The sequence below is a fragment of the Typha latifolia genome, chromosome 3 (assembly GCF_019914945.1).
Source record: "Typha latifolia isolate L0001 chromosome 3, TyphaL0001v2, whole genome shotgun sequence".
Taxonomy (NCBI): domain Eukaryota; kingdom Viridiplantae; phylum Streptophyta; class Magnoliopsida; order Poales; family Typhaceae; genus Typha; species Typha latifolia.
In genome coordinates this window covers 1,488,690-2,571,314 of record NC_133088.1, presented here as the reverse complement: position 1 = coordinate 2,571,314, position 1,082,625 = coordinate 1,488,690, and the positions used below count along the sequence as shown (strand labels likewise).

The window sequence follows — 1,082,625 nt, the reverse complement described above, 5'->3', positions numbered from 1 at the left end:
GTCTCTCAAACATGTGAGGTTGTGAGGGACCCCAAATTGTTTGGATTGCAAGAGAAGACAATGATAGCTAATTTTTACTCAGAAACTTAGGTTATTCATTAGGTATCAAACTAATTAACAGTAGGTATAAAACTATACTCTAATACTAAATTAGATTAATTATCTAACACGTTATGCACCTATAATGTGTAAGAATTATAAATATTATTAATTTGATATCTAAGGAGATTAAGATTTTAAGTCAACGGATTGACTAATAGATATAAGATTTTTTTTTTTTTTTGTAGATAGAGATGAAAAGAGTCACTTTTGGTGCATTATTGAGCATGCATAGCTTAAACTGGACACAAATAATGCCGATGTCTATCCATGAATGCGTCCACGTACGTGTGCACGTAAATATCCACATCTATGACCCCGTACGTGCACATGCTCTTGCCCCTAAGCTTTGCCAACTCATGCACGTGTGACGTGTCAAATGTGATAGGTCTAGTGTTGGTAGGAAGGAGGAGCAGTCATTTGGTTTGATGGAGAGAGATAGAGAGAGATGCCTCATTTTATAGCTAGCCCAATCAATTGGGAACGTCAGTACTCCAAAATTAAGAAGGGAAAAAAGAGAGAGGATATTTTACTTAAAAGGGAGGTAAAAGTTGACTGGTAACTTTGATTTTTAAATGGATTTGGGTTTAGTTTAACTAATTTTTGATTTATTAATAATCAAATTATATTCGGATTTATACGGTTAACTCAATATTTGACCTAATTTAGCTCTTTCAATTATACAACTTGACCGAATTATATATAATATTATATATAAGTTTTACCTCCATCTCAATTTCTCAATCACTAACTTAGTTGTTTTCTCTTCTTCTCGGATCTCCTTTATCGGCCACCTCTCCATTTTCTCCGGATCTACTTTATATAATCGAATGATAAATATTTATATAATCCGGTGTTTTTTAATCAATTTTTTTATTATCGAGAAAAAAAAATATAAGATGTGTAATGATATCATTTCAACAAAAATAAAATAAAAAACGAGTGCAATTTTTGCTTTTAAGCTTCATTAATATTCCATTTATGTCACCTACCATATCCTTCCCCCAAATTGATCCCATCTCTTGCCCTACCCCCAACAAATCCATATAAAAGCAGAGACCAATGCCTCCCAATTGCAAATTGGCAAGAAGAGATCAGCATTATTGTGGAAATCTCTTGAGATCCTGTCTTGAATGAAAGAAAGAAAGAAAGAAAGAAAGAATGGAAAACTTGGACCAGCCCAAATACTTTGACGAGGAGTTGTGATGCCAAACATATGAACAAGAATTAGGAGGCATCTATTGACTTATTAATTCATAGTAGGAGGATATATATACCATATAGAGTCCTTTGATCAAATCTCACACAGCTATGCAACTTTAAAGCTAGCTACATTCTGGTACATTTTGGCATCAGAGACTTCAAGAGCATGAGTCCATGTGGTTGACTTTTTGCACCCTAGATAATTGAAGTAGGACTTATCATTTATTGTTTAACTAAGAGGTGAATATAAATTTATATAAATACAAGTTTTATATTTTTCAGACATAGATAAATATGACAAGATTTGAACTCGGGACATCTGATTTTGACACCATATTGACTCACTAACTAATTTAAAAAATAAAGCTATTAAAAACAATATTTTTTTATATTTTATAAACTACTATGTATATAATTTCATAGGAGTTAAATAGAAAACAACCTTCACATTTCATGGCCCCAAATTTTTAATTTCTGGATATTTCTTATCAAACCAAGACCACTTATTTGGTGGACTAATACGTGTAGCCCCAAAAGATATGGAATACCAATCCCAAATCAATATATATTTCTTGTGCTACTAAGGGTAGCAATCCTATAGTTTAAACTAATACAAAATTATTAGTATTTTTATTTAAATAAAAATTTTAATATTTTATTCTAATCTAAACTATAGTGAGAGCAAAGTCATACAAATAAAAGTTATATTTTAATTTCAAGCATAATCACATAAGAGCACTTTCAAATTTACCATACTAAAAATTATATATATATATATATATATATATATATATATATATATATATATATTAATAGGCAAGGGTATATATGTCATTTAGTACTTTGGCCACAAAATTTATTATGGAGTTGTGAAGGTGGAGAGAGAGACACGAGTTCGGCGCACATGGGCGCGGGCTTCCCGACAGGCGAACAGGCGCACATGGGTCCTTGGTCCCCCCACCAACCATGGAATCTTCTCACATGCGCCACACCTATTTATTTTTCCTAAAATTTTTATTTATTCTATCACCACCCCATTTTTTTATTTTTTTATTTTAGAAACCCCTGGAATATTATTACATATTTAGACCAATAATTATTTAGCACGAGCACGGGAAATGAACAACTATCATCCCTCAATCAAAGCTCTTAAGTTTTTAAAAATTTAACCTCCGTTTTATATCCCTCGAAGGTTTGTTTTTTATTAAAAATTTATAATAATTTCTATAATTAAAAGGCTTTGACCGTTTGCTTTGAGAGTATTATTTAATTTTGGATGAAAAGTGTGATGGTTGTAATTTAATTATAAGAAATTCGAGAGAGTAAGGTATACTCTTTATTTATTTATTTTTAACTTATAAAACAAGGAGAAAAAAAAAATGTTTAGTAGGACTAATGATGGTCCCATCGAAGAGTCCGCCACTTCCAGCGAAGCCGAATACTTCCACAACTCCACTTTCCGGAAACTCGAGATCGGCGACTTCTCGGTCTCCGCCGCCGATTAATCGCCGCCGCGCACTCCCAAGACGAGGCCCACGTGGGCCCACCTGGCCCGCTCCGATCCACTGGCGCCGCTGCGTCATCTGGCGTCACGTCTCCCTTCCGACACAGCGGGCACGTGTCGTCTTCTGGCGGGGTCGGACGGTTGCGCCAATCATATTAATATGCACCGGACCATGCGTAGGAAAAAGGTTCTCATCACTCCATTATTGTTGCTCGCTCTCTCTCTTTCACTCACTAATAAGTGCATGTACAAGGAAATAAGAATAAGAGAAAAGGAAGGTGAAGAGAGATCTGATCTAATCTAATGGAGGGTGGTTTAGCTGTGTTAGGTCTAGAGGAAACCGAGCTGAGGCTTGGATTGCCGGGCGGCGGCGATGGGGAGCCGACGAAGATCTCCGGTAAGCGGGGCTTCTCGGAGACGATAGATTTGAAATTAAAATTGCAAACATCAGTGGTGGATACAGAGGAGGTGGCGAAGGAGAAGAACATCCTCGGATGCAACACCAGTAATCCTGAGAAGCCTCCTGCTCCCAAGTACGTTGTCTTCTTAATCTCACGTATATATATATATATATATTCTTTGGTTTTTGTTTGTGACGCTTTCATATCTACATATATATATAGATCACAAAAGAATTTTGATAGAAGAAAAGAATTTAACTGTGGTTATAAGTATCTCTAGCTAGCTTTAATTTGTTTCTCAAGAAGTACTTAATTTGTCTAGTTTTTCTTCCATCATAATCATTTCTATATGTATATATAACTAATTACTAGCTATAACTATGTACGAGTTCTACTATGAAAACACCTTAACGTATATTTGCCACTATCTTCTATTTGTCATATATATATATATATATATATAACTTAATATGCATGCAATATTTTTTAAAAAGGTGGGGAGTTGGTCTACCACCAACTCAACATTCAGTGGCCATCATCATCATGGGCTGGCTATGAGTGGATGACTAAAATTAACCGAATGGCTAAGATGTTGTTGGTTGTTAACAACTTACAAATCTCTTTCGTTTATACACTTATTAAGCTTAATGGAGATGTTTGTAGGATAACTTGTTTGGTAGAAGAAAACAAAAGAGCTAGCCAAAGACGTGCTATATATCTACGACACCCACATGAGAACATTGATGAGTAAATTAAACAAGTGGTCCTTCTAAAGTTTATTAGTCCTAGCAATGTTAGTAGAAATTTAAGGTTGATTTTATATGTGTATATATATATTGATCATTTTAAGTCTCATTTTCATATATAATTAGGGCACAAGTGGTAGGTTGGCCACCAGTTCGATCATACAGGAAGAACATCCTCGCCCTCCAACCGGAGAAAGGGAGCAAGGAAGAGGGCGAGAAATCCGGCGGCAGCCCAGCGGCGGCGGCCGCCTTCGTGAAGGTGAGCATGGACGGCGCGCCGTACCTTCGCAAGGTGGACCTGAAGATGTATAGGAGCTACCAAGAACTCTCCAAGGCATTGGAGAAGATGTTTAGCTCATTCACCATTAATGGTAAGCAAATAAACCAAAAATAATAATAATCCAGCATGAAGTATATATATATATATATATATATATATATATATGTGTGTGTGTGTGTGTGACATGGAATATTATATATAAGGTGGCATGGCAATAACAGTATACATATCGAACACAATAGTCATGTGATTGCCAGGACATTGCACCCCATATCGGTAGCTGTATCTGTACCCATTATTGGCAGTCTTATGCTAACTCAATTAATGTCTGAATTGTTCTTCCATGCATGGGTGTACAGTTCACTATGGGGGATTAATTTAACTTTTATATATATATATATATGATGAAATAGTTTAATTAGCATTTATTTAACTAGGCTGGTCTTGGAGTAATAACTATTACTTTTTATTTTATTGGAAATCTAGGCAACTGCAGCTCTCAGGGAGTTACTGGGAAGGACATCACAAACGAAAGCAAGTTGATGGATCTCTTAAATGGTTCTGAGTATGTTCCCACTTATGAAGACAAAGATGGGGACTGGATGCTTGTTGGAGATGTTCCATGGGAGTAAGTTTCTTTAATTAATCACAATAATCAGCATTATTTTTTTCATTTTCTATTTGTTTATTTTGGAGTATTAACCATTAACTTTACATAACAATATCAGGATGTTTGTGGAATCATGCAAGCGTCTTCGGATAATGAAAGGATCGGAAGCCGTCGGACTTGGTTAGTATATATCTCACCCTAATTGCTTAACTTTATAAGACATAGATAGGTAGTAGTTCTTCATTTATTAGATATTTTAGACTAATTTGTTTGATTTCTTCACAATAATATTATTACTCCCTCTTAATTTCAGCACCAAGAGCAATGGAAAAGTGTAAGAATAGAAGCTAATTAAGAAGGGTGGCCTCAGTATATGGATCAAGCAAGGCATTACAGTCTGTGTTTGTATTTTTTTTTTTCTTTTCTTTTTTGTTGCTGTTGTTATATATAAGTTGATAAATCTGTCAGTATAATATATAGAACTATTTCTCTTTAATTCCAACGGACAAGAAGCAAGCAATGTAATTTGTTCTCCAGCGCTTTGCTGTATGTCTACATTGCTCTTCAATGTTGTGTTCAATAATATTATGTTTAATTTCATATCATTATTGTGGATGGGATGGTGGTTTCATTCCATGAATATAACTGGATCTTATCATAAGATTCCCTATATATATTGATCATCTTTAATTTGGTCAGTATCCAGAGTTAATAAGCTGTACAACCAGCTGGAGGAGGGACCAATCCATGTGCATAATGATGGCCATTGGTTTATATATTCCTAGTTTCATACTGATATTGGCATAGTGAAGACCATTATATATTATATGGTATATGCACTTTATTGAGGCTACAAGGTAGAAGAATATAAGATTCACAAAGAAAATAGTGCATAGTTTCAAAGTCTAATCCTCATAGGTAGATCAACTTCCTTCAAAGAGGAGACTAGCAGTTTCTTGAGGGTAAAAACTGGACCTCTTGTATACTAATTAAATCCATCCTTATGCATATGGTGGAATTTTTCAGGACATGTTCCTTCATTTCACCAACATAATTGAGGGTATTTCTCGCTATATAAACTGAGTACAAATGAACAGTTACCTTCTCCCAGAAATTAAGAAATAAATAAGATTGGTGTTCAACTTATATTACATATCCATGCCAACCAAAGTTTTTTCAGTATGAGAAAGTGCCACATTCCACGAGGAAATTACATGAACTTAGTCTCAGAAGTCAACTGACTTAATCACAAGATCTGCATTCTTCTTTGACTTCAGGATGAGCTCTGCATTTGGCCGGTCATTGTAGCCAACCTGTTTTTTGTTTTTTTTTTTTTTCATCAAGACAAAAATTGTTCAGTTGAGGCGCACTCTTGAAAAATGTATGTTGGGCATGTTTCTACACATGGAAGTTCTTGATTTATCTCAAAAGAAGGCACAAAATTGAGAAATTTGCATGTAATTGAGAAAACACACAACACACATCATAAGTAGTAATTAAAGTATCTTAAAAAATATTACAAACCTTTTAGAAAAATATAAGACTCTTCGGAATGAGATGCTTCATAATATCGCTTGCAAAATATTACAAACTAGAATTAATTAAATAGTGGACTAATTTTAATTGTGATCAGCAAGTATTCAACAATAAACAAAATTATTGATTAGTCAATAGTACTGAAGTATTCTGTGACTATGTAGTGACAGCCATTTGCGAATCAGACAATTAATGAAGCATATGACTTAAGCCAACTAGCAGAGCTTTATCAACTAGATCAATTCACAGACAATAAAACTGCCAAAAACTATTATGTTTTATGCAATTAATATATGTTGATATCCAATCTACATAGCCAATTGTTGATTTAAAAACTGTTCATTACCATGTCAAACACTAAAATAAGTAGCTAACTGATACATAGATATATTAGTATATAGGAGCTCATTTTTTTCTCAGATAATTGAAGAAATCTTAAGAGAACACCATGAAATATACTTCACAAAGCTATTTTGTTATGTAACTCAACTCTCCAACAAGAGAAGACAAATGGCCGACCAAAGGAAAAGAAAATCTTACCCTCCATTCTGCAACGTGGGGCTCCTTTCCTACAAAGAGCAAGTCAGAAAAATAAGGATGTGCGTCATAAATATGAAACACAACTACTAATTGCTAATAGCAGTACCTGTAAAGATGTGCCTTTTCAGAACTCTTTGCATTGCAATGTCAATATCAATGTCAAGGAACCTAAAAACATTGAGCACAATTGCACATGAAAATAAGTAAAACTAATCACAACCCACAAGCAAATAGAAAATTCATGATCAAATTTGAGTACCAAATAATTAGAAGATTGAGCATGTTACATCTTAATGCCACTCAAAAACACCAAGATCCATCCATGGTCATTCCAATGGCCATTGGCATTCTATTTCATCAACACCTTACAGGCGTAATAAATGTTCGCCGTGTTGGCATGCCGGCACGGACATATTGTCTGTTCTGAGCGAAGACTAGGGGGGTGAAAACCTACAGGCCTTAACCGTATCTCTCATAGAGAAGGACCTTTACATACATTACTATCAAATTTAAGCCAGGAAGAAATATCCATGCCAACTTGGAAGTCAAACAACCAAAGAAAATTTACTGTCTTGTTGCATGCCACTAACATGGACTTACCATTTCTCATCAAATAGAGTGGACACCTCCTTCCAAATGTCCTCTTCCAAGAATAAGTAATTTCCCTCTACAATCACTATTTTGTGCCTGCCAAATATAAGATACAGGAAAAGATAGAGCAATCAATAAAAGTTTGTGTCTGTTTAACTAATCAAGTCCTTATGTGCTTGCGTGTAACTATATTCTACAAACTTATGCAAAAAGTGCCAATTCTTTCCCGAATACTCTAGAAAATGGTTCACTATCTTTTCTGCTAAAGGAAGGCTGAGTTTTCTCCTGGTTAATTTCCCCAGTCAAAGTGCTTTTTGGTACGCCAAAAGAAAATAGAGAAGTTAACTTCTAGCAATTTTGTTGAAAATAAGTGTTTCTCTAACTAAAAGGGGAAAAAATATTGTGCTATAGTGATGTATACTATATGTAAGAAGTAAAGATGATGCATCCAGGTAAGATGCATAAATTAGACCATCTGCATGCAATCAATACACAGAATTCCAATAAATACTATTTGAAGGTCGACTGAAGACCATAAAAATGGATAACTTACTGGGGTCCAACAAAAATGTCATTTTCTATAGGATCGCCAACACCGTGATCAAATGATGGTGCATAAACTGATCCCTGCAAACCATCCATCATTAAAAGATTGTTAAAGCATGAAAATCTCCATCTACTAGTTTAACCATGCATAGGTTCTAAAGAATATTGTAACAATTCAAATGCAGAATAAGAGATCAATATATATATATATATTGATAGAAAGGTCTTCTTTAAGAATAGACTACCTCACTCCTTAGAGTATGTAAACATTTAAGAAGCAGATCTGGATTGAATGTCCATGGTGCTGAATTATTATTTTTTTCGGGGTCAGTACTTTTTGTGCATAAGATCCCTCTATTGTAATTGAGTAATCCAAGGTAGATTTCTCACCTCCTCTTCTTGCATGTGCTTCCTTCGGATTCTAGAAGCACCAGAAATAATATTAGTGTCATGCCACAAGCAACATACTCTTGATATAATTAATATGACAGAGAAGATCTGACCTCCATAGCATCCAGCTGGGAACGATAAAGATGGAAACCATCCATAGGTAGCACTGTAGCAACTTCATCAGGTGGAACCATTAAATCCATTTCCAAGACTTTCTGGGACCAAATCACATTTATTCGATGAATCACTTCAGACGCCACAGTTGTCTTGCCGGCACCAGGTGGACCAGCCAAACCTACGATATATCTGAAAGTGACACTACTACTACTTCAGCACAGTACAGGAATGTCCTATAAACTGTTCTTTCTATAAAAAATTCAAGACTCATATTTCTTGATAGATAACATGCTTTCTAATAACAAGCATTTATTAATATGATACAAAAATGCATATGCTTCATCATTCTAAGAAGTATATCCATATCCAGAACCATGACACTATTACAGGAAGAGGAACTTACTTCGAATTATTATCCTTATTCTTTACTGCTGTAGAAATAAGACGTTCAGCTAAAGTGTCATACACCTCTTCAATAGACCTTGAAATTTAGAACAGGGTTAGTCTCTTATCGTTTAAACCAGAGTTTCAAATTCTTCATCTAAATGATGACAACTCAGTAAGTACAGCATATCTAAATTGTATTTAATGAGGATTCAGAAGACAAAATAAGACAAAACTAATACAGAAGCAAAATTTGAGACACGGGAGTATGGGACCAACAGGAGCTTCGCAGTCCAAAAAAATACTTAATTAGTTCGCTTGCATGAAAACTTTATTACGTGATGGAATAGAATAGTCCCATTTTACTATCAGTTAGGCAACTAATCCTCAACTGTAATAGACCTTCACCTAGAAAATCAGCAATATATCTTGTACCTGCCTACTAGAACAGGGGCTTCTTGTCTCTGAAGACATAGAACCTGAAACAGAAAAGGCAGCCAAACATCATAAATAGTGATTATTTAGTACATGATTACTAAGTTGGCTTTAAAAATAAGACACTCACCTTCTGGTTCTTTTTCTGCACTGTATTGGCCCAGCTTTGATATCTGGTTCTTGCAGTCACTGTTTGTAATGCCCTTGTAGGAGGGACTAATCCCAAGTAATGATGCCATTTGACTTCTCTCCTACATGGCCATGGCTCTGCCAAAATATTATCACAGAGAGAGAGAGAGAGACAGCCATGGCCATCTCAGCATCAATTTCGGAAATTACAAAGACAATGATAGGGAGAGTAAAGCAAACTGGTGCATAAAAGTATGCAAGAGAAAATTCTATGCTATATAGCAAGGACTGCAAGAAATTCAGAATGGACTAGAGAACTTCCATAATTCATATTGCAATTAAATATCCTGATTGGAAATCATGGGGAAACACATGTGGTGAAGAAAAATTGTGGGGCATATTATACAATGTTCACTAAATCCATTTATTTTTCACCAAAAGTTTTTTATGTATTAATACCAATTTTCCTCTAAAGAGAGAGAAACAAGGTGTTAGCCAAGATGACATAATTGAGGGGAAAAGTCAAACACAGATGCACTACGAAATTATTTCAGATAGGTCAAAATTACATGATCCTGGAAAAATAAACATCCTGCCAATCCTATGCAAGCAAGCAAGCAAAATTCATACCAAACGACGGTGATCTGAGTAAATAATAGCAGCAATCCTAGCCTCGGAAAAAATGCCAAACAAGAGGTACATGAAGGTGTCTAGTTTGCGGACATGTGCAGCAATAAAGTTGGATAGTAATTAACTAATATTATCTTCAATACTACCATTTAAAAAGGAAAAAAATAAAAAGAAATAAACTTTTTACCACCTAAAACCAGCATCAGATGCCCACGAGATCGGGCTCCAAAAACCCAAATCAGATAAGTCTAGGAATAATTCGTGCTACAAAGAAGGATCCGTCGTGCATCCCGGCAAGAGAATGCAACAGAGCAATATCAGATCGCAGAAAAGATTCAATTTTCTTCACGAATTCATGGCTTCAAAGCCCATCGGCTAGCGATGTAGCGATGTAGCGATGTAGCGATGTAGACGATGTAGCGATGTAGACGATGTAGCGATGGAGAAACGAAGAGAGGATAGGGGATCGCATACCGAATGAAGAAAAGCGGCATAGCTGCGTCCTGCTGTGGGAGAGCGAGAGCGATAGCTCGAGCTCCATCTCTTCGTTTTGAGATGCCGCTCGATTCCGTTCCTAGCTATGTATCAAATGCTCCCTTTGTGGGATTTTCTCATTAAGCACCCTCGACTCTTATATATTCTTCAGTAAAATATCAAAAAACACCTTAGGCGACACTTTGTGTTTTAACTTTGATCCTCAAATCAAGAAGTGTCTTTCTATTTCTCGACGAAAATTGCATTTAGCACCCTAGACATAATTCTATTTTATTATCTTTATGTTTTTCCCTGATTTATTTCGGTAGGATAAATTTTCACCAAGCTTTTAAGCTAACAGAGCAAGTAGTCAAATTAATCATAATCCTAGAATAATTCGAACCAAACATTGCAAATTTGAAGCAAACGAAATACTTGTAGACTTGTAGTGAGATATTTTAAATAGGCATTTTGTGGATCTTGGTAGTTTTAGCTCCTCTGCAGGCTTACATCCAAACGTATCTTAGATTGGCATTCATTTGCATCCTTTATAGGAAGAAATGCCACAGCATGTAGGTCAGCTGGATACACCTGCAGCACTGCAGTGCATTCACAGGTAAATCAAAGTGCTTTATTCTTGAAGAGCAGAGTAGCACAATTGAGCTGCATCTTATTCTTACACAAAGTTCTGAATCTAAATAGTCCAATTTCTAGAGACAAGTTAATCTGAACAATGGCAGCAGCCCAGCACTACACTTGGTACAACAGAACATTAGAATTAAATGAGGTTAACACCTCAATTGTAAGTTAAACACATCACCGGCAATCAACAGATTGTGGCTGAAATAATCAGAGCGACCTGGTAGTATACAACAGTAATTCCTGCATTGCTATTTACTCGACATGCACGGTGCATTGGCCCCGCCTTACCCTCTTTCGCTTCTCATCTTCTGATGACTAGAAGACAGAAAGGGAAAGGGAAATATCAGATGTGGTCGAATGAGAAGATCTAAAGCATTAGGATGGCAGTACAGTTAGTGACTACAGCTCACCTGCTGTACAAGGAAATGGGGGACTTGAACCCTTTTGGAGCCATCTGCTAAACGTTTGCATGGCAAAATATTTTCAGCAGCACTAAACTCATTGAGAACCTGCAAAAAGTTTGAAAATTCGGTTATGAGAATTGACAGTTCAAGTTCCACATATGGCAGGGATAGCTCAAATGTAAGTGCTCTAAGTTAAACTCCAAGAATAAAACAGATAGGCCCAAGATATGCTAGCATTTGATTGTCAAATGATTTTTCATCAGGAGCATGGGCAAAGGCATTTAGCATATAAGATTGGATGAACTCAGCTAAGAAATACTATGAATCTAGATTTTTTTTTAACAAAGTTTCTTGTGCTCGATTGATTTCCTTCTCTTATGTGATGAAAAGCACCTGCAGGTAATTAATCCTAACATATTAATGCTCTTTTTTCAGATTATAAATGGAGCAAGTGTTATTTAATATTTTCAATGCCAATCCAATTTATTTATACATTGTTATTGTAAATGTCTAAATGATAAGCCTTCAGTGCATTGCTCATTAGCAGAAACTACCAAAGCATGAATTATGTAATTAAATTCAATAAAAAAACACCATCTTATGCTATTCAAGTCTAAGCATCAGTACCTGGTTCCTAATGGCTCCGATCAGCATTTCTTGGCATCCAGAAGCATGCACATTCTCCAAATTAGGACACTGGAGCAGTAATCTTTCTGCAGAAAATTTCACAGCATTATGAGTAATAATGCTGCTTTTTTTTCACACTCAAGTCTAAGGAGATGCACTAACAGACCTGGATGTAGATTTGTACAAGAGTTGAGATTGAGATCGTTAAGTTCTGGACAGTTCAAGTATAAGGCCTGCAGTGGACAAAAGTTAACCCAAGAACAAATAATAGCTACAGAAAAGCATAAGGATAGAAGTTTGTATTGTGTATTTACATCTAAGCCAGAACAGCCCCACAAACTGAGCTTCTTCAAATAACCATGTTTTATAATTAGCTTTTGGTAAATTGGCTGAGGCTTTGTCATGGGCTTCTGACACCATTTAAGTTCTTTACTTCCTTCACTAATATGTGATTTGTCTTCTTCAGGTTGAGAAGTAACAACACAAATACTCATCCCACAGTCTATAAGCTGAAGAAGTGGCAATTGAGCTGTGGCGAATTGGATTCCACCTGGAAAATTGTGAGGTAAAGACGAAAATTATGCAGTGCATTCTTAAGAAGAAATGGAAGAACAAGAACTATTAGTGACTTTTCCTACTGCATTACTTGGGGCATAAGCAACAGTGGAACAGCTAGGATCTGATGCTTACTTGAAGTAATGTTAGGACAAAGAGCAAGGAGGAGTCTGGATAAAGATTGAGGGAACACATTGCATATCATTCCAATTCCACTATCAGTTATGCTCGATCTGAATTTACAAGCAATGCATGGGGTGAGTTTAACTGGCAATCGCAATTGATATAATGATAAATTTTGATTTAGCAGTTTAGTCATCATATCCAGATATTAATGCAAGGAATTTTGCAGTTTGTGTTCATAAATGCAAACAAGACATACCCGCTTAAGTCAAGCAACTCCAAACTCTGATAAGATGAAACTATAGCAGCCACAGCTGCATCAGTGATTTTCGAACCTAGAACCAATGACAACATTCGCAGGGACCTGAACAAGCCAAAAGAACTTTGTTAAGGACCTAATGCTAGTTCCTCAAGATTGCTGTAGACAGTATGGACATATCGCATAAAGGTCTATGAATTCAATTCCCAGATTGCAAAGGATGAACAAAGCGAACACTTGTGCATATGGAAAAAATGAGTACCTCAGGTTAGCGCTTGCTAGAGCAAGCACAGCTTCATTGCAAAGCCGAATTGATGCTATATGTGTGTTTCTTAATCTCGGGCAGGTACGGCCCAGACTATCCATCATTGTAACAATATCCGTGGAGTCATTTTCTTGTCGAGTAAAATCAAGAGAAATCTCTTTCAGGTTAGGACAGTTGATAACCTATAAGGAATAAATGAAATTAAGATAGGAAAAAACAACAACTTGCTCTTTGATCGGATGGAGAAAAACCATAATAATGAACAAAAATAGTTACCGATTTTGACAGACAATAAAGATCTGACAGCCACAATGTTGACAAGCTTGAAGAACAGAGATTGAGAAAACCAAGATTTGTGCATCCCTCAACTTTCAGAATGGAAAGACTACGCTTCTCCCCAACAAATCGGCATAATTCATCCCTGCAAGTCAAAAGCCCATTAAGGAGCAAAGAAAAACATATTTGAAATATTGTTTTGACACGTTGCTTTATATTCATAAATAGAATCACTGAAGATACATAGTAAACACCTTATATTATAAGGTGAAATACCAAATTGCAAAGAAAAATTAGTTAGTGTTTTGTCTAAAAATCAAGAAGTCCATACCAATAAATATAGTGAAAGACATTATCTAGCTAATATCTTGCCCTAAAAATTAAGAGTACAATAAGCAGGTGTGAAAAAACCCAGTAAGTGATTGGCATACCCAGTCATCCGATTTACTGCACTGTCGGCAATACTGATCTCAAAGGCTTCTAAGCTAGGGCATGAAAATGCAACACAAGCTAGCATAGTAGCATCAACATCACTGCATTTCAGTAGAAACAACACATGCATTAGAACACATCCAATTTTTTAACCAGATCAGCACTTCTACCCAACTTCATCAGATATTGTACAGCAGATAAAGGCATGTGGGGATGGGATCAACATTTTTGACCACTTATTACTTGTTTTCTTTCACATCAGTTGGATAAAAGTAAAGGATCCAACAGGTAAGTGATAGAATAATGTATGTATACAAGAACCTCATTATATGTGTGTTGTAGACGCAGAAAAATATTGTGAAAAAGGTGAAAGAAAATGAATTGTGAAAAAACCTAAATATGGTGCAAATAAATAATCTTTCAAGATAAATCATCGTAAAATCCAATGTTTAGAACTGGAAAATGTATTAAAAATCAACAAAATCATTGATCTAGCACTCCTTGTAAGGAGCCACGCAGAATATAACATCTAAGCTCAAATGATCAAAGGCCTTGGTGATCTGAAGACCCTTGTTAGGGTTGAGCTGTAAAAACATCAAACCCCAGATCCAAATAGATATCTTGGAACTGAGACTAAAAAGAAAAGAAAAAACAGCCCTGCAACTAGCAATCACATCCAAGTTAAACCCACAAGAAGCCTGATCCATACTTCTGTTATTTACAGCAACCAAATCCAACACAAACGACGGATCTGTGCTTAAATGCTTAAAGCATGTAACTTACGTGATCACTCTTCTTTCAAGTAGAGCAGATCTTGCAGACTAGGAACAGCATTTCTTTCAAAAATCATCAAAGTCTAGATCCAAAAGGAAGAGATCAGAAGCAGGAACCTAACTCCTTTCATTTGTATAAAAGAGTCGTAAATTTAATTAGATCGCTTAAAACATTTGATCTTTTTATTTCAAAATTCTTAGTTCATTTCAGTACTTCGGCCCACCAACCAAATCCTCCTTCACACTTCCCGGATCGAGAAGAAAGCCCTAACCTTTCCATCCTTAGACTGAGCCTCGCCAAACCAGCACACTTATGGAGCACCGATCCCACGAACCCGATCTGCGACCTCGGCGAAACCCTAAGTCTAAGCTCCTCCGCCGACCTCCACACCCTCTTCACACACTCCCTCCACCCCTTACACACCGCCGCCGCCCCCATGAGCTCCTTCGGAGAAAGCCGCCTCAACACCTCGGCCAGGCACGCGAGCGGCACAATCCCATCACCGACTAAGACGACCTCTTCCGCCTCCTCCGCCTCCAGCTGCGCTTCCAAGAGCGGCGTGGCGAGCACCGCCAAATCCGCGACCTCAACTGGAGGCGCCGGAGAGGCGCGGTCGTCGTCGAAGGAGAGAGCGCGGCGGAGGTCGGAGCGAGGGGGGAGGGGTTGACCGTCGGTGGAGGGGCAGACGTGGCCCTTCTTGGGGAGGCCGCAGCGACCACAGTTGTAGCTGCCGCGCTTCTTTTGGGGAGCGCGATTCGCCGCGGCGGCGGCGACGCCGGAGATGGTGGAGGAATCAGGTAGCATAGAGCTAGGATTAGGGTTAGGATTTGCGAGCGGGGAGAGAGAGAGAGAGAGAGAAGGCGACGAGAAATGGAGTTGGATGGAAGAAATAGGAGGAGAGGAAATGGATTCGGGTGGTAGGGTTTGTCGGAAAAGCGGGGCGGGAGATTAGACTTGGTTTCGCGCCATTCCTTCACGTGCAAGTACGGGGTGGATTGGAGGGAAAAAAAAGACATGTAAATTACGAAATGCACCTCGCGTAGTCGTTGTGGGATCGTGCGTGTTGGTTATTTAATCGGAAAAATAAAACGAAAATAAAAAGGATAACTTTTGCATATCACCACCTCAATTTTATGTATATCTGTAACGCTATTCTCAAACATGAAATATGTCAAAAAAACAAGGAGAGCATTACAATTAAGCTAAAATTTATGTGCTGATTTGCAAAATCTCAATAAAAAATGGAGCATCACAATTTCTTCCCTTTTTAATTTTTAACGTTTTATTTATTACTAGAAAATTAATAGGACATAAAACATGGTGAACCAAATCTTAGCCAGGATCCATAACTGAGGTAAGCAGTGATTTTGGGCTTCAAACGTGTTAGATTTGATGGAGTTCATACTTAGATATAGGAGTATAGGACCACGTCGCTTAGGCCTATGTTAGTTTGAGGCTAAACCTCAAACTTAATTAGTTGATTTTATTTTAAGTCTTAATTTTATAGAGAGTAAATTTGATTAGATATAAAAAGAATAAAAATATGTTTAGTTATTTAACTGGATTAAGAGTCTCTGAATTAATTAAGATGGGTCCCTAAATTCGAAGTAAAAAAAGCCTTAGACTTCGATTATATTTTTCATATGTTACGCTATTATGTACATCGTGATGTGGATCATCAAAAAGAAGATGCAGCTAACAACATCCACGTGTGATAGAATGTAATTAATTAGATAATTTAAAATTCAACTGGGTCAATCTATGTGGGTCGGGCGGTTGTCACATAATTATAACTACTGCGTTAATACATATCTGATTGCGTGACTAAATTACTCTGCACGAGATCGGCTTCGGACAGAATTCTAAACCTCCCAAGTGGTTAAAGTGTGTGACTTAATCTCTGTATTATTGTTTTCAATTTTTTTATACGATATTGCAGTCAATTTTGCTATAACAACTGAAACAATCTCAAACTTCGGAGTGCTCACAAAATGACAAAATGAAGGCTCGTTAGCTTTATATATATATATATACGTGCTAATGAATGAAACACATACAACAAACACTTAAGGTATAACAATGGAATTAATCCATCTAAAGTGACAGCCCAGAGTCCTCATCCTCTTCGAGAGTGCTGGTGTAAACAAAGAAGACTGACCAGATGAGACCAAAAACACCAAACAAAATCCAACCCAAGAGATTGTTGCTCAGCCCCAAGCTCAGCCCAGTCCCCTCCGTGCTCATCCTCTCGTCCACCAACGCCAAAACCGGGTTCGATACGCTCATCACACTAGCCGCGGCCAATAACGCCGCCCCCGTGCGCTTACCGGCGACCCCCGTCGATCTCTTCTTGTCCTTCTCACAGCACTTCACCCTTCCACCGTTTGCTACGCGAGGCAATCCTGTAACACCTGTTTTTATAAATGCTTTTAGTGTATATTATATAAACCACGACGATAAAATAAGTAGGAATTACCTGAGACAGGAGAGGAGGAGGAGGCGGCGGCCGCCGGAACCTTACCGGCCGCGCTGGCTCTGAAGATGGTTGAAGTTGCTGCGGCGGCATTGACGGCGGCCATGATTTAGGGTTTAGAGAGGGACTGAAGCTTGATCGGCTAGGTGCTACATAGGAGGGGGAGGTGGGAATTGAGATCTTAAAAAGGATAGTTTCATGGTTAATATTAGATTTTTTCTTTTTTGGTAACGTTGAGGGTGGATATGGAGTATCCACGACACGAGAAATATTTGGAGCCCAGTGGTTGGATAGAGCGTGGTTGGCCTTGCTTCCATGCCTCATCCTCTCAACCAACCATTGCCTCCCACGTTGACAGGAGATCTACCTGGATGCATAGATTCTCGTAGATCTATAACTCCAGAGCTCATCAAATATCAAAGGATCCGGTTGGATTGCTGCAGTCCCATAAATAAATATACGGATGGCTCATCCAATTTCCACACCATATTTATTTCTATGAGTATATATAATTCTTTTTAGTTTAGCTTGATTTTAATTTCTCTCGTCTGTAAAGCTTTATAAAGCTCTATTTATTTTGAGTTCAAAGACCCCTAATATTTTTAAGTAATAAAATATCTTTTTATCCTTTTAATATTTAATACAGTTCACTTTCTAAAAAATTAAAATTAAAAAATAAAATTTTCTTGTTCTCTATTATTGTAAGCATGTAGCATTCTTCTATTTATACTAATAATAATAAATGCTATAATTTTACTACCACATGTCTACTGTTTTTTAATTAATAGAGAGCTCTTATTTATAATTTTTTTTATAAATTAGTTAAATCATAAATCACAACGGACCAAAACAAATGTGTATATATAAAAAAATATGCTCATAAACATTTAAATATATAACCTTCAGATATATACTCTTTAAAACTTTATTTTGGGCATTCAAGTTAGAGAATTAGCCAACTAAATCGAGGAAAAATAATATGTGAATGCTAGCTGGGATGTTTGGTTTTTAAAACATTATTTGGGGCACTATATATCTTAATAACCTCAAGTTACCTTTGACTTCGTATTACTATGTCATGTCCAATTGCATTGCATGCATCTTGCATCATCTTTATATTGTACAAATGTTATCGATTTAAGCGAGACACTGCAAAATTCCCATCGATCTCAAATCAAAATACATCATGCATGCATTATCTTACATGCTTATTACTACAAAGAGAAAATTAATTAAAAATAAATAAATTTCATAGTGTTAATATATACTTTGCTGTTGAGACACCACCTTACAGCAGTAAAGAACAAACAGATATGAAATTAATGCATAAATATGCATGCTATTTTATAATCCACATAATAATATATTATATGAAATAATGTGATAAAAATTTTATGATACGTGCCAATCTTGAGTGCATGAATCCGTTTAATTTTCTCTCTCTCTCTCTCTCTCTCTAACCCACTTTTTAATCTTAATTAACGCTAATCACATTACCTAAACCAAGCAATGGCCCCGCTTAAAAAACTTTTCCACTGGACCCCACCTCAAGAAGCAACACGTGGCAAGAGGGCGAGGGGCTACAACCATAACCTAGCCCCCTGACGCGCACGTTAGCAGCGGCACAGGTCGATTCTTGAAGACACGTTGTTTTGGCCGAGCACGCCAAAACCCTCCTCGTTCCGTGCTCTCCCTACTTTTCTCTCTCTCTCTCTCTTCTCTCTCTCTCTCTCTCTCTCTCTCTCTCTCTCTCAGTCTCTTATTCTATTCGATTCTCTTTTCCTGCTCTTCCTCTTCCCCTCTCCTCTCTGCTCTCTCTCCGTCTCGCTCTACTCGTCGCCGTTCGATCCTTCCTCCCACTCCCCTCTCGGATACCCACTGCCCCCTTTTCCCCGAATCCACCCTCTCCCACCTTCGCTGCTCCCCTGTTGCCGCCCTTGAAAAGATCCAATCTTTCCTATTTTTTCCTACCCAGATCCCCGCTTCCCCATCCTTTCCTCACGTTCTCTTTCGATCAATGCGGCCTCAGGGGCCAAAGGGGATGGCTTTGGGCGGCGCCCCGCGTCAGAGATTGCTCGCATGCAGGGCAGCTTGCTAACGTGCGCGGTCACGACGCACGAGTTGGGATGGCGAGCGGCGAGCCGGCGGCGGCGCTAGGGGTCACGATGGCGGTGATGGTGAAGCGAGAGGTTATCGCGGCGTGTATGACGTGCCCGCTCTGCAAGAAGCTGCTCCGGAATGCCACCACCGTATCGGAGTGTCTACACACGTGTGAGCCTCTTGTTTCACTTCCTCCGATCGAAATCTTGCATCTTTTGAAGGTTTCGCGATGTTGGTCGGTCTTTGATTTGATTTCTGGACGTGAATTCCTCGTGGAGTGGAAATCTGAGATTTTTACGTAATTTTCGGTGTTATGATACTGGTGGACGTTGTTGTTCGATTCCGCGATCTGGGTTCTTCGGATTTCTCAGTTTTTTACGAGATTGATGCGAGGGTAATATTTAGAAAATTCAAAAGTTGGCGTTGCTTGAGCTTTGGTTCTTTCCCCTTTGGCATGCGGCGCTGTAATCGAATGAATAATTGGATATTTTTATATCAATGTTGTCTTCTTCCTCCCCTGCTGCCATGGCTCCATGATGTAGGGGAGATTCGTCGGCGATGGCATGTAAATAAAGGTGGTAGCTTTATCTGTTTTATTCAGATCCAAGGTTAATTTACTAAACCTCTCTATTGCAATCACTAATCAGGTGAAGCAATTTGAAGTCTAGTTTTCTCTGCCACATGGCTCCGATTTTGCATGATATTTAAGTGGTCGACTGTTCAAGTAACAGCCGTAGGTTTATATATCGCTTTTCCTGAACGAAGTAAATATTTGCACAGTTTTGGTTAATGGTCTTGATTCTCCTCGTCCTTTTGAAATACGGAGAACAGTAGTTATAACTTATAACTGTGCTTGCGCTGATACTGATTTATTTATATATTTGTCCCTTATGTCTGACATTTTGTTTTATCACTGCGATTGGTCTATTTCCATAATCTCATCACACTCATCAGCTTAGTTTCTCTATATTCCTTGTTTAGTTTCAGATGTATGTTCATCGATTATTTAATTATTTATTTGTGTTGTATGTATAAATCTCTGCATGATCGTGAACTATTTCGTGCATCTTTTTTTCTTTCATGATCTAGTTTGCAATAACTTTTATTCTTTGGTGGCCTCCCTTGTTTCTGCAAAATTGCAGATTGTCACTGCATTGGTGCTATAGTAGGACAATGGATAAGTAGACAACCATATTGTTACTTGAGTTATGAATGAGAAATATATGAATTTTGATCTTTATATCCTTTAAGCAGTTTGCAGAAAGTGCATATTTGAGAAGCTTTCTGATGAGGAGGTAGACTGCTGTCCAGTTTGCAATATTGATCTGGGTTGTGCTCCATTGGAGAAGCTCAGGTAAACTTCTTTTTCTCATGACCATATGGTCTTTTATTAGAAGGTACTCTTTAATCTAGTTATCTTTTGATTACTATCTATTCAGTTGTCCTCAGTAACCTACTTATTAGCATCTTGTACTAAGGAAAACTAGGTTACTGTGGAACTCTGTGGCTCTGTGGTACTGGTAGGTTCTTTTGCCTCTTCGATACTATTGAAAGCTGTGAAGGTAGAAAGAGATTACTTTTAGGAATTAAAAGCATATGCCTAGCTAATGTTTAAAATAGGATTAGAGGAAATAGAATACATCAGAAAAACAATGATCTGAGAGAATGTGACGATGATAATTTCCTTCTTGTGAATTCAATTTTCTTGTTTTGCAAAATGTTTGTTAGTCTTTTTGATCATTTTGAAACGATAGTGGGATTACCCTAGATTGGGTTGAAGGAGAAGAGAAGAGAGAGGAGAGAAGAAGAGTGGTGAGAAATATTTTGTATTTCACACTTGATCAAAGAGGGGTTGACCCCTATTTATACAAAGTCACCATGAAATAAGATAATTAAATAATATTTAAATCTAATAACTCTAATACCCCCCTCAAACTCAAAGTGGATCATAAACCGAGAGTTTGCCAACTAAATGCGCAAAGCGCGGAAGGGGAAGAGACTTTGTGAAAAAATCGGCAATCTGCTCCTCAGTGCTGAGGTGATGGAGCGAAATGATGCCAGCTCGATATTGCTGCCGAGTGTAGTGCATATCGACTTCAATGTGTTTCGTCCTCATAAAAAATAGGATTTTCAGCGAGCTTTTTAGCACTATCATTGTCGACATGAAGATGAGTTGGGATGAGTAAGAAAACACCCATATCACTAAGGAGACGACGGAGCCAAACAATCTCCTTAGTTGCCGCACACATAGCACGATATTCTGACTCAGTACTAGAGAGAGACACCACATTCTATTTCTTGCTACGCCAAAAAATCAGAGAATCTCCTAGAAAAATGCAGAAGCTAGTAGTAGACTTCCGATCAGACTTGTCATCAGCATAATCTGCATTGCAATAAGCTCACAGAACCAAGATGGAAGTCGATGGCATGAAAAGAGAGTGAGTGATGGTGCCACGAAGGTATCGAAGAATACGTATAAGAGTAGCATAATGAGTAGATCGAGGAGCCTGCATGAACTGAGTGATAAGACCAATTGCATGAGAGATATCAGGTTGAGTAATGGTCAGGTAGACAAGTGCCCCAACTAGTTGACGATATCTAGTCGGATCTGGAAGAAACTGATCGTCATCGGGCTAAAGCTTCACATGGAGCTCAACTGGGGTAGCAGCGGGACGAGTGTCAGTGATAGTAGCACGACTAAGAATGTCTGTAATATAATTCTGCTGGGATAGCAAAAGACCATGGGATGACTGAGCAATTTTGATACCCAGAAAGTACCGAAGAGGACCAATGTTCTTCATCTCAAACTGACTCTAAAGATGCTGCTGAAGGGAGCGGATCCCGGTTGAGTCATCTCCGATGATAATCATATCATCAACATACAGAAGGAGGATGACCCAACCCTGCGCAAAAGACCGTAGAAACATAGATGGCTCAGAGGAGCTCTCCCGAAATTCGTAGGCTATGAGAACACTACGAAAATGATCAAACCAGGCACGAGGGGCCTGCTTGAGCCCATAGATAGCTCGCCGCAATCGACAGATGTGATCTGGAGGAAGAGGGAAACCGGGTGGAGGGTCCATGTATACCTCCTCGTCAAGAAGGCCATGAAGAAACACATTCTTCACATTCATCTGATGTAAAGGCCACTGACGACTGGAAGCAACAGCTAGAAGAGTGCGGACAGAAGTTATCCGGGCAACTGGAGCAAAAGTCTTCTCATAATCGATCCCGTATTCTTGAGTAAAACCCCGAGCAACCAGACGAGCTCTGTACCTAGCAATGGATCCATTAGGTCGATATTTGACCTTGAATATCTATTTGCAGCTGACAGGCACAATGTCTGGTGGGCAAGGGACAACATCCTAAGTATGCATCTGCTGAAGGGCCTGAAGCTCATCTGCCATGGCCTGCTGCCACTCTGGAACCTGGACTGCCTCATGATAGGACCTAGGCTGAGGGGTGGAGTGGATGGCTGCAAGAAAAGTGTGAAACTGGGGGGAGTATGTAGCGGAAGATATCAGAAAGCCATACCAGTCAGGAGGGCGATGCTCACGCTTTGGGTAACGATGAGCGGGCGTAGGAGCCGTCACAGTAGAGAATAGGACGATCGGAGAGATACTACCAGGAGTGGGGGGCTCATTTGTGGGAGGAGGACAGGACCTGCGAGTATAGAAGTAGGGCAAAGTCGTCATGGGAGGGGAGTTACTCCTCTGAGGGGGCTGGGAACTCAGCAAGAGAGCGGTCCGGTGGAGCAGAAAGAACTAGTAGTAAAGGCGTGTCGATGGGTAGAGAAATTTGAGGCATGTGAGATATTAATGGTGGGGCTGAACCAAACACCTCAGAGGGGATGGAGGATAGGCTAGGAGTAGGGAGATCTAGAAAAGATAAATCCGATGGAGCTAAGGTATCAGTGGTAAAGAAATGTATCCCTTCTAGAAAAGTGACATGGTGCGATATCCTAAGACGATGAGTAGAATTGTCATAGCAACGATAGCCTTTATGCTAAGGACTATATCATAGAAAGACACACTTAGCTGCCCTAGGGGATAACTTGTTACGTTCACCCGGAGGAAGAAGAACAAAATATGTGCACCCAAAAACACAAAGATGACCATACAAAGAGAAGTACCATAAAGACGATTGTATGGAGTCAAACCATCAAGGACAGATGATGGAGTTCGATTGATGAGATAGAGAGCAGTAAGAAGGGCCTCAGCCCAATAAGAACGAGGAATAGAAGCCTCAAAGAGAAGAGCTCGAGTGGTCTCAAGAAGATGACGATGTTTTCGTTCGACAACTCCATTATGAGCAGGAGTATAGGGACACGACTGCTGAGGTAGAGTACCGGCAGAAGCATGAATGGAACGAAACTCAGAGAAAAGATACTCACAAGCGCCATCGGATCGGAAGATCTTAATAGACCGACCAAACTGAGTACGAACCATAGAAGAGAAATCACGATAAATTTGACACACTTCAGAGCGCTGACGCATAAGGTAAATCCAAGTGAAACGAGAAAAATCATCAATGAAACACACATAGTAGATAAAACCAAGACCCGAAGGGAGTGGAGCGGGTCCCCAAATATCAGAGTGCACAAGGTGAAAAAGGGAATCAGAGATATTCGTACTAAGAGGAAACGGAAGGGCCCGGTGTTTTGCCAACCTGCAGCCAGTACAAGGGGACAAACAAGAAAAATGACCACTACCTAAATATCCAAACCAGGACAAGGTCTTGAGATGCTGACTCGATACATGACCTAGACGCCGATGCCACAAGTTTGAAAGAGAGAAAGGAGTGACTGGACAAGCACTGGGACGAGGTGATGGAAGGTGAAGCTGATCCAGGTAATAAAGCCCGTGTATCCGACTACTGATCCCAATCCTCTGGCCTGTAGATGGGTCCTGCACAACACAAGAAGTAGAAGAGAAGGATACAGTGTAACCAGAGTCAAAAAACTGAGTAATAGAAATAAGACTCATGGTTAGGCCGGGGACAAGCCAAACATCAGATAAAATAAGACGACTCGTGAGATCCGTGGTAGGAGTAATGTAACCAATATGAGAGATAGGGTAATGGGTCCCATCAGTTGTATGAACATGAGGAAGAGTGATAGGGGCAGAGGTGAGGCTAGTAAAAATGGAAGGGACACTAGTCATATGATGTGAGGTGCCAGAATAAAAAATCCAGGGCTTAGTCATACCAGAGACAACAGATGCAGAAGTAGAGGCACCAGTGAAGCTGACAGCTCCATGAATAAGTTGCTGAATCTGCTAGAGTTGCGCACAGCTGAAGGTGAGATTGCTGGAGTGATCAGATAGACTAATATTTGGTGCAGCGGTAGAGGAAGCTAAGTGACGACTCCTGTCCTTACTTGATCCCCCTTTGCTAGAATGGGAAACAATCTCAGGATGAAGTCAATAGCAGCGACCGGCAAGATGACCAGGACGACCACAATGAGTGCATATAGGATGCAATGAGTGATCTCGTCCAGGCACATGAGTGACGCGAGCAGCAGTCGAAATATCAGGCGTGACTGATATAGGAGTAAGAGCAATACCAAGCACACTCTCTATGGCTACAAAAGGTGGTGTAAGGCGCCGTCTAAGCTCAGCCTGTAACTCAGCTATGGCACTGTCCAGGCTTGGCAGAGTGGAGCGATGCAATAAATGACTAGTCAGATCCCCAAATTCCGGACAAAGAGCATTTAGAAAATCCATCAGATGATCCTCGTCATGGTGGCGCTGAGTGGACATCGAGTCAGAGGGGTGGCTGAAAATGGGCTCCATAGACGTAAGCTCACGCCATATGTCAGACATGCGGGCGTAAAAGTCCTAGATAGAGAGCTGACCCTGTCTGACCTCCTGAGCATCGCGACGGAGCTGAAAGCGACGCATCAGACTCGACTGAACAAATCGACGACTAAGATGAGCCCAAATGGCCTGAGCAGAAGACAAGGTCTGAAGCTGAGGTCGAAACGATCGATCAACCTGCAAGATGAGGTAGGTGCAAACCTCCATGTCACATAGCTCCCACTCATCACACTCCGAAGACGGAACCTCCGACTGAACAACCTTGGGTGTGTCAGACTCAGTAGAGGTCACAGTGGTGGTCTGAATGATAGTGCGAGGGGGAGCACATCCCGTAGAGATGCCGTCAATGTGCCCGAGAAGATGTTGCCCGCGGAGGACTGTCTCAATAAAAGATGCCCATGTGATCTAATCCCGCTCGGTGACAAGTAGAAAACCGACTAATGATACACTCTCACGACCGACCGGAACATAAGATGCTATTGGAAGGAACGACAATTGATCAGCCACCTTGAGAGTGATGTAAGATTTTCCACTTTGCTCGCTCAAGTTTTTCGTCGAACATGTGAGCGGAAAGTTTTGAATAGAACAGCAGAAGGAGAGCTAAGAATACAATGAATTTTCGTCGAATACTTGGTGGGCAATAGGTGAAAATATAATGCTGCAGATGTAGAATCAAAGAACTGCAGAAAAAAGTGCTATGGAGGCATGGAACTTTCGTCGAACACTTAGTGGGCGCTAGCTAAAACAGTGGTGCCGAGCTGTCAGAATTAAAGGAGATGAAAGGCAGCTCGATCAAGAACAACAGCTTAAAGGGTGGTTGTTGCATTGTTGCTTCTGAACTAAGAAGAGGAAGGAAACTGATGCCTGTGCTGCTGAAAACAGAGGCAGCTGCGACTACCGTTGCTGCTGCAGTGGCTGTGGCTGCTGCAGTGGCTGTGGCTGCTGCAGTTGCTGCTGCACTTGCATGAACTCGCGAGGAAGAGTGGATGTGCTGCTGCTGCTGAAAATAGGGGCAGCTGCAGCTGTCGTTGTTGCTGCTGCTGTGGGGGCTGCGGCTGCTGCTGCAGTGGCTGTGGTGATGGAGGCTGCGGCAGTGGCTGCTGTAGCGTCAGCGAGCTCGAGGAGTGAGGCGGCAGCTCCCAAGCTCAACGATGGTGAAAAACGATTCAAGAGGGAGATGACTATTGGAGAGTGAGAGCTAGAGATCGGGACGCTCTGATACCATGAAACGATAGTGGGATTACCCTATATTGGGTTGAAGGAGAAGAGAGAGGAGAGAAGAAGAGTGGTGAGAAATATTTTGTATTTCACACTTGATCAAAGAGGGGTTGACCCCTATTTATACAAAGTCACCATGAAATAAGATAATTAGATAATATTTAAATCTAATAACTCTAATAATTTTTAGTGATGGTCTTTCTTGTGCCAACAACATATGGAACATAAATATCGTGTTCATGTAGCTTGGAAAAAAAGAAATTACTTGAATTGTATCATTTTGCATCATTATTCTACTAGTGCTTATTAGTTTCACATTTCATTTTGGACCATTCGCAGACCTGATCACAATCTACAAGATGTAAGGACAAAAATATTTCCTTTCAAAAGAAGGAAGGTTGAAGCTCCAGAAGTTGTCTCACCTATTATGTTGCCTATTAAAAGGAAAGAAAGGTCCCTCTCTTCATTGGTGGTGAATACTCCTCAAGTATCTACACAGACAAGCTTGACAGGCCGGCGAACAAAATCTGTTGCTCGAAGGGTTTCTGCTTTACGTGGCTTAGGTCCTATTATTAAAGAACCTGTGAAAAAGGAAAATGATACTATTGAAAAGCATGCCGATAACTCAAGCCCATCTGATACTCTGAGGAAAATGACTCAGACCAGAAGACAGGTGGAAAATTGCAACTTTGTTTCCTTTTTGTTGATTTTAGAGTTTAACAGTTTTAAGTTGCCTGTGTTCTTTGCGAACATGTTGGCACACTTATTAGTGTTGATTTTAGCTTACTTTGTAGTTGTCCTGCTGTTATTGTTCTCACGAAGTACATTTTGTTGGCCAACCTTGTCAGACTTCTTCAATTGCTGAGCCATCCAACCATCCTCTTAATAATGATATCGAGAATGGTGAGCACTTTTTGGATAAAACAGAGCTTTGGAAACCTTTGAATTGTCTTGTGGAAGCTGCAAACAGAACCAAGTCTTTGAAGTCCAGCCCCCGGAGTCCTGTTGTTAAGACGGAACAACTCAGTGGCTTTGATGGTGATGAACAACTTCAGAAAGCAAAGGTTAGGGAGCATCCACAGAAATTTAAAATTCAGCATGAAAAGAATGGTACTTCTTCCATGCCACCAATTGTCAAAAATAGAAGAGCAAGAGCACAAGGAATTAGCCGAAAAAGGAGAGAACCTGGTGGCTCAATCCATGCAATGCTCCACTCAGCATCAAGTCGACAAGATAGGAAGTTCAATCCTATATGGTTTTCATTAGTTGCCTCTTTTGACCAGTGAGTATCTTCTTTTCTGAAAGTTCAGCAGTAGTAACCTCTGGAGTATGTGCTTGATCTTTGTTGTATTCCCCAAAATGCTTTCAGGAAAGGAGATCCACCTTTGCCACAGATTCCTACAAACTATTTAAGGATTAAGTAAGTAATATTTTTTGCACTTCCTGATTAGGTTACAAATATTAGGGGCCTGTTTCACATTTGAAATTACAACTTTTTACCTTTTCTTCCCTCTTCCATGTCAGTTCAAATATATGTTACTGATTTTTATCTATATATTTTCATGGCATAATTGTGAGAGTATGAATTCCTTTTGGAATGTCCCTAACTGTTTTTTTCTCAGTACTGCATGAATATGTCATATATTATACATGGTTGATAAGAGTAGGTTCTATCCATAAATAAAATACTACATTTGCTTCTTCTACGTAATGTCGTATGCCTGCTTACTTTCAAGGTATCTAGGTAGTGTTTGTGAGCTTATACTTTCTAGTGGGCCTCTGAAATGAAGCTTTCTAGCTATACTATGTAGCTTGATAAGCTGTATGATAAGAAGCTCAGTGGTTATTCCTTTAGTGTTTGCCCACACAGTTGTAAATGACTTGAATATGTTGACCAATTCTGGTTATTATTGTGTAAACTTTCATGGTTTATAATATATTTTATTTCCCTCTGGGAGTGAATCTAATTCTGGTATAAATCTTTGGTGCGCACCTTGAAGATAAGTAGTTACTTTACAGGGGGCTTATATATGTTTTGTTTTTCTTTTGATGTTAGAGATGGTAATGTGCCTGCTTCCTTCATCATAAAGTACCTTGTGCAGAAGCTAAATCTTTCTAGTGAAGCTGAGGTGAGTTTCCAATTCCATTCTGCATCAATTATCCACTTAATAGATATTACTTCTTTAAATTGCAAAACTTAAAACTCTAAGTTAGTTGGAAATAAATGGTAATGCCTCGTGTTACTTTTTGTTACATCGTGTCTTAGTTTACTGGATTGAATCAAGCACCTGTATATAAAAAGTTATTGCAAACATATTAATTGACAGTGAAGAGTTATTATCTTCAACAAAGAAAATCATCTCGATCAACTTGTGTTTACTAAAGATAGGCGTTCCATTACACAGATACTACAATTCTTCCATGCATTTCTCTTTGTTTCACTATTGCTCATCACTGGTGTTTGTGCTATATTGTAATTGGCTTTCTGGAAGCTCCAAATTATATGAGCTTGCTTCCAAATCTGAGGACTATTGGTATCTTACTATATTTCATGTGGTTTCTGTGTTTAATTATGCCGTAGATATTTTCTTAAACTCCCTTGATAGGTTCCAACCCGACGGATGCAAGTTGGTTTAGTTTCGTGTTTGATTATGTTTTGGCTTGTTTTCTTTCTTGAGTGACTAGTCCGGTTGAAGGACTTTATATAGGCAATAAAGTATTTCCTTCTTCTATCTCAAGTTTAGCCAGGAGGCTAGGATTTGTGATCTCTTATCACATTATTCTTGCTGTGATATTGCTTGACAAGGCTCCGTTGGGTCGGATCCTATCATCCCTATTTGATTTTCTTTTTCCCCTTCGCATAGACTTAATCTTCAGTACAGACCTAACCTAACTTGTTTCCTGCTGCTTGCAATGTTCTGGTTTTTGCAGTGCTCATGCATGAGATCTGTAAAAAGAAAAAGCTAAATTACTCTTCATGTGTTGCGATATGCTTAGCCTTAGGCTTATAACAGTAAGAGTCAGAAATTACGTCAGTTGAGATGGCTGTTAAGTTGGTCACTGCCAATATAATTATGTCTTTACGAAGCTCAATCCTGTCATTTATCTTATATAAATATAGGTGGAAATTACATGTCGTGGTCAAACGGTGAGTCCCACACTGGCATTGCATTGCTTAACAGATCTGTGGCTGCGGTGGGGATCAACACAAAAGGTGCAAGCATCTGTCGGTACATCGGCGAAAGAGTTTGTCATGGTTCTAACCTATGGCCGGCCCAAGTCTTCGGTATCTTGATTTCCCTGCTGGCGATATCGTTTCAAGTTCCCCCTTACAATTCCAAGTGAAGATGCCATCATGCATGTTTAACCGTCGATGCTTTCAGAGGCAGTGAAAGGACTGCCTCGTAGCCTTAGGTGTTGCTATTCTCTCTCCGTTTAACTGGTCTTTGTGCAATTTATTGTAACCATTGCTGTAGCTCATCATGTTTCATTTCATTAAAATATGGTCTTGTTTATGTGTATTGCGAAGCAAATATAATGCTGTAATTGTTATTTACATTCAAACATCCATTGTAGCTTATGGAAATTCCATCATTTCTTTCTTCTTCGCTTGTACTTATCCCCATTTGATGATAAAATATTGCAGCATTTCCATTGATGGACACTCGTGAAAAGAAAAAGAAAGAAAAGCTTGAAGTTTGTACATAATTCAGCAATAGGTGTTTACTTATTATTATATATCGATTTAGGTTATTATAGTGTTTTATTATAAACCGGGTAACATAAAGATGGAGAAATTTTAGTAAAGTATTGAAATATTCTTTATAATATATAGATGGATGAAAAGAAGAGAGGAAGGAGAGCAAAAGAATTATTTAAATGGTTATTTGTGGATTAAAAAAATATTAATTCTCAAAATACAGAGTCCAGAGACATGCACCTAAATCCTAACTCCCATCCCCATTACTAAACACCTGCCATCAAAAGCATGACCAAATTACCGTTCATTCTAAACCCTGTATGAGCCCTGTTTAGGGGTGGTAGTGAGCGGTAGAGCAGGCAGGGGGTTCCAGGAATCAGGAAGGGAGGAGGATTTGATTTGGAAAGAAATGAAGGAGGGAGCCACATACGTTTCAAAAATCCCCCTCTCAACCACTTCCCTCTCATCATGTCGGCTTCTTGCTTGGCTTTCCTTTTTGGCGTGCTGTCAAATTAATTTGGCTCCCGCCAAAAGAACCCTTTCGCGCCCCCGCCACGTGCGCCGGGAAAACCTGAGCCTTCCTCTTCTATCCAAGTGTTTCCAGTCTAGTATTGTACAATACGACGCCCCCTTTACCATTTCCTCATTGCGATCTCTCTCTCTCCCTCTCTCTCCCTAAACCCCTCTCTCTCTCTCCCTAAACCCCCCTCTCTCTCTATCTGTCTGTCTATATCCTCGAACTCTTCGCCGCCGTCCGATCTCCGGCTAAAATCCTCTCTGAGGTGAGTAGAAGGCCTCTGATTTCGCCCAAAGGCTGCTCCTTTGAGTTTCTATTGAACGGTTTTGGAGATGAGAGGATGGAACCTAAGTTGTTTGTTTTTCCACTTCTCTCTCGGTTATTTCTATTCTTTTCTGTCAAAATTTGGGTTCATGAAGAAATTTCTTCGTTTCCACACTTTCGGACTATTTATTGGCTGTTTCTTGATCAAAAGAATTTAGGGAGGGTGTTTACCGGTAATTTTGTGTTATCGGTGCTTTTTAAGAGCAATTTCTAGCCTCTTTGCTGCATAGGAGTTTCTTTTTTGCATCTTTTGTTGCTTTTGCCTTTTTAAATTTAGTGTGATGGGTCAGGTATAATCTTAAACAATTCCGGCCAAATCAACCGTGTAATTTCCTTAACAATCACAGGAAAAGTTGTTCAGTCTTTAGATCAATCATGCAGCCATCATTTGCGAAAAGCTTATCTGTTGCTTTGAAGCACTCACGTTGTCTTCCATTTCTTATTTTCTCCATCTTTTTTATTTGATGAGATAGTCACCCATGAAGTACATCTGCTCATCCGCCTTTATCTGTTCGTAAGCTTTAGCCGTTCTCTCTCAAATCAGACCCCCCAAAAAAATTCTAAGTATTCACGACAACACACCATTACTGCTGCTGCCTTTTCAGCTTCTTGTTGGCCCATGAAGTTGGCAGACACTGAATAGAAAAAGAATTGTGTCGCTTCTCATTTTCATCACATATCATGTCTACAGTACAGCATTGGTATGTTGAGAAAAGGAAATTTTGATTTGAAATTGTGATCCTTATAGCTAAAGCCATGAAATATGTGCATCATCTTTTATTTTTCTTTTTCCCCATATCTAAATAATCTCGTACCTATCTCATGCTCCAACTGCAAAGGATTATTATAAGAAGAAACTAATGCATCCTATTACTGACAACATCAATTAGTAAAGCACTGTATTTGCATTGTGTATATGTTCTTGCATTGCAGATTTTCTTTCTTTGGTTATAACTCTTTATTATTGTAGTAACTAGTAAGCATTTCAATCCACAATTCTAGCCACTTTTTCCCTTTTCAACATGCCGTGCAGAAGGCTCTCATTTCCATCCAACTTTGATTTTATTTAGTGACAGTTTAGCAGTCAGACTGTTTTCCAAAATTACCAAATCTGTAACGATTAAACTTTTTGCATGTCTAAGATAGTGACATGCTATAAGGCTTTGCAGCTTTGCTTCATGCACTTGGGACTTCTTACCTATGCCTTTATGCCTCCTTTCTTATGCAGTCTATTTATCTAATAAAGTACTTTAGTTAACACTTACTGTTGTCGGTCAATTTATAACATGCAGGGGAAGTATGGCAAGAAATCCTGGTTCAGAAAATTCTACAGGTTTGATTCCAAAAATACCAACCAGTTATATCTCCACGTAATAAAGTGTATTTCTTATATCACAGGCAGTTAGCAAAGGGAACTTCTGTTTAGAGTTGTAAATGGCAACTTACTTAGATTATAAAAGTGAAGAAGAAACTGCCTTTACTCCAGCTTCGGAGTCCTGTAAATTGAATGGTTCTTTATTCTTTCACTATATATGTTCACTGATGAGGCACTTAATATATTAGTTAAATGATTCTTTATTCTTTCTCCATATTTGTTCACTGATGGAGCACTTATATTTTAGTTATATTATGTCACTGGCTTTTAGGAATGCTGTTTGTGCAGCTTTATTTTGAGAAGAATAGGCGCTAGCAGCTACTGATTTAAATATTAAAGTACAATTGAACATACAAGTATTTTGAAACTTTGTCTTTATCTTGTGCAGAACAAGAAACATTAAAGTATTCTGTATTCTATGCGTAATATTCATTTGTTAGAATCACAAACTTATGGCTCTATGCTGGATTTATCTGTTCTTGGTAGCATATGCACAGCATAAACAAAATAATGGTGCTTATAATTTTAGAAGGCAGGGATTCATATCCTGCATCAGATTAGATGCAAATATATGTCCCTAGGTGAATTACTACATTAGTTAAATACCAATCAACATTCAAGTAGTCTTCCGATGAAAATATTTGATTACAACCAAGGTTTTAAAAGACTGTAGATAGTAGACGGGTGGATAAGAGATCATGTGGCACTAATCGATATACTAGTGCATTCTTGTTAAGAACTGTAATACGCTATTTGAATCCGTTAATTCATCAACATGAATAATTTTGAATTTCAAAATCAATCTACACTAAAATATGATTCGATATGTTAAGGCAGTCAAGTAGACAGGACCCAAGCGGGGTATAGTTATATTCTATCTAAATTGATGGAAGTTTTTTAAACAATTATTACAACTGTAAACTAACTTGATGTCAACACATTTCATAACTATTTTTTGAAAGGACAACCATGCTAGCAAAGTGAAAGGCTATGCCATTGCAATTAATTAAGGAGGTGAACTTGACCAAATGCAACTCTCATAGTTAATTTTGTGCTTGGTGTGTGGTGACCATCTATTGTAATTCAATCTCTAAAGTATCACTCTTTAAAGTTCAAGTAGATAATTAAGCTTTAAGTTATGTAATCTTAATGCTGCTCCAAAAGTCGGTGCATGCACCAGTATATGCTTCTGTATATGCAGCTTCATCCTTTGTCTCCCCTGCATAGATTGCCTCTGCACAGAATCTAGACGCAATCAGGCCACATAACAAGTATGACAACGTCCCACTTTATTGATAGATATAAGCAATGTCGTGATGGAACATAGATGACTAGGTACTTAAACACTTCCATGCCATATATATATATTTGGAATATTTATTTCCCCTATTAACTTATTAGAAACTAGCTGTATATATCTTTAGAAAATTTAACTAGGTCATTAAATTTTTGTGTTTATGTAATTTTTCTTGATTCTTTACGTATGTGAAATTCACTTATTGCATGCGCTATTGTGCTTACCGTGGATTGCATGCTCATCCATGTATTCACTAGGCACTAGCATAGTATTCCCTGCATAGTGTGACTGCTTTTAGAAAATTGCTGTTTTACTAAGTCAAGATAACATAGAATATATCAAGGTTTTAAAAGACTATAGGTAGTAGACTGGCAGACAAGGTGGTCACGTATTGCCTAGGCACTAGGCGGTTGCCTAGAATTTAAGGCGGTTCATAAATAAACAAATAAGAGAAATAATAGTTAGAGAAAAAGTTCAAATTTGTGTGTACAATCTAAACAATATATTAGTGCATTCTTGTTAAGAACCTTGGTAAAACATTAAAATCCACTAATTTGTCAACATCTACAACAATTATGAATTTCAAATCAACCTACAGTTTAAAACATGATATGAGATACTAAGGAAGTCACCTAAGCGGGCCTAAGTGGAGCCTGGTTATATTATGTCTATGGTGTGCGCCTAGGTGTTAAGATGGAGGTCTTTAAGAACAGTGGTAAATATGCAGGAACCAAACCGATGGTATTGAGCCTATTGACAATGGTCAAGTTACACAAGAGCTCTATTTGAAATTTTAAATTGGGTCAATCTATAACCGGCTAAATTTGAATACCATAATTCCTCTAGGACCTCTGCCCTTAAGATAGCTCTAGATGTGAAGCAATATCTTCGTAATCTCTGCTGTAGAGATTCGACAAATGAGACTTCCAAAATGAAAAATCTTAAGGGAAGTAATGACACTCAATTATCTTCCATCTGCTAGCAGAATTATGTTATAGCAACAGCTTCTTTGAGTCTTTTAACTCATCGACTATAATCATGGATTTCATATCCTTCTGTTTGAACATGGAATAAACCAGAGGCATGGCACGGTGCTACCTTGAATTGGTACGTAATGTGGGCTTATCTTTGATATAATTAAGATGTAGCCTCTACATTAAATGTTTTAGAGGAAATTTTGATTTTTAAGTTGATTTGCTTCTTCAAAGCTAGAAAACATAATGTGAATCCAATATCAGAAGATATTATCACAAAATTGACAGTTATCTAATTCTCATCCAACTGTTTTTCCAACAGTATAGACTGAGGCACAACTCAAAGATGAGAATGCTCCAAAAGAATTAATGGTTAACCCTTTCGAAATTGGTTCCAATTCCTGGCCATAACATTTTTAAGGGTAGTTGATACTTTTGACCTTTTCTACTAGAAATTGCATGTTCTAGAGTCTTTATGCAATACATACATAACGATCTGGAATTCAACTTCATTTTGTTGTCACACGCACCATCTTTGCACAGTAAAGGATTAGTGAGAGAACAACTTGGATTTGCGAAGGGCCCTAGAAGAATTGAAGTTTCTATAATAGCCTACCAGCCCGACAATAGATAGCTGCAGTTTGGGCTTCTGCAGTTCAGGGGATCTTCCAACACCATGTTAATTGTATTATAGGAAAGACCATTATAAGACTATTATCGCTAGCATTGCAAATCTTGCAATCATCTTCGCCATTGATATACCATTTTATTCTATCTTATCTTTCAAATGAACTATCACCACTGCTAATAGAATAGATAAAAGTTGGCCTCATTATCAGACTATTTGTGTCTGGATAGCTGTGTCCTTCACAATCAGCTCCATTTAGGCAGTTTGTCTTCTTTCACTGCTCCAATCCAAATCTTTTTTTTTTTTTTTTGCCTTTCATATTTTCTATTTGATGAGAATTAGTGTCCTTTATATTCATACTTAGGTATATTGTCGTTGGTCTTTTGTAAGATCATTTAGCGCTTTCCTTATCTAGTATGGTTCTGATTACTTTTGATCTTAATTATATTTGCTTACTTATGGTAATTTCTATAGCTTTTTCAGAATTTTCATTTTCTTAGCTTTGCCTCACTCATCTCATAGGTAGTTTTCCTCAGTAATTTTATTTATTTATTTTGGTTAGCTTAGGATCTTAATTCCTCAATTTTCTGATCCAGTTTCTGTTTACATCTAACCCTCTTTCCTGATCTGTTAATTCTTCTTTCTTGATATTGCCTATCAGTTTTGTTTTTGACTTCGTCATCTTTTCCTTTCCATTTGTAATATTGTTTTCTTCTTTTGCCATTATTCTTGCTAATTTTACTTAATCTTTCTTTTGACAACTATATTTATTTCATATTCCTCATATTGCTTATTTTGTAGAATCATTTTCATCTGGTGGTAGCCACATGTGATTAGAGATTCCTGTGCTTGCCATTCTTGTATTTCCTTTTATTCCTTTACCTTCTTAATGACAAGTGTACTTGTAACTATTTCAGGTACGAAGGGGGGCAGAGGAAGACCACCTAAAAGGAAAGGAAAAGTTACAGATGATGCTAACAATGAACAACCAACACCAACTAGCACAAAGAAAAAGCTTGATAACAACATAGAGAATAGTGAAGAGCCTGTTGTGTTCAAGAGGCCGAAGCGAGCTGCTGCATGTTCTAACTTCAAAGAGAAGTCTGTACGATTATCTGAAAAATCCTTAGTTGTTGCGACCAAGAAAAATCGCTTAGAGGAGGAAGAAGTAGTTGCCGTTGAGCTGACTAAACTTGGTCCAGAAGATTCTCCACCATGTAGAAAACTTATAGACTTTATCTTGCATGATGCTGATGGAAATCCGCAGCCCTTTGAAATGTCTGAAATCAATGATTTTTTCATTACTGCTCTCATTATGCCCATGGATGATAACTTGGAAAAGGAGAAAGAAAGAGGAGTAAAATGTGAAGGATTTGGAAGGATTGAGACTTGGGCAATTTCTGGTTATGATGAAGGCTCTCCAATTGTTTGGATTTCAACTGAAGTTGCAGACTATGAATGCGTAAAACCTGCAAGCAGTTATAAAATCTTCTATGATCACTTTTATGAGAAGGCACACATTTGTATTGAAGTATATAGAAAGTTAGCCAGATCTGCTGGTGGAAATCCAGATTTGAGTCTTGAAGAATTGCTTGCTGGAGTTGTGCGTTCTATGAGTGGAAACAAGAGTTTTTCCAGTGGATCAACTAGTAAAGATTTTGTGATCTCCCTTGGCGAGTTCATATACAACCAACTAATTGGGTTAGATGAGACCTCAAGCAACAATGATGTGCCTTTAGCCACACTACCAGCTCTTATTTCTTTAAGAGATGAATGTAAAAGTAGATCAGAATATAACCAGTTGCCTTCGAGTGTCAGAAATGGGAGTTTGAAAATTAAGGAGGGAACGAATCAGGAGCACATTGAAGATGAAGATGAAAAACTAGCAAGACTGTTGCAGGAAGAAGAAGAATGGAAGCTTATGAGGCAGCAGAGAGGTCGTCATGCAGTGACTTCCCAGAAAAACATCTACATCAAGATAAGTGAAGCAGAAATTGCTAATGATTATCCTCTACCAGCATATTATAAACCCTCAATCCAAGAAATGGATGAGTACATCTTTGACAGTGATAATAGCATGTCCTATTCTGACCTTCCTAGAAGAGTTCTTAACAACTGGGCTCTATACAATTCTGACTCTAGGCTCATTTCGTTAGAGCTTATCCCAATGAAACCATGCACAGAAATTGATGTGACAGCTTTTGGTTCTGGTCATATGAGAGAGGATGATGGTAGTGGGTTCTATATAGAGACTGATCCATCTCAATCTTCCTCTAATGCAGCTGACCATCTGGATGTTGAAGGTGTTCCAGTTTATCTGAGTGCAATTAAGGAGTGGATGATTGAGTTTGGATCCTCAATGATTTTCATATCTATCCGAACAGATCTGGCCTGGTAAGTTTTTCTTCTTAATTTCTCTCTAACATATGCTAATGCATAGCCCTACCTGTTTGTCCAAGTACCTATATTGTAGAAAAATATGATCTCATCTTGTAGCATCCCATTTGTGGTGGTTGAAAGCATTTCATCTCTGTATGTTATATAAGAAGCAAGACTATTGTTGACATTATCCTTGTTACCTACATTAAAAGTACTCTTCATAGTCCAGTCAGTATAGCAGTTGCCATTTTTCCTGAGTTAATCTGAAAAAGTACAGGTACCTTTCTTTACTAATTTTGTCAGGTATAGTAATTCTGTGATACTAATTTTCTCAATATTGCCAATGCTTGTATATGCTACCTGATTACAGGTATAGGCTAGGGAAGCCAACAAAGCAGTATGCACCATGGTATGAACCAGTTCTTAAAACTGCGAGGTTGGCCATCAGTATCATTACCATGTTAAAAGAACAAAGCCGAGTTTCCAGGCTTTCATTTTCTGATGTAATTAAAAGAGTTTCAGAATTTGATAAAAAACACCCTGGACATATATCTCCCAACTTAATACTGGTGGAGAGATATGTTGTTGTACACGGGCAGATTATTCTTCAACAATTTGCTGAATATCCAGATGAGACTATCCGGAAATGTGCCTTTGTCACTGGTCTTTCAGTTAAGATGGAGCAAAGAAGGCACACAAAACTGGTCATGAAGAAAAAAGTTGTAGTGCAGAAAGGGGAAAATCTAAATCCTAGTGCAGCAATTGGCCCCATATTGTCGAAAAGGAAAGTAATGCGTGCTACCACAACAAAACTGATCAATAGGATATGGGGAGATTATTATTCAAATTTCTTTCCTGAAGATTCAAAGGAGGTCGATGGAAATGAAACAAAGGAACTTGAAGAGCCAGAAGAAAATGAAGAGGATGAGGCAGAAGAGGAGGAGATAATGCTCCAAGAGGAGAAGACCTCTAAGCCTCAGCCATCCTCACGTTCAAAAAAGTCTAATCCTAGTTTTATGGAAATAAAGTGGGAAGGGGATCAGACTGGAAATATGGTTTCTGGTGAAGCTCTTTATAGTCATGCTATTGTTCGAGGAGTTGTAATTGCTCTTGGTGGAATAGTGCTACTTGAATCTGATGATTCAGAACAAGCACCTATGTTATTTGTGGAATACATGTTTGAAAAGAATGACGGTGTGAAAATGGTTCATGGCAGGATTATGCAAAGAGGGTCACAGACTGTTCTTGGAAATGCAGCAAATGAGAGGGAGATTTTCTTGACTAATGACTGTATGGATTTTGAATTAGAAGATGTGAAAGAATCTGTAACTGTAGATATTCGATCAGTCCCTTGGGGCCACATGCATAGGAAGGAGAACGCTGATTCTGCTGAGATTGAAAGGGCAAAGGCTGAGGAGAGAAAGAGGAAAGGATTTCCTATGGAGCTTACTTGTAAAAGCTTATATTGGCCTGAGAGAGGTGCCTTCTTTGCTCTTCCTTATGATAGTTTAGGTCTTGGAAGTGGTTCTTGCAATTCCTGCAAACAAAGGGAATTGGATAGGGATGAATTCAGACTAGCTTCCAAGTCCAGTTTTGTATTCAAGAAGATCGAATACAGCGTCCATGACTTCTTGTATGTTAAACCCCAATTTTTTGCTGAGGGTGAGGAGGATTGTGGCACTTTCAAGGCTGGCAGAAATGTAGGTCTAAAAGCCTATGTGATATGCCATCTGTTGGAAATTGAGGCTCCCCTAGGATCTAAACAAGCTAGACCATCATCAACAAGGGTCAAAGTAAGAAGATTTTACAGACCAGAAGATGTCTCATCTACCAAAGCTTACTGTTCTGATATTAGAGAGGTATACCTTTTCTGTTTATTTCTCATCCCTGTTTGTCTTTAATGTGGATTAACTGAATATTGATACATAAGTAAGTACTATGTGAGTGTCTGACCTTTTGAACTTCCTTTATATCTCCTGGAGCTTACTTCAGCGAGCTGTATTTTGACAAGTTTTTGCACTTTTTAAGCTCTGTTGGCATGTTCCAGGTATATTACAGTGAAAACATACTAAGTATGCCAGTGGAGATGATAGATGGGAAATGTGAAATTAGAAAGAAAAGCGACCTTCAGAATTTAGAGCTTCCTGCAATTATTGATCATGTATTTTTCTGTGATTATTCTTATGATCCTGAAAATGGAGCTCTCAAGCAGGTATTCTACTATTTTATTACCAGTTAACTTGTTCAAAGTTTCACTTTAGTAACTTAGTTCCCCACTTATTGGTTACATGTTTCTCGCAGTTGCCTGCCAATGTCAAACTTATGTTCTTGACACAGAAGGCAACTAACACTACTTCTAGAAGAAATAAGGGGAAGGAGGTCTGTAATGGCGAGCAAGCTGATTCTGGCAAATTGTCCAATTTACCACAAGAAAATCGCTTATCAACTCTTGATATTTTTGCTGGTTGTGGAGGGTTATCAGAGGGCTTACAGCAATCCGGTATGGCCTTACTCATTTGAGGGTTCATGCACATGTATGCTAGTATATGCAAACTCGATCTAATTCTTAATGCTTGCAGGTGTTTCCTTTACAAAATGGGCAATTGAATATGAACAGCCAGCTGGAGAAGCTTTTAGTGAAAACCATCCAGAGACCTTGATGTTCATTGATAATTGCAATGTGATTTTAAGGTCTCTCTCTCTCTCTCTCTCTCTCTCTCTCTCTCGTGTAACTGATTCTAAGTACTTGAGTGATGGTCATGCAGGGCTATCATGGAAAAGTGTGGAGATGCAGATGACTGCATTTCAACCTCTGAGGCTGCTGAATTAGCAGCTGGGCTCAACAAGGACAAGATTAAGAATCTGCCGGTGCCGGGTGAAGTAGAATTCATAAATGGTGGACCTCCATGTCAGGTCTGATTTTACTATACTTTATAAGTGGATATTCTTCTATATGTGTACACCTTTTGCAAAAAGTATCATTTTAATTGACTTCTTTCATGTTCAGGGATTCTCTGGGATGAATAGATTTAACCAGAGTACTTGGAGTAAAGTGCAGTGTGAAATGATCTTGGCATTCTTGTCTTTTGCTGAGTATTTTCGTCCAAGATTCTTTCTTTTAGAGAATGTTAGGAATTTTGTTTCTTTTAACAAAGGTCAGACTTTTCGTTTAACTCTTGCTTCGTTGTTGGAGATGGGCTATCAGGTTTGAGTCTTCTTCCTTAATCTAAAATTTATCATTGTAAAACAATTAAAAAATAATGAAACGTTTTGCTCTTCTCTTGATTCTGCAGATGATTCTATTTTCCACCATTCTTGACTTCTTTATGATTGTTTAGGTGCGCTTTGGAATTCTGGAAGCTGGAGCTTATGGTGTTTCTCAATCAAGGAAAAGAGCATTTATTTGGGCAGCTGCTCCAGGAGAGACTCTTCCTGAGTGGCCAGAACCTATGCATGTTTTTGCTAGCCCAGAACTCAAAATATCTATGCCTGGGAATGTGCATTATGCTGCTGTTAGGAGCACTGCTGGAGGAGCTCCTTTCCGCTCAATAACTGTTAGGGATACAATTGGTGATCTTCCTACTGTCGCAAATGGAGCTTCTAAGGTTACCATTGACGTAAGTTCTGTCTTTGATTACCTATTTTCTTTCATTATGGCTTTTGCTCTTTGCTTTTTCAAGAGAAGTAATCATGCGGCACTGGAATGATGTGGAAGGCCAAAAACTAATAACTGGCGTACTGATCTTTACTTTTGCCTAGTATGGATGCGATCCAGTTTCCTGGTTTCAGAAACAAATCAGAGGAAGCATGATTGTGTTGAATGACCACATATCCAAAGAAATGAATGAACTTAATCTTATTAGATGCCAAAAAATTCCAAAGCATCCAGGTGCTGATTGGCATGACCTCCCTGATGAGAAAGTAAGAATTCTGTCATTGTTGTCATGCCTGCTATTCTGATCTTTAGTTTTGTTTCTCTACTTGAATGCTGTTTGATCTATCATTTACATTCCATGAAATGCAGGTGAAACTGTCAACTGGACAAATGGTGGATTTGATACCATGGTGCTTGCCCAATACAGCTAAAAGGCACAATCAGTGGAAGGGGCTATTTGGAAGGTTGGACTGGGAAGGCAACTTCCCTACTTCCATCACAGATCCCCAGCCAATGGGAAAAGTTGGCATGTGCTTTCACCCCGATCAAGATAGGATTCTTACAGTCCGTGAATGTGCACGATCTCAAGTAAGCTCCCTAACAATCCTTCAAATTGAAATTTTATTGCTATTACTATAAGCGCCACTTATACTTCTATTATTTGTTAAATTCTTTAATCTTACCTATTTTCTATGAAGAAGTGTTTTAGACAGTTAGAAAACAAACGAAATTATTAGCATGTTTTAATACACTATCATAAAAAGTGATTACATTCTGCTATTATGTGAGAATCATGGAAACTTGCTTTTGGTGAAATAGTTTCTGCAAGCAACTCCGTTCTTCTCTAATGAGGAACTGGCAATAACTACTGCAGCGGTTACTATATATTATAGATATCCATAGAGCATGGTATTTAGATTCTTAGAGTATGTTGAAATTGCTTCGTGGTGTTAAAAAAGAAGAGGAACCTCCCTAAATTATGTCCCTAATCACTAGTCGTATCATGGTAATTGTTGCATGCAGGGATTCCGAGATAGCTACTGTTTTTCTGGGAACATTCAGAATAAACACAGGCAGATTGGGAATGCTGTGCCACCTCCACTTGCTTATGCCCTTGGAAGGAAACTGAAGGAAGCTGTTGATAAGAAGAACATTTCAGCTTGACTGGTTCTATGGCATTAATTCCCTCTTAATTGCAACTGGTGCCATTGCACCAACAATGCTTCTGGATATTTTGTACATGAATAGAGACATCAACTTCGATGTTTGTCTTTTCAACAGAAGTTGAGAGATTTCATCTCCCTTACTATCTTGGCAAAAACATAGTGTTAATATTTCTCTTCTGAATAGGTAGATATGTAATGTCTTTAAATTAGTATACAGAAAAAAAAAGGAAAACGATTTGACATTCTTCAAAAGCTGATTGTAGATTTCTTAATTCTGTTATTGTGTGTTATCTTGGGTAGTGAGATGTGTATTTTGGCTCATCTTGTTGCTCTATGAGAAATTGGTTGAGACAGTGGTGTCTATCTATCTATCTATATATATATATAGATAGATAGATATTAAAGAAAGTTTGTAGACGAGAATTTCATTTAGTCTCAAATGATTTGTTATAACTTGATACCCAATTAAAGGGAAAAAAAAAAGAAGATAAAAGAAGCTCTACAGTTGAAATACAGACAAAATAGCAATAGAGAAAGAAGTACTAAGAAGATAATAATATAAGCTCTCATGTTAAAAAAAATGGAGGATGATGGGCGATGGTAAAGCAGTAGTAGTATTAGTAGAGAAAATGACAACGACGAAGCCAGAAAACCTCTAGAGAGAGAGAGAGGGAGCCATGGCATGCCGAAATGCCATGGCTAAGGGAGAGAAAGAGGTGTGGTCGGAAGCCTAGTAAAATTAGGACCGGAGAAGAAAGTGTATATTTTAGTTAGAAAGAGGCTATGGTTATTTAGCAACGTTTTACCAAAAAGACATTCATATTGCGATCTAATGTTGCACTAGAATATATATAGCTTATACCGTGTCCATATGAATAGGAACTAGATAAACTAATCTTATCCATGTGAAGGGCATTCTCCCTACCAAACGATCCCCTCCAGAATTAATTAATGCACTTAGTATGGGGTGGCAAAGTGGTTGGAAGTTGGACGTTGGACGTTGGACGTAGGACGGATAAGCTATATCCAACTCCCTCATGCATGGCTAATGTAAGCCATCATGAAATCTTATCCCTGTCTTCGAATAAATCCTCACTTTCCACAATTAAGACACGAGATGATGTTTTGATTAATTTTCACAGCACCACCTTTATTTTACTCGTATTGTGAATATCCACCTCTTCTTTGCTATATTAAAAACTGTTTCCCACTTTTTCAGGTATATTTGTAGAAAAATGACCTCACAATTATTCACAAAGTAACATTCATTCTTCTCAATAGGATAGTATTTAAATGATTCAAAGAAAATTCAGTCTATTTACATCTCTTCTTTCCTTTTCTTTTAACACTAAAATGTTGCAAAAAGGACATTTTAATAAAGGAAAGAATGTAGTAAAAAATTTCTCATTACAAGAATATGCTTGAAGAGAGACAAGACCAAGAAATAATAATCATAATAAATGATACGAAAGAGAAAAAAAATAAAATATTTGAACTATCAACCAACAGTGCATTTATATGGTTATCTTCCTTGGAATGATGTAATGAAAGGTTGCTTTCGTTCACATGCGACATTAGAGCTTTCATGCATACTACCAAATATGACCACTCAACCAACCATCATATTTTAGATTCCTTTGAGAGAGACTAGTAATACCTTCAAAATATTAAAATAATTCTATTTAAAATATCAACCCATGATATAGATCACCGGAGTTGATATTTGGTGAATTTTTCAACGGAGTATATATATTTAATAGAGTTAACCCTTTTGAGTCAATCCTATAATTAGTCGTATGGGCTTATAATCTTTAAAAAACTATGTTTTATACTAGTTAATATGAATTATGTTAGATAAAAAATATCACGTCTCATGTGCAAAGCTTATCTTAATAAATAATTAGCAATCTTTTGACTTTATCTCTCAAGTTTAGAGCGGGAGTATAAGACTTCTGGTGCCATGATTAAGAAGTTTTCTAGTCAATAAAGACTAAACAATAATGTTATAAATAATGTCCAGATAATTGTAGTCCTTGTCGTGTTAATCAACAATGTTGCTAATATTGAGATTCTTTTGTGGCATTTTATATTAATTTTATTTTTCTTACGACTTCTAAATTATTATTATTTTTTTACGTATACTCTCTAAAGTTTTTTATTATCTACATATATCTCGTGAACTAAAACAAAATTATCAATATAAACCCACTTGGAGAATTAAGAATACAAATATCTAAACCGATGTTTTTTAGTTTAAGGAGTTTATGTGTAAAAGTAAAATTATTTATTATAAATATATCTTATTCATGTTAATTTTATTTTTGCTTCATTGTGAGTCATGTAAAGCACCTGTGTTATTGTCATTTTTATGACCTTTAATTGTTTTCATAATTCTTATCATACTAATTAGATTAAGCTAAGAAATGTGGTTTAATACACTATATTTAATCAAATAAAAAAAAAGAGGGGTCTGTATGACAACTCCATACTCCATGATTAATTAGGACAATGAATGAATGCATCTATACCAACAATACCAATCCAAATAAATGAAGCCTATTGCTGATTTGGACATGCATGATTTGAACTAAAAAATTTCTTTTGATAATAGTTTTGATTTGCTTCTCTAGGACTTTACCAATTTATTAAGAAGATGAAATAATACAATCATTGCATGAACAACCCTCTCATGCTTACTAAAATCAATCTATAACAAAAATAATTCAAACATGAAGTTAACCAAATAGCACATTGTAGTAATTTTATCTTATTTTTTGTTCTACATGTGACAATAATATATCATTTTTGTTATCCATCTTGTGGGTGACTTTTCTTTTTTTTACATTACTCCACCTATTAGGGTTAGGGTTATAATTTCTGATATCTTCTTCATCCTATCCTTTCTATATCCAAGGTTTTATTATCCATACCTTATTAGTGTTATATCATCCTCCAAAGAAATTGCCACCTATTTATGCTTGGTTTGTTATGCTAATGATGTGAGACAGCTTATATATTTTTCGAAGCTTTAACCTAATTTTGAAGGTCACAACCGCAATAAAGAAACACAACCCTCTTATTCATCTTTTCTTCTATTCGAACATTAGATACTTTATTCATAGTTTCGACCCAATTCTTGAATAAGTCTCCTTCTACCAAAGGAAAATAATACTTCTAGAAAAAAAAATTTTAAGATCAATAGAGCAATCGGAAGTAAAAGAACATATATGCCCCTAATTTATCTTTTAAGCCTATCCTTTCTAACAACTAGCTAGCTATAGGGGTATTCTTATCCTCATAAAATAGTTGCTATATTAATAGCATTCTAACAGGAGGATTTTGTGCGGTTCGAATCGGTCCTGATGCATTAGATGTGTTATGTCACATTAATTGTGCGCATCTGATGGCTAAGAGTATATCATGAAAATAGATACTGTGAAACTGCAAGAGTAATCAAGATTGTTAGATGCACGCAATCTTCGTGATCTGACCTTAAAAACCAACTAAACTATTCTCTCAAAATGTGTGGTATTGCAACTGGATGTCATTAGTCAAAGCAGAAATTTCTAACAAACCAACACATAGCAGCCTCTACACTCTCTATCCAACTTTTGATCTTTATCCAAGAATAGAGACATCTTATTCTACAGGTGGACCTAGCATTGGATTGATCATGAGAGGCATAGCTCTCATCTTTTTATCCATCTATCTTTTGCTCACAATTCAAGCCACCACTAAAGCCTAGTCGTACCAATAAATGCTAGATAGTATCAGTCTCTTTAATGGATAACATGGACTTATTCTACAACGGTATTGCTATGCTCAAAAACTATACCCAAGCTCAAGGATTAGAGTCGAAGAATCTTAGATAGATTTTAGAAAGTATCACAAGTAGCAAATGCCTAGATTAAGGGTTAATTCAAACTAAAAATTGCATTCAATTTGTTTTAAAAGAGAGAGAGAGAGAGATAGAGAAATATTATTTTCTCGATTAATTTTCCATCATAATTACCAAACAAAATGATAACCTAATCGAATTAAGGACTACCCACACATCTCGAAAAGAATCTCTCAATTCTCCAATGACGAATATATATATATATATATATATATTCTTAAAAATTAATTCTAAAAGAGGTAGCTCAATTTTCAACGCATCGTAATCCGAGCCACTTTGCCTAAAAATCTAAGTTTTAGAAAGAAACCTTTAACTTTCCCTTGCATATTTGAATATTAATCACAATCTCTATACCAAATTGTGATCTTAGGAGGAAATATTGTTCATGGATCAGTTCCCATATTCTTCTCTCTTTTTTTCCTCTCAATTTTTTTTTTTCATTTTATTAATTCTCACGTCAGGTGGTATTGATCGGAAAGCTTCATTTCATGGAGAGATGGTTGGTATTAATTAATTGTTCTTAGTTGTTGTCAGGTAATCAAATAGCATCTCCCAGATGGGATTATCTGAAGGATTTTTTATTTATATAATTGTTAAAACTTTTAAAACATTATAATTACCAAAGCTTTTGACTATTTTAGAAATATCATCATAGTTAATTTTTTAATAGAATATTCATAATGTTTATCATGAAATATTAGATAGCTTTTAAATATTTTAAAATAATTTACACAAAGATAAAATGGTAATTATATTAATTTACCTTTGGTTTTAATTATAATAAGTTATATTTAACTAACGTAAAAAAAAAATCATATTTAAATTTTTTTTTTGATAGCAATTATTGTAAAAAAAAATCATTTATCTATTATAGATAAGAAAATATTAGAATTTATTTCATATAGTTTTTTTTACTCGTTTATAATTTACTCTTAAGCACTTAAATTAAATTACGTATACCATCCTTCTCGAAACATTATTTTATTTTTCTAATCTCTACTAATTAAAAAGAAAAGAAAAATAACAGAAGGAAGACATCTATTCTTCTCTAATCTCCTAAGTTAGTTCTCGTTCCTCCAAAAACAGAGAGTTTTATACTAAGTTGTTAGATTGTGTTTCTATGAAGATAAATTAAGTGTTCTTCTAACTATACAATACAATGCCTAAATATATTTTAAGAAAACATAGAAATAATAAGTTACAAATAGGCCAAAACCATCCAAGATTAACTATAATTTACTAAAAAAAATATTGATTAAGCTAGTAATAAAAATACAAAAGACCAACAATTTATATCAGACACAAGATTCTCTCTATCCAGTGGTACAAATATCCAAGCTTGAAAGATACGAGTCATCCTTCTTGTGGAATGTGCCAATGGGCAATGGGCAATGGGCAATGGGCAATGGTGATGTTTGTATGTTGAAGACCAGCAGATGCTCATGCTCTCCAATAAATAGCATTCCAAAGCTCACCCTTATTAAATGGGTTATAATGTTTTATTATTTCTTAGATTCTTTTTGTTTTAAAAAGATAAAGAGAGGAGGAAAAAAAGTTTTCTGGGGAACTCCAAAAGTGCAACTCCCTCATAATTACGTTAATATTCGCAATGAATGCTTCATTATACTTCTATAATAATAATAATAATAATAAATATATAATCGTATATATATTTGATATCTTATATGCCAACGTCACAGCCCAGTTTGAGATCCCTAATAATGCTTATAGTTAATCAAATCACCACTCTAATTAGTGGGGCAACTTATCTAGTGGACCCCGCACCCGGGAACAACGCTAACCTAAGCCCGGAGTTGGGGGGCGCGCAGGATAGCCACAGACCGTGATATTATATCATTATTAGTTACCACCAATTCCGAGGCAATCACCGGGTGGTCCCGGGGCTGAGTCAACGCTGCCCACTGACCCTTTGGGGGTGGGCCCCATCGCCCCGCTTAACCCAACCCAACCCAAGGCTGCCGCGGTCAACAGCGAACGGCCAACCGGTAGGTGTCGGTCAAAGGCCCCGGCCTCCCTACCGACACGTGTCGGCCTCGTGTCCTCCCAACCAGCAACGGCTACCTAGAGATGCCCTTTCTTTCGTGCTTCCCCTGCCGTTTTTGACCAGCAAAAAGGGGATTAAAAAAAACAAAAACAAACAGAGCTCAACGACATCACAGCCGTCCGTTTCCATCGACGGTACTTTTGCATATGACCCCTCCGAAATAAAGATGTTTTATCTATTACTATATTTCTAATGCGCCCCCCTCACAATCCCGTTTCTAATATTTTAGTCCCTGGAAGCGTTTCTTTTTTCTAAGGATGCCTGAGTATTATATTAATTAAAAGATGAAAATTTTCTCCTTCTGCGTCCGGTCTCCCCCTTCACACCTTCCTATCCTTGGGAAGCCATGGGAAGGCCACCACCTCCACCACCGCTCTAGGGCATCCGCCGAACCCCAAGGTCATCTATACGCTCTTCTAGCTTTCGCTGTCCTCTTACGAGGAATAGATTTGTTTTCTATTTTATTTTAACGAAGCCCCCATGTGGGTTGTTCGTGTTTTGATGAGATTTCACGCAAGCAATTCGAGCCCACGTCTGGTTTTTGGGTTGTTGGTTGAATCGGATCGTCAAAATCTGATCTTGGTTGCCATTTTTATCCTTTCGGTTTGTTTTGTTAGATGGGATTGGACTTTTGGGTCAATTTTGGTGCTTTGTTCTGGGATTTCGGAGTTTCCTACGATTGCTGGTTTATTTCGTTCTGGTATGGTAGTTTAGGAATACCTCTCGTGGATACAATTTGATCAAGTTCCACGAAATTTAGTCATCCAGAGATCATCAATTCTTTTCTTTTCTTTTCCCGTATGTGTTACTTTTATTTCTGATCTAACTGATGAACTGAGTTTTGGGTGTTTCTCAGATGCGCTTACTGCTGAACCTTTAGAAGTTTTAGGGTGATTAGCGGTGTTAGCTTGAGATGGAGGAGTTGGAAGAAGCTAATAGAGCAGCTGTGGATAGCTGCCACAGAGTTCTGAACCTCCTCTCCCAGTCCCAAGATCAAGTCCAGTATAAGAATTTAGTGACGGACACTGGGGAAGCTGTTTCGAGATTCAAAAAGGTGGTGTCTTTGCTCAGCAATGGTGTTGGTCATGCAAGAGTTAGGATTGTGAGAAGAAGCCAGCCCCCTTTGAATCAGAAGTGCTTCTTAGATAACCCATTAGTATCTAAACCAGACCCTTCTCCCAAGCCTCTCCAACTCCTCCCAAGAAATCCTTTAGGCAGGCAAGGATCGGAGCGGGGTTCTACTACCAGAATTACAAACCAATTCAACCAAAAGATATTCCTTGATACCCAAACGGTGGAAGTGAATCCCTCTTCTAAGAGCACTCACCAACTTGCGCCGCAGACTTCATCCCCACACTTCCAAATCCTCCAGCCGCCGCCGCAGCAGCAGCAGCAAAACAATCAAGGGTATCAGTTTCAGCAGCAAATGAAGTTCCAATCTGACATGTTCAAGAGAAGCAGCAGCGGCATAAACCTCAAGTTTGATGCTTCGAGCTGCACGCAGACCATGTCGTCGACGAGATCTTTCTTATCCTCCCTGAGTATGGATGGTAGTGTGGCCAGCTTGGATGGGAAGGCGTTTCATTTGATCGGTGGGCCGGCTTCGTCTGATCCGGTGAATGCACACCCGCCTCCTAAGAGGAGGTGTACTGGTAAAGGAGAGGATGGTAATGGTAAATGTGCAACCAGTGGGAGGTGCCATTGTACAAAGAGGAGGTTAGATCATATAAACTATATCCAGTTCTTGCTGATGGAAACAAGGTATAACTTGGTCTTATTTTTCGTAGGAAGCTGAGGGTAAAGAGATCCATAAAGGTGCCTGCTATCAGCAACAAGCTTGCTGATATACCTCCTGATGAGTACTCGTGGAGGAAGTATGGACAGAAACCAATTAAGGGTTCTCCTCATCCTAGGTATGACAAGCTTAAAAGAAAAAAATTGAATCAACATATCGAGTACAATCTCCATTAATATGTCACAATTATGAGTTGATTGGTCTAGTAATAGTAAGTCAGATTGGCGTTGTTGTCCATTAGGTTGTGAATATATGTGTGCATAGTGAATTCATTTTTTACTTCCCAATATCTGTTATCTACCTGCTTGAATTTGTTATGCCTCTTCATAGGGTTCCTCAAGCTTTTTCTTTCTTCTGCTTATAAGGTGTCACTATCAGTAGTATAGTGATGATTATTTCTTTCCAAAAAATTGGATATTTTGCTTTAATCCTCTTGTGTTAAGAAACAACCTGCTGAGATCACCACTTCAATTAATGCAGGGGTTACTACAAATGCAGCAGCATGAGGGGCTGCCCTGCAAGGAAGCATGTCGAGCGGTGCTTGGACGACCCGTCAATGCTCATCGTAACGTATGAAGGCGAGCACAACCACACCAGGTTGCTAACTCAGTCTGCCCAAACTTAGAAGCTTTGGATCTTTCCTCCACCAATGCAAGTGCCTACCTCATTTAAGATTGATAGGGCTAGTCTGTTAAACGGAGTAATTGAAGCCCTTCAGCATTGGTTATGATATTCCTTTCAGTCTTGGTTGAGGGGGGCATACAAGTTCATTCCCCTTAGAGCCACATAGAAATGCTAACTCAAGCAATGAAGACAAGTGACTCTCAATCTTGCTATAACACTTCAATATGTCAAACTTGTGTGACGAGGCAGTTGAAGAGTTGGAAGGGTCGATAGCGAACTGTAGAAGATAATTGTGCACATTGTATAATCTTTTTTTTTTTAAGGGAATGTTAGTGTTTCATGTTGATCAAACTTTTACTTGCTACATCTCTATCTTTCAGTACTTCTTCTGCTGCTGGTCTTTGTGGATGTCTCATGCTGTAGTTTTCAACCGATCTTTTGGCAATGTCAAACTGTGTCTTGGGTTGTCCTTGCCTGTGCCTCTGTCTCTAATGATGGAAGTATTTGGACCCATGAAACTTCCCAAGATGCCACCATTTATGCAACTTTTATGGAGTAATTTGCTTATCGTGTCAGACTGTTAACGATTAACCAGACTAGATGTTATCCTACTATCTCATTCCAGGAATCCAGCAACTTATAAACAAGAACTAAGAAAGAATTTATTGAGAGGACCAAGTTGATTAACTTTTGATTTTACTAGATGATACATCCCTCTTTAATCTCATCAGGCCATCATCAAACAGCTAAGTGAGAAGTATTTTAGGTGGCTGCAAGCCCCCCAGATTAGCTTTTCCCCTCTCTGGGTCCCAAGCCAAGCTTGTTCTTTTTCCTTTGTGCAATTTATAGAACAAGTTGGCTGAAAGCTAAGCCCGTGATTTGCTTCAGTCTAATTCTTTTATTTCTGAAGTACTGAGGAATAAATCCTAGTCCTAACTTTAGTTACTTAAACTAATGATACCAAATTACATAATGACTTCGTATTTAATAATGGCATAAGATATATACTTTTGAATCTTTCAGAGCTGCTTATCTTTGAACTGTAAGGGGGAAATACTAAATATTTCTTGTGAAACAAATTAAGACGTATATCTTTGAAGTGTTGTAGCAGTCACAGACTACATCCAGAAGTAGAATTTGACTTGCATTAAAAGATATTTTTTTCGATAATCGAATATTTAGCGAATAAACGAGAGAACGTGCCTGCATAACTCAAATTAATGCAGGAAATGCTTAAATTATACGTGGAATATTCTACGGTTCATCTAGAAGTAGAATAAAATACTCATAAACTCAATAGTTTGCCAGGCTAATGATGAGAAAATATTAGGTATGAAAGGCACATTATTCCATTAAGATATTCTTTTTATATCTATTAAAATGTCTCAATGAAGTTAAACCACTGCTAAAAGCCAAATCTTTTGTGTCAACTAAGTCAATACTGGCCCACACTACATAAAAACTTAAATCTGTGGATTATGAATAAATGATTGATCTGAAAAGTATCCAGCTTGATATTTATTAGCTTCAGTTATAGTTTGTCTACAGGCTTCAATTATAGTTTAGGACTTTCAAATACTTCTAATGCTATTCTGGTTGGATAAAAACTTTTTATCTTAAAATTAGATGAATAGGAATTCAAATTTCAAAGGCATCGATTTAATTAGACAAAGATAGATAAAATTTCTACTTCTTAAAACATATATAATGCACACCCTTGTACTATTTAAATTATACCACTCTGTACCTTTCTATAAGTGCGGAGATGGTAATATTTTTAAATATTTCAGAGAGTAGATCATACGAATTTAACTTTATTATAAATATCTGCATTATGTGGTACCACATTCAGATGAAAATAAATAACTTGCACAGGTCCGGGTACAACATGCCATGCTCATCTCAGGCATGCATGGTCTGCATCACAAATTATAAGGGGAAAACATGTGGGACCCACGCATACACGATTCACGAGGCAGCCCGGGCCTCGATTCCACCAATTGCAGCTTTGAGCTCTTGCTGGATCAACATCCTTGATGGGTTCATGACCATATCATTCCAAACGGATCGAGACCCACATGTGGTGTCACTTTGCGGATAGAGTTCATACACTGAGTTGGCGTTCTCATTCAACTTGCTCACCTTCTCAAGACAGTTGATCTCCTGTGGCTCCACCAGCAAGCTGCTGTTTCCATCCTTCCATGCTATCAACTGTGACAAAGAAATGGGCCATTGAAGTAATCATTCAAGTTTATTACCTTTGGAATTGTATGGTTAAAATATCAAAAGAGTAATAGGGTGAGTGTTTAGGTATCAGAGTTCTCAGTCTCGAGCTTTTCTTTATAAAAAACTTACTTAGGCCTCATTTGATTGTCGTATAAGTCTTATGAGTTAGGCGAATGGTTTATGACTGACCTTGGCGGATCCCATGGTGTTGGTGCTGTAGAGCCTGGCATTGTCTACTAGATTGCAGTATTTGGGGAAGGCATTGGCAAATCTCTGGTGGGACTTCAGCTGGGGCTTCACCCTCACTGCTCTACCCGTTATTATCGCTCTCCTGCATGCAGTTCAAAATAATCTATTACATAAGACATCATTTACTTTAGGAATAAGATAAATCATAGGTATTTATTTTTGTTAATCTCAAAATAAGATCTTTATTTTGAGAATAGTTATTTTTATATTCACTTGTATTCCAAAATTAAAGTAAAATAATTATATTTAATATGATATAAAGTAAAAGAAAAAATTAAAAAAATATATGTCTTATTTTTTTTATGAAATTATCATGAATATCTCCTTCTAATTTGATATAAAATAGTTTAATATGATAAATATTAAGAGTAAATTAGTATTATGTTAGTGTGTCTAATGTTAATATTTTAAAATGTGAATCTCACCTGATTGCTCTCACCACTGCAAGATAGCCGTCACACACAACTCCCACCAGCTCTATCCTATAAGGCCTCCTTGCACTAGCACTCTGCTGATAAATATTGCCATCATCATCTTCTTCTCCTTCTTCCACAGGCTCCCAGTAGTCCTCAACGACGGTCCCGTCGTCTTCAACCTTGTATCCCACACCCATGCGATACCGTTTGTGGTGGACGGCACGAGCCATGGCAATCGTCTGCTCGACGAACGGCTCCCAGGAGAGAGTACCATCCATGATAACATCTCGACCTTCGTTCAGCGCCGTCACGAGGAGGGAGGAAGCTGCATCTGTTGATGACTGGTGTACCTGATGAGAAGAACACCCGCGTCAGGATTTAATTGTTTCAGTAAAAGATCATATGTGTAATGTGTCTATATATTTTGATGATCAAGTGCTATTAAAGTTCTAATTAAGCTGCATCGTACGTACAAGCTCAGCAGTTTGGAGCATATCATTATGGTGACCTCTGGAGCTAATGGCTCGGTAGATGACATCCGTCTCCTTGAATGCGTCCGCCTCCACAACCACCGCGTTCGTCTCCGCCCCCGACCAGAATGCCCTGAAAACGAACGCGCCATTAATCAATTGTCTCACGTAACCTTCGGTTTCAACGACCTTTAATTAGTAGACTCGTACTTGCATATATGCACAGGATACTAACAACCCATGATCAAGATAATATATTAATGCAAATTTCATCGAGTCAAACTGCAAGTCAAAGTCTAACAGGGCTTCTATCGACTCAAAAAACTTTGACCTGCAATGATGCAATCCAATCCTTCCTATTATATATGGAAGACCAAAGATAAATCTAGTGCATTTATTGGTATTGGTCCTTTCGATAACTACGACAATCCGAATTCACTCCCAACCAATCTTTAATTGAGTCGGGTTTAGATTTAATTAAGACTCTAATAATTATAATTATAATTGGTCGGACTTGGAGTTGGGCTCGACACGAAGAATGCTCAGCTCTGGTCTTTACCTATAATTTTAGATCGATAAAATAGAGACAGAGAGAGAGAGAGAGAGAGAGAGAGATTGGCACTTAACTCTTTGAGTATTTCCTTGAGGACGGTGCTCTTACCGGCTCCCATTCCACCACCCATGAGGAGTAGAACCGGACTCCTGTCGCTTAATGCCACGGGAACCATCACGTCTGTGCATTGGGATTCATTGGCAATCCCAATCGCCTTCATCTCCTCTACCAAAGTCGAGAAGACTCTTGTCACCTTTAGGTCTCTTGTCACCCTCTCAAACCTCAGTTTCCTGTGTTCCGATGCAATGCAAATGATCACAAGTGAGGCCTCTGCCATCTTGCAACATAATTTGGTCAAATTTTGATTTAATTGAAGAAGAAAGATTTTTTCAAATTTTGCATCATCTAAAAATGGATGAATTTGAGATTGTCTTATTTTTAGAGCCCATATATAAGGTAACTGAGCCAATCTTTGCACAGAAACGCTATCAATTGTAGTCACATTGCATTTTCATTATTTATCTTCACAAAATATCTTTGGCAGATATCCTTAGACGCCAATATAGCTACGGTTTGAATCCCCAGTTAATGGCCCGTTTGGTAGCGGGCTAATAAAAAAATTTGATTGAGATAAAATAAATACTCATAGGATAAGGAATGGTGCTCATCTATTCTATTTATTTTATTCTTTTATATTTTTGTAGGTAGTTGAGAAAATAAGGATAAATATAAAGGATAATCAAAACTATTTTTTGGTACACAATAATTCTCTCAACTATCAAAAATACTTTACTCCCTTAACTTTTAAGATAGAATTGAAAAAATAATCAAATTACTCATTTATTTTTATCAACTTAAAATTCTCTCTTAAGTTACACGTGCATATAAGAGATAAACATATTATCTTTTTATCACGCGACAACTTATAGATATAAATAGGTAATAGAAATCTAACGAAAGGGAGTGAGGGAGGGGGTGAAATATTTTTGATAGTTTATAAGATTATTGTAAAAAAATGAGTGATAGTTTCGGGAGTAAAAAAAATATTATTCATAAATATAGTGACATATATTAGATAAAAATAAGAGATAAAAATAAGAGTTTGATTGTGATAAAAAAGATCAGGAATAAAAATGATGATATCAACTTTATTGCATTTTCCTTGATTTGATTTTTGTAAATACTATTTTACAAATAAAAAGAACTATATTGTCTATTTATTTTTTGGTAAAACACTATATTGTCTTTTTAAGGTTAGTTTTGGAATTTCTGCCCAAAAAATGATCTAATTAAATTCGTCATAATTTATATTACAAATACTATCACAAATATGATCACGGGTGAGGACCCATATTAGAATATTTCACTAGATATATATTATAAAATATCATCAATTATACTATAGTCAAGTTTTAATATGCTCAACATTGAATTGAACTTTCAAAATGCGACACAAAACATTAATATAAATATTAAATAATACATAAATATAAAAGTCTGATAGATAACATGATAAAGAGTTTGAGAGAGGCAAAGTAGTTATTATTTGCCAAAAGGGGATAACCCATACTTTTAATTTCATTTTTCTTGTACCAGTTGAGAGCTGAGCTAAAGAGAACATAATAAATTATACTTATAATATTTTTAGCATAAATAGTTAGATAACAGAGATTGTTTATATTTTGTATTGAATATTCTAATCCAAGTAGATAACTTGGATTAGAAAATCTCCTAACCAATGTCTCCATCGGATTAGAGAACTACGTGATCTCATGGCAATCGTGAACCAAGATAAACTATGGCCGGCATGGCTGTGCATTATATCATTGTACAGAGAGCTTTAATCAGGTTCAGGGCCAACTTGGCCCATATAAAATTTGGCACGTTTGTATTACTATATTGCCACGTTGATGAGCCGAAACTTGTTTTGTTTTAGTTTTTAATTCCAATGGATGATATTATAAAAAATGGCATCGTTCATTTATTATTTAAGATATATATTTTAGGTTTTATACACACACACACACACACACACACACACACACACACACACACACACACACACACACACACAGGCTCTTATAAAATTTCATATATATGTGTATATTTTTTTAATTCATTTTTTATGGGTACTCTTCGAATTACTTTTTGACATTTATAAATTAAAATCTTATTAATTATAATTTTTATTTAGTGAAAGGAGAGGATAAAACTACACACCTTGTGGCCTCCAATACCATGTTCTTGAACTTCCTTTTGGGTTGACCCTCAGCAGACAAAACCTATAAATTAATAGATTAAGAGCAAGATCCCTAAAGTTAAAAGGTAAAAAGAATAACCAACAAGTATGTTATAATAAATAATTTGCTTGTTAAAAGAAAATGTAAATTTTTTTTGGGATTTTACCTGGCTGACCATGTGAGTAGCATGAGACCAGTGGAATCCAAAATACCCAAGGATGCATTTATCCAGCTCTTCAATAAGCTTCACATACAGGGCTTCAGCATTTGGATCTTCAGAAAAGAAGGCAAATATATCATCTTCACATCCTTGAGCTTTCCTAAGGTAATCAAATGCCAACTTGGATAGCTGAGGGCATTCATGCGTGCCTTTGAATCCGATCTGCCTAGCTACAAGAACCAAGAACATAGACAGATCTCAAAGATCCATTCTCTCTATTTTTTTTTTCTCTCGAGATGGATGTAGAGAAAAATCTTTGAATCAAAGAAATTATCTACCAACATAGAGCGAGAACTTCTCCAGCTCCTCGACCCGGCCGGATTCCGTCAAGACGAGCCGCGGCATCTCTCTTGAGTCTCTCGCAGACGGTCGCTTCTTCTGACGGCGGTAATGTGCAGCTGCTGCTGCGGCGGCGGCGGCGACGGCACCGGCCATGGAGAGGGCAATGAGATGGAGAATGCCCAATTCAGTAGCAACATCTGAGCAGAAGAGACGAAGAGCGAAATATTAGATTAGATGATTTCTTAGCAAGAGAAGAGAAGAAGAAGATGAGTGCTTACCTTTGCTCATGGCGATTGGGAGAAGGAAGGGTTAAATTAGATACAAGGTATAGGAGTTGGAGAGGTTGAATGGGGTACATAAAGATAAAAGTAGCTCTCGTTTCGATTTAAGACGCGAAGAAAGGGAGGTTTGTTCTGCTCACCTGCAGATCATTTTACGTTAATGCGTTACATGTGCCATTTTTAATAATTGCAACTCATACTATTATATACACCTTTTCTTCTAGAAAATATATTATAATTAACTCAGCCGGTTACAAGTATTTTGGTCCTAAGTACACCCCAAGCCTAACCCAAAATAATAGCAAGGCAGTCAATATGCAGCTTTGATTAGATGATAATTGGATTAATATATTTTATATTAGTGTTTGGTTTGATGACATAACAAAACAAATAAATTTGTTAAATATATCACACTATCAATAAACTATATTTATATGATTAAAAAACATAATTTATAATATAGTAAATAGATATTACAAAATTTATTTTAGTACATGGCATATTGCTTTCCTATAATATAATGTTATATTTATTGGCTTATGAGTAAGGTAAATTGATAACTACCTCACATGTTTTTATTCGTATTAATTTATTCGGGATCTACCTAATCGCAAGGGTTTTGTGTATAAAATATAAGAGAGAGAGAGAGAGAGAATGAGTTCTATCATCATGCTACAGTGGAGTGCATTAATTATGATATATTATTATTATTATTATTATTATTATTATTATTATTTTATAAAGAAAACGATTAGGTGGGAGAAATTTGGCAATTTGGATCTATCCCACAAATCATGGATGGTTGGTGCTAAGTGTAATGGGCGATGGGTCGTTGGCCCACCTCTACTATTACTCAATCATGCATTGGTTGTTTTCTATTCAGTTGACTATTTTATTTTATTTTGTTTGTTATTTGCGTATTACTTATATGCATTCCTCGAAGTTACATAATATTGAATAAATTTCCTAACACATCTGAAATAGTATTAGTTGAAAATTTAGATGACAAAGATATGATAAAAGTATACATCTATTTAATATTTTTTTAATATTTTTATTATTTGAAAGCTAATTCGTATTATTTTAGATGCATTAAAAAACTAATATGTAACTTTGGATCTTCAAATTCGGTCTCTGATTTAGCCAAATATAATGAAAATAATATTAATTGTATTTTAGTCAAGACCGTATGAGAGTTAAATACTTAAGCTATAATTACGCAGGGGTTTTGTAAAATTAAGCCACACTATATGGGCTAAAAAAAATATAATGTTATATTTTTTTCTAAAAAAGTTATATATGTTACCTCAAAAAAGACAGAAAGAAGAACATATCAAGTTCTAATCCCAGAACCCTACGTGTCCCTATGCAAAATACTATTCAACTCAGGCGGCACAACCCAAGGAGCTAACAACCTTGGGACCTACCAAGATCCGCTAAAACAATACACAGTGGAGTTAGCATTGAGTTGACCTTTTGTAATCTCCTTAGTATTTGTCTTTTGGCTATTGTTAAGTTAACAGGATTGTAATAGTTTTCTCAGAATTTTAGCATCTTTAGAGGGGTAGATAAGAGGACTTTCTACCTCAGAAGATGGAGCTCAATATGCCGGCCAATGAAGAGTGGAGGCATGGAAATTCGGCGCATGCAATTGGTTAACAAGGCTCTCAATTCTCAAGGCCTACAACGACCTGAGGAAGACGATCAGGTTTGAGATCGGTGATGGAAGGTTAGTCTTCATCTCTAAAGATCCATGGGTGCCAACCTTCGACCTCAGCGAGATCCAGCTCCCAGACTACATCACTAAAATGGGATTATAAGGCAGGATGCAAGGTGGAACCCTGAGCTAGTGCAACAATTATTCCCAGCAGAAATAACAAGCCCTGTGTCCATGGCTAGAAAGGACAGGCTTCTTTGGACCCCGGCGACAAATGGAGTGGTTCAGCTCGAAGTCTACGTATTGCGGCACTCTCTAAAGGAGACTGGGAAGCCTCTACTTCAAGCCTGAGAGGAGGGAAGCTCTAGAAAATGAGCTAGAAAGAAGTAGACACAATCCTTCGTGTCAAAGTATTTATATGGAGATGCCAAACGGGAGCCCTGCTCGTTCGGATGATGCTTCATAAGCGAATGCCGCAAGCTCGACCCTAATCTTCGTGCGGTTCGGAACGCAACTGGGATCAGCGACGCCATTCAAACATTGACATGGAATGCCCGCTCTGTCTGAATGAGTCGGAAACCATTGAGCACACCTATTTAATGCCTTCTATGAGTTGCGCCTATTCAAAGAAAAGATAAAACCGGTGGTCTTTTACTTTTGTATACATTGATTATTTTTTTAACAATAAGAAATCTATCGCTCGTGATGTTAATGTGTTTTACCCTTAAATTTGCTCTCTTTTTTTATTCTAAAGTAAGAGTAGAATAATTCTAATTCCTAAGGGTTTTTAAAATTACTCACCTTACACTCGTATATTGTTTTTTTAACAAAAAAAATCTAACTAAAAGAAATGGCATTTTGGGGGGGTTCTTATATTTAATGTGTGAAAATAGGCAAAAATTTAGGGGTCTAAGTGTAATGTTCAGCCAAAATTTATTAGCATCTGATCTGGCCCTCAGATAAGTTTTCAGCCCAGCCCAATATTGCAATCTAGTCCTCCACTCGTCCAAGCGGCAAAACACCTCACATTCTTTATTTAAAGCAAAGGAATAAGTCGAAGTTTACCTTCTTCAAGAAGGAAGAAGAACCCTTCTCTAAAAGGGTTTAAAGCGGGAAGAATCCCACCCTACGATTTCCTCCACTTCTCTCTCCACTGCCATGGATTTGGATCCTGAGGGCATCTTTCGAGACGATTCCGACTCCGAGGACGACTTGTATCAGGTGGATTTTGTGACCATTCAAGTACTCAATGCCGAGTTCGTCGTCCCTTTAACTCTTTTGAATAATAATTTTTTTTTCGGTGTTTGGATTCATGGCAGGAAAAGGAAGCGACCAAGGATTTGGTGGTATACCTCGTCGATGCGTCACCCAAAATGTTCACCCCATTGACTACCGATGTGAGGGATACTTCATTTTTCCTTGTTGATTTTTTTTTTCTTTTGGGTTTTAATCTGTCGTATGACCTTGGTTTTGGGTTTCTTTTGTGTTCCTTAAGATCGTAGGTCGCAACATTTGAAATTGAATAAATGGTTGATAACTTGAAGGTGATATAGATGAGGGTACTTTTGGGGCTTTAGATACTAGAGTAGCCGATGTTATAAAGTAGATGATTTCATGAAAAAAAAGGTCAGGAATTGGAAAATTAAATGTTAGCCATGAGCTACCAGTGAGATGTCTGAATATATTGTAAAGTGCAGAGGATCTCGTACATAAGGCAATGCTTTTGTGTTATATAAACAAGGAAATTTATGCACAATGGTTGGTTCTGCATAGAATAATATACTTGGAGCTTCCCTGAGAAATTAAATCACGTAATATAGAATGTGTTGTATGTTAAAAAACATTGCTATAGAGGATTTTTATTCTACTGGTTTTTGTATGAAGTGTTTCACATTTTCTAAGATTTCGAAGGAATTGATTCTATTTTATTGAATGCTAACTAGGTTAAGTATCTGCCTTATGGTACCTTTGCTCAGGGCTAGGTCTTGCTGTGAGAAAAAAAAGGTGGATGCGGATTGCTAATGACACGGGCTATAATTTTAGGAGAAATAAAAGGTTAAAAATCATTTTTTTAAGATGAGTTCTGTCACTCACTTATAGCCAATTAGCTTTTGAGGGAGAAGCTTGTGGTATTTAAAATATCTTCTGCGATTGATGCTTTGAATCTTGAGAAATACTGCTGGGTTTATGTTAAAGTGAATTCCATTAGTCTAGTATCTTCTTGGTCTATTCTTACAGGCTGAAACTTTGTTTATTTTTGTAGTCGGTCACCTCAGGAAGTCTTGTATGCATTTTAAATATCATATAAGCAAAAGTAATGCTCAAAAGTTTTTATAATAGCTAGGTACAATCTGAAAATTTATACTTGTTGGTAGTTTCTAGCTCTGACTCTTCTAAGGGCAACGAGCTGCTCATGGTACTTTGAACATTAATTTTATTAATGGATATTTGTTCACACATTTTCTTGTCATTAGATACCATGGGTGGACCGGATATGATATCGTTCTTTTTTTTTTTTCCTTCTAATGAATGTTCTCCAATTAACAATGGAAATTATATTTTCTCTATGATTCCCTGCAGGAAGATGGGACAAAGGAAACACCTTTTCATCTTGCAATGAACTGCATTTTACAGTCTCTGAAGACCCAGATTATCGGTAGATCCTATGATGAAGTAGCAATTTGCTTCTTTAACACTGTAAGCTACTGATCTCGTCAACGAGTTACTATCTAAATGCTAGTATCTTCATTTTAGTAGTTTCAGTATGATTGAGAATGAATATTACGTGTACTTCTGTCCACTTAGTTCACTAGTGCTTTTATTGTTGGACTTGTTAGCCTAGTTCAAATTTTCTACCTACGGTTTCTCTTGTACAATTGTGAAGATTTTAAAGAGAGGAAGTAGGGAACACGTAGCCATATTGGAAGTTTGTGGTGTTAGATTAGTGCTGTTTTACAGGGAATGCTTCATCGTGACTTGATTATAATAGCTGCATAATGAAGTTGATGTAGCTTATGGAGTTATAGGTTCACAATAACAAATGTTTCTTCTTAACTTCTTACTGGAAAGCATATGGTGAATCACCTCTTGTATACACATTCCTAGTCAATGCTTTATTAAAAATTTAAGAGTACTCCAGTGCAACGATGGCTGTGCCGCGGCACTTGCCGGCCGTGCCATAAGAGGAGAGAAAAAATGGATACTCACATTCGCCGTCGCCGTTGCCGTCACTGCTTGCCAATCGTTGTTGCTGTCGCCGCTAGCCTTTGCCGGAGTCGTCGCTGTTGCCCAATCTCGCGTCGGGTGCCCTAGCTCAAGGGAGGAGGAAGAGATAGAGAGAGAGAGAGAGAGAGAGAGAGAGAGATAAGGTTATCGGTTAAAAATTTAAGTTGTGGATCCATATCTCGATCTCTATTCCTCCTCCCTTGGGTTAGGGCACTTGACACGAGATTGGGCGATAGCAACGGCGAGCGGCGACGACGATCGGCAACGGATAACTCGACGACGAGCAGTGGAGCTATTAGGAGGGCTCATGCCACGTGCCGGTATGCTGCCGGTCGGCACGGCCATCCATGCTTCAGTGGGAGGCTACGAAGAGTAGCCATAAGGATGCAGATGCTTTTTTTGGAGTACATTTTGGAAATTTGAAGAAAGTGTAATTGTGGATATGCAACTTTGATCGTGATATAATTTCTGCATATATATATATATGTATGTATATTCATCTATCTGGTTATAAAGTTGATGTTGAGCAGAAGGTTTCATCCTTTTCAATTATTGCAGATATTTGGGAACTGAACAATATGTGTAGATCGTCTTTGAGTGCTATTGACCTTAAGACCCTAGAGTGCCAGGTTAAAGAATCTTATGTCAGCCTATGAGTCTAGGACATTGTGAGCTTAAACATGAGGTGCTACATTCAAGCCTTTCAAGGTATTTCATCAGATAGAAAATACTAGAAAATCTAATACAAGTAGGTTGTGAGATATTTGTACTCATTATATGAATCTAAAATCATAAAGTGGCTTCAGTTTTAACCTTTTGACTAGCTCTGGCAAATGCTTAATTCCACTGTATCTTAATTATCAATGCCTCACACACTGCTGTTTTGCTGTATGTTCTAGACCAAACTGATCATATACATTCTATTGTTGGATTACTGATCATTTGGTAACCATACATTAAACTCATTTCTCATATGGTTTGATCTGCTTGCAGAAGGAAAAGAAAAATCTGCAGGATCTTAATGGTGTTTATATCTTCAACGTTATGGAGAGAGAATTTCTCGATAGGCCCACTGCAAGGTTAATTAAAGAATTCTCTTCCTTAGAGGGTAATTGATCCAACTCATGTATGTCTTTCGAGTTATTAAGTCTAACATTTAATATAAGGTGGATACTTATATAATTGAGATATCTTATTGTACTTTTGTAGACTTTTTTTTATTAAGAGAAATGAGAACTTTTTGATGTCCCTATTAAATTATTAGGTGTTACGATGATTGAGAATCTAGGGATACTCATACCAAGGATGGCCGTGCCATAGATGAGTAGTCTGTCTCCTCTTTTTCTCTCCCTCTCTTGCGGCACGGCCATCGCTGACTCATACAACATGAGCCCTTTTGACCATCTGAGCATTGCCCCATTGATGGCTGTCTTCTTAATCTTTATGTCTAGTTAGTGACACATACAATTGTCTCGAGGATATTGAATTAGCTTCATTAGTATTAAAGGTGTTAAGCCTGAGATATGGACAACTTAAAATTTATTATATTGTATTGGTATCGCAGACTCGTTTATTAGTAACATCGGCAGTCGGTATGGCATAGTTTCTGCATCTCAGGAGAACTCTTTATATAATGCTCTTTGGGCAGCACAAGCATTACTTCGCAAAGGGTAAGATTTTTACTGTATTTTGAATGCTCTCGTGATTCCGCAGATGCTGTTCTATTCAACTGTGTTTGATACCTGGACGGTCTTTTATTTCCTTTATTGAAAATTTTCAGATCTGTAAAATCAGTAAGTAAGAGAATTCTTCTCTTCACAAATGAGGACAATCCCTTTGGGAATATTTCTGGGGCATTAAAAACAGATATGGTCCGGACAACTCTGCAACGTGCAAAAGTACTACTCTTTTAGTCTTCTGACACATATCTATACATAGAGATGAAACCATATTTGTAATATATAATTTGGTATGGTTATAGCTTATAAATTATCCAGTGATTGCTAATTTTCATCCACAATTTAGGATGCGCAAGACCTTGGCATCTCAATTGAACTTCTCCCCTTGAGTAGGGCTGATGAGGAATTCAACGTGTCCATCTTTTATGCTGTATGTTTGATTTCTATAAATGGTCCTGATATTTTTTTTATGAATTTTAATAAAGTGAAATTTTTAGATTCATTTTTCTGGGAATTTCTTCTCTAATATGTTGCAGGACCTGATTGGGTTAGAAGCTAATGAGATACCTCATTTTTTGCCTTCTGCCGGTGAAAGGTATGATTATATCACAACAATTTGTTTCCTAGAAGTCATTGCTATTTGTATTTTGTAAGGCAATTATTTGGTATTCTTACCATGTCCAGTTGATAACTTGATAGTGTTCTTAAGAATCCATTTCTTCTACCTTATTCAATTGCTTTAGTAATAATGAGGCAACTGTTAATGAAAATCTTTCTATACATCGTTTAAGATAACACCATGTCAATACCCATCAATTTTGAGCAGATTGAAATGATGCAAGGCCATAACATGGTAAAAAGGCAGCCATTTGACCTTGATAATTTGGCATCAATAGCCTCCTGTTAGTTTATAAATGGTGTTTCGATAATGCAAACTGAACTTTAAGATCCTTTTCTATCAACTATTAAGTATTAACCGTAACAAGTAGTATTGTTGTAACCCTTTTGGCTTCTTTTAGCTTATGCAAGTCCTTTACTCTCTTCTCATTAAATTAGTAAATTCCTTGTAGCACTTGATCAAATGTCAAATTCTTTTAAGAGTTGAAAATTTCACTCAGAGTACCATTTCTATCCATTCTAATGGTAGTTTATTACTTCATGCTATTTATCGTAAAAGAAATAAGTTTGATTATGGTGGCTCTCTTCATTTATTGTTAAACTTGGTTTTTACATGTTGAAAGATTGGAAGATATGACAGATCAGTTGAGAAAACGAATTTTCAAAAAGCGGAAAGTTAGGACCCTCACATTGTCAATAGCAAACGACATATGTATTGAAGTGAACACATATGCTTTGGTACGTCCTACTTTACCGGGTATGTGTTTTCCCAACTTTTATGTTTTGTATGAAGATAGCATTTTGACCGAAACCTGTTAGATCTTCCTAACAATAATTCATATTCTTATTACCTGTCTTGCAGGGGCTATTATGTGGCTGAATGCTGTCACTAATCTTCCGTTGAAGGTAAGACTCTGATTTGGACAAATTTAAAATCTATGGATATGCTAATGTTTTTCTCATACTATTTATGTTTTGTAGTACAATAAAATAATTGATGCCCTGATAAACCAGATCGTCATTTCAACAAATTGTTTAACTTTACCCAAGTATCTATGTTCATTACTGATCCCCTGTATTTATTTGTGTATAGGTGCATATTCAGTTCCTCATGTTTTTGTTTTTATGCATATATAGTACAAATATTCCAGTCCAGGTGTTAGGTGCATGCACATGTTCTTAGCCTTTGTTGAAAGAGTAAAATATGGAATTTTGTTTTACCAATCGGTTGTTTATGATAGACTGCTATTTATCACGTACTTTGTTGGAATGATTAACATTGTTTCTAATCCATTGTCTTTAATGTGCTCAGTTTAATTTTATTCAACTCTGGTATATGTATGTATGATGCTACTCGTGCAGTATCATATTACTATAAGTTTGTGGGATGTTGCCTTGAAGCAAATAAGTCAATATTTTCTGTTGCCCATCTCTTACTGGTAATTAGAGTCCTGGATGAAGCAAGCATCTGGAGCAGAAAATATAGCTAGCCTGTTACCAAAGAGGTTGTTTTGATAATTGGGATGCCAAGGCAAATGGTGCAAACTTTAACTGCCACACTGTAATTTCCGATCATTTTTTGCCTACAACCATGCTATTTTATTTTGGGTAACTAATCTTTTGGTTTCTTTTTGTATATTAACTAAAGCCTCATGCTTGGTGTATTCCCTAAGTGGACATACATGAGTAAAACACCCTTCTGTTTTCTCACCTGCTCCTCCTCCACTATGACACCTCTGTCAACAACACTAGTGTCACTTCTCGTAAGTAGGGATTGTAGCGCTGGTAGCGCATGGCATATTGTTTAGCCATCAACATATTACCTACCAACTGACATTGTTTGCATGGGGTATCATCATGCCAAAGAATTTGTGGAGCTACCAGAGTGGGGAGGCATGAGATTGGCATGGGGTTTATATTGGGTGAGTAACAACACAGAGTATTGACCCTTTCAGCTCGATAGGTGAATCCTTGAACAATCTAGCAAATATGCTTTATTTTCTCAATTATTTGGAGAATTCACAACACATCTATCTTCTCTTATGCGTTTTTGTTTGCCTTTTATCAGAAATATCCTGTAGTTGCAATAATTCTTGTTCTTGCAGACAGAAAGGTCTTTTGTCTGTGCTGACACTGGAGCACTTTTTCACGAGCCAACTAAACGTTTTCAACATTACAAGAAGTAAGTAGACATGGATATTCTTGTTTAACATTGGATTTGCTAGAGCACATTTCCCAATTCAGAAGGCTATATAGAAGGATGATGGTTACACAGCATAATATTTCCTAACACAATCAGTCTTGAAATTTCTATGGCCAAATACACATCAAGCAAGAGAAGGGCTTGTCATACCACCTAATTAGCTAATAAGACTATTGATGTATAGAGCTATATAGTTTAGACTTATGCAATCAAGGAAAAGAATAATATAAAAGCTCCTTTTGAGTTTTGACATGCGTAATATCATTGGTTTCACATGTTTTAAATCTTTAGAAATCAGTTTAGCTGAAATTTTATGCAATCTAGGTTGCTCGTTTACTTTGTGAAACCAAAAATATTATGGTCATTGCAAGGCTGCAAGTGATTAGTTGGAGAAGAGAACAAAATTATCAAAGTTGCTAAGTAAATTCGGCGAACGATAATTACTTCAATTAAATGGTCATTGCACTTGTTAGTTTGTACTTTTATTTGCCATTTTAGTATTTTACCAAACTAATGATTTCGGTCGGTTCTGTGAGTACATCATCTGTTCTTCTTGATATGCTATTTGCTTCATTTCTGCAGTGAGATTGTCAAATTTTCCATCAATGAGCTATCTGAAGTAAAGAAAGTTTCAAACAGTCATCTTTGTCTTCTGGGTTTCAAGCCATTGGGTTGCTTAAAGGATTATCATAATTTGAGGCCATCGACATTTATTTTTCCAACTGATGAGGTAAGAGCTCTCATTCGCATAACTTAAGGTAGCCTTCATTGAGTACTCTGATTACATGTTTATAATCTACTTAGCAATTTACTGTTTTAATTAATGGTCCACTCTTACGTTAATATGATTGCCAATTGAGGAATCATCATTACCTAAGGGTATGATACTGCAATTGTGTTGTTAGTGAAATAGAGCAATATTGTGGATTAGGCTCTTCATGCCAATATTAAGTTGTGGTATGGGGACAAATCAAAATCTAGTCATCTTTGTCTTCCTGACTGACTTGAAAAGTGAACCTGTTGAATGATCTTTGTTTCTGTGACTCATAGTTGGAATCTTTTCACCCTTTTCATTGTAAATGTCGCTCTTTGTATTGCTTCTTTCTTTAGACGGAGAGAAACATAAAATAAGTACTTCATTCGATAGGAGAATATTAATTGTAAATTGAAGAAACTCCTAATCCTGTTCTCTGCTCAGTGTAGTTTGTTGCTCCCTAATTAGCCATCACCTGCTTTTCTTCTCTGCCTGTCACCATAATCCTTCCACTGCATGTCCTGCTTAGCATCACCCCGTCCATAAATGCTGCAAACACAGGTCTCTGATTCTAGTTGCTTTATGCAACATTTAAGAGTTGACTATTCACAGATATGGTAGTTCTTGTTTGGGGTGGTCAAATTTAGCAAGGCAAGGCTCATGCCCTTCCGGAGTCTTAGTCTAGGCTTCAGCAGTTGTTTGTTGGATATCAAAGTTTCTTCTATTGTTCAAGGGATTCAGAAATTCATAGCTCATTGATAGGTAATACCAAAAAAATATAAAGTTAAGTCTCCATATGGCTTGTCATTCTAGTAGGATCACTAGGGGTTGTCTGACTTGTACCATCTTGTGAATGTTCAAAAAGAGGTACAATGTAACTTGGTAACCTTACGATTCTTGTAAAAGTAATAGATATTATGCTTTCTAGTCTTATTATACTGTTATCTTTGCAGTTCACTTCAATTTTGGTACTTTATATTGATTAGCTCTTAATTAGAAGTATAAATTGGATGGTAGAGTTCCTACATGAAAGATATTCAAAGATAGCTTGAAGTTTCACCTCAGATAGGATAGTTCTGGGTAGACTTATTCGAAAACCAAAACTAAGGTTGAAACTTATTCAAGGCTGAAACCAATAAGAATGTTGGTTGTTACCTTGGTTTTGGTCCATTGAAACTGATCCATTTCAGCCCCAAATTTCCTGTTTTCTCTTAGGATCAAAATTGAAACCATCTGAGACTGAAACTTCGAACCATGATTTAAAACTTTCATATATTTGGGCAAAACCACTTATGCCACATAGTTGTGTCTCTTTACTTCAATTGTCACTATGCCTACTTTTCATGATATTGTTTGAAACTACCTTCATGAAATATTAAATCTTTCCCGGGTAATATGTAATTTTTGTTCTGAGTTTCTGTTAAACAGTTGATAGCTTGCAACTTTGATGTACTGCAGGAAATAGCTGGAAGTACTCGTGTTTTCATTGCTTTACATAGATCAATGTTGCGCCTTAAACGGTTAGCTGATTGTACCTTTTCCATTTTAAGTTTTAAATTGCTGGAGGTGACTAATAGCATTCAAATGTTTGTTACTCTCCATCTAGCATCAGTATTTTATAATGAGTTGCATGAGACAACTATCTATATTGTTAGTCGACCATCAGAAGACAAAGGCATCTCATATTAGTCTTGCAAATGAGAAAATGGACATTTGAAATAATCAAATTGAATACCATGATTCAGTCATACTGCAGTTTTACAGTACTTCTCGTTCATCGTACAGTGCAGTCTTATCTGGCATAGAGCTTTCTCCGTTCAGCTGCACTGTTTGGATGAATCATGTTGCCTTAATAATGTCCTTATTTCAAGGACCATAAATTTGTGTCCATCTGCATCCTAGCTTTTAGCCTTATTATTATGCCCCTTATCTTCTTATGCTCTGGCACAACCAGTGGATCACCGAATCTGTCTAGAAGCTTCTTGTAACTTGTAGAATTTCACATTTGTTCTAGAAGGCTGCAAAAGTTGCAGTTTGTGTTTTTTTTTTCTTTTGGTTAAATATTTATTTCCATCATCTAGAGCTTCCTTCCATGATAAATACAATACAATGCTTATTATGCTAGCATCGTCTAAGATACGATCCAAGTTAGTTCAAGTAAGAAAATTAATTTAAATCTTTGAAATGTAGGAAATCACAGTCTACATAGTTCTGAGAGAATGATCATAAAATATTCATACGATGTCCGAATAATATGAAGCTGGATGGGTTAGATTGGTGATGCCATGTGTATTCGGACTTTCTTCATATTCAAACTCTATTTGGGATGGAACGGAGTTTCAATCTGAGGAGATATAAATCATATAATGATTAATTTAGATAGGTTTAGTTACTTATTTCTTATTCGGTTTAGGATTCTTTTGTTTTATTATCTAAATAAGGTCTTTATGACTTGTATCTTAAGTATACGTATGAATTTAATTTACCTTTCCCAATCTCTCTATCTTTCTCTCTAGCTTTTTCTCTATCATCTAATAAGTTCTTCTCTTCCCTTAGCGGCTTTCTCCTTCACTGTGGCAATACTCTTTCTTATTGTGCACAATCCTACCAGAGTAATTATCCACGGTCTACCATCGTCTACATCAACTCTAGCCCTAATTCATTTACCATGTACAAAATTCTAGATCAACTTATCGCCAAGCTATGCCTTACCACAACTCTCCTTTCAATCCAAACATCACCTTGCGGCCCTCTACAATTTTGGGAAGACCCTCCTAAAGTCCCAACTGCAATAGATCACCAAATCAGCCTCACTATACTCTTCAGCCTTCATCGATGCACACTCTTTGATTATTAGTGTGCACCACTTTCAGACAACCATTAGAACCCTAGCTATAGCCTAAGCTTGGTGCACACTGCCTCCAAACAACTGTAGGATCCCTTATTTGCTGTCTAGGGCTGTTTTCACTGCGATCTTTAGTTGGGCTGCATTAATTTGGTATCAGATCATGAGCAAGCCGGTTTGCATTATTTGGTACCAGAGCTCGTGTACCCCCAAGCTGGTCTGCATGAGTCCCTTATTTGCTGTCTAGGGCCATTTCCACTGCGATCTTTAGTTGGGCTGCATTAATTTGGTATCAGATCATGAGTAACCCCAAGCCGGTCTGCATTATTTGGTATTAGAGCTCGAGTACCCCCAAGCCGGTCCGCATGAGTCTACACCACTTGAACATTAGAGGTTAGGGGAAATGTCCAGTGGGTGTTTTGATGAAAAAGATTTTGATATGGAAGCCATTTAGGAATTATCCAGTCTAGTGCTTGAAGCTCTTATTGAGTACTAATGCAATAGGTTGTGCTTATGTTGAATAGGGTTTAGCTTGGCAGGCTGATATCCTCTGAGTTAGCCCTTACCACTGAGTTAGATGCAGCTAAACTTAAGTCTAATATCTAGGGTAAATGATTGGGTGTTGCTATTGGCTATTATCATCACTATTTCCAGCACTTGAAATAAATCTTAACTACTTGATAATCTTACAGGGCATGCTTTGAATAGAGCAACATATTTAACTAATAATAGTACAATCTGTACATTTTTTTTTGCTGATGCAAATGCAATATAATGTTTAGCTTTCAATTAGATCTGCTAGTGGTATTACATTTTGTGATTTTGTGATAATAGGCTCCTCTCATTGCCAACATTGATTACATGCATTAACATTCTGACTTCTAACATTGTTAAAAGGAGAGAAAGATCATAGTTTATAATTCTGTTGAGTTCATCTGGATGCGTATCATAACCATAAGACAGATTATGTTATAAGTTGTAATAGAATTTTTTTTAAAGCTATTATACTGGAGCAGTGTCGATGCCTTCTTTGTCATTAACTATTTAACCTTTTCTATTTGAATCCTTTTTCTGCCTACTGGTGTACTGCTGGCCATGTCCTCCATTTTTTTGAAGTCCACCATGTCTAACTTTACTGCTTCTGCTCAAGCTTTCTTTGCTTCCTTTGACATTGTCAACTTGATTAAACTGCCTTATTGAACAATTTTTTTTCACCTATACTAGTTGTATTCAATTGTCTATGACTTCTTAGGTTTGCACTTGCGTTTTATGGAAGTTCAGCTCATCCTCAGTTGGTTGCTCTTGTTGCACAAGTAAGGTTTCTGTTGATCCATTTAAGTTTCTTATATACATGCAAATGCATATTCATTCTTATACAAACTTGATGATGCAAAATGCTGTTTGCTTTTCCTTAATGTTGAAACTGATGATCGTTCTTGTAAGTTTATTAGGCATGATGATTCAACAAGCTTGTGGCTCTATTTGTTAACTAGCATGAGACCTTTTCATCATCTTTCCTCTGAAGTTTATTCTCTGTAATTGAACAAGAACTGAAAAGATCAAATTTAAAGTAAGTTTACACTCATAAAATTGTGCTGGACCTCTAATAAGAATGACATAACTTAACAATTGTTTCTGAGCATACAATATTGACACAACAATCAAGGAATCGAGGCTTGTGGATTTGTGCTAAGACGTGAGTTGCATGTAAATATTCCATTATATCTTGTAAACCGAGCTTATGAATGTGAACACAAAGAAATTGGTAAGATTTACATCTCAGGACCTTCTCAAGTTAACCTCATTGAACCTGTACACCAACCTGAGGAGGGAGGGAGCTTTATATTTCTAACAAGTAAAGGTGCTTATTATGTAGAACTAAGTTGGAAGAATGAATTATTTACCAGAAAAAGGCATTTTGTTAAATAACAGGAATGGAAATGAGTTGAAGTCTGGATACTCACTAAATTCTAGATCTCCTCTTTCTAGAGCTTTTCTCAATGTTCATCATTTTTCTTTTTCCTTTTTTAGGTAATTCACATGTCTACCTTTGTTTTATCATTATCTTCTGCTGGTTTTGGAAACAACATATCCTGTTGCTACTCCAAAAAATTTTCTTATGCAGCCACATAGTTGTAATAAGTCATTTGTTTGGACATAATTTCTTTTGCAAGTAATAACATGATATTATTTTTTGCTACATCGTATGTAATTACTGAACATTAAGTTTTTTGCTATACCATCAAAATGCAGTCGCAAGAGATGAAGAAATATTTACCTTCAGATGCCTTATAAGTGCACTTTCATGTATTAGATTTTGTATGTATAAGTTGTTCGTATATCAGCTCTATACTTTGTAATTGTTGTCTAACGTAAGTTGCTGATATTAACTTACCTAGACAGGATGAGATAACCAGTTCAAGTGGTCAAGTAGAGCCTCCTGGAATGCATATGATATATATTCCATATTCTGATGATATTAGACATGCTGAAGAGGCAAGAAGATCTTCCATTTTGGTGGGTGCTAGTTTGTCTGCTCACTTGCTCAGGTGATTAACAGTATTATGTTAATGTGCAGCTTCACATGGCGGTTGATGATAGTGCTCCTCGTGCTACAGATGAGCAAATTAAGAAAGCCTCTGCTTTATTAAGACGAATAGATCTGAAAGACTTCTCAGTTTGCCAATTTGCAAATCCTGGTATTCATGAGCTGCTCGCCTCTCTGCTTAATGTTTTCATTACCATATTCATATGTTGTCCATGATTCTGGATTTACAGTCTGAATGGAAAAATTAAGAAAGAAATCATGATAGTTTACTAATGCAGTTGACCAGGTGATTATAGTAAATGTTGGATAGGATAATTTCTTTTTTTGATTTCTAACCTTGAATAGGAGGATCTTCTTTTTAGCTCCAATTTGTTCATTTGGAATTTGGTCTTTCCTATCTACTCTTTTTCTTTTTCTTTTTCTGGACAACTTCAAAGTTGTGATCTAGGAAGCAATAAGTTGTGTGACCGCAAATTGTGTGAAGAGTTCAATGTCTTCTTCCCTTTGTTGACTCATATAGTAAATATAATGGGCATGTGATAGACGAATTGCAAGTTAACCAAATTAGTTACGGCATGTTGAGATGAATCAGCTTCAATATCTTGTACTCGACTCATCATTATACAACGAATTTATCATATTGCAAAAGGTAGCCTGGAGCTAATAGACGATTGACTAACAATATGAATCTTGTGAAATGGATATTGGGATTATTTTTTCATTTTACACCCTAAATCATGTTTCCGTTCCAATTTACACCCTATCTATTAATTATTATTTGATTCAATCCCTGCGTTCTTAATAAAATTCTAATAAACACCCTTGATCACCCTTATATTGCCATTGGATCTTTGCAAACACCTCAAGAGCATGGGTTGAAGTAAGGCTGGGTGTAAATTGAAATAAACACACAATTAGGGTGTGAAAGTGCGAAAAAAATGCCACGGACCTTTTTCCAAATTCTGTACCAACATGGCAGTTTAGCATGCTGAACATTAGAATAATTGTCATTTGTTCATGGACAGGCCTATGCATCTAAGTGTTAACAGCCAAGAAACTATGCAAATTCTGTGTTTTGGTTTTACTAAGCTGAATTTTATCCTGATTACGATCTTGCAGAAAGGTTTCAGGTTGTAACTATTTTTAAAGTTTGTACTCTTGTTGAACCGTATCAGTTTCTGTATAATCCATTCTGTTGCCAATTATATCCATCATTAGCATTATTCAGTACTTTCCTGTGATAGAAGTGCATCAGTCGATATCTAGTAAGATTTTAAAAACAATTTTTTATTGCATAGTTGATTTATGCCATTTTCACAAGGTCTCACTCAGATAAATTTCTCACTGCATCTTCTTACAGCTCTCCAGAGACATTATGGAATATTGCAGGCCTTAGCTTTGGGTGAAGATGAGATGCCGGATATAAAGGATGAAACTTTGCCTGATATAGAAGGCATGGCTAGGTAAATTGCCAGGGCACATGGCATAAAACTAGTTTCTTGGAGTTCCATCTTTTACTCATGTCTATGTTTAGACGCAAAGATTTATTTACATTATATTAATCTGAAATTATTCATTTCTTGCCTATTTCACTGCAGGCCAGGAATCATCAATGCCCTTCAAGAGTTTAAAACTTCTGTTTATGGTGAAAACCATGAGCAGGAGGAAGCTGACTCTGCTGCTGCAAGAGAGACTGGTAGTGAGGCTTCCAGAAAGCGCAAGGCAATTGCTGAAACAGCTGCAAGGGAATGTGCAGCTTATGACTGGGCAGATCTAGCAGACAATGGGAAGGTGGGAATGTTTGTCTCAGTTTGTTGTTATTATGGCAATTCTACATGTTTTATTAACTGCTGTACAGCAGGTGTATGCTAGAGTATGCCACTTGCCTTGTCTACACAATTATCTTGATACTAGGAGCACTTAGAAGACAAAATACACCAATTACTGTTCCTACAGAAAAGCTTTTACTGATAATAAGATCTCTTTTTCATTCTTTTCCTTTTTCCATTTCCTTCTTGAATCACCGAAATCTTTCACACCGATTCCATTTCCTTCTTGAAAAAGCATATACTGCTATTGGTTAGAAAACATCTTTTCGACTGAGGGCATTAGCTGCCAGTCCTCCCTTTTCCAGTAAGCACTTAACATGCTTCCACTTTCTCAGTTTTTATCTCAAAAAGTGATGACTAACATGCCTGAAAAAGAATTGAAACGAAGGTAAAGTGATCTCTGATGTTAAATCGACTGTCTGATGATATATAACATATTTGGTTGTATCTACTATACATCAAGTAACATGCTTTTAGTGAAAAGGGATTTTGTTTGTTTTGCATGTCTACAGTGACTACATTTCAGCAATATTAGAACTTGTAGTGTTTGTGAAATTAGGAAAATCTTGTTTGAGATGGTATGCTCATCGTCTGTATTTTGACTTGGATAGTTTTAAAAATTGAATCTTCTGTGTTGCAGCTAAAGGATCTGACTGTGGTAGAGTTGAAGTACTACCTAACTGCACACAATCTCCCAGTTGCTGGCAAGAAAGAGGCATTAATCATGCGGATTTTAACTCACTTGGGGAGGTGAATTTATGTCAGGATTAAATTCGGGCGATGTTTACCAAGTACTAGAAAAGCCCCTGATTAATTTTTTGAAGTAGCTATTCATTGGGGATAACGGTCTCTTTTGGTTTTATGTTTTTTTTTTTTTTTTTGCGTCACATGATTTGTAAAGAAAAACTATAAAATTCCCCAGTTTTGTTCTTTTATGTTGAGCTAGTAACAATGTGGCTTCATCTTTCACAAAGATTGAACTTTATCCGACTGCTCATATGAACTGTAGTGGGTTTGTCCTCAATCTATTTACAAATTAGTATAGAGCTCAGTTAGTTAAAAGAGGTCATAATGTATGGGAGCATCCGAATTGGAATCTTAAGGCATCGATATTAATGGGATTATTAACAGCTCTTCCTCCTACCTGCATTCCTATTAGGGATGCCATCTTATTTCATCTATTTACAAAGCAACTTTGCTAATTTTTCTAATCAATAATTTATCTCGTTGGCGTGGCGCTTACATGCAAGTGGTTTAGCAAATAGTAACGTATAATAAAATCTCTCTTTTTATCATAATATAATAGTTTGGTCGACTCAAGAACTCTCGTTTGCATGGATAGCAATGTTGTCCGAAAGAGGGTAAAGCTGATTTCCTCTGCAAAGCTACTATGTAAGACAAAGGTAATTCACACTCTTTACCCTACAGCCTGGGTCTGCAGAGGATCCTCGGCCAAAAATGACAAATTCCAGTACCTTCAGTTACTACCATACCACTGACAGCAGTTTCCAGCCAATCACTTGAATTCACTCACTCACCTTTCTCCACTGACTCCCAGATGGATACTCCCCTCTCTTTCCACTCCCATAAATACTCTCTCTCTCTCACTCACTGTTCCATTGGCGTAGAAGAGAAAGGCGAAGCTAGCCCACAACCCCTCCAAGTCCTCCATTCCCATAGATAGATAGGTAGATATTATGGCCCATGTCCTCGTGTTCCCCTACCCCAACCAAGGCCACATCAACCCAATGCTCCAATTCTCCAAACGCCTCGCCTCCAAGGGTCCAACCACCACCCTGCTCACCACCCACTTCATCATCAACACCGTCCAACCCCACGCCGGCCCAGTCCGCCTCGCCGCCATATCCGACGGCCACGACAACGGCGGCTTCGGCTCCGCCGGCAGCCTCGAGGCCTACCTCGATCGCTTCAATCAAGTCGGCTCTCGGAACTTATCGGAGCTCATCGAGGAGCGCCGCCGGTCCGGATGTCCGTTTACTTGCATGGTTTACGATACCTTTGTGCCGTGGGCTGCTCGTGTCGCCCTGCAGCACCGGCTGCCGGTGGTCGCCTTCTCGACGCAGTCATGCGCTGTGAGCTCCGTGTATTATTACGTCAATGAGGGGATGCTTGACGTGCCGGCCGCCGGAGATACGGCGTTCATCGCCGGCCTACCGCCGATGGAGAGGTCGGAGTTCCCTTCGTTTACCTTGAAGGATGGATTGTATCCAACTCTGGCGAAGTTTGCTTTAAGTCAATTTAATCTAGAGAAGGTAGATTGGGTCCTTTTCAATTCGTTTGATGAGTTAGAGGGCGAGGTGAGATTTCTTTTCTTTGTTATTATTATTATTACCATCATTATTAGCATGACTATATATTAGCATGAAGTGTGCCTTAATGCATATATGCCATGATACACAATTAAAATAAATATATAGAAATGTAAGTTTTAGATTTCTAGTAGTGTAAGAATATATATATATCTACATTATAGGGACAAGAAGAAGAAGATTGCCTTGATTTGCCTCATGCATGCATATAGCATCTCAAAACATTGACCCATAAAGGATCTCTTAAATGCCAATATTAAGTTAAAGTTTTAGTGCATTTATTTCTTATAAGCTGGAACATGGAATCGCAAGGGATACTTAGACAGTTACAACTGAGTACTCTTAATACTTCAATTATAATCTATAATCTAAAATATATGAATGATTCAACTCTGCAACAATTTTTTAATGCACACGAATATAGCATGATCAATTGCACAAAAAATAAAGAAAGAAAGAAAGAAAAATTCATGCATAAATCTGAAGGAACGCTATCTTATGCTTTTATTATTAATAATAATATCATACCAAATGAGTATTTATCTTTCTATTCTTGCATAGTACTGAAGCTAGCATTCTTGTTCATCTATAATTTCCCAAGGTGGTGACATGCTTAAAGATTCATTGGCACGCAAAAACCGTCGGGCCATGCGTTCCATTGACGTCGATCGACGTGCATGCCGCCGATGCCACCATCACCTACGGCATCAACCTCTTGGACGCTGAGCAAGACGTGTGCATGAAATGGCTCTCCACCAAGCCAACCGCCTCCGTAGTCTACGTCTCCTTCGGTAGCTTCGCATCCTTAGGGCCCAAACAGATGCAAGAACTAGCTTCAGCTCTCAAAGACTGCAACAAGAGCTTCCTGTGGGTGGTCAGATCAACCGAGGAGAGAGACCTCCCCGGAGATTTCCTCGAAAACCTACCGGAGGTCAATGGACTTGTGGTGAAATGGAGCCCTCAGCTGGACGTATTGGCTCATGAAGCTGTGGGTTGTTTCATCACGCACTGTGGATGGAACTCGACGCTCGAAGCGTTGAGCTCAGGCGTGCCGATGGTCGCCATCGGGCTGTGGACCGACCAGCCGACGAACGCAAAGTACATCGAACAAGTGTGGGGGGTCGGCTTGAGGGTGAAGGCGGGAGAGGGTGGAGTATTTATGAAGGAGGAGATTGTGAGGTGTGTGAAGGAGGTGATGGAAGGAGAGAAGGGTGAGGAGATAAAGAGGAATGCTAAGAAGTGGAAGGAGTTGGCTAAGGAGGCAGTGAGTGAGGGAGGGAGCTCTGATCAGAATTTAAACGAGTTTGTGGAGTATGTGAATGGAAAGGCTGAGAAATATTGGATGGATTTGGACAAGGAGAGTACTGGGAGTGATGCGAAGAAGCCAAGTGAGGTTGTGGATTTAAAGGATGAGAAGGAGATATAGGATCATGGATTAATATTGGTTACTGGTAATAGCCTAATGGGACTGGTGAATAAGTTGTGTGTGGGTGAACTTTATTTTAGTCCATAAGTTAGTAAGGAATGTTAAAAGAGTTGAATAAAGGATTATGCAAAGACAGTACCCAAGCTTTGTTCCTATTAGAAAAAGATTATACATATGCATGACATGGTCAGTATATTTATAAATAATATATGGTAGAGTAATAAAATTAATCTTCATACTTAAGTAGCCCTCTGAAAGAGAAAAATAAAAGGAAGGAAAGAAGTTGATATTAGATTCATTTGGGAATCTATGCCTATTCTATTGAGCTATCACCATCAACTTTGCCACCACCAGGAGAAAAATTTCATGGTCACAACATAAAAGAGCATAAAATGACCAATATAATTGTCCGAGGGCTTGAAAAATTCGGTCAGATATCATATACTCATGTCATTCGTTGTAAAAGATAGTATAGATGATATCAATACAGCATTGTTTCAATGGATCCCAAAGTAGAGAAAGTATATAGTCTTGATTATAAGAATACATATATGACTTGGATTCTTCATTTATAACACATCAACATACAAAAGAACAACCAGATTTTTTTTTCCCCCTTTTTCTCCGTCTCAAAAACTTGGAAATATTGTCATTTCCTCGCAATTCTTCTGGCTGCTCCAAATAAGAGGGCCTTTCCAATAAGACCAGTATGAAGACCACAAACAACAGCAACTGTCCCACCTAGTACAACCCATCTCCAATCAACTCCTGGATGTTCTACCACCTTTCGCTCATCTTCCTCAGTGGTTGCTTCTTCTGCACTGGATGGTTCTGGGTCTAAGAGATTGAGAGTTCCATCAGTTGGTACCTTCATAGTGATCTGTGCCATAAGAGCACTCCGGGACAGTGTATTCTCCGTTTTTCTCTTGAGTTGATATGCTCTCATGCCAGATTGCAATTTCTTGACTGCTCCCCACATCCCATGACGAACACCAACCTTTGCGACATCCTTAGGGATGCCCATGTCCTCGTAATGAACTAGGGTTACTTCACATGCAGAGAGTTGTCCGTCTTGCTTCTGCGATTCCACTGCAGTAAGTGATGAAAAGCAAGAACAGGGTTTATTAGACAATTCTAAGTTTGAGCAAAATACATGAATTTAATAATTGAAACATAGGATCCAATCTTAACGTAGGCAGACAACACCGTAGTGATCCAAATTTTCTCCATCAGAGTGATTGTTTGGTTGGATCACTAAGTAGATCAAATCTATGGAATCAGTTTAAAATCCAAACTAAGCAGTAAAATCCAAACAAAGTTAGGCAACATACTGGTGAATGGTGAAGAACGAAGGTCAACAAAGTTCAGTGTACTGGAGTGTTTTCAATATAATAAAGTCCAGGCTACAGTTATTGATTGCTACAGCATTATGTGAAAACCAGTTAATATGATGTCAAGCCTTCAATTTACTCTTTCTGGAATAAAATAAAGAGTCATAACAAATGACCAAAACAGGAAGTAACAGCAAACTTGATAAGAACATTGTCAAGAGAAAATACTAGTTTCACTTGCATTAGCATATCAAAATATTTACAAGAATATGGCAGAACTTTATTACCTATATCAAGGAAATCTCAAGCAAAAGCATCAGATAACACTCTTCAATGATTGATCCAATGTAGATGATTCTAAATTGTCACAAGTAGGAAAACCGATGGATAATAGCCAGCTTCAATCCAACCAATTATCTAAATATGACCAGGGATATTTGAGTAAGAGGCGCCAAAGCTGATAGTCAGAAAAAGATGCAACGGCGAGTTGACAAAAATTCGGTTTGGGGTGTCCCCAACCTGGGGTTACCTCAACCAGGGGGGAGACAAGGACCAAGGATATGGGCTTTAAGTTGGGAGTGGACTGAGGATGGTGAGAATGGAAGGGCTGGTCAGGAGGAAGGGAGGTAGGACATACTGCAGTTAGGGTAACACCAAGAGCCCATTTTGGTATCCTGGAATGGCAAGAGTTCTTATCTCTTTATAACTAAATACATGCATTTTAATATATCTAAACCCATGAATTGGGAACACATGGTTCCATTATTACTCCTATTTACATTATTAACTGCCATTATCTGACACCGGAATATTAAAAACTTCTTCCTAAATGGCATCAATTTAAAAGTAACTAACTTTTATTTAATGAAAATATCAGCCGGTAGAGGTTAACATACCAGCTCTGATGCGCCAACTTGAGAAGTATAATTCTACTCGTCTCGGCTTTTCATTCTTACGCAGAGATGGATAAGGAACTCCCTGCAGATTAGCATGTTTTTGAGTCATAAACATAAAAAAAAATACAGTTGGATAATGGATCATCATAATCAGAGAAAGATTTGGCAGCAATTAAGTAATTTGGAAATTCTAGTAGATCTTCATCTTTGTAAACAAAAGGATCAACTTAACTTTACTTTATCCCCTGAAATCTAGCACAGTTCTACTAAAATTTAGGATCTCATAACTCTAACATTGACAAATAAGTCACAATTTAAGTAGCATGTAATGGTGAAAACATATCAACGAACAAGTTTACTGGCAAAGCAGCACCCAAAGGAATCTCAAAAACATATCTGCTGGCTGAACTTCCACCAATCGATGAGTACATAGGGTATCCCAGAGGAAAAGGTCAGTTCAAATTGATGAGGCCAAATTTCTGCTATGTCCAGGCCAACAGGACAAGCATACAGAGATCTCGATCAACAATTTTACATCAACGCAAAACCAAAATTCAGCCATATAGAGCAAACCAATGTTGCAACAATTTGCTTTCCAACTTCCTGAAAAATCTGTGTGATCTGAATAACCCATTACAGTGATAAATGACATGGAGTTCACTTTGATATGTAACTCTTGTACAGTCCATCTCATGCTACTACCAGTGAATTAACTATTTTCATGAGATGATTATACGTCATCAGCACTGTAGATTTTTACTAGTTATTACTGATCTCAGTCAAACAATACAAGGAATTAGGTATATAAGATAATTTTGCTAATGTACTTACTTGATTATTCTATTTCTGTCAGGAGTCAAGTACCATTACAATCTAATTAGTGCAAAAGATGGCAGTGAAATAAAGATAATGTCATACTGTACTTTGCAATGCTGTTTCCAGACAAAATGATTTGAAGATTTCCAAAAGGATGTGGCATGCTCCATTTCAATATCTTAAGCTTTGAGCATGTCCATTCTTAAATACAGATCGTAGTAGGCAAACAACAAAGTAAGCCCAATAACAAACAAGCATTATCTATTAACTAAGGATAATTAAAGAAAACAGAATTATTATTTTTTTAAATATCATTTTGTGAATCTATGATACCTTCGTCACACAATAGTAAGTCTTTCCAGACTCCCATATCCGTCGACCAATTATATATTCCCGATCACTGCAGAAGAATGGAAACTGAAAATTGAAAAAGGAAAATGTTTAGGTTGTCAATGAGAAACTAGTACAAATTTATAGTAATGTACTTGCCACTTAATTATACCTTCTTTATCCAGTGGACAATCATAGCTCCATTCTCAGGGAATTCCTCCAAAATTTTGAAGTATACAAGCATGGCATCCCATTTGAGCCGAAAATCATCATCCCAAAAGAAATCTCTAACCAATTCAGGAGTTGCATCCTCAAAAACTGTTCTACTACGATAAATTATGGGACCCACCTGTGAACAAAAAGATCATAAGTTCATCATAAACAATACTCTGTTCAGTTTGAAATGTGTTGATGAAAAGTTATTAGGATCAACAAACAAAACAACAGTTCTCTCCTCTCAGAATCATAGCCACAGCATTTGGCAAGAAGAAACGTAGAAAGCAAAAATGACCCAGATTCTCATCGAAATAGAAAAGATATGAATAAAAAAACATAAAGTTAAGATATTAAGAAGATACATCGAAATACAACCATAATAAGTACAAACCTCAGGCTCATGACGCCAAGCTTGGTACAGCATGTTATGGGTTGTGCGTTCCATCTGATGCTGCCAAGCTCCATCTCCAACTTTACCATCCAAAAGATACAATAGGTGCTCTAGGTCTTTCCCAGTAACAACATCATTCTCTCCCTCAAGAGTTCCATTACTGTAAGTGGAAATCGTTGTCATATAAAATGGGACTTCTTATAACATAAGACAATCTGAATTTCATAAGAAAATATCAACCAATAAATTAATTAGCAAGAAGAAGCCTCAATGGATCATCTTTTGGATTTTGACAGTTCTCGACAGCCTTACCTTCAGTCACTTCTACCCCATCTTTCCAGGAAAACAATCATTTCCACTACACCAGAACCATTCATTTCACAGCTTTACTCTTAAGTTTGACTAATCTCACTAATGAATCATCTAGTAATTTCCGAAGTATGGCTAGTCTTCTAAATTCCCTTCCTGGCTTAACAACTAAATCTCGTAAGTCTCGAGAAATATTCCAGCATTAGCCAAAACGCAAGAAGAAAGTGCAGCATTGATAGCCAATCATATGATTATCGAATAGATAAACTAAACCCAACAAGTCAAGCTCGTCAAATTGATGCATAAACCAGATAGAACAAAATCCTCTTCCATGCTTACGTAATCTGTAAGCATATTGTATGGACATGAAGCATCGCATCAAGACCTAATCTTTTCCCAACTCAAACTAACAAGCCACAATTCTTCGCACGGCCCAAACAATATAACTAGAAAGCAAATACCAAATCATAAAATTGTCCAAACCAAACAATTATAAATTAAAACATCCACAGATAAAAAGAAAACCTCGAAAAATCGCAGGCATATCTACCTCGAACTCCCGCCACCTCCATCCACCGGCGGCGAATGCGACGCTGGCGACTCCTCTGCTCCTCCCTCCCTTGCCGCCGCCGACTCCTCCCCTCCCTTCCCCTTAAATCTCGACCACAGCCTCCTGCAAACGGAGAACGCCGACAGCGCCGTGAACGCGAACCACAGCCGCCTCGCCCCCAACCCCGGGGGCGCCGCCGTCCACAGGAACCTCATCTTGCTCCTAAACCCCAGGAACACCAACCCCGTCCACCTCGGCCGCCACGACCACCCGATCGCCAGCCCTATCATCACCGCCACCCAGATCGGCACCGCGCACAGCAGCACGTCGATCGCCATCTCCACCACCGCCGGCCGCCGCACGAAATCCAAGAAATCCGCGTAGACTTCCCCCATTTCAAATAAACCCTAATGGCGACGCCAAATCTATGCGCAGGATCTCGTCGGAGGAGAGCGACGGGAAAAACATAAATAAAAAAAATAAAAATAAAAAATAAGAGGAGAAACTTTCTTATTAACGCGGGATTAATATAAGAGACGACGAAGAGGGAGGAGAGATATTCTCCTATTAGCGCGAGTAATAGCACGGATTACGTTCTGGATAGTTGGATAAATCTCACAATCCGGCTTCACCGCGAGCGAAGCCGACGTGGCGATAGGGGATTGGCCGACGAGCATAGAGTCACTGGAGAGGCACTGGGCGGTGAGTTGACCGGCCGGTGATGGGAGTTGTGAATAGTATTAAGATTCGCATAATTTAGTTGGAACTAAATACTATTGACTTTGTTGGTGTGTGGAACTATTATTACTCCTGTGGAGATTAAACTATTGGCATTAATTATATTCAAGACTTCTTCTTCTTCTTCTTCTTCTTCTTCTTCAACCTTTAATCCAATGGGAGGCTTATTTGAATGACATTAATATGATAATAGCATTGTTCTCTGATCATTAATTTGTACTTGTATCGAGGTATTTATTGGCATTTATTCACATAGAAGCAGAAAAGATTTTGGAGGATTATTAAGACAAAAGGCAAACAGTGGAGCCAATGGCGTCTCGACCGCGCCACTATCACTATGCATCACCAACCTTGAAATTTTAAGTCAATTAAGATCAAGAAATTAAGAGAGTTAAAGATTGGATTTATATCTATTTAGTTTTGTTGGATTTTGATTTGAATCGGATTCTAAATGAATGGTTTAATTGTAATATCTATCTTACATACGATTCAAATTAATTTAAATTTAATCAAATAATAATAGACGAATTTGAATTCCCCACAAATAACTATTATATTATAAAAAGGATATAATAATTTTATTTTGAAGTTATAACTTTTGACATTCAATTATCATAGTTTAATGGTATAAAACTGGAGCATAATATTTTAATAATCTCACCCAAAAATATATGCACCCAATATATTAAGTAAATATAATAGGTATAAGAACTTTATTTTTCGAGGGATTATAAATTATTTATACGGTATGAATTAGAGTAATTTAAAACTTTTATTTACATAATTTAAGTATTAAACTATATATTCATTGTCTATGGACTAAAATGACATTATATTTCTATTGGAGTTTCGATTTGAATCCGAAATTACCACTACCTAATGCAACTCATTTATTATAAGAATCTAAATATTAAGATTTATATATAAATTAGCATGATTCAGGCGCATATAATATTAGATAATTTGAATTTAGCCACGCTCCTGTGTGGCGAGAATTAGATGAAAATTACTTTGCTCTCCTAATTATTTTTAAAATGTCACTATACTCCCTTGAATTTTTAATTGAGTGGCAACTACTAAAGTTTTTAACAAAATAAATTAAATAATCCGGGTCTTGTAAATAAATTTGAAGTGGGAAAGAAAGCCTAGGATGACTCGATGATTAAAAATATATTTAAAATAAACTTTGTTAAGATAAAAATCCAACAATTGCAAGTGTAATTCTAATAGATTTATACAATAATTTCACTTAGACTCATGATCTATTACTATATATATATTTTTTAATTTAGAGATTCGTATAACTATTTTTTTTTTTTATAGTTTAAGAGGTATATATGAATATAAGAAATTTTAAGGAGCGTAAGTAACAAAAATAGTAATAATTCGTGGTGTCTAAATAAAATTATATGTAGATTTATCCGTGAGAATAAGTTTATTCTCGAAATCATATCCAATGGATAGAATGGAGAAACTTTATCTCCGATATAAAAGTCTTATTCCAACGTCATTCCCACGTTTTATTCCACCACTACCCAAAATCTCGTAATAGAATAAGAACTCTTATCAGTGGCCAGAATCACTGTCGCCTTCCCTCGATAACACAAGAGCTATTACCGATCTAAGCAGCCCATCAGAATGGCCTCAAAACTCTCTCCTTTTCTCTCTTTTCTACTCTTCTCCTTCCTTTCCGCACGAGTCTTGGCGACAATATATGAAGACCCGACGAGGAAGACCATGGAGGAGTTCTCCGGATACCCAACTGAGACCCACAGCCCGTTTCTTTCTCTCTCTTCTTCCTCCCTTTCTGTCGACATGGAGGGGTTGCAGAAGCAGGTAAGGGAAGGCAATGGAGAAGAATGGATCTATTTCGCTTTATTTATGTATAGAAATGTGATTTTTATATCGGAATCTTAAAGTTTATTGGGGGGTTATGGCTGTTGGGAACTTTTGATTAGGCCTCAATATTTGTCCTTTTTGGATTCTATGTTTGGTTTTGAAGAAATTTGAGGATAATCTGAAGTGGGTTCGTTTTGGTTTTGGGTGTTCTCCAGATAGATGAGCTGTCAACCTTTTCGGATTCTCCTGCTCCATCTGTGACTCGTGTTCTGTACAGCGAGAAGGATGTGTTAGCTCGAAGGTAATTACGAGCACTTCTGTTTTTTTTTTTTTAATTTGACGGCATCTGGTTTGGTCTTTAAAGCTTTCATCTTAATATCCTTACTAGTATAAAGTTCTTAACTTTGATTTTGAAAAATAGTAGGCTGAGTTAGATGATGGAAACATAACTGGTAATCTCATTTCCTTACAATACATGCTTGTCCCATGGCAAGGACGTATTCATGAAATTATGGAAGTCTGTGAGCATATTGATCTAGGTCTAAACAATCGGGACTAATGGATTTCTGTAAAGGAGAAAAAGAGAGGTAATCATTTTCTCACGGTACACGGTTACCCGTGTATACTGTTTTCAAAGTTAGAATTACACTCCCCTTTTTAGCTTGGCAAACTCATTATGTTCTTTCCAAATTCTCATCCATATTCTGCTTGCTCAATTCTTTGCTGCGTCTGGTCATCATCGGCTTATGCTCATTCCACAACACAATGCTGCAAATTTTTCTCTGTCCTTTATTTCATTCTAGCTGTTAAGCTCCACTTTTCTCTTTCCTTTATCTCATTCTAGCTGTTAAGCTCCACTTTTTCTCAGTGGCAAGAATTGCTCTCCCTTAATGTCGTTATGCTGCATCTCACCTCACATCAGTCGTGCCAGTTCTTTGCTTCAATAACCATCATCCCACTGTAATGCAGCAATTGAGTTCTAATCCCATGTACACTGTTCTCATAAATTGTTGTTCAATACCTTCATATCAGCATGCTGCATGCTACACCATTTCCTCAACTGCTGGAACCATTCAAACTATGTAGTATAAAAAAGTTAAGCTTTGGAAGCAGAAATGGCTGTATGCCTGCTTAGTGGAGGGGAAAGATGAAATTATAGATATCCTAGTTTACAGATAAATGCCATCATGCAGGAAAGAATTTTTTTGCAGTCCACAAAATGCCGAATTTCATGGCTTTTAACATTCCCATCTCTCTACTGGTTGTCTAAGTATATGATATCTTCATCCTAGCCATTTCACTACTGCAAGTACCCTAATATTATCCTTTAAGCATGTTGACATGTTGACATACTTAAAATAAAAAATTAATATCTTGGTTACTCAACATTTTGTCACTTTTGTCTTACCAAAACTACTTTAAACTTTCTTTGCAGGTATATAAAAGGACTTATGGATCAAGTAGGCCTTGCTGTTCGTGAGGATGCTGTAGGTAACATATTTGGTCGATGGTGAGTTGAAAGTTGCAACCCTTTAAATCTTTTGCTTATTTATCATGTATTTTTATGTGGTAGTCATACTTTAACATTCAAACTGCCAGCTACGATGATGGATAACCTCATAGTATGTACATCACGCTTTTGACTTACTTGATTATGCCCACTTCCTGAGTATTGGTATTCCTTATGCTTGTTATGCATTTGAATTTCTTTTCTCATGATATGAATTTTCACCTTTTTCTTCAGGGATGGTTCTGAGATAGGGCTTCCTGCTGTTGCCACTGGTTCTCACATAGATGCAATTCCATTTTCAGGAAAATATGATGGGGTTGTTGGCGTTTTGGGTGCTCTTGAAGCAATCAAAGTGCTGAAAAGGTGTGCAACTTGCCTAGTTATTTATTTTGACATTGATAGCAGAAAGCTAAATATAAGTATTGTAGGCTTTATATGTCATCACCAATATACATAGGCTGATAGATATCATGTCGGTCTTGGGGGCAAATTCAGGCTGCACCAGGTCCAAGCCTTGCCAAATACTGGTTTGGCCGAACTTTCTAAGTCATGCGTGGCATTGTAGATGAACACATTGCACTGATAGTATTCACTAATCAACTTTATGAAATTGGAATGTAGAAGGTCATTAGCCTTTACCCATTATGCAGATGAACCTCTAAATTCTGACTATATGACCTTTGTGTTCTTCAGTCATGATAGGCTGGTGTTGTATTCTTTTAACCAAGGTTACTAGCTGATTCTACATGGGTATATTTGTTGACAACGAGTTCTGGATTTATTTGTCTGGATCATATGTGAACCAACAAAGAACCAATCTCAAATTTGCATCTTTGATGCAACACCAAACTCAGATCATCATATTATGGCAGTGATTTTGCTTTTCTGCAAGCTTTTACTGGAAATGAATCATAAATTCCGTGCAAAACAATACAGAAATAACTGCAATAGGTCAAAGAGCAGATTAATCACTTGTGAAGGTATAAATATACCATGAGCAACATGAGCTTAAATGGGCATCTTTGGAATTGTTGCACATAGTTTTGTACTTGTTTTGATCATACTTCCTGCATATATGGAATCTGACTGCGTCATGAGTATGAACTGAGGAAAAAATGTGGCCTATCTGACCATAGTATATTTCACTGATGTAGTGCCAATTAGGACTTCTCATTGCTCATGGATTGGCAACAATCATGCTACTTTCCTAACCATTTTCTTTTCTCTGAAATATACATGCATTTCAGAATGTTCGATATCAAAATCTTTAAGTGCCAACTCACATTGGCGACAATTTCTGTTTCTTCTAGAATAAGTGCAGCTTATATACTATTCATATGGACTACTTCACAGATCTGGTTTCCAGCCAAGGAGACCCTTGGAGGTAATTATGTTCACATCTGAGGAGCCGACACGTTTTGGAATTAGCTGCTTGGGAAGGTCTGGCCTTCTACCTGGGAATATGTCCTCCATTCAGCATGTTGTACATACTTACTGTGTGAACTTTTTAATTGATGGCTTGAACATTCATAAATTGGGGCATAAACATTGATAATTTGTAGCAATGCACCAATCCTTTTCTTACTATGCTTCATAATGTGCAGCCGCTTATTGGCAGGGAGTGAAGTGCTAGCTAATTCCCTTAGGGAAGCAGTTGATGGACAAGATATATCATTTTTTGATGCTGCCAAATTTGCTGGCTATAACATTCATCCAGAAGACTTGCCAAATGTGTTTCTGAAGAATGGAAGTTATTTTGGTTTTCTAGAATTGCACATAGAGCAGGGGCCCATTCTGGAAGAAGAAGGTTAGGTGTTTTAATGATCATATCCCTTTTGGTGTAAATTTAACAATTCAATTGATTCTAACTTATCACTCAGGTGTTCCTATTGGCATTGTTTCTGCCATTGCTGCTCCTGCTAGCATCAAGGTAGAATTTGAAGGCAATGGGGGCCATGCTGGAGCAGTCCTTATGCCAGTAAGGTTTGCTTCTACGCTGTTCTTTCTTCTGGTCATTTTATGGTGAAATTCTGTATGAAGTTAAGGTCAAGTCAAAAAACTACTCATCTCTTAAGGGTGTTGAAATGCTTGTAAATTATACAGTGTGTGATGAAAGTCCTCAACATCATTCAAAAGTAGATAATTAATGCGGTTGCATCCAGGCAAGTCTTGTTTATTTACGAAATAGATGCAATACTCGAGTCCCAGTCCTAGTATGCAGTCATATCTTGTTTCTTCATCCTCTTCTGTTTCTTTTGGTTGCAACACTATTGAAAGCTATTCAAACTATATGCTTTACCCTAATTCCTCAGGCAGTGTTCAATTGGAAAAATGCCCTTTACTCTTTCTACCGGTTTGTGCCGGCGGCACTAAAATCCTTGCAGTTCAGTAAATAGACTTCTATCTATTATCATCCAAACAAGAATGAATTGCTGATTTTTAGTTCTCTCTTTACTTCAGAAGCTTATGATCATAAGAATGTTATGTTAGTTCTTTTATGGTGGAAATTGCTTTACACAGCAACCTTGTAATAGATGTTCAACAGAAATGATGCAGGATTGGCAGCAGCAGAGTTGGCATTGGCAGTCGAGAAACATGTCATTGAATCTGGATCAATGGATACTGTTGGTACAGTAGGTATGTGCATTGAAAATTAGTTTATGTATCCTGCGTCATCACCAATACTTCTGTCTTAAGGCTTTATGTTAATGCTTGGACTAAACCTTAATTTTTACATTATTCACTTTGAATCAAAGGCAATAGAAGATCTATACAATTGACTATAATTTATATTAAAAATATTTAAAAATATAAATATGCTTACATTTTGGAACCTCTACCCGCATCAAGTGGTTGGAAAAATAGGCAGCATCTAATGTTCTGATAAACATTATATGACATCTATATAGTAATCACTTTCTATACATCTTAAACTTTGTATCAACCAAAATTCAGGAGTTCAGATGCTTGTATTAAGAATTTAAGATTATAACAGGTTGCATTTATTACGCACAGAATGAGTTATACTTTGTTTACTTCATGTATAGCTGGAGACAACAAGCCCATTTTTTTCGGCAGTTTGTTACTTGTTTCTGATAAGTTTGATGGTTGCATCTTCAACTTGAATAATCAAATCATTGCTAAAATGTAAAATATTTATATAAGGTCTATAGTTCATTTCCTCTTTTTACACAAATCATTTTGTTGTGGAGACTTTATCTATGGATTTTTCTTTCACTAATTTGTTTTGCTTTCAAGGTATTTTGGAACTTCATCCAGGAGCAATCAATAGCATACCAAGTAAAGCACATTTGGAAATTGGTAAAGTCCCTCTTCTTTCAAAAAAGATCTTGTTATCTGCTAGCTATTAAATTTTCATTTATTAACCTCAATGGCATCTTCTGACTATATTTTAAGTAGGTTAGCTACAAAGTTTCTGTTTTCCCCGGACCTCTATGTTTGGTTTATCATTTCTATAATTTGCAATGTACATTCAAATATTCAATATATGTCTTCTGTTTCACACTTCGGTGCTATGGCTGAAGGAATGTAACTCTGCTGCTATTTGCTAATGTGGCCGAGGAAACTGTCCTGATGTTATGTACAGATACACGAGACATTGATGAAAAGAGAAGGAATGGCGTTATTGAAAAAATTCATCAGACTGCAATTAAAATATCAACGAATCGCAGAGTTAAGCTATCAGAATTCAAGATCATCAATCAGGATCCACCTGCTCTGTCTGAGAAATTAATCATTGATACAATAGAAATTGCTGCGCAACAGTTGAACCTTGGGCACAAGCGAATGATAAGTAGAGCGTACCACGATTCACTCTTCATGGCCAGGTAAAACAATATTTCTTTTAAGTATGATTCTATTTGAATGAGTGGCTCTTTAATGAACACATCCAATATAGCGTTTCTTGTGATTTACCCCATATGCTTGCAAAAGGTTAACTTTCTAACCATGTCTATCTGCAGGATATCTCCAATAGGAATGATCTTTATTCCTTGTTACAAAGGTTTGTTCCATCTTTTCCAGTTTGAATTATCATCCATGTTATTAGGAACCTCCTATGGAGAGGAGTTGCTTGATATGCTTAATCTAGGACTACTCTGAAACAGAAAATGCAACTACTTATCTACCGAAAGTGATTCTGTAAATTACAAATGGGTCTGGCATAAGGCAGAAAAGGAAAATATTGATAATTTCTTGTACAAGTAGTTGAGCAGTAGTGCATTGAAGATTTTAGCTCATTCAAAAAATAGAGTGCTCATTAGGTGCATCTTTCCACCGAATATCCTACTCTTACCTGTATTACTTTGACTTGCAGGTTACAGTCATAAGCCTGAAGAGTATGCGTCTATGGAAGACATAGCTAATGGGGTCAAGGTATTAGCTCTAACGCTAGCTAAATTATCGCTAGCCTGAGTACACATCATGAAGCTTACAGGAAGTGTCTACATTAGATCAGAGGAAGTATGCTATTTAATTATCTGGGACCTTTTGCCATATCTGGTGTTAAAATCATCAGACTGAACCCTATTCAGGTAGTATGTAAATTCACACCACCGGAAAAGATGTACATGGCATGGTCACAAAGTAATGTTCACATGTGTAGCTGCAACTCTTCTGCATACTGATTTCATCTTTGCAAGTAATCTTCAGACCAAAACTCAGATTTATACATTGCATATTATTTATTGTTATATGTCATGCAGAATGAATCACACAAAATGATATGCATGGTATGACAAACAGAATAATCTATACAGGTAGTATCTGCATCTGCTCTGGAGGAATTCAGATGTGGTCATGTTACTTCGCACTGAGCGACTCGAAAGATCATGAAGCTTCATAAATAACTCGCTCCTATTTCTTTTCTTACGGACAGTAAACTGTATACAAACATGATAGTATGAAAAGTTGTGCATTTTCTGAGCGATAAGAGTGAAGATCTCAGGTTTTACGATCAGCTAACAGATCACTGAAATAAGAGTGGTCCAAAATTAAGCTTTGCATGTATCTGAGCTGAACAACTCCATTGGCGGGGCCATTCAAAGGAATGGAAGACTACTCAGACAACTCAGACAAAGATCTCTCTCTCTCTCTCTCTCTCTCTCTAAAGCTTGATAGAGAGAGGGTCGCGTAGATTATATATATACACCCGTGCTCTCTTTGGTTCTTGGCAGTTGTTTCCGTTGACGAGGTTGTTATCTTTGGCGCCAAACTCGCAAGAATAATTATAAAACTCTTCAGTTTAACTAATGTGAAATTGTAGGCATTTCTCGCGGGTAGATACTTGGCAGTCTATGATTGGCTCCCTGATCATTTAAAATATGTTTATTTATTTTCTTAATTCCCTTCATATATATATATATATATATATATATATATAGGGATGTTTTGTGCAAAAGCGCAACCAGGGTTTATTTGCAAAATGGCCCATGTAATAAATAGTGAGAGTAACCGTTGAAGATAACACAACCTAATACTACTACACTCCCCTGTCTCCTCTCCTCAATGGTTGCTGCTTTCCTCCCCTCCTCCCTCATCCTCCAACCCATCAAACCCTCGAAACCCTTCCTCTCGAAAAGAAACCCTAGGTTTCCTCCGTTCTTCTCCCCTCTATGCTCCTCCAAGTCTGATTCCAAGCCCCTCAAATCCAACGGCGCTGGAAAGGGGAGGAGCTCCACGGATGGCGCGAGCGGCGGCGGAAACCCCAGGAGGAGGAGGAGCTCGTACGGGACCTCACGGAGGTCGGTGATCAAGAAGAGCTTCATCCAGGAGCAGGTCGTGTTCACGACTCCCGTGCCGAAGGATCCCGTGGTCGCGGTCATTGGCGGTGGCGTGTCGGGGTTGCTTTGTGCGGCTACACTCGAAGAGAGGGGGATTCGGTCAGTGGTGTTTGATACGGTTAGTGTCGCGGTTTTGTCTTGATTGGTCTTTCTTTTGAGTTGTCAAGTGTGATAAAGTTTGATCCTTTATGGGTGCAATGTGCTCTTCTGAAACAAAACGCATTTTCCATGAAATTATTATATAAATATCAATCCTTGTAATGGGAGCTCATACTTTCTCTTTAATTTATTTTTCTTCTCTGTCGTGATAAAACTATTTTTAAAAATTGTTTTAAAGTTTGAACTCTAAGATGCAAATCTGAGTAAAGAATGTGATTGTTTTGGTTGGTTCACTAGTTTTTGGTTGTCTTTGCTCTTGTATTTCTACTAGTGGAGCCGTGGAAGTTACTAAGAATGGCGCAGTAGCAGCCTTTTGTAGTTACTACTTAATTGTCTATCTACTCCTGCCATGATCTTTTCACTTTCTTGCTGTTATCAGGAAAAATTATTTTACTTGCATGAGAAGTATCCTTTTTTACTTACAAGCAGGATGAGCTTAAATTCTTCTTGTCCTCTCTAGGGAATGCATGGTTTAGGTGGGAGGCTTGCAACACGAATGATAGATCCACAGCCACTGGTATTTGATCATGCGGCTCAATTCTTTACTGTGAGTGATCAAAGGTTTCAGAAGCTAGTTGATAGATGGCTGGAAAAAGGATTGGTTCGTGAATGGAAGGGGCTTTTTGGAGAACTTGAACATGGTGGCCATTTCACTCCTCTAGCTTCATCAACTGCAAAATATATAGGTGTGAATGGCATGCGAGTGCTCGCAGATTCTATTTTACTTGAGGTAAGGGAACTGCCTCGTTTCCTTATGTCAGTGAATCTTAATCTGAAGACAACTAGAGAACCATTTATCTGTAAGACTGTAATGACCTAAATTAGGAAAGTTATAATAATGGCCTTCCATAGTTCTGAACTTGCATTTTCATCATTTTGTTTAAATTTAATTTGCATAGTACGCCTAGTTACTTATTCTAGCTATTAATCAAGTGTGCGCTGTTACTTTATAATAAAGATTAATGCACAAATGAAAATATTTTAATATCCATCTAAGATGCTCATTCTATCTTCATGCACTATTCTGTCTCCCACTATAGTGAATATCGTTCTTCCCAGCTTGTAACAAGTAGCAACACTGACTTGTCGATGAAACTAAGTAAGAAGCCTACTCAAACTCAAGATGCTGAGATATGATTGCATTCAAATGATTCTGTTCACTGCTAAATCTAGAACAGTTGATTCTTTTGACTACTGCACAAGAAAAACTCCTTACTGTAACTATATTGGCCAAAACATACTTTACTTGCATGCACTATTCTTACTCCCAGAGATGAATATCTTTTTATCTAGCTTTTGGCAATATTATCTCATGGTTGAAACCAAGAAGCCAACTCAAACTCAAGATTCTGTTTGTGACTGTAATTGATACTGGACCCTGCTAAATATTAAATCAGTGATACTCTTAATTAGTTTTTGAGGGGTTTTAGGAGAAAGCTTGTTTGATTGGTGTTGCAACTCAATTCAATCAGTTATTTCAAGACCGAACTCTCAAAACCATAGATAAGCAAGTTCGACCGGAACGACAATCCACTGTTCTGTAGAGCTGCAAAAGTTTATATTTGGCAAAGTATAGGGCCTTTCTCCGATCTTACAATTTTAAACAAACTGAGCCCTTATGCCAAAGGTTAATTTACCTCTTAAAAATATTTTCTCCAAATGATCCTCAAATATTTTGATTTGTCAATCAACTAAATAAGAAGCAACACTTCTATAGCAACTTTATACTTTTATTTTACTTATACAATATTGGATTTCTTCTCTTAAGCTATTTCTGTTTCTGTCATTGGCTAGGTTGGTACTATCTCTTTGCTAAGTAGCATTTCAACTCCAACTGCAGAATCATATGGTTAATATTGTGAGACCCTGCTGGATAAGTAAGATCGAGCCATTCAATGGAGTATGGTACTTGTCTGAGAAGGAAAAACCCCACGGACAGTTTGATGCAATTGTAATTGCACACAACGGTAAGTACATCACGTAATCCCTTTTCCTTGTTGAGTGGCTCGTGAATCAAGTTGTCTTATTTATGTTTTGTCTTTCCCAGTATCATACCAATAATGGAGAGGATGCCCACTACTGAAAAATATGCCACTAGCCCAATACATGGTTTTCTGTAGTAGTTTACTACACTTAATTTATGGAGAATGAACCATTAGCTGGTGTCTTTTGTTTTACTCTTGACATGCCTTGTCTGGATGAAACAAATTATTGGTGGATCATGATGCAGCAAGTGCACATTCTCTTGAAATTTATGTATGAAATTAGCTGCTACATTTATTGACTATCTAAAATGACAATTTTATCCTTGCTTTATTGGGTGCTGGCTCAAACCTGTTGAGAAACAATTGTTTGATTCTAGCATATCTGGGAATAAGTCTAGGCTCCCGAAACTGGCTGATGCCCTCTTATTTTGCACAAATTGATGCATTACTAAGTAAACATTCCTCTTTTGTTGTGCTTGTGTGTGTATCAATCACTTTAAAATGATTTAAAAATTGTGCTGCTCCATTAACAGGAAAATGTGCAAATCGCTTGCTTTCTTCATCAGGTTTACCACTTTTAACTAGACAAATGAAGGTTTGCCTTTTTGACCAGATAAATATTGTTGTAGCATCCTGAAAGCTAGTGATGATAATGACAAAATGTTCTTTGACTATTGAGAACTATAGATTTAATCTTGTTTGGTTCTTGTAGAGGCTGGAACTCAGTGCTGTCTGGGCACTTCTTGCAGCATTTAAAGAACCGCTTCCAATTCCTCGATATGGGCCACATGCAGCATTTGAAGGAGCATTTGTCAAAGGTGTTGACTCACTTTCTTGGATGGCGAACAACACTAGCAAACTTTTTCCTTCACGGAGTGGCATGCCTCAATCTTGGACCTTTTTCAGTACCTCTTCTTATGGAAAAAGAACCAAAGTTCCACAGGTTTCAAATTCGCTCACCTTTATGTTCTGAATCATTATAGGGTATAAAGACCAACCATTTATAAAGTAGTTGTCATGTTAGATAAAGATAATCAATGACGATTTTAGAAAAAAAATTTTCCTGTCACTGCTGCAATAGGTTCCTTACAAAAAGCACATATAAATTTCAGGAAAATATTCCTAATGTGACAGCAGAAAAAGTAAAAGGAGATATACTTGCGGGTGTCGAACTTGCTCTGGGTTTGCCTAAGGGATCACTTCAGCAACCATTTTATACCAGAGTCCAATTATGGTCTGCTTTGCCTTTTCTCATGTTCAGCATTTGTGGATCCCAAATAATGATGCCATATGTTTTACTTAATTTATGTCTACTTTCTCAGGGGCGCGGCCCTCCCCACAAATACTCCAGGAATATCTTGTATCTTTGATCCTCATGGGAGGGCAGGAATTTGTGGTGACTGGTTACTTGGGTCAAGTATAGAATGTGCAGCCTTAAGTGGAATATCTCTTGCAAATCATGTAATTTGCACTTCTTTCTAACTGTGGTTATTTGACAAAATGTGCATTTTTAAATGATTAGTAGAAAAATCCTGTGGCATTACACGCCTCCAGTTTCGCTCTACTACCTGTTCTCCAAAGATGATAACTAGAATAGGGTGACCCTTCATACATGTTCATACTCGTAGTATCTTTACTTGACTTTTATATGCACTGTTCTAAAATCCAGTCATGGTATGCTTGTGGCTAGGGCACCTACCTCGTAATGCTTAAGCCTCTAAGTACCAATGTTGTTTGGTAGGTTTTATATGCTTCTGAAGAGTAGTTGGCATAAGCTTTGAGACTAACAAGTTTACATCTTTGCAGATTTTCAATTTTCTCTGTTTCCTCGTCCTCAATTTCATCTTTGATCTTCATTTGGCAATGCAGATTGCTGATTACTTTCAAGATAGCGGAGCCCAACCTGATGAATTTGCCGTTGGCGTACATGATACATTTCATGAGGTTGCTGGTCATGACATTGGTCAGTTTCCAGGTTTAGAGTCTGAAAGGCAGGTACTTAAAGCTCAGACAGTTTCAACCTCATGAACATACCAAAGTGCTTCGAAGTTCCGAGACTTCCATCTTCACGACGAAAACTATCTTCCAATTAGTTGAGTTAAGACTTGTAAATGATGAAGTTATTTGGAATGTAATAGAGGGCTTCACTAGTTGCAAACGCTTCACTTACTGAAAGCAAGAATTTTTATCCTATATTGGAATTGAAAGCAGAAAATATTCAACAGTGAACAAATGATGAAGCGTAAGGTATTAACAGACCTCCTGCACATAAGTGATCGCTTGATCCTTATATAATTTCTGAAACAAGACACTTCGACAAATAGTATATCCTGAAAGACATTACTTCAATGGCTGTCTCAGGTAAAAGATTGTATATGTATGAGCAGCAAATTCATGACAAGATCTCTTCAAGCTTGTGATCTTCTTACAGTTCAACCAAATTATACTAACAAATTGAACAAAAAAAATGCCAATTAAATAGCAGAAGAGTTTCATGAAATTTAGATTCGTTATGATGTTATATTTGGTCAAACAGATCCAATACACTGTCTGTTATGATTGATTGAGATATCTCGGAGATAGATTACAATATCTCAAGATTATCATGAGCGAGATTATGATTTGCTTAATTTGTTATATGCGATTTACAAGTGAATTTGTTCAATTTAGACTCATCATGACACTATTATGATTGATTGTAATATCTTGAAGATTGATTACAATATCTCAAGATTATTATACGAGTGAGATTACAATTTACTCAATTTGTTATATTTGATTTACAAGTGAATTTGCTCAATTTAGATTCACTATGACAATTTAATGATTGATTGTGATATTTTGGAGATTGATTGCAATATCTCAAAGTTACCAATTCTTGAGATATTGCAATTAATAAAGATACGAGCAAATCATGATCTTGCTTATATGATAATTTTGAGATATTGTAAACAATCGTCTAACGTATGCCAAGAAACAAAAGGTATTACACACTGCAGAGTTTTGGTTTTCATGAAGTAGAGAAAGACACTTATGACAAAAGAATATTAAGAACTCTTTCACTCAAATTAACTGGTTATTCTTCTATTGTAGTGTAAATGAATTGGCCATCCGGTTCCACTGATTCAATACTAAATTTAAGAGCATCCCATTATTAATACATTGGGAGAACCTAGGACATAACCTAAAATCACATAAGGATACAAAAAAGAAAAGATCTCCATCCATGCTAACATAGTAGACACACCTAACTTTTCACAACGTCCTCACTACTACTTGAGAAAGAAAATGCAGCTGTTTATATAGGTGCTGCACAAGTGGTTCTGAAATGACCTGTTTGGTTGCAGCGACTACAATGCACAACCCTCTTAATTCGGCCGCGGTCTTCTGCCCGAACTCTCTTCTTTCTAGGCCTACCAGGAGGCCTCAATGATTTGGGTGGATTTATGAATATCTCAAGTTTATTCTCTCCATTTTGGCCTACATCAGATAATTCATTCCAAAGACTTTTGTCCGGAATAGGATGTATCGTCTGTGAATATGTCTTCCGATAAGTTGCAACAGTAAAGCAGCTCTCCGTGTACCTATGAACATTTTGTCTGCAAGAAACAAGTGCTGCTACACCATGAGCACAAGGAAGACCATATAGCTGCCATCCGCGACATAAACAGCACCGATTGCGAATATCCACAATATTTGTTCCTTCATGAGGAGAGACCACTTCAAACTCTGCCTCATTTGCTCTTGCAACTTCATAGCCCCGTGCACGCTCTATGGCCTCTGATACACGGCGCTCAGCGGATGGGACAAGGATTGTGGTCCACTGCATGCTTGTTTCACGCCGTTCATTAAACCACGTCATCAGCTGCCGCCGGATGCACTCCATCATCTGAATTATTGGAAGGCCAGAAGCTTCAAGTATCCAACTGTTTAGTGATTCGACTATGTTCGCTGTCAAGTGTCCATACCGTGTTCCCTCAAAATAAGCTGTTGCCCAGAGACGAGGTGGAATGCGTCTAATCCAGAAAGCAGCCTCCTGTGAAATTTCTTCGATCTCTAATATCTTCGCTTCAAACTCTATAACTGTAAGAGCATGGGCAGCTTCCCAGAGGAGCGTGACAAGCAGTGAGTTGCTGAATTCTTTCCGGAAGCTTTCACTAAGGTGACGCATGCAGAACCCATGAAAAGCAGTCGGGAAGTTAAAGTCCACTCCATCTACAATACCCTTCTGCCTATCGGATAATATTGTGAGCCTAGGCATATTCTCTGTATTGGCCTCCAGCAAAGCATGCAGCTCAGATAAGAACCAAATCCAGTTCTCGTCACTTTCCTCATCAACAACTCCAAATGCTAAAGGAAAAAGGGCACCATCTCCATCAAATCCAGTGGCGAAAAGCAATGTACCAAGGTACTTATTTTTCAGGAGGGTCCTATCAAGCCCAATTAATGGACGACATGCATTAACAAAACCATATATTGAAGCATAAAAAGAGATAAAAAGACGGCGGAAGCAATTATCCTCTGGATTGCCATAAACTGATGCAATACTTCCTGGATTTGTTCTTTTCACTTGTTCACAATACTGGGGCAGGAGGCGGTATCCTTCTTCGAAAGACCCACGGACAGCAGCCATGATCCGCTCCTTGCCTCTCCAAGCCTGTTTGTAGGACAAAGTGATCCCATGCATGCGGTGTATCTCTTCTAGGATCTCCTTAGGCTTGTAGTGTGGGTTCTCACGAAGCCGCTCCTCAACAGAATTTGCAACCCACTGGACAGATGCCTGCTGATGCCCAAGATGGTTGATCCCGCTGCAAGTATGTTGGTCATGGATAGTTCTAATGGTGAAACTAGGGACGCCAGGGAGCTTTGCAGCATGGATGCGCCACGGACACCCCTCTGCTGCGCACTTGGCAGTGAAGCGTGTCTTGTCTGACTTCACTGTCTGAATCTCAAAATGGCAAGCAATGGCAGTGTCTCTTAAAGCCCTACGGCAGCTCTTGACATCAGGAAACTCTTGGCCCACAGTGAGCTGATGGTCAACGCTTACAATGGCTCTGCGTGACTGCAAGACAGGTGGAGCAACCAATAGAGGCTGTGACATCTCATGCGTGGTTTGGAGGGCTAGCTCCTGTGCATGATCAACCGACAGATGATCCAGGTTTTGGTCAACACTAAGATCATGCGACTCCGCAAGAGTCAATTCATGGTTATCTGATAAACCCAATTCATGATTTTGATCACCAAGGGAATCCTGATCCTGATCATGGCTATATCCCAGTGCAAGCTCATTGTTGTGACCGTGGTGGTCGTGATCATGGGGATGGTGATGACCCAGAACCAACCGACTGTCATGATGCCCGAGCCCAAGTTCGTGATCATGGTCATGTCCAACACCAAGATTGTGCCTCTGCCCAAGGCCCAACCCATGTCCTTGCCCCATAACTAGATCATGGTGGTTCTGGCCGAGGGCCAAATCAGGGTTCTGGCCAAGAACCAAATCATTGTTGGCCATGTGGAAATCGCCCGACAAATAACAATTGTGAGCTCAAAAGCTCGCCAGACCCCCAACGCCTCTTGACAGAATAGAAAAACAACACAAAAATGTCGTTTCCCACGAAATTTATCTGCACAATAGAGACATAGGGAAAAAAATGCAAAAACTTGATAAAGTTATGATTTTTACTACCATTGCGAGCTCCGACATGAAGAATTCAGCTGCAAACCTCAAAGAAAAAAAAACAAAGGACAACAAAACTAGTGAAGAACAAACAATACCTCAAACAATGGACTGGGGCCTCTCGCAAGAGAAACCTCGATCAAAATCCCATCTTTCTTGAGGGAAATCCGAGAACAGAGTCCAAGGAACAATACCCAGAAAGGAATCAGCAAAAACACAAGAGACGGAGAAGAGATCTGCGAGGAAACGAGGAAAAGCCCTTCCTTTCCCTTCAAATCGAGATGGGGGAAGGCAAACTCTCGGCTCGGCGGGAGTTGGGCGCGAAGATGAGAGAGATTTGAACGAGGGGTAGAGGGAGAGAAGAGAGATTTAGTAGGCGAAGGGCAAGGGTGAGAGAGAGAGAAAGAGAGAGATGAGAGGGAGAGGAGTGGGAGAAGAGTTGCAGGGGCAAAAGGGCAGAAGAGGGTTTGGGAAAGGAAGGGGAAGGCTACGGCGGTGAAGGAAAAGAGGGCATTTAGGTCAACATAGAGAGGTACCCCCTTATCTATTATCCCTAAATTACTCTTTTACCCCTGTATGTTTGTGTGATCCTCCTCTCAATTTTCTATACTACCCCTTTACGGATTTAACTAGATAATTTGCTGTTAATCAAAGTCCTAATGATACTCAAACAATTGGTATTAGATCGGAAATGAAAAAAAAAAAATCCACTTGAATTATTATTAGCTAAAGTTATTCCAAGATCCAACACACAGTTTAAGCTCTTGTAATAGTAAAAATAGATTGATCCAAGCTTGGATCATGGCTTAGTTATCGCATTTAAACACTTTTAAATGTCCCAAAACTTCTATCTTGGACGTGGCAACCACTTGGATTAGTGTGATACTTCATACACTAGTCGCTTGAACAAGATATGGATGAATACACACAGATAAGGTGTGATGCTAGCTTTATATATCCAGATAAGAGCAGTTACCAGATGCTAGTGCTTGTTTTGAGCGCATGAAATCCACATGAATTTCTTCTTCTTTTTTCTTTTTTTTTTTAAATCAAAATTTTGGGTTCTTTCTTGAGAGAGAGAGATATTTATCCCTAATTGTTGGAGAAGTATATATATCAAATCATGCAAAGTTAGTTAGATGGGTCTGATATGGAGAGAGTATCTTCATTTCGTGACATTTTTATATATTTTTTGTGATTAAGTTATACATATTATACTTTAAATTTTAAAAGTATAAAGGATTCAGTTTTGCGCAAATTAATTGTACCAATAAAGAGAATTCGAGAAAAGATATAATTATCCAACCACATAGATTAAGTCGAGTCAAGTTAGTTAGTTGGTTTTATCTTATTATTTTAAATTTTAAATAAATCGGATAATCTACCTATGGATCCAATCAAATTAGTTAGTTAGTTTTATCTTATTATTTTAAATTTTAAATAAATTGGATAATCTACATATGAATTCAATCGAAACTTTTACTCCTATAAATAGGAGTGAATATGTGTTGATAATTATCATTAAATAAATCTGAGTTTAGCTAAGTTAATATTTTTGTCTTTATTTTTTATCATAATTATTAGATTATTTTTATCTTTCGAAAAGTATATCATAACTAAAGAAGTATTCCGAATTGCAACGTCAGATATTTATTATTCTCCCCTATTTTGACCTTCCTCTATTTCCCTATTTCGACTTTTCTTCACTATTTCTTTTATAAATTTTCATTCGGATGTCAAATTCTAGTAAAACCAAATCTATTAGAACATTAACTTCTGATGCTATCTATATATAAATTTTCATAATTTTCTTACATGAAAATTTTCTTACTTCTAAATTATTTCAGAATTGGTTCGTAACAAAAGAAGAGAAACTCATAATTTGGAACAGTCTTAGAAAGATCTAAAAACTATTTTTGATATGTCAAAACTATTTAATATTGGGCAATCCTTGTGGCATAGCAATCCTTGTTTAAAATAATAAGGGACAACTATCTTTTAATCTTTTATCGCTAAAATGAACTATTATCAAGCTTGAAACCTGGATAATATGATTGCTAGCTAGTACAGTAAAATCACATAGAGATTGCATGCAAGTAAGACAAACTATAATTACCAAAATCGCCCAGAACATCAAAATTGCCAAAACTAATAGTTCATAAATTTTGATCTGAAATAAAACATTAATATTAGAGAGGCATCATAAGTAGCAGATATTCAAGAACATTGTCAGCATACACATCATGTCATGTTCTCGTATTAACTAGCACATCTGCCTTCAAATTATCTACTAAACTTCTCCAGAACATTAGCATTTCTCTCGAACAACAAGTCAAAACTGATAGCTGATGAATTTCACAGAGAGATCTGCGGGCCCATCAAACGTTCCTCTGCCAACTCCTTGAGCCTGTTGGCCACCTTTTCAGCTACATTAATGTATGCTTTTGCTGAGGCAGACTGAGGGGAAGATACGACGATTGGATAGCCTTCATCAGAACCGCTTCTTATATCTAGCTCCAAGGGTATCTGTAACAGGATAAGAGCAAGAGCCATTCATTAAAAGTTGAACCCATAATACTGAATCCAAAGGAGCATTTTTATTCAAAATGCTGCAACTATTCTGGTATTGTAGCAAATTTAGTACTTCAAGCAATTATAATGGACTAACATAAGGCGACCGAGCACATGGACAGTATAACAAGGTTGCAACTAAGTAATATGATGGTGATGACTGATGTACACCAACCTCACCGAGGAACTGCATATCCATATCTTCTGCTGTTTGTCGTGCTCCACCTCGTCCAAAAATGTGTGATTCTTCACCACAGTGTGGGCACTTAAAGGAGCTCATGTTTTCAACCAGTCCCAAGATCTGCAAAGGTACAAGTTAACTGTGAGAAATAAAAAAGGACAAGGTTGCACCACTAAAATGAATCCAGGTCAATGCTTGAATTTCCTTTCTCACTTACTAGTTTCTGTTCCCAATTATTATGCTAAGTTTAGAAGCCAAACATGAAATAGACTTAGGATTTCATTGTTTTTGTGAATGACATGAAGGCTGTGAGAAGATGGTTACCGAAATTCTTATCCAAATATCTATCAAAGTAATCTACCATTCTAAATCAATTTAGTAGATTTTCAAGATTATTACTGCAGAATATGTCAATATTAGAAGTCTAAATAAGTAAATAGGATTAGGCATTACTCCTAATCAATCTGACATGCTCACCCAGCTGAGGTTTGTGTTGGCGGGACAGAGATTCAACATACAGTATGTAGCCAGCTTAAGATTTATACCCTTGATTAGCTTTGAGGCCAGGCTTAGGTAAACTTGAAACCTTATGAGCCTGTCCCTATCTGATATATCAACAGCTTATAAAATATAGATAAATGCTATCACCTAGTCCACAAAGCCTTCAACAATTTCTCCATCATTAGCACCTCCTGTTGGTGCAACCCTCTTTTCTTCATGATTTGGTTCTCTCCAATTCCTCCCTTATTGAGGTCCCAATCCCTCAATTTCCACCTGCAGGGCAAGCATACCTCTCCTCTCCAGCAGTCTCTATGGTCAGTCGATCATCAGTTAGGAGGGCTGGGTGGTGGTTGATCGCCATATGCTGAATTAGGAGAACCCTGAGTACCCTACTTTCCATCCCCTAGCTTGGCCTTGGTTGATCTAGAAATCCTATTGTTCAGCTCATGCCAACCATAGTATAGAGGTTGGATCTCAGCCTGGCCAAAGTAGGCTTTCACTTAGATCAGTCTTCAAGACTAAGATCTTGATGCCATCAAAATGACCAATCCTCGAGAAGGATGCCCACTTGTAGCAAAAGTCTTGGGATCACACAGGAGATGAAAGCAGAAACAGTTGGACCAAAGAAAGGACAAAGTTGAATCCCTAGTTGAATAAAGTCGATTTTACAAATTTAAAATTAAAACAGGCTTAAGAAATTTAGCTATGAAGAGCGAGAGCGAGAGAGAGAAATTAGCTTAAAGAATTATACTAACATAGCCTGAAAGTTTAAGAAAATGCAAGAAATTTTCATACAGGAACTTCAACTTTACGAAACATGTTGGCTCCTCTTCGGGCATCGATCAATGCAATATCTTGTGGAGTTGAAACAATCAGAGCACCTGCAAAAATCACCAACATGTCACCCACAACCTCAATATTATCAGTCAAATTCTTAGTATTTCTAATTACCAGATAACTGAAGTCTTTGAGAAATAGAAATCTGAGCATCCCCAGTGCCAGGCGGCATATCGACAACAAGAACATCAAGATTTCCCCAACTGACTCCCCTTGTTAACTTTTCAAGAGCACTCATTACCTAAAGAGATAAATGAGCTTGGATGTAGAAAATGCTAGTCTTACAAGAAAAGGCACAGAGTTTTAAGGTTAACAATATAGCTCAAATGAATTAAAGAAAGATTTTGCCATACTTGACAGACTTCAGTACTGATGTGTACTAGTGAAACATGAGAAGAATTCAGCTAAGTTTTAAAAAAAGGTATATCTATATGTTGTGATAAATCATGCTACAGTTGTGTCAACATCTAACAATTAATGAGGAATGTGTTCTGTCAACATATGTGTGAGATGTGAATTCAACAAAAAATGGCTATCCTTCAAGTTGTAACCACATAAAACTGATTAAGAAAATAATTAAGGAACATATATATTACAAAGGCTATCAAATGACAAAAGCACGGAAATAACTTCTCCACAATAATTAGAGGAGAAAAAACATGCTAAAAACAAACCATAGGACCTCTCCATATGATTGGAGCATCCTTCTCAACAAGAAACCCAATGGACATGCATCGAACTCCATGATTCTCAACAGGGATCATCTTCATGTCTGCTAAGACAAGATGACAAAGTTATGATCTGCACAAGGTTAAGTGACAAGAATCAAACCCTAACCAAAAGCATTTAGTTGTGAGTTGATGCAATTCGAAAGAGAAAATAATCAACATGACAGTAATAAATAAAGACTGGGACCAACCGACCAATATAGCAAGGCAAAAGGGTGTATTGGATAATTTCTCTTTTGAGTATTTGATGACTTTCAACGTGAAGATAATCATATATGAAAACTGTGCAGATATATACAAATTGACAATAATAGTCATACACAAACAATTATCCATTAGGCGAAAAATTGTCATACTTTTTTGGATTCAAATGCTGCAGATGATACAAGAGGCAAGGATATGACCTGCTGCTTGAAAAGAGAAAATAAAAAGATAATATGGAACTGACACAGAGCTCATGTCAAGATAGATACTGCAAAATTATTCCTACAATAAGAGACATGAATTGAAGATTTAAAATGGATCTTCAAAAGAATCAAAACTGGCTGGTCCTACATACAGTATGCATAGTTGCTTTGGTAGTATCTAAGCTAACAGTTGCAAACTAATAGTAACCATGCTGGGGCAGAACCAACATGCATAGCATGTCATTTCAGGTTACCTAATATAAGATCCACAAGTGGATGGATTCACATCCTGATGGCACTAATTATTTTTATGAGATCCTAAAAAGTAATAACTATTTCTCTTATGCACGAAAATAAGTTGTGAGGCAAAATACAGAATCAGTAGAATGTAGAGCTTCAGTGTATCAGGCAATTAGATATCTAAAGCAGAGTCAAGGTTGGCCCAAAAAAGTTTACACAAAGCAGATGCTAGAAGGGTCTTCTTGCATGTTACATAGCATGACGACATGACACAATTCTTTAAACTGAGTAGATACATTAAGAAGAGGGTCTAAACTCACCTATTAGAAAAAGTAAATAGGATTACCTAAGCATTTAGGCCAGTAAGATAATAATCCAAATTCTGAAAGAAAATTTGCAGGAAAAGGAGTTGGCACCTTCACCCACTTCAGGCTTTTGGTGGAGATTCATCATTGTAGGAATAGATGGCCCATATATATCAGCATCCAATAAACCCACCTGCAGTTGGCATGCCTTTGCAAGAGCAACAGATATATTAACTGCAAAGAAATTCAAGGTTAAAGGCTATTATAAAGCAAAGTCAACATGTTATCATGATATCTTGGATAGTGTAAAACTCTATAAAACTCTATATAGGTGAGAAAACGTGCGCGGGATTTCCCTAAAGTAAAATAATATGCCTCCTTCCCAGAGTATCCTTTAATGATACTCTACTCCCCAGCAAAATAAATCATCATTAGTGGTGATCTCAAATTGCAGGAAAGAGAAATCCAAGTTAAATCAGGGAAAGATTGTGAACCCCCGCAGCAACAAGGAAATCGGGTTTGGACAAATCAATGCTGACAAGAAAGTAACAACTCGGTTGCCCTTTTCAATGTCAATGTGCTAAGGTGCATGGATATGAAAAGAAGCAGATGTATATGGCAAGGATACAAATACAACCATTTCTAATGTTTGATTTAATTGTCCAAATTCTGAAAGTAATCTGAGCTTAGAGGCATATCTCCATTTCATCAAGCCATACTTCAAGAAAGAATCAACCTCCTTTTAACAATCTAGAAACATTAATGGTCTCAATGAACAGTGTTCAAACAAAATTTACAATCTGATCACAAGAAAAGAGCTAAAATTATCAAGAGAAAACCTGCAGTTGTGGACTTGCCAACGCCGCCTTTCCCCGAGGCGACTGCTATGATGTCCCTGATACCAGGAATCGAGGGACCCTTGGCCCCAACTGTGCTATACCACCGGAGAAGAGCATTCGAGCCCTAGATCAAAACAATCACAAGAGATGGAAATCAAAGAGCCATCTTTATAGACGTTGCTGGAACCAAAATTCGAAAATTAGCTGGAACGTTGGTGGCATACACTGCTTTTAATCACCCGATTGAAGGAGATCAACCGATCCCACCTCATCGCTGGATCGAATCGAATCAATGGAACTAATTATTAGCAACTTATTCTCCTTCTTCTAAAGCCCTAATTTGCCTCGGGGCCGCCTTAAACCCTGCGCAAGGAGCAGTCTGACGACTGGATATCGGATTCGGGTCAAGATGTGGATTGTTAATGGATACAGAAGACTATCATCTTCTAAACCAAACCCATTATAATTCCTGCTTAATTTTATCCAATGATCCGACCCGATTACATCACTACGGTGAATGGTCTATGGCCCTGAACCTCTTCCTCAATTCGAGTTCGCTCCCTCCCTCTTCTCGCTCGCTCCCCCCCGGCTCCGACGAGAGCATAGCCGCCGACTACGACACCTACGCCGGCTTCTCCCGCTGCTAGAAATGTCTCTGCCGACTACTACCAGCCTCCTTTTTTCTTGTAGAGACTGAAGTACAGTTCTAAGTCATCGCCGGGTTGTACTCTCTCCTCACCGTTATTGTTATTTCGCTCTCTTTTGCTGACATCTATCGGTGGTTCTTAAGGTAGGGTTTCGATTTCAAATAGCCTCTCTGTTTCCCTTCTCTTTCTTCTTCTCCGTGCACTTCGTCGCTTTAGGTTTTCAAATGTGCTCGTCTGCCATCTTTTTCATCTCGTTCTCATATTAGTAAGCAATTCTTTCTCATTCCTGGAATTGATCAATCTAACTTCAGCTGCAAAATCTGAGCTTGGCAGATCCGGATCTTTCAAGTGGTGAGATTTTAAGATCGTGGCAATAATGTATACATATCTATCTGATTTATTATACTAGTTCCGTATATTTTGTAGGCAGTTGATGAAGATTGTTTCTGAGGTGATTCTGGTCAGTTGATTAAACAACGTGGTGACGGTGGTGGACAATAGCATGGCCTCACCTATTTTACGGGGTACACGTCTCTATTGACTTTTGAATGAATCGGAATTGTTTTTTGCTACTTGACAGCTTATGTAGTGTCGCGCTTTAATTCTGAAGTGCAACTACTGGGATTGAACTTTCCTGGAATTGGTATCATTGCCATCTCTCTTTTCTTTATGAAGTAATTCACCTGGTCGAAAATGTGGTAAAACTGAAGAGAATTTCCTACTTAGGTTAGGCTAATTAAGATGTTCAGAACTAGATAAAGGAACATGCTCTCCTGTTAGTAGATATTCTTACTCGTTTGTGTGATAAAAGAAGCTTATTTCTCACTTTTTAATCTATTCTGTGTGATCGGGATATCTTGATTTGTGTAAAAGAAAATTGTTAGACCATACTTCCATTATCTCTTTCCTCACATGGAACAGATGTACCAAAGGTTGAGTTTGCTGAAAGTTTTATCACTAAGCTTCACGCTAGTATTTCAAAGGGCCTTCCTCATGCGTCCCCAGCCTCCAATCTCAGGATAGATGAGCGTGAATTGGTAATTTTGTAAATTTTATCCCTCCTAGGCCCTGTATGAGATCAAAGTTTGTTGTGGATTGTACTGATACTGATCCCTAATGCCCTACATTTCCAGGTTCAAGGTGTCTTGCAAATGCTTCAGGGGTTTTGTACTCGTTTTCTTTACTGGGATGAGAATATGAAAGTTTTCCTTGCAAAAGATGGGATATATGCTTCTCATATATCACAGACAAGTCTAAAGGGCATATTGAACTTGTTTTTGTTCGCTGGAACATGCTTGAAGCGAGTAGAGCTCTTTGTTCTGAAGGTGGAGTCTTCTGGTGGAAAATCTCCTACCCTAAGTGCTTTTGCATATTCTGTCTATTTATGGCTCACGGTATGCATGTCTCCTGTGATCCCTCATACAATTGTACTGGCGTTTGTTACAATCTAATAGCTGTTATTTCCTTTGAAAGAGGCTCAGGGATGTTGCTGTAAAGGAGGAAGAACAGCTGTTTAATGAACATAAGGGAAAGATTGCAACACTTCTGGGATTAATTAATTCCTTGCAAAGGTTAAATATTTTTGTTCATTGTAATACTATTACTCTGCAGTGTTTGGTGTGAAGGACCTCCTTTCTGTTATTTCCTATAATAATAACTGGAAAACTAATTCCTTTTAATTGTTGGACAGTGGAACCTAGTAATTTATGAAATCCCATGGATGAAGGGATTACCGATCAATGATCCTGTACAAAAATATGATGATTGAAGATTGAATTTTAATTCTTGTCATTGAAGATTTAATGAAAAGGATTTGAGCATAATGATGCAGTAATGCTGTTAGGAATTGGAAGTTCCTGTGTTGCAAAATTTGACAATAATGGTGATCAAGTGCAAGGTGATTGATGATATCTTGTTCATGATTGGGTTACACCATTATCTTACTTTGGCAAATAGTTTATTAGAATTGGAGCGTCAAGCCATCTAACTAATCACGAAAGTTTGTGTTTTCCCTATCCAGTTGTTTATAATTAGTAAGATCACAAGCAAAATCAGTGACTAATTTACTGTATTACGATAGAATGTGAATGTGCCTTGGAGATGTTAAAACTAAGTGGCATTTAATCTACATGGCAATAATGATCCACATATTATATGATAAAGGAAATTCTATGGATTCAAGAGTATGATGGACGATCGCTGATAGTTGATTTTGAAAATTCTAGTATCAGTAACTATAATCTATAAATGATATTAGCAATGAACTGATAGTTAACAAAATTAGGTGGGGAGGAGACTCACTCTAGGCACAGTAAGAGTAAACTTTTAACTGCTATAAGTTCTGAGTTCTAACATTAGTTAAGGTGGTGCTTTATTTAGATAGGAAAAGTGTATGAGGAAGAAGGGGAATAGAAAATGAAGAGGACGAAAGGAAGGAGGAAAAGAGAGAAATGGAATTCAATTGTTTGTAGAGATATTGGATATCAACATCAGGCATTCACAAGATGATATATTCGCAATCTCAGCATGGATACTGAATAAGGATATGGCATAAGTGCACAGTGCAGATCACATGACCAATTTTGGGAAAACAGGATATGCTAAGGCAGTAATACAGCAACATAAATATGTGGACAGTAAACTTCATCACAATGCGCTCTTCCTACTTCCTAGAAACTTATTCCTTTGAATCTTGTAATATTTTTGTTGTGATCATCTATCTTTTTTGCAGTCTCTGTGCTGGAGCAGAACATTTGTCTCAAGTTGTGTATGGAGCTATTCCAAATTGTTTTTTTCACTCCACAGCATTGCCAGCGTGTGAGTTGGCTGTTCATATTCTTAACTATCTCTACAAGAAGCTGAATGAAGTTTGTCTTGTACAAGGTGGCGAGGTTGTAGAAATAATTAATTTACCTGTCTTCATTTTGTTATTTTTTTCTTTCTGGTATATGCAATGTAACATTTAATTTCCTGAAAAAACTACAGGGAGACCTATACCATATGATGCTAACAATGTTCACCGGAAGCTTGCTACCATATCTTCAGGGGCTTGATTCCTGGCTTTATGATGGGATTCTTGATGATCCTTATGAAGAGGTATTGATATTAATTTCTTGATTGTTTGATTTTCTGGGGTAGTTTCTAACAGTCAGTATCTTTTCTTTGTAAAACTGTGAACATCTGATTCTGTATTTGAGATGGTTTATAATACTGATCAACCGTATTTATTTTTCCTAATGTTAGGATTCGTTTTAATTTTTAATAAGTTTATATTTCCTTATACCAGTGTCATTTTTTGTTAATTCCTTTTCCTGTATCTGACATGTCATATGCTTTTCTCAAATTTAGCGACTCCCTATCAATCTTAGTACATGGTTGAACTATCTTGACTTGAAAGATCATACCTTCCCATGATTTTCAACCAGTTTGTTTGTAATTTTATAGCTTTCTTTGGCAGATATTCTTTTATGCCAATGGCGTGGTTACCATTGACCAACCATCATTCTGGGAAACGAGTTATCCTTTGCGAGTTGGCAACAAGGATGTTCTGGATGCTGCAGTATGCCCTGTATTTCTAAATGACATAGCCAAGTCTATCATTTCTGCTGGAAAATCATTGCAGCTGGTTCAACATGTTCAAGATGATTATGCAATTGGAGCCTGTAGGGATAAAAGCTTTGAGAGACGTGACTCCAAAGGCTCTCAATTATCTAACCATCAGCGACGGGTGGGCTTTGGGCCAGAAGTTTCTAGCTCATTAGGAATTGTAGATGAAACTGCCAGATGGGATAGTCCCACTCAAGAATATAATTCTAATGTTTATCACAGAAACAATGCCCGAGTCATGGGAGTCTTAACGTTGTCCGAGGCCTTCTTGTTGTCCTTGGCAGGTTTACTTGACCATGGTGAACATATTTATGAGAACCTTAGGATGTTCTCCTCTGATGTTTCTCTGGTGGACAAATCCATCCTGAATAAACCAAAAATTGGAAAGGAGGCTGGTGAGAACATACAGAATTCTGTCAATAATGAGAAAACTTGGTTACAATTATTGGCAGATGCTGTAGAAGGGAGGAGACATTTAGATTCTGAGAAAATGGGTTTTCTTGACTCCAGAATGATGGACAAAAATTCCTCTTCTGTTACAAATGAAGTTTTGGAAACCATGGATCTTCCCAGTGCACCATTGGAAGATAATCAGTTTGTTAAAATGTCAGAATGCCATCTTGATTTATTCTTCCCTGGAAATCCAGTCATTACCATATGCAAAGAATTGCTAGGGAGGAATATAGCTGCTTGGAATGAACTTAATATATCTAGTAGCTCAAATCTTCCTCCACTAAATGATGAGAACTTGCGAGAGGCTGTTTTTGGTGGTAAATATTCTGAAGCAAGGATGAGCAATAGTCCAAAAATTAAAGCAATACCTCCCAGATTCTATGGAACTGACTATACTTGTGGTTTTCAATTCAATGAACTGGAGCACCTTCGTTTGGAGGATGACACAAGGATTTTGGAAAACTTGTATTCATTTCCAACTCTTCTTCCTTGTTTCCAGGTATTGCGAATTTTCTAAGGCCTGCTTATCCTTTAGATTTCTGAAATAGCTGGTAATTACTCTTATTTGAAGCAGGAAGATGTTCCTTTATCAGAGATTCTACCTTTTCAGAAAGATAGCTCACTTGCATCAAGGATTCTTAAATTTATTCAGAGTGTCAAATTGAAGGATTCGCTGCATCCTGCAGTTATCATCCAGGAATGTCTTACTGTATATATAGAGAGACAGGTAGCTAGCTTGACCAGTGTTGTAAAATTTCCCTTACTAATATACTGCTACTAAGGGCTGCAATGATTTTACTTCCTAGGTGGATCACATAGGTAAATACATTCTTCAAAAGTTGATGGGTGGTTGGAGATTAATGGATGAGCTCTTTGTATTACGTGCTATTTACTTGCTAGGGTCAGGTAGTTTCTCATACTAGTGTCTTTTCTGCCTATAAATGTATATTCTTCTAGGCTTGAAAGTTAAAGTACTTAAATACTTTTCAGGTGACTTGCTACAGCAGTTCCTGATAGTAATTTTTAACAGGCTTGATAAGGGAGACTCCTGGGATGATGATTTTGAGTTGAATACCATGTTACAGGTATGTAGTATTTGGACTTGCATATTGTTTTCTAGATTTTCACTCTTACAAATTTGCCGATGGTGCTTCAGGAGTCCATACAAAATTCTTCTGATAGAATGCTTCTGAGTGCTCCAGATTCTTTGATTGTCTCGATTTCAAAACATAGTGCGTCTGACGAGGAGGAGAATATTTCAACTCCCCAGAAAATTCAGAATCAATATTTTGGCATTGATGCCCTTGACATGCTAAAATTCACATATAAGGTCTGTGCTTCATCTCTATGTTGCCTTATCTTTGGTAATAAGGAATGTCTTGTCATCTCTACAATTGTGTAAGCATCTTTCTGGTGATAGGTTTCTTGGCCTCTTGACCTCATTGCTAACACAGAAGCACTGAAGAAGTATAACCAGGTATAACTTAATTTGAATTATAGTTAGGTTGTCTTCGAAGTTTTTCTAATTATTTATTTGTTCTTTGCTGGATTAAGGTCATGGGTTTCTTATTAAAGGTCAAGCGAGCAAAGTTTGTCCTTGACAAAGCTCGGAAGTGGATGTGGAAGGTGAATGCAGATTTGATTAACATTGTTGTCATTCTATAAATTTTCTGCTCTCTAAAAGTTAAGCATGCAAAGTTTTCTTCTGGCCAAGCTGGAAAGTAGATGTTTTTTTATGCATTATTTATTACTTTTATTATACTTTTGCATTAGCAGTTCTTTGGGAAAGCAAAACCAAGTTGCTATTTGAAATCATAAGACAGACAGGGAGAAACCGAGAAAGGCTTTTATAGATTAGTAACATATACAGATAAGTAAAAAAAGTTACTTTCTTCGGCCTTAGCAGTGCTTCAGGGAATCCAAATACCTCTCACTCAAAATGGAATTGCTGGAATCTGATGAAGTGATGCTATTTACTTTTTGTTTTTACTTGCAAGAATTTCATGTTAGACAGATACCTTGGAAACTTTTCTGATCATCAATTGGAATAAGCATTGGTTTTCTGACCTAACATATGCTTTTTCTTATTTGGGTAATTGTTGTGAGTTTTTATTTTGATACCACCAGAAACAGATTTTTTTTCTAAGGAATCAAAGAAAATTGAAATTTGGATTTATGTTCATTGAATCACACCTACCAGGAAAAGTATTTTGTTTTGGTTCGGCTTGTGGTCTAAAATGATTGAATGTATCCAGCCACATTAAATGTCTGCACCACTGCTGTATAGCAACTTTTGCATTTCTTCTAGTGAACAGGTTTGGCTTCTTTCATGAAGGGTGAATTACTTATACGAGATCTCATTTTTCATAGCTCTTATTTAGAAGTTTGAATTAGAAGCTTTTGTCATTATAATACTACTTATTTGACAAATCTGCTGCAAATGAAATGTTTTATTGTATTTATTAGATAGTTGATGCAACATAGTTGATAGTAAACTTAACAGTTATCCCTTGACCTGAAAAGTTGGTGATGTATTTTATCCCGATAGTTGGAATTTGACATCAAATATTTATAGCAGCGTCGTGGCAGCAAACCACAAGATTGTAAGCATCACTTGTTATTACAGCAGAAGCTCCTACATTTTGTTGATGCATTTCATCAATATGTGATGGATCAGGTGAGTAAAAACTGTCATTCACAGGTTTCATTTATTGATATTATTACTTACTTTGTTTTGCTGTAACAGGTATTTCACAGTGCATGGACTGAACTCTGTAGTGGTATGGCATCTGCCAGTTCACTTGATGAAGTTATAGAAGTTCATGAAGCATACCTTTTATCCATTCAGCGCCAGTGCTTTGTTGCTCCCGATAAGCTGGTCTGAATGCCATTTTGCTTGCTTTTTTTACTTTTTAAGTGATAGAATGGTTGTGACATACGACTGCTGTTTATTTGATACCTGCATGCAGTGGGCACTTATTGCAAGTCGAATCAAAACCATTCTCGGATTGGCACTGGACTTTTATGCTATAGAGCAGACACTAAGTAGTGGTGGAGCAGCTCCTGCTGTTAAGGCAAGGTGTGAAATGGAAATAGACAGGATTGAGAAACAGTTTGATGATTGTGTTTCCTTTCTTTTAAGGGTAGGTCTGCTAATTGCCTTCTGGCACCTCTTGATCTTTCCAAGAAAATCTGGTGATTGATTTAGAACTTCAACAATCTTTGATATTCAAGCAAGCTGACTAATATTTGGTGCAGATTCTGTCATTCAAGCTGAACGTGGGCCACTTTCCTCATCTCGCAGACTTGGTTACTAGAATCAACTATAATTACTTTTACATGTCCAATAGCGGAAACTTGCTGACTGTACCCAACTTCGAAAGTACTGCCAAGCTGGGAAAGCCTCCGGCCTTCAGAGCTTGACCATGTTATAGATGTGCCTTCTTTTTCTTTGGTTTTTTGCCTGTTTTTTCTTTTTTCTTTTTCTTTCTTTTGTGAGAAATTTTGACCATGTTGTAGATTATCTGCTTCTTTTGTTACGGTCCTGCTGCTGCAAAATGCATCCATCACTATTGTTTCATTAGTGTACAAATGAAATATAGCAATCTTTTACCATGAAAATGCTAAAGTATCAATTGTTATTTTCTGTAATATGCTGTACTTTTTCATTTTGCTCTTTGATATGAATCATGATCGATGTGGTGTTAAGAACTACCATTTAACTGAGTCTTTTTCTTTGGATTGGATGCTTGCTATATTTAGGTAGACGGTTGGCCACGGTTTCGACTGATCTTGGCAGACGAGATTCTCCTATGCTTAGAGTCTTTTTAACCACCGTTAATGTAATTATCTGACAATGAATGAATGAATGAGAGTTTTCAGGGAAAAGAAAGAACATGAGATTGTATCCTTTTGGCCTCTTCCTTCTTATAATTTCTATCTTTGTTACTTGTACTGCTTTCCCAAGTCATCATATCACAAAAGGATATTAATAATTCTCTTTTTCTGTTTTTTTAATGTCCTAATAACTCTCTAATCATATGAAGAGTTCTTGATCCTGCGAGTGCATTAACCTGTGATGGCGTGCACCATGGGAAGCATGCAGCTTCCATTATCTTCAACATCTTTCACATATTAACATCTTGAAAGGAAGTTGACAAGCTGCTTAATTTCAGATAGTTTCATATTCCTCAAGCTGTCAATGATCATATGAAGCAAAATTGATCAAAGTAGTGATTTGTCTTAGCTTAAGATCAGATACAGTACCAAAGGCAGCATCAAAATGCTTAACCTACTAATTTACAACCATAAATTCTCAACTCAAGCTCGTACTACTACGATCTCAGAGAAACAGTACAGTTGCCATTGCCATCAACATGCACCAGTATGATCTACTACCAGAAAGATATTCCTCCAGCTAGCAAGCTTGTCTGCAGAAATTAAACTGAACTAATTCGCGTCACCTTCTGAGCCTTTCAGGTACATAGGATCGGAGGCATTGCCACCCTGGCCTCCAGAATGGCCACCATGGCCTTCAGTAGGCAATCCACTCCCAGCTTCTCGCTTCGCAGCTCCACCGCTGCGGCCAAAGCCAGGGAACATTCCAGCTGCCAAAGTTCCATTGCCTCCCACACTTGGTTCACCATGAAGCATAGTAAAGCCACCGCTCCCTCCTGAGCTCATTCCAAGCTGGCTGTGGAGTGCTGCTTGCTGCTGTTGCTGCTGCAACACAGACATGGGTGACTGTGTGTACAGCATCGATGGTCGGGCGGCCATAAGGGATTGGGGGGTCATCTGCTGCTGCACTTGCTGGTGTTGCATGTATCGAGAGCCTGATTGCATCATAGCAGTTGGAGGATACTGCCAACAATAGAATATCAGAGTGAGATAAAGATAACAGATGTATCTTCTTTCGACTGATCTGGAACTTCAGGTTCATTTGGAAGTGTCTTACTGATCATTATGACCTTACTTTCTGCTCGTTATTTACTCATAAAGTGACCTTAAAAATCAGAAGCTGAAAATTGTTGCTAACAGTGTTAAATATCATCTTGTATAGTTTGTGATGGTAGAAGTAAAACTGAAAATAAAATTTGCCTTAAATGCAGAATCCACTCCTAAATTAACAAATGAAAAGGTGAAAATTTTGAAACTAGAAATTATCTTATGTGCATGTATGATATACATTGGTAGAGGGACACCCTTTAAACAAAATAAAAAAGATATTGACAATAATTTGCTGCATCTGTGCTGATGATATGTACAGCTCTATGTCTACTATTGCAAACCCAGTATGATCAGCCTTCTAAATTCGAGCAAACCCTAAATGCTATTGTCGAAAAGTAACTCCTAGAGATGAACTTACAAGGATCAATACTACATAGAAAAGAACCCAAATTTTAAATCTTGAAAATAGCAGGCACATATCAAAGGACAAGGATCAGAGCATGCATATCATTTTTTATCAAAATATAGAACAGTTTTATGGGCACTTGTGCTATTCCTTATTATACGGATTCGCTTAAATAAAAAAATTAAAAATAAACTCATGAAAAACATCAGTTAACTAGTAATGTCCAAAAATTAAGAGACAACAGGGAAGACAGCACATAGAATTGTACAGAGGACAACCATACTATCATTTTGCCTCGACTCTAAAAGAGAAAGATTGGTTATTAAAGCAATAAAAAAGATAACAACTTAAGAGTTCTAGATTGTAATTTGAATTCCCTCATTCCAACATATGGATCAGAAATTAACTGTAACGTACCTAGACCATCCACTTAATCATGGAACACTGATAAAATACATGATGTGCTTATTGGTATGGTATTTAGGAAACTGCATTTTCAGAAAAAGTTCTTATTTTTGTGCATATCCATGCAACCCCTACTTGTACCTAAAATATATTCCTTGTAGGAGTACAGGAAGTATACAGTGGAAATGAAGACTTGAATCTCATGATGATTGTTATACCTGGGCAATTGTGGGAACTTGGGGTTGACTGTCCGCAATAGCAGCAAGATACATGAGATTCCTCTGAAGCTTAGCTTGGTTTCTGAATGTTAGAATATATGGTAAAAATCTACTACAATTGTTTAGATTATGGTATATATTATCATAATTGGTATTCGATATTATCTAATTCATATTAGAATATTCTCAAAAGGAAAAACTCTTGCAATAATACAGAGTAATGTAAGGGCATGTGACTGCAGATACGTTTTCCGATGAAAATACTAGAAGCATAGGTGGACAGTAATTAACAAAAAGCCAGCGTGTCTTGGATTTCAGGGAATAAGAACTAGCTGCTGTAATACCCTAGTTTTTACAAAATTATATTAAAATACCTTAACACTGAAAAGTAAACTGATCTTATAAGTTATACCATATTTCTGGTTATGACAATTTAAATCTTATAAAACAGAAACTGGTACTGACACACCTAAAGACAAGTGTCATTACCAAGTTGATGAATCCATGAAATATTTTCTCAATCGCTGTGCAATCACCTAGGTGCCTAAGGAAGTGCTAGGTGACTCCAAGGCTCCAAACAGTACATCTTAGAAAAGGATTAAGACTAAGAAAATGAAATATGGATCCATTAGAGTAGAAAATCATAAGACAGTAGTTTGATGAAATATCTTTTGCTGATAGGTTTACTAAAGTAAATAATTGTTGCCCGGTTCTATTTGAGAGGTATCGGTTCTAACTCCCAGGAATTTCTTGAGCATTTGAGACCGAAGAATCCAAATTAGGTAGTAAGACGTAATTATACTGATGATAATTTCACAAGTTACCCAAGGGATTCCAGACTTACTCAGCACATTCTTCAGCTTTCCCTGAATTTTGATTGTCGAGAATGGCCAGAATCAATTGCTTATTCTCGTCCAGGTACTGCAACATTATGAGGCAAAGCCAAATTATGATTTCCTATTGCTGTCCAAGCAAAGAATTTAAACTAAAATAAGGGGAAACGATAAAAAAATTCCAAAAAGTCAATTTAGATTAGTAGATTGCGCAGACAAATAGGGAGTTTCCAATCTACTAAAGTCTAGAACGTTTTGTTGTCAAACTTGAATGAAGCATAGAACATACAAGTAGAAATACAAAAATAAGCTAGTAGCTGACTACCAGGTACCAAATGGAAAAATATTCATGTCTGACACACGTCACTTTAAGTATGTTATAGATGGAAAATAGTGCAAGGGAAAATACCAATTTTTTCCTCAGAAAGGAAAAGAAAAAGTAGAAAACCCTTCAAACCAAAATTCCAATGCCCACAGTATTAGTACTGTATGCCAGACAATTAAAAAGAACAGTAGAAATAGATTCCGAGCGACATCCCAGTCATAGTACCTCTTCATCAACAATTAGGAATCGACTTCAAAAAAATTGAACAAAAATATATAATGCCAGGAAAAGAAGTTCCAATGAGAGTAATTTTCTCTAGATGCAGTTTAGACAAAATGGTACCAAGGACTTCAAGATTCCCTAATCACAGAAAAGGTTAGAAGAAGAGGAACACGCTGGCATTTGATGTAGAGAGATGCATCCATCACAATGTTAAAAAGGAAGAATACAAACAACCAGTTCATCCACGATCGAGGCGAGTTCAGCAAACACTTTTAGACTTTTCTTCTCAAACTGGACATTACTAGAGCTCAACACATCGATTAATGAGCATTTACATCAGCATTCAGAAATCATCTCAGCAAAAGTAAAAGTTCACCAATGAATCATATCATAAATGAAGCTCCTTTTAACTAAGCCCATAAATGCAAAGCATACACTACTCAAACATCACAAACTAAATCATAAACTATGCCAAAACTACTTAACCAAGCGACCCATTTGGCAACTCCAAGAACCCAACACGACCCACTTCCAATGCACAGCAAAGAACACCACCTGTTGGATGATATCAGTTGTGACTTGATTAGGGGAAGTGTAGGCTGCCATCATGGGTTGCATCTGCATGAGGTGCTGCTGCATCCTTTCTCTCTCTCTCTCTCTCTCTCTCTCTCTCTCTTGGAGGTCTTCTTTCTCACTCTAGAACTCTTGTTGGAAGAGAGCAGCTGCGGCTTGCGGGGAAGAGAGAGGCAAGTGGAGAGCTTTGGGGGAAGCAAATGGGGTTGTTTTATTGGGCTTTGAGTACCCCACCTCTGTGTGGTTGCTTTCAGGATCCCGTCACCGCTAGAGGTCGGTCTTGGAGGATTCACAGGCAGCGGGTCTACGTCTTCGGGAAGGAGGGGGGATGGGAGGTGGGTTTAATGGGAGGTGACGGGAGTCTAATATCGCTATTTTTGTCTCCTTTGTGTTCGTTCACGTGCGTGGGAGGAGGGTGGGGGAAAGCCGGAAAGGAATCTACGGTTCGGTTGGGCTTCGTTGGATAATCCGATTGGGAGATCCGGATCCGACCCACCTAATCTCACTTAAAACTATCCGCTTTCGTTAAACACGTTTCTAATTTTTATCCAACACTAGTAAATTATAATTACTTATTGAAAATAATTTTACTAAATATCATAATAACTTTCTTCTCTTCGCTTCTTATCAATCAAACCCAAGAGTGTTTGATTAATTTGAAGTACAAAGGAAATGAGTTTTTCTTAATTTTCTAAAACCACCTTCTTCTTCTTCTTCTTCTTCTTCTTCTTCTTCTTCTTCTTCTTCTTTTCTAATTCCAGCTCATTCACTTCCTCTTCGAAAATGGGAGTGACATTTTCTATATTCTACGTGTCATCTTTAATTATCATAATTATCTATTTTCATCTAACAGTTTTAATTTTTTTTAATAAACACTTATAAGTCGTGACTATTTACTTAGAAGTCACTAGAAATTTTCGAGGTGCAATGAAATGGTTAGCTTTAAAGTCCAACTAGTAGCTAGTGTTCTAAGTGAATTGCACTCAACTTATATGAATAACTTACGCTATTTGCATGAAAAAAATTCTTAGATTTTAGTAATAGTAAAAGTATATTTTTCTATTATAGAGTGCACACGATGGTCAAATCTTACTATTTTAAGAATTTTAAGAATTTCTTTTTCCCAAATAACTTACAACCTCACAAACGCAAAATGTGCTCTATATTGGTAGCCAAGGTACTTGTATATTAATTATTTTTATTTAGCTCTTATTTTCTCACATAACACTTCTTCAACATCTTACCATTGAGATTCTAACCCTAATTTCCAAGCAAAGTAGTGAAAGTGAAAGCTAAGATTAATGGTCCCAAATACTCGAGCACCTAATCTCCACATCATTCCACACTTATCTTTCCTTTTCTCTACTCTTTATCTCCTACATGTCTCTTAATATTTGTGCATTAATTTAGAGCAAAATGCTTGTCTTTGTCTTGGTCTATCTACAGATGATTCCATGACATATATATATATATATATATAAAAGACTTTCTTAGATATTAAAACAAGCCACTTGCATCTGTCGTGAGGTTGAGATGAATGATATAATTGAAAGGGGATGATTGTGTTTGATGTTCAAATATGGATCTAATGTCTGATGCAATCTCATTCCCTGGACAATATAAAACTTATCCATTTCTTAGCTGTAGTTAAGTGGAATCTTCTCCTGTTTAGGAACAATCAAAAGTTGAATCTAATAAAAGCTTCTTATTGACTTTCTCATTGAGTAGTAAAATTAATTAACTCACATTCTTTGTTTCAGATAACCTTGTTTTCCACATGTGAACACTTCCCAACCACTCTTTATCTTTGTGTAGAGCTAATATAAAGATCAGGACTTCTGTAACACCACCAAAACAAGGTGTTGCATGAGTTTGTATCCTATTTTGAGACAATTATGGGACAAAGCTTTTGAGTGTGTTAGGTTTTTCTCACGATAGATAGCACCCTCTTTTTGAATGTGGCCACTATGAGCCATACATTACCACTGGGGCATAATATATATTAGGGTTATCTTAATATCTCTCACCGTGTTAATAATGGCATAAACGAAAAATATTAAAGGATTATTATTTAGAAGGTTTTATATAATTGAGGAGATCAAAGTATCGCAAAAAATAAATAAATAAATAAATAACTCAGTATTTTGATATAAAAATAGACAATAGTTCAAAAGGTGCAGATATAATTATTCCTCGTAGCCAAATCGACATAAGTTTTAGGGCAACTCGATCCATTCAATATACTCTGTGAATTTGGTCTTCTACTCTGGTGACCCTCACATCCCAAAAGTCCACTTTCTTTCGGCATCAAAACTTAAAAAGAGTCCAAAAGTCAAAGTACAAGATCTCTATTAGGTTCCTTCTTATGAATTTCGAGTTCATATAATTTACCATTTCATGCAATAAGACCTTGACCTTTAAAAAAAATATATTTGGTGAGCTTAAAAATCCAATAGAAGAGTAGTCACCACGCAATTCCAATTGTTCTATGTTCCAATGCATGGAAAGACCATTCCAATCCATGCAAAACTTTATATATTTTTCTCCTCATTGCCTCGTTATTTCCCTACGTTAGTTTCTTTGACATTCAGGTTAAGACCATCCCAATATTATTCTCATCTCCCCTTAGCTTTTCCAACCCAACACTTGGAGTCAAAATCTTGGACTTTGGGGTTCTAATCCTCTCTCTTCCTCTCTCTCTCTCTATATATGTATATATATATATACATATTGAACACCTCCATATATCATTTGAGTCATCTCTTCTCTTCTCTTAAAACTTATCTTGAGATGAGTGGTTTTGCGAAGCAATTCCTTTGCAGATTCATACTTATAGTCTCTCTGTTGATTCTTGTGAGCTTCGCCGCCTCAGGGGACGGCCGGCTCATCGGAGGGTGGAGGTTGGTGGATCATGGTGTCACATTTCAGGCCTTGCCCAAGGGTTCAGATACGCCGTCTCAGTCGTCGGATTGCACAAATGGGCATAGCAGCAGTGGTGGCACTTGCCCGCTAAATTGATTAAAAATGGAAGTTCCAGCGTGATTACATTTATTTATTTTTACTTGTTTTTTTTTTGGGGGGGGGGTGATCTTTCTCATTTTTTAATTATCATGTCTATGTGAGTTTGAGAATGCTATACTCATTGTTGGTTTGGTGGGTTGTAAGTAGGTGGTGAACAGCATTCAACATTGTATATTGGCAGTCAAATTAATGATATAAAGCATTTTTCCCGTACACGGGAGAGCTACTGGAATCAATTGACAGTTGCCTAACTTTGCATTTGAACATTAATTTTTTATATGGGTTTGACAAAAACAAAACTTTTTTTTAAATTTGTATAGAAGATAGAAGTCAAAAGCTATATATATATTTACTCCAAGCAAGCACCCTCAATATTTTGAGACATTACAGTAAGCAGAACTGCAAAATTTCTATTCATGATGAAAGATCTATCTCCTGTTTGCTCTCAATAATTTATGAAAATAAAATAGTGCTTGAAATTCAGCAATGTTCTGTAGAGAATTTCCTCTAATCATAAAATTTGAGGATTACACCTAGCCCCAGAGCTCAGTCTCACAATAACCTCAATTACAAGCACAATTGCAATTGAAATATAAACATTTTTGTGCCCTCATCGCCCATTGGCAGGATGATACAAAGAGTATCCATTTAACCCACTCGCCAAATTAGGGTAGTCGCGCGGACGGTATAAGTATCCATTTGCTTCGTTCATCAAATTCAACATCGACTGATCAGTATAATCATAAGGCCATCGCTTCAGTATAAACCCATCAATATGGGCATCAGAATAGGCTGGAAGATCCAACTGCGAAAAATGGGCATCCCTCGGTCCGAAAAGAGGACCACTGGAGGAACAAAAGACGTCATTGATGAAACCGTCATCAAATTGTTCAGCCTGATCAAACCAGCAAGAGCCACTTACTGAGCCAATGTCGGAGAGAGTCCCATTACCTGGCAAAGAGTACTGCCACCGCAACGCGTTGTGATGATTGTGGAGACCCTTTACTGTCTTCGCATTGCTCTGCTCCTCATCAAGCAAATAATTGATGATATCGAGGTGAGGGAATTCGTCAGCCACCACTGCCTGTGGCTGATGTGAGGTAAAATATGCTGGAATCTCAGATGAAAGCTGCTTACTTTGAGACTCTCTGTGTGGGTCAGGCCTCTCGTTGTCGCTTAGAGTGCTCGATCTGAACTGTCCCACACAGCTGCTGCTTGATTTTTGATGTGAACAGTCATCCCCCAAGGTGTTCTGGTTTCTGAGTGCTTCAGGCTTAGCAGAACCAAAAGTGAATCCAGGTCTTACTGGGGTTTCATCCTTCCTTGCAGAAGTTTGCGGTGGAAACAAAGATGCAGATGATACAGACGCTGATACAGACTGTGTATACGTAGCATCTCGACCAAAGGAGTTTGACAAGTGAATGCAACCAGCTGGGCGTCCACCTATAGTGGTTTTACCCATTATGGCATTACGGTATGACTGAGGAAGATAACTTGGAGCAGATAGAGATGGATCATTGCTCAATCGATCAGATGCATTCACTGAGCGTGAAAGTAATGGTGTCGCTTGCACCATAGAAACACGAGGTGCCGGGAATAGAGGGGCACTTGCAGGCCTCGACGCTCCAATGATTTGGGGAGTAATGGCACCCTTCGTTGGAGTTTTCCCTTGATGAAGTTCAGATTTGGAGGAGGAAGGTACTAGCGATCGTCCTGCCGGAGGATCTGGATTCTCAATTTGGAATGACGGAGGATCATTAGCATGAACTGGCTCAGCTAAGGTGGCAGAAGTGCTGCTAGCCACAGTGGCAATTATGGTGTTGGTAGCAGAAGCAGGCTGGATGGGAGTGCTAGTTCCAGTGGACATTTCTGGCAGTTGCTTTGACTGCTGCAGAACATAAGGTGGTTTCTTCAGAGAACTGGATGAAGAAGGGGATGACTCTATGGTTGTTTTAAATGAGGGACTCGCAACATCAACTTGATCCTTTGCATTCAGCTTCTTTTGCATGAAAACAACTTCCTCCTGAAAAACAGTTATAATGATTAGTGATGCTTGGTCAGTCTATCATGCCAAACCCCAACAGCATAACTGCACTAGACAAAAATGCAGAAAATTACACAGGCCCACGCTGTGAAAGCATGGACTTGAGCACAGAGAAAATCTAAGGGTAAGTATCTTCATATGTTAGAAAACGAATTCATGTGCATACTGCATTTACATGCAAATCAGAAGTTTCAACAATGATGACAGCCCTTACCCCTATAAGCAGAGAGAATGTCCACAAATATGGAACGACTCTTAACACATGATAATTCACAAAACTGGAAAAAAAAATCATAACAGCATCTAAGATGTGTGTGGTATCACTCCAAAAAGACAGAATGGTCTAGTTCTAGAAATTTTAGTCAAGAAGAAATTCAATTTACAGTCAGGATATTTTATTAGTAAAAACAAATGAAACTACAAAGTACTGTGAAACTAAATAGTAAATTCTTGTCATACAAGAAACTTAAGTATGAACAAACTAATGATTACTGCAGTATGTTAAAGATCCTCAAAGTTATCCTTTCTACTATAAGAATAGTGAAAGTAAAATATAAAATTTGAAGAAAGAACCCACCTTCAAAAAGCTGAGTCACGTTGGTGAAAGTAAAATATAATGATTACTGCAGACAAAATGAAGTATGATAGATAACTACAACCATGAAAAATCCATAGAATACATGCTAGAAAGATTTCAGCAAAGACTAAATGCATAAAGGTTTACTAGCGGACACTCAATCCATCTTTGATGCTAATATCCAAGTTAAAAACCAGGGAGCCTCCGTATAAAAAGATATCTCAAGTAAGATCACTTTAATGCACAGCAAGCAAACAATATATTATGATTATATAAATATGCTGTTGGCTTTAATGTTCCTAGGGAATAACTAATGTGGTTTCTCCAAAGGCTTGCTACTAGCTCACTCCATCTTTATGTATTTGATGGTTCAAGCAAGTACCGCTCCAGAATATTGCAACTTCAATCTCAAGTGTTCATCCACAAAGGTTCACTTACAGAGTCCAGCCTATCAACTACTAGAGATTTGGTACAAGCTGAAGACATATTCTGAGATTCAGGAAAAGTCCTAAAGCAGGAACAGAAAGATGGGAGGTCAGGTCTGTTACATGTTTGCAAACACTTGCACAGAAAAATTTGTAGCTTGATAACTCTAACTATAAAACAAGGAAGTCCCATCTTCTATTATTTGGAAAGCAATCATTTAGTGATCACTTGACTAAAGGATAAGATGTCTCTTAAAGTGCAAGCATAACATGGAGTTCAAGTTCACTAAGAAGTCTAATTAATAATGTAAAGCCTAGAATGTGATTGATAAGGCCTTAAAATCTTGTACAGCAAATGATCACAAATAAGGCCTTACAGGGACAAAACAAAGAAGTAATCTTAAAGTAACTTTAATGTATAGGAAATAATGCTCCAAATCATAAAATTTTCATTTTTAAGCAAGATTAGTTTCTAAAGTAAACCATATGAGTACATTTACCCGATATAAGGGACAAACACACATGCATGTAATCCACGCTTTTCTAAGAGTTACCTAACCCAAATTTGTATTGAACTTGTGGAAAGTGAAGCTGAACAACTAAAAAAGGAAAAGACCACTCATCTCCACCTTCTTCTCAACAAAGTGTTGCACATGGTGGTGTGTCCTATCTTTCAAGGAAAGTATAGGGGCGCCCATTTCAGGTTCGCAAGCTCTATGACTGACGGATATATTGCACTCAGAATCAATGGCAGCATCAGATAGTGGACTCATTCCACCACCATAACTCGTTTGACCGATTGTGTCCTTATACTTCTGATTATTTTCTCTGCAGAATTGTTTTTAAGCAATTAACATACAAACAGAGTCCGCTGGAGCAACCAAAATTCCAAAGTTTAAAACCTACCGATTAGGTGGGGCTTGAATTTTGTTATTTATCGAAGTGCTACCCTTAGATGGTCCGTTCATCACAACTGAAGGGATCGAGTCAGTTGAACACGTCGAGGAGCTATCATCAATAAAAGGACTCCCCTTTTTTGTTTGCTTGACTTGTACTATGACACCACTAGCCTTGATGGCAGATTCGATTTCCTGTATGTCTGACTCCCAATTGATAGAACTGGAATCACCTTCATCTGGATCAATTTGAAGCACCTCCGTAATATCAGCACCATTGTCAGACACAACAGATGCGTCTTCTGCAGTATTGACCTTTGCAATTGTTGGCTCATCCTCCTTAGGGCAGAAGTCATCGATGTTAATTTCATCAGATGGGCCTTGAAAATTTTCCCGATTACTTGAATGAGACATCTCATCTCTTCCTTTGCCTTTAGCTTTTCTACTGTTCCTCTTCTGCTTGGTCTGGAGAAAATGTAATACCAAAAAAATAGATTTAGTATAATAATTGCTTTAAAATCCTATTGCAAAATGAAAGGTTGCACATCTAATCAAAGAAATTAAGAAAATCAATTATGCTTACCAGTACCACAAAAAGGATTTAACATTTAAGGCAATGGACGATAGGCAAGGCAAACAAGAAAAAAGATTACAGACAAATATAACTGGGAAGAATGGCCTCAAACAACATGTTATGAATTTAGTAAGCATCAATCTGCTGAAGCTAACAATTCCAGCTGTTCGAACTATACAAATTGTCACTGAAAAGGGAGAAAAACAAAGAACTACTATTATGACAATAAACCTGTTTTTTCTTTGCACGCTTCTCCTTTTCAGCAGCAATACGCTTTCCCTTGAGCTCAAGTTCAGCTAATGCGGCGGCTTCTTCCTCACGGATGAGCTGCTCTTGCCTCTTCAAAGCAACAGCCTCTAGGTATGCAATCTCAATTTTACTGCTGCCAGAAAACATGTAGAACAAAGATAATGAGAATGACAAAAACTCATATAAGACCAACTTGTACAAAACCTGATTGAAGAAGGCTGCGAAATCATAGATTACAATTTCCATACTTCTGAGATTAAGTGCATTGGTAGTTAATTAAATGGGCATGATACAATATAACTTTCTAAACTTCAGAAAACAAGAAAACAATTATTCATTTGGAACATAGTAAAAAGAGTAACAATAGAATATCTTTGGAAGAGGCAAATATGAAAGAAAGCCGTATTTAAAGCAAGTAGCAAATACTGGCTTAATCAAAATTCATCTAACATACAACCATATACTGATTCAAAATAAACAACAGAACATCCATGCCTTTAAAAATGGTTATTGGACCACCAAGTAACTGGAACTGATGCCTATGAGAAAGTTTGACTATATTGATTTGTCTTATTAATGCAGAAAAATGCTAATTACCTGAATATATGAGCAAGGACAAAAATTTCCAGAGTCTTCCGACCTATCTCAGTAAGGCGCCTTTCGTCAAGCTCAATGGAATCTTTGTTAAATTCCTCTCCAGCACTTCCATCCTAAATAGGAAACTATTTGTCAGAAACTTAGAATACCACCAATTTGAATTTTTGAAACTTAGAAGATGGAGAATGCAGAAAAAAACTTACGAAGCATGCTCCCATAATGCAAATATAAGGAGCAACACATCTTGGGAAGCTAAAGACATATTGGGTATACGATGGGTTGAATCCTAGGAACAAACTAACAATTATCAGAAACTTCCATACACAGACCAACCGCACATACCATACACACCACAAACCACTCCGTACAACAAAAGAAAATTTCATTCATGCGGCTAAAGACACATATATGCATGTATATCTGTGTATGAGTTGTATATAATATATCTGAAACAGGTATTAAAGTGATCCTAGATAGCTAATGACACACAATACAGCATAAAAGGTTATTCAGAAAGGCCCGCAAAAAACAACAAAAGCCAACAGTGGATGGTACACAAAGAGTATTGTAACTTAAGATGCTAATATTTATATATCCAAAATATCACGGATGATTTAGATATGTTGATGTTATTAATAGCTCTCATTGCCTTCTAATATGGAACGAAGGAAATATAGCATCCATGAGATTGCATCATTCTGCATTGGTGAAAATAGGAATTAGTCCAGCTCTAATATAGCTGTATCCATATACATGATGCAATTTGATGGAAAGGCTTTTTCGCCAGTAACTATTATGTCATGCTCTAACAGAAAATTGTATATCAGTAACCAATCTAACCATTTTATTTTGCGACATTGCAATCAGAATAGCTGCTGTCTTTCTAAAATCTGGTGGCATTTCCATTGTTATGCAAATGAAGTTCTTAATTTCTTTTTCAAAAGAAATGCTGTAATGTAATATCACCTTAATTTTAAAAAAATTTCTATGTTACTATTTAATTTAATTTTGTATGTACAATAAATTGCTTAAATACGAATATGTGAAGAAAGACACCAATTTAAGATTTAAATACTAGTGTGAGATTTAAAGGAGGTACATTTAGTGGTGCCCACATTATCTGGAATATTGTGATTGGCTGATGGTAACTTAATATACATAGATGATAAGATGAATGAGTTTCTGACTTAATTGATTATAAACCACAGCAAATGCAACAACACAGTTTTTTTTTTTTTAAAGAATCTAAATTAGAAAACATGCCAAAGAATCAAGTTATAAAATTAGCTCGTGTATTAAACTCTATCTCAATAATTTTGGAAAAGAAGTGTCTAGCTCATAACAGGTGCAAACAATTTAGTGTGCTATTAAACTCATAGTATATAGAAACCTAATTAGTCAACTGCAGTAAGAACTTATAACATTAAACCTACCTTAGTCCGATTCTGGGAACATTTGTCATCCTTAGGAGGCAAAGGCTGGTAAGCCAAGGATTCTGAAACTACTCCTTCAAGCAACATTATTACATCATCAGCCAACACAAACATATTGTTATCAACATGCACCATAGAAACCGGAAGGTCATCCATATTTACTAGTTTTCCTCTCCCTTTACTGTCCTTGCTCTGCCATTCAAGAGCTTTTAAGCCACTATAGAGAGAGTCCATGACCAAGGTCGATGTAACTTCTTTCTCTACAAAGAATTGCTTGACAACTATCTTCAATATGGCATCAGTTTTGTCTCTTGACATACGCAGCCTGGAACTTGGGTCAACTCCTAGCCAAAAAGCATGAAAACTGCAGCAACAAAGAATGAACAAATACAAAATTAGCGCCAACAAATAAGTTCTTCAAATTAGTGAGATTATAAAACCGGAGATAGGTTCTCTAGAAATACTAAATCAGTTCCTGCAGTTTTATTTTTATAGAAGAGGGCCCTGCGGGTTGCTACTTTCTAGTATTAGTTGTTGAGGTCTCGTTTTCATAAAAGAGATTCCAGCAGTTTCCAACATTTTAGAACTAGTCCAGGGGCTTTACTTCACAGTACAGATTACTCCTGACTTGATGTCATAGGGAGTAATTAAAAAAAATTGCAAACCACAAGGACCACATTAAACCAATGTGATCTTAATTATAAAAGTATAAAAATGCAAACCATAAGTATCTCTTTGGTGAAAATGGAATCACTGGAACAAATTCTATGAAGTTGCAAAACACAGGGAGTAAATATACAGATTGTCTAACCTGGACCACCTCAGTTTGTCCTCAATGAACTTGCCAAGTTTGCTTCTTCTTTCTTCAAGAAAACGCTGAAAAATTTGCTCTACGTTGGATAAATACACCCGAACAAGTTCTCTCCGATACTGACGATCAAGGCAATGAAATGGACGGTGTGCTTTCTCCCTAGATCAGAAAAATGCAGAATTATGAAAATGTATAAATTGGGTCTCATAGACAAAAAAAAAAGAAATAATTACTATAACTCAATTAATGATCATAAGTTCTAAAACATGTAAGACCTTTTTTGGAAAGCCAAACAAATATCTCAATTCTTGAGGAGGCATAAACCATAAAGCCATAAAAAGATAGTGGAAGCTCCAATAAACAGAAAATATAAATGATGCTGTCAATTAGTTTCTCTGGATACTTCAAGATAAGAACAAATAGATTTAATATTCATAATCAGAAAGTAATAGACTAATAGCAGATTATCCATTCAATATAGAGGAAATAAGAGAACAAGAAAGTAAAGTGTACACTGTGACACTCATCACAATTGGCATAATGAGAATTATATCTAAAGAACTAAATGTTTCTTTGAACATCAAACAGCAAAGGAATAGCTTTAACACCCACTTTCCCTTTCCTCTCCCAATTAAAATTAAAGTACCTATAAAAATGGTGAACAATAATTTGGCATCTCATCAAGAGAAAAATGTGGAATACTATGATCAATAAAATATTGATTCCTCTATGAAAGAGATTTATGAATTAGACTTGTTTTGAGTCAAAGGAGTCTTAGATAAAGAAATAAACAGCCACACAATGAAAGGACTGAGTAGTTTAAATAAATAAGGATGTTAATAATCTTAAAATATTAGAAATCTTTCTCAATAACACACATAACCAGCAGTCAAAACCAATCATACCACAAGTAATCTCTTTGTATGCATTTTGTTAATTTTTTAGTAGTTTATCCATGTTGATCTAGAACAAGTAGTTCTAATGCAGTATGATAAGGACAGATGGTTGCTCGCCATGAATCAATTAACCAACATTAGTGTTATATCCATTAAGCAAATCTAAATCCTTGGCAGTGTTCATTACTGTCAAGAAAGGAAAAAACAAGATGCCGATGCCCATTTTGTTCAATGATGCTATTGATACGTCTCTTGTTTCAAGAATCAATAAATAAAGGTCTCATATATAGCTCTTCGGAATTCTTATGGGCGCATATAGCAGGCCCTTTGAACTGTTAATTCCTTACATCTGAATCCATACCAAAGTAAATATTTGATGATTTTACTTATCCCGCTTTAAGAATTTGAATTAAATGATATAACTGTATCTACTCGAATTATAAAGCCTATTATAACAATATCTAAATACGTGCTTCCATGAAATATGTATGTGATCACTTTCTCCAATCTCTCATTTTTAGATATGTAATACAGCCTTCCCATAAATAGTGATAAGTTTTAATCAACTTCTATAAACAAGCAAAAGATAAAATTCAAAACCATATGGACATAATGATAGAGCAATTTTTAATAAACGTTAGTAGACGGATATGACTCCACTTTATCTTGTTCCTTTATTAAAGTTCACGAAGTCAAAATTGACCATAATAAATGATAGGATTATTTAATGTTAAAATAATAAAACAGCAATCCTTTCTTAGTGAGAAGACAGTGATACAAATTTATGATCTAAGTTTAGATAAACTAGGTACCTAATAACCTGAACTTGAGCTTTGATAACAAGAGCATCAAAAGCGACAAAGCCATCATAAAGTTTTGACAACTCCATAAATTTTTTCCATCCCCAGTCATGCTCTTTCTTCCAGAACCGATGCAAAGTATCTGCAAATTAAATTTGTTAAGCTCACAGTGCAATATTGAACACAAACAACAAATATAATTCATAGCCAGCACTGGCTCCATAATATCTGAAATTCAACTGACCGGAGAACTTAGATTTCTTTGGATCTGTATTAATTACTGCTATCGTAAACTGTGCGAAATGACTCCAACCTGAAGCATCCAGACAAATGAAAAACAAAGACATAGTTCTAAAACAAAGAACCAAATTGTATTGACAAATAAGGATCGCAAACAACTGTTACATACCTGGGAGAAGTTTATCGTGATTAGCAACACAAAGAAACAAAGATAAATGATTGCATACATCACATCCTTGTGGGTAGATTAGGATATACCTGAAAAGCAATTTCAACAAATTTTAGCTATTGGATGGAAGATAAATATTAGTCATTTAGTCTAGACTCTAGATAAATTTAAATATATAAAATGCTTAAAATTACCAGCGAATTCCTCAATAAGTTTAACTAAAGCAAGACAATTTAGCAATGGAAGCACTGCATTTGCAAAACTATTAAGGACCTAGAATGTTACAACTTATGAGGAACATAAATAGGTAGCTAAAGAACAACTACACCGTGAAGGTTAAATATTTTGATGGAAGAAAAAAAAGTAATTACAAGTACACCAAGAATGCAAAAGATTGCAAATAAATTTATGGCCTAAAATTAAAAACTCTCAGACATGTGAACATCCATGGGCCCCATACCACTTGTAACCACCAACTTCAAATGCATTGCTTCGCAGTTCTCTCTTGTTAATTTTTGAGAAACTTTCAATCTTCCACGTAAACTTTCCAAATAATTCAGTAGGCTTGGGTCCTGGCAAAAGGAATTGCATGCAGACAATGAGACAAATGACACAGCAAATGATAATACCCAAAAAAAAACAAAGAAATAGAAAATAAAGCAGTCTCTAATGAATCAAACATGTAAAAACTAAAAAATTACATAGAAAACTTCAACAGTTCTTAAGATCTGCACCTTCCACTTATAAAATCTCAAGATGTATCTAAAATTTTTTGTCAAAATATATATTTAAAGTTGACTATCATGTAAAATTAAGCTAAGAGAAGCAGCATTATGCTCAGAATAGGTGCTTGCCTTTTTTTTATGGTTAAAAAAAACTAATCAAGCACCATACTTCAGCTATATATAACAACAGAAAATAACAAGGTTCAGCAGGACAAACAGCTAATGTAGGATGACAACACAAGCCTTTATCTACATATATTCTGTAAAACTCAATAAACAATTCCAGAATATACACCTCCTATCTTAAGCACTGACTTTCATGAGACACCCTGACCTATCTAGCACAAACATATAAAACAAAACTTCAAGTATAAATCATGTAGTTTGACGCCATCTCACACATAAAAAAGCTAACATTTGTGAGAGAGATACTCAATAGTCAGAATAGATCAAAAATGAAATAAGACAACGCACCACAATCGCTATCTTCGTCAGTATCCCAGTAAGGGGGCGATGTGGAAGGTGTTCCATTTTCAACTTGTTCAGAAGAGCGCCATTCTGCTAGAGAATCCCCAGACTGGCTGCTCTGCTCGCTTGACAACGTCTCTGTGGACGAAGATCTACCATTGATTTCATACTCCTCGATCATACTACCATCCATTGAATAATCCACTATAATTATCAGCCTATACTATTGTCCCTCTCTCCCTAGTCTCCTTCTTGCTTCTTCACCTGCGCAGAATCAAGTCAAAGTAAGATTTGACATCATTTGGTAAAAGAACAAAGTATAGACAAATTACAGAAAGCATGACGTTGTCGTATCTTTGAGAAAAGACGACATCTTTCTAGAAGAAACCATTAAACCATAAAAGAATCATCGCAGGTAGCAAGCATAAATGAGTAAAGGCCCAGTATAAGAATAAGGATGTCAGAAATCAACCTTAAATTTATCGAAATCGCCGTCCCCGTAATCCCCCAAAAAAAAAACCCTCAACCCCAGAAAACCCCCACAAAAGATTCGATTTTTCAAACAAAGCCCATCAAAAATTCGTCTAACAAATACGAAATAACCAAAAACGCCTCAAAAGGAAACAAACAGCTTCACCCAGAATCTAAGAAGCCCAATGAGTTCGAGAGATTCCGGAGTCCGAATCGACTACCTTATGGTAGAATCCTAGCAGTCGAAAAGGTTGATAACAGCAATAAAGAAGGGAAACTTGCTCCTCGTTCCTTCGAGAGAAATCGAAGACGATGAGAAAGAGAGGGGATGGAAAAGAAAAAACGTAAGATTGGGGGGCACAGAGGAAAGAGCACGAGAGTAAAAAATTAAGATCAATAACGGAAATTATATTTTACCCGACGTGGCGCGGTTAGGCTTAAATTAAAGTTATTTTTTTAATATATTTGACTGATTTACTTAAATTTTAGATGATATTTATCTGAAATTTGTCTGTCTCCATATTTAATTTATAAATTAATTAAATTTATGTCAAAAAATATAGTAATTCTAATTTAAATATAACTATAAGAGTAAAGGGGTATAAATGAAACTATGATGACCTAAATAAATTTAAGACTAACCAAAACAAAAGATGATAATAATTAATAATATATATAAGGATAATAATAATAATAATAATAATATTATTATTATTATTATTATTATTATTATTATTATTATTATTATTATTATTATTATTATTATTATCAGAACGAGGTAATTAAAAATTCAATTAAGTTAAACTTATAACTTAGACAAATTATTCAAACAAAAAAAACAACAACAGGCTCGATGTGGTAGCATCGTCCTTTGTATGAGATTAACAAAAGGGGAAGGGTGCAGAAGGAAATCCGACGTGTCATAATTTTTGCTCGAGCCACCAATTGGAGGCTCGCACGTAATAGAGATGATCATTAGTGCTTTTGATCGAGCATAATTGGCCATGCCTCTATTTGGAGGCAATGGCCTCTATGCTAGGGGCTTCTGGCTCAAAACATCAAAGTCATCTGCCTTATTTGTTTTAAGTTTAGAAACTCTCTTTGAACTAAATTGGATCGGAGAGTTCTAAACTGGTTTCAGCAATTAAACATCATTTTATTCTTTTCTTATTTAACCAAGTTTATTTAAAAAAAATTAAGACTGAAAAATAAGACTAATTAATTGAGTTTGGGATTTAGCCTCAAACCAAATAAGACCTAGTCTATACCAAAATTAAAGATAGTAGAGACCAATCGGTTCTACTAGAGTTGATTGGTATTTTTCGTCATGTGATTTCAACCTTAAATAATTATTACGAAAAAAATTGTTAATAATTTTATGGATTAACACAATAGTTTGGCTCGGTTGATAGTGATACGGTTGGCATGGACAAACAGTTTATGTATAATATATCTATTGTCGAACTTATATCTAACCTTTGAGCTCTTGAATAATTAAAAATAATAATAATACTAGTAGGGGGCGAGAAGAGAAGGGCTTCAGGTGGAGAAGGAGAAGAAGGGGAGCTGAATAGAAAGAGAGACCGTTAATGCATTGGAACGAACGATGAAACTTTGGTATAGGATGGTCCAAGACAGTCAATTGTAGGAATTTGTCATATTTGTGGTACTCTGGCAGCAGTTTTATGAGATTGATAGCTTCATCTTTATATGTGTGTGAGTGACTTAATAACAAGAATTGAAACACAAACACTAATGCTAACAGGGGAAAATAAAATCTGAAAATAATGATATTATTATCTGCAAAGAATCTCTACAATATTGCAAATCATTCGCCTTCAAGTTCAATAGATGAATCCAAAGGCACGCTACAAAGCTATTGCAAGAAGTGTTATTAGCACTGCAACAGAGCATATTAAAGCCTGCAAAGCATCAAAGAAATAAAAAAAAAAGTTACAAGTTAATACTGAGAGTAGGAAATGATATAAATTTATATATTATGTTATTACTTACAGCAATAGCAGAAGCTGCAAGGCCTGCTCTCTCCCTTGGATCCTTCAAATAGTACTTCCCAAAGTAAAGAACAGTAGCAAGGTACCAGAGAAGAGGGAAAGCAAAGCCCAGAATGAAGCTAAACAATCATAAACTTTTCATGTTAGTGCTATTAATCTACTACCAACATTGTAAACTTTAAAGTCTTTTATCAAAAATACTTTACATCTTGTTTTTATTATCATTTACACTACCATCTAGATATGCATTATTTGAACCCTGCATTTCACTTCTAATGTCTCTTTAAAGAGGCCTATCGTAGAGATATTAGGATGTGAATGATAGTAAAAACAAAAGCGTATAGTGTTTTTGATAAGTGGCTTAAAATTTATAGAAACTTACCATAACCATCCTATTCCACAACCAAAACATGAAAGAGGCCTGTCATAGAGGCCATTGCAAGGGCTATCGTTGGTTTCAGGAGTAGCGAGCAAATAGTGTTTCCCTTCATCAGGCTGGTGCTTTGCAGGCTCCTTGTACTCTGGAGTTCGATCTGCGCAACATTAAGGAAAATAATAGTTTGGTTAAGAATGTGTTTAGATAATTTCAGTTCATACTAGTTTGTTTCTGTTGGGTTTAAATGGTCAACCTTGATCTGATTGAAGACCAACTTCATTTCTCGAAGCCACATCCATGTTTCCCTAAATTGATCATTAACAGATCATAATTCTTGGTAGAAGTATTAAACTAAGTTTATGATGAAATGCTAGTATAATTGTCAGCATTGCATACTTGACTAAGATTGGTACTGAAAAAACTTTGCATAGTATCTTCATTTCTTGAGTAACTACCGGCTGATAGGATCTAAATTCAATGTGTATGAGATGCACCTTCTACTAATATCGAAAGGCAGGCTTGCGGAAAGAGAGAAGGAAGAGGAGATATGAAATTATTACTTGTATTCTGAATGTATAATATAATCAACTTCAACTTGTACTTCCCATATCCTCAGTAATCAATCGAAAATTGAATAAAGTAAAAAAAAAAATTCATTGTGTGACAGCAATTACGCGATCAGTTAATTAACAAAGCCGTCATCAAATAACAAAAGGGAAAAATGAATCATGAAAAATATAAAGTGGTGCAAAGAAATCATACGTGCTATTTAGTAAAAGGAAAAGGAGGGAGAGAGTGGCAGGTACCTTAACGGAGAGATAATTTGAAGTGTCTCCAGATTACACCGAAAAGAGCATACGATGTGTAGTGAAAGGAAAGATAAAAGAGACAGCAACTCCTTGAAGGAAACGGTTATATCCAGTAACTGCTGCAACTGCTGCCGCTTTTGAGAGTTTCACACTTATAATAGTAACTGCCGGATCCAAGTTAGGATATCTCTCTCCAAAGTAAACCATCGCTTTCAACTCTTGTAACGCCTGTCGGCAATTTTATAGATACATGAGAATATGCTTGAGAAATGTAGTTGAAGACAGTAGCGAGCGGCAGAGCGGCAGTAAGAGTATACATATGGTTATCCGACACATTCTGAGTAAGCCAAGCATTTTTCTTTTTCAAAAGAAGAAAAGAGCAAAACCAAAGCCTTACCATCAATTTTAACGTGGTTTGCATTGTTCAATATATCTGCAGGAAAATAGATGTCAAAATTTGCAATCATAGTTTTAAGGAATGGTAAATCTGTGATGATAGAGTAGTCAAATCATGTCAAGATTAGCTATGACTATATATATCACCAAGTAAATGGAGCAAGATCCTTTTGCAGATTTAACTCCAGACCTGATTTAATACTATCACATGACAAGTCCCACTGAAAATTTTGGCGTGCCAGACCTGTGTATATCTTCCAGGTGAAGCCCATGCAAAGTCTTTCCAGTAAAAAGAGTAGGAAGAGAGAGAGATTGAAATCTTATGTTACATTAGCTCTTATCTTTACAGGATGATTCTCAAATCATGTGATTTTACATGTATTCTATCTTTACAACATGCTTGGCCTATTGATTCCCACAGTCGAACTTATATTACATCATGTTTATACTATCTTTCCTCTTCTATAGCAATTGCAGATAATGATATAAACCCATGCCCTTGAGGTGTCTTATTCTCACTCTAGAAGTATCAAATGTTGTGTACTTCCTTTCTTTCCTAGATTATTCAACCCACAAAATCATGCAGCAGAGGAGGTGTTTCGATCTGCCTCTGATCCATTAGACCCATAGAATCATAGTCAGATCCATTGATCCCGAGAGGAGCGGTGCTATAAATTTCTTCACCTCTGACATCTGGGAAGCCTTGCTGACAGTTTGGAACAGGGAGACCACCATCAGAATGATGCAAACCCAGTGTGAGGGACACACTGCCATTCCCATAGTTCCCTATCTTGGCCATCTGGTAAGACATGAACCTCCCATTCCCATCAGATATTTGGGTGACGGCATCATGAAGGAGGCCACTGTCCCTTCCACCAGGCCGTTGGTCCTTTAACATGAGATTCATGAAAGTGTCATCTGCATTTGCCTCATTGTGGAAGCCAATTTCTGCTCCACCAAGGTTCCTGTTGGTGTCGTTGGCTTTAGAATCATTGAATTGACTTGTTTGGCATCTTTCAGAAGAACTTTTCAAGTCCTCCCTTTCCTCAGAGGACCCAATTTCGTCTTTACTTCTGGGTACATTATCAGAGGAAGAATTTGATTCCATCTCCATGTCACCTATCTCTTCTTTATACATGTCTTCAATCATAGGCTTCCAAAGACGCACACGAGCATTAATGAACCAGTTTGATATCTGTGCAAAGATAGGTAAAGAGAGTTGTTAAATTGTAGATTAAACACAAATTTTCTTTTTTTTCTTTGCGAGTCTATTTTTTGTAGTTGATAGATAAGTGTATGTAGAAAAGCAGTAGAGGATTGATATCAACCAAGATCCAATATGTAGCAACATGAGGTAGTGAACTCTCTGCACTAGTTTTTCCTATTCAATGCACAAAAAAATGACTACTAACTAGCAGATGATTACATGTGATAATTCACATTCCCAATATTTGGACCTTTTGATAGTGAAAACTACATTTACATCATAATGGAAGTTTCTCGCAACCAAAATGAACTCCTAGCAGGTGTGAAAGAGCTTCTAGATACACCGCACCAAAAAAGCTAAGCAAACATGTGCATATAAAATGCAACTAATGTTCTGATATTTACGTGAAGAGGTCACCTAAAGTTACTTCAGCGAGAAATTAAGCTTTTCTATGTTGAGATCCCCTTATAGAGAAAACTTGAGGAAGAAATCTCCAGAATAAGAAACAATAAGATCTCAAGAAGAAAAAACATTATATACCTGACTCCTTGTTAAGCCAGTCTGTCTTGCCAGCATTAACTTCTCAGAATCCTTTGGGTAACTGGGAAACAATTTGAAGCATGGATCAATGAGAAAGGAAGATAACAGTGAATGCAAGAAAACATGAGAGAGAAGTGAACAGAAAGAAAAGGAACACAGTGGAATAAAGGAATTTACGGGTGAAGGAAGTGTTCAAAAAGCCAAGCACGTAGAACTGAAACAGAATTTTCTGGCAGTCCTCTCTGCGGTCTCCAACCATTTTGCTGAATCATGCCAAATTGCTGGACAACCCTTTGTTGCCTTAACTGTTGATCAATGTATCGAAGGCGAGTAAATCCAGCGGCTTTGCCAGTGGAACTGTCTTCCTCTCCAAGAACTTTTCGAATTGATTGAATTTGATCACTAATAGCATCTCTTAGACAGCGGAAGTGTCGTGAAATTGTTTGAAGAGCAACTGCAGTATATGGTTTAGCAGCTCCAGAGCCAGCTACTACATCAAAAGATGAAACTACAATTTGCATTTGATTGTAATAGTGCTTGTATTTTCTGTCAACCTGCAAATTTGAGGTAAATATAACTAACACTAAAAATGACATAATAGTACACAAATGAATTATTAAAATTTATCCAGTGGCATAACTCTTGAAAGGAAAAGGAAATGATTTATAGTAAACGTTCCACATCATTTATTACCAATTTAACTATATACACAAACATGTAAGAATTCAAAGATTGTAATGTGACAGTCATTAAGTACTCATAATCTGGAAATTTTACCCACGCAAATGCAGTGCATCTAGTTTTCGATACACTGAAACTAGCTGGACTCTAATATGTTTAAATTCTAATTGTAAAAGTGATCGTGAAAAGCATCACATAATTTTTCAGCCCATGCATGTTGGATCACATTTACAATAGTACTTAAGCCAGATCCCAACTAAAAGATATCAAACTTTAGGAATCCTCAATTACTGAGCAATGTTACCGCAGACAAAACTTGCCGCAACTAACAGACATGAATCAATCCCTGAATTCTGGATGAATCAAATGTTGCCAGCATATCCAGCATTAGCAACTATAGTGTAGTTAGGCAAAAAAATGTTCCATGAGAAATTAATTGTGACACAGGGCTTTTCTTTTCAACTATTACAGGACAAGGCCTTCCTTTCTTATTAATGCAGGCTTCCGACATTAAAGCTAGAAAATACAATAGGCATATATAACAGGGTTCATAAATTCCTTCCTCCATAATTTCCTCATATATTCTTTTACCAACCACCATTTTTGCTCTCTTCTGAACTGCAAACTGTTTTGCTCCCAGAGAGAATGAAAGCACAAAGTGAAGCACATATTTCAATCACATCATCACAATGTTCTTCTTAAAAGGAAGCTTCTTAAAAGTTAAAAAACTACAACCTGACAAGCAAAGTAGAAGGACCCAAAACACTACCATGAAATACTCCTGCTTTCCACTATCCTTTCACCAAGCACTTCATTTTCCAGGTTCATGTAAATTCAGTCTTTAACCGGCTCAATCCAACCTGATCTAACGAAAGAAACAAAGCTTCACGGTAGTTTGAGATGCAGTACTCCATCTTAGTCTGAGATGACCTTTATCTTGTTCCACAAGATCTTCTCAAGTTCTATGACTTACTATCAAAGCTCAGTTAACTGTGAATTTTCAGCAAGAAGAAGCAGTTCACCAGCCAGTACTATTTGACAAAAATCATTAAACTTAAATTGCTCAATGATTTCATATCTAAAGAAGTTGAAGCTTTATGATGAAGTTTTGGAGGAGAAGGGAAGTGTAATGGCAAGCATAAAGTCGGTCGCTGCAAAACCACTCTTCTTAAGTTCTATGGGCAGTAATTTGTAGGATTGATGCTAATCCAAGAAAAAGGTCACATGATATAGTAGTCCCACTCCTCTCCAAAATTTGGCTATAGTAAGTCCCACGCCTCTACAATATTTGGAGACCTATCAACAACCAGTGACACAATACATTTTCCAAAATTGTTGCACTCATTTCATTTACATGACCACAAAAGCTCCATTATTTCTTGATACAACAGGGCAGGTGATTGCATTTTTCCTGATAAAGATGGATGATAAGTTTGACCACAAGGACCATTCACAAATTATTCAATCTTTAGTTTAGCTTAAAGCATATCATCAAAGCTTAGGATGCTCCACATGGACATGCAAATGAGCGGCAAGCAACTCTTCAACAGCAAACACGAGCTCTTCAGACATATCAAAAGGAGAATGCTAAAATCGAATGTTTACTAAGGTTCAAACAGATATAATTGTTATTGGAGAAAAAAACAGTGCATACTTCATAAAACAGCTGTAGATAAGACTGGCAATTTAAACAAGGGGAGTACATGTCTTGCCACTACAAATAGGCCAAAATAAATGCTGATAAACGAGTTTGACAAAGACAGCAAGAGGTGGTTCCATATAAGAACAAAGCAAATCCGGTAACATGATTGCCAAGTTCTATGAGGTAGTTAGAGGAATATTAACTAGATCTAATGCCATCAACAGTCAGAACTAATATGCATATAAATTTTGGGAATGAGATTTAGATTGCATCAGCATATTTGTATTTTATATAGAAATATTATTTTCAGGAAATAAATTTGCACCTCATCTAACATAACCAAAAGCTTAGTCATCTTGTTCTGAAGCTCCTGTCTTTCAGAGGGTGGGAGCTCATTAGAAGAATTGGCATTTGACTCATCAGGATTCAAAGGAGCTCCATCACCTTTTGACCCCCCATCAGAATCTTTGCAATCTGTCATTCCGGCAGATTTATTCCAACTTTGGCATTTCTGTGCTTTCTGTTTTAAAGCCTTCCGGACATTCACAACTTCATCAAGCAATGCTTGTGCTGCCTTAAGATACTTGGAACTAGGAATTGTGCGAGAGACATCAGATTGCATATGTTTCATTCTAGAATCATCGTCTCTATGTGACTCACCATTTCCCAGTAGATTTAATTGATGGGAATTTGTTGTCGAGATTTCTGGCTTAGCCGGCAAGTACTGAAATGATGGCATCAGAATCTGCGTGCCAAGGCTCAGAGATAACCCTTGGCCTTGCACATTTGGCATATTTGGTTGCTGAAAATTTAAGTTTTGACCATTTAAAATTCCAAATTTTAGCCGCCCACTGTTATGGTGATCTTCAGCAACAGAACTTTGAACAAGATCAGCTGCACTACTTGGTGATCCACCAATCATTTGCATGAACAGCATCTCATTTCTCCCATCCTTCAGAGCATTATAAGGATGGTGACCAAGATGCGAGGCAATCAAATCAGGTTCTGCTGTAGATGAATCTTGTGAAATCATTGAGGTAACGCCTACAAATTCTGAATATGGACCAGAGGATGAATGATTCTGATACACCAGGTTGCCCATGACTGATGGCACAGGATAGGATGAATTTTCTGGGTCACTTGAATAAAGGGTGGGCATGTCCCTTTGGTTGCCAGAGCTTGAGTAGTAAGTAGTCATTTATCCCTTCCTTGGCTGATCAGATATTTTAGGATTCACTAGCAAGGTAGCTCAGACGTCGTATGGTGCATACTTCCTACAGTCTCTGCAGTCTTAGTGATGGAGTCAGACATGTTTTCAGTGACATCATATATTTGAAGTTTCTCACGCATAAAGAATATGGCTGCAAAATATCATATACAGTAACAGATGTCATGTCAATGATGCAGACATGAAATTGATAGATGCTTCAGATAAAACATTATCCTTTATAGAAACTATGTCATGTCAATGATGTTAACAGGAGATTAACTGATCCTTCAAGTAAAATCATACTCATAAAGCAACTCATGAATTTTAAATGCATAACTTAATAAGTACCAGTGTACCACATAAACTTAACAAGCAGCAACAAATAAGGATATTGATCTACCACTTATTTAGATATCTAATGCATGTCACATATTAGAAACAATGTTCTATAACAAAACAAAGTAAATAGAGGCCGGAGAATAAGGTCGCATTACTTGGTTTTAAGTTTTTAACAGAATTTTGTTTGTGTGTGCGTGCTCCTCTCTAAACTCCATATACATGAATAAAAGTATGTGGTAGCCTGGAGAGATTTATGAGAGCTGTAATCTCTTTGAAGACTTTGAAAGCAACCATCACAAAATATAGAGAAAAGAAATTGTCTTGGAACTTTGTTCCATTATAAGATAAGAAAACAAAATCTGAAGCTGTTAATTACGAAGAAGAAAAGAAACCTTTACTGGGAAGTTTGAATATTTTATATCTATGAGCAACAACTAAAGAGGTCACAAGGTACATAGGGGTGCAATGAGGAAAAAATAACTCTTCAGAATAACAAAATCAAATCATCGAGAAAACTAAAGGTTCAAAATTTTCAGGCTTCAGACCTTTACCATATCAATTACAGGAAGAATAGCTACCAGCAACACCAACACCAACACTCGTTGGAGTTACTTATCTGATTTTGAGATTAAAGATAAAAGACACCACAATCAATCTGGACGAGAAATGAAACTCAACTCTCATTTTAGTAAGTGCAAAAACTTATTGACAACCATCAGCAAAATCTAATAACCCATAACATACTAAAAAAACACAAAAAGGAAGAACCTTGATGACTCTTTCTTCCAATTTACTGCAAAGAATACAAAACCAGGCGAAGATTTCACATGTACCAAAAAACCCTAAGACCCAAAAATTCACAGACAGAATCAAAAACTCCACCAACCCAAAAGCAAAAAAAGAAAACGAAAATATTACAAAACCAAGTACCCAAAAAAGTTTACAAAATCAGCTGGTCACTGTATTGATAACTACCTTGAACACCAAACCCACATCAAAATCAAAAACCCTGGTTTCAGCAACCAGGGCACAAGAATTAGTACACACATAAACAGGAGACGGAAAGAGGATAAGGAGAAGCACAAGAACAACAAAGAGAATAACTTGATAAGGATGTTGATATCGTTCGTAAACAATCATTTGCGTCCCTGTTCTGAACTCAGGACAGTCACAGATTGATGGATACCTCGAGAAATGGATGGAAAGATATTTTTTTAAGAAAATAAAGAATAGATCGTTATTACCTGAGAGGGAGAGATGGGCGCTGCTGTGCACCTCACGGGGAGCAGGAAGGCAGGAATTCCCAGCCGATCTACTGAGGACAATCCGATCCCAAGATACCAAAAACAAAAAGAAGCCTCTCTCTCTCTCTCTCTCTCCCTCTGTGAAATAATAAAATACTAAAGACCTCTCCACTAACAACAACCCAACTATATAAAAATCCCACCTTTTTTTTTATATTTTTAATAAGTGGTTTCTTCCCTCCCTGAGCCCTCCCTTGTGTGCCTTCACCATTAACCCCTTCTTTTTCTCAGATTTTTTGCATTAACACCCCTTTAATATACATTTGGATGTATTTATCATGAAGTCATAGACTGTCTAGCTCTCATGCATAAGTCTCACAACTTACCAAACTCTCTCTCAATAAATGTATCACAATAAATTTAAACCACATACTCATACTATTTCAATAGAAAATTATGAAATATTAATCTCAATATATTGATAAAAATAAACTAGAAGAGTGATTTTAAATATATTCAGTTAGGCAAGCAAAATCTCAACTATTTTATACAAAATTTTCATAATTATATTGAAAAAATGGTACAAACTTTTTATTTATTTTTAAATTTTAGACATTGCAGACTATTTTATTTTCTTCTTCACGAGAAATAAATAGATACAGATTAAAAGCAAAATAATTATTTAATATTTTTTCATCTCTGCAGTAAGAGATCTAGGTATAATTAAGTGTTAAATTAACAAACTTTTTAGAACATAAAATCTATATCTGTAACCTCTCTTCAAATCTAAGCTTCAGAGTTTCTCCCAGACACCTTAAAGAAGGGAGTGGGTGATGTTGTTAAGATGCTATGTCTTCTAACAACCAGTTGGTGGACCTAATCTTTGTCTTAGACTTAAAACTATCTATCTTTTTTTCTATCTTGTTTTCTTTATAGAGAAACAAAACAACCAAAAATAAAAACTATATTTTTCTTCTACTTGCAGATATATAATTAGATATATTTCCAACAAGAAGAGCCCTCCTCTTTTCAATCACCTTCATATTAAAATGAAGAAGATTAGATTAAATAATGGGTGTGATTAGTTGATTAATTAGTTATTCCTTGCCCACTTTGGTAAGTTCTCCTCATTTGCTAGCTGATATGTCTATGACGTGTGATGATTAAATTCCACATCATCAAATGTGTTGCTTTCTTTGTCTTTGAATTTAATGTGAGCTTGGTTGCTTACTATGCCTACTAATAATAATTTTAATAACTTTAGCTGGTCCCCCTTCAACTGGATCTGCATGCCTTTGTTTTCAACTTGATTGCAATTTGTGGAACTTTCTTCTGGAATTAGGTCATCGAAATCGTCCACGTGGCGAGAGACGATAGGGATAGCGTCGGAGTTTAGAGGTCAATTAATCTACAGCTAATCACAGGAGGAGTTTTTTTTTTCATTCAATTGCTATGGATGAATAATCAAAGGAGCGATGAATTTGTCAAATTCGGCAGGTTAGGACATCTAATTTTGGATTTTTTTGCATATAAACACTTGTATTTTAATTTTGTTGAAATAATTTCTCTAGTTTTAAAAATATTTCAACCACTCCTCTTATTTAGTTGTATTTATTTTCAATATATTCTAATTTTATTTTCACTAAAATACATAGGAATGGATGTGAGATAGTTTTTTTTTTCCCTTTTTGCCAGTTGTTTTCTTTCTTTAATTTTGGACTGTGATTTTTGTATTAGTTCTTAATGATTGAGTAAATAAATTAAGCCTGGAATTTGGAATATATTCTCTTGCTCAAATTGAGTCAAGAATGAGTCAAAACTCTAATCTCTTTAAATAAACTCATATTTATTTACATCATATCATAAGAATGTGCATTAGAAGTAGTAAATTCCTAAGTTTTATTGGGTCCCAATTCGACTAGAATTCTCATTTATATGAACATTTTAATCCAAACCCAAAAGTTCCTCATAATGCATTAATATAGTTTTAGCTTCAATTATTAGGTCTGCATTGTTCTTCATGCAATATTTTTTTTTTTTGCTAGCATTTGTTACTTGAGTTATCTCTTTAATTATAGCCTTAAGTATGAAATCTTTCATTTGATTGGAAATTCCAAAGCTCTTATTATGCACTTATTTACCTTTTCCTTTTAACTCCAACTTTTATCTAAAAATAACAATAGTTGGAAGTATATTTTAACTATACCAGCTAAATAGTTGGAAGTATTGTACATAGAAATGTATATATATATATATGGGTTATAATTAATTTATACGAATTGGAACATAGACTAGTCTAAAGTTAGGCACTAAATATAAGGAGGCGGTGAGTGGGTCAAAGTCTCAAGGACTATATTAAATGAGCAACGGCTAATTGGTCCATTCCCACGGCCGCCCTACGTAGATATTAGTTATATATATAAATATATAAAATTTATTTTATTTTATTTAGCTTGATTTAGTTTAATATTATTTAAACATAAGCACTTAACTTTTACGCGGTATTTTATTATTTATATTAAATAATGGCAACAAAAAAAAAAAAAAATAGTGCCAATGAAATATCATTAGTTTTGAATATAAAATTTTGCGGTTATAATTTGGTTTGTAGATTTCAAATAATTTTATATATGAAAATTTAAAATAAACTTGAATAAATAGTTAAAATCTCGTTCTAACTTGCTCATTGATAAGTGTATACGTGTGAAAGTGAAAGCCTTCACGTAGTTAGCCGTGCAAATTAATCATGGCTGATGATAAAAGGGAAAAAGATTGAAATTTTGTCAATAAATAGCAAGGAAAGAGATGGTCTACTGAAGTTTTCGTCATGCACGAGGAAGATGAGTTGCACGTTTTGCACTTTGCCATTTGTGAGGAGCTTTAATTAGAGACTGCTCCAAAGTCTTAAGTGAAACAGCTTTAATTAGAGACTGCTCCAATCTCTCTCTCTCTCTCTCTCTCTCTCTCTCTCCTTCCATCAAAATGGTTTACTTGTGTAATTTGTTGTTAGGAGGTAGGCATCACTGCTGAGTTAGGTGGGCTGGGCTTTGTGTCCCTGGCATACTAGATCTTATTATTATTACAGATGCAGGTGCTAGATGTGTTAAGTATGGATCCACATTGATAATAAGAGATGCAACAAAGATGAAGAAAAAAGAATGACTGCATAGACGAAGATAGAAACCGATTATTTACTTCTATCTAATATGCTTAATGACTGCTCACCGCATCCGAGCTATTAAAACTATTTTAGATAAGATGACATGCGCGTCTTAATACTTAAAATTGATCATCACACATTCTGCGAAGCCAACAAAATTGCATATCATTTTGTAATTTTAAAGAGATATCAAAGATACAAGTGCATTAGTGCATAGGTTCGAGATTTTTCTATTTTGCTACTTCAGTTTTTTGCCTCCGATCTTAATAGAAATTTTCGTAACCAAAAGATAGATGATTTGATATGGGATAGCTTATTTGAGTCCATCATCGCACATCCCGACAATTTTGAATACAATTACACATCCAAAAAATAGCATTTGTCTTTCTTAGTTATCATTAAATTACTTCAACCATATTTATAATTTATTACAGTTTGAAGACTTCTCTGACATAATATTTTCGAGTGCTTTGTAAGGCAAGTCTCATTTCTCCTCTCCTATTGGCAAATGCATATTATTTGCTAAGCAGCTTCTTTCATCAGTCAAAAACTTCACAAGTGTATGTATACATATGAAGTTTGATTGGGTCACAATGGCTTGGCAAATTGATCAAGGCCTAGGTGGGCTTGACCAAAGGAATTGGCCAACCCTTTTATCCAGCCCATGAAAAAACTAATGTTGCAGTTCGTGTATAAGCCTTAAATATAAATAAAATATTTACAAATATTTTTGATAAAAAAAATTAGTTCCAGATTACCTTATCTCACCTCATAATAGTCTGAGATAGGACTAAAAAAATGATGCTTTGTGTACTACCATAATTATATGATGTATAAATGTGAGCAGGAATTTAATATGGGCTAGTTTGTTAGAGTTACTAACATATTAATTGTGTGCATACCAGCGGTAAGTAGATCAATTCAAATATGAAATTTAACCTATAGAACATTCACTGCAAACCCAATAAGCTATTTATTATTCACAAATAACAAAAAATTTTGATCCATATTTGCTAAACCCAATATTTTTTTTTTTGTTTTTGTTTTAAAAAAAATTTCTAGTCTTCTTTGGTTCAACTTTACGCAACCGCGGTGACCAAGGCGCCGACTCAATCCCAACTCTAAAACCGAAACAGTCCAAAAGCTTCTGCTCCACTGTAGTGGATCCATCTCTCTCTCTCTCTCTCTCTCTCTCTGCCAATTTCCTCCTCTCCCTCACTAGATCGATTCTCCCCCCCCCCCCCACCCACCTCTCTCTCTTCGATGCGACGAGAAAGGTGAGATCTTGGATTGACGGATTAAGATTAGGGTTTCCCGATAGGCAGGCATGCGGTCGATTCCTCGAGGGGACCCGATTCCCCGATTGGCTTCGATCTCCCCGCTCTAGTGCTCGCTGATTTCGGGAGCCCCAGGCGTGGACACGATGGCTTCCTCCCCGGTTAAGTTCTTCTCTGCTTTCCTCATCGTTTCGGTGGTCGGATGGGTCGTCTTCACGTAAGATCTCGACGAAGTTATTGAATTTTCTTTTCTGTATGCCTTTTTTGGGCGTAATTTTGTTTGGAGATTGTACATTTTAGTTGACAATCATCTAAAACGAATGCAATGGTCTCTTGCTCTGTAGTTTGACTCTTTGCAATAGAATTTTCACATCTGTATGTCTAACTTGCAATGCCACCTATGCTTTACATTTTATTGTTATGTTTATAAAAAACGGTCAGCTGAAGGAAATTAGGTAGAAAACGAGTTGTCTTTAACTAAAATGTTGTAGGTTGCTGATGAAGAACCAAGTCGATTCATCACGGGGAAGTATAAGGATGGTTTTCGATACCTGTAGAAAGAAATTTAGACCTTCGGTTTGGGATCTGTGCTGTTTTGAGGAGTGCCATGGTCCATACTCATATGGCGCTAGTTATTATGAGGAGCAATTTGAAACTAGAATTGCTATTTGATTAATTTGATTCGTTCTCTACGGTGCAATCATATCCAAACTGTTATGTTGCTTATAACATTAAATGAGGTCGGAACTTGCTAGTTTCCCTCCATGTTTTAATCTTACTGGATTTTACTCCCTTTTCCTTGTACATTTGAGGGTAGTCTGGTTTGACAATAACTGACATCATAACTAATTTTTGCACAGTCATTACTTAAATTACTTACTCTTTTAATAGTGTTAGAAAGTTATTTTATTTTCGACTTGTTTTTATACTTCTTTTTGGCTGAGTTTGTTGTCCGGTTGCTTGCATTTTTAGTGCCCTCGAACCATGTGCCTTATTCCCTTTCATTTTGCTTTCTCTGTGAAAACTCATCCAAACAAGTGAACAACCAGTTACATTTTATCTTGAAGACTTGAACACATTGATAAATCGCTGTAGCTTTCTAATCTGTTGAAGTGCATCTAGATTATTATTGATTGTTCTGATAGATTATCATGATGAGTCCTCTTTTGAATTAAATTTGCTTGTTTCTATGTTTCAGGTTTGCTGCCAGGTTGTTGGCTTGGTTTTTGAGCCGGATAATGAAAGCTTCTGTTGGTTTTCGGGTTGCTGGATGCAATTGTTTGAGAGATGTCACTGTGAAGTTCAGAAAGGTTCATTCATCATATACTATCATTTAGTCTATTTCATAGAATATTGATGTTCTAGACTTATATACTTCTTTTTTTGTGGATGTTTTTTTTGAAATTCTTATATCATTATTGTCCCCAGTTGCTTAGGATAATAAAAATTTTCTTTTAGTTGGTTATCACGAAGCTCATAGTACACAGAAACTACGCAAAGACCGATGATCATTACATAAAGTAACACTAGATAATTAATATTTTGCATTTATGTTCTTTTCTCTGCTCTCTTTTGGCAACAGTAATTTTCTCAATCTTCTGTCAGAATCTACATATTTGCATTCTGCTGAGAATTGAGACAATGTATTATGACCTTGAAAACAAAGCATATTACATTATGTACTTATATTGATCTTACTTTTCATTTCAACATATGATTTTCTTGGCCATTCCTTGTACTGCAGCCGCTTGCACTCAAAGTTGGCACCAGCAACAACATAGTTGCCTCTTTTAATTTCATCTTTTTGGGAAATAAAATTTTCTGCTAGCTCATATTGGCATCATATTAGATATGATTTGCATGTTTTCATATAACTGTTTGTAAGGAGTTCATCTCATCTTTTCTCCAAATTTGCTTGTAGTATTGCTTGTGCAACTGATACTCTAATTTAGCTTGTCTTTTTTTCAGGGTGGTATTGAATCTGTATCAATTGGTGAAATCAAACTTAGCTTACGCAAGTCGTTGGTCAAGCTGGGTTTTAGCGTTATCTCAAAGGATCCAAAGTTGCAGTTGTTAATTTCTGATTTTGAAGTAGTAGTCAGGCCTTCCGAGCAAAACAAGAAGACCGGTAAGTTGCACAAGTCTCGTTCCACAGGAAAGGGGAAATGGCTAGTCATTACAAGTATGGCGAGATTTTTATCAATTTCGGTGACAGACTTAGTTGTCAAGGTATCTATTTACTGGAACTGACATGGGAATATCTACTTTCAGAGTCAATATATTATTAGAATCTGGTTTAGCTGCACAGAAATTGTTATATGGATTGTTTAATGACATAAGCTTAATAAGATAGATTCTTGTACATAAGGAAATGGAACAGAGTAAAAAATGCATATCAAGTTAACCCTTTATGTACATGCTTTGTAATGTTGTGTACTTGTCTCTTTATTTTTCACTCCCTACCATTTGACTTGGGAGTATGGATCCTTTTCCTCCATCCGGCCTTTTTTTTAATATCAAGTTCTTTGCCAAACCAAATGCTATTCAGTTTAATTTCCCCTCCTCTCCAGGCACCTTATGCTCAGTTCACTATACTGATATTATCTCTGCCATCTAAGGCAGATACACCTACTGATACAATGGAATTTGAGATTTCATGGCTTGTCTTTCTCTTCATTTATTTGCTATGGCAGCTTCAATTTATAGAGGGTTGATGTAAGGTTGACATTCTGTGGTAAAAGCTGGCCAGTTCTTTTTTGGAGCCTTACCTCCACTGACCCTTGAAATTGTGAAAGACTTAGATAATGATCATGATAATCGAGACATTTTAATTAGACTGAGATATTTTGCTAGAAAATTATGAGGAGTAAGTATCATTTTGAAGCGCTTTAAAAATGATTAAATAAATTTGAAAGTTTCTTCTAGTCATTAGACCTTGACAAATGGAAATTATTTGTGAACATGTCTGGTGTAGCTCTTCTGCATAAATTTGTTTGGACTAGAAAAATTTCAAAAACTCGTGACTTCTTGTCATCATAGTATCTCTCAAAGAGCTTGTATTATTATCTAGTTATCTTTCTTTTTACGACTTAAATGTTTCCATCCTCTTGTGGATAGAGATCTGCTTAGTTGATTTACCTTTATCAGTCGAATATAGATTCAAAGGTTTACTGCATGTTGTAGCACCATTTATGCTTTATGAAGCTTTTAATGATGCAGGTTCCAAAAGCTATCTTTGACATCAAAGATTTAAAGGTAGACATATCTAAAGTTGCTGGGCCCACTCAAACTCTTCGTGTTAAGTTGCACCTTGTACCTCTTGCTGTACAGTTTGGAGATCCTCGGTGCAGTTTTGATCAGACAGTTGGTTATAATCAGAGGGATTGCTTACAATCTGATCAAGCATTTCCAGTTATCTTGGAAAAGAATTTTGTTCCATTTGTTTGCGAAGAGTTATCGGTGAATTGTGATTTTGGTCATGAGAAGTGAGTTCTATCTTGTCAGTTTATTCACATACATGCAACTTTCATTTAGTAGGATTATACTCGAAATGCAAGCCAAATAAAGTGAGGCTAAGATTTTCAAATAGTACTGATTTTACTCTTTTAAATAGATAAATGTTCTTCCTGTTTTATCTACAAGGTCTTTTACATGTAAATGGCTACTTATGAGGGTAAGGATTCACTTATGGTTTTAGATATGCCTTTAGTAGGTGTACTAAATTTGCTATTTATCATAAGCAGGCATTTGTAACTATCAGCACTTTGCCTAAGACTGAACATACATCAGATTGTACAACTTCATTGATGCAGATAATGAGATAATGCTTCGAAATGTTGAATATTGTCGAGCATCTTATCATTTTGTAATGCAGATTTTTGTTTGCCATATATCTCATACATTTTTAGTCTAAGAGCAGCTTTACATATTATCACCAGGGAAAGAGGTGTCAAAATTATTAATTTGGATTTGGCATGTGGGGACATCACAGTCAGCCTCAATGAAAGCCTCTTTTGCAAGAATTATTCTACTTTGGAGACCTATAATGATGTTGACAGTGGAGGTGCTACTTTGGACATTACATCAGCTAAAAAATCTCCGAAAAATAAATCCTCTCTATCATCAATAAAGAAGCAATTTTTTGCATTCCCAGATAAGGTTTGTTACCTTCAAAAGATTTGACTATGCATTGCATTATATACTCTCGTACTCGTTAAATTTTGAATGAGCTTCACCCACTTTATTTTTTTTTCCTTTTCTATTCTCTATTTCTTTGAAGTCTTCTAGTGCTACATCTGTTCATAACATATCAAGTATTTTAGATTAATACCCATGTTTTAATAACTAAGTGAACTTTTAAACATTACATATAGGAATTAGGAAGGAAAAACTCACTACTATTGTGTTTTTCTTCAACTTTTGTACTTCCCATGGTGGTGCTTGTAATCTGATTCATGTATATTTCTTTTTGTTTTATATTATAGGCTTCAGGAGAAATTGGAGTTGTCTTTCATAACTTGATAGACTGTTTTTCTGGTGCTTCTTTTACGATCTGTGACAATTGATTATAATGTTTAGCAATGAATGCACTGGAATTAGTGACAAATTTGATGCTGGAGGACACAGCGAACGCTATCATGGAGTAACTATTTTGTTAATCAGGAGCTTTCTGTTCAGTCAATTTTAACTTGAAAACAATGTCCATAAATTAATAAGAGGAATTAAAAGGCTATATGTTAAATAAGAGGAATAAAAAAGGGATTAAGGAACTTGTAAGTTACAACAAAAATAAGTTTCAGTAGGAACAGAGGGATGCTATAAGCCTATAACTCACAAGGTGCTCACAGCATCTTAAGGAAAAGAAGGTAATTTGGTTTGATCTAGGTTCCTAGATTTAGGATGCAAACCTAATTATTTCATTGGAATGGTGAATATCATCTATTATCAATTATCAGTTAATCTACATCTGATTTTGGACCTACAACAATCAATGAGGAGATGAACTATCATAATTGGTGCAGGTATTTGATGTATTGGAAGGTTAAAATGTGATTCTTTTCTTCTACTCATGGTAGTTATAATTGTATTACTTGTGAAACTGGATTTCTTCTTTATAGATATGCAAATATTACTAACAAGACATATTTGTTCTTTGGAAGGTTAGCTTCAGTGTGCCAAAGCTTGATGTGAAGTTCATGCACCTCGGTGAAGGACTTGCCATCGAGAACAACGTGACCGGCATCCAGCTTACTAGTACTAGATCTCAATCACATGATAATTCAGAGGAGGCTACCCCACATTTTGATGTTCAAATGGATTTAAGTGAAATTCATGTAACTTCTTTTTCTTTATTTGATAACATCCTCCTTTTGCGTGTCTTTTGGTGCTGTATTGTTGTTCAGTTAGCTGATATTGTTGTCTTTTCAGTTGCTAAGGGAAGGTGCAACTTCTGTCTTGGAAATTCTAAAAGTTGCTGTTGTCGCTTCACTAGAAGTTCCTTTGGAAGTAAGTTGGTGATCTTGCAATTTTTTTTTTTTCATTTTTTTCATCTCAATTTGTCCCATGAATTTTCAAAGTTATATCTGTATATTTTGGTTTATTAGTTATTGACTACCATGAATATCAATGGAAGGACTCTATTCAAGATTCTGTAGAATTCTCATCTTGTATTGCCTCTTCTTCCTAGCTATCCTTTAAAAAAAAATGAATTGAAAACTGACTTACTAGAGTGCTTTACTTATTCTGGTCTGGCCTTAGTTTAGTTCAGTTCAGTTTGTTGGGTTTGATTTGTAGGCATATTGTCACGTTAATGTACAACACGTACAGTTAGTTAGTAGGTTGATTCTAGGAGATCACTCTGTGCAACCTTGATTTGAAGAGTTGGGTTTATAGTTTAAGTTGAAACTTATTCACCTTCAAGGGTGTACTTCATATTTTTTTTTGCTATCATGTCATTTGTTGCTGGATAATGGATATATTCTTGTACAAAGTTGAAACTTAGTAGGTTAAAGGAGTTGGGAACTTACCATCTTTTTGGCTTTTGCTTTTATTTCTGGAGGCAACTATTGCAAATCGTGAATAAAACTGACGAACTACTAACTACTAAGTTCATTTGAATTGAAGTTGCACAGGTTGCTCAACTTGGAGAGTTTGAAGTCATATATTTTGCTCAACTATGTTGTTAGTAGATGGTTCATAAGGTTTCACATCTATGATATATAATAGCATTACTATATAAATAATTTTTGTGCAAGAGTGTTCTGTTTTCTTTCTATTTGCAGAATTATTGTTGGTTCTTTAACCCCAACTCACATGCATGTGACATAAAATTAAGGTGCATGCCTAAAGGGCATGAGTTTACATTGATTATTTGGCTGTCTTTCCTTCTTTGTTACTCTTGCCTGAAGAGTTCCTTATCTTAGATGTATGTCTTTCCTTCTTTGTTACTCTTGTCTGAAGAGTTCCTTATCTTAGATATATGCATTCATAGCTTATGCACTCATATTTTTATATATGTTTGCATGTATAACTCATGTATGCACAAGGATGGGAAGATCTTAAGCATCAGCACATATATGCATAGATAAACACATATCTTATACTTGATGATCGAAATATATCTTTGCTTTCAGCCGCTTCTACCAATTAGAGCTGCAGTTGATGCCAAGCTTGGCGGTACCCAGTGCAAATTTGTTGTAAGCAGACTAATTCCATGGATGCGCCTTCACTTATCAAAAAAGAAGAAAATGACTCTTAGTAAGGAGAATCCTTATGCACAAAGGTCCCAAGCAGGGGACATGAAACCCATCATGTGGAACTGTACTGTCTCAGCCCCAGAGATGTCTATCGTGCTTTACAACCTTAATGGGGTGGCTTTATACCATGTGAGTTCTCTACTGTTATTAAGTAGGACACAAAATGTCGATGTTCAGTTTCTACACCTTCTAAACTGTATACTGATTCAGGTGCCTTTGATGTTTATACAAGTATATCAGTTTTACTGCAAGATACAGTCTGTTGATTTTGCATTATTATTAATTTTGTATGTGTACTTTTACTTTGAACTAGTATTTCCTGCTCACTGTTTCATTGTGGTACGCTCTAGTCGATTTTGCATTCTAAGTTATATTATATTTTTTGTTATTTTAATTGCTGTTATGGGACTAATGTTATGGCTTGCCCCATACATCCAAGAGGTTGTGAGATTAATATTGGAAACAACCTCATCACAACTAAGGGTAATGTTGCAGAAATCTTGGTTCCCCAGATCCCCCGTGGGAGGGGCTTCATGTACAAAGACTGCCTCATTTTTGTTGTGTTATTGTAATTATTTGGCTTTGATTCTTTGATGAATAGCCCAATTTAAGTCGTATTTTTGAAACATACATAAGGCGCTCTTGGAGATGTTTTCCTTCTCAATTTTGCTGGGCTGACCAAGAAGGCACCAGCTGTTATGAACCGTTCCTTTTCTGTTTTGGACATTTTCTCTCCCTGAAGCCTTCCTTCTGAACATGCGCTGCTGCTACCAATTCACAGCATTTCCATTTTTTGTTCTGTTCTTCTCTGCCGCCTTAACCCCTACGCTCTCTGTTGTTTTTTCTCTCCAAGTTGAGGTGCATGTTTGACTCTGCATGTTTTTGATTGGCTAGAAATTATAAAAGATCTTCATTTGGTTGGTTAAACTTATCTGGATTTCTTTTTCTTACTATTCTTCTTCCTTTGATCCTAAAATAATTGCAAACTTTTGGGTTCCTTTAGAAGGAGTTCCTATTAGAGATTAGAGATTGGCTAGTCTTGTTCCTAAGTTAATTCTCTGTATGTCATACTGATTTAGAAACCTATATCATATATGAAGATCTTCATTACAGAAACAAGTAGTCTTTATTAATCTAGTTAAATCCAGTAAGATAATACATCTTAGAATGAGAAATTCGATGAAGCAAAAGTGGGAAAAAAACAGACAGAAGAAAAGGAATGTCTTCTTGGAATTAGCCCTTTGAAATGCACTGACTTTCTGGAGCGGACAAAAGTGGGAAAGGAATTTTTAGTCTGATGGTTACGAGTGTCTATGTGCTTTAATAATATTTCCTGCAAATTGGATCATGTCAAACTACGGCAGTTACGAATTATAAATTTATCTGGAATGTCAGTCTTTTGCAGGATGGCTAGTGCTGCTACTGCATTACTGCATTCTGGCAATTCTCTGTTTTCTTTAAAGTTAAATATTGGTTGCTATATTGTGATGTTATTTTTGTGTAAGAAATGAGAGAAAGGAGAATTATTGTAGAATTAGGAACAAAATATAGCTAAGTTGTTTATCTTTATAGTTCTTATTTCTTAGACCATGGCTATTGTGTGTTAATTGCCCCTCGTCTTACAATATCAATGTGCAGAAACTGATACACGCTCATATAAATTTGTGCCATATTCAATCTTTTCTTTTAATATACATTTTAGTCATAAAAAGAATATAAAATCGTGGAGGAGGGGCTTACATTTTCTTTGTAAGCTCAGAAAATTGAGGATGGATGCTCACATGCTCCCTATTTTTCTTGTTGTTTGAAAAAGGCATAGGTGATGATGAATATTTCTTTCCGTTCTGTTTCTTTATTGGTTTTCATATGATAACATCACTTCATGATGCAGGGTTGCTCTCAGTCTTCCCATTTATTTGCTGATAACATAGCAACCAAAGAGATTCAAGTACATACTGAACTCGGCGAACTACATCTCCACATGGATGATGAATATCAAGAGTCCTTGACGGAAAATGTATTTGACGTAGAAACTTATTCTGGTTCCTTGATGCATATTGCACGGGTAAGCCTAGATTGGGGATACAGGGAAATTGACTTCCAAGAAAAGCCTGAACAAGGTAGATGGGCATTTGTCTTTTCCATTGACATATGTGGTATGGGAATACAATTTGGCTTCAAGCATGTTGAATCTCTCGTGCTCAACTTGATGTCTTTTAGGACCCTATGTAAAGGCCTATTTTCTTCAGGTAAAAGAACTGCTGAGAAAAAGGTAGGACATTTAAATAAAAAGTCGCCGAAAGGGACACAAATATTGAAAGTAAATCTGGAAAAATGCTCTATAATTTATTCTGGTGACATGAATATCGAAGATACAGTTGTTGCAGATCCAAAGCGTGTCAACTTTGGTTCTCAAGGTGGTGAAGTAATAATCAGTGTCTCTGCTGATGGCACACCACGCAAAGCAAGTATTGCTTCAACTCTTCCAGGTCGTTGCAAGAAATTGAAATTCTCCATATCTCTACTTATCTCTCATCTGGCAATGTGTGTAAACAAGGAGAAGGAGTCGGCACAGATAGACATAGATAGAGCAAAATCAATCTACCAGGAAGATCTTGAAGAGCTTGAGCCTGGTGTTAAAGTGACTTTGTTTGATTTGCAGAATGCTAAGATTGTTCGCCGCAGTGGTGGGCTCGCCGATGTTGCTGTGTGTTCCCTTTTCAGTGCGACTGATATAACTCTCAGATGGGAGCCTGATGTACATTTGGTGCTATATGACTTCTTCAATCGTTTGAAGTACTTGCTGCTTAATAGCAATCTCCAGAGTTCTGACAATAAACTGAATCTCAAATCAGTTGATTTAAAGGACAAGGAACTTGAGAAAGATGTTCTTTTGAACCAAGTGCGACCTGAGAAGCAGCACAAGAAGAGGGAGTCGATTTTTGTTGTCGATGTGGAAATTTTAAGAATATCTGCTGAACTTGCAGATGGCGTTGAAGCAATGATTCATGTTCAGTCTATCTTTTCTGAAAATGCCAAGATAGGTGTTCTGATGGAGGGGGTTATGCTCAGTTTAAATGAAGCTAGGGTTTTTAAAAGTAGCCGCATGCAGATTTCGTGTATTCCAATTTCAACAAGCAATATGCTTGACCCAAAAGTTGAGTGCTCGACCAAAAGAGATTGGGTTATTCAAGGACTAGATGTTCATATTTGTATGCCCTTCAGGTTGCCATTACGTGCCATAGAAGATGCAGTTGAGGATATGATACGAGGCCTAAAGCTTGTTACTGCTACAAAAACCAGTCTCAGTTACCCTGGTAAAATGGGTAACAAAAAAGCAAGGACCAGATCAACAAAATTTGGATCTGTCAGATTTGTAATACGAAAACTCACTGCAGATATCGAGGAAGAGCCCATACAGGGTTGGCTTGATGAACATTACCACTTGATGAAGAAAGAAGTCTGTGAGTTAGGCGTTCGATTGAAGTTTCTTGAAGAGATTATCTCTTCTAGCAATACAGTTTCAGGAAGTGCAGAACCAAATGATATATTTTCAGAAAAAAAATTTCTCTATAATGGAGTTGAGGTTGATCTTCATGATACGATAGCTATTCAAGGAATACGAGAAGAAATCCATAAGCAATCATTTCGTTCTTATTATCAGGCATGTCAGAAACTGGTGTTTGCAGAAGGATCTGGTGCATGTTCAAGAGGTTTTCAAGCTGCATTTAGACCAAGCACAACTAGAGCTTCACTTCTGTCTCTTTCGGCAACTGAGTTGGATGTTAGTTTGACCAAAATTGAAGGTGGTGATTCTGAAATGGTTGAATTCATAAAGAAACTTGACCCTGTTTGCCTTGACAAAAACATACCTTTCTCCCGGTTGTATGGAAGAGACATTGTTGTACATGCAGGGTCTTTAGTCATCCAGCTGAGAAATTATACGTATCCACTCTTTTCTGGAACTGCTGGCAAATGTCAAGGTCGTATTGTGCTTGCTCAGCAGGTCACATTCACTACTCTGTTCTTTCAATTTTTTTTTAGTTTATATGTTTCACTTATCATATGGTCCCTGTATTTACATGTTTCTAGTGATAACGATCTTAATACTTTTTCATGGCTAATCATATTAAACCCTATCAGCAAGATGAGTCTCTCGTGCTATCCTCTTTGGTATCAGTATGGCTGAAACTGTGTTCCATGATTGAGAGATGATTCTGCAAACATCAGTTGTTCTGTTTTCTATTTCGGATGCTAACCATTTCTTCTATTTGAAACCCTACCACCCTGACAATTTGACAAAATACCTCGGTATAAACATTTTCTCCTGCTTTGTGTGATATTTTGGTATTTAATTATGCTATCCTAGTTGAATAACTTGGATTTTCTCATGCTAGGAAGTGCAACACCAAACTCTGCTACTGCATATATCTTGTTGAGCTTCTTAGTTTACTTTAGAGTTTAGACATCGTAAAATTTAATCAAGATCACTCTATGTTGATCCACTATGATTTTATCATACCTTATATACTCATCTTATGGAATCTGAATTCATCGATCCACTTGTGGAGCACATTTAACATTTTGAAAGTGTCTTCTCCTTTTAACTATTTCTAGGCATTTTGTTGAATTGTATTGATGGCTGCAGGCAACATGTTTCCAACCTCAAATACATCAAGATGTATTCATTGGAAGGTGGCATAAAGTGCGCATGCTACGTTCAGCTAGTGGTACAACTCCACCAATGAAGATGTACTCGAACTTGCCTGTATATTTTCACAAAGGTGAAGTTTCTTTTGGAGTGGGATATGAGCCAGCTTTTGCAGATATAAGTTATGCATTCACAATTGCCCTACGAAGAGCCAATCTTAGCAAGAGGAGTTGCAGTTCCAGTTTGAAGGACCAAGCTGTTATTCATATTCCATTTTCTGCAAATTTAATTTCAGAAAATCAAGCACCTAGAAAGGAACGGAGCTTGCCATGGTGGGATGATATGCGATACTACATACATGGGAAGATTGTTCTGTATTTCAATGAGACCACATGGAACCTGCTTGCCACATCTAATCCTTATGAGAATCTTGACAAACTTCAAATAGTTTCTGATTACATGGATATCCAGCAAACAGATGGGCGTGTCGATATCTCTGCAAAGGAGTTTAAGATATACATTAGCAGTTTAGCTAGTTTGATGAAAAATTGCAGCCTAAAAGTTCCTTCTGGTGTGACCAGTCCTTTTCTCTACTCCCCTGCTTTCTCTCTTGAAGTAGTCATGGACTGGGAATGCGAATCTGGCAATCCTCTGAACCATTATTTACATGCCCTTCCTGTTGAAGGGGAACCAAGGAAGAAAGTCTATGATCCATTTCGTTCAACTTCTCTCTCTCTCAGATGGAACTTCTCTCTCAGACCCTCTCTGCTTTTGTGTGATAATAATACTATGCCTTATTTTGGGGATAGCATATTGCTAGATGGGGCTATCTACGAGAGTTCAGTGAAGTTGCAGAATACTGACTCCCCAACAATGAATATTGGAGCCCATGACCTGGCATGGATATTCAAATGGTGGAGTTTGAATTATAGTCCTCCTCATAAACTGCGATCTTTCTCTAGATGGCCACGTTTTGGAATCCCCAAAGCTGTCAGATCGGGTAACTTATCACTAGACAAAGTTATGACAGAGTTTTTTCTTCGACTTGATGCTACACCTTCTTGCATAAAATACATGCCTTTAGGGGATGATGATCCTGCTAGTGGTCTAACCTTTAAAATGTGTAAGTTGAAATATGAACTCTGTTATAGTCGAGGTAAGCAGAAGTATACTTTTGATTGCAAGCGTGAATCTCTAGATCTTGTTTACCGGGGGCTTGACCTTCATGTGCTGAAGGTGTATTTAAAGCGAGATAGTAATTCTTCTACAGTTCAAGATATTCAAACAACCAAAAAAAGTTCACAAACTATGCTGACGGATAATGAGAAGTGCAGCTATATGAGTAATTCCACAGATAAACAACCGGATGTTGGATTTCTTTTATCTTCTGATTATTTCACAATACGAAGACAAGCTCCTAAGGCTGATCCAGCCAGGCTATTGGCATGGCAAGAAGCTGGGAGGAAGAATCGCGAGATGACTTATGTGAGATCTGAATTTGAAAATGGAAGCGAAAGTGATCATACACGATCTGATCCTAGTGATGATGATGGATTTAATGTTGTAATAGCTGACAATTGTCAACGTGTATTTGTTTATGGACTTAAGCTTCTGTGGACTATTGAAAATAGAGATGCTGTTTGGTCTTGGGTTGGTGGAATATCCAAAGCATTTGAACCTCCAAAACCTTCTCCTTCTCGTCAGTATGCACAGAGGAAGATAATCGAGGAAAAACAGAAGTTTGACGCGTCTAAAATGCATCAGGATGATAACTTTCCTACTATGCATGGTGTCAGTTCTCCTATAGCACAGGTTGAGACTTTAGGGCCAGTTTCATGTCCATCTCCTTCAAATAGAGTAAATTGCTCATCCTCCGATATAGCTGGTGAGTTGTTCTATTTTCCTTCCCGGATATAGTATGGAAAAGTTTCATTTCTTGTTTCATTCTGACAGAGCGAAAGGTATCTTCATTTTAAGGTTGACTCTGTTTCATTCTTCTACTTGACTTCAATTGTAGCAATCCATGTGATGAATTCATGTTATTGAAAAAGGCTAACCTTTTAGGACGTGTCTGTTTCTATTTACATTTTTGCACCTGAGTTTAACATGCTCGTCTATCAGTGAAGCATGGACACATTGATGACCCATCGGAGGGGACACGACACTTCATGGTGAATGTCATTCAACCTCAATTCAATCTGCATTCAGAAGAAGCTAATGTAAGTGAAAATATTTTCTGTACAACTAAAGAAGAACGTGCAACTTGTGGCCTCTTTTTTATGTGAATATGTAAATGGTGACATCACGTTTTTGTTTGCATTATTCTGTAGTGTACGTGCTCAGGATTATTTGCTGTAATTTATGTAATGTGATCACACTATCACACTATCTCACTTTGATATCTTTCTACAGCTTTAGTCGCCTGGTTAATTCAAAACAGTTTTTTGGTCCTTTCTCCTAACTGCACCATAATTATAGCAAAACCTATTTCTTTCCCCTTTTCTTTGGTCTGCAATACTAGGTGAGCTGTCATCTTGTAGCATTTTAGGTTGTCATCTTGTAGCATTTTAGGTTCTCTTTGTTTTGAATCAAGTGTTCTTGTTAAAATAGTTGAGTTAACAAATATTTTGACATGTTTCAACGGGGCAATCCTCAGAAGGAAAACAAATTTGTTTCTATTATGTTTTTCTGTTAACTTGATTGTTAACTTATAAGGAAGATATTTATGGACTCTAACCTCAAGAAGATGGAAGAGTATAAAGTAAACATTCAAATATATTTATACCTTATCTTGATTATTTCATTCTAAATCTCTTGCTATATTCTCTTCTGATTTTCCATATTCTAATTGGGAGAAGATTCCGGACATCTATGACTTCCCTTCAAATTTGCTGAATCTAATGTATCAAAAGATCCTAGCAATTAATAAGAGCCACTTTAGCCTAAACTACATAAGCTTTTAAGGTATCTCCAGTGTGATAACACCATTCTGTAAGGTTTCTGAATTATATAATTTTCTTGTAGCAATAACATGTATTGAGTGTTCAAATTATTTGAAAGTTTGTAAAAAATTTATCTCCAATTGTTCACATGTTTGTTGAGTGCAAGTGATGTCCCCATATTTCATTTTTGTGTTACTATATTTCTTCTATTGCCTCAAGATGAATTGTTTTAGCTAAACCATTAGATGTAAACTCTATTGACCTTGAATATTTCTTGCTTTTTTCAAGATGTGCAACACTGTTATGAGCAAACAGTGACTTTTTTATCCATAGCAGGGTAGATTTCTTCTTGCTGCAGCAAGTGGCCGCATTTTAGCTCGTTCATTCCATTCAGTTCTTCATGTGGGATATGAGATGATAGAGCAAGCACTTGGTTCCAGCAATTTGCAGATTCCCGAGTCAGAACCTGAAATGACATGGAAAAGGGCAGAGCTATCTGTGATGCTAGAACATGTTCAAGCTCATGTTGCACCAACTGATGTTGACCCAGGTGCTGGACTTCAATGGCTGCCTAAGATTCTGAGGAGCTCAGAAAAAGTAAAACGCACTGGTGCCTTGCTTGAGAGAGTGTTTATGCCTTGTCAAATGTACTTCCGTTACACAAGGCACAAAGGTGGCACTGCAGATCTGAAGGTATTTTTTAAGTTTACCAACCATCGAAACCCTAATCAAACTTTAGATGCTTGATAGAGGAGAACCTATATATTATGTGATATATGTATCTTGCAGAAGTTTGGTTTTTAGCTTTTTGTTGGTAATTAGCTCTGTGACTGTTTAGTGACTGCTTATTTTTGGGCATGCAGGTGAAGCCGCTAAAAGAGCTCTCTTTCAACTCTCCTAATATTACAGCAACAATGACATCACGCCAGTTTCAGGTTATGCTGGATGTACTCAGCAATCTTCTGTTTGCTAGGCTTCCTAAGTGAGATTCTGCACTTGACCATTCTTTCCTTGGTACTAATACTAGGTTCTTTTGCATTGAACTTTTGGCTCTATGTTTTAACAATATATCCGATACTTTTGATTCCTAGATGGTTAAATTATCTTCTAATTGTTATCTTGATTAAATCTTGGACCGTAGGTTAAAGATTGTTAGAGAAAGTGGTTTTTCAGCATTGTTATTGTGAGCTAAACTATTGATTAAGAAGTAGTTTTGTGGGATTGCAGAAGATAGTGTGAAGTTCAAGAGATTAAATGTTGGAAAGATTGGTGTGATAGTAGGATGAGAAGCAACAAGAAAATGAGAGTTGTCAGCATAATGAGAATTTAATTTTGAGTTTAGACGGTTTCAGGAAAAGAAGCAGACATATGAGGGATTGTCCACAAGACACAGAACATGGTCTTCTATAAGTGATTGTTCTTCTACGACTCTGCCCTTGTTATACTAAAAAAGAGAAAACCCTAGAATAGATAAACAGTACATCTGTGGGTCTGCATGATCTCTGTTTGTGAGGGTAAAGAATACTAGATCTAAAATCTAAGGTGTTTATGCGTAAACATCTTAACCAAGCAACAAAATATGAATTTAAGACAAATTGAATTGATACTCTTCTTGGCTTGAAAGTTGTTGCTCTTTTGGCCTATCTTTCCTATGAGATGAGGAATTATCATCAGTCCTAGGTTGTATCAGCCTAAACTGCAGTCAGGGCTATAGATAACTCAAGTTGCTAACCAGATGTATAACTTCCGTGGCAAGTCCCTCATTTTGTTTGGCTGGGAGCACGGAAAATGATTTCCAGAGGGATGTTATCATATCGACTAAAATATTGATCATATAAACGTCTGGCTCTTTTACTGGAAACTCTGTTCTCTAGTCACTCTTTATGAGTAATGTTAGGAAAAACATAGGATGATGAAGAAAATAATGGTAATTATATGTTGCTCAAGATCAAGATGCTTCTTGAAACTTTACCGCATTACGTGCTATTGAAGTTTATGATTATTTTGTGCTCACCACTTGTTAGTGTCATTCTCAGTGCTCGTGTGATTTTGAAGGAAGTTTTAGTTTCTTTCGTACAGAGCCTATACTTTTCGGTTTTCACTTCCACTGTAGACATTAAAGCCATATCAAACTTTTAAATATCATATTTTGTATTTGTTCCATGTGCTTCATATATTGCAACTCCACGTAGTTAAACTACTTCTATAACTATGCATTCAGGTTATCAGGTAATCAAACCTTTAGCTGATGGTTAGTTGTTTTCTTGTCCATATCATGGAAGTTTAATATCTTTCTACTTGCGTAATGTAAAATTTTTGGGAACTTATGTTTGCTATTGTGATTGATACCTTTAATGTGACTTTTTTTCTATTAGGCCTCGTAAAAGTAGTCTTTCATACCCTTCTGAAGATGACGATGATATTGAAGAAGAGGCTGATGAGGTGGTTCCTGATGGAGTTGAAGAGGTAGAACTTGCAAAGATCAACCTTGAACAAAGAGAAAGGGAGAGGAAATTACAACTCGATGACATTAGGACTCTTTCCGAAACTGGTGATATTCAAGCTGATGTTTGTCTATCTCCAGAGAGGAATGATGATTTGTGGATGGTCATTAGTGGAAAGTTGGTGCTGGTAGGCTTTAACAGTTTAACTTTAATAAATACAAAGCTTTCTTTTCAGTGTATATATCTTTTATCTAAAGAGGCAAAGGATATGATTAACAGCAGATAATTTGTAAGATTGCACAAGTTAATTTTGTCATTTTAGGATAGGCTATTTGAAATACTTGTTTATCTCATTTACACATTGTTTGGAACCCCAAATACCTGGAATTCAATCAAGGAATTTTGTAAGAAACAATTAAGTTATCAGTTTTCAATTGATTTCAGTGCATTTTGGATGGATTCTAGAGTATTGAGGTCGGATTTGGCGGAAATCATTTCCCACTAAGTTAACTTTTTTGAATCTCACATCTAACCCTTGTTTGATCACATTCTTATTGATGGCCAAGGGTTAAATTGGTGCAACATGAGGAAATAAATTCTTACTTCCATTAGATGGATTTCATTTCAATTCCATTAGTTTCTGAGTAGTGGATGTAAATTCAAAATGAAATTAACTAAATTCTATTCAAATGAAAATCTGTCCATCTAAAATTGGTTCCAAACAGAGTATTAGGAACTAAAATCTAATGGCTTATCCTCCTAGTAAGAGGTTCTTATATTGTCAAAGATCTTCCAGTATCAGAAATTTTATACGTCCACATCTTACAATTCAATACATTGGTAGCTCTCTTTACAATTTACATATTTTGCATTCTGCTCAGGTGCAAGGACTGAAAAAAGAACTGCTAAATATCCAGAAGTTGAGGAAAACTGCTTCCTCTGAATTAAGAATGGCATTACAAAAAGCTGCACAGTTACGCTTGATGGAGAAAGAAAAGAATAAAAGCCCTTCGTGTGCCATGCGGATTTCAATGAGAATCAACAAGGTTGTCTGGAGTATGCTTGCAGATGGAAAAACTTTTGCAGAAGCGGAGATAAATGATATGGTGCGTGTCTGCAATTCTGCCAATGAACTGTTACTAATTGGCACTGTACTAGGTTGCTATTGTGGGTGTGTATATATATATATCGTCATTAAGATTTCTGTTTGACTAAGAGGTTCAGTATTTACAATCACATCACATGTCGAATTATGTGGAACAGCAGGAGTGCATTGAGTTCCAACTTCATGCTAGTTTAACAATTATAACATTGCAATATATTGTTATTGATTTATGATCTGAAGCATCTTCCTGTGATGCTGCAATTTCAATATCCTATGATTAATAAACACAATAAGGTATTGCATTCTAGTACTTATGTGTGTTTTAGATATTTTTTTACCAAATCAAGCTTGACTTGCATACATCTAGGGTTCTACTTTGATTCTTTAGAAGGGGTTCGCTGATAATGAGGAGCCAATGAAGATGGGGAAATTTCAAAGACTTTTATCTTTATTTTAGGTGGTAGGATGTTCCTTTCAGATAAATGTTGCCATGTGTTACTGCTAGGCTGTTTTATACTTTTGTCTATGGATGTAGAGACCAAATTGGAGTTGATATGATATTGACAACAATTATGAACCATTAATGCCCTTTATTTTCTTGCATGCTGAGCTACTGAGTCTTGTTTCAGGTGTTTTTGATATTTTTGTTAGATGAGTGTTGATCTTTTAAGATGAATAAACTAGAGAGATATTTTCTTGTAGATGTTATGTAATGTTCTTTTGAACAACCCCCTCTTTTGAAAGTTCTTAAAAGTGTACATGTTATGTTAAAATTCTTTAAAGGCTCTACTGATAACTCATGTCATGTGCTGCCCTTTTTGTCCTTTCCTCCCTGTTCTATGGAGAGACATGTTGAGACTCTTCAATAGGCAAAGAGAGAGTAACAAAGAACATTGAGAAGTGGTGGATATTAGTAACATAGAGCATATATATATGCAATGTATTTCATAATTTGTTTTTGATGTCATTACTCTCAATTTTGACTGAATATTTTGTAAGCGCCTTGCATCATATGATGGCAAGTTAAAGAGGAAGTGTCTTGAGATTTGCTGATAGGATGGGGGAGATGACTTTGCAATGATAGCTATCAATTTCTACATGGTGATAAGTTGATATTTTTGTGATATCAATGTTATGGAAAAGCGCTGATGCATTTTTTTTTCCGTCTCAGATGAGACATTCATAGGGACTAGTCAGTCAAAGTTTTAAGTTGCAATGTATCTTTTTTCATTCTATCTCTGGAGCCCATTAGAACATTTATCTCAAGATATTGAGCCTTTTAATTTGTATACTTTTCTTATCCCTCCTAGCAAGCTGTTCTATTGGTTTATTGCCTCACAATTTACTCATATGTGCATTGAAAATTATGGCAGATCTATGATTTTGATCGTGACTACAAAGATATTGGTGTTGCTCGGTTCACTGCCAAGTCCTTTGTGGTGCGAAATTGCTTGCCTAATGCCAAATCTGATATGCTATTATCTGCTTGGAATGCACCTCCTGAGTGGGGAAAGTAAGACTTTTCTTCCTGCTATGTTACTGTTTTGGCAAAAGTTAACCTGTTTATGTACCTGATGTACCTTGCAGTCTGATATTTCTAAATTTTACTTGTGTAGGCATTTTCTTTTTGAAGTGGCAACTGGCAAGTATGCCAGCTATGATATACTTAGGCTATGTTTTTATGTGCTTTTGCAGTTACAGCATATACCAACATCACATGTTACAACATATACCAACATCACAACCTATGTAACATGGGAAATATGTTATCTATCTTTGTGATTTGCTTCTTCTATAATCATTTATATGTGAGAACTTGACAACTGAAGTTAAGAATCATTACTTTTGGTTGGTGTGCAGGCCGAAAGTTTAGACTTCCATGTTTTACTTTATTTTTTGGTTAAATACATTTTACCCTCCTATATTTTGGCATAAACAATCACTCTATCTGATTATGCTTATTCTTTTATCACGTAACTCTTTATACTTATGATTAAAATAAAACCGTTAAAGTTTCCATCCGAGTTAACAATGTCAATGCCTTTGACTTCCAAATTTGGTTGACGAGCTGTATTTCCTCACTTTCTTGACTTTATGGATTAAAATACCCCTCTATCATTACATATAAACTAAGGAATAAATTGGAACTTACATCTAATTAAATGTAAAAGAAGAAGGGAGAGGTGGTGTTGTTCAAACAAAAACCCTTCTCCCCCAATAGATTATTGTCTAACAAAAATAATAGGGGATTTCAATAATTCTATTATTCTGTTAACGACGTCATCGGTTTCACTTTGGTCATAAATAGAGTTAAGTTATAAAAAAATAAGTATAGAGAGGTATAAGTGATTTTATGCCAAAGTACATGTGGTTGATGTATTTAACCCTTTTCTTTCTTTCACTTTGCACATCAATAGTGTTGTTACGATACATGCTTTAGTTCAAGAGATATAACCTTCACTTTTGTTGGTGCATCGGTCATGATTTGCATCTTTCCTCTATCAGTTTGTCACTCTTTTTGGAAATGATTAATTATAGTGCTCCTATCTTCTGGTACTTTTTCTGCAGAAATGTAATGCTTCGTGTGGATGCTAAGCAAGGTGCCCCGAAGGATGGAAATTCACCTCTCGAACTTTTTCAGGTCACTTAGTCTACATTGGCTTGAATTTTCTCTTTGCTGCTTGTAATTTTGATTCGTCTTCAGAATTTGCCCAAAGGTAGACTAAATTTAGAAAAATGGAATAAAAACTTTTCGGTAATTTCTTTTGGTAAGTTTTATTTTCTTGTTATGCTTGTAATGGAGAAAAGATAGTAGCTTGCCTTAGAGTGAATACTTTGGTTACAAGTCTAGAAAATGATTCTGCAGTTTATCTATATTAACTGAATCTACTTGAGTCCACTTAATATGTTCGTTCAAGAACTTGAGAGGGTGAGGAGGAAAAACATTGACATGGGAGAAACTGGGAAAAAGAAAGGAACTTGATCTGAACGAAAGAATATTGCACTTAGTGATGATCCATGTAGCTGGACCTGAGTAGCTGTAACTAAATGTTGCTTACCCATCCTTTTAGGGCATATTGCAATTTGGGGTGGGGGGGTGGGTGGTGTTGGGGGTTCAGAACAATGATACTTGAGGGAATCAGAAAAGGTTCGACTCCTTAGAAACAGGATTTTCAGTTGATAGACTCTGTCTTAACTCTTTAAGTACTAACACAGTTTTTGTGTATGGCACTTCTATTAGTTTTCCACTGAGTGAATATCTACATTTATTTGAGAATATCTCATCTGGGTTTCTTATTATTTCAACTACTGCAGGTGGATATCTATCCGTTGAAGATATATTTGACTGAAACAATGTATAGGATGATGTGGGATTACTTTTTCCCGGAAGAAGAGCAGGATTCTCAAAGACGACAGGTGCTTCAAATCTCACACCTTTTATATTAACTTTAGTTTGTTCAATATCTTAGTTGTTTTTCTTTCTTCACGGTGTAAAATAAATTTACAGGAAGTTTGGAGAGTTTCAACCTCTGCTGGATCAAGAAGGGTAAGGAAAAGCTTCACCGGTCCTGAAGCAGCTGCTTCAAGCAGCCATTCCACTAGAGAATCTGATGCCCCTGGAAGACTGAGTGCAGCTACAGTCACATTACCTAATGGTGGATCTCACCAAGCTTCCACTCATGGTGATACTTCCCAGGTGAGTTCAAAGAAAATTGACGGTATAATTGTTATTTGCTCCATATTTTCTTTTCTTGCTTGGGTTAAGTAGATTTTGTGTGTATGCACGCGCGCGCTTGTGTGCATGTTCTATAATGCTCTAGATTCTTAGAATTAGATATATTTATATTCCACAAATACTTGATTTGCACGCAGACATCCAAATTGCAAAGCCTAAAAGCAAATATGGTATGCGGTTCGACACCAGAGTTAAGGCGAACTTCTTCATTTGACCGAACGTGGGAAGAAAATGTTGCAGAGTCTGTAGCAAATGAACTTGTATTGCAAGTGAATTCTTCAAATACTTCTTCAAAGAGTGGGCCCCTTAATCTAACACCAGAGCACCAACATTCTGTCAACGAGATATCTCGAAATAAGCCTAAGGATTCTAAGCCAGTCAGATCTGGTCGCTTGTCTCATGAGGAAAAGAAAGTTGGGAAATCTCAGGATGAAAAAAGAGCTAGAACTCGGAAGATGATGGAGTTCCATAATATCAAGATAAGCCAGGTTGGTGTCTCTCTCTACATATCAGTTCCTATAATTTCAGGATTATATGCAGATTAACCTACCTCATTCCTTTCTGGTTTGATAGGTTGAGTTGCTTGTTACTTATGAGGGATCAAGGTTTGCAGTTAATGATCTAAGGCTGCTGATGGATACATTTCACCGTGTTGATTTTACTGGTACATGGAGGAGGCTATTTTCAAGAGTTAAGAAGCATATTATCTGGGGAGTTTTGAAGTCTGTGACTGGCATGCAGGCAAGTACTGTACCCAGATTATATGATACATGACATGGATTGGTTGACTTGCTTGCGTGCATTTCAGATAATTGTTGTAGAGGCTGGGAATAATTAATTTAAGCTGAGACACAACTCAGCTTTTTTCTCATGTCTCTGCGTTATTATGATGTTCCTGATGGTCCACTTTTTCTCTGCTCTTTTTGGTGTCTATCTGTATGTGTTTCTCTTGATTGATGTTCGAGAATGTAACTGATTAGCTAAATGTCCTGGTTGAACTATCTTGCATGATTTCTTTTCTAAAAAGTGTTGGAAATTATAAATTAGAAAATTTCACTGTAGTTGATTAACTATCTTTCAGCCACACGGGCAATGGAATTGGTCACTCTAACTGTCCCTTCTTTACAACAGGGTAAAAAGTTCAAAGATAAAGCCCAGAACCAAAGGGAGGCACATGGAACCGCTGTTCCTGAAGGTGATCTTAATTTCAGTGATAGTGATGGAGGCCAACCTGGTAAATCTGATAACTTCCCTGTATCTTGGCTGAAGCGGCCAAGTGATGGGGCCGGGGAGGGATTTGTCACCTCCATCAGGGGACTTTTCAATTCTCAGCGCCGCAAGGCAAAAGCATTCGTACTGCGAACAATGAGAGGTGACGCAGATAATGAATTCCATGGCGAATGGAGTGAGAGTGATGCTGAGTTCTCTCCCATTGCAAGGCAACTGACAATTACAAAAGCTAGAAAGCTTATTAGGCGGCACACAAAGAAATTCCGTTCAAGAGGCCAAAAGAGTTCAGGTAAGTTTACTTCTCTCTTACCTCGTCAAATCTCTATACTGGAAGCTATATTATTGTCATAAATAGGAATATGTCGAAAACCCCAAATCTGAAAAGCTTATTGATCACAGACAAACTTTTATAACAGAGGCAACGGTTTGAGTTGGTGATCTCAGGCTATATTGCAGAATAGTTTTCATGTTTATTCATGATGAGTTCTATCGAGGTTTTCAGTTCTAGATATGGTACTGTATATAGAATTGGTTACAATATGGTAGAACCAGTTAACTGGGTTATGCTCTAGTGCTTTTATGCATTGGAGCATATCTGAAATGCTCAGCCCTTTCGAATGCTTCAACTTGCATCTCCTTGAACTACTCTCATGACATTATAAACTTTTGAAGCTGGTCAACTTTTTTCTCTTTTGGAATCAAACAAAATATCATGCTCCCTTTGTTATTATCCCCTTGAAACTTATAAAGTTTTAACATGTACATATGTTTCTTTCATCTTAGGGTTGACATTCCAGCAGGAATCTCTTCCATCGACACCAAGAGAGACCACACCATTTCAGAGTGATTCTTCTGGTCCTTCTTCCTACGAGGACTTCCATGACTAGAGAAACCACTTTTACTGGCTGGGATTTTCATATTCTATTTTGAGGCACAGGTAACAAGCTCACTGGTGATGAGTGTTCGCGAGCAGCCGTCGACTCCCATGGATTAAAGTGTTTCTTTTACCTGAGATCAATACAGTGATCGAAGGTGGAGGCAATATGGCTGGTGTTCAAATAATCATGTGCCCTTCCTAGTGCAAACTATGGAAGTGGCTTCACGCAGGAAAGAAGACTGAGTCTCTGCTTCGTCGGTGATTTGCGGCAAGGCTTCATCTTGTATATATTACCGGGGGATTTGCATCCCCATTGTATCTATGATTTGTATATAGCAACGATCACCTAAGTGTTAGAAGAGATTATGGTGAGATCTGTTGTATGACTATATTTCTGGTTGCATTAGTCTATTCTGAGAAAATCAATAAAAGGTCTTTTCATTTGGTGATTTGTGATCTTGCATCATATCAAAATTGTATTCTTTCTCAATGTATAATACGCCTGCCTTGCTTCTCTGCATAAATGACCCGTCCAAATTATATTTTGGTCCATCACTGCTTCTAAAGAAATTATTAAGATCTCAGTGACAAGGCTAACGAAAATATGACTTCTATTGCATAAAGCTAGGAATTGCTTACTTTACTAAAACTATATTCAGAGTAATTAATATTCAATTATCCTGTTAATATTTACTAGTTTCTCTTTTAATTGAATGAATTGAGCTTGAAGACAAAATGGTGGACAAGTTTTGACAACAAATTAGACTTCCATATCTTGACAGAAGCTCGACTTTTTTTTATCCATCCTTCAGGCTATAGGCTATAGCCTCTCATATACTACTCAAAAAAGTTGAAAAGACGGAGGCATTTTTGAAAAGAAAATGCCATCCAACAATATACATTCTAGGGAAAGCGGAAACCTTGTTCTACCACCACCAAAATTCACAATTTCTACTATTTGCACCGAAATCAGAATTAAATTTAAGGATCTCATGTTTTTAGTCGATGTTCTGCATACATCTCCCTATAGTTACCTACACCCTTATTGATTTACTTAATATGCTTGGGACTCACAATTACTCTTCCCTTTACAAATAGCACACTTTCTTAATTGCACTCTGATGACCATTGAGTAAAGTAATTCCCTCACGGAGGCAAAGGAATAAGAATATCAGGGGAGAATGACAGCTCCGTCGTAGCACTGTGATTCTTGTTTACACTTTGTCATCATGGAACCACCATCTTGTCTCCTTTGGCGACCTACCATTCCTACAGTTCTTTACATATCGGTCATCATCGGCAGGACGTTGCTGCGACCAAAAGAAGCCTGGGTCAATTTGAGATCAGAGTAGATTGGCAAGTGAAGCTGTTAAGTAGAGTTACAGAACCTTTGCAGTCGAGCTGGACAACATAGATAAGATACTGATACAGACAGAACTCACAGTCATAGCTGGTGACCAGGAGTCATACAATATATCTGCAAGGGAAAGCAAGGAAGAATGAGATTTCTTACTATGATATGCCATCAGTTCTAATTTCCCAAAACTCAGACATCACTTAGACAGCTTTTAGTAATTATTGAAATCAACTTGAAGAATTGTTGCAAAACCACAAAAAAAAAAAGAAGTCATTTACTTATGAGCACCATCCAATTGCATTCATCCTAGAAGACAAGTAGAGGTATGAAGACAGGAAAACTAACATACTGCATTCACCGACCTTTAACAGTCAAGAGAAATCCTTTCCCTCCAACAGCCTACAAGGAAATCCTTTTTTTATATACTCTTATTAATTTGCTATATCTAAAAGAGCCGCAAGTTGCATTGATCTCCGTTGTTCAAGATTTTCTTGTCAAAAATTCTTCCTGCAAAAGATCTGGTGAGCTTTACAATTATTACTTGCATGTGTTCTCATTTGATTTTTTAGTTGTTACATTCCAATCAACGAGTTCTACATACCAAACCAAAAAAAAAACCCAATTTCAAATGATTGCACAAGCTTGATCCAGCACTTGAGGTTTGAATTGAATTTATAGTGTTTTAAAATAATGAAGATAGTTTAAGCTTTATAGAGTGTTTTAATAAATATTTTTACTAGGAGAGGATCCAATTAAAATGATGATGCAAAAGCCAAAATATATAATGATAAAGCTACGGACAGAAAAGATCAAATTCTTGCATCAAATTTGGCAGCATAAAAGTGCAAACTTTGGGTGACAGATATGCAAATGTATGGCAAACTCATGATTTTTCCACTACTCATTTTTCCTGCAGTAGAAATGTATAATATCTATGTTCTAATTTGATAAGTTGATCAATCTGATATTCACCAGGTTTAATACAGATTGATGAATAGCTACAATAAAAGAGGAAAAGTAACTAACGAAAAAAAAAATACCGTATCGTTAAACACTACCAACTTTAATACAATAACTAACAAAAAAGGAAGAAAAATAAAAGAAAAACGATGGTATACATATAAATTTAAATTAATTATTATATCTATATATATCTATATATATATATATACATTAATAGATTCACGGGCACACCAATATCATGTTCAATTTCTCAATGAACAAACCCATATTATTTAATGAGAGGAAATATAGGATTGTTTAGTTCAGACAGTGATGTGAGTGCTTGAGTCATTTGAGATATTTTATTCAGCTTTGCACTTTCAAAACTCATTGTGCATTATTGAAAAATAATTTGCATCATAAAATTTCACCTGAAGTATCAGCAACCTCAGATAAGAGACACAAAACGAGGTTAAACAAAATGTGGCACTATTTTGACATTTGAATATTTGAAGATTTCCTATCACGAGTTGCCAGGAAATTTCAGCAGTATAATGTAAGAAAAACCAGGGAACAGAAAGAATTCAAATTCAAATGACTGGCAGCATTGAATGAGATCAGAAGAAAGACATAACATCAATTAATATCCCTCAATAGCATGCACAAGGAAACAACAAAGAAAACGAAAAGAGAAGTATCATGAATATTTAAAAAGAACTCTTAACTGCCAAGAAGTATAAGCCAGCAGGTTTAGGTGCTTAGCAAGAGAAATATTATTTTCATAACAAGGAGAGCTACCTAAACAAATGTGTCCGTTGCTGTATATGTGAGGATGAAGCGGCGCCGGATGAAGAAAAATAACCTGAATCAAAGCCCATCTCTCCAATCTCATCCCAGAAACTCAAAAGTCGAACTTTTAAACACTAATCTAATCCCATCACCTGCGGCGCTTCCATCGGGTATTGCTCCGGAAAATCCACCTGAAGCTGGTACGTCTCGCTCGAATACAGTGTCCCAGGCGCGCCGGCCACTTCGATAACCCACCTTAATATCGAATACCCAACTCAGAATGGACCAAAGAACAGAAATTTCCGGCATAAAAAGCAAGAATACGGCCAAAAAAGAAAGCTTAACCTTTGGAGGTTATCGGTGACCTTATGCTTGAATCCAGCCGGGGGGTTGACCTGCCATTCCACCAGCTCCTTCTGCAATCTGTTGCACGCGATTTTGCTCAGAGCCTGCGACATACCAAACGGAGTTAGGAAATTTTGGTGGTTTAGGAAGACGGGGCACGAGGATAATTAAAAGTGGAACAAAAATTGGATTAGGGAATCTGGGACTGGGAATAGTGTCGGAGCAAAGATCGGGAGGAGATTGGAAGGGAAGGAGAAGAGAAGACCTTTCGAGACGCACCGGAAGAGCTGGTCATATCTCGGCGGAGGAGAAAGAGAGGAGACGCCGGAGGAAGAGAGAGAGGAAAGAGCAGAGGAACGCCTTTTGCTTCTTTTTTGATCTTTTTATTGTTAGCTTTGGCCTTCGTCGGGTGGAGTTGGAGTGAGGATTTTTTTCTGGGCACAATTCTAGGGGTGTAAAATAAACGAGCGGCTCGAGCTCGGCTGAAACTCGGGCTCAGCTCGGCTAGGCCTGAGCTGAGCCGAGTGATTCACAAACCCTAATCCCAATTCCTAAATTTGCCGTTCACGCGCTCCGAGTCCTCCGATCCATTTTTCTTTTAAGCCATCGGCCTGCCTCGTCCTCCTCTTGCTCCTCCTCGAGGCCGCTGCCTCCTCCTCCTCCTCCTCCACCGTCGACAAGCCTCCTCCTCCACCGTCGACAAGCCTCATCCTCCTCCATAGACCGTCCTCTTCGTCCTCCTCCTCCTCCATAGACCGTCCTCTTCGTCCTCCTCCTCCGTCGTCCTCCTCCTCCGCCGGCAAACCTCATCCTCCGTCGGCAAGAGGTTTTTTTAAGCATTAATTAATATTATTGTTTACATCTTAATGTGCTCACTGATTTGTCAATTAATTGTAGCTAATCATTTATTTATATCATTATGTAAATTCATGTGAGAGAGTAGCATTGACAGATAGCTAATACTCTTTTACATCTTAATGTGCTCACTGATGTGTCAATTAATTGTAGCTAAACATTTGCTCTGATTGGAGATTTGGTGGAATATTCAGAAGACATGATCATGTTGTTTGGTTGTGAAAGGCAGCTAGTGATAAGTGGTTTAATGTCACATATATTTTCATTAGATATTACTAAAATATCTTATGTAATGCGCTAGTGAACACATGAAATATATGTTCTATAGCAAAGCCATCTGGCACACTAATTTTATATTAATTTTTTAGATATTTCCAAAATAGTTAAGCTTTTCATTAGGAGCATATGACTATAATTTATTTGCTTGGTAAATATGTCTTTTTCTTTGTTGTTGCATGTGAACACTTGTGTTTCAAATGGCAATTTACTAATTTTGTATTTGGTCTAATCTGGGATAACTTGGTCTTCTAATTATTTGTATTAAATTAAATATTATAAGAATTTAAGTAGTACTTCGGTTTTTATTTTTATTTTTTGTATGTAGATGTCACAGTCAGTAACTAAAAATCATTTTCAATCATTTGGTGCTGTTAATGAAAATGTATCTATTGAAATTGATATTAATGAAAAAGAGGGTAATGAAACTAATAAAAAATGTGAAAGTACTAGTCAAAAGAAAGGGAGAAGAAGAACTTCATATGTGTGGTTGTATGTCAAGTGGATTAAGATAGAAAGAAAATGAAAAAAAAAGTAGAAAGTATTGGTGTAATACTTGCCCTTCAGTATTTATTATTTCTAACCAAGGCACCACCTTACACATAAAAAGATATTTGTAATTTTGCATTGGTTTGTTAGTCAATGGCCAAAGAATAAATTTTTTTTTGCTTCTGCATTTGATGCAAACGTATGCCTCTAACCTCTACTCCAGAGACAGTGAAGACTTTGACTTGCAGAGGGAATTGGATTCAAGAATCATCAAAAAACAAGTTAACTCCTTTTATAAGGTATGTGTATTATACTTCTTTTTTTCATTTTACACTTTCATAAACCATTGCTTACTATATTTTTATAATCTTATTTATTCAGGTTTTTGTGATGGAAAATATGTTTGTGAAGTTTCTTGATGTAGTTTGATATTCAGGTATCTTTTTAATATATTTTCTCTTAGGCATGACAACTACTATTAGAAGAATTTAGAGGCTTACATTTGCATCATATCAGCTTTGTCCTACTGCTTTTTCTAGATGTAGAGATTGTTGAGCTCCATCTTTAATATGAACATTCTTTTCTAGATTTCTAGTTTGAAACCTTTGCTCAAGCTCATTATATCTAGTTTGAAAGCTTTGCTCGAGTTTGTTGATTCCAAAAAAATTTTAAACTCTGCTTGACCCTCTAATCCCTTATATTTCATCACTTTTATCAAGATGTGATACATCATCCATTCCATTTGTTGCATTGTCAAGTTCATAAAAGTAAAAAATAGTATATAACACTCTGTGAATCCTTTGGATGTTTATTTGGGCTTTTGAAAATCAATATATTTTTGGAAAATAAAAGTTAACAAACTTTATTTTGTATTGGGGATCTAATATTGCTTCCACTATCAACAACATATCACATTCTCCTTAATATTTATCAATTCTTTTTCTCATTTTTATAGCCATATTCTTTAAAAAGTAGAATTCACTTTTATATTATTTATTTTAAAGTTTCTTTCAATTTTCATAAATCAATCAAAAATAGATTTGCAGTAGGATTCGAACTCTCCGAGATAACTTGAGTAACATCATAAAATTTCTTAAGAAATTCACAAACTTTTGTAGCTTCAAACTAATCATCTTCTGAAGATAGCAATTTATAATTTGCATCTCTCGTTGCTTTAGCATAACATATACGGAGTTTCAACAAGTGGCAACATCCAAAACTAAACCCTTAAAAGTAGAAATATAGAGTTGTCTTATAATTTCACCAAACTTATGCAGACATGAATGACTCTCTTTTAAGTAAGTTACATTGTATCTGCGCCTTCAATAACATTTTGAATAACATGAATTCTGTTTTGAATAACTAAATTTAAAATATGAGCACAATATCTAACATAAAAAATAAGCTCCTTGAAGCACAACTTTACTCTAACTTAGAATTTATTCATAATAGCCTTAGCAACAACATCATTGAAGGAGGTATTGTGAAAGGTGATAACTTTTACTAAGAGGGACATGGCCTAATCTTATGACAACCAAAACTCAGATTATGACCAGCATATGATCTAATTTTGCAACTAATAGATGTGAATCCTATCTATTAAAAAGGAAGGGAAAAGAAATGAAAGAAATTTGTTACTAGTGGATACATACCCTATAAAAAGAATATCATAGCATTTATTGCAAATATACCTAACTGGGAGGCCATGTGCAAAAATCAAAAGTGTAGGAGGTAAAATGCAAAAAAAGAATTGATGAACAAACAATTTGACTTCCTGTGTTCCGATTTCACTCAGAAACTAGACCAATTTGACTCATTTTCTCCCCATCTTCACTCTCTATTAAATTTCTTCTTTTATTTATTTCTTTCACCACCCTAATGTCTTCGTCCTCTCCATTTCTTGCGCATATGTCCTAGAACGATTAATTTGGTATATTCTTCGTCCATTCAACTCTTAAATATTCACTTTATGTTCATGGTTTTTGGTTAACTTGCAAATTTCTCTTCGTTGTTTGGTTAGTGGGGAAGGGGTCGAAATGAGCCAACCTTCTGTGATTCTCGCGACGGCGGGTTATGATCACACTATCAGATTCTGGGAGGCGAGGAGTGGGCGCTGTTACCGCACTATTCAATACCCAGACTCGGTGGGCTTTTGTAAAATTTCTTTAGGGATTTATCTTATTTGATTTATGTAGTTCTTTTATATATTCTGAATCTAATGTCTGCGCTGCTTTATAAAGTTATAACTTTATTGCTGGATTAACAATATTAACTTGAAGAAGGCATGATTGGGTTCTGGCTTGCTCGTGATTGTGCTTGACCACAGTATGTTCTGTAATAAAATCAATATTTCGATACAACTGCTAAAACTCTTTCTTTGATCTAGCAGTAGAAGAGGTTAGAGGCTTACGGTTGCATCATGTCAGCTTTGTCCTACTGCTGTTTCTAGATGTAGAGATTGCTGAGCTCATCTTTTATATGAACAGTTCTTCTAGATATCTAGTTTGAAAGCTTTGCTCGAGTTTGTTATATTCTTAACATTTTAAAATTTATTTGATGACTCATGTTTGCAGCAAGTTAATCGCCTTGAGATAACCCCTGATAAACGCTACCTAGCTGCAGCTGGGAATCCTCAAATCCGCCTTTTTGATGTCAATTCCAACAGTCCGCAACCAGTATATCTCCATGTTTCCAGATGGTATTTATCTTCCAATGTCTCCTCTTATAGGTTCTGATTTTCTGCTTGGATGTGCAAAATGACAGGTTGTAAGCTATGATTCACACACCAATAATGTGATGGCTGTGGGATTTCAATGTGATGGCAATTGGATGTATTCAGGTTCAGAAGATGGAACTGTAAAAATCTGGGACTTAAGGTATCACTAGAAGCTTATCTTGGTCGTTCATTTAATCTTAAGTAACACATAATGCCATGGATATGTCGAGTTGTTGACTTGCTTAATTATCTTGATATTTGGTGATTGCATTTGTTCTCATCTTGATGTGTATAGGACTGCAACTTGCCAACGTGAATATGAAAGTCGTGCAGCTGTCAACACAGTCGTTCTACATCCAAATCAGGTTTGGCTCTCAGGTTCTTGCAGATTTAATTTGATTTTGAATATAATGCTATCTGCTATCAGATTTAATTTGATTTTCTATATGGGCTTGAAGAAGAATATTGCATGTATTATCTCACTGGTTGGCAATGTTATAGTCAAATGCTATAACACCCATAACTCCTACAGAAAAAGGATGTAGAGAACTGGACATTGTTGGTGTATATCTATCTAGCTACTTAGTTAAATTTTATGTTGCCTTTTCATTGTTATGATATCCTTTGCATGTGATTTTTTCGTAAACTGTCTTGCTTGCATGGTGGTCATATTTAGCTTTCTTAGATGGAGAAAAGAATGTGCAACCTATGTGTTGATCAATATCTTATTTTCCAATCTAAGCAAACTTAATATCGTCACAACAGCATGCATACTCTTTGGCCCGTAGTTCGAAAGCAATTTTCTTCCTGAACAATAGATGTGACAATTGGATCATGATTATGATAACACTGTTACCTCATCATAGCAAATATTATGTGCTGTTAGCATTCATGATTTCATTCACAAAGTAGTTGCTATGCTGGAATACCGCAACCTTGATTCTATTTATCCATGTATAATATAAGAGATTCTCTTGCTCGTGTACTTGTTTTAGAATATACTTGAAACTTGAACGGTTGAATTTGAGAAATACTTTTAGTCAAGTGAACATGAACAAGCTAATTGCCATTTATTTCATTATATAACAGCTAAGGTGGTATGAATGGTAGCCACAATGTTACCAACAGCTACTATGGTTCAAATAGTCATTATGCAGATCTTGATTGCAATATTGGTAGTTCCATGGTTCGAAGTTTTGATTTTGATTTTGGTTTCGCCAATTTCAGTCAATTTCTGTTTTAGTTTCATTGTGTCAGTTTTGGAGTTCTTTTAATAGATAGTCCACTTTTATCTTATTTTTCAATGCATTACACAAGATCTATAACAAGCAAGCAATGAAGTAGATATTGGGTTAGGGACAAGTTGGATTCATCTCAAATCTAGCTCGGAATCTAAAACATACTTTCAGAAAATGAAAAAAAAAATATTTGGGTTATTTTGCTGGAAGTTTTGGACAAGATAGGACCAAAACATGTAACATTTCTAGGAAATGTCTCGGTTTCACATGAAATTTCTGACCATAGATAGTTCTTTTTGGAACTTCTGGCTGCTCTTTTTTGGCTCAGTTACATGTTTTCCAATCTTGAGTTCTTTATTACAATCTTCCCCATGTTTGCAGAAGGAATTAATATCTGGGGATCAAAATGGAAATATACGAGTATGGGATTTAGCTGCGAATTCATGCAGCTGTGAGCTGGTGAGTACATGTAAATTATCATAAGATGGCCGAAGTTGCTCCATGTTCTCTTTTATATTTTGGTTCACGTGATCCTTTGCTTGGGTGAAGGTACCGGAGGTTGATACTGCTGTAAGGTCACTGACAGTAATGTGGGATGGCAGCATGGTGGTTGCTGCAAATAATCGTGGGACATGTTATGTGTGGCGCCTGCTCAAGGGAACACAGGTAAATCAGTTCATCTTTTGTGGAGTATACCTGTTTCCAGCAAGATTCTCAAGCTGACAGACTATTTGCTTTTAGACAATGACCTACTTCGAGCCACTTCACAAATTACAAGCACATGATGGCTTCATACTAAAATGTCTTCTTTCACCTGAATTTTGTGACCCTCAAAGGTTTGCTCTCTTATACTTTACTGTCAGTTGCTATCACAAGCCTCTTACTCGTTGTGGATGCAAAGTAAAAAGATTCTGTCATAATATCATGAAACTTAGATGGAGCTAATCTCCAACTTCTCCTCTGAAAGTTCAAACAGTAAACTATGGAGTGATTTATTTTGTCAAATTACTTTGAACCAGTCAAGTACCAACCTACACTTCGTCTTATATAGTTTATCTCAAAAACATTTCTAGGTATCTTGCAACTGCCTCATCTGATCACACTGTTAAGATATGGAATGTTGATGGTTTTACACTGGAACGAACTTTAGTAGGTAAGTTAAAGTTGCTCACATATTCAGATGTCACGCTAATTTCTTCTGTAATCAATTGTCTAATATGTACACCCCACAACTACTAAGCAGGACATCAGCGATGGGTTTGGGACTGTGTGTTCTCTGTGGATGGTGCTTATTTAATAACAGGTATAAGATACTGCATTCAGAGATCTCTTTCTCCCCCTCTTTCTGTTGGCCTTCAGTGTAGGAAATGCATAGTGACGGTTGCAATAATGTGCAGCTTCTTCTGATACTACTGCAAGACTTTGGACAATGTCCACAGGGGAGGCCATCAGAGTATATCAAGGACATCACAAAGCAACTACCTGCTGTGCTCTACATGACGGTGCTGAATCACCTCCATCCTAAACTAATGATCAGCAACATTGCGTACGGACTATACCTTTTATTGATTCTTTAGTTGCTTCAAATATCTTCTGTAAGATATTGGTTAGGTTGCTCGATTGATTGCTTGGTCTCAACAGACTTGATAGCTGTCAGTGTGGTCAGCTATATTTCTGTAAATAACCATGTTATGGTAGGACTTGGGTGAGTTTTGGAGTGAAACTTTACGTGGGTTTAAGGTGTTATTAGTCGATGGCAGCAAAATAGCATTTAGTATCATTTGGTGTGCTTTTTCTATGGACTTTTAACTGAACTTGGCTCATCTTTTTCGGAAAAGATTAAAAGAACAGGGTTATTGTGGATAACCACTTGATTCCAAAGCAGTAAAGACACTAAGCCGGGTTGAACTCGGTTGAATTACATACCTATTAGTTTGGGAATATAAACCAGATAAAAATGGGAAAAAAATTCTGTATGATTAGTGGCTCTATTTTAACAAAAGATATCCCTCTTCAGTTCATAAATTTGTTCGTAGACGTAGAGTAGCACTTCAGAAGTTGCCACATCAGAACAGTTAATCAAACTGACCATAGACATAGCATTCCCTGCCATCTTTTGTACAACAAAATTTGCAAATATATGGGGGCCCAAAAGATTTGCGATCCAAATTTCCAAAGTGATTAAACTTCCTCAGGAAATATCAACCATGCATATCATAGCCCCCCACAGAACTCATGTCCAAATTCAACACCAGATGATATATATATCTATAGTAAGCTCCACCTTCCACACATGCAAGTCACTGATATATATCCAACAGATAAGTCAACTGCAGAAATTCCACTGTTGAGCGAAGATCACCTGCGCTTGTAGTTCTGATATAGAAATCAGGGTAGCAAGGTATTTTGCTCATCACAGAGAGGATAATCCAAAGCAATAGTTTATTTCAAGCTAGAAACATTTGTCCCTAAAACAAAAGGTAACAGTTGTTTCACCATGCAAGTCTTAGAGTTCAGGATCCTAGCTGCAAGCAGACACTACCTACATGTATCACCTTTTATTTTGTCAGCCACTAGAGTTTTACTTGGACAAGTGCAGCTCGATCTTCTTTTGCAGGTCATCTTTAATGGCACCGACAATCTTGTCCACAATGCTCCCTTCCTTCAGGAAAATGAAGGTTGGCATTGCTTCAACTGCCCAATCTTTGGCAACAGACTGCCGATAGATAAAACTTGTCAGAAAGGCAGCACAATCCGGTAATCTACAGGAAATATGGTTGTTTTTTGAAGGATGGAACCTACCTTGAGCTCATCAACATCAACCTTCAGAAACATAACACCAGCGAACTTCTTAGCCAGATCAGCAAAAAAGGGTGCAATCATACGACAAGGTCCGCACCATGAAGCAGTAAAATCAACCACCACCTACACCAGCAAGTGAGCAATATCTCAATTCAAAAATCATATGAAAGACATTATATTACCATAAAAAATAATCATCAAAGTCAAAGCTCAGACTTTCTCTACAAAAAGCTGCTCACAAGCATATTCGAATTATACCAAATAAGCAGGGCAACTAAAGATGTCTCTTATCCAAGGTTTTACTTCTTTTTATTTCTTTTTTCCGTCAAACCTCTAAAAAGCACCCAAAGTTGCATGGTTTGTCTGAGCAGTATCAATGAGAAAGTGATAGGAACATGGAAAGGTTCTCGCAGCAAAGAAGAAAAATTCAGTGATGGTTGAATGCCATTTGTGTCTATTCACAGTTTTTTGTTACAATAATACACCATTTTTTTCAGGTAAATGAGAAATGCATAAGAGCTCCCACATTCCTAGTTCTACACAATCAAAGCACAACTGATAACAACTAAAAAAGAATCTAAACTTCATGTAAGCTAGACGTTAATCTTAGTTAGATTCTTTCCAAAATGATAGATGAAGTCAACACATGAATCTTGTGATAACTTTTTCAATACCGTTGACACATGAGAATGAACCTTTATTGCATGGTTTGTGGAGTGTAGAGACTTCAGCGATTGTAGAAAGACAAACATTGAATCAGATTTAGTCAATACTTTAAAGATGATTCCAGCTCAACACCAATAGATATATCTCCAATTATGCAAGACTAACCAACTCATGCATGCGTTGGTTTAGGTCTTGCATCAAAACGTGATTACTAAATAAATTTCAGAATGTTAAAGGGCAGAACAACTATACTAGTATTTACTACAACAACAACAACAAAAATCCTTAATTCCTCCCAAATTACGACACAAAAACTACACAAACAAACAATGGCGAGCAATATTACAACACATTCATCATCCCAATTGACATAACGAAGCGAAATCCACATATTTCGCGGCATAAAGAAGAGGGAAAAGATTGCTCACCAGTTTCTTGGATTCGTTGGCCTGTTCGAGTTGGCGATTCCATTCCTCCACGGTGTGGCACGCGATCACGGTTCCCTCTTCCGCCATTTCTCTATCTCCCTCTCTCTGTTGGTGGGATCACAACGAAGGAAATCAAACTTAGGGTTCGAATTCTCGATGGCTTCTTCACCGACTTAAGGTGCCCACTAAATATAGGCGGTTCTTGCGCGAGTTGAAATTACAGAATTGCCCACCTTCGTTATTCCGTTTTGTTCTTCTTGCCTTGGAATAAATAAAGGGGAACAGTTTTATTCCCCTTTATTTACGTTATAACATATCCGAGTTTTAGCATTTTAAAAATAAAAACACCTATATTATCGACTTTTACAGTTTGAACCCTATCTTATCGAATTTTTTTTTTCACTTTTATAAATATATATATATATATATATATATATATATATATATATTTAATTAACACCGTATTGTTATCGTCATAAAATTAAAAATTAGGTACTCATACTTTTAGAATTACGGTAATACTATTGTTGAGAGAACAGTTTGACTACCTATCAATATATGAAATAATTTAAAAATTAAAATATAAAAGTTAGAAATAAAATCTTTTCTTAAAAAAAAAATTATGGGATCAGAACATCTCTTTCTAAATTTTTATATGTTAAGATGAGGTGAGTTAACATTAACCTACGGTGTTGTTAGTATTGATATTTACATAGCATTCTCTATCATTTAAACCTTTTGAAGAGTAACGGCAACTTCTAACTAGGAAATCTAAGACAAAAAGGGCCTTTTTATTATTATATGGTTGATAAAGCTTGGAATTGATCTTTCATGTTTGGTGAATGCTGAATGATATTGTTACATCACAAGTATGATCAGCATATATCCATGACATCATAGTGTTTATGAAATGGAAAACAACAGCATTAATATCAAGCCCACCTACCATGGACTTTATTATGGTCCCTTTGGGCCTGACATCTTTGTACATCATCCAAGTCCTCATCTACCACGTAATAGATTAAATTACTGCAAATTAACTAATTTTGAGACAATTATTATCTCAACAAAAGAAAGAGAAATCTTCTAATTTTTTAATAAGCAACTAGCTGCACTTTTTAGGAAAAAAAAAATTATAGAACATCTTAATTTTAATGAACCCTTTCATTTACAAACTAGAAGCACTTGTAATACATCACAAGCTATATCCATGGCCTATGTAAAAATTCTATGCAAAAAAAAAAAAAAAAAAAAAAAAAAAAAAAAAAAAAGAAATTAATCACTGCCACTGCTATATATATATATATATGTCTCTTTCTCTCTTGACTCATGAGGAGAACGAGGAGGATGAAATAGAGGAGATTGATTGGAAAATCCCTTGACCAGTTCCCAGTATAAACTTAGGATCAAACTCAGACTTGAGTCTAAGGAACCTCTCCCATTTGGGTCCAAAATGGCGAGCCCAATCGGATTGGGTCCTATAATGCGGCAGGTACTGCTTGACCTCAATCCCTGACTCGTCGCAGAAGTCAAGTATCTGCTGGTTTTGCTTGCTGAGGTACTCCAGACTCTGAGTTGACTCGCCCGAGTCGGGCAAGGCTGACCTCAACAACGCCACCAAGTAGAACACCTCCTCGTCTGGTGTAACCACTGAGCTCCTCTCATCCCACCTATAAAGATTTGAATCAAAATTTAAAACAAATAATAATTTGAATCAAAGTTTTGATTGCATGGAATTAATTATTCTATGTTACGTGACCTTTCTTGAGTGATGTAAATTGATATATAGTTAAGAGATCTCAAGTACGTAATATATAAAGCACAATCATGAGCATTGGATGGAGTGAAAGCTATAACTTTGACATTATAAAAAGGGTGGTGGATTAACATGAAAGAGACAAGGACCAACCAAAGGGATTAAATTTTAATGTGGGTCTATATAGAAGAATGGAAGCTAGCAAATTAATTTAGCAATAAGAAACACGATACCAATAAAAACCCAAATTGTCAAACGATTGGTCGGCCATGAAACTCCATTACTATATTATGTTGCGCACTTAGTGGTCAAGACTTAAAATGAAATAATCATCATTAATATTGGTCGGCAAGCAAGTGTGTCTGTGTGCATGCATGTATGACTTAAATATCAATGATGGTGTATACTTAATAGTACTCGGTAAAATTACATTTTACACCGTACGAAATTTCCTTATTTGTGGCAAAGAAACACTCTCAGAAACAGAGTAGGGGAAAAGAAAAGGTGTTAAAGACCTTTACGAATTGTTAACTAGCAATAACAAAACCACAGAAATGAGGGTGTAAAGCGTAATATCCCCAAAATTAGAAGGAACACACACACACACACACACAGAAGCTCGTGGACTGGTTGGTCTTTGTTAAGTGAACAAACTAAACATTCATGTGGAATATGCTGTGAGTGTGTTAATAGAAGAGAAGAGGAGAAGAGAAGGTTGCATGCATGCATGTATGTGTATATATGTACGCAAATTGAAGAAAGTCATGTGGAGGGTGGGGAATAGTACTTGTGCTTGTTCATTGGATAGATGAGGATGGGCCCAGTCGTCTTGTTCCCGAGGATGCCGGCGAAGACGCCGCGGTCGAAGTCGGCGATCTGAGACGCCGGGACGAAGAGGTTGAGCCACGGATGCGCCACCTCCCACAACCCCTTCGCCCGGAGCTTCAACTCGGCCTTGTGGACTCGGTCGAGGAAATCCACGTAGGGGAGGTCAGTTGTGAACACTGACGTCGGTATGAACTCTAACTCCTTTAATAATGCCTCCACTTCCTGCTCACAGAGTGGCGCAAAAAGATCTTAATATATAACTTAATTATATAACCTACTACTCTCTCTTCTTTTTTTTTTTATTATTGATAAAAATAATGATGGCCGAAGGAATAAGATCTAGTGATAAGATCTCCTCCATGTTCTCCATGTGGGTGTTCGATCCTAGCTAATCATTGGATGGCCAGTTTAGGTTGGCTAAGGATACATGGGATGCTTCCTTAATTAATAATTAATACAATATAATTAAGGAGGATGAGGTAGCTAGCCGACCTGATCAATAGATCCAGCGGTGGATTCGTCGTAATTTCTAGTCATCTCCAAGCAGTAAAATATCCCGCCATTGTTGTTGTTGTTGTTATCTCCGAGCGAGCTTATCTTGACCGGATTCCGAGGCGAGAAGAAAGAAGACCTCCAGTTGTTGATGAGACCTTCGTCGACGATGACGAATCCTTCCACGTAGTCAAATCTTTGGCTCTGGTGGGCGGCGCCGTGGAGGGAGATGAGATGCTCTTGGTCTTTGGTAAATGCTGTGAAATTGGAGTAGAGCACTCGTATCCATCTCACCTAATTAAATTAAATTAAATTAATTTTTTTAAAAAGAATTAAGAAGAAGCTGGTAGGTGTGTTTCAAGAGAATTAATCCCCCATGGAGGGAGTAAGCTTTACTTCCCAGCTCTCTCCAAAGAAGAAGGGATTAAAAGTACTAGTGGCCCCTTTTGTAGCTAGCCATCAAAGTAGACCAAGTCTAGTAATAATAAAGACTATATAGGAAATTAATTACCCTTTGTGGGGCAGGTTCTAATGCAATTCTTGCTCTTGTTATGATCCCAAACTGTCCCAAACCACCAAGGACTCCAAAGAACAGCTCGGGGTTCTCCTTTTCGGAGCAAGTTACCATGTCCCCCTTCCCTAAAACAAAACATCAGCATATATTATCGCTAGCTCGTTCGAACTCAGGACATTCTGCGATCTGATATATTTAGTGATATATATATATAGAGAGAGAGAGAGAGAGAGTGAGATAGATATATACCATGCATGTGAGAGATAGGATGAGGACATGATTAACGTACCGGTGACGACGTCAAGCTCGTAGACATTGCTAATCTGAGGGCCGTGGTGGAAAGCTTGGCCGCTGATTCCGGCGTTGGAGAGAGTTCCGCCCACCGTCAGGTAGAGGTAGTCCGTCCACGACTTGGGCGCGAGGCCGCCATTGCTCAAAGTCCAGTTTAGCACGTCGATCCAGAGATCGCCGCCCCACACGTCGACGTAGTAGCCGCCTAGGGAGGGCGAGAAGACTGGGATACCCCTCGCGGCCCGCGAGGCCACGCCGTGGTGCATGTCGACGACCACCCCTCCGGGGGCGCGGGCCTGGCCATTGATGGAGTGACCGTGGCCGCGCGCCGAGACCGGGAACGCGCGAGCCGAGGCGTGGGACGCACGGAGCACGGCGGACACGTCGGCGGCCGAGGAAGGCCGCACCACCGCCGCAGGTGGCGCGGCGCGGGAGAGGCCGCCGAAGTCCCAAGAGGCGGAGTCCAAGTCGGACGGGTCGGTGCTGAGCTGGCCCCCCGGGTTGAGCCGGAGGAGGGCTGTGGGGTCCACCGTCAATCCGACGGTGGAGATCAGACGGTAGATGACGAAGAGGAGGAGGACCATGTTTTGAGCCATAGAGTAGGAGTGGGTGACGCTAACGTCCGCCGGGTGGTGTGAAGTAGAGGAGGAGAAGGATAGGGGTAGTGAGGGAGGGAGGGATGGGTTAGAAAAGTGGGGAGGGGCAGGGGTTTATATAAGAAGGAAAAAAAAAAAGAAAAAAAAAAGGTTAGGGGGAGGAACAAAATCTTGGGCCCCCCCCCCCCCCCAATGCGTAGGGACTCGCGGGGATTGCTAACGTAAGCCGAGATCGCGCTTTTTAAAGAGGCAATCGCCAACCCACGCAACAACATGCAAAGATTCGTCTGCAGCTGCCACAGCAGAGACGAGAGGAGAGGAGAGGACTGAGGAGAGAGGAGCAGCACAAAAATTAAAAGAGAATTTTTTGCATTTTTACCACCCGGCATTTGTAAATTTTCCGATTCACACCCTGAGCTTTCACCTCCACTGTTTTGCTGCTAACCAGACTGAAGAAGAATTCGTCTCCAACGTGAGGTGTTAACTGTAAATTAAGTTCCCTCGAGGAAACATAAATAAATAACAATGACTTGATCGGTTGAGCTAGCGTCCTTACTTCTTAGTTGACACGTTGCAGGATATGATCGCCCGAGGGGGAGTGAGAAGAGGAAGGTGGGGCCCTGTGTAGACCCAATCTAGATACTGGGGATCTCTTTGTGGGACCAAGTGGAAGCTGGATCTCAACTCATTTTGCCATGCATTTGGGCTTAGGGTGGTAATTAATACACATCTGCTCCTGTGTATCTAGAGGGAGAGAGAGAGAGAAAAAAAAATAAAATAAGATGAACATTTAATATATCAAATATAGAACAGAGATGCATGCATATCTGACTACAATTCCAATGATCTGGAGCACTTACCCAGTTGGTCCATGTCTCATTATATTACTGTACATAGATCACAGTCGGATACGCTGTTAACAACGATGATCATTATCTATTTCGTTGGGAGTCGGAATAATGATCGAAAACAAGGAGATTAACAACAACATATATATACTACGCGCATGCATCCACATAAATTCTATCGATTTCACCGTGCAGAAATTAATAATAATTATTATTACATGATCAGAGATTCTAGAACAAATTAAGTTTGGTTTAACTTTATTAATATACTACGTATTCTACTTTTTAACCCATATAATCTATAATTATTTAATATATACTGACAAACTAAGTAGCACGTACGTACCAATGACAATTGAGGATGTCCCGGCATGCATCGTGCACCCTAGACATGACTAAGGACACCTAGTGTCGGGAGAGAAGCAAAATTCCATCTAGATTTGTAATTTAATCAATTTGCTCGTAGATATTTAATTTAAATTCATAATAGATTATGACACGGTATCTCGGATTCTCCAAGTTGTGGCATTTATCAATTCTTTCGTTCCTCCTACCCATATTAATTGATGCATTCTAATATATATATATATATATATATATACAGTGAGAGAGAGAGCTAGTAGAACATTCACATGCATACGTAAATATATGGAAGCTGCTGCACCTAACTAGATACAGTGACGAAATCCACTGATATAATGAATCCTAGCTTCCGTGGATGTGTTAGTTCATATGGTACTATTTCATTGATGACCATGCAACAACTAGTTGCCAAAGTTTTCTCATTCTTTTATTATATTGCAATAGACAGTATTAATATTAATGCCAAGATCTCATCTCCACCTGCTCAATCTCAAAATCTAAGGGGATGTATCTCTATACAATAATTAAAATGGACTGCATAAAAATAAATTATATCAGTCAATCAATTAATTTACTCTTCTTACTTTTATTTTTATGTATACTTTTTAACCTAAGAGAAATAATAACTTAATTAGTGCAACTCACAGTAGGGATTAGATCCCATACTTTGTATCGCATTAGGTCAGCCATCTTCATAAATTATAGGCTTATAGTTAAGGTGGTGGGCATGAACGATCTCGTTGACCTATATCTACATAGGCTCTTTCATTTTTGGACAGCATACTAGAAACTTAACTATTTTACTGTCAGATCAGTGACAGAATCCAAAGCCTACTTCTAATATTCTGAGAGATAGAATGATGCTATCTCTAATACTAGGCCTCTTTTATATTCCATTTCATACATACAATTAATGCATTGATACATATTCAACGGTACATTCACACTGGCTCTGCAGTCTTTTCCCTTTCGCCAAATATTTCCTGCAGTCTCCTCATTAAATTTTAAATCCAAATTAGAAGATGTTATAGGTAGGTCACAAACACACACACACACACACACACACACACACACACACTCATATATATGTGCAGGTAAACCATTCCTTTCCACAACCATCAAGTCTATTGCCATTGTTCACACCAACTATATAGTCGTTCATATAGCAGGAACAAAAATTAATTTGTACAGATGAAAAGAAAACAAGGGAGTTAAATCATTGGAGTTCAAACATTAAATGACTTGCAAGTTGTAGGTAAAGTGTATCACTCCTCTCAATAAATAGCCAGCAAAGCACATCTGTCCCCCTTTCTTTGGATTACAGAAAAGAGAAGTATAAAAGAGACGGGCAGTTTGTTTGATCCAAAATGTTAGGGGTTCTGTAACAAGATCTATGGGCAATATTACCCCACTCTACCTCTGCTACATTAGCTTAGGGACCATCACCTCGCATTCTTCCAGGTTGTCAGGATGTTGAAGGAAGAATGTTTGACTGTGATTTGAACATGACACTAATCTACCAACAACAATTTGGTCCCTCACCTATATATATATATATATATATGTACGTATCATGTTCATCTAACTATAACCTCAGTTGTAATCGAGCTAAGCTTGATCTAGCCTAGCTCTGATTTAGCTTAAATTAAAATTATTTTAATTTGAACCAATTTCGAACAAATTTCAAGCTCGAGCTAATTAATAATAAGTAATTTCAAGCCTTAATTAATTCAAGCTAAATTTCGAGCCTAATAAAACTTGAGTTTGATTTAGGTTTGAATCAAGCTCAAAATAAGTTATAATTTAAAATATAAACTAATAGAGATATTCATGTATTTAGAAAAGATACATTAATGTAAATTTTAGAATTAAACTCTATAAGATTAGAATACATAACAATCCACTTAAGTAAATATTAGAATATAACATAATTATAGTATAGTATAGAAAATATTACTCATATTATATTTATATATATTAATATATATAAAATTTTGCCCTAGTGGAAGGCCAAGTGGTCACGTTGATTAACCCAACTGAGGAGTTCTTGTTGGTGGTTTCATCTTACTCTTTTTTTTTTTTAATTTTTTTGTTGAAGTAGCCTATGTCAATTAAACTCACTAAACCTTATTCTACTTTTTTACGAGGAAGAATTGCGTCTCAGTGTGCTAAGTAGACTATGGTCGGTTGTTATTTTTCAATTAAGATATTAGTGCACTAACCCGATCTACTTTTTTGAGGTAATATTATGGGTTGAAATAGGAATAACAATTCCTATTCATTATTATTAAAAAAATTATCTTTGATACGATATAAAGTGAAATTTTTTTTTTATAGTTTATAAAATTATGATAGATTTTGATGTGATATATATTAAAGATAAATTCGTAATCGAGTTATTATTATATGATATAAGATATAGTTAACTGTGATATTCGTCTATGAACACTCTCGCACGCAAAATTTAATGAAATTATTGAAGAGAAATTTACACGTATAATAGTAAGCCAACACACACGAACATCTTGAAGGTCATTTTCTAGGAGGAGAAAAAATAAAAATAAAAATAAAAATAAAAGACGAAGACAAATATTAATTTGGTCTCAAGTCTTGATCATTAAATAACACGTAAAATAATGTGCTCCAATACTTGAGCATAGTGACAGAGTTTGGCGTAGAGATACTTCCAAGAACACCTCAGCACGAGATGCCCAACTCCAATGATACACGCGTGGTCAAATAAGGGGGTCTCTTTAGGACGAGAAGAAGGACCACTTTCATATAACATGTGGCTTGTTTCAATCCGCCCTTGTCTTCATCGTGTATCTCTTTATTCTATTTGCCTACTTGTGAAACCTGAGATTGACGTTGCCTGTGGACCAGCTCAAATAAGCAATTTGCTTGTTTACTCTCAAAATATATATATGTTATCTGTATAAATACTTAAGTCTTAATAATAATAATAATAATAATTTTTATCTTTTTTTTTATGGCGAAATTATTCAAGACTTAAAGATTAATTAACTCTAAGTAAAAAAAAATTAAGAATTTTAAAAAGTATAGATATAAATATCAAATAACTAAAAAAAAAAAAGTCAAGAATAGCAGGGTTTAAATTTATTCGAATCTCAATGACACTGATTAACTACTGGATAAAACATTAAGATTCGACAGCGCATATGATACTCATCAATCTCCTGTTCCATTATTCTTTCAAGTCATATTAACTCACTCATCCTCTAGTGGATGCTTACACTGTTCCTCATAAGTGATACTAGGAAGAGACAACAAAGTAAACATCTCAACATGAAAAAGAATGACAACCGCATCATGAGTGAGATCTACATCCAGATTCTTTTGAAGTCCCAAGAACTAAAAGCAATCTTTGCTTCCTCCTCAGCTCTACTCAAAGAATGGAATGAGACAGAATATGCCTTCAACTTGGTGGGGGCCTAAATATTTCTTTATCTATAGAAAATTGATCTTTTGCTCAGCTCATATATAATCACAAAATAATAATAATAACAATAAGTTGAGAAGTTGCTTCAACTTCTCAAACTCCCCCTCCAGAAAAACATGGGCTAATTTGCAAGAAAAAGGTTAGGCTACTAAGTAAGTGGTAAGTGGTCACAACCTGAGCCCAACTTGTTGGACTTGACCCACAGATTCTGTAATCTTTTTGACATTCCAAGGAAGATTTGGCAACGTGAAAAGGTTTTCAAAAAAAGGGAAGACGACAGGGTGTGAAAGGTCCTAATGCTGGTGGGGGAGTAGCTTTAGCGTGGCAAGTTGTAGTTTTGTTTATCTATTATTCTATATAATTATGAGTTTTTTAGACTAATCATACGTTAAAACAACCGATATATAAGTGTTTATGTTTAATTTTGCTAGTAGCGAGGATAGTAAGATTTTTAAGCAATAACCAACGAAACCAATAATAGAGAAAAGATTTTTCATATGCTATACGTACTAAAAACTATCATTTAATTATTATGATCACTTTAATCTTCTCATTATTTTATGTATGATTATGTATTTAAGTCGAGAGGAATATGCATATCTGATTTTGATTCTTACCTGTGCTATTACCAAAGTTTTGTTTCGATATCAACAATGGGATAATAATGCAATATGAAAATTAAATCTTTCCAAGGACTTTATAATTTTTTTTATAGAATTTAGAGATATGAGTATTGTTTTATTATTTCTTAATAATGGATATATGTAAAAAAAATTTACCTATATATATATATATATATATTTGTTTATGTAAGTGACTTGATGTCCCTCAGAGAAAAAATTTGGCTCCGCCACTGCATAACTATATAAGCCTTATGTGAAAAATGTGTCAAATATCGACTCTAGTATAGCCTGGGTGGTAGAAAAATGTGTCACAGTTCTAAAAGCATAGTATCAGTACATTGCACATAGTTTATGATAGTAGAAGACAACATGAGAAACTTTGGTTTCAGGTGACTTAGCACTATGGGAGTCATAAAACATATATTTTTATTTACTATGCTAGAATATTGAAGCTGTTTGTAGGATGTGAAAGAGACCCTCTTGGACTTGTGACAAAAATGATGATCGGATGCCACTTTGATTCTAGTGACAAGAAGACATGGAATGAGATCGATGATAACTATATAATAGTACAAGGAATTCGCACACATTGTTAAAATGAAACACATTTCTAAAGGTAGCCTCTGTTATTAAATAAGTAAAACAAAGGAAAGAGTGTGTCATTTGAATGTGCTAAATAGAGGATGCAAAAAACAAACAGTTCAGAATCAACTCATATGTAATTGTGTTTTGGCCTACTACTTGTCATAAAAGAGAGACAAATATGTAAGGCTGGAGGTTGCGATATAAGGCCAGAAGTACTTAAATTAAGTACAAGAAATCAAATTGTACAATCCATATCACTATATAAATTCATGGTTTATTTCATTATGATCATTGCCAATGCAAGAACAAGATTGCTTATTGAATGAGGAGAGGATCAAATCCAAGAACAGTACAAACATATGGAAGAAAGAGTTATGCTTATTTGTAAAGATCTAACTCTGAGGAATGACCATCATGCAGGAAAAGAATCATCTCCAGATTGCCAGTATCTATTGGAGAACCACATAGAATCAGCAGCCACTGGATTCCCATCCTGATTGCGGTGCCAACTGTAATAGGCATGGGTCCTGTTCTTGATCTCAAAAATAGCATGACCAAAGCTCGACTCTCTGAAAGCTGAGTAGCTAGGCTGTGGTTCTGTCAGGCTGCAATTTGAAACAAATTAAGTGTTGATTGATCTTCCAAGAACGTTTAACACTCTACTATGGCAGTGTAATTGATGCAATAAGAGAATATTTAGGTAATGTAAGTATCTGAATAGCTCCTTTGTTGATCTTACTTTGTCGCTAGCCCTTCAAGATTGCCTCCATCGCCAATAGTTACGTAAACTGGCGCTGACATATCAGGAACTGGCCTGCATTCTCCATTGACTATGTTGTATTCGATGTTCGATATCCTATGCTGCATTCCACAATGTTGGCAGCTAGAGGTGAAAATTCTGCTACTAAAGCTCTACTATCTTATGGACTATCTTGTACTAAATCTTTGAGCTTCAAAATCTAAACTTTGTTCTGAACGTAAAGGTTAGGAACTTACGCTGCGTTCATAGGCATGAACATGGCCTGCAAATACAACATCAACTTTGTATTTTACAAACCATGGCTCATACATTACTCTCATGCTTTCACCCTCCATGTAATGATAATTGTAGCTGTTGTACCATGGGACATGCATTAGTATAATCAACCACGGTGTCTCAGTCCTGTTCACTTTGGGTAGCTCAGCTTCAAGCCATTTGTATTGTGGAGTGTATTTACCTAAAAGGGAAATAAAAAAAAGAAACTGAAGACAAGATCATAGAAGACCAGCTTCAAGCCAGTTGCTGATTCACACAGGACGAAGTTAAAGGCGACGAACAAATTTCCAAATAAATAAGGGTTAAAAAAAGATACAACTAGTATCAGAATCTACATAGCTAACCAACAGAAAGGTTGCCTATTGTAAGGTACAAATTAATCATCATCAGAGATTAGCTACTAATGGATAGGAGATAAACTAAAGAGGGTGATAAATCAGCAAATCTCTTGCAATTGGAGAAAATTTCTTTCGTCATTCTACAATCAATTTGAAAGTGTACACATCTGTTCAGACTTCAGAACAAAGAAATTTATCACAATGGATGATGTATTCGTACCGTATGCTGAATATGATGCTAAGACAATGATGTATGCTGAGGCTCGCTTGATTGAGTACCAGAATGGAGATGTGCTACCAGAAGCCTTGTAGGGGACGTGATATCTATGTCTGTAGGGTTTAAAGGGTTCAGTTTCACCCTGCAAAGGATGTGATGAACATTTCATTGATCAGCAGCTTTTGAAGCAGTTGGAGAGTAATAACTAGTACATCAACCAATCAGGAAAAGTTACGATTATGCGGTGCTATTGCTTAATAGTAGATGCCTAGTTTTTACCATCCAGAAATAATAAAACAGCAAGTTGTTTTTCCCTCCATACGGGCAAATTCTTCAGCATCTTGTTCATTTGCAGCAAAGTATTTTCTTGGCCTAGATCTGGAACTACTCTCATATGGTTTGCTAGGACTGATCCAATGCTAGCGAGATTTTCATGTTTTATTGCATTTGAATCAGTCTTAGTGCACTTGTAAACTAGATCTTGGTCTCAAAAGAAATGAGAAATTTATGTTCAAAAACCAACATATATAAGTACACTGTCCCTTTGCACATTCTTTATTTTTCTTGTTCTTCTATTTTATCACGCCGTTTTCTGTTTCTCATTCCTCCCTATCTTCCTTCCTCTCTTTCATTTCCATCTAAACATTCATGTTTGTTATCTACATTTTACTTTTCTATGTTCTCACATCACTTCTATTCTTGTGTCTTTAACAGATGATTAAAAACATTTAAACACAAAATGTGTATGTGTTGCAATAAACTTTCTACTCACAATTTCAGGAGCAAAATCTATCTCATGGTTTCCTGCAGTCCAAATCCAAGGCTGATAGGCAGCACTTCTCTCAACAAACCTCCCCCATGTATCCCACCTAACATTGTCATGATTTAAGTAGTTATCTGCATAAGAAAGATCTCCTACAAAGAGCACAGCCTCTGCTTTTGGATTTGACTCGTAATGCGAAAGTGTAGAGTTTGAGTCAAAACTCTGTCCAAGATCACCTGCAACGCGAGAAATAAAATCAAAACGGTAGTCATAATAGTTATCGATGAAAAACTACATCCATGTAAATGAAGTAATCTTTCTACTCAGATACAAGTCAGAAGACTAGGTTCTAGCACTGACGGTATCACTTCCTAAGAATCCTCATTTGAAAACTTGTTCTACATCCATGTAAATGAAGTAATCTTTCTACTCAGATACAAGTCAGAAGACTAGGTTCTAGCACTGACGGTATCACTTCCTAAGAATCCTCATTTGAAAACTTGTTGAGATTATACAAGTTAGAGATGTAAAATTTACCTATAAGACCAAAGGTATAAGGAACATCTGGCCCAACTTTAGGAGGAGTTTTGAACCAAAATTGCCTTACTGTATGCCCAATCCCAACAGCATAGTAGTACTTCGTGTCATACTGCAAGCAAAAGAGCGAGCAATCGCCATTCTAGATTATCGGATCAAACTTAAACTAAAAAAACTAAAATTCAAGTTTGTAAAAAAAACTCACCTTCAGATCCTTGAGAGTACAGTGATGGATATATCCTGATGTATAATTGTAGAACTTGTAGCGGGTACGCATACCCTTAGCAGAGAAGTTGAGATTATTCTTAGAGATTCCATAAATAACTTTGTTAGAACCAGGCTCAGTTGTAGTCACCCATGACACAATCACAGCTCTACCATCATGGTCTCCTTGAGTTATATGAACCTTCAAACAAAGCCAAAAAGTCCCACCTTTTCAACCAATTCCTATAATTTAAAAGGGTTTCTCCAAAAGTGAAGCCTTTAAATAATAACAAAACGATTTCTCACTTGCTGAGGTGCGTTGTAACCCGGCGGCACGCTGAAGACATCGCTACCGAGCGGCATGTCGATGGTTTTCTCCACCTTTCTCACAAAAGAACTCGTGATTCCTCCATTGCATCTACTCACAAATCCTACTAAAACAACTAAACCAAGTAAAAAACTAAGATAATAAGGTGACTCCCGCCTACCCATCTCCTCCTCTCCTCTCCTCTCCTCTCTTCCCTTCCCCTGTTCTAAGGCTTCCAAAAATCCAAACGCTCCGTTGGGTTCAGATTAATAGGACGGATATAGCGAGGAATAAAGAGGAATATCCGAGGAAGATGCGATTCTATCGCGTTAAATAAGGCGAAGAAAAGAGAGACTTGGAAGCGGAAACAAATCAATAATAGTTGACTTCGGATTTGGAAGGCATGGAGATTGGAGAATGAAGAAGCGGGCGGACCCATCCCTGTAACCCTGTTCCAAAGGCTGTTCCAAACAAGACGATTGGAATATGTAAGAAAGGTCAAAGGTGCGATTCTATCGCATTAATTACGGGCGGGTTTCGAACGTTCGAGGCCACAACGACTTTTCCTATTCTTTGCAGGGGTAGAGGTGAAAAGTGGTTATTTTGCTAAAGCTGATCGATTTGTCGTCATTCTTGAATCAGATTCTGAGGTTCTTGTCACGCTTCTTCGTGGTGGCAATCCGCAACTTGAGAATATCATCCAACACACCGATCGCGAAGGGCAATCCAGCGGCAAACTAGTTCGCCAGCCAATCCGGCAAAATCTAATAGTTGTCTTTAGTTTTACTAAAGTTGACCGAAAAAAAAAACAAAAAAAACACGGCATAGAGGTGAAGTAGCACAAGGCAGAGAGACTTTTTGGGATGGAATCGAAGCAACAATAGCTGACTTTAAATTTGGAAGCTATTGAGATCGAAGACGAAGAAGAAGAAGAAGAGGAGGGGATAATGGGATTAGGAAAAGATCGAAGCTTTTGATCTACTTTCGCTCGCTTCCGTTAGATTGACGTGGGAGAGGTGAGAAAGTCTTCGTCTTTTTACATAATTGCCACTGAAAGCTTTTAAAATATCAATATTAAAACCAAACTTATATTAAAGAAAAAAGAGACATAATATATTTTCCTATACAAGACAAAGATTATTAATATATATCTTACGTTCTAACCTTCCAGTCATTTATCCATAATTATAATACTTTGAAAAGTTTTAGTAGCACTTTCGTTAAATATAAGGCATATAATAATGAGTCAATTGGTTTTATACCCAGGGATATCCAGTATAAACAAAAATAAATCCTTCTTACAGATAGGAGCAAAATTGACATTATTTAAGACACAAATAAATCCATAAATTTCTTTGACATAATAATTATCCATTCATTTTAAATTTCTTAGATTTTTAAGTGAGTCGTTATATGCATATAAATTTTATTTTATAATTAAATTACATGCATGCAATCTATCTATAAGGGAAAACTAGCAACTTAGGATTTGATATATAATATGTCATTATTAACTTTATTTACTTACGATGCCAAATTGCTTTATGTCACTATCCTAATCTATTGCCAAAAGGAAGAAGAAGAAGAAGAAATATTCTTGCATCAATCAACTAAAACAGCATATTTTTTATTTATGAAAAGTAACAAGCGAACATAATTGAATTCTAAGTTATACAATGAAATATATAAGCATAACAAACCTTTTCTAAAAAGACAATCTCCAATTTCGAGGTTTGAATCATGGAATTTGGTTGAAATCCAATCTTGAGTTATAACAATCTTTGTATCTCCTTGAAATTTTTTTTTTTTGATCATTAACTCTTGAATATATAAAAAAATAAATTTTGATTGGATGTGATTGGCTGGGTGAATGCTACTTGGCAAGGTAGATTTGAGAAAGGTGTGAGGATATTTATCTGCATCTTCCCCAACAATTTTATTAAACATAAGGCCGTCTTCTTTGAGGAGAGCTCTTCTTCTCTCTACGGGGGAAGCGCTAGTTCTTCTCCATGGGCTTAAAACAATTCAGGCGGTCGGGTAGAAGAAAGGATATTAGATCTTCTTAGATTTCTCTTTGGTTAAAGCGGTGAATAGTTGCATGGAATGTATTAGTTGGACTATTTATCTAATAGTTCAAAAATGTATCAGTTAGATGTCTTCTAAGCCTTTAGTTAGGGTTTGTTATACAGGTAGGTGTAATAACACTAAGCTCATTGTCTAGCAAGGCTTGCTATTAGCGAGGGAGCCTCCATGGAGTGGCCGGTTCCACCCTTGCCTTTTGAATGTAATCCGGTTTGAAATCAAATTTTTTTTTTTATAAAGTAAGATAATGGAAGAGGGACCAAATTGTTATTTAGGGTTCATCTCTAGTAGAGAGGTCTCTAGATAGCTCTCATGTGAACAAATTCCAAAGCTCTAAAACTTACGTGTATGAAGGATCCAAAATGGACCGTCTCAATCTAGGCCTAATCCCTTAAATTAGACCATTTTCCTTCATTCACACCGATCATAATAACAAGTGGATCCGTGCTATACGTGGGCGATTTGACAAAATGTTGGAATTATTGCCCCCACAAGTGAGAAATATTTTCTTTTAGTTGGTCTGATTTCAATTAGATTAACTTGGTAATTGAGCTTAAGCTTGGATTAAATATAATCGAGTTCGACTTTGGTAGGGTTAGTGATAAAGCCTAGACATGACACAAATCAATTATTTAATACAGGGGCACATTGAAAGTTAATAAATTTGGGCTGTCCTTTTCAGTGACATCACAGTGGTTGAAAACCTTCCATCTATTAGTCTTGGATAAGGTATGAGCTGCAGCGAAGAATTTGTTTTCACGCATGTCAGGCCCTAGATCTCATAGTGTGTAGCCCTAAGGTCCACAAGTCTTCTTCCCCCTTCTAGAGGGTTTTTCTCGTCGAATTCTTCCGCCCTCCCCTCCTAGCCAAAGTGGTTAGGATAGGGGAGAGATCGTCGTCGCAATTATCATGTCATCTTGTTGCTCAGTTGCGCTCACCCCTATCCACGCCATCTCTGACTCCTCTCTCTCCTATTCCTCACGGTAACAAGTCTCTCCTCGCTACCATTGTCATCCGTCATTTTTGTGGAGTTTGCCCTCTGATCCATCATGCCTCCCTCTGCTAGTAGAGTTCCAACTTAGTTCGCAGCGTGACCAACTTTATTCTTGGATTAGCAATCGACTACGCTTGAGTTCCTCTTGGACCCACCAATACAGTTGGTTGCACCGGTCTTTTTTGACGATGGGGGCTAGACTTTAACCCCTTGACCGGTTTCTCCTCGTGCATTAAAGTGTGCTTCACTCCATATTCGATTAGTTTATTTTGTATTTTTTTGTAATATTTTAGTTAGAGATTATTTTCTGATTTTCTAAGCTTCACAAGGTTGTGTACCTATAGTGTCCATTCTAATAGAGTCTTATTCCATAATTGGATTTGTTTAGCTTCTATATATATGTTAGGGTTGTGCTTCTATTATATTTTATTTATGTGTGATGATTTAATATCATATTCTCATTATTGTGATTTCTTACTCTTATATCCAACAAGTGTGAAATTTATATCAAATGGTCCATCGCTTTATTCTCGGAAACTTATGCCTAAGGGCTTTTCCTTGAAAATGAAAAAGTTAGCCCTAAGTCTAAGCATGGGCAACCTGATTCACTTGACATAATTTGTCTCTATTTTTTTTAAAAGGTCTAGTCAAATTTATAAATGGGTTGAACTCTAGTTTGATTGTAACTCTTAATAATTTAATCCGGCTAGACCTAACATAATTAAATTTAATATGCTTTTAGATTTGCGCATGTTAATATTTGTTGGACTGTAAATATTAAACATTAGTGGAGCGGGTTGGGCCTAACCTCTAATAGAACTAACAACAAGGTTAGAGTAGTAGTCGAGTCCGACCAGATCCTGCCCGGCCCAAGAAATGGTCAGGTCCAGTTAGCTCTCAATGAAACATTGGGTTGGGTATTTAGTTAGCCCGAAGCAATTCCCTTGTATGGGCCCAAACTCGCATTGAGCCCATTTGGGAACTCATTCCTTTCTCTTCCCCTCCTCCTCCTCCTCCTCCTCCTCCGTTCATCCATAGTTTTATGCGATCGAAACATTACCAAAAACTATATGCGTACTTGGTAGTAACGTGCATCTCATACTTCCCGCTCCGAGTCCACTCCTCCTCACCCCCTCCCTTTCTCTTTATATACATCTCTCTCGTTCTCTCTGTCAAACTAGGGATCGGGTTTCGAGAACGATCGCGCATTCCCGATGAGATCCCCTCCTCCGCGGTCTCCGGCCGCCGGAGGCGGCGACGCGGAGTCTCTCTTTCGCACGAAGCCGATCCCCGAGATCCGCGCCGTGGAGGCAGCGACGCGAAGCGAGATCGAGTCAAAGAAGGAGGAGCTCCGGCAGCTCGTCGGGCGGAGCTACCGCGACCTCATCGACTCCGCCGATTCCATCCTCCTCATCAAATCCTCGTCCGAATCCATCTCCTCCCACCTCGCCTCCATCGAATCGGCCCTCTCCTCCCTCTCCTCCACTGACGAGAAGAGTAACACCCAAAAACTAGCCCCCAACCCTACGCGCTCCCTCGTCTACGGCGTCGCCTCCCGCGTCAAGTACCTCGTCGACACTCCGGAGAGCATCTGGGGCTGCCTCGACGAGTCCATGCTCCATGAGTCCTCCGGCCGCTACCTCCGGGCCAAGGTCGTCCACGGCCTCCTCCAAAGCTCAGATCTCGACGTGCCCGCGAAATTCCCACTTCTTCGACACCAGTGGCAGATCGTGGAGAGCTTCCGCGCCCAGATCTCGCAGCGCAGCCGGGATCGCCTCACAGAACGCGGCCTCCCTGTCACTGCCTATGCCGATGCCCTTGCCGCTGCTGCAACCATTGATGATCTCAACCCTAAGCAGGTGCTTACGCTGTTTCTCGATTCGAGCCGGTCGTGGATCTCTCAGAAGATTGCAGGTAGTCTCTCAGATTCGGATTCGTGCTCCGCTGCGCTCTGCGATGTTGCAAGGACAATTATGAATAGTTTAGGACAGGTGGGGCAACTCTTTGTTCTTTCATCAAATGAGATGCCTTTGTTCTACAAGACTGTCCTTGGATCTCCCCCTGGAACGCAGTTGTTTGGGGGGATCCCGAATCCTGAAAAGGAGGTCAGGATGTGGAAGTCGCATAGAGAGAAATTAGAGTCGGTGATTGTTCTTCTTGAGCCGGAATATGTTGCTTCGACATGCTCAGGTTGGTTGAAGGCTTGCTGTGACGAGATATTTGGAGAGCTGTCCGGTGGCAAGGAGTTGATTGGGGCAATTGGGAGTGGAGAAGGGTTGGCATCAGCTGAGAAGGTTGTCCGAGAGGCTTTGGATGGTCGGGAGCAGATGGAGGAGAGCTTGGAACAGTGGCTGAAGAGCGTCCTCGGTTCAGAAATTGAGTCACCATGGAACCAAATTAGTGGGCTTATATTGAAGGAAGGAAAGGACATTTTGGAGAATAGATTGGAAGAAGCATTCATGAAGAGGATGAAGGAGATCATGCATTCGGAGTTTGAGAATTTGAGTGTAGGCATCAAGTTGAGGGATTCTATTGAGGCAATTTTGGCGAATGCAGATCCTAATAATGTATATGATTTCCATGCATATTTGAAGAAAGCTTCCAACGGTGGTGCGGTTTGGTTTTCAGAAAAAACTAACCAGAAGAAAGCAGGAATCTTGGCTAACTTGAAACCAGCCACTGATGAATATGACTTTCGGACTTGTCTTAACTCATATTTTGGACCTGAGGTTAGCAGGATTCAGAATGCAGTTGACAACAAATGCCGGAGTATACTGGAGGATCTTTTAAGCTTTGTAGAATCTAGTAATTCAGCTCTGAGGTTAAGGGAACTAGTGCCGTACATTCAGGAGAAATGTTTCAAGACCATTTCAATGATATCAAAGGAACTTGAAGTCGAGCTTGGGAAGCTCTCTGCTTCCTTGGGAAGCTTTAAGGACAACAAGATTTCACTAACACCTTCTGTAATCGTTGAAAGATCACTTTTTATTGGCCGCCTCTTATTTGCATTAAGAAATCATTCAAGTCATATACCTCTACTACTTGGTTCCCCGAGGCAGTGGGTAAAAGAAACTGCTGGTACAACATTTGCCAACTTATCATCACCTTTGTCAAGGAAATCTAAGATAGCCTTTGACTCACCAGTTTCATTTACCCTAAGAAGGCATGTATTTGATAGCCCGAGGGGTTCAAAAAGGCAAAATTTTGATGGCCATCGAAGGCAAACAATTGCAGCAGCTGCTGCTTTATTTGGAGCAGATGACAACTCAAATCCAAGACTTGATGAGCTGAACAAAACTTTGCTAGAGCTCTGCATCAAAGCTCATAGCTTATGGATATCATGGGTGTCTGATGAGCTTTCGATCATTCTTTCCAAGAATCTCAATAAAGATGATTCATTATCTACATCAACTCCTTTGCGGGTAAGTAGTGCAATTTGTTGATTCTTCTTAAGCTTGTATTTGTACTCTTCGTGACTGTGTTTTGGATTATGTACTTTGTATGCTTTTTTTCTTCTCCATCGGTATTGAATCTATTGCCCAGAGAACGTTGGATACATAAACGGAATAAGAATATGATCTAGAATGTTATTTGTTGAGCAAGACATGAGTAACATATACCAGCTGTTACTTCATTATAGTATATATGAGCTAGATAAGTTTGAGCAATCAAATTCTTAAGAAACATGTAATCTGCAAGGTACAAGTTTTAAGATAGTTTCCTGGGTCAATAGTAGAATGTTATTGACATTGAAGACTGTTAGATTAGTCTTGTCATTGACACATTGATGTTGCTGAGTGTAGAGTTAGGGATGCTAATATAGGACCTTTATAGAAGTTCCTGCAACAGAACCTTAATGAAGGATGTGATCTTTTCTGGCCATGAGTTAAGCTTGGCTACTATTTGACCAGAAGTTAGATATAGAAGTAGCATGATTACCGCTTCTACTACTATATTAGGAGGTGAGGTTGAAATCCAGCCATCTTATTTATTTTTTCCCCTTATTTTCAGAAGGCTTAATGCTTGGACTTTGGAGATGTTATTTTCATTAAACTATTCTTTATCCTTTTTATGGTCAACCATACAATTGTCTTGTGTTTGCCTTGGGAAAGGCATTCTTTACTCCTACTTATGTTCATACTTACTCTATGATTCTTACAGGGTTGGGAAGTCACTGTTATCAAACAAGAGGAGTCCAGTGAGGGTCCCTTGGAAATGCAAATAGCACTACCTTCAATGCCTTCCATATACATTACCTCTTTCCTTTTCCAAGCATGCTTGGAAATTCATAAAGTCGGAGGTCATATACTTGACAAAATTATATTGCAAAATTTTGCACGCAACCTATTAGAAAAGGTATGTTGTTTCATGACTTCATCTCATTGTAACACCTTAAGGTTAGGTAATTTTTACTATTTATGCTTATAGTTTAGCCGAATAATCTTGTTGAATTAGCAAGTGCATGATTTCTTAAGCAAAAAGTTAATGCTGATATATTTTGATATTTTAAACTCTGAATGACTTTCATTAAATGTCATTGCCTAATTTTAATATTTATTTTCTTTTAGTAACTGTAGTATATATGCAATGACTACCCTAACTAAAAGCAATTGAGTGATTAAGGATGCATTTATATAAGTCTTTGCAGATCTTTAAGGTTGAATTTGTAATGATAATTTTACGAGGAATATACTTTTCATTGTGAGTGCCCATGTGGTCACTTTTTTGCAACTTACAGTTGATCCATTAATTTTGTAGGAACATGATGTTACTTTATGCATGGCTATTTCTGCTGCAGAATGTGGATGGAAGTAGTTCACTTAATATGTTTATAGCCTTAAAGTGATCTTAATTCTTCATGTGTCTCGTGCTTTAATTATTTAATAGGCGGTGGCAATCTATGAAAGTTTCTTAGTGACTATTGAGAGCGGTGAATGTCGGGTTACGGAAAAAGGAGTTCTGCAAATATTGTTAGACCTACGCTTCTTTGCTGATGTTTTATGTGGGGGAAAAGATTCTGGCTCCATTACTCCTGAAACAAAAACAAAAGGGGAGCCACCAAAAAGTGCCACACTGAGGCCTCCTTTTAGATGGAAACCATCACAGCTCCAATCAGGTTCTGCCAGCATAGAGCCTGTAACAAAGTTAATAAGTAAGCTTTCACAGAGGCTGGATCCAATTGACTGGGCTACGTAAGTTCCTCCTTTAAATGATTTTACTACATAACAAGAGCATTGAATTTTGTCAAAAACAAAAAAAAACAAAAACAAAACAAGAGCATTGAATCTTTGTACTATTCCTTCTTTTGTAACTAACTAATGAAGATTTTGATAAAATGTAGTGGTAGTATCACTTTCATGACCCGTTTGAAGTAAATTGTGACAGTTCTGTCATTCATATCTGAATATTTTCTTTTCTTTATTTTTCTTTGTATCATAATAGTTATGAGGCATACCTCTGGGAGAATGAGAAACAATCATACAAGCGATATGCAGTTCTCTTTGGGTTTCTAGTTCAGCTTAATCGTCTGTACATGGACACTGTTCAGAAGTTGCCTACAAAGTCGAATACTGACTCAAATATAATGCGATGTTCTCAAGTTCCAAGATTTAAGTATCTTCCAATCAGGTAAATGCTCTTTCTGCCGTTAAATGATTTATCCTACTATATACAGCAGATTTATGTGTATTTTTCTTAATGTCAAAATTCAGAAACCAATATTACATGCTTCATCATCATTGAGATCATCATTCAAGCATTTTCCAAACAAAACAGGGTCAGCTATTGACAATTAAATTATGAGAAGGGTCCAAAAGAAGTGACATTTTTTTATGACCAGCTATCAGCCTGACGTCAATCCTTTAAAACTTGGAACGTAGTTCTTAGATAAGCAAAACCCATAGAACTCTGGCTTTGTTGTTCATCTCTTTGAATATCCTCTGAGAGTTGATATTTATATTATTCAGGCCTTGTTTGGAGTTTATTTCTTTGGGCTTAAGGAAACTCCACAACTCCTTTTCATACATTTGGAACTCAACATAAATAGTCTTTTTTTAGGAAAGCATATGTAACACTCCACATAAAGTGAAACTGTTATGCTGTTACTAACGGTCAAGGAGTTTCTCAGTCTGCATAATGTGCATTGTCCATGGTTGGCTATTAACAAGCTGAAATCTTGTAACATTATTTGGCAACATCAAACTAACCTTATTACACAATGTAACAGTCAAAGCTTCATAGAATATGCAAATGACATCACCTCCTTGCTGACCTCCTATCATATCATGAATAAAATCATCCATCACTGGTGGCTCATATGTGTAAGTGACAGATGGAAGAATGCATTCTAAAATAGATCACGGAAGGACTTGAGTTGTCATCCTTAATAAAGTTGTCACTAATACACTAGGAGAAAGCAAACTGGAATTCAGACTAGATGAAGTGTCACTTGCTCTTGACATATATCTAAGTATCTTTGGGTAATTTGAATCAGTAGCATACTGTTCCATGAAGTTAAAGATGAAGTACGATGATTGATGGACAAGATGAATACACATCTATTCCTGATAATTTGGTGGTTTCATGAATTTTCTTTGAGAATTATGGCTTGAAACAAAAAGCTGATATTTTGTTAGATTGAGATAAGAGGCTCAACCTACATGTTATGGGCCAGTAATATTTTAGTTGATAGATCATGAGTTAACATATCTCATAAATACAAATATTTTAGTTGGCATCGTTTCTTTTTACACTGTCAAGTAAACTCCACCAGTTACATTCAATAAAGTTTTGGTATACAATCTTAATCTCGAATTGCTCTCCTCTTTATTGATAACATGAATCTTAGGGGTGTAACTTAGGACTGCATTGACCTTTCCTGCTCAACTTGATTTTCATGTAATTCTCTTTAATATAAGTGCTCTACTTACTGCTCTCCTTAGGAATGGAAGTACAATATCTGGTCAAATGAAAATTAAAATCCTTCTGAGAAGAGCTCATCTAAGTTGTTTCTTGCATCGGTGTGGCTTCCTCAATTCTCAATATAAATCACAGCAAGCCTTTGCCTTTAGAGCATTAATACAGATTAGATGGCTGTATTATCTTAAGAGAAAATTGGATGCTAGGTTTGGGAATAAAAGCAATTGAAGTTTTTTGAGTAGTTGGTATATTAATTGCCTGTGAAGTTGAGCAGAAGAGTGCTTGAGGCCAGTGGAAAAGATAATCTCCTTGTATATTTCCAAGAGATACATTCACGTTATGATATGGGAAGCATCTTAACATAAGAGTTGGATATGAAAAGTAGTTTACCAGCTTGCGTCATCCATCGTAGAATTATAGTATTTTAAGAATTACTTTTATAAGTAGTCCTAATCTTTGTTTTTTATATGTTCATAGAGTAGACCATATTCCGTGTAGTGTGTAATACTATATAGTATGTCTGCTTATAATTGACATTATTACAGATACAACATGCATCCTTCTTTCTCACTTCCGAGATAAACCTTGTGTACTTCTATTATTTTGTAACATTTTGTCTCTTTTCATATGTATGTAATATACAGCTTGCAAATAATGTATTGTGCTTCTGATAAGTTTTTGTTTGTTCTTTCAGTGCTCCTGCCTTAACTTCGAGACCAGCAAATAAATCATCTCTTCAGACACTCTCTGATGAGTCGTCACCCTCACCTAGAGGTCCTTGGAGCACGTATCCAAATGGAGAGCAGTCTTTGAAGTCAGGTTTTGATGAAAATCCGAGTTTTGGAGTTGCAACGCCATTATTCAAATCCTTGATGACCCAGGTACTTATAAATGGTTCAGTCATACCTCAAAAGGAAGTTTCATATTTGAAATATCACATTTTTAATCTCATAATTGTGATCAGATCTTTCTTGTGAATGTATTCAGACTTCTATTTGTGAATAAACAGTCAACTTGTATGATTGGCTGGATAGCAAGGTTCCCATTTGATCCAGATATACCAACAGATAAACTGTTTGCTTGAATTATCATCCTTTCACCCCATCCCATACAGTTGAGATGTCCTAGAAAAGAACTATTCTCGACTTATCTTAGTGTCCTTCATACAAAGTTCGAAGAAGTTCAGTTTCTCTCATTTATAGTTGTTTAGAGGTTGCTGCAAACTATTCAGAAGTAGGGGCACATATCCCGTCCACCAGTAAAGATTTATCAAATTTCCCCTTTTAAATTTTATGCTCTTTATAACATATTATATATGTACACTAAGGAAGATGCTTATAGTTGCACTTCCTCAGAAAGGTGGTCAAATTTAAGGTTTCGTTGGCAATTTAAATTTAATTGGCTTGTTTTGCTGCACATAGAGTCTGATAAAATGGACGTGCTTTAGTTTCTATCTGTGGGTTCTGATGTAGAATATTACTCTCTTGATAAAGTATTTCGCTATACCAATTTTACTCTTTGATTATATTGTTATAAGATGTGCCAAAATTTTATTCTACATTGGACTTACTATTCTCCTTTCATACGATCAGGTTGGCAGCAGATTTGGAGAGAGTACATCAAGGTGGGGATCCATGCTTTCTGATGGCCCAGCAGCTGGGCTTCTGTCGTCTTTTACATCCGGGCCCAGATTTGACGCATAATTTGCTACCGACGGAACTTGCTGTTATATTAGAGAGTAACTATGCGTCCAATTATGAGCCCATATAAAATCATCTAGGGAGGAGAGATGGAGCTGCAGATCTCAATTGTTTCTGCCTGGGGGACCATCTCTTGCACGTAGTAGATGCTGAAGTTGGTCCGATGTTGCTTGATATATCCTATCCATGTGCCCGTCCGTCCTGCCAAGATAGGTAAAAGATCGGATTTGTTTATTTTTTGGTGTTGTAGGGAGTTCGATACTCTCGGATCATTTTATGCCCATCTTGTAAGTCTTGAGTGAGCAGTAGAAACGTTGTAAAATCAAGTGAGATTTCATCTTGTGAAATTTCCAGTTGCATAGCGATATAAATGAGAAAGCAATTGAGCCATATGGCCAAGGAAATGCTTTGTAACTGTAGGCTTCCTGGGTTTGTTAGTCTTTTACATTAATTAGTTCCTGATTACGAGCAAAACAGCTTCCGCGTGCAGACTTTGTGAAGATCGTAAGACATTTCCCTGTTATCTGATAATATCACTCGCTTCGTGCTCTACTAGCAGATAATTCTTGTCCAGCTTCTAATGCTCTTATAGCTTCAGACTGAAATCCGGAGCTTGTAAGCCGAGAAGCTCCCCAGACAGAGTAAGATCGGGGTTTGGAAGCGGGATGACTGAGTAGGGTGCCGAGCATCAAGTCACCGAATCGTTTTAGAAGTAGCGCTTGACTAGCCTAACTTGAAGGCCTAACTTTTATCTGAAGAAGGGAAGAGCTCGTATGTGCATCAAAATTGATCTCCGCTTCACTGACGAGAGCGTTTAATAGGGTAATATCAGACAAAGAAACTGCATGCGTTCGCTCTTCCGTCAATCCAACTCGAAACCTTTCAACATATGGAACTAAAATCGATAACTGAAAATTGCAGCTAATTAGCAGCACATATAGAGATAGAAAATCATAATTTTACGGATCACGCAGATTTCAAAATCTACCTAGAGAAGTAGCATTTAAACTCCCGACGAGAAGGGAAATTCATTTTCAGCAGCAATAAAGTAAACCATTCCTTGGTTCTAACTACATATATAACAACTTTAAGAAGCAAAATCAGAACATGCGCCAATAGTTGCCCTCAATCATGGTTGGATCGCACAAAACAAGAATGAACAGAAATTAGGAACAATTACACCTACCATCCAGTTGAACCCTTGGTTTCACCCCATTTCCCGGTTGCTTTCTCCCAGCTGGTTTTCTGATCATTCCCCCAGCCAGGTCCTTCATTTCTGGGGTTACTTTGGTCATTCCCTGAACTAGATCCTTCATTCCTGGGTTTACTGTGGTTGGCAGGGTTCCCTCGGTCGTTACCCCAATGCGAAGACTGAGACCAGCCACCACTGCCACCATGACTAGAAGGCCTTGTGCCGTCATTGTCATTCCCTCTCCAACTGTTGCCTGCTCCATTTCGACCTCGACCTCTACCTCTACCAGTGTTTTCATCATTCCCCCAGCTAGATCCTTCATCTCTGGGAACAGTTTGGCCGCCAGAATTTGCTGGGTCATTGTTCCAACCGGAAGAATGAGACCAGCCACCACCACGACCATGACTAGACCGCCTTGTGCCATCATTATCTTTCCAATTGTTACCTGTTGCACTTTGACCTCCACCTCTACCAGATCCCCTACAGTCTTCTTGGTCTCCCTGCTCATGCCAATTGTTGCCCTGATTTCTACCTCCCCTTGTGTTGAATCGACCCCTTCCTCTTCTCCAAGAAGCTCCTCTTCCACCATCAAAATCCCTTTGCTTGTTCCAATTACTCTCTCGATCTGTGTTTCCAGCACTATCACTCTTTCCATCCATTACTTTACCCCAGTTGGATCTGTGATCCCCATCGCAGTCTACTGATTTTTTCCAGTTGCTATCCTGACTCTTGCTTCCACTTTCTCCAAAGTTTCGACCTCTTCCTTGCCCAAATCCACGGCCCCCTTCAAAATTTCTTGGTTTACTCCAGCTGGATTCATAATCTCTACCAGATGAAGTAGGTCTATTCCAGCTGGATGTTTGAATTTGGCTAGAGAAACCAGCATTTTTCCAACCACCAGTCTCAGATGTACCTTTATCGATAGGCTTCTCCCAGTTATTCCAGCAGCCAGCTTGGTTACCATGTTGCTTTGCTGATGGCGATTGATGTGATGCAGCGGCGTCCCATTGGCTTGAACTGTTGGTGTTTACAGTGTCGGGCCTTGTGGTGCTTTTCTCTTGCAGGTGCGAAGCTTTCGCCCATGCATCTTCTTCATTTATCATCAATTTTTTATTAAAATCCCAAGCATCTCTGTTATTACTGCCTGTAACCCCTTGTGCTGCATTAACCTGTCCCTCCTTGGTGCCTGTTCCCCTCTCCCAACCAGTGACACCACCTGCACTTCTATCCATTTCCTGTTTTTCTTTTTCCCATCCATCAATTCTGTTACCACTTTCTCTGCCTGAAGCTTGGTTCCAACCAAAATCCTGCTTTTGGTGCCCATCAGCTTGATATTTGACACAATCAGTATTTGATTTGCCCCAGTTACCATTGGGAATGTGGCCAGATGTTCCTGCTTTATTCCAACCTCCATTTTCAGCTTCACTCTTCTCTTTCGGCTTGCCCCAATTATCATAGTGACCTAGATGTGTATCTTTTGCTTTATCCCAGCTGCTAGCATGTCCTACTTGCAAAGATGAACTGGTTCTACAAGCAGCAGCATCCCAACCACCAGTTTGGTTCTGATCTTTGAATATTCCATCTTTCTCTTGACTTTGGCTTGAGCCACTAAAAGGCTGCCCCCAGTCTTTGCTTTCTTTAGTACTCTTCCCAATGTGGTTAGATATTCCTGAATTATTCCAACTTCCATTTTCAGCATCACTTTTATCTTTTGAGTTGCCCCAAGTATGACATTGACCAGCATGTGTATCTTTCGCTTTATCCCAGCTGCCTACATGGCTTCCTACTTCCAGTGATGTTATAGTCCTAGAGGCAGCAGCATCCCAACCACCACTGTGGCTCCCACTCTTGAATGTTCCATCTTTTCCATGAATTTGGCTAGAGCTTTCCCAGTTATTGCTCCCGTTGCCACTCTTCTCTTGAAGCTTTGTAGCTTTGCCCCAAGTATCATCTCCAGTAATAGCTACTTCTTTTCCTTTAGTGTCCCAAGAATTTAATTTATCATTGCTAGGAACTTCAGTATGTGCCCAACTACTTGATTGGTCCCCACTCACAGCTTTTCCTTTGTCATTGTTGGTTAGCACTCTGTCCCAACCATCAGCACTACTGCTTTCAGTGCCCCAGCTTCCACCAACAGCACTTCTTGGCAGGTTTGCTTTCTCCCATGCACTGGTAGCCGAACTGACATTATGTGAAGCCTTGTTGCTCCAATTATCAGGATCCTTTCGGGAATTTTCAACTTGACCACTAGCACCAATTGTCTTATCAACTGCTATTTTACACCATGGGGAACTCTGACCTCCACTGGAACCAGCTGCTTTACCCCAGCTATCTAATGGTTTATCAGAATGGTCTGCATCAGATCCAGCTCCAGATGTCACCTTGCTACACCATGGGTCACTTTCCAGTTCCTTATCTGATGATAAAACAGGAAATAACAAGTAAATTTCTGACTATAGAGAATGGCTTGCAACATAGATAAGCAGTTATACTGTTCCTCCTTGATTATGTTCCAGAATAATTTGATAAATGAAGTATACTAAAAGAAAGATTGCAGTATATATAGCATGAATTATGTTAAAGGAGAACAGTTTTACAATCAAAATGTTGACTACGAAACACACGGAAAAGCAAATCGTCCTTCATATAAAATATACAGACTTCAACATGCAAACCGTTTAGTTGTATAACATAATCTCATAGCTGCAGTATAGCTAGCTAACAAAGAAGAGATGCAAGGAAAATGAAGGTGATCATGGATCTTCCAAATCCACATGTAAAAATTATCTATTTGAAAGGTTGTTTAAGATACTCCGATAAAACCAGGAAGAAGTTCACTCTTCCTAACAGAGGGTTGGTTCTATTTCACTGCAGATTACCTTTGGCAGGAGAGACTATATCCACACAATTAGAATATTGGAATTGTTAATTCATATTTAGGCCAACAAAATACCTAGCAGAATAGTGGATTAGATTGACTAAGGTCCTTATTTGGTCAGTTCAAGTTGAATCTGAGACCTAGGTATTGACCTTTAGAATGAACGTTTCTTCAGTTACCGTTAATGTCCAAGATGGATAAACCCAGTAAATCAAGATCCACACTAGCCAATACGACTATTCATCCCCGATTAGGATTGGTCTGCTGCCAGTTGGATTCATGATCTATTGTTCTGATATACCTTCTAGGAAAGTTCAAGGAATAAAGAACATTTTGAAGACATACAGTGATCTCAATAATAAAGTTAACTCATAAATAAAAGCAGACACTAAAGATGATACATTTGAGTTACATGCTGTTGCTCTATTCCACTTTATATCTGCCAATATATGCAAATGCAATCCATTAACACTAACAAGGCAATATTAATTGCATGCTTTCAGATTATGATGACAAGCTTTGGCATACTGCTGATGGAGATATATTTAGCACAAAAAAAAACATTTGAATGACAGGCAATTAGGGGTAACAGTCATGCTAATAATCTGGTAAATCACCTTTGCTGCTGCATCAGGCTAAGATATAGACGTTCAAGGTAAAGAGTTCAGTGAGTTGCTTAGTGGCAACTCTAAAGAAACTTAATACAACTAAAAGCCGCATAATGCTGCTAGCAGATAATTGTCTATCAAGCTTATGCAATGGTAAAGCACCTCATCAAGCAATCTCAAACAACATGTAAGAAAAATATACTAGTAACTAGTTGAGATTATGACACAAACATAATGGCAGTTTGGATGGTTGAAAATTTTCAAAATAGTATGAGTAGACTACATTGACCGGTTTAGAGAAGAGAAGAAGAAAAGAAAAGAAGCAAAAGGGAAGGATAGAAAAAAGGGGTCATAGGTATTCTTTCCCAATGAACTAGGGCCTTTTGTAAGAAAAGATGGATAATTAATTGCAAGCAGTAGCATGGTACTGTTTGATGATGCCTAAAAATTAGAAGTATCACTAGCTACCTGCCTACTTTCTCATGTTACCATATCTGCCTACAGCTTTTACATCTTATATACCTATTCCGCATATGTAATAATCATACCTGATTGCAGAAGAATAAAATTACAGATGCAAGGTAGCTAGTTGATGTTCAATTGTTGTGAAACACAGGTACTTATACATAGTACATATCTGATACATTCAGTTCTCATGCCTAACAACTTAGTGTCTTGAAAAGTAGGAACAAACAATCATGTGATTACAAATGTATTAATGAATCTACTTATCTAATTCAGCTTCTTTGATGCCAAATGCAAGATGATAAAGTACCCAACTAAGGGACTCATTGGGTATTACGAGTTTATTTTAATTCTGTTATCATCTGAAAGAGAAAACATGTTATGATTTCGATTCTTGAGCTCAGGTAGGATTCATAGCTCCATACTTCGTTACTTTTTGTTTATTCAGTTCCCTGATTTCCTTTTGTTCTCATCATTCCTTCTTGGATTTTATTTGGAATTCCTTTAACAATTTTCAATAATATCCGATATCAAGTAGTATCTTTCTGCTGAAGGTCTACTCAAAAGTACAGCAGAAGATATTTCCCAAGGTAATATCAGAAATTGTAATGATCATAATGTCATTTCATCCAATGAAATTAGGAAGAATACAAAGATAAATGTGCTCAAAGAGGATGCAACAGAAAATTCCAATCTTGACAAGAACTACAACTAAAGGTGAATTTCCATTGATAACAATCAGTGTAAGTAAACCATTACCTGCTTTATGACCATTATTGCCTGCTGACATGGAGCTGGAGAATGGTTGCCAAGTGTCACTGCAACATTAATATCAAAAATGTTAAATTTGAAATTTAATCGCATACAAATTGACTGCATGCACATGTGCGAGTGTGTGAGTATATGTGTATAAGTTACTGCAGATGCCAGGTTAAAGCTATGACATAGCATCTTAAAATCCACAAAAGAACACACTACTAAACTGAATATCAGCACTGTTCATTGTCATCTATCAATCTATCAAACTACAAATTTAAAATAATTTAAGAACTCCAAAAATTGATTGAACCTTTTCCTTATGCATTGGATGATGAGAAGAGTACAATGGCCCAATATAATGTTTTACAATTTTTCATGCTTTATTAGTGTAAAATTCATTATGCATATTTTTAGTTGCCTCAATCATCACAACGAGGAACTTCAAAATAGATGCCTCATCACAAGCTACAAGAATTTACAGCAGTAACATTTCTTTGTCGTGTTCAATTTTCTCATGGTTTTACTATAAGTACGTGGCTCTAAACTATAGAACTTTTTGCTTCCAAACATTTTAGGTAGTAGACCAAGACAAACAAAAGGATCATTGGTTCAGGTAGCTCAAGAATGATTTCGGAATGCCAACTCCATAGCAAGTGATTTCACCAAAAGTGCTGCACATACAAGGACACAAGGGTTACCTTAGTTGAGCTTCAAGTTGCATATCCAATTACCAGGCATAATGAAGCAAGTGATGCATTAGGCATTATGAAGCAAGTGATAATATTTAGACCCTACTGCTTAGGCATCCAGTTTCAAAGTTGATGCATTAAGTCATGACATTAAGACAATTTGTTTGTGATTATCTGATAAATGAACAATGGAGCTCCTAGACTTGTCACTGGGAATTCCACCTAAGCACTTGGACAACCCACCATCCAGAAACTAGAACCTAGAAATCACATGTATACAACTGAAATATTGGAACACAGTTTAATATGGTACTGAACATAGCCTCCAATTAGACCTTGGCAAATAAGCATTATCAATAAGCTATAAAAAAGTAAACTACATGTATTAATATGTATATTCTAGTGCTATAATAAGAACATCTCCAGTATATGAACATTAGGTGAATACATCCCCAGATTCTATTTTAGATGCTCTTGCCTCTTCCTTCTAAAATTCAGTAAAATTGTCCATCAACACCAAAGCATCAACTTCCTGGAATTATTCTAACAACTATATCAAGATAAAGAAATCGAAAATGTATAAAGAACATTATATTGCAGATGACAAAGAAAACATTTGGATAAACTAACATTCTGAGACCTTAGCACTTGTAACTTATAAAAGATAACCTAGTCGCTCTCAAGTGCCTTTCAAATGTTGAAAAGATACAAGATCTGAATTAGTACATAAAGATCATAACGTTCGTTTCGGAAGTTTTCATATCAGTAATTGCAGGACTAACTTTTCATCGTTGACCATAAAATGTAAAATTCTCTTATGGACAATTAATTAGGATTTAGGTGTAATGGTTAAAGAACACCATCTGGACTATTAAGATTTAGTCTCCTCTCCAAACTGCTTTAGAAAGAAAGTAAATAAACAACACATTCATTGGCAATTGTAATGATACAGCAAATAGCAAGATACACAGGCTCATGTTTTTCAACAACAATCAGGAAAGATGAACAATAAATTCTGGTACATTAAAAGGAGACAGAGAGAGATATTACAAGTTTTGATGTGAAACTAACCAACCTGCCAAAAGATGGTAACTCAATATCCCATGAACTTCTATCTACTTGTGATCCATTCCCCCCAGCCAAAGTGAGATAACATATCACAAAAAAGAAGACAAAAGCATCACAAAAGTGTTTAATAGTGAATCAACGAAGATTCATACTAATCATCAAAGACGGATAGAAAAAGCACAGAGAAGCATCAAATCCTAATCAACTAAAATAGATGGAAAGGGCAAATATAAGAGATGTGATATTTTATTTTTCCATTAAAATCCTCAAGTACCTCTACCTAACTAGGAAAATTCACAGTGGCAGTAATCAAAGAATAAATAATTGGAAGATCGTGTGCCAACTTAAAGTCCGTCTTGTATATAGAAATTGATAAACTTGCCAAGCATAAAAAAATCAGCAATACATAGGTTACCTATGGATGGCAATTCTGGATCTCCAAACAGATCAGATGCTGCAGCAGCTGAAACATCCCTTTTGAACAGAAACAATAGAAATAGTACTAAAAGTATGAAGTATGAACAAGGTAGGAAGACAAAAGGATGAAAGTTTCATTCATTGACATGGGCATATTAAGAAATGACAATACAAATACCTTTTTCTAGTTGGAACAGAAAGAAACTTGGCATCCACTGCAAAACAGAACTTCTGAGGATGAGACTATAGTTGTGACTTGTGAGAAAGTTTTACAAACAACAAACCTGTAATAATCTTCACAAGAGAGTCCAGCTTCACTGTGACATCAGACCGATAGATACGCACTACACGACAGAGGTAACCCTTCAAAGGACCTTTAGATATCCTCAATGTCTGCCCAATAGAGAACATCTGCTCTCTGTCACCTTGCCGACGCTTGCCAGCTGCAACATCCAGAAAATCAGGAAAAAGATGCCACCTTCTATGATAATATAGATAAGTTTCAAGTGATCAGATACGCACAATCATGAGAACCATAGTTCTGCTCGTAAGATTTAATAGGCGATTGTGGAAATGAAGGAGCAGAAATCTCTCCCTAGTTAACAAAAAGAAAAACAAAAGGTCTGAGAGAGAGTATAAGGTTGTTAAGCTCAAACCATGCAAAAATGGTCCAAATTCATACCAGATCTTCACCAAAGGAACCAATCGATTCCTTTTTCTCTTTCATATTCTCGCATGAATTGGACTTGGCACAAAAGAAACCACTATGTTTTGTTTCATTTTCATCGAGAATAAAGAGTGAGCCCTTGTACATATGCTTCACAGTTCCTTCCTTGCCCTGCGGAAAAAATTCAAACACTTAAATCAACAACAGTTTTATATTGAAGTGTGCACTATGACTAAATAAGGGCAATGACAAATGCAAAAAAATTCTGAAAAAACTACAAGTTTAATATAAAAAACAACAAGAAGCAATTAGCACTAATAGAATATATGACAGGTGACATACTCCAAAACTACTTGAATTGTCATAAAGAGTAGATTTCGATTTAAAATCAATTCACAAAAAGAAGAAAAAGAAAATTAACCTGCATGGGCCCTTCTGTGACTTTGACAATGTCATTAATGGATATGGTCTTCATGTTGAGATCTAGAGCTGTGAACATCTTATCCACACAACCACTCTTAATGTCCTCCTTCCTAACTGTAACCACTTCATAACCTTCTATATCACCTTTTAGTAACTGCAAGGCAATTAAGTCAAATACTTAACTAAGACTAACAAGGGAACTGCCCATGTGTGTGTGTGTGTTTGTGTGTGAAAGGTGAAAAAGATACTAAGAATGCAAATCATAATGAAGGTGAAAAAAGAGTATAATTTGCAGCTACCCGCAGTCCATCTTTCTCTATTGCAATGATAACACCAAAATCCTTTCGCCTGGCAAGTTGAACAGAGTGAAGAGTGAACCACACCAGAAAAAATAAAATTTGAAATGGAACAAACTAGATGGACAACAAGGCTGTAACGGACCCAAACAACACAAGATCATGGAGATTGAAGACATTCTCCTTTGTAGTTGCAGCTTTATGATCCCACTCTTCAGCTATATTCTTTCTCTTACCAACGTAAACACTTGAAACCCAATCTAAGTCCTCTTCTTCATCTTTGCTTGTCTTCGAGAATTTCAGAAGTTCAGCATCTGATGGCTGTACACCCCAGTAAATCAATGATCCTACAGAGACCTTCTTATACAAGTAACCATCTTTCAGCATCAGACCATCAAATACTTCAAAAAGATCACCAGTCTGACGATCACGCTTGATTTCAATATGGGATCTAAACTCCCTGAGAAGCGCCATCCAGTTAGGATGCTCAAAACGCAAAGCAAGTTATGAAAATACCATCTTAAATTTCTACAACAATACCAATATTATGATAAGAGAGTGAAGAAAAGGTTACTCTAGCTCATGCAAGTTAATCAAGCGTGGAGCGGGAACTGGAGCATGCTTCAAAGATATTCCACCACCCTGCACACAGTTGTATAATTGTAAACAGGCACATGCCTTGCACAATAATATCAGAAAAAGGTGACTACCAAAATTGTGTTGGCAATGATAGAGAAATCATATAGGATGCTAATGGTACAAGAAAGAAACCAAAATATATTCTTAAAAATCAAGGGCCTAGCAAGTCAAGATGAGCTACTTAAGCATTTGCTGCAATTTAGAGTAGGTCCTGGCAGAAACCTACTAGGTATATGTTGCATTTGAGTGATTTATTTTGCCCAAAAAATTAGGTAAAGTACATTGCATACATTCAAAATGAGACATTATTTATGACTAAAATATCATGATCGATCAAGCAACAACTTATCCGCAAAAGGGATTAAAGAAAGAAATCTAAGAAAGAAATTTAAGAATAAGAAGGATTAGAGGATCAAGATAAAGTCTCAAATTGCGAATCTAAGAATGAAATCTGTAAGACAGCAATCAGATATATAGAGCATAAAGGACAAATTTCTTGCTCATTTAACTAGTAAGAAAATCAAATAAAGGGAATTATGCAGCAAATCTACGGAAATCACTTCCTTGTTTTTCAAGCACTTAAACTGAGATGAAACAATTCATGAAGTGATGAGACCCCTATAATAGATCCATATAACGTGGATATTAAATATATCTGTATTTTTTTTCCCACTGCAGATGCCATGATATTTAAAAAAAAAGGCCAGAATAAATAAGACTAGTTGTTAATTATCTGAACAGAATTAAAGCCCTGTTTCACTCGTCCCAATTAACTTTCACTTTGAAAGTTAAAAAATTCCCTAGTTGCATCTTAATTCTATTGAAAATCTTCTAGTAATGCAAATAACTTCTCAAATTAAGATGATTAGTTGAGCATTTTTATGACCTCATATGGGTGAAAATAAAAGGAGAGAAAATGTGGTACAAATGTCTAACAAGAAAAAGACCCGAGCAAATTCATGCACATTGCTTAGAGAAAAGTAGCATATATAACGTAATAACTAGCAGGCCAAGGCAATATCTACATCCACGCAAATCCAGACACCAGGTCAACCACCTCATAAGTACAAAAAGAGGAGAAAATTAATGATCCATCCTTACAAGTTTCTTGGAGATGGCTTGCAAGTCAACCCTAGGTACCAGCTTTATCATCACAGTTTTTCGTCCATCATCGACGCTAACAACCTACAGAAAATTAATCACAAAATTAAAATAAGAAAATTGAAAAAAGAAGAAAAAACATGTGAAAAAACAGAGTACAAGTAAACCGATTGGTATACCTGTGCTAGGTCCCCTTTATATTTCCCGCTCTTGAGACGGACCCATGAACCCTCAGATACTTCACATGGTTTGTTACGAGTAGAGAGCAAGTGAGGAACTTCACTTCTGGGGACAAGACTAATTCTGCTTGCATATATATTACAGAATCCTTTGCATGCCTGGAGCAAATCCAAGTTAGATACTACGAAAATTATCTCTAGATAAAAGGTTCAGAATATATTTGTTATAGGGACACATTGACAAGAAACAAGGATAGCAAGCATTGGCCTACAATATTTTTATGTAACAACATGAAATAGTATCATTTATATTTGTTAATACTCCTAAGTTGTGTCAATGTCCCTATATTGATCAGCTGGCTTTCACAAGCCTGAGTAATGGGTGCTAAAAGTTCATCAATTTTTCTTTTTTTTTTCTTTTTTTTTCTTATACCCAAGAATCATTGCATAATGCTTGGAAAATTCTGCGCCAATGAAAGCTATTTCATGGCATGGAAATGTGATTTGTAGAGTTGTTGATCTCTTACTAACTAATATATCCAAACTCCAGTCCAAAGAGACAAATCATACTGGAACTTAACTGACAATTCGTCTATAAAACCACCTATTTGTAACATCTGTAAGCCCTGTTTATAAACACAAACAAAGCAACATATGAAATCGAGAGAGGACTCCTAGCTTACTCTATTATGGCCTCAGGCTCTAAGACCAATGATAAAGCTACCAAAAGGAGATATGCGGAAATGCACCAAAATCAACTTTGGCTCAAGTTAACCTTTAGTCAACAACTAAGATTCCTTTCCCAAGTTTTCAAGGGCTTCAGAGCATGTTTATGACATGGATACTCCAAAACATTGCTGATTTGATGGCTCTAGCGCTTCCGCATCTAGAAAGCATGGATACTCCAAAACAGGCTAAGTATCTATATCTGATATGTATTAGATACGAATATCGGTCGGATATGTATCCAATACATATCGGGAATATCTAAATTAAAAATAAAGCATTTTAATTGCTAGATACGGCTTGGATACACAATGGATACAATTTGTATTTGGTTATTGGATATATCGAGTTAAAAGAAGTTATCAACCCGTTAAACTATTGAACTGTTAAGCTTAAATTGAGAGGAAAGAGCTATCAAACCCTATTTCCCTTATTCCTCTCTCGACAATGTGCCCTAGTGCCACTGTGGTCTTCCTCCATCGATGACAAGGCATACCTTCCTTTCTCAACACCAGGTGCCTTCCTCTCTCCATCTATAACGACGCCACTCTTTCCTCTCTAACGATGATATTGATGACCAAAACAGCGATCGAAGACGACAACCCTCATTTCCTTCCCAAGGAAAGACATCTTTTTCGTTCCTTCTCTTTATTTTTAGCTTTTGCTTTCATTTTGGCAACACAGAAAAGCTTTTGTTTCTTTTCTGTTCTTTTCTTCCTTTTCGCTTTAAGTTAGTTGTGGAAAGAGAAATATGTTAGAATAGGCCATAGGGTTTGTAGAAAATGTTTTGATGTTAGGAATATTTTTAGTATAGGCCGTAGAGTTTGTATAAAATGTTTTGATGTTAAAAATATATTAGTATAGGCCAGTAGGAAAAATATTTCAATCTACAAATGCTTTGATGTTGACAACATTTTTTATTTATTAATTTATTACTGTATCCTTGTGGTATTCATATCCTGTTTTTTAAGAATTTATGGTATCCCCATATCCATATTGCCATATCCCCGTATCCCGTATCCATGTTTCATCTTTTTGCATGCACCATAGATAAATGGCCTAATGAAGTAAACAGAATGGACAGATAAGAAATAAAACATGAAACTTGATATTACAAAGTTTAAAGAATAATAACTAGGGGAAATGTAGAGTAAACATCACAAAAGCAACAAGACAATCAAGAGGGCATTATAATTAATGCCACATTGAACAAACTAGAATAATAAGAACTGCACATATAACAGAAAACTCTTTCAAAAAAATTATTTAGCCTTCAATTGTCTTTCTACTGAAATATTTCCTGTATAAAATTGCCGTGTCAGTGAAGCCATGTGCAGTTTAGTAAATTCAGGTCCCAGCCAAATTCACCAGGGAAATTACAGACATACCTCAGAAATGTCACATGCCTTTTCAGCTTCAACAAACACATGACCTTTGACATGATCAAGAGCAAATGCAGAAATTATCTGCATTTTGGTTCCAAAATTGTTTAAGTCAACATACTTTTGCATGAAGCAGAAAGCCAACTGCCGTTCGCGGCCAACCTGTGATAAACGTATTCCAGAGGAGCATGTAAATACACCAGAATATTCATACTAGAAAGATTAATGATAGACCATAACAAACCATGCATTTAACCCTCCAAATACTCGGGTCCATTGTTGAATCCGTTGCAGATATTCCAACATCATGTTCTTTAAAATCTTCATCATACACAATGTTCTTTGAACCTTGCCGATAACGGTCCTTAATTAGTTCCTCTAGCTCATCAGCACTTAACTCCTCTTCCTTCAGAACAAACGGAAGCTGATTGGGCTTTCCTGTTCCTTTAAGATCATCTTTAGCTTTGTTATCATCAAGGAAATCTGTTCCAATCGGAAAAAGAAGGATCACCACAAACAAATCTTAACATGCATTATAGCTGAAAATAGCCTTACAAAAGAAATAGAAACATAAGAAAACGAAACTTCGTCGTGAGGAGTAGAGAACACGGATTCTTATATGTATACATTACTCTCAGTTAAGGGTATATATGTCTTTTATTTGATTAAAACTTTAAAATATTATAATTGTCAAAAAATAACGCGAATGGTATACATATAAACATGAAATTAAAAAGGATATATATGTAAATAAAAAAAATTTAGGGTCTATAGGCAAAAGAACTCATTAAATAGTGCCAACTTAGAAATTATAATTTAAAAATAAGTAATCACCTCTTGAACCAATTATATGACTTAAAATTTTAAGTGTTCCTATGATACGTTTAAGTACATCAACCATTAGATCTCTCTCTACCTTAAAAAGAATAGATAGATACGAAGGGTATGGAAGAAGAGCTCGTCAAATATTATTCCTTTTTTATTTTACATCTTCTGAGGGATCATCTTACTCTAGGATAGCTTGTTCTTCTTATTAGATGATATCTTTGTGTTAGAGTGAGATTATTGTTGATTTAGGATTGAGTTTGAGTAATTTATCTCCACATGTATTCTATTATATTATAGTGGATCCTATAGACATCTTCACCCGATAATGTAGGCTATAAGCTGAACCACATAAATTCTCTTGTTTGCATTACTTGTATTTGGTTTACTTGCAAGCTTAGTTATTTATGTCCAGATCTTCATCTCATAATCGTCAATTTGGATCACTCCACTTTCGTATACATGTACTATTTATTACAACAGAGTGTTTGAAAGCCATAGTACTGTCTGGATTATTACTCCCTAGATAAAGGACATGATAAGGCAAGAGTACAACATCTTTTAATGGGAGGACTCCTCATCTTTTTAGAAAAAAAGTCTATAAACAATTTGTTTAATCCCCGGGGTTATAATTAAACAAAATTCATAAGTGGATTAGTCCGCTGCATACAAAATTATCAAATAGCTAGACTTGCTGTGTGTGAGCTACCATGTTGTTACACCCACTCATGAAGATAACCCTACTATTGAGAAACAAGATCTCCACCTAAGAAACTCCTGTACAATAAAAGCGATAGTCCAATTCGTGTTATTAGCAGACCCATTAACAGCATATATTGATGACCTCCAAGCAGTCACTGACAAGCTAATAGGGAGTTGAGACGCAAAACAGTTCCTTAAGACCCTTGAGTAATGCAAGAGTTTCTCCTACTAACACATTGTCGATAAAGTGCTCTAGAATTAAAGAAGACTTTTCCTAGAGTAATAAAAAAAACTTCTTCCGACTGCTTCATATGTAGCGTTTTAAATGCATATTATCTTTGTTCTATTTGTTAGTCTCATCATTGATTTGGAAACATTTTGCTTCAAGAAGTTTCTCTATCTAATATTTCATGTATATTCCTTAGTCCATTTGACTGAACTGCTCTTTTACATACTCTAGAAAATGAGTTCATATATAACAGTTTAAAAAATTAAATTCATAATGAAGATACTTATTGCGCCTTTCCTCCTTGGGCTGAAGGGCTCTGCTAATTCTTAAGGGTATTGATATCTTTTTATAGTTAACTTGATGAAAGTTTAATTAAATATTATCTTTTTTATTATTTTTTTAATTACTTACATATATCTCTTATTAGTTTAAGATTAATTTAAACTAAATTTGATAACATATGGAGAGAATCAAATTTAAATTGAAGCCTATCTCCTTTAAAGGTAAAGAGTCAAATTTAAATTGTCAATAAGTGATATCATCACTTCCATCCAGTTCACCGACCATGTCCAACGACTAAATGGCCCCATCCTTAAGCCTCTACCCCCACATAGCTAGGGTTTTTCCCTTTCATTCAGCCAACCCCAGTCTCTGGCATGCTCCCACACACAAGAGACTAGCGCAAGCACTAGCCTGCCTAAGGCCGGCCTATAGGTACGCCCATGGGCCAGTCTAGGGCTTTCTTAGTATCCAAGCCCAAATATAGATTTGAATACCCAGTGGAAAATTTTGAAGGATAAACAAACTTGAAAAACAAAAAAGGACTAAAGATGCAAAATGTGAGAGTGAATGATCACAACAAGTAGGATTAGAGAGGGGGCATTTGCACCAAAGAAACCCTTAAGTTTTGGTTATAGCAAGATTGGGCTCTTCAAAACTAGGTGTGTCTATTTTCACATTTGATCCACACCTTTTTATAATGGAGTGTGCACAATTTACATAGAAGGTGCAAACAAGAGCTCATTCTTACTGAAACTTGAGCGCATTTTGGTGCAAATAACCTAGTATAAGGGATACCATACAAGTTACAAACAAGAGCGCACAATAGATAGTGTACTTATTAGTATGCGTCATTTGATAAAGGAAAAATCATAACCATGGATTAGTCATCTAGATTTCTTTGTGACCATTAGATTGAAATAGCTCATTAAACAGAATAGTCATATACTTCTGCAGAAAAAATATGCAAAATAAGAATGTTGTATAAAGTTGCATCACATCCCAACTAAAATAAGTTAAGAACTACCATATTTGAATTCGCCAAGAAATTCAAAATACATTAAAAAGGAAAAACGTAAAAACCACATTTATAAGAAAAAAAATCTACAAGGGCCATAGGTTCAACAATAATCGCAAGAACAGTATACAAATCATTTGTCTATTGAAATGAAAGTAAAAGAAAGTACATGTATTGACTTTTGAAAAAGCAATTAACATGCCACAGAACATGCAAAGATGGAAAATTCACAAGCCTTTAGTACTGAGTTGCTTCTGAACAACTTATATTTATCAGTTCCAGGCAAGAATCTGAAAAAACAACAGACAGCTGTCACACTCACGCAAAACCACTTAAATCACTGTCAAACAAAATTTGGCAAGGGGCTTGCCAAGGTATTTAAAAATTGTAAGAGGTAGACAAGGGGAAGGGCCAAATAAAATTTAGGCACTGGCAGGTTCTTTAGACACCCTGAAAAGCAGAAATCAAAGCAGTTCAAAAAATGAACAAATGAAACAAATAACACTTAAAATTACAAATAATACATATATCAATAAACCAACTTATTGCATCTCTATCCACATTCAACCATTAGAATCCATAAACCTAGCAAGATCTAATATAAGTTTAAATCTACACATAAAAACATGGAAAAAGTTACTAAGGGGAATACCAACAAGGAACAGGGTGAAGCTTAGACATAGTCTGATGCTGGGTGTCTAGGTAGCAAATGGTCATTTTCTAAACAATTGGCTTGCTATGGAGCCTTAGACCAATCAGCTTTTGGAGAAAACTTACTAGTATCAATTTCAATCATGCACTACAAGACTAGAACCCTACAAAAATTCCTCTATATATGAGAAGACCTAGAAAAAAGAAGAAATTAAGAAGTTATGGTGTAGAGAGCCGCCTTCCTTTCTACTGAATAAAGAAGCCAAGGAAGAAACTCATTTTTTTTTTAAATCCTGATATTTCATTTGTTAGAAAATTCTTTATTTTACATTCTCTTTTGTTCATTATCTGGTACGTAAATGAGTGGGTCATAGGCCATTGTTAGTTACAAAGATCGCTATGTAATAGTAGTAGCCAACGCTATATAGAGATATAGAGATACACTACTCTTATCAAGGATAGTGGTCATTGTCTGCTTGCAATAGCCCTTGATAAGCAATTAAAGAAGGTGTAGTGACGGATTTCTATCTTCATGTGCACACGACCGCATTGTTGTTCTTTAGTACTATTCAAACAAAAGTTTAAATGCCAGACAGCTAATCAATATGAATTGTACTGTCTAATATGCTTAATTCCATCTTCGTTTTTATTCACCTGCAGCTATGGGATGGCTTTAAAAATTTGAAAAGCTGAATTAATGGTAACATGATAGATGACAAATTGTTAGCTTATTCCTTACACAAGAACCCAATGCACCACCAGAAAACCCCAACTCAATCCACACAGCGTGGCAACATAGTTACCAGCACCAAGCTTCATAAAATAGTCAATATTGGAGAGAACAGTCTTCATAAACCCCGAATACATAGCACATTATACAAAAAATTAAGAAATCCTCCGTCAATAAAACCATCGAATAATCAAAGCAAGAAAACCAAATGAACAGCTTAACCGTATTAAAACCTTCAATCTAAACACATGCACGTCCTTTTTTTTGTAAACCATCCCAAAGCGCGAACCCATACCAAGCCAACCTCAAGAAAACCCTAAGGCCGAACTTACCAAGGAAATCCATGCCCCAATAACATAAGAATGGAACCCTATGAGAAGTGAAGAGGTAGGTTAGGGCATCCTATACCGTTGTCCGCCTCCTGGTCATCGGGCTCAGGATCATCAAAGTCGGCTTCCACGGCAGCGTCATCGACGAACTGTAGGACGCCGGGTCGCCGCCTCTTGCTGCCGCGGGCAGCGGAGGAGGAGGATCCCTCCGCCTCGTCACCGAATAGCTTCTTCCTCTTCACAGAGGAGGAAGAAGGGGCGGCCACTTGCTTCCCCTTCCCCTTAACTGCCATGGAAGATCTCGAAAGAGAGGAGAGAAAGGAACGAGGGAGAAGAGAAGCTCTCACATAGTCGCATAGGACTAGACATGGAGAAAGCGAAAGGCCATTTTAATCTTTATTCGGTACCCGTCTCGCGGGGTATGCGTTAACAAATATTTACCTTACAAGGTGGCGAACTGTAAATGGATTATTGTTCAAAAGATATTTGACACGTAGGTGGTTCACGGCAATTTACATCGATCTTTAAGCAGAGATTATTTTGATGGGACGGTTGTGCTTGGGCCTCCGGGATTCTGCAGCACCACTGTTTCAATGTTGAGTTGCCGTCCAACCGGTATCAGGTGAAGCCACGTGGCTTTATTGTGTGTCCTCCTCCGTAGTCTGTTGAGTGGAAGTTTATAGAGATAAATTGCGAACGACCGCATAATCCATTCAGATGAGGCTCGAATGCCTGATGCGAATTTGAAGCATCGAAGGGGAATGGATGGATGAGATGAAATGAGCTGGCAGTATTTGACGGCAGATCTTGCGCCAGCGTATAGTATTCCATACGGAACGTCGAGTTGATATGGGGTTGGGCCGTTGGGTGCCACTGGAGAACGGAGAACACGAGGTGCCTAATGAGATCAGGATCCGCTGTAATGCTGGTTGTCCAGAACCTGCGGTTAGATTCCCGAGGAATTATTTGCAAAAATAATTCCACCTACTATTCGCATTAGAAACATAGGATCGAAATCCACGTTACCAACCAGGGACCAAAGCTATACCCCTCTTCTCTGCCCACTATGCAAAATTGCTTCCTTGCAAGTTTGGAAAAAACAGGTATAAGAAAGTATGATTAACAACCAATGAAGAGGATGGAAGAAGTTGCAGGAGAGTTGCGAGATGAAAAATGAGATGAAGTAAGAATAAAAATCATAGCATAAAATGGACAAAAGTCACTGCATTATCATTGCAAGTGATGCACTATTTGGATAACAAAAGTCACTACATTATCATCAAACAAATGAGGCATCATAGCATAAAATGGACTCCATATCTAGTTAAGCGAACTATTCATCTGCCTCCCATATATGAGGTAAGAAAATTACACTGCATGTAGAATATTGCTACCCTCAAATTGGTGCCTTCATCAGTATTAAACTCAATCCCTGGATAACCTTATAAAACTTTGAGGCGATACATAGGCAGTATGCAGTTAGCACAACTGGACTGATAACAATGCAACATCACAGGACACAGAATACATCCGGCAGGTGAACCATCCCAGAGTAGAAGGCCATATCTAACGATAAATGACAACTGACCAGCAAACTTCTGTGATTTTTTCTCCAGACAGGTAGTGTGTATGCTCTTATTTCATTGCAACTGAGTAAAACCTAACATAATCTCAATGTACAAGGTGCCTGCAATCTTCTCACAATACCGAGTACCAAATATTGCATCATACATCAGTAATCATATGGCACGGAAACATATAAGCAAATTCATGCAAGCCAACCTTCACATAGTGTAGTCTGCCACAAGAATTCCCCCACTGATACTGGAAGCATCCAATAAGTAAGCACATGTTGCTTCCAGAGCAGTAAAGGAAGAGAACGTGAAACTGATCAAGAAAATCAATAATGAACTCCAGTTCGGTCACATCAAAACCTAATATGTTCCGTTCCAGATCAGAAAGTCCAGACTTTCAACAGGAGGGAAGTTTGAACAGCATATGCAATCAATGGAACCAGCTAGAAATTTGACAGCAGAAGCAACAATAACTAGAGTTCTTCACTGGAAAGAAGCGCCAAAAACAGCAGTAGTCCAATTACCAAATAGTACAAGTTTGTGATACATGACTGAAAGTCAATAAACAACTAAGTGCAGCAAAAGGAAATAAGAGCATACACACTGCCTACAGAAATAAGGATCATGAACTAAACAGCGAATGAGACGAGTGATTCTAGCACTAGTAGTATGACAAAACGTCCCCAGGAGTAACACAAGCCCAAGATGGAACATTAATTCTGTAGTCAACTTCAAAGCAGCACGTATTAATAACGATCATAGGATGAGGGGCGTCCTCCTTTGATGGGACGATCATAAGGACCGGCCCTGGCCCTGTAACCACCCCCTTCGTAGCGCACAGGTCCCCCACTTCCATATCTATCACTGACACCACCACGTGGACCAACCTTGTCAAAACTGCCACCACCCCTTGGGCCATCCCTGTCATAGCTAGCAACACCCCGTGCTCCATCTCTTTCATAACTTTTTTCCCTTCCATAACCAGTCTGCGGGTAGCGATCAGGCCCTCCATACCTGTCAGCAGCAAAACGATCTCCACCAGAAGAAGGGTATCGATCAACAGCATACCGATCACGTCCACCACCATACTTGCTGTCCCTGTCAACACGGTCTCGATCCCCATAACGGTTTCCATCATATCGATCATCTATATAGCGATCGTCATAGCGATCTGGTCCTCCATATCGGTCCATACGACCACCACCCCCGCCGATCTTGGAGCTAGATGAGAACCGGCCACTACCACCACTCCCAGCTGAAGGGCATTCACGGGCCCAGTGACCAGGGCGGCCGCACTTAAAGCAATCTGAGCTCCCCGCAGGCGGAGGTGCATCACCTCTACCACGGTAACCTCCTTTGCTACCAGATGAGTAGCCTCCACTACCGTAACCATAGCCTGTATCATCTGATTTCATCTTAGGCTCAGCCTTGTTCACTGAAATAGTCCGGCCATCCAGCTCCTGGTTATGCATCTCACTGATGGCTTTCTCCACTGCCCTTGGTTCTGCAAAAGTCACAAACCCAAATCCACGAGGACGACCTGTGTCTCTCTCCAGCATGACCTACGGGTTTAAAAGGTTCCTAAGGACTGATAAATGATGAATCATGACAAGCATCGAAAAGGAAAACGAGCATAAAAAAAAAAGATCTTGCTTAAGTGCAGACGGAAATTGTTACTCATGACCTCACACAAAATTAGGATCATCCTAAATAGCATAAAAGGGCCAATGTACGAGATAACAATATATATATATATATATATATACAACAGGCAAATAACTATATAGTTGACTAAATAAATAAACCATGGAACTCATATAAGTAGACAGAGTATAAGCCAGTTTAGGTATGACTGATTCTGTGGAATGGAGTTCAGGAGCAATGCCAAATAATAAATATATAACAATATTGCAACTAGATATTTTATTAATCATCCCAAATAGAAAATAGCCTTCCTTGATCTTTCTGTTATTGCAGATTTGCACCCAAAAAAAACGGAACAGATATTCAACAGCAAGTACATCCCCAACAAAATGAAAGAAAATAAATTAAAGCAAAATTTTTAAAAAAATCCATTGGAAACAATCATCAAATGAGAACCAACTAAACTAATTGAAAGAATGAGTATCATAAGAACCTTCCTATTCAAAAAGAGAATTTAGGCATTACAATCACTTCATGACATGTTTTCTTCACTTGTAAAATATGCCAAATTGATGTCAACGAAATGCAAAAGCCTTTAATTGTCATTACTCAGTGAAGAAGCATTTGAGTAGAGTATACACAAATTATTAGTTGCTGATTATATAATTTGTTACTAAAATGGGGGAAAAAATAGAAGAAGAAAAGCACACTATACTGATCTTACCTCTCAAAGTAATGCGGAGTTTATTTGTCTGATAGTAAATAAATGGAGCAATCACTTCAGGCGTGACCATAAAGCACAACTGAATTTAGTCATTCCGAGTTTCATTACATCAGTTCAAGTGAATCCATCAAAAAGAGAAAAGCTCAAGATAGCTGGCAAGCATGTCACCTAATGTATCAGAAGACTAATTCTTCTTACCATATAACAAAGCCTCACCACTGATATCTTCCTAAACAAAGTAACACAAGTTTCAAAATATCAAGTGAACATGTCTGACAAAATTCTTGGTAACAAGTGGCCATCAACTAACTTGATGTATTGCAAATTTTCTCCTACCCCCTCAAATCTAGTAAAGATTTGGCTTACAAGCAAAAATAAAGGTTTCTGGCATAATAAAAACCATGAATACCGAGAACTGTCTTAATTGTCTAGTGGCAAACATATTGCTAACACCAACCATCCCTTTTTACGGCAGTCGATAACTGATACTGGAAATAAATGTCGTTCCAAGAAGACGAGACACATACTGAAAATTCAACAATTGTTTAACTTTCAAAGTGTCAAAAGGCATCATTCCATAAGACAAAACTCAGGCAGCTCCGAAAAATCTGTTCAAATCTCTTAACAGAAAGCATCTCAAGAAGTGATCACACTCATAGTGCCATTAATATCAACAGTGTCAAATGTCATCGAAAACCATTTGCTCGTAACTTCTCTGACAAAGAAAAATGAACTCTAATAGCTGACAGCTAGCACCATTTGCCTGGTATGAATGGACAATGTTTCACTAGGACAACTGACATAGTATATTAACTGGCATTGCAGAAATAACAAGACTAGCCATATGAGTAGATCAGAAACAGCTAGAAAGACCAAACCGACAAGCAATCATCACACCTTTACGTAGTCTCAGAGAAGAAGAGGTAATTTGTATATGGTTCTCAAAAAAAAAATATAATAGAATGGCCGAAAGCAAACATTAGGCAATTCAGCAGTGTAACCTATTAGTTCTGCTACTCATGCACTTGCCGCTTGGTATATTCAAACATCTGTCCAGCAACAAATTACCTTATTTATGTGGATCAGATTTCATATTGTATCAACTGAACAAAGTAATGCATTATCCTCTTATGCTTCAGATAAAATTTCTAAGATATCAATTTCATGATACCAGAAGAAGACAGACTGATCTTGACGGTTATCAGCGCGCAATGAACAATAAACCACAATGTACCAATTAATGAAACATTCTGACATGGCTTTGTATTGAAGTATACTATTCAATCAATACCTGCAACAAGCAGCCACTATTACCAATGATCCAAATCTATAACAAACTTCAAGCAGGATAGCAACAGCTTCAGTGCAGCTTGTAGATTCAAAAACTGAGAAACATTGCTGGCTTACTGCTAACCAGTCACCAAGCACTCAAAATGAGCAGGTCACCAACATACATGATGGATCAATTAGACAAGTACGAGACAACGAGATTTTTTTTTCTTGTTCGCAGAAAGCAGATAGCAACACATCTGACTTCTTGAACAGGATTTAAGCAAGGCACAATCAAAATCATAAAAGCAAACAAGCAAAAGATTCATGAATGCACCATGGACATACAGTGTTGCACAACCTTTGGTACCAGTCCTACAATCTAAAAGAGATAATGGCTTATGCAACTGTATATTGGGTATTATGCTCCTTTGCTCCAATTTTGCCCAGAACATTATACCATATGGCAAAGCAAACAATATGATGAAAGCTCTCAGGACAAAAAAGCAACGTTATCGGGTTTTGTGGGGGAAAACAAACGATAGAATCAGAGTTTCCATGACTGCCAGTGTTTTCAGCATAGTCAACTCGATTATAAAGCCTGATGCTACTGCGGAGTAGTTTATATTGATCTGTAGCAGTGGCAAGGTAGTCACAAGTCACAACTATGATCTGCTGAGGAATGCAAATAATATGGCAGAAAAAGAAAGAAAGTTGGCTTTTTCAATCTCCAAGGATTGGAACGAGAAGGATAATTTCAATCATATCCAAAATAACAACTGTCAAGCATCACCATGGAACCATGTTGCTTTCTTGATGAACACAGACCACCTAAGACAGCAGAGCCTTGTAGATGCATTGCTGCAATAATATCACTGCTTGGTAGGCAAGCGATCAACTTTAACGGTTTAACCGCCACACTTCGACATCTGTTCAACAAATCTACAAACATTAAACCAATTTTGTGCTTCCCAGTTTGATAACTCCTATTTCTAAACAATGTAACAGTGCCATTGTGGATGTCTTGTGGCAATTTTATCTCAGTATATCCGATTAAGCAGCTCTCAGTGAAAACAACCAGCTCCCGGAGAAGAAGGAACAGTAAAAGAAGAATAATTAATAATTCTCCAAAAATCAACAAAGTCAGTATACATAAATATGATAAATGGACTGACATTCAGTCTACCACATGAAAGCAACGTTGAGATGGTTTTCCAATGATATACTAAATTATGGTGATGGTTACTAAGGCTGCATATTTTCTAAGTTATCCCCAGATAATCCAGTAAAATTTTGCCTATGAGATTGATAAATTACATTGAATCGTTTCACTTAAACTTAAATCTTTAGGCACAGGACTTAAACAGTTAAACTTCTAAATTGTCAGAAATCCTCTTAAAATTACCCAAATAAACAATTCCTTTTCTCCACTAGTATTTCAGAAACAGATCAAATTTTAGCATATTAATAAATGATAAGCCATACCCACTATTCAATTTTTATTTGCTTTAACTAAATTAATATGCTAACTAATCGTAGGTCCCATGAAACCACATAACCGTCGCAAAACCCAAATACGATAGAAAGCTTCAAAATTTTAATGATACCTGAGCTTCTATGACTTTGCCGAAGGGGTCGAATGCTCGCTCCAGATGCCTCTCGGTGGTGTCCCATGACAATCCGCCTACAAAGATGCGATTCCCCTCCTTATCCGACATATTCACGATGAATATTTGATCCTTTACCCTAGAAACGATAAAAAAAAACGGGAGTGAAATCGATATCAAGACCGCTAGAATCCCTTCGACACCGATCGAGATAGAGTTTCTGCTACCGATCGATTCCACCGACTTGATCGGACATATGATGGGAGAGAAAGGGAGAGATCAGGTCGAGAAAAGGGAAGAGAAAGGGAGGAAACCTACCGGAAAGAAGAGGGACGACGAGCTGCAAGAACCCTAAAAATTTGCGTTCCTTTCCAAAGCTTGATACTAAAAGGTATTTACCCACATAAAGTTTATAGCCACAGCCTCCTACAAACCTCAGCTCGGGCTGGGTTCGGTCGAACCTAATTCTAAAGCCCGGCCCAGCTAGAACAAAAATATAATTAGATTATAGGAAAATCTTATTATAGCACACCCAATTGCACTCAGAATTTTAAAAAAATAATAATAATAATTTATAGCTCCTCAAAATTTTAATTTTTTTAAAATAAAACATTGAAATCTTTAATATATTCTAATAATTACTATTTTACTTTTGGCTGGATAAAGAGTTAAACTTATCGACATTTTACATAGGACTACAACTACATTAGTCTAGTCTAGTTAGAATTCGTTCAAACCTAATTCTAAAGTCTAGCCACCAAGAATAAAATATAATTAGATTATAGAAAAATCTATCAAATACACCTTATATTTTTGCTATTATTATAGTTTACAACCTTCCATATGAAAATTTATCATATTTCCCTGTATTTTACCTAACATTCTTAAAAAAATACTGAATTAATTTTATCCTAAAACTAGTCAGCAAAATAGAGAATATCCTATTATTTGAATTTAAAAATTCAGTTCTCCATTCAATTTTGTCTTAAACTAAAAACTTATTTAATAGTATTACAATCGTTATTTTTAACTCATCTATATAGTAAATTAATAAAACTAATGACAAGGTAAATTTGAGGAACTTTAGGGTTGAATTATAATAGTAGGATGTAAATGATAATAAAATACTAAATATCCCTCAAATATATTTATTAATATTTATACTCTTTGGGTTGGGTTGGGCCGGGCTGGACTAACAAATTATTCTGAATCCAAGTCTGGTCCGAAATCCACTGGGCCGTAATTTCTCGGTCCAAAACACCAAATAAGATCCTGATGGAGTTATTTTATTTTATAAATGAATCATATGTACAACTTATTTACTCAAATAGTTTACTCCTAAACTTAATATAATGGGTTTGAGTGCCACCTCATGAATTCGGCAGAAAAAAAATATTAAACTTGTTAGCATTATACACTAAAATTTTAAAGGGTTAAACTCTTTACATTAACTAAGTCATTAATGGGTCAAATTTTAACGAAAAATGTTGATCTGTCCAACGATTTTATTTAAAAGTAATTATTAAACTTGGTAGCATTTTTAGCTAAATAGTTTTAACACTTTCTAACCAAACTCATGGAATTATACTTGGTACATCTAAAATAAACTCATTAAGACATATTTTCTTCTAATGCATATAGTAAGGTTCTATTTTTTTTATAATTCAATAATATTTGAGATGAATATACTTGTCCCCTAACTTTAAGGTTAATTATACGAGCAACTAGTATCCTTAGTTTATAATACAATATATATATATATATAATTATTATTGGGTACTCTAGTTGGACTTTTCTTCCCGGATTTGGCCCCATTGGTCTTGCAATTATTTCGAATGCCGACTTAATTCTTACTCGGTTTTGCGCATAATTTTAAAGTCCATCGAAGTTGACTTCAGTTGGCGAATTCAAAGAAAGTTGGCGTCCGAGTTGCAAGAGTTGACTGGTTCTCCAATTAGTGACCCATTAATTTCCCAGGCCCACAGTAGAAGCTTCTATCTAATCCTAATCTCACGTATCCCACTCTGACAATAAAGAAAACAAATAAATTTTGTCAAATTTAGAGCAAATTACAGTTTCTCTCCTCGGATTACCTCGATTTTAATTATAATTATTAGATTTTTAATCTACAAATAATGTTATTTATCCACGTTAATATTTTTCATCATGAATAAATTACAAAGTAATCATAATTTTAAAATCAGGCTACTAAAATATTTTTATATCATCGTTGCATAACTTAGTTAAATTATTAACAAAACCCATCAAAGTGTACCCATAGGAACCATCTAAGTCCATAAAGACTGCCAAATGGATATCAACTCAATTAAATTAATCAAATCAATGGTTACACGTTTGCGTGGTAATTTGAAGCAATTAAGATATGATTAAGGAAACGGGTATTGGTTATGATGTCCCCATCGCAGCTTAGGGAAGTGATTAATAACTTAAAACCATGACATCTTATTGTTTTACTTTTAAACTTAGATGAAGTAATCCTTGTGGAATAACTTTTTTTTTAACTTATATTAATAGATCACTGTTAGGGTAGATCTAGTTTGCCAAATGGAACAGTTATATTCCACTACTTTAATGGCGTTTCCTTTCTTCTCCTAGTCCAAGGCCTATAATTGGGTCAAAGGAGTGGCCTTCAAAAGAAAGTTGCCACTTTATTTTTCCCTCTTTTTGAGAAGCCATGCAGTCCATGAAGTGCTTCATTATTGCAGTGTGCTTCTTGTGATTTAGGTAAGGAAGTGAAACCTAATATTATATGAGTTCTAATAGTTAAGAAGTGAAATAATTAAGGACCTTTTACTTTTATTCCCCTTTTTATCTTCTCTAGATGCATGAGCTTTACATGTTAATTTTAGTGGTTCAGTTTAAATTAAAGTTGCCAAAGGGTGTCCTTTTGATGGGATAAAAAGTTCATGCCTAAATGCTTTTTCCAAGGATAAAATAAAGTGAAGATAATTAAAAGAGAGTTATGGAACTTGCTCTTGAAGCTCATTAGACAAATTATTTTACATACATAGAGAGATGGAGGACAGTACTAGGGTGGCAATCGGGTCGGATTTGATCCATATCAGGTTAAGTTAAGCCGAGTCAAAAATTTTAATAATTATGTTAGATTGGTATGTTAATCAATGACATGTTTGTTGAGAAAAGAGATGAGTTGATACAATCTAGTGAAGAATGGTAACCCTTGAATTAATCTTTAATCTCATGACTAATATATAGGGAGAAGAAACTTCCTCTCAGTTCACCACAATTGAACAAGAATGAAGAGCTTTAAAACTCTTTTAGAAGTCTGTTTTTTTTTCACCAACTTGCCGCATAACAACCTATGATTTCATGTTATAGTTCTGACATCAATCATCTTTTAGGTAGTTGATGACAAAAAAATTCTGAAGGACACTTAATAGGGAATAAGGAATATATATCCTTTTATCTCCTCTACTTTCTAACAAGTGCCTATATATATATAAAGAGGCATTACTATCATTCTATACATATTTATCTAAGAAAAATGATCAAATATTTAACTCAGAGTGAAATATGAAATATAAAAATTATACTCAAAACAAGAGAGAATTAAGTTATAAATTGCTAAAAGCAAAGTAGTAATCACAAAATAACTACAATGTATATTATACTATAAGCTGCCATTCACATAAAAAGGAGAAGAAGAAGAAGAAGATAAATAATAAAACCAAGATAAAGACATAAACAATGTATAATAAGCATTGTCAATTCCAACTTCTCCTACCTCTAATATACTAATCAATTAAAATAATTAAGATTTGAGGAAGATTAAAAAATAATAATGCAAGAAAGAGCCAGCTAGCTAGCATTGGTCCACAACAATCATCACAACAAAATACAAGAAGTAGAAGCCGTAGTAGATTAGCTTGGCCTGCCACCAAACAAACATACCCCATTCTCTACAATCCAATAGATTATAATCTATATCTATGACTATATCTCAATCAACTCCTTTTATCTACTATTTTTTAGTATTATAACTTAAGGCAGGTGTTAATGTATTATTATTATTATTATTATTATTATTATTATTATTATTATGTAACTTTAGAACTCAATTTGATCATCACCATATCTATCTATCTATCTATCCATCTATCTATTTAGCCATCTCTTTATCCCAAACAGCAAACATCCTTTTATTGCTGATGAGGCATCCTAAATTTCCTTTAAGAATATTTATTTTGTTTGGTTTTCTTAATGATTGAGATAAAAAAAAAAAGAGAAATAAATTTTAAAATAAAATAAGAGGTATTTTAGACAAAAATTGAAATATTTATTTTTTTAAAGTCATGAATCATTTCTACTTCATAAATATCTATATAGTTTTTGATACAAGTTATTGGTAGAGGATAACTTCCCAAAAAAGTCTCACTCTAGCTAAGTTTCTGGCTAAAAAGATGTTCCCCTTTTCTCATGTACTGTATAGTGGAAGTTGCTTAGTGCCTAAGCAATATCTGGACTTTAATTCCAAGTGTTTCTTAGAATATAATTTTATTATACTCCTGATAGCCACTTAATATTGTGTTTGAAAGTAGAATAGATGGGGATAATACAAAATATTATGGATTTTTAGTAAAAGTATTTATCATAAAATAAATGCTTTTAATAGCAAATTTATCAATAGCTTATTCATTTCAACAATTAAATTATCTTGAGCAATATTATAAAAATCCTTCTCGCCAAGGTAGGGAAGTATCAAGTATGAGAGTGAATGACCAAACTAACTTTATTTTAATTTTTATTTACTAAAATAAATTGCTCCTTAAATTTATTTTAAAAAAATAGTTGGTGTTTTATTTGTAAGAATTCGCTTAAGCTGGTGTTTCAGTTGCTTAAATTAAAATTTTACTTTTATATTAAAATTATTTATCTTAGTTAGTGTTTTACTTAGAGTTAAAACGTTTACGAGTTCAATATTTTTTATGGAAATATAATATAATAAACCTCTTTTAGTAAAAAGTTTAAGAACCATCAAATTAAAAATATTTAGAAGAGGGCTAGTTTGGTCAAATACTCAGAAGTATGAAATCCCAAAGTATTTATCCGTACTCCCCGGTACCTTTCGAGGTACACTACCATTATTAGGAAAAATAAATCTAATTTTAACTAAAAAGTTTTTTTTTTTATGCGTACCGTAAATAAATTTATAACTCATTTAATTTTTAAAAATTGTGAGAAAGTCGTCACAGTTTAAGATTCAACTATCTCCTTTCAATTCAATATCCCTTTGAAAGCAAATAAAATTTCTATTAGATTTGGGTAGTTAATGTTTGCAGCATCTCGGTGGGAAATGGAGTTTGGTGTTTGGAGGTGAACATCTTAGCGACGCGTATTAAGGAGGTGTAAAACTAAACATCATCATCCATGTCAATGGAAGAAAGGACGAAAGGGAGAGAAATAAATAGAGAAAGCAAGAGGGGTGGGGAGGAGGGAGAGAGGAGACGTATGAGCTTCCAAAGAAGCCTCACGTAATACCTTTCCTTTCTCCCCCAAATCCAAAGACTTCTCTTTTGAAACTTCCTATCTACCTTCTCTTCTCCAAGTATAAAGAGAGAGAGACAGAGAGAAGAGGGGGCGAGAGAGAGACAGAGAAACGAGAAGGCGAGAGGAATTGGAAGGTTTTACAGGAAGGAGGAGGAGGAGAAAAGACCCTTTTTTTTAAAAAAAATTCTTACCTCGATATCGCGTTGGTAGGAGATGAAGCCGCCGCCAGTAGTGGTGGTGGTGGTCTTCGTGGTCCTCGCCGCGGTGGCTGTGGCGACGGCCGGCGGAGAGGAGTTTCCGATGAGGTTGAGGCTGGAGAGGGCTCTGCCGCATAGGGGAGTTGCGTTGGAGCATCTCAAGGCGCGAGACAGGGCCCGCCATGGTCGGCTTCTTATGGGCTCGTCGCCGTCGGTTGCTGCCGGAGTCGTCGATTTCCCCGTCGAGGGCTCCGCCAATCCCTTCGCCGTTGGGTATCTTTCGTCCTTTCTTGGTGAATTGGGTGGAAATTTTGGTATTGACTCCTAAAAAGATGGGATTTTCGGGATTTCTTGGATTGGTTTGAGGAGAAATTGTTCTTCTTTATTGAAAGAGGGATGAGCTCCTACCTTTTCTGGAGGTTCTGTAATGAGTTTGCTTGCCTGCTTGATGATCTTTCGTTTATTTATCAGCAAATTTGGTTCTTTTTTTGTGAAAAAGAAGAAGAAGAAGAGTTTGTGTTATTTTAGTTCAGTCGTTATTCTTTAGCATTCCCTTAAATCACTTGTTTGTTGTCTGCAACTTCGGTTAATCCCCCCACCCCCCCCAAGTGATTTTATTGTCGTTCAGATTGTAATTAATTAACTTATCTCTGCTTATCTCTGCAGAAATTTTTCTGACTCTGAGTTTTAATTGGTAGGCTTTACTTTACCCGCGTGAAATTGGGGAACCCCGCGAAAGAATTCTATGTTCAGATTGATACGGGCAGCGATATCTTGTGGGTGACTTGCAATCCCTGCAATGGTTGTCCATCATCCAGCGGACTAAATGTAAGGCCTCTCACTTTCTCAAATTCTTCTAATTTCTTTGACAACTGTGATACAACTTTGGTCCTACCAGTAAAAAGTTTGGAAAACTGGTAAACTAATTTTCTATGATTTGCCCAATGCCTTTGCCTTTGGAATATTGGATAATTTAAGTAAGTATCATCTGCACTTCTGTAGATTCAACTGGAATCCTTTGACCCTGACAAGTCATCAACTGCTTCGAGGATCACTTGCGCAGATGATACGTGCACAACTGCCCTCCAAACTGGAGAGGCAGTCTGCTCTGCTTCCGGTTCTTCGAGCTCTCTATGTGGTTATTCTTTCCAATATGGTGATGGAAGTGGTACCTCTGGATATTATGTGTCTGACGCATTGTACTTTGATACTGTAATGGGGAACGAACAGACTGCAAACTCTTCGGCTACAATCGTTTTTGGGTAAAATCACTTGGTTTGATCTTTTGATACTCCTACACTGTAGTCCACTTGTGAGGTGTATATCTTTTACAAGTTTTAGCACACTTAGTGTTGACCTTATGACAAACTTACCTATTTTACTTTATTATTGTTGAAGAAGCCATTGATCCAATAGATGCATCAACATCCTTCTAACACATCAGGTCACTAATGTGATAGGTCCAACATACCAAATTTGCTGAATGTCGATTTGTCTAGTTTTTATGTGGGCCTATGAATGCAGGGCAATATTTGGCCACTGATTTAGCAATATGAGACAAATAAATTGAACTTCCATTTTTTGGGGGGCATTTTTTTCTTGAATTCTTTTGGTTGTTTGACGTAGATTTTCAGAATTTGTTTATTTATTTGTATGCCGCTCTAAAATTGATATTTGCATGTGTGCTCCTTAAAACAGACGTATTTTGCATGTATACTCTTTAAAACTCTTACGTTTTGTATGGATATCTTTTGGAGTTAGTTAATAATTATAATTTGAACAATTTAAATTACAAAAGATAAAAAAAACTTTATTATAGTTTTCATATATTTCTTCTAATTAAGTATATTTATATCTTTTTTCTGTTAAATTATTGAGATTTAATTTGAAAAGTAATTGAGTGGGTATTTATAAAAATAACAGATATTTTGAGTAGTATACATGCAAATATCAATTTTAGAGAGGTATACGAGCAAATAAGAGATTTTTTTAAGGGTATACATGCAAAAAAAAAATCCAATTCTATTTTATGGAGAATTTTTTCATTATCCAATGCTGTCCACAAGGAAGTTAAACTCACTATTTTGTTAATTAGCTACACTCATATGCGGGTTGTTTGTTTACCACAGTTTCTTTTCTGTTGCTGTATTTTTTTCCTTTCAAACTTGAACTTTATAATGCACTTTGTTGCTGATGACGTGCTGTTGTGATATGCTTCTATCTATTCATGACCTTGTACTTCTGAAACAGATGTAGCAACTCACAGTCCGGAGATCTGACCAAGTCGGACAGAGCAGTTGATGGGATATTTGGCTTTGGGCAGCATGACTTATCTGTCATTTCACAATTGTACTCTTCAGGGGTGTCTCCTAAGGTGTTCTCTCATTGCTTGAAAGGATCAGATAATGGGGGAGGCATATTGGTTATCGGCGAGATTGTGGAGCCGGGAATAGTTTATACCCCACTTGTTCCATCACAGTAAGTGATCTCTGATAGTGTGATTGCCGGGCTTAATATCTCCTTATCAATATTGGATGATCTTCATGATATATTTGATGCCACGATGCTATTTAGTGCCTATATCTATTCCGTTAATGATTTCTCTTTGGTCTTTTTTAATCAGCAAAGTGCCTGCTGCTTTCTGTGTTATAACATTTTCTTATAAGTCTTTTATGCATTTTCACTAGATCATATGATCTATTGTTTATTTCCTAACAAAGCCTTTAGACAATGCAGATTTTTAGGAAATCACAACTTCCCATTCCTCAAATAGAAGCCTATCATCTGGCCTAGCGTGACAAGTTCACCTAAATTACATAGTTAATGTTGCCCTTTAGCTTGTTGAACTTTAGGCGCGAGTTGTGACATTACTGCTCTGTGCTTATACTATTACTAACTATTGGTATGTGAATGTGGTGATTTAAATGGGACTAGAAAGTGTGATGAGTTATCTATCAGTGTTCTGAGGTAGTAAACAACACTGCTTTCTTTTAAGTTGCTTACAACTTCTAGTTTAACTTTTCCCATGTATTTAAGAGTACATTTTGTTAGTGATGCCTCCTACTTAAAAAAGCAGGCTTGCCACAATGAGGGGGTCTGACTATTTGGTTCTTAAGTGAATAATCTTGCTGAAGCTAAACAAGTCATCTCTTGAAGTTAATATTGTCATCTCTTTCTTTCTCTTTTGGAGAATCTGATGGAAAGAAATTTCTTAAACGATTGTTGTGTGCCTCCACCCTCAGGCGATCAGAATGTCTTGTGTTATGCTTTATCGTTTTGCTCTTGGTGACTCTCTTTTATTAACTTATAGGCCTCACTACAACTTGAACCTAGAGAGCATTGCCGTCAATGGCCAAACATTAGCTATTGACTCTTCGCTGTTTATGACATCAAACACACAAGGAACGATTGTTGATTCAGGGACCACACTGGCTTATCTTGCAGATCAAGCTTATGATCCATTTGTTAATGCTGTGAGTGTAATGTGTTAAGCTTTTCATTTCTCTCAAGCAATCTGCATACTACAGTTCTGCAGGCTCTTTGCAAATAATGGTGCTTTCCTGCTGAATATTCAATTACCCACACATAGCTTCTCTATCCATCTTCTTATTTTCTTCATGTAATTTGTGCTAGTTAAATTTTCATATAAATATGCATAAAATAATCCGTAATAGTTTGTTTGACTGTGTGAGTACCCCTTTTTAATCCAAAATTATCGTTTTGAGTTGAGACCAAAAGAGATGATCCTTCTCTTATACCGGGCTAGGCAGGCCACTTTAGTACCCTAACATGTCATGCAAAGGACCAAAGGAGATGATCCTTCTCTTATACCCGGCTAGGCAGGCCACTTTAGTACCTTAATATGTCATGCAAAGGCCCATTTTTGGCAACCACTGCCTTCTGCATGTCACATCTGCAACCTGGAGAGAGCACCACTAGTTAAAATTTGAACGAGATATGGTGTCTTTGAAAGCAGTCCGGCAAGCATCTGTTATGGCTCCTTTTAAAACTCATCCTTTAAAATTCAGCCCCTGTAAAGTGCAGTCATTTCCTTCCAAATTGCTGACCTAGATATCACTTGATATATGTCTTGATTTCTGGCTATAATTGTGCATGATCAGATGACTAGTTCTACAATTCTGTTCTAATTTCACTATTTATATCCCCTTCTCCTTTCGGTACACTTCCTTCCGTTCACATCCAACCCCATCGAGGTGGCCTAGCATACCCTAGACCTATGCCTTGTTATCAGAAAGCCTCTCGCTGCCTTATCACTTTGTTGGTCAGTCAATTTATGTCCAAGAAAGTTTAAAGAGATAGTCACATTTAACCATATCTTTGCTCAAGTATGTATTGTCAATTCTGTCAGCATGCTTGGACTGATCGACGCATATAGTTACAATACCTTATATGTACTGATACAGGGAGAAATCTTGATACTATCTTTTGGCTATCTTTCTGACCCTGTGTTGCTAATTTATGACCATGCTGATGGCTCGTGGCAAGAGGATCCTTTTGCCGAAATAAACTTCTGAGTCTACAATATAAATAATTATGACATACTAATGAATTTGATCAGTAGAAGAATATGGTGCCACTAGCTTACTTCATTATTTAAACAATACTGACAAAATCATTTGTGGGAAGAGAAGTATGAAAGGCAAACTAAAATCTGTCATAAAAAAGGTCTATGCTTGTAATATATCCAATAGGTCTACTCCCCATTTATGTACCATCATCACCTTTTCAATGTTCACATTTTCATTTTCCCCATCTTTATTACTTGGTTATGTCTTGAAAATAGACCAATAAGTTTCCGAATTTTAAGCCCAACAATGACATAGGTATTCCAAATATAATATTCTAATATAAAATTGAGCAATCACACCGGCATAGCTGCATAGGTTACTGTATTATATTTTATTTTTATAGTCATTTAGTGGTCATGATGGCTAGGAATTGCCTCATTACCTGGTATGCCTAGGAGCTTTGATGGACCTTATGTTAACTTTGTTCTCTTTAACTCCTTAAGTATTCATTGGTACAATGGAACTCTTAGAAAATGGAACTAGAAGCTTATTTTTCTGTCTCACTCTTGTAGCCATACTTTTGTTGATTACTAATGCTACTTAAATTTGTTTTTGACTTTTTTTGCAGATAATTGCTTCTATTTCACCATCAGTAAATTCCTTTGTTAGTAAAGGAAATCAATGTTTTGTCACATCCAGCAGGTTTCCTCTTGGAATTTCAGAATTGTTTCTACTGTGTGAAATGTAGAATTCCTACCATTCTGATGGATCTCTGTTTCCATGACAGTGTTGATTCGTCATTTCCATCTGTTACGTTGAATTTCAAGGGTGGTGCGTCCATGCTGTTAAAGCCTCAAGACTATCTTTTGCAGCAGGGTTCCGTTGTAAGTTACTTCACATGTTTTACCTTTTCTGCTCTTCCATCAAAGTAGCTACGATTTTGAGGATGACAGAATTCACCTTTATATTTTGAACCTTGTGACATTTTGGAAATCTAATTGCAATATACATTTCTCTCTTGCAGGATAATTCTATTATATGGTGTATTGGCTGGCAAAAAAACCAGGGTCAAGGAATAACTATATTAGGAGGTTTGCGGCAGATACTTTTCATCAAGTTCCAATCAGTTCTTTTCTTGAGATGCATCAAACATATGTGTTCTCACTATTCACACACATATGCATGTTGTGTGTGTGTGTATATATATTGCTAATATGTCTATCTACATTTGCATGAATATGTCACCGTATATACCCCGATATTCAGAACTAGAAGAAAAGGAAAGGTTTCTGTCAAGTGTCAACTCACTAATTTAGATTCCACTTCATGAGTAAATTTCCTCCATCGGGCTTTATTTGTGATAATGCTTATATAGGGAAAGGGAATTTTATCTTTTCTCAGCTTTATCTTTACACAATCTCATATTCCTTCCCACATGATTTTTAATGGTTTTGCTGCCTAAGATGTTTTCTGACTCAAGTATTTAACCGGTAACTGTCAGTTTTGTTTTGGACTTGGGTCTACTTGTATGTACTGACATTACAGTTTTAAGTCTCTTTTCATGGTTGTTGATGTCTTTTGGCTCAAAACTTACTGTCATACCCATGTTTGAATTAGCCTAGTATTCTGTGGTACATGCAAGACTTTGTTGGATGTTATATTATAGACAAGTCTTGGGTACAACAGGGTTTGACTTGTTACTTTTCTTGACACTTTATTTTTACTCACGTTATCACTTCATGAAAAAAAAAAATTGCATCCCGTGATTAGGTGGTTTATATTTTTTTCCAACTTAAAGTTGCATAATAACTCAATATTTCATCTTAGAATGTGTTTCTGTTTACACCATATATGTTCCATTAACAAGTATTTATTCTTTTCTTGACAGATCTTGTTCTGAAGGATAAGATATTTGTTTATGACTTAGCTAATCAACGGATAGGCTGGGTAAATTATGATTGTAAGTCAATTAGTCATTATAATACACTCCGTGCAGTGTCCATTGAGAAGTATTCTCTGATGACCAGTAAACATCACAATAACTTTTTTTTCTTTTTCTGTTCAGGTTCCTTATCAGTCAATGTTACTACATCATCCGGTAAGAATGAGTATCTCAATACCGGTCAGCTGGATGTCAGTGGCTCATTAAACACTGTATTCCACCAGCAGCTAGCAACTGCAATTGCAGTTTTCCTTGTGCAAATTTTTATTTTTGCCATCTTACAGCAATAACAACACACATTGTAATTCCATTCTTTATTGATGTATTCAGACCTCATTGCCTCAATGAAATACCACATGATTGCTAGAACATTTCTACTGTAAATATTTTTCACCAGGGTGTTTGTAATGATTCATTGCATTATGTAGCAGTTTTTCCCCCTCTTCTCTTTTCAGTCTCATTCTTATGCTGAGTTTCTTGGATAAATTTGATGATTCAGGTAACAGAAATAAACTCTCTTGCTCTCTTCACAGCAATTTATGCCCTTCTATGTAATGTTCTTTGATATGTGAAGTAGCTTCTTTTCTTTTGTTAATCCAGTTCTTAGATAGGATAAGGCTTTTGGGCCACTTTTGTTAGTACTGGGTGGCTTCTCTTATCTGATGGTTGGATTCCTCACATGATGAAATGTTTCAATTTTCAGAACTCTAAAAACTTCTCTGCTACTCTCTCTGCTCTTGTGTTTTTATCTGTGTATTGAGGTATATTGCATAATCTGATGAGGTTACAAAACTTGAACTTTTAATGTTGTCTGTAGAAAGATTGGGATTAGTGATCTAACACACTAATTCTGGAATTAATTCTTTGTATTGTTCTAACTTCTAATAAAAGACTTTATTGAGATATATTACACAAGAAATAGATCTTGAGATCTGATTATGCTTGTAAATTAGGCCATTTAGATCTCACCAAGCAAACATTGCCTAGAAGTGCACCAATAATTAGTTCAACAACTTGCCTATGCTCACGGAATAGAGCAACCATTTCATTGTTCTCAAAGAAAAGTACACCATGTTGCAATAGAGTAACATCATATTTATACCACCAAGGTCCTACCAAAAGAAAGGTAACATGCCCTCTTGAAATAAAAAATAAAAAAAGATAGAATGAGACAAACTTCTATCTTATTTTCTACAATTAAAAAGAGGTGATTCCTTGTGTGGCTCAAATCAAATTGTAATTGTTATTTTTTTAATTTTTGTTTTACATTCCCATTAACAATGAAGACCGCAGACTGGGAGCAGAAATCCAAGCAAAGTATAACTAGCAAAAGAGAACTATTAATAACCAAAAAAAAAAGTTTTAAAGAAAGTATGGAAAGAGAACTTGCATGATGTGCAAAGTTAGCCATGAAAAAGCTCTCTCAACTCCAGGAAGCTCCAACTTCTCCTTTAGATTCTTGTGGTCCATTTGCAACTTCTCTCTTATTCCATGTGGAACAAACCGTAAATTTCATAAATTTTTTGCATCAATATGAATGCAATGATTCCAAAATATATGTATATATAATATTTTTCTTCAAGTTTGGCATGCCGACCATTGACTGTGTCAATTTCTTTCCCATGAATGGACATTCCCCCACCTTCATCTTCGTCGACTTTAGGAAAGAGATGGATAGCATTGAAATAGATTTGAGATAAATCATTCTCAGGGAAGTGAAAAAGTTGGAGATTCCAAGAACTTGAACTGTTGATGGTGATAACACGATGAGTTCATGATCATAAGGACGGCATGCAGCTGAGAAGTTTGTGATTCCCAAGAGCTAGGCGTGCAGTTCTTCGAGTATGGGTATGAGACTCGTGAATGGAGAGGGGTGGTAGCCTTCTTTTGAAGCCATCTAAAGTTTGAGTCCAAATTGGAGATTTATTGTTTGGCATCCTGTAATTCAAACGTAGGTCAACTTAGATTGATAGGAATGTATCTTTCTTCATCATCGTTATAGTGACTTCTACTAGTTTATGATATAAATTATGGATCTAAACCTCCAGCTGATTAATATTGATATTTAGCAACAAAAAATAAAAATGGCCTCTAGAGTTTGTGAGGATGCAATGAATCCAATCACCTTTTGAATTGCAAGTGGAGTTTTTTAAAACTTAATATTAAAAATAATAGATTTTATTATAGGTATAAGTAAAATATTAAATTTATCAACATTTTATTTAAGGAGATGAAACACTAATAATCATCAATATTTTATGTGTGAGAACAAAAAATTGTCTAATAAAATTAATATTTTATTTTACTAAATTACATATATAAACACTAACTTATTAACATTTCTATCTAAAAATAAATTATTAATATAATTACCGTTTTACTGACAACTACATACAGCGAAACCTATCGTTTTATATTAAAAGTCTTGAGGGATGATTTTTTTTTTGCATAAAGAACAGTTTGGCCTGCAGTTGATGATGATAACGTGATGAGCATTAAAATTAACTACATTTCTATCTAAAAGTAAAATGCTAATCTTATTGATAACTACATACGGTGAAACAGATTCTTTTTTATTAGAAGTCTTGAGGGATGGTTCATTTCAGTAGGAAAAACAGTTTTGAGACAAAGACTAGTTTGATCAAAACTCTAGAAAGAATGTGAAAGCATACAGTAGGTGCAAAAGTATATTGACTTGCCAGGTTCTCATTGAACTAAATGACACTAGACTTTTTTCCTTTAGCCTAGAAGGTGTGGGACTAAAAGTTTATTGTGGTCCATCCTGACCTCCTTTCTTGCTCTCACAAATCCAAGTAGGTCAAGTAGGACACAAGTTACACACACATTTACACATACCCAACAAAGAAAACAAAACAAAACTAAGGCTAGCTAGTAGTAGTGGAGGTTCACATCAATTGGAAACTCTCCTCTCTTTTCCTTTTCTTTTCTAGAAAGGAGAAAGAGGAATAGGTAGTATGATTGTACTAACCATTGTTGCTGGAATTAAGTGCTTCTCATTTAATCATTTAAGTAAGGGGGAGGGAAGAAAAAAGGTATCGTTCTTATTTAATTAGATTAGATAATTGGAATAACTCTTCCCACACATCTATATATATGAAAGATTGAGCTAGTTAAACTCGAGGAAGTGTAGTAGAATAAGCCAAGTCTCACTCATTTAAGCATCGCAGACTGAGAGAGAAGAAAACAAGAGAAGCAATTATGAATGTAGTCATGAAAATGGTGTCATGTAATAGACTTGTGGATAGAGGACTAGAGGAGGAGGAGACGACTATGTTTACAGAGACAGTGCCGTACCAATGCCGGCATCCTCCCTTCGCCTTCCACATATTAATGACCAGTTCTATGTCTTTATGATAGAGAAGAACAAGAACAAGAACAAGAAGAAGAAGAAGAAGAAAAGTAAGGACGTAGCTCACGAGCTCGGAAATAAAAAAAACTCTCTCTAGCTAAATTTAGAGGAATTTATTAAAAAAAACACTCTACTTTAGTTTTAGTATCTTAAAAACACTCTAATTTTTAATGCTAAGCATTAAAAGAAAATAAAAGGAAAAATATTTGCTCACCTGTCCAATTCCATTCACAATTAAAAGGGCAAAATTAACTAGTGTGAACACTAAGAAGTAATGATCGACAATGTGACTCTCATAAGTCCACGTTGTATTAAACTTCAAAGATCTTGTCGTAAAGTAGTCCAAAGTGGTCCCTTAATTTACATATAATTGCTGTAGGAAAAAAATATATACTTTGGATCTCAAGAAGGGTCAACAAGGGCAGGCTACGTTGTGTGGATAGCCATAAAATAACCCCACACGAGGAGAAGATGCCAATTTAGAGAAATATATATGATAAGAATCATGGATGCGTTGTAAAAGGATCCTTCTCGTGGAAAGAGGAAATCAAAGGAGAGGTATTAGGGTTTCACTTTTGGAAGACGCATCCTTGCACGAGTTCCTGGATATATATATATATATATATATATATATTTACCGATTATTTAAACTTAATATTAAAATATCAGCAATCAATAAGTTTAACATTTATATCTATAAGTTAATATATTAGTGTTTGATACGTAAGAAGAAGATGTTGAACTTATTAATATAGTCTATGTATGTCGATATATAAGTAAAACATATGAAGCAATCAATCAATGTGTTGTGGCGAGGTCATCCCAATCTAGAATTGATTACGTGACAAAATTCTATTGGTTTTGTTTGGATATGGAATAGTCAAAATCATGAGGATGATAGAGATTAAATTTCAAAAAAATTTAGAGAGATATCTTAAGTGTAGATAAGATAAAATGTGCATGGCTAGTGTTGTTAGTTGTTACGTGAATGATACTAATCCTTAGACATTGACTTAAATTTGATTTCTTTGCTTCTTTTCTTCTCAAGATCATTACTTTGTCGCGATTTATTCTTTTCTAGTTTTCATCATCCTTAATTTCTAAAGGTAGTAGAAGTGTTAGCATATAGGAGAATTTTTATTTTACCTCCTCTTATTACAATGACTAGTATTTAATCTGTTGCAGAAGTACTAAATAAAAAATATTTTGTGAGGTTAACTATAATAATTCATGTGGCCAGATTATAATGTTTGGCTTTGGAGTCTAAAATATATATTAATTTAGGTGAGAGTGTCACTTAAGTCGCTTTAAATGTTTGTTGGTTTATTGTCTTGCCACCAAAAAGTGCAAATTTGCTTATGAGAAGAAAGAAATCATTGGATTTTTATTTGTTACTATAGAAGCTAAAATTTTTTCAAAATATTTCAATTTTAGAATTTAAGTATAAAATAAAATATTTTGTTCTTTTATATATGTATATATATATATATATATATATCTATTGTTAACTTATAAGATACACTAAAAGCTTAGAAAATAATAATTATGCATGTCTGAAAATGTATCAGTAATTAAATAGGGTATGAAGCAGAAGTAGAACTGGATGGAAGGAATAAAACTAGACCATGAAAAGAAATAGAGCAAAAATAATTAGTGTCCATCAGCAAAAGCAAACCCTTCAGTATATTATTATGTCTAATTTATTTTATTAAGGAGTAAAATATATTTTATATTCTAAAACTTTTCATCATTTCTAAACTCGAGATATTTTAAGAGGCTGAAAATTGAACTTAATTATAGATGAAAGTTTCATACTTTAGACAAATATAAGTATAATTTTTATATTTTATATTCTAACATATATATTCTTTTTAATATGTATATATTATTGCTTCATCAAGCCTTTATAGCATTGATACTAATGAATGCCATCTATCATATATGGCAACCATTCAAGTGGATAAATCAAAGAAATTGTTCAACAAGTGGAAATAAGTGCACATTATCTTTAGACAAATGTAACAGTTACTTGCTGTGGGAAAAAAAAAGGAGAGTCCTGAAATGTACTTCATAAACTTCATAAGATAGTAATAAATTTGTCTTTAGCCCATGATATATGGTGGGATTGTTATTATTGCTCAATTCATTGGATGCAAGCTAGAGATTACCATAAATTATTATTGGGTCACCATCAAATGATCAAATCACATTAATATGTAGTGAGATGACACTTTGTTGAGCTTGGAATTTCCTTCAATTCTATCTTGCTAGCAGTTCATCACCCTTAAATAGGTATATATTTTTCCAAATGGAGGTATTATTAGATGAGAGTTTTTTTTTTTTTTTTGGACCAAAAAAAAATATATTAATAAATATATACAAAAAGATATTAATAAATTCAGAGCTTTATTTTACTTGTCAGTGTTTTAATTTGTGAAATATTTCAAATCTTAACATAAAATACCCATCGCACATTTAATATTTTTCTATTGAGTAGACCCAAATATGATTATGAGATGAGCTGAAATCTTTAGATGCAGTGGATGAGAAGAGACTGAAAAGAGTTGTTGAAGTTTGAATGCAGACTAGTCTATTGACTGTAATGGCTTCATCATTCTCAACATCTCCAGATAGGCAAAGATGTTCTTCTTTCAACGCTCAATTTAGAATTTGGCGATTGGTGGAATCTCTCAAGTGGGCATGACTAGTGGTCAACGAAGGCTCTCCATCAAATAATTGACGTCTTAATGACGAATAGTGACACTAAAGGGTTCCCAAATTTATGGGCATCAGTGCTCTTTTAGATACTGGAGAATAAGGATAAGAGAGTTATCCGTGCTTTTATCCTTTAATTCAGTAGAGAAAAATACATCTAATGATTCTAATCCCTTTTTTATTTTTATCTTAAAAACTTATTCAAAGAGTATTAAGATTATTTTATACGTATAATTAATTTAACTTACCTATATATAATAGTTGTCGGTTACGAAAAATAAAAGTAGGATATTTTTTATGCATAAAAAATCAAATATAAAGATCATAGATATCAAAACTTAAGCTAATTGTTTTCAGTAACATTATATTTAAAAAACACCGAGCTATAAGTAATCTTCTCATAAATTTATTTTAAAAATAATTCTTCTAAAAAATAAATCCTTTTATTTAATAAGTCTGGCGATCTAATTTAATAAGTTTGTGAAGAGAAAGGGATAAATTTATGTGAATTAGCTATATCTATCTAATTGGAGCCCACTAATCTCCCAAATTTAAGTTTGACCAAAAGCTAGATTGAAGATAGAAGAAAATTGGCCTAAAAAACTAGCCGACATAAACTTGAACATTACCGATAAATCCTATTTTAAATTAGGTACATCTATAATTTTATTTATATTTTTCTTATTTTAGTTATAAAATATAAATATTATTTTAATTAAGATTATATATAAATTTATGCTTGGTTATTAAATTGTGAATAAGTATGTCTATGTAGTGGAATTCTTCCTTGGAAAATATGTTCATATCTTAAATAAGGTTTGATTATATATTAATGAATTTCTATAAATAACACTAATTATCCACCATTAAATTAAAAATCTTTGCATATTTTCTATTCCAAAAGCATGTAGATAGTAAAAATCAAATTTATTAGTTGTGGTTTATCATATTTTAACTAATTAGTATGATCGAAAATATTTTCATAAGTAAACTCTTTGATTTGAGAACTTAGCGGTAAATATTCTACAAATAAGATATGTGACATCTTTTTATTCATTGATAGTTTCTTTATTTATCTTATACTAATTTTTATCAATAGATAAGATGATGTCCATCCATAATATTTGAGAGATTCTTTCACAACGCAGAAGTAATTATTTATTAATAGTCTTAATGAAAATCTAGTTGTTAAGATTTTCAAGAATATAATGAGAATGCAAAAATTTTAAAAAAATATTACCGATTTAATAAATAATTATTTATTCTTAAAATATATTGTTTTACACATTATATCCTTAACTGAGAGTAATATATATATATATATATATATATATATATATATATATATATCAGAATAAGAGTACTGATGTCTTTTTATAATTAACTTGATTAAATTTTATCTCTTTGATTGTTTTTTAATTATTTATATATATCTCTTATTAGTGTAAGATTGATTTAAAATAAAATTTAATAATATATAAAAATATATAATCATATTTAAATTAAAGTTTATCTCAAAATAGTCAAATTTAAATTATTTAATATTAAATGATATCTCCTATAATTAATGTATATCTATCACAATCATATATAAAAGAAAGAAATCTTAACGGAAGAATAAAACTTAATCTAAAAATTAGGGACGCATATTAATTAATATGCCTATTTATTTTTACGTAATTTAGTTTTGAAATCGATACCGCTTATGAATATAGGTTGTTGGAGATTAAGATTATAAATTCTAAAGACATATAAGACATATTGAAGTATTTTCCAAAAGTGCATTATTCCATATCCAAGGGTGAGAATTGTAAATTTCCCTTTAGTATCTAAATAAAATAAAGCAAAACCACAAATCCCAATCAACCTGGCTTTCCTCTCGCAAGTCCTTTCCTCCGCTCCCCGAGTCAATCCACACACCTATCATTCTATTCATCATCAAACTACTCTACTCCACACGCGCTGCTATATATCCTCCCTCTCCTTCTCCATTAATTCCCACACAAAGACATCGATCCCCAACTATTAGCGACCACCAACTGCAGCGATGGTCTTCGCCGGCGGCGGGAACGGCGATGCCGCCTCCCCTCTCCGCAGCTTCCTCAACCTCCGGTTCGCCGTCCGCGTCGTCCAAGGCCGGTGGTTCATGGTCTTCGCCTCCTTCCTCATCATGGCGGCTGCCGGCGCCACATACATCTTCAGCATCTACTCGAAGGACATCAAATCCTCCCTCGGATACAATCAGCAGACTCTCAACACGCTGAGTTTTTATAAGGATCTCGGGGCCAACGTGGGGATCCTCTCCGGGCTCATCAACGAGGTCACCCCGCCGTGGGTCGTCCTCGCCATGGGCGCCGCCATGAACCTCTTCGGCTACATCATGATCTACCTGGCCATCACCGGCCGCACCGCGCGTCCTCACGTGTGGCAGATGTGCCTCTACATCTGCGTCGGTGCCAACTCCCAGTCGTTCGCCAACACAGGCGCGCTCGTCACCTGCGTCAAGAATTTCCCCGAGAGCCGCGGCATCGTGCTCGGGCTTCTGAAAGGTTTTGTCGGCCTCAGCGGAGCCATCTTTACTCAGCTCTACCTTGCCATCTACGGCGACGATTCCAAGTCCCTCGTCCTGCTCATCGCCTGGCTCCCCGCCGCCATCTCCATCGTCTTCGTCCACACCATCCGCATCATGCCGTACGTGCGGCAGCCCGGGGAGACGAAGCCGTTCTTCTGCTTCCTCTACGTCTCCATCGCCCTCGCCACCTACCTCCTTGTCATGATCGTCGTGGAGAACAGTGTTACCTTCTCCCACTCCGAGTATAGCATCAGCGCCGCCATTCTTCTCTTCCTCCTCTTCCTTCCCCTAGCCGTCGTCATTAAAGAAGAGATCAAGATCTTTAGGAGAAAGCAGCAAGAGATTAATACTCCTCCCACTGCTATCACCGTCGTCGAAGAGCCGCCGCCGGTGGTAGCTAAAGTTCCCGAAGAAGTGCTGAGCTCGGAGAATTCGAACAGTTCGAAGCTTTCTTCTGTCACAAACATGTTCAGGGCTCCGGCGAGAGGCGACGACTACTCCATCCTCCAAGCCCTCGTCAGCGTCGACATGCTCGTCCTATTCTTCGCCACCATCTGCGGCGTCGGTGGAACGTTGACCGCCATAGACAACATGGGACAAATCGGGCAATCCCTCGGCTACCCGACCCGGAGCATCAGCACCTTCGTCTCCCTCATCAGTATATGGAACTACGCCGGCCGCGTCACCGCTGGCTTCGCGTCTGAGATCTTCCTTTCCAAATACAGGTTCCCCCGCCCGCTAATGCTCACCATCATCCTCCTCCTCTCCTGCGTCGGCCACCTTCTTATCGCCTTCGGCGTGCCGAAATCCCTCTACCTGGCATCGGTCATCATCGGCTTCTGCTTCGGCGCGCAATGGCCGTTGCTCTTCGCCATCATCTCCGAGGTCTTCGGCCTCAAGTACTACTCCACCCTCTACAACTTCGGCGCCGTCGCGAGCCCGATCGGGTCCTACATACTCAACGTGCGGGTCGCCGGGCATTTGTACGACCGCGAGGCGGCGAAGCAGAACAGGGGAGTGGTGGGGAAGGCCAGAGACGACTTGACGTGCATGGGAGTGCAGTGCTTTAAGCTCTCTTTTCTAATTATAACAGCGGTGACGGTTCTCGGAGCGATCGTGTCGCTGGTGTTGGTATGGAGAACTAGGAAGTTCTACCAAGGGGATATATACGCGAAGTTTAAAGACGGGGGGGCGGACGCGGCTGCGGCGGCGGTGAATGAGGAGGATACGGCGAGTGGTGGAGAGGTGAAGATGGTGCAGGTTGGAGAGAGGGGATCTGTGGAGGTGGGAAGGTCTAGTGGAGGAGAAGAGAAAGAGGGAGAGGTGGTTAATGGTGGCAAAGGCTAAGGTAGGAGAAGGGTATATCGATCAATATACAAAGAAATGAAAGTTACTTCTTGGTTTGACTTGTAGTACTACTAAAAACGTACTTGGATTATACTTTTCTTCTATCTTTATTTTTTTAATCTGCTTGCAGTGTAGTGCAGGAAATGTGGTTATTTAGGGCTTGTTTGATTTGAGCCTAAGCTGCTAATTTGACTGGTTAGTTTTAATTGTTTGGAAAGTAAATTTGATTAAAAAGTACTTATTACTTATATACATACATATATACATCAAGCTTCACCATATCTGGGACTGGAGAGCTTAAATTTAGGCTCTCTCTCGACCCTTTTTGTTTATCTTATAATTAACTTATGAACTTCTAATTTATGGGCAAAACAACAGACTAAGTCGGTTGGGTTACATTTTAGACAACTAATTACAGGCTGTTATGTACCTCAATTATTGGACATTTGGTAGGTCTTTGCACATCAATTAACTCCAAATGCTCTAACTTTGAGCAGTTTTGTACTTTTTCTAAAACTATTTCTTTTAACTTTGCAACATTTTGGAAGATTAGGATGGTGACAATATTAAGGAAAAGAAGAAAAAGGAAGTATCCCTCTCTTTTTTGTTTCCTAAGAAAGATGAAATTAAATTACATGTGATGGATAAGGCCAAAGATTTGGATGGAAGATCTAATTAATGTTCCTGTCTCTAATTTAAATTTCTAGTGGTTTTGTCCCTACACTTGATCTCATGCTAAATAGTGTTTAAGGTTAGGCTTAATTTTGCATAAGATCCAGAGACATATCTCTCCCTTCTATTAGAGAGATGAGGGAGCCCAAATAACATGGAAATATATGAGTATATGCTTGTCAATATTTCACAAGTAAAATATATATGTTTAAATATTGGAAAGTTAATCTAAGGTACAAATTAAATGACCCACTGCAAAGCTTGGTCATGACTTGCATTAGAGATGTCAATGAAATCAGGCCACCAGAGAAGATGGGGATTGATTTATTTTAATTTTTTAGGAATAATTATATCAGGACTCTTTGAATTATTGCCTATACACATAGAAATAATGGGCGACACCAAGTTATAAGATTAAAGGGAAAAATATACAAAAAGAAAATAAATTAAAGATTACAAAGGGAGGAAAATGAAGAAAATAAATGAAACTTGAGGTGGTAGTATTTTTTAACAGAAAATTCTAAAGGATAAAGAACATTTTTGATGTTTTACATAATTAAGGGAATCAATGCGTAAAACATCAAAATTATTCCTTATATTAGTCATTATTTGTTAGATTTTTCTGTTAAAAAAATACTGTTTGATAGTCATGTGATTAATTTTAGATTCTCTAAGAATATTTTAGTATTATTATTAAAGAAAGAAAGAAAGAAATAAAATGAAGGTAAAATAGTTATTTGATATTTTACAATAATATCATTGGGGAAATAAATATTATATAGTTTATGAAGGCTCTGTGTGTAGTTGATTCATTTTGTAATCATCATACGATCATAATCTCAAAACTATGAAATGGAAAATTATTAAAAGATATAGATCTGTCTATGGATTAGTTGAGCTGGATCTCTGGGAGGTGCATGCGAGATTATATTAATAGGCCAATCACAAATATTAGTTAGGTAATATGAGACAGGCACATTCTTTTTCTTTTTCTTTTTTCCTCCTATTTCTTTTTTGATAAGATTTATATCAAGCCCATCCTCATATCCATGAGATTTGGTGGCCTAACAATCACTTATTTAATCTTGAATTGATTTGAGAAGAGTGATTAGATATTTAATCACGATTAACCGAGGTTGTTTCCTACTTACTTCCATCATCAAGTTATAGTAGAACCCCAAGCAGAGAGTGGTTAAGAAACATATATCAATGACCATCAGTCTATGCTTGAGATTATTTAACAATGTCATGTGGTGTTAGGTAAGAGAAACTTATATTTTAAAGAACATTATAAATAACACTATTTTTTTTTTTGACAGTGTTATAAACGAACCCCTTATTATAATTATTTATAAACATAGCATCTTATTTGATAAAAAAATATATAGAAGTGGAATCTTTCGTCTAATTTCAAATATAGTATTTTTTCTAAGTTATCAATGACCCAAAGCAGAGCGAGACTAAGAAACATATATCAATGACCATTAGACTATGCTCGAGAGAAAAATATATCTAACCAACTACCTATAAAATGGGCCAAATGGGCTAAGCCCAGAACTAAAGTAGGTTAGTTTGGACAAGATTGGGCTAACTCGAGTCGAACCCAAACAAGTCCTTATCTGAAACGATTGTGTTCAAATGTCGGTGCGGATCAACGACCTAAAAGCTGATCCTACGTTCCTATCCGACATTGTTTTAAAGATCGTAAGTTACATCCAAAAATTTAGCCATGACCGTTGACTAATTTTGCTATCATTGATCTGGATGTTTCAGTAACGGACCTCCTTCGGAGAATCTTATCTAGAAAGAAGGAAAACGACATAGAAGGATATAAAGGAGGAGGTGGAGAAGGAAACCGACTACCACTTGCTGGTTCACGGGACCAAATGCCACTTACTAAGTTCATTAGCATAGAAAAAGTTGCCCATGAAATAATGAATTTATAGGGTGTTATTTGTAACTATCTTGCAACAATTTTAATTGGTATAGAAACAATGCCAGTCTAGCTATGGCCTTTCTCTTTATAGAGTTTAGAGATAGAGAAGAGTAGAGAGAAAGAGAGAGAGAGATAGAGAAGATGTCATCTTTATCGTCCGGGCCAATGGGCCTGGCAGTCCAGATGCTCTCCGGCCGATGGTTCATGGCGTTCGCCTCCTTCCTCATCATGTCCGCGGCCGGCGCCACCTACATCTTCGCCATCTACTCCGCCGACATTAAATCCTCCCTTGGTTACAACCAGCAGACGCTCAACACTCTGAGCTTTTTTAAGGATCTCGGCGCCAACGTCGGCATCCACGCCGGCCTCCTCGCTGAGGTCACCCCGACCTGGCTCATCCTCGCCGTCGGCTCCGCCACCAACCTCTTCGGTTACCTCATGGTCTACCTCTCCATCACTGGCCGCACACCTCGCCCGCACGTGTGGCAGATGTGCCTCTACATCTGCGTCGGCGCCAACTCCCAGTCCTTTGCCAACACCGGCGCGCTCGTCACCTGCGTCAAGAACTTCCCCGAGAGCCGCGGCATCGTCCTCGGGCTTCTAAAAGGCTTCGTCGGTCTCAGCGGTGCCGTCTTCACTCAGCTCTACCTCGCCTTCTACGGCGGCCACGACTCCAAGTCTCTCGTCTTGCTCATTGCCTGGCTCCCCGCGGCGATCTCCGCCGTGTTCCTTCGCACCATCCGCATCATTCCCCCAAATCGCTTGTCGAACGAGTTCAAGGTCTTCTGCAACTTCCTCTACGTCTCCCTCGCCCTCGCCGCGTATCTCATGGTCGTAATCATCCTCCAGAAGAAATTCGCCTTCACACGCGCCGAGTACGCTGGCAGCGCCGCCGTCGTCCTCTTCCTCCTCTTCATCCTCCCTCTCGCCGTCGTAATAAGAGAAGAGATCTCCATCTCTAAACAAAACCACCCACCAAAAAAAATCCCCCTTTCTCCTCCCACCACCACCATCCTGAGCAATGCTAGCAGTAAAAATACTACAAATTTCACTTTGTCTCGCATTGTAAAGATCTTCAAATCCCCAAATCGAGGCGAGGACTACTCGATCCTCCAAGCGCTCGTCAGCGTCGACATGTTCCTCCTCTTCGTCTCCACCGTCTTCGGCGTCGGCGGCACGTTGACCGCAATCGACAACATGGGCCAGATAGGCGAGTCTCTGGGCTACCCGGCCAAGAGCATCGCCACCTTCGTCTCCCTCATCAGCATATGGAACTACACGGGCCGCGTTGCCTCCGGATTCGCGTCGGAGATCCTACTAGCCAAATACAAGCTCCCTCGCCCACTCATGTTCGCCTTCGTCCTCCTCGTTTCCTGCCTCGGCCACCTCCTCGTCGCCTTCGGCGTTCCGGGCTCCCTCTACGCCGCTTCCATCATCATCGGCTTCTGCTTCGGCGCCGCCATGCCGTTGATCCTCTCCATCATATCAGAGCTCTTCGGCCTCAAGTACTACTCCACATTATATAACTTCGGCGGGATGGCGAGCCCGGTGGGCTCCTACATCCTCAACGTGAGAGTCGCCGGATACTTGTACGACAGAGAGGCCATGAAGCAGAACGGCCATAAACTGGTTCCATCGTCGTCAGGGAAGTCGTTGACCTGCATTGGAGTGCAGTGCTTTAAGCGTTCGTTTCTCATTATCACGGCGGTGACGCTCGCCGGAGCTCTCGTGATGTTATTACTGGCATGGAGGACTAAAGAATTCTACAGAGGGGATATATATGCGAGGTTTAGAGAGGGGTTGGAGGGAGAGAGTAAAGCAGAGGAGACGAAGTCTTCTGTAGAGAAAGAGAAATTAGATGAGAAGGAAAGTCTGAAGGGGATTGATTCAATTCAAACTTCACAAAGGAATGTCTTTTAATTCTCTGCTGTCAATCCTGTAAAATTGGAAAAGCATTTGTGGCATGGTTTTCCTAATTCTTTTTATTTTTTTTAACTCGTTAATTCTGAGATCAAAGTATAGTTCCGTATTTTTATCTCATTCTAAAACATTCAATCCGTTTAAATTAAATGTTTCAGCAACTTAAGTTAAAATTTTATTTTTATATAAAAACGTTGAATGAAACGGATAGCCCTCCGTTTTGGTCATTATTCTTTTTTTTTTTGGTAATGGAAAATCCATAAACTCTAGCCTCAAGCCGGGCTGAAGTTGCTTGACTGGGACCGGGCCGAACCTAGTGTGAGCCTGTTGTGGCCCAGCCCGGCCTGAAAGCCCGACGATCACTTCTAGCGCTACCTCAAGCTACTCTCGTTTCTAGTCTTAATAATAAGTCGGCAAAGAGCAGAGCACATCCCGCCTCTTTCAGAATGGGGAGGCGTCGCCGAACCCCTTCTTCCGAGGAGGACGATGAATCCGAATCCGAATCCGAGAGGCGGAAAAGCTCCTCCTCCCGAAGCCGGAGCCGCCGCCGCCGCCGCCGCCACGGAGAAAGTCACCGGGACCGCCGGCGGAGGAGGAGCTCCTCTGGTGATGAGAGTGGTAGCGGGGATGAGTCGTCGCGTTCCGGATCCGAGGAGGAGGGCCGTGGGAGGCGCCGAAGTAAGTCGTCGAAAGATGTTACTGAGGAGGAGATCGTGGAGTACATGGCGAAGAAAGCCCAGAAGAAGGTATTCCTTTTGCCTTTCGATTCGTCTCTAGGGTTTTTGTGTTGTATGGTATCTGGTTTGCGCCCCCCCCCCCCTTCCCCCCGTTTTTTTTAAAATGAAATTTATTTAGGGTTTTGATTGATTGTCTTTAGGCTTTGAGGGTGGCTAAGAAACTGAAGGCGAGCGCGGTTTCCGGATATTCGAACGATTCCAACCCTTTTGGGGATTCAAATCTTACGGAGAAGTAAGCAAGATGGCCTTTTGCTTTGAACTTTAAGAATTCTACTCCATTATTGAGAAGTTGGAAGCTGTTGTTTGGAATCCAAAATTTTAAGCAGGATCAGTGTTCTTGTTTAGTTTAGGAGTTATATTGTACATGATAGATGTTCTTCGGTTTCCCTTCGCTGAATTTAATGGCAGATAGAATTCCATACTTTCTCTCGTTAGGCAATCTTTTTAAGGAAAAATAATCGGACACTAGAGTAGAAGATTCACTCAATATCTAAGGGCTATTTCTGATCCCTTCTTAACCTTTGAACAACCTGTAATTGATAGCAATTGCTATAGTGACTTTAGTAGCTTGTCATGTAAGTTTTTAGTTCAGAACATGGTAACAGTTAGTCTGCGCTTGAGACAGAAGATATCAGCCTTTACCTTGTTTACTGTCTCTGTGCTGTCTGACCTAAGATAAGCTAGCTTGCGTTCTAGCTGTATTATCCTCGTTCTGGTCTTATAATTTATATTGAGAAAGTTTAATATGTGATATAATAATTGGGAATGAATTTAAGGTAAGCTAGTAAGCTATTTCTTATTAGATTACTGTAAATATATCTGGGAGAATTATTGGCTTTGCACAAGCTACATTTTGCATCAATATGCATCTGTACTGGTTTACATTGCCTTATTTTGAATCTTTGATTAACTGATTGGAGTTATAAACATGTGCTTGCTAATATAGATTATTGAGTTCTAGCAGAAAGTTGGGAATCAACTAGGGCAAGAGTAGCGATGGGATAAATAATTTAAGTGGCAATAGTATTTATATGCTACGTGGGTCTACATTATGTTCTCATTCTTTTTTGCACTATCCGTAGATAAATTTATGGTCTCATGGTAGGAGCAGAATCACATGATGGATTGTTCTGGCTTTGTTAGTAATCAACAAGAGGCGGTCCTCACTTAGAAGTATAAAGAACCATGGTAATATTGTATTTGACCGATAAGATATGATTAGAAGAAAGAGAATGAGGAATTATATATTGTTAGCTGGACACATCTCTATTAACTAGGTAATGGTAATTTAATTTGGTCTTACCGTCCAGCATAAGGACCATATAGAGTACTAGTGGCTCAATTTAGGTCTACCATGTGAAATGGGGGAATAAGAAATCTAAAAGTCGATTATGATAGAAGCAATAAAATGGACACCACAGACTTGAGGTGCTGGCTTTTGCAACTAAATTCAAAGGAACATATAGCTGATCTTACTCACGGATCTTTAATTGTTGCTAGAAGAGCTTCATAGTACAATATCTTCCTATTTCTGAATTGGTCATGCTCATTCTATTTTTTTAACATGATTACAGTTTTGTGTGGCGAAAGAAGATTGAACGAGATGTCGCTCAAGGCCAACCTTTAGATATTTCTCTTAAAGCTGAAAAGAAGAGACAGAGAGAAAGAATGGTATGCAATAAATGGTCATTGTATAAGAGTATTGCCTATTTTGAATATTGGAGCTTCACTTAAAATATAGCATAGATCTCATGCATGTTTTGGTTCAAACTCTAGATGCATATATGCAATAATCTGCCACTGAGAAAAGGATTAGTTTAGTAAGTTACAAGTTTGATGCTCAGATATAGTTGTGTTTTTTTTTCTTTCTAAACTTTGAGTAAGATATAGTTGCATATTTACTTGTAGCTAGACAGTAGGTTGCACTGCAATTTTGCAGTTTGGACATGTGCTTTCTGTTGTACTCAGGCTTATTTCCTTAGTAGATGTGATTTCTTACCATTTGTTTTCCTAATTCAGGCAGAGATAGAAAAGGTTAAAAAAAGAAGAGAAGAGAGGGCTATTGAAAAGGCACAACATGAGGAAGAGATGGTTGGTTAAGTATTCAATATTTATATAGTCGTGGAGTTTTGTTGCAGTCTTATCTATACCACATTGATTCGTCTTGCATAGTAGATGAACTTTTAAAACTTTTGCAGGCATTGCTAGCTCGGGAACGTGCTCGAGCTGAGTTCCAAGACTGGGAGAAGAAAGAGGAAGAGGTGTAGACATGAACTCTTAGACATTCTCTACCAATGTTAATCTAGATTGCTCCGGAAGCCCTTATCTGGGCTGCTTCTAAACCCCTTCTGTGTAATCTTCTGCAGTTCCATTTTGATCAGAGCAAAATCAGGTCTGAGATTAGATTGCGTGAGGGACGCATGAAACCCATCGATATACTTTTGAAGAATCTTAAGTTCTCTGAAGATTGTGATATTGAATTAAATGAACCATACATGGTATTCAAGGTAAGTATACTTCTTTGTGTTGTCATATGAATATATAAATCTTCTTTCGTTCCTTGCTTGATGAATATGGAAATCCAATGAGAAGAGAAGCCAGCATTTTTAAGTTGGAATTGGTACTCTTTTCCTTGATATTTTGTAGGTTTCTCATTTACGGTTTCTAGGTGAGTTATTGATGAATTATAATGATATATTTTCATGTGCTAGCACTCAGCAGATACAAAATTTTGGTACTATTTCTGCTATAAAAAAGCAATGCTGGTAAATATTGAATCTGGATTAAATGTAATGTGAACTATCCAACATAGATTAATATAAAATAGTCTTCAACTGTGACTTGCTTTCTTGAAATGCTTTTGCATCGAAGAACATTTATCTTACTATTTATTTACTTTTAACATTCATATTCAGGATAAAGCAGAATGAAAAACAAGCAAGCAATTGTTATATTCTTATTATCATTTCCTATAGTTTTTTCAGAGAGAGAGTGAGGACTAGCCTCACTTAAACTATCGTCGTTTCCTATAGTTACACAATTTACAAATTATGTGATGTCTGCCTTATGTCAAGTAGTTAGACACTTCAAGTTTTGTTTTCTTTTTCTTTGAAACTGATCACTGTTGGCATAGTTAGAGTCTATGAAGAGGTAGATATCCTTATTACCTTTTAGTGACTATCATTATATTTTTCCAAATAAATAAGCAGGGATTGACGGCTAAGGAAATGGAGGAGCTGCAAAATGACATTAAGATGCATCTAGACCTTGGCGGCGAAACAGCAATGCATACTGAGTACTGGAAGGTACTACTCCTTGTCTTTTGTGTCACCATTTTTGTAAGTCCTTTACATCGTATAACAATGATGGAGAAATTGCATTTACAAAGAGCTGTCCAATTTTCACTTTTTTATCATGATATTAATTGCGCAATTCAATCCTTTTTGTGTGGTTTAATTACTTCCTTGATATGAACTTAAATATTTGTTATTTTATTCATTTATTCATTTATGTGTTGTCTCAGTTTTAGTTATTATATTATGAAGTGTGGGAGGCATTCTTTTAACATTTTAACAAGAATTCTCTGTTCTCTGAACCTTTTAGGTGCTCTCATTTCTAACCATTTATGCATGTTTATTTTGATTACTTGTGACGGAACTGATGGAACTCATCTGTATCTTCTTTTAGCTGATTGCATATGTGTTCTCAATCCAGCTTGTTTTCCTGGTGCTGAATGTTTAGTTGCACTTGGAACTCATTTGCGGTATCTTTCTTATACTACCATATGTATTTACGGAGTGCTAGTATTCAAGAGAATTAATTGGCTTACTGAATGCACTAATTGCATATTAGAGTTCTAGCAAGGAAATAGAAGAGTGCCTTACTGAAAGGTGGCTCTACCTCATATATGCTGCTAAGAAGTACCATTGATGACAATTGAATTATTTTATAATTAGATAGCAGAGCCTTTTTTTCCTATCTACTAGTTTTTTGTTAAAATCTCTAAAGATATGCAATTCCATGTCATTACTTTTGTAATAATTGTTTGATATTGATCAGGCATTGATGGTGATTTGTGATTGGGAATTAACTGAGGCTCGAAAAAGAGATGCACTGGATCGAGCTAGAGTGCGTGGTGAGGAACCACCTCCTGAAGTCCTTGCTGAAGAAAGAGGTTTACATTCAAGCATTGAGACAGATGTGAAGAATCTCTTAGAAGGACGTACTGTTAGCCAATTGGAGACAATGCAACTTCAAATTGAGTCACAGATGCGCTCCGGCACTGCCAAGGTGGTTGAATATTGGGAAGCTATCTTGAAACGCCTTCGGATTTACAAAGAGAAGGTATGTACAAATGTTCTTTCATCCCTCAAAAATGAAAAAATGAGAGTTATACCAGAAATAGCTGTCCTCTGAGGTTCAATTGTAAAATACTAGGTACTGGTATAGTCTGGCATGTTAGGTGTTTATTCCATGTTGAAATATTAGTCTGCTTAAGATATTTACTAGTTTCAAATTCTATCCAGTATCCATTATATATCAGACTAATATTTCAGTACAGCTCCAATATTTATGCTGTACCATTTGAGAACTCTAGTAGAATAAAATGGTGTTCATTGCTGAGTGACTTGGTTCCATGTTTAAAGTATGCCAAGGTATGACATGCTTTTTACTAGAGTCTTGGCAGCGTTCCATGCTAATGCATGAATATACTGTCGTGTAAATCCCATGCTTCAATAAGGACCAGCAATCTAATGATTTAAGGTTTAGACTTATTTGGAATACTTCTAGTTCTTGATTCTTGTTGTGAAGGTTAAAACAAAGTTAAACCTGTTGTAATTGAGTCCATTGTCAGTGTAGAAAACAAATTTGATCTTTACCAGATCATGTTGAACAATTCATGTTATAGGCATCTTCGTCCATACAGATTTAGCTATCTAAATTGCATTTCTTCTGAGTTGCTTAAATAATCTTATGCTCCTTGGCTTGTCTGTGCCTTAGAGATGAAGGTGATTCCATGATTCATGTGTATATTATCACACCAGAGCATGTGCCTTTCATGTTCATGTGCATCTCTAAATTTGCATAGCAGTGAGTAATTATTCTTGAAGTTGGAAATGCATGCAATTTACATGACCCATTTGGCTAATGGTCATAGGCAGATCCATGTACAACCAATGGGAATGCTGTGGAACAACTTATTGGTCTCCCCTGATTTAATAAGAATTACCCAGCCCATGTAGCCCACATCGCTTCCTCCCTACAATTTATAACAATCTTGTCATTTTTTGTGCCTAAGTTTGTTTTTTTTCCTTATTTAGCACAATGTCCATTTATTATGCTGCCTGTTATCAACAAAATAGCTCTTTTATGTGACTCCATTTAGATCATTATCTACATATAGTGTTTAGCTCCATCCAGGTTGTTGTCCTCTACTTTATTACTTACCAAGAGTCAAGCTTATGCTTTTACAATATTCTGCCGAGGGATACAACATACACACCATTTCACATATTGCACATTAATTCAACCTTGGTTTGACTTTGAATATTTCAGGAGTCACAAGTGCATCCTAATTGCTTCAAGAATATTGAGCATAGTTTTCTAACGCACTTTCTCTGCTATGTTGATAACTGCAGGCTCGCTTGAAGGAGATCCATGCCTCTCTGTTGGAAAAGCAGCTGCACCATCTAGAGCAGGTAAAGGCTGAACAGGGCTCAGAAACAGATACTGAAATCAAGCCTAAGGAGGAAGATGTGATCCATGATGTAGAGGGTATGTTCTTCTTCCTCATCTTCATTCATTCAGCTTTTACTCATCTGGGAGTTCTTAGATATTGACTTGATATATATTATGTGTATAGATGCGAAACCATATTCCCCTGAACCTATTATTGAGGAATCAGAGCATGAGCTGGAAGAGGAACCAGGATCTTTCTCACCTGAGCTATTGCACGGTCAAGAAGATGAAGAAGCAATTGACCCTGAAGTGGATAAGGCTGAACTGGTACTGTACCAAATACAGATTAGATGTTAACTGTTTGGTCTTTTGTATGTCTTTACGTTGTCTCTCTTTGATTTTAAGTTTAAGATGCTAGAAATGAAGAGCTGGACGTCCAACTAAGAGATCATCCAGCTTTTGAGAAAAATTATTGGTGGCAATTAGTGAGGATATCAGTTGTTCGAAAGTAGGGTTTATGATTTTCTGAAATAGATCTTCTATTTACAAGTAAAGGAAGACATCTACTTGACTAATTATTAAATTGGGGGAACTATCATATTTGGGGATATTTTTTACTTATAATAGTATTTATAAGTTGATATTTCTGATTAAAAGATAGTCAAACCACAGACTATGTGGTGACCTTATTTTGCTGGCAAAGTTTTAGATCTTTTTGGGGAAGACCAATTTATTTTGGGGAAGACCTTATTTTACTGACAGTTTCGACCTTTTCTCCACGCTATAGATCATGCCATTTCACATTCTTCCCTTGGATGCTGATAACATTGAAAACACACTGGATTCATGTTATTCAATGTATAATTAACTTCTTATTAAGACAATATGCTTGGTGGTGTTACCTGTGCAATAAATTTCTTTGTTCTTTTTTATGATGTCACAAATATCACATTTCTCGGATTTTTATATGTTTCAGGAAAGGAAACGCGATGAGGCTGCAGTACACAGAAGAAAAATTCAGGAAGCAATGACAAGAAAAACAAGTAAACCTGATGAACTGGAACTGAAAGCAATGAAAGCTATGGGAGCCATGGAGGAAGGGGATGCAGTGTTTGGTTCTGGTGCTGAAATAAATCTGGATTCACAGGTCTGAGTTTAACTTCTTTTGAATTCCAAGAAATAACAATATGATTGCTGTGATGGGCATGAGCAGCTGGGAGTTTGATAGAACTGAATTAGTTTCAATTCAATGAGTAGCCGCATCCTTGTCTGCATGCATCTAGAAGTGCTTTATTTTACTTTGCTGAAACAATATAATTATGGGTTCTCCATTCGTGTGAAAAGCCATATATGGAGATGTGATGTCACTTGTAATAAAACCACATAATTAGTTCTATTGATTGATCTTGTTTTGTTATGTTTATAGATAACTGACTCATGCTTATATTTCATCTTTTCACGTGCTTGTAGGTATACTGGTGGCATGATAAGTACCGCCCAAGAAAACCGAAGTATTTCAATCGGGTGCATACCGGATATGAGTGGAACAAATATAATCAGACGCATTATGATCACGACAATCCTCCCCCTAAAATTGTTCAGGGATACAAGTTCAATATTTTTTACCCTGATCTTGTGGATAAATCAAAAGCACCAGTGTACACCATTGAGAAGGATGGGAGCAATGGTGAGACATGCTTTATAAGATTTCATGCAGGGCCTCCATATGAGGATATTGTGAGTATCATATTTAAGTCTTAACTTTTCATTATGCTTTTATATATGTAAAATAGTCTTTTTCTTATATTTTGTGTACTTATGAACAGGCATTCCGCATTGTAAATAAGGAATGGGAGTACTCTCATAAGAAGGGTTTCAAGTGTACATTCGAGCGGGGGATTCTCCACGTCTATTTCAACTTCAAGCGTTATCGCTACAGGCGGTGACACATTGGAAGAAAGAGGAGGGGAAAAGAACTTGGGGTCTATTTTAGAGGATTGACAGTACTATATATTAACCACGGTAAGGTTCAGTATCTGCATTATGGAGATAAGACTGGGAATATAGGACAAGCAGTATCAGTTGTGCTTCCTAAATGGATTGATTAACAAGACGTCCTATTTATTCTCATGTTTTCTGGTGGGTGAAAGGAAAGTTAATCAGAAGCATTGGATAATGATTTTATCAATGGTTTCTACTGTACTGCTAGGAAGGACATAGTAGCATGGACGATATCATCTCATCTGTATATTTAACAAGAGGAGATTACGAGAAATTGTCAGTTTACAATCCATATGGATCTGTAGGACAGAACAAGAAAATACCTGGCCAGGGAAATCTATTTTATATCCTGAGATGTGTGTAGATTCAAGCTCCCTCAATTTTCTATAAAGGTTCAGTGTTGCTGGCCCCTCCCTGGATGCTTCTGTTTGCTGCCATTATTTAGTATGAGTTTTACAACTGCGCAACACTGATGCATCATAATGTAGTGCATCTGACAGATTGATGATATTTTCTTTGAAGATGATGGTTTTGATATTCGTAACATTTTCATTTCTAGTTTGTAAATATGAGTACGGTTTTTTTTTCTTTTGAGAAAATTAGGCAGGTGAATCTAATATGGAAGACAAGTATTTGGCTAAAGATCTCCACGTTTGCTATTTGCAGTACTGCTAGGTGGAGTATTATACTGTTGCCTTTGGTGATGATTTAGTGAAGCACTGGAGCAATATAGAAGAAAATTGGTTAAATATACTTTCAACCCCTCAAAAACTATATACTTTTTATTTCGCCTTCATTTTTTTTCGTTTCTTTTTAACAACTTGAGCCTCTAAATTATTCGAACTAGTCAAATCCCTTTAACATTAAGGTTGCAAAATATCGATTAAACCCCCAAGTATTCACTCATTTGGTAAATAAGTTCATCTAGATGATGAGATAAATAGGATCTTGTTGAAGGTGTTTGGATTCTTGAGGGTTTGGCAATGAGATAACTAATGGCCGTGGTGATTGCAATGGTAATTTACGATTTGGGTTGGGAAGAAAAAGAATACATATCGTGGAAACGGAGAATAAAGGTAAGGTTTAGAGTCAACATGTGCTAATCACGTAATAAATTATGTTAAAAATTCTTACGGCAGACCATTCCCTTTTAATAGTACAAGTTTTAGAAGATAAGAGATAAAGTGAAAGTGAAAACAGTTAAAAGAGTGAGCCAAAATATGTAATTAACCCTACAGAGGAAAACACCAGACAGTAAGTAGGCCAGCTTAGACGCAGTATGGCGATATACACCTGAGCAGGCAAGAAGGACAAACAACAGGGTCCGAAAAAGAATTAGCACGTTACGTAGCTACTGTCTTCTGACATCCAACATCATTCCCTATTTCTTCTACATGTGGGTGAGTGAGTGAGTGATCTCAAGAGATAAGAGCATACCTGGTTACTAGTACAAGACAAAAGAGAAGGAAAATGATCATATCACATTTAACTGTTAAAATATCCAATATAGGACAAGACCATACAGGATATCAAATACTAATTACAAAAAGAAGTATGTCAAAAAGATAATCCTGATACTAATTACAAACACCTACCTGTGACCAAGTATGTCAAAAAGTTAAATCAGCAGTAAAACATTACGTCCTTCACATTATCCTTGATGCGCGGGAGCTGCCGCACCTCGGCAGGGGTATCCCGAGTCCTACCCCCGCCGGCAGAAGACGTTCCCTCAGAGTTATCACCTTCCATATAGTAGCGTGCACGAAATGCAGCTAAATGTGCATAATATGCAGGCGGAACTGTCAGGCAAAGAGAGGTCATAAGAACTTCTCTTGACCAAGAGATTGTCAGAAGTTGTGAGTAATTTATAACTATAATAGAGAGAGACATACCTATTGATACAGACCGCGTGCACCGTGCATAGCTGCATTTTCACATGAAATAAAATGGACAAACATATATAAGATGAGGTTAAGAAACGGGTAAGTAAAAAAAAAAAATCATTTACAGGTGAGGGATGCAGAATAGCTATAGAACTTCTCTAAGTTTTAGCTTACGTGTAACATAGATTATTAGTTAGCATCTGCAAACCATCAGCAGTAAAATAGTTTTCATCGAATAGAACATGGTAGTGAGTTGGACGGCTAGTCCCCTGTTAAAAGGAAAGAAAAACAAAAATCAGAATTATAACACCCAAAGGGCAGAAAGTAACTTGGATACAAAAACTGTTAAGGAGAGGGGAACAAGTTTACCTGTATACCAGCATGGCTGCAAAGATAGAAATCAAATTCACTGGGATGGCAGATCTTTGTGTCAACCACAGTACCTGAAACAGCAGAATAAGATCACTTCAAATCATATTGGAAAAAAGTATGGCATCATGGTTAACTCACCTGGTAATATATTTCCACTTCTATCAGTTAAATCCCGTCTCCCATGAACTTCTGGAAACAGGCGAGTGTGGTGCCGCTTCTGAACCACCACAAATGTTACTGGAGGAAGGTAATTCTCCTGTATAGAAGCACAAGCCTACAAAAACAAATACAAAAAGGCAAGCAAATGGAGATAATAAACAAGATAACAAACCGCAAATGCATTTAATTTAAGATAGAATTAGTTGAACAAAAAAAACACTACCTTCCGAATAGCATCCATTTCATTCAACAACACCTGGTTAAATTGGCCTTCGCTTACGCCATCCCTGAATATAAGTTAAATATCAGAGAGGTTTTCCCTCAATAGTATGAACCTGAATGTCAGATAGTTAACTACTAACAACCTGTAGAATATGATCCTGTGGGGCTTATGTTTGGTCGCTCTATAAAAAGCTATCAACAATTCTCTGCAAACCAAAAGATTATTTAGGGCGCATGGTTCTTTTAAGAACAGAAATATGCTGACCTTACCTAATCATGCCCCCGTAGATAGTCCCCTTCTGCGGATCTTGGATAACTGAAAACAGATCCTTTATAATTTCCTGCCTATGTTCTTGGGCAGAGACTAAACCTCTATATTTGGTAACCTCTGGCCAGTCCATTGAAGCAACAACCTATATAGAGGGTATAACACATGGTATGATGGAAAACAACATTAATTGACGGGAGAATAATTTATAACCCATCTACAAAGATTCAATACCCAGAAGAGAAAGGATATGATTATAACTAAAAGAGGTTTAAGAGGATCAAACCGCAGCAATTGAGGACAACGAATCCTCTCCTGGAGGTGGATGAGTAACATCAGCTCCAAAGATAATAGTTGGCAAGTCTGTTACAAAAGGGATTCCATTATGTAGGGCACCTTCAAGCACTGTATTACGCCCTCCAACCTATTTGCAGAGCACATTAATAACATAAGCAAATAATTCATGTAGTTAAATAAAACTGGATTGTGGGTAAAAAAAATTAGTGCATACCTTTACGTTAATTTTCAGAGCAACATTTTCAAGATACTGATTATCTCCTTTAGCAAGGTTCTTAGGCAAGCAGCACTGTGTCACTATCCCAAGCTCAGTTTCACAAACTTTTTTTATTCTTCCTGTCACCAATGAGAAAAAAATAATCTGAGGAATAAGCTTAATTAGCCAGATATTAGTATATTACTTCAAGAACAAAGTAAGCAAAATCTGCCAATAAACATCCACCTAAATAATGCTTACCGTAGAAGCCGCTCGCATCAGGCAAAATTACTATCAGCAATTGGAGTTCCCTCCCTGTTATGCCCTGGCGAGCCAGTCCTTCCATAGACTTGTTTTGAACCTCTCGCAAAGCAGACTCAACACTATCAGGACGGGCTACTTGAATGTCGATACATGGCTTTGGATTGAATACCTTCAAAGTTTTAAATAAGATATGCTATAATTTTAACAGTTGAATTCAAAAATTAAATAGAGTGACATTCTCAATACCATCCCAATGTTGTTGCACATATTGACAAGATCACAGCAAAATCGTAGAACTTCATCTTGACGCATTCGTGAAAAACTCAAGCATGTCCAGCAATGCACAGTTCCTCCGTTGACCATTTTCTGAGTATCCACCATAATGTTTTAAGAAAAACAAAATATAAGGACGATACAGTGTTGCAATATCAATAGAATTAAATGGCTACAAGAAGATACGACACTGAATTGTTTATCAAGGACGATCAAAGATTCTTGCAAAATCGTAGAACTTCATCTTGACATATTCGTGAAAATTGAAGCATCTCCAACAATTGTTTTAACAAACAAAATATAAGGATGATGAATCACTGTAATTTCTAAACAATTAAATGATTACGAGATGCCATGATACTGAATTTTTATCAAGGACAATCAAAGATATAGAACATTAAAAAAAATGAGTGCACCGAGTTTTGAAACCAACTTTAAAACCATCGGTCATTTTATCTAAGTATACGGAGACTTCCCAAAAGAACAAAGAAAAACATTGTTAGGCATCATGTCAGAGGCCCTAAGCTTAAGCAAGCATGGTCATTTCACCTACAAATACAATAATGCAGGATTTAAGTGGACTACATTGTGGAGTTCTAGTGAAAACCAATTAGAAACAAAATTACAACAATATAATTAACAAACTGACATAAACTTCCTTCAACCCAAGTAAAGAAGCAAAATCCCAAGTACATTTTACTAGGTACTTCGGTAGTAACTTAAAAACATCCTAATAACTATAAAAAGATTGTTAGATGACCATAATAAAAAACCCCATGAACAAGGAGAACAGATGCACGCTCACTGCCTTCTAAGAAATGAGACAACATTATAAAATAATATTGAGAATTAAAAGACTGCTACAAAGAGAACACACATCACCTTATTGATCATGTTCCACTGACCGACAGCTGGGTTGCATACTTTCTCTCTGCCGGCATCGTGATATTTCAACTGAAATGTTCAAAAGAGAACAGTTCCAAACAAGTTGCACTATTTGACTAACCAAAATTTTTGGATTTTATAATTACCTTTGGAGGGGGAAGCACACGAGCATCAACAGAAACAAGTTGGTTCATAACCTTAATTCCAAACTCCTTCGCATAGTTATCATTGTTGTAATTGTTACCATGTACCATCTTCATTTGGTATATAAATGAAAAGGCAAAGATCAATAAATTTTGAACCTAAAAAGGAACTTAACACTTCCTACTAATGAGTGATGCATCATAGAACATATAACAATTTGATGGGAAAAGATGGCAACTATTAAGCACCTCCAAGATATTCTTTTCCCTGTCTGATGGCCTCTGACAAGTTGCCCTCAATATACCTGCTACTTGTCGCTCATTCAGTTTTCGAGCATATCTCTGTCCTTCAAGGAGGTTGCAAACCTACATGAATACCATTATACATCAGCGTCAAAGAAAATTATCATCCAACATTTTGAAGTGGAGTTATTTGACATTAATGTGAAGTCGATACCTCTATGGGTAAGTAAGTTGGTCTACTATCAGTCCCAGCTTGAAGACAGGGCCATGAAACATACTTCAGAGAATAGTTATATCGCTGTTTAAAGTACTGGACAACAGATACCCTAGTTCCCTGATCATCAAGAGAGAACCTAAAAGCAAACAAATGAACTCAATCAAGTTCTATTTTGTACGTAAGTGCTGTAAAGATCAATCAAGAACAGGAAAATTTTGACAGAGGGATGAGAGTACATCAGTTGATTCATTGGAGCAGATGATATGCCTGTAATCTTATAACGTATGCATATGTCCCTCCGATGAGTAGCTTCAACTCTGACTCCTCTCAAAGCTCTCTTTAACTATCAAGATGAAAAGCACAAAAGATGTAATAGAGGATATAGCAATCACTTTTACCAAGTCATTTAACAGCTACAACTATCTAAGATAAGAAAAAGGATTACCAAGTGGCATTACCTTAATCCGGTCTGTGTCTGACAAGGGCCTTGCAATGTCACGAATATTAAGATATTCTTGTACAAAACCTACAAGAGGCCCAGCCTTGTAAAAAGATGTTGCAGCAATATCTGTCCAAGAAGATGAAACGTCAATGCTAAACATGTATCATATATTTAAACACACACACAAAAAAAAAAACAAGATAAGACAGGGGCTGTTGCAAGGTTGGGGTCTTAAAACATTCAAGTCTGCTAATTTCTATCACCAAATGTGATTGTAAACAAGAACAAACGGAAGAATAATATGGAGCAGAGAATTGCTAAGGTGGGAAACTTAGTGTTGGAAAACCGACATAACAAAGATACTAATAAGGAGTAACATCCTTTGACTTTCAAGACACAATACCAAGATTAAGTGACAACCCCATCTGTGTGGGTCGTAGACTCTGGTAATAACCCCTCCAGCACTCCACGCCATTCCCAATGTCCCTCTTGTTCCCGAACATTGGAGAAAAGAATGATCTCGACACGGTGACATACCTGTAATGAGGAAAACTGGCCAAGTTACAGACGCTACTCCCAACATTACATAGCCTGAAATTTAAATGCATCTATAGTACAAACAAAGGGTGTAAAGAAAGGGAACAGATGAGGCGTTACGTTGTTGAAGGGGACTCCCTCAACACCACATCAAGAACTTGGATAGTCTCCTGTGGCACATCCAGTTGCCTTCCATGAAGGAACTGTTGGAGGTGCTGTAAGTCAGCCCTTCCAACAAGTTTAATTGTTACCTTGAATTCCTTCTCCCCCCTACAAGTTGCAAATAAAACGTACATCAAACAAAAACACAACAAAGTTCCTCCATGATTGTAAAAGATCAGCAGATAGACCTAGCTTTGCCAGACTTGTCTGTATCAGTCAACTTAACCACGAAATTCTTTGATGTGAATGGCAGAGCTCCAGCGGTATACAAGCTTTTCCTCCCATCATAGACAGGAGTCCGGTTAGATAATGTCGATTGCTTATGCAACTTAACAAGCTCAGAAATAACCAATCTATTTCTCGCCCTTGAGGTGGATTCTGGGGTTATTGCCACCTAATCAAATAGCGGAACCTGAATTCAAACTTGACTTCCTAATGCTCAAAAGAGATCGAAAGAAAAAGAAAAAGAAAAAAAAGGAAGCTAAAGGCAAACACCATTAAAGATTAGCAGGCATTCACTGGAAGCATTTATTATGAACAAGAAGGATCCACGAATTAACTAACAACTAAGAACGCACTCGTAGGCAATAACAAATCATCTGTCTATATTATTTTTAATACAAAAAAAAACATCTGTCTATAATTTTTTTAGACAATAAAAAAAATCTGTCTACATATAAACAAACTATACGACATCAAAATTTTCAAAAACATTTCTCAACAAGAATGGTTTTAGGTCCAGAAAAAAATCATCCCAAACCATCTCTGAAAATCTTGTTCCATAATATATACAGAAGAATTAAAAGTACGGTGCGAAACAACCATTTAAATCTCAACAAAAAAATAACAAAAAGTCAGGAAAGACTCGGAAGTACTAGATGTATTATATTCACATTAAACAAAGGGAGAGGACACGAAAAACCCTAACGAATGACACACAGGATGATACGCGATCGGAATAAGTTATGAGTTGTATTCTACCATCGGAATGAAACGAGGAATAAGAGAAGGATGTCTCACGTCATAATGGCAAAGATCCTTATCCGCCACCTCGACGAGGAAGTGGTTAGCCCTGACCACGCACTTCTTCCCCACGGTCCCAAATCCAGGACGCAGCGGATGCCTTATTGCTTTGCTCGACGCCGGCGGAGGAGCCACCGGAGCGGCTTCCTCAGCCGCCTCCACCGCCATCGTTGACGGTGTCGCGGCGCTTGCAGAAGCTTCTCCAACCGTCGACTCCTTTAACGCCATCTTCTCCATCTCCCCTCCTAGCTGCGCCACCGCCGGAGGGGGAGTAGGCGGCTGTTGGGGAACGGATGAAGACGGCGGCGGCGTAGCCACGCCGTGCCCACTCCCATCGCCACCTCTACCTCCCTTATCGCCACGTCCACCGCCGCGCTGCGCATAGAACAGTTCGGCCGGAGGAGGCTCCACTAGGAAATCACCGCCGCGACCACCTCGCCGGCCGCGTCCACGTCCGCCTCCGCGGCGGCCTCCGCTGCCGCTACCACCTCCGCGAGTAGACATGAAGGTTGATGGGATTTGTCGTAGGGAAGCAGGGAGAAAAGGGAACGTGAAAGGAAGGAGAGAAGAATGTAAGCAGTCGTGAGGAAGCAGTTGCAAACGAAGAAAAGTACACACACACACACATATATATATATATATATAAACGTAATGATGAGATGAGCAAACCGCTGGAAAATATTATTCTGTGACTAGTCCACTCTAAAAGTGACTCGAGACTTAGACCAGAGAGGCAACGAAGAAAAGTGATATTTACACATACCGCCCTCAAAGTCGATTTTTTCCAACTTTGCCCCTCTTTTTGCCGTTTTGCTGTTTCGCTACATGGATCCTTTATCGACAACTTGGTCGTTCCAATTTGCAGGGTCTTTTACGGAAAATTCGCCCTCGATGAGATAGCAGTGGGATCACATAATAAGGTGAGGCGTTTGTGATGGGCCAGTCACGTACGGGCACTACCGGACCGCGGAGTCGCGTAGTGGCTCCAGAGAGGAAGCATCTGTCATGCTATGAAAAGACGATCTTACCCTTTATCATATCCTTAATGACAACCTCGTCCCCTACCAGCGTCTTGTCGCCGAAGGAAAGTAAGGGAGCGGTGACCATATTCCGTCACTTTTGGCAATTCCTCTTTCCCTCGGAGTCAAAAGCGGCGGTCCGAAAGCGAAAGGCCCATTAATTTTTTTTTTTAAAAAAAAAAAAGCGAAAGGCCCACCCCGTACCAAAAATGGTAACTCTACAGAGCGGTGACCTGATACCGGACAGACGTGGAAATTTTCACCAGGATTAGATTTAGGTATCTCTTGGGTCTCCAAGTAAATCTTTTCTTTTGTTCGGCTTTTAGAATGACGAGGAGTACCCTTCTCCACGAAGGCAGTCACAGTGCCTTTTCAACGAAGTTTCATCTCGCCTTTTTGTCGAATTAGATTACGTGAGCTCAAGAAACGAGAAATAATAATAATAATAATAATAATAATAATAATAATAATAATAATAATAATAATAATAATTCGTTTCAGGATAAGGTTGAGCCGGCTTAATTATTTGTGACAGCCCCAGAGAATTAAAAAAAAAGGGGCTACTGACTGAGATCACAGTGCACAGAAGTCGAAAGAAGCACACGAGTTTCGCCAATTTGTGCTCATCTTTGAGGTGACGCATTGATCTCTCACACAGTAGTACAGTATACTTGATACTTCCTTCTATAGTGGCGTCGCCTTTCCCCGTGCTCCTCTTTTATATTCCCGTTGCCATCACTAAGAAAAGAACATTTTAATTCCTTCGGCCTTACGTTTTCTTCTTACTTCCGCCTTTGAAAATTTTAAAGTGCACTTCTCTTTTCCTTTTTAAATTTTGGGACAGAAAGCAAAGGGATTTGGATTCTATGAGAGCATCTCTCGTGTCCTGGAGGTGCCAAGAGCACGGTGCACTCTAAATGCACGCCAAGAGCGCCGTGTATTAATTTTTTTTAATAAATATTAGTTATAATAAGACTAATATTTAACTGTTTTAAAAATAATTTTAAATTACTATTTATAATAAGACTAATATCAAAATTATATTATACAAAATATAATTTTAAAATTTAAAATAACTTAAAATAATTAAATATTAGACTTATTTTAGAAATAGGAGACCCTTTCAACGGTACTATTTTTTTTAAAAACTGATTAGTAAAATTAGTTATATATATTAATTTAACTAACTAAATTATTAATAAATAATATATAGGAAATATAAAATTTTAAATTAAACTTTTGTAAGATAAAATTACAATTTTAAAAAGTTAAATAATATTAGAGCTAGACTCTAAATTTTTAGATAAGGCTCCAATCCGATTGGAGTCTCACTGGAGCCCAATTGCAGATACTTTGAGTGCTGATCATTAATTGAGTTTAGGAAGGAAGCCTAACAACAACTTAAGAAAAAAAGAAAATTAAGATTGGAATAAAATGGAGACATATTCCAAGATGAGAGAAACTTTTATCATAATTCTTTATTAGGTATTTGGTTGCAGAAAAAAAATGATAAGTAATGAGATATAAATATTAGATAAGATGGTATTCCATAGTTATTAGAAGATATTTTTCAATAATCAGAAGGTATTTCATAGTTAAACTCATATAACATAGAAGGAGATTTGCTTTTCTCCACCTTAGCTGAAGGAAGGAAAAGAAGAGAATTTTTTTAATAATTATTATAGAATATATGGATGTCTGATGTACTTAATGAAACTAATAAATAACTGTACAATTCTCTTGATATATATAAAGAAATTAAAAGTGAACCACGTTACAATAATATTAGCTTCTAGCAACACTTCTAAATACCCATAAAAATACCCAAAACTATCATCATTTTATTTTCAGTACATTAGTGTAGTCATGCATACGGACAATAGCAAAATGTAACTATTTAATATTTATTTTAGTGATATTTAAAAAAAAGTCATTACTTGTCTTTATATTTTGAATAAAAAATGCATTAGATTTGTCTCGGTGGAGGAGAAGGGGTTAAACAGTGGAATGAAAAAAGAAGAAGAATGGAAGAAGAGTTGAGAGAAATACCACTCCCCTCTCTTAGTCACTCTGATTGGTAGAGACGAGGAAAGAAAAGGAGCAACCAAACTCCTAACAGAGCTAGGGGCGTTAGGGATTCATTTGCACTTAGAAGACATATATGTTAGACAGATATACCAAATCAATTAGAACAAATTAAAATCAGGCCAGCCCATTCATGTCCTTACGGGCCCGAAGCCAACTTGGGCCAATTAATTAATTAGCATAGTAGATGGAGATGACCATTAAAAGTATCTGGGAGGTATCAATCTCTATCTTCTAATCACAAGTTAATTACAAACAGATTGTCTTTGAATGTAAAAAGTTGCAGTCAAATTACCCTTGCCCCACACCAATCGCAAAGAATCCAAAATCCATGGACTAGATATAAATAAGAAGAACCCTTATAGCATGGTAGGACCCTGTTACTATCCAAATGCCATGTAGATTCTCCCATCCCCTTCTCCATCTCAACATCTCTACCTTTATTCTCCCTTTACCCAACCCTTTTTATTTCCCCTCAAGCCTTTCTTCCCTTCACAAGACCCCTCATTCCTTGCAAATATGCCATCCCATGCTCTATTCGCCTTGTTATCTTTCTTATCCTTTATCCTTCTCTCATCCTCTCAAAGGACTTGCCCAAGATGTGGCAAAATGGAAGTGCCCTATCCACTGAGCACCAACCGAGAGTGCGGAGACCCGAATTATGCACTCTTTTGCAACCCCTTCAAGCAAGAGCTATACCTTCCTACTCTCAACGCAAGCTCGTACCTTGTCCTTAGCATCCAAGCTCCATCGCGGCGCATGGTGGTGCGGCCGCCGCCGTGGCTGCGTGGGGCTTGTGCGACCCAAGACATGCCCAAGAGCGAAGGCTTGTGGCTCAACCAATCTCTCCCTTTCAATATAACCTCGTCCAACACCGTCTTCCTCTTCGGTTGCTCGCCGCGCCTTCTGATATCGCCGCTGAACTGCACGGCGACCAGCCTTTGCCACCGGTACCTCGACGAGTTAGCCCGAGTCGACCCGGGAGAGGAGGTGCAATGTGCGAGTGGCCCTGGGCCATGTTGCACATTTGTTGCAGGTGGCATGCCGTCTGCTTACAAGATTAGGCTTCATAACTCCGGTTGCCGCACTTTTAGGAGCGTTATCAGTTTGGATCCTCAGAAGCCACCGAGTGAGTGGCAAGAAGGGCTAGAGATCCAATGGAACCCTCCCCAAGAGCCACTTTGTACAACCCTAGCGGATTGCCCTAAAACCTCCACTTGCACTTCTAGTAAGCATTGCCTATGCAACAGTGGGTACAACTGGGATCCTACTGCTATCGCTTGCTTAAGGAATATTAATAGCAAAAACTCACGTCCTTCCTATAAAATGCTTGCTCTAAAGTTAGTTCTTGGGGTATTAGGATCATTCGCACTTATAACTACGATCGTCATCTATATAATTCGTAAAAATAGTAGGCTCTCACCCCGATCCAAGAAGACTCTGAAGGGCAACGGCGTCGGCGTCGGCGGCGGTGGCGGTCGGCCGACGATGACGACGTTCACTTGGAAGGAGTTGCGGAAGGCGACGGACGGCTTCTCCAAGGAGAGGATCTTGGGGAGTGGAGGATTTGGAGAGGTATACAAGGGAGTGCTCAAAGATGGAACTCAAGTTGCAATCAAATGTGCCAAGGTTGGTAACCCGAAGAGTACGCAGCTGGTGCTTAACGAGGTGGGGATACTCTCTCTCGTCAACCACAAGAACCTTGTGAGGCTTTTGGGCTGTTGTGTTGAAGCTCCTCAGCCACTTTTGATATACGAGTACGTATCAAATGGCACTCTTTATGAGCACTTGCACATGAGATCAGGTGACTCCATCTTGGATTGGAGCACAAGGCTAAAGATTGCTCTACAAGCAGCTGAGGCCCTGGAATACTTGCACTCCTCGGTCCACATTCCGATCTACCATCGGGATGTCAAGTCCACCAACATCTTACTTGATGAAGAGCTCAATGCCAAGGTCTCAGACTTCGGGCTATCAAGGCTGGCTCAGCCCGGTCTCAGCCACGTATCGACGTGCGCGCAGGGCACGCTTGGCTACCTCGATCCGGAGTACTACCGCAGCTACCAGCTCACGGAGAAGAGCGACGTGTACAGCTTCGGAGTCGTCTTGCTGGAGCTGATCACGTCGAAGAAGGTCGTGGATTTCTCGAGGGAGGCCGACGACGTGAACTTGGCGGAGCTGGCGAAGCGGAGGGCTAAAGATGGTGCAGCGATGGAGGTAGTAGATATGACACTGTTGGCCGGCGACGATTGTAGTAGTGAGGGGGTGTTGAAGAGTGTTGAGCTCTTCTTGGAGCTTGCTGTTGATTGTTTGAGGGATAAGAAGGAGGAGAGGCCTAGCATGAAGGAAGTTGTTGATAGTTTGCAGTATATTTCAGGAACGCTAGTTGTAGGAATAAATGATTTAAGTTAAGTTTTATGAGAGTATCACCATGGTGCGACATGCATTGATCATCAATGCGGCATGCTTTAAATTCCCTTCTTAATTACTTCATCTTAGTAATTGAGCAAGCATTATATTTATCTATTATGCATTTGTACCTACTTAAGAAAAGAATGATTAGTTAAGTCTCCAGATTACACATAGATTTGAGTTTGTTTTTATGCTATCATTACTAGAAGCGAAGCGAAGCAGAGGGTAATGTTCCACTTAAAAAAGAATGAAGAAAAGAAAGAGTAATTTAGCTCTCCAGTTAAGTTGGGAGGCAAAATATTTTGATTAAATCCCTTCGGTGGCAATCTCTTTCAACAGACAGCCACAAAGCGAATGGCTGCTGTCTGTGCTGAAAGAGTAGTAAGTAAAAGAGATTAGAATCAGATTCTTCCTCAGGAAAGACACTTTACATTGAGAAAGTTATTGGTCCTTAAGGAAATGCCACAAATCCCATATTTTCTTTCAGTTTGAAAATTTTTTTGTAAGCTGAGGTGATCCCGACCTAGTCCAGCTCGAGCCCGAAATGATAATAAATAAAATTGACTTAGCTTATAATTATTACGAACTTAGATTCAGATCGAACTAAATAGTAACAAATTGAGTACTGACTCATTCATTGAGAAAGTTATTGGTTATGGCCAGCTTTTAATTCAACAGTGTAGTTTTTTTAATAGCACATACCTACTGCTCCGATTAGATTCTACAGTCTTATGTACTCTTTTCAAATACAATCCAAGTAGTCGAACGTATATTAAAGTATATCTAGTGATATGCTTGCATACTTTATCTGCGTGCATGGGGTTCATGATAGAGATTAAAAACCATCCATATCAGAACTTGTCGAATAGAAACGTCACGAGAGATTTTTTTATTTTAATTTTTGATATGAAAATAGCTTCATTTTGGTGATCGATGAGAGTGCGCACCACAATTGGGCAATGGGTAGCAATTAAGGGCACAGATATCGAAGCACATAAAATCACATTAATATCTCGCTGCACGTCCAGCTAGATGACCAGTGCTTGCTTCAATAAATGCCTCCCAGAAGGATCAAATCAAACCTGACTCTTTTTTTGCGTGTATAGACTCTCCTTATTTACTTGTACAGTTGAATGCACTCCAAAATTTATATTTATATAAGTATCCTTTTAAAAACTTATTATTTTTTGGGATGGAAGGTATTTAATAAATGAAATAACAAAAATTACTTTATATTTGAAAGCAATGTAGATTTTGTTCTTCGTATTGTGTGCTGGTGTTATAATACCTACATCGTGGTTGGTGATCGAGGAGGACTCTTTTTCATGAATTGTTCTTATACTTTCTTTCTTTTTTTTGCTTTCAAGATTTTTTTTAATTAGAATAATTCATTACCGTGACTCTTTGATATAGGTTGCCTATATTAAATAGCAGTGTAAATAAAATAAAGTATTAAACCTGTGAGGAAAAAAAATGTAAGATAAAACTATACCTCAAAAAAAGGGGGAAAATAAAAATCTACGATAGACTTAAAATGCAGCATGACAAAATAAAGAAATCACACTGAATCCAAATAAAGTCAACTAATCGTTCTTATACTTCACTTGTAACTGAAAAAGGGCAAACTACCTCCTTCAATCAATTTTTGTAGATAAATCCAAATGAATTCAAGTGACTCAATGATAGACTCTAGTTTTGATGGCAACTTATTTTTAAAAAAATTGAACTTTGCTTATAGAGATAGGACTAGAGTTTCAGATGCAAATCCTGCTCTGAATTATATATATATATATATTAAAAATATTATTATTATTATTATTATTATTATTATTATTATTATTATTATTATTGGATCTCTATATATTATTTTTAATGACTAAAAACATTCTAAGATAATTTAGTCTTTTGAAAATAAAGAAATAAAATCCCTCTTATTTGATCTCAATATAAAGTTTTGATAACTTGCTCAGAGGTTATTTTATATCTATAATTAAGTTGACTCATCTATATGAGTATTGCCTATTAAGAAAACTAAGTAAGAATATTTTTAAGATATTAAAAATAAAATAGTAAAATAGAATGATAACTGTCAATACAGTATGGTCTAAATAATAATATAAATAAAATATATGGTATGTTTGATTAATTTCCCTCTATTTTAATTGGATGTTTGTTGGAGCCAGCAACTATACTCTATAGTCCAAAGTCCATACCCCAGAGTATCTCACCTCACCACTTATTGCACTTTAACTACTCTCTTTTTCCCTACCATCTCTCTCTTTGCATTCACTTCTCCTACCCCTTCTTAAATTCTCATAACACTCACCAGTCTCCCACCACCATTACACACAACTCTACATCCCCAAATTCTCTCTCTCACACACACTCTCTTCTTTCTAGCAGCATCTTCTCCTTTGTGTGTCTACCTAGAATGGCTGCAACCATGAGTATGATCTTTGTGCTTATAACCCAAGTTATGGTTGCCATGGTTGGTTTCTCTTATGGGCAAGGTCTAGTCCCCGGAGTCATGATCTTTGGCGACTCCGTCGTCGATACCGGCAACAACAACAACCTCTACACCTTGGTGAAGGCCAACTTCCCTCCTTATGGCAGGGACTTCAACAACCATAGCCCTACAGGAAGGTTCTGCAATGGCAAATTAGCCACTGATTTCACTGGTATATTATATATCACTCTTTAACTTAGCTAATGTAACTTAGGAATAGCCTCACCTTTTTGTTTGCTTCATGGCATGCAGTTGAGAACTTGGGTTTCACTTCATATCCACCAGCCTACCTCACCCAAGAGGCACAAGGGAAAAAGCTACTGCACGGTGCTAACTTTGCCTCTGCCTCCTCTGGCTACTTGGATAGGACAGCAAACTTATATGTGATTTTCTCATTTCCTCCCCTTGATCTTTTGTTACAAGTATGGAGGTTGGATAGGTAGTATATATGGGACTAATAATGGATTTTTTTTTAATTCTTTCTTTGGAATACAGCAAGCAGTTCCACTGACCCAACAGCTGCAGTACTACAAGGAGTACCAATCCAAGGTGGTGGGGATCGCCGGAAAAGCTAAGGCGGCGGCGCTCTTCGGCGGCTCGATCTACATTTTGAGTGCAGGGAGCAGTGACTATGTGCAGAACTACTACATCAATCCTCTTCTCAATGGAGCCTATACGCCTGAGCAGTTCAGTGACTTGCTTGTTCAATCCTTCAACTCTTTTGTTGAGGTGTCTCCTCTACACTTGGTTGTTAAATTTGATCATCCTTCTTTATATTCGTATGAGATTAAATAATTTCTTTCGTATGAAAAACTGCATCTCTCCTTGAAAAGAAAAGATATAGGTAGGAAAAATGAGTTAAATATTTTATTTATAAAGGCCGTGTGGTCCAACCTTCTCTCATTACTTCTCCATAGATTTCACATGAAAGGCGACAGACATCCTTGGATGAATTTAATGCATTGGACTATAGGAAAGTGAATAGAATCTGATCGAGTTCCATCTACTTCTTAGATTTAGGCGGGTTTCATTAATGCAACATAGTAATGTGTCTCACTTGCGTTGCTAAAAGCATTAACTTCTCAACACATTTGATCAGAATCTATACAGTCTTGGAGCAAGAAGGATTGGGGTTACATCACTTCCTCCTATGGGCTGCCTTCCAGCAGCCATCACACTCTTCGGCGGCGGCAGCAACGACTGCGTCGCCCGCCTCAACAACGACGCGGTCGCCTTCAACAACAAGATCAACGCTGCCTCCAATGCCATCAAGAAGAAGCATTCCAATCTGAAGCTCGTCGTCTTCGACATCTACAACCCTCTCCTCGACCTCGTCAAAAATCCGGCGAAAAGCGGTACTTACCACTTCTTCATATATATATATATATATATATCAAATCTTGATACGTTTAGCTAATACTGATGCTATTTCATGACTTCTTCTTCTTGTTGTTGTGATTAAAAGGGTTTTTTGAGTCAAGGAGGGCTTGCTGTGGGACAGGAACAATTGAGACGTCTCTCCTCTGCAATGCAAGGGCTCCAGGGACATGCACTAATGCCACAGGCTACGTTTTCTGGGACAGCTTTCACCCATCTGAGGCTGCCAACAAAGTGTTGTCTGATGCTCTCCTTATCCAAGGAATTGATCTCATCTCCTAATGAAACATTTGCATGCTCAAAACCTCTTTATTTTTTTTTATCTACCTAGTTATCAAGATGTCATTGATGAGAGACTATGTGCTTGTGTACTTTATTATCCAGTGGTTTGGATAGCATTAGAATGCTTAGGAGGTTTGGTATTTGATATTTGATAGTGCTTTGCTTAATTAACTGAGATTTTGAGGAAGATGTGAGTTTGATGCAGAATCTTGCTGCTAGAAAGGTAATAAACCATGGTTATCTTGCTTATGAATTTAGCTGTATCTTCGTTTTAGTGCTGACTAGTTGGAAAGCTACAAAAGCTATTGAGCAATGAAAAACATTAGTAAAAAGTTTGTTGAAATGATCTCCCAAAGGAAAAATGTAGGCATTTCTACTAAATTGAATATTATCTTATCTCTTATAACCACTTCCTCCCGTATCTTTGAAATTTCTTAAGCACATATTTGGCACACACAGAGAGAGAGAGAGAGAGGTGAGCAAAGCCAAAAGTCCTGTTCATTCTTGTCTAAAATTAAATTTTCATAATTGAACTTTTATTTGTATCAATTGTCTTCATATGGTTTATTAATAAGAAATTATTAACTTTTTCAACAAAACTTAATAAAGGGTATAATAAATTACAAGTATTCTATTTTAACCTCGCAGAGTATCATCTACAAATATAATATGACTCGCCTTATGAATGGTTATTTTGAACGTATTTGCGTTTACATTGGACCACAGTGCATCAAAGAAATAACAAATATGTACAATTCTTGTTTCCTTAGCCTTTTGTCAATCCTCTCTTAACTTGATTCACACACCTCTACATGGTGTTGCAGATATTTACAGTGCAACAGTAAGCAACTCTCAGAGAAACTTCCAATATATCTTCAAGAAAGTTCAAATCCGGCGTTTGAGCTGATAGCATAAAGTAGCTTGTTTCTCAGAGTACTTGACCGCTTGTATGTTGGCAGCTGGTACGATAGCAGGGATAACAAAATTTTGCAGCATGCAAATGATAGATTAGCTTTTCAATAGGGATATAAGGTCTAGAACTACTTATAAACTAAATGGGAGAAGCTATAGCAAGTGAAATGACAACGTCGTATAGTTATGCTTACTTTCAGAGTGTTGTAGCATGTGGAAGCAGATGGAAGACGGTCGACATCCTGACCGCCAATTGTGGCCCAAAGAGGTAGATCACAAGGAACCTAAATCAATATACAGTAGATAACTGATAATTAAATTTCATGGGGGGAAAATAAACCATTGTCACCAAAACTATTTACTGCTTGAATGTACTTGCTGAGTAATACCAAAAATATGTGAAGTTCTTTGACTTCTTTCTTATGATACAAACACAGATAGTTAGATACACATATAATTACATTAAGTTTGTAAACTAGTTTACAGATGTTGAAACTAGAAATTAATCTAATCAAACATATCTGACCTACCCACTAAGAAAAATGTCACCAACCATGACATGCAAGAGTTACAAAATGTGAACAAAGTTTAGCACAGACCTGGATATTGTAACTTCAGGTTGAAAGCCAGAAACCCTCCGAAGAAACAGATAATACCATATTCAAGTTATAGACTAGGTGAAATTAAAAGAAGTGCTTCTTAAAGAGTATCCAAATTAAGAATGAAAATATAATAAGGGGAAAAATGAAGAAAACAGAAGGCTGCATTAACATGAAACAAAAAAGAACACAGACAATAACAGATATTACCCACAAACAAGATTAATGCGTAGTATAATCTTTATTGCAATAAATGTTAAGACAGGCTTCCATCCAATCCCATAAATACTACATAAGAACCAGCTAATCTCTTTATCACTTCCAATCTTTGGGTTGTCATGAATCAAAGAAGCATCTTTAAGCATCATAAAAGAAAAAAAAATGGTAAAAGTTATGAATAAAGGAAGAAAGTTCAACCATATATCAGAACTTTTAGAAGGCTTCCAAGAGATCAAACCTTATGAATTGTGAAAGATGGCTGCAAGTACTTGAATCCAAGTAAAGGAGCTCGAGAACAGCTTGTGACAAATTTAAGTAGCATGCATTTTTCAGTTGGTCTAAACCCTTTAACAACCTGCAGGTTCAATACATCAAAACACTCTTAGATGACATCCATTAAATCTTCACCTGAGGTAGAACTACATTACCATGAGAAAATAATGAACTCTAAGCATAACCCAGATGCTCTACAACATACAATATCTTAAATCTGTATCGAAATTTGATTGGGTTATTAATGACTATATTAGCATTGGCATTGTTAACCAGGAAAAAGCACTAGTGTGTTCCATAGTTTGTTTACAGCACAAAGTATGACAAAAACAATAACATAGATATTTGCAAACAGGTCTACAGTGTCGACTAATTTATGCCAGCTACGTGAATCTTTTCCACCTTCACCGGTATGTAGGTTCATGACTATTAATTTAAGGATTTAATGGTTTTCTTTCACTACATCACCACTCATTTTCTTCCTTTCCTCTTTGTTTGTCTGCCTTGCCCTTTCTGGACACATCAAATTTGAAGTAAACCACTCCTTAATGTTGCACTAAATGGGTTAAAGCAGCCATCTGCAAAGTTTGAAATCATTAACCATCTCAAAATAGTATATCTTTTTAGCCTAAGTTGTTCCACCGCACATGAAATTACTTGATATTGTGTTTTCCTAGCAGCACTATTTGTCCATTTTAAGTTTTTAATACACATCTAAATGATCAACCACACATTTCATCAAATATAATATGCCTATAGCATGTTTAGTATACTATGTTACTCACAGTCTCACACAAAATTACTTTTCCCAGATTACCCACGCCAACACAAAAGGACACAGATAAAGGCATGACTGTAATTACAAAATTTCCATGGGATCAAGTCAGCCCCGAGGTGGCACGACCACGAGGGCACAAAATACTGGTAACATTATCCATGTAAAAGAAAGTTACACTTACAGTGGACCCATGAGAAACCAAAGACATATCACAAATTACTTTTCCCAGATTACGCACGCCAACACAAAAGGACACAGATAAAGGCATGACATTTGGCTGTGTAATTACAAAATTTCCATGGGATCAGGTCAGCCTCGAGGTGGCACGACCACAAGGGCACAAAATACTGGTAATGTTATCCATGTAAAAGAAAGTTACACTTACAGTGTGGACCCATGAGACACCAAAGACATATCACAAATTCAACTATATCCTGTTGTAATTTTAAGTGCAACTCTCAATCATCTTTGAAAATTTATAGCTCAATTCTTTTTCGAAAAAATTCCAAGGCATCACATCATCTCTTTGTACATTTATATCCAGTACCGTTCTTAAAGTAGGGTAGGTAGTGATATGTCGTCAAGCAATAACCAGTATGAGGCATCTCATCACATCTTTGATTATATGTTACATGTTTATTGCATACTTCCCTTGAACTGGGCTAGACAGTAATATGTCAAGTATGTTGCCAACAGTATACCTGTATTCTGAACTTGCAAGTTAAAATATACATAATAGTTTATTAGATATATAATAAATACATAAGCTTATTAGCAAAATATAAACTTGGGATAAATGCAAATCACCCCACAAGGTTAGGCCCAAAATCAAGGTGCCCCTTGAATTTTGACTTGTTGCACTTAACCTCCCTGAGTTCAAACCAGTAAGTGATTATTAACAACCGATGACAAAAATGTTGGAAAACACCGAAGTACCATTGTCTTCTTTGAAGGTTCTTTAATAGTGAAAAGGATGTTTATGTCATTATATTTAATTGTTCAAGGAAAAATATATCACTTGATTCACTTCCATTAAATAGACGGAAATTCTAATAGTTGCTTACAGTTGGGAGTTGGGGCCTTAGGGGATTAAGTGCAAAAATATAAAATTCAGGGAAGTATCTTGATTTTGGGTCTAAGCCCCCATTAGAATTATAGTTTAATTGCATTTAACCCTATAAACCTTTATACATAAATATACAGATATACCAATGCCGCATGCCTGTTATGTTCCTAAAATGACTTTAATAGTTCTTCTGAGGCAAATCACATACCAAAATTCCAAATTGATGATCCATATTGTTCATTTTATTTTACATAACCAATAAAGAAATTGCACACTAAAATTCAAGTTTCTTTAGTAGATCTAAACCAAAAATGAAGGAAAACATATTCTTCAACTAACCATTCATCTAGTAGTCGGTTGATAAAGAGGGGAAAACATATATAGGAAGTTAGGAACAAGCGATCTATCTATTTCCTAAGCACCTTGACCTCCCTCTATATGAGAGAGACACAGAGAAAAAAGATTAGAACGAAATTGTGAAAGATGATAATCTCCATAGAAGAAAAATGATAGCAATAAGAATTTGCTACCTCCCAAAAGAGTTTAACTGTCCGACTGGACTCAGAATAACCACCAGTATACTTTGTATTGCTTCGCAGATCATCAATGTTAATATCATTCCTTCCACCTGAAAGCAACTGCACGTGACAATTATGGATAAAAAAGTTAAAAAATCATAACTTCACAATAAATAGAATCAAGAGGTGCACCTATTAGATCTAGTAGTAAATCCATCTCCAACTGACATCAATTTCAAAAGCACGTAAAGTTCAGTCTGCTTGCGCTAAGTAGATGGAAGCTGCTTAATCATGACAAAGAAGAAACTAAATGAAATTATCCGTACATTAATTTAGCAATATTAAGAGACTATCAATTTCAAAAGGGACATGATAATATCAAATTTAATTATTACCAAGAAGAAACATTTTGATCTTCTAATACAACTCACAACTATCTGCACATTAATTTAGGGGGACAAGGCACCATACTCTTGCAAAACTAAGAGCTATACTTCGATTTCCAAGTAATGAAAAAATATGAGCAAACACTATCATCATAGACAACTGCTTCAAGCCAGACTTTCTAATTATGATCATCATCAAATTCAAAATGTCATTCTCCTTCAAGAAATTGTTCTGCTTCCAAATGACATTAATAATTTAATATCCTTTTCAATTTGGTACACAAAATAATTATGACAAGTGTAAATATACCATAAAATAATTCTTACAGTCCATAGATGAGATGTTGGAGGAAACTATTACTGCATATAAAAAGTTAAACTATAAAAAAGGAAAACTAGCATGGCCATATTAGTCAAACATTGAGCATAATGTTTTTTCCCCAAACAGTCAGATTTAATAGTATGCGAGACATCAAATAGGCCATTTAGAAATAGCTAAAAGCCTAAAAGGATTACCTAAAGTTCCTGTAAGTTGGGAAAATGTAAAAAGAACATCAGAAAAATTAAATGATTTTTTTGAACAAAATATTAAATGTAAACTTTCATACTGCTGACTTTGGTTTAATTTTATTAACTCTGAAGAGTCTGAACAAATAATCTCGTGTCAACAAGCAATATGGTCAGTCTCAGCATCGGATAATTCAGCTTTGTGCTACATTGATCAGTCTTACTCTTTCCCACAATACAATTATGTTTTCTAACAACTTCTTATTGCTTTCTAAAAAACCAATATCTCACTTAAAAATGTGGAAGTGAATTTATGTTCAAATGTGTTAAAGAAGAATTAGCGTAGAAGGCATTGTCCAAGCTTTCAAGGAACTACATAGGTGGAAATGCAGAGATATTAACAAAAACATATTGGCAGGAAATTTCTATCTTCTATGTAACTTCAAACAGTATCAGCAGACGCAATAATAACTTACACAACTTTCATTCACTTTCAGAAAAGGACTCCATTAGGAGTCCTAATCCCAAGAATTATGTCACATCATAGGAAAGGATTACCTGATTGAATTCATTTGCATTAAATAAGCTCAACCAAGATGGTGAAATAAGATCACTCAATCCTCTGTAAAATGCATTTGCAAATGGGAGTATCTGAAAGGTAATATTGTAGGATGATAAAGAATTGTGTTAGAAATATACAAGTAATTGTATGCACGGTTAAAACGAGCACGTGCCATACCCGGCGATTGAGCTTGTAGTCTGCCATTGCATGAACATACTGCAGCTTATTTTCATTTGTGACAGACACATTCTTACCACCAGGTTTAAGCTCAGTGACAACCCGTTTACCACATAGTTCTTCAGTCACAGTAAAGTCTAAAGAAAGCTCCATGACATCACCATCAAAATGCTGTTTGATGCCAAAGTAATGTCAAACTTAGATTAGCAGGGAGATACAACATCAAGACTATAAAAGTCAGATCCAATTTTACTGGAAGGAAATGCAACTTAAAGTAACAGCCAGAAAAGATAAACTAATCTAAAATTTTTACTAAACAACATAAACAGAAAAACATACTTTTTATATTTGCATCATGTAGTCTACTAATAATTAATCTTGTTTTGCTGCCTTAGTAGCACAACTTTACCAGCGCATGATAGAACAGTCAATATATACCATTCATCAATAGAAGAGTACAACCTATCCCAAAGTCCAAACTGACTTTCCATGAGTCTGAAAATCTAATTGACAACAATAAAAGTTTTATTAGTCACAACTATTTGGTGTTGTATATATGAATATTTTTCCCTCCATTCAGCACTGTTTACTGTAGGAATCTTTGACAAAGTTGTTAACATTGATTGCTGAAAGAAGAGAAAACTAATGAAGAAAAGAACTGAACGACTTGAGAGAAAATGGCTTAGAACAAACTCAGATTATGCGAAAATAAAGATTTATATTGTCATCCATGAAGCTGGACAAACCCTGTTAACCTTCCCAACCAATCAACTTTGATCCAGATAATAACATGAATAGCTGTTATAGACATTGTAGATGAACAATTTTGTAGACATTTTGGACTATAATTATAACTGTTTAGTTCCATTGACATCATGGTAGGTGTGAACTCTATATATCACACCTTTGCTTATCGTAAGAATCCATTCTCTTTACAGAGACCTTGCTTGCATGCCTATGCATGGGAACATGTGCGTCTGTGTGTATAAGCTAAAATACTAATGAGTTTTGAGCTTTGAAGCTTCGATTCTCTCAAAATAAAAAATATAGATAGGAGTCAAGGACACTTGCTTTGAAGTATGAGCCTTTAAAATATGTTATAGCATATGAAAGGTCCAGAGAATAAAAATCATGAACTTAAGTTCTTCACTATGCATTAACCACATATGTTTAAGAAGATGCAAATTATCAGAACATATTAAACTAACTGAATATTTTTTTTATCATCAAGCAAGCAAACTCCTTCTATGAACAATTGAAAATCTGGGGAGCCCTTGATGCCTAAATGAATGAGCTCCAAAAGCATGATTTTTGTACATGGTTAACTGCATGGATCTTCAATATGGAAGTCCCAAAGTTGACTTTAATTAAGAGTTATATATAAAGACTCAAGGAAACATCTTAGCTAACACACACGTTATATATGTGCATATGTACTAGATTATTCTTCTGAGTTACAAAATCAGGAAGGCCAGCAGAAAAAAAAAATCTGAGAAACATGCCTAAAGAGATGTAAGCAACAATTATTGTAGCACACATCAAATATGAGACATACATGAGAAATCAACACATAGCAGACAAGATGGCAAAGTCATAACTTACAAGAGACACCAAGCTACAACATGTACATTACCTTGAGATACATAAGATTCCTGTAGAGTTCAGAATCAACTGTAGATAATTCATCAAGGAAACTGTAACGACCTAGCAGCTTTTGCACAAAGACCAGTGAAAAAGAATAGTCCAGTAAAATCCCTTCATAAAGAGCTTTCCCAACAACTCGACCAAGAAATTCCATCATTTCCATACCGTTCTTTAAAAGTTTAGCAGACAAGTTAGGAATTAAATTGCTATCTGATGTGGATGTCTGCGAGAATAACCCGTATCTGTTGCCATGAAAAGGTAATCAGATATATCACATCAGTTATATATAATAATCTGTATCTGTTGCTATCTAGTGTGGAGCTTCTTGGAAGAGAGAAACCATAGTGCAGGTGGAAACTGAACCTAGACTTACTCGGGGTTGAGGACAGCACTAGCCAAATCCGTCAAGAACTCCTTTGATAGACCCCCATAATCCAGACCAGCTTCAGGAAGACCACATTCACTAATAAATGAAATATGAATGGATGACTTCAGCCTTGACCCAAGAAAGTTCAACTGTGTATATCCATCTTCAACAATGTGATCTCGACGAACAACTACCTCAATCGATCCTTGACCATGTCCAGTCACATCACCAACTACTCTTCTAGAGACTTTGTCTAACTTCACAAATTCTCTAAAAATCTGAACTCTGAAAAAGAGCTAGAACAGTGGGTAAACTGTTTCCATGGTACGCTTAAGTAAAAGTTGAAAAGTACAACCAAAGAAATGAGACAGAATATTGATATGATCTTAAGTCTATTCCATATAAATTGGTTTTTCATTTTGGTAAGTAACAGAAGAATTTATGTTATTTATCAAGCAAAATGTCTTCACAACTTACAAAGAGCAGACAAGGAGCAGATAGTGCACTCGTTTCATATAGAAAAAAGAACAGTATTTTGTAAAAGTCAACATCTCTTGATGTATAGATTGCAGTACCTTTCCTCAAATGGATATACATGTGGTACAGTTGTAAGGAGAGATCTTGTGATTGGAATGGTTGAAGCATCACCACACTGCAGATTGGTAAATGCAGCTTCATAGGTTCTGGCAGCAGTTGCAATTGGAACACGACCTCTTCTAGCAGGTGCTAGCCACAAAGAAGAGGGGCAAAACCTGTGCCTGCAGTCCCTTTCGTACAGAAGATGTAGGCATCTTACTGCTAAGTCCATAAGAGGCTGATTGCTTTGTCCACTATTGTGGATAAAAGAATTGTATACAAAAGTGTTAAGCACAGAGGCAATTTTCCGCTGCTGTGTTAGGGTAAACGGAACCTGTACAAGAAAAGAAAATAAACAACAGAACAGTCAATATTATTGAAGAAAAAACAGCACAAGTCAATTAACATCATTATACCTGCTTCTCATAGAACTCTATGTCATCTAGAACCAACAACAGGTGTCCATACGTAGCACAAAACAGATGCAACATGTATAACAAGTCCTTCGAGATGCCTTGAGCACCTTGTCTCACAGCTTCAACATCCCACAAATCATATGCTTCCTTGTCGACCTCGCCAGGAGTTAGAGCGTAATCACCTGAATTAGTATCAGCAATATCTGTTGACTTTCCAGTAATTTTCTGTAGCACATTCACCCACTTGTTTCCTATATCCTTCATGTTCCTTCTTTGCCTTGAGTCACGCATTTCTTCACCATAATTCCCAGATGCAGCACTTTCATAATGTTTGATTTGACGTGTGGTGTGGTCACATCCATCATAGATGGAAGTTTCTAATGTTTCCCATAGCTCCACAAGGAATCCAGGAGTGAATGAGAGTACATTAAGAATGGGCAATGACCCAACGAAAGGGTTCAAGAGAGAAAAGATTCTAAGCATGTAATAGTAAAAGTGTATTATATTTAGTAGCTTTAAGTTCCCAAAGTGCTCGAAGATCTGATCTGGACCATGAGTACCTTCTCTCAGATTAGAAATATTCTGTTCTGCCAGGGTCATAAGCTTTCTTAGGTGCCACTGCTGATGCACAGGTTTAAGAAGGTCAATGAATGACGACTTCATATTACTTAAGTTATCTGACTCAACCTCTTCTGAAAAAGAATCATCCATTTGCGATGACTTATTATTATCCTTTCCAATCAGTCCTTTAGTGTTCTCAAGAAGGCCTAGAAAGTTCTGAGAAATGCAATTAATAACATTTAAATATAACCGACAATCTAAACCTTGGATGAAGGACCCAGAAATGGCCGAGCTATCATCATACTCAGTTGCCAAGTTAATAATATTTGCAAGTGCCCAACCAGAGAAAGGAATGACCTTAGCTCCAGAACCGGACTTTTCTGACTTCTCTAACCTTAATATTTCCTCAAAGATTTTAGTCTTGGAAATCTGCCATCACCTGCCACAGTTTGATCAGTTCCAGGGCCACAAAAACTTAAGCATGGAAGAGGGAAATATTAGTTTTATGAGCTATGCAGTGGCATAAAACTACAAAGAAATTGCAACGTTGTAAGAGTGAAATTGGAGCACCATTAGAATATCACTCTAACACTCTCACCGATATCTCCATAGTTTACATAAGACTACAACAAAAAAGATCAGAATGAGCATATTAAAGACTGAAGTGTCAAATATAAACTAGGGGAACATGTGCTAACCATAAGAAGTACTCCAGCAGGTAATGTGACTAAGAAAACCAAAAGCAAAACTATCACAAAGTTTGATATTTCAGGCTAATTTTAAATTATAAAGTAGTATGAAGTATGCATAGAATTATAGAATAAGCATTTCAATTCAGATATCCAAAAGTTCCACTGACTCTTCTATGATAAAGAGAAGTTAAAACTCATGTATGTCATAATAATGGTTCTTACCAGGAAAACATTAAGAGATGATAGCAGTGCAGACTTGTGCTTAAGAGCAGGTAACAACAAAGATGGTAGACATCTACAGAGGAATGGAATTGTCATTATAAATAGAGAGAATTCTTCAGAAGCCTCATCTAGATTGAAAGAATCAGCATTGTTTATATCTGACTTCTTGGAATGAAAGGGCCGCAATGCTAAAGTTACTGCACTTGCAGTAATCAAGAATTGATTGTCTGTTGGTGCAATATTATTCTTCAATGAGGCAAAGTAAGCACCAAGATTTATGATGTATCTCCTAATACAGCTGTATGTACTACTTTTCCTCGTACTCATAAATTTAATCAACCTCTCCACAGAGACATCTGCAACTCTAGTATCATCACTTTTTAAGCTCTTCCACCCTTTTAAATCAGTCAAAGATATAACCAAACGCATTGCAAGAGCAGTTAGTGCAATCATGTTTTCACCCTCAGGAGAGGAATAATCACACTCGGCAAGAATAAATGAGCACAGTGAAACCATCTTTTGTGCTTGATAGAGCCAAGCAGATTTTTCCTCCAGTGTACCCACAGCCAAAGAACAGAAGTTTTTGTCCATATCTATGATTTGAAATAAATAAAGTATCAGGAAAAATCAATATATATTAAGAATACAGAATTATAAAATAGAAGCAAGATAAAAAGGGGTTTCCTGTAAGCATTCAACTTTCATTATTAAAAGCTAATTCATTCCAAGCGAAATTTAGGACAGTTTGGTCATTTAGTCATTTCAACGCTTGCCTGAGTAAAGATAATAGCATTTCTCCATAGTTACTCTTTCTCTTATAACCATCTTTCATTTGATAAACACACTACCTGACAAGGCAAGCACAAGGTTTGTATCATCAGGAGTACATACACAAAAAGTATTATTGTAGTCGGCCTTGTAGCATCCCATCATTCCTTGCTCTATTATGTGGTCCCATTTTGTACAAACCAGACTCAGGATATATGGAAATCATAAGAAAAGACGTGATATATTCACTATGATAATGCATAGTTATCAGACTTCTGCAGCTCAGAGTATTACTGTACAGCTGTACTAAGCTAGTTAGAAATGCAGCATAAGGAAATTGTGCATGGATTTGACAAGTTCAACCAAATAAATGAGAAGGGTAAGAAAAAACAAGGAAAGAAAACATACCGGATGAGTTTATGCTGTTAAGGAGAATTGTGAAGCATGCTGACATATATTTCACATCCTTGAGTTGCTTTTTTTGATATTTTAATGATTGAGTAGAAAAGAAAAGAAATGGCCTCAGCAAATTGTTCGAAATCCATCTGTTTGTCATAGAATAGTTGTACCGATCAACTAATGATTCCCATTCTTCTTGGAGCTGCTTTGAGATCTTTTTCATATCATAATACCTCCTCCAGATCCGCTAAAAGAGAAAAAAGAGGAAAAAGGCTATACATTAGAAGAACAGAAGAAGAATCTTGATCATATGAGATCTCTGAAACAACATGTATTTGTAAAGAGAAACTATATGGAGAATCATTTAATAAATGGAAATTAATCAGATACCATAGTGGCATTAGACATAATAAAATGACATCCATTATATGACATCCTGATGCAACAGGGCCATTCTAGTCTTTCTGTATGCCGGCTAGGCTATGTTGTATTAAGACAAAAGGAAGATACTTTTTCAAGAAGCAAAGTTCTCATGTTACACATCTAATGAACACTCATTCAAAACCCGCATTTTAATTTCAATCTCATCTTATTAACCCTAATACATTTGTTTCTAGATATCATTTAATTACTATCAAGATCCTTTAAATTTTCACTAGACCTATCCGTTCAGCACATAACACTCACTAATATTATCTTCTCCAATTCTTTATCCCAGAGATGCCTGCAATTCTATTACAGTATCCACCAAAAGGTCACTTCCGAGGACCTTTCTGATCACCAATTTATGCCTCTTTTTCTCAAATTAGCACATTTTCCATTCACAAATTTACAACTGTCGGTTCGATCTTCAGAAGAATTGCAATATGACATCCAAAGAGAAGAACTTGACAAATATAAGATAAAGATAGAGATTGAAGAAGGGGGAGATTGCCTGGATGAATAAGGCGGCGGCGTTGGCACGGCGTAGGTAACTGCGGAGCTCGCGCTCCTGAGAGACCTTCTCGAGGAGGGCATCCCTGGAGATCTCTTTAGCGCTTGCGCCCCTCAAAGATACCTGTGACCAAAAAAAAAAAAAAAAAAAGAACCCAAAAAAATAAGATGATGAGATCAAGCAACGAGAAAGATATTTGAGAAGAGAGAGGAACGAAAGAACAAACCGATCGCTGATTTGGGGGAGCAGACATGAAGGGATTGGACTGCCAAGATCCAGTCGTCCTTGCCGGTGAAGAGATGAAGACGATGAAATTTCTCTCTCCTGATGTCTCTCAGGAGAAGTTTTATATTTAGAGTACTTCGTAATCATACCGGTCTTATTTGTTATTTTATTATTACAAAAAACCGGTCTTTTAAGGGTGGTTTTTGTAAATAGCCGAAACGAGCCGCAAATGCAATTAGATACAGGGCGTTATATGAAACTTTCCCTTCAAAAAGAACCACTCCCTCTCCTCTCTCTCCTCTCGCATCCGATCGAGCTGCCATGGATTACACCCTCGCCGCGCTGAAGCTCTTCAGCAATCAACTAAAGGAAGCTAAGAAGACCTCGACCTCGACCTCGACCTCGTCCTCGTCTTCCTCCTCCATGACCCTCTTCGGCATCCTTTTCCAGCGCGCATGGTTACAGGTCCCTCATTCGTCACTTCTCCTTCCCCTTCCTCTTCTCTCTCTCTATCTAAACCCTAACACGGACGTTTCAGGCAGGGCGTTCTCATATCTGGCTCCGACGAAGGCCGCTTCCTTCTCGATGACGGCTCCGGCGTCGTCGAGCTCGCCCTCTCCGGCGAATCCCAGCCCAAGGAGTGGAAGACCGGTGAGCCGCCGCTTCTTAATCTTGCCGTTAATATCTCTTAAAATGTGCCTCAAGGTTTTGATCTTGTGAATACTTTAGGGATGTTTGTTATGGTTGTCGGGCCATTTGTGCGATCAGATACTGGTTTGGCTCTAATCAAGGTCAGTGTATCCTCTTTATCATTTATGGCTTGAATTGTTTGATGGATTCCTCACAACTGTTTAAGCTCTATGTGCATGAAAAAAATGCTAAAAGCTGTTCATAAAGCAACTTTGCTCACATTATGGTCCCAAGAACAAGCATATTGTAATGCCCTGATGTGCAAATTTAATCCTTGATAACCAATCAATTAGAAGAATATTTTGTTTGCTCTTTGGAATGAATTGACTGACATAGTCCAAACTATCATGAAATCTGCTAATGATTAGAACTTCGTAGTTATAGACTTAATAGTTTAGTGTAATGGTTGTCACACTTTAATTTTTTTGTGTAATAATGCAATACATAGAGCCTATGTAAAAGCCACTATTCTTGATGGGGGATGAAGGTGACAGTTGAGAAGATAATTGTCACTAGAAGGGCCTGTATTTTGATTTTATGCAATCTGCAACTTAATAATGTGCAGTGCACTGGCAAATTGTTCGACACTTAAACTGATGGAAGTATGATGCACTGAGAGAAATATGATTTTTTTGACTTTTGTTTAAAAAGAAATCTTGAACTGCCTGACTGATTTCTTTCAAGGCTACCTGGCCTTCATACACACACGCGCGCGCGCGCATATATTAATTTATTCATGCATGCATTATTTTTTCAATGCCAACTCGCTAAAACTCTAAAAGAGGAACTATATATAGTTGATTATTCGTGTAACTCTTCTATCTGGTTAGTGTTATTTGTTTTACTTGGCAATTGTGGTCCTGTAATTTCAGGTTCACAAGATAGTTGATCTCTCATCACACCCTGATCGTGAAGCAATGTGGAACATGGAAGTTATCGAAGCTCATAAGTTATTTTACCTGCCCTCGCTTGAATGACATTTCTGGTCACCACATGATCTATGCTGGAAAAGTCGATTAAGATTTGGTTCAACTGCCATTGCATCAAATGACTCATCTTTCTTGTCCAAAATGACTAGGACTAATTTTTGCAATTTTCTGGGTTGTGTTACAATGTGGGACACCTTTTTCTCGGATGGTCCTCCAAAGACAAGAATTTGCTGCTCATGGAGGAGATACACCAAGGAATGTAAATGCATCTTCTTAATTGCTTTTGGCAGCTGAACTCTGCTTTAGATCAATCAGCCATTTGCTGGCTTCAATTAATGTTTCAAAATGGTGATCCAAGATGAAAGAATCGTTTCCCTGACATAGCAAGTTCCTTAAAAGTCCTTATGAACTCTGGCATGATATTTAGCAAGGTTGATGACACTGGGTGCTCTATTAAATTCCTTGTGCCAGTAGAAGAGAATATAATGAGGTTTCCCTGGAGTTTGTCCGTCCTGCGTAGTACATTTCTTCCTGGTTTGATCAAGGAGTCTTTTGAGTCAAAGTTTGTTTCACTCTTGCTTTGCAAGGGCTTTAAGTTTCCTGTTGAATGTTCCGGTTTTTTTAGGATATTAAACTTGAGAGGAATTGGTCTATTTTTCTCTGAAGCAGTTTATTGGTATAGGTTATTACAATAGGCTGCGACTCATTCACTCTGGCTTCCACAAGAATTAAATATAACAGCTAGACCTTGAGATTTCGAAAAGGCAACAAATCTATTTAATATTTGTAGCCTCCCACAATGAGCATCATCTAGCTCACCATCACCATTAGATTTACCAGAGTGAAGAAGATTTCGAATACTAGAAACTTAAAAGAAAAGCTTTGTCATCAGTCATCTCCAGGCTCATCCAAGTGAAGACGTTATGAGCCTAAGGCCCTAAAAACTGATAGAAATTCTGCGGTGCATTATTAGCTGCTAGCATGAGAAGGAGATATTCCACATTGCCACATCCTCTCTGGAGGTAAAGATAGATCCCAGGATGGTGCTTATACAAGTAAATGCAAGTCTGCCTTCGAACACACTGATGTCATTGGTGATAACAGAATTACATTGCCAATGATAAGAAATTTTCACTTCTCACGAACCAAAAGCTTAGTTAGCAACATGAAAACCACAAATCATCAAATGCAGAAGAGAAATTTCTACAAGGATATTTACCATCCTCTTGTGAGGTAAGATAACATGTTTTAATCACTATGAACATTATTATGGATTACTATTATGACATATTCAGTTATTCTATGTTGGTAAGAATGAGATGATGCATAAATCGCCCGAAAGAACTCGTCTGAGCTAATAGATCTTGCCAACCTTTTCGATATAGACATGTTGACTTGGATCATCCACCAAAACAGAACTGTAGGGATACAGTAAGTTCATGCGGCTCAGATCAAAACTTCCAGTTGTTCTTTAGATAAACCACCATCTCTTGCTGCAGCATGAAAAACAAAGAATGCGTTGATATGGATTTCTTATTTATTTTTCTTAGAGAGAGGCAGTCCAGATGTCATACTTACAATTAAACAAAGAAGCAAGCAACCGATTGCCCCAGGAAACAGCGCATACCAAAGATTCAAACTATGAAACTTTGCACCATCAATAAACAAAATTGGCAAGCTTGCAGCTGCAATTCCCAGCACAGATCAGCTGACAGGTGATATTTACCACAAAAAATAACAAAATGCTACAGAAGTGAGCAATAGGTTTCGTTATTAGTTTTAATTTCCCTCGATATTGTTACATCAAGACAATAATTCAGAATATTGCACTTCATGGATAGGTTCACATCTTTACTTTTTGAACTTCTCGTGAAGAGTAAAAGAGGGGAAAAAGTGTCCAGATCTTCACGCAGCAAATTTAATCTTGCACAGAAAATTACCTTCAGGCATATTAAATATTTTTCCTTTTATACATAGCAATGAGTGTAGCAATTAGTGTTCTATACTGAAAATTGTTTATCTTATTGTGTGTCATATAGCATAACTCGCAACATAACTCTCATGAAAGAATGACTGTGCAGGTTAAAAATATTGATGATGCAAAAAGATAGTAGGTTCTGGATAAAGATCTTCACATCTTCCCCTCCTAGAACTTATCAGGTTTATTTATCATGTAAAACCCACTTCAAGTATCCAACATTCCAATTTTCTGAGAAATCTACATTAAGCTGTTTTCTTATCAAATCAGATTTTCTGTTATCAATGTTTGAATTCCCTCTGGTTCTTCAATTCTGATTGGGCTAGTGGATTTGGTAGATTCTACTCAAAATCTACTTGAAGTTGCCTGGTTGAACTCATTAAGCTTGGGTTTGATTCTTAAAGCAGGCTACCAATTTAAACAATCTCAAACTTAAATCAGTTTCAGTCAGGTTGCAGTCCTGATAAATGTTAATACTGTAACCCAAACACCATCATAATAGAAGATGCATAAATGCCAACACGCCTTCCTATGAAAGTCATACCTGGAGGATGACTGGCACCTGTGATGAGCATGAATGCTATAGATGCAGCAAGAGCAGTTGCCCTTGCTAACCAGCCAGGTCCAAATAATAAAAATGCCAGTACACCAATTGCAGCACAACCAATCTGAGCCACGAACATATTATACTTCTGCACTAGCATCCATTTTCAGAAATCATCATTTTGTCATGTAATAAATCAACAATTAGAAACATTGAAGTCATAATCTAGAGAAAGCATAATTAAGTAGATTTCATCAGTTTCAACATATATATTACATTTTAATACCTCATAGTAATTCAACGATGTCAAATAGTAACTAAGTTGCTGTCATTTACATGATCACGAAGCAAGTTATAGATGACCAATTAATGCTTTGCATCACTCAATTACTCCACAAATGCATGTTATAATAACAGTATGGCAATGAAATGATGCTGATCTTGTGGCCAAGGGAATAAGCAATAGCATGACATGATGAACCAGCAAGTCATCAACCAGTTGAATTATAGCCATACTATATTTTTCACTACTTGGATTGTGCAATGAAATTCTTGCTCTTCACAAGATAATATAAGAGTTGTTGAATAGCTAAAGAAGCATTAGAACCATAGGTCCATGCGTGCTTACATTTTGAATGCAAGCAATAAATCTCCTCTTTTTCCTCTTTTTACATGATAATCTGGCTGCCTGAATTGGTGTACTTCACAACTATATTAGATGCAATCCTTTCCTCATTTGAATTTTCTCGACTAACTTTCAAGGATCCATATTCAGGATCTGTTCACAACATATTCTAAGGTAGCATGGAACAAATCCAAGAGAATTTACAGCACACTACCAGCACGCTCATACTTACACATCATCCACTATGACTAATCCGAAGATGCATCACTGATTCTCAAATCCAAACTTTAAGTCGCGCCTGTAAATGCAAATGGGCTGTCAAGCAATTCAAAGCTCAAAAACACATGCCCCTAGTCCTACAAATCCATTACATTATTCATCACACTAAACTGCCAGAAACCTAATCCATATATCACATGGGTGAGGGAGGCATTTAATACCAATAAATTGCACAGAAAATCTACTTTAATTCTTGCAATGTGAAAGAGATCAAGTTTCAAAAATTCATAACGAGAAGTGTTAGCAGCACCTTTGCAGCAGGGGAATTGGGATTAGCAAATAACACTGCACAAACAGCTCCCAAAGGAGCAATCGTCACCGACAATCCCCTGGGAGCCAACATCTGATCAACCCTCCCCAATATCGCCATCGCCGCAAATGCACCTGCCCCAAATCCAATCCAACATCCCCCCCAAAAAATGAAAAAAAATGAAACGAGAAAAGGCTTACTTTTACAAATAACTACCTAACTTTGTCCCTAAAAGAGGGGGGTCTTATGCAATAAGTCTGAATATAGATGGCTATCTGACGAAATCCCAAAGTAAAGTAACCGTCAATCCAATGAGATTAAGCAAAGAAGGGACCTGCAGAGGGCCAGAGGACGTCGCTGAGGCTTACGCCGGGCGCCGACGGCAGCGATTTCTCGGGAAATTTCCACCAATCCTCCCACAAGCTGCCGCTGCTAGTCGCTTTTACAACGAGCCGGCTTGGGCTACTGCTTCGGCTTAGTCTAAGAATAGCACGATAGGAATAAGAATAAGAATAAGTACTATTCGCCTTCTTATAACTACTCGATCGTATCGAGAGAGAAGAGATGGGAGAGATGACATGGGAGATCTTGGTTAGGCCATGTAAGCTCTTGCAGCTACTGGGACATTGTTGGATTCCCATATCTCTCTCTCTCTCTCTCTCTCTCTCTCTCTCTCTATGGCAAGAAGAAGAGGGAGGTGGATATTTTAAATAGTTTGACAATTAATACTGTGGTTGGCTCTTCGATAGGGCGAGAGGGTGGATATGGAGGGGAAACAATAGACAAGGGAAGAGGCTCCTCGGTGGTTGGGAGAGCCAGCAACTCTTGGATTGTAGGAATATTTTGCAATCGTTTATTTAAGCGAGATGCCAGCCTATCATGAAATGCCAAGTAGTAGATTGTCGTGATTCCTGCACATGGGATTGCAGATGACCTTCTTCCCAGCAGGAAAGCATCTGGGATTCTGGTTATCCGGCGAGCTTATCTGTAAAAATAAAATTATGTAGGGGTCTGGTAGTAAAATAAGCATCCAAAAAACACTTGCTTTTGCATCTATGTCCTTCAAATGTTTGCATTTTGCATATATGCCCCTCAAGGAGACCTCTGACTTATGGTATAGGTGCAAATATCGCCCAGCTTAGGCTATCCAGCTTTTGCTTACTACTGCAGCGAAGTGAGTGTTATCTCCAACCCAACCGTGCGAAGAGAACGGCGAAGGAAGACGACGATGGTGCAGTTGGGTGGCTCACTTCGTAACATCTTCTCGACTCACATCTCCACCATTCTCGCCTTCGGAGAGAAGGGAAACGACAACGCTGCGAGCAAGTTGCCATTACCTTCTCATTGGCAAAAAGACAAACAGATAACGAGCGTCTCCAACCCACTGGTGAAGCACTGTGTCAAGCTCCGCCTAAGCTCCTCCTACCGCCGATCGTGCCGCTCCCTCGTTGTCGTCGGCCTTACCCCAATCTTGTACTGTCTCTTTATCTTTGCTGGAATCTTTGCTTCTTGGAAACACATGACTTTTTGTATTCTTGACCAACTTAAATGTGTAGCAAAATTTGCAGATAACCCATTTGATTAATTGTCTAAGATGCCATGGCAAATGCATACCAAGTGAATTTACTCGGCGCACGTCCTTACTTGGCCATCTTGAGAACTTATGTAACGAAATTTTACTGAAGTGCAGGGAGATATGCAGCTTCCAGAAACTAAAGGATTATGAAGTCTCTATCTTGGACTGTTTAATTTTGTTAGATGGTGCTGAGACTCCTGAGGAACTCGATCCCTCTAACTTTGTTGTGCATACGAGCCCTAATGTGATGAAGAAACTCTCTGGGATGCAATCCATTGATTCAATTGAAGCAATTGCTATTATGAAGATGCCTAAGAACTTCTGTGCACTGGAAAAGAATCAGAATGAAGTAGGCTCTTATAGCTTGTTCCACTCTCCTTACCGGATATTAGTCCTTGATGGGATTCAGGTGACAACCTTGTATATATATCCCAAGACTATAACTTGTTTTCTTTTGTAATGTTTTCATTTTATGTTAAACCTTTCGAAGTTTTTATGATCAAGCGGCCAAAATAATGCCAAGAATCTACTGTCTTTTAAGACAAGTATATCAGTTCTTTTCTGCTGAACTTTTAGATCTTACAGACATCGTCGAAGTAAACATATATTTAATGAGGCAGGTTCTGCATTCTTATTTTTGCTGCTGTTAAAAAGTAATTGATGTATAGATGCAGATTTAGGTGCTAAAATCAACAGCAGTTATACTAATGTCTTTTGTGATTGCAGCCTATTTAGAATTTTCAAGTTTAATGATTGTTATGTTGTCCTAACCTTAGTGTGTCTTTTAAAATATACCTTTTTTTTGAAGTTAACATAAGCTTTATGCAATTAACTGTATTACTCTCTGCAGGATCCTGGTAATCTTGGAACGTTGATAAGATCAGCCTGTGCTTTCAAATGGGTATGGTATTAGCTTCTGTGACTGGTTTCTTCTAATTTGGATCTGCGGATTTGCTAAGTAGTAGCTTTCATTTTTTTTTTTTCTAGCTTTATCTCTATACCAATGATCCTGCATTATAATCTTCAAATTTGTCGCAATCTTCAGTGCCCTGTATACAGCTTGTAGAGAACAAATATTATTGCTAATATTCATTTTTTGTCATGGAGTTATAACCTATCTGATACTATTAACATCTTGTTAACTATAAGTACTTTCAATTCATCAAGTAAACATGGGTTAAGACTAAGTATATCTCAATCTTAACTGTGATGAAGCATCTCTAAACAGAGGCTCTTAGTAGATTTTTTTTTTTTTTTTGAGAGAGAGAGAGAGATAGAGGCTCTTAGTGGATATTATGATGTCATGTTAGAAGTTCAAGAAAATAATTTTGACATACATTTCAAAGTGCTTTTCGTTAATATCCGTTTTAATGTTTTTTGTATTCTTCGAACTTTTTTTTTCTGGGAAGTGGTTATAATAACTAATTGCCTCAACTTCCAACAGGATGGAATCTTTCTTCTTCCTGGTTGCTGTGATCCTTTCAATGAAAAAGCTATCCGAGCAGCCCGGGGCGCCTCCTTTCAGCTCCCCATTGTCTCTGGTAACTGGCATCACCTGAAGTCCCTAAGAGCCAAATTTAATATGATGATATTGGCAGGCCATCCAAAAGATAGCAGTGATGGATCTAAAAGAGTTTCTTGTCTATCTCAAGAACTAGCGGATACTTTTGCCGGTAAGCCTCTGTGCTTGGTGTTAGGCAGTGAGGGTAATGGCCTCTCTGAACAAACCCTGGAAGCCTGTGAACTAGTAAGCATACCGATGAACGGCATGTTCGAGTCTCTTAATGTTTCTGTTGCAGGTGGAATTTTCTTGTTCATGCTGCAGTCTAAACATCAGAGATATAATGCATAACAAGTTAAATTCTTTTGCATTTATTGTTTCTTCTTTAGCCTATATGTTCTGGCCTCATTTGTGAAACTGCATTGCCTGGGCCCAACTAAATCAATTTCAGGTCTGGGCCAGGGGCAATTATGTCCTGCTAATTATTAAAAATATCTCTAATTAGACACTTTTAAAGAAGTCTCAATTATGCCATGCCATTAATTTTCATAATCACGTAACTAATAACCATGAAAAGTTAATATGATATATTTGTCAATGGTAGGCAGTGTTATGATCTCTAATTGATTGCTAAGAACCCTAAAAGGTAGGACTAATGCCAAATTATACATAAATCATTAAAAGAGAAGCAATGCTTAATGCGGTTGCTTGCTGTGTCATATTATATATGAGAAGATTATAAGTGTTACTATGATTGAAATATTATAACATATAAGATAATCTTAGATATTAGCTCCTCCGAAATCTTATCTTATAGGACAATAAACTTTTAACACATTCTCATATGCTCCCAGAATTATGAAACATTTTACGGAGGATATTACGGAGTGACCTCAAGAATTATTCTTTAGGAGTAATCTGTGGATCAAAATATGGATATATACGTGCTACTCAAGATACAACTAATTCAGGTCAAGGTAAAGAAAAGGATTACGTATTGGTGGAAAAGAATACTCAGAGTGGATTGCTTCCATGTATGAATAATAACTTTTGAATCACGTCATGGTACAGGAGTAAAGCATGTACTATATATTGTTCATTAATGCACTCTAAAGTCCTCATTCTAAGTAGCAGAAAAGGATTTATAAAAGAGATTTGTTGTCATGCATCAAGTGGGCCTGTTTGATTTGCTAATATGGATAATATCTTCTCACTCAAATATCTTAAAATGTATCAAAGAGATGTTATATTTTCCCATATGGATTTGCTAATATGGAATTTTTTTTTTTTAAAAAGAGAGGAAAATTTTCAATTGTTTAATAGCTAATATAGTACCATTTAGGAATTTCTCACAATTGGGTTGCAAATTAAGAATCCAGTTCCTAAGTGATTCAGGTTTTTCCAATTCACATCCCTTTTCTGATATGATCTCAAAACTTTTGCTTCTGGTTCAGAGTGTCTGCCTGAATAATTATTCTTCAAAGAATGTTGGGCTTATATACCTCAAAATACACAACACACCTTAAAAAAATTTATTGAGGACTAAATTTTTTTATAATTTTTTATATAAACATAGAAAATCTTAAGCATTACTCGTTTTCTGTTTACCTGATTTAGTCGACTAGTTGCTATCTATACGTGCATCTTGATATGGCATGCCAGGTAATCTCTAAATTAATGTTGCTTACCGTGCTAAGATGGGTTTTGGTGATGATGGTGATGAAAATAATAGAAATAATGAAAATGATGAGCTCTGGATGTTGAAAGCAGAATGGATAAGGGAGATGATAATTTTGTGATTTAGAAAATAAAAAGAAAGGGGGAAATAGAGGATGAGGAGGGAGGAGCCAATCTGCAGTTTGGGGTTGAGGGAGGGGGAGAAGATAGAATGCGGTCAACTTGACGTCGTCAGCCTTGAATCAAAAAAGAAGACAGATAAATGAGAAGTTGAACAGGCGTTTGAACGCTATCGGATGGATTGTACTCTTGAGCTTGATAGTTTGAACGTCATTAAATGAACTGCACTCTCGAGTTTAAGTGTTTGAATGTCGTTGGATAAACTACACTCTCAGATTCGAGTGTTCAAACTCCATTGGGCAGACATTCAAACACTTCAATATTTTACTGTTCTCGGATTGTGGCTTTCGAACGTTGTTGGTCGGGTGCTCGAATGCCTCAATAAGAGCTGATCTTCTATTTCACCGTCTAAACGTCTTTGGCTGGGTGTTCGACCACACGAGCCCAAGGCTAAAAGTTCTCTAGAAATAATAAATAACTAATCTAGATAAGTAGTTTCAATCCGGTAAATCTAATGTCCCATGTGTGGCGACCCGATCGAGTCTGAATCATATGAATTAAATTCTTATCTTACCCATGAAAAAAATAAAATAGGAGGAAATAAGTCCATGTACAACATTAAAAATTAAAAATTCTTTCTCTAAGCATACACACAGATATGATAGGTTAGATATTCAAATAGAGTGTGGTTTAGGTGTCATGATCCATAACGACCAACAAATCTTTAACAGAACTATATATTTAAAGTTCTCTAAAGTTTACTTCCTACTAGATGGTGTGGGATCTTACTAATCCCATAACAGAGATCAATTTATAATCGAAATTTTCTTTTATACCAAATCTAGGGTTAATTATTTTGTGTGCACACCAGGGTTTGAGACATAGTTTGTGTGCACACTTGGGTTAATTATTTTATTGTTATTGATGGAAATTGAGACACGTACGATTGCCTAATTATGAGTTTAATTAATCCATTAAGCATGATATTTTAAGCCTATAATTAATAACGTAAACTATGACGTGAGTGAAATTAAGCGACATTTTCTTCGAAATAAATGCAGTGCTGTCTTAGTCGATCCACTTATCTAATCTTCGATATAAAAAAAATTCATTCACATCCTTGTCTTGTTTCCTATCTCTCTCTCTCTCTCTCTCAACCCAAGTATTTGCCATTCATTATTTCATCACTCTTTAATTAGCCACCACCAAATCACTATCGCAATTAAATCAAATCTCCACGCTAAAAAGCACTTAAATGCCACTAATTAATCTACCCAAAGCCGTGGCCACCGGCATTTATTGATAACGTGGAGAATTAAGTGTCATTTTATATCTACATTTATGTCTTTGTCATATATAATAACTATTATCAACTATATTACGAATAACGTCCTAGAGCAACTCAAGCATTTTACTTAGATTTTATCTTTTTTTTTTTAGAGAGAGAATATCCGTAGGCAAGTAGTTTATTAATATCTACTTATGGATACTCACTTGTTTATTAAACGATGGAAATTTTTAAACACTTGAGTATAACCTGTTTCTTTAAACGAGTTACACGAATCATAAATAGTAACATAAACGAGCTAAGCATGAGCACATAGAATTAGGCTGAGCTCGAGTCACTCGTTTATTCTGATACTCATAGTCATAAATGGGTTATTAGATGATACGAGTTATTTAAATTCTAAATAAATTTTTCTTGTGTTATAAATATAATTTTTTGTATTATAAATAGACTACTCAGGTTATAATCGAGTTATCATAGTATCACATAATAATTAGGTTATTATGTCAGAAATAAATTAGAGTGTCAAGTTATAAATGATTTAAATAGATTGAGATTAAGGTAATAAAAAATTGACATAATATGTTTACTTAGACGAATTGACCCGTTTATAATCGAACTCATTTAGACTAAACTTAAACCCATTTAAAAATATGTATCGTGTGTGATCAAACTTTTACCACCCTTAAGTCATATGCTAAATTTAGTCCCAAAAAAAAAGTCATATGCTAACATTCTTTATTTATATAAAGCAAGAAGTCTAATTAGATGTTAAGTTTTAATACAAAAAAAAATTCTCACCTGCGTGTTGAAAAGTTACCCTCCTTAATTAGTACAATCTAGCCACGTTGACTTTCAAAAGCCGGGACTCCACCGGCTGCTCATAAATTCTTCCGAAGCACATCCGTCACTTAGTTTGACTTTACTTTGCATCTAGTAACGTATGGACATTAGAATTTGCCAGGTTTCGTTCAATGGTCTTCCGTGCGTTATTCATGCATGCACGGATATCTCTTGCTATCATTCTCTTTATTCTCAAAGATATCCAGAGGCTAATTAGTCTAGTTTAAGAGTTGGCCAAAGGCTCATCACTGCATCATATCGTGATTAATTCATGGATTTCTTATTGCTATTCTTCCTTTTATTCTCAAAAAATAACACGAGGTTGGTCTTTATTCAAGTCTTTGGAAAAAGAAGATAGAAAAAAAAAAAAAAAGTTGGCATTTTGACGTTAGAATTTGCATGGAATTCTCCTCCCTATCCCTTTTTTTCCCCCCCTTATTCTCATAATACCTTTTTCTTTCTTGTTGTCATGGTATTAAGAAGTTGGTCTAATTGATTTATTCTCTTTGTTCAGGTTTTGAAATTATTCAGTTGGTCATTATTGGTCTCTATGCTTACTACTGGCATATTGATATTAGAATGCATGGATTTCGAGTAGAAATTTCTTTTATCTTTTTCTCCTTTTCAACTCACAAATAGAGAAGTTACTCCACACATGGATGTACTTCACAAAAATTTTAGTATTTAGATTGCATGCCTATTAAGTGTTTACATATCAAGTAAGAACTTAAAAGGCTGATTAAAAGGTTAATTAAAAAAGAGTTCATGAAAAGGCTACAAATTCTTGTCATATATGACATGAATGTCTATATGGCAAATCAATCTAATCATTGAAAATTAAGTTCCAAATCAACGTCTTTAAAAATGTAGCAAAAATTTATATTGTATAACCTCAATCAAACATCATGATCATGACTAAGATGTGTTCTATATGGAAACATTAAAATTGTACTCATAGCTTAAATAATGCCAACTAATTTTGTAAGTATCACATAGCAGAAATTCAGGGGTTTGTAGCTTTTTTTTTTAAAGCTAAAAATGAAATTTTATAGATAAAATTATAAAAGTCATTATTAGAATCGGAGACCAGAATTTGCAAACAAATAGTAAGCTAATCGGCAGCTCGATTAGCTTAATGATAAGTATCAATAATCTTACAATTATTAAAATTATTAGTTAGGTATTTGATGTCATTTATAATAATGTCAATGGAACTATGGAGCTTCTAATCACCCCTCAAAATGTCGATTAAAAAGAGAGTCCGTTTCAAACCCTAATTATCACTGCTTCAAGACTTATAAGATCTTCATCTATAAACTGCAAGAATAAGACTACCGATAGCTTGTGAAACTACCAACTTTACTATAAGGCATCCTATACGGTCGATCATTACCTTTTCGGTAATAAAGATTTTGTAATTGACTATTAAATATCAAGATATGTACTTAATTCCATTACCTTAGTTTTAATCTAGATGGTCGATAATTAATAATTAATTGACAGGTCATTAGGTCTATGGCTATCCTCATCATGTTCCCATCCATCATACCCAACATTATTGAGAATAAAACACCAACTAAAAAAATTATATCTACACTCTTTAATTGTTACTCATTTTTTGAATTTATTTTACCTATATTTATTTTTACATAAATTTATTTTTATCACCGTAAGCATAAAAAAAAAAATATTTTTTTCTTCTCTTTTTTTTTGAGATAAAAATTTATATATTTATTTAGATAAATATAAATTAAAAAAAATAGATAAAAAATTTATCTATTTTGATTAATAAAAATGATGAGATATAGTATACAGCAATCTATTAATTTTGACCAAAAAACTATCGATTTCATAAATTATTTATTTATTTTTAAGTAAAACATGCATAACTTCCAATATTTTTAACTCCTCTCTCTTCCTCCTCCTAATTATAAAAACCTACACCCCCCCCTCAAGAAACATGAATCATCCCTCCTCTCTCTCTCTCTTTCTCTCTCCACAAAAGAAGGGGAAAAGATATGCCGGCGGAGGGGAAAGGAAGCTATGCATTGCTGCTCTGCGCCGAAGACTCGGAGTACGTCAAGAAGGTCCACGGCGGCTACTACGACGTCTTCGTCGACCTCCTCGGCGACCAGGGAGAGACGTGGCACGTCTACCGCGCGTCGCGCGGCCATCTCCCCCGCGACGACGGCGGCGTGATCGACGGCTACGATGGGTTCGTGATCACCGGAAGCTGCAACGACGCCCATGGCGATGACCGCTGGATTAAGGAGCTGATCGATTTGGTCGCGATTCTAAATGCGAAGCGCAAGAAGGTCCTCGGCGTTTGCTTTGGGCATCAGGTATTAAATCGCATTTTAGATTACCATTTTTTCTCTTTTGGTTTCTATCCCGATTTCTTTTCTTGTTGCTTGATCGGATTTGGTTCGTCTCCATAGCTGGCTTACTAGACAACGGCGGGGATTCCCTGCAAAAGGCGATTCCGGAAGTTTCTACGATCTAAAGCGTGGCAGGTTTTAATGGGTGTAATATATGTGCAGGGAGGGTAATTTAGTCCTTTTGTGTTATCTACTTAGCTCTTGCGGGTGCCTTAAAGCCAATAAGAGCTATTTTATAGATTTTTATGTTCTTCTAAATTAAGTGGTCTAAGACTTCTTTGGTGTTTCTCCTCTATGTGGAAATGCACTAGACCTTCAAAATATAAAATAACCCAATAACGAGTAAAAATTATAATTTTGATTTAGTCTCTTTGAGATCAGCAATCCTCTATTTAAATAAAAAAAAATAAAATTTTGGACCCTGCCTTAGATAGACCTAGATTTTTAGGTCAACTGGTTAATTAATATATTTATTGCGGAACAGAAGCAAAAAAAAAAAAACTGTCCTACTTTGTTATTAATTAAACATCACAAATATTAGTTTTTCCCATTGAGAGAGGTCAATTGATAAGATGAAAACATTGTATAGTCTTCTCTAGTTTCTCTTAAATGTATTAGAAAAGCCAAGCATATTAAAGAAGAATTCATCCCTATACTAGATTTTTCTTGTTGTAAGACATGTCTGAAGACATGAACCTTTGTGTAGATTCTATGCCGAGCTTTAGGTGGCAAGACAGGGAGAGCCTGCAAAGGATGGGATATAGGAGTGACCTGCATCCACCCTTCTCAATCTATGACTAAGCTGCTCTCTTCTCTCCAAATCCCTTGTCATCTTCCTGTAATTGAGTGTCACCAAGATGAGGTATGTTAAACTTCTCAATACTATTGCAAATAGAGTTAGAATTTGAGTTTAGGAACATAAGAATTTGGTGTTCGAACTGCAGGTCTGGGAGTTGCCTCCCCTTGCAGAGGAGATGGCTAAATCAGACAGAACTGGAATAGAGATGTTTAGATTTGGAGACCACATCATGGGCATTCAAGGACACCCTGAGTACACCAAAGACATCCTCTTGCACCTCGTCGACCGCCTTCTCCAGTCTAATCTTATTCAGGTAAAATAACAGTACTTTCGTAGTTCTTTCAAACATCAAGATTAATAATGCCGATATCGACAATAACTAACCTTTCACCAAATGTTGATTTTTTGTTAGTAGAAGGTAGTGTTTCGCTATAAGTCATAATGTAGTCATCTAGTTGGCACCATCTCTTCTCTTGTCATCAGTGATTCAAGTATCTAGTACTGGTTTCATATAGTTCACAGAAGTCGCTATTTATCTATCCCTGATACCTTGGAGCACATGAAAAGCATTGCAACAATTTATGTGCTCCTAATTCGAATTTTTCCTAGCAAATTTCTCATATAGCAATCCTACACAAGTAGATGATAGATAATAGTTAGTATTATTTATTTATCTTCTTCCTTTGCTTGGATGTGGCATCTATCTACAAGGAAACTAATTAGAGTTTCTATTGCAGAATTCACATGCAGAAGCAGCAAACGAAAGCTTAAGTGCACGAGAGCCAGACAGGGAGGCATGGAAAAAGCTTTGCAAAGGCTTTCTTAAGGGAAACCTCTTACCATTAGCTTAAACATTTCACGGTAGAAGAGTATGGAATTGTTGGGAGATTTTCTTTTTCTTTTTTTTAACTTAAGAGATGTAAATAAGATCAATAACTACTGATCCATCATTCCATTAGGAGAAAATTTCATACTGCAGAACATGTCAATGGGAAGTGGATGGATTTTTAATTGAAGTGAGATAAAGAAAAAAGGACACTTTCTTTACTAGTATCAACAAAAAAAAAAAAAATTTCAAAAGTTTATAGTATTTCCTTCTTAAATTGAAATTTTCAAATATTTATTGTTCTTGATATAATACTTGTCAACAATATGATTCTCTTACATCATCTGTTTAATTGCTTTCAAGATCCAAACATTCAGGCCAGAAAAGTCCACCTGAACCTTGACGTAGATTTGCAACTGCTAACTGTTCTCGACCTAATTTTGCCTTGATAAATTTGTTTCAACTCACTATCAAACTAAAATTGTAAACATCTAATCTTTCGTTTTCTCTCCCCCTAGTCTTAATCTTATGCTTCTAGCGAAATATATGGAATTGTCCTTGTAGGAAAAGTCACTCGAAAGAGTTATCTTGACAACAACGGTTGTAATTGCTTGAAAGGGTATGACGTGTCTCAGTAGCAACACCACTGCAGATTAACAAACTATACCTATTTGAAATCAAGCAGCCCATATTTGCAAAATAGTTGAAATGCAACCCTAACACTACAGATACAATCCAAAAAGGTATGTGTATGACGAAATACGTCCAATTCGCAGAACAACAGTCCATGATTCTACAAGTAAAATGTTTATAATCGGTTCATTGAAGTTTGAGAGTTCAAAGACATTACAAATCTCAGCACTAGACCCAAATTTACTCTCACATTTTGATGATCTTTATTCAAATGAAGTCCCAGTAACCCCATTCAAAATTCAGAAATGAGCCCAAGATCAGAATCCCTGCCTAATTGGAATGCAGTTTAGGCACGAAGCATTTCTCCGGAACCCCGGCGGCATTCATTCAACATGTCCAAGTAAAACTGGCACTTACTGATGTCACTACCATTGCTGTTGATGCACTGCATTATACAACAAAAAAAAAAAAAAAACGAAAGGGAACACTGTCAGGACTAACAGAAACAAGAGCAAAATCTCTGCCAGTGATGGCATAAGTAGCAACTAGCATCCACGCAAGAACAAAATGTTTTCCAGCTTTCCTGCTCCTAGTAACCAGTATGTACCAACTAATAGCCAGAGCATAACAATAAAATTTAAGGAAAAAAGACAACTAAAGAAAGACTCTGCCAGTGTTCCTAGTTCTTACATCTTGGAATGCTTTAGAGTGAATGCTGCAGGCATCAAGATTAGCGGATCCACTACCAACTGAAGCAGTAGCTGCAGGGGAAGAAGACGGAACGGTTTCATGCTGAATAACACGTGGACCCATGACGGCATCAACAGCCCTGTGAGCAATAGCACTTCCAGTCCCAAAAGCCATGCCTGCGTATAGAAATATAAGTAAAGCTATGGACCAACTCTAAGCTAGTAAATTGCACATAAAATAAAATCATGCATAGATTTGTACCAACCTTCTGCTATTGTGGAACCAATCCCTCCCATAATGGAACCTCCTCCCTGGACAGGAGCCGGCGGTGGGGCTGGTCTAGCTGAAGGAATATCGATAGAGAAACATCAGAACAGTAGAACAAGAGAGAATTTTGACATGCAGTACAACGCGGAAGGATGTAAGCTATATACTAAACAATTATAGCTTTTTATACTGCAACTAAACTATAGAAACAGCAAGTGTACCTGGCTGAGGAGGATTCCTCATTGGAGAGGGTCGAGAGGCAACACGTCCTGCAAGATTGATCGAACATAGTTATCTAGAAGAGAAAGACAACTCTTGAAGGCCAGACTAGCAAAGCGGCCGAAACGAATACAAGCAACTGAAGCAAGAAATGTTGCTCAGATAACTTAATAAAATTAATGCCCAAAGAGGGGAAAAAGAAGCATTGCCTGAGAACACTATGGCCACAAGAAAGATGCAACGACTCATCCAATGCAAAAGAAGCAGTTGAAAACACATCATTGCAACACGACCCCTCCAAGCTTAAAAGCTTACTAAATAGAGATATCATTATCATCCTTCCACATAATGATATCTCTATATACGAAATGTGCATTCCATACACTAAACCTTGAATCATATACATTTCCGCGAAGTCCTTCAAATTCTCTGCTTTTTCGCTGTGCTCTTCGATAAAGATATCTTAAAACAATAGTAGATGTGATGCCAAGAACAAACAACACATACCATTTCGTCCACAAACAACATAAATAAACTAAATAAAGGAATCCCCTCATCTTCCGTCTGGTCTTTTTTTTGAGCTAAGCAATAGCTTATGGAATCGAATTTAAACAACGATTCCCCAACGCAGACTCTCCCAAAGACTTACAATAAGACATAGATAGCTAAAAGGCAACCGCTTTACGCAATCCGTCAAGTACCGGAGAACAAATATGTCATATATACATGGACATATCCAGATGGAGATGTAGTTTTGCATCAAATAAATCAAACAAAAAAAGATATTGTAACATGCATAAAGATCAATCTTTCATCAAAATTAAAACAATAAAAAATTAAACAACTGCACGAAAGCGCAAACGACACAAACTTTGGAGGCTCACATCGATCGTTCAAACATATCCACGATGAGATCAGTCAGCAATAAGGTACAATCGCCACAAAGAGGAAAAGAAATAAATCTCGAACAATTAATGGGAAAGGATTGGGTTCTACCTCCGGAGCTACGACGAGGCATCGTGAAAGGCAGAGAAAGACGAGAACAAGAGAATTGCGATTAAAGCAGCGCGTTGAGGAGATTAAGGCGGGGTTATATGTAGAGCGGGTTGCCTTCTAGAAGAATCGGGAGACCAGCGGATGGAGGATTCCCTACCGCTCGATGGGGATCCAACGGTCCGTACTGGGCCTACAAGATCTTTGCCGTTTCTTGGGCCGCAAGCTCTATATGTTGAATAAATTTATTCAACGTGGATGGTGAATTAGAAATAACGATAGTGCCACGCATCGCTTCGTCTATCACATGTTATTTATATCTTAGTCAGTGATAATTATTAATAGGGAATAAAAATAGAAAACACACAATGATAGTGAATAATGCAGTTATATATATATATATATATATATATATATATAAGGCTCTTTATGCAGTTATAACATTAATAAATCCAATAATACGGGGTTGTTGTTTCGGCAAAACAAAACATAAACTAAAAATATCAAATAAATTTTAACCGTTTGTAATTTGACAAAATTAATTTTATCCATTTATATTTTATTATGTATCACTATGCCTTTTTAATTTAAAGGAAAAATCCTTGACGATAAAACTATTATTTTATATCACTGAACCACAACTCTCTCTGAATATATATTCATTTAACACAAACTGAAGTTTAGTCATCTTCTCATCTCTATTAACACTAATGATATTTATTGTTTAGTTAAAAGTGCGAAGAGAGAACAAAAGTAGGGCGAAATAATTTTTCGTCCAAAATGCATAGGGATAAAATATATATCACCAAAATACAAACAGAGAAAAAGTAGGTAATTTAGAACCAAAATATCTTCAGGGTGCTTCTTTCAAGTAAATGAATTATGAACATAGTCCTGGAGTGTTCCAAAGGAGTAACTCAAAATGGCACCCAAGCTATTATTACATGAAATCCTGAAGAATGCATTAGCGACAATAGTTTCACAACTGAACTTTTAAGCACCCAGCACAGGACCAGATCCTCTGCGGCATTCCTTCAGCATGTCCAAGTAAAACTGACATTTGCTAATGTCGCTGCCAAAGTTGTTGATGCACTGCATCAGAAGAAAAAAGATGAATGAAAGAACCAGTTAGCAGTTGCAAGAATAAGGCGGCAGCTCGTGAGGATGGATTTAAGGCTCTCCCCAAAACTATTTCAAAGTTTATCATTTCATTTCTGTAGTCAGATAGCAAGCATATGGGAGGAAGACATATGCAAGACAGTTGTGGCCCTACTGAATCTTGCCCCAGAAAACCTTCACAAGGGTGATTTTCAGAGAAGGTTTTCAAGCATGGGAAAAAAAATCACGCGTATGCATAAACAAATTAGAATGGTTTCGTGTCAACCATCTAACCGAAGAAACTGGAGCTCAGGTAAAATTAGCCACCCCTAACCAAACCTAAATCTATAATGCTCACTCAGTTCCAATCTAGCATCACGGGTCTCGGATGGTTATGTTCAGGTTAAAGTTGTGGCCTTTAAGTAAATATTCTCTAATCTCTACCCATGCAATTCTATTTTGAAGGTAATTAACAATATAAATGATGAAAAAAAAGTCTGGCATTAAAATACATAAACGTGTATGCAGTGCAAAGAGTCCAACGTAGGAATTGACTGTTCGTATTCACAAGAGTACTGGAGCCAGCCAGTCACTAGTTGAGTTGCCATCACCCTTACAAGACATTGTGGATTTGAACAACCCAATCGATGGTTGGTGGGATTCCATAACCTTTATTTTGCAGGTATGGTGATCCATATGTATGGCTGATAGGTGTCTACATCGTATGAAGTGGCTAGGTCTCTATACATTGTATGAAATGGAGGACAAGACGTGACCAATGACATTCCTATCAACTCCAGTGTAAAATTGAAAATGAAAAAATAACAAGAGAGAAGCATACATCTTGGAAGGCCTTTGAATGGATGTTGCACGCATCAGATCCAGCAACATTACTCATTGGGGCAGCTCCAGCAGCAGGAGCTTCAGTGACTACAGTCTCATGTTGAATAGTACGGGGTCCAAGAAAAGAATCAACAGCCCTGTGTGCCATAGCACTACCAGTACCAAAAGCCATGCCTGCATAACATATAAGAATGAATTGATATGTTCATTGATTTGAAGATCATGAGAGAGTATCTTTTATTCAATGAAACAGTAGGGATTCTACAACAGAACCTTGAGCAATCGTGGATCCAATCCCTCCAAGGATAGATCCACCACCCTGAGCAGGAGCGGGGGGCGGAGCCTGATGTGCTGTAGGAATAAAATGAAAACCATCAGCAACAGTTACAAACAAATACTAAAGCTATTGTATGTGAAGGAACAAAGCCAACGTGGATTACACTGGCTGACCAAATTCAACTAATCAGTAATCCAAAAGCAAGCTGCATATCCCAATGGTAGGTTCAATTTGATTGAAAGATAAACTAGCGTTACCAACCAGTTCCTAGAAACTAAGCTAACAAGTAGTCCAAAAAGGTTAATAACATACTAAAACTCTCAAGAACTGCATTAATTTAGCGAGTATCTCATAACAACAAAATCAGAAGGAAAAACACATGCTACTGAAAGGTAACAATGCATTGTGATATATGTTTGTTATATAAAGAAAAATCCTTGCTCATGGCAATGAGCTCACAGAACATGCAAAATGAATGCAAGGAACACCAACAATCACCAAAAGAGAGAGAAAAGAAAAAACAAGCAAAGCAGAACATTTAATTGATCAAAGCTAAATAATAGAGACAATGTAGCAAGAAGATAGAGAAATCATAAATAATAAGTTTACGAAACAAGTTTGCTTCTTCATTTGAAGAAAAGTGATACAAAATTTCACAATAGCTTGTCATACAAAGAGAGTAGAAGCTAATAACTCAAGTTTATGTTATCTTTATGATTAAGAGGAAGAGGGAAAATTCAAAAACTACCTGGTTGAGGAGGGTTTCTCACTGGAGCAGGGCGTGATGCAGCACGTGGTGCTGACCGTCCTACAAGAAAACCACAAACAGGATATAACTTACAAAAAAGAAAACAGATCTTTCCTTAATTCTGCATCATAAAGAATAATAATTTTCAAAGAGAATCAAAAAAATCTGCATCAACTACATCACTAGGTATTCATCAGAGAAATGACCACAGAAAAGCCAGGTGATGTTAGCATGAGTTTGTCACAAGATAAAGGTCTGAAATGCACAAAATATGTGCAAACTAGGGCTACAACCAAATTTGGTCTAACAAACCTCGTCATGCTACATTTTCTCCACCTCAATGCTTATTTCGTGTTAGGAGTATGACTAAACTTGTGCAATGCAACGAATAAGGACATGAAATAAGATCTTGTTTGGAAAAATATGGCAATGAAATGATCACCCACGGTAGCTACACGATGTATCATTGACTCTGTGAACAAAACGGCACATTTTAGAACACAACATATTTACCGCAAAGAACAAAGAATATTTGCATCCAACCTCATGATTCACTATTCATACATAAAGAAGATCTAGAACTCGAAACAATCCACAATCGGGAGATACAAACCCTAGAGAGTATAATACAAAGAGAGGCAAGGCGAGAGAAAGAGAGAAGAGACAAGCGCTTTACCTCCAGAACTACGGCGAGCCATGGCGACGATTCGAAACGAAAAGAAACGAAACCCTAAATGGAACGGCGACCAAATGAGCGTACGTACAAGCAAGTATCAAGGAACTCAAAACGACGACTTAGGAAGCTGAGGATTCAAGAATGAAATGTCCCTTTTGCCCATCTAGTTGAGAGAAACTTTACGTGAATATTCTAAAGACTAGAGGCAATAAAGCCGTTCAAGCCTTTGAAGTCCGAAGGAGTATATTAACCGTTATTAGATTGTCATCTGACGGAGCGACGGCTGGAAGAGAGAGGATATATGCGACCATCGAATTGTTCTGTTCTCATTCGGGATAATCGGGTTTCGGGCCCCGACCGGATCCATCAGCCCGACCCGACCTTATAAGAGCAATTGAGTTCCAGAGTGAAATTTTGATTGTCCCCTAATTTAAGCCGGAATTACCACGTAATTCAAAACTTCCAGGGTTCTACCTTCTTTGTGGCAAATTGCGATCTACCTTCTTGAACTCATCCCCCTTACCCTTTCTACCCATGGTAGCAAAAACCACAGTTAAGGGTCCTATAGTTTTGGATATTATTTTCTCTTCTTTTTTTAAATTGAAGGACAAAAATCTTATAAGGACAAATCTGAAGTCCTAGCGAAGTGTCGGTAAACACTGTCTATCTCCAAAACATTGGCTCATTAATCTGCAATCCTCCTTCAGGTCTTTGATCCTCCATGGTGGGTTACAGTTTTGGGCATGCTACCAGCAATGCTCATCCTGAATATAGTGACCCTAGAGCTGATTAGAATTTATGAAACTAGTTACAGCACTCGATATCATCCAAAGCTTCTGATGAGCATAAATTTGCAGTTATATGACTAGGTAAGAGGCAAAATAATACAACAGATTCAAGCTACAGTTTGTACCATCAGGCCAATGAAATCTTGAGAAAAAAAAAAGATTGTTAATTCCCCTTTCTGCAGTAGTTTCGTGTAAGTACCACTCTCTAATTAACAATGAACAACCAACAGTACTCCACAAATTATCCTCACTGAAACAATATGGATAGTATCTAGCATCTGCCATAAGACTTGCAACTACTACCACCTTAATAGAATTTCCAATATTGATAAACAGGTATCAGATCATTCTGCATGCTTGATCTGTTGGTAAGTAGTTATGCACCTACTTGACACTCTAGGCCAAGATCGACAACAAAACCCTAACAGATGCAAAAGAAAAGAAGGAAGTGCTCTTATGATCCGATCTTTCCGAGCCAGAAAAACAAGGGGAACTGGGCAATTGCCATAAATAGAAGCAGATAGTGTTGTCTGCTTGAGTGCTCGTGGCTCCTCATCTCAGTGAAAAGTACCCTCTTCATGGTTTTCACCAAGAACACCCCCGTACACAAGCTTAACCATGGCATCAGGAAGTAATATGAGTAGCTCCAGAAGATCCTTGAAACAATAGCCATGGACAGTCCTGTAAATACATACCCACCATATGCCACGATATCAAGCAGAGGCGCCTCCGCACCACCAAGTGAATATAACAATCCTTTCAGTAAAGCAACCTGCAGAAGCCATCCAGCTAATCCCCTAGAGAATTGTAAACTCAGAGCTTCTGGACTGAACCTACAAAAAAAGAAAGAAAAGGTTGAGTCAGTCCTTGAAGATGCTGTAGAATGTAGCTCTTAAATTATAGGATAGTGCTGTTCAGTTTACTTACTTTCCCAAAAAACCTAGTGAAAAGCCAGCAAAAATGACATAAGTACCAAATGCCATGAAAGGGATGTATAAATCTGGAGCATTTATATCATAAATAGGGGGTTTGTAAGATAGTCTGCCACCAACAGGCTCAGTTATCCTAGTCCAATGCCCCTGGATATGAAAACAAAGTGGAGTTCCTCATTTAGTTGTCAAAAACAGATACATCAACTCATAAAGGTTGTAATAATGCAGGAGTCAATTTACCCTGTGCAAGAATGGAAACAAGACCACTTTCAACTTGTTCCGCACGTATTGGTTGTTCACTTGAAAATAATACTGAGGATTGGAGAAATATCTACTAATCTGTATCATCAGAGCCAGGAATTAGGAATCCAAATCATATACAATGGAACCATATATCATGTCGCAAAAGATACCAAAATGAATGATACAATAGCCTATTAAACTCTGTCCAGTGACATATTTCCTACATTGCTTTGCATGAACTCAGAGCTTGTGCCCAAAAATTTCTCTCCATATGCTCCCAAGCCACTTTTAATGAAACCAGAACCCGCACCATAAAACGCATTGCCAAATGGGTTTGGCTGAGGATCTATTGCAGGTCTCTGCACTCCAGCCGGATTGCCCAGATTATCATACATTGCTGCAAAGATAGTATGCATAATCTCACATCAGATGGAAATGTCAAGCAGTTTCTTTGAAAGAAGACTAACAAATTGTCACAGTAATGCAGAAGGCAAGGATCTCATACTTTCAGAAGAAAACAAAAACATTCACAGTATCACACTTCTGCGTAGAGTAGCATATATATTGTTCACTGTCAGATTGAATTATGAAATGAACAATATCTAATAGAAAAATAATTGGAACACCACATTTAATATGCAACGAAAAAAAATCAGTCATCCGCAACTTCAGAGACTGAACAACGATGTCAATCAGTTTACTTCAAAGAAGTAAGAAATTGCAATTATCCAACCTACTGGAGATGTGCCTTAAATTTCCTATACACTGTAAAAATCAATACATAACCTCTGGTAGTAAATATTTAATTAAATTTCCTTAAAACCTTATCAGCAAATGATTCAACCAAGTTTCAATGCCATGCAACATACATCCAATAGTAAAAGAACTAGCTGATGATCCATCAGGATTAGGTCAGGCTGAATTTGAACTGAAACCAAAGTTTTGAAGGCCTTTAAATAATGTTTGGGTCATTTTTTTTTGTTGGTTTTATGCGGATGGATATACTTGCAGGTTATCTAATCATTTCCCAAGATGGTCTTTAGCTAATGCTCATAAATCAAGGTTCTAAACAGATGTTCTCTTCAACCAAACAAAAAAAAAGAGCGCAAATTTCCACATCCTCGAATCATGTAGGTAATCTACTTTGCAGATAATCTTAAAGGAAATCAGGGATAAAGTTAACATTATTACAGATTCTATATATAAATGAAAATGATCAATGTTTAAAGAATCAGAACTAAGTACACTCGTTGATGCATGATGCAATTGTTCTAACCAAGATCATAATCCCATCAAAGCACTCGGCTTCACTAAGGAGAAATAAATAAATAATAAAATAATAAAAAACTAAATTCCACCACATTCAGAAAAGAGAGCCTAACTAGTAACAACAACGCAGAGCCATAAATTAAATCAACCATAACATAGCTAGACAAGGAAAGAGAAAGAGAACCTGAAAAACTGATACCCTTAGCCCTTGAGAATGGCGTGAGAGATCAAGGACGAGGAGATGACGCCAATCCTAGAGATCCCCAAAGGCTTCTCGTTTCCGCTTTCTAGACTTTTGGTGAGACGAAACCCTAGAAGAGGGGGAAAAAGATCGGCACGATTGAAATGGGAAGCGAGAGCGGGCGTGAGGCAAGAGATCGAGAAGCGTCAGGATCGGAATCGAGAGCGAGAGAGAGAGAGAGAGGGAGACGAGAGTGGAACGGATCAAATTAACCTTCAGATCAAGATCAGACGATGCATTTTATAGATCTACATATGCAAAACGAAGGGCTTTGCATACCACCACCACCTATATTTCAATCTTATTAGAAGAAAGTGCTTATATTTTTCCAAAGCCCACTCGGCCCATATACTTGTCGCCCATGGGCCGAGTGATCGGATGTACGCCAGTACATCGGATCCAATGGCTCTGATCATATTCGAAACATAATACCGGATGACAATTAAGAGTTATTTGGTGGAGAAATTATTTGGTGGAGAAATTATTTGGTGGTTTGGTGACTTAGTGACTTCACTCGATGGCTCTACTCGGCTGATAGCTTGGGAGCACAATTAGCTAGAAAAGCAACTCAGCAGCGCGACAGCTTGGAATATGTCTCGGCGGCGTTTGGTTCAGAATAATTGATCGACGATGCACACGACTTAAAGCCTAGAGTAGACAGTTTATTAGTTAAAATTTTAATAACGCCTAAGTGTTTATGTATCTAGGGATGATTGACTTTTTATCTAGCTCATATCTAGTCTTTAGACTTATGAATGAAAAAAAAATAATTAGTTAAAAATAACTACAACTTTCAAAACTAATTAATAAATTAAAATAACATAGATATTTCCTAATGACTACTTAATTTGGAGAAGAAACCAAAGATTCTAAACTCATATCCCTTTCTTGATTCCATTGAGGTGGTTTGGCACATTAGCTATTAATTATTATATAATTCAACTCAACTTGACATTAAATTAAACTAATTATAGAATCAAATTAAGCCTTTAAATACCAATTTCCAATCAAATACTAAAATTCCATCCGAACAGCAGATCCCGCGTGATGAATGGGCCTAAAACTAGTAGTATTTAATCTCATAAACTAAAAAAGGTATAAAAATATTATTTGAAATGGAAGAAATATAATATCGTTCTATTTCATTCGTTTCATTTAGTTTAATTGAATAATATAATTAAAAGATAGGATGTTATTTGTAATTTTCTCTAAATAAAAGAATAAGTTATGGACAAAGGCAGCATAACCCCTTTTACTCCTCCTAAGACGAAGGGGATCAAAAATTTCAAACAGTTTATTGATATCATCATAATTAATAACAACATTGTCCTTTTGCTAATAGGACCCGGACAAATCCAACAATCATAACCCACTATTCATTTCACCATCTTTTGTCCTATTAAGACCTTTGTTTTTTTCACAATTATACTACATAATATGGAAGTTTGTACACAAAAAAACCCCTAATATAGGGCTATTTAACGTTTGACCCATATGTTTTGCTTCCATGTAATTCGATAGGATTATATTCATTTTTTGTCTATATATATATATTTATTTATCATAATACTAGGATAAATTTATCATATTTATAACCAATCTAATGCCGGAAATATTAACTTATACTTAAATCAAACGGATACTCAAAGATTATTACTATGTAGATAACTTAAATTTACGATATAAGTATAATAATTATAATACCTCTATATATATTATTTTTTCAGTAAATTATGAGCTTGTAAGTTAAGCTAGCTTTTTTAACAAAAAAAAAGAGAATATAAATTAGTATTCATCCAATAGATATCTTAAACAATTATCCCAGTCACATAAAAGAATAAATCTGATAGAAAATTAATATCAACCATACTAGGATCCAACTATTGCAGTGACTGCCTAATTCAACAAATTTTATTAGCTTACGTGATAGTGAAGTTAACAGTAATAAAATCAAAACATAAGGTGTTTCTTATAAATTTTCTTATATATATATATATATATAGCTCCACGATTTCTCACCTTCCAAAATATCAGGCGATATAATGGAACTCGAGTTGAGACCTCCAGGCTTAACGTGATCCACATTCGCCTTGTGAGACACGTGCTTTGCTAGTACTAACTATTAACTAGAAAAAGAGTGGCCATCATGGCCACTACACTACATTACATATGTAACACTTTATTATAGTTTTTTTTTTAAATAAATATAAATAAACGTACAGTTCTAGTTCTTAAATTTTATGGCTGTCTGGTTGAATTAGAATAATAACCTTTTTTTATTCTAAAATAAATCTTTAGTTTTTTTTTATTGTTATTTTTTTTTTAAAAATAAACGGGCTCAGAAGTAAGAGGGGTTTGAAGACGCAACTTTGACACGGACAAAGATATTATTATTATTATTATTACTTTTATTTTATTTTAAATAAATAGTAAAATGACCAAAATACTATTTATACTATATTTCTATATATATATATATTTAAAAGTCAATTATAATTTATTCTCTCTCTTTTTTTTTGTTAGCATAAAGTCGATTCATAGGACCATTGCAACTCTGCAACCAATTCGTTTTCTGCTTGCATCCAATTGAGCATATTACATCCAAGTGGTTTAGTAGATTGAGTCTCAGTGACTGCTCTTGGGAACACAACGATTAAGTAGATTTCAGTGTCCATCAATCACGTAAAGTCGATGCATGCATGCATGCATGTAGATTATTTGGTCTTTTTGCCCATCAATATATAGTTGAAACTTATACTTGGGTAGTTGATCCATGCTCATAGATTTGAAGCTTAGTTTGGGAAACCCTTCAACTCATTGTCTTTTTCTTCCCTCTTGTAGAGAGACATACTGGTCAATAAGTATGAGATTAAGACTAGATAACTAAAAGCTTAACTAGACATTGCCAATCTCAAGCCTTACAATCTTCTAAGAGCAACTTGTTATTAATTAAGAGATGTCTAGCTAGCTAGTATTGTGTGACAAAATAATGCATAATTGGACTATGGAAAGTTAATTACTTTGGATAATAAATACCATCTAAGAAGAAGAGCAGTCTTAGGGTTCCTTCATTATAGTCACCTAACGAATTTTTCTTATATATGGTTGGTGTTAGACCTAAAATAGTGGTTGTGTCTCTAGAGAGCCTTCATGGGGGAGGTTAAGATCATCGAATTATTAAGTTCGAATGCAACTTGTACTCATTTTGAATTTTATTTTTGTATTGAATAAATGCGTATTCCAATTTACATAGCTGTCTTAGATCCACTATATGTGTTTGCTTATCTGCATAGTGGCCAACATACCTAGAGATGATGGTAATTAATTCCGTCACTTTCAAATCATCTCAAAAGATATATATATATATATATATATATATATATATATATATATATATATATATATATATATATATATCAATCTCCTAAACTTTTTTTTTTTTCTGAATGCAAGAAATTAACTAAGATAACAAACAACTAGTATACTTATCCTACAAATTAATGAAAGGGTGAAACTCTAGAATAACTCTCTCTTTCTGAAGCTAGCTTTTATTTGAAGAAGTGGGTCTCCATGCTGCAGAAGAAGAAACTGGTGATATAATAATTTGGAATATTAAATCACATGATCACTGCATAAACTGACCTTGTTCTTTGTATGGCTTTATAGAGAGAATAATATCCCAGTATCTACAGACACGTTTAGTTATGATCATTCAAATACATTAGAGTTGACAAAAACAAATAAAAACCATAAAAAGGAAAGATTAACTACGTAGATTGTGTCATAAACTAATTTAAACATCACTGTGAAGCAGTGACTTCTTTGTTACAATGCAACTAGTTATTATTCACTTCCAGGGCACGTTTATTATATATTGAAAAAATAAAAGAAATACCGTAGTGCGCATCAGGACCATGTGATCATTAATACTTCAGCTGTATCCATATATGCAATATTGCCTGCCATTAAAGACTTCAATGGAACTTTCCTTGTATTTTTAAGAGAGAGAGAGCTCTCTAGTTTTGAAAGTGCAATGTTTGATAGCTACGTAAAGCCACCGTATTCCACGTAGTTATATGGAACTTTCTATGTGGAATGCAATAATAAGTATGATCTTTACGAGCCTGTAAACTTTATACAGATGCATGCATATAATGAAGGCAACCAGTTTAGATTTCTTAAATAAAAGGCATAGAAGTCGCCGTTCTCAACTAGCCATTTTGTCTACCTTTATCGGCCTATGGGATCATAAATGATATATACAACCATACTAGTTTAGATGACACTAGCTATCATATAAATAAATATATATATATATATATATATATATATACATATATATAAATCAAAGGACAATGCCAGTTAGGAATCCTGTTAAACTTTGCCAAGTCCACAATATTAATCTTTAGTAAGCTCACTTAAGCTTGTCACATAATGGCAATATATTACTAATGCTTCGAAGTATTCTCCATACTTTATCGTAGTAAGTATGAATTGGAACTTAGCAGTTGGGCCTGGTCTTTTAATATTTTATCCTATCAGAAGTGACTTTCCATTGACTTCCAAGGAAGTTTCAAATCTAACGTTTTCCCTGCACAAAGGCAAAACATGTGTTCACTTGAAAATAGCATGGGAACATAAGTTTTGTATATATATATATATATATATATATATATATATATATATATATATATATATATATATCACATAAATGGATAATTCCTCCAATTTTTAATGAGATGTGGTTGCTAGCTAGAAGCTGCCAGGCTTTGCAAAATTTCCTGCAACTATGCCTAATCTTATTGCATTATATATATTGTGTAGCAATTTAATTGTAAAGTGATTACAATAACTCTCTCTCTCTCTCTCTCTCTCTCTCTGTATTATAATATGCTGGCCAAGTACCTACTGGCCTTGTAAATATTAGTGCATAGCTCTCCAAATAATATAGTATATAAAAAGGACAAATTGTGAGCAATTTTATTCTCATATTTAGTGAAGATATTATAGACTGACCTATAATTACTTGAGTATAAAAAATAAGCCTTAATATCTCACTAAGTGATAATATTTATAGATAAACATCAAAAAAATGTTATACTAACTGGTTACTAATTGGTTACTATCAAATAATTATTTGAATTACTTGAATTATTTGAATTACTAATTGGTTACTATCAAATAATTATAATTTCATTATTTACTGAGTAATGAGGACAATTATACGCACAATTCATTTGTCATTTGCTTTGAGAACAGTAACCTATCAAATTTAGGAAATGTTTCAAACCGGTAGAATTTTTAGACCGGACGATAAGCCGGGTCGGAACGGGCCGTCAACGCGCAGCGAGACGACATATTTGTCGATACAATTGATTGCAGAATATCTCGCTCGACAAAATAAAAACGCGACTTATCGACACAATTTATCGCTGCGAGCGCATTCTTACGCACGCTTTATAATCCTCGCACCTCTTCTCTTTCCCTGCACTTGCTCCTCTCTCCCCTCGCCTCTCACTCTCTCTCGTTCCTCTGTTTCTCTCGCTACAGTGGAAGCTTCGGGGTCGCGCATGGCAATCCATATATCTTCTTCTCCATTCCTCATGGCTCGGGCTCCGAGGACCAATACCAGGAGACAGGTAGAATTTCTATTTCCGACCTCAGCGTGGAGTTTTACGATCTGGGTCTTGATCGTTTCTTCTCTTTCACCGTTCTGCTATCATAAAGTTCGGATTTTTTTTATCCATTTTATCGGTCTCTTGTTTACTCGTTGGATCAGTTCCATGTGGGAGCGAGTGGGTCAGGTGGGGAGCCTAAGGTGATGATTAGGAAAGAGACGAGTGGGTGGAAGATTGATTTCTCTGGAGAAAAACCAGCAACTCCGCTTCTGGATACCGTTAATTACCCAATTCACATGAAGAACCTATCCTCTCAGGTAATCTGGATGCCCTGCTCTTGTTCTAAGATTTGCTTGTGGCTTTGTTAATCATGTAAAATGCATTGGATGTAGGATTTGGAGCAACTGGCTGCAGAGCTGAGAGCAGACATAGTTTACTCAGTATCAAAGACTGGTGGGCATTTGAGCGCAAGCTTAGGAGTGGTGGAGCTGACTGTGGCTTTACATCATGTTTTTAATACCCCAGAGGATAAAATCATATGGGATGTTGGCCATCAGGTCAGGAAAATGGGAAGACACAAATAATTAATGACTAACAATATGAAAAATTGTTACCCAATTGAGGTTTGAGCCCTTTGGTTATGGGGATGTTCTTTTGGTTCAATTGCAGGCTTACCCACATAAGATTTTAACTGGGAGGAGGTCAAGGATGCATACCATCAGACAGACCTCAGGGCTGGCAGGCTTCCCCAAAAGGGATGAGAGCATTTATGATGCCTTTGGTGCAGGTCATAGTTCGACTAGCATCTCTGCTGGCCTTGGTGAGCTCTCCTATCGATCTTAACGCTCATACTAAGAGAGCTTGCAAATTGAGAGTTCTTACTTCTAGTTTGTATGCTCCAGCCAGTTTGAATTCATTATTCTGTATGAATTATCAACAGGAATGGCAGTAGCTAGGGACTTGTTAGGGAAGAAGAACCATGTGATTTCTGTCATTGGTGATGGAGCCATGACGGCCGGCCAGGCCTACGAGGCCATGAACAACTCGGGTTACCTAGATTCCAATCTAATTGTTGTGTTAAATGACAACAAGCAAGTGTCTTTACCGACAGCGACCCTCGACGGTCCTGCAAAACCTGTTGGGGCACTTAGCAAAGCTCTTACACAGCTTCAATCGAGCAATAAGTTCCGCAAGCTCCGCGAAGCAGCCAAGGTGAAATTTTTTTTGTCCATTTGCTGGATCTGCTTGTTGTTTCTTTTCTTCACCTTTTTCCTGATGGAGATTTCTTCTGACCATTTGGATTGAGAAGTATGAAACTATGAATATTTAGATTAGACAAGATTCCTATAAGAGAGTCAACACCTATGAGTTAAATAGTAAAAAAATCTGTAATTTTTGCAAAAAGAAGGAGAAAACTTTTTGATGATTGGATATCTCCCCATTTATATGCAACAAGCTGTAAAAATCAATTTTTTTTAAGCTTGAAGTGATTTTTTTCTTTAATCTAACTTAACTGAGAATATACAAGTGTTAGAGCTGAAATTATATTGGTCCCCATACTAGTTAATCTAAATAAAATTAGTTAAAATCTATGCATGTAGTGCAATCAGATTTTAGTAAAATGAATTTCCAATTTGCATGCTAAATGTTAAAGAGTGTAAAACCATGGAAATATACTAAGCTCAGTTCTTTTACAGGGTATTACAAAGCATATGGGAGGACCAACACATGAAGTTGCTGCAAAAGTTGATGAATATGCCAGGGGAATGATAAGTGCCTCTGGCTCATCCTTGTTTGAGGAGCTTGGGCTGTATTACATTGGCCCAGTAGATGGGCACAATTTGGACGATCTGGTTACCATTTTCCAGAAGGTGAGATCTATGCCTGCTCCTGGACCGGTCCTTATCCATATCGTCACAGAGAAAGGAAAGGGATATCCCCCTGCAGAGGCAGCTCCTGATAAAATGCATGGTAAACCTCCTTTGTGGCTTCTTTTATATTTCCTCCATCTACATGCTCATTCATTCATATGTTCCCGCTTTAGGTGTTGTCAAGTTTGATCCTACAAATGGGAAGCAATTCAAGTCCAAATCACCCACTCTTGCATATACCCAGTACTTCGCAGAATCTCTTATTAAAGAAGCAGAAGCTGACAGCAAGATAGTTGCAATTCATGCCGCCATGGGCGGCGGGACAGGCCTCAATTATTTCCAGAAGAAGTTTCCTGACCGTTGCTTTGACGTGGGAATTGCTGAGCAACACGCGGTCACATTTGCAGCTGGTATGGCTGCTGAAGGCCTTAAGCCTTTCTGTGCCATCTATTCTTCTTTTCTGCAACGAGGATATGATCAGGTAAACAAGAAGAAGCAAAGACAAACGAGCTAATTAATATAGTTATTAGATATATATATATGTCTGGTGTTTTGGCATCTTGATTAAAGATATCTATCAACTTGAGTCATATCTGAAGGTTGTGCACGATGTGGATCTACAAAAGCTACCGGTCCGCTTTGCACTGGATCGAGCAGGCCTTGTTGGTGCTGATGGACCGACGCATTGTGGCGCCTTTGATATCACTTACATGGCCTGTTTGCCCAACATGATCGTCATGGCGCCGTCTGATGAAGCTGAGCTTATGCACATGATCGCGACGGCTGCAGCCATTGACGACAGGCCAAGTTGCTTCAGATTCCCTAGGGGAAACGGGGTCGGAGTTGACCTTCCTCATGAGAACAAAGGAACTCCCCTTGAGGTACTCCTCGACAATCTCTAAATTAAGTTACACACATTCTACTGAGTTGTTAATTAGATGCTCATGACCTCCAATTCCTTGCCTTTTCTCAAGATCGGGAAGGGAAGGATTATGATAGAAGGTTACAGAGTTGCCATTCTCGGATACGGTTCAATTGTTCAGACGTGCTTGAAAGCTGCAGACTCACTCAAAGCCCACGACATTTTCGTCACCGTGGCGGATGCTCGGTTCTGCAAGCCGCTTGATGCAGAGCTCATAAAGAGGCTTGTCCATGAGCATGAGATACTAATCACAGTTGAAGAAGGCTCAGTTGGGGGTTTTGGTTCTCATGTGGCTCATTTCTTAAGCTTGAACGGTCTCCTGGATGGAAACATCAAGGTATATATATATATATATATATATTCTCTGCATGCTACTATAAATAATTTATTCTCTTCTCTTATAGTGGTAATAACTTTTACTTGCAGTTGAGATCTATGGTGCTACCGGACAGATACATCGACCATGGCTCGCCTCAGGATCAGATTGAAGAAGCTGGGCTTTCTTCAAGACATATAGCTGCCACAGTGCTGTCTTTGTTAGGAAGGCCGAAAGAAGCTCTGCGGTACAAGTGATGCTGGTTACCTTCTCATGTGGGATCCATCAAGATAATTCACTCCTAAAGTCCTTTGATAATTAGGTATGGTTAGATTGCGACCATTGATTCTCTATCAACGAGTGTTCATCAAAAGCTTATGGAAGTGATTTGTTGAGCTCTCTTTGTATGGACGTCTTGTATATTGTCTCTACTGTTTGTATGGTTATCATCAGTACTTATCAAATATAAGTTCTTCCTTTTTTTTTCTTTCTTTTTTAAACTTTTTTCCTTTCGTTTTTTCACCTTGTTGTCTATTAGATGGATACATTAAAAAGTGAACATTAAACCATCTTAATTTCTCAAAACTCGTAGAGAGCAAAATGTCGCGAGTTTAATCCGATTGTCTCACATCTATGAAATCCATTTTTGGGAGTAAGTTTCTACAAAAGATTAGAAACACGTTTAAATGCACTTCATTATGTATTTGGAGGCTTTATCAGGATAAACATAACGACACAGGCTTCCTTTGGAATTATTTGCTAAAATTACAGTTAATTCCAAGCAATTATTGTTTTGAGGAGTCAAATCATCTCCACCTCATCTTGTGTTTTTGTTTTTTTTTTAATTTTCTCGTCACGTTTTATAAGCAGTTACCTAATGATCGGTCCAAATGTTTAGGGTTTCTTCGTTTTGGTAGAAGTCATCAAAATTTAAATAATTTTATTTATGATTTATAGTTAAATACCATTATCTAATTTAAATAGTTCTATGGATACCGGATCTCTTATCCTTATTTTTTTATTCCAATATAGAATTGGAACAAGTGAGATAATTCTGGGTCATAGTACTGCAACCAAACACAAAGAAAAAAAACATATCTTTCCTCTAGATTATAATAAATAAGAAAAATAAGTACAATAATTAATATAATAAATTATCTTATTCTTTAATCAAATAAGGCCTATGTGATTCTACAACTTAGATCCATGTCTATTCCGGTGCAAGTCTGAGCTGGATTTGTGGAGTTTGTTATCTAGGGTCAATTATTATTATTATTATTATTATTATTATTATTATCCTTTTCAAGCAGAATATTTAAGAATTTTATATTATAATTGTTTTACACATGTTAAGATTTGAAAATTAACTTTATTGTCATAATTGTTTTACACATGTTAAGATTTGAAAATTAATTTTATTGTCACTTTCTCTAGAAACGAGTGGATTAAATTACGCATTAGGCGGCTGCGTGAGGCACACAAAAAATTTCATATAGTAGATATTATCTCAATTATAAAAAGAGAAAATTATATTTCACCTCTGGGGTCGTAGTCGGGCTTGAATTCACTTTACTCATCTATAGTTTAATTTGTGTCGCTTTATCCCTTTATAGTTATATCAAAACTAAAATGATCGATATTTTTTTAATGTGTTTGAAAATTTTATTTAATTATTTATAACTTTGTTAATAATAAGTATCATAAAATTTTCTATATAAAATTTTAAAAGTTTGTGGTATACTCGAAGAAGGTTAATGAATTTATAAGATAATTTACGGATAATATTAGTTTTATTTTATATCCATGGGCTCTGAGAAGAGTCATTATTTTTCATGTTTAGCCGTAATACTATAATAGAGAGAGTCATCTTTCTTATTCAAAACCAGGATAATTAGTAACAGCATAGAAATATTAATCACGGTGATAATGATACTAGATTTTTTATGATGCTGGGTTAATACATACTATATATATTTTGAAACTTCTGGCCCTGATTAAACTTCATAGTTTTATTTAGTCCAAATTAACTTATTTTCCAAAATTTCTCAAAACCTTCTGATTTCGAAAGCTTTGTTTTATCCTCAGGACTTCAAGAATAAAAAGAGACAACCATCACACAATGCAAGTGTTTCTAATTTTCTAAGCAACGTTTTGCTTGCATGCATTAGCCCGGAAAAAGGAAGAAGAAAATTTGAATAAATAAAAAATAAAAAACAAAACAAAACAAAACAGAAGTATGTTTTACCAAAAATATGTAGCAAAAAAAAAAAAAAATACTCATATTACCCTAACGTTAGAAAAATATAGATTTCATTTAATATTTTAAGCTTCGATAGAATTTAAAAAAAAAATAGAATATTCATGTTTACTTATGATGTATGAACCACAAGCTTAACTGACGTGATTTGAGATCGTTGTTGACCAGTAAAAGATACCACGTAGCTGCGAATGAAAGATTAGAAATAAGTCAAAAGTCGTCTTCACGTGAAAAGTACGATGAACCTCTTCATCCAGTAATCAACCAGTTGAAATCTAATCTGAGCAGGATCATATATGTCAATCTGGGCAACAAGCTCAAAATTTCATTCTAGCTCATCGACTTCAGGATCATATATATTCGTCCTATTCTCAATTTTGTTTTCTATTTATGTTATTTAAAAATAAGGATAAAATAGTTTTTAGAGAGGAAAAATCTAATGGTGGATAATATAAGGGAAGCAATTGGGAGATTTTATATAGTTAAATGGAGCGATGGTTTCACAACTTTACCAGAATCTACTTTAACTTATATTAATGGACGTATTATGGAGAAGAAGAACTTAGGATGCCATACAAGAACCTTGGATACTTCCATGATCACAGACGAAGATGACGAAAGGTTAGATATGTACATGAAGGCTTGTGGGCCTAAGGTGACAGGCCCAGAGGGACTCATCGCGTGACCATTGGCATCATACTATCACTCCGTCTTTATGGTGGACCCTTTTGTTTTCTGGGATGAAGCTTACAAGTCGTACCTGGGCACAAGCACTGGGACAGTGGAGGTAAAGGATATTATGCTTAGTTGCTTACTTGGATTCATGGAAATGGGACCTCCCTTGTCCCCAGTTAAAGCTGAAGGAATTTAAGAGAGAGAGAGAGGTGGTATTGGGAAGTGGGCGTGCATTGCATGGTTTCAGCTCTCTATGCACAAACTTTAGCCTGAAGTGAATCTTGGCTATAAACAAATCATGGAGAAGTAAGCAGCAAGCTCTGACCCATATTTCCAAAGTCCCAGAAGCTTGAAAGAGTGAAACGTGGTGGTAATTAAGTAGCCAGTCTTGGTTCTCTGTGAAAGTTTTATTCTGTGGCCATTCCTAAGCTTCGTTGACTGGCTTTTGATTAGGGTAAAAATTATAGTTTACTCCGTTTAGTTTGGCTACACATACCAACTACCCCTGTGTACTTGTAAACTTAAGCATTTAGTGCAAATTCAATTATATAAAAACTTAATTATCTGCATAAAAATATAGTCTGATTTGATGACACTCGAGTAGTTTAATAATTTAGCAACCTACTTACAACAAAAAAGTATTAGCGCTAATGGTAATAGGAATAAGATTAAGTACTTATAAGCATAAATTAAAATGAGTCCAAACCATAAAATTGTAGAATATAAGTTGCCAATATTTTTATATATATATATCTTTAGCATCACTAGCTGTGATGCTAAAGATAGTATTTGATGTCTGTACTAGAATTTGGTGTACAATTCTTCAGCAATTAAATGTATAGTACTTTATACTATTCCTCATTCAATATTGGCTTATAATGCAAACTGTAACATCCATTTTCGTCTAAATTAACCAAGGATAAGAACTTGCTTTGGAACTCAGTGGAAGGTCTCATATATTATATATATACAAGAGAAAAGGTAGTGCCTCACAACCAACTTGGGTAGGTACTAGGAAGGCATTCCCAAACTACAAAACTCCCAAGGTGGGGGATATAGAAGGGGGCCAAGATGTTCACAAGTGGTGCACCTACAAAAAGCTTAGCACATTAACTTCATATCTCTTAGATGTCCAAGTGGGGCTCATAGAAATCACTCATGCAGGGTGACAAGATCTCCTCCTCTAGCATTTTCAAGATAATGTTCATAGAAGGACGATCATCGGGGTTCGCTTCGGTACACATAGCAGCGATATCAAGGATGGCTTCTATCGCTTCAACATCTACATTGCCGCACCTTTCATCCACAATTTCTTCTAAACGATACTCCCCTTGTAGTGTGTTCAGCTGCAACATTTGGAAATTATTTTGGTGTAACAAAGAAAGAGAACAACGGGAAATATGATAAATTTATGCAGTTACTTACCCAACCAACAATATTTAAGCCCCTTTTAACAAAAGATGGATCTGTAGGTCGCTTTCCAGTCACTAACTCTAATAGGAGCACTCCAAAACTATATACATCTGACTTCTCCGTCGCGTGCCCATTTTGCAGGTATTCTATGGCATAGGAAGCATTAGAATGATTTGAATGAATTATTTAGGTCAAGATTGACTTTGGTTAACTTAACAAACCAAGCAAATGACTGAGTTTACTGATGCATCTTCTACCTTTTTCTACATGTTAAGCAAACTAATCTTGTTGCAGGTCATAAAAAGGTAAGCGATGGCATGAGTAGTATACCTGGTGCCAGATAACCAAAAGTGCCAGCAACGACAGTAGTGACATGGGAATCTTCATCTACAAGAAGCTTAGCCAAACCAAAATCTGACACATGGGGCTCCAGGCTTCTGTCAAGTAGAATATTGCTGGATTTTATGTCCCTGTGAACAATTGCAGGAGAGCAATCATGGTGTAGGTATGCCAATCCCCTGGCGGAACCAAGGGCAATCTTCATTCGCGCATTCCAGTTTAAGGGCTGCTCGTTTTGACCATCTTCTGAAATTAGAAATGCAGAGTGGAATGCCAATATCAAGAATGACGGCCAGGTAAAATAGCGTGGTATTTGAAATGTTTGCAGAATGGCTAGACGTCAGTTTATATAAAAATCAAGTATTAGCTTATGCAATCACAGATTAAAGAAGGAACTAATATCTATGGTGTGAGGGAAAAATACGACAGAGTGCAATTTGTAAATATTAAATAGGGTTGTGAAAAGAATTTGACCAAACCTATTTAATATAAGCTGGAATGGAACAGCAGTAAATTCTGCGAGTGGTTATCTGAAAAATAGACAAGGACAGAGCTTACCATGCAGAAAATGATCTAAGCTGCCCAATGCCAAGTAATCGTATATGAGAAGTTTGGCAGAGGGCAGTCTACAATAGCCCCGTAGATTGACAAGGTTAATATGCTTGATGCTGCCGAGAATTTCTAGCTCCCTTTCAAAAGCTTGATCAGATCCATTGCGGTTCCTATCAATCCTCTTAACAGCAAAGACGCTATCGTCATCCATCATCATCTTGTACACCGTACCAAATCCACCTGACCCAACCACATCCTCTTCATCAAGTAGCTCCAGCGTTTTTATTATCTCATTGGATGTGTATGGAAGGTTTCCATGAAAAGTAACAAGCTTTGTACCTAAAGAGAGACAGATAATAATGTTATATTATGGTGAGCAAGATGAAGGAAGCGAAAGAAGGTGGTTGCATTGCATACCATAATCCTGACCATTCTGCTTATCTACTTGTACATATCTTCCACCAAGGTTACCCTTTCTCGACAGTAAACATATCCAGAGGAAGCCAAGGACCACAACTAATGCAAGGGCCATTGTAGACATGGAACCAATAATAATCCCATTGAGAAAACGCGACGTTTTCTTAGTTGGGATCGGTGTGATTCCTATTTCTATAATTACAAAAAAAAAAAAAAAACAATGGAAACTGCATTTAGTATCATATGCAACAATGTGCTTTACTGAGTTATTACATGATGTTTAGAAGAGAAAGAAAGACTGAGCTGTCTTCATTTTAGTTGTTTACTAAACCTCATATGAAAAACTTGCCTGGTGATGCAAAAGATTCAGAGTGTGGTAGCACTGCAGGATAACCCAGTGTACCACGGCATTGTTTCTGAATAGGCATGCCACATAGCTCCAAATTTCCCACAAACCTGCAGCATTTTGTATCTTTATAATTACTCTCCAAGAAAATCGAGTCTGTTAAAGCAATAACCTTATTGCAAATGAAAATTTAACTTGCTTTGAAAGAAAACTCACGTAGCAAACTTAAGGGAGATACTACTATTAATATCAGAACGAACTAGATACCAAAAAAAAAATGATATGTTTTGGAAAGATTTGGGAAATTAGAATGCCATCTTACGAGCTACTTCTGAAAGTTCCAAGAACTCCAACACTAGGGATTTCACCAGAAAAGAAGTTGGTCGATAGATTTCTGTAACGCAAAACATGATGAGATATTATTTACCAACAAATAGCAAAATTGGCAAAGCTACTCTGGATTAGCAATAGATTTGGAACTCACAGAAATCGCAAATGGGTGAGTTGGCCGATCGAGGGAGGTATCATTCCCCTCAGTAGATTACTCGACAAATCCCTACATTTCAAGTTACATTCAAGAAAATGCAACAAAACAAGCAATTAATCTATAAAAAGAAGAACGATGTTTAGGGGAACATACAGGATGGTAAGATGGATTAGTTCTCCAATCTCGGCAGGGATGCCGCCTTGAAGGTAATTAGCTCTCAGATAGCTTCAATTTTTTCGCAAAAGAGTTCATGCACATAAATACGAGGAAGAATCCCAAATGGAAAGAAATAATTTTTTTATACAAAACAAAAAACAAAGCTAGCGAGAAAAGGGAAATTTGGCATACAGTGCTCTCAGCTCCGCACAGTTCTTGATCTCAGGAGGAATGGGCCCATGCAAGCTATTCTGATGGAGAGCCCTGCACATGCCCACATACAAATCCAACACAAAGGTGAGACCTTTACCTTCGAAACCCCCTCCCCTCCTTACTCCAAAAGACTCAAAAGCCCAAATCAGATCAAGGGGGAAACATGGCGATTCTTACAGTCTCTGTAGCCTCTGCAGCTTGCCAATGTTCGGAGAGATCACTCCTCCAAGCTGCATATAAGGAAGATTTCTGCAACAAATACGAAAAAGAAAAGGCTAAGAAAAATAGTAGAAAAGAAGGGAAGCGAGAGAAAAATATACAACACTAACATGGACCGGACTCTAAGGTCGGGAAAAGAGCAAGTGACTCCGATCCAACCGCAGGGAGTTGCGTCGCTTCGCCTCCAGCTCCTCAGCATCTGCTTCGTGTCATTGAAGGCTTCCTTTAGCTCAAGCAAGGTCTCACCTGCCATTGCGAAGAGATGAGTAGAGGAAAAAGAGGCTAAGGTTTTTGTGCAGTAGTACAAAAATACCATCTTGGTTTAAGGCCACGGAGGGGAAGAAGAGGGCCGCCATGGCAAGGGAAGCTGAGAGAGCTAAGGCCCACGAAGATGCCATTTGCGTCTCTGAGGCTTGTTTGCTTGCAGTTGACGCTGGAGACGGAGATGATGAGGAGGTTTTGAAGAGAGAGAAAGGGTTTTTTGTGGACGGAGAGAGTGGGGTGAGGGGGGTATAATTTTGTTGGATTACGGGAAGCGTCCTTTAATTATGAGAGAGAGAGAGAGGGGGGAGAGGGATGAGAGAGAAGGGGATTGGAAGCAGACAACAATTTCATTGGAAGTCGTGCGGAATTTCCAGAAAAGAAGTAGCCGTTGTGCCAAAGATTTCAAAAGCGCATCAATCATCCGGCCTTCGCACGTGACAAGGTTCGAAGAGAAAAGACGAGCCCAACGCGAGATCAGCAGGGATTGGATTCGGTGTGGGTGCCTGCCGCCGGTTTAGGCGCTTTTTTCACGTAGTTGATGTACGAAAAATGCACGACAGACTTAGATCACGGCAGTTTGATGCTACATCAGACGCGGCAAATTTTTGATGGAATCTAAGTATTTTGGCACAATTAATCTTTTATTTAGTTTATATCTAGCTTTTTAAGTTTTACAAATGAATTTAATATAAGTGAGTGAAGTTTTATATTTTAGATAAAGACAAGGTTTGATACTAGTGTTAACTCCAAAGACTTAGGTCCAGATTGAGTCTAAATTTTGAATACGAGTAGTCGACTTTATTTCTTAGTTAGTCATAATTTAAGGATCTTGAACTAGGCTAAAAAAATTATAATATTTAGTTGTGAACTAACCAAAGTATAATTATTATTTTTTATGTGATGCTAAAATAATAATAATAATAATAATAATAGTTTTAGAGGAAAATACATGATGTATAAATCTAAACTAAAATACCCTTTAACTTTGATGATAATTTTTAATATATATATATATATATTTAAATTACTGATTTAAGGGCTTCCAAGCATACAGGCTTAGAAGTAGGCTCACAAATGGTTTTATATATTATTGTTATTTTTTAAAAATAAAGTAAGATTAATATTTTTGAATAATAATATAAGGTTATTATTTAAAAATAAAGTAAAGATATGTTATTTTTATTTTTATTTTAAAGAAGTTCTCCGTATTGTAAAAAATTATTAAAAAATAAAATAAATTATTGCTGACTTAAAATCCTATAAATTTTCAACCACTCTATAATTTATCGTGGACTTAATAAATTATAATATTTTTTGAAGAAAAATAAATTTATTTTGGAGGATTAGAGATAGATGAGAGGAGATATAGAATATGAGTGTAATTATTAATTTGATATAACATGAAAAATTAAAATTTATATATATAATTTTCTAAAAAAATTGAGATACAAAATAGTATAAAAATATTATTATTAAATATGTAAAATATAAGTGCAGGTGAGCCATTCTAAATTCATATTAAACCTATTGAGAGATTAAATAATAAAATTCTAATTTTCCACTCGTGTATATAAATATTTTTTCAAAGTTTATTTTTTACTCATGATAAAATATGAGTTCTTTTATAATAAAAATAAAAGCATTGACAATGATAAAATTGATAATTTTAAATCATGTCAACGATAAAATTAAAATCAATCTGAATTCATATTGCAATATTTTATTTATTAGAGAGTGAACTTAATTATATATAAAAATAATATTTAGTTACTGAACTTGATTAAAGATCTAAATTCAAACCCAACAATGACTAAACTACTAGGAAAGACTTCAAGATTAAGTGGCCCTCGCCTTAGATCACGGCCCTGCATTTCATAATGCTCTCAAATGCCGAAAGAAGTTAACGTAGATATTTAGAGAAGAGAAAGTGAAGAGAAGATGGAGCAGAAGTATGCGATGATCTTAATGGATGGCTTGATGCGTATCGAGGATGAGGAAGGAAAGCAACTAAGTGATAGATAACATTATCACCTATCTAAATCCCCAGATGTTCTTCATAAGCTCGGGGTATAATTTAAATTTACTCTAGTGTTTAGTAAATATTTGTCCAACGACGAGAAAAAGAGAACATGAAAGATAAGCAAAGAGAAAGAGAAAGAAAGGAGAGTTCATTACATTGGAGTTGGAGGGCATCTCAGTACACTGCTAAGCTACGGTGAGAATTTGCTGATCAATAGCTTGCAAATTAAGTGGATTCAGCTAATGCATCGCCCTGCGGGCTTGTAACTTTGTAGGTGGTGGAAGAAACAATTAGATTGGGAAATAATTAAAAATGTTCTTCGTTTTGCTTTTGTTATAATTTATACACTATTATATAAATATTTATTATCCGATTTGAAAACCACCGTGAGTTGGCTTTGACAAATAAATAATATTTATTACATTGTTATAGTAACGAAAAATGACTTCATATTTTATTTTATTTAATCTTAAAAAACATATTTATAGATTATTAAGATTATTTTACATATATAATAATTTTAACTTATATATCTAGGAATAAGAGAACAAAAGATGAACCTTTTTTCTGCTCGCCAAGGACTTACTTGTTTAGGTAAGTATCTAATCAATTATTCCTCGATTGGAGAGGTCTGCCGTTCTTAGCAGAAGTAATTATTTTCTCGCAAAGAACCATTACCGATTTATTTGTAGTAAAGTAAATTATTAACGATTTAAGATCCAGAAAAATTGGAGAAAGGCAGCAAGCTTGGTTTTTAATTTTTAATTTTTTTAAATTCTTTTTATCAGATTGGTAAATATCGGAAAAAATGGCATCTTATACATTTGGGGTGATGGGCCCGGGCTATTCCAAAGATCTCATTCCCAAGATTCGCTGGTACGCTCACCGGCGTCCATTTCCCCGGCGGGACCCATCACTTATCCGAAGCCACTCGTGTTCTTCTACTCTTTCCGCTTTCCTTCCAACTCCCATAGCCGCTTCGCCCCCGGCCCCCTCCAACCCCTTTCCACACGAGCTCGCGCCACCTCTTCCTTCTCCGAGAGCGAAAGCAATCGCCCCCCACTCCTCACACGCAGTGTTCGTAACCAAAAGCAACTTTTTTTTTTAATTCCCATTTCCCACCCTTCGCTTTCCGAAATTGCGTCACTCTCTCTCTCTCTCTCTCTCTCTCTCTCTCTCTCTCCTGAGCTGTCTTCCTCCACCTCCTTCCTCCTCCCTCTCCTGCCCTTGAGTATTTCTTCTCCTTCCTTTGTCCCAAGGGAGACATGCGGGAAGATGGCTTCGCTCACGGCGCTCTTCCTCGCCCCCTTCCCTCCAAGAAGAGCACAAGAGCTACTCCATCTCTACCCTTCACCTGAATCCAAGAAACCTAGCCTAGGGTTTGCTTCCGCCCGGACGGGGAAGAGAGGAGGTGGAATCGTTAGGGTTTGGGAGGCGAAGGTGGAGGACAATGCTTTCGTTGTGGGCGAGAAACCCGATCTTGAAGCGGAGATATACGACTTCATGCAGAAGTCGTCGAAGCCTTCCCATTTCCCGACCAAAGGGGAGCTGATCGCCGCCGGGAGGTCGGATTTGGCCGCAGCCGTCGTCGCCGAGGGAGGATGGCTTGCTTTCGGATGGGATTTGGATGAGGAGGAGGAGGAGGAGGAGGAGGAGGAGGAGGAGCGGAGCAAGGAATTCGACGGCGGATACGATCACGAAGACGGTAGATTGCGTCAGGGCCGGTTTGAGATTGGTTGCGGTCATCCGGATTACCCCGAGGCTTCTTCCTCTGGGAGACCGATGTAAGCTTTCTTTGTTTCTTGTCGTTTGAGTTCTTTTGGTTTCTATTTAATTGCTTTCTTTGGTATTGGAAGGGAGATGGAGGGTGGGGAGGATGGTGGGATTGAGGGGATACTGAGTAGATTGGAGAAAGAGAGGAATTGGTCGTACGGGTTGGAGTTAAACGGGCGAAGGGAAAATGAACGAGTACCGCAGATTAATGGGGATTTTGATCCTGGAGATTTAGGTGAACTTTCTTTCTTGTAATAAGATGAGAACTCTTATAATGAGCTGTTTGTCTGTTCTGTAGTTTTTCGTGCTGTCTATTAATTTGGAACGGTTAGATAATGCTGGCTGAAAAGATGAAATCATATCTATATCTATACATTTACATGTACAATCTTATATTCTTATTCCCCAAGAACTTGCCTGCTAGTTTATTTTCCACATCTACATGATTCTTGTTGCTTAATCTGTATCTAATAGCAAATGCTAATTTTTTTATCAATACGAGATCATGCTCTTAGTTCTTGTGACACGTGTGGTCGGAGCATAAAAATGTAGGTTCTTTTAGGTGTTAGACACTGAACAATGGACATGCTCTTCCTCCCTACTCTGTAAGACAGTATTTCTTGAGCATTCATAGTGTTAGCATGGTGCCAGATTATTTGATCATTGATCAATGTTCTTGATGATTCCCTAAGATTGATATAAGCACTTGGTTTTTGGTTGAAACTTCAGCACTGAGTGAAAAGAAAGAAATATCATGATTTTCAATATAATGGTTCAAAGTATAGGCCGATATGTATCGGCATCGGCCCTTAACGATCCGAAGAAATTGGGGCCAAAACCAGTTTTTCCGTAGTTTCAGCCTAATATTGGCCGTATTGGTTGTAGTCACAAAATTTTGAATTTTTCTCTTATTCAGACTATATATGGAACACATTAAAAGTTGCAGCTAAACCTGAATATAACTCAAAACATCAATTATTAATCTCTTTAATATCTTGAGGACCATATTTTACATTCTCTTTTTTTTCTCTCTTTTTTTCTTTTTGCTGCAATTTTTCTTCTTTCACTTCGTCCTTTTTTAGATTTTCTTTTAACATTTGTTGCAAAGGTGCTTGTTAGCCTCATCTAGAGGAGGCTTTCTACGGTCTTTATTGCAAAGGTGATGTGACGACGAACACATGAATTTACCGAGTGCATCCAATATTTAATATTGTTCTTAGTATTTTTACTAATTGTATTGTGTTTTTATTATCTTATGCAAATAATCTAAATATTCATATCTTTATTTTTCTCTACTTCTAAGATTCTTCTATGTTATATATCACAAATGCAACTAATATTGCTGATACGTATCGATTTTCCTAACAACTGATACCGATTCTTATAACTTCAATTTTCTTAGGAGGGATTTCTTAAGGATCTTGGAGAATTATTTGCTTTTCCTTGCACAAAATTTGCCGATAATGTTGCAGAAAATCTGGCATAGATTTGATAGATAGGCAGTATTAGAAGTGACAGATATAGATTAGCATTAGTAAATTTATCGTATCAGACACTTTTACTCCTTTCCAGAAAAGGTATATTCTTCTTTAGAAGTTTGGTGGGGACGGTTCTTATGATATAAACTTCATGTCCTGTTCTATAGAACAATCCAAACTTGGGCATCATGTGGAATTCCATATTAGGAAGCAAATGACTCCTAATTAATCTACTAAATAAAGATGGTATATGCCTGCAAATCAGTCAAGTCTTCACAATACCAAACAAGAGCAGCTGTCGTTTTCCTTTTCAATCCTTGCGATAAGTCTCCCTACCTCTTATAAGCAAGCCATACAAAGGGAAAACCGAGCTACTTGATGAGAAGTACAGAAAAAGAGATGTATCTTGGGAATAATACTTTACATATTAATATATCATTTTGAAATCATAATCCAATCATGTTAGACATTGAGCCGACTTAGAAGAGTTGAGAAGTAACAATAGATGGTTCAATGCCTCCAACTGATAAAAAATCTGTTTTAGGAGATGAATAACCTTTACCTCACATTTGCTAGGTGTCTAAAGTAAGTATTTAACAATTTGGCACTTTCCTCTTTCTATAGAGGGAATCATACTCCTTGCAACTGATAGATTGCTCTCCTTCTCTCTGTTGTTCTTTGTACCCATCCCTAATGGTATATGAATAGATACCCTTTTTTATGCTATTGTGCCGATTTCCTGTGGTTCTTGCTTGCACATATGCATGTTTGTGGTAAGACTTAAAATTTCAATCAGTCCATTTCATTTTTAATGCTTTTATTTTATAATTCTTCTAATTAGTATATTCTATGTATGAAAAAAATTAGTGAATAATTATTGTTACTGATTTGCCAGTGCATGATGTACGTAGATACTGATATATGTTTTATGTAATCTTATTAACAGCATGTACATGGCATATGCTTTTACTAGCATCAGTTAAGAAATAGAATGTCTCCACCCAAAATGGTAGTGGCTCGAGTTTATGCCGCTGCCATTATTGTACTTCTGTCTACGGTTTATACTTGTCTTCTTAAAAGGGTCAAGTATTGCTGGGTCTTGTTTTGAGTTTTGACTCACCTTAGCAATAATCAAATTCTTGTTGATCAGATATCTTGGTTATGTGCAATATCATCTACAGAATCAGATGCTCTATGTAACTATTTCCATACTGAGTTTTACCATTTAATGAAACCCGGTGAAACATTTTGGAGCTTGTTGTTCCCACTTTTAATTTGGTACTGTTTGCAAGGCCACATACTTGATAATATCCTTTTCCTAATTCCTCTTTGTTCTAGATATGAAATTTTATTGACCTATAGCTAATATATGGATGGGAGAGATAAGTGCTCTTTCATCTTTAGCTTAACATATTGACTGCAGATGCACTTTGCATCGCGCAAGACATCCAGTTTGTTGCTATGGATTTTATCATATATTTTATTTCTTCTAATCTGACATTCTATGATTTATGGTCGACTAGCTAAATTTGCTACTGAGAAAGCTACTAATTTAGTATTTCTTAACTAGTACTCTCTTCTAATGCATTCAAATCTTCAAGAATCTAGTTGATTGAGGACCAGAGGCCACTTTCTTGCTGGTCTGTGAAATCCTACTTCTCTAACTGACAAGACACTTTGCAACTAAATATGCAGTTTTAGTCACCCATAAAAGCATAATTGGAGGAAGAGAGATAAGTAATAGCACAACACGATCAGAATTTGAAAAGGAAAGTTCCTATGATTCTAGGGGTTTACATTCTCAAAATGTAACATCAGCCGATGTCAATGGCACAACAAATTTAACATCTGACATGTGGAGGAAATGGAGCCTTCGCATGGCAGGCTTTTCTGAAGCTGACTTTGAAGGTTTATACTCTCTTTTAGCGCTATTGTGTTTTTTATTACTGTAAGATATCTTATCATGTCATGTGATTTGCAGCTGCTGAAATAGTTCCATCTGACGACAGAAAGATATCGGAACATGGTATTTTAAACGATGTTTTAATGGATAATAAGATTCATAGACTAACTACAGGAGCAGTTGGAAATAGAAATGGAGAAAAAGAATCCTACTCTGATGGGAAGCAGATACGTGGACGTCTTCAGCATTTGGAATCAGATCTTACCTCTGCGCTTCACTTATTAAGGTCAAGAGTAAACAGTGTTATATCAGACAAGGTACATTCTGGTTCTTCATTTATATGATTATGTAAGGCATAAGCTCTTACTGCTTACATTTTCTGACCCTTAGTCATAGCAAATATCTTGCTATTGCTTTTAGCTTTTTACTGCCAGTGTTGATTGTCTACGTGGAGCCATAGGCCCTTATTTTCCACATGGCATTTGTGTTATTCCCTTTTTCTTTGTCTTGTCCAACATATCTTTTTTCTGTAACTCTGATAGCACTTGTTTTAGGTTTAAGATGCTGCTGTGCTGGCATATAAGGAAAACATGTTGCTGCTGATAGCTTTTTACTGCCAGTGTTGTTTGTCTGTGTGGAGCCATAGGCCCTTATTTTCCACATGGCATTTATTGTATTCCTTTTTTCTTTTTCTTGTCCAACATTTCTATTTTCTGTAACTCTCTGATAGCACCTGTTTTACGTTTAAGATGTTGCTGTGCTGGCATATAAGGAAAACATCTAGCCTTTTGTCTTACCCTCTTTTCTTTCTCTTCCTTTATGGAGATTAGTGTTTATTTAAAACATCTAGTCTGTTTGTTTATTGAGACTCGAATAAGATGAATAAAAAACAAGAACACATTCTTGTGCTGGTCTATTTGTGCAAACATGATCTGATTTACTTTCTCAAGGGAAGTTCATGAAGTTTTTCAGGTAGACTAACTGTTCTTTTTTACTTGTAATAGCGAGGTATTTTTGCGCTCTTATATTTGTTACCAATTTTTATGTTATCCAGGGCGAAGTAAACTCAATGAATGAGTTGCATAGGTTCTCTGATGCTTGGGAATTTCAAGAGACTGAGGTGATGAAGGCTCGAGATAAGCTACGGTCAATTCGTGCCAATTTGACGGTACTAGAAGGCAAGATGGCACTTGAGATTATGTATGTACCTTTTATCTTTGGTCTTTTTGTCTTCCTGTTTTAAATTTAGCAAAACTTAGTAGTCATGGTACAGCTTGTACACAGTGAAGCACAGAAAATGATGGAAGAGAAGCAAAAGAAGCTAGAGGCTGCTCAAAAGGCTCTTCGTGATCTTCGTACAGCCTGCATTATATGGCCTAATAATGCTTCGGAGGTTTTATTGGCTGGATCATTTGATGGATGGACTAGTCAGGTTTGTCTTCTAGTAAAACTTCTAGATTTACTCATTAGTTTCATACTTTTGACTGCTACCATGCAATCTACAATGAAGTTCTCTCTGGCTGCTGCCGGAGTGGAGAGCAGAATCACGGAGCAAGAAAACTTTGTGAGTCCAAAAATGATAGAAATGAAGAATGTCTAGAAAGAGAATTAGATCATTTCTAGTATAAAGGACGTAAATGATTTGCAAATTTAGAATCTAGATTGAGTTCGTAAGGGCAGTATTGCCTTTAGCTAATGCATTCAAGAGGCTAGCTCCCATGGCTAAAGACATTTTGCAATAAATAAAGTAATAACGTTCAGTATAAGATTCTTACTGCAAAGTGGGTTGGGATTGTTTGAAGCCTGTAGACAGCAAATCTAACAGCGATCTTTACTTATAAAGATATATCCTTATATCTGTGTAGTGTGATTTCCATGGATGGATGGATCAGGTCTAGTTGTAATTCCACGACCAACTTGATCAAACCAACTCAACAAGGATTGATCGGGTTTGGTTAGATTGGAGAATCTGCATGATGAAAGTTGTTTTACATGGTCTACGTTTAGTTTTTGTCCACAACTTGACCCAGCCCACCTGACTTTTAGCTCTATCTTTAAGTGATTATAGCTGACAACTTAATTAGGATTCACAAAATTACCCCCTCAAATAGATTAGCTTTGTATAGGTTGTTTTTGAGACTATGGGTGGTTTGGTTAAATTTTTAATGTGACTAATCCTATCGGGAATCTACCAAGGTGTTCTGCATGCTCTCTAGGATGATGCAGGATCCTAGTTTACTATGTCCACCTGTGAACAAACTTAATATACAATATACAGTTATATAAAAGAAAAAATGGAAATGTAAACATCTACTCTAATGCATTCATTTTGGGATGTTATTTTCATGAGATGTAAATCAATAAGTGAAAAGAATTTGTATGTTGATGCCTCAAAAGAAATGCATGCTATTCTCACGTAATCCATATAAAAGAATGAATTAGTCCTCTGATCTTCCGTCTTTTGCAGTGCCACAAAATCCCTCTTAATCCTCTAGCTGTTATTGTGTTATAGCACTGACTGTTATAAACTATTGTGCAGAGAAGAATGGAAAGATCAAGAGAAGGTGTCTTCTCTTTGCTCCTGAAGTTGTATCCTGGCCGATATGAGGTTAGTAGCTTTCTGTTTCTAGTTGCAAATATTTCACATTAGTGAAATTAAACATTTCTGATCATTTCACAGATCAAGTTCATTGTTGACGGTACTTGGAAAATTGACCCATTGCGCCCCATTGTAAACAACAATGGCCATGAAAATAACCTTCTTGTGGTCTCCTGATGTGTGATATGCCTGCTATGCATTTTGTAATCTATTCTTCAGATGAGGATTTGATTGATGTAAAATTTCAGTCAATTATTTTCCTTTTAACAACCCAAAGGAATTAGACTTAGGTGGCATTTATTTGTGAAATAACTTCTAAATTAGTTTAGCTATTTTTATTTCTTAAATTTGTATAAGAAAGTTTGTACTAGTTTAGATTATTATAGTGTTTGGTTGGAAACTAGTATAGTGTTATAGACTTTACTATACTAGATTAAGTTTATGTTTATTCCACGACTACATAGGGATTTTTCTTCTTTCCATCGGATCATAGATGGGCAATAGCATGAAATTGACTTTCTTGTCCACCCCGGAATTAGAGTTGTTTCTACCTGGTATGCTTTTTTGTTGTCTACTGTGCGGACGATTTGAATTATACAAAATTTCAACCATTTTTTTTAACAATCCAAACGCATTCATTTTAGGGATCCTCTGTCCATGAATTCGTAGGTGAAGAACATCATGATTATGATGCACTGGCACCCTTTGTCCCAATAGCAACAGGTAAAAAGCTTTTGATAATGTTGATTGCTTGTATATTTGGGCAATTGTGACTTCTAATCAATGCATGAGCAAATTTGCTTAACTCTTAACATTTGTGAGCTTCCCACGTTGTTCAACAGAACACAAACAAGCATATGCTCGGCTATGTCCACCCTGTAAACAGTCAATTTGTTGGCTAATGTATTTGAATGCCATGTTTGCGTCCTAGTAACCAGCCAATTTGTATCTACGTACTGCATCTTGGAAAACGTTAACATATTCTGAACGTTTAATTCAACCATTTTCAGATTCAGTACATCACTCCTAAAACGCACTTCCATCTCCACTCACTGCCTTCCTGTCACGATTACCTACATATAATCCCCCCAACACACTCTGATGCAATTGACAAGAAAAACAGAACCCTATATAGCACAATACATTCCCCACAGCCATTGCTGTACTTCGTGACAACTTCCTCTACAAGCCATGCAACTCATCACCAACAACAGGAAGAATAACCTTATACCTACCACTCACTCTGTTTGCATGGTGTTGCCATGCTTCAGTTTGCACACAAATCTTTTCCTACACAAATCGCTCTAAATCTCTGCACCTTGTTGTTTGATCTCCGGGGTGCCTTTGTAACGGTAGAAGTGGGCACACACTAAGAAGTAGAGAAGATTTACCGCTCCCATAACGGCTATGAGATAGTAGAAATAATCCACTCTGCCAACGTTGATGTTGTTGTCCAGCCACCCCGGCCGTCCCTCCCCTCCGGTGGTGTTCTGGACGACGGTTATCAGGATGCTGCTCAGGTAGTTCGCCCCTGCTAAGCTGCAGTAGAAGAGAGACCCAGCAATCGACTGCATTTGCTCAGGGAACTGCCGGTTGTAGAATTCAATCTGCCCGACGGCGTTGAAAGCCTCCGCGATCCCCATAAGGATGAGCTGCGGCGCGAGCCAGAAGGCCGAGAGTGGAGCCGCGCCGTAAGCTCCGCCGTGGGTCAGAGCTGAACGCCTCCTCTTCTCTTCTACCAATCCGGCCACCACCATGGACGAGACGGAGATGGCCAGCCCCACTCCTTGCCTTTGAAGCAGAGTCAGCCCGCTCTCGATCCCGGTGAAGCTCCTAGCTATGGGGACGATGAGGCGGTCGTAGATCGGGATGAAAAGCGTCAGAGCGATCAAGGCGATGATGCCGAAGGAGCCGGGAGGGACCTGGAAGTGCGAACCGATGTGCCGATCCATCGTGAAGGATTGGAGGGCGGCGAATGTCCATTGCTGTGCCAATGCCACGAAGCATACGATGCCGGAAGCCCAGATGGGAATGATCCTTAAGAGGCATTTCACCTCTTCCACTTGTTGGACGCTGCATAGTCTCCATGGATTCACAGGGGATCCGTCTCCTTTTATATCCTTCTCACACTTGATTGCAGCTTTGTTCAAACACCTGAGAACAGAGTTCATGTCAATCTGTTTGCAATTTTCTATGCATGCTTATGTGAATCATCTTAAGGCAATAAACTTTTATACCAAGATTTGATAATGACAAGAAAAGCAAGATATTGAATTTTATTTGTAAAATTTTTTTAAGGACCTGAATTGGAGTGTCAATGGAAGCTTCATGGTTCCCTTGCTCTTCTTGATCTCTCCATGATACAACTGCGCCTCCTGCGCTTCCGCATCCTCGGCCGCCGGCAGCTGCAGCCGCCGCTTCCTGATCGCGGCGACAAACACCTGCGCTACGCCGGAGAACACACTGCCCCCCGGAGGCACATAGATGTAGCTCCTAGTCCCTAAGAAAAATAAGACAGTGGACACTGCCATAAGGCCCGTAGGAATGCTGAACCCTATGGCCCAGCTCACGCTGTCCTGGACGAACACCACCGCCGTCATGGCGACCACTACGGCAGCTGTTGAGGTGCAGTAGTACCAGTTGAAGAAGCTGATCAGGCCGCGGCGGCCGTGCTCAGTGTCGCCGTCGAATTGGTCGACGCCGAAGGGTAGACTGCATGGCCGGACGCCGCCGGCGCCGAGAGAGAGCAGGGCCATGGCTAGGATTAGAATGCCAATCTGTTCGTGAGATGGGCCTGCACATTGGCCTGATATCTCTAGTGATTCGCTGCAGCTTGGCGGGTGGAGCTGAGGGATTGACGATATTAGAGTCATGAACAGCATTCCCTGCATACAAATATTATATTTAGCAATCCATGTTTTAAAAAAAAAGTATTAGAGAAATTTATCAAGAACACCCTATCTTTTATTGATATTTACCATTTGGCCCCTGTATATATCTTGCTTTTAATGCCGTTAACTAGAGAATATTTTAAACCAAGACTTTCAAAACTATGAGACTTCCTCTTTCAAGAAGAGTTACTCAAGGATATTTACCAAACATAATTTTATCTCTATAGTTAAATCCATACTCTAATAGGCAAGTCTAATAAAACTAGAATTTTGCCCCTAATTAATGTGGTTTCATATGAAATCAACTAAATAAATTATTGGGAGAAAAGAAAAAGATTGGCAGCATTGAATGCATATGGGTGTGTTTCTCCCTAATTATTGGCACCATTTTTGCCCATTAACAACTGCTCATCTACCAGTATTTCGGGATTTGACACGACGTGCAGTTGTTGAATGATACGAGCTGAGAGCAATTCACGGCAAGGAAATAAATCTTTCACACGCTACGACATTATTATTCTTACGCAACCTTATAAATATATATATATATATATATATATATATATATATATATATATATATATGATGAGTAATATCAAAAGTGAAAATTCCACCCTTAGTTTGTATCATTCAACCACTTTGATCTCCTTTTAGGTTGCAAATGGAAAGCAATACATGAACAATCTTTTCTGATTGATTCGAGTGGTCTTAACTCATATCAGTCGATGAGAATTATTATTGGGTTAGGCCCCACATAATGGAATAAAATATCATGTCATATAGTCCTTTCTTTTCTTTCTTCATATATTTCTGAATACTTGTCAATTGCTCCCTATGAGTATGACTACCTTTATCGAAAAGTAAAGCTTATCTGCCAACTTTTTTTAGTCCACATGAGAGGTAGGTCTCTTGATTATAATGGGGATCGATAACTACTACTTCACTAGTCACCATCTAAACAACTAATGGATTTAGCTTTCAATCCCTTTTTCCTTTGTTGGCTCACATCATAATCCACACACTCCACATGCAATGGGCCTGATTCTACCGTGAGATATTTCACAATCCATATACTCCACAAGCAATGGTCCTAAGACATCACCAACAAGAGGTACAAGTCCTTTTACGGAATAAACTAAATAGAGATTTCATAATTATATTACACTCACACTATTTAAAACTTAAACTTGTGTTTCCATCTACTATAACAAAGAAAGTAAAATAATAATGGCTGTAGTTTGATCAAAATTATAGAGAGGTTAAGTGTTTTTAAGTTTATATTTAGAGAAAGCAAAGCTAGGACTATCTTTTATGGTCAGCGATTAATTAACCTAGAAATTTTTTTTTTTAATCATATTCGTTGACATGAAAGTGGTGAAATAAGTTGGCAAATATTCCAAGTAATTAAATCTAAAATGGCTACTAGGATTAAAGATTGCCATCCGAATCTCGTGTTGTCTTAGCAGCCAACTGCGGTCCTACCTTAGTTCACGCGTTCCCACTCCCATCATCGGCTAGCATTCACGACGAACTCATTTACCCAATAATTAATAACCAACCAAAAGATTAAAAATATTAAAACATGGCAGATCTATCCAAGGGGCATTTCCGTCACTCTAGGCCACTAAATAGAATTCACAACGTACCCCTCTCTCGATCTTTTTGTCATGGCTTTCTTAGAAGCTAGCTAGCTATATAAATATATATGAGAATGGAAGAAAGAAGATTATAGCTAGATGAATTAATTATACATAGTAAAGAGTAGAATTTCAATAAGAGAGAGTTTTTTTTTACCACGAGAGATGCCACGCAAGCATAAGCAAGGGTTCGAAACCTCCCCCAGTAGGCATCGGAGAGGAACGCCCCAAGCAACGGTGCAAAGTTGGTCGTACCAACGAAGATGTTCGACGCATTCGCTGCTGCCACCTGCTTCATGTGGAATTGCTTCACCAAATACACCGTGAAATTCGCCGTAATTGCAGTCGACGCCACCCTCTCAAACGTCTCATTCCCTTAATTTAATTCCCCGGTTCCCATTACACACAACCAACCACATTAAATCTAAGAAGACGAAGAAGAAGAAGAAGTAGTAGTAGTAGTAGTAATTAGTAACTAACCAATGATATAAGGCACGCATTTCCATCCTGCTGGCTTCCTCGTCTTCTCCACCTCCTCTAGCGTAGTTGAGTCACCTTCCTCTACTCCCTTGGGCTCTAATGGCTGCTGCTCCAAGAAGGGCGAGCATTTCACGCAGGAGACGACGCTTCCCAGCCAACTTCTCATCCTACTCTTCATCGATCCTCTCGAGTTTGCAAGCAAGCTATGGACTATGGAGTTGGGAGTTGGGAGTTGGGGGGGAGAGTAAGGGAGGTCTTTATAGATGATAATTTATGGACGGGGCAAAGAGATTGGGAAATATTAAACATATAATGAGTGAAAAATAAGGAAGAAAGAAAGAATAATAATAATAGAGAGATGGGTAAAAGTTAGTACTAGAGAGAGAGAGAGAGAGAGAGAGAGAGAGAGAGAGAGAGAACACGTGGGTGACGCAACGAGACTTTGATACACGTAAAGAGTACACGGCAAAGGAGTTTTTCGTCATTTGACACTTTGAGTGCCGACCATACGGTCACTAATGTCGTTTCCAACGTAATTTCTTTCATATAACAAATTGCGTACATAACCACTCTCTTCAACAAAAAAAAAGAAAAAATTCGTTGATATTGTGGTTATATTTACTATAAACGCATAATTTAAAATATATTAATCTAATTGCGAACGACAGCTGACTTCTTAATCTAACTTATAATTAGTCTACGAAGTAAATAATTAATATAGTAAAAAATATATAGTGAGATTCATAAATGTGAATAAAAGGATGACCTTTTCTGGTTGACGTGCAAGGAGCTGAATAGTTATCAAGTACATTTCAATAATAGTCTTGGTGGTCAATAATTACAATAATTTTCATGACTTGGAAGACTTGGTCGCAGCTAATTTCTGGATTCCATCTTTTATGATCCCCTCCAAAAAAAAAGTAAACCCATTCCAAGTTCAACACTACAGGAAGTTCGAAATCAATTAATAGTCGAGTGAGAAGAAGACCAAATTCCTCCAAAGTTGGTAGGTAGGTAGGTGGTCCACTTACACTGACTAAAGTATTTAATGCTCGTTAATTTTCTTAGACATTTCGGAAGTTTGAACCTATTTATTATTATTATTATTAAATTTCTTCTGACTTATTGAAGAGGTCCATTGTTCGTACGCCATCTTAAATGGGAAGCGATCCAAATGGTAGAAAAAATTATGAATGATGGCCCAGTAGCCAAGCAAGCATACGTAAAAAAGGAAATTATTCTCCATGCATTATTGCCCATTAATTTCATACAACCCTCTTTGCCGATATCTCTATTCATTCTCTATACAAATTTTATTAAAAAAAAAAGAGAGTAAAAGGAGCATTTCATAGTAATGTGAGAGGACCCATATAAAAATCGACAATAGTTAAAAGAGCCTTAAGCATAAAGAACAATGTGGGGGCCAAATTAGCATGCAAAAGGGTGCAACTTGATAGGAGGGGAAGAAATTATTCTAAAAGTATCGTTCCTTTAAGTGGACAAGATATATACATGCCCTGCCAGAGTGATAGTGATGGGTTTGGAATTAATGATCAGGTGTGGAATACGAGTCCGGATAAATACCAGACTCTTATACTCGTCGGTGCAGAATAAAGCCGGACTTTTATCCGATGTCGGTCTGGTACTACGTGGGAGATGCTGCTGCATGAGTAGTTGGCCATTGCTTTGTATGCTGTAGTCATTTCATGAGACAAGTTAAGGTGGTCAGAAACCTTTCCTTGTCTTAATACCTTGAAGTTGTTTTCAGATGCTGCTGCTTTAAGATCATGTAGGAAGAGATTGATATGGATTGATGCTCTTCGTTGTTCGACATGCACAGAAGCTATACATGCATCCAAATGTAAGCGAAATCCTTTTGACAGAAGTTAGTGTTTGAAGTTTTCTCTTCCTCCTCCTCCTCCTTCTTGGAGCATTTTTAATTAAGCTTTTGTATTCTTTTCGTTGATTGAGTGTGTACAACTTGCATGCAAGCATGCATCGAGTCTTCGCTTTACTGGATCCTTCCCTTTGTCTCTTGGCATAACAATTTTGTAATATCCCTCTTAATTAATTAAGATCATATTGGAAGTGAAAATGCTTTACCTTTTGCTCTATAACTAACTGAAAAATTACTATATTGCTACGGTGGGTTTGTTGAATATAATTATGAAATTAAATTAATTAATCTACGAGCCTCACATAATCTCATGTTTACTAGGAAAATAACTAACTGAAAAATCAAATAGGGGATATATATAAGGGCAATATTACTAACAAATTTTATTTTTATATGTTTTATCTTTTGATAAATTTAGATATATTGATATATAAATAACAATCTAAAAAATCTTAATTACTTTTTTTTTTTAATTTAGTATTTTATATTTTATATTTATTTCAAGTATTTCTATATTAAAAAGCTTTATATTTTTTTATTAAGCATCTATACATTAACTTTATTCTATTATTTTGGATTGAACATGATTAATTTTGATAATTAACATAATATAATGTAATATTCTTTTATGATATAATTTAAGTTTGAGATGATCAATATTAGTTTAAAGTAGTATCAATTTATTAATTTTTTTAATCAAGAATGATAACGCAATTTTATTTAGTTATCTCATATAATATTATATGAACTAAAATAGTGGAATAAAATTGAGATATGAAATTACTAATCCTTATCTCTTGTGATAAGCTAGAAATGACTTATCCCTTTATAACACACTAGTAATACTTTTATTTAAAGTTAAGTGACATTAATCTTGCAGATAAGTTAAATTAGCTATATATATATAACATAATGAGCATACATCATCTGTTTAAATTTAACTCGCATGTGCAATATTTTTGTCATATTATAAAATAGATAATATTAGTGAAGGGTAGGTTATATTTTTTTTTAGAAAATACAAATAAAATACAAGAGTTGGACCTATAGTGTTAATGACTGAAAAAATTAAAAATAGATAGGATAACCGATATTTCTAAATAAAATCGCCCTCTGAAACAAGAAGCTAGATCATAATGAGCTCCCCCAAGTAGTCTAGTTAATGTTACACATTCCCTTATTTTGCTACTACGTACTTCTGGTGAGCCCTTATAACGGTAGAAATGAGCACACACCAAGAAATACAAGAGATTCACCAAGCACATCACTGCTATATATGAGATAGTAGGAGTTATCCAACCTCCCAATGTTGATGTTGTTATCCAACCAACGTATCCGACCTCCCCCACCTGTGCTGTTCCAGACAACCACCACCATTATGCTAGAAAAAATAACTCGCCAATCCAAGACTACATGTCTGTATATGATCAGGAACCTGCCTGCTGTAGATTAACTGCGGCGTAGCCACATCACAGACAACGGTGAGACGGCGTTCTCATTTCCGGTAATTCGCCTCGCTATTGGGATAATGACTCTGTCTTAATTAGAAGACTATGAATAAGGTTAAGGCGAGCATGCATCGATACGGCAGAGAGGGATCCCGGAGGAACTGTGAAGTGATCCCTGAGTTGGCGGTCCATTCTCATGGATTGGAGAATAGTGAAGGTCCATAGTTGAGCCATTGCTATGAAGCCTATGATGCCGGAGAGCCATATGGGAATTATTCTTATAAGGCATTTGACTTCTTCGATTTGTTGCACGCTGCATAGCCTCCATGGAAATGCGATAGAGCCATCTTGGTCTCTTCTCCTCCGCACAGGATTGAAGCTTTTGTTCAAACATCTGAGATGGAATGGAATGGCAAGTTTTATGTTCTTATCAGTACACTGAGTATATAATTTCATAGAAAAAAATTCCATCTAAATTCCTATATTTGTTATTATAATAGTTTCAAAAAACTTGAGTTTTAAACCAAAATGGATCTATAAACTAGAAAGTTGTAACAAATTCGTGGACACAAAATACTAATTAGTTATTATATATAAGAATTATGTATGATCAAAACAAAGAGTGCCACATGAAGAAATTGAATAGTCAAGTGAATAGGAAAATAAAAAATCAGAAACTCAGTATTTGCTACGGTGGCAGATAAATAGTGCTTTGCTATAATAATTGCTACAGTAGGGATCTAAAGGCGCATCCATCCTTCTATGGAGCCTAGCCTTCACCTAATGGAGCTTCACTTTCTATCATTATGTAAGGAGTTACTTGTCCAAATTTTTGTCTTTTTCCGTATACGTCTTAAAGCACTTGAATTGAGTTGCCAATAATCATCTACAACTTAGAGGATCCAATCCAAGAACTCAAAAGAAGATAAAATTTCATGCTTTAAAGAGTTCTCGACACTCACGAAGCATATTTTTCATTAAGTGTGAGGAGAGTTTTCTAAATATGTCTGGATGCTAGTCTACAACAGTCATTGATCATCAAGCATCGAAGGAGCTAAATCGAGTTGTCCACAGTGACATTTACCACAGTAACATGAGGATTGAAGTTGATCTGTAACTCGATAGTTACCAAAGAGAATTCTTCTACATTAAAAACCATTTGGATATATTACTCTGTTCTTAGATCCATTTTGGCCAAAAGTTCACGCAAAAAGCACCCCTGTATTCAAATTCCTATTTGTGCCATACTGATTGACTAGTAAAGGCCAAGTTCTACATTAATCCAGCATAGCAAGCAAAGGGAAACTTAAGAAAATATGAAGAGTACTCAACAAATTAAGTTTGTATATGTACCTAAACTGCAAGGTAAGATGTAGCTTCACATCTGACATGCTCCTCACATTCAAGTCATGATACAATTGCTTCTCCTGCTCTCGCAAATCCATTGCTGCAGGCAGCTGCAATTTCCTCTTCCTAATGGCAGCCACAAAGACTTGCACAATGCTTGAACAAATGCTCCCCCTCGGTGGCACAAACACATACAGCCTAGTCCCCATGAAGAAGAACAATATGGAGAACAACATAAGCCCAGTGGGTATGGCAAAAGCCCAAGGCCCAACTAATGCTCTCTTGGACGTAGACCACTGCCGTCATCCCCACCATCACAGCGGCCGTCGATGCGCATTTGGTACCAGTTGATGAAGCTGCTGAGGCCTTGGCGGCCGTGGTCGGTGGTCGTATCGAATTGGTCGATGCCGAAGGCCAAGCTGCATGGCCTAACTCCGCCGGACCCCGAGGAAGAGGAGAGAAAGAGGGAGGACTAGGATCGCTAGTTGGGCCGTCACAACGGCCCCAATAATCATCGGTGATGAATCCCCCAAGCAGAGAAGCAAAATTAGCAGTGCCAGAGAAGACATCGGTGGCGCTCGCCGCCGCCGCCGCCGCCACCTGCTTGATATGGAAATGGCTGACTAAATACACCGTGAAATTTGCCGTCATCCCATACGACGCCACCTTCTCAAACGTCTCGTTCGCTTCTCACATTTATTAACCACGATCTAATTTAGATACTATACAATTCGATAGAGAAGCAAGTAAGTAAGTAGGTTTATTATACCAATGATGTAAGGCGTGCAGTTCCATCCTGCATGCTTCTTCTTCCTCTCCTCTTCTCCGTCTCTCTCTTCCAGAGCTGAGTAATCTCCTAGCTCGGATGTACTACTTTGTCCCATCGATCCTTTTTTTTTTTTTTTATAATCTTTTTCCCTGAGGGGTCTTTGATCTCTTCTCCTGCTTGTGAGGTGGTTGTGATACTTTAATTTGTAGTACAACACCGTAAACCAGTAGCTGGGCAAAACAAAGGAACATGTCCAAGAACCCCAGAAAGCATGACGTCCAAATTCGGATAATAAAAGAAATCGTCGGAATAAAAAATGTCGACTAGCATATGCTGCTACTATGAACGGGTCCAGACCCACGCCCAACCCAGAGGAGCCTCACCTATCCGCCACGATAGCAAAGCCAACGGCTAATAGGCGCCAGCGAGTGAGGGAGGTCAGCGATAGTAGCTGGAGATCATGCGGAGGAGGGAAGGGAGAGATGCAGGTAGAAGGAAGTCGGTGGAGGGGCGACAGCCTCAGATCCGGCTAGGGGGCCGCGATAAGTCTCAGAACCGACAACGGGCTTGAATCTGGTAAGGAAGCAGCGGAGACTGAATTCAGCGGGAGAGCGATGGCAAAGCAAAAAGGTCCGGCATAGGAAGCTCGGAGGAGACCAGCGCCGAGGAAGGAAGGGAATATTGGGGAGCGAAGGTCGTGCTGGACAAAAAAGGGAAGAGGTGTTGTTGGTCAAAAAATAGTGAAACCGAGGTGGGGAGGAGTAAACACTAGCAGAGCATAGGGGCGGGCGCAAGGATAAAAGTATAAAAGTATGCATGTGTTTCGATTCATTTGCCTGTTAGAATGCATATTATAAGAGAGGGAAATGTAAACGTTCGCCACTGCATACTACAAAGTTTGTCAAACAATTCTACTAGGCTACTCAAATTTTCTAGGACAATAATCTACTTCAACATCGAATTTACATGAAGATAATCTAAACTGGAGCAGGTGAGCTTTCTGAAGCTTCGGAACCGTCCAACCCCTTGTATCTGTACCACTTTGCACAGGCTATGAACGAGAAGAAGTTGGCAACTCCAATGGCAGCAATCAAGAGATAGAAGTAGTCCAACCTTCCCTTGTTAAGATCTTCAGGCAACCAACCGTCCTTCTCATACCCACCTGTTGTTTGATGAACAATTGTAACAAGTAATCCACTGAAGTAATTGGAGATAGCCAGTCCGGAAAATAGCAGAGACCCTGCAATGCTCCTCATGTTCTCAGGGAATTGCTTGTAGTAGAACTCAAGTTGGCTAATGTTGTTAAAAGACTCAGACAACCCCATGATCATGAGCTGAGGTATCAACCATAGACCCGAAAACGACGAGATCGCTGTGCCGCTGGCGTAGCTCCGCCGACGCCGTTCGACGAGAGCTGAGACAATCATTGCCACTATTGACAAGATCATTCCTACTCCCATCCTTTGGAGCAAAGTGACGCCTTCCTCTTTGCCTGTGAATTTTCTAAGCAGTGGCACGAAGAGGCGATCGTAGAAAGGAATCCAAAGAGTTAGAGCAAGCATGGGGAAGATTGTAAAGGAAGCTGCTGGAATCTCAAACTTGGTCTTTCCAAGATGCCTATCAGATTGGAGGGCTTGCAGGACTACATAAGTTGTTGTTTGAGCAAATGAGATGCTGTACATGACACAAGTAACCCATATTGGAATAATTCTTAGTACACACTTTGTCTCTTCCACTTGCTGGATACTGCTTAGACTCCATGGATTTGCAGCTGAGCCATTTGGCTTGATCTCATCTGTCATCACTATGACTGCAGCCTTGTCTAGGAACCTAATGTCATGAACAAGATATAAAATTGCCTCATATATAATATTAATTGATATACTGATATTTAGAGTGATAGGAGCAATTTACCTAAACTGCTCGGTGTATTGAAGCTGAGAAACGAGAGAACTGTTATGAGGAGGTTTGAAGAGCGACTTCTTTGGACCATCAGGAAGCTCCAACCTCCTCTTCCTAAACGCTGCCGCAAACACTTGAGCAATGCCAGTGAAGGGGCTCCCCTCCGGCTTCACTCTCACGTAAAGATTTGTCCCCATGAAGAAAAAGAGACAGGCGAAGAACATAAGGGCTGCAGGGATTGCGAAGCCCAACCACCAGCTCAAGCTGCTCTGTATGTAGATTATGATGGTGGAGGAGATCCCAACTGCGATGGTGAAGGTGAAGTAGTACCAGTTGAAGAAGCTGTTGATGCCTTTCTTGCCGGACTCCGTGGTGGGGTCGAACTGATCAGCGCCGAAGGCGATGCTGCACGGCCGGACGCCGCCGCAGCCGATGACGAGGAGGGAGAAGGCAGCGATGAGGGCGGCGATCTGGCCTCTCGTGGCGGCCGCGCATTGGTGGTGGCTTTGGTCGCAGGGGGAGGGTGGAGGGAGGGGATTCCGGCAGTGAGTGTCATGATGACCATGCCCTGGTAGGAAAAAGGAGATTTAACATAAGCGATCGAGTTTGCTATCTTAATTTACAAAACAAGATACCATTTCTGTAATTGGAATATATGGGCATAAAAGTTTAGAACAATGAGTTTAATTTTGTATATTTAAATACGTACCAGAAGAGAAGCGACAGAGCTAACTCCGATAGTGGCATAGCGACCGAAGTAGGAATCGGAGAGAAATCCCCCGACGACAGTGGCCAAATTTGTCGTCCCATTGAACACGTTAAGTGTGGTCGCCGCATCGACATTGGTCATGTGGAAGACGGAGGTGAGGTAGACCATGAGGTTCAACCCCGTTCCAAGACTTCCGAGCTTCTCGAATGTCTCATTTCCTGTCATGTATATCATACTTTTAATACGCTTTCGACTCATAAGTCAGCTAGCAATCAAACTGCATGAACTCCTTTACCTATAACAAATGGCATCGTCTTCCATCCCCTGTAATTGATTTTAGGCTTCTCTTCCTCACCATTCCCATGCTTCTCCGATGCCTCTTCCTTCTCTCCGGCAACTTCGCCCGTTCCTCTCTCCATTACCCTCTTCATCTAGAGATCGATGCTTAATTAATCGTTTCACTTCGCATGGAGGAGGAGGAGGAGTGATTAATTTGCTCTTAGTTGTAACAATATCCGAATTAAGGAGACGGGCTTTAAGTAAAAGGGTGGTGAAATTGGAGTATATAGCGAGACGCACGGCGGTCGGAGTGAACAGACGGTTTCGTGGTAGCCCGGTTCTTACTGCTTTTGGATCCCTGTTACCGTTTTGGGGCCGGAAGTTTCTATAAAAAACCTAAAACATAGGGTTCAGAATGGAAATATGCACGTCTTTGTTACAGTGTTATGTGGCGGCCAGAATAATTACTGTGGAAGAATATATTTCTTTTGAATTAATCAAAAGGTGGTGTGCTACTCTTGTATATTTTCACCTTTATCTATTTCCACATTATATTTATAAAGAATAAAAACGTATAATTTGCTTCTTATATATATTTCTAAAATATAACACTAAAAATGAAGCTAATAATGTTTTGAATAATTTAAAAAGCAAATTGTACATTAGGAGATGAATATTTAATTAAACCTATTAAATTAATTCAAAGCATAGTTCACCGTGGCTTGATCAGCCATGGCGATAGTGAGAGTCATTATATGTTTATTGAAATGATATACAATATAAGGAAACAGAGCACAACATGCATCTTAGAACTAAACTTTAGTCATGCTAGCTCCTTAATATATAATTTATGATATGACTTTATCCTTTTTCATATATATATATATAAGATGAGAAATTAGACTGAAGAAACTTTCATCTTCCTCTCCTCCAATGCAATCTCGAGCCCACTGCTAGTACTCAACCTCTTGTACTTATACCACTTTGCACACACGACGAAGTAGAAGAAGTTGGCAACTCCGATCACTGCAATTGACAGATAAAACAAGTCCAACCTCCCCTTATTGAGATCCTGATCCAGCCAATTCTTTCCTCCATTCTCTCCAGTTGTTCGATGGATGATTGTCACCATTAATCCACTCAGGTAGTTAGATACTGCAAAGCCACAGAAGAGAAGAGACCCACCAACGCTTCTCATATGCTCAGGAAACTGCTTGTAGTAGAACTCCACCTGACCGATCACAGTAAAAGCCTCAGAGAGTCCAATAATTACGAGCTGAGGAACCAACCAAAGGCTAGAGATGGGGGAGATAAATTTTCCACTACGAACCGCATGACTTCTTCTCCTTTCTTCGACGAATGCAGCGACGGCCATCCCGATAACAGCGAGAATAATGCCTACGCCCATTCTTTGCAGCAGTGTGAGGCCTTCTTCTATCCCGGTTATTCTCCGGAGTCTCGGAACTATGACGCGGTCGTAGATAGGAATCCAGATGGTTAGCGCGAGCATGGAGAAGACGACGAAAGAAGCTGCGGGGATCTGGAAGTTCGTAGTGCTGCCAAGATGCCTGTCGGATTGGAGGGCTTCAAAGACGGCGTAGGTGGATTGCTGGATGACTGCGAGGTAGTAGAGAACGCCTGAAGACCATACGGGAATTATTCTTGCCAAGCACTTGACTTCTTCGACTTGTTGCAGACTGCATAGCCTCCATGGGTTTGCTGCATGCCCATTTGGTTTCATTTCATCCGAGGGAATCGTAATTGCCGCTTTGTCCAGAACCCTGATGATCCAAGAGATTAACAGCAAATTTAAATAAGGAGAGGCTGAGTATTGATGAATTTTCTCACCTGAACTGATCAGTGTATGGAAGCTTTGACACGAGAGCGCTCAAATGAGGAGGATCAAACATCATCTCACTCTTCTTGGGATCTTCCGGAGATAATTCCAACCTTCTCTTCCTCCACGCCGCTACTAAAACTTGAGCAGTGCTCGTAAACGGGCTTCCCTCCGGTCTGACCCTCACGTACATTTTAGTCCCCACGAAGAAGAGAGCGCAAGAGATGAACATGAGGGCGGTTGGTATGGCGAGGCCGAGAGACCAACTCACGTTGCTCTGCACGTAGATGATGAGGGTGGAGGAGAGCATCATGGCCGTGGTGAAGGTGAAGTAGTACCAGTTGAAGAAGCTGTTGATGCCTCGCCGCCCGGAGTCCGTGCCGGGGTCGAACTGGTCGGCGCCGAAGGCCAGGTTGCACGGCCGGATGCCGCCTGCGCCAATGACCAAGAAGCCGAAGCCGGAGAACAAGACGGCGAGTTGTAATGATGTCGGGCCCCGGCATTGGTGCCCCCCGTCGCAGTGGGGAGGGTGGAGGGCGGTGATTCCGGCGGTGAGAGTGAGGATGAGCATGCCCTTCAATACACCAAGGCAGAAAGATTTAGGGAATTTTGTAATTTACCCCCCTACATTTTTTTTTCTCTTATCATCACTGAAAAAGAACGATAAATTCTCGTATAAAGTGTATTTCACATGCACAATATTAAAAGTTCCTCTTTGATTAAAAAAGAAAAGGACCTACGTTAGTAGAAATTTTAACAAATAATTCATGTTATATTTTGATACGTGAATTCTCCTCAATTTTCCATGCACTATTAGACAAGTTTCGTCTCATCTTGACTTAAAACTACTTACTATTAATTGATGATTTAACATGGCATCAAATCAAATCAAGCATAAGTCAAATTTAATTAAAATAAGAAACATACCATTAGCGAGGCAACAGAAGCAAATCCTAACGTGGTGTATCGACCGAAGTAAAAATCACTCAGGAAGGCTCCGAAAACAGGGGCTATGTTTGTAGTTCCGGAGAAGAGGTTGATGGTGATAGCAGCAGTCGCACTCTTCATATGGAATATAGTTGTGAGATAAACCAAGAGGTTTGAGATAGTCCCAATTGTCCCTAGCTTCTCAAATGTTTCATTCCCTGATCACACGTACATACTCCTCTACTCAAGAACAAAAATAATATGTACGATTCAAGAAGTACAACTATTTTGGTAAATCAATTACTTACCTATAACATACGGCATGACTTTCCATCCCCTGTACTTGATAGTAGTTCTGGAGTTTGCTGTTGGCTCCTCCTTGTCTGCTTCTTTCTCCATTATTGCTTGTGGCTTGGTGTCTTCTCTCTCCATCTCTATCTTACTCTCTCTTGTGTCAATTGTTTTAGAGAGGAGAGAGAGAGAGAGAGAGAGAGATGGAGGATAGAGTTCGGTGGAGTTAGCTGCTTGGTATTAATAAATGAATGATTAATTGACGTTACAATAGAAGACGAGAAAGTTTGTGACCATTCTTTGGGACATTTTAGATAATTAATGGAATAACATGTGCTTTCTTCGTGGTTTAACTTGTTTTATTTCTCTTAATGTTTAATAAATATTTTTTTAATTAGAATAGTTTACAACTGTACATGTACGAAAATGGCATCCATTGATTAAATTCAATTAATATCCATATTGGATCTATTTTTCTTAATCACTTTTTTTTTTAAAATTATTCCCTTCGCTTTAAGATTACTCCAAATTATTCCGAGATTTTCTCCACAATTGCAAACCTCAATTCCTCTCCAAACAAATGCCACCGTAAATATGCTGCCATCCAAGTCTTCCAGATTAATATGAACACGCAAAGATGTGATTAATATGAACATGAAGAGATCACTCAAGTTGTTGTCGAGAATTGGAATACCATCTCTATTATATATACGGCTAGGAAGGCGATGACATTGAATAGCACTGAAATAAATTAGACTTTGTATACAGTTATGAGGATGGTTGGATGAGAGATACAGAGCATTTATACAAAGATATAAAAGGCATTGGAGATTGCACAGTAGATATATACAGCGAAAGAGAAAGATGAGAGAGAGAGAGAGAGAGAGAGAGAGAGAGAGAGAGAGCAGTGGAGGATGTTGAACAAATGAAGCAAGATGTCTAAAGCTGAGAATAATCTTAGCAACCGAAGAAAGTAACCATTTTTGTACGAAATCATTTTTTTAATGTACAGATTAGAACTAATAAGATATATATATCATTTTAAACAATTGATACAAGGGCAAAATGATCTCTCTCTCTCTCTCTCTCTCTTTTTCTCATTTATTTTCAGTAAACCTCTTTGTTTAAATTGATCTTTTCTTATCAGGATTGCTGTCGACCTAGCTGGCTTGAAAGGAACGTCCAAGTTTGTATTCAATACAAGATTATTCAGTGTGATCGAAAGCTATGTATAACCTTCCCAATTTTTATTGTGTCCAGAATCTAAAAGGAAATGACCTTCGCAATGATCCAAATCCACTTATTTTGATTAATACTGTTGGCAAATTCCAAGCTCTTCGAGAAAAGAGGAACAGGATATGACTACAAGAGAAGCGGCCAATCTTGGACGGATTAGAATAAATCATATAATAGCTCAGTTACTGGTCACTGTGCAGAGCACATTAACCAGATACGTTTGCTATCTTCTCTCGTCGACAAAAGAAGATGGAAGAGTCTAAAAGATAAAGGAGTGATCTCCACTTGTTTGTTTGCAAGGATACTGGAAAGAACAAAGCTCTCCAAGTTGTAGGTAAATTGAGCGTGGGTCATTTTAAGTGGTTGCTAGATAAATACCAACAATTCAATAGCACACATTTTGACGGCGTGCTGGAAACAACCCACACCAGTCCAGCCTGATATTTATACTAATTGCATTTAATATTTTAATTTATAATTATAGATTTTAGTATCAGTCGTATATATAAATTATGTGCATTTAATAACAACAAAACGTGGGTGATAATAAGAAGAAAAAAAAAAAAAAATATATATATATATAGTCACTGGATTCTGAATTGAACTTTGACTAGATTAATATTATGAGAAGGATAGGTCATCGTTCATGTTGTTTATGGGGGCCCATGAAGCTAAATATGATAAGAGCAAGAAGCTATGGAATATATTTAAGGGGTGTGAATCAGATTTGTCCTTCATATTCCAATTTTGCAAGCTTTTCTGTTTTTTTTGTTTTTGATCCGTATCCACAAATATTTTCAGCCTTACAGCCAGTTGACACTACAATTATAAAATTTTATTACTAATTGAACCAGTAACAAAACTTGTCTAGCATTTGTTCTTGAGCATCTCTTATTTAGAGCACAGGTGAGACTCTTCAGTGCTTATGTACTTGGCCTACTACAAGCCAAGTATATTCAGGGGAAAGAAAAGAACTAAAAGATAGTACTAATTATCTTTATAGTTTGGCATTTGACAATACTAAGCAAAAAATGACTATTCAAATAGCTACTTGGAACAAATACATGCACAATAAATGCAATTTTTTATTCTCCTAACACTAACTCAGCAATTGAAAAAAAAAAAAAACAAAATGAATACATATCATCAAGCTTGCAGTCTGATTTCTGAAGCATGTGATGCACCCCTCATATAAGAGAAACTCTCTCCTGTAATCTGATCAGACCCACTAAGGACATTAAGCAAGTCCATAGCTTAAATGCAAGTTAGAAAGATAAATATTTCAAATTTATGGACATCTGCACTTTGTGACTAATTTCTGTCAATAACCAAGACTGAAGTAATCTAGCAATTACAAAATATGGAAGAGTCTCATTAAGAGTAAACAGCAATTAAGCACCAACTATGCTTCAACTTTGTCAGAAGTGAAATTATCTGCATCTAGGTCATAGCTTAATATATGCTTAAGAAGGAGACTGAAAGAAAGAGTGATAGAAATAAATGTCCTGGCTCTGAGGTGCAGCTCTGCTACTGTACTGACACACCATTCTTCCTGCCATGTGTTTAGGTATCTTTCTTTTCGCATTAATTGATCTGCAGTTCTTTTGCACCTCCCATGAATTTCAGGAACCAGCAGCTTATTCCACAGGACAACCAACCGTCAATTTCCACCACCCAACTTTCTGGACTTTGAAAGGAGAAAGTAGTTTGTACTTGGGTTCCTTTTCCTACCAAGATTACTCTGAGAAATATGGGTTGGACTGACGGAAGAAATTGAACTGCTTGTTCTAAATCTTCCCATGTTCCAAAATGAGAAAGGTTCTTCATGCTGATTCCTGCAGGTAGAAGTTTGTCTCACAGTATCGCATGGCACCATGCTGTGGCGTACCATATGAGGCTCCTGTTAGCAACAGAGAATAAGGAGATAATATTAGGTCTTAAAACATGTTAAAAAGATTCATCCTTCATTCTAAAATTTTATTGGAAAGGACTATAACAAAATAAAAGATATTTAGTAAGTAAAATTGAGCGAAATTATGTGAAATTACGATCATACTGATCAGTAGTGTAGAAGTAAGGTTTACCACCATACACCATGTGCCGCTAGCTTTGGGTCATTGAAACAGCCTTTCCCGTCATGGGGCTAAGGCTGTGAAGGTATTCTCTAGAGGACTCTTATGCAGTTTCACACTAGTAAGGAAGAACCAGAGATGTGGTAGTTACCTAATGAGTTCGACAATCTTTTACTTATTTAAATTATTGAAGATAATTCTGAAGCTACTGTGATGGCCAATTGGTTACATGATGAAACTACTATGATGGCCAATTGGTTACATTGGCAAACATGATACATGTAAATTGAAGATTACCAGCTCTTAGAGAAACCCAGAAGCGGCTGCAAGCAACGAACGAGTAAGATGATAAATGTATTATATATATAATTTCACGTCTTAAGCCTACCCACCTGCCTGCATGCATCAACAAATTAAAACGGCAAACTTTCATACACAGATTTGCAAGGGTACATGCATCCGCACTGAACACGCATCAAATGAGTGCTTAGTTTTAGTTGTAATTGTCAGTTTGGTAGCTTTCCACGCAATATTTATATGAATGACCTACCTACGCAAACATGTCATAGCTAGTGAATTGCAGTTGTAATGGTCAGACGGTACATACTTCCTGCCGACAAATGTAGCTGTAATATAGGCTTACAGAACGCCTAATAACATGTAGCCTTTGTAGATACACAATACATTTATAGACATGCATATTCTGAACCATTATCATAGTTAATGAAGAAGCAACCTTTACCATAAGAATGGCAGAACAAGAGGAAAAACAAAAAGAGAGCACATATCACTTTCTCATAGTTTGTTAATAGGGAATGGTGCAGATGTTAGTGAAATCCAAGCTTATTGGATGAGTTGAGAAACTTGAAATGATGCATTGAACATCCTAATTATGAGCCTTAAAATTTGACGGAGACGAGTGTGCTTCCTTAAAAGCAATCTCTACAAACAGACAGCATACATGTCACATAATACACTTAGAAGATCAAAGGTTTGAAGTCTATCTACTTAGCAAAATCATATGAACAACAAAACTTTAGCAGCAAAAAATCTTCAGAAGCGAAATTGTGTGAGTACATCAAAGAGGAAGAAGTCTTACATGAACCATTTTGCTCGGACAATGGTCTGCAGCATCAACATGATAAGGAGCACCTAAAATGCAATAACAAATTCACAAACTTATCTTATTGAACTCGAGTGGAACATCACTAGAACCTAGTATTACCTAAAACGACAGGACCAATTTGAGTGCTCACCTCTGCTTCTTGGCACAAGTTGAAGAGATGCATTGTTGTAGGGCCTCTGAGATGGACAAGCACGGATCAATTCCCTCTGCGAAAAACTCGGAAACATCAAAGTAGAACTCCTAATCCCATTAGTTGCAGGCATAACATGATCATAAGACTCAACCACCCCTTTCCCCCTTGACATGCGAATGGCGTCATTAGCTTCTCCATCGAACGCATACCCTGCATTCCCCACGGATCTGACCTGAAAAAAAGGAGAGAGCTGAACCCCAATCCGCCCATCAACCCCCCTTCTCTCCAACTCCCCACCCCTCTCCTCCCAAGATCCAACCTTTTCCCCTCCCCCAAGATTCCCGACCCTTTTCAACAGCGGAAACGGGCCGTTTCCAGGAGAACCCTCACTACTGTTTCCCTTGCTATCCCTAATAAGAAACGGACCGAAACCGTTGAACACCTCCTTCTCCGGCTCCGGCTTCTTCGCCGCGAAGAAGCGGGGCGAGCGGGGAGCAAGAAGAGGCGGGGGGAGATCGGGCAAGGGAGGGAGGGGGTTGAGCTGAAGGCGGCTGATCCAGGTGGAGCGAAGCGCGCTCGACCTCTCGTCTCCGGCGATGTGTCGGAGGTCGTTGGCCTTGCTTCCGGCGGAGCTCATCAAGGAGGTGATTGGAGTGTGGGGCATTTGAGGATGGGCTTTCGTGCCGACTACCCGAGGGGATAGTTCGTTTTATAGTTCAAAGTGCCTTTTTGCATTTATACCCCTCTAACGTCTCTTATTTACGTACAAAACATACCTTCTAAGTTTCTATGATTCTATATTTACTCGTCAAATATTACAATGGCTAGCAAGAGCAAAAAGCTTACCAAGTTCTTCATCACGAGGTGCTATTTTTGGAAACAGCACGAAAGGTGTTTACAAAAGTTATGGTGGGATTATCCCAGAAGTTCGTTAAGTTCGGTACAAATTAAGCGCGCATTTTCTTTTCTTTCGCTACTTTTAGGGCCTCAAATGCGACTCCATCGTGGGTGGGACGGTGATCGATAACTTTTTCTTTCTCTCTCTTTCTGAGAATAAAATGAGTATTGAACCGAATTAGTTTTATTTTAAATTATTTTTATCGAAATAAATAACCCTTGAACTTATAACCAAATGAGTTTAATTCATTGTAGTCCTAATAAAAATATCCATCAGTTGAATATTTTTATTTAATCTTAAAATCAGCATTTTTTTGTATATAAATTTATTTAATTTAATCTTTTAGTAGTTAAGCTAAAAAATATTTGACGATAAAACTATAGTAAATTAGGCGTCATTTTATAATAAATTTGTGTGTTGATCTATTTGGGTTAAAAAATATATATATATAATGAATATAGTTTGGTCAAAAACTCGAATCAAATGGGTGGTTCGAGCTGATCCGAATCTGCGGCATGCCGGTGGGACCCGCGATGACCTCAAAATTCGTGCAGCTCTCTGCATGGATTGGGCGTTTGGTGATTCTTCATGTGCCGCGGTTGTGCACTATCGGGTGACGTGCCACTAACTCACAAGCTAGCGTGACAGTGCCTGATCCTTTTATCAGCTACTTTTTTCTTTAATATATTTTTGTTTGAGACCATCAACAGTTGGTAAGGTTGGGCAGATCATCCTAATAATTAAGCCCTGCTAGCTGATGATTGATAGAAGTCATAAGATTAATTTTGTCTGTGATGAGATTGAATAGCCTACGGATTCATAATATATTAAAAAAATAATGAAAGAAAGACGACCGCCAATAAGCTTACTCCTTGCTTTTATTAACCTTGATCATTGATATGGGTTTTCCAACTGTGTTTATAGTTAATTATAATTGATTACTACAGTTATCGGCGGCAGCGCTGATACCTCCTCCGTGACTAGGGGTGGCAATTGGATCAGGTTAACTAGATCCGGATTGGATCAACTTTATCTTAACACGAACATGATCATATTATTAAACGGGTTGCATTTGATAGATACGAACACAATCCGTTTATTAAACATGTAATCCGACACGACTCGAGAAACTCATTTAATAAACGGATTGTGTCGGATTAACACGTCAACCCAACACGATCAATCTGATTTACAATTTGTACAACACAAATATATCGTTTCTGTTTCAAAATACAAAATAACATAGGCATACAAACAAACAAAAGATGAACTCACAACAAGATAAAATTTATACAAAATAATAAAATAATTTTAAAGGAGATCGTCGTTGTTCACCACCATCGGATCTATCACCAGCACCATCATAGACCCTAGGGCCTTGGAGTTCTGTCTCCCTCGTTCACCACCCACCACCAGCATCGGATCCAACATTGAATCCATCACCAATGCCTTAGTGGTGACTTAGTCGTTGTAAGCGACGGAAACAGAGCCTTGCCACTAGGCAAGATTGGGCTAAATCAAGGAATCGACCACGTGTGTGCGATGATCGAGGCAGAGGCAGAGGCAGACCCTATTGCTACCGATGTCGTTGGCATTCTAGATCAGCTCCTTAAGGACAATGGTGCCCTGGGGGTGGTTTAGCAAGACCTCACGAGTCACGACTCCGCCTCATGAGGTCGACCCTCTTCTCGAAACCCTCCAACAGAGGGAGGTCAAGAGGACTAGAGGGATCCATGTCTTTGGCTCGAAGAGGGGAAGATGGATGGAGTTCAACGGCGAGAGGAGCTCTCAAAACCCTAGGAGTGGTGGCGATGGCGCAAGAGACTAAAGGAGGGAGTGGGAGATTAGATGAGGAGCTGAGGCCGGCATAGACTGTTCGAGGTCGGTGTCGCAAGCAATGGTTGCAAGGGAGAGCCAGAGAGGTAGAAGATGAAATATGAGGTGGGAGACTAGGAGTCGTGATGTTTGGAGAGTGTGAGGTGTGAGTGAGTTAGGGTTAGGGTTAGGTTATATATATCGAGTTGGCTGGATGACCGTCCTGACCCGACTCGTATACTTAAACGAATCAAATGGGTCAATATGGGTCAACACGGGTCAAGGATATAAACCCGAACGCGAACCGATTATTAATTAGGTTAGACGGATTGACCCGTTTACGACTCAAACTTGATTATACTAAACCTAAACTCGATTATGAGCTGAATTATCATGTCGGGTTAATTTTTGCCAACCCTATCCATAACTATCAATTGCATTTGATCCTCCCCAATACACTCCAAGCACACTTGACAACTTTTCGATTGTTCTAAAAAGGAAAAAAAAAGAAGAAAAGAAAATAAAATAAAATAAAAACCTCCTATTTGTCTCCTTCCAACTGGATCAACACATTCTCTATTTAAATAAATGTAATACTATGCCTATTCCTTGATTTAGTGCGTGCAACCATCACCATATCTCTCAAATAGATTTGTGAGAACGGTGGAATTCGATTCCATCAAGACTTTTCACAAGGTAGAAGGAAATGAAGAATCCCGCTGACAAACGCCAAACTTAGCTGACAATAATTATTTTAAATAGACCAAGAATTTTTTTCCACCCACTGATACAATTTGTAAAGAATTCCCACACGAACAAACTGCAGACAACTTTCTTAATTATCTTAAACTAAACTTATAATCCTAAACTCCAACATTATTTTTTTTTCTCAACCCAAATGGATGAAACACCCATTCAGACTTGAATAATTAGATAGTAAAATCAATCAGAATAGTTATGTTAATATTTTTTAACAACAAAATTGAATTGAATTCGGAGCTCAACTCTGTTTATATTCAAACAGCAACGTTTACGACCTGAAATCAACTAAGATTCTATCCAGATTTGGTTGAAAGTGTGTCTAGAATGCTTATTTTCGCACAATAGAATCACAGGGAAAAAGAGATTTTTGCAATAGTATATTGCTCTAAACAAAGGGTAATCTTCCCACATAAGTGAAATCTAAATAGTACCAGGTTCAAAATTAAAGATGCTTAATGCCACAAAGCTATCGCACTTATCTTAGTTTGAGATAATAATCTCAACAATAGCGAGATCTAAGTGGAGAACATGTGAATCTTCCTCTCGAGCTCGTCCTTCTTCGCCCCGACCACCCTGCTCACCTCTTGTCCTCCTTTCACAAGCACAAATGTCGGCATAGCTTCCACCCTCCACTTCCTCGACACCTCCTGCCAAATCACCGCGAATCAAAAGCCTAACCATAACCCTAACAAGAAGGAGAAGAGAAGGGATTAGAGATCGTTTACCGAGAGTTCATCCACATCGATCTTGACGAAGACCGCGTCGGTGAATTTGGCGGCCAGGGCCTTGAACGCTGGCTCAATGAAGCGGCACGGCCCGCACCACGACGCCGAGAAGTCGATCACCATCTTCGATTTCGAAAAAAACCGATCAGAAGAGAAACAAGCGAAACCCTAGATCGGGGAAAGGAGGAGATCGGAGCGTACCAGCTTGTTGGAATCCTTGCCGGCTTGGAATTGCTCGTTGAAGCGATCGGCGGAGTGGATCGCGATGACGGCTGATTCGCCCTCGTCGGCGCGGGAGGCAGCGGGGGTGGAGAAGAAAGAGCCCATTTTTTTTTTTTCTGTTTTACTGATTCCCTCTGCTCTTAGTTCTCTGTTCTCTCTTCACCTCTCTCTTTCCGACAAAGACGGGATCGATGCGGTATATATAAAGAAACGAAGGGTTAGAATGGGAGGATGCTCTCTTTATCAGTTACTACTTGGTGCGGGTTTCGGATGCTTTTCTTTTGGGCTCTCAGGATTCGTTTGGAATATATGCTTCTTTTGTTCTTTTTTTTTTTTTTTCTTTTAATCATTTAAGAACCCTAAAGCTAAATATGAATTGGACAAAGAGTAGAATTCTCTATGAATACAATGTCACTATAATCTCATCAAACTTTTAACCAATATACTGAGTCATCACGTCGTTGAGATATTACTTAAAGTCATCGCGCTGTCAAACTGTTTCTGCAAACTAATTACACCGCAGAGTAAATCCATTAAACCAAGTCATCACTAACAGCCAAATAATTTTCTTCTCTTATTCGCTGCCGTGGTTTTTGGATCCTGGTTTGCTAATTTTTTTAAAAACTAAATAGCGGTATTAGAAGCGTATCTGATAATTAATTAATTAATAATTATTAATAATCTCGTTCCGTCTCTTTTTAACCACGATCCACGTTCTCTCTGTCTTTGGAATTTTGAGGCCAAGTGTGGGGCCCATATATTAATTAGTTTTTAATTACGCTGTCAGCTTTAGAAAAGTAAGCGATCATATTAAGATTAAAAAGATAACAAAGGATGAGAACAGAAAACTACTTTATAACTGTCATTTAATTATATTGATTAAATACACTCAGATAACACTAGGTAGTTTATTTATTTCGTCTTGAGCATATTAAAGTTTTTAATTACTATTACTATTATTACTATTATTATTATTTTTTACCCAAATGATTTCTTACATATTATTGTTAGAGTTGTGTTTTAATTATAGCCGATCAAATGGAAATTGGTGATAATTAAATATATTTTATACCTTTTGAAGAAAAAGTTGTCTATATATTGATATGAAAAATCTCCTTGAGATCTTGATAAAGAAAAAACTAGAATATTTTATACCTTTCTATGAAAAATCTCCTTTAGATGAAAATATTTACAAATGGATCAATGTCAACCAATTAATTATTAGTTTTCTAAAACAAAGTTACTATCTCTCAGCGATTTAATTATATATATTTTTAATACAATTTATAAAGATGAGGATTATTCTATTTATATAATTATTCGTACATATAAAATTTTGGTTAATCCTAATAAAAATTCCATGATTTACATTTTATATAACCAAAATATAATTAGGTATTGTTTTAATTTAAAAAAAAACTTTATAATTTTGCCCTTAGTCAAAAAGGTCCTACCTAGTCCGAATAAAGTTATTCACGAACTTATTCCACGATAAAAAAAAGTGTGAAACGCATCCTTACTGTAACTTTGTATAGGCAGCTAAATTTTAGTACCAATTAACTTTAACAGAGTTGATAGTTACTTTCTTGGTAACTAAGAAGGTTATGAGATTGACTCTAATCTTATATAATTATTATGAAAAAAATTATTTGGTGGTTTGGTGTCTTGTTTTAACGACAGCTCGACTCGATTGATGGCTCAGCAGTACAATTGGCTTAGGGGAGTAGCTCAACAGCGCGACGCTTGGAGTAGATTTCGATGTCGTTTAGTTCGAAGCAATTGTTCAACGACATATATGGTTTGAAACCTAGACTAGGCAGTTTGACGGGGCCTAAGTGACTCCGTATTTAGAGATGATTGGTCTTGTGTCTAACTCATATCTAACCTCTGGGCTTATAAATATTTAAAAAAATAAACAATAAATTTTGGAACGAACGAGAAGATCAACAACAAAGAGTAGATAATTATATTTGCCAGGTCGGATGTGTTTGGTAACTTGGTACATCTAAACTATGGAATCCGACTTTTGATAATTGAAAGGCAAATTCATATCAAATTAAAGATCCAAGGTCAATCTTAGTAATCCACATTTCCATACAATTGTTAAATATTAATGCCCGAGTGTATTTATGTACAAAGAAAAAACAACACAAAACAAAACAACTACAACTCCTTTTATCGTTTAGAAAACGTCTAAATTTTTTATTAGAACATAAATATAAATATCTGAGCAGAGATATTGAATTCGATGCATTAATTAAGCTCATCTATTATATATATGTATATGTATATGTATATGTATATGGAGGGAGGTTTTCCCTCCCATCTCCCACGCCATCCCTCCCCCCTTTCTCTTCTCCATGGAAAGCGTAAACGCTGCAGCCGATTGCTTAATAATATTAAACACAAGAAGAAACTCGAGGACTTCTTCCTCCAACCTATCGATCCGTGGACTTGGCCTCCCAAGAATCCCATTGCAACGACCAAGTCCACCCGCCGAGACATTTCTTCAAACACCTGCCAAGCTAGAGCTTTATAGAGGCACAGAGATAGCAAGGCCGAGCTCAATATCTGATGGGCAACGCCTGTGGATGCTACAAAGCAAGTTCCGGCGATCCACCATCGCCTCCTTCGCCGGCGCAGGATAGGAATAGGAAGAGGACGGATCGCCACGAGGTCCTCAAAGATGTAATCCCACAGGGCGGCGACCGCCGCATACGCCTCTCCGACAAGTACTTCCTCGGCCGCGAGCTCGGCCGGGGGGAGTTCGGGGTCACGTACCTGTGCATCGACAAGGAGACCCGGGAAAGCCTAGCATGCAAGTCCATTTCCAAGCGCAAGCTCGTCACCGCCGTCGACATCGAGGACGTCCGCCGCGAGGTCGCCATCATGTCGTCGCTCCCCGCACACTCCAACGTTGTCCGCCTCAAGGCCGCCTACGAGGACGCCGACGCCGTCCACCTCGTCATGGAGCTCTGCGAGGGCGGTGAGCTCTTCGACCGGATTATCGCAAAGGGGCATTACAGCGAGAGGGCGGCGGCCGCAGTAGCGAGGACAATCGCGGATGTGGTAAGGATGTGCCACGATAACGGAGTGATTCATAGGGATCTCAAGCCAGAGAATTTCTTGTTCGCGAACAAGAAGGAGAATTCGCCACTCAAGGCCATTGATTTCGGGCTCTCCGTCTTCTTCCAGCCTGGTTGGTATTGTTGTTGTTATACTATGTTAGATTGTCTCTAAATTCAACTTGTTGTTATTGTTGTTGTTGTTGACAAGGGGATTAGTACCGCTGTGAAAGTAGATAGTCTGGTTGATTTTGATTTTAAAGTAGCCCCAAGTTAGTAGTTGTCGAATTGGAAAAGGTTTAAATTAACTAGAGTTCTAATTTGGTGTTAATTAGGAGAAATCTCAAAGAAGGCATGTTATGTTTTTCTCATTGAGCAGGGGAGAGTTTCTCGGAGATTGTGGGGAGTCCCTATTACATGGCGCCAGAGGTGCTGAAGAAGAATTACGGCCAGGAGGTGGATATCTGGAGTGCCGGGGTGATTCTTTACATTTTGCTTTGCGGGGTTCCACCATTCTGGGCTGGTGTGCTCATGTTTGCATTAGTTCCTTTTGAGTTCCTTGTGGTTTCTTGAGTTATACTAAGCTCTGTTTGATCTTTGATTCTTTTCTTTGTAAAATTATTGTAGAGACGGAGCACGGGGTTGCCCGGGCTATTCTACGAGGAGTCCTAGATTTCCAACGGGATCCATGGCCACAAATTTCAGAGAATGCTAAGAGTCTTATTCAGCAGATGCTGGAGCCAGACCCAAAGAAGCGCTTGACTGCTCAGCAGGTTCTTGGTGAGTCAATCAATTGGCATTGTGATCAGGAAATGCTATTGCAAGTTTGTGCTCCATTACATGTTAGTTAGAAGTTCTTTGATTTATCAAATTAATAGACTATTCCATGTTAAATTGATGTTTCATATGAGTGTCAGCAAATAGCAAAACTTTTTTTGACTGAATGCCGCCCATCATTGAATCTTATTATTGGGTGTCATTTATTCCACATAATGATCATTCACTCAATGGAGCTTATTTGTCTCAGATGAAACTCATTGATTCATACAAAATTGCAGTATCCAATTTGAAGGTGCATAACTTTTGCAGTACTATGGGAAGTCTTGTACTCTTATCAGCACAAGGCCTAATGCACTGGAGTCTTGAAGTCTGACTGTATTTAGGCAGATAATGTTGGCGGTGTTTGTGATTTGGTAGAGGCTAGATAGTTTCCTGATCTCCCTTATTTAGGTTGTATGTTAGTACCTTAGCAACCACCAAAGAAAGTGATGAAAAGCCAATTACTGGAGAATTTGCACTTGAGATATTGGTTTCCGATGAATCCATTTCTCCCAATGACACATTATCTTGCCTTAGTGTGTTTTAGCTCAGAGAGACAAGTGAGATGGTATGATCTGTGGAAAAATTGCACAAGTACTCTGATAGTCTAAATAGTAAATAGTGATCTCATACAAAATCACTCTACCAAAACCTATATTGTGAAAGACATTTCTGAGTAAGCGGCTTAGCGCCTCGCATCTTGTAGCAATGAGTTGGTGGCTTGCTTTTTAGATTGATGTTTTATTCTTCTTCTTTGAGATTTTGACCTGGGCTTGGAAAAGCATGTGTCACTCGCCCCCATCAAGATGCCCAGCACAATTTGCTATAACAATTTAATCTTCATCCATGAAGGTAAGATTCCATAGCCCAAAATTGAATGCATTGAGAAGCAGTAGTTATCTCCTGAAACATATTCAGCAATGACATGGAAATGTTAATGTTGAAATTTTTTGATGACTCATTCCACAGAGCTGTGATCATCTCCTGAACCAACTGTCGCCCCTTGTACATTGTTTAGTTTATACTCTAAATTTCTAACAGATAGTACCTCTCCCTACTTTGTTTACTGTGTTTCTTTTTCTTATGCAAGTAACCTGTGTCTATGTGGTACTCTTGTAGAGCATCCATGGCTGCAGAATGCAAAGAAAGCTCCAAATGTTTCATTGGGAAATATCGTCAGAACAAGGCTTAAACAGTTTTCAGTGATGAATAGGTTCAAAAAGAAAGCCATGGGGGTTGGTATTTATAGTTGATCCTTGGTGTGCCCCATTAATATGTTTGCTAAAGCCTAATCACTTTGAGTGCTCTCAGGTGATTGCCAGGCACTTATCAGTTGAACAAGTAGAGATCATTAAAGACATGTTTACACTGATGGATACAGATAATAATGGAAAGGTTACGTTTGAAGAACTGAGAGGTGGACTTCAAAAGGTTGGTTCTCAACTGACTGAAGCAGAGATGAAGTTATTGATGGAAGCGGTATGTCTTCTTCTTCTTGGTATAATTTGGATTTACTTAAGAGTGATTATGATTGCATCTTGACCTTTTTCCCTAAATGGACTTGGACACTAGAAGTACCAAATTATAATGCGTTTATCTAAGTCTCATTTGATTATCAGCCCAGATTTATTCCACATCTTTGAAATTAGAGGACCGTGTAGTCATCCTCTGATACTTAGTATTAGCTTTCTGCATTGAAATTTAGATTCATTGACAAGTATTGTTCTTCATTATTTTTTTCATCCCAGAATTTCTATATGTAGCCATTGCTTGTAGCCAGGAGTAAGTTCTAGATGTTACTAATTACTAATTAGGGATACTTATATCTAGAACCCTTGAACTATTTTTCATTTTCCACATAGACCTCATTTATTTTCTGTGGCACATTGACCACTTTAACTACGTAAAACCTTCAAAATGCCCCTTCTTTACTTTGGGTGGAGCCTTGTGCACTGAGGTATCCTGTTTAGTGAGACTCTTAGAAGGTTGATGTGTGGTTAGCCAGTGGAGAAGCCTGAAACTTCCTGCTGGCCTTCTTTTTGAACAGAGCCATGCTGAATTGCCACCTCTCATTTAGCCATATACTAATAAGTTCTGTTAGTTTCCACTGTGCAGTGATTTCATCTTAATTATGTGGTGCCTTAGAGTTAGACCTCATAACTTATCTTAAACACTTCTTAAGTTCGATGCCCTCACCCAAGAGACCAAATGAAGAAAGACACCCTAGCCTGCGGTATGTGAAACAATCAATGTCTGAGTTCTTTTCTGTTTTCACTTATCAGGTGCCCTCAATCCTAATTCTATGTATAACATACTATATGTGGCTGTAGAAAGAAATTATTTTTATTGGTCATCTGTTGCAGTAACCTGTTTGTGACCACCGTTCTATATAATGAACCAGATGAAAACCAAACTTGTATTCTTAGAGTGCAGATCTCAATTTTCAAATCTGCAGGGTAGCTGCTATAATGTGATTCTCTTTTATTTATTTTTCTTGCCCATGCTCCCAATCTTTCACTTAAGACTTCTATGTCATCCAATCCTTAGCTCTAAATCCTCCATGCAGGCTGATGTTGATGGCAGTGGTTTCTTGGATTTTGGTGAGTTTCTGGCTGTTGTTATCCAGTTACAGAGGTTATCAAATGATGATCATCTGCGCAAAGCTTTCTTGTTCTTTGACATCGATGACAGCGGCTACATAGAATTTGATGAATTGCAAAAAGCCTTAACTGATGACTCTGGCCAAGTAGACATCGAAGTAGTAAACAACATTTTACATGAAGTCGACACAGACAAGGTGTATATACCATCTATCCTTTTTTTAATAATGGTTGTTTAGTTTGTTCAAACCCATTCAAATAGCTTTACTCATGTACACATTTTGCTATGGCAAAATACTTCAGGATGGACGTATCAGTTATGAGGAGTTCTTAGCAATGATGAAAGCTGGCACTGATTGGAGGAAAGCATCTCGACAGTATTCAAGAGAAAGGTTTAACAGCCTTAGCATCGATCTTATGAATGATGGTTCATTGTCCACGGCAAGTTAGACAGTTAGATGTTGAAATTCACAACCTACGGTCATTTCCCTGGGAGGTAATAATACTAGCCCTTCGACTTCCATAATGGCATTCTAACTGTTCAAAGGGCAAGCATTCCTGGAACTGAGAACTGAAATGGTGTGATTATATGGCTTTACATTGATTGCTACTTGGCTGCCATGCAATGTGTGGCGTCCCATCTCCTGAGGTACAAAAACAGCCTCTCCAGCAAATAGCCTCAAAAGTTTCTTAGTACTATAGTTTTCGACTTGCAACTTCTTTAGAAAGACATTTCTCTTCTCATCAAGGGTGTTATTTGAGCTGGTAATTGTGCCCAAGGTTGCTGATTGGGGGGTTGATGCTAATGATTCTGTAACATTTCCCATGTAACTTTTGATGCATAATTACATTGTAGCTATTTTGTGTTCAATTACATACAATTTATATATTTGTGAATGTGATTCACAAATTCAAGTACAAACATTGATATATATAACAATAATATTATAACAGATCAACAAAGCATATCATATATTTAATGAACAATAAACTTACTAACTATATTCATAGTAGGGTGTGACAAACCGAGTTTGAGCTAGCAAACGGGCTCAAGTTCGGGCCCAGCGAAGCTCAAATTGGTCATTTATCTTGATAGCCGTAGATATTTTACATTAGGTTTTATGGAAATCACTCTAAAACTTGCTTCATAGAATCCTAACCCATTTGCTTTTAATGGTCAGGGTCAGGTGGGACCCAAGACACGAGCTTACACGAGTCGCGCCGACTAAAAGCTATTAAAAGAAAAAGAAAAAGGAAAGCCAGTGGAATGTGGACTGTGGAATGGATAAGAACTCTCTCTCTCTCTCTCTGGGCTGGCTAATTCCATTTCCATGCTGCTCTTTTTTTCTAACCTATTGGCTATTGCTATCAAAAAGAGCCTCTTTTTGTCATGCACCTTTTACTACCAAAGCATGAGTTCTTTTCTTTTCTCTCTTCAATTTGCTCTCTCTCTCTCTCCTACTCCTACTGGCTTGGCTTCTAGTGGATAAAATATGCATCTCATACAAGGAACGCAGAAAGGTTGTTGGATTCCAAGCATGGCCACTCATAATAAAGCTGGAATCTATCATCCACTTATTAGGGATCATGGTAAGTGGTGGGATCCAGGGGGAAAGGAGCATTAGCAAAGTTTGAATGCAGTTGAATTGCTACTCTTGACCCATTTTAATTAACCCTCTCATTTGTTATAATAGGTCAATCAGATCTGAAAATTGTCGATCTCCTTCTATTAAAAACACTCTAAATTTTGCCTTAAAATCATTTTATTCCTCTAGACCTATGAAGAAAATAAAATTAATGATATTATTAACAAAATATTATTAAAATAGCCTATTATTTTTGTTCGATAATAAGTATTGAGAGAGAAGGTTTTTGTTTAAATAACAACACTATTGCCTTCTTCTTTTGAATTTAAAGTAGTTTTCAACTTATTTTCTATCTTATATGCGATAGTTTAGTCTATAAAAGTTTAAAAAATGAAGGAAATACTGCTCAACTATATTTGGAAGTCAAAGACATTGGCACCGTTAATTTAGACGAGAACATTGACAGTTTTACTTTAGTTTTAAATATATGTAGGTTAAGCGATAAAGAATATTTTTATTATTTTTAAAGATAAAAAGTAATTATCTAAAATATTTTTCATTTGACCTTAAAATGTGATTATCTTTTGCTTTTACTTAACCTTCAAAAAATTACCCAAGCGTCTAAATATTATTTTGCATCTATAATTAATTTATTTATATTATAATTGTCTATTTAAAAATAACATAAAAGAGTTTTTTAAGCATTAAAAATAAAAATAGGATAGAATGATAATAAAAGCAATATGTATGATGTTTTTAAAATTTAATTTTTATTTCCAAATAATTTGAAGGAGAACGACTGTTCTATTATCTGGTCCATTAAAACACTAAACTTTGATGATTTCAAGTGAAGTGCAATTGAAGCCTTGTAGGAGGCAAAAGAGGTTCTAATTAATTAACGAGTCAAACTAGGAGTAGGATAGAGTAAGCTTTACTTTCCTTATCCATTGACTACCAACCTGTGACTTTCTCTACGTATTTCTAAATTTAAGATCCATCGAATAGAGTGAGGAGTTATTAAAGGAGAACCTTCATCAAGATCAAGTCACATAGTACATATGATTGTTGTCCAGAGTCCATGAATCAGATGTTGCAAAGATGAATCTGTACTTAGTTTTCATATTTTATATACAAATTAAGATGAATTATTCTTTCGATTTGTGTGGGAGTGATCACAAGATCTGACAAGAACAGCAAGATATGGCAATCCTTGCAATAGAAAATTAGAATTGCACATGCAAATTCTCGGAAGGTAGTATTATTAAAAGCAATCAATTTTATACTTGCTTTTATTTTCTTCACTACTTTTGAAAAATCTTGTTTTAATTTGAGCAGTTGAATTCAAGTTCAAGCTCTAATGCTAACGCGGATGATGTTTTAAATTCTTGCGATAATAAATTACATGAATTATTTTCTGACCTAATTATTTAGAAGATTGACCGCATTGTCCTAATTTTTTTTTTATTTTAATAAAATTTTATTGGCAACACAATTTATTAATATAAGATACTTGGCAATAACATATAACACTATGAATGAGAAACATAGTATTAAGTATGATAGGATAAGCAAAAAATAGTTCGCCCAGTCTTCCACAATTATCATTGGCAGAGATGAATATGATAGGAGGAGGGGAAAGGTCAACTGCTGCTGAATTATTTAAGAAATAAAATAAATTCCCATTATAATAAGATCGAAGTCATTTTCTAAATGAGTGATGACTTTTTTTTTATAAAAAAAAAAGAACGAATAATATATATATAGATTTAATTTTCTCATCACTTATTAGAGGATAAGAATAGGGTGGGCCAAATAAAACATTCCCAATGGCCCACCCGTCCGATCAAAAAGATGCATCAAGATTCCCGTATCAACTGGTCCCAAATTCTCACCCGAACTTAAACCCAGATAAATTAAGGAGAATAAAAAAGAAAAGAAAAAGAGAGCATCACTAAACAATCAATCAAATCCCACCAAGATTTTTAAACTCAAAAGTCTTCACTTCACACGCGATTGACGTGATAGTCTTTTCCATCTCCAAGTTCTCGACCAGTCGGTGAGCTTTTGGGGTAGTTATCCGGTCAATTGGTCAAAGCATCACGAGCTTTTTATACACAAAAATATTTATCAAAACAGGCGCACGCCTATTTAAGGAAAAGAGAGCAAATTTTTTCGACACCATGAGATGAGGGTTACAGTTACTGGCCACGTGGCACGTAAGAGTGTGATACTTTCCCAAATTTCGTCCAAATATTATTGTTTTTTTAATTTATTTTAAATCTCTATAAATGCCGCTTCGCATCTTCTCCGACCCTTCTCTCCGTTATCTTCTTGGATGCCGGTATCGGTGGGCGGATATCGGAATCGGTTCTCAGATCCGGATATACACCTCGGAATTGGACCCCGGTCTTCCGCTACTTTAATTTCCAGAATATTTCATCCTTTTTTTTGGGGGGGTGGGAATAGAGATTTCACAGAGAAGAGGCGACTCGAGAGTGAGTGAGAGAGAGAGAGAGAGAGACAGAAATTACGAGAAAATGGAGGATGGAGGAGAAAAGATCAAGATTGGTGTCTGTGTCATGGAAAAGAAGGTGATATCCGATGTGGGGATCTCGTTCTTTTGTAACCCTTTAATTCTATATTTTTTTGTTCCTTATATAGCAGTGGATTTTTTTCTCCTTTTTCTTGCTCCGTGTGCTTATTGGTTTGCCAACTTTGTTTATGGTTTTGTAGGTGCTCTCCGCTCCAATGGAGCAGATTCTTGGAAGGGTGGGAGCGTTCGGGGAATTCGAGGTATCCTCTCATGTTATGTTTCTTTATGCAGTAATTCTTGAATGGAATATTCTTTTTTTTTGGTAGTTCTTGAGTGGAATATTCTTTTTTTTTTTGTGGGTAGTCTTGAGTGGAATATTCTTGTTTTGCTTTTTCGCATCTGTTTGGGGGAATCCCAGGTATCCTCTCGTGCAAGCTTGTGTGGTTAATTGATCTGCTTGCTGTTTGGCGTAAGAAACTATCTTTAAGATTGTGAACATGTAAATTTAGGTAGGAACGGGATCTTTTTTTTTTTTTTTTTTTCCTAGCTGATCCTGATATTTCGACACAATGGAGGCCTTACTTTTTATTGGTTATTAGTTCTTGTGATATGGTGCATTGGATCCATCAGACAGGCAAGCAGACCTCACAACTGAGACTCAGAAATGCCAAAATCAATTGTATTGCATTATGGAAATTCCAAAGAAAGTATATGAGTATCCTAGAATTATCTTACTTATGTTGTGAGCTTGGAATGGGTGTCCGATAAACTATGTCAGTTATGTTTGAGAGCTTGAAAGGGTATCAGATAGTACTTGTTTGTACCTAATGAAAAACTCACTACTTGGTATGTACTTATACATGGTCTACATATTGGGTAAAACATCCTCCGTGGATGCGATAATTCTTTCACTCTTCTGTAATGAAGTTTAATGAAGAGAATGGCTACATTTGGGTGTCCTACCTGCAGTAGAGATAGCAAGTTTTATGCTGTAGAAACAGAAATCCGCTTTGCAAAGTAAGGTGTAGTTGTTTGTAGCTTCATATAGTACACATACATAGTGGGACAGGAAACCTAACTAAATATTTTGATAGAAGCAGTATCTAAAACTTCCAGGCATTTGCTTAGGCACTTAATCTGGTTGAAGCTTCTTAGTGCATATGTTCATCTTAGCAAGCTCATATTACCACATAGATTTTATGCTCGTATGCTATTGGCATTGTGATCTATAATAGATGTTATAGGGTTTGTGATCATAGAACAGATAATATTGTGTTATCGTACAACTGAATTAGCAATCATGAAACCATTCTTCGTTTACAGCTTAAGACTTCATTATATAATAGATAACATAGTTTTATAATCAGATATGGTGGTACCTTTTTTCAATCAAAGTAATCTAAGGTCTCATACGCATATTTTAAAAGAACCAATTTAAAGAATAGCAGAAGTTTATTATCATGATTTTTTCTATCCAGTCAATAAATGAATGAACTTTGAGCTCCAAAATTTTTTAACTGTTAAGTTTTTTAAAATTTTTGTTATGTGTGTGTTACTTTTGTGCAGATCATATATTTCGGGGACAAGGTTATTCTTGAGGATTCAGTTGAGAGGTACGGCTCCTGTGCAGTGCTTAAACAGAAAAGCTTAGACTCTGTTCTTGTTTCAGCTATATGTTTACTCCCTATTGATGCCAAAAGAGTGCAAGTGAGCCCAACCGGCCCAGTGTGCCTGTAAAATGATCTGCATTCTGAAGATCTAAACATGGATGAAATCTAATTCATTAGTACATGCTCTCGTATAGGACCTGGCTCATTATTCAATTGAAAACATGTACTTTCATGTTAACATGGATATTCGTGAATAAAAAAATGGTAGCTAAGAATAATATTTAGTAATCTATACTTTCAGATGGCAGATATCTCCATCCCTTAGTAACCTAAATTTTGTAATTTTATTATATGATTTATGTTTCTTTTAACTACTTGTTTTGGATGATTGACTATTCTTGATCTACATTAATGCCAATTTTTAGATTCCAATGATGTTTTCTTAACATATCTCATTGTAACATCTCACTTAAGCTTTGGATGATTATGGTGTCATGCATCAATAAATGATGATAAGTGATATCGATATTTCCCGAAAATGAATTCTTATTATAAATTTTATGGATATTTCAGCTGGCCAATCTGTGATTGCTTAATTGCCTTTTCTTCATCTGGTTATCCTCTTGAAAAGGCCGAGCAATACGCTTCTTTGCGCAGGTGAAATCCTTTCTTTGATGCTCGAGTATTTTCCTAAGTCCTAACTGTCATATATTAACTTTGGTTTTTCTTGATTGAGATAGATTGGTATAGACAAAGTTAGAAATACTCTTATTGTCACCATGGATTATTTCCACTTTCAAGTACACTTAAGCACCAACATTTGTTTTTCGAATGTCAAATAATTTTCTTTTGGAGTATTACCTTAGGATTGAATACTTATCCTGGCATGATATGCATTAGGTAATTCCATAGATGTGCAACATTTTGCCTTTTGCATTCCTTCTGTAATATATTTCTAAACATATTGTTGACTTATCTTTAATTCTTTTATTTGCAATGGAAATCGCCGTGATCTTGGACAGCATTCTTGATCATGTTGCACTTCATTATTTTCAGTATCTTGAACTGTTGAGCTTTAAAATTGAAACTCTTACATATTGCACCATAGACACCTGCCTGATCATCAGATCATCTCACACATTACTGAGATTTAATTTATTGCAATCCTTAACCTTTGCCTATTTTCCTGTTCGTCTGAGCCATGAGAAGGTAAAATTAAGGATATTGCAGAAGTTGATTTCTCTAATTCTAGGTGAAGTTTATATGCACATTTATCCTTAAGAAGTTCATTTACTTTAATAAGTATGTAGATTGTCTCCTATCTCGCTTACAGGAGTCAGTTTTAATGTCCTTCTAGTTCAATTTAGGACTAATTTGTGTACTTTGAACAATTTAGGCCTTTTTTAGTGAATGAATTGCAGCCACAACACCTCCTCCACGATCGCAGGAAAGTTTATGAGGTATTTTTACATCAGCTATTATTTTGCAACATCCATTTTTCTATCTAATGCAAACTTCCTGCTTTATGTAATGAAGTGATTTATAACATTCATGTTAGCCTTTTCCTTTTCCTATATTCTTATTCTCAAGTCAATCTGCCTTTGAAGTGCTTAATCAATTATTCTTGTGTTCACTAGAATGTTTTTTTTACCTATGACCATACATTTTTTGGTAATTTTCTGGAGTTTTGAAATCAATTTTGAGTCCTGAAGAAGAATTATATGTCATTAATGTTCTTAAATAGCAACTTATGAGAATCCTTCAATGGTTCCTTAAACATAAAGGAACATGGCATTGCTGTATGTATTGGTGATTTATTAAGTACTAGTTATCTGGGTGAGAGAGTACTAAACAAAGTCTTGATGAATTGCTGTGATAACCGGGAAGAAGTCCGATCTGACAATAACATTATTCTTTAAAAGCAGCAAGTTGAAGTTCTACGAGTTATAATGTTATATGGTAACATCACTTAGTTGGATGTTTTGGTCCTTCATGGAAGTTCTTTAATGTTGTTTCTTTCTATTAATTTTCTTCTTTTCTAGGAAGAGTTGTATTCCTGTTGAAAGTAGTTCCATTATTTGTTCTACTCTTTTTCTTTGTTCTGTGTATCATAGTGGAAAGTTCTTTTGTTACAAATGTGAGTTTTTGATTTCACTGTTTCTTTTCAATCAATGTAAGTAAGCAATCGGAAGATGTTGGAAGATATATTGAAGGATAATTCTTGTTGGCTAAGTTACAAACCTTGGAGATACTATCTATAGAATTGAGATTGGAATATTTGGTCTGTTAATGAACATTGAAGTAACCTTTTAAGAATATTTTAATTAATGTTCATTTAGTTGAGATAACCTTTTAACTTTTTGATATTGAGACTATGAAATTGTTACATAGAAAGGAGTTTGAACTGTCATATGATCTATTATTCACCTAATAATTTCTTGATCTTTTTTAATCTTATATTTACACTTCTCTAATTTAGTACAGATAATTTGGATTTATTTGTCTCTTAAGTTGAAAAGCCAAATGAAACAGTTAAAAGATTAACACCTTATAAGTTACCAAAACTAAATGCTTTTGCTCACACCACATCAGAACCAGATTTTTTTTTTAAAAAATTTTAGTTGAGGTGAATGCTTGATTCAGAACAGAAAATATTCTCCAAGGGAAGTTAATTGAAGATATTCAATTAGCTTGTATGATTTAGCATATATTGCCTGATTAGGGTATGAAAAGAACTCTGACATAGTTTCTGGCTTTCTGGTAATCATACATGTTCTGCTTGTTTTTTGTCTAACCTGTTTTGCTTTTTTTCTTAGAGTTCTCTAGTACTCTTTTATTCACATGAGTTAGTTAATAGTTTACTTACTAGATTTGTTTAATCTGTTATGTAAAATGAATCTGACCTTTATGATGTTCATGAATTAGCGCCTTGAAATGTTTGGGGTTCCAGTTCCAAATTATGCTCTTGTGAATAGAGAGTATCCTTATCAAGAGCTAGACTATTTTGTTGAGCAAGAAGATTTTGTTGAGGTTCACGGGAAGCGGTTTTGGAAACCTTTTGTGGAGAAACCTATCGACGGTAATAGATCCTCACATGGTGATAAAGATTTTGTGTGTGTGTGTTTTTTTCTTTTCATTTTCATCTTGCAGTACTTGCTTCTTCTGTAATTGGATTTAAGTGAAGTTCATTATCTTATTTTTCATTTTTCTCCAATACTTAGAGCCATGCTTACTCTTTTTATTGAAATGGAAGTTATATTATTTTTGTGACTAAAAATTACTTTGCTAATACAATCTTTGTAAAATACGACTCTAGAATGACAGTAGGCAGTAAATGAAACGATTGATTTGAAAGAATAATGTTGATTTTGCATTGGTAAATACGACTCTAGAAGCTTGAGTTGCTGGAGAAATCTGCTTAGAAGTTAGAAAGTTAACTAGTTTATGGTTAAATTCTATGGGGTGATAGTACTGCCTAATTTTGTGGTTTCATCACAAGTCAGAAATCTCTAGTGAGAACTGCTCTTTAGCATTATATATGTCTTCAACTAAGATTCTGAGGTTATCATTATTTCTTGAGTTCTGGACTTTCTTTTATGAGAATAAGATTATTTGGGTCATGGATTCCTTATCTAAATTTTAGTTGAAGTGGGGCTTCTCTTTTGTAGATCATCAAATGAATATTTGCTGAGAATATATTCGAGTATGTAAAAAATTTAATTATAAGAAACCAGCAGATCTTTTCTCTTGTTTTGATAGAATATAAACAATACTGGCGCTGAAGTGATTTCTGATTGGGCATAGACTTACTTCCACATCTTTTGTAATTTGTCCTTGCAGTTTCCTTTTATTTTGGATCAGTCTGCTGGTTCTATTTCTGTTTAAAGTATCGTGGGTCCCGTTTTAAATAGTGAATATAGAATGTAATTATTTCTAATATGTCAGAAAATGTTTCAATATCATGCTTCTGTTTGTCTGGGAATCTTGATCGCAGTTCTTCCATGTTGTCAGCTAAACTCAGCAAGTTTATCCTGAACATGTATGCACAAGAAAATTAATTTATAAACTGCTGATCATCATCTGACATCCTTAAAAGCATTCAAAAAAAAAACAATGAACCAGTTTTTATGCTTATAAACAAGAAAACAACTTAGTGAATGTAGATATGCAAACTTTTGATGTCCAGAACACTATACTTCCCCTATTTGTTTGAAATTTCATTTGTATAAGAAATTTTGCATCTTCTCTAGGTTTTACTGTGCAATCAAATAATCAACGTGAGATTTCCTGGACCTTTTGCTGCACTTAGCTAAATTAAATGACACCACATTTTCTGTTTTGAATTGTGAAGGATTTGATGTACTCTGCGTGTCATAATGATATTTCAATCTTGGATTGTAAAATATGAATGCAGTTGGAACTGTCAAGTCTCCTTTTGTAGCTCCATGTTTTATTTATGCTTCATTTATTGAATCATATTCTACGAGTATTATTCTCTGATGTGTGGTATTGTCTTCCAAAAGGGGATGATCATAGTATAATGATATACTACCCTAGCTCTGCTGGTGGAGGAATGAAGGAATTGTTTCGAAAGGTATCTTTAGTTTCAATCATGATTCAAGTATGAATATATTTTGCCTGATCTCTTAATACAGCCAGTAGCAAATGCAATCTCTCTCATTCTTGGTTTCTGCTTTGTCTAATAGATATATCAGACATAAAAGGCCCATAAATCATATATGTTGAAATGTTTTGGTAAGCATGTTAGACTTATGATAAATAGTTAGAACTTGTGCCTGAGTTGGTTTGCTTTATAAATACAATTTATTCTTGAAATATTTGCAGATTTATATTTAATAGTTTTGATAGATGTTCTCAAAATTTTTTTTTAATTCTTGGACTTTCCAATAAGAATGTCTCTGGCATGGATTGTGAAGCAAACACCATCGATTTTGGTAATGATCATTTGCTTGGCTATTGTAGTTGCCAGGACAAAAAGGAAAAAAGAAGTACAGGAAATTTGGTGAAACTTGTGTTCTTAGGTTTACTTCTATCAAGTACCAAATTGTCTACAACAGCCTCTTATAGTCTTATAACACGCGGGTGTTTACTTCCATATTTTAGTGCAATGCCTACTCTGAACATAAGTCAATCGAACAAAGATTTTTCTTCTTGAAGGCTATTTTCCATGGCTATTTTCCATTATTCATTGAGACCAATGTTGGTAAGTTGGTTTGACAAAGATAAATTGGGTCTTGTTGGTTTTAGCTCGATCAGTATAAAACTGCTACTTCGGTGGTTTATATGATGAAATGAGAAAATTGGAGCAATTCTCATGGGGGAATCTCCTCTGCTTTATCCATTTAATACTTTCATGTAAAATCATTATCATTTCATGAATGTCAAAATAATATTTTTAGTGGTATGATATTCTTTGTAATTTTGATAGGTTGGTAACCGGTCTAGTGAATTTCATCCTGAAGTCAGGAGAGTGAGACGTGAGGGATCTTATATTTATGAGGAGTTCATGCCTACTGGGGGTACAGATGTCAAGGTTATGTTACCTTCTTTTGTTTATTACTTTGATTTTTTGTTTTTCGATATAACAATGAGTGATTTACTTTTTATGTTCACTGTTGTTTTCTTATTAACTTTTGTTGGTCTCTCTCTTGCCTTTGAGCATTGTGAGCTAAAATCTAAAATAGGTGCCGACTAAGGATTTTTGCTATATGGGTTATTTCTTACATATTGCAAGTTAGTGACAATTTCGTGATTTAAGATTCTCACAATGCAAATGCATTGTCTTGCTGTTTCAGCCACCAAACTAAGAGAGTATCTTCTCTGTCCATCTATCCCACTTGAACTTTACCTTGTATACTATGGTTTAACAATACTTGATCCTTAAATATTCCTTTACACTGACAGCTAGACTCTGTACCAGTGTTAGTAAGCTCATAGAACCATTTTGTTCTCAGTCCCAACATAGAAATGATCCTCCATCTGAAATTCTCATGTTTGGCGTATAAATTAAGAACTATGTTATACATAAAGTAGCTTCTTACTCTCATTTACTTTGATTCATTTTTATGTTTGTTTTGTTGGAAAAATATCCTACTATAAGGTGTTTAAGTTGTTTTATAGTTTTGTATATGAAGGAAAATTTACCATTCTCTTAGTGCTCAGAGAAAATAATTTTGCAAGGTTTAGCTTTTCTCCAGAGATTTCTCTTCTTGAGTTTATGATGGAGATTTCCATATTATATGAGATTTAATTTTAAATTTTTTTACTACTATTACCACAAATATCTAGAAATATTTATACCTGGTAATATAACTATAGACTTATAGAGGAACCCAAGAAACATAGTTTCCCTGGTGCTTTTCTTCGAAATAGCATTCATGTTCAGTAGATTTTGTTGTCACCTAAAGTTTGTCTTGGAAAACTTTTTGGGATAGACATTATGCCAAAAGTACACTGTATACAAGTACTTTTGGTGAATGATTCTATGGTTTATGTCAGAACTGTTTTAGATATGAGATGGCTTTTTCCGAACAAGTTGTGAATGCCTCTCTTAATACATTTTTTTTCTAAAATTTTTCTGATCTAGTAACATGTTTAATCCTGTCCACGCTATTGAAGGCCATTTCATTGTTGAATTTTCTTTTCTGAAATTTGTTTGATTGCAAAAAAAAAAAAACCATAATTTCCTTGTAAACCTTTTTTCTTCTTTACTGGATTCTGTGTTTCCATTTTATGAATGGTAATTCTTGAATTTATTATAGTGGTGGAAATTTGTCTAATCCATGAATGTAGTCAAAATAGGAAAATAGCATCTCTTCAATAGTCATATGCCATGCATGTATTATCTTTTCTCCTGTTTATTCAAATGCTAAAGTTCTACAATTTTTTATATGTACTACTACAATAGGTCTATACAGTTGGCTCTGGTTATGCGCATGCTGAAGCACGGAAATCTCCTGTTGTTGATGGTGTTGTTATGAGGAATCCGGATGGGAAGGAAGTAAGATCTGAATGTCCATTGTCGTTTAAAGTTTATACCTGGAAATTGTCACTGATTTTCCTTTTGGATCTTTTGTTTTCTATATGCTTCAAGGTGAGGTATCCTGTTCTGTTGACTCCAGCTGAGAAACAAATGGCAAGAGATGTTTGTACTGCTTTTAGGCAAGAGGTACTTACTATTCACGATTGTTCATACATGTTCTTTCAATTAAGCATATTTGTAACAATCCACGTGCATGCCGACGCTCTCACATAGCACGCATGATATACGTGACAGGACAGACGGAGCGGTCACACAAAAATAATCCATCAAAGAAATAAATCATAGATGTATATCCAAATTCACAATAATCATATGAGACGACTACATAATTTGGCAAGATGCACACATGCTACTATAAACCATCAAGTTATGACTAATACAAGAGTAAAATATAATGCAACCTATATTATAAAAATCTCAGTCTAATATAATAGAGTATAAATATATGCAATATCAATACAACTCAATTTCTACATAAGCTATCTACTATATCATTTTACGTCTAGTTCATCTCATCTTTGCTTTAAAATGTCTCTTTAGGTATCACATATTTAGTATTTAAAAAAAATCATGAGCTAAAAGCTCAATGAATGGACTTTATCATGAACCAGTAATGCTAAGCAAAGAGTAATAATTTCTTGGATAATATAAATAAAAAAGAAGAATCATGTCATGAATAAGTATAAAAATGCATAATCAATTATATATAAATAGATAATAAGTCTTATGTCATAAATCTATATATATATATATATATATATCTCCAGTAATACAACCATATTATAACTTTATCAAATATATCAATATATGATGCATGCTGACTATGACCATACTATGGTAATTTTAAACACAACCACATATAATGCATGACGACTATTAAATAATCATATATATCAATATATGAAAGAATCAAAATATTTCTCAATATCTAAATCATCAGTGTCAACTCTAAATGACACATCATACTAGATTAATGTCGACTCTGAATCCAAGCCCAAAGGAAAGAGGGGAGATAAAGAGATTGAGAAATAGAGAAGAAAAGAAAGGGGGAGGGAGAGGCCTTACCGGCGATGGCAACCTAACGTGGTAAAGGCGACGGTGGCTGTCCGAGATGGTTGGCATCAATAGCAGAGAGAGAGTAGAATGAGAGAGACTGAGAGAGAGAAGAGGCAGTGGGGGTGTCAGCGTTGTGGCTATAGCTGCAGGGATAGTGGGGTCCACCACAGTCACTTGGCTTGGCCCAATTAGTCGGGCTGGCGGTTGGCGGCGCCATGCTCCCTCCTTGCAAATGCTCCCACGTCATGCCATTTTTTTAAGAGATTGGTTGTTACAATATTCCTTCTCATTTATTATTTGCAAGAAAATAGAGCAATTTCTTATTTTCAAAGGTTTAGGTTTATTCTTCGAAAACAAAGTCAAAATGGAAGGATGGTTTGCACTTTGCACTTTGCATTTCAAAATTTATGTTATGTACATATTTACATGATTTTTTTATTTTTGAAGAGCCGTAACTTGTGGCTCATAATTCATTAATGTGACCCACTGCACTTTAATGTGGGCGTACACTTTAACATCATAGCAAGCTGGTAACCTACCTATGCAGCTAATATCTGTCTATCAAATTCTGTAGAGACTACTTGTACTATTTTTCTACTTTTGGTCTAAATTACCCCTCTATATTTTGGTAGGTCTGTGGCTTTGATCTCTTAAGGTGTGAGGGAAGATCTTATGTGTGTGATGTGAATGGTTGGAGTTTCGTGAAGAATTCACACAAGTAATCTTGTTCATACATAGTTTTAGTTATTTATATTTTTCCTGATGAGTTTTGATATGAAAATTCCACAATTATGTGCTTCCGTTTCAGTATCTGATTTTTTTGGTAAGTTGTTTCATCACTTAGGTACTATGATGACACTGCATGCATTTTGAGAAAGATGTTTCTTGATGCAAAAGCTCCTCATCTTTCATCTACTATTCCTCCTACTCTTCCTTGGAAAATTAATGAAGCAGTCCAAAGTTCTGAGGGCCTAACTCGTCAAGGAAGTGGAATCATTGGCACATTTGGTCAGGCAGAAGAGCTGCGTTGTGTTATAGCCATTATCCGCCAGTAAGAAAAACTTTTCTTCCTTAAAAGCATGGATGTTATCTTCCTACTTATTGAATCTTTGTTGCAAATTTTGTAAGTGGTGATCGGACACCAAAGCAGAAGGTGAAATTGAAAGCAACAGAAGAAAAGCTACTAAATTTGTTATTGAAATACAACAGTGGGAAAGCAAGAGCTGAGGTTCTTATCTTCAGGACTTACTGATTTTCAGATAATTAGCTTCATTTAGAATGTTAATGAGCTTTTATATAATATTATATTCTTCTTTTCTTTCATTCTTTTATACCTTTGCTGCAGACAAAGCTGAAGAGTGCCGTACAATTGCAAGATCTTTTGGATGCTACAAGAATTCTAGTTCCACCTACTAGGTATGTTTTCGAAAAGCAAAATACTGAGACATGCAAAGACTAAAAAATTATTGCATACTGTAAGTCTGGTAAGAGTAATGTATCAGATCTTATTAGCCATTATAAGCTGACTTTCTGGTGCCATATTTTAAGAGTCATATTATGTTTGAGAACAATTGTATGATCAATCCTTATTTAAGACCATGTTGCGGTAGAGTTCGGTACTTGCTTGCTTGGATTAACAGTAAACACTTGTGACCTTAAATTATAGAAATATATTTTGTTATTCCAAACAAGATTTTCTAATCTGCTCTCCTCTACTAAGAACTTAGAGGTCTATGCCTTAAATTAGGTCGGGCCGTGAGAGTGATAGTGATGCTGAAGACCTAGAACATGCTGAAAAACTTCGTCAAGTCAAAGCGGTGCTTGAAGAGGTAATTTAGTAATTCTGGAATTTGATCTTATTTTATTTTGTCTTAATATCGCTATAACTTTCCGTAAGAAGTAATTCTGCATGTGTCATCAAGATTTGTCATGTGCAAGAAGACAATATTTGAGGACTATCTACTTTTCACTACTATGATGCATATGTAAAAATATGTACTATTTTTTACTTTGTATAAAATTAAATAAGCATCCGTCATGTTGTTAATATTCGTGTCTGTTTGCCTTTATATTTGATCTTTGATGAACTTGTAGATTAAGGTTGTATCATTTTTTGTTCCCAAAAGGCATGTTTGATTTTGTCTCATTTCCTGCTTCATGGTTATAGAAAACAAAATGAGGAAAGCCTTTCCGATGGCTGATATTTCGTCATTTCTTAAATTATTGATGAGGCATTATATAAAGCAGACAACTTCACAATGGGTAGTAATTTCAAATCAAGGTTGGAAATAATATAGGCAAGTTGTTGCAGTGATTCTTGTTTGATTCAGACGAAGGATATTGCGCTTCACAAGATTTTCCAAAACTATTTGGGGATATAGTTTACCTGATGGATTTGCTTTGCTGTGTTTTTTGCTCTAAGTTTTAGAGAAACTGTAAGGGCTCATTGGCTCGAGATTTCTTATACTCTATACTCTTTGTTGTGGCATTCAGGGTGGACATTTCTCAGGTATATACAGGAAAGTGCAGCTAAAACCACTAAAATGGGTTAAAGTTCCAAAAAATAATGGTGATGGTGAAGAGGAGCGTCCAATTGAAGCTCTAATGGTTCTCAAGTATGGAGGAGTGTTAACTCATGCTGGAAGAAAGCAGGTTTCTTTCATTTTTCCTTTTTCTATCTATTTTTTTGAGTCCAGACCTGAGATCCAGCTCAATGCTCACTAGAGAACTTAAGCTTGATCTATATACACAGGTCACACTTTACCTGCAGTAGATGCTTCTTGTCTAGGTAGCCAACTCTTAGTTGTTCATTGAACGGTGATAGAATCTCTCCATTTTAAATTTCAATTATCTGCTGTGGTATATGAGAATACATAATATGTTGATAATAATTTTGTGCATAAGCTATTAATACTTATTATCCCACTGATACTTTACGTTTTCTTTCCCTTTCTGGTGCAGGCAGAAGAACTTGGAAGGTTTTTCAGGAACAATATGTATCCAGGTTATTTGTCACTCAGAGATATTGTCTGAGCCTGTTGTTAATAAGTCATTTATTTCTCTGAGGATCATGCTGTTCTCTGTTATTCTCCTGATCTCCCTATGAGAGACTATGGATTTAACTTAAAAAAAATGAAAAGAATTTGCTATTGTATGAATCTCTTGCATTATGTTGAAGACACCATTTTTTGGTAAAGCATTTCAACTGATTAACCACGCAAAAAATATGTGAAATTAGGATGGTCTTCAAAGCTCACATCCTCTGAGTTGGAGATTATGTACACGATTACATATATATAACCAATATTGAGTTTAAAGGCATATTAATCAAAATAGTTTCCTATTAGTTTATGGCATTTCGTGCAATCCTTTCATTGTACAGATACTCAATTTGAAAGGCATTTTTATTATTGTTGCTTCTTGTGAATTTGTGATCTCTCATTTTTTACCTTTTCCTTTTTCTATATTATTACGAATACAGTCTCTTTCAAGAATGTTATGAACTGATGCAATTGCGTAGTCACCATAGTCATAAATTAGGTTCTTGTGTGTTGAGGAGTCAAAATAGTAGTTTTCTATGTTGGTTAGAATATTCTCTTTGAGGTTGAGACTAAAGGAAGTAAGTCTGATATGGTTAATTTTAATGTTCGAATTACTGTAAATTTAATGCAGAGCCATACGCCTTCATTGGGAACTATATTTGAATACATAAGGAATATTGAGAAGTTAGACATTATTATGACTGGATAAACTGTGGCAAAATGCTTTCTGTTGTAAATAAATAGTTTATTCTACTTAAAGCTCATCAAGTTTTTTAGTATAATATTCTCACCATATGTTCCTTGCTTTCAATAATTTCTATGGAAAATTATTTATCTCACTAGAACAATTCGTAATTTTAGGTGAAGGAACTGGCTTGCTTCGCCTCCATAGTACTTACCGGCATGATCTAAAAATATACAGTTCAGACGAGGGCCGTGTCCAGGTAAAGTTTAGATTATTCTGAATTTTTACCTTTTCCATTATTAACTCTGCTTTATGTCTTCATCCTTTTTTTTTTCTTTTGCTGATGTGCTTTACTTTTTCCTAATGGTTGCTAATCTTTTTGAAAATGTTATCTCCTATTCTTTATAATAAAGGCTGTTTGTCTATTGGCAAAAACCAATTGGCTGACCCAAACGATCTTATGTTAACCATTTCAAATTGCCTCCCCAATCTGGCATGATAATCCTAGGCCTTATTTGCAAATTGGGCTGGGCTGAACAGTGGTAAATGAATAGTGGCCTGAACAGGCCCAGCCTGGCTCAAATCTTCACATAGTGATAGTATTATGCTCATTGCTCTGTTGAAAGCTCTATGTCCTGCACCAATTCTAAACTGAATCCATCTGGACGTGCCTGGAGAAACCCAACTCGCATTTTTGAAAAGTACACTAATGTGATATCTCGACAGATGTCTGCAGCAGCATTTGCCAAAGGACTTCTTGATTTGGAGGGGCAACTAACTCCAATTCTGGTTTGTTTCTGTCATTTTTAGCATATATCATTTTGAGATGGTATAAGTTCACATGTAACCTGTCCTTGCCATGTCTTCAGGTTTCACTTGTTAGTAAGGACTCATCAATGCTGGATGGACTGGAAGATGCTAGCATTGAGATGGATGAAGCAAAGGTTTGTTTTCAATTATATTGAATCAGGAACACCAAATCGTTATTCCAGTCATAATAGCATTAACTACTATTATTTCATTCTCTGAAATTAAGAATAATAAATATATAGAATATAAGGATTATGTAAATGTCTACTAATATGTTATCTTTGTAACTTGCTCTGTATTTTTTTGTGCTTTCATTGTCGCTGTACTTATTCAAAGACTACAGTACTTAAGCTATTACCGGTTGGTGCTTGCCATCTGCTATCTGTTTCTTTATAAGTTTAGGATATTATACTTTCTTGTTTAGCTGGCGAATTTCTGGAAGCCTACGTTCTGTTCTTAACTAGATATCCAATATCCTTTCAATTGGACTCTGGTATATGAAAACAAAATCCAGTTTAACGATTGATAAATTCTTCCATTTATTTCCACCAGTACTTTTTCTTCTTTACCTGTATGCCAAAGTTGTCTAAACATGAAACTTTGCAGGGCGTGTTAGTTAAATGGAGCAAATCATGAAATTCTTTTATTCAATGATCTATTAAATGGAGCATAATCAAATTATTTGTGGTCAAATAATGTTGCTACTTATGTAGGCACGTTGAGGAATATGTTCTATATGGCAAAACAGTTCTCAAAATTGATAGAGAATATGACCCAAGTTTGAAGAGACTAATAGATTGGAAAATATGTGTATCGTCATAAGCAAGGTTATTGTGGATCATTATAAACCAAATTAAGGATGGCTGTGCCGGTCTTCGTGCTGATTGTGGAACCATATTTTAAATTTTTTTTTCTATTTTCATCAATAATTATTTAATCAATTTTAGTGCTTTTCTTAATAAACACGATATGACATGTGGAGCCCAACTTTTTAACTTTTTCTTACTTTTATCGATCATCATCAATCGACTTTAATATTATGTGTTGAATGTTTATACATTCAATTATATTATGGAGTATTCATATTAATATTAGTTTTAATGAATGTATTCGATCATATTATGTGTTGAATAATATTTATATTTGACTATTGTTTTTTTTATAAAATAAGTCATTTATAAAATAATCTAAAAGTAAAACACTATAGTGTAGATTTTAATACATATATTTAAACAAAAAATCAAAGATTTGACATGCCGAAGATCTAAAATATCTCTAAATATTCTAAAATTTTTATAAAAAAAATATGTTAAATGCGTGCCACTGGCACGGCCATTGTTGAACCAAATAAGCTTAGGATTCTACTTACTGATTAGGCATGTAGGTAGTTGTCTTTGGCAATCTTGTCTTTTTATTTGAAAAGTTATTCAGTCGATTATTGCGACTAATGTTTTGGAGAGATCATAGTCATGATATGTACTCCTCTCTAACTTGTTGGTATAAGTTTCCTTTTTTAGAGTGGCGAACTTCATTACCACTAAGATATGATTGTAAACACTCCCTGGTGGAAAGTAGCGCTTTCATCTGCTGCTGTCTAAAACAGTAGATCTTGACTCGTGTCATGACAATCAAAGGTCCAAAACCAATTAACACCTTCTCATTTGAAACATTTCAAATCTAGTGTTGATGAGCACTTCAGAGGATTAGATAAAGAATATTACATGAGCAACCTCGTATGGACTGGTTCAACATGGCTCCCTCCCCTTTGGACAGCCCCAATCCACTAACTCAAATCACATCAATCTCACTGCAGAGTTTGTGTTTTAACTTTTAATTACATTTCATTCATTGAATTGATCAATTGTCCTCACGCATCTATTGATTTGTGTAATATTTCACCAATGAAGCTGAACAATTGTAGTGCACAGTCTACATTCTAATTAGCTAAAAGCTCTAAAACAATTCTTGTCTTTGAAATCCACTACACCCATGCAGGCTAGGTTAAATGAGATCATAATCTCTGAATCTAAAGCAGCAAATAGCAATGGATCAGTGCAGTTTCCATGGATGGTTGATGGTGCTGGCCTGCCTGCAAATGCTTCTCAACTTCTCCCCAAAATGGTACTTTCACTTTGAATTGGCATTTATCTCAGTCTTTCCCACTATTAGGCTCTTTCTTTTGCTGGACTCCCTGTATAAGATGTTTTTCTTCTTTTATTACTGATGAAGCGTGTCAATGACTCTTTTCATTGGAATTTAGAGGGTTGTTCTTTGCTTCAATAAGATGACATTGTGATGTCTATATACCCTATTAAATGTGAGATTTAAAGTTTAAATTGTTTTGAGGGTTTTGAATTCTTGCGGATGAATTGTTAGAAATAGGATTGACATTTTATTGCTAAATGTTGGTGCATTTTCTCTCAATTTTCTTTTCCCTTTGAACTTGCTTGTTCAGCACTCTAACTTGTACCAAGGCAAAAAGTAGTGTGTAAAGTTTAATCTGGCAGATGTTGATAGCATTGATAGCCAGACATGCATCCCCTAATATTAGCAACTGGTCCAGACAAAGTACATAAAAGGAGCCATTTTTTTACAGGTTTCTTAGGTGTATTTCAAGTTTTCAACGATTTATATCTGCATATAGATGAGTAAAGATTGCTTTTGACAAAGATTCTCTTGATGAAAAATGTTCTTAATGCCACTGCTTTTGAGAAGCTAGTTCTTCATTGATCTTTGCCAAAGATTCTATTGGTGTTTAGTAAGTTAATATATCTCATGACAAGCCAATTAATTTAACAAATATGCCAAAAATTTGGAACGCTTGGATAATCTTGTGTGCATGCTCTATATCATTTTTGTACTCTTTAGCTTATTGAGATGCTCATTCCTAGTGTTGGCATAACACACTTGGTTGGATTTTGGAAATTTATTGGCCTTGCATTTTGCCTTTTATTGGAGATGCTAAAAAATCATTCCAAGTTGACAGAAAAGATCTTATAGCTCAAAGATTTTAACTTTTCTCAGAGAATACCTTTCCAGAAGAAATCCCTTCTAACAGGAACACATATTTTAAAACAGGCAGTCTTTCTTTATGGAGTTTATCTTCCTCATTATTGCGAACCACAGCATTTGATTCACTTGGTCTGAGGGTTTATTTATCAATTTATTTGGGCTGTGGTTGTAGTGGCTATCTCCAATAAAAGTAGGAAAAACATTATTAGGCTACCCTTCTAAAGTGGAAAAAACCTAATCTTTTCAATTTGGAGCTAAAACTTATAAGAGAGATAATCTACTCATCTACTGGATAATCTGCGTAAATGGGAATGGAATCATCGTTGAAAGTTGAAATATTCAAACACTTCTATGATGCTTATGTTCTACTGATCTCACTCCCTTTTTTATGAGTTTTGCACTAATGTAGTTGCATAACATCAAAAGTTCTCACTCATATGTATTCGGTGTAAGATTCATTATGCAAATTAAATTATCCCCTCTTTTGTGCTGCTTTCTTCATGTAACAAGCTTCCTCCAGCTTTCTTTTTGTTCTATTGATTTTTTGGTTTTATTGTTCTTGCTTGCCTTTACTGAACCATGCCTTGAGATGCTTGAGTGGTCTGAGATACAATCAGAAACTGCAACTATTTTATTTGTACCATGCTGCCACTTACTTAAATGGTTTGATTTATTTAATATGTCATTTTGCTCTCCTAAACTTGTAGTCTAAACAGCTTGATTCTGCAGGCTTCTAAATTAAAAGGCCCTCTAGATTTAGTATAGTAGAGTCAAAATGGAGAAATAGGTGTGGCTATTTTCTTTTTTCTAATAGGATTCTCTTGAACAGGCTAAATTGACCAAAAAAATAACTGAACAAGTGAAGTTACTTGCTCAAGATGAAGATGAAAAACTTGCAATGACAAGTTCCTATTCTGTACTTCCTCCGTACGACCAAGCAAAGGCCCTTGGGATGACAATAATTGATGTGGCTCGTATTGCTGCTGGATTGCCTTGTGGTAGTGAAGGCTTCCTCTTAATGTTTGCACGCTGGAAGAAGCTTGAGAGAGACCTATATAATGAAAGAAAAGAGTATGTTACCTATGAGCACTAGTAGTTATCCTTTATTCAACCAAAATATTCAAATATTTGTCTTATCAATGGAGATATTTCTAGTATGCTTTCAACTAGCTTCGATATTAACTCATCATTTTTTTGTCATGCAGCCGATTTGACATTACACAAATCCCAGATGTCTACGATTCTTGCAAGTAAGGATTATATTGTAGACATTTAATAGTTAACTATCTTCATAACTGAAGTCAATGCATATTTTAAGTACACATCGTGATTTTAATTTTCTTTTCTGCATTTAAATCAAATAGGGAGGTTTGTAGACTATCACAAACTTACAATGCAATCTCTAGATGTCATTTTTGACTCAGTAATGTTGCCCCGTTGTATCATAATAACAAAGACATTGCATGCAATTTGCTAAATGTGTCTATTTGTATGAGAAACAAATAAGATCTAGATGAAAGCTAGTTAGCAAAAATCAGTACAGCATGAAGCTTAATAAATTATAATAAAGCACTTGCAGAAAGTAGTAATTGATTGGCTGATGCGCTTTTAAGTTGCACATCATTAGAATTGCATTTAGGAGATATGATATTTGTGTTGTTTTTCTTAAGTTAGTTAATATACCTTTTGTAATCATTGAGGACAAGGCAGGTTTTTTATGCGACCAAGCAGCAACTTAACAAACACTATCAAATACAGTTTCCTTAGAATTCCTAATTACCTGTTTCAAAGATTGTGAACAATATAAAATGAATTAGACAAATTAATTTGATATAGTTCATTATTGTGAATAATAATGAACTATATCAAATAACACCTATGGATAAAAAAACATCTGAGGAAGAATTTTTGAGCATCTAATGGGTGCCTTTGATGTTACATTGCTGCATTAAATTTTTTTTTTGTGCTGTTGTCACTGAAAGAGAGAGGGTAAGTGACGGATGCTTTTGGTAGCAGACACAAATTGTGTTCCTTTTATAGTTCCTTAAAAGGATGTTCTTAGCAAGGGTGCAATTAGTTTTTTAAAGAATTGGTTGACCAGCTGAGTTTCCTTTTTTGTCCTGCAGTGGAAAGTTTCAATGCCAATGAATGTAAGCGCCATCTAATTTGCTTGAAGGGACCTTTTCTTGTAATTACAATGTTTATCTAAGAAATTGATAACAGGCGGAATAACTCTAATTATTATTTTTTGTTGTCCTTCACAATTGTTGACTATGGTCCTTATTAACAGTTGTTATGTTTGATATCTAATGAAGTATGTGTTTCCCTATAAAACCTTCTCATTTTTGTTTGAATTTTGATATATGAAATATTGAATTCATTGTAGGTATGATCTCCTGCATAATGCTCATCTCAATCTTGAAGGTTTGGCCGAGCTCTTCAAAGTTGCTCAGGTAAAAGGAAGACTCTTCTTTATTTATTCTTTTATCACTGAGAGAGTACTTTTATTTTCTTATATTCATCTTCAAGTCTAAATCTCTTCCTTTCTAGATTGGATATATTTCTACTACTGCTATGTTGTTGTTGAAGAATTAGTCTTATATTCAATACCACAGTTTTATTCTGTCGTAGCAAATTTTGGTTTTCTGTGTCACATGTCAATATTTATACATCAAGTTATTTGGTAAGTACCCTTTTATCTGGGGCAATATGGCTTTTCACTGCTTTAAAATTCCAAGCTATAATAAGTTTCATACAATGAGACACGGGCTGTTACAGAAAATGAAAAAGTTTTTCAGTTTTTCTTCTCTTCTATATTTTTCTCATGTTTGTTTTCATTGTTTTTCATTTTGTCCTTCACTGCACTTATTTTTCTCCTAATAAGTTTCATACAATGAGACACGGGCTGTTACAGAAAATGAAAAAGTTCTCCTTTTCCTACTGTAACTTTCAGTTTCGATATTGCTTCACCAGTAACTAGTGCCAACCTGAAGTTTCATACTTCTATCAGTGAACTTCCTTTCATTTTTCTGAGCAATTTTGATGCACTTGAAGCTCCTCTCCCTGTTTATGCATGGCTGACTGCATCGTTTATCTTATCTTCCTTCCTTTTACTGGCTCCATGCAATAGTGAGGCATCATTTTCTTCTTTTAGTGCAGTTTGTCTTGCCAGAAAATTTCTTCAACTCAGTGGCATCTTCACTTCCTTTATTAAAAAATAGTAGCACGCAATTTCCTTATAGGTGATCATGATTGGTAGTTTATCATATTTTGGTGGTTACTAGGTGTTCAATTGATCTTGAATTTGATATTGAGGTGAAGGTCCATGAGGAATATATGCAGTCTATCACCAGTATATAATGCTAGTAGAAGGGTATTAAAGAATGCGGAGTAGCTATTTCTAGCAACACTCTAAGTATAGGTTTCAGGGTCGGGGTCGGGATCACGATATGCCGCTTGAAAAAAAATGATGCATATCGGCCATCTGTTTTGGATGATTCAGATTGGGGATCAGCTAAACCAGCCATATCAGCCAATCCATTTTGACGAATACAAATAGGAATTGGTCAAAAGTTCAATCTATTTTGTAGTATTTTTTATGTGTGATTTTATTATTTAGTGAAGCTAGTTTTTAGGGTTTGGAACAACTTGGATCATTGGATGTCAAACCTGGGTGTCTGGATGTAATATCTATTGCTTTCATACATAGTTAGGATTTAGGAGTTGCATATATTCCAATACTTGTCGCTCTAGATTCTGCACATTTAATCCCATCGACTGTTTAGGTCATTTTCTTGCATGTGTCAGGTGATTTTCATTTCATCTTCATGTCATTTGATTTTATAATTGGTTATTTCAGTTACTTGCTGATGGGGTTATTCCGAATGAGTACGGCATAAATCCAAAGCAGAAACTCAAAATTGGCTCAAAGGTATGTTTCTGTGAAAGTTCTCTTTTACTGTGACAATCTTATGCAAGGATATCCAATAGGAAGATATTGCATGTGCATATCCATTTCATCATTGATTTACTGCACCAAAATTTATATGTATCACTAGTACAAGTTAAATTCATCTAAGTTAATTTCTAATCATAGCTTGAGTTCCATTTATTTCTGAAAGATTTCCATTTTCCACATCCTGTGTTTCATTCTTGCTCAGTCATAACGTCTGCTTTTTCTTCAGCAGCTGTCCTTGTGAAGCCATTGACCTTCGGATTAGGATTAATCCAATGGAATAATAAACCACAGCTCAAGTATAGTTGTAAATATAGCACTAATCACTGACTAGCTTTTAAGTTTGAATATTATCATACGATTCTCTCTGCTGTTCATGATAGAAGTGGGCTTTGAGGATACAGATTAAAAGGATAGAACTTTTGTGAGATAATGCGGTTTCATTACAAATAAATAGAAGAAAAAGGAGTATTGGTGTTGCCATCTATGATCAAAGGAAAATGAGTTGCAATTAACATGGTTGTGAGGTGCGACGTGCCGGCGTGTGCATAACAAACAATCATCTACTTAGGCAAAAGGAAGGTGGGTGCTAAGGTGGAATGGTCACTGATGCGGTATTGTTTGCAGAGAGACTTCTTGCACAAAAAAAGGTTTTGCAAGGAAAAGAGTAGCAATCAGGCTTTATAGTTTGTCAAAGTTTTTGCATAATATCAGACAATGCGCATGATAATTGTTATGCTTGCATAAGCTACCAGCAGCAGTTTTATTAAACCCATACTGAAGCATTTGGTGAAACTTTCTGTTGGTTGGCACTGAATTTGTGAGAATCATGATGTCATGGAACCACTGCAACCTCCTGAAGTAACCAGGGATATGAATTAACTACATATATTAGTATATTTTGTGTTTGGTATTGCTATGTCAAGATTGTGAGCTTTGCTAATACTAAGTTTCAATGTATCCATTTTTAAGTTTTAATAGCACAGGCACATAAGAGGATGAAAGAAATAGGAGAATTATAGATTACTAATGTTTTAATATGCATGTGTAGAAGTATTTATTTGGTTGGCAAGCATGTTCAGAGATGGATTTATTATATTTATTCTAACGGTTTCTTATTTGGTCTCATGTATTCTTTGCTTCAGATTGCCCGTCGTTTGTTGGGAAAAATTTTAATTGACCTGCATAACACTCGAGAAGAGGCAATCAGTGTTGCTGAACCAAAATCAAGTGAAAATCAAACTTCAACCTCTTGTAAAACTAGGATGGAGGAGAAAGATTACCAAACAAAGCCTCAGAGTAGGAATGAGGACACAAGAAGATCTAGCTTCACAAGCGAAAAATCACTTGACCAAGATGATGACGATGACAAAGAAATCAAATATCGCTTAGACCCAAAGTTTGTCACTGACCTAATAATTTAAGACCTTGTTCCTGATCTTCCAATGAGATTTAGTTTAGCAATTGATTTATTTTCAGGTATGCAAATGTAAAAACACCTGAAAGACATGTCCGCACAAGGCTTTATTTCACTTCGGTACGTATGACTATCTATATTTGAGGTATTTTTTTAGTAATATTCCTTCTCTCTATTGCTTATATTTTCTATGAATGATTGCACTTCAAGAGTGCTTTATTTTACTGAACACGTTCTGCACTTGCTTGATCTGCTTGGAGTTCTATTTGTCAAGCTTAATCATCTTTCTTAATGCCAGGCAATTGCTATGTTTTTATGTTGTGTTTCAGTAGGTCTTCTACATGATTGCCAACTTGACTGGCCCTTTGGTAGTTATATGTGTTTTCGCTCTGCAGATTATAAAATGACCATCAATGATGATTTATATCTTATATATTGCTTCAAACTTTATTTTATCTGAAATCATGCTTTGGAGATTGTAATATCTTAGTTCTACCATCATTTTGCTATTTTAGTGACCATCAATGATTATTTCAGATGTCTGTGATAGTTTCATCTAATGATTCCCATTTATGAAGAATAATATTAGATATTTAATGTTATTTAATTCTGTTGAATACGAATTGCTTTACTTAACCATCAATAACCAACAGCAGCCAAGCCTCAGTCCCAATGATATAGTGTTGGTTAAGTTCCCTTTCTTAATTATGGATCTATTATTTCCTGAGGTGCAGTTCATTCCACCTAATATCTTTACAGATCATTGCTCTTACTATGTTAGTTAATTCAGAACTAACTGGTTCTTTTGAGAAATTTGAAAACAAATTAATTGATTTTCCTTCATCTACCGATAATGTTGTATGATTGCTCTTTTGTTTAGTTTACTCGATAAGAATGTCTTTTTAAATTGAGTTGAGTAAAGCATGCATGGAGGACTGAAACTAAACTAGTAACATGCATGCTGTTTTACCATTTTCTGATAGTTATCTTCTTATTAATTTCTGATTTGGCAGGAATCTCATATACACTCTCTAATGAACGTTCTTCGCTATTGCAACCTTGACGAATCTCTACAAGGAGAGGACAGCCTTGTCTGTGAAAATGCTTTGGAGCGACTCTTTAAAACGAGAGAACTTGACTACATGAGTTATATTGTACTGAGGATGTTTGAAAATACAGAGGTAAGCAGATTTGACTAAGTTTTGGACAGTTCCTTAATTTAGAACATTAATACTCTTTCTGACAATATTACAATTTGTATTCCTGAGTTGTGACTATAGAAGAAATTGTTCTAAAATGAGCAAAGTGGAGGAAGATAAATTTACCAAAAATAGAGAAGAGTATTTTGAGCTTCATTTCTACATATTTTTTCGGAGATATTGGTTTAGACAAGTCTCCAGAAAGTTGGAGAGTATTTTGAGCTTCATTCCTACATATTTTTTCGGAGATATTGGTTTAGACAAGTCTCCAGAAAGTTGAGGTGATCTTTTTAAGGAAGCAGACCATACTATAGCTCCCTTCTGCTGCTTCGGAGAATTGAAATTTTTATGAATTTTCTATTACTCATATTTTACTGTGCCCTCATACTTCATCATTTATTTTTCTATTTGCAAGTTCTTGGCTCAGAACATAGATGGTATGCTTGTTTTTAATCACCCAAAGATTGATACTTCCCAGAAGCACAACGAGATTGTAGAATATGTGACTATATGTATTATTAAATATAAAATATTCTTTGATCATTTGAATTTACATGATACAGTTCGTACTGCTGATTGTACACATGCACACATTATTGCAGGTAGCTCTAGAAGACCCGAAGAGGTTTCGAATAGAGATGACGTTTAGTCGCGGTGCAGATTTAAGTCCTTTAGAGGTTATGTGATTTCCTTTCTAATTTAAAGAAAAAATATTATTTATTTTACCAATTGTTTGATCCTGAGAAAATAAACTGAGAGGTCAAATATTTTTCCATTGGAATGTTTTGGCACAGAATGATGGTGGGGAAGCATCTTTGCTGCATCAAGAGCACACATTGCCAATAATGGGTCCAGAGAGATTGCAAGAAGTAGGATCTTGTCTCACATTAGACAAGTTTGAGAAAATGGTTCGACCATTTGCTATGCCAGCTGAGGATTTCCCGCCTCCAGCTACTCCCCAAGCTTTCTCAGGCTACTTCAAAAGTAGTGCCGGGATGCTGGAAAGATTGGCTAATTTGTGGCCCTTCCATAAAAACAGCACTGCCGTTGCGAAATGATTACTCCGTTCTTTCTTCCCAGACAAATCTATTTTCCCCTGTTCTGGTTTGAAATTATCGGGAAGCAATATACATGCTCAGGTGCTCAATTGTAACTTTCAAGGGTGATTTGCCGGCTCAATTTTGATGTTGTTGGGTAAAAAGATAGTTGATTAGCCCATAGATTTGTGTTTTGTGAAGGCGATAATTATGTTGGAAGAGATATCCCCGCTTATTTCTTTCCTGTGGTTGGTTGGTCGGTATGTTGGATATCAACATTGTTTTGAGAAGGCTGCCGTTTCATAGAGACGTGAGTCCTTGAACATTTTTTAGAAACACTAACTTAAGATGAATTATTTGAAAGGAAGGCAGTTTCCTCATGTCTGGAATGTGAATAGGGCAAGAAGCACGGGATTATAGTGTGGGAGGAACGTAGGAAAGCAGTCTATTGAAGTGTATTCTTGTATAGAAATTCTGATTAGGGAAACCGGGATTTTTGTATATTTAAGTTTACTTTAATAGTAGAAAGCAGGGAAAAATGTTTAGTTCTTACGGATTTTCAGATGAGATCCTGAACCAACTATACTCCGTACAATAGTAAGTATATACGGTTGTCTTCCTATGATTGTGGATCAAGCAGGTTAATCTCCTTTTGCAGAACAGTCGTGGCACGCATTTTTCTACGAAATTAGGTACCAATCTCTGATCAACCTTGCTATCAAAAGGATAGTGACCTTTTGATTTTTGAGCACCATCTGTGTTTTTTTTTCATCTTCATAGGATTTGACGAGTGTTTTATACTTACTGTGTTTCTTCTCCGATAAAGGCTAGGGGGATGAAGGTATACGACGATGGGACCAAGGGAAAGTAGTGGCAACCCATGATGACCTTCTCTATATGATTTTGTTCCCAAGTCCATTGGTCACTTGCTTCAAGAAATATGGATATCTTATTTGTTAATATTCTTGTTTCTTGTGCTGGAAATTGCCTTCTTCTTTCAGAGCATGAAACAGCTGGAGCATCTTGTGGTGCCAGTTACCTCAAATCTGTTTAATAGTTCTTGGAAACGGGGCATTTTGTAGTCCTGAGAAGGATAAGATAAGATATTGGAATGAGGAGAAATGACATCTTTCCTCTCTTTTTTTTTCTTTTTTTAATATTTTTAAGGTAGCACTTGGATGTGGCACAAGTTTTTACTTAGTTTAGTTATACTTATTTCTTAAACTGAATGATGTAAAAATATAAACCAGTTTAGTGATGAAATAATTATACATAATAAATTTAAAAGATATTTGGCAAATGATTAAATATCTTTCGTAGTGGATGTATATGAGGAGGGAAGCTGGAGGGAGAGAACGAAATAATAGTTAATTAAAATAAAATAGTAACTGAATTTATCAATAAATATAAAATATTAGATATGAGAGGAGAGGATAGAGAAGTATGTATTACTAAACTAATTTTGAGATAATTGTTGTTTGAATATTGACTGAACCAGTATAATCTTCACCATATTAAAATAAAGTTATGTTATTCCCCATCCAAATGCAGCTCTTTTATAATTAAATTATATAGTTAAACTTATGCTTGAAAAGCAGCTGAGTTCCTGAATCGTTTGAACTTGGTTTTTCTTCTAGCCTTTAGCAATGCCTAACATAAAAAAATAGTCATCATCATCTTGTTATGTTAAAAAACATAGATCCTCAGATAGATAGATAGATAGTTATTTTAAGGTTGTTTGGCTGCAGAACGATCCTCCTTTTCTCCCATATCCTCTGTTCGTTAGCATGTCTCTTCCCTGGCTCTAGGATTCGTCATGCACTTTTTTTTTTTTTTTGGTAGTAAATTAAGCTGCTACTTGCGTTCACGTTTGTCTATATTACGTGATTTCCTTCCTTTTAGAGCTTGCAATCAACCAGCTCATGTCTATGATATACTTTATACATGAGAATTTGTTCCATTTCCTTTTGTTTTTAAAGCAGAATTAGTCGTAATTGCCTAAGTGCATTAATTGCATGACTAAATTCTTTTGTTTAGCGTATCTCCTTATATATGAATATTTTCATATTCGAATTCAGACGACATCAAGCGACGACTATTGTATAGAACTTTGGGCGTCTCCAATGAAGGGTTCCACAGAGCATATCCCCTTTTAGATCCAGGTGCACTAAATAATATAATAATTTTATATATTATATTAAAATTTTAAATTATTTATGTTTAATAAAAAACATATAATTAAAAAGTTCTTATCGTGATCTTTAAAATAAAACGACTTAAAAATTAAAATAATTTGGCGATACCTTTCCAATAGTAGTATCTTTGTTAAAAATTAATCTACGAAACTAATTATATTCTAAATTTAAACAATTAGTATACAAACAGAATCGAAAAGAAATTTGTACACCTCTAGATGTTAAAGTTTGGAACTGGATTCTAATAAAGAAAGAAGAGGAATTAGTGGAGTCAAATGCTCTAAATAGAGTCACGAAATTTAAGGGAGATAGGGATATACTTATTTTACACATTCACCCACCCCTGCCATTCTAATGGCACTAGTGCTTCTGTTAGCCATTGAATTGTGATTGGAGGACATGACAATAAATTTATTAACTTGTAATACGTATCTATATTTCCAACCAAGAATCTCCGTACGCCCAACACTTGGTACGGAGGAAATTAAACGGTGCGCGCAGATCTCCGTACGTCCGTGAGCTGGCCTTTGGCGGCGGTCCCGCGCCACCAAGAACTCCCCGCCCCGCCCCTCCCGATGTTGCTGGCCTATCAGCGAACAGCGACTTCACCCAATCCACACGGCCCTCCTCGGCAAATTACACGCGTCACTTAGACTCGTTAACGTCGCTCTAATTAATTCTGTGACTGACGTCTTGCCTGATCCACTAGACGTAGCCCTTACGGGTCGTTGACGCCGTTCCTGGACCTAACTTCGTGACCCAATGAGACACACCGCGAAGTGGGTCCCGCCGGAACAAGCATACCACGTGGCTGCACCAAAATTTAGATCATTTTTATTTCTTCCCACTAGAGACATAAATTGTTCATGCTCCACCAACAACTCAGTCAGATTATTATTCGGACTATCTATCGGGCCTATATTTCGGCCTTATTCTTACCTTATAATATAGGATATATATATATACATATAAATACTTTTTTTTTAATTAAAATTAGGTTTAGTTATATAATTTTTTTTTTATAAGTTAAACAAATAATTAATCTGATTTTTCTATATTTATAAGTAATTACCACCGAGAGGAGGACTCGGAAACTTGACCAGCGAATGATAAGGGCTGGGCTGCCAACGGAGTCTTGTGACCGTAACTACGGAATTGTACCTCGCTTTGTACCCGCTTTCTTATACTATTCTTTTTGAATCATTCATTGTCCACCAAACAGTGAGTGGTATGTGATTAATTGATACGACCTCCCTCATCTGTCTCTTTACTCGAGTTTATTCTTTTTCGGTGGGATTTTTTTATTATTATTATTTTCATTTTTATAACAATTAATTAACTTCTTTTTTTTTTTTTTAATCACAACCTTTTAATTTGTTATGGGTATTAAAAATTAATTTACTTGGCGTATTTACTTATATAGTGGCCTAAGTGGATTAGAGTTGTCTAATCTCACCTATCTTAGTATAATGTTTGGTTGGCCAACCTAGAGTCCATGATGGGCTCCATTTTGGTTGGATGAGAGCTTTTAACCGAAAGACAAAAGGTTGAAGACTAGTAGTGATGTACGAAAACTTTGCTTCAAGAAAGAAGAATCCGATTTGACAAAGATATATGTTGGATTATGTATGTTGGAATACATGAGCAAAGAGATTTTGACCACTAATCCGAATTTTTCTATTTATCAAAATAGATTAAATTTCAAACTTAATATAAAAGGAACATATATTTAAGTAAAATGCTTTTAGATTAGTCCCAGCATCTTATCCATTATGGAAATGATTAATGGGATAGAATGATGTTGCGATTTCTTGCCCCTAATTGCGCTTAAAATTATTTACAAAAAAAACAAGAAAGAATAATAGCTCCTCTAAATTTTAGTTTTAAATTTTATCTATTTTTTTACTAATAAAATGCTGAATTATTTAACATTTTTAAATAGTATTTCTATCTAAAATTAAAGCGCCGATAAATAAGTATTTGCTGACAACTATAATAAAACAGACCTATATTGTGTCATTTATTTGAGTAAATAAGCTTAGTAGTTGACTAGTTAAGCCAAAAACTCTGCATGTCAACTATATATATTTTTTAATGATAATTAAATGTATAGAAAGTTGGTCGGTGTTAGCTAACTAAATATGATAAGTTATGCTAGAAGGATCAATAAATGATCCCTTAAAAGATGCTATATATATATACTGACATCTGACGCACAAGATGCTATTAAATTTAGTTTCAAATTACTTCATACATCGAGTTTTTTATTTTTAATTATTTTAATCACTTCATGTCCCTGATGTTCATTAAGATATGAGATTACAACCGCACCTATGACTTTACTGCTAATTATTATATTTTTCATTTCTTGCATTAATTACACTCTTAACCTGCAATGTATGACCTCCCAATCACACACTGGAAGACAAGCATACTATAAAGGACATTAAAGCCCTGCTTGTTTTAACTTTATTATCAATACAAAGTATGCAAGTTTGACTATTTTCATTCTACTTTTTTTTAAAAATTATAGTCAATTTTATTCTTCTGAAATGATTTGCTCCTTTGGCTATTTATTTTCTACAACTAAATATTATAAGCAGAGAAGAAGTTTATAAAAGTAAATATATTTTTTTTTACTAGAATTTCTAGTAATCAAACACTCCAGAGTGAAGTAGAAATGCTTCATTGAAATTAAATCATTAAAAAAGTAGTGTAGATCCACATGGATTACATTCAGAAGACCCACATGCACATATAGTCCAAGGGTTATAAATGAAGATGGCCTAAGTTTAATGATAACACTAGCTGCTCCATGTCTTACATCCCCATCCACTTTTTTTTTTTTTTTTTTTTTTGCCCATTTCAAATTGGGAAAAAAAAGAAAGAAGATCAAATCTCAGAAAGGAGTTTAAGGAAAATAAGGTCGGAATAAATTAACAGTAAATTACATTAAAGGAAGCAGATAACTATAGGAATTAATGTAATTAAATGAGGAGGAGGATAGCAATGAAGTGGGTGATGTACCTGCCAAGTACAATAGTTGGTTTGATTGATGGAGCAGCCAGCCGCAAGCTGTCAAGTATATGAGATGTAGACAATTCATGCAACTGGCTGTGTAGATGATGTAGTGCTACCTGCTCACAGTGGGGGTGGGGTGGGTGGGATTTGTGGTGTTGGGTGGTGGGTAAACTCGCTTCCTTCTCTCTCTCTCTCTCTCTAGACCCTTCTCCAAGTCCACATGACCTCTCCCATCCAAAAGCCACAGACCACGGTCTTGATTCCATCATATTTCTTATTATATTCTTCTTTCTCTTATAACTTCCCATCACCAGCAGCAGTGGCAGAGGAGTTCGAGTTCTAGAGAGAAAGAGAGAGAAAAGATGGGGGAAAAGGAGGCAACTTTGGACGCCGTCCTCAAAGAAGCAGTCGATTTGGTACGCCTTTAAAAGGCCATTTTTGGTTCTCCTTCTACTTCTTGATAGGTTAACGGGTTTTGTTGATACGGGAGTAAATCTTTGCCGGGTTTGTGGGGAATTGGCAGGAGAACATACCGTTGGAGGAGGTGTTCGAGAACCTCCGATGCAGCCACGAGGGGCTCACCACCGAGCAGGCGGAGCAGCGGCTCGCTATCTTTGGCCAGAACAAGCTCGAGGAGAAGAAGGTGGAACCTTTGGTTACTCTCTTTGGGTGTTTTTTTGGGGAGGAATTGTCTATTTCTCCACAAAAAAAAAAATATTTTTTTTTGTTTCTGAACTTGTTTGATTTTTTATTTCGGTTGCAGGAGAGCAAGTTTTTGAAATTTTTAGGGTTCATGTGGAATCCCTTGTCTTGGGTCATGGAGGCTGCGGCTATCATGGCCATCGCCCTTGCCAATGGAGGGGTGAGAGTCTCTGGAAGATCAAAATCTCATTTTTATCTGTTACTTTTTTGTCTCCTTTCTTATTTGTTGTCATATATAAGTATTGCAATTTTGTTGATAAAATTATTGGCACAGTAATTTGAGATATCCTATATGGTTCTTTGATCAGGGGAAGCCGCCGGATTGGCAAGATTTTGTGGGTATCATCACCCTGCTTTTTATCAACTCGACGATCAGCTTCATTGAGGAGAACAATGCTGGCAATGCTGCAGCAGCGCTCATGGCTCGGCTCGCCCCAAAAGCCAAGGTTTGATCCGAAGTTGTATTATTTGCTCTTCCACTTTTTGTTATTCAAGTACCTGTATTGGAAACCATAAATTGAATAATAAATAAATTAATAAAAGTTTTAGGTTATATTTTTACTCCTGACTAGAGATGAATATAGGTGCTTAGAGATGGCCGGTGGAGTGAGGAGGAAGCAGCAGTCCTCGTCCCTGGGGACATTATTAGCATCAAATTGGGGGATATTGTCCCTGCAGATGCTCGCCTTCTTGACGGGGATCCGTTGAAAATTGATCAGGTATTTTTTGTCATTCTTTTGATTCTTAATCTGCAGTTGGATCAAATTCTACCTTAATGCTGTTTTGCAGTCTGCTCTCACTGGAGAATCACTGCCAGTTACAAAAGGTCCTGGTGATGGTGTCTATTCTGGTTCAACATGCAAGCAGGGTGAGATTGAAGCTGTTGTCATCGCCACCGGCGTCCACACCTTCTTTGGGAAGGCTGCACATCTTGTCGACTCTACCAACCAAGTTGGCCATTTCCAAAAGGCAAGTTGGAGAAAATTTTGCCTTTGCTATTCTCCATCTTTCTGATATTTTGTGCTCTACGATATAATCATGGTTACTTCTTGCTTTCCATTTGCCATGCAGGTCTTGACGTCTATTGGAAACTTCTGTATTTGTTCGATTGCAGTAGGAATGTTTGTGGAGATCATCGTGATGTATCCTATCCAACACAGAGACTATCGTCCAGGAATTGACAATCTGTTGGTTCTTCTCATTGGAGGCATTCCCATAGCCATGCCAACAGTTCTTTCTGTCACAATGGCTATCGGATCCCATCGTTTAGCACAACAGGTTAGATTAGAAAATTTTGTGGGCTCTCTGTTACTACATTTTGTCATGAATTTACAATTTGAACAAGTTCTTGAGAAGAAAGCTGCATTACTTCTGAGAATGACTGCGACTTTGTGCAGGGAGCTATCACAAAGAGAATGACTGCAATTGAAGAGATGGCCGGCATGGATGTTCTTTGTAGTGATAAAACTGGAACGCTGACTTTGAATAAGCTCACTGTGGACAAGAATCTTGTTGAGGTCAGATTTACCAGACATTGTGTGTTATATTTTAGAAACTCTTATTATTCTTGCTCTGATACATGTACATGTTAACTACATTTGTTAGGTTTTTGCAAAAGGAGTAACCCAGGACCAAGTAATTCTAATGGCTGCGAGAGCTTCACGAACTGAAAATCAAGATGCTATAGACACTGCAATAGTTGGGATGCTAGCTGACCCAAAGGAGGTGAATAGAAGCTTTGTCATTCTCCTGTCCTATTCCTCTATACATTGAATTTTTAACCTCAACCTCTCTGGTTGCTACCATAGGCACGAGCTGGTATTCAAGAGGTCCACTTTCTGCCATTTAATCCTACGGACAAAAGAACTGCTTTGACCTACATTGATAGTGATGGAAAAATGCATCGGGTTAGCAAAGGTGCACCAGAACAGGTACTGATATTTGGCCATTTATGAATGCCTCCTATTAGTAATGGTTTGCATATATCCTCCAAAATCCACATTTGTTGCTGGCTTCTATTGATTATTCTACTTGGGCTGCAGATTCTCAACTTAGCACATAATAGGTCAGAGATAGAGCGCAGGGTTCATGCTGTGATCGATAAGTTTGCAGAGCGTGGCCTTCGGTCGCTTGCTGTGGCACGTCAGGTGAATTTTTTTTTATCATTCTATTAATCATCTTACCTGTGCTCTTTCATAGTGCAGTAGTTTGGTCACTTTGTGATGCATTTATTCTTCTTTGTGTCAGTTTTCACAGTTTTAATTTGTTTGGTATGCAGGAAGTTCCAGAAGGGAGGAAAGAAAGTTCTGGAGGACCATGGCAGTTTGTTGGTCTCATGCCACTTTTTGATCCCCCCAGACATGACAGTGCAGAAACAATAAGGAGGGCACTCAATCTTGGCGTCAATGTCAAGATGATTACAGGTGTGCAAAGCCCATAAAGATATGGTTTATTTTTAGTTTCTTGTTAGCTGACATCTCGTTGCTGCCATTCTCAAGTGCTTTTGGTTCATGAATATGAGCACCTAGTTTCTGGGTGAGAGTAATCTTATACTAGATATAGATAGGCCTGTCCTCTTTTTTAATTGCAAGTTAATTTGTTGATAGTTGCCTAAGTTGGACAAGGTCTTTGCATTTGCAATAGGTGATCAGCTGGCGATAGGGAAGGAAACAGGTCGTCGTTTGGGAATGGGTACAAATATGTATCCATCATCTGCTTTGTTGGGCCAGAACAAGGACGAGTCAATAGCTGCTTTGCCAATTGATGAACTAATTGAGAAGGCTGATGGTTTTGCTGGAGTATTTCCAGGTACCATTGTTTTTAGTTTCTTTCATATTGTTTAGTTGCACCTTCTATGATGGGGTTGATTAGTTTCTTTTTGGATTGGCTACGCCATTCAAATCCGTTGCGGACATAAATCCATGTCTTTCAATTTTCAGAACATAAGTATGAGATTGTTAAGCGTTTGCAAGCAAGGAAGCATATTTGTGGCATGACTGGTGATGGAGTAAATGATGCTCCAGCCCTAAAAAAAGCTGATATTGGGATAGCAGTTGCAGATGCAACTGATGCAGCTCGTAGTGCTTCTGATATTGTTCTTACAGAACCCGGTTTGAGTGTGATTATCAGTGCTGTGCTGACTAGTCGTGCAATTTTTCAGCGGATGAAGAACTATACTGTAAGTTGTGTCTATGATCATATGTCAGTGATCTTCTCTGGTTATTTTGCTTAAGCTATTAGGCTGAAGTTTCTTCTTTGCTGCAGATCTATGCAGTCTCAATTACCATCCGTATTGTGGTATGCTCTCTTGTGGCCTTAGAATTTTGATATAGCTGCTTCCATCTAACTTATCATGTCCAAGTATCCCTGGTGACTTTATGTGGCTTTATTTAAACTTTTATGGTAACAGCATTGGACTAAAAATATATATAATTGTTCATGAGGATATTAACTCACACCGCTAAATAGATACTTATTGGTGGCTACCTTGGGAAATACCACTCGGGATTTACTAAGAATCTTCATTGGTTTCAAAACCATGAACTTTCATTTTTGTAACAAGAATTTGTTCATTTCTTTTGTCTGGTAGTAGTGTTGAGGATTAATGTTATTGGTTTATATCCTTGTTGCAACAGCTTGGCTTTATGCTGCTTGCTCTCATCTGGAAGTTCGACTTTCCACCGTTTATGGTCCTGATCATAGCAATTCTCAATGATGGTAATACTTAGTAAATTTGTCCAGCTGACTACTGGTTTCTTCTCTCTCTTATAGGTCACCTTTTTTGTTGTCTGTTCTGCTGTTTTTGTTCACTTTTCTTTACATAAAATGTGAACTACTATTCTCAAAGTACTTGCTCCTTTTTTACAGGTACCATCATGACTATATCAAAGGACAGGGTGAAACCATCTCCTTTCCCTGACAGCTGGAAGCTGGCTGAGATTTTTGCAACCGGAATCATCCTTGGTGGTTATCTAGCAGTGATGACTGTTATTTTCTTCTGGGCTGCCTATAAAACTGATTTTTTCCCGGTACGAACCGTATGACTTGCGAAACTGTCATAATATTAGAAGCATGTTAAAAAAAAAATTCACCATAGTAGAGTTATTTTACTGCAAAATGACTTCTGAAGTTAGTCTAAATCAAATCCTGTCCAAGAAAATCTCAGCCATGCCATTAAACTTTTGTTAACTGTAAAATGCCTCCTAAAATTATTTGCATGATGGATTCTCATTCTACTATTTGATCGAAAGCGTAGTTCAGCTAGTTCATGCATAATCTGCATAAAATTTTCTTATTTAGTATTTCTTTCCTGAGATACTGTGGATCTTTGCACTGACATATGTTATAATTTGTTGGGTTTTGATAATCTTTCAGCGGATATTTAAAGTTGAAAGTCTTGAGAAAACAGCTCAAGATGACTTCCAAAAGCTTGCTTCTGCAGTTTACCTACAAGTTAGTACGATCAGTCAAGCTCTAATATTTGTGACACGATCCCGCAGTTGGTCCTTTGTTGAGCGCCCGGGTTTGCTGCTTGTTACTGCTTTCTTTGTTGCCCAGTTGGTGAGTTTCTTCTTTCCCCTTCATTACATGCCCTAAGGCACATTGCAGTGATGATCTTATTCCTATGGATTATCATGTGGACATGCAGATTGCTACATTGATCGCTGTCTATGCCGACTGGGGTTTTGCTGCAATTAAAGGGATCGGATGGGGCTGGGCTGGTGTGATTTGGCTTTACAATATAATTTTCTACTTTCCACTTGATATAATTAAGTTCCTAACCCGATATGCCCTGAGTGGAAGAGCATGGGATCTTGTTCTTGAACAAAGAGTAATATACGCTGTGGAACCCTGACAACAACACTTGTTTGATTATTTCCTTCTCACTTAGATTGATTGATACTCTCTTTGTGCAGATTGCCTTCACAAGGAAGAAAGATTTTGGCAAGGAAGCAAGGGAGCTCAAGTGGGCACATGCTCAAAGAACACTACATGGTCTGCAAACACCTGACACCAAGATGTTCAGTGAGAGGACCAGCATCACAGATCTTAATCAGATGGCCGAAGAGGCCAAAAGGCGAGCTGAGATTGCAAGGTAGGACCACAATCTTGACAGATAAAACACTTGCAAACTTCCAACAGTGCACTGCTTTACAATCTGTCACGTTTTGGCCATCAGTTTTTCAGTAACTCCATGATCTATATGACTAGTATTGTCAGGAGTGGGTCTGCTATTCCTGTCACTACCACAATCTTCCATTTATCCTAAAACTTATCCAGTTGATACTTGGAGTTTCTTTTTAGTCAAGATTAATTGAAGCAACTGAACAACTAACTGCTAATGTTATTTTGCATATCCAGGCTCAGGGAGCTACATACACTCAAAGGACATGTGGAGTCTGTAGTGAGGTTGAAGGGCTTGGACATCGAAACGATCCAACAATCCTACACCGTGTGATCAGGCAGAGTATGATGCAATATGACGGCACTCCGATCCCTCCTGAACTTTGATCAATTTTTGTTTTGGTGATGCTACTGATGAGTGAATTTAATGAATGACTTCAACCGACTTGTGTTCATCACTACCCCTCAAGATGTGGCTATACTTATTATATCTCTATTATGCTCTAAGGTTTTTTTTCCGCGGCGAATTTAATTGCTTGTATCTTGGAGTTTTTTGAGGAATCTTACAGTGCCCTACCGTAGCAAAGAAATAAATGCTTAGGGGGGGACCAAGGGCATGTGCATTCTTATCTTGTTTATTACTCACAGACATGCATATCAGGGAGAAATTGGTGGAAGGTCATTGATAAAACTTCATCTCTCGCTTTCCTCAGACATTCCAGAACTTGGTCAGGGAGGAAGGCAATGCCATCAAGAGTAGTAGCATAGATGGGTGTTCATTTATTTTACAAGGTGAGGTGCTTGCTGTCTTATTAATTTTTATTTCTATATTATTTTCTCAAGATCCGATTCTGTTTGGTTAGGCTTCAGCCACAAGGGCATGAGGTCTGGCATATAGGTCAAACAGTTCCAACTCACTTCATTACGAGTAGGACCTATAGCATCTAATGAATCTACTTAAGCTATCTATAGCTTCTTCAATGTGCCAGGCACATGCCAGCCAGGAACATGGCAAAACTTTATGAGCATAGAAGAGCGAGAAACTTATGTGGATAAAGTTGTTTGTGGTGTAAGTAAGCCACATGCCCTGCACATTGAACATCACCTAACTGGATGTTGTTGGGAAGCTCTGATCATTTTTGAGAAGTGAAACAAAAAAGGGGGGATCTTGAAATGACTGTCTACCCCTCGAGGAGTAGATTGAAGGTGCAGGAAACCCTTTGGTGGCAAGAAGGTCCTTTGTGTGAAGTAGAGATCATCATTAGGCCTAACTTGCTTGAGCCCGACGTGGTAATGGGTGGTACAGGTTATGCCTTTGCCCCAACCCATTACATACATATTTCCAAAGTTTTTTAGTTCCTTATCGATTATTTAATAAATTAGATATCAATATATAAATATGTTCTTATAAAAGATAGCCAAAATATATTTATAGAGGTCTATTATCCTTGGCCTGATATCATATAATATTTTTATAAATTTCAGCCCATTACGCTCGATCCAAGCCCGATATCAAATATGCTAGTAGGCTATAACAAACTATAGTATTCTAGCCCAGTCCAACTCGAGTAATTGGTTGTGTCGGGTAACAAATATTTAAACTTAATCAGTCCAAAAAACTCAGCCCAAATCTGGCCTGACCCGCCCGATGATCACCTTTAGTGTGAAGGCATTTCAATAGTGTAGACTGCCACAGAGAGATTAGAAATGGCTGAAATGGCCAAGATCTTAAAGGATGCATTTGTTTCATACTATTAGGCTAACAAATTTAGATCAACCAATAATTGACGGTAGACATGATCATTGGGCAGGCCGGGCCAGGTTTGAGCCAACCGAGCTTAAGTATTTGTTCACTGTCCAACCCATCAATTACTCGAGCCGAGCTAGAATAGTCTAGCCCGTTACCGCCCGTCGGTCTGTGAGAGATCGGGCTAGCCAATCGGGCTGAGCCGGCCTGACCCACCAATCACTCGACCCAACCCACATTTTAGCTATTTTTAGAATTTTTTTTTTACTATTAGCTTATTTTTTTAAAAAAAATATTTATATTCCTCCATTTAAAAAATAATTAAAATAAATTAAAAAATTTTAAAGGTGTGCTTAAAATAATGCAAAACAGTACAATACCAAAATATTTTTACTGTAGCAATGGTAAATTGTTGTAGCAAAATAGGCAAAGTACTGGCGGGCGGGCTACTGTAGTAGAACGGGCGGGTCTAGTTGCGAGCCAAACGGGCGGACTTCTGGGCCGGGTTAGGCAGGCAAAGGGATGGCCCGTGCCGCCCATGGGTAATTCGGGCTCGGGCCGAGCTGAGCCTAAACCGGGTCCGGGCCGAGCTTAGCCCAGTCCAAACTGGGCTGGGTCAGGCCGGGGACGGGCAGGTTGGGCTGTTTGATCAAGTCTAATCGACGGCATCCGATACATGCCTCAACTTCTTGTGACAAAGGAAAGCAAAATCCTTACAGTTCCATAGCCCAAAGATCCAAAATTATAGTTGGTAACTCATATTTCATACTCAAAACAGATGAATACGCATCTGGGCAATAGCTTTCGTTCCATACTTCTGAATGCCTTGTCCCAAAGAATTATTTTCCTTTCCATAGGCAAAGGGAGAACTATCAGTAAGGGCACTTTCCTTCAGCTCTTAACTTTTATCAAATCATAAGACTTCTTTATTCTCGAGGTTGGCTGATCTATCAACAAGATCACTGTAAGCAGACATCTGTAACTGGTTTAAAGACAAGGGAATTAGTACAGTATTAAAGAGCATCTGGAAACAAAAGTTGTGTAGATGGAACTCTAATAAAAGTTTGAAACTTCAATAGCATACCTTTGTAGGCAAACAATGGTGCTAGAAGAGCAAAATGGCGTGCTTTAAGCCAAAAAATTTTAGTTCCAGGAGAATCGTCTAGTGGCACCTTGAGAGGCCCTTCCTTTTGTCTGAATTCATATAATTCATATGCCTTTCGGTACCTTTAAGGCTTGTTTGTTGCTTTTCTACTTTTAGTTTTACATTTCATTGTACCAAGTCTTGATCATGATGCTTCCTCTGCCAGGTGATAATAATTTGATGCTAGTCTGCCAATGCTTGTCCCTGCAATATATCCGCCAGTCCATGCGTTCTGTCATGAAAACACAAGAAACTGACTAGTGATGATTTGAAGTAGTCAGAGAACTTCCAATAATGAACTATGAAAAGAACCCACATATCCCGAGGCTAAAACCCCTCCCCTGCTTCAAATACACAGCTAAAATTTTTAAAAGCCACTTATCATGTATCGTGTGGGTTATTTTCATATGCCGAGGCTAAACCCCCTCACAAGAGGGTGATGAAGAGAACATTGGACTCCGGCAACTTTTAAGTGTAACAAAATACTCTCCTGGTCAAATTGACAAAGTGCTACACTTTAGCCATAGTGAAGTTTATTACTTGACATGCATGCCTAACTACACATGATACATTGGGCAGTTCTGCAACATGATTTCTTGTTAAATTGTTCTACTTATTATGGAGATAACTTATAAGTAAGGATATCTAATTATGTCGGTGACCTTATCTGTCTTTTTAAGCTACTAATACTTTTCTAGTAAGTGATATGACAAAGTTGTGAATATCTGTGTTTACCGCTACCTGAAAGTTGAATCCACCAGTGATTCCGTCAACATTGAGTACCTGGAAGAAGTCCACCTTTATCTGATGCATTTTTAGCACAGAAATTCCAATCCAGTTCCAAAAATATAAATGTTACCTCTCCTGCAAAGAAGAGATTGGGTTGTTTCTTGCTTTCCATTGTGCTAAGTGATATCTTCATAAACAAAGAACAGAATTAGGTAAAATATGCATCAATAAATAATTCATGATGAATTCCTCAAATAAGAGAAAAACCTCTGGAAGTGGAACACCTCCAGCAGTGACAAATTCATCCTTAAATTGTCCCTACATGGAGTAAGGAGCATGTGACTTTCCTCTAAAGAAAAAGGAGATCTCTACGTTGGCACCATACAAAAAACTTTCACGACTTGTACAAATATACATGAAAGGAATAACTTCATACCTTTCCTACTACCTTAAATGGATATTGCTTTAGAAGAAGAGCTATGGAATTCAAATGGCTATTTGCAATGGAAGCCCATGGCATATCACCATCTAAACCCTGGAGAGAGATGGTTAGTGTTTATCTAGGAGTACTGGAAAATATTACGAAATCATGCAGAATAAAATAATTTATCAAGCTATAAGACCTCTTGTTCCAGTAAAAACCTCCAAAATCTTTTTGCCAAACCAAACTGTGGAGGAAAGAAATTGTTTGCCTTATGCTTCTGCAGAAAAAACATTGAAAATTTGAAATCATTATTTCATTATGGAATGCAAGATACTTCACATCTTCAATAAAGAACCAAACCCCCAGCTGATCTCTCTGGTGAAAGAGGATGCACTTCACATCTTCCATATGAATATCAGGCATGAAGTCCACAAAAAGCATTCCTGTATACAATTCCAGATAAATATGTGCATATAAAATTACGACTACAAGGCTAAAAATGCATAATAAACAAAGGTTTTCATACCACCAAAATAAGAAAAAAAAAATTTTAAAATGCATCAGGAATTTGCAAGTTCAACAATTTGTATGTTACTACATCTTTTTACAGAAGAAATTGAGAACATATAAGATTCACAGCATGAAAAGCTTGTAAGCCAAGCATTACAGATATATTAGGAAAACTATGACATGATCCAAAATTCCAAATCGTAAGGAATTAGAATGCAACTTCAGAAACTTTTGAATGATTGACTAGTACAGGGCTTGCATGATTAGTTAATCATAAACCAATATGCAAATCAAATTGTTTCCATAAGAAAATACGAAGATGATTTGTAATATGTGATCACTTTAATGTATAACACCATAAGCACCACTCTGACTTAGAAAGTTAGAATAACTCCAAGACATCAAACCAATGAACATGACCACTTATAAGATGCACTTATAAGTACCCCTGACATAGGCCAAAAAACAAAAGCAATATCTTTTCTGAATGGATGTTCGATGCAGATAGAGATATTCATTATTTAGATTCTACCTGTATAACTAGAAAGAAATAGCTCACGCGCTCCCCAAGCAGATAACCGAAGAATTACAGGCCCACTAAGTCCCCAGTGAGTCACTAACATAGGCCCGACCTACAAACTCAAAACTTTATTTTCAGAAAACATCACATAATTGATTTTTATTTTGTTTTTACTCTTATCTGTAAGATATATAAAAGAACTGTCTGCCTGAGTTAATTCAGGTATACTCATGTGAACATTATCCAGTTTCAGCTTGGCTTTAACTCTTTGAAACGTAACCTGTTCATTGTGAAAAAAAGAAACAATAAACCATATATTCAACTAAATGGGAGCAAACTGTTATGTTTAGGCTAATGTATGAAAATTTAAAAAAAAAAAATCATCCTCCAAGCCAGTTTACAGTTAAACGGAGTGGGCTCGAGCATAACTCAAACTTGAGAGTATTCCTAAAGAATGATAAATTTTTAGTCTCAATGATAACTTTTTAGTATTTACAATCTTATCATCTTAACATCAGCCCTCCAGAAAGTGTCAAAATATTGATCAGGGAGAAATTGGACAAAGTTTGCAATGAAATATATTAGGCCATTTGACAAATAGAAGTATTTGTCTTATGCCTGCAGTTTAGGATCAGGCACGAAAGAAGTAATCCCCCAAAACTCCAATAAAGATTGAAAGAGTCTACAAGAAGGCCATGATAGCTTTTGACATAGGAAATCATGATCATCTTGAGGTGTAAATAAGGGAAAGAGGCAATTAAGCAAATAGAGCATAAATCAATGATTACTAATTCATTATGCAATATAAAATGGAACTTAGTCTATCTAAGAGTGAACTGTGCAATCAAGATCTGCATGCTGAAAATGAAATTATAGTTTATTTAACCTCATAATAAAAGTAAGATATGCCTTTGCACAGATATTCCATTATAAGTATAAAGATCATTACCCCGGACAATCTCGTCAGTTCTGTATTTGCGATCTTAAATGTGAATAAGCTGGGCATTGGGTCAATAACAGAATGACCAAGCTGGGTAGCAATTGAGTAACCCTATAACAAATCATATAAAAGATAAATAGCTACACAAATCTGATATGACGTTAATAACAGGCAAAAAAAATCTTCGAACCTGTTGGCTGCTCCCTGTAGCAACTAGGACATAATCAGCATCTACATACTCAACAAAGTCTATTGTACGTTTCTCAACCTTCAGAACAAATTTCCCATTGTCAGTAACAGATGCATTTGAGACGGTTTTCCCAGTTTGCAGCACAACTGCAAAGGAAATTTTGGTTTCAGCGGATCCTACTAACTAAATGTTTTGACTTGGGAATGACAGCATAAAATATACATGCTAAACCACTAGTCTGTATCAAAGGTCGCAGATAGGAATTCTACTTCTTTATCCAAAGGTTATATGTAGTTCTTCTTCAGTAGTAGACAAGAGACAGGGAAGTGGGATTTACTTTAAGTCCTCAAAAACCTCAACTGGTGAAACCATATTGTTGGATTAAGACCTGAATTTCCATCTTTCACTACATTTGTGAACAACCGGAATAGTCCAGTATATAGTTAACGCATTCACTGGTGACCCTAAGTCAATAAGTTTTCAGATTCGAAAAAAATAACTTTCAAGTCTCTTTCAGTATTCCTGTGGTCTATGGCTAAGCTGAGATCCACTATGAGAATCAATTTCCAATAGCAACTACTTGTGTTAGAAGGAAGAAGATCAGGTAACAGAGTACTGAAGATGCAAATCATCTTATAGCCAATAGAAATAGGGGCAGTTTAAAAAAATATTCACTCACAACAATTGCCTCCTAAGTGAAGAAATAACATCTTGAGAAACTTATAAGTGAAAATGTACACCGAGTCTCTGTAGAAGTTTCTATATACTCCACCCAGTACCAAAAAAAAACATTAACATGCTTTGCCATGTATAAGCAACAGTGAGATTTTTTTCTTAATTACACTTGAAATATAATTTAGGTATAGAACAACCATATTGAATAGATCTCACAGTTAAAAGTAATGGCTTGGCAATTGACGACAAATTGCTAAAATAGACAGTTCTCAAGGAGGTAACTAACAAGCTGATAAAGAGATACGACAAATTTAATTACATGTGGCAAGGAATTCAAATGCACCAGCATATAAACACAACCGATACCTCCAATCCTTTTTGCTTCATTGAGAAGACAATCAACTACAGAAGCTGAGCTGTCACTAACAGGAAAAACTCTTCCATCATCTTCAGTCTAAGGCAAAAAGCAACATGTTTGATAAGGTTTACATGTAGCTTCGCAAGAATAAGGAGATTCCAGATGTTTTCATGACTACCTTAAGCTGAACTCCATGATCAGAAAACCAACACATGGTATCTTGTGGACCATGGGCATTGAAGAAAGATCCCTGCAGTTCTTTGTTCCCCCTAGGGTAATTTTCTGCCAGTTTCTGCATTAATACAATAATGCATAATGTCAAGTATGAATAATCTACATCAAATCAGCAAGTCTTAACTCTTAAGTGCATGATTTTTCACCTAAAAGGCAGACTCATTAATTCTAAGATCTGATAATAATACAACAGGAAGCAGATGCAATCATGCTCAGCAGATAGAAACATAGAACCATAACAAGAACTTCAAACTCTACTTTTCAGTGATTCTTTTTTCTTTTTTGATGAAAAAATATTTGTTGAATCTTCATAGATGACTGATGATGCATCACCGTATCAATAGCAACTCTGGATTAGCCTGAACTTTTTGGTCCTAATTTGGAGGTGATAATAAATGACTAGAGAGGGGCATTTATAATTTTATATATATTTTTTAGTCACCTAGGGAGGAAGAAGTTGGCATTATGATTATTACAATTGATTGTCTGGGTCCAGAAATGCGAGATAAGAGATGACAGGAGGTGGAAAGTTATACATGTGTGCACATTTGCAAAATGTCAGTTAAAAGTTAACCCAAACAGTATTTTTCGAGATATTGAAGAGTAATTTCACATTGGCATCTCAATGGATATGGTAGCATACATGAAAAACTGAAAGTTTTGACTATTTATTTTTCACACCTACTCATATATTTATACATCTACAATATATGTATGTATAAGTACATATGCCTTTATTTATGTTATCATGCTTTACATATATATACCCTGACTGCAGTGCTAAAAAGGTGTTATACTAGTAGCATTCTAAATTTGGAGTAATCGCAGAAGAACTTCTCTTTTCAAATAATATAAATCAATATCTCTCCTAGGGTAGCTATATACCACAAATGGCTCTTTACATATATCTCACTATATATATGTATATATACGCATAAAGTCATACTATTGATCCATGGTGGACATTGATTGAAATGTCAGTCCTTGTACATTTAAGATGGCAAGAATAGAGGTTAGTTCAAGAAAAATGTAACAGCTAAATAAAAGATTTTATCTCTTACCACTGCCTCAACAAAATGCCCATTGGTGACATTGCATCGACCTCCACCAGATATTTTCACCTACAGATGATATTAACTGAACAATAAATTACATAATAAGGATAATGAAATCATCAAATAGAGGAGAAAAGCCTTCACTCTTTAACCCTAACTAGTTGGTGTCCACAATCAGTTTCTTATATTCAGCTATATTTAATGAAAGTGTGATCATGTGATATGCCATTCCTTTACTAATTCATTTTTACATCTTTTTCGGTGCACTCTCCCTCCCAAAGCAATTTCTTCATATTAGTGTACTATACGGTCTCCTCGAACATGCCCAAAGCCTCTTAATCGATCCCAAGCTTCCTGCTTAAGTATGGTTAGTTTTATATCTTTCAAAAGCCAATTGCCAGCTTTTAGAAAGGAGGCTGCTTAGGTAGCTTGACAACTAGGGTAAATTTTTTCAAGAATACTATGTTGCACAAAGAGTCATAAGCTCATAGCTTGCTTTATTTCGATGAATCAGGAGTAAATAACACAATGCAAGTAAGGTTGTCTGTTTGTATTGACCTTGACTTATCGCCAACCATTGCTGGTGTTCTAATCTATTGAAGTTTGCAAAGCAAGATGCCCAAGGAAATTTTTTGAGATTTATTATGGTAGATTTGTAAAAGCAAACCATCAAGTACAGACTTCTAAATCATTCGGCAACATTGTTGCAGCAGAAATATGCATTAATATTAGTCAAAAGAGTGAAAAGATTGTTAGAAATATTATGTATATGAACATGAATATTTTATAAACTTTGAGCCCAATTTAAATGTGGTTCACATATTATTAATGATGGATTAATGGTGGAATTAAAAGAACTTTAAGAGTATTTTTAATATCATTTATTCACTTATTCAAATTCATAAAGAAAAGCAAATGAAAATTGACTTTAAAATAAGTACTATGACAATAAAAAGTAAAAAGAAGTAAGTTTAGTACCATATTAGATATTTAAAAAATGTTAGTTAAATATATAAATGTCAAACTTCTTATGAGCTTTGAGCTCCAAAAGATGTACATATTCTATGGGTAAAGGAATCTATGCAAATCAACTCGCACATGTGAGTCGCCTGGCCCAGCTCGACTTGATTCACACGTGTGGATCAAGTCCGAAGAGTAAATTAGTTTTAAGAAAATAGTATCCAACACTAGACTCGACTATACATGATTTACTTATTTTCAATTGGAGTTTTGTGACTTTTGAATCAAATTATTACCATCAACAAAAATAGATATTCAAACTTACTGTCTTTCAAAGATTCATAGAAGATAGAGATATTTTAATTTTTAAATGATTAATGAGCATGAAGTTTCTACTTAATAAGAGAGTCTACCTTTGACAAAGGCTTTCCCTTCTCAACAACCAGCACATTCAAGTTAGGAGCTATGCTTTTGGCTCTTATTGAAGCATAAATTCCAGCTGCGCCAGCACCAACCACCACCAATAATTGCTCATTCGCCTGCCCATTTAAACCAGCTATTAGCTATATGAAATTCCAGGAAATGGGAAGTGTAGAATAACTTACTGGAAAATGGATATTGGAGATTCAGATATAATAACTTCGAGATAAGAAACCAAAATTAACTATACCCTACTCAATTTTAGACTGGCATTCAGGAACAACTAGAATTTGATCTTTTGAGCATAATTGAAGCCCATACTCACCAAGCACATACCGTGCAAGGCCTCCCCAGCCCTGAAAATCTCGTCAAATGTTCATCATCAAGATCCTCAATATGCGGACACATTTAAATGCCGAAAAAGTCTATTCACTTACTAAACCACCAAGCATGTCTTTATATAATTTTCCCAAAAGTTCTCAACCAAGACCAAGACACGTCTTCTATATTCATTACCGGGACAAGAAACAAGCCACAACCAGAAGCTTAACACATAAATGTTGCGCTCATTTCATGACTGGCGAACATCCACCTCATACTGTAGTATCTAGTAATACGAAATAAAGGAAGCAAACAAAAGAAAGAAAAGGTCGACATTTATATGAATACTAGTCTACTAGCAAGCAATATGATAAAGAGGAAAACCGATGGAAAAAAGAATAATGCTTGATAGTTTATGAACTCGTTTCAGCTATGAGAAGATTGGATATGGACAAAATCTCACAGAGAGAGAGAGAAGCAAAAGAGAATACTTGTTCACCGCTGCTTGCAGCTGGAGAGGAGAAGAAACGCTTCTTGTAGTTTAAGGGAAGACGGCAACGGACATTGTTGCTCCGGAAACAAGACGCACACCCCAAAGAGGCACCAAAATGGAGGAGGAGACTCACAGGTGCGCAGCTCCTCATTGAGGTATTCCTTCGAACATCTTCCGAGCACTTAATGTTCCCGACCCGTTAACTCCCAAGAATTTTATCCATATTGTTGGAATTTTTGACCAAACTAACCCTGCTAGCTTTTTATACTTCCAAACTTACATATGAATGAAGATTAGTGATGCTTAAAACCGGGACAGCGATTTTTAAATATAAAATAATTTCATAAAAATTAACTTATATTAAAAAGAATTCTAAGATTTAATAGTTTACTTAGCGACCTTTAATTTATATTTCAAATTTATTATCCGATTCAGCGATTTTATTGAGCTGGATCCGAGGGTAGCAAATTTTATCTGATTCTATTTAAATTTAAAAGTGAATTAAACCAGCAAATAAAACCGGTCAGACTTAAACTTAATAAAAACTCAAATCATCGGGTACAGGATTATAGATCATACGGCGGTATCAATAAAGACCCGGATTTTAGACCGGATATAGTGGTACCCAAATTTTATCCGGTTTAGTTATCCGAGTTTTAGACCATCGCTCGCATAAAACAATCTCAAGAAATGGTGGAACTCGAGAGACTAATTCATCAATTTACCAATTGACCTTGAGCCATTCCCTTTTGAAGATTCCTATCAGATTTCAATTCCCAGAACTATGCATGAAATTGAGAGTCCCTTGAATTGATGGCAAATCCCAAGATTTGTACATCTTACGTCAATCCTAATTGAGAAATTGAATGCACACTGATCTGCCAATAGTGAATTAAACATGCAACAAATGACAAGTATTTAGAACACCAATCAGACAAAATCTGTGGTATTAATCCACTTTATTAAAACAGAACAGGGACATAAATAGATCGTCCACCAATCAAACCTCAGCAAATTTAAACAAATAAATGGACATATTACAACGGTTATAGCTGGAGAAAGCAAAATAGATAGACAGATGCAGGCGAGGATGTATCCAAATCGATCCACAAAATTGCATCTGCCTAAAGGCCTAAAACTCTAAACTAGAGTAACTTACTACAACAGACAGCAAGAAGCTCCTATCAGGGTAGAAAGTAGAAAAATGCTACAATAAGTGCATGCGCTCTATATATGAATTGAGCAACCATCTGTTGAGAGATTCACCACATCCCACAAAGCATCCCGTATTGCCATTTTCAGTAAAGAACGGGAATCTGAAGAGATCTAGCAGCTCTTGAACAGATCGACGAACCAATGATGAACCTGTAACCCTGCTTCTCCTTCCCCAGCCTGTGATGATATCGATTCTTTGCGGCCCAATGCCTGAAGCCAGCATCTGCCTGTGAAACCAAGCAAGTGTCCTAGATAATGCAGTCAATGCAGTGCCCTCTGACATCACATGTAGATTGATGAGCCAGTAAGATGAGCTCTTCTCCTTGATCGAGTCTGGATAAACATTCCTCTGGGATGCCACCTCCCATACAAATCCAGCCTCCTCCTTAAGACCGGACTTGTGAAGGAAATCTATAACAGCATCCACGAAACCCCGTTTGCTCTCTCTGTCCTCACTATGTATCATGTCCAAGAAATGGCCAGCATGGACCCTCACATTTTGTCCGCCTGGTTCCGCATCTGGCAAACACGATAGAAACATATGAGCTGGGTGGCCTGTAATGGCCATGAGCTGGCAACACAGCCCCATTTGTGGGCTATTCTCAGTACAGCAGCTGAGAAGTAGAGTGTAGGTCTGGAGAGAGGGGAAAAGTCCCAAACGAAGCATGTTTTGTAGCACATTGTAGGCATCTGCAAACCTGTGTACCTTGAGAAAAGCACTCAACAGGGAATTGCTTGTTGGTACATTAGGCCGCAAGTCTGCGTCAAGCATTGTTTGATACCATGCTTGAGCCTTATCTACATTGCCAGCTTTACCCCACAAGTCTACTAAAAGACCATATACAGGTTCATCAGGAACCCAATCCCGTTTCATCTCGACAAGCACAGCTTCTGCTTCATCAAGACGACCACAACGACCGAGAACATCCATAACTATGCTGTAAGTTATTTTGTCAGGACGAAATCCAGCAGCCTGCATGTCTCTGTAGAGATTCACTACACTTGAATAATTCCTTGCTTTAGCTTGAAGCGCAATCATAATATTGTATGTGACCAGGTTAGGAACACAGCCGTGATCAATCATCTCGCAGAACAGCTTGTATGCAGCAGCAAGATGGCCGCCTTTCCCGAGGCAATTGACCATTGCACTATAAGTAAAAGTGTCAGGAGAAAGGCCTACTACTTGCATCTTGTGATACAAGTTCATTGAAACTTCCAGGTATCCAGCTTTTGCATGGATATCAATGAGTGTGCAATAAGTTACCCGATCAGGGTCATAGCCAGCTTCCTGCATTTCCTGGAAAACCTTAACAGCCTCACCGATGTAATTAGCACGGCCATATGCATGGATCAGACGGTTGTAAGTCACCACAGTTGGCCGACAACCATCTCTAATCATCTCTTCTAGAAGTTTCCTCATTAAACCAAACTGTCTCGCTTGTCCAAGAATACCAATCATGGTAGTGTAAGTGTGACCATCATGCCTGAACCCAGGTTGACATTTTAACCATTTAAAAAATCCCAAAGCAACAGAGTGATCATGCAGCAGCTTAAGCACTTGATTTGCTTGGAAAGCATCTAATTTGCACTGAAGATCATCCAAAGCATGTTCAGTTGCTGGTCCCCATTTTAACTGCTGCAATGTGTTAGAGTACCTTTCAACAGCACGTAAAGAATTTGCAGAACGGAAGTTAGATGCAGCACCTCCAGCATGTACTCTTACTGATCTTGCAGCATGTTGAGATTTACTGACAGACCCGATATTGTCAAAAGTAACACCTGGCATTTTTTTCCCCAAGAGTTCCTCAGGCTTGGCATGTGAAGCAAAACTATCAGAATGGAATTTTGCTACATGCTTAACAGACTGTCTTTGATTCTTTGTCTCTGATAGTAATCTATGATTCACAACAGTAGGTTCAGAAATATTTTTCTTAGCTTGTACATAGTCAGCCCTTGAAACATTATCCCCAAAATCATCAAGTCGAGAAGAATTGCAGTTAGAGCTTTCAACAGCATCACCTGATAAGTGAGGCTGATCTTTAGAATAATAAGCTTTATTGTGGGACTTGCCACTCGAAGACCTACTACTTGATAAAGGCTGGGAAGAATCAACCATGCAAGTTTGAGGTGTGTGAATACCATGTCCATCTGCACCTGCGATCCTGTAATTCACTATTTTTTCAGAACACACGCCAGAGGTTGCAGTAGCTGGCTTGGCAAAGTGTTCAGCAGTCTGTCTAGAAGAATGATGCAAATTATTTCCAGGAGTATGATCCGCATCATGAACATGGTTGCTTTTACTGTTTCCGGAAGTTAAGTCTGACTTCAAAGTTGATGGGGAGGAGACAATATGTGGAAGGGAAGCTGTGTAACCATAACTTTTGTGACCAACAGATCCAACTGCATTTTGTAAGTAGGGAGAAGCAGCTTTTACTGGAGCTTCAGCTGAAAAACTGGCCTTCTTTTGCTGTTGACCAGTGGATGAAGGTTGTTTTCTTGGAACACTGGTTTCATCTTCAGAGCAAGTACATGATGCTCCATCTGCACTACCACATCGTGGACCATTAAGATAGAATGATCTAGCACACTGTGTGAGAGTGCCAAGTTGCTTTGCTCTCAACATTATCTGCAATATAGAACCACCTGGTCAAGTACTAGAACAACTCTTTCAACTGGAAGAAATAGGAATGGGAGGTGGAAACTATCAAATTATATAGGAGTCATCTGTTCAGCAGTATGCTTGATTAGATGTGAACAACTCAGGAACCACCACAAATAGTGGTCAATAACATCTTACCACAGAGAAAAACAATTACAAATTATCAGAAAAATATATATGAAAAGAAAGAACTAAGATGTCTTTCTTAACATTATTTTCTAATTTTTCAAACCTCATAAACTTTTCGAATCAAACATGCCTTTCAGAAAAGTTTGCATGTGGCGAAGAGGACAACTATGAAGAATAACACAATAACCATATAGACAAATAAGGTTATACAGAGAGAAAGAGAGCTTTCATTTTAATATGATAACAACAAAGCCAAAAACATTACAAATTAGGCGACTAAGTACTAAAGAAAGGAAATGTAAAGGATGGTGGTGTATCATTTTGCAGAGGTAATACCAATAAAATATAGTATTTAAAGATGATTGAACATTTAAATTTAGCATGTCTCCACTCTCCATACCTACAAGAAGATGAAAGAATAAACTGAAACATAGATTCATAGACATTTGAACTATCAAAAGATGATATGTGATGCAAATTATAAGTACTAACTACTAAGCACGTCTGTTCTTCCAGACTACATTTGCAATCATAAAATTATACATACTGGTTTTGCAGAAAAATGCCTCACGCACTGTAGATATGGTCTTTATCCACCAGTGAACTCCATAAGGCCTTTCACTGGCAGATCCGAAACCAAACATCACTGTGAATCAACTAACAAATTCTAAGTTCATATAATCTTTATAATTCATAACCATCTTCTCATCCAAGACATGCATATCTAACCAGAATTTGGTCATTATACAATCATCCGAAAAAAGAAAAGAAAAGGCCAACTCCATGAAATCCATTGGTACACAAAGAAAAAAAGAACTCCTATTAATAGGCTTAACTAAAATCACATCATCAGTGAGTACTTATGACCTTCCCATCTACTCCAGAAAGCAACATAAGATAACTGACCAATATATTTTGAAACAATAAACATGGTTATCACTCCTCATGGTTGCAATTGATACCTCAAATAGTACTCTTCTTTTTTCCCATGTAATCAACATTTATGCAAATGTAAAGTGGGGAAGCAAAAGAACAATTCCCACTTTCTAACTGTGCCTATACAACAGTCTAACAATAGGACTGTTTACTTAAATTTCTCTCTCACACGTCTTAATATCCTCTACGAGTAAGACAGAGCATGCAAGAAGCTCAAAGAGTCAGCATTCAACTATGGACCTCCAATGCTGAAATCAGCACGCACACAAAAAAATGATGCACGGCAAAGTGATAACTAAACTCGATATATATCAAAAACTATCCTTAAATCCTGGAAAGGACCCAATCGTAAAGAAAAATCCCAATCAAATTGGAAATACAACATAGACTACTACAATTCCATCCCAAAACAACAAAGGGGTTCGATCGTTTATCCCAATAGTTACTCCCTTTTCTCTTCCGAACGTTTCCAGCAGCCATATATGGAACCAAACCATAAAAAAAAAAAGCTAAAAAGGACCAGAGCAATCTTGGAGACTCACCTACAATCCACACAGTCAGCGACATAAAGTTGGGGATGCGATTTGGAATCCGAGAAAAGAACAGAGGCGGCAGCACGACGGCGGTAGCCTCCGTTCCTCTCGCTCGCTTCCAAGGCTGCAGGAGAGAGAAGAGTAACCCTACTTCCCAAAAGACAACAACATGGTCATTTGTATGGACTTTCCTCTGCATCTTGAGAAGATTTCCTGCAGAAAAATTACAGGAAATTAGAGGCCTTCCAATAAGTGCCTGCCACGTAATGCAAGCCAGCATAGGCTAGTAGTCTTTGACTCGTCGTCCGTCGATTACTTGGCTCAGAGTTAATCTCACGAATTACCACGCTTGGTGGGAGTTGAGTGAGACACCATGGACGTGATTCGTGAGGTTAGTCCTCAGGAAAGATATGGATGTGGACTTCCATTCGAATCCGGGAAGGATACCTTGTTCCCCAAGTCAGGGGACCAGAAATATTGTTAATTATTGCCTTACATTGCGGGTTTTTTTGGATTTTTTGGAAGCGCACGTGTGGCACCCGTGAGTTCACTCGTGTACATTCATTCACCTAATAAAAATAGGAAACCTATGAATGAATTTTGAGGGCCAGAGGCAGCTCTCGTGATTCGTGTCTCTTTGTAAGACTAAGTCATTTTTAGCGAGTTAAACTCAGAGAGGATTGTTAAGTCGCTAGAAAATAAAGAAAGAAAAAATATATATAATAAATTGAAAAGTTCTATCAAAAATAGTTTTTGTTTATTATTTTTTTTCTCTTAAGAAAAAAAAAATCACTTACCTGAAGTCAGATGTCTTCATTAAAATTTACTTTCTAACAACAGACGCTGGTCAATGACGGAATAAAAAATGCCAAAAAGTTTTGGAGCCCAACGAGATAGTTTATAGCATCACCCTGCTACCTCATTTAAAGGTTGTTTAAAATTTGTTTAGAGCTCACACGGGCTTATGGAATTAAAGATCCAATAATTACAACATAATGCATAGATTCCTTTTATGTGTCCAAATTTGCTATTACAAACACTACAAGGAATGCTGATTAGGGAGACTCTTAAAGAGATGAGCTAGTAATTTTCTGAGCATTTAACTAAAACAGGCAGCTCGTAGAGCCTTTGCCTTCTCAGCAGCATCTGAAGCCTCTGCTCTGCCCTCCATTGAATACGCCTTCTCCTGGAAACCAATAAAATTTAGTAAATGTACACCGAAAATTTGGATCTTTAACCAGCTTTTTTTTTTACTGTTAATGTGTCTGCAAAAATTAGCAACCACTCTCACAATATTATGTAATAAAATGAATATAGTCGGTGTGCATAGAGCCCATTATAGAGCTTGAACTACTTTCCATGGCTGACTCAAGTACCAACTGGACGCAGGTATTAGTTTGGAAAATCCAAACTTGGAGTACAAAATAAAGCCAATGCAAGAGTATTTAACAAAAAAAGGGAGATTCAAGAACATAAATAAGATCATTGACTACAGATAAGTCTCCAGCATGAGCAGGGAAAGTCCTGAAAATTAATTGCTCCTTCAGTTCACCTAAAGAAGCCAATGTCCACAAAAAAATGTTTCCTTATAGAGCTCAGATTCCAGAACATTTACAACATCTTGTCATACTGGTAGAAATCCAATCCTAACATATATTGACCTAATTCATCCTCCTTTTTCTCTTTGATAGTTGCAAGTCTATAAACAAATATAAAATTTTGGTTGTGTTACAGTATAATTTATGAACGCTCATAGCAGAAGCACATTTGTCCAACTATTTACACAAAAGAGAGCAACGTTGCTACCTCAAATGCTAATCTTGGAAGTAATAGTTATTCTATGGCAGTTCGTTCAATCTCATAATAGAGGAATAAGAGGAGTAAATAAAAGGAAATAGAGAGAAGGCTAAAGACATACCAGCAAGGACCATAAGAAAGGTGCCCCCGCCCTTTTGCTTACTTGTTTCTCAATTTCTTCAATTGCTGTAGAAACAAACTAATACTATCAGTTCCTTCAGAAGGGATAGAGAGAGATTTTAGATAAGAAGCCAAGAAAAGTTGAATTCGTACCCTTAGATATTTGTCCAATGTTTAGTAAGACATCGTACCAAACTTCAGTAAAGACATCCAGCTGCTCATCGGATGCCCCAATCATCTAAACATATAATAAACAAAAAATACTTAGATTCGACAGAACAAAGAAAATTCTTGATGCTAAAAGTAAATTACATATTCCGAACCTACTTTATAATCAATAGCATTGAAGTCTGGGCCTAGGATTTCAAATGCTTTCTTGTATTCACCCCTCCCATACTCATAAACCGCTTCTGCAAGCTGTAAAAGGGTCACAAATAAGCCCATACTGCCAAGTCTATCAAACTTTCAGCTGAAGCAGAAGCTGTCTTAGTATCTTTATTGACCAGAGAAAAGAATCTTACATAGAAAATGAAACATAATGAGGAGGCATAGAATGTGTATCAGATATTCGTTTCGGGTTTATAAACTCACCAGCAGTAAATTGAGGAAAAGAAGTGCAACAATGACAAATTCCAAATTATCCTCAAAAGCCAAATCACGGAATAATTGAAACATGTGGCAAATTCAGATCTCATATGCTGGACTTTTTCTAACTTTAGAATCTAAGTAAAATGATAGATCAGATGTCTTTCTAACATTGTCACTAAATTCTCTAAAGTTATGTGGAAACATGTGTTTTGATTGCTCTCTCAGCAAGTCAGCATTTCGGCAAAGGAAACAACTAGCAGTTCATAGGGAGAAAAAAGAGAAGAGAAGCAAAAACTATCCCTGTGATTTGACTTGACATCAGTGAGTTTCTTCTTTCACTTGTCTTCCCATGTGCTTTGTTACTTTCATATTGCAAATGTCAGAGAAACCTAAGCAATTGCTGTATGCTTTGGACATAACTACTGAACACATCATTAGAAATGCTTGCTTTATACACTTGATAAGCAGTTGACAAATAGAAGAGAAAATTTAGTAAATGCACACACCAAAATTGCACTTTGCATCTTCTTCTGCTTCTTCGTGCTCATCAAATAAATCCTACAGGGCAGACTCAGTTATTAGAGTGAAAGCAATATGTTTGGTTCCTGTAAACAAAATGTCAGAATCATATTTTGAGAAATCCCTACCTTGATTTCATGGATTTTAATAAATCCTCTGCTTTGGGCTCCTTCATGCTAGCTAACGCCCACAATGCTAGTATGTCGAGCAACCATTCCATGCCCCATGTAGACTAGAAAAGGTATAAAAGATACTAAAAGACCATATATTAATGTGGTTAAGCTACTCTATTACGTTTAGCTATAATATGGATTAACCACACAACCTCGAGGTTTGACTATCCTTCTTCACCACATCCAGTCATAATAACTCATATAAGTGATAATACTATATATCGCTATGTCCATCAAAAGGAAAAGGCTTCACAAAATCAGTTCAACAGAATCAGCCGAAAGGCTAGGATTACTACTACAGACAGGCTAATCTATAGGCCAAAAGGTGTGAACTCTTAATTACAGCAGCAAATTGAAGAAGAACAATGAAAAGGGAATTCTAAAGAATAGAAATGAACAAGCAAAGTGATGCAACAATAATTAACTCAACCACAAAAAGTACTATTCATTCCAAGCTAACACAATAGCAACATGAAATCAGGAGTTGTATAAAACAGAACCAAGAAAACCAAAAAACACAGTTTCTTGACCTAAAAAATGTCTTACCTAGTAAAACCATAGCACTCTTCCATGGCAACTTCTCAACTTCAAGATGTGCTCTAGGGAGATGTCTTGGTGAATGATGATGCTAATGACTACTAGAAGTACACCGTAGTATTTTAGACACCTTACTCTTATATCCTATTTAAGATATGAAACAGTCAACAAGGAGAGAATTTTTGCCAAAATGAAACAAGGAATTTAATTGCTAGTAGGGATGAAAGATCCACTTAATATGAAGAACTACTTCATCAAACCTTTTCTTGGAATTGCATTCTGTCAATGCTACAAACAGAATACAGAACAAAAATTATACATAGCTGTCAATAACAGAGAATATGTGCAGAAACAGGGACTTATGGGCTTAGTTTCCTCAATATTTTTCAAAAGAATATTTAAAGGCAAAGTTCCTAAAAACTATCAAGGGCAATTGATTAGAGTAATTACTTGGTTGCGATACCTGCATTTTTTAATTTATAGTCAAACTACCAAATTATGAGCCAGTCTGTTCCTTTAATTTTAAAGACTAGAAATTACCTCTTTCTTAAATATGTCTGTGAGCGTCATTATCCTATCCACAATGCAGTCCGTCAGGCCATGTGTGTAAATACGGATCAACAAGCCTAGAGCATTTATATACACCTGAATGCATGAGACGGATTTGAGTAATGAAAACAAGGATGCAGGAAAGAGTAATCTAACAATACCTCTCCTGGCTCAGCATCGTTTCTTTGAAGTTCCTTCCAGATATAGTGATCATAAACTTCTAGAACTTTGCAAATTGGAGATTCACCTTCCAAATAACAAACCGCAACATGCCACCAGTTGTGAGTGTACCTACAAGTGAGATAACAAAACCCTTCAGAAATATTGGAGAGGTCCTAAACATTTGCAGCAGCTCAAGAATATAGATATATATAGTTAAATCTCCATACATGAATGATGAACAGGATGTCCATGAGGAAGAACACGTTTCCATAAACTCTACAGCTTCTTTATAACGGCATTCATATTGGAAAACATGGCATAACTTGAAAAAAGAGAAGAAGAACTGTCAGACAAAAGATATTTAAATGTTGAATCTATTGCTGTTACAAGAGCAACAAATGGAAAATGGTTATGGTCCCAAATAGTACTGTATACTGCACTATAAGAATTTGGAGTGTACTTCAGGAGAAACAGATCGAGACCAAGAAATATAGCTTTAAGATAGTATCAAGAAAAAGCCAGCAAGTTGTTTCAAATGGCAGCCCAGGCTTCTGTGTTTCTATTGATTTATCTGAATAATGTCTTCATCATGTTGGTCTCAAAATCTCAGTACTAGACAATCATGCAAAAGTTGGTTTGCATGAAAACTTGAGAAAGAAGAAATATATGAGGAAATAGCAATGGCATAAGGAGGTATATTTCCAAAGATCATAGAAGCTTTCAATTACCGCATGTTGTGACCACAAGTCATGCCTGTTTATATCAAAACCTTTTCTCGCAGCCTTCTCAGCCTCATTCATTCTTCCAAGTTCTAATAATTGGAAGGCAAGCATACCGTAGATGTAACTCTGATCTTCATTGTGTGGCAATACCTGAGACCACAAAAGGAGAAGAGTGTATTTCATCAATTACCATTTTCAAGTTAATTGATATACTTATTACATGACTGAAGTTCGGTACTAGATGTTGTTCAGTTAATAAAAATTAAATTTCACCTAAATAGATATGATTAACAAGGAAAATGAAATTGAACTCCTGCAGAGACAGAGTTCTTAATGTCTCTGAAAAATATATAAAAGAGCTCGTAGTGTTTCTCACATGGATACCTGTTCAACTAGCTTTAACGATAGATCAGGTCGACCCAAGTAGAAACACAGGACCTGGGCCCTCTTCAGTGACACCAGATCTTTAGGAAACTCATTCAGTAACTGCAAGCAAATTATGAAAAAAGCTCAGGTTTCCATATTCATCAACCCCGAAAAACTGGCATTTATCACAGCGCTACAACTTATATCTTGACAGAGGAAAAGTATATCATGTGCTAGCTCAATGTAAGCTCAAACTTATAATTTGACAAATTGTAGCAACACACTACTTCCAACTGAGAACTCAAAAGAGTCACTATAGAAGGAAATGTTCAACCATCATCGTGAAAGCTGTGACTCTTTGTTTGTAATTAAACCCCATAAATTGGAAGACCTCCAGGTGAGATTCCAGAAACCGTAAATAAAGTGTCGGGACCATAATTTTTGTGCGATTTGGTACTCTACATGTTCACATAGTTTGATTAAACTTAGCAAGAGCCTATACTGTTTGTCAATCCTCTCAGGCGAACATATATAGATAAGATTCCAAAACTCTTCTACTCAATCTTCTCAAGATTGTTTGGAGCATAGAATTCTCACCTCCATTAGCATTGCCCAAAATTTAAATTTAAGGAAACTCTAATTTCATTGCGCATAACGTAGGTTTACATCAAAATCACCGAAAATAAGAAGAAAAAATCATCTTTATCCAAGAAAAGATATCCAAATCTAACACACACACAAAAAGGATTTCCTTAACAGTCTCACTTTGCCCCCACGCTTATTACACCATAACTTTTCGATGTAATGCAAAACTGATACCAGGTACGAACCAAAACGATAACTCCAATATTCCGACATATAATTCCGAGGAGGAGGAAAAAAAAATAACCTCGAAGTGCATCTCTAGCGCCGCGTCCTCATCCTTCTCGTCTCCAACCAAGCAAGAAATCGCTCTAAAAACTGCTCTCTCGTAGGAAGTAGCATTCCCCTTAACCGGCACAAATCAATCAGTACTAAAGAATTAAAACAAACACTAAATAAAGAAGCAAGAAAGGGAAAAGGAGCACGTCTTACGAGGGAAGCGGCGGCAGCGGCGAGGAAGGACTTGTACTGGGAGGGGCGGTGGGATGCGGCGAAGTGGGCGGCGAGGGAGTTCGCGAGTGAGCAAGCGGGGTCGTGAAGCGGAGCCTGGAGGATGACCTGGCGGTCGCGGCCGTAGGAGAGGACCTGCAAATAGTAGGCATCGATGGCGGCGACGCAGGCGGAGGATGCGGTACGGATCTCGTGGCTATGCCGGTCGGGTCGAGTCGTCGCCGCCGTGGTGGTCGGCACCGATTCCATTGGATTTGTGGAGTTCTCGACTGTGGAAGTTGGGGGGTGCGAATCGGACAGTGAGAGAGAGAGAGAGAGAGAGAGAGAGAGAGACGAAGAGTACGGTGCGTCTTATGCAACCGTTAGCATCATCCATGAGCTGGCAGCGTCAGCGTAGCGAAGCTGAAGCACACGTGACCGCTAAAGAATGGTCACGGAAAATTATAACAAAGGGGAAAGTTTTCTTTTTTTCAATAAAAACCCGATGAATTTTAATTTTTAGAGGATACGTCTGTTTTCAGTTTCCCCCTGCAATAGGAGCCTTTTTTTCCCCCAATTTTTCTCACTTTTATCTTCTCAAATTGCATTCCTATTGAGATATTTAGGGACGAGAAGTATATACACACACACACAATATAATATTTTTGTGAATCAAGAAACTATATAACTTGAAACTTAATAATTAAAGGAAAAAAACAACAAAATATGTAAATAATTTGGGAATATAAAAATACAATCTGATGTATTCTGAAGTTTTTAACATATTTTTGTAGCAATGCATAAGAGAATACAAAGTATTCTTTTAATTATATAGAGTGTCTGCATATCCAATCGATCGATGGTAAAATACATATAATGCAGTCTCTCCTTTTCTTTTACATGAGTTGAAGACAGCTTGGAAACAAAGTATAAAAAACAACTTGATATGCCAACGAAGCTCAGTGGACTTAATCTCTCAAATTAAAAATGCATCAAATTTTAATTGGAAAGAAAATTTCTAAGATTAGCAAATATGAACCCAAAAATGTCCCGTTATTGGATGTGTTCCACATCAGCTGCATTTTTTACGATTCTAATCATATTTATTCTAATTCTAATTTCGAACAAGATCCTCAAATATTACGTGGGAAAAAAATAAAAAATTTACATCCTAATTAATTTTTCCTTATAGTTTATACTTTGACGTAAAGTATAGAGAGCTACGTGAGAAGAAAAAAAAAAGTAGAGGAATAAATGAGTTATCACTAGTTATTCTCCAAACAGAACCTGTCCAAATATAAAGTGATTAATACTAATGATGTGTGGCATGCATGTATTACAAATTATTTTTTTCCTAATTTTCCCCTTGTTTTTTTGAGAAATTATTTCTTTCTTACCTTGGTATTTGTTTTGGTACATGATGTAGTAAACTAACATTCTTGGAATATGTTTGATGAAGTGGATAGAGAATCCATCTTCTTCCATAGCCATGATAGTTTAATAACATCTTAGGACTAGATGTGAACAGAACAATCAAGTATGAGAATGTTCATGCTATCTAAGTGAAATGAAGGCGACTTTGCCTACTTTTTCTTGAGTTCAGAGAATGGAATAGAGAAAACCATCAGCTTGCTTTGGATCTTATTCCATTCTTTGGATCAAAGGGATTCTCTTCCATCATCCTACCTATTCCTTGCCATTTTTGTCAATCCCTTCGTGCGCAATTAATTCTCTGTGGGCTTTTCGAATCCATGCATGAAATACTACTAATTGTTTATTTACTCTTTAATTATGCACATCTTTCTCTAGATGCTCCTCTTGCATCCTTCGAGGATAAATCTCACTATAATGGAGTAAAATAGCCTGTAGATATTCTTATTCAATTTTCTTATCATTTTGCATGCTGGGTGGGATTAGGTAGCTGCAGCCAGCGCTGACGAAAACTTTTCAACCACTTCACTTTTGAAGCTTCTATAGAGATGAGAGATCGATGAATGGTGATCATCTTCCATGGATGGAATCCACCACTGCTCCTTCCTTCCTTCCTTGCTTGCTTTAAAGCCACTAATTTATACGTATTAAACTTTAATCTCACCATAAAAAGATCATTAATGACAACATTATAAAGATTAGAAACTGGACGTCGCTTATCCGGCTCCACATTGTGAGCAACTGAATCATGGGAGTGACTTTGTCTTGGGTTTCTTCTCGACAGGGGCCTTCTTAGTTAGTCTTCTTCTACTTCTTATTGGCGTTGGTGAGAATGATTTTTAGAAAGCCATTTGGGTGACAACAACGTTTGACGATTTGAGGTCTAAGATAAGATTTTTAGAGACTTCATATGTTACGGCGGCTCAAACTTTTATATGTACAACCCCATAATAATTTAGCTCGTTTGACTCTCGCTTTGCTGAACTCGATTACTTTTTTTAATTAAAAAATTAAATTTAATTTAATTTAATTTAATTTATAGTTTGAGCGGAGCGGGCCAGTCTTATAAACTAATAAGCTTTTTTTGAGGATGTTACATCCGAAAAAGAATTTGATAAGCACTGGATAGTTGTGTATTTCTCTTTGGCAGACTCATTTTTTCTTTCTCTGTGAATGCAACGGTAGGCTTTATTTCTTAGATGGCGGCAAAGAATTCAAACTAAGGCTATTATTTCGAGGGACCCACATAAGTCTAGAAGCTGCCCTTCAGACTGAGATACTTCTAGGTTCTTAGCGGACCTCACTTTACTTTGGGTAGGTTTTAACTCACACCACCTTCCTTTGAAAACTCATTCAACATACTGACATACATCATAAATCTACATATATGACATACATATTCGACAACTCAATTAGCTCTCTTCAAAAAATTATTCATAGCCAGTTCAAACTATATTTGGAATTCGAATCGAACCACAGATCTAAAAGCTTATATTAAATTCTCAAAAACTCGAGAAAGAAAAAGATGGGAAAAAAAGAAATGAAAAGAAACTACTCGATAAAGAGAGTCGGAATAACTTAACCCAAAAGGAACGTCAACCGGATTTTCTACAACCCAGCTGTAAGACAGGATTAATGACCGCCATTGATGATATGGCAAGTAAGCAGATGTAGTAAATTCCTACACTCATTTATGTGCTGGATCGGTTTCAAAAGGAATCCAAGCGCATTTCTTCATACATGGGCATCGTTGTCTAAGGCGGTCTTTCCTTTGCCTTTTCGCTCCTCCTTTTTTCTCACCTACACGTTTCTCCTATACGCGGTTAATGGATTATAAATAGCCACAACTTCTCCAATTCTTCTCTCTCAGTTGTAGCTCTTTGATCTCTCTCTCTTTCTCTCCATCTCTTCTCCATTTTAGAGTTTAGACCACCTCCAAATCTCCAGTTAATCTAAGATGAGCGATCCCAAGTACGCCTACCCATACCCTGCTCAAGGTTAGAGTTTGTATACTGGCTTCTCTGAGGTTTTATTAGGGATTTTTTGTGGTTAAGTTTCTGATTTGTTCCTTCTGGGGGGGTTTTAATTTGTAAATATGCAGGCTATTACCAAGGCCCTCCGGTGATGGCGCCGCCGCAGTACGCAGCTTCTGCGCCGCCGCAAAGAAGTGGTGGCTTCCTCGAAGGATGGTATGCATAATGCATCCATTCCTTTCTTTGCTTATTTTGTAATTATACCTATTTATAAGGGCCAAAAATCGTATATTACATCCTGAAGGATTTTTCGCTACAGATATTTTGAGGGTTAAAAACTTCTGAAGAGGATATTAAGTGATATTGGCATCAAATTTAGGTGTTAAAACGTAAATTTTTCTCTTATTTAACTCTTTTTTTTTCTTTGGCAGTCTCGCTGCTCTCTGCTGCTGCTGTTTAATCGACGAGTGCTGCTGCGATCCATCTATCATATTTGTTTCCTAATCTTCTTCACGCCTCATGGAATTTGTCTATGTAATTTTTTTTTTCTTCTTCTTCTTCTATATTTCCATATGAAGTGTAATATGTTTGCGTGGATGTGGTTATGGAATGTTGGGATTTTTATATTAGTTGATGTTATGTGACACTGTACCTTATGTAACTCTCTCTTGTTATTAATTCTGTGGATGTTTAGATGGAGGTAGTTGGAGAGTTTTTTTTTAGTGGTGTTGGATTTGTTAGCAGTTATGTTGGACTTAACTGCTATGGTGATACGATGAACGTTGAAACTATTTGTGGCTGGAAATTTTTATATATTTTTTGAGAATATTTCTTGGGTTTTCTTTATGATCACATAGGATTCAAGTTTTTGCGTTATATTGTGTATGTTTTAGGTTCATTGTTGTGGAAGGACTAGTTTTTTTATTTAGTTTAGTCTCTATGAGTTAAGAACTCTCTCCTCTCTCCTCTCTCTCTCTATATATATATATCAAAAGTAAACAGAAAGGAATACGGTGTGCTGTTTCTTTTAAGGCTTTAAAAATATTAAATTCATACGAAAAAATAAAACGGTGGTGAAATTTGTAAAAAGTGAAAATGTGCGGACTGGATCGTAATTTCATTAAATGGAAGAGTCTAAATTGTAAATTTGTAAGAACTGTACGTCGTACAGCATACGTCTTATATCCCATCCGCAATAGAGAGAGAGAGAGAGAGAGAGAGAGAGAGGGAGGGAAGAGAGGATGAACGTAGAGGAAGAAGTGGGACGGCTCAAGGAAGAGATCCGGCGATTGGGTCAACTACAACCGGACGGATCTTACAAGGTAAAATATTTCTACAATTTGGAGCCATCTTACATCGATTCGTGTGATTTCCCGGGGTATTTCTGGTCGATACTTGATGCGAGGTTGGATCTTGGCATGTGGAACAATTTATTAGGGTTTAAGTAATGGCCGATCTTATCTTAGCTGAAGGGATTGTTTTGGTTATGATATTTCGTTATTGAAGGATTACAGATATGGTTCTGTTTCTTTTGGGGATCGGTATTCATTTCCATCTCACATCAATTTATCATCAAAATATTCCAATTCACATCATGTTTGTTCTCGATGCTTGTTGCTTGTAGCATTATATTGACTGATATTTTGGATTGTAAAGTAGTAGAAACAAAAGGATCATATCAAATTGTCAGACATCTTTACTTTCTAAGTCAAGATGATCTTTGACTAGATTAATTCAGAGCTGTCTAATCGAAGAATGTATGCGCCAATTCAGATGATATTTTGCTAGGAATATGATTGACCGAGCATTTAGGTATCCAATGAACTAGCGAAGCATAATTAAGTTTGTCCAACTTGTTCAAATATAAAATATAAAAATTACCGTTCCTTTTGAGGCCATGAGTTTAAATCTTATTATGTCTATATTTGCCTGAAAATATAAAATTTCACTCATTTTAATTAAATTTACTTCTTGGGGCATCAAAATATCTTATTTTAAAAGTGATAGAGAGTGTTGTAATATAAAATATAAAAATTATTATTCTCTAACAGCTTAATCTTTCAGAATAATTGATGAGTTAACAAGACTTTTTGTATAGAGCATAATCTTGCTTTTTCTTGTTGACATCACCAAATATGTTTTGAGATATTCCTTTTAAAATATACTACAATAAGAATAACTAGATGCTTTATTAGTTTTCATATTTCTTTTCAATCTTTGTCAACATGCGGGTGGATAGGGAAGTAAGAATGCTAAATTCCTCCAATCACTGTTTTGTCAATGACCCAGTTCTCTTGAGTTATGCTTTAGCTGCATAAGGTTTAGCTTTTTTTATGCTGTACTGCCCTTTGCATGCCTTTGTTATTTCACTTCTTCTCATACACAGAAGTTCTTCCATGCACACCTGCTCAGGGCCAATTTTGTTATCCATTATCTGGAACATGTATATATGCTAATGTATCTGTTCCAATTTCAAGCATACAGCATGTTTTCATGGAATGAATTCATGCTTGTTGCTTTACTTCATGAATCAAACCGTGTTAGTAAAGATTTTCGTGATGATTTGCAGACCAAGTTTGGGGTCCTCTTCAATGATGACAGATGCGCAAATATATTTGAAGCACTAGTTGGAACTTTGAGGGCAGCGAAGAAGAGAAAAGTCGTTGCATATGATGGTGAGCTGCTGCTTCAGGGTGTTCATGACAATGTCGAGATAACGCTCTTGCCCCCTCAAGTTGCAGCTGCCTGAAAATGCCATCTATATATAATTTCAGACTTGCATTCTTCTATTTTGGCACAGCTACTGTATCTTAGAATTAATGGCTTGTGTCATTGTTAGCACAGATACTGTACCTTATTTTGAAGATGGTTTTGTCCAGTTTATATTGGACATTTGGTTCGCCAACCAGATTTACTGGATAATTTTATGCCTGTGTTATTCTGATGGCATGTTGCATGTCAATTACAAGTTAAAGCATTTGCATGAGATTATTCTCTGGGTTCTTTACGCAATTGTCACTACATTATTTAAAATATTATAATTGTTTTATACCTCTTTTAAAATTGTCATCCTGTAGCAGAACATTCATAGAATATCCTTAAAAGATAGTTATTAAAGTGGACAAATACATATAAATGACTAAGATATATTCTTCTTCTTTTTTAAATTTAAAGCATAAAATATTTATGACTAGTATTTATCTGACAAATGAAAAAGATTTTCTTTTCTTGTACTATAATATGGGTAACATTATATAGTTTAAAACTATTTTAAACAATTTATATAGGGCAAAATAATCTTTTGTTAATCTAAATTAGTCTAAACAGAAAGGTATTCTTAAAATGGTTCAATGAGTTTTGTGGTAATTATTGTATTTTAAAGAATGTAGTGACTATTACGATGTTTTGAAAGTTACACACTTCCACTGTTAGGCACTAAACAGCATGACTAACCATGGACCCTTGGGTCGCTGTACCATAGACTCCATAGTGCATGGAAGCGAACTTTGAGTATAAGATGTATAAAGAATGTTTTTGACTTCTCTACTTTCATCATCCGCTTGTTTTTCTTTATGTATGAGCAGCAACATACTTAATTTGGCCATTAATGGACATCTTAGCTAAACAAATAAACATAAAAGACAGTCGATGCAAGAATCAGCTCATAGATGAAGCACAGAATATGTCAGACAAGTTCTTCGCCTAACCACCTATCATCTATACAGCTATGAAACACAGTTATGAAACGTCAACTATGCCTATTTCGGAGGGGATGTTAGTTTATTGTGCTCGCTTTCGTGCTTCAAAGTTGAATCTCCACTCATCAATTCATGGAAGGCTTCTACTTTCACCGGCGGAGTTCTTGTATTATATGCATTCCTACAATAACGCATTGAATGATATCAGACACTCAAACAATCAAAACAAATTGCCTCAGTTAGAGGCCATCATAATTTCCTTCTTAGAATCTTACTGAGCCTGTAGTTGAGGAACTTGAACAGATGATAGTTGTTTGAACTGCTGCCCTGATTGAGCATACTGATTAGCCAAAGCTATCTGCTGCTGCTGCTGCCTTAACTGCAGTGTATGTTTACTCAGTGTGTCAAAAGCACCATCAATTGGTGTCTCTGTCATATTTTCCATCTTGACATCCACCATAGGTTGCTGAGCTTTGTCCATCATTGCAACAGAACCACGAGGACTGGATATTTGGCGGCGGCGTAGATGCTGCTGCAGCTGCTGCTGTTGTTGAAAGGTCAAATTCTGGGGAAGACCCATGCTCATTTGGGGATGTAATGGTCTTTGGAACTGTTGGTTGCCGTACTGTAAAAAAATTAGTTCATGACATCAAATAGAAGTGGAAGAATTATCATGTGGATCTATATATTTTCTGAAGAATCATTGTTTTGCTAAGGAATTAGATTTAAGGACTGATACATTTTGTATACTTTGATGGTGATGAAAATCTCGGTAACAATGGAATAATGACAACAAAAGATAGTAACCTGTAGCAGAAATTCCCAAATACAACCCTATAGAAATGTTGAGGACTTGAACCATGTTTTAGAAAGTCATCAACTGCACTTCTACTGGAACTCCCTGCGGACCTATGTATGTTCTAATGTATTACATAATATAAAAAAAAAATATGGCCAAGAGTAAACCTTGGCGAGTTGGTTTTATAGAACAATCAACCTTTTGAGTCAGAGATCCAAAGGTACAAGATAGGGTATATCTACTAACAGAAGTAATCATCAGATTCAGATTTCAGAGATGCATTTAAGGCCTATATTTTGATTTTATCGTTAATAAATGTACAGTAGAAAAGTTAGAAAGACATAAAATGGTACTATTTAAATTTCAGGATCATCTACTATGAGAAAAGAAGAAGGTCGTTAAAGATTCCAGTTTATATGAATTTATAACATCCTTAGTAGCATTTCACTAAGGTGCAGCCTATTTAAGTACTGAAACATAGTGCTGAATAATCTAAACACAGTACCGGAAGAAAACTCAGACAAACTATATCCAATCTACAGATCATAGGTGACCAAGTCATACCTTGGTCTTATATTTAGTGCAACAAAATGTTTATAGAATTCATTGCACAACAAAGAATGTGAAGGATAATTCCATAATTTCTAAACCTGTAAAAGGGGGTTCTGATGTTGTGTCTGGTACAAGTGACTTTGTTGCTGTATTTGGGGGCTGAGAACCTTGTTACCACCCTTCATAAATTCTGTTAGGACGCCAATGTTACTGCCAAATAAAAGAAACAAATTATTGCAAGCTAAAATTTCAAGTGATGGTTCATAAATTTCACAAACATTTGACCATATCAAAGAAGAGTTTGACATGTGCATACGTAATGTGGGTTTAAGACTTTAAGGATGTATTAGCATCAGGAAGTTCTCCTTAAGATGATTCGAGTCAAGATGTATGAGGCTTAGATCTTTGCAGCATTACCCTCAACTTTGAAGGGATGGTTCCAATACTTGAACTCATGACCTCATGAATACAAGAAGCAAGCCTTAGCATGTAGAGATTACTAAATCATTTCATTTGTATCTCTTGAGATCCGAAGCTACTTTTCTAGGCATTGTAGACTAAGGTAGCTAGTACACACGACTTTTTCTGCTCTTTTAAGGGCTTTGTTCTCAGTTTGTATCTAGTCTTTTATCTAATTTTCTTATATTATCTCATAAAGAAGCAAGTATTCCTTTTATCTGTTACATCTCCATCATATCTCATAAGGAAAATAAAGAAGCACTCTGAATAATTCAATGAAAAGCTCCCTGAAGGATGAGGGCTTTCCTCTACTCAGATTCACTGTACATCATATATCTTTATAAGACAAAGTAACTACTCACCTATATCCTGCTACTTGCAGAAACATCTTAAGAAGTTCAACTGAAGTAAACTGCTTTTTGTAGCTGTCAGTGAGAAGCTTTAAGATGCGACCTAATTTGCAGATATGTCCACCAAAAATTTCTGAAAGAACTTCCACTGAGACTTCCGTTCCACATTCAAAACCTACATTTGTTAAGAAACGAGCTACTACCTTCTGGGTCATCTGTGATGCTTGCTCTTGACAAAGAGGTCTCCCTGCCCCTCCAGATCCATCTTTTCCCCTATATTTCCTTCCCATCTTCTGGTAATCAGGTATTATCCCAAATCTTTCAAGCATTGCTGGACTCCGGCTTACCAAAGGGGGCAAATTATCAAGAACCCCATAAACTTCCACTTTCTGGTTCTCAATTCCAGTTGTTTGTGATAGTGCACTACCAGGTATGCAGTCAGATGGAAATGTCAATTCTGGAAAGAAAACCTCATCAATTGAACTAATCGCATCCGGAGCAATTTTTGAACGCATGGAAGTTCCATTGTCCAAAGCAGGCTCACCAAGACCTACATATCGATCATCCTTAAATACTTGCCTCTTCCTTTTATGTGCACTACAAAGCCTAAGATAGTTATACATTCCCTCAGTTGTTCTCTTTGGAGGTTCTTTCTCACCAGATGGAAATCTGTTATGTCTTATTCTATATTTTTCAGCAAATTTCTTAAACCATGTGTCAGGCAACTCTTCATGACTGTGCCTTTGGGATGTATTTGAGTCTTCAGGTTCATTATATCTCATCAGACGAATAGAAGTGCGCTCAAATGAATGCTCATTCGCTTTGCCTGGACTAAATGTTGACCTAGATTGCATCTGCATAAAAAAGAAAGAAAGAAAGAAAGAACAAACTTAGAGATTGGCAACTAGAAGGTATAAGATTTTGCTCCGTATAAGTGTATAGTAACATTTCTAGACAATACACAGATTAATGAAGGTGATAAAGAATAAATAATGTACTGAACATGAATGGAAAGAAAGGCTATGCCAAATTCATAGATGTTTGGCACTAGGAAGAAATATTGTATCTTTTATTTTTACAGCATTAAAGAAATTATTAGTTGTGAACTTGCGATACAGTCCCTGGACAATGCAAAAAATGTTATAGAATAAATGAGATAGTTATGGCAGGTAAATTATGGAAAAGATTTTATCCTAGTAAAGAATTTTGATGAACTTCAAAGATCAGAGCCTACTTGATGTTGAGCACCATCTTCTCGATCATCTTCTAGCGAGAAATAGACATCATCCCCATGAAGCTGCAAATCTGGAGGAAACAAAAATGCAAACATGTTATTAAAAGAAAGACTAATAACAAGAAAAAAGATCCACTTTCATGTGAATAATTCACAAAGATAAACAATAAAATATTCCAATAACTAAACGAAATAGACTAGTTTCCAATACCAATGGATAGAAACAGCAATATTAATTAGCTAAATATCATGTAGCACACATAGTACAGATGTTAAAGAATAAAACACAATTTATTTTAGGAAATTCCAATAATCTGCATCATGGAAGCATGGTGCGAAATAGAAGATGCAAAATTGTCTAAAACCATAGGTTTGACAGAAAGCACTCTCAAAACCTCAAACTTTTTTTTTTCAGTTTTTCTAGAAATTACGATCCATAACCTCCAATTCTACCCTAACCGCATTCTTTCAAGTAGTCAGCTGTAAAAGTCATTATAAGAGAAGCTACAGACAAAAGAATCAATTCCCGATTAGGAATACATCAATCTCAGCAACTTGGTATCAGGAACATAGGTCGGTAGCTTTAGTTGGAGTTTCGGATTCCAAAGCACATTACTTGGCAAAGAAATCAGCAGCAAAGCCTAAAATTTTTTCCATAAATTAAGCTCCATGCTACACCAATCACAACTAGTCATAAAATCATACGAAAGAGAAATTATAGCAGGAGAAACATCTCCAATTTAGGTTTAGATTCTAAAACGCACAATTTTGCCACTATCAAAATCCCAACCTTCTCCATGAATCATTCTCCCACAATTCCACTCGTTCACTTAATCCACCGCAAAGTTGTTAACAGAAGAATCTATAAACAAAAAAAAAAATCCAATCTAGTGAGGAAACCCGTGTAACTTACAGTTAAGGTTTAGATTCGAGATCGCCTGCGACGACGACGACGACGACGAAGGGCTGCGGAGGAAGAGGGAAACAGAAGCCTTGTCGAAGAGGAGGGCTCGTGCCCGGAGCTGGAGGTGGAGGTGGGCCCTCGAGGTCGAGGAAGAGGGAGTGAGGAAGGCTTCCCACGTGGCGGCGGAAGAGAGGGAATGGGCGAAGGCGGCATACGCGGCGTCGCCCAGCCACGTCCGCCACGCGCCGCACTCGTCGAGCCGCCGCGCGAGATCGTAGCCCCTCCCATCCTCCCCCAGTAGCAGCGCCATGGTTGGGGGTTTTGATCTGAGAGAGATCACTGCGAAGCGGAGAGGCCGAGAGGCGAAGGAGACCAAAGTAGTTCTGACTCTCTCTTTCTCTACTGGCGAAAATTCGGGGATCAAATTACAACTATGCCAAACAACTTCCCAATTATCCCCCCAGACAATCTCAATTATATATTTTTGTAAAAGGTTTTTTAGTGAATATCCTTAACCAAAAAATTCTTTTATTAGCTTACATGCCCCCCTTTAAAGTTGACACCTTTCAGTTGAAGTCTTAATAATTTAATAAAAAAATAAAAATATTTTTAACTAAGGGAAATTAGAATAAATATATTTTCATTTTTTTATTTTAATTATTAAATTTGAACTACTAGTTAATTCCATATCAATATTAGAGGAGTTTACAAGTAAATAAGGTATTATATATTTGCCACCAAAATTCTTTTCCAAAATATCATTCCTAAAATTCTAACTAATGACAGTTTAAACTAGAGTTAGATTAATAAAAAAATCATCTTGCCCTTGTATGAATTGCTCAAAATGGATCAAAAAGCTATCTAATGTTATATGATACACTAAAAGAAAACTAATCTTTTGCAAGAAAAAAAAATAGTGGTAGATATTTTACACTCAAAGCTTCAAGAAAAAAAAGTATTTTAATTATTTACATATATTTGTTAATTTTAATAATCAATAATCACAATGGCAAATCTGGAAGAGTCAATATCTTGATGATAAGTATGATAATTTGAAAAATATAGTGACAATTATATATTTTTTTAAATATTATGCAATTCAAGAGTAATTATTGATTTCAGAGTAACCATCCATCATTGATGATTGATTTGGTAGCTAGGTGTCAATGATGAATACATGCAAGATTTACTCATGCCTGCAATAGTGCTTCTTTTGAACTCTATGGGCCCAAGGATGGTTACTAGGAATGAAAACTGATAAGATACGGACCAAGTAATAATTAACTTATATTTTTATATTTTTAGTTTGAATACATATTCGGGTAGTAAAATTTAAAATTATATGTCAACTAAACGGATATGGATAATTTTCGGATAGATAATCGAATCTTAAACGGATGTTGATCGAATTTTAAATAAATTATAAGATAATTAATATAAAATATTAAGAGTTTAAAAAAATATATGTCAAATATATATAAAATTAAAAAATTAATCTCTACAAATAATATATAATAAATTATTAGTAACAATATCAATATTCACTATTTAAATAAGTAAACTATAAATTATAAATTATTCAAAAAATATGCAGGTAAACAAATATTCAACATCCATATCCAAATTTAAGAATTATATATGACCGGGATATTAAATTCCTACCAAGATAACTGAAAGTTTCAACTATTAAGAATCCTAGTGAACCTAAAAAAAGGATACAGGCCTAACAAAAATTACTTGTTACTGTATATTTGATTCCATCAAGTTTATTTTTTCAAATCCGGTTTATTTTTTTCAAATTCTATCCGCATCTGAATCGGATAGGACTTTTTTTTCTAATCGGATCAAATAGTGGGTTGGGTCAGAGTTAATCTGATCCATTTTCACCCATAATGGTTACAATTTATATTATGTGTTCAATAATATTATTACAAATACAAGATTAAGGTTTTGAATGTGTGAGTGTTCATAGCCTGGAATACTTCTTCAGAGCATCTCCTGCATTCTTAACATGTTCAGGAACGGGCAAGTTTGAGAGAAGTGTAACTCTAGATGATGACAGTAGAGCCCCCTTCTCCAATGTGGAAGGATCCATCTTCCACAAACGTACCTCCCATACCTGCTCATAAAAGAGATACAAATTCTGAATTAATTAACACTGCAACGTGGTGCACGCGATGTGGAGTATTAATTTTGACCAAACTTGGCCTCCTTATACCTCCTCATAAAACTTATATTAACAGTACTTCAATCTTATGGAAACTTGAAGTGAAAATTTACTTATAAATATAAGGATGTGTGAGGAGTGTGTAGCCAGTGAAAAGAGTGAGAAGATTTAGTTTATTTGTTTCTATTCTTAAATCTGAATTAATTTTTTTGTTCAAGTTTTTTTTCTTCTAATTATAACACGATTATAATATAGTAAACCTCTCTATCTATCTCTAAAGCACAGATGTACATATTAATCTAACTTGACTCGACACATATTCTAAAGCACAGATGTACATTATGCCGATAAACTCGCAGTGACTTTATGCAGGGGTTATGACGTATGGCTTATGTGTCCAAAATATACAATAGTAAATGTATTAAGTTCGCTCTTTCTTTTTCAGACATTAACTAGTTAAATCCGTCTAAAAAGTTCCTATTATCCGTAAGAGAATATTTAATTACTGGAAAGCGGAGGAAGAAAATATTTATTTTTAAAAATATCTCTACTTTTAATATTTAATTATAAAAAATAACTTCATTACCTATCCAAAATAGCTCAAAATTTTTCTTAAAAAAATAATATTTTACGGAACTCGGTCGCTTTATTAAATTCAATGTTTTAGCAACCAAACACGTGGAAGATTATATAAATATGTAGAGAGGAGCGATCAAAGAGCACGAGATCGTCTGCACACATGGATGCAGGAACTACCTACAGCTACACTTGAGGGGGACCAATCAGTGGCTTGAAATGATTCGATAGCCGATCAGGATTAAGGAGCGAGCTCGAAAGAGCGGTAAGCTCACCTGGGTGGATCGACCGACGTGGATTGGATTGGCCTGGGCGAAGACCAAATCGCCGAGCTGCGCGCTGCGGTGATGGTTGATGCTAAGCTGGATTCCGGCCACCCGCCGGTAACCGGAAGCCATGTGGGCCCCCATGCTCGCCAAACCCTCCGCTATCAGCGCCGACACCCCCCCGTGCAGCACCTTGAACGGCTGCCGATAGGATTTATCCCCAAACTTTACTAATCCGCGGATAAGATGAGGTTATCCGGGAACAGAACAGGGAAGAGTTTATATCCTACTTACCTGGCAGCAGTGGTCGGTGACCTTCAGGCGACCGGTGAGCTGATCGGGTGAGACCTCGTCGATCTCGAAGCCGAGGGCGTGGAGTGGCGCGTCGAGCTCGGCCGTCTTGGACGGCGGGATGGATGTCGTCATTACCATGGGGGGCATGAATGAGAGGGAGTTGGTAGGGATTAGGGATTATGAGTTTGGGCTGGTAGCTGGGGAGACTTTTTGTGAAGAAAACGACGGCAGTCGATTAGGTGGAGATTACGTGGAAGGAGGCGATTCGACCTTGATTGGATCGGAGGAAATAAGGTGGCATTTGGTTGCAGATAAGGGCTAAACATGGTTATACTTACTCTCATTTTTTTTTTAATTTATTCTTAAATATTATGCATTTAGCTAATTGGATTTAGTTGACTTGGGTGTTAGGTCGTACACCACAAAAATAAGTGTTAATTAAAGATATCTACACGTTATTATGCTGACACTGTCCAACTATTGTTTGGTCTCGTTAATTATACCTCATTTATTAGAATTGGCACGCCACTTGATCCGATATGGCTTAATAGTACCCCTCTGAGATAATCATTTAATTGTTAGCCAATTAAATAAACATTCATATCACCCGCAAGGAGAACACCTAACAAGCGATTAAGCTTAGTAGGTGGCCTGGAGGCTTCGTTACTTACGAAGGGACGCCGATTTTTTTAATAATAATTAATAATATTATTTAGCGTAGGTTGAGAGGGATAGGATTCATATCAAGGTGGTCCCAGCGGACGAGCATCACATATCATACATACATTTTGTGTGGATGAGAAAGATTAAATGTGTCCCTCCTGAACTCCACCTATTTCTCCTTTGTTGGGAGGGTTATAGTGCTTTATCTTGTGGTTTGCTTAATTATATGATTGTTTTAAAAAATCCTAAGTACTTAATCTTGAACTGAAAATAATTTCGAATCAAAATTTGTAATTAAATTTAAATTTAAGTTATTTTTAATTCGAGTTTGACTAAGTTTGAAGCCTAAAGAAACTGATTAATAAGTGATTTCAAATCTTAATTAGTCTGAACTAAATTTTTAACTATATTGCTTGAATTAAATTAAGTTTGATTAAGGCTTAAATCGACATTAAAATAAGGCCTAATTACAAAATATAAATTATTAAAATATCTATACATGTAAAAAAAATATGATAAGATCAGAATTAAACACTCTACTCTACAAGATCAATTTATACAATAATAATACACTTAAGCAAATTTTAGAATATAATATAATATAGTATAGAAATTATTACTCATATTATATATCATTTTTGAGCCGACTTTATTATTTTAACAGCACTATTAACTACCGTGGTCTGGACTAAATTGCGATTATTATATTTTGTTATCATATTTTCCATCATAAAAAAAGAAGAAGATAGTAAGAAACTGCACGAATCACGTGGCATAATCTCCACCCTAGATCCAAATCGGAAATCCATTACCTTCTTTCCTATTTTGAAAAGTGCCAATAAAATTGGCCCGCCCAAACTCGCCCTAACCCAGATCTCAACGGTCCCAAACACTAAACTCCTCCTCCTCGTCCTCCTCCTCCGCCACCGCCGCCGCTTCGTCCACTTCCCATACTCGAACCAGGTAAGTTAAGTAACGCCTTAAAGTATCCTCCCATGGCTAGGGTTTCTATTGAAGTTCTCCTTGTAGTTGTTCTTTTAGCTACTACTGCATTCTTGCTTTATCTGAAATAGTTTCTATTGATCTCTTTTGTTGCTTGAGGTTTTGCTATTCCAATTTATCAGCAACTCTAATCGGATACGTAAATTTCAAGTTCTTAGAGACATTATACTTATTTCACTGTGGAGAAAGATGATTTTTTTTTCTTCTTTCTTTTTTTGTCCAATTTGTAGGTCATTTGTTTGGTAAACACCTGTATATATGCGTAATTGATTGATGTTGTGAATAAAGTTGTTCCTGGCGTTCAAATTTAGAGTCATTCGACATGGAAGGAGTTTACAAAGAATTGGAGGATTTGAGATCGGCAATGGAGGTCCTCAAGGAAGAATACCAATCTAAATCTTCACTTGCTAACAACCTGAGGAGAGCCCATGATGAGCATCTCGCTCGGTTCCAGGAGGCCAAGGCCGAAATTGCGAAGCAAGCCCGGGATATCAGTGCGAAGGATGAGGAGATTTCTCTGACCAAGAGGATGTATGAGGATCTCAGGTCTAGCTTCGCAGAAAAGGAGGCTGCTTTGAAGCATCTGGGCTTGGCTAGTGAGAACCTAAAGATTAGTTCCAAGGAGAAGGAAAAGAATTTGGAGGCGGAGAACAGGGCGATGGTCTCAGCTTTAGATGAAGCCAATACGAAGAGGGAAGAGCAGGGCAGGATAATTTGTGGATACAAAGAAGAGATTGAAGGGCTCAAACGTCTTTTATCGGCATCCCAAAGGAAGTGCTTAGATGCGGAAGAGAGGGCTCAGGCAGCCAAAGAAGTGAAGAGGAGGGATGAATTATTGTTAAAGTTCGAGGAAGAGAAAGGGCAGGTTGAAGACAGGCTTAAATGGAAGATCGAGCAGTTTAGGCATCTAGAAGAAGCACATGAGAATCTTCAAAATGAATTTCGAGCAGAAAAAAAGGAATGGGGTGTGGAGAGATCTAAATTGGTCGAGAAGATCCACTCTCTGCAAACAAATTTGGATTCTCAGACTAGAGTTTCAGAGAATCTTCAATCCCAGTTGAAGATATGTAACCAAGCGTTAGCCCACGAGGAAAGCCGAAGAAAGATGCTTGAGGCTCAGGTGTCTGAATCAAGACTGATGTATGATAATGTGGTATCTGAGTATGAAGATGCCAGATCAACCATCGAATTGCTGACGGCAAAGAGAGATGAGGATATCGCGTCACTGAGGAGCTCATTGGCTGGTAAAGCTGCCCTTCTCAAAGAAATGGGATTTAGGAAGGCACAACTTGAACAAGAAAATGATGACTTGCGGCTATCGTTGAAGGAGTATCAGGAAGCTCAAATCAATGGAGCGCATTCCGCTGGTTCATTGAAGTCTTTGCGCCAGAAGTTTAGAGCTTTGGAGCAGGTTCACAAAAGCTGTACCGAGAAATTGAAAGCTAGAGAAATTGAATGGAGAACACAGATGGCTAAGCTAGGAAAGGATTTGGATGAGTGCTTGAACAAGTTAAATTTCAAAGATAGACAGCTTCGGCATTTACGGGAGGAGTTAGAATGCAGCTACACATCCCTAGTGCAACAAAAGTTGGAGAACGAAGAGACCTCATCAGTTCTTATGGTGGTTAAATCAAAATTTAAGGAGTCGTGTATATACCTTAATTACTTGAAGCTTGAAATGGAACAGCATTCTGAAAAGCTCAGGGAGAGAGTAGCTGCTATGGCAAAACAATTGGAAGACAAGAATACTGCCCTGGTTCAAGCTCGGGCCGAGAATATCAACAGTTCTGAGACAACGGGCTTATTGCATTCAAGAATTGAGTATCTAGAATCTATTGAGCTGGATTACTCAAAGATGCAGACAGAACTTGATGCATATAAGCAGATGCTAGACAATGCATTAAGGAATCTTGATCACTTTAAAGATGAAGCTGCTAAGAAGGAAAATAGCCTACAAGAGGACTTAAGAAAAGCTTCAGATGCTCTAGATCTAGCAAACTGTTGCCTTTCTGAAAGAAACAGTGAGCTGAACCAGGTGGAATTTAATTTAGAGCAACAGAAACTTATTGTGGAGCGGTTGCTGAAGCTGAAAACTGATATGGAAATTGAAATTAAGAGATATCATGATGAAAATCAAACAATCAGCAGAGAACTGGAGAGCAGGCTTCTTGGCAAGATGGAAAGTGAAGAGGCTCTCATAAAGGAAAAGGAGAGATCTGGTAATATAATTGCGAAAAAAGACAGAAGAATTGAAGAGCTGAACCAACATATCGCATTGCTTCAAGAAGACAATGCAAGACTTGAAACTGCGAATTTAGTCAGGTTAGAGGCCAAGAAAACCACTGAAGAGGAGAATCGGAGAATTCTGGAAACTGCAAGGGACATGGAGATGAGACTAATGGAAATAAAAAGTAGACTTGATTCACTAGAACAGAATTTCATCTCGAGAGAGTGTGAAATCTCAAGATCCCTAGAGAAAGAGAAAGCAAATTGGTTCAAAGTTATTGAACAGAAAGAGAATGCAATTGCAATTATTCAACAAATTGTTGAATCACTTAGGCGAGATATCACACAATCTGTTGAAGCTGCTGGTGCTTTAAAACTTGCAGAGAAGCAACTTGAAATTCGGCAAATTAATGATGCTTTGCAGAAGATTGTGGCAGCTAATGTCGTTGAAGGTCATGATATCCAATATAAGAACGTGTTGATAGTAGAAATGGAGAAGGAGATTGGAGCTCTTCAACTTAAATTGAAGCTTGAAGAAGAAAAATTGGCTAATTCAAAGAGCTCCATTGAAGAGGTTAAAGCTGAAATAGCAGTGGAGAGATTGGAAAACCAGAACGAACAGTTTAGACTTTTGAATGAAATTAGGAACCTGCAGAGCAAAAACAGATCTTTGGAGGACCAACTGGCAGAGCTTAATTCAAAGACAAAACCCTTGCGTGATCTTATTACGAACATTTCAGCAGAGAGGAAAGAATTTATTGGGCAAATGATGGGATTCAGTGATCTGGTAGCTATGATGTTTCATGTAGATAATGAACTGAAGAATAACTGGGAAAAGGTCATGCAAAAAGCTGTAAAAGAGGAGGCCATCAAGAATGTCAAAAGGGGGGACTGGTCCAGCTCAGAAAAGGCAAACGTAAGGAACTTCGTGTCCCCATTAATGAATAAAGCAACACAGGTTTCTGAAAGAAGATTGCCTTTGAAAGAACAAAACTAACAGGAGGGAAAGCATCATATTAGAAGTTCAAATCTGTTCTATGCTTTGGAAATCATTGTAAGCACTTTCTTTCTCACAAAGAAAAATGTGGTACATGAATTTGTGGGCTTCTGCCTGCCACCTTCTTGTGAGATCATAAAGTTCATTCTCAGATGCACTGTAAGTTTGGCTGTAGATTTTCTGATCTACACTTGTAAACCTTGCTCATTCTATGGTGAATTTATGTTGCAAGTTTCACGTCCTTCAGTATGTCAGTCTTAATTTCATTTAAATGCCACTGGCGGCATCTTCCTTGTATATTTATTTCGTCTGCTATCACCATATGTTTTGGAAAATGGTTTGAATATTATGGAAAATGGAAATTCATGTGATCGTGTTTTATATGTATCCTTTTCTTTTGAAGAAAATCATCTCTATGGAGAAACAGAGATCAATCCAGCTAAAGATAGTTAAACTGTATGTGAATCAAAGGAATGCTCATCAAGAGGACATGCAGTTAGATATCAAGAAGAATGGACCCCAATTGAAAGGGCTCACTCAACAAGAGTTCAGACTGCTCTGGCTCACCAGCATTATATTATTAAGAAGAAACAAAGGTAATGAAATAATGTATTCCATCTGATTGACCTCTCCAAGTCTAGTGCTATTCTTATATAATTCTATGGTCGGTCATATGGATTGAGCTCTCTTCTTGTTCAATTTAACTTATATTTTAAAAAAATACACATATCTTGTCAGAAGATTCTGTCCATACTTTGTACAAGATATATTGCAACTGGCTTTTGTATCTACCAAAACTTATCTACTCCAAGTCTGCAACTCCAGTTTCAACTATGTATCAGAGTCATATGAATTTCCTACAACTTGAACCGGAGAAAATCCCTTGTATATATTTTTGACGAGCTTGCAAAGGTCACATAGTGACCCCTATGTATGTAGCAGTAAAAAAAAAAAAAAAAAAGACCCCTATGTGACCCCAACCAGGAGGTATTGGTGGTCAAATCTTAGCTGGGGCAGTGGAAGAAAATAAGAAAAAAAAAATATTTATTTGTCTTTACACATGGCTTTAGTGGTTGGTTAAGCGGTTTAATTTGGTTAAGCTTAAAGCATTGGCTTGAGCTCCACGACGACTCTGTGGTACGGTGGTTTATTACTGCTCAACAAATCTTTAGGATCGATTCTTTGTCTTGAATGATTAGAAAAAGAATAACTCTTACCTGCCCCTTTTCCTTTTCCATTAAGCACCACGAAATATCGTGGCCCAATTGGCTGCCATATTTCCACGTAGGTTAACGAAAGGAAGCTGCTTGCTTGATTACTTCATTTGCGACAAGAAATTAAGTCATTAACAATTAACCCCTCTCTATCTCTCACGCCTATAAATACCAACCGTATAGTATAGGCAGCTCATCTTAGAATTAACCAGACGGTGAGAATAAATATATACTAAAAGAAAGAGGGGAAACTAATGGAGAGGTTGGCAGGCTTTGGCTCTGCCATAGCGAGCTTCATGTTCCTATTCGCCATGGTGAAGAAATACTTCCCATACCAACTGCAAGTCTACTTCACCACTTACACCACGAAGATCGTCTCCTTCGTCTACCCCTACATCCAGATCACCGTCCCGGAATACGGCGAGCGGATGAAGCGCAGCGAGGCCTTCTCCGCCGTCGAAGCCTACCTCAGCTCGTCCTGCTCCAAGCGCGCGCGAAAACTCAAGGCCGACATCGGGAAAGACAGCAGCAAGGTGCTCGTAACCATGGACGACCACGAGGAGGTCGTCGACGAGTTTGAAGGCGCCAAGATATGGTGGTATGCCTCCAAGACGACCCCCAAGACTAATACCATCTCGTGGTATCCTGGCGGAGATGAACGCAGGTCTGTATAGTACTAATATATAATCGGGTTAAAGAAATTAATCGATGAACCTATAGTTGAGAGTAATAACTATATGAACTTAATTGCTCTTGGCTAAGTTGGCTTCGATCGGAAATCGTCGCAGGTACTACCGGTTGAGCTTCCACAAGCGTCAGAGGGACCTTATCATAAATTCCTACCTCAGCCACGTCCTCAAGGAGGGCCGCACTTTCCGGATACAGAACCGGCAGCGCAAGCTCTTCACCAACAACCCCAGTAGCAACTGGCACGGCTACAAGAAGTCCACGTGGAGCCACGTCGTCTTCGAGCACCCCTCCACCTTCGACACGCTCGCCATGCACCCCGACAGGAAGAAGGACCTCATCGACGACCTCACCACCTTCCGCAACGGCAAGGACTACTACGCCAAGATCGGCAAGGCCTGGAAGCGCGGATACCTCCTCTTCGGTCCCCCCGGCACCGGAAAATCAACCATGATCGCCGCCATCGCCAACTTTCTCGACTACGACGTCTACGACTTAGAACTCACCTCCGTCAAGAACAACACCGAGCTGAGGAAGCTCTTCATCGATACGACCGGCAAGTCCATCATCGTCGTCGAGGACATCGACTGCTCTCTCGACCTGACCGGCAAAAGAAAGAGCAAGAAGAAGACCGACTCGGACGAAGACGCCGAGGAGAAGAAGAAATTACCGCCAGGGATGGATGACAAGGAGAACTCCAAGGTGACCCTCTCCGGGCTGCTCAATTTCATCGACGGTCTATGGTCGGCGTGCGGCGGCGAGAGGATCATAGTATTCACCACCAACCACATAGAGAAGTTGGACCCCGCACTCATCCGAAGAGGGAGGATGGATAAGCACATAGAGATGTCGTACTGTGGATTTGAAGCGTTCAAGGTGTTGGCTAAGAACTACTTGGACGTTAAAGACCACCACTTGTTTGATGCCATTAAGACACTACTGGAAGAGCTGAGCATCACACCGGCAGACGTGGCTGAGAACTTGATGCCCAAGTCAGAGGAAGAGAGAAAGAATCCGGGTATTTGCTTTGGTAATTTGATTAAGGATTTGGAATTGGCTAAGGAGGCGGCGGCTAAAGCGGAGGTTAGTAACAAGGAAGAGAGTAGTAGTGTGGAGGATAGCCCATAAATTAAGTATAATAATTTGACGTCAAGAGTTTGAGTTCATTTGTTGAGAAGAAAATTGTGGTGGAATATTTGAGGTTGTCGCTTAATTTGATTTTTAGTTAGTTTGTATCTTATAGTAATAAAAAGTAAAATTTTCTCAATCAGATAATTTAATTTAATAAAGTCTCAACTATTCGTATATATTTCTCATCTGCATTTTACTTATAGAATTAACAATCTGTTTAAATTTGTAGACTATATAAAGAGATAAGAAAGTAAAGAAATTAATTTTACTATCTCATACTAACCGATTCATTTTATAAAATATTATATAATTTAAAGAGAAATCGAAACAAAGAGATATCATGATGCAAATGAAGCAGTCAGCAGAGAACAGGAGGGCAGGCTTCTTGGCAAGATAGAGAGTGAAGAGACTCCAACAAAGGAAAATGAGAGATTTGGTAATATAATTGCAGAGAAAGACAGGAGAATAGAAGAGCTGAATCAACATAGATATTAATGCTCTGCTTCAAGAAGACAATCCAAGGCTTGGAACTGCAAATTTAAAGGCCAATTAGGCTACCGAAGTGAGGATTTGGTCTCATATTGAAATGAAAAAGTGAAGGAATTTATATAGACTCTTGAATCTCTGTCTGCCACCTTCTTGCGATATCATAAAATTCATTAATTCTCAGATGGCCCCGTAAGTTTGGCTATGGATTTTCTGGTCTACTATTGTAAACCTTGCTCATTCTGTGGTGAATTTATAGTGCAAGTTTCAAGTCCTTCAGTATTATGTCATCCTTGTATATTTATTTCGTCTTTTTATCACCATATGTTTTGGAAAATGGAAGTTTATGTGATCATCTTTGATTCTAGTGTCAGAAAAATCACTCATCTCTATGGAGAAACAAAGATGAATCCAGCTAAAGATAGTTAACAAAATCTGCGAATCATAGTGTAACAACTCCTTAGGACATGAAATTAACGTTCATGTCATCAAAAGGACATGAAGCTAGATAGATCTACTCAAATTATTAATTTTGACTCCAATTGAATGGACTCAGCAAAGAGTTCAGACTGCTTTCCTGCCCACCAGCATTATATATATATATATGTTAAGAAAAAAATAAAGGTAACGAAATAATTTATTCCATCTGATTGAAAGTTTGACATTTGTTATAAAATAATCAACTTTACTCAATTTTTAAAGAGATCTTATAAACTTTTTTATGTTGCAATAACAACCTTACATTTGGGGGCAGAGTGAAACAGATAAAAGTGGTGACGAAAAACGCGTAATGACCTACTATACCTCTAATTAATATATCATAATATTATTAATTAAAAAATAATTTAAAATATTAATTCTCTCCTACTCTCTTCTTTCTCCATACTCTGTTATCTCTCCCACGGCCTCCCGTCCCACACAGCTCAACAGCAAGCTTGCCACGGCCTTGCGTTCCCACGCGGCGTGGTAGCAAGCTCACCGCGGTAGCGAGTTCGTCACGGCCTCCCGATCCCACGCGGTGCGGCAGCGAGGGGAGGGAGGGAGGAAGAAAATAGGGTGGTGACTACGAGGATAGAGAAAGGAGATTGAATATAATAATAAGAAAAATTATTTTTTCATTATAATATGTTTTTAATTTAATTTAATTAATAGGTTGCGTAAATATTACAAGGGTATTTAGATCATTTAAAATTAATTACGTGTGATATAACCGCCATGTAAACTGACTAGTCTAAATTTTATGATTGCATATTTAAAATTTGTAGGATATTTAGAAGTTACATTGTAACCTAATAAAATTTTAGATGATTTTTATAAAAATCGGTTATAGTTTAGGGGTATTGATGTAATTAACCTTAAATAAAAAACATTGACGTGTTGACTGCCATGGTCTTGTACTATTCTTATATAATTCCAAGGTCGGTCACACACTCGCAAGAGGTGAGCTCTCTTTTGTACATAAAAGTGACGTAATTTTGTTATATGTGCATGGCGTCAATGCTAGCTGGGCTGCGTGGACTACAAGGCAAATCATAATATATATATATATATATATATATTATTTTTTTTTGTTTTTTTTGAAAAGAATCATAGTAATACTCCACCAATCATCAACTTGTTAGTGCTTTTTATTTGTCTCAGTTTATCATTTATCATATCTATTGTTTATAACTAGCCCTCTTTTAAAAGAATTAAGTAATGCCTACAAGTGGGTTGGTGCATATATATTTCTCCTAACTCGTTTTCGTTTGTCACAGTTTTAAATATAAGTCCTTGTCGTACTGAGAAATTTTTTTATTATGAATTCTTTTCAAGGAAATATTAAGACTAGATGAATCTTGAATTTGACGCACAAATGCTAATTAAGTCTTAATCAAACTGATGTATGTCATTGCCGGGAAGTATTTTGTTTGCCTAGGGACAAAGCCCCTTGTTTAAAAAAAAAAAGAGTAATTTTAAGTGAAGTGCATCTGATCCTCTAAAGCAAAGGTTGTGTGAATTTCTAACAATTAACTGAAGCTTATCATTTTAATTTGAGATTTCGCCAAATTCCGAGGTTTTTCTATTAATCTATAGAATTTCGTAGTGCTACGCATTCTTAATATTATTCTTGTAAATATTTTTTTATAAGCACTTTTTTACCATTAGGCATGGATCTATAATATGAAAAGTAATATCGTCCTTTTTCTAATAAGTCTTTCCTGTCCATTCATGTACGCATATGAGCGGACCAGTTGACTACAATTGTCACGTAGGTCAACAGGTGGAAGCTGCGTAGTTATTTCACCTGCCACAAGAAATATAGTTACTAATTCAAGGCAACCCATGCTTCTCAAGTCTCAATCTCTCACGCCTATAAATTTCCAACAACATAGCAACTCATCTTAGAATCAATCACACAGTGAGAGTAAGTACTAAAAGAAAGAGGGGGGAACTAATGGCGAGTTGGGCAGGCTTTGGCTCTGCCATCGCGAGCTTTATGTTCCTATTCGCCATGGTGAAGCAATACTTCCCATACCAACTGCAAGTCTACTTCACCACTTACACCACGAAGATCGTCTCCTTCGTCTACCCCTACATCCAGATCACCGTCCCGGAATACGGCGAGCGGATGAAGCGCAGCGAGGCCTTCTCCGCCGTCGAAGCCTACCTCAGCTCGTCCTGCTCCAAGCGCGCGCGAAAACTCAAGGCCGACATCGGGAAAGACAGCAGCAAGGTGCTCGTAACCATGGACGACCACGAGGAGGTCGTCGACGAGTTTGAAAGGCGCCAAGATATGGTGGTATGCCTCCAAGACGACCCCCAAGACTAATACCATCTCGTGGTATCCTGGCGGAGATGAACGCAGGTCTGTATAGTACTAATATATAATCGGGTTAAAGAAATTAATCGATGAACCTATAGTTGAGAGTAATAACTATATGAACTTAATTGCTCTTGGCTAAGTTGGCTTCGATCGGAAATCGTCGCAGGTACTACCGGTTGAGCTTCCACAAGCGTCAGAGGGACCTTATCATAAATTCCTACCTCAGCCACGTCCTCAAGGAGGGCCGCACTTTCCGGATACAGAACCGGCAGCGCAAGCTCTTCACCAACAACCCCAGTAGCAACTGGCACGGCTACAAGAAGTCCACGTGGAGCCACGTCGTCTTCGAGCACCCCTCCACCTTCGACACGCTCGCCATGCACCCCGACAGGAAGAAGGACCTCATCGACGACCTCACCACCTTCCGCAACGGCAAGGACTACTACGCCAAGATCGGCAAGGCCTGGAAGCGCGGATACCTCCTCTTCGGTCCCCCCGGCACCGGAAAATCAACCATGATCGCCGCCATCGCCAACTTTCTCGACTACGACGTCTACGACTTAGAACTCACCTCCGTCAAGAACAACACCGAGCTGAGGAGGCTCTTCATCGATACGACCGGCAAGTCCATCATCGTCGTCGAGGACATCGACTGCTCTCTCGACCTGACCGGCAAAAGAAAGAGCAAGAAGAAGACCGACTCGGACGAAGACGCCGAGGAGAAGGAGAAATTACCGCCAGGGATGGACGACAAGGAGGAGAACTCCAAGGTGACCCTCTCCGGGCTGCTCAACTTCATCGACGGGCTATGGTCGGCGTGCGGCGGCGAGAGGATCATAGTATTCACCACCAACCACATAGAGAAGTTGGACCCCGCACTCATCCGAAGAGGGAGGATGGATAAGCACATAGAGATGTCGTACTGTGGATTTGAAGCGTTCAAGGTGTTGGCTAAGAACTACTCGGACGTTAAAGACCACCACTTGTTTGATGCCATTAAGACACTACTGGAAGAGGTGAGCATCACACCGGCAGACGTGGCTGAGAACTTGATGCCCAAGTCAGAGGAAGAGAGAAAGAACCCGGGTATTTGCTTTGGTAATTTGATTAAGGATTTGGAATTGGCTAAGGCGGCGGCGGCTAAAGCGGAGGTTAGTAACAAGGAAGAGCGTAGCAGTGTGGAGGATAGCCCATAAATTAAGTACAATAATTCCATAAGAAATTGACGATCGACGGTGAAAAATTTGACACTGTTTTGTTAAATTTGTATCTTTCTGGTTGAAATAATAGGGAAAGAGAGTACTTTCCTCTTCTGCTGGGCTCTAGTAGTAGGTAGTATGTATACTTACTGGGGCTTACGTGAAATCTTGCTTTAAGTTTTTTTTCTTAATTAAAAGGAAGCTCCATTAAACAGCTAGAGGCTCAAAATAACATCCTAGCATCACCGGGATTGGCTCATTCCAAGTGCATCTGTAGCCAAAATGGATTAAAATCCAGGCATTCCTGATATTTCTCAACAAAAAACAAAATATCTATATTTACTGTACCATTCTAGCCAGTGGGCAGAGCTGTATTTGTCTCACCTTTAGTATGCTGGACTGTTAAGTTTGAAAAAGTCGATATTAGGTATCCGCAATCATCCAGAATCCCTTTGAGTTTCCACAAATTTGATTGTTGATATAGAAGTTGGATCAAAACTTGAAAATCATTTTCAACAATCACTTTTGGAAGTCCAATCTCTCTTGCTTTAAACAATGCTTCTTGGAACGCCCAAGCTTCAACTAAGACAGCTTCTACTCCTTTGCATGGTCCTTCTTGGCAACAAAACAGACGCATTAGCATCTCTAAAAATCCACCCCCACCTCCATGTTTAGTCTTAGGCTCAAAAATTCCATTAATATTTATTTTGATAATACTAGGGGTTGGGGGGTGCCACATAGATGAGAAATTTTATTTTTGGCGGGTTTTACTTCAGTAGATTCTTGAAAATAATCAATAGTCAGCATTAGCATATTCCTCCATAATAGGTCAACAGAAGGTTTGGCGTCCTTGAAAACATAGGTGTTCCGCATTTTCCACGTTTGCCACATAGAATTTAATTATGGCCAGAGAAAAGTAGTTAGTATGCCCCAAGCTATCTACTTCATTGACCTAGTACTTGAAAAGCCAATCCCCATCAAAGGAAAAATGGATGCCCAATAGAGAGTTCCCAAACACATTCAAGAAAGAAATGTCATATATTATATCTAGGGAGTCCCTTAGGATCATACATCCTAGTCCAAACATCCCTTGTGGGGATTTCTAGAAGTTGTAGACATTTTCATAGCATTAGAAAAATATATCATAGATCTTTGGAATAGAAAGCGATAAGCCGACTTGACCATAGGGAGAGTCCCTTAGGATTGTACATCCAAGTCCAAACATCCCTTGTGGGGATTCTTGGAAGTTGCATATCAAGGATTTGCTCCCTAAGATTGGCTCAAACCAAAGATTGACTCTATTAGCATCCCAATTACCTAGATGTATCAATCTAGCCACTTCGTTGGTCCCAAACTTAATGCTCATATTCAAATAAGTCGATTTCCAAGCAATAGGCATACCAAAGATTCACGGGTCATGAATGATACAAGTAGAGCAACCATCCCTAATGTAACGCGAAAAACCATCCTTAAGCAGAGCAGCAGATTCACACAAATGTTTGTAAAAAACCAAACAATATTTTTTGGTATGATTACCCCACAAATGAAATTTTCTATATTTAGCATTCATGATCTTAACTCATAAAGTATTGTTATTAAGCATTTGCCTAATCTTTAGGGCAATAACAGCCACCCGAGCAACTCAAAGGTCCCTGATATTTAAACCCTCTCTATCTTTAGGCAAATTAACCTTCTTCAAATTTACCAAGTGTTGACCTTTAGTGTGCTCAGCCCTTTCCCATAAAAAATCACGAGATCTTTTAGTGATGTCCTCTAAAATATTAATCAGCATAACATAATTACTCAAAGAAAAAGTATAAATGACATTGACGGGGGACCAGAGAAACCAAGATCAACAAGCCTTTGCTAGAGACAGCATAGCTTTTCCAATGCCAACCCAGCCTGCGCACCATACCATTTGCTTTGGTATTAGAAATACAAGTTTCTAACAAAAAAATAACAGCAGTTTTATGATCTCGGATGAACTCCAGGCATCTATTCCATGCATCCCTTTTGAGAGCTCCTCTACAGTTTCAAAAAATTAGAGACATAAAATTAAGTAGTTGTCGAAGAACTTCCTCAAGCCTAGATAACGACCTTTCATTTATTTTCTTAAACTTCTTACCAATAGGTTTGGCCATTGGGTCTATACCTTTACTTCCTTTGAGGAACCCGCTTGAAGCTTCAAGAGCCATTTGGAATTTCATCATCTTCCTATAACGCTAGGCCTCCTCAGAGGCCTTGCCATTTTTTAGATTCATTCTCCCCTCTGCATCCTGACCTAGACCTGAAGGTGAGGATGACGAAGGCATGCTTGCAAGTCCCTCCAAGGCCTTAGCCACCAGGGCTTCATGTTGAGTCTCCAAGCCGTCAGAAGCATTTGGATTTAACCTTGTATTCTCATTGCCCTAAAATAAATGGTCCAGATCCATCTCATACTCAACACGTTCCCTCTCAGTAAAATTAATAAGTTTCGGATCCAAGTAAGTGTTAATGGGCTGCTGTCTACTCGGATCCGAGGCAGCTACTTGAAACCCTCCCACCGAAATTAGACGTGTCAGAGGGCGTTCACGTGGGCTGGCTTTATGTGGCAACTTACCATTGGTAGTAAGTCCACTCAAAGTATTTCCAATGGACGGGGGAACAGGTTCGCTTGGTTTCGAGAAAGCCTCGAGCCCAGCCCCCTTAACCATCTCCTCATTTCGAGACGGAGTCTTGGCATCTATTAGCACCTCGGGATTGCGAGAGACGCATGTGAGCCAGGCTAGGAGCCACCCTCAACTGAGGCCCCCCGTCAAGGCCCGGCTCAACATGGTTCTGATCCAACAGTTCCCCGGTGAGAGTCAGATTTACCCAATCCAACCGAGTGTGTTTGTCTCCACGGCCACCGGGGTTATAACCACCACGAGCATCACCACCACCACTTTCGGCACGGGAAGGGCGGGGGCTGACTAAAATCTCTGGGCCATAATTTGATTGAGCCACTTCAGAACTCTCCATAACCACATCTTTGCAATCACCCATAGGGGTTTGCTAAATCATGGTGGTATCCATAGAGGTCTTACCTTTATCATCACCATTTCGATGATTCTCCATCACTGGAGATACCAACTTACTAGGATATTCCATCACTCGATAGCCAACAACACCACACGTAAAACAAACATATGGTAAATTTTCATAAGCTACATGTTGATAAAATTATTTACCTAGCAGACCAAGATGAAAACCCTTCTTAATTGGTTTGTTAAGATCAAGCTCAATACAAATTCTCGCATAACAACCTCTACTTAGAACAACAGATGGGTCCATAACTCCCAAAAGTGAGCACAAGATCATTGTAGTATTGTCTATCCTCAAGGGTTTGCCCACTTGCGCAGCAACCTATACTAGAATATAAGATTTTCAATGTTTCTTAGGGAGGTTCCAGAAACGGAATTAGATGGGGGCAACAATAATTGCTTCCTCCCTTGGTCAAAAATTCGATTTCCATTTCATCAAGTTAAGAGTTAAGCCTCTTATCGACCACGGACCCTTAGTAACCACGGACTCTCAGTAAGGACTACAACCATATCCTCTTCATTAGCAAATTTGAAGCGAAAAAAACCCTCAGTTTTATCTACAATTAAAAATGGTCCAGATTATTTCCATTGCCTCATAAGTTCCAATTTAACTATGTGGGGGTGGGGGAGACTTACCAAGGAACTTACCATAGAGGGCCGTCTTCCACTCTGATCGGCTCCTCCAACACATTTGGATTGATTTCAAGAGAGTTTGTGGATGCCTGCGCAAGTCTAGCCAATTGCTCATCTGAGATCAACCCTATCCTTGGGTGTCTAGAGACTTTTCCTCTCATGATCGAGCTCTAGGAATGCTGTTTTAAAGCATCTCAATCTCTAGGAAAAGACTCACTCGAAGGCGGGGAGAACACTTCAGTTGAGGGGGTCGGCTTTGAAGGGCTTAGGGGAGGAGCCCCAACAAGGGGGCCCTCACCCTCCGCCATGGCAAGGAGGAAATGGGAAAAGCCAGTCGCTAGAAGAAAAAAAGTCGGATACGAGGAGTCGATCTCCTTGCTTTTAGTCCTTCTAATGAAAAACAAACAAATGTTCCAACTAATGTGCACACGTAGATGTCGCCATTTTCCTATATTATTTTTACACCAAAAATTAATGTTTTTTTTTTTTTACTCTAATCCATTTTGGTTGACTTTTAAAATTTCACCTATTTTTTAATAAAAATTACCAAGATTTCTTTGGAAAAAATATTAAAAGAGAAATTATATTTTAACCTGTAGTTGGGTCTAAATTTACTTCACATTATCTTATTATTATTATATTCAAACTGAAATCGTTATTGTTTTCATCAATTTTGTCATGATAATTTAGTAGTCAAATAAAAAAAATTATATATAAAAAGGAGGGTGACATTATAAATAGCTCAAAGAATGGGGTGATAATTACAAAATTGCTGAAATATAAAGGTAAAAGTTTTCCTAATTTTTTATGTAGGCCGGCCCATCTGGGCCTAAAGTATTGGCAACCGATAAGGTCCAATCTGTTCGTTAGCCTACAAAGGAACCCTTTAAATAACCACACCGCCCTAATGCTTTTCGTTCCCTTCGGTGCTGCACTCGACCAAATCGAATTCGATCGCTCGCTAAGAGTAATACCCAGACCCGAACCCTTGCCGGCGAATCCGATCGAAGACGGAGAGGAAACGTCGAAGAGAATTGAAGGCTTTTGTAATTATCGTCCTTCTCCTTGTTCTTCTTCTTCTTCTTCTTCCTTGATCGATCTCTTCTGCGTCGGAGGAGGAGTCCAGAGCCCAGATGAAGACGACCAAAGGAGGGAAGGTGATGAACCCTACCGATGCATACCGGAAGGAGCTCCGTAAGAAGGAGCTTAAGCGGGTAAGTAAGCGGCCCCGAGGATGAATCCCTGGGGTTCCCTTCTTTTATTCGTGTGCTTGTAGGTTTCAATCGTTGAATACAATGCCGTGGTGCTTTGTTATTTGGTTCTTATCAAAGATTAGGTAATTTTAGTGAGTGTAGTATTGTGAATTGTATCCCCTGTTACCCTAATAAGTAGCGATGCTGGAAGGCGGCAAAAAATTTCGGGTTTGAGGTTGAAAAGTTTCGAATTATAGGAAATCTCGAGACATGCTCCCTTACATTTTATCATTTGCTTCATTTCACAGTTCTTGTGTTCCAAAAGCATTCCACCATCTTTATTAGATAATTTAAAGTCAGCTATTTTAGTTGTTTTGAAATCTTTCACCGACTTTCATGCTTGAATTGTTTTTGCGTGCAGCTGCATTAGGTTCTGAAAAATTACTATGCTGAGATTTCATTTTCTTATGATAACATAATTATTTCACGATTCTGATATTGCATTTATTTTGATTACATAAAATTTATGGTGGAAGTGTTTTTGGTCTCATGGTACACTTACTGTTGAATTGAGGGTAACTTAAGATATTTCTTTTTGTTAGTCAACCTATTCTGGTCCTTTTTGATAGTATCATCTGATCATGGCTATTATTGTTATTTTCTAATGTCAACAGAACAAGAAAGAAAGAAAGAAGGTAAGAGAGGTTGGTATCTTGAAAAAAGATCCTGAAGCTATTAAGGATCAAATTGAGAAGCTGGAAAGAATGAGTAAGTGAAATCTGCCTTCAACTATTATAATTTTTTTTCCAGATAACATAGTTTTATATGCATAATAAATCAGTATAACTAAGGACTTTTTTCACTTTCTTTCATCAGTGTCGACATACCATCTCTTATAAGTTTAGTAAAGAGGAATTAAATTAATTAATACACAAATCTAACTGAACCTGTGGATAGTGTCTTCCTTATTCATTGCTCTTGCAGTACTTGCCGTTATACTCTTAGGTTTGGGCAAAAGAATGTTAAGACATGACATGTATTGTGTGTGCGTAACCTAAAAACTTAAATTGTTGAAGTGAACATAACAACTTAAGTTTTTGGTCAACTCAATTGTCTAATAAAGATGTCCTAGAGTAATTCATCTTTATGTTTTGCACCTTAATTCTCGATTAATACATTGTTTAACCTTTGTTTCCGGTGGTCTTGTGGTGCTCCGTTTTTGCTTTTCTTCTTGAATTGTCTGTTTTCAAAGTTAGTCTTCAACTTCTAGGTATATATAGGTATACTTATACTAATATTTGTGAATGAGTTGTGTAGAGGCTGATGGCGCTCTTGATAAGGCAAGGAAGCATAAGAAGAGGCAGCTTGAGGACACATTAAACCTAGTTATGAAGAAAAGAAAGGTATTCTTTTTCTTAATTTTCTTTTAAGATTTCTTGTTGTTACAATTTTGTTTTCTTTGTTTATTCTTGGGCAACTTTTACATTCCTTCATCGTGAAATACGGGAGCACCCTTAAGTTCAGCACACGTGCTGGTCACGTGTGCGCTCATTTTTTTGTTTTTGTTTTGTGTGTGTGGATGTTACAAAATTAACCTACGTACTTAAGTTTGTGACAGAGGTATTTTGTGGGGGGACCCTCTTATCATTCTCTGTCTGAAGGTTCAAGCACCCACGTGGGGCTAAGCTACTTTTGGGTTTAGAAGTTAGAGTACTTATTGTTTTTTTAGTTCAGTGTTGAGCCTGGAGCATTAGATCATCTTTTTGTTAGGCAACAGATCTTCTTATGGTGTTCTGCATCATATCTCAATGCCTGAAATGGATCAGGTCACTATCTGACCTCAAGACTTACATCAGGATCAAGATGAGCTCATCTAGTTTCAGGCCGAACTTGATCAAGTTCTATACCAAGCTAAGCTCAAGCTCTTTTGAGCAGCTTGATCCATTTGAGATCATTTCCCTGTAGAGTTGCGAAGGAAGGACTGAAAATGCTGGTTTGGTTATTTTGCTGTCACAAATGGTTTCGTGGGTCACCAGTGTTGGTTGAATTAGGATTGCACTTTGCTGTAATATTAATTATACATTAGTTTCATATCATTATTGTAGTATGAGGATTTCGTGGAACTTGATAAGAATTTCTTGATTGCTGAAATATGTTCATTTCAATATTTAACTTTAATTTGGCACAGGAATATGAAGAGAAAATGCGTGAAAAAGGTGAGGAACCAGTTATGTTCAGGTGAGATTTTTCACATTAACTGACTGTTGTATATAATGCGATAGTCTTTATTTTCTAATTTGTCTTTTCCCTTTGTATGCATTTTCATTACTAGCCACCTGGGTCCCCCTCGAAGACTGTCCACTGCAGAGGAAGATGATAGAGTTAAACATCCAAAGCCAGAGGTATGTTTCTTAAATAAAATCCTATAGTTGCTACATGTTATTTGTGAGTGACCAGCTTTATGATGCAGGACTCTGTCTACTACCATCCTACACTGAACCCAACAGGGGCTCCACCTCCTGGGAAACCTCCCATGTACAAATCATCTATAGGTCACCTTGTTTTCTGCTTTGTCTTTAATGTTTTCTAACTTGTAAGAGACTATATATCTAACTTCTCTTAGCTGATATTCTGTAGGTCCCAGGATACCTTTACCCGCTTCCTCAAGTGCTGGAGCATCATCATCAATGTCGGAATCCGATGAGGCAGGACAGTCTGTTCCACCACCCCCTCCACCACCACCTCCCCTGCCAGCCTCTGCTGACCTTGCTTCTATTGATGATTCGGCCATTCCTTCCTCTATACCTTTACCTCCAATACCACCAGCCCCACCGAAAAGTACTACAGATTCAAAAGCCTCAGAGCTGCCACCGCCGCCTCCACCACCTCCCGGTCCACCGCCCCAAGAACAAGTTGCAATGCATATGTCAAGACCGCCTCCTCCACCCCCACCAGTACAGCAGTCCTCTCAGTTGCCTCCACCAAGCACAAATGTAAAGGAACTTGATAATAACAAAAGTGCTGCGTCAGAGGGCCTAAATCTGAAAGACTCTGATCAGGTATTACTTCAAGTTGTTTAAGTAGAAATATCTGTATTACTCTTGTTCAAACTTGGCATGCTTGTTTTGAAAGTCCTTTGTTTACTATCTGCTTTGAGGTTTCAACCTCATCATATTCAATGCTGATAAAAAGTTTCTTTTATTAATGATTTTGATTACCCTCTCCATACTGACTACTACCTCAGGTGGATTCTTATGATCGCTTATTACATATTTCTTCCCTCCATATCTGCCATGCTAAGGTTATATTCAATGAGCCATTTCCTGTTTCACCATATGCATCTAATTTAGTAGTTAACAGCTTAACATGATTCTTCAAAATTTTACTGCTATTGGAAGCTGGAAAAGAGAATGTATTTTTTTCCTGAACTTGAGATACTTTTCACATTATGCTTATGATCTTTTCAAATATAATAATCCTTTGGAAAAATTCTATTTAACAAGTATTCTTTCTTTCACAGGCTACATTTGCACTCCCTCCACCTCCACCACCCCCTGGATTGCCACCAAAACCAACAGATCGGCAACCTTATTCTACTATAAACAGTGCTTCAGCAAATGAAATTGCTAAAATGACACAATTGCTACCACCACCGCCAGCACACCCACCACCAATGTCCCATAGACCTCCCTTGGTCCACCCTCTGCAACCTGATATTTTACATACTGGAATTGCACGTTTCCCACCTCCTCCACCTGATATGAGACCATCAATGATGATCCCTGGGGTTCCTGCCAGACCTCCTCCTCCCCCTCCCCCAGGAATTGCTCCACCTCAAGTTCCTCGACCACCTTTTGCTGTGCTTCCTGGACCGCCACCAATTCCTAGGCCTCCAATTGTGCCAGGACTTCCTATTCCTCAGGATGATGATTTTGCTTCCTTCAGGCCACCCTTACCTCAAAAGCCATCATATGTCAAGTCAGCTGCATCAACAGTTGTGAAGAGGCCACTGGCGCAGCATACTCCCGAACTAACAGCTATGGTATGTTCTTTGATATTTGGGCAAATTGACACTATATTTCTGTTTGGTTTATGGTGCAATCAGTAGGATGCTACTATATCCTTCTATAGATAAGACATGACTGCTATGACGAAGTTCATTTTTTTCGCTAGTTAAAACTCTTATCTTGACATCTTTGTTTCCAAACCTGGATGAATTTATTAAATTGTTGCCAGTTTCTAGCAAATTACAAAATCTCAGGGCTGTTTGTGTAGAAAGCCCTTAGGTAGCATTTGTATCTCACCTTATAACTGTTTTTATATTAGTGCTTATCATTAGCTTATTTGAACAGGTCCCTGCATCAGTACGTGTTAGGAGAGAAACTGCTATCCCAAAAGGAAAGCCAAAGCCACAACTTTCCACGACGACCTTGGTGTCTAAGCCTTCAGCTCCCATGGTCGTTGGCAAATCTGAGACTGTGTCTACATCCTCAGCAGCGAAGGTGCAGAGTATTGACGACTCATATTCAGCCTTCTTGGAGGACATGAAAGCACTAGGTGCTCTTGACAGCTAAACATAGAGATCATATGGTATAAAGTGAGCTTCTTGTTCATCGCTCTGATGTTAGTTTACTGATGGATTGTTTTTACTGGACTGCATCAACTGTTCTGTTGTAACATTATTGTATTTAACCTCAGGCTCATCTGAGTTCGATATGATTTTATCCTTGGGCTCTATCGACAAGGAGAGCAAGAATTTTTCACTTGTACTGCTTAAAGTTGGAAATCATTCCGTCAATCCCCGTCGATCTTTATGTTCATTAACGATCGTGAATCTATAGTTGATATCAGAAATACTGACACATCTTGGCATTTCTATTTCTTTACTTGGTATGCTATATTGTCAATCTTACCTTTATATTTCAGCGATTTTGTCTTCTTTGAGCTATTTATAATGTCACCCTTTATTCTATAACTTTTTTTTTGTTTTTATTTAATTACTAAAGTATCATCACAAAATTGATAAAAGAAAATAACAATTTTAATTTGAATATAATAATAATAGGATAAAATGAAATGAATTTAAATCTAACTATGTTTGAAAAATGGCGACATCTACGTATCCACATAGTTGGAACATTAGTTCAACAAAATATATATAGTTGGAAACTTAACTAAACAATGTCAAATATTTCACCATCGTCAATTTCTTATGGGCGTCAAATTATTATACTTAATTTATGGGCCGTCATCCACACTACAACTACTCTCTTCCTTGCTACTAGCCTCCACCTTAGCCGCCGCCGCCTTAGCCAATTCCAAAGCCTTAATCAAATTACCAAAACAAATATTCGGGTTCTTTCTCTCTTCCACTGACTTGGGCATCAAGTTCTCAGCCACGTCTGCTGGTGTGATGCTCACCTCTTCCAGTAGTTTCTTAATGGCATCAAACAAGTGGTGGTCTTCAACGTCCAAATAGTTCTTAGCCAACACCTTGAACGCTTCAAATCCACAGTACGACATCTCTATGTGCTTATCCATCCTCCCTCTTCGGATGAGTGCGGGGTCCAACTTCTCTATGTGGTTGGTGGTGAACATTATGATCCTCTCGCCGCCGCACGCCGACCATAGACCGTCGATGAAGTTGAGCAGCCCGGAGAGGGTCACCTTGGAGTTCTCCTCCTTGTCATCCATCCCTGGCGGTAATTTCTTCTCCTCGGCGTCTTCGTCTGAGTCGGTCTTCTTCTTGCTCTTTCTTTTGCCGGTCAGGTCGAGCGAGCAATCGATGTCCTCGATGACGATGATGGACTTGCCGGTCGTATTGATGAAGAGCTTCCTCAGCTCGGTGTTGTTCTCGACGGCGGTGAGTTCTAAATCGTAGACGTCGTAGTCGAGGAAGTTGGCGATGGCGGCGATCATGGTGGATTTTCCGGTGCCGGGGGGACCGAAGAGGAGGTATCCGCGCTTCCAGGCCTTGCCGATCTTGGCATAGTAGTCCTTGCTGTTGCGGAATGCGGTGAGGTCGTCGATGAGGTCCTTCTTCCTGTCGGGGTGCATGGCGAGGGTGTCGAAGGTGGAGGGGTGCTCGAAGACGACGTGGCTCCACGTGGACTTCTTGGAGCCGTTCCAGTCGCGGCTGGGATTGTTGGTGAAGAGCTTCCGCTGCCGGTTCTTGACCCGAACGGCGCGACCCTCCTTGAGGACGTGGCCGAGGTAGGAGTTAACGATGAGGTCCCTCTGACGCTTGTGGAAGGTCAACCGGTATAGCCTGCGACAAATTCGTGAAACCAAGAACAATTATTTAGGATGATAGTTAAATTCAATTTTAAATTCATTGATTTTATATACATATGTACACACAAGCATACACACACCTGCGTTCATCTCCGCCAGGATACCACGAGATGATATTAGTCTTGGGGGCCTTCTTGGACGAATACCACCATATCTTGGCGCCTCTGAACTCGTCGACGACCTCCTCGTTGTCGTCCATGGTGACGAGCATCGAGCTGCTGTCTTTCCCGATGTCGGCCTTGAGCTTGCGCGCGCGCTGCGAGCAGGACGAGCTGAGGTAGGCCTCGACGGCGGAGAAGGCGTCGCTTCTCTTCATCCGCTCCCTGTACTCCGGGATGGTGATCTGGATGTAGGGGTAGACGAAGGAGACGATCTTCGTGGTGTACGCGGTGAAGTAGGCTTGCAGTTGGTATGGGAAGTATTGCTTCACCATGGCGAATAGGAACATGAAGCTCGCTATGGCAGAGCCAAAGCCTGCCCACGTCTCCATTAGTTTCCTCCTCTTTCTTCTTTTAGTTCTTACTTTCGCTGTGCGATTGATTCTAAGATGAGCTACATCGTTTTATAAGCGTGACAGATTGAGACTAGAGAGGCTTAAATTAATAACTAAATATCTAGTGGCCAATGAAATAAATGAGCAGCTTCCTTCCGTTGACCAATGTGGAAATATACTAGTCAAATTAGGCCACGTCGTGGTCGCCACGGTTTGTAAAAGGGTCAGGCAACAAACAGGAAAGTGCTTCAAGTTCTCTTTAAAGCAGCTTGCAATATATCTTGTCAAATTAGGCCACGTTGTGTATTATTATTTTTTTTTGAAAAAATAAGTGTATATTGAATAAGAAAGAGAAGCATCCTAGAAGCGCAATGGAAAGAGATCAATTTCTAATTATTACAGTCATGAATCATAATATATTAGTCATTATTTATGTCCCCTATATTTTTGAAATATGCTTTAGTACAAGTGAACGGTACATACAAAATTAGTATGTTGTTGGATCTAAATCGTAAACGGACGATCAAATTATAATAGAAAATATAGAATTGAAATTTTTAAATCTCAACAAAGAACTAATATAATTTTTTATTTTTTATAATTAATTGATAGATTATGTAAATGATAGATAGATAAACTAACTAGGAAAGGTGGGAGAGATGTTGGTAGATGAGTGTATACTGCTAAATAGAGGTGTGAGTCGTGAGTGGGCATTAACGGTATTTTAGTCAAAGGGAAGTTTATACACTAATAGACTCCACTCGATCGAGGAAGTGCGATCAAATGGGGCAAAGCAAGCTATACCTTCTATTCAAAACTTTGGTACCTCTCTGGGCCTTATCTTTTAGATGGATATATATAACATAATGGAAGTTTTAAGTGTGAATGTATGAAATAAATACTTTTCTTCTTCAAGGTCAAAAGGGCTCATTACATGGATATCTAATAATCAAACAAAAGGTAAGAAAAGATTAGTGGTAGTAGAAAAACATAATACAAAAATATATAACAATCTGATTGCAGGAAATAATCACAGATAGTAAAGTGTAAAAATTCATGGTATCTTCGATACTCTTCATCTTTGCTATTACCATGAACTGTTGAAGTCACACAGAGTGACATGAGAAGGAAAATGGTCTTCTTCACAACAGGAAGTAAAAGCTGGAGACTTCTTAGCTATTTCATTAGATTATGAATGGAAAAGCTCCAAAGTAGAAATACAATTGCAGTTGGAACATAACAACTCAGAGTTCTAGAAATAAAATCTACAACCGTAGACTGGATTTATCCTATTACATATGATTACTGCCAACAGATGGGGATTCTCATGCTGTTATGTCACTCTCTGAAAAGCGCCGCCAACCTGCATGTGAAGCCATTCTGGTGCTGAGCCCTGCTCGTATTCCCTTGAGGCCTGTAGGTTAAATGCCAAACCGGAAGCATTATCATATTTCTCAGTGCCAAACTGCAAGACAGGAAGCAAGATCATCAAAGGAATTATAGCAATTTTACATTCATCAATAGAGTTTCGCCATTGCAGGGATTTCTGGCAATTCATTTATGAATGTGACATTCTACAACCAAGTAGGACATATGTGCACACAAACACAGATAAGCAAGTAAGACATATGCCTCTGTCTGTCTGAATGCACAGGATGCAGGTTATTATCAATGCACATCAAGGAAGAAAATTTAAGGGCAGCTGTGCTGTAAGTGGGACTTCAGATAGAATCTAAGTACATGCTTCAACTCAGCAGATAGACCATCATGCATCAACTGATGTTGAAATGGAAGACAAGACAAAGTCATAACTAGCAGCCAGAAATCTGGTAATTGACCTGAATTGTGGATTTTTCATATAGTTGCATTTGTTTCAACCCAGTTAATATATCACTTACAAGATAATACGAGTAAACGACTCACAGGACTGTATTATTATTATTCCAGTAAAAGGTCGCAAAGAAATCAAATGAAGCACAAGTATGTGGGATGAATAAATATGAAGAAAACTAGACATTAATCCATAGCTGATCAAAGGTGATCAAGTAGGATTAGAATTTATTTGTGGAAGAATTATTCTGTCATGTATGCACATGCTGCATTTAACTTGTTCTCCAAATTATTAGAGATAACCTAATTTTCTGAAGAAGAATTTACTTGTAATAAAAAGCAAAATATAATTGCGCTTATATTACTTCCAAAGTTAAACATACATCTTTACGCGGGAACTCTTCGATGCCAGTGTTCATGCGGGAATTGACTGCTTCAAGCTTCATTGATAAGAACTGCATGATCCAGTAACTATAGATAAATTTCTAGAAATATAAAGGAAGGCAAGCTCAAAGAGTGTTGAAAGCTGGAAAGTACCTCAACTTGACATTGTAAAGCCTGAATGTAATTTATTATCTCATCAAGGATTGATGCTTTGCCAATAATCTGCTTAAAGCAGCAAACACACTTGAGAGAACATCTCTTGAGCACAGGTAAATTTTAGAATAAGCAATTGAATTGAATTAATGACCTAGAAATACCTTCTTTAAACCAACCAACATGACATCCAAAAGAATGTAAAGGAAAATAAAGTGGAATTACAACAGTGTTAATGTACCTTGTTGCACCCTGGGACAAGATCTTGGAGAATCTTCATTCGCTCACTTATTTTTTCTCTTCTTGCCTGCATCATAACGAGATTCTGGCCAGTAAGACAGTTCAAGTTTTGATACATGATACCTATAAATAACAGAACATCTATGCTGCTCGTGCTATGACCAACTTTTGCTTATGCACACTGTAATGTTATTATATGTTTGGACATCCATTCTAGTACAATTGAAGGGTGATGGGATCGCCTTCTCTAAATCAGTTACACTACTAACAACATAGAAATCAAGCAAACAGGAAACCAATCAATCTTACGATCTTGAACAATTAGGAAAACTTACTCTTTCTGCAAGGCTATGACTGTCAGTGGCTTGACCTCTTCTTGCTCTCACATGGATGTAGTCTTGCTTGAGTGGCTCAGGTACTTGAGGATTTTGATCCATAAGCACATTAGCAACTTCCCTACTAGCTCCATCCTCAGCTTTCAAATCCCCATTCTCACCAGTAGATTTCATGCCCTTGAGACGTTTCATTTCGGAATCAGTCTGCAAAATACCAATTTCAACCAAAATATGAAGCATACCAAATGAATAAACTAGAAAAACGAAATCTCAAATCTCTCATATCTAAATATATCCGGATACTACAAACATCTAAGGCATTTGATCTCGTCTTCTGAATTGAAAAAGTTCCTGTCAAGCAGTCAGTTTTATTGCATAGACCCCAAAAAAATGAAATAAATTGCCTTCTGATAAGAAATCATCCCAACTTAGATGAAATATAGTATAGCATAAGGTAGGACATGAAAAATATATTTATACTTCTTTTGCGGGCTTAAGGCCGAACTTAGAGCTCCGAAGTAAAGAAGAATAGCCAATCTGAAGAAGAGCATGGGCCTTGAACCTTCTACCAAGCTCCCATTTCTCTCTAATGGGTTCATACTTCCATTAAACATTTTAAAGCCGATTGAGAAGGCTCACGAGTCATATCTACTGAAATAGACATGATCCTCTGCTATATAACAATATTGCGATCTTATTATCTCTAATAAGATAAATGTACAAGAATTAATGATGATTATTCAACATTCCAGACATGGTGTACAGCCATAATAATTCTGAATAAGCTTAAGAGGCAATTGGGCATATTGGAGACCTCCCAAGTATCCTATATGAACTTTGCCTTTATTATTTTTCAGGAACAGTGCTTGGAGGATATGGATTAAAAGACCTTAAATTCCAATTGCATGACGATGAAAAAATTACCATCAGAAGACTCTGTGCCACTTTTCATGCTCAGAATTAGTAATGATGCCAACGTCTCTAAAAGCCACATTGGATCTCTGTGAATTGTGAGGTTTTCACTCTTGTGAACTCAAAGAAACTATAGGCTTATATGCGCTGTTACTACAGAAGATGTCACCTTTCAATTGAATCACTTCAAACTCACTTGATATCCAAGCAATGCCTATGGTTCCAACACCAGTAGTGTGGATCTATATCATTACATAGGCTTCCATATACTAATGTATTGGGACAACTAGCGATAAGGTATTAGATTCTAGAACAGAATCACATTATTAATCGTTAATGGTATATCAACTAAGAATAGGATGCTCAGCTTTCTCAAAGCGAACAAGATAATGTGAAAATTATCACTCTCTAGGTCAGTAGTAACAAACGAGCAAGCAATCTAGCACTGCTCAGTAAAGATCAAGCAATCAAAGCACAAAAAGATTTTTTTTTTCACAATAATCGCCGCTTCTAAATATCCAAGAAAAAGAAAATCTAATTTTGCTTTAGTAGCTCATAGTAATACCACCCACCCACCCACCCCCCCCAGCAAAAAAAAATCCTTCCATGAGTCTTCTACCACACTTTAAGCAAACTACTCACAAATCACAGCAACCCAACTACTCATGACCATCTCCACGCTTCCAGAACACACAAAACACCAAGAAACAAACCAAAGTAAGTTCCAAAATCACCCATACCAAGTCATTGCCGCCGCTGGTCGACGCAATCTTCGAAGACTCGTCCTCAGAAGTCGAGTCCCTTCGCCTCCTCCTCCCACGGCTTCCGGCACTCTGCTCCGTCACCGTAGACTCATCCACCGACTGCCGGGGCCCACCAGGCGGCGACCGGACCGCCGGGAGCTGCGAAAACATCTCCGAGACAATCGACGAGGGGTCCATTTGAAGGAATCTAGATGAGAAAAAGCTTGATCTCGCTCCGCATTGGTGAGAATTGGGAGAGAATAGGGCAGATCTGGGTAAGGAGAAGAGGTAGCACCGTAGCAGTGACACCTCGAGAGAGCTGAGAGAAGGATGATAGGTTTTTTGGGAATTTTATTACATTTCTTTTAATAATTGGAAGCAGCTATGGATCGAACTCGAAGGCGAAACTCGAAAGCGTTAAGCGTTTGGTTCCCTTTCCGTCAATCCCTCTGGGTCACCGGTCACATTTTAGTGGGTGGCCCCGGGATTGATTATTAAAATGAATTAATGAAGTTTTAACATTTAAGCCCTCAAACTTTTATTTTATCTTTCCGACCCTCAAAACTCGGACGACAAATTAACTCCAGCAGGATTTATGAATCTTTGAGGGGTGGTTTCTGGATAAGAACGATCAGTGTCAGAATAATACCTTTTCTTTTAAGTGCATTGCTTTAAAGGCACAGGAAAGGGTGAGCCAGAGATTAAAAAAAGAAGAAGAAGGACGCTTCTTTTCTTTGTTCCTTTGCACTGATATATTAGCTATGGCATCCGAGGCGAAGATTCCATGCACAATGTTTTCTTGGCTATGTACTTTGAACTAGAATAATTTTACTACTATGCCTTCTTAATTTCTCACTGAATCTAAATTAGAAGCGTAATTAATACATAACATCTCAAAATGATAGGACTGTTTTAAACCTCTCTCCAATACATACGAATATTTTTCCCCCCATAATATACTTAAGCTCTTCTTTAAATCATGGAGACAAAAGATAAATACTGTTTATTTCAATTATAATTTAATCAAAGACAATGTCAAGTGTCATTAGTGTCCAACGTCGTAGTCTCAGATGGAATCCACAAACAACTGCCTCAACGGAACGGATCAACCACCTCACCTGTCGACTCTTTTGCTTGTTTGCTGAAACAGCTGTCATGCTGTGGATGGACTTAGTAATGTGTTTGCTGTTACGTTGTTGGAAACTGTTTTCAGTTATTCGAGTTATAGTAGTTTGATCTAATCCGGCTAAAATTTTCAGAAGACTGTGCATGCTTCGGAGTTAAGTTAGGCGAAAAGCTTCTATTCTTTTATCGCCCGATCAAGATCTAAATGCATAGATTGTTAATTATAAAAAGTTTGAAGGACCAAATTATATATTTTTCTCGGGAGTATGATATAGTATCTAATTAGAATTCTCTTTTTTTTTTTAATATTTTCGATTTAGCCCTTACGAAAGTACGAAATTACGAATTAAAGATGTAGTTATCGCACACTAATAGTCCACTGTCTATCTCTCTCGTCGAAGGAATAGGAAGTATCGCCTCGCTCCTCTGCCTTCGTCTCTCTCTCTCTCTCTCTCTCTCTCTCTCTCTCTCTCGTTGTCTTCTTCGTCTCCGCGAGATCGAGTGTTCGAATTGGTAGAAGAAGAAGGAGAAGGAAGAGGAGGTGAGAGATGGGGCAGCAATCTCTAATCTATAGCTTCGTGGCAAGGGGGACGGTGATCCTAGCGGAGTTCACGGAGTTCACCGGTAACTTCACCGCCGTCGCCTCCCAGTGCCTCACGAAGCTTCCGACGACCAACAACAAGTTCACCTACAACTGCAATGGCTACACCTTCAACTACCTCGTCGAGGAGGGATACAGTTTAGCCCCTTCGATTTCCTTAAACCTCTTGCCTTTAATTTGGCTTCGCGTTTATTGATGCGATATGACTTCCTTGTGAATGTTTTGAATTAGTGGGATTTGGGGGAGGTCATCGGAGGCTAGATTCGTCTATTTTGGGACGGTTGATTCGTTCAACTTTCTGAAGTACTGTCTCTTTTTTTTTAACCATAATATCGTGTTTTAAGGTGGTTTGATCGCTTCTTAGTCAATAATTTGATTGAAAGGTTGTTCCTATCTAGCTTAAATAAAATTCAAACAAAGTTTCTGATACTTTTCTTGTGGAACTTGCTTATGATTGCAAAAAAGTATGTGACACGAAGTTGTCGTAAGAATTCAGAGGTGCTAGATCTCATCGTAGCAGGTGCTTTCATTTTTTTTTTCTTTTCCTTTAGAAATGAGGAATCCTATGAGAAAGCAACATATCCTTACCAATCTCGAAGTGGAAAATTCCCGTTCTTCCCATCATTGTACAGCCAAGAAGGCCATATTCTTATCCGATGAGTTGTCCCTGTTAAATTGCTCTAATTTGTATACATCATATGACAATGCACCAATACTGTCGGCTTAGTTGTCATATTTTGTCTTCTTAATATCATTGTAGAATTATAGAATCGACTATTCTCACGTTCTTGTCTTTTAACTGTAGATTGGTGTGATGCACAAAGCGTGATTAGCTAGCTGTCTATCTACTGATCTTGTACGAAGCTTACAGTGTTTTTATTGCTCACTTGATAAATTTGGTGTGTAGACAAAAATAGTTTTCTGTTTCCCTCCTCCAGTAGCATATGAGACTACAAGATATTGCATAGTAAATAAAGAAGAAAAGATAAAAGTATGAACATTAGAAATTTGAACTTGGCAAGATTTTGTCATTAAGTAATTAGCAGAGATTTTATTGTAAATGTGTATTTAATTTAGATTTTAACTGTAATTCCATCTAAGTTGTCTTCAACATGTGGAATGATTTATTAGGAGCAATTAGTGTTTGCCTTTCTATGTTCCAGTTGACTTTCAGATTGTTTCTGTATGTAGCTCTAGTAGTTACGACCTTGTATATAATCTTGTCTTCGAATTTCTGAGAGGATAATTTGAGATCAGGTTGACAGTTTAGATCCATATTCCAAGTTAAGGTTTCTATCTTCTGAGATTCATGATTAATATTTGCTCCATCGGTGCTAGTCTAGTTAAGTAATTGCTTCAGACAGATGCAGTTTTCGTAGTGTTTGAACTTTTGGAGAGGAGAATCAAAGATCTGATGGGTTCTTTGGGCACCTTTTATCTATATCCATGACTAGGCTTGTTTTTCTTCCACTTGCTCTAATTGTTGGCTCTTGAAACTTTCTTATGCTATTTCTGAATTACTCAGCAGCAGTGCTATATTGCCTCATGCTGTCAAATAGTTTGTGATTTTTCTTTTTTTTTTAATCTAAAATGGCTAGATTTTTTTTTTAATGTCAAAACTACTGTAAGTTATTTGTAAATAGCTCATGATATCTTTGAACTTTGCAGCATATTGTGTGGTTGCAGTTGAGTCAGTTGGTAGACAAGTTCCAATCTCCTTCCTAGAAAGGGTCAAGGAGGATTTCAACAGAAGATATGGAGAAGGAAAAGCCGCAACAGCTCCAGCCAATAGCCTTAGTCGAGATTTTGGGTAGCCGTTTTATTAAAGCTAATTCAACGGAATAAAATGACAAAGTTCTAATATTTAAGGTGAAAATTTGCATTGATGTTTCAGGTCCAAGCTAAAAGAACACATGCAGTACTGTGTGGACCACCCGGAGGAGATCAGTAGGCTAGCCAAAGTGAAAGCTCAGGTTTCAGAAGTGAAAGGAGTTATGATGGAAAATATTGAAAAGGTACATCTCATGACTACTATTCGTCATTGTTGGAATGGTATTAGCTATTATTCGACACTGAATTGAGGGCTGTCATCAAATGTCTAGCTGATTTTCTCCAAAAATTCCTTCTTTTTTTTTGTTGAGGTTCTTGATCGAGGGGAGAAAATTGAGCTGCTTGTCGATCAGACAGAAAACCTCCAATCTCAGGTGCATTCCTTTGTGACCGTCATTGTGTTGTGTGATGATATGCTTCCCGTAAGTGATTCATTACTCATCGGATCATTTTGTAGCTGATTGCTGCGTCTCCTTTTCCAGGCACAAGATTTCAGGCAGCAAGGAACAAAGATACGACGGAAGATGTGGTTACAGAACATGAAGATCAAACTTATCGTTTTGGGCATCATAATCGCTCTCATCCTTATCATAATCTTGTCTATCTGTCATGGCTTCAAATGCAAGTAAAATGGAATTCAAGCACCTCAATCCCCCCTTCTCAAATTGGACTGGCGTCATCTACTGCTACAAAGAAAGTGGTATATTGATGGTCTTAGATTAGTGCTCCCCTTTGTAAAAAAATAAAAATAAAAATTAATCTTCTCCTTTCTCGTCTTTTGCAAACTCAGCTCATGTCAGGACGTATGAGTAATTCAAAAGTAATTCTTCCTTGCTGTATAAGTAGAAAACTCTCTTTTGTGCCCAATTATCACATCATTCAATTGGTTGCTATAATGCTTTTATGGATCTTGTTTTGAACTTGCCATACGATAAGTTCAAGGGAAAATACTAAATAGAAAGAAATTATAGCTCATGCACTTCTTATTTGTTACTGCCAACTTCATATAATGCCTTGAGGAAGGGACTATCAAGCACATACACACTTCTACCTTCTATAGCACTTCATATACATATCCATTGGCCTAACATTGAAGAAACTACTAACAGAGAATCAACAAGCTATCTGATCTCTGACAAAGGTGGAGATCTCTTCAAATATAGGAAGCCTCTTGGATTTGAATGGGCTCCAATCACTCATCAACACATCCAGTCTATCCATGACCTCTTCTCCTATGCTAAAGCTGTTATCCACTACTAAAGAATGAGCCGGTTCTAACTCAAACTCGCGCAGTAACCCCTCTGCCCGGTTCACCGTCTTTTCATCGACGGATCCGGGGACTTTATGGACTGCAACATCTCGGAGTACAAGCCTGGCCTCGTCGAGCCGGCGTTGCTTAATGAGGCAAAGTCCAAGATTGCAGGCCTTTTGCCATCGGGCTCAATCTCCATCGCCTTGCGATATACCACCTCTGCTGCTTCATAGTTTTCTAGTTGCATATAAGCCCAGCCAAGATTTCCCTGTCATATAGATTGACAAGCGATAGGCAGCCAGGATTTTTTTTATATCAAATCACTTGCATAAACTGCAACCGCTGATATTGAAAAATTGCAAACTACCAGAATCCGCGAGGCCTCTTGCTTGATGGAGACCTGGAACTTCTTGCCATGAGAGCGCGCCGTCTTGGTCGGCTTCCCGTTGAAGGACTCTCCCAGGTATACCATCCGCAGCTTCTGCTTCAGAAGCTCTATCTGCTCCTCAACCCTCCCACATTTCTGACCATCGAAGCATTCCAAAGCTTTTAAGTCATCACAGAACCCTAACATTTTAAAATCAGCCATTAACGATGTAGCTTTGTCATGTATACTCCCTAAATTACCTTGTAAAGATCGACGAGGAGGTTGTCGAGTGACTCCTGCGCTTGCTTTGAGCAGAGGTGTCTAAAGGATTTGATGGCTTCGATCGCCTCCTCGCTGCGGTCTTGCTGCTTCATTACAACAGCCATGTCCTTGAGTGCACTGTCAACCCTATCCCTTGCATTGATTGCCTTCCAGAACCATAAGATTGCAGTCTCAGGATCCTTCTCAACAAGCTGATTCATTTCAAATGATTAATTCCGCTTCAATCATAGTTAATTAGTAAGAAATATATAAAGAGGAGGAGGAGTTGTAGTATTAGTACCTGGAGGTGCTTAGCTCGAACGTAAGGGCCATCTCCTACCGGTACCTTATGTATCACATGGAACAAATCCTTCTTCTTAGGAGAATAACTAACACTTTCCTCCATATAAGAATATATTATCTAACTTCTATATCTCTCCTCTGAGTTGAGATCCTTTTTTTTCCTCAATAAACGACGACGACGAGGAGGAGGAGGAGGAGGTGGAGTTTTGATAGAAAGGAACGTAGGGGATTGTATCTGGACGGAAAGGCGTCTGGATATGGAAGGCGACAAAGAGATCGCAATTGGATCGTGTCGGGAAGTGCCGGTGGTGACGTGTTGCGTTGGGTTTGAAATTTTCAATAAATAGTTACCCATTGTTTGCTTTAAGACTAAGATACTTCTGACTTGTTCAGCTCCTCAAAAAGAATATATTTTTATTTTTTTAATATCTAATTAAATTTATTTTTAAATTAAAATAAAAAAAATAAGACTAACTAATCGAGTTTAGAGCTTAGTTTCAAACTAAATAAGACTTTATAAATCTCGAGTCCTAAATTCAAGCTAACCCAAATGGTTGATACGAATCAAACGAAATCTTAAGCTCAGGAACTCATAAAAATAAAACTTATTGACTTAAATAATTCACCCCCAAATTAATATTAAAATATTATGTTCTGAATATTTTCAAAGAAAAATAAATCTAAATATATCAAAGTTTTACGTAAATTACAAAGTAGAGTTAGAGTTGAGTATTTATTATATACATAAAAAACATAGAATACGAGAGCAGAGGATGAGAAAATGATTTGCTTGATTTTTATTTATATATTTATCAAATAAAGAGATTTATTATTTTATAATCATATTAGATTTAGATAATTGACCTAGAGGAAAATATAAGATATAGAGCTAAATAATAAATACAAATTAAAATTTTCCATCTATTCACTCTCATCATATATTATATTTGTACCTAATTTTTACATAAGCTAATGAGATCAATCTTTTATATTTGGAATAAAATACTGAGAAGGTAAACGTTTACATCTTTAGTAAAATATTGATAAGTTCGTTATATTTTTATTGCGTCATCATGGGGGTGCTGCATCTAGGGTGTACAAAATAGACTTTGTTAGGTAGTAAGTTTAGGTGTAACATTTAGGTAAGTAAGAATCCAAGGAGGCTTAGTTTACTCAAATTTTCCCCCATCCTTCCGGCGAATCGATCTCCGCCATGTGCCCTTAGGTTGCAAAATTCCAACAGCTTGGGATGCAGGAGATCCCTTTGAGAAGAGCTAGCTAAGCTTACTTTATTGAGGTAGCTTAGATATAAGTGTAAAGGGGTCTTAATTGTGCACGTCGGATCAACAGAGCAAGCTATCATTTTCTTTTGCAATAAAGCCTTCGCCACCCACCTACCATCTCCCTTTGTTACGAGTTACCATGGCAACATTTACTACCCGTAACCGTCTCCGACCACTCCTCAGCTATATAAGAAGCTATCCTCCTTAACCCTTCACTTGTAAATTGAGAATCTCCTAGGTCTACAGGGATAGAGAGATGACGAAGTGGTGCATTCTCTATGTGATGCTAGCCATTGCACTAGCTCAAGTTGTAGCTAGGAACGTGCCTAGCCAAGTCCCGGCTAGCACCGAGACTGCCGGCAATGCCGCCGGCCTCGGCGACCAGAAGAATTTTCTCGTCGGTGGCGTCGGCGGCTATGGCGGCGTCGGCGGTGTTGGCATTGGTGGTTTGCCTTTGGCCGGCGGTGTCGCAGGGGGTTACGGCGGTTACGGAGGCGTTGCGGGGATAGGCGGGCTTGGCGGTGGCATTGGAGGCCTCGGCGGTGTCGGTGGCATTGGAGGTCTCGGCGGCGTCGGTGGCCTCGGAGGACTCGGCGGATTAGGCGGCGTTGGCGGTCTTGGTGGCGTAGGTGGGGGAGTTGGTGGGGGAGTTGGCGGCGGCATTGGTGGGTTACATCCTTGAGTATGTGTTGATGGTACGTGCATGTTCTTGCATGCATGCAAGTTACGTATGTTTGAGTTAGAGAGAGTGGTCGAAGTAGGTGCTAGGGCTTAAGATGGGGTTTGTGTTAACTTTCTAGATTGGTGAAAAAATGAAAGAGGAGTTGTGTTTTGGTAGTTTTTCTTGTTACCCTTGTTTGCTTCATGCTGTCATGCATGATGCATGGTCTAGTCTGGTTGTTTCGAGTTATGCACTTCTTGTGCTTTGGTACTACAAGGTATTTTAATATCTCTCTCTCTCTCTCTCTCTCTCTCTCTCTCTCTCTCTCTCTCTCTCTCTCTCTCTCTCTCTCTCTCTCTCTCTCTCTCTCTCTCTCTCTCTAATAACAACCTTTGACCGGGAACCATATTAACGACTTAGTCAAGTACAGGAGAGAGAGGTGACGATTTACGAGAAAATTAATGCTTAAGTACACAAGGAGTTTGAGACAGTGTGTAATTAGATCTCAATACGAAAAACAACTTATTTGTTAAGAATTGTGACATAATTTTACATAATGACTCAAAGTGTCATCAAAAGTTAGACCATCGAGACATCCGCAGGACTGCATGAGCCAATGCATGCCTTTGCCTTTCTGAGAGCATCCTCGGGAGTGCAATCCTCTGTGTTACTCGGTGCAGTAGACGTTTGAATCTTTACATCGGTAGTAGTAGTAGTAGTAGTCGTCGCAGTAGTAATATCACCTGCCACCTACCAACGTAAAAGTTAATGTACACGTGCAGTGCGCGTGCATGCTAAACCATAATGGGCCAAAATTATGGGCCTTACTCTCTCCTATTCTGTTTGGTTAATTAGGGTGGTTATTAAGCTCCCTTTCGGCTAAATATGACTTGCCATCAACTCAATGACATGAGCCTGTAAACCAATTATTCTATTCATGAATTTCTCAGGGACATTAGATTATAGTACATTTGATTAGATTTTTGGGTAGGTTGGTGAAGCCAATAATTATTGGTAGCCAGTGATAATTAGAGATTATTGATGCTCTAACAATACCTGGACAATCCTACGTGTAATAATCTTTGGCCAGTGGCCAGTCCCTCAATAATCATTGGACGTCAAAAAGACTGCCTCCAGATCTAGGGGACCTTGTTGGGAATCTTCAGTGGTTGAAGTGGATCTTGCACAAGAGATAGATGCCAAGGAGAAAGAAAGAAACAGTTGTGCTCTCTATGTTTTGTACTTCCTGGAGCTCTGTGAGTTGTGTTAGATTTACTGAGGTGGACATAGTTTTGCCTCAAATATTCTACACGTCGAGTATCAGATGAGAAGGGCTTAACTTCGCATCGGAAAAAGAGGGGAAAAAAAAAAAAAAAAAAAAAATATATATATATATATATATATATAAGAGTTTATATACACTACTCCTCGACACTCATCTAATGACTTAAGCTTTAGAATTTAGATTGAGTTGGGTTATAAGTAAATAAGGGGTGTTATATATCCAGAACAATCTTAAGCATTTTCCCTTGGTACCTGATCAATTTTTATTCCAACATTGAGAATAATTTGTTAGAGGAGTCGGCCAACATTAACCCTTCAGTGGCCGTGATGACTTCTGTGATGCAGAAAGGGGTGTTATAGAATCAGAATCTCCCTTGCTGCGTACCGATTTATGCGGCATGTTGTCTCTTTTGGCGAGCCACGTATCTCATCAGTAAATAAGGAATTGGTGTCTTGGACCAAAAAGAATACAGCGTATTCACGCAGTGGGAGTCTCCATCTTGCATGAAAGGTGTTTGACAATTTGTCATGTTGAGACTGTGTATCTTGAAATATAATGATCAGAGAGTACATTCGCCATGGCAAGGTCCATGGAGCATGTTGTTTGATGAAATTCCTGAATGAAGCAGTGCCCTGAAATTTGATGATCATGGCTTATGTGAGAGAGAGTAAATCCATATACCAGTGAAGCTGTTTATTGTCAAGCTGGATGAGCTCGAGGATAGCTTCAGTCGGATGACTGTTATTACTGGACTTGTGCAAGATTCATGTGTTGCAGATCCGTGGCGGCTGTTTGAGCAATTGCCTAATGCTTTGCTTAGCATCGGAAAGTCTGATGATCTTTAAGGACATGTTATCACTGGGAACATGGCCTAATGTTTACACAGTCACTAGCGTTTCGGCTGCTGCTGCAGATATAGCTGCAATCTCCAACGTCTAGAACCTTTATTGACAAGTTCTTAAGAGGGGGTTTCATGAGAACCTTCTTGTTGCAAACTCTGGTATCTTTAATCGGTTTTCACCTTGCGCCATTTGATTATGAAATAAGCATAAACATATTCTAGTACAATGAGGTCTATAACCAAATAATAGTTTTGTCTGTACCTCTGCTATCTCATCTAATATTTCCAGAGTATTTTGGTTATTTACCAACTCCATGATAGTCTAAAAATAATTGGGCACAGTTAAAACTAGTATAAAAATAATTTGAGGACCAAACTCCACCAACATGTTATTATCTACCCCAACAAACCTGACACTGATAGTTAGCTACATCCACCAACATGCGCCCATGATCCATCCCACTGGAACACCTCCTAACAACAGAGGCCACAGAGCTGCAGGGAGTACAAAACATGGAGAGAACAACTGCTGCAGCAGATCCGTAAAACGCTTTGATTGCTTCCTTCCCCTTATCATCTCTCTCTGTCCATGCCCGCAATTCCTCGTGGAAGATCCACTTCAGCTGCTGAAGATTCCCCAACAACGTCGCCTCTGCAAGCAGTCTTTGCGACGCCCAATCACTGTTTGAGGGACTGCCCAAAGATCCATTGCATGCAGACTTGTCCGGGTACCACTCCCTGCCAGGGTTATTTTTGTCATTTTATGTCCAACTAATGACGAGTTGATGTCGTCACCTATCTCGCCCCCCACGACAGTCGACAGGAGATCTTAAGATTGGTTCATATGTTTAACTTTTATATATATTTTAGTTAAATTTTCTTTTTACTAAGGTTTATTGCCTAATATATATTTAAAAATTTATTGAAAGAAAGGAAAAAGAAAAGAAAAAAAAAGTGATAGCAAGGTTTATTACCTAATGAATAATGGATGTGTTTTCTGGGGAACTTAAAAGGGGGGGGGGGGAAACGAGATGGCGATGCCTCTGTTATTTGAGGGGTTCGCTTGCGTGAAAAAACCCGACCCAAAGCAACTTGGGCGAGCCCAGTGGGTCCAACCGGTTGGGCTCTCGATGAACATTTCATGCCCACAACCTGTTTGCTTTAATTCTCCTCCCGCTTCCACGTCCTACAAAAAGCACAGCACAATCGCTTCCATCTCCACAGACAAAAGAAAAAGAAAAAGAAAAAGAGAGGAGAGGAGAGGAGTGGGGAGGAGAGAAGAGAACAACAAAAGAATTATTATTATTATTATTTTTTGAAAATAAATCTCCAAACACCAAACAAGACACCCACATATAAAACTACACAAATTAACTCCCTTTTTAACTCCCCACATAACCTTCTCTTCTCTCCTCTGCTCTCTTTCTCTACCTCTTCTCTTTCCTTTTCCTCCAATGACCCATCTAGTCAGCACTACTTCTTCTAAGAGAGGCTAAGGAGTTAGGTTGGAAAGGGAGAAGCATAAGGAAGGAAGGAAGGAAGGAAGGAAGGAAGGAAGGAAGGAGAGGAAGGAAATGGAGAGGTCCTGTAGGTACTTAAGGGCATTGGTGAGTGGGTTGGCATTCTTGTTCTGCATTGGGATTCTGGTGTCTTTGGCCATAGAGACAGGGGCTCCTCAAGCTGCAAAAGCTACATCGCCACTGGCTTCTACTTCAACTCTGAGGAGTTTGGTGGATTTGAAGGAATTGCCATCAAGAGAGAAGCCCATTGGCCAGATGAAGCTGGACCCATTTCACAACAGCAAGAGGAGAGTACCAAATGGCCCTGATCCTATTCATAACAGGTACTTCTACTTGTCCTTGCACTTCTCTTCCTCTATAAAAATTACCCTAAAAAAGATTATATATATATTTGTATCATACTGTCCTTTTTATCATATTAATCTGCATGATATTGAAGAATTTGTGCTTAATGGTTGTTAATTTGTGAGCTCCCTTCGTGCTATCTTAGGTTCATCTTCTTTCTACAAGAAAAAAAAAAGTAAGCAAGGCTCTTAGCCTGTTCGAAATAAAGAGGGAGAAAAAAGAAATAGCCACTCTTCTTCACTTTGCCATCATATCCACATCCACTAATCATTCTTAAATCTGTTACAAGAAAAGAAGTGAAGGTGAATCCTAATATCCATGCAAACTATCAAATCATGTGCACAAGATCTTGTGGGTCCCACAAGAAAACTTAAGTACATTGTGAGACTCACCTGGGAAGATTGATTACTTACTTAATAAAAGGGCCTAATGGCGGTAGATGTAGCTTCTTCACCTGAATCTATGTTGATTGAAATGCACAAATGTCTAACATCATGAACTAACTACTCCATGGATTGCGATCGCAGGAGGGCGCGGAAGTCGGCAAGATCGCCGGGGAAAGCGTAGCTGCGTAGCAGAGGGAATGGAAGGTTCCAGTGTGTGAGCAGGGGGGTGATGGATCAGTGGATGTGGGTCTCATGTTGCATTGTAACTATGAGTTGGGCCTATCTTTAAACACTACTCCATAAGACATTAGGCATAAGAATGCTTGCTTTCCCCCAAAGTCCTCTGCTTTCTGAGGAGTCCAAGCTTCCCTAACACAAAAAATACACATCCAAGATTCTCATCCAGGAATAGATGGAGGAGCTTTTGCAGTGACTTTAGTGATCTCCTTCCTTTATTTTTGAGAGAGAGACAGAGAGAGATTGAGGAAAGAAATGGCATTCAACTATTCAAGGAGTGGAAGGGACCAAGGACCAAGGACCAACAAATGTTCTAGTAGCCCATGACAAGAACAAGGCATTGGCATCATCAAAGCAAGCCCACCAATTAAAGAAGCTTTTGAATTGATTCGTTTTAATCTTAGCTTTTCTCTCTCTCTCTCTCTCTCTCTCTCTCTCTCTCTCTCTCTCTCTCTCTCTAAATCCTATCACTTGTAACTGTCACTCACTTTGAGGTACTAATACTGTTTTGGATCATTAGAGCACTGACTGGTCTAAAGGGCCATTTAAAGTATGCATGCCGCTCTGTCTCGTACTAATCATCTTATATATAAACAACCCATGGAATAATGCAAAGCAAAAGCAGGGGAAGTAAAAGAGCCCAAAGTGGCATGGCTTCTTCGATGCTTTTAATTTTGCTTCTTTTCTTGCATGGTTTTGAACGGATCGAGGAGCAAAGCCTGGAAACTAAAGCAGCCCCAGGTCTAATATGAGCTGTTCAAACTAACTTTCTTTACTTTAAATTCTTACTGTCACCATCTTCCAATACTCACAAGACTATAAGCTTCGTTCCATCTATTTGATAATGGATAAATGGATTAACTTTGGTCATATTAGGTCTTAAATCCGAACTATATTATATTATTAATCTATTATCTAACAGCGTACTAGAAATACCCTTGTCTAACAGCATAATTGTAGCTTACTATTAGCACAGCTCCACGGAATCCTTCAGTTTAATTACAATGGTTTGATACTTTGCTATATGTATGCAGTGAGCTCACCAAGATGTTAAGTTGCATTAGCAAATCCATTGTCACATTAAAAAGAGAAAATAAAGTAGTGTTTCAGAAACTCACATCAGAAGGTCAGCACTAATCAATGGGCTTCACATTGGAAACAACAACTGCATGAGCCAAGGGATTTGATCTTGAAATAATGATCCTTTTTTTAAGTGGTTGTTTATATTTGTCTGGATAAGTGGGAGATATGTGATGCTATTATATTATATCTAAACATGCCAATAAACTATACTCATAGAATAGTAGAATGGAGTCCTGAAACTAGTTTTATTGACGAATAATGTTATACTTGCAAATATTTTAGAAACAAGATGACGTGGTATCATTCTGACAATTAACAGTTACAATTATCAATGGTCCAGATGATATCACATCAAAGGTGTTTGTAAGCATCATGTTACTCAAAATTCATTGTTCAATCATAAAAGAACCAAATATTTTTTCTTGCATAAATTATCATTAAAACATTTGAAACATCATATTAGAATTAGCATTATATTTTTTAAGAAATCATAATCGTCGTTGAAACAGTTTGATTCATTCATAAGTACTATTAGGTGTGTTTTGTAAGATTGAATAAGAGGAGATAAATCATTGGTAGGCTTATCTAAAGAAATATTATATCCCTTGTGATTATTAATCACATATTTTAATTCTAGTCTACTGTTTAATTTATATAAGACTATATATGAATAAATAAATAAAATTATATTACGTTAATTATCAAAATTAATCATATTTAACTCAAAATAATCAGAATTAAAATCAAATACAAATAATAGAATAAGTTAATATAAAAACATTTAATTAAAAAATAAAAATGTAAAGTTTTTTAATATAACAATACATTAAATAAATATAAAATATGAAATACTAATAAAAAGATCGAAAAACTAAAAGTAAAATTTAAGTAATTAAGACCATTAGTTTGTTATTTATATATTTAAATTTATTATTTTTTATATAAGTGTAATATAGTAATAAGACCTTATAGCTCCACTCAGAATATATCTTCCCGTCTTCTTCTCTCTCTCTTTTTTTTCGTTTTTTTTTCTTTTTTCTTACCTCTTCTTCCTTTTTTTTTATCTCTTCTTCTCTTTTCTTTTCTCTTTAGTTTCGTTACTCTTATCCTCATAAAGATCTTACCTTTGAAGAATGACAAAGTATAAGTCATTCATCGAAGAAGACATAGGATACCAAGCATGTAGGGTACATGGTGTTGCTGTTGAGATCCACACACACATATCATAATAAAAATCACTCATCATTCAAAGCAAATTGTTGGCTTATTTAAGCCCTTACAAAAAGAGAAAATAGAAAGCAAAGAACCCACGTTTTACCCATTCTAAGAATGTGGTAACAGACTAAAGAAAAAGTCAAACCCTACCTACATGTCCTAAATAATAGGAATTATTAACTGAATGAAAGTTTGACAAATTCTAACAACCCCAACAATTCCTCCCCTAAACTGATTGCAGTAGAGCATTCAGTTTACTCCTAGTACCATGCATACACCCAGTAACTTACGCAATTTCAAAAACACATCTAGCTTAAGTGGTTTTGTCATAATGTCAGCAACTTGTTCTTGTGTGCCACAATGCTTCAGTTCAACTACTCCATCCCTGGTTAAATCACGCAAGAAATGAAACCTTACGTCAATGTGCTTGCTGCATCCGTGCATGACTGGGTTCTTTGATAGCTTAATGGTAGAACTATTGTCACATAACACCGTGGTGCATTTACCTTGAGAATGACCAAGCTTCTCCAATACTCTCTTCATCCACACCCCTTGACAGACACAAGAAGCAGCTGCCACAAATTCTGCTTCAGTAGTAGACAAAGTAACCACAGGTTGTTTTTTAGAGGACCATGACACAACTCCTCCACTAAGTAGAAATACATAACCATAAGTACTTTTCCTATCATCCACATCTCCTACATAATCACTGTCTATATATGCCATCAACTCACCATTAGCCTTCTTTTAATAAAAAAAACTCCCAAATCCACAGTACCTTTCAAGTATCTTAACACCCTTTTTGCAGCTTGTAGATGCAATTCAGTTGGACTTGCCATGAATCTACTAATCAAACTCACCACATACATCAAATCTGGCCTTGTTGTAGTCAAATACATAAGACTTCCAACTAATTGTTTGTACATGGTAGCATTCACCTTGGCTCCTTTTTCACCTTTCATTAGTCTAACACCAGGAACAATGGGGTTCTTCACACTATTTTCTCTATCTTAAACCTTTCTAAAACTTCTTTTGCATACTTCCTTTGACTAATATAAATGCCATCAGAATTTTGTAAAATCTCCACACCAAGAAAATACTTCATCTTTCCCAAATCAGTCAAATCAAATTCAAGTTTCATAGAATTCTTGAACTTAACAAACATGCTCTCATCATTACTAGTAAAAATTAGATCATCAACATATAAGCTAATAATCAAAATTTTACCTTCATCTCCTCTTTTGATGAACAAAGTATGTTCACAGCTGCACCTCTCAAATCCTTCTTTGACAAAATATGCTTCAATCTGACTATACCATGCACGAGGGGCTTGTTTAAGCTCATACAATGCCTTCTTCAATTTGTACACCTTATACTCTTCATCTTTCTTCTCATAACACTGTGGTTGCTCGACAAACACGGCTTCATTTAATTCTCCATGCAAGAAAACGCTTTTGACATTAAGCTGATACATTTTCCAACCATTTTGAGCTGCTAAAGCAATTACCATTCTGATTGTATCCCACCTAGCCACAGGTGCAAACACCTCAGTATAGTCTATGCCATATTGCTGAGCATATCCTTTTGCCACTAGCCAAGTCTTACATTTGTCAACCTCACCATTTTCATTGAGTTTAGTTTTGAAAACCCACTTTACTCCAATCTTTTTCACTCCTTTTGGCAAATCTGTTAGCTCCCAAGTCCCATTCCTTTCAATTGCTTCTATCTCCAAGTACATTGCAGCTCTCCACTTGGAACTCTGAATAGCTTCTTCAAAGCTAGTTGGATCTAAAGTTGATACAAACAGAACCAAATTGTGCTCAATTTCTTCTTCTGACAACTCTCCCCCACTTATATAATCTTCCATCCAGAATGGCACTCTTTTGTTCCTCCTTTCTAGTGAGCTTGATGAGCTTTCTTCAAATGTTTGAGAATTCTCATTGGGTGACTCACTTGAAGGTGTGCTAACCTCTGCTCCTCCTACTACCCCCTCCTCTTCAATTTCTTCTTCACCTTGACCATGTTCGCTTCTTTCTTCATTGCTATCTCCCCACTCAAGCATATCAAATCTTGCTTCTTCATTACTCCTCCCCCAATTCCAGCACTCATTTTCTTCAAAAACAACATCCCTACTTACAACTATCTTTTCAGACACTGGATCGTAAAGCCTATATGTTTTAGACTCTTTACTCATTCCTAGCAGCACACACTTAATGCTCTTATCATCTAGCTTTTTTCTCTTATTGTCTAGCACATGAACATGACCAATGCATCCAAAAACTCGAAAATAATTCACATTGGGTTTAATACCACTCCAAGCCTCTTCAGGGGTCATATATTTCACTGCCAACGTAGGACTTCGATTAAGCACATGCACTGTCCAATTTACTGCTTCCGGCCAAAAATTCTTTGGAACTTGCTTCTCCGATAACATGCTTCTAACCATATTCATGATTGTTCTGTTCTTGCGCTCAGCCACTCTGTTTTGTTGGGGAGTGTAAGCTACAGTAAGCTGCCTGCTAATGCCATTAGCTTTGCAAAAGGCATTAAACTCAAGAGATGTGAATTCTCCACCCCTATCAGTGCGTAGACAACGAATAAAAGCTCCTATTTCCTTTTCAACAAGGTTTTTATAATTCTTGAAGATAGTAAAAGCTTCAGACTTCTCAGTAAGAAAATATATCCACAATTTACGACTGTAGTCATCAATAAAACTTATGAAATATCTTTTCTTACCATTGGAGACTGGGTTGATGGGTCCACAAATGTCAGAATGTATCAACTGCAATCTTTGTGATGCTATCCACAAACTCTTATTTGGAATTGCATCCCTGTGTTACTTTCCCACCATACAATTAGTGTATACTTTGGATGATGCATTCAACGAAGGTAACCCTCTCACCATCTTCTTATAATGCAAAGTTCTTAGACCTTTGAAGCTTAGGTGCCCATGTCTACAATGTCAAAGGTGAGTGTTATCTTCAAGAGTTGTTTGGAAACAAGTGGGATCTTTTGATAGAACTCTTGCAAGCAACACGAACATCCTGTTTGCAGACATTGCTATTTGCATAATAAGCCCTTTCTTTGGATGATAAACTTTACATACTCCATGTTGTATCAGAGTACCTACACCTTTTTCTTGCAATTGTCCAATACTCAATAAATTATTTTTCAACTCAGGTATATAGAAAACGTTAGTGATTACCTGAGTAATTCTAGCAATTTGCAATCTAATATTACATTTTTCCAACACAACTATTTTGGAATTATTTCCAAGTTTCACAGATTGCCGAAACTCCTCATCAAGATCTGAGAACCACTGCTTATTTGCACACATATGATTGCTGCACCCTGAGTCAAGAAACCATACATCTTCTTTCCTTGATGGATTAAGCTCCACATACAACATCAATAGCATCTCTTCTTCCTTCTCAAGCTTAGCATAATTTGCTCCCTTCTCCCAATTAGGACACTCATATTGAAAGTGCCCTAATTGATGACACTTATAACACTCAATTGTAGCTTTGTCAAATGCTCGTCGACCTCTTCCTTTGCCTCTTCCTTGAGGAGTTCCACGACCACGACCTCTTCCACCAGATCTATCATCATGGGTCATCTTTAATGCATATTCATCTCCTCCATGCCCTTTCATTCTCTGCTCATGTACTGACAAGCTACTCTGCAACTCATCAATGGTGAGGGTGTCCAAGTTATTAGACTCTTCAACGGAGCACACAACATAGTCAAACCTTGAGGTCATTGATCTCAAGATTTTTTCAATGATCACTACTTGCCCTATGCTTTCACCATGAATTTTTATCTTATTTGCTATGGTAAGTGTTTGAGCAAAATACTCATCAACACTGTCACCCTCTTTCATCTGTAGGACCTCAAACTCCTTTCGAAGTGCTTGGAGTTGTGCTCTTTTGACTCTTGTGGAACCCTGGTACTTCTGCTTCATAGAGTCCCAGATGTCTTTGGCAGTGTCTCTATTGAGGATGGTCTCCATTATGGTTCGATCTATAGCTTGGAACAAATAATTCTTGATTTTTCAAGTCTTTCAGCTTCTGTTATGCAATTGACTTGCTTTGGGCTTCAGTAAGCTCCATTCCTTCTGCTACAACAGGGATTCCATTCTCTACCAAACTCCAATACTCCTTTGAACGAAGAAAATTTTCTATAAGCATGGATAAATGATCATAATGACCATCAAACTTAGGAATGGCAGGTTGAATGAAATTATTTTCAGCTGCCATACTTCAAGCACTCTTTCTTTCTCTTCTTAAGAAACTGCGGTTTCTTTTTTCTTCCAATCAGGTCCGTGATGAAGCTCTGATACGAGATGTTGAGATCCACATACACATATCAGAATAAAAATCACTCATCATTCAAAGCAAACTGTTAGCTTATTTAAGCCCTTACAAAAAGAGAAAATAGAAAGCAAACAACCCACGTTTTACCCATTCTAAGAATGTGGTAACAGACTAAAAAAAAAGTCAAACCCTACCTACATGTCCTAAATAATAGGAATTATTAACTGAATGAAAGTTTGACAAATTCTAACAACCCCTGCTTATACTAGAAGACCTGTGGAAAAGATAAAGAAATATTGGGAAAGAAGAGTAGAAGGCCTTAGCCCATCTAAAAAAAAAGGAGATGAGAGCAAAACTATCTAAAAATATTTATTTTGGCCTTCACAAGGGTAATTTCGTTTATCTGAATATAATATATTATTTACGTGCTTGGTACGTGATGAATTTAGTTATAGTTTTTTAAAAATTTAGAAGGTAATTATTGTATACTTTTATAGTACACTAGGGCAAAATATAGCAGGACGAAGTGTAATTAACGGTAAGTTGACTTTAAAAAAATGCGTTGATAAAAACTTCTCTAACGGTCATCCGGAGAACGGTGGACCAACTCAATGCCGTGGGCGTAGAAATCCCCAGTTCCTCTTACCGCGGCGAAACAAAGTCAAAATCTAACATTCCTTCCTAATGCTTGTTTCTTTCGTCCATCAAAACAAGAGCAAGACCAACAAATTGCTATGGGCGGCTGCTCAAATCCCAATCCCCTGCTTCCATTTTATAAGCAATACAAGCAAGAGTTTGGCGAACACCATGACCAAGAATGGGATACCGTCGCCTTCTCGCCTTCTTCTCCCTCCTCTTACTCGTCTCCCTCACCCTCCTCCTCCCGGAGAAAGAGATAACCGCCGTTGCCTTCGACCCAACTCGAGTAACCCAAGTCTCTTGGAAGCCCAGGTAAGCATTGCCCATTACCTACACTTCTCGATTTTGAAGTCGATTTGGGATTCAAAGTTCTGGGCTTTGGCGGCAGGGCTTTCTTGTACAAGGGTTTCCTTTCTCATGATGAATGCGATCATCTTATTAAGTTGGTAAGGAAATCTTCTTTTCCTTTTCCCCTCTTATTGGCTTGATAGACCCAATTCCTGATGTATGTGGGTTTGTCGGTAGGCAAAGAATCGGATGGAGAAGTCGATGGTTGCGGATAATTTATCCGGGAAGAGTATGATGAGCAACGTCCGGACGAGCTCCGGCATGTTCTTGGCGAAGCGCCAGGTAATTGGTTGGCCTTTAATTTTGGATATAATTTCTTTCTATTGGTGACAAGAATCATATAATGGAATTGGGTAAATAGTTGGACTTTTCATGTATAATTGTTTCACTGTTCTTTCTCTATTATATGCACCAACTTGGCATTGTTATTTCTCACATTTAGAAGTTCATAATTTAATGATCCATAATGGCCCTTCACTTGATAGTCAGAATAGAGAATCTTCCACGAGTAGTAGAGAATTAGTGGAAAAACTTATCCTCGTTATGCGATAAATATTGTGTGCTAGATAAACCAAGATGCTAATGATAAAATAGGAATCTGATATCGTTTCTTCTGTAGGATGCAATTGTCTCTAGAATTGAAGAAAGAGTTGCTGCTTGGACCTTCCTTCCTGAAGGTAACTTAGTTTTTCTCCTTTGGTTCAAAATCGGCTATTCCTAACTATTTCCTCCGGCTGATTGAATCTTTCTTATCAGAAAATGCTGAGCCCATACAAGTACTGCACTATGGAATTGGTCAGAAGTACGATGCACATTTCGATTACTTCCAAGATAAGAAGAATCAAGCACGCGGAGGTCATCGAGCCGCCACAGTGCTTATGTATCTATCTGATGTAAAGATGGGTGGTGAAACCGTGTTTCCTAATGCTGAGGTAACATAATAGACTACTTACATTGTCTAAGGTAAGATTGTGAACTTAAGGTGATCTCCACTGGTTGTAGGGAGGCAAGTCTCAGCTTAAGGATGAAACTTGGTCTGAGTGTGCAAGACAAGGCTATGCAGGTAACTTGCATCTTGTACTCGAAATAGATTGAAATTTACCTAACATTGTTGTCTAAGCTAAACTGTAATCCATCATATCCAATTAACATTGTTGTCTAAGCACTAGATCCGTGGCCATTCTTATTGTGCATGAATCACTAATAGAACTTTTCTTGTTACCTCACTCATTAAATTTCTTGTCTCGCAGTAAAACCTAGTAAGGGGGATGCTGTTCTCTTCTTTAGCCTTAATGTCGATGGCACAACAGATCCACACAGTTTGCATGGAAGCTGCCCAGTCATAGAAGGCGAAAAATGGTCCGCACCGAAATGGATTCATGTGAAGTCCTATGACAACTTACAGACAGACAGCTTACCCGGGGAATGCTCTGATAAGAATGTGCTGTGTGAGCAATGGGCTGCCGCAGGGGAGTGTCAGAAAAATCCTATCTACATGGTAGGAAACAACAATACGCTTGGAAATTGTCAGAAGAGTTGTGGGCTATGTGACTCATAGTTCTTCAATTCATGTTGTAAGAGTATAATTTTCAGATTATGTTGCTTCTTTTTTTTTCTTGCTCCTTGAGGTGTACATGTTTTTGAAGCATATTTGGTGAGTTCTGGTCATAGCTTGTCTGAACACTAACAGAATTAAGAGTTACTGTAGATGTACAAATGTCATACTACAGTGTGTAACATCATATGATTTTCCAGAGATATTTATCCTCCTCGTTGTTCTAATCGACATGGTTTTTGATCTTTGGATGCCAAATGGGAAGCCTATGCATCTTGCAGTGTTGATGGCATATAGTTAGCTGTTAATACATATGAACTGAATTAGCTCACTATTAAGATAAAGCTTCTGAATTTTCTTATTTTCATTTTGAAGTTCCTACTCCATGTCATTAACACAGTTATATACTGTTAAGTTGAGTTTCAAACTACTATGCTAATTGGGTCTTGTGCCAAGAGAAAGCACTGTAACTGTCTCCTATAATGTACTGAGCTCAATGTGCAGGATGACTAATTTTTTTTTCCCTGGCAGCAGCTTCCCTGCAGGAAATTTCTAAGATTAGCTTGAGATCCAAGAGAGATATATTCAAGTCAAAACACAGATTACAGTGCTCGTCCACCTCGTGAGAATAATAGTACATGTTATTGCAGCACAAAAAAGAAAAGAAAAAGTGGCTTAGGTTCCTACAGCCACCAACCATGGGCTTTAGAATATATTCTTCTCTTCAACTGGCCAGGCCTTTCTATGTAGCAATCCAATTATTAGAGTAGCTCTTTTCCTTTCCCTGGAAGCTTTCATAGATGCAGTACCATTCTAAAAAAGAAATCCTCACTCACTCTTATGCTTGTATTCTAATGTGCATCATGTAATTCGCATACTACTTTAGATCTTCTGCACCAAAATCTATTGCCATTTACTTGCCTAGTCTCAGAGCTGCAACAGGATCCATGCCATTGCCAACCATGAAGAAATGAACCAAGGCCCTGCACCAACGTAAAAGAAGACGATTTCATAAAATTACAAATTTCTCAGTCATCAACTCCTTCTATGGGAAGTTTTCATTTCACACCCGGCATTTTCACTATATATAATTCTTTCAAGACAGCCTTGATCTACCACAACAGACACACAAGTGAAGGTGTGAAACTTTAAATAAATAAAAGAAGAAGAAAATATAATAAAAGAAGAGAAGATTACCAGTCTTAAATGGCAGTATCCTTCTTCCTCGGCTCCATGAGTCGGACTGAAAGTAGCAATTCGACGACGTATTCATCCCATTACCACAGCTACAAAGAAAAGAATGATACTGCCCACTATAACCACACACGCCATTGCTCTTCTCGCATTCGGCACAAGAACTCGGATACCCATCATCCACACTAAACCGATACTTAAGAGCAATCCCAAACTCCCACCCTTTTGGATTACCCTCGTCTCCATTAAAGCCATAGATCCCGCTATAACTACTGCACTTCAACTTCTCCAAATCCATCTCGAACGACGGCCCGAGACTCACCGGCGCGTAGATGCAGCACGCAGAGACCGGCGCGCCGAGGCCTTTAATGGCGTCGCACGTGTAGAGGAGGCCGCACACGGGGGAGTTGGTCGTGTCGCACAGGGTGGAGTTGGAGGAGCTGGCGGCGTCGCAGTCGAGGAGGGCGAAGATGTCGGTGTCGGAGAAGGCGAAGGGGGCGTCCCAAGTCAGGGAGAAGCCTGAGCTGGGGGAGGTGGCGGAGCACGTGGACATGGAGGGGTCAGAGAGGATGAGAAGTTGGTTGGTGTAGTCGATGGATTGGATTGGGTACGTGCCGGATTGGGTGGAGAAGGTGAGCACTTGGCGGGTGGCGTTGCATGCGACGTGGGGGTGGAAGGCGGGGCTGCCGCAGCCTGGGCCGGAGCCGAAGGGGTAATGGAGGGAGAGGCCGCCGCAGGACGGCTTGCATGCCGAGTCAGCGGAGGAAGGAAGGGTGAAGAAGAAGAAGAAGACGAAGAAGAAGAAGAAGAGGAGGAGGAAGAGGGTAGGCATGGTTGTGTGATAAAATGGTCTAGCAGATTATTTGAAGGCTGTTTGATTGTTGGTATCAGGCTATATATGGAATATATTTGAGTCTTCTGATAATTCTTGTATTTGAAAGGAAAAAAAAGGTAAAAAGAAGAAGGAATAATGTTTGCCATAGAAAAAGAAGGATATCCATTATTTGTTATTAATGATAGTAAAAAAAAATATCGAACTTGAATAAATAGTGTTGAAGAATAAATATCTGCAGCAAAGCAGCATCAGATGCAACATAGCCCACTACTGTAACAGCATCTATTCTTTTTCCACAGGGTTTTTATCGATTGAGAGAATCTGTTGATGTATCAATGATCTCAAACTCAATGTATGAAAAGGATTTACTTTACTTGATCATTGAATCGTGAGATCCTAAACAATCTATCTACCTGAAGTCAACAGTTAGTTCTCTGATTCCACAAAAAGGACATGGCAAAATCTACCTGAATATTTGACATAATGAATCACAATTAAATAGCAGCAGCTCTGCAAACCACTGACCAGTTTCTCTTCTCAACTGTTAACGAGATCAATAGAATACTAGCATCAGGAGTTGGATCCCTCTTCGCTTTCGTCGTCGCATGGAACTCTAGACCGGATTATAACCCGTGCTCCTGATGTAAGCCTGCAAAATTAAAGAACCGGCAAATCATTACCAAGAGATGGTTGCAGCGTTACAATGATAAAGCACTAACTAGACGAACTGTACTTAACTTTCTTCGATTTTGATCGTCTTCTCCTTTTCCTCTCTGAAAGATTCTAACCTCATGGAAGATCCTTTCAATGAGGAGGCATCAGTGATGCTTCTGCTTCCTCCTTTTGATGGCAGGGTAGAATCTGGCCCAGCTGAAGAGCTTCTAGGGCAATCTGAAATAGGAGATTTGGTAGATTCATTCTTAGTTGGCTTGATGGATGTAAGCTTAATGGTTCTTGGGAGGCACTTTGAACGTGATGTATTTGTTGTCTCTTCGTCATTCCTCCTGGAATATAGTGATTTGCAGCTCCTGTGTATTTCAGACGTGTTAACTTTGGTGCTAGTAATACAAACATGAAATTTCTTAAACAAAGATCTCGTGATTAGTAAGAAAAGACATGGTAGCAATTGATTTTACACTAGAAACAGATGAATGGAGGAAAGGATCCATATAATCAACCTCAAATAGTTGGAACTAAACCTAACATCAATCCAAAGGAGGTGCAAATACCCAGCAAAACCAATTCTTGATTGAAATCATGTGGCTTCAGTAATCAAGGAGCAGCCGCTCCAGAAACTCCTCTCAATGCAAGTAAAGTCAAGACGATGGAGAATGATGACAACTTTGATTGAGGGATTCTCTTACTCAATAAGAAACTCTGCTTCATTAGTTCAAATTCCATAGTGTAGATAATACAAATGAATACAGCAGTTTTTTTCTTTCCAACAATAAGAGCATATATTTTCTGAAGAAGGCATATCACCAGCAATTTTCAATGGCAAAAAGTAAAACAAAAATAAAACCCTGCGAGCATTTCATGTCTTACGAGGCAACTAGTTTAATGAATAACAACTAAGATAAAGGATGCACTGGCTCAGTTACATTATTATGAGTTACGAGAACAAGGATGAGCAGGCAGCATCTGCTCCATGCCAACAGACAATGTAAAAGACAATATAGATAATACGAAAAATGAGCAAGGGAGCCAAGCTAACCTGTCAGCATTGTAGGAAGAAGAACGTTTGAGGGTGGGTATCTTTTTCCCTATATCCTCCCTGTACTTTTTTGTTTCAATTAAGCTCCCACTAAAATATTCCTTGTCTTCCAGTTTTAACCGCATCAACCTTGGATCTTCCGACAGGCAATCGAGCTCTCCAAGCATCATTGAATGAGAAAATATTGGTGATGGGAACTTCATGTGCGAGAACCTTGGCTTGTAGCTAGGTACAAACCGAAATCTATGGTGGTCCTTCACAGATATTGATCCGCATGTTATTAGTTGCATCAGCACATCCGAGGGCCTCAGCTTTGGATCCTTGGGAACGAGAACATCCTCCTCATGAAGAATTCGAAAGCTGTTCATTTTACAGGCTTCTGCTCTAATCAAAGACTCCAAGGTCTCTGATTTACGGCCAGCTGACAATTCTGACAAAGTGGGAGGAGGTGAGATCCCTTCCCAGCTATTGTTTGTCCTCTCGTCGGATTTCCGGGCATGGTTCTGCTGCAATTCAATGAATTCAACATATCTTAAGCCATCGTCGGTTGAAACTCCCCTAGTGCAACTCTCCTGGCCGTGGAGAGACCTTCTCCCTCCACCATCCTCAGTTTGCGTCGATGCGTCGGCAGCACCTATAGGATTGCAGACCCTATACTCCACAAGACCAGGGGAGCAGATATCTGATGATGGGGGCCTTCTAGGTATCGGAGATACTTCCTCTTCTTGGGAAGGTGGTGAAAGTGGAGGCTTGGCTTCTCTAATGACAACGGTGGGTGGTGAGTAAGAAGAACAAGACGCTTCCTTGGCTCTAGGAAAATTGGGAGATTCCTGGTTCGGGTTTTGTTGTTTTTGGCTCCCATTGTTCTGATGAATCCGATCTAAACAAGCAGAAGTAAAAGGAAAACAGACTTGGGTTCTTCACTATTACCAACATTAATAAAATGGAATGCATTTTGACCAACTATTTTCTCTTCTGGATTACCTGAAGGAGATTGATCCAAGAGCTCAGAGCCCTTGAGAACATACTCGTCACCATTGGCCGGGAGCACCAGATCATCCTCGGAGAGGTCGTGCCACACGAATCCGTTCTTGTAACTCCTGCAAAACCACTCGAACTAATAAAAAAGCGATTCAAACTTTTCCGACGAAAACTCCAAAAGTAAGGATTTTTTATCGTCTGGGCAATCGCCATTACCTCTTGCAAGACCACGAATACCTGGTGGGCATGACCTTCCCCCTCACCAAATTGAGCCGATTAATCACATCTACCAACGCAAACAAACAAAACCCAAATCACAAACAAAACGAATGCGAACTCCAATCCAAATTTTAACCAACTCGTCGGCATCACGAAATTCCTTCCACTGACCTCTTAGATACAACCCCTCGGGCGAGGAAAGCGGCACTTCGATGAAATGCGGGTGCTCGAGATGGCGGTTCCGGCAGAGGTAATACACCACGGCGATCTTCCTCCTCCCATAGCTCTCCATCTCGCCTCAAACCTCTACAGCGAGATGCGATGGTAAGACGAGAAAATGCGAAGTGGGTATCGCCAAAGGTGGTATTTTGATGGGGAAAAGGTGGCTGGGATCTCTTGTCCTGGCCTTATAGCTGCTGCCTATATATATGTATATTCTCCACCGATCAAGACAGTGGAGAGCAAAGCAGAGCAGAGAAGTGACAGAAGAGTAGGGAGAAAGAACAGTGTAAGCTTCTGACCGTTACTTCTTGCTCCGATGAGGGGCTAAGTGGGTGAGTTGTTGACCAAAGAAGTCAAAGTTATTTATCTCCCTCACACACGACTATTCTTCTATTCACCATCTTTTTTACCAACTAGTGCTGTACTTGTTGTTTTAAAATGAATAAATATTATAAATTGAGAAGGTTAAAAAACAGAGAAGTTTTATATTTATTATCCTTCACACTATATTGTTTTATTGTTCTACCCATATATTTGACTTTTAATATTTTAAAATATTTTGAGTTTAACTTTAATTTAACAACAACTTACGATATATAAATCAACAGAGAAGATAAGTCAAGTAAAACTCTCTCGAACAAAGATTATTTTGTATCTTTATAATAATTATCACTTAAGAAAATTACTGTCAAAATATTTTTAAAAGATTAAAAGTAAAATACACGGGTCAAATAATAAAAATAAAGTGTAGAATATTTTGGAATAAATTATCCTTTAAATATTTGAAGCTCTTGCTCTCCTAGTGCGGCTCATTTTGAGGTCATCATCTCAGTTGTCAACAATATTAAAGATTCCTCTCGGTGCTGTGTATTCACAATATTATATCTCCCTTATTTTCTATCTCTATAAACTTTTTTGCTCCTAAAGCTAAAATTCCTCATAACTAGTTCAGTAATGAAATATATTATTATTTTTTTATCTAATTAAATTTATTTTTAAAAAAATTAAGACTAACTAATGGAGTTCAAGATAAATAAAAAAAATAAAACAAACTGCTAGTTCCTACTATTCCAACCAAGTGACCAACAGTTATAACATTCGTTAACTTGGTCGTAAGCAAAGAAAAAGAAAATAAAAAGGGAACAAAAAAAAGGTAGATGATGGTCTGTATCTCTATTTGCACAATAAAGTATGTGGTAGTACGGATGCATTGGAGAAATCAATGGGGCATTAATTGCTCTACGGAGGAGAGGAGAGGAGAGGAGCGAATCGGGAAAAGGTGGTACGCTTTCCACGGCACGCTAAAGCGGTGCAGAGAATTCGGTTAAAGAAAGTAGTAAAGGGGTGGCTCCGTACTTGGGGTGGTGGAGTGATGGGAAGAGGTGGCGGGAGCTTCCAGAGGAGAAGAGAAGGGAATGGAGAGAGTGATTAAAGTAGCTGGGTATAAATTTAATAAAGTAGAAAAAAAGTGACAGGATGGATATTAGATTAAATCTCACCCTGCTCCTCCCCACTTGGCCATTCTGTTTGCTCTGGTGGAGAATAGAAACACCTGGAAAAGAAAAATTCTTATTAGGTAGTAATCAAGTGAGATTTGACTACATTGCTTTGCCCTTTTGAATAATATGATCATAGGATTATGCATATAGGAAATTATATGGAAACTTGCACTCTTTGATACAAGTTCCTATGGTGTAAAATGAATCTGCAGCAAACACAATAACAGAGGATATATTATATTATTACTTGCTAAACATCAGTTTGCCAAGTCAGAAAGAAGACTGAAAACAAATATGGAATTCCTTCAGTACATGCAAATATTACCAGCAATGAGATTGTGCAGCTAAACAATACATTGCTGTTGAACCAGAAGAAGTTGGCTAACAGTAGCAGTAGGGAATTGATTGATGCACTTAAACCTACTGTAGAGCACCACAGGCAGCCGATAGAAACGGCAAAGAAACAGTCGAGAATTAAAAAAAACACCAATAATTTTAAGATGTGGAAAGGCGGCGCGACACAAAAGGCATCAGCAAACTAAAGAGAATTGATGCTTAAGAAGCCCCAAAAATCTGTGTGTAATCAATCCATCAGGAACCACAGCAAGATGACTTGGCTGCAACATCACTGGGGCCCTGACCTGGGTCTGTCTTGCTGATTTTGATAGTCTGAGGCTGCACAAGGAAGAAAAATGTGAACATGGTATAAGCCATCGCTCTAATGGTCTAGTAGTCATAAAGGCTTCGAACTTCAAACCTCAGTTTTGGAGTCGCTTTCTGTTAGTCTTTGCTTTATGTCCCTTGCAATAGTAAAGAACACCTGCTCGACATTTAAGTTTGTTTTCGCGCTCTGCACAGATGTATTTGAAAATCAAGGGATTAGCAGCCAGCAACACAATGTATTCATAAAGGACATAACTACCGCATTTCCTTGATCAACTCACTGTCTCGAAAAATTTGATGCCATACTCATCAGCTAGCATTTGCCCTCGAGATGTTGGGACAGCCTGGTAGTCAAATAAAAAGAATCATGGGTATGAACTAGGACGCTGAATCACAGAACGAAATTGAATCATCAAGAACTTTTACCCGCTTGCTCTCATCCATGTCAGCCTTGTTGCCAACCAAGATCTTGTTGACATTATCAGATGCATGCTGTTCAATGTTGCGGATCCAATTTCTGATATCTATTGCCTTAAATAAAGAAACACAGGGTGGGAAAGGAAGGTAGAGTTTCATGTTTGAAAAGTAGTCCAGCTTTCAGTTTTTAAGATAGTTAAGGCAATTAATTAAAATAATGAAACAACAAACTAAGATGAGGATACTGTTGAAAGAAGACTCATCTGTGACATCATAAACCAGCAAAATGCCCATCGCTCCTCTGTAATAAGCTGCAGCAGCAGTATATGACTAAATACTATTGAATATTAGAAATAGTACAGACAAAAAGATGAATGTTTTCAAAAGGATATTCTCTAATCAATGAAATATGTATGCAATGCCCTAGTTTATGGGCAATACGTGGCAACTTATCTAGGGAACGAGAAAAACCAAACATATAACTGTACAACAGTGATAGTAAACAATTTTCTGTAAAAGTTACACTAGTAAGGTGAAAACAAACATACAACTGGAAAGCAGCTATTAGAAAGAAACTACATGGTCTGATCTGGAGTTCACAATACAAAGTTGAACTCTGAGTATGCATGAAAAGATTCTCTCCAGTTCTGTGGTTCAGTGTAAAATTGCACTGTCATATACTTAATTAATGATCCTGCCAGGTATGCATGCAAATGTGAACAGAGAATAAATATTGAACATACACTACCCAAAAGCACAAATTCACGTGCTAATACACAAGAACAAGTGTTCAGATTAAATGCTAGATATTCCTACCAAGGATTTCAACATCCTTTCCAGTTCCTTGCTGATAATCTATATTATCTTTCAGAACCAAATGGCATGAATATAATGAAAGCAAAATTATATATCAATCAAATTGGACACCAAAACAGTAATAAAAATTTGAAGTCGTGAGATTTTTGTTTCTATCCAGTGTTAGAGATCGTGATTTGCTAAACCCTTGAAAATACACATGGCAGCGGACGGGCATATGGACATAGCAAAAGAATTTTCGTATCAACTCTTTTTATCTATTCTATTGAAACAAACATAAAGGAAAATGGAGAAAACTACCTGTTGTTATTGTGCGAAAGCGTTCTTGACCAGCTGTATCCCATATTTGCAACTTTACACGTTTTCCATCAAGATCCACAGTCCTAATCTTGAAATCAATCCTTAAAAGAAGGTTGAGTTCCAAATCTAGATAGTCAGCTTTACATGACCAAATAACTTTCAAATTAAAAGGAAATGGGGAATAAAGGAGGTTATCATTCACACCCTATTGTGGTAATAAAACTAGTGGTGAAAGTATCATCAGAGAAACGCAACAGCAAGCAACTCTTTCCAACCCCTGCACAGATAAGTTTAGCCAACTGAAACACTTCCCAAGGGATAATTTTACGAGAAGGAAGGCCTTCTTTCAGCTTCATATAAGCCGTCTAAACCACAGTAATTCAAACTAGTGATGCAACCTTACTCTTGTCAAAAAAATCAAAATTCAAAAGATACAGCACCATAAGTTTAGATAACTTTCCAACAAATCAAGGAAAAAATTTGCACTGCTAATAGTCTAATACCCAGATTGCAAGAAAACAAGATCACTTAACATAACAGAGAAATCATACTTAATTAAAAAAGAACTCCAAATCATTCTTTTGAGCAAATAGTGTTTGCTGAACAAAGGATAGGACTAGTGTGTTGAGAGACAAGTTTCAACTTCTAAGAACCGTGGGACAGCGGTAAACCTTCGCTAAAAGCAGCAGCTCAGAAAAGAAAGAAAAAAATTCTGGCTGGCTTTGCCACAAGACCAACACACTATTCATATTATTATAAAACTAGACTTTCATTTGCCTCATGAATATCTATCCAAATTCCTTCCTGTTCTGAGAATTATTTTGGAGGATCTATAGTGATGAAAGCATCCACTCCACTTCCCAAATTTATCAAGGTGGCCTTCTTCCAAAGTTTATCTGCTAACAAGACACTAGATACTAGATAGAGTGTCTGTGTTTCGAGCACTCTCCTTAAGACAACTCAATCTTGTGATCATGTGCACAGGATTCAGGCAATGAGCACAATATAATGGCCTTATCCTCATCCTTCATCTTCTCTATAATGCCATCTGACTAAAAAAATGTTGAAAGCATTGGTGCCTTCATCTTTTACGAGTGTAACACTGTTAACCATCTTGGTCCTACACAAGCCTCAAAATTTAATCATAAGCTGAAAGTCACTCTTTTCTGACATCATTAAAGAATCTCTTATCCACCAAGCACATACAGTTAGTAGACCATGTCTCCAAATCCATCTTGTCATGCGCCGGTAGGAAATTTTCTTGCGCTACATTCCTTGAGAGACAAAACCAAGCACCCCTCAATCAAGCGAATTCCTCTTCCAGAGATATCCAAACACCACCTCCATACCATCTTGGAGACGAAGCAAAACCCTCTCTTTACACCAAGACAGAGAATGCCCAAAAAGAAAAACATCTTCACTCCTCACCAACTCCATATTTGGTCTTATCTAAGACAAGATTTAACATGAATCAGGGTCATGAGTCAAACAAACCTAAATCGACGTAACCTATTTCATGGCTTAATTAAACAAAACCAGAATTAATTAGGAGATTTCGATATTACACACCCAACAACGGCTTTATGATCTTGTTTTGCTAGATCTGAATGTACACGATCGATTCAACCTTCCGAGCCTTCCTTTCCTAACAATAACATTGCCACAAGAACTCATGCTGACTCATCAAGTAGTCACATTTTTTAAGATCAAAGTAAGAATTCACCCCTAATACGTATCCAATTCCACAGGAAAACAGAAATTAATAATCCAAATGGTCAACACACAAAGAAAACAGCAAATCCATCCACCAACTCGAAGAGCTTAGATTTAACAGGACCCAACTCCCCAAGAAGACCAAATCAAAGGCAAGGAGGAGAAAAGAAAACAGGAAACTTGCCGCTGTCACCGATGAGGAGAAGCTTGATCAGGTAATCGTAGTCGGCACGCGCTCTTGCGGGTGCCGCGGCCATCTCCCTCTTCGCCTCGCTCTCCTCTGCCAAAGAGAGCCTCTCTCTCTCTCTCTAGTATCGGGGAAACGAAAGAGTCAAAGTGTGAATACTTATTCTTTGAGGGTGTATAATATATATGGGTATATATTACGGGTCTATTTGTTCTCTGGATAGCGGCAGCATCAAGCGATTTATTCGAGAATAACAAATAGGATTACAGGAATGGATAGTGAACATTGAACAGGTCTCCCTCTCTCTTGGCTGGAATTATTCATATATAAGCAAGGGGCTAATTAAAGCCTAGGGTTCTATTTCCTTTTTACTTTGAAAGGAAGATAATAATAATAATAATAATCTTTTTTGAGAAAAATGGAACATCCCATTTAATAAATATTACAAGTTTATTAGTTACATAATTCGGAGAAGATTTTAAAAAAAATGCGACAGAATTTTTCATTAGCGCCAATCACACCATAAATTCCTCAAAATAAAGAGGTAATGGTCTGCTCGGCAACTCCGAAGAGAAGAATAAATTTAGCATAATCACCAATTGAGATAAATGTGGGTGATGATCTAATCTTAGGATCACAGAAGATACATTTTTGATCGCCTTCACAGAAGATTTTTTTTTTTTTTTTTGGTTGAGAAAACACAGAAGATATATTTTTAATCACTCCACTAATTTGGGTGTAATAATATCCTTTTCATGAAGTTTAGGGCAAAGAATTAACCAAATAAAAATCTTAACTTTTAACAAGGTTTGAAATTAAATATAAATCTTAATCTTTAAATGGAATTCGAAGCTTTCATATTAGAGAAAAAGAAACGAGTGCCGCAGAACGTAATAATAATCATCACCTTCTATTGTGATACGAATTCATTTCAAGGCCTAGTCAAGCTTGACTTGGGCTGAAATTGATTGGTAAACCTATCTCTGTTGTTAACACATGAAAATAGAAAAAGAAGAACTTGAAGCGTTATAGTTGGTATTTCCCCATTGAAATGAAATATGAAATTATTTCTGGACTTCAAAAATCAACCAAAATTGCAGCAAATTTGTGATTTGAACTGATGATTCTTTTGGAAGTAAAACATACTAAAAAATAAAAAAAGGTATGCAGCTATGGAGGTGTAACCTGTGTTACTGAGACATTTGCATTACAAAATTAGAGGAAAGTATCCATACTGCAATTCCGAGCCGGATGGGTTGCTCAAGACCCCACTGCAACACCATAAGAAGCATCAGAAGAGGAGCTGAACCCTTTGCTCGAGTTACGCATCGAAGGAAGCATCAGGAATATTGCGAACCTTTCTCTACAACATCGAAAAAAAGGAAATAATGAATGAATCTTGAAGGCATCATCGAACCAGCCCCTTGCTCTTCATATTTCTCCACTAAATGTACATTGCAGCTGAAGCTGAAAAAGAAATTTCTTCATCTGTGCAGCCATTTCCGTTGATACTACCTCATGTTGCAGCATTGAGGTTTCCCTGCCTGCAACTTGTCCCACATGCATATCATCTGCCTCGGAGACTGGTAGTGCGCTGTGAAATAATCATCTATGCATCCAAATTGGCAGAACTTGACACTGTGCACGTATTCCACAGTGCTGGATTTGTTGAACTGCTCCACCCACATGCCCATGCTCACATCTTCCATTTTAAACAGCTGCATTATAAGTAAATATGTAGTAAGAAACCTAAGTGTAGTCATGTCCAACAATAAGTGGAGCCCTATATCTTGCCAATCATCAACACATCGAGAACTGTTTTGCTTTTCAAGAACATATAGCGACGACCAATTAGAAAACCAGATGTGATCAGCTAAAGCAAGAAAACTGTCTTTATCCAAATCGATATGCAAGGATAACAATCCATGGAATGACATATATTATACATGCCAATTGATTCTGGTTTTATTCCAATATGTATGAAAAATAAATCAGACATGCTTACCCTTAATTTATGTTTCTCAAACTCCGACACAATGAAATGTGCAATGTCGGAAGATACAACATAGCCAGGACCATTTGCATAGGGTGGATAATCTTCTTCAGGCCATTCCTGAAATGGAAGATGGAAAAATAATTCAATGAGCAGCAGCAGTCACTTATATCATAACAACAGACCCTGAAATATAGCAGTAACTTATGGCAACAGACCAACAAGTGCACTATAAGAAGATTTCTCTAGATGAAACAGTCAAATATTTCTTGTATTAGAATGTTAAGGATGTGTGAAATAGCAAACTGGTAAGAGAGTTTCTCTAGCAAGATTTTATATGAGATAGATGCAGGAAGCTGTTATGCGGCAAACCATCAAACTGAAGAAGAATAAACAAATTAAAGACCAACGAAGAACAGTCCTCAAGAATATTTAGAAGGTTGCAGCAGAAACTTAAGCATGGATCATATGAACCAATATGTGAAAGCCAACTGAGAGAAGAGATGAACAATTGCACAACAAATTGGAATGAAATCATGATCAAATCCAAAATTGTGCCAGGTATGTTATTTCCTCAGTAGATGATTATCTCTATGAGATCCAAAGTAGAATGTTATATCCACAAAAAGAAAAGAATGTGAGATTGCATCAGGAGCAGACAGCAACATACATTAATAATTCACTTCCCAAATGGAAATATTAACTAAGTGAAAATTAGAACACACAGGAAGGCGATACTAAGCAATGCATGTTCTTAGCAAACATAAGAATGTAAATAAAGCACTAGGATGCGACAGGAGATAAGCTAGAAGTACCTCAAACAGGAAGATAGATATCCCCACTGATACAGCATAGGTTGCTCCAATGGAAAGTATACAATTGTTTTTACACAATAATGTTCACTTTGTGAATGAACTATGGTATAGCAATTTTTAAAATCCACAACTAATAAAATTTACAAGCACAGAAATAAAACTTTCAGATTTGCTCCAAAACTGAAAATGACTGTCTTGTGAAATGATATGTAAAATTAACACAATGTTACAGCATTTTGCAATAATCTCATGGTCGATGCTTCAGGTGAATGGTCAGGAGAAATGCTCTTACCAAATTACATTGTAAAAAATCATGAATCCTACTTAAAAGTACAAAGAGATGAGCAACTTCAATGAAGAAGCACGAGGAGACAAAAAGAATTACAGGAAGGTGGACTGAACACTCATGAAGTAACCACAACGACAAGATTATTAGAATTGTGGAATCATATATCATATATGAGATGAGACATAATATAATCATATATGTCACAAAACCTTCCAAAAATTAAAACTGTATAAGTAATGTTCTAATAAGCCTAACCAAAGACAAAGAAGATCAACACTTATTTACCTCATATGTCACAGCCCATTTCCCTTCTCGCAGTGGCTTGTGGTAGTAATTTATGTTGCCCACATATAAGCTTTTACCTTTTTGGATTTTCTTGACTTCAGCCATCACTGAATCAAGTCTAACAAAGGTATCATCGTCACACTTCATTACATTCTTTGCAGAAACTGCACGAACCTGTATGGATGAAGTAAATGGACAATAAGTGAAGATTGCCAACCATGTTAACTGAAGAACTTATTAAAGTACCTCAGTTCCATCATATAACATATTCTAGTAGGACATACCCCATACTCGCATATGGCGACAGTCTTCAGGACGACAAGATCATAGCTGTCCATAAAAGGCACTATAACAATGTCGCCAAAGAACTCTGCTTCTTTCTTCAACTCTGCATTTACTTCCCTCCTTCCATGCTGTTCAAAAGAAAAGCTTCCATTAATTTAAGCACTTCAACAGAAATTGAACAACTAACTTGCAGCAATATAGTTCTAGAATTACCAGAGCAACAAAAAACCTAGCCACTACATTTGATGATTTTCGAACTGCAGACATCCATGATTTTCTAACAGCCATACGCTCTGCAAAATGGTTGCCTGCTGAAAGGATGCCTATGAATAATTCAACAGGTCCATCAGGAAGAGGTGGGGCCTTCCATTCCGCCAACATCTCTAGATGTTTCTGTGGAGCAAAGCTAGGATGTGAAGTAGGCAATGAACCAGCATATATTGATTGAATGTCAAGGTCTCCATTCAATGACAAGCCAGTAGCATCCTCAAGAACGAAACCCTGTAGGTCAAGCCAAAAGCCAGAAAGTTTTAAGAAAAAACTATGTCAAATCTAAAATAACATCACAGAGAGGGGACATTAAAGTAGTCACTTACTGTCCGGTAAGGAAAAGATGTCACATGCCTTCCATCAACATTGACATGGTAACCTTCCAAACCAGCACTAAGAGTGAGAACAAACAATCTGTCTTCCACAAAAGGGTATGGCCAGTCGATAGAAACCTTCTTCGTCCTGCCAATCAAACGGTTTAACCACCATATAGTCTTCGACTCCTCCGACCGGTCATCATCATCCCGAATCCATTTTTCACACTTGACTAACCCATCAACTGCAACAATCACAACCGCATATAAGTCATAAATTTAGATAAACAACCAACTTAAAACCATCTAAAGATCATGTTTTTCCAATATTTCCAAGGTTAATATGGAATGGTTTATAGTTCGTCTTGATTATTATACTGACAATAGAGACGTCACTAGATATCACATGATTTAGCCAATGAAAAGCAACTTACCAGTTTCTTCATCGGCTCTGGACTTCCACCCCTCACACCGTTGAGCCGAGCCCCACTGCATGCGGTAGCAAGTGTTCTGCTCGATCACAGGCTTTCCGCTCCAATCACCCTTCAACCGGGGGTTGAAGTGGAGAATTCTCGGCGGGTCCTCTCCGTCCACCGTCTTGAGCCCCTGCAGCTCCATCATGAACTGCGACACCATGATCGCTTGATCCCCTTCCTTCAAAATCGTGATTTTTGGGTCGTACTCCGGGTGCGCCACATACGGCTTCGCGACCAGCGTGATGTGGGATCCCAGCGTGAGCCCACAGGGGAGCACCATCACCCTTCCTCGGTCCCGGAACTCCTCCCCAGTTAAAATTATTGAGTGCGGGCACTTCTCCTCCGTTCGATTCTCCTTTGTCGATTTCGGCGCTGAAAATTTTCCAGTTCTCAGCTCCTCAAAAAGCTTCCTTCCGACCTCCCACGCGTCCCTTGCTGCCTTGTGGAGCTCCGAGAAGGAGGCCCGGCCGGACGCATTGAGCTCCTGAAAGTCAAGTCCGGATACGATCGGAGAGCGGCGGCCGCTCCGCCGGCGAACCTGCGGCGGTAAATGGCGTGGCGCGGCCGACGAGGAGGACTGGGTTAGCCGGTGGGGATGCTTCGACGGTCGGATCGGTGCGCCCTTCTCCTCCGTCTCCTCCTCGCTGTCCAGGTGGAGAGGTTGGACGGCCCCATCTCCGCCGGCAACGAAGCTGCCTCCGGAAGCGGCGGCGCCTGCGCCTGCGCCAGCGCCGGGAAAGGCGATCTGGGTGGAGACGAGAGGAAACTCGTAGATTAGTACCAGGGCAAGGTAGAGGAGTGCGAGGAGGAGGAAGACTCGAAGGGACTTGTTACGGCTGAGAGAAACCGCCGCCTCCAGCTTCGATCTCCTCATCCCTTTGCCTCCCCCGAGCCCAATCGAGGGAATTCGAGTCCCTTCTCCCTCGATCCAAAAACCCTAACCCTCACTGATGCGATCAAACTCCAACCCTAAGCTTGCGAAGGGAAGTGGAAGAAGAAGAAGAAGAAGAAGAAGAAGAAGAAGAAACTAAGAGGCCGCGTTAGGGGAGAGAGAGAGAGAGAGAGAGAGAGAGAGAGAGAGCGAGCGAGCAATGAGGCCGTTTGAGATCGGTCTTTTTAATTAAATTAACTAATTTATCTATCTAAATCTTTATAATTTGATTCTAAATACAAATAAATAAAAATTAAAGCCAATAAAAAAATTAAAAAAGGGTAAAACATAGAAAAGCAAAAGATGAAACACGCCGGCCGTTCGATTAACTCCTGGAATCCGCTGATATGGAAGAATAGCAGACACGAATGTTAAATTTAAAATTTTAAAATATATATTTATTTATTTATTTATTTTAAAATTTTAATTTTAAATTCACATTGTTATGAAGCAAGCAATCCAAGATCGTGTGGACGTACTACTATCACTAAGCATCGAAGAATCCGTCACGAGGCAATTAAATGATGGCATCAACACCTGGCACGAAGGCATTAAACTCGGATAAATTTGGAGATTTTATTCCACGCAGATAAAGAATAATCCGGATAACTAGCAACTCGGTTACAACTTACAACTCCGTATATTGATGACGACTTCGGGGGACAGGAACAAATTTGAATTCCAATGCCCGGACTTTTCGTCACAACCATGGCGTTGCGTAGAATTTATCCACCCAATTCTGTTTTACGTAATAGAGTTCCCTCTTAGATAACTTAGATACACTTATCCGGGTTTAGATGAGGTTTAATAATATCATTTGGATAACATTATCCAGACTTATGATCAAATATTAAAAATATATATTACTAATATTTGTTATAACAAAAGTAGAAAGATTAGAATGTTTTAAATGACTTTATATTGACTGGTTTATGATAGTTAGTTATAAACTTTGGAGGACAGGTAGTTGGGTAGATTGGGTGACCAAAATGCCACCAAAGTTAGTATTCCTATAAATTTTCTTTTATAAATTACATCTTATATTTTTATTCTATTTTATAATTTAACACTTACTTGGATAATACCAACAAAATAATTTTATCTTTCTTTAATAATTATCTAATAAATGATAAATAGCTAAAGGTAAAGGAGGAGGGCTAAATACACTATCTTTTTCGGCAAAACTTTAGTTGCAGTGAGGATTGATAGAGCAACGATATTAGTTAGCTAAAATAATATTTAAATAAAAATTATAAAAAAATAAAGAATATAATTTGTAAAATAAATTTAAGAAAAAGGTGATAGGTGGGTGGGGTGGTGGCGAATAAAAGACAGCAGATCCAGTAGGGCAGCTTTGAAACGTTGGTGGGCGACCTTGGAACCCAACTTTGGGTATCATTCCCTTTTCATTCAAATAAAAGCTGTTGCAAAGCTAACACATTTGGAATTTTCTATTGTAATTATGACACTGAGCTCATATAAGAGGGATAGCCTCACACTTGACGCCCACTACCCTGAATAATAATATTATTCTGAATATGAACTAATAACATGCAAAAATTTGTCATAGAAATTTACTTTGGCTGCTATTTTTGACCCAAAAACTCTCTTTCGCATGTATTAGAATTAAGGTTAAACGACATGAATAAGGGTTCCTGAGAGACCGGGCAGATGTCAGACAAATAGTTTGTCTCTATCGATTAGATGAATTCTACTCTAACTTTTTTTAAATAAATTTTTAATGACATATTTGAGCATAACATCGTCTCGAGAGGTGCTAGTTTCATTTTACATTACTCTTCGGAGACATGCGTCTTGGTTGATGCTTCCTTTTAGATAGACACTTTGAAAACAAACTTAGTCAAACTATAACGGATAAATATATATATATATATATATATATATGGTTGTCTACTGTTCATCTTCATGAAATCTATAAGAAAGGAGGTTGGAAGCATGAATAATGACGAAGAAGCACTTCACCATCTATTCCCCACCAACTCAAAGCTCAAAGAATATATTCTAATTTCACATTCTTGCAGGTTACACGCATGCATGCATGCGTGCATGGGGTTATGTTTGGAGGAATGAATTAGTTGAGTTTTAAAAAGTAATCAATCTCGAAAAGGACCGACGTCGTTTGTTGAGCCTTTTCTAATGCTACGAAAAGTACTCATTCCTAAAAGCTTTAAGTAGACCACTAATTGTGACATATGATAGAGAAATTTACAAGGGAAAATATATATTTTTTAAATTATTTAACTTCCTTGTAGTTCTAATCTATTAAATTTCTTATTTTTTTTCCGTTAAAATTAACTGATCATTTTATTCTTTATATTATCCATCGCTAAATTTTTTTGTAAAGTTTAAAATATAAGTTTGACGCTTCCGTGATACAAAAGATGAGTTTCAGAGTCGGAGTTATTATCTACAAGAGAAAACTAAAATAAAAGAAACTTAAAAAAAATATTTTTATAATTAGTTGATGTGAAATAAAAGAATATTTTTAGGTATTTCTAATTAGTTGATGTAAAATGAAAAATAATTGTTTATTTGATGTAAATTATATTTTTTTTCTTCAACTTACGAGTAAAACTTTTCTGTATTTTGCTCTGCTTCTCAAATAAGAAAAAAAAGAAAAAACTTGTCACTGGGAATATTTAGTTAGGCTAATTAATGCAAAATATAAGATGTTATTTGTAAATTTCCCAATCATCAATCTCCCACAAATTACTTCCTTTCTCCATAAAAATGACCTCAAAATAATTCTATTACCTTGGAGGTTTATTATGTCATACCATTTCATAAATAATTGATAGTTCAGGGGCGAAAGTATAATTTACCCTAAGAAACAGAAAGTGAAAACATTAGTCAGCATCAACAGTTGCCTAGCTGAAGTGGGAAATTTCCACTCCCATTTACTTTTATTTGAAATCTTCAATACAAATCCAGGGGAGTTTCCCGATGATTCGTCGATCTCGTCGCACTCTCCGCTCTCTCCCTCTCTTTATCCTCGCCTCTCTAACTCTCGCTCATGGGTATCGTTCCTCTCAAAATTCCTCTCAAAATAGTACCTTTGATGCATTACTTGGTTTTATCTCTCTCCTAACTCCCAGTATTCTCCAATTGTTTCAGCTTAGAGACGAAGCCGTTGCATGTGGGGAAAGAGATCAGGGAGGAAACCCTCCCACTTCAACTGGGTCAGCGCGTTTATGAAGTAATGGGTCTCAAGGAATCGACTTGGTATGAGGTCAAGATCTCGTACCCGGCATCTGTATGATCTTTTGCCTCACTGAGTTCTTTCATCAATAGTTGCTCTTGTAGCTCTAATAAATGTTGACCTTTTGTCATTCTCGTGGTGTGTGGTAGATTCCTTCTAGCTTCTCGATCCGATTAGAGAGGAATGCGTCGGGGATTTCCTTGGGCAAGAGCAGGAGATTGCTTAACACGGAGAAGCTTATCTTTAAGGCCGAGAGTTCTGATCCGGTTGGTAGAGAATTTTGCTTCAAGTTGATAAATTTACGGTTGAGGTGAGAAGAGATTTCATGGTTTGCTTGTAGGCATATGTTCTTGTGACTGTGGAGGCTGAGGGTGTTGTTGCGCAACCACATGTCCGCGAGAGAGATCTTGTGCTATTTAATATAGGTACATCATTGTATATACTTTTCTCATTCATAAATTTGCTCTAATTTGCAATTGTCATTCTGTTAGACATTATTTGGTAGTGTACATGTAATTGATGAAGACCAAATCTAGAACAATATTTAGGGGAGAAAACAAAATGGCATATGGTAAGTATTAGAAGAGACTCTGTATTTCTTGGTTGAGATTTGTTAGGAGTTGTAAGAGTTTGGACAAAAGAAATCAGACTGGGAATTCTATAGCTGTTTTTCAAGAATAGACCTACCGTGTGGGAAAACAGGGGCAAAAGTTTCCAGTTGTTGAGGTTTTAAAATCAGAAATTTAGAATAGAGTTTATCTATCAAAGAGAAAAGAGAGTTCATTTATTACTTTCAATCTCTTCTTTAGCATAGGCATACTACGGATGACATAATGCAAGTTGTCTAAGAACCTAAATAAATTTACTTGATTAGATTTGGATTTGAAAAACAAAGAAAATGATTACTTTGAAAGAATTGAATGAGGAGCCCTATGAGGTGAGAATCTCATGTATGGTTCTGTAGAGTGACAGCCAATGTTAACACACTACAGAATTTATGATGTAAGTTGGCTAATAGAGTATTAACGTCCATTATGTTCGTTAACAACATTATGTTGTTCGTACTCTTTTTTTGTTGTCATTATTGTGCACTCATGTATGTCAGCCCCATGTTCATCCATTTCACCTCTATACAAATTCAATATAGACTGACAAAATAATGGTTTGTGCTCATGTTCATGGTGCAGAACTATGCATCAGCATATTGTATAGATTACATTCCTAGCAGCCTGGAAGGATTTAGCGCAGTAGGTAGTGGCCATGGGTTCCCCAATATTCAGAACTCTTTTCCAAATTTCCTCATTTGAGCATCCATGAATTAACAAACCCACTTGAACTTCACCAGTAACTGATAATGCTTATCTTAAGAAACGCATTGTTTGGCATGTACAGAGAAGGGAAAACTCTAAGCACCCATCAGATCAGAAAAGGCAATATCCATTGCACATTGATGCAAGTCTTATCTTCATAGGAAGGCAATCCTCAGGCTATAAATATCTGGAACTAGAAATCCATCCTTCTATTAATGCAAAGTTCTTTGTTAGTGTAGAGCTTTTTATATTCAATAAACAAAATGATTTGTTCATGTAATTTTATTTTAGTCACAGTGAAGATGGTGGAATCCATCCATTGTGGATTCTCCTGCTTCTGTTAGTCATTATGTATTTGTCTTGTTGCAGTTTGTGATGAATTAATGCTTGGAATCCCACATGATGCTTGGTGGGTTGGAATTGCAGCATTTCTCTGCTTGATTATAGCATTGATGATTCCACGCTTCCTCCCACTGGATCAGCTGCTAAAGTATGACAGCTCACAAGAAGCTGATATTGCTAAGGTTTCATGACACGACATGTAATGCACTATTAAACTTGTGAATCACGCTAATCTATCATATCATATCAGAACTTTCTACCAAGCAGAGCTATATTTGAAGCTCATTTGCATGTCTTACCAATTTACTTCTATTTTGTTGCATTATTTTCAATAATTAATCATATTATAACTCGTTAAAAGTACAATTCTGATGCATATAATATCCCAAATATGGGAAATACATAATTGAACATAAGAACGAAGTTTCCTTGGGAATTATCTCCACCTCAAGTTGGAGTTGCATTTTCAGTTCTTTCTTGCTCCTTTATTCACTCTAATTTTCTTCTTGAATTATAATGTCAGATGTGAGATATCCTCTCCCCACATCACATGCTTATTGCATGTTTTATTACATTGCACATTCTCGGGAGATATTTTTTTTCCTTCAGGCAATGAAAGAAAAAAGAAACAGATTTCTCGTTCAAGCATGAAATTACTCTTGGCACTCATCATTCTATGACGTAATTATTAGATCATGGTGTCGTGTTGGTTTTACATAGATCGTTGATCTATATAATTAAAATCCTTCTGCGCAACTTCGAATTATAATCCATTTGCGTTTCTCTTTTTTCCTCCCTAAAGAGAAGGGAAATTTATTGCATCATCCATTCTCTCAAAAGAATTGAGAAAAGAACGAGGAAGTTTCGATCAATTCTGAAGAGCAAATTGTTGAAAGAATTGTACACTGTGGAGTCTTCTGGACCGTACACCAACAAGCAACATTTACAGAGTCTAACTCCAAGAATAATGATCCAAAGATTGCCTAAAACAGACCAGTGATGGCCTACATTAGCACAAAATATCAAAATGGAATGGAAGAAAAGAAAAAAATAGACAAATAAAACAAGTTTTTATTATACAAGGACATGTTATAGAGAGAAAAAGAAAACTGCACACTAGGAACTCCCGTGGGATCTCACGGATGAAGCTGAGACGGAAGCAGTAGGGCTGTTCAACTCCCTGTCTCCGTTGGCAATTCTAGCTTTTCCACTTATCCTACTGATATATTCTTGAGCAACGTCAATGAACCAATCATCAGTAGGAAGCACACTGCATCAAAACAACACAGCTCACATAAGAAAAGAGATTGGAAAACAATCTTATCAGTGAAGGAAAAGGAAAAGAAGTTGGTAGTTAAAAACTTATTATACATAATCATTCGCATTACCTGTCTGGATTCATTCCAGTTGCAGAAAATGCGGTCATAGCCCTTTCTATAATGTCTACTATTACTTGATGGACATGCCGAGATAAGAATCGGCCTTGTCCAGAAAGAATCACAAACTGCATATCCAGATAAAACTACAGGAAAAAACAACCAAAATAAGCAAATGCTAGTGGTCAGTCAAGAGTAAAGCTAGAAAAAAAAAAAAGAGGAAAAGGAAGAAAAGTTTACCTGTTGAAGGCCAAGAGGACCCAAAGATTTTGGTCCCTCTTCAATATCTTCCCAAAAGCTCTGATCTTCTGATAGCCATAATATGACTGTCTCTGTCAGTCTCATCAGCAGCAAAGTAGCAAATCTTTCCCTACCAACAAACATATCAGCAGCTAGGCTTGCCATCCTATTCAATTTTGCATATAGTTCCTGGGTGCAAAGCAACATAAGAAGTTAATAAAATTTGTAGTTCAATTTCAATTTATAACACCTAGAAATAACTGAACTCTTAGACTTTATTCTGAAAGGGAAGCCAAAATACATCAAAAATCTTTCGGATGCTAAAACTGTCAAGTAGTGCATATGATGCTTTTGTTGTCTTAGTTATTTCTGCACAATTTATCATATCCAATAAGACATAACTTTCAAGATAAATGTATGATGAACGATCTAGAAACCTCTTAATATAAGTATTTGAAAATGTAGTACCTGAAAGATTAGGGAGGGAGCCCACTCTGGCTCTTCGACACTATTATCCATACTAATGTACATTTCTGCACTCAAATGGGTGTCACCATCCTCGGTGAATATAAGATCAAGAGCATGCTGCCTACAAAAACTATCTTTCAACCTATCAACAGAACGCTGCAGCTTTTTCTTCCACTCTCTTTGCTCAGGCACACGGTTCTGCCTCTCTGAAACTCTTTTACGAGAATCATCCATGCCGGCCTGGTACATGGGCGAAAGCTTCATAGCTGCACGAGGTAGCAACTCTTCTGCTAATAAAGATGCATTAGCTAACAAAGCTAGTTGTTGTGTTTCTGTCTCTGCCATTCTAACAATCTTATTCCCTAAACCTTCCAAATTTGCTTCATCTTCTATTGAACCTGGCAGTGCATTTATAAGCAAATTGATATAAGAGTTGAAGACTTTCAAAAGGCCATCCATAGCAGAACCACCTAACTGCATACTCAGCAGCGGCCCCACATCTTCAAAGAAATCCTGCAAATGATGGTCGAAATGAGAATAGACTGGTATGATGACTAAAGCATCAGAACCAACATAAGAACCAGTTGAAAGATGCGTGTCCAAGAATGTAAGACATAATATTGATATTGAAATAGAGCAAAAAAAGTTACTTTACGAAAGCTATTTTTCATTTTCATTCAGAAACATACTATAAGGTGATCGTGAAAAGGAAAGGAAGTGCCACCAAAAAGATTATTCCAAGGCTAAAGCAAAATATAAACTAACTGTGTATAGTCAATCGGTAGTCAATTAGACTTCTTCATTGAGGATCAAATATGATGAAGAAAAAGGATAAGAGAAAAATATGATGAAGTCAAAATTTCTATGGTGAGCCATGTCCAACCAAAAATAGAAGCAAACATAATAGGAATGACATACAGAACAAGCTGTGTTTTACTCCGCATAGTTTGAAATAATCAGGGATCAACAGACTAGTATACTAAGGTCAGTATAAACAGAAGACTAACATGCTTTCTCAAGCTAAATTTGCATAATTCAGGAATAATTAACAGGTAGTCTAGCAATAAAATCATTGGTGATGAAGGCATAAACATCTGAATACAGAATAACAGATGATACATATTGAAGTCATTGGACCAATCATAAACAAAGATTTGAAACTAGCATGACTTGAGATAATAGAGCAGAGTTTGAGTATCCAAATTTAGTGCCCTTGATATTAGAGTCCCAAGGTTAATATCAAAATAAGTGAAGGATTAAACAGTGCCATTTTTCTATGTTGCTATCAAAACTGTTTATCACCTGAACCATTGTGTTGAAACGGTGTGCACTGTTTGAAAGTTTTGGCTGGAGACCCAAATTTGTTGTAGAGGCTCTAGCGGATGTACGTATACCAGATGGTGGATACGTAAGAATCCAATCATCTGCAGCTGCTAATGCAGCAGTACTTTCTTCAATCCTCTTCAAATTAGCATCTAGCGCTTGCTCAACACTTGGTCTAAATAGTTTCAGAAGAACCGAAGAAAGTGACAACCCCCGAGCTTCCAGCAAGGCGCAATGGCCAATAGCTATCTGAACGCATTCTGCAGCAGCCCTTAAGCCTCCAGCAGCTGCACATGAGGCTAAGGCATGCCTCTTGACAAGCTGTGCAAACACCTCTGCCTGTTTTGTAGACCATATTACTAATTCTGAAGTATAGGATGATTCATCACCAAAGACATCCAGAGAATCACTAAGAGCTTGAGCGATAACAGAAAACACTTGCTGTGAGAGAGCAGCAGTGTATGCTCCTCCATACGAAGTGCTGGTAGGATGAATAATTTGCATGTTATGTTGAAGTCTTTGATTATGAGCATTAAGCAACAAACTATGAGCACGAGGGCCATCCCCAAGCCTCTTGAGAGCTGAAGCAGCAGCTCGAAGTTCAACACCACGAGTTGAGGACTGGCAAGCAGCTTCTGCGAGTTGATTTGCTAACTGTTGACGATGAACAGATATAGCAGCCACCAATGACAAGATTTCAGCCTTACTTAGAGTCTGTCCCTTTTTTGCTTCTGTAGCTACACGTTCTGCTTCATCTAGTGCATCCAAAGCTTCATCCACTCTCCTTTCGGCTAGCAAAACATCAAGCACATCAGGAAACTCTAGTGCCCACTTCTGTATATCTGAAGGTTCTTGATCTTCAACTTTTGATATGTCATCTTCTGCAGAACCTTCAGAGCCAGCAGTCAAGGAATCAATATGGACTCCTTCAGCTAAACCATGAATTAGAGCTGTCTGGGTAGATAACAGATTTCTAATGGATAGAAGCTCCCCTTCAAGATCTGATATTTCCTTTGATGTTCTGTCAATGAGACAACAGTATATCAACTCCAAAATGGGGATTACTTCCCAGACAAAGACAAAAAGAACAAAAATCAAAAGAAAAGCATGTCCTCCTGAAGAGAAAATGTGAAAAAAGTCAAAAACTGAAAAAGTTTTCTCTATTTTAACTAGCGTCTCCCAAATATACAGGGTGGATTTACACATCAAATTATGACTCTGCAAGTTTCAAATTTCAAGAACTTCCAGTGAATGGCAATCATTGATCCCCTAAAAACTAGTGATGAATTCCTTTATGCAACTTGAGGCATAAGAGAGCCTACCAAGTATCACAATAACTAAACAATAGGTAGAGAACATTATCTTAACTCTAAAGGCGCTTAAAAACGGTCCTGCAGTAACATGACTGAAATTAGAGATAAAACTCCTGTGGATGTCAAGAATAGAAGGGGAAAGATTCAGGTCAAAGTTAAAAGTATAGCCATTGTAGAAGAAAAGATTCTAGAGCATTAAAAGGAATAGTTCTAAGCAAATTTCATGTCCGACACACCTCCAACTTTTCCTAGCCATAATGCTAACAACCACCCCCACCCCAACCCCAACAAAAAAAATGATGCCAAAATTCAGGAAGAAAGTAATATGATCTCATGGAAGAAATGGAAAGCACTTGCGGCCATTTAGTTTCATGTATTTAAAAAAAAATTGTGTTTATATATAGAGTGTCATATCAAATCAAAATCAATTTTTGGTTTATAAATCCCACGACATATTCTTCTCAAGTGCCAAGTTAAGAGTGCTATGCAGCATCTTGACATCCACTTAAAAATGTCAAAACACATGCTCTCAACCTTCGACGGAAAGAAAAGAGGAAAGATCCAAGGTTCTTTTACTTATGATGGTTTCTTATTTACAACTTCAGATGCAGCATCTTGAGATGCATGATGCTGAACAGTTAGTGTAATTTTCATATATTTCACATAAATATGTTGTGAGACATTCTCAATAGTTAGTGTAATTTTCATATATTTCACATAAAATGTGATTAAGGTTTAAAATGTCCCCAAGTCAATCTAAAAGTGTAGCTTGTCTAACAAAAATTGAAAACTACAGATAAAAATTTCTTGCAGTTTCCCAAGAACGTATGATACTTCGAGGATGAAAGGTCAAGATAATGAAACTCCAATGCAGTACAATTGTTACCTAACAGACATAGTACACTTGCCAAAAGCATTTGGTATATCCAATCAAGCCATCTATAAGAGAACAAGTCTATGTACAAATTAATAAAATGTAAGATATTGGTTGAAATTAAGCTAACAGACAGTACATTTGGCAATAATATCTGGTACTTCCAACCAGGCCATCTACAAGTGTACGTACAAATTAGTACAATGTCAGATATTAGTCAAAAATTAAGTGATACACTTAGTTAGAGTCTTTTCTTATTGTATTAATTATTTATTTTCATTAAAATAAAATTCTTCTAAGTCGCGTTCGAACGCGGAAAGGGTCACGTTCGAACGCCCTTGCGAACACCTGCATCATGTTCGCAAATACAGAAAGCGTGAAATGCGCATTCGAACGCGGTCGGGCGCGTTTAAACGCTTGCATCGCGTTCACATCGACATAGAACATCTTTTGTATGTTCGAACGCGATCGGCGAGAATCTTTTAGAATTAGGTTTAATAATTGTATTTTGGCTTGTTGGCTAATCTCTATAAAAGTGTGGATGACAGCCAAAATCATTATGCTATTAGATTATTAATTTCTTGCCTCCTATCTTCTCTACCCTAATCTCCCTCATCCCTCTTCACCAACCTACCACTTCTACCGTGGCAAGCTCTATCCTAACTCCTAATTTTCCTCGTCTGTCGAGTCCTTCCTTTTCTTTGGAATCTCGACCACTTCTTCTCCTTCGTCTTTATTCTTTAAACTATATCAACAATCCACCCTCATCTCCATTAACATTCATTACCCTAACATCCACTCCACCCATCACCACCACCATCATCCGCACTAAATTGTAATTTCATTCCAGTTGCAGTTCGAATCTGCGAAGGGCGTGAATACGAAAATCGTAAATCAGGAAGTTAGGATTGATTCCACTTGGTTTCATAATTTTTTGACTACAGGAGAATATTTGGTGAATATTTTCCTTAGGTTGCGAAGACTGCTTCCTGCAAAAAATTCAGATCTTGAAGGAATTGTTTCATTGCCTAATATTAAGCTAAAAATAAATTACGGCTATAGTTGATAACCTACGACTATCTAGGTGTCACAAATAATATATCTCTGCTAATTTGGCATCCTTTCTTGAATTACAAGCATCTCGTACTAATTAGATATGCTTTAGATGATTATTGTTCTGCATCTTATAATTTATTTTTGTAATAACTAGTGCTAATCATCTTAAAACCTAATTCAGAAAGAATAATCCAATCATTCCAGTTACCACCCTTCTTTCCTCTATAAGAAACTCCTTTCCATAATCTCACACTGCAGTGCTACTTTGATAATCCATAGGCTGCACAAACAAAGTGCTTGATGACAAGGATTCTGTGCTACACCATCAGTATAAAAGAAGAACCTGTTCCATTATCCATTCATATTATCCAGTCTAGCCTTTTGAAAATACACAAGCAGTAAAAGAAGATGATAAAAGTACTAGCTCAAGTGGGCTGTTTGGTAAAAAAAAAGTACCAGCTCAACCTCTAAAATTTCTTCACAGCACAAGGAAGACCTTCTTATGATAGTGCAATCATTTAGTAATTAAGTGCGTATTGAAAAGGAACCTGTTTAGCCATTGTGAAATAAAAGACATTCTCAAGACTACTTAACAGAAGGTCCCATACAACATATATAAACTATAAAGATGCACATTACAAGGTGTTCCAATCATGGCATTCCATTTAAAAGTGTTTTCAGCAATCCCTTACCTTATGAATGCTGCATAGTTAGCATAAACACTTCTGCGCATTTCTTCAGCAGAAGCCTTTTTCAGATCTTGCAGATAAGAGCACAGGTGCCTTATTTCCTGTAAAGAAAATACATGCATTCAGACAACTATCAGCAGCATTGTCAATCATTCTCATACTGGTGTAGAAGGTTTTTAGGAGGAAAATAACACTAGTTATTATAAAATAAGAGCCCGCCACATATAGTTCATTTAAATAATTAGTAAAAAGAGGTATAAAAAGACAGTAATCTTCTATCCAAGAAAAAAGATAGTGGAAGATGAACACACTGATGCAAAGACACACAAAAGAAGACAGGAGCTAGTGTTGGAGGGATTTGAGTACCAATTTCTGTTCTTGTCCTGCAGAGGAGCTCACCAATTACACAAAATAACCGAACCCTAATTTTTGACTCATTCTGATTATAACCACATACCATGAAACTATCAACTGCCCACTTGGAGGTAAATCCCGGCAGAACATACAAAATAAGTAGTTTCATCCTAGTAATCGTAATAGAATAGGTGGACTTACAATGGTTATAGTATGTAAACATAATAGAACAATATGTGTGCATGGTAATTTTCAAAGGAAACTTACTTCAAGAATCTAAGCAGCATCACTGTAATAGTCAATTCACAGAGCCTTTTATAGAATGTAAGATGCACCATCATTACAGAAGAATTCAATGAACTATATCTAATTAAAAGAACAGGAACCAAATGAACAATTTGAAAGATACTGAATTTTCTAAGCAGGTGCTATACTTAGCATAATTGACATTTAAACAATAGCATCAAATCTTCCACGTAGCATCTTTCCACATGAACAATTCAATTATCTCTATTGTGGTTGTAAAGAAATCTCATGAAAAAAGAATAAGTTCTTAGACAAATTGCACCATTTCTAACTAATAATGTCCTTCAGGTCAATATAATATACCCTAGTAGCATTAATTCATTAATCCAAGATCCTCTATCGGTGGCTTGCAGCCAATGATAACTAGCAGCAAACGATCTCACTCAGTCACTTCCTCCCCTCAATTATTTAGATCGTAGAACATAACATACAACTCAAACCTCTATACCAGCATTTTATCAAACATTCTCAATTCTGCCATAATGAAACCCGCAAATCTACAAAGCCTTATTCAAACCTCTCAAGGGATCTAAAAGAAAAATCAAAATGAAATCTTTTTCGCACGTAACTCATTAGAAACTCTAAATTCACGGCCCTACCACGTCATAAACGCAATTCCACCACAAAAGACTCATCTTTTTGTCATAAAATCACATTACCAATCGAATCTTTGAAAAATAGCCAAACAGAAATTTCTAACCTTCTCGTTCATCGTCTGGCACTTGGACTGCACGTACGCATCTGGATCGAAATTCTCGGTCTTGAAGATCTTGAGCTTGTCTGCGAGCTGCACCCCGTTCTCCTGCCCGGCTCCCCCATTCGCCTGGTAAACCCCTGCTCCCGAGACCAATCCCGACGGCCCCGAATGCCGCGACCTAGACGACTTCACTGAAGCCATCCCAGAACTCGATTCCAAATAATCAAATAACCAAAACTACACCGGAAAAAGGGATCCCAACCGATCCAACTCGTAGATCCTCAATCGGATCCGTTCAAGGATAAGAGATCGGCCGATCGATCGAGCGATGGGATCGATCCAGGGGGAGGGGCATGGTTTGGAGGGGAAAAAGCGGGCGGTGACGGGATCGCTGGTGAGCCCTGTTCACGCGGTGACAGATGGGTTGCAGATGGTATCGTCACTTCCCTTCCCACCTAATGCGATTGTCCCTCCTGTGGGATATAATCGCTTTTTCTTCAATCCTTATCTATTTATTTGTTCTTGGGCTTTTCTATTTGTTTATTTTTGGACTAAACTCTCTTTTTTTTTTCTTTTTTCTTTTTTCTTTTTGGCGGCCGGGGAAGACGCAGTCAGGGAAAAGATCATATGCACCACTGGATGCAGGAGTTTTTCACATTTCCCCTAACTCGTCCCCTGATTGGCTGTTAAAAAAATGAATTAGCTGATTTGGCTGCTGAATTCCTGAGCGCAGAATTATCTGCAACGGAATTTGCAAATGATCTTTTGTCATGGAAGGATAGATATAGGCATTAATTGAAAATTGAAGAATTATTTAATTAAATAATAAAGCTGAAGTACCAAAAATTGATTGATGAATGTAGTAATTGTAGAGAGGGGTGTTTGAATGTGATCATCTCATTGAATAGTTTCAAGGTCAAATAATTTTTCTAATGACTTATCAAGAAGATATTAATTAATATAATTTCCTTAAATCAGTAGAAAGAAATGAAATAGTTTTTAAAATATTTATCACTAATAAAATAGAAAAATTATTTTATCGACGCAGAGTCTTATCATCATAATCTAAAGAGAAAAAATTAAATAACATTTAAAAGAGATGATTAGGTGCAAATCAGTCTGGACATATCATTAACAATGCGTTAATGCATTAATCACACACATATAATATCTTAGATTGCACTTGCTTAAATCTTATAATCATCTTATATTTACTTTTTTAAAATACAGAATAAATGTTGAATACGTGCAATAGATATATTTAGTGAGTTAGCATATATCTAACGACACACTTGAACTGACGGATTAGCTCAAACTAAATTTTACACTCCTTAAAAGGTGTAAACTTTATTATTTTTATCATTAAATTTATTACTAAAATAATAATAATAATTTAAGTAGGTTCTTCTCAAACATCACATAGTTATACAAAATTATGAATATAGAGCCTTTTTTTATCGTTGTATAAAACTAAATATATTTAATTTTTAAAACATAATACAAATTTACGACGTCATAATTAAATCAGAAAAATCGCCAATTTAATCCCTCAATTCGTCTAACTGTTAATTAAGGGTAAAGAAAAGAGCACTTAAGGATTTAGAGAGAGAAGTGTGTGTATATATATAATTATTTATTTGTCCGCAATAAAACGAATAAGATAAATAAAATAAGATAGTGGGGGCTAATTCGCGAATAACTCTATTTTATCCATCGACCGGGGGGGCCCTAATAAGATAAAGGGGGCTTATTAAGATGTCGTATTTCTAATGTATGCTTACAGTTTCTTCTGGCAACAGTAAGCAGACGAAGAGGGCTTCCATGGCGGAGATAGGAGCGGCGTGGTGCCGCAGCACCGTCCCTCGCGTGCTGGAGATCGTGAGCACTCGTCTCTCTCAGCGCGACGTCTACTCCCTCCTCCTCGTCAGCCCCTGGTGCTACCGAAGTCTCCTCTCCAATCCATCTCTATGGGAGGTTGGTCTATTCTCTATCCATCTCTTTGCAAGCTTCTCAATTATTCGGGATAATAGTGGATGTGTTAGTTGGAGTGGGGAAGAGATGTTTGGGGATATATTCGTATCGCAATCTTAGAAGAATCCTACTAAAATTTGCTGACGAAGTGTACAGCTAGGCTGCTTGCAAGATCCTCAGTTATTTGAGGAAGTGTAAAATTGGGCACAGTTCGAAACTAGCATCGGGTATTATAGTCTAATGCGAATGAAACCCAGCTCGTTTGATGTTGAATTTGTAGAACCAAACTAAGGATACAAAATTTTAGTTGGTCGATCTCGATCTAACCTTAGAAAGATGTTCCCCAAGTACAATTGTATGACTTGCATTTATATGTTATAATTTGACGCATAATGCTCTTGCATTGTTTGGTGTTACCATTACCTTAAAATTCTCGAAAAATCATTAGTTAAGGATGATCGGGTAATACTTGTTACTTTTTCTCAAGATTTATGATAGAACGGGTAATATTTAGAGAAATGTTGTTTCCCTCATCTGATTTTGAGGACTCCTGGAAGTAATCCAGATGGAAATTATATGTTTATTTCTTTGGTGGAGCTCTTAAAAAAATTGAATTATTCAATGGCTAATTTGCTTACAAACATGTGGGATTTGTAAAGGATATCCTCTTTAATATCATTTTACCCTGACTTCTTGCTTTATGAGATTCATCAGTCAACAAGAATCTATGGTGGCCCTCCCGAAGTGGACATGCTAGGATTAGACTACTTGACTCTGTGTATACATTATGAACTAATGATAGGAACAAACCTCTGTATCAGTGGCTGTCTTCTTCCCTTTTGTCTTGAATCTTTACCTTTTCTTGTTTGTTAGAATTTGCCATGTTATTACTGTTGTTTAATCTCACATTATTTATAACCAGTTACCACTATAGGTTCTTGATCTACATGAGATGAAAAAAGCAGGAGAGCGACTGATTTCTGCGCTTTCACTGGTATGTGTCAGCTTTTGTAATTATAGAAGAAAATAGATAGTACCCTCAACCTCAAGCTCAATATATAATTATATATTGCTGTTGCATTACAAGTTTTGACTAAAATGGGTGTGTAGTATCTTCTTTGCAGACTTAAATGTCTGCCAGTATTTCTTCCTCTAAAATCTTAGTTTTGGATAGTTTGTTTTATTGTTTCTGTATGTATGCACTATGCAGGCAAGATATCAACATGTTAAAATGATTATCCTTGAATTTGCACAAGATATTGAAGACAAACATCTTATCCTTCTTAAAAGCAAGGTGAATACCAAATTTATTTCTGTCTTTTATGCTCATAGTTCGGAAGTTAATTGGTTTACATGATTGAATATTCATTTCTTGTTCTTAAGATGTCATAATTAAGATAGACATGTCCCTTTCCATTTGCATTATAGATTAGTAGTTGAATAATTTCATACAGTATATCTCAGATTGAGTTGATAAGTAATGATCCTTTTCATCTAAATTTCAACCAAATTACCGTCCTATCTGTTTCTCATCTCTTTGACATCTTGGGCACTCTAAAAGAAAAAAAAATGCTTCCTAAGCTAAAAGCCCAATCATCAGTGTTGTACATAATAAAGCCTCAAATAAAGTAATACACTAATACCATTGCAAATAATGAGCTCCTTGACGAATCTTTCTCTATTAACTTATAAAAGGAATCCACCTCTGAAATATGCCTGGGCAAGAATTGATCTGGAAGCGTTTTCTTTAATTCTGAAATGTCTGCCATTGATGTAGAAGGAAAACTTGGGTTTCTATGGGGGATTGAAGTAGATCATGACTTTTGTAAGAGTTATGTGCTGCTATATTATTCTCCGCCCATTTCTGGGCAAAGATTTTGCTTCTCCCAGGGGAGTTATTTTCTGGGCTCGTATCAACTCTATTAAGGTGAATAGGTTCCCTTTGATAAATTTCTAATTTTTTGTTTTTATGAATGTCCAGAAAATATCTTTTTCTTGAATAAAAATGTGCGAATCAATAGCTTTTTCTCATGATTATTTTCAAATTGATAATTGATGACGCTATTGTAAAACATCTGTCGTCAACACATCTGCTGTTAGATGTTTATGTATGTTACAAATTTTCTTGTGTTGGCACTTGGTGGAACTCTCTCTTTGAACAGAATAATCCCACGATAATGAAAAATATATGTCACCAGAAGTTATTCCAACGGCCATGTATAATAATTAGTAAATGACATGACCCAACACCTGGATGTGCACCACTACGAGATACTTGAACCAAAAGTGTTATAACTGTTTCAATGAGGACTATCATAATTATACTTGATATGAGTATGTGTTTCTTCTGTTTAGGCTGGTTTGAAATCTCATTGAGAAATTAATTGACATTATGAGATTTCATTAATCCAGTAATTGCTACTTCGATTACTGTAATGCTGGGCCTTTTGAGTTTTAGTGTTTCTGTAATTGCTAATGTCATCCCAAAGGTGACTGCAGTTATTGGGAATTGATTTTTTTTATTAATATCCGTGATTCTGTAACAATTGCCTTTTGACAGCTTCACCATGCAAATTGACATTGTATTCCACAATCTAAAAACTTGTTGCTTAATGCCCAACAGGGAGCTGAGTCACTTCAAGACTTAGAGTCTCTAAACCTGAACGCTTGTCAGAAAATATCTGACTATGGAATTGAAGCTATAACTAGCATTTGCCCAAATCTGCAGGCTCTCTCTATTTACTGGAATGTTGGGTATGTTTGTTGCTTAAGTTTTAATAAATAATTTATAACTCTTTTTTTTTTCCTTTTTCTTTTTGAAGATCTGAAAGTTGTGAACATTATGTTCTGTCCTCTGATGATCTTTATGTACATGATGGCTCAGGGTAACTGATGTGGGCATAGAGAACATCATAAAGAATTGCAGACAGATAATTCACTTGAACTTGAGCGGTTGTAAGGTAATAGCACAATGTTAATTATTGCTTCTGTTTTCCCGGTTAACATATTGATCTTTAGATTGCTTGTTTTACTCCCATGCCCGTTAGTACCATATGTGAACGCAAACGTGCTCTTTCATAACATATTTTATTGTTCCACTTGGTCAACAATTCTGCATAAGGTCCGCGATCAATGATATTTCTCTCCATGTACTGCAAAACAAGGACTTAAAATATCTCTAAGGTTCAACTAACCCAATGAGGCCATTACATGAAAATCTCTATGAATACACAGCAGAACATAAACTGATGTAGAGATTAATGGAAACATGGCTCCTCTTGTTAGTTGGTAGTGTTGTTGTATATGCTATGTAGCAACTGATACTTTGTCCAGCTTAGCTTTTGGTGATTTGCTTGAGTTCCTCTTGACTGTCATATGATCTGACAAAGTAAATTTCCTTGGACTGTCTAATTGCAGAAAATCTCTGATAGAAGTTTGCATCTAATAGCTGATAGTTACCAGGGGTTGGAAAAATTGGATATCACCAGGTATATATGAATGCAGGGAGGCTTGTACTTTAATTTCATGATATTGTTGTAGATACATCCAGTCGTTTTCTGCAATCCTTTTCAAATTTGGTCTACTGCATTAGTCTTGATGCAGAAAAATGTTTGGGTTGTTGGCAAAGCCTTTTTCCATCAGTACATAGCAGACTAAGCAGGATGTACTGTTTGGCTATCTAGCTGTCACCAGTTCTCTCAGCATTGGTGTTAGATTGGCCATCTTAGAACCTAGAAAACCAGTATGGGAAAGAGATCTAGCTTATGAGCCACTATTTAAGCTCATGCAACTAGAGATCAAGCAACAATTTCCTTGACTTAGAATTCATGATGACGCAGGGAGTTATAGATTTTACCTTTCGGTAATATTGTATTTTCCATACTAGTTCAGCAAATTGACATGAAAATTGCATCCTTTGCTGCACAAATATAAGTACAAACAGACAAAAGAAAAACCAGTGAACAAGTTCTGTAGTTGTTGCCGACATTTGTTTGTAGGTGTGTGCTAAATATGATGCCAAGTATTATTTTGTAAGCTTAAAACCATTGTTCAGGACGTGGACTTACAGCTGAGGGGTTCTAGTAAATGTCATTACACATGTTAACTATGATCATCATTATCTTTTTATTAATGCATAAAGCCTACAGTACCTTTCAGTTCCCCAGGGCATCTCAATTCTCTGCCCTTTTTCTAGAGCTGGTTAACCTAATTTTGTCACCCAATGTTGAGCCGACTACAATGATATTGCTTATGTTTACTATTAGTTACTCTGCTGAATATGAAGTACTATTCACTATTTAGTCTAAGAAAGTGCAACTTCATTGTGACTTATCCTTATGACAGCTAAGCCTACTTTCCAACTTTCTCTATGTTGTAGGTGCATCAAGTTAACGGATGACGGACTGCAACAGGTTCTTCTAAAATGCTCTTCTCTTCAAAGTTTGAACCTCTATGCACTTTCAAGGTAAAATGTAAAAGAAAGTGTTTCTAGTTTATCATGAATTTGACTGGAAGTTTGACTGACTTAGGAATATACTGTTAGTTAATAGTTAATATTGATTCCTTCGCCCCTCCTTTGTGCAGCTTTACTGATAAAGCTTATGAAAAGATAGCGTTTCTAGCTCATCTTAGATTCCTGGATCTTTGTGGTGCCCAGGTACTTAATCCATTTTCCTAGATAGGAATCTGTCTTATGAAAAGATAGGAATCTAGATCTTTACTTCACATAATCAGGCCGTCAACTGATACCATGTTGATCTGGCTGTCAGAATCTAACAGACAAAGGCCTTTCCTGTATAGCGAGATGCAGAGTGTTGATTTCTCTGAATTTGACTTGGTAACTCAAGGCTAAGGGCCCTGCTTTTATATTTTGTCAGATGAAAACAGAAAAAATATTCTCTTACGAATACTGTCTAACAGGTGTGTACGGGTTACCGATGTGGGAGTGTTAGCTATTGCACAAGGTTACAGGTCTCTTAAATTTCTTAGGTAATTTGAGGATAACTTGTTTCCAGTTAAGCAGAAAAACACTAAGTAGTGTATCTGACATGAATTTGTTTGGGGATGCATATGCAGCTTGTTTGGAATTGTTGGTGTAACAGATACATGTCTTGAAGCCCTATCGAAGTCTTGCTCAAATACTCTCACTACTCTTGATGTAAATGGATGTACTGGAATTAAGGTGGGCATGTCTATGATAATTTTTTTTTCCTATATGAAGTCTGTGGCGCTTCAATTTTGATTTTTGACCTTGGCTATGTCTTAATTTTATTTTTCATTTAAATTTTTGTTCAGAGGAGGAGCCATAAGGAATTGCTTCAGTTATTCCCACACCTGAGATGCTTCAAAGTGCACAGCTAAAGCTTCGCCAAGCATTTCTTTCTCCTCGCAATGAGCTCAGTTTTTAATACCAAAAGGATGGTATAACCTATCCTCATGTCCTTTGATAGTAGAATCTCCTCGTGATGAACTCATTCTTTTCTTTTTTCCATATTAGAACTAGATCGTTTAATGTTTTGTTATCATTGAATTGAAATTGCAGCAAAAGAATTGGGCCGACATGCTTTTGTTCTCGAGTTCAGATAAACTACAAGACAATGGAACTCGGAGACACTGCTGTTGGAGTTCTTTGCTCTGGCTGTGAACCATTGACCAACAAGTGACATGTTGTGGTGTCAAATGCCAGGGTAATACCGTGAAGGTTCGAGATTGCAAGAAATAAGTGTTTCTATAACTGAACAAGGGGAAATTTTGTTTTATCTTATGAAATGAACAAGGAACTCGATATTATTTCTGAAGTCGTGCATAATTGTGATAGCACTCGACAGTTTATTGTATAATATCACAAAATATACATATCTATTTTGTATTGTTATTTTATTATTATTATTAATTTCTTAAGACATTATTTATTTTAAAAATAAAAATTAATTCTAGAATAAGTATTTATCTTTGTTACTTAAAATGAGGCCCTTATTCTATGAATAACTATTCTTACATTTACTTATATTTTTAAAATAAGAATTTGATAATTATTTCTAATGTGATATAAAGTGAAGGTAAAAAAAAATATATATATATTTTATTTTTATAAAATTACTATAAGTATTTTTTGATTTGATATAAAGGATAAATTAATAATTAGGTTAGTGTGCTGTATAAGAAATAATTTTAATGAATAGTATTTATATTATAGATATAATTATTATAATAATTAGTTATTATTTTAGAATAAAAAATTATATTCTTGAATTAAGAAAAAGAAGTTATTCGTGAAACCAACGGGGCTATTTCGAGCGTGCATGTATATAATGCCAAAGCCTATAAATTTATCGGATTCGGGTCTAAGTGACTAGATAGACCTACACACCCCTGACTCCAATGAGAGTTTTTGACTATATTAAGTCGGCCTCAATTTTATACTATATGTCTAATTGTTTTGAGACTTATGTGAATTTTATCACGTTAATAAGAATAGCATGACTTTCAAATATAAAATTATTTTCCAAATTATCGAAATCTATTTAAATTAAAAAATTAATGAAAGAAAGTGTTACGTAAGTTGACTTTTAGTTTAACTGACTTCTATATAAATTGTTTAATTGAAAAACACTTTGTATAAAAAAAAAATTCGAAAATTTTAATTAGTAATTTTTAAATTTTAATATAATTTGCTGATTCGAAAAAATAACTTATATTTAAAAACCGTGAGTCAGTGTTGCTAAATAGACATATTTCTGAATTTAAGTTTAAAAAAAAAGGAGGGTTAGTTTGGTCAAAAGCTCACTCCATTTGCAATAAAATGGAAGCAGCAACTGAAAATCTACCCGAAACCAAACCAAAAACTACCCCAACACTGGAATGAGAGGAGACAATGGTCTAATTAGAAGGGCGACAAAGGTGATGGCCCACCACCTTGCTCTGCGTTGCTCCTTCCATACCCCTTCTTTCTCCTCCACCTCCTACGCTTCTGCTTCCTCTCTCTTCCGCGCCGCCATTTCCACAACAACCACTACCACCATGTCCAAGAGCGCATCGGATCAGAAGCGAGCCCTCAGATCCGATATCCGGAAGGCGCTCAAGGCACTTCCCCCGGCTCAGCGAGCCCAAGAAGGTCCGTTTCTTACTTCCTTTCGATTTTGGATCTCGAAAGTGGGGAAAGTTTAGATTTTCGAGACGAATTCCGGTTGTAACCTCAGCGAGATTCGTCTCATCGGTTTAAAACTGTTTCCTTATTCTAGTGTCTGATTGAATTTTGGTGGCTGTGTTGGGTTATGGCCCTTTCTTTGGTGCCATTCTGTTGGCTATGCTATTACGGTTATTGGGTTGTCTTTTATTTTTGCGTTGTTTGCCGTTTGAATCGAAAAGCTTGCCACTTTTCCATTTCTGTTTGCTGTCTGTTAGTTGGAAGATTTCTCGCTTCTCTATTTGAAAATGAAATTAGAGACATTATTACCATTAAGTATAGTGCTCGACTGGTTTGGCATCTGACCTGTACTATTCTGGCTCTTATATCTGTTTTGTTTCTACAACTGTGATGCGCACTTAAATGGATGGCGACTAAATCTAACTTATATTGCTCGGTCGTTTGACTTTATGGTTGGTTTACATGTCCATTACATGGTGAAATAATCAGCAATACAAGTTTGATATGGTCAATACAAACCTATTAGTTTTATGTAACTTTTGCTTACTTATGGAGGAATTTGAATGTGGTTCCAAGACTGTTACATTTTCTTTTTCATTTTGGTAAAGAAGGCAATATCATTACCCAGAGAAAGGGCACAAAAGTACATCAAGTATCTAGGATGACACCTGTATACATTCCATATACCGAAATTCTAGTAAATCAAACGGGACAGAATTTACAGAAACAGAGGAAAAACCTTGATGCTTCCCTAGTGTTGCTAACCAGTTTGTTACATTTGAAAAACATTAATGCTGTATGACTATAGGGAACATTTTTGTAAGGAGAATAGTTAGAGCTGTCTAACAGAAATTATAAAATATCATGCGTGCCAGGAGAAGCATAAATGTGAATAGTTATTTCAACAATTTCTAGAACTTTTCAATTCCTAATCTGCTTCACATCACTTGACAAAGCAGGTATTGTACTTCCGGTTATCACGCATTCATTTTATTTTATAAGAAGAAACTTCTGCTTTGTTTTCAGGATGAATCATTATTTTATGTGTTAAGTGACTATTATTAATGTGAAAATTGTTCTTTCTCCAGACTTGGCCATTCAAAATATTGTTCTGAACTCTTCTTGGTTTAAATCAAGTGCAAGTTTGTGTGCTTATATAAGTTGTGAGGCTTTAAGGGAAGTTGATACATCAAGGATTGTAGCGGAAGTCTTAAGATATACCGATGCTGGTATGTTAACCAATCATTAGTTCTATTCTTCTGTTAGTACTGTTGTTATTCTTTTTTTTTTTGTGCTGAATTCTTTATACTCAATCATAGTTCACTAAGGAAGCAATATTTTAGTCCTTGACTTAGATTTTACCAAATCTCAAATATTTGGACAACTTTTTGCTGACAAAAAATATATTTGCTCACTAAAATGTTGTATATAATCTTTAGGAACTTAATTGTCATCTTTAGGTTCTCCTTCCTTTATTTAATCTTATTATTAGTTAATGCAGTAATGTACAGTTGATAAAAGGAGAGGACCTTGAACATGAAATGCTCTAGAAATGGCAACATTATAGGTGGAGATATAGTTTGAGCTAAAGCTTTGCGTTCATTCAAATGCAGCCATCTGATTTTGTCCTTTTGTTTTATTTTTCTACATGAGGGTTATTATTCAAAGTGTCATGCTGTGTTGCTACTTGCCATTAACTGACATGCTGCTAGAAAAAGCCTAGCGGCTTAGTGTACAAGCAGCACAAATGGAGATATTAAAGTTAATATTCTCACCTAACTTCATGTTTTGTTGAGACCTATGTTATACTTTGAATTTTAACTTGTTTAATTTTGTGATCTGTATTTCTTTCTTCTTTCTCCACGTGCTAGGCGTCAGTAACATTAACTTGATAAAAGCCCTTAGGCATGCTAGAAACAGATGGCATGATAACATGAATACTTGGTAGATGCTGGTATTGTACTTAATGACACTATGTCACTTCTATTGGCTGTAATTGAGTAAAAGAAGTTTCTATTTCTGTAAAACTTTTTGTTTTGTACATCACGTTATTCTATTGCAAAAAGTGCATGTTGTTGCTATCTAAATTTATTTTATATTTTACCTTGTTAGTCATGTTCTCACTTGAAGGCCTTATCTTAAATGGCATCTAAGTATTAAGCAAATTAATGCCTTCATGCATTACTGGTATCTATCCTTACTATTCTTTTTCAAGTCAAGAACATCACACACAGGTGATGAAGGAGCTTTATGTTCCAAGGGTGGAGGACAAGAATAGCAATATGCGGATGCTCAAAATTTCGAGCACAGGAGATCTAATAGCAAATTCAATGAATATTCTGGAACCATCCCCAATTGATGCTAATGGGAATCCACGTGAAGATGGTACAACGTTTAACTCTACAACTGTTCGCTAACTCTTATAATTTCAACTATATGTCAAGATTTCTTGTTGTCATCTCTTTCTTTGGTTCCTACCAGTCCTGGAGTTTTGACTTATATGTATATTGGAAGTTTGGTACTGATGGCATTAATTAACAGCTAATTATATCATGTTTGTGAATGATGGATATGTTATATTTATTTATTTTTCTGGAATCTGCATGTCTAGCTCTCTAGGGAAGACCAAATATTTAATATGATTTTGGATCATTGTAACAAGAATTTCATAGTGGTGAGTACTGAGTTCTATATTTCAATAACTTGCCAGCAAAACTTGGTGCATTCTCATATTTATGCTCACAAAGATTGAATATAATACTGTTTGAGCAAACTAGTCTACTCTAGTATTTCAATGAATAGTTGTTCACTTGTTCTAGGAGCATAACCACTTCTTATCTCTATTATCACAGCTTTCATGTACCACAAATAGGAGTGTGTAGAATTTTGATTTGATCATTTATAACTAGTCCAAACAATTTCTTTGGCATGATTTGTGATCACAAATGTTCATTTCACAATCACATCTGGTAAGCAACTCTATGGGGAAAGAAATAAGTTTACTTGCAGTCTTTTAAATAAGATTTTGATATTCTACTTCATGTGGATGTTTAGAACTCAGAGGGTAACTTATGCTTTGGCGCATCTTCATCTTTTTTCAATTCATATTCTTAATTAATATCTCAATGAGAGTAATCAAACTGTTTTGGATCCTGATGGTTTCCATTGTTGCAGTTATGCTTGCAACTCACCCTGTTGATATCTTTCTTTTACCTGGTAAATACTTCGATTCTTCTTAATTTATGTTCTATAACGTTGGTCAACTTTTTCACTTGGGGATTTTTATTACTCTTGCAGGAGTTGCGTTTGATAAGCATGGGCATCGACTAGGTCGTGGAGGAGGGTAGGTTCTGTACACTTTGTCTCTCTAGAATTGCTCACTCAACTTGGCCATCGTATTGTTACCTTCAGAAAGAATGAATTTGGTTTGCTTGCTTGGTGATTTTTTAGTTTTTCCATTTATTATGCAAGGAATCTACGTAAAATAGTAGGTTAGAGAGATTAGAGAATAAAAGTGTTGAAGAAAAGTGAAATTACTTGTTAGTTACATATCACGAAGAAAAGTGTTAAAAAATAGTAGGTTAGAGAGATTGAAGATGTTTGGGATCTTGCTTTTAATGAAATTATGTTGGGTTAGCCCAGCTTATGAAAAGTAGATAACTTACATGTCTAACTTGACCATCGGTTAAAGCGGTGGTCCCAGCTAATAGAAAGTAGACTGCTGAGTATCATATCTGGTTCGTCTCTCATATCTCTCGATAGCATATGATTATCAAAGTTGCTTAGAAATGACCCAACTTGGACAAACCTACTACTTGGTTTCTTGGGTTCTGGAAAGGAAATCTTGACCCATTTACTGAGTCCCCTGTTTGATGTAACTTATCTCCTATGCAGCAAGATTCTTTGGGATAAGGAATTAGATTAGCTTTATATCTTTAAATTACTGTATCACTTGTATATGTATCTAACTTTCTTTGCTTTCGTATGTGGACGTGCAATTCAAAAGCTACTATGATGTACTCCTAACAAAATACCGGGAGCTTGCCATGGAGAGGAAGTGGAATCAGCCTCTTCTAGGTAATGTAGATTTTATCTCTAACCCTCTTTTGTTGTAGACTGGCTGTTTCTTAGAAGTTATTACATTGTTATATATTTCGCATAAGCTTCAAGTCGTCGATAGCACAATGGGTTTCATCAAGAGTTCGTTGTGACTGAAAGTTACATCAGATAGAAATGACGCTTAATTAAGTCGGTCATTACAAGCATTTTTTTAGTTTCCTGTTGTCACATTCTATGATGTTTCTAATTTCATACAGGGGTCGAAGTTGGCTAAGAAAAAGAAAGCATATACTCTTCACTCTCCTTACTGTGTTTCTTTGTTTAGCTTTTATACCGACCTGCCTCACTGCTTAATTTGCTTACTTTTTTCTTTCTGCCTGCAGTTGCACTTGCATACTCTGTACAAATCATGGAGGAGGGTGTCATCCCTGCAACTCCCACTGATGTCCCTGTTGATGCTCTGGTTTCCCCCTCCGGCGTGATTCCAATCAGCTCTGCGGCATTGGAGAAGATGTGATCGAGTGGCTTGGCTCTGTGCTCTGACATATTATTCCCTGTCAAAGCTAACATGTACGTCTGCTTCACCAATAGATTCGCTTATAGGCAGTAAGTAATTAAGACTGGAGAAGAGGGTGTATCAAGTATCAGCATTCTATTTGATTTCAATATTTCCTTCTTTCAACTCAGGAATCACATATGGTTTGACCGGCGAGTTTTGCATGTCAATTGTCATTATATTGTTGTATGTAATTCTTGATGTTGTTCTATAAAAACGGTGACAATGACTGTGATTTTATCCACTCGCCGGACTACATGCTCTGAATTGAAGGTTTCATATAGACGAACTCAGAATAATAATTGTCCTTGTGCTTCGTTATCAAAAGTTACCCGTTATATAATTTGTTGGTTTTAATCCTCCATAAAGCATGGCATACCCGAGTATATCTCTACACATTGAGTGCTTCTTTCAGGGATACATCCTCCTATAGTGCTTTAAACAGCAAGTTTAGAACGACCCATGTATTTTTGGGGATTATGCCTTTTTTTTGTGATGTAATGCTGTGAAAAGTTCTTGCAGAAATGCAATGTTTTATATGGTGGAACAAGAAAGGCAGGCCCAGTTGTAGAACATCGATTAGCCAACTTTCTACAATTGATATAGTGAAAGTGATAGAGATAATAAAAATTCCATCAATTAATATAGTCAAATTCATACTAGTCAAGAGGTTGGCATAGGTATATATGCCTCAGTGGCCTCTTTATGAACTGCAAGATAATTTCCAACTTGCAAAATGTCGACCATAACATGATCTCATGAATTGATGTTATTTGGAATATACGCTACTTAATTGAGCAAATGATTAATTATCACTAAGCTGATACTCTAGTTATAAAGCTCATGTTTTGAAATTAATTACTCTTTTCGACGAATTGTGCTAAATAGTTTATTTAGTTAGTAAGTCATTGTGCCAATGTGGTACTCCTATGATAAAATATTGATACTACGAAGTTTATGCCCAGTAATTATGCTGAGTACTTTATAAAGATGACAGAAGATATAGGATGCATGGACTAATTTTCTAGCCAGTGAATGATTTTCTAAGGAGACTATCTTTAGGAATGATCCAAAGAAATGTTTGACTAGTTCATCATAGTTGTTAAAAATATAAAATATAAAATATAAAAATTATCGTTTTTTAATACCTTAAGTTTTTAGAATATAACATAATAATACTCATCTTTTATTTAAGATATAATTAAATTCAAAATGTCTCAATAGAATATAAAAAGCTTTTAGTTGGTGCGTATCCAAAATATCTCAATAGGATATTAAAATCACCGTTTTTCTAATAAATTAAGCTTTTAATTAATAAGTTAACATGGTATAAAAATAGAGATCCTGAGTTTAAATTATGTCAAGAGTCATCAAGACAACGTATCAATTTGTAATCATTTATATTTTTAGAGTAATCTACGAGTTAACAATAGTTATCGTACAGAGCTAGAGCAACCATAGTAGCTGTCCAGAGTAACAAGAAGATCAAAAGCAATCATAAAGTTTATGGAATACGAAAGAACAGATGGAAGGATATAATTAGATGTTTACATTAAATGATAATATAAGTCCTCCAAGATGGAGGAACATACAACGTAACATAAATATATGCATATATAAATGCGCTACGTATTCATTTATTCTTATCATAATTATTAGAAACACGTAGCGAATTAAATGTACTATTCCAGCAACATGCATGCAATCTAGGAGAAGCATGCATCACAGTTCCCAAACTCGGACTTGATCAGATCAACGATCTCTTCATCCACTCGAAAAGCCTTGGTCAGCACCTTCGTCGGGATCTCCGGCATCGACCCGAACAGAGTCTCCGGCGCGAAGACAATCCCCGGCGACTGGCTATTGAATGCCACAATCTGCGTGGCTTTCCCCTCTCCAACGTTGTACTGGAAGTGCATGAGCCCTCGAGGGATCACGAAGTTCTCTCCCGCCTTCAAGACTTTGGAGTAGAGCACATTTTTCGTGCTCATTATTCCGAGGAGCAGCTTCCCTCGGACGACGAGGCCGATCTCGCTGGCGCGGGGATGGACGTGAGGCGGGTTGACGCCACCCGGGGCGAAGTCGACGCGGTTCATCGACACGCCGAGCGTGTTGATGCCCGGGAATGCCGTGACGTCCCCGCTCGTCGCGTTCGATCCGTTCGGGTTGTCGGTGTCGCCGCCGGTAGAGAGTATGGAAGAGAAGAAGTCATCGGAGCAGACGGCCCATTCCGGCTTGCAGGGGTACCCATTGATGGTTTTTCCTTTGGTTAGGTCAGCGATGCACAAGTCGTCGACCGGGTCGGGGTCGGCGGCGGAGGCGAGAGAGGAGAGGAGGAGGGCTGCAGAGAGGAAGAGTAGGAGTTTTGATAGGGATGAGATCTCCATGTTGAGGTATGAGAAGAGAGAAGGTAGGGCATTAACTTTGTTATATACATATATATATATATATATATAACCGCTCGCTGCTGCTGTGTTAGGATTCAAACTCGATTTGGCTACGAAAATTTAGATGCTACTGTTGGGATTCAAATCGGGGACTGTTCCATATGGCGATTTGTCTTACAAAAAGTTAGAAACTAGTTAAGTTTGGTTGGAACTGTTAAGAAGCAAAAGGGAGGAGTGAATCATTACGGAAAGTAGATATACAGTACCGGAGTTGAGAAAGGTCGTCTTGACTCTTGAGTACTGGCTGAGAATTAATATAGGATAATTAAATTGGCCATTTGGGGTTAACTTAATTTTTCACATTGCTTTATACCATATGCATGCCTAACTAACTTGTATATTTTACGTTTAACTACATATCACATTACGTGTACTCCTACAAGTTAAAATAATTTATTTCTTGTACTTCTTAAGATGTTATACAATCTTTACCTTATACAAGGATCGAGTCTTTTAATCAGATGACGTCCTAAGGTTTTAAATATATATATATATATATATATATATATATATATATATATATATATATCAGATGACTTAACGTTGCATGCTCTAGTGGGTCGTATGCCTGTAAATGGACCAACATTTCTCTTCTTCTTACTGCTGTCAAAGTGTTTATGGATATATATCCAAAGAAAGAGAAGTAAGGCTATACTACTCGTACTCCATGAACGTCATGGCCGACGACGTGTAAGTTTTCTTTTTTTCTTTTGTGTGCATGATGTCGTCATACGTGGCAGAACTCAAAAGTCGTGGTGTTGTTGGAAAAGGCACCTATAGGATAGCCCGAGTCTTGTACGTCACTGGTGTAATTCAAACTTACACGTGGTCAACCATTCAAACTTTTTGTTTTTAAAAAAAAAAGTCAAATTCAAATTTTAGGATAATCTTTGTAAATGTGGGTACCTTGATCATGTTCAGTTGAGGACTATATCATATTTTGAATTTTAACTTGTTTAATAGGCTGTAATTTTGTTTTGTATTTGTTCATCACATTATTCTATTTGCAAAACCAGCATGTTGCTGCTATCTAAATTTGTTCCAGGAGTATTAATTAGCAGCTACCGTACGTGGTTGTGATTCTTTAACTTCTTCAATCAATTATAAAAATTAAGCCTTCTCTCCAAGCTAGCTTCTATCGTAACTATGACGAACAAAGTCGATCTTAACTTTTCTTGAATCATTCCCAGAGATACTTAGTCGTGTTAATTAGATATCATTTCGCCGGGTTAGAGAATCACCCTATGCATCTTATATATATCATCTTCGTAAACTTCTCAACACACTTAGTGCCAATATTTTACCATTAAAGTTATTACATTAACGATAATTGTTTACTCAAAAGTCTAGAATAAATTACAATTATTAGTTAACTATTAGTCGAGACATAAAAAGACTTACTTATATACCCTCGTAGAAATATTGTTTGTTTTGAACAGTAAATTTAACATATTTAACTGTTACAATTTGATATTAAATATATGGAGATTAATTAAGTGTTTAAGTTCGAAACACAAAGGGGGTAAGTTGCAAGCTAAACTGCGTGCATGGGATAAACTATTGTTTTACCCCTTTTTAAAACTAGTTAGCGTATTATCGTAAAGAGATTAAATTTAGAGCATGAGCTTTATAGTATCAATGTTTTACTACTTGAGTATAACCTTAATAGTAATCACTTATTCGATACAGTAGGAAGTCTACGTTCACAATTCTTTAGCACCAAAATTGGACTAGCATACATTGCAAATATATAACTTCAATTCATGATCTCATGTTATCCGCAATTTATTCTAAGAAACAAACTCATTAATTGTATAGTAATAGGACGATCAAAACCAATCATAAAATTAATTTATGGAATGCGAAAAAAATAGATGGATATATAATTATATATATATATGTTCCTATTAAATGATAATATTTATCTGCCAAGATGGATCTTGGAGCATAAAACATATAATACACAATACACATACATACACACACACATATATATATCCATCCTTATCATAATTAAGATCGAAGCACACGTAGCTGGCCACGTACTATTCAAGCAGCATGCAAGTTACACGAGGCATCAATGTTCCCAAACTTGGACTTGATCAGATCAATAATCTCTTCATTCACTCGAAAAGCCTTCGTCAGCACCTCCGTCGGGATATCCGGCATCGACCCGAACAGAGTCTCCGGCGCGAAGACGATCCCCGGCGACTGTCTATTGAATGCCACAACCTGCAAGACTTTCCCCTCTCCAATGTTATACTGGAAGTGCATGAGTCCTCTAGGGATCACGAAGCTCTGTCCCGCCTTCAAGACTTTGGAGTAGAGTAGGTTTTCCGTGCTTATTATTCCGACGAGCAGCTTCCCTCGGACGACGAGGCCGATCTCGCTGGCGCGGGGATGGACGTGCGGTGGGTTGACGCCACAATTGGAGTAGAGTACGTTTTCAGTATGAGACTGTCACTCACTCGATCTCCATAATTGGATAAATGGAAAGAAAAAGAGAAATAAAACACATTCAGGACGATGGATTAGTCCAAAAAAGGGTTTTGAAAAGGGAGAGGAGTCGATCACCTTTTTTTTTCTGCTCATTTTCATAAATTGGAAAAGGTTGATAGACTCATTCAAGCATATATAACTGGTTCCTTTATCATTACAACATTGGGCAAGATAATGATGCCTTCTGTAATCTGATTGATGCCAGAGATATCAAAGATAAAGAATCGAGAATGAACTATTAGTTATAAAGTTAATTATAATTTTTCGAACTTAGCAGTTGAATTTTTAAATTAATTATTATTTTTTCTTTAACAAACATTGAATATTCCAGTGTTTTTCAGCTGAACTTATTATCGACATTTTTTTATAATTAAAATGCTAATGAATTCAGCATAGCTACAGCAAATTAGATGCTATTTAGTTTAGGAGGAGATTTAATTTGGTATATAAGGATTCCAAGAGGGCTAGTTTGGTCAGAATCTGGAAAGAAGTATTGTGAGCAAGTATTCCCGACGTAATAGTTGTCTGACGTAAAACTTAGCTAACGGCGTAGTTAGGGGGTGTAAACGAGCTGTACTTAAGCGAGCTGAATCCGACTCGGCTCGGCTCAACTTGAGGCCCGATAGCTCATGGGCTGTTGAAGAAGAGTATGGAGTTTAGAGATGGCTGATGTAAAAATAATAATAATAATAAGAGAGAAGAAAGCCTTGCTTTGCCTGCTTCCTTTCTCCCTAATTGAAAGCAAGACCACATCTGAAACCTATAGTTGCATGTCGACTAAGGATGATGATTCCACAGCAGAAGATGCATATATTACATAAAGATCTTCCTTCTTTTGACTCAAAATATGAATCAACATGATATGTTGATGTAAAAAGATATTCATAAGAACTGGAGATAGGGGGCTTACTTGCTGTATTCATTTTTCAATGAATGCACAACTTTTAGATGATGGTTTGACCCAATAAGCTAAGTACCTAGCCCTCTTTTTCGGAGTAGAGGAGATGTTCAATCTCCTCTCCAATTCACTTTTTTTTTTAACTCATTTTCTCCTCCATCTTATTTTTACTCTCAAGAAGTCACGGGATGACTCATTCTCTTTCAAACAATAGACTTTTAAACCATTTTTGCTCATGGATCAGCTCCCAGAAATTCATGGATTTCACAAATCAAAATTTGGATGCTCTGATTGAAACCGACATGTTTTTGTACACAGTCAAAAAGTAAAAAAGAACTAAGAAGCCTTTTGCGTTCAATTAAGGAAAGCAAAGCAGATTGAAGACCTTCTAGCGGGAGCTTGGAGCTTAAGTGAGGCAGTGGTAGCTCGGCTCGGCACATTTAGAGCTTGAGCCGAGCTCTTACCGGGCTCTTAACAAGTTAAGCCCATTAAGAGCTAGGCCCACAAAGAGCAAATCTCCGGTTATCAGCCCAGAATATATATATATATATATATATATATATGTATATGTGGCCCCCATTTTGAACAGCTGAACCTTGTACGTTTGTTGAGAAGATAGGCGGAATGGTTCGGAATCACAGCATAAGCAAGAATATGACATCTCTTAATAATCCTTCATTAATTTCCATGCTGCCAATGCACGGTATTGTTGAAAGCGATGCAAGCTCGCTGTCAGCTCCTCCGTTTCCTGGCAACTTCCGCAAGAAAGTCGAGGCCACGATTAATCGATCAGGTATGCTGTATGCATGTGAGATCCCAAAACTTACTTACCTTCTTCCAGTTTTGAAAATTAAGAGATCAATATTAGGAATATTCCTCATTTAAAAAGAAACTTGTTGTTTTGAGCATCATCTCTGTACCAAAATTACCAATTATTTAGAGGATTAAAATGAATATTTACACTCTGGACAAACCCACCTCTTTCTTGTATAAAATCTCCACTTTCTTCCCTCTTTCGTCTCCCCCTCCCCAATCCTATTCCTCCCTCATCCTAAAGAAAGGAAGAAGGAATTCTTTTTTCTTTTTCTTTTTCTTTTTTTAATTTTTGGTTGTAATTTTCCCTAATAATGCTCCCTTCTACTCTCCCTCTCCTTCTCCTCCTCCTCGTTCCACTCGCGGCGCCCGGCGAGCCACGGTCGCAGGCGGCGGCCGCTGCCCCGTCGAACGGGACCACCATCTATGACCTCCTCCCACAGTACGGACTCCCTCCCGGCCTCCTCCCTGACACCGTCACCTCCTTCTCGCTCTCCGAAGACGGCAGCTTCACCGTTGACCTCGCCGGCCCCTGCTACATCGAGTTCGACTACCTCGTCTACTACGCGCCGCAGATCACCGGCGTCGTCAAGTACGGTGGCATCGAGGGCCTGAAGGGGATCCAGGTGCGGCGGTTCTTGATCTGGTTCGATGTCGACGCCATCAAGGTCGACCTCCCGCCGTCAGATTACATCTACTTCGAGGTCGGGTGGATCATAAGGAAGCTCCAGGTGGATCAGTTCGAGACCGTGCACTCTTGCCGGGAGAATCGCAGGGTGCGATGGGCCATCGAGGCTTTTGGAAGATTGATTAAGGTATTCCATCCTTCGTTCTTTGCTTCTGGTTTTGATGGTAGGACTCTCTTTTGTGATTCAACCGTTTCCCCCATTAGTTCTAATATAGGTATTTAGATTGAACGAGGAGCAGGGAGTTGGGTCTTTTTCTCATTTATGTAGGTCATGGAATTATTTTTGCTGGCTTTTACGAAAATACCTGCAAGTCCTTCTGGATAGGGATCAAGTGGTTAGGACCAGAAGAATTTGCAATGTGTAGTGAAATGCATATTGTGCGCAATGGGAATTTAGGAAGTTGTATGAATGTTTTGTTAGTCATGATTTCCAAGATTAAGGTAGTAAATAGATGGGTATGAAAGGGTTGGGGACAAGCATTTAGTTCGGCGTTCAAATTGATTATGTTTCACAATATGAGCACAGATGGAATGGCCAATGTAAAGGAACGAAATGGGTGAGAGATCTATCAAATGATAAATTTTAGAAAGAGAACTATAAGAGGTTTTAAGAATTCCTGCAATTGGTTTAAGGGTTTCTATGGATCCAGCCAAGTGGAATATGCCAAAGAAGCTGAATTCAAGAGGTAGGTAGAAGTAGCTTGATTCTATTTAATGTTGGGAGTTATATCAGCCTCATATATAATTCCTTTTCCAGAAATAGTGAGAGCTGTACCCGCAACAATTTGTAACTCTGGAAGTAATGCTATATCTATTTTACAATACTTGACTACTTGATATTTCCATTACGTAACGATGACGCTCTAAGAGAGGGAAAAAAATTCTATAGTATGTGAGCAAAGTTTTCTTGAATTGTTTTTCAAGAATTTATATTTATTTTGTGAAGAGCATGCCACGTTGGATTATTGTTATCTTAAGCATGCCAGATGACTATAAGAGAGAGGCATATAAACTTGCACATATGAAACTATATTGAAGAAAAAGTTGGTTATAAGAGATGAAAGCTTGAAAATCTGAAGTCTGAATTCTGCATGACCACTTTGTTAGTTCTGTTGCTTGTTGACCTGATGACGATGATGATGAGACTCCATTTTTAAGAGGATCATGACATGCTCAAGATCTTTCTTTGGCAATTTTTTATTATGATTATGTCATGGAGGAAGTGCCAGAGCATCCCGTTTTCTCTTTGCCTTCTAATTGTGATTCTTTGCGCATGACATTTTGACTTATAAATTATATAAAATCACTTTCACCTGGGTAATTGTGATTTTTGACCTCTGCACCTTGCTCAATATCATTTAGAATACTTACGGGAAGCTTTGAGTTTAGCATCTCTATTTCAAATTCAAATGAGAGATAATTAACTAAGATGGCATCATCTTGATTGTGCTCAGCAAACAACATAATTGACAATCTGACCGATTCTAAGATGAAAAGTCTGCACCATGTGGTGTGAAACATCTACATTATACTTACTTTGCTTGGTGTATTTATTCCCTCTTTAATGCCCTTGTTCAACTTTGTGGTTTCATTTCTTCTTATCATCAAAGTACACTATTTCACTTAAGAGACCTAGACCTAACTTCTATTAAAGAAATTGTAATTATATGCTTCATAACACTAAAAGGGCATTTTAGAAACTTTATTATTTAGGAGGGAATAAAGTATTCCTTTAAGAAGTCTGACATGCCTGTACATGCAAATGTGGCGTGTTGGTTTCTCTGCACAATACAAGCTGAACATTTGCTTAATGCAGATCATTGTTGTTGGGTAATGATGACAGTATGACACTGCTCCAGTTTCAAGTAGCAAAACTCTGTAACAGTTAAAAAATCATAATTCATAAGATTGATCAGTAAGCAAGCTATGAAATGTAAATCGGAAAAGAACTTGCATGCTGCTCTTTTTAGTATTATTGTTTGATTTATATGTTTTTAACTTTTTTATATATAGATTGTTGATGGCCTTTGTAGAATTTAGAGCAGTTAGCACTAATTTCATATTTCTTTTTTCAGAAAAGTCTTGATTCTTCGATTACTCTTGGTAGTGCATGGTTTATATAGTGCAACAGAGAAAAAAGTCCTCCCTCTACTCCATTTTTTGTTTTGCTCCAAGTGAATAAAATTTAAATGCTTCTTGTCCTTGTGCAGAGTATTTTCACCGCTGAACTTTAATGGTCAGAGAGACCTAGAAGATATGCAGGGAAGAGTAGCAATTGAGATGCAGAAAGGTAACTTTGTGATATTATGTGCAGGTCTATCTTTGTTGTCTCCTTAGGTAAGCTTGTATGACCTTATCTTATAACATATGGATTTGCAGTTGTTTAACCTCCATTCCTTTAATAACATTCAAGTCTCATACCTTGTAAAAACAAGCAAGTATACTGATGAAGGTATGGTAACAGTGGTGCTATAAATGAGCAAGACTGTGATTTGATAGGTGCTAAGTTAGTAAGAATTAACTAGATAATGCAGGATTAACTTATGCTTAATAAATATCGCGAGGAAGCCCTATCCTTCCCTCTCAATTTTCTTTTAGGTTTTCATTTTGTCAAACTTTAAAATACTTCCTTTCCATGACAGATTATGCTGGTCAGTGAATGCATTAAGTATCTGAACGGTCAGCAGCAGATGGCAAGTTTCTCGTGGCGCTGTAAAATATTCCCAAGTACTCCATTAGTTGGTCCCAGACTTGGACTTTTTGGTATATAATCGAGTTGGGTTAAAGACGAGAAACTTTCTCATGGGGACATATATTTGTTGGAACTTATTGCACTATAAAGCTTATCTCCTTTGTATGTTGAACACCTTGCTTGCAATTCATGATTTTTATTTGTCACTCTGTTACCCTTCACAGGGATATCTCTGCCTTTTTACATTTCATCTGAGTTATGAAATTTTTGGGTGATCCAATACACAGTATGCGTCCGTTTATTTTTGGAATATTATTTTTCTTATTCTAAAATATAACTTTTTATTTTAAAATAATAATTAAATATTATATTTATTCTAAAATATAAAACGTTAATCATCAAAATTATATTTTATATCATATATTAATTTAATTACTGATTTATTCTTGATATTTATTATTATTTATATATCAAATCAAAAAATATTTATCAAAAATTATAATCTTTTATTTCATTTTGTATCATATCAAAAGAAAATTTTTATTACATCCTTGCTTCAAAATAAGAATAAACATAAAAATAGTTATTCCTAAAATAAAGACCTCTTTAGAAATAATAAATAAAAATATTTAGTTTAGAATTATTGATAGAGTTCCTGAATGCAATTAAAATAGGAGAGAATCATATCGAACAACAATGGAGGAGATGTTAATTGTATAAGCAACTAAGAGTACTTTAACAATGAACAGTATTGAAAATCTATTTGGAAAATCACTTTTCTTTGGACATATTTTCAAGCCAACTTTCTCTAGAGGAATAAAACGAGCACCTCTGATTAATTTTTGACAGTTGACGGAAATCTCACTCTATTATACTCGGCTTCCCACTTTGCAAAGAAGATCACAGTCAGGAAAGAAAGACAATAATGAGAATATTCCTTGTGGAAATAGAATAAAGAACAGTAGAATGCTTTTACACCTAAAAGAATATATTTGCAAATATGTCAAGCGAAGATTTTTTTTTTTTAACAACGACAATTAGTCTCTAGATTATAGACTAGAAAAATAAAGTAAACCTCCATATGTAGATTAGATAATTAGACTAATCATCTCAAGAAATAAATCACAACAAATCTAAACTATGAAATCATAAGTCTATAAGGGTGACCTACAACCCTCGTGTGAGTATACTCCGTAAAATTGATCATATAATATGTAGTCCTTGGTGTAGGTTTTAAACAAGCACTATACTCCTTGTCCTGTTAGGAGTAAACATGATTTAGGACGCCAATGGAGCTTCTACATTCTCGCAGGAGTTCTTTCTTTTTCTCTCCTCCTTTTTCAAATTTAGCTCTCTGACGTTAGAAGATGTCTGGTTGTTGGCAAGGAAGAAATGCTAGGGTTCTTATCCATGTACCATAACCTTTTATTTTGCCATTTGCCTATTTGCTAAATGAAGTGATTTTTAATTACTTAAAGTTTAAAAGTATGACTCAGTTAGCATCTGTAGCCTTCCAAAATATATAAAAGTAAGGATGTGCCTTATAATATAACCAATGGGTATCCACTAGATGAGCATAGCTGCCCTAAAGTTTTCAGTCTTTGAAATATGGGAGCAGTTGGTTTACAGAGGGCTTTGCACTAGGCAATACAATACAAGAGCAATCTACATTGATGTACACCACCTACCACTCCCTGTACTAATACACTATGCCACTGTTATGCCATACTCATCATGTAACAGTAGATTCTTGATGGAAGAGGCATGCATATAAATTCATATTTCATTGACTCGTTAATACTGCTTTCTAGTGGACCTAGTGGTATATACACTAAATTCACGATTGTTCTGATATATCTTACAGCAACTCATTGTTCTGTTTATTATATATAATAAACTCAAAAATGCTGCATCTTAATGATGGTTCGCATTTCATTGTTTAATTCCAGGACTGGTTACCAGGGTGATCTACCAAACGAAGAACATGTCAGATGTCTACGGTGCTTTCTATGAATTTTCTTTAATTAAGTCCAAGGTATAATCTGTCGTGCCTGACTGGTTTAATTGAGATCTATGTACACAAATATCTCTGGAATTTTTTTCTGAGAAAGATGGAAATTATTTCATTAGAATAATATAGATTAAAGTAAATATAATGGCTTAGCTTAATGGCTTGGTAGTTTAGTGACTTAGCTTAACAACTCGACGGTACAATTGATGATTCGATAACACGACGGTTTGAAACAGATCTCAATGATATTTGGTGTCGAACAATTGTTCGGCACGCATATGGCTTGAAGCCTAAATTATACAGCTTACTATATTTACTAAAAAGCTTAGTGGGACCGAAATATTTCTGTATCTAGAGAGGATCGGTCTTCTGTCCATTCTATATTTAACCTTCGGACTTGTGAATTATAAAAAAAAACAGTCATATCTAACGCCTTGTGTAAGACCTAAGGCATTTTGTGTTTCCAATCAGGAGACAAAGATTTCGATTTCCTTTCTATCTGTCCAAAAGACATGCAGAAAATTTAGACAGGACGGGTGATATAGTGGAGGAACTCCCATTCATGGGTGGTTTGCAAATTTAGCATCACTGGAAGATGACTTGCAAGAAAGCAACAACCAAACATTTCGCAAGAATTCCGTGTCACCACTTACATCGAGGATTACCCACAATTTAGATCTCTAGCTTTAAGCGAAGATGCCCTGCTACACACCAAACCAAGATGAAATAAGCACCATCAACAAAAATTCAGAATAATCTTTCTGAGTTAAAAATAAATAAAAAATAACAAGTAAACTGGAGTGCAATAGCACAGAAGAAGCTCATTTTTGTGATGGTCAGACCCTACTAATTACCTAGTATCGGTTAGTGCAAAAAGAAAAAGAACCTCCAAACTCTTTTAGAATTATAGCCAAAATGTAAATATGTACATGGTTAGATTAGTAGAAACCAGAAAAGTTTAAGGCTTTAAGCTGATATTACAGTGGGAGACAGCCTCTGTCTCATGAGGAGTTGGTCAGACGAGAATCCTTGAATCCTGAGGTTGCACCCCCTGATGCTGCCGGCGACGGGGAAGAAGCCACGAAACTGGTGCCAGGCACTAATACAGAAGGAAGACTTGCAGCATGCCCCAGGTGGCCAGCAGGAGCAAAGCAGGATGGACTGACCATGGCAGTGCCTAACGATGGATTTGAGGTTGTCTGTCCATAGCCACTAGCTGATAAACTTCTCGGAGTGTAAACCTGCAAATATACTATATATCACATCACTGGTACAGGATGATTAAACTGTAATGTGGTTTCAAACGGGCACTTCCGGAAATTAAAAGCATGCAAACAAGAGATGCTGCTAGGAAGTAAAGTCTATTCGCTAGATTCTCTTGTGTAAGTTCTATGTGAATTCCCAAAAAATCATAAATATGAATACAAACATTCCTCTCCATTTATTACTTCTATTGAAAGATGAATCTGTACAAGTTAATCGCTAAGTCACCAAAAACAGAGAAAGGGAATGGTGGGACAATCATAATATAACAAATACATGCAAATCATTTCCCATAGTTTGACCAGGAGACTGAATTTAGGAGGAATGGTGATTCAAAGTGGAAAAACCATTTCCAGATCCACTCTCCCCTATAAATATGGGGTGTTTGTTAGTATTTCAAGTCTGCACTTTTCATACCAAAAGTAATAATGGTCATCAAATCCTTCCTAATCTTATGTCACATCCCTCTCTTCCCTCTAATGAGGCAATTCAACATTTTCCTTCCAATCATCCTAGAATAAGTTTGTTTTACCCATACCTCTAGAATATATTCTCATTTATGACTGATTCAATTGGGCTTGTTTCAAGATACTGACATGCCTACACCTCATTCTCATTAGAGTTGAAAAAAATGTCACTTTATGATAATTAATTCTGTGCAAAAGTTTCTTAATACCACTTCTTGAAGATGCCTATAGTTCATTCTCATGCAGTTGATAATTCATTCTATGCCAAGGGTTTGAAACAACAATAAATTCAAGAGAATCTTCAAAAGAATGTTACAAATGAAAAGCATTTCCAACCTTACAGCATACATATTGAAAGGCAATTCTCTTATAATATTGTGTGACCAATTATGCTGGCTCTGCTACAAGCTTTGATTATTGATACATCTAAAGAAAAAGTTTATCACACTACCTACCTATCACATTATTAGTTTATCACACTAATTAGAATTAATGTAAACAACAAAAAATTTAAATTTAAGTCCTACTGGTATCAAAAGAAAAATAAGGGAAAATTGAAAGGCTTTAAAAGAGAAAGGCATGTGAGATCATTTTAAAGCTGCTTGCAGGGTGGGAGAGAGAGAGAGAGAGAACGATAGTCTGCAATTAAGTATACGCAAGAAAGGGAAATACACCTTTCGATCAGGTGCAAGGGCCGATCCAAGTCAAACTACTCACTCATGGGCTATTTCACTTTGCCACAGGTCGAAAAAGGGCTTTTGACTCCATGAAGGAAGACAAGGAATATGATGCGAAGAAATGCTTGTAAGGAGAGAGAGAGAGAGAGAGAGAGAGAGAGAGAGAGAGAGAGAGATTTCCTCCAAGGGGTGGGGTTTGGGAAAATTAATTTTGGGTTTGAATCCGAGTTAATAAAAAGGGCCCAAACCCGACCCATTAACACTGATATCAGTCCCGCCCATGCCCTACCGTGTCCCTCCCGTGTCCAATTTTTTTTTTTTTTAATTAAGGATACTTCTAACCCGTGTTGGTCCATGTCCGACACTGACACCTCCCCGTAGGAGAGGTGTCTGTGCTTGATAGACTAAATTTGATGTAGTATGATATAAAAAGGAAATGTAGAAATAGAATTATGAGCTATTCACTTAACCTGTCAGGCACTTACAAGATTGTGTTGAAGAGAACTAAATGCAGGCCTGTTAAAAGAGGCAGCAGAAGGAGATGTACTATGTATCTGATGCATCTGACGTCCTTGAGCAGTATGGTTAGAAGCAGCATCTGATTCCCCACCTAAATCACCACCAAAATTCACCTCCACACTAATCCTTGGAGGTTGTTTGGGAACAGAACTTATATTAACTGCATTTTCTGCCTGCAACAGCACAGACTGCATGCTCCGCCTTTTTATCTCTTCTTCAGCATTTAAAATCTGTTGGACAAAGTATTTGACTTGTCATAAAAATCAAGGTGCAATGGAATTACCAGACATGAATGAAGCAGAAGAACATTCCCCCTTGCTGTACTTCTAAAACATTTATTTTCCAGAAGAACATAAACCTAATTAAAGAAGGGTACAAAGAGAACCAGACCAATACATAAAAATGAATCAGACAAAGTAGGTGATCATGTAACAACTACTTCCACATCCCGAGTCCAGCTAAACCAACACATTTTGCAGCACTATATCTTACCTAGTATAGCCTCATTGAGGTGTGTCACAGCAACCTTTATCTTCAGCATGACAAAATCTCAAAGTCCTTCTGAATAATGCCATGTCACTCATGGAAGATTTTTGTGTGGGAAGCATGTAAATGCATTATGGCCATGCATGTAAAGAAATTTGCTGATAAGACAAAAAAAGCTTCTTCCCTTTTAATTAGAAAAGGTAAATTATCAGAAACGATTCATAGAAAAAAAAAATGGAGCCCACAAGGTGTTGTACTGCTTCTTATTATATGACCAGTTTCTAAGAGAATTTTGACAAATTTTGCATCTTCAGTAGAAAGGATTTGCAAGCCAGTATGGTAAAGGGAGGCAGATCATTTCAACATATCATCAAACTTAGAACTGTAACAACTTTCTCCCTATCCAACATCTGGACAAATTGGAGTGAACATTGCAGGAAACAATTACCTGCTTCAGCATTTGTACAAGATTGTGTTTTTTCTCATTCAAAACATGCAACTTCTTCTCCAACTCTCCTTTTCTCTTCTCCTTGTCAGTAGCAACATCCAGACCGCTAATTTTCTGAGAATATGTTAAGACAGACAAAACATTCAAATGGGTAGAAGAATATTCAAAATCCTAAATCAAAGATCAATAATAAAACTGCAATAGTAATGCTTGATTAAATTACCAAAGCCAACGATAGGATGTGAAGATGGTGTTGCACATACTGAACGTCATGAATATCTAATTGCTAAAAGCAAGTCGGAGAAAACTCATTCTCAAAGTTGAGCACAAAAAATTTCCTTCTAATTACATCATATTTCCAACGATCACTAAAATGTAAATAACTGTTTTAAAATTCTCGATCTGCTTCAAGATAGTGTTCACACCAAACTTACCACACCTGACATGTGCATATGTTTTTTTTTCCTGGATAAAAGCCATAAGATACATCAATTTAGCCTGCGAAGTAGCCAAATCCTACATAAAATTTCCTCCTATTACGGGAGTAGATATCCTCGACAAGGAATTAGGTCATTGTGCTCATAGCGACAAGTTACCAATCTATCTATCCTAACGGGATCAAAGAAACAACAAATGTTCGATGAGTTTGCTAATAATATTCTCTATTTCACCTTCACATCTCATAAAAGATCATCTAAGGTGTCCCATTTCTAGATTAATCAAAACCATCAAATAAATAATCATGGCAAAATTTCCTCACCTCCAATTTCACAACCCCAGCGCCACCTCGGCCGACCTCCAAATCATCGCGTTCTTCTTTCACCGGCTTCTCCACCTTCAACTCTTCCCCGCTCTTCTCCCCCAACTCCGACGCCTTCGCGTCGACATTGATCTCGCTCTTGATCTTTGCAGAGCTAGGTCCACCTTCGTCCTCCTCGTCGTTGGCCCTGCCCTCCTCCTTCTTCTCGTCGACTTGTCCTCTAGGGTTTTCGGCTTCGAGGCGAGATAGGGTTTGGTTTCTCCTCTGGAGGAGGCGCTTGAATTGAGATAGAGAAATGGTGGGCGTCGGAATCTTCCACTGGCGAGGGATGTCGGGAACTCGGTGCATGTTTCCGCGGTAGAGAGAGATCGCCACCATCTTCTCTCGATCGTCGCCGCCTCTCTCGTTTCTCCTCTCTCGTTCTCGCGCTTCTTCTCCTTCTTTCTTTCTCTTCTCTCTCTCCCTTGCCCTTCGGATCCTTCTTGCCGCTCGGGACTCCATCTTTGATGTTGGGATCCGAATAGGTTGGCGGATATTTGAACCCGATAGAAAGAAGCGGTTCGGGTCCAACTTCTTTTTTCCTTCTCTTGGAAAATATACAAATAACACCCCGTTGTTTTAGTTATTTTGTTATTAACATCATCTCTTCGAAGTTTCTATAATCCAACTTCAGATGACACCAGGCCCGGGTTAGTTTAAACTAAATAGTCCCTAATAAATCGTATTAGAAAAGGATTGTTTTTTTTTTCTTACGGATAATTAAAATTAATTTAAAAATGCCTACTCTTTTCTTAACTTCTAAATACCCTTAATTAAGGTACTAACAAAAAAAGCTAAAGTTGTTCTAAGTATGTTCTTTTCTCAAGGGATTTTTTGTAAATTTTTGTATTATAAGGTTAGTTTAGAAAACGTTTGCAAAATAAATTATAATTCAGAATCAAAATAGCACAAATATGGACTAAACATCTACTGGTTATGATAGTGCGACCCAGTTATAATGATAAGTGATTGGGCCTAATTTAGGCCCAGTTTGATGAAAATATTTGGGAATTTAGAAAATAGAGATGCATGAAGAAAATGATCTCTCCTCTTGTTGATTATATTCATGCAATGCTCTCCTTTTCATTTTTCCCACTTCTTCTTCTTTATAGACCTTACTGTAGGAAAATAAATATCTTAATAGTGAGGCAAAAGCTACATACATTTTATGTGTATATATATATATATATCGTTGTCTACTTGTCTCACCACTAAGGTTATGTTTAAAACTTAAGATTAGCTGATAGTGATGCGTAAAGAAGGAGAGTTCTAAAAAGGTACATTATGTCGGAGAGGAGTCTTTCACTAAACCACTCTTACAATATTTTTTTCCACTCTTCAGTATACTTCAAAATTTAAATAAAGAGTTAATTATATTTTATTACTAAAATTATTAGTTGGGATGACTACTTTTAAATATGAGTTGCCTTTCATTTTAAAACAACTATAAAAATTTGCTAGGCCTTATTAAAAAAAAATTTCTACATTTCGGTACTTAATATTTGCAAGTTGATGGATCAAAACTTATTAATTTTCATACGTCACTGACCCAAATTCTATCGGCAATTTTATAATTAATTTAGTCTCATATTTAAAATTTAAAGCAAATTAGACCTGAAATTAAAAATAAAATAAAAGTTTGGCAGAATTTAAAAATAGTGAAGAACTCGTAGGTGAGAGCTTAGTCTAGTCTCGGTTACAATCATTTAACTCTGCAACGTCTCCGTCTGCAACAGCGACTTTTGCAGAAATCTTCAGCAGTTGCCGTACTTCTTTAGAGAAATCTTCTTTAAGCTCCCACCCAAATCGACTATTTTAATATTCTTTTCCCTATAATTATTTAACCTTTTACTGATTTATTAACTAATTTGCTGGGCAATCCAAATGCTGCCAAAGTAGACCGACTAACAAATTGTGAGATGTTACTAAGAAACAATTAGAGAGATCTCATTCTATAAGCATATAGATATTCTCTAAGCAATAGTAGTTTTATAATAAATTGCTTGATAGTTAGCAACCACTTCATTTAAATTATTGGCGTTAGCTCAAGATTGATGATGATGGTCTTGAGTCGTCGTAGTCTCATCATTTTAAATTTTAAATTAATATCACACGTTTTTTTTATTATTATTTATGAGCACTGAAGTTCTAACTCTTTTTAAATACAGCCACTTATACTCTATCAAATTTTAGCTAATATGGTAAACTGTCTAATTTAAGCTTTAAGCCGAGCAGCTGTCGAGCTGTTGAGCCAAATCGTCAAAGCACTAAATAATTAAATAATTTATTTTTATAATAATTATTTAGAGTTAGAGTCGATCTTATGACCTTTTTAATTACGAAAATTATTATCACATGTCTAAATAAATTATTGCTTTGCTTTCAGACTCTTAAATTACGAAAATTATTATCACATGTCTAAATAAATTATTGCTTTGTTTTCAGACCCTTAAAAAGTACACTGACATAGACCAGTACGCCTTTGGTCCAATGATATTTAGTCCCACGTTAGCTGGCCAACCTAACTCAACCACAGTGGCGGCCTACCTAAAATTGATTGCTAATATGAGGCTTCACATAAAATATTTGTTTTATATATTTTAATATTTAACTGCTGTATATTAATAATTAAACGAACTTGTGAGCCGGGCAGAGCCTGTAAATAAATGTAATTTTTTTCCCACCTACTCTACTTGTAATCTTGATCTTTCTTTGTACATTCTAGAATCATTAAAAGTCAACTTTAGATTAGTTTTTTAATGATAATATACTCATGTAAAATGAAACTGGATTCAAAATATATTAATACCATATACTTATGCAAAAATTCACTTTATTCTTCTATAATTTAAAAAGTCTAAAACTATTTTATGTTACTTAGGACTAGAATGGGATCGTTAGTTTTTCTCTCAAATTTACTTGAGCTCTATGACTATTTTAATCAGGGCAGCAAAAGTTGACCCGACCCGATAACCTAACTTTTAAACGGATTTGAGTTCAATTTAATTGAATTCAAGTTATAAATGGATCAATTCATTCAACTTAATTATTAAACGGATCGTATTTACATTTATTACCTTAGCCCCGTTAACTTGTCTATGACTCGAACTACCAACATATTTATAACATGATTAATTTGTTTATGACCTGATTAATATTTATAACAAGAATAAACTTATTTATAACTCGAATAATTTCGTTTACAATCTGAATAACTTATAAAAAATTTAAAATATTTTGTGCCACCTGATGATTCATTCTTGACTCATGTAAACTAACCCATTTAATAAATATGTCGTGTTTGTATTTGTATTATCACACTTGACCCAAATCTGACTAATCCGACTCGATTGCCACCCCAATTTTAATCGTTTAGCAACGCTATCTTAACAACCCTGTTATTTTGCCTACCAAATATGATGGAGTATTTTGATTATTTTATCAACAGTTAGTTAAGTTTGATAGAAAAAAAAATGATCATACTTATATATGCACACAAATTGACTTGAATTTGTTAAAATATATGAAAATAAAATAATTTTGAGTGTAAGTATGCTATGGTAAAATATATTTAACCACTGAATATTTTAATGGTCGCTACATATGGGCTGCATATGAAATTAATGCACAAATATTACAAAAGAGGAGAAGAAAAATTTAACAACGCAAGAAATTGCTGCATCCTGTGGTACTTGGCAGCTGGTAGCCAATTAGGAGTTGCCATGTCTTTTAATGCAGCAATTTGGTGCAAAGAGAGGGGCAGGGGATCAGGTATGGACCACAACTGGGTCAGACTCAAATATAGATACGCGAACCCACCCACTCGTGGGAGCGCACTGACGACCGAGCTACCGTACAAAAACGCAGCACCGTGCGATCGCGAGCTGCGTACCGGAGACACGTGTCGCCACGATCAAGCTCCTCCAAAACCCCCTGGCCGACCTCCGTCCCCGAGCCGCCGATTCCTCGCCCCGCTCCGCGATTCTCGGGATCCCGAGGCGGAGGCGACGACGAAGTCCTCGTCGTCGTCTCTCCACTCTGTCCCTCTCTTGACCTTTATTTGATTTCTTCTTCTAGAGAGGGAGAGGGAGAGAGAGAGAGATGGGTGGTTGCGTTTCGAGACAGGAGGGGTGCGTCGGAGTGCGGAGGAAGCCCCACGGCGGCGGGAAGCGGCAGCGGCGGAGGGCGATGAGGAAGTGGAAGTCGATGGAGACGATCAATGAGGTCGAGAGGCCGGAGGAAGGCGTCGACAAGAAGTTGTGTAGTAGTAATCCTGCCTTCCAAGGTTCTATCTTCTTTTACGTTATTACTTATTACCCTTCTTCCTTTAATTTAATTTGTTTCTTTTACTTTTTATGGAAATAAAGGGGATTTGAGTAGGGCATTGATGTCGAGCTTGAGCCTTTGTTTTGGCTCCGCATTCCTCGTTGAATTATTGAGTAAGTTCAGAAATCGGAGTCAAATTTGTATCTTGGAATGAATTCGTTTCTGAATTTAGAAGCTGGAGTCAACATAAGATGTTGGACTGAATTGGACTCTACCCTTTCAAATGTAGGTTATCCTAATTGCGGGTACTTTTCCTTTGCACAGTGGAGCATTGACCATTTTGAGGATTTACTGGAAAGTTCTAAAACCCACAATTGGATTCTTTTCTAAATTTAGAAGTTGGAACTTAAGTTGAGATATTCAACTAGTCTGTAGCGGTTCAATTTGATAAGAGATCAACCTGATCATCTTAATTATGGGTACTCCTTGATCGAATACTAAGGGCAGTGAGGGTTGCTCTTGTCGAGGTCACCAATTAGGCAACTATTAGTCAATAAGTTTCTGCATTACAAATTATTGCTTTGGGCTCTGTATTAATTCCAATATCCAAATGAGTTTATTCCCTGGTTAAAAACTTTCTTTTTAGTATGATCTTACTTGGAAACATCTCACAGTTGCTTTGGGGAACATCGAAGAGGCATGGTTCGACACACTAGCTATAACAGAGTCAGATTGTGAGGATGATTTCCATAGTGTGCAGGATGGTATGCCGCAGATAACACTTCTTGAGATATGTAGCAACTCTTGTCCTTGAAGCTTTACAAATGCTGTGGAATTCTGCAGATACTTTTTCATTAAATGGGTTTGAGCTTGAAGCTGTGTTGAGTATTTCAACGTCAAAAGATATCAAAAGTGAAAGCACCTCAATCTATTCCATCGACCAAATCCAGAAGAGGCATAGATCAGGGGAGCAAACTAAAGTAAATTTGGAGAATGGAGTGAAGTCTGTTGTTAGCCATGATGGCATCTCTAGCTGTCCTGCAGATGAAGGTGCTGGTGTCACAGAAGGTGGGATACTGGATGATTGTGGTATTTTGCCTCATAACTGCTTGCCCTGCCTGGCTTCTGCAGCTTCCATAACCGAAAAGAAAAGACCCTTTAGCTCTAGCCCAACTAATTCTGTGAAGATGCCTTCTTTGAAGCTCCCATTCAAGAGAAAGGCTGGGGAAGCCGCAGGACTATGTAAGTGTTCCAAATTCTGTTCTTTTATTTCCATGTTGCTGTTTCTCCAAGGGAAAGTCCAACTGCTCCTGCCCATTTGGACACTGACCATTATATGCTCAGTATATGATCTCTTCCATTGTTTGTTTTGGTTATTTTATTTGCTGATCACTTGAAACTACCAAAATTGTCACCATCCTAATTGTTAACTTGTGTCCATTCAACACACATAAGAAGAATATGGAGGTGATCAGGACAAGAAGGACAATAGTTCATTAAAAAACTGCATTTTCTGGAAATGATATCTGAAAGGCAACCATCAATAATCACATATCTTTATTTAGTGTTTCATTTATCACACATGAACTCATGATGGCTGCCCATTCTAAGTGATTGATTGAAATTCAATATTCATATGTTATGCAGTTATGGTCCGTAAGTTTGCAGCAATCTCTTCATGTAGTAAGGAGAAGAAAATGCTATCAAGTTTTTTAGAAGCTTGAATATGCTGACTTGTTTTCTTGCTTCCATATAGTTTCAACAAAAGCTTTCCTTGAAAGGCCACTAGCAGGTCTCCAAGTGCCATTCTGCTTAGTGGAGAAGAAAATTCTTGATAGCTGGTCACATGTTGAGCCTAGTACCTTCCGAGTTCGAGGAGCAAATTATTTCAGGTGACCAACAAATTCTAGTCTTGAATTCATCCCAAATATGCAAACTCTATTTAATTATTCACCACTCAGTAACATTTTAAATTTTATGTATGCTAGGGATAAGAAGAAAGAGTTTGCTCCAAATTATGCCGCATACAACCCTTTTGGTGTCGATGTATACTTGTGTCAGCAGAAGATTAATCACATTAGTCGATATGTGGAACTTCCAATTTCAGATGCATCTAGCAAGTTTCCACATCTTCTTATAGTTAATGTTCAGGTATACATGCCAGACCAATATATAGTTTCTATCTCAGCATTACTACTTGTTACAAATATTTGAAATTGTTCTTAAGTTTCCTAAATTGGGTCTATTCTTCCTCCACATTTTGACAAACAGAAGGGCTCTTAGATGCACCGTGCTGATAATTATGAAATTCTTATTTGTCATGAAATAGACATTCAGTTTTGTAAAAGATCCTAACTATATTGTTTTGGACACTGCAACATGCTTTAGACTACCCCTAATTTTAAAGGCAATACGTGTTACATATCTAAGTTAACCAGCGATAGACTTAGTCTCAGATGCTGTCATATCTTCATGGGGCCAAGTTTACTCACCTAATACTAATAGAATCTTTTGAACCACTAGAAATTCATCAAATAGCTGTAGTTGAGAACGACAGTACTCTTAGAACATAGTGACACAATTTAGATAAAGAAATTATTTGTGTTGCTATAATTATACAAGAAGTCAAACTGAGTCGTCAATGAACTCAGATATTTGTTTCTTTGCATTCACATTACTTTTGCTGGACCCGAGGATATAATCTGCTGTGCTATCTTGCTCAAGAGCTGACATATCAGCTTCACACAGGCTGCATTGAATGGTTCGTGTTGTGTCAGTAGCTTCCCGAAAACCGTTAAACAAACATTTTAAACTATAAGGTGTAACTTCGAAAATTTAGCAGTTAAAGCATTCCTTTGACATATAAGTTCTCTTGTTTTCTCAGGTTCCATTATATCCTGCTTCAATGTTTCAGAATGAAGTGGATGGGGAAGGAGTAAGTTTTGTCTTATACTTTAAGCTCTCCGAGAGGTACTCAAAAGAGCTTCCATCTCACTTCCTAGATAATCTCAAAGTAAGACTTTCTGCTCTGAATTTTGCCTCATGTCTTCTTTTATGATTAGTTTTACAAAACCCAATACCCATAGCAGTGTTTAATGAAACAAAAATTTGCAATACCTAAACACTCTTGGCTTTACTTTTAACATGAGTAGAAATTTGATGGTTTATTGTTTTCTTTCGAGAATGAGGTTAATCACTCAGACGATTCTGAACCCTTTCCAAGTATCATGACTTCAATAAAAATTCTTACTCATTTTGGAAGGCCACTTAGAAAATAAGAGTCCTGCATTAAACTTCTGTCTTCAAAGAGAAATATGAACCTTGAATTAAGGCATTACTTAGAAAAGCTCGATATACTTATTTATTATTCACTTCTATAAGATCTGACAGAGGGTTAAATATGGTAACGTTGATGACAAGGACTCATGAACTTTGTGAGCTTGATTCTTTTCATTAGTTGATTAATGGGGGCCGACTTCACAAGTTTCAGAGGGTTGGAATTTCTCTGATCCAATATCTGCTTCAAGCCATTTTGCCAGTAAAAACTAATTAATAATGAGGTTGTAGTAATTATTTCCTTTGTTCGGATATATCCTATTCCTTGTCTTTTAAAATCATAGCAGTAGCTCTAGTCATTAACTTTGTACATGAGGAACCTTTTCAGTTCTGTACAAATAGTGTCTGTTTGATTGTCTGCATTTAATGATGTACTGAGGCAACCGGTGCCAACACCAATAAAACACAACAATTTTCCTTGGGTTATTGGCGAGTGTGCAACTCAGCGCATTGGTAACTTGGGTGCATCAGTGCAGCAAAACTAATCCATGTAATGCAGCAGATAGTTAATGAACCAGATATGGAGCATATATACTTATTATTTGCCATCGGTCTACGACTGCAGTTTGACAATTAGGGTATCTCATAATCAAGTTTATTGCTTTTCGTGCATCATATGAAGGAATATGAATTTGCATTTCCTTAGCATTTGTCAAGTCTGCAAAGTTTGTCAAAGGTCTTTCTTTTTCAAAAACCATACATATTTCAATCGTACTCTAAGCCATGTCAGCCACAATGCGTTTGAGTATGTGTTGCAAATGGTGATTGTACAGAGAAATATACAAGTCAAATGTAAGTGAAGTGCATTGCCTTTTTGTCATATGTGTTTGTTTCCTTTTCTATTTGGTCATTTCATTTATGCTTGCAATTGCTTGTCACATTTCATTAGTTATCTGAATTTATTCATCTTTAGTTGTAATTGGATTTTATTAACACATTCATTAATTTTGTTGATACCCTGTATCTCTTTGATTATAGTTTTTCAAGCCTTGAGAACCTCCTATGTGTTTTTTAATGCTGCCTGATCTGTTCTTTGAATTAGAGATTAATTGATGATGAGGTAGAAAAGGTAAAAGCCTTTCCAGTGGACATGATTATTCCTCATCGGGAACGACTAAAAATACTTGGCCGAGTAGCAAATATGGAGGATCTTCCTTTAAGTGCAGCAGAGAGGAAGATTATGCATGCATACAATGAGAAACCTGTGCTCACTCGTCCCCAGCATGACTTTTACTTGGTATTTACTAATTTCAGTCTCAGATATTTGGTTGTTATTAGCCCCATATTGTTATGAATTACTTCTCATCTCATGTTACTGTAGATGGCTTTCACTTAACTTTTCTCCTTCCTCAATGATGAGAATTTAGTTTTGCCTAAAGTTACTGGATTACTTCTATCTACAAAATTTCTTGTTCTCTGATAATTACAATTGCTGCTCACTTTATATTACAAGTTAATACTCACGTATGAATTCATTTCTTTTGCTGCTCAATGCCAATCTTTTATCACTTGGCACTCTGTTACTCCCCTTCTTTATGTTGTTGCTTTGTTATGATTGCTCAATACATTTCTTTTTCTTTTTTCACTTTGCTGCTATCTCTGCTTCATCAACAGGGGGATAATTATTTTGAGATTGATTTGGATATGCATCGATTTAGTTACATCTCAAGGAAAGGTTTTGAAACATTTTTAGACCGCTTGAAGCTCTGCGTCTTAGATTTTGGCCTAACAATCCAGGTATTCTCAATGTATGAAGGACTAATTTATTCTTTGTTTAGAATGGAAGTCTGGGAATTAATTCCTTTTGCTTTACAGGGAAACAAGCCTGAAGAATTGCCAGAGCAGATACTCTGTTGTGTGAGGTTGAATGGAATTGATTACACTAACTATCACCAACTTATTGTGCCTAGTCCTTGACTTAATGCATTCCTCGCCAACCGGCTAACTAGCCATTTTTCTACATTGAATGATTACTGATGTAAAATCCATATATCTCGAGATCACGACAGCTACGGAGACAACATGTTGAGGATCGTTGTCAAGATAACTGCCGTGGAATTTGGCTAGCGTGATTCATGTGCAGAATTCAAGATTACTCGAGGCTGATGATTTATTCGAGTTTGGACACAAGTTGTAGATAAAAGACTGCTGCAAATTCCATGACATCTATATTTAGCAGGAAAATGCTATCCATTGTTGCTAATTATCAATGTCTAATCTGACAGACTTCACTTTTTCTTATACTGATTCTGAAAGGGAATAAAGAGAAGAGAAGAAGTTGCTTTATTATGCATGAAATAGGATATAAACCCCGACAGATGCATTACTCATTGTGCATTGATTCTTTTTGTGTCTGTCTGAGAAGTGAGAAAGTGATGCTAAGCTCTGCTGTGAGGAGTATACACCTGATACTTCTATTTGTATTATTTTAACAAAGATGATATAAAAGTTACAAGTGAATGATGTTAAGGCCCAACCATAAGAGGACTGGAGGACTACAAACTTAATTAGAGACCTTTAAGTTTAACCACTTTAGTCCTTTCTGTCTTGAATCATTGCTAGATATCATTCACTATCATTCACAGCAAAGTAGATGAGAGATGTCTAATAATATCGACATTATTGGGGCGTTTAATGGAGCTATGATACAACTCCACGTGACGGTTGTCGGGAAAATTGATCATGATGCATCTCTCAGATGACGACGACGACTTTATTATATTAGCCCCCAAATTTTTCGAGGGCGACGATGCTTTTGACCAATGACTGCACAGCGTTGGATATTTTTATTAACTCATTAATCATTCTTCACGAATCTTGAAGCTCCCCAAGGAGTAGTATGTAAGCCGTTAATTAATTTTTTATGATAAATTTTTTTTTCCTCGTTTCACCGGCAGTAGCTACTAAGATTCTTCCATACGATCTCATCACCAACTCGATTCCAAAACACCGTACCTCCGGTTTTACGTCTAAAACCTTCACACCTGGCTATATTCCATATCCTCTCATAAAGTATATTAAGATTTTATTTAGGATAACAAATCAATCTTTGATAGGATTGTTTTGAGTTTTTGACTAAACTAGCTCCGTTCCAAAATTTTTTTTTACCGGAATGAACTATCCTCAAATTTATTTATGGTCTGATTTACTGTAACAAAAATATTGAACTGATCAACGTTTTTTCTCTGAGTAAAAATGCTGATCAGTTTAGCGTTTTTGTCTAGTCCTAAAACGCTAAACTATAAAAAAATTATGATCCCTTTAACTTAAAAATTTAAAAATAAGTCTAATATCGTCGAGAAAACTATAGCCACAAGTCCCGAGGGCATTCTCGGAAATCGAAATTCTCAGATAATTCCCATTTACTCCCCGTCACATCTTTAAAAATGTCAACCCCCCCCTTCGTTCTATCTTCATCTCCCGAGAGAGAGAGAGAGAGAGAGAGAGAGAGAGAGAGAGAACCATGTCTCCATCCCTGGTTGCCTCCACCGCCGCCCTCCTACTCCTCGCCCTCTCCTTGGATCTCGTTGCCTCCGCCACGCCGGTGAACGGAGTGGCCAACGACATCCTCCCCAAGTACGGTCTTCCAAGAGGCCTCCTCCCCGATGTCGTGAAGAGCTACTCGCTCTCCGACGACGGCGAGTTCGAGATCGAGCTCGAATCCCCGTGCTACGTCCAGTTCTCCCACTTGGTCTACTACGAGAAGGTCGTTAAGGGAAAGCTCTCTTATGGAGCCATCTCTAACCTATCAGGGATCCAAGCTAAGAAATTGTTCCTTTGGGTTTCTATTTCCGGAATCGTGGCTCACCCAGACGCAGGGACGATTGAATTCCAAGTCGGGTTCATCTCGGAATCGCTCTCGGAGAAGGAGTTTGAGGCCATTCCGGTCTGCAAGGCCAAGGCGGCGTATCGCGGGGCGGCTGGGATGCTATCGGAAATCGGGATTCTGCCAATTTCTGAGGTGGGTTTTGCGATTATTTTGTTGAAATTTTTGGGGGTAAAAACTACATTTTGGTTGTGATAGGTGCTTCGATCGTCTTTCTGGGTTTTTAGGAAGGAATAGGAAACTGATATTTTTTCATTCGCTTAACATGGCTCGGGTGGTGGAAGTGATTGAATTTGGTACCCACTTGGACATAGAAAGAGTAGGTGAAACTTAATCCCGAAGAAAGGAAGATCCTTTTGGCTGGGTTGGGGGCTTGGTATTGAATATTTATCTTTGAGAAAGTTGTTTGAATACCAAATTATATAGAAGATAGTCACTGTGATGCGAATCTTAGAAAAAAGTTGACACTTATTAGTTAGAATAGCGGGCTATAACAACTATGGTAAGGACCTTAAACAAGATTTGAAAGGATTGTGCTTGTTAATCTTGCTATGAAGTATGAGCATCTATAATTGTTGTTTGGCTAAACTGTCAATCCTGCTATATTTTACTTTTGGGCATTGAAGACTTATCTGAGTCAACTTATTAATGATGCCAATCCTACTGCAGTCAAGTGGGAATTGCAAATTGCCAATCTATATTTCATTCCAGGAAAATTATATGCATTAATTCAGTAATCAATCCTATATATGTTTTTTGTATGACAATATTTTGTCCTTTTTCAGGCTTGAGAAGGAATCTTTGTTACTATCTCCATTGCACGGAGGAATGCAACTATGTACTTAATACGGTCTCAAATAACTTGCCAGACTCTGATGAAGATGGCATTGGCATCCATGTATTATTGTGGTTGTAAAACTGTTATTAATAGAGATTCCAAGCGTTGTGTTTGTGTCGAATTTTCTCATAGCTCAAATCATATCATAACATGTCTGATTCAAGGGAAATTTATACGTATATATATATGAAAAAACACTATATCTTTTATTAATAATTTTTCATAAAAATAAATTTACAGCCTTGTGTAGCTGTTGCATTCATCACAGTTGGTAGCCTTGTTCTAAAAAAACACAGGTGCTTAGATCATGAGCAAGAAAAGTCCGCCGCATTTATAATTTGTCTCAATAAATTAGTCTCTTGAGATTGGTTGGTGTATCCACCAAACGAACTAAATCACTCAAACGAGATAATTTAATCTTTATTATAGACTTAATAGTCAATGCCCCAGTCTGAGAGTAAAATAAGAGGAGTTGGGCTTAAAATAATTTAATATATCTGCAACCAAACAGCTCTTAAGAGTAAGAGATCTCATGGCTCTGGCTAAACTTACTTCAAAATCACTGCATGAAGAGATTCCATTTTCCTCTCATTTTTTTCGTCTGCCACTAATTAATTTTCTTCTTTTCACTACTATGTACAAGTATCCCCCTTGCCCTGTTTCTGAGGCTCAATGAGTACAAACAATAGCTGAGAATGCTTGCTGAATAGATAGATAGATAGATAGATAGACATTTTTCCAAGAAAGTATTAATGAAATCACCCACATGACAAGTCCAAGTTACACGAATAGAACATTTGAAAATTGTAAGCACTAAAGGCCTTATTGATGAACGTAACTGTAACATGATCAACATCTATATACACTGTTCTGCTTGTGATTTTTGGAGTAACTAATAAAATCATCCGTATGCTTCTCCTGCGTCTCCTTGTTGGCATAAATATTTCCCCAATTCTTTGGCATTGCGTGCTAACGTCTTCCCCTCTTCTTCCATCGTGACAAATCTTATCACCTTCGCTACCGCCTCCCCGACCCGCCGTCGATGATCATGGCGAGGCGGTGGGTCGGGGAGAAGCCGGAGGCGTCCTTCCAGTGCGCCATGACCGCCCACTTTGCCTCGCGGCGGCGGTAGGCGACCGACGTGGGGAACTGGATCCACTCCGGCGACGTCCGAAGCAGCGGCCCTCCGTAGCCGTCCATCAGGACCGACGGCGGGCCTAAGAACGCGAGGCTCGAAGCCGGCAGGACGCAGAAGTACGCGCACCGCACGCTGGCCGCCGCAGCGGCTGCCAGTAGCCAGTGCTTAGCGTAGTCGCAGACGATCCAATCATACTTTCTATTCTTAGCAGAACTCTCTACGAGATAGCCGTGGACGCGGCTCGCGAGGCCGTCGAGGGCCTTGATGAGTTACTAGTTCTTCTCCGGGGGGATGTCGTTGGTGGACTCGGCGTCCTCCGGCAAGCCATGCACGTGCGGGAGGGAGAAGGGGACGAATTCTATGCGTTGGGATAGATCTGATGGGATCTTGGGGAGTCTTTGGATGTTTCTTGGGGTGGCGATGAAGGAGATGTGGTGTCCTCGCTTGGCTAACGACTTGGAGAGCTCCAGGAAGGGGATCATGTGGCCGAATGCCAACCACGGGAACACGGCGAATGGTTTGCATAGCGGAGAGATTGGTTTGCAAAGGGAAAGAAGAGCTCTGAAGTTAGAACGAAAGAGATATCTGTCTGTCTGTCTAGCTACTTGGTAATATGTGGAAGATTGGGCAACTAAGTTGCTTTCTTCTCGTTGGCATCTCTTATGATGATTAGAAGAGAGAGAATCTGAGTAATGAATAAATAGAAGGTTAAACATAGGAATTAATTTGTTTGCTTTGGCAGATCGAACACCATTAATTATTCAAAAAAAACATATGCATTCTTAATCCTTCACAAGGAGCTAATTCAAATGAACAATATATATATATATATATATCATTCATTCCCACATGAACACCACTGGGCTCTTCACTTGATGCTCCACGTTCTCCCATATGATAAATCCATACTCCTCACATTTGTCACTCCCTTTCATCACCACTTTACTCTTAAACTCCACCTCATAACTTCTTATCTCATTTACCCCCTTAAACTCCAATAATTCCGGCTTCACCGTCACCTCCACCTTCTCAGGTATGGGATTTACAATTCTAACCTTATAAATCTCCGGTAGCTCGTAGACCTTCTTCAAAGTCCTCTTCAATACTTTAGTACTCGTTCGATTGTTAAATATCACCACAAAGGAAGGGTAGTTTATTCCGGCGACGCCGCCTTCGATCTCCGAGCACGTCGTCGGGCCGCCGACGATCTTGTGCCGCTGCTCCTCCGTGTAGTTCAAAGCACATAGGAAGTCGATGTAGTCTTGGACGCCGGCGTCGTAGACGAGACCAGGGTCGCGGGCCGTCGGCGGGTTGATGTGTCCGGCGCCGACCGCGAACGGCGTCGCGGGCTGGGAATTCTCGTTGGCGATTATCGGACGGTAGTTGTTGTCCAGCGTCGCCGCCGTCGTCATGATGGCCGAGCGCACCATTGCCGGCGTCCACGTCGGGTGGGCCCCCCTGAGAGCCGCAGCGAGGCCGGCTACGTGTGGGCACGCCATCGACGTGCCGGAGACGATGTTGAACGCCGACCGCCTCGGATCTTCGTAATTGCCCTTGTAGAGCGGCGACTCCGGCGGCCACGCTGCGAGGATGTTCATCCCAGGGGCGATCACATCCGGCTTCAGGATCTCCGGCGAGGCCTGGCTCGGGCCCCGCGAGGAGAACCCCGCCACCGTTGGCGCACGGGTCTCGCCGATGACGGTCCTCCGGTACCGGAGCTCCAACATCGCCACCGGCTTCCCTGCCGACGAATTCAAGTACTTCCAGATATCCCCCTCCGCCGTGTACCTCACGGCGACCGCCGGGAGCGTAAATCCCTGCGCGATTATCCCTTCACCGTCCCGCGGCAAGTTCACGGCGATCAGCCCCGCGGCGCCCGCCTCCTCCACGTCCAAGCCGGTCCTGACGGAGGCGTCGTTGCAAATTACTATTTTGCCCATGACCGTAGCCGGCACCAACAGATCTGGATAGCAGAGTCCTACGTAAACGAGCTCTATCATCTCACTTTGGTTGACTTCCTGGAAGTAAAGCGACTGCCCCAGGAGAACCTTCCCGTTCCCAAGAACGACGCGAGCCGGGAAACTCCGGTCAATCGTCCCCGCGCCGACCGTAGCTACCCATGGTGCGGAATTGGTGACGGTCCCCGCGTACGGGCCGCTGTTTCCGGCGGAGCACGTGACGAAGATTCCGGCGCGGGCGGCGGCGAACGTGCCAACGGCGACGGGGTCGGAGTCATACAAGTCCTGGCCGAAGGGGGAGCCAATGGAGAGGGAGAGGACGTCGACGCCGTCGCGGACGGCGTTGTCGATCGCGGCAAGGATGTCGGACTTGTAGCAGCCGACGGTGCCCCAGCAGGCCTTGTACATCGCGAGCCGCGCCCTCGGGGCAAGGCCCCGCGCGGTGCCGTTGGCGAAGCCGAAGAAGTCGGCGTCGGGGACTACGCCGCCGCCGGCCGTCGAGGACGTGTGAGTGCCGTGGCCGTTCTTGTCTCGCGGGGATAAGTACTCGTTGACGTCGTCCACGAAGAGCAGGCCACTCGCCAGCATCCCGGCGGCGAAGTATCTGTGTGTTCATCGGTGGTAATTCAATGTTTATTCTAAATTCAAAGTCCATATAATCACGTAATTACATCGACTAGTACACCCTACATATGTGTAAACGTCTTTTTGTAAATCATCAACTATTCTTTTGGCCTTATTGCAAAAGATCTTATTCTGACTTACTTGTAAATTAATTATCTTTATAGTTATCTTTATCTTCGTAGAAAGGGTTGCATGACTTGCATCTCTTTAGTTTATACAACCAAAGATTGAGTACGTTTTACAAGTATTCCTGAGAAGCGAAACCATGATTTGTGGATGTATGAAGGTCTTTTGTCAATAAGGCTAAAAGTGTAGGTGGCGATGTGCAAATAATCTCACTACACAATAAATACAATTTCTAATTATACTTAATTCCATTAAGCAAGTGGTGAATAGAATTAACCTTGCGCCGACAAGCTTGTTATTGCATAATAAGCTCGCGTTGAAGCGAGTCCCATCCACGCACTGGCCTCTCCACGTAGCACGCACCGGCGGCAGCCCGACGTCGTCAAAGCTTCTACTCTCCGGCCAAATGCCGGTGTCGACAAGGCCGATAACAACATCTTGGCCAGAGTTGGATTCTGGCCAGAGGCCGAAGCCGGTGTTAAGGCCGAGGAAATCGGGAGACCTCGTAGTAAGTGGCTGGATGGTTCGATCCTCGTAAACGCCGATCACGCCGGTGATCGTCGAAATCGTTTGAGCTTCTGGAGGGGTCAGCGTCACGGCGAAGCCATGAAGGACGGTTTCGTACGTGTAAAAGATGCGTTTGTCTGCGGCGGTGGTGGCGGCGGCTGTCGAGGTGGTGCTTGTTTTTATGGGGAGGAGGGATTGGATTATGGAAGCGTACCATTGAGTTTGGGAGGTGAATTGGGATGGCCTAGTGAGGTTGTCAGTTTGGATGATGTAAGTAGTAGTAGTAGTAGTAGTAGTAGTGGTGGTGGTGGTGGTAGTAGTAGCAGTAGCAGTGTTCGTTTTATTGGGTAATTTTGCATGAGTTGTGACCAATGGAGTAGAGAGTAGAAGGAAGGATAAGGAGAGGAAGGAAGTGAAGTGGACGAGAGTGTTGAGAGGAACCATCTTTGCTTTGATTGATGGAAGAATGGAGGATTATTTTTGGGTTCTTTATAGAGCTTTTGAGATGAGTTTGTTTGAAGGTATAGTGTGCTGGTGAAGATTGAAGAAGTGGAAGAGATGCAAATAGAATGAGATGAGCTTGCTGTTTTCTATTAGGAGATGAGATTTTGTTCTTCAAGCTTCGCAGTTTTGAAATGTTGGGCCCTTACGATTAAAGAGGTTTCGGAGATGGAATCTGGATATAATTGTGCATCTGACTTGGAATGGGAGAAGTTATTTTGGTGAAGAAACTAATCAGGCCTGGAGATGGAAGGTTGGCAAATGAAGATGCTCGAAGGTAGTTAACATTCTAGTTTGAAGGAATATAGAGGGACCTATTACCATCTTTCGTCAAAGCCATGAGCATAGTTCTATTTGTTAGTTGTTACTTGCCTTTGCCTTTGCCTCTTTATTTGGAGGAAGGCATGTGGTTGATGTGAGATTTTGCATTCATGCCTCCAAGTTTTGTAATCAAGAACACTTATGACGTACTTAATTATGCGTTCCATAGCTATTTCAGCAGTGCAAAAGTGGAAACAAGCTGATACCGTGAAAAGGAGTGGATAGAAGGATAGCAGCTAAAACTATTGATTCTGAATTCCACATATTAAAGCATGTACAAGCAAAGTTCAGAATAATTTTGCGATACACGTATACCTTTGCAAACGCAATAAATTATTGAATAAAATTTAGCAGGCACAGTTCCTTGTGCAAGAATTAATTGAACATCATCAAGACACGAGTTAAGGCCTTCCTTTTGAACTTGAGAATTGTCACCTTAAGTGTTACGGTCATCATACTTCTTAATTTACAGGATTTAGAAAGACAGATACATAATGAAGTTATTCCAACTTGCACCTTTTGTGTCAATAGTCCTAACTGTCTGGCCTTCGATTCTGAGATCTGCAACCGTCTATAAATGATTACAAATAATCTCCATGGTGATTTGTTGATGACGGAGAACTGTGGGGTTCTAGAGAGCAGAAGCCAGGTTGGGAGAGGTTAGATTAAGGTCGTTTGTCCATTCATCTGCAAATAATCAATACATCAGGCTGTTAATCTCAAGCGATTCTAACATCTAAATAGTGTAAGCAAGTAGAAGAAGAAACGTACACTCAAGATGCCCTATGCTGGAGCTTATACTAGAAGGGGTTCCATTAAAGGTCTTGAATGAGTGTCGGGAAGGTCCATAGTATATGTCACAGCTGCCGAAAGAAGTGCACAACCTGCAGGAACCAGTCCCAGGCCATATCGTGTAACTGAATGGCTGGTTGCAAAGCTATGGTTACTCCTGACATCTGGAGATCCTGCATTAGAAGTTGAATACGGAATTAAAAAAAGTTAATTGCCATCAAAGCAGTTCATGTTTCAAGAGTTCTGTAAGTTATAACATAAATTAAAAATCGAAGAGTCATTTCAAAAATAGTATAGATATATGTACAACATCACAGAAGGTGCCATAAGATGAATCAAACAATCATAAGCTCAAGTTGCCATAGTCTTTGACATATTTCTTTGCGGAGTCTTGGAAATATTTCTCAAAGATAAGAACAATGTACTAGCATGTAATACAGTTGACCAATTATACAAAAAATAAATATGAATACCGGCTTCCTATAAAAGTGAATAAGAACCACAAAGAGATAGGTGCTACATCCCAGAAATTTGTTACAACATGAAATATAGAGCTGGCCAAACACTAACAGCCGTGCAACATGCCAAGTGCCATTGCAGTGCATGCCACAGTGAGTACCATGCAGACAAAACAGGGCATATCAAAACATTGTGTAGAACATATAGTGAATTCTTAAAATTGAACCTTTGATTGAACTGATGTCCAACCTTATGAAGCATGGACACTTTAAATAGTATGCCATGTTCATGTCCGACACTCGTCGGACACTTGTTGGACACATATCGAACACTTCTACGAAGTATCCGATATTTAAGAAATTATAGAATAAATCAGACACTCCTTAGACATTCTTAAGACACTTTTATTTAATGCTACAGAAGTTTATAATAGAAATTATCTATTGCAGGAATTTCCTGCATATGCTATAGAAATATAACGTAAAAATCATAAGTTAGTGCATCTAAGAAAATTAATATTAATACAAATTACTGTAAAATCACATATTCGCCTATGCCATCCATTGTAGTCAAATAATGATAGTTGTTTATTGTCATAATATTGTATTGTATTGTCACATATTAGCATTATATTTTTGACTTTGTGATATTGTGTACATTTTGTTTTTCTCTCATGAATAATATATGCATATTTTTGTATTTAATTTGCAAGTTTAGAAACATATTTCTTTAAACGTATCAATAATATATATAATAGTTTTATTTCTTTATTTTACTGTGTCCTAAACGTATCGTGTCCTATTTTTTCAAGATTTATCATATCTCTGTGTCCATATCCGTGTCCTGTATACATATCCGTGCTTCTTAGTGTCCCACAAAGCACATGCTCCTTAGCAATTGGAATAAGATGATAAGAATTACCTTGGTAAGATTCAAGTACATACAATGCTATCCCACAGGACAATTTGTCCATAAAACTCAGTGATCCATACACAAATGCACAACCATTAAGATCTTCGCCAACAAGTATGCTTTCCATGCTGATTCCTGTGACCTGTGTGGTAAATAAATTCAGCTTCAAAGGAGAACATTGAATATGCATATCAATATATGTACTATTGCAAATCAGAAGGTACTATAGAGATTTCAGATATGCCAGATCAACTGGTCTTCAACAAATAGACCATTTTCTTATGTTGAGATGAAAAGATATATATGGAAAGTGACGAATGATACATGAAAAGATATCTTCCTCAAAAGCCCAATTATGAACCCCCAGAGTCTAATCGCACAAAAGCTTAAAAGGCAAAACTCTAATGCTACAAGAATAACATTATAATATAGGGAAATGTAAAAGCGACGAGGCTTATGGTGATTTAGTGATAATGCTTGAAGATAAAGCTAAAATCTCAATTCAAACATAACAACAGAAAAGAACCACTTTTTTATGCAATTTAAATCCTTCAAAATAGTATATGCAATTTTAAAATTACAGTTGAAAATTCGGATCAAAAGATCTCCCTGTAATATTTTAAGAATCTATTCATCATTACTCAAGTAGTACAGATGGTAATTCAGTGAATCTGAATGTTATGACTTCAGCATGGTTCAATATAATATTGGATTTTCTTCACCAATACAAATGATTTTCCTTCAGTTTTCTAGCATGATTCATTTATTTCATTTCACAGAATTATGGCTGTAACTTGCTAGGTGGTTCATATTCTCAACTCTCATTAAGGACATCAATTTTAGTTCCATTTCAGCAAATAGCACTTTTCAAGTAGACTATTTTACATGAAGTTCTATTATTTTGTAAGAACAATTCAGTTTGAACCTACCGTCATTAGTGCATTAGCAGCACCAATAGTTATTGACAAAACATACATAAGGTTGTGCATATTGCTTGGAAGAAGAAAAATTCCGGCACCAGAAAACATCCACAGAATTGATCCAGCTGTAAAGAAAGTCTTAAGGCGCCAACTGGTCCATCTTATCTCCTACATACAGGTAAAGGTTAGACTGTTAACTAATGCAAAGCTAGCCAATCGAGAATAAAACAAATCTCTCAACAACAAAGTTATTAAGAAGGACCTGAAGAATGACAGAAACTATGAAGCTGCAAATGTAGATAATGGCAGGTACCTGAAAAATATTATGAATTAGTATCTCACTGAAGAATGTCATGCCTCTTCATTCCAATAAAGAATCTTACAAGGACCATTACATATTGATCCATTATACACCTTTATTACTATAGAGAGAGAGAGTTAAAATAGCAGCTGACATAATATTGTGCAACCAATTATATTCCACCAAGATTAAAGATCCATTCAACATAATCTGAAGATTTAATACCCAAGAACCAAATAATGTGTTTATGCAAGGTCTCTTACATATACATCAATGGGATATAAAGTAATGTACCAACTACCAACTACCAACAACGCTAGTAACAGGATAACGAAATTTTTTGCAGATTTAACATTCTGATCGCAACTGTTGTTATAATTTACTTGTTATTTAGAGTTTCAAGTTTCAACAAATATGACCACCTTCAAACTCTAGATTTACATCAAAAGATTCTATTGAACTTTTAAAACTATCTGCCATTCAGTTGCCAAGGAGGTACACCAGCAGCTTATTTGAAATCTAACTAAAAGCATTTCAATGCCAACTGAGTTGCAACTGCTCATGTAGAGGATATAACATCAACAACAGTAAGCCCCTAGTCCAACCATTTGGAGTCCCCTAGTGTCCAAGATTTTTTCTGTTGAAAAGTAAGTCCTTGCTAATTCTTCTGTTAGAAAGTTAAAAAGACTGATGCTGTCGTCATTTTCAACAAATTCATGTGCTTCCAATTATCTGACCAACAAAATCATAGAGATTTAAAACTGTTAATGTAATCATCGTAAAAATTATATGCTTACCGAGGCCTTTGAAGTTTGATTCATCTCCAAGTCATTAATAACATAGAAGGCAAGAAGTGCCTAATCAAAACAAAGATATTGTTAGTCTCTTTCAAGCTATTCAGTTGAATAAATTGGTTCAAATTGCCGTCAGGTTTTATAGTAATTCCAAAAGAAAACAAAAGAACATAAAGATTTGAGAACCTTCAAAACACATACAAGTAGAATGCAATCATACAACTATAAGAAAATATTTCATGAATAAAAATAAAGAAAACACCTGTGAAACATTAGTAACTAATCTTGTAAGTGTGTAGACTAGTGCCACTTGATAATACAAAACCTTCCTAAACCAGTGAGCCCATGAAATTCGACCACTATTCTTGTGTTGAATTTGCTTCTTTAACCTAGAGGACAATAATAACGAAAAATTAGAAAGAGAACAAATCATAAATGAAAACAAAAACTATAGATGTGCATATGGAATATTAGCTTACTCTGGTTCTTTTGTTCCAATTAGAAAGATGCTGACAAAACAGCAACCCATAAAAATTGACGAGTATGCAATCCACCGGTACTGATCAAATTTGACACAATATAAGTGTAATGAACATATGAAACCTAACAATATGCTAAAAGCCAAAAACATACAAACAATAACCAATTTGGAGCTCATGGTTGGGAGATATAAAGATACCTGAACTATTATGTCGAAAGATTGCATGGTGTTATATACACTAAATACAGCTAAAGCAACAGCATATAGGCTCAGATTAGCCACCTGAAATAACCATCAGATCGAGAAAATAAGATCTTATACTTTGTACATAGGACATTATGATAAAATGGAGACATGAAAATTATCAGCAGATTCTGACCATTGTAAATGCATTACGACAGCTTGCAAGCGCAACTCTGCTTGTTGGATTCAAAGTGATACAATTTACCATCGACCTTTGGAAAAACATAAAGCAAGTCCAAGTGATGAAAACAGTCACAGATAAAGAAAATTTAGTAACCATTAAGGAGAGACAACTTTACATGTGTGAGACTTGGGTAACTGCCCAACCCACATTGAAAATGGCTGCAAATGTGCTGTATCCTATTGTCTCCAGCATAGATGAATCAGACTTCAAAACTTTACATGGCAGGCAGCCCCCAAAAACAGATGAGAAGGAAATTGCAACTAAAATAGATCCACCAGCATGCCATAGTTTGAAATGTCCAAACCGGTCTATCTGATATTAAAAATGTATTTCTCAGGAAGTATATTGTAAAGCATAAGATAACCAATATTTATAGACCAAGATAACTGTCCATTTATAAATAAACTTTGAGAATAGGATCTTAACCTTTTTTTATGAAGTACAAAAAGTAACAGCATAATAGTAACCACATTTATGTTTTCTCTACATCTCAAACTTATTTCTTCCATACTATACATTAAGTAACTCTGCATATATATATATATATATATATATATATATATATATATATATATATATATGTAATTGCATATCTGATTCACGTCCATATTCATAAATAGATATCATTAACTTATTAAAAGTCAAAGATTTTCCCAGATCTGAATAGGTGTTTGAATTTTTGACTTACCAGCTCTCCAGCAAAAACCGTTGTTAAGGCATCAGCAGTTTGACCAGCAAGCATCACAACAGCGGCATCCCTACAAGAGTAAATAACGAAGTAAAAGTAATAGAGTTGTTAAACAATATATTCAGAATCTAAAGTTGCAATTATGAGAAGTGTGAGGATTTTTTTTTCAGGACGTCAAAAAGTTAAAGAGTACTAGGCCTATGACACCAAATTGGATAACTAAGGTAGTGCACAAGGATCCCGCCAATGTGGGGTTTGGGGTGGGTAATAGGTTGGGAACCTTACTCCCACTGCAAAGAGATAAGACTTACTATCACATAATCATATCACTAATAACACTGAAGAAAAATAAATAAGCCATTGGTTGACTGGGTTTTCTTAAATACTAGGAAATCAATGCTCAGCCAAATGCAAAGTTTAATGAGAGAAGAATACAATGAAAATTTTCCCTAGAAAGAAACAGAAAGAAGGAGATTCCTTTCACTGAGAGAACTTACTAAAAGATAATGGTCTAAATTTAGAACTTTTAAGTATTAACATTCCCAAGTAGAAGGTTGTGATAAAAATTCAATTGTATCAACAGTTCCAAATTACTATGACAGAGAGGGATGTGGGGATCATGTATTACATTCTCTCTTTACTTTCTTAATTTCTAATTTTCTATAGATATCATAATGACATTGATATTAATTTTGCACGCTTTGTATTGAACTAGTCTGCAAATCATGTGGATAAATCAAAATACTGTAGAAGCTTCATTTTTTTAGTTATTATAAATTTCAAAAACCTTTTGATTCTTTGAGTTGTCATGTCGAGCTTAAACAAATTTTATACTTTTCCATCTTCTATAGATCAGATTTATGATGACATCTAGATCTTCAAACTTCCCACAAGAGACAAAGCTATTGTAGACACTGATTTGAGTGAAAAAAAAGGAGAAACTCTATACGGAAAAGTGCTATGACAAATATCAAGTAAAGAAAAGATAACAGATAAATAAAATTCTATAGTAAACAAGGAAAAGCAACACTGCATGAAAACATACCTTGGACTAAGTCCTATATCTGTCAAGAACAATAACAAATATGTAAACCAACAAGCTGATGTAATATCATTCAGCATGTGACCAGAACCATAGGAAAGTATTGACAGTCTCCCCAATGGCTCAGCATTTCGTTGTGCTTCAATTAACGACTCATCACAATTTACATTAACCATGCTGCAAATATGAGATTAAAAATCAATATTCCTGGAAATGCCTCTTACTCATCCATCGCCTGCATAATGACATTAAAGATTATTCAAAAGTGCAACATAGTAATACAAATCCACAAAAAAGATTGCTTTCATGGGATAAGCTTCACGAGTGAACTTTTACACAAACTCAAAGTAGAAGGTACTTTCTAACAGTTCTTTACTCTTTGCTTCCTGTAACAAAATGTTCTGCCTAGCTGATGAATCCAAATGCATTTCACATATCAAATCCTGTGAGGCATCTAAAAGGGCAAGTTATACAGTTAAAGAACCCTAAGGATTCGTAAGATTCTAAGACCCTTTATTACACACGGTTCCATAATTTCCATCAAGAGAGTTACTAAACACCAACCATTCTAAAGCTAATACACAACCTAGGGGTTGCAATGTCACAGTTCATTCGGAATATACTGAGACTCTATCTGCAGTAGATACTTGTCTATTTTGCATAGCACCAGAGGAGCATGATGATATTTGAGTCAAAACCCTCATCTAAGACCAATAAAAAGCCAGCTAAACATAGCAAGAATCAAACAAGAGGGAAAACAGCATCAAGGATATCAATTAAAAAGCCATGCAAAGGAAACCCATTTCGCCAAGCCTCAAAAGGATTCTAAAAGTACGAGCACCCATGGGATGCAAAATTCAAATACTTCCCAAATACACAGCTAAGAACTCCTAAACTACAAGAGACCGCAATAAATTTACCTTCAAATTGCGAAATAAATGAAGCCAAGCAAAGAGCAGTTAAGGTTCTTCAATCAAACAGTATCAACCACAGAGCAAGTTCAATCGTGGCAAGGACAAGGAGGAGACGGACAAAGATGGAGACTAGCGAGAGAAAGGGAGGAAGAGCAAGTAACGGAATGGGAGGTGCAATAAGCGTTACGTCAGAGTGCACGCCATCTGTTTGAACCTTTGCCACAATTAAAGGGGAAAATATTCCAATTGGACGCCAGGGGCGGTTTAGGATCACAAGGTATGGGCGCCCGCGCGCCCGGGGTGGGAAATTTTCTTATATAGCTTCGCCCTGTTCGAAGTTTGGGACAATTTTGTTGCTTTCCTTCCATCTTTTAATATAAAAGAAGGGTCTCAAGAAGAGGAAAGGTTATCTTTTTCTCAATTAAAAAAAAAGGGTTCACATAGACGAATGGTTGATATATTTCCCACTTTATACTTCGTATCGACTTTATATATTAAATTAAGAAAACAAATATAATTAAATTATAAAAGTACCCTTTATCGTCTTATATATAAGAAATCTTAAGCTAATTAAGGTAATAATTATTTGTCGCCTTACGATGCTGTGTGTAGTGAAGAATGAGTCTTCCAATGAGCAGTGACGTTGTGACCTGACACGTGCTCTTAAATGGCCGATTACATGCCTGGTGGCGTAGATTTGGTCCGAAAGCAACGTCTTGCATTTCTTGGATCCCACATTAACGGAAGCATCGTCTACTTAATGAGTTAGAAAGAAGAAGGAAATTTGTTGCAAGTTTGTAATCCTACCGCATTTCTAAATCAAAACTGGTACTTTACATGGAATTGAATTATTGAGTGGAATGCTTAGATCCCACACACTTTATATGTGATAATTGATCAATAGTTGAGGAAATTATAGTTAACAGTTTTATGACAGGCTACAGCATCCAAAGATAAAGTTCCTCTCTCTCTCTCTCTCTCTCTCTCTCTCTCTCTCTCTCTATCTGTGTGTATATATATATCTCTCTTTTAACTCTTTTTCATAGCTTTCTTTTATTATTTTGAGAAAAAATTTCCCAACCTAAATATTATCCCAGAATTCTAGATCATTCCGTTTTTAAGTTGAAGCTAACTTGAACATAACGTCAATTATTAAACAAGTCAGACACGGAATACTGACTTGGACGATCATGTACATAAGTCTCCGCCCCTCTCTGCAGTCAAAGGCAATAAAAGTAGACTGAAGAGTAATTGAGCGTAGCTAACAATAGTAAGACAGAAGATAAACAATAGTTTTTCCTCCCATCCCCCAGTATCTTGTTTTTATGGTTAAAACTCCCAGAATATACAAGAACTCACAAAAGGGAGCTTAACAATAATCTAATTAGGGTTGCAAAGAAGGTGACTTGAGAAGAAAACCTTTTCCATCTTACCCCATGAAAAACTAGTCTGTGGAAGAAGTCACAAAAATAGAGGGAAATGAAAGACAGGCTGTGAGATTATCCCATGAAAAAATTAGCAGTCAGTCAAGTCCACCACTTACAATCCACCATAACATTTCTATCTATAATTCAGCCAGATCGCTACTGACAGTCAGGAACTGATAAAGAGAGATAACTGAATGAGGCAAATATGGGGGGAAGGGACAATCGCCCACTACATTTTATCTCTGAAAGTGTGAAACCCCATTAGAATTGTTTTTCAGGACAAAAGGGTAAATAGATATAAGCTGTTTTGAATTTTGAGACCATGGGATTAATCAGTCCCAAGCACTGGTCACCCCCTGACCACCATAGCCACCACCGTATCCTGATGGCGCCCCGTATCCACCACCTCCATAGCCTCCGCCCCCACCTCCACCATAGTAATCTCCACCTCCACCTCCACCTCCACCTCCGCCTCCCCTGCTGAAGGAGTTATCTCGTCGGAAGTCACGACCACCAAAGCGAGCACCACCACCTGATCGACGGTTCCTACCACCGCCACCATAGGAAGAACGAGCAGCATACCGTGCCAGCCATGCGGGTACTTCTTGGTTTGCTTCCTGCATGAGCTCAGACAATGGCCTTGCAAGAGACGAGTTGTTCTCATTGAAGAAGGCAGTTGCCAGACCAGACTTTCCAGCTCGCCCTGTCCTTCCGATACGATGAACATAGTCATCTATGTCATTGGGGAGATCAAAATTGACAACATGTGCCACATGTGGGATGTCAAGCCCGCGTGCTGCAACATCAGTTGCCACAAGGATTGGAGTTGCTCCACTCTTGAAGGATCTCAATGCATGTTCTCTTTCCTGCATGATATAAACAAGAATGTCCAAAAAAACGGCCCATTAACCAACAACCTGGAAACAAACACTAATGACCAACCAAACTAAATCTACCAAAAAGTTGATAAAATGGGCAGGCAGAATCATTAAGATAATCTAGCAGGGTTAAAAGGAGATGTCACCAGCTATTATGATATGGAATGAATTACCTCCACTGCAGTTCTAGAATTGAATCAATGGATGGTAATTAAAACAGTGGCAAGAAACAATGTCAGGTTATAGAAATTTCTATCCTGTGATATCTGTTTTCCTATCCCATCTTCCATTGTTCATCAATCTTTAATATACAAAATCTACTATAGGCTGTTTTGGCACCAATATGTAAAGGTGGGCATCACAATGACCAGATTACAAGAGTTTTAACCATGTAGCCTCGTGCAGCTGATGGAAAAATAATACAATTTTAGTATTTTCATACATATGGTTTATCCACATTGGATATCCTCCTTATCATTATAAGAAACTACATGTATATAAGACTTTTGTTTAGCATAGAACTTGGCAACAAAATATAATGAAGGGAATAGCAATTTGAGATGGGCGAGAGAGAAGTGAAAAAAAAGAGGAATCTGTCAGTTCACACTTTCACAATATTCATCATTACGCAGGTCTCTCCAGCTTTGCCCTATCTACATAGGTCAGCATCATAACTCAACCTCCTCCATACAAGAAATATCTTATATTGTCTAAGCCATGTCCAGAATTTGCAGTCCAGTCTTATTAAAGGCGTGAATGATTATGGAGAATAAAAAACACATCTATGAATTGCACAAAAGAGAATCTAATCTGATATATATGATATGTATGTTGAAGTGCCCAATCTTCTTAGCTTTTTCATTTACCCAGTAACCAATAGAGAATCCTGCTGAAAGGAACTCCATTCTAAATTTCTAACCACTTGGTAAAAAAAGCAGCTCCACACAGACATGACATGAAACTCTAGAAGATAGCACCAAAGAACATAAAAGATAAAGTTCATGATAAGTAATTTCATTCATGCATTACAAGAAAAGCAAGTTACATGAAGGAATTATTGAGTCTCACAGGTAAAATGAACTGGTTTCAAATGAAAAGCAGATCTAATATTAGCGCTTTAAATTATTTAATGACTAAAAATGCCAAAATAGAGTGAAACTAAATTATACAATAAAATGCAACAGCCCGACAATATGATATGATTAAAAGCTTCACCTATGTATGTATATATAATTATGATAAGATATATGAAGTGCAAGAGATATTTATAAAACTAACACAGTTATAATGACAACAAATATGGTGATAAATCACGACTCTCCTACCTGTTGTGTTCTATCTCCATGAATTGTAGTGGCGGGAAAGCCACTAGTACATAACCAGTGCTCCAATGCATCTGCACCTCTTTTTGTCTCAACAAAGACCAAAGTCAAAGCTTGCTACAATGATAAAACTAATCAGTATCAGTATAAGCAGATAAAATACGTTATTAAAAAACTAACAACAAATTTGAAACTTGAACAAATAACACGCAACACCTTTCCTGTATGGAGAGGAAAAGGCTAATGAAACAACAAATAATATGCATGAAGAGGGATATTACCCTCCCATGAGCACCATTAGCTCTCTGGGCATGAAGAAGATCCATAAGATGGCTCCGTTTGTCTGCCTCAAGGACAAACTCAACTCTCTGGACAATCAAATCAGTACTAGAACCAACCCTTCCAACAGCAAGAAAGATGTAATTGGCAAGGAAATCAGAAGCCAACCGCTGCATGAGAAATATATTAATAATTGTCAGACAAATAATATGTTAGAAAGCTTGCCAAAACTAAGCAGGAGGCAAAGAGGAGGAAACATTTACTAAACTCTATTGCATGGACACAAATTGCTTCTGACTGGACTTATCCTAGTGAAGGATTCTGGAGAAGATAAGAGTACAAAATCATAGTGTAAACAACTACAAAATATGCCTGGTGATATTTTGAGTTCAAAAGAAGATAATCTATGGATTCTATGTTCCACATGATTCCCAAATTATATTCATCTAACAATTAGTGAACATTCACTATTTAAGTTTGCTTAATTCATCTAACAACATCACCACTATCATCATATTAACAAATATGCATCATAAGATCTAAATCTTCTCAGATTGAATTAACTCACAAACCAATTTTTATCTTTTACTATTTCAAATGTATCCTCAACTATCAAACTCTATTGAGTTTCAAAACTTTAACAACTCTCCAAGCCAATTCAGATTTAAATGTTGAGAGGTGAGCTTGTTCAAAGCATCTAAGTCTTATGAGTTAAAAGTGTAAAACGAGTTTCAAGGTGTCCAACACATATCCAAGATATTCTTAATCTTTTAGTTAGAAGAATATACCAAGAAAGGACTCATACAGAAGAAAAAGAAAATATTGCAGAAACCCAGGCGGCAAAATAATATATATATATATATATATATATATATATATATATATATCAACAAGGCTTTTGTACAATATATATATTGTATTATCATGTTTCACATCATGCTCCAAAGGTTTACTGACAATATCAATGGTGTGGCACTGAAAAAAAAATGTTCTTAAATATGCATACAACAATTATAAACATTTCCTCCATCTAGGTTTGATTTACTAAGCCATAAATGACCAAATATAACATAATAACCATCACAGTAGTAAGAGCATCTTTGGGCATGCTCAAGAAAAGTACCTTCACAGTTTTCTGAGCAAAATGTTACAAATGACCCCCAAAATCAATAAAATTTGAATTTACCTTTCAAATAAGTCGAAGACAATAAGGAAGACTTCTCCCAAAGTATAGTAGCTTTTGGCAAGTGCTTGCTCAAACAATACTTTAGAATTGGATCTATCGAACTTACTTCTATAAACAGAAGAAGGAAAGGAAGAAAAGCCCTCAAACACAAAAAAAAAGCCATATCCTAATCTACTCTTTTACTTAAATTTACAACATACATATGCCCTACTACAGGCAGTATGTACTATCACATTTTAAGCAATCACATCTCAGACTCATTCCTAATGCATTGTATACTTCCATATTCTACCAATCTATCCAAGACTAAAGAAAGGCGAATCCTAAGCCAAATTGTACAGTCTAATAAAGCAAAATCTCAATGGACATTAGTCCTTTGAAAACAACATATTCAAACCTGAACCACCACCAAAATAGAAGAATTATAATTAGATACAATTGGTTTGCATTTAACTGAAGCATATGTAAAGCCATAATAATAGGAATTAGGTAGCTAATGGGTTTTCCAAGTCGCCACCAGAACACCAGTGACCGGCTAAAAATATTCAGAACTACAAAACCAATTTAAATATCAGAGAATTTAATAATACATAACTATGAAATGAATTTGGTTAGAATGAAGACTATTCACAAGGATAAAATCTAAAGACTACATATTCTCTAGCAACTGTAAAAACTAAAAAGGTAGTCTTTGCTGAGTGTTTGAAATGCTGACAATCAGAAAGTATAAAGGCATCTGATTAATAACAGACACTAAAGAGAAAATTAGTAGTGATAATAGAACAAGAAAGAAAAACAAAATAACCTGTATCTCTTTGGGAAATGTGGCACTAAACAGCATGGTTTGCCTTCCACCTCGTGGCGGCATGTCCATCTGTTCAACAATTTTACGGATCTGTGGCTCAAAACCCATATCAAGCATTCTATCAGCCTCATCAAGAGCTAAATATCTAATCATCTGCAATGAAACTCTAGCTCTCTCTAGCAAATCCACCAAACGACCAGGAGTTGCCACAAGAATCTCAACGCCTCTTTCCAGTTCCCGTAACTGCAAAGATTCATGGAAGTTAATCAGAAATACAGTATAGTGACTAACAGGAATCTGATGCCTAACCAAACTAATAGGATACCAAAAATTCAGGAAAGATTCCAAAATTGATATCACTTAAGAAACTGCCGCAAACCTAATCAGTCAAAAAGTGTATCAAACATTTGAAAAATAATCCATTACAACAATGAACTCAGGTGATAATTAACATGAGAAAGGACAAAATCTCAAGATGATTTCCAGGTCACCTGAATTCTGTAGCATGTGTTGATATCAAACTGGTGTTGATAAAGGTGCAGGAGTCTAAAATAAATTAAAGAAAGAAAGCACTTGAAAATGGCTATAAAACGTGAGATAGTGAAGTACATCTAGATCTAATTAATTCTACATATTTATCGTGATTCTAATTAATTCTCTAACTAATAAAGCCTAAATTATAAGGCCCCGGTTTATTTAAGATAAAAGAAAAAATCTAGAATAGTTATTCTGGGTTCTTACTCCTAAAATTGTTCCTCGGATATTTTAATATTTACTCGCAATATAGAAGAATTGTGTAATAATTATCTTTGATATGACATAAAATTAAAGTAAAGTATAAATAAAAAGTATAAATTAAGTCAAATACCCTTGATTTGACATATAAATTTAAATTTATGTTCTCATTATTTATAGGTATGCAATGAGATAGGTGGATGGTAGGAGAGAGGAAAAAGGATTTTTAAAATATTTTTAGTCAAATCAGAAGCAAAATTATAATTGGGCTTATGTGCGGAATAATTCAAATAATGCTTCTAATCTAGAGTAGGAATAGGGATAATTTGATGTTTACTTTCTAATCTAGAAAGGGAAAAAGAAGATAATCCTAAAACAAACAGTGGACTAACACAATTGATATCTGAGAAGGAATAGAGGGAGCAAGCAAATTCAGCAAACTAGGTCAATCAAAATAAAGCTTCCAGGACACAATCATACACTATTATTTAATTATGTATAAATCAAAAGGAAAGTCATTAGTATCATAGAAAGTTGTGGAAGTGAAATGTGTTCTACAAGAACATAAGCTGCAGATGCAAAAAGGAATTTTTTCCAAAGTAAAGATCAAGAGAAAAGCTCCTCCATTAACATCTATACATAAAGTATAAGCAGCCCTTTAAGCTAACTTTCTAGAAAGGGTTAAGATAGCAGAGCAGACACACAGTCAGAAGCTACTTAGACAATCTAAAAATTAAACTTCGTAGCATCATATGACATGCCAAAGAACTAAAAATCATAGAGTAATGTTAACAATCAAATGGAAACAAAACAAGACAAGAAATGTAATAAGAACCTGCTGATTAATTGGGGCTCCTCCATATGCAACAACCACCCTGACACCAGTTTGATATGCAAATTTTCTTGCTTCCTCATGTATCTAGGGTGCAAAACATACACGAGCACAATGAGAAGAGAAAGAAGTAAGAATTGCTAAAATATTTCCCTACTGATATTAACAATAAAGAAGCAACACACACCACAAAACAAAAAACAAAAAACAAAAAAAAAAAATCCAAATTAGAACATACTTGCACTGAGAGCTCCCGAGTAGGGGACAAAATCAAGGCAAGAGGGAATACCGCCCTTGCACCCCTTGGCCTCTGCGGTGGCTCCCCCCTCATGATCCCACTAATGATAGGGAAGCAAAAGGCTGCCGTCTTGCCTGATCCTGTCTGAGCACAGGCCATCAGGTCCCGACCAGCTAGGGAGATCGGGATCGCATGACGCTGTACCGGCGTTGGCTTCACATATTTGCAGCGGCGTATGTTTTCATTCAATGCATCTCCTAAATCAATCTCAGCAAACGTGTTCACCGGTGGGGGTACATTATCCCCACTTGTCTCCACCGGGATGTCCTCATACGCATCAAAATTGATCCCGGAGTTCTCCTGGTCATCAAATGCAACCTCTGGGGTATCATCGTCATTTGTGAAAGGATTCGCCTCACGTTCCCTACGGTCCCAGCCACCCGTTCTCGAGGACCAACCGCCCTTTCCGCCACCATAGCCACCACCGCCAAAACTGGGGCGACCCACATCACGGACAGGGCTACCACCCCAGCGAGACCCACCAACGGCACCAGCATATCCAGACGAACGTGCAGCACCAGAAGACACGTCGACAGGCAAAGGAGCAGACTGCTCGGAGGGTGCCGGCCGGTGTCGGAGATGAGGAGGAACGTAACTACTGCGAGTTGGACGTGGAGCGGCAGCAGCTGCGAAATTGTTGGCAGAACCGCCGGTTGCGGACGCCGAGCTCTCGGCGTTCGCAACTGAATCAGCCCATGAACTTCGCATAATTTGCCCCAAATTACCTAAACCCTAGCTCAGTCTCTTCAACGCAATATAAAATCCACTTCAGATCTAAGCAGGCCGCAGAACAGGCGATCAAAACCCTAAATCTGCCTTGCTGCGAAAACCAAGACATAAACAAGAATCACGACTAACTTCCAATAATCAAATGAAAATGCAGTAAAATTCGAGACTTTAGCGCATATACCGCCCTAAAAAAACCCAAACGGACGCAGAAAAGAGCAAAAAAAATCCAAGAAAAAAAGTTCAAATAAATCAAATCTAAGAAAGAAATATCGATCTAAAGGAATGAGGATTGCATTTAGATAGAAACCTAGACAACGAGAAAAATATGAGAAACCCTCAGACGAGAGTGCGAGAGAGAGAGGGAGAGAGCGAGACCAAAATATCTTGCCGTCTAACCTTTTTAGACTCCTCCAACGCGATATCTTCTATTGGTCGTCGCTTTTTATTGCTGGACTTGAAAAAAGAGATGTATACGCTCGTTAGCTCGTATCAATCGAAAGGACACTACTGTTTTGAAATGTAGTAGAAACGAAATGGAATTTGGACTTCGGAGCATATACGGATACTAGGGCTGACGTGTCACTATCAGAGAACTTTCTTTGCTGTCCTAGTCTCGCAATTACTATGCAACTCAGAAAATATTTTTAAAAACAGAAAAATAAAATAAAACTCAATAAGATGCCCCAGAATATTATTAATAATTTAGTCTACAGATTCATAGGTTAATTATATTTTGGTTTCGGTGTACAAATTGAGCCTTGGGATTTTCTACGTAGGAGGGGTAACATTGCAATCATAGGTTAACCTGTCCCATTAACTTGTTATGTATTACACTTTTTATTTTACACAGGAAATCATAATAATCATCAACAGCATTTAGAACTTATATTAAATCCATTATCGTAGTAAAGACAATTGCAATCATTATTTGTTACTTCACGATTAAATGAACAAGAAGCACAAAATGACATCAGACAAATGACATATTAAAATGAGTTTCTAAAATCTCTGCAAAGCTCAAACAAAGAAAAATAAATAACAAGAGAATGAAGGAACCTTCTATGAGGTACTTGAGAACGAATAGATAGTTTTGTACTATGCTTCCGAGATCATACACCGAGGCTTTTTTTTTTTATTAAAAGTTTCTAAACAAAGAAAAGGAGAAGAGGTTAACTCTTCGAACAGAACACAGGTGGAAAGGAAAACAAAAATGCCAATTGTTAGCTCAAGCAGCTGTAAATGAAAGATCACTAGATGTCTTATCAGGAGGTAGTGCTTGAAATGCTCTCTACTCTACCATTCCACGCTGCTTAAAAATTTCATGCATAGCTGAACCAATCTTGGCTGGTGATTCGACGACGGTAACCCCTGCTTCTCTTAGTGTCTTAATTTTGTCCTGGGCAGTACCCTTTCCTCCTGAGACAATTGCTGCAACAAACGGAAACACAATTAAACCAGTTTCAACTTGAGTAGACAAAGCTAACAAGGAAAATCTAACGGAGTCTGACGAGGGTCACTAGCACCAAATGACCTTAGAATACTTGCTGAAGCAAATTCTACAACCTGTCGAACTGCTAGCTACTAATTTGTTATCTCTACCTTCAGTTTTAATTTTCCGTTTAACAAAGGTTCAAAATTAAGGACTCGTAACACTTCAATATTTCAAAAACCGTACACCAAATAGAAGCCAAAATAAGTGAACAATTGACATTGTACCAGAAGTCCATGACAAATCTAATAGTTATAATATTCTAGGCAGCATGTGATTAAGTCATTTTCGAACTTGTTAACAATTCTAGTATAGGTATTATGTATAAAGTATTATTCCCACTTGGCCCCATACCTACCTATCATTCAAGTTGTAAGGGTTTTCTATTTCATTTCAAGTGGGTATTTTGTCATACTTTCTATTATTCTCATGCTCTCTCCCTCTCTCTTCTTTTCTTGTAAGTATTAGTAACAATGACCACTATAGGGAAGAGCAACAGCCAAAGGCTACTGCCACTACTCTAAGACTACTCTTGTGGTGGCAAGAACAACCATTTCCTCTAGACAAGGAACAACTTTTTTTTTTGCAAATACATATAAGTATCTTGAGGTTTCACAGCTTTTCTGTTATATGACCGCCTTATTTCTAGGCGCCTGCCTAGGCGCCTGCCTAGGCACCCGCCTAACCCCCAGGCATTAGGCGACCTCGGCTGCCTGCCTACAGTTTTCAAAAACACTGTACATGGTTTTAAAAAGTTTATGCCTTACCACCTAAGCACTTGCCTTAGTTGGAAGACATCTAGGCTCCGCTTAGCTCTCACCCAGATTGCCTTTGCATCTTGTATCATATTTTAGTATGTAGGTTGAACTTGAAAATCAAAATCTTTGTAGATCTTGGTAATTTGTGGATTCTAATGGCTTCATATGGTGCTTAACTGGAATAAGTTAGTTTACTTTGATTATGCATATTGATTTTAAATTTTCAAACAGTTTTTTTTTATTTGTTTATTTTTAATCTTCTTGAATTTGAGGCACTCGCCTAGCACCTAGGTGTTCCACGATAACTTGTCCACTCATTTATTGCCTACGGTCTATTAAAAGCTTGGCATGAGCGTATATAGGCAGGTTTATGGAGTATGAACCACTTTTTACTGTTTTAGAAACACAAGATTAACTTATGTTTAGTAAGGATTGGCTAAGAAGAAAGGAGAAGACAAAAGAGTTAGCACCGCACTACTGCCAGCGCCGCCATTATCACTCTTATGTTTCCTCAGCCATAGAGGGAAGTGAAAGAAGAAGAAGGGTTAAGAGGGAAGGGGGAAGAAAACTTTCTTTACGGATCCAAACTTTAAGTGATAATGGATCCAAACCAGTTATATTAATGGATCCTAATTTTAAGTTATAATGGATCTAAACTTAGTGATATATTAACGGATCCTAGCTTGGTGGATCTTAACTTAAGTGATAAGATCCTAACTTAAATGATAATGGATCCTAACTTAAGTGATATATTAATGGACATTCACTTATAACAATGGATTCTATCCAATATCCAATATCCAATATCCTTTTAATTTTCACATCTTCCCGTTACCCCGACATGATTTGAAGCTTCAAAAAACCTAACAATGGTGGCTGAGCCTCTCCTTCCCCATGCGATGCCAGAACTTCTCCGGCTCTTCCGTGGGATTAAGAAGCTTCTACAAAGCTTTTCTAACTCGTATGATATTTTTTTCGCTCTTTAGGAGTGTGCTGACAACCAACGATGGCCGTGCCACAGGCACGGTGGTCGGCACGGCACATGCCATAAGAAAATGAAAGAAAAAAAAAAGGGATACTCGCCTTCGCCTTCGCTCTTGCCCAAGCTCGCGTCGGGTGCCCTAACCCGATAGAAGAGGAAGAGAAATCAACAGAGAGAGATAGGGTTATCGATTAAAAATCCGCAACTTAAGTTTTTAACCGATAACTCTCTCTCTCTCTAGAGCACCCAACGCGAGCTCGGGCGATGGCGATCTACGATAGCGATTGGTGACGATGACGAGTAGCAAAACTATTAGGAGGGATGCCCTGCAGCATCCCTCATGCCACGTGCCAGTATGTCGCTGGCACACCTCGTCCCACATGCTGAAGGCATGGCAATTCTTTATCGTTTACTGCATCTATGAGTTCAAAGATTGCAAGTCCAAACAATGTATAAGTCTAACCCACTAAGAACCTTAATAAAATCTGGCAAACATATTCAAAGTCTCTTTTAAGGTCAAAATCTTGTTAAATTATGAAATAACAGCCCCTTAAGTTGACTCAGTCAGAATTTGAAAGGATCCTGAGAGAAAAAAGTTTATCAATGTGGGCTGGAAGCAAAAGATTCTAGTTCTCTTCACAACACTGGCCAAAACAAGAAACATGCTACTTTACATGCATAATGTACTTGCAGGTAAGAAATGTCACAACTTATCAATAACATAAAAAGCACATTATGAGAAAACACGCACCTCCAGCATGACCCATGCGACGACCTGGTGGCGCAGTAAGTCCAGCTATAAATGCAACAATGGGTTTTTCAGTTCCACTTTCCTGCATTGTCAAGAAGGAAATAAAACATGAAGAAAGCATAAAAGAATGAGGAAAAAAGTGTTCATCAATAGAGAGTTTTTAAACTAATAAATAAGTCTACAAACATTAGGCAGTCAAGCAGACTTGAAAGAAAATAGATTCACTTGAATTTACTCAGCGTGTAAGACTAGTGTCTTATTAACTTGCTAACTAGGAAGGGAAAAAGGAAGTAGTATCCACTATCCACATTCACATATGTTCATGTAAATTAATAAATTTCTACATATTTCGAGATTACATGTTTCCAACTCCATTGTGTTACTACTGTAGACTGATGAAAACAGCCTTCTAAATGACATACCTGACTTTTTATCGTCCATCTCTTTCCTCAAATCTATATACAAAATTCTCACGAGGATTCAAGCTCGAATTCTTTTCTTCTTTCCATTGATGCCTTACCCAAGTGCCTACTCATCTCGATAAAATTTTCTTTCTTTTCATCTACAATAACCCCTTATTCCATGAAATCTATGCCACACCCTTCTTTTTCCTCATTTCATCTATTTACTAACATCCTCCTCATATCATGATAATCTCATTAATATGTTCTAACCCCTCCATTAAGCTAGTCGAGATAATATCAAGATGCCTTCCCCAAGCCTACCTATGAACACAAAAAGTAAGGTCATTCTCAAGTTACCCTTCACTATACCCATTTAACATAGGGAGTCAAAGGAATCGATACATTAAAGGAGAAAATTCAGGGGTAATATAATTTATATGAAAATTTGAAGGATTGACAGATAAACATGCACATATGAAAAGGTAAATAAAAGTACACAAAAAGATAATAAATGAAACCCAGAAGTTGATCCAAGTGGCAAGATTTCTCAGAAATATTATGGATCTAATACTAGGTTTCAAAACATAATTTGAACTTATCATTGGTTTTCAACATAACTAAACGGGTTTAAATATGCAGTTTTGCCAGTTCCATCACTTCTTCAAAATACAGAAAACCAGAAACCAAGCCGAGTAATAAATTAAAAAAGAATGAAGGTAATTAGATACTCCATAGAAACAATTAGGCCCTCAATGAGAATATCATATTGTCTTGATACTCTTTTATGCATCATTTCGTAGATTTAAACTGAAACATTATAAATCAATATTACCAAGTAACTTTTTGCCAAAATCATGTTTGAAAATTCTGTGTTACTGCTATGCAGATCATGCCCAAGCTTTCACACAACTCTGGTAGAAAAATAAATTTAGGATGTAGGTCTGATGCGATATTGGACACAGATCCATGACAGTCTGGCAGGCAGTCAGAACTTACCAAGGCTTCAACCAATCAAAAGGTTAGCCATAAAAATCATATCTAGGCGTTTATGCAACACTAACCAAATTAGAGTCATGTATAAAAAGTAACTTGTAGAATATGAACAAGACAAGAAACAAGCAGATTCTCCATTATGGGAAGTTCTTCCATGTATGTCAGACATTGTGAATGTGAAATGCTTGCAGTGGAAAATATCATCCAACATTACTCACTAAATATTTACCTTAATTAACGCTGCAGCATCCTCCTCTGCAGTACCTCCAATCTCTCCGATAAGAACAATACCTGGAAAGCATATAGAAGCAGTTTTGGTAAATGGTAATGTAGGTAGTAATCCTCCAGACACATCAGCAGATTTAAATTATCAAACTCTGCAAAATAAGCCATTGAATGCATGCAATGACACAGATATCTTGTAAAAGAAGTATTGAAAATTCAATACATCAAAAATAAAGAGCACATCATCTCTTACTAGGCTTCTTGGGTTAACTTGTGCTCCAAAGATGAACACAACTTGCATAGATCGAAAATTATCTAGTTTCAAGTTTCAACTATGTTGAGATTTTATTTAGTGTACAGTGGAAATTTTGCAGATGCTCTCAGTTCTGCATCCTCAAATTGAAGTGACAAGGTAGCTAGGTTCATCCACCAATCAGCTTACCAGGTTTTATGATAAGCCTCTATCTATCTCTTTCTATCTAGCTCTCTTTATCTTCCTTCTCTATTGTCTCTAGCACACCCTTTCTTCGTCCAACATCACTAATTAAGCTTGACATAAGAATTTGAATTGGAATGATGCTAACGTGCATATCTAGAAATAGCCTAATCTATTTCTAGAGGCAGTAAAGAATAGTAGCAATGTCTACACAAATCTTAGTTAAAAGAAATGCATGAATAGGAATATTTGCACACACATATGACGAAGAAAGTGCAAAAAGCCTGATCAATACATTTTCTACAATACAAATCAGATCTGTGCTGCTCAAGCTTTCTCACACTGTATAGTACAGCCCAGTCAGTAAAACAATTTAAAAGATTCCTAAGCAATATGATACTTTGCTTAAAACATGCAATTTACATTCATTGTTCTAAAAGGAAGGACAAGAAAAAAAAAAGCCTCCTACTGTCCAATATTGAGCAATGGGGTATTCTGTTGACAAGCACTACAGCAGAGAACACACTAGGCAAAATCTCTATACGATGAAAAGCCTTAAAAATCAGTTCCATTAACTTTCTAAAACAAAAGGACACAGCTACTATCCCAAGAATAAAGAGGTTACCTTCAGTCTGAGGATCATCAAGGAACTTTGTTATGCAATCAACAAAATTTGTCCCGTTAAAGGGGTCTCCACCAATACCTACACAAGTTGATTGTCCTAAACCTACAGCAGTTGTTTGGAAAACCTGCCAATGAAGAACACAATAATAAATTCTTACAATGATTCTCTTGACGATAAACAAGTTATCATGGAGAAATCCCATACCGCTTCATAAGTCAAGGTACCAGATCGAGATACAATCCCTACACGCCCTGGCTTGTGGATATAACCAGGCATTATTCCGATCTTACATTCTCCAGGTTTGATAATGCCAGGACAGTTTGGTCCAATTAATCTAGTTTTCGATTGCTTGTTAAGAGCAGCCTTCACTCGAACCTAATATACACAAAGTAGATGCTTATGAGAAACAGGTTTTCTCATCGATTCATTCAGCAGTAACAAAAAAGTGGCACTTGACAAAATGAAGCTCATGTCTTCTGAATAGTGAACTTTCACAAAATTGCCATGCACTCTCACTAGTGGATAGAGCTAATTACAAGGTCATGTCACAATTTATGCCTTAAACTAGAGATGCTCTCAAGATCCAAGAATATGATAAAGAATATGTATGACATGCAGGCAAACAAGAACAGTGATGTGAGTCCTCGACACATCAGCATAGTACAACTGAAGTGTAGGTTATTTTCTTTGACCATCTAGCAGGACAAGACGGTGCATATAAATCAAGTATTTGCCGAACATGTGCCTCAAGCAAATCCACAAAAAATGTCAAAAAACAGCCTGCAGTAGCCAACATCTATCCATTCCAACACATTTATACTAGTCAGCAACTACCTAATATCACTATCGGTATGTGCATCATAAGATCATTCATAGAGATGTACCAAGATCCTAACAGAAAAATGAGATGAATCAACACATTTCTTCAGATTGATGATAAGGTTAGATCCATTTTATTATAACAAATATATATAACACTAGGAGATTATAGTAATGAAGTATTTTTCCAGTAGTTCAGTACTTTCTGTTGGAAATGAACACTGTTAATCCGTAAGTTATCATTTAGTTCAATAATAATGACATCAACTTCTTTCAGAAAGTTTTAAGCGAAAATGGATCCATAATGCTCTCAAATGGCTATATCAGACATGAATTATTTTCTGAAAGAAAGGAAGACTGAAGAACTTTAAAAGGCATGATCAGGCTAATCATGGCACGGCTGCATGGTTAATGGAGGATCTACCTGTGAAAGGATTACCAGCCAAATTGAAATATACACACTAAGTATTCAGACTGCATATTTTGGGAATTTTGCCTCCTACCAACATACTTTCCCACCCTTTTTTATTTTAGACTTCACTGTTATGAACATAACTACCCATTTCTTCCTTTAGAAACTTTATCAACATCTGCACATAAAATATTAGAAGAAAAACAAAGCATAGAACTGTTTATCAAGGAACATTCTCATTGAACCACATAGAAGAAAAACTAAAACAGCATATAAGACACTCTGCCAGAAATAACTGGAAAATGTAGCATAAAATCTGCCATTTACCATATCATGCTGAGGGATTCCTTCAGTAATGCACACAACAAGGTCTAACTCAGCTTCCATTGCCTCCATAATTGCAGCAGCAGCAAATGGTGGTGGAACATAGATAACTGATGCATTGGCCTTTGTCTCAGCCTTTGCTTCTGCTACTGAATTGAACACTGGAAGACCCAAGTGTTCAGTTCCACCTTTCTTAGGTGTCACCCCACCAACCTGTCATAAGAAGCAAGTATCTCAAAGGCAATCACACTATCATTCAAGGAAGCAGGCTAAATTGCATAAATTTCTCAGTGAAATCTACACGGTAGATCAGTAAAAGGCATGGACGGCACATAATGAGAATGCAAACCACCACCTACAGTGCCAGTGCGTACCAGTTACCACTACAGGGATATAATAATACTCTGGTCAGGTGCTAATCCTTGTTGTTTCTACATGGGATGTAATGGGTCACACAGAGATATGTACACCCTATATTGGAGAATGGCTTATCATCATTGTTGTGTTGTAGATACATCATAACTCAATCACTCGGGTCCATCTACTTGTGCAGTGTAAAAGTCTGCATGATGGATAAATAACATATCCGACATGTTTAACACTCACTCTCAGATGAAGCCTATTACATTCATCAACATCCTATAACTAAGTGCCGTAATATAAGAACCAAGTTCAAGAACTTCAGTTAGACCTTAAAATTATAGTATGGGAAAAGAAAATTCATGAAATATAATATCCTGGTATTATGCACTTAGGCTGGAAAGAGATGGAAACCCCTCAAACATCCAAGCGCTTTGAGAAGTAGACATATCTACCATAAAGACCAAAGATAGTATAGTGGAACAACTATTATTATAATCATAAGCTTAACTCCATCTAGCCATGAATAGATATATACCACCAGAGTACCAGGATTATCACCACATTACATAGGCGCGAGTCCCATTCAACTACAGCTGCAGGTGATAAATGAAAACTAAAAAAGGAATTGGATTTCTCTTAAGTATCATACTTCATAATTTCAGTTTTCTCAAACGTTCCTTCATGCGGGGATGAAATGCGTAACGTAGGTTAATCGCAACAAGGTAAAGAAGCAAACATATCTATGGTAAAGCGCGCAAGCCAATGGATGACAGCAACACCATCTCCAAGTTTAGATCAAAATGAAAAGAAGGAGATCAGCGAATCTACGTACTCAGAGAAAAAGATCAAAATAAAAATGGCCCATTTGGGTATTAAACATTGGATAATTTCAGATCAGCTTGCATTGATCAATCACACATAATTACCAAATCAACTCCCCGTGATATCACTGAATAGGCAAAGACTAATCAATCGAACAAAAACAACAGCAACCAAATCCCCAGATAACAACAACGATCGACACCAAACCCTTCGATTTAGGAAAACCCCTTCAAACAAAACGTAAGACGAAATCCCACCAGGAAAAGGAAAGACGCACCATCTTGGTGCCATACTCGATGGCCTGCTCGGTGTGGAACGTGCCGTTCTTTCCGGTGATCCCCTGGCAGATGACACGGGTGTTCTTGTCCACGAACACCGCCGCCGCCGGCGCCGCCGCGAAGCCGCGAGATTGAGAGGATAAGGGAGAAGGCAATAGAGGCGAAGATGCTCCCGGGTTACGGAGGGAGAAGAGCCTGGAAGCGACGGATCCGACCAGCTTCGAGGTCTGGCGAGACATGGCTTGGCTGCGACGATGGTTAAAGCCTCTCCCCAAAACGCCTCCTCTTGCTTGGTTTCTTTTCCTTCTCCCTTTTAGGTTTTCTTTTATTTATTTTTTTCGCTTTGCTTCCGCCAACCTTATTGGAATGCGTCACGCTTGCTTTCCCTTTCTTTTCTTTCTATTGTATTTACTCGTTAGTTTTCCATCTAGTAATTGGATAGAGGAATTGGAATTTAACTCCTCCTAATAGCGACTTAGTGTTCAATTGAGACGCCTTAAGTTTTCACCATTTATCAAAATAATATAACTTCAAACAAAGTATAATATGATAATCTTAAACAACAATTAGTGAATTCTCTTTAATCTTAATAATATTTTTAAAAAAATAGATGAAAATAAGAAACTTTTACACTACAAGGGCAATATACACTGTAAGAGCTGGAAGTTTACAATAACATTAATTCAATTACAGTGTATTGCATAAATATCTTTTGAATTTCACAATTATCTGAGCAAAATAATGTTAGGTCAATTACAAGATATTACGAAATTAAATAATGTATTTTATTTATTAAGCACGTAGTATTTTCTAATCGTGTATAAATTATAAGGTAAATAAATTAATTACAAATTTTGATTATATATAAGTGTTCAAATAAATACAATTTATCTAATAATAAAACTGCAAAATAAATCGCGGCCGTCTAATTGTAAAAATACTAGTGTTCAAGTAATTGCATTATTATATTATATTATATTTTTTAATTATATTTTTATTTAAACTCTTTGGTTGTAGATGCTTTAATGTTTGAACTCATATTATGTAAAACTACAAGTGTTACCAAGTATTATGTAATAAAATTATAAAATATAATTACTTTTTTATTTAAATTCATAGTTTTGCCGACACTTTAATAATGAGCCTTATTATTCTAGTAAAATTAGAAGGATAAAATAAAAAATGCCTGACTCATAAGAAAATTTAAAATTGACCAACTATTTTAGTAGAATTGTTGGATACAATTTTCTACTACGAGTGAGTTTATATAATTAACTCCAATCCAAACATTTATTGCGAAGAATTTTAGTTGGTAATTTAGTGACTTACTTAGTAGCTCAGATTAATTAATAATTCGACTATACGATCAGCTTAGAGCAACTCCAACCGGGCTCCAAATTTTAAATTTAGAGCCTGGTTGAGCTCCAATGGAATTCTAAAACTAACTCCAAATTTAGAGCTAGGAATAGTGGGGCTCCAAATTTAGAGCAAGGAGTAGTGCGGCTCCAAATTTGGAGCCCCGCCATAAAAATGGAGCCCGACTTCGTTTGTCATTTCAACATTTTAAAAATACCAAAATTATATAATAATTATTATATTCAATAATTTTAATTCTAGTTATATTTTTAATTAAATAATTTAGTTAGTTAAACTGAGTATATAATTAGTTTTACTAATAAAATTTTAACAAAAATAATACCATTGAAAAGGTCTCATCGAGACTTTTAAAAGGAGTCTAATATTAAATTATTTTTTAGGTAATTTAAATTTAAATGTTATTATTATTTACAAATACGAGTCTAATAAATTATGTGTCCTAAAATATAATTACTCAAAATTATTACTAATGTAAATATAAAAAATTAAAATACGGAACTAAAACTAGTGACTACGAAATCGAAACCGATGGCTACGGAGATGATTTACCAGAATATTAAATATCTATTGCTTTTATTATGTTTGGTTAATTTCTGCTTATTTTATGTAATGTAATTTTGATATTTTTAGTTAATGACATGTAATGCTTATTTCGATGTTTATTTCGTGTAATGTAATTTCGATGCGTTTAATTAAAAAATTAGTAATTTAAAATTACTTCTGAAACTATTGAATGTTAGCTTTATTTTAAAAATCTCGATGAGAGTTTTCTAACAATATATTTTTTATTAAAAAATAATAACACTAAGATGACATATTAAGTAGTTTAAAATAGCTAAGATAGTAATATATATTATATTATTATTTTAATATATACAGAGCTCGGTGTGTTGGAGTGCACCGGGCTCTTGCTCCATTTTTTGGACTCGAAATATAAAGTCAGCGTTGGAAATGCTTTTAGAGAAACAATTCGTCAGTGTGACCATTTGGAGTATTATTATGATAAAATTGAACGAGCAATAGTTCAACGATGCACACAGTTTAAAACTTAGACTATACATTTTGGTATATTCGCTAAAATTTAGCGAACCCAACGCGCACCAGAAAATATGTCTAGAAAAATACGCAACTCTATGCAAATCATTCTTTTTTTCCCATCTGTATTGATGACACGTGGCCTGAGTCTGTGGAACGCTGTTGGGAACCATCCAGCCCGAGTTCTGCTCATTCGCCGTGGATCCTCATTTTTTTCATTTTATCCGATAAAATCAAATCTCTCTCGCACAAGATACAAAGACGCCACGGAAGCCGAGCCCGAGGGTTTCCCTCTCTCCCTCTTTCCCTCTTCGTTCCATCGATCTCTGCTCCTCCTATTTCGCCATTCATCGCCTTCGGAGTAGTGGAGAGAGAGGGGCGAAGGGAGTCAAATTATAGGGTTAGGGTTTTGGGGCATCTCGCGGGCTGGATAAGAAGATGAGCAGTGTGGATCCGGCGGCCGCCAGCTCCCATGGCAACCTCGACGAGCAGATCGAGCAGCTCATGCAGTGCAAGCCGCTCTCCGAGCAAGAGGTTCCCTCTCTTTTTTTAACACCTTTTGTTTCTCTACGTTTGATCTCTGTTCGATTTGGCTACTACGCTTGTGTTGGTTCCAAGTGTCTTCCTTTTTTTTGTCGGTCCGGGGGCTTAAATCGTGGTCTGCTTTGATGGATCGGGAATGGTATAAACGGAAAGTGGGGTTAAAATGGTTTCTTTCGAGCGATCCGGTCGAAATTGTGGTTCCTGCAGTGGAATGGTAAGGTTTTTGAGGCTGTCATATGGTTGAGCTATGGATATGCTGGATCTCTCATATGGGAGTGTTGCTTTGACTTGGATAGAATGGGTACAGTTATTATACTTATTCATGGAGGATTTGGGACAGATCTGAGGTCGCGAGATTCTTTTTGAGGATCGTGGCCACATTGCTAAGGTTGTCTGTTCCACCAACAGAGATAAGGCTAAGATTCATTATGTCATCTATGTCTTGTATTCGGAACTTTAAGTAGTGGCAAAAACTGAGTCTGTATAAGTCATTTATACATAATTGTAGCTCAACATTCATAAGTACCTTTTTACGTCCTAAAGAAAGATAAAGTCAGCTAGCTTATAATGAGACTAATTTAAACAATATTAAGAGGAGATTAGCCTATTATTAAGACCATTAACCTCCCTTCTTATATAGAAATGGGCAGCCATGCAAACCTCTCCCATGTGGCACTTCTTGTCATCATTCCCTCTTTCCATGTTAGTCTAGCATACTGTCAAATCTTCCCATTTGAACCCATGTATGTATGTCAAGACTGGTCCCTCTATATATCGTCAGTTTATTGTATGGTTGGACAATATCAATGATTACTAAGGTACAAAATGTTCAGTTTATTGTATGGTTGGACAATATCAATGATTACTAAGGTACAAAATGTTCATGCATTTTTATTTCAAAACATTTGATTTCTTGGTCGAAAGGAGTCGAAGTTAGGTAATCCAATCCAATTATATCCCTCCTAGCAAACTAGCCCATTGAAGTGTTTTATCTTCCAACTCTTACGTCTTCCATCATCTAGGAAGAAATGCACTTCCTTGAAAACAGGAAGAGGAACCCTCCATTTTGCAGGATGCCATAATAACCCTTGTTTTAAGTAAAAATGGCAAGGTGCCTATTGTGGTTTGAATAGATGCCAGAAACATGCCCAAGGTTTTAGACACCTAATTTAATATACCTGTCATTTTTTATGTTCTATACTAGTAGGGAGTACATATACATGGATGAGACATGAACTTTGATTTCAATTCAATGTTTTAATTAGTCCAAAAAATTTAATACAACTAGTCAATAACTCAATATCCTTGTGACTTATTGTTACTGGCTATAGACCTTTGTTAAGCCAAAAAGACAGTCCTCCAGGCCTTGTTGTATTTGCTGATACTCCTCTGCGTCTCTGCTGACCACTGCAACTAGCAATTTTCAGGCTGGCGGCTGATGCATTACCTCATCCTTTTGGATTAAGGAAAGTAGGGGGGAAGGGAAATGGGTGGATGCAGGAGAACATTACTTCTAGAAGAAACCATTGTTTAGAAAAATCTAAAAATGCACTGTATACTTTAAACTGATTATTCGATTCTTAGCCTTTACTTTGAACAATTTCTCGACAAGAACATTTTTCCCTGTGGAGCTGTGTCATGTCATTGTCATGGATCATCTGGACCAGTTTTGGTACTGCTAGTTAATAGATCCAACATTCAGAATCATCAAAATCAAGTTTCATCTATTCATATTTATATGTAGCTTGATAGGTTTCAACTTCTAATACATCTTCATGCAGGTTAGAATGTTGTGTGAGAAAGCAAAAGAGATATTGATGGAAGAAAGCAATGTACAGGTGAGGCCTTCTTGTTTCTTTAATCTACTATTTACTTAATACACTTCTGTTCCAGCCTTTCTTGATTGTCTGTGTTTGCTTGGAAAAGAATCTGAACCAATGTTGCTAGTTGGATCATGTTTTCCACCAGTACTTTTTTCAACTCTGATGAGTAGAGTTTGCTTTTAAACACAAGCACAGCAACAGAAGTAAGTACATTAGCAAGACATATGTATGAATGATGTTTTTCTTTTGGTTAATCAAAATTCTTAAATGTTAATTAGTTTCATAATGTTGTTGTGTAGCGAGGTTCATGAGCTTGACTCATTTAGAGCTCAGCTCGAGCTCCAAATGAACCGAGCCGAGCTGAGTTTTCTAGCTCGAAATACTAATTGAGTTGAGCGAGCTAGACTCGGCTCGCTTGAGCGTGACTTGATATATATATATATATATATTTTTTTTTTTAAATATATTATAATATATATTGTCTGTTTAAAATTTTATAATAATATGTTTATAGCACAGCTGGTAATGCACTTTAATCTCAAATAGGATAATATGGGCTCGAATCTTAGATTTCACATCTAAAAGATTAATTTTTTAAATTGGTTGGATGTCCTGCATTAGGAAATGAAGAGTCAGAAATTATCTTTATACGTACCCAACCCTCAAAAAGGTATATTATTATAGCTAAGAATTAAATAGACAGTAAAAAATTTTAAAAACTGAGCCAGCTTAGTAATTCATAGAGTCAAGCCGAGCTAAATTTTATTCATTTTCAAGCCGAGCTGAGAGTCATTTACACCCCTAGCTTTTATGTCCATTCTAAGTGTTTTGGAAACTTTAAAATTCTTTAGATTTCTTCTTGATATTATTGTTATCTTATACTTTTTGTCATTTTTTTCAAACTCGACCTTTCGATATGACCTCTTGTATATTATTTTTGCTATATGATCCTTTGGATAAACTGATATATTTCTTCTTGCCCAATGCTTATACATTGCTTGTCACAATAATAAGAATAAATTTCATCCAAAATAAGTAGTTGAACTAGGTGTTGATTTACGAGCGCCTACTTTTTTATGACTTTAGAGTGACATACATTGATAGAAATTATTGAACATAATGAACCAATATTAACTTTTAATTGATGCAGTTGAAACAGCATGAGAGGAGGAATATAGTGGCCAAGCACCTTAATCTACAAAGGAAGTCAAACTGATTTATTATGTTGCCCCAGGCAGCTATGAGTGGAGTTATTAAGATTTAAGAGAGCTTATTTATAAAATTATCTTAGCATATTGAAGTATAATGCATTAGAATCTGTTAGAGTTTGTGGTCTTTAGATTAGAAGCAATAAAGCTTCCTATATTCTTCAGTCTCTTCTCTTCTTGAATTATAAATACCTAGCTGTCTCAGTAGTCTCACTCAGATGTTATGACATATGTCAAATTATCACATGCATGGAGAATGATTGCGATGATTATATCAGGGGTAAACATTTGACATTTAAATAGTACTAACATATTAATGCCAAAACATAACCATGGGCTGAAATATCACTATTGGCTGTTCTCTGAGATGTTTTTTTAATTGAACTGCATGGTAGGCATACTAAATGAGAATTTTGCATGTTCAGCATGAAATTATGGAGGTAGAGGATATGATATTCAAGTTGCATCACTCCCTCTTTTTCAGCTTTAAAGTTAAAGGTGAATTGGTACCTTTTTTTCTTCTAATCGGCATAATCTTGTTTCTTGTCTCTGGGTTTACCAAAATCCTTGATTTCGCCTTTCTTAGGTACTGAGGTAGCAATATTTCTTCTTCTTTTAGGAAACTAAGCTATTGTGCTCATCTTTCTTGCAGCCTGTGAAAAGCCCTGTGACAATATGTGGTGATATTCATGGTCAGTTTCATGATCTAGCAGAATTATTTAGAATTGGTGGGAAGGTACTCTTTTTCATACTCATTCACTGGATCGCTTAAATGAATGTAGTGTAAATGAGTTATCTTGACTTAAACTTTCTATAAAAAGCTATGATCTTCTGACTTGTTATTATTCCTTTGATTCCAAACAGAAAAATGCCCTTATGTACTATAGTTTTGATAGTTCATTGCCTTTCTCTTATTTTCAGTGTCCAGATACAAACTACCTATTCATGGGAGATTATGTGGATCGTGGGTATTATTCTGTTGAAACTGTCACGGTAAGAAAAAAGTTGCTGAAGACTGTCATATACTGTTGTTAACTATAAGTCTGGAATATGCTATTAGATGTTAATCTAATGAATCTAAGATTCTAAGTTGAGAATATCTACTGCATTTTACATTGTTCATGTATTGTCCTATACCTTTGCTTGAAGTTGGACCTTATCCATTGCTATTCTTACTAGATGAGTTTTGCTGTTAATAGTTGAGAAATTTAAGGTTTCAATTTTAATCCACTAGAGTCAATTAGTTATTTATATGCTTTATCATTTTAGACAACAAAAATGGCATCCTTATGCCACCAGTTTTGGGAGGGCAAGATAGATGCAGCCTGATGCCTATTGCTAAAGATGTTTTTCCCATGACTCAAACAAGTGTGACCAGCGACAGCTAAACATGCCTTGAGATTTCACTGTTACACAGCTCAATTTCAATACAGAGGGCAGCACTATTATTATGAGATTGAGATTACATGGCTCTTAGATTTATGGGGTCATGTTTACTAGACTTATTAAAGCAGTGGATTCGATAATATTCCTGAGAAAAGCAGTCTGGAAATCATTGGAACTACTAGTTACTTTTCTTAAAGCAGATTGCAACATTATTGTTTAGTGGGACTACTAGTTACTTTTCTTATATTATCAACTCTCAGTCACTTAATATCGTCTGTAATTATACTTATTGACTGATTCAACAGCTTCTGGTGGCCTTGAAGGTTCGCTATCCTCAGCGAATTACAATTCTGAGAGGAAACCATGAGAGTCGTCAGGTATACAGCCTGAGTTTGTGTTTTCAATTGCTAAACTCTAGGTTACATTTCTCCGTGCTGTATATTTTAACCACAAAGAGGGTTAGGGCAATGAAATTATCATGTTTCCCTTTCATATGTGTGTGTGCGCGAATAAAATATTATAATTCCTATTATATTTGTTTCTCACTTTTCTATTATTCAATATGCACTGTACAAGTAGCTTCTGAGCTGAACAATGGTTTTAAATCAAATTGCAGATTACTCAGGTTTATGGATTCTATGATGAATGCTTAAGAAAGTGAGTTCCTTGTTCATATTTTGCAATATATCTTCCTGTGCTTCTCGTCTGATAAGTTATTCTCTGGTTGTTAATATTGGGATAGATGGAGATGATTTTCTTGGGTAATGATATGATGGTTCTTTTGCTGATTCTTCATGCTACTCTGGGTAGTTAAAAAATTAAGTATCTATGTCATATTATTCATGCGTACTAGCAGAGTAACAGAGTCAAAGGGGTACCATATTGGAAATCTCTCTGGATAAACCTGGCTAGCTTATCCAACTGTTTGTAACCTGACTTTCTTTGCCAATTTAAGATCATTTCATATTTCACAGCAGATTAGCTGGTCTATTGGCCTGCCGTTATTGTCGGAATGGTTTTTTATTATCCTTTTCTTCATGAAATATAAATATGTTGAAATTGTTTAGATTGACCATGACTTGCTCCATTCAGCACTGCAACTGTAGACATAGGTGTAGCTTAAGCGCATTGGATATCTACAAACTGCTTAAAGCAAATCATATAAACAATTATCTAGTCTATAATTATGATCCACAAATGCTGATAGTCAGAGAAGATTATGAATGGTAACCTACGGCACAGTAAGTGCTAGTTCGCACTTATTAGCTGCTGGTCAGCTCACTTCCCTGATAACCCGCAAGACAATGCGACATGATTGGATATCAATTTTTGGTTGTTTTATGTCTTAATTCAATACTTGAACGGTAATTCATTGAGCAAGCTGAAGTACTAATTATGCATGATTGGATGTAAATTTGTGGTTGTTTGGTATTTTAATAACAATACTAATTGTTGATGCTACAATCTAAAGTAATTCATAGTTTGTGCATGCTGGGCGGGGTACTCTCTTAAGAGATTATTATATCGGCAAATCGTTCTTGATTTGCATTCCACACATACTTTCACCAATACCAAATTCGATGTACCACATATCTGTTAACAAGATGGCACGCATGTAAGGGGCATGCTTTGCATTGTAAACTTGCTTACCAATGTTTAAATTTGCTAACAGTTCTTTTCATTGTTTGTTGGCAGATATGGTAATGCAAATGTATGGAAGACCTTTACAGATCTTTTTGATTATTTCCCTTTGACGGCATTGGTTTGTACCTTGAACATTTTCTATTATGTGTTTGATACTTTATACTTTATTTAATTCTCTTCTTAAATTCTATGTTTGAATCCTCTAGTGATTGGAGTAATAATGTAATATTTATGTTTCGAAGTTGAATATACAAATTTCTGGTACAACAGAATAATTTCCCTGTCGATGGTCAGTATCCCAGCAACCATTCTGCATTAGTTGGGTTAGAAACTTAGAATGCATGTTATATATCTGCGATTAGGAATATACTTGCTAATAATGCATGTCATCTCCACATAATCCTTCCTCACAGTTAGTATAAGCTACACTGTTAAAAAATAGTCTAGAAAAGCTTATTTTGTGAACTTTTTCCTTGTTTGACTCTAGATAATGTTAGTGAAATTGTTTCAAAATGTTTTCGTAGTTTAAATATTTTCAAATTAAGCATTTCTGGATCGGCCTGACCTTTCTATCATGGAATTCTTAACTTGTGTTCCTGATTTGCTTTTCAGGTTGAATCAGAAATATTTTGCCTTCATGGTGGGTTATCACCATCTATCGAGACCCTTGATAGCATTCGCAGCTTTGATCGCGTCCAAGAAGTTCCTCATGAGGGGCCTATGTGTGATCTTCTTTGGTCTGATCCAGATGATCGATGTGGCTGGGGTATTTCTCCCCGTGGTGCTGGATATACCTTTGGACAAGTATTGTATATGATTCTTTACTTTCTTTTTTTCCCATTTTATTTTTTTCGTATTCTCTTCATTCAAATACAATTTCAGGATATATCGGAGCAATTCAACCATACCAATAACCTTAAGCTGATCGCGAGAGCTCATCAGTTAGTCATGGAAGGATATAATTGGGGACATGTAACTACTGAGCTTACCCTTTATTGTTGAATGTGCATTAACCATCAAGCAGTTCACCTTTTATTAAGGTTTTTATGGTACAGGAGCAAAAGGTGGTGACCATATTTAGTGCACCTAACTATTGCTACCGATGTGGGAATATGGCTTCCATCTTAGAAGTAGACGACTGCAGGGGTCATACTTTTATCCAGGTGACAGTCCCTCCTTTTGTATTTGCCACTCTTATAACAGATGATGTTAATTATTTCTGAACTCATTACTAAGACAGATTTGTTAAGATCATTTGACAGATTGTTCCTATACTACCTGGAAAAATATCTCCTTTTCATGTAACAAGAGAATCATCTTTTCAGTTTGGACATAATTAGAGAAGCTCTCAAAATTAAGCTTCTCTCTAGAATGTTTGGTTACCATGAGTTAACAATTCAGGTCAGATGGGTCTTATTGCTTCAATGAATATTATAAATTATTTTTTTGGTTTTGGACAATGCCCTAGAGGCCTGAATACCTTCACCATTATTGGTAATAAACTGATAGTATGAAATCCAGAGAACAGAGATGTGAGTTGTTAGTTCTTCGACCATATATGAGTATAACTTTATCGATGATGGCTTGTCTCAGCAAGTATTATCCAGACTTTTCTTACAACCTGGTTTTGTGGCTTTGTGAGTATTAGTGAGGTGATATTTTGATGGCCTTTGATGTTGTTTCTCTTATACCTGCAGTTTGAGCCTGCGCCAAGGAGAGGCGAACCTGATGTAACCCGCAGAACACCTGATTATTTCCTATGAAAGAGTTGAGGAGGCAAATTGCTTTTTTTCCACTGCAAGTGCTTAGTTGATGAATGTGGTTATAATTGCAGATATTTCCTCCAGATTATACATCCAATTCACGTTCTTACTACAACCTGGTGTGCTTGATGGTTAGCCAAACACATGATTTGGCTGAAGGAGTATCTATCTACTTTATAGTTGCAAACCTGTGAACGATTTCCATTGGGGTCGAGGCAGATGATCCAGTAAATTCAGCATCAGCAGCAGCTTGCATTATTTCCAAGGACAGTTGCATTCCCTTGTTTTGTATCCTTTATAACTCTTTTTTCGTCCTGTAGAGAGGATTTTAACAATCTGGGGTTCTTATGCTTAATTATTAGGTTCAAGTGATCTCCAAAGGAACTGTGTATTTTCCTACTGGGTTATTCTCTTTTTGAACATCGTCTTTTTATATTTTTTCTTCCCCTAACAATAGTCGCTTATAATAGTTAAGTAACACGATCTGTCGAAATTTTTGTTTCTTTTACTTGTTCTGTGCCTGTTTAAGAGACGAATACTCTTTGCATCACTTTTTTCCTTAGATATAAGAGATATCAAAACTTTTGTCCTCTACGTACACAAAATAATGACTCCTTTTGTCCTCTACGTACACAAATTATCATTCGTTCGTATGGGATGGATAAGATATCAAAATACTTCGACAGCCAGAAATCATGGATGTCATTATGTTTGTGGGTGTAAATGAATCGAGCCTCAGCAAGCCGGAGGATCTGCATTTTGAGCCTAGAATTTTGTTCAGGCTCGGCTAAATTATATTCGAGCTGAGCTTAATTCGAGCTTCCCACGGCTGGAGAAGCCACCCAACTTCTTTATTACTTCGGTTGGCAGTTGTTAACTCTCAAGGGATATATTAGATGAGACAATAATCTTTCTCTGGACTACCTTCCTTCCACTATATCCATCATCCAGCTACCCGACTTTAGTAAGGCAGTTGGATGTCCAAGATCCAGCTACCCGACTTTAGTAAGGCAGCTGGATGTCCAAGATCCAGCTACCAGACTTTAGTAAGGCATTTGGATATTCAAGATTAGCTGGGCCAATGTAGTTGTCGGTTCTTCCCACCTAGATAGTGTCTATATCTAGTTTTTACTCATGTACAGAACAATAGCAAGGAAATGTAAAATCGAGTTTTTTATTTAAAAAAAAAAAATTACCTCAACGTACTTATGTCTAAGATCATCTTACCCCTCTACAACTTTTCTTTTTTTTTAATTAATCTCTGTACTTTCGAATAAATATAACAGAATATTTTAGTAATTCAGATAGAGCTATATTAAGTTGATGGACGATCGAACAGTCTCACTTTAGTTAGAAGTACATAAACTAATTTAATACAAATAATTATATAAATAATTTTAGATATAAGCATATGGAGATAAAATATATTTAACAAAGACTGCAAATTTGGTGTAATTACATTTTCTTCTTTCCTGTCTGACAATATAAATAAAATAAAAAACAGAACTCCGTGATGTTATCTACATTGGATATATAATCTAATATCTCAGAGAATCACTACTTATTAAATAGCCTCGAACCAATATGTATTTCCCTATTAGATATCACAGCTAGTCAACAGAGATCGAGATTGCAATCACCTGATAAGTTACATTTCACAATGTATAAAGAAAGTCCGCATCCAAAAAGGCACAAGATTCTTGGGGACTTCGATAAACAAGCAAGAAACAGTAATTCCCTGCAAGATGCAGTAGTGATTTCAAGGAACATTTCTAACATTGAAGAGATAATATCCGATACAAAATTGGCGCCAATTTGGTATACAATCATATGAGGAATGCGTAAACTTTAAATGGGATTACACTATAGAGGTGGACATCCCTGATTAATCAAGCTTGTAGCTATCACAAATTTAAATGGGAGAAAAGTGTCGGAACGAAGTCGACAACTGACCATGCGAGGCCAGCATATTGCAAAAACCTTATTCCAGTGTCGACATCACATGCCTGCTGAGGAGAAAATATCAGCACTTTCTGAAGATACCCTGCCTGCTTACCCTCAGACTTATTCTTGCTGCTGTCAGATGCCTTGAGTGCTGGGACATAGCATGAAGATACTATCGGGATGCCCAGTGTGTTGCCCATCACTGGGAGTAACCATTTTGCAATAGCCTTGCTGCAGAACTTCACAGCTAATATTGTCGGGATGCCAACCAGTACCCTTCCAACAAAAACTGGAAGAGTTAGCTGGGAACTGAAAATGTGTGGAACATCCTCATGGTGGAAAAGAAGGTATGTTTGTTGAACACCACTAACCTGGAAGATTAATAGAGTTTTTAAAATTGTCTTCATCTACCACCAACCACAGTACAAATAGAATGTCAAAATTAAAAAAAAAAAATGGGAATGGTGCATTTAGGCTATTAAGTACATAGTTTTTCCCAATATAAATTATGTTTCATAAACTTGAAAATTCTTTGTGGTAACCTAACAGAAGTGCATTTAAACTAGTTAACAGTAATTTTAGTTGACCTATTCAATAAGGCACAAGGTGTCCTCCCTTAAACAACGCTGCTACGAAAAAGGAAGAACTAAATGAGTAGTGAGTTCCTTTGGCTATGCCTGGCCCCTTGTTTTAATTGACTAAATTGTCATTTATTACATTTTCCTCTTGCCTCTCTCCCAACGGTTCATAGAGCAATACTTGTCATTCATGTCAGTAAACTAGAAACTACTCAAGTTTCATCATGATGTCATAATAAATTCAACAAGCAAGGAATCGTGAGTTTCATGATAATGTAATAATAAGTTCCTCTTTTGTTAGAAATAAAGCATTTCCTTTTCCATTATAGTAGGTAAATTACTTCTACAATGATAATTAAAGGAAAAGAACATTGAGCTTACTATTCCAAATGCGACGCCAGTAAATGCCGCGTGGTACTCAAAGCTTGGGGTTGAAAATTCTGGTGTAGGATATGCAAAACATAATAGGAACGAAAGAGATGCCCAGAAGGATGTAACTGCAAAATGGAAAAAACAGAGTAACCACAATCTGAGAGAGAAGGCGGCCTTCCCACCATAGAGAAGGCATTTATGTTCAACATTCAACAAGGGCAGTATAATGGAAGTCTTTTGTTCAACATACCATTCTGTCCAGAGATGATAAAGTTATCAATATAACCATCCACAGCCAGCCAAAAAGCAAGAATAGCAAGCCCAAAGCCAATTCCAGCGACGACATCAATCAGGCTATGCATGCCTAGGTATACCCTTCCTGTTGGAGGAAAAAAAATCATCATATGCACAAGCAAAAGAATTAACATAATAACCCAGAACCAAAACTAGATTCTTTTTGTTCTCTGGAAAGACATTTGAGATTTTAAATCCTCATCAAGTGTAGTCTATTGCCACCACACTCATATATGAAAGAAAGCAGCAACTCACCTATGCCAATCAGCATTACAAGCAAGAAAACTATAGCAAATCCAGCAGCAATGTTAAGGGCATTAGGTTGAGGTCCATATGTCAGAACATAATGCAACAAGTATCTGCAAATTCCATAACCAGCAGAACCAACATCAGCCAAGCAGCAGATATATCAAAATTTTCATCATAATGTGCATCAACCCATGACTTCCAGTCATACTTGTCTCCTGGCAAATCTTTCTATTCATGAATCTCTTCAACATTATTGTAGAAAAGGGACAAGCTTCCGTGGCAAATGCAAAGAATAGTATGAAGAAGATACCCTGAAAAGCAAACAGTGTTGAGAGCATGTGAAGAAGGCAATCCAAACTCCATGGCATTTTCCTTCTCATCTTTAGTAGCAGTCACTCTTCTCACAGGAGGACAACTGGGCCTGGGAGCTGATACCACATCCTATATCAATCACAAGCAATAATCCGATATATTACCAAACTCAAAGTCTCAAAGTAGGAAATGCATCAACATTTTTCTTTTGAAATGAAAAGCAAAAAAGATTGCAAGAAGTCCACAGCATTTACCTTTATAGAATTCCCTATGTAAACACAGAAGGCCATCAACAAAGTCATCTGTCTGGCTAATTTGCTGTGGCCACTCTATAAATTTCCAATAACAAATATCCGTGATTAATTTTCCCCTAAAATAACAAAAAAGACAGATGAAATAGAGTCATACCCAGAACAGCAAAGGAAGGAATCCTGTGTAGAAGGGCACAGAGACGATACAAGACAGCACAGAGAACATGTTGTCTAAGGACGTACGCTGCCATCTCTTCTGCAACAAATAAATGGGAGAAAAAGAAGAGAGAATAAAAAACCATTCAACATACCAAAGCTTTTTCATAAGCCAATATATGGGATTAAAGTCAGGGTAACAAAAAAAAAGAGGAAAAGTTTGATGCAACTCACCTGGAATCGGAGGATCAAAGGAGCATCAACAAGCACACGGCGGGTAACCCATGGCTGCAGCAGGGCTCTCACCCTCCTGGTCAGATCAAAGAAGGACGAAGCTACAACCCAACTCAGAACCGAAGTAAGAGCTAGTACTTGCCATGAAGAGATCCCACCTTCCATGCCCTCTTCGATGAAATCTACACCAATTTCACGAAAAGCTCCCTCCTTTTCACCAGAAATTCAAAGATGCAGCCGAAATCCCTTCTGGGTTTTCTGGGCTTACCACGTATGCCCTTAAAGAAAACTCTACGAAATAATTTTCCTTCTCAAAAATCGAAACAGAAGCAGCCGAAATCTCTCCTGGGTCGCGGGTTCTTGTCCGATTCCGAAGCTTCCTTTGAAGAAGAAATCTATACAAGAGGACACGAATCTCTCGCCTCTGTCAACGTGTGGAATTTGGGTCTTCCCATTAGAGTTTCTAGAACTCCCGAACCCAAACGTTGTCTTCTTCTCTCTTTCCCCAGGGAGCGATGGGGATATATTGCCGTGGGGTTTTGGTTGAATCCGAAGGGAGTGCACAAGTTATAACAGCGACGATGGAAAATCGAGGGGCCAAGAACAGAGTTGGGAGAAATCGACTTTGAACGGAGACCGGCTCCTCCTATCGCTTTCCGACGTTAGTTCCCGTCGCTTCCTTTTGTATTTTTGCGTGTTTATTTACATTTAAAACCCTCGTTTGTCTTCTTTTTTTTTTTTTCTTTAAATACTGGACGCTTGTTCTAATTAAGAAAAGTTTTAATTTGGCATTTGCACGTAAAACCTCGTTTATGTGGTAAATAAGGTTAATTCTAAAATTATTATAATATAAAGTAAAAAATAATAATTATCGTGAATACCTATTAATATAATATAAAGTAAGTTAATGGGACAGCTATCAAGTAAATTAGTAATTAAGTTAGTACGTAAGTAGAAAATATAATTTTAATAAATAATATTTAGATTCTAGAATTATATTATTATAATATTTAGTTATTTACTTAAAATAAAAAAGTTATTTATTTTTTATTTCTAAAATAAATGGGGGGCTTATAAGTCTCCTTGTAATTAGTATAGGTTTTATCCACTCTTAAGTACTACTTGATCATTGAAATCGAAAAAATACCTCTATTATTTATTTGTATATATAATATTAAATTTAGAAGAGTGACCTATTTTTTGGTTGGACGTATAGATGACCAGGTTGCGTACTGCAAATTAGTCTTTCTAAAAGATTAAAGAAAGAAGAATGAAAAAAAATAAAAAAAATGAGAAGTTACCATGAAAGTGGAACTAGTTAAAGATACCAATCAACTCAAGCAAACAAAAAAGAATGGTGATGGCGAAGGCAATGGTGATGGTATAAATTAAGAAAGTATAATTTCAAAGCCAGCTTAAGCCAAGTAGAGCTCAAAGCCAGCTACAAGCAGAGCTGCATACAATCTGGGAGTTTTTGACCATTTTAAAGCCTCTAATTTTGTTGTAGATGTCTAATTCACTTAGAAAATTTATAAACGAGTTATGTGTATTTTAAAATTGCTATCCCAATTAATCATTCTAAAATTAAATCACTGAATGGAGCAGCAATGTAAAAATTAAAAATTAAAAACTATTCAAAAAATTAGCAAAATCTGAAGGAAAAAAAATTCATATAAAACCGTTTTTCGATTCGGCAATTTCTATATAGATCACTTATTTGAAAAGTAATTTATATGAATAAAAAAAATATCCCTTAGACTTAAATAATATTCTGAGTGATTTTAAAAATTTTATATAAGTCATTGACCTGCAACTAAAATTTAAAATTATTGACTGAAATAGCGATTTTAAACTCTCTCTGTCTTATTTTTAAGATATAAATTTTACTAACCCTAAGCAAAAAAAAAATTGGGAGGTCTAGTTTGGCCAAAATCTCTAGAATCTGGACAACTAGCCTTTCTTATGACAGAAGTACAAGTTAGTACAGGCTATATGATACATGAGATGGAAATCCATAAGAATGCCACTGTATGATCTATGTTCAAGACTTCAACTGTCAAGCAAGATATTTTCTTCACTAGCACAGTGAGAAAGAAAGCTGGCTGAGCTCCACACTGACTGTGCAAAAGGCCAACCTCAAGCTCAACTGAATGTTTTGATGAAAGATCCATTGACCATAATTATCTCTCAGAAAGTCAAATCGATCACCAAGATGAAACTCCTTAAATAAACTGGAAAACTGAATTATGTTTTTCCAGTCTTAGCTACACAGGTTGTACATATAATCATAAAAGAATTTACACAAAATGAGACATCTAATAGAACAAGAAAAAGAAACAGAGTGGCGCTGCCTAAAAGAAGCGGGTGAGATAACCTGGAGTATTGTAATTAACTTGACAAATACTCTTGGGATTTTCATTCAGTTATAGCCCCAAAGTATTGCACCAGTTGATACCTTTATTTGGCGAACCTTGTCGTCCACTCTGCAGCAATCTTATCATGTTTAGCTCTATCATTCAAGTATAAATGAGCAATGCTTGGTACCAGTGCATTATCTGCATATATCAAACAAATGTTATAATAAGAAAATATAGAAGTCCCATATGAAAAACACAACACTTGGAATGGTTTTCTGCAATTCCCAAAACTGAAAGATCATGACCAAATGGCTAATTGTAGCACATACATGGATCTGGATTAGTGATGATAGCTTTGATGGCCAGTAAGACCTTTGAAATTGTCAAAGCAGGACTCCAATTGTCCTTCAAAATATCCAAATTTAGATCACCTGAAGAACTGACATTGCAGTGATAAATTCGAGTTTTAAAAGTCACCTGCAAAACAAAAGGGCCCATACAAATAGATATGACAGGAAAAAAATAGATGCTAGCGAATAGCAAAATAATTTCGTAATGCAATGTTAAACTTAAATAGTTGGATAGACTTATAAGTAGCTAATGGTGTAAAAGAAGCAACTGCAGTTAACACCAATTAACAACTTCATTCCCCATATGTCAACAACTCTCAAGAATTATACTAAAATGGCTATCCATCAATATCTGTTATATCTGCAAATAACACCAAACGCAATCAGAGCAAGTATGTATCCTATAAGCTACTCCCTTGAAGGTACTATATGTTTGTCATTTATAATATCATTGAAACATAGTTTATTAATATTTGTGAACAGTAATACAATTAAATCTTAATGTTTTATTTAGAAAATCCTGAAGACAAGGGGAAAATTGTGGAATGATTTTACAACCAGGAGGAGAGGGGTAGACGAGATTAGGTGGAAGGCAGGAGAAGAAAAGGGACGAATAAGGGATGGGAGATGGGGGTGTACTGGGAGAAGAGGCCGAGTAAAAGAAAACATGGTTGATGACTGGGAGAAGCAGAAAACATTTCTTATATAAAAATACTTTTAGTATACTAAAAAAAAAGGACAAATTAGGCCAATTATCAAATACACTAAAAAATAAACCCAAATGGCAAATATATGGAGAAAAATTGAAGAGTGTTTTCTATAAAATCATGTTACACAAAAATTGCTACGGTAAAATATAGAACATAAAATGTAAGCAGAAAGACATGGATAAAAGGTTAAAACCTTAAAGTAAAGCAAAACATACTATTCAGACTTGCTAGATTCATTTATAGCCTGCCTAACTAGATCCATTAGATATTCTTGTGTAGGTGCACAAGAACAGATTTGATTGTCATGATGATATAAAGACTAAAGATAATCCATAAATTATAGAACCCAATTAAACTTATGAATCTGCTGCATGACTTCAGAATGATACAAAAAAAAAAATTCCTGTTACATTCAAAATCTCATACCTTCGGAGGTTTGAATGGATAATCACTTGGGAACACAATGTCAAGGAATAATATACCTCCCTCGTATGGTGATCCTATGAACAAGAGCAATATCAGCTTAGAATTCTTGTATATAGTGTGCATTATTCTCATTCACTCAAATGAGGAGACAATAGATCGAATAAATTTAACATTTTCATGAATCTAGTAATAAATTGTATGACAATTATATGATTATCAAGAAGAAAAGCATGGTAGATATGGCATAGATGATTTAGATCATTCAAATGTTTGCATCACATCACCATCAACATCCATTTCGAATGAAATGGGATTGACTGTAGAGTGAACTCAAAGAGACGAGCTCCATGGGAAGATCAACAAGATATGTCAGATTGGCTTCAACTTGCTTATAGTCTTACAAAACTGTAGTGTAAGTTCAAGCAGATCGAAGTCGAGCTAAAAGTGGTATAGCCATGAAACCTACAACCAGTTATGAACTGAGGGAGGTAATTTAATTCGTTCTAGTTTCGGCTCATAAATCAAAGGAGGAGCATTTCGATTTAAGGTGTTATAAGTAACTAGTGCAAAAAAAACCTAACTTATTGAAAGAAAGAGAGGAGAAATTATGACCACACACTATACTCGTATTCAAGAAGTGAAAATTCGCGAATCCAAAATTTAAGGTCTCCAAACACGTTTAAACGAGAAAAACATCAAAACCATTGAAATAAATACCCAAAGAAGCATCCTTTCGCTTTAAAATTCTTGAAACAATCATTGGATTTCTCTAATGTTCGCGGGAAAAAGAAGAGCCAGGAACAAAATTCGAAGTGCATAAGTTGAAGTTGGTTGTGGATTAGGGTTTCTCTTACCTTGTGGTCCGATCAAGGTGGAGACCCAGTGGTAGAGGTTATCGCCCTTGGGCCCCGCGGAGCAATCACCGGGCGGCTCGGCGTTCAGCTCAGAAATCTCCTTCTGAATCCTCTTCCCCGAAGACGACAACGAAGTCGCCGAGACCCATGGCCGCACTCCTCCATCCCCTCCGCCGCCACTTCCGCCGCCGGGTAGGCCCGTCGTGCCGTAGGACGAGGACGACATCGGAGCTCTCGATAACTTTTCCGATACTACCGCTCTATATGCTTCCTATTTCACATTTATAGCCTCAAAAGGCCCCTTATTTATGTATACACCCTTTTCCATATGTGATGTTTGCACTTTTACCCCTGAAATGCTTTGTTTTCGTATTCCCCGAGCACCTCTTTAGAATAAATTCATCAGTTTTGGTCTTCTTATTACCTCTTGGAAAACCTTTAATTTTGAATGGATTTACTATTTAATATTAGTGGAATCTGTGATCCCACCTCAAGCCAATCAACACCAAGTGCAGATAAAAGTAGAGAGCTGTGATAAAATGAAGCAAGAAAATAAAAGGATAAGTAGAGAAGAAGAAGGGAAGTAAGTTGAACAGAATCAAGAGTCTCCAGAAAAATGAGCAACTTTTTGTAGTTGTTCCGCATACTACCAAGATAATGTGAACCATTTTTTCTTCTTCAAAATAATAATAATAATAATAATAATAATAATAATAATAATAATAATAATAATAATAAAGAGGACAAAGGCAGCTACTTTTACAAGTAGAGCATCGAAATTGTGCAGCTAATTGCTTTTAATAACAAAACATCAGAGAGAAAACTTGCTGGCGAAGAGAAGAAGAAATGAGCTTTCTAAACCTACCATCAAATGGTGGGTGCAATTCATCATTATCTCAGGCTGCTTTTCAAAACTGGAATGACAATTACATGCAACTTACAAGTGAACTAGAAAAGCAAACATAACTGGAACTAGGTAAATAATCCAGCAAACTTGAGATGTGATCGCAAAATTTATCGGGCTTGAGGGTCCAAAAGCTGAAGATGGTGTCCCGCCACCTGCACTGGTGTTCGATCCCGAGCTGCAAACAAAATTAATCTTATCATTAGTACAGAACAGCATGGATGTCTAAGATGAGCTTCGATAATTATATGGATGACTCACCTTCCAGAAAAAATGCACGAACCATGGCCTGCAAGAGCCACAAACAAGAAATGGAATGTCAAGATTTTCATCATCACAAGAATGGAGAGGTACATTTTAAACTGAAAAATTGAAGTGCAGTAGCCTATCGGAAGAACTGTTAATACTTCCCAAAAAAAAGAGCAATCATACTTCTTCTCATTTTGGACGAGGTGAGCAGTCATGCTTTGATGTATTAACACATCCGACTTGGTGGTTTCGAAAACGAATGATGAAATGATAAAATTATGGAGCTTCCATGACATTTGGTCATTGTCTTCATCCAGAGGACTGCTTAGAGGCGGTTATTGGCTGTATGGCTAGGGAACGACCTTAACCTCATGAGAAACTTGTCAAGGACATGAGATTGAGTCAATCATTATGGAGATCGACTAAGAAAAGTATTTTGTCTGCTTAACCTTGGGAGCTAATGTTGTAAAACATAATTTCCAAGGGCACTAAACCTTAAGAATGATCTCTAGCTGTAGTCCTGCAGATAATACTTGAGGAATAGTTGTTTTCCTAAAAGAAAGTCTTGACGAGACCAGTATTCTGTCTAATCTGATTAGCTAAACCCTGATTCCCTATATACCCATAAAGTTGGCATCTCATGTCTCACCAACACTTATGGATGAGATAGAACACAAAGTTATTGTTTGCAAACTGTTGCCTAATTCTTAGAAGGCCAAATCAAGGTTATTCCTACTGCAGGTAATCCTTTGCTGTCAAAGACATGAAGAATGATTTCCAAATCTAATAAACAGGTAAAGCAAGAGTGAAGCGCAATCTGCTTGTAATATATATGGAACAAACCATTTGGAGACTGCAGAATGAAAAGGTCGTGAAGGATGCCCCTATACATGTACAAAGGCTGTGAGGAAATAAAACTGATAGAAGTGAAAAAAGAGGTCGTGATGATTAAATGAGGCATAGTAAAACAACAAGGCTACTGGCAACAAAATAATAATGGTGAGGAAACACATCAACCATAACTAATATTTCAAATACCACTGGACTGATTAGATTAATAATTTTTTTGCACCAATCAAGTCTATCCTAGATCTCATCCATGTTGCCATGGAAATGTATAAAACTAAGAATCATTGTAGATAATTTTTGTTGCATTAAGGCAGAAATTAGTTAGAAAATAAAAGGAAAGGAAAGATCAACAAAACTTACTAGGATCAGTAGTCGTTATCATAGCTGTGTTATTGAAGTTGCATGTCCCACCACTTGCTTGTGTTCTATGGTAATAGTCGTTGAATGCATAGGAAGCGACAACTGCAATATTGTTGGAGTCATAACATGGCTGCCCAGGCTGAATAGCACTGCAGTTTGCTGAACCAGGTCCACATGCCCAATCCAGACCTTGCTTCAGTGCTATTGGGGATGCACTGGAATTTGCTACACAGAACATTCCAAGCAGTCCTGCTGAGTCTGCATTTGACACAGCTATATGCTCAAATGTCAAAGTATACAGAGTGGTCCCATTAGGAAAGGCAATCCCCCAATTTTTCTCCGAAACGGGTCCTGGATGGAGATCCTCATTAAATAATTCATGAATGTAAGTATTAACTTGTGTAGTTGGTTGGCTCGGTGTCCCCGAACCATTTAAGACATGAATGATAAGATTGCTATTGTAGGCCAAGGCATTGTCGATGGTAGCATCCGGCTCATTTGGCCCACCAAGCCACGGCCACCCAGAAGCTGTTACAATAATGGGAATGCCAGTAAAATTCATTGCTTGCATGGAGTAGTAAGCAGCATCAACCATAGCATCAAACATGTTGGTATAGTAGAAATTTGTGTTGGGATCGACAATCTGATTATTTGGGTTGAGCGAGCGGAAAAGAGCATACTCTATGGGGAATATGCCTTGTCCTTTGGTATAACCATAGTATGGTTGTGCATTTAGCATGAAGGAAGATCCTGTGTTCTTCAAGAACTGGAGATACTGATACATAATTGAGCTCCATGTTGAATTGAAGGTGGCAGTAGATGGAGGAAATGATTTAGGGATCATGTCCATGGATTGGGGGCTTGAAACTTTCACCTGGAAATTAAGGTTTGTTGCCAGAAGGGCAGACTGGAGGAACTGTAAGGCTGGGGCAAGGACAAGAGCTGCATTTGGAATAGTCGTAAGGACCTCGTTGCCAACTGCAATATACGTGATGTTAGTCTCCGGAATAAAGACAGCAACATTCTTGTTAATCCAGTCAGCTGCTTCTGACCGAGATTGCCCTATACGTAGTAGCTGGTCATTGGGAACCCCAACCATAACTTCTATTCCAGTGTTTGCAAGGGCTGTCAGCATCTGATGGTCTGCATCAAATAAGCGTACATGTTTGACCTGTTTCGCTTTGAGAATTGACACTACGTCTGATGCCGATGGCAAGTTGGACATGTCGGTACCAATATTGATCCCCACAAATGCACCTACAGCATGTGCAGCATATCCAATTATATGCAAGAAAATAAACAGAGCAGCTGTAGCATAAATACAAACAAGAAAACATAGAAGGCAAGCAAAATAATTTGACAAGCTTGAAAATATTATTTGAGGCTCACTTATAGCTTATATAGACTGAATAGAAAGACAAAATAGGTACAGGAAACAAAAGCAGAACAGGAAAAACAAGAAGTTCAGTTAAGACAAATGATTAGAGTTTTTAATACTGAGCACATACTTGGAACATTTAATAAAACCACAATCAGATATTTCAACTCTTGGAAAGTTGTCCCACAGAAAGGTAGAACAAAATAGAACACTCAACACAACAGTAATAACTTCAAATAATAATGTAACATAGAGAAAACAATAAGATTCAGAAGTAGATAAAGGTTTAATGATTAAAATTCACAAACATAATTTCCCTGTTCATAAAGTACATCTTAAGTTATTCAATATTTTGTATCCTACAATCCACCAGAGCAAAATTAGACCACTTTATGTACAGCTAGAAGTAAGATTGAATTACCTGATGCATTAATGAGCAAGAACATAAGTAAAAATAAACATTTCTTCCATTTCTCAGGCAACATTTGGCCGAGTAGGCCTCGGGATTCACTTGGAGAAAATTCAAACGTATTTCCCCTGAGCCCTTGTACCAGACTGCAGGAAGGTTGAGATTGTTAGAGCTGAAGCAGTAAACTGGACATTGCAAGAAATTGGGTGGAAATTTGACATATATAATATTCCAGTTAATGGAAATAGAGAAGAAATTGGCAACAGAAGAATCATAATTTTTCCTCTCTATTCAGATCACCAAGTACATGATACACATACTACTTTATGTCACAGTTGACTTCTGTCCAGATTAATAAGTCCAAGAGAATAAGAACCAAAGTTCTAATGGACTCTAGAGCACAAATGTCATATCAATTGGTAACTTGAATGAGAACATAGAAATATTTTATTATGGGAACAATAAAAGCCTAAAAGTTATGTTAAATAAAATAAACAATTTTAATTTATCAAATATGAACTTAAGTCATTTAGATTATGACTATATGAGCAGCATAATATCCTATGATCACAGCAGTAATAACTATATTGCTTCAGTACTTTTAGAAAAACAAAATGACGAATTATGAGAAAAATTCTAACAGAAAATCATCAGTATGGGGGGGCAAAGATCTACAGACATAATTAAAAGACATTTGAGTGGGGGAGGTGATGGGGTTCTCAGTACCAGGGAAACCTCAAGAAAAGATGTAAAAGAGACAGAAGAATAGGTAAGTATCTAGAGACATAATTAAAAAACATTTTTATGGGGAAAGGGTACAGGGTGTCCTATTCTTTCTTGTAGAAAACATTTATTTCTGTGACTATCCCCAAGTTGGTATCACCTATATGACAATTGCTATTAAATTTAGAGGACAAAAATTATAAAGGTTTTATCAACCCAATGGCTGTCAATAAGCAAGAGCAAGAATGCACCATACAGCTTTATTACCAAGGTATTCTGAGTTCTGATATAGTCAAGAAAGAAGGGGCAAAGTAATGACTCTAAAATGTGACCCAGCAGTTAAATCCAAACTTAAAGGTAATTGCCAAGCAAGTAGAAGAAAAAAAAAGTAAAGCAATTCACTGTTCATTTTTTCACATAGTATTCTGTGAATTGAACCTTCAAAGTTAATTGATATAGGGAGAAAGTGTATTATCAGATAAACACAAATTAACCTTGTTTGGCGAATTAAATGCTAAAAAATGACTTACGGGCAACTAAAAGGAGAAGTGATCTGGTAACTTCCTAGTTAGAAGAGAATGCACCTGTTTTGAAGGTAAAGCTATCACCTTGCATCCAAGAGTTCATCGGTTTAAAGATTTTGAAACAACCTCTTTAGAGATAAGGATAAGACTACCTATACTTTCCCTTCCCAAACCTTTTGGTGGTGAGAATCTCCACACTTTGACACCCTTTTTCTTAACTTCCTCATTAGCTAGATATCTTCTCGCCAAGTCATCATTTACCTCATTACTACAAGTGCTCTCCATTACTAAAAGTATTACCTGAAGCATGAGGACTATTTCATTTATCATGCTGCTGACCCACTACTTTTGCGATTTCTCATGATCAAATAATAACATATAAGATTCATAAGATTCAAGAACACACTGTTGCACTTTGTTACAAATAAATTATGTAAATATAAAATATAAAACTATCATTTCGTAGCAATTTAACCTTTTAGTGTTGTTGGTGTATTAATATGGTATCAGAGCATAAATCCTAAATTTAAATCCTATCAAGTTCATCTGTGATCTAAATATAAAATATCCACTCATTTAGAACTAAGTCCTTTAAATATAAAATATCCACTCGTTTAGAACTAGGTCCACTTATTAAGCCCATCAAAATATCACATTCCAAAGTGAGCAGAAATGTTAAATATAAAATATAAAATTCACCATTCTCCAACTTATGGAGAGTTACTTGATTTGGCATTTGCTTCATAAATTGTGCAAACCAAGATATATATATATATATATAAGTAACCCCTAAAACAGTCAGTGAAATGAAGGATAGCATCATTCTTTTAAGGAAATTTCCCAAAAGAAACGCCATACAAAGATTTGGTAGAATATTTGCGGTTAGCCAAATTATTGACAGCAACTTAAATCAGTCCTCTCTAACATTTATCAACTTATATTGTTCTAAATTCTCTCAAAGTAACAAACCCTAGTTCTTCCTACTAAAATCTACTACATTGATCCAATTGATCCACTTGATCCATAAAAGGTCAGTAGCAAAGCCAAAATATATAGAAAGGCACCACCTTTCCAAGGTTCAGGACTAATTCCATCTCCAAATAACATTAAACTTGAAAGATCAGCAAGTAAAGCATTTCCCGCTGACAACCATCTCTGACTTCACACTAAGGTCATCCCTTATTCGTATTATGGAGCAAAAAATCCCATTTTTCCAAATACCCACATAGCAAAACCAGAAATAAATCACCCCAAGATCAGAACCCCATTAAAAAAATTTAAAAAAAGAAAAGGTAGAGAAAAAACACCTGATTCGACTTCCCAGCAAGACAAAGTGAGGAGCCGACGAGTCGCTCTTCTCTCTGTTTCGCCCTTTCAAAGCAAATAAAAAAAAGAACAAGAAAGGGAGGGTTTAAGGCTTTTCAAGAGGCGAAGAGGAGGGCTTATGGAATGGGAGGAGAAGACGGAAGGCTACGGAGCTCACGAGGATGGGAAGAGCCCAAAAGTGAGATAGTGGGGGAATCTCTAAGCAGGAGCTTTATGGATCAGTACAGTAAACTACGCGCATGTAGAGAGAGAGAGAGAGAGAGAGAGATTTCTGAGAAGAATCCAAAGAGGTTTCTCACTACAGCTCCCAAGTTTGAACCTTTGCCTCCAGGGAGAGAGAGAGAGAGAGAGAGAGAGAGAGAGAAAAGTTAAGTGCAAAGAAAGGTTTGAAAAAAAAAAAAAGACAAGGATATCGACGTCTAAAGAAAATGACGAAATAGATCCTCTGCAGCCCCATTTGCATGAATAATGTCTGACATGACTACCTGTCAGCCATTCACTGGATGCAACAGCAAACAGCTCACATCTCAGGCCTCGAGGTGGCCATCCACGTGCTATTGTTTTTCCATACACCATGGCCATGCCATGTGACTATGCGAGGACGCACTGTATCTTGTGTTTTAATTCTTCTCTATATACGCACTTCTTGGACACTCTCTTCTCTCAACGCACGTCTTAATAAAAAGGTTAATTACATTAACTATATCTTAATGTAGATCCACTAAGCAGTGACAGAAGAATCACTTAACTTTAAATAAATATTATTTATCTCTCCTACTCCTGCCGATTTCGTGCAATTCTTTGAGGCAGGAAGTCCAAGCGTATCAATAATTTTTATATGTGCAGGTGCACCAAGAAAAGTTTTCAATTCACATTCACTGTTACAAATTTGGGGCTCGTTTATTCTATAGGAATAAGTTGATATGTATATTTAGTCTGTTGTAGTTGATATTATTTTTAATTGCAGAACTATAAGTGATACAAAAAAGAAAAAAAATCAACACTAATTGGATCTCTTATATCTAAGGAAAAAAAAAGCTTAGACCGCAGGAAAATAACTCGTTAATTTTGATATGTCTTACGAGTTTGATAGATAGAGACAAATGAGAGATAATTTGAAGAACCATAGCATACAAGCTTTACCAACTAGCTAGTTTTAGCTTCCTCTCGATCGTCTCTAGAAGTAATGCAGCTATAATATGTGGAAAGTTAAAAAGAAACACAAGCATAAAAAATTAAGAGACTCGACGACTATCAAAATTGCATGGACATTTTGTTTGTTAGAGCATAACGAGAAAAGAAAGCATAGACAGAGAAAGAGAAAGACGAGCTAGATTGCAAGCAACAAGTGATAGAAGGACAACAAATAAGGAAAGAGCAAATACCGTTGAGGTTGGAAAAAAGAGAGTTAAAAATGATAGACGAGAAAAAAAAGAGCAAGACAGTTCCTCTCTTAGCCACTTAAGCTATAAGAGAAGAGGAAAAGCTCACCGACTATGGTGAGGAGAAGACTCTCGTGGGAGGGTGGAAGAGCCTACGACGCCAAACCTTAACAAAACTATGACCGACGTAGGAAAGATAACCTAGCATAATCTAATCACATGCTAGAGCTCATTTCACATGCTTCTTTGGGTATGTATGATTGACCATACACATCTAATGACTTAATTATTTATAGAAGATAATAAATAGGATCTAAAATTGAAGCCGGCGCAATCAAAATTTTTATACACATGTGATCTACATGTCTGTATGCATCTCATGCCTTGCACCCAAACTAGCCCATATTAATCTTTCATATTTGCTACCCTAGTGGTCCTCAAAGCAATGCAAAAGTGTTTGTTAAAAGAAAAAAAGAAAAAAAAAAGAAGAAGAAGAGAGTGATCCACTTATATAATCAAAACTTGATGTTGGATTTGACACACACACACACAAATTGTTCACCTATGATTAGTGCAAGATATGAAAAAGAAACAACCAAAAGAAGAGCCCTCAAAGCCGGCAAATGGTCGTGCATGGCCCAGCCGATCAAGTGCACGACAGCCTACAGCCTTAGTAGAGATACCAAAAGGCCAAAAGAAAAAAAACTTAATATACATAAGGGCAATTGAGTAATTGCACAGAGCCTACGTGTCAGTAAATTGACTAGCTAGGGGTAGTGTAACTTGGGAAAAATATATATAAGATAAATAAATACAAAAGGGAAGAACAGGGGTGCAGGTATAGTAGTCAGGATTGCAATAATGGTGTCAGATATGAAAGAATTAGGTTGGCATTTTGTTGTATAATAAATAAGCCCAATCTTAACCCTTCTTAATTCGATCTGGGTCTCATTTGTTAGATGGATCGGATATAGTTTAATATAGGATTAATTATACTTTTATATAGCTCATTATTTTCACATGGATTCATTTATTTATTTATCTTTTACCCTGGTAGTGGTAGTAATGTTAATGTAATTACTTTATAGGCATACAAGTCTATTAATTATAATTAAAATAACTGTTAGCTGATTATAGCAATATTTGCGTTTGGAACCTCGAAATAGTATAACAATTTTGGCCAATCTAAAAAAACTATTGATAAGACTAACAAAGAAATATAATTTATCATATAAGATTTACAATCAGTCGCTCTTCATCTCTTATTTTAATTTAATGGTAGGTTTGTTTAGTGCATCGATGTGTGCTAATATATGGATCACAAACATTTGCCAGATATCGAAGTGATTAATATGTTGATGCATATTAATTAATCAACTATAGTAGAGTTAATATGTACTTTCTCTATGACCAAGGAGGTTCGTAGGTTTGACTCCAACTCCAAATAATATTGTGGATAAATTATTTATTAGTTTGATAGATTGGCTTGATTCGATTGATGACTTAGTAGGAGTTTTGTTCGAAGCAATTGTTTGGCTTGAGGTCTAGACTAATAGCTAAAAAAATTAGTAGAATCTAAGTGTCTCTGTATCTAGGAAGGGTTGATTTTTTTGTCCGATCTATATATAGCTTGCAGGCTTTTTTGGGTTTTGGGTTGGGCCAACTGCAGCTTTGGGAAAGCTAAGTCGGTGACGGGCGGCCCTGAGGCCCAAAAAATATAGATTTATTATTTTATTATTTTATGTCTATTAAAAGTGTAAACCGAGCCCAAACTCGTGGTCTGGCTCGGGCTTGAGTCCAATCGTCTGATCTTTCCACGAGAAATAGAACATCTTGCCCAAAAACCCCTTGAAACCTAAACCCCTTTTAAAGCCCCGTCACCACTCTGTCTTTCTTCGCCTCCTCTTCAGTCATCATTTCTCTCGCTTCCTCGAACAACAATGGCGGCCGTCGGCGAGAACAGGAAGAAGAGTAGCCGTAAGAGAAACCCGGGAGAAGGACGGAAGCCCGAAACGTCTTTCAAGAAGACAAGGAAGGACAAGGCCGATCCTTCCTCTACGGATTTGCCGTCGTCTCTTCTCATTCCAGACGAGGATCCCGACTTCCCCAGAGGTTGTAGTATGCCAATATTTCATCATTATGAATTTCTCTGGTTGGTCGTGATGCGTAAACGAGGCTCTTTTCTTTGTTTTCCGGTGATTTTATTGGTTGGTTCAGGAGGAGGGAGCGTCCTGAGCCGGGAAGAGGCGGCGGAGGCTCGGGCGGAGGCGGAGGCCGAGTTCGAAAGGGAGGAGATGGGACCCGCGAGGGGCAAGGACAACAGAAAGAAGAAGGGTGCGAGGAAGCCTTCCTCCGGCAGAGCCGAGGAAGATTTTGGGTCTCTTTTCGGTGAAGGAGTCACCGGGAAACTCCCTAGGTTTGCTAATCGGATCACTCTAAAGGTAGATTCTACTTGGAATTGAGTGCGTTGCATGCTGTGTTCAATCTTTTCTTGATTCTCATGCCACTCTGTTTGAATTTATATAAGCCATACTCTGTATTTGTCGTCATAGGTCTTCCTTTGAGTGCGATTTGTTTGTCTGTATGATTAATTGTCATCGAAGAAATCAAGTGTTGTATGATCTATGCTGTGATGGAACTACATTACCTTGACTGGAAGACAATACCATGGCGGAACATTGTTTTCCAGAAGAGGATAAATTCGAGAGAAAAATAATTAAATGAGGAAAATAGGATTGACCAAAGAAGAAGCGATTATCAATTATTACGTGAAACCCATCACAATCCTACAGAAGTAACTACTTGTTTTTGAGCTTCTGTTGAACTATCAAAACAGGTTTTCTGGAACCTTTGATACCTCCCAGTTTAATGATAGTTGAGCAAAGAATTTTAATTATTTAATGAGTACATTCTGATTCTAAATAGAAATTAAGAATATTAATATTTGACTCAAGTAAATTCTAATAAGCAACTATACAATTTGCCCTTTGGAATTTTGCTAGACATTTCTGCTGGGCATGGATAATTCATCTGAATGATCATGGTTATTTATTTTAGTAAGTGGAAGTAGAAACTAAAAAGCATGAAGCAAGAAAAAGCTAACCATAGAAAGATCTGGCTGCACGGATTGATTTGATATTTATGGTTTGACTGATTACTACTATTCATGCTCACACATGATCAGATTGAAAAATACCATCACAGCTATTTAATTCCTCAGCATGGATGAAAGCTATCATCTGCAAGTTTCAAAAGAAGTAGTATTTGGAATTTGTCAATGTGAAATCACCAAGTGAGACAGATTAATGGAGGAAGCTTTGCAAGTCAAGCCAGTGAGGCTATCTCAGTGGATAGTGTCACCATATATGCTAATACGTAATAATTTATTTTTAGTTGTCTAATGTCAATCTCCATTGATATAAGCAAAGTTGTTTTTCTAGACCATTACAAGTGTATTTAGGTTACACTCAATTGTATCTCCCATTAGCACGTTAAAAAAGGAGAGACAGGAGTAAGGAATAGTCATTTGGATCGAGAATACCATAAAGCATTTTGCTTCCAAGCACTCGGAAATCAGAATCAGTGGCTGGTGTTTGAAGATTTGTATTATTATGCTGGTACATACTGATCAATCTATGAGTTTCGATCATCTTTGTTCATCTTTCACAAAATGTCGTTACCAAACAATGCCAACTTAACCATTTTGAGACTTAGAAAAAGAAATAAGATAGTTGTGATCTTTCTGCAGAAGCTATCACAGGCTTGCGTTGTTCTTTTCATGTTGTTTTATTGTTGCAGAGCATGTTTGAATTTCCATATTGATTTAATCAGATTTATTCGGCTTCTCTCAGACTCCTACTTTTTTTTGTCTGGTAGTAGTATATCTGAATCTACCTGTCCAGCATGCTCCACAGATCGCATATACTTATTTGCTGGTTGCTACTGGAATGGATTATAAATTTTAGTTTGCTTCTTGTTGTCAGAATATTTCGCCAAATATGAAGCTCTGGGGAGTCATCATTGAAGTAAACCCGAAGGACCTTGTAATCAGTCTTCCAGGTGGATTGAGAGGGTTTGTTCGGGCGGAGGAAGTGTCTGACATTGATAATGAATATTCGGTAATAAAAACTTTTATTTTTATTTTTAATTTTCATGAAGTGAATTTGCTGAAATCACTGAAAAATAGGCTTTCTTCTTTTTCCTATTATTTGAGAGTTCAAATTTATTATCAGGAAGTTAGTGTTAATTCAGAGGTAGCGTCAGTTGATAAGCTATTGACCTTTTAATCCCTCTTCCACCTTGTCCATTGCAGGGTTCTGAAAGTGATTTGCTTTCTAGCATCGTTCACATTGGCCAGCTTGTTTCTTGCTTTGTGTTACGGGTGGATGATGATAAGAAAGATGGTAAAGGAAACAAAAGAATTTGGCTTTCACTGCGGCTGAGTTTACTGCATAAGTGCCTTTCGCTAGATGCAGTTCAAGATGGAATGGTATATTATTGATAGAAGTGATTCTGATATTAGTTCTTTTACTTTCTATGATCTGAATCTTACATTATTGGTTCTTATTTTCCTGTGCACCTGAGACCTTACAACAGTTTGACTTGAGTGGTGTGTCAGATGCTAAATTCGTGTCCTTTATTTTAGGAGAGTGAAATAACAATTATTGATCAGCTTGTTTTAGTGTTGCATTTTGGAATTAGTTAGCCAGTTTATCAACTGTATTGATAATATCTTTTAAACAATAAATAGGTCATATGATATAGAGTTCTCTATATTGTCAGCTATTAACTTAGATTGTTAGACAGTTGGAGAAAATAAAAACAGATTTCAGATGAAGTGGCATAATTGAAAACAGATATTAGATGAGGTGGAAATAAATTTCTCTCCAATAATCTGGAGGACTTTGCTCTGCTATCGAATCCATTTGATGATGTATATTGCTAGTAGTGTCAATGAGTCGGTAAAGGCATCATCTTCAGATTCTTTTCTCATAGAAAAATATGGATGGCCGCTAATACCATATGGGAGCACATCTAAAATGGTCCTGTAGTTACTCAAGAAATTTTTTTATTGACTTTTTCATTACACTTAGGTACATTGTGGGCCTAGATAAATACATGGAGAGAACAGCCTACCCAGATTCTCTATTACGTGGAGTCCAGCATTGGTGTAGGCTGTGGATATGTGTCTCAGTATTGAATCCTTCTAATGCTCTTGATTTGTGTTCCTTGAGACTCCAAAGTGAAAAGCCATAGGCATCTCATGTTGGGGCAGGCACTTCGGGTAAACTACCTAGCTGTGCAACATAGCCTGATTTTTGCGGAATGTTGTTTGGCATTGATAAAATACCTAACCTATACTTAGTGGTAGATGAGTAAGTCTTGGTTGTGCAATTCTACTTGCTGCTTCATCATCAGAACAATCAGCATTCACTATGCGTGGATTCATTTGCATGGGTTAATAGGCCTGTGGATTGTTCAAAACAGTTGCACATGTGATAGTTAATATCACCCATTGAGCTTTATTTTTATCAATAGCTCGCGGAAGATATATCTAACTCTCCTTGGATTAATTTTTTTTTCTGTCAATACTTGTATGGCGAATTAATTCAAAACAAACTACTGTTGTAGTTGAGCTTTATTTTCTTCAATAGGTGGATAAAAAATAAGTGCATAACCAACTCTCTTCTTTGTTGTTAATGTATATGACAATAAGCCAACTGAGATTTAATCGTTATTTCTTCCATTGTCATCTTTAAGGAGTTAGTTGACTTTTGTTGCCTGCATTGGCTTTTATTGTTTCAATGTAATGTTTCCTGATGAAGAACAGCTTTAGGTTATCGTGTTTATGCATTTCAGGTTCTTACTGCACAAGTGAAGAGTGTGGAGGACCACGGTTACATTCTTTATTTTGGAGCACCATCCTTTAGTGGCTTTATGCCAAGAACTACTGAAGGTAATATAATGCCCAAGTGAAATAGCTCCATAATAACATTTCTATGAGTGATATGCATGCGGATAAATATGTTTATTGACTATACTCACATTGTTATAATTCTTTCTTCAAAATATTTGCCATTTTTCTGTTTTATTTCTCTGTTACATGTAAAATTGTAAATTACTAGTTAACAACATCTTTATTTTGAAATGCTGTCTTTATTTAAATATGTAAGCGCACATGTTATCCTTTTCTTTGCAGATGGTGGCAGGATTAAGTGTGGACAACTTTTACAACGTGTCGTTAAAAGTATAGATAAAGCTCGAGGTGTCGTTTATTTGAACTCTGATCCAGAACTGGGGTCTAAATTTTTTGTATGTTTACTTATTTCTGAGACTCAACCTTTTGAAAGTTCTGTGCTGCTTCTTATTTATCTCCCTTTGTGCTACTTCATTTATATATGCAACATGTTGGTTTTTTTTCTGTAGACAAAAGATCTCAAGGGGCTTTCTATTGACCTTCTAGTTCCTGGCATGATGGTTAACGCGCGGGTTCATTCCACCCTTGAGAATGGGATCATGTTGTCCTTCCTTACTTATTTTACTGGAACAGTAAGATTTGGTTATCTGTTTAAGTTTTGATAGCTGTTGATCTGCTGTTGCATAAATTAGTAGCTAGCCGACTTTATTCATTTGATATGCTTCCACTTTTCAGGTCGATATATTCCATCTACCAAATGCTTTCCCCACTGGAACATGGAAAAATGACTATAAGCAAAATACAAAGGTATTTATAAATTCTGGTTGTTCTCCTTTTGTTCTCTTGTGCTTCTTCTGCAATGATGTTTGGTTATGGCTCAGTTGTGGTTTTTATGTTTAAAAATGCAAGTAATGGTTCAAAAGCAACTTTATTTTTAGATAGAAAGGTGAAGATTGGAAAAATTAAGATTGGTGAATTGAGCAATAATACAGGCATCTGGATGGGACAGATCAAGTTTCCAACTTGTTTTGGTTTATCTATTATAAGTTATAATGAATTTTTGTCCAAGATGTGAGGGTTACTAGAAATTATTTTGTATTGGAAATTTCATTCTAATCTAGAGGTGTAAATTTAGATTACTAGAAATTATTTTGCATAACAAGCAGATTGGATATAATTTTAGATTTGGCATTTTGTCTAAGAACTTTGATGCATCTTGAATTTTGTCTTCCTTTGAACATCTATCCACCAAAATATAGCAGCTAGTAGGCTCACATCAGTTGCTTTGATCTTGTTTTATTCCACAATAGGCATCTCTATTTGTACCCAAAAGTGCATCTTCAGATTATTGAATGATCCATCTTGTTGTGATGAATTATCTTGCAATCTTAAATGAACTTTCTTATTTCCTTATTAATTTACTATTTAACTCATTTATTTTTATGCTCAGGTGATTGCTCGGATCTTATTCATCGATCCATCAACTAGAGCTGTCGGCCTTACCTTGAACCCATACCTGGTTCATAACAAGATACCCCCTCTTGTGAGTATGATACATATATATATATATATATATATATATATAATATTCTTGCAAAAAATATATTTAAGCTGTGTTTAAACCTGATAAAAGTAAAGATAAACCTGTGATAAGGAATTAAAAGAAAACTAGATAAGATTTTGTTTTGTAATACTATCATCTCCAAAACACATTATTATTGAATTTTTGCAAAACTATTTATTTTGTTGAAGTGGTTAATCCCTTGACTAATAATAAGCATCCCTTCTGTTCAGTACGTGAATACTGGAGAAATTTTTGATCATTCAAGGATATTAAGAGTTGATAAAGGGGTTGGTCTTCTTCTTGAATTACCTTCATCTCCAGCTCCTTCACCAGGATATGTCAATGTATGTTCATACTTAGTTGGTTTTCGTTCATTTTTAAAATCTTTTCGTCCACTTGATTGTTTCACTACTGATCAAAATTTTGTATGTTTCTTAAAAACTTTGACGGGACAGATTCATGATGTTTCTGACGAAGAAGTTCTGAAGCTGGAGAAAAAGTTTAAGGAGGGCAGTACTGTTCGTGTTCGTGTTCTTGGAACAAGGCGTTTAGAAGGGCTATCAATGAGTACCTTGAAAGTAATATTTAATTCTCTCTGCTTCCTTTGTTCTCCTGGAAATGATAAAATAACTTACCCTATAGGCATCTATCTCTTTTTTTGTTCAGAATGTGCTCTCTTTCTATAAAGTTATTTAGATCTTCTGTTTGTGTATTGGTTGAGATTGTGGTTACCAAAAATTTATTGAGAAAGAACTAATCTTTAAGGTGACTTAAAGATTGCAGTCCTGAACTCGTTCTAGTTTAGTTAGTGAGGATGCTAAAATTGTAACTGTGAACTTGTATTATTGGTGAATGCCTCAAATTTAACATGAATAACTTGGTATCCTGTCTAAAGACAGTCTCGTTTCATTTTAATTTTATTCTTTTGAAGAAATATTTGAATCTTGGTTGTCTAAATTGTAGATTCATTCTTATTATCTTGTTTTTCGACAAAATATAATAAATATTAATCTTGATCCTCATTCCTTAGGTTATGGCATCTTATAAATCCTCTTAGTTCATTGATAGCGGTAGTTTATTTGAATGGAATCCTTGCAACTTATATTTTTCTTCTTTTTGAAGGGCCTTAATTAGTTATGGACATCTATCTGCTGGCGTTGTGTCATGGTAAAAAATTTCTGGGGTTATCCTCTAGGAATCTCTAGTCAACTTCTTTCCTTGTTTTAGTTTGTAAGTAAATCGAATCTTCTCGGAATCTTAGGTCTAGGTAGCATACAAGATGAATGTGTGAACTTGGTAAGCCATCCTTGATTTTGTGTTTCTTTCAATCTTCTTGAACTGCTCTTAGAATGATTTGGATTATGCTTCTCATCAGTTAAGTTGATGGCTTATTACTTAATGAATCTTGCAAATGAATAAGTTGAGTTGTAGGGTGTAATGTCAAAATCCTTCATTCTTTTTTCTCTTTAATAACTATTTGGACAAGTAGATTTGATATTATAGATATAACTAAAATAATAGAATGACTTTTTTTCTTAGTTCACAACTTGAGTCGTGGAAACCTTGTAAATATTTATTATTTATTTTGGCATGGAGAATATTAAAAATCTAGACAATGCAACTTTATCAAATAATGGATGGTCTTCTTTTTTATTTTGTATGTAAGCTATGCTAGCGGATACTCCTTTTGTCTTCACCATCATTGTAGTCAAATTCACTTAGGGCCAGAAATATCAGTCCATATGTGCTCTTCTTGCAATTTGGTCCAAAGAAAACCAAAATGTTGGTCATGTTATAATGTGGACCTGAAAGAAGCTCTGGGTGCCAGTGCTCAGGATGTAACTGAACACATACATATGGAGTGCTGCTTGTAGGCAGTCAATAATGTAGGTTAATTTGGCAGCTTCAAACAAAAGCAACCATTGGACTCGACCCTCTTTTTAATCGGACTGGTTAAATAACTTAAATTCTATCCCTTTTTCCCTATTCAATAGTTGGTTATACAGATCCCTTAGGTTAAAGGTTATTTCGTCAAAACTGGATTACTCCATCCAACTTCAACCATTTAGTGTCAATTAGGTCACCTTATTTTGATTCGTCGCTATATCACGATCTGTCTGCCTTTTGCTTGCTAATGGGGAAATGTGGTGTTGTTTATTCTCATTTATTATTGAGTTACCCATTTAGGTTTGAATATTAAGCTCCTCTGCCGTACTTTATCCTGTCTGTAGACATCTATGCCCATCCACTTCTTTGGACACAAGGCATCAGTCCATTCATTCGATCAGCATTTCTCCATTCTGTCTTTTATCTACCTTCAGGTTTGGCTACTAGAGTGTATAAATGACAAATTGAGCCACTGAATTTCCTTGTTCTGTATCTATTGTTTTTGCTAATATGTATCCTGTAATCTTCTGAAAATGGTGATACATTTCTATTGTTCTTTATCTCAAATGGGACTGTAGTTTATCATTTTAAACACGTGTTATTTCAGAGAACTTCAATAAGTAAGGTTGTCTCACTATTGCTTTTATTGCAGGCTAGTGCTTTTGAAGGTTCTATTTTCACTCATGCGGATGTCAAACCTGGAATGTTGGTGAAAGCGAAGGTTATTGCTGTGGAGAACTTTGGTGCTATTGTACAATTCTCAAGTGGTGTAAAAGCATTATGCCCTCTTCCACATATGTCAGAATTGGACATTGTGAAAACACCCAAGAAATTTAAGGTTTTTTTCTTTGTTTACATTCACTCTAGCGTTGGTTTAGAAATGTATGAATCTGAAATATTGATATGATTTATTTCTTTGTCCATAATTGGTTGAAATATTTCTTCTTCTAATTAATTTAATTGTTTTTTTAGGTTGGAGTTGAGTTGCTATTTCGTGTACTGGGTTGCAAGTCCAAGCGAATAACTGTCACTCACAAGAAGACTCTAGTATGTTTTTCTATCCGTTGTAATTACATAATTCCTTATTTTAATTTGATACCTTTCTATATGACCAATAATTGGCAAATGTTGCTTAAATTTCAATATGTGCTCTTAATTCGAGCAAATGTTCTGAATGCTATCTCTTATAATTCTGTCAGGTTAAATCAAAGCTTACTGTGCTTGCTTCCTACACTGATGCAACTGAAGGATTAATTACTCATGGGTGGATTACGAAAATTGAAAAGCATGGTTGCTTTGTAAGATTTTACAATGGGGTGCAGGGTTTTGCTCACAGGTTAGCCTCCTTACTGTGTTATGCAATAGGACATTTTCTTTCTTGTCTAATTTGGTTTTTCGGTTTCCTTTTGTTTGTGGAAGCTGGTGTCTTGCCTCTCATATATTTACTGAAGCTAATGCATGCCTTCTCCTCACTTCTTGAGAAAGGGGTTTGGGTGTATAGGTTTAAGAAATTTGCCACCCTATTAAAATTCTTACTATAGCTTCACCACCCTTGATGAAAGGCTATTTGGAAAAAAAATAAAAAATTATCAAGGCTAGAGATAGGAATGGAGCATACCATCCTTTCTTACTCAAATATCCAAGTGCACTCCCTTTTATACTTTTTCTCGTTCTCTCTTTCACCATTCGAGCCCACACTTTAATAGCAGCTGCTCCTACTCCTCATTTTCCTTATTTTTCTTTGGTCATCATTTGTCCTTTGGGGCTTGATTGTTTAGAATTCCCGCCCTTTTTGGCATCAGATCTTGTTATTCAAGCAGGTACAACCTGGGTGCTCAACTTGCCTTGTAGCGTTCTTTGAACATGAGTAGGCAACTTGTGGAAAAACTTAAAACATACAGTGGCCCTTGTCTGATAGCATACTAGCTTTAGACGAGGGAAAGCCCACTTAAAGATCCCTTTTTATGGAAATAGAAGAGGCCTCTTGGCTACTTCAAAAGCATAGTGGAAAAAAGTGCAGAGGCAATAATGGGTGTTCCACTCATGCTTCTGTAAAATTCATCTATCTTAACCCAATGAGAATTAGTAGAATCCTAGAGTCTCATCAAATTACATCTTAATTATTATAATATGAAGCATTGAACCGTGAAAAATGCAAGATACAATCATTAGTTGCTGTGGTTGTTTCTTCAAGTTCTAAATTTCAATGAAGATTGAGCTTCTTTTGGGCTTTTATCGATTTTACCTTATAGATGACAAGTTCCTGAAAAAAAAATTAACTTTCTTGTCTTGACTATTGTCATATTAGGGTGTTTTTGGTTGATAGGAAGTAAAGAAAAAAAGTGACAACTTTTTGAAAGTACACCACTTTGTAATGTTTGGATGGAGAAAGTGGACTAGGAAGTAAGTTTTCTAACTTTCCTAAAACCAACCAACTTTCCTATTTTTGGCTCGGTGCACTTTGTTTTCTAAAGAGTGAGAGTGACACTTCCCAAACCTTTATATATTGCATGTAACTATGGTTACCCATCCCATCAAACACTTACAATTTTCGCTGAACACTAGAAACTTTGACTTCAAAAAATCACTTTATTTCATCCATTTCCTATCAATTAAACATGCTGTAGTGGATGGATTGCTCTTGGGTTGCATGACCTGAAATCAGGATAGTAATTTACTCTATCTACCAACTAGTCTTATAGAGGGTGGTTATTAGGTTCACACTTGGTCGTAAAATTTGTTAATTCTTTTAGAGCTTGTTGTGTTTTAGCTAACACCATATTGTTGGAGAAAAGCTTGATGGAGATGATGTATAACAAACTTTTGAATTACGACATTTTGAGTTCGAAATACAACATTGACTATTCTGACTTGTGATCGGAAGGATGTACTGTACCACCATTTCAGAGACCTACCGTGTTTTTTTTCCCATTGTAGGCATTGTATGTATCATTGTATTATTCATGTACTCTGTTGTAAATTTGATTGTCTAGTTGCTAAATTGTGTAGCATTAAGCTTTTTAGAACTCCATCAGATTTTGTGTACTGAAGGTACATTAGTTTAAAAATGTACCAAACAAGAATTGTGTCTAAGTAACTAGCATATTAGTTTGCTGCAATCTGTAATTTTAATTTTGAAGTTTAATATGGACGCATAATTTTTAATTTATAACATTTTTTCTTTTTCTTTAATACAAAAGCAGATCTCAGCTTGGATTAGAGCCAGGAACAGAGGCAGAGAGCATATATCATATTGGTCAAGTTATAAAATGTAGAATAATCAGTAGTGTTCCCGCTTCAAGGAGAATCAGTGTTAGTTTCGTTATATCTCCTAAAAGGTATACTACTTTCTCCTTATGTTTCATTATTTTGTGTGCTTTTGCTTGTTTCTATTCACAAAGGTGAGGTGAATGCTCTAGTTGTCATCACCTAATCATTGTCAGACTCTGATCTATGATCCACTTACCGTCCTGCATTGACTAATTTTGGACAGCATCTGGTTCGTGGTTTGTGCATCTGCATATGCACGGGTGATTGGATTAAAGCTCTTGGCATCGATCTGATATACTTAATTGTGGATTAACCATGACTTTAGAGTATTCCTATAGTCTAACTTAAAAGTTTTTTCTTGCAACCATGCGGGAATGTCTGATTTTGTTATTGGTTTAAATTATGATTTTGCAAGCTAATAGAACAATAACACATCATGTCCTTATCATGAGGACCCTTTAAACTTTTAAATAACCTCTTGCTGGAGATAATTACTCCCAGGCAGACTTGTTTTACATATTTTTTTGTTTGTTTTATTTGACAAATTGCTCGTAGATTCCAGATAATAGTGTTCTGGCTGGATATATGCTTTATGATTTGCAAGTTGGAAATTTGTGGTTGTAATGTCAGGACTGATGTGGATGAGAAGGCCAGGCTGGGAAGTCTTGTTACTGGTGTTGTTGATCGAATGACTTCTGGAGCAGTTATTGTTAACGTGAACGGTTACTATAAGGGGACAATATTTAATGAACATTTATCTGACAATCAGGGTATTTGCTTGACCTCTCATTCTTAAATTCTTTTAGAGCATATTGTTATGACATTTATGTGATATATGTGCCTTGTAAACATTTGTCAGCACAAGCTACTCTATTGAGGTCTTTGTTAAAGCCTGGATATGAGTTTGATCAGCTTTTGGTGCTAGGTATACTTACCTCTTTCTAGATTTTTCATTTTTCACTTCTACTTTTTGTTCTTTCTGATATATCTTGCAGATCCAGTTCCTTGCAATTTCACCGCATGCTAGCACAGGTCCTTGTGTCATCATTTATGATCCTTTTCATGGTCCCAAATGCCTTACTTTACTGATCTCATTAGATTTTTGTTGTACATGCACCCAAATGTCTTACTTCCTGTAAGTTGCTAATTTCATCTAGTTAGGTTTTTTCTATTGCCCATGTTTTGGACATACAATACATGCTCGTATTTTCTTTTAAGTCTCCTATTTGTTGTTTGACAATAAGAATGCAATCTAGCCATATAGACCTTGTTTCCTTTTTAATGACCAGTTTGTTATGTAACAGTTCTTGAGCGCTTTATTTCTTTTGTATTTGAGTTACTTTAGAAATATATCGATATCTATCTAATCAGTGTTGTACAAAATGAGTAAGTAGGTCTCACATCATCTTTTGAATTTTGCCCTATTATGCAAGGGTGAATAGATCTCCACGAATTTCCATGTTGTATTTTATTATCTCCAAAAATGTCCTAAGGAAACAGTATTTTGCCCTATTATGCAAATTTATATTATTTTTTATTCTGCTATTATGCAAGCATCTTTTTCATCTTTCTTAAACCAGCACATAAGTTAATCCTTAGTTTTTATTAAATATTTGACTGTGTGTTCTTTAAAGGCTTGATTCAGAGTGGTCTATTCCAGATGCATACTGAAATATATAATAAAAAAGAAACAACCTCTCCTGTAACACCAGACTTTCCAAACTCATGGCATATATATTTATTATTTGAGAGGCACTTTAATACATAACTTGTGCTAGGATAGCTTCAAAGCGATTTAAATTACTAAACAAATGAATATATTTTTTGGTCACTCATATTGAATTCTGGTAATGCATACTGATATCTGGATGCATCTTACTATTAACTGCTACTTTTTATGGATTTTTTGAAACTTCTTTTATGCAGATATTGAAGCCCAAAATTTAGTTCTTTCAGCTAAATATTCACTCATTAAGTCTGCTAAAGAGATTCCTTTGGACATTTCAATGATCCAGCACCAATCAGTAATTCATGTATGAGCCATATTACTATTAGTGCTTATTGCTTTCTTCTAGTTTCTGTTTTATCTTCTTAACTGCTAATTGGCAGCTTCATTAAATTTTGTTTCTTAATAGGGCTATATATGCAACATTATTGAAGCTGGTTGCTTTGTTCGCTTTCTTGGACGTTTGACTGGATTCTGCCCAAAGCAAAAAGTGAACATTTTCTGCCTTCAACTTCTCATTCCTTTTTATACTACTCTCCTTTTAACTGATCTCAGAATTCTTTCTTTAAAAGGGTACTGACGAACAAACTGATAATATCTCCGATGCATTCTATGTTGGACAGTCAGTTCGCAGTCATATCCTTAGTGTAAGCCTAGAATCAGATTGTTGATAATGCACTGTTGGAATCAGGTGTTAGATTTTTAACCTGTTTTGTTAATACAGGTAGATACTGAATCTGGAAGAATTAAGCTTTCACTACAGCAGTCCCTATGTTTTTCATCTGATGTTTCCTTTCTTCAAGGATATTTTCTGTTGGAGGAAAAGGTAGGTTCGTGAAACTTTGATGTCTTTGTTTACATGTCAGAAACCAAATTTTATTTTGTCTTAATTGTTATTCTTTTTGAGTTCATACTACGCGGTTCTACTTTTGAGGTTCGTCTTTTGCGATTTTTGGTACTGTTTGATTGGGGCTTTTATTATATTTTACAATTTTCATAAATCTTGGCCACTCGTCATTTGCTTATTGGTGATTTTTCTAGTCAATGATTGGGGCTTTACATGTGGGACTTACCTTTGATGATCATCCTCTGCTTTTACTGAAACTTATTTGTTTTGTCAACCTTCCATGCTACCGTCCCAGTTTAAAGTTATTCTTGATCTTGTTAATTTGTGTTAGCATAGAAACTTTTAACCTATATTCAACTGAAATGCACTATTGCACATATTGCACAAGCATTTATCTTAAATTTGCATGATTATATGGCTGTAAGTGTTGATCTCTGGATTGGTATTCCTTCTAGGCAGATTATTTATTCTGGCAAGGAGAATAGAGGACAGTTTGGTTTGGCCCTTATAAACTAATTGTTTGATGCTTTGGGATATTAAATGTTTTAACAAGGAAAAGTTGTGCATCCTCTAATTTCATTGTTCTTGTTTTATGTTCATCTGGGTTTGACACTTTTTATTTAATCATCAGTTGATTATTGTTATAAGGTCTATAATGAGTGATTAACATTTTAAGATCTGTATGTTGATCTTGATCGGCAACACTAGACTTGGAAATAAAAACTATATATGTTGGAGATATCTTGCCTACATGTTTGGTGGGGGAAAAGGAGATGACTAGTAGTTAGAAGGTCTAGTATTCATGAAGATTTATATGCTGAATCTACACCTGTAAATGATCCACATCAACACATGTAAATGGTCTATCCATCATACATACTATTTTTAAATAGCTAATTTGTTCAGATAGTTTGAAGCCAAAGACCTTAACAAATTCTCATTGATAAATTTGTATCACTAAAGCTGTTTATTTATCTGGTGAATAAGTTGGAAACCTTCAAATTGTCCATCCGTGTGCACTGATTGTGGAATTGGGTTAAACCAATTCACTATTAGTGCTTTTGAGTTCACTCTTCAACTCACCTCACGAAATGAAAGAGTCCAGAACACTACAACTCTTCAACTGCGAGTTTGACATTTGATGAAGAGCCAGGTATTTTTCACTGCAAAAGAGAGTTCCCTACGCCTGCAAATTGCCTGTTTAAGATTTAGTGGTTAATACATAAATCCCAGATCATGAGTAGTGGTATGAATCATACTAGTTTATTCATCGAGTTGTTTTGTGTATATGTGTCACTCTATGATCTGGTCCAGACTAATACCTATTCCAAAACAGTATCATAAACAAGCCAAGTTTTATTTTGGGCATGGATGAGATTACCATTATATCTTAAGAGTTCTTATTCAAGGCAGTGATTGAGACCATATCCTTGTTCCATGCAATAATACTGCCATAGAATGAACCCAAACATTTGCTTTTCAACTCATCTTATTGATCCTCATATGTAGGAGGCCTGAAAAGATTCAAGTTCAGTTCACATGGTCAGCAGAAATAAATTTTGCTAGGAGCATTTAGTATAACTTTTTTCTTTTCTTTTTTACAAGTTTTTATTTCTTGCTACTGGACATAAATCTTGCAGTCACACGTATCTATTTTTGTATTTCTTTTGTTATCCTCCTAAATTGTCTTTTATTTTGTCGTCCTTCTCTATCTTTGGAGTTAGTGATGTTATTTTCTTTTCTTGTTTACTGATACAGATAGCTGCATTGCACCATTCCAATTCTAAAAACTCTTATATCAATTGGACGGAGAGTTTCAACATTGGTAGTTTGGTTGAGGGAGAGATTGAAGAGATAAAAGAATATGGCATAGTCCTTAGATTCAAAGATCACGGTGAAGTCGTTGGATTTGTAGCAAATCATCAATGTAAGTTACTTTCTTTTGCTTATTTTGAACTTTATATTGCGTAAATAAACATGTTGATAACTTGGTTATGTTCTGCAGTGGGTGGAATTAATGTAGAGTTGGGGTCCATTGTTAAAGCTTTGATTCTGGACATATCTAAGTCTGATGGCCTTGTAGATTTATCCCTTAAACCTGAATTGATTGACAGTGCTAAAATCAGAGGATCCAAGAAGGTTTGAGCTTTGGAACATATGATTGATATGGTGCATTTACTGTCATGATGAGATGATGATGTACATGTTTCTATATATTATATGATAGTGCTACCATTTGCTTTTGCATGTACTTCCTGCATGCTAGCTTACTATGGTTTATTTTGGTACTATTTATCTTTGTTGATGGTTTAAATCTTCTGTTACCTAGAAGCGCTGTAGGGCTACCAGTGCGGACTTAAAACTGCATCAGGAAGTAAATGGTATTGTGGAGATCATGAAAGAAAACTATCTAGTAAGCATCTTAACTGTGTGTCATTGAGTGAATGCATTTTGTAGCATGACTTCTGTTAACTACTCTCCTTCTCATTGTAGATTCTTTCAGTTCCAGAATATAATTATGCCATAGGTTATGCATCATTGACCGACTACAACATTCAAAGGCTGCCCCACAAGCACTTCACGAATGGCCAAAGGTGATATTTAGATTTTGGTTTTTGTTATTATGTCATTTTATGTTAGTTCTTTGTTTGCTATTTCAGTGTTGCTTTATTTATGTTAGTCCATGTGTCACGAGCATTTATATGAGTGGACAGAGGTGAATAGGTGATAATTAGCTTTTACTTGCCATTAACGTCTTCTTTTGGTATTTCAATTGTAAGTTTCTTTAGGCAATCAAGGTTTGCTAAACTCTTCCTTTAACTTCTCTTTTGCCTTTTTTTGGTCTTCATGTTTCTCCCTTGACAGCCCCACTTTGCAGACGGTTCTAGTGTTCTGTTTGTAAAACGTCCTTTGTTTGTCTTCATGAAAGCTGAGCATAAATATGCTGATTAATCCAAAGTGTCCTTTTATGTTCAGTAATATGAAGCCTTTGTCAAGAGGGGACCTAGGAAAACTCAGATAAGTCAGTTATGGAATCTAATTGGTAATAGGACAATGACTACATGTTTTGTATTTTGCTCATATTTGTTACTTAATAAGTGGTTGAATAGATGACAAAAGGAATAATGATTTAAGAACCTCTTTCCTTTTGACTTGTTGTATGATTGATGCTGCTTTTCTTGCAGAATCTTGCACGTTTTCATAGAATTCTATGGCTTGTTTAAGAATCTGATAAGTTCAATTGGTATAGAACCCTCCCTCCCCCAATCACCTCCTGCCTGTTGGTCATCTTAATAAAACCCAAATCTGCAATAGAAGTAGGCAAATGTAGATATTAATTTTCTAGAGAAGTATTGGGGCATTTAGGATCGGGAGAGGTGCAAATGCTTTGATTTGAATCGTGTCTGTTCTTTTAGTCCTTCTAGGATTCTTTTCCTATGCTAAGGTTAAGTCCAAATTCTCATTCTGTAGCTCATCAAAGTGAAGATTTAATCGGCGTGTACAGCCCCACATTTGAAGGATGACATGTTGAAAGATGGCTAGTCTAACTGACTAATCAAACCAAAAGACAATCTATGTTGTCTAGCAAAAGAAATTCTTTAATTTGCTATTTTCTACCTTTTTTCTTGATAATTAAGTTTGAGACAATTATTCTTTTTGTAATTGGCAATGCTTGCTAATGTGGCATGTAACACATGCACTATGATACTATGTGCTTTATATAGGTGCAAGTCTTCCATTTTATAATTTTTTGCATTTATTTGACACTATGAATATCCATTGTGTTGAGGTATTGGAAATTGGACCCTTTGCCTTTTTGTTTATGATTTTGTTTGTGCTCTAGTGTCACTGTCACTGTTGGGGAACTGTCGAGCTCTCACTTCTCTGGAAGACTTCTTCTTCTCAAAACTTTCAGTGACGTCTCTGGCTCTAGTTTTAAGAAGTCCAGGAAAAAGTCTGGTTATCGAGTTGGTTCTCTCGTTGAAGCGGAGGTACTGTTGTTTCTATTCAGTAATCACTAATCAGTGAATATTAGCTGTATATAGTTATAATTTTGAGTTTCAGATTTTAACTTCATGCTTTAATTCCAGATTGTTGAGATAAAGCCTCTTGAGTTAATTCTGAAATTTGGTATTGCATTTCGTGGGAGAGTTCATGTAACTGAGGTGATCATTACTGCAATAGTATTGCCAATCATCATTTGTGTGGTGTTGATTATTTCTCACTCCCTTCTTTGATACCTTTTTAATATAAGTAGGTGGTTGACACTGAGAATTCCATGGAGAACCCTTTAAGTAAATTTAAAATTGGAGAGATGCTTCATGCACGAATAGTTGCAAAGGCTGAGCAGTCAGGAAAGAGTGGGAAAGCATTCCAGTGGGAATTGTCTCTTAGACCATCTGTACTTGAAGGTATGGTAGCTTCTGTTGGTCATAGATTTCTTTTCTCTCTATAGTCAATTCTTCAGAATTGTAATATATATATATATATATAGCTTCTGTACAAGTTACTTTTGAGTGCCAAATTATCTTAGTCAACTACATCTGCACTTTCTTTTCCCCTCTTCTTAAGATTTTGATTTCTCTTCCTTCCAAGCAATCTAATAGGGAGAAATAAGAGGGGGGAAAGAAAGCTTCTTTTATGATCTTTTCCTGGTAAATAATAAAGAGGAAGTAGAGGAAAGGAAACCACCTTTTCCTTGCTCCCTTATTCTCTTTATATCCATATTTCAGCCTTCACTAGCAAATTATCTCGACTTTTTTCTCTTCTACATTCTGATGGAGCTATGCTGCTAAGGCCACATGAGTTAAATGGAATAACTTAAAAGTATAGGAGAATGTGAAACTTGAAAGACGCGGAGCTTGCCGGTTTCTTGAGTTCTGATATGGTTTGACTTTATGTTCCTCAAATTTTATTATGTGATGTTCTTGTCTATAGTCATTTCCTTACTATTCAAGTTGTATGTTTATTTGCAAATTTATTACCTCTCATTGTTGCTTGTGTATTTCTCGCTAAACTATACTAATTGCTTTTCTTTTTCTGGGGAATGTAAAATCTAAGCAGACTGCAGGGAAGGGATTAGTCCTCCCAAAACTGAGGAATTTGATTTCTCCATCGGAGCCATTGCTAAAGGTTATGTTGTCAAGGTGGACAGTGATTGGGTCTGGCTAACAGTGTCCAGACATTTTATGGCACATCTTTATATTCTTGATAGTTCTTCTGAACCCAGTGAGCTTGAAGGATTTCAGCAACGGTATGCTGTTGGTGAAGCCGTCAAGGGATGTATCTTAAATATAAATAAAGAGAAAAAATTATTGAGGTTGAAATCATGCCCATCTTTATTTTGTGAGTCAATGGCCAACCAAGAATCTTTCGAGAAAAACAGCCAAGCAGCTAAAGGTTCAAATATAACTGGCACTGAACATATTAATCAAGGTGATATTGTTGGTGGCCGAATTAAAAGGCTTCTTCCTGGTGTTGGTGGCATTCTTGTGCAGATTGGACCTCACCTATATGGAAGAGCTCATTATACTGAGCTTCTAGATACATGGGTACCTGAACCTTTAGCCAGATACCAGGAAGGAAAATTTGTCAAATGCAAGATATTGGACATAACTCGTTCATCAGAAGGAACCATACATGTTGATTTATCTCTGCGTCCATCGATACAAGCCATTCAGCCTGTTGTTTCTACAGAATCTGGCAATAGTTTGTAAGTGACAATACTTAGTAGGATTATTTCTTCATTAGTGCTTCATCATGACCTTTTTGTGTAACTATATGAGCCAAAGAATCTTATATGTGCTAACTTAGCTTTGTGCAACTATTAATTTAGGATAATGAATTATATGGGATAATCTCTGGCACGTAAATTGTTATACTTTTCCATTGAAGAATGAAGAATCTGGACTTTCTTCTGTTTTATAGGGAAACTAGCAAGCGGTTTGAAAAGATGGATGATCTTCATCCTGACATGGATGTGCAGGTACTTGTTTTCCTTCTTTTGTACATAAGGTCACTTCTTCTTGCTATTGCATAATCAAGATAATTAGCTCTTTGTTCTATAGAAAAAAAGGTGCCGTTCGTCTGTATAGTCATTCATCTGTTTCGCAAATAACTAGCTTTATTTTTAGTCTCATATGCTGCCGTGTGATGAAAAAACAGACTTGGTTTAATTCAATCAAGTAAATGACAGATGGTACCTTCATTATGGTTGTTGAGGATTGTCATGATTCATCCACCATGATAACATATAAAGTTCAGATGCACTTCTGTCTTGTCATATTGGTGATAGGTCAGCCTCATTTGTATATTAAGGTGTGCTTCGTTTGTTTGTGGATAGCAATTCATCCAGTCCAGTGGCATGGATATTGTATGAGTTGATGTGAAAGCATCAATCATATTTCTTTACATGTTGTGGCACAACCTTATAAAATAATCATATTGGAACAGACAGCCACTGCGGGTGCTATTCAGTAGTGAGGAACTCAGTATACATCACATGACTTTGAAAATGAGCCATATTATTTTGACCAGATGGATTTTGAGATCACGAACTTGGCGAGTTATTTAGAAAACCAGTCCTTAGTAATGAAAATCATTTTAGTCAAAGCATCTTATCTAATTTGATTACTTGTTTGTTTGGTTATCGATAACATTTCCAATGCATAAGTTGTTATTTGAGGTAAAAGTTCAGACCTGCTATGACATCATGAAATCGGTAGCGCTTCCTGTAATATGCACACATTAGAAAAGCTTGTTGGTACATTCACACACTCTGATGTGATTTAACAGATAGATACAATAGTTATCTAATCAAAATTTAATTCAAATGATTGTCTGCTATAAGCACTCATATTTGGTGTGAGATAAAATTCTTATTATCTGATGATAAAATCATTTATGATATGTTTGCACTAGGGATCTACATCAAATAGTATTTCATCATATTCTATGAGAAAAAGTAGGAATCTTTTTAGTGATTTATGTAAGAAGATCAATTACATCTTGACATTACTGCTATTGTCGTTTTCCAGAAGCAAAATTTTGCCATTCTTGCACCCTTATCATTGTCTTATGGTACTTCTATTAAGATGAATTAGACGTTTAATGTGGCTGTTATTTACTTTTGGTGTATCTTAGTTAATAATTAAGTATGTTGATGAAATAGATCCCTAATCTTTTATTTTGGATGAATAAACTCGGAGTCAAGTCTAATCTTCACCCACTGTTGAAATATTCTATACAATGAAATCCCTCTTCCTTGCAAAATTGTTCTAGTCGTTGCACCTTCATCTCCACTTCTGTGAATGTGTAGGGATATGTGAAAAATGTTACTTCTAAAGGATGTTTCATTATGCTTTCCCGAACGGTTGATGCTAGAGTACTTCTGTCAAACCTGTCAGACAGTTACATTGAAGATCCTGAAAAGGAGTTCCCAGTGGGAAAACTTGTACATGGCAGGTAAAATGGTCTCCATAAGTTGTTTAAAAAGGATTTGTGTCGCTTTTAATTAGCAGAAGTTTCTGCAGGGTGTTGTCTGTTGAACCTTCCCTAAAGAGAGTTGAAGTGACACTAAGAACGGATGTAGAGAACAAACACAGAAAGCTAGATTCTGCTCATTTCAATAATTTTCATGCTGGTGATATTGTTCATGGCCAAATTAGGCGGACTGAGTCATATGGCTTGTTCATAACAATCGATAATAGCAGTTTGGTACTAATTTCTTCAACCTTTCTTCCAGGTTGAATTATTTTGAAATCACAACTTAACTTACTTCTTCACCCAGGTTGGCTTGTGTCATATATCGGAGCTTTCTGATGAAGCAATCAATGATATTGAAACTAGATATAAAGCAGGTGACAAAGTTTTGGCAAAGGTCCTGAAGGCAAGTTTCTTCTTTTTGAGAATCAGACAATTTTTGTTTGGGAAGGTTTGCTTCCTACAAGTGATGTATTTTGGGCAATAAGATAATATGCTGATAGATCTAGTTTTCTCTTGGATCATTGTTAAATTGGGTAATGGGGAATAATGTGTTCTCTTTCTTTGGCTTCAGAAAGGAACCCATTTTTTAATAAATGCTGAGGTCTAGTCTATCTGTACCAAATATTTGTCTAGATTTTCTTTTTCTTGCTTTGGTTTCCTTGACTATTTGTTCTTCTATTCGCCAGGTAGATGCAGATAGACATCGAATATCCCTTGGCATGAAGAGATCTTATATTGGAGATGCCAGTGATGCTGAGATAGCTCCAAGCTATGATATAAACAACAATACTGTTGACGAAACTGCTCCTGTTGATGACGTGTTGCTTGCTTTCCAGCAGAACAACCTAACTTGGACTCCTGCGATACCTACAAACAGAAGTACAGATTTCGCAATTCTTTCTGAAATAGAAAAAAGGGCTTCTGTTCTTCCTCTTGATGTTAACCTGGGTGAATCTGATGGCTCCGATTTGGATAATGATGCTTCTGTAAGTTTAGATAGTACCAACAAAAATGAAGTAGTTGGTAAAGAGAGTGATAGGCGCATAAAGAAAAAAGCCAAGGAGCAAAGGTTGTATATTCAATGCTTTTGTTGATTTATTCAGTTGTTGTAGGGGTTAATTTTCATTGTGGACTTACTTTTCCTCCTACAATGTTACTTAGGGAACTTGAAATTAGTGCTGCTGAGCAAAGGTCTTTACAGAAGGTTATTCCAAGTACAGCAGACGAGTTTGAAAAATTGGTGAGAAGTTCCCCTAACAGTAGTTTTGTATGGATAAACTACATGGCATTTATGTTAGATCTTGCAGACATTGAGAAAGCACGCTCAATTGCTGAAAGGTATGTTCTTGGTGGCACAATTTGGAATAACTTGTTAATGCTATATTTAGATTTATTCATTTCACATGGTTTTACGAGTAATAACTAGGAAGAGCTGAAGGAAATAAAGTAATAACTAGGAAGAGCTGAAGGAAATAATGTATCTGTTTCAGAGGTTCTGTGCATTGGTAGTGTAATTTTGTGAGTACCATGTAGTCAGAATATCTAAATATTTAGGCAATGATGTCTGTATTTAGCATCTCCAGACATTTTTCTGTGTCTTTCTTGCCTTGTTAATTAGATATATTTCATTTGATATTCTTATAAAGAATAAGATGTACATGACTTTGGCATTCCCGTTCTTCAACATTGAAAAGCTGAAGGCATTTGAATCTTGATAGGATTTAACAGAATTGAAGTGTTAATGGAAATGCAACTTAAGTGACAGCTTTTCTAATTTGGTCACATTGGTCATATTATATTCTCACTTGTTTGACTGAATTTCATAAGGCAATATCTATTTCATAGGGCAATATCTTACTTGTTTGGCAGTCTTTTGGAGATGTTGATAAGCATCTATGATATTCCTTATTTGCAACTAAGTGTAATTTTACATAAAGAAGAAAGAGAGCATCTGATAGAATGCCACTAAGTGCATACATAAATTATGTTATGTATGGTAGATATATTTCAATTCAACATATTAGTTCTGTTAGTATTATTTAAGTGTTGCATGCCCTCCTAGTTTATTAACAGTTGACCTTCAAACTTGTATCTTGGTTTCATGGATTTTTCAATAAATTTAACAGTTCATTTGTATTTGTCCAAATTCCTTGCTTGACTGGTTAACTAAGACAGATTATAATAAAGCTTTATATAGCGTCGAGGTATTGTTTGTTTATTTAGTGAAATAAGAAATCAGTCATGTCACGACCCGAAATTAGAATCGTGACCGGCCATGTATCTCAATACGTCTGAGATACACAAAGCCTTACTAATACTTTCTAAGTGTATAATGACAAGAATAAATAAATGAAGAGGATCTGCTTTATTAAATTTAAACTAATTGTAATGAAAATAAACAATGTCATTATACACTTAGGTAGTATTAGTAAGACTTCGTATATCTCAAGCGTATTGAGGTATATAGCTAGTTATAATTCCGATTTCGAGTCGTAACAAGTTAGGCTTCATCAATTATTAGCTTATTAATTATTGTCTATGCTCTATATAGTGTACGGCAGTTGTAATATTTGTTGAGCTATCTTGTTTATCTTTGAAGGGCTCTAAGAACAATAAACGTTAGAGAAGAGGAGGAGAAGCTTAATATTTGGGTTGCATATTTCAATTTAGAAAATGAATATGGAAGTCCACCTGAGGTAATGGCTATCTATATTTGTTCACAACCTATTTTGTTGGCTTGGATTAATTAACTCTGAATCATAACCAGGAGGCTGTTAAGAAAACCTTCCAAAGAGCATTACAGTACTGTGATCCCAAAAAGTTGCATTTTGCTCTTCTTGGAATGTATGAAAGGACTGAACAGCAGAAGCTGGCAGATGAGCTTCTTGAGAGAATGATCAAGAAGTTCAAAACTTCATGCAAGGTTAGTTATAATATTCACTCTTCAAGGGTTAATTGAGGAAACTTAAACGCACTGATGGATTTGTAGGTTTGGTTACGTTATGCGCAAAGCTTCCTAAAGCAAGGCAAAAATGAGATTCAGTCTGTAGTAAATCGCACTCTTCTAAGTCTGCCACGCAACAAGCATATCAAATTCATCTCACAGATTGCCATTCTTGAATTTAAGTGTGGTGTGCCCGAGAGAGGGAGATCAATGTTTGAAAGTGTGCTGCGAGAGTATCCTAAAAGAACTGACCTATGGAGCATCTACCTTGATCAAGTAACCAATTTTGTCACTCTGGCTGTATATTAATATTTTATTGCCATGAGGAGCTGTCTACTAACTCTACTCTTCTAGGAAATTCGCCTTGGTGACAAAGAAGTGATTCGTGCATTATTTGAGAGGGCAACATGTTTAAGTCTTCCACCGAAAAAAATGAAGGTTCATATCCTTGATTCTCACTTACCACAGTAAAATATTTTAAGATTAACGCCTAAACTCCCATGATTGACTTTTAACATACAAAGTATCTAGAATACATGAGAAAGTTCTCCGTTCTATTTTTTTGCCGAAGCACATTCTATAACTACTAGCAATCTGCAGCTGATCTGTAATTGCACTTATCTAGTTCATATGTTAACACTATCTGATGGAAGGTTGTGATTCCACTTAGAGATGGATCTTATTTTCCCTGTTTGCTTTTTGCACTGATATACTGTGCTCTATTTCAAGAAAAAAGAACTGTATGAACAGAAACTGGGGAAAGTAATTATTGTAAAGAAATGGTAAAATTTTAAATTAATCCGCACATCTCATCAGTGTACCTAATCTTGTTTCCCCGTAATATATGGAAAGAGAGTACATGCAAAGGGGTAAACGCATTTCCACTATTTATTGTACATTTATGCATTAGTTTAGTGGTGCATGAATTGTGAACTTTGGACGGTAAAATCACTTGCATCATCATCTATATATAGAAGGGCAGACTTCAATTATAATCCTTCTCAATGATAATCTTTTAAATTGTGTTATCATCGAAAGTTTCTTGTAGACTATAGTTATGATTTTGTGACCCTTTTTTTTGTCTTTTTCACTCATAAGTGAATTTTCTTCTACTGGCCCACTGGCAGTTCTTATTTAAGAAGTACCTAGAGTATGAGAAAACTCAGGGTGATGAAGACAGGATTGAACATGTGAAGAGTAAGGCACTGGAATATGTCGAGAGTTCATTAACTTGATATATGTGGAACATGAACCTGCACAGCAATGGTGGGGAGGCCTTCAGCTGAAAGATTAATTGTTTCTGCCTGAAGAGACAGCTTTTGCAGCTCGTCTTCTATATGCTTCGCTGGAGATTAATTGTTTCTCTCTGAAGAGAAATAGCTTTTGCAGCTCAGCCTACTGCCCTCAGCTATCTGCAACAAATAATCATGCTGAGAAGTGGACCTGGATGACAAGGCAGTGTGGCCTTTTGGCTGGGGCAAACGCTGATACTGGAGAGGTGAATGACATAAGTTTTAGATCTGCCAAACATCGATGCAATCTATCAGCTGATACATACCTCATTATTTAAGAACCTTTGTAATCTTTTTCTTATTTAAATGGAAAGGCAAAATCTGAGTGATTATCACTTGACCAAAAACTAGTGTTTTTATTCTTTTCTCCCGTTGGAGGATGCAAGCAATTACTGTTCGCTGTTAGATTTAGTAAATATAATATTTTCCAGCATAACTACATGCTGTATTTGCAATAAAGGTCGTCAGTGTCGAGCTATTTTTGCATTTGTCGTGCTTGTTTGCGGACTTGTGCACAACCAGCGTGCCCTGTTTTCAGGTTCTACAGTGTACTCCTGAGATGTGACAAACTCGGGACTAATACTTTCAGCTTCATATACAAATATTTGTTGGAGTTTTGCCTAGCCTTATCTTCCACCGTAGCTCTTTCCTTTTACGGTAGGAGAGCAAGGCAAAGAATTCCATATCGAAGATTCAGATTTATCTTAGGAATGAGACCCAAGCTCTTGCACCATGGGATGGAGAACAGGGCAATGACCATACCTTACTCTTAAAATGGAAAATGCTAATTACTCAAACCATTCATTTGTCATGGAAGAACTTGGTTCACCCAGTCAAACATTAGATATAGATAGGAGATCCGAATCAACAAACTCATACGGCCACCTAACAGAAGTTTATAAACACTTTGGTTTAAAGTAGAGCAACTTGCACAGCATTTAAGCAAAATTTATATAACTATAACCACTCCTGCAACAGACAGGAACACAGAAACCTACAGACCCGACAAAAAGCACCAAGCTGCATTATCACTAGAAAGCACTAGTATGAACCTTGGCGAGTCATAATATCTCATCAGCGCAACCTTCTTGCTTCTCGTTCAGACTCGAGAAGGGTGAGGACGTCGCCTTCCCTCACTGGCCCCTTCACATTTCTCATGATGAGCCGGTTCTGATCATCCAAAAACTTAACCCTAACCTGGGTCACCTGGCCTCTCGATCCAGTTCGGCCCATCACCTTCACAACGACAGCAAGCTTAACTTGAGAATCCATGCTGCATTGCAAGCAAATGTAACATTGAGCAAAATCAGAAGGGCTCACAAATAATACTTCCCACTGTTCTCAACATGAGAAACAATGAAAAAAGGTTCAGTAGTTCAAGACTTCAAGAAATATATGGACCTGGATCCCATCCAGAGAATTCTCGAATAAAGTCAACCTGGCCTAATCAAACCAGGGGCTTGGCATCTATGTTAAATTACTCCAATCAACTAATATGGCAGCACAGCCATTTGAAACCCAATAACAAATTATTGATTGAAAAGATCCAAATGATCAAAATCTATGTGAAACTGGAATCAAATTACATTGATGAGAGAGTGAGAAAGAGAGTAGATGCCCAACATCTTCATGAGCTGCTTATTGTCATGAAAAGGAAAAGGAAGAAGTTCCAACTGCAAAATTTATCTTGTTAAGTTCCCGGTAGTGAAAAAACTCTATGAATCTCAAAAAGTTATTAAGATCAAAGCATTTGATTTGAGCCCAAACCTACAACTTGTGTATACAATATTAATGTCTTCAGTCATAACATGGTACTACTGAACGTCAAGAGCACAATTTGTCAAGTAAATCTTGTAATAAGAATTTTAACTTGTAATGCATGAGTTAATCATAAGCGAGAAATATTCAAGATGACCAAAATCAGATCCAAGGACATTACTAGTATCTAGCTAATTTGGGCCGAAATTTCTGATCTGAGTTTATAAATTACACCTTGTCTAAGTTAAATTATCAATATGACAATGAGTAGTAAATATTCTCAACTATCCATGTAGCCATGAAATAGACATATAGAGGGAAGAGGTCAAGGGCTACTTGATGAACACCTCCCCCACTTGTCACCCAATCTTGGCTTACTACTCTAGGAGGTGCACATTATTTCACAAATAGATGATGGAAATATGAGAAGACTTCAAAAAGCTTCGTTCTATTAAACTTGGAAGCCATCCAAATAATTATTCAGAAATGTCAACACGACCTAACAAAACCAAGGGTCTTTCCAGGTTGTCTCTAGCAATACACAATATCTTAATCACCTAATACGACGACATATCGATTCAGAACTGTAAAAGTTGTTCATCCAAAAAGGCAAGAAAAAACTAAATAAAATGTTAGGTAATATGGGATGGATCAGGCGGATATCTACAAAGAAAAACAAAAATGAAGCAGAGAAATTCAGAATCTTCATGAATCTGAGAAGTTTGTTAGCAAAAATCGCCTATGACACAGACCCACAGAGAGCAAATACCACTTAAATCTCGATAAATTTCTTAAAATGCATATCGACTATTTCGTTATAAACCAAGTGGTACATTAGACAATATTAATTTAGTTTCTGTTCCTAACTGTTGTTACTTCTCCTTCGGTTCAAGAAGTTAACCAAAATAAGGCCCCAAAATTTATAAAATCTACCACTTTTGAGTGCCAATAGAAGATAGAGATTATCAACTCACAAGAATCATTATATATCACATAACACCGATAATACTATATAAACCGATAGCTAGCAAGAAAAGAAAATCGTAATCAAATCTACATACCGAATCAACATAAAATTAGCACAAGGGAAACAAAGAATCACGATTATAAATAGCAAATTCGAGGATGAATTCAAGCTTCTTCGAAGGGCTCACCTCTAGATTGTCAAGGAGATGGGAGGAGCTATTGTGAAGAGTTGGTCCAGGCTTCGAGCGGATGGAGAAAAACCCTAGCTCTCGTTTGGTCATTTATATCGACACTCCACGGGCAACTCGATTAATCCTAGATCGGATCGGTAACGGTCCAAACGGACCCACGCGTCAAATTGACTACATAGTTGGGTTAGATTGGGCGTGGAGTTGGTTCGGGTTGGGCTAGGTTGGCTTAACTAATTAATTGTAAATTAAGAGGTGGGTTTAAAATGCACTTACACCTAAGTAAAATAAGAATATGTTTTGTTGGTTTGATTAAAAAAGAAGATAACATCGGCAGTTAGGCTGTTTTAAGCCACTTATGCTGTCGAACAATTGACAGCTAAAAGCCACGAAGCCAACATAAACTATTATCTCGTTGGTCATTGGAAAGCATCTTCTATTAGAGGAGATGGTCGTTATTCGTCAACGAATATGGCCATAACAATTGTCGTCTTCCCATCCTCAAATTTCCTAGTTTACTCTGTTACATTGTCTCTGATCCATTCCATCAACCACCATGGCAGCTCTCCTATTCCTCCCTTCCTCCCATCTCCTCCCCACTTCTTCCTCCCTTCCTATCACCATCCTCTCATCTCCTTTCCTTCCTCATCGCCGCCTCCTTCGTCTAAGAACCCATCTCTCCTCCTCCTCCTCCTCCGGAACCCGTATTCACATCTCCCATCTCTCGGCCACCTCCTCCTCCTCCTCCACCACCGCCACCACAACCACCACTGAAACCGCTGCCATACCGTTCGACGACGCCGATGAGGGCAAGTTCGACTGGTACTCCCAGTGGTACCCGGTGGCCCCGGTCGCCGACCTCGACAAGCGCGCCCCGCACGCGAAGATGGTGATGGGGCTGGACCTTGTGGTGTGGTGGGACCGGGCCGCGGGGAAGTGGCAGGTATTCGACGACCGGTGCCCCCACCGCCTCGCGCCTCTCTCGGAGGGCCGCATCGATCCCCGGGGCCACCTCCAGTGCGTCTACCACGGCTGGTGTTTCGATGGGAACGGGAGTTGCAAGTACATCCCCCAGGCGCCGGCGATTGGACCGCCGGTGAGTCTGTCCGATTTGCTTCGCGGGAAATTCCCAATTTGACTTCTTTCTTGCTTGCTCGCTTTAGTCATTAATGGCTTGCAAACTTGCAATTTGGAAGTTTCTAGGCGTAAACCACTTTCGATTGCTAATTAAAACCTAATATTTATTATATCCCTGTCATTTGAGCATATAAGCAAGTATGAATTGCCATATGATGAGGAAATTGTACTCACACAATACCACTCTATTTATTTTCATAAGTGCAGGTTCATACAAGCAACAAGGCTTGCGCAGCTGTTTATCCTAGTATTGAACAGAATAAAGTTGTATGGTTTTGGCCTAGCACTGATCCCCAGTACAAAGATATTATAGAGAGGAAAAGACCTCCATTCATTCCAGAGTTGGATGACCCATCATACACATGCACCATGGGAATAAGAGAACTTCCATATGGGTAAATGTTATCCCATGTTATTCTGCTTCCATTTTGATCTTTCAAACATAGCCATATACTTCTAAAAGGAGCATTATGAATGAAGAACACAGGTTTGATTGTGCTTTAGCAATATGCAAGATTGAATAGTTTACAGCAACAGCTATAATTAATATTTTCTGAAACATATTTTATACATATTCCATGGTTCTTTGTGCAACGATTTGTGGGAAATTTATCAGGATCAGATTCCCCCCCACCCCTTTGTTGTTGGAAATTTTCATTCATCTCTAGACAAGTATGACCTCAAAATCATGCAGTATGCTCTGCAAATTCACATTTTTCACTGGTTTTTCTCCCTAATTGCAGCATTAATTTATTTGATTCTTCCTTGTACTTTTGGTATATTTTGCTGAAAGTTCTGAAAACATGATTATTAAAAAGCCCAGCCTGTTGTACTCACAAATCAACTGCTTGCAAATGCCTGTTAACTCGAGCTGATTTTCACTTGATGATGATACAGCCGATCTGTCAAACTGCTCATGTAGGTCTCCAGTGCAAACCTTTTTGCCACTGAGGTTGTGTTGTATGCCTGTATTTTTTGCTCACCAAGCTGCAGCAATTTTCACCTGCAGTCACTAAGAGTTTTGACTCAAGTCATTATGTCTCTTTCACTTATGACCTGAAATGGGCAGTGACAATACTGAATTGACATTTCAGTTATGAAGTTCTGATAGAAAACCTCATGGACCCAGCTCATGTTCCCTATGCACATTATGGAATAATGAAGGTTCCGAGGCGTGTGGAGCCCGGCAGATATGTACCTTTCATTATCTTCTTCGTAGTCTTAACAAATTCCTTGCTGTATTGGTAATCTAAGCACAGAGTGAGATGTTCAGCTATATCATGTTCAGCTATATTTCTTAACTTAATTCATCTTCTAAAAAATCACTAACTGATAATATTCTTACACAGCTGAAGCTGATCGAGAAGGAGGTGGACCTGTAGATATAACAATAGAGGAATCAAGTAAAAGTGGCTTCCTTGCAAAGCAGAATTTAAAATACTTTAGTTTCGTAGCTCCATGCCTATTTTACGGTCCAAGATCAAATGATAAACCTATTAAACCCAAAGATGTAATAACTCATTTGGCTAATTGGATATGTCACTCACTTATTTTCCTTAATTTTGACATCTATCTTCTGACTCAGGAGAGACCAGCTGAAGCCCACCAGAAACAACGTAGATTTCTTCTCATATTCATGTGTATTCCAGTTAGTCCTGGAAGAAGCAGACTTATTTATGCACTCCAAAGGAACTTTGCAGTTTGGGTAGACCGATTTGTTCCCCGGTGGATCTACCATGTGGGACAAAATCTTATTTTGGATTCAGACCTTTATCTTCTACATATAGAGGTAAATTCATCACCCTTTTCAATAGTTTGGGAGTTTATCTTATACTTCTTGAACTAGAAAAGTCATGCTACCTACACCTCACAGATCCAAATACTAAGAGGCATTCTATCACCAATTTCATGGTGGGATCTGTCACTGTAGATTTTAGTGATACATAGATTTACTGCATTGGTTTACAGAATTAAAAATGGCTTTCTGTAAGTAAGCTAATGTGCCATATTTTTCTATTCCTACCTAGATTGTGTTATCATGTTATACTCAATTCTCATATGGAAGATTGATTAATGATGTTGCATAGTATTTCCCAATAAATGATACAATTATCAATCCAGATCCACTTCAACTTGTTTGGGCAACTGACGTTCATACATGGTGGCCAAATTTTAATAGTGCTTAGCAAATCCTGGTGGATGAACCTTTCTCAAGCTATATGTGCCCAACTTTGACCGAATTGATTCCAGGATAACGGCTTAGTTAAATTTCATTGCTGATAACAACAATTATATTCCTTTTACTCTTCTCTGGAATTATAAAAAGTCATCTAGAAGGCTTTGTAATTTCTTAACTGTTGTTTTACTTGTGTATATTACTTCTAGAACTTTCGTGTTTATGATAATGACACTGTAAATGAACTAGGTTGCCCAAGAACATGATTCCTTGACAGAGATCTTACAATCTATGGACATGCCTGTCGGATATGATCACTTTCATTTTCATGTCCAAGCATGGAGTATTAATGCTATATTGTCATATGTCATGTCTTTCTGGAGATATCATCAAACCCGACTAGATTGCTGTAATGTCCTTTTGATGCCAGCGGTTTCATGAAATAGTTTCTTTGCAGGAGCGTAGGATTGCCAAAGCTGGCCTTCCTAATTGGCAGAAAGCCTGTTATTTGCCGACAAAGTCAGATGGTATGGTTATTGCCATCAGAAACTGGTTAAGAAAATACTCAAATTATCAGGTTGATTGGAGGAACATCACTAGTGAATACCTTCCACCGGCTCCTCCTAAGGAACAGCTTATGGACAGGTAAGCTTATGCAAAGAGAATGTCCTCCTATGGAACATCACTTTTGAGGAACTTAAACTGCGCAATATACAATTTCTCAAATTGGGACTAGTATATACATAAATACTTTATACATTTAGTACAGTATGTAGTGATGCCTTCTACTGTTAGTAAGGACTTTTCTACCTGATGTACCAAACAATGCTAAATATATGGAAAAAGGCCAATCAAGGGTAGGCTGTACAAGATGACATGGAAATTAAAATATTTGGTTTACCTATAATGCCAAACTATTTTCTATAGAAAAATCAAATCACTTTATTACGTAAACACAAACAGTTCCTTCAGCTACCTTTCGATATTATCTCTTTTCACCACATTCTCTGCAAAGGTATTATAATTCTTCATTCAATTAACATTTTTCAAGTAGTCCAGTCTGCCATCAGGTAACCTTATTCAACATCTATGAAGCAATGTAACTTAGTACTCTTCCATGATGTTTCATTTAGGTACTGGTCTCACGTCGCGCAATGTAGTAGCTGTCTAGCAGCATTAAAAGGTCTGAAGGTGCTTAAGGTTTCTCTGCAAGTCGTCTCACTAGCCTTAATTGGAGTTGTTGCAGCTGCCAAACATAGGTTTACATCAGCCATCACAAGAACTGCAGTAGTCTCAGCAGCTGTGTTGTGTTTCGTGACTTCTCAGTGGCTATCTCATTTCATCAAGAAGAACTTCTATTTCCATGATTACAACCATGCTTTTAAATGATTACTCTGTTGAAGGGCTTCCTTTCTAAACTATGAGCAGTTCTCTTTCGAGCATTCCAGACATTCCTGCATTATTGATGTAAGTCTAGCTGTTTATCTTACTTATGTACATAAACAAGCATTGCACATTGGTTTATAATGTTTCCTTATAAACCAAGTTGTATATTAGACAACGTTAATTTGGCATATAGAAGATATGTGTTCCTATAATTTCTGTTAATTCTCCTTCTGTTCAACAAATCAATCAAAATAAGGCACCAAAATTTTTAGATCTACCACTTTTGAGTGTCACTATATAGATGACAGAGATTATCAATTTATAAGAATCGTTATATTATCACATAAAACAGATAATAAGCAAGTCTACAGACCAAATCAAGATAAAACTAGCATAAAGGAAAGAAGAATTCTGTGCATATGTCATTTTAAATGAAATAAATCTAACGGATAATTAACTGCAGGGGTATTTTAAAGAATTTATATAAGTAAGTGGTTGTAAATATATCACAAAAATAAAATAAGTAGTCTATGTGGAAATGGATTATTGTTTAAAAGTTCTAGCTATGACTATCTCTTATTTTTATTTATTTTCTGAGTTAGTCTTACATTTTATAATTTACTCTATCACTAATCAAATAAAACGAAAAAAAAAAATCTAATTTTCTAACTAATAATTGTAAATTAAGTGGGTGGATTTAAAATAAGTATTTAACTAAAATACTTTTACAGGGAAAAATAATTACCAAAGTGCGACACTATTTTAAATTCTTTGCTAATATAATGGCACTCTGTTATTTTATCATTTTCACTAATTTATATATAAAGTAATTCACTATCTCAGACAATAGTTTATACATTAAAAAAAAAGTGCTTTCTCAGAAAATAGTTTATATATAAAATAAATTGCTCCGAGGCACTAATATTTTTAAAGTTATAGGAGTTATAAAAATAGTTTAACCAGTGTTAAAAATAAGTTTGTTGTCCAAAGTATTTGGTCAAATACTTATTAATTTTTTACCTAATAAATAAAAGAGGAATAAATTGTTAATATAAGTTTAAACCTGAGCGGCTTGCAAAGTCCAACCAACTGTCGTCTTCCCATCCTCACGTTGCGTGCGCTACTCTATACTACGCTACTCCAATCCATTCCCCCCTTCTTCCATCAGCAATCATGGCAGCTCTCCTCTTCCTCCCTTCCTCCCATCTCGTTTCCACTTCTTCCTCTCTTCCGTTCACCATCCCTTTATCTCCCTTCCCTCCTCATCGCCGCCTCCTTCCTCAAAGAACCTATCTCTCGTCCTCCTCTTCTCCCACCCGATCTCACATTGTCATTTCCCGTCCCTCTGCCACTGCCTCCTCCTCCTCCTCCTCCTCCTTCACCACCACCACCGACGCCGCCGCGTCACCGTTCGACGCCGCAGACGAGGGCAAGTTCGACTGGTACTCCCAATGGTACCCGGTAGCCCTGGTCGCCGACCTCGACAAGCGCGCCCCGCACGCGAAGACGGTGATGGGGCTCGACCTCGTGGTGTGGTGGGACCGGGCCGCGGGGAAGTGGCAGGTGTTCGACGACCGGTGCCCCCACCGCCTCGCGCCGCTCTCAGAGGGACGCGTCGACCCCTGGGGCCGTCTCCAGTGCGTCTACCACGGATGGTGCTTCGATGGGAACGGGAGTTGCAAGTACATCCCCCAGGCGCCGGCAAGTGGACCGCCGGTGAGTCTGTCCGATTTGCGTCGTTATGTTTCGCGGGAAATATCCAATTTGACTTTTTTTTCTTTGGTTTCTGTTTAATTAGTGGTTTCTCTCTGCGATTTACTTAAAAGATATAAATTCATGAGAGTGTCTTGCACCAAAGCACCAGTTAGTGCGAAGGATACCATAAGGATGATAGGCTGTACCAGGATATAGATCATTGATGTGAAAAGTGTAAAATTTGGGCCTGAAAATAGTTTTTACGGCTTTAGTGATTTGAATAAATGAGGGCTGTGATTCCCTGTGGTTTACAACTTGGAAGTTGCTAGGTGCTAACCACTTTCAATTGGAGCTGGTCAAGGCTAACTAAAACCTAATCTCTTTCTATATATTTTTTTGTATATATTACTGTCATTGGAGCACATAAGCAAGTATGAATCGTCATATGTTTAGGAAACTGTACTCACACAATACCTCTATTTATTTTGATAAATGCAGGTTCATACGAACAATAAGGCTTGTGTAGCTGTTTATCCTAGTATTGAACAGAATAAAGTTGTATGGTTTTGGCCTAACGCTGATCCTCAGTACAAAGATATTATAGAGAAGAAAAGACCTCCATTCATTCCAGAGATGGATGACCCATCATACACATGTACCACGGGGATAAGAGAAATTCTATATGGGTAAAAGTCATCCTGTGTTACTCTTGCATAGAATTACTATAGAAAATGTTTATGAATGCTGTTGTCAAATTTGACATTTCTCTTTCGAACACAGAGATATACTACTAAGTCCTGGAAATTTTGTTTATTGGTACTCTTTTTGTCATTTCACCATGCTCTTGTTGCATATAGCTGCTGTATGTTAGGGTGAAACCCCTTTAGTAAGAACATACATCATTGAAGTACATATGTTTCCTAACAAAGGAATTGGATGGTGTAAATTAGCATTCTATGCAGCCACTATATGGACCCACAAAACAGTGTATCTTGATGATTATGAATGAACTCACACCCTTGATTGTGCTTTAACAATCTGCAAGACTGAAGAGTTAATTGTAAGAGCTCCAAGAATGTTTTGAAACAGATTTTATGCATATTCAGTGGTTCTTCATGCAACTATTCTTATAGGAAGTTTAGCAGAATAATATTTTTTTCCCTTTCTTTGTTGGGTGAAATTTTTCATTCATCTCTAGATAAGTATGAAAGTAAGCAGTATGCTAGGTATGTTCACTTTTTGTTTACTTATTGGGAAACATGATTGGATAAGTTTACTTCTGCATGGAGTTTCAGATGCACAGAAATCAAAGCTATTAAGCCTCAGGAAGTATTCATTATTTTTCACCAGTTTTTTTCCGCTAATTGTATCATTTATTTGTTTCTTGCTTGTACTTTGATATCTTTTGTTTAAAGTTTTGAAAACATGATTTCCTGAAAACCCAACTTGACTTGTAACGCTGTGGACATAGGATAGCCTGATGTACTTGTGAATCAACTGCTTGGAAATGCTGTTAACTCAAAGCTGTTTATCACGTGATTTTTAATAACAACTCTGTCAAACTAATCATGTAGGTCTCCAATGCAGACCATTTTTTGCCATTGAGTTTATGCAGTATTAAGTACCAACTGCAGGGGTTTTCATCTGCAGTCATTAAGACTCAAGAATATGCCTTTCATTTATGGCCTGAAATGGGCATTGACAATACTAGATTGACATTTCAGTTACGAAGTTCTGGTAGAGAACCTTATGGACCCAGCTCATGTTCCCTATGCACATCGTGGAATACTGGGGGCTCGGAGGCGTGTGGAGCCTGGCAGATACGTACCTTTCACTATCTTCTTCGTAGTCTCAACAGAATTACTTGCTATATTGGCTCATCTTAATTTGTTGTTAATCTAAGCACATAACACAAGATTCTGTAATGTGAAATGTTCAACTGTATCAGTGCCTTCTGGATTATCCTATATTTCTTAACAGAATTCATTTACTAAAAATCATTAACTGATATTATTCTTACACAGCTGAAGTTGATCGAGAAGGAGGTGGACCTATAAATATGAAAATCGAGGAATCAAGTAAAAGTGGCTTCCTTTCAAAGCAGGATTTAGGCTATTTTAAGTTCGTAGCTCCATGCCTAATCTATGGTGCAGGATCAAATGATAAACCTGTTAAACCCCAAGATGTAATTACTCATTTGGCTAATAGGATATGGTGCTCAATTAATTTCCTTCATTTTGACATCTAACTTCTGATTCAGGAGATTTCAGCTGAAACCCACCAGAAACAACGTAGATTTATTCTCATATTCATGTGTATTCCAGTTAGTCCTGGAAGAAGCAGACTTATTTATGCATTCCAAAGGAACTTTGCAGTTTGGGTAGACAGATTTGTTCCACGGTGGATATATCATGTGGGACAAAATCTTATTTTGGATTCAGACCTTTATCTTCTACATATCGAGGTAGCATCATCATCCTTTTCAATAGTTTGAGAATTTATCTCATACTTTTTGAACTAGAAAAGTTATGCTACTACATAGAGGTATTCTATCACTTATCCAAATACTAAGAGGCATTCTATCATCAATTTCATGGTGGGATCCGCCACTGTGCACTCTAGCTATACATAGATTTACTGCATTAGTTTAGAGAATCAAAAGTGGCTTTTTGCAAGTAAGCTTGAATGTGTCATACTTCTATTTGTATCTAGATTGTGAATTCTTGTTCAGTAATCGATTAGTCGATTCTCATATGGAAGATAATGTTGCATATCACTTCTCAATAAATGATACAACTATCAAGTGCAGATCCATTTACTTCAACTTGTTTGGACAACCGACAGTCATACATGGTGACCAAAGTCCTCTTTTGTGCTTAGCAAATCCTTAGTGGATGAGCCCTTCTCAAGCTATATGTGCACAACATTGACCAAATTGGTTATAGGCTAACAGCTTTTTTAAATTCTCTGAACTACAACAATCATATTCCTTTTACCGTTCTCTGGAATTATAAAAAGTTATCTAGAATGTTCTGTAAACTCTTTAGGGTTTTTTTTTTAACTTTTGGGTATATTACTTCTAGAAATTTCCTGTGTATCATAATGACAGCATCCAGCTTTTGTGGTTTTTTGGCCTCTGATCTGAATCGGACGTTTTGCAACCGCAGGCATTAGTCAATGAATTTATCCTTTTTAATATATTAAATATTCTTCTTAATCTACATGAGGGCTTGAAACTGGATAGGTATGAAGCAGGATATCTCTCGGTATGATACCATTGATGCCCAGGAACATGATTCCTTGACAGATATCATCAGCCTAGGGACATGATTTCTTGTTGTATATGATTAATTTCATTTCCATGTATAAGCATGGAGCTACTTTGTCATATGTCATGTCTGTTTGGAGATAATATCAAGCATGATTAGATTGCTGTAATGTCCTTTTAGTGCCAGCGGTTGCATGGAAGATATTCTCTCCTTTTGGTTTTGCTAACTAATAGTTCCTTTGCAGGAGCGTAAGATTGCCAAAGCTGGCCTTTCTAATTGGCAGAAAGCTTGTTATGTGCCAACAAAGTCAGATAGCATGGTTATTGCCTTCAGAAACTGGTTAAGGAAATACTCAAATTATCAGGTAGATTGGGGGACAATCGATACTGAGTACCTTCCACCGACTCCTCCCAAGGAACAGCTTATGGACAGGTAAGCTAATGCAAAGAGAATATTATTCTTATCCATTCCACCGTTGACTGTTGAGGAACTCAAAGTGTCCACTAAACAATTTCTCAAATTGTGACAAGTATTCTAGATGCATATATAAATGCTTATACATGACCAACACGTAGTATGTAGTGATTTCTTCTAGTGTTGAATACGCCATTGTTCTAACTGACGTTCCAAACAGTTCCAAATATATGGGGAAAGGCTGATCGAGGGTAGGGTGTACAAGATCACATGGAAATGAAGATACTTAGCTTCGCTTTAGAAGAAGGCATTTATCTATCAGTAGAGGTCCAGTCTACTCGAAAATTGATTCTGATGGAATGCCAGATTGTGCATCCATGCAGAAATTTTTAAGATGCTAGACATACCTACAAGTCCCAATACATTTTGAATTCATTCCATTGTCCATAAAAAAATCTCTTTACTATTTAAGATGCAAACATTTTCTTCAGCTGCCTTTTGTTAGAATCTGTTTTTACCACGTTGTCCGCAAAGGTATTATTCTCCATTCAGTAAGCATTTTCAAGTAGTCTAATCTGCCATCTGGTTATTATATGTTCTGTATTGTTAGCTTGTATAACATGTTTTAAGCAATCTGAGTTAGTACTCTTCCCTGATGTTTCTTTTAGATACTGGTCTCACGTCGCGCAATGTAGTAGCTGCAGTGCCGCATTAAAAGGCCTGAAAGTCCTGAAGGTTTCTCTGCAAGTCGTATCGCTATCCTTAATTGGAGTTGTTGCAGCTGCCAAGCATAGCTTTACATCGGCCATCACAAGAACTGCATTAATCTCGATGGCTGTGTTGTGTTTCATGACGTCGCAGTGGCTATCTCATTTCATCAAGAAGAACTTCTATTTCCACGATTACAACCATGCTTTCAAATGATTACTCTAGTAGTGAAGAGTATCTGCATACCTGCATTATTGAAGTAAGTTAGCTGTTTATCTTACATATGCACATAAACAAGCATTGCACACTGTCTACTACTCAATGGTATTATACGGCTGCTATTATGCTTATGTGGTATACTAGTCTTGTAGTTCAAGTAGTGTCAATCTTAAATTAGCACTCTATAGAGTTTCAACTTGCTTTTGCCTGATGGTGAAGAGAATAGTTTGATTGATTTGTTGTAATTCTCTCTTTACCATTTGCAGTTGAGTACTGAAGTACAACTTGTCAAACCACTGGAATACTGCCATACAGATTGATTGAAGGCTACAAGGATAGTCAATATCTTTTAAGATCACAACACATTGTCACAAATGGACAAACATTGTTTAGTGAGTTCATGGCTGATTCATATCCTCTTTTGTGGAATTGAACCAGAAAGAGAATATAGTGAATATTAAGTGAATTAATAAATTTTTGCGAGGTTATTTCAAGTACTGCTCGATGAAAAAAGAATTAATTGCCCTTTAAAGAAAGATATACTAATGCATATGCTAATAAAAGTGCAAGATGGATTAACAAAAGGAATCGACTCTACCAGAGGAATTAGTCAAGACGGCATGCATTCACATCGAATTCATCGCAAGTCAACTATGCAAGAAAAGGAAAATATATTAACTTTAAAAAATATATATATACTACCATTGTTTTCTTCATCAGCATGTTTGTTCCAAATCCAGACTGCCTTCAATATTGTTAGGATGAGGAGGATACAAATTCCAACATTTACAATGGAGTTGGAAAATAAATTGTTCAAATACAAGTAACAACAAATTAATTAACAATGGTGGTCTAATAATTAATTCTCATCCATATTCCAATTGTTCTTCCCCTTTGGCCCAGTAGGCCCTTCCTCTCCAAGCACCTCATCAGGAAGACTAGAAATCAACTTCTCCAATGCACTCCTAATCCTCTTGGGTAGAAACCTCTCCACTTTCTTGAGCTCATCTGCAATATTATAGCTTATCTTTGGCCCCCACTCCCTCTCATAGTCCAGCCATGCCGGCTCGCCGGGGATCGCCGACCCCAAGTACTCGGCCGCCGCCACCTCAAACCTCTCTCCTGTATCCATCTTGCTACCTTTTTTGGTATCATTTCTTATGCCAATTCCCAACTTTGAGTTGCCTTGCAGAACTAGCCCTTCCTTTGCGTATAATGCATGCCCATGCAGCGAAGCATACGTGACAGGCTTGTTCCCCTCTTCAAACTCCACTTGTGATGCATCCACCCACCTCCCTGAGCTATGCTCAGAGAAGTAGACCCTCCATAATTCACCATTAAAGTTGCTAATCCTAAGTGTTACGTGCTCCCAATCACCCACATGCTCTCCTATCCTCCCTAGTGAGACGTTGATGAACTCCACCTTAGCCCTCGCAGCTCCATTGAAGGGGTAGAAGATCCACACGGCGACGTCGGTGAACGTCGCGCCGAGCATCGGTTTTATATGGAGGTAGACCTTCGCCGTCGAGAGATCGCCTTTCTTGACCTTCTCTTTCTGGGCACCGTCGACCGGGAGGTCTATCCAATAGTTGCCGTCGTTCGAGCCGCCTTGCGGGAGATTCGAGCCATCGGAGGAGATCTTGGTCGGATTTTGGTTGCCTTTCTGGTAAAGAAGAGCTCCATTGTCAAAGAACCAGCTGACTGAGGAGGGAAAGAAGGGCTCATCCGGGTGTAAGTAGACCCAAGGGGAGTAAGCTTGGAATATAGCCTCAATTTGGCTAAGGTTAGGCATGCAACTTGTGAAGTTGGAGCTAGTATTCTTCAAACAAGCTAAAGATGAAAGCTTTGGAGAATTACTAGCTTGAGCAATGAAGGTTCCAACCAACACACCAAGTGCTTGTATTCCTCTAGTTGATGGCCTAACGCCATTGACACTGAATCCATCCTTGTCACTGTTCCATATCGCCGCGTCGTTCTCGGATTCCTCGGTGAGATCGGCGCGAACGCAGCGGACTTGGTCGACCGACGGCTTCTCCGGTGCTGCCGTGACGACGACACCCACCGCCTTATAACCTTCAGGCGGCGTCGGTAGCCAGAAGTAGCCATGCCCGTCTTGTTTAACACTCGAGGACTCGCTGCTCCAAACGAGAGTATAATCTACAGGCATAGCGAGCGCGCCGCTGCCGCCGTCGCCGCCGCATCCGTTGGCGGTGTCTCTCCCGACGAGGACCCAGCCGAAGAGAGGCTGGTTGTTGGGCTGAGCATAGCAACCAAGCATGGAGTAGCCACTGGGGAGAGGTGAAGGGTTGAAGAAGGTTGCTCCAAGATCATCCTGGCCTCCTTCATGGGTAGCCCACACCTTGCTGAACGTAGAAACTTGGCATACTTCTAGTTCATCTCCAAGGCTTATACTTCCCTTGGCAAATCCACCACCTATGTAGGATTAACTCAAAAACTTTAGCTAAAACTAATTTATTATGGAGTGCATGAATCGATCATAAGTTGGTTGATTAATATTAATTACCTGATGGCCAAGATGGTAGTGGGGAGGGAAGACTAAAGGATGTCTCAATGGGGAGAATTGCTCTCTTCTTGGAGATGAAAGAAAGGAAACTTCCCATAGTTGGAGAGAAAGTGGAGAAGAAAGGAGAAACAAATGTAGAGATTTTAGGTGGTGGGGTTGAGGAATTTATCCTTTTCTGCGGTTCCAATGTGAGATTAGAAGGCAAACCTTGTGCCTTGCAATGATTCCTTATATTCTTATATAATATGGAATGAAGGAAGGAGTGATTGTAGCGTGCAAGGAAGAGTACAACTATCTTGGTGGTTGGGAGGTGCACAAAGCCATCTCCTACTACTAGTGCTAACTTCCCTTAGAGATTTTGAGTGTCTTACTTTAAGTTTTAATGGTCCCTAATTCCCTTTATATATGTTAATAGATAAAGGTAAGTTTTATTAAAATATAAATTATAACTAAATCACTCAATAAAATATATATATTAGCTTTATCTATCCTTTGAGTTAAAGAATTGCTCTTGTTCGGCTCCTTTATACTTCGAGCTCAGATTTTTAGTTCGTCTTAAACTTATTTATTAAAGGAGCTGAGTCGATCTTAATTATAATTTCAAGTTGAACACGAGTTAACAGTTGGCTAAATTGACAGCCCTAAATATCGTGAGTTTAAATCATATAGTACCCATCTGGTTAGAGATAATCGCTGAGTTAACAAGTTAACTTGATAGGGATTAGGGAATAATACCATCAAATATCTCCATGGCATAAATACCATCGAATATCTCCTTGTAAATAATTGTGTTAGGTTTTTAATTGTTGGCAATTGTGTACAAAATATTCTAAGTATATTTATAGATATATATGAGCTTTATACAAGTCTAGAAAATCTCTGGTTTGAAGAATTGCAAAATTATTGGAGAAAAGCTTTTGAGTTCACACCGCGTTCACAAACGCGTTCGAACGCAATCTGAAAAGTTCAAGCTATCACGTTCGAACGCACTTGGGCCCGTTCGAACGCACCTGAGATCAAGTCAGGCCGTTCGAATGCACCCAGGCTGCGTTCGAACGCACCAACAAAGTTTGATATTCTTAGACTTTCGTAAGTTCGGATAAGACTTGGATTTGACTCTTTCTTGGAGATCATATATAAAGATTGTGATGCCCTAACTCGAGGGGTGTTGAAGAAGTATTATTGAAGGAGACTTCTTTAGGCTACATCGGTTCTTCAACTAACAAAGTCCTACTCTTCTAAAAAGCTTAATCTTTCGTCTTAAGGGCTATCTAGATGAAAGATCAATCTCGAGAGTTACTGAGATTGGACATCAATCACGAGAAGCAGTGAATCATGGGTTCTAGCGAGCAAGACTGAGAGGAACAAAATCGTTTGGATCGACGGGTTGTTTTGTGAGTCAGTCTTGTAATTGCTACTATTCTAGTGATTGGATTTGATCCGAGTTTGGATCCATGGTTTTTTCCCGTTTGAGTTTTTTCACGTTAAAATCTTGGCGTTCATCTCTACTTTCGTTCTTAATATTTCTTCGGATTTTTACTTAAGCGAACGAGTGATATCATTGCCTAGTATTTAGATACATACTTGTGTCTATGGGTTTTTCAAATTGCATTAATTGCTTGATGTGAAGTATGAAATTGACATGCAAATTAGTTATATATATATATATTGTCCGGGTTATTTCACTTCTGAAATAAAACTAATATTAATATTGTGTTATTTAATTTTTTTTATATTAGTATAAGAGAACATATATTGATATAAGTTACTTTAATGTTTAATGTTTAGTTATATATTACTGTAATAATTGTATTTAATACGATAAAAAATTTAAATAATAATTTGATAAATAACTAACATGTTTTTTATAATAGATAGATGAGGAGAAGAGATACAAGAGGAATAGAAAAAAAAAGAGATTAAATGATTGAAATAATAGTTTTTTAAAATAATATCTTCTAAAAAATAAATAATAACTAATAAATGCAAAAAAATATTAAATGAAAGATAAGAAAAGCTAGAACTAAGTATTAGTATACTAAGTACAAATCTAAGTAGTTTTTTATTTATTAAAATCAATATAAGGAGGATTGTACTAAAATAAATATATTTTTATTCCACATGTTAACATGGGTTTAAATACTGATCATGGATATAGACTTCCAAAGACCAGGCATAGTTAGATATCTGCATGCATGCATGCATGGATGGATAGATTTATTCTCTGATGTATTACCAACTTTTATTTTTTGTTCTACACAATTAGAGTAAAGATATAACGTGACACAATCGATATGTCTGCTGTCTTAATTAAATGGTTGCCACACGCTTTGAATTAAGACGCACGAATGTGTGATCGATGATGGAAAAATAAGTTTAGGCCTAAGTGCTAATTAAGTCCTCTCATCACACCACATCCTTGGGTTTAATTTTGAAGCTCCATAAGTATCATGTGAAGCATAAACAAATCCAAGTAGTTGCTAATGTGAACAATCCCTCCATCATTAATTAGACCTGCCATCTACATACATACATACATATGACAAAAGAAAAACTAGCTATAATATGATACTAGAAAATAAATTGATTTAAAAACTTAAGTTAACAAACCTAACAGTATACGATCATGTGGATGTCACCTGCAGACTAAATTATATTAAGATCTCTAAAGATTTGAAATCATATACCTTTGGTTCAATTAACCAAGACATGACTTAATTGGGCTGAGTGACATCTATATACAGAGAAGACAAATAGAGGAGGGACCCTGAAAATGAGAAAGTTACATATTTCTCTTAATTCACCTTGCAGAACAAAAGGTAGGGGCTTGGGTGTTGTTCCTAAGTTGCTTCAGATAAAGCCCACTATCACAAACACCAAATTAATTTAGTAGTATACATGTAAATGGGATACTACTCTTTACTAGCTTCATTCCCTTTATACTAGTGCACTAATGGATCACTTATTTTGCACTCATTTTAAAGCCCTAATGAAATACTCCAAGCCAATAAACAAGAAACTATATATAGTAAGAACATATATAAAATTATTCCACTACATATATCAAAGCTTTTTTTTTTTGTTCATCTAGTGTTAACCTAATATCTATTGTTTATCTAATAATTAATCTTAATATCTATGAGAAAATAATTAATAGGATCCAACCACTGGACTACCGAAAATGGACGGCCTACTATATATATATAATTGAGTTCTATGACTACAAACAAAGGCCAAATGGAGTAACCACAGCTCGCTCCAGAAGATGGCAACCAAATAGTTAATTAACACTCTCACCTCCATCTCCTTTACACATATATAAATATCCCATGACACTTATTGCTAATTACTAATCACAAACAGCAGCACCAACAACTAGTTCTCCATGGCCAAAGCCTCCATTGATCTCTTGATCATAACCCTCTCCTCCTCCTCCTTCTTATTCTTCTTCTTCTTCTTCTTCTTCTTCTTCTTCCTCTCTCTCTCCTCCCCCCAACCTCTCCCCATCAACGTCTGGCCCAAGCCCACCACCTTCCTCTGGCCAACTCCCACCTCCACCCCTCTCTCCCCCTCCTTCCAAATCCTCTCCCCCTACTCCTCCCACCCTCACCTCACCTCCGCCGTCGCCCGCTACTCGGCCCTCCTCTTCTCCGAGCACTACAACCCCATCGTCGCCCCCGCCGTCAACCTCTCCGTGCTCCAACCGCTCCGCACTCTTACCCTCTGCGTCGCCGACATCGCCGCCCCCCTCCGCCACGGCGTCGACGAGTCGTACACCCTCTCGATCGACGCCTCCGCCGGCGCCGCAACCTTGACGTCGGCCACCGCGTGGGGCGCCATGCGGGGGCTCGAGACCTTCTTGCAGCTGTCATGGGGCGACCCGCCGGTGGTCGCGGGCGATGTCTACGTCGCCGACCGCCCGATCTTCGGTCACCGGGGGGTGATGCTCGACACGTCGAGGAATTATTATCCGGTGGAGGATATCATGAGGACGATCGACGCCATGGGAGCTAACAAGTTGAACGTATTCCATTGGCATATAACGGACTCCCACTCGTTTCCCATAGAGCTGCCGTCGGAGCCGAAGCTCGCCGAGAAGGGGGCGTACGGGGAGGGGATGAGGTATAATGCGGCTGACGTGGCGGCCGTCGTCGACTTTGGGATGAGCCGTGGAGTCAGAGTGATGCCAGAGATCGATGCTCCCGGTAAAGCTAGTTTCTTACATATATTTTTAATTCAGTCATTGTCTTTTTTTACGTAGTCATGTCATTTCATGCAAATCAAGATGATATTCTTGGAGGATTTTAGGAATTCGCTACGGTTGGGTAGTCGGAACCTTATCATTGGCTGCCAAATCATCCAGCATGCAGTAGAAGTTAAAATTAAAAATAAAAACATTATTTTCTTGCTACAAATATGGCATGCTCTTATTATACGTCATTTAGTACTAGTTATATATACATATATAAATATCAAGTTACTCGAAACTTCCAAAGGTAGGAAAAGCCGGCCTAAGACAAGCAGACAAAATTAATTACTTAGTTATCACGATAACAAAGTGATAATATGTCCTTTTGTCTTAGGCCGGCGTTTTTATTTAGAAACATCCTTTGCTCTTATGTCCTTTCCTCTTCCTCTCCTTAAAGTCCTTAGATTAGAATAAAGATTTCTTCTATCAAAGTAAATAATAATAATAATAATTTTGACGTTAACAAATTTTTTTAAAACTTCTTAATTACAGCCCACACAGGATCATGGGCCGAAGCCTACCCGGAAATTATGACTTGTGCTAACAAGTTTTGGCTACCCAACGGACCGGAGAATTGGCCGGACCGCCTTGCGTCGGAGCCCGGCACCGGCCACCTGAACCCTCTCAATCCCCAAACCTACCAAGTCCATGAAAATGTGATCAAAGACATAGCCTCTCTTTTCCCAGATGAGTTCCTCCATGCCGGTGGTGATGAGATCACTCCAGGTTGTTGGAACTCAGACCCATCCATCCAGGCTTATTTATCCGATGGTGGAACCCTAAGCCAACTCCTTGAGCTCTTTCTCAACCTAACTCACCCCTACATTGTGTCACTCAACAAGACCGTGGTCTATTGGGAGGACATCTTGTTAGACTCACAGATTAGAGTGAATTCTTCAATGATCTCACCAGATACAACTATTTTACAAACCTGGAACAGTGGACCTAACAATACCAAGCTCATCGTCCAAGCCGGTTACCGGGTTATCGTGTCGTCGGCCGATTTCTACTACCTGGATTGCGGCCACGGAGATTTCATTGGGAATGATAGCTCCTATGATCAGATCGGAAGTGATGCGAGCACTGGAGGATCTTGGTGTGGTCCATTTAAGACATGGCAAAGGGTGTATGACTATGACATAACTTATGGGTTGAGTCAGGTCGAGTCTAGTTTAGTGTTAGGTGGAGAGGTGGCATTATGGTCCGAGCAGGCTGACCCAACTGTGTTGGATGCTAGGGTTTGGCCTAGAGCATCAGCATTAGCGGAGGCATTGTGGTCCGATAATCGAGACATGACCGGAAAGAAGCGGTACGCCGATGCCACCGACCGGCTGACCGACTGGCGGCATCGGATGGTAGGAAGAGGAATCAATGCCGAGCCAATTCAACCTTTGTGGTGCAGGACTCATCTTGGGATGTGCAACTTGGTTTATTAATTAGGTTGAAGTATCAATTGGTTTTAGTATTTAATTTGAGATGTTTATTGTACCTAAATGTTAAATCACTTGGCTGAGTGAGTTCTTCGTGGTAATCTCTAATGGATAATATTTGAAATTGGATGCCAATCCCTTGTTCATCACAAAGCCATTACTAAGACGAAATTTTTTAATGGAATAGTAGTTCATAATTACCTTCAATTATTGCTTATATTAATCCAATATGGCCAAGAGATCATTAAAAAAGTTTCCCTGGTGATGGGAGAGGCTGGCATGTTCTAATAAAAAGGGAGGCTTGGACGAATCGGCATACTGATAGCAAACTTTTTATATCATTTATAGTTTCATCTCTTAAATTAACTAAGACACTTTTTGTAATATTAATGGCTAATATTTTAGTAATTAGGATGCCATCATAGAAATATTTATTTTTTTTAAAAAAATATTATTCCCTTAGACGCATGCATGTTGTCGTCTAGCTTCAGTCCCTCGAATGCTCCCAAGTGGCGAACTTTCGTGCCTCCATGACTTGGTTCTTATTAGGGCGTTGACCGAGACTTTTGGACTTTGCTAATCTATGTGGGACCTACCAAAGTTTTGTTTTATTAGTTGCATCCTCCCTTATACTATTACTACCCTTGCATTACTTTGAAATAAAAAAATAAGTCTTAAAATAAAAAAATAAAATAAAAATTGGTAAATAAGAGCAACGTCTTCTTTCATTAATTATGCACCTTGGTTTTCATAAATCGTTATTGTACCTATAGATTAATATAGAAAAATTCTCACTTTCTGATAATTAATATATATATATATATATATATATATATATATATATATATATATATATATAATGGCAATCGCTGCTGCAGTACAGACGTACAGTGGGAAAAATGTATTAACTCGTGACATGAAGTAATGAGTTGGAAATTGGAACCCGAATTTCTCTTATGAATAATAAAAAAATAATAGAAAATCTAATTTATCTCAAAAATTGTAATAATCATAATAAAAGAGTAATTTGGTCATATTATTTTACTGGGTGGGGCCTACAGACATGCCCGGCATAACATTCCTCGGCCAATCATTGAAAGCACCTCCTCCTTCCACTGAAACCCAGTCATCTAAGCAAAGCTCTATAAATTTTCCAAAGAGAAAATGGTCATGAACATCCCCTTTTCTCCTCTACCTTCCTCTCTCTCTCTCTCTCTCTCTCTCTCTCTCTCTCTCTCTCTCTCTCAGTTTTACTACACAACTACTCTTCCCTCCTGTTCTCAAACACCTACTGCAAGCAATGGAGCTCCACTTCCAGCAACAAAGCCACCACCACCACCAACAACAACAACAACAGTATCAAATTCCAGTCTCTAAGCCGAGCAAGTTCAAAGGACGGAATAAGAGTAGCACTAACAAGTTCGTAGGTGTAAGGCAAAGGCCATCCGGGAGATGGGTGGCAGAGATCAAGGACACCACTCAGAAGATCAGGATGTGGTTAGGCACCTTCGAGACCGCCGAGGAGGCGGCTCGAGCCTACGACGAGGCCGCCTGCCTCCTCCGAGGATCCAACACTCGCACCAACTTCACCACTCATGTCTCCTCTGATTCCCCTCTGGCCTCCAGAATTCGCAGCCTTCTTGATCATAAGAAGCTCAAGAAAGTTGAATCTAATTCTACTACTAGTAGTGTTCGCACTACCACTTGTTCAGGTACTGTGACATGTGAAAGTAGTACTAGTAGTAGCATTGTAAGTGCTACAACTCTTTCCCATGAGAAGAAGCAAGAGACCCAGATGGTGGATGAAGCCGACAAGCCATGCTTCAGCAATGGTGGTGAAGGATTTCAATTAGTTCCGCAGCAGTTACATCACTCGTGGGCGTTTGAGCCTGCGTTCGATCACCTTCCGGTGTTCGACGGACTAGAATTGCCCAACATTAGCCAAGAATTCTCGGAGTTCGAAAGGATGAAGATGGAGAGGCAAATATCTGCGTCGCTCTACGGGATGAACGGAGTTCAGGAGTACCTCGACATGGTGCACGATCCTTGCGATTCGATATGGGATCTCCCCCCATTGTGTCATTTGTATTGTAGAATTTGATGCGTTGATAGAACTAGTCCTTTCATCTTGTTTTGTTTTGAATTTGGAGACCAATTTCATACCAGACTTGTATGAGATTGTGTTGGTTGGTAAGCAATGTAATGCAAAGGAGAGAAGTTAAAGTTCAAGTGGAAGTACAAAAAACTATTTATTGTTATATCTTTTGGAAATATTTACTTCTATTAATATGATGGTAAATCTGCTAAGAGGAATGTTTTGCTTTACGTTTTACATTTCTATTAGGAATTCCGATGAATTTATAAGCAGGATATATGATGACTTGGGCTCAATAGTAAGCTATCAAGCAAGCAGACAGAGAAGGAGATTTCTTAATGAAGTAGGTGTTGGTTGCCACATAATAGAACAAAGATAAGTTGTCTCAATCTTGTAACTAATGGCAGTTGGTGATTAGAATGTCAAACCACTTTGCTTATGAGTAACATATCGCTTTTGGAGTTGTTAAGTTTAGATCATGATGGTACAAAATAAATATGAAGTAGAACAGAGTACATGGATGTAGATCAAATATATAGATAGATAGAAGAAGAGATTGACTGCGCTCTTGGTAAAATTTCAGCATATATAGAAGCTAATATTGAAGTTATCAGAGATTTAATCATAAATCATCTTCCTTGAATGTGCTTTTGTATTGAAGATTTGTGGATAGTTTTGATTTGAAGTTCTTTCTTTTTTTCCAACTATAGCCAACTCTGCAACATTTACTATGTACAATTGGAGTGGAGAAATGACACTTAGCTACTCATTACAGGCCTTAGATTTCAGAAGTAGATCACCAAAACTGTACTTTTTTGAATCTCTTTTCTGAGACATTTCTAATGGAATAATAAGAGTTGTCCATTGATATGTCTGAAGAAACTGATAGATATGTACTTCATAGTTCATATAAATATTTCCTTCGACAAAGAAACAATTTGGAGTAGGTGTATACACAACTGACAAACCAAAGACTACTTAAATTATCAAGAGTTTGGAGTTATGATTGAAGGTAGGATAGATTTGTCTCTTTAGGTAGGTTGGAGTAGTTGCAAGCCTAACAACACTTTTAAGCCTGATAAAAGTCTCCTTGGCTGTCACACCCTCAACTGATAGCTTAACATTGTCAGTGACAAGTCCAATATCATGCATATGCAATCATGAATTAGTAGAATGCTCTCTCTCTCTCTCTCTCTCTCTCTCTCTCTCTCTCTCTCTCTCTGCCTACAGCTATTGGATAATAATAAACTTAATTTGTTCACCGAAAGCGAAGGTTATTCAAGAAATATGAATACAAGAAAGAGTCATAAATAATAAGTATGATGAGTTTTTTCTGCTCTCAATCTATCATTATCCTTTTATTTTATCCCATAGTTTTCCATATTATTTGGCAAACCCAATTTTAAAACAACAATAATATAATCTTGTAATTAGATAACGGAATTTATGGCGAGAATTACAATAAAATTTGCAACGAGAACATACCCGCGAGAACCCTGTGCATTAAGACAGTCTACGTACAAGGACCACATTAAAGGCACGCATGCGTACAGTACGTAGACATTTTTTAAGCCACCTCTCCCAGTATCATGCCAATGGAACTTATCATCAAAGAAGAAAAAGAACTTAAAAGGAAATAACATGTTGAATCAAATATAGCTGGAACAATATTAACAATCACAGAAAACGTCAGATACAATAGACCACAATACAAAAGCAAATCAATGTATCAGCAGTGTGAAATGGATAGACATCAGACAGAGTATATACTGATTACAAGCAAATAACAAACAATGACCACTAATCGACTCAAACAACTCAATAGTCTTCTCCCTCATCCCCATCATCATCTGCACCCTCTGCTCCGACTTCCTCGTAATCCTTCTCAAGCGCAGCCAAATCTTCTCGCGCTTCAGAGAATTCACCTTCTTCCATCCCTTCACCTACATACCAATGCACAAATGCCCGCTTCGCATACATAAGATCAAATTTGTGGTCGATACGTGAGAACACCTCAGCAACAGCAGTGTTGTTGCTGATCATGCACACAGCACGCTGCACCTTTGCAAGATCACCTCCAGGCACCACAGTTGGTGGCTGATAGTTGATACCGCACTTAAAACCAGTGGGGCACCTTCATACAAAATAAAGGAGTCAATAATGTAACATGATGTTATTAAAGGATAGATAAGAGAATGCAGAATATTATAATTGCTATAATGGCAGCTCACCAGTCAACAAACTGGACGGTCCTCTTAGTCTTGATGGTTGCAACGGCAGCATTAACATCCTTGGGGACAACATCACCACGGTACATCAAACAACAGGCCATATACTTGCCATGCCTTGGGTCACACTTTGCCATCATGCTTGAAGGCTCAAAAACAGCATTAGTGATCTCAGGCACTGATAGCTGCTCATGGTATGCCTTCTCAGCAGAGATAACAGGGGCATATGAGGAGAGCATGAAATGAATTCGAGGATATGGTACAAGGTTCGTTTGGAATTCTGTAACATCAACATTAATAGCTCCATCGAACCTCAGAGAGGTGGTCAGTGAGGAAATGATCTGAGATATCAACCGGTTCAAGTTGGTATAGGTTGGCCTCTCAATATCAAGAGATCTCCTGCAAATATCGTAAATGGCCTCATTGTCCAGAAGAACAGCAACATCAGTGTGTTCTAGCAAGGAATGGGTAGAAAGGACACTATTATATGGCTCCACAACCGCTGTAGAAACCTGTAAGCAAGGAGGGTTAGCAGAATAAGTCAGTAGTTTGTTAAGATAACAAAAGGATAAGGATGTATACACTTAAAAAATGAGAAAAACCCAACCACCGCTTCTGATGACCACATGTACCAAAACATACAACTACCTATTTTTCTCATGCAAAAATCATGGACCACAATGGCAAATATGCAGATGATATTTTAACTTGTTAAAATCAGTTGCATGCACAAAATGTTTACCCAAAGCCTGAAGATGTAGGAAGAAGAAACTAAGAGGCACATGTTCCAAATTATACTTAAATCTACAGAACAACAATTCAAATCTGCTATACTCATCCACTACTTAATTATCTCATCCATAATCCAATTTTTAACACCAATGAAAATTTCTGGCAAACCATATATTGTCATAACAAAATACATCATACTACGGAAAATAAATCACCTAGAAAATAATTACAAAGCGCACAGAACATCATGAACTTGATACCATAGTCATTTCACATTTAGATAATTTACAACTATGTTAAGAATATGAACATTTCATACCTGTGGGGAAGGATAGATGGTGAAGCCAAGCTTAGATTTCTTTCCGTAGTCCACAGACAAACGTTCGAGAAGCAAAGAGCCCAAACCAGATCCTGTTCCACCACCAACAGCATTGAAGACTAAAAAGCCTTGCAAGCCAGTGCAATTGTCTGCCAATTTCCGCACACGATCAAGGCACAGATCTACAATCTCCTTCCCAACTGCAGCACGCAAGAACAGTACAATTTAATCTCAACACAAGGACGACAACAAACTGGATGGGTGGAAGAGAAAGACACGTTACCTGTGTAGTGGCCTCGCGCAAAGTTGTTCGCAGCATCTTCCTTCCCAGAGATGAGCTGCTCTGGGTGGAAGAGCTGGCGATAAGTGCCGGTCCTCACTTCATCAATGACGGTGGGTTCCAAATCCACAAAGATGGCCCTTGGCACATGCTTGCCAGCACCAGTCTCGCTAAAGAAAGTGTTGAATGCATCATGTGCAACCCCAACTGAGGTATCACTGTGGATCAATCAAATCATGAACCATCAGCCACACAATAAATTCCTCATGAACAGTTCGAAAGAAGATCTAACAATAGGCTGCATATGTAACTACTTCAAATGATAACTCTATAGGCGCAGACGAACAAAAGAGGGAAAGAAATAGTCTAAAGATTGAAACGCAAGAAAAAAGTGAAATTTCATCAAAATTTGGAGACATATCTCGACAGCCACCACAAAAATTAGTCCCTAAACCGACACTGCGAGCAATATGTCACATAACAGGGAAACATTTACAACTGTAAAGAACCAAAATAAACCTCAATCTGCTGGAAATCTTCGTCTGAAATATCACACTCGAACAATCTTTCACCTTTTTCTCTTTCTTTTTTTCCTTCTTAAAGATCAACACAAAGAAATAAAAAATTCTCCATTTAAAGCTTGAAACTTGAATGACAAGGCAATGAGAACGACATCTGGACAAAATTCCTTCACCAGCAACACAATTTTTATTTCTGACAAACCAGGCCTTAGGACCAACAAGACAAATTTGATCGATAAGCTAATAAGCATTCCAACAAACATCCGATAGGCACAAGATCTCGCCAACATTTACCCCCATCAACCCAATTAATCAATGCCGAGATAACCCATATCAAAACAAGAAGAGAAGAGGGGGGAAAAAGAAGAGAGAAACTTGAGAGAAAAAAATCCAGACCTGGGCATGATCCCATCGGGTTGGATGCCATGCTCGAGGCAGTACAACTCCCAGCACGCATTCCCCACCTGGATACCGGCCTGCCCGATGTGTATGCTTATGATCTCTCTCATCTCGAACCCTAATCTGAACCCTAACTCTTTTTCCCTCTCACCGGGACGAAGACGACGAGAGGGATGAAAGGAGAAGAGGGGGACGAGATTTGCTTTGTTTCCGAGGCACCGCTGCTTTTTTTAAAGGACGTCACGAGAATAGCAACCCTGACAAAAAAAAATTAAATAATAATTTGCAGACCACTACCTAGAAGTGTACCTTATTTGATATAAGCCCTTTAAATCTCAAAACATTTCAACCAATACGTGCAAAAGAGAAGCCCTTTCCCGAGAAGAGACTAAAACATAGGCGTTGAAACGCAAAGTAAATAAAGAAACCATTTATTAAAAAAGGATTCCATATTTGGTCTGGCGTCCGGGACGTGGGGCCCTCCTGCTCTACCAATTGGCCCCGACATAGGAACCCATACTTTTCGATAAGTACGGGAGTACCCCTCGCCATCCGAGGATGTTCGATCTCACTGACATGTCAATTGGTATTAAGACAAGGGCATAATAGGAATAAAAGCTTGTCTTCAGCTTGCTCCGCTGGCTCCAGCGGATCGGTCAGGGCGGGCACGTGCTGGGATCACTTTGCTGGCTGCCTCCATCTCCTTTTGTCGGCAAAGCCCTCTAATTTTCAACATATTACGAAATCACCCCACTGCTAAATGATTGGTCGGATGGCGCAAGGATTGCGATTTACGACCTAATCCACCTCCTTCCCGGACCCAGATAAGCAAACCGAATCGATGACGTCACCGTATCGTAAGCTTGTACGATTAGGCTAAATAAAAAGACTAATTTTTTCTAATATATAAGTTTATCTCTGTTATAAATTAATAACACTCAACCATTGAAATATATATATATATATATAGCACAGTGGAATTAAAGCTTCACTGCAGAGTACTCCTCCATTTAAGGAGTAGGGTGGAAGCAAGATAAGCTATCTAATATCCATATTAGATGTGTATTAACTATAAGATAACATGCTGCTACTCACATGAAGGAAGGAAGGAAAGTAGCAACTTTTCTGCCAGATAGTCTTATAACTACTCTTCACTACCCTTTTTTCCTACTTGGTTCTTATCACATGGATGCATGGGGGGTTACAGACTGTAACATGCATGCTATGGTTGGCAGTCATATGCATAGCTCTATTTCTTCAATAAATTATATGCTTTTATCCTTCTGAATTCTGATACATAGAAAACATTGGGCAAGTAGAATGTTGCAGCATTCCCTTGTATTTTGCATACTGTATGGATGACTGCAAGGATGGTGGTGTTAAGGGAGTAAAATTGAGATGTTGATGTTGATATTGATGGCATAGAAAACACAAGAGAAGTTGTTGTTGTTGAAAGTGACTTTGAATCTCTTATCCTGTGTATTATGAGATTTTTCAGTCACATTAAAAGACTATTTTATATGATGCTATTTTGAACCCGAGATTAAACTGGTTAGTAAACAGACTAATCCTGCCTCCATTCCCAGTATCAGTTTAGGCTCTTCAAAAGTAGTCTAATTGTAGTGAAAGATTATTCTTCCTACTGTCCATAAATGTAATGGATGAAATTTTTTCGTTTTTGTTTCTAAAAGAATATGTTTCACAAATAGGTGTAATAATATCTACGCTCATTATATCTAGCGATGAATTTTAGTTTATGAACCTTTTTTAAAAATAAAAGATAAATAAAAATAAATGGGATAAAATTAAAGAGGATTGAAGATTTGACCTACTATTTTGTTTTCTAATAGCAGCACAAATTAACAAACATCAAGGTCTTATGCATAATAACCAAGTGGATTAGGGGTTCATTTGTCGTTGCTAGTTGGTAGACAACTATATGCTTATAAAATACTTCTTAATTATAGTTCTTATCTACTCAATCCACAGTTTGATACTATCCAGGGTTTATAGATTTTAGGGATAATTACATTTAGCCCTCCTAAATTATTATTATTATTTATATACATATTGAACTTATTTATTATGACCTTCTAAAGGTGATAGTTTGGAGAGTTAAGTAGAATTAATTCTATATTTTTTATACGCAAAGAGAATACCCGAGCAAGAACAGAGACCATCAAAATTACAAGTTTTTTGTTTTGATCCATCATCTCCCCTGCCCATGGCCATGGCCATGTGCTCTTTGCGTCTCCTCCTCTTCTTCTACTTCGCGTCGATTTGTTTGTCGCAGTCCTCCGTGGCGGCGTCATCGCTCTGCGCTCGATTGGACGCTGCCTTTCTTGGTGCGTTCCAATCCCAATGCCCTGTCTGGATCCAGCGGTCTTTCCCTCTAGAGGTAAGGATTTTTTTATATATATATTTTGGATTTCTTTCTAGTTTGCGCTTTTGGGTTCTTGCAAAAGTTGATCTTTTGATGATTTTTGTGCTTTTGGGTTCCATTGGGATGATGGTTTGTCTTCAAAACTGCGTCTTGGGTTGGGGCTTCTAATGGTTTGGAACAGTTGTTTCAGGATTCCATACTCCTTTCCGTTGAAATAAAGCTGTCCGAGTATAATTTGCCTGAGTGGTTAAAAGGATAGATTTCTTTTCCCCTTTGCTGCCGGTGAATGTATTCGTAGAAATTTGACAGAGAGAGGATGCCAAGCGTTCGTCAATGCAATCGAGTAGGAAGACTTATTTGTTTAGTGGTAAATTTGAGTTATGAAAATTGGTGAAGAATCCAAATATTCTCATGGATGGCCTAATTTATGATATTAGAATAGGATTCTCATCAGTAATTTATTATGAAAGAAGTAATGTTTAGATTGGAATGAGTTGACCCGCGATGAATGTACTGAAGCTTGCACAAAACACCATATAGTGAGTTATTTATTTTCCCTCAGATTTGCTTGATATTGTTCATAGGGAATTTTAATGATAATAATTTTTCTGAAGCCATATAGTGAGTTATTTATTTTATATTTAAGCTTGATTTCATCGGTTTTTCTGAAGGTGAGAGGCGAGGACCTCGACAAAGAACTTATTACGGCTAAAAATGACTCACACTACTACTCTGTTCTCTTCTATGCTTCGTGGTGTCCATTTTCAAGCAACTTCCAACCCATTTTCAATTCTCTCAACTCTATGTTTCCTCATATAAGACACTTACGAGTTGAAGAATCTTCTACCATGCCAAGGTATCCAATGGTTAGAGTTGCTTATTGCCATCAGTTTATCCATTCTCTTTTCAATGGTATCTAAAGGGCGATCATAGTGATTGATTTTTATCTATATAATAATTTTTTTTTTCAGTGTCCTTTCGAGATATGGTGTTCATAGTTTTCCTGCTATTGTCCTGGCAAATGGGGCTTCAATGGTTCGACACCATGGCCCAAAGGATCTCAGCTCTCTTGTTAATTTCTATAGAGAAACCACAGGTGGTTTTCTTCATGCTATTATTCATTGGAAGGTCGACAAAAAGCAAATATATCTAAACATAATACATTTGGCCATTAATAATTTGCATGAATGGCTCATTGGCAGATGTGTTGTTTTGCCACTGCAGGCCTCAATCCAGTTGCATATATTGCTGTTGACGAGCTTAGCAGTCCAAGGAGAGTTACAATCAAAGAACCTTACATAGTGCTCAGTTTACTCTTTATCCTCTTGAGGACGATGACAAGCTTCTTCCCTGTGATCTGCTACCATCTCAAAGCTTTCTGGGTCTCGCATGTCTGCATGCCAAAGTTTGGGATTGCTACTGAAATAAGCCAGCTATTGGTGAGAGTACTGCATACAGTTGATTTTAAGAGGATTTGCATCGAACTTCGGCTCAGTAGCAAGACGAGGAGCTTCCGAAATGGTGCGAACAATGCTAGAGTCTGGGCTTCCTTTCTCGCTAGGTGAATCATCGTCTTCCTCAAGAAAGAAATATATCCAATCTCTCCATCTCCCTGCTGTTAATATGGACATGCAACACATTAGAAAGATATATAGGAATGTAAATTTTGAGGCCTCTTTTTGTATATCAAGTACTATGTGGTCCCAATATGTGTCGAATGTGAGAGAATTTGCACTGAAAAAAAAAATACTCTTTGGATTTTTTATAACAATAAGATGAACTCTTTGTGCATTTCGACACAACCGTTATAAATGAAACAAATGTATTTATTTAGTGTAGAAAAATAAACTCACTCACTAGCTTTCAGCACTCAAAAGGTCTAATTTTGCTATTACCAATTTATTTTTAAATGCAAATGGCCCTCGAATGTGGCATTGGCAATACTTCCACGAGTTTATATTTACAAATTTTAGAGATCTCGAAGGTTTTAGTCAGATTAAAAAATGGTGATCAAGTATAGTAAACTGAAGAATATCCAAAATCCATCTAAGAAAGGAACAATTCAATAAATGAAAATTCCGTTCTTTCAAAGAGGATTTGAATTTACTTTGCGCCCCTGTCTGAGCCGGATGCAAACATTCGATATTTCGAGCAACCGGTTATTCGAGAGGCAATTCAACTCATCTCAAAGTTAAAAAAGTGAAAGAAAGAAAATTAAAAAGTGAGCATCATACCATTGAGAGATGGAGATGTCTTAAGGCTGCTTGGAGGACACCATATAGGGTATAAAAATGGAGCCCTCTCAAAAAGGCCTAAGAGAGCTCTTAAGAGCCCATCTCTGTGCGCCTCCTAACTAAGCCAAGATGGTATGGATCACCGTAATGGCTACTCAAAGAGGCAATTATTGATGAGAAAGAGAGAGATGGAGAAGAAATGGGAGAGATGGAATCCGTGGAAGAAGACGGCTGCAAGCTTTTTAGGGCTTCCAGTAACACCAAGTGAAGGCGGAGCACGGGTTAGTATATATAAGCGGCTAAGTAGTGGTGTAATTGGATATGTATTGTCTAATGGATCACTCAACCCGAATCCGCCAATGATTTATAACGAAAGTCCACTGATTATTTGCACTAAAAACTTGACTACGAAGTGATTTTACTAATTTCTTTTATCATTCTTTTCCCTCTGCTCATTACACCAAAAATACAATTTTTTTTAAAGAAAATATTAGAGAAAATTTTCCACTTAAAATATTAGATTTTTTGTTTTATTTCTATTAGATTGACTCATCATGTCATATTCTTTAATTTTAAAATAAAATATAATTTCATTATTTTCTATCTTCTTCAATTTAAACTTATGAGTCTTAAATCTTAGTTAATATCTATTTTACAATAATCTTATAATTACGAGGAGAGGTTTCATATTTATTCAAATAATAGAATTATTAATACCATATGAGTATTATATATATATCTATATATTTATGTCAGAAAAAGTTAACAGTTTAATATTAGTTTAATTTCAAATAGGTAGTTTAATTTAGGCATAAATAAGGGGGTAATTTAAAATTACCCAAGTTAAATGAAGTTGGTCGATCAAACCGTACCAATATGCTGCTTTTTTTGGACTGAAATATCCGGATCCGACAATCCCGGATCCGACAATCCCGGATCGTAACCAGAAGCACCGATTCAGAGCCCTAATCTTTGCCGACCCGTGCCCTAGTTTCTCCTCTTCTTACCCCCCGCAAAGCCCATCACTACCGATCCGAATCCGCTGCGTTCGTGCCCCCAAGATCCCTTGCCCCTTGGAGAAGGGGCGTTCGAAGTCGAACCGGCGGGAGTCGGGCAAGGGGAGACCATGCTTGAGTTAGTGAGAAATCGTTGAGAGGTATGCCTTAAGATTTTTGTCTTCTTTTCCTTTAATTTCCTGTTTTCTTGAATCATTAACTCCAATTTTCTTTTAGCTGTCTGGAATCCCTAAATCTGTGGGAGTTTGTCTGTAATTACCATAAGGTTGGAATTTGTACTCTTTTATACACTTCAAACAGTTCATAACTTAGTCAGGAGTCGTTGTTCTCGATATGTCCAATGGGTTCATTAATGTGCTTCTCAAGACATTGATCCTTTAGTTCCCTTCCAACTAATTCAACTTATGCTGTACTGGACAGCTGACTTGCTAGTTATGCTTGTATTTTATCCTGAAAGCAGCTGAAATCATGTGTTGTTGCCATTTTATTTAATAGCCTTTTGATCGAATTCTTGTCAAGGAGTATAAATATGGAATAACATTTTCAGAGTGTATACTTTTCAAAAGATCTTAAAGTATCTGAAATATATCCTGTTGTTGCTACAGAAACTTTTATTTTGCAGTATTTTTATGCAATATTTTCTTGATTTGCATACTCTTTACATTCTTATAATTTGATCTTTACATTCTTATAATTTGTTCTTGTTGAAGATCTTTATATTGTTATTTGCGTACTCTACATGAATAGATTATATGATACTTTACTCCGATAATTGACCACTGGTTAGATGTATTAATTTCAAGCATTGAACTTTTACTATGTTTTACCAAGATTTTTCGTACAAACTTACATTTTAGGCAACAAGATATGCTGCAAGTTCACTTTGTTTCAACGGAAGTAGACGTGTTGGCAGCTTTCTGCAGTAAGGTTCTTGTGGTACCCAAAATATGTGGACAAATGTATTCAGAATTGTAAGTCCACATTTGATTTTCTGCCTGCAGCTGTCTTTTTTACTTATTCTTTGATAATCTTATTGTTCAAATCCTTATATCTGTCATTACATTGTTAGTAAACTATATTTTCCTATGATGTTAACATCTATAAATTTGCAATCATATTTATTACACTCAATAAAACAAGAGAGATTTGACAAGATCATTACATAATTTTTGGTGTGGGAGAGTAGTGAATAGGTCTAATATAAAGGTTAATACATAAATCTTCGCCTATAATTTCAACTGAAATTGAAAAGAATGTGTGTTCCTCATTTTGAAGATGAAGAAGCAAGGATTATGGAAGTATTAGAAATTACTAAATGATACTTTGATCTGACCCTTAGCAGTCCATCTCATTTGAGTTGGGATCAAAATTCAGTTCGAATTGCTTAACTGGAGCAAAAAAATTTCCTGAATTTTGCAAACTAAACTTGAAAATCTAACAAGTTGGGGATTTTTTGTCCATCAAAGGGCATAGCATGTAGGTTAACAGCTTCATAGTTCATCTATTTTAATTGATTGAAAGTTGCGGTCGACTTTTAAGTAGATCTGGGAAAAGTAAATCACAAATTTAACCTAAACCATAAAATGTGAGAAATTAATGCATCAGCAAGTAAATTCCATTGGATGTTAAATTTCTTAGATTTGTCAGTTGAGGGATTGGAGTGACAAATATATATCATGGCGGGGAACCTATGCATCAGCCTGAGGGAGTTTAACCATTTTGGGTATATTTGGACCCCTAAGGAGATAAAAAATAACTGCATTGTAACTCATAATATCAAAGCCATTGAACACCTACAGCATATCGCGGTAAGGATGCCAAATAGAAAGCACATTGACAATAGCTGGAAGGATGACAAGGAAAAAAGTTGTCTGCTTTATCAGAATATGACCTAAATATACATATCTGTTTTTTACTGGTAAAATTGGAGGAGCAAGGTGCAAAAGTAAAGAGGATAATGGGCAGCTTGGCATCAATTAATGGGTTCATTAACATCCAATTGGAGTTCCAGGTCCACCATCTCTGTACAGACTTGCCATTTAAGTGCCTTCCTATAATTTGAGTTTTGACCTCATATTGAATTGGTTGCACTGTTTACTCGCAATGCTATAGTAGTTATTCATTTCATATCAAGTCTGGGGTCGGGTGATAACTATATTTGATAATGTTCTCCCTTTTTCCTTCTTTGCTCCTATTTGCAGGGAGAGCTCCACGTTATCTCATGGTTTCAGTTTCTCCCTTTTGAATCTGATCCAAATATGCTTTCAGAGAAAAGGTACTTTTTGTACTCGTTCTAGCTCTCAAAAACTTCTCGGGCCTCATCAAACATAATCAGTGCATCTGTTTCTATTTGCTGATTAATGTTGTCTCCAGTTTGAAAGCAGAACAAAAGGATGCTGCTACTTATATGATAATTTCAGCACATCTTCAACTACAGAATGAAGGATTTCTTAGTGCATGGACAAATTCTTTTGTTGGTCCGTGGGACCCATCTCAGGGCATGCACAATCCTGGTGAGGATTCCTGATTTGCCTTAAGTTTTTGTCTGCGCTTCTCATTCAATTCTGTTTTGTAAGTTGGCCATCTAATATATGTCACTGACAGATGAGAAGATCAAGCTGTGGTTGTTTCTACCTGGTCGCCACTCCTCAATAGTTGAAAATGCTCAAGCTGCAGTATCCAGATTGAGAGGTTTAACCATTATTGGAGCCTGTCCCCGTTTTATATCATGCTATTGTGATGGTGATAGTGTCTTTGTGGTTTTTGTTTGACTAATTATTTTTCTTTTTCTTTATGGATTTTGTGTTTGACAGTTGTTGGAAGTGGACTCTGGTTAGCCCCTGGTGATTCAGAAGAAGTTGCTGTTGCATTATCTCAGGCTTTAAGAAACTCGATAGAAAGGTCTTCTCTTGTTCGTCCTGCTTGTCCCCATGTCTACTTAATCTGACTTACCCGAATTTATGACATTTGTGTTAGCTGAATTAACTGGATTGACAGAGCATTGAGGGGGCTTTCTTACGTGAGATTTGGAGATGTTTTTACAAGATCTAATCCTTCTACACAACATGGAAAAATATTTAGGTTGGTTTGCTAGATTCCTGTACTTAATTATCCTGTTGTATCGTTAGACCATGTTTTCTGTTTTCGTTTGCCTATTTTAATTGTGTATAGTCCATATGCTTGTAGATCAAAATCTTGTAAAATAGTACTCTTTGAATATTATTACTGAGTGAAAGTGACTTGTCCTTCAAGTAGTGCAGAAAGGGTCCCTATTATTATTGTAATTCTGTGGGATCTGGTTGACCACGTCGATTTAGTACACTGTAGAGTTAAATGGATGTTTGATAAATTCTTTGGGGGTTACACAAGGGCCATGTTTATTTATGGTGCCCGTTTCATTGAAACCATAGGTCCATCGATAACTATCTAGGTCTTGGAGAACTTCTCTTTTGATGTGGTTGCTTTTTATTGACATCCAATATATTTGTAAGTTGTAACAGAACTATATATCCACTTCTTGGTTGAACATCAAGAACTTAGTTATCTTTTCTCATCCTTTTGTCGCTATACTATGTCCAGCTTCCGTTATAACATACAGAAATACACAGATTCAGTATTTAAAATTAGTAGAATAAAAGATACTGATCAAATTGTAATCTGAACTCGGAAGAGTTCTCTAAGTAGCCATTTTGAGCTCTGCATTTGGCTACACTGGAAAGAAAAAAATGGAAAACATGGTTTAATCTTGAGGGAAACACTTCTTTCTGCTGGGGCATTCAAATGAGAATAGGTCTGCTTCTTTTTGGTGTAGGTTATTTTCTATAAGAGCATGGGTTGCTGCTGAAATTGTGTAACAGCCGTTAAGGTTGAGGCTGACATCACCAAAGAGGATAAGGGATCCTCCACCTGTATCTTATATATAAGCAATACAATTTATTCCCCTTTTGCCCTTTACTTTGTTGTGGACCTTGTGGTGGAGGGTGAGATGCATTTTGGTGGTAACTAGTTTTGTTGGTTGAAAGTTGAAACTAACCCTTGATGATGTATTACTCTCCTTGTATGTGTATGTGCCTATGTGGTAGGTTAGCTTTGTATCTTCGTGGCTTTGTATTTCTAGTTAGGTTTTTCTGCATGGTTGGTGACTTGGTGTGAGTTGGAGGTGGTACCTCTGTTGGGCTTGGTGGAATTCCCAGATTGGCAGCTTTTGCATATTCTTGGAAAGCATCAGAGACGATAAGCACTCTTTTCTTGCTTTACTCATGGTAATTTACTTTGGTTGTAGTGGTAGGATAGTGTTCAATTTTGTGATAGCTTGATGTCCCTAGCATCTAAGTGCACAGGGGTGATGGGCCGGTGGCCTGTACAGCAAGCAACTTTGCTTCTGGTCACTTCTGATAAGACAATATGATGAGTATTGAAAAAAGAAGTCATTTGCAGAACCTAAATACAATACAAAGAGCATCTGTTTTTTATTTGCTCGGAAATAATATTATCCCATAATATTCCTTGAAAGCTATAGATATATAATACCAAGCTCCCAATCCCAAATATGCTTAGGATCTGATGAGTGACTTAAGGAAATTACCTTACCAAAATTCCAGTATGATAGTTGTTCCTTGAAATGGACTTGTAGATTGTGAAATATAGCTTGAAATATCCATTTAAAACTGCTGGATATATGACTTGTATAATTTCTTTCTTAATCTTCTTTTCTAAATAACTGCTGAAAACTAAATCTTTTTGCTTATCTTTTAACTCTTTATAACAATATCATTTTGATTTGACCTTCAATTATGTCCTATAAGTTATATACTTGGATAAGCTGTTAATATGGGAATACGTCTTCTTTTTCTTTCTATTTCTTGTGGCTGCTCTATAATCCTAGAAGAATTTTTTTAAAGGATATTGATTCTGTCATTCTGATGCTATTGGCTTGCATAATTGGTTGTGAGCTGCTGCCACTTCTAGTTTCCTTTTTATTTTTTCTTATCTAGTCCATCGTCTTGCCTTTTCTCTTTCTTATCATAAAACTTTTTTTCTCTAGGAGGCCACAACCGACACTGGAATTCATTTTTGCAGCCACTGAGGAAGCAATCTATGTGCATGCAATAGTGTCCGCGAAGTTAGTGGATTCATGCTTTTCTTCATATTGTTTTATAGTCTTCTCTAGTCAATGTCAAGGGTGCTTTCTGAAATATTTGTCATTTTCCATAGGCATATACGTGGTGTTTGCAGTGATGATATGGAAAGAATGCTGGTGCATTGCTACTCCCGTTCTAATGGGGAAGGACTTCCAGGTGTGCTTCGTACTTGCCAACTTCTGTGCTGTACTATTTTTTTTGTCTTGGATGGCCTTGGTGATACCTGTTTCCCTGCCGACTCATTCTGGTTAACTACTAGATTCCATAGTACTTTTTTTTCTTTAAGGATTGCAGATATCATAACGCATGATTGGATAGGGAGTTGTGGAATTGCAATTGTAGAATTCTTGGTGGAAACCTTTTTTCCCCACTATTTGGATGATCAGCCGGTTGGAAATGCTACATTTGTACGGAGTCCAGGAGCATCCATCTTAATTATTTTCATGTGCTGTCCATGTGAAACAAAACCACATGCTTCAGTAATTAAAAAGCTTGAAAGGCAGCTGCTTCTTGTGGGACCTTTTGTATAGTCGACATGTTTGTTAAGAATATTGTCCTGAGACTCCAATATTTTGTTTTTAAATGAAAAAGAACATTATATAGAAAAGTCACATCCTTAAGAAGTAAAGTTAACATTTTCTTCATGTGGATGAGGGCTCATTGTGAAAGAGATGGTGCTGAACTCTTGGGTTGAGATCATCAACTTCTGGATTATGTTTTTCAGCAGTATATTTTTGTGCCGGTTAACTCAAAATCACATACCCCCCTGGTATGTGAGGTGGAAATATTTTGCAAATTTTACCAATCTGTGAGCTCATGCATTTCATTACACCATTGTAATTTTGGAATACAGTCAATGCACCTTTCTCTGAGGCATACTCTTGATGTTATATTTAAATTGCACATCTTTCTCAGTGATCTGTAGAAATGCCATTATATAAAACATATGACAATATCAGTCCATGCATATGTTTGTTAATTGAAATGAATAATTTTGGCCCTGAAATTGGAACATTCTGCAGTTATTGTTGCTCCAAATGGAATGCTAGGCAGGCTTGTTGGCTGTTGTCCTAGTGATCTCGTCAAGCAAGTGTATGGCAGGTATTTTGGAAGTCATATTCCTGTTTTATTTTTAGCTTTGTAAGTATGGAAAAGAAGAAGATTCCCCTAAGAAACAAACTAAAGGGACTTGTTTGTTACATATTGTAGGTCTGTTCTTGTTTCTTTAAATTATTGTTATGATTCTCAAAATATTTCTTTGTAAAAATTTGCAGCAAGCTCAAGTCTTCATATGGGTCTGCAGCTGGGTTAACTTATGTTACTCAATCTTCTGGTTGCCAGCTGAGGGGTCAAAGTTGCTATATTGAAGTTGCCCTTGGTTGCTCTTCAGCTTGCACTGACAAAGCTTTGGAAACAAATAGTTATCTGAAGAACAAGGCCTTGCATCCTGCTGAAGATTCTGAGTTTGCAACTGATGGAGGACAGAGGAAGCAGGAATCAGTCCATCACTTTCCAGTTCTTGAAAGGACGTTTATTTACCCAGCAGAAGCTGTTGTGATCCCCTTGACTCACCGAGCATTTGCTTGCTTTTCTAGAAAGAGGTTTTTTCTCAGTCATCATATAGTTATGAGTTTATGATTTTGTATTTGTCTGATTAGGTTCTTTCTCTTGGAAGATTGTGGCTACAAAATTGCACCGGAACATCATTATTTGAGATGTGGCCATTATGGAATTTTCCTGGTTCTTTCTTTGAGCATAGGTCAGTCTGAAATTCAAAAACCTACCTTTTTTTATCAACCTTTTCCATCCACTGATCATTTATATTCAAATTAACTGCTGAACTGGTGCATTTAATTGTTTGAATGTCCGAGTTTAATAAAGAATTCGTAGTTACAACATATATTCCTTGTCAAGTATTGTTGCATTAGTAGTTCTTTAATTTATTCCATTAAATCTTATCGTAAAGATTGTTGTGCGGGTGGCATGGAGCATATCAGTAAGCCATAGAAGGTCAGTATGTGTCGACTAATGCAGTTGCTATAGGGCAATGCATGCTCGTTTGAAATGATGTGTGCCTGTTTGGGATGGTAGGCCATGGGGTTGCCGCATGGTTGAGAAGAGGGGGATGAGTTGGCATGCATTGACACTGGTCAGGATTGAGATAGGATCTAGGTATTGCTATCAATTTTCTGTCGTCATGGATGCGCCAAATGCTTATATGGGAACCCTTGCTTCACTGTGGGTGGCATGGAACTTGCGCCAATGATATTATGATACATCAATTGTCTATACATGTTTGATAAGCATATTTAGTTTGTGTCTATTGTGTTCATACCTATTCTATTCTAGTTATATAATAGAATAGCTGCGCCGGATAACTTTGGAAGTTATTTACTCAACATAGAATGATTTGATATACCTTAGATGATCATTTAATGATAAAGAACCTGCAAATCCAGCAAGTTTTGTGAAATGGATGATTCAGTAATTAGATATGTAGTAATTAGATCTGCAAGCTTTTTGATGATAAATAACTACTTTATACAATAACACATGAATCACTGTAGAGAACGAGACTTGCATGGTTCATAGGGGTGAAAAATGACTCCGACAAAGATTAGATATTAATAAACTCACATTCAGATCCTTTTTTTTTTGCTTTGGATATGGATTTAGATATGAATATTAGACGGATAACAAATGTAAAACAATATCTGGTTAAAACGGATACAAATACTAATCGAATATGATCGGATCTTTAACGGATATGGATATGAACTAGATTCTAAACCTATTCAAATACAAACCAAGTCTTAAACGGAGTTTGATCAAGGTTTTGAACTCGGCATTTGGTTGGGATCGATGGTTAGAAAACATGATATGTATTGACTGTATCAGGCATTATAGACTATTTTAGTTACATAAAATTCTAAATATTATTTAAAAATACAATTTTTAAAAAAAAATTAGAAAAAAATAATAGAAAAATAATAAAATAAAAATTTATTACATATGAAGTCTAAAAACTAAAGAAAAAACTTACTAAAAATTATGATGAATTATGACTTGAATTTGGTAAAATTTTAATTCCTGATATTTCTGAATTTTTTAATTATTTATGTATAAAAAAATGACCAAACCCAACCGTCCATCACAACCGAAACTGTTGAAACTAGCATTTTTTTTGTGGATGTAAACTTAAAGTCAGACCAAATTATTAAAATTTGAACTTAATTTTTTGATTGATTATCTCCATTCCTGATCTTATATTTTGGGTAGTAAATGATAATGTGGACTTTTTAGCTTTGTTAATTATTTCTATGCTCGTAAACAGTTTTTTAGTTATTGAAGTTTCACTCCTCACAATATTATTCGATTACTTAGTTTGGCATTTGTATCCACTAGTCATTGGGAATCTTTGCTTGGGCTTGGTGTTGGCTTCAATCCCATGAGAGTGCAAAAGCATTTTAATAGCAGCAGCAACAGCATAAGTAGTAGTATCAGCAGTGTAAGTAGCACTACCAGTGAAAGTGAGTATGCAGTTGCCGCTGGAGATGGTGAGCTTGAAGCTGATGCTGACTCTCTTACATGTAGACAGTCTGTGAATGATCATTTGGAGAATGACGGTCGCAAAATGGTAATGTGCACTTAATTAAGCTTCATTTATTCTTATCTTTGTTTTTCAATTTAGACGACATTATTTATGTATGTTTTCATGGAAGCTATAACTTGACAAACTTTGCTTCTTTCGCTTTGCACTACCTGCTCGCAATAATCCTAATTCTTCTGCTTGATTTCATTTACTTGGAATATTTGCCCATCGAATTCATAATTCTTGCTATGGTACCTACATGTTTATTTCATGCACTGTTGCTTTAATGTCAGTCATCTGGTGCATCATCTCCAGCTGAACCTTGAAGAGTTGAAGTTGCAGATCTTGCTTCATATTTTATTAATCTGCATTTAATTCATGTTCTCCCTCAGTTTCTGATTCAGAGTTCATAAGCTGTACACACATCCGGAACTTAGATGTATATATTCATGGTTTCAGGATATCCCAATAAGAACTAAGAAGTTGAAGTTGGCTTCCATGTGCTTATTTGCAACCCAATTGTCCTGTTATTGCCTGTGACAGGTGTCTGTTCAGTTAATGGATGCTTCTTTGCGGGTCTATAAATGTTGGGTTATAGTCTTCCTAAAGTAACCTTTAAATTTGAATTGTTTTCTGCTCTCTCCAGTGACCCATTTTCAAATCACGTTGTAACTGGCTGAAAATGAGATGTATATGCCTGGAAAGGATTGATCTGATGTGAAATCTGCGGTACTAGATGACATAGCGGCTTGTCTTGCAGTGACCTAATCTTGGATTTTCTTGCCTGGATTGTGCATTCCCATGAATGAGTGTGTGAGGGAGCATGTATGATTTTATGTGGGTTCAGATCGGCATATATCAGTTGAACATTTCTTATATTATTTCATTCAAGTTTGGATACCATTTGAAGCTCTGCTCAAATTTTCCTGGCTGGTGTACTTCTACAAGTCTGCAGAACAAACACTAACAAATAGCTTCCTAAATAATGAAAAGCTTGGCTATAAATGTCCTATCTTGCTGCTGTAAATAATTCCCTTGTTGCAAATAGATACACTTTAATATGTATGATATTGAAGCAGCTATTTTAGCTAGATTCTTGAATCACTTTCTATGGTCGTCTTCTTAAATGTAGGTCTCTAAGCGTCTTCGCACAGACATGACCGAGACATCTGCTCAATCAGGCAAAGTTGGCGATATGCAAGATGCTTTTAAGTCTGGATATAATGTTGTTGAAGCAAACAATTCAGTAGTTGCAGAAGTAGCAAATGTTCAAGGTGTATCACTGTGGGGTTGGGAGGAGGATGACGGAGTAGGAATGGACATTCAAACACTACTTTCTGAGTTTGGAGATTTTGGAGACTTTTTTGAAAATGATATTCTGATATTTGGCGAGGTATGCTATCTTTTTCCTTTTATCATATACTTGCAATGGACTAATTGCAAATTGTAGCATCCCACTTAGAAAGATAGTTTTTAATGAGGATTAAGATCCAGTTATTAGTTTATTGATCCATAAATGTTACTTTTAAGTTCAAATTGATTATTGATAAAATGTAAACTGCTCAATATATTGATTACGGTATTGATGGTTGACATAGTCTATGTTCTGGTTGACATTTGGCCAATTTTGATTTTATCTGATAGTTACCAGGTGAATACAACTTTTCTAGTTGATGGAGTATCAGCTGTGAGACTGAAATGGTACTCTGAAAGTTAGGACTGCTCTTATTAGTTGTGATTGTATTATCTAACAATTTTCCAGATGATTGACTAATGGAAATATAATCTGAGCAGATGGTAGACTTGGTTTTTGTTCAGGCTCTGTTTGGTTGCAGGGCTTTATGACAGTTTTGTTTGTAAAGTTAGCTTTTTCTGTAAATGAGTTCAAAAGCATGACCTATGTGACTGTTGATAAGTTTGCTTGAGCCAGGAATGACATGACTTATCAGTCTAACTTGAGCCTAAACTGTTTCCTGTATGAGGTCCAATTAAATCAGGACTGCGTCCTGCTGGGTAGAAACTAAGCCTGCTTTTAATCTCAAAGTAGGCAGCTTATACGTCTTAAACCCTCTTCATGGGATATATAGGCGACAGTTCCACCCAGTAGTCCCTTCCCCTTTTTTCTTCTAAATTTTTCCCTGATGCTAGCAGGATTGGCTTCTTGCTCAACTGCATAGGAAGCTAGGAACAAGGGACTAGTCCCTTTTTCTTTTGGCACTATAAGTTCAATGGTAAAGGTGGCATCCTTCATCATGAGCTCATGCAGATATCACAGTTCTACCCTAGTTAGGAGTTTCCAAGCAGCACATTTAAGGGGCAAGCACAAAATAATGGAATTTACTTGAGGACTTGTTAAGTTTATTCTAGAATAATGTATCTCTAGGAAAACAAATACCATGGCGAGGATCCAAGAAATTGAATGAAATTATTATGCCATCTATGAAATAATGAAAAAAATGGAATAGAAGGTATACAATGTTGGTCATCTAGATTCAGCACCTAATTTGCTTGTCTAGCTAATGCACTGCGGTGCAGCCTTTGGATTTTCTCCCATCTATACCATGTTATCTGCTACTTTGTCTGACTAAGAAGACTCTCAGAGGCCACCCGTGGACAGAATATGCATATGCAACACATACCTGAGTGCATTGACAGCATTCAGGAGAACTGTTACTGATGTTTGTGATCTGACTTTTATAAGAAATGTCTTGTCTTGTGCTATGTTTGTAATGTATTTATCTATGAAGGATTCCTACTTGTTGAGTCTTGCCTGCATTCAGAGACAGATTTCTAACCTAAATATCATGATATGTACCCATTGATATGTCTATGATCACAATTGAGTATTAGACATATGAAAACTAAAAAAATAATAGGGCAAAGCACAGTTTATGCTTTAGGGAATGCAATACAATTTAGAGGTGCATCCGGAAAAGGCTTGTTAAAATATGATACCGTTTGAAGCCCTTAAGTTCTGTGTGTCTCTGCACTAACATTTGCATCATCTGAAAAGCATCAATGTGTCTTGCGGTTCACTATATTCTTATTTTTGTACTTTAGTATAATTTTGGTATATTTTGTTTAATATTTTCAAGAGGAGTTTCATGGCAAGTGATGAATTTTCGTTTATATAGCCTCCAGGTACAGCTGAGTCACAAGCTTTAGTATTTCCTGGTGTTGATTGTGGAGATATCACCAGTAGTCCTTGCACCGGAGGAATGGAGATGCCTGATCAGAGACTTTCTCCTTCTGGCATAGCATGTTTTGAGGGATTTAACCAAAACTCTGTGGAAGAAACAGAGGATACTAGGATCAAAACTGAAGAATCTGCAAAAGATATGATGTCATCTGCTGCAGGGAGCTACTCTTTGGTGCCCTCAGTTGGTAAATTTGATTATCTTACAAAAGCTGAAGCCATGCTGACATTTGCATCAGAATATGCAGCCGTCGAAATCCCTAATGGCGAGGTTTCAGTTTGCACGTTCACAAACCCATACTTACCTACATCTAAGAAGGGCAGTACGTCCTATTCTAGCTCCAATGCTTATGTATACAGTGCAACACCACCTTCTCCTTCCTTTGAGACCTCGGAAGAAAAGCCTCAAACATTAGTCAAACGTAAACCAGGTCTTGTTTCAAATGATGGGAGCTCTTCTGTTCAATCATTGAAACTGTACACACTTATACAGAATTGGACAAAAGGGACTGATAAGAGATCAAGACGTAATGATGTACATTCACTTAAAGGAGAGGCACCATCATCTGTTTCTGGCATTACCTCGTTAAGTTCCTCTATAACATTACTGAAAAAGAACGAAAAAATGTTTGATGCAGGGAACTTCCTACTTTCTCTCAAGACTACACTTGCAACAGAAATTGAATGCATCATGTTCCAAGCTGCAATGTGCCGGGTAAGACATACACTATTATCTCTGAGCAGCAGAGTTCCTGTTGGGTTGAGAAGTTCTATATTAGATCTTCTTCAGGCTGAGACAAGCAACAAGCCTGACATAATTATTTCCAAGTATGAGATCCAGAAGAAAGACAGTATCCCAGTTAGAATAGCCGGTGATATTGATGGTGGAATGCATGATGGATCCCTTACAGCACAAGTCGGTGTTTGGCGCCCAGTTGGAACTCCTAAAGGGATCAAACCCCTAAATTTACATAGTACTGAGAACCCTTCAATGCCAGTCAATATATTGACAGATGATGGTTTAAATGTAATTGCTCCAAGGCAACCTCTTTTGGATCTTCTTGATGCCATGTCCCTGTTAGTCCAACAATCAACATCTTTTGTCGATGTTGCACTTGATGCAGATGAGGGTGATGGCCCATATTATTCTCTTGCCCTTCAGGAACAACGTAGGCGCGGGTTTTCTTGTGCTCCTTCTATGGTTCATGCTGGTTGTGGTGGTATTCTAGCCACTTGCCATTCTGTTGATATTGCTGGTGTTGACTTAGTTGATCCACTTGCTGCTGATGTAAGTTAAAAATTACTGACTTATGCCACTTATTGTTACTTTGATACTTTCATATTGTAACATCTCTATATTGTACTGTTTGTTAGTTATTTATGTATGATTCTACTATCAGTTTTGTTCCGGTAAATATGCTTTGACTGAACTACTACTAGTTTTTCTCTCTTTCCTTTCTTTTTTTTGTTGAGAAAGTGGGTAAGGACTCCTTTTTGGATTGACTGAATTACTTCATCATTCTAGTTTTTGTGATTTTCATGTATTCCACCTATACTTTTCAGCTGTTTTGTAGAAGACCTACTTTTTACATATTTACAGATCAAGTCCTCTTTTAGGCGTATCTGCAAAAGGCCTTCTCGTATTCATTTATAAGAAATATGCTTCAGACTGTTCTAGTTTGTTAACAAAATCTGCTATTGCAAAACTGAAGAAAAGGGAAAGATAAATACACTTTTGTTGAAACTGAATCTTTTGACTTATAAGTAAAAATGTGGTCTTTTGCAAATATCTCATTTGGTGGACAACAATTTTGCTGTACAGCTAAAAGTTTCACTTCAACAAATGGAGCATATAAATTACTGAAAATCCTGATATTATATTATTTCAAAAGCATTTACTATTCATTCTCTTTCTGTGATTTATCTCCATTAACAAGGTAATGCTTTTATTTCTTTTTGCGACAGGCCCCAGTGTCATCTGTCATTAGCTTACTGCAATCGGATATAAAAGTTGCTTTAAAATCTGCTTTTACAAATTTGGATGGTCCATTGTCTGTTATTGATTGGTGCAAGGGTCGCAGTCAAATTGGTGACTCTGGATCTACAGGAGATGCTTATTCTTTTCCGTACACTGCCAGTGAAACTCGTGATTCATCGAGCACTGTTTCTTTGGGTGGAGAGTCAATGAGCCCACCACAGTCCACTGGAGCTTCACCTTGTATCAGAGGTATATTTTGTTCCCTATACAAGACGCAGTTTACTTTGACATGTAAACATAATTATAATTCAGAAGATATTTTCAGAAGGAGCAAGAACTGATGAGTCATCACTTAGGAGATCAAGTCAGGATACATCCAATTCAGAGGCAGAACAGCAAAAGGGTTATTCTCGTTTCAGATCTACACTTGCTGTCCTCCCACTGCCTGCTATACTTGTTGGGTATGCATCCTTTTTTGTTCTCTTAGCAGTACAAAGAAGATTTCTTGCTCTAGTGTATTGTGAATCTATATAAGAGATGGACATTGAATATTCAAAATACAGGTACCAGGATGATTGGTTGAAGACATCTACAAACTGTCTACAACTCTGGGAGAAGGCTCCTCTTGAACCTTATGCTTTACCAAAACCTGTAATTCCTGAAAACTACTGGAAAACCAATCCATATTTTGGAATGCTGATAGCTCAGTTTGCTTCATATTGCTGACTTCTTTTTTTGACTATTTCAGGTTAATTTCTTTGCGATATGTCCTGATATTGATCTCCTTACTTCTGCTGCTATTGATTTTTTTCAACAGCTGGGAACTGGTAAATTCTTAGTTAGCAATTGTCCTTAGTTATTTAATGCCTACACTGTTTCTATGGACATGTTAGCCTTATTACTGGGTTATAGTTGGAACAGTAATTCTAACTGCTAAATGTTGTTCTGATGTTTTACAGTTTATGAGGTATGCAAACTGGGAACTCATTCACCTCATATTAATGGAGGACAAACAGAGTTTGCCCCTGGAAAATGTTTGCCATCTGGCCTCGTTCTTGTTGATTGTCCTCAACAAGTGAAGATTAGTGGCAGCCATTTAACCGCTATCAGCTCCATCAGTGATTATTTTTTAGCTCTTTACAAAGGTTGGAATATGAAAAGCTTTGTTAATTCTCTTACAAAGGTAATCAAGGATCTAAAGCTTGCTTCAAGTTGCTCAGCAAATCAGAAAGAAGGCAGCAGCGGGCCTTGTACCGTAAGACTTTGTTCCCTTTACATTGATGGTTTCTTGTTCTTTAAGATCTTCTAAAATCTAAGAATTTCTGACATGTTTTCCAAGATTTTTTTTTCCTTTCTGAAATTGGTTTACTTCAGTGGTTGCAAATATAAAGAAGAAATATGGAAGAGGTAGAGTGGTTATGGCTTACTCTGGGTTTTAATAGTTACCTTCGGTCCTTATGTTAATGTAGGTAGTTTATGTAGTGTGCCCCTTTCCTGAGCCTTCGGCAGTTCTGCAAACTTTGGTTGAGTGCTCTGTTGCTCTTGGATCAGCTGTTCTTTTACCAGACAAAGAGAGAAGATCTATGTTGCACTCTCAGATTGCAAAGGCCTTAAACTGTACTGCTGCCACAGATGAAGCATCAGCTTCAAATGTTCTAATGCTTTCGGGGTTCAGTATTCCTAAGCTTGTCTTACAGATTGTGACTGTAGAATCCCTATTAAGAATCAACAGGGGAACAAATGAACTTGCTGTCTTGAAGGACATTGCCTTCACTGTATATAATAAGGCTCGACGAATCCCACGAGCTGTTTCTGCCAATGACATGCTTCATTCAACGACTTTTTCTGGAAGATCTCAATCCACAATGATGCATGTAAACTCTCCAATTCCAGGCCTCTGGAAAGATTGTCTTGTTCCTCGGATTCCTAGAGAAGCCGAATATGATACTTCCTTGAGGCCTGGCACATGGGAGAACTCTTGGCAGACATCAAGGACTAGTGGGTTGTCTGATCCAATTAAACCAGCAGATTTATGTGGTCAAGATGATGGACGATATATGTTTGAGCCACTTTTTATATTGGCAGGACCTGGTTCTATTGAGCATAGTGGGGTTTCGGAGTCTTCAAACTCAAAAACTGTAATCGATGACAGCTCTGGGGTTTATTTGCAAAGTTCGACTTTAGCAGTAAGCTCTGATACCGGAGTGAATTCTCTCGATGGATTAGAGCATGATCATAAAGCAGCAAGTCTTCATTGTTGTTATGGTTGGACCGAGGATTGGCGCTGGCTAGTCTGCATTTGGACAGATGCCAGAGGAGAGCTACTTGACAGCCATATATTTCCTTTTGGTGGTATCAGTAGCCGTCAAGACACAAAAGTTCTCCAAAGCCTTTTCATTCAAGTTTTGCGACAGGGTTGTCAAATACTATCATCTTCTCCTGATGCGAGTGCTGTCAGACCGCGAGACATAATAATAACTCGATTTGGATCTTTCTTTGAGCTTGAATGCCAAGGTATTAAGAATTATATAGTTGTAGTATCATGTAGTTTTTTCAGTATGGAAGGACTTGGTTTTAAGTTTTAACTGTGTTATCATAAACAGAGTGGCAGAAAGCTATTTACTCTTTTGGGGGTAATGAAGTCAGGAAGTGGCCGTTACAGTTACGGCGATCAATACCTGAGGGCATCCCCTCAAATGCTAATGGAACCTCCCTGCAGCAGCAAGAAATTGGCTTACTTCAAGAAAGAAACCTGCCCTCCTCACCTAGCGCTTCTTTATATGGCCCTCATTCAAAGCCCAGCTTTATGAAAGGTGCTTTGGGTCAGTCAAGTACCAAGAAGCAGCTTTTAGCAGGACAGACAGGGATGGATATCTCAAAAGGATTGCTACAATTGGTGCAAAGCATCAGTTTAGTTGGAGTTACTCTTGACCATTCATTGCATCTTATCCTTCAAGCAGATATGTCTTCATCTGGTAAGTGCACCATTTACACACTATGCATCTGAATCTTTGTATTACATTTCATGAATAACCCAAGCAACTGTCTGAGATACAACCCAAGCAACCTTTCTTTGTACAGAATGTATCAGCCAAAACTGCTGTAACCTTAGGACAGTTTATTGATGTAAATTACCCCTTGCTCGATTGATATTTAGGCAGTAGGTGGCTGGTCATGGTCTCTTAGATTTAGGCGCTAGGTTAACACCTCGAACTGATGCAGTCATACAACTAACAAACTCAAACTATTTATCTCCAAGATTTCCCCTAGTAATTATGTGGTACCCTTAAAAAGTATAAAGAAGAACGACAGAGGAAGAGCAGCCTTCTGCCCTTTCCTCTTCCCTGCAGCAATGACAGAGGTCTTTGCTTCCACTGCTAATCTCCTCAAAGGGAACATAATTATTGATGGGCAAGTGAGATACCGTCACAAAATGCTGATAGAAGATTCTGTAATACACGGACCGATGGTCACAATCACACAAGTACAAAGTGCTGATAGAAAAAGAGTATGATATGCCAATATGAGGGAAAATGATATATATAGGCCATTTTTTTTCATTGCGGCTTCAAATGATCGTTATTACTACGGGCATCAACCAACAGTTAGCTGGTAATAATTTATGGAGCAATCATGTACTGTAATATATGAAATAATATCAACTTTTCTAAGAAAAGGAACCTTCCTCACCCTATAGAAAATGAAACTCTCACTCTCATTGACTCAAGTCACTCAATCTATCTTCGACACTCAGCAAACATTATATCCCTGAAGACACCAGAAGCATCGGCCCTTTCATTGAAATTGATTAAGCTTATCCCATCTTTGTTTGGTTCTAATTATGGCACTCATGCAGAAATTTGAAAATAGCAGATACTATAGAAATGTTAGTTTAAGATGTTAGATCAGAGGGGGGTAGGTTGAAAGGGCATAAATCTTATTCCTTGCAATTTGAATTGCAAATGAAGAAATTAACTGTTTTGATGGAATTACAATGCTCGGCCTATGACATAGAAGTGATTCACTTTACTGGAATAATCTGCAGGCTATAGTGCATTGTTATCCACTAATCATAAGCTGACCAATACAGTGTTTCATTGTCTCACTTGGCCTTTGGTTGTCATATCTATTTATGTTTGAGTCAGGAGAACAAGATTTAGGGCGTCTACATACTTTTCAGAGCAGATGTGACCTAGTACATTCACGGATCTTCACAATTATTTGCAATTAGTTAAATGCCTTCATCAAATATAATGGTTGAATTTTGGTGAATCAAATATCTAGAATAGACTTCTACAACTAAAAGTAGTCCTGTGACCATATGCATACTTATTTCTTCTCAACTTAATCTCTGCCAGAGTAAAGAGAATAATGTGAATCAGTAATTTAGGGGTCTGTCTCTTTTTTAGGAAAAAGGAGCCAAATTGTGGCTTATTCCGATCTAACCTACAGACTTCTTTCTCCAATATGCAGTTAACGTTTTGCATCATAATGCATTTTGAATGCCAGACAATGGTTTATGGCTAATTCAGATTATTGACAATGTTTTTATACAGGTGGAGGAACTCAAAACAGCAGTGGCCATACAGGCTACTTAGAAGGATTTAGTCCAGTGAAGTCTATTGGGTCCATGCCAGCATCATATCTCCTAATTCCATCGCCTAGTCTGCGGTACTTATCTCCAGCCACGTTGCAGCTTCCTACATGCCTCACGTCAGAATCTCCACCCCTTGCCCATCTTTTGCATAGCAAAGGGTCAGCAACGCCCTTAGCTACTGGGTATGTGGTGTCAAAAGCAGTGCCTACGATGCGGAAAGACCCTGCAGAGACAACCAAAGATGATTGGCCTTCTATTCTTGCAATCAGCCTTGTTGATCACTACGGAGGAAGCAGTACCATTCAAGAGAAGATTGTGCGCGGTGCTGGGAGCAGCAGCAGCCTCGGTAAGCAAGGCAGGAGCTTCACTCCAGATACAGTCAATAGAGATTATGAGCTGGAGATACACATGGTATTAGAGTCCGTAGCAGCTGAGCTTCATTCTCTCTCTTGGATGACAGCAAGTCCAATTTATGCAGAAAGGCGCACCACACTTCCTTTCCACTGCGACATGCTCTTGAGGTTAAGAAGACTCCTCCACTATGCGGATAAAGAGCTCTCTCGACCACCAGAAAAGGCAGAGCAAGTTTAGACCACTTCCTAATCTGTATGTAGTCTAATCCAACATTTACGGGGTGTTGTACATATACCTGTATATTATTTGGTTTCTCCAACACCACTTTGTGTAATTGTGGCAACTGACAATGTAATTAACAAGGGGAAGTTGTTTTTGCCTTTTGTTGTTTTCCTTTTTTGATTGAGGAAAGGTGGCCCAAGAAGTGTTTTTGCACGTTCCACATATTATGACAATACTGAATCTTTGGTTAGTATCATCAGTTGTTCAACCTAGGTTTTGAATTTGATTATGTCTGCGAAAAAGGATTTGAGAAAGAGTGGTAGTTATCATATTGTGGATCAATTTGGTTGGTGGGATGTTCCTCGTATTCCATCTAATATTACAAATTGTTGTTCACTTACAATTGACACCCAGTGGATATTAGTCAATACATAATTTACTGCTAATTTTTTTGAATTCCATGCTTTTCGTTGCTCACATCGTTAGTCTTACTGCAGAAAATTTTGACAAGTACATACTGCAACAAGTGTTTTTTTGTCCCATATTCGGAGAATAGGAATTGATTTGTAACTAAATGAACCGGAAAGCCTATGAAACGAATCAATTCTCAATTAAAATTTAGATTTTTTGAGTACTGCTAGACATTATTCCACCTTTTATTCCGTAGTCAACCAACCAAGTAAACACTCATCATCTCACAGCAACACCCACACATACAATCCACCTCACAAATCAACAAAATACCAATCTCAAAATAGAATAAAATTAGTTCCCAAGGGACATACAGACCGACAATCATCCTCTCAAATGTTGTTACTCCAAGCTCGGTCAGAGGAGGTACCCGAAGGCAAGTCCGGCCAAGGAGACGAAGGCGAAGACGGGTGCGGTGGAGGCGCCGCCCATAGTGGTCGAGCCGGAGTCGGGGCTGGAAGCCGGGGGATGCTCATGGCCTTCGTGGGCGGAGGCCATCTGCATCAAAGAAGAGGCCATCAATATGGCCATGGTGACCATGGATAGCATCCTGAGCTTTAAACTTGCCTCCATTTGATTTGATACCTACACGAAGAACAAGAGCAAGGATAAAAGATAAACAAAGTATGAAACAACTATAGATAGGTGAATGAAGAGAGGAAATGAAGAATGAGGATTATATAACCTATAGGAGGAGTCGAGGGGGGTTCTGGGCAGGGCGTTTAGGCAAGTCATCTCGAGCGTTGACTTCAATTCAGGTCGTTGAATTCGGTGTAAGTTAACGCGGGAGAACAGTATCATAAACTTGAGTGCACGTTCGGTAGTTGGAGATTCCAGGGCATTATTGAAGGGCTACTCAATATCAAATCACCAGGAATTCTAGTGACATTTCACCAGCTATAATTTATTAATAATAAGTTTGACTTCTTCTTTTCCTTTTTACGGTCAACTGGTGTAACAAGTAAAAGGAGTTGAAATATAGAAGCTTCGTAATATCTACGTTTTGCCATTAGTACGAATTGCAATGATTTAGTTTACTAAGGCATTTTTCCCATCTAGAATTCTAAAAAAGAATAAGAATAGCAAAATCTAATTTATTATTCCTAAAATAATAATTTTATTCTAGAAATAGCTATTTGTATATTTACTTATATTATGAGATAAGTGTATAATAATTATATTTGATGTGATATAAAGTGAAGATAAAAAAAAAATTACTAAAATGCTCTTCGATTTAATTTAAAGTAGATTGATGGAATATATAATAAATAAATTAATATATTTTATGTATAGAATACTTAGATTTACTTATGCAATGCTAGAGTAATAAGTTACATATGCAATGCTAGGCTAAGTTATTATATATGCAATTTAGAAAGATAAATATACAATGCAATGCAATATAATTCTATGTTAGAAAAATAGATATGCAATACAATTTTATAAAGATAAATATGCAATGTAATGTAATCTAAATATATTTTAATTTTATAAAATAATAATTTATTAATATTTATCTAAACAATATATCTTCTTTCCCGTTACATCTCAGTAAAAAAACACTCAAATTTAAAAAAAACAAACTATTATATAATTTGGGAAACTTTTTAATGAAGGAAAAGAACGTGATGAAAGTTGTGTTCTCTCTAGGGTAGTTTATGCTTTAATTAAGCATCACTTTTTCCAACATAGAAACTCTCTAATTATTCTTTAATGCGTTTAATTATGTGTTCTAACGTCTGCATGATTTGGGCGACCTCATTGTGTTACATCTCTAAATCTTCTTCTTTTTAATCTCTCCTAAATAATATTTTAGCATTGCGATGCTCCGTTGACAATTTGGAAAAGCACGAAACTTCTCCATATACTCCACTCGAATGTTCAATACCTATAAGTTTCTTTTGTGAGTCTCTTCTTTTGAAGAGTTACGCATCTATATTGAAGAACTTTGATGCATCTAACCTTGATCCTTGATGATAAGGATTAAGAAGACAATTAATCTTCCATTTAAATCAATTAGATCTATGGTTGCCGACCAGCATTGTCACCTAAGGCTCATATATAGATCAACACACGAATTTCATAAGGTTCATAGCTCAATTCTTTCAAAGAAATAAGAGATTAATTGGTCCCATATCAAATCATATATTTGTTCCTACTTATTAGATGCTATCTAATAGCTCCCCTCAATTTAATTTTCTCAAGTTTTGTTAGCCTTCTAATATTTTGTGAACTATTGTGACAATATAATAACGCTTAGATATTTTTATCGAGCTATCGAGCCAAACTTAAATTTTCTTGAGCTTAACACGAGCCAACTCAAGCTAATATTATGCGGCTCCTTTTGATATCTTAGCTGAAAAAAGAAAAGAAAAGAAATCTATCGACTCGTTTACACCCCCCCCCTCCATAATCTCCTCCTTGGTAGCCTCCTCCCACCGAGATAAATTGCCTCCTAAAATTGTCAGCTAAATTGAATCAACCTATTGAGGCATGGGTGACTCTCGATTTCGCACCCTATCTTGTATGGATGCTAGTTCTCTACGTACTTTGAATCCGGATCTCATGTACTAGTACCTTGTAGCTTATTGGATTCTAATTTTCAGATAGATCCAAATCTAATCTATCTTTGCTTGCAAAGTGCAATGATATATTGTTATTAAGTCTCGACGGAGGCATAAGCTCTCCCTTTTTCGGGGAAAAGAGTATCCATCTAGGGCGCCTTACCAAAAGATTAGGACACAGATATAGTGGCCTTCGGATGAGGAAGGCTCGTATCCGTCCGTCCGTAGACAAATCTAACGGTCAATCACAGCATAAAAATCCATATATAGCACTAGGACTTCGGGGAAGATGGGTGGTGGTTGGTTCTATTTCACACACACACACACACATAAGAGCTTGGTTGAGTTCTCACTGTTTCTTCGACTCCACAAGCAAGCAAGAAGCAATCTTTTTCAATTCAAGCTGCAAAATTTGTACCAAGTTTGTAATCTTTTCCCTTTTCTTTTTCTTACAGTTTTGCTTGTAAAAGTTTCATCTTTTTTCGCTCGATCTCTAATGGGTACTTGCAATTTGCAGGGCTATCGTTGTAGGCACCTTTGTTGCTTGTTTCATTCCTTCGGAGGACTGGATCTTGAGGTAAAAGATGATAAATTTTGGATCTTGGGTGTTCCTTTCTTGGAGGTGAGGGGTTTTAATGGAGTTTTTTTTTTTTTTTTTTTTTTTCTTCTTCGAAGATGGAGAAGGAGGCGAAGAATCCAAGAGTACCAAGGGTAGTTCCGGAGCCCGATTTCCCCTTGCAGTGGGGTAACAGGAAGCGGCTCCGCTGCGTAAAGGTACGAGACGAGGGCTCCCCAGCCAAATCCGACGGTCAGAAGAGGGCTACATCTCGCGTCAACCGCCGTGTCATCACCGGAGGTGACCCCGAGTTCGCTTCGCCCTCGCGTCGCCCCACTGCTCTCCAGCACAGGTAGATTTACCAATGAAACAGCTACCAAGTTTGGATTTTTTTTACCCCAATTTTGGATTGTACAGCACAAATTGGAATACCCAATTCGTCATTTGTCTTCAGGAAGTCGGAGTCAGCGGGGAGCGAGAACTGGAAGTCGCGGTCTGTGTCGTTATCGCCGGAGAAGGAGGACCGGTTCTACTCCACGAGGGGCTCCGCTTTGGGGTGCGAAGAGAACGGGAATGGTGGAGGAGATGAGAGAGGTGTGGCGGTGCTGCCGAGATTTTTCATTTCGCTCTCGAACAAGGAGAAGGAGGAGGACTTCATGGCCATGAAAGGTTGCAAACTCCCCCAGAGACCCAAGAAGAGGTCCAAGTTTCTCCAAAAATGCCTACTCGTATGGCCCCCCTCCCAATTTTAATAATAAAAGTTTGTACCTTATTGTTGCAATTATCATCTCAAAATCTAAATCTTCTATCTTTTGGCTTAATTCTGTGACGGTGCAGTTAGTGAGTCCTGGTGCGTGGCTCTCAGATCTCTCTCAGGAGAGGTATGAGGTTAGAGAGAAGAAGAGCTCAAGAAAGGTATTTTTAACACCTTTCATTTGCTCCGGTTCAAAGTGGCTTTTGGATCTTATATGGGTAGGATTTGGTTGCTTTAATCTTTTGCAGAGAAGAAGAGGGTTGAAGGCTATGTGTATGGAGAGTGATTCTGAGTGATCTAGAGAAGCCAGAGGAGGGCTTTTGCTGGCATCAACGCTGTAATTTTGGATTATTTTACTCGATTTACAATTGCAGATTAGTAGTCTCTTTGGATATGTAAAATTTCTTGTCTCCTCTGTCTTGTGTTCTTCCGAAGGAATAATATGGCGATTAGAGATGTTATTCTTCTATTCTTAAGTGCCAAACATAAGCAGGGGAACAATGGTTTAGTAGCTACCTCTATGAGATCTTGGTGGAATAACCATTATTTAAAACCATCTAAGATTGGATGTGATGGTTCATAATGTTTCAAAGGAGACAATACTATCTTATCAAGAGGTGTCCTCATTAATGTACTTGTATACTGATTCAGTTACAAAATTCCTTCTAAATAAGAAGGTAATTTTGAGTTAAGAATTGTGAACCACAAAATCTTACTTTGTTAATTATGGATCTGCTGAAAAGTAGGTCTCTTTCAAAGGGAAGTTTAGAAATTGGCTTCTTTTTGTCATCAAGATGTTTGAATTTGTTAAACTCCAGCACTTCCAGAATGAGATAATATACCATAGAGTGTTGTTAGGATAAATTGGATAGTGGGTAAAAATGAAGGTTAAATATCAATTGTGAGTTTCTACATTCTATACTTGATACCATCTATTAATACATAACATTCCTGCTTTGTCTTGTGCAGACAATTGCTTACAAGCAGTCATCTCTGATGGCATGTACCATATAGATAGGGTGATTATATTTGGATGGCCATGAGAGATTGCTTGTGTACATAGATAGGTAGATAGATAGACAGATAGAAACCATCATATTTGGATGTCTTTGGCAACTGGTAAATATTTTATTGGTTTATGATGATTGGATGTTTGGATGGTTCCACAACTTCTTCTATCATACGTTTTGTATTATGTAATGTCACCAAATTAACCTAACAAGACACTTTAATTGTGCCCCTTTAGGTGGAGTCATTCATGGAAGCTGTTAGTTAGGTGAGAATCTTGTGTTACCCTTGGAAGGAGCTAGACTGGTAGGCAGGAGTAGCCCTAGCTACCACTAGCTTGTGCCAGTATATTGGAACTAGGATTCTCCCTAAGCTGGCAAAGTTGCAACAAAGATTATATATAAATATATTAAATAGTGTATAGTTCACTTAGAAAAGCTGGATTCCCATAATTTGCATGCATAAATGAGTAATCCAGAAGTCTTATATGGCATAATTTTCCTTTGGATGCTTATTGTTCATTAGTCCTGGTGTTCTTGTCTCTCATAGTATGATTCTTGTTTGATTGTTGTTAATTTTATTTCACCTTGATTACTTTTTTTTTCAATTAATTGATGTTTTCTTGTTTTCAATTGTCTCCAGTATTTCTTTAGTTTCTCTTTCTTGTTTTCAATCATCTTTATCGTATGCACTGTTATCTGCATATGACTTCCATGATAGGGTGGTTTCAGATTTACTGCAGTAGAAGTAACTCTCTCTGATATTTGGATTCCATATTCATTTGAATGTTCTTGATTTCAACAAGTCGTCCAGTAATTATATATTCATTAAAGGATCCGTTTGCATATTATCCAGTAATCAAATTCAAGGTCCTCGAGGCTACTCTCTATGATTTATTTCTTTTGTTAATAAGATTTAATATCTAACAAATTCTGCATGAAAAATATGGAAATGAAGACGTTGTGAAGTGAATGCCAGAAATTATTGTAATTAGTATACCATATGTTTCTTACACCTGGTGTCAAATTAGACATCTGAAATCTGGGCATATCAGTATACCATATGATTAATTTGGACAAAATTCTTGCTTGCAAATGTATAATTTCTGTTTTCTCGAGATTGAGTATATATATATATATATATATATAGTTTTCTTCTTTGTTTCTGTACTTGTCGTTCTTTTCAGAGTATAAAATGGACAGTTTATTCAGTTTGTGGAGATTGTCATAACAAAACTGGAATCAAAAGACTATCCAGAGAATTATTCAGGTGTTTGATATCATAAAGAGAGATTATTTTCTCGATCTGCATTTTCTTTTCAGAAAAGTGAGAACTTAATAATGTCTTAATTAAATCGATACTGTTGGGATTTAAATCTACATGAGCCTATTTGAGCCCTATCCTTTGAAAGTTTTTGCATATGTTAGCTGAATGATATGCACAGAGGATATAAACAACAGCATTTTTGGGTTTCTCGACTACTGGGATTTCGAGTTTAAAAGACTGTTAATTCTAGTCGTTTGTTCAATTAGTGGTATTCTTGCAGATAGATTCTGATGTATCTTCCTGCTGTTGGAAGATAATAATAAATTCTTGGAATTAGAGAAATTAGTATAATATATTAATCTGATTAAGTGCTTACTAACAATTTTCAGCAGCAGTTCTCTGCTTACATATCACTTCTTCAGTTCACCAGTGGTTTTGAATCCTAACTGCGTAGATATTGAAAACATTTGTAGGCATGCTAACAATGTCATTCCTAAAATTGGGATATTGGGTGTATAAATAATACCAACAACACCAATTTTGCCATGCTCCATCTCATTTCATTATTCCCATCTCCAGCTTCCTCCCTTCTTCCTCTTGTTTCCTTTTTTTTCATATACTCATCTCAACAAAGCAACCAATTTTTCCATTCATTTCCACCGCATCAATGGCCATCATCAATTCTCTTTCGCCCCTTCTCTATATTAGTGCTCGGCGTTCTTTTCAGGCAAATTGAGGTAGGTAGGAAGGCACGGGCCAGATGATAAGACCTTCCAACCTTCAGGTAGGCCCTTCTCAAGCATTCATGGATCTTACTACGAGCCTCATTCTTATCCAAATAATTCTAACAGTTTTAGCAAGAAAAGTAGTTCTAAGAACTTTAAGAAAAAAGCAGCAGTAACCTTTTTCTCTTTGTTCCAAGGTTACTCTGCTTTTAATAACTTCATTAATCTTGCGGGGCCGGTGGAAATTAGGGTTTATGTGATTAGATTGGATAGGGTTCGGTGTGGCTTCTTAATCTTTTTCCTCTTCATATAAATTAGCCATCTTCATCTGGGGTTCTGTTCATACACCTCTTTCTCACTTTGTTCAACCAGTGGTGGTCTCAATCTCATAGACAAACTCTCCGTTCGGGTTTTGAGGCAGGTTGGTCGGAGTATCTTTGAGTGTTGGGATCTTTTGTTAGATGTGTCCTGGGTAATCCTATGCATAATTTTTACTCTCTCATGCATAATTTGTAGAAGATGTTGAGCACAAGAGAGAGGATACTAAACTTTCGCATCAACCAGCTTGAAGAAGCTAAAGTCCTTGGTGTGGTTGGATGGTAGAGCCGTCAAAAAAGCTCGCTAGCTCATCATGAGTATCATAAACTTAGTTCGAGCTCTTAATGAGTTGACCAGAGCTAAGTTTTTAGGTTTAAAAATTTAATTAAGTCGAGCCAAGTTAGAGTCAGCTCGGCTCAAATAGACTTGATATGTTATATGTGAGACGATATTATATATATAAAGACAAACATATGTTAGTAGCACAACTAGTTAAGGCTATTCACTTTTGCTATTTACTCCCCTAAATGAATTTCTATTAGGCGGTGGGGCAGAACTTACTTTGCTTTCAACCTATTGCTCTGTCTAACATTTGCTACAAACCTGGTTAATAGTATTAGACAAGGTGACATTCTTTATCCTTATTTATTCATCTTGTGTTCTCGAGTGTTTTAATCCCTTACAAAGTAGACGGTTTCATTTCTGGTTTCCATATCTCGGGTCAATCTTTGTATCTTTCTCACAGTTCTTTTCTTGTGTTGATGATGTTCTTATTTTGCCAAAGCCTTGGCTTCTAATGCTAGGAAAACCATAGCCATTTTGGACCAGTATCGTCTGATGTCTAACCAGAAGGTCAATGTGTCCAAGTCCTCTGCTTATTTCCCCTCTCCCTTGGCTATTTGGGACTAGAAATCGGATCTGTAGCAGAATTGCGCACAGCTTAGACAACTCTTGCCCTGTGCGTGAGCTTTGTGTGGAAATTGCTACTAATCTTCTCATCTAATTGCAGGTTTGCAACTGAAATTTAGTGTCAGATTGGCAGTACCCATCACTGCAAATATGATTCGGGTTTACTTTTGCATTGGATTGGCTTGGCTAATGCCTTTTGCATGGAGTCATTTGTATGCTGCTACTAGAGCTGATTAATTTCTGGCTGTCTCTCCAATTGAATCTCAAAGGACTTGGCAAATTGTCCTTTTTTTTAATACCTCTGATGAGGTATTAGCTGGGATAGGGTAAAGCCAACGAACGGGTGCTCTTTAACCTTAACACAAAAAAGAAAAATCAAAAGCTCTACCAGTACGAATGGTAAAATAAGGAGTTAAAAACTCTCCGGCATCAACGGTCGTCATCAGAATGAATCCAAAAGCTGGCAGCCAGACTCTGCTTATCCGCCATTAGGACTGCACTGCGGAATTCAGAGTGGAATTATGAGTTCGAATCCAACAAAAGCTCTACTGTGTGCCATGTGACTGGAATCATGATTGTCCTCCCCTCTGCGAAGAGATGCTGGTGACCCATCACCCATCTATCCATCCATCCATCTATCTATAAAATATGGAGTAGTATCCCCTGTATATATATATAGTAGATAGTGGCTGTGGGGATAAGATGCTCTCTTAAAATAAAGATCAGGAAACTATAAAAAGTTTTGGAACAAGTGGAGAAAGCAACCATTTCTGCAGTGAAAAGGTGAAGCAGCATTGTGAGAAGCCATGCATGCACCAACAAACTCTCTCTCTTCCATGAAATCTTCCTAACTAATGGATTTTACCATGCCCATTTTTAACAAATTACACAAAGAAAGGAGGACGAGACAAAGAAAACTATCACAGAAGAGACAACAGGCCTGTTTCTACTTCAGAAACTTTGACCGTGACGGGGAAAGAGAAAGCAAACTAAAATCCCTGAGGAAGAAGAGAACAAATTCACATGTCAACACTGCCTACGAGTAAGAAGAGGGGGCTGTATTATACTTCAATGGTACAAGAGGTGGGGATGACAAGAGAGGTGGTGGTTAGAGTTTTTTGTTTTTTCTATGGACAATTGGAGCTTTTACCAGGACCACCATAATAGAAGAAAGTCCCCCAATCACCATTGTTGCCATTCTGCACGTCGTAGCAGTTGGATTGCTCAGTGAAGGTGCCGACTCCTTTGGGTGCCTTTAGATTGTTGGAGCCATCAACTATCTGAATGTTTCTGAAGTAGCTTGCCTTGCCAAATCCTTCTTCAGGGAAGTGGCCACTGCCCATTTGGGTGGAGGTGTGCTCACCATCTGGTTCAGAGTTCACAACTTCACCTCCCCACTCTATCATGGATGCACTGTCCGCCAAGTAGGAGAAGAGGAAGGCAGGCCAGTAGCCCAACACATAGTCATTTCCAAATTGCATCCACCAGTTCCCTTCTTTCGGATCCTGACTCATCAAAATATAGCCAATTGAGTTTTAGCAACTAGATTGATCATGGGGGATGAAGCAAATTGTAATTGTTTACATTTGACTCTGATGTAATGTGCATGAGGAAGAACAAGAAACAGGTGGGCAGAGATTCTCTGGTACTTTGATCAGATTATATATTAGTTGCATGTGAGGCTTGCAATTTACCTTCCAGACCAATATGCTGATATCATATTGGGAATGACCATAGCCAGAGAGAGGGTAGATGCTGGCACCCATTGCAATCTCACTGTTTATTTGAATGAATCCAGAACATAGTAAATTGTAGCAGCCTGTTGCTTGATAAGCATCACTCTGATTCCATGGAGAAAAAAAAAAAAATATATATATATATATATATTAGAAGTTACTCAAATTTAAAGTATAAGAATACAGTATCCCATCAATTGATGGCACGAATATCTGCAGCTCTTCATCGCCAAATGCCAACACATACCACATACTTTTCAAAGTGGTAGGGAATAAGAAGAGAAAAATAATACAAGAAACTCAAATGATAAGGGACGATGAGCAGGAACGTTTAAACTCACAGTCCAGTAAGTAAACAGCCTTGTGTTGTTATCCCCATAGAGGTCTGGACTGACCTGAAATATTTGTAAAACCCAAAAGCATAAAAATAGCAGAAATTAATGCATGGCAGTGAATTTTGATAATTGACACAATGAAAATTGTTATGTATATATCCAAAGGCTGTGACCTTTTACCTGCCACCCAGCTTCAATGCTATTAAGGTCTTCTCCAAAGGAGCCTCCTAAGATCCAGAGCTGAGACAAGCTGAACTCGTTGGGCTGCTGGATCTTTGGTTCCCAAACATTTATGGTTGCCTTTGCTCCATAATACTTATCTCCCTCTACATAAGCTATTGCATGCTACTCAAAAAGACCCACAACAAAATAATGGATTTAAGGATGAGAAAAGAAAAGGATAAGAGATAAAGGAAGGTAGTGGGCAAAAGAGAACCACTTCGTTATAAAGCAACTCTTCTACTTTAAGAGAGCTACAGACCTGATGGCCACTCTCATTGAGGAGATCAGGATCTACAGACACAGACAAGGGGTTTGGGGTGCTCCTGTGCCTCTTCTTCCCATATCTCTTTATAGAGCTGGCCCTTAGTATGTCATCCTTCCTTGTCCTCCTAATGGGTATGGTGTTCTGTGGGCACCTCCCATTCTGATGCCACAGCTGAGACATAGGCTTGGCCTCCTTAGCTGATGCAACCTTGTTCTCATCATATAATCCTTCTGGGTGGAAAGCTGGCCTCATCTGAAGGTGTCACACAATGCAGGATAAAGCAAAGAAATTACTGATCAGGAACAGTGGAATTGGGAAGGGAAATTGAAGGTAGAAGGAGATACCTGAACAGTGTGGTTCTTGAGGAAGGGATGATCAAAGGCTGGCTGATGAGATACATGCACGCAGTCTATGATATCTCCATCTGGACTCTTTTTATTTAGACGAAAGAAGCAACAAAAAGGAAGAATTAGCAGTTGAAAAACCCAAGCAAGTCTCAAATTGAAGTATTGCAGGACTGAAGCAATATGGAACATTTGCTATTGAAATAAAGAGAAAAAGTTCAATAGAAAAAGAAAAAAAAAAAGCATAGCAAAGTCCGATCTTTCCCTAAGTATTCTCGAATTGCGAAGTATAAATCAAATCAAATCAAAGAATAATTTGTGGAACTAAATATAAAAAATAAAAATTATTAAAGCAAAAACAACTAGCCCAAAAACTTTACCAAAAGAATAAAGGGAACAGGGAAAACCCAAATAGACCTAAATCATGAATGCCTTTACCAGAGGAAAAAAAGGCACCCTTTTCCATTAGCGAAAGCATAAATGTTTCAAAAAAAAAAGTGACTAATTTCCTCTAAAGTTCATGGACCCAAAACAACCACCTTTCTCTTGAAAAATAATAACCCAATAATAACTTTACCAAAACATTTTCATACCTCAATGCTCTTGACCGCCGGCTTGTTCAGCCGCTTCAGGTGCCGATGCACCTCTAACCTCTGCCTCTCCACGAGCGACCTACCCTGTGCGCATGATAAGCAGGCCAACATCACCAAGATCCCCACCAAGCCACGGCTCACGCTAATGTGCGCCGACATGGCTCCTCTGCTCCCCCCTCTTCTCCGCCTTTAAACAACCAAAATCCAACAGTCTTTTCCCCCCCAAAAAAACCCCTTCTCTAACAGAAATCACCAAATAAATCGCCACTCTAGCACCATTTCCCACCACCCAAATGCTTCTAAGCGCTCTTCCCGAAGTATCCCTTCGAGGGCTATAGGCTGGAGAGAGAGAGAGAGAGAGAGAGAGAGAGAGAGAGAGAGAGTGATTCTAAGTGTGAGGAGAGCGGAAGAGGAGCTCGTCGGTCGCGCTTTGGGTATAGCGTTGGGTGTAGTAAAATGCCGTCTCGTGTGTCGTTTTGTTTACGGGGGGAGAGTGGTGGGTGATGGGGCCGGAACTAATATATTGACGATTTTGCCCCTCACACCCTACGGCTTTTGGGCTGCACTCGGCCCCTGTCATTTGCCCAAAATGACCTCGCTCGTGGCAACGCCTCTGGCGTACGGGATCCGGGTGGACGGCGACGCTCGGCACGTGTGAGTCGCATTGGATTCGAAATCGTTCGCCTCTCTGCACTCACGTGCTCCCCATTCCCCCACCGGTTAACTTTTCTTTTTTCCCTTCACCTTTGTAGATATATATCTACAACACAACGGTAATTAATTTTGTTAGCAGGTTAATAAAACAAGACCAAATAATTATTTGTTTTTTAAATCTAATTTAAGAGCTCAGTAGGCTATATACTAGGAAGTTACAACAGCTAATTGTTTTCCAATATAGAATATTGGAAAATATTTTTCTTGATTTCATAATTTTATCTAGTCAGAGTCAGAGTCAGAGAGTGGTCAAAGTTTAGCTGACTGAAATAACGTTGTCGTTGGAAGTGGGCCGTGATGGAGAATCCACAGGACGGCAGGCACTAGTCATGCAGAGCATGAGGCTTTACCACCATCTCGGTGCAAGTGTTCTACTCTTGGTGATAAATTACATTCAGACTTATATTCTAATCATATACAAACCAAAATATTATATATACATATGCACCAGGATTGTTAGGATGGGAAGTCGTGGCGTAAATAATAGATAAATGATAGCTTCATTAAAGCGGTTGGTGTAAGGCAGACAATATATAATGCAAAGATCACCTCTATTTTTTTAAAGTTTTGTCCATAAACGTCTAATTTATTTTAAAACTTATATATGATATGTCTTGAAATCGTTCTTCTAATCTGTAATTTTTAAATATAAATTATTATTAGTTTAACGACTTATATAAATATTATAAAACTATTTAGAAACTTAAGAAGTCCGAGAAAAAGTTTTACATAAAAATGACTTTATAGCTCAACAATTTCTGTATAAAGTTTATAAAAAAGCGAATTATATCAGCAATTTTATAAGTAAATTTAAAATCGTAAACTCTTGTATATAAGCAAAGATCAATTGCTCTCCGTGCATCTAGAAACCTCTAAGGACCAAAAATATCGGACGGTTGTGATGATCGGAAGGAAGGACATGCGTACATTGCCTTTCTGACGTATATATAAATAGATAATTAAATATTGATGGTAGGAAGAGCCCACCCTTGTATAGGACTATAGTCTCTATAGTGGGGTCTTTTGAAGAGCCCAGTGGCAGAGGTGTAAATGGGTGCGCCGAAGACAAACATACCGAATCTTTGGTAGGTGTGGGCTTTGACGCCGTACATCTTGGCGCAAAAATTTACGCGAGCTTATCTTAGTTACGTTTAATAGTTAATGCGAGTAAACGTGGGATTTAACGACAGAGATAAATAAACTTGTCCAACGTGTAGAATATGAACGTTGCAGAGGCTGACTGGATGTTTATTAAAATAAGATAGCTTTAGAAATGATAATAATTGACCTTTTGACCAGAATGTGGCATAAGTTCTAAAATTATTTTATTATTTTTTTAATTTTGAATATTGATAAGAAAAGAGAGAAGTGACTGTGTGTATACTAAATCAGTACAACTCTCACTATATTAAAATAAGATTATATATATACATATTACTTTGTGATCTGTTTAACTTACTTATTACTAACATATGATTAACTAACTATCTCGTCATCTATATATATATATATATATATATAAACAGTAATATATAAAGTTTTGCTCCTTTCACCTACACCTGACCAAGACCATTAAAAGGATACTTCAACTCCAGTCACTCTTGTGGTTGATTGTTCCATTTCTTATCTATCACCGTTCGAGGTTTCCATTAAAGATGAAAAAGAAGTTAAAGGGAGCATCACTAATTAGCATATTTGATCACAGAATTATAGACCCAAATAAAATGACATAAATTAAAGTCTATTATTTGGGTCATGGCGGTCCCCAACTCATTAAAGTCTCACATGTGCGCATGAGCAAGAAGATGCATTGCATCGCAAGAGTTAAGCTTCATAGCATATAAACAGTCTACCACCAAACCTAACTTTATCTAACCAGTAATCATCATCATGCATTTTAACCTTAAACTATGTATAATGATTCGAAGTTCGGGTTAATTTTCAGTTTTGAACTTTGAAAACATAAGACAAATTTTTGATGAAAAGTGAACAAATAAGAGTAATGGACAATTGACTATATGTGATGATTTAGATGACGTCAAATTTAAAGCTAACAAATATAAATTTTCTTTTCTAAGTAGTTGCGAATTGAAGAGTTAAATACTAGTCAAATATACTCCACAACGGAACAAAGCTAAGCACCACATACACATTTAAGAAGCGGCGACGTCAACAAAGTACATTTGACAACTGATGATATGGCTACAGAGTAGTGAGTAAAGCAACAACATGAAGAGTTAAAAGTCTACCTCATAATTGAAGGGTGATGAAGATGTTGACGATTACCAACCATCATATCAAATACACTCGGCTAGAGGTAGCTTCCACGTGCCATATAATACCCTTCCCTGTTTGTAAAAGTTGGACTCTAGTTGACCTTGTGGGGGTATGTACAGTATAAATTCACTATCCAGAAGTCAATATATAAGCATGGGATATATATATAGCATTGTAGAGATCTACAATATAACTATGATGCAATAGTCATATTCGTAATTGCAACTACATTAGTTGTCTAATGCTCAATATATATATATATATATATATATATATATATATATTGTAGGGTATATACAAACAAACTTCCAAGATAGCATACAATAATTGGAAGTAGAGATTCTTCAAACATGATTCTTATCAGTAAAGGTTTGTCCAATTGCATATGTTTTAAATTAGATTGGTGTCACAATGTGTAATAATTTAGACTAATATATCTTATCACCCATCAACCTTCCGTTTATGGGCCACGGAATATATTAGCTGGAAGCACCGTCAAGTGAAAAGTGTCTCTAACTTGTATAAAGCTACATTCTCCCTTATCATGATGTCTCCTTTTCAATAAGAAGGCAACTTTACTAAACCTTTCCCTTTGATCACGTGCACCTACCAACATCCATCACATGATTACTACCACCAACCCACTATTGCCACCCGACTTCTTGGGCCACTATACATTAAGCTCATCCTCTCCCAATTAAGCTCATCCTCTCCCAATTATTTCATGCTATCATCCTTCAAAAAGAGTTAATTATATTTAGACCTCCTAAATTATCATTCTTATCCACATAATTTTTTGTGAATCTTTTTTTTTTTTTTGACATATAGGCAACTATCTGAAAATATCTCGTTCCTATGACTTCATAGATAGAAAAGATGAATACGCCAAAATACCTGTAATAAAATTTCTCTCTTTTCTTTTCTCCAGAATATAAAAGATAAACATATCATATAGCTGTTTATACGGCTTATACATACTAATTTATAAATGAAAAAAATAAATAGAAAAACTAATAGAAGGAATGCTTGAAATATTTTTAATAATTTAAAAAAGTTAAGTAGAAAAAAAATAATAGTTCAAGAGATCTAAGTGTATCTATTTCATGTGATAAATCTACGTAGCAATTCTTTTAAAATGATAAAAAAAAAAACAACCACCTATGCATCAACATGCTTGTGATCGACTTATGTTTGGACATGACAATTGTCTTAGCATAATAATTATCATTTTATCTTAAGCATGCTACATAAGAAAGAATAAGAAAAAACCCACTTCCATCTTTGTACATTTGGGGTTTAGGGTTAATTTACCCTCTTCAAGCTCTCCAAGTAGTATTTTTTGCAGACAATAGAACTAGTTCCATCTCTCAATTTGTTCCTTGCTGTCCTAAGTGTGTGAGCTCCATATCCTGAGCATGTCATTTTTTGGTGGCAGCCTGGCATGGCAGGTCTTTACTGCAGTTCTCACTAATTTGATCTCCACAAAGCAACAGATTCAACCTTTGGAGTATATCTTACTCCTCTAACATTTTCTTTTCATGATTCATTAAAAGCTTGCAAACAACTTGCCCTTATCAAACTACTGTTTTGGTGGCCCCTCTATGGCTCCATATGCGCCATCTTATTTGGTGGTTGGATTGGGCCAGGATTGACATAAGATCTTAGCTGATGGACAAACATGGCTTAGTGGGTTTGCGCTAAATCCCAAAGCAAAAGGCATGGCCCTTGCTCGTGGGGCTAATGAACAAAAGAAGGGCCTTAGACCAGACAACAAGCATATATAAAACAGTGCAATGCTTGCGTTATCATTATTCTTTTTTTAAAAACAATACACATGGGTTGGTACTGCCCTTTCCTTCAACTTAGAAATTAAAACCAATTGTTCAACCTCTTGTTTTTATAGAGTTGGGTACTTTTTCCTACATCCTGGAGAAGTTACACAAGAAAAAGAGGTAGAAGAGCATCTCCAAATTTCTGGATACTTCTCCTTAAGCCTTGGCAAGTTGAAGCATCTATAAAGATAAAAAAAAAAATCATCTCACAGATGCGGTTGCAATCGATATCTTTTCTCAAAAAGACCATTAAGAATTGATATCCTTAACAGTCGGGAGGCATGAAGCCAACTCAGCATTGACCCTGACTCAACAGCGAAGTCTAGAAAAGTCCAATGCATGGATGTGATGTGTGTTATTGTCTACCATGATGGTGTCTAGAACTGACAACTGGATGACAAGTAGTTGACAAAGAAATCAGAGAGAGGGACAGATATCTTACATTAGAAAAGAAGCTTCTCACATCTCCCGTTGGTCCTTGAACAGGACGTTAATGAGCTTGTTCTCTCACTTATGGGCTGCAGCATCATTTGCTGCAATTTAATCCAGTTACTCCAATTTAATAATGAAAGGTTGATATACTTCATGGTATGGTCCTCTACCCAGTGCCTGTGCTCTCCTTATTCACCTGCAACAAGTGTTGAACAATAAGTTTTTGGCATCAATTTGCACAAGTTGAAAGAGAAGAGAGAAAACACGATCTAAGTCTTGAAGAACAGAGTTAAAAATATACAAAAAAAAAAAAAAAATAGGTATTTGCAACCCAAAGATATCAACTTATCTATCTGAATAGCAGGAACATCCCATATGAATTAATGCTCTCTAGTTGCTCAAGATTGAGAACAGAGTGTGTATGAAAATTCATGTGTGATTATTCAGAAAACTAAAATAGGCTTACTTGCAGCCTTACAGGTAACAGACTTAATAATACACCAACAAAGACAGTTTAATCTTTGTGAAATACGTTAGATACATCTCTAACCATCACATAGATCAAGAATATTGACTTGAACAAAACTCAATTTCTAATTAGCTTCCATATTAGGAGTCAAGAGTTATAATAGAAGCACTGTGTCTCTCCAATTCGAGGCCCATTTAAACAGCCAATTACAGCCTTGACTCTGGTTATGTTAATATATCTATCTCTATTCATTGAGTGTATAATTTGTTAGTAATGCTGATTCCATGACAACTAATAAAAAATGAGAAGTAGCACTTATGATGTGACTCATTATTATTATTTTCCATCATATTAAATGTGACTGATGGAACTTACTGCTCCTCCAAAAGCTGCTAATGAGTGCTCACTCAAATCATTCAAGTTCTACCGTACCAAAGAGATCTTAACAAATAATGAAGGAATCAAGACTAATTATTTGAACATTCGAACTCATTGGTATTGAGTTCTCCAACCATTTATTCTTCTTTAATATTTATAAATAACCCTTAATTACTTATCTAAAAAAAAACAAACTCATTCATTACAAGAATAAATATATTCAGACTCCTCAACTATTTGCCATATTTATTTAGACTTTCTCGTTTATTTTTTATGGCACATTGATATCTCAAACTATCTAAAAACTTTTTAAATGCCTCTTCTCTTAGTATAGTTCAACTTGTGATAGTTATAGTAGAGCATCGAACCAAACATCACAAGGAAATAGAAAATTACCAATAAGCAAATAATTCAAGGAGAGAAGAAATAGAAGCTATCGACAAAAAGTAGCTTTAGAGTAGGAAAATTGTGGTCTTCATATATTTGAACAGTAAAAAACAAGGTAAGTTTATAGATGCAACTAGTGGCTAACAAGAAAAAAACGAAAACTAAACTTACCAGAGTCAATATATCTTCAAGATAGCTTCCAAATGGCGTTTGCAATGCCTCACAAAAAATTTGTTCTTATTAATTAAGATACAAGAAAAGGACAAGAATCTCTAACAAAGATCAACTTTCCGGCAATGCAAGCCAAAAACTTTTAGCCACTTCATACCACTTCAACTCACAGACTTCGCGTCTCTATCTACAGGATAATGCTAGGTCAATTCCTCTTTAGCCCCGCCATATCGCACCGCCAACCCTCTTTTACCTACACTATCTCTACATTCTACGAGAATCTCATCCAACATTCCACTAGATTATTATCATAGGAAATTAAAAGGTATTCGTAAGAGTACAATTTCTTAGAAATCAAGAACAAAATTAGCACTAAAGAAAACACCTGGAGGTCTTAGGGCAAGTACTCGTGCTTCGTGGAGAAATCCATAGTGCGCTTCAAGCGCTGATTCAGAACATCCACCCACCTCCGGGTCGTAGAGATCGCGAGATCAAGGAGGTATAATAGAGAAGAAGGGATGTGTTACCGTAATTTTTGAGGCGGTTGGAGATGGACAGATGGTTGAGGAGCGACTGCAACCACGACGCCGCCATTGCTCCGATACAAATTTCCCACTTGTGAGACGTAATATTACTAAAAATGATTTTTTTTAGTAACAAATGAATGGAATTGTAATGTTAGTTACTCATTTTTATTTTTGTAATATTTTGAACTATATGACATTGAAATTCACTTTGATTCACAAATCAGTCAAACTTGACAAACTTTTGTTTGTAAACTTTAGCTCGAGAGTTTATCTAATTCGTCCAGTTAATTAAGAACTCGCCCAGAAGTTTCAACTTATTGGTTAATTTATTCTCTATCCTGGACCTTTAAGCTGATAATATTATTGTATATTTATAATTCAATCTTTTTAAAATTAAAGCTCAAATCCGTTATCTTTCCAATATTCATACTCTTTCAAAAGGGAGATGTGGGACCCGGGGTTAAGCATCAATAAACATTAAGACCATCAGCATCTCAAGCCTGTTTGAAAGGAGCCAGCATATAAACTCAATTATCAATTTATCATAATAGTAACAATTATCTATATGCTAATTGAAATCTGAAAGTATTAAAACCTTGATAAACGAATGAATAGTCGTTAATTTTGCACATCTTTCAAAGGAATCTCATACATAACTTATAGAAGAACTCTCTGAAAGGTCAAGGATTGCAATAAATCTATGGTTCTTTGATCAAAGGAAAGCCTTCAAAATACTTTGTACTACTCCTCTAAGAAGCCTTTCTCTTCTAAATAAGCAACAACCTGTCCTGCCATGGCACAAGGAGAGGGGCATGCGCCATTCTCCTGTTGTATTTCTATCTGAAATAACAAAATAGATACCTCCATTACGATGATTCTACATTATAATATTATATGCATGTGAATAACAATAAGAATATATCATGTCCCCCCTTTCTAATTACTCCATAAACCAATGGTATCCAGTATTAGAACGAGATTTTAAAAAGACTATGGATTATGTTGAAGCAAACAACACTTTATGCACGCCACATGAAACTTTAAACAAAGGGCAATCAGACACTGTATGAAACAAACTTTTACCCTATCCGTATGTCATTCCTTTTAAGCTCCTGTGCTAGTGATGATCTTAAAAATGTTTATCTGTTTCTTTATAATATGTACAAAAATCATCTAGATTTGAATCAGGTGTGCTTAAAAATTAAATCTAATTCCATCAAGTCTGCATACCAACTAAAATTTATTTTGTTATTTATCACAACTTTCTGGATAATATACGTGCATTTTGATATATCTATCTAATTTTATGAACACATTATGTTATAATTGTTACTAAGAAGTACAGATTGCATTTGGCATCTGACATATCTTGATAGTTGTTATCTCATCACTGGAGTGCTTCTCTTTCCATTTTCTCAAACAATTGTTTTATTTATCTGCTCTAATACCCTCTCACTCTGCAGATCCCATTGTTCCTCTCTCTTAAAGACTTAAACATTACTGGAGAGAGGTAGGTAGAATCAAGACAATTCTAATGAAAGGGTCTAAATTTTCAGGAAGCTTTCTTGATCTCCCAGAGCCTTTCTTGCAATGCATTGCAGAGTCTCTTCCAACAAAACTCTCTTCTTTTTGGAAATGTCAAGTATTATTGGGCGAAGACCTGTCCATTCACTCCCAGGTCTCTTTGCCATACTTTACCATCACATTATGACAGCCCTACAGCACTTGCCATATTTTTGGATAGTCTAGTCTTAGACAAGCTTTTCGACACAAAAGCATTTTAAAGTTTGTTGCCTTCTAAAATGCATTAGCTCCTAGTTTGCTTTTTCTAAGGCTTTAGAATCATCACAGAACATATGAAGTACACAGCATGCTGACGGAAAGGGTAGAACATGCTTCAGAACTAATTGGAACTTATTTTTAATGATAAAAATTGTCAACAAAATATTTGAACTCCAATAGGCAGACTTTGGCCAACTAACACATGTAAGGCTAGGAGCTTTAATGCTATCTTTTCTTTTCCTTCTTTTCCAAATGAGTTTCAAGATTGTCATCCCAAATACTGCTTTTTCATGACACTACTATTCAGTCAAAAGTTGATAGAACTAGTTTTATAAAACCATATGAATTGGATTGAAATCAGAAATAAGATGTGTCCTTAGCTTTACTTCACATTGAATAGACAAGGGTCCATGTTACTTTGTCAGAGTCCATGTAAGTTTGCACACAACGGAATGACTATTTAGTTATGAGTGGAGATGTACCTCACAGTTCAAAGGTGGTTCATAAGGATCATCAATTCCAGTGAAACCTGAATGCAAAATTAATTAGAATCTACAGAAAAATAAAGTAAAACATGTAAGATAAATTATCATTCATTAAAATTTTAAAAAAAATCCAAAAAAAAATAATCAATGTCAGAATGAGAAATTGAAGAATCTAAGTTATCACAGGTGATATACCAACGCGAAGCAATACGTGAAAGCTCTCAGAGGGTATAGTAAGACTGGAGAATTTTCAAAGAAGACAAATTGAACAACAATAAACAAAAGGAAGATCTCTTAGAAAAAGTGTAAGAAGAGCATTCAAAAGTACGAGAAGATGGTATCAGAAGATGGAGTAAAACCTAGGAAGAAATCAACATATTATTATTTAAAAGGCACATCTTAATGTGATACTTAAGGCATACATCATATGCCTTGATGATATGGCACACATCTCATCCTCCACAAAATAAAACTTTAGATAAGAAAGCACACATCTCATCCTCCACAGAATGTATTAGCAAAACACTTGTGCACTATGACACCCTTCATATAATTTGTTACAACCTACAAATACAACTAGATAGAAGAATGTGAGTACGTGTAATCTTGATAAGCTGACAGTCCAAAGTTCTCTAATCAGTATTGGTAATTCATAACTTGGATTTCTTGTCCCTCGAGTTTCATGTTAAATTAATTGCTGCAATTAATACATGAGTCTCAAGCTTGAAGCTCATCTACCGATTAACTTGATAAGTTGATATATCTCACGGAAATACATTCAGCTTCTAACATCTATGAATAATAAGCTCCACTTAGACAGACATCACAGATAAGAGAACCAAAGTTATCTTGTAAAGCAGTGTAGTGCAATGGTTGGCAAGATTGAGGAGAACAGCAAAGATTTACAAACATGTCAACTTACTGACTTAGCAAATAATATAGAAGGAAAGAATAATGATTAACTTTCATGGTCTGACCCAGAAATAAGAGATTCTATCTGCAATAGATTATCATGTAGCTAGCAGTAACTTGTGGTAGCCTCAGAGGTGGATCATTCCTATTTCCTACAATTACATAAAATTCGTACTTTGTATGTGAACTTCAGAAATCATAGCCAAAACAGCTATATGAAGGGCTTGAGATTCGGTTCTATTTGATGCCTATAAGTTCCAAATGAATATGAATTCTATCTTCTAGGCGTGGTACTCTACAGTCTCAAGAATTCTACACAAATTTCATGTTCATCACCAGGTCTTGAATACATGAAAAGCTCACCTTTAATTTTTCCTGCACGAGCAAGCTTGTATAGGCCCTTTGGATCCCTTGCTTCACATAATTCCAAAGGCATATTCATGTAAACCTACACATACATTAAGATAATTTACACAGTTACTTCAGATGTATTCAATAGGATGCATGGCATGTTAAAGTAAGAATCACTAACTTCAATAAAACTAGTGTCTGGCAATAAAGCACGGCAAGAGTCTCGGTCTATTCTATATGGAGAGATCAAACTCGCCACACAGATTAAACCCGCATCTGCAAAGAGCTTTGCTACTTCACCTGTTTTAAATATTATTAAAACAAAAAGGAAAAACAATAAGAAAAACTTAGTCCACCAAATAATAAGTTTGATGGGGAAAAATCTCTGCACTAAGTAGGACATTTTTGGTTTTAGGAACTCTTTCCTTCTGAGAATGAAATATAAGTTAATATCATGATGAAGCATCTTGGGAACATTCATACCAACTCTTCGTATGTTTTCTACACGGTCTTCTGCTTTAAAGCCAAGATCCTTATTTAGCCCATGCCTAAGGTTGTCACCATCAAGGATATAAGCAAGCTTTCCTCTAGAGTGCAGCTCTCGGCCCAATGTACATGCTAAGGTACTTTTCCCTTGGTAAAGAGAAAAAAAATATCAACAAGTTGGAACAAACAAAAATCAGTAATATTCAAGAATAATCATTTCAATAACATATCAGTGCTTCAAGTGTGAAACTGTAGAACTTGATCCATGCTACATAGTAAATTAGTGAAACCAAAAACCTACAAGTTCAGTAAAGTGCCTCTTTAAGTCACATCATAGCAATGGAAACTCAAAATAAAATGGTACAGGGGAATCCTGAATGTATGCACATAAAGCAAGAAAAGGGCCACCTTAGAATTCCATGTCCTAGTGATTCCCTTGTATACATCAACTTTTCAACAAAAAGAGCGCATCACCATTGTTTATAGATACTCAACACCATCACCAGAATAATTAAATTCAAACTCAAAAACTTGACAAAACCTTGAGTGCAAGAGGGCACATGGAATCTAGAAATTGTTAGATATGTCAGACTAGCATGCAAGACCATGCTTGCTAAGTTCCTAGCTGAGACTTCCAGATCCCTTGTGAGGCATCTAGCAAGTCCCTCAACAGAAACCAGAGGTTGAGAAACCCTATTCCTTGCTGGGAGGTCGGGAGATCGACTCTCCGCAGCTGTGGTTGATGGTTTAATTTGAACGCCATAGTTCCCCCTATCTCTCTAGAAACGTAATAATAATAACAATAACAGTAATTAGTAGAAACATCATTTTGCAATGGTATAAAATAGCTACTATTGTATTCATTCCTACATCAAAATCACAAACGAGATGCAAGGTTAATATCACTACAAAATCTAGTCACAATCATCATACCTATAATTGAAAGAAGAAAGCTTTAATTAATTACCTGAGCCGCTGAGGCCTGTAATCCAAACAACACAACCCTTTTGCTTGAGCAGCTTCTGCCTATCCGCCTTCCCGACCGGGCAATCGTGCCAGAATATATTCGCCGACTTCCCGGCAGCAAAAGACATCGCTATCTTCTCCTCCGTTCCTAAACCCATTCACCAATGCAGCATCAAATCCAATCACAATATGAAAAATCTCACATGCTCTAGGTCTATATGACTAAAGGAACAATTTTGGGGGGGAAATTAACCAAAAAAAGGATTCTATGGAAACTAGAGGAGAAGGAATAGATTACCTTGGGGATTCCAATTCGTCCGCGATCGTGTTTGCAGTGCTCCTCTGCGATCGAGGAGGGAAGAAGAGGAAGTTGTGGTGGTCCGCAAGATTCGGAATCTCAGACAAAATGGGAAGATCGCTCTAATTTTAGGATCCTTGGTATGTTTTATATATGAGCTCTGTTTTTTTTTATTATCGGAAGCAGGTCTTATGCAAAGCTGAGGCAGGAGTTTGCTGCATTCATCCAGTTGGCATCCTTCTGTTGGCTCATATCTTAAAATTATAGATTTCGGACAGAAGTTTGACTCATAAACCGCTTAGTTAACTGGGGAGGATCCTATCCGGCCTATTTTGGCCCAAAAGCCCAGCATCTCAAGATTTCCGACTGAGCTGGGAGGAGACGAGAACGAGCGAGGAAGGGAGAACTGAGAAGAGAGAGATGCAATCTTCCTTCTTGCTTCTACGGCCGAGCTCCTCCGACGGCGGGCGTGGTCTCTTCCTACCTTCCAAGACCCCAATCTCCTCCTTTGTAGGCCTATGGCCCTGGTTCGATGGTCGGAGCAGGAGATCGGCCGACCGGGCCGGCGGCCCAGTGGCGGCTGCCAACGGAGAGCAGGACCACTACGCCGTCCTTGGCATCTCCCGGAGCGCCTCCGTTGTCGATATTAAGCGTGCTTATCGCCTTCTCGCTAGAAAGGTCTCAGCTTTATTTTATACATGCTCGCAGTTAGCGTCGATTTATTCTCGTGTGATATTTTGATGGCTAACTTCGAGTTGGTATCGAAAGGGAAATGGAGAGGTTATCAAGGTAGTAGAAGTTCTTAGTTCGAAGATAGAAGTTTCCACTTTGTTAAAACGAGGATTTCATATCTCTAGGACAACATGAATGATTTGTGGGTATTTGTTTAATCATCGAAAATTTTACATGGGCATGATTTCATATCTCCAAAATGCAATTGTGTAGAGATTTAGAGCTACTAGATATATGGATTGATGCACTCGATTACTTATTCCTGCCTTGTACTTTGGGTGAAGGCATGCTCTTATTAGAAATGCTGACCATATAGTGTAGTGCTTATTAAGATTAGAATCTGAGCATGAACTCACATTGAATTAAAGCATGAACAGAGCCATAGAATGCAAAGCCATAACTGGAGCATCGAATCCATGAATCTTTGATCTTCTCATAAAGAACGTCATAGAATGAATTGATGGCATTTGATAACATGTCCCTATTATAAAAATTTCCTCAATTTGGAATATCAATCATCTTTAATTCCGATTGTATTCGGATGCTGCTCTTCTGGTCATCGAATCCCTAAGTTTTTCACTAGGTGGAACATTTATACCATGATGGAAAAAAGAAAAAAATTGTCATCTGTGTGCCGTGCACTGTACTGTAAGCTTGTGTAATAAGTATTTAAGAATTAAGATTATAATATAACTATTATCTAGAACAGAAGGATAGAATATATATTTTGATCTGAAAATGGAATGTCTGCAAGTATATTCAGGAAGAAGTTAAAAGTAAAAGCAAAATAATTTAACAAAAGAGGCTGGCTTGTCGAGATGTTTTCAGAAACTTTAAGACTGTCAAATGAAGCGCACTTAATTAGAGATGCTATATTTTCAGAAGGTAGACAAAGGAGATATCTATTTATTTATGGTAATAAGAGATTTGAAAATGATTGTGATGAATTTATGTGGTGCTTTAGTATAAGAAACTACAACAAATAGTATGCAGAAGGACAGTAGCTTGTTGATTTATTTGTTTATTGATGGTTTCCTGTAGTCATAGGAAATATTTTGGTCACCAGAGCTACTGAGTATGGCTTCTTAATAGCATGCACATATGAGTATGATCAAGTATGTTGAGATCAGCAGGGTTCTCTATTGCCGGCACTTAACTAGTGAAAAACAATTTTATGGCGCTTATATTTTTAAATTGCATCTGCAAAATACTGTGCTTTAAATTGTTCGCCTTATCACTATGTCCTTTTGCAGTATCATCCCGATGTTAGCAAAGATTTGCAAGCAAACGAGGTTTTTAAGAGCATTCGCTTTGCATACGAGGTGACTACTTGTTTGAAATGCTCATAAACTTTGCATATGAACATGAATAGCTATTTACTTTCCCGGCTCTCAAATTGTTTCTTTTACAAGCTGTTTTGGTGAACTGAAAACACAGATTCTTCATATGCATGATCTTTTTAATCTGAGGAATAGATTAATTAGTATGCATTATGGTGGAACTACTTGTACTTGATCTCTGGTACAAACACTATCTTCTTTATAGAGGCTAACCACAGTGGGTTGCTCCACTCCCTGGACTGCCTTTTATCAGCAAGGAAGAAAAATTAGCAAGTTTTCATGGATGGGGTAGGGTGCAGTAATCACTGTTTTTCTAGTCTGAAAATCTAAACCAACACGCACAATTTACCTAATACCTGTATTCTTCCAAAATGACTACCCTTGATAGGCTTGGTTAAGACTTCCCCGCATCATCAATACAATCTAAGTGCCAGATCGAAGTTTTCAGAAGGCAGTTGTCTGGTAGTTGAGAAATTTTTTTGTTAGAGCATACTCCAAGTATAATTGCTTTTAGTTGATATTTAACTGTCACTTTCTATTTAGGTGCTCTCTGATGAAGTGTCACGGGCTCGGTATGATATGATGTTCCAATTCCCTGGAGCAACAGAGAGGACACAGACAAAGTGGGACCATGATCCTGATCCTGATGAAATAAATCATAGATGGTCAGAACTGAGGAAGCGGATGCAGTATTGGAAGCAGAGAAAGGATGATTCATGGTACTATGAGAGATTCTCATATGAAGAAACCTCGGGCGACGAGAGAGGGTCTTTCAGCGACGTACTAAGATTTGCCTTCTTCACGCTCTTTTTCATGCAGACAATTGGATTCCGCGCAACACTCACAATCTGTGGAGTAACTGCTTTGTTGGACAAGCAGTTGGATATTGGATACAAGACAGGATATATGGTTGCTTGGCTTCTCGGCGGCCGCGGCGGTATTCTTCTTACCCTATGCATCAAATTTGCCAGCTGGCTCTGTGGGAAGAATAGCAGCAGCCTTGTTGCTTTAGTGGTGATAGCAATGTGGGTAGGGGCTTATCTTGCAAAATTCGCTCCCCTTCCTCAGGGAGCTGTGCTGGCATTGCTATACATGTCCTTTAAGCTTCAAGATGATCTCAAGTAATGCAATGTGAATTCCCTCTTGCTTAACGGAACAGTGATTGGAGCGCCATGTTGCTCTCCAGAGGCAATTCATGTGGTGTATATATCTGTTACTCTTATGGTTCAGATGTACAATGAACAGTTTCATCCAATGTAAATATGAAATTTGCAGCATTTACATTAGCACTATTTGTAGAATCTTCAGCTTGGTACTTCTGCCTGTATGACTTTATTATGCTTAGAGAAGTAAAGAAAGGGTAGAGTTTTTCGATAAATAATATTACCTAAGGAAATAACTAAATATGTGGAATTTCTTGGATTAGACTAACTACTGGAGGAAAATATGAAATGAATAGTTGGTTGGACTGATTTGAATGCTGGAAAAGCTAGTGATTTTCTGACCAAATCAAGAAAAAGAAAGTTGATTCTAAGATTACCCATCTGTAAATTTTTCAGTAGTTATCTTAAGAAAATTTTGGTGCATGGAAGACTTCAAATTCGTTCAACAACCTCCTTTTAATGGCTGCTTCCTTTTGGTTTGTGCCTTAAAAAAAATGTTATCACCTACCAAAATTTGCTCAATATGGATGTCGTGAAGAAAGATTGCGTGCTAAATGTGAGCAGGTAAAGAGTGCCAATCTGATTAATATTCTTTGATTAAGCTCTTGACCTGATGCCAAAACGCATTCCTTTTGATGTCCACGCAGGAAAGATCTACGCTTTCTTGCGATAAACTTTTTTAATCTGAGAAGCTTAGTTGTTGTAATCACGCATCTAATTCTTTGCATGCAAACTCGAATGCATGACGAGAATTCAACAGGATATGTTGATTAGTATTTTTAATATGCATAATTTGAGCTATTTTCAGCCTCCTTTTTTGATTAACAAATTAAATGTGGAATTAGTGATTAGGTGAAACTTCTGCAACTTGACTTTTTTTCTTTTTAGTCACCACTTTAAGGTCATCTGAATTGCTCATCAACGATAGCTTCTTGTATTCTTCCTCAAAATTTATCTGTTTCAGTTATATGCAGGCAAAGCCAGTCAAATTCCAAGCAATTATTTTCCCATAGGTTCCAAAATAAGCCACAATTTCTTTGCCCACAAATCCAACTCAGTCAAACGGATGTCGCCTCTTCCACGTCGTTCATGCTTAATGCCAAGTTGTTGCCAAACTTAATTCCACCAGATGCAACTTTCTTGCTCAGAGTCTAAAAGAGCCCTATATTTCTATTAAAAAAAAGTTCTTTTGGTGGGCTATGACATGATAAGATCACCAGTTTAAACCACTGCAATTCTCCACATACAGTAGTGGATAGGTTGGCATTTAGACAATTAGACTCCAATAAACCGAATTCAGATGCTGGATTGTGTTTGATCCTGCAAAGATTAAGCTTAGTTATAGGTTATGGCAACATAGTCAAGAAAAGAGAAGGCCCAACTCCTTTAAAAAGCAACTACTTCTCATTGTACGGCTCCATAATAATATACTTTAAGCTTAGCTAGTGCTTATATTTTTCATTTCATGGAGTAGCCTTTCTATTAGTGGTTTATACGAAATGGCTAAAGTTTGCAAAGGACATCCATTCCTGTGTTCAATTATTCAAGAAAAAAGGTCTAGCTTTCACCTCACAATCCACTGCAATTTCCCTTCAAGCTTATCACAATACTATACTATAAGCCTAGGTATAAAAAGTTCTAATCACCTATCTTTAATATGTGGGCCCTTTCTATCTGTCACTTTCCCTATCACAATCCCTGTTTGCTTTATCCATGAGTTGCCTTCACCTTCTTTGCTTCTGGAAGCACTACTTTTTAAGATATTGAGCCTGAAAGATTCATAGCATGGATTATCCTCATCTTTGTTTAAGAGGAGAGCATGTGGTGGAACCCAGTGTTGAAAGTTATGGGCACAGGAGACGCTTCCTGAGAGCCAACTACAGACTGGCATGTGGTAACAAATTTCAACTTGTCAACTGTGTAGGAGAACTGGCAAAGGATTGGCAATAATTGGCAACTCAGAAGACAATGTGATAGCCTTAGCATCTAGGTTCATAGATAGGATGCAGAGAAGCACTCATTTTTCATCTGCTAGCCAACTAAAAGCCTAAATCTCAATAACATTGTTTATAGATTTGTAGTGTGAAAAGTAAATTGCCTCCAATATCTCAAGTTAATCTCAGGAAAAGATTACACCAGGTGGAACATATTGTATAAATCAGACTAAAATATATTCCTCTTCATTCAAAAGTTACATGTGGCCTCTTGAGTGATTCCTAGAAACTCATTACATTTCAGTTGATTTACTAGCTTGTTGCACTTTGCAGGAGTAGAGCTATATAATCTGGTAAGAGAACCAAAATAATGTGGAGTCAGTTCTGCTGCAAATGATCCAAAAATGCCAATCAGGAATTAACCATCAACTGTGTCGATGGGGAGAGACTTCGTTTTGGTGAGAGAATTTAGCAGGAGAGATTCTGCGTCGTAACTCTTCCCTGTAAACATGTAACTAGGGTTGCTTTCAGCATTGACCTCACAACTTTGGGCCCTTAGAGCTCCAAAATCGGGGTAGCTACTCCAGCAAGACCCTGCACAGTATTAGCAATAGCAGATGCACTGATGTTTTCTGGGTTTAGTTCCCTTTCAGGAATACGAAAAGAATGATGTCTGCTGAAATGGAATGACTCACTTTTGCCATTTGAACCTAGTAATGGTTTTATATCAGTAACTTTAACTCCATCATCTGCACTTATTTTCCAGTTACCGAAGTCAGAAGGTGGATGCAAAGCACTCGATTCTTCGAATTGTTGAGTGTTGTACTCTATAAGCTCCGTTTGGTACCTCACTTTAAGCCAGCTCAGTTCCTTATGCATGTTATTCTCACAATGATCAGATATGCTCGGTTCAGGACAGGAATATCTTGATTCTGGTACCTCAAGGCACTGTTGTTGACAACTAAAGCATAACTTGTCAGCCACTTTTCTTGCATCGCTAGTTGCATGTCCATTTATGCGCATAAACTTGTCATCTTTTGACAACCGGTCAACTTGGCTATCTCCATCATCAGGTTCATTCTCTCTTGATGATTGCAAATGGAAATGAACTCCATCGGCTTGGTTACACTCTGCAGGTGGTCCTTCAGTCGTGCATTCTTCAGGTCCTCCAACTTGGTATGTTATCTCTTTAAATCGTCCATGCATAGCAGCACAATCAAGGTGAGCACAGCCAGGGTGTCTTGATGAGAGGTAATCTAGAAGTGAGCCACATGGTGAGGCATTAGATGTGCAAGTCTGACAGAATGCTATGCTAGGAACTCCTGAATCTTCTATATCTGGGCCCCGTGTCCACTCTGGTACTAATAAAGCCACCTCACCATCAATCATTTCTGCTATTCTAGTCACCTCATGATCAGTAATATCTAACTCTATAACTATTTCTGTTGCCACAGTCAATGCAGTATCTGATTCAATGTAAAATGGGAAGTGGATGTTCCATGCATGGCCTGCAAAAACGAATCAATGATGATGAGTTTCATTCTATGGACTCAATCAACAAAAGAAAAGATTAGATAAGAATATACCAAATTTATCTGCGATCCTAAGCCTCAGAAAAATGCGTCCATCTTCTCTCTTTCTCCCTTTAATCATTATGTCTAAATTAGTAAGAGGTTCATCCTCATGACCATGGAAAAGGTCAATTCCATGGGCTTCTATGTGACTCTCATCACAGTGCCATCCATTTTCCTCCAGTGTTTCTTGATGGAAATCTTCAAAGAATCCGTTGGCAATTAAGGAGCCATTACTATGAACAAGACTAAGGGAAGATTGTCTTAAAATATGGCCCATGTTGCTGAATTCTTCCTCCGCGTAACAGAGACCATGATCATCAATTTGGAGGAAAGGGTCCTTAAGAAGTTCCCTTGCAGCAGGCCTTTGAGATACTGGGGCTAAGCATTTCTTCACAAATTGCCTCACCTCCGGATCTTCTACTTTGTATAGTGCTTCAGGCTTGGTCCCCTAGCAGTAATTTACTGGTCAGTATCACCAATGAAATTGCAATTGCATGCTCCACAGAATTATAAATGATAACAAGTCTCGGATACAGGGCCAAGAACTTAATGACATGTGCTTGGCAACCTGCACCTTTGAAAGTGCCTCATCTCATACTGGCCAAATCTCGGCACACAGACATGAACTGCAAAGTGCCATCACTGGTTCAAGTTGCAGCCGCGCAAATACACATTGACACATTAGAATTCCTATTGTTAAGGACATTAGCTCTGAGCTAAAGTTTTTCCAGTACTTACAGAGATAACTTTCTTGTAGATCTGCACAGGGTGGGCGCATTCACTATATGGGTACTCAGATGTCACCATCTCAAGAACACACATGCCGAAAGAGTAAATATCCACCAATTCATTGTACTCCTCCTTGTATACCTCGGGAGCCATGAATTCAGGTGTGCCTGACATAATTGAAAGAGCATCTAAGTCTAGAGTTCTTCAATCTGTTTGGCAAATAAAAGATCCTTACAACAAACAAACTAATGGAGATGAGCTATAGTATGTTGTACCTACGCAGTGGACAGCATGAGATTTCCGGAGGATGGCAGCGAGGCCAAGATCGCCAATTTTGACTTCCCCATGATTCCCATTGATGAAGATATTATCACACTTGAGGTCTCTATGGATGATAGGGGGATCATGGCTGTGAAGGTAGAGAAGGCCATCCAGGATTTGCCTACACCAGTGCTTCACAGCCCTGATGTTAACACTTCTGTGCTTCTGCCTATACCTAAACCACACAAGGCCAATGGTAAACAAACAAACTAGTAATTCCAGCAGCAATCAAAGTTAATTTATTAGATCAAAACGCTTTAAGAAGGGAAAAGATTAAACTTACTGCCTAAGAGTGCCCGAGATGAACATCTCTGTGACAAAATTGATGTTCCTCTTGGAGGTGTCAACCCAGGAAGTATAAAACTTCATTATGTTATCGTGCTTGAGGGTCTTGAGGAGGTGGATCTCGCAGTATAGTCTCTCCAAGTCCTCAGGGCTTTGAAGGAAGTCATAGAGCTTCACCTGGTTCCAAGCAACCTCAATCCCTTCATACTCATCAAACCCCTTGTAACTGCCATTAGATCACAGGTAGACCCACATGAGAAAATACCCATGAATTGTCAAACAAAAGAAAAGGAATCAAATTTCCTCCAGAAGTCATCAACAAGTAGGTGGAAATTAGAGAAATGGGATCATACACTATCTTTGAAGCTCCCTTGCCTAGGATCTCATTATACTGCATACAAAAGCACAGGCAATAAGAACCAGATGCCAGCAAAAACAAAGATGAGGGGAAAAGAAAGAATTTTTTTGTTACATACCCTGCCATATCTTCCTGTTGGATCGACTTCCACAAATTCTGGATAATCTTGATCCTTGGCATCAACCCCCATCATTTTATTCCTCCTCTCAATGACCACTTCTCATATAGCCCTTCCCAAATGGAACAAAAGAAGTAAGAGAAAACAGGAGCTGAGCAGAGGAAGCAAGTAACCACCTTGTTCTATTTCTGGGGTATGGTGAGAGATGAGGAGGAAGAATATTTACTTTGTGGGCTATGTTCACAGACATGGAAGAGAGATGGAAGAGGAGAAGGGGGGAAGAGAGGGCATGGCACCAAGAAGACAAACGTTTTCCAACTCTCAGAGGAGCTGATCCTTTTTGAAGTACAAAAAGGACAATGGGAAAGGCCCACATTTTTCACCCCTGCTCTTTCCCCCCCACATCCCATTGATGAATCCTCTCTCTCTCTCTCTCTCTCTCTCTCTCTCTCTCTCTCTCTCCAATCTTCATGAACCCATAGATCGGTTAGATAAAAAGTTAATTCTTTGCGATAAACAGATATAACAACTAGATTAATATTTTTTTTAAAGAAAAGTTAATCTAAACTAAGCTGCTGGGATGAAAATTTATCCGATATTAATCACAATATTTATAAAAAATAAATAATTTTATAATTTTAATAAAACTTAACCCATGAGCTATAACGATGACTTAATACATAGAAAGCAATAATACTTCTGGTACAAACTTAAGAAATAAATTCATGTAGCAGACATAGGTCAGAGTTGACATAATATTCCCATCTAGCCAATCATCTGTGACTAGATATGAATTATTAACTCTTGTGCTATATGGTTTACATGATTGAAATCCAAATTTTGATTTATTTTTGAGGCCAATTGCCATGTCGACACTACTTGAGATATTCACGGGGCTTTCCATGTTCACTAGTTTAAACAGAGTAATATAATCCCACTTACTGATTAAATTAGTTATAAGCAAAATCTTATTCTTCTTCATAATCCTTTAATTTATGCACAACTGGTAATTTCGTTTTCTTAATTTTTGATGGAGATTGAGATGCATTTTTCAACTCATAAAATAAATCTACGCTGCCCCCACATCAGCTAAGATACCAAAGAAGTCTTCTTGCTTGAGCATATAACTTTTTTTCAAGATTTTTTTTTTCTTTTGTGGTTATCTTTGTAGCATATAATTTGTGTTGCCTTCTTTTAAGCTCACGAGATTTTTATGTTGAGTTACTGGGTGAGATGGAAACAAGAGGAGTGGTATATTTACTTCTTTTATGGGATCCAATCAAATAAAAGTAAATAAAATTAATTATTCTCATGCATATATATAACTAATAGATCTTAGGGGAGGGATTATTAGGAGTAACTAAGACAAAAATAATTACTCTATGTGAGGACTCGCATGGGATATTAGACAGTGCTAATGCAGTACGTAGCATGGTACGGTGCATTGTGTGCGGCAGTTGCTGTTTCCTCCCGAGCAAGATTTGGTGGTGTTAGTGCCGTCGTGGCGACGTGGCGATCGACAGGAGGCCACGTGTTGGGCAGAGACAAGGCCAAGACGCTGTGCGCTGATCTACTCCGCCTAGTGATCCTTCTGCTGTACGTGCGGTCGGTAGGGAGACGCGTGGATCTTTGAGATTGGGACAATGCACATGGAGGGGGTGAGGAGAGGGGTTGTATGTGCGTCTTTGGTTTCAGCGTGGGTAAACCAAAGACCATTCTATAATATTTATTGTCTTCGGCGTAGCATCCAAAGACCATACTATATATATATAATAAATAAAGATACTCTCACTGTCTCACATCTATCTTCTCGATCTCTTTCTCTCTCACACACATAAAAAAATCTTCGAGTAATTAGCAAAGATTTACCACAAAATTGTAGTAAGTGACAAAACATTGGTGTAATAAAATGTATGGTTTTATTGTTTTTTTTTTTCTTTGTAGCAAATACGTTACGAAGTTTATGCGGATATTAAGGAATGGCGTAAGATGAGTAAAGTGATGATTAGGACATGACGGAAATAAAAGAACCCATTTGAGCTTTGTATATAAAGATAAAGATTCTATAAATCAAAAGGAAGAGAGAGGGAGAGAGAGAGAGAGAGAGTAGAAGTTTGGGCATGGAGAACAAGTAGGACTGCTTTATAGTACAAAACACGTAATATAGCATGTTCAAGTTTCTGACTTCCATTGAAATTTTATACAGCAACAGTGTCAAGCATAGGAACTTAAGCAGTGGTATCACTTGTCAGAATAACGCATGATCTACTGACGAAAAATAAGGTAAATTAACCATCCTCACATAAGAGTTGCGCCTAAGAAAGCATACATCAGTTGAGATCTCCAAAGCAGTAAAGCCCTTCCAGCAGACAGAAATGGTGGCTTCAGTGCTCTGGATTGAGTTAAGTTTCAACATACACAAATGGAAGAAACCTCGCAATTACTAGAGTTCGCATAAGTTCTCCCAATTCCATCACTCCCAGCCTCCAAGAACATGTAACTTCATTGGGAAAAAAAATTAGGCAAGCAAATAGTAATGCACATGTAGAACCTGGATAGCTAAAGATATAACAAATATGCAACTGGGAAATTCAATCAATCTCACTTGATACAGAATGCTCTCGAACACTAGATGTGATTAATATACAAACACTAAATTAAAAAAATGTGGGGTATAAGGGCCAAATTGTTGAAGCTCGTTTCAGTTTATCTCATCCTTGTTCAGCAATATAATTAGGTAGCTCGCCCCGGCAAAGGTACTCATCACACTGGGAAGCAGATCCCCAGCCTCTTCGGAGCCGAAGAATATCCTCCGTGAACGTTGAACCTGATGATCCTATAAAGACATTGGACAGCGCACAGATTGTCTTATCTAGCATGGCCTCAACCTGTAAGTAGCCAAAAACAGCTTAGTGCATGTGTCTTACCATTAATCGCCCCCTAACAAAAGAAAAACAATATGATGCAATACTCAAAAGTATATTATTTATACTGCTAGAGATAATGTAATGTCCTCTGTAAGGTAGAATTTTCACCTGATTATCTCCACCTATGTGATTTCTATATAACAAGGCATCCCATTTTTCAGCACTATTATGATCTGGCCTTCTGACAAGTGGCACTGGCTTGTCATTTAGCACAACCAATGATTGGAGAAGATTAGTTTCGCTCTCACCGGCATCAGTGGACAGATAAATCACAGGGGCACTGGATCTCTCAACCACTCGCAGTATGCACTGAGCTGCTTGAGGGATGGGGAAGAAACAACTCTTCCTTTTAGCATTGCTGCAGGTATAGATGAAAGGGAAGGTCAGAAGATAACAAATTTCTTAAACAAACAACACATGATAAAGAAATTAATGATTATACTAGTATGTATGTTCTTAAAAACAGGTACTATTCAAGTGGGCATAAAACCAACAAGAGGAACGCCCCAATGAATGCCAGGGGCAACCGTTTCCAATAACCAAGAGTAAACAAAGCAACTTGAGCATCATTATTATGCACACGCCATCAAATGATGTGTACTTATAGCAGATGCAAAACTTTCAGTGCTAGGACTATAGCAGTTGTCAATAGTTTTCCAACAAAAGTTTGGAGAGTACCAAGTGTCTAGTAGTTAGAGGACAGGTAGCATGACCAGAACAAGCAATACAATAAGATCGGTTGGCTTGTTTTTGTGAGTCATACTGGCTGGGAGAAGTAATTCACAACCAGATAGATGAGCATGTCGCAGAAAAGAGCACACTTGCAAGCAGCATATTTATTAAAATTCATAATTAGGAAGTAATATGGCGATATTTAGGAAGCAATGTATGTCATTCAGTTAAGCAGTGCAAAAATGTAGGTTCATCCACGATAAACTTGTATAAAGCCACTTTATTGGTTAACTTGACCAATAAATTGAAGCTCAAGAATGAAGATTTTCAAATGAATCAAGCAAGTGTAATATGCGATCTCAACTTCGTTGTATCGAAAGTTTCAAGATCGTCCTTTCAAATTTGAAAACCCTATGGTGATATTCAGGAAGCAATATATGCCATTCAGTCAAGCAATGCGAAAATGTAAACAAAAGGGAAGCAGATTCATCCATGATAAAATTGTGAAGCTGCTTCATTGATTAACCTGACCAACTGCCAAGGACTTTAAGTTGCAGCTCGAGAACAGAGATTTCCAAATGGAACTGAGAGAGTACAATATGCTACCTCAACATTCTTGAATCAGGAATGTTTTAAATAGTTCTAGCTGTTGTATATATCACTTAATGGGCACTGGATTTACCTTTTAAAGATAATCTTAAGTAAATTTTGTGGTATAGGTAACCACGTTATATAAATTTTAAGTTACTTCTATATCTCATAAAACACAATACATATGGTGCTTTAATCCTATGCCATTACAGTATTTGGAAACAACAAAATGCTTCATGAGAAAGACATTTATATTTCCGCATTATCTAGAACGACAAGCCACATACATGCATGCACCTAGTAGGCTTTGACAATGATTGATAAGTAGGGCTACATAATCGTTGTTAAACAAGGGATCATATGACCCCAGTAGCCAATTAAATGAATGATTGATTCTATACCTTATCCTCTTCTCAAAGAAAACAACCCTGATCCCCCTACCTTCTAACCTGATTGGCCTATTCCATCTTCTTTGTACTTCAGATGCAACAAAAATAGCTAACAAGATTCCATGAGATTCCAAACCTCTAATATGTAATCAATTGTTGTATCTTCCAAGTGAAAAAGAACCCATAACCCCCTATCAACAAAAAGAAATTCCCCTGCATCCGCATGCTAGAGCAAGTAAAGATCAAAATAAAATGTTATATACTCCTCACTTTATGTATTTAAGTATATGGAGGGTGCGCATGGTGTGATGATAATGTTTGCCCTATGCATCTAGGTGGTCATGAGTTCATGTCTGGAAAACAAACTTTTCAGAAAATATGGGTAAGGCTGTGTACACCTTCCCTCCACAAACTCAGTAACTCAGTGCAGGCAGGAGCACTGTGCATTTGCATGCCCTTTATGTATTTAATGTATTTAGGTGCATTTATTTGTAAACATACTGCTCTCATAGTCAAAACATCAAAATGTCAAGACAAAGGAATTGCTATATTCTTAGATCCAAAAGAATACAAGCTACTCTTGCAGGAATAGAAGCTTTTTTACTGACTTCTAGTATGAAAACCAACTGACTCACTTAACAGTGATTTCTCTCATCACATGAACCACAAACAAATGCAAGTGCCATATGAAGTCCTAGGGAGTTCAAATGACAATCGCTACCAATTGTAACTACTACAGTCAGATGGAAATCCTTGACTTCAGATTTCTAGAGGTACGTAGGAGTCTAAAAAAGTGTCAAGTAGATAGAATGAAGCTTTATCGCCTTTGCCACTACCATATCTTTTTAGAGGTAATTAGCATGACATTCTATAAAGAATAGAACAAGAAAATCAATAAACTTAGATCTTACCAAAATTTTAGGAACCCATGGCGACGAAAATGTAGAGCTATAAAGTTGCTTCCCAAGAAAGTCTGCACAAAGCGCTGTGCAGTGAGCATGACAAGCCTGCTTGGTTGGATCAGAGTCTTGCATTTGTGAGCAAGTGGACCTCCTGGTTGCATCACCCACTCTTCCTCCACATCAGCATAAAACATATCACCGATTGCTATAACCTCAGCATCAGATGAGAATTTTGGCATTATATCTTCCACAACTCTTTTCTTTTGCTCCTTCAATTTGGCATCCTCAGGCCAAGCTGCTTCAATCTTACCCAACGAAATCCCTAAATTCTTCAACCTCTTAATATGCTCCTCGTCCAGGAAGCAAGGGGGATTTGCTATGTAACATATGAACTTATCAATATGCATCTTGTTCTTCTTCATTTCAGAAAATTCCTCAAACGACATGACAACCTTCCTCCCAAAGCATTCGTTAATGTGACTGATATCCAAAACACGGTCATACTGGTAATCCACTTTCGGACTCGGCAATATTAAAACACGGTCCAAAAGTGCTGCGAGGAACATATGCTTCTCTAAGCAGATCAAATGGTTAGACATCTGACCTGACAGACAGATCGCGAACATGAACCTGTCTTTCTTCGGCTTCCACTCGATCGTCCTCCTTCCCGCTTGTTTATCCGCTTTTTTACACCCGTCGATCCCTGAACCGAGAAGATCATCGCCGGCATTATCATCTACGTACTCTGACGAAGTGTTTCCGAACCTGTGTGAGGAAAGCAGGGCCTTTTGGATCTCTTTGCTGATCTTGATCTGTTCGAGCAACACGGATTTGAATTCCTCGAAGGACACTGAGATCGAGGAAGTGGAATTGAAGCCGGTATGAGGAGCCGAATTAGGAGAAGGGGCCACACCAGATCCGGAATGGGCACCGGAAATCGTGCGGTTCCAGAGCTTGAGGAGCCCCAATTGCTGGTTCCGGAGGAGGTAGAGAGCGCGCAGCTCGGCTTCGCGCATCCGACCGCTGGATCCGCCACCATCCCCACTGATCCGGATGACGGGGACGCCACGGAAGAGGCGGCCGAGGTCGAGGGAGAAGAAGAGGAGGATGAGGACGAGGGGAAGGCAAATGGCGAGGAGGAGATACCGCTTGCTCGACCAAAATCCCCCGGCGCGAGCGAGGCCGGCGCCCGCGATCTCGAAGGGGGAGCGGCGTCGGGGAGGCTTCGTCTCGTTCTGGAGAACAAGGGCCCGGCGATCGTCCTCTTCGTCGGAGGAAGAGGAGTCCCTCTCCATGACTAGGGTAAGGTTTTGCTGATCGATCAATCGGGGGACCCAAGAGATTAGACAAGGAGTTATTCCCGCATTGGATAAAGGGAGGATATCTATCGAAGAGGTAGGAGGATATCCGAGGTCGGATTGTGTCAATTATCGGGATGAAGCGGGAAGAGGAAGAAAACGGCAACGATATACCGATAGGTGAGTGAAGGTGACTGTCCAACCGTTTATTTATTTATTAACTTATTTAATTATTATTTATAAGCTTTTAGGCTAATCATTGGCACAATATAGCAACGTAAAAGCAATTTATTTTTATTTTTATTTTTATTATTTTTTTTCATGGAAAAATTTGTGTTCATAAGTACAATAAACTCACATAAAAAATTTTAAATACGAAATTATGTAGCACTTAGGCGTTAGATGAGTGTGTAGGCTGATGCCTAGAATTCAAGATGGTTGAGAAAAAATTAACAAACAAAAAAATAATAGTTAGAAAAATAAATTAACAATCTAAAAAATTAACTAATATGTTCTTATTAAGAATTATAGTAATCTATTCGAACTATTAATTCAGTAATATATGTTTCAAAATCAGTTCGACATGGCTTAAAAATATGATACGAGATGATAAAAATGTCACTTAGGTAGAACCTAGATATATTTTCTTTATGGTGGGAGTCTAACGATTCATGGTCGTATAATTTTTATTTCAATTCTTTATTTATTAATTTATATATTTAAAATTTAAAATAAGTATAATTATCTAATTTTGTTATAGTAATAATAGAATATTAATTCATTATTATTTTTCTGAAATAAAAGGCATAACTTTTTAAGTGCTACCACTCGACGTCCTCGTAATGTCGTCTATGATTGATGATGCTCTGTTCGAACAGGACATAGAGACTTAAGATGCATAATCACATGATTAGAAATGATTTTAGTGAATAATTACCTAATTACTTGGACATAGGATACTCTATTTACTTAATTAGTTAGCTGTATGACTCTCTTATCTCTACTTTCTAATCCTAATTCTAGAACAAATCCCACCAATCGTACACGTGCATGCAGTTGTAATCACATCAACATCTATTGAGTAGACTTTGGTAATTTCTCCATCACCTCAAGTATTCTCTACTACACAAGAAAATGAAATCCCTGCAACCTTCAACTACCCTAAAATAGACAAGCCAACCATTAATCAGAAGAACAGAGCAATACCTTTCATCAAAATCCTTCTTCTCCTTGGCAAATGCATTAGATTAGAAGATTAGATTGCTCACACTCATCAAATAAGTGAAAGCTAACATTACATTACATTACATTACATTACATGATAATCTTTTATATGAGCCCTATAGTTGTGTATTTATAAGCACATATTTACATCAAATATCCAATGTCACTTATTTCTCTCTTGTCATCTGGGAATCAAAGTAACCTTCATTGCGACAACCGCAACGGCGGCGCGTGCGACTCCACGAGTATCGACCAGAGTATATGCACATCCTCATCTGAACATGACTTCACATCCTCATAAAGGATGTAAATCCCTCGCTCTGCAAGAATAATAATAATAACAACGACAACAATAATTAGTGAAAGTAATACATAGAATGGAATAGAAAGATATCCAAATTCCTCAAGAAGCTAAAAGAATATTGCCATCAGAACCTGGGAAGATAAGAGGAAGAGAGGAAGCTACAGAAGTTTAGGAGTGGAGAACATACTTTTCTTGGGGGCAGAATGCATGCGAAGCCATAACTTCTTCAATGGGGAGAAGAGGGATTGAAGCCACCTCATATGGAGGAGTGAGTATTCTTATTGCTCCATTGATAAGAAGAGTGGAGATATTGGAGGGGAAGGAAATAAGTGAGAGGGGTTGGAGAGTAACATAGGTTTGCTTTAGGCTTGGGTGAAGTATATTTCACTATTTCTCCTGACACATCTCATTCCCTTGCAGCCAAATATTGAATTACATATTCTTGGTAACATGTCACTTTCCACCGTTCACTCTTCCCTCTCAAGCTCTCTATTTTCTTCTCCAGAAAAAGACTATTTCTTGCCCTCTGCACCATAGACAAGTATTGGAGAAGATATGTCATCTAATTCTTTGTACCCCAAGAAAAACAAATGCGTACTTATTATTTGCATCTCTGCATGAGATCAGCTCAAATCTCATTTGATCCTTCTCCTTTTGATGTCTCACAAATTTTGAAGAGATGGTCCACCAGGAGTCAGGGTCTCTTGAAAGAAGGCAATAAAATTGAAGCACTCATAACTTGCTGCCCATTTAGAAATCGCCTATGTCAGGCAAATAACACGTGGAATTTGTGGGTTATCCAGATGCATGTTGTGATGCAAGTTGATCCAATTGAAACCAAATAAAAAGAATAAAAAATTATGCTTACATCTCAAAGAAGCTGAAGAGGAGAGGTCTGGGAAGTGGGGATTAATATATAAATTGAGCACCACTATGAAATACCAAGCAAATTTTGATTTGATAACATATTAACATGCCATGAGGAACCTGTCAAAGCTAACAGTTGGTTGCTGGATTAATATATATCTTGCAGATTGTTGTTCAAGGTGATGCTTGTACAAGCAAGATTTCTGTCAGAAATATCGAAAATTCTTATGCAATAGACTTGTCAAGTTATTAGAAAATAGCATAATGGAATTGCTTCCAGAAAGTCTCTGCCAAAGGATGTAGACTCTAAAAGTGGCCAACCATAAGTTTCTGGATCCATACTACCTTATTTCCTGGAGACTTATCATTTGTTTAGATTCTAATAGGAAATCTAAGAGTTCTAGCCCCTACCCTACTTCTAATGAAATCCTCAACTTAAATTAAACCTGAAAGACTTATTTAAGTAGCCACAAAATCCGAAAATACTGATCATAGCAGAGATCTGATGCAGAAAAGAGGCTGCTATCTCCCTTTCCCTTCTAAACCATAATATCCAAAACCAGGAAGCAACAAGGTTAAAGAAAAATTAATTTGGTGCATTAAAACATGAAATTTCTAGAGTGTTTTAGATTTAGTAACTTGAGTCTGCGGCGGTCCTAGATATTACACAAAGAGGACCTGAGAAGACCAACATTTGGAAACACTATCCTTTCATGAAAACAGAATCTGCAGTTATGAAAGCACAAGAAGATAGAAACACTAAACAATAACATGTGCACAAATATTATATATAGACTTGAGAATGAAAGTAGGCCAGAGTAGCTATCCAAGCATGCATGGGAAAATTCAGATGTTATATAGTCTTCATTTAGCAACCTAATATCGATTAAGCAAATTTATAAGATATAATCACCCAGGATGGGTAACATAAGAGGAGTAATATTTACAACAAGAAGAGACTATATCATTGAAATATCCATTGGAAGTCATCACAGATCCCAGAGTAGCGGCTCTACATGACCAACAACAAATATAAGTTAAACATGATAGGTCTACAAATCTAAGAAGATTAAGGTAAATGTGACTGATTTTGAAGATCCAAACATATCGACCTACCCAGAGGCTACTTCCTTTACACAAGGATTTCCACTTCTGAATCAATTTAACAAGATAAATTTGATCTTCCACCAGATTCATTGCCTCAAATGCTGCATTAGTTTGTTCATTAACCTAGTTCCTGGTGTATCACTTGTGCTTGTCAGCTATAAGCAGTTAGCACTACCACAATTTGCCTCACAAAATCTTCTCACATTTTGGCTTTCATTATGCTTACATTAGATCTAAAGAATAAAGTAAAAAATCACCATTCGCCACCAAGATTTTCTGTTTCTGTGGTTCATATGGAGGGCAGATCTACTATCACCAATATATGTTACTGACAAGTACTTCATCAACTGTAATTCTGACAGCTAAAGTGCAATACCTAACTAATCAGACAACCCTTTCTGTCAGTGAAGTCTGGTATGAACTGAATTCAGCACAAGCAGACTGTAGGCTATCTATTCACCAACCATAAAGCATTCAAAATATGTGTTCTGTCCACAAAAGCCTTATAAAAGGTTACCTACATTACTGCCAGAAGAATTGCCTTTATGGCTTTATCAATACTGTGCTACTTGCACAGTCACTATCCATGCTCCACCTTTGAGAGTAGACCTACAGCGTCAAATGACATTAGTCCCTGATATTTCAACCTCCAAATACATTTTCTGCTCTCATTACTCAAGATTCCTAATGACCAGTCACTTTCAGGAAGAAGATCAACTTATTAACAAATTAACCCTTGCGCATCACTTGGAGAAATTCTCCTTCTGGAGGATTGGATGGCCAGAGGAAGTTAAATAGTAGTCTGTTACTGAATAGAAACCATAGTATTTAGAGTTCTAACACAAAGACCCTATAGAACACCTTGACTTGAAAAACAAGCAGCCCTTCTTGAGCCTTATGCAAAGAATCTATCGTGATCATACTTCATAACAAGGATTGCATGTCGTAATTTGGACACAGAAAACAGTAAAAGAATCTTGTCTTACGCACCTGGATATGAAGTGCGGATAATCAACTGTTCTGTGTGCTTCAGAAATCAGAAGACAGCTCAAGATAATTGCATAACAAAAAAGAATCTATGAAAATTAATGGCAGACAATCATCCAATACTGAAATAGAGTATGCTGAAGATTTTTGAAGGAAAGTAAGCAGCTCATGATGAAGATTTCTGAAAAAAAAAAGTGCCAAATCAGCATTTGGTAGCAAAGTATGAAGCATGCCATTACCAAACATGTGAAGTCAAACATACATGCAGAATGAAAGCTTTAAAAAAAAACTCTCTAGAATCAAATGAGTAATTAATTGGTAAAACTGGATAGATCTTAATTGTGCACCTGACTGACCTTAATAGCCCCATAAGTACTCATATCCCTATGAATTTTGGTAAACGATTATATCTTATCATGTTGAATGACAGACATACCCAAGAAAATAGTGCTGAAGAGTGAAGACTTGAAAAAATATTGTAAAACAGTTAATTCTTTGATATTTTTGACATAAAAGCGATATGGGGCTATATACATGTGAACTTTAGGTGGTAAGATGAGGATCAAATGCAATGTGGCAGTCTTAGTATCAGATGTGACATTATCATATATACATCCTCGCACTTATGACAGAGAGATAATATTTCTATATATATATATATTAGTTTATTATACGATAGGAAGAATGAAAATTCAGCCACCCTTTGAAAAAAAAAATTAGTCGCCATCCAACTTGTTAAGGCAGAGGTATAGCAAACAATTGACCTGACATGCTCTTAAGGGCTCTCATCTTAATGGTCTGATCCTGAATAGAGATGTCATTTTCCAAACACCACTATTGCAGGAAAAGCTAACATAACTATTGTGGATAGAACAAATATTTATTAAAACTTGGTTATTCTGTTCTTCCATATATCAGTTCACTAACCAATTTAGGTTTTTAAACAACCATCTGAAACCACGGCATATTATCTGGCAAAGTCTTCATAACAAAATTGAATCAATTTCTTGCTCTTCACGCTGTTCATAGGTAGTTTTTTACTATATGCATGAGATAACCTTCACACAAAGTATGAAACAAGTCGAAGCCACCATTTATATTAAGATTATCACAAGAACATCATAGGAAACATTACACTAAGGATTATTCCAAGGTCCATTGCCTAGCATTAAATTGTACTTGCAACAACTTTGATTGGATTAAATAACAGTGTGTTTTCCTGGAAAAAAACCATCATCAGCTAAACTTTAAGTATAGGATGCAGAACAAGGATAAGAGAAAAGAAGAACCAAGAGGAAGTCATAGGATGTGGCCAATCTATTCAAACAGATCAATTTATAAAGGAAAGAAAAAAAAAAGTTGGGAGCCTCATGTGCACTGTTACAAGCAATCACACACTAAAATATTTTGTTAGAACTCAAAGCGAAAGGTGTGGGAGTAAAATGTCCTCCTGTATACACCTACTCATTCTTCCATGCATATAATATCAAGGAGAAACCTAGACCTGGCGATTGAGATTCCCTGAATGTCTGGGAGGAAGACCATGGTAACAACTTTTCAGCTGGTTGGCTTGTCTGAAACATGAAGACAGCATTTCCAGCAGGTGAACCGAAAAGCCAGTTGTGGACGTCCCAGAATACCTCCACAGGGAGGCCTTCCACCAAAATTGTCTGATTTCCCCTGAACTTCCATGCAAGTCGCTTCACCTGCATTACCCGCTTCTTGTCTATGCGAATCTCAAGGCATGGATCATTGAGCCCAACTGTGTCACACTCTATAGCAATATCATGATACTGGCCATTGTCGCAGAATTGAGCCTTCGCAAAATAGATCTTTTTCCCATATATATGCTCCCTCTTGGCTATGAACACAGCATCTGAAGGAGGAGGACTCGCACTGGTTTTACGATAAGCTTCCTTAGTCAGATCACCAAGCAAGAGAGCCATCTCAAAGTCAAAGATCACTGCCACATAGAAACATTCTAATGGCTCAGGCCCGGATCCAAATTTAGCTCCAGAAAGGTCCCAGAAAATATCAATCTTGCTGTTGTTTGCCTCCAAGCATTTTGATCCTTTCCTCTTGGTAAACCACGGCTTTATATCCACCTTACAGAGGCATTGATTGGCAGAATCATCTATCCCAACGGTCAATCCTTGGCCCATCAGATTCTTGCTCCATGTAATGGTGATCACACAAGCGCGACCCGATAGTTGCGCCTGGTATAGGCATGTCACTGGATTCTGACCATTTCTGCTGGCACTGGATGAGGAATCAGCAACTTGGACTCCACTCTCACCAAAGCAAGAAGGGAAATCCCTCATTCTGATCACAGCAATCCAATCTCTAGATGGCTTTTTAACAAATACTCTCTGTGTACCTCTCTCCCACTGGAGCCGAAGGAGCAAAGGTGCTTTACAACGAAGAAACGAGGATCTTCACTAACCTCATTAAATCATGAGAAACAAAAAAAATGACCCCCCGCCCACCCCCCCCCCCCAAAAAAAACACTTGCAAAAGAGATGATCTCCCCCACCACATCCACCTAAGAAATCAAAACCTCCCCCTCTTTGGCCTCTTGTTTACAAATCAGAAGAAAAACTTTCCACCACAAATCAAGATCTCAAGAAAATCCAACCAACCAAGAGAAAAGAAAAACAACTCCCCCCTACTTCGTCAGATCAAGAAAAAAAATTCAAATCTTTATACCGGAAAAAAAAAGGAAGACGAGATGACTCCCCTCCTACCTCATTCCACCAAGAACTCAAGAGCCCATCTCCCCAAACGCTGCTCCGGTCAAAATAAAAACTTGGGCTGCTCTCAGGATTCCAATAAAAGCTTGGGGCCAGGACAAAGGACCCTCCAAAAAAAACAGGCCAGATTGTGGAATGTGGGCAGTAAAAAAAGAGGAAGAAAATAAAGAAAAGCACCTGCCAAAGCAGACAAACAAGCACTCGTTACACTGTCAGATGCCTACAAACAACTCGCACAGCAGTTGCTCGATGAAATGGAAGTGGAGAGAGAGACTAAGCTCTCTTTCAAATACATAGCAAAGATGCCTCCTTTTCCAGACAATATCACATGCATCCACAACAAAAATAGACCAATGCAGTGGCGCCAACTCTAATCCAAAGATTGCAAAGGAGTCAGGGAGAGAGACTGGAGGAGACTTTACCCAGTAATGGTAATCCGATAGCGGCAGTAAACGGAACAGCCGCAATGCATCCAGCCAAACTCTTGACCATCAGCTATCTATCTATCTATCTATCTATCTATCTATAATCTATCCAGATTCCAACTCCACCGTGATGATGATCCTGCGGTAACTGCAATCAATGGAAAGGAAACGGTTTTTTTGGATCTGGTTGTGTCTGGGTCCTCCCCTAACTGCACCCACGAGGTGGCATTAAATGGCCAGAAATCATCAATTAACTCCCACCTTGCAATAACTCTCTCTCTCTCTCCTCAGCCAACTCATACCAAATGGCACACCATTCATTAATTCCCAAGATACCTCAAGATGTAAAATTATAAAGTTATCTCTGACTAACAACACTTCCCAAAATATTGTTTGATTCACCAACTATGTACCAGTTTATCGACCAAGATGTGCTCATAGTCATTAAATATGTATAATTAATACGTTGTATATTCTAATTATCAATAACATTTTAGAATATTTGTAGTAAAATATTCACACACACTCTACTCTACCTCGGCTGTTTACAGTGCTGGCTTCCAAATAAATACTCGTGTTTCCTTTTTCCCATGCAGTAAGTAAACCAGCATGCATTTATTCCTCGGTGTTCCATTTACCTAGTTTTAGTTCATACTATTGTCATATGTAATATTATAAAAGTGAATACAAAAAGTTTAGGTGTGGCCTGTCATATTTTATTTAAAAAAATTTTGTAAATCATACCTTATATTTTATCTACTTTATAACTCACATCCCATCTTTAATATTTTTGTAATCTGACTCTTACTTTTTTTTTATAATTATCATGTAACACCTTTCGTTAATTTAAACATTACCAACAAAAAAATATTTTATTATAATATATAAAAATAACTTATTAATACATATAAGACAAAAAAGAGGTGTAATAATTTGATAGATATCAATTAGTCAAAATAATATTATATTATTAAACGAGAATTATAAAGAAAAATGAGGTGTCGTATTACAAAGTCGTCAAAGACGATACGTAAAACATAAAATAGATAAAATATAAAGTGTAATTTATAAAATATACTTTATTTAATAAAGTGGTGTCATAATTTGACTCAACCTCAACGCAGGTGAGCGGTTATCATTTATGTGTATGATTGGCTGGTTCAACTTTCTTTATATAAATTCGTTACATAAATGGATTTCCAGAGTGGTGAAATCTACTTAAATCGTTAGCTAATTGTTGAAATATGTTTATATTAGTACTCTTTGTTTCTACTCCATGGACCACTATATGCTAGCTAGATTATGACAACTAGATATATGCATGAACTCCTCACCAACCAGAGCCCAACTTGCATGCTTCTGTAAAAGATTAAAAATAAATAGTCATTTTTCTTGTCTAGGAAATTTTCATATAATATTTTGGGTTGATCATAATTAGAATCTAAACTACTGTCTGATCTATTTTCTGTGACACTTTGAGCTTCTTTACTATTTAATATTTATCGCTTTTTAATGTTTTAGATGAGAAATATTAAATGACAAAATTACTATCAATTTTTTATTTTATTTTTCTCTTAATAGGGGTGAAATGATTATCAAAGCACCCAAAATTTGATTATCCAATATTTGTTAATAAACAAAAATCAAGCAGGCAACTAAAGATGAAAATGGGGTCATTGTAAATATTATTCTACTAAGAAGGTACTAAATGGTTGTACTTACTACAAGGAGAGATGCTACAAGTTTAAACAATTGTTTTGGTTGGGTTTGTTGGTCAAATCTTAAATAGTAGATCATTAACCTAATAACTCTGGCATGCATGGAAATCCTAAAGTTAGCTTGCTTGTGTAGCACTTAAAGATACCTAATCCAAAGTAATGAAACTTGAGCACGTAAAGGAAAAGGGAAGAAGAAGGGGAAAAAGAAAGGGTAAAAAAGAAAGATATTATGATTAGGGCCACTTCCAATACCTTTCTTCAAGCCTTTGTGGAGCTAAAACTTTCTTCTAATGCCAGCTTTAATGCCTCTCTCCACTCTGACATGAAATGATACAAGGTTAGAAGATTAGAAGCTTGTGAAAGTGGGTCATATTTTGTTTTATAACTTTCCAAACATGTCAATGTCCATGATCCCATGGATTGGGATGTGTATGAGTAGTACAAGCCCGTGACACAAAAGAGCATGGACAACTATGCATGACTGTTTGGCATTTTCACCCACTCTTACTTTTGCAAGTGTTTCATTCGTTTTGGCAACAAAGATTCCTCTTTCTTGGAGTGGAACCATGTCTGACATGAACTGGAGACAGAGATCTGCCACTTTGGTGTGCGATGAGATTAAGCAATCTGAGAGTTGAAAGAGAGCTAGCAATGGTTGAGATATTTGGGTTGAAGAAGATGGCCTTGATGAAAGGAAATAGAGTCAGTCACATACTCACATATGGCATTCCTACTCACCCATTCTAATCTTTTAATTTAACTGAGTTGAAGATTTTTAATGGGCTGAATAAATGGGCAACGGCATTGAAGCCCAACCAACAAACTCTAGCCCAAGTTTAAATGATTAGTTAATTGGGAAACTATTGGACCTTTGCATATAAACTCCATATTAATTATATAAAACTTCTAAAATATCACTTCAATTAGTTATCATTAGATTTTAGGAAGCAAGAGATATTAGTTGAGGGATCAAAGTGTCGCACCGATGTTTTAGTTTATTTCTAAGCTGTTTTAGAGGTTTAATTTAGTTTTTTTTTTCTTTGGTTTTATTTTTTGCATGAAATATAGTTACCTTTCTTTTTTTGCATGCTTATAAGCCCCCATATAATTATTATAAATTTTAATTATTTTATTTATTTAGTTAAGTATTGCAAACTATATTAAAAAAAAAAACGTGAAAGTAAGCAATTATCTGCTCACTCATACGCTAATGCGGATGTAGTAAGTTTTAAAATATTTTTTGAAGGGAGATTGTGTTTATTTTAAAGGTATATATAAGAGAGGTTTGAGAATTGAAATATAGGTGTTGTTATTATTTTGATATGATATGAAAAATTTAAGGATATGTTAAATAATTTTAGAAGTAAATTTATAATTTACAAAGAATTTAAACTAAGCCTTAATATTTTCCCTCTCCTTTGTCACCTTTTGCACTTGCTAAGAAAACCAAAAAGTATTTAGTTACTAAATATGGATTTTTACAAACAACACCCTGTATTTTTATCTATTTTATGATTCACATTCCGTTTTTTTTAAATTCAACCCCTCATTTTCTTATACAATTATCATTTTAACATCCCGTAGACGGTACTAAAAAAACATATTTTATTATAATACATAAAATAATTTATAAACACTCTAAATTACCTCTATTTTTTATCTCTTTTTTTTTCTTTTTAACTAAGAAGAAAAAGAAGAGGAGTGGAGGGAAGATAAGAAAATGTGGTGGCGACAGATAGGTGAAAAAGATGATAGAGAGATATTGAGAATAAGAGGGAATGGTGAGGTACTTTAATAACTTGGACGACATTAATTAATCATAATAATATTGGAATGTTAAATAAAAATTATAAAAAAAAATGAGTGATCAGATTACAAAATTCTTTAAAAACATAGTGTAAATTAAAAAAATAAATAAAATGTAACTATCTAAGGGGTGATCTATAAAAATTCCTACTTAAATATGGCTTAGAATTTAGGCAACTCAAATAAGTGGCAACTTATGGCTTAGAATCTAGGAAAATACTGCTTGGAAATGATCCAAAACTGAGAGAGACTCCAAGTCTCCAACCTCTCAACCTTTCCCTCTATCTAATTCATAATAAATAAACAACGACTTAGAGCATCTCCAACCGGGCTCCAAAACTCCAAATTTGAAGCCCGGTGGAGCTCCTCCAAAACTCTAAATTTGAAGCCCGATGGAGCTCCAACTGAGCTCTAAATGGGGCTCCAAATTTGGAGCCATGAATAGTGGGGCTCCAAATTTGGAGCCCCACCGTGAAAATGGAGCCGGACTCCATTTGTCATATCAACTTTTTAAAAATGCCAAAATTACCCAATATGTGTTATATTTAATAATTTTAGTTCCATTTGTATCCTTTGTTAAATAATTTAGTTAATTAAACTGAGTATATAATTAGTTTTACTAATCTTTTTTTAACAAAATAATACCATTGGAAAGGTCTGATCTTTAAAATGAGTCTAATATTAAATTATTTTTGAGTTAATTTTAATTTTAATTTTTTTATTATTTATAAAAATGAGTCTAATATTAAATTATTTCGATGCGTTTAATTAAAAAATTAGTAATTTAAAATTAATTATAAAATTATTGAATATTAATCTTATTTTAAAGATCTCGACGAGAGTTTTCTAACCATATATTTTTTAATAAAAAATAATAACGATAAGAAGATCTATTAAACAATTTAAAATAGCTAATATAATAATATATATTATATTATTATTATAATATATATAGAGCCGGTGCACTGGAGATGCTGTTTCTCCATTTTTGGCTCCATATTTGGAGAAAGCATTGGAGATGCTGTTAACACTCCCTTACTCGAATCACTCCACTCAAAGATGCTCCTCTTCCTACTTCCACTCTTCCTCTCCCTCTCCGCCTCATCCCACTCTCATCCCCTCGATCCCCTCACCGCCTCGGAAATCACGACCATCCGCCGGGTAATCCTCTCCTCCTCCTCCGACCAATCCTTCTCCTTCCACTACATCGGCCTCGACGAGCCCGACAAACCCGCTCTCCTCTCTTGGAGACCATCACACGCTGCCTCCCTCCCCCGCCGCGCCTTCGTCATCGCCCGATCCGATCGACAAACGCACGAGATCCTCGTCGACGTATCCAACCGCTCGATCATCTCGAACGCCATCTACGGCGGAGCAGGGTATCCGCTCCTGACCGCGGAGGAGCAAGCGCTGGCGGCGGAGTTGCCGTCAATTTACCCGCCGTTTCTGGAATCGATTAGGAAGAGGGGTTTGGATTTGGCGGAGGTCGTGTGTAGTACTTTCTCGGTGGGGTGGTTTGGGGAGGCGCAGAGGAGGAGGAAGAGGCTGTTGAAGATATTGTGCTTCTTGGCGGGGGAGACGGCGAACTACTACGTGAGGCCGATAGAGGGGGTGACGATCGTGGTGGATTTGGATGAGATGGAGATCGTTGGGTATAGAGATCGGGCGCAGATTCCGGTACCGAAAGCCGAGGGCACGGATTACCGGGCGGCGGCGAGGAAGGAGAAGGGGAAGAGAAAAGGAGGAGGGGTGAAGCCGGGAGTCGTGGTGCAGCCGGAGGGAAAGGGGTTTGAGATTGAAGGTCATATTGTCAGGTACTAACTATTTCATTTTATTTTTCTAAATTTTTCTTTTTGGTTTTGGTTTGGAAATCGGAGGTTTTAATCGAAAATAAAATAATCTTAAAAACTGATAAAAAAAATCATAATATTAATTATTTTCAAAATCCATCCGTTTGTATTTCAACTTTAGTGAAATTACTCTAAAAGAAGTACATATATTTTTTATAGATAATTAATTTATTTTTTATAATTAAATAATAATAAAAAGTTTTAGAAAATAAGTACTCTGTTCGAGTTCTTATACCAATTATTATAAGAAAAAAAATCTAATTGAAATATTATAAGATTTGAACTCTTTTCCACTTTGGATCAAAACAAATTTATGACGTTTTGGGACCATTAGATATATGCATGCATGCATGCATGTTAGATATGCACTCGGTGGGAAACCAAAATGGCTTGGCTTCATTTGCTTTAATACTTGTCAGTAGGTTGTGCAATCTGATTCATTGACTGCTCTAAGCATTTAATGGAGAAAAAAAAATGCTACTCAGCTGTCAAAGTAGTTGCCATGTTGAATTTTTATATAAAGATATCATTTTTATTGCAAATAAGTAAAATATTATATCTTTTAATGAAAATTTTAAATTACATCCTACATTTTTACTATTTTTTTTTTGTTAACACTTCTTATTTGAAGATTTTGTATTAGACCTCTCCTTTTTTTATATATTTTTCATATGACACTCTATTATTATTTTGAATGACTACTATTAACCTAGATTTATAGTTTATATAACTCCAATAATTAAATAACTAAAATACTTTAAAAAATTTATTTGAAAATAGTTGAATTTACTTAAGTCAGAGTGTCATATAAAAATTATTAAAAAAATAAAGAATGTAGTTACAATATCCTCAAAAAACCACATATTAACAACAACAAAAAAAGTGAACTATCCCTATCTTCAAATATGCCAAGCTTCTTGATCATATTTATTGATTGTCTTGATTCGACGCTTAATTAATGCTTAAAGTTTTGCATGTTTATATGATTCTTAAAGTTTTTAAACTCTGTCAAACTTCCATTAATACGACCACAGGATGGGTTAAGTTTAGTGTCATTAGACAAAAGCTGATTACGACAATAAGAATAAAGCATTGTTGTATAATAAAGTAGGCATTAAACTTTATTCTCAGAGAAATAAATTGAGGAAACCTCACGTCCGGACTTCGTAGATCTTTCCCCACTGAGTAATGTTAAATCTTAGACAGTTATATATAACATATGTCATGCAATATCTAGGAATTTTCTTTTCTGTCTAAATTCCACTAGCAAATAGGCTATTTGGAGCTATTATTTTCTAAATTCCAATTTTAGGTTAAATATATTTTGCCTCCATTAAAATTTTGACTTTTTAAACTTTGCTTTATATTACTGTGCCAGTATTTTCGACCAAATTGTAACTGTGAATTTTTTTCATCTACAGTTAACCATGTAGTGTGTCCTTTTAATTTAAAATTATTAGCAGTTTGAATAAGAATCGCTTCCCTAGTTCTCTATTATACTGCTAGGAAAACTAAGCTGGTTAGCCGACCAAGCTAGTATACTAAGCTAAGCGTGAAGGAATTTATCTAAGATTGCATGAGTTAGCCAAAAAGGTAGCCTAGCTACCCTCTCAACTTATATTTTGTATCAGGAAGCCACTCATAAGCTTTCTCTCGGACTATATATTTATTTAGTAGAAGCAGATTAATTTAAGTCATTTTCTCATTTTGGGGCTGGGGATAAATTATATTTAAATCTTCCATCTTTTATACTAGATGGGCCAACTGGGCCTTCCACCTGAGCTTTGACGTCCGTGCCGGCACCGTCATCTCCTTAGCATCATTCTACGACGCCGAGAAGCGCAGCCGCCGCCGTGTGCTCCACCGGGGCTTCGTGTCGGAGCTCTTCGTACCGTACATGGATCCGACCGAAGACTGGTACTACAAAACGTTCTTTGACGCGGGCGAGTTTGGGCTCGGGCTCTGGGCTTCTTCTCTAGAGCCCATGACCGATTGCCCGGCTAACGCCGTGTTTATGGATGGTTGCTATGCTGGCGGAGATGGAAAGCCGGTCGTAATCAAGAACGTTTTTTGCATCTTCGAGCGATACGCCGGCGACGTTGCATGGCGACATACAGAGGTTGGAATTCCAGGACAAGTGGTCAGTACCTGACAATCAACTAATTAAATCTAAGAAATGAAACATTTTGATCATTATAGATGCTTTAATGTTTGGATTGATGCTGTGTTACGTAGATAACAGAGGTCCGACCTGAGGTTAGTCTTGTTGTGAGAATGGTGTGCACGAGTGGAAACTACGACTACGTAATGGATTGGGAATTCAAGACCACTGGCTCCATCAAATTTGGGGTATAATTAATTTTTCAACCAGAGTTCAGTCTGATCGATGGAACCGGTCTAATTTCACTCAACTTGCCGTAACTTTACCCATTGATTGCTTTATGTTGCAGGTCTCCCTGACTGGCATATTGGAAGTGAAGGCCACGCCCTACGCCCATGCAGACCAGATAACCAGTGAGCAGTACGGAACTTTGTTAGCCGACAACACCATAGCCGTCTACCACGACCATTTCATCACCTACTACCTCGACGTAGATGTCGACGGAGTTAACAACTCCTTTGTCAAGTCCAAGCTCAAGACGGTGCACGTGACCGATGGCAGTTCGCCTCGTAAGAGCTATTGGACTGTAGTCAAGGAGACGGCTGATACAGAGGCCGATGCACACGTTAGACTCGGATCGGAGCCGGCCGAGCTGTTGATCGTAAACCCTAATAAGAAGACCAAGGTGGGGAACATCGTCGGCTACCAGATAATAGATAATGGAGGGACTGCAGCCTCGCTGTTGACGGAGGACGACTATCCTCAGATGAGGGCTAGATACAGCAACAAGCAGGTGTGGGTGACTGCTTACAACAAGTCAGAGAAGTGGGCTGGTGGGCTTTATGTGGATCAGAGTACAGGAGATGATAATTTAGCAACTTGGAGTCAAAAGTAAGTCTGATGGTAATTTACTACATAACCTAAACGCTATGCAGATATGATTCATACTTACTACATATTGATGATGAACTGCAGGAATAGAGTTATCAAGAACACGGACATTGTGTTATGGTACACAGTTGGTTTCCATCACATCCCCTGTCAAGAAGACTTCCCATTAATGCCCCTGTTGAGTGGTGGCTTCGAGCTCAGGCCTTTCAACTTCTTTGAGAGCAATCCGATAATCAAAACTCAACCTTATAGACATTTACCTTCGTTCAACTGCACAAGTAACGTGTGAAATTAAATCATGGCCGGATATATGCATCTTTGATCAAACTCCATGCAAAATTAAAGTTCAAGAGCAATCCCTGCCTGTTATGTGAGCAAATTGCATATGTATTACTTGGACTGCCATCTTCCAAAGGTAATAAGACTTCTGGAGTAGTGCAAACAATTAAAGAGAACAAAAGTAAAGAAATTTACTAATATTTTGAAGTACTTGTTCTACAAAGATACTGAGCAACTCTCAACAACATTTTCTTTTGCCATCTAGATGTAGTCTTATGCCGTATTCTGGATCCATATCTTCACTGTTCTGTCATTATCAAGGCCAGCAGATGCAATTTTGTTCTCAGTTGGATGGCATGCGACGGAGATGACAGTATCAGTATGGCCTTCCAATTTCTGAATCATATTTTTTCCTTGTAGGTCCCATATATACACACAATTGTCTTCTGACCCACTGACTATGTATTTACCATTTGTAACAGAAAATGTGGATGTAATGCAGTATCTTCTGTTGACATGACCTGTGTAACATTTGATAGATTTGTTTGTTGCATAGTTGTATAACTTCTGAAATGTAGTGAAAATAAAGGCAATCAGATATGAAACATTCTAGAAAGACAGGAAGGAGAAAACAAATGAACTTCTGTTATATAAGCTAGGTCATTGAAATAAAAGTGAGGAAGCTTTAACCTTATAGGCAATAAAAGCAACAGAGTAAGTGTAATAGAACTTAAAGCAGATGTTTGGTATCACAGAATTTCATGGATCATTATGTACTGCAAACACAATTTAGTGCCTCTTTGCAAAAGGAGGTATATGATGTAGGTGTTAGAATGTGGGATCCTGAATGCAATCAATGGATGGCACCAAATTGGCCAAAAGTAAGTCTGTCATGCTCTACTTGGTTATAGGCTTGATCAAGCTCAATTTGATACTGACAAACTGAGCTTAACCTGCTGACCTGCTGATTTTTACACTTTAAAATTAATTTCAAGCAAAATTTGGAGACAATAAGGCCAGGTTGATCAGGTTAAAATACAAACCATAATCATCTGATCTTTTACAATATATATAGTTTATCGACCAATAGAACTATTCTTGCGTTTAAGTTATATGATTTAATAGCTTGTTCATAGCGACTGTACTTACTAAACATAATCTATATTCAAGCTTTCAATTTTTAATTTGGGTGTTCTAAAGCTCAAGATAGGATCTCAAACATTTAAAAGATTATCTACCTACTCAATGTAAGCTGAAGCTCAAATTTCTCAAAATTAGGGTAAATTTAATTGAACGATATGAGTTGATCCTACATGATAGACATATTTTCTAAGTCAAGCATGACCAGGCTCTGGCTTGATCATCTCAAGAAATCACAATTTAATAACAATATCAATGCCAGAGCAATTTATAAGTATCCAAAGTAGAGGTATATGGGAAATTCTTAGATCTACGCGTAAGAATTGAACAAACATAGAAATGAAGCCATATTCAAACAAAGGCATCGGGAGGACGGGTATCTTGATATATGTATCGATGTGAATAAGGCACTGGGATGGTGCCTGCCTAACTGCACTGATCGGCACAAGACTCGTGCCTCAACTATCAGAAATGAAAATAGCCCTGGTCATCTCTCTTGAAGTACTCTAGCATGTAGAACAAAGACCAAACCTCATAATCACTTTACTACCTAAGAGTCCTCTAGAATCTCTAGTTCAACAGTTTGTTCCATTACCAATTGTCCAAGAAAGGAAGCAACACAAGTTATTCCAATTGTATACCAAATCTTGGCAAGGGGTATTTTACTCCAAGATTTTTAGAATCCCTAAACAAAGAGATATTGAACTTGTAGAGAGATGTCTAACCTAGTTCTAAAATTTCAGAAAGGTCTAGATGCCAATTATATGTATTAACTTCCAAAGACCTGAATTTCTAAAATAAATCTTAAATTCGGTCCTAATTGCACCAAGATTTGGTACCAAATGGAAAGGAGATATAGTCCTGAGTAGTATCAACGTGAAAAAGGGAGTACCAGGTTATCATCAAGCGTGGCAACAAGCACGAACTTCCCATTGGGCGAGAATTTGCAGAACGATACGGCCGGCGGCGCCTTTTCATCAACGAGCACCTTGGCCCGCGCCCCGGTGGCCACATCCCAGACCTTGCAGGTGCCGTCATGGCTACCGGAGACGACGAGCGATCCGTCCTTGACGAAGTGGACCGACGTCACGGGCTCGTCGTGGGCGTCTATGGCGCGGACGCATCGGCCGGAGTGGACGTCCCAGATGCGGACGGTGCAGTCGAAGGCGCCGGAAACGATGAAGTTGGACTGGGGGTTGAAGTTGACGCAGAATACGAAGGAGGTGTGGCCGCGGAGGATTCGGATGCAGCGGTCGTCAGTGGAAGAGACGGCGGCGGAGGAAGAGGAGGAGGAGGAGGGAAGGGAGCGGAGGGACCAGATGCGGATAGTGCGGTCGTCGGAGGCGGAGGAGAGGTAGTGGGAGTCGAAGGACCAGGCGAGGTCGGAGACGCCCGCGGTGTGGCCGGAGAGGACGGCGAGGGGGAGGAGGGAGGAGGAGGAGTAGACGACGAGGGTGGAGTCGAGGGAGGCGGAGGCGAGGAGGCGGCCGTCGTTGGAGAATTTGACGCAGGAGATGGCGCGGGAGTGGGGACTCAGAGTGCGGAAGAGGCGATAAGGCCGGTAAGGAGGAGGGGCCGCAGCTTGGCCGGTCTCGCCGCTGGCCATCGGGAGGAATAGAGGGGATGGGAGGAGAAATTGGGTTTAACTTTTGGGGGAATAGAATCTAAACCCGAACCCGTTTGCTTATTGGGCTAAATCGGTGGGACCATAAATTTTTTTTTTTAATTTAAGAAATTTATAATTAAATGCAGAAATAGAGAGTTTGTGGTAAGAAAAACTTTATTATGATAATTATTATACTTTTTTTTTATTATATTGATATCAAAATAAGTATAGTATCGTCCTTTTATCTCACCAAATTTTTTTCACATTTATTTGAAAAAAGTTCCCTACCAGTATAACTATGTTATGTACTTGCATCAGAGAGATTATAACCTATATAAATTATTACGATGTTTCTTTGTAAATTAGTTTAGTGTATAATAATTATACTTGATATGATATAAAATTATAATTATAATTTAGTAAATAATTAAAATATTCTTACAATGAATTGATGAGGAGAAAAGAGATAAAAAGAAATAAAGTGTTTAAATAATATTTGATGGAAGTAAGTCATTTCAAGGTAAACTAGATGAAAGATGAGAGGAGAGGAGCAAAAAATTGATATTAGTAAATTAATATTGAGATAAGTAGTTATTTGTTTTTAATCAGGAAGATATGTCTTTATGTGATCTGTAATGGGATTGTAATCTTTTCTTGTTTTGTTTTTTAATCCTCTAATGACCAGCCTTCTCAGTGAACCAATCCAAATCCTTCTTTAATTACTCTCGAGTTTCCAATTATTATCTTGGAATAATATGCAACCAGTAGAAGTGCATAACATATCTTATTATCTTTACTCGTACCAAAATGCAATTAATATTACCGAAGCCAAGATTAAGTATCACGTTTAACACAGAGAACGGCATAAATAAATACAAAGACACGACTTTTACAGCACCAAACCATTACAACCCCAATATTATTCAACCCACGTACGACTTACAAATCGAACACCTGCTTCCCGGTGAACTTGACCTCGATCGGGCTGACGTTCTTCCCGATCGATCGGAAATTTTGCCCGACGCCTTGGCGGCCGGGGTTGACCTTCTCGGGGTAGACTCCGTCCTTGGGGTGCAAGTACTGGACCTCGCCGTTGGGGAAGACCCGGTAGAACTGGTAGTTGATCTTGTACTTGGATCGCAGCCGCGTGCCGAGGGCGAGGCACTGCTCCTTCCTCGCCAGCTTCAGCAAGTTGGGCCCCTCGCGCATGATGGCGGCGCCGCCGGTGGGCATCTCGAAGACTTGCTCCTTGGGGGACGTCCAGGTGATGACGTAGAACTCCTCCACCTGTGCCTTGCGGAGGAGGCCGCCGGTGCTGCCGGCGAAGATGGGGGAGGGGGTATTGGGGTCGAGCTGGGGAGGGGTGAAGCCAGCTGGGGCTTCGGTCTCTGCGGCGGTTTCGGCGGCGGCGGAGATTTTGAGGGTGGGGAAGCGGGAGGAGGAAGGGGAGAGGAGGAGGGGACGAGGGGAGGGCTTGCGGGAGAGAAGAGGGCGGGAGGTGGTGGTGGGTGGGGTGAAGAGAGAGGCTTGGGTTGCCATCGCCATTAGAGAGGGAGAGAAGAGGAGGAGTAAGAGAGATCTGGGAGTATGAAGGGAGAGAGATGGTTGGGTTATGAGATGGAGGAGAGGGAGGGATCTGGGATGGATGGTTGTTGCTTGATGGGGGTGGAGATTTGGATAAGGTGATATGGGTCGGACCAATGGGGATGGACGATTTTGATACGATTTTGTATTCTTTACCCACACCACAAACAGAGGACTGGAGGAGGTTATCTTTTGAAGGCCCAACTAGGCCTGGCACGGCCCAAAAGTCGAGCCTAGACTCGGATTGTGGGAAAAACAAATCCGGATCCGATTTTGTTATCCGACCCGTTTGGATATCCTTGTTAAAATTATAAGAAAGGAATTATTTATACCACCTCTGACCTCCCAGGTCCCTACTACGGTTTCGGCGATGGATCTGCTCAAGCGCGAGCTCCAGAGGAAGCGTCAAAGCCTTGAAGCCGACTTCGGCGGCAAGAAGCTCCTCCGCCGCTCCGAGATCGAGCAAAAGAACCTCCAAAAGCTACGCGAGGAAGAGCACCGCCGCCACCTCTCCAAATCCCACTTCTCTTCCTCCCCTTCTCCTACCCCTCCCTCTTCCTCCTCGAACCCTAATACTAATATCTCTAACCCTAATAACGCCGACCCCTCTCTCCCTCCCGCTCTCTCCTCCCTCTCCTCGAAGAAACCCACTGAGATCCTCTCGGACGAGCAGCGAATCGATGACCTCGTCCTCCCCCGGCATGAGGTCATCCGCCGCTTCCGCCTCCTCAAGCAGCCCATCACCCTCTTTGGGGAGGACGATGCCGCCCGCCTTGATCGCCTCAAGATCATCCTCAAGTCCGGGGTCATCGAGGTCGACAGCGACATGACGGAGGGACAGACTAACGATTTCCTCCGCGACATCTCCGAGCTCCGCAAGCGCCACAAGTCCGGTTCCTCTTCCTCGACGTTCCTCAAGGCCGGCAAGAGGGATGATGGCGGCGATGCGCTGGAGGACGGCGGGGGCGATGGGGACGGCGACAAGAATTTGAGCGGGGATGGGGGTTCGTCGGGGGTGGATGCGGATAAGGACTTGAAGCGGATGAAGGCCAAATTCGAGGAGCTTTGCGATGAGGATAAGATATTGGTGTTCTTTAAGAGGTTGCTGTATGAGTGGAAACAAGAGCTCGATGAGATGCCCGAGGCGGAGAGGAGGACGGCCAAGGGGAAATCCATGGTTGCCACTTTTAAGCAGTGTGCACGGTATTTGAAACCTCTATTCAAATTCTGCAGGAAAAAGGTTTGTGAAAATTTTATTCTTTGTTTTATTTTCATTATTTGTTCTGTTTGCATATGCTGTATCTTAGTCAATTGTTTGTAGGAAAGATACGGACTCGATTCATTAGTTTGTCAATTTTGTGCTTTAGCTCATGGTTGTGAACAGGTAATAAGATTCTCAACTAGGCTTTGCCAAGTTCTCCTAAGCTATTTAAATTGGAATTAGGGCTGTGCCTCATAACTATGAAAGAAAGATCAACATTTTCATTTTTTTCCTTGCCTGTGTTTGAATCCCTAATGAGCCATGGATAAAAACAATCACCAGATCTGCAAGGTCTTGCTGCGGATACATGTAGCAGTTAGTCTGAAGACTGGATGGAAAATTTAGGAAAGAAACCTGTCAACTAAAATTTTCAATCCTATTAAATCTTGTTTAGTTCTGGAAAGCCTTTGGAATGTGGCATGATCTTATTAGCAAGCTGGTATAACTTCATATAAAGGTGGCATCACTAGTTTCATTAAGGATATCAGCTAAAATATATGAGGTGCTGATAACTCAGACCTGTTAATTGTTTGATAATTGAAAGGACTGTTTGAGTAAATTCTTTTACTAGGGCATGCACTACTCACAGTATCTAACTCAAAAATGAGTTTTATTAAATAACTAGTGTGGTTGTAAGAGAATGTGGTTTTAGTTATACATGATTACCCATAATGGTCCAAATATCTGTTTTTTGAAAATCAGGGGAACTTTATTCTTGAAACATGAATAAGTAACGCTGGTCTACCCTGAGTTGGGATTCCCAACCTTGCTTTCTCTTCTTCCTCACAATTGCATATCCTTATTCCTTCTATTCTCCATTTTGTGTAGCTATGCATCTACATCCTTTTAATCCTCATGAAATTTGTCTTTCCCCAAAATCTGTTGTTTCTATCTTCTATTGTCTGATTGAATAGTTTTGTGCTTCACTAATTGTTACTATGCATATATCTAATAATTTTGTCAGATTCAATTATCTAGTTAGGCAGCAAATGTTATCTAGTTTTAATTTTGAGGCCAATATAACTAGTTTGATATAAATTGTTGCATAGTTTCACACCATTTTCATAGAATTGTCACCTAGGATGTCCTACTTTAATAGTACAACCATATATCACTTCTGAAGGTATTGCTTTATCTTGGAGATGCCTTTATATATATATATATATTGTTGACTAAATGTTAGCAGTTGAAAGCAGTAGCATGTGTAATTAAGATAATGAAATAGTAACAAAATGCCAAAACGAAGTTTGTAACTACTATAAAATTTTCTTTATTTATTTGTCTAACAAATATTTGTACATTGGTAAACCCTACTCTATAAGTTTACAACTACTAAATTATTGAGTTGATAATTAATCATCTGAATCATGTACATTTTTCTGTTAGCTGATACAGTTTTTCTTCTTTATGTTCCAGGTTCTTCCGGATGACATCCGGCAGGCATTGCTCGTCGTGGTCCAGTGCTGTATGAAGCGAGACTATTTAGCAGCCATGGACCTGTACATTAAGATGGCCATCGGCAATGCACCTTGGCCTATTGGTGTTACCATGGTTGGCATCCACGAGCGTTCGGCTCGAGAGAAGATCCACACAAACAGCGTAGCCCACATCATGAATGATGAGACGACCCGCAAGTACCTGCAGTCCGTGAAGAGGCTTATGACCCTTTGCCAACGCCGCTACCCAGCACTTCCATCCAAATCAGTTGAGTTCAACAGCTTGGCAAATGGAAGCGATTTGCAGTCACTATTAACTGAGGAGAGAGATTCTGTGAGAGCTTCGCCTGAGGATAGACTTCGGTTAATGCCAGCGCCAAAGGAATAACTTATGTATCTTCATAGCAATCTAGGCTTGTAATCTGGATATATCGAAAACACCCAGCGGCTAGTGATTTGTGTGTTAACTCACTTTACAAGTTTCAAGTGAGTATGATTATTATCTTCCTTCCTGCTGATACAATTAGAGTTGAGATATCTCTTCTAGCTAAACTGGCAACACCCCGATTAAGCAGTGTAGGTCATGAAATCAAGCTTTTCTGTTGCTCTGTATATTTTTCATTAAATAAGTTGACATGCACATTCTTGGACGTGGTCCTGTCCCGTGTCATTGCTCATGGTTAATTGGTGTGTTATTTAGTCTTCACCTGATAGGTAGTGGATTAAAACCTTTGTTTGCATTAGCATTTTTGGAGAATTGTAATGGTTAAGCTCACATATTCGAATATTTGTGGGTTAAATATGTTCAAGGCAAATGCTTTAAATATCTTATTCTATTATTTGAGAGAAATGAGAATTTGATGGTGATTCACTTAAAACATTTGTCCAACATAGATTCAAATCTAGAGAGTTTATTTTACATATATTCATCTCTCTCAGTATCCAAAATAATAAGCTTTTCTTTAGTCGCTCTCTCAATTAGTTTAAATTTGTTTTATACTCTTATGTCCATCTGTGGCTAGATTTTGTATTTCATACTAAACAAGACTAAACAAATTGATCCAAAAAAGAGGTAAGAAGAAGAGGTCTGTATTTTAAATTTTGAACTCTTGTAGTTTTTATTTAATATAACGAAATGCACATAATTTATATATTTATTACAAATCGAAAAGGTCAAATGCCATTAAATTACACAAGACCCCCCGTGACCACCTCTGGGCTCTGGTTCGCCCAAAACGACTTAAAAAGCTAAGCAGCAAGCACTTCTAACAGACATTTGAACAAACAGGTAGCAAGCAATCTCTCTCACTTGTCTCAATGACGACCATCCGCCGCTTCTGCTGCGACGATCTCCTCCGGTTCGCCAACGTCAATCTCGATCATCTCACCGAAACAGTGTGCCCCCCTTCCTTCCTTTCTATTCTCCCCAGTCGTATCCTTCTTTTCTTAGTATTTAACCGTTTCCTTCTTCCCTTATCCTGCCCAGTTCAACATGTCCTTCTACATGACTTATCTGGCTCGATGGCCCGATTACTTTCACGTCGCCGAGAGCCCCGGCAACAAAATCATGGGATACAGTAAGCTCACCTGCCTCTATAATTTTTTTTTCCTTCTCACTTAGTTTGTGGATTTTGATAATCTGCAATCAATTTGTGGGATTGGGAGATTGGGGATGAAAGATAGTTTGGTTCCTACCAACAGTGAACTTTGAGTCATATCCTTGAAAGCAAGATGATGGTTGAACCCTTTGACATTAGTTAGATAACTTGGATCTGTGACACTTATGTTAGGTTTTAGTAGAGATTTTCGTTCATATTTTAAGTTTCCATAGAGTGTGCATTGTCCTCAAAAGAGTTGTTGTGTTAGTATATGTTATCATTCAGAGAGCTGCACCTGATGAAGTTCCCTTACTGCTACATGGAGAAGTCGCTAAGTTAAAGTTTGTTTTCTTTTCTAGCTTTTTAGTAGGAGGAAGTGAGGAACTTGTATTAAAATTAGAATTCTTGATTGATTTTTTTCCCTGTATGATGGCACATTATATTGGAGGATCAATATTTCACTAGCGTAATATGAACCATACATGTATGTGAAGCAGGCTTAATACTCTAAAGGACATACATGTCCTGAAATTCTTGATCTTTTTTTGCATTTTGATGAGCATCGGATAATTATCACATTTTCTGGTATGGCCTAGTTATTTCCCTATTATTTGTCCCTCTCTAGTCTAGACAGGTTGGTGGTAATTTTTTTTTTTCTTTGAATGCTGATATTGCTTTAGTCTAAGCTGCATCTCTCAGCCTGTATGTATGGCTACAGGCTGCATGTTCAGCAGCCTGCGGCATGAAGTTGCAGCCTGATTGCATTCTTGTCTAAAGTTGTGCTAGACCTTTTTTAGTTAATAAAGAAAAGAAATACCTATTTATGATACATTTTGGGATGCCTAAAATGTTTCGGTAGAACTTAGTTAATCTACGGCATTTATCTTCATCATACATCTGTTTCAAGTTCTTTTCATCATCATTCAAGACATTATTCATCAAATCAAACAAACCTGGGGGACGGACTTTTCTTCCTTCATTTCCAAACAACCATCAATGCCTTAATAAGGGTGCTTCATTTCTTTTTATGTTGTCTTACATCAGTTCAGCCTTCTGAAATTGCTTTTCTTTTCTCGACCTTTAATAATTGGTACTGATATGTTTTGTAGTTATGGGGAAAATTGAAGGTCAAGGTGAATCTTGGCATGGCCATGTAACTGCAGTCACCGTAGCTTCAGAGTACCGAAGACAGCAGTTAGCTAGGAAATTAATGAATCTACTGGAGGACATCAGTGACAAGTAACTCTTTGCATGAAGAAACTTCATTAGTAGATGTTCTTTTCCGCATGAGTTACTTGATGCTCTTTTATTGCATCTACTAAAATGCATGAAGTTATTTGTTTACTGAAAACTGCATGACTTGGTACTTGACTCTGATACTGGATCTGCGTGAGTTCTGTCAGCCATTCTTATTTCCTCTTGGTTTGCTGTAGTCGTGCTCAGTAATTTATGTTTCAAGAATTAAGAGAGTTGCACTTTGCAGAGATAAGGCTTACTTTGTGGATCTCTTTGTGAGGGCATCTAATACGCCAGCCATTAAAATGTATGAAAAGGTACACTTTCTGTCGTGCTGCGTCAACCTTGATTTATTCTTTCTGTATTTTGCAATTCTTTTGTAGTATTAAAGCAGTGAGTCAAACTGACAGATTTGTTCTGTTATAGATGAAATAGAAATATATGCTTGGGATTTTTAAATGCATAGGCAATACAGTGGGTGATCATTGAGGAATCCATTCTTCAACAGCCTACCATGGTTTTTTCAGCATGGGATGTCTGAATCTTTTCAGTGTGAACATATAATTGTAGATTCATGTAGAATATTTCCATAGAGTGTCAATAGGTCAAATAACTTTGTAAATTTTTAACAGCCACTAGTAGCAGGAACGTGGAACTTCAAATCTTAGATGGTGCTAGTTTCCAACTAAGCACTTCACACTCTTATATCCTTACCGACTAGCTACTTCACAGTTTTACAACTGCTTTGGAAAATGGTTGCCAAATCCTACAATAGCATGAAAATCCAGGCAGCACTGCTGCCCTCATGGGGATAGTTTACTACTCGTTATAGGTCAATAGTTATTCAATACATATCTTTACATACTTAAGTAGGAAGCAGCTAACCTGAGAAGAAAAGCATTCACAATATCCAGCTTATGCTCAATGTTCTGCATTTTGTCTGCCATAAGTTCCCTTTCAGGCTGAATTTTTGCATGCTGAAATTATGGGAGCTTAAGGAATGCAACATTTTTAGTGACCCTTATTGCAAAACATATAGCGTAATTTAAAATATGGTAGTCAAGTAGTTCGAAAGATTTCTCTCAGCTCTCAGGAACTAATATGAAGAGAATGATATCCATAACACAAACTCATCTTGAAAAGTAGAAATTAATAGCAGAACTTCATTGTAGAACCACATATCACTAAGTGGTGCTTTGGCGATTTCTGTTTAACCAGTGCTTAGAATTTGTTGGATTATTTCTGACATACTTTCATTGGACTTCTGCAGCTCGGTTATGTGATCTATAGAAGAGTTCTGCGCTATTACTCTGGGGAAGAAGATGGCCTGGGTGAGTTGCTTCTCGAATTGATTAGCCTTATGACATGCAAAGGAAAGGTTTTCTCAGTCCTTACTGGCTCAACTCTGCATTTTCAGATATGAGGAAAGCATTACCCAGAGATGTTGAAAAGAAGTCCATTATCCCCCTTAAAAAGCCAATTACAACTGATGAACTCGAGTATGATTGATCATCGTAGAGTTCCTTAGCTCCTTCATCCTCAAACTGGTATTCAGAGGAATGCGCAATCCTACAGTTCCTTTTCTTGCGAATGACAGCAGCTATACTCTTATCTCTTTAAGCAATCTGAATTCTTTGAATTAGAAGATATCTCTGTGCTTCCATGCCATAATTATACTTTTAACGACTTGAAATATCAGGAGTATATCTTTTTCTTTTTCTTTGGCTGTGATAACGAAGTTAGATATTATGCTCGGTGGTCATATAATGCTTCAACTGAGTTGCTGAGGTAAAAATGGTTAAATAGCTAATTTTGTTAAAGAATCCAGGCCCCTCCTAGTATAAGAATATTGCAGTATATGAGGAATCTGCCCTGGATAATTTGATGTCGATTTTGATACAACATTGGCGATAATATGCTGAATAATAGTTTAAATGTGTATGCAAAAACGATTATAAATATTGTTAAGACTGAAATAGTAAATTTTCACACGTCAAAAACATTCTCCAACGCATTAGAGAACTAAACACGCTCCTACTATCAACAGAAACATAATAAGAGCAAAAGCATACCCACCAAACTGTTTTAATTATACATTGCTCACTCCGTCACACACCATCTACGCCGCAATCCTTTTCTCCACTCCTCATGGTTTCCCTCCGTTTCCCCTTCTCGTTTCCCCGACCCCCAAGGCCACCCCGATTCCCCGATGCCTCCCGATTCCCCGATGCCTCCCGTTTCTTCCCTGTCGCCGTCACCACAGGCGTCGGAATGGCTGTGGCGATCTCTCTCGCATCGGCCAACAAGGAATCGGACCCATCTCTCCTAAAGCGGCGGATCGGCTCTTCTCCTCCCATTTGGGCATCTCTTTCCTTGGCCGATGGCGCCGCGTCGGGAACGTCGACGGAGCCCAAGACCGGCGTGGCTTTCCCCGAGGAGGTGGAGGGCGGAAGGAAATTGCTGGGAGTTGGGCTGAGGAGGACCAATGTGTTGGGCTTGAAGAGCATCGATGTTTATGCTTTCGGTAATGGGTCAAAATGCTCCCTTTTCTGTTTTGGTAACGTGTGTTGCTTTTAATTGAACTCAACATTGTGAAATATGCGCTTTTTGGGATTTCTTTAGAAGGGTTTTTGTTATCGTGGCGAATGATTTAAATTATTGGTGGTAGTCACTTTATGTGTTGAATTTGTTATCGCATCTGCATTGCTAACACTGTGCTCTTATTTATTTATTTTATTTATTATTGGTGTCGTATAAAGAAAGTAATACCTGCTGTTCCGTTTAAATGATATCTTCATTCATCATAATTTTTAAACCATCATCTGTTAGCATTTGATAGTCTTTATTTGTTGTTTGCATAACATCTGCATGAATGGCTATATTGAGTTTCCATACTGAGTTCTATTTGCATCTTTCAGGTAGTAGTAAACTAGTAATCTTAGGAAGTGCTTCTGCTCATAACAATTGCGATCTTCTCATTATAAACCTAGGCCAATCTGCTTTTATGTCCTTTGGGTGCATGGTCGAGTACGGATCATCCAAAGATCAACATGTGTAATTCAAATTTCTTTGGATCCTGAAATACTATGCTTTAAAATTCTTGTAGTTGTCTTTCTGCATCTTCTCTGCCAAACCTGCCTTAAATTTTCGCGATTTTCATCTGCCATTACACTGTAAGTTCATGCCTCACTTATGGTTGATAAGGACACTCATGGTGGTGGTAGAGTTTGCATTTCCTTTTGTGATATGGTATGTGGATGGTGTGTTGTGTTGTAGAGAATGGTTTAGCACCAGGGCCAGGTAATTGGGCCTTCTAGGCTCCTCTTAGATTGAGGGTCAGTTCTGATGGCTAATTTTATTAGGGGAAAATGTCTAACTTGCCAATACTCTAAGCTGTGTAGTTATTACATGACCACACTCTGTTTTAATAAATTATATTTCTACATTCCATTTTGTTCAGTACAGATGTTTAGTGGATTATTTGATAAGTTACTTGGAGATTCTTACTTATGCTTATTAATAGTCATCTTGAAGTATGTTAAATTGGTAAACATACATTTCCTGTCAAACTTTCTTTTCTGGGTTTTTTAATGGTTTTTCTATAATGCTGGGAATTAACTCTATTCAGTCTCTGTCTTGTTTAGATTCTTTCTTCCTTGTGATCATGAAACCAATTTTACAGATGCAACTGAGCCTAGAGAGTCATCATTTGAATTTTCAACTCTTTGATAAGACCTTAATGATACCATCCCCATTGAAATTTTAGTAACCTTCTAATTTATGTTATGTCCTCTATTTCTTCTCTTACTCGATATAACTATGGTTGCCTTCAGTGCTGTTGTTAGCTTCACGAAACAAATTTGATTAATGCGCACCATTTTATAGCTTTACTTATTTTGTCATTTTAACTCTTTTTTTATATAATTACAGGTGTTTATGTTGATGATAATGATGTTAAAAAATTGAATGAGAAATATGGAACACTCTCAGTCTCGGAAATGAAAGAAAATAAGGAGTTTATTGCAGATGCACTGAAATGTGATCTACGTATGACAGTTAGGCTTCAAATAGTATATGGTAGACTAAGCATCCGTTCAGTTCGTAATGCATTTGCAAAAAGTGTAGGAAGCAGACTTGAGAAGTTTGGTGGATCAGCTAACAAGGAATTGCTTCAGAGGTAATTTTGAATTTTTAGTTTATTTCTAACAACTTTTTTAGCTAAACTCAAAGCTAAAAGCCTTGCATTTCTTGAAATAACCCTGCAACTGTTCAGGCTATTAGTTGATAAGCAATCATCTGCAAAATAAGTAGGCTAATATTGTCATTTTCTTACTTACCTTTGCTTCTTTGTAGCCAAATGATCTCATATGTTCATTCCAGAAGTAGTTATTGGTATATTATTTCTCTTACTTTTAGAATGTGAGGATGAAAGCCTTTACATTCTTGCATCACAGCATCCAACAAGAATTTGTACTCCATGCCAAGACTTCACTAGATGGGAACAGCTAGGTAGGCTAACCCTATAAAACATCAGTCAATTCTGCATGATTTGATCTATGACTATCATCTTAGTTTATTAATTTTCCACTCTTTATGATGGACTCTCTATGCCTCTTAACTTATCATTTCCTCCTTTATGATTTATATCCTTCTATCTTTCCAAGAGTTGCATCATGTGGTTTCTCTCTCTCTCTCTCTCTCTCTCTGATTTATAGATGATATATCTCGTTAAAGCTAAATGACGGGTATTCTTGAAGTGAGTATGATTTGGATTCAGTGATCCGATTGCATGGTGCTTATTGTCATAATAGAAATAAGTTGAGTTTTATTTCTTGCAGGTTTGTTTCCCTATTTGATGATGAATACAAGCTACCAAAGGGCTCTGTAATTGAACTTTCAAGGGAACAAGGCCATGTTCTTCAAACAAAAAGTAAGATTGTTCTTGTTGATTTTATTAGTTGTCATCTTAAATTGAGTTGGATTGCGACATGAGCCTGTTGTCACACATAAAACTAAAAGTCCATTTTACCCGATTGTCTATGTTATCATATATATTGAAGAGACTTATTGGTGCACATATAGTATCTCATGTTCTGTTTTACTCATATACTTAAAATATCCTGTCTTTTACACTTCTTGGTAGTCAAATGTTTAACTCTCTCCCTCTCTATAGTTGACGGCAAGGAAGTCGGAAACATCCAGAGCAAGCTCTTGTGTCAGTCCATATTAGATCTTTACTTTGGCGAGGATCCATTTGACAAGCGCGCTAAAGATGATATTCAACTCAACTTGGCGAGTCTTCTCAAAAGGGTCTAACTAGACTTCCATCAGTGAAAGCAGCATAAATTCTTTCTTTGCTTAGTTGTTCTTCTATGTTCACACACATTCAAAAATCATCTAATATATTGTTGTGTACCTCATTTTGTAATTGTTGCTATGCAAATCATGCCCATTGCTACCTACCATTTACTTTGATGCTCTCAACTTGGTTTTGTAATTAATCTGCAAGTTCGTCGAAAATTAATCATGTTACAGTTACTCTGAGAATTGAATATTTGTGAGTTGATATTAGTTTTCACTATTATCAAGTCAAAATCCTTCCTTGCTTCTTTGTTAAGTACCTTCTGTTGCAAGGGTTGTAGTGAGGCCCTTCATTTCTGGGCAAGATAAGCGAGGTGTTGTTAATGATATTGGTGGCGAAGGGCCCATGCTTTGAGAATAGCTGGGCCAAGAAGAAGGACAAGTTACAATAATAATTTCTATTAAACTTACTAATCCTCGTACATAAAACCATTTAAAATTCCAAATTGATACCTTCAATCATACAATCTTATAATATATCGCCCACAACCACTAAATTATGACAAAATCGATTACCCCCAGAGGGAGCCGCAACCCGTGAATAAATCGAATCAGGAGGACAAGATCCGGATTCATACCAATACCACCCCTTATTCCAAGTGTGCGGAGTCTAATAACTATCCGCTAAAATCGGAATAGGAATCTGTAATAGCGATTAATTTGACTGATAACGTGAAGTAATCTCCTCGTCTTTATTATCCTTCCGTGTACGAAATTTGATTTAGCCTATCCGTCGTTTTTTTATTCCGATTTGCCCTCCTGCTAAAAAGGGGGAAAAAACTACGTTTTTGAGAGGCCAATCTCTTATTCCCGCGGCATCGCGGCTCTTCGGGTTTTGCAATGGTGATCTCGCCGAGATCGGCGATTTGAATCCGAAAAATCTAGGAGAGATCGCCGCGCTTCGCTTCCGTTCCGGATCGGATCGGATCAGATCGGGTTCGATTCAATTTCGCGGCTCCCCTGATCTGATATCGATGCGGATTCCCGATCACTGTGAGGAAAGTTAGGGTTTCGGGGGCCTAAGGTAACTTTGCGAAGGATGGGGCGTAGGAGAGCCGTGGCGCCACCGTCGTCGGCCAAAGATGAGGATCCCTTGATCTCCGGTGAGGTCTTAACGTTTTGTGTGGATCTCTAAGATTGAAAAAGTAAAATTAGTTTTTTTTTTCCCTCCTATAAAGTATGAATCTTTGTTTGGAATATTGTTTCGGAACTTAGACGTGAGATTAACTTGCTATTGAAGTTTGCATATCTGTAAGAGTTGGTTTTGGATTTTGGTATTGGGTTACGATGCTCGTGAATTTCGCAGAAGATACGGACAAAAGTACAAGTTACATGCAGATAGGGAGTTTTCTAAACGCTTGGTTTTATTTTGTGAAGATATGTTTTTGTGCAGTGGCTTTTTGCATGTTCTGGGTAATGTATGGGTTGTTGGCTGCCATTGTCGTGAAACGCCTCTTATGCCATGATCTGGGTTGGTTCTGTTGTTTAGAAATAAGTGTGAAAGGAACAGGATAAGAAACTTTAAACCTGTTATCCGGGGAAACATAATAGGGTGAAAGTTAGGTAAGTGGCACTGTGATTAAGCACAAAAAGTAGAATTTTTAATGGATGAGTTTCTTCAAACAACTTGCTCAAATTAGAAATCATGGTGCCTATGAGTTTTGCCAAAATAGTGTGGCATGTCTAGTTTTAGTGACAAATTCTGAAGCAGCGAGCCAGATAAACCTAAATTTAGATCAGTGAAATGGCTGTCTTCACCACTTGCCTAAACTATGAAAAAGGGAATATTTGATTGTTTGATGGCAGTTGTGAATTATATGATGCTTGTTAACTGCTTAGGCTACTGGGTTCTTAAAACAAGGAAGGGCTTATGGTACTAGGGTGGTGGACTTTGGGATATACACTACAGAACTGGTGCAGAAGGATTATTGTTTCAAATAGCAACCACCATGGTGGAATTTAGCTACTATCGCTATGCCATGGGCTTGGCAGCTAATTATGGCAATTTGGGTTCATGGCGGCTGATACAATGGTCATTATGGGATATGACGGGCAGGAGTCGATTAACACATGTGTAGTGGCATGTATGATGGCTGTAGTGGCCACTGCATTTATCTGTACAAGGATGTCCTTGTAGTTTTTTTTCATGCTCAACTTGCAAGTATTTGTTGTGGCTTACTAGAGGCAAAGAAATGGTTGTCAGTGCTGTACAACGAATATACAATTACATTATGTCTAAAACATACCAAAGCTTATAAACTGTAACTTGCAACCATACCTGAGGCTGCGAGTTAGCAAAGGATAAATGGACAATAATTCAGTTTTTTTTTTAAATTAATGATGGAATTTCTCTAGGTAAGTTGGTCTTACCTGGACTGACTCTATTTCATAGTCATGCTTAAAGTTGCTTTTCAATGGTAATAGTACTCTAGTTGTCACATGGCCTATTTTCATCAACTTCATATTCTTAAAGTCTGCACTTTTTGAGTGGTTGTTTTGAGCTAATTGGAATGTCATATTACTTACTTATAAGTGCACTTCTTTTTTTGGCAGAACTTCGTGAAAAGCATCGATTGGATATAGAGAACTTGACACTTACAAAGCAGCCATTCCGGACGTCAAAATTTTTCGTATTAGCAACTTTGCGATATTTAAAAAGATCAGTTCTATATATTCTGAGGAAACGTAGTTGGATTAAGGTCACAATTATCCTCCTTGTGCTTTCTGGGTTTCTGCTTACGACCATTGATGGCCCGCATGAAAAGGTATTACCTCTTTCCTTTGATATGTTTCTAGCTTAAGAAATCTCAGATTTATTTTGTGTCTCTTGTGCCTCTATATTGCAGCTCATGTTGAACTGTAATATCATAAACCACTCTTGACATAATTGAGTTGATTTTGCCATTAGATTAGTCAAAGATAGAAGTTACATATGTATCATCAAGAATGCCATTTATCAAATATCTTGATGCATCTTCTGATTATTAAGTTACACTATCACCTAATATAACGATTCTTCTGATGTTAAAACAAATCCCTCCTTTTCTCTAAACTTTGTTTTGTTCCATGGATGCAGCATGTGCAGGAAGTCCTTCACTATGCCAGGTTTGTATTGTGGTGGGTGGCACTAGGTGTGGCATCATCTATTGGATTAGGCAAGTGCTTTTTAGTTTAACTTATGAACAGTTGGTTAATTTTAAGTAAAGCGTTCCTTGTCACAACCCATGAGTAAAGGTCAATATAATTGTTTATTGTTAAGCCTTACCACAAGGCATTTTCTCTACTTCGATGCTGATTATGATATTGTTTCTTTGCAGGATCTGGTTTGCACACATTTGTTTTGTACTTAGGTCCACATATTGCCTTTTTGACGATCAAAGCTCTACAATGTGGACGAGTTGATTTGAAAATTGCTCCATATGATACCATACAGCTTAAACGGAGCCCTTCATGGCTTGAAAAGGACTGTTCAGCATTTGGACCTCCACTATATTCACCATCACCTAATTCACTTGTTAGGATTCCGCTCAGCAAAATACTTCCTCAGGTTCAGCTGGAAGCTATTCTTTGGGGCCTTGGAACTGCACTCGGGGAGCTTCCTCCCTATTTTATCTCAAGAGCAGGTGTCCTTTCAAGAAATTCTTACTATGTAGTTCATTGTGGACCTAACCTTTTACATGTGCATGCGGATCTGCATTTATACATATTAATATTGATTTATTTGTCCAGGTCAAATGTATCATTGCAAATATAAATATTGTATCACCTTGTTTTCTTTAATTAATGAAACTTACAGCATACAACTCATTCTTTTAACCTTGCACATATCCTAGTTCAATAATGGTTTTCCTCTGCAAGCACCCGTTAAGCTTCTTGTGGTGTCATATCTTGCATTCTTCTTAAGTAATTGTTAGCATGAATCTGCCATAGTTTACTCTTAGATTTATTAGATACATTTGTATCAAGTTATCAATGATACAGCAATATTTTGCATGTATGTAGATGCTAATTACAACAAGTCAACATGAACTATATAACAGAAATATATGTGCTCGGTTTAGGGGGTGCTAAAATATTTACCAGCTATATCAGCATTTATTAAGCTATATTTGACTCAAACTTGATGTGTATGTGGTCCTATTCATGCTGTGCAAAATATTAGAGGCTTGGAATTCATTTTAGCTTTTGGCTTAGAATGTATGATTCAACTCGATGTTAATATCTTGGTATATGTTGAATTACTAGGTTATTAAGGTGCAGATCACCTAGAACTGTTTTGAAAGAATCTGTATTACATTTTCCCCAATTTAGGGCTCTACTGTAATTATTTAGCTGCACTGATAATTCTGTCATTTAGGAGCTCATTTACAAATTATTCTTGATTTGTTATTGTCGAGAAAGAGGCATTCAAATAAGAAAAAGCTGCACATATATGAACACTGGATGTATAAATTAAATTAAAAAATTGAACCTTCTCATATCACCTTAAGCAATAATGGACATTATGATAGTGGAAGAATGAGTTTGTATGACTTTTCATTTAGTTATAGTTAATGTTGAATTGTCTATCTAAGAGAAGATTTTATTGCAGCAGGATCAAAGATTTATAAGTTATATTAGTTCATTTTGAAAAGCAAATTGTCTTCATAAGTTATATTAGGTTCTCCTTGTATACAGCGGAACTTGTTTACTGAATGCTCATCATTAGAAACTTGCATCATATTCGATGTGCATGCGCAACTGTTATCAATTGATGAAAGATGGGTGTCTGCCCCCAAGAGGCTCTCTCCGACTTAAGCATTATCATCACACCAATTGGGACCATCTAGATTTGTTATCAATTGATATTTTTTCAGAATTTGGTGATGACCATTGCTGATTGGACATCTTCCGACTTGCTGACAAGTGAAGTTAAAGGAGAAAGAAAGCTGTGCCCTAATTTCTCATAATATATAATTTGATCTACCTAAATGTGATGCTGTTTATCATACTGTGATTGTCTGGAACATATAGAGAAGTTAAACTTGTACACTAAAAAGAAAGGAGGCCAACTAACCTATGCATATCATTGTCTAGCTTACTTTTCTCCATTACAATGACATTTAAGTTCATACTTCATAGCACAAGAGTCAGCACAACAATGTTGCACATCACCTACCATTGGCGCACATATAGCAGCACACTAATGATTAAGTTCTTTCATGTTCTTGGGAAATTAAGGGCAGCTCTCTTTCCAGTCATTTGGATTTGCAGTTGTGTTTTTCCTTGTGTAGTACTTCCATATACTCTTTCTATAATGTGGTAACATTTGCAGATCATAGTTTTTAGCAATAATTGTAGTTGTATGGGTTAACAGTTAGCTCGCTGACATTGATGCATTGTTATTGCCCTATATATGGCAGCACGCTTGTCAGGAAACAGATTAGAAGCCATGGAAGAATTAAATGCTGCTTCTTCAGAAGAAGATGGATTTATATCTCGAATGAAACGCTGGCTTCTTTCACACTCGCAACATATCAACTTTTTTACCATTTTAGTACTTGCTTCGGTTTGTTCACTATCTTTCTTTGGACTATTTATGCAGATAGCTGATCTACTTGAGATCATAGTCATCTATGGTATTTTGAAATTTTAAGAATATATGACTAACATCTGGACAAAGTTGCATTTTGTGGGGACAAAGTGAGGGGAAAAGAATTAGCAAATAATCACAAGAAATGTACTTCTATAATGGATGTAATCATAATTGATAAGCATGATAGCATATCTCAAGTGTTTATATATAAGAATCATGCACATGATCCTGAAAAATGAGGTGTCAGTGCCCCTCACTTTGGCTGACTTGAGCATGATAATAAAATAGAGCATCGAGATATTAAATGTCCTCACACGTGTTGTCCAGGTGGCCAACGAATTGTCACTTAGCTCAGAAAATAGATTGACCAGGTAATTTAGACAGGCAGACTGGTAGAGTAAAGCAGCTATCACTTTGAAGAGATAAAGGCCTAGATGAAATGCCTAGGCACACTAAGTTGAGCTAACAGAAGCTTGGTCACTTTGTTGAAAATAGACTAAATAGTAAACGTTTAGATTTATTCAATTGTCAATGTTGATGGATATATAGCTAGTCTTATAACAGTTTAGCTGTTAGTAATGACTCTACTGATGAGCTTAACCATAGGAGCCTTTATTTGTGCAACTCCCACCCCATTTATACCTAGCAGGAAAAGAGAGAAGGCCGAAGCTCGACATAGTACCTGATACCATTCTGATCAGAAAAATATGGTAAAGCATTGAGATATCTTATTATGTCCGCCACAATAAAAAATCTTAGTTTTGTAAGGCTAATACAGTATTTCTCCAGAACATATATGTATATGTTCTCTCTCTATATATATATGTTTTTGAATATTTGTTAGCTCGTGTAGATCTGGAATAAAAAGAGACAAATGCATGCTCTAAATTGGGAGGTATTTATACTGTCCTGCTGGTAGTTCTCATACGAGTGACAGACATGGGAAGTAATCAAAGTACCTACACAAGAATAATATATGCATGTTAATTAGCATATATATGTCTCAACAGTCAACAGTATGTTCCTTATATTATAAGTTGAATATTGGAGTTAAGTAGAGTACAGTACCATTCTTTTGGCTGCCTGGAAAGTGTTACAGGTATTTTTGCCTCAGTGACGGAGCAGTCAAAATCTAAAAGCAAGATTGCTTTGGCGTTAGTTGGCTACCTGTGACAACTTACTCTGTTAATTAGTCCCTTCCCATCTTTGCAAATTGTTGCAATTGGAGTCATCTTGTGTTATAGTCCCCAACTGGGCTCAAGCTGAACAATATTCTAGTCATGCACTAATTCTCATTATATCCACTATCAAGTTGTTGCTTTCTGATCCAAGTATGTGCAATATGTTGACTCAGGTAATATATGGCAACATGGACCTTTAGGTAGCATCTGTTATGGACTATGACTCCACTACTTACACATTCCATCATCTGAATAAATTGAAGTTTAAAGTTCCTCAAAGCTTTGAACCAACAAAAGGCTAAGTATCAATGAACACTGACCCGAATTAGTTCAACAACAATTGCTACATGATCTTCAGAACCTTCTATGTATCATAATACTATAATATGATCATGGAATAAAGTACCCTATAACTCCTAATTTTCTTTGAGTTTAAGACACGAGTTTAAACTGCTTGAGAATTGTCTTTAATTTGTAGTAGCTTTTAATGCTTATTTTGGTACTAACAGTTTCCATATGTTTCAATTCATAGAAAAGGTAGTTGACCCTACAATTTTAAGGAAATTTAGGAAACTTCAGATCTGTTGATGCAACAGCTGCAGATTTGTTCTGAAATATATGTGATTATGCTACATGCTGTGAAACCTCTTTTATATGGAAGTTTAACAATATAGAAGTACACCAGTTAGTGAGTATCAAATGGCTTAGGCATGTCCCCAAGTTGGACAAGGTTGAGGCATTATAAGTGGAAAGATTCTTTAATTGCTTCCTGAAAGTGATCAATTATGATGACTTCATTTGCATATAGTTTCAGTCTGAGGGAGCTAATCCTTGTCGTATTGATGTTACTGTCCTGTTCAGTGTGGAAACTGTGCCTCTTGCTGGTTTAATCTAGCAGTTGGATGCAGGGCATGATACCATGCCATTGGACAGCACAGGGACAGTCCCATGTATGGCATGGCATTCCTCCGCATTGTACAGGACCTAGTCAGCATGAATCACCATTGAGTATATCGGCAGTCCTTTGACTCATTAATTGGTTAAACAGCTGAACCAAATTAATCTTATTTTTTCCTGTTGCTAGGTGCCAAACCCTCTCTTTGATCTGGCTGGCATCATGTGTGGGCAATTTGGCGTCCCATTCTGGAAGTTCTTTCTTGCTACCTTAATTGGGAAGGCAATAATTAAGTCCCACATACAGGTTGGCTCTTATGGAGCTACTTTTCTTGTTCCTAGTTGCTATCTTGGTGTGTAAATTGCTATCCTGTTCTTTCCATTTTTCTCTTTGAAATATGCACCCATTTGTCCTAGGGTTTCCTCTATATTTTCATGCAGCTATTGGATTGAATTAGCATTTCATTGAGGGAGTGATGATTCTGGTCTTTAGGCCTTTGTGGTATTAAATCTTTCTGATCTTTTGATTTAATCACTGCTGCAGACGGTATTTATCATCTCGCTGTGCAATAACCAACTCCTGGAGCTGATTGAGGAAAAATTGGTCTTGGTATTTGGTAACGATTCTAGTTTCTCTGCTATGCTGCCCATTGTGATTGCCAAACTGGACATGGTAAGGGAAAAGTATTTATCAGCTCCAGCTCCAGCTTCAGATTCTTCAACAATGAAGGTACCATATCTTCACATGTTGCAAATATTTTTAATATCCTACATTTGGTTTGCGTGCATTTACCTGAAATATTTTGTGGTTCTCGAGTCACTTTATTCGGTAAAGAACCGTGCCTTAGGCAAATAAGGTAATAACTTTGGATCTTGCCGTCCTTCAACAGGGAAAGCAGTGGAATTTCTCCTTCACCTTGATCTGGAATACCTTTATATGGCTCACACTCATGAACTTCTTCGCCAAGATAGTGACGTCCACAGCACAGAGATACCTCAAGAAGCGACACGATGAAGAGCTATCTAACACCTTATCGAAACCAAAGTCCTCCAATGCCAAGTCTAATTGCAAAACTGGCATGTGATATGCCATGGATAACCTACTCATTCTTCTGTACAGCAAACAAAGCTTGTGCTCAGATTAGTTATCAAGTAATTCTTAAATGCCAATTGTACCGTTGAGCCCATTTGAATTGTTCCTACAGGTGAATTCCTGTTATTCTTAAGGAAGTTCCGCTGTTATACTCTATACCGCATGTTTCTCATGCGAAGAGCACTATAATATTTTCACGTGAATCATCCCAAACTTCGTTGACCTTTGTACGGACTACTCTAGCAAGGTTTTTTTTTTTTTTTTTTTTTTCTGTTGAAAAGTCAAAGATAAATTACCTCAGAAGAGCACAAAAATATATCAGGTATTCCAGCAGATTCTTAGGGTATTCCTACTGAGATTGGCTAAGCAAGTGAAAGATGTCATAAATGATATGATTAGAGCGATGGCAAAATGGAGACAGGACTTTACAGTCGCCCTCGGTAACAATAAAAGATAGCAGAAGTCTCAATATTATTATTAATTATCGATAACTAGGGCGAGGTTTTTATTTATTTATTCTTCTTCTTCTTCTTCTTTTCCTTGGTACATACATAGTCATGATGCATAGGATGAACAAAGAGAAACTAAAATATAAGGTTTTATATAAAACTTACGGTATAAGACAAAACTTGCTCTTTTCAAAGGCATCTTTATCGTAACGCAGATTCCAATTTCCTTAATGATTCTTTTTGACAAGCATTACCATTGGTTTGGCGTTCACGAAAAGACCAATGCTTTACCAAGTTAAACAACAACAACAACAACAACAACAGTAAATAAATGGAAAGGTCACTTTACATCAATCACAACTTTAGGTGCCCTACAACGAGTCCATTGCCTGAAACAATTAACAATTTTTTAAGTGTCATCCTTCCATGGCCACCTGTTGAACGAAGACTGGGCGTGACAAGGAGTGCTTATATATTTTATTCCCTTCTCTTTCTTTTTATTCGATTCTCTGTGATGGGTATCATAATTCCTCTAATCCTGTCCTTGTCTTTCCTCTCTACCCTCACCTCAAGCACAAACCTTATTTTTTTAATTTTAAAAAATATATATATTATTTATCAATCATGTGCACTTAGAGGTTGTTTCAAAGGATAATTTGGGGTCAACTGTTCAAATAGTTTAACAGCTTGCCATATTATAAATATCATATAAAGTGCTATATAATACGAAGTTATTTATATATAAGATAATGGCAGTAATTTATTTTAATTAAAGTATGGTGCGGGTCTTCTGGAACGTTATTATAATATCATAGAAGTGTTTCATATAATGAAATGAAACACTTATCCTTGCCGTGTATTATATAGGCCACAGGCACCTACTAAAGACGAGGTGGGGCCCGCCGCACTTATTCTGTATTATTATAAATAGGTGGGCCCCACCTCAGAGATCCTCGTCCCAGTGTCGAGGTGACCATTATGACAGGGACGACGTCGATTGCCACGTATTACAATGAGGAGATTCCCTCGGTAGCCACGTGTAAGAGCTCCAGTTATATTAAAGTCATCACCATCCTCGTCAGCCTTCAAATCCAGCTGTCCAATAATTCGGCTTCCAGGTGGGAAGTTATCATTCCCACGTAATTCGGTTTCATTTTTTTTTTAATTACACTTTTATTTTTATCACAGTAATTTACGTCTTTCCACGCCGTAATAATAAGAAATATTTCTCTGTGAGAGAGAAATTAAGAAGATTAGACCGTATGCACTTTTCTTGTGAATATATCTAATTATATTTTATTTCTTAAGAGAGTTAATCACTCTAATTAATATACAAAATAATACAATTAAGATATACCAACCAAAGCAGTCTAATCACAGGTGAATCGTGCTGCATCGAGGGATTAAATTAAAAGGTGTTACTAAATGACATGTGAACGAATTGATCTGATAGGGGCTCCAAGTACATAAAACCTAGCTATATAAACACTTTTATTTGAGGCATAGAGGAATGGCCACCACTCTAATGTAGTCTGAGTTTTTTTATTATTAAAGTACTCCTATAGGATACAAAAGTTTACTGGAATATAATATACTGTTCATACTTATTCCAAAATTGTTATAATTTTTTATTAATTCAGTTTCATGTAGGAAATCGTTATCTTAAACGAGTTTATTAATTTCCTAATATAAAATTTTTCTTAAAAACTAATTTTCTATTTTCTTAAAAAATAATAAATCTATTAAGAAATCACCGTCATGATAAGAATTACATTTCGCTCTCTCATTTCCCTCTGTTCTTTGGAACGATTTCTTTCACTGGCGAACCGAGAAAGAAAGAAAGAAAGAAAGAAAAAGGTAGGATGAGATTTACTCATTGCGAGGGGCCCAATCACCATAAAGAAGCTCTCATCCGCACGTTGCTTTCGTAGCTTTCCCCCAGTTGGATGGCTACGATTGACTAGATATGCCTGCTCTTTGTCAGGATAGGGTTAGGTTAATGGTACCACGTGTGGACCAACATCGACACGACAGCTAGGGCTTTGTTAGATTTGGAAGTGAGTCTATGGCTTCCACGTGGAGGAGAGAGACCGAAAGGTTTTATAAAAAAAAAAGTGAATAATTCTTGGATTCCTGTCCGCAAGCCAACAACCACCGTAACATAATAATTAATTATAATAGTATTTTCTCTACGGTGCAAGAAGTTTTATAGTTATATAAGAGGAGTGAGTGCATAATTTTCTGTTCTTTCTTGTGTCAGTGAAGAGGTGCGTGAATGAGAAGTGATGGTCGATAGCATTAAGTGGTTGGTGGGAAGATCTGGATGGTCGTACAAAGTGGATGGGAGGAAATATATTTTGTGGATGATTGTGTTAATTATAACAGCAGGCAAAGTACAAATTAAAGAGGATTGTTATGGGTGATAAAAAAGTTTACATGGACTGGAGATTGAAAGACGATGGAGAAAAGATTAATCTATCTACCTTTTATAGTATTTGCTCTTAATTCTTCCAAACATAAAGACTTTTGAAGAGTGGTGCATTTTGCATTAACACCACTCTCTCTCTCTCTATAGATGAGTTTTCCCTCAAAAGTAGGAAGTTGCAACAACCGGAGGTTTCTAAAGTACACAAAATCTCACCTAGTTCTTGGAGAGTACAAGTACAACCCATCAATTATTCCCTGTTATTAACACAAAATAGTTCAGTGTGTCTCGCTGGAGTAGTGCATCCCTACCATCACAAGGTATTGAATTGTGACAGGAAAAACAAAGTACAGCAAGAACAGGCAAAATGCAATCTATTCGCGCATACAGAGCCAATCACAGGGAGGCTGTGAATGTAATGAGAGTGATGTAGTAAGCAAAGAAACGATCTTGCAGTGCAAAAACAGAGAGGAATCAGAAGAAACCAGCAAAAGGACAAACCAAACCTAGTGTTAAAAAGATCTTATCCTTTCTCTTTAAATATTGTTAGAATAAAGTCGAAGCAAAATAAGTTGCAGTGGTCAGCATTTGATTCTAAAAGCAGATAAAAGAGGAAGTATAAATGCACATACAATTTCCTCACTTTCAGAGTGCTTTTCTTTCTCTCGCTATCCTCCTTTCATTAGCACACTTTTTCCCCTTTCCGTTTGATAGGAAGATAGAAAGGGATGAATCCAAGCAAACGAATTGTAAAGTGGATCTGCCCTTCTTGCGTATTATGTCCGACCTCCCTCATCCACTTTCCTTCATCCTTTGTTGCCTTTCTCTGCATACTTTTTGCCAATATACCAACAAAGCAGAGAGAAACTGCAAGCATGCGAGAAGAGACCCTCTTTCATCGTTACAAAGGTGTAATCACTACCGCCTTGTCCTCTTTATAGCTTGCAGTGGTCCGAAGAGGATGTCCAACGCAAGCCCAGGTATCAGCATACAAGTCAGGCATCTGCCTCCATCGTCATTTCTTCTCAGGCTGCCAGCAGGCATGCAAATTGTCATTTCCTGGAATACAAATCGTTTCCCCCATAGATAAGACCACATGTTTTGCTTCCAATCGAAAGGGAACTACTATTACTACCACGAGTACACTTTATTCAACAGGAAATCATGACAGATAAAAGCACAGAGAGAGTTAGTTACCAGCTGCAGGTTTTTGATCAGCCGCAGACTTCATGGAGACAGGCGGCATGGAAATATAAGGGAATGAGGCTGGGTTAAGAAGGTGGGGAGACGCAGACTGGGCAGATCCGCCAAGATGAGTTTGTAGACGACCCGGCGAGGGAATTCCCTTGTTAGCAGCAGCAGCGACGGTCTTTGCAGGGTCAGCTGATGCAGGAGCACCAGCCACCATCAGCGAGGAGGGGCAAATAGCAATCGTTCCAGTGGAGCTCGGAGCAGAGTTTTGCTGCTGTGGCTGTTCCAGTTCAGTTTGACGCCTGTGATAATAACCCGTAGCTGCAGCAGCAGCATTTGCTTGAGATTGGGCTTGTTGCATGTAGGCATTGGAGAAGAAGAGTTGTGAATGATTGAACGGTTGCTGCTTTAGCTGGGTCGGCTGCTGCTGTTGCTGTTTAGTGCTTGAATTAGGAGCAGGAGTCATGTTTGGTTGACCGAGGATAGATGGCATATTTCGATTTCCCATAGGTGTTGACTTGCTACCAGAGTTCGACGCAGAGTTCTTAACTGATGGTTGCTGTGGAAGAGGCAATAAGGCGGCTGAAGGAGCAGGCAATGCACTTGCAGAAGCTCGTGGGCTTCCACTGACACTCTTAGAGCCAGAATTAGATGGTGAACCCACAGCAATGGCAGAAGCAGATGATAGAGAAGGATTTGTTGCTCCTCCAGAAAGATTAGCTCCAGAGGTTGCCATCTTTGATGAATTCATGCCAAAGGAAATCTGGGTTTGATGGCTTGGGGTGGGAAGAGCTTGTTGAGGAGCTCTCCCTTGATGCTGAAGTAGATGGTTGTTCTTCCCTACCACTGAAGCCGAAGATGGTGCTGGAGCAGGAGCATGAGCAGCTCCTCTTGCATTGGTGGCCTTCCACTGGGGTGATTGGCTGGGACTGCCACCACCATGGATAAGAGCTTGAGAAAAGCTCGTAAGAGCTTGAGGGAACTTAGTGTCAGAGGAGCCTGCAGGAAGGTGTTCAGTGTAAACACCGGTATTGCTGCTTGAAGCAGACGACTTGGGTCGACAGGCTCCAAGCTGTTGCTGCATCTGTATTTGCTGTTGCTGCATCTGTATTTGCTGTTGCTGCATCTGCTGTTGCTGCTTCTGAAGATGAATAAAGTGCTGGTGCTGCTGTTGCTGTTGCTGGAGCTGCTGCTGCTGGGAAATGGAAATGCTGGATCCAGCTGTGGCAGCTGATATCGTCGTTGGAGAGACAGCATTGGCCGATTTATTAGCAGTTCGATTGCCATTTCCAGAAGAAGGAATAAGGTTTATAGTCCGTGAGGAGCTGTCGCTTATGCTGCTACAAATGATCGAAGAGATAGGGGGTTCATTTGCTGTCTTAGAGAAGGAAACAGAATGCTGTGAACCATTGCCAGGAATTTTTGCAGCTGCCGACATCTTCCTCTCATCTTCACCTTTAACAATTGTACTTGCAGAGTCCCCGCCTAAAGATTTACCTTCTTCTGTGATCTGGTGGTGATGGGCCTTCTTCTTCTGTGTCGCTTGGGCAGGTGCAGCTGCAGCCATGGTGACCGGGTGATATCCATGCCTGGCTGCCTCTGGGAGGCTCTGGAATAGAGAATGATTGTGTGCCATAGAAGAGAAGTCCAGACCTGCTGGTGCAGCTCCAGGCCCTGTGAACGAGGCAAAGGGCATGGTAAAATGTTGAGATGATGCATGATCGACTTTGATGTTCTGGCTTGAAGACTGCTTTTGCTGATGGTGTTGCTGCTGCTGCTGCTGCTGTTGATAAATAGATGGCTTTCCATTGTGACCACCACCAGTGCTGCCCAATGCAGCAGCTGCTGCGGCGCTCGACATCAATGCAAAATTCGGAGGATGAATTGGCATTGCGAAATTATAACCACTGATGCTATTCTGAGCTTGAGAAACCCTACTATCAGCAGTCGTAGGACTATCTTCCGAGCACTTATCACCATCTTGCTGCCGAGCTTGGTGGGGCAGCAGATGAGGCCGCTGATTACCAGTTGGAAAGCTATGGGAGTTTGTGGCAGCACCATTAGGCACACCTCCAGGAATGCGCTGTGGTTGCTGCTGAGAATGCTTCTGTGAGGAAGCTGGTGTGCTCAATGAGCTAGTGTTCTGGTGGGCTTGCTGAGACCCCTGCTGCTGCTGCTGCTGCTGCTGCTGTGCTTGGAGTTGTGATGGGTGAAGCATCTGAGAAGGGTAGAAAGGCCCATTGAAGAAGGGCATTGCTTGGGCAGGGGTGGCTCCCCTGTAGGATGGAGGTCCACCGGCAATGGGGAATGGATATGCACCATTCTGTAGTATAGCTAGGTACTGTGCTTCCGCATGGGGCAAGCTGGCAAAGCTTAAGTTCATTGCTGCAGCTGGTCCACCGATCGTAGAAGTCGTTGTGGCAGAGGTAGAGGTGACAGGAGAAGGCATACCATTGGCAGCCATAGCACTTGATTTCGCTGCTCCAGATAGATTCGCAGCTGCTGCTGCGGCTGCTGCTGCTGCTGCCTGTTGTTGGTTGAGAGAAAAGATGAATGCTGGGCCATGCTGAGAAAATAAGACCAAAAAACACATAAATTTCCATTATCAAAATTCAAAACTGCTAGCAAGAATAGATGGTAGTTTAAAAGCAAGATACCAGCATGTTTGCTGCCGATCCAGGTTGCGGTGTTTGTTCAAGTACTATTTGCTTCCTCTGAGCAGCTTCCATCATCGAATTGTTAGCTGCTGGTGTCTTCTCCTTCAAAAGATTTCCAGGAAATGCAGCAGCTACCATTGAAGACCCCTTGCTATCAAGGGTGGTGCTCCCTGGAAAACTTCCTCGTATAGGGCCTCCAAAGAAAGCAGCATCTGGTGGCGGCATGACGTTCAAATTATAGGGTTTCCCCCCGTACAGTGGTGCAGTGCTGGCAGCTGCAGGCCAAAGAGGATTCACCTTGGCAATTCGCTGATGATAATGTATGTTTTGTGCAATGTAGCAATGTGTAGCACACCGCTTTGGCCGTGGTTGCATGGAAAGGAAAGTTGGGCCCTGCAGACCATAATCCGTCAATGAGAATCCACGAAAAGCAGGGAGGGAGGGAGGCAGGGAGAGAGGGAGAGACCTGCAATGCTTTGGAGGGCCCTGGGTTACCATCCATTGGAACTACAGCAGCAGGAAGAGGAGGAACTTGAGCGACGTACCTATTAATGGAGAAGAATTAGCTCTCATCGAAAAATAGAAACAAAATGGCAAGCATAAAGACTCCACTGCTCACCCAAAATGAGGAAAATTTCCTGGCCACCCACCCACAGTCATCGACATGGACAGGGAAGCAGGTGGTGCTGCCAACAAAGAGAAAAAATTGAATATCTTCCAGACTTGAGATGGAGAGAGAAAATATATCATGAAATGCAGCTAGAACAAGAGATCCTACCAACTTTATCCTGTCTGCTTTCCGCTTTTGGGGCTTTTGCCTGCTGCTTCTGAGATTGCAACTTGTTACTGCTCAGGCTTTCTTTCTCAGGCTTCTCCAAACCATGCTGCAGCTCACCCGCCTTCTTTGTAATGAATTCCTCTAGCAAAGGCTTTTCAGATTTCCTCTCTGCTAAACCTATTTTAACTGATTGCAACGTCTTCTCGTCTTCTTTCTTCTCAACGGTCACCTTCACCTGCAAGTGTTAACAAAATTGGGATCAGAAAGAGGAAAATAGTGGTGCTAACTTGACAGCAGAACTAACAGCGGAGATGCCCACCATCTCAATCTCAGGACACAAAGGCTTCTCATCTGTGTCGTAATTGCAGAAACCATCCCTCTCAGGTGATAGCTTCCCTGGTGGAGGTGCCTGTAATTGTTCGACCCCCAAGAAAAACAAATTAAAGTTCCAATCTTTCTGCCGAACTAATTAGCAAACCAGCTTAATAAAAGAAGACAACACCCACCATAAGATCAATACTGAATTTTTGCTCCCGGGCGTCATCCGACAGCGGAGCACTGAAAAATTAACAATCGCCTGAGTAAAATAACATCACTCGAATAGAATTTTTTTTAACAAAAAAAAAAAAAAAGAAACCCAAGCAACGGAGTCGCAAAGCTTACGCCTTCGCTGTAGAAGCCTCTCTATGATTAACATCCGAGTCGGTCGGCAAAGCTTCCATGGAAGGCAAACTAGGTTCTTCCCGACTCGCCATCTGATCATGGTGATCTGATTCTGCGATCAACTCCTTTAGATCAGAATTTTGATTGTCCTTTTTAACCCCTTTTAAAGCATCTACAATAGTAGCTTCAATCTGAGGAGAACGAGTTCCATTCTCAACAGCAGAAGGCTCTGCAATCTTCTCCGATTTCGGCAGCAAGGTGTCTGCTTTAGCCTGGGGCTCCGCTTCTAACTTAGCTGCAGAAGACCCAGATGTGCTCGGAAGAGAAATGGGGCTTTCGTCTTCAAACTTTACTGGCCTTGGTCGCTTCCGCTTCGGAGCTGCAGCAAGATGTCATGAACCAAAGAACTCCATTAGCCACCAGAACTGAAAAGAAAAGGAACAAAGAAGAACAGATTGAACTGCGCACCAATAACGGGCAAGGAAGAAGGATTGAACATTGAGTCGGATGGCTGCGGTATGGATGGTTGTGCCGTGGAAGGAAGACAGATCGAATTCGGCGATGACGCACGAGATGATTTCGGCTCCCCAAAATCTTTGGAATTCTGGAATTGCCGCGTCATACCAAACAAGACCTCGGCAATCTCGATCTCCTCTTGGATGAAAGAGGCGGGTTTGGAAACCTTTGGCGGAGGTCGCTGCTTGGCTCCACTGAAGGGCTTCTGAAACAAGCAAAGAGAATGATAAACAAATAGGATGAAGAAGAGACGATTGGGAGATGAGATGAGGACGAATCTGACCATCTTCTTGCGAACAGAGGCATTGGAGGAAGATGGTGAGATCTGGGAGATGGAAGGCGGACTTAATCGTTGGATCTGCGAGGAATCTCCGCCTCCACCTCCACTACTACTTCCACCACCTCCTCCTCCTCCTCCTCCTCCTCCCAGAACTCCACTACCTGAAACCAACCATTCATGTGATGACCTTTTCGTGGCTGCTGCAAACACCAAACACAGCAGAAGAAAAAAGAAGAAACCAATTCAAATTAAATCCACGCCCAAAAAAGGAAAAAAAGAGAAGAAGAAGAAGAAAAAAATATATATAATTTTCTCTTCGTCAAAGAGAATCTAGTGGTCTCTGTCTCAGGCCTTTTCCCTACCTGATCGAGCTTTCCTGGGAACTGCGACACCTATCATCTCGTCGGTCTTCCACACCATCGGAGACTTGGCGAGCTTCGCGGGGTTGCTCTTCCGCTGCAGCTGTTGTTGCTGCTGCTGTTGCTGCTGCTGCTGCTGCTGGTGGTAGTGATGGTGGTTGTTGTGGGTCAAAGGCGAGGAAGAAGATGCGGTGTTCGGCGGCGGCAGGAGAGGCGGCGGAAGCCGGACGACCACCGACACGTCGTCGTCGTCGTCCTCCTCCTCTTCCGTGCTCTCCTCCGAGCTCTCTTCTCCCTCGTCTCTGTTCCCCCCGCCTCCGTGAAGCATCATCCTCTCCCCTCTCCTCCTCTTGCTTCGGCTCGATCTCTCCCTCTCCCGATCTCGATCCCGATCTCTCTCTTTCTTGCTTCCTCGATCCCGAAGCCTCGTCCTCTCGGCCATCTCCATCTCCCCTCCATCCTCTTCTGTATAAAGACAAGAATCCGTTAGAGCCATAAAGGATCAGAAGATAGCCAAGAAAGGAGAGAATTTAAAGCAGATCTACGGATCCAAACCTGGGGAGTCTCTCAACCCGCCGCTTCTTTGCCTCCTCCTCGACAATCCACCGTTCATAGCAGCCATGCTTCCTCTTCTCGCTTCCCTATTCCTCTCCATCCCCTTCCGCTCTCTCTCATCCAATCGACACCTCCTTTTCGTCGCCTCCAAGAACCGATATTTATGCAAAATCTTCACCTTTCCCACCGGATTTTTCCGGATTCAAGACCTCTACGAGAGGTCAGACGTATTAGTCTCGCCGAAATCGTAGAAAAAATAAGGAAAAAGGAGAGATTTCGCTCTCAGATCTCCATTCCCTCTTCTCCGCCTTGCTCTTTTCCACCTCTCGAAGTGTCTCACTTCTCGTCTCCTCTCTTCCCTTCTGGTTCGCTTTCCTCTCCTCCTTTTTGTGCTGCCTGCCCCTCATCTCATCTAATCTATCTCCTTTCGGTTTTGTCACTGCCCAGCACCCCCACTCTACCCCCATCCGACGGACACGATCGCCCCTCCACGCTCCCCTCCGAATCCTCTCCGTTCTCCTGATCCGACGGTCACTTTCGTGCGGTGCCAACGTGGCAGTTATCCTGTGCGTCTGATTCGTTCACTGAGACGGAACCCAGTAGATCCGCATCGCCAACGTGTATAAATAAATATCGCTTCCTCATTCCATCCTTGCGGATCACCCGTTCAGCGACCGATACGTGTCCATTCGGGGACGGAGAAAGATCCGGGGAATCCCGTTGAGAGGAACCGGCTACTAGCGGTCGCTCCCACTCCTCCCAGTGCGCTCGCTGCAACCCCCTCTCTCTCTCTCCCCCACTAGAGCCGCGGGGTCCACGGAGGAAAGCGACAGGCGAGACGGAGCGACGGCTGCGATCTTTCCCCGTCCGTACGAAAGAGCTTCCTCATCCGCCCGATCCAATGGCGACAGGCGAGACCGGCCAAAGGAGCTGCGGAACCTTGAGGGCACAAACTTGCGCGAGGCCTAGCTGGCAACCGCGTCTCAGATCTCCTCCGTCCGCTCCCCTCCATCGGACGGACCTCGTCTCTCGAAATCGGAAGCCTGGGTCCCACGCCTGCTCCCCCGATGCCTCACGCCTACGTGGCCGCGAGGTGACGTCACCCCCACACACTGCGCCGATCGGTTAATTAAAATAAACTATTAAGCTTTCTAAAATTAAGAAGAAAAGGGAAGAGGATGGGGGATTAGATGCGGTTCCTTTTCTTTGTTTGCGGGAGGAGAAGTGGAGCCGGAAATAATGGCAGCTTGCTCGACATTGACTCGTCCTTACTCTTTCAACAACGCCGACGAGCGGAATATTTTACTCGGCATGAAGCGCTCACGCTGCCACGTGGAACGCCGAGGTTTATTACGGCATTATAAATATCGTACCAAAGCCCAAGTGACTTGTCTAAAAGCCCAACTACGGCCCAAATAAATATCTACTTAATTTAAAAATAATATCGTGTAGACCCGTACAAGATAGGACTAGGTCTAGGCTTAGGGTTAAGAAATTAGTGGTGCATATAATATAAAGATCGCGTCTTGTTTTCTTTAATGCAGGAGGTTAACGAATCTATTTGGCAAGCATATTTGGTTTATCTCTTTAATCGAAGGAGACGAGCATTTTAGTATGCTAATGACACTATTATTACGATGTAGAAACGAGTAAAATAATTAAGTGGTCAGATCTCTCATTAAGTAAGTGCTCAACTTTGAACAGAAGACCTGGTTTTATTCCGATCTCACAACTCCCCCGTCTACTGTCGTTGTTATCTCCTATCTCACATCTCACGGCAGATATGGTGTCCACGTCAGCGAATGTCACGCGCTGTTTCTCGAGACTCGTCGAGCAAGTTCAACGATAACAAAAGACTCGTTCTTTATAAGTATATATATATATATAACGAAGGCTTTATATTATTATTTACTTATTGTATTATAATAATAATAATAATGACCGTCATTTGGTCTACATGTATTTAATAAGTGGGGGCATAGGATTGACAGATTGAAGGCAGTCAATTGACACGTTTTACGATGACGACAAAAATTTGGTGATTACGTGTCCAAATTAGCTATCTACGAAGGTAATATGGCTACGTGGAGAGATATAGACAGCTCCTACTGATTAAATTACTATTATACAGACCAAAAAAAAAAGATGGTGAGAGGATTGAAGAAGTAACGTCATAGTTTAGTCTTAACATTGTTTGAAAACTTTATGAACATTAGGATTTTTAAGTTACCGCTGCTACTGCTCTTCTTCTCCTTTGGTTGTGCATTCTTCCGTCGTTTCTAGAGTCGGAAGGAGCGAGTAAGCATTAAAGAGAAGAGAAAGTGGAGATCAGAAGGAGCTGCGTCCACGATCGGCAAACAGGGTGGGGCCTGCTCCATGCATAAGCTGGAATTATATCTTGAGATCTACTAGTTTCAAGAGTGAGGATGGCCTCTTTTTTGATATTTAGAGATGGTATATTTTATAATCTCAACAATAAATTATTAGTTTTCAGGCTATATATATATATATATATATGATGTTATTATATGTTTTGCCTTGCTCCCGATTATGTCAGGCATATGATAGAAACGTTAAAAAAAGAAAAAGAAAAAGAAAAGAAATTAACGCTGTCGACAAGGAGACGTTCAAAATCCCGGACTTATCGGGGCCCAGATATTGTTTGTTGATCTAAATAAAGTATCTTTATTTGAAGCAAGAAGGGAAGCGGTGGATCCCACGTGGGGCCCACCGTCAGCGTTCCCTTTCTTCCTATTATTTGCTTATCCATCCTAATGCTGCGCACGTGAAAGTGAAAGGGGGGGGGGGGGACGTTTCGGCGGGCCCCGCCATGAGTGCCGGCATACCGACGGGGCCCACTTCGAGAATAAGGGAGCCCCATCGGACGGATCGGATGAGCCGACGTGGACCTACGTGTCGGGATAAGGCTTGGTATCAGGACGGTAGTTGGTCCACGTGTACACTATAAAAAAGGGCGGGATAGTAGTCCTCGTCGGATTTGGAAGTGGGGCTACTAGTTCTCCACGTGGATGTAATCGAGTCGTCTCGAGAAGCGAGAGAGAGAGAGAGAGAAGAGAATATTAACACAAATGAGTGTGCTTAAAAAATAGTCTACCAATCTAGGTGAACTACTTCAGCTCATTGTTACCCTGCCCTTCTCTCTCTCTCTCTCTCTCTCTCAATATTCCTCCACTAATGGAAGATGGAGACTTGAGATGTAACCAGTTCAAGAGATCTCGTTGCTCCTAACTGTTAGTAGTCAAACGTCACAAGGCCCCACTATGACTTTTTCGCTAGCTTAGCTTATTATTTTTAGAGCAAAAGGAAAGAGTGGTTGGGTTTATGAATTATTTAATCGCAATTGTATGATACTATCCACTAAGTCTTGTTTAATTTGTACGATAAGCAACTAAAGGCTTGCGTTTCCTTTTCAAGAGTAGGACCACACCTAAATCTGAAACCAAATAATTATAGGGCCTGAATAATCTCTAAATTTTTTTTAAAAAACATTATAAGTTTGTAGTGCCATAAATTTAACTGAGATATTATTAAAGTTTTACTTCAGGGAGAGAATTAATTTATAGAACAGGAAAGGAATAAAGTAATAGAAGAAGAGGATTTGGCGGACCTCAAAATTCCCTTTCCTTCTCTGCTTTAGATTCTCTTTTTACCCTTTTCGTCTCCCATGCCAGAACCTATCTATAAAAATATCTTTATTTTAAAGCAGGGAATTTATTAGGGCGATGGGTCCCGCTGGGCCCGCCCCTTTTTTTTTTTTTTGCCTTTTTTTCTTTTTCCTCGCAGGTGGACCCTACCATGAGAACCAGTATTATTGTGGGACCGGGGCCGGGACCCATAAAGTAGGCCTCGTCCACACGTTTCCTTCCCTTTCTGGACGGCCACGATAACGCGATGGGGCGTCCTGCGTCCACCTTGTCGGGATAAGGTTCTGGTTAGGCGTATTCTAGGTCCACGTGTGAGTTTTCTGGGATCTTGGATGTGGGGCCCGCGGAAGCCACGTGGTCTGAGTCATCAACATCCGACACTGTGATATGCTACTACTAATGAAGTTGATCGAGAGGTTGTCACAATTTGCAATCAAAATCCCTCTCTGAGTCAAAATTTTCAACCAGAAAGAAAATAATAATAATAATAATAAGCCAATATGATCTATTAACATACACAGCTCAAATCATCTTGCAATCCAATTCCAATTGGGGGCGAGGTAGGGGGAGAGAGAGAGATATAAAGAGAGAGAGAGAGAGAGAGTAACAAATGATAATATAAGGGACACCATAGGCTAAATCAAGTTATCTTTTTTATCTTCAAATATTTGTTAGAATAAAACAGAAGCAAAATGACTTTGTGGTGGACACAATTTAATCTCCACATAAAAGTAGAGGAAAGAGGAAGTTTATATGCACATTCAATTCCTCACCTTCAGATTGCAGGGAGGGAGCTGAACACTACTCTCACTCACTGCCCTCCTTTTCGGATTATCTCCTTTTACCTTCCCTTTTGATGGGGGGGTTAGAAAGGGATCAATCCAAACCAAAACAAATGGTAAGTGGACCTGCTCTCCTTCTCCCTTTCTTCGTACTCCTTTTTTTTTTTTTTGGCTGCCTTTCTCTGCAAAATCTTCGCCTGTGTACCAAACGAGAGCAACTTCCTTAGGAAAAGAGAGAGAGCACATCCCCTCTTCCACCATCACAAAAAAGTGACCGCCCGTCCACTTTATAGCTCACCGAGGATGTCAGCAAGCCCGGCAATCAGCAATATAATAAGCCTAGCATCCACCTTCATCATCATTTCTTCTCAGGCTGCCAGCAGGCATGCAAATTGTCATTTCCTGAGGATACAAACCGTTCTCTCATAGATAAGACCACTACTCTTGCTTCCAATCAACTATGGAAAGCATTATTACAACTACAGCACAAGAATACTTCTACTCTGCTATTACTTCGCGAGCATATAATGATAAGAGCATGGAGTGTTGCTTACCAGCAGCAGGTTTTTGATCAGTCGTCTGCTTCATGGATACAGGTTGCATGGTCATATAAGGGAATGAGGCTGGAATAAGCGGGTGGGGAACACCTGATGCAGACTGAACAAGATGAGGGCTATGCAGAATTCCCGGTGACGGAAGACCCTTGTTGTTAGCGGCGGCAGACTTTGTCGGGTCAGATGAGGCAGGAGCACCAGACATCATTGCGGTTGAACTAGAAGCAGAATTTTGCGGGTGCGCCTGCTGCGTTTCGGGTTGACGCCTATGATAATACCCAGCATTAGCTCCAGCAGCAGGAGTCTGTTGAGATGGGACTTGTTGTATGTAGGGATTGGAGAAGAAGAGCTGCGAATGAGTGAATGGCTGCTGCTTTAGCTGAGAAGGCTGCTGCTGTTGTTGCTTAGCGCTTGAGTTAGGAGCAGGAGTGATGTTGGGCTGACCCAGGATAGAAGGCATATTTCGATTTCCCATAGGTGTGGACTTACTATTAGAGCTCGACGAAGAGTTCTTAACTGATGATTGTTGAGGAAGAGACAATATGGCAGCTGGTGAACCAGGAAGTGGAGTTGCAGAAGCTCGAGGGCTTCCACCGACATTCTTAGAAGCTGAATTTGATGGTGAACCCAGAGCAGATGATAGAGATGGATTTGTAGCTCCTGAAGTTGTCATCTTTGATGAATTCACACCAAAGGATATCTGGGTTTGGTGCCCAGGGGTGAGGAGAGTCTGTTGAGGAGCTCTCCCTTGCTGCTGAAGGAGATGATTGTTCTTCCCCACCGATGAAGCTGATGATGGAGCAGGAGCAGCAGCAGAAGCTGATGCTCTTGTGTTGGAAGCCTTCCACTGGGGAGATTGACTGGGACTGCCGCCACCACGGACATGGGCTTGAGGAAAGCTAGACAGACTTTGCGAAAACTTACCATCAGATGAGCCCGCAGGATGTCGTTCAGAGTAAACACCTGTATTACTGCTTGAAGAAGAGGACTTGGGTCGAAGTGCCGTAAGCGGATGCTGCATCTGAAGCTGCATAAACTGTTGTTGTTGCTGCTGCTGCTGCAACTGCTGCTGCTGCTCGGAATTGGCCATTGGAGCAGCAGCACCGGCAGATTTGTTTGCAGATCGATTGCCATTCCCAGAGGACTGGATAAGGTTCAGTGTCCGAGAAGCGCTGTCACTTAGGCTCCCACCAAGAATAGATGATATAGTAGGTTCATTCTCTGACTTAGAGAAGGACACTGAATGCTGTGAACTGCTGCCAGGAATTTTTGCAGCTGACATCTTCCTTTCATCATCACCTTTAACAATTGCACTTGAAGAGTCCCCGCCTAGAGATTTGCCCTCTTCTGTGATCTGATGATGGCCCTTCTTCTTCTGTGATGCTTGAGCAGCAGCAGCTGCAGCCACGGTGATGGGGTGATAATGCCTGGCTGCTTCCGGCATGCTCTGATATAGGGCATGATTGTGTGCCATAGAAGAAAAGTCAAGGCCTGCTGGTGCAGCTCCAGGACCTGCAAAGGAGGCAAAGGGCATTGTAAAATGTTGGGGTGATGCATGATCGCCTTTTATGTTTTGGTTTGACGGCGACTGCTGCTGCTGATAAATAGATGCCTTCCCACCGTGACCACCACCAGCGCCTGCCAATGCTGCTGCTGCAGCAGCTGTTGACATCAGCGCAAAATTCTGATGTATTGGCATCGCAAAATTATAGCCACTGATGGTATTCTGAGCTTGAGAAACCCTACTATCAGCAGTTGATGGGCTTTCTTCCAAGCACTTATCACCATCCTGCTGTCGAGACTGGTGGGGCAGCAGATGCTGCCGCTGATTACTGCTTGGAAAGCCATGAGAGTTCGCAGCAGCACCATTTCCACCACCAGAAATGCGCTGTGCTTGCTGCTGAGAATGCTTCTGAGAGGATGATGGTCCACTTAATGTGCTTGTGCTCGGGTGCCCATGCTGGGGATGCAGAGGTTGTTGAGACCCCTGCTGCTGCTGCTGCTGCTGTGCTTGGAGTTGCGACTGGTGAAGCATCTGAGAAGGGTAGAAGGGCCCATTGAAGAAAGGCATTGCTTGCCCAGGTGTTGCTCCCCGATATGATGGAGGTCCACCTGCAGCAATAGGAAATGGGTATGCGGTGTTCTGCAGAAAGGCCAGGTACTGTGCTTCATTCTGGGGCAAATTGGCAAAGCTTAGGTTCATAGTGGCTGCTGGCCCACCAGCTGCAGAGCTCAGCGCAGCTGACGAAGAGGTACCCGAAGATGGCACACCATTGACAGCACCGAGGGTAGATTTAGCTGCACCAGATAGATTGGCTGCAGCTGCAGCTGCTGCGGCAGCTGCTGCAGCCTGTTGTTGGTTGATAGGGAAGATGAATGCTGGCCCATGCTGAAAATTGAGGGCAAAGAAAATGGAAAGATGAATTTCAAAATTTCAAATACAAAGTTCAACCAACAATATAGATGATGAGGTGTGGGAGAAGCATACCAGCATGTTTGCTGCGGATCCGGGTTGTGGCATTTGCTCAAGGACCATTTGCTTCTTATGAGCAGCTTCCATGACGGAATTATTAGCTGCTGTCATCTTTTCCTTAGAGGGATTTCCTGAGAATGCAGCAGCTACGATTGGGGACCCCTTGGCATCGCCAGTGCTGTTCCCTGGGAAGCTTCCCCGTATAGGGCCTCCAAAGAAGGCGGCATCTGATGGTGGCAAGACATTCAGATTATATGGTTTTCCCCCATACATTTGTGCTCCAGGTGCTGCAGGCCAGAGAGAATTCATCTTGGCGATTCGCTGATGGTAATGTATGTTGTGCGCAATGTAGCAATGTGTAGCACACCTCTTCGGTCGTGATTGCATAGGTTTGGAGGATCCAGAGTTAGCATCAACTGGAACTACTGCAGCAGGGAAAGGAGGAACTTGTCCCATGTACCTATTAATGGAGAATAGTATTAGCTCTCTGATATGATAATAGCAACAAAATGGAAAAGACAGAGACTCCACTGCTTACCCAAAAGGAGGAAAATTTCCTGGCCACCCTCCGACCATCGGCATGGGCAAAGTAGCAGGTTGTGCTGCGAACAAAGAGAGTTTGGATATTCTCAGGGCTGGAGATAGAGAAAGCAAATACAGCATGAGATGCAGCTCAGAACAAGAGAACCTACCAACTTTATCCTGTCTGTTTTCTGTTTTAGGGACTTTCAGTTGCTGCTTTTGAGATTGCAACTTGTTGCTGCTTAGGCTTTCTTTTTCAGGCTTCTCCAAATCAAGCTGCAGCTCAGTAGCCTTGTTTGGAATGAATTCTTCTAGCAATGGCTTTTCAGATTTCTTCTCATCCAAGCTTATTTTAACTGCTTTCGCAGTCTTTTCGTCTTCTCCATTCTCATTTCTCATCTTAGACACCTACAAGTGTAACAAATTAGGGTCACAAAAGAGGAAAAAGATCGTGCTAACTTGATGACAAATTTGAAAATTAAGATGCCAACCATCTGAATTTCATGACTCAAAGGCTTCTGATTTGTGTGGTAATCACAGAAACCATCCCTATCCGGAGATAGCTTCCCTGGTGGTGGAGCCTGAAATTGTCGACCAAAAATACATGTTAATTTTAATCTTCCAATGCTTGATTTTGCTATACCAACAGCGAAAAAAAAAAAACCAACCATAAGATCAATGCTAAACTTCTGTTCCCGATTGCCATCATACGAGGGAGCACTGCAAAATTTACAAATCCCATCAGAGCAAACCTAACATTAATCAAACATATCAAAACCAAGTAATTGGATCGCAAAGCTTACGCCTTTGCTGCAGTTGCCTCTCTGCGACTGGCATCCAAATCAGTCCGCAAATCTTCCTTAGCAGGCGGAATAGGCTCTTCTCGGTTGTCCATCTTACCATGGTGACCCGATTCTGTGGCCAACTGCTTAATGTCTGAAATTGGATTATCCTTTCTCGCCTCTTTCTGTGGGTCAACTGTGCTTGCTTCATTCTGAGGTGAACGAACTCCATTCTCAACAGCAGAGGACTCTGCCTTCTTCTCAGATTTTGGCGATGAAGTATCTACCTTTCCATGGGGCTCTGCTTCCATCTTAGCTGCAGATGACCCAGATGTGCTCCGAAGAGCATTGGGGCTTTCGTCTTCGAACTTCACGGGCCTTGGTCGCTTCCGCTTTGGAGCTGCAGCAGAACCGAAGATCTCCATTAGTTACTAAAACTGAGGAGAAAAAGGATAAAGAACGACGCTTTTGAGGTACCCACCAGTAACTGGCAAGGAAGAGGGATTAGAGGTCGACTCAGATGGCTGGGGAATGGCTGGTTGTGCTGTTGGAGGAAGGCAAATCGAGCTCGGAGATGACGCCCGAGATGATTTTGACTCGCCAACATCTTTAGAATCAACCTTGTTCTTCTCCGGCTTCGATGGACATTGAAATTGCCGTGTCATACCAAACAAGACCTCGGCAATCTCGATCTCTTCTTGGATGAAAGAAGCCGGCTTGGAAACTTTCGAGGGCGGCCGCTGCTTGGCTCCACTGAAGGGCTTCTGAAACAAGCACAAGGTATGATAAGCAGATAGGAGGGAGAAGAGAATATTGGGAGATGAGATGCGGAGGAATCTGACCATCTTCTTGCGAACAGAGGCATTGGAGGAAGATGGTGAGATCTGGGAGGTGGAAGGGGGGCTCAGTCGTTGGATCTGCGAGGAATCACCGCCTCCACCTCCACTACTACTTCCACCACCACCACCTCCTCCTCCTCCTCCTAGGAGCCCACCACCTGAAACCAACCATTCATTTGATGACCTTTTCGTGGCTGCTGCAAACACCAAACAGAGCAGAAGAAAGAAGAGAAGACCAACTTAAATTAAATCCTCGCCGAAAAGAGAAAAAGGAAAAAAAGAGGGGGATTTTTTCTTCATTGAAGAGAATCCATAAATCTCTCTATCTCAGCTCTCTTCACTACCTGATCGAGCTTTTCTCGGAACTGCGACACCTATCATCTCGTCGGCCTTCCACGCCACCGGGGATTTTGTGACCTTTGGGGGGTAGCTCTTCCGCTGCAGGTGCTGTTGCTGCTGCTGCTGTTGATGGTGGTGGTGATGGTGGTTGTTATGGGTCAAAGGCGAGGAAGAAGACGCCGGGTTAGGCGGTGGCGGGGGAGGCGGCGGAAGACGAACGGCCACCGACACGTCCTCCTCGTCATCGTCGTCTTCTTCGGTGCTCTCCTCGGAGCTCTCTTCTCCGTCGTCTCGGTTGCCGCCGCCGCCATGAAGCATCATCCTCTCCCCTCTCCTCCTCTTGCTCCGGCTCGATCTCTCCCTCTCCCGATCTCGATCCCGGTCTCTTTCTTTCTTGTTTCCTCGATCCCGAAGCCTCGACCTCTCGGCAATCTCCATCTCTCCTCCATCCTCCTCTGTATAAAGACAAGAATCCGTTAAAGCCATAAGGATCAACAGATAATAGCCAAGAAAGGAGAGAATTTAAAGCAGATCTACGGATCCAAACCTGGGGAGTCTCTTAACCCGCCGCTTCTCTGCCTCCTTCTCGACAACCCGCCGTTCATAGCCGCCATGCTTCCTCTTCTCGCTTCCCGATTCCTTTCCATCTCCTTCCGATCTCCCTCATCCAATCGAAACCCCCTTCTCGTCTCCTCCAAGAACCGATTTTTAGGCCAAATCTCCACCTTCTCCACCGAATTTTTCCGGGTTCCGGACCTCTACGGGAGGTCAGATGGACGAATCTCGTCGAAATCGTATAAAAAGTCGGAAAAGGGAGATATTTACTCTCAGATCTCCACCACCTCCTCTTCGCCTTGCTCTTTCTTCTCCGCCTCTCAAAAGTCTCTCTCTCTCTCTCTTTCAATCTCCCCTCTCCTCTCCTCTCGTAGTTTGCTTTCCTCTCCTCTTTCTATCTATCTCCTTTTTGTTTTGTCACTGCCCAAACCACCACTCTACTCCAATCCAACGGACGCAATCGCTTTCCCACTCTTTCCTCCCATTCCAGGCCCTCCGATCCCGTCTCCTGATCTTACGGCCTCGATTGTGCGGTGCCAACGTGGCAGGATCCTTGGGCGTCGGATTCGGTTAGGGCGTAGTTAGGGCGAAGCCTAGTGGAGATGGACCGCCACGTGTCGCGATAAATATCGGTTCCTTGCGCCACAAGCATAGCGCATTACCCGTTTGGTAACGGGTACGTGTCTGTCCTAGATAGAACGATCGGCCAAAGTCCGCAAAATGAAACCGGCTACTAGCGGTCGCCCCTCTCTTCCCGTGCGTTCGCTGCCCCCCGCCCCCCCCACCCCCTTTTTCTATTCCTTCCCTCCCGCCACTTGACTGCGGGCCCCATCGAGAAAGCGACAAGATGGACGGAGCGGACGGCTGCCATCTCTCCTCCGATCCGAAGAGCGACTTCGGCCGTTAAATCTCTATCCGACGTGGCGACAGGACCGTTCGGCTAAGAAGCTGCCGAACCTGGAGCGCTAAATTGCGCCAGGCCTAGCTGGAGACGGCATCTCGGATCCCATCCCTCCATCTCACCACATCGGACGGCCCTCTCCTCTTGGAATCGTGGGAAGTTAATCCGGCCATGTCCTTTTTCCAACACCGCCCACGTGGACCAATCTGACGTCATCCCGCCCCTCACACTCCGCCAACCTTCACGACACCCGCTTGTCGTCGAGAAGTTCAGAAAACAAAAAAATAATAACAAACAATTATTTATTTATTTTTCAGAAGAAAAAAAAAAAAAAACCAACATAAATATTAAAATATTAAAAATAATATTATCTTTACTCTGAGCGTAGCCGGAAATGACGCTTTTGCGAAGCCCAGCCAACTTGACATTGACTTGACGTTCCCAAAGAGCGCCAGCATACGATGTAGGGCGTGGATTCACCCACGTGGCAGTTGACGTGTTATTTGAGCACATTATTTTAAACGAGACGATAGATAGATACAAGTGGAGTGGAATATAAAAATCTGGCTCCGCCCTTCGCTATCAATAAAAAATATCATCATCTAATAATAATTAATAAATAACCCTCAGAAGCCACTTTAAACCAAAGTGTGAATCCGATGTCATCGCATCGCAGCCGGAGATATTCTCAGTAGGAGAGGCGTCATTATTGACTCCAAACAACTAACCAATCAATCAAACCTCTCCTTGAACTTTTTGCATGTTGGACCTCGCTATCCTTTTTATTTATATTTTACGTCACTCCAAATTTTTTTCACATTCACGCGCTACAAAAATTAAAAAGCTCTTGTTCTCGAGATATGAGTTTATTGTGACGTGGATACAAGACATTTTTAAATATATATATATATATATATATATATATATATTATAGTTAATTGGATAATCTTATAATTTTGATTGACTGGACTCGGTCAATCAAATGTAAGCTTTATTCACTACAATGAATACAAGCAAGGGGACACAACGAAGTCTTGTCCAACTACCAACAATACCGATCTAGAACATACTTATAATAAATAAATAAATAAATAAATAAAATTATAACTTTAAGATAGAATGAGTAAGTTAAAATTAACCGATGTTAATAAAGTATAGTTTATTAATATAAGATACATAGGAAGAATGAAGGTGTTTTTGGTAATTTGAGATAAGGAGACGTTGTAGTCTTCGTGTGTAGAATGATGTTGATTGGTTGCTTGGGTGCACGACTCGTTTCAAATCATTATTTATTTATTTTTGGGTTAAAATGGATGGATCACAATTCACAAGATAGCTCGGAGTTTGGACCACGTGCACGGATCCCACCATCTCGTGCCCGCCGCACTTTTCCCAGTCTTCCACGTCTACCCTTAGCCACCTCAGCTTAGGCAAAGAGGAGAAGGATCACAAGATTTACGCCCTTGCCACGTCTCCTTAATTTTCGTACTTATAACTAAATTAAAGCTAATGATATCTCTCATAAAATGTTGTTGTTAGATAATAAATTAATCATTTTTCTCTTCTTCTTTTTATATGCTATGATAGATAGGATTTTAATTTATAAAATTAACAAAATAAATACGGTAAATGCTTAAAGTGATTTCTTATAAAATGATAATTATTAATTTAAGTTAAATAGTCTCCGGTTAAGACACTGTACGTGTTGGTAGCTGAAATCTTATCCTACGTTATATTTTTAAGCTCACTTAGTATAGTCCACAACTTTGAGATTAAAAAAATAAAGTAAAATACATGCTGAGAATTCTTTCTTCCTCCTTTCCATGTGGCCATTATGGGGCTTCATCGTTAGAATCCTAGATTATATAATTAACATCTACAAATCATATATTTATATGTTAATATCACTTCCCCCACTTTATTATAATAGTTTAGTTTGATGGCTATGATCTATTATGAGTCCATTTTGTTAATCAATTCAAATAGTGGGTATCTAAATTGGTAGTGGTCTCTAGTGACGATTAAATTATTTTATTATTTCCCATCTTATTAATTTGGAGGCATGCTTCTTGGGATTTACCTAACACGCTAATAATGATAATCTACGTAATTATTTTAAAGTATCCTATGGTATATAAAGTATTGACCTATAGATAGTACTCGGCCACGACAAGCTCTCCTTGTTAATTATTCTAATGACTATAATTATTGGATAAAGGTGATTTAATATTTAAATGTGTTTATGGGTATACTTACTATAGGTCTCTTTCCACTACATCATCATTCAAGGTATTATTAAATTGTAATGCTCGTAGGGATGGGGTGGAGGAGGCAACTGAGAGGGAAAAATCCTTTGGACAAGTATATATATATATATATATATATATATATATATATATATATATACATATAATTACTAATATTATATTAGTGCTAGTGGTGATATTTAATAGAAGGATTATGCTAAGCAGGATCATTATTCTTCTACATCTATCCTATCTATTTATGACGGAGAAATAATATTTCAAAATTCCAAATTGACTCCTCTCTCTTGAGATATATATTGCGAGAAATTATTTGCAGTATTATTAAGCTTATTACATGTAAATGTGACAAAAAGAAGTAAAATTTGACGATAGAACAATAAGGTATACGTGGCACTTCAGAAGAAAACAACAATTTAATTTATAGGAAAGCAGATGTGCTATGTTTGACACTTGATGATGGAGAGGAAATGGGTGTGAGATGTGGTGATTAAAGGTAAGATGAGAATACAAGTGTGATCTCATGTCTTTCAGAAAGGCAATGATCGAAAGTTATTTTTGAAGGCAAGAAATGGGACAGGGATTGAGAAAGACAATCAACATGAGGCCAATTGAAACAAGCAATATTCCATTTGACATCATGTCAAAAATTTAGAACAATACTATTCAATACAATATTCCAGTGATTGAGAATTATATGAGACAATGAAAAGTCCAGATTCATATCCAAGTATCCTAGTCAAATGGAACAAAGTTCTTTTTTTTTTTTTCTATCATAAACTGTAATCAATTGCTGCTGTTCAACAACTTTATGACAAGAAAAGAAACCAGCAACTACAATTTGTTACATAGCTGAATCTCAAAAGAACTTGGATAGTTTCCAGGAAGTGAAACATATACTCACCCAGTGTAAAACTAGTTTCCATCTTAGAGCAAGAAAATGTAATTTAGTTTATCATATCTTCATTTGTGACCCGGTCACCCAAAAGGGCGAAAACAAGTTTTACGGTTTAAAGTCTGTCCGTAATTTGAAAAAGATCATGTATTAACAGAAGTAGATAATAGGACAAAAAAGGAGCCAAAATTTAGCAAAATCTGCTTCTTTATGATCACGGAAATAAGAAAGAGATGCCATCTCTGATGAGTACTTGCAGCAGCTTTTTGCCTCGACCCCTCATAAAAAGGCTGCAGTTGCACTTGGAAATTACTGCAGCAAAGTGTCAAATTTTGTGATGATTTACACTATCCAGTAAAACTGATTGCGAGGAGTAAAGAAGCTGCAAAATAGATAACGATCGACAAACTAACACAACAAAAATTGGAAGAGAAAAGAGAGCATAAAGCTCACCCGACCAGTCAATGAGTCATGCTGACTTCCGCATGCAGCAAGGGTTATACTGTCAGCAACTCCTGAAAAAACAAGCATATCAATTAGAGCAAAAATTAAGTCAGTGAAAAGGGATCTCCAAGAGGTAGTAACCAGTGCCGCTGCAATATATAAGCAGAGAAAATGCCCTGCCGTCTGGTATGTAGGACTCTCTGGACAGCTCAGGAAGTCATAAATACTTTCTGAGAAAAGAATTCCTAGATACTTTAACTAGTCAACCTTTTCTTTGACATCATTAAGTGCCATACCGATACCTCCTAGGTTTATTGACCCTAGCGTGGTGCAAAGAATATCCTCAAAATGTCTTGAGCTTTGGCAGCTGGGGTAAAGAGAACATCTTATGCTATTAATCCTACAGGTAACCATAGAAGCCACGAGAAAAGGCCAGAGTAACAAGAAAAGCTTAAAGTAGACACATATGACATAAAAATGCTCAAAATTGGCAAGATGGAGATTTAGATATTACAGAATGTGCAGAATTGAATAAAATTCAATAGTTCAAATATGAGGAAGATGTGAGTGTGACAGCTATAGAAAGAACTAGTGTGCCTTGAAACTAAATATGATGGCAACAGGCTGACATGGTATCAACTTGCAAAATATCAACAAATGATAAACACAGTTCGTTCCATTCCCTGAAAGTTTACCTTAAAGGAACTGAAGAGTGAAGACCTATATAGAGATCCTTGAAATTATTACTCGGTCAGTTGAATACCATGTTTTTCAGCTTATGGAATTCCAAGATGTTCTTTGCTACATTAGATGAATGATAGCTGTTGTTGAGCAAGTCTTATTGTCAGATCTTATGATACTAGTCATCTAAGAAAAAAGATATTTTGTTCAATAAGGAACTTCTATATGAAGATAAAGAACATTATAAGAGATTCATAGAGCGCTGTTGACAGTGATGTGCCCATCTTCACACTAAACTGCAGGAAAATTAAAATAAAGATGAAACAAAAAGTTTAGTATACCTTTTCTTTCTGTTTCTGCATAGACTCAATCTTTTTCATGTACTCGTCAGTCACTTTCTGCCAAATGATAGAGAAACATATTACAGTTCCAGGTGTATTGGCATACGTCCATGGTACATATAAGGGGAAAGATATAAATGAATTGAATGACAGCAATAAGCACACCTGCAGGTCACTTGATAAATCTTTGACATTATCTTCAGAAAGCTTTTTTTCCTATGAAAGAGAAGGTAGGAAGTAGATGTGAGACTAAGTAGAAAAATCCTGCAGATATTGCATAAAAAGCGAGATACCTTCTGAAGTTTTTCATAAGCTTTAATTGCATCTCTCCTTATATTTCTTACAGCTACCTGCAAAGAGCAAATCATTTGTATCACAACTATAGAAGCTGAAATTTCTGGAATTGTTCTAGAATTTAACAATAGAGCATAAAATATATCAATAACCAGTCAAAGGACTGATGCTAAAGAAATAGTACTAGAATAAAGATGATCAAGATTTTCTGATAAATTATAATGGATCCTTCACATCAATCAGTCTTAGCACAAGGCATTTGCAATACAGGAAGATGATGTGTACTCCAAGCTGACAATTCTACAATGATTACCAAGAATGCTTTTTAACAGGATTGTTCTTTATACAGGCACCAGTAAAACACTAAAACAACTTTACAAAACTAATAGTACGACAAGTTCTAGTCACAGAAAACAGAGGAGAGATCAGTTTACTGAGACAGATTATTGACAAGTACTAGTAATGGCCAACTGCAACTGGCTTGCTTTATAATGAAGACTAAAGCATAGCTGCTTATAGAATGAGGACAACAAATACTCCAAGGTAGTTTAACAGATCAATCAGTACAAAATCTTATATAAGATGAACTATATAAGAGTGCCACTGACTGACACCCTAGAGCATTTAGTTTACATTATAATCCCAAGACAGATAATTGACCCAAAAAGACACAAATAGCATGTAGAGAAGTATAGAAATATACTTTAACATGATATGACTGATATCAGAAGCTATTAGGTCCAAACACCAAATAAGATGAAGATTGTGCTACAGTAATGGAGCATCTCAATAAACAGCAACTCAATCAGATCTTTACCTTTCCTTCCTCAGTTAGTTTAGCAACAACCTTAGATAACTCCTGCAGCCCCAAAGAACAAAAGTTAGATGGCTGATACATGATCTAGATCGAGCTCTCAAAATGAATAAAAATAATTAAAATATTTATAAATCAACCTCTATTGGTGTATAACACTTTGTGGTTATGGTGATAAAAAGATCAGAATAGATGTAACTTAGATATCACAGGAAAGTCAAAATCTAAGAACATATAGTTGTGACATATGAAAATGAAATAAGGAACAATTCTTTTGCCAGCTTCATACTACAATATGTAGCTAACTTCCCAACTTGCCTAAAAGTATGATAAGTTCAAAACTAAGGAGCATTGGACTTACATCAAAGAGCCAACATATAAAACACCAATTTCTGTTATAGCAACTTAAAGAGAACAATTGCTGTTAACGAGAAAGGTCAGATCATATATTTCCCTTATGTCATTAGCCGAAATGGAATATGTAGAGTCATAGACTATATCTGCATACGATCTCCAACAGTTCTCCAAGTGTGTGTAATATTTTCTAACTTGATATCCCCATTACAAGTTTTTTTTTCTTTGAAAAGAAAAAGGAAAGGTCTGCAAAGATAAACCTTTCTCCGGTCAGATGTCAGTTGTGGGATGCTCAATCTTATGACTTCTCCATCATTGTTTGGTGTTAAACCAATGTCAGAACTGACTATTGCCTTCTCAACAGCTTTAAGACTGCATGCTTCTGAAAGAGTCATAATCTAGGAAGGAAGGTTACATATGAAACTGGCACTAAATATAAGAAAGTTTTACCTAGACTTGTCGTATGGCTGAACAAGAAGAGAACTTCCATCTGGAGTGCTGATCTGCGCGATGCTCTTCAAGCTCACTGGACTTCCATAGTACTCTACCTGGAGGAAGAATGAATATCATCAGCTAAGGATCACTCAGGGTGACATAAATTACTGGAATTCCACATACTGTCTGCTTCTTCATACCTCAATCCTGTCGAGCATTGCAGGATTTGCTCGACCTGTTCTTACTGCGTTAAAACTCCCTCTAACCGTTTCAATTGTCTTTTCCATCCTATCTTTCTGAAAGACACGCAATCAGTCAAATTTTGGCTGGTAAAGCTGAGGCAGACATGATTATCAGATAAGCACTTACAGCATCTCTCTCGATCACGGATTTCTCTGCTTCAATTTCTTCAATGGTTGCACACCTTACGACTCCTGCTCTGAGGAATATGCAATACCAATCATACCATGCTTATGGAAGAAGTATATTTCAAGGTCCAGTATTAGGAACTTAAATTCTTGAAACTTGAAAATAAAGCACTTGCCTCTTGTTTGAATGTTTAGTAACCAAAGGCCTTAAGAATGCTGCTGCTCCTTCCTGTAGTCTAACATAGTTTGCAGTAGAACTCCATGAGATTATACTTGTTGAGACACTAAAACTTCCATTGCGACCTGATTCTTTCGGGTGTCAATTAAATTTCTCATTTATTTGTCATCAAATGAGACGGCAAAGGTAAGAAAGGGTGAATTATTCAGTATCCACCCAAAACTAAACATCATACAAGGTATATCAACCCAAAAGAAAAAAAAAAATTAATAGAAACATCGGTATTGTAGCAAAAAAACTGCATTTTTCCAAATTTCTATCAGTTGGAATCTAAAACCTAAGACTAGAATAACTTAACTAGAGTATCTAATTAAAGGTTCCAGTTGGGGACCTGTCCTTTGAGCGAGGAGGACGGAGGAAGCGGGGAGCCGAGAGCGAGAAGCGACGGAGGAGATAGATTGGAGCGCCATTTGTATCGGAATCCGACGGCGAATGGTTCGGGGATTGGAAGAGGGGGGGAAGAGACGAAGAGGAGAGCGCGAGAGTGGATAAGGGGGGAGGAGAAGCGTACGAGTTCAAGTACTCGGCAGGTGCGATTCACGTGGCGAAGCGGAACATGGAAACTGCAAATGCGGATTTCTTATCGGGTCAGTTGGTTTCATTAACTTCACCCGATTGGATCCGAATTCTGACAGGATATGGACATAAGTAAAGCATTAGTCAGAATCCAATACACGTCGCTCTTCTTTCTCCTTCCACGTGTCGCCACATTAATATATCCTAACTTTGTTGCACTCTTCAATTACATCCGACAAATCCAGTAAACGAAAACCCAATTTGTCCTTATCGACGGCCGTTAGATCACGATCCGACCGCTCACCAGACGGCTAGTTGAGTTGGTTACAGCTATCATTCCAATTTAGTTGCATCCAACTATCTCTCACCATTGGATCAATATCCAATGGCCTGGCCTTAATTGTAAGAGTTGGCCATGGTGCTCAATTGCTCATCACGGGTAATTAGGTCAATTTACGGCTGGCAGTGGCAATAGAGTTTCCTTTACTCCACGGGGAGGAAAAGAAAAAATAAAAATAAACTTTCCGCTTTCCAACGGAATGAGGGGTAATTTAGGAATTTAAAGAAGTCTCTGGACCTTTTATATTACTGCAGCACTAAGCTCAGGTAAGTTGCAAGTTCGTAGTCCCTCTCCTCGTCTCGTCTTCTCTTCTCTTCGTACTTCGTTCTTCTTCTTTTTCTTCTTGTCGTGATGGAGAGGAAGGCATCGATCATGGCGATGGAGGTGGCGATCATGGCGGTGGTGGTGTTGGGTTTGGTGCGGGCGTCCGCAGGGGCAGTTTATAAGGTCGGGGATGCTTCTGGGTGGACGATTGTAGGGAATGTGAACTACTCAACTTGGGCTTCAACAAAAAGCTTCCATTTGGGAGATGTCATTCGTAAGTTCTTCTCCTCTTCTTTTTATTTCTTTTCGTTTCAATTTTTATCCCCATTTCACTTATATTTCTAGATCATCTTGATGTTTTTCTACAATTAATTACTAGAATTTTGCTACAATAGTCTTCAATCGGAAGCGCGGTTGAGTTAATTTATGCACTGAGCTGAGAGTTCTTAGGATTGCTTGTCCCTATTCTGAGATGAGGGGTAAAAAGGGAATTTTGGAGTTCTGGGCTTTTTTTTCGTGGGCTGTCACACAGAATGCATGCTTACCAAGTGTTCAAATTATTTCTCGTTTCGTAATTTATACGAATTATTACTGGTGGATGTCTAACTAATCTTTCAGAAATTGGTTGCTATCATAATGATGAATTACTAGTAAATTCAAGCCATTGATATTTGTGTTTAATGCTTAATACTTGTTGTCTTCTAATGGCTACCAACTTTCACATTCTCCTCTTTTTTATCTTTAATATTTCTTTGGTTTCCTTCTTTTGGTATAACTTTTGAAACTTTAAGAGGTTCTGAGAGTTTGTGTCCCACCACCAATTGACCGATAACTGATGACTGATGCATGTGTTCTCTGTGTATCGTTTCCGCGTGCGTAAGTGGGCATTGAGTTGGTTGTTGGTAGTGGAAGATCCATTAGTCAAATTAATCGATTAGTAAAATCAAAACAATCCAAAAGAACACTTTGCTTGCACAGAGATACAAAAGAGAGTTTTTTGTTTACAATTAAAACCATCCATTTCCCAACAGTGACAGGACTCCATAGATTTTCAGTATAAAACCTAAATTAAATCTTTCTATTGCCTATGATATTTTTGGGTATTTAATACGAAATACAAATCTAGCTGTTAATTACCTTATAAATCTGTTAGAGAGCAACTAAAGGATAACGAGCATATTTAAATTAAACTCTGCTGATCTTGAATCAACGTATTAGATTTGAATCCTATCTTTCAAAAAACGAAAAGTCTGAATTCGGTGTTTAAGCATATCATGAGACAAAAGAGATTTATATTGATTGGAAAGAAAGCTGTGAAGTAGTTTGTTATCATTTGAAATTTGATAAGATAGATTTGAATCTAATTTAAATCTAATCTCTTATTGAATAGTTATGCTTTATATTCAAATGGAGTAAGGAGATGTGCTTTGGAAAAGAGAACGTGTATGTACTATGTAACTACATAATTATTTCTCAATGGCTTTCTAGTTGTTAAATCCGTAAATAAAAGGTTACTGGAACACCCGTACCAGATATAAAAAAAGAAGAGAGAAACCAGCTATATTCTCTGTAGAATTAACATTATGAATTAGAATGATGTATTGAAATAGTTGCGTTCTGGGAAATGTTCTTTTGGCTACTATCAGATTCTTGCGCATTTCATTCGTACTGAAGGTAACTGTGAAATGTCTCTTTGATGGATGTTGTAGATTTTGAGTACAACAAGATGTTCCACAATGTGATGGAGGTGAGCAAGAATGATTTTAAGGCATGTGCAGCCACGTCACCTATCGCCACCTACACGACTGGCAATGACTCAATCGTCATTAAGCGTGGTGGTCACCACTTCTTCATATGCGGTGTTCCTGGTCACTGTTCCATTGGACAGAAGGTCGACATCCGTGTGCCCAAGCGCACCTCCTCTGCTGCCCCTTCCATTGCCCCAGCTGCCTCCGCGCCCTCCACAAGTGCGGCCGCCGGTGCCGGCACAGGAGTTGCATCCAATCCTGCACCATCACCGCATGGCAATAGCGCTGCCAAAGCTGCCTCTTCCATGGGCTATGGCCTCGCCATTTCCATGCTTGCCTTTGCTGCCACTAGTCTCTCAGTTCTTTAATGCTATCTGCTGGTAGATGTGTCATTATTTTTGCCTTCTCTGTGGATTTGGATTGAGTTATTAACTTGAGAATACTCTCTGTTTTTGTTGACACTGTTTATTGTGTGATTGTTAGTTAGTATGTATGAGAAGGTGGACGCTATTATGCAGCAATGGCACTTCTTTTAATAATTCATATGCCATACATTTGAAACAAGTTTCATGCATGTTTCTATGTCACTTGAGAGTAAAGCTCAAGAAAGAATGAGCTTAGCAATGAGTTCTTTGTAGATCATATGGCCTCGTTTGTGTTGTTGTTCTTGTGTATTATTTCTTTATGCTCAATTTCATATTAAATTATTGTACAACTAGTATAATTTAATGCATCTAGATGTAATTATGTCTAGTTGGTGATGGATCAATGCAACATAGACCAACATTATAGTTTGTTGTGGTCCTGTTGATACTGGACCACATCACTACATAGTAACTGAAAAAGGCTCCACCTTCTCCATTTTTTTGGGTCTTTCTTTGATAGTGACCTTAAAATGGGTTTGTCTTACTTCGTTTGTCTGGATGCCAAAAGCTTCCTAACTCTGTGACCACATTTCCATATTAATATCTTATACCTCTTTATACTTATTTGGGCCCAAGGCCCCAAGCACTAACTCTTTTTTCACACCCACATGGACGACATCTCGTGATCCCCACTCGACATCTCTCTATATAAATTTTATCCCACTAATAAATCCACGCTTAGGCTGCCGGACCCACTTCCAGGGATAATGGAAGTTTGTGGTCCCCACTATTGAGTCACATAGGTCGCATCTCATTGGCTAAGAGCGAATTCAGCGTGCATGATGCAGTCGAGCACTACGCGAAGTGCTTAAGTACGACTCGCCTCATGCTAACGTCAATAGTGGAGTACTTGACAAAAGAAATAATTTGATACAATCTAGCTGCATGTCATAGTGGATTCACAGTGATGTCTCCAAATTACCGTGATCAAACTGTCACGAGATAAATTCTATCCAGACTTTCGTTTTGTTCATTTTGTTTCTTTTTCTTTGAAAATTAACCATCACTCGAGAATGATTACAGAGAAGCAAAGGAGATGAAGAACACATTTGTGTCCATCTTCTTGTTACAAACAGAGACCCCATTAATTCAACAAACAAATTTGAGAGAGCGTCCTGGCAAGAGAGGAAAAACAAAAAAAAGAAAACCAATTCAATCGGACGTAGTCCACTTCCTTACATTCACCTAGAAGAACCATTCTCAATGTTATTCTTCTTATCATTGCCATCTTCATCCATGTATCTCTTCCAGTACCAATGCTGCTTCCATACCCTGTCCGTCATCTCGTCGATCGGCACGTTCTTCGTCTCCGGCAGAAGGAACATGGCGAACAGCCCCATGACAACGATCCATGCCGCGAAGAAGAAGAAGATCCCCGCGCGCAGGTGGCACATCATGGAGAGGAAGGCCTGCGCGATGATGAAGGTGAAGAGCATGTTCGAGCTGACGGCGAAGAAGAAGCCGGCTGTCCTCGTCTCCAGGGGGAAGGTCTCGCTAGGAATCAACCAACCTAGAGGCCCCCATGACCATGCAAAGCTCATCACGTATAGGCAGACCAATACCACCACCGTGATTGCCAAGCTAGGAGTGAGATTGTTGTTATTCTTCAAGTACATTTGCAGGATGACTCCAATTGCAGTCTGCGGGCACGACAAGACGTTAATTCGAAAACAATCTCAAACGTTTGAATTCGGAAATACTCACACAATATATGGATATATACCTGAGTGAGAAGCATTTGGGCACAGGCTTCGAGGAGTAGAGCCTTCCTCCCAACTTTATCGACCAAGACGATGGAGACGACGGTGGATAAGACATTCACTCCACCAGTTATGACGGCAGAGAGGAGAGACCCATCGTTCTTGAACCCCATGGTCTGGAAGAGGACCGGGGCGTAGAACATGATCGCGTTGATCCCAGTGAATTGTTGGAAGATCTGCATGAAGATGGCAATCACGAGCTGCGGGCGGCTCGATCGCTTCATGAGGTTGCGGAACGGCCGCTTGACCAGCCGAGCCATCTCGCAGGCGTGCACGATCTCGTCGTACTCCAAGTCGACGTTCTCCGTCCCCCTGATCCTCTTCAGCGTTGCCAGCCCCTCGTCCATTCGCTGCCGCTCGATCAGGCTCGTCGGCGTCTCGGTGATCAGCAACGAGCCGAGGCACAGGATGATGGCTGGCACCCCGGCGAGGCCGAGCGAGAGCCGCCATCCCCATGGGTGGAGGTTGGTGGTGAAGTAATTCACTATGTTGGCTATGAGGATTCCGATCGTCACGTCGAGTTGGAAGAGGATGTTGAGGGCTCCTCGGATTTTCACCGGGGCGATCTCCGATAAGAATAGTGGTACGGCCTGCAGTAACAAGTATAAGCTGATAGAGAACCGTAATTTCAATCTTCTTTTATATATATATATATATATATATTCTGACAATAAACAGAGAGAGTACCTGGTTGCCGAAACCAACGCCAACCCCAAGGAGGATTCTTCCTATGATCAGCATAGCGAGATCGCGCGCGGCGCCGTTGAGGATGACGCCGAGCAAGAAGAAGAGGGAGGCGGCCTGCATCGTCCGCTTCCTGCCGAACATGGTGCATGACTTGGAGGCGAAGAAGCTGGAGACCAGCGCGGCGAGGTAGAGGGAGGAGGTAAAGAGCTGGAGGTCTTGATTGTCGAACTTGCAGTAGTTGTCCTCCTTGGCCCTGTGCTTCTTCTCATACACTGAAGGGAAGAACTCTATCAAGAAGTCATCCATGGATGTCACCCCTCCTACACTCACGATAACAAAAACTCAGTCAATCAATATCTTGATCAAATATATATCATCAAAGAGAATCCGATGCATACCGGAGATGCCGATGTCGTAGCCGAACATGAGTCCTCCGGTGGCGGCTACTATACCACAGAGAATTACATAGGATGTGATCTTCCCCTCAAACTCCTTAGGGGGATCATTGGAGTTAGACATGACAATGGCCGGCATTTTGGTTTCCTATAATAAATAAACTCAACCCTCCCTCTATCTCTCTATACAATAAAGAACAACAAGAGAGGATGAGAGGAAGGAGACCAGGATGGATATGAGAGGTCTGACAAAATTAGAGAGGGGGCAGGGGTATATATACAGACGGTGCCGCGGTGAGGTGAGTGAGTTGGGAGGATAAATTGAATGGATAGTATTATCCGTACCTAAAAATAGGGTTAACATCTCATCTAACCATCTAACTAACTCGAGAGAGATGCCTAGTTTAGTGGGGATAAAAGTTAAGAAATAGTCTTCCCAACCTATAGCTGATCATTGGGCCGACCTACTCAAGGACATTCTGAATCGATCGAATTTTACCCGGGCTATGCTCGGGGCTCAGTCTGACCCGAGCCCAAAATATTATTGGCTGCACGAGCTATACTATACACCTTTTGCCCCCCTCTGCTCGGCTTAAAAGATCGATTGGATTACTTACGCCTACCGCCCAACCCATTTCGCTCGCCTATTTCTTAGTTTTTGAGTCTCAAATCAAATATTTAATTTATTAAAAATTTATATAAGTATATTTCTATAAAAAAATATTTAAAATATTTTCATAGAGATCTATTATGCTAGCTCGATAAGATATAATATTTTTTTTAAATCGGCCATTAAACTCGGGCCATTGTAAGTTAAAAAAGAATTAACAATATAACTGGAGCAAAGTTAAATTTTTACAACATTCGAATCGACATTCGGCAAAAAGAATTAACAAAGAAACAACTCAACAAGTAGTCTTACCTATATCACTGTAGTTTCTTTTTCTCGTTTCCTCATCTTACCTAGTCGAACAAAGAATTAATTACGCAATCAAGAGGCCAAAAGCTTATGTGCAGCTTGCTTCATTCATCAAAGAAGTAGCTTCTAAAATCTTCATCAGATTTTGGCATGATAATCTTTTTTCTAATATGGTGGAACCTAAGAATACGACTCCTTTAACAGGAAACTGTCATGAATAATCCAATTGCAATTGTTAGAAACAAAAAGATCGAATTGATTTCCTGGATCTAATGGACAGAAGTACCAATCTGAGTAAGAACAAAAGTAGCACAACCATGTTATAAATTCATATATCCATCAACACAAACTGCTGTCCAACTTTTACTTTCTATTTGCATCAGGTATTACATCCAACTCCATTGTTGTGCTTCAGCAATCTAATCAAAATAACACCAGTAACAAGAAAAGAATAGAGTAGAAAGAACCCAATTCGACTTCGTTCTTGGTGATCTTTCCTCCAACACCTAAAGCAAGATCAAGACCTCCTAACTTCGACATAGCTGGATCCTCCGCCAGACCATCAAAAGATTACCTGCTCATTTATCAAAGAAACAAAACCTTTTTTTTTTCTTTTTTTTTTGCGAAAAATTATAGAGTGGAAAGAACAAATGAGACGCGTGCTTTCCAAAATCAAAACAAACCTTTGCTAAAGCTCTCCAAATGCCAGAAATATACCTCCAAATTACACCGAGCTCAGGTCAAGCCCGGATCAGTAGACTCGAATTTAAGAGCTTTATGATTCAATTGAACTCTTTGGGCTTGTTCAACTCGAGGCCGAATTGAAAATGGACTGACCGATGTAACTAGGCCTTCGTCTTGCTCTATTTCGTTTTTAGTAGTCTTAGAAACAAACTACATACGAGCTCTTCTTTTTTTTTTTTCCCCCTGAATGATAATTGATCAATCATTTTGAAATTATCTAGAGAAAAATTTTCATTCTCACCGCACATTATTAGAATCGTGCTTCGCATTATTTGCACCAAGATAAGAAACTCCATACATGAGTACGATATATATTGCAATCTCCAACTCTGTTCTAACTATTTGCACACACACAATCTTACTAATAAAACACCTTCAAAAATGCTACAGTTAACATTTTTTTGCAGTATAGCAATTAACAGGCATATGCTTGATAAGCAATTTCCAGCAAATTACAAAGCCCAGAAGAGGAAGAATTTAATCAGATATCCAAAAACTAAAAGCAAAGAGACTAGTTCCTGAACACACGATGGTAGATTTATAGCTGACAAATCTTGAAAGATAGCCAGAGAAATCAGCATTATTTGTCAGGACTCTGAAAGAGGCTTTCGTACCAAGAAGAAGTACATCGGCGTAAAGATCTCTTTCCTGTATCAAGTAGTCAAATAACATAATTCAGCACATTGCAGGATCTATCTATTAAAATGAAGGTGGTTGTAAAATAAGCTCACCTTCCGCCGTCTACAAGCCCTTCTGCAGCCTTCTCTAGGAAGGCTGAAACTCGTTGGCTTCCTTCTGGAGCAAGACCTATAAACTCCAGTGTCTTAACCTGGAGAGGAAAGCATAGGGCAATCAATTACAAATGTTATGGCACAGGATATAAGAAAACGTAAGAGTGATGTGTAACATCTATTTACCATTGTTCTCGTAATGCAACGTCCAAAAGCTGTCAATCTGAAGCTAGTTACTGAAAGTCGACTAGTATCCAATGGCAAATACCATGGTTCAGGGGAATCTTCTGCCAGATCCTTCTCCCATATAACCTTCAAGAAAAAAAGAAGTATACAGTACAGTCTCATGATCTAATCTATGCAGAATATGTCAGATTCAAGTGGCTCACCTCAAATCCTGCATTCTTTAAGGCTTCAAGGCATTGTCTCGTAGATCGGATATCTGGGAGACCATTACCGAGCTCAATTTCAGCCTTGGTTTTCTTGTGGCTTTCATTGTTAGGATTAAAGTGGTCGGTAATGCACCATTCATAGGCTGCGAAACACTGACCAGGCTTCAGTACTCTGAATATCTCCTTATAGCAGCCAACCTGTACCAACGAAAAATAGTGGATTGGCATTATGTTCATGAGAATTTAAAAGAGAATTAGTGGAAGTCTCACACAAGAATATGTAGGTAATCTACCGCGTCAGGTGCATGGCATGTTGCCTCTATCGCATAAACAGCATCAAAGGTATTATCGGAGAATGGCATCTTCATGAAGTCTGCCTGCAAAGTGTAAAGCAAAGAATGCAGAACACAAGTATAAGGTAATTTATCAAGTAAGCATTGCCATGTTTGAATATTTATACCAAATTCCTAGAGAGGTATATGAAAATCATCATATCTCAAATCTCAAATGTTAAGAGTGAACTAGCAAAGGGAAAATTTCAAAGAAATGCTCAAAATAGGTACTTATGAATAAACAAAAATAGGTTTCATTGATGTTGGTATCTTAATCAAGCGAAATCAATTGTAATAAGTACCTTCACAAAGTTGCAAGATTCACTCAGTCCTGCTATCCGATTTAGATCCTGCAAGATGGAAGTAATGAACATCAATGTCATCAATGTGGAAAACGTAGAAACTCTCTGTAATTGTGACTTATCAGGATGCAAGCATGACCAAAAATTATTGCATTCCGCCTACCTATATGTCAATTAAATATTTTTCATGGCCAGACAATGAATCCATAAAGAGGAAATAGAAAAAATAAATAATAATAACAACCTTTCCCCTTGATATCTGGTACTCATTGTTGTTCAATCCCGTAATCATTGTTGAGCTGCAATAAACAATGTATGATACCATTAGCTCAAGTTGTTGAATAAGAATTGTCATTTATTGGCTTCTTATTTTTGAAGCACTTATAAAGCGAATCAATTTTCAGATAAGATAACCAATAGAATCAGGACATAAATGATTCATAAAAGAAATGCAGCTTTAGATCAGAGCATAAAAGATCGATTAACAGAAACAAACTTCTCCAGAAAATGAATTACCTAAATCTAGCAATTTCTCGTAGTGGGCCGCCAATACCACACCCCACATCCAAAACCTGCAGAGAAAAACAGAAAAGCAATTTTCATTTGTCATACTATGAGAAGTCTGAGTAAGTTGCACAGGAAAAGATATTGAGACCTTCATTCCCCTTTGCAATCCTAATTGTAGGGCTAGAAAATGTTCATGTCGCTTGATGCTTTCCCGAAGAGATTCACCTTTCCATCTTCATAAGAAAAATAGAACACTTTCAGTACATATCGGGGGGTGAGGGGGTGGGTGGGGGTGAGTTTGCATGAGTGTAAAAGGTGATGAATACCATATTCTTTAACAAAGAATAATGCAGACCTGTGAGCAAAGTGAAACGATTCTCCCCAGCCATACTCATAGAAGCTGGTGGCAAGATCATAGTACTTATTAACCTGATGCACATCAAATTCTGATTATACTTCTTTTAAAACTGCATTCAACTTGCATGTCAAGTTAAGTTTCATCTATCTTCCTAGTCGAGAGAAGTACAAAAGAAGTTATATGCCTAAATCGTAAAGAGTATGAAGTATGGTCTTACCATGTCAGTGTAGTTGTGTTTTCTTGTTTCCTCATCTCCGCCAAAACTAGCATGATACTTCTCATACCTAGTGAAATGAGGACACACAGCTTAGCAGAAGAATAAATAAAGTGCATCACTGCATAACAAGGCGAAGCAACACACATGACAAAGTGTGTTTAAAATATATAGACAACTCAGGTAGGTATGTACAGGACGCAAACACGCCATGAAGTCAACAACAGACGGAGAATCTGACAGTAGTATACAAATGAAATAATTAGCTTGTTAGATGATTCTTGAAGAGTAAGGAAGAAATATCATGCCCAATTTAAGCACATGATGACCCCAAATCTATAGGATAAAATATGAAGAAATACGAAAGCCTAAACAATGATCAGATCCTAAAAAGAGAATGACACAATAGAAATGTACTTAATTTTTATAGTCCTTCTAATCAGATTTTTAAATTCCTACTAAGAATATGTCTAATTATAAAATCAACATATAATACATATAGTAAGAGAAAATGAATCATAATAGTATATAGAAACAGTCAAAACTAGTAAACATGTCATAATATCTTTTAAATAGATACTTTGCACTACTAATTACCATCCCAGGACTTTTTAAGAGAGTTAATTTGATTTAGAGTCAAAATAAGAGCATATATAAATCTCTATTGATTTTCATTAGTTGTTGAGTAAGATTAGACCATGAACAAAAATTCGAGAATCTTTTTCTTAATTCCGCCAAAATCACTTGGTAGCACATTATGATATTACATTCCAAAATTCTTTTCTTTAGATTAATCTTCTTGAAAATTTAGATTTTGAGTGCCACTTTTAGAATTTGTCTATAACTAAGATTCTCCATTCTTCTAAATACAATTTATTCAATAATTTATCCATAAATTAGGATACCAATATTTCTAAAATATATATCCTAATTATTTTTTTTAAAGTCATGTATAGAAAACATGAATAAATAACAATCTAATATTTGATCCCATAAAGAATTCACATCCCATAAATTTTTATAAAAAATCTCATAAATTTAAATGAGAATAAATATTTTCTCATATCTTTTTTGTGGAAATAAAATATAATATTAAATATCTTTAGAAATATGAAAATTTATTTTTCTATGAAATTATTTCTAATAGGCTAGAAATATAAACATCATAATCTCTTTCATGTCAAAAATCTTGACATCTCTATTTCAGTAATTTTCGATGAAAACTCTGAAACGATGAATTTCTTAATCTCCTGTGAATGTAGTATAATTAACATTTTCCATGTCAAAAAGATTTATCTTATAAAATTTGACATGATAAAATAAATATAAAGAGATAATTTTTAACAAAAGTACTTTTTAACTCTATATTATTTTGATTAATAAAGAACCTAAGAAATATGAGTGAAAAATTGCCTAGTTGCTTCATTTCTAATAATCTAATTTTCAGATTCTAAAGAAATACTAGCCGCTTAGTATAAGGTAACCACTGACTAGAAGAAGGAATATTAAAAAAGAAGATTGTATCCTAGGTGAAGTGGCGATGGCCAGATTGATACTGACAGCCAGATAAATTTTGAATCTGAGAATCACCCATTTGAAAATATTTAAGTATTCAAGATCCAATGTCATATATGACATTTGCATAAAGATATAGAAGATGATGGAGAATTCTATGGAAAGAACAGAGAACTCCATTATCATACAAAAATATGAATTGGAAAGTCAATCTCTTTAGAACTCATCCTTCTGCAACCATCTTATGCAACTGCTGGCAAATCGATAGATCATCAATCTATAAACAGAGTCAGAGGTTCAAAATGCTACTAAAAATCACAAGGCCACTCTTTTTCTTAAGCGTTTTCCCAGAAAGATATCTGGATCCACCTAAGAGTTTCAACCATTCAAAACATTCTCCACTTTCCAACATCTACTTGGATATGATTCAATGTGTGCTGTTAAAAAGATGCGATCCATAAATCTCATGCCGAGATAAAAGAAAATATAACAGCAGAGGAAAAGTAAAGAAGTATAGTACTGTTCGACTGCCGACTTGACTTCATTCTTGGTGATCTTTCCTCCCACAGAGGTAGCAAGATCGAGAGCACCTGACTTGGACATGACTATGACTAAGATCCCAGCCAAGAACACTAGCAAGTTATCAGCTGCAGAGGAAAAAGAAAGATTATTAACAGAAAGTGACTTCCTTTCTCAAGACCAACTTCGAGTATTGCAAGGCAGAATACAAGATCGCACAGCGTACACTCCTCTCTCGGATTTGAGTTCCGAAACTAAAATTATGGAGAGAGAAAAAGAAATCCAAGCTTGAGATTACAATGCTAGGCAACAAAACCTAGAGGACGACATTTAAGACAAACCAAACCAATAAGATAACCACGCAAAGAAAGAAGAGGGAAATAAAGAATCTTAAAAGGAGAGAATATTTTGGGTAGGATACTTGGCCATATCCTAGTTTAGTTCAAATGGCTATTCACAAATTTAACATTTAGTAAACGACGAATAGAGAGAGAGGTTTTGATACTGACCAATAATGAGTGCGAAGTCAGTGGATAAAGAATTCTCTTTCCTACAAAGAGAGAGCGAGAAACGCCTCTTTACTCCGTCAATCACTCATTGAAAGATTTATTTATTTATTTATTTATTTCACATAAATCCTATGTTTATATACATTTACTTAGTTTGTGCTCAATTTTTCACATCCTTACCGCTGCGCACGATTCAAGGTGAGTTTTAGTATTTTATTAAATATACAGGGACCCGATTAAAATTAGTGAGAAGAGAGGGTGTAAATTGCGATAAACACATAGTTAGTTTTAGGACCTTCTGAGCAGATACATTAAATGTAGGGAGTCATTTGGAAATTATCCACCACTCCGCGGACTATCTGATGGGATTCCTATCAGAAAGGACAGCGCCAGTTGGCGTAGCGGACGGAAAGTAGGGGCCAAATAAAAATAGTGCTTCTCGTTGTTGTTATTTTCGCTAAAACATAGTGAAAGTTGGATTGCACCCTAAAATGTACACAACAATATACTTTGGTATTTGGTACTAGCATATCTAATACTATATATTTCTGGTGTACTTAGGTTTAATCCCATTCATTTTAAAATTATTTTTTTTAAATTCTAAATATAATTTATTATTTCAGAATAATAACGTAATAATTATACTATAGAATATAAATACTATTTATCAGAATTATATTTTATATCAAATACTAACTCAATTATTAATTTATATCAAATCAAAAAATACTTATAATAATTTTTTTAAATCTTATTTTAAAAATAATAATAAGCTATTTTTAAAGTAGTTGAAAAGGATATGCTCAATCTCATAAGGCTGTCATGCTTGATGAGCGGCTCGAGTGAAGCTCGAGTCTCGCTCGGCTCGGTTAGAGCTGAGTCGAGCCCGAGCCGTCGTAACAGGCTCAAAATTAACATCGAGCCGAGCCTGAGCTGGAGTCGGCTCACTCAGGCTTGGCTCGATATTCTGACTAGCTATAACTAGGGACACGTGTCCCTCACTAACCCATCATCACCCGTAACCCATTTAATATTCATCACCCTCACCCATCACTTCACCATGCCCATCACTTCACCTTCCCCATTCTCAATTCCCTCACCCACCGCACCCTCACCTTCACCCCATGCGGCGCTACCTCCTCCCTCTCCGTCGGCCTCCATCGGCAAGCCACCACCATAGCGCCATGCCCTATTCTCTGTCAGCCTCCTTTTCCTCCTGCTCAGTTGGCCTCCTCCTCGTCCACTCCGTCGACTTTCTCCTCCTCCTTTATTCACCATCTCCTCGTCGTCGCCTTCTACTCCATCCGTCTCCGACTCGTTCGGCAAGCCGTCGTCTATGCGGCCAGCACCCACGCCACCACCGCCTCATCCTCTAATCAAGCCCGAGCTTTGTTCGGGCTCGGCTAGGCTCAGCTCGAATTGAGCTGAGCCGAGCCTGAGCAAAATTATGAGACTCGAAAGTAATTTCGAGCCGAGCCTAAGCCAGAGCTGACTCACTTAGGCTCGGCTCGTTTACACCCCTAACCGTTGGATGTATCCGAGAATCCATGCCCCTTGGTATCAACTTGTTCTCTATAGTTATATTACAAGTAGGACTCACTTATTATGAAATAGTTAAAACAGATCTAACGAGGCTGGCATATAATAATCTGCCATAAATATGTAAAGGAGAACAAAGCCAAATAGTTGCAATCTGGATCGATCCATCCAGTTGGGCCCATATATATGTATATGATGACATATTCTTATTTATTAGCTATCCATGTGATTAACAAGTGGCAAAGAACGTTAAAAAGTATCAGAGCACGCCTGCTGTCTGTCGCGTTATATGACTGGGTCGACTCTCTCTTTAATTCTTTCTTTCTCATCTCCATCACCGGTTCCACTTCTTGCTTCATCTTTCTACCCATGAATCAGTTGAGCATTGTAAGGAAAAGATGGCCATGGAACAAGACCTTAAGACGTACGTACCTGAGCTTGTCGCCATGAATACGTTAGACGTACTAATCCTGGCTCTTTTACAAAATGGTCAGATGTAGGTAGCTGGCAAAAGAAGAAACTTTATAGAGAAGGACCACACGGGAGAGTGATGTCTTTAAACAAGACGTTGGTTGGAAACCCACCTCTCCTCTGTCGTTATGGGGACACTGACACGTAGTTACACATGCATTGTAGGAGGGTCGTATCTACTATTCTTGACTTTATCTTTTAAAGCAATCCCATTCATTTCTAGCTGTCCTGTTTCAGTTGTGCCTGGGCCTGCGCGCCATTAACAACTAAACCCACGTATGGAAAGTATTATTCCTCTCCAAAAACTGTTGTGGGGGCAATGATTCAAATTGTAACGAAAACACCAATCTAATAAAGTTAATAAAATTAAATATATTTATGTAAGTTTTTTATAAGTTAGAGTCTACTAAAAGTAGAAGACTTGAAAAATTTATGAATAACTACGATGAAGAACTGTAAAAAATTTAATTAGAATATAAGACATATGGTTATGTAATAGTGCGCCTATTTTAGAATGAATCATATCCGTAAAAATAATTTTGAATTTGATCCACAAGTGCGAACCAAGTCGAGCCGGGCGACGTGCACATGTCTAAGTTGATTTGTACAGATTTTTTTATTCATCAAATAAGAACTTATTTTTGGGCTCAAAGCCCATAAAAAGCTTAACACTCAGATACTCCTATCGATATTTCTCAAATAGTCAATATAATGCTAAACTTAATTTTTTTTATATATTTTATTATCTTTATAAATTTAAATAAGTAAATATATAATATAAAATTATTTTTTAAATTTTTTAAATTTTACTATTAATCTATTATTAATAATATATCAACCCTACTTAAATCTCAACTCAAAGCTTATATAAAATTCATATTTCAAATACATAGAGTTGAAAAACACACAACCATAATAAACACGTTCCAAAATGGTTCGGTTTACAATTTTTGCAGTATAGATATCAAATTAACACACACATGCTTGATAGGCAACGTCCAGCAATTACAAACCTAGAACAGGAAGAATTTAATTGGACACTCCATATGTTAAAGATCAATATTCTCAGGACTCCGAAGAGGCTTTCGTACCAAAAAGAAGTACATCGGAGTAAAGATCTCTTTCCTGGATCAAAGTGATCAAATATATAAGAGAGTTCAACATAATTTAATTGCAGAATCTATCTATGAAAAAAATGAAGGTTGAGCTGATCATCACCTTCCACCATCTAGAAGCCCATCAGCAGCCTTCTCCAGGAATGCCGAGACTCGTTCGCTTCCTTCTGGAGCAAGATGCATGAATTCCAGTGTCCTTACCTGGAGTGCAAGGTACGTATTGGGTAATCAAATACGTACAAATGACAATGGAACAGGAGAGAAGAAAACTTAATCTTTTTACCAGTACTCTCGTAATGCAACGTCCAAGAGTTGTCAATCTGAAGCTAGTTATTGAAAGTCGGGTAGCATCCAATGGCAAATACCATGGCTCAGGGGAATCTTGTGCCAGATCCTTCTCCCATATTACCTTTTAAGAGTAAAATTAAACAATTATGCAGTATTGTCTCATGGTCTCAACTATACATCATCATATGCCAGATTCAAGCGACTCACCTCAAATCCTGCAGTCTTTAAGGCTTCAAGGCATTGTCTCGTAGATCGTATATCTGGGAGGCCATTACCGAGCTCAATTTCAGCCTTGGTTTTCTTGTGGCTTTCGTTGTTAGGATCAAAGCGATCGGTGATGCACCATTCAGAGGCTGCGAAACACTGGCCAGGCTTCAGCACTCTGTATATCTCCTTATAGCAGCCAACCTTTACCAGACGAAAATAGTGGATTATCATTACGTTCATGGGGAATGTAAAAGAGAATTAGTGGAAATTTCATGTACGCAAGAATCTGTGGATAATTTACCGCGTCAGGTGCATGGCATGTTGCGTCTGTTGCATAAACTGCATCAAAAGTATTATCAGAGAATGGCATCTTCATGAAGTCTGCCTGCAAAGCGAAACGTAAAGCATGGAAAACAAAGTATCAGTCAGTGTGTCAAGTTAGCATTTAAATATCCTAAACTCCTAGAGAGGTATATGAAAATTTGCCGTATCTCAAACTCTACGAGTGAACTTGCAAATGAGAAAACGATCAAAGAAATGCTCAATAATAGGTACTTATGTATACAAAAAAAATTAAGGTTCCAAACGAAATCAATTGTAATAAGTACCTTCACAAAGTTGCAAGATTCACTCAGTCCTGCTATCCGATTTAGCTCCTGCAAGACGGAAGTAATGAACATCAATGTCATCAATGCGGAAAAGGTGGAAACTTTTTGTAATTGTGACTTATTAGGATGCAAGCATGGCCAAAGATTACCACATTCCGCCTATCTATATGTCAATTTAATATTTTTCATGGCCAGGCAATGAACCCAGAAAGAGGAAATAGAAATAATAATAATAATAACCTTTCCCCTTGATATCTGGTATTCATTGTTGTTCAATCCCGTAATCATTGTTGAGCTGCGATAAACAATGTATGATACCATTAGCTCAAGTTGTCTGAGTAGGAATTGTCATTTATTGCCTTATTATTTTTGAATCACTTATAAAGAGAATCAAATTTCAGATAAGATAACCAATAGAACCAGGACATAATTGATTCATAAAGAAATGCAGCTTTAGATCAGAGAAAAAAAATCGACTAACAGAAACAAACTTCCCAGAAAATGAACTACCTAAATCTAGCAATTTCTCGTAGTGGGCCGCCGATACCACACCCCACATCCAAAACCTGCAGAGTTAGAAAAACAGAAAGCAATTTTCATTTTGTCATACTGATACTTCTTGATGTAAGTTGCACAGGCAAAAGTTACTGAGACCTTCATTCCCCTTTTCAATCCTAATTGTAAGGCTAGAAAATGTTCATGTCGCTTGATGCTTTCCCGTAAGGATTCACCTTTCCATCTTCACAAGAAATATAGAACATTTTCAGCACAATATCATGAACAAGTTTTCTTCTTTTGGTGGGGTTTGCATGAGTATAAAAGGTGATGAATACCATAATCTTTAATAGAGAAGAATGCTAACCTGTGAGCAAAGTGAAATGATTCTCCCCAGCCATACTCATAGAAGCTGGTGGCAAGATCATAGTACTTATTAACCTGATGCACATCAAATTCCGGTTATACCTCCTATTTAATTGCATTAAACTCGCATGTCAAATTAAGTTTCATCTATCTTCCTTGTACTGGAAAGAAACAGAAAAGAAGTTATATGCCGAGAATCAAAGTAAACGGTAAAGAGTATGACGTATGGTCTTACCATGTCAGTGTAGTAGTGTTTTCTTGTTTCCTCATCCCCACCAAAACTATCATGATACTTCTCATACCTGGTGAATGATAAGGTAGACAACTTAGAAAAAGAATAAATAAAGTGCATCAGTGCATGGCAAAGCGAAGCAACGCATAACAAAGTGCGTTTAAAATATATATAGATAAACACTCCATGAAGTCAACAACAAACAGAGATCTGACAGTAGTATGCAAACGAAATAAGCATATTCGATGCTCTTGATTGAAGAGTAAGGAGGAAATATTAGCCACTTGTTATAGGGAAACTACTGCCTAGGAAAGAGGATTGTATTCTGAGATCAAGTGGCAAGGGTCAATTTGATACTGATAGCCAGATAATGTTGCATCTGGTAACTATTCATTTGAAAGTATCTAAGTTTTCAAGATCCAATGTCGTATATATGCATAAAGATATAGATATTATGGAGAAATTCTATGGAAAGAACTCCATTATCATACAGAAATATGAATTGGAAATTTAATCTCTTTAGAAGTAGTGAAGAAATCCTAGGATCATGCCTTGTAGTCATCATTCTGCAACCACTTATAGAACTGTTGAAGAATCTATAGATCTTCCATCTATAAACAGAGGTTCAAAAGTGAAAACATCACAAGCCTTTTTTTTAAAAAAAATTCATATGCATTTCCTCAAAATATTCTTTAGATCGAGTGGTTTGACATGAAGATAATCTTCTTATATAGAGAAATGAAGGAAAAAATATTTATATGAAGCAATCTCATGTGTTTAAAGTTAAAAGATCAGAAGCATTTTGTTTGCAAGTTAAAAAAGAGGTTACTTTATATTCAAATAAAATAATTTACTCTTTTATATAGCAAGTCATGACTATAAAAGAATAAAACTTGATTGTTGCATAAATATTCAAAGATTCAAAATTAGTTAATTTATTACGTTGTTACTTTATATTGATGGCATACTTATTATTAACGATGACGCTAACAAAATTGACAAGTTGAACGAAGATATTTGAAAAAGAAAAATTGGGAACTGTAAAACAAAATTTTGGAACGAGGTTCTCTTGCCATATAAATAACAAAAAGCTAATTGACGAAAAATATATATTAAAAGAAATGCTCGAGCAATTGAATATGACACGATACAATTCGATCATGTGGGTTAAGTCGACTATCAAGTTGAGTCAAATTGAGTTAGTTAGTTAGATTTATTTTTATTACTTTAAATTATAAATAAAGTAGATAATTTGTATGTGGATTTGATGCTCAGAATTTTATTCTATAAATAGGAGTGATCATGAGTTGATAATTGTTGTAAAATTGATTGTTGAATTAAGTTATTTTATTCATATTATTTTTATTTTTTTATTAAAGTTGTTAGATCACATTTATCTTCATAAGAGTAGATCTTAACTGTATAATATCTTTTAAGCTTCTAAATCTTAGCCACCACTCTTAATTACGAGCCATCTTACTGTATGGTCGTTCGGTACCACATTGGTCGTTTGCCGCCTTTCAATAACCATTGCAACGTTAAGTAATTATAATTCTGCTCCGTTTCAACAATCCTTTACTTTTTTATTCTTAACTTTTCATCCAGACTTCATATTCACATGAAACCAGAGCGATTACAATCTAACTAATGGGGCAACCTCTCATAAAAATATCATAATTTTTTTACGTCCATATTTGTTCAGATCTGATTCATAACACAATGTGAAAAATAAAATTAAGTCAATTTTATCTCAACTTGTTAGTCATTTTAATTCACTATCAAATAAAAAAAAATACATATGCTTCAATAGTAGCAGTCTAATGCATGCAAGGTTATGGATAAGGTAAAATCCTTTTGCATGGTCAAGATAGGTTTAATAAAGCCTCTTACTCTAATTAAGAGAGAGCTAAGACTTCGCTGATTCGTTCTAATTAAGAGAGATTACAACAAAAAAATAAAAAAATTGTGAACATTTAATAGAGAAAGAAAAGGATTTGGTTGAAGAGTTAATAACGACAGCATGCCGAGATGAAAGAGAAAATAGCGGCAGATGAAAAGGAAAAGTAGAGTATAGTACTGTTCGACTGCGGACTTGACTTCATCCTTGGTGATCTTTCCTCCCACAGAGGTAGCAAGATCTAGAGCACCAGACTTGGACATGACTACGACTAAGATCCCAGGAAAGAACACTAGCAAGTTATCAGCTACAGAGGAAAAAAAGAGAAAGATTTATTAACAGAAAAAGTGAACGTCCTTTCTCAAGACCAACTTCGAGAATTGCAAGGCACAGAGTACAAGATCGCAGTACTGCATACATTACTCTTTGTCTCTTCCACGAAGAGAGAGGGAGAGAGAGAGAGAGAGAGAACAAAGATGACTGTGAAGTCTGGAAGGCAGAGGAATGGACAAGGAATTTGTAGAGAGAAAAGAGTTCTTATAGACGCCTCTTGTGCTCTGCCACTCGGCCAATATGTACTTGCCTCGCTGGCAGGCATGGCCACTCAGCCAAGTCAGCTTCCTGGTCACCTGGGCTCTACCCTCTAGGTGGGTGGCTTAATTGAAAGGCTTTTATTTTTTACAAGTTAGGCAAAAGAAATTAGTGCTCTCTGTTATATAAGTTAGGTAATTATATTATTTTTTTCTCAAGAAATGAATCATAATGAACTTAATCATACACATTGCACTCCCGTGAAAAATGAAAAATATAGTATCACCCTCATTGTGTGGGGAACCCTAATTTGCATGTTTTTATTTTTGGAAGAGGTTATATGGGGGGTTTTGCTCTTAATTATATTTATTTATTTTTTAATTTCTGCACCATATATATAAATTATGTATAATCTACTATAACAAAATGCATATTAATTATAGAAAGTATATGTACTTAATTTTAAATGCTGAATTAAAAAATCAAATGCAATTAACATTAACCTCACTGGATGACCAAACTTATATAAAATTAATTGGAAGTATAGCACGATGGGAAGTATTAATCACCCTTTCACTTTTTAGGGGTAAATTAGTCTTTTAATTTTTCTCCTAAGCTTTTTATGCTAATTAAAATAAATTTGATTATATAATCTGCTCCATCAACAATAACAAGGAATTTATTTTTCCAAAAGCTGTTCTCCTATTTAAACAAAAATTTATAGTTCATTTAATTTAATTTTTTTTAAATAGCGTCAGGTTCGTTTTAAATATATTTTATAACTAAACACTTATTTATTTATATTTTAGTTAAACATATAAGATATGTCACGTGGTAAGTTATGCATAAAATCTTATCACAAGTAGATAGTGATAAAATTATGTACATTTTCTAAGTAAGATATTTAGCACAATTAAATTTTATTTATAGTTAGTAACTAAAAATAATATTTTGCATAAACTTATTTATAGTAATTATTATATTTAATAATAAAATGTTAGTACAGTTATAGATGCAACTACTTTACATTACATTTAAGAGATGTATATATATCCTTAAAAAACTTTATACACGAACTAAAGACTCTTCACGGTGTCTACTATTTTAAAGGACTATATAATAGACTAATTAATTGGTTAGACAATTAATACGTATAAATAATTTATTCTTCATAGATTTAAGGTTAAAGTCTGATTTCAATAATTTACTGAGTTATTATAGACTCAACAACTTCTAAACTGGTCCCCCAAATGTCTCCCAAGATTAATTTAATATCATAAATTAGAATTGGACGGAATGTTGACCCAACTAGAGGTCGGGACATTAAGGTCAACCAAACCAAACTGATTTGCTAAATTATTTAGGATTATTTGAAATATTAATAGTCACAAATAATTCTAAAAACAAAGGAAATGTTTATAAAAGTAATACAATTGTATTCCTTCCATTAACATATATATATATATAAGGCCCAAGTACCTATCGCTTTTGCCAAGTATCTTTTGAGATCTGAGATGGCCAGCAGTTGCAGTAGCAACAAGCATAGGATCCAATATCTAAATCCTCCATACTTGCCAGACCTGCAGCATTTAAGGAGAGAGTGATGTCTCCTCTATCGTTATGGAGACAAAGACAACGTACTTAGCAGATGCATTGTAGGGGATTGTATCCATTCTTCTTCTTCTTCTTCTTCTTCCTAATTCTATAATTCTTCAGCAGTCCCATTTGATCCAACTGTCCATGGTCGCGGTTTTAGTTGCATCTGCATCCTTAACTGCGTCCTTCAAAGCTACGAGTGCCACTGCCCACAGGCTATAACTATTCCGCAGGCTTTGTCTCAAACTCATTCATAGACGATGCCATTACTTTCTAACTCCACTCTTTATGCATGCATTCCCCTCCTACATTCTCAGTCTCTATTTATGTCTAAACATATTTTACCGTATCACATTTATCTTCATTTATGACTAATATGGGACCGTTAGTTTTTTATCGAATTGAATTAAGCATCATAGCTATTTAAATCATAATAGTTATAGTTTAAAGCATCCCGAGCATATTGGGCTCATCCCTCTTTATGGGCCCGAGCCTGAGCCTGAGCCTGAGCCTGAGCCTGCTCGACTTTAGAGAGAGTTTGGTAGGCTTTTATTTTCTCTCGTATATTTTAAACTTAAGAATCTAACTCTTCTCATCAATGCCAAGTTAGAATATTAATCGACTATTGATAAAAAATTGTGAAAAGATTTAATTACTTTAACAAAAAGACAGTCTATTTAATAATATTACATAATTAGTTTTTGATAAAAAAAATTAATTATTCTAATTAAATGCTTAAGTCTATTATAACACGGCCACGTGCAACGCGCGGAAGTCGCCGAGAATCTATTGGATGTTGGGAAGTCGGTGCACGTGACCTGGGCCATCGATTTGACCACCGATTTCTTTTTAGATTATTTACTTTAACTGCAAAAAATTATATTCGAGGCCTATCACATGCCATGTCGTATGTCGTAGGTGGTCTTCGCTATTACTTAGTGTTACAATTTTCATTTATTTTCCTATCAGATCGCATCTAAGAGTAATGTTTACCTCGTCAGTAGGTAAACTACATATTTAGAAGAGATGAAGTTTTCCCTAGATCTCTCAGTGAATGTATGATAATACTAGACCTTCTTAAATGCAAATCATACATTCTACGGTACGCAATGTGCTGCATTACCATTCACCAGCAATGCTCTGATTTTAATTAGTACTTTGATGGTTTCAAAGGTTTATGAAAGTAATTTCCAAATCATCGACCTCTGCAAACTCTTCACCTTGAAAATATATTTATTATATTAACATCTTTTAAGCTCCTCAGTACGTAGATTTGAATTCAGTGTGTCCTGTGAGTCCCATCGTAGTATCACACTCATTCAAATCTTACTATCTCTCTCTGTGTATATATAAATATATATATATAATTTAGATACAATGGAAACCATTAAATATGCAAGATCTATTCGATACTAGATTCGGTACCTGGTACCGAGTCATAACTGTGGCAAACCTTTTGAGGAACTAGCTTCTTGATGACTTAATTGCTTGCCTGCAGCAATCCGACAGCCCTCTGCAGAACCTACCGTAATTTCTGCTATCCTTTATTTTATTTTTCCAAGGGAGTAGTCTTCTACTATACCTACGGGGCAACGTAATATCCACATTGGATTTCCAGTGTTCAACTTCAGAGACCCCTGAAAGGGCCATGGATAAGGAGAGTAGACCAAGTGCTATGTGTTCTTGAGGAACAGCAACAACAAAGAAGCCTGGCAATAAATAAGGGTCCAATTGTTTGTATTAGCCCTGGCTACCACATATTTCAAACGTCTAAAATGGGGTTGATGCCTGTGTTGCTTCTGCTTCTCTCCTCCTCCTTCTCCTTCCATGCTGTTGGAGCCCAACACCTTGATGGTATAGTTCTCAATACTGGTGCTTTTCCTCTTCTATTTTTGTTTAACTATGAACAGAAACGGTGCTGTCTTTGGTTTGTTTTGAGGGGATTGTCTTTGCTGCTATTAGATGCTTTCCTTTTGGTCTCCAGAGTTATATATATTATTAGGTTGTTCTACAAACATTAAACCCAAAACCCTAACACCAGATAGTAAGTTGTTCTGCTTTGCTGAAGTTGATACATTTCCCTGGCTACTGCATCTTCAGAGCTCATCTAGATATACTTGGCATTTTATTATATTTTCATACAGTAAGATTTGGTGGGTAATTAGAGAGCACAGAGTGTTTAAGATTATAATTCTGATGCTTAGACACTTGGCTTCATTTATGAGACTCCAAATCCTGGGGTACATTATAAACTCATTTCACATTTGTTTGGAATCTGAGTTTAAGCCTAGGAACACGTATACCTTTGCTTTAAACTTTGTTAATTTTGAGCTTCCTCATTCTTCTGTATTTACTCGTAAAGTTTCATTATGTTTTGCCCAACATTTGTTCCATTTCTTATATTTGGAAGTACTTTGTTCTCTTATTAAAATACAGTCATATAGATAATCCGATTAAACGTCGTTTCATCCTCTGTCTTCTCCTTCTCTTAGTTATATTACCTAGTAACATTTATTATATCTAGAGATAATCATTGGGCGGGTTAGGCTGCATCTGTCGAGCCAATCGGGCTGAGCAGTCTGTTCGCCAATCCGCGCACGAGGAAATAGGCCGGACCGGGATAAAATAGTCTAACCCGACACGACGTGCGAGAGAGTCGTGGGAGAGTGACTCGGGCTGGACGAGACGAGCTGGGCTTCACAGACGTCGACAACTGTCCCCATTAGATTATTATTACTTAGTAGTAGGAGACTAGTTAGAATTTAATAAAGTTTTGATGTTTCGACACTTAGTCAAGAGATTTGATAAGATGCAAAGTGCGACTTGGCGAGACTGGTAGACTAGTTAAACTAGTTAGTACTATCTAGTACTTGGTAAAACTGGAGTAGTGTAGGACCACCATGCACCCCATAACCTAGAGAGTAGCTAGTACTTGGGAGGAGCAAGAACAAAATGCTTCTTGGTCAGTTTAATAATTGAAAAGATATTTTATAATTAAATAAGTAACACAAAAAATATTTGCGGGCTTCGGATTGTGCTTTCGGGTCGGGCCAATGGTTGGGCTTTCAGGCCGGGTCAGGCAACCTAAAAGTTGGCCCGTTCTGCCCACCGGTAATTCGGGCTCGGGCCGAGCCGGGCTGGGCATGGGTCGGTTGGACCATATTTTTTCCCTTTTCGTTGGCATGGGCTTCAAAGACCACCTTGGTTTTATCTAGCTGCATCCCTCTGTTCCGAGTAAAGTGGAGCTATATATCTATCTGTAACTCCACCGTTCACCAGCTCTACTTCCTCATAGTTCATCTAAGGTATTGTAATCTCGTCCCTCTCTCATACTTGTTTCCACTTTCTTCAGGGCTCCTTCTCAATGGCAACTTTGAGATCAGTCCGCTGAAACATAAGCTCAACAAAACTGTCATCATCGGCAAGCATTCACTCCCCAACTGGACCATCCATGGCCATGTCGAGTATGTATCAGGTGGCCCACAACCGGGCGGCATGTTCTTTCCGGTGCCTCACGGGGTCCATGCAGTGCGACTCGGCAACGAGGCCACTATTTCCCAGAACATCACAGTCAAGCCCGGTTCTGTCTACTCCCTCACCTTCAGCGCTACGAGGACATGCGCGCAAGATGAGGTGCTGAGGGTCTCAGTGCCTCCGCTCTCTGGTGATCTCCCAATTCAGACTCTCTATAGCAGCAGCGGTGCTGATACCTATGCTTGGGGATTCCGGGCTACTGGTGCAACAGCACAGGTTATCTTTCACAACATTGGGGTACAGGAGGATCCCGCATGTGGGCCTCTCTTGGATGTTGTCGCCATTAAGGAGCTCTTCCCGCCGATGCCAACGAGAGGTAAGATTATGATATCGAGTAGAACATAGTACCTTTATTTGTTAGTTATATTTGTGCCTATTCTTATGTTCTCAGCTTCTTCTTTATTGTGGCAATTTAGTATGCTTGATGAGAACCTTTAGGTGATTAGCTTGTATTTTGGACGAAACTGAGTACTAATTACCTATCCATCTTCAATTTTCTTGCTAATGTAGACAACCTGGTGAAGAATGGAGACTTTGAAGAGGGGCCACATGTCTTCAAGAACTCCACATCCGGCATTCTTCTGCCTCCTAAGCAGCTAGATAATACATCCCCACTTCCTGGATGGATCATTGAGTCCCTCAAGGCTGTGAGGTTCATAGACTCTGCTCATTTCTCTGTTCCTTTTGGCCAGTATGCTGTTGAGCTCGTGGCTGGGCGTGAGTGCGCGATCGCACAAGTCATCCGGACCGTCAGCAACACGTTCTACAACCTCACTTTTGTGGTCGGTGATGCCAAGAATGGCTGCCACGGATCGATGCTGCTAGAAGCCTTTGCGGGCAGTGCCACTGTTAAGGTCCCATTCGAGTCCCATGGAAAGAGTACTGGGTATAAAACTGCGAGCTTGAAGTTTTTGGCTACTGGGGACAGGACTAGGCTAACATTTTATAGCTCATACTACCACACTGACAACACCGGGTCACTTTGTGGGCCTGTTCTGGATCAAGTTAGGGTTTATCCTCTCCAAATGTGAGGCTTTAGTTAGATTTTGCAAGGGTTGGTAGTTATCAAGTGTGAAATTTTATACCAAACGTTCAAATGACTTCTAGGACGTACTGTTGTTATTTTGGGTCAATCTTCTATGATGCTGTCTCAAACACCATAAAACTATCCAATATGTTAAAGCTTTCTTTGATGAACATATCTGTTTCATGTGGATATATTTGCCATATTGGTTTAGTATCAATTATAATTTTATTTTTGAGAAGGAATATTTAGTCTCAATTATAATTTCTCTCAAAGAAAATAGAACAAACAAAACATCAACAGCAGATTATGATGTCAATTGGACATCAAATTTAACCAAGCAGAAGGTGGTAAAGAAAGATTGAAACAGGAAGAAAAAGGTAGAAGTAACAGCAAAAGCAGCAAAACATCTGCGAAGTATAGAGAAGCAAGAGCATTAAGTCGAGGTTGAGGTAGAGGAATCCAAGGTGCCGCTACTAGTAGTAAAATCCATCCGACTCGATGTTCGAACTGATGAAATATACGTCGGAATTGGCATACTTGGAGGAAGAACCGGCAATGGCGCTTCAAATTGCAGAACAGCAATTGCTTGCTTCATCGTTGGACGCACACTAAAATCAGGATGAACACACCACAACCCCACAACCATCACGCACTCCATCTCTTGCTCGTCAAACTTCCCGTTCAATCTCCCGTCCGCTGCTTCGAGAATTGCTCTTCTTCCATACAAATCCCACGCCCACTCTACCAATCGAACTTTTCTTAGCTCCTCCGACGGCTCTACTGGCTTTCTTCCACATGCGATTTCTAGTAACACGACGCCGAAGCTGTAGACATCGGACTCGGTGCTCGCCTTCCCGGTGGTGAAGCATTCCGGCGCTAAGTACCCCATCGTCCCGGCGAGGACCGTCGTCTGCGAGCCGTGGCCGTGGTCGACGAGCCTCGCGAGCCCGAAGTCTCCTAACTTGGCGTGGAACGATGAATCCAACATCACGTTGCTCGGCTTGATGTCTCTATGAAGCACGCATTGCTCCCACTCCCCGTGGAGGTAGAGGAGAGCAGAGGCCAACTCCAGAGTTACGTTGTACCTCACCTGCCATGTTAGTGACGCACCTCTGCAGTAGAGGTGGTAGTCGAGGCTTCCATTGGGCATCAGCTCGTAGACGAGCAAGAAGTCGCCGCGCTCGTGGCACCAACCGACTAGCTGCACCAGATTCCGGTGGCGGAGCCGGCTTATAGTCTTGACCTCGGAGATGTACTCCTTCTTTCCTTGCTGCGACGTCTTGGAGACTCTTTTAATGGCGACGTGGATGTTTTCGTCTTTCAAGAAGCCTCTGTAGACCGACCCGAAGCCACCTTCGCCGAGCATGTAATCGTCGGCGAAGTTCTTCGTGGCAACGGCCAACTGCTTGTAAGGGTACCTCTTCGGTCCCCTCTCTTTCTCAAACTCGTCGTCGATAGATTCAACGTGGTCACGATCCCCCTCCTCTTCCTCTTTGATCTCCTTATTGTTTCTCCTACGCCGTAGAAGGAATAAACCCAATGCCACGAGACAGAGCAACACAAATCCACCAGCGGCGAGCCCTGCCGCTAGTGCGACCTTGCTGTTGCTATTTGGTGTTGACGGGGTAGTAGGGGGTGGGGGTGCGGGTGGAGGCGGTGTCTCGCCGGCGGGTTCCGGCGCCGGAGAGAATGCGATATCCTTCGACGCGAAAACCGCTTTGAAATACCAGCGTACCATCTTATGTATCTCGCTTGCTCTGGCATTGGTAGCTGAGCAGCAGCAGCAAAAGAGGAAGAAGAAGAGCGAGAAGTGGTTCCTTGAGCTGAAGGCAGCCATATTGAGCAAAGGTAAATGATAGCAATTCTCCAGTTTATATAACGATTATAAATTTCTAATCATCTATAATAGCTGGGGATGGAAGGGAGATCATAAGTGGACTAATGCAACTTTTGCGTAGTCAACCATGAAACAAGTTGTGCCATTGCGGCGGCCCATAGTTATGCTGCATAAGGAGCGCAATACTTATCTAAGTACCTAGTAATATGATTGTTTAGGATCCAAAACAACTATGACTTCCTTTGGTGTTGACTTTGACTTAGTTAGAAATTCATTTGACAGCAATATATTGCCATGTCTCAAGGATAAACATCGGTTTGTTGCAGTACTTAAATGCAAGCGAGACTTGTTCATTCCTGAATGGCAAACGGGAATTCAATGAAGCCTTTGAGATCCTATTTTCAGCAGGAATGAAGTCTAATGTAATAAAAAAAATCATTAGAGACGTCCTTATTGAGGATTTTTTTTTCCTATAGTTGATTGATTGCAGATTAATCTTTGGTAGATATAAAACCCAAATACAGCTGCTGCAAGAAGGAATTGAATAGGGGCATGGGATTCATAGAACCGATGCTTTTCTACAACTATGTTGTGTCATAAAAAAACTAAAGTTATATTTTATGAGAACAAATCATTATTACATTATGGAAAACGTCCATACATGCACAATTTATGGCCTTATACGTCAATACCGAGCTGAGAAAGATAAATGGAAATACAACGTCCAAAACCGCAAGCAACTCAAGAATATATATAGAGCTACATATTTTGTGCCGTTATATATCTTGGCTTTGTTGTTGAGGTGGCCAAGCAGGGGTAAGAAGTGGAAATAAGATCTGTGCATACATAAGAAGAACGTGTAGAAGCAACATCACTAGAAGTACTACAACCTACTTCAGTCGAGGTTATTACGACAGAAGAGGTATTAAACTTTGTTGAATCCATTGGCTGCGTGTACGTGGCCACTGGCATCTTAGGAGGAACCGTGGTTAAATTTCTTTTTTACCACGTAAATTTTTTTTCTGCGATTGTTTGTTATTATTTTTCTGTATTTATTTTATTAACATCTTGCAGTAAGTAAATCCATCTCCTAAGGCATATATTTACTATAATTTTTTTTCAGCTTGATCATTGAAAACAATACATGATACAGTATATATTCACATTGGTTTTCTTTTTATGTCAACCGGACATGGTTATTTTCTGAGGGGCATATAGAATATAAATGTCATACGATAAGATGCTCCATAATTACGACCGTTCTGCGACTTGCTATTAGTTGATCGGTTAGAGTTAGGTGGATAGCTACCGATAACGTAGCATTTTATTTTGATGGTTTATAATAGAGGATGACAGTAACCTTTCTTCTTCTTGTTGATGCATGCATCATACCGCATATGCGTTTCCAACATTTGGCAGACAGGCAGTGGTTTATGTGAACAAGTTGACATTGAGGAAGAGACATAAGAAGATTAAGACGTGCTAATGTATATGTTTTCCGGACCAGTACTAACTATACTTTTATTTTTTTAAAAGTAGTCTCAAGAATAAACATCTCATTCCTGTAGCACTTAAAAGCAAAGTGAGCCTAAAACATTCTCTTTTTGACATATTTGTAAGTGACATATATTACATAACCAAATTAGCATCAAACTTCAAAATAAATTTACGATAAGAGATCTTTATTACAAAAATGCAAAACATCACACATGATGTAAATTAAATAGGGGTCTAGAGCTATCTGAGAAGAGAAAATAACCACAGCAAACAAGAACGTCGGAAGAACTAGTGCTGTTAAAATTTATTGCTATGCTGTTTAAGTAGCCATACAGGGGAAGAGGAACCAGAAGCCGTGGTTGCATAAGAGGAATGTGTAGTGCCAAAACCACCACTGGCAGTCGAGTTTACGACGGAAGAGGTATTAAAATTGTATGAATCCATCGACAGCGCGAACATAGGCACTGGCATCTTAGGAGGAAGAGTGGGCAATGGAGATTCAAATTGCAGAGCAGCGATAGCTTTTTTGATAGATGGACGCATGATGCAATCTGGATGAGCGCACCAGAGACCAACAACCATCAAGCGCTCCATTTCTTGCTCTTCAAACTCACCGTTCAGCCTCTCATCAGCTGCTTCAAGATGTGCCCTTCTGCCATAAAGATCCCACACCCAATCAACCAATCTAACTTTTTTTGCTTCCTCGAAAGGCTCTATAGGCCTTCTTCCGCATGCAATTTCTAGTAAGACGACGCCGAAGCTGTAGACATCGGACTCGGTACTTGCCTTGCCGGTGGTGAAACATTCCGGGGCCATGTATCCCATGGTACCGGCAAGAACTGTCGTCTGCGAGCCGTTGCCGTGATCGACGAGCCTTGCGAGACCGAAATCCCCGAGCTTGGCATTAAATGATGAATCCAACATTACGTTGCTTGGCTTGATGTCTCTGTGGAGCACACATTGCTCCCAGTCTCTGTGAAGATAGAGAATAGCAGAGGCTACTCCTATAGCGACGTTGTACCTCGTCGGCCATGTTAACAGTCTCTCTCCATTGTGTAGATGGGAGTCAAGGCTTCCGTTGGGCATCAGCTCGTAGACGAGCAATAGATTTCCGCGGTCATGGCACCAACCGACGAGCTGCACTAGGTTCCGGTGGCGCAACCGGCTTATAATCTTGACCTCAGAGGCATACTCCTTTCTCCCTTGCTTCGATCCCTTTGAGACTCTTTTAATGGCCACATGAAGGTCTAGATCCTTCATGAAGCCCCTGTAAACGGATCCGAATCCTCCCTCCCCTAGCTTTCCTTCTTCCGCAAAATTTTTCGTCACGACGGACAAATCCTCGTAACAATACCTCTTGGGTCCTCTCCCTTTCTCGAATTCATCGTCGAAGTATTCGTCATAATCCAAATATTCTTCTTCTCTGTCCACCTTATTCTTCTTCTTGTTGTTGTTATGCCGCAAAAGAAACGCAACCAATCCAATAAGACAGAGCAATACCAATGCACTTGCAATTGATCCTGCCACCACCCCGATCTTGCTCTCGTTCTTTGTCACGTTTTCTGGTGATAGCGAAATTGATGGACCGGCTTCTATTGCAGGCGATGGCGAAGGTGACGGCGGGATCATATTTTTCTTCAGTACCAGAGTTGAGTTAAAATTCCAAGACAGGATCTGATGCAGCTCGATCACGGAACCTGTGGCGGCTGAGAATCCAATAGCCACCTTGTTGGGCAGTAGTTTCTTAAGGTCAACATTGCAAGAGAGGCCGAAGGAGCCATTGAAGGTTAAACTGTTTTCGTAGGATAGGAAGACGCCCAATACTTTGGTGCTAGCATTGTACCCAATCCACGCAGTGGCCCTCCGACCGTCTATTAAGCTATAATCCATTTCCTCGTATACGGTGGAGTTGATTGAGTTGATATCGATACCGATATGACTCTCGCTGTGATCCCACTCATTCCAAAAGGTGTCGAACTCTACCGCCACTAAATGATTCGCCGACGGATCCAGCTTACTGCTATCATTGAAAAGGCCGAGGTTGCCGCCTAAGGCCAACTCAGGGCGATTTAATGGATAGCTGGAGAGGAAGAACGCTAACCCATCGGCGTGGGAGCTAGTCTGGGTGGCTTTGATGATGAAGGAGAAAGACGTGAGAAAGTTGGCTTCCTCTCCTGTGGTGTTGTCCCAGAGGGGCACTGGTTCTTTGTAGACTGCTTGGCCTGCGCTGTTGTTGATGGATCCACCGAGTGTGTCCTTGGTAAGACTGATGAATTCTCTATCAAAAGAGGCATCTCCTCTCAAATCAATCACATTGGTTGTATTTTCGGAGCCAAGACTGGCGAAATCATAGTTGAATTGTTGTGAATTTGCATAGGGTATTATGATGGAACAGAAGAAGAACAGAACATACATTTTTGAGCGGAAGGCGGCCAGTTCGGCCCTTGCCACTGCCATTTCTTTATAGCCAAGGATTTATTTCTTGCCCGTGTTATTTTATGCTGATGAAGTAAGAGGGAGGTTGGAGTATATCGAGCGTCGGTTGACTAGTTCAAAGTCGTTAGCTCTTAGCAGCTACCAATTACATTCTTGTCGTTGGACATTAGAGGATCCACGTAGTACCAGATCGAGCTGTGAATTGATCATGCATTCCACTTTGATACAAAATGACCAACTTCTTTTAGCAAACTTAGAATCTTCGGTAGGTCACGTAGTTTTGGGTGAGTTATATTAGCCATAAGGAGGTCATGGATTCTATTTCCCGAGCCAACCTTGAGGTCAATATTTAGTATTGGGTATTATGGACATTTTTTAAAAACATATGTTGGTGAAATTAAAACACGGTCGATCACCATGTTGATATCAAGCATGTCACTATCTTAATATTAAAAAGTAGGAGCTTCCATAGAAAAAATGCATTTAAAGCTCAACGAATTATAAACTTTGATGTTGAAAACTATTCCTCCAAGCTGTAAATGTTAAGAGTTGAACTCGGTCACGCATTTGCTACACAAGATCAGTGGTTTTCCTTCGTTGTCTACCATTCTAAAAGTGCCGGCTTCCCCCTTGGAACCAATCACATTTGCCGCTTGTTCATTGCCTTGTCAAGACGCGAAATTTGCATAGGTATAATGATGGAAGAGAAGAAGAATAAAAGGTTTTTTTAGCTGTATTAAAACGCGAGTGACATAAACGTGAATTCAAATTTTGAGTTTGACTTTGTCACAAATCCTTTTGACAAATGAAAATCTCTTAAATGCAACAATGCAAGTGAGCTAGGGGTGTAATCGAGCCGAGCTTGATCGATTCTAATTTTGTTCAAGCTTAAATTAAAACTAATTTTAAACATCTATTTTGTGATAAGTTTGAATTAAAATTATTTTAATTCAAGCTAATCTTGAGTTAAGCAGAGCTCGAGTCTAAACGAGCCGATTAATTAAAATTTTTAAATCTTAATTAATTAAAGATAAATTTTGAGCATGATCAAATTTAAATTAAATTAAGCTTAAAATAAGACTTAATTTAAAAATATAAACTAATAAAAATATTCTTGTAATTAGAAAAGATATGATATTATAAAAATTTAGAATTAAACTCTATAAAATAAGAGTACATACAATAGTATACAAAATATTGCTCATATTATATATATATATATAATAAATATTTTAAATCTTATTAAGCTGGCTCATAATACTTAGCTTAAAATTACTTTTGACCTTATTTTGAAGATCAAGCTTGTTCCAACTTGATTATTTTGACAGCCCTAAAGTGAGCCCACTCTAAAGTGAGCCCACTCATTCCTTTTAATGACAAGCATGACCCTAATTTTGTGATCCTATTAAAGCTGGATTGAACTTTAATGTAAACAAAACAATCATTAGAGCCAGCAGCCATTCTGAGTTTGGTCCGGTAAAGGAAACCTCCACCTCTGTTCGACTTATTTACAGATCGGCAGCTCCTTCTTTTTAATACCTCCGGTGAAGATCATCTCCTACGATTATACGTTATATAACCAAATTAGCGTCAAAGTGAATTTATGGGAAGAGATCCCTACTCTAATATGATTAGAGCCATCCACACACCATGTAAAACAAGGGCGTTGAGCTACAAGTTATGGCGTTAAACATCAATAACTAGTTTGAGGAAGATAAATAAGTACAAGCTATAGCAACGTACTGCAACACAACGTCCATAACTACGAGCTAGTAAATTAATTAAGCAAGAATCCAGAGCTCCTTATATTCTGCTGTTACGCATCACTGCTTTATTGTTTCAAGTAGCGCCAAGCTGAGGAAGAAGTAGCAGAAGAGGTGCTTTGCATTAGAGAAATTGGATAATAATATATCTACCAGCACCATAATCAACCTCACTCGAAGTATTGCCAAACATGCGTGTATCTGTTGGCTTCTCATACATTGCCACTGCCCACTGGCATCTTGGGAAGAGGAAGAGTGGGCAGAATACAACCGTGTGTTTGGGTCAAATGTATTAAAAGTATAAACTCAGAAGTGGAACTGGGTCCTTGTTTTTTTTTTTTTTAATATTTATCCTAGATATGGGTGCCGTGCTAGAGAACTGCACATGAGCGAGTTGGGAATTTGTTTTGTGCTTGGCTCGAGATTAAATTTATCAAATTGACACACAAATCAATGTGAAAAAAATAAACTTTAATCCTAATCCTAGCTCGTGCTCAAGTTTATTTTGAGCGAGATTCAATTGGCTAGGGTTAAATGATTATGAAACTGCTAGATGACATATTAACTAATAATTAATTTCCAACTATTAGATTTGAATAAAAAAAGTATATAAATATATGTATTGATACCTGCCAGCCTGCCAAGCATCCAGCAATTATTACATCAATTGGCATAAACTCGGGTTAATTGGTTAGACCAAGTTGTCGAGTTCTGTCAAGCAGCTATCAATTTCCACAACTGGACCAAGTCGTTGATGTAATGATGTTCCATTCTGAAGTCGCCTAAACTTCCAAGCTAAGTATTCAAAGTCACAGCAGGTGGGTAGGAAGAAGATTGTAATACCTCAAAACATAGTTCTAGACACACTAGTGAGAAGACCCAACATTTGTTAGGGTTGACTCCGGTCGTCGCATTATTTTTTGCAGCCACACGGATACAGCCGCCTACTTTGTTTTAAAGCTATCAGTCAGAAAGTAAATGGACATGCACGCCACCGGTTCCATTTCACCGGCAGTAAAAATGCATCATAAAAGAAGACCGGTGAGGCCGGCGACGAAAAGTCATCCAGGGTTTTGAGCTAGAAATGGGGATGGAAACGGCAATCTTGGAGCAGCGTTAAGGAAGAGAAAAGAGAGTAGCCTAGGGGTAGCAAAAGTTGATTCCACTCAATAATATAATTTTTAATTAAATTTAATTGAGTTTGAATTATAAATAGATTAATCTGCTTAATTAATTATTAAATGGGCTATGTTATAATCTGACTTTTCAATTTCTTCAGACTTAATAACTCGATTATGACTCGAATAACTCATTTATAATATAAAAAAATTAACATAATATGAAAAAAAAAATTATAGTCTGAATCGTTTATATAAATTTAAATAACTCGTACCGCCTAATAACTCGTAAATGACTTCTATAACTTGACCTGATTACAGTGACTCGATCCAAGCTCAATTAACTTGACCTGATTGCCATATTGTTCATTTGAGGGCGTTTTGCTGGCTTGTTATCTGTGCAGAGCAGCGCAACCTGCAAAACTGCAAGCATCTATCTCCTCCAAGCAAGTGAGATTGTACTTGGCCTAGCATCCATTATCTGCTAGTATTTCGCCCCTTGATGGTGCAATTACGAGCTCATTGGCCCAGATCCAGGCCGTCTCCGAAGACCTCATCGACCGACAATCGAGACGTTAGGATCTCAGACTGCACTACCTTAAAGCTATACGCATTTTTTGGCGCCGTCATCTAAGCATACTTAGGTAGATACCAGTAGAAAAGGGACAACACATATTAGCTGAAATATAATTCTGAAGCATTAAGCCCTCCTTCATTTTAGGAATACATTTTTTTATTCTAAGACACAACTCCTTATTTCATAATAACAACTAAATATTATACTAGCATTATTCTATATTACAAATATTATTAATTAAAATTATATCTTATACTACACACTAATTCAATTACTAATTTACTCTTAATATCTATTATTTTAATTTATTTTGTATCAAATCAAAAGTATTCATAACAATTTTATAAAAAGTAAAACATTTTAAAATATTTTTTCACTTTATAACACATTAAAAATAAATATTACGCTTTTATTTTAAGTATAAGTGAACACAAGATTAGTTATTTTAGAATAAATATCTCATTTTAAGAATAACCGAGAGAAATATTTATTTTAAAATTAATCTTATTCCTAAAATAAATAAATCCTAAATGTGTTATTTGTATATTTTCTTTTTCTTTTTCTATTTGGCAAAATCGGTTTTTTTTTTTTCTGTTTTGTTTGTGGTCTAGAGGAACCTCGTTTTGAGGTATTTACGGATCTACGAATAAATTTGCAAAAGCGAACCTTTTCACTATTTTAGTGCCTTTAATGAGGAACATCTCCCACTACTATATGCTATGAAATCAAATTAGCGTCAACAAAAAATTATGAGAAGAAATCCTTATTCCAATAATCAGAGCATCCACATATGATGTAGAACAGGGGTGTTGAGCTAGAAATTATGGTGTTAAGCATCATACCAAGCTGAGGAAGATAGATTAAGCAAAAGCTGTAGTAACTGCAATATAACGTCCATAACTACTAGTAAATTAGAAAGCAAGAATGGAGAGGGACCTATATTTTGGTGTCACATACCACTGGTTTGTTGTTTAAGTAGCCAAGCTGAGGAAGAGGAACCAGAAGCCGTGGTTGCATTAGAGGAATCTGTAGTAGTATATCCACCAGTACTGTAATCCACTTCGCTCGAGGTATTGGCAAACATGCGTGGATCCATTGGCTGCGCATACATTGCTACTGGCATCTTGGGAGGAAGAATGGGCAATGGAGCCTCAAATTGCAGAGCAGTGATTGCTTGTTTGATAGATGGGCGCATGCTACAATCAGGATGAGCACACCAGAGACCGACAACCATCAAGCACTCCATTTCTCGCTCCTCAAACTCGCCATTCAGCCTCTCATCAGCTGCTTCGAGGATTGATCTTTTGCCGTAAAGATCCCACACCCATTCTACCAATCTGACTTTTTTGGCTTCTTCGAGAGGTTCTATAGGCCTTCTTCCGCAAGCGATTTCTAGTAAGACGACGCCGAAGCTGTAGATATCGGACTCGGTGCTCGCCTTGCCGGTGGTGAAACATTCCGGGGCCATATATCCCATTGTACCAGCAATAACTGTTGTCTGCGAACCGCGGCCGTGATCGACGAGCCTCGCCAACCCGAAATCTCCGAGCTTGGCATTGAATAATGAATCCAACATAACGTTGCTCGGCTTGATGTCTCTGTGAAGCACGCATTGCTCCCACTCTCTGTGAAGATACAGAAGAGCAGAGGCCACTCCTAGCGCGACGTTGTACCTCGTCGGCCATGTTAACAGCCTCTCTCCGTTGTACAGATGGGAGTCAAGGCTTCCGTTGGGCATCAGCTCGTAGACGAGCAACAGATCTGCGCGGTCGTGGCACCAACCGACGAGCTGCACAAGGTTCCGATGCCTCAACCGGCTTATAATCTTGACCTCAGAGGCATACTCCTTTCTTCCTTGCTTCGATTCCTTTGAGACTCTTTTAACAGCCACATGAAGATCGTGATCCCTCATGAAGCCCCTGTAAACGGATCCGAATCCTCCCTCACCTAGCTTCTCCTCTTCCGCAAAGTTTTTGGTCATGATGGCCAATTCCTTGTAAGAAAACCTCTTGGGTCCTCTCCCTTTCTCAAATTCATCATCGAAGGATTTGTCATAATCCATTTCTTCTTCTTCTTCTTCTTCTTCTTCTGCTCCTCCTCCTCCTTGTCTGTCCACCTTATTCTTCTTCTTCTTCTTATGCCGCAAAAGAAACGCGACCAATCCAACAAGGCATAGCAATGCCACTGCACTTCCAATTGATCCTGCCACTACCCCAACCTTGCTGTCGTTCTTTGTCACGTTTTCTGGTGAAAGGGGCAAAGGCGACGGCGGGATCATATTGTTCTTCAGTACCAGAGTGGAGCTGAAATTCCAAGATAGGATCTGATGCAGCTCGATGGAGGCACCGGTGGCAGCTGAGAATCCAATAGCCACCTTGCTGGGCAGTAATTTCTTAAGGTCGACATTGCAAGAGATGCTGAAAGAGCCATTGAAGGTTGAACTGTTTCCGTCGGATAGGAAGACGCCCAATACTTTGGTGCTAGCATTGTACCCGATCCATGCAGTGGTCGTCCGTTCATTTATTAAGCTATAATTCATTCTCTCGGTGACGGCGGAGTTGATTGAGTTGATATCGATACCGATATGCTCATAGGGCGGATCCCATTTGGAATTATTATAGGTATCAAACTCCACAGCCACCATCCGATTGGCCGACGAATTCAGCGCAGTGGTGCTATTGAAAAGGCCGAGGTAGCCGCCGGCGCTATATGTATGGGGATCAAATGGAAAGCTCGAGAGGAAGAAGGCTAACCCATCGGCATGGTATTTAGGCCGGGTTGCTTTGATGACGAAGGAGAAAGACGTGAGAAAACTGGCTTCCTCTCCTGTGGTGTTGTCCCAGAGGGGCACTGGTTCTATGTTGACTGCTTGGCCTGTGCTGTTAACGATGGAGTCACCGAGTGTGTCCTTGGTAAGACTGATGAGAGTACCATTAGGCAAAGCATCGCCGTGGAATGTAATCACATCGTACGCTTGTTTGGCACTAAGACGAGCGAAATCATAGTTGAAGGAAAGTGGACTTCCATAGGGTATTATGATGGAATAAATGAAGAACAAAAATGTTATTTTTGAGCCGAAGGCAGCCATTGCCATTGCCATCGTCACTGCAGCTGGTTGCTCTTGCAAAGTGCCCTTTCTAAAGAGATAATGTATATACCGGTGAACGATGCAGAGGTTTGGAAGATGATAGGGTACAGCCGTCAGTGGTTCAGTCTTTGCCTCTTTGGTGATGTATACAATCTCAACTTAAAAAAGAAACGGGTAAATTTCAATTTACACCCATTTAGTGATGTAAATTCCAAATCTTATATTTAAAAAGAGATATATTGTAATAGTTACGTTATAATGAAAATTTGTAGTTTATAATTTTAAATAGGAGAAGATAGAAAAAAATTTAAAAATATATTTTATATTTAAATTTAAAGAACAGGATATGATGAGTGAATTTAACAAGAGTAGAAAGAGTGTTCTAATGTTATAATATTCATTATATGAGAAAATTCTCTATACTAATTTTTAGATTTTTTTTTGTACTTTTACTGTTAAGTTTGGATTAAAAATTTAACAGTCAAATCTAATTGGTGATCCTGTCAGATAAAGACTAATCAGGAAATTTTGTCTCTTACTTTGATGAATTATGAGGCGTATTTGTTTAAACCTCCGAATGTTTTGGTTGTTATATGGTGATGATGACTTTGATGTTGTACCAGATATGAGTTTTGGCTTAAGTTGGCGGTAAGTAATTGAATAGTTTATAATATTCTGTGTAAGGGATCTCAATGTAGTTAGGTTGGTTATCTTTTTGGATTCCAATGTTATTTTGTTTGCTATGCTGTGAAGGTGAAGAATATTATGTATGGTAGGGTGTTACTAATGCTCTTGGTCCCGTTGGGCCGGAGCAAGTTTCTAATAAAACTGAATCGATAATCTTTGACTTAAAAAACAAAAGGAATACAAAGCAAAATAATATAAATAAAATTACCAAAATAAAGGGAAGAAGACTTAATTTGGCCACCTTAATATAACCAAGGAGGAAGTTAGAAGTGTAAACGAGCAGAGCTTGAGCATACGCGGCCTCACTCAGCTTTAGCTGTATAGGAAATTTTTACTTAGCTCAAGTTTGAGAAAATTTAATCTTGGCTCGAAGTGATTCATGGGTATAAAAAGAAAAAAGAAAATCTAACAAAACAAAACTCAATCAAAATAAAACTTTACTGCAGCTATTGAAAAATCAACAATATATCAGCAATAGGAGCATCTAAATATAAACAAAATGCCAAATCAATCAAAATAAACCTTGACTGTAGGTCTGCAGATATTGAGAATTCAACAACACAGCTACAAGAATATCAAGGTATAGGAACGTTAAAATCAATAGCTCAACTAAGGGAACATCACAAGGATTACCAACAAAAAAAAATGCGACCAGAGATAAACAAATCAAAATAAATAATTTGTTCATCTGCTACTACTATATCTTATGTAACCAAATTAGCGTCAAAATGAATTTATGGGAAGAGATCGTTACTCCACTGAAACATGATGTAAAACAAGGGTGTTGGGCTACAATTTATGGCGTTAAACATCAAGAACAAGAACAAGTTGAGGGAGAGAAGTAAGCACAAGCTGTAGCAACTGCAACACAACGTCCAAAACTAGTAGAAATATGAAAGCCCAGACTATGATAAAATCCTATATAGAACTAATCGTTCAGCCCAGCCCAAACCAGCCCAAGTTTTAACAGGGGCCACGTGGAACGCGCAGAAGGCGCCGAGCATCTATTGGACGAATAACGAGCCGCTGCACGTGATTATTGGCCAGGATTTTGGCATCTCTGGGCACCAATGGGAAGTCGGTGCACGTGACTGTGGGCCATCAATTTGACCACCGATTTCCTTTTAGCATTTCGATCCTGCAATTAACTAATTATATTTGAGACCTACCACATCCACATGCCAATGCGTCGTAGGTGGCCTTGGCTTTTAATTAATCTTCCAATTTTCATTTATTTTCCTATCAGATCGCGTCTAAGAGTACTATTTAGTTCATCGTTTATATAACATAGTAGCTTCATGCTCAGTTTATATAACATAGTAATCCAGTTTCTTAAATACAAAAGCGATGGGTCAAAAAAAAAAGGAAAAAAAAGAAGAAAAAAGACAAGTCTAAAGTGTGTCTTGGTTTAAACAATTATTCGGTACGTGGTACGAAGTCATAACTATGGCATTCCTTTTGAGGAACTAGCTTCTTAAGCACTTCTCTCTTTCCTGCAGCAATCCGACAGCCCTCTGCCGTAGCTAGCGTGACTTCTGCATCTTTTTTTAATTTCTCCAATGGAGTAGTGTTCTCATATGCCTACGGAACAATTTAATATCCACATCGGTTTTCTATTAGATGCTCGGATGCTCCTATAGGGGCCTTGGATAAGGAGACAATCTCAAGTGCTATGTGTTCTCGAGGAACAGCAACAGCAAAAGCAAAGAAGCTTGCCAATAAATAAGGGTTCAAATTCCTATATTAGTCTGCCTACCACTTCTTTACATTTACTCTGAGGGAGATCATCTTTCACAAGTCTAAAATGGGTTTGACGCCTGTGCTGCTCCTCCTCCTGCTTCTCTCCTTGTTCACCTTCCATGCACTTGGAGCTCAAGATCTTGATGGTATAGTTCTCAAACTAGGAACAGAAACGGTGCTGTCTTTGGTTTGTTTTGAGGGGATTGTTTTACTGCTATTAGATGCTCTGTTCTCTTGGTCCTCCAGAGTTATCAGGCTGCTCTACAGACATTAAACGCAAAACACTAACACCAGTTAGATAGCTATTCTGCTTTGCTGAAGTTGATATATTTTCCCTAGCTACTACATGTTCACAGCTCATTCATATATATTTAGCATTTTATTATATTTTCATACATTAAGATATGGTGGGTAATTAAAGAGCAAATAGTGTTTAAGGTTCTCAATCTGATGTTTAGACACTTGTCTTCATTTATGGCTCTTCAAAAACTGATAGATTCAGGGCTACCTTTTATACTCACTTACACATTTGTTTGACATCTGAGTTTAAACCTAGGAAGACGTATAACCTTGCTTTAGTCAAATATAATATAGCATTTGAGCATTTCTTGCTGTTTTGAACTTCATCATTCTTTTGTATTTAGTTGTAAAGTTTCGTATTGTCTTACCTAACATTTGTTCCATTTCTTATATTTGGCAGTACTTTGATCTCTAACTCAAATATAGATAATCCAATTAAACGTCTTTTGCTCCTTTGTCTTTTCTTCTCTTTAATATCTTTACCTAGTAATTTCCATTATATCCAACCTCACCTTTATTCAATAGTATGAGTTTAAGCGTGGGGAGGTGCATATTTAACATCACTTTGTTTTCTTTGTCATAGTCATGGAACTTGTGTCTCTAGGTTCCCTCTTTTCTTCAGCTGCACTTTTTTTTGGTGGTTGTTGATAATATGAGCCTGGAGCTAAGTATGCAAGACAACATGAACCATTCCTCCCAATTTAAAGGCAGAATGGGCTTTATTGCAAGGGGATCTGAATTTAGCGCATGGGCTTCAAAGCTCCCATCCCACTACGTTACCACCTTGGTTTCTCTTACTGTATTTGATCTCCAGATTCTTCATTGTGGTTTTACTAAAATGGAGCTATATGTCTGTCCATAAATTCCACCATTCACCAGCGCTACTTCCTCATAGTTCATCTAAGACACAAGTAATCGTCCCTCTCTCATTTCTCTTTTCACTCTTCAGGGCTCCTTCCCAATGGCAACTTTGAGATCAGTCCACTGAAACATAAGCTCAACAACACTGTCATCATCGGCAAGCACTCACTCCCCAACTGGATCATCCATGGCCTTGTCGAGTATGTATCTGGTGGCCCACAACCCGGTGGCATGTTCTTTGCAGTGCCTCACGGGGTCCATGCAGTGCGACTCGGTAATGAGGCCTCTATTTCTCAGAACATCACAGTCAAGCCCGGTTCTGTCTACTCCCTCACCTTCAGCGCTACGAGGACATGTGCACAAAATGAAGTGCTGAGGGTGTCAGTGCCTCCGCTCTCTGGTGATCTCCCAATTCAGACTCTCTATAGCAGCAGTGGTGCTGATACCTATGCTTGGGGATTCCGGGCTACTGGTGCAACAGCACAGGTTATCTTTCACAACATTGGTGTACAGGAGGATCCCTCATGTGGGCCTCTCTTAGATGCTGTGGCCATTAAGGAGCTCTTCCCTCCTGTGCCAACGAGAGGTAAGATTATCATAAGTAGAACATATAGCTAACTTGGTTATATTTGCTCCTGTTTCTATGCAATTGGATTAGTCTTTCGTCATTCTCAGCTTCTATATTGAAACTGCTCGATGATATCCTGAGATTATTACTATCAGTAGCATGTCAAAATCTTTCATTGTGGTGGAAATTTGGTATGCTTGAGGAGAAATTTGTGATGATCTGCTTGTATTTTAGTACTTCCTGTAGTTGGACGAAAGTGAACCCTATGGTTAAATTTCTGTTCTCAGATTTATATCATCTAAGCCCATGCATATGAAGGAATCATTTTCAACACTGTTCTTGAGTTGTAAGTTATTTCGGCATGCACCAAATCAATTCTCATCTTTAACTATTATATTTACCTATCCGTCTTCAATTTTCTTGCATATGTAGGCAACCTGGTGAAGAATGGAGATTTTGAAGAGGGGCCACATGTCTTCAAGAACTCCACATCTGGCATTCTTCTGCCTCCTAAGCAGCTAGATAATACATCCCCACTTCCTGGATGGATCATTGAGTCCCTCAAGGCTGTGAGGTTTATAGACTCTGCCCACTTCTCTGTTCCTTTTGGCCAATATGCTGTTGAGCTCGTTGCTGGGCGGGAGAGCGCGATCGCTCAAGTCATCCGGACCGTTAGCAATAGGTTCTACAACCTCACATTCATGGTCGGTGATGCCAAGAACGGCTGCCATGGGTCAATGCTGGTAGAAGCCTTCGCCGGCAATGGCACAGTTAAGGTCCCATATGAGTCCCATGGAAAGGGTACTGGGTACAAAACTGCAAGCTTGAAGTTTTTGGCTACTGCGAACAGGACTAGGCTAACATTTTATAGCTCATACTATCACACTGACAACACAGGGTCACTTTGTGGGCCTGTTCTGGATCAAGTCAGGGTTTATCCTCTCAAAATGTGAGGCTTTAGTTACATTTCCTAGTTATCAAGTGTGAAATTTAATAGCAAACGTCCAAATGATTGCACGTACTGCGGTTACTTTGGGCCAATCCTCTATGATTCTATCTCAAACACTTCAAGTTATCCTACTTCTGTTATCTTTATGGTTGACAACAGATCCAATGTGTTACTTGATATGCATGTTATGATTTCTTTGCTGAACATTTCTGTTTCATGTGAATATTTGTTTGTCTCAATTCTAATTTATCTCGAAAGAAGTAGTCTTTACTCCAATGTGCAATAAAACGATTACACATCAACAACAATTTATGATGTCAATTAGTCCTCATAGAAGGGGGAAGGAAAAGAATGAAATAGAAAAGGAAAGGAAAAAGCAGAAGTAATAATGGCAAATGCAACTAGATGTCTAGAGAATCAAGAGCATTAAGTTGTCTGATCCGAGTGCCCTCAGTCACATTGTTTGTATATCTGTGGCCAAGGCCGGCAAAATATAGGGTCTTTTGATGAAGCAGAAGAACGAAGAATTGAGTTTTGAGCTTGAGAGCAGTCATTGACATTGCCATTGTTTTAGTAAATCTAAATGATTTATTTCTTGCAAGTTTCTCTTTTAATTGGGTGACACTATCGAGGAGGATAGAGTAGCAGTCAATGTTGGATGACTAGATCAAGTCATTGATAGCTTCCAAGAAACTAGGAATTACATGCTAAGTCAAGCATAGTGTCGGAGATGTCACAATGAAGGATATTATCCTTTAATTGGAAGATAATTGAGAGGGGATAGAATACACACCGCAATAGTTGACTAGATCAAGTCATTTGAGAGCTGTCAAGCAGCTAGCAATTACATTTTGCAACTAGTGACAAGTAGCATACCTGAAGTTTGATATCTGAAGTAACCAGAACTTTCAAGCTAAGTATCCAAAATCTCAGTAGGCTGGTAGGAGTAATTTGAGAAAAAGTGACTGCGCATTTAATTCTCTTTGGCTTCGAGGAGCATCTCGACAACTTTCTTCATCCAAGGCCGTTTTGCTGGCACGCTATCGGTGCAGAGCATTGCAACCTTCAAAACTGCAAGCATCTGTTTCCTCCAAGCAAATGAAACTGTACTTAGCCTTGCATCCATTATCTGCTCTGGTGTTTCGCCCCTTGATGGTGCGTTATGAACCCATTTGACCAGATCTAGGCCTTCTCCGAAGACCTCATCGACTGGCAACTGGGATGTTAGGATCTCAAGCAACACTACCCCAAAGCTATAGACATTTCCTGGCACTGTAACTTGCATTGTATAGGCATACTCTGGTAGAGACCAGTAGAAGAGGAACAACATATTAGTTCAGACATAATTCTGAAGCATTAAATGTTTTACTTGAAAAAAAATTTGAGATTAACTTTACCTGGAGGGATATAACCGAAGGAACCTGCGACTGCACTGATACTAGCAGTACCTTTCGATGGATCCAAGAGCTTCGATATCTCTATCTCTGCAACAAGAGCATTGAAATGCGAATCAAGCAACACATTACTTGAAGAGATATCCAAATGAATGATGGCAATGTGGTGAAGGAAAGCCAACCCCTCAGCTACTCCAATAGCAATCGCCAACCTTCTTGGCCAATCTGGCTCATATCCAACGTCTGATGTGCCATTGAGAAGTTGTGCAAGTGTTCCATTAGGCATATGATGATGAAGCAATAGAACAGAATCCTCATAGATCACATAGCCAATAGGCCTCATCAGATTTGCATGAGAAAGATTTCCGAGCCTTTCAAGCTCTCTTATCATTTTATTTTGGTGGTGAACAATTGTTCTGTCAACAGATTTTAGCTGCTTCACTGAAAGAACAAGTCCTGATGGCATAACCGCCCTATACACAGTGCTGAATGTCCCACTGCTAAGCTTATTTGAATCCTTAAGTGTTGCTCTCACAGCACTATCAAAATCTATGGCTTGTTTCAAGGATTCAATAAAGACATTTCCAGCTATTATTTCTGAAGGTTCGACAACTAAATCTCCTGCAACAGTGGATGTCTTGGCATCCAATTCTTGCTTCTCCCTTAGCATAAATAGTCCGACAACAACGGATACTGCTGTGAAGATGGCCAAACCAGATCCAACTATGGCCAATATGATTTTGTAAGACGCCTTCTGGTGGTCTGATCCATAACTTGCTCCAAAGTACTCCTCACAATCTGAATTCAACGGATCACCACAGAGTTCTTTGTTTCCTGCAAAGCTTGAATAAGGGCTCTTCTGGAATGGAGCAAATATTGGTATTTGCCCACCTAACTGATTGTTTGAAAAATTAACCTCTATCAAGCTCAGCATGCCTCTGAGCTCTAGTGGAATATCTGCAGAAAGTTGATTGTTTGACAAATCCAATGACACCAGTTTATCAAGCCTTCCGAGCTCTCGAGGCAATGGCCCTTGGAGATGATTGTAGCTAAGATTTAGAGAAATCTGCAGACTCTTAATCCTACCAATCTCAGGTGGGATGTTACCACTAAGATAGTTACTACCTAACTGTAGCTCGAGCAACCTGTTGCAGTTTCCAATCCCTTGAGGTATCTTGCCACTAATGGAGTTATGACCCAGGAGAAGAAATTGCAACCTCGACATATTACAGAGGTTTTCAGGTAAGCTTCCATTGAATCGGTTATAGCTCAGATCAAGCTTGCTAAGGTTCTTGCACTTAAGGATGGACTTGGGAAAGTCACCTGTTAGACTGTTATCTGAGACAATCAACTCTTGGAGATTGTTAAGCTCCGTGAACTTCTCGGGAATTGTCCCTGTGAACCCATTGGATGCCAAGTTCAGAAGGGTGAGATTTGAGCACTCTGCAAACTCTTGAACAATCTCCCCAGAAAGGTGATTATTGTCTGCCTCAAAATATGTAAGACTACTTACATTGCCAATCGACACAGGAATGGCGCCGACGAGCCTATTATTCCCAATTCGGAGATTTGAGAGGCCCTTACATTTCCCAACAGACTCTGAAATGCTACCGTTCAATCTGTTCACAGTCAGAACCAAAACTTCCAGCTGCCCAGACGCGAAAATACTCTCAGGAATCACTCCTTCAAGCTGGTTGGAATGGAGGTTTAGCACCTGAAGCTGAGAGACCAACCCTAGATTTCCTGGAATAACACCACCTAAACTATTCTCATATGCAGAAAACACCATGAGATCAGTCAAGTTTCCAATCCAAGCAGGTATGGAGCCACTGAGATTGTTTGCAGAAATCTGGAGCTCCTGCAACCTCTCTAAATTCTTCAACTCATCAGGTATCTCACCAGAGAGGAAATTGTTGGAAAGGTTTAAAAAGCTTAGACTTCGCAGACCGCCGAAAGAAGACGGAATCCTGCCCTCAAACTTGTTCATGGACAAGTCTAGGAACTCGAGAGCAACCAGGTTGCCGAAAGAAATAGGAATGGGTCCAATAAAAGAATTGCCAGAAAGATCTAACCTTTTTATCGATTTGAGCTCAGATATGAGGGAGAGGTTACCTCGGAGGCTGCGGCGAGGGAGGTCTAGCGCCGCGACGGATCGGTCCGGCCTGGCGCAGGCAACGCCGCGCCAGGAGCAGTAGTTTTGAACCTTGAGGTCCCATTCAAATACCATGAGCTCTTTCTGGAGAGCCACCATGGTGGCCTGATCATGGAGTTGAGCAATGGCAGTGTAGTACCTTAACAAGAGAGCACCCACCACAAGGGAGAGGCAGGAGAAAAGGGAAGCATTTGCCATTGATATCTATCAACTCAGAAGGCAAACCAACACTTGGAAGCAGCAAGAAGATTTTGCTGGAAATTCATACCAAATTTCTTGCTGGAAGGGGCAACCTGGTCTTTAGATGATGACCCAAATGGCCAAACACCATTTCGAGGAGAAAGAAGACATCCAACTTCAAATCCTTCAAAGCTCCTACCTTTCCCTTTCTGTGGTTTTCACAACAAGAGGGGGGAGATAGAGGAGAGAGAGACAGAAAAGGATACACAGAGACCAGACTGAGATGGCAGCAACAACCAGTCCTTTTATTGCAATATCACAAAACTCTCGTTTCATCTATTAGTAGCACTGAGTCTGCCATAGCTGACATGAACATTTGACAACACTTTTTCTTCTCTCTCTCTCTCTCTTCTTTCGAATCATTAACAAGAAGGTTTTATTAGTTTGAGGTCCTCTTGCCAATGGAGCCAAGGCTTTCTTTAGTTGTAAAAGGTAAGGGAAATGAGCAGAGGAGGTCAGAGTCCTAGTGCTCTGTGCATGAGTATGTTGTTTGACTCATTTTAGAGCAACGCTTTTTCTAAGGCCAACATGGCGTTAATGCTATGATTCTCTGTTCTCATATTCGCAACGGGACACATTAACTACTCTTACCTTTGTCTCAGGTCTTAGGTTTAGTAGAAGTAAAGCATGATACAAAAAACTTAATACCGTTAAGCATATCAAACTTGATTAAACTCGACAGTGCTCACTTGGATCTAATAATAATAATAATAATAATAATAATAATAATAATAATAATAATAAATGTTTGTCATGTGTTATTGTACGCATTCATCTTTCAAGTTCTTGTGGGTCACAGCATGTCTGGAGCATTGGATGCTCTGTCTCTGGCCTAAACTTAACGCAATCTTGTCCAAAACTTTGGCCATTGAAACCGGAAGTTATAAACTTACAATACTTTAGGATGATCTGGAATTAAAGATTCTCGAGGGCAAATTCTTATTAAGGCTGTAGGTCTCCAGGAGCCACTTTTTCAGAGCTTTCCTCTGTAGTGAAACATTGTTATACTTCTTATTTTTTATGAGCCGACATTTTATACTCTGGTATAGCATTTTGTTCAAAATGATTACTGTGGTGGGGTAGGGAATAAGTTTGTCACTTTGCCGCAGGTAGGGCCTACATGCTGCTTTTAAGATTACATAAATCTTAGCATAGATACTCGACTAGGAGATTACTAATTTCCTAGATTGAAATACATGGCCATTGTAGTCTATTTTCATATATTTTATGTTCTATTTAGCTAGGACAGGTAGGTTGCTAAAAGTGGAAGCATGAATCTATTCTTAAGTTTAATGCATGTAACAAGGAATGATTAATATATGCACCACTCAACACTTCTTCCTTTCATCATAACATTTAGTTATATAATTGAGGCCTGCTAGTTTAAAGTAATCTTACTTTGCATGGAAAAGCCTTAATTGAAAATAAAAATACTGTGCATAAGATACACGCTGCACCCCACGAGAGATCCAGAGGCAGGAGATTTTCTCAAGTTACTGGGTAAATACTTCCTGATCATTTGCAAGATACATGTGTATCACTAAAACATCAGTAAGTCCAGAAGAAATAGGAAGAGATGATGTATACTCATACTAGTGAAATTTACACTTGAGAACAAACTTCGAGTTATAGAACGGTGCATACAATCTTAGCACATTCAAAAAGGAAGAAGAAATTGATGAGTTTTTATGTGGAATTAATCAGTATCATCTTTTCAACAATCAAGCAAACCAAATATATAACTTTGCTCAAGTGTTCATGAATATTTCAAAGAAACAAGAAGACAAAAAATTGATCACAGGTATTGTCAAGCTGGACAAGGGACAGACAAATTCAACAGAGAAGTATAGAAGAAGTATCAATCACTGAACAAATTGTTATGATTTTGAAGTTCCTCCATGGTCCCTTTCGACGTGCTCCACCAACAACACCGGGTCGCGGAATCCCTTGCTGCATTTGGGGCAAACATCAATAGTTACCCTATTACGACCTGGTGGAGCATTGTTTTGATGAGATCTCTCAACATGTTCAATCAGAGCTGACACAGTGGAGAACCTTGCTTGGCATTGAAGACATTGCTCCACAAAGGCACCACCATTGCTGCTCTGTGCCATTCCTTCTCTTGTCTTCTGGAATGCTTGGGTAGTTGCATTACTCAATTTCAGCATGCCAGCTTCAGCAGAGGCCCGGACACTTGATGCTGCATTTAGAAAACTCGAACTCAACCATGATGAATTGCTTTTTGATGGTGACTCACCCTTTTGACCTCTCTTCAACAGCCCTGCGAAAGGGAAGCTAGGATCTGATTTCTTAGGTCCAGGACACTTGTGGTCAGGCCCAAATCTATGCTTTAAGCAGTGGTCATTGGTGCAATCTCTGCACCGGATTGTGTTAGAAAATGTTAGTGTTTCTTTGCACCCAGGAACAGGACACCTCTTTTTCTTGGTTGCTTTCTGATAGTTTGATGGGTCACAATCACTATTAACATGAGTATCCCAAGTGATATTTGGGTCTTCGTTTGGAATCAGGCGAACACCTTTGGCACAAAGTGGACACACTAGGACCGTCACATCGTTCTGATTTGCATTTGGACATAAATGCTCAGTGTAACTTCTATGTTGAAGACAGAACACCTGTCAGCAATTCATGAATCATATAAACAGTAGGTCCACAGCTTGTATATACATGATCACTAGAAACAGGAGAGAATCTACGAAGCAAATTATAAAAAAATTAATGTTACAACATATGCCCATGCAATATACTTGATCTATATTGCTATCAGTAACAGCGCTTTTTCCTTTTATACAAAGAAAATACTTTAAACTTTATAAAAGCTATGCAAACCGTTAATTGTGTATGATTGAACTGCTAAAAGACACCAAGCTAAAATGAACTGATTACTTTAAACAGTATTCTCATTCTATGCATTACATTACTTACTGCATTATATTTGTAGCAAATCAATGAGACCAAAACCAGCGAGTGTTGTCTAAGGTCAAGGAACTCAAAGTTTGGAAGTGAATAGGCGGATTGGAATTTGGAAGTGAATAGGCCTCTGGCTTTATTCATTATCCATCTGCCCTCAAATTCAATGACCATGCTATACGCCAATAGATTCACAGATAGGTTGACAGAGAAGAGAACATGGTACTCATACATAAAACATTGGATAAGAGAACTGTACTGTGAATTCCATCTGTCACAAGTTTACCATCCCGGAATTGGGAGCAATATAAAAGTTCACGGTCAGGAAAGTTGATCGGATTAAGATTGAGTGATCTAGGATTGTAGGTTGAGGAAACCATTAAGTGAATCATTAAGAGTAAGTACATAAATATTTATGGACGCATTATATATGACACTCAGAAAAGAAATTGGACAAAGTGAAAAAGTACTAAAAACTCATCACCAAAACTATTTCTTGCTTCTATAAATCAATCATGTATTCTGCATGGGAATTCTATAGAAAATATAATTCATCTGAAATAATTCGTTTATATCAAAATAATCAAATAAAAGGTTCCTTATGTCGGAAATCAAATTAAAGGGCTGTTCCTGGATATACGGAATCATATATGCGTCTGAAATAATTGTGCCGCCCCAGATACCAGAACGCAAAATTTCAGTGCCTAATCTTCTCGAAATTTTGGGCACCTTGATTGCAAACGAATCATAGATTTCACAACTCCTTCCCCTTCCCCAACAAAGAAAAAGTCATACCAACATCCAAATCCCAAAACAATTTGAAGGGGCCGACCATACACCAATATGTCCGTCTATAGCAACAGATCAGGAAACCCAAAGGACTCCCTCAAGTTTTTCGATTCATCTTAATGCATCTGAATAGACTAAAAAGGAACACAGAATCGAATCGAGAAAGGGATACCTGCTTGCATCTATCACAGGTGAAGGGCAAGAAATCGATCTGCTTGCAGTCGTCGACGCTGCAATGCTTCCCGAGATTGGGGAACTCCGGCGTTCCCATCAATCGACCAAACTGCTACGAAATCATCGATTTGAGAAGGCGAGACGAAGAAGCGTTTCCTTTTATAAAAAACGGACGGGTTGAACTCGGCTGCAGCGTCGGGAAGACGGCGAGGCTTTGAGGCGTATGAGTTATGACTGGCATGGACCCACACGGACCTGGTTACATGGACGCGTGGCTTGAAAGCAAATAAGTCGTATAAACATCGTGCATCCACGCTTTTACTGTATATGTGTTTCCAGGGAGTATGTTTAGAGGAGCCGTCGGATGGAGATCGGACGGCTCATCATATATTCGTATTCAAAGGTGAAATGTTTGAAATATTAACTTAATCGTCTTAACCGAAAAAATAGCTATACAATTGTCGGTACACGTCAATGAGTCATAAGTCTTAATAAATAATGAAACACTACAATATTAATAGATAATAAATCATTCACAATTAACAGTGAAGATAATTAATTGATTAATAGAGTAAGGTCTCGGTGGCTCGATGGTGATCGTTTGATTGGTTGGACCTAATCTAAACCAATTTCTAGTCCGCCTTAGCCACCTAAACATAGTGCTGCTTTCGACTCAAGAGATAAGCCCACCGCTACTGTTACGCGATCCCAGGAAGAACCCTAGTTTTCCTATCTCTATCCAATATAAAAGCTTCTCGTTCCATCCTCTCGCCTTACTAATCTCGCCTCCCGCCTCCTCGAGCTCCCTCGGAATTCTTACCCCGACTTAAACCCCAACAAATGGCAGAGAGAGGCGGCGGCGATCGAGGCGGATTCGGTCGTGGCTTCGGCGGCCGGGGCCGTGGAGACCGTGGCCGCGGCGACAGGCGTGGCGGACGGCGAGGTGGGCGCCCGCAGGAGGAGGAGAAGTGGGTCCCCGTGACCAAGCTTGGACGCCTTGTGAAGGACGGCAAGATCCGTAGCATGGAGCAGATCTACCTCCATTCCCTCCCCGTGAAGGAGCACCAGATCGTGGAAACCCTAGTTAAGAATCTTAAGGACGAGGTCATGAAGATTATGCCGGTTCAGAAGCAGACACGTGCCGGTCAGAGGACCCGGTTCAAGGCTTTCGTCGTCGTCGGCGACGGCGACGGCCACGTTGGCCTCGGAGTCAAGTGCTCCAAGGAGGTCGCCACTGCCATACGTGGCGCGATCATACTGGCCAAGCTCTCCGTGGTTCCGGTGAGGAGAGGGTACTGGGGTAACAAGATTGGGAAGCCGCACACTGTGCCTTGCAAGGTTACTGGTAAGTGTGGGTCCGTGACGGTTCGCATGGTTCCGGCGCCGCGTGGGGCTGGGATTGTGGCGGCTCGTGTGCCGAAGAAGGTGCTCCAGTTCGCTGGGATTGAGGATGTGTTCACCTCCTCCCGCGGATCAACCAAGACTCTCGGAAACTTCGTCAAGGTCAACTTCTCGATCCTTTCTCTAGATGCCTTTTGACACCGATTAGCTACCGACTGCTAGTAACTTGTTTGATGCTCCAATACTTTATGCAGATAAAGATAGACCTTTACATTTGAAAAGGTCGTTTTGTTTGTTTGTTTTATTGAAGTCGAGTAGATTCTGCATTAGCAACGAGATGATTAGCGACTAGATGCTGAATATGATATCTGATAGACTAAAGTTACATTTTATTTTTAAGCATGCGAGTCAGTTACCAAGTTATATTTCCGATTTCTATTGATCTTCAGTGTTTCGATCCACTTTATTAATGTTTTCTCAATTGATAGATGCTTCTTATTACTAGATGAGACAAATAAACACAGGAATTGAGTTTTAAAAGTAAGCCACCTAGTGTAGTAATTGAATGATTATTTGCTAGCCCACATTGTTACCGAAAATAGACACAAGGTGTGAGTTTGTGAATATATTTGTCAACCTTGTGATGTAACAGGATTTGCTTGTTGGAACTTATGAAAGTAATCTCCTAGCATTCCATCTCCTCAGTGATGATCAACATGCTTGTTAATAATTATGCTACATAAATTGTTGTCATATTATTAAGCTCTATTGGACCAATAGTATATATTTTGCTAGTATTATTTGTTATGTTATGTTCATTTGAAGTGCGCTCATTGAGTAAAAAAATATGGGGGAGAAAAAGATGAATTCACACTTTCATAGTGATTGTAACCGTCATTGTAAGAGATATTGTCATAGCCCCATAATGATGCCTTTCAGTGTATAGTATTTGCAAAATTTTGGAATATCATAAAGTTAATTTGTTTACTATCAAAACTTTGGAATACCATAAAGGTAATTTGTTTACTATTCTTTCCCTTTATCATGGCATGGCACTTACATTCTTAGTCAATGGTTTTATACTTTCTTGAATTTCTAATGCACACAATACTTTATCATTTAAAGTGACATTGAAGAGAACTGTATGTTGGCTATGACATATTTTCATATTAAATCTGTTTGTTCTTGTAGTTTAAAAATTCTGTTTATTTTAGTTTTGGCAATCACATAGTTTGAATGACAGTTTGAACACTTTATTGATATGGGCACCTATTCTTTCTTTTTAACTCAACACTTGAAGGACTGTTATTGCTACATCAATTGCATCTGTTATGTTTTGATGTTTTCTGTGTGAGTATGAGCTGCCCTTTTACCTCCAATGAAGGTGGGATAAATGTAAGATATTCACTCAAAATATACCATAGTCCGAAAAACTTCAAACAAAATTGACTGGGAAATTTAATTACATTTGTTAGAAAACTATTACAATAAATTAAAATACTTAGGGAATAAATTAGATGAAGTACAAGTTATAATTATTTAGAATTACTCACAATTTTGAGGAGTATAAACCAGATTCTGGTTGTGTTCATCAGGACAAAAACCCAATCTTGGGTAGCTTAATACTGCTTGCTTTATTTACATTATTACTTTGTTACTCTGAAATCCTTGAGGACTAGGGTTTAAGGATCTTCTTAAGCTGTGAGTATCTTATATTTGTTTCATTTTGAGTGTGACAGGAAATTTCCAGTTATTCTTTCGCCTTCTTCCTTTCCGTCCTTGCTTTCCACTTCTTTCGATTTTGACAATATCTGCTAGAGACAAATTAATGAAACGATTGATTTTCTCCAAAAATATTGGGTACTGATCAGGTGTTCTTCTGCTACTTGGGTTTTACTCTGTTGCTAGGAGTGCTTATTTTGTTATACAACTATGAAATTTTGTACCCTTCATAGCTGGTAGGAATCTTGAACTAGAACCATCTAACATGTTTGACACTTTTGTTGGAAGATATATTCTAAGATACCTTTTATTTTAAGAGGTTTAATTAACAATTTGAGATTGTATTGTAGCTTGTTAAACTTTTTAAAATAACTGCCTTATGGTTGCTGCATGAGAACACTCCATCATTCACAGTGTCTACATTTTTAATTGCTTTTTAAAGCAGAAAAATCTGGCACTATGCATATGCAGATGATGTTTCAGCTGAAGGGAAGAGAGAATTTGTTTTAGTAGTGGGAGTTGATATTAATGAATATTGCTTTATAATAAAATTGATACATGGGAAACTTGCAACCAAAGAAGCATGTTCTCTCTAAATAATTGTTTACTTTTGACATTCACCACTTGTATTTCTTATCCATTTATTGTAGTGTATTTGTGTATACTTATTTGTCATGGTTATATTCTGTTTTTGTTACATGTTGCTTCAGAAGTAGCAAAAGCTGCTTGCTGTCCATTGACCATAACAACCTGCTGAATGATTTGCATGCTGCTAGGATTTGATAGCTGCAAGTTATTGCTCCTTCTGTACTATGTGCAAACTGCTTTTTCTCTAAAATGCTTAGTTTTGGTGCAGGCTACTTTTGATTGTCTCATGAAGACCTATGGGTTCCTGACACCTGACTTCTGGAGGGAGAGTCGCTTCAGCAAATCACCCTTCCAGGAGTACACTGACTTCCTCGCCAAGCCAACAAAGGCAATTCTTCATGAGGATCCCGAGAAGATTGAAGCTTAGAATGCCTGAGAGTTTTCATAATTTGTCATCCTCTTTTGTTCGCACCATGCAAGTTCGGATTGTAGTTGATTGGTAAAGTGGACAGAAACATTAGCAGCTTGACTTTTTCTCCCTTTTTTTTTTCTTCATATTATAGCGTCTTAGTTTGGTCTGTATTTGGATAGTTGAACGCATTGATAAAACATCTGAAATTTTGTTGCGACTGCTCTGCTATCTATTAAGTTTTGCTTCAATTGCCTGCAGTTGCAAATTTTGAGAGGAGCTTCTTGTTTTACTTACATGCTTCCTGTTTTATTATTTGCTCGGCCTATATGATTCTCACGCTTGCGACAACGCTTCATTCACTCACACACACACACAAATAAATTAAGTGAACTTAATACAGCACAATCAATCTTAATGTAAACAATAACAGCACTAGGATACTTACACCGGAGTAGCAAATTTCACTTGTCTTCTTTAAGAGTGCAAGCCGAGTCGGGAGGCAAACTCGGCAATGGCACCTCGGACTTGAGCCCTCTAATGGCCTCTGCTTAATCGAAGGCCGCGCGGTGCAATCCTCTTTCTCTAAAAGAAGCTACTTCCCTGAACTTCGATCTTGTAGAATCCATGTATACCTAGTTAGTGAAGAGTTAACAATAATTTCAATCTTTTCTTTTTTCCGAAACAACCTTCGTGTCAAAAAGTTCAGATAACATCTAACAATTGATGTGAAATTAATAGTCAGGTATATTATCTTTTTAGCTTAAAAAGTTGTTCTCTCAGACGTAAACGAGAAAAAGGAGAGAGCGGTCAGACCCACCTCCAAAGCTTGCCCCAAATTCTCTTTAACTATTGTTATCTGCATATAGGTTTTGCAACAAAGGATGCCAAGCTTCTCTACTTGGTAGGAGAGTCTATTTTGTTTGCCAATTTGTGATGCTTTGTACCCTGCAATAGCTGGTGGGAATTACCTTGAGCTAGTGTGGAAGATTGTTAGTAAGCTGCCTTTTTTTTATTTTTTAACAGTTTGATTACCGAGTAAGAGAATGTAACTGTAACTTGTTAAACATTTTTAAACAAACTGCCTATATGTCTGCTGCACGAGAACACTCCATCAGTTAGTGTATGCACATTGCCACTAGAAAAGTAACCAAGCAAGCACATTCTAATAAGTCACAGAGAACTATGAGCTTTATATTTTATATTTTAGTACTCCATCTTATTTATGGGCTGAGGAATTTTAATTAGTCTAAAAAGTAAAATTTAATTTAAATAGATAGAGTTTTATATTTTCAGACAAAAATGAGTATAATAATATTTAAAACCATAACCTCTGGTATGATACTATGTTAGATCACTAACTACATCAATAGTTTAAGCTATTAGAAAAACTGTTAGAAAAGAGCCACAAATCAATGTACCAACAATTTTTTTTTTATCTTTGTGCAAATATAATAAGTTAACCACAATTAACCAAGCCACAATCAAAGGCAAATAATTTATATGAAAACCCCTTCAATGTGAGAGAAAAATAATCTGACCTAAGTTTACCTCAGATCTCCACTACAATTAATAATATTAGGATTACAAAGTTCTTTCTCAAAGTAAGACTAACCGATCACAAATATTAATAGTTATTTTATTAGATCACAACTAAAGAAGACCAACTAACAGGAGGACTATACTTTATAACAGAATGAGAACAATCTCAACAAAAAAAAAGTGATGGCTTTGACGATTAGTTTGAATTTTTGTTGAGGTCGACTAAATAAACACCGATCTGATATTAGTTTTGTTGCGACTTAATATTATTATTTGTTTGGTCCAACTAGTTTGAGCTCTCTCTCTCTCTCTCTCTCTCTCTCTCTCTCTCTCCTCTCTCTCTCTCTCGTTGCCACTTGCTTTTGAAAATTAATGGAACAAGTAGCTTCTCAAGGGCGGCAGTTGAGATGATTCCCTCGCTGACCCTCACTAACCCTCACTGACCCACAGTTCAAATCTAACGACTAAAATTATATTAAACTAATTAAAACTATCAATTAATATGATAAGGAGTATCGGTCACCATTTTACCTTTTTAAGAATAAACTAATCTTTTTTTTTTCTCTCTTGTACGATCTACAAATTAAAATAAACTTATGGATATATCTATTAATATTGATTGAAACTTTTGAGTAGTTAACATTAGAATTAAATTTTAAATTAAATTATTTCATTGAGGAATATTAACTTAACTAGTTGAAACGGTCTATCATAATTATTTGAAATTTAATCTTGATTTACTACTTTGAAGGGATACAATAAAATTTATCCGTTGAAAATTAGTTCGAAATTGAGAAAAACTTTAAATGGGTCAACTACATTCGAACGACGTTCATCACAAATTGCTAGTGTTTTAAATTTATGTGTCGACGTTCAACATTCAAACAAGATAGAGATGTTTGAATAATCGAGAGTTTGGAAGAGTTAGTGTTCGAATGTGTAACCATTGGTGCACCGGTGTTCAAACATCGTTCACCCGTTCAAACAGTTTGCAGAACGTGTTTGAAGCGGTAAATAGGGTTCGAACGTCGTCCATCCATTCAAACGGCCTACGTAATGTGTTACCAGCAGCGCACAAGAGTTTGAATATTGTCCATCCATTCGAATAGCCCGCGGATTATTTTTAAACCTCAAGTTAGTCATATAAATAGATAAGTTAGGTTTTAGAATTTGGTGTTGGGGCAAGTTGCAAAAGAGAAAATGTGAAAAAATTTCCCATGAGGAGAGGGCTCTATGAGATAGCACTCTTCTATTATATTTGTGAGGGATTGGAGAGAGAAAATTCTTTGTATTTGCATCTCTATTTACATTAGATTAGTGGATTGAAGTTTTACACTGTTCCTCGATGTAAGCACATCGACAAATCACGTAAATATTATCTCTCATTCTTTCTTATTTGTGGTTTGCATTTATTTTAGAGTCTTTATTTGTGATTCGATTAGGTATTTGAAGATATCTACTCTAAATCTTGATTATAAATTTCTCATTTAGAATTAATATTAGCTTTGTAAATATTAAGTTTACTCTAATATTTTATTATCCTATTGAATTTGTTTATGAATATTTAAAAATCATTTTCTCAGCCCTCTATCCTTTCAGATAGTTAACACAACAAATTGGTATCAGTCCACAATACCATCTTAGCAAGCAATTCCATAATTAGTACAGAATAATCACACAAACATTATTGAACACAGTACATTTATTTTATTGAACAGGATACATTAGTCGGAATCATAAATTTCACTTCTTTTACGCTTTAAGAAGCCAAGCAGAGGGAGATGAACCAGAAGCCGTAACCGACTTGGAGGAATACATGACGTCGCCGGAAACCGTGGTGGGGATGGTGGAAGTAGTAGCATAATTACGAGAAGCTGAGCTCGAAAATCCTGCCGTAGACGTTGACAATATTTCTTGAACATCCATCGGCGGCTCAAAGTACATGGGCACCGGCATTGTGGGAGGTAACGTCGGCAGTGGCGCCTCTAATTTGAGGGCGCTAATAGCCTGACTAATAGAAGGCCGTGCGGTACAATCTGGGTGCGCGCACCACAATCCCACAACCATCAATCTCTCAATCTCTTCTTCCACTTCCAACTCCTCATTCCTTACCCTCCCGTCGGCTGCTTCAAGAATCGCCTTCCTTCCATATAGATCCCAGACGTATTCTACCAACCTCACCTTTATTGGGTCTTCGTTGATCTCCAGGGGCCTTCTTCCACAGGCGAGCTCGAGCGCTACTATCCCGAAGCTATACACGTCCGACTCCCTGCTGCCCTTGCCGTTGATGACGCATTCCGGCGCCACGTAGCCCATGGTCCCTGCGAGAACCGTTGTTTGGGATCCGTGGCCGTGGTCGACGAGCCTCGCGAGCCCGAAGTCTCCGAGCTTAGCGTTGAAGCCAGAATCGAGCATTACGTTGCTCGGTTTGATGTCTCTGTGCACCACGTAGCTCTCCCACTCTTCGTGGAGGTAGAGCAAGGCCGAGGCCAAGCCGAGCGCGATGTTGTACCTTAACGACCACATCAAGGACCTTCCCGTGGTGGTGTAGAGGTGGTAGTCGAGGCTTCCGTTGGGCATCAGCTCGTAGATGAGGAGGAAGTCACCGCGGTCGTGGCACCAACCGACGAGCTCTACGAGGTTGCGATGCCGTAGCTGGCTTATGATCTTGACCTCGGCGATGTACTCCTTCCTCCCTTGCTTCGACCCCTTTGAGATTCTCTTGATTGCTACCTCAAGGCCGAGATCCTTCAACAATCCTTTGTATACGGCTCCGAAACCTCCCTCGCCGAGCTTGCCCTGCGCGGCAAAGTTGTTTGTCGCGTCGGCCAGTTCACTGTAGGTGAACCTCCTCGGTCCCCTCCCTTTGGCAAACTCATCGTCCATGGATTCATCGTAGTTCTCATCATCTTGATTTTCTTGCTGTTGTTCTCCTCTTCTATCCTTCTTCCGCCACCGGATACACCACATGCAAATAAAACCCATCAAGCACACCATGACCACCGCGCCGGTAGCCAAGCCTATGATTATCGCTGCTATGCTCTTTGTGGTCTTCTCTGTGCTCTCATTGGCTTGCATACTTGAGGTAAAATCCCAATATAGGATCTGATGTAGCTCGACATATGCACCCGTGGCAGCCGAGAATCCGATCGATACATTCTCCGGCAGTACTTTGCTAAGATCAATAGTATGAGAGAGACTAGATTTGCCACTGAATACTGGGTTATCCTCATAGGTCACGAAGAGGCTCAAATTATTCGTGGTAGCGTTGTAACTGATCCAAGCGTTCGCCATCGACCCATTACTGATGCTTGTAGGCCATGTGACACTTGCAACAGATATGATAGAGCTGACGTCGATACCGAAATGATCCAGGCTCGGATCCCACTCGTTATAGAAGGGGTCAAACTCCACTGCTACCGTCTGATTTGTGATGCTCTTGGAGCCATTGAAAAGGCCGAGGTTGCCGCCATATGAATATTGGGGGATACTCGAAGGGTAAGACGAAAGGAAGAAAGCAAGGCCGTCGCCGTGGTACGTTTGATTTGTGGCGTTGATGATGAATTGGAAATGTGTGGTGAAGTCAGCTACTTTGCCAGTGTCTTTGTCCCAGAGGATAACCGGATCCTTGTAGGCTGCTCGGCCGGTGCTCCAGATGATGTCCTCGTCGGCTCCATCCTTGGTGAGCCAGATGAATTTATTGAAGGACGCGTCTCCCTGGAGATCGATCATGGCCGGCAGACTCTTGGTGCCGGGGTCAGAAAAGTTGAACTTGAAGGATAGCGAACTTGCAGGGAAGATCAAAGAGGCTAAAAGGAACAAGAAGAGGGCCAGGAAGATACTAATTTTTGCGTTGCAGGGCCAGGAACACATGGCCTCAGGAAATGAATGGGGCGATTTCCACGACGGCTTATATCAAGATAGACTTGCTTCATTTCCTCCTCTTTATAAATTATAAACAAAAGAGATTAGAGGAGCAGATCCCAGGGTTGGGAATTAAAGGCGTTAACTTCATAGCATAAACGCTTTACCATTAGAATATCATCTTGTTGGTAAAGGTTGACTATGTTTCTCCAATGCCAAGTACATCCAAAATTAACTTGTACCATGCATGCAGTAGCTGGTAGAAATTACATTGAACTAGAATCATCTAACTTGTTTGTCAATTTTGGTGAAACATTTTCTTCTGAGCTGCCTTTTTATTTTGTAATAATTTAATTACCGAGTAAGAGAATGCATTGTAACTAACTGCCTTACGTCTGCACCACGAGAGCACTCATCAATCAGTGTGTGAACATTGAATCATTGACTGGTACCTTTCAATGTATGCATGCAGTTCATCGTGGACAGTTTCTCTTACGTACCGCATAACTGGGCTTGCTGGACGATACATTACCAACTTGGCTTTTTTTTAATTTCGTATATGGATAGTTTAATTAGTTTAACTTATCCGTAGACTTGAAGTCTTGTTCAGATCGATTAAATAAATGCATATATGCTATTTATTAACTGTTGTTGAGACTCTTCTTCCTGGCTTTTTCTTGCATTTGAAAGTTAATCGACCAGCTGGTACTCTTTCACGTCGCAGCAGTTGAGTGACCCCCTTTAAAAAAAATGAAAGATGTAAAAGCTATCTCAAATTCATGGAAATATTACATTTTAGAACAGGAAGCATAAACTCGGATATTAAATTTCACTTGTTTTATGCTTTAAGCAGCCGAACAGAGTCAGCTGAACCAGAAGCCGTAGAAGGGTAACTAGAAGGGTAACTGTAAGCCTCGATCGAGCTGGAGGAAGTAGAAGGGTAATTCGAAGTCGAGCTCGAAATACCAACCGTAGATGTCGTGTTCAAAAAGTTGTTCACATCCGCCGGCGGTGCATAGTACGTGGGCACCGGCATCCTAGGCGGCAGACTCGGCAATGGTACCTCTGACTTGAGTGCACTAATGGCCTTCCTAATCGAAGGCCGCGCAATGTAATTTGGGTGCACGCACCACAACCCCACAACCATCAACCGCTCTATTTCTTCCTTCACTTCCGACTCTCGATTCGTTACCCTTTCATCGGCTGCTTCAAGAATCGTCTTCCTACCAAAGAGATCGCAAACCCATTCCACCAACCTCACCTTTCTCGGATCCTCCTTCATCACCACGGGCCTTCTTCCACAGGCGAGCTCGAGCGCCACTATCCCGAAACTATACACATCGGACTCCTTGGTGGCCTTCCCTGTGATGATACATTCTGGTGCCATGTAGCCCATAGTCCCAGCCAGAACTGTAGTTTGGGATCCTTGGCCGTGGTCGACGAGCCTCGCGAGGCCGAAATCTCCGAGCTTAGCGTTGAAGGATGAATCGAGCATCACGTTGCTCGGCTTGATGTCACGGTGCACCACGCAACTCTTCCACTCTTCGTGGAGGTAGAGCAACGCCGAGGCCAAGCCGAGTGCGATGTTGTACCTTATCGACCACGACAAGTACCTCCCCGTGGTGGTGTAGAGGTGGGAGTCGAGGCTTCCGTTGGGCATCAGCTCGTAGACGAGGAGGAACTCGCCGCGGTCGTGGCACCAACCGACGAGCTGCACGAGGTTGCGATGCCGTAACTGGCTTATGATCTTGACCTCAGCGATGTACTCCTTCCTCCCTTGCTTTGACCCCTTTGAGACTCTCTTGATTGCTACCTCAAGGCCAAGATCCTTCAACAATCCTTTGTATACGGCTCCGAAGCCTCCCTCCCCGAGCTTGCCCTCCTCGTCAAAGTTGTTCGTTGCAGCAGACAGGTCGTTGTAAGCGAACCTCCTCGGTCCCTTCCCTCTCTCAAACTCATCGTCGATGGATTCATCGTAGTTCTCATCGTCTTGCTCTTCTTTCTCTTGTTCTCCCCTGCCAGCCTTCTTCCTCCACCAGATGCAGCACAAGCAAATGAAGCCTGCCATCAAGCACACCATAACCACGCAGCCGGTAGCCAAGCCTATAACTATTCCTGATGTGCTCTTTCTGCTCTTCTTTGTGCTGGTTTTGGGTTGCAAACTTGAGGTAAAATCCCAATAGAGGATCTGGTGTTGCTCAAAATAGAAACCCGTGCTAGCCGAGAATCCGATCGATATATTCTCCGGCAGTACTTTGCTAAGATCTATAGTATGAGAGAGACTGGATTTGCCACTGAATACTGGGTTGTCCTCGTAGGTCAAGAAGAGGCGCAAATTATTCGTGGTAGCGTTGTAACTGATCCAAGCATTTGCCGTCGACCCGTTACTGATACTAGTCGGCCATGTGACAATTGCAACAGACTCAAAATTATGGACGTCGATACCTACATGATTCGAGTCCGGATCCCACTCTTCCTTGTAGGTGTCAAACTCCACAGCTACAGTCTGCTTGTCTGTAGGTGTCAAACTCCACAGCTACAGTCTGGTTGTCGGTGCTCTTGGTGCCACCGAAAAGGGCGAGCTTGCCGCCCGAGGAACGTTGGGGGATACTCGAAGGGTAAGGCGAGAGGAAGAAAGCCATGCCGTCGCTGTGATCCTTACCGGTGGCGTTGATGATGAATGAGAAATGGGTGGTGAAATCAGCAACCTTGTCAGTGGCTTCGTCCCACAGGGGAATCGGATTCTTGTAGGCTGCTCGGCCGGTTCCCCAGTTGACTTCCTTGGTGAGCCAGATGAATTTGTCGAAGTATGCATCTCCCTGGAGATCAATCATGGCCGGCAGACGGTTGGTGCCGGAGTCAGAAAAGTTAAACTTGAAGGAGAGCGAGCTTGCAGGGAAGATCAAAGAGGCGAAAAGGAACAAGAAGAGGGCCAGGAAGATACGAATTCTTGCGTTGCAGGGAGACATGGGGCGATTCCCACGACGGCTAATATCAAGATAAACTTGCTTCATTTTCTCCTCTTTATAAATTATAACTGCGAGAGAGCAGAAAAGATATATCCCAGGGTCCACTGTTTCTTGCTGCGGACAAGGGATTTATAAAGGCATAATCTTCGTAGCACAAACGTTCTGCCATTAAAATAACATCTTGTTGGTGAACGTTGAATATGCCGAGCTTTTGACCAAACTAGCCCGCTCTTAAACCTTATCTGCGGAAATAAATCATACCTTAAATGATTTATTTTAGCGTAGGTGACAGTAAAATGTAAATTTGTCAGTATTTCACTTTTACATAGAAACATCGAAAAGCTTATTTTATAAAATACTAAATTTTTCGACGTTTTACTTTTAGTAAATACTGAATAATTTAATATTTTATCAGAATTTTTTTTGAAAATCAAACAAAAATTTGGAGATCATTTTTTTTCTCCATAAATTCTTCTCATAACCTCATGGTCTATAGACTATAGATCTTTTCCAACTGATAGAGTTTTTCTATTTATCTGTAATAATATATTTTATGATTAAAATAATATTAAAGTCTTTGACTTGCCAATTAATTGACTGGGCTAGCTTCGCTCGTGCTAAACGTTGCTTCTCGTGGACATACAAATGCCTCATTTTTCACAGCCAACTTTAGATGAGAGATAGGGTTTGAGAAAGAAAGTAAACGCGAAGAAATTAAGGCACCTTTTCCATTGCTTTGGAAGGGAACGAAGCATGAACCCGTTTGGTTGAAGAACGGAGACTTATATTTATAAATTATAAGTCTCTTATTAAAAGTTTGTATCCACACCACTAAATTTGGAATAATTAATATCGCATGATTAATGATCATGTGGCATTAATAATACTATGGATATCAAATTCCATATCTATTCTAGTATTCCAATCAAATAGAAAAAAAAAATTAAGTATAACAAAATTAATAAATTATTATACTCTTCAACCAAAACCAAACGAGGGCCAAAGGAACAAGAACCTTTTTAGGCCGAGTGCAGCCTAAAATATAACTTATCATGGGTCCAACCTTCTTGGGCCATATCCAGCCCATCTCCAGTCTTTGGCCCGACACAGCGAGCCAGAACAGTCTCTGCGATCTCTTTCTCCCATGCTCGCTTCACTAGTTCCCTTCTTCTATCGTCATCTGCATATTAGCTCATCAACAAAAGGAGGTCAAGGTTCTCTGTCACTAGGATCTAATTTGTTCGTCATTTTTCTTGGAAGGTAGATTCTAGGCTGCCTTTCATTTTCAACACTTTAATTAACAATTAATTTAATGTATTTTAACTTGTTTAACCTTTCTAAATGAACTAACTGCCTTATGTCTGCTGCATGAGAAACACTCCATCAATCACAGTGTGGGTACATAATACATCGCCAATTACTTACCTAAAGCAAAAGAATTCTCGCACCATGGATATGCAGATGATGTCTCAGCCTAAAGGTAGAAAATAATTTTGTTTAAGTAGCAGGACTGCGGGTGTTGATATTAATTAAATTTTGTGTGGTCTTCTTGAATACGAGTGACCAATTTGACATTCTCTCCTCTTCCCAAAAGAAAGAATTACAACGATGAACAGCACGACTTTACGGAAGATAATATACAAGACTGATAGCAAAAGAAGAACGCCATTATTGAACTGAATGCGTAAACCAGAGTAGCAAATTACATTTGTTTTCTCCTCTAAGCAGCCAAGAAGAGGTAGATACAACCAAGTACCGTAGTTGAAGAGAATTTCGGTGGTCTTAAATTTGAGCATCTTCTTTTCTCTTACGGCCCAGTTGGCAACATGAGATGAGAGGAGTATTTTTGAGATAAACTTTCCTTTGTCCCAGAAAAAATGAAACCAGACGGGTGTTAGCTAACTGGGATAAAAATAAAATATGATGTACTCTGTTTATTATAGAATGGAATGAGAAAACAAAATGGGTGAGTATTTATGGTGATCTATGGTTTCATTTTTTGAAGATTAGATTCGTATTGAATATTATAATGCTACAAGACTATAATATTGTTAGTAATATTTTATAGTATATATGCAGTAAAAATATTTTAGTATATAAATGCCCATTTTTTATATTATTTGTTAAGGTATTTGTATTGTGTAAATTACGATGAATTCAATCAAATTATTTTCTTAGCAAGAATTTTAAAAATAACAATGAGTAAATAATATAATAGTTGTGAAATAAAATAATAAATACATATTTAAATTAAACCACAGAAAGGGCAATAAGATCATTTTTGTCTCTTATTCCAACTATCAAAACCAAACACCATCATATCTCTTATTTTTATTGAATATATTATTATATTTATCCTTATCACCAATAAATCTCTATTTCATTTATATTCTAATTTTTTTTTCTTCTAATCTTATAACTAAACGGGTGCCATGTGTGAAAACATTAGATTTTCACATGCATAAAATTCACAACCACAAGTAAAGCCAAAACAAACTTAATATACATATATAAATCGATTGTGACTTTCACCCTAAACAAACAACAACCAAGATATGAACCCATAATACAAAATCTTTACAAATGAAAAGGTCAAAACTTGCAAGATAAGCTCACAAAAGAAAACAAGAAATAAAATAAAAGATCACTAATCTTGTATTTAGTAAAACTCCAACATTAGGTCTTCTTTCCTTCTCTCGCTCTCCAAAATGGCACCAACGAAGAAGAAACTGATCTAGAGACTCACACACTTAAGTCCTCTCATACACACTTACTTAGTTACATAACTAAACAATGCCATAATAAGAATACACAAACTATTTCCAAAGTGTACCTTGATAGTAATACGGCAATTAGAAATTAGGAAAGAGAAATATCAAGACACTAATATCCAACAGCAGTCATCACGGTGGAAATTGTGGCATCGCTGGAAGCCATGGTCGAGCAGGAGGAAGTAGTTGGGTGACCAGAAGCTGAGCTCGGAAACCCTGCTGTAGACGTGGACAATATTTCTTGAACATCCAAGGGCGGCGGAAAGAACATGAGCACTGGCATTGTGGGAGGTAAAGTCGGCAGTGGCATCTCTAACTTGAGAGCACTAATGGCCTGTCTAATGGAAGGCCGCGCAGTGGAATCTGGGTGCGCGCACCACAACCCCACCACCATCAACCTCTCTATCTCTTCTTCCACTTCCCTCTCTCCGTTCTTTAACCTTGCGTCCGCTGCTTCAAGAATCGCCTTCTTCCCGTAAAGATACCAAACAGATTCCACCATCCTCACCTTTCTCGGATCCTCGTGGGCCTCAAGGGGCCTTCTTCCGCAGGCGAGCTCGAGAGCCAATATCCCGAAACTGTACACATCGGACTCCTTGCTGGCCCTACCGGTGATGACGCATTCTGGCGCCACGTAGCCCATGGTCCCAGCGAGAACTGTTGTTTGGGAACCGTGGCCGTGGTCGACGAGCCTCGCGAGGCCGAAATCGCCGAGCTTAGCGTGGAAGGCCGAATCCAACATCACGTTGCTCGGTTTGATGTCTCGATGTAGCACGCAGCTCTTCCATTCTTCGTGGAGGTAAAGCAAGGCCGAGGCCAAGTCGAGGGCGATGTTGTACCTCAAGGACCACGTTAAGAACTTCCCCGTGGTGGTGTAGAGGTGGGAGTCGAGGCTTCCGTTAGGCATCAGCTCGTAGACGAGGAGGAAGTCCCCGCGGTTGTGGCACCAACCGACGAGCTGCACGAGGTTCCGATGCCGTAACTGGCTTATAATCTTTACTTCGGCGATGTACTCCTTCCTCCCTTGCTTCGACCCCTTTGAGACTCTTTTTATTGCTACGTCAAGGCCAAGATCCTTCAAGAAACCCCTGTATACTGCTCCAAAGCCTCCTTCTCCGAGCTTGTCCTCCTCGGCGAAATCCTTCGTCGCCGCGACCAGTTCGCTGTAACAGAACCTCCTCGGTCCCTTCTCTTTTTCAAACTCATCATCGATGGATTCATCATAGTTTTGGTTGTCATGTTCTTCTTGCCCTGGTGTTCCTCTGCTGGCCTTCTTCCGCCGCAGAACAGACAAAATTAAGAAACCCACCAAAGACACCAAGACTCCAATGGCAATGATCAACCCAATTATTAACTGAGCCTTACTTCTACCGTTCTCCTTCCTCTTCCTCAGAGAGTCGGGTAAGCTGAGTTGCAATAAGTTTGGCGAGCTAATATTTGACGAACTAAACTCCCAATATATGATCTGATGAAGCTCGGCAGCAGAACCCGTGGTAGCGGAGAACCCGATCGTTACATTCTCCGGCAGTAATTCTCTAAGATCGACGGTATGAGAGAGGCTGGAATTGCCACTGAAGATTGGGTTGTTCTCGTAGGTCAAGAAAACGCTCAAATTTTTCGTGGTAGCGTTGTAACTGATCCAAGCGTTTGCCGTCGACCCATTGGTCATGTTAGTATTCCACGTGACATTAGCAACAGATACGATAGAGTCGACGTCGATACCCACATGATTCGGGCTCGGATCCCAGTAGTTCTGGAAGGTGTCAAACTCCACAGCTACCGTCTGGTTGTTGGTGCCGGGCTTGGTTCCATCTTTTACACCTTTAAAAATGCCGAGGTTGCAGCCCATGGAGTCTTCGGGGGTACTCGATGGGTAAGTGGTGAGGAAGAAAGACAAGCCGTCGGCGGGAACACTTGTACCTGTAGCGTTGATGATGAATTGGAAATGGGTTGTGAAGTCAGCTACCTTACCAGTGGCTTTGTCCCACAGGGGAACCGGGTCCCTATAGATTGATCGGCCAGTGCTGTATTTGATGTTGCCAATTAAAGAATCCTTGGTGAGCCGGATGAATTTGTTGAAGAAGGCGTCGCCGTCGAGTTTGATCAGGTCCGGCCCACTATTGGTGCTGGAGTCAGTGAAGTTGAACTTGAAGTTCAGGGAGCTTGTAGGGACGATAGTAGAGGAGAAAAGGAAAAAGTAGACGGCCAAGAAGCTGATAATCCTTCCTTTGCCAGGAAACATGGCCGGAAAATGCACGGAGCGACTCTGGTGTCTGCTGACACAAAGGTAGAGTAGCTTCGTTTCCTCCTCTTACTAAAACTATAAAGGGAGAAGAACAAAACAGAGCAGACCGATGGTTGACTCCCTGTTTGACTATGGTAATGGGGGAGATTGGCTTGCACAAATTGGGTATAATCGTGTCACACGCTACAGACGTTCTTTTTAATATTTAAGAAAGAAAATGCCTTTTTAATTTTACTATCTCTGTTAGAAAAATGAATTTCTTTTCATAAGAATTATTAAGTTTTACATTTCTTTTGTTTTAAATTTATTATTATTATTATTAAAGTTTAGACATTGCAAGTATCTCAAACAGAAAATATAAAAACTAAAACAATCAAAATTTTGACAATTTTCATAAAGAAAAATGTTTGCATTCATTTTTATTTTGGAACGAAAAATATTAAGAGTCACAAGTGAACCTTTAAATTTCTAGTTAAACCCCATGGCATTAAAAGAAAAAAAAAATTGACTGTATAATTTAAAGTTTTCTTTTCTGCACGAGGGAACAAATGAATCTTTTAGAAAGGAAAGTTGTATTATAATTTTTCAAATTACCACTAAACAATCTTTAGGAAGCAAAGTTGCATTTTTTTAAAGAAGAAAAAAAAAAGAAAGTTGCATTCTAAGTTTTTTAATTTCCACTAAACAATCTTTATAAAAAATATTTTAATATTTTTGTTCTTGATGCGACCTCTTTAAATAGGAGAGGGAGAGAAAAAAAGTAGAGTACCATTTACATTAGAATTTATTTTGCATCAGACCCAATTTTCTTTTCATTTAACAAAACTACTCACGTTTAATATATTCGGATTCTATAGATAAATAAATAAAACGGGTGATATGTAAGTATGTAAAATAGTTCTTAATACAGTAAAATTGAATATTGCGACATAGAGAATTACTTTGAATTTTTAAGCAAATGGCCCACATAGAGACTTTAGCCACGAGTACTTTACTAAGTAGAGGTCCAATGAGAGGGACAGAAAGATAACTACTCATAGACGAGCAATTTTTGTTAGAATAGTAAGTTAGCCCATTTGACTAATTAATTAGATTAATTGTTAGTATAGAATTTAAAAAAAATACTTTGGTTTTAAGGTAACTATTAGTGTTTTCTATACCTTTAAATAATAATAATCTTTGGATTATCTAAATAATGAAAATCAAAGAGTTATATATGATAACTAAGAGTCATACTAATATCTAAGAGTTATGTAAACTACTATATATATATATATATATATATATATATATATATATATATATATATATATATATATATATGGCTTTATCTTGTGCAAGATATAAAGAAAAGTATTTTATCTACTTCATCTTGTGTTAAGAGAACAATTTTTTTCTTCTGAGTTTAACATCACCTTCTTCTAACAGTTTTCAAAATAATAGTCAAAAAAACTATTTGTAATGCTATCTTTCGCCTTTTTTTTTCCCATGAGCTTTTATGGTAGAGGAAGAATAATATGCCATCATTAAATATAATAATCGTAGTCAAGATATTAACGTATAATATATATCAATCGTTCGATAATTATGTACATCAACGTTTCTTTCAATCGGAATCATCCTGGGACAGAAAGTAAATAAGAAAAGAAAGGTGGCGTGGAAGCTTGGAAGCCGTTTTCTTGTAAACTACGAGGTGATGGGAAGGATAGTGCGCATACAGCAGGATTCTCTACGTTGGGCGTTTGCTGTAGAGCATCTGCAGGTGGGTTAAGTTAGCACTTGGGTAGTATAGGGGTCGTAAATCTTTGGGTACAAGCAAAGAGGAAGTGTTTGTGGGGTCAATTAAAAAGGATGAATTAATAAATTATTCATCCGAAGAAATAAGTAAAGATATACTATAGAAAAGGAGGTGATAACAAAAGGAATGGCAAGGGAAGCATATATTGGTGGAGGAAACGGGAGAGGAGGATGTTGCTGGGGTTGAAGAACATAGAGAAGAGAAAGAAATGGAAGAGTGACAGATAGCGTTGTTTTGAGAAGAGGAGGAAATCCTGGATGGGGTACGTATACCTCTGAGAGCTTTCAAAGAAGGAGGCGAAGACAATAGTCAAGCTTCTCATAATGAGCATCAGGAATATAATGCATAAAAGTCAAGAAAGGAGCATTCAGTAGATGGATGGTGGCTCAAACCGGAAAGGTGAAGCCTATGGAGGTTTTTTTTTTGAAGAGGCCAAAGGTGGAAGGTTCCTCTACTGACCTCCTTTAGACATATTCTGACTTTTTAAAATATTATTAATGAGGATTTCATAGTGGAACAAATGTGAAGGTTTCTTAGAGGTAGATTTGATTGGAGATAATATAGAACTTTTGTGGAATCTGGTCAAAAGAACTTTTTAGAAATATTTGAGACGTCTGGGTAAACGTGAGAAGAGAAACATTTTGAATTTCGACCAAACACTGCCCAAAATGTGTTACAATATTAAGCTATTTTATTTGACTAGTCGATTAGATTAATTAGCTAGTATAGAATTTAAAAAAAATACTTTGATTTTGATATGACTTTTAGTATTTTCTATATTTTTAAATAATAGAAATCAAAGAATTATATATGATAACTAAGAGGCATATAATATATCTAAGAGTCATGTAAACCACTATATATATGTGGTCTCATCTTGTGCAAGAATATAAAGAAAAGTTTAAAATTTTTTATCTACTTTATCTTGTATTTAAAGAATAATCTTCTTCTCTTGAGTTTACCATCACCTTCTCCTAACAAAATGCAACTTCACCACGGGCTAAAATTAGTCTGCACCGCCCTTTCAAAAATATAGTCCTGGGTCCAAAACAGCAAAGCTCTGATACACCCGCTCATGCTCTGCTATCTCCCAACGCTGCCTTAAACTCGCCCTCTCAAGTCCAAAGCTTTATAATTCTCTTCTGCTACTGGTATCTGAGTACTAGGCCGGCAAGGAAAGGAGGTTAAGCTTCTCTGTTGCTAGGAGTGCCAATTTCGTTTGCCAAGTTGTGAAACCCTGCGAAGCTAGCTGGTAGGAATTACCTTGAGCTAGAACCATCTAATTTGCCAATTTCGTTTGTCACTTTTTTACTCTTTGGAGTCCGTCCATTGTGAATCTGTTATTGTTAATAACAAGTATGAGCATCAGAATGCATGTTCTGGAAAGGAAGGTTGCATCCCAGTGAGAACAAAAATTGGACATAAAATATAACAAGGACTTATTTTGGGATAAAATAAATTTATCCCAATTTTTCATTGTTTGGTTGGAAAGAAAAGGATGTGTTAAAATAAAAATATGCATAGTTTAAGATGGTGTTTAATTCTAATAGCTAGACTTAAAGCATCAAAATGATTAAATTGACCTTATTATCTTTTTCCTAGTTTAATATAAATATTTATTTTTTATTTTTTTGGGAGAAAGATAAAAAAATAATTTAAAAATTAAATATAAACATAAATTTATCTTACAAATATTGTATTATCTTCTCATGGTTATTTTAGAATTCTATGCCAAATATCTAACGCTAAAGTATTTTTCATTGTAAATATATTTTAATACGTTAGAATATATTTTTAGTGAAAAATATTGGTCAGGTTAGTATTGGAGAAAGTAAAGTAGTCATTTTGTATTTCCGAATAACTTGGTGGGATAATCTAAATTTTTAGTTCCAACTTAAAGTTAGAATACAAATATTCAGATAAACTTCCTTTATTCCATTTCTTATTCCAATCCTCTCTCTTGTTTTGACAAGGGTAGTATAACGAAGTTATTCATTTTAGAACGAGCCACTTGTTTTGCTTAACGACGAAATGAACATCTCAGAGGTAAATTAGAAATCCGCAATACAATCACTTGACCACATGAACATCATTGGAACGTTCTTCGTACTGCCCCACCTAGTTCGTCCACTACAACGATCTCCATGCCCTTTGGAAAGCAGTGTTCTCGCTAAGGATGGGTTTTGATGGCGACAGAACCGAGCGAGCTACAGTCATGCAAAGAGAAAAGATCTAGAAAAGATCCATATGACCCAGGTGAGATTAGCTCCTCAAAATCACAAATTTTCCGCTCTGCAATTATAATCCGGATCGAGATGGCAAAGAAGAAAGGACTATGGGAACAAACGACGGGATTTAGCGCAAATTTTGGTTAGAAGGGAGTTTGGATTTGAGGGAGAGGGAAGGCGAAGAAAAGGAGGCACTATTTTATTACTTGGGATGGGAACGCAATATGAAGAAAAGGTTGCGGATCGAAGTTTTAGTTATTTTAACCCAAAGACCTGCACAAAAGCTGACTTGTCCATGGGCCCGGCCTTCTTGGGCCTCGCAGACACCATCAGGAGCCTACACAAGCCCAAAAGTGATTCTTCAAGAGATCCCGAGAGATCCACTAAATGTTTATCTCAAAATTTATCTATGATCTCTATCGTTGGTTTATAGGATCCACATGGTAGACATTTGTCTTTGGGCATAGCATTATTGTTAAATTTGGTTTCTATTATTCACCTGCTGTCTTTCTAAAATGAAACAAAGACTTAGGTCCCAGAATGAAGAATGACAAATAAAATCAACTGAACGATGTACAGCACGACTTTATTGAAACAATATGTAACATTAAAAGGAAATGGAGAGTACCAAAAAACATCATTAAACAAAATGCAAAACAGGAGTAGCAAAAAAAAATTTTCTGCCATAAGCAGCCGAGCAGATGAACTGGAAGCCATAATCGACTTGGAGGAATTTGTTTGCGAGCACATGAGAATGTTAGCTTAACCAGAAGCTGGAGGAAATAGTAGCGGGGTAACCAGAAGCCATACTCGACTTGGAGGAATTAGTAGAGTAGCCAGAAACTGAGCTTGAAATGCGCACCGTAGGCGTCATGTACGCAATTTTCTTCACATCCGCCTGCGGCGCATAGGACATCGTGTGTACCGGCATCTTAGGAGGCAAAGTCGGCAATGGCACCTCTAACTTGAGAGCATTAATGACCTGCCTAATCGAAGGCCGCGCGGTGCAATCTGGATGCGCGCACCACAACCCCACAATCATCAACCTCTCCATCTCTTTTTCCGCATCAAACTCCCCGTTCAGTACCCTTCTATCCGCTGCTTCAAGTATCGCCTTCCTCCCGTAAAGATCCCAAACCCATTCCACCAACCTTATCTTGCTCAGGTCCTCGTTGACCAACAGGGGCCTTCTTCCACATGCGAGCTCGAGCGCCACTATCCCGAAACTGTACACGTCGGACTCCTTGCTGGCCTTGCCTGTGGTAACGTATTCTGGCGCCATGTAGCCCATGGTCCCGGCGATAACTGTTGTCTGGGATCCATGGCCGTGGTCGACGAGCCTCGCCAGCCCGAAATCTCCGAGCTTAGCGTTGAAGGATGAGTCCAGCATCACGTTACTTGCCTTGATATCTCGGTGCACGACGCAACTCTCCCACTCTTCGTGGAGGTAGAACAAGGCCGAGGCCAAGCCGAGTGCGATATTGTTCCTCATGGACCACGTTAATAAGTTCCCTTTGGTGGTGTAAAGGTGGGTGTCGAGGCTTCCGTTTGGCATCAGCTCGTAGACGAGGAGGAAGTCACCGCGGTCGTGGCACCAACCTACAAGCTGCACGAGGTTGCGATGCCTTAATTGGCTTATGATCTTGACCTCGGCGATGTACTCTTTTCTCCCTTGCTGCGATCCCTTTGAGATTCTTTTTATTGCTACCTCAAGGCCAAGGTCCTCCAGGAATCCTCTGTATACGGCACCGAAACCTCCCTCTCCGAGCTTGCCCTCATCAGCGAAATTTTTTGTTGCGGTGGCCAGTTCGCTGTAAGCGAATCTCCTCGGCCCCCTCCCTTTCTCAAACTCATCATCGATGGACTCATCATACTCCTTTTTCTTTCGTTCTTCTTGCTCCGATGTTTCTCTCTTGACCTTCTTCCGTCGCACGATGAACCAAATTGAGAAACTCACCAAAGACAGCGAGACTCCAACGGCAGTAGCCAATCCGATTATTAATGGAGCTTTACTTCTTGTACTACTCTCCTCCATCTTTGATGAGTTGGTTTCCGATATTGACGAGCTGAAGTCCCAATATAGGATCTGATGTGTTTCGGCAAGTGTAGCCGTCGCAGCTGAGAATCCGACCGATACATTCTCCATCAATAATTCTTTAAGATCAAGAGTATGAGAGAGAATGGAGTTGCCACTGAAGATTGGATTGTCCTCGTCGGTCAAGAAGACGTCCAAAGTTTTTGTGGTAGCGTTGTAACTGATCCAAACGTTTGCCGTCGACCCATTAGAGATGCTAGTAGGCAATGTGACATTGGCAACAGATACGCTAGAGTGGACATCGATACCCACATGATCAGGTTCCGGATCCCATTGGTTCTGGCAGGTGTCAAACTCCACAGCTACCGTCTGGTTGTTGGTGCCGCTGGTGCCATAGGGGCTTATGAAAAGTCCGAGGTTGCCGCCCGTGGCTTTATCAGGGATAATCGAAGGGTAAGAGGAGAGGAAGAAAGCCAGACCATCAGCGCTGAAAGTATCATTGGGGCCCTTGATGATGAATGTGAAATGCGTGGTGAAGTCGGCTACCTTACCAGTGGCTTTGTCCCAAAGAGGAAATGGATCTCTGTAGACAGCTCGGCCGATGCTCCAGGTCATGTCCTTTTCGGCTCCTTCCTTGGTGAGCCTGATAAATTTGTTGAAGAATGCATCTCCCTGGAGATCGATCATGGCCGGCAGACTATGGGTGCCCGAGTCGGAAAAGTCGAACTTGAAGGAGAGTGAGTAGGCATGGGATATTATAGAGGAAAGAAGGAGCAAGTATAGGGCCAAGAAGCTACTAATTCTTGCGTTGAAGGGTAACATGGCCGGAAAAATGAATGAGGCGACTCCCGCGACGGCTGATACCAAGGTAGATTTGCTTCTTCCCCTCCTCTCTATAAGCTATAAATGGGGGAAGAGTAGCAAAAGGATCAAATCCTTGGCTGTATCTTGCTGCGAACGTGGAGTTGAAGGCATTGGCTTCACAGCACCAACGTGTTACCATTAAAACACTATTTTGTTGATAAAGTTTGAACATATTTCCAGAGTACGACAGCTTTTTGTTTTTGTACTTTTATTGATTAGAACCTATTTTTACTTAAATTATCCAGCACATTTGCTGAAAGAAGGAATTAAAATAATTATTATTATTATTATTATCAGCAAATTTGATTAATTCCTATTGCCTCTAAACAATCTTTTGTAAATAAAGTACTAATTTGACCTTAAAACAAGGTTTCCATACTGCCACCATAAGTTATTCTTCATATTAAGAGGAGTACTCAAATGGACCATTTTGGGAAGGAGTGCTGCATTCTAAGTTTATTAAATTACAACTAAACAATTTGTAAATACAATATTAATTAAACGTTCTTGATGGGACCTCATTGAATAGGGGAAATGAATAAAGAGATCTCCAAACTGATTAATGTTGAATAGGTTATATGAAGTCCTCGGCCACTAAAAAAAAACTGCCGATATCTGCATATAGAGCCGAGAGGAAGTCAAAGAGATGCCTGGCAATGCTCTAATCTCAGGTCATCCTAAGTCATCCTAAGTCATCCTAACATCATTAGTGGGAATGATTAAAATCTGTTGGCAGATGATGTTCAGTTTTCATTCGCCGGAAAAATGAATGGGCTGACTCTCAGGACTGATGATACCAAGGTAGACTTTGCTTCGTTCCATCCTCTTTATAAGCTATAGAGCGGGGGGAAAGTAGAAAAGGAGCCGATCATAACACAAACGTTTTGCCATTAAAATACCGCCCGGTTGATAAAGGTTGACTATGTTTCCAGAGAACGACAATTTTTTTTTCTTTCTTTTATTATTGATTAGAGCCTATTTATACTTAAACTATCCAATACATTTGCTGAAAAGAGGAATTAAACTAGCTTGGACATGGGCTTTGGGGTACCACCTTGTTGGCGAATGCTGACAGCCTAAACAAATTGGGTGGAAAATGTGTTAATCTGTCGACGTCCTATATATAAATCGCGATGCCTTGATTATTATTATTATTATTATCATCATTATTATTAATTCAGCAAACATAACATATTCCTATTGTTCAGAATTAGTTATTATCCATTTTGTTCAGAAAAGAAAGATATTTGCTGTCCATTGTGATTGTATTGCAAGCAAGAGAAAGAAAGTGACGTTCATAAGAGAATTCCAAACTGCTTAAATTATTGCAAGCAACAGTCTATAATAAAAATTTATGATGTAGCATCTCATCAATCCTTGATTTTTTTCCCCTTTATCTAACAACCATTATAATCAACGCACACGATAATTATACACCCTCGCCTTTTATTGATGTTGGTAGAGTGTTTGTTGGTAATACTTTATTTTAATTTTAAATAGGTTCTATTGGTGTCTGCTAATACACTGAGAGGAAATCAAAGAGACCTAGCAATGCACTCATCTCGTAAGGAAGTCATACATAGCCAAATGTGGCTTTGCTATTGCTTTAGCAAACATGACTCTGACTGAAATTTTTAAACACAAATATATATTTTAATAAAATAATTTATGAATCATGTACAAATTATTGGATAATACGAGTTATTTAAATTTATATAAATTATTTAACTTATAAATATATTTATTTGTATTATAAACAAATTTTTTATTATAAATATATTATTTGAGGTATAATTAAATTTACGTGTCATAAAGAGATAGCAAAACACAACTCATTTATTATAACTGTCAATTTTTCTAAATATAAACACAGATAATTTATTTAAAAAAATTACACCCGTCGCAAACAAATTATGGGTGACATGAGTTGTTCTAATTTGTATAAGTTGTTTGGGTTGTAAATAAATTTATTTATATTATAAATAAGTTCTTAAGTTATTTGAGAAACATATTGAGCTAATAAATACAAATATGACTTAATTGAGCTAAGCTAATCAATTCATTTATCCATCCGATTATATTAGGTTTAAATATTTAAGGCTTTCGGATCCATATCAGATTATGGAGTTGGGTTATCCCAACATTCATACCAGCATTATTAATAAAATAGAACACACATAGAGACACTATATATATATGTAAAAATAGACCAGAAAACAGTAGAGGTCCTTGCTGGGAACATGGAATTGAAGGCATTAACTTCATATCACAAAAGTTTTGATGTCATTAGACTATCATATTGTTGGTGAAAGTTGCATATGATTCCAGTCATCCAGTGGCATGGCATCTTATTATTTTCCCACCATTAATATTTTTAGCAATTATGGCTTGTTCAAATTACTCACAATTAGTAATTATATATCCACAGTATGTCTTTCTCTTTCTAAACAAGAAAACTCTTTACTATCCATCCTCTGTTACTTGTGTATAACAGGCGTGAGCGTCCAAATACACTCTCTGAGAAATGAAGTTGCATCCTAAGTTTATTAAATTGCCACTAAACAATCTTTATAAATGAAAGATTAGTTTGCCGTTCTTGACGTGACCTCTTAGAATAAGGTAAAAGAAAAGAAGATTAACAAACTGCTTAACTTTAAATAGGTTTTATAAAGTCAATCGCACACGAACATAGTATCTTGTATTTAAGGACTGTCATACGAACATAATTAATAATAGCGATTAAAAGCTGTTGGCAGATGATGTTTAGTCCTTTTCTTCTTCTTTTTCCTTTTAGCTTAACATCTACCGTTGGAAGACCTCACTCTTTCTGAAATTCAATTCAATAAAAAAAAAAACAAATATCAAAAACAACTAAGGCACAAATAGTTAGGGTGCAAAAAAGACGCACGTAGATACATAGAAAGTCGTATAGTGGATGCTTGAAAGTTCTAAGCCTTCAGTCTTGTTTAGTTTGAGACTAACTTTGGAATTCAATTAGTTAATCTTATATTTAATTTTAATATTTTTTAAAATAAATTTAATTAGATAAAAAATATTTAATTATTGAATTAATTTAGGAGTCTTGAATCAATTAACACTCTTGTAGCTCATGGATAGAGATATAATTTGCTGTCATAATCGAAGACAAAATTAAATATAAAATCATAGTTGTCATTCGCCGGTTCTTGTTTCTCCCTAGAAAGATACAAAGTAGAAGAATTCTACACGACATTGCAATCAGCGTCCAATGAGCAATACCATTCTTTGTAGGAGATGGTAGAACGTTTGCCATCAGTTGGCATGCTGATAGCAACGCAACTGGAAGACAAAATTATGTTAGCTCTGCAAATAGCATTTTCTTTTTCATTAAAATTTGCTCCATACCAAAATATTCTGCCATCAATAAAATATTAGGAAAAGAAATAAGAAAAGGATTTTGTTTTCCTCCGATTGATCCTGCTCCTGTAGAATTAACCATCAATTAATAAACTCATAGAAAAAACTTCAGTATCTCCAACCAGATTTGAAATATCTAAATATGGAGCCAATTAAAACTTTTTAGAGCCCAGCTGTAAAATACTATTCCTTTTCTATTAATTCCAAACTAATGTTCTAAAGATTTACACTGATTATTTAATTTTTTTTTTCTTCTAAATTCTATTTGTATTTTTTTGTATATAATAGTTATTTAAAATTTAGTATATAATTATTTATACTAATTAATTTTTAATAAAAATACTTCCATTGAAAGGATTTCATCAAGAGCTTTAAAACGAGTCTTATATTTAATTGTTTGTCTTTTTTATTTTTATTTTTAAAATAAATAAATTTTAATTCTAAAATTATTTAATATTAGTCATACTTTAAAGATTCGCTAATACCTTTCCAACCATATATTTTTTGTTAATAATAAATAATTATTACTTAACATTTATTAATTAATTTTAATATATATAATTTAATAATTAAAAATTAACATAGAGCCGAGTGCCACCCAAAATCCAACTTGCCCATGGGCCAAACCATCTTAGGCTTGGCAACAACTTATTTGGGCCAAAACTGGCTCATTTCAATGAAGATCTAATAATAATATAATATAATATAATATAATATAAATAATAGTTTTTTCGGGTCTATTAAGCTAAGCTTGAGAAAGCCAGCTTGGGCTGAGGCTAGGCTCGTTTAATAAACGAGTCAGCCCTACAGATAAACTTTCTTTCAATCTCAATCGGATTTAAAGCGACGTAGCTACTACCTTGAAAAAAGATCACTTGATAGCTTTGCCGTCGCCCAATATTTTGGCGTGATGCCATTAAAAACCTTTCACCAGCCAGCAAACTGGTACTCTAACGACAAAGTGTTATGCACGACGAAGTCAATCCCTTCAATTCCGCGTTCGCAGGAAGAAACAGTCCCCCTCTCTACAAATAATTTTCAAACAACTTTTCTCACCGTAAACTCGGTCTGTATTATTGTTTTGCTGACATCACTATAAGATTTTATAAATCGAGCTGATCGATCCAAGCCGAGCCCCGGCTTGATAGTGGAGCGAAGCTTGAGTCTATGGATGAAAGATTGGCTTGGTTAAAGCTCGAGACAAATCTTCTTGTCCAGCTCTTGCAAGATGCAACTCACCAACGGAAGCCGTGTTTTTTCTATCAGATGCTTTGAATCAATCTTCTTCTCTTTTTAATAAAAGTCAGTTGACTGCTTCCAATGATTCCAGATCGCCGTATTTAAAAATTAGAAGACCAAGTCGGAATCTCGTTCTAGGCAATATTGTCTTCTCCCTCTTCCCCTTTCTATTTCTAGAGTAGAGAGAGAGAGAGAGAGAGAGATAGAGTGTGTGGGTACTTGACATATCCTCTTCCATGGCGCCCTGTGATGCCAGAACTACTCGCTTCTTTGCTCTCTACTTCGTAATTCTATTTTCTACTATCCACCATGCTAGCTCAGTATCCTTCCTGTTCGACTTTTTCAACATTAACCTGACCACCCCTCCCAACATGATCCGATTCGAGGGCGACGCATTCTTCAACAACCGCATCCGTCTCACGAAGGACGAGCTTGGCGGCACCATCACTAGAAGCACCGGCCGTGCAGTGTACAACGATCCGGTGCCCCTATGGGACAAAGAAACCGGTGAGGTAGCGGACTTCACCACGCAAATTTGCTTCACCATAGACGCCACGGACAATAGCGCCTACGGTGACGGCATGGCTTTCTTCCTCTCCGCTTACAATTCGAGTATCCCCGAAGGCTCCGGTGGCGGCCAACTCGGCCTTTTCAATGGCACCAACAACCAGACGGTAGCTGTGGAGTTTGACACCTACCAGAACTCCTGGGATCCGAGCTCGAATCATGTGGGTATCGACATCAACTCGGCCGTGTCCGTTGCGAATGTTACATGGAATAGTAGCATCAGGAATGGGCGGAGGGCGAATGCGTGGGTAAGTTACAACGCTACTGCGAGAAATTTGAGCGTCTTCTTGACCTACGCGGAGGACCCAGTCTTCTTTGGCAATTCCAGTCTCTCTTATATTGTTGATCTGAAAGCACTACTACCGGAGAATGTCGCGGTTGGGTTCTCGGCTGCGACAGGTGGAGCCGTCGAGCTACATGAGATCCAATATTGGAATTTTACCTCCAGTTTACAACCAAAGAAAAAGAAGAAGGAGAGCATGGCAGGGATAGTTATAGGCTTGGCTACCGGCGCGGCGGTCATGGTTTGTTTGCTGGGCTTCATTTGCATATGCTGCATCCGGCGGCGAAAGAAGGACACAGTAGGAGGAGCGGAGCAAGAAGATCAACGCGATCAGGACTACGATGACTCCATCGATGATGAGTTTGAGCAAGGGAGGGGACCGAGGAGGTTCGCTTACAGCGAATTGGCCACCGCGACAATGGACTTCTCCGAGGAGGGCAAGCTCGGAGAAGGAGGCTTCGGAGCAGTATACAGGGGATTCTTGAAGGATCTTGGCCTTGAAGTAGCGATCAAGAGAGTCTCAAAGGGGTCGAAGCAAGGGAGGAAGGAGTACATCGCCGAGGTCAAGATCATAAGCCGGTTACGGCATCGCAACCTCGTACAGCTCGTCGGTTGGTGCCACGACCGCGGCGATTTCCTCCTCGTCTACGAGCTGATGCCCAACGGAAGCCTCGACAACTACCTCTACACCACCAAAGGGGAGTTATTGACGTGGTCTTTGAGGTACAACATCGCGCTCGGCTTGGCCTCGGCATTGCTCTACCTCCACGAAGAGTGGGATAGCTGCGTGGTGCACCGAGACATCAAGCCGAGCAACGTGATGCTCGATTCATCCTTCAACGCTAAGCTCGGAGATTTCGGGCTGGCGAGGCTCGTCGCTCACGGTCAGGGGTCCCAAACAACAGTTCTCGCCGGGACCATGGGCTATATGGCGCCAGAATGCGTCAGCACTGGGAAGGCCAACAAGGAGTCCGACGTGTACAGTTTCGGGATAGTGGCACTCGAGCTCGCTTGCGGAAGAAGGCCCGTGGAGACCAACGAGGACCCAAGAAAGGTGAGGCTGGTGGAATACGTTTGGGATCTTTATGGAAGGAAGGCGATTCTTGATGCAGCCGACGGAAGGGTACTGAAGGAGGAGTTGGGAGTGGAAGAAGAGATGCAGAGGTTGATGGTGGTGGGTTTGTGGTGCGCGCACCCTGATTGGAGCGCACGGCCTTCGATTAGGCAGGCCATTAGCGCACTAAACTCCGAGGTGCCATTGCCGAATTTGCCTCCTAAGATGCCGGTGCCCATGTACTTTCCGCCGCCGATCGATGCGAATTTGCTCTCGTACACTTCGAGCTCGACTGGTTATACGACGAATTCCTCCAACTCGACGAATACGACTTCTGGTTCAGTCGACTCGTCTTGGTTGCTGAAGGCATGAATGAAGTGAAGTTTGGCAGTCCTAGTTCTGCCTGGTTTTCGTTCATCATGTTGTATAAATTTTTTTTTTTCTGTTAATTTGATACATCGTCTATAATTGTGTTCCAGCAGGACTGTTTTTCACTAAGTCAATCATTCTATCAACAAATATTGGTTTTCTTTCAATTTATGAGAAAAGTGAGAATTTAATAATATTTCAATTAAACTGATGTGGGAAATATAGGCCTCCAGTATAATTCCAGAGAGACAGAGAATTAATATTAATAAGATTCAGAATGTTCCTAAGCTATCTAAGGGATAATAAACTTTCGATTGAGTAGATAGACAGCAGATAGCGTATAGTGTTACAGAAGAGGAGCAGCTGTAAGCGGGTAAGTATCACAGTTGCCACTAAAATTATGTTCTTGCTTCTGACCTCATTGGAACAAAAAAAGGTGAAAAGAGACTTACAAACTGCTTATTTTTAAGCATGTTTTATGAAGTCGATGGTCACTCACCTAAAACTGTTGGTATTCGCAAATAGAGCAGAGACGAAAATCAAACCAACACTGACAACTTAGGAATTTCACAGTTTGAGTTTCATTTTCAGTTTTGAGTGTAGCCGAATATCTACCTTAAGAAGCATACTCACACTTTCTTATATGAGTGTAGAAAAGATGCAAAGAGAATGTGATAATGTACAGAGAGTTACTCGCTGTTTAGTCCACACAGAGGATATAGAAACCAACATATTTCAGTGGTCTGTCAGACATAGTGTATTAGTACCAGGCTGCACTAGTGGATGATCCGTAATTCATATGGTTGGTGAAGAACTGTTCTCATAGCTTTATAGGAAAAAGAAACTTAAATTTGCTCTAAACCAAGAAGTTATGAATTCAATCAAAAATTAGGAACAGAACAAGATACAAGTTTTCTTTTTCTTGTCTCTGCTTGATCCTGCTCATGTAGAATTAACAAGCACAAAGAAAAAACTTCGTTTAATTAAGAGTCCAGCCCAAAAGCGAACTCGTCCATGGCCCCAATCTTCTTGGGCATGGCATGAACTTGCTTGGGCCAAAGATCAGACTGATGTGTAGAGAAGTTGTCATGTCCTTGAAAACATAAACACTGCTATATTTATAAACACTTTACGAACGATTAATACAAGTCATGATGCCATATTTTGTTAATTTTTTATTATTTTTTTCTTCTGCACCTTACAAAGTGGTATTCTAATAGCAAAATATTTGTGCTACGAAGTCAATGCCTTCAATTCCGGGTTCTTCGCAGCAAAGAAACAGCCTACGCTCGGATACTATTGGTGAAATGAAATTTTATTTAATTTTGTGATTAGGTAATCTATGAACGGTCATGAATTTGAGTTGAAAAAATTAAATAAAAAATATTCTCCTGCTCTTATTATCCTTTAAGATTTTGTTTCAAATATCGAATCATATATTACAAAGAAATTAATAATAAAAAGATATAAATCTGTAAGAACATAGATAATAAGACAATTCTACAGTATTCTTAGAAATTAAAATCTCAAGAGAACATTTAAAAGACTTTAGTGAAGTTCATGGACAATAAATATTATTTTATTGTTTATTAAGTTTGATGGACGTAAAGTTTGGGATTGATATTAATGAAGTTTTATATTAACATTTTGAATACTTTAAATATTATCCGATTATTTTTTTCCTTACCTTACCTCACTTGATAGATTTGCCCTCGCTCACCCAAGATTTTGGCGTTATACCATAAACAACCTTATGGTATTCTAATGGAAAAAATGTTTGTACTACCAATTCAATCCCTTCATTTCCCCGTTCCAAGCAAGAAACAGTCAACTTCTCTCTCTCTCTAGATATACAAATGATTTTCAAACTATTTTTGACACGTCAGCATCAATTTCTACTATTATTATTTTGCTAATATCACTATAATAATTTTATAAATCGAGCTGACCAAGCTTGAGCTTACGAAAGATTGGCCAGGTTTGAGGCTTTGAGCTCTAGCCTGGCTCTAAGTAATTTATAAAATATAAAAAATATTTTGTTTTTTATTCTACTCTATTTTGGGTGCTTATTAAATTAAGGTTAATTTAGATGTGGCTTGGGGAATAAAGTGAGTTTTATTTGTAAATAAGGTAAAAAGAGAGTTTTATTTATATTTTTCTTTAGAAAAAGAATATAGATGTCAATCACCAATTAGAAAGGTACGCGACCATTCAGCTAGAAACTGAAGCTCTCAAACTAGTGCCTATCTAGGTGCAGGCTCATCAACTACACAATTTAAAAATTAAGACTTATTCATAGGTGTTAGTAAATCTTATCAACTGTCATTCTCTGGGTCCTTAGAAGATTAAACATATTTTGTCTAATATTTATTATAATTATTATATTTATTAAGTATAATTTATGTTTCTCATGTAAATAGAAATGATAATCACCCTACACACTCGTTAGTAATTTTGGATAAATCTGCTTCTTATTTGTCTCATTGATTTAGGTCTGCCTCCAATGTGTTTGATCTATGCTACCGAAGGACACTCTAGGTTTTTTTTTAATACACGAAGGCTTTGAGTCTTTTTTTAAAAAAGGTAATAAAGTTATACATTTCCAATCCCCAAAAAATAAAAAATCACAATTACCTGAACCTTGTGAATTCTCTTGACTTCCAATAGGAGGCAACTACTGCCTACTTTTGAAGTTCTGATCCCTTCGGCACTAAATTCTCCCAGCCATTTGCATGACTTGGCTAGCTTCGCAGTACTTTTCGTTTGGTATCAATTGTTTTATATTTGCATGAATATAACTGCCTTAAGTCCACTCTTGTCGACCAAAAAAGAATGTCTTCTTTGCGTGGCATTTAAACCACTCAAGTTGGATACGGTCATTAGAATTAGGATAGCGAAAAGACGGCTTTCCACCATGAAGGGAAGCCAGGGACAGGGAGTATATTTATTCCATAGTATTGCTCATCTATATTTTCCAAGCAAATACCAACTTTTGCTTATCCCAGCTCTTGCAACTCACCAACTGAAGCGGGGTTTCTTCTTTGAATCATTCACCATCTCCGTATTTAAAATTAGACAACCAAGTCAAAACTGGGTGGTTGAACAATAACTGCCCGATCTTCTCCTTCTTCTCCTTCTTCTCCTTTCAATATATAGAGTATAGAGAGAGGAAGTGTGCGTAATTGCCATACATCCTCTTCCATGGCTCCCTGGAATGCAGGAACTACTCGCTTCTTTGCTCTCTACTTCTTAATTCTATTTTCCACTATCCACCATGCTAATTCAGTATCTTTCTTGTTCGACTTTTTCAACACCGATGAGACTACGTATCCCATCATGATCGAATTCCAGGGCCACGCATTCTTCAACAACCACATCCGTCTCACGAAGGACGAGCTTGTCGGCACCATCACCGAAAGCACCGGTCGTGCAGTATACAAGGATCCGGTGCCCCTATGGGACAAAGCCACCGGCAAGGTAGCGGACTTCACCACGCAATTTTCCTTCAACATAACAGCCACAAGTAGTGATACTTACGGCCACGGCATGGCTTTCTTCCTATCCGCCTACCCTTCGAGCATCCCCAAGGACTCCGGCGACGGCCATCTCGGCCTTTTCAATGATCCCAACAACCAGACGGTAGCTGTGGAGTTTGACACCTTCAGGGACCCCTGGGATCCGAGCTCGAATCATGTGGGTATTGATATCAACTCGATCGTGTCCGTTGCGAATGTTACATGGAATAGTAGCATCAGGGATGGGCGGAGGGCGAATGCGTGGATCAGTTACAATGCTACCGCGAGAAATTTGAGCGTCTTCTTGACCTACGCGGAGGACCCAGTCTTCTCTGGCAATTCCAGTCTCTCTTATATTGTTGATCTGAAAGAACTACTACCAGAGAATGTAGCGATTGGATTCTCGGCTACGACAGGTCAAGTCGTTGAGCTACATGAGATCCAATATTGGAATTTTACCTCAAGTTTGGAACCAAAGAAAACTAAGAAGAACTCGGCAGGGGTAGGTATAGGCTTGGCTACCGGCGCGGTGGTCATGGTTTGTTTGCTGGGCTTCATTGGCATTTGGTGCATCCGGCGGCGGAAGAAGGACACGCGAGGAGCAGCAGAGCAAGACTACGATGACACAATCGACGATGAGTTTGAGCAAGGGAAGGGACCGAGGAGGTTCGCTTACAGCGAATTGGCCACCGCGACAAAGGACTTCTCCGAAGAGGGCAAGCTCGGAGAAGGAGGCTTCGGAGCAGTGTACAGGGGATTCTTGAAGGATATTGGCCTTGAAGTAGCGATCAAGAGAGTCTCAAAGGGGTCGAAGCAAGGGAGGAAGGAGTACATCGCCGAGGTCAAGATCATAAGCCAGTTACGGCATCGCAACCTCGTACAGCTCGTCGGTTGGTGCCACGACCGCGGCGATTTCCTCCTCGTCTACGAGCTGATGCCCAACGGAAGCCTCGACAACCACCTCTACACCACCAAAGGGGAGTTATTGACGTGGTCTTTGAGGTACAACATCGCGCTCGGCTTGGCCTCGGCATTGCTCTACCTCCACGAAGAGTGGGATAGCTGCGTGGTGCACCGAGACATCAAGCCGAGCAACGTGATGCTCGATTCATCCTTCAACGCTAAGCTCGGAGATTTCGGGCTGGCGAGGCTCGTCGCCCACGGTCAGGGGTCCCAAACAACAGTTCTCGCCGGGACCATGGGCTATATGGCGCCAGAATGCGTCAGCACTGGGAAGGCCAACAAGGAGTCCGACGTGTACAGTTTCGGGATAGTGGCACTCGAGCTCGCTTGCGGAAGAAGGCCCGTGGAGATCAACGAGGACCCAAGAAAGGTGAGGCTGGTGGAATACGTTTGGGATCTTTATGGAAGGAAGGCGATTCTTGATGCAGCCGACGGAGGGGTACTGAAGGAGGAGTTGGGAGTGGAAGAAGAGATGCAGAGGTTGATGGTGGTGGGGTTGTGGTGCGCGCATCCCGATTGGAGCGCGCGTCCTTCGATTAGGCAGGCCATTAGCGCACTAAACTCCGAGGTGCCATTGCCGAGTTTGCCTCCTAAGATGCCGGTGCCCATGTACTTTCCGCCGCCAATTGATGCGAGTTTGCTCTCGTACACTTCGAGGTTAACTGATTATACGACGAATTCCTCCAACTCGACGAGTATGGCTTCTGGCTCATCCGGCTCGGCTTGGTTGCTCAAGGCATGAATGAAGTGAAGTTTGATGGTCCAAGTGTCAACTGTCAAGTGTGCTTACTGCTTAGTTTTCGTTCGTGTCGTATATTCTTTTTTTTTTCTTTTAATTTAATATATCGCCTATATCTGTGGTCTAGCAGTTTTTCATTGTCTAAATCATGGCTTTTATCAACACCAAGTCTATGGAATTTCGTTGTTTATCATGTTGATCTATAATTCTAAATTCTCTAATTTTACTATTTGGAACTATTATTATTTGATGAGATTGTAATTAATTTGACTGAATTTTAATGCATGTAATAAACTCTGATGATTTGGAGTTGTACTTTTCAAGTCTACTGTTTTCCAACCAAACAGCGGAATTCATTTCTAAATGAATCAATTGAATTTCTTCTAGAATTGGTTACAAATTGACAATAGGTATAGCTTTAGTAATCTAAGGGACCAACCAAATACTAACGAAGTTGCTGATCTGCATCCAGGAGGAAAATGCCAGCAAGCATAATTAACTCAAATCTACATCTACGAAGGTTGCAATATAGAACAACAGCAACATGAATTAATCAGGGTATCAAAGTACTATCTTTTTGGTAGTGTTAAGGATCAGGTTATCACACTCTGTAAATTGAAGAGCATCCATGAAACATCCAAACCTCTAAATACACGTGTAAACCGCATGGGTAAATCTCCCACGCGGTGCATCACATGACCTGTCAGTATAAGGATTTCACAAGACACACAACAGCACAATTTCACCATAATTAAACTCAACTAAGAGTCTGGATACAAATTTCACAGACCACAACAAGCCTTCCAATTGTACATCCAAAATACAATACTAAAGTCCAAAATACGACATCATCATAACGCCCTCGCAGGGGCTTAATACAACTAAAATACATACTGAAAAGGAAAAAGCAGCTACTCCTCGCTGCCCGCACCTGCGTCCCCTAGCTCTGAAATAATGCCACCACGAGGTGGTGAGCTTACAGCCCAGTGAGTAGTATCCATACAATCTAAAATAATGAAATCACATGTGTATATCCAATGTATGCCTATATTTGTTAATAATAACGATATGCTTGTTGAAATGACTTACCACAAATTACTAAATCAATGCAATTGATAAAGATTACTAGTCACTATCCTGGAACACGCTAGTTTCTAAACGTATCACGATAAGTTTACATAGATATAAAGCTTGATATAATCTCTTATTCGTACACATCTTAATCATAGGTTTTACATATTATGCATAGCAATAAAATAGCAGTTTAGTCATTTCATGCCTACCAAGGTGTTAATCATACTTATCATCGCTCATTGAGCTATTCACCACACAGATAAATACTCTCAAGAAACAATCATCTATCACATAATCATTCGTCATCTCATACATCGAGGGGGATATATACACATCTAGCGGTAATGTCACCTACACGTGTATGGCGACACTACATGTGACCGATTATCTGTGGCCATCAGACTAAGGACCCCAGTCGTAAGCCCATATCTCACTCTCTCTAAATCATCACCGCTCTCAACGAGAGAATCGGGAGCCCTCGACTCATCAACAGACGCCCTAACCCTACGTCGTCGGGTACCGCTAGAGTTATATCCCCGCCTCACAATCATGTTCTTCTATCATCATAATCTAGTCTTGACTATGCAGTATAACTACCTGAATGCCACACAGGCTCCCGACATTAGGTGTAGGCCGCTAATAGTATAGTCATATAAAATACACTCTATCCTTAACTCTGGGCTGAGTGGGTAAGGGTACTACTGCCTAGTCAGAATCCGACTACTAATGATAGGTGGAAGTGGTGCAGTGTCTATAAGTGTATAAAGCATGTCATAGTCATCATGATCGTTACCTTCTATACTCACAACAATTATACATCTATGCAATAGTATACCATACAAGATACATGTAAAGCATTATCACACTAATGTTTCTGCTACATTAAGTTATGATAAGCAAGTTATCAATAACTGCATATGCAAAGATATAACATGGTGTACTAAATGCATGCATTAATACCGACATTTCCTATAGTGTCATGACAAGTATAATGACTGTAATTATACTATTCTAGATTTGTATAACTCTACTCACCTAGGGGTCTCCACAGTATGGTAAATCTCGTCAGTTAGTCGGCTCTTTCGGATTTCCAAAATCCTCCTCACGCGGTGTAAATCCTATTAATTCACGCAAGTAACGCCATACATAAGATTAGCGAACTAATAGAATTAATTATTTTATTAGAGCATTTATCTTTGGCCATTACTTGAGCGTCTCTTACTGCGAGCACTATGCTATCCTAAAATTCACATGATACTAAATTTTCATTAAGGGGTTAGGGTAATTAATCAGGTGGCAATAGATAAATGGGGATTATAGAGTCCAAATAGTCCCAAATGGGCTAAGCTAGAGGAATTGGGTTAGGCTCAAACCTAACCCAATAGGCAAGGGGGGCCTGGTGGGCTGCAATTGGACTGCAGCCCACAAGTTTGGCTAAAGTGGACTGGGTCCAACCACAGCCCACCAAAGGCTTAGTTGGTGGGCTGCGGTCTGCAGCCCACCCAACTTAAGCCTAGTGGGTTGCGGTCTCGACTGCAACCCACCAAGGAGTGCTCATGGGCTGCGTCTGATCGCAGCCCACCAAGGGGCTCAGTGGGTTGCGATATGACTGCATCCAAGTAGGGGGGTATAGGGGTTAAACAACCCCCTAGACCCTCCCTCGGTATTTCTCTTCCGAGGGAGGAGACGGAAAGGAGAGCGGAAAGCCCGAGGGGCTGCGACGCTGGCGGCGCGGCACGAGGCCGACGGTGCCGACGGCACAGCACAAGGTCGATGAGGGAAGTAACAGGAAAAAAAAGGAAAGGGAAGGAGGGCTTACCGAAAAAAGTGGGTTGGTCAGCAAGCTCGGCGGCTCCGGCGTCGGCAACCTACGAGAAGAGATGGAGAGAGGTAGTGAGGTGGAGAAATGGCGCGTTCGAGGAGGGGAAGATGGGTGTTTAATGGAGGTGGGAGCAGGGTAGCGTGCACAACAAGGGCAAGGGAAGAAGAAGGAGAAGGGAGGACGCGGGGGCAGGGTGGCAGGGCTGACAAGCTGTTCTTCTAAGCTAACCGTATTACTAAACTATCAACCGAATCGAGCCAAATCACTAAACAATTTCTCTACAATATTATTTGTATTTGGAGTTGAACTTACGACCTCATTGATTATAAAAAAGAGAGTTCTATGCTATAACACAATATATAGTAAAACAGATTAGAGAATCACATAAGAAATAAAAATTGAGAGTTTATTCTATTATTTTTACCACTATTATAATAATTTATAGATATATAATAATAGATTAGAGAATTATACATAAAAATACGTCAGATTTTATTTGTTATTTTTTACCGCTACTATGATAAATTTAAAATTTATAGATATAAGGGTACACATTAGGATACTATTTTTAATTCATATTTATATCCATATATGATGAAACCGAACGGGTCGGATATTATCCGCAACCCATTTCCATCCTATCTAAAAAGCTCCAGATTAAAAATCGCCGTGCTCGGCTTTTCGACGCAGTGGGATAGGGGCAGTGCGGAGCATGGACCGGGAATGGGGATCGAAGCCAGGGAGCGGCGGCGCCGCCTCTGCCCAAAACGAGGCGATCGACCGGCGGGAGCGCCTCCGGCGTCTGGCCCTCGAGACCATCGACCTCGCCAAGGATCCCTACTTCATGCGAAACCATCTCGGAAGGTGCTCCAACCCTAACCCTAACCTTAGCTCTCGTCCGATCGGGTCTCAACTTTTTGGATATCTTGGTGTTTCAGCTACGAGTGCAAGCTATGTCTAACGCTGCACAACAACGAGGGGAACTACTTGGCGCACACACAGGGGAAGCGCCATCAGACTAACCTCGCAAAGCGAGCCGCCCGCGAGGCCAAGGATGCACCCGCTCAGCCGCAGCCCCACAAGCGCAATATTGCTATGCGCAAGTCCGGTATATATTTACATAATCTCTTCTCCGTGACCTCTTTCTTTTACTAGTTTCGTGATATAAATGTTTGTGCCACTTCCATGTCTCATGATGGTTCTTTCCTTGTAATGGTAGGGTAGCTTTATGCAACATGTATGGCTTTCTTGTGTTGGATATGATTTCTTATTTGTACTACACCGTAATGCATTAAGATGCAAGCTTGTGCTTACAGAGGTGAAAATTCATAGTTAGGTTGACGATTTTGGTTTGATCAATTATCTGGGAGGATTTGTTTATTGGAAAGTTTTGCTAGCCATGACATGGATCATGCTGATATTGCCATTGATTATAGAAAGAGTCCTATAAATTTGTTATATTGCACTGTGAAAACATTATCAACAGAAAGTAAACATTAATAACACGGTATCTATTATATTATGTAAGATCTTAGATATTAGAAGGAACCATACATACAATGCCCAATTGGTGGGGCTAAAGGCTCGGTGGTTGTTGTCGTTGCCCTCATTTTGGAACTCCTTCAAATCCATAAGTTTCTCTTTGTGAATAATATATAAGGGAAGATTATGATGTAAAACACCAAAACATTATAATATGTGGGTGCCTATATTGTGGCAACTAATTTCTTTCATTCAGCTTTAGAACAGTTTGTTGTGACTTATGACTATAATGGACTACCTAGGCATAGGCAGTTGAGCTTAGAAGGTACCTTCTTAAGCTACTTGTTCACTTTTCAAGTTATTCATTTCTAACATGCCTAAAGAAGAACAGTATTATATATATGAGCATATTTTCTTTAACAGATGCACAAGTATACTAATTTTTTCCTTGGCATTCTTATCGTACTTTTTCAGAGTGTCATGTACCGAAGTATCCATATAATCTTACGGTACATTGTCGTGGAGTCTATTTGAATTATATTATATCTGGATACCACGCCAACACCTATATATTGTTAGTTTTGTTATTTCACCACTCTATGATTGATGGTTGTTAAAATGTTGTATCTCTGTACAAGCTTCAATAATGTGCTCCTATGAGCAATAACAAGAAAGGAAAATTGATGTTTAGGTTAAATAAGTAGCAGTCTTCATTGCTAAAATTGAATCTTAGAAGTGTTATCGTGTTACTTTTGTTTCTGTGGGTAATAACCTATTTTAATTTGGTTTGGTATTTGTTATAAAATGTATAGTATGACCGCTTGTTCTGTTGGTTAACATTGATTACTTACTCTCTAGCCATGGCCACGGAGGCATATCCATTTCTTTGTGCTCTGGAACTGTTGAATTTGACATTTCCAATTGCGTAAAACTTTTGCGCCCCTCAATGTATATTCTACTGGTGATTCTGAAACTTTTACTGTGTGCAGTTAAGATTGGTAGACCTGGGTACAGGGTAACAAAGCAGTTTGATCCAGAAACCAAGCAGCGCTCTCTTCTTTTCCAGGTTTGCATATTGTAAACAGATACTAATTTTTGAAAACACAACTATTTATGATTAATACAACAATTCACTCTTTGAGATATCCTGTCATAAGTCAGATAATCATTCCTTATCTGTCTGGTCATGAATTTTTCTATTCCAAATAATAGCACTGCTGTGCAGTATGACAAAATACTTTTCATGTTGGATCTAGGCTAAAGATGCAGTACTTATATTCTTGATATTTTGAATTTTGGATATCAACATGGAGAGATTTTTTTTAGACTATCCATTATTTATATGTTATAAAAATTAAGATTTCTTCTAGAATCAGTTTTTCAGCAGAATCCAGCTTTGGCCACCTAGATTAAGTATGGCTAGTAATTCAATTGTAAGATTTGTTGAGTTTGCATTCTAGCCAATAAGATCAAACACATCGACTTAGCTGTTCTCTTTTTTAAGTTTGAGTTGACCCATATGATCTGAATTTAATTTCTTCATGCAAATATTGGAAATCAGACTTGGGTACAATTGTTGGAATCCTATTCTTGATTCTGTGGTTGTTATCTTTCCTTCATAATTGATTAAAGAAGGATACTCAAAATGACCACTAATTACAGGGCTTCTATTAGATATCAAGAGAAGTTGCTTTGCCGTATTTGTTTGAGCTATTCGTTTCAACAACCTTCATAGACTGCTTGATATTATCCTCCATTTCTTTGTCCTGTAAGGAGTTTGAAATTGCTGACAAAGTACCCTTCTCAAGTAATAATTCTTGTAGATAAGTTCTAGTCTCTTAGTTTCTGCATAGATATGCTTCAAAGGAATCAAGCATCCTAATACGTTATCATTTTCACAAAGCATCTCTTCAGGTTTAAACATTTGTTAGTATGGTTATTTTGATTGTCACTTTAAGATGTTCATTACTCACCACTAATTCTTACATTTTTCAAATTTGAGTGGGAGTTAACCAAACATTTTATATGATAGTTTGCTATTGACAAATAAGATACTTAATGTTGCAAGTAAGTTGTAATTCATTTTGACTACTGTTCCAGATTGAATACCCTGAAATAGAAGATAATGCCAAGCCGAGGCACCGATTTATGTCGTCCTTTGAGCAGGTAATGCAATGTTTGTGTGTTTGATTACTCTAAATATCTTTGTAAATTTTCTATAGTTAAGATGCCTTAGAATTCAGTTGTCATGGAAAATGCAATCTCTATTGTACTTCTCCTTTTGTTAACAAGATTTAACTTTGAAGAATTTATTTATGGCAGAGGATACAAGCTTGTGATAAAAGATATCAGTATCTTCTGTTTGCAGCTGAACCATATGAAACCATTGGCTTTAAGGTTTGTCTTCCACATCTTTCTTATAAGTGTATTCTACAGTGAATATTCTACTTAACTTGCCAAAAAAATTTCAGATTCCTAGCACAGAAATTGATAAGTCAACAGACAAATTCTTTTCACATTGGGATCCAGATCTAAAGATGTTCACGGTTTGTTTACTTAATTTTATTTTTCAATCTGTATCTTGTTCTACAGTAGTCTCGTTTTCAAGTTACTGACAATTTGCGTTCTTCTCTCAACAGTTGCAACTGTACTTCAAAATAAAGCCACCGGAAGCTAATAAACCACCAACAGCACCTGCACCAGTAGCAAATGGAATTTCAGCACCCGGTGTTCCTCCAAGGCCACCGCCACCTCAAGCTCCACCGCCACCGCCACCGCCGCCTCAAGGACCTCCTCCCTCTGCACCCTTTGTGAACCCTCCTAGGGTTCCACCACCTGCACCACCTATGGGTGGCGCACAACCTCCACCTCCGCCACCAGTTGCAAATGGCCCTCCGCGCTCAATACCACCACCAATGGGGAGTGGTGCAATGGCCAACTTTACTCCAGGCATCCAGGCTAGGCCACCCTTTGGCTTCCTTGGACAGCAGATGCAAGGCCAAGGTGCTCGTCCACCGCCGCCACCACCACCTAACATGTCTCAGTAGATTTCAAGTGGGCCGTCATCTTAATGTTGTAGCATCATGCTTGATGATCAACTTCAATTTCTTGTGGGTGGGACAGTTCTTTTTTAGTGATCAAGTACTTCAACTATGCATGTACAAGTTCCCTTTTTATTGGTAGGAGTTGGAATATGATATGACCAACTTGAGTTTACTTGACCGTCATTCAGTTTTACATTCAAAACTTATAATCGACACTTTGTTGACACTCTTGTCTATTTCATCAAAAGTAACGAAAGTGTAAGCATGTATACTCTTCTAAAGTACCTTTTTATACGTATGTCCTAATTTTGCTCTTCATAGATCTGAGTTTGCATGGATGTCGAGCAGATCCCTTTTCTCCTATATGATTAGTTTTCTTTCCACGGTAAGTTTAAGATCTGATTTATATAAGGGGAAAATGATTCTTAGCTGATAGATATTAGCCAAAAAGATAGCTGTTCTTCCTTTCCTTTCAATGCTTCTTATTTTCAAAGAAATAATAGAAGATTTAGGAAGGGAATGTGGCGAAAAAGCCAAGACTTAAAAGGGGGACGGGGAGAGACTTCACATGCCATGTTCTTGTTCCCCTGTTATCTAAAAGCATGGCCTGCTCTGTTTCCATGTGAGTTTGCTTCCCTGCTCCTCTTGCAATAATACATGGTGGGGCTTCTCGTCTTAAATGACCATGCTTCAATTGTATACGTTCATGGAACTCAAACATAATGCTCCATAATAACTACTCGAATGAGAATTGGATTGCTAATAATAGCTTTTAAATTGAAGAAAATTTTTTTTTGGATAAAAGTACAATAAAAGTTTCTAATCCTAAAAAGCAAAATAAAACACAATACACAGCCATCAGCCTTACAGTTCTCTGTCTCTGTATCTTTCTCTTTATTCTCTCCCACTCTTCTCCTGATCAAACGACAGACTCATTTCAGAACGCTATGTAACTGGAAAGCTCAAGGCCTTCTCATGTTACACCAAACCTAACACAAACCAAAATTAACTATGCAAAAAGGAAATCACATGCAACAAATGGAATTAACGACTCCAGACTAAAACAAGCTGCGTCTCGATGGAGTTCTACCCACAGCTCTCATAAAATTCGCCATCTCCAACACCTTCGCAATCTTTGTCCCCCTCTTTGCCTCCGCCGATGCCTTCTTCTCCTCTGCCTTGCGATGCGCCTTCGCCACATCGTTCTGAGTCTTCTCGATCGCCTTCGCACGCTGCTCGTCCAACTTCCTCTACAAACAAGAAATTATATATCATAAATCATTATTCTCTGAGAGCTTAACGCAATGTCAGAGCGAGCAAGAGGTAACGTCGTACCTCTATTTTCTTTAACCACGCCGTCGCCTTCTCGACCTTCTCGTTCTCCCACCCATTGATAAAGACATCATCCCGCTTGAACCGGTTGTTGACCTTCGCGATCTCCGCCGTCTGCCACGCCGCTATCTTCGACTCCACCTCCTCCTTCTTCACCCTAACCACCGACACCTCCTCCGCCGCCGGCGCAGCACGGCGAGGAGACGGCATCCGGGGGTTGTTGTCAGGAACTATTGCCAGCGGATTCACCTCCTCCACCTCCTCCTCTTCCTCTCCAATCCTCCCCATGCTTACGTTGCCATCGTTCTGCCGCATGGCGGAATCCGCGACGATCGCCAAGGAATATTCCTCACCGACGGATAAGTCGCTTACTACAGAAGGCGCCGGCGAGCGGTCTCTGCGAGGAGTTAAAGCGTGGATGTCGCGGAATTCGACGTCGCCGGAGATGTCGTCGTCGTCTCCGGTGCGAGGACTTTGAATACTCAACATGTCAAGAGAGAGAGAGAGAGTTGAGAAGAGTAGTTAAAGAGCAAGACTAAGTGGTGGAGGGTCCTAGTACAACCATTGGCTTATTAGAGATGGAATTTTTTTTAAAAAAATTGGTTCTTTGTCTTAGTGACAGTGTGGTAATTAGGTTTGGGCCAAAAATACTCTAAGAAGTGTTTAATGGGATGAAAGCAACAAGTGAGAGAATGGCACCTATTACTCCCCTTTGGACAATTGGGATAATGAATGGAGAAACTTCCAAGAAGTGAGCACTAGGAGTGATACGTTTTATTCGTTCTTCCTTGCAATTCCGTGAATCTTGCTCACTGTTGCGAGAAAGACGCGTGGAGGAAGGCCAGAGGCCAACGCGACGATCTTAGGAGATGAGATCATGAGAAGAGGTTTAAAGAAAAAGAAAAAAGAGAAAACGAAAGGTGGATTAAGATGGAAATGATGCTCGTCTTTTTGCGTCGTTCCAGTGGATAACCAACGGAACTGGGACACGGTTTCTTTTTGACGCCAGAAAAAAAAAAAAAAAACTCTACTCTTTCGAGTCTTGATCGATGTTTGCTCTTCTTCGGTTATTATTATATTATCCAGATTCCAGAGCAGAGCAAAGCAAAGCAATTAAAATGAGGTGACACTCTAACAAACCCACTATGAAGTATATTAGTGGACGTGTCTACGTTTGCGCGGTATTTGTCGCGTAGCTTCCGGTAGATCTAACTATTGGGCCCGTAAATATATAGATTGGGCTGGCTCAACTAGCCATTAGGCCGTCTGATGAAGCCTTTTGCACATCCAGTAGGCATACCGATTGGGCTAATATTGGGCTGACTCAGGCCTATATTATATAATGGAGCACCGGATTCAATGCAATACTGGTGATAATGAGTTTTGGAGGCATCATCCATCAGGAAATCGGAAAATATCCTGTTGAAATCACGAAATCCTATAGTCAAAATGTTCATATCATCGTAGGCATCATCGCATCTAATATACAAACATCAATAAGAACAAAAAAGAGTGGTAGTTAAAAAGTCGTCCAACAACAGATCGAAGACCATGTCCTTCACGCTACGCTGCATCGATCAGGTTTTGTATTATGAGCAGGATTAATCCATTAGACCCAATTCCAATTAATTTTCGATTAGGAAACGCGTGCTGGTGATTGTACTTCAACGAAAAGAGAGCACCGCCTGTCACCACAAAATACCTGATCTTTGTAATAATTTATCCGCTGGAATGACATATAAAATATATATATCCTTCTTTTTCTATTTATTTTCCAATTCAAACAACATCACTTGCGAAAAGAAATAATTTACAGACAAGACCATCACTAAAATATTATTTATTTGAGCAAAAGCTATAAAAGCTCAATTTTATTACGAAAACGTTCCAACATCCATAAAAACTACACTCACGACAATATCGCATCACAAAAATAAAACAACTACAAGCAACGCAAACAGAACCACAATCCAAACAAAGGAAACCGCTACACGAAAAACAACCAGGAAGTATCCAGAGTCAGTCAGCTGAATTAGTTCTTTCGGCTCTTTATTGAATTCCTTGAAGCATTAGCTTCGCCCGCTTGAGCCTCGGCATTATTTGTTCTTGCCCAGTAATAAACGCACAACCTGCATTCATCTGATGCAGAAGCTCAACATGTCCCTTCTTCTTGTGAGATTGAAAGATTCTGCTTTTTCCATCAAGCCAAGTACATCAAATGCTAGCTGACACCACTAAAACATAGATATAAGATGAAAGCTACGATCGAGGGTGGTAGAAAGGATAGATGGTAAAAACGGTCTGAAGGAAGGCGAGAACAAGAAGAATTATGGCAGCCACCAATGAAATTAAAGTCCATGGATTGCTGAAATAGTCCCGCTTCAGCCCTGCCTTCCACCTATGCCAATATGAGTCACAGTACTGATTCACATCTGTGAACAACTCGGCGAGATAGTGTTCGTGTTCGAAAATATATGCCCAGTAACTTAGATGGTTAAAAAAGATTGCCATCTCCTCATCAGTCGCCAACTGGTTCTCGAGAATACCGCACTGCTGAAGTATCGCAACATCTCTTGACGTGTTGATTATGCGGTCCATAAAGATCGCGAAGCACGTCATGTTTCTCTTCACTTGATTGCTGGACTGCTCGAAGGCGACAAGGTTCATGAAGCGAGACCTGGTGAGCTCGTTAATAGAGAGAAAAGGGATCTCGAGTAGGCCATCTCGGAAAGTTATATCTAAGAAGGAACCCTTCAGGTTTCTTCTTAAATATTACACCGGCCTCCCGAAGCTCAGTAGCGCATGGAATATATCCTTCCGATCTTGTTACCTGTACTGGTCGTAGACAATATTGGAGAAGTAAAGAGAAGACCTGACTTAGTTTTAACATCTGAAGAAGATTTCTTTTCCTGCCATGGAGTGGGTCCTGCTCTGGATTCGGTGGCTTCGGCACGAAAGAGAGGTGATAAAGATGTAATATGTGATATATTTCTTGATCACTTGCTATTAACTCATCAGAAATATGATCGTCATATTGAGTCATGGATTTACGAACAATCTTCACGAAGGTGCTTTGGTCTCCCGAACTAGAAGCGCTAGTTGTAGCACTGGAGCGAACAAGAAGAGCGTACAAACTTTGAAGTACAAAAAAGGGAATTTGGTTCTCTATCATGAGCAAGTCATTCGCTACACGCGGCGACATCCAATAAACTTCAAACGTAGTGTCTTCAGAGCACTCGTCCAATTTGAGGAAGTACTCGATAATGAAGCATCCATCCAGAAGCAACATTTCCACAAAGTCATCACTTTCAAGCTTGATGGGCTCGAAATAGCATCTCCGCGCGCGTGCTTCTAAGTCTCTTATTTTACTGACACAGTCCTCAATGCTGTTGTCGCTGTTCCGAGCGAGAAAGTCTCGAAGATATCGCCACTTATGCTCTTGCATTGCTAGAAGGTTCCTGCTGCCACAGTAATATGGGCCGATGGAGACAAGCCGGGGTTCAAAGAGGTCCTCGTTGATACGTCGAATGTAGGCAGGGACACGAAAGATGGTGAAATTCTCTGCCTCGATCTCTTGATCACCACAGACGGCGTTGAGGTTTTGTTTAATAGCATTCACCAGCCTTTCGTTGATGTCTATTATTACAGCTCCAGGTTCCTCCGCGGCCATCTCTGCAGCTACCCTTATCCTCGCCCTTCAATATTAACTACCAAGTATCAAGCAAGAATACTCCTACGATCTGACGAAATATTTGGAAGGAAGAGGTCGCACTACTTCAATCAGAACATTCAGCATGATAGTGAGAACATATGACAAACAATTAAAGCTGTGAGAGCCTGTGATCAAATATATCTCTCTGAATAGTATATAGATACATACACAATATTAACATTTTCATCTTATTTTCTTTTTTTTTAAACCTTTAAAGTATCCTTCTATTTATTTATTTATTTTTGAAGAACGAACAGCAGAATTAGTTAGAAAATTCTTCAGTTAGAGAAAGATCTAAATTAAAGGGGTTTTAGAGGACGTTTTTTCTCCAAAAACTTATGTCTTTAATTTTGGCAGTTAACCAGTGGGAGAAGATATGCTCATTACTAGGTTGAGCTCTATTTAATTCGTTTTCATTACGGACCGATCTGCACATATGCTGCAAAGAGAAGATTTTTGAAAATAAAGCTGAATGAGATTAAAAAAAAAATTTGAATCCTTCTCCATCATATAATCATTATATTCTGATTTCTATAGCTTTTCTGTCATCTTCCACCCTTCGTCGGCAAAAGTTTTCTTCTTAATTAAAACTGCAATTACGTCAATCCTTATGTTTCATTTTCAGTTGGCGTGATGCAAATGTGCAATGCACATCAATGAGAAGATGCAATGGATTTATTGTCCGTTGCCTATCAACACTATTATCTTTGCCTTAAGATATCAAGAAAAATGGGCGAAAAACAAAGAGGGCGTTCTTATTAGTAGCTGGAAGATGGAAGATAAAAATTGAAGAAGAGAAAGAAAAGCTCACCAGCTACCAAGAGATTGCAATAGTGCGAACCGGGATTTTGATGTGCCTTTCACAATCTAGCTAGGGCTGCCAATGCCAGCAGGTATAGTTGTAATGGGATGCAAGTAGGGCTTCTCTTACAAACATAAAACAGAACAAGAAAACAGAACAGCAGGTATAGTTGAAATGTCGGCAGTACTCTTTCGTTTTAACTTTTTCTAAAGAGAATTAGGTACAAATTTGTGCCCTTAGGTTTAATGGAATATCTAAAATATGACACTATGAAGCAAGCATCGATTCTTGTATTAACATTAAAGAGAAAAAAAAATCATGACGTATACAAGGAAGGTATAAAATAATGGATTCTCTTACTTTAAACATTTTAAAAGAGAAAAAAGTGCGACAGAATACCTTATTTATAAAGCGAGAAGAGCTTTCTCGTACTAATTAACATAAAGAGCACGAGAAAATTGACACCAAACGAGGAATAACATGAAAGATTTCGAGGGATTATTTTTGGATAACATATTAATTCCATAATATATAATCAATGAAATATACCACGATATATTGAATTATTCCTAGTCGACCTCGAGCTTAAAGTGACTTTAAGTTTTGGGGAAATTTTTGATAATAGTTTATATTTTCATCACTTTTCTATATAATTTTTACTTTGCTAGCCTTCTAATCTAAAACTTGCGTGACTGAAGTGATCCACCCTCGGGTAATTAATGTACTATTATTCAGATATAAAAAATATCTGTGAACTTCCTCTCAAAAAAAAAAAAAAAAAAAAAAGGAAAAAAAAGAAAAAAAAGAAAAAAAAAAAAGGGAAAACAAGCAAGGAATCAGGGCTCCCAAGTATTGCTCGAAGCTCCCAATAAGGAATCTGTGATGAGGCCATCATTTGCAGCTTTCTTCATCGTCACTTTCGATAAGAGAAATGCTACTGTGCAAGGTGTTCTTTTGAGCTTCATTAAAACCCGCCATTAATTTGTAGAGTGAGGTAGGTCTGTCATTAAAAGATTCTCATCTCTAAGTGTGTCTTCTGAACTCTCTCCATACCAATTAACACCTCCTCCGCCGGCGGCGCAGCACGGCTAGGAGACGGCATTGGGGGGTTATCGTCAGCCTCCCCAATCCTAGCCATGCTTACGTTGCCATCATCCTGGTGCATGGCGGATTCCGCGACGACCGCCGAGAAACATTGATCGCCGAGGGCTGCGTCGTTAACTACAGAAGGAGCCAGCGATCGGTTGCTGCCAGGAGTTAAACGCGTGGATGTCACAGAATTCGACGTCGCCGGAGATATAGTCATCGTTCTCTGGTGTGAGGACTTTGACCACACTCAACATGTGATCAAGACAGAGAGAGTTGAGAAGAGCTGTTAAGGAAAACTGTAAGGTGATTAAGATGGAAATGATGCTTGTCCTTTTGCGTTCCATTGGATGCCCAACGGAACTGGGACAAGGTTTCTTTCTAACTCGATTCTCGAGTCTTGATCGATGTGATGCTCTTTCTTTGGTTATTATAATATTATCCAGATTCCAGAGCAAAGTAAAATGAGGTGACAGTGTGACACCCCTAGCAAACCCAATATGAAGTATATTAGTGGACGCGTATACGTTTGCTGGGTATTTGGCGTGCAGCTTTTTGTAGAGCTAATTATTGGGCCAACATAAGGCTAAAGAAGATTAGGCTGGGACGAGTCCCTTTTGCACATCTAGCAAGCCTACCAATAGGGCTAATATTGGGCTGACTTGGACCCATACTGTATAGTAGACTCGTATTCGACGGTTCCAATCCGAATCCCACTTAATTATGCAGATAAAATAGTACAAATAATAATAATAATAATAATAATAATATATTAATATCTTGACTTTTAGAGACATCAACGATCAGGAAATCATATATATATATCCTGTTCATTGACGAGTAACAAAAGGACACCAATAACGAAATCCGTAGTCAGAATGTTAAATATCATCGTACGCAACATCACATATTTACATAAAACATCAATAAGAACCAAAAAAAAAAGAGTGGCAAAAGGTGAAATGAACAATTATACAGTAGTTACCAAGTAATCCGGCTGATGGGTGGTGCCATCAGCCTAATATATCAGCTGTACAATAGTTCAGTATATTCTCTCATATAAGGCTTGAGAATTGTTCGTTGTTTCTGCTTGCATGAGAAGCCTCAGGTGCAACTGGAAGATCTTCCATGTCAATCAAATGCTGATCCACAACTGAGCTACTTGTCCTCGGCCATGAAGATGAACCAAGTTGAGCTGCAATGGTACCATCATTGACATCATCCTTGGAGACTTGCACCTCAGAATCTGATGTTTGGCCCAGCAAGACTTCAAGTGGAAGATCTCTTTCGCAAGTTCTTTCTGCTATGAAATTGAAATCCAAAATAGGATCCCCATTATCCACCATCGAGTTAAAGGCTCTTTGAAGCTCCTCTCTTGACCTTTCAACTTGACATTCGATGGAATGCGGGTCATCTGCAGTGGAACCTTGGCGCACACCACTTGCAATTGAGAATTGAATGCTTCTATAGATATCAGCTGCTTGGCCGGAGACTCCCATTAAGGAATCTGTGCTGCTCCAGTCTGATTCATCAATCTGAACTTTGTTTTGGAAATCATTTTTATCAAAGCTCGAGTCCATGCTGCTCTCTTCATTCCATCCTCTAACAAACTGGTTAATGCTAAGATTATCATTTGCAGCTTCTTCATCATCACTCTCAATAAGAGAAATGCTACCTTGCCATGTGTTCTTTTGACCTTCACTAAAACTACCATCTGTAGAGTGAAGTAGATCTTTCACGAAAAGACCCGCATCTCTAAGTGTCTCTATTGAACTCCCTCCGTACCAGTTAGCAACCTGGTCTCTTTGTTCAAAACCATGCTCAAAAGCTATTAAGTTGGCTGATACTTCAGTAGTCACCTCCAATGGTGTCTCCTCATCACTTATCTTTTCATGCTTACTTTTCTCAAACGTACCATCAGGAAGTAAGATGCATGAAATACTATTCAAATCGTTCTCATCTTTGCTGTTGTTTTCATAGTTTTCATTACAGAGAGTATCAACTCCCTCACTGGTAACTCCGGCAGCTGGAGGAGGCTCAGTTTCAGCAGCAGCGATAAAGAGCTCAGAAGGGGAGTCCAATAAATTTGACCTTTGGTTTTCAGGGTTGATCTTTTTTGAGGTTAGAAAGGTGTCCACATCTAAAGCAGGTGCACCATCAGTGGGCAGCAACTCTTGATTGTTCAGGCAAACATGCACATCCGAATCTGGAGAACTGTAACAGTTTGCAAGTTTGTCTTCTTCAGGAAGTTCAGGGACTGAGACGAGCAAACCAGAAGACTCTTGGAAGGGAAACAATATTGATTGCATATTACCAGTCGATAACAATGAGTCAAAGGTAGCATCATTCTTTACTGCATCGGTTTTATCACAACCCTTATTCTCCAACTCAGATTTAGTTAGAGAAGTATCAAGAATTGCCTCAACCTCATCAGATGATAGCGAGGAACCAAAAGAAGATTTGTTGTTTACCTCAACCGATGTGCTGGAAACACACTTAGACGAGTAAGAATTATCGGCTTCATTATCAGATCTGTCAGGATGGAAGGAAGAACCAGAGTGACAGTTACTACCCTTAGGAAACTCATGAAGCGTGTTCAAAAAACTTTGATTAGACATGGAAGATGTGAATCCAGTTGAGTCAAGGAATGCTGCCAAAGCTGAAGATAATGCATCATCAATGGTTTGGTGTTTTCTACGTTTGAAGCTACCAACATCACCTGTATCCAATGTATCATCGTAGTTGGAACATTCATCATCTTCAGTAGAGAATTCAGGAGCTTTAACAACCAGACCTGGGGACATTTTAGGTTCTGCCAATGAAGCAACAAAATCAACTGGCATAGATGGATCAAACTCTTCACTAGAGAATTCAGGCGCCTTAAAAACCAGACCTCCAGCCCTCTTAGGTCTGTACAAGGGACCTGAAACATCCTCAGGTCGTAATTGTGAATCACAAGAATCTTCACCAGAAAAATAAGGTGCCTCAACAACCCGACCAGCAGATACTTTAGATTCAGCAACAGAATCTCTGTAAACATCAGCTGGTAATGATGAGCCATGGAAAGCAGCATTCTCCCTAAACATGCATGAACTATTGCAGCCTTTTTTCTGCGAGTCAAATTTATCACATGAAGGACCTGACATGCTTGAACAAGGACCTCTTTGTAAAGACTGAATTTCAACCACAAATGCACCGAAATGCTGCTCCAGATGTTGAAGCCTTTTCTCAATGCAACCAAGGGGCTTCATCATGTTCTCCTCAAATCTTGAACAGTATGATTCTATCTTTTCTACTTTGGAAACCAGCTTGTCCAACATCTTCTCTACACGGTCAGAGGCTAGATTATTTTCATTAGTAACAGGGTTAGGTATCTGATCTGGATCTGTTATTTTCTGGTTCAATTCCATCTCCGTGTTCTCCATTACCTTGGTCTCCTTGGTCACTGAGCCCAACCTTTTATTTTCCATGCTAGGGTATGCTTCTTGAACAATTAGCTTCACACCAGATCCCAAATGACCATCAACTTGTTTTATGTCAAGTAATTCCTGCGCAGACTTGAACTGTGAATTCTTCATATCAGATTCTGCTTCTCCCATCCTTGTACTTGCTGTGACTGAGCTACTAAACTTTGATGTTCTCTCTGTAGAGTATTGAGAATTTTGCACGTCTGGATCAATAGAAAAATATTTGTCATGTATTCTACTAGTCTCTGATTTGGGCAAATGCAGAAGATTAGGGACAAGCATGGCCAATAAAGAACTTCCTCCAAACTTTCCTGCAGCACTGACAGGAGATCCTTGAGAAGGGGATTCAACAGGATCAGCAAATATGTAAATCTCCTCTACATGAACAGATGTCTTTGTTTGAAGTGACAGCAGACGCAGCGTAAGGGACACACAAGGGCAAGCATCTGAAATTTCAGCTGTTGCTTCATAATGCATCTGCCAGATACAAAGTTGGAAACAGTGAAACAGAGATTTACACATGCATATGACCCTTCATGAGTTGATGGAAGCAGGAGGAAAGTTACCTGAATGTTTGTGGAGGGAGTTGAATTAGCTGGATCATTCCCGAGGGGTGAATCAGGAACCTTCACTTCCACCCAACCATCCTCATCACTATTGCTGCTACTGTTCCGAACCAAAATTTCATGCTTTTCCATATTTCTATCATAAGAACTCTCACTATCAGCAACAGCTTCCTCAGAAACACTCGGTGATGTCTCTTCTTTAGCAGCAGGACCACAACGTACAGTGCATAGATATTCGTTGCTCTTATTCCCAAGATCAGTGGAATAGTATATTTCATAAACTCGGGCAGTGCTCCGAATATACACCCTGTGAATTTCATGTTCCTCCCTGAAACAGACTGCAGAAGAGCTGACATTAGATGAGATATCCCTTAAATGAAAATAAAGATTGAACTTAGAGATGATTTCCAAAATAGTTCTACCATATTTGAAGGACAATACTTATGAAAAGTTGCCGTATCTGCAGGGAGCAAGCATTACTTTGTTAATATGCTTCACATTTTCCAAAGCTGACAATAGAACAAATCTTGATTTTTGCAGAGCCAACTAATCCCATAAGCGGTACCGTAATGATCAACATGATCTATTAAGTATTCTTCTTAATTATCTATGAACAGACCATATAAGATTCATCTATTAGCAATATTGCAATCATATCTTATTCTCGAGGTGTTTAGTGTACTGATGTTATCACACACGCCTTTGAACGCATTCAAGGTTAAAATATTTATTTTTTGTGTGCAGAACTTTGGAATCTACGCCCTTGAAATTTTAAGTTCTAACGTATTTGCGCCTTCCAATTTTCTGTCAAAGCCACAAAAAAAAAATCTGGAAAGTCAAATTACAGAACTCTGATACTACCACAGATTGCTGAAAGATGTTAGAAATTATATGGCAACTAGGACAATCAAAACACAATTGGGAACATAAAGGAGTTAGCAAACTGCCTTCCTGATTTTACAGTAACAACATTTATGCGGCTTTAACAAGAGAGAATACGAGGACAACTTGAGATGGTCTGAAAAGAAAAAGGAGATGAAATAGATCAAATTCAGCGTGAAAGAAAAATCTAATAAACCCAAATCCTTAATAACCATCTCCGATCTCATCTCTATGTTAATCTTATGAATCATTACCCCTAAACTAACAAGCAAACAAATCCGACCCAATTCGATCGAAATACACCATCAACAAGAAGTCAAAAGAAGAAGAACAAGAAGGAAGAGGTAAAGATCCAGAACTCACTGGTGACCTCGCACGGCGAGGAATCCTCCTCCGGCGGCCTCTGGAGGAGCAAACCGCTCGATACTAAGGGGGGTGCGTCCTCATCGGAGGTCTCGAAGGAGATGGAAGACTCGAGTGATCCCTCGGAGAGGATCCAATTCGTGGTCGAGCTCCAAATCGCACTCGTCTCCTCTCTCTCCGCTCTCGCTGCTGCTTCCATCGCTCCCAAAACCTTCGTCTCTCTCTCTCGGATCTTCGTCTAGATCGCGTCTCTTAAAAGGAAATCGGAGTTGCTGGTAAATGATAATCCCATGGTAAGATAGGTCGGTGAAAAAATTATTGTAATATATAATACCTCGGGTAAATTAAAACTATCTAAATTATCCTAATCATTTTACGCATTCATATTAAAATATAAAAAATAGTTAAACCGAGTATCAGCAAATAATTTCATATCAATCACCAATCTTGCTTCCAAGCAATATATTTTCACATAGTTAAAAATGTCAAATGAAAATAAAAAGAAAATAAAAAAAAAGACACTGCCAATAATACTCTTTAAATAAACGGTATGCTTTTGGCACTTTCTTTTTCGGCGATTTCAATCCAACCACAACAGCAGCTGGGAAACCTGAGCCTATCTTTTGTTTCTATAAACCTACAGCATCCACGTCATCTCTTTTTCTTCGTGTACCTCCGGAACTCTATAATAGTTTAATTAACTATTTTTTATTTATTTTACCATTCAATTCAATGCATTTAGCTTCTACCATTCAGATTTAACTAATTTACTAAATAATCTAGTCTAGGCTTAAAAACTGTGTGCATCATCGAGCTATTACTTTGAATAAACTAATATTCACACTAAGCCGCTGTACTAAATTGCTCATCAACCGAGTTGAATTAGTAAGCTAAATTATTAAGTAACTTTTTTTTATAATAATTATTTATTAGAGTAAACTCTATAACCTTTTTAGTTATAAAAAAATATTTACTATCACTTTTGTGCGCTTGGTTTTCATATTTTGAGAGTGAAAATAGATGGTATACAAATTAGATAATAGTAAACTTGTATTTATAGCTATAATTTTTTTTAAACACAAATTCAAATTCAGATAATGATGTGATAGTAAATTAAAATATTATATCCATTAAGTATAATAAGGTATCACATATTGAATATATCCACATTTATTTTCTGAATTTATAATAACTTGTGATATAATTACTGACATATATATATATATATATATAATTAATAAATAGATACGATAACTAGATTAGATATTCATATAAAGTAAACAGAATTTTTTTATTACTAGTTTCATAATGTTTTAAACTAAATGGAATATTGATTCGGAACTATTCTTTATCTTATATCCGTATCTATCTGTATAAACTATCAGAAAACGAATATGAATTCAAATATTAAAATAAGAACAAATTCGATACGATTTAATCTGACCCCCGAATACTAAACCAGTACTGGCGGAACACTTGCAACCAACCTCAACAATATAAGTTCCAAGACTCCTCATTTCCCACCTCAAGCCGATTACAGCCTCTCACTAGCCAAATCCACTACGCTCTGTACGCGAGCAAATGGAAATGGCAGTCGGCTTCCGCTCTCCACTGAGAGCTTCCCCGTCTGCTACTATTATATCCGCAAACCCTAGCCCTAACCCTAACCGTAGCAGAATTCGAGTGTCAAAGGAGATATTTGGCTGTAGTCTTCGTTTATCTCGAGCCGTTGGTGGATGCCGGAACTCCGATCTTTGGTTGAGGTCGTCGCGTCGGCTAGCGGGTGCCAGATGCTCGGTGTCTCAGACGACGGAAGCTGCTTCAGGTTATTGCATGTGCAGATTTTTTTTTTGTTTTTGTTCTGGTTCTGATTTATGTTGTAAGATATGTTGGACGTTATGATAAATATCGTGATTAGGGATTATGGTGACGACATGTTAGATTAACAGCTGAGTTTGATTGTTATCATCGGAAAATGGAATAAAGAAGACAGAGAAACTGGATGATGCAAGAGCTACTTCTCTGTTATGTAGGGTTGTAAAGTAATTAAGATGATCATGTATGTTTTTAATCAAGATGAATTGATTTGTTGTTTAGGCGGAACCTCCAGAGGTACAATATCAGATACCTAAATTACCATAATGTAATTACTTTCACATGCATCTGAGATATAGGAGTGGATGAAGTAAAAAATTTCTGATTCATTTGATGTTGGTGTTACGCTGTAACTGCCTATCGAGACATCTAAGGGGGTGATTGGTTGGACAAATGTCTAATGGTGTGAAATTTCATTCCCTTTCTATGTTGTTGCCTTTATGTTTAAAAGAAGTTGCTCTAGGTCTACCAAGTAAACTAGCCTGATTAGTTCTGAGAAGAGAATGAACACTATTAAGATCAGATAATTAAGTTACATATGAAAGGAAGTTTCTTTTCTTTCATTATGCTTTTCTAAATACTGTTGAATGTACTGTATATTTTGAGCCATCCATGATGGTAATACTTCCTGCCAATTTAGAGCTGATATTGATGAAGTTATTTTTGCTAAATATTTATTAGATGTTAAGAAATATGTGACAACAGATTGAATTGTTTAATAAAATGTTTTCTTTTTTCTCAAAGAAGTTTCTAAGAGCATCATGTGTTTTCCTGGCTTAATAATGCAGTGGAGAAGAGAAAACAGACGACTAGAAGAGATGTACGGAATATAGCAATTGTTGCTCATGTAGACCATGGAAAAACAACATTGGTGGATTCAATGTTAAAGCAAGCTAAGGTAGAATCCTGCACCTAGTACCTTTGTTCTGTTTAACCTCTTCATGTTGGTCACCTACATGAAGAGGTTAAACATGACAGATGACTAATGGTTAGCACACAAAAATACACTATAAATGCTCAAGTTTTTCATGAACTTTTGTGTGGTAAATCTAAAATTTTTCTATTTGAAAGCTGGAGCTTGGAAGTACTTCAGTTTTATTTGACCATCTTTCAAATCTTTACTTCGACTGTCATGAGAATGATTATTGTTCTCCATTATTTTAGTTTTGTAATTGGAAACATTTGTACCCTTACTTTTAAAGGTAAGGCAATTCAACAGTTCAACCTCATATACTACAGAAGATATTAGATGCAAAAAAGAAAGCTGAAGCTAGAGTGCGTGATAGGTCCTAGAGGCTTCTTAGAAGTGCTGCAATTTGTTTTTTTCTGCTAGCTTGGTCCCAGTAATTATATTGCTTAGTCTGATCTGTCATACTTCGTAGTTTGCACATTCCTCCTGTATTAACTATGCGTATTTCTTCCCTCTCCCCAGGTCTTTCGTGACAACCAAGTTATACAGGAAAGAATAATGGACTCAAATGACTTGGAACGGGAAAGAGGGATTACAATACTTAGCAAAAATACATCTATATCCTACAAGGGTACTAAGATAAATATTATCGATACTCCAGGGCATTCTGACTTTGGTGGGGAGGTGGAACGTGTTCTTAACATGGTTGAAGGAGTTCTTCTAGTGGTATTACACAGATTCATTTTTATTAACTAAACTAAATCATGCTATTGCCTGTGCAGTGGAAAATGCTTCTATTGTCTTGAAACTTTTTGTCTTGTTTAGCATCTAATCTTTTCTGATATGACACTCAAATGATGCTCAGTGCTCTGTTATATGTAGGTAGATTCTGTGGAGGGGCCAATGCCACAGACTAGATTTGTTCTCAAGAAAGCTTTAGAATTTGGACATGCTGTTGTGGTGGTAGTTAATAAGATTGACAGGCCTTCAGCTCGTCCAGATTTTGTGATCAATTCAACATTTGAACTCTTTATTGACTTAAATGCAACTGACGAGCAGGTAAATCTGTCAAGTTTCTACCCTTGCTTCATGCTTTATTTAGCTTCTCCTATAGAGAATGAAATCATAAATCTGAGGATGCAATTTTCTTTAGACTACACATACTTATGATAATCCTGATCCATGCAGTGTGACTTCCAAGTGATTTATGCTAGTGGAATCAAAGGGAAGGCAGGACTATCTCCAGAGAACCTGGCCGATGATCTTGGACCACTTTTTGAGGCTATTCTTAGATGCATACCGGAACCTCGTATTGATAAAGATGGTGCACTGCAATTGCTTGTGAGTTGTTAACCGTATCCTCTTTTATGAATTTGTTTTTCCTGTAATGTTTTCCTTCATCTTGATGCTATGTTACTGGAAGTTTCTTCTAGAAGTCATCGATAGTATTCAATATAACATAGATTGTACTCATTGTAGTGCTCCTAGTTACATTTGATTTTCATGAAGAAATAGGTCTTTTTCCTGTCCTTTTCAATTAGAATAAGTATTTTGCCCATCTGTATACCTATTTTAGATTTGTATGGATTTAAAAATATTATTTCACTGGAGATCTAAGGACATAAATTAAGAAAATTTGAATTAGCTGACTCTTAGATTACAAATTTGAGTTTAAATAAGCTTATTTTACAAATAAAATGTTATTACATGGCATTTAGACTTATTAGTTAAATTATAATCAGGATTCAGGGCTGCATCTTTACATAGGATGCTTAAATGAAAGTTTTACAATATTTTAGTCTTATGCTTCCTTTGGAAAGTATATTATCTATTTATTGTAACAAGATCAACCAACTCTGTGTATTTAAGATTTTTCTTTAATTATTTAGAGGATGAAAACTTTGTATTGGCATGAATATCATCCCAGGAAAGCTACTAGTTTGCAATCTTATAGTTAATCATAATGTTACTTTACAGGTAACGAGTACTGAGTATGATGAGCACAAAGGGAGGATTGCAATTGGACGATTGCATGCTGGGGTATTGCAGCGAGGAATGGACGTGAAGGTATAAGTTGATTAGCTATTTTTTTTGATATTTTCTGTTTTCCTGAAAGGCTATCATCCTATCACCAGCTGCTGCTAATGTGAATATTCGAACTGTAATACTACTTTTTCTCATTAGTCTTTATTACAAATAGGTTCATCATCATGTTAAAGTGTTGGATACACCATAACAATATCTGTACTTTTACATTATTTTTGGGGTCCGGTTCTTCTTGTCCACTAGGGTTCCTCACCATTTTAAAGTGCTCCTGGCACCATGGAATTGGCTATTCTTTTTTTTTTTATACTTTTATGATAGATTTCTTTTTCTTGTTATGGATTAGATGGATTTTTCCAATTTTTTTAATAACTTATTTAACTTCGTAAAAATCTTGCCTGGATATCCTTTCTCCATCCACAACTAAGTTTGTGTGCCTTCCGTGGTGGTTAATTGCAAAGATTCTTGGCCATTTGTTTTATGTTAGGGAAAACAAATGTATTTCTTGGTATCCATGCAGACAGCTCGTTTAAAGAGCTGAGGCAACTGATTTTAAATTACATTATGTTTTTAGGTTTGTACATCAGATGACGCTTGTAGGTTTGGGAAAGTAAGTGAGCTTTTTGTTTATGAAAACTTCACAAGGGTTCCAGTTGAGAGCGTGGAAGCTGGTGACATTTGTGCAGTATGTGGCATAAATGATATAATGGTTAGTATATTTGTTCCTGCAACTAACTGCTAGTCATTTTCAACTTGGAAAATTGAACTTTTTATGCTACATCCCCATGCAGAAGTGATATTTTATAAAACTACATTATGCAGATTGGGGAAACAATAGCTGATAAAAGTTCTGGGAAGCCATTGCCTGCCATTAAAGTTGAGGAGCCAACAGTTAGAATGTCTTTCTCTATCAATACTGCACCTTTTGTTGGCCGAGAGGTAACTTGGAGTTTTCTTCAGATTTAGGAAATATAAGATGAATAACTTGCTCAAGATAGTTGCTACTTGTAAAACTATTATGATATTGCCAACGTAAAAAAGTAACTATTATAATTTATTGGTAATTATAATACTTTATTTAAATAATTCATTGTTCAAATAGTTATACATAATAACTATATATGTGAAATAAATTAAGCTATTGACCATGTAGCTAATTACTTAAAGAAGATAAAATTAGATTTGAATGATATAGCTAAACTATATAGAAACACTAGAGATTAGCATTATGAGATACGATTGTGCCAGCCGGCATATATCATGTTTAGAGCTGAATTGCAAAATTTATCCAACATCATGCCCATGACCAGCAGTTTCTAGGCTATGTTAGGTTTCCTTAACATAGCACATGTATGGAACAATTACTGTCAAGCAGAAGACCTCTAGACTTTGTAGCATATGCTATGCGTCAGCTCGTTGCTTGTTGCAGCATGTGAAGTGCCTGACGCATGGTTATATTTGCTCCAACCAAAAACTGGATTTGACAATACTGCATCTTCATAAAAAGAAACTGCGATACAATTGCATTGGCGAATGTAGGCTATAAAACTACCTCCTTACTTCCTCACAATTATGTAAAACTTGTAAGTTGAAACAAGGAAAAGTTCTGCACACAATTCATTGCACTGGAATTATTTCTTTGTATAAATTTTTTTTTAGAATGTTGAAGTCTCCTCACATAGATTGATGTGGCTTATTCTCGTACTACAATTTTAGATTTTTTCCATAGAACTATATTTCATCAATATTAATTTATATTTCAGGGGAAATATGTGACTAGCCGAAATCTTCGAGATAGGCTGTATCGTGAGATTGAGAGAAATTTGGCCATGAAAGTGGAAGATGGTGAGACAGCTGATACATTTATTGTTAGTGGAAGGGGCACACTGCATATCACCATCTTGATTGAAAACATGTACAGAACAAGCTTTTCCACTTTTAAAAGTTGCTTTAACAATATTTATGACTCACTATGCATAGATATATCCAGGCGAAGAGAAGGATATGAGTTTATGGTGGGACCGCCAAAGGTCATAAACAAAAGGATAGATGATAAACTGCTGGAGCCTTTTGAGGTATAGTTTCCATTAGAAAAAATCATCATAAAAATGCAACTTTTAGAAGAAAAGAAATTCTGAGAAAATTTTACCAACTATATAGCCTTCTGATTTCTTTACTTCAAAGCATGCAAATTTTTATGGTTTTGTTCTGCACTGCAGATTGCTACAGTTGAGGTTCCTGAAGAATACATGGGACCAGTTGTTGAACTTCTAGGAAGAAGGCGCGGGCAAATGTTTGACATGCAAGGGAGTGGGTCTGTCTCATATCTATGGATTTATGAAATTCCTCTAATTGAGCTTGCAGTAGTTCATGAATAAACTCACTGTACCGTGACTTCTCTTTACTTTAGCATTGTTTTGGATGTTAAGCTATAGTTGTCACCAAAAGAAAACATTACGTCCATGTTATAGAATAAAATGAGCATCAATATGAGGATTCATCTGTCTTATAGACTCTTGAAGCCCTGCCTTGTGCATACATTTAACTCCTACTTTTTTTATCTATGATTATCTTTTCTACTACTCATCAGTCGTCAGCTTTTCTGTCAAAATTTGTGCTGTCATATCCATGATCCTTTGTGATACAAACTTGTCTTCATCCACAGTAACTAACCTTGGTCGTGAATATAATGAACCCTTTTTTCTCATAGGTCGGAGGGAACATCATTATTAAAGTACAAGATTCCAACCAGGGGCCTTCTAGGCTTGCGAAATTCAATCCTAACAGCTTCTCGGGGCACAGCTGTTCTAAACACAATCTTTGATAGCTATGGACCATGGGCTGGAGATATCAGCACACGTGACCAGGGTTCCTTGGTAAAGTCTGCAATCTGCATTTTGAAATTGTAGCTTGTTCTGTCATTTAGATTGATTTTGCAGTTGATGAATATACCAAAAATCTGAGCTCTAGAAAATTGTGCAGGTTGCTTTTGAAGATGGCACTACTACTTCCTATGCTCTTTTTAGTGCACAAGAAAGAGGGCAGATGTTTATTAGTCCAGGTATGGAAGTGTACAAAGGTCAGATAGTGGGTATCCATCAACGACCTGGGGATTTGTCACTTAATGTGTGCAAGAAGAAGGCTGCAACAAACGTTCGTTCCAACAAGGAACAGACAGGTATGGCTTTTATTCTCACCGTCTGAATCTGAATACTGTTGGAAGAATTATACTGTTTCTCCTTGAAGATTCCTCACTCCCTAATCCCAAAATGCGATCATAATACCTGTCATTAGAAAAACAAGACCACATTCTATCAATCCTTAAAGTATTGTTTTGCCATATCTTCGCCAAGCAGATGATACATCTAATGTAGGAGTTTATACATGGCAAAAAACAAGCTTTTGTTCCATTAATGCTTGGAGTAGTTTCTATCAATTAACTTTCAGCAATTAATTATTTGATCGTAGGTAAATATGTTTCATCATACAACCACCACTACAGTGCAGTGGTAGGAATGGGCCCACCCGTGGCATGAAGTCATGGGTTCAAGTGTTTGTGACCGCAAATTAAAATAAATTGTGTTGTGCTTATTTTAATCCATTGTAGCTCATGATTTAGCTTATTTGTGGCTCATATTTTTAAGAAGGTTAGCTCATATGTGTAACTTACATATCAGAGGAGGCTAGTTCCTATGTTTAGCCTAGGATTGCATTTTGGTGTGCTTGCTTTGATCCATTGTTGTCCGTGGTTTGATCTATTTATGACCCATTTTTTGAGAGGGTTGGTCTAATATCAAACTTATGTATCGGAGAGAGCTAGCTCCTATGTCTAATCAACGGTTAGCCTACTCTCTATCGATTAATATGTTCCATTATGTTGGTTCATCAGTGTACCACAATCATATGATCCCCTGATGTGCATGGCATTTGTCTAGTATGTGCATTTCACTTTACAAAAGAAATATTGTTCTGTGGCTTAAAACTTCATTCAAACGTTCGGAACTTCTGGCTCTATTAAATTGTAGTTTTCTATGCTTTTCCTTCAGCCAAAACCACTGAATATTTGTTAATTGATCTTTCTTTCTTTGTGCAGTGGTTCTCGACACACCCTTAAGTTACAGTTTGGACGATTGTATAGAATACATTGCAGAGGATGAACTAGTAGAGGTTACTCCCTCAAGCATCCGTATGTGCAAAAACCCAAAATTTGCTAAGAGAAGGTGAAGTGTCATTGGATAAACCGTGATACTACTCTATAAAAGCGGTACACTTGGTTTGACAGTCAATCTATATTTGGTGCGGCTTGCCTCCAGTCAGGTTGCTGAAAATTATTTTGGAACCTGCTGCACAAAAACTAATATGATATCTGGCTCAACGGACATACAGATTGCTGTCTTTTTAGAAGTAGAAGAGTTCTATTTCATGAGAATGAGGTTCATCAGAACTTTGCCTTCCTCAAAAGAAGAAAAACAATCAGAATATTGTAGATACCTCATAACTGATGGATATGATTCCATAGAATTTTGGAGCTATGTTATGCTTCTCAGGTGTTTAACCTAGCCAGTATTTTTAGTGATACTTATTGGTCCATTTGGTCACTTTTGTATTGCCTTCAAATACAGGTTCATGCTTTGTATTTTTGAACAATCATCGAAATGATAACAATATAGTCTGAGATGACTGTTTTCCTTGCATCTCTCCCACCTCTGAATCCTATTATGGTAATTGGTTTTTGTAACTAAAACATTGATAAATACTGTACAGATGAGATATATCCATAATAAATATCTGAAACTCTGAAAAGAAGGCCTCTAAAGAGTTTCGTAATACTTTGTTAGGCATTCAATCGATAAAATGCAATCCAAAAAAGACTATGACGCACAGCTTATATTGTACGAATGTTTTCGAGTTAAATTTTTAAGCATGAGTGTTAAGTTTTGAGACTATTAAAATTTCATTTTTGAAAAAAAACCAAATGCGTAGTACCAAAAGAAACCAGGACATTCTATCTCAATTCACAACCGCTCTCACGAAGAAGGAATCAAGGAAGGTGGGGATGATACTTTTTTTTTTTTTTAATCTTTTTCCTTCATCTTATATTAATACGATATCCAAAATTTATATATGGCCATTATCCATTGCACTAGCTCCAACTTAGAACACCAAATGCTTCTTGCACAATGCTGCGTTCGATCCCCTGCGGAAACTCATCGCTCGCTCCTCCTCTCTTCCGCCGAACCACGCTTCCTCCTTCCTCTTTAGGCTTTACAAAGCGAAGCAGGAGAAGGCTCTCTCCTCCAAATGCCTCAATGGAGAAGGAAGAAACTCAAGTCGAGATCGATCGGGAGAAGGCCCGGGAAGCGCTGCAGAAGCTCGACCAGCAACTCCAGGGCCTCTCGCAGCAGGAATCTCCCCCAAGGAAGCGACCGCCCCCTGCTGTTTCGGGTATGTTCTCGATGCCCGCCGTAAAGGCCGTCTCTTCTTTAGGTGCTAGTATTGCTGAGTTGTGTTCTATAATTTGTTGTTTTGGAATTTGGATTATACCCAATTTGAGAATTTGTTTCTTGGTCACTATGGCAAGGAACGCAGTTTAATTTTGTCCTTGGAGAACTATTTTTGTGGAAAAAGATCACAACTTTTGGAGAATTTGAAGTTATTTATAGGTCCTTTTACTCGTTAGCTATAAGAACAACATGAAGAATTGGCTTGGTGTTGGTTCGGTTAAAGAGATAGAACAACTATTGCTGTTCACTAGGTAAAGTAACTACCTGCCACTTCCAAAACTAGGTGCAATGCAAAGAAATGGGGCTTTGAAATTGTGGGATTCATTGCATGAAAGAAAAGTTGATGACTGTTATGACCAAACTTATTTTTGTTGGACTACTCAAATCCAACAATATATAGGACAACCAAAGACTATTGCTAATCTCATAATTTGAAATGCTTCATCCTCTTTATCTTAGCTTTCAATTGTGTATATTCTAATTAATTGTTCTTGTGCGACGTATGCCAATTTGGTCGCTTGCAAGTGTATGATGATTAATGCCCAGTGAAGCAGGAACTTTTGGTGATTTCTCATCTTTAGGGTTTTAATGTCTTTACAAACCAAACAATAGGCAGTCATTTTATGATTTCCTATTTTTTTCATTGTTCATCCTTTTCTTTAAGCTTTTACAACTGCTATAGCAAATTAGCAAGTAGAACAGCATAGAATCCATTTGTGAAGAAGGCATAAGTATCCTGTGTAAATAAATCCACTACTTTGTCTAAAGACTTTTGTCACCAAACATGCCTATATCTCTCAAATCTTTTCATCAGGCTGTTGTTTCACTTTGCATTGAACACTTGTAAGAGACAATAATGTATGGAGAAGGAAACAATTTTCCATGATATGTCTTTCACTTAGCGGTAATAAAGTTGTCAGAATACTTTAAGGTTTCAAGGAATATGAGAAGTGTCCATCTCAAATATATTTCTGATAGAAATCTTTGATGGATCAAACTATCTTTCCTTCATTATTGGACAGTCAAAACTGGTGATTTCCTCCAACTTTACTCTTTCTCATCTCTCCTTTCCGCTTAACTTTTGACCTTTTTAGCCCTACAAGTGAATTTATAATCTTGTAGTTGACAATCTCTTCTTAGAGAAACGAAAATACATTGCTAGGGAGGGAGGGTCTTAATCCGAATGAGAGCTTTGTTGAATATTGGGAACCTATATACAACCAAAATGTTAAGCCATTAGATGTGAGTTCAATAGTCTGCACTAAGCCTTTTCACTTCAGCTCTCTTTTCCATATAGGACTATTATGTCGCATGCGATACTCAACATATCATGTAATCTCATATATAACATGAGACATTATTTTCTGGATAAGCTTATTTAAATGTCTTTTACCTAAGAATGTGACTATTGCACTTTTTTTTGGTAACAGCTTACATCATGCAATTGATATGGTTATGGTAGGCAGTAAGTAACTCAGTAATCAAGAACTTTTAGCAGTTCCTTCTGTTCTCATTCTATAAATGTTAATTAAATTTTAGTTCTCTTCTTGTTCTCATTTCATTTTATATACTGCTTTATTCCTATTTATCTGATATTCTATCTTTTAATGGATGAAACACAGAGCCTAATCTGGATAGAGACATGATAACTGGCAGACGGATGGAAGAAATGCCAGCAATTTCCGGATCATATGTTGCATATACTGCAGTTGCACTAGTGGTACTTACGATTTTCAACAATATAATGTTCAATTTGTTTGTAAAACCTTCTGTCGATGGCAAAGAACAGATTGTGAAAATTGAGAGAGTACCTCTGGTTGAACCTGGAGAGCAGTAGTTGCCGCAGAATTAAGAGGTTATTTACATCAAGATGTCTTTCCAACTTTTAATCAAAAAATGATGCCCTTACAACTGATGATGTACAGGTAAATCCCCTTCTTTTGTGAGATAGAAGGAGAGATAGGCAAGTGATGTTTGACAGTGTTGTAAACCATTTATATGTCTCAGTTCATGTAATCTTTCCATACTATTCCTAGTCCAAATGAAACCACTATTATGTCTTTGAAAAAAAATAGCTCTCTTGTTATGCACGAGTATTGGTATTAGAACATGTTATTAATTAGAAAAAGAAGAAGGATAGTTAGATTTCCCTGATAGAAATGCATCATCATTTCATCCAAATATATCCTCGACATGTTTTGTTTTTCTTCAGTCAGCAGATATAAAGCTTCTTTAGGTCTTACATACTTGTCTCATTTTTCATCAACCACCACTTCAGGCTTTTCAACATATCCATCTCAAAGCTTGAGAGGTCACTCTTCTACCAAACCTCCAAATAATTTTAGTTAGGATTATCACATCTCTCCTATCTACTCTCGATAATTACTATGAAGCCGAAGATGAATTTATGGGCAATTTTGGGAAGAAATGGTCAAGATCTTCAGTTACTGGAAGGAGACAAACAAAGCAAGGATCATTTCCCGGTCCCTTCTAGAGAGTCAAAAGAATTAATCCTGTGGTTGTTAGACTTCTGACTTCGTCCTCAGGTCGCACTTTGGACCGTGCCCTTATACTCCTCAAGCTAATATTTTTTTCACTTTACATCCTATTTTTCTGGTTTTCTGCTCGTTTTACATACCCAAAAAAAAACACAAGGTGTAATTTGTAAATATCGAAACAGAGGGTCCAAACCGCAAATTACCGATCAAACAAGTTGGGAAAATAAAACGTTTTCCAACAGAAAGACAAAAGGAGAAGCAAAGATCGTACTGATCCAAATTTGAACGAACTTGATTCTCAAAAAGACAAAAGGAGAAGCAAAGATGTACAGGTAAACAAGACAACGTATTTTTGAGGCGAAGTTTCAATACTAGATTCTCAAAAATTTAATCATGGCAGAGACATCAAGTGAATTTTATTAATCTTAACTGCAGGACTCACTCCCTTGGATAGCGTATCACTTACTCAAATCCAAATGGAACATCCAGTAAACTCTTAATCAAACACAAAACTTAGACTGTTCAAATCCAGATGGAACTTTCCGTGAGGCTTCTATGATCCTGGTGAATGTTTCCTAAATATCTTTTTCATGCATTGCAATTATGGGGGAAGAATTATTAACCATTCTCTGAGAATATTAATGGCGATTTCTTCTACTAATTCATAATGTCGTCGTCTTATTCTTTTTTTGATGTTGATGATGTTATGATGTTTTCCGTGAGGGAAGTCTACAAAACCAGTGAAGAAAGAAAGTTCTTAGAACACCTAATATTGACCCCATGCAGCACTTGGAAGAATGGAAGACTATGAGATTATTATCTTGATGTTTTACTTGGATCATATCATAAGATGCTGATTAGCAAAAATAATAAACAAAATACTAAATGAAAACCAATCTTTGATTACAGATTAGTTTGGATTAATCCACCATTTTACGTAGAATTTCTTTTTTTTGCATTTTTTGTTGATTTGGTCTCCTATAAAAAAAAAAAGGATATCAATTGTTTAGTCTATAAGTCCAGCTACATTTTGACTAAACTATTTTGTATACTGTTTCGACTCAATCCATTTTCTCATCTATACAACATAATAATTCTGGTTGTTTAATAAATTAAATAACCCTCAGGGTAAGAAATGGCTTCCTAGAAACACAAATTAAATTCCAAATAATGTTCCTTAATTAAATAACAAAAGAAACGTAGTTTGACTTTAAACCATAAAAGTTAGTCTCTAGTCCAGAAGGGCACTGAAAATCCCTTTATTCTTTTCTTTGAGTGATTGACCAAATTAGCACGGTTATATTTTTTATAATCAAAATATATTACCTCTTAAATTTATTATAAAAAATATTTATTTATTATAATTATAATTAAAACATTAAATTTATAAGCGTTTTATAATCAGTTCGATTCTTTTATTTGATGCTAAAGACTTTCCACGTTTTATTTGTAAAAGTTTATTTTAAATTTATTTTTCAGCGGCTTTAAGTTAAAATTTTATTTTTATATAAACATTAGTAATTTAATTTTAAAAGTAAAATAATTGTGAGCGGCATATTTCATAGAGCTACAGTAAATAATTTTTAAAAAAATAAATTTGAGGACAGTCTATATTGATAATAAAATTTAAAATAGGGCCTAATTTGGTCAAAAAAAACTCCTCTCCTTTCCACGAAAAGGTATGCCCGTACTTTATTGACAATTTGACGTGGGCTTTATCAAATATATGGTTTACGATGCGCACATCAAAGAGAAAATATTATCGGATTTAATTAACTACTTTGTTCTTTATTATTTAATCGTTTCTCTTTCCTCTTTGGCTGCGAGGAAGAGGGAGAAGAAAGAGGTTAGAACAGGAAGGCTCTCGGAAAGCAAAAATCTTTGACCGTCTCCTCTTTTCCTTCGCCCATATCGAATGGCGGGTTCACACCATCTCACACCCTCTCTCACCTCCCAACCCCTTCCTTTCCATCATTAATAAGCACTTGTTTACCTCTCTTTCGTTCGTGGGTCTCCGTTAACTTCCTGTGTTTGACCTTTAGGAATTTGGTTGACGTTTTGTTCATAGATTGCACCCAAAAATTGGTGAATAGTCTTCATCAGCTCGAAATCCCAGTTGGGTCTGCGTGATTTGGCCTCCTGGTTCCACAGATCTCGAAAAGTTCGGATCTTGGTGGCAAGAGCCGTAGAAAGGTCGGATCTTGATGGGGAACTGCTGCGCCTCGCCGGCCGGTAGCAAGAAGGCGAAGCATAAGAAGGGGAAGAAGCCGAACCCCTTCTCTATAGAATACAACAAGGGTCCAACGCCTAGTGGCCCAAAGATCGTCGTTCTGAAGGATCCCACCGGCCGAGACATCGGAAGCCGATACGAGCTCGGGCACGAATTGGGGAGAGGTGAATTTGGCGTCACCTACCTCTGCACTGAGAAGTCGACGGGAGAGGCCTTCGCGTGCAAGTCCATCTCGAAGAAGAAGCTGAGGACCGCCATAGATATCGAGGATGTGAGGCGGGAGGTGGAGATCATGAGGCATATGCCGAGCCACCCCAATATTGTGAGCCTGAAGGATACCTATGAGGATGACAATGCTGTGCATCTCGTGATGGAGTTGTGTGAAGGAGGAGAGCTATTCGATCGGATTGTTGCGAGAGGGCACTACACGGAAAGGGCGGCCGCGGTGGTTACTCGGACCATCGTCGAGGTGGTTCAGGTCAGATCTTTATGCTCTTTGTTCCTCCCAGAAAGTTAATTTTTTTTTTCTCTGCTCACTTTCCTCTAATTACTTGGTCTTGTCTGATGATTTGTGAACTCCAGTCCTTTCTAGAGTTTGTGAAGTCAGAACTCGAAAATTCCTCATTAATAGATACGATCTTGGCTTGTATATGCAGGTCTTGATATTTGGGATCACAAAATCCCCTTTTGCGAGTTTGTTCCTCTGCTTGACACTATATTGTTTTGTCTCATGCATTAACGTTTTTCTGCAAGTACTGCTTTTTCCTTCTAACAGTCGGTACTTGTTTTATTTTATATGTTAACTTCTCTTTCCCATTATTTGTTAAGGTGCAATACCCTTATTCTATTAACTGAACAGGTTGTTATCATTATTTCTGCATTGAAGTTCTTTACTTGTATTTGAATTACTTTTATTGGATTCACTACACAGTTCATATTCTGATTAACTTTGTTTCTCTTTCTTTCCTTCTATGTCCTAACAGATGTGTCACAAGCATGGGGTAATGCATCGCGACCTTAAGCCAGAAAACTTCTTGTTTGCCAACAAAAAGGAAACTGCTGCTCTGAAGGCAATTGATTTCGGGCTGTCTGTATTTTTCACTCCTGGTATGTCCTGAAGAGTGAATATTTTTTGCTAGTTTGCATTTGCTGAAGAAAACCAAACTAAATGACTTGTCAGCTTTCCAGACATTACTACTAACTCACAAAATACATTTATGCTTAAAGATATCTGTTAAGCGTCACTTGCACAAAAGGTATATGGCTCTGCTAATTGGAGTTTTTCTATACACAGGTGAACGCTTTTCTGAAATTGTGGGAAGTCCTTATTACATGGCTCCAGAGGTTCTAAAACGGAATTATGGTCCAGAAGTTGATGTTTGGAGTGCAGGTGTGATCCTCTACATTCTACTTTGTGGTGTCCCACCTTTTTGGGCAGGTAAGATCTTCATTCTGAGAAAAGGCTACACACCAATGATAAATTTGATGTGAATGAATAACTTATTTTGCCAGATGTTTTGAACTTTTGTCAAACCATTATCTTCCTCAGAACTCATAATATTTCATGAAAAAGTGACTGAGTGTGCCATTTGTACCTCAACCATAAGCATATGATTGATATATTTTTCTTGCCATAATGCAGAAACTGAGCAGGGGGTAGCACAGGCCATTATTCGTTCTGTTATAGATTTTAAAAGAGATCCATGGCCTAGAGTTTCAGATAATGCTAAAGATCTTGTAAGGAGGATGCTTGATCCAGATCCAAAGCGACGGTTAACAGCTCAAGGAGTGCTTGGTACTATTCTGTCATTTCTTTTGTATGTTTCTTAATAAGATATATCTGTTATCTGATATCTATAGTATAGGTTATATACAGCCATTCTATATGTTTTCTCTTCTTTTGAGCTATTCTCTTCTGAAATCATAATTTTGTGCTTCTCAGAACTTTAAGCTGACGTTTTAATTGCCATTCCAGACCATCCTTGGTTGCAGAATGCCAAAAAGGCTCCAAATGTCTCTCTGGGTGAAACAGTCAGGGCAAGACTTCAACAATTTTCTGTGATGAACAAGTTCAAGAAGAAAGCACTTAGGGTAAGATCTGACTTACACTGAGAAAGATCTAGTTCCATATACTGTAGTCTGATGTTTGTGTCAAGTACTACTTTGCTTAAAGATTATGCTTTGACCTTGTAAAGTGTGATCTCAACCTTTTTTTCCTGCCATTGTTAACAGATTCCTTCATGTTTGTGGTTTTGTTGCAGGTTATAGCTGAGCATTTATCTGTAAAAGAAGTAGCTGACATAAAGGATATGTTTAAAAAAATGGACATAAACAACCGTGGTAGTATAACACTAGAGGAGTTGAAGCATGGTCTGCATAAGCATGGACACCAGATTGCTGATGCAGATGTTCAAATATTAATGGAAGCTGTGAGTATTCAACCTGATGACAATCTTCTCTTTTGTCGAAATGAAGTTAGAAATTTCTGTATTCCAATAACTTTTGTCAATAATATGCAGACAAAACTATAATACCTTTTCCAGTAGTATGGAAGCATATTCATAAATGCCATTTTATCACTCTTACTAGAATTTGACTCCCTTTAAATATTGTGTTCATACTTTATTGTGCCCATGTTCACTGATGTCCATGCAGGTACTCAAAACAAATACAGAAGGTGCAAAATCTAATATGGTCCCATTTGTTTTTGACAATTTTGCTTTTTATTTGGAACTTCTTTCTCTGCCACCTTTCTTTCTTATGTCTTCATGGTCTTTAGGCTTGTTAAATCATCTGTAAAGAATTTAGAGGAGAGGAACATTCATCTATGTTATAATCATATTTACTATAACCATTTTTGATTGCTCAATCCTTACTATGCTCTAAGCGACAAAACCTTACAGTACTGGAGCCCTGGTTAAATTTGTTGCTTACGGCAACTGAATTTGATTAAACCAGCGGTATAGTCTGCTGTCTAGATTTAAACTCTCTGCCCTAGAGAAAATTCAGTAACTTGCTGTGTCACAGCAGTATAATCTTATTTAATGTATCTGACTGCATTTTGGTTCTTTTTTTTACCTATTAACCACCCTGAGACCATGGGCAGTGTGATTACTCTATTGCATGACTCAACATCATTATAGGAAATACTTCGGAAGCATTTAGCATCCTAATGCTTACTTGATGTGCATTTCAGGCGGATGTTGATGGTAATGGAACTCTAGACTATGGAGAATTTGTTGCTGTATCCATCCACCTGAAAAAGCTTGGGAATGACGAACATCTCCACAAAGCTTTTTCATACTTTGATAAGAACAAGAGTGGATACATTGAAATTGAAGAGCTTAGCGACTCCTTGGCTGACGATTTGGGTGCAAACTGTGAAGAAGTTGTCAATGCTATTATCCGCGATGTAGACACAGACAAGGTCAGTTGTTTGTTGACCTTTCGTTGTGAGATTATCCTGCTAATTATTTGTGTGGAATCTAAGAATGTAACCGCTGAATCTCATGCATTTTACTAAGCCTGCCTTTTGCCTCATTTTTCCCAGGATGGAAAGATAAGCTATGACGAGTTCGCGACAATGATGAAAGCAGGAACTGATTGGAGGAAAGCCTCGAGACAATACTCAAGGGAGCGGTTTAACAACCTCAGTTTGAAGCTGCAAAAAGATGGATCGTTGCAGCTAACTAATGAGGCTAGATAAGAAGAAGACGATAAGCAAGTTGTGAATTCAATCCATTTTTTTTTCTTTTTTGCTTGTTGGACAGTTTTTTGTTGCTCTTCGCCGTTTATGCAGGCTCCAATTCTTCTTTCCTTTAAGCAGTAGGTGATGTTTGAAGGCTTGTTTGTGTCTCTCAAGTCATATACAGCTATTATCGTGTGTATAACATTTCAGTAGAGGATGTATTAGAAGGAAAACTTACAAAAAGAGAAAAGAGAGCAGACTAGTCGAGCTCGTAATTGTAAAGCTATCTGATATCTGAGTTTTAACTTACATGGTATGTGTGACTGTTCATGTTGTGTCAGTAACTATCTTGTAAACTTTCTTCCACTCGAGCTAAATCTACCTTAACATGAGCTGCCTCGCTGTGAGAACTTTCCACGTTGGTAATGGATTCATTTTAAGAATCACTAACTGCAGACCTTTATATATGTTCATGTACCAGAAGTTAGTTGGAAATCACACTGCTTAACGAAACGATGCTAATTAAAATCAAAGACTACGTGTCTATATGTTTCTATACAAGCACATAGAAGACTTTTGATCCAAGGCTAGGTGCAGGCTAGTGATGGGCATTTCTTCTTGTCCTTCACTATTTGGCCGGCAGTTGTAATTTAATGCATTGTGCCCCGTGGAGACCAGAGTTAAAAGGATACGGTTGGATGTGAGGTTGGCAATGGATGCTAAGAATCTGGGCACTATTATCTAATCTAAGGAGTTGGGTGGAATCATGGACTTAGTTGCTGATAAGGAAAGCAGCAGGTGGGTGGTTGGCATAGATGGAAGATGCTTGTGTTGACTGATATCCTTAGAGAGAGTAGAAAAATAGAATAGTAGTTGCCGTTGTGAGTTGCGGACTTGCTCACCCATGCAATTTGCTCTTGATAGTGCCTTAAAAAAGGTAAAGATAATTAGGAAGATTATTTATATATTTCACAAATCTTTTATATATTTGTGAGGTCTTTATCTCTTGTCCATAAATGGCTGTCTGGTAGGACACGCGGTCAGTTTTAGGCACTAAGCAGATAAGAGTGAAAATAACCATTTGATATTTTATTTTATTTTCTCTCAGGCCATTAACGTGTTGAAAAACATTAGATAGTTAAGGAGTTAAAAGTGTCATAAAGGATAAACGAGATAGTCTAATAATGAAAATGAGATATGAGATTTTGTTTCATCCAAAGAAAAAGAAGGTATCTGTTTGGGCCGGGCTCGGGCTTGATGTGCCCGATCCGAAATCAGCCACATATATGTAATTAAGTGATGTAGGGTTCTATTCCTCCGCTATCCTCTCCCACGTCTCTAATACATTACTAACATACTCTTCCTATTCCTTTTTATAGGTTTTTCTTCAATTTTGAGTTATATTGTCCATCATAAATATTTCGGAGTTGCCTTTTGCTGCATATGTTTTTTTTTCCCCCTAAAACTCTCTTTGTTGCATATTTATATTAATTTCTCAGCATTGGCACGAGTCATTCTTAGAGCTGATCAAATAGTTCAGCCTGCTCCACCGAGTTTGGACCAAGCCAAGCCCGGTTCAGCCCGAGCCCGAACTACTAATAAGAGGCACGACGAACCAGCTCTTTGCCCACTCAGTCTAGCTTGGAAGTTCGTACATCAACCCAACTCAAATGCCTAGTCAAAAAGCTCGTGCATCATCCACCGGTAACCCAACTAGCTACGGTAAAACCTAATGACATTTCGCGTACTATGTATTGTTTAAATATTTTTTAAAACCCAACTCTCCTATCAACCCGGCCCGCCAAAGATGACAGTACTAAAAATAAATTTTTAACAATATTTTTTAAAAACATGGAGCAATGGATTTCTTTTAAAGAAAAAAATAAGACTAATCAACTTGGCCTGGCCCAACCCGACCTGCCCTCTGACGGGCTGATAGGCGGTAACAGGCTACACTTTTCAAACCCGGCCCAGTCCGACCCACTCTCGGGCAGGCTGACGAACATAGTGTCTGACCCGGTTGGCCCGATCCGAATCCATTCTGAGCTATTCACCTCAAAGTCATTCCTAATCTATAACATGCATAGATGCTGCTTCTATTATCATATTGCACTTCTTGACTTCTGGTTCACTAACTTTTGGAAGGCCAAGAATCAAATTGCGTTTCTCTTGTCCCTTTGATGTAAATCCAGGAATCTCAGGCATATTCTTTTACAAGTTCTATCTCTTTTCTTGTTGCCTGTTGTTGGCAATAATTATTCTTTAGATTCTCCTGGTCGGTGAATAAGGCTTTCATAATCCCAGATTAACTCCTGAAATGTTTTTTTTCCCTGATTCACGGAAGGCCGAAAGTAATAATGGGAGTTTCGCTGGTAGGACCTTCTTTCTTCTGGTGGTGTTTCATTGGTATCTTTCCATACATCAGCTACATTCTTTTCCCTTCTTCTCGAGTATAATAACATCTACTCACCCTGCCAAATCCTCCTAGCACTGAAAAGAAACTAAGTTGGATACATAAATAAACATTCTTGTGATTGTTTCCCCATTCACACAGCAAGTGTGTAAGTTTATTCTGAAAGTCTGTTATCGCATCAAGATGCGATAACTAATGTTTGTCCTTGATAATGTTTCAGGTAGCATATCCATTCCTCCTCTTCCATTCACATTGCTAATGAACTAAGAACACAATTCAGTTGTAACAACTTCCAAATGTAAGACCAGAATGTAAGCTTTCCATGTAAGAGGAGAGGCATGACTTAGCCAAACAAGGATATCCAATAGCACTTCACAATAAGGGCACTATATTTCAAATATGACATCGAAAGGGACATGGCAACAAGTATATCCTGTCATGCGGCAGAACAGAAAGGCATGAAGCATGAGAGAGTGCACAGTGTCAATTTTATCCTCGCGAGGAGAAATCGAGTTTGAACCCCATGGCAATCACAGCTGCAGAGGCCAGAGTCTAAATTTCACTTTGCTCAGATGCAGATCTGGATTAATGCAGAACAATTGCATGTGCAGCTGGAGATAGTGCATAGATGATTTATTTTGTAATTGCATTTTTTTTTTCTTTTTGGGTAGTTGCATGTTCAAAGGGATGGAACCAATCAAATTGATGAATGGGAATAGAAGAAAGATCTTACTGTGATATTCTTTTGGTAATTTTTTCAATGAGGATCTTTATGTTAGGGGAGGTGATTTGCTTGGCGAGCTATCTTGATTGTTAGTTGGTGTCATACCTTGTTGTCCTGTTAAATTGTAAATCAATAAGATGTTCAAACAATTTATTCATGCATAAGAAAATAAATGTATTACTAAAATAGTGTTTAAAATATATAATCATATATGATGACACTCCACCAGTCACTCAACAGTCTTCATTTGTGTATAAGATCAGTGTCAAGATTGATAAGAAACATCTTGGAATCCAGCATTTAAATAGATTCAGCATCCATCTTGTATAAGAGCCAGAAAGTCTAATTATCTTGGAGGAACGGTACAGGCTCATGCTTCGTGCAATATTTTAAGTACATTTCCTCTGTAATCTGCCAAAATAAAAATAGATGGCACTTTATGTTAACAAATTAATATGACAAACCTAATCACGACTAACAATCAATCTGCTTGCAAGGTGAGATCTTAATTGAGAAGACATGCTATAGCCATAAACAGCATGCCTAGTCTTAATCATGTCAGCTCCTGTTCCTTACTAGTAGCTATTCTAGCATTCTCACGGTCACGTCTGAATGTAACATACAAAGGGCTGTAGAACAAGCAGCACATGCCGAAAGGAATGACTGTCATGGTTAATAACCCTTTTGAAAGTGCTAATGCCCCCTGCACAGATCCATTTGCTAAACTTACAGACTTTGAATCATAACCATAGATCTTCTCTGTAAGGATTCCGACAACAGGAGCCGCAAACGAAGAGAATGAACCTTCAAATGCACGATCAAAGGCGTAAATCATGGTGCGGTGTTTTGAAGGGACTACCTCCGCAAACATGGGGTTGTTGGCACAGGTGGCACACCAGCTGATTGTGAGCCCCATAAGAAAGAGAGTTACAGCAAAGGGATACCAATTCTTTGCTGACTGAGGAATAACTGAAAGGAGAATCCATGAGAAGGGAATGCCCATGAAGGCACTGAACTGAGCACACATCACACGACCTGTGTCTGGAAAATACCGTGAAATTCTATCTGCTATAACTCCACCAAGTAGGGAGCCTGTGGAACAGCCTATGGCAAAAAGACTGATGAGGGCTGCTGAGCTTTTATTATCAAAACCTGAAAGCAGAGATTAAATTAAGCAGAAAATATAGAAAATGAACGGTGTTTGAAAGTTGAATTATCAATGTCAAATATTTCAACTTTGTTCATACCAATCAATTCGAACCACATTGTGAAGAATACAATAGCTGTCCATGGCAGTGAACCAACCATGCCCTGCAAGACAATGATCTGAAATGTATGCACTTTCATAACAGATCTCATTGCAAACCACGACTCACTCCAGATAGAAGGTGAACGCCCAATACCTTTGCTGACCAGATTATACCTGAGAAACCCCTAGAAGTATTATGGTCTACCAAAGAATCAAGCAGCATGCAACCTAGAACAAGTCCACCAAAGGAAAGACTATATCTAGAGGGACATCTAGCAATGATGCTAACTAATATGTTTGAATCGATATATCTTGGCATGCTTTTAATAGTAGGCAAAGTTTCCAAGAATATTATTGGATAAAGGCTATGAATACCAGCATAGAATGTTTTATGAACTACTCATGTAAAATCAGTTTACTAAGTTACCATTAGCACTTTGTATTCATTATCATCAATTCTTGCTAAGCAAAAAGGGGGAAAAAAACACTGATCATCCTTTTTAACCTCATATGTTGGTATGCACATGATAAGTTAGGAAAATGAAAATCCTTCAGAAATTAAAAGAAAGACAGCTACCTCTCAGAATCCACCTCAGCTGCAAGAGAGACATTAGATGCTCTTCTAGGATCGACAACAAACAAGAACACAAGAAGTCCAATGAGCAAACTCAATGATGCCATCATGATGAAGGCACAACGCCATCCTGGTATTCCCCAATAATTTTGCCCAGCCATAATGGTTGCCAAAATGCTACCTCCTATGCCCCCTATGGAACCAACAAGGTTCAACAATCCAAAACCCGCACCACGTGAACCATCCATGTAACTATCAGCAATGAAAGATTGGAGTGCCGGGATAACAATGGCTAGCCCAAAGCCATTGACTGCCCTCCAGAAAGCAACTTGCTGAAAATGCTGACTGAGACCTACTGCAGCTGTAGAGAGAGCCCAGCATGCAGTACCCATTGCCAACACTGCAGGACGATCATAATGAAGTGCTAGTATACCTGCCAGGGGAGATGATATTGCCTGCACAAAGTTCCTTATAAATGTAAGGTATCCGAGCTCAGTAGGGCCAGCACTAAATGCTTCACTGACTTCCTTATAGACAGCTGGAAGGAGATTCTCATCCGCACGTTCCATTATAGAAACCAGGTTGATAAGAATAAGAGAGAGAGATAATCCAAATATCGTTTTTCCTCTGTCATTTGCAAAGAAATATATCATGATATGTTACATAATATCAAACAAATAGAAGAAACAACTACCTAGTATTACAGAAATTCCTTCTGCAACATGTATAGGTGCTGACTGCTGACTACTTTTCTTATACTACTCTTCATGGCATAGATCACTCGTTCTAACAAGAATGGCACCGAAGTGCTGAAGTGTCCAACATAACATCTAATTTTTTTATATGCAAGAGAGATTTAGAGTGCTCAGTAGTCAGTACACCATGGAACTCCTTCAGTTGATAATGGATATCCTTTAGAAGCATTCCGTGGCAATTTAGCCAGAGCATTCAACAAGATTTAATACTTATGTCTCAAGAAAGATAGCATTTAGATTGCAAACCAAGCAACAAGTGTGCAACTTCCACAAAAAACAGATGGCTTAACCCTGGCCATAAAAACATAACCACTATGAATTTTAAAATATATCATAAAACATGAATTTGAGTACATCCTGGAAAGTCTGAAAAGATAATCATCAGAAAAAGAAAAGACTATTGATGCATGAAAAATAAATTATTTCAATAGCTCAAGTAGCTCATAACGGACTAACACAAGATTATATCGGTAAAGAAGATTCAAAGTCTTTAGATTGACAGAAGCAACCCAGCCCATATACAAAATAGGAATTCAAGGTCTAACATGATTTTTAAATCATAGTGTTTATAGCAGATCAGAAGCAAATAAAATAAAAAGGAATATAGGGCTTACAGGTGCTCGGAAAGATTTTCTTATATAAAAGAACAACCGACTCCCAAACATTTGGGTTTCGCTATATATCCTTTTTCTCCATTCAATGCACTCATCTCAATTTCAGGTTTAGGAAAACTTTAAAGTGCCCTTAGCAGTTATGAATATGACAGAACTGTTAAAGTGAAGAATAAAATGGAAAATGGTAGGTCTTTTGAAATGAATGTCCTCTTTCACCGGATGTAGAAAAGTAAATTATCAAATTATGAATATTCAACTTCCACTCATTGTTTGCTTTCAAGCAAGCATGCTAATCAAGTCATCCCGAATTTTATAATTTATAGACTTCAAACCATCAACTAAGAAATCAGTGTTGGAGTCGTCTCTTCAATATACATTTGATCGACTCCTGGAACAATATTGAAATTGTATCTTCAAATCATTTGCTCCATAAACAAAACTAAGGATTCATTCAAAATAAATCCAGGTTTCCTCCTAGTCATATCACTCAATCCATCAAGTAATATTTCAAGTCATAATAATATTATTTCCTTGAAATACAATTAATAAAACTTGTATCATGTCAAACAAGGTGATCCCTATCTATTAAAGCTATAATTGGATGATATCTATATTATTATTACCACGTAAAGATCACATATTATAGCTTCTAAACAACAATGACAAAACTGTATCACATCAACCAGGGCCAGGGGTCCAGGTGACGTAGGTTCCAAATCTGACCATATCAAAGTCCTACATTTAAACTCTTGCTTTTCATTAAATCATCCCAAAACGAAAACCACAAAACTAAGACACCATCAATTGTCTCCTTATCATAGCACAGTTGCTAAGATCCAACGTAAATCTGTAAAATACAAAAGTAAAAACATATGCATGTGCCATATTTACTTAAAGATCACAAATGAAGAGCATAAAAAAATAATAATCATTCCATTTCCACCTATATCTCAACCTAATCCATGGACCAAAAAAACTAATCCGAACAGTAATTATAAAGATCTACCTTACCTAACAATCAAAACAAAACTCACCTCATCTTTCCGTGAGGAGTCGACGTCCAGACTGTGGAATGTCGAGCCCTGTTTCTCATAGCAGGACTAGATCACCAAAAGAACGAGACTTTTCCTCCCACCCACCTCCACCACCTCCTCCTCCGCCGCCGCCTCCACCGGCGCCTCTCTACGTCTCTTAATCTCCCCCTTTTCCTCTATCTTCTTTTAATCAACAGAGGAATCATACCTAAAGATGGTGACCATTACGAGGAGGCCAAGAGAGATAGAATAGGGATCTGAGGGGATAGTCGTGGGTGGTGATTGGTGAAAGGAGAGGGGTAAGAGATTAAAAAAAATTCTTCGGAGCGTAACGGCAACAGTGACCAGGGGAGCACGTTGGATTGGTTGACTAGTGACTCAAATTAAGATCACCGCAAAGTGACATCCCTCGTCTTGGATTTATCCAAGCAGGTCTTGGGTGCTCACTGCTCACGGGGTCTTTCTATTTTTAATACCACGGTGTGGAAAATAAGAAAGGTTACTCCCATTGACCAGTAGCTCATGAGAGAATATTATCCATCGCCCTTATCCATACAATCAGATAAATTAATAGAGAGTTTTATCTGTGTTACAATTGAGTAAACTAAAGAAGCATATATTTAATTAGAATATAGAACTAGCAAACGCAAAGTATTTGAACAAATTAGTCCTCATAAATTTATCCACCAAAAGAATCTGTCCTATAAATATTATCATTCATTTGTGGAATAATAGGAAGAGTCTATTTTCATCAGCTAATCCTCAGCATAAGCTCGCGTTTGCCAACATCAGAATCTGAGGGGAGCGACAGCAATGCGTTCCTGCCAATGGTGCAGATAAATTTTCCTATAGAGATTTCATAAGAAGAAGATATTTCCTATCAAGTAGTGAATCTGGATTGAGGAATCTATATTGACAACCATAAACAAGATTTCAAACTAAAAAAATAAGATAGCATAAAACAAGAACGGATTGAGATAGGAAATACTTCAATTTTTTTACAGGAATAACAGCAAAATTTTTGAATCCATATCACCAGTGTAACTCATACCGCTCAATAAAATTACGTGTAGTCATCAAATAGCAAATGCAAACATAGTTATTCATCAAGAGAAGGATAAGGAAAACAAAGAAACTTCCGTATGGCTGCAGAAAGCAGCATCAACAGTATACCCTATATATAGAGTTAAATCCAACTTCCTGTAGGCTTGCTTCAGTAGAAAATTATCAAAAATTCCTCAGGTGGAGTTCTGTAAATCAGGAAGAAAATATCTTACAATATCTGCAATTGCCCGTATCTAACATGCAAAATCCATCTTACGGAATACTGAGAACTCGTTTGAAGAAAACATTTGTAGCTTGAGATGGCAAGGGTCTCTAGATGATTGATCATTGCACCATGCCAGGCTTCTAAACATAGACATGCCACTAGCCAAACCTATCATATTTACAGCCGACATGATGAAAGAAATGGACAAGATGAGACGTAACATGTTAAGGCATGTTAGAAGTCAATTATCACTCTGGGTCTGAGTCCCCAGTCTGTTCTCTTGCTGGAGGATTTGAATCCTCAATCATATAGCGCCCTCGGGTTTGTACTGGCTCAGTTATGTCCTTGACCATCTGATTTGCTGGAATGCACAATGCAAAAGAATTAGTTAACCATAAGCAAGAAGAGAACTTATCTAGCAAGACACCAGAAAAAAATTGCGGACTTTTGACAGACTCGAGAAAGCTAAAAGAAAATGCCAGAAATGATTAGCAATGACTTCAAGACAATTTGCTGCACAAAAATCACTATGCTTGAGCCATGTAAGTCCATAATTGTCGGAGGAGAGCAGTGGACATAGATTTTTTCTCTCTTTCCATCTAACACCTAAAAAGGAGCCTGTAGTTTTAATGGATCTATAAACATAATCCTTATAAAAAGAGTCATATTATGATGCTGATATCATTTATTTTCTTCTAACTACTAATCTAAGCATTATAAAAAGAGTCATATCATGATGCTGATATCACTCCTCAGTACCGCACTACATCATAGCATGGCTATGTGAAAAATGATTGAATTCAGATCATGAAACCGTGTTTGGTCCTAAGGGGAGTGAAACAGTACAATGGACACGTACAGTAAGGAGCTGATTTTATTAGTTCCACTAGTAAAGTATCAAACCATTAAAGACTCCAAAAATGTTATACCGGTTAAATGATTCACAATAATTATCCCCTTACATTTAGTGCAATAATTTAAATCAAAGAAGCCATATTGGCATTCTTGATTGCTATTTTCAAATGGTAACACTTGTGGTAATCGTTAGTTCTTACTATTAATGCAATGACAAATACAAATTGCATGGAGTTCCTTTTTACTGTATATTGTTACACAAAGACGAGCCATTATCAATACATTTATCTTTGGGCCAGTAATAGAAATCATTCCCATCTTAGAACAAGTATTGCCTTCTTATTAAGTGGTCCAATAGGTTCTGAGGGTTTAATCCAGTGAAAGTTCTTATTCTGCTTCCTCATACCTACCGGAGATCGTTCAGGAATGACGGAAGTCTGGAAGATTAGTGTTTTTCTGCATCATACATCCTATTTGTCTGATTTTCACTTTCCAATGACCTTATTAGGTACTCAGTAGATATTCAACATTTTATCATCATGTTGCCAAGAAAATTGGCAGATGACTTTTTCCACCAAGATCACTGGTGGATAATCTACTTCTGTCACTCTGACCAGCAGATTGTTTCTTCCACATTGGGTATTGGCAAATAATCTATTTCAGCAATTTACTACCAACATATTTCATCTTTCTGCAAACTAATAAGATTATTGGTATATAGCTTCATTCAGCCCAAGTTCATTGGAGAATAAGTTTTATTCTTCAGATATACCAGAAAGAGAATCCTAGTCTTGGTCATATAGGATTTCTTCTAAACATGGCAGTCTTAATATGGAAGGCTTAGAGTACGAATCCAAAAACCCAGTACTATTTTGTTTTGAGCTAAAAATTTGGGCTCCTGCTCAACAAAATTGATTAGAAATTTAGAATATGAGATAAAAAGATGCTGCAAGAAATATGCTTAAAAATAGAACTTGCAAGAACAATGCCACAAAAAGTATATTACAAGTTGCTGAAAGTATCTTCTGTACCTGTCCTCGCACACTTAATAGCCACAGCCTTTAAGAAATGGATTTCTCCTTGATGATTAGTGACAAATTTATTCTGTTCAACAACAAAACATGATACATCATTATGTTGTTGGCGTATGAAAAAGAGTGATCATTTCATAATTTGTCAATCAAGACAAACTTTCTAACAGTTGTTTAGAAGTTCAAACAAATGTGTGCTAGAAGTTCCAAAGAAGAAAAGGGCTCCAAAAAATAAAATCCTCATACTCCTAGCATGCACAAACACTTGCAAATGCATAGGAAAATACAAAGGCATCAGAAGAAATAAAGGATGATACTTAAATGGCCCCCTTATTACTTAACTATAAAAAAGGAAGAAGTAAAAAAGGATCATACAATCTCATTGGATAGGAAACCAAGTAGTCTATCAATTCCAGCTTGGTGCTTCAGCAGGAATGGACGCAAGTGTCTAGCATATAAATGTTTTGATCCCTGGAAAGACAAAACAAATCATTAAGTACCATAAAAAGATTTCCACAACTAATGAAATTGAATTCTGCAAAATAGGTAGACCAGGAAAACATATAGGCATGAAAGTCAACACAAAATCATCATGATCTAAATTGTCTTAATTCTGATTGCCTCAACCACATGAAAAGGAAGTAAGCTGGAAGTACTTGCCACAATACATTCTGCAGGTCACTAAATGAAAATGTTTGAACTTCATGAAATAAAGCCAAAATACCCTTATTTCACTTCCAATTAGAAATCTGTCACCAGTTTTTCCAGCCCAAGAAATTAAAAGATAAATCATGTTGGAAGGTAATAAAGAATTTTTATTAGGGGGGTGGGGGGTGACAAGCTGTGTAATCATGTTAGCTTGTTATATTATTATTAATGTCTTATCATATCACCAGCCAGGTAGCTAATATATATGATCTCAATGCCTTAAATTCTTTCACTCTCATTAAAACAATATACTCTGTTTCTAGCAGATCTCAATCCATTAAGTTTTGAGAGCTTATAAGAAAAAAGTCCTTCAATGGAATACCTAAAACTGGTATTTGACATGCAAAAACTAAAAAAGAGAAAGAGAGTTGGTATTGAATATTTTAATTTACGTACATTATTCGATGGAAGTTGGAGCCAAACAAGAAAAGCAAACTTCATATGGTAGTACACAGGAAACCTGCAAGATAGAAAGATACCAGATCGAAGTATAAATCTTCATGTAGTTGGTAGTTGGTAGTCAAGATATGCAGCTAATATGGCTTGCATTGTGCACTGCAGGCAGAGCTACTTAATAACTATAACAATAAACTAGAGCCCAATGTCATAAAATGAAGCTAAAATTAAGAACAATGTCAATAGTACTATTCTATCTTAAACACTAGAAAGGTTACAGAAAAAGACAAGAAATAATTTCAATATCTGCTTTAGGCTAAAATTAATATGTAAATAAGCAAGCATGAAATTCCTGTTGGTTCAAAAGCTCATTGCATGATCTCTTTCTTAACTTAATTTTGTCATGACCTTCAACTAGATTATGAGAGTTTTGTCGCTCAAGAAAAGAAATTCACTAGCATATTTCTGGTGGATCTACCAATATAATCAGTATAAGATTTGCTAAGAATAAATTAAATATAAGAAGGCTTCAAAAGTAACTCATATCCTACTGTCAGTTATTTATTCGACACAAAGCCCAAGAAAGTTAGTATGTATTCAACCATGAACTAAAGTAATTAAGGTGAGCTTAAGAACTTCCCATTCATTGTAACCTCAATAGATCCCTAGATTCAGTATGCTAAATTTCTAATACAGGATGAACAAGTGGCCTGAGATGACACAGGAGGTAATAATCCACAAGGCAGAACAAAAATCAAGCCTTTGATTCCAACTTTTAGAATAGGCTATGATCATCCGCGACACTTGAGCAAACTAAGATTCTGCTGTCAGGAAAAAGGAATGCTCCATTTAAACTGGAGACACTAATCCTAAACAAGTAGGATCCACTTCCCTGTTGCTATTGCTCAATAAAATATGTAGGCAAAGGACATACATTGAGTGTATTAGAAAACCCATCATCAGCTGTTATCATCTAGAAATTATAGGTACATGTTCTAACTTCTGTGACATTTTCCTTCAGCTTCATTACATTATTACTGAGCTCACTCTCATCCAACCCATGGACCAAGGATAGCCTAATTCAAAGATGATACAAAAATGCCAAGAAAGAATTGGCAAATTTCCACAGACTACCCTCACCTTACATCAATCATCTAACAATTGGTGCCAATATTTTTCTGGCCAAGAAAAAATAATCGAGAAAAAGGCTTGTTAAAAGTTACAAAACCAGTTGGCAGGTAGAATCATCTATTTTAAAGTAACCACATTAGAACATATTAACCAAAAGAGAAAGATGTACAATAACCAGCCAACAGATATTCATTCTATAAAAGAAGTATATAATAAAAAGGAGAGCTTTTCAGACCAACAAAAGTTACCATGAAAGTATTTTGTCAGAAAACACCTCCACAAGACTAAATGATCCATATGCTGCAAAAAGATGAGCCGAATTATAGGTTGAAATGTTAGATGTTAGAAAGCATATAAATAACTATCAAACTTACAACTGGTAGTAAATAACGAGAAAATAAAAGCTGTTCTCTCAAACCAGGAAGTATTTAGACTTTCTAAGAATACAAATAATGAAATGACAAAGCACAGGGGCTCCTATTAGCTAACATATTGACCACAGATAAAGGAATGAGGATCCTGTTCAAAAGGAAAATAAAAGAAAGCGGGATTTTCAAATGATTTTTGAAATACTTTCTGAACTACATTTCAGAAAATGAAATAGCTTCTCTATAAAGAAGTTGTTAACTTCCACACTCAACAAGTAATAAACTAGAAAGCATCTTGTTGTGCCAAAAGAGAAAATATCTCTCTGACAACTGTTTACTAAATTCTGTCTGAGAAAAAAAAACCATCAATGTGTTCTAAAGGCACCAGCCAGTAGGCAGGCAATCAAGGGCTACATGGTGCATATGCAGTGTGCCAATGCATTTCTAAATATTTTGCATTTGATAGTTAACCATCATAAATTGATAATATATGCTGATGCAAGTTGAAACCCAAAATAGAAGATCTTGAAAAGAACTATGGCAGATTAATAACTCTCTCGGCAAGAATTTGTTGTGTATGTCTAGTGATAGTTCTAATTGCAAAAAGTTAATGCACTAACACTTCAATAATTCATGTGGCTGTCCTATGCAGGGTGGCATAGGAACCGCTAACGCATATGTGGCTGCCTAGATGGGCACATGGACTGCATTTTAGAACAGTGGAAGGGTGCAAACTCATCTGACATTAATAGAAACAATTCCATTTTAGCTCCTCTTGCAAAATCATTCATTCACATCCAAGAAGCCTTTCGGCTCTACCAGCAAGATGTCAAATATCTTAGGGTCAGTCTGGCAAAGGAATAAGGAAAATTGAGAAATGAAGACTTATCCCGGGATAAAGAAAGTTTTTATCCCAATTTTTTGTTAGGTGTTTGGTTACCCAAAAAAGGATAAGTGTTGAGATAAAATATAGGATAAGATGATATTCTGTTGTGATAGTTGAGATAAGAGATAAACATGATTAAAATTGACCTTGCTGCCCTTTTTCTAGTTCAATGTAGATAGATATTTATTATTTATTTTTTTAGAGAAATAAGAAATAGGTTTAAAATAAAATAAAAATTGCAATTTTATTTTACTAAAATTATATTATTATATCACAATTATTTTTAGAATTTCTAGCAAAAGATAATTTAATTTAATTAATCATAATCTACACAAGATAGATACCATCACAAATGAACATTTCATATAAAAAAAAATTCACTATAAAGATATTCTACTATATTATATTATAGTCACATTATAATTTGATAATATAATCTAATATATTATAATCATTACAAATATATATTATACTCATTATAATAGTAATTTGGCTTTTTGGGAGGAACAATTTAATCATTTGAAAAGTAGGGATAATTGGGTAAAATATCCCAATTTTCTTATCCCAGGCTCCTACCTAAAAGCTGAGATAAAGATAACCCGAAAAGAAGGGGTTTAACCCCTTCTTTATCCCTTTTTTCCCCTATTAAAGAATTTAAAGAGAAAGGGGGTTCTATCCCAGATAAACCCCCTTATCCCATTTCATCCCACTTTGCCAAACGACTCCATAGTCATTTGAACTGGTTACCCTCCTTACTGTCTATTCCAATGCCTAGGGAGCCAAATGGCTTGATGCATATTTACCTTCTCACTTATGCTTATTTCACATGATCTGCTTCATTAAGACACATGAGAGTGCAACATGGTGTCTAGTCATTCCAAGGATGGCAAAGGAAATATCGAAATAATTAATCAGAGGACTTCTTGTACTGGTGATAATGCATAATCATCATACTCGGTGAAAGAAACATGAGATGTGAATTTGCTAAAATGGAAGGGTGCATGTTTCCAATTCTGACTTGTATGTAACGTTGCTTAACCACAAGAACACAATAACATCTCATAGAAAAGTATATAATTTTATAGCAATATATCTGTACCATATTAACAAAGATATACTAATGAAGTTATCATATAAGTACTAAAATGTAAAGCACTGGATAAAATAACCTACCTACATACCCCTCGACCTTTCTCCGACCCCAATTCAACCCATGAAAGAACATGGCTCACTGCCTTTCAAGACCTTGAGACATGCTCCAAGCAAATTCATGTTTAAGCATGTGACCTACATTACAGATCCATTTCAGTATAGTTGCTTTTAACTGCTAGTCTCCACAACCTAAGCTTGTTGATTTCATTTTCTTACAAGCCAAATCAGCAAAAGGACAACAAGATTAGAAACTCAAGAATCCCATTTTTTGGAAAGAAGTTCCCTAAGGCATGAGCCCGTATTTTGTGCAACACTACAACACTCAAAATTTCTCAAGTCCTAAGTAGCTTAAAAGTTTTTACTGAACTTACTTGTGGTTGTTCTTTTGCATATGAATCAAACTCAGCACAATATTTAATACTTTTGTATTTCATGATCTTAAACTAAAAGTAGAACTTATAGACAACCAGAACAAAGTCACAAACCATTAAGAAATAATCAGTCACATTTTTTCTTTGATATGTGATAATGCAAACTTCAATACCACACCACACATTCTGTACTTTGCAAACTTCAATACCATACCACACTAGGGATATACTGTGCGCCCCTCATTTCAATAGCTTCCATCAGTCTAAAATTTAAATTTAAGGAAAAGATCTACACCATGGATCTGAATCAGTCTAGTAATGTTGGAATACTAACCCCAGTCTCTTCATACATATAAAGATACATAAATAGCTAGACTAGAAAGTTGGAAGTTCATAATTCTGGAAGAAGCCCTTACAAGAATCAGCTAGTATTTGGAACTTAGTAGTACACACTACACACTTGAATTTCCTAAATAGATCGTAATAATTTAAGAAATTTCCAGAAGAGATTTAACTTTTATATGTCCTAATATCATGTGATATATTCTCCCTTGAGAAAAAAATAAGAACTTGCATATAGAAAACAAAGCTATACAGTAACATAAAAACTAAAGTCTCATATTTGTCCTACAAGAAGTAGCTGATCAAAAAATCAATGGAGCACTACAATTTCTTCCCTTTTAACCTGGAATCATTCATAATCTAGTAGATACTGTTTTCTTCTCATTTGCATGACTTGGAGCAGCATATGGTTTAGACACTGTAAATTCTTCGAGCAGGCTATTCCTCACTTGATTATTTGGTAGACCGTAATTCTCTGACACTAAGAAATCTTACTTAAGATTTACAAGCATCTCACCACAACTTTTGCCAACACTTTATTTCCACTGGAGCCTTCTCAAGCTATGTCATACTGTATAATCATTACAGGTTCTAGATGAGTAAGCACAGATCGTGATTCATCTTAAACATTCATGCTAAACTTTCAAGGAAAAAGGCAAGCAGATATATAACAAATAGACATAACATCATCATGCTAGAGGGATCATGTTCCTCACCTTCCATCTGTGACAAAGAGCTAAATGCAAAAACATAGAGTTAGGATATCTATGGTATCTTTGGGGAAAAGTTAAACCCATGTATGGGCCATAGTCCATGTAGAAAACAGAACTATTCAAGCATGTGCCGAATAAATTCTCCCTTTGCCCTTTGAAACAAAGGAAATAAAGAAGCAAAATAGATTGTTCCAAATGTTTAAACAACAACACAGATACATCTATAGATAACCTGCCCAATATAAGAGCCACTTCTCTTGCTCATTCTGATCCTTCTTCTCTATAGCTTTGAAAGTAGAGTAGACAGGTAGACCAATCCCCACCGCACAACTGCAGTAACCAGAAAATGACACATAAAGCTACATCACGGCAAATATATGTTTCCTCATGTGCAACTAGAAGCAGATGATATCAAAACTCACCAAGCTGTTCGAAGGACAACATTAGAACCAATCGGGCTTAGCAACAACCGCAATCCTACCTACTCATAATAATATAGTATCATGTTAATCTAAAAATTAATTTGCAAGGGCAAATTCAAGTTAATAGAAGTTCAAGTAAAATAGATGATCATCAGAAACCAGAGAAACCACTTGACAACAAATGAGCATTCGGTAGAATAGAACAAATAAATGACAACTGACTTGTGAAAATTATTAAATGTTTAACCCCATAAGTCAAGGAAATGGGTTGCTCAATCATTTAATAACCAAAGTCATTCTCTGTAGCCTATCGGATTATGAGTTTATGACCACTCTAGATCAATGCATGCTGAAGAAATGTCACTCCAGCACAATTCAAAGGCGCTATGATCCTGTCATCCATAATATATATATATATATATGGTAAAGAGTTAACTGTTCAAAATAATTCAACAGAAAAATATTTCAAATTGTTCAGTTAAAGGATTGATAGATCCGATGACTTGTACGAACAAACTTCCTAGTATCCTCATGTATCTAATCTTTGATTATTCAACAATTTCACTTCACCAAACTGAACGTTAGCCCCATTTAGTCTAAATTTATGGTTTTGACCCAACAACAAGATGTGGTATGTAACCAAATGATTTGGAGGTTGGTTAATTCGTAACATTTTTATTCATGAAATGGGCCTGTTATTATTGGGATATGGAAAATCTATCCATTCGATCAATTAAGTATATTATTTTTGTAACGATAACTTAGACAGAATGTCTTTGACATTATAACTAGAAACTGACCCCCCCCCCCCCCCAAAAAAAAAACCTCAAACGGAAAACCATGCAACTAATGAAGTCAAATTTCTACTTCTTTTCAATGTGTTCACCCTCCCAATAAATATAAAAATTAATTAGGCAGCCCTAATTTTAACGCTCTTAGATCAATACACTCCGCATATACCTCATAGGCGTACCTACACATCGCCACGAAAGTGAAGACAAAACAAGACGATAAAGGAAGAGTACAAAACCTCGTTCGAAATCTGGGGATCCAAAGAAACCGGGAGATTAACTCAGACCGAAGAAAGAAAAGATAAATTAGCAGGAGATAAGGGTTTCATACCTCGCCGGAGACGGCGGATCCGAGAAGAGCCATGACGACGGATCCGGATCTCAAGCAACTTCCTAGGGATGTCCGCGGTCGCGGCCAAGCGCGAGTCAGCTCGCCGCTTGTTTCCTCTTTGTTAATTGAGGAGAGAGCAAAATTATGTAAGCACTAAGCAGCGGTTGTGGCGAGTTTGCCAAACTTAGCGTTGCGCTCTGGTTCGCATAAAAAGGAATTCGACGTCGGTGGACCTTAGCCCGGACTGGACCCGAACCGACCTGAACGGCTGAACCATTGCCTAAGCGACTAAGCCAGGTCAGAGTTAGGCCCACATCGAGGACTTCACTTAACGATGCGATTTGATCGATATGTACAAATACTTCAACCCATCAGCCATGTCAAATTATAATTGGTTATCGGTGAATAAAATTGGAGAATTATTTCCTAATCGCATGGCAGTAAATTAAACGCAGAAAGCTATTTTTACCTGGGTTTTGATCACCAGTTTCTCTCAACAAAATGTTACATTTAAAAATTGGCATGCCCACGATCTTATGACTGGTTCATGCAGAGAGTTTGTGCCTCTTTTCCTTTGTAAGATATTAAAGCATATGAGCTATTGCACGTCGTCCATTCATCTGGTACAGATTTTATATTATAGCTATTATTCAGCACGTTTGAGTCATCTTTCTCAAACAATCCGTAAAGTCTTCAAGCTTCAAGCTTCATTTATTTAAGAAGATGATGGTAAGCAACCCTGAGCTTGTCAAGACAAAGGTATTTACGCGCAAATAAAGACCAGAAAAGGTGTGCGCTTGATATATTTTTCCTTTGAATCAACAAAAAATCATGCGAATTTTGTTGTCATGGAGATTCAAAGTATTCCAATGTCTAAAAATTTAAATAAGTTATAACCTCATGAAACAATAATTCGGCAATTCAACAAAGAGGAAACATATTAAATAACATTGATTGTTTGTTTCAAGCACACTCTGACAGTCGAAGCTGCAGAGAGCAAATTGTGAAACAAAAATTGTATGTCTAAAGCAACCTCCAATGATTGAAGCTGCAACTGGTTTCACCTGTCATGGGATTCATAGATCGTAATTCCACGTGCTCTCTGCAATCAATTTTGGAGCTTTATTCTTCTCTGTCAGGTTGAAAGAAGTAGAAATCTGCACAAAACATGATAGTGGCTACAAATATATCAAACAACTAAATAGAAATGGTCATGTTAATGAAAGAAAAGTGAAATAGTTGACTTTGAAATGCATGGAAGTAAACATCAGCACAAAATCTTACATGCATATGCAATACCTATGATGAAGAAAGGCTCCAAGAAAGCAAATTTAGAATACTATAAGAAGCAAGGATCTCAATGTACATATGGCTCCTTACTGCAAAGGAATATAATATTGGGTACATGTGCTCAATAAAATTTATTCTACCTTTTTCTTACAACCTGACCACCGAAAAGCAAGAATTCTCATGTTTATAGGGACAAATTAGTAGTACTTGTATACATACATGGAAACTAAGATGTACTGGATGGCTAACATTAGCTATTATTGTAGATGATGACTAATGCTGCAAATGAATAACAGTAAGTTAGCATCAATAGGATAAGCAATGGCCATAACAAATCAGTTGCAAATTAGCATGAAATTAACTATCAATAGTCACCACAAAGAAAAATGCAACTACAAAGTAAAATAACGAAACAGGCTAATCTCTAAGCCTTCCTGGATTTACCATGAGGACTAGTTCTACCTAAGGTCAACCATGCTACTCTCAAACAGATAATAGACCTCAAGGACTAATAATCAAGAATTGTAACCTCAGTATTGCATCATGTTCTTCCTGACACAAATGTAAAAGAAGCCAAATATGTTCCTGAGCTCTTCACCGCTTCAGAAGGAAAAGATAAGATGTAAAGAAGCAGAGAGCATAACCATGTGTTGAAACTTTTTTGGAACATCTTCTGATTAAGAAAAAAAACACAACAGCACATGTGTACGTAGACTCTTTAGCCAGAGTGATGTCAGTATATATGTGCGTACTCTTTAGCCAGTCAATATTATTGATATGACTTTACAGTAATAGTTATCCAACTAAAATACCCTTTCCCTTTGAACATGAGATAACAGGACCTAGTATGTTCAAACTATGTATCATCTGTTGACAAGGAGCACATAACTGATAACTCTACAGCCAGAATTTTCCAAAATCTGACACCAATTACATTGTGACAGTATGTCGTTGACACTGTCAATTTCACATCACAGTCATTTTATACAATCTCTCATAATCCTATGAGGCTTCATCAATGACCCTTGGGAACAAAATTACGATGATTCTTGAAAAACTCAAATTTTCAAATGACAGTATCTTCAGCAACTAATTCTCTTCAGAGACCTAAGCAGAAAGGTCACTGGTGCACTTGAGATTCTTTTGAAAGATCAACCTTTGGTATCTATGATTTCAGACCTAATATCTAATGAGCTTCAAGATGGTCTCCCACCATTTAGAGATATCCAACATCATATGGACCTTATTTCTCCTGCAAGTTTTATGAAGATTCTTGTTGATAATCATGCCACCAGTTAAATAGCCATCAATTATAGGTTTCTTATACCTAGACTCAACAACATGTTGGATATTTCAAGTGATGCAAAACATTCTCAAATTCATCTTGACCTTATATTGCTTGCCCTTGAGCTAGAACACAAAAAGTTCAGCCATTCATACATTGATGGCGTACAGATGTAGTGCAGGAAAATATTTAAACTATTTGATAGGAAGATGTAAGTATGCCTTCTACTTGTTATTAAATGAACTTAACCAATCACAAGTAGAACATTTGCATTTTCTCACATAGGTGAAATGCATCATAAATCTTCATATGCAACCAAGACTTTCTATACTCTTAGTTCTGAAAGTGAAAATGAAGTGACAAACTACCAAAATACTCAAAACTAAAAGACAAGTAGAACCATCACTGCTCTTTTTCGAAATACTAATCCAGGTCATCCCCAAAATATAAAGTTAGATTGTTCAATGGTACTTCAACCAAGGGTCAGAACTTAGATGGAAGTTCATCCAAGATCAAAACATTTGAAAATGTGTTCACAATGGAAGTGAAGACAAAGAAGTAATTCTTATTTCAAGACCTACAGATAAAGTAATTCTAATTGGCAATAAGGAGAACATTTTTGACAAATATGTTGCTTTGGAGAATATCAGTGAAGTACAGTCGCGACAACAGAATCAAAATGATTCAGTGAATATTGATGAGCAACCAAGTTATAGGAACTTACATCAAAGTTATAATCCATTAACTTTCTTCAATTTGTTAAACAAACAACATTAAGATACCGAGCATAAGGTGCAACCTGGCATATCCTATTGTGTCCAATCTCCTAAGTAAGGAGACCATTCAGGGATTAGGACACGCTGTTTAATTGGTTCTTTTGGTGCATATAAGTAGCATAGAAAGTGCAAATCTTTCTACGGACACAATACACTAATTAATTAGTTAGGATAGCATTCAGCATTAGGGAATACCTTCCAACGTTGATGCTAACTTTAGATCAATCTATAATAGATACTACCAAATCGATAATATCCAGCTAAAGATACATCACCTTGAAGGATCCATTGATCTTGGACTCCCTACTCCACTCCAACCCGAGTACCTTGCTGGAGGTCTGGTAGGTCGCCTTGACGGCGTCCCCGCCATCGAACTTCCTGGACACCGCAAAGTCCCACGCGTTCTTTGACATGTCGTAGCACGGCTCCATCACCGTCCGCCCTTCCGCCCCATGGACATAGACATACTTGACCTTGCAGTTCCCCGTGGCGAGCGCGTAGTTCACCGCGACCTTGTTCGACGGGTCGAACGCCACCGAGCAATCCACCGCTGTCCGGTTATCCCGCCACATATGCATGTAGGTGAAGCTCACAGGCTTCTCCATCACGCGGACCGCGTTCATGAATTGGAACCTCACATCCTGCGGGTTCCCAGATAGAACTACAAAATTATTGCGGGAATCGCGGATAAAATTGTTCGGGTCTCAAGAAGTATCAGAGTTACCTTCTTGGGGACGTTGAAGTCGAGGATGAAGGAGCCGGGCTTCTCAAGGGCGAAGGAAAGGCCATCAAGGGAGGGGCCGCGGGAGAAGGTGGCGTCGGTCGCGGAGGCCTTGAGGCGGAGGTCGCCGGCGGCGGCGGTTAAGGTGGCGACGGCGGAGGTCTTGTCGACATCGTATCGACCCTTTAACGTCGCCTTCATCTCAGACTTGGATTTGCTTCTCTCTTCTCCACTGGATGAGGAATCCAAAGTGAAACAAAAAAATGAGGTCACGAAGGGAGCCGCAACCTCGAAGAGACCGCACCAGAAGAGAGGATATACCACATGGCTGGGAACAATTTATAAAGACAAATGCCTTTTATAAATCTTATTTGGTTGTTGTCCGGATTTTGCATAATACTTCCCTAATTCGTATTATTGACTAAAAAAAATAACCCCTTTATACTAATAATCTTCTTCTCCACAATCACGCTTATGCATCTTTCTCCTTAGTAGTAGAAAATTACTCGTTCTATGAAACAGGAATTAAAGTAAATCGAGCATGACTCCTCACTAACTTGAGTCAGAGCTAAACTATTCAGTCTGATCTGAATCATTCGGTTCCCATGAGCCAAGTCTGTTCGGTTGTTTGTAAAATAATGTGAAGCATGGACTGTGTAAGCACTATTGAATTGGTCGTGCAAATCTATCGCCTCTCTTGTTTTTTAATTCGTGGATATGTGTTAGATTAAATAGATATGCTCGGATCGATGTGGCTTTCAACTTGAATCTTCGTAGATTAGGTAGCACGAATTGTGATCATGTAAGCCATAGGATTTGTGTCAATTCTCATTAGTCATTAGTGGAGTAGTAGCAGAGAGAGGTAAAGTGTTACGACCAGCAGTTCACCTACCATGACTCCCAAAGAGCATGTTACTGATGCGACTGGCTTCATCAAGCCATCCAACGGCCAGGATATGACGTGGTGGGCCCGCACAATTTCCAAAAAGTTAAACAATCACACTCTTAACCTCACCCAGAAATTCGCTCCTGAAGTTAACCCATCGCGTGGAAACCAGAAACAGGTATCCGTAAGTTCGAGCCATTTTAGATCGTATGTCTACCCTTGGGTGACAGTAAAATTTGTCTGTAATTACCCTTTAAGCTTCCCCTCTTCTCCTCTACTCCTCTTCCGGCGTTCGAAATCAAGCAAAGGAGCAGGGGAGGAGGAGAAGGAGAAGTAGAAGGAGAAGAATGGAGAGCAGCGAGGAGGAAGACTACTTCCCGACGCACGAATCGATCACGCCGCAGTCGAGTATCAACTCCATTTACCAGTCCCACACCGAGAAGGTTTGGGTTTTCTCATTACCTTTTGCTATTTGGTCACTTGGTGCTGCTCAAAATTTGTCTTTTAGTCTGTTTCTTTTGGGGCATAGTTTAATTTGGGGTTCAGATCGGTCGATGAGTTGAATTTGGGGTGTTTCATCGTTTGTGGGTAAGTTTGGCTGCTGCTTAGCTGTTATTTAGATACCAAAACATTATAGAGTCGTTTCATCTGTGATTTGTGATAGGATTCTTTAATTGAAACATAATGTAAGCTCTGTATATTACTTCCCCGCATTAAGTAAAGAGATATATCACTTATCATTCATAGGTTGAAACCAGAAAAATGTGGGATGAATTTAAAAGAAAAAAAAATCCTTTTTTTAAAATCTGTCGTAGATGCCGCATGATGTCACTAGCGGTTTCTTCTTTTCATTGCAGGGAATTAGGAAAATTTGTTCTGAACTTTTGGAGCTAAAGGATGCAGTTGAGAATCTTTCTGGAAACATGCAGTCAAAGTACCTGGCCTTCCTTAGGTAAGAAAGGAAGCATGTATTATCCTCACAATAATTGTATCCGAAAGTGAAGATATACATTTCCCACAGAATATGACATAGCTTATCTTCGTAATAGCTGCCTTTTTTCTATTATCTATCAAGTTTTAACTGCCAACCTGTACGCAGTAAATTGTGTGAGTTGTTCATGTAATCATGAAATACTGCAGTTCACCCTGTGGTTTTCACATAATGCATACACCAAATCTTTTTCATTATGCAAGGCAGATGCTTATTTCTTTTTTGTCTCTCTAAAAATATTCTTCTGTATGATTTTGAGTGCTTTTGGAGTTGCTTGAGAACTAAATGCCTAATTGTCTCATGAGGATCATGAAAAACTGTTCTATCACTAAAACTAATACGATAGTCATAAGTTATTATATTTCAGATTTGCGAAAGTCATACTTAGCAACTTTACATCATTGCTCTTATATTTTTCAGACTGAGTCAGTAGATCACAGCCTTAGCAAGGATGTAAAGTCAGTAATTACTAGACATGATATAACACTAAATAGTAAACGATGCACATGGCTCATCTTGTTCAAAGAAACTTTTGATGTTGCCTTTTGTCTCTTTCTTTTTTGATGCTAACAATTCCATACCAACTGCCCTGCAGAATATCTGAGGAGGTTGTTGAAGTAGAACAAGAGTTGATTGAACTGCAGAAGCATGTATCTTCTCAGGGAATTCTTGTACAGGATCTAATGAGTGGGGTCTGCCGTGAATTAGAAGTGTGGAACAAATTTAACAGTAAGGAACCTGTTGCAAAGCAGGATCTTCAATCTGAACTAAATGAACTCATGAATGGTAATATGAAGGACCATAATGTCAGTTTTCTGGAAACTCTAGATGTATTGCTTGCAGAACATAAAACAGAAGAAGCATTATCTGTTTTGGATGCTGAAGAGAAGAAATCTTCAGAGTTAAATGATTTGGGGGAAGATTTAACTCCTGAAATTTCTGTATATAGGACTGCTTTCCTGAAAAGAAAAGCCATGCTTGTTGATCAGCTTGTTGGGATTTCGGAGCAACCATCTTTGTGTATCTCAGAACTGAAGAAGGCTTTGTCTGGCTTAATTAAACTCGGGCAAGGCCCTTTGGCTCATCAATTACTGCTGAAAGCATATGGTTCCCGTCTTCAGAAAAGTGTTGATGCTTTTCTTCCGTCATGTTCAATCTACTCAGAGACATACACTGCAACTCTGTCTCAACTTGTTTTCTCAACGATCTCAATTGCAACAAAAGAATCTGGTTTATTATTTGGAGATATGTCTCAATATACAAATCGAATTGTTCATTGGGCTGAATGTGAAATAGAGTCTTTCGTTCGTTTGGTGAAGGAGAACTCTCCTTTATCGGAGTCTTCTTCTGCCCTTCGATCTGCCAGTATCTGTATCCAGGCCAGTCTCAGTCATTGCTCACTTTTAGAATCACAAGGATTGAAATTCTCAAAGTTGCTTATGGTATTATTGCGTCCTTTTATTGAAGAGGTCCTTGATCTGAATATCAAGCGAGCAAGAAGGAGGATTCTTGATTTAGCTAGACATGATGATACGCAGCATCTTTCCCCTCAAGTAGGTTCACCGCTTTCTGTTGCTGCACCATCGAACAATATGCTGACAAGCAGCTGCAAGAAGTTCATGTCAATTGTCAAAGTAAGTGATCTCTTCATCTAATAGTGCAAGCATTACCATTTTTTTCTGCTGAACCTTTGGATATTTTTCATCATTTCCTACAGAATTGAACCTTTTATCTTCTAAGCTGTGGAATTTGATAGGAAAATTTGCAAGTATCAGATAATATAGCACAAATGGGTGGATGCTTTTCCCTAGTTTATTCTCCATAGATCATGAATCACCTTACCTGTTGTTTATTATCTCAAATGATTATCGCAATAACTAGCATAACCATATGGTTAGTAACATGATATGTTCCTTTCTGATCTTGCACAGGATATTTTAGATCAGCTTACACCGATGGTTATATTGCACTTTGGAGGGAGCATTTTGAACAAGATTCTCCATCTATTTGATAGATATGTAGATAGACTGATCAAAGCCTTACCTGGTCCATCTGAGGATGATAACCTGGTGGAGCCAAAAGAATCTGTTGGTTTTAGGGCTGAAACAGATGCAGAACAAATCGAACTTTTGGGAACTGCATTTACTGTTGCAGATGAACTGTTACCAATGGCTGTATCCAAAATTTTTATGCTGCGAACTGATAACAAGGGCACTGATGGTGGACCTAATGAAGGCACTGGTCCTGTTGCCATTAGTACCGTAGAATACAAGGACTGGAGGCGCCATCTCCAACATTCATTGGATAAACTTAGAGACCACTTCTGCAGGCAGTATGTCTTAACTTTTATTTATACGCGGGAAGGAAAAGCAAGATTAGATGCTCGGATATACTTGGAAGGGAAAGGAGAAGGAGATGATCTTTTCTGGGATTCTGATCCACTGCCCTCATTGCCATTTCAGGTGATACCATTTTCCTTTCTCTCTTTTGACTATATATATATATAGGTACAAAAAGATAATTTGGTACAAATGTTAACTATGACTGAAATTTCCTCAAATGGATGTAAAACATTGTCACCGTCTCTTTATGTTGATATTGTTTCTTTATGACAAATAGAAGGGAATTTTGCTAATCATCTTTGTTCCATCTGGTATTCAGGTAAATTATGAGTAGATATATTTTCTTCTGATTATATCTCTTTGCATTACAAGAAAATACTGATAATTCGTAATTACCTTGGGCCTATAGTTCCTGTTGGGGGTTGGATTTGCTCCGTTTGATAGCCATATTGGGGTGTTAGTGCATATCTTATTAGTGGATTTTCTGAGTTCTTCGTCTTTATTGGAAGATTGCAATACGATGATTAATAGGAGAAATGTATGCTACTAGCTAGGACTTAGTGATTTATTAATATCATATGATTTTATTCAATACCAGCAGTTAGGTTTAGATCCTTTGAAAGGATAGTATAAAGTATTCAACCAATGAAGAGAAATATCAAACTATATTTTTCCTTTAGTTAGAGCTTCCGTAAAATTTTCTTCCATGATATTGCTCCATTTTATTAACTTTTCATCTCATTTTTGCAGGCATTATTTGCAAGATTGCAGCAATTAGCTAGTGTTGTCAGTGATGTCCTACTTGGCAAAGAGAAGATGCAAAAAGTTTTACTTTCCAGGCTTACAGAGACTGTAATAATGTGGCTCTCAGAGGAACAAGAGTTCTGGGAGGTGTTTGACGATGAAACTGTCCAACTCCAACCATTTGGATTGCAACAGGCATGTGGTTTTAACGAGCCATTTCTTTATATGGATGTTTAATCTGCCCTTGTCTGCTAAAACATCATTTCTTCCTCCTTTCTATCAGTTAATTCTTGATATGCACTTCATTGTTGAGATTGCGGTCTGTGGGGGATACTCATCCAGAAATGTTCATCAGCTTGTGTCAGCCATTATAACGCGAGCTATTGGAGCATTCTCTGCTAGAGGTGTAGACCCACAAAGGTATGTGGTCTGACTAGTCACAGGTTTCTCTCTGAGTTACTGATAATGTTTTCTCTTCAGTGTGTTGATTCCAATCATATGTTTATACAGCGCGCTTCCAGAGGATGAATGGTTTGTTGATACTGCTAAGAGTGCAATAAACAAACTAATGTTGGGGACATCAGGGTCTGAATCGTCTGAAGTTGATGAGCACATTGTTTTGCATGATGAGATCTCTGATTCTGATGAGACCCCTTCAACTCCATCAACTATAGAGTCTGTAGATTCTTTTGCTTCTGCAAACAATGGTGAAATCGAAAGCCCTGTTTACTTCACTGACCCTGAGTCTTGAGACAAGACATTTTGATCTTGTTTTTGGTTGTTGTTGTTGATATAACAGTTATCATCATTCAATCAAACAAACTGTTTTCTTTACAGAAAGAGTGAAATAAACAGTCATCAAATAATAACCAACTTTATGTGGAAGTTTGATCAACAAAGTTACTACATTATCAATTCTCACAAACAAACAAATTGCACAGCTCATTCTACCACACACACACACACACATGCATGAATGGAATGCACACAACCTAATATTGAACTTGTTCTTAGTTTGGGAAGCGAAGAAGCAAAGGAATGGGGTTGAAGGAATTTGGAGGAGCATCCCATACAGAGAATGCACTAGTAGAGTTCATCCATTTCTCACTGATATGTGGATAGTGGCGCTGGATGACATCCTTAAGACTCTCTGTACTATTCACCCACGCGAAACCCTTCTTTGTATACGTCTTCTCGTTGAAATAACTTGTAAAGAAACGATCAGCTTCCAACCTCCTGTTTCCAGTCATGAAGAATTAGTCATTGTATAAAATGCCAAGTAGATCGATAGACAAAAAAAGAAGAAGGTGATATTCGTTTGTGATTATACCTTGATGCCATGATAACAAAGATGAAGAAAGCAGTCTCGCTTATGGCAAATCCTTTGATCTTCTTCTCTGCCATTAAGCCTACTAGAAGATCCAATTTCTCGACGTCGTCGCCGTATACCTCCGCTAGAATTTGTATAGCCTCTTTGTCATCAGTCAAGTCCTCCCATTTGGATATAGGGATCATCAGCAATCCCCTCCTGAATTGGTTATACCTTGGAACATTCCTCTCCCTGTCCCTATAAACTGTTTGCATGCGTAGCATATATAGCACTCATCAAGCTAATGCCTTTGTGCACACACTGTAAACTTCTTTAACATGAACAATAACAACAACAACAACAACAACAAAATATGTACCTTCAAGTGCAGGCATGTCTACAAGATCAGGCCTTTCGGTTCCGTCAACATTTTGCGGAACAAGGTTTCTGAAGAACAAGGGATAGTTCCACAGCTCAAGCCCGCCGCACGCTTGGTGGCCCATCGAGACAATCTGCCTCTCAAATCCGATCTGCGATAAACGCGCTTCGCCTTTTATTCCTACTAGCCCTTCCAGATTGATGCTATTGACACATGAAGGAAGCCTAATTAGTGCCTTGCAATGTAATGAAGGAAGTAATTCAAGTGATCGATATGTGAATAAAAGATCAGTTTGAGATAAGGTGCCCACTCTTCAAGGTAGTCAGGAGATTTGTTTGGTCCTGGATTGGCATTGATGTTTCTGAGCTTAAGGGTGTCTGGAAGAAGTGAGTGCATTCTGTAAACACTTGTGAATTCTTCAGTCAATGAGTAGGGAACGCCATGGTTGTTTGGCTTGGATAATCCAACAAGACCTCCAAGAATAGGCCCTCCTATGTGCCCAAAGATGTCCTTAATTCTCTTCCCCAGCAATCCGTACCTTCAAAAAGAAATCAAGCATAACCAGATTAGCCAAGTTCATATATTTCCATATGTTTTTATATTAGGGAGGAATTTATTTACCAATTCGCATGCATTGCAGCATTCATAGTGTGAGTTTTGAGGAGCTCTACAGTCCAGTCAATGGTGTGAATCTTTGCAATCACAGCCGATGTCACTAATCTCGCGTAGCGGAAGAGTTCTTCGTCATTTAATTTGGGGTATTCTTTCTACAGAACATCAAAGGGAAAAGGTTTTCAACTTTTTCAAAGTATGGTGAGAGATTAATTCTACATGCATGCAAAGGGTTGTTGGTATGATATATATATATATATATATATATATATATATATATATATATATACCTTTAGTGCATCACAAACGGCATTGTGTTCTTTTATGAAGAGTGCTTGAAGAGTTGAGACTCCGGCCCAACTGTTACGGACGTCGCCGGAGATGGCGATGCCATCGTCGCCGTGCGGAAGAAGGTTGTCGGCGCCGATCTTTAGCTTGCCGTCGACAAATGTTCTTACTCGTGCTGCCTTCTTCCCTGTACTTCCATAGATAGCACTTGCATCCCTTCACCATGGTATCAATAACGACCAAGTTAGATACACTAAATTGCATCCAAATCCAAGAATACAATATTATAATTTTGCGTAAATATCTACATGTTTTTGCACCTGAAACTCCGTGAAACCATCTCGAAATTTTGATTTTAAGATTTTTCATCTAAAACTAATTATACTCACATTTTTTTTAAATCTTAAAATGTGTTACCCATTTAACAAAAGAAATTTACTATTTTACCCCTAAACATTTGCTTTTTAATTATAGTACCAAATTCTCTCTCTCTCTCTCTCTATATATATATACATATAAAATAAAATTCGAGTTACTTAAGTCATCCAGTCATAATATAATAATACAACGTACATATTGTCACAAGTTGGTACATGGCCCAACGAGGGCTGCTAAATCTCAGTCGATACTAAGCTCGTGGAAGTTGTGCTTTGACCAATAACATCGGCTGGTCCTACTATCACTGGAACATCCAAGTTACTTATTGGCCCTTGCCACGTGTTTCAACTCTTGAGTCACCTTAACCATCTTTAATAATTAAAACTTTATCAATCTTTTATTATTATTATTATTATTAAAAGGAGCAGTTATCTATTACCGACAAAGACACCGTCAATCTTTGATGAGCACCAAAGTTGTGCTCATGAATGCATCTTGATTCTTGAATGATGGGTCACCCATCAATATATTAAATATGGGTTTGTCTATAAATGGAAATTTCGGTGCTTCAGAAAAATAATATTATCAAAAATTAACTACATTTGGACTAATAAATAACAATTTGACCCACCTAACTATGTGAGATAATTATTTTATCTTCATCTTCTCTATCCACTCTCTCTAAAATGTAAGAGTAAAATATAAAATATTTCTCAAAAAATTTAAAACTACACGCGATAGCTACATAATATTTTATTAATTAACAAAAAGAAGATATATTTTTAAAAAGTTTTAGATAGTTGAAAGTCTAAATAAAAATGGCAACTAGTTGAGGAGTCTGAATATAGTTCTTCTTGTAATGGATGAGTTTTTGTTTTAATAAGTAATTAAGGGTTAATTATAAAAATTAAATGGTGGGATAACTCACCACCAATGGGTTCGAATGTTCAAATGACCAGTCTTGATTCCATCTTTATTTGTCGAGATCTCTTTGGTACGATAGAACTTGAATGATTTGAGCGGGCACTCATTAGCAACTTGTTGAGGAGCAGTAAGTTCCACCTGTCCACAGTTAATATGATCTTAATATTTCATTGATAATTCTGAAATAAATGCAAGCTATATATCTAAGCAGGCATGGAGCAAAATAGATCTCCTTAGATATATATAATTCACTGCCCAAAAACAAAAAGAATTAAAAAAGAGGTTGAATTTATTTATTCTTTCTTTCTTTCTTCTACCTGCTGAGTATCCTCCAAGTGATCAATCCAGTCATGCACCATGAATTGTATCCAAGAAGCAGCTATCAGGTTGAACTGCTTGCCAGTGTCCTTGTAGCTCCTCCGAGCCAAAAGCTTAGTAGCCACCACCACTGGATCTGGGCTCATCAACTAACACCAACCAAATTAATCAGAAAATTAATATGCACGTCCCCATATATCTATCCATATCTATATCTATATGTAATTATGTATATCTATATACCTCAACTTTGAGTTCCTTGGGAGGCATGTTCCTCCCAAAGAAGGTATTCTCACTTCCTGCCTCCTTATTCTCTGGATCGTTGTACTCGCCATTTCCCGTCCGATAAGGATACTCTTCAGGGTCGAACGGAGTCCCTTTGGCATCGCCGACGGCGAGAAGGTTGTACTTGTCGTGCAGAGATCTTCGCGTCTGCAAGTAGATCAATCCAAGGAACACAGGCAGCTTGTGCCAGATCTTTAGCTTATCAAACGAGTGCACCATCTGCAAGACATGAAGAAATTAAGAGCTAGTAGTAGTTCAAATGATCGTCTAATAATTAACTAATGTGGGTGATTAATTACCAGGAAGCCAAGTTTGTCACCGCATGACATCTTTGAGAAGACCTCATCGAAGTCTGGGTGGATGAAGGATTGGAACAAACACAAACACATGGTTGCTTGGTTGATTGATTCTCTCAACTCTTCGATCTGAATATATTAGCTAGAAGATATACAAAGAGCTAGTTATCATGTCACTAATACAATCCTTGAGGGTCTATATATATAGATATATGAGAGCCAGACCAAGTGGTCTCACCTGCCTTAAATCTCATGAGAATAAAATATATTATGTAGTAGTTGGTAAATAATCAATATACCATTATGCATCTACTTCATATTGCTATGATAATGTAATCAATGTGAACAACGACTCAGATATTTAGGAAGAGATAAGAATATATCTATACCTATATATAAATTAAGGTTGGAGAAAGTAATAAATTAATTATACACGCACCCAATTAAAAACTTTGACCAGTGATTCGTAAAGGTGTAAACGAGGCTCGCTCCTAAAGGTGTAAACGAGGCTCGGGCTCGTAGAGGTGTAAACAAGGCTCGGCTCGGCTCGACTGATAAAAAAATCTCAGCTCGGCTCGATTCAAGCTAGAAAAGCCGAGTTCGACTCGGCCCAGCTCCAGCTCGATGAAGCTCGAGCTCCATTCAACGGGTCAACTCACTAAGGAGGATTTGGGGTCAAGCATCAATGAGGCAGCGGAATAGGGAGAGGGTCTCGGTGTCGTCACTGCGGCCTCGTCAGAAGAAGCCCTCATCAGTGACGGGAAGAGATTGTGCTGCGGCCTAGCAAAGGGTTCCGTTGTGGCCCCACAAAGGCTTTCCCGTGGCCAAAACAGAGCTCTCACACCACCATTCTCGATCACACTAATCATGCCCCGTCGCGGCTCCGATAAGGACGCTCAATGCGGCTCCGATGAGAATGCTTAAGCGGCCGGAGATGAGTTTCAGCGGTCAAGAGCCCTCTGGGGTTTTAAAATTTCGGTGGAGATGATTTGGAGTGTAGGGGTGATGGAGTTGAAATATAATTTTTTTTATTTATAGAAATCATACCAAACGATTGATATATATATATATATATATATATATATATAGTTCAGCCTGAGCAACCCAGTGCTGGCTCAGCTCGATTCGATAATATTTTCGAGCCATAAGATTTTTTGATGGCCCTAGTGATTGGGTTAGACTTATATACATAACCAATCCAATACAAATCAAAAGGATTAGTTTTATATCTTTGTTTTATATGTTGTGGATTAATTCCCTTATCTATATCAGATTCTTCGTATATTATACTCTATATCAAATTATAAATTATATCGTCACATAGAGGGTCAAACTTTTCCATCCAGATCCAATCCATTCCATTGAGACTCGTAAAACATAGAGGGTCAAACTTTTCATCCACATCCAATCCATTCCATTCCATTGAGACTTGTAAAACATATATATATATATATCAAGTTGTTTGTTCTTATTCAATTGTTCAAACTGTCGAACAAACAGTTTAATTAATTAATAAGCCATGCTGTCGAATATATATGCCAGTGCAGGCGATCCAACGACTTCCAATGGCAGGAGGGCAGGAGGGCATACCAATATGTTTTGAGAAAAGTGGGGAATCCATTAAATTAGTGCGATCCATTGACGTACCAATATTATTATAAGAAAACTTATCAACTCGATAGGTTGTCTCGTAAATTGTATCTCTTAGCTACTATAATATATAAAATATAGTGATTTGACTAGATATATATAATGCTAATTAATAAAAAAAAGAAAATTAAATTTGAGGTTCTTTCTTCCTATATTTCTACTATTTGTAAAAATATTACATTGAATTTAATTATTTTTAAAAATAATTAAAATACCTTTAATTCCTTATTTATCTTTCTTATTTCTTCTTCTCTCTTTTTTAGGGCACAATGTGAATTACTTCTTCCAATCAAGAAAATATCTTCTTTAGCAACTCTCTCTCTCCCCTCCACACTTAAATATAGCTTAAGTTTGGTATTTTTGTTTAGATATAGCTTTAGATTTTTTTTTATTTAAACATAACCTGAGTTTTTGGATTTTATAAAGAGAACCACTCTTCTCCTCCACATAAAATATTGTTTGAGGTTGGGATAGATTTATTTTTCTTCTTTTGGTCATTCATGAACCGAAAGGCTAGATATTAGCTAGATAAAATATCAACTTTTTCTAAAAATAGAGGCACTTAGTCTCACCAAGCTTTAATTAATATAATAAATTATCTAGTCTAAGTTTTAAGTTATGTGCATTGCCGAACAATTATTTCGAACTAAATACTGTTAAGACTTGCTTTAAGTTATTGCGTTGCCGAGCTGCTCCTCCAAACCAACTATACTGTCGTGCCATTAACCGACTTGAGCCGTTAAACTAAGCCATCAAATAATTTCTTCTATAATAATTGTTTAGACTTAAAGTTGATCCCATTACCACATTGGTTATGGAAAAGAGTACCTACCAATGCTATTAGAGGTTGGGATAGATATGGGTATAGGTTGGGTTGGATTAGATTAAGTAAAGTTGGGTTGAATTAGATTATATTAGGTTTGGTTGAATTGAGTATATGTTAGGTGTTCGTAACATTTCTAGTATAGTTAACTTAACTTAAAATTTTAATTAAATTTAGCTAACACAGAGTCTTTTTTTTGCATATATTCGTTAAATTATAGGATTCAATGTAAATATAAGACGTAAATCATAATTTTGTTATAAGGCAGAGTGTCATATGCAAATTTTTCTAATAAAAATCACGTTTAAATATATTAACTAAGCAATATAGCAGAATTAGGCACCTAAATGCCTTAAAGAAGTCTAAGCAATTAAAAATAAATATGAAACTCTAAAGAAAGATCAGAGAGAACTTTTCTTCAGTAGTATATATGATAATCCTCCGGCTAACATGGGCAAATTAAGGCTAATTCTCATATAATATAGGTGTTAGGTGGTCCAGCGAGCTAGTGGTCTAAGGAACAACGTGCTTTATAGATGATAATAATTGAACGAGGAAAACCATGCACGTGATTGTTTAATATGACGTTGCACATAAAAAAACAAAACTCTGGGGACGGCTGAATATTATGTCAGAATTGATCAATATGCCGGTGCAAGAATATATGTATATATAATACCGTCGGTCGAACACCGCCAAAGGGGAGTACGGATGCCTTTGTGAAGGAGATAAAGATGGTCATGTAAATTAAAATGGATGGAAAACTAGGCTTAGTTTTGTGCTGTGTATGTTACTAGTAAAGTATAAATTATTGCAACTTACATTGCTAAAATATTCAGCTAAAATAAATAATAATCATGCAAAGTTATGTTTTTTGGTTATTTAACTAATCCTAATTTTATCACAACTATCTTCTCTTAGTATCTTATTTATTAATTAAAGAGTGATTAGATAAACTTCTATAAAAAAAGAAGGAAGGATTAAAAGATAGAAAAAGGAAGAGTAAAAAAAGAAAAAGAGAAGAAGAATTAGCAGCAGTATATGAAGTAGAAGATGAAGAAGGTGAAGATGAGTATAAGGCCTTTTTCTTTTACAGTGTCCCGTCAATATTTAACGAGACACTAAATAACAGAAGAGACAAAATTAAAAAAAAAAAATCAAGTGCAAGGGAAACCGAAAATAACTCTACCTCGCCAAATAAAAAACTAAGTAAGTTTTCAATGCAAATAATCCGCTAATTTTTATATGAACAATTTAGATTGATTATTTTTATTCTACCGTTGATTTTTAAATTGTGGGAAGAGCGATTCAATAGGAGCCTGAGATATGGGTTATACATTAGATAGTGAGCATTAGTTAAGCTATATGTGCAGTCACTAATTATCATGCAAAGACATATCATTGTAGATTTTTGTCGTTGTTGTTGGGCAGTTATTATCATAGAAAGACATCTCATGTCAACTGTTTTTCTCAGAAGGGGCGGTTCAATAAGAGCAGGCTAGAAGTTTATGTCAAAGCCTACCTACCAATTTAGTAGCAACGTGAACGGCATGGTACAAAGCTTAATTTCTATGGAATATGGTCACCGAGTTCCGTAGAAGGAGCTACGTAATTTGTCCTTTATTATATTCCTTTTTCTTCTGAAATCTTTATATCAGTTCCCTAATTTGGAAGTGAATATTATTATATTGTCATCTTGTGCATTCTGTACTCGTTATTTGTGATTATGATGACTAGCTAATAAAAAAGATATAGAGGAAGGAGAGAGAGGAAAACATGTGCGTATAAAAAAAATTTGAACTGATTGGCGAGAAAATGATTACATGAGGGAAACTTTCTTACAAAAGATAATATAAGAAAACCAAACGAGAGAATGCGTCAAGGACACATCAGCTTCATGCTCGAGATTCCCGTAACTGGTGAGGGAGAAGTGGAGAGCAATCAATAAGCTGAATAGAATTACCAACACTTTAGTAGTCGTTTCAAAATACAAATTGGGCCGAAGGGCAAAATTTAAGCCCAACACATTCCATTCTATTCATACATTATTTCTCTCTCTCTCTCTCTCTCTCTCTCTCTCTCTCTCCTCCAGAGCTTTCCTTTCTGATAGAAGAAAAATGCATCCTCTTTGTCTAATGTCCAACTACAAAGGTTGCTATTTCACGAAGGTAGAACACAATTCCCATTTGCAAATGGATTTCCTTCATATTATGAAGTGATTGAGTGAATAGTATTATTTGTTGAGGTGCTCCATGACAGTAGTATCCCTACCAGGAGCTTTTGAGGAAGGAGGAAAATACCAGCACCCAAAAGAATCAAAGCAGCAGAACCTTTAGAATTGGGGAGTGGCTGACATCTCCTCTCATGGCTGCAATCCTCACCTTATCCGCTCCCAACCTCGTTTCTGCCCCAGGTGAGCAATTTCTCCTGCTTTCCTTTATTAAAGCCCTTCTACCTGAGCAATTATTACAATAGTACCCCTTTACCCTTTCACCCGATACTTCAACTGCAAAAAATAAAAAAACAATGTGTCGATAGCAATTGTGAGAGAGGAATGCATAGTGATATTTACAGAGTACACCATGTAGACATCAATTTCCACAACAAATATGATTTTGTGAAAAAAAATAGACAATAGCAAGCATTTCAAAATTAAAAATTATGACAAATGTTAACGCCAATGAGGACAACCATATCTACAATAGTCAATCTTCATTAAATTTCTTGAGGAAATGCTTTTCAGGTATAGAATCATCTAAATCTTGATTAGTAAAGCAGGGAAAAAAGCAGAAATATTTTTGTCATCTAATTATACATTTAATAGGAGATATGGTTGCTCAGTTAACAGCGGTTTTGCTATGCAAATATCACCAAATTGAAATATAAAATACATGCCACTCTACAACTGCACAAGTAGAAAGCTTTTACATGTAAGATAATGAAAATTAAGCTATTATGCTAATAAATTTTAATCTATGAAAATAGATATCAACCCATACCTTGAAACTAGTCTTTGACTTTGTTCCTGCAGTATCCTTTGCACAGCCTTTCTCCAATGGAGCTAAACTGTTTGAAAAAGCTTGCATTGGCTGCCATGATATGGGAGGAAACATTCTGCAGCCTGTGAGTCTCTTTAACTCCATACTCAAAGAGAAGCAAAATCTTCAGTTTATTTACTTATTATTCCACATTTTTGCCCAGGGTGCCACTCTCTTCATGAAGGATTTACAAAGGTATAAGCAGCATCGCTCCACTAAATATATACTAGAAAGTGAATACTATAACTAAGAAGCAAAGAAATGTGATTTATGCAGGAACGGGGTCGACACAGAGGAAGGACTATACAATATCACATACTATGGGAAAGGAAGGATGCCGGCAAGTAACCCTTGCCATTTTCAGTATTTACAAACTAACGCAAGATATTGGTGGTAGCTGTAGTTAAATAATTGATAGTATACTTTTGCATCTTCAGGGCTTTGGTGAGAAATGCACTCCAAGGGGTCAGTGTACATTTGGACCAAGGCTGCAAGAAGATGAGATCAAGCTGTTGGCAGAGTTTGTCAAGTCACAAGCTGACAGAGGATGGCCAAATATTGAAAGTTACGGAGATTGATTCCTGCAAGAAGAGGAAAAAGATTGCAATGCAGCTTATTTTAGTAACCCCAATCAAGAGTACAATAATGGTGTTAACTATCATGTATTTCTTAATTCAGAAATGGAGATATGCGCAGCTCATATAAGTCTACTAGACATATTTGTTCTCTCAAACATTATAATGTACACCTTTTTTAACAGTGTGATGCCAAATTTGATGGAAAAATGAGCATACTTTTATATGCCAGAATAATAATAAATTCAAAAATGATGAAATATTAAGGTTACTTTGAAACGTTAAGAAAAACAAATGAATGCACTAAAGATATGCCCAAGCAAGAACTGGTGGCACGGAGTGTAGTGTATTACTATATAACAAGCATGCATTCAGATGGAGTAACAGATTTAACAGTTCACCAAATTTTAACTGGACCATCAAGAATTGTTAAGACTCAACTCCATATCATGCTGAGAGGCAGCCCAGCCAGGCTCATAAGCTTCAAGAAACCCGAGTTTTGCTTTATTGGGAAGATCATGGGGATGAACGAAAGGAACTCCAGGTGGCCATCCTATTTCCATTCTTGTATTGCCACACGGGCTATCCAGTGCGTGTATGTGGCCCTCACATTCCTTAAGGCTGCAAAACCGTAGCTTAATGCCCTTCTTGTCTGCGATATCCTGAACTCGCTCCTTGAGAACCCTCTGTGCCTCTAGACGTAGCCTTTTGGAAGGTGGCAGAGGCTTGCGCCTTGCACTGCTCTTCCTCCTCTTTGCTAAATGTTTAAAAGATGCTACACCAAACATCCCAAAATGCAATTAGAAGATGATGAGTTTGTAATAAATTGAAATGAACCATCTATAAGCATGGTAAAGATCATAAAAGAATTAAAGGAAATGCAAACAGGACGCAGTGGGCTCCAAAAAAAATTGAAGTTGCTCTTGATGCCCCAGAAGTAAAATGGTAAGCTTATAGGTGTCACAAACTAACAGAAATAATGCAGTATCTTTATTCTGTTGTCTGTCCAGTTTCAAATTGCTTTCTCCATTTTCTTCTACGATAATTTTTATAAAAAAAAATAATGGGGACCACATAATACCAGATGTTTCAGCATTATCAAGGGAGTAACTCTTTATTTCTTCAAGTACATGGATTTTCAATAACAATATTTTGAGCATCATTCAGAAATGCGCTTATGATAGATGATAGTTTTATCCCCTATAAGAAATTTTCTCATCATTTTTATCTGATGACAGTTTCTACTTAAAGCAATAAAAGAGGTGATTCCAAAAAACCCAAGGGAGTTTAACTGCAGATCCAAGATACTGAGAATTCTTTACAAAAGAGGAAAAAGAGAAAGGCTAAATGAAGACATTCATTAGGCTAGATAAATGAATACAAAAGATTAGGTATCCAAATTTGCAGTAGAAATGCTAAAACATTCAGAACAGTCAAATGATTCAAATGCTAGATATGGAAACTACAATATTCAAGAGGTAAAATTGATCTTTCACAATGAGCCATGGTATAATCAACTGAAATTTCTCATACAAGTTTGCATCTTCAGCCTTCAACAATTCCATATGTTAATAAGTGTGTCAAAGGATCTCCTTTAGAGGAAAAAACTCTGCCTTAATACGAAAGTAACAGAACAAATCAGAAAAATATATTATAATACTAGGATGCTAGTGTACCATCTTGTCCAGTGTGAAATGTATACGTTGGTAAACTGTTCTTCGCAAAGAGTTGATCGGTAGGGTGTGATCTCTGCATAAAGTCATCCACCGGTATGGGAATTTGAAATTGAGCTTCAACACCATGGCCAGCTGCTCTCATCTCTGAACAGCTCAGACTTGCCATAGATCTTGGCATTAGCTTGAAAGCCAAAGAACACCGTCCATATATGTTACCTTGCAAGTTTCCCATATCAGTCCTATACATTGCTGGGCTGACATAACCAGCAGTTGCCTGATAAAGCGCAAGTCCAGGATAGACAATGGCATCTTGAGGGCCAAGGTCCCCATCCACAAGTATCCAACGCCCATGGAAATCCTTTATATGCAAGCCCGCTCTATCTGACTTGACAAGGGTAATTAAAGTTTTATCAACCTGATGCTCATGATCTGGGAACATGACCAATTGCGCATCCTCCTGCACTGCAAGGTTATGATGTTGCGATCCTTGGAAAGATGGCCTTGAATGGCAGCATACTGAAAGAACAGAAGAGGATATTTCTCTGCTCCTCAGAGGCATGTTATCAAGTATTTCAGTAAATGAATAGCTTCGTAAATTTAAAGAAAAGCTGATAGCGTCCAAGATATCTCGAGCAACTTTCCCAAGTAATGCAAATATGTCAGGTAAACCAGATGGAGGAAATTCCAGAGCACCATTGGGCTCTGTAGGAGTAAGACCAGGCCTGTAATCATATGTTTCTTGCCACAATTCAGGATCTGCATAATAACCGGAGGTCTTACACCACTCTTGGTTGTCATTCGTATGAACCATCTCACCAGTAGGATATGCATGCTGATGAAAAAAGAGACGACCAGATTCCAGTCCAGATCTTAGAAGAGCACCATCACCAGGTGGCAACTGAATAATTGCAGCAGAATACTGAGCAAGCGACTGTGTAAGAGTTGATACAGATATCTTGTACAAGTCAGAAGGAAGCCCCTCAGAAGCTATGAGATCAGTAAGCCTCACACGACCAAGAGATGGCTGAATTGTTCCTGCCATGGCACCCATTCAACATGGCCAGTAACTGAAAAGTCTGCAAACATGCCTGAGAGTCTGTTAAATGGATGGAATTACAGGATTTTGATAAGGAAAACATGTATAACTAAAATCCAGTTCAGGTAACTGAATCTGATTACATGGTTTGTGGAAAAATAAATCAGTATATTCCAGGAAAGAGAAGCATAGATGCGCACATACTCGTATATACATATATATTATAGTGTCACTGTAGGCATGTTTTCTGCATCATACTCATGGAATATAGGATGCTGCACCAACCACAACAGAAAAAGGAAAATAATTAAAACAAATGTTAGAAAATGGACTGACTCGGGGAATGTGATCTGGATAGTTAACAAATAGCAGTGACCTATTCCATACATGTCAATGGTATTTAACTGGGTCAAATTTCCAGTTCTCATTGTAGCATGCTAACAACTATAGAACCATTTTCAATTTAAAACATGACAATTGCTGAGTCAACTACTTCTTGTTAGAAACATGCAAATATATGTTGTGAATTTCCATTTAATGGATGTGATAAGTTTCTAGAACTAATTGTTCAGCTGGTATTGACTGCATAAAATTTTGACACTGAGGACATATATAGAGACTAGCTGATCCAAATTTATCAATAAGTTCACAACTTACATGTGCCATGCTTGAAGTTTAACAGGGGTCAGAATTTTCTTCCAACTCTCTCCTTATTCATAATTCTCCTATTCCCTTCAACCATCATTGTTGTTCATTGTCGAATTCCTCTGCCCTATAATAATTAGTGTTCAATCGATTCCATTACATCCCCTAACAGCAACCTTTCCATCACCAACTGATTAAATATTTCTAGAAAATTTAATTACAATGGAAAAGAGGATTAGATTTATTTCCTTGTTCCTTTAGGGCTCAAAGATAGTATGCTACTTAACTGGATCAAATGATTTGATTTGTTGCCAATAATATTTATTTCAGATATCAATTTTACACTCTTATAGATCTCAACACTAGAACACTATTCGGAAGATCTAAACAGCCGAGAGGAAACTCGGACGGCAACTTAAGTAATCACTATCCCATAAATTACGAGATCGAGTCAACTCATAATTCAAGATTCCCTCAACTCTAAAACCTAGAAAGAAAAAAAGGAAACCCTAACCAGGGCAGTCGAAAAGAAATGAGATCGCCATGAATCTTTAGCTCATAAGCCCCTTCGAATCCTCGATAGAGAGAGATATGGTTCAAAAAGAATAAAGCAGCGCAGATCTGGGGGGGGCTTACTTGTTTCGCATTCTGTTGAGGCCCAAATAAACAAGTCGGAAGGTGGCGGAATAGTTGTAAGCCGCCGGCGGACAAAGGGGCTGAGTTGGGCGGCGGTGGTGGGAGGAGGAGGAGGAGAGGAGGAAAAGAAGCAGGAATAGTGGGGCCGAGTTTAAGTTGCTAAAGAAAACTCGGCCCATTAAAAGGGGAAAACATGTATATAGTTTTTTCTTTTCTTTTCTTTTATTGTGACATTTAATCTCGTATAGTTATGACCTACTTGTAACCTCCTAACAATAATTACTATTAAGATTTAAAAAAAGCAAAATATATTATCTTTGGACTAAAATAATAACAGGGGAGGGAGGACTGAGGAGGGTGTATGTCAGAGAAGTGCCACACTCTCATCTTCTCTTTTGATTTGTATGTCGAACCATCTCTAATGAATGAGTTTTTAATCGATTCTTCGATTCGGATAACGAAGGGTCATGGAGTCTCGACGAGCAATGTTTATAAAGAGCGCAGCGAGCAGCAGCCGGCCGTAACAGGCTATCAAAATAAAACACAGCCGAGCCGGGTAGCCCGACGGGCGGTACGTACCGGTACGGCGAACAGAAGGCCGGCCAGGCTGATGATTATAGATTTGGGATTCTCATTGGATTGTAACAACTGATTTCCGTTTTCCTTTTTTGAAAAAAAACCGACTGATTTCCGAAGCGGCTTCCGAATCTTCCGCAGTGATCGTCGGGATTAATTTAAACTGATTCAATGGCAGCTGTCAAGAAACCATATCGCACTTGTAAGGTCAACCATGATTCCCTTTCCTACTAAGATTCCTATAAACTCTCTATACTAAGAATTATTCATTGGCATACCTTTTAGCAGCCTATATGTATCGATTATATACTGTTGATCTCATCCCTTTACAACTCTCTCTCTCTCTCTCTCTCTCTCTCTCTCTCTCTCTCTCTCTCTCTCTCTCTCTCTCTCTCTCTCTGTGAAAAAAAAACCAAAACTGATTGTAAAGGTATGTACTCTTTATAATATTGGTGTACCTGACACAACTAGGGTGGGTAGTTGTTAAGTTTGACTCTCATGTTTCCTGATAAGATTAGGAGATCAAGTGGGACTATGTCAACTAATTTCACTTGAAATAAAAGTCCTTTAATTAGTCTTTTGTGGGGGATTCCTTGATGGAATAGGAGAGGGATTCCTATATATGTATAGAGACATGAAGTAAAAGTCCTTGCTTGGTTAGTTTTTTTTGTAATTGTAGAATCTCTTTATTGATGAGATAGAAGAGGGGTTGCTAACTCTTTGTATAGACGGTAAGGAGACTGGAAACATCTACTTTTCTTCAAAATATGAAGATTTAATTGAAGAATCGCAACAGATTATTTTTCTACATAGTGTTTTTTATTCAAATATCAACTTTCAGGGTAACTTACATGAGATTCAATTAAGGTGGTTTTCAGTCTTAGTTCAAAATAAGTTTTGGCAAGTACTGTTCCTTGAAACTTCGAGCAATGTTTTAGAAGGTTTTATCATGTAGATGTATAATGTAGTGCATCATCTCATACACATTTATGCATACATTTGAGGGTAAAATTTTGGTCAATGCAAAAGCTTCAAACCAAAGCCCAAAAAGCATGATTTGAGTAAAATTCAAGTCCATTTAAGAGTATATTTATGATACACCTTTAATAGTTGATTTGTTACAAGTTCCACAAGATTCCTTTGTAAATGTTTGGGTTGAGTTGGCAAAATTGGTTCCCCAAAATTGCAGCATTCAAAATGCTGCCTTCACTGCTCTATATTTCTCTCATCTAGTTTTAGTTCATATAATTTCATTTATTCATTTGTTTGGGTATTTGACTTAGCCTCTTCAGAGATGAGCTTTGCGGATTTGTGTGCTGATGGAGAAAGTGAAGCACATGTTGTGAATGATGAAAAGCCTAATCTACTGCAAGGACTAGCTCAAGACAGAAGATTCTACAAACTTGCGAATTGTCATGCAAAATCTGCAGATTGTTATGTTGCTAGAGTTTCTATTGAAAATACAAAAGGTTACACAGAAAATGGAGCCACAGATGAACTGCAAACTTTAAGCCAAGGGAGTGCCAGGGCACCTCTGAGCCGGCAATTTTGGAGTGCTGGGGATTATGAAGCTGAAAAGACTTCTGGAACGCTATACCCAAGTATAAGAGTTTTGATGTTCTTTAGTACACATTTTCACATTGTCTATTAACTTATTTTATCTCTATACAGATGTTCAGAATCATCTATGCGTGCATCCTAAGTTTCTCCATTCTAATGCTACTTCACACAAGTGGGCTTTTGGTGGTATGTCTAACATGGTTTAAAAATGCATTTTTTTTCTTTGTTGTTGTTCATTCGTAGTCCCTAGCTTTGGAATTTATGACTAACTTCGCTGCTGTTTATGGATTCTTCTCCCAGCCATAGCAGAATTACTTGATAATGCAGTTGATGAGGTATATTTCCTTTGATGGTCTTCTAATATTAATCCTAAGGCCATAGAATGATTGATATAATTTCAAATTAAATGCAATTACTTTGTTCCATTTATTAACTAACTCAGTCCTCTTTAATTTGGTTCAGAAAAAAGATTTTTCTGTCATTATATCTCAATTTGTTTTTTTTTTCCCTTTGCCAACTTTTTAATATGATGGAAGTGTTGTTTAAGCTGCTTTTATTGAGCTTTTACATTGATCAGATACAAAATGGGGCTACTTTTGTCATCATAGACAAAATTACTAATCCACGAAATGGAAGTCCCGCTTTGTTGATTCAAGGTACTTCTACCTTATTCTTGTCAGCCAAGTCACTAAGTTTGAGGACTTCCTTATCCGTACCTCTCTTTTACCTATAGACTAATATAATCTATATGTACTTGATTATTTTGTACCAAACTACTTGTTTTACAACAAGATGATGGAGGTGGAATGGATCCTGAATCCTTGCGCCGTTGCATGAGCTTTGGATTTTCTGATAAGCAATCATGTTCGTCAATAGGAGAATGTATGGATCCCCAAACATTTTTCCTGTTTTAGTACCTATATTCTCCTTCTTACTGATATCGTGATATATAAATCAGATGGAAATGGTTTCAAAACTAGCACTATGCGGCTCGGGGCAGATGTCATTGTTTTTAGCAGCTGTATTAATGGAAGGTTGTAATTTAGTTCAAACTGACTACTTGTGTCCTATTATACTTTATGCATGTTGGATAGCCAAAAGATGTGTTACTTCTAAAGTGGTACAATTTGGATACTATTATCAGCATATCATAGATTCATAGTTCTGTTACTTTTCACTTAATTCAAACCATCAAAATAAGTGATGTCCAGTTTAAAATTCATCTGTTAGATTTCAATTTCATGTCATCTAATAACTTCTGTATCTCTAGTATATTGTGCCAAAATGCATTGTTAAAGATCAGATAAGAATAAGACTGTCTAAGGCCGATTTTTTGATGTTTCATTCACATGTAGTAAAGACTTACTTTTTGTGTTAACTATTGCAAGGTAATTTTTTGAACAGGAAAATACCTGGAATTTGTTTACATATATTCCATTGTAACCTAGAAATGTGAAACTGTAAATCTTGGTTGAAAGTTTGTTGGAAGTTTTGGATTGAGGCAACATCTTCTTGATTCTGTACAAGAAGATCATGTTTATTTTTTGTAGAAAAAGGTTGTATCATCCTATCATCCTATGGATGTAACAATTTTGAACCCTTTCAAACATTTGCAAAACATAAAAAGGATCAAGGCTATCCTGAAGTGTGTGCCAGTTTTGTAATGAGTTGTGCTCATACATCTAGGCTTGATTCATTTAGTGCAAGCTAAACTTCTACATGTTTCTTTATTCCTCTATCTAATTCCTGTCCAGTTAACCTGTCCTTTCCTTTCAGGGAGTTAACCCAATCTGTTGGACTTCTTTCTTACACATTTCTGAGGAAGACAGGACATCAGGATATTGTAGTGCCTATGGTAAGTTAGTAAACCTTCGGCTTTCAATTAAGATTCATTACTTCTTTGTCTTTTTCTGCCTTTTCTGCTTAATGATCTGTTTTACATGTATATGTCGTTCTATATATGTTTTAATAGTATAAGCATTTCTTTCTTTAGGTGTACTATATGTACAATCCATCGACAGGTGTAACAGAGAGGTTAATTCGGCATAGTCAAAATCAAATGTCCTCCAATTTGTCAGTTCTATTGAATTGGTCTCCCTTTGCTACAGAAGATGAGCTGCTACAAAATGTAAGTTGGAGGATTGTAGCTTTAAGTCTATTTTAAGTTTAATGCATGAACATTGTACGGTTTATCATTTATTTATGGACAAAAGTGTACACTGTTTTTGGACTCTCGTTGGAAAAAAAAAAACTGTTTTGCAATTTATTGTTTCTGGCTGTTAAAAATCCTTGGTCCTAGCTTTAACTTCTTAACTCTAGCTAGTTTTACTTGATTTGTATTATCTGTTCTGGTTATGGTGGTCCCTTATCATTCTAAAATCATATATTCGAACTTCTCAATGCTTGAGTATTTTGATGTAAAACATATGGCTTTTTGTAATTCATGAATGTCCTTTAGATTCAAATGATCATATTCCATCTTCTCTACCACAGGAATGACATGTTCTATATTTTTGTTATTGAACAGTTCAGTGACATAGGGCATCATGGCACGAAAATTATCATCTTCAATTTATGGTTCAATGATGAGAGAGTTCTAGAGCTTGATTTTGATGCTGATATAGAGGTTAGTATGTCTTTGATATTTCAATGCTTCCTCAGAAGTGGTTGGTTTACTATTTTTGTTTCAAAAGTTAATCTCTATTCCTGAAGAGATGATTAAGATTTTTACGAAATTTTTACTAAGAGTTAAAAGTTGGCGTTTTTCTCCTTATATGTTTATTTAGCTTTTATTTTGAATGATAAAGGCAGTATTTCTGCCCAACTCCTTTCTGTGCAAACACTTCTATTTTTCTTCCTCTTGAAATACCATCATTTTGCTGAAGGTTAAGCATCTCCATGATTGCGGCTTTTCTCTGTATCTTATTTGTTCTCTTATCCATGAACACCATCAGTTACACTGTTGTCATCGCTCTTCTGCTATTTAATATTTCAGTGTTTTTTTTTCCTCATAATAAGCCTTTCTAATAGTTCAGTTGGGCTTATTGTTGTTTCAGGATATTATTATCACAGGGGTACCTAGGTCAGTGGAAAGAAACGACAAGTCAAAGATACTAACACAAAAGCATATTGCAAGTCGACTCCGCTATTCTCTTCGAGTTAGTTTCTTGCTTAAGTCCATATTCTCAAAAAAAAATTCTTCAGATACTTACTTTTGAAAAATTGCAGGCCTACTCCTCTATTCTGTATTTGCATCTACCAGACTATTTTAGAATCATCTTACGTGGATGTGAAGTTGAACATCATCATATAATTAATGATCTTAGATATTGCGAATGCATCAAATATAATCCCAAAGTTTGCGGAAGAACAGAGGTTTGTGCTGAGCATATTACTTCTCTTGTGGATATATTAATTTTCATCTGTATTATCTATAAGGTGCTATAAGTTCTATAATTTTGCCTAGATGAACTTATATGTACTACAATAGAATATAGCAGAGCAGCATGATATTTATGAGATTGTAATTTTTAGCTATTGACATTATTGGCATGCATAAACTTTATTATTTTTTCCTTTCATATCCTTCATGCAGGCCGAGGTTATCACTACGATTGGATTCTTGGATGGTTCTCCATATGTTAATGTTCATGGATTTAACATCTATCACAAGAATCGTCTTATACTGGTAAGGATTTCTTTCCTATTGATCTTTCTTCCTTCTTTGATGTAGTGAAGATCAACTTTCTTGTATCTGCAAATATTCCTTAAGGTTCATGATGAATTTTTGCCGCCACCATGTCCAAACAATCCTTATCATGTGATATAGATTGGACCATGTCTTTTTATGAGATAATCTTTAAGCCTGCACCCATACTATCACCTTCTTCTGTTGCTCTAAAGTCCATTCTTAGCTAATCTATGTGCAGCGCATCCTTCTCTAGAATTTTTTCTTTCTATGATAAGCATTTAAGTTTTTTACTAGAAAAAACTTAGCACCATCCACATTTACTTATTAGGCCTCTTTTAGTTTTAGTTCAAATTGTCAAGTAAAATTGACAATTTCATGCATCATTGAGCTTGATTTCTTGCAAGTTGATTCCACAGCTTCTAGCCTATGGCTTTTGTACACCAAAAGTTTATTATTTTACACCAAAAAATTGTACTTTATTTTGATGATGAAGAATTGTCATGCTAGTAACATGAGGAGTTTCAATTAGCCATTGGCAGCTACGTACTGACCGTCATGATGAAAAGGGGTTGCCCCAGTATCAAATATTAGGCCAGTTTGGAACAGGATCTATATGGGGAGGTACAGATGATCATCGTATACAAGTCGTAATGTGGGAGTGTCAAGATATTCCCATGTATATGTGTCAACAATACTCTAGCTCATATGTGTCAACACGTGCTGGCCAGTATGCCAGGCATGTTGATCTATGGTCATGATTGCTCTAGGCTATTCCAAACTTTCTAGAGGAGTTACTTTTAGATTGCATGGGCCTAAACTACAAGCAAGAAGTGCTCTATCCACTTGCCTTGTAGCTTTGATATCAAGTCCTTTTGTCTGATCTTTAGAATTTGACACCATCTTTTAGAGGCTTGATACCAAGTTGATAGTCAGTAAAAATATATCAAAAGCTACAAAATAGGTCATTACTTGTGAGCAAATTTGGCTCCAGAACTACATTAAGATTCCTACCGATATATATACTGCATCACACGTGCCAAGGCCATCTCTTATTTGGTCCAACCTTTTCCTACCATGTCTAAGGATTCTAATTTATGTTGATGTTTAATTAGGTTCTTGTCCTCTTTCTTGTTACTTTTGCTTTCATTAAATCTTTCTTATTTCTATTAGACCAAATTCTTTTCATCCTTTAATTTTATGGACCATTTGATTTTTATTCTTCTCAGCCTTTTCACCGCATTGTGAATTCTTCAGGCAGTAAAGGTAGAGGTATTGCTGGTAAGACTGTAGGCCAGATGGATATCTTGTTCTTTTTCTATTTATTAATTTTTTGCACCTAGTTTTTATTTCTACCGTTTCTTTTTCTTCCTTGTTGGCACTTGTGACAAATATCCCTTTTCCAATATCCAGATTGTATTGGAAATTGCTGTTGCCATTTATTTATAGTTAATCGTTTCGTTTGCAGGTGTACTTGAGGCAAATTTTATCAAACCCACACATGATAAGCAAGGTTTTGAGAGGTCCACTATCTATCAAAAGCTGGAAAACCGTTTAAGAGAAATGACTTATGAGTATTGGTACACCCTCTTCCTTTTGGAATCTTCTTAAATTCTAATTTGCACGATAACTTGGGTTTTATGATGTTTTCCATCTCTTTATCACCTGACTAGCACTTTTGTACATTACACATTAAAATTTAGTTATAATAATGCTCCTTGAAGATATCAATAATTTAGAGGAGGCAAATAGATGTAAATGTCAGTCGAGCATTTTCTGATGATTCAGACAGTTAGCATTTTCTTAGCTGGCAAATAGTTTGTAATAAGAGTTATGGGCCTTGTGGTTGATAAAGTCTGAGCTTTTAGTTTCTTTATGTCTCAAGAAATTGTACTTCAAGATGCTATGCATGCTCAAAAAGTTTCCTATATGTTTTTAGGAGTTTCGGATCTTTTTCTCCTTGTATGAATATCTTTAAGGTGTTGGGTTTATGATTTCTCATTTTCTTTCGAATTGTCAGGGAGTATCATTGTCATTTGCTTGGTTATACCAAAGACTCCCTTTCAGTGCCAACTCCTCATCAATTGCTTCCCTCAATATGTAACGGATTACCAGACATGATGAATACTACAATTTCAGAAGAACCTACGGGATGTTCCTCTCAAATGTCTACCGGAAACAAGGAAATTAGTGCTTCATGTGCATCATCATTGTCAACTTCACAAGAACTTAGCTCCAGCTACAATGCTGTTTCTCAACTAGGTAATTTCTGTACATCCTGTCACTTGAAATGGATATAAAGCACCAACCCCATGCTCTCTTCAATTTGCAAAACAGGTGTACTAGGGAAAAGGAGACATGAGAAACATATCATCGAAATGGGATCAGTTGAAAGGCAGGAAGTAGACAATGAATCAGAAAGAAGTTCCAAGAAGCAGGTTAGTGATTGGTGCTTTGGAAGCACTTTGTTAAACAAATAACTCTGTCAGCTGACCATATAAGGTTTATAACCTTTTGAACCCATATATTGATGTTAATTCTCATCTTTTTGTAGCTTATATGTTGGTTTCTTTGTAAATAATTCCATATTTGCTTCCTAGTCTGCTTTATTGCTCGATAGATTGAAGTATCTTCAAATTGGGTGTGATCCAGTTTGCCTGTAAGTGAATGGAATACCTAGTGTTTCAACATAACCATTCCCCATCAGCAGTTATTTTTCATGTTGTATTGTAGTCTATTAATCTATCTATGTGGCCCAAGAAACAATCAGCACGCTCTAATCTCCAGTCTTGCAAATGCATGATAGAAGAATGGTGGAAATGATTTTCTTAAAGTTAAATAAAACTTCATGCTGATCTCTATCATCTTACAGCTTTGTCATGGTGCTGACGAGAGTCAAGTCAAGAAGAACATATGCATAATGCAAGAAAACAAGAAGCTTCATGCTGAGTAAGTATTCGGGATTCAATATTTCTTTAGAAGATGCTAGTGTCCTGAGTTATAAGATGCTCTCCTATTTCATCTTACAATGACAACTAGTGTAGCTTCAACAGAGACTAATCTTTTGCACAACAGTTTCATGGGGAATACCAATGTTCATATTCAAATATATCTATCACATTTTTAATTTTGCATTTGATTGATCTCTTAGGTGCTTGGAGTATGAGAAGACAGAGAGAGAACTGCTGCTCAAGGTAATGGTTAATTGCTATGCTCTCCAAATAGTGGCCAATGTCTAGCATTAATTTATCAGCTTGAGTGGTAGGTTCTGAAGCGAGATCGGATATCAAGCCATTTTTAGTTCTCTTTCAAACATTGCAGTTCACATCATATATAGTTAAAGAATGTTCGGCAAATATTACTCAAAGATATGTAGAGAATGTGATAATCTCTTTTGCTAATTACTTATTATCGCTTATTGAGCAGGAACAACAGCTTAGGCGCGAACTTGAGCATACCCGAAGACTCTACAAGAATCTGATTGTCGATCTCGTATCAACACGTGATGTCAAGTTGGAGAAATTGTAGATATTTTTGCTTAGTTTTTTTTGTTCTCAGATTCATCTGTACATATAGCAGCAATTTTGGATCACCCTTTTCTTGGTTTTACATGATTTATATCCCTTGGAGATAATGAGTGTATAGTTCTCAGCCTGAACGTTGTATAACTGCAACCGTAAAGAATATTTATAACAAAGAATTTTGTTGAAGTCTCAGAACATGTTTCATATAATAAACACCACTGTATTGCTGTATAACAAAAACTATCATACTGACAGGCTATTCAGCTCTCAAATCTAAGGATGAGCCAGCCTTCTGTATTGAATTAGTGATAATCCACTCCGTCCTTCCATCTGTCATTCAACCACAATATTCCGATTTCTCGAATGGGTTAAAAAACTTGCAAACTAATAAGTAATTACACAACTTTGCAAGTTTAAAACCCGTATGTCAAGTTGACACAGCTTCCAAGAGAGAGTGTGCATCTTGCATAAAGAAGAAAATGCCGAATGGAACACAATACTGCCATCTAAACTTACAGCACATCAAAACAGTGTAGACAATAGTGATTTAGAAGCCTTTCGACAAGACTGCCAGGTTCAGGAACCAGTGTAGATGTAATGCTATTCCAGAGATGAAACGTGATCGACTCTTTCACCATCCTCATAAATAAAGCTTCCTGCTCCACTCTTTCAAATTCATCAGCTGGTTCTGCAAAATACCTGTATAATACCACTAGATTAGAATGTCCAGGAGATGACATATTTTCTTAGATGGTTGTAAAAATAATAGTTTCTATCAAATCTGGGATGGGAAGGAGTAACTCCATCACTGTGGGCTCTCTCAGGACGAGACGAGATAAAGATCATTCAATGAGGATAATAAAATCAATCTGTTTCAGGTGCCGCTTAATTCTTCCAACAGGGGAGTAATGTCCACCTTGATGGCATTCAACAATAGAAAAATCTCTTTTTTGGAATTTGCCACTATATATCCCTAAGTTTTAATATGTATTGTGTAATAAGGCAAAAAAATAGATAGGGATAAAAACAGAAGTTCTTAATTCAAATTTATAAGAGTATAAACAGAAATTCTTAATTCTCTCAGAATCATTAAACATATCAGAGGACCAAACTCAGCTGTTGTTACCAAATAAGGTTGAAATATAAAGCCCATATCATATTCAGTGTAGGTTAAGTGCTCCTATCAAAATAACAGGAAAACATATTTATAATTGGCCAATGGTAACAATCATGATATAGACATTACTGATAGAATTCGATGACGTGTGTACCAGCATAGAATACGCCGATAGTTGATAATTCCCCCTATAAGGATTTGATTATAATTTTTATTTATTTTAGGTGTCTTTTGTTTATTTTCTATGTAGGGTATTTTTTGCTTAATTTTATTATAAGTCTATAGATAAACCTGTTGTATTTTCTTTTGATGCTAATGAAAGATTATTTGATTTTATTCTTTTGAGAATCTTAGTGTGAAACTATTTTTAGGATAGAGATGTGAAACCCTATTTTTTTCTTCCTTAGTTTCCTCCCCCACCTCTCTTTCTCCACCACGTTTTGCATCAAATCAACTTGAGTTATTATATGGACTATAATGTTAAGAATCAACAAACAGATGATAAGTCAGAAGACCCAATGAATACTATCATGAAGAACATACCTTGTGATATTTGTGGAACTGATAGGGTAAAATACAGAAGTAGGTTTTATCTTTATGTCAAGCTGTCCGTAGCTTTTATCTACTTTGCTAGAAAGCCTGTTTATTACTCTTGTCATCAGATCAGCTCCATTCCACTTTAGAAGGGTATCATCATATGTTGAATGAAATTCCTTCAGGCATTCCATCAGGAAAGGACTGCAATGACAATAGAATATGAACAGATACAAAAGGTGCACAGTTTATCATAAAATAGTAAGTAAAGATGTGAACATCATCTTGACTTTGAAGGTTGCCTCCTTGTCTAGATCTGATAAAAGATGCCAAAACATGTAGAACAAAAAAGCTTCTACATGAAATTAACATTTCTATTGACCTATATAAAAGCAGATGTCACCAATCAGACCATTATATTGATTTCCTCATGCGGACCTTTAAAGGACCAAATGAGGAATGAACAGTCCACCATTATTTTGATATCCTCATGCAGTACAGAATAGTCTATCGACCTAAGAAAAAGCAAATGTCTCCCAATCAGTCTGTAACCATCTGTCAACCATGAATAGAACGTTGGCAGTTCTTGTTCTATATAAGGCATGCAAAGTGGATCTATAATCAATTTCAGGAGAATATTTATACATCTCAATGGGAAAGAATACAAAAGCTTTAAAACAATAAATAAGGGACATACTAATTTCATTATATCAAGGAACAGTCTCTGATTAATAGCCCAAATTGCATACAGTAAAATTGTTTGAGTACCTGTGTTTTGAAAATACCATTACTGCACCACTAAAGGTTGAATTGCCAGCAATTTGCTCCTCAATACCAACAGAATTCTGGAGAGAATTTAAATGGTTCAGGACTATAACATCAGAATCAAGGTATATGCCTCCATATCTGCATTTTCAAAAAGCATTGCACATGTTCTTGTCATAACATAGGAATAAATTACAAGTATAGTTGTCATAAGAAGTTAAATTGACACAAAATGTTTCAACGCAGACAGCAACACATCTACCTTTAAGGTTAGGATTTGTCCTACAGATGCATGAATAAGGTTCTTCATTAAGTAAAGGTTTTCAAAGATACAAGGAAAATGTTTAAAATTGGAGACAGAAATTTATACGATGTAGATTTCATACAATCCCAGAGCAACAGTTAACAGTTTACACTACTTATGTGTACTTCATCTTCAATCTTTGTACCTAGGGGACCTAGGAACTTGAAACTTATGACAAGTATTTAATCTTCTTCAGGAATTTTGGGTTCTCAGGCATCTTAAACTCTAAGATCTTAACAAGCTAGTAGGTATTGGCCACCAATAATTCCCTCATAGTGAACAAAAGAGTAACCAACCTATTTGCTTCACAATGAATTAAACACACATACAAACAAAAATGTGTTCTAAAAGGAGCTTTTGGGCCGGTCTCCAGTGTATCTGAGTAGATGATCAAGCAAATTATTTTCTTTCGACTTTATTATGGCATGGAAATCATTCAATAGTTAGGATCTATAGAAATTCATGAGGATGTTTACGATGTATTGCTAGGTCACTACACAATAACAAGTCGCACATAGTAAGAAGAAACTTGGTCTAGAAAAGAAATGAAACCTTACTTGTAGAGAACAGCAAGTCGTATTAGTTCACTATAATGTATAGAATAATGCCTTGTCTTTCTCCATTCAAACCACACAGTTGCAAAAATATGTGTTGGAGTGCCCTCCAGAAGTTCGTCAAGATTTGGCATAGCAACTGCAACTCTGAACCTGTAAGGAAGAGAAATCCAACATCATTAATGAACGTGAGCTCTCTTACATTTTTAGATATATTTGCTCTTCAAATCTACCAAAAAATTTTATATGTACCTAGAACTTAACTAGCATGAAATTCATTAATATGAATAGTTTGAAATGCTAATAACTTTATAAGAATTATTTCAAATAACTTAGTAGCCAATACCACCAATACCACATAATATCAAATACTAGTAGAGCAGAAGGTGAACTGAAACAAAAGTTAGTATCAACACCCTGCAACGAGGATTCTAGAAATGAAGAAAGTAATATATATCAACCAAACTGCAAGATATCAACAATTTGCAAAACTAATAAAAAGAACATGTTCTGGAAACTAGAGAAGTCCGTACCCGTCCTTTGCAAAATCCCGGAAGAAATCCAGCTCCATTGTCTCTGAGAGCATCACAACGCACGCATCCCTGTGGTGTCGGAGAAGGCTTTCCAGCCCTCGCTGGTGCCGGACGCCATAAGTCCACGGTGGGCTGTTCCACACCATGAACACCCTCATCGAGCATCGCCGATCTCCGAGAAACTGATCCATGAATTCAGAGAACTCCAGATGTGGATCTAACCCAGGAAAGTATCCCCACCGTCGACCATGATCGACATCCTTGACCTTCTCCTCTCCCTTCTTCTTCTCCGTCTCCTTCTCCTTCAAAGCAATCTTCTTCTCTTCCTCCTCTGCATCCGAGCGTACACTTCGCCCCTCAGCTCCCTTAGCATCCGCACTTCTATCCTCTACAAATGGAGTCTTCTCCAGCTCATTCAACAGCGCCCTCTGCACCAGCCGGTCGCCACGGGTGAGGGCGGTTAGCCACGGCCCATCGGGATCCTGGAGAAGCGGGTGGTTCTTGGGGTTGAGCAGCTCAAGATTAGACCGGAGCATCCTATCTTTCCTCAGAAAATCCGCCTTCGCCTCCAGCCACCGCTCCCACCCCAGCCGTAACGATGACGCTCCACTACCGGATCCGACCTTAAGCAGCAACGCGTCCTCGATCCTCCTAATAGATCCCAGCTTCACCCGCACGTCCTCGTCCACCGGCTCGTCGTCGGATCCGAAGGCGATCCCAATCTGATCAGGCTGCCGGACCTCCTCGCCCTCGCGCAGCCATGCGACATTTCCATCACGACGGCCGCCAAAGGGCCGGCGGGCGACGCCAAGGGCGTGGTCCCAGAATACGGCGGATGGGTAAAGCTCACCGGTGTCGGCACCGTCGGCGTCGATGCGGAGGGCGCCGTCGTCGGGGAGGCGGCGGCTAGAGCGGTCAGCGGCGTCCTCGTCAAGGACGTCAAGCTCGTCGATGCGGTCTTCGAGGGGGTCGGCGAAGGAGTCAGGAGAAGGCTCGTGGTCGTCGTCGTCGTCGAGGAGGAAGGGCTCAGGGGAAGTCCGGGGGAGGAGGGAAGAGGAGGAGAGGCGGGAGTGGAGGACGAAGAGGGAGAGGAGTAGGAGGAGGGCGGCGACGAGGGCGCATAGCTGGGGGCCGTAAACGGAGCGCCGGCGGGAGGAGGGGTGGGGCCGGGGGAGCATTTGGAAATGGAAGTATTTGATAACAAAATGCGGACTTGGGTGGTGGGGGGGTTTAAGAAGTAAAAGCTAATTGCTTGCGACTTTGCCAAGCATTATTGTTAGGTGTTTTGGCAATGTCAGCAGACATAGTCAGATGGATCACCGTTGGATTAGTAATTGGAATTGGTTAAACAATACGTATTGCTTCTCTCCAAGATGAGATGTACTATTTTTCTTTTCCCTTCTTCAAGTAGTGCTCTACCATACAATGTTGCCTTCATCTTCACAGTTCATAAAAACTACTGGTAGTAGAACTCAAGAACTGCTATAGGAAAGAAATAATATTCGACAATTGCCTTGCTTGCTGATATATAAATATAGCAATTCGAAGCACTTTACAAAAGTTCATATCAAGTCATCCATACAATACTCCAGCACATTTTATACCATCATAACCAACAACAGGCCATCATAATCCTTTGATAAAGAGGAATTAATAACAGACACTTTTTTCTTGCTTTCTTCACTTGATGTACACCTAATGCCAAAGCGCACTACACAAGAATTTAAACAATCAAGTCATTGCGCATTTACAAGGTCATCATCAGAGTGACTCACTGACTGACATAGATTTCTGGTCAAATCTGAATACGATTAGATGTACGCCATGATACCTGTGGAAGTAGATGTAAGAGGCAATGCTAAAAGTGTGTAAGAACAGGCCATAGAACTACGCAAGCACTTGACGTTTGGCTCCCGTCAACAACTTTAGGCGTCCAGACTGTTATATAACCAGATAGACGACTTTCTTCTCTTAAGACTGGGTACTAATAATCCAAGAACAAAGTTATTAAACGAACTGCTGGATGTCGTATATGTTCTTCAGAAGCAGTCCCCTCCAATCTGAGGGTTCTGGTTTACATAGACATCAAAAACAAAACTATGTCAGGAAGCTTGTTGACCGTCATTTCATGAGTCTACTGTTCCCCGGCATCGAGTGGATGTAAACCCACCGGCTCAGTTTTGTTTCTGTCAACCAAAGGAAGTACATCTATTTCAACTTTATTGCATTCTTCGTCTCCATGAACACTTTCATTTTGCAGTACAGATTGCTCGCAGCTACCTGCTTGAGATCGGTTAACCTTTTCGTCTAGACCTTCAACATGCAAAGTAAAAGCATTTGAAAGATCAGCACAAGATTCTACTGAAAGCTGCCCCATGCCGCCACTGGATATATTATTCCTGCAAGTTCTCAATCCCTCCAGGTTAACTTCCAAATCATCAGTAGCTACAGAACTTGGACAGATGCTTGATACTGAACTATTCTTATTTCCGATATCTTCATGTCTTGTAGTTGATGGGTCTGAGTCCTTATTTTCATTCGATTTTACCTGGTTATCTTTAACCAGTCCACAGCCACTAACAAAATTTTTGGAGGAAACTTGCAGAGTTCGGATTTCCTCTCCAAGGAAGGATGGCCTCACGAGTCGCCTTCTCTTCTTCATAGATCCCTCATTCTTGTTACTATCACTGTTGTGATGCATTTCGCTTCCAGCTTCCTCCTCTGAAACCTTTCTTCTACGCTTAAAATTCAAGAAAGGAAGCTCACTACATTCTTTAACGGTTGCCACACTTTCTCCTTCCATGTAGCTAACTAAAGAAACTCCAACTGATTCCTCATCCAATGGGGGCTCAAAAATTTGCCCATCATTCCACATGCTCCGATGTTTGCCCATTGATTTGGTTACCTTACTCCACAGGTCTCTCCTGTTGGACAAGACATTCAACAGCTGATCCAGTGAGAGACCTGCTTCTGGTGTGTTTATGATGTTCTTTTTCCAACTGGCTTGTGATGTCTTTGATATGCGAGAAAACACACTAGTTCGTCTCTGCTCGTTATCTGAATGGAGAGTGGAATTCACAGCAGGTGAAAGATATTCATACTGTTTATCATGTGTTAGGTATTTAGGTGTCAGCTTGTCATAGTCATTATAACACTCAGAATCTGAAGAGTAGCTCTTTTGCATATCAGATAGATCCTCTGATATATTGTACAGTAAGTTGGACGATGTGCTATTACTATTAACTAACATGCGGTCCTCTGCTAGAGGTATATAGTCAGGGGTTGACCCCATCATGCAGTACTGCTTTCTCAGATCATCTTCCTTTTCAGATCTGCGCTGGTATTGAACACTGCCTGAGTTCGTCCGTAAGGTTGTCTCAGCACTCTGTCTTGCACTTATCTCTTGCGCTGGTACACACTTAGTAACAGGGTCTCTGAAGTCAGGAAAGGATGCATGCTTGTTGCCTTGCAGACTAGCAGAACTTTCAGAACCTAGGAAAGGTATACCAACCTTGGAAGACTCATAAGATGGGAAAAATGTCCTGTTCTTTGCTTCTTGTCTGTTAGACGTAATGACTTTGTGGCTCTGGGAGTTCAACATAGGCAAATTAAGGGTCTTGGGGTCACACTGTAGTGTCAGTTGATTTCTAGTACCATGAAAATGTGTTTTAATAGAAGACCTAGGGTAGGAACTTAACTCTTGAGCGAATAAAGGAGATCTCATACCTAAAGGTGTAGAGGAAAATTCAACTCCATGACCTTGGACTGTATGGCAATAACCATGATCATAAGACATAGTTACGGGAAAGTGAACCCTAGGAGCATGGTCACTTTCTGATGTTGAACACCCAACATCAGGTAATCTCCTGGTTCCACACGACACCATTTGGTATAATTCATGCTGAGACCTACACCTTGAATCTTCTGATGCTAAAATAGCCTTATGTTCATCTGAATTTAATCTAATTGACCTGTGATTTTCTATTTCCCTAGCATTATCTGGATAAGATATATCAAGCTGTCTTACGACTTCATAGGGTATTCCTGGCCTCTGGTATGGTTGTATTCTGATCTTCTTTAAGGAAAACAACTGAATAAGCTTGGAAACCTATACTCAAAAATCAATCAACAAATTCACATCAATTAAAAGCTTAAACAATCAGGATATATCAAAATGAATGAAAATATCAAGTATATAGGAGAGGAGCATACCTGCTCATATTTCAAACCAAAGTTAAACTTGTAAGGCGCAAAATAGTTCTCACTGATAGCACCACAAAATTCATCTTCAGACAATGGCTTGCAAAACCAAATCCTTTTGAAAAGAATCTGAATTCAAATAATTCATAACTAGTTAACCCAAACTTTATATCAAGATAAAATGGAAGCCATTGATGCAAAAAGGAAACTTAAAAAGATTACTTGAAACAAAAGATAATCTAAATATAGTTACTGTATAGCACATAATTAATCAATATAAAAATGCATCTGTTATAAAAACTTAAGCATACAGGATGTGAAAAATTGATCAAAGGAAATTTATATTAAAATACCTATAACTAAATACTACAAATTGCAAGACCAAAGCAGAGCACGTTACCATACCTGAGCAGGGTAAGCTTTCCCTGATGAGGTGAATGCATCAGGCATAATATTCAGCGCGCCATCTGAAGTTGCCTCAAACACTCCATAAAGTTTTCTTTCCTCATGCTCAAACAAAAATAAAACCATACCAGCTTTAATTTTCTTTATAAAATTAGCAAGACGAGACGGAAGGCCAAAAACTTTCCGCTGGAAGCATTCTTTCTTTGTCATGCGGTTACACATGAAAATTGCACCCAGAATAACTGAAGAGTCTTTATGGAAATTGTTTTCCTTGTTATCCATGAAGTACCTTGCAAGCATTCCAACAAGATTATTAAAAATAACAGTTCACAGGACAATAAAGGAACATCCCTATGAAGTATAAATTCTAGGAAATCTCTATATTAGCAATTGAGAGGCAAATTCTTGAAAATTTTCATGTCAATGATGTTAATTGCACAGGAACCACATACATGTAGTATGAAATATCAGATGTAAAAAAAATTTATTGATGGAAGATGGATACTTCTATACAAAGGGATTATTCTAAAAATAATGAGATCTGTTATTTTATCCGTAATTGTCATGTACGAAGAACTTGAACAGCATCAATTTAAATGTTTATCACCACTTCGTGATTCATATATTAAAAAGCGTGCAACATTTGTAACAAGAACTAACTTATATCATAAAACTATCACCAAACACGCATAATCTGATAACCAGAAACAGATAGCGATTTGATTCATCCATTACTTCTCTGAAACCCATCCTGCTCTAAATTGCTACAGCTCTTGCTGTGTTCTGTGCTGATTAATGTCATTCACTATAGACAAGTCTCAACTCACAATGAGAAAATCTACGACAGACAAATTTAAACAGAAAAGAAAACCCTTGAAACCCAAAGAACAAAATACGGATCCTTGCACTATCCGTATCAAATCAAACGTTATCATAGAATTTTGTACTAATTTCTCCTGCACAAACTTTGTCCTACTAGTGCACCATATGATATTTTTTGGACATGGGCAAATAAATCTAATATACTCTTACGTACAATAATCTCTTACTCTACCTCTTCTAGTACATCCCCCTGCAAACGAAATAAAACCACACAGAACCCAAGTAATAGCAACTACTTCCAGGTGATTCATTCTAGAAAATCTAAGAAATGCCGCATTGGAATTATACATCATGCGAGATGATCCAAAAATAAATAAATAAACAAACCTACATATTTCCATAAAAATTGCAAGAACGAACTGAAGACTGATCGAAAGACGTACCCCAGCAAAATACAGATACAGATACAGATACAGATGAAACGAACAAGTAGCTGGAAACCGTAACGAGAGCAGATGAGATCACTACAAGTACAAAAGAGAAGGAGACCGAAGGGGAGAACTATTTACCGGAGACGGAGAGGAGAAGAAGAGGATGGCTTGCGGAAGAAGGCAGAGAAGCCGAGGAGGGTTTTGCTTTAGCGATGGTTTCCACTTTTCAGGAAGTACAAAAAGGAAACCTTCCCACCCCAGAAAAACGTCGCGTCGCCTGGTTTTATATTTTATTCTCACGCTTATACCCAAGCTCTGGCCAGGTGGTGGGGCGGATTAGCCGCAGACACGTCTATCGTCCTTCCGGGGGCAAATCACCTACTCGCCAGTCTCCACGTCGTGCGGGATTTTTAAAAGCCACGTACCAAACTGTAATGTGTAATTAGAGTTTTTACACCAAACTAGACGGTTCTCAATTTTTTTTACCAAATGATTTAAACCCCCAAACTTAATTTTAAAAATATTATTTTACTGTAGTCATAAATAAAATACTGAACTATCGAACGTTTTAGCATTTTATTTAAATAAATAAACTATAAAAGAGGGTTGATTTGGTCAAAACCTCCAACAAACTTCCATAATTTCTTCTCTTTCCAAAATCATATTTCTCTAAGTAGGTTCTCACCACTTTTGGATTATTACTTTTGAAATATACACCTTGAAATCTATGTATTTGCATATTTGCCCCCACATAAAATATGAATAAAATGTATACCAACTCTTGTAAATAATTTGGTTTCGATCCCCTTGTGTGGATTTCAGTAAAATTACCACTAATTTGTTGCTTTAGAGGTCGCGTATGTGTAACTGAAGCGAATAACTTGTAAACGTGTAAGTTGCCAAAGGTATCTGCTTGCAATACACTCCAAGCAAGAAGGAAGGGAGGGATTAAACCGTAGTTAAGTATCTGTAACTTAAATTTAGAACTCTCGGTAACTGCTTGCACCTGACGCTACTATCGAATCGAATGCCAGAGACCTGATGCCATACACAACTTCACTTTGCTGACCCTACTAGAAGAAATAAAGATGCGAGGAAATGGAGATCATTCTGCTGCTTCATTTGATCTGTGGACAACTCGACTCTTGTATATTTGCAACAGCCAACAGCAGGTAGCAGCAGATAAACTTTAGAAATTTGCACTTAAGCGCAGAGAACTCGTGTAGAATGTATGCTTCTCTGACCAGCATTATTTGAAAATCGAACAATACGATTCATTGCATTCATGATATTAGTTTTCAAGATGCATGCACATGTTTCGACTTTATGATATTACTCTTTTCTTGATTGTGAAGAGTTATGACTTTTTCTTTTGAGAAAAGAAAAGAATATGGCATGTTAACTTCGTGTCCTCCTGGTGAAGCTCCCTCCCCCAGACCTGGCAACGATCCATCTGCAAACCTATCTTCCAGAATCCTCTCCCAACTATTAGCCATCTGTTTCCAGCCTAACACATACAGGATTAATCATCAGGGTTAGGCTATCTGCTTAAGTTGGCCATATTGCATAAACACAAGCATTCAATTTTAAATGCTACACCACTGCTGGAAGACACAATTATCAGCAAGAATGAATGAATAAAAGCACCGCCAATGAAGTCCATTAAAAGCTTCGTCAAACAAATGACCAGTAAAAGTACATTTTCCCGATAGGGAAAAGAACATAACACAACTTGTGCTTACCCTCATACCCTGGTTGTGTCCTTCAAACACGACATACAAATTAATGAGGAAACATCGTTACCAAACCTTATTTAAGACTTGTTTGTTTGGAGATACTTCAGCATGTAATGCCCAAGGAAGCAATTTGATGAAACCTCAAAATAAGCAACGTCGATCAGACTGATTTTACAAGTACAAAGAGCGGCATGTCCCCTAGCTTTTCTCGGCCCTGAATGAGTCAAGCAGTGAGTTTTTTTTATGAATATCAAGCAGATAGTTTATATTCATGTAAATAAATATATGCAGAACAATCACTATGACAAGAAGCAAAGCTATCAAAGTGGAGTTTATTGTGCAATCAAAATTGTTGATCGTTGACAGCAAATTGAAGTTTATCTCACAAACGGCTACATCATGCAAAAATAATAACTAATTATCTAGTACATATAGAGTTCCTATCACACAGATCTTGGAGCTAAACAGATCGGTCTCTTTACCACACAAAAAAAAAAAGGCTGATCTGTAAAAAATCATCAAAAGTACCTTCTAAGGGAATGATGTAAAATGAAAAACAAGAAGTAAAAAAAAGGGATAGCAAAATAGTTAGGCTGCTAATACAGCTATATCCTCACTCCTGACATACCTTCTACAAAGTTCAGGACTTCTCCTTAACATCTCATATTCCTGTGCTTTGTTATCTTTTCCTTATACCATCTCACCAGAAAAATTGTCTTCCAAGTCCTAACTAGTTATTTAATATGTATCAATCTTCTCCCTTTCAGTATAAAATTATCAAATATATATCCTCGCTTCCCAAAGAATATGAAAGTTGTCTCCCTCATATGTACTTGCATTTCAGTAATAATTTTATAATAACAACTATCGCTTCTTTGATTTATAAAACAGTACAAGACTTAATCCTAAAGTGGGTTGAGAGAGAAAGGAGAAAGAAAAAGGAGAATTTCGGGTGAAAATATATTGCCCGATAAGAAAGAAGGGCCTCAACCCAATTTATACAAAGCCACAATGTATCTACATAAAATGAATAAAATATAACTATAATAATTTTAATATTCCCCTCAAACTCAAGATGGATCATAAACTGAGAGTTTGTTAACTACATGCTCAAAACGCAAAATGGAAAGAGATTTTGTGAAGAAATGGGCAATATACTCCTCAATGTTAAAGTGATGGAGAGAAATAATACCAACTTGGTACTCCTAGCAAGTATAGTGCATATCAACTTCAACTTCAACTTCAACGAGTCTTTTAAGCTGTCATTGTCGACATAAAGAGGAGTTGGGAGGGACAAGATAACACCCATGTCACCGAGGAGGTGACAGAACCAAACAATCTCTTTAGCTGTAGCACAAATAGCATGATACTCGGACTCAATACTGAAGACAGACACAACATTTTGCTTCTTGCTGCGCCAGAAAATTAAGGAGTCTCCTAGAAAATACAAAAGCTAGTCCTAGACTTTCGATCAGACTTGTCACCAATATAATCTACATCAGAATAAATCTACGGTGCCAAGATAGAAGTCGATCGCATGACGAGAGAGAAAGTAATGGTGCCTCAAAAGTATTAAAGAATACACATAAAAACAATATAAAGGGCAAATAAAAAAAGGCTACATAAATTAAGTGACAAGACCAATTGCATGAGATATCAAGTTGGGTAATGGTCAGATAGACGAGTGTCCAGACCGGTTGACAATATCTACTTGGATTTATAGGAAGTTGGTCATTATCAGGCTGAAGCTTCATATGAAGCTTAACTAAATTAGTAGTGGGACAAATGTCAGTGATGATGGAACGATTGAGAATGTTTGTAATACATGCAAGAATAGTAGATAACCACAAGATGACTGAGCGATTTTGATACTTAGAAAGTACTGAAGAGGATCAAAATCCTTCATCTCAAACTAGCAATAAAGATGCTACTGAAGATAGTGAATGCTAGCTAAGCCATCTCCGGTGATAATTATTATCATCGGCATATAAAAGGAGTACTCAACCCTGAGCTAAAGATCACAGAAAATGGATGGCTCAGAGGGGCTTTCATAAAATTTGTAGTCTTTGATAACACTGCGCAGTTAATCAAACTAGGCATGAGGAGCTAGCTTGAGCCCATAGATGGGTCACTAGGGTTAACCGGATCGGTCATACCGGGCGCCTGGATTAGATCGGACTTTTTAATTACGTAATATTCTAAATATTATTTAAAACTGCAGGAAAACTTCTAAAAATTTAGAAAAAAGTTTACCAAAAATAAATAAATAAAAACTATGGTGCAAAAAAAATTGAAAAGAAAAGGAGATTAGAAAGAGAGTGGTTGGAAGAAAATCAAACAAAAAAATAAAAATCCATGGTGCAGTGAAGAAGAAAAAGAGAGTAGAAAAAAAATAAAAAACCATAGTTCGTCGGAGCTAAATCTCTCCGTAAGAGAAACAATGGTTATATGGTAAGAAGAGTAAAAAAGAAAGAAAGAATGAAAAAAAGAGAGTAAGAGAGAGAGTGAAAAGAAAGAGTGAAAAAGAGAGAGTGTGAGAGTTTAGATCGGGCCTGGATCAGGATCGGGTTGAGCCGATCCGACAAACCATGATTTGAGCAACAGAAGCAAATGTTTAATCATAGTCTATCTTGTATCCCTGAGCAAAGCCTTGAAAAATTAGACAAGCTTTATATCTAGTAATGGATCTATCGGGTCGATATTTGACTAAGGTTCGTTGAATCAACCGATCCAAACCAAATGATTGGGATATGCCAGAATAGGTAAATTTTGGTTAAACCGGGCTAGATTCATTATGGATTTGACCCGAATCTAACCCATTAGAACTCTCTCTTTTTCTCTCATCACTCTTTTCTTCTCTCTCTCTCTCTCCTCCTCTCATCACTCTTTTCTACTCTCTCTCTTCCTCTCTTCACTCATTTCTTCTCACTTTCTCTTTCTCTCTTTCACTCCTTTCTCTTTCTCTCTCCTTACCATATAATTATTATTTTTAAGAGAATAATCTAGCTACAGTCACGCAAATCTAACGCCGACGAACTCAGTATATTTTTTTTTTAATTTTAATTATTTATGTCTCTCAGTTTTTAAATTTCTTTCACTCTCTTTTTATCTAATCTCTTCTTTTCGATGAAAGTTAGCTAAATTAGGTTTTTTCTTTTAGTTTTCTACTCTCTAATCTCTTCTTCTTTTTCTTCTCTCTTTTTTCACTTACTGATTTTCTTTTCACGTAACAACTTTCCAAGCTCGGATGTTTTTTTTTTGCTGAATTATTTAATTTGCTAAAATTTGTGATTAAATATTTGTTGAATTATTTAATTTGCTGAAATCAAGATTGAATATTTTCTGAATTTGAGATTAAATATTTGCTGAATTATTTAATTTGAGATTAAATATTTACTGAATTATTTAATTTGCTGGACTTGAGATTAAATATTTCTTGAATTATATTTTTAATTTGATATATGTTTAAGTGTTTATATTAAAATTAAAATGTGTCACTTGATAATGAAAGACGTCAGCCCTATTTATACAAAGTCACTATGTATCTAAAAATAAATGAAATATAGCTTTAGTAACCCTAGTAATTTACATTTATACATATATCTTACAACTCGGTTCTCATAATGTCATAGAAATATACCTCAACCAATAAATAAATATAATAGTAGTTCCTTTACCCAAAAAAAATTGTTACTATGGATGCATGATTATCTATTGCAGTAAGAAAATAAACCTTAAATAGACTAATTCTTACATTTGCTTGGGTTTCCGGTGAAAAAGAAACTACAGTATTGAGATGTCAAAAATCAAAGCTAACTAGCCAACCCACTATATATAAAGAAATACTACATAAATTAGATTGTCTTTAAATCACACGTGTGATGGAACCATGTCAGTTGGATGATTAACAAATTGAGTAGGAATAAAACCCAAGTTCTATCCAACATAACATGGTAATATATTTGGGGAGCTCATCAGGTTGATCGTATTTATCTGTACTTGGTTCATTGTTATAGCAGCTCTCCTGAACATTAGGAGTAACAACACATTCTCTTTGCTCTTGCAGTCCAATCAACAGAAGTTAACAAAGAATTATTTCATAAAACTGAATTTGAAAGGTAGCAATGAAATGAGAAAGGATATCTTACTTTTAACTCTGGCAATTCAATAACACATGCACATTCAACCACCTCTGCACCAACACGTTCTGCAAACAAAAGCAATGCTATTATACAGAGAGTGACTTCAGAATAGACAAACCAAAAAAACTGAAAAATAGGAATTAGTGGTGCGAGATTAAAGACATTCATTTTTCTTAAAACTTTAATTACTTCCTTTGACTGATTTCTGAATTGAGAGTTTCTCATTGGAGTGCCACTTACTCTAAATCAAGAAAAGTATTTATACCACAGACAATAAGGTCAAATCATTTATACAATGTCGACATCACAACTTGTTGATATAAACATTGGTGATGCGGCACGAGATAAATGCGTTAATCCAGGGAAAAGGAAGGCAGTTTGTAAATGTGTACACCTGAGAAGAGAAAGGATAAGGCATCCATTAATTCCTGCTTGGCTTGTGGGAGAAAAATAGAAACCAACTAAATTGTGGGGGACAAGTTTCTTACAAATCCTAATCTTCCAAATATGTAGATCTTCTAACTGTCTAAGTATCACGTAATATCTAGATCTTTCAAGTATTAGGCATTTCCCAATTCAAATAGGAGCCATATAATCAAACGTTCCTAATTTTCATAGGATTCTAAATATCAAATAACAAATAATTATGTAGGTTTCCTATTTCTAGTGTCTTTCCTAGTTATTTCGTTTCTTATCTAGATTGGATTTCCACTAATAATTTTGTAATTTGTTTTTAGATTGTTCTCTATCAAGAGTATGTGGTCTATGATGGAGAAAATCATTTTTGACAGAAAGAATTATTAGTTTTATTTGACTTTTTCTCTTCTCTTTTCTCCCTTCAACTTTCTGACAATGATTACAATATTTCTTTGCCGACTACACCAAATTGGTATCAATTAGGTCTTCATTTGAGACAGAAGCTCAACAAGTAGCAAGATTTCTCTGATAACTTCATCCAACAATTTACGAACAAACCATGCTTTAACCTATCTGTACTTTTAATTATGAAGTGGGAGAACTATGCCCTTTAATAAATTTTCTTCTACAACAACTTCAGTCTTCTCCATCAATCAAATATACAAGGATCAAGTCCTCTTTGATGTGGTCAACATGGATGTTTATCATATGTTCCTTGATCGCCTATAATAATATGCCGTCTACATATACATAAGGGTTGTGATAATACATTTACTTTTTACAAAGGTAGAGCAGAAATTATTCTCGCCACTATACGCAAGGAGAAATACACACCAACCGCACCAAAAGCGTAGAGATTTTCTTTTAATCAATGACAAGAGTATTGAGTAGCAAGAAATTAAGAAAGTCTTGGTTTTTAATCATAAGATCCAAAATCAACATTAGCATCACACGAGATAATTCTATTTGACAAGCTTCTTGAATGTTTGCCTTCAAATAGAGACCAACATCATATTAATCTCATTCCTAGCATAAGCATGCCAAATCATCCGATGGATCCACCTTCCAAATAGTTATGGAATTTCCAAGGCATTCAATATGCAAGATTCAAATATCATCCTGCTGAAACAAGTCCATTATTTGACTCAAAGACTCCTTAATGCAAATCTAATATGAATGTGATGCAAATCGGGTCAGACCCGATCACATCAAAGGGAGATTAGGCTCAATGGATTGAGTCTAATTATCTTATTTGGTTATTTAGTTTAGTTAGAGTCTTAGTAGGTTAGGATTTTATTTAATTAGTTAAATCCAGCTCTGCGCAATTTCGGAAAAATATTCGCAGAATATTCTACACATATCCAAATAATATCAAACTAATTGGATAAGGTCTCCAACCTCAATATCTACAATTTTAATATTGACGACTTCTCCAGATTCGGAATTTATCTGCAACGAAACGATCCGAGAAGATAAAGGAAGACTGGTTTAGTTGGTTTGTTAGGGTTTTAACTTAGTTGTTGGTTTGTTAAGGTTTGTTTGGAGTTGTTTAACTTAGTTGAAAAGTTTTTAGGGTGAGCATCTATAAATATGTGGAGGAAACCCTAATTGATGTCGAAGAATGCTATTAAAATATTAATTTCTTGCATTTTTATCATCTATCTACCATAATCTCCCTCCTCTCTCTTCACCATCCTTCCACCTCTATTGTTGGCAAGGTCTCTCCTAACTTTAACGACCCAAACATATAATTAAAGTAAGATTTAGTAAGAAATAACTGAGAATAAGTTAATCAATTAAATGGATGCTACTAGATGGAATGAGAGAAAATCACTCAGATACGGCAGTAGTTTCCTCAACTCTCAAATAAGAATGTTGACAGTAGAAATGCCTGAAATATAGTGTAAGGGAAAGATTTTAGAGTTTAGGTTTATCGATAAACAGAATAGTAGTGCTTTTGTTTTAAAACCATGTCTTTCTCTTCACGTCCGAGCACCCAAAGATTCTTTTTTACTACTGGAATCTTTTGGACAGCAATAGTAACCAATGAAAGGTAGACATTGAAGGAGAGAGGTTTTGTAACACCCCAATTTATCGTAAAAAAAAAAAGTTCCCCGACGCGAGCGCGTGCGTCACAGGTTGAAGGGAGGAAGGACCCTCCCTGAAGGAGAGAGGTTTCAAAATTTCCCCGATGCGACCCCGCGTCCGGCCGCCGGTCTGAGGGCTCCAGTGGGAGGAGAGGAACCCTCCCTAGATGGGCTTCGGGCCCTTGTTGAAGGGAGGAAGGACCCCCATGGCCGTCGGCCATGGAGCACGGCCCGCCGTCGTCGGGCCCTTCTGCCCTCCTTTTTCCCCTTACCTACCCGTCGGCCTCGTGGTCGTGTCGCCGGCCTCGTGCTACGCCGCTCGCAGCCTCGCAGACCTCCTCTCTCCACCTCGATCTCCTTCCCTCGGGAGGAGATGGTGTGAGAGGGTGGGGGTTAAACATCAGCCCACTAAGCTGGTTTTGGTGGGCTGTAGGCCGCAGCCCACCAACTCCTTTGTGGTGGGTTGCGGTTGGACTGCAGCCCACAGCAAGCCTTGGTGGGCTGTGATTGCTCCCCCGGCCCACCTCATGCAACCTTGTGAGCTACAGTTGGGCTGCAGCCCACCAAGGCCCTCTTGCCTATTGGGTTAGGTTTGAGCCTAACCAAATACATCTAGTCTAGCCCATTTGGGGCCATTTGGACTCTATAATCTCGTTTATCCATTTCCACCCGATTTAATTAGCCTGACAATTTATTATCATGTGAATTTTAGGACTTACCATAGGAGACCCCCGACTCATGTATACGCCTAAACATAAATCCTCTAATAAGATAATTAATTCTATTAGTTCGCTAATCTTACGTATAGCGTTACTTGCGTGAATTAATAGGATTGACACCGCGTGAGGAGGATTTTGGAATTCGGAGGAGCCCGGCTAGCTGACGAGATTTAGCATACTATGGAGACCCCCAGGTGAGTAGAGTTATACAAATCTAAAATAATGTAGTTACAGTCATTATACCTGTCATGACACTGTAGGAAATGTCGGTATTAATACATGCATTTAGTATACCATGTTATATCTTTACATATGCAGTTATTGATAATTTGTTCATCATGATATTATGAGAATGTTAATGTAGCATAAGCATTAGTGTGATGATACTCTACATGTATCATGCATGATATACCTTTGCATATATATATATATATATATATATCCGTTGTGAATATAGAATGTAACGATCATGATAACTATGACATGTTTTATACACTCATAGACACTGCACCACTTCCACTTATCATTAGTAGTCGGTTTTTGACTAGGCAGTACCCTTATTCACTCAGCCCAGGATTAAAGGTAGAGTGTATTTTATATGACTCTACTATTAGCGGCCTACACCTAAGGTCGGGAGCCTGTGTGGCATTCAGGTAGTTATACTGCATAGTCAGAACTAGATTATGATGATAAAAGAACATGATTGTGAGGCGGGGATATAACTCTAGCGGCTCTCGATTCTCCCGCTGAGGGTGGTGATGATTTAGAGAGAGTGAGATATAGGCTTACGATCGGGGTCCTTAGTCTGATAGCCACAGACAACCGGTCACATTTAGTGTTGCCATACACGTGTAGGTGGCATTACCGCTAGATGTGTATTTACCCCCCTCGATGTATGAGATGATGGATGGTTATGTGATGGATGATTGTTTCTTGAGAGTATTTACCCTATGTGGTGAATAGCTCGGTGAGCGATGATAAATATGATTAATGCTTTGGTATGCATGAGATGACTAAATTGCTTTTTTATTGTTATACATAACATGTTAACACTATGATTAAGATGTGTGTGAATAAGAGATTGTATCAAGCTTTATATCTGTGTGGACTTATCGTGATACGTTTAAGAACTAGCATGTTCCAGGATAGTGACCGGTAATCTTTATCGATTGCATTGATTTAGTAACTCATGGTAAGTCATTTCAACAAGCATATTGTTATTGTTAGCAAATATAGGCATATATTGAATATACACATATGGTTTCATTATTTTAGATTGTATGGATCCTACTCGTTGGGCTGTAAGCTCACCATCTCGTGGTGGCATTATTTCAGAGCTAGGAGACGCAGGTGCGGGTAGCGAGGAGTAGCTATCTTTCTTTCTTTCAGTATGTCTATTAGTTCTATTAAGCCCCTACGAGGGCGTTATGATTGATGATGTATTTTGGACTTTTACCATTGTATTTTGGATGTGTATTTAGAAGGCTTGTTGTGGCCTGTGGAACGTGTATCCAGACTTTTATAGTTGAGTTTATTTATAGTGAATTTGTGCTGTTGTGTGCTTTATGAACTCCTTATACTGACAGGTCATGTGATGCACCGCGTGGGGGGATTTACCCATGCGGTTTACACGTGTATTTAGAGGTTTTGGTGTTTTAGGTTTAGAGAGGAAATAGAAGAGATCAAAAAAGAAACTTAAGATGAAATAGGACAAAGGGGGAGAGAAGAAGAGAGGAATAGAGAACACCGCAGAAGAGAAAATGAGAGATTTCAAATAAGTCTTATTCAATCGTTCCATTGTTATGAACCAATCTCAGCTACCCAATCTCAGCTATCCGATCAAGCTTAGATGCAGTGATGCAGTCCGCGCAGTTGGAGAAAAATATTTGTTAAAATATTCTTTCGTAGCTAGAAAATTATGAAACCAGATGAATTCATTCTGTATCTTCCTGGTCTACGTTTGTGATATTCATGCTCTTCGCAGATTCGGATTGCAGTTCGGGCGAAAATAGGCAGAGTTTGGTGGAGGTGGAGATGCCGGGTGGTGGCGATATTGATGGTGATGGAATGGTTGCACGAGGTGCTATCGGGTGAAGGAAAAGGGGGGAGAAGGTGGTGGGGATCTAAGGAGTAGGGAGGGTCCGACAGCCGATGGAGGCTAAGGGTAACCGGCGTCGAGATGGCACACAGCTAGGGTTTGAGCGAGAAGGGAGAAGATTTAAAATAGAGGAAGAAGAAAGGTTAACTCAATATTCCTTGGTTATTCTCATAAGGTTGTTTTTCACATATTAAGAGGCAAACCTAATAAGCAAAACTAACAAATAATAAATCTAGAAACAATGAATTCTCACCGAGCACGTCCGAACAGGATTAAGCGTGTTCGAGCAGGCAAGTTACGTTCTCTGTATGTGTGAACGTATGCAGGCGTTTGAATGTGACTTCCTTGTATTCAAACGGGCAATTCAAATCCTCTGTATTTGCGAACGTATGCAGGCGTTTGTATGCGATAGCCAAAATTTTTATTCTTCAAGAAAACTAAGAAACCAAAACATGAAAGAGGTCTATAAGTCGTATCCATGTACGAGATAACTCAGTATGGTCTAAATCACATCACTCCACTATGCTTCCGCTCACTTTGTCATCAAAGTGCAAATCTGAGATAATTGTCCATCAATGTCACCTCGGGTTCTCATGTGTCGATCTTGTGTCTAATCGGCCCAACTCACCAACATCTCTATGACTATTTTTCATTGCGCCTAACCGTCCTTCGTGCTAGGACCTTCTCTGGAGTGAGCTCAGTCGCCTCTAATTCGAGCTCGGGTAGTTCTACCGCAACCTGCTCAATTGGACCAACTCGAGCTCTCCAACTAGATACATGGAAGATCGAGTGAACTCGAGACGACTCGAGTAAGTCCAGCTTATATGCGACAGCTCCTACCTTTCCTAGAATCTGAAATAAACCAAAGCGATGTGCTAATTTATGGTTCTGAATAGTCGTACCAAGACTTGCCGATATGGTTGGAGTCGAACATAGACCTAATAGCCAACTTCATAGCTTCTATCTTAGTGTTTGTGATCATACACTAGCTTCATTCGGTTTTGTCCCGCTGCTAGCTGAAGCTTGAGCTGCTTGAGCACTTCATCTCGTTTCGCTAGCACCTCATCTATGTCGGAGTGTTCTGGTGCACTCGGTTGGTCATAGGACCGCAATGTGGGAGGCACGCGTCCATAGACCGCCTCAAAGGGTGTCATCCCAATAGCGGTGTGGTGAGCCATGTTGTATGAGTACTCCGCCCATAGTAGGTAAGCTAGCCATCTCTTGGGTTGCTCTCCGGCGAAGCACAGCAAAATATTGCTTAAGGCAACGATTAACCACTGTGGATTGCCCGTCGATTTGCGGATGACACGCCGAGCTCATTTTAAGTTCAGTACCTTGCCGCTTGAAGTACTTTTGCCAAAAGTGGCTCATAAAAATTGGATTGTGGTCTGAAACTATAGAACTCAGTATGCCATGCAACCAAGCTACTTCTTTCACAAAAATTTATGCTACCTTCTTTGCGGTGTCCGGGTGCGCTAGAGCTAAAATATGCACACTCTTCATCAATCGGTTGACCACCACTATTATCATGTATGTCCTCTAACTTAAAAAAGTTCTTCAATGAAATCCATTGCCACATCTTCCCGAATCTGGTCTGGAATCCGTAGGGGTTGCAGCAGCCCCGCCGGTTTAGTCAAGTCTACCATGGCGCGTTGATATATTTCACAAGCTCGAACATAGAATAGCACTTATTTTTTCACTCTTGCCCATACAATTTTGTGTTAACCTCTTATAGGTCCTAAATGTTCCTTCATGCCTCGCCATAGGAGTGTCGTGGAAATGGCGAATCAAAGTGACCGCAGCTCGGGTTTGGTCGATACCCGCACTCGCCCTTGGTCTAGTAGTAGACCGCCCTTCACTTCTAACCCCAGATAGCTTGCTGGTTCTTCCTCTACCTTCTTCATGAGTTCCTTCACCTCAGGATCTTCTAAACATGCAGCCCTAATATCTAAAAGGAAGGAAAAAAAAGGGATCGAAATCATAGCTAAATTGGCCGGTTCAGGTTGCTGTGATAGCGTATCGGCGACCTGTCCCGATTACTTTCTTATACACCAATTCGTAGTCGTAACCGAGCAACTTTGCCACCCAGCTGTGCCGGAGTGTGAATTTATTGTCCAAGGAAATATGGAAGAGTCTATTGGTCAAGTACACACCACTAATTGTCGTCCGATGAGATACGATCTCCATTTGGTGACGACATGGATAATAGTTAGCATCTCTCGCTCATATGTAGACATTATCTGGTTCTTTATCAACAACGCCTTGCTCATGTATGCCACAGGCATCCTTTCTTGCATAAGAACAGTCTCAATTCTATCCCTTAACGCGTCGCATTCCACCACAAAAGGCTTGGTGAAATCGAGTAGCGCCAAGACCGGCGCCGTGGTCATTGCCTTCTTCAATTCTTCAAATTCTTTTGTTGCAGCCTCGGTCCATTGGAACTCCCCTTATTCAGCAGTGATGTCGGGCGGTGACCTTGCCATAGTTGGCAACAAACTAGAGGTAATAACCCGTCAATCCAAGGAAGTGCCGCAATTCCTTCGGTGTCTTTGAAATCTGTCATTGCACCATGTTCTGCACCTTGGAGGGATCAGCTTCCACTCCCGCGGCAGATATGATGTAGCTGAGATATTCCACTCTCGGGCCCTGTAAACACTTGAACTCCTTCACCTTCAACCTATTGTATTTCAAAATCTGCAAACATTTCGCGGAGGTGGACAAGATGATCTTTCCATGAGCGACTATACACAAGGATGTCGTTAAAGACGACAAGCACATACCGCCTTAATAATGTCCTAAAGATATCGTTCATCAACTTTTAGAAGGTGGAGGGGGCATCAATGAGTCCAAAAGGCATAACTTTGAGCTCATAATACCCGTCATGCGTGCGGAATGCGATCTTGTACACATCCTCGGGTCTCACTCGAATTTAGTGATAGCCAACATGCAAGTCTAACTTGCTAAAATAAGAGGCCCCCGAAAGCTCATCCAAGAATTCTTCAATGTTAGGAATGGGATATCTATCCTTCACCGTGATGGCATTGAGTGCACGCTAGTCCATGCAAAATTGCCATGCGGCATCCTTCTTCCGCACTAGGAGCACCGATGATGAGTACAAGCTCCGGTTCAGTTGGATGATTCGGTTGTCCAATATCTCCTTGACAAGTCATGAGATCTCCTCCTTTTGCACAAATGGGTACTGGCAGGGTCGTACATTAGCCGGCTCAGCTCCGAAAGTAATCTCAATGTTGTGGTTCTTCAAACACCTTGCTGAATTCTTTCAACAAGCTGGTCAGGTCAACAGGCACTTCTTCCTTTGCATGGTCCACTTGGCTCGTGACTAGTTGTATTAGAAGGCTATGGCAGCCAGCCCTTCGCAACCCCACCATCGACTAAAGTTTGGCTCTAAGTCGCGATCAGATTCCGTCTAACCGCACTCATTTGCCACTTTATTTGAAATCCATTCATATCTCTGAAAAGTCAAAGGACATCGGGCTCAAAATTTACATCCATTGGGTACCCAATACAATGTCAGCCCCTCATAAGACCAACGAGTGAAAATCTAAGGTGAAACAATTGCCTTGAATCTTCAAAAGAACCCCTCGGCATACGCCGTTCGATCGGAATGTCGTGCCATCAAAAAGTGCTACATCAAACCCAGAGGTAGCATCTATAGCCATGTATCTTCTTTACTACACGTTCATCCATGAAGCTATGGGTGCTTTCGATGTCGATGAGGATTCGCACGGTTTCGTTCTTCACAGTGTCGTCGACTCGAAGCGTCCTTAGTGCTGGTTCTTCATAATTCGTCTATTCATCATCGTTGTCGTGGTGAGGCAAATTCGGTGCTCGGTTGCGGTGAAAAGTCGGTGCCGGTATGTTACATCTTTCTGGCGGCATAGGCAGCAAGGGCTCCCTGGCTTGGCCACCCATGAAATCCTCATGGTCTTCCTTTAGTCTAGCTGATGCAAAACGTAGTGGAGGAAAATGAAATAGAGAAAGAAGAAGGGAAGGAATGGGGTTTCACACCTCCACCCTAAGAAAAGGTTTCACACCAAAATCCTCGAGAGAACAAATCACATAAACTTACATAAACTTTCATTAAGTGCCAAAGGAAATATAACGGGTCTATATATAGACCTACAATAGAATTAAGCAAAAAACACCCTACATAGAAAATAAACAAAAGACACCCTAAATAAATAAAAATTAGAACCAAATCCCTATAGGAGGGATCATCAACTGTCGACGCCTCCTGCGCTGGTACACACGCCATCGCGTCCTATCAGTGATGTCCGCATCATTCTCCCCGAGTGGGAGAGAAGTCGACTCCGTCGAGTGTGCTGCTCTGCTGCTCTCATACTGCTCTAAGGTATCAGGGTGATGCACCTCCAAATCGTGACGATCAAGCCACGTGTCATCAGATGTAGGTCGTCCTTTCCAACGTACTAGATACCGTTGGGATCCACCTTCTCTAGTTGAAATAATTTCATCATCTAAAATTTTATCAATTTCGTCTGCTGTGTTAGATGGAATATTGGGAAGTGGAGGTAAAGAGGGTCTCTCATAAACAGGCTCAGTATCTAGTGGGTTATTTGGAGTAAAATCTAGACCTTTATAAGCTACTAGATCCTCAATATTAAAAGTAGAACTGATGCCAAAATCACTAGGGAGATCTAGAACATAAGCATTATCATTAATTTTCTTGAGAATTTTAAAAGGTCCTAGCACTTCGTGCATGCAACTTTTTGACAGCTTAGGGTGGAAACCGTTCCTGACGTATCCCACCATCACAAAGTCTCCAACATTAAATTTTTTGAATCTCCTTCTTAGATCAGCTCGAATTTTATAATTAGTATTACTTTGAGCAATCATTGCTGATTTCTTTATGCAAGTCATGAATATGTGATGCAAATGCGGATGCGAGACTCGACAACCTATGATAATGGGACATAGGAATGAGATCTATAGGTTGTCTAAGTTTATAACCATATACTACATCGCTTGGACTCGGACCAATGGATCTATTAACGAGAATTATTGTATGCAAATTCGGTAGTTGGCGCTTTTGATCCCTCTTAGATTCTCGCCGACAAGAGTTCTCGGTAGGTTACCTAAGCTCCTATTGACTACTTCGGTTTGCCCGTCGCCTTGTGGGTGGAAAGCGGTTGAATACCGAAGCTTAGTTCCCATCTTATGCCATAGGGTTTTCCAAAAATAACTAGTGAATTTTACATCCCTGTCTGATACAATAGTTTTTGGTAGCCCGTGCACCTTAACGATTTTGTCAAAATAGATTTTAGCAACTCGAGAGGCGTCAAAAGTTCGGGAACAGGGTATAAAGTGGGTCATCTTAGAAAATCGATCCACCACCACAAGAACGGAATCATGCTTTCAGGTAGTCTTTGGAAGTCCAAGCACGAAGTCCATACTAACATCTTGCCAAGGGCAATTAGGAACCGGTAAAGGCGTGTGCAATCCTGTATTTTGCTTTCGTTGCTTAGCAAGTTGACATGCATGACATCGACTAACAAGTCTCATAACATCTCTCTTTAAGCTTGGCCAGAAAAATCGATGTTCCGTAGCTTCGATAGTTTTTGCATGCCCAAAATGTCCTGCTAAACCCCCAGCATGCAATTCCCAAATTAAAAATTCCCTTAACGAGGTGCTAAGAATGCATAACCTTCGGGACTTAAATAGATAGCCATCCTGCAAGATGAAACCATCTATTTCTTGAGTCTCTCCATTGCTTAATAAATTGTAAACTTCATGAAAATCCGGACATGATTCATATTCAGTTTTGATTTTATCAAATCCTATTACTTCTGCGTTCATCCTTGAAAGAAGAATCATGCGACGACTCAGTGCATCAGCTGCTTTGTTGTCTGCTCCAGACTTGTGTCGCAAGGTGTATGTATAGTCCTGGAGAAATTCGACCCACCTACCGTGTGTAGCATTAAGCTTCTTCTGGGAATTAAGGTAGCGAAGAGATTCATGGTCAGAGAAGATTACGAATTCTTGAGGAAGCAAATAATGCCTCCAGTGGCGAAGAGATTGAACCACAGCATAAAATTCTTTATCGTAAGTGGTATATCGTTGTCTAGTTTCATTCAGCTTTTCACTAAAGTAGGCAATCGGATGGCCCTCTTGGCTTAGGATTCCTCCTATACCAACTCCAAAAGCGTCACAAGTGACCTCAAAAACTTTAAGTAAAATCGGGGAGTCGCATGACAGGGGCTTCCACCATTTTCCTTTTGATTTCAGTGAAAGCTTTAGTAGCACTTGCTGACCACTTAAATTCACCTTTCTTGAGGCATTCTGTTATGGGAGCCATAATGGTACTAAACCCTTTGATAAACCGACGATAGAAGGTAGCGAGTCCATGAAAACTTCTCACGTCTCTTATGGTACGGGGTTCGGGCCACTCTTTAATAGCTTTGACCTTATCGGGGTCGCGAGACACTCCTTCGAGATGAGACAAAGAAACCCAAGAAAACAACTTTGTTTGTTAGAAACGTACATTTCTTAGGGTTTGCATACGCTGCTCTCTCTCTCAAGACAAATAGCAGACTTGACGAAGATGATCTATATGTTGCTCCCGAGATCGACTATAGATAAGGATGTCATCAAAGTATACGACTAAAAATTGTCCCATAAAAGGTCGTAATATTTGAGTCATCACTCTCATGAAAGTACTCGAGCATTAGTCAAGCCAAAAGGCATAACCGTCCATTCATATAACCCATCTTTTGTTTTAAACGCAGTCTTCCATTCATCGCCGGGCGTATACGAATTTGGTGATAGCCACTTTTTAAATCTATCTTTGAAAAGATCGTGGCCCCCGCCATCATGTCCAAAGATGTCATCCAAACGAGGAATCGGGAAACGGTATTTTACCGTTATTCGATTAATAGCGCGGGCGTCGACGCACATACGCTATGTTCCATCTTTCTTTGGCGTTAACAATGCGGGAATCTGCGCAAGGGGCTTAGGCTTTCCTTTAGAAAGCCTTTTCTCAATAGCTCGTCAACTTGTCGTTTTAGTTCGGCGTGTTCGGTTAGGTTAAGTCTATAATGAGGCAAGTTAGGAAGAGATGCACCCGGACGAAATCGATAGCATGTTGAATATCTCTCATTGGTGGCAATTCATCCGGAGATCCTCTCGGAAAGACATCCGAGAATTCCTCAATCACAAAGCGGTGGCTTCAAAAGGAATCGATTCACTAGACTCATTCGGAATTTCTCGAGCCGCAAGAATCGAATAGGAGTTCCTTTACTCATCTCACGTTCAATGCCTCTCGCACTAATCAAGCTGACTTTATTGTCGGAGTGGATAGGATCAGACTTCTTTTCCATCTTACCACCTCTAGGCTACGATGGAAGAATCTTGATTTTCTTACCCTCATGTTCAAACATGCAGATATTTGAACGTCCATAAATATGCACATCATTATCAAATAGCCAAGGCCTTCCAAGGATAATTTGACCCACATTCATGGTCAATACATCGCACCAGATTTTATCATTATAAGTCGTGAATTCAATTGGAACCAAACAGCGCTCTTTTATTTCCAGCGTGGTTGAATTAATCCACGAAACCTTGTAAGGATTAGGATGGGAAATCGCTCTCAGATTTAGTTTTGAAATAATGGTGGAGGACACGGCATTTATACAGATGCCACTATCCACAATTACTTTACAATTTTTACCTCCAATTTTCGTGAATGTGTGGAAAATGGAGTTGCGCCTCCAATCATCATTGACTTTAGGTTGAGAGAGGGCAAATCTAACAACATGTAACCTTGTGGAGTCTTTGTGCCTCAGGCATCCTAGGGTATTTTCTTCCTCTTCATCTTCAAAATCTCCTTCTTCACCGTCTACATGGTGAACATATCCATCAAATTCTTGCTCAAAGTCTTCTTCGAAGGGTTCCTCAATTAAACTTATTTTATACGGGCTTGCACAATTTGCAGCAACATGTCCATAGCCTTGACACTTATAGCATTTGACCCGAGGATTAATCTTAGAAAAGTCTTTCTCAATGTTTTTACCTTTGTATTCCACCTTGGATTGTGAAGGGCTAGTGGTAGATCAATTAAAAGATTGGCTAGTAGATTTGGCTTGATGAGGACCTGTGGAGGATTTATGAATTTGAGGCCTTGTTTCATAATTTCTTGGATGTGGTTAGGTCTAGACTCCTCTAAGTCTTGAACTAAGCTGTAGGCCCTTTCCAAAGTATCAACATTACGAGCAAAAAGTTCACTCCTCAATTCTTCACGTAGGCCAGTCCTAAATCTGGACAAGATTTGCATAGGGGTTTCTGATTCGATCACGCTACATCGAACAAGCAATTCATCAAAGGCTGCAACGTAATCCTTAGCGGACTTACTCCCTTGGGTAAGTCGGTTCCATCCGTCTAGAAGCTTAGGGTAATAGGAAGGTGGGAGGTATTTACGTTTTAGTTCATTTTTCATGTCAACCCAAATTTCAATTGGAAGCTCACCCCTAATCTCACGAAGAGTCTCAACGTTGGTCCAAAAGATTGATTTGCTTTCCCAAATAATTTCATGGCAAAGAAACCGACTTTACGGATTTCCGACATATCATACCATTTAAAGTAACGGTCCATGTCTTTGATCCAAATCCAAGAAGTGTTGCGGATCTAGACGACCATCAAACATCGGAGCATCAATTTTAATGCTTCGAAGGTACCGTTCATCAGGATCTCGCTCATTCCCTTGAAAATGTTGACGAGGTAAAGGAGTGGGAGATTCACCACGTTCAAGGTCAGGGCGGTGATCATTTTGAAGAGCGGTGTGCTCACGGGGTCTTTCTACCCTATATAGTCGTTCATCGGTCACCCGTTGATACCCAAGCAAAGTATCTTGAGTATCTCTGACTTGTTGAGCTAAGGTACCTAGTTGTCCCATAATGTCGTCGAGCTTTTTATTAAGTTCGGGATCCATAATGCTACTGCTGGACTCACTAGAATCACTGAGGAGATAAGCCTTACCTCTACGTGTTGGCATACACTAATATGCAATGAATGAGTTATGTATTGCTTTATATATTTTATTTATATATATATATATATATCCTTTTTTTATTTTTTTTATTTTTTTATTTTTTTTTTATCTTTTTAATTTTATGCTTGCTAATTTAAATAAAATTAAATAATGTTCTAACCTAATGGAATGCAGACGTCTCCTATATTTAATCCAAATACAAATGTCTTAATCTAAATGATATGAGATGATATGCTATGCAATCAAGAAAATCTTAAAAATGAATACTTAATTGAATTTAGATTTTCTGTTCAGGGGATTCAAAGACTAATGTCAAGACTTAATGGTTTTTAAACAAAAGTCACATTTAATAAATGCCAAACCCTTTAAATTTCTTTCCAAAAATTAACATAATACTAATATTCTATTTGGCACAGTTCATCTCTTAATATCAGGACTAAAGCAGATAAGGTTTATATGTAGTCTCTCCCTCACTATATGTGGACAGCAGGAATTGATAACAGTTTAGAGATGATACTAGAAAAAAATGACCCAAAAATATTTAATACATTGAAAAGAGCATGTACCTGATCATGCGGTAGCGATTCCTCTATGACAACAGATTCTTGTTGTTCCTCGTCGACGGTAATTTCTATGCTCGTTGTACGCCGGATTTCTTGACGTTCCGGTGTTCGTGGAGCGATTGGTCGTGCGAAGAACAAATGTGGAGCGGCGTAGAACCCGGGAGGAGGGGCGTCCATAAACTAGGATACTTCGCTCTAATACCAAAAATGATGCAAAACGTAGTGGAGGAAAATGAAACAGAGAAAGAAGAAGGGAAGGAATGGGGTTTCACACCTCCACCCTAAGAAAAGGTTTCACACCAAAATCCTCGAGAGAACAAATCACATAAACTTACATAAACTTTCATTAAGTGCCAAAGGAAATATAACGAGTCTATATATAGACCTACAATAGAATTAAGCAAAAAACACCCTACATAGAAAATAAACAAAAGACACCCTAAATAAATAAAAATTAGAACCAAATCCCTATAGGAGGAATCATCAACTGTCGGCGCCTCCTGCGCTGGTACACACGTCATCGCGTCCTATCAGTGATGTCCGCATCACTAGCACAGAGTGGTGGAGGCGATGTCCTTTGACAAAGAGGTGGTTCCATTGGTGGTGCAATCCGGGTGCAAGCGAGAAGCTCAGTTGTCGCTGTGCTCCTTGGTGCGCCCAAGAGGACCAAGGTAATTGCTTCCACAGACGCTTGCATGGCTCACTGCATCTACATCATGTCCTCAAACATCTTGATCAGATCTGAATTGATGGAAGAAGTTAATGGAGAAGTCTCGACTGGTGAGTTGGGGTTCGTCTCAAATATGACCGCATCCGTGGCCTCTCCTTCAACAGAGGTGCCTTCATTGGGTCTCGACACCATGGATCTGGTTATTGGCATGGTGTCCAAGGAACGGTAACTCTGATACCACTTGTTATGAACTGACCTCAGCTATTCGATCAAGCTTGGATGCAGTGAACAATCCGCACAGTCGGAGAAAAATATTCGTTAAATATTCTACCATAGCTAGAAAATTACGAAACCAAATGGATTTGTTACGTATCTTCCTGATCTACGTTTTTATATACGCCCTTCACCAGATCCGTACTGCAATTAGGGCGAAAACAGGTAGAGTTACGGTGGAGGTAGAGATGACGAGTGGTGGTGATGGAATGGTTGCACGAGATGCTGTTTGGGAGGGGGTGGTCGGGATCCCAAGGAGTAGAGAGGGTCTGATAGCCCATGGAGGCTAGGGATAACCGGCGTTGAGACGGCACACGACTAGGGTATGAACAAAGAGGAAGAAGATTTAAAATAGAGGAAGAAGAAAGGTTAACTCAATATTCCTTAATTATTCCCATAAGATTGCCTTCCGCATATTAAAAGGTTAACCTAACAAGCAAAACTAACAAATGATAGACCTAGAAATAGTGCATTTTTGCCAAACGCGTTCGAAGTGGCAAGTTACGTTCTCTGTATATGTGAACATATGCAGGTGTTCGAACGACGCATTCAAACATGACTTCCTCTCGTTCAAACGGGCAATTCGCGTTGTCTGTATTTGCGAATGTATGCAGGCGTTCGAATATGACCTCCCCGCATTCGAACGTAACAGTCATAATTCTTATTCCTCAAGAAAACTAAGAAACCAAAACATGAAAATAGTCCATAGATTGTATCCATGCACGAGATAACTCAGTGTGGTCTGAATCACATCATCCATTGTTTCAATTTATATCACATCAAAGTTAATTAGTATAACATTATTCTAAAATACAAGTGAATGTAAGAATAGTTATTCCCGAAATAAAGACCTTATTTTAAGAATAATAAAGAAGAATATTTATTTCAAAGTTATTTTTATTCCTAAAGTAATTGAAGCCTAAAGGTTTTTAATGTTCTAAAATAGTTTCTAATAAAATATTGAGTTCTAAACTTGCAGAAGCTAATTTAAAAAAAATTAAAAAAAGAACTCTCCTTCCTAATATTTGGTCTTATTCGCTCGTAACTCTTGCTCCTTCCATTTTATAGACTTATTTTTCTCATAAAAAAGAAAAGATCCAACAGGACTAAAGGCTAAGTAGTGGTTTGTGAAGAATTATTTGCAAAATCCAATTACCATGACCACAACTTAAGTAAAAGAGAATAAATAGAAGACAGGTGCAAAATCTTTTAGCCGCTCCAAAAAAGTGAAATTCATAGAAGAAACCAGCAAGTCTTAAGAAGGAATATGAACTTAAAAGAAGATCTCTAAAGTGAAGGACATGTAGGAATCTCCACTTTTGAACCTATTAAAATGCTAAATTGAATTAAATGCCTTTCCTTTTAATAATTTAGAAAGGATATTTCTGTATATTTCTGGGGGAAAAAAAAAAAAGCAGAACAGTGAATGGAAACACAAGCAATCATGTACATTTGCGAGAAATTCAAAGTGGAAGGCAGAAAGTTAAGAAATACCCAGAAGCCTGATGGCAGCACATAGAGTTCCTCCTGTCGCAATAAGATCATCAATTACAAGGACTCTATCTCCTGGTTCTACAGCTCCTACATGCATCTCCATTATGTCTGTACCATATTCGAGAGAATACTCTTCTGAAATGACTTTACCTAATGGACCATAAAGATAGAACTTTAGTTAAACCTACCAAACACAAGCCAGAGTCCTGGCTACTCAACAAGATAGTAGAAGGGAAATATGTACAAGGAAAAGATACCAGGTAACTTGTTTGGCTTTCTCATGGGAACAAACTTTGCACCAATCGCTAAGGCGATAGGGGGCCCAAAAATGAATCCTCTTGCTTCAATACCTAGTTGCGTCATATAATTGGAAATGAGAAAGCTAAATTAACAAGCATCTCTACATGCTAATGTAAAAGCGACATAATGATGACTAAACTTTGACATTCCATTCAGAAAGATCTTATTCACATTACAAGTTTGCCATTCCCATAGGAAACCTCGCAGTTTTCATTCAAGAAGCCCAGAAGCCAAAAAGATTCAGAGGTTAAAGGAACAAAAATTCAAAGGGCACCTCACAATTTTCATCCGACAGCCACCGAACCCAAAAGGAAATAGAGATTGAAGGAACGAAATTGAACATACAAGTTTTTCCACTCGCATCCGAGAATAAAAGAAGCCCAAATGATTCAGAGGTTACAGGAAAGAGATTGAATTACACGTTCTTCCATTCATAGACTTAGAAAGGAAAGCTCACAAAACTCATCCAAGAATCGAATAAGCCAGGAAAACATTTAAAGATCGAATAATTAACAATGCATTCCGCTCTCACCCATGGACTTCAAAAGAAACCACCATACTTCCCATCCAAGAATTAACAACGCCAAGAAGATCGACTCACCTGCGACGACGGTGATTCCTTTGTCTCCATATCTATCCACGAACAGATCGATCGTATCCCGAAATGCCTTAGGATCAAGAAGAAGCGTCGTGATGTCCTGAAACATAACCCCTGTGTCCATCCCCAACCAAATAATCGATCAAGAAACCAATTCGAACCAAGAAATCGAGAAAACGAACCAAGAATTCCGACATCTCTGGGGTTTCCGACTCACCAGGCTTGGGGAAGTCGGGGATGACGCGGATCGACGATGCGATCCGATCGAGGCGGTGGTCGCGGTCGTCATCGGCGGCGGAATCCATAACCTTCGCGGCGACGGAGATGAAGGAGCGAGGAGGTTTGGAGCGGATAAGAGGAGGACGAGTAGGAGAGGAGAAGAGGGGAGAAGCGGATTTGAATTGGAAATGAAAATGCGAAAGGGTTTGGAAATAGAAGAGAGAGGTAGGTGTTAAAAGAGGCATCGCATCCGAAATTCCGAAGACAGTCTGTTTCTGCGCCAAGTGAGGAGAACCAAGGCGGCGCTGAGACGAGTGTGGTGGACCCCAGTTACACATACGGCTTTATTCTCGCGTTCCTATTGGGTACGTTGATGACGGAGCCCGCACAGATTTGAAACAGTGCGCTCACGAAGTCACGATGCTCGGAGCGGAACAAGCACAAGCATCTGAAAATGAAATGGATGCAAGATAATGATCCTGGCTGTTGATTAGCATGCCTCGTGATTCATAGTGGCAGGCCATTTGATCAACTGGGCCGGGTTGGGGAACGTATGGCCCAAATTATCCTCGATTTAAATCGGGCCGGGCCCTTAACATCATTTGCGTAGGTAGGTAGTCTTAATTAAATTATCTTGCAATATAACTACACAACCGAATGTTTACACCCCTTTGTTGAAAATGTGTGTTTTTTAAAATAAAAAGATATATTCTTTCCTTTGTGGACGAACACAATCTCTATTTATTTCTATAAATAAGAAAGAAGTTTGCATTTAGGCAAAATTTATTCTATTCATATATTTTTTACATCTTCTATTTTTGTATTTGAGAAAAAGTATTGCACTGTTTTGATTCAATAATATACTCGAATTATAGCTTCTTTTCTTGTGCAGTACAATAGTTGTATTTTTGGAGACCGATATATATTATTTTAGAAATAATCGGTGAATGAGAGATTAATCTTAAAAAGATCGTGTTCAACATTAGACTCGATTTAATCAAAATTTTATATTTTATAATATGTAAGTTTATTTAATTTTATTTTTTTATTTGATCTGATTTGATTGTTACTATTTGAATAAGATTGTTACCGCCAATCATTTAATTTGAACTACAGATTTTCCATTCGGCCAATGGCCATTCCCATCGACAGACCTAGGAAAAGCTCACAGTTTTCATCCGAGAAGCAAAGTTTCCAAAGGATTCAGATATTAAAGGAATAAAACTTACATGATCTTTCACTCCCATTCGTAGATTTCAACGAAATCTCGCAATTTTCATCCAGAGACACGTAGGACCTAAAAAGATATAGAGATTGAAGGAAGAGAAATTGAATATAACCGCTGCGACTATCCCAACAATCAAAGAATCGAATCAAGAAACCAACTCAAATCGAGAGAAATCGAGAAAAAGAACGAGAAACCCGAAATACCTTATTTTATCAACTTACCGGCTTGGGAAAGTCGGGGATGACGACGCGATCCGATCGAGGCGGTTGTCGCGGCCGGCGCCGGGATCTGAATCCATCGCCTTCGCGGCGACCGAGAGGAAGGGAAGAAGAGAATTCAAACGAAGGATAGGACTCAGGAGGAGGAGAAGGGAAAAGAGGAGAGTGGAGGGTGGAGGGTGGAGAGAGACGAATGTGGTGGACCCCAATAATACAATTATTTCCGTACCCCTGTTTATGTTCTTGCTCTCCTATTGGTTGGCCGTTTGGCTTGGTGGTGGAGCCCACTAAGAATGGTACGCTCAGCAAGCTCGATGCTCATCGAGACAGAGGAATCAGCACGTGCCTCGTTATTCACGGTAGCAGTCTTCCATCTCCTCCTCATCGTCAACTGGGCCGGGCCAGAGGAAGTTTAATGGATCAGATCCAATTTAACTTCGAAGCTAATCAGACCGGGCCCTTAGATGACGTGTAGAAACTAGAAACCATGACTCCCTTGCTTTTAAGCCATGCTTTTGGCCGTTTGGATACAATAGTGTAGGTAAGCAATGACGGCATCATATATGTCCAGATTAGTATCCATATAGATAAGTATATAACATAGGACTACTTATCTTCACATTCCTATATAATACTTTTGTTTTAGCTCGTTATACAATAGCTGAGCTGACTCAGTTCCAACTGCCGACTTTGTGATTGTTCAAACAAGCAGGCGCAAGCTAATCGTCCACCAATAAACGTGGTGGTTGGTCGTCACGCATCCAAATTATGACAACGTGTAAAACTGCCCATCAAAATTTTAAACAAAAATAGTTCTCACTCTGTCGATTGATACCGACGTCATAATCCGATTCTGGGATAATTTTGACACGGATTAGAAGTTATCCGAACGGGTAATATGGATAACACGCGTCTTGGTAACGAAGAAGTCGTGTTAATTGTGGGACGAAGACTACCTGGAAACTTAAATTGCGGCACATGGCGGGCGTAGCACGCGGTTAGTGGGAGATCGCATTCTACACGAAATCGAAATCGAAATCGGTGCGTGAGGGTTTTTAACTTTAGATGCTTTTATTATATTCGCCATGTGCTTTATTCCTCTTTTGTCGGCTACTTATCCGTGAAACTTGGAACAAGAATAAAGAGGAGCACATGTTTAAAATTGCTCAATAGATCAAGTAGAACGCAGTAAATTTTACTCCAGTGGCACTGCATGTGTTACGTGTGAGTTAGATTTTGAAATGCTAACAACAACAACAACAATAAAAATTTCACCGATGATTAGTTGGAAGAAGGTAAATTTAGCATTAGAGAAAGGCGAGAAAGACGTGCTTCTCACTACTGTAAAGTTCATAGAACCTCAAAAAGAACCCACCGCCTCCAAGGCTCCAACTCACAGGGTCACAACCACCACGCGGCAAATCAAGGACCAGGAAGACCGAGCCGACCTACCACTGTTGCTTATTGTTGCATGTCACTAAGATTTTTCTTTTTTTTTTTAAAAGGAAAAGAAAATAAAAGAAAAGTCTTTTAACCATTGGAACTTCTCGTTGTATTAAATAGTCGTTGCGTTGACCAAAGAAGGGGTCTTTATTGGTATCTTCTAGACTTGTTCTATGTATCTTACAATCGCTTCTTCCTCGCTGTATCCCAGTAATCCAGTCTTGGCTTCTCACTCACCAGTTCATCACTTTGCTAAGCTTCCTCGTTGACCACGTTGCTTACTTCGTCCCCACAACTACCCCAACTCAGACGCAACTTCCCACCTCCTCCACCCCCACTTCTCTATATATAAAACCACTCCACTCACCCACCCTTCTCATCACTCTTTCCACTCCTCTTTCTCTTTACCTTTCAATTCCAATTCCAATTCCAATTCCAATTCCACTTCACAATCCATCTCTCTCTCTCTCTCTCTCTCCCTATAGCTATCAATTTCTACTCCATGGCGGTGGAAGCTGTACATACGACGATTAAAGAGGCAAGCGACGAGGAATTCCCCCACATCGAGGGGTGGGCGAAGCGGAAGCGCTCGAAGCGCTCCCGCTTCTCCGACCGCCCGCCCACCGAGGAGGAGTACTTAGCGCTCTGCCTCCTCATGCTCGCCCGCGGCGGAGGAAACGGTGGAGCCGCAGCAGAGACCAACCACCCATCTCCGGCGGCTGCGCCGCCGTCCTCGGCGAGGGTGGAGTACAAGTGCTCCGTCTGCGGAAAGGCTTTCGGGTCCTACCAAGCGCTTGGCGGGCACAAGACGAGCCACCGGAAGCCGGTCAGCTCCGAAGAGCCGGCGAATTCCTCCACCGGATCGCCTGCGGCGTCCGTCGGGGCCTCCACCGGCAACGGGAGGGTGCACCAGTGCTCGGTGTGCTTGAAGACTTTCCCCACCGGGCAGGCGCTTGGGGGCCACAAGAGGTGCCACTACGACGGCAACATCCGCTCCGGCGGCGCGGCCGCCGGAGCGGCAGCGTCGGAGGCGGGAAGCTCTAGCCACCGGGGGTTCGACCTGAACATTCCTGCGACGCCGGAGTTTGTCGGGTTCGACGTCAGCCGGCGGTGCGTGGTGGCGGCGGAGGAAGAGGAGGTTCAGAGCCCTCTTGCCTTCAAGAAGCCAAGACTCCTAATCCCGGCTTAATTATCACTTCAATTAATCGCTTATTAGTATTTTCTTTTCTTTTTTAATATTGTGTTTGTGTACAGAGGATTATTTTATTCTTTGTAAGTGGTTGAGTTCTGGTTAGGAATGGAAAAACGATTTATTGTTGTTTTCAAACTTGTTGCTTGCCTTGTATTCCACTCTATGATTGTGTAACAATCTTGGATTTCTTTTTTAAAAGACTTGGGGAGCTAAATATTGGATCTATGTGGAAGCTAACATAATTACCAATTAACTTCGTTTTGGTATGCAATCTAATTGTGAGTGTTAGCTGACTGGTATTCTCGTTGAATTTGACTTTGTCAACTAACTTTTATTCGAAGCGTTCAGAGTCAAACTTATCTATTGCGATTCACCGGTCAAGCTGATCAAATCTTATGAATGCATACGTTTGAAGCTGTCAAGAGAAATGGCATTAATTCTTCGAACCCCTTAACTGCCTCATTGAAAGGGGTGCATCCCCACTACCTAATGAGTACGAATTCATAATCACGCAACCATAATTATGTGCCGATGTAACATAATTCCTACTAAATTGGAAGATAAATTACATAAGTTAGGCAGAGAATTATGGAGGTCGGCTTGGTCCAAAACCAATTATTAATACCAACAAAACTAATTCAAGCTTAATACCTAACAGAAAATGAGGAATTCACAAGCTTCAACTATTTGATAATCCTTTAGAGAGAAACTAGTATAGTACACACAATTTAGATAGTACTGGGATGGCTTTTCGGATTCGGATCCAATAGTTAAGGTTCGGTTTAATAGAGGGCTAATCTCACCCTCACATGAACCTCGTCTTTTTCTATTAACACCCCCTCCCCAACGACTAAGAATTAGTTGGATGGCTAAGAGTCATGCCAAGTTGGTACCTGCCTAGCTTCACACTGGAGTGGTTGGCACTGCTGCAATCACAACGACTAGTCTAATATTAGAATGGACGGTCCTTTCTTTTTTAGCCACTGTTGCATGATTGCATCTCCAGGAATGATCGATAGGTGTATGATATTATAGACAAATTGGAACAAAAGAATGCGAGGTAGACAAATTAATATTCTTGGTCTTATGCATGGCAGTCTCGTGGATTCACACCCTCACATTATAAATACCAATATTTCAGCAGAAGCTTCTTTAAATCGTCCAGCTTGGATCCAGACATTGCAATGAATCATGATTAGGTCAGTATCACATAATGGATAACTTTGGGCCATTTAGATCCGCTGTGCTATGGGCCTAATGCCTAAATCCAATCCAGCCTATAAGCCCATTAGGCCTTTTAATTGGGCCAGGTTATCAGGAAACAACCGAGGATGGTTATATCAAACTAAAACTCTAGATTAGCATGTAATCCAGTGTTAATTTGTCGCCGGCCAATCAACACATGCCACGGGGCGCTGGTCGCGGCATGTCACGTACTGAAACCTCATTAGGAGGACATAACTTATTAAGATAATCCCACATCCACATGGTGCCAACTAACCGAAATTACGGCACTAATCGCTTTTATTAATGCAGAACATTGTTCCCCTAATGGCATCCTATGTGGAATTCCTGGATCTGGCCACTTGAATACAGTTGGCTGATGGCAGGTAAAGTCTGTTGAAGCGAACTGAAACCAATGGGTGACTATGTATATACATACATGTAAGTGGATAGATTAATGGTGGTGTAGTTCTCAATGGTTTAAATTAATTTTGTCCTGATACGTATTAAGACTTTGAATGAAGTCAAAGGTAGGATTGCTCTCATACATTGAATTTGGCACCAAAAAAGAAAGAAAAAAAAGAGGAATAGATTCAAGTTGGCCAACATGCACTTGGACTTGAATTGAGGTTAGGATGGTCCATGGTCTATAGAGTGGGAACTTCTGCTATGATATGGACAAGTAATCTACAACTCTATATACATACTTTTGTAGCCAATCTTGAATTGTAAAATATCTGAATGTAGCGAATTCCAGCATTTGGGGCTGCGGAGGATCTTCTCCTCTCAGATCCAGCTAGTTTTGGGCCAAGGATGATGCATGCATGCATAGATTCATGCACACCCTTTTTTTTGGTGCACCAAACTACTGACTTCATTAATACTCTAAAATATTATCATCATGATCATCATCAAACAGTGGCCCCTTTCCACCTCTCTTTGTGTGCCATGTTTCTCTTGAGGCATTCTTGGCCCACAAAACCAAACTCCAATTCCCAAAGCGAAGTTGGATTGCCTCAATCTACCCCCCCATGCTTGGGCCACTGTTCCATTATTATACCTCTCATTATATAAAAGCATTTGAGGTAGCATCCATGAGAGAGACCCACAACTTTGTGCAGATATGGATACTTCCTTTCCCGTGTCGCAGTCCATTGACTCAGAGCGTGGGAGATTTATTTCCTTTTGTTTTGATATTGTTCCATTGTCGCCATGATCTCATGTAGATCTCTTTCATTTACTCATCATTAGGTTCTTCTCTACATAAATCCTATGAATAATGCAATTATGAACTGGTTAAGGGGACTCGACTTGATGTGAAGTGAGATATGGAAGGTAGTTAGAGTATCCACGCCATAGGTGGACTAAGGAGCAGTAGATACTTTGTTGTTGAGTGCAACCACTATCTCTCAAAAGATTCAGTTCCACAAGCATTGAGCCAAAGGTGGGAAAGACCCAAGTAGTCCAAACAAAGGAAGAGGGACCGCAGTGAATAAGAAACATGCCTTGCAAGGCAATGCCATATCAGTTAGTAGTAGTAGTAGTAGTAGTAGTAGTAGTAGTAGTAGTAGTAGTAGTAGTAGTAGTAGTAGTAGTAGTAGTAGTAGTGGTAGAAGTAGTAGTAGTAATCCTCCTATTCCCAGGAGAACGTGTGAGGTCTAGAGTGTTGGACTGTAAGATCAAGTTTGCCATTCTCTATCATTGGTTCTCAAGAAACAGGATAGTATATATATACACAGGTCATTATTTATTCACCGTTGCCTAACAACTTAAGTTCAAAGAGACGGCCCATCATATAAACATCCTACTTTTATGGATTTAACTTATCATAATGCATAAGCATTAGTTGTTCAAAATTTACATAAAATATTTGCATGCTCATTAGCCTTTGACTCAGATGTCAGACTTAAACTGACCACCTACTATTATGATTTGCAACTAGTAATTAAACCTTCAAAGCTAATAACGTACTGCAAGATTCCTCAAGTCTGAAAGAGTAATATCTTTCATGTACTTTAACTCATAAGTTGATTAATTTATGGACATAACAAGCATACCAATAAAGGTAGTACTAAGCATGCCTACAGTCTTCAGGTTTGAACACGTTGAAGAGATTCCTGATCACAAGGTTCCAATTAACACCATGTGTTAAGGTTCACATTGTGCCAGAGAAAAGTGGGATCAAAAGTGAGGGCCATCATGGAGAAGAGTGGAGTACTCAGGAGATGGAGCATAAAATATACAAATAATGATCCTTTAGTTAATTATATAGGTATACTAATTAGACTAACATCTTGATATGATTCACCTGGGGCTACTGTGTCAAAACTAGAGATAATTAAAGCCAAGGTAGAAGAGAGATGGTGATTGGATTAAATTAAGCTCTTCTCAAGTGAGTTCCATGTGAGGGGTACAATGTTTTCTTTTGTTTTACGATTCCCAATAGAAACTTATTATGTAAACTTATTGGGATTATCTTATAGGACGACTTTTAACGTTGCCTCGTAAATTTTGCATACATGGTCAAAGTTGGATGCTGATAAATATCATAAATAAAGATACAAGCAACAATACAAACTCAGCTATAAACAAAATGATATCTCTTGACATTTTATTTTCCTTATCGACTTAATTACTATAAACAATACAAACCAAACTATAAACAATATGAAACCGGTGATGCGAAAAGACTTCATCATCCCAATAAAAGTATAACCTGATTTGATAATGAGAGTGATAAACTGTAATTTGATCTTTTTCTTTAATTTATTTATTTTTTACTTTGATAGAGCATAGGTTTATAGATCTCACTGCATGCAGGTTGAAGGTGACTTTGTCCACGAGTGCATAACATATATATATATATATATATATATATCATTTGGATAGACTCCAATCCTCTCTTTGTCCAGCTATGCTACTGGCAATAGTGGAAATCTGGGCCCTAGTATGATAATTAAAAGGAGAATGGAAGGACTATTCTGGAAGCGATGCGATAAAAGTTCACTGGTGTTCCGAATTGCTCTCAATCTATCAACACCAAACTTAAATGGACGATTGTTATCCGAAGTCTATCAATATTGCCGACATGCATGGATATGTTATCCAACTTCGTTTTCCATATGGGCCAGTAGATCCAACCTGAATTAAAGTTGGAATAAAGCTAAGTAATAAGAGAGAGAGGTGAGGATAAAGATGAGGTTTTCCATTATCATTGGAAGTTATCGGATTCTTCTATGCTTGGCCAGACTCCAAATGAGTCTTTTTGCACGGATAAAGCTTCCGATGGAGGACCTTATCGGGATTTGTTAGTGCCCCACACTTGGCCCCATTAAGAACCCTTGTTCTTATGCACGGATAAGTCTCATTATAGTAACAAATAAAGCTAGAGCTCCGATAACCTAAATTTCTCATTACTACTAATTAATTAGGGAATTTCGCATATCAGCACCTACAATTTAGCCTTATTGCAAGAAAACTTAAACGAAGGAATTTTTTTTTGTCTACGTATGTTTTCTCAAAAAAAAAATATTAAAAGTTTCGGGAATAATTACACTTATAAACCTTTTCTGCATAACTCTCTAAGCTTTTTTTTTCTATAGACTCCTAAATTATTCAAGATATATTAAATACTTAATTTTTATTCATAAATATGTAAATCATATCGTGACTATAAGTATCCGTTACTTTGATCGTTTCACTTTTTTTTAGGGAGTAAAACATTTTTAATAATTTATGAGTCTATATATTGAAAAGAATTATTATTATTATTATTATTATTATTATTTTGCAAATACTAGGGACGGAATGAGAGGACCAGAGGAGTCGATGAACAATATTGCAATAAGAGTAAGATATAAGGGTTGATTTGCAAAACTGCCATAGTTCAGTAATTTTTCTCCGGTAACGGTACAGTAGGAGGGGCATAAAAGTCTTAGCAGTGGTTAGGCTCTTTTTAAGATACCATACCAGCAACAACGGCAGATGGATTAGATGCAAAGCAAACCCGAAGCTAAGGCCAGTCATCACAGAGAGTGTGGAAGAGATCTAGAGAGAGAAAGAGAGAAGCAATTTGCGGTGGACAGAGAAAAGATAGAGAATTTGATGCGGAATGAATAGAGAAACTATATAGATCTCCAAATATTAGGTACTTGCAAGTGTTTGATTGATTTCGAGTCGCTTTTCTCCTCCTTTTTCCTTGTGGGTTACTCGTCTTTCTTCTTTGGAGATAGTGTGGGACGAAGGCGTGGGGAAGGTGGCGCCATTAATGTGGTGATGAGTCTTCTGTTCATTCTTCTGCAGCTATACTTGTAAAACTCCTTCGGAGAGGTTAAATTCTTACTTTCGATCGTTCGCCCCCTTCGTTTTCCTGTTAATTTTCTTTCTTGGGCTTCTTATATATTCTATTTATCTTCCTATTTTAGTTGTCGATATGCTCTTTTTGCTCATTCTTAAATGGGTCTCTTTTAGCTCATTTTCTTTCTGATGGAACTCGTCCATTTTCAAAAAAAAAATTGTTTTTTTTTTCCTTTAGATTCTCACCTTATTCTTAGTTGGAACTTGGAGCTTATATGCATTTGTGATTCCCTCGAGACTATCACATTAAAAATTTTAAAAAAAACTTATCCGCTTGATGCTGTCTTCTGGGTTGCATTTATTTTGCCCGGAAGTTATCCAGACAATTTCTTTTCCTTTCCCTTTTGTTTTTTTCTACTTCTCGATAGAGCTCTCGGCGCATGATCTTCTTGGGTTCCTTCATGTTCTACATGTTTCCTCTTGGTCTCCCTACACTCCCTTCTCCGTTTCTGAGAAAAGATGCTTATTGTCTTCGGTTTAAATGCTCTCTTCCCCTCACTTCCAAGTTGCTGTCCTTTTCCTAGCAGGTGATACAATCAGCCAATTTGCAAGTGAATTGAAGTGTGTGGGTTCTTGGGGTTTGCTTCTTGAGATTAGGAGGAAGAAGAAAGAGAAGAAAATAGTAGGGGGGGGGGACATTTGAGGAGCACCAGAGACAGCTGAGCAGAGAGAAAACTATTAACAAATAGTGCAGTGGGCGGTGGTGTCAGTTTAGTGCTTGTGGGTGTCTCTGCTCTCTTCCAATTGTTTACTAATCTAGAGGGATTGTTGCCTTTGCGTTTTTTGCTTGACCCATTTGCTCCCGTACTCTGTGGGCGTTGCCGCGGCCAGGGAGACACTAAGCCTTCTTTTTTAGACCGCATCTTGGGGTTTCTTGTCCATCCAAGTCTAGATCTTAGACCCAATTGTTGTTCATTTCCGTAGAAAGTTGTTCTTTTTCTTTCTCGTCTCTGGTTAATTTGGTCATCTTCTTGCTTGTGGAAGTTCCATCCACCACTTTTACAAGTTGTTGTAGATTGGTAGGCATGTGGGGCAGCAATATAGTTGCACTTATGATGGGTTAGGGAGGGTTAGGTGTTGGTGCTGTGGTAGTGGGAAGAGGAGGTCTAAAATTTTCTCTTTGAGCACAATGAAGTATATGAAGCTTGGATCGAAGCCGGATGCTTTCCAGACGGAGGGGAACAATATAAGGTGCAGCTCTTGCAAGCTTACTCTTATCACTATTGAGAATGAAATATACTTCTCTTGACACTTTATTCTTTTTTAATACAATTTATCTCTTTATTTTAAAATAATTTATATTCTTTAGCTTACTATTTTCTTCTGGAATCGTGGCATAGATACTGTTTATTATGTGCATCAGGCCGATTCTTAGCGGGAGTTTATTTTTCTTTTCTCCCTTATTCGTTAGGCTCTTTAGGATGTAATTTGTGTTGACTCAAGAAATATCTCAAATGTAAGGCTATCTTTGTTTGCAAATTTTCTGGTGGTTAATGATCATGACTCCAGAACTTGATATCAGAGGTGGGTTCCTCATTGCTAACAATATCAGATGTTGATGTTGTTTGGTGTCAGTGTGCTTCTGTTTATAATTAGAAGCACTGTATATCATCAAGGATCTGCTTTTAATCCCCTTCTCAGATAAAAGCCATATTAGAGGACTACCTTTAGGATGATTTTACTTTTGATGAGTGATATGTGTGGTCAGAATATTATACATATCTTTTGTTCAATAGTGGTATCTTTTTTAAGAATAAGTTCTTCAACATTTTTCTAGCTTCTCAGTGTGTATTAGCCTGAAACGTCACATCCATAGACCGGTTCCTGGTACAAATAGCATAAAGAAATGTAACCAGGTTGAAACATACTATTCGACCCCCAGTTTGCTGGTTTCAGGGCCTTTAAATGGATTTGTTTTGATTCATTCAAACCATGCTGCAAAGTATTAGTTGTGATGTGCTTACCTATATGATAGGTTATGCCATGAGACCTTACGCGAGAGCCTTTAAAGATGCTTTTCTTAGAGGGTCTTGTTTCAACTTTCAACATGTCAGATGAGCAAGGAGAACCTCAAACAAGTTTCTGTCGAATTAAGATTTACATCTGGGAAGATTTGGGAAAAAGTTGATGGAACAGAGATTAGAATTAAGGCATATTAGAGAGAATTCCTTTGATTTCTAATATATCACCTGTAGAAAATATTGTCGGTACTAACGCTAATTGTGAATAGCTCTGAAGAAAGTTTCAAGTGAAGAATTACCTTTTAGGCTATCTTTTCTTTTCGGTTGAATTTTGTGTACTCTGAAGCAAACATTAAGTGTATAATATTCCCATATTTGTGTATGAGCTTTTCCTTTGTTTGTGTACTACTTTCAACATCTTATGTTAATACTTAATCCTGATTCTTTTTAAGAGCTTGCTTATGTTCTTTTCTTATTTTAGTTTGATTGCTTTAGTACTGTTCCTTTCCTGAATATCTCATCCAAGATTTCACATTTTCAGGTTTGTTGCAACTGAGTTGGCAACTGACATCATTGTTAATGTAGGAGATGTTAGATTTTATCTACATAAGGTGGTGGCTCTACTTGTGCATTTTCAAAATTTGTCAAGAAGACTTCAGCTTTCCTCATTTACTCTATTCTTTGTCAACTATTTTATGCAGTTCCCTCTTTTATCCAAGAGTTCTCGCTTGCAAAAGTTGGTGGCCTCTGTCAGTGAGGAAAGCAATGATGAAGTTGACATTCCTGACATCCCAGGCGGACCTGCTGCATTTGAAATATGTGCTAAATTCTGTTACGGTATGATCGTCACTCTCAATGCTTACAATGTGGTCGCAGCTCGCTGTGCGGCAGAGTACCTTGAAATGCACGAAAGCATTGATAAAGGAAACCTCATCTACAAGTTAGAAGTATTCTTAAATTCAAGCATATTCCGCAGTTGGAAGGACTCGATCATAGTTCTACAGACTACAAAGTCCCTACTACCTTGGTCTGAGGATTTGAAGGTGGTTAGCCACTGCATTGACGCTATAGCTTCAAGGGCCTCCATTGATCCTTGCGAGGTTGAGTGGTCTTACACTTACAACAGAAAGAAGCTTCCATCTGAAAATGGTCTTGATCCACATTGGAATGGTGTTAGAAAGCAACAGTTGGTTCCCAATGACTGGTGGGTTGAGGACCTCTGTGAACTTGAAGTGGACTTTTATAAGCGGGTAATAATGGCCATCAAGTCTAAGGAGAGAATGTCCGGAGAAGTATTTGGAGAAGCTTTAAGAGCTTACGCCTATAGAAGGCTGCCCAGTTATCTTAAAGGTACGGCAACCAATGGAAGCGATGTTAGTAGACACCGTGCAATTCTGGAAACCATCATACGGTTATTACCAACCGAGAAAGGTTCTGTTCAGTGTGCCTTCCTCCTAAAGCTACTGAGAGCCGCATGCTTGTTGGATTCTAGTGAAACTTGTCGAAATGATTTAATTAAGAGAATTGGCTGCCAGTTAGAAGAAGCTTCTGTCGCCGACCTTATAATTCCTGCTACAATGGGGGAAAACACTAGATACAGTATTGACATGACACTGAGTATAGTAGAAGAGTTTCTAATGCATCATAGTGGTGATGATCAAACCATTCCACAGGGTACAGAGGAAATTCTAGAGATTAGAAGTCCAACTTTTGTTTCTAGCAGCTCAAAGGTTGCTGTAGCAAAATTAATTGACGGATACCTTGCTGAAGTTTCAAAAGACCCAAGCCTACCTCTTTCAAAATTTATTGAAGTAGCTGAAATGATATCAGTTGCTGCAAGGCCAGTCCATGATGCACTCTATCGTGCCATTGACATGTATCTCAAGGTAACTTCTCTTGTTCTCAAGACTTAATCTTCTCAGCTTTAGCCATTCTATTGCTTTTCCCTTGTGATCCAAGTTATGTGATTCTGATTCTGCATTCATCCGTCAATGTTTGTTTAAACTTGCTATATTTGCATATCCTTTATGCTCTTTTCTTTTTGTACAGGAGCATCCTAGTCTATCTAAGAGTGAGAAGAAGAAATTATGCGGTCTGATGGACTGTAAAAAACTCTCAGCAGATGCATGCATGCACGCAGTGCAGAACGAGCGCCTTCCTCTCCGTGTGGTGGTTCAAGTTCTCTTCTTTGAGCAAATTAGAGCATCTGCTACTGGAAGTGGCGGTGGGGCAGCTGACCTCCCTGTTAGTATGCGATCGCTACTTCCTCAGGAGAATGGTAATTCTTATGGTAGCTCGAGATCAGCTGCCACGACAAATACTGAAGATGATTGGGACGGAGCTGCAATGACCAGTGATACTAATTCCTTCAGGTCCACAAGGCTAGTCAGTAAAGTTGGGGGAAGTGGAAGGAGTAGTGGCAGTGCGGATGTCAACAACAATGGTGAAGACAAGAGCAACAGCAAAGTGAAAGGAATTTTGATGCCAAAGAAGATACTAAGCAAGCTCTGGTCTAACAAAGGGCATGATGGTGAGAACAGTAGCACCGACACGTCTGAGAGTCCAGGCTCCATTAATCCGGAGGAGACTAAGTCTACCCCTTCGAGAAGTTCGAGGCGTTCAGTTTCATAGTCCAAAGACAAACTAAGATAGTACCTTATTGTTCGATTGTTTCCTAAGACAGTAGAAAACTAGACATAGAATCACTGATGAATGACATTTTGGGATCTCAAACAAGCGCCATTTTTGCAGGCTGATGATGAAAGCATTTGTAATCAGTGATATGCTTACTATCTCATGAATTCCCTGTATGGACAACAACTCAGTTTTTAGCTTGTACCATAAGGAAAGGATAGCCATGTTCGGTGTTGCAGGAGTCCACTATATATGAACTTGATATAAAATTAAGAGTTCAATGAATCTGCTATTGATTTTGTTTGAATGAATTGAACACTTGTAATCTCAGGTTGAGGTGATGGAAAATTACTTTGGTCAGACTGAAACCCATTAATTGCCTCACAAAAGAATTGTATTGGTTTATACTCTGCTGCACAAAGGCTTCTGCTCACTTTATTCCACTGGAGCCTCTTTCTTTCCATCTGTATCATACCATCATAATGCTGTGAGAAAAGATGCACTTAACCCTTTATTGCATATCTGCAATTTAATTAAGTGGCAAGGTTATATTAAGTACTCAGAAAAAGGAAAAGGAGAAAACTTTAAAGTGAATGGATTTTTCTTGTCAATGTTCATTTGTGCAACAGTGAAACGGTTGTAGCTTCAAACTGGCACTCTGGGCATTGACAGACTAGACTTGTCACTCTTTACCTTTTCTTCTATTCTCTTTTCAAATCTTTCCACCGTCAACTAAATGATGCGGTGATCAAATGAGGTCATTAGCACTTAATATAATAAGATCTCTCTAGGTGAGCTGAAAGCATAACTCTCCCATGAAATGATGTTAGGAAATCAAACTATGAACTTTGATGCTCCTTAACAGAGTAACTATATGGGGCTGGCAAAAGTTTGACTGATGTCCATTAGTGCTTTCTGACTAGCCTTCCAGATTTAGAATCTCTTAAAGTTTCTACCCTTTTCCTATAACAATATAATAAACCTCTCAATGAGTGTTAACAGCTCAATTAAGCAGTCCTTGTTCTATAAGAATATATGAACAAAATATTCTCTCGGTTTTTTTTTTCATCATGGACTAGCTTGAAGTACTAATCATAGCTAAAAGGCTGGCTACTTTTACGGCTAAGATTGAGGAAATTGGGCCCAATTTAGTGTGTCAAGTGCCCGGATCCAACCAAGCCCACGATTTCAATGTTCATGGATTTTAGCCAGATAAACAAAGTAAGCTATCCAATGGTACAATGGAAAAAGAAAAAAAAGAGGGGGAGAGAGAGAGAGAGAGAAAGAAATCTATAAATCTCTATCAGAATCTATCTTTAAATCTAAATATGAAAGAGCCATCCAAAACTTTGTCAACAAAATGGATATGCGCCATTCTCTTTCTTTCTATCATGAATTATTCTAATCATATCTACATTATATTCCTCTCTGAATGGGGTCCTCGATTTTGTCCGTTGTTCTCTTTCTTCTCCTCTCTTTCTCCCCCCCCTAAGGCCCTAACGTTGATCATATTACGGCGAGAGGGTATGCATCAACTCAGTGGAGGGTTGGATGTGATATTGGGATTCCCCCCTATCACTAAAGTAGGGAGGACCAACTCCTCCACTATTCTAACCAAATTAATCTCAACACCATTCCATTACTACATTTAGCATATTGTTAACATCACAGAAGGATTAAAAAAAAAAAAAAGAAGAAGAAGAAGAAGAGAAAGAAGAAGAAGGAAAAGAAAAGGAATGAGAAAAAAAAAAAAAAAAAACTAGCATCAAGGCATCAAAAGGCAAAAGGGGGGTACTTTGATGAAGTGGCAGGCAAGATGGACCCCTAGGGCTAGTAGGAGAGCAAACACAATGGCCCACCCAACCTAGTTAGAGATCAGTTAAGCTAACCCATTTCTTGTCTTCAGATGGGGCATTTGGACAAACATTGGTACGAGGCAATTTGCAATCAAAGGGCATAGGTCAATTCAAGCCAAGGAGACGGAGACCCCACCAACGCCCTGAAAGGTGAGCACAGAGAGAGAGAGAGCACTAACATCTAAGCATGAATCCACTGTCTTCTTCCTTGCTTTGGTCACTCCTCTTCATCAAAAGAATTTTAAAGCTTGATGTGAATTATATGCTCATTCCACCTTTCTAAAGGTAGTTTATAATATAAAAGCTATATCAACACTAAATACTCATCATTTGAAATTATAGCATCAACTATATATTTAGATTATATTAATCATGTGCGCACAGTAGTCGGACCTAATTATTCAACGTATATATGGAAACATTACTGACACTATTCTATTGAGTTAATAATCTATTTTGTATTTAAATAAATACCAAGTACAGCTTATGGACATTGATCATTTATGATATCCATAAAAATTGAATTATTATTTTAGAGTACATCGCACCTATGCCCTTAATTATGAGATAACAACACTTTCAATACTATAATATTGGATAGGTTGTGACTTGTGAGGCGTGAGTGATTTGGATACAAGTAATTAATATAATTATAGGTGGCAATGGAGGCCGTTAAACTCAAGAACGTATCTTGTTTCCCTTGGACCATGTGTCATCTGTTCGTGTATCTTGTCACATCCTTAATTAAGGCTACAAAAATGCATCAACTTATCTACCTTTAATTAGGATTAAGAATGAATTGCCCTATTTTGATGGGAATTAATATTTACTGGGCAAACTTTGTTGTTTACGAAGCAGTTCAAATTTTTATTTGCATGTTGACTCTTTTGCCTTTAAATCGTTGCTTGGTTGACAGCTTGCCTTCTTTGGTGCTACACCGACAATGAAATGGCCTAGTGATTCCCGTTATATTTTTTTTTCTTCTCTAAAATGAGTTATTGGAGAGCAAAAGTATCATCGCAAAAAAGAAAATTGAGGTTGCTATGTAAATATCATTTGTCACTTAAAAAAACTTGTTAACAGTATTGTTAATGATGTAGGTTAGAAGTAAATAATTGACAATAATTGAAGTAGGAATTTGACAACCTATATATATATATATATATATATATATATATATGCAACAGTGTGATAGATATTTCTTTACAATAATTAATTATAAACATAGTTCTCGTGATTTTTTTAAAAAATTTTTTTGCTTTTCTTTAATCTCAAATAGATATTTTTTCCGATACAAGATGGTAATAAAGAATGCATCTTAATTGTTAGCTTCTTATTTAATATAGAATTAGATGCTAATTACGTCTTTAAAACATCATTTTCCCATTAGATGACGATAGATTGATAGCGATTTGAACACCAAGCAAATTGTAAGTCAACCGACAGTGTGATTCATCTCAAAAGCCAAAGTAAAATAGAGTTGTAGAATGCTAAAACATATAGACAATATCACGATCATTGAAAAAAGAAGTCTAAGGATCAAAAGAGAATATTTTTTTTCAGAAAAAAAAAGTTTATCATTGGTTAAAAGAGGACCAGCTCGCAGTGATCACTCATCTCCTTCTCCATAGAAATATTTTTTCCAAAATTAAAAAGAAAATAAACATTTAAATCGTGTAAGCTCATTGTGATGAATATATGTACAGCTTATAAGAAAAATCCAAAGGAGACCAAAGAGAAAACTCAGTATAATAGAAATGATTAAATCTAATTAAAGTTAATTAAAATTCTCTCGGATCCACAAAAATCGACGGCCCAGGTGGCTTCTTGGTCCAATCTCCGACCGTCCCCTCGCTATACTCATCGGCGATCCGCTTCATGCACCATAAGTCCTCGGCGCACGAGAGCCTCCCCCAGTGCGGTATCCCCTCCCTTAGCGGCTCGCACGCGGCCACCTCAGCCGCCACCACCCCGCACTCGCCGTCCCGAGCCATGTTGTGCGCGTGCCGGCACAGCGCCGACACCAGCGCCGCCGCGCCGCGACCCTCCCCGCCGACGCCGTATAGGAAGTACAGCCCGAACGGGCGGAACAAGTCCGGCACCGACGGGATCCGGAGCCACGGGAAGGCGCGGTCGACGGCTCGAGTCGTCCTTGCCAAGCCGCGGCGCCACGTCGGTGCGCCGCGGACCTCGAGCCGGAACACCTCTTTACAGTTCCACACGCTCAGGACGGCCCACGACCCCGGTGGATCGGCGAGGAACGAGTCGACGCCGAGCCAGGGGTTAGCCGCCGAGGAGTCGGACTTGAAGACGGCGAGGAAGGTGCCAAGGGAGAGAGGGTTGGAGAGGATGGCGTCGACGTCCCGGGGGAAGAACTCGGTGGCGGCGAACCTGCGGCGGTAGAGCGACTCTGCGTCTCGCGGCGGGACGCGGAGGATGGCTGCGCGGCGGGGGAGGGGGAGGCGGTGAGCGAACACCGGGTGGACTAGGATGGAGGGTGTCCGGAACTTGAAGTATCCGCACCGTTCAGTGAATAAGCGCACGGATGCGATATTTTCTTTATCCGTTGCCATGTAAGCGTACTCGGCTCCCATTTCTCGGAACCACCGTTCCATTCGCTGCACCAACTTTAACCCGATACCCCTCCGACTGTTGAAGAGAAGAGGAGAGAAGATTATCAAATTTAGAGAGGGGGTGGGTAAATTAAGAAAGGGAATTTAGAGGGCGAGAGTTTTTACCGGTGGAAAGGGGAGACGCGGAGGCCGAGGAGGTAGGCGACGGTGGTGTAGATGGGAGTCGCAGCTCTCGCGGGATTGCTGCAGTGGCGATTCTTACCGCAGGAGACCGTCTTGATGCAGCCGCGAACGAGGCCCACGATCTCCCGCACCGGCCCACGAGTTTCCGCTACCTTTCATCAATTAAATTTAATTAACACTTAAAAGCTAGGCCATTTCTTTCTCTCTCTTTTTTTTTTTTAAAAAAATTCAAAAAATAAGTGAAACAACTAACCAGCATGAGGAAGGCCGGGGAATGACGGATTCGGGCGAGGGGATCGCCGAGGAGATGGGTGAAGAGGGACATCGTACCGCTGGGGCCCACCTCGCACGTGCGCTCCACGGCTTCCACGCCACCGCAGTCTCTCTCCGGATCGAATTCTCTCACCTCGATCACCTCCTCCGCGTCTTCCTCCATCTCCTTCTCTATATTCGATCTCTACTTATCTATCTAGTTTATCCAAATTAAGATGGTAGGAGGAGAAAGCCAAGAAAGAAAGAAGCGAGGATGGATGGATGAATGGAAGAATAGGAAAGGAAGGAGGGCTTGTTATTTATCTCTTCTCTTTTGTCTTTCTTCTACAGTTAGCAACCGCACACAAAAAGGACACTGTGTACTCTACTTGCCTTTGCCTTTCTCGGGATCTCCTTCTTTTCAAGCGATAATATTAACTGTAGATACTTATCCTTACTAGACCGAGAGATTGAGGGGAATAGACGTGAGCACTGGGGTTATTTATAGTCGCTCATCATATAGATGAAGTTAGTGGGGTTCTCGTGAGATCATGGGTCCTCTCTCTCCCATGACTTTTTCTTCTTCTTTTTTTTCTTTTCTTTTCTTTTCCTTTGCTCTCTCTCTCTCTCTCTCTCTCTCTTAGAGTGGAGCTGGGCCCAAAAGAAAATGGCGGCTATGGCTGCGCCATAGATGTCTCTAATCATTTATCTTAGCTTTTTGCATATCACTACATACTTTCTTACATTATATATAGTACAAGATGTTATCACTATAGTCCCGTAATAATATTTTTAGAAAATAAGATTAATCCTAGTACAAGATGTTATCACTAATCCTTTAATCTATATATTAGAAAATACTAAGTCAACGTTTACTTTAGAAATAAGATTAATTATAGACTAAATATACTTTTTTTATTTTTTCCAAAATGATATCTATATTTTAGAAATAATTATTCTCATGTTTATTTATATTCTAAAATAAGAGTGTAATAATTATATTTGATGTAATATAAAATAATTATTTTTTTATTTTAAAATAAAATTATTAGAAATATTTCTTGATTTGATATAAAGTAGATTAATATAATAAATTAGTAGTTAAGTTAGTACGTTGGTATTCGTATGATGCTGCTGGGGTAAGACAAATATTGGGGAGGTAATATACCAAAATAAATCTATGCATCTGTGGAATATTAAGAGCATCATTGGGTCTTATCCGTTGGATTGAAAAGATTAATGGAGGGGCGACGTGGAGTGAGGGCAGCCACGTTTCATTAATGAAATGCCACTGCCGTCACTAATCACCAATGATTGGTACATGATCATTATATTGTTTGGTTTCGAACCGTTAAGGGCGGGAGTGGTGGAGAGTGGAGGCGTTTTAATTACTTGGGTCCAGAAGCCGTTTCAGATGATGGCAAATGATTAAGACGGCCCAATTAATATGGCTGGCCCACTTAGTCCATCTGGTTGATTCTCATTAGCAGATAAGTTTACTCTAAACCTAATCTAATCCAACCAAATAAGAAAAAGGAGGAGAAGAAGAAGAAGAAGACATAATTGCAATTCTTGAATTGGAAAAGAAAAAATTAACAAAGAAATAAATGCTTCCACCTGAATGTTGCGTATAAACTTAAGCTATGCAGAACTCACTATTGATCAGATTCTCTTGTATATATATTTATAGGCATTTATGAGGTACACATTTCCTCTATTATATATATATATATATATATATATTTTTTTTTTTTTTTTTTTTCTAACTGAGAGTCACAATGGGATTAAGATATAGTCGACAGAGCAATATACTTGATGTACATCAATCTCATTACATTTGTCGTTGCGATTTGTCGAGCAATTTGCTGATAATGACATTACAACAAGAATTTCCATGTCATGGATCCTCAGAGATCGATTAAGGAACTCACTGTCCAACAATCTCCCACACGAGTTTCCCTGTTATATTTGCGAACAATTAATCAATCGATAGCTACAATTACACAAAGTTTTGGAGAAAGGCGTGATACGTCACATTCGACGAGTGTAGGTTAGTGAAAATCTAGGTCAGTATGTCGAATCGAGTTAAAAAATATGTCGAATCGCATTTAACTTGATTCAATGGAGGAATTTGTTCAGGAAGAGTCTAATTCAATGAACATTTTGCAATTTTGAGGACCACTGCAGGTTCTCTCAATTGTTATAGCATTGCTGACGACCTGAAATTATTTGCTTTACATATCATTGACTTAACCATTGAAAAAATATAACAAAAAAAGAAACAAAAATTGTCTATAAATATCATATTGGCAATATACTTCTAATTTTTTTTTAAGGAAAAGAAAAGAAAAATCAACCAAAAGCCAGTAGTGAATAAATGACAACAGTTGAATTATCACATCACTAAAACAAACACTGAGAGCCAATATAATAGGGTCACCCTGGTATTGAAACTTTTCTTGGATGCATAGAAAAAAAACAAGGCAGAGACTAGGTTTCAGGCATTCATCCAACTACCTCTCAATCTCAGGCCCCCCCACCCTCTATTTCCTTGTTAATGCAGTGTCATGTTCATAGTACTTGGGAGATACTCCTACCTACTACTCAAGATACAATGATGAGGTACCTCTTTCTAGTTACTTGCTACTTTTCCTATTGTTTTTGCTCACCTTGTCTCTAATTCTATACAAATATAACTTTTGACTATAATGTTCCAAAGTACTGCAATAATATATCAGGAAATTCCAAATACACTTCTAGTAACAATATAATATTGAAAGAAACCATATCAATAAGATCAAGAAATTCTCATGCAACAGTACCAAAAACATTGAAATCAACTGGGTGATAGACAGAATTCTAAGTACAAGAAAGACGCTGTAACTGAATTACGCAAGGATCTTCCGACAGATGCATCTCTGTGCATGTTTGAGATCAATTTTCAAGGACAAAACCAACAATATGGAACCCAAAAAAAGATAAAAAAAGGTACCATCTTACCCTAGTTTCTCCATGCTGACTCAGATGCTCCACAAAGAGGAATTTTGAGATGAGAGGCCACAGCAGAATCTTTTTAGAAGTCGCCTTTTAGTTATGTACATCATATCCATCATGTAAATATACGAGATGACATACCATGCAAACTTCATCATGCCGTCGAATCCAGGTGCAGCATGAACTTGAAAAGGGGCCAACCACATCTAGTGCTTGTTCGGTGGAAGAACTTTTTGGAGTACCAGTTTTTGTCTTAACTGTGAGTGAAGATCAACAGGGCCCAGAATAAGCATCAGCTTAATAGTGAGCATCTCTATCTTTACCTCTTGGGTATAACGACCAGCGTGAGAGCAATGCGACACATGAAGGTGGGGGGCCTCCCTTCTGTTCATTCAAGTGGAATATGAGCATTCCCTTGTACGCTTTCCTCTCTGTATCCAATAAATACAAAAGAGAGCAAGCACATTATGAGGTACCTAAGTGTCAACAACCATCTCACCTAACAACCAGTAGCATTGTTAGAAAATGAGTTCACATCAGAAGAAATTCAGCAGTCCTAATCACACTTGCGAAACAGTTAACCTCGATAAGATTACAAAGAAGCAGTCATAACTAATCAACGTCTTGAATATGGTCCAAGATTGGTCAGTTCTTCCACAGGTTTTATTTACAAGTACATGATTAGAAAAGGATAAGCAAATGATGCCTAAATGAATAATTGTATAATTGTTGAAAACGAAAGCTAAAATTGTTTTCATATTCTAGAGGAATAACATGATCATCCATGAAGAAATATAACCACTAGACCAATGTATCTGGCATCTTGAATTCGAAGGGAATAATTTGTTCAATAAAGACAACAAATGGCAATGAACTTCAGAAAGTGATGTCATATCGGATAAATAATTTCCAATAGAGGATAAAGTTTTCCGCATAATACATGTCCAATACACTCCCAACTTATAGACAATGCTAGCATATAACAGAAATAAAAGGTAGGATTTGAGAAACAAACAAACAAGGAAGAATTTGAATTCAAAACTATAGCTGTTAGGTATCAGCCTGCTTATTTGAGCAACTCTCACTCAATTAAAGAAGCGTAGGCTACATGTACAGTGAGCAACAAAAGTCGCCGATGAATTCTCCAATTGCACTTTGTGCAGTTTTTCTGTAACAGGACTAGAGATATAAATGACATGAACAAAGCGTAAAGGCCTCATCCATAGAACCATATCTTCATAATATTAGTAATAACTTGTTTAACAATGACAAATATACATATACCAGAATCTTATTGTAGTTTCCATTTCCTCAACCTGTCTTTTTTACTGTTCAGTTTTCAGGGATAACAATCTCAAAGCAAAAGGGAAGTTTCTTGGTTCCAAAAATGAGGAAAAAAATATCTATGATAATACCCTGAGAAACTACCTATCATATGAAAGGGATCCCTTGTGCTTCTAAGATGTGACCCAGGTTACAAAACTAACCAATAAAAAGAAAAGAAAAATTACCATTAACCAGGACCATGTATTCCATGAGGTTGTTCATGAAACAGAGTACTTATCCGCTCTGTAAATCTGATTCGAGTATATTTGGTGTTTCTCCTAAATGAGAAAATTTAGGCAATTCATGTAATCATGTGGTGTTACTCAAAAAAAATATCACAGTAATTAACTGCAAAAGACATCAGGATACTTAACAAAGGGTTGGAAAATTTAGTTTTCCAATTACCAATTTTTGTCATCATATCATTCCAGTGGTCATCCTATAAATATTACAGAATAAAGAACAGCAAATCTTTGAAGAACATAATTGGATAAAATTAAACAATACTAGACCAGACAAGGTATAAAACAATGAATGTCAAACTGTCAAAGGATTAAATACAGGCCATTCTTTTCTACCAAGTGTCTTCAGAATCTAAGCCTCCTGACTTCAGCATTACTCACAGATGACCTCATCAAGGAGGAACGTGATTCCCTCGACCATCTCACTACTAAAAAACAAGTTTTTCTATTCCTTTTACAGTAAAGAATTTGTCCAAGACATCAATAAACCAAAGTATTTGCACGTAACAAACAAAATTGGTGTCCAGAAATTATACTATTAATGTAGACCTGACCATCTCAATTATCAGCTCCATGACACAGAAGTTATTCAGCAACTAGTCATTCCATAGATTTAAGAATATGGAAAACTTGCACAAATCTACTAGGAGTTATCCATCACAGCTGCAAGGAAAATAAATGTATGAAGTCCACTTTTTTCCGAGTAAATCAGAGTATTCGCATAGTTCACCTGGCTTAGAAATCCTTGCGAACCACTTAGTAAATCCCTGGATAAAATCCCAAATCCCTCAATGAGATAAAGAACATTGCACGCTAAAACCTAATCGAACTTCCCCTAACTACTGTCATCGAATTTGAGCAATAAACCCCAGCCCAAATTATTCTCTTATGGGCTCGTATTGGGCTTCGCTTAATGGGCTAAGTTTCTAATTTATTCTGGCAGTCTTATGTCCAAAGTATACAGTTAATTATTCACGACGACACTACGTGTCGGGTAGAATATCCACTTACGTTTTCCCATAAAACGGCAAAAATTTATTCTAACCGCCGCTATCCCAAGTCCCAACTTCCTCGCGAATAACTCCATTTTCCTACCCAATCGAGAGATCCGATCCAAAACCATGGGGGAGGTCGAGGAGGATGCGGAGGAAGGAGGGGTTCCTGCCTCGTCGTCTTCCCCAAACCCTTCTCCTCCTTCCTCTCGCCCTCGGCTCACCGTCCTCCCCCTCATCGCCCTCATCTTCTACGACGTCTCCGGTGGCCCCTTCGGCATCGAGGACTCCGTCAGAACAGGCGGCGGGCCCCTCCTCTCCCTCCTCGGCTTCCTCATCCTCCCACTTCTCTGGTCCCTCCCGGAGGCCCTCATCACTGCCGAGCTCACCGCCGCCTTCCCGTCCAACGGCGGGTACGTCCTCTGGATCCACGCCGCCTTCTCCTCCCCCTTCCTCGCCTTCCAAGAGGGCTTTCTGAAGTGGATCAGCGGAACCCTAGATAACGCCCTCTACCCCGTCCTCTTCCTCGATTACCTCCGCCACTCCCTTCCCTTCTTCTCCATTCCACTCGTTCGAAGTCCTACCCTCCTATTGATAACCGCGGGGTTAACTTACCTCAACTACCGCGGCCTCCACCTCGTCGGCATGTCCGCCATCGCCCTCACCGCCTTCTCGCTCTCCCCCTTCCTCGTCCTCACCCTCCTCGCCGCTCCACGGATCAAGCCCTCGCGCTGGCTCGCCATAAACCCTAGTCGCATCGACCTCCGCGGCTACTTCAACAGCATGTTTTGGAATTTGAATTACTGGGATAAGGCGAGCACGCTAGCCGGGGAGGTGGAGAATCCGAGCCGGGCGTTCCCGAAGGCAATATTTGGGGCGGTCGTGCTTGTTGTCTTGTCATATTTGGTGCCCTTGCTTGCGGGAACAGGGGCGCTAGATACGTCGACATCCGCGGAATGGACGGATGGGTATTTCGCGCAGGTTGGGATGGCAATCGGGGGGAATTGGCTCCGGTGGTGGATTCAGGCCGCGGCGGCCATGTCAAACATGGGGTTGTTCGAGGCAGAGATGAGTGCTGATTCGTTTCAATTGCTTGGGATGAGTGAGATGGGGATGTTACCCGCCATTTTCGCTTCCAGGTCTAAACTACTCTCCATCTGTCTCAATTTGATCTGAATTGCAAACAAATTATTGCCTTTCCTTTTAGTTATTTATTTACTTTGAAGTTGACTGCAATTATAACCGTACTGTTAATTGTTGATTGAACTACGTTATTTTTTTCTCTTCCCTCGAAGAGGATTTGAGAGGATTCATATCAAACAGTTTTAGGTCATTTGCGGATTTTGTATATTTAGTATTATCTTCACAGATTTATTTGCAATTAGACAGGATTTTGATTGAAATTATACCTTTGTAGATCAAAGTATGGAACTCCGACATTTAGCATATTGTGCTCTGCAACTGGGGTGGTAATATTGTCATGTATGAGCTTTCAGGAGATTATCGAGTTTTTGAATTTCTTATACGCATTGGGAATGCTTCTCGAGTTTGCAGCTTTCGTAAAACTCAGGATAAAGAAACCTGATCTTCATAGGCCATATAAGATTCCGGTAGGGACATTGGGGGCAGTGATTATTTGTATGCCTCCTACAATCTTGCTTGTTCTCGTCATGTGTTTAGCCTCGGCAAGGACGTTCATTGTGAGTGGAAGTGTTTTGGTGTTTGGGACTCTTCTGTATTTTGCTATTGAATACATGAAGAATTGGAAGTGGATTTGTTTTATTCCAGCACCTGTGCCATCTGAGAGAGATTTTGAATCTCTCCCGAGACAAAACCAGGAGGTTGCTGATGAGGCTTCTGCAAGTCTTCTGCCAGACCGTTCCTCTGTCAAGGGAGAATCATAAGAAACTTAAATTAGCTTGGAATGGGTCTTCTGTTGAGATAGATGGAATATGTATAAACAACAAACAAGCACAGAATACTACTTTGTGACATTATTATGCACGTCTGATACACCTATTGTTGTAAATATAAACATTTTATTAAGTGGAATCCAACATTAATTCAATGTTATACATTGAGGTTCTACTAGCTTCCTGTTTGTTTATGCTGGTTGATATTAGACTACTCTAGATTTTTAGACTGCTGGTCTTCATGACATCCTCTTCCTGGCTGTTAAGCACTGTAATACTAATTTTCCTTTTCTAACTTAGATCATTTCTATCTTAAGTGTGCTTATTCTCCTGATGTAAAGATTATTAGGCAAGTTTTGAGCTAGGCCGTCTTTCACAAATACATTTGAAGATAGCAGAACGATGAGAATTTAGGGCTCCTATCAGGAGCAAAGATGATGACAGAGTCAGTAGAAAGATCATTAGGATAAGATTCAATGTATCCAACTATGCAAGAATAAAGAAACTGATGGTGGAGAAGAAGAAAGAAATGAAATTGGAGAGACTTATTTGTATTAGGTTCTATTTCAGTAATTTAAAAATGACCGATGATGATGTGTTAGGTGAACCTAAATCAAATGCATGTGGAACAAAAAATTCTATCCGATTTGTGTTCCATAAGAAGATATACTATTGCAAAAGTTTCTTTTACAACATAATTTTGGATATAGAAGAAATAGATAGAAGCAGAATGGACAAGTATTAGCAGAATTGTAGGCTTGATGTCCACAAGTGAAGTTTATTGCATATATTGCTCTTCAGAAGCTTTATTTGAAAGGTGAATAAATATTACTACCTGCGTAGCTATTTTCTGGAATCTACTGGTAGATGGATTGTGTGGGTCATAGTATTTTTTGAAGTTGGCGGAGAATCTTGGCAGGTTGTGTTTGTGCAGGTAATCATCCTTGTCATCAGCAATGGTAGATGGTGTTTCTTCTCTTGTCTTAGATCGTGGCTATAAACCTATATTGGCGTGTATCACAAATTCTATCCCTTGTCTTTGGTCTTGTCTGATTATTGTATTCTGTTCGTGAAAAGATAAGTTGTCCCATGATTCAGCTGGAAGAAGCTATGCAGAGTTTATGGTTAGCACTGCTCTACGGTTACCAAATCTTGATTAAAAACTATGTTAATCTTAAGCATGGTTTAGTCTCTTCTCCCTTGTAATTCCAAGTCGGAATAGAGAAACAAGGATACATAATTTGATATTTATGGTATTAGTATCACTATTAAAATGGTAATCATAGTATTAATTATACTATATTTCAATAGTGTTTGGTTAGAAATCATAAATAAGAGATCTCTAAGTTATGAGTAGGGGTTCCTTATCTTTAACCAAATGAGTTTGATATGTAGCAGCTTATGACTTACCTTGATGTGGTTATCAGAAGAGAGGTTTTATTGCTAAAATTGTGGCATAATGGTTTGTAAAAAAACAGTACATGAACCCTCACCGGCATCTTGATTCAATTGGGAATTAAAATTTTCAATTCATGAAATGTAGATGAAACTTGGTCATTTTCATCACCTGAATTAGTTAGTATACATAATGGTAAAGAAATGAAGCCACGTAGTGTGGATGCATGGTGTAAAGACGTGCATAACAACTCTTGGGTGCATTAGAGAACACTTCAAAATTTGCTTCAAGTCCAATTAACTATCTGGTCTCTCTGTTTCGAGATTTCTGTGGCTTCTGGCAGGAAATTTTCTTTTCCTGTGATGAAAATATACTCCACACTGTTTCCTGCTTGATTTTTTCTTCCTACTTTCCTATTTTTTTTATGCAACATAACAGAAGTAGGAGGAGGTTATTGCTGTACTGCAAATATAACAACATCATTAGCCTGGATATATCTATTGTATTTTCCCATTTATTTGATCGTTGATCTAAGTACATGTCATGGTATATTTTACAGTGTAGATTGAAACTAAATTAAACTCTCCTCACTCTATTAGAAGCTGCGGCAAAAATTAAGGAGTCTGGTCCACTCCACAACTCCAACCCAAGCAGTTCCTCGAGTCTTTCCCGTATTAATGGGGATTTCGGATTCCGTCTTCCTCAGCATCTCCCACATCACGCGAACGTCCTCGTACTCGCACGCCCTCACCTCTTTCCGCAGCTTCCTCAACCCTGTTTCAGTGCAAACTATGGTTAATATATCGTCTTACTGCTACGATTACTTGGTAATCAGATGGTTAATTGCCTGGATTTAGGACTTGTTACCAGTGGTGGTTCTGGCGAAGCGTAGAGAAGTGGCCACCCAAACTCGCCTTATCGGGAGCAGAATAGTCTTATTCCACCACTCTATCCCGCCGCATTGAGTCCCGCTGCTCCTCCTCCTCCTCCTCCTCCTCTGCCTCCTCCACTTGGATTCCAGGTAGCATCCCTCTCTCATTATTCTCTCTTTTATTCAACTTCCACTGCTCTCGGCTTTCATGACACTGCTCGTCTTAAATAGACTGAGGTCACAGTGGCTGTCGATATCTCCACGAGTTGTTTAGATACTGCGTGGTTGCGTACAGCTATGCACGCGATGTTGCCGCGTGAGATCGATCGTTCGTTCGTTCGTTCCTTCGTTCGTTGGTTGGTGTTTGACCGATGGGTTCCTGTCGCCATTAAATGATCTATAGCAAGTTAAAGCCAGACGTTGGCGTTTCTTTTCTTTTTTTATAGTTGCGTACTGTCTCATTCACCTCCCCTGGAAAGCTCACCACAAAATGGGATCTGTTCTTTATTGATGTATGAAGCAAGACGATTGGGAAGTCAAAGCCTACCAAGAGTTTAATTTCGTTTAGTCCAATTGTGATAAATTTTTTTTTTTATTTCCAGTCCAAATCCAAATCCACTGGCTCAATTTCAGATTTGTCTTACATGGAACATCTTATTTTACTACTAGAAACATTGAACCTTGAGAACAATATCTTTCATTTGCTTCCTTTTTCCTAGTTCAAGGCTATGAATTGCTTAAAGGTTATTTGCTATCGGATACTGTGTTTTTTATCAGCAAAAGCTAGACTGAAGTTTTCCGGATGTGTTACCAGAGTTTATTTACATTTCTCAGTTAATAATGTTAGCTTATATCTAAATTCTTGTGTTTATGCCATTTTGCTTGGAATAAGGTGTTAGAATTTTCTTACTGTTATTTTTTTTCTTCTTTTTCTTCGTTTTCTTGCTGTTAGCTTCTGGTTAGTTTAAAAAGTTAGTATATCACATACAATTATTCAAAAATACCAATCTTAACCGGTGAAAATAATTGTTTGGTGGCACGGCGACAACAACTTAGAGTAATGTTTGAGTGACATTTAGTTTGCCGATGTATAAATTTAAATTATGCGGTTTAGTATATTGGATAAATTTCGGTGGAGCTTAACTTATTCTATATTTAAGGAGAGTTAGCTTTTTGTCTGGTGTATATTTAACATTTGGACTCTGAAATAATATAAAAAAAAGATAATTATTCTAAGATGCAAAGTGATCGATTTGCTCTCTCTTCAGTACTAAACCTTACCAATTTGCTCTCTCGAGTACCAAAACATATTTTGCTACAAAAAATATTATAGTATACTTATTAATATATTAAAATATATTTGTAATAAAAAAATATTTTGATATAAGATGTTTATTTTAATGGTATTTATATGTGTAAAAAATAATAGTGAATTGAGTCAAATTATTTTTGGGCCAAGAATTCTAAAAATAAATATAAGGAGATAGTATAATTAGTTGTAAAAATAAAATTATAATTTATATATAATTTTCAATCTATTTCATATCTTTCTAAAAAAAATAAAAAAAATAATAAATATAGATTTATATCAAACTAAGAAAAGGGTAATAAAATTAATTTAATCATTTTATTTCTTATCCTAACTTTCTCAAGTAAACATCATCTTATTCTATATTTTATATCATTATTTTTTATTTCTAACAAAGACTCAACAAAAACTTGGGATAAATTTTTTCCTTTTTATCTCAAAACAAAACAATATTTTAACAGAATCTCAAAATTTTCTAACAATGCAACCAAACAAGTCTTTAGTTCTCTTCCGGATAGTTTATATCATCCTCTACGGTTGACATTAAATATACTTTTTGTTGTTGTTGTTATAGAACGAAAATGATATGACACCACAATATGGATAGCAAACAAAGATGTCTCACAGCAACAGTTCTGTTATCCACGTATGCGAGGTTTTGATCGATCCACTATACCTTTTAAAATATAACATCATTTTATTATAATCTATATCTATCCATCAACAAATTTCTTTTTATTTTACAACCACCCATTTAGTTAGGATAATAATATACTTTCCCACTGCTTGAAAGCTGCAGGACTTTCCTGGAGGTTAGATAGCAAATATATTTTCCCAAGCATAATTACAACCGAATCAGTATCAGTAGACAATAAAGCATCTAGCTTATTTATTTTTATTATTATTATTATTCCAATCAAACAACCCTCACATTTCTTCTAAGCCTTCCAAAACTTACATCTTCTTCCCCCTAATTGAACACCGCGCAGTTTCTTCGGATGTTACCCTGAGACCCGGTTTTGACTCCGACCCGGCCCAACTTAGTGATGGCGGTGATGAAGGCCTGCCGGAAAGCGGGCTCGCTCTGGGCCCAGGCATTGACGAGGGGCCGGGATCGGAGGTCGGTGAAGAGGACCTGGTCTGAGGTGAAGAGGCCCATGTTTTGCTGCAGATTCCTGTAGTACTGGGAGTCGAAAGCCCTCGGAGTTGTGGGATCCATAACAACAGCCACATTAGGGTTCACATTCCGAGGGCACGCCGACTGCAGCCGGGCCGCGTAGCCAGAGTTGAGGGTCGGATCCACTGAGTTTCCTGGGCTGAAGTTGTAAATCCGGTTCGAGAAAGATCCGCAATGCGAGAAGCCCACGGTGTGAGCCGCTGCACGAATTAACTTTTATTAAGTGCTGTTTGTTGTGGGTCTAACTTTTCTTCTACTACTTCATAATTGATTGTTGGAGAAGGGAGGGCAGCGTGCAAGGAAAGTTAGACTTGAATAACAAAGATGATGATGATGAAATCTTGTTGAGTAATTATTTCCATGCTCAAAATTAATGAGATAAAATAAATAAATAAATAAAAAGTGACGCCCAGAAAGCAATTTGCTAAAAGACAGATATAAATCACATAAATATTGTCGTTGTTCTGTCCTTATCATTTGTTGGACGAATGTTAAGTATGGGTTAATTAAATACTTCATTAGTGCTTATCTTAACGGACCGAACTTGACCTGCTACTCTTATTTTATCCTGCTTCCATAATGTCTTTAGTCGTATTTGCATGAAGAATAATACCACGTTACTCTTCTTTTTTTATAAATTTTTTTTACTAACTCTGTATATATACATACACGTAGGAAACGAACGAGCAGCAAAAAGGGACAAAAAGGTCTCAGTCGTGACAGGCCAGCTTGCTCTCAGCCGCCCAATTGGATCGACTATCCTAATTACCTATGATACACGCATTATCCAGTCAGTAGATTTGTACGCATGGAATCCAATCCCTGCTGCAACTATAGTCAGGTGCTTAATTGGCATGCATCCCATTCATTGCCAACCACATGTATGAGGAATTACCTGAGAGAGCGATCATATCGGCCTGCGAGAGCCCATTAGCAGCGAACATGGAGGTGAGCTGGTCCAAGTTGAAGGACGGCGGCGGCAGCCTTCCACTTACGCTACTCGCCGTCGAGCTTAATCCATCCAATCTCCCCAATTCCACCGCATAGGATGGCCCACCAGACTGTTGGACCGACCCATCATTTATTACTCGAATAAGCACGATTATCAAGGCAAAGTTATTATCTGGATATATAGAGAGTTACATACAAGTGCTATGGTGTCCCGAGTAGCCATGGCGAGGATATCCGCGCAGGACACCTTATTCCTGCACTGGGGGACGGCGTCAACGGCAGCCTTGGCCCGGATAACTGTATCGAATCCATCTCCGGCCAGGGATAAGTTGATCGGGTGGTCCTTCTCGGCCGTGTTAGTCCCCGTCGACGCAATGATCACCGACGCATCACATCCCTGTCGCATAATTATATACACGTCATGACCTCCACATACATGCATATATATACATATATATATGGGCCGGATATCGCATGGATAAGGAGCTAGACGAATAAGTACCTGAACAAAGCAATCATGGAAGAATAGGCGGATAGTGGCGCCGACGGCGATGAAGGTCTCCTGGACCTTCTTGGTGACGGCGCTCCTCACGATGTTCTCGACGTTAGGGCAGACGTTGGCATAGTAGTTTTGCCGGAGTTGGGCTGAGCACAGGGGAGGAGAAAGGCTAAGGAATAAGATGAGTACTAGGAAGAAAGCCATTCTAAGGGCACCCATATTATATCTATGAGTAATAAGAGTGGAGGAGATGAGAGAAGAGAGGAGGTATCTTAGAACGGAGGCCAGGGATTGAAGATTGGTTGTTAGAGAAGAGGGGACCCGAGCATTTATAGCATGGGAAATGGAGCCGACTTTAGAACCACGTTACTCTAATGCTGCAATAAAAAGAAAGCTTTAGTTGTCTTTCTGCCATTTGTAATCTTAATTTGACCCTACTCGGATTAACTTAAATAGCCTTTCTAAGCATATAATTATAATAATAAAAAATGCAAGTCCATTTTATACATGCCGTTTGTTTCATAAAATCACTAAAACAGGCAGGGTGTTGTGATAGGATGATGCTATAAATTAGAAGGAAATAGTGATGTGGGGATAAATGGACAGGCTCATTTGTCCATGGCTTGCAATGTGGTAAGTTGCCCCACTAACAAACTTGCATGTGTTCCACCAATATACTATCATTATTCATCACAATCATATAGTGTAGGTAGATAGAGACGATAGTTTAATGACCCACTAATTGATGTGAAACATAGATGGAGATTTGGTGTAGAGAGAGAGAGAGAGAGAGAGGTCAAGATAAGGCAGCTGTCCATCACCCCGAGAGCAGTAGTAGTAGTTGGTATATAGTGGTGGTGGTGGGCAAAAGGGATAATTGGAAAGAGAGGCAGCTTCCAGTGGGTTTCATGTACAGAGAGATCTTGATTGGCTTTATGATTCTATGGATGCTTCTCTTCTGGGTTCACTTGACATAAATAAAATAAAAATAAAAGAGAAGACCTCCATGTTTGAACCTCTATAGTCAGCAGAGCATCAGAAAGAAATCTTTCCATCTCCCCAAGTACTATGTTTTGTGGAAGTTATTGGACTTTGGAGTGCCCACTTCAACATCATCACTTTATGGCAGAAGATTTTGATGATATTTGCAAATAAGGTCACTCACTTGCTAGGGTTTTGGGCCAGCCCAATAAGATTTGAAGACCCATAGGCCCCATCCAATTCTATTTTAGAGTAACGTCGCTGTAAACTTTGTATCAAAATCAAGTCTAATCATCACTTACTTTGTAAGCCGGCAAAAAGAGGGTGGCCCAAAGCCGAAAGAGGCCCATGGCCCACCAAAGATGAGTAAACCTAAAGTCTTGTCATCCAAAAACAAAAAAGATACAATAATTTAGTACAAATGTCACTTCCAAGGTTAAAAAAAAAAGGATGCCATGTGTGTGTGTGCGCCCCACATTTGCATCAAAGCTACAAATAACTTGTAATCCCCTTCTAAGGATCCAATCCCCAACAGCACAAGAACTACATTTAATAAATAAAGGAAGAGGGGCACATAGAATGTCGATGCTTTAAGGTACAACAACCTGAGGTCATTTAAGCCATTCTTTTGAGAAGCCATGAATGAGATATATATATATATATATATATATATATATATATATATGTACATATATATAGACAGAGAGACAGAGAGAGAGAGAGAGGAGCGTGATGGGCTTCACACCACAAGAATGAAGCTTGGGGCGTGCCCTGGTTAAGTGTACGGCATTGGATCCAATACTTAGTATGATCCTATGAGGCGAGTATTTTTTTCTGTTACCTTCCTAAACTTATAATAATAAATACAATATAACAATAGAACCTTGATGAATTTATATAGCCTTAATAGTTTTGCTACAATAATAATAGGCCAATCATGTTTGAACTCATGACCACCCCCTCCTCCTATATATGCCATCATGTTAGATAACTTGTTAAGATTAAAAGATTTACGTGTAATAATATTATTTAAGTTGATTTGAGCTACCATATACATATCAAATCATAATAGTGTGATAATCACATCATCCACTTGTAATTTATTGGTCGTCTCCTAGTCTTAACTCGTTGTTATGATGATATCTAAGTAGGTGTAGAAGGGACAAAGAGGAGACCTGCAGCAAAATTTGCAAACATCAATGTACTTTTTCTGAAAAGGTTTGGTGCTGAAAATTTTTACTAGGTTTAGCCCACGGAGTGATAAGCATGCGCTTAGATTCCGATGCCTATCTTAATTTAATTAATTACTTATTAATCAGGCTCATCTACTTCCTAATGATGATGTCACGCTACTTTGCCCTACTACTAATCTTGCTCTTGAATTTGAATTCAATTCCTCCAAAAACGAATTCAAATTATACACGTTGTTAGTGTAACGACGCTCTTTTAGTTTTTAATTATAGAACGATTTAGGACCTGATATAAAAATGGTATATGCTTTAAGACTAAGTCAGACAGCAAATGTAAAGTAACTTCTTCTTTTTATTTATATTAATATATTTTTTTTTATTACCAAAGTAATTGCTTAACACCTAAAGTTTTAATCACAAAACCTTTCTCCCGTTGCTTTTCACATAATTTGATCAATTATGCCGAGTATTGACT

General features: G+C 37.7%; 157 protein-coding genes, 4 long non-coding RNA genes, 3 other non-coding genes and 3 pseudogenes across 229 annotated transcripts; 73 read left to right on the top strand and 94 right to left on the bottom strand.

Annotated features, from left to right (window-relative positions):
• The first annotated feature begins 2,992 nt into the window (after window positions 1-2,992).
• LOC140785272 (auxin-responsive protein IAA30-like) lies at window positions 2,993-5,443 on the top strand. Its single transcript, XM_073133079.1, has 5 exons — window positions 2,993-3,339; window positions 4,080-4,324; window positions 4,720-4,861; window positions 4,962-5,023; window positions 5,157-5,443. The coding sequence occupies exons 1-5, from the start codon at window positions 3,110-3,112 to the stop codon at window positions 5,192-5,194; spliced, it is 717 nt and encodes a 238-aa protein (XP_072989180.1). The 5' UTR covers window positions 2,993-3,109; the 3' UTR covers window positions 5,195-5,443.
• A 502-nt stretch (window positions 5,444-5,945) lies between these two features.
• On the bottom strand, window positions 5,946-10,769 carry LOC140785341 (putative uridine kinase C227.14). Of its 2 annotated transcripts, none has more exons than XM_073133208.1 (12): window positions 10,616-10,769; window positions 9,513-9,649; window positions 9,383-9,426; window positions 8,967-9,044; window positions 8,560-8,752; window positions 8,447-8,477; window positions 8,302-8,360; window positions 8,064-8,137; window positions 7,520-7,606; window positions 7,026-7,087; window positions 6,920-6,948; window positions 5,946-6,156 (listed from the first exon to the last, which is right to left on the bottom strand). In XM_073133208.1, exons 1-12 carry the CDS (start codon window positions 10,680-10,682, stop codon window positions 6,070-6,072), a joined length of 948 nt encoding a protein of 315 aa, XP_072989309.1. In that variant the 5' UTR covers window positions 10,683-10,769; the 3' UTR covers window positions 5,946-6,069. The 2 variants fall into 2 exon arrangements, with proteins under 2 accessions (XP_072989309.1, XP_072989310.1); XM_073133209.1 differs by having other exon boundaries at window positions 10,332-10,744.
• Window positions 10,770-11,224: 455 nt separating this feature from the next.
• On the bottom strand, window positions 11,225-15,897 carry LOC140784459 (F-box/LRR-repeat protein 17). The gene is made up of 11 exons (XM_073131878.1): window positions 15,244-15,897; window positions 14,198-14,299; window positions 13,767-13,911; window positions 13,488-13,672; window positions 13,226-13,330; window positions 12,979-13,076; window positions 12,603-12,838; window positions 12,455-12,521; window positions 12,289-12,374; window positions 11,668-11,766; window positions 11,225-11,572 (listed from the first exon to the last, which is right to left on the bottom strand). The coding sequence occupies exons 1-11, from the start codon at window positions 15,774-15,776 to the stop codon at window positions 11,510-11,512; spliced, it is 1,719 nt and encodes a 572-aa protein (XP_072987979.1). The 5' UTR covers window positions 15,777-15,897; the 3' UTR covers window positions 11,225-11,509.
• Window positions 15,898-16,964: 1,067 nt separating this feature from the next.
• Window positions 16,965-17,761, bottom strand: LOC140784651 (photosystem II reaction center W protein, chloroplastic-like). 3 transcript variants are annotated; one of them, XM_073132163.1, is made up of 2 exons: window positions 17,449-17,761; window positions 16,965-17,374 (listed from the first exon to the last, which is right to left on the bottom strand). In XM_073132163.1, exons 1-2 carry the CDS (start codon window positions 17,549-17,551, stop codon window positions 17,067-17,069), a joined length of 411 nt encoding a protein of 136 aa, XP_072988264.1. In that variant the 5' UTR covers window positions 17,552-17,761; the 3' UTR covers window positions 16,965-17,066. The 3 variants fall into 3 exon arrangements, with proteins under 3 accessions (XP_072988264.1, XP_072988265.1, XP_072988263.1); XM_073132164.1 differs by having other exon boundaries at window positions 16,965-17,383; window positions 17,494-17,757; XM_073132162.1 differs by having other exon boundaries at window positions 16,965-17,383; window positions 17,449-17,715.
• A 1,352-nt stretch (window positions 17,762-19,113) lies between these two features.
• On the top strand, window positions 19,114-30,186 carry LOC140785343 (E3 ubiquitin protein ligase DRIP2-like). Of its 2 annotated transcripts, none has more exons than XM_073133212.1 (7): window positions 19,114-19,716; window positions 20,800-20,899; window positions 26,919-27,252; window positions 27,428-27,861; window positions 27,949-27,999; window positions 28,636-28,708; window positions 29,762-30,186. In XM_073133212.1, the coding sequence occupies exons 1-7, from the start codon at window positions 19,572-19,574 to the stop codon at window positions 29,840-29,842; spliced, it is 1,218 nt and encodes a 405-aa protein (XP_072989313.1). In that variant the 5' UTR covers window positions 19,114-19,571; the 3' UTR covers window positions 29,843-30,186. The 2 variants fall into 2 exon arrangements, with proteins under 2 accessions (XP_072989313.1, XP_072989312.1); XM_073133211.1 differs by having other exon boundaries at window positions 19,147-19,716; window positions 29,701-30,186.
• A 300-nt stretch (window positions 30,187-30,486) lies between these two features.
• On the top strand, window positions 30,487-42,846 carry LOC140785081 (DNA (cytosine-5)-methyltransferase 1B-like). Of its 2 annotated transcripts, none has more exons than XM_073132795.1 (13): window positions 30,487-31,061; window positions 32,413-32,453; window positions 36,312-37,788; window positions 38,144-39,632; window positions 39,821-39,985; window positions 40,075-40,273; window positions 40,353-40,464; window positions 40,539-40,686; window positions 40,781-40,978; window positions 41,112-41,390; window positions 41,533-41,694; window positions 41,798-42,016; window positions 42,452-42,846. In XM_073132795.1, exons 2-13 carry the CDS (start codon window positions 32,420-32,422, stop codon window positions 42,590-42,592), a joined length of 4,623 nt encoding a protein of 1,540 aa, XP_072988896.1. In that variant the 5' UTR covers window positions 30,487-31,061; window positions 32,413-32,419; the 3' UTR covers window positions 42,593-42,846. The 2 variants fall into 2 exon arrangements, with proteins under 2 accessions (XP_072988896.1, XP_072988894.1); XM_073132793.1 differs by lacking the exon at window positions 30,487-31,061 and adding an exon at window positions 31,714-31,821.
• A 5,964-nt stretch (window positions 42,847-48,810) lies between these two features.
• On the top strand, window positions 48,811-51,358 carry LOC140784195 (probable WRKY transcription factor 21). Its single transcript, XM_073131451.1, has 4 exons — window positions 48,811-48,956; window positions 49,414-50,273; window positions 50,345-50,470; window positions 50,833-51,358. The coding sequence occupies exons 2-4, from the start codon at window positions 49,471-49,473 to the stop codon at window positions 50,975-50,977; spliced, it is 1,074 nt and encodes a 357-aa protein (XP_072987552.1). The 5' UTR covers window positions 48,811-48,956; window positions 49,414-49,470; the 3' UTR covers window positions 50,978-51,358.
• A 1,419-nt stretch (window positions 51,359-52,777) lies between these two features.
• Window positions 52,778-58,089, bottom strand: LOC140784810 (calmodulin calcium-dependent NAD kinase-like). Its single transcript, XM_073132372.1, has 9 exons — window positions 57,911-58,089; window positions 57,629-57,829; window positions 57,297-57,520; window positions 57,111-57,172; window positions 54,965-55,180; window positions 54,341-54,470; window positions 53,877-54,217; window positions 53,392-53,533; window positions 52,778-53,187 (listed from the first exon to the last, which is right to left on the bottom strand). The coding sequence occupies exons 1-9, from the start codon at window positions 57,918-57,920 to the stop codon at window positions 52,945-52,947; spliced, it is 1,569 nt and encodes a 522-aa protein (XP_072988473.1). The 5' UTR covers window positions 57,921-58,089; the 3' UTR covers window positions 52,778-52,944.
• A 2,540-nt stretch (window positions 58,090-60,629) lies between these two features.
• LOC140785300 (ATP-dependent DNA helicase 2 subunit KU70) lies at window positions 60,630-76,333 on the top strand. The gene is made up of 19 exons (XM_073133129.1): window positions 60,630-60,791; window positions 60,890-60,967; window positions 62,151-62,267; window positions 63,789-63,903; window positions 64,360-64,465; window positions 64,576-64,693; window positions 64,821-64,904; window positions 65,011-65,069; window positions 65,716-65,849; window positions 65,955-65,998; window positions 67,198-67,274; window positions 67,878-68,025; window positions 69,508-69,569; window positions 72,147-72,207; window positions 73,298-73,390; window positions 73,473-73,593; window positions 74,803-74,905; window positions 75,041-75,233; window positions 75,912-76,333. Exons 1-19 carry the CDS (start codon window positions 60,729-60,731, stop codon window positions 76,023-76,025), a joined length of 1,890 nt encoding a protein of 629 aa, XP_072989230.1. The 5' UTR covers window positions 60,630-60,728; the 3' UTR covers window positions 76,026-76,333.
• A 632-nt stretch (window positions 76,334-76,965) lies between these two features.
• On the top strand, window positions 76,966-79,027 carry LOC140783507 (indole-3-acetate beta-glucosyltransferase-like). The gene is made up of 2 exons (XM_073130407.1): window positions 76,966-77,589; window positions 78,203-79,027. Exons 1-2 carry the CDS (start codon window positions 76,969-76,971, stop codon window positions 79,025-79,027), a joined length of 1,446 nt encoding a protein of 481 aa, XP_072986508.1. The 5' UTR covers window positions 76,966-76,968.
• Window positions 79,028-79,444: 417 nt separating this feature from the next.
• LOC140784765 (uncharacterized) lies at window positions 79,445-84,468 on the bottom strand. Its single transcript, XM_073132307.1, has 6 exons — window positions 83,867-84,468; window positions 83,008-83,167; window positions 82,573-82,749; window positions 82,404-82,487; window positions 81,255-81,336; window positions 79,445-80,116 (listed from the first exon to the last, which is right to left on the bottom strand). The coding sequence occupies exons 1-6, from the start codon at window positions 84,259-84,261 to the stop codon at window positions 79,677-79,679; spliced, it is 1,338 nt and encodes a 445-aa protein (XP_072988408.1). The 5' UTR covers window positions 84,262-84,468; the 3' UTR covers window positions 79,445-79,676.
• A 1,653-nt stretch (window positions 84,469-86,121) lies between these two features.
• LOC140784377 (ureidoglycolate hydrolase) lies at window positions 86,122-92,631 on the top strand. Its single transcript, XM_073131761.1, has 12 exons — window positions 86,122-86,440; window positions 86,659-86,744; window positions 87,879-87,953; window positions 88,188-88,316; window positions 89,307-89,393; window positions 89,558-89,760; window positions 89,834-89,936; window positions 90,499-90,590; window positions 91,212-91,274; window positions 91,561-91,801; window positions 91,937-91,977; window positions 92,290-92,631. Exons 1-12 carry the CDS (start codon window positions 86,243-86,245, stop codon window positions 92,385-92,387), a joined length of 1,416 nt encoding a protein of 471 aa, XP_072987862.1. The 5' UTR covers window positions 86,122-86,242; the 3' UTR covers window positions 92,388-92,631.
• A 798-nt stretch (window positions 92,632-93,429) lies between these two features.
• LOC140784376 (uncharacterized) lies at window positions 93,430-98,131 on the top strand. The gene is made up of 8 exons (XM_073131759.1): window positions 93,430-93,872; window positions 94,374-94,643; window positions 95,754-95,880; window positions 96,432-96,493; window positions 96,611-96,841; window positions 97,011-97,132; window positions 97,221-97,359; window positions 97,768-98,131. Exons 1-8 carry the CDS (start codon window positions 93,480-93,482, stop codon window positions 97,924-97,926), a joined length of 1,503 nt encoding a protein of 500 aa, XP_072987860.1. The 5' UTR covers window positions 93,430-93,479; the 3' UTR covers window positions 97,927-98,131.
• Window positions 98,132-98,955: 824 nt separating this feature from the next.
• Window positions 98,956-102,071, bottom strand: LOC140785284 (uncharacterized). The gene is made up of 2 exons (XM_073133099.1): window positions 101,674-102,071; window positions 98,956-101,522 (listed from the first exon to the last, which is right to left on the bottom strand). Exon 2 carries the CDS (start codon window positions 101,408-101,410, stop codon window positions 99,197-99,199), a length of 2,214 nt encoding a protein of 737 aa, XP_072989200.1. The 5' UTR covers window positions 101,411-101,522; window positions 101,674-102,071; the 3' UTR covers window positions 98,956-99,196.
• A 1,643-nt stretch (window positions 102,072-103,714) lies between these two features.
• On the bottom strand, window positions 103,715-108,565 carry LOC140784969 (iron-sulfur protein required for NADH dehydrogenase, mitochondrial). Of its 2 annotated transcripts, none has more exons than XM_073132622.1 (8): window positions 108,409-108,565; window positions 108,185-108,308; window positions 107,457-107,579; window positions 106,340-106,437; window positions 105,780-105,906; window positions 105,624-105,709; window positions 104,322-104,447; window positions 103,715-104,101 (listed from the first exon to the last, which is right to left on the bottom strand). In XM_073132622.1, the coding sequence occupies exons 1-8, from the start codon at window positions 108,454-108,456 to the stop codon at window positions 103,931-103,933; spliced, it is 903 nt and encodes a 300-aa protein (XP_072988723.1). In that variant the 5' UTR covers window positions 108,457-108,565; the 3' UTR covers window positions 103,715-103,930. The 2 variants fall into 2 exon arrangements, with proteins under 2 accessions (XP_072988723.1, XP_072988724.1); XM_073132623.1 differs by having other exon boundaries at window positions 104,327-104,447.
• Window positions 108,566-108,686: 121 nt separating this feature from the next.
• On the top strand, window positions 108,687-116,511 carry LOC140784089 (uncharacterized). Of its 4 annotated transcripts, none has more exons than XM_073131292.1 (19): window positions 108,687-108,974; window positions 109,143-109,182; window positions 109,258-109,355; window positions 109,753-109,868; window positions 109,965-110,225; window positions 110,305-110,402; window positions 111,563-111,722; window positions 111,817-111,927; window positions 112,289-113,389; window positions 113,465-113,617; window positions 113,697-113,796; window positions 113,881-113,975; window positions 114,047-114,220; window positions 114,311-114,367; window positions 114,445-114,516; window positions 115,469-115,567; window positions 115,637-115,768; window positions 115,860-116,033; window positions 116,149-116,511. In XM_073131292.1, the coding sequence occupies exons 3-19, from the start codon at window positions 109,334-109,336 to the stop codon at window positions 116,311-116,313; spliced, it is 3,090 nt and encodes a 1,029-aa protein (XP_072987393.1). In that variant the 5' UTR covers window positions 108,687-108,974; window positions 109,143-109,182; window positions 109,258-109,333; the 3' UTR covers window positions 116,314-116,511. The 4 variants fall into 4 exon arrangements, with proteins under 4 accessions (XP_072987393.1, XP_072987389.1, XP_072987390.1 ...); XM_073131288.1 differs by having other exon boundaries at window positions 115,466-115,567; XM_073131289.1 differs by having other exon boundaries at window positions 108,702-108,974; window positions 109,165-109,182; window positions 115,466-115,567.
• A 521-nt stretch (window positions 116,512-117,032) lies between these two features.
• LOC140784090 (GRF-interacting factor 1-like) lies at window positions 117,033-121,027 on the bottom strand. Of its 2 annotated transcripts, none has more exons than XM_073131293.1 (4): window positions 120,802-121,027; window positions 119,711-119,787; window positions 118,867-118,948; window positions 117,033-117,750 (listed from the first exon to the last, which is right to left on the bottom strand). In XM_073131293.1, the coding sequence occupies exons 1-4, from the start codon at window positions 120,883-120,885 to the stop codon at window positions 117,340-117,342; spliced, it is 654 nt and encodes a 217-aa protein (XP_072987394.1). In that variant the 5' UTR covers window positions 120,886-121,027; the 3' UTR covers window positions 117,033-117,339. The 2 variants fall into 2 exon arrangements, with proteins under 2 accessions (XP_072987394.1, XP_072987395.1); XM_073131294.1 differs by having other exon boundaries at window positions 119,711-119,829; window positions 120,802-121,006.
• Window positions 121,028-124,292: 3,265 nt separating this feature from the next.
• Window positions 124,293-135,596, bottom strand: LOC140784751 (TNF receptor-associated factor homolog 1a-like). 4 transcript variants are annotated; one of them, XM_073132285.1, is made up of 13 exons: window positions 135,437-135,596; window positions 134,751-135,008; window positions 134,012-134,123; window positions 133,552-133,640; window positions 133,387-133,455; window positions 133,155-133,284; window positions 131,447-131,605; window positions 130,636-130,999; window positions 129,203-129,315; window positions 128,588-128,738; window positions 127,793-128,256; window positions 127,516-127,714; window positions 124,293-125,863 (listed from the first exon to the last, which is right to left on the bottom strand). In XM_073132285.1, the coding sequence occupies exons 2-13, from the start codon at window positions 134,935-134,937 to the stop codon at window positions 124,451-124,453; spliced, it is 3,450 nt and encodes a 1,149-aa protein (XP_072988386.1). In that variant the 5' UTR covers window positions 134,938-135,008; window positions 135,437-135,596; the 3' UTR covers window positions 124,293-124,450. The 4 variants fall into 4 exon arrangements, with proteins under 4 accessions (XP_072988386.1, XP_072988388.1, XP_072988387.1 ...); XM_073132287.1 differs by having other exon boundaries at window positions 127,793-128,247; XM_073132286.1 differs by having other exon boundaries at window positions 128,588-128,735.
• A 1,389-nt stretch (window positions 135,597-136,985) lies between these two features.
• On the bottom strand, window positions 136,986-138,999 carry LOC140784565 (uncharacterized). The gene is made up of 6 exons (XM_073132050.1): window positions 138,810-138,999; window positions 138,410-138,640; window positions 137,857-137,908; window positions 137,610-137,760; window positions 137,229-137,346; window positions 136,986-137,137 (listed from the first exon to the last, which is right to left on the bottom strand). Exons 3-6 carry the CDS (start codon window positions 137,900-137,902, stop codon window positions 137,084-137,086), a joined length of 369 nt encoding a protein of 122 aa, XP_072988151.1. The 5' UTR covers window positions 137,903-137,908; window positions 138,410-138,640; window positions 138,810-138,999; the 3' UTR covers window positions 136,986-137,083.
• A 119-nt stretch (window positions 139,000-139,118) lies between these two features.
• LOC140784564 (BEL1-like homeodomain protein 7) lies at window positions 139,119-145,906 on the bottom strand. Its single transcript, XM_073132049.1, has 5 exons — window positions 145,672-145,906; window positions 143,204-144,239; window positions 140,733-141,109; window positions 140,556-140,616; window positions 139,119-140,003 (listed from the first exon to the last, which is right to left on the bottom strand). The coding sequence occupies exons 2-5, from the start codon at window positions 144,074-144,076 to the stop codon at window positions 139,374-139,376; spliced, it is 1,941 nt and encodes a 646-aa protein (XP_072988150.1). The 5' UTR covers window positions 144,077-144,239; window positions 145,672-145,906; the 3' UTR covers window positions 139,119-139,373.
• Window positions 145,907-149,937: 4,031 nt separating this feature from the next.
• On the top strand, window positions 149,938-174,297 carry LOC140784381 (protein SABRE). 3 transcript variants are annotated; one of them, XM_073131766.1, is made up of 23 exons: window positions 149,938-150,325; window positions 151,307-151,418; window positions 152,077-152,337; window positions 153,328-153,593; window positions 154,047-154,266; window positions 155,268-155,441; window positions 155,536-155,613; window positions 156,741-156,992; window positions 158,755-160,869; window positions 161,512-163,399; window positions 163,636-163,733; window positions 164,793-165,149; window positions 165,320-165,438; window positions 166,832-167,087; window positions 167,782-168,006; window positions 169,379-169,518; window positions 170,574-170,646; window positions 171,321-171,422; window positions 171,514-171,702; window positions 171,879-172,229; window positions 172,315-172,482; window positions 172,873-173,260; window positions 173,755-174,297. In XM_073131766.1, the coding sequence occupies exons 1-23, from the start codon at window positions 150,255-150,257 to the stop codon at window positions 173,856-173,858; spliced, it is 8,007 nt and encodes a 2,668-aa protein (XP_072987867.1). In that variant the 5' UTR covers window positions 149,938-150,254; the 3' UTR covers window positions 173,859-174,297. The 3 variants fall into 3 exon arrangements, with proteins under 3 accessions (XP_072987867.1, XP_072987866.1, XP_072987868.1); XM_073131765.1 differs by having other exon boundaries at window positions 164,790-165,149; XM_073131767.1 differs by lacking the exons at window positions 149,938-150,325; window positions 151,307-151,418; window positions 152,077-152,337; window positions 153,328-153,593 and having other exon boundaries at window positions 154,125-154,266; window positions 155,273-155,441; window positions 164,790-165,149.
• Window positions 174,298-174,805: 508 nt separating this feature from the next.
• LOC140784385 (probable ubiquitin-conjugating enzyme E2 16) lies at window positions 174,806-177,707 on the bottom strand. The gene is made up of 6 exons (XM_073131771.1): window positions 177,547-177,707; window positions 177,282-177,385; window positions 177,089-177,191; window positions 176,946-177,009; window positions 175,237-175,325; window positions 174,806-175,158 (listed from the first exon to the last, which is right to left on the bottom strand). Exons 1-6 carry the CDS (start codon window positions 177,574-177,576, stop codon window positions 175,063-175,065), a joined length of 486 nt encoding a protein of 161 aa, XP_072987872.1. The 5' UTR covers window positions 177,577-177,707; the 3' UTR covers window positions 174,806-175,062.
• On the top strand, window positions 177,693-184,635 carry LOC140784382 (target of rapamycin complex subunit LST8). Of its 2 annotated transcripts, XM_073131768.1 has the most exons (13): window positions 177,693-178,107; window positions 179,125-179,200; window positions 179,283-179,337; window positions 180,922-181,045; window positions 181,475-181,576; window positions 181,665-181,777; window positions 181,913-181,982; window positions 183,237-183,314; window positions 183,405-183,521; window positions 183,597-183,691; window positions 183,929-184,008; window positions 184,099-184,158; window positions 184,253-184,635. In XM_073131768.1, exons 4-13 carry the CDS (start codon window positions 180,938-180,940, stop codon window positions 184,378-184,380), a joined length of 951 nt encoding a protein of 316 aa, XP_072987869.1. In that variant the 5' UTR covers window positions 177,693-178,107; window positions 179,125-179,200; window positions 179,283-179,337; window positions 180,922-180,937; the 3' UTR covers window positions 184,381-184,635. The 2 variants fall into 2 exon arrangements, with proteins under 2 accessions (XP_072987869.1, XP_072987870.1); XM_073131769.1 differs by lacking the exon at window positions 179,283-179,337 and having other exon boundaries at window positions 177,699-178,107.
• A 645-nt stretch (window positions 184,636-185,280) lies between these two features.
• Window positions 185,281-187,034, bottom strand: LOC140784384 (thioredoxin H1). The gene is made up of 3 exons (XM_073131770.1): window positions 186,752-187,034; window positions 185,658-185,780; window positions 185,281-185,571 (listed from the first exon to the last, which is right to left on the bottom strand). The coding sequence occupies exons 1-3, from the start codon at window positions 186,836-186,838 to the stop codon at window positions 185,437-185,439; spliced, it is 345 nt and encodes a 114-aa protein (XP_072987871.1). The 5' UTR covers window positions 186,839-187,034; the 3' UTR covers window positions 185,281-185,436.
• An 832-nt stretch (window positions 187,035-187,866) lies between these two features.
• On the bottom strand, window positions 187,867-191,307 carry LOC140784574 (cytokinin dehydrogenase 5). The gene is made up of 5 exons (XM_073132059.1): window positions 190,631-191,307; window positions 190,339-190,466; window positions 189,828-190,121; window positions 189,295-189,557; window positions 187,867-188,421 (listed from the first exon to the last, which is right to left on the bottom strand). The coding sequence occupies exons 1-5, from the start codon at window positions 191,226-191,228 to the stop codon at window positions 188,079-188,081; spliced, it is 1,626 nt and encodes a 541-aa protein (XP_072988160.1). The 5' UTR covers window positions 191,229-191,307; the 3' UTR covers window positions 187,867-188,078.
• A 6,040-nt stretch (window positions 191,308-197,347) lies between these two features.
• Window positions 197,348-200,968, bottom strand: LOC140784516 (purple acid phosphatase 2-like). Its single transcript, XM_073131989.1, has 8 exons — window positions 200,509-200,968; window positions 200,204-200,404; window positions 199,999-200,110; window positions 199,471-199,697; window positions 198,702-198,840; window positions 198,104-198,324; window positions 197,847-197,968; window positions 197,348-197,712 (listed from the first exon to the last, which is right to left on the bottom strand). The coding sequence occupies exons 1-8, from the start codon at window positions 200,692-200,694 to the stop codon at window positions 197,520-197,522; spliced, it is 1,401 nt and encodes a 466-aa protein (XP_072988090.1). The 5' UTR covers window positions 200,695-200,968; the 3' UTR covers window positions 197,348-197,519.
• Window positions 200,969-204,568: 3,600 nt separating this feature from the next.
• On the top strand, window positions 204,569-212,617 carry LOC140784471 (conserved oligomeric Golgi complex subunit 1). The gene is made up of 6 exons (XM_073131897.1): window positions 204,569-207,007; window positions 207,747-207,941; window positions 208,473-208,777; window positions 209,028-209,213; window positions 211,198-211,384; window positions 212,096-212,617. Exons 1-6 carry the CDS (start codon window positions 204,800-204,802, stop codon window positions 212,204-212,206), a joined length of 3,192 nt encoding a protein of 1,063 aa, XP_072987998.1. The 5' UTR covers window positions 204,569-204,799; the 3' UTR covers window positions 212,207-212,617.
• A 583-nt stretch (window positions 212,618-213,200) lies between these two features.
• On the bottom strand, window positions 213,201-230,819 carry LOC140784452 (uncharacterized). Its single transcript, XM_073131869.1, has 17 exons — window positions 230,535-230,819; window positions 225,937-226,175; window positions 225,699-225,854; window positions 223,585-223,743; window positions 223,406-223,489; window positions 222,240-222,307; window positions 221,811-222,125; window positions 221,669-221,717; window positions 221,368-221,523; window positions 220,962-221,117; window positions 220,802-220,874; window positions 220,564-220,722; window positions 220,458-220,494; window positions 220,278-220,336; window positions 219,870-219,909; window positions 218,106-218,164; window positions 213,201-215,811 (listed from the first exon to the last, which is right to left on the bottom strand). Exons 1-17 carry the CDS (start codon window positions 230,746-230,748, stop codon window positions 213,386-213,388), a joined length of 4,449 nt encoding a protein of 1,482 aa, XP_072987970.1. The 5' UTR covers window positions 230,749-230,819; the 3' UTR covers window positions 213,201-213,385.
• A 1,660-nt stretch (window positions 230,820-232,479) lies between these two features.
• On the bottom strand, window positions 232,480-237,703 carry LOC140784453 (glycine-rich RNA-binding protein RZ1C-like). 3 transcript variants are annotated; one of them, XM_073131870.1, is made up of 3 exons: window positions 237,592-237,703; window positions 237,274-237,412; window positions 232,480-233,591 (listed from the first exon to the last, which is right to left on the bottom strand). In XM_073131870.1, exons 2-3 carry the CDS (start codon window positions 237,382-237,384, stop codon window positions 232,776-232,778), a joined length of 927 nt encoding a protein of 308 aa, XP_072987971.1. In that variant the 5' UTR covers window positions 237,385-237,412; window positions 237,592-237,703; the 3' UTR covers window positions 232,480-232,775. The 3 variants fall into 3 exon arrangements, with proteins under 3 accessions (XP_072987971.1, XP_072987972.1, XP_072987973.1); XM_073131871.1 differs by lacking the exons at window positions 237,274-237,412; window positions 237,592-237,703 and adding an exon at window positions 234,398-234,536; XM_073131872.1 differs by lacking the exons at window positions 237,274-237,412; window positions 237,592-237,703 and adding an exon at window positions 234,398-234,532 and having other exon boundaries at window positions 232,480-233,617.
• A 4,987-nt stretch (window positions 237,704-242,690) lies between these two features.
• Window positions 242,691-249,841, top strand: LOC140783652 (aspartic proteinase 36). The gene is made up of 10 exons (XM_073130600.1): window positions 242,691-243,272; window positions 243,698-243,827; window positions 244,002-244,261; window positions 245,250-245,477; window positions 246,310-246,472; window positions 248,157-248,230; window positions 248,316-248,412; window positions 248,553-248,619; window positions 249,417-249,488; window positions 249,594-249,841. The coding sequence occupies exons 1-10, from the start codon at window positions 243,016-243,018 to the stop codon at window positions 249,758-249,760; spliced, it is 1,515 nt and encodes a 504-aa protein (XP_072986701.1). The 5' UTR covers window positions 242,691-243,015; the 3' UTR covers window positions 249,761-249,841.
• Window positions 249,842-257,330: 7,489 nt separating this feature from the next.
• Window positions 257,331-259,691, top strand: LOC140783651 (protein NUCLEAR FUSION DEFECTIVE 4-like). Its single transcript, XM_073130599.1, has one exon. It carries the CDS (start codon window positions 257,603-257,605, stop codon window positions 259,472-259,474), a length of 1,872 nt encoding a protein of 623 aa, XP_072986700.1. The 5' UTR covers window positions 257,331-257,602; the 3' UTR covers window positions 259,475-259,691.
• Window positions 259,692-262,020: 2,329 nt separating this feature from the next.
• Window positions 262,021-264,058, top strand: LOC140783567 (protein NUCLEAR FUSION DEFECTIVE 4-like). Its single transcript, XM_073130484.1, has one exon. The coding sequence runs from the start codon at window positions 262,224-262,226 to the stop codon at window positions 264,000-264,002; it is 1,779 nt and encodes a 592-aa protein (XP_072986585.1). The 5' UTR covers window positions 262,021-262,223; the 3' UTR covers window positions 264,003-264,058.
• Window positions 264,059-264,386: 328 nt separating this feature from the next.
• LOC140783566 (splicing factor Cactin) lies at window positions 264,387-273,061 on the top strand. Its single transcript, XM_073130483.1, has 13 exons — window positions 264,387-264,748; window positions 264,880-264,971; window positions 266,314-266,410; window positions 266,759-266,830; window positions 266,938-267,000; window positions 267,106-267,246; window positions 267,949-268,044; window positions 268,799-269,083; window positions 270,379-270,514; window positions 270,603-270,745; window positions 271,395-271,565; window positions 271,889-272,155; window positions 272,245-273,061. The coding sequence occupies exons 1-13, from the start codon at window positions 264,449-264,451 to the stop codon at window positions 272,362-272,364; spliced, it is 1,983 nt and encodes a 660-aa protein (XP_072986584.1). The 5' UTR covers window positions 264,387-264,448; the 3' UTR covers window positions 272,365-273,061.
• A 549-nt stretch (window positions 273,062-273,610) lies between these two features.
• LOC140785078 (protein argonaute MEL1-like) lies at window positions 273,611-280,601 on the bottom strand. 2 transcript variants are annotated; one of them, XM_073132791.1, is made up of 23 exons: window positions 280,003-280,601; window positions 279,171-279,376; window positions 278,941-279,090; window positions 278,687-278,820; window positions 278,300-278,409; window positions 278,078-278,184; window positions 277,839-277,977; window positions 277,631-277,747; window positions 277,385-277,492; window positions 277,236-277,307; window positions 276,327-276,446; window positions 276,078-276,249; window positions 275,835-275,956; window positions 275,610-275,747; window positions 275,326-275,468; window positions 275,199-275,261; window positions 275,057-275,120; window positions 274,813-274,948; window positions 274,672-274,745; window positions 274,477-274,571; window positions 274,312-274,343; window positions 274,015-274,218; window positions 273,611-273,863 (listed from the first exon to the last, which is right to left on the bottom strand). In XM_073132791.1, the coding sequence occupies exons 1-22, from the start codon at window positions 280,507-280,509 to the stop codon at window positions 274,043-274,045; spliced, it is 2,985 nt and encodes a 994-aa protein (XP_072988892.1). In that variant the 5' UTR covers window positions 280,510-280,601; the 3' UTR covers window positions 273,611-273,863; window positions 274,015-274,042. The 2 variants fall into 2 exon arrangements, with proteins under 2 accessions (XP_072988892.1, XP_072988891.1); XM_073132790.1 differs by lacking the exon at window positions 273,611-273,863 and having other exon boundaries at window positions 273,881-274,218.
• A 3,035-nt stretch (window positions 280,602-283,636) lies between these two features.
• Window positions 283,637-285,611, top strand: LOC140784839 (wall-associated receptor kinase-like 20). The gene has a single exon (XM_073132428.1). The coding sequence runs from the start codon at window positions 283,719-283,721 to the stop codon at window positions 285,519-285,521; it is 1,803 nt and encodes a 600-aa protein (XP_072988529.1). The 5' UTR covers window positions 283,637-283,718; the 3' UTR covers window positions 285,522-285,611.
• A 2,141-nt stretch (window positions 285,612-287,752) lies between these two features.
• On the top strand, window positions 287,753-289,939 carry LOC140783333 (GDSL esterase/lipase At5g03810-like). Its single transcript, XM_073130198.1, has 5 exons — window positions 287,753-288,199; window positions 288,280-288,410; window positions 288,523-288,756; window positions 289,127-289,382; window positions 289,493-289,939. The coding sequence occupies exons 1-5, from the start codon at window positions 287,953-287,955 to the stop codon at window positions 289,684-289,686; spliced, it is 1,062 nt and encodes a 353-aa protein (XP_072986299.1). The 5' UTR covers window positions 287,753-287,952; the 3' UTR covers window positions 289,687-289,939.
• Window positions 289,940-290,272: 333 nt separating this feature from the next.
• LOC140784375 (E3 ubiquitin-protein ligase UPL7) lies at window positions 290,273-302,618 on the bottom strand. Of its 3 annotated transcripts, none has more exons than XR_012108251.1 (15): window positions 302,489-302,618; window positions 302,263-302,385; window positions 301,338-301,575; window positions 300,162-300,754; window positions 298,687-299,676; window positions 298,270-298,604; window positions 297,701-297,979; window positions 297,317-297,569; window positions 295,684-295,854; window positions 295,503-295,595; window positions 294,244-294,332; window positions 294,064-294,171; window positions 291,655-291,771; window positions 290,793-290,882; window positions 290,273-290,645 (listed from the first exon to the last, which is right to left on the bottom strand). XR_012108251.1 is itself a non-coding variant. In XM_073131758.1 (14 exons), the coding sequence occupies exons 1-14, from the start codon at window positions 302,513-302,515 to the stop codon at window positions 290,562-290,564; spliced, it is 3,501 nt and encodes a 1,166-aa protein (XP_072987859.1). In that variant the 5' UTR covers window positions 302,516-302,618; the 3' UTR covers window positions 290,273-290,561. The 3 variants fall into 3 exon arrangements, 1 of the variants encoding a protein (XP_072987859.1); XR_012108252.1 differs by having other exon boundaries at window positions 294,064-294,161; XM_073131758.1 differs by lacking the exon at window positions 294,244-294,332.
• A 112-nt stretch (window positions 302,619-302,730) lies between these two features.
• Window positions 302,731-304,504, top strand: LOC140784672 (uncharacterized). The gene is made up of 4 exons (XM_073132196.1): window positions 302,731-302,952; window positions 303,030-303,138; window positions 303,217-303,278; window positions 304,050-304,504. Exons 1-4 carry the CDS (start codon window positions 302,809-302,811, stop codon window positions 304,152-304,154), a joined length of 420 nt encoding a protein of 139 aa, XP_072988297.1. The 5' UTR covers window positions 302,731-302,808; the 3' UTR covers window positions 304,155-304,504.
• Window positions 304,505-305,174: 670 nt separating this feature from the next.
• On the bottom strand, window positions 305,175-308,251 carry LOC140785147 (uncharacterized). The gene is made up of 5 exons (XM_073132902.1): window positions 308,117-308,251; window positions 307,783-307,916; window positions 306,629-306,776; window positions 305,685-305,791; window positions 305,175-305,599 (listed from the first exon to the last, which is right to left on the bottom strand). Exons 2-5 carry the CDS (start codon window positions 307,900-307,902, stop codon window positions 305,558-305,560), a joined length of 417 nt encoding a protein of 138 aa, XP_072989003.1. The 5' UTR covers window positions 307,903-307,916; window positions 308,117-308,251; the 3' UTR covers window positions 305,175-305,557.
• Window positions 308,252-308,680: 429 nt separating this feature from the next.
• Window positions 308,681-311,233, top strand: LOC140785146 (uncharacterized). Its single transcript, XM_073132901.1, has 4 exons — window positions 308,681-309,255; window positions 309,473-309,767; window positions 310,209-310,259; window positions 310,803-311,233. Exons 1-4 carry the CDS (start codon window positions 309,011-309,013, stop codon window positions 311,208-311,210), a joined length of 999 nt encoding a protein of 332 aa, XP_072989002.1. The 5' UTR covers window positions 308,681-309,010; the 3' UTR covers window positions 311,211-311,233.
• Window positions 311,234-316,746: 5,513 nt separating this feature from the next.
• LOC140784261 (gamma-glutamyl peptidase 3-like) lies at window positions 316,747-319,097 on the top strand. Its single transcript, XM_073131552.1, has 4 exons — window positions 316,747-317,129; window positions 317,872-318,027; window positions 318,110-318,277; window positions 318,702-319,097. Exons 1-4 carry the CDS (start codon window positions 316,806-316,808, stop codon window positions 318,813-318,815), a joined length of 762 nt encoding a protein of 253 aa, XP_072987653.1. The 5' UTR covers window positions 316,747-316,805; the 3' UTR covers window positions 318,816-319,097.
• A 484-nt stretch (window positions 319,098-319,581) lies between these two features.
• Window positions 319,582-321,833, bottom strand: LOC140784262 (uncharacterized). Its single transcript, XM_073131553.1, has 5 exons — window positions 321,596-321,833; window positions 320,602-320,649; window positions 320,379-320,456; window positions 320,114-320,289; window positions 319,582-319,868 (listed from the first exon to the last, which is right to left on the bottom strand). Exons 1-5 carry the CDS (start codon window positions 321,615-321,617, stop codon window positions 319,770-319,772), a joined length of 423 nt encoding a protein of 140 aa, XP_072987654.1. The 5' UTR covers window positions 321,618-321,833; the 3' UTR covers window positions 319,582-319,769.
• Window positions 321,834-322,427: 594 nt separating this feature from the next.
• On the bottom strand, window positions 322,428-325,454 carry LOC140784260 (uncharacterized). The gene is made up of 5 exons (XM_073131551.1): window positions 325,235-325,454; window positions 324,559-324,618; window positions 323,807-323,884; window positions 323,532-323,707; window positions 322,428-322,684 (listed from the first exon to the last, which is right to left on the bottom strand). The coding sequence occupies exons 1-5, from the start codon at window positions 325,254-325,256 to the stop codon at window positions 322,586-322,588; spliced, it is 435 nt and encodes a 144-aa protein (XP_072987652.1). The 5' UTR covers window positions 325,257-325,454; the 3' UTR covers window positions 322,428-322,585.
• Window positions 325,455-326,165: 711 nt separating this feature from the next.
• On the bottom strand, window positions 326,166-328,984 carry LOC140783337 (uncharacterized). The gene is made up of 5 exons (XM_073130201.1): window positions 328,651-328,984; window positions 327,422-327,594; window positions 327,195-327,293; window positions 326,950-327,101; window positions 326,166-326,855 (listed from the first exon to the last, which is right to left on the bottom strand). Exons 2-5 carry the CDS (start codon window positions 327,590-327,592, stop codon window positions 326,477-326,479), a joined length of 801 nt encoding a protein of 266 aa, XP_072986302.1. The 5' UTR covers window positions 327,593-327,594; window positions 328,651-328,984; the 3' UTR covers window positions 326,166-326,476.
• A 5,176-nt stretch (window positions 328,985-334,160) lies between these two features.
• LOC140783274 (1-deoxy-D-xylulose-5-phosphate synthase 2, chloroplastic-like) lies at window positions 334,161-337,921 on the top strand. The gene is made up of 10 exons (XM_073130093.1): window positions 334,161-334,346; window positions 334,487-334,642; window positions 334,718-334,882; window positions 334,995-335,145; window positions 335,266-335,537; window positions 336,023-336,296; window positions 336,370-336,677; window positions 336,796-337,077; window positions 337,171-337,455; window positions 337,545-337,921. The coding sequence occupies exons 1-10, from the start codon at window positions 334,278-334,280 to the stop codon at window positions 337,689-337,691; spliced, it is 2,109 nt and encodes a 702-aa protein (XP_072986194.1). The 5' UTR covers window positions 334,161-334,277; the 3' UTR covers window positions 337,692-337,921.
• A 3,372-nt stretch (window positions 337,922-341,293) lies between these two features.
• Window positions 341,294-345,094, bottom strand: LOC140783240 (LRR receptor-like serine/threonine-protein kinase FEI 1). 2 transcript variants are annotated; one of them, XM_073130042.1, is made up of 13 exons: window positions 344,822-345,094; window positions 344,619-344,754; window positions 344,467-344,538; window positions 344,269-344,340; window positions 344,074-344,145; window positions 343,918-343,989; window positions 343,756-343,827; window positions 343,437-343,543; window positions 343,088-343,279; window positions 342,677-343,009; window positions 342,110-342,364; window positions 341,792-341,925; window positions 341,294-341,712 (listed from the first exon to the last, which is right to left on the bottom strand). In XM_073130042.1, the coding sequence occupies exons 1-13, from the start codon at window positions 344,904-344,906 to the stop codon at window positions 341,491-341,493; spliced, it is 1,824 nt and encodes a 607-aa protein (XP_072986143.1). In that variant the 5' UTR covers window positions 344,907-345,094; the 3' UTR covers window positions 341,294-341,490. The 2 variants fall into 2 exon arrangements, with proteins under 2 accessions (XP_072986143.1, XP_072986144.1); XM_073130043.1 differs by having other exon boundaries at window positions 342,110-342,361.
• Window positions 345,095-347,754: 2,660 nt separating this feature from the next.
• On the top strand, window positions 347,755-355,080 carry LOC140783935 (protein FLOURY ENDOSPERM 6, chloroplastic). Of its 3 annotated transcripts, none has more exons than XM_073131079.1 (8): window positions 347,755-348,576; window positions 348,649-348,800; window positions 351,739-351,951; window positions 352,025-352,263; window positions 353,001-353,146; window positions 353,231-353,378; window positions 354,486-354,554; window positions 354,627-355,080. In XM_073131079.1, exons 1-8 carry the CDS (start codon window positions 348,068-348,070, stop codon window positions 354,720-354,722), a joined length of 1,572 nt encoding a protein of 523 aa, XP_072987180.1. In that variant the 5' UTR covers window positions 347,755-348,067; the 3' UTR covers window positions 354,723-355,080. The 3 variants fall into 3 exon arrangements, 2 of the variants coding, with proteins under 2 accessions (XP_072987180.1, XP_072987181.1); XR_012108204.1 differs by having other exon boundaries at window positions 347,837-348,576; window positions 353,220-353,378; XM_073131080.1 differs by lacking the exon at window positions 351,739-351,951 and having other exon boundaries at window positions 347,895-348,576.
• A 428-nt stretch (window positions 355,081-355,508) lies between these two features.
• LOC140783934 (protein NRT1/ PTR FAMILY 2.13-like) lies at window positions 355,509-359,866 on the bottom strand. Its single transcript, XM_073131078.1, has 4 exons — window positions 359,554-359,866; window positions 359,231-359,448; window positions 356,847-357,430; window positions 355,509-356,699 (listed from the first exon to the last, which is right to left on the bottom strand). Exons 1-4 carry the CDS (start codon window positions 359,729-359,731, stop codon window positions 355,850-355,852), a joined length of 1,830 nt encoding a protein of 609 aa, XP_072987179.1. The 5' UTR covers window positions 359,732-359,866; the 3' UTR covers window positions 355,509-355,849.
• A 5,951-nt stretch (window positions 359,867-365,817) lies between these two features.
• LOC140783431 (protein NRT1/ PTR FAMILY 2.9-like) lies at window positions 365,818-368,227 on the bottom strand (annotated as a pseudogene).
• A 353-nt stretch (window positions 368,228-368,580) lies between these two features.
• On the bottom strand, window positions 368,581-371,162 carry LOC140783323 (protein NRT1/ PTR FAMILY 2.11-like). Its single transcript, XM_073130181.1, has 4 exons — window positions 370,977-371,162; window positions 370,669-370,886; window positions 369,753-370,315; window positions 368,581-369,685 (listed from the first exon to the last, which is right to left on the bottom strand). Exons 1-4 carry the CDS (start codon window positions 371,098-371,100, stop codon window positions 368,803-368,805), a joined length of 1,788 nt encoding a protein of 595 aa, XP_072986282.1. The 5' UTR covers window positions 371,101-371,162; the 3' UTR covers window positions 368,581-368,802.
• Window positions 371,163-373,260: 2,098 nt separating this feature from the next.
• LOC140783325 (uncharacterized) lies at window positions 373,261-376,316 on the bottom strand. Its single transcript, XM_073130183.1, has 3 exons — window positions 375,524-376,316; window positions 375,367-375,419; window positions 373,261-374,095 (listed from the first exon to the last, which is right to left on the bottom strand). Exons 1-3 carry the CDS (start codon window positions 376,188-376,190, stop codon window positions 373,856-373,858), a joined length of 960 nt encoding a protein of 319 aa, XP_072986284.1. The 5' UTR covers window positions 376,191-376,316; the 3' UTR covers window positions 373,261-373,855.
• A 3,032-nt stretch (window positions 376,317-379,348) lies between these two features.
• LOC140783326 (thioredoxin H2-2) lies at window positions 379,349-380,155 on the bottom strand. The gene is made up of 3 exons (XM_073130184.1): window positions 379,928-380,155; window positions 379,727-379,849; window positions 379,349-379,648 (listed from the first exon to the last, which is right to left on the bottom strand). The coding sequence occupies exons 1-3, from the start codon at window positions 380,051-380,053 to the stop codon at window positions 379,517-379,519; spliced, it is 381 nt and encodes a 126-aa protein (XP_072986285.1). The 5' UTR covers window positions 380,054-380,155; the 3' UTR covers window positions 379,349-379,516.
• A 2,177-nt stretch (window positions 380,156-382,332) lies between these two features.
• Window positions 382,333-387,354, top strand: LOC140783324 (calcium-dependent protein kinase 10-like). Its single transcript, XM_073130182.1, has 7 exons — window positions 382,333-383,147; window positions 383,393-383,536; window positions 383,641-383,793; window positions 384,952-385,067; window positions 385,144-385,311; window positions 386,399-386,629; window positions 386,736-387,354. Exons 1-7 carry the CDS (start codon window positions 382,523-382,525, stop codon window positions 386,880-386,882), a joined length of 1,584 nt encoding a protein of 527 aa, XP_072986283.1. The 5' UTR covers window positions 382,333-382,522; the 3' UTR covers window positions 386,883-387,354.
• Window positions 387,355-390,313: 2,959 nt separating this feature from the next.
• On the top strand, window positions 390,314-415,986 carry LOC140784678 (inositol hexakisphosphate and diphosphoinositol-pentakisphosphate kinase VIP2-like). Of its 2 annotated transcripts, none has more exons than XM_073132202.1 (30): window positions 390,314-390,609; window positions 390,752-390,811; window positions 392,118-392,164; window positions 392,735-392,818; window positions 393,558-393,621; window positions 395,087-395,240; window positions 396,685-396,755; window positions 397,611-397,715; window positions 399,090-399,182; window positions 399,276-399,350; window positions 400,913-400,998; window positions 401,125-401,331; window positions 401,409-401,508; window positions 401,626-401,696; window positions 402,028-402,109; window positions 402,774-402,932; window positions 403,242-403,284; window positions 404,183-404,265; window positions 404,733-404,795; window positions 404,876-404,950; window positions 406,812-406,937; window positions 408,658-408,899; window positions 409,034-409,078; window positions 410,215-410,281; window positions 411,688-411,759; window positions 412,929-413,182; window positions 413,263-413,320; window positions 414,214-414,381; window positions 415,002-415,076; window positions 415,194-415,986. In XM_073132202.1, the coding sequence occupies exons 1-30, from the start codon at window positions 390,556-390,558 to the stop codon at window positions 415,455-415,457; spliced, it is 3,147 nt and encodes a 1,048-aa protein (XP_072988303.1). In that variant the 5' UTR covers window positions 390,314-390,555; the 3' UTR covers window positions 415,458-415,986. The 2 variants fall into 2 exon arrangements, with proteins under 2 accessions (XP_072988303.1, XP_072988302.1); XM_073132201.1 differs by having other exon boundaries at window positions 390,314-390,621.
• Window positions 415,987-420,884: 4,898 nt separating this feature from the next.
• LOC140783392 (plasma membrane ATPase 1) lies at window positions 420,885-426,933 on the top strand. The gene is made up of 21 exons (XM_073130268.1): window positions 420,885-421,068; window positions 421,176-421,295; window positions 421,416-421,514; window positions 421,663-421,800; window positions 421,939-422,073; window positions 422,144-422,323; window positions 422,426-422,632; window positions 422,752-422,871; window positions 422,960-423,079; window positions 423,163-423,285; window positions 423,397-423,501; window positions 423,633-423,777; window positions 423,998-424,162; window positions 424,294-424,532; window positions 424,619-424,651; window positions 424,990-425,071; window positions 425,222-425,382; window positions 425,729-425,914; window positions 426,003-426,185; window positions 426,271-426,449; window positions 426,716-426,933. The coding sequence occupies exons 1-21, from the start codon at window positions 421,015-421,017 to the stop codon at window positions 426,810-426,812; spliced, it is 2,871 nt and encodes a 956-aa protein (XP_072986369.1). The 5' UTR covers window positions 420,885-421,014; the 3' UTR covers window positions 426,813-426,933.
• Window positions 426,934-428,556: 1,623 nt separating this feature from the next.
• On the bottom strand, window positions 428,557-437,476 carry LOC140783244 (uncharacterized). 3 transcript variants are annotated; one of them, XM_073130047.1, is made up of 17 exons: window positions 437,197-437,476; window positions 436,378-436,503; window positions 435,011-435,070; window positions 433,894-434,007; window positions 433,724-433,811; window positions 432,683-432,828; window positions 432,502-432,603; window positions 431,761-431,832; window positions 431,565-431,664; window positions 430,883-430,965; window positions 430,722-430,799; window positions 430,535-430,633; window positions 430,366-430,416; window positions 430,229-430,285; window positions 430,111-430,152; window positions 429,310-429,601; window positions 428,557-429,207 (listed from the first exon to the last, which is right to left on the bottom strand). In XM_073130047.1, the coding sequence occupies exons 1-16, from the start codon at window positions 437,347-437,349 to the stop codon at window positions 429,515-429,517; spliced, it is 1,458 nt and encodes a 485-aa protein (XP_072986148.1). In that variant the 5' UTR covers window positions 437,350-437,476; the 3' UTR covers window positions 428,557-429,207; window positions 429,310-429,514. The 3 variants fall into 3 exon arrangements, with proteins under 3 accessions (XP_072986148.1, XP_072986150.1, XP_072986149.1); XM_073130049.1 differs by lacking the exon at window positions 431,761-431,832; XM_073130048.1 differs by lacking the exons at window positions 428,557-429,207; window positions 429,310-429,601 and adding an exon at window positions 429,632-429,859.
• A 639-nt stretch (window positions 437,477-438,115) lies between these two features.
• On the bottom strand, window positions 438,116-442,871 carry LOC140784966 (pentatricopeptide repeat-containing protein At1g18900-like). The gene is made up of 2 exons (XM_073132618.1): window positions 442,680-442,871; window positions 438,116-441,039 (listed from the first exon to the last, which is right to left on the bottom strand). Exon 2 carries the CDS (start codon window positions 441,034-441,036, stop codon window positions 438,406-438,408), a length of 2,631 nt encoding a protein of 876 aa, XP_072988719.1. The 5' UTR covers window positions 441,037-441,039; window positions 442,680-442,871; the 3' UTR covers window positions 438,116-438,405.
• A 693-nt stretch (window positions 442,872-443,564) lies between these two features.
• LOC140784364 (uncharacterized) lies at window positions 443,565-449,651 on the bottom strand. Of its 2 annotated transcripts, XM_073131728.1 has the most exons (13): window positions 449,278-449,651; window positions 449,093-449,191; window positions 448,222-448,323; window positions 447,844-447,987; window positions 447,343-447,437; window positions 447,115-447,244; window positions 446,945-447,049; window positions 445,823-445,926; window positions 445,682-445,733; window positions 444,915-445,004; window positions 444,741-444,825; window positions 444,589-444,653; window positions 443,565-443,856 (listed from the first exon to the last, which is right to left on the bottom strand). In XM_073131728.1, the coding sequence occupies exons 1-13, from the start codon at window positions 449,542-449,544 to the stop codon at window positions 443,770-443,772; spliced, it is 1,425 nt and encodes a 474-aa protein (XP_072987829.1). In that variant the 5' UTR covers window positions 449,545-449,651; the 3' UTR covers window positions 443,565-443,769. The 2 variants fall into 2 exon arrangements, with proteins under 2 accessions (XP_072987829.1, XP_072987831.1); XM_073131730.1 differs by lacking the exons at window positions 445,682-445,733; window positions 445,823-445,926 and having other exon boundaries at window positions 449,278-449,622.
• Window positions 449,652-452,445: 2,794 nt separating this feature from the next.
• On the top strand, window positions 452,446-453,506 carry LOC140784363 (uncharacterized). The gene is made up of 3 exons (XR_012108249.1): window positions 452,446-452,702; window positions 452,807-452,894; window positions 453,110-453,506. It is a non-coding gene; the product is annotated as an uncharacterized lncRNA (long non-coding RNA).
• Window positions 453,507-453,842: 336 nt separating this feature from the next.
• LOC140784362 (costars family protein) lies at window positions 453,843-455,685 on the top strand. The gene is made up of 2 exons (XM_073131727.1): window positions 453,843-454,000; window positions 455,248-455,685. Exons 1-2 carry the CDS (start codon window positions 453,920-453,922, stop codon window positions 455,425-455,427), a joined length of 261 nt encoding a protein of 86 aa, XP_072987828.1. The 5' UTR covers window positions 453,843-453,919; the 3' UTR covers window positions 455,428-455,685.
• A 642-nt stretch (window positions 455,686-456,327) lies between these two features.
• Window positions 456,328-461,152, bottom strand: LOC140784788 (uncharacterized). The gene is made up of 6 exons (XM_073132341.1): window positions 460,684-461,152; window positions 459,771-459,841; window positions 458,549-459,390; window positions 457,826-457,937; window positions 456,652-457,001; window positions 456,328-456,557 (listed from the first exon to the last, which is right to left on the bottom strand). The coding sequence occupies exons 1-6, from the start codon at window positions 460,982-460,984 to the stop codon at window positions 456,437-456,439; spliced, it is 1,797 nt and encodes a 598-aa protein (XP_072988442.1). The 5' UTR covers window positions 460,985-461,152; the 3' UTR covers window positions 456,328-456,436.
• A 1,246-nt stretch (window positions 461,153-462,398) lies between these two features.
• On the bottom strand, window positions 462,399-464,166 carry LOC140784789 (1,4-dihydroxy-2-naphthoyl-CoA thioesterase 1-like). The gene is made up of 3 exons (XM_073132342.1): window positions 463,978-464,166; window positions 463,693-463,884; window positions 462,399-462,793 (listed from the first exon to the last, which is right to left on the bottom strand). Exons 1-3 carry the CDS (start codon window positions 464,122-464,124, stop codon window positions 462,641-462,643), a joined length of 492 nt encoding a protein of 163 aa, XP_072988443.1. The 5' UTR covers window positions 464,125-464,166; the 3' UTR covers window positions 462,399-462,640.
• Window positions 464,167-465,480: 1,314 nt separating this feature from the next.
• Window positions 465,481-469,234, top strand: LOC140784786 (uncharacterized protein At4g38062). Of its 2 annotated transcripts, none has more exons than XM_073132338.1 (2): window positions 465,481-465,603; window positions 465,954-469,234. In XM_073132338.1, exon 2 carries the CDS (start codon window positions 465,965-465,967, stop codon window positions 468,863-468,865), a length of 2,901 nt encoding a protein of 966 aa, XP_072988439.1. In that variant the 5' UTR covers window positions 465,481-465,603; window positions 465,954-465,964; the 3' UTR covers window positions 468,866-469,234. The 2 variants fall into 2 exon arrangements, with proteins under 2 accessions (XP_072988439.1, XP_072988438.1); XM_073132337.1 differs by having other exon boundaries at window positions 465,492-465,603; window positions 465,873-469,234.
• A 1,003-nt stretch (window positions 469,235-470,237) lies between these two features.
• On the top strand, window positions 470,238-472,055 carry LOC140784787 (AAA-ATPase ASD, mitochondrial-like). The gene is made up of 2 exons (XM_073132339.1): window positions 470,238-470,743; window positions 470,868-472,055. The coding sequence occupies exons 1-2, from the start codon at window positions 470,334-470,336 to the stop codon at window positions 471,892-471,894; spliced, it is 1,437 nt and encodes a 478-aa protein (XP_072988440.1). The 5' UTR covers window positions 470,238-470,333; the 3' UTR covers window positions 471,895-472,055.
• A 2,700-nt stretch (window positions 472,056-474,755) lies between these two features.
• LOC140784785 (AAA-ATPase ASD, mitochondrial-like) lies at window positions 474,756-476,502 on the top strand (annotated as a pseudogene).
• Window positions 476,503-480,960: 4,458 nt separating this feature from the next.
• Window positions 480,961-486,138, top strand: LOC140783929 (protein EARLY FLOWERING 5-like). Its single transcript, XM_073131072.1, has 9 exons — window positions 480,961-481,297; window positions 481,951-482,044; window positions 482,594-482,679; window positions 483,465-483,514; window positions 483,609-483,678; window positions 483,747-483,828; window positions 483,914-484,335; window positions 484,797-485,318; window positions 485,629-486,138. The coding sequence occupies exons 1-9, from the start codon at window positions 481,217-481,219 to the stop codon at window positions 485,848-485,850; spliced, it is 1,629 nt and encodes a 542-aa protein (XP_072987173.1). The 5' UTR covers window positions 480,961-481,216; the 3' UTR covers window positions 485,851-486,138.
• A 277-nt stretch (window positions 486,139-486,415) lies between these two features.
• Window positions 486,416-488,155, bottom strand: LOC140783930 (AAA-ATPase ASD, mitochondrial-like). Its single transcript, XM_073131073.1, has 2 exons — window positions 487,651-488,155; window positions 486,416-487,544 (listed from the first exon to the last, which is right to left on the bottom strand). Exons 1-2 carry the CDS (start codon window positions 488,058-488,060, stop codon window positions 486,515-486,517), a joined length of 1,440 nt encoding a protein of 479 aa, XP_072987174.1. The 5' UTR covers window positions 488,061-488,155; the 3' UTR covers window positions 486,416-486,514.
• A 1,063-nt stretch (window positions 488,156-489,218) lies between these two features.
• Window positions 489,219-493,149, bottom strand: LOC140783916 (transcription factor BHLH089-like). Of its 2 annotated transcripts, none has more exons than XM_073131046.1 (6): window positions 492,658-493,149; window positions 491,006-491,209; window positions 490,672-490,737; window positions 490,431-490,499; window positions 490,277-490,348; window positions 489,219-489,528 (listed from the first exon to the last, which is right to left on the bottom strand). In XM_073131046.1, the coding sequence occupies exons 1-6, from the start codon at window positions 492,856-492,858 to the stop codon at window positions 489,397-489,399; spliced, it is 744 nt and encodes a 247-aa protein (XP_072987147.1). In that variant the 5' UTR covers window positions 492,859-493,149; the 3' UTR covers window positions 489,219-489,396. The 2 variants fall into 2 exon arrangements, with proteins under 2 accessions (XP_072987147.1, XP_072987148.1); XM_073131047.1 differs by having other exon boundaries at window positions 489,219-489,477; window positions 492,658-493,125.
• Window positions 493,150-494,148: 999 nt separating this feature from the next.
• Window positions 494,149-497,191, top strand: LOC140783917 (vesicle-associated membrane protein 721-like). Its single transcript, XM_073131049.1, has 5 exons — window positions 494,149-494,523; window positions 496,055-496,196; window positions 496,281-496,401; window positions 496,528-496,590; window positions 496,699-497,191. Exons 1-5 carry the CDS (start codon window positions 494,334-494,336, stop codon window positions 496,843-496,845), a joined length of 663 nt encoding a protein of 220 aa, XP_072987150.1. The 5' UTR covers window positions 494,149-494,333; the 3' UTR covers window positions 496,846-497,191.
• On the bottom strand, window positions 497,172-498,587 carry LOC140783915 (protein SULFUR DEFICIENCY-INDUCED 1-like). The gene is given in 5 exon segments (XM_073131045.1): window positions 497,172-497,649; window positions 497,652-497,736; window positions 497,836-497,991; window positions 498,096-498,308; window positions 498,398-498,587. Coding segments are annotated over 5 exon segments (879 nt in total). The 5' UTR covers window positions 498,503-498,587; the 3' UTR covers window positions 497,172-497,329.
• Window positions 498,588-499,914: 1,327 nt separating this feature from the next.
• On the top strand, window positions 499,915-500,631 carry LOC140784764 (uncharacterized). Its single transcript, XM_073132306.1, has one exon. It carries the CDS (start codon window positions 499,939-499,941, stop codon window positions 500,362-500,364), a length of 426 nt encoding a protein of 141 aa, XP_072988407.1. The 5' UTR covers window positions 499,915-499,938; the 3' UTR covers window positions 500,365-500,631.
• Window positions 500,632-502,629: 1,998 nt separating this feature from the next.
• On the bottom strand, window positions 502,630-505,312 carry LOC140783192 (uncharacterized). Its single transcript, XR_012108112.1, has 2 exons — window positions 503,444-505,312; window positions 502,630-503,207 (listed from the first exon to the last, which is right to left on the bottom strand). It is a non-coding gene; the product is annotated as an uncharacterized lncRNA (long non-coding RNA).
• A 6,279-nt stretch (window positions 505,313-511,591) lies between these two features.
• On the top strand, window positions 511,592-514,304 carry LOC140784594 (probable prolyl 4-hydroxylase 6). The gene is made up of 7 exons (XM_073132086.1): window positions 511,592-512,519; window positions 512,596-512,653; window positions 512,733-512,837; window positions 513,175-513,232; window positions 513,312-513,487; window positions 513,558-513,618; window positions 513,806-514,304. The coding sequence occupies exons 1-7, from the start codon at window positions 512,386-512,388 to the stop codon at window positions 514,111-514,113; spliced, it is 900 nt and encodes a 299-aa protein (XP_072988187.1). The 5' UTR covers window positions 511,592-512,385; the 3' UTR covers window positions 514,114-514,304.
• Window positions 514,305-514,673: 369 nt separating this feature from the next.
• On the bottom strand, window positions 514,674-516,338 carry LOC140783682 (uncharacterized). The gene is made up of 2 exons (XM_073130646.1): window positions 515,308-516,338; window positions 514,674-515,093 (listed from the first exon to the last, which is right to left on the bottom strand). The coding sequence occupies exons 1-2, from the start codon at window positions 516,134-516,136 to the stop codon at window positions 515,038-515,040; spliced, it is 885 nt and encodes a 294-aa protein (XP_072986747.1). The 5' UTR covers window positions 516,137-516,338; the 3' UTR covers window positions 514,674-515,037.
• Window positions 516,339-516,492: 154 nt separating this feature from the next.
• On the bottom strand, window positions 516,493-520,911 carry LOC140783681 (protein SOSEKI 3-like). 2 transcript variants are annotated; one of them, XM_073130644.1, is made up of 7 exons: window positions 520,775-520,911; window positions 519,225-519,359; window positions 519,051-519,120; window positions 518,838-518,953; window positions 517,854-518,733; window positions 516,878-517,167; window positions 516,493-516,788 (listed from the first exon to the last, which is right to left on the bottom strand). In XM_073130644.1, the coding sequence occupies exons 2-7, from the start codon at window positions 519,343-519,345 to the stop codon at window positions 516,763-516,765; spliced, it is 1,503 nt and encodes a 500-aa protein (XP_072986745.1). In that variant the 5' UTR covers window positions 519,346-519,359; window positions 520,775-520,911; the 3' UTR covers window positions 516,493-516,762. The 2 variants fall into 2 exon arrangements, with proteins under 2 accessions (XP_072986745.1, XP_072986746.1); XM_073130645.1 differs by lacking the exon at window positions 520,775-520,911 and having other exon boundaries at window positions 516,735-517,167; window positions 519,225-519,609.
• A 70-nt stretch (window positions 520,912-520,981) lies between these two features.
• LOC140783683 (ras-related protein RABE1c-like) lies at window positions 520,982-525,170 on the bottom strand. The gene is made up of 8 exons (XM_073130648.1): window positions 524,868-525,170; window positions 523,175-523,247; window positions 522,971-523,071; window positions 522,100-522,165; window positions 521,864-521,961; window positions 521,719-521,781; window positions 521,532-521,624; window positions 520,982-521,449 (listed from the first exon to the last, which is right to left on the bottom strand). Exons 1-8 carry the CDS (start codon window positions 524,938-524,940, stop codon window positions 521,366-521,368), a joined length of 651 nt encoding a protein of 216 aa, XP_072986749.1. The 5' UTR covers window positions 524,941-525,170; the 3' UTR covers window positions 520,982-521,365.
• A 784-nt stretch (window positions 525,171-525,954) lies between these two features.
• On the bottom strand, window positions 525,955-530,706 carry LOC140785140 (hydroxyproline O-galactosyltransferase GALT6-like). The gene is made up of 7 exons (XM_073132894.1): window positions 529,556-530,706; window positions 529,134-529,366; window positions 528,751-529,038; window positions 528,537-528,665; window positions 528,253-528,426; window positions 526,876-526,983; window positions 525,955-526,588 (listed from the first exon to the last, which is right to left on the bottom strand). The coding sequence occupies exons 1-7, from the start codon at window positions 530,469-530,471 to the stop codon at window positions 526,382-526,384; spliced, it is 2,055 nt and encodes a 684-aa protein (XP_072988995.1). The 5' UTR covers window positions 530,472-530,706; the 3' UTR covers window positions 525,955-526,381.
• A 2,700-nt stretch (window positions 530,707-533,406) lies between these two features.
• Window positions 533,407-535,663, top strand: LOC140784671 (uncharacterized). Of its 2 annotated transcripts, none has more exons than XM_073132193.1 (5): window positions 533,407-533,566; window positions 533,664-533,802; window positions 533,898-534,014; window positions 534,089-534,173; window positions 535,428-535,663. In XM_073132193.1, exons 1-5 carry the CDS (start codon window positions 533,493-533,495, stop codon window positions 535,589-535,591), a joined length of 579 nt encoding a protein of 192 aa, XP_072988294.1. In that variant the 5' UTR covers window positions 533,407-533,492; the 3' UTR covers window positions 535,592-535,663. The 2 variants fall into 2 exon arrangements, with proteins under 2 accessions (XP_072988294.1, XP_072988295.1); XM_073132194.1 differs by lacking the exon at window positions 535,428-535,663 and adding an exon at window positions 535,141-535,172.
• A 579-nt stretch (window positions 535,664-536,242) lies between these two features.
• LOC140784670 (exocyst complex component EXO84B-like) lies at window positions 536,243-544,602 on the bottom strand. Its single transcript, XM_073132192.1, has 7 exons — window positions 544,100-544,602; window positions 542,743-542,840; window positions 538,787-539,828; window positions 537,485-537,997; window positions 537,017-537,205; window positions 536,789-536,922; window positions 536,243-536,670 (listed from the first exon to the last, which is right to left on the bottom strand). The coding sequence occupies exons 1-7, from the start codon at window positions 544,295-544,297 to the stop codon at window positions 536,517-536,519; spliced, it is 2,328 nt and encodes a 775-aa protein (XP_072988293.1). The 5' UTR covers window positions 544,298-544,602; the 3' UTR covers window positions 536,243-536,516.
• Window positions 544,603-545,837: 1,235 nt separating this feature from the next.
• On the top strand, window positions 545,838-551,865 carry LOC140785072 (F-box protein At3g58530). Its single transcript, XM_073132782.1, has 13 exons — window positions 545,838-546,070; window positions 547,002-547,061; window positions 547,278-547,361; window positions 548,691-548,821; window positions 548,952-549,027; window positions 549,485-549,555; window positions 550,446-550,532; window positions 550,652-550,724; window positions 550,837-550,904; window positions 550,988-551,056; window positions 551,144-551,249; window positions 551,363-551,488; window positions 551,610-551,865. The coding sequence occupies exons 1-12, from the start codon at window positions 545,870-545,872 to the stop codon at window positions 551,426-551,428; spliced, it is 1,092 nt and encodes a 363-aa protein (XP_072988883.1). The 5' UTR covers window positions 545,838-545,869; the 3' UTR covers window positions 551,429-551,488; window positions 551,610-551,865.
• A 1,032-nt stretch (window positions 551,866-552,897) lies between these two features.
• Window positions 552,898-558,156, top strand: LOC140785260 (5-formyltetrahydrofolate cyclo-ligase, mitochondrial). The gene is made up of 7 exons (XM_073133062.1): window positions 552,898-553,181; window positions 554,303-554,443; window positions 555,435-555,599; window positions 556,389-556,430; window positions 556,512-556,557; window positions 557,221-557,291; window positions 557,657-558,156. Exons 1-7 carry the CDS (start codon window positions 552,929-552,931, stop codon window positions 557,788-557,790), a joined length of 852 nt encoding a protein of 283 aa, XP_072989163.1. The 5' UTR covers window positions 552,898-552,928; the 3' UTR covers window positions 557,791-558,156.
• A 1,289-nt stretch (window positions 558,157-559,445) lies between these two features.
• LOC140784809 (oxalate oxidase 1-like) lies at window positions 559,446-560,233 on the bottom strand. The gene has a single exon (XM_073132371.1). It carries the CDS (start codon window positions 560,214-560,216, stop codon window positions 559,536-559,538), a length of 681 nt encoding a protein of 226 aa, XP_072988472.1. The 5' UTR covers window positions 560,217-560,233; the 3' UTR covers window positions 559,446-559,535.
• Window positions 560,234-562,325: 2,092 nt separating this feature from the next.
• LOC140783503 (germin-like protein 3-5) lies at window positions 562,326-562,868 on the bottom strand. The gene is made up of 2 exons (XM_073130402.1): window positions 562,851-562,868; window positions 562,326-562,733 (listed from the first exon to the last, which is right to left on the bottom strand). Exons 1-2 carry the CDS (start codon window positions 562,866-562,868, stop codon window positions 562,326-562,328), a joined length of 426 nt encoding a protein of 141 aa, XP_072986503.1.
• Window positions 562,869-564,294: 1,426 nt separating this feature from the next.
• LOC140784629 (uncharacterized) lies at window positions 564,295-568,072 on the top strand. Its single transcript, XM_073132126.1, has 3 exons — window positions 564,295-565,301; window positions 567,385-567,464; window positions 567,817-568,072. The coding sequence occupies exons 1-2, from the start codon at window positions 564,801-564,803 to the stop codon at window positions 567,406-567,408; spliced, it is 525 nt and encodes a 174-aa protein (XP_072988227.1). The 5' UTR covers window positions 564,295-564,800; the 3' UTR covers window positions 567,409-567,464; window positions 567,817-568,072.
• A 2,135-nt stretch (window positions 568,073-570,207) lies between these two features.
• Window positions 570,208-574,999, bottom strand: LOC140785056 (uncharacterized). 2 transcript variants are annotated; one of them, XM_073132760.1, is made up of 5 exons: window positions 574,498-574,999; window positions 573,738-573,851; window positions 572,770-573,033; window positions 570,859-571,118; window positions 570,208-570,578 (listed from the first exon to the last, which is right to left on the bottom strand). In XM_073132760.1, the coding sequence occupies exons 1-4, from the start codon at window positions 574,996-574,998 to the stop codon at window positions 570,879-570,881; spliced, it is 1,119 nt and encodes a 372-aa protein (XP_072988861.1). In that variant the 5' UTR covers window position 574,999; the 3' UTR covers window positions 570,208-570,578; window positions 570,859-570,878. The 2 variants fall into 2 exon arrangements, with proteins under 2 accessions (XP_072988861.1, XP_072988860.1); XM_073132759.1 differs by lacking the exon at window positions 570,208-570,578 and having other exon boundaries at window positions 570,760-571,118.
• Window positions 575,000-578,362: 3,363 nt separating this feature from the next.
• LOC140784086 (uncharacterized) lies at window positions 578,363-584,424 on the top strand. 2 transcript variants are annotated; one of them, XM_073131278.1, is made up of 10 exons: window positions 578,500-578,821; window positions 578,904-578,975; window positions 579,477-579,566; window positions 579,646-580,044; window positions 580,559-580,694; window positions 580,791-580,953; window positions 581,687-581,815; window positions 583,181-583,375; window positions 583,753-583,875; window positions 583,954-584,424. In XM_073131278.1, the coding sequence occupies exons 1-10, from the start codon at window positions 578,638-578,640 to the stop codon at window positions 584,053-584,055; spliced, it is 1,593 nt and encodes a 530-aa protein (XP_072987379.1). In that variant the 5' UTR covers window positions 578,500-578,637; the 3' UTR covers window positions 584,056-584,424. The 2 variants fall into 2 exon arrangements, with proteins under 2 accessions (XP_072987380.1, XP_072987379.1); XM_073131279.1 differs by lacking the exon at window positions 578,904-578,975 and having other exon boundaries at window positions 578,363-578,821.
• A 1,121-nt stretch (window positions 584,425-585,545) lies between these two features.
• LOC140785359 (uncharacterized) lies at window positions 585,546-586,923 on the top strand. Its single transcript, XM_073133229.1, has 2 exons — window positions 585,546-586,099; window positions 586,750-586,923. The coding sequence occupies exons 1-2, from the start codon at window positions 585,602-585,604 to the stop codon at window positions 586,753-586,755; spliced, it is 504 nt and encodes a 167-aa protein (XP_072989330.1). The 5' UTR covers window positions 585,546-585,601; the 3' UTR covers window positions 586,756-586,923.
• Window positions 586,924-588,639: 1,716 nt separating this feature from the next.
• On the bottom strand, window positions 588,640-590,656 carry LOC140784573 (subtilisin-like protease SBT1.8). The gene has a single exon (XM_073132058.1). It carries the CDS (start codon window positions 590,484-590,486, stop codon window positions 588,780-588,782), a length of 1,707 nt encoding a protein of 568 aa, XP_072988159.1. The 5' UTR covers window positions 590,487-590,656; the 3' UTR covers window positions 588,640-588,779.
• A 1,551-nt stretch (window positions 590,657-592,207) lies between these two features.
• LOC140784087 (uncharacterized) lies at window positions 592,208-600,099 on the bottom strand. 2 transcript variants are annotated; one of them, XM_073131280.1, is made up of 14 exons: window positions 599,714-600,099; window positions 598,797-599,028; window positions 597,752-597,821; window positions 597,179-597,375; window positions 597,016-597,091; window positions 596,835-596,918; window positions 596,635-596,714; window positions 596,418-596,544; window positions 596,159-596,218; window positions 595,323-595,373; window positions 595,070-595,228; window positions 594,150-594,282; window positions 592,749-592,942; window positions 592,208-592,664 (listed from the first exon to the last, which is right to left on the bottom strand). In XM_073131280.1, exons 2-13 carry the CDS (start codon window positions 598,967-598,969, stop codon window positions 592,773-592,775), a joined length of 1,380 nt encoding a protein of 459 aa, XP_072987381.1. In that variant the 5' UTR covers window positions 598,970-599,028; window positions 599,714-600,099; the 3' UTR covers window positions 592,208-592,664; window positions 592,749-592,772. The 2 variants fall into 2 exon arrangements, with proteins under 2 accessions (XP_072987381.1, XP_072987382.1); XM_073131281.1 differs by having other exon boundaries at window positions 598,797-598,970; window positions 599,714-599,910.
• Window positions 600,100-601,177: 1,078 nt separating this feature from the next.
• LOC140783921 (DEAD-box ATP-dependent RNA helicase 37-like) lies at window positions 601,178-608,711 on the bottom strand. 3 transcript variants are annotated; one of them, XM_073131055.1, is made up of 7 exons: window positions 608,595-608,711; window positions 607,410-608,289; window positions 607,175-607,258; window positions 605,605-605,847; window positions 603,616-603,783; window positions 603,338-603,451; window positions 601,178-602,000 (listed from the first exon to the last, which is right to left on the bottom strand). In XM_073131055.1, exons 2-7 carry the CDS (start codon window positions 608,175-608,177, stop codon window positions 601,467-601,469), a joined length of 1,911 nt encoding a protein of 636 aa, XP_072987156.1. In that variant the 5' UTR covers window positions 608,178-608,289; window positions 608,595-608,711; the 3' UTR covers window positions 601,178-601,466. The 3 variants fall into 3 exon arrangements, with proteins under 3 accessions (XP_072987156.1, XP_072987155.1, XP_072987154.1); XM_073131054.1 differs by having other exon boundaries at window positions 608,574-608,615; XM_073131053.1 differs by having other exon boundaries at window positions 608,506-608,613.
• A 534-nt stretch (window positions 608,712-609,245) lies between these two features.
• Window positions 609,246-618,304, bottom strand: LOC140783922 (succinate--CoA ligase [ADP-forming] subunit alpha, mitochondrial). The gene is made up of 7 exons (XM_073131057.1): window positions 617,879-618,304; window positions 616,420-616,629; window positions 615,066-615,236; window positions 614,862-614,985; window positions 613,805-613,866; window positions 612,179-612,260; window positions 609,246-609,626 (listed from the first exon to the last, which is right to left on the bottom strand). The coding sequence occupies exons 1-7, from the start codon at window positions 618,116-618,118 to the stop codon at window positions 609,487-609,489; spliced, it is 1,029 nt and encodes a 342-aa protein (XP_072987158.1). The 5' UTR covers window positions 618,119-618,304; the 3' UTR covers window positions 609,246-609,486.
• Window positions 618,305-620,482: 2,178 nt separating this feature from the next.
• Window positions 620,483-629,166, top strand: LOC140784146 (serine/threonine-protein phosphatase PP2A-2 catalytic subunit-like). 3 transcript variants are annotated; one of them, XM_073131374.1, is made up of 12 exons: window positions 620,490-620,825; window positions 622,616-622,672; window positions 624,518-624,601; window positions 624,787-624,858; window positions 625,557-625,628; window positions 625,868-625,908; window positions 626,947-627,013; window positions 627,508-627,699; window positions 627,778-627,867; window positions 627,951-628,058; window positions 628,593-628,662; window positions 628,743-629,166. In XM_073131374.1, the coding sequence occupies exons 1-11, from the start codon at window positions 620,730-620,732 to the stop codon at window positions 628,656-628,658; spliced, it is 945 nt and encodes a 314-aa protein (XP_072987475.1). In that variant the 5' UTR covers window positions 620,490-620,729; the 3' UTR covers window positions 628,659-628,662; window positions 628,743-629,166. The 3 variants fall into 3 exon arrangements, with proteins under 3 accessions (XP_072987474.1, XP_072987475.1, XP_072987477.1); XM_073131373.1 differs by having other exon boundaries at window positions 620,483-620,825; window positions 628,593-629,166; XM_073131376.1 differs by having other exon boundaries at window positions 620,509-621,048; window positions 628,593-629,166.
• A 1,246-nt stretch (window positions 629,167-630,412) lies between these two features.
• Window positions 630,413-633,767, bottom strand: LOC140785068 (lipid phosphate phosphatase delta). The gene is made up of 8 exons (XM_073132776.1): window positions 633,049-633,767; window positions 632,816-632,914; window positions 632,662-632,736; window positions 632,406-632,536; window positions 632,102-632,205; window positions 631,803-631,931; window positions 631,562-631,677; window positions 630,413-630,973 (listed from the first exon to the last, which is right to left on the bottom strand). The coding sequence occupies exons 1-8, from the start codon at window positions 633,211-633,213 to the stop codon at window positions 630,563-630,565; spliced, it is 1,230 nt and encodes a 409-aa protein (XP_072988877.1). The 5' UTR covers window positions 633,214-633,767; the 3' UTR covers window positions 630,413-630,562.
• Window positions 633,768-635,190: 1,423 nt separating this feature from the next.
• LOC140784936 (constitutive photomorphogenesis protein 10) lies at window positions 635,191-638,020 on the bottom strand. Its single transcript, XM_073132565.1, has 4 exons — window positions 637,746-638,020; window positions 636,892-636,965; window positions 635,735-635,882; window positions 635,191-635,603 (listed from the first exon to the last, which is right to left on the bottom strand). The coding sequence occupies exons 1-4, from the start codon at window positions 637,969-637,971 to the stop codon at window positions 635,506-635,508; spliced, it is 546 nt and encodes a 181-aa protein (XP_072988666.1). The 5' UTR covers window positions 637,972-638,020; the 3' UTR covers window positions 635,191-635,505.
• A 504-nt stretch (window positions 638,021-638,524) lies between these two features.
• LOC140784935 (glucan endo-1,3-beta-glucosidase 4) lies at window positions 638,525-644,869 on the bottom strand. Its single transcript, XM_073132564.1, has 5 exons — window positions 644,449-644,869; window positions 641,907-642,040; window positions 640,108-641,364; window positions 638,911-638,938; window positions 638,525-638,827 (listed from the first exon to the last, which is right to left on the bottom strand). Exons 2-5 carry the CDS (start codon window positions 641,968-641,970, stop codon window positions 638,683-638,685), a joined length of 1,494 nt encoding a protein of 497 aa, XP_072988665.1. The 5' UTR covers window positions 641,971-642,040; window positions 644,449-644,869; the 3' UTR covers window positions 638,525-638,682.
• Window positions 644,870-647,737: 2,868 nt separating this feature from the next.
• On the top strand, window positions 647,738-673,240 carry LOC140785047 (rRNA biogenesis protein RRP5). 2 transcript variants are annotated; one of them, XM_073132746.1, is made up of 40 exons: window positions 647,738-647,961; window positions 648,067-648,290; window positions 649,833-649,967; window positions 650,162-650,338; window positions 651,709-651,805; window positions 652,049-652,161; window positions 652,276-652,398; window positions 652,502-652,573; window positions 653,217-653,309; window positions 653,561-653,674; window positions 653,786-653,908; window positions 655,870-656,055; window positions 656,190-656,264; window positions 656,417-656,553; window positions 658,421-658,555; window positions 659,118-659,257; window positions 659,347-659,412; window positions 660,414-660,520; window positions 660,623-660,703; window positions 660,786-660,860; window positions 660,938-661,039; window positions 662,819-662,987; window positions 663,066-663,199; window positions 663,393-663,473; window positions 663,554-663,654; window positions 664,905-665,052; window positions 665,152-665,226; window positions 665,319-665,472; window positions 666,125-666,773; window positions 666,989-667,046; window positions 668,379-668,524; window positions 668,593-668,776; window positions 668,850-668,948; window positions 669,232-669,614; window positions 669,707-669,883; window positions 671,145-671,241; window positions 671,313-671,468; window positions 671,535-671,765; window positions 671,844-671,927; window positions 672,617-673,240. In XM_073132746.1, the coding sequence occupies exons 1-40, from the start codon at window positions 647,790-647,792 to the stop codon at window positions 672,722-672,724; spliced, it is 5,781 nt and encodes a 1,926-aa protein (XP_072988847.1). In that variant the 5' UTR covers window positions 647,738-647,789; the 3' UTR covers window positions 672,725-673,240. The 2 variants fall into 2 exon arrangements, with proteins under 2 accessions (XP_072988847.1, XP_072988846.1); XM_073132745.1 differs by having other exon boundaries at window positions 663,390-663,473.
• A 345-nt stretch (window positions 673,241-673,585) lies between these two features.
• Window positions 673,586-675,796, bottom strand: LOC140785048 (small ribosomal subunit protein eS28-like). 2 transcript variants are annotated; one of them, XM_073132747.1, is made up of 2 exons: window positions 675,694-675,796; window positions 673,586-674,054 (listed from the first exon to the last, which is right to left on the bottom strand). In XM_073132747.1, exon 2 carries the CDS (start codon window positions 674,051-674,053, stop codon window positions 673,856-673,858), a length of 198 nt encoding a protein of 65 aa, XP_072988848.1. In that variant the 5' UTR covers window position 674,054; window positions 675,694-675,796; the 3' UTR covers window positions 673,586-673,855. The 2 variants fall into 2 exon arrangements, with proteins under 2 accessions (XP_072988848.1, XP_072988849.1); XM_073132748.1 differs by lacking the exon at window positions 675,694-675,796 and adding an exon at window positions 674,368-674,438.
• A 332-nt stretch (window positions 675,797-676,128) lies between these two features.
• Window positions 676,129-680,604, top strand: LOC140785046 (protochlorophyllide-dependent translocon component 52, chloroplastic-like). Its single transcript, XM_073132744.1, has 7 exons — window positions 676,129-676,789; window positions 677,038-677,225; window positions 677,925-678,021; window positions 678,179-678,340; window positions 678,416-678,619; window positions 679,464-679,651; window positions 680,140-680,604. The coding sequence occupies exons 1-7, from the start codon at window positions 676,250-676,252 to the stop codon at window positions 680,393-680,395; spliced, it is 1,635 nt and encodes a 544-aa protein (XP_072988845.1). The 5' UTR covers window positions 676,129-676,249; the 3' UTR covers window positions 680,396-680,604.
• An 862-nt stretch (window positions 680,605-681,466) lies between these two features.
• LOC140785045 (protochlorophyllide-dependent translocon component 52, chloroplastic-like) lies at window positions 681,467-687,191 on the top strand. The gene is made up of 8 exons (XM_073132743.1): window positions 681,467-682,108; window positions 682,586-682,773; window positions 683,812-683,908; window positions 684,111-684,272; window positions 684,348-684,551; window positions 685,601-685,788; window positions 686,439-686,737; window positions 686,964-687,191. Exons 1-7 carry the CDS (start codon window positions 681,566-681,568, stop codon window positions 686,692-686,694), a joined length of 1,638 nt encoding a protein of 545 aa, XP_072988844.1. The 5' UTR covers window positions 681,467-681,565; the 3' UTR covers window positions 686,695-686,737; window positions 686,964-687,191.
• A 160-nt stretch (window positions 687,192-687,351) lies between these two features.
• On the bottom strand, window positions 687,352-689,416 carry LOC140783409 (hypothetical protein At1g04090). The gene is made up of 2 exons (XM_073130296.1): window positions 689,222-689,416; window positions 687,352-689,130 (listed from the first exon to the last, which is right to left on the bottom strand). The coding sequence occupies exons 1-2, from the start codon at window positions 689,316-689,318 to the stop codon at window positions 687,557-687,559; spliced, it is 1,671 nt and encodes a 556-aa protein (XP_072986397.1). The 5' UTR covers window positions 689,319-689,416; the 3' UTR covers window positions 687,352-687,556.
• Window positions 689,417-692,556: 3,140 nt separating this feature from the next.
• On the top strand, window positions 692,557-694,984 carry LOC140784840 (beta-hexosaminidase 2-like). The gene is made up of 2 exons (XM_073132429.1): window positions 692,557-693,426; window positions 693,963-694,984. Exons 1-2 carry the CDS (start codon window positions 692,607-692,609, stop codon window positions 694,904-694,906), a joined length of 1,764 nt encoding a protein of 587 aa, XP_072988530.1. The 5' UTR covers window positions 692,557-692,606; the 3' UTR covers window positions 694,907-694,984.
• Window positions 694,985-696,083: 1,099 nt separating this feature from the next.
• LOC140784776 (ethylene-responsive transcription factor ERN1-like) lies at window positions 696,084-697,130 on the top strand. Its single transcript, XM_073132324.1, has one exon. The coding sequence runs from the start codon at window positions 696,201-696,203 to the stop codon at window positions 696,999-697,001; it is 801 nt and encodes a 266-aa protein (XP_072988425.1). The 5' UTR covers window positions 696,084-696,200; the 3' UTR covers window positions 697,002-697,130.
• A 1,491-nt stretch (window positions 697,131-698,621) lies between these two features.
• Window positions 698,622-701,690, bottom strand: LOC140783684 (tubulin alpha-3 chain). Its single transcript, XM_073130649.1, has 5 exons — window positions 701,472-701,690; window positions 700,558-700,772; window positions 700,275-700,474; window positions 699,227-699,735; window positions 698,622-699,129 (listed from the first exon to the last, which is right to left on the bottom strand). The coding sequence occupies exons 1-5, from the start codon at window positions 701,582-701,584 to the stop codon at window positions 698,814-698,816; spliced, it is 1,353 nt and encodes a 450-aa protein (XP_072986750.1). The 5' UTR covers window positions 701,585-701,690; the 3' UTR covers window positions 698,622-698,813.
• A 1,700-nt stretch (window positions 701,691-703,390) lies between these two features.
• On the top strand, window positions 703,391-705,628 carry LOC140785204 (5'-adenylylsulfate reductase-like 5). Its single transcript, XM_073132981.1, has 4 exons — window positions 703,391-703,872; window positions 704,529-704,713; window positions 704,829-704,953; window positions 705,082-705,628. The coding sequence occupies exons 1-4, from the start codon at window positions 703,699-703,701 to the stop codon at window positions 705,420-705,422; spliced, it is 825 nt and encodes a 274-aa protein (XP_072989082.1). The 5' UTR covers window positions 703,391-703,698; the 3' UTR covers window positions 705,423-705,628.
• Window positions 704,927-706,363, bottom strand: LOC140785205 (uncharacterized). Its single transcript, XR_012108403.1, has 2 exons — window positions 706,092-706,363; window positions 704,927-705,472 (listed from the first exon to the last, which is right to left on the bottom strand). It is a non-coding gene; the product is annotated as an uncharacterized lncRNA (long non-coding RNA).
• Window positions 705,887-706,032, bottom strand: LOC140785410 (small nucleolar RNA snoR138). Its single transcript, XR_012108464.1, has one exon. It is a non-coding gene; the product is annotated as a small nucleolar RNA snoR138 (small nucleolar RNA).
• On the bottom strand, window positions 706,105-706,221 carry LOC140785397 (small nucleolar RNA U19). Its single transcript, XR_012108453.1, has one exon. It is a non-coding gene; the product is annotated as a small nucleolar RNA U19 (small nucleolar RNA).
• A 689-nt stretch (window positions 706,364-707,052) lies between the features above and the next one.
• Window positions 707,053-726,440, top strand: LOC140783791 (mediator of RNA polymerase II transcription subunit 13). The gene is made up of 23 exons (XM_073130838.1): window positions 707,053-707,247; window positions 707,965-708,078; window positions 709,309-709,382; window positions 709,481-709,620; window positions 709,712-709,798; window positions 709,921-710,008; window positions 710,105-710,188; window positions 712,152-712,229; window positions 712,322-712,404; window positions 713,271-713,349; window positions 713,523-713,849; window positions 713,924-714,007; window positions 715,654-715,885; window positions 716,973-717,233; window positions 718,975-720,324; window positions 721,002-721,263; window positions 721,340-721,475; window positions 721,578-721,665; window positions 721,763-721,841; window positions 721,974-722,269; window positions 722,484-723,528; window positions 723,618-723,989; window positions 725,571-726,440. The coding sequence occupies exons 2-23, from the start codon at window positions 708,055-708,057 to the stop codon at window positions 726,200-726,202; spliced, it is 5,901 nt and encodes a 1,966-aa protein (XP_072986939.1). The 5' UTR covers window positions 707,053-707,247; window positions 707,965-708,054; the 3' UTR covers window positions 726,203-726,440.
• A 2,552-nt stretch (window positions 726,441-728,992) lies between these two features.
• On the top strand, window positions 728,993-731,001 carry LOC140784965 (uncharacterized). Its single transcript, XM_073132617.1, has 6 exons — window positions 728,993-729,643; window positions 729,740-729,799; window positions 729,898-730,130; window positions 730,233-730,506; window positions 730,616-730,693; window positions 730,781-731,001. The coding sequence occupies exons 1-6, from the start codon at window positions 729,512-729,514 to the stop codon at window positions 730,826-730,828; spliced, it is 825 nt and encodes a 274-aa protein (XP_072988718.1). The 5' UTR covers window positions 728,993-729,511; the 3' UTR covers window positions 730,829-731,001.
• Window positions 731,002-735,590: 4,589 nt separating this feature from the next.
• LOC140783642 (protein neprosin-like) lies at window positions 735,591-738,748 on the bottom strand. 2 transcript variants are annotated; one of them, XM_073130584.1, is made up of 7 exons: window positions 738,254-738,748; window positions 737,661-737,747; window positions 737,311-737,568; window positions 737,010-737,174; window positions 736,836-736,889; window positions 736,453-736,599; window positions 735,591-736,263 (listed from the first exon to the last, which is right to left on the bottom strand). In XM_073130584.1, the coding sequence occupies exons 1-7, from the start codon at window positions 738,410-738,412 to the stop codon at window positions 735,886-735,888; spliced, it is 1,248 nt and encodes a 415-aa protein (XP_072986685.1). In that variant the 5' UTR covers window positions 738,413-738,748; the 3' UTR covers window positions 735,591-735,885. The 2 variants fall into 2 exon arrangements, with proteins under 2 accessions (XP_072986685.1, XP_072986684.1); XM_073130583.1 differs by having other exon boundaries at window positions 737,661-737,750; window positions 738,254-738,695.
• A 2,585-nt stretch (window positions 738,749-741,333) lies between these two features.
• Window positions 741,334-744,988, bottom strand: LOC140785100 (uncharacterized). Its single transcript, XR_012108372.1, has 3 exons — window positions 744,914-744,988; window positions 743,519-743,704; window positions 741,334-741,373 (listed from the first exon to the last, which is right to left on the bottom strand). It is a non-coding gene; the product is annotated as an uncharacterized lncRNA (long non-coding RNA).
• Window positions 744,989-746,012: 1,024 nt separating this feature from the next.
• Window positions 746,013-751,049, bottom strand: LOC140784773 (adenylyl-sulfate kinase 3-like). The gene is made up of 7 exons (XM_073132319.1): window positions 750,721-751,049; window positions 750,424-750,570; window positions 749,454-749,603; window positions 749,152-749,270; window positions 748,983-749,067; window positions 747,705-747,751; window positions 746,013-746,280 (listed from the first exon to the last, which is right to left on the bottom strand). The coding sequence occupies exons 2-7, from the start codon at window positions 750,548-750,550 to the stop codon at window positions 746,182-746,184; spliced, it is 627 nt and encodes a 208-aa protein (XP_072988420.1). The 5' UTR covers window positions 750,551-750,570; window positions 750,721-751,049; the 3' UTR covers window positions 746,013-746,181.
• A 91-nt stretch (window positions 751,050-751,140) lies between these two features.
• Window positions 751,141-754,069, top strand: LOC140784772 (uncharacterized). Its single transcript, XM_073132318.1, has 3 exons — window positions 751,141-751,398; window positions 752,706-752,774; window positions 753,336-754,069. Exons 1-3 carry the CDS (start codon window positions 751,141-751,143, stop codon window positions 753,915-753,917), a joined length of 909 nt encoding a protein of 302 aa, XP_072988419.1. The 3' UTR covers window positions 753,918-754,069.
• A 2,035-nt stretch (window positions 754,070-756,104) lies between these two features.
• Window positions 756,105-759,736, bottom strand: LOC140784768 (probable serine/threonine-protein kinase WNK9). Of its 2 annotated transcripts, XM_073132312.1 has the most exons (8): window positions 759,275-759,623; window positions 759,152-759,189; window positions 758,797-759,024; window positions 758,468-758,688; window positions 758,202-758,359; window positions 757,476-757,911; window positions 756,585-757,397; window positions 756,105-756,467 (listed from the first exon to the last, which is right to left on the bottom strand). In XM_073132312.1, exons 1-8 carry the CDS (start codon window positions 759,347-759,349, stop codon window positions 756,445-756,447), a joined length of 1,992 nt encoding a protein of 663 aa, XP_072988413.1. In that variant the 5' UTR covers window positions 759,350-759,623; the 3' UTR covers window positions 756,105-756,444. The 2 variants fall into 2 exon arrangements, with proteins under 2 accessions (XP_072988413.1, XP_072988412.1); XM_073132311.1 differs by having other exon boundaries at window positions 756,105-757,397; window positions 759,275-759,736.
• A 2,081-nt stretch (window positions 759,737-761,817) lies between these two features.
• Window positions 761,818-766,192, bottom strand: LOC140785311 (O-fucosyltransferase 36-like). Its single transcript, XM_073133146.1, has 3 exons — window positions 764,765-766,192; window positions 762,310-762,559; window positions 761,818-762,162 (listed from the first exon to the last, which is right to left on the bottom strand). The coding sequence occupies exons 1-3, from the start codon at window positions 766,048-766,050 to the stop codon at window positions 761,986-761,988; spliced, it is 1,713 nt and encodes a 570-aa protein (XP_072989247.1). The 5' UTR covers window positions 766,051-766,192; the 3' UTR covers window positions 761,818-761,985.
• A 1,068-nt stretch (window positions 766,193-767,260) lies between these two features.
• LOC140783183 (uncharacterized) lies at window positions 767,261-773,779 on the bottom strand. 3 transcript variants are annotated; one of them, XM_073129964.1, is made up of 3 exons: window positions 768,180-773,779; window positions 767,769-768,107; window positions 767,261-767,597 (listed from the first exon to the last, which is right to left on the bottom strand). In XM_073129964.1, the coding sequence occupies exon 1, from the start codon at window positions 772,861-772,863 to the stop codon at window positions 772,003-772,005; it is 861 nt and encodes a 286-aa protein (XP_072986065.1). In that variant the 5' UTR covers window positions 772,864-773,779; the 3' UTR covers window positions 767,261-767,597; window positions 767,769-768,107; window positions 768,180-772,002. The 3 variants fall into 3 exon arrangements, with proteins under 3 accessions (XP_072986065.1, XP_072986064.1, XP_072986063.1); XM_073129963.1 differs by having other exon boundaries at window positions 767,769-768,342; window positions 768,450-773,779; XM_073129962.1 differs by having other exon boundaries at window positions 767,769-773,779.
• Window positions 773,780-778,245: 4,466 nt separating this feature from the next.
• On the top strand, window positions 778,246-782,879 carry LOC140785307 (amine oxidase [copper-containing] alpha 2, peroxisomal-like). Its single transcript, XM_073133141.1, has 6 exons — window positions 778,246-779,055; window positions 780,847-781,231; window positions 781,327-781,440; window positions 781,542-782,083; window positions 782,168-782,498; window positions 782,628-782,879. The coding sequence occupies exons 1-5, from the start codon at window positions 778,301-778,303 to the stop codon at window positions 782,370-782,372; spliced, it is 2,001 nt and encodes a 666-aa protein (XP_072989242.1). The 5' UTR covers window positions 778,246-778,300; the 3' UTR covers window positions 782,373-782,498; window positions 782,628-782,879.
• LOC140785309 (COMPASS-like H3K4 histone methylase component WDR5B) lies at window positions 782,529-785,180 on the bottom strand. Its single transcript, XM_073133144.1, has 2 exons — window positions 784,395-785,180; window positions 782,529-782,929 (listed from the first exon to the last, which is right to left on the bottom strand). The coding sequence occupies exons 1-2, from the start codon at window positions 785,106-785,108 to the stop codon at window positions 782,636-782,638; spliced, it is 1,008 nt and encodes a 335-aa protein (XP_072989245.1). The 5' UTR covers window positions 785,109-785,180; the 3' UTR covers window positions 782,529-782,635.
• A 747-nt stretch (window positions 785,181-785,927) lies between these two features.
• LOC140785310 (photosystem I reaction center subunit II, chloroplastic-like) lies at window positions 785,928-786,802 on the bottom strand. Its single transcript, XM_073133145.1, has one exon. It carries the CDS (start codon window positions 786,651-786,653, stop codon window positions 786,048-786,050), a length of 606 nt encoding a protein of 201 aa, XP_072989246.1. The 5' UTR covers window positions 786,654-786,802; the 3' UTR covers window positions 785,928-786,047.
• A 223-nt stretch (window positions 786,803-787,025) lies between these two features.
• Window positions 787,026-790,039, top strand: LOC140785308 (uncharacterized). Its single transcript, XM_073133142.1, has 2 exons — window positions 787,026-787,932; window positions 789,370-790,039. The coding sequence occupies exons 1-2, from the start codon at window positions 787,063-787,065 to the stop codon at window positions 789,775-789,777; spliced, it is 1,278 nt and encodes a 425-aa protein (XP_072989243.1). The 5' UTR covers window positions 787,026-787,062; the 3' UTR covers window positions 789,778-790,039.
• A 569-nt stretch (window positions 790,040-790,608) lies between these two features.
• On the top strand, window positions 790,609-793,942 carry LOC140785306 (N-terminal acetyltransferase B complex catalytic subunit NAA20-like). The gene is made up of 6 exons (XM_073133140.1): window positions 790,609-790,784; window positions 790,876-790,966; window positions 792,097-792,226; window positions 792,471-792,540; window positions 793,494-793,554; window positions 793,641-793,942. The coding sequence occupies exons 1-6, from the start codon at window positions 790,707-790,709 to the stop codon at window positions 793,730-793,732; spliced, it is 522 nt and encodes a 173-aa protein (XP_072989241.1). The 5' UTR covers window positions 790,609-790,706; the 3' UTR covers window positions 793,733-793,942.
• LOC140785304 (fatty-acid-binding protein 1) lies at window positions 793,941-797,692 on the top strand. Its single transcript, XM_073133139.1, has 4 exons — window positions 793,941-794,747; window positions 796,154-796,400; window positions 797,062-797,153; window positions 797,397-797,692. Exons 1-4 carry the CDS (start codon window positions 794,372-794,374, stop codon window positions 797,537-797,539), a joined length of 858 nt encoding a protein of 285 aa, XP_072989240.1. The 5' UTR covers window positions 793,941-794,371; the 3' UTR covers window positions 797,540-797,692.
• A 511-nt stretch (window positions 797,693-798,203) lies between these two features.
• LOC140785303 (vacuole membrane protein KMS1-like) lies at window positions 798,204-806,540 on the top strand. The gene is made up of 8 exons (XM_073133138.1): window positions 798,204-798,687; window positions 800,138-800,349; window positions 800,661-800,739; window positions 800,902-801,207; window positions 802,987-803,132; window positions 805,425-805,541; window positions 805,779-805,964; window positions 806,125-806,540. Exons 1-8 carry the CDS (start codon window positions 798,624-798,626, stop codon window positions 806,317-806,319), a joined length of 1,305 nt encoding a protein of 434 aa, XP_072989239.1. The 5' UTR covers window positions 798,204-798,623; the 3' UTR covers window positions 806,320-806,540.
• Window positions 806,541-809,708: 3,168 nt separating this feature from the next.
• LOC140785302 (protein TIME FOR COFFEE-like) lies at window positions 809,709-816,629 on the bottom strand. Of its 3 annotated transcripts, none has more exons than XM_073133135.1 (13): window positions 816,201-816,629; window positions 815,649-816,110; window positions 815,290-815,486; window positions 814,959-815,211; window positions 814,491-814,869; window positions 814,334-814,385; window positions 814,147-814,236; window positions 813,828-814,062; window positions 813,669-813,735; window positions 813,516-813,594; window positions 813,050-813,442; window positions 810,399-812,958; window positions 809,709-810,260 (listed from the first exon to the last, which is right to left on the bottom strand). In XM_073133135.1, the coding sequence occupies exons 1-13, from the start codon at window positions 816,298-816,300 to the stop codon at window positions 810,217-810,219; spliced, it is 4,911 nt and encodes a 1,636-aa protein (XP_072989236.1). In that variant the 5' UTR covers window positions 816,301-816,629; the 3' UTR covers window positions 809,709-810,216. The 3 variants fall into 3 exon arrangements, with proteins under 3 accessions (XP_072989236.1, XP_072989238.1, XP_072989237.1); XM_073133137.1 differs by having other exon boundaries at window positions 809,709-810,231; XM_073133136.1 differs by having other exon boundaries at window positions 815,290-815,483; window positions 816,201-816,620.
• Window positions 816,630-820,501: 3,872 nt separating this feature from the next.
• On the bottom strand, window positions 820,502-827,155 carry LOC140785301 (protein TIME FOR COFFEE-like). Of its 4 annotated transcripts, none has more exons than XM_073133131.1 (12): window positions 826,704-827,155; window positions 826,162-826,611; window positions 825,821-826,014; window positions 825,460-825,742; window positions 825,000-825,378; window positions 824,865-824,916; window positions 824,688-824,777; window positions 824,367-824,604; window positions 824,213-824,276; window positions 823,690-824,134; window positions 821,202-823,590; window positions 820,502-821,049 (listed from the first exon to the last, which is right to left on the bottom strand). In XM_073133131.1, the coding sequence occupies exons 1-12, from the start codon at window positions 826,801-826,803 to the stop codon at window positions 821,006-821,008; spliced, it is 4,728 nt and encodes a 1,575-aa protein (XP_072989232.1). In that variant the 5' UTR covers window positions 826,804-827,155; the 3' UTR covers window positions 820,502-821,005. The 4 variants fall into 4 exon arrangements, with proteins under 4 accessions (XP_072989232.1, XP_072989235.1, XP_072989233.1 ...); XM_073133134.1 differs by having other exon boundaries at window positions 820,502-821,020; XM_073133132.1 differs by having other exon boundaries at window positions 825,821-826,011.
• Window positions 827,156-830,803: 3,648 nt separating this feature from the next.
• Window positions 830,804-835,272, bottom strand: LOC140785164 (ribosome-recycling factor, chloroplastic). 2 transcript variants are annotated; one of them, XM_073132926.1, is made up of 12 exons: window positions 835,072-835,272; window positions 834,679-834,805; window positions 834,504-834,573; window positions 834,335-834,430; window positions 834,150-834,247; window positions 833,960-834,071; window positions 833,349-833,390; window positions 832,531-832,587; window positions 832,403-832,453; window positions 832,238-832,294; window positions 831,225-831,286; window positions 830,804-831,083 (listed from the first exon to the last, which is right to left on the bottom strand). In XM_073132926.1, the coding sequence occupies exons 1-11, from the start codon at window positions 835,148-835,150 to the stop codon at window positions 831,269-831,271; spliced, it is 807 nt and encodes a 268-aa protein (XP_072989027.1). In that variant the 5' UTR covers window positions 835,151-835,272; the 3' UTR covers window positions 830,804-831,083; window positions 831,225-831,268. The 2 variants fall into 2 exon arrangements, with proteins under 2 accessions (XP_072989027.1, XP_072989028.1); XM_073132927.1 differs by having other exon boundaries at window positions 831,230-831,286; window positions 835,072-835,249.
• Window positions 835,273-835,711: 439 nt separating this feature from the next.
• On the top strand, window positions 835,712-838,172 carry LOC140783253 (mavicyanin-like). The gene is made up of 2 exons (XM_073130067.1): window positions 835,712-836,134; window positions 837,570-838,172. Exons 1-2 carry the CDS (start codon window positions 835,948-835,950, stop codon window positions 837,974-837,976), a joined length of 594 nt encoding a protein of 197 aa, XP_072986168.1. The 5' UTR covers window positions 835,712-835,947; the 3' UTR covers window positions 837,977-838,172.
• A 766-nt stretch (window positions 838,173-838,938) lies between these two features.
• LOC140784539 (sugar transport protein 8-like) lies at window positions 838,939-841,106 on the bottom strand. The gene is made up of 4 exons (XM_073132017.1): window positions 840,879-841,106; window positions 840,481-840,800; window positions 839,757-840,383; window positions 838,939-839,673 (listed from the first exon to the last, which is right to left on the bottom strand). Exons 1-4 carry the CDS (start codon window positions 841,012-841,014, stop codon window positions 839,215-839,217), a joined length of 1,542 nt encoding a protein of 513 aa, XP_072988118.1. The 5' UTR covers window positions 841,015-841,106; the 3' UTR covers window positions 838,939-839,214.
• Window positions 841,107-842,823: 1,717 nt separating this feature from the next.
• LOC140783292 (cycloartenol-C-24-methyltransferase 1-like) lies at window positions 842,824-847,766 on the bottom strand. Of its 3 annotated transcripts, none has more exons than XM_073130121.1 (13): window positions 847,628-847,766; window positions 847,410-847,536; window positions 845,378-845,444; window positions 845,158-845,231; window positions 844,951-845,035; window positions 844,812-844,867; window positions 844,540-844,594; window positions 844,296-844,343; window positions 843,955-844,038; window positions 843,659-843,859; window positions 843,456-843,581; window positions 843,270-843,367; window positions 842,824-843,186 (listed from the first exon to the last, which is right to left on the bottom strand). In XM_073130121.1, the coding sequence occupies exons 2-13, from the start codon at window positions 847,490-847,492 to the stop codon at window positions 843,126-843,128; spliced, it is 1,038 nt and encodes a 345-aa protein (XP_072986222.1). In that variant the 5' UTR covers window positions 847,493-847,536; window positions 847,628-847,766; the 3' UTR covers window positions 842,824-843,125. The 3 variants fall into 3 exon arrangements, with proteins under 3 accessions (XP_072986222.1, XP_072986225.1, XP_072986224.1); XM_073130124.1 differs by having other exon boundaries at window positions 847,635-847,754; XM_073130123.1 differs by having other exon boundaries at window positions 847,618-847,704.
• Window positions 847,767-850,793: 3,027 nt separating this feature from the next.
• On the bottom strand, window positions 850,794-858,912 carry LOC140783502 (cycloartenol-C-24-methyltransferase 1-like). Its single transcript, XM_073130401.1, has 13 exons — window positions 858,849-858,912; window positions 855,336-855,442; window positions 853,242-853,331; window positions 853,008-853,081; window positions 852,800-852,884; window positions 852,656-852,711; window positions 852,386-852,440; window positions 852,146-852,193; window positions 851,839-851,922; window positions 851,538-851,738; window positions 851,326-851,451; window positions 851,146-851,243; window positions 850,794-851,052 (listed from the first exon to the last, which is right to left on the bottom strand). The coding sequence occupies exons 1-13, from the start codon at window positions 858,910-858,912 to the stop codon at window positions 850,977-850,979; spliced, it is 1,164 nt and encodes a 387-aa protein (XP_072986502.1). The 3' UTR covers window positions 850,794-850,976.
• Window positions 858,874-861,995, top strand: LOC140784561 (protein TEEBE-like). Its single transcript, XM_073132044.1, has 3 exons — window positions 858,874-859,116; window positions 860,615-861,112; window positions 861,307-861,995. The coding sequence occupies exons 1-3, from the start codon at window positions 859,038-859,040 to the stop codon at window positions 861,825-861,827; spliced, it is 1,098 nt and encodes a 365-aa protein (XP_072988145.1). The 5' UTR covers window positions 858,874-859,037; the 3' UTR covers window positions 861,828-861,995.
• Window positions 861,996-862,256: 261 nt separating this feature from the next.
• LOC140783501 (L-type lectin-domain containing receptor kinase IX.1-like) lies at window positions 862,257-863,660 on the bottom strand. Its single transcript, XM_073130400.1, has one exon. It carries the CDS (start codon window positions 863,658-863,660, stop codon window positions 862,257-862,259), a length of 1,404 nt encoding a protein of 467 aa, XP_072986501.1.
• Window positions 863,661-865,325: 1,665 nt separating this feature from the next.
• On the bottom strand, window positions 865,326-867,614 carry LOC140783500 (L-type lectin-domain containing receptor kinase IX.1-like). Its single transcript, XM_073130398.1, has one exon. The coding sequence runs from the start codon at window positions 867,612-867,614 to the stop codon at window positions 865,455-865,457; it is 2,160 nt and encodes a 719-aa protein (XP_072986499.1). The 3' UTR covers window positions 865,326-865,454.
• A 4,173-nt stretch (window positions 867,615-871,787) lies between these two features.
• On the bottom strand, window positions 871,788-874,260 carry LOC140783769 (L-type lectin-domain containing receptor kinase IX.1-like). The gene has a single exon (XM_073130804.1). The coding sequence runs from the start codon at window positions 874,149-874,151 to the stop codon at window positions 872,001-872,003; it is 2,151 nt and encodes a 716-aa protein (XP_072986905.1). The 5' UTR covers window positions 874,152-874,260; the 3' UTR covers window positions 871,788-872,000.
• A 2,076-nt stretch (window positions 874,261-876,336) lies between these two features.
• Window positions 876,337-879,448, top strand: LOC140783770 (protein TEEBE-like). Its single transcript, XM_073130805.1, has 3 exons — window positions 876,337-876,712; window positions 877,816-878,313; window positions 878,728-879,448. Exons 1-3 carry the CDS (start codon window positions 876,631-876,633, stop codon window positions 879,246-879,248), a joined length of 1,101 nt encoding a protein of 366 aa, XP_072986906.1. The 5' UTR covers window positions 876,337-876,630; the 3' UTR covers window positions 879,249-879,448.
• A 527-nt stretch (window positions 879,449-879,975) lies between these two features.
• On the bottom strand, window positions 879,976-883,530 carry LOC140783767 (leucine-rich repeat receptor-like tyrosine-protein kinase PXC3). 2 transcript variants are annotated; one of them, XM_073130803.1, is made up of 3 exons: window positions 880,821-883,530; window positions 880,642-880,728; window positions 880,408-880,543 (listed from the first exon to the last, which is right to left on the bottom strand). In XM_073130803.1, exons 1-2 carry the CDS (start codon window positions 882,986-882,988, stop codon window positions 880,683-880,685), a joined length of 2,214 nt encoding a protein of 737 aa, XP_072986904.1. In that variant the 5' UTR covers window positions 882,989-883,530; the 3' UTR covers window positions 880,408-880,543; window positions 880,642-880,682. The 2 variants fall into 2 exon arrangements, with proteins under 2 accessions (XP_072986903.1, XP_072986904.1); XM_073130802.1 differs by having other exon boundaries at window positions 879,976-880,543; window positions 880,642-883,521.
• A 1,211-nt stretch (window positions 883,531-884,741) lies between these two features.
• LOC140783723 (zinc finger AN1 and C2H2 domain-containing stress-associated protein 16-like) lies at window positions 884,742-887,114 on the bottom strand. The gene is made up of 2 exons (XM_073130727.1): window positions 886,920-887,114; window positions 884,742-885,663 (listed from the first exon to the last, which is right to left on the bottom strand). The coding sequence occupies exons 1-2, from the start codon at window positions 887,016-887,018 to the stop codon at window positions 884,908-884,910; spliced, it is 855 nt and encodes a 284-aa protein (XP_072986828.1). The 5' UTR covers window positions 887,019-887,114; the 3' UTR covers window positions 884,742-884,907.
• A 360-nt stretch (window positions 887,115-887,474) lies between these two features.
• LOC140783724 (uncharacterized) lies at window positions 887,475-891,232 on the top strand. The gene is made up of 2 exons (XM_073130728.1): window positions 887,475-888,424; window positions 890,841-891,232. The coding sequence occupies exons 1-2, from the start codon at window positions 887,762-887,764 to the stop codon at window positions 890,997-890,999; spliced, it is 822 nt and encodes a 273-aa protein (XP_072986829.1). The 5' UTR covers window positions 887,475-887,761; the 3' UTR covers window positions 891,000-891,232.
• A 3,015-nt stretch (window positions 891,233-894,247) lies between these two features.
• LOC140783499 (L-type lectin-domain containing receptor kinase IX.1-like) lies at window positions 894,248-896,396 on the bottom strand. Its single transcript, XM_073130397.1, has one exon. The coding sequence runs from the start codon at window positions 896,394-896,396 to the stop codon at window positions 894,276-894,278; it is 2,121 nt and encodes a 706-aa protein (XP_072986498.1). The 3' UTR covers window positions 894,248-894,275.
• An 829-nt stretch (window positions 896,397-897,225) lies between these two features.
• Window positions 897,226-899,401, bottom strand: LOC140783498 (L-type lectin-domain containing receptor kinase IX.1-like; annotated as a pseudogene).
• Window positions 899,402-901,988: 2,587 nt separating this feature from the next.
• LOC140783496 (uncharacterized) lies at window positions 901,989-911,255 on the bottom strand. The gene is made up of 5 exons (XM_073130396.1): window positions 909,166-911,255; window positions 908,672-908,735; window positions 907,434-907,507; window positions 906,330-906,484; window positions 901,989-904,437 (listed from the first exon to the last, which is right to left on the bottom strand). The coding sequence occupies exons 1-5, from the start codon at window positions 911,253-911,255 to the stop codon at window positions 902,240-902,242; spliced, it is 4,581 nt and encodes a 1,526-aa protein (XP_072986497.1). The 3' UTR covers window positions 901,989-902,239.
• A 4,660-nt stretch (window positions 911,256-915,915) lies between these two features.
• On the top strand, window positions 915,916-918,372 carry LOC140783779 (L-type lectin-domain containing receptor kinase IX.1-like). The gene has a single exon (XM_073130818.1). It carries the CDS (start codon window positions 916,169-916,171, stop codon window positions 918,206-918,208), a length of 2,040 nt encoding a protein of 679 aa, XP_072986919.1. The 5' UTR covers window positions 915,916-916,168; the 3' UTR covers window positions 918,209-918,372.
• Window positions 918,373-921,502: 3,130 nt separating this feature from the next.
• LOC140784549 (L-type lectin-domain containing receptor kinase IX.1-like) lies at window positions 921,503-923,584 on the top strand. Its single transcript, XM_073132029.1, has one exon. It carries the CDS (start codon window positions 921,542-921,544, stop codon window positions 923,423-923,425), a length of 1,884 nt encoding a protein of 627 aa, XP_072988130.1. The 5' UTR covers window positions 921,503-921,541; the 3' UTR covers window positions 923,426-923,584.
• A 3,349-nt stretch (window positions 923,585-926,933) lies between these two features.
• LOC140783843 (uncharacterized) lies at window positions 926,934-931,125 on the top strand. Its single transcript, XM_073130920.1, has 7 exons — window positions 926,934-927,182; window positions 927,257-927,426; window positions 928,790-928,866; window positions 929,901-929,966; window positions 930,123-930,197; window positions 930,272-930,346; window positions 930,440-931,125. Exons 1-7 carry the CDS (start codon window positions 927,031-927,033, stop codon window positions 930,845-930,847), a joined length of 1,023 nt encoding a protein of 340 aa, XP_072987021.1. The 5' UTR covers window positions 926,934-927,030; the 3' UTR covers window positions 930,848-931,125.
• Window positions 931,126-931,600: 475 nt separating this feature from the next.
• On the bottom strand, window positions 931,601-933,098 carry LOC140785086 (remorin 4.1-like). The gene is made up of 2 exons (XM_073132804.1): window positions 932,180-933,098; window positions 931,601-932,094 (listed from the first exon to the last, which is right to left on the bottom strand). The coding sequence occupies exons 1-2, from the start codon at window positions 932,663-932,665 to the stop codon at window positions 931,903-931,905; spliced, it is 678 nt and encodes a 225-aa protein (XP_072988905.1). The 5' UTR covers window positions 932,666-933,098; the 3' UTR covers window positions 931,601-931,902.
• Window positions 933,099-934,012: 914 nt separating this feature from the next.
• Window positions 934,013-936,885, bottom strand: LOC140783402 (putative UPF0481 protein At3g02645). Its single transcript, XM_073130284.1, has 2 exons — window positions 936,700-936,885; window positions 934,013-935,871 (listed from the first exon to the last, which is right to left on the bottom strand). The coding sequence occupies exon 2, from the start codon at window positions 935,844-935,846 to the stop codon at window positions 934,866-934,868; it is 981 nt and encodes a 326-aa protein (XP_072986385.1). The 5' UTR covers window positions 935,847-935,871; window positions 936,700-936,885; the 3' UTR covers window positions 934,013-934,865.
• A 1,749-nt stretch (window positions 936,886-938,634) lies between these two features.
• LOC140783841 (uncharacterized) lies at window positions 938,635-943,657 on the bottom strand. Its single transcript, XM_073130918.1, has 4 exons — window positions 943,589-943,657; window positions 943,055-943,326; window positions 941,810-942,147; window positions 938,635-941,720 (listed from the first exon to the last, which is right to left on the bottom strand). The coding sequence occupies exons 2-4, from the start codon at window positions 943,251-943,253 to the stop codon at window positions 938,832-938,834; spliced, it is 3,426 nt and encodes a 1,141-aa protein (XP_072987019.1). The 5' UTR covers window positions 943,254-943,326; window positions 943,589-943,657; the 3' UTR covers window positions 938,635-938,831.
• Window positions 943,658-944,538: 881 nt separating this feature from the next.
• On the top strand, window positions 944,539-952,576 carry LOC140783842 (putative elongation factor TypA-like SVR3, chloroplastic). The gene is made up of 14 exons (XM_073130919.1): window positions 944,539-944,879; window positions 945,718-945,827; window positions 946,362-946,565; window positions 946,722-946,898; window positions 947,028-947,180; window positions 947,817-947,906; window positions 948,457-948,591; window positions 948,705-948,821; window positions 949,646-949,797; window positions 949,873-949,957; window positions 950,102-950,196; window positions 950,593-950,758; window positions 950,865-951,060; window positions 951,976-952,576. The coding sequence occupies exons 1-14, from the start codon at window positions 944,636-944,638 to the stop codon at window positions 952,104-952,106; spliced, it is 2,055 nt and encodes a 684-aa protein (XP_072987020.1). The 5' UTR covers window positions 944,539-944,635; the 3' UTR covers window positions 952,107-952,576.
• Window positions 952,577-952,904: 328 nt separating this feature from the next.
• LOC140783840 (uncharacterized) lies at window positions 952,905-955,476 on the top strand. Its single transcript, XM_073130917.1, has 3 exons — window positions 952,905-952,932; window positions 953,030-953,327; window positions 955,009-955,476. Exons 2-3 carry the CDS (start codon window positions 953,063-953,065, stop codon window positions 955,221-955,223), a joined length of 480 nt encoding a protein of 159 aa, XP_072987018.1. The 5' UTR covers window positions 952,905-952,932; window positions 953,030-953,062; the 3' UTR covers window positions 955,224-955,476.
• A 2,209-nt stretch (window positions 955,477-957,685) lies between these two features.
• Window positions 957,686-962,118, top strand: LOC140784177 (calcium-dependent protein kinase 20). The gene is made up of 8 exons (XM_073131422.1): window positions 957,686-958,592; window positions 959,098-959,221; window positions 959,409-959,552; window positions 959,757-959,909; window positions 960,090-960,205; window positions 960,376-960,543; window positions 961,311-961,541; window positions 961,665-962,118. Exons 1-8 carry the CDS (start codon window positions 958,089-958,091, stop codon window positions 961,818-961,820), a joined length of 1,596 nt encoding a protein of 531 aa, XP_072987523.1. The 5' UTR covers window positions 957,686-958,088; the 3' UTR covers window positions 961,821-962,118.
• Window positions 962,119-964,099: 1,981 nt separating this feature from the next.
• Window positions 964,100-964,226, top strand: LOC140785395 (small nucleolar RNA snoR83). Its single transcript, XR_012108451.1, has one exon. It is a non-coding gene; the product is annotated as a small nucleolar RNA snoR83 (small nucleolar RNA).
• A 1,012-nt stretch (window positions 964,227-965,238) lies between these two features.
• On the bottom strand, window positions 965,239-969,556 carry LOC140784256 (uncharacterized). Its single transcript, XM_073131547.1, has 4 exons — window positions 969,166-969,556; window positions 966,766-967,389; window positions 966,187-966,362; window positions 965,239-966,091 (listed from the first exon to the last, which is right to left on the bottom strand). The coding sequence occupies exons 1-4, from the start codon at window positions 969,222-969,224 to the stop codon at window positions 965,493-965,495; spliced, it is 1,458 nt and encodes a 485-aa protein (XP_072987648.1). The 5' UTR covers window positions 969,225-969,556; the 3' UTR covers window positions 965,239-965,492.
• Window positions 969,557-970,213: 657 nt separating this feature from the next.
• LOC140784257 (HVA22-like protein k) lies at window positions 970,214-980,189 on the bottom strand. Its single transcript, XM_073131548.1, has 8 exons — window positions 979,933-980,189; window positions 978,811-978,869; window positions 978,621-978,718; window positions 974,805-974,856; window positions 973,426-973,489; window positions 972,697-972,792; window positions 972,322-972,394; window positions 970,214-970,796 (listed from the first exon to the last, which is right to left on the bottom strand). Exons 1-8 carry the CDS (start codon window positions 979,963-979,965, stop codon window positions 970,684-970,686), a joined length of 588 nt encoding a protein of 195 aa, XP_072987649.1. The 5' UTR covers window positions 979,966-980,189; the 3' UTR covers window positions 970,214-970,683.
• A 605-nt stretch (window positions 980,190-980,794) lies between these two features.
• On the bottom strand, window positions 980,795-984,334 carry LOC140785087 (outer envelope pore protein 24A, chloroplastic-like). Its single transcript, XM_073132805.1, has 3 exons — window positions 984,008-984,334; window positions 983,559-983,924; window positions 980,795-981,089 (listed from the first exon to the last, which is right to left on the bottom strand). Exons 1-3 carry the CDS (start codon window positions 984,203-984,205, stop codon window positions 981,009-981,011), a joined length of 645 nt encoding a protein of 214 aa, XP_072988906.1. The 5' UTR covers window positions 984,206-984,334; the 3' UTR covers window positions 980,795-981,008.
• Window positions 984,335-985,082: 748 nt separating this feature from the next.
• LOC140784243 (exocyst complex component EXO84C) lies at window positions 985,083-989,807 on the top strand. Its single transcript, XM_073131520.1, has 7 exons — window positions 985,083-985,333; window positions 985,748-985,842; window positions 986,477-987,515; window positions 987,813-988,343; window positions 988,974-989,162; window positions 989,251-989,387; window positions 989,478-989,807. The coding sequence occupies exons 1-7, from the start codon at window positions 985,238-985,240 to the stop codon at window positions 989,716-989,718; spliced, it is 2,328 nt and encodes a 775-aa protein (XP_072987621.1). The 5' UTR covers window positions 985,083-985,237; the 3' UTR covers window positions 989,719-989,807.
• Window positions 989,808-989,810: 3 nt separating this feature from the next.
• On the bottom strand, window positions 989,811-993,936 carry LOC140784245 (alpha-dioxygenase PIOX). The gene is made up of 10 exons (XM_073131521.1): window positions 993,760-993,936; window positions 993,419-993,679; window positions 993,175-993,324; window positions 992,862-992,995; window positions 991,558-991,771; window positions 991,277-991,422; window positions 990,966-991,193; window positions 990,656-990,858; window positions 990,298-990,541; window positions 989,811-990,203 (listed from the first exon to the last, which is right to left on the bottom strand). The coding sequence occupies exons 1-10, from the start codon at window positions 993,847-993,849 to the stop codon at window positions 989,978-989,980; spliced, it is 1,896 nt and encodes a 631-aa protein (XP_072987622.1). The 5' UTR covers window positions 993,850-993,936; the 3' UTR covers window positions 989,811-989,977.
• A 4,224-nt stretch (window positions 993,937-998,160) lies between these two features.
• On the bottom strand, window positions 998,161-1,004,029 carry LOC140783309 (uncharacterized). Of its 5 annotated transcripts, none has more exons than XM_073130152.1 (6): window positions 1,003,836-1,004,029; window positions 1,002,759-1,002,829; window positions 1,001,519-1,002,606; window positions 1,000,284-1,000,617; window positions 999,229-999,848; window positions 998,161-998,735 (listed from the first exon to the last, which is right to left on the bottom strand). In XM_073130152.1, exons 3-5 carry the CDS (start codon window positions 1,002,567-1,002,569, stop codon window positions 999,833-999,835), a joined length of 1,401 nt encoding a protein of 466 aa, XP_072986253.1. In that variant the 5' UTR covers window positions 1,002,570-1,002,606; window positions 1,002,759-1,002,829; window positions 1,003,836-1,004,029; the 3' UTR covers window positions 998,161-998,735; window positions 999,229-999,832. The 5 variants fall into 5 exon arrangements, with proteins under 5 accessions (XP_072986253.1, XP_072986251.1, XP_072986254.1 ...); XM_073130150.1 differs by having other exon boundaries at window positions 1,001,519-1,002,594; XM_073130153.1 differs by lacking the exon at window positions 1,002,759-1,002,829 and having other exon boundaries at window positions 1,001,519-1,002,614.
• On the top strand, window positions 998,267-1,000,039 carry LOC140783311 (cytochrome c6, chloroplastic). 3 transcript variants are annotated; one of them, XM_073130157.1, is made up of 6 exons: window positions 998,294-998,397; window positions 998,492-998,642; window positions 999,261-999,352; window positions 999,431-999,462; window positions 999,544-999,607; window positions 999,705-1,000,039. In XM_073130157.1, the coding sequence occupies exons 1-6, from the start codon at window positions 998,347-998,349 to the stop codon at window positions 999,843-999,845; spliced, it is 531 nt and encodes a 176-aa protein (XP_072986258.1). In that variant the 5' UTR covers window positions 998,294-998,346; the 3' UTR covers window positions 999,846-1,000,039. The 3 variants fall into 3 exon arrangements, with proteins under 3 accessions (XP_072986257.1, XP_072986258.1, XP_072986256.1); XM_073130156.1 differs by having other exon boundaries at window positions 998,267-998,397; window positions 998,504-998,642; window positions 999,261-999,462; XM_073130155.1 differs by having other exon boundaries at window positions 999,261-999,462.
• Window positions 1,004,030-1,004,171: 142 nt separating the features above from the next.
• Window positions 1,004,172-1,013,378, top strand: LOC140783307 (protein MICRORCHIDIA 6-like). 4 transcript variants are annotated; one of them, XM_073130144.1, is made up of 21 exons: window positions 1,004,172-1,004,416; window positions 1,004,553-1,004,613; window positions 1,005,695-1,006,012; window positions 1,006,083-1,006,157; window positions 1,006,272-1,006,306; window positions 1,006,549-1,006,627; window positions 1,006,764-1,006,853; window positions 1,006,930-1,007,005; window positions 1,007,748-1,007,826; window positions 1,007,965-1,008,099; window positions 1,008,499-1,008,597; window positions 1,009,028-1,009,129; window positions 1,009,200-1,009,346; window positions 1,009,567-1,009,659; window positions 1,010,889-1,010,940; window positions 1,011,128-1,011,239; window positions 1,011,680-1,011,921; window positions 1,011,997-1,012,097; window positions 1,012,532-1,012,608; window positions 1,012,811-1,012,853; window positions 1,013,086-1,013,378. In XM_073130144.1, exons 2-21 carry the CDS (start codon window positions 1,004,583-1,004,585, stop codon window positions 1,013,185-1,013,187), a joined length of 2,088 nt encoding a protein of 695 aa, XP_072986245.1. In that variant the 5' UTR covers window positions 1,004,172-1,004,416; window positions 1,004,553-1,004,582; the 3' UTR covers window positions 1,013,188-1,013,378. The 4 variants fall into 4 exon arrangements, with proteins under 4 accessions (XP_072986245.1, XP_072986246.1, XP_072986247.1 ...); XM_073130145.1 differs by lacking the exon at window positions 1,004,172-1,004,416 and having other exon boundaries at window positions 1,004,493-1,004,618; window positions 1,005,704-1,006,012; XM_073130146.1 differs by lacking the exon at window positions 1,004,172-1,004,416 and having other exon boundaries at window positions 1,004,508-1,004,618.
• Window positions 1,013,360-1,018,263, bottom strand: LOC140783308 (uncharacterized protein At4g19900). Its single transcript, XM_073130148.1, has 5 exons — window positions 1,016,991-1,018,263; window positions 1,016,461-1,016,610; window positions 1,015,603-1,015,740; window positions 1,014,844-1,015,038; window positions 1,013,360-1,013,882 (listed from the first exon to the last, which is right to left on the bottom strand). The coding sequence occupies exons 1-5, from the start codon at window positions 1,018,166-1,018,168 to the stop codon at window positions 1,013,696-1,013,698; spliced, it is 1,848 nt and encodes a 615-aa protein (XP_072986249.1). The 5' UTR covers window positions 1,018,169-1,018,263; the 3' UTR covers window positions 1,013,360-1,013,695.
• A 228-nt stretch (window positions 1,018,264-1,018,491) lies between these two features.
• Window positions 1,018,492-1,023,140, bottom strand: LOC140783306 (uncharacterized). The gene is made up of 4 exons (XM_073130143.1): window positions 1,022,987-1,023,140; window positions 1,021,596-1,021,884; window positions 1,021,203-1,021,319; window positions 1,018,492-1,021,098 (listed from the first exon to the last, which is right to left on the bottom strand). Exons 2-4 carry the CDS (start codon window positions 1,021,875-1,021,877, stop codon window positions 1,019,125-1,019,127), a joined length of 2,373 nt encoding a protein of 790 aa, XP_072986244.1. The 5' UTR covers window positions 1,021,878-1,021,884; window positions 1,022,987-1,023,140; the 3' UTR covers window positions 1,018,492-1,019,124.
• A 1,342-nt stretch (window positions 1,023,141-1,024,482) lies between these two features.
• Window positions 1,024,483-1,048,761, bottom strand: LOC140783588 (adenine phosphoribosyltransferase 1-like). Its single transcript, XM_073130520.1, has 8 exons — window positions 1,048,639-1,048,761; window positions 1,048,419-1,048,486; window positions 1,047,188-1,047,637; window positions 1,046,974-1,047,084; window positions 1,046,330-1,046,422; window positions 1,046,073-1,046,222; window positions 1,028,733-1,028,791; window positions 1,024,483-1,024,798 (listed from the first exon to the last, which is right to left on the bottom strand). Exons 3-8 carry the CDS (start codon window positions 1,047,525-1,047,527, stop codon window positions 1,024,745-1,024,747), a joined length of 807 nt encoding a protein of 268 aa, XP_072986621.1. The 5' UTR covers window positions 1,047,528-1,047,637; window positions 1,048,419-1,048,486; window positions 1,048,639-1,048,761; the 3' UTR covers window positions 1,024,483-1,024,744.
• A 1,497-nt stretch (window positions 1,048,762-1,050,258) lies between these two features.
• On the top strand, window positions 1,050,259-1,051,405 carry LOC140783585 (zinc finger protein 1-like). The gene has a single exon (XM_073130518.1). The coding sequence runs from the start codon at window positions 1,050,581-1,050,583 to the stop codon at window positions 1,051,265-1,051,267; it is 687 nt and encodes a 228-aa protein (XP_072986619.1). The 5' UTR covers window positions 1,050,259-1,050,580; the 3' UTR covers window positions 1,051,268-1,051,405.
• Window positions 1,051,406-1,056,476: 5,071 nt separating this feature from the next.
• On the top strand, window positions 1,056,477-1,061,756 carry LOC140784736 (phototropic-responsive NPH3 family protein NPY4-like). 2 transcript variants are annotated; one of them, XM_073132267.1, is made up of 5 exons: window positions 1,056,477-1,056,641; window positions 1,056,727-1,056,823; window positions 1,059,353-1,059,422; window positions 1,059,513-1,060,697; window positions 1,060,861-1,061,756. In XM_073132267.1, exons 4-5 carry the CDS (start codon window positions 1,059,651-1,059,653, stop codon window positions 1,061,440-1,061,442), a joined length of 1,629 nt encoding a protein of 542 aa, XP_072988368.1. In that variant the 5' UTR covers window positions 1,056,477-1,056,641; window positions 1,056,727-1,056,823; window positions 1,059,353-1,059,422; window positions 1,059,513-1,059,650; the 3' UTR covers window positions 1,061,443-1,061,756. The 2 variants fall into 2 exon arrangements, with proteins under 2 accessions (XP_072988368.1, XP_072988367.1); XM_073132266.1 differs by lacking the exons at window positions 1,056,477-1,056,641; window positions 1,056,727-1,056,823 and adding an exon at window positions 1,057,618-1,058,041.
• Window positions 1,061,757-1,065,050: 3,294 nt separating this feature from the next.
• LOC140784510 (probable N-acetyltransferase HLS1-like) lies at window positions 1,065,051-1,066,823 on the bottom strand. Of its 2 annotated transcripts, none has more exons than XM_073131979.1 (3): window positions 1,066,311-1,066,823; window positions 1,066,040-1,066,205; window positions 1,065,051-1,065,950 (listed from the first exon to the last, which is right to left on the bottom strand). In XM_073131979.1, exon 3 carries the CDS (start codon window positions 1,065,914-1,065,916, stop codon window positions 1,065,083-1,065,085), a length of 834 nt encoding a protein of 277 aa, XP_072988080.1. In that variant the 5' UTR covers window positions 1,065,917-1,065,950; window positions 1,066,040-1,066,205; window positions 1,066,311-1,066,823; the 3' UTR covers window positions 1,065,051-1,065,082. The 2 variants fall into 2 exon arrangements, with proteins under 2 accessions (XP_072988080.1, XP_072988079.1); XM_073131978.1 differs by having other exon boundaries at window positions 1,066,040-1,066,209; window positions 1,066,311-1,066,800.
• A 5,082-nt stretch (window positions 1,066,824-1,071,905) lies between these two features.
• LOC140783725 (probable polyamine transporter At3g19553) lies at window positions 1,071,906-1,073,954 on the top strand. The gene is made up of 2 exons (XM_073130730.1): window positions 1,071,906-1,073,002; window positions 1,073,281-1,073,954. The coding sequence occupies exons 1-2, from the start codon at window positions 1,071,993-1,071,995 to the stop codon at window positions 1,073,765-1,073,767; spliced, it is 1,497 nt and encodes a 498-aa protein (XP_072986831.1). The 5' UTR covers window positions 1,071,906-1,071,992; the 3' UTR covers window positions 1,073,768-1,073,954.
• A 4,263-nt stretch (window positions 1,073,955-1,078,217) lies between these two features.
• Window positions 1,078,218-1,080,404, bottom strand: LOC140783363 (peroxidase 51-like). The gene is made up of 4 exons (XM_073130233.1): window positions 1,079,983-1,080,404; window positions 1,079,677-1,079,877; window positions 1,079,425-1,079,590; window positions 1,078,218-1,078,729 (listed from the first exon to the last, which is right to left on the bottom strand). The coding sequence occupies exons 1-4, from the start codon at window positions 1,080,196-1,080,198 to the stop codon at window positions 1,078,323-1,078,325; spliced, it is 990 nt and encodes a 329-aa protein (XP_072986334.1). The 5' UTR covers window positions 1,080,199-1,080,404; the 3' UTR covers window positions 1,078,218-1,078,322.
• Window positions 1,080,405-1,082,625: the final 2,221 nt, after the last annotated feature.

Coding starts and splice junctions, on each gene's coding strand:
- LOC140783325 (XM_073130183.1), bottom strand. CDS start 376,190: ATGCCCCACACTCCAATCACCTCCTTGATGAGCTCCGCCGGAAGCAAG. Junction 375,420..375,523: donor ACTTGTGCCAAGAAGCAGAG/GTGAGCACTCAA, acceptor ATTGCATTTTAG/GTGCTCCTTATCATGTTGAT. Junction 374,096..375,366: donor GTCCGAGCAAAATGGTTCAT/GTAAGACTTCTT, acceptor TGTTGCTAACAG/GAGCCTCATATGGTACGCCA.
- LOC140784573 (XM_073132058.1), bottom strand. CDS start 590,486: ATGCTGGCGAGTGGCCTGCTCTTCGTGGACGACGTCAACGAGTACTTA.
- LOC140785048 (XM_073132747.1), bottom strand. CDS start 674,053: ATGGATTCTCAAGTTAAGCTTGCTGTCGTTGTGAAGGTGATGGGCCGA.
- LOC140784516 (XM_073131989.1), bottom strand. CDS start 200,694: ATGGGTAGGCGGGAGTCACCTTATTATCTTAGTTTTTTACTTGGTTTA. Junction 200,111..200,203: donor GTACTCTCAAGGATCTGAAG/GTGAGTTTTTTT, acceptor TTTTGCTTGCAG/TATGACACGAAGTACTACTA. Junction 197,969..198,103: donor TTCATGCCTATGAACGCAGC/GTAAGTTCCTAA, acceptor TGTGGAATGCAG/CATAGGATATCGAACATCGA.
- LOC140784375 (XM_073131758.1), bottom strand. CDS start 302,515: ATGTCTGCTCCCCCAAATCAGCGATCG. Junction 302,386..302,488: donor CTCCCCCAAATCAGCGATCG/GTTTGTTCTTTC, acceptor TTTTGGTCACAG/GTATCTTTGAGGGGCGCAAG. Junction 295,855..297,316: donor GGAATCTTATGTATCTCAAG/GTAATGTACATG, acceptor GGCATCAAACAG/CATTTTGATGGTGATGTCAT.
- LOC140783309 (XM_073130152.1), bottom strand. CDS start 1,002,569: ATGGGTGCCATGGCAGGAACAATTCAGCCATCTCTTGGTCGTGTGAGG. Junction 1,000,618..1,001,518: donor ATTTCACACTGGACAAGATG/GTACACTAGCAT, acceptor TGTTTGGTGTAG/CATCTTTTAAACATTTAGCA.
- LOC140785140 (XM_073132894.1), bottom strand. CDS start 530,471: ATGAGGAGATCGAAGCTGGAGGCGGCGGTTTCTCTCAGCCGTAACAAG. Junction 528,666..528,750: donor CTAGGTTTTTTGTTGCTCTG/GTAATTCTAGAA, acceptor TCTTTTGAACAG/CATGGAAGGAGGGAAGTAAA. Junction 528,427..528,536: donor TCGCCATATGCGAGTATGGG/GTATGTCCTACT, acceptor TCATCCATACAG/GTTCGTGCAGTTTCTGCAAA.
- LOC140784362 (XM_073131727.1), top strand. CDS start 453,920: ATGAACGTAGAGGAAGAAGTGGGACGGCTCAAGGAAGAGATCCGGCGA. Junction 454,001..455,247: donor AACCGGACGGATCTTACAAG/GTAAAATATTTC, acceptor GATGATTTGCAG/ACCAAGTTTGGGGTCCTCTT.
- LOC140783274 (XM_073130093.1), top strand. CDS start 334,278: ATGGCAATCCATATATCTTCTTCTCCATTCCTCATGGCTCGGGCTCCG. Junction 334,643..334,717: donor TGAAGAACCTATCCTCTCAG/GTAATCTGGATG, acceptor CATTGGATGTAG/GATTTGGAGCAACTGGCTGC. Junction 337,456..337,544: donor TCCTGGATGGAAACATCAAG/GTATATATATAT, acceptor TTTTACTTGCAG/TTGAGATCTATGGTGCTACC.
- LOC140785164 (XM_073132926.1), bottom strand. CDS start 835,150: ATGGCGCTCCAATCTATCTCCTCCGTCGCTTCTCGCTCTCGGCTCCCC. Junction 833,391..833,959: donor TGACATCTGACCGGAGAAAG/GTTTATCTTTGC, acceptor TTGGGGCTGCAG/GAGTTATCTAAGGTTGTTGC. Junction 832,588..833,348: donor AACTAACTGAGGAAGGAAAG/GTAAAGATCTGA, acceptor TGCTCTTTGCAG/GTAGCTGTAAGAAATATAAG.
- LOC140785147 (XM_073132902.1), bottom strand. CDS start 307,902: ATGGCGATATTGGGGAGGGTTGATCAGATGTTGGCTCCCAGGGGATTG. Junction 306,777..307,782: donor CCAATTCCCCTGCTGCAAAG/GTGCTGCTAACA, acceptor ATGCTAGTGCAG/AAGTATAATATGTTCGTGGC. Junction 305,792..306,628: donor AGGTGCCAGTCATCCTCCAG/GTATGACTTTCA, acceptor TGGGAATTGCAG/CTGCAAGCTTGCCAATTTTG.
- LOC140783500 (XM_073130398.1), bottom strand. CDS start 867,614: ATGGCAGTGGCAAGGGCCGAACTGGCCGCCTTCCGCTCAAAAATGTAT.
- LOC140784245 (XM_073131521.1), bottom strand. CDS start 993,849: ATGTGTTTGTGTTTGTTCCAATCCTTCATCCACCCAGACTTCGATGAG. Junction 993,325..993,418: donor CCAAGGAACTCAAAGTTGAG/GTATATAGATAT, acceptor GGTTGGTGTTAG/TTGATGAGCCCAGATCCAGT. Junction 991,423..991,557: donor CCGTTTGTGATGCACTAAAG/GTATATATATAT, acceptor GATGTTCTGTAG/AAAGAATACCCCAAATTAAA.
- LOC140783770 (XM_073130805.1), top strand. CDS start 876,631: ATGGGTTTGACGCCTGTGCTGCTCCTCCTCCTGCTTCTCTCCTTGTTC. Junction 876,713..877,815: donor TGGAGCTCAAGATCTTGATG/GTATAGTTCTCA, acceptor TTCACTCTTCAG/GGCTCCTTCCCAATGGCAAC. Junction 878,314..878,727: donor CCCTCCTGTGCCAACGAGAG/GTAAGATTATCA, acceptor TTGCATATGTAG/GCAACCTGGTGAAGAATGGA.
- LOC140783916 (XM_073131046.1), bottom strand. CDS start 492,858: ATGGACCCCTCGTCGATTGTCTCGGAGATGTTTTCGCAGCTCCCGGCG. Junction 490,500..490,671: donor TTGTCCCAGGGTGCAACAAG/GTACATTAACAC, acceptor TGCTTTAAGCAG/ATTATTGGCAAAGCATCAAT. Junction 490,349..490,430: donor CTTTACAATGTCAAGTTGAG/GTACTTTCCAGC, acceptor TGGATCATGCAG/TTCTTATCAATGAAGCTTGA.
- LOC140783917 (XM_073131049.1), top strand. CDS start 494,334: ATGGGGCAGCAATCTCTAATCTATAGCTTCGTGGCAAGGGGGACGGTG. Junction 496,402..496,527: donor TGATGGAAAATATTGAAAAG/GTACATCTCATG, acceptor TTTTTTGTTGAG/GTTCTTGATCGAGGGGAGAA. Junction 496,591..496,698: donor CAGAAAACCTCCAATCTCAG/GTGCATTCCTTT, acceptor CTCCTTTTCCAG/GCACAAGATTTCAGGCAGCA.
- LOC140783843 (XM_073130920.1), top strand. CDS start 927,031: ATGGACCGGGAATGGGGATCGAAGCCAGGGAGCGGCGGCGCCGCCTCT. Junction 928,867..929,900: donor AGCGCTCTCTTCTTTTCCAG/GTTTGCATATTG, acceptor CTACTGTTCCAG/ATTGAATACCCTGAAATAGA. Junction 929,967..930,122: donor TTATGTCGTCCTTTGAGCAG/GTAATGCAATGT, acceptor TATTTATGGCAG/AGGATACAAGCTTGTGATAA.
- LOC140783253 (XM_073130067.1), top strand. CDS start 835,948: ATGGAGAGGAAGGCATCGATCATGGCGATGGAGGTGGCGATCATGGCG. Junction 836,135..837,569: donor CCATTTGGGAGATGTCATTC/GTAAGTTCTTCT, acceptor TGGATGTTGTAG/ATTTTGAGTACAACAAGATG.
- LOC140783842 (XM_073130919.1), top strand. CDS start 944,636: ATGGAAATGGCAGTCGGCTTCCGCTCTCCACTGAGAGCTTCCCCGTCT. Junction 948,592..948,704: donor GTGGCATAAATGATATAATG/GTTAGTATATTT, acceptor TACATTATGCAG/ATTGGGGAAACAATAGCTGA. Junction 949,958..950,101: donor AACTGCTGGAGCCTTTTGAG/GTATAGTTTCCA, acceptor TCTGCACTGCAG/ATTGCTACAGTTGAGGTTCC.
- LOC140784565 (XM_073132050.1), bottom strand. CDS start 137,902: ATGGATGTGGCTTCGAGAAATGAAGTTGGTCTTCAATCAGATCAAG. Junction 137,761..137,856: donor TGGTCTTCAATCAGATCAAG/GTTGACCATTTA, acceptor AATGTTGCGCAG/ATCGAACTCCAGAGTACAAG. Junction 137,138..137,228: donor TTGCAGCTTCTGCTATTGCT/GTAAGTAATAAC, acceptor GATGCTTTGCAG/GCTTTAATATGCTCTGTTGC.
- LOC140785303 (XM_073133138.1), top strand. CDS start 798,624: ATGGGGCGTAGGAGAGCCGTGGCGCCACCGTCGTCGGCCAAAGATGAG. Junction 800,350..800,660: donor TTGATGGCCCGCATGAAAAG/GTATTACCTCTT, acceptor CCATGGATGCAG/CATGTGCAGGAAGTCCTTCA. Junction 805,542..805,778: donor TAATTAAGTCCCACATACAG/GTTGGCTCTTAT, acceptor TCACTGCTGCAG/ACGGTATTTATCATCTCGCT.
- LOC140783244 (XM_073130047.1), bottom strand. CDS start 437,349: ATGAGGAGCTGCGCACCTGTGAGTCTCCTCCTCCATTTTGGTGCCTCT. Junction 430,966..431,564: donor ATTTCTTTCTAGTTATACAG/GTAGAATCTAAA, acceptor AATTGTATACAG/GAATGCTTTTTGTGGACTTC. Junction 430,634..430,721: donor GGTTTTTACTGGAACAAGAG/GTCTTATAGCTT, acceptor ATCTCTCTCCAG/GGTTTAGATGGTGATATGCC.
- LOC140784262 (XM_073131553.1), bottom strand. CDS start 321,617: ATGCCTCGTCGTAGCTCCGGAG. Junction 320,290..320,378: donor TGGTTCCACAATAGCAGAAG/GTTGGTACAAAT, acceptor TTCTATACGCAG/GCATGGCTTTTGGGACTGGA. Junction 319,869..320,113: donor ACTCTAAAGCATTCCAAGAT/GTAAGAACTAGG, acceptor TGTATAATGCAG/TGCATCAACAGCAATGGTAG.
- LOC140783725 (XM_073130730.1), top strand. CDS start 1,071,993: ATGGGGGAGGTCGAGGAGGATGCGGAGGAAGGAGGGGTTCCTGCCTCG. Junction 1,073,003..1,073,280: donor CCCGCCATTTTCGCTTCCAG/GTCTAAACTACT, acceptor ATACCTTTGTAG/ATCAAAGTATGGAACTCCGA.
- LOC140784549 (XM_073132029.1), top strand. CDS start 921,542: ATGATCGAATTCCAGGGCCACGCATTCTTCAACAACCACATCCGTCTC.
- LOC140784969 (XM_073132622.1), bottom strand. CDS start 108,456: ATGAGGTGGGATCGGTTGATCTCCTTCAATCGGGTGATTAAAAGCAGT. Junction 106,438..107,456: donor AAAGCCTGAAGTGGGTGAAG/GTGCCAACTCCT, acceptor TTGTCTTAGCAG/ACATGAAGATGATCCCTGTT. Junction 104,448..105,623: donor TTCGTAAAGTTGAAGTTCCT/GTATGAAAATTT, acceptor GTACCTTTGCAG/ATCTTGGGACTGGTTGAAAA.
- LOC140783402 (XM_073130284.1), bottom strand. CDS start 935,846: ATGGCCGCGGAGGAACCTGGAGCTGTAATAATAGACATCAACGAAAGG.
- LOC140783183 (XM_073129962.1), bottom strand. CDS start 772,863: ATGAGGGATTTCCCTTCTTGCTTTGGTGAGAGTGGAGTCCAAGTTGCT.
- LOC140784772 (XM_073132318.1), top strand. CDS start 751,141: ATGCAATCTTCCTTCTTGCTTCTACGGCCGAGCTCCTCCGACGGCGGG. Junction 751,399..752,705: donor ATCGCCTTCTCGCTAGAAAG/GTCTCAGCTTTA, acceptor GTCCTTTTGCAG/TATCATCCCGATGTTAGCAA. Junction 752,775..753,335: donor GCATTCGCTTTGCATACGAG/GTGACTACTTGT, acceptor CTTTCTATTTAG/GTGCTCTCTGATGAAGTGTC.
- LOC140785260 (XM_073133062.1), top strand. CDS start 552,929: ATGAGAGGAGACAATGGTCTAATTAGAAGGGCGACAAAGGTGATGGCC. Junction 556,431..556,511: donor TGATATCTTTCTTTTACCTG/GTAAATACTTCG, acceptor TTACTCTTGCAG/GAGTTGCGTTTGATAAGCAT. Junction 556,558..557,220: donor CGACTAGGTCGTGGAGGAGG/GTAGGTTCTGTA, acceptor GCAATTCAAAAG/CTACTATGATGTACTCCTAA.
- LOC140783496 (XM_073130396.1), bottom strand. CDS start 911,255: ATGTTACCCTTCAACGCAAGAATTAGTAGCTTCTTGGCCCTATACTTG. Junction 908,736..909,165: donor ACTATTTCCTCCAGCTTCTG/GTTAAGCTAACA, acceptor GGGCTTGTGTAG/GCTCCTGATGGTGTCTGCGA. Junction 904,438..906,329: donor CAGCAACATCCTCCTCTCCC/GTTTCCTCCACC, acceptor AGTTTTAGTAAG/AGGAGGAAACGAAGCTACTC.
- LOC140785086 (XM_073132804.1), bottom strand. CDS start 932,665: ATGTTGAGTATTCAAAGTCCTCGCACCGGAGACGACGACGACATCTCC. Junction 932,095..932,179: donor CGTGGTTAAAGAAAATAGAG/GTACGACGTTAC, acceptor TCTTGTTTGTAG/AGGAAGTTGGACGAGCAGCG.
- LOC140784382 (XM_073131768.1), top strand. CDS start 180,938: ATGAGCCAACCTTCTGTGATTCTCGCGACGGCGGGTTATGATCACACT. Junction 181,577..181,664: donor ATTCCAACAGTCCGCAACCA/GTATATCTCCAT, acceptor GCAAAATGACAG/GTTGTAAGCTATGATTCACA. Junction 181,983..183,236: donor TCGTTCTACATCCAAATCAG/GTTTGGCTCTCA, acceptor CCATGTTTGCAG/AAGGAATTAATATCTGGGGA.
- LOC140783507 (XM_073130407.1), top strand. CDS start 76,969: ATGGCCCATGTCCTCGTGTTCCCCTACCCCAACCAAGGCCACATCAAC. Junction 77,590..78,202: donor TTGATGAGTTAGAGGGCGAG/GTGAGATTTCTT, acceptor TAATTTCCCAAG/GTGGTGACATGCTTAAAGAT.
- LOC140784459 (XM_073131878.1), bottom strand. CDS start 15,776: ATGCTACCTGATTCCTCCACCATCTCCGGCGTCGCCGCCGCCGCGGCG. Junction 13,077..13,225: donor GAGTTGCTTGACTTAAGCGG/GTATGTCTTGTT, acceptor TTGTAAATTCAG/ATCGAGCATAACTGATAGTG. Junction 11,573..11,667: donor CCCATTTCCTTGTACAGCAG/GTGAGCTGTAGT, acceptor TCTGTCTTCTAG/TCATCAGAAGATGAGAAGCG.
- LOC140783840 (XM_073130917.1), top strand. CDS start 953,063: ATGCTGCGTTCGATCCCCTGCGGAAACTCATCGCTCGCTCCTCCTCTC. Junction 953,328..955,008: donor ACCGCCCCCTGCTGTTTCGG/GTATGTTCTCGA, acceptor GATGAAACACAG/AGCCTAATCTGGATAGAGAC.
- LOC140783652 (XM_073130600.1), top strand. CDS start 243,016: ATGAAGCCGCCGCCAGTAGTGGTGGTGGTGGTCTTCGTGGTCCTCGCC. Junction 243,828..244,001: donor CATCATCCAGCGGACTAAAT/GTAAGGCCTCTC, acceptor GCACTTCTGTAG/ATTCAACTGGAATCCTTTGA. Junction 248,413..248,552: donor TTTTGCAGCAGGGTTCCGTT/GTAAGTTACTTC, acceptor TCTCTCTTGCAG/GATAATTCTATTATATGGTG.
- LOC140784087 (XM_073131280.1), bottom strand. CDS start 598,969: ATGGTTAATGTAAATTGTGATGAGTCGTTAATTGAAGCACAACGAAAT. Junction 597,376..597,751: donor CGGTTTTTGCTGGAGAGCTG/GTAAGTCAAAAA, acceptor TTTTAATATCAG/ATAGACCGGTTTGGACATTT. Junction 596,715..596,834: donor CTTTCGACATAATAGTTCAG/GTATCTTTATAT, acceptor AAATTTGATCAG/TACCGGTGGATTGCATACTC.
- LOC140785309 (XM_073133144.1), bottom strand. CDS start 785,108: ATGGCCAGCGGCGAGACCGGCCAAGCTGCGGCCCCTCCTCCTTACCGG. Junction 782,930..784,394: donor CCACGCTTGATGATAACCTG/GTACTCCCTTTT, acceptor ACTACATTTCAG/AAGTTATACAACTATGCAAC.
- LOC140785304 (XM_073133139.1), top strand. CDS start 794,372: ATGGTTTCCCTCCGTTTCCCCTTCTCGTTTCCCCGACCCCCAAGGCCA. Junction 794,748..796,153: donor CATCGATGTTTATGCTTTCG/GTAATGGGTCAA, acceptor ATATAATTACAG/GTGTTTATGTTGATGATAAT. Junction 796,401..797,061: donor AACAAGGAATTGCTTCAGAG/GTAATTTTGAAT, acceptor TATTTCTTGCAG/GTTTGTTTCCCTATTTGATG.
- LOC140784670 (XM_073132192.1), bottom strand. CDS start 544,297: ATGGCTTCAGTGAAGTCGTCTAGGTCGCGGCATTCGGGGCCGTCGGGA. Junction 539,829..542,742: donor AACTATGCAGCATTCATAAG/GTAAGGGATTGC, acceptor TCTCATTGACAG/AACATCAAAGGAAATATCAG. Junction 536,671..536,788: donor ACTGGAATGAATCCAGACAG/GTAATGCGAATG, acceptor GTTTTGATGCAG/TGTGCTTCCTACTGATGATT.
- LOC140785311 (XM_073133146.1), bottom strand. CDS start 766,050: ATGGAGAGGGACTCCTCTTCCTCCGACGAAGAGGACGATCGCCGGGCC. Junction 762,560..764,764: donor CATGGGTTCCTAAAATTTTG/GTAAGATCTAAG, acceptor CTATACCTGCAG/CAATGCTAAAAGGAAGAGTT. Junction 762,163..762,309: donor ACATAGGTGGAGATAATCAG/GTGAAAATTCTA, acceptor GGCTACTTACAG/GTTGAGGCCATGCTAGATAA.
- LOC140785300 (XM_073133129.1), top strand. CDS start 60,729: ATGGATTTGGATCCTGAGGGCATCTTTCGAGACGATTCCGACTCCGAG. Junction 60,968..62,150: donor TCACCCCATTGACTACCGAT/GTGAGGGATACT, acceptor GATTCCCTGCAG/GAAGATGGGACAAAGGAAAC. Junction 73,594..74,802: donor TTGCCAATTTGCAAATCCTG/GTATTCATGAGC, acceptor ATCTTCTTACAG/CTCTCCAGAGACATTATGGA.
- LOC140785308 (XM_073133142.1), top strand. CDS start 787,063: ATGGATCTGCTCAAGCGCGAGCTCCAGAGGAAGCGTCAAAGCCTTGAA. Junction 787,933..789,369: donor TCAAATTCTGCAGGAAAAAG/GTTTGTGAAAAT, acceptor TTTATGTTCCAG/GTTCTTCCGGATGACATCCG.
- LOC140784671 (XM_073132193.1), top strand. CDS start 533,493: ATGATTCGTCGATCTCGTCGCACTCTCCGCTCTCTCCCTCTCTTTATC. Junction 534,015..534,088: donor AGGCCGAGAGTTCTGATCCG/GTTGGTAGAGAA, acceptor GTTTGCTTGTAG/GCATATGTTCTTGTGACTGT. Junction 534,174..535,427: donor TCTTGTGCTATTTAATATAG/GTACATCATTGT, acceptor GTCTTGTTGCAG/TTTGTGATGAATTAATGCTT.
- LOC140783306 (XM_073130143.1), bottom strand. CDS start 1,021,877: ATGGATAACAAGGAAAACAATTTCCATAAAGACTCTTCAGTTATTCTG. Junction 1,021,320..1,021,595: donor GGAAAGCTTACCCTGCTCAG/GTATGGTAACGT, acceptor ATTTGAATTCAG/ATTCTTTTCAAAAGGATTTG. Junction 1,021,099..1,021,202: donor TTGGTTTGAAATATGAGCAG/GTATGCTCCTCT, acceptor TTTTGAGTATAG/GTTTCCAAGCTTATTCAGTT.
- LOC140783409 (XM_073130296.1), bottom strand. CDS start 689,318: ATGGGAAGTTTCCTTTCTTTCATCTCCAAGAAGAGAGCAATTCTCCCC. Junction 689,131..689,221: donor ACTACCATCTTGGCCATCAG/GTAATTAATATT, acceptor AATCCTACATAG/GTGGTGGATTTGCCAAGGGA.
- LOC140785307 (XM_073133141.1), top strand. CDS start 778,301: ATGCTCCTCTTCCTACTTCCACTCTTCCTCTCCCTCTCCGCCTCATCC. Junction 779,056..780,846: donor ATTGAAGGTCATATTGTCAG/GTACTAACTATT, acceptor CTTTTATACTAG/ATGGGCCAACTGGGCCTTCC. Junction 782,084..782,167: donor TTAGCAACTTGGAGTCAAAA/GTAAGTCTGATG, acceptor GATGAACTGCAG/GAATAGAGTTATCAAGAACA.
- LOC140784377 (XM_073131761.1), top strand. CDS start 86,243: ATGGCCTCAAAACTCTCTCCTTTTCTCTCTTTTCTACTCTTCTCCTTC. Junction 87,954..88,187: donor GGTAACATATTTGGTCGATG/GTGAGTTGAAAG, acceptor CTTTTTCTTCAG/GGATGGTTCTGAGATAGGGC. Junction 89,937..90,498: donor GCAGTCCTTATGCCAGTAAG/GTTTGCTTCTAC, acceptor GATGTTCAACAG/AAATGATGCAGGATTGGCAG.
- LOC140783724 (XM_073130728.1), top strand. CDS start 887,762: ATGGCAGAGAGAGGCGGCGGCGATCGAGGCGGATTCGGTCGTGGCTTC. Junction 888,425..890,840: donor CTCTCGGAAACTTCGTCAAG/GTCAACTTCTCG, acceptor GTTTTGGTGCAG/GCTACTTTTGATTGTCTCAT.
- LOC140783502 (XM_073130401.1), bottom strand. CDS start 858,912: ATGGCCCTTTCAGGGGTCTCTGAAGTTGAACACTGGAAATCCAATGTG. Junction 852,885..853,007: donor TCATTTCACTTTGCTCACAG/GTTAGCATTCTT, acceptor TTTCTTGTGAAG/ATGGAAAGGTGAATCCTTAC. Junction 851,452..851,537: donor TAAAGACTGCAGGATTTGAG/GTGAGTCGCTTG, acceptor TACTCTTAAAAG/GTAATATGGGAGAAGGATCT.
- LOC140783642 (XM_073130583.1), bottom strand. CDS start 738,412: ATGTCGGCGCACATTAGCGTGAGCCGTGGCTTGGTGGGGATCTTGGTG. Junction 737,751..738,253: donor CGGCGGTCAAGAGCATTGAG/GTATGAAAATGT, acceptor CGTCTAAATAAA/AAGAGTCCAGATGGAGATAT. Junction 737,569..737,660: donor TCAAGAACCACACTGTTCAG/GTATCTCCTTCT, acceptor TGACACCTTCAG/ATGAGGCCAGCTTTCCACCC.
- LOC140784810 (XM_073132372.1), bottom strand. Junction 57,521..57,628: donor GAAGTTCTCGCTCTATGTTG/GTAGATAATTTC, acceptor TGGTTCTTGTAG/CTAGGCAGATCGGATTCAAA. Junction 57,173..57,296: donor CTACTCACATGGTCAGCCAG/GTAAAATCCCAA, acceptor ATTAATTTATAG/GTTTTGTCTGCTGAGGGTCA.
- LOC140783307 (XM_073130144.1), top strand. CDS start 1,004,583: ATGGCAGCTGTCAAGAAACCATATCGCACTT. Junction 1,007,006..1,007,747: donor AGCAGCTGTATTAATGGAAG/GTTGTAATTTAG, acceptor CTTTCCTTTCAG/GGAGTTAACCCAATCTGTTG. Junction 1,007,827..1,007,964: donor AGGATATTGTAGTGCCTATG/GTAAGTTAGTAA, acceptor TTCTTTCTTTAG/GTGTACTATATGTACAATCC.
- LOC140784788 (XM_073132341.1), bottom strand. CDS start 460,984: ATGGCGCTGCTACTGGGGGAGGATGGGAGGGGCTACGATCTCGCGCGG. Junction 457,938..458,548: donor CTGCAAGTAGCAGGATATAG/GTGAGTAGTTAC, acceptor TTTATTTGGCAG/TAACATTGGCGTCCTAACAG. Junction 457,002..457,825: donor ATCAGAACCCCCTTTTACAG/GTTTAGAAATTA, acceptor ATTTTTTTACAG/TACGGCAACCAACAGTTCCA.
- LOC140785284 (XM_073133099.1), bottom strand. CDS start 101,410: ATGGCCAACAATGATTTGGTTCTTGGCCAGAACCCTGATTTGGCCCTC.
- LOC140784809 (XM_073132371.1), bottom strand. CDS start 560,216: ATGGAGATCTCATCCCTATCAAAACTCCTACTCTTCCTCTCTGCAGCC.
- LOC140785301 (XM_073133131.1), bottom strand. CDS start 826,803: ATGGAAAGGAATCGGGAAGCGAGAAGAGGAAGCATGGCGGCTATGAAC. Junction 826,015..826,161: donor TCCGAGAAAAGCTCGATCAG/GTAGTGAAGAGA, acceptor TGGTGTTTGCAG/CAGCCACGAAAAGGTCATCA. Junction 824,135..824,212: donor GGAAATTTTCCTCCTTTTGG/GTAAGCAGTGGA, acceptor CTCCATTAATAG/GTACATGGGACAAGTTCCTC.
- LOC140784089 (XM_073131288.1), top strand. CDS start 109,334: ATGGCCTCACCTATTTTACGGG. Junction 113,797..113,880: donor TATTTACTTGCTAGGGTCAG/GTAGTTTCTCAT, acceptor AATACTTTTCAG/GTGACTTGCTACAGCAGTTC. Junction 116,034..116,148: donor GTGTTTCCTTTCTTTTAAGG/GTAGGTCTGCTA, acceptor TATTTGGTGCAG/ATTCTGTCATTCAAGCTGAA.
- LOC140784086 (XM_073131278.1), top strand. CDS start 578,638: ATGGGTGGTTGCGTTTCGAGACAGGAGGGGTGCGTCGGAGTGCGGAGG. Junction 578,822..578,903: donor TAGTAATCCTGCCTTCCAAG/GTTCTATCTTCT, acceptor ATGGAAATAAAG/GGGATTTGAGTAGGGCATTG. Junction 583,876..583,953: donor ATTTTGGCCTAACAATCCAG/GTATTCTCAATG, acceptor TTTGCTTTACAG/GGAAACAAGCCTGAAGAATT.
- LOC140785343 (XM_073133211.1), top strand. CDS start 19,572: ATGGCGAGCGGCGAGCCGGCGGCGGCGCTAGGGGTCACGATGGCGGTG. Junction 27,862..27,948: donor TTAGTTGCCTCTTTTGACCA/GTGAGTATCTTC, acceptor AAATGCTTTCAG/GAAAGGAGATCCACCTTTGC. Junction 28,709..29,700: donor ATCTTTCTAGTGAAGCTGAG/GTGAGTTTCCAA, acceptor ATATAAATATAG/GTGGAAATTACATGTCGTGG.
- LOC140784839 (XM_073132428.1), top strand. CDS start 283,719: ATGGAAGTGCCCTATCCACTGAGCACCAACCGAGAGTGCGGAGACCCG.
- LOC140784966 (XM_073132618.1), bottom strand. CDS start 441,036: ATGTTGAGAGCAAAGCAACTTGGCACTCTCACACAGTGTGCTAGATCA.
- LOC140785047 (XM_073132745.1), top strand. CDS start 647,790: ATGGCGGCCGTCGGCGAGAACAGGAAGAAGAGTAGCCGTAAGAGAAAC. Junction 653,675..653,785: donor CTTCACCAGGATATGTCAAT/GTATGTTCATAC, acceptor TTGACGGGACAG/ATTCATGATGTTTCTGACGA. Junction 668,949..669,231: donor TTTTGGCAAAGGTCCTGAAG/GCAAGTTTCTTC, acceptor TCTATTCGCCAG/GTAGATGCAGATAGACATCG.
- LOC140784243 (XM_073131520.1), top strand. CDS start 985,238: ATGGAGAGCAGCGAGGAGGAAGACTACTTCCCGACGCACGAATCGATC. Junction 987,516..987,812: donor AGTTCATGTCAATTGTCAAA/GTAAGTGATCTC, acceptor GATCTTGCACAG/GATATTTTAGATCAGCTTAC. Junction 989,163..989,250: donor AACCATTTGGATTGCAACAG/GCATGTGGTTTT, acceptor CCTTTCTATCAG/TTAATTCTTGATATGCACTT.
- LOC140783240 (XM_073130042.1), bottom strand. CDS start 344,906: ATGGCATCTTCGTGGGCCTTAGCTCTCTCAGCTTCCCTTGCCATGGCG. Junction 343,544..343,755: donor GGAACTTTCAGAAGTAGCTC/GTAAGATGGCAT, acceptor AAAATGCTGCAG/GTTTGTGGGAAATTTGGAGC. Junction 343,010..343,087: donor GCAGAATGGTCAGGATTATG/GTATGCAATGCA, acceptor GTCTCTCTTTAG/GTACAAAGCTTGTTACTTTT.
- LOC140783841 (XM_073130918.1), bottom strand. CDS start 943,253: ATGGAAGCAGCAGCGAGAGCGGAGAGAGAGGAGACGAGTGCGATTTGG. Junction 942,148..943,054: donor CTCGCCGTGCGAGGTCACCA/GTGAGTTCTGGA, acceptor GCTCTTCTGCAG/TCTGTTTCAGGGAGGAACAT. Junction 941,721..941,809: donor CTCCCTCCACAAACATTCAG/GTAACTTTCCTC, acceptor TGTATCTGGCAG/ATGCATTATGAAGCAACAGC.
- LOC140785359 (XM_073133229.1), top strand. CDS start 585,602: ATGTCTCCATCCCTGGTTGCCTCCACCGCCGCCCTCCTACTCCTCGCC.
- LOC140784840 (XM_073132429.1), top strand. CDS start 692,607: ATGGCCAAAGCCTCCATTGATCTCTTGATCATAACCCTCTCCTCCTCC. Junction 693,427..693,962: donor GCCAGAGATCGATGCTCCCG/GTAAAGCTAGTT, acceptor TCTTAATTACAG/CCCACACAGGATCATGGGCC.
- LOC140783767 (XM_073130802.1), bottom strand. CDS start 882,988: ATGGCAAATGCTTCCCTTTTCTCCTGCCTCTCCCTTGTGGTGGGTGCT. Junction 880,544..880,641: donor CTTCGGTTATATCCCTCCAG/GTAAAGTTAATC, acceptor GGTCTCTACCAG/AGTATGCCTATACAATGCAA.
- LOC140783683 (XM_073130648.1), bottom strand. CDS start 524,940: ATGGCCGCGGCACCCGCAAGAGCGCGTGCCGACTACGATTACCTGATC. Junction 523,248..524,867: donor TCTCCTCATCGGTGACAGCG/GCAAGTTTCCTG, acceptor TTATCTGTGCAG/GGGTTGGAAAGAGTTGCTTG. Junction 521,782..521,863: donor ACATGGATGAGAGCAAGCGG/GTAAAAGTTCTT, acceptor TTTGACTACCAG/GCTGTCCCAACATCTCGAGG.
- LOC140785081 (XM_073132793.1), top strand. CDS start 31,802: ATGTCTACAGTACAGCATTG. Junction 39,633..39,820: donor ACTGTTCTGATATTAGAGAG/GTATACCTTTTC, acceptor GGCATGTTCCAG/GTATATTACAGTGAAAACAT. Junction 39,986..40,074: donor AAAATGGAGCTCTCAAGCAG/GTATTCTACTAT, acceptor TGTTTCTCGCAG/TTGCCTGCCAATGTCAAACT.
- LOC140785272 (XM_073133079.1), top strand. CDS start 3,110: ATGGAGGGTGGTTTAGCTGTGTTAGGTCTAGAGGAAACCGAGCTGAGG. Junction 4,862..4,961: donor GTTGGAGATGTTCCATGGGA/GTAAGTTTCTTT, acceptor TAACAATATCAG/GATGTTTGTGGAATCATGCA. Junction 5,024..5,156: donor ATCGGAAGCCGTCGGACTTG/GTTAGTATATAT, acceptor TCTTAATTTCAG/CACCAAGAGCAATGGAAAAG.
- LOC140784787 (XM_073132339.1), top strand. CDS start 470,334: ATGGAGAGGTTGGCAGGCTTTGGCTCTGCCATAGCGAGCTTCATGTTC. Junction 470,744..470,867: donor CCTGGCGGAGATGAACGCAG/GTCTGTATAGTA, acceptor AAATCGTCGCAG/GTACTACCGGTTGAGCTTCC.
- LOC140784453 (XM_073131870.1), bottom strand. CDS start 237,384: ATGTCGGATAAGGAGGGGAATCGCATCTTTGTAGGCGGATTGTCATGG. Junction 233,592..237,273: donor GCAAAGTCATAGAAGCTCAG/GTATCATTAAAA, acceptor TTAAACCCGTAG/GTCATGCTGGAGAGAGACAC.
- LOC140784384 (XM_073131770.1), bottom strand. CDS start 186,838: ATGGCGGAAGAGGGAACCGTGATCGCGTGCCACACCGTGGAGGAATGG. Junction 185,781..186,751: donor CCAACGAATCCAAGAAACTG/GTGAGCAATCTT, acceptor TTGCTGGTGTAG/GTGGTGGTTGATTTTACTGC. Junction 185,572..185,657: donor TTGATGTTGATGAGCTCAAG/GTAGGTTCCATC, acceptor ATCTATCGGCAG/TCTGTTGCCAAAGATTGGGC.
- LOC140785302 (XM_073133135.1), bottom strand. CDS start 816,300: ATGGAGAGGAATAGGGAAGCGAGAAGAGGAAGCATGGCTGCTATGAAC. Junction 814,386..814,490: donor GAGGCTTCTACAGCGAAGGC/GTAAGCTTTGCG, acceptor TTAATTTTTCAG/TGCTCCGCTGTCGGATGACG. Junction 813,595..813,668: donor GGAAATTTTCCTCATTTTGG/GTGAGCAGTGGA, acceptor CTCCATTAATAG/GTACGTCGCTCAAGTTCCTC.
- LOC140784177 (XM_073131422.1), top strand. CDS start 958,089: ATGGGGAACTGCTGCGCCTCGCCGGCCGGTAGCAAGAAGGCGAAGCAT. Junction 959,222..959,408: donor GTCTGTATTTTTCACTCCTG/GTATGTCCTGAA, acceptor TTCTATACACAG/GTGAACGCTTTTCTGAAATT. Junction 960,544..961,310: donor TTCAAATATTAATGGAAGCT/GTGAGTATTCAA, acceptor TGTGCATTTCAG/GCGGATGTTGATGGTAATGG.
- LOC140784364 (XM_073131728.1), bottom strand. CDS start 449,544: ATGGAATCGGTGCCGACCACCACGGCGGCGACGACTCGACCCGACCGG. Junction 447,988..448,221: donor CGTTAAAGCTAGTTGAACAG/GTATCCATGTGA, acceptor TTGTGGTCTCAG/GTATTGCCACACAATGAAGA. Junction 444,654..444,740: donor CATTGGACAAATATCTAAGG/GTACGAATTCAA, acceptor TTGTTTCTACAG/CAATTGAAGAAATTGAGAAA.
- LOC140784672 (XM_073132196.1), top strand. CDS start 302,809: ATGGATTACACCCTCGCCGCGCTGAAGCTCTTCAGCAATCAACTAAAG. Junction 302,953..303,029: donor TCCAGCGCGCATGGTTACAG/GTCCCTCATTCG, acceptor CGTTTCAGGCAG/GGCGTTCTCATATCTGGCTC. Junction 303,139..303,216: donor GCCCAAGGAGTGGAAGACCG/GTGAGCCGCCGC, acceptor TGAATACTTTAG/GGATGTTTGTTATGGTTGTC.
- LOC140784629 (XM_073132126.1), top strand. CDS start 564,801: ATGCTCCCTTCTACTCTCCCTCTCCTTCTCCTCCTCCTCGTTCCACTC. Junction 565,302..567,384: donor CTTTTGGAAGATTGATTAAG/GTATTCCATCCT, acceptor GTCCTTGTGCAG/AGTATTTTCACCGCTGAACT.
- LOC140783567 (XM_073130484.1), top strand. CDS start 262,224: ATGTCATCTTTATCGTCCGGGCCAATGGGCCTGGCAGTCCAGATGCTC.
- LOC140784564 (XM_073132049.1), bottom strand. CDS start 144,076: ATGACTACTTACTACTCAAGCTCTGGCAACCAAAGGGACATGCCCACC. Junction 141,110..143,203: donor TTTTGGTTATGTTAGATGAG/GTGCAAATTTAT, acceptor TCAAATTTGCAG/GTTGACAGAAAATACAAGCA. Junction 140,004..140,555: donor CTGGCTTAACAAGGAGTCAG/GTATATAATGTT, acceptor ATCTTTGCACAG/ATATCAAACTGGTTCATTAA.
- LOC140783326 (XM_073130184.1), bottom strand. CDS start 380,053: ATGGGCTCTTTCTTCTCCACCCCCGCTGCCTCCCGCGCCGACGAGGGC. Junction 379,850..379,927: donor GCAAGGATTCCAACAAGCTG/GTACGCTCCGAT, acceptor TCGAAATCGAAG/ATGGTGATCGACTTCTCGGC. Junction 379,649..379,726: donor TCGATGTGGATGAACTCTCG/GTAAACGATCTC, acceptor GTGATTTGGCAG/GAGGTGTCGAGGAAGTGGAG.
- LOC140785087 (XM_073132805.1), bottom strand. CDS start 984,205: ATGAAGGCGACGTTAAAGGGTCGATACGATGTCGACAAGACCTCCGCC. Junction 983,925..984,007: donor ACTTCAACGTCCCCAAGAAG/GTAACTCTGATA, acceptor GGGAACCCGCAG/GATGTGAGGTTCCAATTCAT. Junction 981,090..983,558: donor AGATCAATGGATCCTTCAAG/GTGATGTATCTT, acceptor TGTTTTGTGCAG/ATTTCTACTTCTTTCAACCT.
- LOC140783337 (XM_073130201.1), bottom strand. CDS start 327,592: ATGTATGATAATCTGGGCAATCCGGCTGGAGTGCAGAGACCTGCAATA. Junction 327,294..327,421: donor CTGAGTTCATGCAAAGCAAT/GTAGGAAATATG, acceptor CTGATGATACAG/ATTAGTAGATATTTCTCCAA. Junction 327,102..327,194: donor TGTTTCCATTCTTGCACAGG/GTAAATTGACTC, acceptor TTTCATATCCAG/GGGCATTGGACTAGGATAAC.
- LOC140783363 (XM_073130233.1), bottom strand. CDS start 1,080,198: ATGGGTGCCCTTAGAATGGCTTTCTTCCTAGTACTCATCTTATTCCTT. Junction 1,079,878..1,079,982: donor TCCATGATTGCTTTGTTCAG/GTACTTATTCGT, acceptor ATTATGCGACAG/GGATGTGATGCGTCGGTGAT. Junction 1,079,591..1,079,676: donor CTCGGGACACCATAGCACTT/GTATGTAACTCT, acceptor TCGGTCCAACAG/TCTGGTGGGCCATCCTATGC.
- LOC140783323 (XM_073130181.1), bottom strand. CDS start 371,100: ATGGAGAGAGAAGACACCAAGCCACAAGCAATAATGGAGAAAGAAGCA. Junction 370,887..370,976: donor AGTCATGCCGTATGTTATAG/GTAAGTAATTGA, acceptor ACGTGTGATCAG/GGAATGAAACATTTGAGAAG. Junction 370,316..370,668: donor CTTCTGTTGCCTCGCTAATG/GTATGTTTCTTA, acceptor GGTGTATTGAAG/GGCATGCTCATCCTCACTCT.
- LOC140783566 (XM_073130483.1), top strand. CDS start 264,449: ATGGGGAGGCGTCGCCGAACCCCTTCTTCCGAGGAGGACGATGAATCC. Junction 267,247..267,948: donor AACCATACATGGTATTCAAG/GTAAGTATACTT, acceptor ATAAATAAGCAG/GGATTGACGGCTAAGGAAAT. Junction 272,156..272,244: donor GGCCTCCATATGAGGATATT/GTGAGTATCATA, acceptor ACTTATGAACAG/GCATTCCGCATTGTAAATAA.
- LOC140784678 (XM_073132201.1), top strand. CDS start 390,556: ATGGAGGATGGAGGAGAAAAGATCAAGATTGGTGTCTGTGTCATGGAA. Junction 409,079..410,214: donor GATGTCTACGATTCTTGCAA/GTAAGGATTATA, acceptor AATTCATTGTAG/GTATGATCTCCTGCATAATG. Junction 415,077..415,193: donor CAGATTTAAGTCCTTTAGAG/GTTATGTGATTT, acceptor GTTTTGGCACAG/AATGATGGTGGGGAAGCATC.
- LOC140784965 (XM_073132617.1), top strand. CDS start 729,512: ATGGGTGGTGGTTGGTTCTATTTCACACACACACACACACATAAGAGC. Junction 729,800..729,897: donor TCGGAGGACTGGATCTTGAG/GTAAAAGATGAT, acceptor TCTTCTTCGAAG/ATGGAGAAGGAGGCGAAGAA. Junction 730,131..730,232: donor CCCACTGCTCTCCAGCACAG/GTAGATTTACCA, acceptor ATTTGTCTTCAG/GAAGTCGGAGTCAGCGGGGA.
- LOC140784090 (XM_073131293.1), bottom strand. CDS start 120,885: ATGCAGCAGCACCTCATGCAGATGCAACCCATGATGGCAGCCTACACT. Junction 119,788..120,801: donor CAACTGATATCATCCAACAG/GTGGTGTTCTTT, acceptor ATAATGTTGCAG/TACCTGGACGAGAATAAGCA. Junction 118,949..119,710: donor AAAGCTGAAGAATGTGCTGA/GTAAGTCTGGAA, acceptor TCTAACATTCAG/AAACCAAGCTAAGCTTCAGA.
- LOC140784256 (XM_073131547.1), bottom strand. CDS start 969,224: ATGAGAAACAGGGCTCGACATTCCACAGTCTGGACGTCGACTCCTCAC. Junction 967,390..969,165: donor ACTCCTCACGGAAAGATGAG/GTGAGTTTTGTT, acceptor TGCAAATGACAG/AGGAAAAACGATATTTGGAT. Junction 966,092..966,186: donor AATGTGGTTCGAATTGATTG/GTATGAACAAAG, acceptor CTCTGCTTTCAG/GTTTTGATAATAAAAGCTCA.
- LOC140784776 (XM_073132324.1), top strand. CDS start 696,201: ATGGAGCTCCACTTCCAGCAACAAAGCCACCACCACCACCAACAACAA.
- LOC140783929 (XM_073131072.1), top strand. CDS start 481,217: ATGAAGACGACCAAAGGAGGGAAGGTGATGAACCCTACCGATGCATAC. Junction 481,298..481,950: donor GTAAGAAGGAGCTTAAGCGG/GTAAGTAAGCGG, acceptor TAATGTCAACAG/AACAAGAAAGAAAGAAAGAA. Junction 483,829..483,913: donor CATGTACAAATCATCTATAG/GTCACCTTGTTT, acceptor GATATTCTGTAG/GTCCCAGGATACCTTTACCC.
- LOC140784561 (XM_073132044.1), top strand. CDS start 859,038: ATGGGGTTGATGCCTGTGTTGCTTCTGCTTCTCTCCTCCTCCTTCTCC. Junction 859,117..860,614: donor TGGAGCCCAACACCTTGATG/GTATAGTTCTCA, acceptor CACTTTCTTCAG/GGCTCCTTCTCAATGGCAAC. Junction 861,113..861,306: donor CCCGCCGATGCCAACGAGAG/GTAAGATTATGA, acceptor TTGCTAATGTAG/ACAACCTGGTGAAGAATGGA.
- LOC140783922 (XM_073131057.1), bottom strand. CDS start 618,118: ATGTCTCGCCAGACCTCGAAGCTGGTCGGATCCGTCGCTTCCAGGCTC. Junction 614,986..615,065: donor GTACCTTGACTTATGAAGCG/GTATGGGATTTC, acceptor CTTCATTGGCAG/GTTTTCCAAACAACTGCTGT. Junction 609,627..612,178: donor TCGCATGGGTCATGCTGGAG/GTGCGTGTTTTC, acceptor CGTTTGTTGCAG/CAATTGTCTCAGGAGGAAAG.
- LOC140783499 (XM_073130397.1), bottom strand. CDS start 896,396: ATGTGTTCCTGGCCCTGCAACGCAAAAATTAGTATCTTCCTGGCCCTC.
- LOC140784471 (XM_073131897.1), top strand. CDS start 204,800: ATGAGATCCCCTCCTCCGCGGTCTCCGGCCGCCGGAGGCGGCGACGCG. Junction 207,008..207,746: donor CTACATCAACTCCTTTGCGG/GTAAGTAGTGCA, acceptor TGATTCTTACAG/GGTTGGGAAGTCACTGTTAT. Junction 209,214..211,197: donor TTTAAGTATCTTCCAATCAG/GTAAATGCTCTT, acceptor TTGTTCTTTCAG/TGCTCCTGCCTTAACTTCGA.
- LOC140783588 (XM_073130520.1), bottom strand. CDS start 1,047,527: ATGTGTAACTGGGGTCCACCACACTCGTCTCAGCGCCGCCTTGGTTCT. Junction 1,047,085..1,047,187: donor CCCCGACTTCCCCAAGCCTG/GTGAGTCGGAAA, acceptor GGATGGACACAG/GGGTTATGTTTCAGGACATC. Junction 1,024,799..1,028,732: donor TTGAATTGCCAGAGTTAAAA/GTAAGATATCCT, acceptor TGACTCATTCAG/GGCCGAGAAAAGCTAGGGGA.
- LOC140785045 (XM_073132743.1), top strand. CDS start 681,566: ATGGCAGCTCTCCTCTTCCTCCCTTCCTCCCATCTCGTTTCCACTTCT. Junction 682,109..682,585: donor CGCCGGCAAGTGGACCGCCG/GTGAGTCTGTCC, acceptor TGATAAATGCAG/GTTCATACGAACAATAAGGC. Junction 683,909..684,110: donor GGCGTGTGGAGCCTGGCAGA/TACGTACCTTTC, acceptor TATTCTTACACA/GCTGAAGTTGATCGAGAAGG.
- LOC140784257 (XM_073131548.1), bottom strand. CDS start 979,965: ATGGCTCTTCTCGGATCCGCCGTCTCCGGCGAG. Junction 978,719..978,810: donor GTTGTCCTTCGAACAGCTTG/GTGAGTTTTGAT, acceptor TGGTTACTGCAG/TTGTGCGGTGGGGATTGGTC. Junction 972,395..972,696: donor GTTTCCTATCCAATGAGATT/GTATGATCCTTT, acceptor GTTGTTGAACAG/AATAAATTTGTCACTAATCA.
- LOC140783682 (XM_073130646.1), bottom strand. CDS start 516,136: ATGCCTACCCTCTTCCTCCTCCTCTTCTTCTTCTTCTTCGTCTTCTTC. Junction 515,094..515,307: donor GATACTGCCATTTAAGACTG/GTAATCTTCTCT, acceptor ACGTTGGTGCAG/GGCCTTGGTTCATTTCTTCA.
- LOC140783585 (XM_073130518.1), top strand. CDS start 1,050,581: ATGGCGGTGGAAGCTGTACATACGACGATTAAAGAGGCAAGCGACGAG.
- LOC140784786 (XM_073132338.1), top strand. CDS start 465,965: ATGGAAGGAGTTTACAAAGAATTGGAGGATTTGAGATCGGCAATGGAG.
- LOC140784765 (XM_073132307.1), bottom strand. CDS start 84,261: ATGGGGGAAGTCTACGCGGATTTCTTGGATTTCGTGCGGCGGCCGGCG. Junction 81,337..82,403: donor CTTACTATTGTGTGACGAAG/GTATCATAGATT, acceptor GCTAATCTGCAG/GGAGTTCCTTATCCATCTCT. Junction 80,117..81,254: donor AAGTTGGCGCATCAGAGCTG/GTATGTTAACCT, acceptor CACTTACTGCAG/TGGAATCGCAGAAGCAAGAC.
- LOC140784789 (XM_073132342.1), bottom strand. CDS start 464,124: ATGCCCCCCATGGTAATGACGACATCCATCCCGCCGTCCAAGACGGCC. Junction 463,885..463,977: donor TCACCGACCACTGCTGCCAG/GTAAGTAGGATA, acceptor TCCTATCGGCAG/CCGTTCAAGGTGCTGCACGG. Junction 462,794..463,692: donor ACGTCGGTCGATCCACCCAG/GTGAGCTTACCG, acceptor TTTTATGAGCAG/GTATGGGAGGTACGTTTGTG.
- LOC140784260 (XM_073131551.1), bottom strand. CDS start 325,256: ATGGCTCGCCGTAGTTCTGGAG. Junction 324,619..325,234: donor GGCTCGCCGTAGTTCTGGAG/GTAAAGCGCTTG, acceptor GTTTTCTTGTAG/GACGGTCAGCACCACGTGCT. Junction 323,708..323,806: donor TGGATCCACGATTGCTCAAG/GTTCTGTTGTAG, acceptor TATGTTATGCAG/GCATGGCTTTTGGTACTGGT.
- LOC140785078 (XM_073132791.1), bottom strand. CDS start 280,509: ATGTCTACTCGCGGAGGTGGTAGCGGCAGCGGAGGCCGCCGCGGAGGC. Junction 278,410..278,686: donor GGGGTTGTCACTTAATCTTG/GTATTGTGTCTT, acceptor CTTCTTGGACAG/ATATTGCTGCAACATCTTTT. Junction 275,121..275,198: donor CACAGGATCATATTCTACAG/GTTGTTAGTAGT, acceptor ACTTATATTCAG/GGATGGCGTAAGCGAAGGCC.
- LOC140783935 (XM_073131079.1), top strand. CDS start 348,068: ATGGCTTCGCTCACGGCGCTCTTCCTCGCCCCCTTCCCTCCAAGAAGA. Junction 351,952..352,024: donor TTCTGAAGCTGACTTTGAAG/GTTTATACTCTC, acceptor TGTGATTTGCAG/CTGCTGAAATAGTTCCATCT. Junction 352,264..353,000: donor ACAGTGTTATATCAGACAAG/GTACATTCTGGT, acceptor TATGTTATCCAG/GGCGAAGTAAACTCAATGAA.
- LOC140783311 (XM_073130155.1), top strand. CDS start 998,347: ATGCATCCTCTTTGTCTAATGTCCAACTACAAAGGTTGCTATTTCACG. Junction 999,463..999,543: donor TTCATGAAGGATTTACAAAG/GTATAAGCAGCA, acceptor TGATTTATGCAG/GAACGGGGTCGACACAGAGG. Junction 999,608..999,704: donor ATGGGAAAGGAAGGATGCCG/GCAAGTAACCCT, acceptor TTGCATCTTCAG/GGCTTTGGTGAGAAATGCAC.
- LOC140784651 (XM_073132162.1), bottom strand. CDS start 17,551: ATGGCCGCCGTCAATGCCGCCGCAGCAACTTCAACCATCTTCAGAGCC. Junction 17,384..17,448: donor CTCCTCCTCTCCTGTCTCAG/GTAATTCCTACT, acceptor TTATAAAAACAG/GTGTTACAGGATTGCCTCGC.
- LOC140784452 (XM_073131869.1), bottom strand. CDS start 230,748: ATGGCAGTTAAGGGGAAGGGGAAGCAAGTGGCCGCCCCTTCTTCCTCC. Junction 221,718..221,810: donor CATGATCTTGTGTTGTTTGG/GTCCGTTACAGC, acceptor TCAACTTGCCAG/GCGAAAGGATTTTGGTGTTA. Junction 221,118..221,367: donor TCACAGAAGGGCCCATGCAG/GTTAATTTTCTT, acceptor TTTTTTCCGCAG/GGCAAGGAAGGAACTGTGAA.
- LOC140784574 (XM_073132059.1), bottom strand. CDS start 191,228: ATGGCTCAAAACATGGTCCTCCTCCTCTTCGTCATCTACCGTCTGATC. Junction 190,467..190,630: donor CGAGCTTGACGTCGTCACCG/GTACGTTAATCA, acceptor GTTTTGTTTTAG/GGAAGGGGGACATGGTAACT. Junction 188,422..189,294: donor TATCCAATGAACAAGCACAA/GTACTATTCCCC, acceptor AAATCTTTATAG/GTGGGATGAGAGGAGCTCAG.
- LOC140783292 (XM_073130121.1), bottom strand. CDS start 847,492: ATGTCCAAGTCAGGTGCTCTCGATCTTGCTACCTCTGTGGGAGGAAAG. Junction 844,868..844,950: donor GATTGCAAAGGGGAATGAAG/GTCTCAATATCT, acceptor TTTTCTCTGCAG/GTTTTGGATGTGGGGTGTGG. Junction 843,187..843,269: donor GGGCTTGTAGACGGCGGAAG/GTGAGCTTATTT, acceptor TACTTGATACAG/GAAAGAGATCTTTACGCCGA.
- LOC140783684 (XM_073130649.1), bottom strand. CDS start 701,584: ATGAGAGAGATCATAAGCATACACATCGGGCAGGCCGGTATCCAGGTG. Junction 699,736..700,274: donor CCATCTATCCTTCCCCACAG/GTATGAAATGTT, acceptor CCTTGCTTACAG/GTTTCTACAGCGGTTGTGGA. Junction 699,130..699,226: donor ACCGTCCAGTTTGTTGACTG/GTGAGCTGCCAT, acceptor TTTTGTATGAAG/GTGCCCCACTGGTTTTAAGT.
- LOC140784385 (XM_073131771.1), bottom strand. CDS start 177,576: ATGACCAGCTCTTCCGGTGCGTCTCGAAAG. Junction 177,192..177,281: donor GTCACCGATAACCTCCAAAG/GTTAAGCTTTCT, acceptor TTCGATATTAAG/GTGGGTTATCGAAGTGGCCG. Junction 175,326..176,945: donor CAACGGACACATTTGTTTAG/GTAGCTCTCCTT, acceptor TTTCCCTTGCAG/ATATATTGTATGACTCCTGG.
- LOC140785341 (XM_073133208.1), bottom strand. CDS start 10,682: ATGGAGCTCGAGCTATCGCTCTCGCTCTCCCACAGCAGGACGCAGCTA. Junction 8,478..8,559: donor CCCAGCTGGATGCTATGGAG/GTCAGATCTTCT, acceptor TGGTGCTTCTAG/AATCCGAAGGAAGCACATGC. Junction 7,607..8,063: donor GACATTTTTGTTGGACCCCA/GTAAGTTATCCA, acceptor TATATTTGGCAG/GCACAAAATAGTGATTGTAG.
- LOC140783308 (XM_073130148.1), bottom strand. CDS start 1,018,168: ATGCTCCCCCGGCCCCACCCCTCCTCCCGCCGGCGCTCCGTTTACGGC. Junction 1,016,611..1,016,990: donor CGGGATTTTGCAAAGGACGG/GTACGGACTTCT, acceptor TCTTCCTTACAG/GTTCAGAGTTGCAGTTGCTA. Junction 1,015,741..1,016,460: donor CGACTTGCTGTTCTCTACAA/GTAAGGTTTCAT, acceptor TTGAAAATGCAG/ATATGGAGGCATATACCTTG.
- LOC140785146 (XM_073132901.1), top strand. CDS start 309,011: ATGGTGCAGTTGGGTGGCTCACTTCGTAACATCTTCTCGACTCACATC. Junction 309,256..309,472: donor GTCGGCCTTACCCCAATCTT/GTACTGTCTCTT, acceptor ACTGAAGTGCAG/GGAGATATGCAGCTTCCAGA. Junction 309,768..310,208: donor TAGTCCTTGATGGGATTCAG/GTGACAACCTTG, acceptor TACTCTCTGCAG/GATCCTGGTAATCTTGGAAC.
- LOC140784773 (XM_073132319.1), bottom strand. CDS start 750,550: ATGTCTTTTGCTGCCGGGAAGTCGGCGAATATATTCTGGCACGATTGC. Junction 749,271..749,453: donor AGAAAACATACGAAGAGTTG/GTATGAATGTTC, acceptor TATTTAAAACAG/GTGAAGTAGCAAAGCTCTTT. Junction 749,068..749,151: donor CAGACACTAGTTTTATTGAA/GTTAGTGATTCT, acceptor ATGTATGTGTAG/GTTTACATGAATATGCCTTT.
- LOC140783779 (XM_073130818.1), top strand. CDS start 916,169: ATGGCGCCCTGTGATGCCAGAACTACTCGCTTCTTTGCTCTCTACTTC.
- LOC140785046 (XM_073132744.1), top strand. CDS start 676,250: ATGGCAGCTCTCCTATTCCTCCCTTCCTCCCATCTCCTCCCCACTTCT. Junction 677,226..677,924: donor ATAAGAGAACTTCCATATGG/GTAAATGTTATC, acceptor TTGACATTTCAG/TTATGAAGTTCTGATAGAAA. Junction 679,652..680,139: donor AAGGAACAGCTTATGGACAG/GTAAGCTTATGC, acceptor TGTTTCATTTAG/GTACTGGTCTCACGTCGCGC.
- LOC140783392 (XM_073130268.1), top strand. CDS start 421,015: ATGGGGGAAAAGGAGGCAACTTTGGACGCCGTCCTCAAAGAAGCAGTC. Junction 425,915..426,002: donor CTTTCTTTGTTGCCCAGTTG/GTGAGTTTCTTC, acceptor GTGGACATGCAG/ATTGCTACATTGATCGCTGT. Junction 426,450..426,715: donor AGGCGAGCTGAGATTGCAAG/GTAGGACCACAA, acceptor TTGCATATCCAG/GCTCAGGGAGCTACATACAC.
- LOC140783324 (XM_073130182.1), top strand. CDS start 382,523: ATGGGCAACGCCTGTGGATGCTACAAAGCAAGTTCCGGCGATCCACCA. Junction 383,148..383,392: donor CTCCGTCTTCTTCCAGCCTG/GTTGGTATTGTT, acceptor CTCATTGAGCAG/GGGAGAGTTTCTCGGAGATT. Junction 383,794..384,951: donor GACTGCTCAGCAGGTTCTTG/GTGAGTCAATCA, acceptor GTACTCTTGTAG/AGCATCCATGGCTGCAGAAT.
- LOC140784510 (XM_073131978.1), bottom strand. CDS start 1,066,493: ATGGAGGAAGACGCGGAGGAGGTGATCGAGGTGAGAGAATTCGATCCG. Junction 1,066,210..1,066,310: donor CCCCGGCCTTCCTCATGCTG/GTTAGTTGTTTC, acceptor AATTGATGAAAG/GTAGCGGAAACTCGTGGGCC. Junction 1,065,951..1,066,039: donor CGCGTCTCCCCTTTCCACCG/GTAAAAACTCTC, acceptor TCTCTTCAACAG/TCGGAGGGGTATCGGGTTAA.
- LOC140784539 (XM_073132017.1), bottom strand. CDS start 841,014: ATGCCGGCCATTGTCATGTCTAACTCCAATGATCCCCCTAAGGAGTTT. Junction 840,801..840,878: donor CTACGACATCGGCATCTCCG/GTATGCATCGGA, acceptor TCGTGAGTGTAG/GAGGGGTGACATCCATGGAT. Junction 840,384..840,480: donor GCGTTGGTTTCGGCAACCAG/GTACTCTCTCTG, acceptor TTGTTACTGCAG/GCCGTACCACTATTCTTATC.
- LOC140783930 (XM_073131073.1), bottom strand. CDS start 488,060: ATGGAGACGTGGGCAGGCTTTGGCTCTGCCATAGCGAGCTTCATGTTC. Junction 487,545..487,650: donor CCTGGCGGAGATGAACGCAG/GTGTGTGTATGC, acceptor AATTTGTCGCAG/GCTATACCGGTTGACCTTCC.
- LOC140784736 (XM_073132266.1), top strand. CDS start 1,057,980: ATGAAGTATATGAAGCTTGGATCGAAGCCGGATGCTTTCCAGACGGAG. Junction 1,058,042..1,059,352: donor ACGGAGGGGAACAATATAAG/GTGCAGCTCTTG, acceptor TCACATTTTCAG/GTTTGTTGCAACTGAGTTGG. Junction 1,059,423..1,059,512: donor TTAGATTTTATCTACATAAG/GTGGTGGCTCTA, acceptor TATTTTATGCAG/TTCCCTCTTTTATCCAAGAG.
- LOC140784764 (XM_073132306.1), top strand. CDS start 499,939: ATGACGAAGTGGTGCATTCTCTATGTGATGCTAGCCATTGCACTAGCT.
- LOC140785310 (XM_073133145.1), bottom strand. CDS start 786,653: ATGGCGATGGCAACCCAAGCCTCTCTCTTCACCCCACCCACCACCACC.
- LOC140783921 (XM_073131055.1), bottom strand. CDS start 608,177: ATGCGAAGTTCATGGGCTGATTCAGTTGCGAACGCCGAGAGCTCGGCG. Junction 603,784..605,604: donor CATTTCCCAAAGAGATACAG/GTTATTTTGTTT, acceptor TTTCTCATGCAG/CGGTTGGCTTCTGATTTCCT. Junction 603,452..603,615: donor CTAATGGTGCTCATGGGAGG/GTAATATCCCTC, acceptor TTATCATTGTAG/CAAGCTTTGACTTTGGTCTT.
- LOC140785306 (XM_073133140.1), top strand. CDS start 790,707: ATGACGACCATCCGCCGCTTCTGCTGCGACGATCTCCTCCGGTTCGCC. Junction 790,785..790,875: donor TCGATCATCTCACCGAAACA/GTGTGCCCCCCT, acceptor TATCCTGCCCAG/TTCAACATGTCCTTCTACAT. Junction 792,227..792,470: donor CTGGAGGACATCAGTGACAA/GTAACTCTTTGC, acceptor TGCACTTTGCAG/AGATAAGGCTTACTTTGTGG.
- LOC140785204 (XM_073132981.1), top strand. CDS start 703,699: ATGGCCATGGCCATGTGCTCTTTGCGTCTCCTCCTCTTCTTCTACTTC. Junction 703,873..704,528: donor AGCGGTCTTTCCCTCTAGAG/GTAAGGATTTTT, acceptor GTTTTTCTGAAG/GTGAGAGGCGAGGACCTCGA. Junction 704,714..704,828: donor GAATCTTCTACCATGCCAAG/GTATCCAATGGT, acceptor TTTTTTTTTCAG/TGTCCTTTCGAGATATGGTG.
- LOC140783934 (XM_073131078.1), bottom strand. CDS start 359,731: ATGAAGAGTAGGATGAGAAGTTGGCTGGGAAGCGTCGTCTCCTGCGTG. Junction 359,449..359,553: donor ATGCGTGCCTTATATCATTG/GTTAGTTACTAA, acceptor AATTAAATTAAG/GGAATGAGACGTTTGAGAGG. Junction 357,431..359,230: donor CTTGCGTGGCATCTCTCGTG/GTAAAAAAAAAC, acceptor ATTTGTATGCAG/GGAATGCTGTTCATGACTCT.
- LOC140783651 (XM_073130599.1), top strand. CDS start 257,603: ATGGTCTTCGCCGGCGGCGGGAACGGCGATGCCGCCTCCCCTCTCCGC.
- LOC140783681 (XM_073130644.1), bottom strand. CDS start 519,345: ATGGAGAGCTATGGGAGGAGGAAGATCGCCGTGGTGTATTACCTCTGC. Junction 518,734..518,837: donor CTTGGATCAATCTCCTTCAG/GTAATCCAGAAG, acceptor CTGCTTGTTTAG/ATCGGATTCATCAGAACAAT. Junction 517,168..517,853: donor TCTTCCTACAATGCTGACAG/GTTAGCTTGGCT, acceptor TGAAATACACAG/GAGCTGCAAATCACTATATT.
- LOC140785068 (XM_073132776.1), bottom strand. CDS start 633,213: ATGGAAGGTGGGATCTCTTCATGGCAAGTACTAGCTCTTACTTCGGTT. Junction 632,737..632,815: donor TCCTTCCTTTGCTGTTCTGG/GTATGACTCTAT, acceptor GGAAATTTATAG/AGTGGCCACAGCAAATTAGC. Junction 632,537..632,661: donor ACATAGGGAATTCTATAAAG/GTAAATGCTGTG, acceptor TGATTGATATAG/GATGTGGTATCAGCTCCCAG.
- LOC140784935 (XM_073132564.1), bottom strand. CDS start 641,970: ATGTTGCCTGAGAAATGGAAGAAATGTTTATTTTTACTTATGTTCTTG. Junction 641,365..641,906: donor CTTGCTCATTAATGCATCAG/GTAATTCAATCT, acceptor CACATGCTGTAG/GTGCATTTGTGGGGATCAAT. Junction 638,939..640,107: donor GATAACGACTACTGATCCTA/GTAAGTTTTGTT, acceptor TGGCTCTTGCAG/GCCATGGTTCGTGCATTTTT.
- LOC140784768 (XM_073132311.1), bottom strand. CDS start 759,349: ATGATGGGGGTTGATGCCAAGGATCAAGATTATCCAGAATTTGTGGAA. Junction 759,025..759,151: donor AAGGGAGCTTCAAAGATAGT/GTATGATCCCAT, acceptor ATCTAATGGCAG/TTACAAGGGGTTTGATGAGT. Junction 758,360..758,467: donor TCATGCTGTCCACTGCGTAG/GTACAACATACT, acceptor CAATTATGTCAG/GCACACCTGAATTCATGGCT.
- LOC140784594 (XM_073132086.1), top strand. CDS start 512,386: ATGGGATACCGTCGCCTTCTCGCCTTCTTCTCCCTCCTCTTACTCGTC. Junction 512,520..512,595: donor CAAGTCTCTTGGAAGCCCAG/GTAAGCATTGCC, acceptor CTTTGGCGGCAG/GGCTTTCTTGTACAAGGGTT. Junction 513,233..513,311: donor TTGGACCTTCCTTCCTGAAG/GTAACTTAGTTT, acceptor CTTTCTTATCAG/AAAATGCTGAGCCCATACAA.
- LOC140784381 (XM_073131765.1), top strand. CDS start 150,255: ATGGCTTCCTCCCCGGTTAAGTTCTTCTCTGCTTTCCTCATCGTTTCG. Junction 154,267..155,267: donor TTTTTGCATTCCCAGATAAG/GTTTGTTACCTT, acceptor GTTCTTTGGAAG/GTTAGCTTCAGTGTGCCAAA. Junction 171,423..171,513: donor AGGATTCTCAAAGACGACAG/GTGCTTCAAATC, acceptor ATAAATTTACAG/GAAGTTTGGAGAGTTTCAAC.
- LOC140784195 (XM_073131451.1), top strand. CDS start 49,471: ATGGAGGAGTTGGAAGAAGCTAATAGAGCAGCTGTGGATAGCTGCCAC. Junction 50,274..50,344: donor TGCCATTGTACAAAGAGGAG/GTTAGATCATAT, acceptor TATTTTTCGTAG/GAAGCTGAGGGTAAAGAGAT. Junction 50,471..50,832: donor AAGGGTTCTCCTCATCCTAG/GTATGACAAGCT, acceptor CAATTAATGCAG/GGGTTACTACAAATGCAGCA.
- LOC140785056 (XM_073132760.1), bottom strand. CDS start 574,998: ATGGAGTCCCGAGCGGCAAGAAGGATCCGAAGGGCAAGGGAGAGAGAG. Junction 573,034..573,737: donor TTGTACAAATGCTGAAGCAG/GTAATTGTTTCC, acceptor TTTGTCCAACAG/ATTTTAAATGCTGAAGAAGA. Junction 571,119..572,769: donor GTTCTCTTCAACACAATCTT/GTAAGTGCCTGA, acceptor GTATATTTGCAG/GTTTACACTCCGAGAAGTTT.
- LOC140783333 (XM_073130198.1), top strand. CDS start 287,953: ATGGCTGCAACCATGAGTATGATCTTTGTGCTTATAACCCAAGTTATG. Junction 288,411..288,522: donor ATAGGACAGCAAACTTATAT/GTGATTTTCTCA, acceptor TTTGGAATACAG/CAAGCAGTTCCACTGACCCA. Junction 288,757..289,126: donor CCTTCAACTCTTTTGTTGAG/GTGTCTCCTCTA, acceptor ACATTTGATCAG/AATCTATACAGTCTTGGAGC.
- LOC140785072 (XM_073132782.1), top strand. CDS start 545,870: ATGCTTACAGTTTCTTCTGGCAACAGTAAGCAGACGAAGAGGGCTTCC. Junction 548,822..548,951: donor TCTATTTACTGGAATGTTGG/GTATGTTTGTTG, acceptor ATGATGGCTCAG/GGTAACTGATGTGGGCATAG. Junction 550,905..550,987: donor ATTTCTCTGAATTTGACTTG/GTAACTCAAGGC, acceptor ACTGTCTAACAG/GTGTGTACGGGTTACCGATG.
- LOC140784376 (XM_073131759.1), top strand. CDS start 93,480: ATGGTTGCTGCTTTCCTCCCCTCCTCCCTCATCCTCCAACCCATCAAA. Junction 94,644..95,753: donor CAGATTCTATTTTACTTGAG/GTAAGGGAACTG, acceptor CTCCAACTGCAG/AATCATATGGTTAATATTGT. Junction 96,842..97,010: donor AAAGAACCAAAGTTCCACAG/GTTTCAAATTCG, acceptor TATAAATTTCAG/GAAAATATTCCTAATGTGAC.
- LOC140784261 (XM_073131552.1), top strand. CDS start 316,806: ATGCCGGCGGAGGGGAAAGGAAGCTATGCATTGCTGCTCTGCGCCGAA. Junction 317,130..317,871: donor GCGTTTGCTTTGGGCATCAG/GTATTAAATCGC, acceptor ACCTTTGTGTAG/ATTCTATGCCGAGCTTTAGG. Junction 318,278..318,701: donor TCCAGTCTAATCTTATTCAG/GTAAAATAACAG, acceptor TTTCTATTGCAG/AATTCACATGCAGAAGCAGC.
- LOC140784146 (XM_073131373.1), top strand. CDS start 620,730: ATGAGCAGTGTGGATCCGGCGGCCGCCAGCTCCCATGGCAACCTCGAC. Junction 624,859..625,556: donor ATTCTGTTGAAACTGTCACG/GTAAGAAAAAAG, acceptor CTGATTCAACAG/CTTCTGGTGGCCTTGAAGGT. Junction 627,700..627,777: donor CTGGATATACCTTTGGACAA/GTATTGTATATG, acceptor ATACAATTTCAG/GATATATCGGAGCAATTCAA.
- LOC140783769 (XM_073130804.1), bottom strand. CDS start 874,151: ATGGCAATGGCAATGGCTGCCTTCGGCTCAAAAATAACATTTTTGTTC.
- LOC140783501 (XM_073130400.1), bottom strand. CDS start 863,660: ATGGCTGCCTTCAGCTCAAGGAACCACTTCTCGCTCTTCTTCTTCCTC.
- LOC140784936 (XM_073132565.1), bottom strand. CDS start 637,971: ATGTCGTCCTCGTCCTACGGCACGACGGGCCTACCCGGCGGCGGAAGT. Junction 635,883..636,891: donor ATCCATTCAAACCTCCGAAG/GTATGAGATTTT, acceptor TTTGTTTTGCAG/GTGACTTTTAAAACTCGAAT. Junction 635,604..635,734: donor CATCACTAATCCAGATCCAT/GTATGTGCTACA, acceptor TGATATATGCAG/ATAATGCACTGGTACCAAGC.
- LOC140783791 (XM_073130838.1), top strand. CDS start 708,055: ATGTGGACAAATGTATTCAGAATT. Junction 712,230..712,321: donor CATGCAATAGTGTCCGCGAA/GTTAGTGGATTC, acceptor CATTTTCCATAG/GCATATACGTGGTGTTTGCA. Junction 721,842..721,973: donor TTTTCAACAGCTGGGAACTG/GTAAATTCTTAG, acceptor GATGTTTTACAG/TTTATGAGGTATGCAAACTG.
- LOC140784751 (XM_073132285.1), bottom strand. CDS start 134,937: ATGGATGGTAGTATGATCGAGGAGTATGAAATCAATGGTAGATCTTCG. Junction 129,316..130,635: donor GTTCCCAGAATCGGACTAAG/GTAGGTTTAATG, acceptor TTTCCTATTTAG/GATGGAAGTGCTGGAGAGGA. Junction 128,739..129,202: donor GTCCTTGCTCATATATTCAG/GTAATTAGCATT, acceptor GTTTTCTGGCAG/CAGTAAAATTGAGATTGCAT.
- LOC140783723 (XM_073130727.1), bottom strand. CDS start 887,018: ATGGGAACGCCGGAGTTCCCCAATCTCGGGAAGCATTGCAGCGTCGAC. Junction 885,664..886,919: donor CCTGTGATAGATGCAAGCAG/GTATCCCTTTCT, acceptor AATTGCTGACAG/GTGTTCTGTCTTCAACATAG.